General features: G+C 50.2%; 10 protein-coding genes, 13 long non-coding RNA genes and 1 pseudogene across 52 annotated transcripts; 13 read left to right on the forward strand and 11 right to left on the reverse strand.

Moving 5' to 3' along the window:
* The first annotated feature begins 51993 nt into the window (after positions 1-51993).
* Positions 51994-417991, forward strand: LOC111939342 (protein CEPU-1). Of its 9 annotated transcripts, none has more exons than XM_086860983.1 (9): positions 51994-52396; positions 282937-283021; positions 369853-370085; positions 391757-391882; positions 410593-410727; positions 411372-411492; positions 413041-413192; positions 416041-416073; positions 417621-417991. In XM_086860983.1, the coding sequence occupies exons 1-9, from the start codon at positions 52321-52323 to the stop codon at positions 417719-417721; spliced, it is 1062 nt and encodes a 353-aa protein (XP_086717109.1). In that variant the 5' UTR covers positions 51994-52320; the 3' UTR covers positions 417722-417991. The 9 variants fall into 9 exon arrangements, with proteins under 9 accessions (XP_086717109.1, XP_086717110.1, XP_086717115.1 ...); XM_086860987.1 differs by lacking the exon at positions 51994-52396 and adding an exon at positions 281689-281971; XM_086860986.1 differs by lacking the exon at positions 51994-52396 and adding an exon at positions 282144-282537.
* On the forward strand, positions 94054-95354 carry LOC147649467 (uncharacterized). Its single transcript, XR_015278859.1, has 2 exons — positions 94054-94204; positions 94383-95354. It is a non-coding gene; the product is annotated as an uncharacterized LOC147649467 (long non-coding RNA).
* LOC147649468 (uncharacterized) lies at positions 239759-259634 on the reverse strand. Its single transcript, XR_015278872.1, has 4 exons — positions 258878-259634; positions 258394-258479; positions 245205-245250; positions 239759-244674 (listed from the first exon to the last, which is right to left on the reverse strand). It is a non-coding gene; the product is annotated as an uncharacterized LOC147649468 (long non-coding RNA).
* On the forward strand, positions 245006-247082 carry LOC147649469 (uncharacterized). Its single transcript, XR_015278873.1, has 2 exons — positions 245006-245085; positions 247006-247082. It is a non-coding gene; the product is annotated as an uncharacterized LOC147649469 (long non-coding RNA).
* A 4204-nt stretch (positions 417992-422195) lies between the features above and the next one.
* LOC111939343 (opioid-binding protein/cell adhesion molecule homolog) lies at positions 422196-760179 on the reverse strand. Of its 6 annotated transcripts, XM_086860992.1 has the most exons (10): positions 760048-760179; positions 743808-743889; positions 715692-715883; positions 528730-528814; positions 444999-445231; positions 435749-435874; positions 435321-435467; positions 435125-435245; positions 434586-434737; positions 422196-425072 (listed from the first exon to the last, which is right to left on the reverse strand). In XM_086860992.1, the coding sequence occupies exons 3-10, from the start codon at positions 715750-715752 to the stop codon at positions 424972-424974; spliced, it is 1026 nt and encodes a 341-aa protein (XP_086717118.1). In that variant the 5' UTR covers positions 715753-715883; positions 743808-743889; positions 760048-760179; the 3' UTR covers positions 422196-424971. The 6 variants fall into 6 exon arrangements, with proteins under 6 accessions (XP_086717118.1, XP_023797267.1, XP_023797266.1 ...); XM_023941499.2 differs by lacking the exon at positions 743808-743889 and having other exon boundaries at positions 435321-435455; positions 760048-760138; XM_023941498.2 differs by lacking the exon at positions 743808-743889 and having other exon boundaries at positions 760048-760138.
* On the reverse strand, positions 423847-424539 carry LOC147649470 (uncharacterized; annotated as a pseudogene).
* Positions 424604-429085, forward strand: LOC111939347 (uncharacterized). Its single transcript, XR_002869237.2, has 2 exons — positions 424604-425512; positions 427928-429085. It is a non-coding gene; the product is annotated as an uncharacterized LOC111939347 (long non-coding RNA).
* LOC147649471 (uncharacterized) lies at positions 456548-486963 on the reverse strand. The gene is made up of 2 exons (XR_015278840.1): positions 486693-486963; positions 456548-458562 (listed from the first exon to the last, which is right to left on the reverse strand). It is a non-coding gene; the product is annotated as an uncharacterized LOC147649471 (long non-coding RNA).
* Positions 503445-509143, forward strand: LOC147649472 (uncharacterized). Its single transcript, XR_015278856.1, has 2 exons — positions 503445-504329; positions 504635-509143. It is a non-coding gene; the product is annotated as an uncharacterized LOC147649472 (long non-coding RNA).
* Positions 583334-585444, forward strand: LOC111939346 (uncharacterized). The gene is made up of 3 exons (XR_002869236.2): positions 583334-584029; positions 584215-584317; positions 584852-585444. It is a non-coding gene; the product is annotated as an uncharacterized LOC111939346 (long non-coding RNA).
* On the reverse strand, positions 659867-665895 carry LOC147649473 (uncharacterized). Its single transcript, XR_015278839.1, has 2 exons — positions 665744-665895; positions 659867-665604 (listed from the first exon to the last, which is right to left on the reverse strand). It is a non-coding gene; the product is annotated as an uncharacterized LOC147649473 (long non-coding RNA).
* Positions 722047-722752, forward strand: LOC111939345 (uncharacterized). Its single transcript, XR_002869235.2, has 2 exons — positions 722047-722101; positions 722528-722752. It is a non-coding gene; the product is annotated as an uncharacterized LOC111939345 (long non-coding RNA).
* Positions 760180-790620: 30441 nt separating the features above from the next.
* Positions 790621-836251, reverse strand: IGSF9B (immunoglobulin superfamily member 9B). Of its 7 annotated transcripts, none has more exons than XR_015278848.1 (22): positions 836114-836251; positions 828292-828489; positions 826865-827011; positions 825278-825429; positions 824075-824192; positions 823108-823249; positions 822833-822978; positions 820423-820565; positions 819495-819635; positions 818220-818336; positions 816521-816613; positions 816267-816417; positions 815616-815727; positions 812713-812888; positions 811896-812122; positions 810974-811058; positions 809569-809730; positions 808796-808841; positions 805861-807492; positions 805170-805495; positions 797576-797697; positions 790621-797172 (listed from the first exon to the last, which is right to left on the reverse strand). XR_015278848.1 is itself a non-coding variant. In XM_086861050.1 (21 exons), exons 1-21 carry the CDS (start codon positions 836175-836177, stop codon positions 796949-796951), a joined length of 4410 nt encoding a protein of 1469 aa, XP_086717176.1. In that variant the 5' UTR covers positions 836178-836248; the 3' UTR covers positions 790621-796948. The 7 variants fall into 7 exon arrangements, 4 of the variants coding, with proteins under 4 accessions (XP_086717176.1, XP_086717177.1, XP_086717180.1 ...); XR_015278847.1 differs by having other exon boundaries at positions 815604-815727; XR_015278846.1 differs by lacking the exon at positions 805170-805495 and adding an exon at positions 804326-804371 and having other exon boundaries at positions 796468-797172; positions 815604-815727.
* Positions 831069-833447, reverse strand: LOC147649474 (uncharacterized). The gene is made up of 2 exons (XR_015278888.1): positions 831443-833447; positions 831069-831229 (listed from the first exon to the last, which is right to left on the reverse strand). It is a non-coding gene; the product is annotated as an uncharacterized LOC147649474 (long non-coding RNA).
* Positions 836252-871681: 35430 nt separating the features above from the next.
* On the forward strand, positions 871682-903417 carry JAM3 (junctional adhesion molecule 3). The gene is made up of 9 exons (XM_086861147.1): positions 871682-871829; positions 895851-895916; positions 896657-896770; positions 897562-897714; positions 897892-898094; positions 898352-898451; positions 898783-898912; positions 900212-900266; positions 900877-903417. Exons 1-9 carry the CDS (start codon positions 871778-871780, stop codon positions 900910-900912), a joined length of 909 nt encoding a protein of 302 aa, XP_086717273.1. The 5' UTR covers positions 871682-871777; the 3' UTR covers positions 900913-903417.
* Positions 903418-904365: 948 nt separating this feature from the next.
* NCAPD3 (non-SMC condensin II complex subunit D3) lies at positions 904366-933864 on the reverse strand. 2 transcript variants are annotated; one of them, XM_086861146.1, is made up of 35 exons: positions 933578-933864; positions 932358-932512; positions 931860-932022; positions 930903-931078; positions 930642-930815; positions 930131-930192; positions 929444-929531; positions 928059-928192; positions 927288-927360; positions 926880-927002; positions 926487-926736; positions 925896-925958; positions 925635-925718; positions 922766-922839; positions 921715-921849; positions 920395-920615; positions 918478-918669; positions 918104-918201; positions 917894-918009; positions 916434-916541; positions 915770-915884; positions 915577-915678; positions 913193-913431; positions 912521-912600; positions 911170-911307; positions 910713-910846; positions 910387-910586; positions 909862-909972; positions 909299-909457; positions 908422-908582; positions 908042-908160; positions 907876-907953; positions 905282-905356; positions 905115-905172; positions 904366-905018 (listed from the first exon to the last, which is right to left on the reverse strand). In XM_086861146.1, exons 1-35 carry the CDS (start codon positions 933636-933638, stop codon positions 904910-904912), a joined length of 4428 nt encoding a protein of 1475 aa, XP_086717272.1. In that variant the 5' UTR covers positions 933639-933864; the 3' UTR covers positions 904366-904909. The 2 variants fall into 2 exon arrangements, with proteins under 2 accessions (XP_086717272.1, XP_086717271.1); XM_086861145.1 differs by having other exon boundaries at positions 925875-925958; positions 933578-933747.
* A 164-nt stretch (positions 933865-934028) lies between these two features.
* VPS26B (VPS26 retromer complex component B) lies at positions 934029-944034 on the forward strand. Its single transcript, XM_023941491.2, has 6 exons — positions 934029-934323; positions 937539-937695; positions 938772-938936; positions 939705-939880; positions 940512-940654; positions 941091-944034. Exons 1-6 carry the CDS (start codon positions 934101-934103, stop codon positions 941235-941237), a joined length of 1011 nt encoding a protein of 336 aa, XP_023797259.2. The 5' UTR covers positions 934029-934100; the 3' UTR covers positions 941238-944034.
* A 591-nt stretch (positions 944035-944625) lies between these two features.
* LOC147649475 (uncharacterized) lies at positions 944626-949471 on the forward strand. The gene is made up of 2 exons (XR_015278880.1): positions 944626-946962; positions 947423-949471. It is a non-coding gene; the product is annotated as an uncharacterized LOC147649475 (long non-coding RNA).
* Positions 944802-948971, reverse strand: THYN1 (thymocyte nuclear protein 1). The gene is made up of 7 exons (XM_023946740.2): positions 948888-948971; positions 947723-947949; positions 947217-947285; positions 946500-946592; positions 945838-945933; positions 945111-945261; positions 944802-945029 (listed from the first exon to the last, which is right to left on the reverse strand). The coding sequence occupies exons 1-7, from the start codon at positions 948928-948930 to the stop codon at positions 944983-944985; spliced, it is 726 nt and encodes a 241-aa protein (XP_023802508.1). The 5' UTR covers positions 948931-948971; the 3' UTR covers positions 944802-944982.
* Positions 949472-949795: 324 nt separating the features above from the next.
* ACAD8 (acyl-CoA dehydrogenase family member 8) lies at positions 949796-957087 on the forward strand. 2 transcript variants are annotated; one of them, XM_023941490.2, is made up of 11 exons: positions 949796-949930; positions 951112-951212; positions 951576-951745; positions 952416-952525; positions 952759-952835; positions 953084-953221; positions 953881-954016; positions 954118-954215; positions 954432-954584; positions 955472-955574; positions 956337-957087. In XM_023941490.2, the coding sequence occupies exons 1-11, from the start codon at positions 949849-949851 to the stop codon at positions 956387-956389; spliced, it is 1221 nt and encodes a 406-aa protein (XP_023797258.2). In that variant the 5' UTR covers positions 949796-949848; the 3' UTR covers positions 956390-957087. The 2 variants fall into 2 exon arrangements, with proteins under 2 accessions (XP_023797258.2, XP_086717274.1); XM_086861148.1 differs by having other exon boundaries at positions 949818-950122.
* A 1519-nt stretch (positions 957088-958606) lies between these two features.
* Positions 958607-981401, forward strand: GLB1L2 (galactosidase beta 1 like 2). 6 transcript variants are annotated; one of them, XM_086861152.1, is made up of 20 exons: positions 958668-958777; positions 961875-961934; positions 963066-963263; positions 963384-963452; positions 963740-963835; positions 964887-964995; positions 965265-965357; positions 967842-967923; positions 970623-970687; positions 972535-972619; positions 973084-973221; positions 973794-973874; positions 974066-974172; positions 974539-974685; positions 975073-975144; positions 976059-976140; positions 977323-977410; positions 979180-979294; positions 980168-980284; positions 980684-981401. In XM_086861152.1, the coding sequence occupies exons 1-20, from the start codon at positions 958695-958697 to the stop codon at positions 980768-980770; spliced, it is 1974 nt and encodes a 657-aa protein (XP_086717278.1). In that variant the 5' UTR covers positions 958668-958694; the 3' UTR covers positions 980771-981401. The 6 variants fall into 6 exon arrangements, with proteins under 6 accessions (XP_086717280.1, XP_086717281.1, XP_086717278.1 ...); XM_086861153.1 differs by having other exon boundaries at positions 958671-958777; positions 976062-976140; XM_086861151.1 differs by lacking the exon at positions 958668-958777 and adding an exon at positions 960004-961703 and having other exon boundaries at positions 976062-976140.
* Positions 981402-981878: 477 nt separating this feature from the next.
* B3GAT1 (beta-1,3-glucuronyltransferase 1) lies at positions 981879-1016423 on the reverse strand. 4 transcript variants are annotated; one of them, XM_023941486.2, is made up of 7 exons: positions 1015819-1016423; positions 997834-997952; positions 997532-997678; positions 994384-994856; positions 990901-991197; positions 985245-985362; positions 981879-984182 (listed from the first exon to the last, which is right to left on the reverse strand). In XM_023941486.2, the coding sequence occupies exons 2-6, from the start codon at positions 997835-997837 to the stop codon at positions 985276-985278; spliced, it is 1008 nt and encodes a 335-aa protein (XP_023797254.1). In that variant the 5' UTR covers positions 997838-997952; positions 1015819-1016423; the 3' UTR covers positions 981879-984182; positions 985245-985275. The 4 variants fall into 4 exon arrangements, with proteins under 4 accessions (XP_023797254.1, XP_023797253.1, XP_023797256.1 ...); XM_023941485.2 differs by lacking the exon at positions 1015819-1016423 and having other exon boundaries at positions 994384-994892; positions 997834-997914; XM_023941488.2 differs by lacking the exon at positions 1015819-1016423 and having other exon boundaries at positions 994384-994892; positions 997817-997895.
* A 53078-nt stretch (positions 1016424-1069501) lies between these two features.
* On the forward strand, positions 1069502-1071575 carry LOC147649476 (uncharacterized). Its single transcript, XR_015278855.1, has 2 exons — positions 1069502-1071124; positions 1071302-1071575. It is a non-coding gene; the product is annotated as an uncharacterized LOC147649476 (long non-coding RNA).
* A 16272-nt stretch (positions 1071576-1087847) lies between these two features.
* On the reverse strand, positions 1087848-1097423 carry LOC147649477 (uncharacterized). The gene is made up of 3 exons (XR_015278857.1): positions 1097304-1097423; positions 1091931-1093954; positions 1087848-1091794 (listed from the first exon to the last, which is right to left on the reverse strand). It is a non-coding gene; the product is annotated as an uncharacterized LOC147649477 (long non-coding RNA).
* Between the last annotated feature and the right edge of the window lie 19184 nt (positions 1097424-1116607).

Raw genomic sequence — 1116607 nt, forward strand, 5'->3', positions numbered from 1 at the left:
ATGGTCCTTTTAATTCCCTGTAACAGAATCATCTCCCGGGCATGGCAGTGATGCTGTGGCACTGGGCATGTTTGGAGGGACATGTGGAGCCAAGCCGGGGCCGTCAGCACCAGCCAAGGACTGGCAGAGCCTGTTGGCACTGGCCAGAAAGAAGCATTTGTGGTTTTTATTCACATACGGATTTTTATTTTTATATTTTGCTATAAAACAGATTATTTTGTGAGTTTTCTTGAGGTTTTGCCACAAACTCCCCTTTGGGGAGGAAAGCTTCAGTAAGAAGCTTTTGGGGAACTCCAGGCCTGTGGTGCCAAGCCCTTTATTTCTGCAGAGGAACATTTAAATTCTGCTTTTCTAGTGTTTCCCTAAGCTTTACAAGGAGGGAAACTTCCTCCAGAAACAGGGAAACTTGACTTTCCTCGTTTCTAATACTGCCTTAATGCTTGCTAAAATAAATGTAAATCCTTGCCTATGTGCCAAGGTGTGGGACAGCCCCCCCACAGCTGCTCCTCTGCATCCATCGTGCTCCTGATGTTCCCCACTGCGCTCCCATTGAGGAAAAGTGGAGAAATCAATTAAATCCAGCACTGTTTAAATTTGTTTTCTTGTTCCTCCAAAGAGCAATAAGTCACGGCATGGCTGGGGAAAGCTCTTTGCATTTTGAAGCTTTGCATCCTGCACCTGGGTGGAGTGGGAATTGTGGATAGCAGCAGGAAGGTGTTGCAGAGATGGACCAGGGTTATACAGGGACAGGGATGAGGGAAAGGCTTCTAAGACATGGTTACACCTGGAATTCTCTGCTGGAGACTTAAAGGAATGAGGGATTTGTGTGCAAAGTGCTGACTGTGGATGATGTGAGGAGGGAGAGGGCACCTGGGGCAGAGGGACTTCCAGCCTGGCAAGGAGGTGTGCCAGGGAAAAGGGCCAGAAATAAAGGGAACAGGGCCAGGGCAGGGTGGTTATAATTCCCTGGAGGAATGATTTGCCAGCTTCCAGCAAAGGGCAGCAGGACCCTGAAATGGAGACCAGCCCTGTGGCAGCAGTCAGGTGTCACTGCCTGCTGCAGCTTTGAGGGCAAATTGAGGGGAGGAGAGTGCCTGGCTTGGTGTGGGCTGCTTGAACCTTGCTGGTCTGCTGGGAATGTTGGGAATGTCCATCAGCTGGGAATGTCCATCGGATGAGGATGAGGATGTCTTTGTGGCAGGAGGCTCAGTGTACGCAGCCTTTGGAGAGGAGCTGCCTTGGGATGCTGGACAGGATGATCTGAGGTCTCTGTGGGCTTACAGAGGAACAGGAGCCAGGAATGGGGACCCTGAAATGAACAAATCAGAGCCTGCTTGGTGAGATCCTGGGCACCAGTGAGGGAAAGGATGAATCTCCTGCCTGCAAGGGCTCCTCTCTCTTCAAGACCCTTAAAAACAGCCCCTCCAGCAAGCCAGGAGTTAAACAAACACAGGAATTTCTGCAAGATGCCTGCTACAAGCACATCGTTACTGCCAGATGCCAGCTACAAGTGCAACATATTTTTCTATATGTGCCACTTGTGTTTTCCACGATGACTGTGCACATGGGGAAGGTGTCCGTGCCTCGGCGCGGAGCTGCCGGGGAGGGAGGCACGGGACGAGGCGGTTGATGGGGGCAGGAGGCTGATGGCAGGAGTCTCTTCTTTTTACAGAAAGTGAAAAATCAATCCTTGACCTTTAAAGGAGTTTATGAATTCCTGGCTTAGGGATCGATGTGCATTGATTTTTGTGTGTCTGCGTGGGCTCGCCGTGTACACGATCAGGTGATGGAAGCCGAGTTTTGCTGAGTCTGGAGCGGGCAGAAGCAGGTGTTGTCTCTGTTCAGCTGCCAGGAGTGAAAACATTATTTTTCCTCCTTTTTCTCTACCTTTTCTGCGTGGCAGCTGGAGGTCGAGGTCACTCAGAGACACTGTGTTTGGTATTTCGGTGACAGCACCTCCCTGCCTCCTGCCCTGCTGCTCTCCATCACCCTGTGGAGCATCCCTGTGTCTCCCAGCCCTTCCCAGGGATGTCGCAGTCTGTCTCCCCTCATTTGAATGTTCTGGATCATCCCTGTGTCTCCCAGCCCTTCCCAGGGATGTCACAGCCTGTCCCACGCCATTTAAAGCTTCTGCAAAGGGGGAGGCTCCTGGCTTGCTTTGGGAGGTTTGTTCTTTTCCTGGATTGTTCTTCCCCCAGATCACTCGGGATGAGGCTACAGCTGCTTGTTCAAGGGGTGATTTTTGGCAGATTTTTGGTCCTGTGGCTATAGAGATTTTGTGGCAGTCGGGGTTGTCACTCCTGGGTGAAGCCCCCGAGCCCAGCCTGGCACAGGAGGTGCTGGTGGGAACCCAGATTCTGGTTTGCCTGGGCAGCAGCAGGCGAAGCTTTCCCATTTCCACCCCAATAAAATAGCAATTTCCTCAAGACTGCAGACTCAGCCAGCACAGAAGTTAGCTTAATGAATTAAAACTCAAGCGTGGCTTGACCTCGGAGGTGTGACGTTCCTCTTGTGAATGAGGATTTAAGGGAGGAGACGTGCTGGCAGCCCATTTCCCGACCCGCTCCCACGAGACGTGTGAGCAGAAGCAGAGCCCTCCTGTGCACATTTCTATATATATTTGGTGTATATTCATGTCCGCCCACTGATCTCCCGAGATGAAGCCGTGCGGGCTGACAGCTGCCGAGGAGCCGAGAGGTGCTGGGGGTGGGATGGCAACAGAAGGCTCCAAAGCCTGTTCAGCTGCCACGGGCTGGGGAGGGGGGCAAGCAAACAGAAAGGCTGACGTGTTTCAACTCACAAATGTTGGAGGAAACGTGGCATCAAATAGCAGCTCCCAACAGCACAGGCCTGAGTCGGGTCTCAGCAGTGTCGGGAGAGTTGCTGTTTTCTGCAGCAAACCCAAAATGGGCCAAAAGCACCAGCTGATATTGCAGAAGCCCAGAATGGGTCAGGGAAGGGAGCACAGAGGCTCATCTGGTCCCAGATCCCTGCTCCAACAAGATCATCCCAGAGCAGAGGGCACAGGATTGGGCCCAGACAGTTCTGGAACATCTCCAGTGAGGGAGTCCCCACACTCTCCCTGTGCAGTTTGTTCTGGTGCTCAGTCAGGCACAGGAAAGAACTTCTGCTCCTCTGCTGGGGGAATTGCTGGGCTCAGCCCCTGCCCCTGGCTCTGGTGCCATTGCTGGGCCTGGAGAAGAGCCTGGGCCTGCTCTGATCCTCCTGCAGCCAGGGACAGCCAGGGATGGACAGGGATGGACAGGGACGGACAGGGACAGCCAGGGACAGCCAGGGATGGACAGGGACAGCCAGGGACAGCCAGGGACAGCCAGGGACAGCCAGGGATGGACAGGGATGGACAGGGACGGACAGGGATGGACAGGGATGGACAGGGATGGACAGGGATGGACAGGGATGAACAGGGACGGACAGGGACAGCCAGGGATGGACAGGGACAGACAGGGACGGACAGGGACGGACAGGGACAGCCAGGGATGGACAGGGACGGACAGGGACAGCCAGGGATGGACAGGGACAGCCAGGGACAGCCAGGGACAGCCAGGGACAGCCAGGGACAGCCAGGGACACCCAGGGCTGAGGTCTCCTCTCAGCTGGGGCTCCTCTCCAGGCTGTGCAGCCCCAGCTCCCTCAGCCTTTCCTGGAGGTGCTCCAGGCCCTTCCTCAGCTCCAGGAGCTCCTGTTCCTGCTGTGCTGATGATCCAGGGCTGGACACAGCACTCCAGAGGTGCCTCCAGGGCTGGGCACAGGGATCACCCCTGACCTGCTGGCAGTGCTCTTCCTAATGCATCCCTGGATCCCTTCAGCCTCCTCAGCCCCAGGGCACAGGGCTGGCTCAGGGACAGCTCATGGTCTCCCTCCCAGGCCCTTCTCTGCAGAGCTGCTCTCCAGGTCACCTCCAGCCAGTTCTGGTGCTCAGGATTCTCCTCCCCAGGAGCAGGATTTGTCCTTGCTGAACTCCAGGCAGTTCTGTCCTGCCCACCTCCCCAGCCTGCCAGGGTCCCTCTGCAGGGCTGCTCTGGCCACTCCCCCAGCTTTGAACAGCTCCACCTGCATCCCATGAAGTGAATTGAAAATTAGGAAGAATTTGTTCACAGCAAGGCTTGTCGAGTCTGGGGAATGGTGGAATTGCCATCCCTGGAAGTGTTAATTTAGGCTGTGGATGTGGTGCTTAGGGACATGGGTCAGTGGTGGCCTTGGCAGGGCTGGATTGATCCAAGAGCTCAGCTCCAACCTTTATGATTCCAAGTGTGGGAAAAGAAGGTTTTGAGGCTTGCTCTTGGAATGGGGAAACTGAGGCACAGAGGAAGAATGAACCCATGGATTCTGCAGAGTGAGGAACCAAATTCAGGCCCATCTTAAGGCATTTTTTCCCAGAAGATCCATCTTTTCCCCTTGCACCATGTTCTTTGGCATGTTTTCCAAATCTTTGATCTATAATGAAATCCGGTAGGAAAGCTGTTCCCCTGGGCTTTAGAAATCAGGGGATGGGAAGTGGGTCCTGCTGCCAGCACGGGCTCTATTCCCCACCCCAGGGCCCTGCTGCCATCTCCACACCTGGTGATGCCTGGGCAGGGGTTGGGGTCCATGGGGTGGGAGCTGGGAGGGAAAAGCACCCCCTGGTCAGCAGGCATTCTGTCCCACTTTATTTAATCCAACAGTTTCTCCAGCCTCTCCTACTGTCTCTCCTAATGTATTCCTATTTGTTTGATCTCCTACAAACTTCCCCTCTCTGATCTTCTGATGAAATAATAAATCTGGGGCCCTTGAAGACACTTCACGGCAGGAGACTCTAAACGAAAACCCTTTTAAGCATTTAGAGGTTTTTTAATGTGACAATCCCCTCCTGCAAGGGTACAGTATATCCTGGATTGCTGCTGGCTGCTCCCTGGGCAACACGGGGCCATAAAACTTCAGTCTGTGGGAACATGAGGATGTGGAATATCCTCCTGCCACGTGGCTGAAGAGAAGATGCAGAGGATATTTGTATCTTTGGGAAGGTGCATGGCTGTATCCAGATTGTGGTGGGCATAACGTGGGTGTGCTGTGTGCAACTGGCATGGGGAGGAAAGAGGAGCTGGAGGGGAGGCATTGCTTATTTTCATTCCTTAAACTGCTTTAAAAAATTAAAAAAAATCACCAGAGTGTGTAGGAATGTTTTTTTCTGATACCTGGCTGGAAAATGTAAAGAATAGGGATCATTATGGGCAGCTCTGCTTGTTATCAATAGGGATGCCAACCTGTGGCCTGATCTGTTTGCAATCCCTGCTACTCCAATTCTAAGTTGGGAATTAATTAAGAGCAACAGCCTGGGCACTGCAGACAAGCTGGATCCATGTGCTGGGTTTTACTGGTAGCTCCCTAATGCCATAAAAGCTCTTGGAGTCCCACAGATGAATAAAAGGAGATCTTGGTCCCCAATAGAGACAGCAGAAATTGCTGTTGCAGCGATGCTGAGTGCTTGGTGAGACATGGGAGCTGCATCTCCAGAGCAGCTGTGGCTGCCCCACCCCTGGCAGTGCCCAAGGCCAGGCTGGACAGGGCTTGGAGCAACCTGGGATAGTGGAAAGTGTCCCTGTCCATGGCAGGGGGTGAAACAAGATGGGCTTCAAGGTCTCTTTAAACCAAAACCATTCTGGGGTTCTGTGGCTCACAGTGTGGTGAGGGCCCCTCTGGCCTGGGCTGAAATGGGATTTTTTGGTGCAGTTAGAGACAGGGCTGGAGCTCTGCTCATCAGAGCTGCAGAGCGGTGACCCCAGCAGGGCAGGGATGCTCTGTAAAGCCTTTCCTGAGCCCTCCGTGCTGAGCTGGCAGCAGCTTGTGAGCTTTTCTCGCAAAGCCTGAGCTCTTTTGCACAGGGAAATGCTGCACTGGCTCCGGCGGGCCCAGGCACTGCTGCAAAAGCTGCAGGAATGGGAGAGCTCTGGAAAACACAGTGCCATCGTGTGGCTTTGCTCCTGGTCCCCGCTCCCACAGAGCCCTGGTGTCCCCACGCAGCTCCTGGAAGTGCTGCCTGTCCCTGATCTCTTTACGCTGTGTAACCATGTTTGTTTCGTGATTTCAGCTGCTGCTGCTCTTCATTGCATCGGATCCTCAGTCTGATCACATCAGGGTCCTGCAGCTCCCTAACTGAGTTTGCTGCTGTTGAGGATTTGTGTGGGAGGAGGAGGAGGGCAGGTTTGGGGGATCTGGCAGCTAAAGAGCATCCAGTGCTGGGAAATAAAGCGTCTCTGCTGCAGGTTGTGTGTTTTTGCAGGGCACCGGCAGGTTTAGGGAGCCTGGAGCGTGAATCATGGAATCTTTTGGGTTGGAAAAACTTCCAAGATCATTGAGCCCACCTGTTAAGTCAGCACTGCCAAGCCCATCCCTAAACCATGTCCTCAAATGCCACATCCACGTGGATTTTAGATCCCTCCAGGGATGGTGAGTCCACCACTGCCCTGGGCAACCTGTGCCAGGGCTGGGCAGCTCTTTCCATGAAAAAATTTTCCCCAATATCCAATGTAAACCTCCTCTGGCACAACTTGGGAAGTTGTTTCCTCTCCTCCTGTCCCTGTTCCCTGGCAGCAGAGCCTGACTCCCCCTGGCTGTCCCCTCCTCTCAGGGAGTTGTGCAGAGCCACAAGGGCCCCCTAAGCCTCCTTTTCTCCAGGCTGAGCCCCTTTCCAGCTCCTTCCACCCTTTCTGGGGCTCCAGAATCGTTCCCTTCCCTGGACCTGCTCCAGTATCCAGCCTGTCCAATCCCTCTGTGGACTCACTTGTCCCCTTTCACTGGAGGATGGAACAGCTCAAAAGTGCATGAAAATGACAAATCCTTCATTTCTAGTGAAGGGGGAGGTTCCTTTTCCTCCTCCTGCCTTGGGGTGGAGATGATAATTCCCTTTCCCGTGCTAATGGATGTCTCTAAGTGCTTTCCAAATGCATGCATGGCTGCAGCAGTGCCAAGCTGTCATTTTTCCCATCCCAGTGGCATTGGGAAAGTTCGGTCAAGAAGAATTCTTTGTGCTGGATTCTGCACACGGCTGGCACAGCTCTGCACGGAGAGAAGGGGAGGCAACAGCGAAAATGCTTTACCCAAGGTCACTGAAGGAGAGAACAGCCCAGGTATTTTATTTCCAGGACCAATAACCTTTCCTTGTGCTTCTTTTTATCATTCTAGTTCTTTTATTCCCCCCTTTTCCAGTGCTGGCACTTGGTGTTTCGATCCCATCCATCGCGAATATTCGGGCAGTCAAACACCCGGATTGGCTAAACATCCTTAAGTGATTTTAAAACGAGGGGAAAAACATGAGCTAGGAAGAAAATAATGAAGTTTGTGGCTCTGAATCCTAAGCAGTCGCTCTGGTCGGGGCTCTGTGGTGCGCAGGGATGAACTCATCCTGTGCCAGCCAATTGGTGGTTCCCTCAAGCCAAGCTGCTTTATAATTAAGTGATAATTGTTTTTGCTGGGGAGCACACAAGAAAGATAAACAGCTTGAGGAATCAATAAGCATCAAGGTCATAGGCTGAGTTATTTACTGAATCATCTGCAATTTATCTCCCAACTTTTCTGTACAAAAGAAAACAGTGGCTCTGTTTCACAGAGGGTTTGGAAGTGCCTTCTGAGCATTGTTACTTGAAAACAAAACAAAACACTGCAAATCTGGGGCTTTCATGTGAAAAACCTCCAGAATGAACCAAGGAGGGTTTGGGGGCAAACTGCCAAAGAGCAATGCAGCCATCCACTCTCACACATCCCCAGATCCACACACGCACTTGCTCTCTTACATCGCTTTAACCAAATCGATGGGAAGCCCTGCCTGGACACTTACTTCTCATTAGCTTAAATTTATCCCTAATTGACATGGACCAAACTGCCCTGAGCTCGGTGTGCTCTGAGTGTGAGCAGCCCCTCACACCCATGGGTTTGCATGGCTTTGAGGCTGAACTCGTGCCTGGCAGAGGCTGGTGTGCAGTGCTGGGCACAGGGCTGGAAGGAGCAGGAGAACCCTCAATGAGAGAAAGCAACGGGGCCTTTTCCAGCTGGTGACAGCTGGAGGTGACCTCTCCGTGCTGTGCTGCTCCCAGCTTCACTCTTGGCCTGGTCCAGTGGCAAAGAACAGCAGGGAATGGCTTCAATCTGGCAGGGAGCAGGTTTAGGTTGGATATTAGGAAAAAATTGTTCCCTGTGACGGTGGAGAGGCCCTGGTAGAGGGTGCCCAGAGAAGCTGTGGCTGCCCCATCCCTGGAAATGTTTAATGCCAGCTCTTAACCTGGTCTGGTGGAAGATGTGCCTGTCCATGGCAATGAGGTTGGACATGGGTGAGTTTTATGTCCCTTCCAACCCAAACCATTCGAGGATTCTACCCTAAGCTGAGGCTGCTCCTACAATGTAGCTGATTTATTGATGCCTGTAGTTCCAGGTTAGGTATCCCCCCTCTTGTGGTGTCTCAGGCTTTGCTATAGACCCTTCTCTATGTTCCTCAATCCCTAAAATAATGATTATGGAATGCTTTCCACTGGGAGACCTCAATTCTGGTTGCTATCCCTATTTACACTTAGGAGGAAGCAGAGGGGATGCAATGGGGGGTTTAAAATCCTCAAGACAACCTACTGAACCAGTACCAGAGTGGGGACCCCAGGTCCCAGCCTGGTACAGTATCCTTTGGACAGCACCGACACCTTGCACCGAAGAGGATGTTTGATTTATACAGCCTCAAGTGGCTGCAGGAAAGACTTTTCCCTGGACAGAGATTGCAGTATCCTCATTACCTTACATGAAATCCAAATAAGCTCTGAGCTGCAGAACTGATGAATGAATTAATAGCACAGATATAGAATTGTGCAGTCGGGAATGATTTGAGTTGGAAGTGACCTTAAAGCCCATCCTGTTCCACTCCCTCGCCGTGGGCAGTGATGCCTTCCAGCAGCCTGAACTGCTCCAAGTTCTGGCCTTGAACACCTCCAGGGATGGGGCAGCCACAGCTCCTCTGGCCATTCATGACCCCCATTTCCAGCTCTCGGGTGCCTGAAGTGCTCTGAGTGGGAGAACATTTCTGTGTGAAATCTTCCCCTTTTCCCGCGGCTTTGGAGGAAGGTGTCGCGTGCCGCTTCGCCCACGGCAGCCCTGCGCTGCCGGCTGGCCCCAAAACAGATTAATGAGATCAAAATCCATCTGGCAGCTCACTTGTTGTTGTGGGAAGGCTTTGCCAGCACAGTGGCTGTGAGCTCTCCTGCCGTGGTAATCTCCTCGTGCCGAATTTCTCCTCCCTGCGCTGGGTTTGGTTTAGGTCAGGTAACGCCGTGGAGGGCAGAGAGCCGGGAGGATGCAGCTCCTGGCTGTCAGCCTGGCAGGGGCTTCTGGAAAAGCTTGAGCTTGACCTGCTGCTCTCTGATCACAGAGCCTCCCTTGGCTGTGGGGCCCTGCTCAGAGGCTTCTATTTTCTCTGGGCTTCCTGCAGTGCCCTCGGAGATGCTGCTAGCCCTTCCAAACCCTCCGGTTTTCAGTATCCCTAACCTCTTGCTGGCTTTCCATGCTCCTTCCCCTTCTCCTCCATGAGAGCATTCCTCCTGTTTTTCACTCTCCTGCTTAGTGATGCCCTGTTGATCTCCATTGCTTTGCTCCCATCTCCAGTGTTTTTTAGTCTTCTTTATGTGGCTGACAAAGACCCTCCCATTTCTTTGTCCTCATTCTCTGAGCCAAACCATCAGAGCAGATCCTTGGAGCCTGCCATGCTCCTTTCCCTGTGGCAGAGGAGCAGAATTTAAGCTGAGCTAGCAGATCCTGGTGCTTGCAGGTGGAAGTGCCAGGAGCTGGTGGGATAGCAGGGATTACACAGCCTGTGGCTGTGTTACTCCTTACTGCCCCATCCTCTGCACCCAGCCAGGACAGCACAGCAGATTTCTGCTATCAGTTTTTGCATCTCTACCAGCAGCATTGCAGACAAAATCTGGGGTTCCCCTCTACTTATGAGCATGATATTTCATTTTTCCCACAGTCTTCCTGCTTGGCATTTTGAGGTGCTTTCCATGGGATGACATTCACAGGTTCAAGCAGCTGTTGGATTATTATGTGGTTATCTCAGAGAGGAAAAAGGAGGAGTGCTTGACCCAAAGGTCCCTTCCAGTGCCCTGTACAAGTCTCTTTTGTTCCGTTCTCTGCTCTAATGCAAACCATGAGAGCCATGCTGTGACCCCCTTCCCTGCACATCCCTGCCACCAGATGCTTTGCAAGTGCTGTTGCTGTTATCTCAGGTTCCTTTATCTAATGAATTTATCACATCGTGGAAGCAATTCACACACCTCCTTCTCTCTGCAAAGGCTGCAGTGCCTTAACTGCCACGCCACCATCCAAAATTACAGCTTGGCATAGATCAATCCTGCCTTTTGAAATCTATTTAAATGGATGGAGTGATCTCCAGTGAGAGGCTGGAGAGAAGAGATGCTGTGTTAATCTGTAATGAAACACGAACTAACCCTGAAGGAAAGACAAGGGTGTGTGAATGGGGCCCTTGTTGGAATGAGCATTTCCCATGATGTTCTCATTCTCTTTCCATTTTTTCCATATATCCACTGCTTTCTCTCCCCTTTTTCCCTTTCCCTTTAGAGATGCTCTCTATAATGATCCCGTCACTGGAGTTTTCACGAACAGAAATGAGTTCTTTTATTTCATTTGCTCACGACCTAAAGAAACTTTAAATGGAGCTGGTGGTAGTGAAAAGCAAGCTGTAAGTGTGGAGATGACAACCTTATATTATATTTATAAAGTCTGCCTTCAGATGAGTTGGAAAATACTTTCTGTACTTCGGGAAAGAAACTTTTGAAATTACTCTCCCACATTACTATTAATTTAATTTCTTAAAGTTGAAGTGTTTGCAAAGTCAAAAAAGGCTTCCATTCGCTGTATCTCTGTGTCATAAACTTCGCTGCTTTATAACACAAATTAAATTGTTTTGAAGCTCAGGACTGAAATTTTCAAAAATGCCTAGAGCACTTTGATTAGAGCTGGTTGGAAAAAAAAAATTCTAATGAATCAGTTTTCAAAATGAAAACACAGATTCACCGAAATCAAATCATTTTGTGGGGGCCATCACCATTTTCTCATTTAAAATTTCATCAAAATGTTTTATTTCAATGAAGCCAAATCCCCTTGGTTCAGTTTTTTGTGTAGGTTATGCTGCAGTTTGTAGTAGGGACCGGTGTTAAGAGAGGAAAACAAAGCCTTTGATGAGGCTCTCGTGCTACTGCTGAGGTCAACTCTCTGTTAAAAAAAATTATTGGAGGTGGGAATGTTGCTATCCCTGGTTAATGAACTAAAAAAGGCAGGTTGGAATTTCCCAAGGACAAAGAGGTGGTGGTTGCTCCACTCTGGAGGTTCCTCCTGGCACTGACCCCATCCAGCCAAGGCTCCCCATCTCCCGGGTCAGAGGAGCTCAGCTGTTGCCTCAACTCATAAATCAAAACTTGTACTGCTGGGGCAAGATTGCTTTGAAGATTGATTCCTCTGAAAGATTGAGGGCAAGAAGGGGACCTTTCTCACCCCTGGAAATGGCAGCAATGCTGTGAAACGTCTTGGTCTGAAGAAGTCAGGGCTGAGGGGTTGGGGACATGGCTGTGGTTGTTTTTGGAGGGCTCCCCTGGAGCGGTGGGGCCCCAGGTCTCCAAAAAGAAGAGGCGGTGCTGTGTTCTGGGTTACCACAGGCCCTGAATCTCTGGCTTCCTCATCTCCATCTGCTCTTGAGGAACATGATTCCATTGGAAATTTGGGAATTATGAGCTGGAGGATGTGCTCCTCCAAATCCCATCCCCATGGAGGCACCTGCTCCCCTCAGCAGTCACAGACACCACAGTGGTGCTTCTCCAGCTGTCCTTCGACTGAAACCCATCCATGTGGTTCCACAAGTTGTGCACCACAGTGTCTGTGTGCAACAGCAATCTCTAATTCTCTTTAAACACAGAATACTCTCCTGGGGTATAGTCTGTGCTGGGACTCCACCTGACATCAAATCCTCCTGTGTTTGTTGTCAAAAAAATTAAATTCTTGAGGAATTTCTTGTCCTAGTAGGAGACCAAAGCCTAGAGGGAGGAGTGGAGGGTACTGAGGCCTCTACCATATCCCATGAAGCAGCACTGAGCTGGCAGAAGTCACAATCCCAGCAAAAGATTTTCTTCAGAGCTCAGCGTTGCTCCCACTTTTTGCACGCCCAGTTCTGGTACATTTATCACACCCACAACATTGAAGTTTGCTAATTTCCTCCATTTTTTGCATGATGCAGGGTTGGAAGAGCTGAAGTGAAAGCCCTGTGCTTTAGAACCTTTCCTACTACAGCTTCTGGTGGATCTTGACACCCTCGTGCTACAAAATCCCGCGAGCTCTGGGCTGGCCAGGAGGCTTTTCCATTCATGGTGTTGGCAGGAGGGTTGGAATTTCGGGCTTGGCCCAGCCATTTCTCCTGCCTGCTTGCCAGTTAATCCCCTGCCGAGTAAATACCTTCCCTACGCTTTATCATCTCGCAAAGAGTCTTAAAGACAAACAGAAAAGCAAGAAAGAAACAAACCAAGGCACCCGCCAATAAATTCAATGCACCAAGGAAAACACAGAAAACACTAAGCAAACTCCGAGCAGCCCCTTCCTCTGAGTTAATTAATTGGAGCCCTGTTTGAGAACAAGCACCCTCTTAAATCCCCCATTGCTGAATGCAATTTTCTCCGTACAATCGCTCAGTGTCCCTGACGGACAGGAGCCCAATCACTTCTCGACAGAAGGAAAGCGCTGCTGCAGTGCCCAAGTGAAAATAATAGATTTTTAACACTGCTGCAAGGCTTGTAAATACCCAGTGGGAACCAGTTCCAGCCCTCCACAGCTGCCTTGTGGTCCCTGCAAGCTGACAGGAGAAGCTGTTGGGCTTCAGCTGGTGTTTCCTGCACCAGGAGACACAGTGATGGGGGTTGGAATAAGATGATCTTTAAGGTTGCTTTCAAACACAAACCATTCTACAATCCATAAATTTTTAAAGTTCTATGACTTCTCCCACCAGAGCTTGCAACAGGTGCAGGAACCTGTAGATGGCTGGGCTGTGGGATGTGGAAGATGGTTTTTAGTGGAGGTGAAATCCTGGCAGAATGTGGAGCTGCTGGAGCAAGTCCAGAGGAGCCCATGGAGATGTTCTGAGGGCTGGAGCCCCTCTGCTCCAGAGTCAGCTCAGTGCTGGAGTGCTCCACCTGGAGAGGAGAAGGCTCCAGGGAGAGCTCAGAGCCCCTGCCAGGGCCTGAAGGGACTCCAGGAGATCTGGAGAGGGATTTGGGACAAGGGATAGAGGGACGGGACACAGGGAATGGCTCCCAGTGCTAGAGGGCAGGAATAGATGGTATTTTGGGAAGGAATTCATGGCTGTGAGGGTGGGCAGGCCCTGGCACAGGGTGCCCAGAGAAGCTGTGGCTGCCCCTGGATCCCTGGGAGTGTCCAGCACCAGGTTGGACACTGGGGCTTGGGGCAGCCTGGGACAGTGGAATGTGTCTCTGCACATGGCAAGGTTTGGAATGAGATGAGCTTTAAGATCCCTTCAAGCCCAAACCATCCTGGGATTCTGAGATGAGGCAAGTTCTGCTCAGAGGGCTGAATGTGAAGCCCTGCAGGTTTGAATCACTCTGCTTGTGATGGGAAACAGAACAAACTTCTGAAACCAAGTTTTATGGGGACTGAGGTGATGCTGAGCACCTTTTGCTGGCTGTTTTGGACAGGGCTTGGAGCAACCTGGGAGGCTGGAGCTAGATGAAATTCAAGTTTCCTTCCAACCCAAACCAGCCTGAGTTTCTGTGCCACTGCTCCTTCCTGACCCTGGGGTGGGAGTACAACACCTTGGGGTGTGCAACCAGCGTTCAAAAAGCCAGGGAAGGAGATGGACTGGGCAGGAACGGTGTAAATACGGGCAAGTGGATGCAGTAGAAGTCAGGATGTGTTTTGCTCAGCTCCAGGCGGCTTTTAGCGGTTAGATCGCCGGCTGTGTCCTTGAGCATGAACCAGCCCTGAAGATTTTGGTGGCTGCTGGTGCTGGCCAGCTGGCTCAGGCCACGGGGTCAGCCTGTTAAAGGCCTAATTCCCAGGCACTGCGCTAACAACTTAACTATGTTTATAATATCAGCGAGAACCCATGTCAAATCCATTGTTGCATGATGTGACCAAATCCATTACTGCACACATGGAAATCAATTACTGCACATTAGGGAACATTTAACACTTGAGCCTTTTCCGCTGCCTTGTTTGCGCGCCGTGGCCGGAGGAATCGTTATCTGCCACTCTGGAAATGGATTTGCTTCTTATTTTTTGTAACCTCTGCAGGGGACGTGAGCAGGTACGGAGTGAAATGTGTGCTCAGCTCTTGGTTAATGGTGAGGGGCTGAAGCAGAGCTGGGTGGTGCTGAGCTGGAGTTACTACTGGCAAGTTTTAGCCCAAATGTGTGGGAATAAATGTTTTCCTCCACCGGGTTCACACATACTCCTCTAGCTGATGCTGCTGTCTCCCGGAGCCACCTCTCCCACGCAAGCAGTGCTCGTTGGCCCACACTGCTGCATTCCTCTGTTTTCTCTGCATTCAACAAAAAAAACCTCTAGCAAATAAAAACTGTGTGTTTCCTCTGGAGTCACAGAGGATCAGGCAAGGAAAGATGTGTTGGGATGTGCCATGGTGGCAGCAGGGAGACGGCTCATGCTCACCAAGCTTTGGCTTCGCCTTCCTCCTTAAACATGTTCACCCCCTGAGGTTTTCACGGGATATGAGGACAGGAATAGACAAAATCAATGCATAATAATAGCTGGAAAAGAGCATCCCCCTCCTGTGTAATGGGATTGAGCAGAAATTTCTCCCGCCCTGGAGCATCCCTTTCCATCTCGGGGGTGGGCTGACACTCCTTTTGCAGCACCCCAATCCTGGCACCCTCTCCCAAACAGGTTTTTCCTGTCTAGAGTGGCTTGCACATCCCACCTTTCCCCCAGCTCCGTGCCCTCACTTAGCAGGTGTTCTCCACCTTCCTTCTCCCATGCACACCCTCGCACACGCTGCGAGACGAAGGAAATGGATGAAGGTTAATTTTTTCGGTCCCTCTCATAATGACTCATCCATAACGATTTCCATTGGTTATATTTCCTTGTGTGACAGAAACAATTTACTGCATTCCTGCAAAGCCTATTTTCTCTGCATGATCTGCTTGTGCGGAGGTTTGGGGAAGTAATTTACAGATATTTTGCCTCAAAATAGCTTACAAAGACAAAAGAGTCCTGTTGACACCAAGGTGCACTCCTCGTGAGCTGGGGAAACAGCATAAAACAGCTTAAAAATAAAAACACTTTGTGGTAGTCACTCAAAGTCAAATTCTACACCACATACTGAGGTCTAAAGCTCTTTTTGCTGGTGGGGAGGCACAGGGCTTCTCCCAGGAATGCTTTGATTCGGGTTTGGCTTGTAGGAGGATCCTCAGTGACATAAATCAGCTGGAGCTGATCAGTGGGGTTTGGGATGCTGCTTATGGATCTGACCCTGGATTTTTTGTGATAGGGGAAAGGCAGCCATGGGGCTGCCATGGGGTGAGAGAGCACAGAGCTCCTGAGAGCTCTCCAGGTAGGATTTTGGTGGTTTTGCTGTGGGATCAGGGCCAGAAGCCCAGGGAGGAAGGAGGGGGTCAGGGAGAAATGTATTTTGGCAGAGCCCAGGTTTTCTATGAGTGTCAGTGCCCTGCTGCAACCTCCCTGCCCAGCCAAGCTGCTGCCTACACCAGCAGCACTCAGATCATGACTATTCAAGGGAATTTGCTCAGGCAAATGCTTCTCCTAATGTCAGTGCTCTCCAGCTAATCACAGGATATTCTGAGTTGTGTGCTCAGTGCTCTGCCATGGATAGCTCTGTTATTCCTTGGGTGTCCACTACTCCAGGACATAATGCCCCCTCCCTGCTGGTTCCTATTGCCCCACAAGCTCAGCATCTCCTGCGCCTGGCAGGGCACGGGGATCACCTGTGGCTGATTCAAATGGGAGCAGTGGGGGGAAAAATTTCACGCTCGCTTCTCCATCTGCTCACTTGGTTAGAATTTTGTCAGTAGATACAGTGGCAGAAGGTGAGGAGTGTCATCCATGAGAGCAGGCACAGTTTTTGCCTTCCCCTGCAGTCACTGGTGTAGATAACATGGATAACACCCTGAGGGCTGGGAGCAAAGGCCACTGGCACACCAGAAGCTGCAGGGTGAGGGCAGGTCTGTGTGCCAGGCACGGGGGATAAATTAGAGACGGTGAGTGAAGGGGAAAAGTTTTTATGCCAAAGAGCTGGGCTGTGCAAAGGAAGCAGTTCATGCAATGCATCGGAAAACTGGGAGCTCAAGCAAGAACACAGGGCAGAGAACATGGGGCTTTGAGTGAGAACAGCACAGAGGCTCTGGTTTAAGTCAAGATGGGCGAAACACGGGATGATACCAACTGGGCCCAGCTTTCTGCCTTGTCCCCAGACTGAATCCCTTCTAGATGCTGATACTTGCCTCCAAATGGCTTGGCATTTACTGGGAGTTCCATTTTTGCTTTCCCTCTTTTTCCATGCTCTGCTGTTTATTTTGGAGAGGAAACACTAGTTCTGTGAAAGATTTGGTGCTGAGAAACCAAAACCAACCAGAAATTTCTTAACACGTGCAGTTTTAACACCTGATGCTCTTAGACCTCCAAGCTATTGCAGGTGTCGAGGTCAGGACAATGTGATGTTTGAGGGAAGTGTCTGTGCTGCCATCCTGGTATCCTGGAGAGCCTGAATCACGGATCTGAGCTTGGCACCTGCCTCCTTCCAGCATCCCTCGGTGTCCCCTCTCAGCAGCGTTGCGGGGTCAGGGCAGTCTCAGATCTGGGGGTGGGAAAGGCAGGCGGTTGTTGGCGGGCACGGGTCAGCCAGCAACAGCCAACAGTGGCTCTTTATCCCCCTCCCATCCCAGGAGCACCAGGGAGCACCAGGGAACACAAGGGACACCAGGGAACACAAGGGAGCACCAGGGAACACAAGGGACACCAGGGAACACAAGGCCTCTTGTGCTGCCCGCGGCGGCGCTGCCTGTGGCGCGGGCTGTGGCGCTGGGGCCGAAGGCTGTGGCCAGCCCAGCTGTCAAGGGCCCCTTTGTGCAGGCAGCGAGGGCAGATGGCTGTCACATCAGCTCCGTTGTCCCTCTGTGTGCTGCGGGTGACCAAACGTGACGTGGCTTTGTCACATCTGTCCCCTGTCCGCAGGGGTTTGGTTGTGCTCAGTGCCCCCAGGCCTGGATGTGCTGGGAAGGGCAGGAAGCAGCATCCTCACCCTCCAGACATCCCCATTAACACATTTTTCCTGCTTTGCTTGGCTACTCAGTCTTCCCCGAGGCTCAGGAACTGCCTTTGCAGCTCAGGAGAATCTGTGGATGTGTCCCTTTCCGAGGGCTGCAGGGCGAGGTTTGGGCACCTCAGGAGCTTCCTGGAGGTGAGAGAAGGTGCTGCTTCTCCTGAGAGCAGCAGGGAAGATCCCAGCATGGTTTTATCCCCTGCTGGAGGAGGGGGGGTTGATGGATTCTCCCAGATCTAGGCTGAGGTATGAAAACAAGACCATTTCAGGCTCCAGGTTAATAATACTGCCTTTGATTTTTTATTTTTTTTTTATACCATCCACCCAGCACTGATACGAAACTTTCACCTGAAATCACTGCTATTGAAAACTCCTCTTTTCAAAACACAAAGCGAATTCCCTGGATGCTGAACACGTTTGTTGCAAATGTGGTTCGAGCCCGTTTCTATTCAGGGCCCTTTTCAAAAATGTTGCACACAAATCTGGAGGATCTCTTCTTCCTCGAGCCATCCCAACCTGCTGTGAGCAGTCAGCACAGTCCCAGATGATGCCTTGGAGCAGGTATAAACTCCACCTCCGTGCAGAGCTCTGCTCCTGTACTCATCCCTTTTAAGTCTTCAGGGAAGGATTTTAGGGATGCACACACCGTTTGCAGGTTTGTTGCTAAAAGGCTGAATTTCTCCCTAATTTCATAGAATCATGGAACATTTTGGGCTGGAAGGGACCTTAAAGCTGATCTCATTCCACCCCCTACCATGGCCAGTGGCACCTTCCACTATCCCACGTTGTCCATCCAACCTGGCCTCAAACACTTTAAGCACCTTTGACCACGTTTGAGGGTCTGCATTTAATCTCCACTTTTTCCCTATTCCTGTTACAGCAGGATAAACCCCCAAACCAGCATGTGGGGCAGGGATCTTGTGTAAGAGCCCCAAAAGAGCAGCTCAGCCGACGAGGTTTCTCTCTCTGTGCTAATTTGAAATGAGGTGAGCGATGGCAAATTGAGTTTCAAGGGCAGCAGAGACAACTTGTCAATTTAGCCTCGGCTCCTCTCCGTCGGTGCAATGCTTCGGAGCTGGAGTGAGGCTTGTTTACGGCAGAGGATATAATAGCTGCAATCCCCCAGGTAGATTAAGCAATTGCTTCATTTAGGACTCGCAAAACTCTATGACATTTTGAGGGATTTTTGTTGACCTTGCGAAGAGCGAGCGCTGACTTCCCCTCGCTGCCCTGGTGGCCTTTTCTAAGGATTCCAGGGGGGGAAACAGAGCTTGTCAGGATGGGGATTGCCATGGGAATGGGTTTGTTGGGGAGGTGAGGGTCTCAGCTATGCTGGAGCACGGGGAAGTCTTCCCACCACCCCTCTGTTGGGTTTTCATGGTTACATTCCCAGCCAGGGATGTGGCTCGTTGCAGAGTGATGAGCGAGGAGGTCCTGTTTTCTTGGCGTGCCTCAGTTCCCCTCTGCTAAACCAGTCTAGTGGAAGGCATCCCTTGGCAAAAGATGAACTTTGAGGTCCTTTCCAGCTCAAAGCATTCAGGGATTCTATGGTTCCTTGTTTAAAAAAACCCCAAAAAACTAAACCAAAATAAAATGCAGAGATTTATGAGCAGTACATGTCGGGCAAAAGGAAGGAAAGATGATTTTCTCCTGTGGTGCCATCCAAAGTCAAACAGGTGGTTTGTGAACACAAGGGTAGCCCCTGACTTAGCAGCAAAACACTTAGAACAGGTGATGCAGCACTGAGGGGAGGCACCAGGAGCTCTGGCAGCACTAGAGCAGGTGATGCATTTACATCCTGTGGGTTTCCACACCTCTCCAGCTGGTGTGTGCTGGAATGCCAGCAGGCCCTGGATCTGCATCTCCAGGTATCTGAACCCCTCCACAGACCTGGCAGAGGGAATCACAGCCAGGGTGTGTCCAGCCCAGTCCAGCTGCTGGCACCTCTGGCTGCCCAGGGAAAGCTTGAAGGAGAGTGGTTTTCTCTGGAGCAGGAGACAAGGTCAGGGTAAGGGGTGAATCACCTTCAGCAGGGGCCATGGTGGGACAAATGGGCAATGATGACTCTGCTTGGGTGCTGAAACTCCTCAAGCAGAGAAAACAAATGGAAACTTCTGAAATATTAAGGAAAAACCCCACAATGTGAACAACCTGAAAGCTTTGGAGGCAGGAGCGTGGCCATCCCTGCTCACCTTCCCGCTGGGCTCGCGGCTGGTCCGTTGTCTGAGCGAGTCTCGGGAGTGGGAATGTTCCCAGCTGCATGTAGGACATGGGAAGTGCCTGATGACTGCTGGAGCTGGCGTAATTCCTAAGTAGCTGTGGCATGTGGCTGCTCGGAAAGGGATTTGGGGACTGACAGGCTGTGAAAAGTGATAGAGGAGGGAAATGCCAGGGTGGAGGGAATTAAACATGCACGGATTGAATGAACTCGGGACTGACAAGCAGGACTCGATTGACTGAGCCTGGCTTGGGGTTGTGAGGGCTGCGATGGTGTTTTGGGGTGCAAGCATGGAAAATGGGTGAGGAGGGAGCAAGCCCTGGTTCATGCCATCCTCATCATTCAGTGATGCTTCCCGGGATTTCTTGGATGTTCCAGAGGTTTCCATGTGAAACAGGGACTCCCCAGCTGCCTGCTGCAGGTGCTGAGGGTATTTGGGGTAGGAAGATGCAGGATCCATCCCCCCAGCTGCTGCTCTCAGGGTTGTCTTGCCGCTGTTTTTTGGGAGAATTTCTAAATCCCTTTCCCTGCCCATCCCAGCAGCGCTCCGTCCTTTCCAGCACACATCCCTTCCCCAGGTTTTCATTATGATAATTAGGGAATGAAAATAATTTTCTATATTTTTTTGAACCAAATGATGAACTGATGAGCTGCTTTTGCTCCTGCCATATTGCCAAGTGCCTTAATTGTCCTATTTCCTATTCAAATACACTTCATAAGTCATTGCTCAGATGGTCAACGAGCAACAGCCACTGTAACTACCCCTGATTCTGCAGTGAGAGTGAGGAACCAGGTTGTGGAAGCTTAATATAAGGAATTATTGGTGTTTTGGAACAGAAAGGAACACCTGGCAAGTTCTATGTAGTTCAGAAGGATATTATGGGGATGAGGTGATATTTTAGCATCAGGATGCAAACAGAATTGGGCTCCTCCAGGCTGTGTGTCCTTGTTTTAATTCCTTGTATCCTTGCTGGCAACATGGGTGCACCAGGGAACCCAGCAGCAAACAGGGAGAAGCTTGAAAACTCCAAAGATAGGAACTCAAATTCTTATTTTGAGGCAGGATACTGCTCTGGGCCCTTGGGACTGATCCCCAATATTGGAAGAACTGACTGGCTTCAACAAGCAAGAGCTTGGTTTGCTCCATGATTCCTGGGTTCTCCAAAAAGTGAGTGGGAGCCCAATCTGGCTCTTAACCTGCAGGGGAGGGCTTTAGATGGATTTGCTCTCAGCTGGAGCAGGCTTTTTCCATCCCTCTGGGGTTGTCAAGGTGGTGAGGAAAGAAATTATATCAATAGTCCAAAGAAAAATAAAACCAGAACCCAAAAGAAGTCAAAAGCATCTTAATAAAGCGTAAAGTGCTGGAATAAATGTTATTAGAGCATCTTCAGCAGCAATAAAAGTATTAATTTGCCATTGCAGGAGGGAAAAAATAACAGCCAACAATGTGTTTATGCTCAAAACTGCTGCCAAGGATTGCTTTTCAGCCAATGCATTCTGTCTGACTGGGATTTGCCTTTCCCCCTCCCCTTTTCCCCCCTCTTGGAGCTGCTTGTGTGGCTGTAGGTGATTGTGAAGGTCTGGTCTATGAGCAGGGTATCGCTCAAATATTCACATGCAGCTCCCCAGGGCTCCACAACTTGTGGAGCAAAAAATTTTACTTTATTTTCCTTATTTTTTTCCCCCTTTTTTAAGGGTTTTTTTTCCCCACCCTGAAGAAACTGCTTTGCCAGCAGCTGCTCTAAGAGGGTTTTACACACCAGACTGGCAACATCTGATGTATGGCCACATTTGGAGCCACAGACGACACCAGCCTTAATAACATTCCTCTTTCCAGCGCTCTTCCCGTTAAATATTTATGAGACGATGCGAGAGCCGCCATCGTCCGTGAGCATCCCTTCTCCCCGCGCTTTTGGAAAGGCAGGTGGGCAGCCTTCCCGTTTTTATTCCTAAACAGCTCCAGGCTCGCCAAGCCTCGACCTGCCCTCGCTGATTGCCTTTTCAGTGGATGAATATTGGGCGTTACGGGTTTACTCGGGGCAAAGGACCGTGTGTGGAGGCAGAGGGATGTGGTTTTTGGGTCCTCTTAACTGCCCCAGCCTGGCTTCAGTGCAGAGATAAGATTTTTGGTGTGCAGAGCATGGAGGATCGTGGCAAGTGCTGAGTGGGAAGAGTTGGAGAGACAAGGTCCTGTGCAGAGAAGCTCTGTCTGCCTCTGAATAAATTCTCAATTGCGGGTCAAACTCTTCATCGTGACACCTCATAAACAGAAGCCAGACAAAATTAAGGGAATAAAAAGCAGTTTATTTCTATTTATTGAAGGGCCTCCAGGTGCATTTAGGGCAGAAAAAGCCCCCCAGGGGCTGCACCCAAAATGGACCATGGCTCACAGGTTTCACACTTTTATAAGCTTGGTCCATTTGCACATTGGGGTTCATCTCCCAATTCCAGCTGCAGGGAATGAAGGAATTTCCCCCAAGTTTGCTGCCCCCAACTCCCTTTTGTTTCCATCTCTGGGGGCCTGAGGCAGTGAGGTGTCCTTGATTGCCAGGCCTGGAGAGGAATTGTTGTGTGTGCCCAAAGTGGGGAAGCAGCAGCTCCCAGTGTGTGTGGAGTTTGGAGTCACACACTGAGGAATGGCAGGAGTACAAATATATGAAAAATATAAAAGCTAAAATCCCGAGGCATCACTCTTACCCTACTTAGCCCCTGCCTTCCCTGTGGGAGGTCTCTGAGGCTTTTCCCACCTCTGGTTCCTCCCATAAGTCTTTTAAAATCTTGGAATACCACTTAGGTGCTGCCAAAGAGTGGCTGCAGGGGACAGAGGTGGCTTTTCTGTGCCCAAGGGGAGGATGAGAGCGCCGTTGCCGCTGGCTAATGATGCCTTTCCTTTGGTTTGGGAGGGTTTGTTCCCACAGCCGCGGATCCCGGCTCCATTCTCTGCGGAGGGAATGTATCACTGCTGGCAATTCCAGCGTTACTTACACACAGCAGCATTAAAGCATGTATTATATCCCAAGGGGAGATGGTCTAAACTCAACATTTCCAATTGTTTTAAAGTTCTCTGATTTTACCCAAGCGATAACAATCTACAAATTGCACTCATCATCTCCGAAAGCGGCGTTTCCTGGAATGTCCTCTCTGCCAGGGAATTGCTTTAATAAGCAGAACTAGCTCTGATTTGCATTTCCACCATTAGGTTTGGTGGGTTTTTTTAGGGAGTAGGTGACTTCCCCCATTGCCTTGCACTGCCAGAGCCCCAGGCTGCCCAGGATCCTTCCAGGGGTGCTGTGGGAGCTGCCCTGGGAACTTCCTGGGGTACCAGGCTGACTGGGATGCTGCTGGAGCCTCAGGATGCTGCCAGAGCCCTGGGATGTTGCTGGAGCACCAGGCTGCCCAGGATACTGCTGGAGCCCTGGGATGCTGCTAGAGCCCTGGGATGCTGCTGGAGCCCTGGGATGCTGCTGGAGCCCTGGGATGCTATTGGAGCCCTGGGATGCTGCTGGAGCCCTGGGATGCTATTGGAGCCCTGGGATGCTGCTGGAGCCCTGGGATGCTGCTGGAGCCCTGGGATGCTGCTGGAGCCCTGGGATGCTGCTGGAGCCCGGGGATGTTGCTGGAGCACCAGGCTGCCTCGAGGCGCGTTGGCGCTTCTGTCGGAGGCGCCAGCCAAGCTCCCGAAAACCCCTCACGAGCGTGTGAAAACTCGCAGAGCAGCTTTAACTCCTTCCAGTGCCGCCCTTGGAATTCTTAACCTCGGCAAGGGGCTTCTGGCTGGGTTTGCAGCCGGCGCTGCCTCGTTTCCATTTCACCCTCGGAGCGCTGAGTGGATGTGAACACGTTTGTAGCCTCCAATTCAGCACAGAGCGATAACGCCGCATGCCTGGAATGCTCCTTACTCCACTAACTTCCACTCAGTGACAGGGAAAGAGCTCCAAAGCTGCTCACGGAGGCAGAGCAGGGTCTCTGTACAACAAGCCAAGGTGCCTTGAATAAAGGAATGAGATTACAGCAAGGATGCTTTTAGGGGAGACAAATTGGGGTGATTCTTTAGCTTCCTGTTCACTACCTATTTATTCAGGCAATTGGATGGGTCATAACAATTTACAGGGAGTGCTGGATGTGGGGTTGGGCTGCCATCCCATTATCTCTCCCTCATGGCCAGCAGAAGTGGTCCCTGAGGATTGCCTGTGCTCGGAGCAGATGCACAAACACAGTCAGGGCTGCGCATTCCCAGCTCGTGGCATATTTGGTGTGAAATCATGGCTTTAATCTCCACAGAGGAAGTTTTTAACCCTTATAAGAGAGAGCAAGGCAACTGCAAGGAAAATGGAGCAAGTTTTTATGTACTCCCATGATTTTTATGATTATCTGAGGACATCTGGGGCACGGAGGATTGGTGTCTGTGTATTTGTTAATTTGCTTGGTATATCCATATGGATGATGCCTTCTGTGTGTGTGACGTGCAGGCAACTCAGTGCCACAGGGCTGACTGTGCTTGAAGCCTTCTTCACTTCCCAAAGCTTTTATTCCCATGTCAGGGGCACAGTAAGGGAAGTCTGGGCGGGTGAAGAGGGAGATAGGGATGAAGGACCAAGCCCTGAGGGTGAATGATTTGGCAGGACACCAGTGCTGGAAATGTCATCTGGCTTGAAACCATCCCGGCTGCTGGCGGGTGAGCCCCCAGGATGTGCGTGTCAGTCTGGAAATGGGACACATAATATTCCTAATAATTTCACAGGCAGCTCCCTTCATTTCTGAAGTGAGAGGAGCCACTTGTGCTATTCCGCCCGGCTCTCTTTATGGTATAATCTCCCATTGAGATTCCAGGCACAGCTCCGCTAATTAAAATGATGAATGCCGGAGGAAGGCTTTGGGTTTCGGGTTGGGTTTTTTCATTTTATTTTTTTTTTTTATCCTTCTTCTGGTGGGTCTCGCTGGTATCTGCACACACAGAGGCTGCTCCAGGCAGGGGATATTTGCTCGCTGGATGAGTAGCCAGGGTAGATAGAAACGCTCCCGTACCCACGCGCAAACGGCGGCTCAGAGATCCCGAGTCCCACGCAGCTCGTGCCAGGCTGGGAATTCATCCCTCAGCAGCTGGGAATTCATCCCTCAGCAGCTGGGAATTCATCCCTCAGCAGCCATCCCAGCTCCAAGGAGGGGTGAGGTACCTTCTTGGGGTTCAGGGAGCTGCAGCTCTCCTGGCCTGGCTTGATGTGGAGGGCCTTAGGGGCAGCTCTAGGGCTGCTGGCAGGATGTGCCAGATACCCTGGGGATCCAGGAGGGATCCAGGATACAGAGGGGCACTTCTCCAGTGCTGTTCCACGCTCCCTGGAGTATTTTAAAGAGCTGCCGTGCTGCTCCCTACTGGCAGCCACATATTGGTGACATTTATTTGCACAAAAAGAGCTGGAGCTAAAACTTTGCTCATTCCAACCCCTGGGGCAGAAATCGAGGACTCTGGGGATCCTTTGCCTTCCCAAAACACCACCGGGGGGCTGATTTCAGCTGCCCACCAATACTTTCCTGCTTTAAATGTCTTGTGGTTTAATTAATAAGAAGAGAGGCTAAATTAAGAGATCTGATGGGCTCTCTTCTCCTGTAATTAAAGCCTTGTTTTGGAGTAGAGGCACTTGAGAGCAGCGTTTCCATGCGGTGGCAAGATCAGGGAGCAGATGTGTTCTCCAGTGGGCTGTGAGGGAAGGGAATGAATGAGCAGAAGCACATCAGGAGGGTCTGGGGGGGGGTTTGAAATGTCTTTGTTGTGCTGTCACCAAAGCAGAGCTGTACAGAGCAGGCCTGAGTGCTGACATGAGCTTGAGCATGGAGGCTTTATGAAGGGAGAAGGATTATTTCCTTGGGATTTTTCTTTTTATTTCCTCTTCTTACATCCTCTCTGTGCTCCCTGTGCCTGTGAAGAAGAGGATGGAGATGATGGGTGGGTTGGATGTGCCAGCTGGGATCTGGGGCTTGCTGAGACAGCCTCGTGGAGCTGCCTGGGGCACTCACTGTTCCTTCTCCCAACAAGGTGGCTCTTGTCCGAGCACTTCCTCTCAGCTGGACCATCCCATATCCCACATCAGAGCCAACCCAGGGATGGCCTCGGGCTCTCTGAGTGGCTCTGCCCACCCTGGAAAGGCTTTGCCTTCAGCTCCTCATTTCCCCAGGGTGACAAGTGCTGGAGGAGTTTTCAGATTTAAGAATAAAATGAGGAAAAACTCCATACCTGAGCCAAAGGGAAAAGATGCCAAGTGATTTGATCAGTGCCTGCTGACCAACACATCCTCTGAGCATGCAAGGGGCAGGGACAGCCTCAGCAAAGGGGTGACATACACTGCCCCAGGATCCCAGCTCAGGAGAAGAGGGGGTGAGGCCAGTGTCTGGCTGAAGTTGGCTTTCAGCTCTGGGATGTCTCCTGAATCCCATCTGAAAAACCTGACGTGTTTTCCTGCTCCACTCTCCTTTGAATTCTGCTAAAACACCTGGCAAAGTGAAAGTCTGGTCCTCTGTGTGCTGTCATGGAATCAGTAGGGTTGGAAAATCCCTTTAAGACTGAGCCCAACTGTTCCTTCAGTGCTGCCAGCCTGTGTCCCCAAGTGCCACATGCACATTCCTTTTGAGCACCTCCCAGGATGGTGATTCCATCACTTCCCTGGGCAGAAGGTGACTCCCCTGTCCCCTGTCTCCCCTCGGAACACAGGTCAGTGTGGTGACACCTCATCCCCCTGCACTCGGGAATGTGCAGGCAGATAATTTCCAGCTCACGTCTAATTTCCATCAGCCTTCGGTGAATTTGTAGCTCCCTCCTCCGTCTCTGATCCAAGCAGCTGTGCTCGTGGGGGCATGGGAAGGCACAGAAATCTTGAGACAGATGCTCTAACTCATACTGCTCTTTAATTCCGATGATTTAAATGGAAATTGTGAGCGCCTACTGTGGGACGAGTCCAGGCGCTCCGCAGCCGTTGAGCGTTGTGAATTTTACGATCGGAAGCATTTTTTTTTTTTTCAGGACTGGATTAGTTTGTTTTCATTTCTCCTCTTGCCTGCTGATCATCCAACTGTCTCATTGTTTGGGTGAGACGCAAAGATGCTGGGAAATACCAATAATAATTAAAAATAACAGGCAGCAGAACCAAACCGACAGCCTGTGTCTTGGCTGGTGGCCATTGGAGACGGCTCGGTCCTGAGGCAGCTGCAGGAAAACCCTGTGACCTGGAGGTTCTGGGTGATGCCAGGGGGATTTTCATGGATAGCAGCACCCAAGCCCTTCTCTAACTCTCCCTGGAGTGCGTGTCTTAAGATGTATTTTCTATCTCCGTGGAGTCACTCGACTCCAGTATCCCACCCTCCGAATCCATCTGGCTTTCTGCCCACAAGATTATGTTATATAAACCACCCCTAAATGCAGTGTCTGGGAAAGGGCCTTTATGTTTTAATTCCCAAATAGGCAGGGAAAATTGAGTGTTCTGATTGGCATCTGCAATCAGAGCCCCATTCAGCAGGCGCTGTGAAGGGAGCTGATTGCAGTGAGTGCTGCTCTGACCTTCTGGGGCCTCCGCTGCTGCCTCGGCTTCATTAACAGGATAAATATTTTTCCAGAAACAACATTTCTGAGCTGCCAGAAGTCATGACAGGCATGGGGACTACTCTGTGGCACGCTCTCTGTTGAGGCAGCTTTCTCACACGCTCTGTGACTGAAGGTTTGGGTGGTGAATGGGGAATTTTAGCAGTGTGGTTTTGTGGCTGGGGACACCAGGGCTTGTTTCCTGCAGTGCCACCGAGTGGCACAGTGTCATCCTCCCTCCTTCCATGCTTTCCTTCCCTCAGCAGCTTTCCTCCCTCCTTTATGTCATTGATTCTGTGAGCAAGAACACTGGTTTTGGGATGTTTTGGCAGACGGAGCCTTGATATAGCCCCAGTGCTTTGGGTTAACAACAGTGCCAACGCTGGTAGTGGGGTGGTAAAAGGGCAGCTGGAGATGTTGTGTCCCATGAGCACTCTGGAAAACATCAGGGATGTGGACTCATAACCTTCAATCCTGTGCTGTGACTGTGCTGCTGTGCCCACACATTGGTACTGAGTCAAATTCCCTGGAGTGCCAGAGCCTGGGACTTGGATAAGGGCATCTGCAGCATCAGAGGAGCCCCTCCGGTGAGTTACAGCCTGGTCTCTGCTCCAGGGGCCTCTCAGCATCCTGCAGCCGGTAATAGATGTTTTTAATTCTCAGAGAATTATTGAACAAACATCAGGGAAATATGTTTTACAGTCCAGCGCTGGCTCTGAGCATCATTAACATTGTTATTGGAGACGAGGTGGATGATTTAAGCAGGGACCTCTGACAAAGACACACACCTGTCCATGAATAAAAGGCTGCAATTTAATACCCACACTGGTAATTAAGAAGAGGATGAGGGTCAAGTGTGATGCCGGTTTCAGAGGTGTCCCCAGCCTGGCAGACAGCACTAATGCCTCCATTTGCCTCTCCTTGGTGCAGGGAGCAGCCCCAGCTGCAAGGAGGGGTCTGTGAGGGCTCTGAGTGTGGGGCTCCGAGTGCTGGCTGGGCTCTGGTGCTCAGCTAACACAGAGCTGCAGTGATGGAAACAAGCAGAGGCTGCCAACTCAAAGAGCAGGAGCGCAGCCATCTCCTCTCAGGGCACAGCAGTGTTCCCCCCTGGCTGGGCACTGGCAGCTGCCAGCATCCGTGGCCCTGGCTGGAGCAGGAAGGGCTGGCACATCCCTCCATCCCACTCCAGTGCTTTGGCAGTGACAGCTTCCCCCTGACCTCTGAGCCTGCCATGATGCCACAGGTTGGGGAGTTCAGTTTGGTTTGTATTGAGCCAAAGGCATCCAGCCCTCTGCAGAGTGAGCTCCTGAGCTCCTGCTTAAGGCATCTCACCGGGGCTTTGTCATCAAACAGTCCAGGAGTGGCTGGCTTGAGGCTGCCCCATCCCTGGAAGAGTTCAAGGCAAGGTTGGACAGGGCTTGGAGCAGCCTGGGCTGGTGGGAAGTGTCCCTGCCCAAGACAGGTGGGTAGGAGATGGTCCTTAAGGTCCTTTCCAGCCCAAACCATCCTGGGATTCTTTAAATGATACCAGAGCAATGTCCCTGTGAGCTGGGTTCTGAGGGAACGATGAAGCAGGGAATTTCATCTTCCCGCAGCCTTGTGCGCCTTCTCACTCCTGGCACTGACCTGGGGCTGGGACTGGGAAAAAGCTCTGTTTCCATTCCCTTTCTGTCTTCCCTTGGTCTGCCGAGGCTCCCCTGTGCTGCTGGGGCTCTCACAGACTCCGCTGGTCTGTTTGAACCCATCTGGCCCGGGCACAGTGGGCACACATCAAGGCACGGCGTGCCCTGCCCTGCTCGGTCCTGCTTGCCTCTGACATCTTTGCCAGCGACTGAAAAGGCTGATGAAAAACCCAGCACTACAAACAGGATAATCCTTGGAGGGCCTCAACAGCTGAAATCTTGTATTTTGGCTGTCAGTGAGCTCTAGAAATGCTGGTAAACACTGATTTTGCTTCATTTGGATGCAGAGATGAGCCTATGGGAGGGTTTGGAGGAGCAGAGCTTGTTTGCATGCATGTTTAAGCGCACAGGCGTAGTCGTACACATGTTGGCGCAGAGTTTGGTTCACTTCACTTGCATCCTGCGTAGGCAGCCATGCACGGAAATTACTTCTGCATCAGTCGTGATCCTCTGTTATAATAAAGGACCAGCAGCTGGTGAGCTCCTACAGCTCCTTGCCTGCTCCCCTCAGACCAAACAGCATCTCTTCTCCGCCCACACACCTCAAATCTTTTCTGGTGTCCTGCTCTCCAGCTTTCCTACTGCCTGTGGCTCTAGGATAGAAGGGGGTGGTGCAAATGCTGGATCCATGGTGAGGAGACACCGGGTTCTGATCGGGAGGGCTCTGTCCTGCTGCTGCAGTATGGAATCCCCAGAGGATTTGCATTGGAAGGCACCTTAAAGCTCATCCAGTTCTGTCCCCTGCCATGGGCAGGGACACCTTCCACTATCCCAGGCTGCTCAGAGCCTTATCCAGCCTGACCTGGGACATTTCCAGGGATCCGGGGGCAGCCACAGCTTCTCTGGGCACCCTGTGCCAGGGCCTGCCCACCCTCACAAGGAAGAATTCCCTCCTAATATCTCATCCAAATCTTTCCCCTTTCAGTTTAAAACCATTGCCCCTGTTCTGCCATGATCTGCCCATCGCTGTTTGCACATTCCCTTCTCGTGCCAATGGCTCAAGTGCCCGTGTTGCAGCATCACAGGTTGGGAAGTCTCTGCAGACTCTTCAGAGCTGAGGTTTTGGGTTCCCTGGGGTCTGTGTGAGTGACTCTGGTGCTTTTCAGTCTTTTCAACCAAACTGCACCCATGGGTTGTGGGTTTGGTGTAGGCAGCTCAGTGAGGGGCTGAGAAACCACCCAGCGAGGGCGGCTGTGGGAGGAGAGGCAGCAGCAGCAGCTCCTCCTGTGGAGCCTGGGAGGATGAGCGTGCTCCTGGGTGAGTGTATTGTTATGAATTCCCCAACGGTGGGGAAAAACTTTGATCAGAGCTTGCACCTCATTAGACATCAGAGAATTGAGCCGTGAGACACCGATCCATAGGCAGCCAGGCTTCATTAGCTGGGCTGCTCGTGGGACTGGCTGTTTGAGGAACACAGGGAGGCTACAAAACTGACTTTTGTTTTTAATTATGTTTATGAGGACTTGGTGTTCCCCCCCTTCTGTATTATTTCACTCTGAGGGCTCGAGCGAGATCAGCTTTGGGCAGCTGAAATTTGTACATCTTTTTTCATCAAAGAGAGACAAAATTTTCCTTCAGTTGAATACTGGTGTGTGAATCCCTCTGCTGTGCCCACGGGATTGTTTTTAGGATCATGGGCCTCATGGACCAGGTTTCCATCTCGGTCCCCAGATCCCTTGTCGTGTATCCATGTTTCTCCTGTGTTGCAGGAATCAAATCCCAACATGATGCTTTGATTGAGTCCAAAAAGCCCAAGATAAACATTGCAGTTCAGGAATGTCAGGAAGCAGAAATGTCAAAAAGAAACATTTTGACATTTCCCAACCGAACCTTTCCAGAACTCTGATAAAAAAAATAGCTGGAAAAGGCAGTGGGATGTGTCAGCTGTGGTTTGGGGTTAAACAAGCAGATTTCAGAGCTGCAGAAGTCACTGTGGGACAAATCCAGGCAGGACTTAGCCATTATGGCAGAACCTCTGCAGTTTGAGGCTGGGTTTGGAGAGCTTTATGGGAATTGGGCTGCCTGGTTTCCATCCTCTGCCCTGCCCTTGGTTTTTGGGGAGCTTCTGCCTGAACATCCCCTCTAACAGAGTGAGGCAGAGGACAACCCCGAGCGAGGCAGGCACGGCAGCACATCCATAAGCACAATTCCTGTGAAACTCCTCATTTGACAGACATGGAGGATGATAAATGTGCCCCTGAAAAGCCTGATTTGCACCATTCTCCTTCTCAGCTGCGCTCTGAGAAGAGATGTGCCAAAACAGAGAAGCCCCACGTGCTACAGACAGAGCCCACAGCTGAGAGCATGGAATTACTCACTCACGGACAGAGATCCAGTCGGGATCACAGCTCAGACAGAAAATAGAAGCAGGCAAGGCAGTGCTGCTATTGCCTCCAACCTGCTTGATCCAGACATGGAGAAGAAAAGCCGAGTGCAGAGCAGATGAGAGAGGCATTTGCCTCCTTGTGTGCAGGCTGACAAGAACCAGGGATGGGGGAATTCATGGCAGGTTCTCTCGCCAGTGGAGGGGGGAATAGGAATCCATCCAAGCTGATTAGTGAGAGGTCTCTCAAAGAGACAGGCTGGCTGGATTTCATTCCCTAGTCAGCATTCCCACTATATTGATCTCCTCCTAAGTAGGAGGGAGGGGGAGCAGAGAGAAGGATGGTGGGGAGCAGGGAGAGGAGAGAAAAATAGGTTGAGGTGGTGAGAGAATGAAGGCAGAAGGAGAAAAATGAGGAGAGGAAAGGTGAGCAGGAAAAGAGGGAAATGGCAGGAATGCAGGGGTGGCAGGGATGCAGAACCAGCAGTGATGATGCCCCAGCTGCACCATCAGCCAGCCCCAGAGCTGCCACAGGAGGAGGAGGCATTACTGCTGGAAAATGAAGGAATCCAGCTTGGTTGTCCTCTCCTAGATCCTTGTTCATGCTGGAGATGCAGCAGAACCCTGTGACGCAGCTGGCTGTGTCCAAGGAAGGGATGCAGGAGCAGCTGGATGCTCCCCTGAGCTGTCTGGGTGAGGATCCTGTGCTTACAGATGTGTTCCAGAGCTTGGGACAAAGGCAGGAAACTTCAGCATCTGGTACCTCCTGCAACACCAGGGATGGAGAAAGGAGAGATAAAGTCTTTGCAAGGCAGGAACCCCCACTTGCAACAAGCAGGGAGCTTTAATTTCTAGCCCCAGCTGGTTGTGAGATATTGGGCATTAAAAGTACATTATTCTGATTGCTGTCTTACTTCTTTTTCCACTTTTATTCCTCACTTGGATTCCAGCTCGATTTTAGTGTGTAGTCCCTCTAGATCCACAAGTGCCAGGAGTCAGCGCCGTATACCATCCACAGGCTCAGCCTCCCAGCTCTCAGATGGGATAATTAAAGCATTAATCTCTTACTCCAGCAGCCTGGTAGACAGCAGCTGCTGAAATAACATGGAAGGACTGCTGCAAAAAGGAGCTTTGCTTCCAAGAGAACAGCAACAGCACCTTTTGAGGTCAGCAAACCTCCTGGAGCTGGGGAGGGTCCAGGGCAGAGCACAGTACTGGCCTCTGGAACTAGAGGCTGCTCTTGAGTCTCAGATCTGCTCCTCCCTAAAAGCTTCCAACCTCGTATGAGGTGAAATGCTTGAATTTCTTCATGTTAGGTTGAGCTTGGGTTGGGTGGGTGGCTCCTTTTCCAAGGAGTTGATAGATCCTTGAGAAATGCAGCCTTGAGCTGGGAGATGAGGATCCATAGTGGTGCTGCTGGATGAAGTCTCAAAAATTGTCCTCAAAAATTGTTGGCTTCTTGCTGTGGGAATATTGATTATTTTTAATTTTTTTATCATTTTGTGGGAGTACTGGTTTTAATTTTTATTTTTTGGCAGGGGTTTGTTTTGTTGTTGTCTTTTTTTATTTTTTTAAGTGCTCTTGCAAATACCTGGGCTTACTCTCTGTAGAAAATATTAATTTCTGGGCCAATATTGAGGCTTAGGAGAGGGAGGGATCTGATATGCTGTGTGTGAGCTTTGTAATAAGGGATGTTTCTTCAGCAGGGCTAAGGAGAAGGTACTGGAGCATGACTTTATTGAGATTACTGCTCACCTGTGAGGCTGGGGATGTTTGCTGCCTCTCTCAGAAGAGTGACAGGGATTGTTTAGTCTTGATTAAATGTGGAACGTTGCCTTCAGAAGCTCCACGCCCCACTTGGGTACTGAATCCCTTTCCCTGCTCCTTTGGCATCCAGCTGCAAAACATCTGCAAGGTACAAAGGGAAGGTTTGGGCTCTTGTGAAGGTCCAGGGCTCTCCCTTAAATACATTTTCCCAGAGGAGCTGCTGCCAGTGATGCCTTAAGATTTTAGCCTCTGTTTTTCAAGTCCCGTGCTGCACTAGTGCATAACTCTAAATTCCACATAAAGTGTCAGCTGCTGTCTTCACACCTTGGCCACACAAAACAATTCCTCTGGGCCTGGAAGCCAGGGACACCCAACAGCCTCAGCCCCCAGAAATCCAAACAGCAGAGAACTGGGGAGGGGCAAACTGGGGGAACGTGGCTTCATTACCTGGAGCTGTAATTGCACAATTAACCCCTGATATGCAAATGAACCAAACTCAGATCTGGCTGAAAAACTGGTGCCCATTGTCCAGCCTGGGGGCAGCCTCTGGGAGGCTTTGGCTGCCCAGGGTGTGTCTGTTAAAGGCCTTCAGTAAATCCCCACTTTATTCTCTCAACTCTGGCTGGGCTCTGCTCTAGGGAGCCTCTCCAAGGCATCACCAGTGCAGATGTGGATGAAACTTCTGGCATCTCTGAGAAAGCCACCCCTGCCGCCCCCAAACCCTGGCACACACCCACAGGGTGTCTCTTCACCCCCGGGGTTTCTCTCCATGAGGTGCCAATGATTTCCAGGCTTGATTAACGCTCCTCAGCCCGATTTCCTTTGGCTGCTGTGGCTGGGAGGGAGAAGATGGATGTGTTCCATTACTTGATGTAATGAAGACAAGGCAGCCTGATGAAACCTTCACAGCCAGAGTTCCCAAAGAGCCCCCAGGTACTGATCAGTAGCCGAGCTGGAGCCCCCTGTGATGCCCATGGGACCCTGATGGAGGAGCCCCAGCAGGGGATGGAGCTGGGATTGCTGGAGCAGGGAAAGGACAGAGGAGAAGAGGTGAAATGGGTGTGAAGGGGGATAAGTGAAGAGAGGAGGTGGATTTTGTTGTTTCTGCCTTGTTCAGCTCTCTGGTGCATTTTCCTTCACTTTTCCATCCCCCCGGGGGTAAATCACTGCCTCTCCAGGCTCTGGATTGCTGGCAGAGCTCTGTTGCCACCTTCCTTCAGCTGCAGTGCTCTCATGGGTGTAGGAATGAGCACAAATCCTTGGAAGTGGGTAAAAATTTCTTCCAGAAGAATGTGTCAACAGTGCAAAAGAAAACCAAAATAACCCTCCCAGCTTCATCCAGGAGCCACTTCAAGCACCCAAGCCAGGGGAATCATGGCCAAAAGCAAGCCCTGCCCCAGGCTGCCACTGCTCCAGTCTCCCCTCTGCCCTGGCTTAGCAAGGATTGCTGAGGGAAAAATTAACTTTTAATTAAGTGGCCTGTGGTAAGCTGGACAAAAACCCTGGGAAGGTGATCTGAGGGGAGACTTAGGGCCAGCTCTGCGTGCGTTGCTTTATGGACCTGGACTTCATTACCCTGAGAGCAGGGAAGTGCATTCCCAGCCGCAGAGAGGTGAGTCTGCAATTTTCAGCTGAGCGAACAGGTCGGGCAGAGCGTCAGCAAGACCTCCTGTGTTAAACAGGAGATGTCCAGGCTTTTTCTTGTTGTAGAAGACAACTCCTCCAGGAGGCCACCTCCTCCTTGCAGCTGGAGGCTCCCAGCTGTGGGATCCGTGGTGTTGGGAGGGCAGGGATGTGATGCTGTCAGTCGGCAGTAATGGGATCCACCTGCTTGCACACAGTGCTGCAGGAATAAAAAATGCTCCGTTGTGCCTCTGGAATAGCTGCAATTAACAAAATCTGAATAGCCAAGGGCTGGATTCATCTCACAGACGCGGTGGGAGGCAGCTTGAAGTGTACCCACAAGCACTGATCGGGGTCTCGAGCCTAATTAGTCCCTGGGAGGCACCAGTTAGGATGCAAGACGGATGTGGTGTGGGCTCCAGGCAGGTCTGTCCCACACAGGAGCGTGGTGAGCTGCTGCAAGGAAGGGCTGGAAGCTGTCCTTGGGATGCTGTCACCCTGCAGCTACAGCAGGGAGGGCACGTGGGCAGTGCCAGAGCCTCTGCCATGCTGGGAAAGGCATCCCCATCCTGCTGCTGCTGGAACCAGACAATCCCAGCAGGGTTTCAGTTGGAAGGAAGCTTAAAAATCATTTTGTTCTAACTCCTGCCACGGGCACGGACACTTTCTCTATCCCAGGTTGCTCCAAGCATCATCCAGCTCGCCTTTGGACGTTTCCAGGGATCCAGGGGCAGCCACAGCTGCTCTGGGCACCCTGTGCCAGCCCACCCTCACAGTCAAGAACTTCTCCCCAGTATCCATTTATCCCTGCCCTCTGGCAGTGGGAGCTGTCCTGTACCACCAGGCCCTTGTTCAAAATCTCTCCAGCTCTCCTGGAGCCCCTTCAGGCCCTAGAAGGAGCTCTGAGCTCTCCCTGGAGCCTTCTCCTCTCCAGGTGAGCACCCCCAGCTCTCCCAGCCTGGCTCCAGAGCAGAGGGGCTCCAGCCCTTGGAGCAGCTCCGTGGCCTCCTCTGGCCTGGCTCCAGCAGCTCCAGCTCCTTCCTGTGCTGGGACCCCCGAGCTGGAGGCAGCTCTGCAGGTGGGGTCTCACCTGAGTGGGGCAGAGGGGCAGAATCCCCCCTCCCCTGCTGCCCACGCCGGGGATCAGCCCAGGACACCGTTGGCTTTCACAGGGACAGAACCGTGGATTATTGCTCCAAAGCTGTGTTTTATTCATGACTCAGCCATTTCCCCACCTACAAGATGAGGATAATGATACATTCTTCCTTTAGAAAGAGCTTGTCATCTCCAAGTGTGCTACAAACTCTGGTAACAATGTACCTTAATTGAACACTTTCACTTTTTCGAGTTCCAAGAGAAAGTTTGCAGCGAGAATAATTCTTATTTTATCTGCATTTAATGCAGTGAGGTGTGTGGCAGAGTACAGATGGTCACATCCAAGGTGGGAAGAGGACAAAGAGCTCTTTTGGACCCCCCCTCCCTGATGTGACATTGGGACTCGACGTGCTGAGCAAGCACTTGTAAATCAAGCCAGCAAAAATTAAAGGCCCCAGTAATGGGTTGGATTAATCTGCTCCGACTTGACTGTCTAAAAGTTGGATGTCAACGTTTGGGGTTTGTCGCCTTGGGCTCCCTCCCAGCTGGTGGAGAGAAATGGGCATCTCCAGAGGCCATTTATCTCCTCCCAGACAGGCTGGCTGGATGAATTGCCCTCTGGAGGTGCTGGTCTCTCTCTCCATTGATATATCTTATATATTTATATTAAAAGTATATGGAGGGGGCTGAAGGTGAATCCTGCCTGTTGGGATGGAAAGGAGACAGGTCTGCAGCTGCTCTGGGTACCTGGTGCAAGGCTACACCCAAAAAAGGGGCATAACCAACTTTTCAGGATCTGCATCCCGAGGTTTGTTTCCCTCTGGAATATCCTGACTGAAGCTGGAGGGTTTTTGGCTGTTTCAATCACCTGTATCACAGTTTGGTATAAATCTGTGTAGCTGCATCTCACACATGTGGGCACAGGACAAAACCTGTTGGTCTTGAGCAACCCCAGCAAGCCAATAACACAGGTTCAACCAGCAAAGATTTGCATGGAGACACCAGAGTGATGGGCAACATTATAAAATCATAAACCAGAGGAAATGGAAGTTTTGGGCTCCTAACTACCAAACCCCTAAGCTCTGTGCATTTTGTCTTCCTAAAAACTATTCCAGAGGTGTCAGAAACAAACCACGCACTTCCAGTCTCTTGTGTCCTCTGTATTTCAAATGAATAATAGATAAAGGAATCATTTTATTTAAAGAGAATGAGTTGAACAGTTTGCTTTAAAAAAAAAAAAAAAAGAAAAACACAAAAAAAATCTACACAAAAAGCTCTGTGGCACTTGGTCCCGATTTCTGTTATAAAGGAAAACTTCCCTTTTTCATTTATTATTGAAGTAAATTAAGCTGATTGTCAGAAACGTGTGTGTTGGGTGAAAACGCTGCCATTGTGAGTTGGGATGAGATGAATGAATTTAATTTACCCCTTCAGTTCGTTCAGCTCCAGCTCTCGGCTCCCTGCCTCCTCCTGGGAAAACCCTGCCAAGTTTCCTGGGGGATTTTCCATGCTGGGATTCTGTTTCTTCACAGGGGCATCTTGTCCCCTTGCCCTAGGGCCAGACAGGGAAAAAGAGGACAAGGAGACGTGTGGGTTTCTTCCCTGCTCCCTCACGGTGTGTTGTAGCAGCCAAGTCCTCACTGGGTTTTTCTCAGAGCCAGAAAACTGCTCAGAAGCTGCTCCAAGCAGGCCAGAGTCAGGTGCTGCTTCCAGATTTCCTTGGCCTGGTGATCCACATGAAGCAGGGCTGCATCCCTGGGCACAGGCAGATTTGGCAGCCAGGGGGATGCAGGATGGGCTCGGAGCCTCGCTGGGTACCACGGGTGTGTCACAGGCTCCTACCACAGACCAGAGCATTTCTGTGCTGCTGTGATCATCCTGCTGATGCCATGACCATCTTTTGCCTTTACTTTTATAGAACTTCTATGTGTTCTCAGTGCCCTTAACATGCATACTTGTAATTCCTTAAATCTGGTAATTTGGCATAGTCCTGGTATCCTGTTAGGCCAAAAAAATCAAACATCCCAAAAGCCTCTGGAAAACAGAAAGCCTTATGCTATCTTGAGAAAGCAAAGTCCCCTCCAGAATACAACCTGTGAACTAAAATTAGGCCCATCTAAGGGAGAATCCTTCAGGATAAAGAGATAACATTCTATTCATTCAAGCCTCTCATTGCAGCATCTTTGTTAGATATGCTAGTTTGCAAAGTCAATAAAATTGTATACACCATCTACCCTGTGTGTACATTTTCGGTGTTTTCCACCATGGTGAAGTGTTACACCATAAAGATCCTTATTAAATACTGAGATAAAAACCCTTTATCCCTTAACTGTGTCCAGCTCTTCATTTTAAGACCGAGGAAAAGGCGTCACTGTGGTTTTGTTGGGGGTCAGGCAGCGCTGGGTTTGGGATGAGGAGTGTCAGATCCCCTGGTAGCTCTCCAAAAGCACCATTTCTGATCTTGCTGGAGTCAGAATGATGCTGCAGGCTCCAGGTCCATGGGTGAATGCAGCCCCCTCCCAGCTTGTGGTGAAAACATCACTGATTTCCACCAGTGGCTCCAGGAACATGTCAGGAGAGTTTTTCTCTTGGAAATTGGAGCGGTGGGATGTTATTAAATGTCCTGCAGGAATGCTGAGAGTGTGCATGGAGCTTCTGTCGACACAGTGAAGGCAGAAATGTGCTCAAGGCAGAGAAAAGCACCCACCAGCTGGGAATAATGGCACTGCTGGAGGAGGAAGGTGTTGCCATTGAGGTTTCAGCCCTGGTGTGTGGGGAAGGAGCCACTGAATTCCAGGTTATTGCTCGTGCCACACAGGCAGCCAGGCAAAGGCTAAATCCTATAATTATCCAATAATTAATGTTGTGAAAACCTCTAAAATCATCAAGTCCAAGCATTAACCAGCACTGCCAGGCTCTCCATTCAGCCCTGTCCATAAAATGTCCATGTTCCCACTGGCTGCACGCCCTGAGCTCGTGCACAGCCAGGTCAGGGTCAGCAGTGGTGGAGGCCCAGAGAGGTGAAATTCCCTGGAGGGAGCAGAGCCTGGGAGAAGACAGGAATAGTGGCATTGCAGGGAAAGCCTTTGCTGGAAAAGTGAGTGATCCCAGAACAAGCACAGGGTGACTTTTCACAGGAGAGTGTAGTAGCAGGACAAGGGGGAATGGCTTCCCAGTACCAGAGGGCAGGGCAGGATGGGATATTGGGAAGGAATTATTCTCTGTGAGGGTGGAAAGGCCCTGGCACTGGGCTCTGAGTCCAGCTGCTTCTCTGCTACAATGGTTTGAGAAGCTTGGAGCAGCAGTGCAAGGTGTCCCTGCCCACAGCACAGGCTGGAACAGGGTGGGCTTTAGGGTCCCTCCCAACCCAAATCATTCCAGGATCTTGGAGCAGAGAGGGAGAATGGGGGCTGTGACAGCTCTGTGCTGGAAGTGGCTGCTGACATAAATCAGCAGTGAAGGGGGATCTGAGCAGGAGGGTTCTGTGTGGATGCTGGGCTGTGTACGTGGCATTTTAACACTTGGGTGAGACCCATGTGCCGTGTTTGTGCTGAATTTGGGTGTTTGGAACAGCGCTGTGACCGTGGAAGTGTCTTGAGCACCATCCTCCCCCTCCACAGTCGTGTCTTTAGGCTGTGCAGGAGCCCTGGGGGATTTTGGCATGGGGCATGGTAACCACGAGATGAGGTCCAGAAAGCTCCAGTGACTCAGAGCAAGAGCAAATGAAGGGCATCCTCTTGGAAAGAAAAGGCAGAGAGAAGGAGCCACAGCAAACCTTGGCACTGGGAATGTTTGCCACTCTAATATTGCTGGCTGGAAGTGTGATTTTTCCCTCTGCCAGTAGGTCTGTGTACACAGAACTTCCACCGCTGTTGCAATTACACCGCTCTAAAGTGGTTTTTCTGTCACTGCTTGTTCTGCCCAAGGAGCAGGACAACCTGTCCTGGTACCTTCCTCACCAGTGGCACTGAGCCACTCATTGTCAACACTATTTGGGTACCTGCAAAGCCAGGGCAGCTGCTTGGGTCAACTCATTTCTCGTCTGGATTTGAAAAATTGGATCTAGAAGCTTGTTCTAGTTTTCTTCTTCCTCTTTATAAGATTATTCTCAATATTTATGTTCTCAAATTCAGTATGTTCTGAATTATTGTCAAGGATAATCTCTCCAGCCACCATTTTGTGCTTTATTCTCCCCCAAATTCTCCAGCAATTGCTCAGGAGGATATGGCAGAGGGAGAAGGTTTGATTGAACCTTTCTCCCTTTTGGTTCAGCTTGAATTTCAGGCGATTGTGGTAACTCCACTGACCGACTTTGGGTCTCGATTTCAGCTTTGGCCAGGCAGGATTTTGCTTCCTGAGATCAGCTGAGGATCAGCTGCAGTGCTGCAATGAATTTAGGGCCAGAAGGGACTTTTAGATCACATAAACAGGCCCTGGAAAGTCATTAGATACCTCTTTCCTGAGCCTTGGATTTGGTGTTTGGCAAACATAAATCTTCTGAAAAGGTGTTCAGGGTTGATTTAAGGATCTCGGGAGATGCTGAACCCAGGGCTGCCATTGGTAGTGGCTTTTAAAGGTTAATCACCTTTGCTGCTAAACATTTGTGCTGTATTTAATTTGTCTGCCTTTAACTTTTTGGTTGTTGCTTATTGCAGTGTCTTTCCCTGCTGGGAGAAATCACCTGGCATTTTCTTTGATCAAACTCCTTTCTCTACCCCCAAGAGTAAAGAGTTTCCCTGAGTCCTTCAGCTGAGCTGTGTTTTATCATCCAATTTATCCTCACAGATTAGGGTGTTGTATCCTCTTTTGCCTTCCAGGTTTCTCCAACTTCAGCTCTTTGGTTATTTGATAAAAATTAGAAATTAAAAGGGCTTTGCAAAACTGATTTTACAAGCCAAGAGGATTCAGGGGATGGGAGAGGGTGAGGTCTGTGTCGTGCTGCAGAAATAGCCCTGATGAGCACAGGAGAGCCCCGGATGCTGCTGGGCTTGGGCCAGGGATGGGTGGGACAAATCAAAAGCTTTGTGTTTTAAAGAATGTAATAGATTTTAAATTGCATTTCCTTTAATGAATGACTCACCCAATTACCACAGCCTGAACACCTGCGCCCGAGACCCGAAGTCTCCAGAGAGACTTTTGCTTTTAACAATATTTATTATGCTGAGTGTTATCACATTAGGAGGAATTAGGGCAGGAGGGAGGCTGTGGTCACGGGCAGCATCAGGGCAGCCCTGGGTTACCCTTCCCCTGTGCTGCTGGAGTGTGTGCCAGGAATTTCCAAAGCCCCTTTCCACCAGGATAATCTGGAGGACTGGAGCAGGCTTTGTCCAAACTCCTGGTGCTGTGGGTGAGCTGATTCCTCTGGGCCATCCAGGTGGGGAGATTGGACAAAGGAGAATGGCTTTGGACTGAAAGGGGACAGGGTTAGATGGGATGTTGGGGAAAAAATTCTCATCTGAGAGGGAGGTGAGGCCCTGGCACAGGGTGCCCAGAGCAGCTGTGGCTGCCCCTGCATCCCTGGAGGGGCTGGGAGCAGCCTGGGATAGTGGAAGATGTCCCTGCCCATGGCAAGGGTGGAACTGGGTGAGCTTTAAGGTCCTTTCCAATCCAAACCATTCTGGGATCCCCTGTTGCTCCTTCCAGTGCCTAAAGGGGCTCCAGGAGAGCTGAAGAGGAACTTTGCACACAGGTCTGGAGAGACAGGATAAGGGGGAATGGCTTCCCACTGCAGAGGGCAGGGTTAGATGGGATGTCAGGACGCAATTCTTCCCTTTGGGGGTGGGGAGGCTCTGGCACAGCTGAGAGTCTGGGGCTGCCCCATCCCTGGAACTGCTCAGGCTGGACCTGCCTCTGAGCAGCCTGGTCCAGTGCAAGGTGTCCCTGCCCATGGAGAGGCTTGGAGTGGGATGCAAACCCACCCCTTGGAGCAGTGAGGGCCAGGATAACTCAATTCTGACCCTTTCTGCACAGGAGTGGATGATCTGGGCAGGGAATTTGGTATCATCTTGTGAAGTTATTTCTCATCCCCTCTGCTCCAGCATGAGGTCAGTGCTGAGATCCCATTGTGTGGGGCTGGAGGAGCTGTCTGGGAGCAGATCCCAGGCAGGGCTGTGTCTGTGCTGGCTGGAGGGAGACAAAAATATAATTAACCCAGCTCCTGGTGCTCTCTGTGCTCTGCCAATGCTTCTGCAGGCCAGAGGGCTGAGCTGATGTATTTATGCACCTTTTCCTGTCTGTGTTTAAACAGCACCTTAGAAAATGCAGTAAAAGAAGCCACAACTCTCCTCAGTGTCCTCTAGGGGTTTTAATTTATTTTTATGGTGTTGGATCCTTGCTTTGTTGTGGGTTTTTAAGGTTTTTTTATTTTTACACCCAGTGCCAGAAGTTGGCTTTGCTGCAGAGCAGAGGTGGTGCAGAGAAACAGAGGGCAGTGAATTGCAGAGTGTGAAGAGATATTGTGAGTTAGGATGATGTGGCAGAGCTCCCAATGATCTCTGGTGTTATTTTATAGTCTATACATTTAAAATCAGTCTGCATTTTTTTCCCAATGGATCTAATTGTTTTGGGCCCTGATTTTCCTGGGGTGCAGCCAGGATTCCCTGCTCTGCTCATGTCTTGAGCCAGGCACTTCTCCTGCATCCCTGTGGACAAATCCTGATGTGAGCTGAGGGTGCTCAGTGCTTGAGGACAGTGTCAAACAAATCAAACAGCCCCCAGAATTGCTGTGGAGCTTTTTTGCATTTTCCAACCTTGGATTTTTGCATTTTCCAGCTCTGGATTCCCTGTGCAACAGGGAATGTTCCTGTGTGAATCCTTAGGCCACTTTGTTGTGCTCATAAAAAATTGTTCAAAATAGTTTTGTTGGCTTCCCCAGTGACAAAAATAGCAAGAAACAGTAAAAATCTCTGCATTTTGTGTGGGTTGAGCATCCTCTTCTCATTGCAGGCAGGACCAGGCTGATTTGAAGCCACACCAACTCTCCTGGCCATGCTGGATGCTGCATCACCTCAAGAAGAAGAGGTCTCTGAGGTACCTTGTTTTTGCTTTTGGTTTTCTCCAGGTTTGAGGATTTCTGCTTGCATGGTGAAGTGCCTGGAGGGCACCAAGCACTTGTCAAAGCACCGAGGGTGGTTTGTCCTGTGGCTCTGAGGTGTGGAGTGGGTTTTTGGGAGCGTGGTTTCACCTGGCTGGCATTAGGGAGCCCTGTTCCATCCAGGACTGGAAGATTTTAAATATGATATTTGAAAAGCTGGAGATGTTTCAAAGCTTATAAGGCTTTTGACCTGTCTCATTTATGCTCACCTCCTGCATTGCAAAGGGAGAAGCTTAGAAATGTGAATTATGTGAAATACAGTGTGAAATCTTTTGAGATGTCTAAATCATGTGCATATACACACAGGCACTTCCATCTTCTTAAAACTTCATCTCTCCTTCCTCAGTCGATCCAGGTGCTGGCAGGATGCATGAGCAGCTGGGAAAGAGTTGGGAGGAGGGGGAGAATTATAAGGACTCAGTGCTCCCCATCTCCCACGCCCAGTGGCCTCCTGCTCCTCTCTTTGCTTCCCTCTGCACTCCATCGGGATCCAAACACAACATCCTCATTCAGATCCCCTCTGGGATGTGTGGACAGCAGGAACAACCCCTGGGCTCTGCATTTCTGAGGCTTCTGTGGCTTTTTGATCCTCTTATTTTTTATTTCACAAAGCCGAGACCTGTGCCACAAAACATCCCTTAGGTGACACATTAATATTTCTCCCTAAATGTAAGTTTGCAGAATCTACCTGGTTTTCATATGAGTGTGCTGTCGTCCTGCTAATTACTCAAGTGGATATCTCAAACCTGGTAGTTGTGCTCGGGCTCTCTGCTGTGCTGCAGAGGTTTATTTTTAAGGTCTTGTTAAAGAAAACAATGGGTTAAGTGTGTGCCAGGCAGTGGGGGTGCTGGTGGGCTGTGCAGCATCTTTCCAAGGATATTGGTGGGGAAAAAACCAACCCAGAACTTCAAAGCTTTTGAAAATTTCAGCTGCTGAGGGGTGACCCTGTGGATCCTGGTGTTGTCAGTGCCATCCCACCTCACTGCTGGCTGCTCCAGCGCTGGTGTACCGTGGTGTCCATGGGGAATTGGAGGGCAGGGACCACCTCTCTCCCTGCTGTGGTGTCAGAGCTGCCTGGCAGCCCCTTACAGAGGCTGCCGTGGTTGAGAGGGAATGGGAGGGTCAGGAAACCCCAAGGAAAGGCAGAAAGAGAGAAGGAATGGAGGGAATGAATGAGCTGGTTTGGGCAGCATCAGTGATCCCGGGTTTTTCCAGTCATTCAGTGACGCTGCGTGTTTGCCATCTAATTCCATCCCAAACACCCTAAACTGGAAATAAAGCCCTGTTTAATAAACAGCAATCGGCATTTCATTTCCCTGAATATTCTGGGAGCAACTGCTCATTATTCCGATGATTTCCCCCCACTGTAATTATTCCAAACGACCATTCACAGATTCCACTGTTGACTTACACGTCCATGCAATCTCACGCTGAAATATGTATATATTTTGGTGTCCTATTGAAAATTCAATAGGATCCAATTTCAATTGCTATTGCCTTCGCCACCGTGCCTCCCCTCTCCAATTTTCCAATGCTACAGCTGCACGGCGGAGGAGAAAGGATGCAGCAGACATAAACAGCAACGTCCAGCTGAAATGGGGAGAGAAAAATTACTTCCTTGTACTACCACACTCCTGACAAGAGCTGACTCTTTCTTTTTTCTGCTTTTTTTTTTTTTTCCTTTTTTTATTTCCCCTTTTCCCTTTTTTTTTTTTTTTTTTCTCTACCACATTCAATTTTCTAACTCTGCTAGGCAGGTTGCAGGACTAATCTTGGATGTGCTTTGAGCCTGCTGTATAACACCACGGGCTTTTAAAGCTTGGGATGGGGGAGAAGGAGGAGGAGGATGTGGAGAATGCAATTAGTTTGGGGTGGCAGGATGAGCAGGGAGAAGCTAAAATTGTAAATGAGGGTTATTTGGGGAATACGAATCCCATTCCTCCCAGGGCTGGTTTACCTGGCTTTGTCTTTTGGCAGATGGAGAGTGGGAGATGTGAATTAGATGGGAAAAAAATCCCTAGACAGACTGCAGGGTCTCAAATGGTGCTTTCATCACAGCCAGTGTTTTGTAATGTGCATGTTTATTTTCCCCTTCATCTGGAGTACAAAGGATGTGGTGTTTGAGACCTGCCAGGGGTCGGCTGGTGACGGGAGCCTGGGCTGCATTCAGAGGTGTCTCTCTGGCTCTTGGGAACAGAGCAGGTGCTGGGTGGCTTTGAGCACTGCAGCAAAGGTGTTGCCACTGCTGCACCTTCCAGAGCTGAGAATAATCATCAATAAATAACATCTGGTGGGTTTCTGTCTGTTCCCAGCTCCTGAAGAGCTCTCCCGAGGTGGGATTTTCTGAGACATCAAGGTGGCTGCAGGTTTTTTTATTGCCACAAGTCCAGCTGCTGTGGTGGGTCACTGCTGAGCCACCTCAGTGCGAGCTCAAGCTTGAGAAGAGCTGGAAAAGAGCTGTGCAAGACTTTCCTCCCCCCCCCCCCCCCCCCCAAATTAATATCCCATTATCAGTTTGGAGGAGATGGTCAGAAATGCAAAAATTGGAGGGCGAGTGTATCTCCCAACACCTTCCAGGACAGTCTTGGGCAGCTGGCTGAGTCTTTGTCTTCACTCCCCAAGTCAGAGAGGGAGCTTGAGGAGGGGAACAAAAGGGAAGGGAAGGCAGGGATGTGCCAGGGCTGTGTCACCCTCAAGGCCAGCAGCACACAGACAGCAGCAAGCAGCCGCTATCTCCTCGAGCCGTCTGTTTGCAGAGTCTTTGCCCATGCAGCCGTGCCTCTTCCCACATGGACTTGTTGCCTCCTTGTAATGCGTAGGTAAACAGAACTTTAATCAGCTGGAAAGCAGGGACAGGAGGTGGTGAGCCATGATAAGAGTCAGGTTGGGATGGGGACTGGCCCGGGGGGTGGGTGCTGGGAATCCCTGCAGGATCTTTGGGATATGGAGAAAAATGCTTTGTTTGGGGGAAGGGAATGAATGAAGGGAATAGTGGGACCAAGCAGAGCATGGCCACTGAGCACCTCTCCAGAGGCTCTCACCGCCTTGGTTTGCTTCTGTGTTGCTTGAAATTGGGAATTTTATGTAGAGAATAGAATTTCCTGGAGAAGAACATTTCCCTGGGTATCACAGATAGCCCATCCTTGTGCACTGGATAAGGGCAGGGCACCGTGGGCATCGCCTTCCTGCAGGTCACTGCTCCCTCTGAGCTCACAGGTTTGAGAAGTTGAGATGTTTGGGAACATTCTGGGTGGCTTCTGGGGGGTTTTGCGTGGTGCTGTCTTGTGCCCAGGTGGGCACTTTGCTTGTCTGATCCAAACCCTTCTCCATCCACCCTTTCTTTCTGCTTCTTCTGCTGTGATAACCACGTTGTCCCTCAGCACTTATCTGGACATCAAAGAGCCACAGAACCTCCAGACCTGGGTGGGGTGATGCCATCAAATCCAACTCCAGGTTCAGAGTTTGAAGGGGAAGCGAGGTGTTCTCAGTGCTGGAGCTACTGGGGTTTTTATCTCCCAAGGGTTCTTTGCAAGGTGCTGGGATAGCAGAGGTGCTGCAGAGCTGGGAGCAGCCTCAGCCAGAGGCCTGGGATTTGGGGAGGTGCTGGGAGCAGGTGACCCGGTGCCCTACAGTACATGGCATTACCGTGTTTAATGTACTCAGCGCTAATCTTTCTCTAAACACAAGCGATCTTGCTGAGTTCAGCACTGAAAGAGCAATAACCAATGAAGGAGATGAGATTAAGAAAACTCACAAGAATCAAATGTGCTAGAAAGGGCTGGGGAAGTGCCAGGGGCACTGCAGTAAATGACCTCCCTGGGAATCGAGGACAAATAAAATCCATGCCCCATGTCTCTCTCTCCTCCCAGGCGCCTTGCACTGCTGCCGGAGCCCTCCCCTCCCTGGTGGGGCCATAGATGTTGCTTTCAGGGTTATTTTTGCACTGGAATACAACAAATCCTCTGTGCTATGGGGCCGAGACGAGGATCCGTGTCGCTGCATTCAGAAAAACGAACCTCTCGAGCTCAAGGAGAGCTGCTTCAGTTGGCAGGAGCATTATTCTGTCTGGAACAGCCTTGAGAGGGCAAACACAACCTCTGAGCTGTGGCTCTTGTTTCCAAAGGCTCTCTGCAGGCAGGGATGCTGGTGAGAGTGGCTTTTTTTTTTATTTGCGAGCCAGAAACAGCCAAAAATTGACCCAAATGCCAGCAGGATGGGATGAAAACGAGGTGCAACATCCTGGGGGAGTTGGTGTCCCCAGTCTGAGCTCTGCTGGGCTGGATGTGGAAAAGTCTTGTGAACAACTTGCAGGTGGCTCAGCGAGCACTGTGAGGTTTTTATCCCAAAGGATGGGATGGATGGAGGTTCTCCCCCAGTGCTGAGCAGCCTGAGGCTGTCCTTCACGGATCCCAGGCATCCCAAATCTGCTGCCTCAGATCCCCACCCCAGCGCCGTGCAGCCTCGGAGGCTGCGAGGATGACTTGGCAGTGATATATTTACTACAATTACCATCTCCCTTCCCAGAGGAGGAAAAAATAGATGAATAATATGTTTTGAAGGTGTCATGGAGTGAAAGCAAGAGAGGAGCTTGAGCCTGAACTTATGAATAACTTATAGGCTTCCTCCCTTCATGCAGCTGCTCCGTTTGGGTTTATCTTTCTCACCCGTAGGAGGTGTAATTAAAGGAGCAAAGCTGGGTACCCGTGGGCACATGTCTGTCTGGCTCCATGTGTCCCCTGCACTCCAGGGCACGGGGGTGCTGGATTGCCTTTGTGTGGACACGTGGGCTATGTGAGGAGCTTCACAAATTCTGCCCCTTGTCAAGAAAAATGGGGGATTTTGCACATAATTCATGGCTGGTGTTTTTGGCAGAGTGGTGGAAGCGCTGCCTTAGCTCTCCCCTCACACTGGTGAGCCACGAGCAGAATCATTTCGGGTGGGGAAACGCTGCAAGGTGAAGCAGGTGAGCCCTGCAAGCCTGAAAATCTGGGAGGTTTTGGTTCTGTTCATGACACAGCTGGAAATTCTCTCCCTGGCCTCACGTGGTGGCTTAGCCTTCCCAAGTCTTATTTTTCCAGCCCTAAAATGAGAAGTAATTTGCTCTTGTCTCAACACCTTCCTCTGCTTTCTCTATTTTGACTTGAAGAGCTCAAGGGAGGGACTGTTTTTACCAGGTGTACACACGGAGTCGAACATAATGGAACCGGGATCTTATCAAAGGCATGCCAATGCTATTGTAATGCATACAGTAATTATAGGGATGTATATGGAGGGATGATGAAAAAAAATCCAATGAAACATGGCATTTCCCTCTGGAAAAAATGTTAGCGAAATAAAACCACGCCTGGGAATATGTCAGTTCCAGCAAAAAATGTCTATTAAAAATTATGCAGTGCTGTTCAGCAAGGTCACAGCGCTCCTTTTAGAGCCAGTTAGAGGTTTCCTTGCAAAGCAGAACATCACTTTTTTTTTTTTTTTCCCTGCAGACTTTCAGCCAAGGTGTTGCATTTTGGGCTTTTATTCAGATTTAGGGGCAGAAAAGAAATGAATTTCATAGAAATTTTGCAGGAATTTCTGCCAAAAGGAGGCTTCTACATCTCGATATGCACGGAGGGATGGTGTCCCTGGTTAACACCAAGTATAAATATATATTTATATATGATTTCCAATGAATAACTTGTTCCCCCCCATCCCTATCTCAGGAGTGCAGCCCTGCTATCTGCATGTTCCTATCAGCCCAGCACACAGATATGGACGAGTGTAATGGAGATATTAGGCATTTATTGCAAGGCATTCTGTTGAACATCACCTGCTGTTCAACATGAAAAGTTGATGTTCCACAAAGCCACAAGCCAAAGGCTCCTTAAGAGCTGTTCTGGTGCATCGGGTAAATATCCGTGCTCGGAACGAGCGCTGTGTGGATTAATAATGCATGGAGCAAATCTGTAGGAAGAGCAGCGACTGCGTAGGGCTGACTTAGAAACTGCTCTCCCTGCTTAGGCAAATAGGCAGGGAAGTTGTGTTTTTTAAAGCATAATGTGTTGGTAATAAACCAAACTAACCTAATCGACCACTTGCAGCTGCTCCAAGCTCTGTTGCTGGCTTGGCAAGCTGGGGTCAAAGGAGTGTTGCCAAGAGTGGGAAAAATTGCTCTGTGGTTTGTTATTGTAGGGGATTTATGCTGGTGGAATGGTGGGGAAGCAGTGGAGAGGTTGAGATGAGATGGGGTTAGGAATCTTTCCCCCTCTCCAAGGGTTTTCCATCAGCTGGAGGTCGCTGGGGGAACACTCCAAGCCCCGACATCATGACAAGATTAAATCCTCCATACCCTGTGTTTGCTTCTGGAGAAATACCCTGCTGTGCCACAGCCAGGACTTGTCATGGGTGACAGGGTCATTAGTGCTACTGTGCTCGTTAGCTAGCTGTCCTAATGAGCTGGGGGGTGGTGGGGGCCCTGGCAGGGTGTGGGGTGCTCCTGGAGGTACCAGGAAGCGGTGCTGGAGAGCCCTGGATCCATTGGGGCTGCTCGAGGTCTGTGGATCGAGCCAAGCCCTGGGAGGGGAAAAGGAAGGAGAGCTAAGAGCCCTCAGCATCAGTCTGCAGCCACTTTTGGCAAGCCCCCATGGGAACTGGTGGATCACAGCAGCTGAGGGGTTGGGGAGCACCCAAGGATGGGTGAAATGCATCTTGTCTGTAGCTGGGCACAGCGTGACCCTTTGGGGGCATCAAACAGAGCTGATGGGAACGTCCAGCCCGAGCTCCCTCGCAGTGTTTGACATTTGGATCATTGTCAGATCTGTGGATGGGGCCTGAGCAGAGGGACCTGTGCTCTGTCACCTTCCTGCAGCAGAACAACCGGCCTGGACCTGACTCGGGGTCTCTCTGGGTGACAGAGAGAGAAACAGCTGGATTTCCAAGAGTTTGCAGCCAAGCCTTCTTCTGAATTGCAAAGTGAACAGCTCAGATTTTTGGAAGCCTCTGAGGAGGCATAAATACAAAAAGCCAGAATATCTTTAATTTTTTTTTCCTCTTTGTCTTCTTTTTCTGGCTATAATGTTGTTTGAAGGGGCTGTGAGTCACCTCAAGCAATGAAATGAGACATCCTTATCACTTATGAAAATAATATTTAATGTGATGGATTTTATTTAGGTTGTTTTAAAGGGGTCTCTGGGGGTTTAGAGCCTCAGATATTCTTTTTATTGGACAAAGGGTGGAAATAATTTAAGGGTTTTTTTTCAAGGACCTTTTCTGTGTGGGCATGTGGGTGCCATGCTCTTGATGTTGGGTTGTGATGTGGACGGATGTGTTTGGTTTGGGAATCCTTCACTGGAGAAAAGTCTGTTTTATTTCTGGTGCTGTGAAACAGGGACCAGTAGTTGGCATGGGCAAGGAGCTGAAGTAACAGGAGTGTGTTCAACCCTAAACTGGATCCAAGGGGCCCAGATGCTGCTCAGAGCAGGAGGTGGGCTTGGTGTGAGGAATCAGATGAGCCTGGTTACAGGTAGAACAAAACCCCACCTTGATCTGGACTTAAAAGGAGATTTCTGCTCCAAACTGAAGAGTTTTTCCATATTAAATTTGCTTCTAGAGGCATTTCCACGTGTGTTTAGGTGTGCAAGGGGAAGATTGGGGCTGTCCTGCAGACATCAGCCCCCCAGGAACAGGTGCCCTTCTTCCTTTTGGGTGGGTGGGACACAGGGGGGGTGTGTGAACCCCTCCCACCATCGTGCAGCTGGGGAAACTGAGTCACAGCATCACTGCAGCTACTCCAGGAGGGATTCACCCCCTCTCCCAGTGGGGAAGAGCTTGAGGGGAATTGCAAGGGTGCTGTGGGGGTGTGTGGATGATGGAAAAGGGGCACAAGGGGAAATGTGGGGGTGTGCAGATGTCAGGGAATTTGGTGGGATGTGGGTGCTGGGGGGATGCAGATCCAGATGTCCGGGGTGCAGATGCTGGGGGAATTTTGGGGTCTGCAGTGAGGGGGATGTGGGTGCCAAGGGATGGGGAGCTCAGTGGGGTGGGGGGGGTGCAGATTTTGGTGGGGTTTGGCAGCTGCAGATACCCGCGGGGGGCAGTTTGGGGGTCTGGATGCCAGGGGGAACTTGGGGACTGCAGGTGCTGACATTGCCGGGGGTGCAGGTGCTGGGGGTCAGGATGCTGGGGGGGTGGTCAGGGTGTAGATGCTGGTGGGGTCATGAGGTGCAGATGTTTGGGGGTGCAGATGCTGGGGGTGTTGATGCCGGTGGGGTTAGGGGGTACAGATATTGGGGGTGCAGATGTTGGGGGTGCAGATGTTGGGGGGTGCAGATGCTGGGGGGGGCAGATGTTAGGGGTGAAGATGCCGGGGGTGCAGATATCGGGGGGTGCAGATGTTGGGGGGTGCAGATGTTTGGGATGCAGATGTTGGGGGGTGTAGATGCCAGGGGTGCAGATGTTGGGGGGTGCAGATGCCGGGGATGCAGATGTTGGGGATGCAGATGTTGGGGGGTGCAGATGTTGGGGGGTGCAGATGCCGGGGGTGCAGATGTTGGGGGTGCAGATGTTGGGGATGCAGATGTTGGGGGGTGCAGATGCCGGGGTGCAGATGTTGGGGGTGCAGATGTTGGGGATGCAGATGTTGGGGGGTGCAGATGCCGGGGGTGCAGATGTTGGGGGGTGCAGATGCCAGGGGTGCAGATGCCGGGGGTGCAGATGTCGGGGGGTGCAGATGCCGGGGATGCAGATGTTGGGGGGTGCAGGTGTTGGGGGGTGCAGATGCCGGGGGTGCAGATGTTGGGGGGTGCAGATGCCGGGGGTGCAGATGTTGGGGGGTGCAGATGCCGAGGGTGCAGATGCCGGGGATGCAGATGTTGGGGGGTGCAGATGCCAGGGGTGCAGATGCCGGGGATGCAGATGTTGGGGGATGCAGATGTTGGGGGGTGCAGATGTTGGGGGGTGCAGATGCCGGGGATGCAGATGTTGGGGGGTGCAGATGCCGGGGGTGCAGATGCCGGGGATGCAGATGCCAGGGGTGCAGATGTTGGGGGTGCAGATGCCGGGGGTGCAGATGTTGAGGATGCAGATGCCAGGGGTGCAGATGTTGGGGGTGCAGATGTTGAGGATGCAGATGCCAGGGGTGCAGATGCCGGGGGTGCAGATGCCGGGGATGCAGATGTTGGGGGGTGCAGATGCCGGGGGTGCAGATGCCGGTGCTGGGGGTGCCGGGGGTGCTCGGGGTGTGTTTGCCGGTGGGGTTAGGGGGTGCGGGTGCCGGCGGGGGGGGCCCGCAGCCAATGAGTGCTGCGCGGGGGCGGCTGCGTGCGCGGCCGGCGGCGTGTTGCAGCCGGGCGGCGTGTGCGGGCCGGAGCGGCGGGCACGCAGCGCCTGTCCTCGCACCTGCAACCCCTTCCGACCCCCTTCCCCCCCCTTTTTTTTTTTCTTTTGGGTTTTTCCCCTCCCCCACCCTTCGGTGCTTTTTTAACCCCCCCCTTTTTTTTTTTTTCCCCTTCCTTTTTCCTTCCTCCCCCCCCCCCCATCCCCCCCCCCCCGCCCCTCTTTCTGCGCTTTGCTCCGGGAAAACGCTGGATTTTAAACCTTTCCCCGCCTGGCAGTGAGTGGGGAAGGAGAAGGAAAACATGGCCCAGGCCAAAATGCACCACCCCGTCTCTTGGGTGATCTTCGCCGGGATGGCCGCGCTCCTCCTCTCCCAAGGTAGGGAACGCCGCGGGGGACGCGCCCGGGCGGGCGGGGGATGCGCGCTCCCACAGCAGCACCCTCCGAGGGGGCTGGGGGATGAGAATGCCCCCCAGAGTGGGGGTGAGGATCCCTCCAGAGCGGGGACACAGCTGGGAAAGGGTTCCCAGCCCGCTGTGAAGTTGCGGGGGATGCGGATGCAGGAATTCCCGGCGCACCGGGCTGGCGGCGGGGGGGACACTCCTGGCGTCCCGATCATTTTTGCGGGTGCAGAAGGACTCTGCCATCCCGGCACAATTCTGGCAGGATCGATGATCCAACAGGCTGGGGGCGGGCGGGGGGAGGCCGGGGTTCCTCTGTGCTCCCCCCACGCCTTTGCTTTTCCAGCAAGGTCGTCCGAAAAACTCGGTGCAGCCCCGCTCCCGCCGGGCTGCGAGTTGGGAAGTGCTCAGCCGGTCTGTCCCGGGCCAGCTCGGCCGCCTCCCCACGGCCGGGGGACGGTGCTTGGAGGGGAGGGGGGAGCTGTGCGAGCGAAAAAAAAAAAAGAGCAAAAAGCGATGGGAAAAGGAGGGGGGAAGAGGCGGCAGGAGCCAACCCCATCTGGCCGGGAGCGCCGAGCCTGTCAGCTCGCGTTAGGCTCCTCGCAGCCATCTGGAGGGGCTGTGGGAGCGGGGTTTCCTCCATGGGAGGAGAGGCTGGAGCCGCATCCTGCCCCGGGCCGCCGCGGGAGCTCGGGATGTGCAGGGGGATGAGCGGGGGATGCGCCGGGGGATGCGCCGGGGGATGCGCCGGGGGATGCACCGGGGGATGCACCGGGGATGCTGCACGGGGGATGCACCGGGGGATGCACCGGGGGATGCTGCACGGGGGATGCTGCACGGGGGATGCTGCACGGGGGGCGGCTGGTCCCGGGGCTCCGGGGCGGGATGCGGGCACTTCTCGGGGAAATGGATGCACCCCCGGGGCGGTGCGAGTATTCCTGGGCGAGACGGATGCGCGCCGGGGGGGATGCAGGCGTTCCTCGGGGGGAATGTAGGTTCTCCCGAGGATGGATGCACGCCGGGGGTTGAATGCACCTCCTTCTCCACAGCCGGATCCAGCTACCTCTGCGCTGCTCCGAGGTGCCCGCCGGAGGCTGGCAATGTCCAAAGCAGCGCAGCCTCGTCCCCCGTGTGCCGAGGGGCGCTGCAGCAGGGCTCGGGTGGGCTCGGGGAGCCCAGGCTGTGTGGGGCTGGGGGCTGCGGGGCGGCCAGAGATGGTGCCTGGGTGTCTCCCAGCACAAACTTCTCTCTGCTGGCCAGGCCGGGCCCCGCTGTGCGGGGGGAGAGCCCCTCGGTGCCGTATGGACCGGCACGGGCTGCTTAACATGCACATCACACGCCAAGGCATCGCTCCTCTTCGCCTTCCTCCCGCTCTCCCTCCTCGAGCTCTCTCCCCCTCCCAGGCTCGCTGCCCCCCGTGCCGGCATTCCTGCATCCCGGGGGCTTCCCTGCGGCTGCCACCTCTGCAGGGAGCCCTGCTGGGGTGCCAAGAGCCGGGGCTTGCCCAGGAGAGGGATGAAACTGCACCTTTCCCTCCTCGCTTCTCCCGCCCAGATTTTGTGCTTCGTTTATTTTATGATTTCATTATTTTATTATTTTTTAATGCTTGCTTTGGGGCTCCTGACTTGGCTTCCTTGCAGTCTCATTCCATGCCTCTGGTCATCCTTCCTGCTTCCTCTCCCTGCTCCCATCAAAGCTTCCAGATCAAAAAGTAGTTGGTTTTTTATTTCTTTATTTCTTATTTTTGTAACTCTCCTGGGCAGCAGAGCAGTGGGGAGGAATGTTCTGCTGCCCACAGCCATTGGGAATCCCCCAATTCCCTGCCTTGCAGGAATCTGATGTGGGTGCCAGAAGCCCCTGAATCACCCCTGGAGTGAGGAAAAGCAGGGAAACACCTTGCTCCATGGTCTGGGGAGGACCCAGGGCAGAGCCGTGGAGAGCTGGGTGAAATATTGCCCAGGGCAGCCTTCAGCAGCAAAAAGTTGGGGCCTCCTTTGGGCTGGGAGTTGCTGCATTGTTGGAGAGAAGGAGTCCCCATGGGAGGGTTTTTTTTTTCCCTGCATAATTTTATTTAGTAGTCATTAAAAAAAAAAACAAACAAATGCACCCTATAAATAATTTTGTATTTTAGCACAAACTTTTAAGGAGAGTTTTGAGAAATTTGGGTACATTCAACCTCAAGGTAATATTTAGGTTTGTATGCAGTGCTGAAAATCATCAGTAATGTGCTTCTGCTTCGTGGATTCTTCTGATAATCAAAGCAGGTTTTGGAATTCATAAGTTTTCTCCCTCTTTTGGTGTCCAGAAGTGGAGCTGGCTTGTGTTTGAAAACGTGAAAATTATTGTCATGCAGGAAAACTGTGTTTTGCACAAATCTCCAAAAATCTCCGGAGATGTGTGCTGCCCTCTGCAGTGGTTCATCCATACTCCAGGTCATTTCCCTATTTCCAGCCAAACAAACAATAAGAAAAGTGGTTTGTGAGTGTGCTTGAGAGGAAAGTGGAGTGTGAAGTGGGATAATTCAGAAGCATTTGACCACCTGCATTTGTGCAAACATCTGCAGCTCCTCCCAGTTTTGTAGATTCGCTTTTGTAGAAATTTTGTGGATTTGTTGGATTTGTGGAATTGTGGCCCTAAAATGGGAGCTGTTGAGTGTTGTGTCTGTCAGGAAGGAGCCCCCTGAGCCCTGGAATGTCCAGCGTGGTTGGACACCAAGAGAAGCTGGGGGATTTCTTGGATGCTGCATCCCCTTGGGAAGGAGCTGGACGTGTCCATTGCATCCACCCACAGGAAGGATGGAGCCAGAAAATGTCCAGCTGAAACTTGGGAAAGGAGATGGAAAGGGGGGAGGTTGCAGAGGGCTGGGATAGCCCCGGGCGCCGGGAAGCGAGTGGCAATTTGGCAACACAGCTCTCATTGTGTTTGCTCTGTGTCTTCTGTGGGATTTTTAAATAGCAGCTATGGAAATCCAAAATATCCTCACACAGGGACCAGGCAGCAGCGTTTTCTCCTCCCCCTTTCCCTGGCTCAGAGTAAAGGGGTGTCCTCACATGTGCCCCATGTCCCTGACTCACAGCCCACCTGGATTTCTTAAGGAAGAGGCAAAAATCTCACCCCAGCACTCGGCAGTGGGAGAGACAAGAAAACTCTTCACTCAGCCACGCGTAAAAGGATTAACCAGGCTAAAAGGTCATAGAAGATTTAGCTGGGCCTTTAGCATCAGTAAGCCAAGAATTATGGGAATTTGATTTACAAATTAGCATAAAGACCTTATTCTAATAAGCATACAAGCTGAAATAGGTATGTAAAATAATAGCATGTGTCAACATCCTACACAGAGCGTTCCTCATCCGAAAGAATTATTCGCTCGTTCGATGTGGCTGGGATTCAGATAATTCCCAAACTGAGACAGGCTGTGCTGGTGTGTGATGGAAAGGCTGGATCTGACCCAGAGACAAATCCACAGGGAGGAGAGGCTGGGTGCTTCCCCTCAGGAAAGGCAGGATTTGGAATCTGGGTTGGGGCTACGCATCCTGTGAGAATTTTCTCTCACTGGAGGGGTGAGGGGAAACCTCCTGGCAGTTCGTGCAGGATGTAATTGCACTAATGAATGTGTATAAGAAAAATTACACGTATCGACATCTTTTTGTGAATGCCCGGATTTATCGGTCCTCGGGAAAAATATTAGATGTGGTTAATAGTTATAGTGCGGGTCAATAAAATGTGATATTCACCCCAACAGCAGAAAATAGCTATTTAATAGGTAATAACAGTAATAATCAATACCTACATGATTAGATAACCCAGTTATATGCAGTACATAAAAGGAGGGGAGCGCACTCCGCCTGTGGATTTGGAGCGTGGCTGAACATCTGTCACTCCTGTTGATTCTCAGTGGAGCTGTGAGGAGCCATCAGCACCTCTGGAAATCAGGCCACCACCTGGCATTAATTGGCACATTTTTAAGGTGCAGCAGAGCAAGGAACCTGAGCAGACCTTTGGAAAGCAGTTGCACTGTGTGAAACTCTGGATGGCACCCAAAATGCTGGGCAGGGGCTTGGGATTTGGGTTTGGGTGGTGGAGCTGCAGGTGGGGCTTTCCATGTGTGGATTTCTGCTGCTGCTTCCCTGGGAGCATCCCTGCCCTGCTCTGGTTACACAGCAGCGGATTGGCAGGATACAAGGAGGAGTAAAGTTGTAGTTGCTGATACTGAGAGATCTCCATCAAAAGAGATGGGGATCAAATTGACAAAAATCAAAATGGAAACTCTGTTGAGTGTAATGAGTTAGTTTAGAGCACGGGAGCAGGTGCTGGAGTGGGTCAGTGTTGTAGCTACACCAGGTTTAGGAGCCCCCCAGGTGGACTGGAGATGTGTGAGGTCCCACAAGTGCTGACACAAATGTCAGGACCTGCAGCTGTTTGCTGGCCATGAAACACACGTGAACAAGGTGCCTGTGGCCATCTACAGAGGGCACATGAGCAGGCAAAAAACATCTCAGATGTTCATGGCAAGGGCTTGGGGCTGCAGCTTGGGCTTGGAGTTGAGCTCTTGCTTTCAAACAGGGGCCAAAATGAGCAAAGGTGCCAGATTTGGGGATTTTATGGAAGTCCAAGTTGGTGTGGGACTGCTCTCTCTTTGCCACATTTGGGATGAGCCTCATGGGTGAAAAGGAGATAAATATCATTTTGATAAGCAGAGGGGATCAGGTGGGAGCTGGGAGCTTGGGAAAAACCTCCTTTGGTAAAATTAACTTCTGAACCAGCCTAGGGACCATCCCTCTGTACAATACTGGTGCTCTGGGGGCTGCAGCCACTTTTGGGATATCCTTGTGTCTCACAAAAACTTCTCCTTTCTCCACAAAGGAATCCAGCACAATAACCCTGGCTCCTGGTTTTTCCGTCTTCTTTTAACTTCCACCTCAGACGAGTGCATTTGATATCACAAGTGTCTGCTTTGTGTATTTTTCTTGCAGTTTTCACTTAAAAATACCCATATTGTTATCTCCCCCCATTTATTTATTTATTTTTTTCCCATGGGGAAAAATTGGATCAGTTGACAGATCTAGGTCAGGTTAGTGAGCAGGGTTTGCTATGATAGACCAGGAGTGGATGGGGAGAGCTCTTCCCGGGAAGCTCCAGACAGTGGAGGTGGACTTCAGCTTTCCTCAGCCTGGAAAACACCACATGAAGAGCAAATATTTGGCCATGGGGATCAGAAAAAGATCTCCACTTGTGTTTATCTTCGCTTCTCAAACTTCAGTAGTGGCAAGAAAAGCCAAAACTTTCCTTGCTTGTTCTCCAGTTGAAGTGAAAAGAGTTTTAAAGAGGGGAAATGGGATTTTTTTTAAGCTTTACTGGTCATTCTCCTTTGATGGGCCATGACAAATCTCCCGTTAGACTCATCCAAACCTGGTCCATCTCTGATGTTCATGGCAAGGGCTTGGAGCTGTGACTTGGACTTGAGCTCTTGGTTTCAGACAGGAGCCAAGATGAGCAAGGTGCCAGATTTGGGGATTTTATAGTGGAAGCCCGAGCCATGCTTCTGTCTCCTGCTGCCAGCCAGCACCCACACCTCAGCACATGGGTTTTTCATGCCTTTAGAAGTTTTTATAAGGAAAAAGAAAAAAAAAAAAAACAGTCTGGGAGGGCTGGGATTGTTCACCTGGAGAAGAGAAGGTTCCAGGGAGACCTTAGCACTCCTTCCAGTGCCTAATGGGGCTCTGGGAGAGCTGGAGAGGGACAAGGGCCTGGAGGAGAGGACAAGGAAAGGGATGGCTTCCCATTGCCAGAGGACAGGGGTAGGTGGGATGTTGGGGAGAAATTCCTGGCTGTGAGGGTGGGGAGGTCCTGGAACAGGGTGCCCAGAGAAGCTGTGGCTGCCTCATCCCTGGAAGTGTCCCAAGGCTGGTTTGGATGGGGCTTGGAACAACCTGGGATAGTGGAAGGTGTCTGTGCCCATGGCAGGGGGTTGGAATAAGGTGGAATAAGGAACCTTTAAGATCCTTTCCCAACTCAAACCATTCTGGGATTCTGTGAAAAAAACAGGATCACAAAGAGTGATCCCTTTATCACTGCACCCCTTGGGGCACCCCAACGCCTCCAGCCCTTCCATGGGTGCATCCTGCAGGCATCGCATCCCTCGTGCTCCCAGCGCATCTGGAGCTGTGGCTGGCAGGAGGAGCTGGGAGGAGCAGCCTCCTCCCTCCCTCCCTCCCTCCTCCTTCCCAAGCAGGCACCTTGCTCGTGGTTAATAATAAATCAGAGGTGCTGCCTTGCTGGGCTCTGTTATCTGCCGCCAGGAGGGAGAGCTCGGATTTTTGATGCGCTTAACAGTTAATATGTCTAATGCTGAAAGCTGTTGTAAATTAATTGACCCCTTGGCCCCCGTGTCCTGTTGACTGTTCCCTCTAAAGACAGTGTTTGGTTCTTGGCATTCTTGCCCCCTCCTCCTACTTTCCCTTCCTCCACCTCCCACATGCTTTGCTTACTAATCAGGGCAGTCAAAAAAAGGAGCCTTGACTCTGAAATGCTTCACAGGAGCTGTGTGGGGAAGTCAGGATTCCGGGCATCTGCTGTGCCTGAATTCCTGGTGCTCAGAGAATTCCCTTTACAGCGCTGCTGGAAGCTGGCATGGAATCCTCAGCCTTCCCATGGGGGTCATGGGGATGGAGGTGCTGCCAGACTGAGGAGTCCCAGCACAGCACCACTCTGGGTCACCTCCAGGCACTGGGTGAGCTGGGGCCAAGTGCTCACTGCTGGAGCACTGGGTCTGGCTTGGAGGAAGGGTGAGGGCAGGTTCTCATCAGGGAATTTTTGGGAAATTACAGAAAAAGATCCCAGAAGAGTTTGTGTTGGAAAGGAGCTCAAATCTCATCTCATTCCACCCCTGCCGTGGTGGAACCCTCCACTAGAGCAGGTTTCTCCAAGCCCTGTCCAACCTGGCCTTGAGAGGATGGTGTGTTTTCCTTACACATTGCTGATCCTAGAAACCCTGATTTAGGCTGGAAAGCAGCTTGGAATTCACAAAGTCCAACCCCATAGGGCTGGTTTGTGTCCTCCAGTGACTCATGGTGGGAGAGAGCAGCTGCTGAGGAGTGGGAAATACCACAGGAAATTGTGTAATATTCGAAAAGAAGAAGAATGCTTCTAGGGTTTTCTAATTCCAAAACGAAATAAAAAAGAACAATCACAAATTCCCAGTGAAAGTAAATCCTGGAAAAAGTCAGGATTGATTTTTGAAGCATTTTCTTCGGAGCTTGCTGAAGCTTTATGTACAAAGTTGTGAAGTGGTTTCAAACAAAAAAAAAAAAAAAGAGGAGCTCTGAAGGCCACGTTCCAGCGGTATCAAAGAGCCTGGAGTCTCCAGCCTTGTTCCATTTTGTATTGTTATTTCTTCAAAACAGCTCCTTTGCTAATGTTTTCATTTTAGCAGAAACAGAATTCTTGATTTAAAGAACTGGTTTGAAAGCCAAACCTGACCCGCCTCACTGGAAGCGTGACAGGCCCTCAGAGCAAACCAAGGTTCATTAATACCATAATATTCTCTTTCTTTTTTTAGTGTTTAGGGCTTTTCTCCCATCTTAGAGGAGTTATCTGGTGAATAGCACTTTGTTCCTGGGTTGGTTTGGGTGTTTTTAGCTTTTATTCCCTTTCTACAGGACAGATGGTATTTAGAGATCAGAGGGTGCCTCCGTTAGACTTTCAGTTTTCCAAAGTCAATTCCCAAAGCCAGCACTGGGGTTTTTGAGAGCGGGCCAAGGCACAGGAGACCGGCAGGGCTGGCTGGCACGAGGTGAATTTGGATTTAGGATGAGTGACATCTCTCTTAATGAAGTCCTTTTTGGAACAAAGCTGGCGAGGAGCAGGATCTGTGATCCATTAGAGGCCGGGGTAGTGGCGGAGCCAAAACCGCCTTGTCATTGAAGACAACATGAAAAAAACGTGTATTATTTATTGTTTACTTTTTTGTGCTGCTTTTCTGCACATCAACGCTTCCCATTGTATGTTTTGGGCTTCAAAACCTGACACCACATTAGAAACCATCTCCAAAGCCCCCAAATAATGCATAAACTATGATTATTCCTTCTGATCCACTTGTGTTTATGTAAATGGCTGGAAAAGCGTTTTTCAGCTTATTTCAGAAGCTTAAGGGATTCATACCAAGCCTATTATTGAAAAATCAGAAAGTGAAAAGCAACTTCTGAGGCAAGGAATTAGCAACTCAATGGCAGCGTTCGTGCTGCGGGATCTGGCTGTAGCGCAGATGGGAATTCCCTCGGGATTCAGAAATCCCACATGTGGCAACAGGTTGGGGGGGAGAGGGGACCCAGAGGAGGTTTGGGGTTAATCCAAGGGGATGAGGGGCTGGGGCACAAACCATTGGTGCTGCTGGGGCTGGTGGTCTGGATTTTTGGGGGATGAAACCCCCAGGCACTTGGGGGATAATCCTGGCTCTGTGTCCGTGCATCCATGGGTGGGAAGGGGCTGGCAGCGCCATCCTTGCTCCATGCAAACCTTTTCCCTCTGTCCCAGGAGAGGTGGGACCAGATGCAGGTTCTCTTTGAGCTCCATCCCATTCCAACCAGCCTTGCAGCATCTCATCCCTCCTCTCCTGCTGCTTTTTTTCCCTGGTTCGGTCCCTTTCCCCCTTCCTTATGTTAATTTCCCACCTGAGCACCAAGTACTTTATAAATAGCAAATCTGAAATGAATTTCCTAGCAGCAATCATTATCTCCCTCGACAGCCATTAAACATTCACACAAGCAGAGCAAAATGACAAAGGGGATTGATTTTTACAGTATGTTGGGGGGAGGTAGGAGAAAGGAAATATGTTGACAAGGCTTTTTTTTTTTTTCCCTTATTTCCCCCCCTCTCTCCATTCTCCCCTCCCTTCCACATCCTCTGTCTTGTGGAATTCAAAATCACCCTTTCGGAGATCAGGTTGGGAGGGGAATTAGGAGCCAGCAAAGTTGGAAATAAATAACAATAAATTAAAAAAAAAAAAAAAAAAAAAAAGAGGGGAAGAAAAGAAAAAAGCAGCAATTCTATCCCTTTCTTCTTCCAGCAGCAAGCTCTGCCCGCTTCTTCCCCAGCCCTGGAAGCCTCGCTCCGGTGCGTTGGCCACGTACAGCTGGTAAACATGAAGTTGGTTCTGTGGCCCGGCTGTGGAGATGAATATGTCAGAGTTAATGCCTCTGAAGATGGAGGGGTGGGCTGCAGGGAATGGGGGGGCCCAATCTGGGAGCCTGCTCAGCAGAATAAATGTGTTGATGCAATCGGGAGCGGGCGAGCCGCGGCCGAATGAGGCACTGTAGCTGAAAATTTAACTTTGATTTCAATTTTCATATTTGTCAGCAATAATTAGATTCAAGAAATGTTTTTGCCGCTGTTCTAAAATACTAATAAGTAGGAGCCTTTGTAGTATGGCTAATGGAGTCTTTTTTTTCCTAGTGGGCTAGAAAAATTCCATTAAAGGGAAAAGTCATACTATATTACTGTGCTGCAACATGCAGTGACTTTGCTGCCACAGGAATATCAGCGCCCTTGCTTCCAAGTGCAGGGATGATGCTGGGGAATGGGACTGGCTTTGGGATTGGCTAGGCAGGGACTAGGGAGGGTCAGAGGGGACTCCCTGCATCAAACTGGGCAGGGGGTGATGCTCTGAGGGGCTTTGGGAAGCTTTTGAACTGCTCATGGGATGATATTCCAGTGCCTCTCATCCAGCAGGCTTTGGTGTTGGCGTTTCCCTTTGGGTTTAAAGCCTTGGATCAATGAGGAATTTCCCCCTGTGGGCTCTGCCAAAGGCAGAAAGCCCCTTCTACCCCTCCCCAGCCTGCAGGGTGGATTTCCTTGGCAGCACGTGCCAGGTTTTATCCCGGAGAGACGCCGGCAAAGAAAGCGATATTAAATTTGCTGGCGATATGCAGAGCAAATGGGGGAGCTCTAAGTTGTGTCATTCTCAAGTTACTTCAGCCTATTAAGCAAACAAAAGCACTTGTGGAGTGAGAAATGGAAATGGCCAACGTGGCCCGATTAATCCTGGATGTACAATTCCATTAATAAGCCAGCTTTTAATAGGTGGCTCTTTCCAGGAGCTGCTGGGACGAAGAATTGATGTATTCACTGTAATTGTATTGCAACTAATAGGATCGGAAGAAAATTGTATGGAGAACTTATTCCTTTGCCACCATATTCCAATCAGTTGAAATAATACAGGAGGGCCCAGCATGGTAATAAGACTTAAATCTAAACAGGGATATTTTAAATTTTAGTGTGGGGGAGATCTGGCTTGTGTTTTTGCTTCCCCATGGGCAAAAATAAAACTGCAGTTCAGAAAAGGAGGAAAAGGGGATCCCAAAGTGCTCCATGGTGGGGCTGCTGTCTGAGCTGGGTGATGGGCTGTGGCTGCTGGTGCAGAGCTGTGCCAGGTCAGCCTCTCTCCTGAATGCTAAGGGGGGTGTCTGGATGCCCAGAGATGGGACAGCCCCTTTGGCACCTCACCCGGAGCCTTTTGTCCCTGTCACTGGCAGGGAGAGGAGCTTTCCCCTCTGCAGTCACTGTGGTTCACTGGCAGAGCTCATTAACGAGCCTCAGCTCCTCGCTCCATTCACCCCCTGTTTATTCTGACCTCCATCTGCAGGCTCTGATGGTTTGCTGATCCTTCCTTTCCGATGAACTCCTGCGAAAAACCCACCTTCTGCTTTAGAGAGCAAATGTACCTTTGTGGCTGCGGCTCTGGGTGCCTGTGGGATGCAGAGAGGGATTTGGGCTTTAATCCATGAGCATCTCTCCAAGGGCTCATGGAAGGGAACTGTGTGGTGCCACAAATCCCAGGCAGGCTGGGTGGCTCAGCACATCCGAGGTGATGCACAGCAGTGCCCCAGGATGCAGATCTCCATAATATCAATGCAATTGTGGAATTATCCACGTTAAAGCAAAGGAAATACTGACGTGGGAGCTGCCCGACCTAAAATCTCTGTGGCCTGTGATTACTGGAGCTGTGGCTTTGCCATGAGAAGTTTGCAGACACTTTTTGTCTGTTCACCACTGGTTCAGGGCTGTTTGTTTTTCACTCCTCCTCCCTATTTGTATGCATGCTCTGACCCTGCTTTGGTAACAGGCTAGAGAGCAAATAGAAAGGGGAGGGGAAAAAAAGAGGCAAGGAAAAAAAAAAAGCCAAGGCACAGTTCAGCTCAAATCCCCGAGGAAACAGATGTGATTGCCTTCCAGAAATGGCTCCAATAAGGCCAGAAAGGAATATTGCTTTTATAGCTTTTGGGATATAAAACATTTAGAAAATGTGATTGACTGGCAGTGCCTAATTTATCATTTACCCGTTTCTCTATCCACCCAAACACAGCAATATCCTCAGATGGACTCATTTCCACCTTTTCTTTTGGCTTTTTGCCTCTTTCCTGTGTGTGACACACGTGCAAAGCCATGTTCCCCTGCACACTGAGCTGTGTGCACACAGGCACGTGTTCCCCCATGCTCCTGGCTTCTTGTCCCTGTGCCTGTGTCATGGATTTATCATCGTTCTGCTAAGCACTCAAACTCCTGTGGCTATTTATAATTAATGCTCAGAAACCTGCCAATCCATTTAATGACACCGGGAGGTCACGGCCTCCCTTATAGCTTCCCATTAATCATCATTAGAACAGTTCTGGGTTTTTTACGTTCTTTTTAAATGTTAATTCACCTTTATAATGCTCCTTTCAGCTCTGACTGTAAAGGGATACTCTGTAGTCACTCCAGACTGTCTTGCAAGTGTGTGCAGGTGAAAGGCGCAGTGGGACAATTGCACTTGATAAAGTCTCTTGGATGTCTCCCGCTGGAATGAATTACACTCACAAACTCTGCCAGATGGGATTTCTCCACTGCCCTCTGCCACCGGCTCCTCGCAGCGATGCTGCCTCAGCTCTCTCCCTGCTGCCTCCATCCCGGCTACCACGGAGCCCCTCACCATTTCTGCCTCCTGTGCTGCTGGGAACCACAGGATCAGAGAATCCCAGAGTAGCTTGGGTTGCAGGGGACCTTAAAAATCCTCCAGCTCCACATGGCACATGGTTCCTAAGTGGAATAAGCTTATGCTGGCACAGCTTATCCACACTTGCTGTGGAGCCACGTGTGCTCTGCCAGGTTGTGCTCGGGCACATTTTTACTGGGCAGATTTTTTAGATCTGAGGTGGGCTCATGCACAGCTTGGCTTTATGGGTTGGGGTGACTTGGTTTGGGTGGAGCATGCAACTCATCCCTTGTGAAAGTTAACAAAATTCCCAATTCCCAGAGAGCAGGGCTGCTCCCATTGCCGAGTCCATCTCTTTCCTGGGAGCTTTCCTGGGAGCTTCCAGCTCTTTTTGTGTGTCCCAAAGCACCCCCTGTCACGGTCACAGCAGAAGGTCTCAGCAGAGATGTCAAGGGCAGCTTAGAGGAATGAAAACTATGGTGCAATCTGGTACCTTTGGCAAGCAGCAGCTCCTCTTCAGTAGCCCTCTCCAACCTGGCTTGTGGTTGGGAGCAATCATCCCTCCATCCAGAGTCCATCTGTGCCTGCCACCAAGGGGAATGGTTCCAAAGCGCTGCAATCCTGATCCAGACTGGGGTGTTGATCCTTTTGGGAGCAGCCCCACGGTGTGGTGGTGCAAAGCACGGCCCCATGTGAGCTGTGGGACTTCTCCTAGCTCTGGAGCCTCCCATGATTTCTGCTGTGTTCATCCAAGAGGGGAGAAGGCAGCACAGGCAGCCAGTTCCTGTGGTGGGAAGCATGCACAGCCCCACATGTGCTCGAGGTGGGCAAAGATTCATGCTGGCCTCTCTTTTTGGGTGAAATAGGATCACTCCTGCTCCTTTGGAGACTTCTGGTCTGGGTGAGAGCTGAGCCCAGCCCCGTTTCTCTGAGTAAATACGCCAGCAGCATTTGGCTTAATGAACTGTGGCTTTTAATAAATGGCTCTTATCTTGCTGAAGTGCTGCTAAATTGTCAGGATTTAAAATTAGCCTAATAGATTTGTGGGCGATGTTTTATTCACTGGTTAGTTGGAAAGAGACGGAGAGAGGGAGAGAGAGGGCTCCACCCAGTTCTCCCTGAATTATACACGAGTTATTTATTTGTTTGGGCCGAAGGGGAAATGTTCTGGATTAATGTGCGATGCCTCAGCACCTGACTTAATGAGAATTTAGAGACCTATCCCAAACTGATAGTCTCCCATTAATCACTCGGTGTCCCCTCTGCTTTGCTGTCCCTGGGATGTATTTTTCATGGTGGTGGTTGGGTTATGGTACCCACTGCTTGCCAGGAAAAAGGGGATGGGGATAGACAAGGGAAGTTTTTGGGTGCTGTGGTGGCTTCCAGGACCACTTCTTGTAGCTTTGCTCCATGTTGATGGTGAAGTAGAGCCCGTGGATCTCTGTCTACACCACACCTACCTGTGCAACTGGAGTTCTTGAGCATAAAGTTGAACTCTCTCAGCTTGTGATACATCCTGTGAACTTCCATGAGCCACTTTGCTTTTATTTCTTTTGGCAACGCTGAGCTGGTTATGATCCTGTTGACAGTTTGGAGACATATGGAGAGTCAAGGCAGAACAGTGTCTTATAATAGAGTAAAATGGGATCTGGTTGGGATGAAAGATGCCAGGGAAATGTCAATCACTATCATTATCCTAACAAACTGCTGTACCTGCAGAGATAATAATAATATTTAGCAATTATATAGCACCTAACAAGCTCAAACAGCACAGAATGCAGCTAATTAAATCTCCCAAGACTTCCTTTGGGTGGGTGATTTCCTTAGAGCATGGACCAGCTTCTCAGAGTATTTTGTGAGAGGCTAAAGGCACTTCTTCCCCATTTCACAGGCAGGGAAAGGCAGTCCTGCTGGAAATCCAGTGAGGGTGGTGGGGTCAGTCCTGGCTCTGGACTGGGCTGTTTTCTCCATTGGGAGGTGTTGGCTGGCCTTGACTTGATCACCCAGATGGCCAAAGGTGTTTGGATGCATTGATGTGCTTTTCCTTGTCCTTTTTGGAATCAGGAAGAATTTGGGTGCTGGACATGCAAATGAGGACCCCACCAGCACCCCTTGGTGAAGCAGCGGTGCTGGTGCAGGTGGTTTCCAGGGCTGGACAGTCAGAGGGTGTTTTCTCCTCTGTCTGCTTTGCTGGGCTGCTGCCTTTCGCTCTTGGTTCATCATTCCTCATCCCATCTTGACCAAGCTACATCCTCAGAGACCTTTCTGGAGGGTGATACATCATCCAACACCCCCGGTTTGGCTGGGTCATCCAAGATCACAATGATGGGAAGCAAGGCTTTGACCATTTCCCCATTTGTGGTGGTGTCACCTCGCCCTCCTGGAAAGCAGCAGATGAATTCCTTGGTGTCTCCCTGACCCCTGTCCAGCTGGGTGTTGCTCCAGCCCAGGGAGCTGGTGGTGTCCCTGTGACTTTGTGAAGGTCAGCGTCGGTGTCTGAAGCGGTGGCAACGCGTGACGCGCGGTGTCAGCCATAAAGGAAATATTGTATATAAAAGATAAGTTTTTTTTTTTCTTTTCTTGTGGCAGAGGAACAAGGCACTGGGTTCATTTAGCATTCATAAAGTCTTGCTTTGGAAACGCCTTTAAGTACTGCTGAGGGAGACTTGAAGGAGCATGTTTGAGAGTCAAATGCACATCTCCTTGGGCTCTCCTTTCATCTGCTTTAAAAAACACAATCTTTTTTTTTAATCTTTTTTTTTCCCCCTCTGTAAAAATACTAATCTTCTCCAGCAGCAGCAGACACCCAGGGTGCAGGCGCTTGGCAATTAGCTCAGTGAACAGAATAAGCGAGGAGCGGAGGGAAGGGGGGACTCAAGGACCCCCAAGGACCGGGGGACGCTGAAATCCTGCTCGTTAATTAGGAGGCAGCACAGCATGGGGCCTGGTTAATTCAGGTGCTGAGTCACAACACCCGAGTTTGGTGTCCACTCGGGTGACAACGTGGTCCTCTGTCATCTCTGGCTGAGAGGAAGGCCCAGCAGGGAATCTGGGTCTTGGGCTGGGGAAGAGTCCAAGGGGATGAGGTGAGGATGAGTTTGGCTTGATTTACAGCCTGGCAAGAGTAGTCCTGGCTCCAAGCAGGTCACGAGGAGTTGTTGGGAGAAACATGTGGGGGTTTTGGCGTGAGTTCTCCTTGGAGTCACGGCTGACACGTGGAGTGGAGTGTCCATCCTCCAGAGGCTGGGCTTTCCCTCATAGAGAGCCATTGTCTGGGAGCTCATGCCGGCATGGAAATTCAGTGCACGGTTCCTGTAATCCTCGCAGGAGCTGAGGCAGAAGGAGAGAGACAAAAGCAGCAAGGGTTGTCGTCATCCAAACTGCTTCAGGTTGTGAGGAGCCAACTTCTTGGGAAGTGTCAGATGGGCAGAAGTTCAGCTCAGCCCCTTCTTCTGGCTGAAACTTTTCTTGTCCTTGAAACCTCTCTCCTTCACTCTTCACTTGAGGGAAGGGAATTTACTGAGATGAAATATGTTGTCTTGTGGCTTTTTATGAAAACAGCACATGTCACTGCCCCTTTTTCCTGCAGCCAAAGGATGTGGCTGGATTTCAAAAAGAAAAGGACTGGATGATTTCATTATTGCTAACAACTGTTCCCACCAAGATAAGGGCAGTCTAATCACTTTCCCTGCGAAGAAGTACCAAGGGAACCACAAGGGAACGTTTCCATTTGATCTTCCACGTTGTCTTCTGTGTTTTGGTCCTCCTTGATGCTGTGCAGTGCCAGGAGCAGGCTGTGAGGCTGAAGGGATTTGGTGGGAGTCAAGGCAGCAGGTCGTGGTGGGGTGTCCTGGTTATCAGGGGTGTCCCAGGCTGGAGCTGCTCTGCCAGCAGCTGTCTCCACGTAAGGATTTATTTCACTTAATGCCTGCAGTCAGGGCTTGAATTCCACATCCCAAACTCTTTGAGCGGAACCTGAGCTGATGAAGGAGGCTGAGCACTAAGCAGAGGGGAGTTTTCAGCTTTTTATTTTTGATTTGCAAGTTGCCCAGAAGAAAAGTGCCACCTCCTTCAGAAAAAAAATAAAAAAATTAAAAAAAAATCAGCGCTTTTGGCTAATAAATTTGCTTTTCTTAATTACGTTTCACAGATTCCCGATGTAGATTCCCCTGAGAAATGATCCATAGCTGCAAAACCCCTCTGCAGTGAGCATGCTCTGTGTTTAAGTGCCAGGAGGCGATGCTGGCCGTGGTGTGACCCACGGGAGCAGCAGGGCAGAGCCAGCAGGATGAGGGGACCAGATTCTGGCTGTGCCCCCCACTCCACTCCGCTGCCTGCACCGAGTGAGCTGCCACTGCAACCATCCCTGTCGAGCTCCCAAGGCTTTGATTTGCCTCGTGGCAAGAGATAACATCATCATCTCGTCCTTTAATGATTTGAGGACGGACTATTTCTCCCATCAGTTTCTCCGTCTGGGCAGCCCTGATTCTGCCACGGGTGGGTAGTGCACAAATCAACGCAGGATGATGCAGTAACTCAATCTTCCCCCTCACCCTCTCGTTGTTTGCATGCCCTTGGCTCCTCAGGAGCTGGGAGAAGGCACTAATTGATCCATCCCGTTGGCACAGCCGGCGAGGAGCTGTCATTTGGTGAGCAAAGCGGGGTTCTCTCCTCTGGAGCACAGGGTCACCGCTTCAGGTCCCAGCAGCGACCACCCAAAGAGAAAAGATGACTCATAATTACATTCATAATTGAAAGTGATTAATGGTAGCAAAAGAACTTCGAGCGATTTCTTGTAATTAAATACTAATTTTAGTTCCTTTGCAGTGCCGAGCACCATGTTTGCTTTACTGGGGATATTTATGGCTGTGCCTTAGCATGGTTTAATATCTTAAAAATACATGTTAAGTCATTAACAATTTTTTGGTGACTGGGTAAACATGTAAACATCAATTAATTTGTTTACTTGTGTGTCTGTAATTAGTTTTTATTATTTTGGATTTTGGAGAAATTTTCTTCTAGAGGATTTGTGGCTTTGAGTGGAAGAGTGATCAGTCCCATACCAGGGGAGTCCTGATCTCTGCTCTGGGCTGCTCTAGCTGCCAAAAATCCCCTAAAGAGTTATGAGAAGGGGGCAGGAATCACATCTGGAATGGTTTAGGCTCAGAGGACGTGACGGCCAAGTGTTGAGCCTGCTGGCTCAGAGGCTTTGGAGCAGGGAAAGGAGCTGTCTGCCCACGGCAGATGCTCGCTGGCTGTTGCTTGGTCTTGAAGAACAGAAGTGTCACAAAATCAGCTGTTTCTGCCAGGTTTTGGCTGTCTGTAAGTGACACCTCTCAAACTCAGCTGCTGCTCACCGTGCTGTGTGTCAGGGGTTGCTCAGGGCTGCTCTCCTCCTCCCCTTGCTCCAGCTGCCAACACCATCTCCTCCCCTCCCTCTTTGGAGGCAGCTTTTACCCTGGATCCAGCTTGGATCCAGCCTTGACTGGATTTTGGGGATATATTTACAGAATTTAGTATTTAATCCATAGTACTATCATTGTATCGATTTGTTTTGAATTCTGACCTGTCAAACGGGGCTGGTGTGGGTTTTGGCCGTGAACAGGGAGCTGATGGATGCTGGTTTGGGTGGCTGTACCTGGATACAAGCATTGGGAGCCATCAAATTGGGCAGAATTCCCATCCTAGGGCGTGTGGGCTGGGTCAGACACCTTCCAATGTCACAGTGGTCTGCTCTGACTGGACATATCTTTAAGCCTGGCTTTATTCATCACCCACAGCAGCTCTTTTCCAAGCACTGCAGGATGAGTGTTACGCCCAGACGTGCCCATGTCCTTCCTGCACCTTGACAAAGTTGTTTTGGGAATTTGTTTCCTAAAAAACTTGGTCCTGCTCTCACAGCAACACACTGGGCCGGAAAGCTCTTGATGGAAATCATGTCTCTTCCTCACCAGTTCCCTGATTCCTTGCTAATGCTTTTCATTCCCTCTTGCTGCTTGAGAGAGCTGATCGTCTGATTAAATTAAGACAGACACAAAAGCAGCTGGCCTGCCAAAGACTTGGATTTTATTAAAAATAATATTGTTTACAGAGTTCTCTCCCTTTATGGCGCATATAAAGCAGCGTGTTCCACCCGAGCAGCCGGCAGACTCGCTGCAATTTACCCAGGAAGAGATGGAAAGACATTAAACCCTGTCTTGATGGGGAGCAGAGAGGGCATGGAGGAGACAGAGGTTGGGGATAAGAGACGGTGTGTGGCTGTGGCAGCAAATGAGAGGGGAGGAAATGCAAGAGAAATAAGAATAGAAAAGGAAGGATGGTTCCCTGATCCCCACCTCCCCTTCTCCCCTTGAATACCTGCACTGAAATGAAGCTTTCAGCAAGGAGAGAGATCATGGAAAAGAGGAGATAAACTAGGGCAGAGAGCTTCAGCTGGGGACACAGCCTCCACTGGAGCAGGAGGAGAGCTGCTTGCCCTCCTTGCAATATTCAGGAGCCCTTCCCAGGCTTTCTGTGGAGGTGGAAAGGTCTGTTCTCAGCTAATCTGAGGTCTGGCAGATGTTTTGCAAGTCCTGGGGCTGGGGCTAGGCCAGGGCTGGAAGTGCTGGCTCCTGCCCACCCAAGTGCCTCACCAAAGAGCTCTCCTGCTGTGCAAATCATTTATTTGTGGTTTATTCTCAGTTCAAGGGCAAAGGAGGGTGTGCAGCGATGGGTCATGGTGTGAGGGGCTGGCAGTGAAGCAAGGAGACACAGGGAGGTTTTCCCAAGGTCACAGAGGCAGCTGGAGGTAACACCCAAATTTAAAGCAGGGTTCTCACCTCTAACAACCCTTGTGTTGGCTAAAAGGGATTGTGCCTCTCTTTGGGAAGGGAGGGATGAGCCCTGTGCCCTGGCTCTGCTTGGCTCTCTCTCTTCTTCCTGTGTCTTCTCTTTGTTTGTTTGATTTGCTTCCAAATAATTAATTGTAAATCACCATGGCTAATGGTTTGAATGGAGGGTGGATGGGTGCTTTAATTACCTTGTGAAAGGATTATACACTTGTGGTTTCAGTTTCCCTGACCCCAGCTGAAGTGAGAAGGATTGAGCACCCCATGTTTTGAGGGAGCTGAGCACCCTGTGAACATGGGATGTGCTGGGTGGGGGGATCAGCTTGGAAAAGCCACCCAGACTGTGCTGGGAAGATTGGACAGGGATCCTGATTGTGGTTATCATGGAATCACAGAATATCCTGAGCTGGAAGGGATCTGCAGGGCCATGGGGGTTACTCCTTTCCCCTGCATGGGTGGGGCCCCAGGTCCCATGGGAGAAAATGTCCCACCCTATTTCCCTGGACCACTGAGCTCCAGCCCCGGCCTGGTGAGCACCTTCTGATGCTGATCACATGCTGCTTTTAACACCATAAAGGGGTTTGGTGGCACGAGGGAGGTGTTCTTTGTGTTGTACAGAGACTTTAGAGATTAAATAAACCTGAACCACGTTTTGGACTAATACACATGGAATTCGGGTTGAGCATGATTCACCAGCCCCTTCTTTGCAAGACGGTTACTGCACAAGCTTCCAAGAAGAGATGCCTTCTATTTTCCAACCACTCCAGACAAAATTTAGCCACTGAATCTGGCTAGGAATAAGCTCAGCACAGTAGTCTTGGGCAGGAGGATTTCTGCAAAGCCAAGAGCTCAGGAGACTGTGAGACAGAAGGAGGTCTCGAAGGAGCTGGCCCTGGGTCATCCCTTGCTGGCTCCAGGCACATGGAAGCTTGATGGGTGTCAAACCCTGCATTGATCCCTCGGTCTGAAGGGAGAGAGAGGTTTGGAGTGGTGGCAACAAGTGCTTCAGCCTCTGCAGCTCAACACATTGCAGCTTTGGAAGGTTTTGCATTGAGAATTGCTGAGAAAATCTTTGGAGGAAGAGGTTGAGCTCTCACCATCCTCCCCATCCATCCCCACACCTTCCCCCAGCCCATTCCTAAGGCTGACTCCTCCCATGTTTTGGGATAAAAGTGCCTCCTTCATGGCTGTTTTAATCAGCAAATAAACTCCCAAGACCCAGCTCCAGGAGGATTAGTGAAGGAGCAAGACCTTTACAGCTCCTTCACTGCATGGTTCAGGAAGCTGGGATTGGGATTGGGTCAAGTGACTCCCTGAATGAGTCAAAAGTGCTCTGAGCATCCACCAGAGGCACAAGGTTGTCGTGCACATCGTGCTACTGAGTCACCAGGCAATTTCCTGTCCCTCCCAGTGCAGAGCACTCCAGGTGGGAGCTTCGGCATCTCTGCTTAAAACAAGGCTGATTGGGCTTGTTCTCTCATGGAAAATGCATGAGAAAAACTGCATTCCCATGCTGGTTTTTTTGGATCAAAAGTCATTTTTACTCTAAACAAGGCTTTTTTGGCCTTTTTTCAATGGTGATATATGCCTCTAGAACCATCCCCACTTATCAGTCCCCCAGTAAGCTGCTTGGATTGATTGCTAATCTCCCTTACTATGTTTTTAAATGCACTTTAACACTTGAGTTTTAGTGTGTTTTTTTTATTTTTGAGGCCAAACTCCAGCTTCTGAAGTGCTTGGCTCTCTTTTACTTCAATGGCAGCCTTCCCCGTTTATCCCAAGGCATAACATGGTCCTCACACTTTGAAATGAGATGCACTGATAAGATCATCCCTCAGCCACCACCACTGCTCTGCACCTCAAAGGACAGCTTGGAGAAGAGGCTGGAAGCTGGACCTGGGGGTATTCATGCACTCAGAATGTGATTTCTTAGGACTTGGCACTTGTTGTAGGTCTCTACAAGTGACCTGGAAATGGATGTCTGTTGGCAGGTGATGAACTGGAAGTGGTGGTGCTGGCGGGAGGGCAGTGATGGCCATGTGAGGATGTCTCTGATCTGTATCTATGATAGATGATTCCATCTGTGCTGTTGCCCTGTGTTTTTTATAAGTAAGGACAGAAGTAAGAGTGGTGAAATATCGAGCAAATCGCTAAAAATTGCTGTGCCTGGCATTCTGGGCTGAGAGTGCTTCTGGCTCAGCCAAGGAGATGCTCCAAGGGCTGGAGCCCCTCTGCTCTGGAGCCAGGCTGGGAGAGCTGGGGGTGCTCACCTGGAGAGGAGAAGGCTCCAGGGAGAGCTCAGATCCCCTGCCAGGGCCTGAAGGGGCTCCAGGAGAGCTGGAGAGGGACTGGGGACAAGGGATGGAGGGACAGGACACAGGGAATGGCTTCCCACTGCTAGAGGGAAGAAATTCCTGGCTATGAGAGTGGGGAGGCACAGGGTGCCCAGAACAGCTGTGGCTGCCCCTGGATCCCTGGCAAGATCCAAGACCAGGCTGGGCAGGGCTTGGAGCCACCTGGGACAGTGGAATGCATCCCTGCCATGGCAGGAGGTGGGATGGGATGATCTTTAAACTTCTTTCATCTCAAACCATTTGGTGATGCCTTTCTGATGCTGCTCAGTGCTGCTGGTTGCTGGAGGCGGCAGCGCTCTCCTCTCCTCCGCGCGTCTCCGCGGTGCTCAGCACCCGCTGCCGTGGGGTGCAGACCCTGCTGTCTGGCAGTCAGGAGCGTGTCTGGAGCGCTGTCTGCAGCCTCGTTAGGCGGCTGCTCTGCCTGTGATCGCTCCTTGGAGAACCCTCCCTCGATTTCACCAGAGTTAAGCATTTTGTTAGGGAATTTGCTCAGTTGCTCTGCGGGGGTTTTTTAATTCCTTTCAGCTCTGTGTTTTTCCCGGGGAAATTGTGCGTGCCGCAGGGAGGCGTGGTGGAGAGGACAGATGTTGCAGATGTGGGTTTGAGCTGATGCTGATGGTACCTGGAGGTGCAGGGTCCACCTGGGGCTTGGCAGAGGAGCAGTCACAAGTTCTGGCAGTAATTTTGCCCTTAGAAATACTTTTCCACCTCAAAATGCTTTCTCACTGGGGTGAAACTTTAATGTCACTGCTTCAGACAAGGAAATTGAGCCCCCCAAGAGAAGGAGGATGTGATCCCTGGGTCTGGATGGTTTCAGGAGCCACCAATCCCACTCAGTTTGGGTGAAGGGGACTTGTGTGGGAGGTAGAGTTGTGCTTGGGGTCTGACCTGAGAGCAAAAGGTGTGATCTAAGCTTGGAGACAGCACAACACAACAATCTTTCAGCCTTCAAATCTTTGCAAAATCATAAAGGTCCATGTGCCCTCTGAGGCGCAGCCTTGAAATGAGGGCGATATATGGGAATGCATTGGATAGCTCTGTTTAATCCAGGCCAGCTGCCACCTTGCTGTTAATGACGAGCCCTTGCTGTCCCTCCAGGTAGGAGTGATATTTGTCTGAATTGGTTTAGCTTCTAACGATGGCCAGAAAACCTGTTCTGATTGAGTTGCCTCGGGAAATGTTCAGTGCTTCTGTCAGTCACTGTCTGAGGCTTAGCTGTCATTTTTGGGCTGTGCTTTTTCAATCCTCCCCTTGTCAGAACCCTTGAGCAGTGCAAGAGAGGGCCTGGGATGGATGGAATGATTCCCTAGTTAATGCTCTCACACAAACAGTGGTGTGTCCTAATGCCACATAAAGTGGGACAAGAGCTGGGGGAGAGCGGAGGGGAGAGGCAATGATCGCTCTATCCGCTGAAGCAGTTGTCCCTGGAAATGGAACATGAATAAGTAATCTGGATAAATAATGGAGCTGTCTGAACTGTAACAATAAAGAATAAAAGTGCTGAGTGTGTCTTGCTGTGATTTGTGGGGTCACGCTGTCTGAAACGGTGGAGCCCTTGCTCCCAGTGGTGGGCGGGAGCTCGCAGACGGATCTCCTGGGTGCCACAGCGAGGACTTGGACTTGCCACTGTCCGTGGTCCAGATTTTACACTGCTGCACAACAGTTTTGTGGACCCCAAGAGGTTCCTGTGTCAGTGGTGAAGGACCTTTGTGGGATTAGGGTTGGGTGGATCCCAGCTGATTTCACCCTCCACTGGAGTTGGGCACATGAGGGACCTGCTTCATAGGCAGCTGAGCTGCCTTCTGGTGATAGAGCCCTTGTGCAAGGGCTTCATGAGCCTCGAAATTATTCCAAGTTCCCAAACAAAATCCCTGTTGCAAACTAGTGTTTTCTTCTTCTGTCTCTTTGAAGGGATGCACAAATAATTATTCTCCTGCTTTGTATGATATTTATGTAAGGGAAGAGAGTTGTCAATTCTTACTCAATCTTCTCTTTTAGTGACAAAGCAAACCCCAGTGCCTTTCATCTTTCTCTGGAGTTGTCTGCATCTCTTCCCCGTTTCATTGCTATTCCATGGATCCACCCTGGCTCGTCCCGGCTGGGACGTGCGATCAATTGCTGCACATCGATTAGAGATGTGTGTCTTGCACCGTGGCAAACGCACTTCAGACTGATCTGAGAAGAAAGGGAACCTCCAGCTGCAGGCTCAGGGCAGCCAGATGTGCTGGGAAAGAAGACAAAGTGCCAGCACGGGTCGGTGGGGAGGTGATAACGTGTTAAGTTGTGGTGGCCTGACCTTTGCCTTTGTGAGAGCCTGGTGTGCAGGTCGGGATGGAGCCCTGCAGCTGAGCCCTTGCATTAAACCAAGTGCAGCAAAACGATTCTCCTTTGTCCATTTCACAACACTTGTGTTAAGATTTGCCATCTTCTGTAGCCTGCTTGAATCCTCCATCATTCGTGGGCAGCTCTAAGTTCCTTAGGTTTATCCTATCCTTTTTATCCACATGTTCAACGTTTTCTCTCTAAGTGTATCACATCATGGCTGTCTGTCCTGGATTTCCTATTGCTCATTTCCAGAGGAGATCTGAGATTCTGGTTCTGTCCTCAGAACCCTTCCAGCCCCTCTCCTCCTGGCTGGGCATCATCCACAAATTTGAATCGGCGCGCTCCCGGCTCTGTAACGCAAGCAGTTAAATGCAAATGTTGGAGCGAGCAGGGCTGGACAGACCCCGGAGGAATCCCGCTGTAGGTTGGCCTCCTGGCATGGTTGTAAATAATAGATAAGCACTCTTTGAGAGCGCTTTGTCAACAGGCTGTTATCCCTCCTCCCCTCTGCCCCCAGCCTCAGCGATTACATCCACTCCGCGCTTCCTCAACTTTCCTCGGAGGTGCCGCGTGGGACTGGCATCAGGAGCCTTATTAAAGTCAAGGTATATCATGTCTACAGCTTTCCTCTTATCCACCAAGTCTAGTTATCCTGTCAAGGCGGAAATTAGGTTGGTTTGACATGATCTGTTCTTGACAAACTCATGTTGGTGGTGGATGTGGGGTTTTTTTCTCACTTTATTAAATTCCCGGGCCTTACAAGCTATGATAGTTTCATCGTTTGTTTTAGTATCTTCCCAGTGATTGAAGCTGAGCTGATTGCCTACAGCTCCTGGGTTTTTTTACTTAAAGATATGAAGATTTCTTGCCCTTGCTGCTGGCCTCCACGAGCTCCCAAGGAGCAGCTCTGATGGCTCAGCGACGTTTCTGCTCGATTTTTCATCACTTTCCAGAGACTTTCCTCAATCTCTGCCAGTTTAATTTTTTTTTTTTTAACCCTTCTTCTCCCCCTGCTCCAGTCTGAAAGTCATTTCCCTGTTAACATGAATTTTGGAGCTGTCTGCTGAACACACACCTGCCTTTATATGCATACAAGCAAACATGGCTCAGAGGATCTCTGCCACATGCTTTCTGTGACTGCTTGGTGACAGACCCAACATTCCTTTGCCTTTTCTTTTGAACAAATCCAAGAGCCTTTTTATTCTCCTCTCATATCTCTTGCTAATTAAAACTTGTTTTGCATATAAGTGCTGCTGTGGCTCTGTTATACCCATCCCTAATTATTAGCCCTTGTTTCCATACTTTTTTCACTATTCCTTTTTTATTCCCAGGTCATTGAATGGCTCCAAATTCAGCCACAGCAGCCTCTTCCTAGGATTCCTACCTTCCCTTTGCACGGGGATAGCCTGCTATTGTGTGTGTAATAAAGTCTCTTTCAGTAACTGCCAGCTCTCCCCTTCTTTGTGATTATTTTCCCAGGAGAACCCATCTACCAGCTTCCTGAATTTTTTGAAATCTGGCTTTTGAAGTCCATTATCCATATTCCACGGCTTTCCATCGGGCTGAGAACTCGGTTGTTTCATCATCACTCTCACCCAAAATTACTTTCCTCCTTAAAGGCTGTAGTCCCTGTTTCCCAGGCAGGAAACCTCAGGCTTTTCCCTGGGCCTTCCCAAATGCTTCCCTTGGGCAGGGATGGGCTGTGTCCTGCCAGACTCTGCTCTGTCTGTCCTTCTGGCCCTGTCCCTTGGTCCTTGGTTTAAGAAGGGCTTTTCCAGGGATGGAACCCCATTCCCTCGGCTTTCAGCCTCTCTGTGCTCTCCATGTCTCATGCTTGAACGTTTTGTGCAGGGCAGGGGGTGTCTCCTGGTTGTGTCCTGCTCCAGATGAGGGTTTTGGGCAGTTTGCTGCTTGGTCACCTCACTGCTTGTCCCATCCACGTGGCACATCCATATCCAGGTCTGTGTAGGAAGGACTGGCTTCTTTTTCCAGGCCTCCTGCACCAATACCCCAGAACACCACGGGCAGTGACATGCTGGACATACTGCTTGTCACTGAACCAGGCAAAAGATATCTTACACTTGACTCTAAACTTTAGGGCAGCAGCTTTGGGTGAAGTGGTTGCTGTCCTCCCTAACAAAGGTGTGGAGGGCTGGCTGTCCAAGACCTTTAAATGTCAATAAGGAGCTCTGCACAGCACACAGATCTTGGTGGGGAGCTGACAGGGGCTGCAGTGCAGGGTGAGCTCTGGCCCCAGAGCTGTGGGTCTGTCTGGGAGCAGAGACACACCTGGCTGAGAGCTGTGCTCATGGGCCAAGGGGTCTCAGCAGGGAGTGCTGGTGGTCGCTGGAGCAGATCCACCTATTTCAGTGAAGCACAGGAGGTTTAGATTGGATATCTGGAAGGAATTGTTCCCTGTGAGGGTGGGATGGCCCTGGCTCGGGTTGCCCAGAGCAGCTATGGCTGCCCCTGGATCCCTGGAAGTGCCCAAGGCCAGGCTGGAGGGGGCTTGGAGCAGCCTGGGACAGTGGGAGGTGTCCCTGCCATGGCAGGGGCTGGAATGAGATGAGCTGTAAGATCCCTCCCTACCCTAAGCAGTCTGGGATTCAATGATTGAGTGATTTCTGTGGAGAGAGCATGTGGGAGTCTCCTTCCCCAAGGGATTTCTGGTAGCTTTTTTAAAGCAGCAAGGGCAGGCTGTGGCAGCTCAGGCGTGGCTCCTGCAGGGCTTGGATGCAAACGTGGAGATGTTGCAGAGTGGCTGGATGGCATCAAGAGACTCCCAGTGAAGTCTGAGGCTGCAACAAGAGGCCCAGTCTGAAATAACTCAGGCAAACCATCCTATTCCCTTGGAGTCTAGTGAGAATGAGGGATTTGCCCTTCCAGCTGTGCCTGAGAAACCACAAGTGTGTGCTGCTTTGCTTGTGCTGGCACCAGCTGAGGTGAAGTGAAACCCTGGCTGGCCCATGTGTTGGAGTGGTGTTAAACACAGGGATTTGGGGGCTGAACCTCCCCCCAGCTGCTCTCTGGAGCATGGAAGGCTGGACAGCCACTCTCAGAGGATGTAATTTGGCATTTCAGGGGAGGTGGCGGAACAGGAGCTGGTGGCAGCAGGGCTGTGGGTGCCACAGCGATGTCCCCACGTGCCAGCACCTTGGCAGGGAGCACATGGGCTCGCTGACAGATGCCTTCCCAAACAGGCTGTTGTGTCCTCAGGGATGTGACAGCTGCAGGGAGACACAAACACACAGGCTGGATAGAAAATACATCACCCAGCAGCTCAGACAGAGGTGCTGTGGGGCGGGCTGGCTGTGCCTGGCTCCCACCGAGCCCCCCAGGACCCCTCCCCTCTGCCAGAGAGTTGCAGTGCCTCTCACTAGCCCAGGAGGACATTAAATTTAATGGATGTCCAGAAATTATCATATCTGGGAAACACTCATTAATCTCTGTCTGCCTGGCTGGGTTTTATTGTCTTCCCTTCCTGCGAGCCCCACTGTGCCCTGATCCTTTCTCTCAATTCGTGTCATCTTCTTTGCACCCAAGTTTTGCCTCCCACTCCTTTGGGCTCCTGCTGCACCTCTGCACCCAGGGAAGCTCCTTGCAGGGTCTGTGATCCAGAGCCCATCCACTGCAAACTGAGGGGCAGGGGTGGAGCTTTTGAAACACGTCTAGATTTTATCTGTGGTTGTTTTTACTGCTTTGTAGGGCTGTGGGAGCAGAGTGGGGGATGGCTGCTGGCTGTGGGCAGGTGATGGGCTGGTCTAGCCTGATCCCAGTGTTGGCTGCTGGATTTGGCAAGGGAATGCTCCTCTACACCTCCAGATGTGCTTCACTGACGGCACCTTGTCCCCATCTACACCACAAGGTGGATCTGCTGTCCAACCCCATATCCATGCCTGAAATAAGCCTGGATTTCTTGGTATCCCATCATAAAATGGTTTGGGTTGGGAGGAACCTCAAAGCCTATTCTGTTCCACCCCCTGCCGTGGGCAGGGACACCTTCCACTGTCCCAGGTTGCTCTAAGTGCTGTCCAACCTGGCCTTGGGCACTGCCACACATCTCAGTGGCCCTTTGCAATGGCTTATTTCAGTATTTATGTATTTATTCTGGTACTGCATGCAGCACAGCAACACGTGCAGGGTTGCAGGGTCTGTAGGGAACGGCTCTGGCCAGCTGGGGAAAAACTTTGGATGAAAGATCCTAAAGATCCAATCTCCATCCATGGAGTCACGCTGGTGGAGCAGTGGGGACGAGCAGCTCCAAGCCCCATCCAACCTAACCTTGTCTCTTTCTCAGATGAAACATTTACCACCTCTCTGGGAAACCTGTGCCAGTGTTTTACCACCCTCACCACAAAACACTTCCTAATATCATCTGCTCAGTGAATTTTCCCTGCTCCAGTGGCAGCCTGGTGAAGGAGGGAAGGTTACCCTTGCACAGGGGCTCCTGCTGGTTTGCAACATCCCTTCCCTGGAAGTTTTCTGACTGCTAAACATGACAATTTGTTGAAGCTGAGTGAAATAGGCTTCTTAACTTAATGAGTAAATTAATTTTTCAGGCTGGTGCCACTCTTTCCCTCTCTGCCCTCTCTGCCAGCACAGCACATCCTGCCACAGTTGGGAATGGCTCAGCCCCATCAGCAGGGCTGAAATTTGGCACCAAACCTCTTTCCACACAAAGATTTTTTTTTTTTGTTTCATAAAGCATAAGACTGAACAGTTTGCTCTCGCTCGTAGGTTTTGAAATACGCATTTAATTTTGGCTTAATGAGGAAATTATTGTGAATAAAATTAAAGGCTTTGCCATGTCTCTCCAGGACTGGGCTGCTGTAGGATGAGAGCTGTTGGGACAAGTGATGCTGGGAGATCTTGGGGATGGGGGACTTGAGGGGAGAGACCTGGAAGGATGCAAGGCAGCAGCGAAAGATCACGGAATCATGGAATAGCTTAGGTTGGAAAAGACCTTTAGGATCACTCAAGGAGCCCAATGACTCCCCCAGCACTGCCAAGCCCACAATCAAGCTGTGTCCTCCAGTTCCACATCCATACATGTCTGAAATCCCTACTCCAAGGATAATGACTCCACCACTTCCCTGGGCAGCCTGTTCCAGGGCTTGACATCCCTTGCCATAAAGAATTTTTTTCCTAATATCAAGCCTAGATCTCCTCTGGAGCAACCTAAGGCTGTTTCCTCTTGTCCTCATGGTGAAAGCCTAGGATGGGAATGACTGCAGCAAAGGAGAGCAAAGAGCTGTCCAGAGGAATGACTTAGATTTTTATTTACAGGGAAGTTTTCTTCCATGAGCCTCACCAACATCTGTGAAGCTGTTTCATGGCACTGGTCTCCCAGAGCTGTACGATCTGGGGGTGGGACAGGAGGAGGTCTGGGCAGAGCAGAGATGCTCTGATGGTCCTTGGCAGAGGTGCAGGGCTGGGATAGGGACTCCAGGCACTGTATGTTGTGGAAAATACATGCCTGTTTTCAGGTCTGTGTGGGAGGAATAACAGGCAAAGGATTTGGGGATCTTTAGCTGCAGGTTGGTAACAGCCAGGTGTGTTTCCTTGTGTCCTGACTGGGAGCACATCATAGCTATGGAAAGGCAAGGAATTCAGAGAATCCCAGACTGGTTTGGGTTGGGAGGGACCTCAGAGCTCCTCTCTTTTCACCCCCTGCCCTGGGCAGACACCTTCCCCTATCCCAGGTTTCTCCAAGCCCTGTCCAGCCTGACTTGGAGGACTTTTTGCAATGGATTATTTCAGGTGTTTAGGCATTTTGATGACTCAGCCAGTACAGCAACATGTGCAGGATTGCAGTGCTCTGTAAGGAAAGGCTCTGGCTCGCTGAGGATGAAAAGCCCTGAAGATCCAAGCTCAATCCAGCCCCTCCACTCACACTGGTGGAGCAGTGGGGACGAGTTCAAAGCCACTGCACAAATAAACTCTAATAGCTTTCCTCTTGCATTTATGTTATTAGGGGGTTCATTTGACTGGCATTATGATGATAAATGAAAAATGCTTTGCACCATTACGTTGGGCGCTAATGCGTAGTGGGAAGAATTTTCTACTCATTTAAAAATAAAAAAAAGGGGGAAGAAGAGGAAGGCAGAGGGGAAAGTGATGGGTTTGTGCAGCAGCACTGAGCTCTTCCCATGCAGCACCGACCTTTCATGCGTCCCTCCCTCATCCCTCTGCTCTTGCTGGGCTGGGGCAGGCCAGTCATGTACAAATCCACATCTCCACAGCTCGGTGTCGCTCCCATCCCGTGCGTTATCCCCCCCTTTTGCACCACATCCCGCATCCCTGCAGGGTTTGGGATGCCACCTCCAGCCCCAGATGTGAAGCAAGGGCAGTGGCTGTGGGGAGAGGGGCACGCTGGGCCCCCAAAAGCTCTCTCAAAGTCCCCAGCCACCCTTGGAAGCCAAAGGAGGAGTTTGACAGTCCAAAGGCTTTCCTTGGTTTTCAAGCCGTGGAGCAAATTGAGTTCAGAGGGTCACTGTTCCTCCCAGCTGCCGCGACAGAAATCCCTAATGCACCGTATGCCAGCTTTCTCCAAAGCTTCAGCTGCTTTTTTATGAGGCTCTGTCACTCTATTATCTGGCTCTGAGTTGGTCTTTAGCTCTTTAACCTCATGAGAAGGGAGGGAAAAGGAACCTTGAAAAGGAGGAAAAATAAAGAGAAAACAGGATGCTCCAAGAGCAGCTTTTTCATCCTCAGTCACTGAGCTGTAATTGGGTGCTTGGAGAGAGCTGCTTTTGAAAGGGGCAGGTTTGAAATGTCCTGGGTGGGGGGAGTAGGGGCTCTCCATGTCCTTTTACGGGGGGAGGTGGGTGCAGGGGTCAGAGCTGACCAGAGACACTGGTATCAAACGGGGACTGGCTGTCCTTGGTGCTGGTGTGCTGTCACCTGCTTTGCTCCCTTCCCTGGTGTGGCCATGGAGGGAGGTGAGGAAGGGACGAGGAAGGGACCCTGGTGGCAGGTAAGGCTTGGAGGGGCTTGGAGGGGCTGAGCCCCAGCCTGCAGTGGAGGAGGAGAGCTCAGTGTGGGGCTGTGGCAGGGGCTGGGTGCTGGCTGGGAGGCATCACCTGTGGGATCCTGGGTGCTGTTATGGATCACCTGTGGGATTCTGGGTGCTGTTATGGATCACCTGTGGGATCCTGGGTGCTGGGATGGATCAATTGTGGGATCCTGGGTGCTGTTATGGATCACCTGTGGGATCCTGGGTGCTGTTATGGATCACCTGTGGGTGCCTGGGTGCTGTTATGGATCACCTGTGGGTTCCTAGGTGCTGTGATGGATCACTTGTGGGTATCTGGGTGCTGTTATGGATCACCTGTGGGTGCCCAGGTGCTGCCGCTGTCACTGGGGCTGTGGGTGCCCAGTGCAAGCTGGCAGGGTGGAAGGGATGGAGCAAGGAGATGATGCTTCTGGAGGAGAGAGGTGAGTTCCTTGCTGCTCCTCTCAGACAGTTTGGGGCAGTAGTAAGACAGGTGGTGGGGTTCTCTCACAGAGAGAAACTGAGGCAGAGGTCGATTAGGCACCAAACCCCATGTCTGCTTTGCAAGCAGGAACTGAAAGAGGAGGGGGAGCAGCGAGGGGCTGCAGATTCAGCAAGCACCCGGCTCCTTCCAGCAGCAATTTGCTGCTCCCGGCCGGCTGCTCCGTGGCACGAGGCAGGGCTTTGCTCCGCACTCTCTCCTGCATGCTAAACACGCTGGCTCCCTGCAGGATCCTGCAGCCTTCTGCACTGCTCTGCTGCAGAGGGGGTGGGGAGGCAGCTCTCGCCTTCCAGCACAGCAGCAGGCGGATGGCAGGAGGTGGAAAACTGCAGGACACAGCCCTCCTTCCCTGGACACCCTCCTGCAGCTCCATTTTCACCCCAAACCATCCCAGCTCACGCACAGCGTGTGCCCAGCCTGCGCTGCTGCTGCTCCGGGTGCTGCTGGAGCGGAACTCGCTCACCCTGCAGGGATGTGCAGCCCCAGGCTGGTGCTGCTGCCTGTCCCGTGGGTTTGTCTGTCATTGTTTCTGCTCCCCAGTGGATGACACTGGTCTGGGGTGAGGTTTGTGGATGCCGGTCCCTTGTTTGACCTCCAGAAGGTCTCGCTGGTGGTGTGGGGTAAGGTGGTGGTCGTACTCTGACCAGGGTGCTGAGGCCATCCGTGGGTACACAGAATGTCCCCTGATGTCTGAGTGACAATCACTCCTGAATCCGTGCTGAGACACTGCAGCAGAAGTTTTGAAGAAAACAGAGCAGCTTCTACATTTTTAAGGGAACGCATTTTTATTCCTTCAGTTAAGTGAGGTCTTGTGCTCTTCCTGCTGGGAATCCACTTGGTTTCCATTTGGTCATACTTGGGAGCACATTCCCCTTTTCTTTCCTTGTCTTCATGTAAATTTATTCAAGGTATGAGAGCAGACTCTTGGAGTGGTCTTCACTGCTCCAACTCCTCCTCCAAACCAGCATGGAGATGGTTTTCACCAGCAGCAGGAGCTGAGAGCCAGGAATGGCTCAGGCCACGTGTGGTGCCAGGCTGAGCTTTGGGACTGTGGTGGTCTCTGCTCTGCAGGGAAGTTCAGGAGAAATGAGCTGCTGAATATCCATGGATGGTGAGGAGAAGTCCTGAAGGGTTTTATGTCGTGAGAATCCCTCAGGAGAACAAGCTGGGGAGGTGTGGAGAGAGCTGGGAAGGAGGGGAGCGATGGTTGGTGTGTTTGGAGGGCGTTCAGGCTCTTGGCTGGTTGGAAACAGCAGCTGTGTGAGGAATAGCAGGAGCAAGGTGTTTGGGAGAGGTCTGAAAGACCTTTGAGTGTGGGACATGCTGGTGGCCCTCAGGGCTGTGATTTCCACCTTCCTAAATAAACCTCCATGGCTGCAGCCTCTGCTTGGGTTTCCTGGCAGAGGAGGCTGCAGGGCAAGAGCACACGAGGTGCCTTATGGTCTTCAGAAACACGTCCCTGCTATTTCCAAAGAGCTCCATATTTTTGAGCAAGGACCAGAAAACATCCAATTGTGCTTTTTCCTCTTCTCTAATAATTCTTCCTTTTCAGAGCTAAATAATAGAGAGGGAGAGGACACCAAAAATAAAAATGGAATCGCTTTTTTAAGAAATTTTTTTATCTGTTCCTAACAAAGAAACCACTAAGGAAACATGTCTGGTTTTTTTTTGAGAAAAGGCATTTTGAATGGGGTGAGGGTAGAGAAGGAAAGAGAGATCACATTAAAAACTTCCACCAGCTCCAGTAATGAGATTAAGGGAGCTGCCAGATGAAACCATCTGCCTAATCTTCTACCCAGAGTCGCTGTGTTCCCAACTCCTATCCAAGGATGGGACTGAAGCCACCTTTTGCCATGGACTGGCTTGACAGTAGATGTACAGGTGTCTGCCAGGGAAGGACTGCTCACTCCAGACATGGAGCTCCTCACTGAACATCTGAGGAGAAAGGGGAATGAAAAGGAAAAAAAAAATTAAATAAAAAGGGAAAAAAAAAAAGAAAAAAAAGAAAGACACTCATAAAAAAGACAGTTTGACATTTTCTTGACTGTTTTGAAATTTTCCTAGCACAACAAGCTGTTTATCCGCCACTCCAGCTCTTATTGAATTAAAGTGTGGAGGGGGTGTTAGGAAGAAATCAATTCGTGCTCCATATGCTGCTCTGCCGAGGAACACGGCTCTCTGCACACTATGGAATATGTAGGGAAGGGTGGGGGAAGGAGAGATAAATCCATCAGCTAACAAGATAAGTGCCTTGTTCCTCCATCTGTTACTGCTGTGTCCTTATCAGGGATTGCAGCATGGCAGCAGTGATACATCTTGTGTCAGGTATTATATTCCAAATTCGTATGAATGAATTTCCACGCTCGCACCGATCCGCGGTCCTGCCGCCAGCCCCGCCGCGGGTGCGGCCTTTGCCGCCGAGCCGCCAGGGCCTGCCCAGCTCCTCTTTTGCTGTTGCAATTTGTGACTTGAGAGGGATCATGTAGGGACAACTCCAGCTCAGCGAGGGGCTGGTAGAGCCGGGAGGAGGGCCTGGATAATGGCCAGCCTCAGGATGCCGACAGGGCGGACATGTGCTTTACAGACAGGAAAATCAGCTTGGGAATAAAGCGCGTATTTAGAGGTGGCAGGAGGGACAAGGGCTTCTCAGGTCTTTGCTTTTCTGCTGAGTCTTGTTAGGTGGAGCATTGAATGCACTTAAATTGAAGCAGGATAGGTCTAGGTGGGATATTGGGAAGAGATTTTTCCCTGTCAGGGTGGGCAGGCCCTGGCACAGGGTGCCCAGAGCAGCTGTGGCTGCCCCTGGACCCCTGGAAGTGTCCAAGACCAGGCTGGACAGAGCTTGGAGCAACTTGGGATAGTGGAGAGTGTCCCTGCCCATGGCATGGAATAGGATGAGCTTTAAGGTCCTTTCCAACCCAAACTTTTCTGGGATTCTCTGTGCTACACATCCTTGGGGTGTGGAGGCTGTGCTCCAGCACTCGTGTCCAGTGGGAGTCTCCAGCAGGGAGAGAGGCAGTGCCAAGCTGCCCTTCACATCATCCTTAAATTGGGCTTTTTTAGAGCCATCAATCTCTGCTATTGGTGGAGGAACCAGATTCCTGCCAAAGTTTTTGGGAGCAGAAGTTGGATGGGATGGATCTGCTCCTGCTGTGAGAGCGTGGGGAGCTCATTCAGCTGTACATGCCCAAACTCTTGATGGGCTGCTCTGCCCAGCTGCAAACCAGCTCCAAAGGCATCTGGCTGCAGAATGCCGAGTTTCTGCACCGTGCTTGTGTTTAAAATCAATTTATCTCTGGACTGGGCTCCAGACTTGTACCAGATTCAGTGGCTCAGTGTGGGATGAGCCAGGCTTTTCGGAGCTGGGAGCTGCTCTCAGAGTCTGCTCTTAAGGCTAATCCTGGTGCACTTGTAATTGAAGGCACAAACAAAAGCTACTGGATAATTTTTGTGTGGTCTTCTAACCTCTGGTGTCTGTAGAACCAATCACTTCCTAGTTTGTTGGTCATTACAACGTGAGCTCAGGGTTCTCAGAGCTGTCAGCAGCCTTGGGGTGTGAATCCAAGTCTGGCTGGGATGCAGGCAGGCTGGTAAAACCCATGGCATCATCCTGGAGTGAGGAACAGCTTCACCATTTGTTCCTTCGTGGTTCTGAACACTTGTGTGCCAGCTTTTCCTGGAGAGGACACTGTGGAGACACAGAGAGTTTAATCAGGGGATGGCAATGCATCTAAGTCATCTCTAACTGGCCATACTCCACTGAGTCTCTCCTGACCTGCGAGCCCTTGGGTTGCCCTCAAGGACCTGCTGCCACTGAGGAGATGAATTAAGTCTGTGCTGCTCATAGAGGGTTTTCTCTGTGTCTCTCAGCATTGGAAATGGGATTTTCCTGGCTGGAAAAAAAAAGAAAATCACAAAAGCTTTTTTGCAAAACTGGGCTCTGTGAGGCTGGAGCGAGAATGGTGAAGGTCAGAGCCAAATCCCAGCCTTTGGCAGCACGAGGGTTTGGAGCTGGGTGATTTATTTTGGGGCCAGTTTTCAGTCTGGGTTTGTATGTGCTAGCGCAAGGCACAGAGTGTGGCACAGTGCCCAAGCCAAGAATTTAGAAACCTGTTTTTAGATGTAAAATCTAATTTGGAATTAAAGCACAGGAATTGTTAATACACTCGTAGGAATAATCTGTGCCTGGATCCTATTTTCTGCTTCTCATGTGTGTTAGACTCCTTTCAGTAACATCCACAGAGAGGGATCACTCAGGGTGATGCACAGGGCTGGGGGAGAGTCAGGAGGAGGAGTCACTAACCACCAAAACCTCTGCAAAGGGAGAAAGTGAGATGCTGCCATTCAGCACCTGGCTCCTGAGCATCCCTCTTGCCTGGGACTGGGATTTGGGAAGAACTCAGCCCCTCTGAAGAAACGATTCAAATGGCCTTGGTGGGGTGATGAAATTTTCTTTCTGCTGCCCAGGATATCGGTCCAGGTGGCCCCAGAGGGATGTGGGCAATGAAGCAGCAATAAAAGCAGGAGTTGTGCCTTTTTTCAGGTGGTCTTTTCCTCTCCTTTTGTGCCTTTGAATAAAAGGAATGAAAGCGAGAACGCTTATCTTTGCTGGTGTGAGCATCGGGGGAAAGAGCACGTTTCACTTGCAGAGCAGTAAAAAGTTTCACGAAAGAGTCAGGAACAGGACCCTGAGCTCAGCTTGCCCTGGGTTCCATCAGAGCATGGGAGGTGTGGTTTGATCTTGAAATATCCTTTCTGAGCCCGTCTGGAGCTGAAAAGGCAGAGAGATGCCTGAGGGAGAAGCGGGAGCATCGTCTTCGCCCTGCCTGCGGGATCGGCGCTGGGACAAAACCCAGCTCCAAAGCCAAGACTGAGCAAACCAGGTGTGTCGAAGCCAGAGAGGATCTTTTTTCTCATTCCCACCTTCTTGTTCTTGAATAAAGATGCTATTTTTATTTTCCCTTCTGTTTAGCCCCGATGGGCTTAACCCATCTCTGCAGAGGCACCGAAATCCCAGCTCTAATTTCAATTAAGAGTGCTCCTTTTGATTGCAGCCCAGGCTGGGGTTTGGGATCTATTCCTAATCCCTATATTAGCACTGATTCATCTCTTCCATGAGTATTATCATCAGCGGCCCTTAGGGAAGGGAGGGGAGGGATCTTTTGGGAGGATAAATACCATTTGTTTGTGTTTGTATTAGCTTCCACGCCGCATCCTGATTACATCCCGCATTTTGACACAACAATTATTATTAATTTCCCGGCGTCTGCGTTTGGATTCTCGCCGACACAAAGGGAAGATGACGGATAATGTCAGGCTCGGTAATTGGGTGGGGGAGGGATGGAGAAAGATGTGGGGGGGAGTTGGGATATTATTAGATTGCAATTCTCAGTGTGGAGCAGGAAAGGTATTTCTCAGCAGATGTCGGCACTGGCTATTTATCCTCACGTTAGCGCCAGCAGAGCGATTGTCTGGGACACGCTCTGCTCCCTCACCCCTGCCTCTCTCTGCCCTCTTCCCACAGAAATCCCATCAGCTCTGTGTTGTGGGAATTGGCTTTTCCAGGGAGCCCTGCCGGCTGCTTTCTGCTCCGGCACCGCCGTCTTCGCAATTAACTTGGCTGGGGCAAGCCCTGGCTGGGAAGCGGTGAGCGCGGGGCGAGGGGAGGGCTCTGCTCTGGGAGATGGGTTTGGGAAAGTCCTCATGGGTCTGGATCCCTCTGGTGGGGGGTGTAAGGAGCTGGTGCTCGTTTTGGGAACTCCTGTGAGCTGCCTGATGTGGCTGTGGGCAGAGCCAAGGTGGGAGCCCGCTGGTCCTGCCTCCTTGTCTCAAAGATGTTCTCCATGGACATCCAACATCCTGGACACCCAACCTTGATCCAAAGTGTTGGATGCTTGGCTGGGGTAAAGGTGGCAGATTATGAGCAGAAGGATGATGGAGAGACATGGCCAATGAAGATATCAGAGCAGGGTGTGTGCCCTGGTGTCCCTCTGTCCTTGCTGCCGGGGATTTTTGGTAGCTGCCTGCTTTTTTCCCTTCATCCAGCCTTCACAGGAGAATTGCAGCAGGGCTGGTGTGTTGAGCACAGCCCAGGTGATGTAAAATCCTGAAGAATATTCAGAAAAAACCCTTGTATGACAGCAGACATGCACAGACAACCTTCTTTTCCCACATCTTGCATCCATCAGATGATCACTGACTTGCATCCTGTCATTCCTTGCTGGCACAGGTTGCCCAGAGAAGCTGTGGCTGCCTCATCCCAGGCTGGATTTGGGTTTGGAGCAACCTGGGACAGTGGAAGGTGTCCCTGCCCGTGGCAGGGAGTTGGAATGAGATGGATTTAATGTCCTTTACAATCCAAACCATTCTTTGGGCTTTGGAATGGTGGTGTCTGAAACAATGTGCTGGGAGGGAAGGTCTCCTGCCCTTCCCGTGCCTCGCTGTTGTCTCGTCCCTCCTGCAGTGCTTGTGCTTGTGAAACGCTGCGTGGTTCATCCCCTGCTCTCACCATGTGGAAGGAGGTTTGAGTTCAAGCTGGGAAAATAATAAATAAACCAAAGGATCTAACTGTGATTCAGTGAGCTTCGATTTCTGAGGCTGCTCCTGAAACATGGAGAGATGCTTGAGATGGAGGGGAAGCTACAGGAGAGGAGGAACAGATGGGTCTTTGAACCTTTGGGAAACCTCTCTCCTCCTCTTTATAAGTCTCTGAGGGCAGGTGATGCGCTGGAATATCTGTCCCTCCCCAGCACAGGCAGTAAGGATGGTGATGGAATTGTGTGGGGTTGATGGGGAGGAGACCTGCAGTCCTGGGGTGAGATCCCCAGGCTCTGTTCTGAGCCTGACAGGGATCTGGGAGATGAGCAGGAGTGCTGCTGGTGCCTGACCCTTGCTGGGGCTGAAAAGTGCCTTTACAACTGTGCTTAGGGCAGCAGCACAAGGTCAAACTGTGTCTCTGCCTGAGAGAGGACCAAGGGCACTGACCTTGTAGCTCCTGAAATCATTTGAAGAGGGTGATGGGTTCTTTAATGTTTGAGCTTTGGCTGTGCCTGGCATCCACAGTCAGTGCTGGGTCCCACCCCCCAGTGCCAGACCCTTGGCTGGATGCTGCTGTGAGCGTCCTGCAGTGCTGGGGCAGGAGGAATGCTCTCTTTCTTGGATTTGTGGTTGTTTTGTTCACCATGCCCTGCTCTGACACAGCCAAATCCTGCTGCTCGTGCTCCCTCCCTCTGCATTGGGTCCTGTCCATCCCAAGCCCTCTCCCTTGAAAGTGTTCCAGAGCTGGGTCCTGGCTCTCCTTCATCTCTCCTGTGCAGGTTTTCCCTGCAGGGCAGCAGTCAGGATCCTGGCTACCTCCAAATCATCTTGTGCATCAGCCAGGCCTTCCCAGTGTGTCCCACTTCCTGCAAAGTGTTTCACCCTGGAGTTTAACCCTCCCAGGGCTGGCAGCTTTCACACAAAGGGACACCTGGTCCATCCCAGTGGTGTTCAGCCCGCTGGATGCCAAGAGCTGTGCTGTTCAGAGGTTGTGCTTGGCTACTGGAAGGGCTGCACACAAACCAGCCCTGGAAATCTTCCTGGAAATCAGGCTGGAAGGGGCTTGCAGCAACCTGGTCTTGTGGAAAGTGTCCCTGTCCATGGAAGAAGATGATTTTTAAGGAGCCTTCCACGACTGACACACAGAGCTCCTGGTCCTGGTGGGGACAGCTAGGATGGCAGGAGGAGATCCATATCCTGGCTCTGAGTCCTGCCCATGGACAGAAGCAGAAGATGCTTCTGAAAGCTGCTCTCTGAGGTAGGGCTGCTTTCCCTGCTGCCCAGTGGCTTCTCTGGCCGACACACAAAGCTGGGCTGGCTGGAGCAGAGGCTTTGTCTCCACACAGGAGGGGCTTTGGGATGAGCCAAGCAGCTGGGCTGGGCTCACAAGGCAGCGTGAACCCGCACTGAGGATGGGATCCTGGTCTGGAAAGAAAATTAAGGGTTTTTGTTTGGGTTTTGCCCTTTCTGACAGTTTATTTAGGGGCCTGTTGTGAGGCTGCAAACACCTCCTGGGTGTAGTCCTGGAGTATTTACCTACAGGATGGAGGAATGGGCTTGGCTTGGAGAAAGGAATGGTTTTGATGCTTTGCTCTGAAATTAGGCCAAATCACAATCTCTGGATCCAGCAGCTGAAATTAAAGAACACGCATTGCAATTAAATTAATTGTGATATTTAGTGTTTTTGGAAGCAAGATCAGCTGAAAGGGCAAGAAAGACTGAGTTAGGCTGGGGCATGGTCCCTGTGTGTGCTGGGACCTGGGGGATGAGGAGCAGCTTGGTCCTGGCTGTGTGATCCTGGCCAAGCCCCTTCTCCGTGTTTTCCCCCCTCAAACTTTGATCTTTTCTCTTCAGCCTTTAAGCACTTCCAGCCGTGGATTTGTGTGTTCAATATCCAGCCTGGTTCCTGTGGTGTTGCTAGGGGTTAGCATAATGGCAATGGTAAGGCAGGGAATTATCAGAGATCTTATCAGCACAGTCAAACCTGAACTTTTTTCCATTTTTCCCTTTCACCCCAAAAGCAGGATGGGTTTTCTGTGCCCTGTGACCTGTAGGTGCTGGAGCCAGGCCGTGGGGTCATCTCCTCTAATAGCAAATCCTTTGTCCTTAGAACAATAAATCCAACGTTTCGTTCCCCCTCTTGCATCTTTTTATGTCCATTTGCACATTGAAATCTCTTCAGCTGACTCCTGCCAGTCTTTACAAAAAGCTTTTGCTGCTTCAGATGTTTCAAAGATTGCAGGGTTGCCCATCAACCCGAGAGCTTTCCTCGTAAGCAGCTCCAGCTCTGCAGAAGGCAGTGGGAGGGAGGTAAATGTATTTGGAGAAGATGGGGAAGGGAGGCAAAAAGAGAAGGGGTTTTGTACCCTGTTCTCCAGGGGAAAGCATTTTTTATCTCTAAATCTGTGTAATTGATGCTCAGATACTCTGGTGATGAGTGCCTTAGAAATGCATCTGCAGTAATAATCTAATATCCGTTTGTTAGGGCTCCAAGGAAATCTAATAATACTGATACTTTGCCTAATAGAGCTCTTTTCATCCCAGGATAAAATGCAAGGAGTTTGAGATGGAAAAGACCAATTTTAGGTCGTATAGTTCATCTCCCTTCCCATGCAAAGTCTTGAGGTGTCTTGCAGACATTAAATAATTAAGGAGTAGTTATGGCCAGGGAGGCATCTGAGTGAGGAAAGCAGCAGCTGGGGAGCTCCTGGGGGTGCTGCCAGGCTGGGAACTGGGAGCTCCCTGGGATGGCACCTTCCCACCCCACTCCTGCAGTGAGCTTTTGGGTTTGTGTGCTGGTCTGGACTCTGAGCTCTGCTGGGGTGGATGCCCAGCTCCTCAGATCCCACCAGCCCAGCTGCTCTGGGACACCATCCCTGCTAGGTGGGGATGATTTAGCATCAGGATTCAGGACAGCAGCTTGGTGGCTGCAGGCACAACTTCATCTCCTTTCTGACCGTCCACCTGAGAAATGCAAGACAGTGATGGAGCTCACCTGAGCTGGAAGCTCAAGGTGCCTTCTGCAGGAGCAGCTCCAAAGAGGAGGCTGTGACATGATTTTCCAGTTCACTGGCAGCTCCTGGCAGGAATCGGAGCAGATGAATCTCCCTCAGCTTCTGGCGGTTGCAATCACTTGATATCAGTTTGTTATCTTTTGGAAGAACGTGTTAAGGGCTGGGTTTAGGTTTGCAAGTGATGCTCTTCAGCCTCGCCCCACGTAAGAGCAGGACCAGCCCAGAATTCAGTCCCTCCATTGCTGAATCCAAACAAGGTGTGATGCCAGGAATTCCCTGCCTGGGAACAGGAACCACAGAGGGTTTTATTCCCTCCCTGTTTGCTCCAATTGCCCGTGGACCGGGCAGGATCCAGCCCGTGGAGCTGCACTTTCCCCTGGGGCTGTGGAGGAAGAGCAGCCAGGACAGCAGGAGCTCCTGCAGGACTCTGGCTGCTGCCAGTTTTCGCCTGTCACGGCTCCGCATTCCCCAGGACGAGGGTGGCAGGTGGGTGGGATTTGGGGATTTGCAGAATTAATGATATCTGCAGTGAGGAATCTGCCCCCTGCGGGAGCCGGCAGAGCAGGGAAATCACCTGTGACCGCTTCCTCGGATGTGCCCTCCTGTAAATAACCTGCAGATGAAAATGTCAAGCCTGGAGCTTGTGACGCCGGGCTAAAGCAGGGGATGAGCAGAGGGAAATTTGTGTGTGGTGTGGGAGGGCGAGACACGGGGAGAGTGATGGGGGAGACAGTCAGTGCGCGACGGAGATGCAAACCCCCACAGGGAGGGCTGGAGCCGAAATCTGCAGGGAACGGGCTGGGAGAGACCCCAGAAGATGCTTGTGGGGCTCTGTGAGGATGGGAGGGTGTGTGCTGGGCTCTGCACTGACTCTGCCTTAGCACTGTGGTCCCAGAATGTCCGGCTGGCTCCCTCTTCCAAGGATGAGCTTCAGGGAAGGGATTTTCCTGGTTAAACACGGAGATGTGTCCTTTCATCCACAGAGAAACACACAGCGTGGAGAGATGGCTGCTCCCCTTCCCTGGCCACCTCCAAAGAAAGAGTCTTGGCCCTTTGCTTCTCTGCTGAGTGTTAATTAGAGGGCCAATTAGTGTTCAAGGTCAACTGGATTTGCTCGCTGCAGCAGCAATTGGAGGGAGCCCATCTCCTCATTTGGGGAGGTGGGAGGCTGCTCCCTCTCCATCATCACCCTGGCAGCGTGCTGTGCACATCTGGACTGCTGTGTGCACATCTGTGCAGCCCCTACACGGCTGATGGGAAGCAGCAGGTACTGGCATGGGAGAGTGGAGAGGGGAGCACCTCTGCCACAGTGGAGTGAACCCAGAAACACTCAAATAGGAGGAAAAAACAGATTTGGGAAGCTGGCAGGGGTGATAGGGAAATGAAAGGGTTGGAGTAGTTTAATTTGTGTTTCAGCAGCAGAGCTTTTGCTGGTTTTGCTGCAGTGGACAGCAGGATGTCGAGGAGAAGGCAGGTGTGAAACAGCCCAGGAACAGAGAACTCAGCAAGGGTCAGCATCCTCAGCCTCAGTTTCCACTGGTGAATCTTGCTCCAACGGGAGGATTTGGCCCTTCCTGGGCAGTCAGGACATGCAATATCCTCTCCAGGAATTGGTGTGTGCAGGGATAACACTGGCAGCTCCAGTGCAGCATGACTGGATGTTGCACCATCCCAGCTGACCTGAACATTTGGATTTTTTTGGGTGCAGGACAGGCAGCAGAGCCGGCTTTTCATGGCTGCCTCAAGTGCAAAGGCACAGGAAAACACTTTCATGTGGTTCTCCCCAGCCTCCTGTGTCCTGCCAGGTGGGCTGTGCCGCTGTGTCTGTCCCTGGAAAAGATTTTGTAGCTGAGATTTTGTCACCTCTCCTCAGCCCATGTGTCCACAGCCCCCACCCTGGCCTTGCCATCGGGATTTCTGGGCACAAAACAAGGAGCAAGTGGAGCTGGAACACGCACAGCTGCTGATGCCTGCACCCGGTGTGTGACACAAGTACCCTGCCCCATCCCTGTATTCCTCCCATCCTGAAATTCCCCGTGGCTGCAGGAACATCCCTACAGCGTGCAGCCAGGACTGTGCACGTGCCCTGAGAGACACAGGCACGTCCACCACCTCCTCCACCAGCTCCTGCCTTCCCCACAGGCAAAGCTGGCTGTGTGAAATCTGTGCTGGGGGCATCCGCTTGATACCAGCTCCAGTCCAAAGCCGATGAGGAATGCACAGACTGGCAGTGCTGGACTGCATACTAATGGTGTGAGAGCTCGCAGGGAGCAGGGAAGAGAAAGGGAAGGAGCCAGACTGCAGCTCCTGGCTACCCACGATTGATTTATTACCAGGTTTGCTGATGAATGTGTGAGAAACGCTATTGGTGATAAAGCAGAAAGCCCGTAATTAAAGTAACAGCTTTCAGTTTTTAAGCACTGCTTGGGTGTTTTCTTCTCTCTGGCAAATTTTGTGGCTCGGTGCCACTCGGCAGCATCCTCCTCCCACCATCCCCAGCCTCAGCTGCCTTTGGCTCCAGCCTGGAGGCGCTGTGCCAGCCTGGCAGTTGGTGAGGGGCTGGGCACGCTGTGATTTGGTCAGTGGCTGATTTGGGGAGGGAATATGGCATTTTTGGAGCCCTGGTGGCACAAAGATCTGTGCGAGGAAAATTCTTACAATTGCCAGAGGCTCTAGGCAGGATTCTTGGGGGGCACAGGGCACTGATGCTCTTCCCTAGTGCGTGGATGAGGATTTTCTTTAAACCCTTGCTGCACCTTGCAGAAGGTGCTCAGCACCTTCCTTATAAGCACATGCCTGGTTTTTATGCATTGCCATGGTTTGTTCCTGCCCAGACCAGAACCTTGCTCCTTCCTCCTGCCGGTGGATGTGCAGGTGCAGCCCAGCTCAGAAGTGTGACTGCTCCACATCCACACCAGCGCTGTCTCAGAGCGCCTTTCCCAGCACCAACCTGCTCCATCCCCTCTCCGGGGCTCCTGGGGCATGGGAGAAGAGGACCTGCTGCTTGGTGGGCTGTGGATCCAGTGATCCACAGGGAAATATCTGCTTCCCTGGGGTAGCAAATGGAGCAGAGAGGCCCCGAGCCCCTTGCAGCAAGAGGCTGTGATGGATGGGCCGCTGGATGGGAGGATACGTGTGGTGAAGAATGGGGGAGAGGAGGTGAGAGCTCTGCCGGTGACAGATGGACAGACAAGGGAGGTGTGAGGATATGTGTGTGGATATCTGGGCAGGAAGGTAGGGAAAGGGTCCCTCTGATGAGAGATAGATTGAGAGAGATGGATGGATGGGATATTTATAGTGATGGCTGGGTAGATAGAGCTGGATGTGTGTTGATGAATAGGTGGATGATGGATAGAGGGCAGGGATTGTGGGAGCTGGCTAAAGGGTATATATGGTGCTAGATAGATTAGATAGAAGGATATATGTGATGATAGAGAGATAGTACAAGCAGCAGTCTCTGTGTCCCCAGCAAACTGCTGCTTTTAGCTACTCCAAACTCTGGTGTAATCTCATTTTACCCTGATAAATTCCTTATAAATTCCTTATCAAGGCAGAGTTGTTTGGTTTTTTTTGTTTGGTTTTTTTTTAAATGAAATCTCCTAAAAAGAAAGAAAGAAAGAAAAATAATAAAAAAAAATAAAAGGAAAAAGAACAGATCACCATCAGCAACGCTTCCCTACTCCTCCACCACCAGCCTCTGACCCGGGCTGGCTGTTTCCATGATGACAAATTAACTGATGCTCTGCAGAAACTCCAAGTTTTTCCCAGCACCTGCCCGGGAGTCATCAGGGAGAGTCTGTCCCTTGGCTCCCCTCCCTCCCCGCTTTGGGGAACCCTCTGTGTCCTCGGGGAAGCTTCAGATGTCCCCACAGGCTGTAGGCACACAAGGCATCATGTGCGGGATGCCACCGGCGCTGGCTCGTCGGGAATGGGCTCCGCTCGTTCTGGCAAACCCCGCTGCGATTCCCGGCGCTCACCAAGGGCTGTAAGACGAGCCTTGGCTCCTTTCCCTCTCCCTGCTTCCTCCTGCAAACAGCTGAGGAGCCCGGGGACAGATTGTGCGCCGAGGAGAGCGAACTCCAGGCTGCGGGATGCGGGGCTGCGCTCTCCCCATCCCCGAGCAGGCACACACAGCCGGCAGACGCGGGGAAGTCTGGCGTTCCTCTGTGCCGACAGCAATTAAGATGTGCTAATGGGTTCAGATGAGCACCTAAAAAATGTGGATGTTTCACTTGAGCCTTCTGGAAGCTTTTGCTCATCTGCAAACATTCCTGCTGGTGGGAAAGGAAAGCGTTCCGTGGCACAGGCGCCGTCTGCGGCGGCATCTGCAGTGACCTCTTGGTCCTGATGGGGAAGATGCGCCCTTGTCCTACAAACAATTCCATCACAAACCCTCCTGCTTTGTGGGAAAGGGAGAGGGCAACGTGTGGTCGGGAGTTGGGATAAAGGGAGGCTGTGCCCTCTGAAAGCTGGAGAGAGAAAAGCCCCGGGGGTGTGTGCCCCACTGGACTCCCTCCTTTATTCCACTAAACTTGCAGGGCTCCTCTGTCTCCTTTATGGACACTGGCTGTTCACAGCAGGGTTTTCTGTGAGTCCCACGTGTGGTATGGAAGGTCAAGGAGCCCTCGAGGTGTTTCTGAACATCCCCACGGAGGTCTGACCTCAGCCTGCCTTTGGGAGCTGCAGGATGATGTTTTATCCCTCTCTCTATGTCTGTGTTGGGCTTTCTGCTGGGGAGACATTGGAGAGGGACAGGAGTCCTGGACCGAGCAAAGGCTTCTCCTTTGTGCTGCTGTGGGGGTTTATTACCAATATTTTTATGGGATTTGGTGGAAAACACAGTCCAGACCTGTTGGCTTCACTGTCTCAGGCTGCTGATGAGGAGGAAGGTTATTAGGTTCTCCCTGGCTCTTAGGTTCAGCCAAGAGGTGGTTGAAGGGGTGATTTCCTCTGCTGATACTCAGCACAGCAGCTGGGACATCCTGGTGGATTGTTCAGGACCTGGAAGCACAGGAGTCCCCACACTTTGCAGGGAAAGGCTGTAGCTTGTGTTTTCTGGCTGGCTGCAGACTCTGCATTTTGTAGAACCATTGAATGGTTTGGGTTGAAGGACCTTAAAGCTCATCTTGTTCCACCTCCTGCTACAGGTAGGGACACCTTCCACTGTCCCAGGCTGTTCCAAGCTCTGTCCAGCCTGGCCTTGGGCACTTCCAGGGATCCAGGGGCAGCCACAGCTGCTCTGGGCACCCTGTGCCAGGGCCTGCCCACCCTCACAGGGAATGATTTCTCCCCCAATATCCCATCTAAACCTGCCCTCTGTCAGTGTGAAGCCATTTGCTTAGTCCCTGTCTATTCCTCATCCCCCCTAGGACAACACATCCTCTGGTCACTGCTCCAGGTACCCTGGAGTTCAAGAATAAATAATGTAGAGAGCCCATATGATGCTGGTGGACTTCTTTTTCCACCAGTGTGTTTCCTTTGGGAACCAGTAGAGACCCATTTCTGGTGAATCTGGCTTCCTCTTTCCTGAAGTTGAAATAGATCCATGCAATAATCAAATATTTGCAGAAGACTGGGAGTCCCCTGCTCTCCTCCTGGATAGTGGAGGAGATCCCCTCGTGCAGTGAGACCTGGGGAAATTCATCTCCATGCAAATCTCTCTCCCCTTCCTTGGCAATTTCATCTCTTGATCATTTCTGACAGCCCAAGTTTTGTCAGCCAGACACATTTGAGGAAAAAAAAAAAAAAAGAGGAAAAAAAAAAAAAGGAAAAACACAGCAAGTCAAAGCAAGTTGAAGATATGGTTGGGGGAAGGGAGAGGGAATAAGAAGTAGGAGGAAAAGGAAGGTCCCTGGAGACAGCAGTGAATATGTAAACTTTCTCGATTTCCTCTGCCTACTCATACCTCTGTGTGTTAACAACTAGACAGACATCTTGTATATATTTGATAAATAAGCCTCTCCATTTATTCAGAGGAGTGAATTTGTAGCTATTATGATTCAAATGGCATGACAGGTTCTGGATTGTTGTATTTTTTTGCTATTGAGTTTACAAAAAGAAAAAAAAAAACCCATGAAAATTGCAAAATTCAAAGCAATTTTCTTTGGCTATGGATCCTCACAATGCACAGATAGAGAGATACAGTTATATATATATACACAAAAATAATACAAAGGCCAGTCCGAGTGCCTCTTCCCTCGAGACAGGAGGATGAGGGGTGCAATAAATAATTTAGAAATTGCTACCACCACTTGATTCAGAGTGATGGATCTGGCATGTGTTCCAACAAGGCACATGCTGTATTCATTACCCATTGAGCTACATTTTAATTTCTCCCTCATTAACCTTATCTGTGACTGGGGTTGTGCATCAAGTCAAATCCTTCGGATGTCAATCAATTCATTAGATGGTTGTTTAGTTTGTCATATGTGCTGTTATCGCTTATTAGGCTGCCACGCCGATCAATCAATCAAAAGGCAGCGAGGAGCTGGCTGGAAGGGACGCGGGCAGGCAGCAGGCAGGCAGCATTCCATGGATAGGGGCTGCCTGGAGCACAGCCCACGCCGCCAAAAGGAGCATGAACGTTTTGCAAAGTGGAAGGGGAAAATTTCAGAGGCGCTCAGATGGTTGCCGATGAAAACCACGGCTTTGTTTCAGGTCATTGAAGCAAGTTATAGGCACATAAAAATAATAATAATAATAATAATAAGGTTAGCTGAGTGTTTACAGTCAGGGCTGAGAGCTTGGTACGAAGGATGTCATCTCACCATCCTGCTCTCCTCCTGACCCTGCCTCTGTTTCCAGCTGATGTTTGCTTCCCACTGAGCTCCTCCAGGGTTTCCAGCTGATGGACAATCAAAGAAAGGCTCTTGGCTGGCTGGATCTACATTTCCACCTTCTTGGCTTGGCTCATCTGAGCATTATTCCCATTCATGGATTAAGTGAGAGGCCTCACCTGGCCTGTTAGGAGAGGGGCTGTGTCCAGGACAGTCCCAAGAGCCCACGTACCCTCCTTCATAGCCAGCCCTACTCCTTCACAGCTGTTTGCTTCCACTGGTGTCACTTTAGGGGGAAGCACAAGACCACTTGGGTGGAGGCTGGATAAGAGCCAGCAAATGCCCAGGTGGCCAAGAAGGCCAAAGACATCCTGTCTTATAGCAGCAACAGGAAAAATTTCTTCATCCAAAGGGATCTGAAACACTGGAATAGACTGTCAGTGGTGGAGTCAGTCCCCATTTCTGGAGGGATTAAAAAGGCATAGATGTGGCACTTGGGGGTAGGATTTAACAGTGGCCTTGGCAGTGCTGGTTGAATGGTTGGACTCAATGATCTTAGAAGGCTTTTCAACCTAAATGGTTCTGTGATTCTAAGGCACGGCAAATTTTGATTCATTGCCTTGGCTGCTGGAAAATCTTCATGCAGAAACTCCTGTGCCAGTCCCAAACCTCTCCATGGAGCACCCAGAAGCAGTTGACAGCCCAGCAAAGGCCTGCAGTGCTGATACATCCCAGACTTCCCATTCCTCCTCTTCTCCCCAGCATGTGGCTGTGAGTGCTGCAGGGCTTAGTTTCTCCACCAAAATCAAATAAGGACATGCAGAGAAGCTCTGGCTGCTCCATCCCTGGAAGTGTTCAGGACCAGGAGAGATGAAGCTCTGAGAAATGTGGTCTAGTGGAAGTTGCTCCTATTCATGGCAGGGGGTTGGAACAAGATGATTTTTAGGGTCTCTTTCAACCCAAACCATCCTATGATTCCACGAAATGCTGGTTCAGGTTTGTGTGTATTTGTGAAGGTGCTGCTGGGTGTTTGCTGCCCACACTGGATGCTGCATGCCTGGGAAATTACCCTTCTGTGCTGTGATCCAGGCAAGCTGTGAAGTCCTTGGCACCGAGCTGAGCCCTTCCCACAAGCCCAGTGAACCCTGCCCTGCTTTGGGAGGGAAAGCCACTTCACCTCCCACTTTTTTGCCCCAGTACCACCTAACAAGTTCCTTTTCACCTCAGCATCCTCTCCCAAATCGCAAGGCAGGGACAGAAAGGACTCAGGTAGCAGGACTTCATCGCAGATGGAGTGAGACGGAGCAGCTAGAGGGGAGAAAAAATATCCATTACTAAAGTGCAGCTGGGTCTGCAGCCATTCAGAGGAAATGGCTCTGGATCCCCCCCGTGTCATTCTTCAAAAATAGAGCCATTCTCCTCCAAGTGCTCTTCCAGGATTCATTTGAAACCCCCCATTGTAGCTCGGCGGCTGTTGGGTTTGGAGCGCAGGGGTTGGTGGCTATTAAGAGGTCTGCTCCTGCCACAGGTGTCCTTTGGTGACAGTGCCTCTCTATTAGGGTACAGCAGGTAGATGCCACCGCTCGGTGTCGGGGAGGCCGGGACAAGCAATCCTAGCAAGGCGCCGGCGTTTCAATTAACTGCCAAGACAGCGAACATTTCAGGACCTGTACATCTCTCTCCGCAGCAGCTGGGATGTATTGTATTATAAATAACAATAAGCAGGCCCAGTCAAAGGCTGTAATTGAATCTCTTCATTTTGCTGACTCGGGTGAAAAAGCCCCTTTGAGTGAATTATGCCGTGGGGGTGGGTGATTTGGGCGATGTGCAAAGGTAACACACACTCGCTGTAATTAAAGCAAACGTCCATCCCTGCCGGTGCCGCTGCCCTCGAGGTGTCCACGAGCTGCTTTGATGGTCTTGCTGTGTGCAGATCCTGTTGCTGGTCTGGGAAGCATCACTCAGCTCTCCTAAAGTATCCCTTCCCTTGAAGGGTGATCCCTGATGACCGAGCTGTGAATGTCTGTTGAAGAGGAAAAGGAAATTCCCTCCTCTTGAAACACTGGAAGTGGTGAGAAGGGACTCGCTGTTCCTCCATCCTCTTACGATTTTCCTTGTAGTGGTACTACAGCCTCCTTCCCGTGTTGCCAGCTGTTTCCAGCCTCCAAAATCCTCATTTTTGTGATCAAGGAGGTCTCCTTCTTGCTGACAACCTTCTGGGAGCTGCCCATCTTGCACACTCCAGCTGCAGGCCCAGCATGAAAGAATTTTTATGGATTAAGAACTCTCTTTAGTGGCTGAAATGGAGTCATGCAGGTGGTGTTGCCAACAGGAATGAGCAGTTCAGTTGACCTTTGCTTAGAGCAGTAGCCTGGGATGTCTTTTGGCTAATGGAGAGAGCCAAAGGTTGATGCCTTCCAGTTCCCTTCTGTCCCTTGTGTCTCACTGCTCTCAGCACACACCCTTCTCATCTCTTCTCTCCTCTCCAATCCAATCCAGACATCTCCCCAAGGCCAGCACATTTTTCAGCCCAAATTTTGCATTGACAGAATATATTACATCTGTGGCGAGGCAGAATAGAAAGTGAGGAGGAGTTACTGGGGGAGCACAGGGAAATGAGGTTTTCTCCACTGCGAGAGCACAGGGTTAAATTGGCAGCTGCAGCCAGAGCTCCTTGGTCCCTCTGTGCTGCTTGAGGTTTTCTTAGAGATTTTTTGTTGAGAACATGCTCCACCTTTTTTCTTTTCCCCTCTAGAATCCACTTTGTATGTCACTTGCTTTTTCTTTTTTTTTTTATTATTATCTTAAACATCCATTATTTAGAAACTGCTGGAGCCTGGAAACCAATTTCCGTGCTTATTTCAAAGAGTTTGCAGCGTTTAGGTGGTTATGTACAGGCTATTACATGGACTGACCATGGGAAAACAGCCTGGCAGAGCTGGGTGCCCTGCAGGGAGGGGACAGTGGGCAGGCAGGGGGCTCAGTGTGGGACAACTCCTGCCTGATGGACTGGGGGTGAAAATCACAGAGGATGAAAATCAGTGTTGCTTTTGGGACAGCTCCTATGCTGGAGGAGCTGGAGGAGGGATAGGAGCCCAAATTCTCCCCCTGGGAAGGGGGTTGGGGTAGGCAGTGCTGGGCATCCTCCGTCTCGGGGTGCTGAGCTCCTTCCCAGCTGGGGACGTGCTTGTCACCAGTGTCCTTCGCTGTTCTTGGCTTTGCAGGGCTCAGCGTGTAAAGCAGTGGATCCCTGAGGATGCTCTAAGCTACTCAAGGGATTAGGCAGGGTTATGAGCAATCCCAGGATGGAGGAAATGTGGAGGCAGCTTGCAGCCAGCCTCACCCTTCTCTCCTCCAGCCAAGGAAATGAGTGGAGGGATCTTTTTGTCTCGGTTTTGCCATTTGTGGATGGGTGGTTGAGGAAGCCCTTGGTGCAGGAGGTCTCTGTCTTCCCAAAAAAACCTTGCTGCTCATATTTATGGCCAGGGAGGTGGTGGGAGGGAAATCCAGGATTGAGGGATTGAGTTCATCCCTCTTGTAAGCCCGTCAAAGTCAGCGGAGTCTCAGTAGGAGGAGAGCTGGCCGAGTGCATTCCCGGCCTGAGAGCAATCCCTAAATGCCACTGCCTGAGTGTGACCCGCTGCTGAGCTGGCTGGCAGTGACACCGAGCCCTGCCTGAGGCACAGGGATCCCTTCTGGTGCCACTTTGGTGGTGAGGGAGCACGGCAGAAGTCACCATCACCAGGGCATGGACAAAGGGAAGAGCTGTCCCAGCAGGACGTGCTCCTTTTTCACAGTGTTAAGCCCGGAGTCTTTTATCCTGCGATTTCAAAAGAGCTGAAAAAGATCAATCAGTGACATTATCTCTGCTTCTTGCAAACAGAAGGAAGGCAGCAGAGCTGAGCTGGGGTCAGACAAGCCCCTGCCCTCCCTGGGTGCTCCCCATCCCTCCCAAAACTCTCCAGGGTGCCAACATGAGCAACTGGGGTGTGCAAGAGGTGTCATCCATGGGACATCTCCCCTCCTGCTGCCCCTTAGAACACAAAGATAGAACTGCAGAATCCTGGGAGAGTTTGGGTTGGAAAAGACCTTGAAGTTCATCTTGTTCTACCCCCTGCCCTGGGCAGGAACACCTTCTACTATCCCAGGCTGCTCCAAGCCCTGTCCAAACTGCCCTTGGACACTTCCAGGGATCCAGGGGCAGCCACAGCTGCTCTGGGCACCCTGTGCCAGGGCCTCACCTCCCTCACAGGGAAGAATTTGTTCCCAATATCCCATCTAATCCTGCCTCTGGCACTGGGAGCCATTCCCTGTGTCCTGTCCCTCCATCTCTTGTCCCTCTCCAGCTCTCCTGGAGCCCCTTCAGGCCCTGGCAGGGGCTCTGAGCTCTCCCTGGATCCTTCTCCTCTCCAGGTGAGCACCCCCAGCTCTCCCAGCCTGGCTCCAGAGGGGCTCCATCCCTTGGAGCAGCTCCATGATCTCCTCTGGACTCTGTCCAGCATCTCCACATCCTGCTGCTGTTGGGTGTCCCAGAAGTGGAGGCAGCTCTGCAGGTGGGGTCTCACCATGGGACAGAATCCCTCCTCTCGGTGCTGCCCACACCGCTTTGGGTGCAGGATCAGTAACTCGGGGTCACCGCCTTGGGTTGGTTCGGTTCTCCAGGCTGCAGCCCAAAGCTGGAGGCTCTGCAAGAATCCACACAGCAAATCCAACCATGCCAGATCTTCCTGAGCCACAGCCCTGCTCAGAGCCCTCTCCAAGCTCCCGCTATCCTCATCCTCATCCTCAGAAAGCTGAGGCTGGAATCCGAGCGGTGCTGGCGGCGGTGGGAGGCAGACAGCAGCGCTGTTGGAATTTTCTCCACATCGCTGTGAGTTAATTCATTCCAGTAAATCATCCAAAATAATTTGCGGCGAATATCAATTTTCTGTGTGAACTTCTCGCTGGCTGCACAGAAGTATCTTCTGCCGACACGGCTCCCTTATTCTGCTGATCTGAGACAACAAAGCAGCTGGGGAATAAACAGGAGGCGAGCTGGAGTCCCCAGGGCTGCCGGCACGAGGGAGGTGCCTGGGCTGAAACTCTCTCCTAGATAAATCCAGCGAAGGCAGGCAATGATTAAAGGCTAATTTGCTGTCTGTGTACTGTTAAGTGCCCCCCTTTCCTAAGGAGCAGGAGGCGCTGCCAAGCGTTCTGCTTCGCCGCCTCTCTTTTATTTACCTTTTCAATTATTTTAAGGCTTTTCTGAACTTTGATTACGAACTTATCCTCTGTGAGCCCCCTGTGTGCCGGGTCGGTGGCAGAGGGTTTGTCTTCTGCGCTAAGAGAGACTTAGGTGGGAAGCAAATATCTCAAAAAAAAACCCCAAAACCCAGAAAACTCAGGCTGCTCCTCCTGTCTCATGACGGATTTCAGCTGTGAGCAGTGCTGGCTGTCACTTGCTCGACCTTTCTCCCCTACCAGCTGGTAGAGCAGAGCTGTCCCAGAGCCAAAGGCATGGCTGCATGGAGCTCTGTCACCCCGGAAGGGTGGTGGCAGGGTGAAGAAGACTCAATATTAGCATCTGAACCACCGTCTGCCCTCCAAAAATAACAAAAAAAAATCCCAGGGAAGAATTTTGGGTTGGTTTGGTTGTTTTGAAGGATGTTTTAAGCGTGATATACAATATTTCTTATGGTATTTCATAGGATTCTATGGTTAAACTCTGGCTACGCCGTGGCTGTGCTCACACCGGGGTTTGGAAAACCCATTTTGGTGTTTTGGCTTTTGTTCTCGTTGTGATGGGAAAAGTCTTGCAGACAGCTGGGATGAGGAACCCACTTTATCACAGAATCACAGAATGGTTTGTGCTAGATGGGACCTTGAGGCTCATCTTGTCTCACCAGGGACACTTTCCACTAGGCCAGGTTGCTCAAAGTCCCATCCAGCCCGGCCCTTCTCTCACCTTTTATCATGGACAGGAGGTGCCAGGTGAGGATTTCTAAGGGGGGCTGTAAAGGAGAGAGAGCAGGAGCTCTTTCCCCACTCACAGAGTCTGGAAGCAGCTTATCCCCATGGCACAACACAAATGTCTGTTCTCAGGGTTCTCTAGCCGGGGTTTAACCTGGGTACAAGGATGTTGGTGCCTTTGCAGACACCAGAAGCACCTCAGCTTCCTTCCTGCAGGAGGGAAAATTGCTCCTCCTTGGTGCTCCCCGTGGCTTGGGCAGCTCCAGCTGCTCTGGCACCGTGCTGGGGTGTCCTGTGATGGGCACCTGGAGGATGCACAGCCCTGGGGAGCTCAAAATAGATCTGGGGCACCCATTTGCAACCTGTGCCAGGATTGCACACGGGCTCCCGGTGGGGGAAGCGGCCCTGATTAAAAGAACTATTTTTAAAGAGCCTGGATGCAGGAGGAAGAGGTGATAATTAGCTGGTGGCAGTGGCTGCAGGACCCGGCTAGGATGGGTCCCTGTGCTATCAGGGAGATCCACACAGCCAGAAAAAACCCTGCTGGGATCTAGAAAGGACCGACTCCCTTCTCCTTGCCTCTCTCTCCAAGAAGCCCTGCTATTTTATTATCACTCTTTTATTTTCATAGATGTAGCACCTGCTCTTGGCTCCCACGGTGGGAGCAACCAGGGCGTCGAGGGCTGGTTGGGAATTGTGTCTGTGTGGTGAAGATCATCAGGAGTGATTTGGGTTTGATGTTTTCCACCACAAAGAATTTATTCGTTTGTTTGCTTATTTTCTTTTTAGATGGCTGTGAGACAGGATGAATTTTTCATGCAGAAAAAAAATTCAAGTGTTTTATTGTTTGAAAAATTGGCTTTAAGTACAAGTGTGTATATGTGCAGTTGGGAAAAAAAATGGAGCTCTTCAGTCATCTCCACTTATTTATTTATTTGTATGATGCATCATGCAGATTTATTTAATTGATAGCAGCACCTGGAGTGTGTTAGGCACTTCCTAAGCTCTCCCAAAGGCCGGGCTTTGGGTTTGTGCTCAGCCTAAGGACAGACATGGCACTGGAGGTCAGCAGAAGGGGAAGAGCTGCAGACAATTTATGTAGGAGCTAAAATCTCTTCACTCAGAGCCGCCCAGAGCCAGTACCTGCAGCCTCTCGGGGGGCTGGATTAGCTCCTTGTCACCTCCTCAGAGTGGATTCAGTTTATATATATATATATATATATATATATATATATATATATATATATATATTTGTGAGTGTGTGTGTGTATTTCCCTTTCATTCGGCTGGGATAAAAATTGCTGAGTCAAAGATTCATTTTCTTCTCGTGCCCCTTGGAAGGCAGATAAAGGGGCTGGCGGCTCTTGGCAGGGCCATAAATAATGCATAGAGCACAGGAGCAGCCAGCCCAGCCCTCTGCTTACACCGAGAAGATTTCTCCATAACATATTACCCTGTCTCCGTGCCGGCGCTTCCTCACTCACCTTAGCCTAACACCTACTGCTCGGGGAAATAAATAAATAAGGCAGCCTAATAACGCCTCTGGTTACCACCACCCCTGCCTGATCCCATCGCTGCAGCCCTGGGGGTGCCCTGCTCCCACTGGTGTCCTGGCTTTAATGCTTCTGGAAGTCACCATGCTCAAGGTGATGTGAGGACAAGGGGAGAAATGTGCCTGATTATCCTCCTGCCATCCCCCCCAAGGCTGGAATGCTGCCTTCCCACCATGTCCCTTCATCCTGGAGATAAGATTCTTGTCCATTTAAATGCAGAATATGTCCCTGTGCCGAGCAGGAATGCCAAATCTGAGGCAGCTGAGAACGTGGAGGAGGTTCAGATGTAGCTGAGGTTGGGTCTTCACCCACAAGGCTTTCAATGCAGAAAATTCCTCTTAGGATTCACTCTTGCTCCATATCATTGATCAAATTACTTCCAGCTGCTCCCAGAAGCCTTCCCCCTTTCCAGGTCCTGCTGCTGGTTGCCTGAGCCTCTCCAGTGTTGGACGATGACCTGGGAAGGTTTGTTGGGGAGAGGGTGACAGCCAGTTGAGGCGTGTTAGACTTCCCTGCTCCACACAAAGCTCTCTCTGCTCAGGGTGGGAAGAGGCTCCTGTGGAACAAGGACTTGTGTGGGCTCAGTCCTGAGCTCTCAGCGATGCTCCAGGGAGAAGAGAGTGAGCCCTGGCACAAAGGGAGTGAGGGTGTTACCGAGGCACTGGCAGCTCAGGGGCCTTTTTCATGTAGTCCCACACCGTGGGGGGCTTCAAAAGCCTTTTTCCTTCCCTTTGAGCTGCTTGTTCAAACGAGCCTCACCCTCAAAGAGAAACACCCAGCAAAACTGTCGTGATTCGTGCGATTGCCATTGAGTCCTGGTGCAATAAATTGGTCCCAGGTTGGCACCGGGGATCCAGGCGAATAAACAGAAAGGGTGGCCCCCCTGTCTCGTGGTGCACAGCCGGGAGATGCTGCTGAGAGAAACCAAAAAGCAGCAAATGTCAAATCGATGAAAGAAAAATCTTCTCCCTTTTTTACTGCCTTCTCACAGAACACACTGCTACTCCTGAAGTTTCTCAGTTCCTTTGGTCTTTGGCCTCAAATCCCTTGTCGGGAGCTACCTTTGAAAACAAAGAGCAGCTGTGGAGGGGTGAGAGGGAAGGACACATTTCCCACCCGACCTGGACAACCTTGGAGAGTTTGGAGGAGCTCTGAATCATCCCACTTCAGGGTGCCGGGCACCCTCTGCTTGGGGAGGGTCAGGAAGGGACGTTGGCTTGGGAAGGGTAGCCCAGGAGTGCCATCTTCAGGATTGTCGTTACCTTTTTTCCTGAAGTTCTAACGAGCAGGTTGGGTGCTGCTACTGCAGCGAGAGCTCACTGAAAATCCTTTGTGGCCAAGTTTTCCGTGTTTTACCCCAATTCTTCTCACTGGCTCCTGCTGTGGCCACGCATGCTCCGGGCAATACCCCTTCAGTGACATTTCCTTGGGTATCATTGCGCTTAGATTCCACGTTTTCAAGGGTATTTGGAGGAAATGTGGATGGTTCATTGACTGATATTTGAAGGAAGCGGCAAATTTAATTAAAAAAACATGAGGCAAAATTAGTAGTAAAGGAGACTGATTGCAGGGCTTGATGTGGGGTGGATTTAGGTATGGCAGAGGAGCACTGGGACATACTGGCTCCCTGCTCCATCCCAGTTCTCTGCCCTTGGGGAAAATAATAACAAGGAGAAGCAGAGGGAGGCCAAAAAAAAAAAATAAAGCGGTAAAAAACCCCTGGTTTTTATTGTTGTTTGTGATTTTTACATAAATTTTTCAGATTGCACAGCCTGTCTTGTCTTTTTTTTCCCCTGTCTGCTCTGTTTAATGCAAACGGCACCTTCCCGCTGATTGCAATCACACACTGATTGAGAGCAGCTCCTCTGCCTGGGCTGGGAGGGAAGGAGGGAGCTTTAACCCTTTCTCTCACTTCCCTCTTTGCTGTCTCACTCCTTCCTTGCTTCCTCCCCTTGCCTGAGGGCTCCAAACCCACTCCCCAAACCTCCTGCTTACACATGCGCCAGAGGTCCGCGGCGCAACCATAAATTTATTTTCATAAGTGAAAGCTTTGAAATAGATACTGACCTGCTGCTTCAGGGCACGGGCCCAGCTCCAGCTAATATGATTAGGAAGAAACTTTTCCTGCAGAGGAATCTTTGCCTATCTGCCTGCTGCAGCCGGGTGCCCCGGGATGCCGGGAGCAGCGGTCACCAGGGGAGGCGGAAGCCTCGGCTCGGTGGATCATTGTCTGTTCTATCCCAGTTCTTGTATCCTCCTCATCACAGCTGCTTCCCGTGGTTCATCCAACAACACCCAGCCCACATGGCCCCTTTGCTCCTTGGGAAGCAGCCTTGCAGCTCATAGAATCGTGGAATGGTTTGGGTTGGGAGAGAACGTGAAGTTTGTCTTTTCCCATCTGATTTCTCCTTTCCATTTCTCCAAGTGTTCACGTTGCTCCCAGTCTTGTCCAGCTTGGCATAGAACACTTCCAGGGATGGGGCATCCACAATTTCTCATGCCCATGCTTTGCAGGCTCACAGGGACTGGGATCCAGGATCCAGGGATCCCTGGAGAAAGAGCATCACTGAGAGTGGCTTTCCAGCCACAGTTTGGCACAACTGCTGCTGGAGCCGTCTGGGCTTTTTGCTAATTCCCATCTTGTGAAAACTCATAAAAGCTCTTAAATCTCCATAATCCTTAATCCAGTGGACACACACCTTTTCACAGTGGAGATGCACAGGCTGTGGGAAGAGTTTAGGCGTTTGATGAGTGCAAATCTCGATTCCACGTGTTGCCTCGCGGCTTGGATCACAGCACATGGAAATGTGCCAGGCACCAGGTGCGATGAGAATCCTCCCAAAAAAGTCGTTCCTGCAGGCAATGGGGATGCGGTGATCGTTCCTGTCTGGCTGCAGATTGTCCTGTGAGGAGGAGCTGAGTACCAGCGAGGCCACGCTGCACGGCGCTGAGACCTGCACTTCTTCAAGGTCCACAGCTTCACACCCAGTGCAACCTGGTTTGGATGCATCATGCAAAAATAGGAGCAAAACCCACCCTGATCTTCCTTTGCAGGGGCTGCAATTTTGCTCAGAGGGAACTCAGCCAGGGCAGGCATGTGTGCATCCCAAAATTTGGCCATGCCTTCTCTTCCTCTGCGTTAAAGGTGCCCTGGGAGACAGGGAGGGGAGCGCTTTGCAGGCACAGCGATGCCTGCAGAGGTCGGGAGTGAATGTGGTCCATGGGCTGATAAGTTACCTGAGAAGGGAATGACTTCAGGGATTGGATTGCATTGCCCAACTCGGTTACGTCGAGATAACATCGTGGTTTGAGACATCGATCACTTCAAAGGAACCTGCAGAGGGATTTTAATGCCTCGCAAATTGCTTTTCCTTCTATTCAATTTACATTCACAATTGCACAGAGCATATTTAGGAGCTTTCCAAACTGCCACAAACAATGACAAATCTCTCCTGAAACGTTCTCCTGTTGCAGTAAATTTGACCTGACAAAAGAGAGGGAGAAACTTCAGCCTCCTTCAGTGCCATGAGGGTCTCCTAACCCCACTGAGAGCTGGGGCTTAGGCTCAGCCCCAAACCTTTGTGGGAAGGCTTTGCTGTGATGCTGCAACATCTGAGAGCTGGGTCAGGAAGCTCTGTGTGAGAGAAGTCACTGATCCTGAAATAACTTCCCTGTGGAAGGTCTTCTTGATGGAGCTAGAGCCTCTGAAAGGGCTGCTGGTGTAGATTAAATAGAGTGTGTTCCTGGCAGTGGGATACATGCTGCCCTTGCCACTGGAGACATGGTAAAGAAAGACAGGGATCACTTCAGCACCAGAAAAAACCCTTCTTGCTTTAGCTGGGGCTGGGAGGTTGAGCCTTGGTCCCAGTGCCCGTGGGAAGGGCTGATTGCCATCCTGACTAGGGTAAAAATGAGTGGATTGGAAAGGAAGCAAGGAGCTGGGAAAATAGGAATATGCACCAGGACCTGGCAGCACAGCTGGGGTTTGCAGCACAGGGCTCTTCCCATATAACACAGAGTCTTCAGGCCATTTTTTTCTGGGGATTCCTGCTATGGCAAGAGGCACAAGAAGCAGCTCTGGGCTGGGATGTGTTTCTGCAAGGCAGGCTCAATAGCCCCACCAGCCCTGTCATGGCCTCTCCAGTTCTGCCCAGCCCACCATCCCATGGGAATGTTGCTAATTGAAATGTAATCAATGCAGCAGTGATTGGTTTGCTGGTGAGAGAGGATCCCTTTCTCCTGCTGGAGGGACAGGCTGTGCTGATATCTGGGGCACACAGGAGCCCACAGCCTCATCTGGGGATCCCAGCCAAGCTATTTGGGATTCCCAGGCTGCTCCAGTGTGACCAGATCTGATCCTCATGGTTTAGGAGATACAACGTGCCTTCAAATTTGGTCCTTATGCTCCCAGTGGCCTCTTTTCTCCCATTCCCATGGGTGTGGCATAGGGATCATGGCTCCTGATGGGGAGAGGGCTGGGAGAGGAGGGCAGATGCCAGGAGGAGGGAAGGATGTTTTTGCCAGGCAGTCTCCAGGGCTTGCTTCTCTCCAGCACAGCTTTTTCCCATGCTTCCCAAGCCGTGGTCAGGCAAAGAACCCTCTCACCTGAGTTTAATTTCATTAAAGATGTTAATTCTGACCCTGCCTCTGCATATTCATGAGCCAGTGGTGTCCTTCCGCTGCCATGGACAGTCAGGAGGCGCTGCCATCACAGCACACAGCGGGTGCCCATCCCAGGAACGGGAGGGTGCCACGCTCAGCTCAGCCTCATTCCCCTCCAGCTCGTACCTGCTGGTTCCTGGAGGCTTTAAAAGCCAGTGCAGAGCTGCAATGGGCTTGCTCTGAAACTCCCACTGGGTTTTTCCAGCAGCATTTGTTGCCCCAAAGGGCTTCAGCAAGTCCCCTTGGTCCCTGCTTGCTCAGATGAGGTGGTGACCCCCAAAGCACCCCTAATTCCACCATTAGTTTCCCAAATGGACATCTATAGATTGTAGAGGCCAGCAGAGCTCCTTGACATGGCCAGGACATCAGAGTGAAGCCTCACGTTGCGTCCATGTCCTCGGATTTGCTATGTGGCACCTGCCAGAGCATCTCCTGCTCTGATAGAGCCAGAGATTTCAGCTGGGAAATGTCAGCTAGCTTTGGATGGATTAAGGGGTTTTGGCATCATTCCTGGCACCTTTTTATCTCATTCCTCCATGAAGCTGTGATCTCAGAGATGACTGTGCTCCAGGGGAAAGCAGCAATCAAATGCAGCAAGGAGTAAAGCAATAACAGAGCAAAACCTATTCCCAAGGCCCCAAGGATGGACAGGTTTCCCAAGTCCTTTCATTCAGCTGGTGCTTCTGTTTGGGAATGGCTTGTTTGGACTTTCCCTGATATCCCTGTGCTTTGGGGGTCTGAGATAAAGCCTTTCAGTATTACTCATCCATCCCAGGAGACGGGGAAGGGCTCTGAGGAGCTGGAGGCTGCGGTGGTGTTTGTGCTTCCCAGCTGGAGCTGGATCTAGTGGGGCAGCCTCTCTGTGTGGGGCTTTCAGGCTGGGATCTGGCACTGCCACGTGCATCCATGCCCCAGCTCTCTCCACCTCATCCCCTCCTTTTTGGAGCCACACAGCAGCAGAGCACAAAGCCGCTCTGTCCCCTGGGCCCTCTTGCCCTTAGATGGCTGCAGAAGGCTGCCAGCCCCGTTCCTGGGCTTGATTTAATCCTGGGTTTTGTGTAACAGCCTGAAAATCCTCACGGCCATCAGGGCACAGCACATTAGGGATCTAGAGACACGTGTTCCAGCCTTGTTCTGGGCTCCTGTGGAAATACTCCCACGGCTGTTGCAACTGTGGGGAGGTGCTGGGATGCACAGGCAGGACTAGAAATAGACTTCAGCTATTTCATGGTTCTATTCTGTGATCTTTACCAGATGCCTGGGACACCCAGAGAAAATGAACTGATTTCATACTGGTATCTTCTCCCAAGTGTGGTGTTTGGGAGGTGATTTCGAGACTCCAAAGAGTGAAGGAACATGATCCATGGGCATGAGGGTGCTGGGCCCCTCTCCTGTCTAGGCTATTTCCTCCAACATATCTCTGATCTGCACTGAATGCTTTCAGCTTTTAGGGCTCAACCCCTTTCTCTTGGACAGACCTAAAAAGGGACAGAGGAATTCTGAATTTTCAGTCTCTTCTGCCTTGTTTACTTCTTTGTCCCTCCAAATCCAAGCTGACACTGCAGAAAATATCCTGGTTATATTCTTCCCCTGCCTTGCCCCTTTTTCATCGAATTAGTGGATGCACCAGGGTTGATCATTAATCATCTGTGGCTCTGAGCTCTCTGGTAAATCTGCTGGGGTGAAGCTGTGGAGTCATCACTGCACAGAGCTCTGACCCTGCTCAGGGCTCCAGAGGGTCCCCGAGGTGTCACCCAGCTGGTGGCACGGTGTGGCTGTGCTGGCTGGGGTGGGAGCAGGCACTGGGCTCTCCCTCTCCTCTCCTCCTGCCTGGAGCTCTCTAGTTTGCATTGCACAGGAAGAAACGGGAAAGTCATAAATCAATCTCGAGTGTTTCTCTTCTCTTTAGGGGTAAAATAATAACCCCAAACAAAACAAGGTCGGGAGAAAGGAATTCCTAATGACAAACTTACTTCAGCTAGGACACCAGGGGCTTCAGCAATATGAGATTAAACCTGCTGTGCTGAGACTCTATTACTCCATATATTACTGTGTGCTGCTGGACTGATGGTTCTCACAGGCGGAAATATAACCCTTGGAAATGTCAAGGCACATAATAAAGAGACCTAGCAGGGAAGGCTGGATGGCTCCAGGGATTGATAAAGCCTTTACAGCACCAGTGCTGCTGTGAGGAGGGGTGGGTGCCCGATGGAGCTCACACACTTTGCTGGGCCTTTTGTTAGATGGCTCCAAGGGAGAGGTGACATGGGAGAAATTCTCCTGGAACAACTCATCTGGCCAAGTTTGCTTTGGAAATAAAGCAGGGACCTCAAAATGAAAGCTTGGATGGATAGTCTCCTCCTAGTGCAGTCCTCAGCTGTGCTTGTCCCCGGGGTGGCTGTCGCACTTATACCTCTTCATTAGCTCTTAATAGTCCCTGTGTCCTCTTGGCACTGCAAATCCCCTGGGGACAGATTGTTTCCCTGGGAGCCAGACTGGGTCTCCTGGGTTTGTGTGAGACCACACTGTAAATCTCTTGGGAAGTGTCTTCCTAATGGCTGGTGGATAGAGCTATCTCAGGGGGAAAGCAGCACTTGGGATCCTCGCCAAGGACCTCGTAACAAATCCTTGGAGGCTGGAAAAAACATTTTGCTCCTTGGCATGTGGGCTTATAAATCCTGGGTTTGGGAATGGGCACAAGCATGAGATGCTGGATGAGCTGATGCCAGTGGGTCTGTGTGTGCTGTTCCCAAAAACCTCACTCTCCAGTGCTGTGCACAGCAGGGCTCCCTGTTAGCCCTGCTTGGTGGCTGGAGACTGTGAACTTTCCCATCCCTCCATGGCGGCTGCGGGCTCGTTAAGGCAAGAAGAGGGAAATAAATCTCCTGGAACTCATGAACTATTTACAGCAGTGCTGAGCAAGCAGTCTGCAATTATTTATTTATTCTCCCCAGGACGCTGCACTGGTGAACCCGGAGAGTTGGGAATGCTGCCAGGGCTTCCCAGTCCAGCTCCATGCTGTCTCCTCTGCATGGGGCTCCCAGTGGGCAGGCAATTCTCTGAAGATCCCAAAAGGCAGCACACATGCCCTGGGAGCATCTGTGTGCTGTGTGTGTCTTTGGAAGGAATAAAATCTAACTCTTCCTTGTGCTGGGGTATTTTCAGCCTTGCCCTGGCTCAGCATTCTTGTGCCCATGGCCACAAAAAGAAGGAAAATCATACTGTGGAAGAGGAGGATATTTTGCAGGGAGATGTGTTGGAGGAGCCTGTTGCATGTGAAATTTATCTGCAGCTGGTTTGGGGTGTGAGGAGGTTCAAAAAATGGCTTGGGTTGGAAGAGACCTTAAAGATAATTTTGTTCCACCCTCTGCCATGGGCACCTTCCACTAGAACAGGGTTGCTTCAAGCTCCATCCAGCCTGGCCTTGAACAATTCTATGGATGGGGCTTGATTTTATGAAATAGCCATTTTTCCCTCCATCATTCCCAGACAATCAATAGATATTTATTAGTGATCCTTCCATGAATTATACAACCCCCGTGTTTGTGGAAACAAGTCCTTTAAACAGCCAAGAGACGAGTCAGGGTTTGCTGGGCCATTTCCACATGGAAATGTGGAAACACCCATTGCATGGGGATGTGTCTGGGAGGAGCTGCCTTGCTGTCCTTCCCACCCTGTCCCTGTGCATTTTAAAGCCCAGAATTAGGGCTGATGGAGAGGATGCTGTGAGGAAGAGGGAATGGCCCCTTTCCCTTTCCTGGCAGCTCTGGAGTCTCCTTACTGGCACTCATGTTTCTTCAAAGGCATTTTCTCGTCGTGGGGCTTATGGGCCAAGGACACTTCTCGCCTGCAGCTTTATATCTGTCAGTTTGATCAGCAAATGGGGGAGAGGGCCATAAAACTGTGGAGGCTGAGTCCTGGTCCCTTTAATCCCGCCAGGAGGGCCGGCGTCATTTCTCCACCGGGAGCGCTAATAGGATTCTAATACTCTGGCAAATGGGATTTTTTACAACTGCCATTCTGCCGTTCCGGAGACGGTGTGTCACCGGGACAGCCCTATAAATTCTGGAGGTGGAGGGGGCTGCTGACTTGGGAGGGGGAATGGTGCCCTTGCTGATGATGATTGGGAAGGATTGGCTGGATGCCCCATTGCTGTTTTCCATGCTCTTGGACCATCAACGTGGCTTGACTGGGCGGTATTGCTGGGCTGATGGGGCAGGGGTGGTTTGGCTATTTCTAGTGGGCTTTTAGGGCTGGTGTCTGGAAATTTGGACTTACCCTCCTTGCTCCCTCTGTGCCCTCCTTGTTCCCTCCCCCCTGCACGTGTGTGCCAGGATGAGCCTCCCTTGGATGCTCTCAGCAGGCAAAGAAAGGAGCTGGGTGCTCAGTGGGGTTCACACTGGGAATTGCAAAGCCTTGATAAACCGGGGAATGTTCTGGCAGGATCTGTCTGATCCTCCCCTCCATTGCTACCCCCCCCGCCTGTGTCTCTTCTGTCACAGTGGCTGGAAGGCTCCAGTGTGGAGGTCACAGCTCCCAGCTGCCTTTCCCAGCCAGCTGCAGAGCTGGGGCCCAGGCCAGTGGGACCATCTTTCTGTGGAATGGGGTTTATTGGCAGTGGTCACTGCAGGGTGGCCATGCATGGAACACCTGCCCTGGTCAGGGAAGCTCCCTGGCAGAGCAGCAATGTCATGTCTTTGGAACCCTATTCCTTGCCTTGTGTTCCTGCACATGGAAATGTTGATGGAATTGTAGGACAGGGATTTATTTGTGGCCTTGCACTAAATCCCTTGGCTGGAACAGAGCTGGCAAAGGGCAGGCTCCATGGATGCAAATGAATCCCAGTCCATTTGAACATGACTCTGACACCCTTGGGACACACCAGGAACTGCACTTCATCCCCGCCTCAGCAGGCAGCGCCTGGCTCAAGTGCCAAAGCCATAAATATTGTATCACTGTATCCAATCTCAGCTCCGGATTGATTTTCCTCCAGCCCTGATCGCGGGAAGGCAGGGAGACGGGATTATTTTCCAGGGCAATCACAGGTTGATGGCTCCTTGCAGCTGCTTCCACACTTTTTGCCATCAGTAAATAAGCAGCTCCCCACGCTGTGCTCAGAGTAGCACCTATTTCCCTGGGACATTCTCCGGGGTTTCATCCTACTCCGCTGCAAATTGGTACAGGAGAGTGGCCCGACCCTTCTTGTTTTACAGCAGCGTGGGCATGTCGGTTTTATCTTATCTATTATCACCTCTGCCCGAGAGCTAACAAGATCTCATCTACCTCTCTCGCAAATCTTATTTGTCATCACATTCCTACAGCTGCCCAAAAGTCCCACCCTGACGTCAGGAATCCTCATGCCCAGCTCTGCACAGGTTGATTGCGAGAGACAGAGCTGCCCCACAGGTAATAGACCAGCTCTCCTTATTCCCATTTTACAGGCAGCTGAGCCGAGGGGAAAAGCGTGGTCCAAGTTAATAAAAACTCCTTGAATAATCCCCCTGTGATTTTTCCAAGGTTATAAAGAAAGACTGAGGTTTGAAAAGAGATGTGGAGAGCGCTAAACAGAAATCTGGCAGTCTGTAAACAGCTTGCTCCAGGGTTTTAAATTGTCAGGATGCAACCAAAGCAGAAGAGTTCCTTCCCCAATTAAAAAATAAAACAAATTTGAAAAGTTCTGCATGTAAATCGGCACCAGAGAATGAGCTCGTGTTGTGCAATAAATGGGTGAAGGCAGGAAAATGTCACATTTTATTGAGGGAAAATCTGTGATGGGAGAAAATATCTTCTCTGAGACTGATGTGTTTGGGGAAAATAAAATAGCAGCAAAGTGGCTTTTTCAGAGTCTCAGCTGCAGGAGGAGGTGGGGGAAGTGGGTGTCCCTGGTAGGGATATCACAGGTACCTCTGCAGCCAGGACCTGGAACATGAAAAAGGCTCCTGAGCTGCCACCAGTTCCAGCAGAGAATTAATGCAAAATTGGGACCATCTGCTGCACTTCAGGATTTGCTTCCCTTGCTGTTCCATCCTCCCTGAACACATCTGGGCAAGGAGAGGTGGTTAGACAGCTGCTGGGGACAGCAACCCTTAAACTTACCAGGTGGTGTTTTAGCTCAGGCCGCTCCAAATTCTTCCAAATTCTGAAAATCCCAATTTTCTCTTCTTGGAGCGGTGGCTGCAGCTCTCAGTGCTTCCCAAGTCCTGGAAATGGGGTCGAATCAATGTGACATCTTGCAGGTTTTGATGGGAATGAAGAGATGTCCTCTCCTGGACCAAGGGACTCTTCAAATCATAGAATCATGAAACTGATAAGATTGGGGAAAACCTCCAGTGTCATGGAATCCAATCTTAGATCAATTGCCACCTTTTCAAGTAGACCAGAGCACTGTCATGTCCTGTCAAAGGCACTTCCCCTGCTCCCTTCTTCCCAGAAAAGCCATGGGAGATATGTCCCTTGGACAAATTAATCTGGTCTTGTCACCTTGGTTTTTAGTCTTGGAATGAGACTTTGTAGGAAATAATCTGTAATTGTGGCTCTGTGTTGCAAACCTTCAGTGCTGTGTGGGTGTATTTTGGCAGGTCCTACTCTTTCCATGTGCTTTAACCCCAGGATATTCCATCCCCTGCCCAAACCTGTCAGGGTGCACTGCACATTAAGGTGAGAAGCAGGAGAAGATGATGAGATTTTTCCCTGTTTTACTCCCAAAATTGCCTGTGACCAAATCCATTTGCTTGACAAGGAGCCAGGAGATTGAGGATTTGGACTTTGGAGAGGAAAAAATGCATTTCCAGTGCAGTATTGCAAACCAGGATGGGCCCTGGAAGGGGTTTTCCACCTCCTGAGGCATCTGGCTCTGGGCACTGCTGGCAATGCATCCCAAACCAATGGGATTTCAAGGGAAACATCCATTTCTGCAGGTAGGAAACAAACACTGACAACAAAGAGCTCAGCAGTGAGTGCAAGCAAGACAGAAGAAAGATGAATATTTGGCTTGCAGAGAAGTGTTTTATTCCTGTCCCTACCAGAATAGGATGCTCCTTTCCCATTCAGAAGAAAAATGAGGTTGTAGTGATGATCTTTGGGTTTTATTTGTAGAAGGGATTTCATGGGAAGAAGACAAACAGGGAGGAAAGGGAAAACAAAATCACAGAATGGTTTAGGCTGGAAAAGCCTCTAAGTCACCGAGTCCAACCAACCCAGCACTGCCAAGGTTACCATCATCTGTGTCCCCAAGAGCCACATCTCCATGGCTTTTAAATCCTAGGGATGACAAATTCATCCCTGTCCTGGACAGCCTGTGCCAATCCTTTCAGTGCAGGAATTTTCCCCAATATCCAACTTAACCTCCCTTGGTAGAACTTGAGTCCATTTACTCTCCATCTTCCTATGCTCTTGTTGAACCTTAGCATGATTTTTCATTTAATAATTTTATATTAAATACTTTAAATTGATTTTTTAATAATAATTGAGCTTGGAAGAGTCTGAAGCTTTGTACTCCCTACCAAGGATACGATGGATGTGAAAGTCGTGCATGGCCAAAACTTGTTAGGAGCTGCAAACCCTGTACTTGACAGGAAATGGAAAATAAGACAAATAGATCAATTTTCATTGCAGCAAAAGCTTAGCAGTCGTGGGCTTCAAATTTCCTCTGGGGTCTAATGTTGTTTAACTTATTTCTTAATGGTCTGAAACACGGGGTGGCTGGTGCTGTGGCCTTTGACTGCAAGAGAAATATAAAGTTGCCCTAATAATGGAACGTTGGGAGTTATGAAAAGGAACTGGATAAATTAGATTGTGGCCTCGTGTGTGGCAGTGGCAGCGTCCTCCCGGAGAGATAATGATCAGTATTAACTGAGGGGAAGGAGAAAAACAGGCCAAATCTGCTGTATGTGGAGAACTTATTCCAGGAGTGCTGGGATTTCACACATTCCCAGGGATTGCAGAGGGACAGCTCCAAAACGCGCTGCTGGCGAAAACCAGGCGAATTTCTGGGCTCAGCAGAGAGATGTTGAGGAAATTAAAGCACTGAGGAGGGTTCTGTGTGTGGTTTTATGGCAAGGAAAGGCTCTTGGTCAGGCACTGGCAGGAAGGAATGGATATCTCCTGACGCATGGGGCTGATGTCCTTAGTCACGCCGGTGGAAGTGACCCGATGCGAAATAGAGTTATAGATTTTTTTGTGCTGCTGGACGTATGGCCAGAGTGGGATTTAGAACTGCTTTTGCAGCTTCTGGGCTGAAACTGCAAGGAATTGCTGCTACAAAGATGTTTCTGGAGACTCCTCACCATTACCAAGAAAATAAACATTAAAATGAAGACTTTTGCAGTGCGACATTATATGAAGAGCCCCAAACTGAATTTAAGTACTTAATAAGAATCAAATTTTTCACTTAAAACTGACTTTTTTTCCTCCACATAACCACAGTATGAAGCCAGCAGAGGCTCAGCCAGACCCACTGGGACATTTTTTGGTGCCAAAATCTTGTCCAGACTTGGTTCTTCTATGGTTTATGCCCCAGGGCTCCCCTGAGCTCCTCACATGCTGCCCCTGGGGGAACCAACAGCATCAGCAAACCTTGCAAACCTTCTTTAAATTATCTTTGCTCCACGGGTTCACTCTGTGGAAAGGAGATGTAGGGAGAGGTGACTTATATCCCTTGCAGCAAGAATGTGGGATGAAATCCACCTTGATCCAGGTGATTTGTGACATTTCACCTGTCATTTCAACTTCTGAAGCTGTTGCACTTGTGCAGAGCAAACTTCAATGTGCAGTGAGGAACACATCAATTACCTATCTGTAATAGATATATATTTAATATGTAAAACTCACTCCACTGATGAGGTTTTTTTTTTTTTTTCCTTTCTCTTGTTGAGTATTCCCCTTTCTCATCGGGAAGCAGGAATAAAGTTCACAGCGCCGGGAACATAATCGAGCAAACGGCCTCTGCGCTTATCAAGTGCCTCTGTTCTGCTTGGGCGTTTAATCACCTGCAAAAGCCATTTATTGCCTCGTATACTCCTCTTCTATGAACATTAGCCCTTAAATACCTGGCATAATTAAAGGTGAAGCCGCAGCGCCGCGCTCCGTCTCCTGCCCGTGGAAGGGTAACAGATGAGGTGGGAGTTCTGGTGGAGTTCAAGGTGAGAGCCGTAAAGCCCATTTTCTGCATGTGTCAGGGACATTATTTTAGGAATGTCTAATTCTGCTGGTGAAAATTGAGGCTGGCTCAAATAATAATTCACGCTTAATGAACTTAGAGTTATAGCCCCGGTGCTGCGATTCCCTCCGTGCCCGGCGCGGTCGATTGGCCTTGTCAGATGTTTAAAGGATGGTGAGGAAATGACAAAAAGGATTTGATGGAATTAGACGGAATTCCCCCCAAAAAAACCTATTTCTTTTGTGTTTAGATCTCTGTCTAGGAAGAAAGAGAGAAATTTGCCGCAGCTTTGGCTGTAATCCAGTCAGCTCCTTGATCAGGACTTTTCAGGGCTTTAACCTTGTGTGTTCTTCTTGCAGCTCAGCTCTTCAAAGGGTTCTTACCCTTCCTTTATGTGAGGGAAAATAAACACAAAGCCTTCGTGAAGGGTTAATACCCGGCCCTGTGTGTAGGGAGCGAATTTAAGCACTTGTCTGCCACGTTCCTTGATGCACCCTCGGCTGCCCAACAATCAGACATCCAAAGGCTCCATCATTAACGCTGTTATCCTCGTAACACCCCTTTGATAGCAAATTAATGGGCTGTGGGATGTAGAACATCATCAGGCTGTTGCTGCTGCTGGGTTTATCCACTTGCAAGTTGTATGGCAGGGAAACGTGTGCCCGCTGGTGAGGGTGGGGAGTGGAGGCAGCCAAGCCAAAGCCAAACATCTCATTATGGCAAGGAGACAGAGAAATGTGAGTGCACCCAGGAGCTGGGCTTGATAATCTTTATGGATCCCTTCCAACTCGGGGTATTTGATGATTCTACCCCACACACAAACTGTCCTGGCTGCTGGTTTAATATCAACTTGTTTCATGCCCAGGGGGTTTAGGTACCATCTGCTGATCATCTGGAGGTGTTTGTCCATATGGGTTGTCCTGTGGTGTGTCCTAAAAAGGGCAGCAAAGCTGGGGAAGGGTCTGGAGTGGCTGAAGGAGCTGGGAAAGAATTCTGGAGAAAAGGAGGCTCAGTGGGACCTTCTGCCTCTCCACAACTCCCTGACAGGAGGGTGCAGCAAGGAGGGGGCAGGCTCTGCTCCCAGGGAACAGGGACAGGATGAGAGGAAATGGCCTCAAGTTGTGCCAAAAGAGGTTTAGGTTGAACACTGGGAAAATTTCTTCATGGAAAAGGTTGTCCTGCCCTGGCACAGGCTGCCCAGGGCAGCAGTGGAGTCCCCATTCCAGGAGGGCTGAAACATCATGTGAATGTGGCACTTGGGGACATCATTTAGTGATGGCCTTGGCAGTGCTGGGTTAATGGTTAATGGCCTTAGAGGGCTTTTCCAGCCTAAGTGATTCCATGATTCTGCAAGTTTCAAGTGTAACATCTTAGGAGACCAAGCTGGGGTGAAGGAGTAGGGTCTGGGGTAAGTGGAGATCACCAAGATCCCCCAAATCACAACCCCATTTTCCACCCCTCTTCTCCCCAAGCACATCCTCACAGCAGGATTGTTGAGCTCTGCATCGCTTCCTAGAAAGACAAGGATTTTTCTGGCTGTTGGAAACATGAAGCATCTGTATAAACAACTGTATTAAGCTGCTGTTGTAGTAATTGTGTTTGTACAGTGAAGCAAAAAGGCTCAGTTTACCCCTCTGCTGTCTGGAAATGATTCCTTTAGGTTATGTGTGAAGCGTTTTTTCGGTGTGCTGATTTCATTCAGAGGAAGGAAAAAGGCAAAGATCCCATTACAGTGACATATTCTTCCCCAATGGTAACTTTATCCCCGCTTCTGGCTCTGTGCAGAACCATAATTCATTTTGTCACAAGGATAGCAAATAAATAATAAGAATAAATTGAGCAGATTATCTCATCTTTAAGCCATGCCCAGCATTCATCAAATCCATGCCAAGAAGTAAGACTTATCTGCAGTCAAATTGATCCTACAAGAACACCTACCTTAAGCTCCATTAGGGCACCTCAGAGCCACTCTCCCATTTCCTGGTCCTTGGCTGCTTAAAATGACAAGTCATTAAAGTGACACATTCCCAAAATGTCCTTTTTTTTTGTGTAATAAGAGGGCCAGTGAAAGCCTAGATCTTGCTATTTTTCCCCATTGATTTTTCCTGAAGGGACCAAAGCATGCAAAGGCTGAAACCAGTGCAGGAGAAGTTTGCTGCTCATGCTGCAGATGCAAAAACATCCATTTCTTCTCTCGCTTCACTGAAGTTTTAATAACAGCTGCTGCAGGGACTTTGTGCAGGACTAAGGTCTCATTATTTTTAAAGAAGGTGCTACTGTACATTTACTGGAGGTACTGCAAAGTGTTATAAATAATTAACGTGGAACTACAGCGACTAAACCTACTGCAGTCCAACTAATTGGTAAACAGCCATGTATTTCACTCGGAGTACATGAGAGGTATTACCACTTTCAGTGGGATGATTCACTTGTATAAATTTAAGCTTATGAATAATGGTTTGAAGGGCTGAGGTTTGCTTTTTTTCATCTCACAGTACTCAAAAACCAGTGGCTGCGTCAGATGAAGAAAGGTGAGGTTTGTTTCCCCAGAAAATATCGATTCTAAAGCCTCGTCTAAACTAAGACTGGGACTGAAGGAAATCACTTTGGTAACAAATAACAATTAATTCACTGGAAGCCTTTGTGTTCAGTTGAAATAATATTCCCTGAACCTGCTTCAAGCCCCTTCCCAAGTCATCACAAAACAGCACATCCTGAATGCAGAATTAGGTGGTTGATTTGCTGTTGTGCTCTCAAGGGGTGTGTGATGAAGGTTGTGCCAACAGCACAAGACCGTCTCCTTGTACTGTTTTATATGAATTTAACCCAATATATTTGAGCTGGAAAACATGTGAGGATGAAGCACTCCAATTTGCTTCAACTTGATCTGGAATATATTTAAGATTAGGCTGGAGCAAGCCCTTTTCAAGCTGAGATAGTTTGTGCTCACGAGTGTTTGCCCCCATTTAGGTGGGTTGGTTTTATAACAGGGTCCTGTTAAATGGTGCAGGCTCTTGCTCATCTCCACACCCTGTTTTTCCTGAAATGTGGATTCCAAGAGCAATTTTCCTCCTCAGGTTTGCGTTACCTGTGAGCAGAGGGAGCACGGGCTGGACATGAAACCATTGCCAGCTGAGAGGAGGAATGTGCTGGTGTGGGTTTTGTGCAGGAGAAGGGACAGCTGAGGGTGGAAGCCAGCATGGCCCTGGTGGAAAAGGGGGAAGCGTTTGGAAGCTGGACTCGCACAGTCCTCAGCTTTGTAGCAGGTACGGCAAGGAGTGAGGCTGTGCCTCAAAAGGCGAGCTGCCAGCGTGGTGGCACACAACATTTCAAGACTATATATAAATATCTGACCTATTTCTTATGGATAGCACAATAAGGACTCGATCAAAACCCCATTGAATTCTGCAGGAGTCTTTCCATTGACTTCAATGGCTTTAGGATTGGCCCCTATAAATGGCTCTTGAGAAGAAGATAGAGGTGCATTTGCCTGACTATTTTTATAATGTGTTTGATCACTCACTCGGTGATTTTTCCAACTTCAGCCGTTCGCAATGGGGAGCCAGTGCAAATTACAATGTTCGATGTCCAAAGAAATGTCTCTTGAAATTGAACGGAGACGCATAAAACAGATAAATGTGTTGGCATCCCATGGCCGCAGAAATGAAAGGGGAGCATTAACACTCATTAAAAGGGACAAGTCAGTGCCACGCTTCCAGCCACCCTGTCATGGGAACACCAGGGTTTTGTCATTTATTTTCCAGTACTCCCGGCTTTTGGACTAGTGTGGGACTTGCAGGATCAGTGGGCCAGCTCATCCCCTGTCCTCTTTGCTGATAAATGGGAGTTTGGGGAAGGTCCAAGAAGCGTCTCAGAACGTGGCTGCAGAGTTACAATCACAGAATCACAGAATCTCTGAGGCTGGAAAAGACCTCTAAGATCACTGAATCCAACCATTAGCCCAGCACTGCCAACACATCCCACTCGGAGAAGTTTCTTTCTTGCTTGCTCTATTCTGCCGTGGAGCTGTGCAGATCCTCATTGCTCATCTGAGTCCTTCAGCCTTATGTTTCTCTTTTGAGCTCTTCTGTTTAATGATACCTGGTGTCAGAGGTTAATCATGCCATGTGCAAGGAGGGGCCTCCTCCCCTAACTCTGCATGGAGCTGCCTGGTGAAATTCAGAGAGGCCCCTCTGTTCCTCCTCTTTGAGGACTGGGAGCAGCAGGCATTGGGTTTGTGGTGAAAGGCTTTTCCACCACCAGTTACAGTGAAAGCAGAATATCCGGTAAGATCTTTTCTCCACTGGAGTTTTGCACAGTTTCACCAGTGGGTAAAATTTCCATAGGTTGAAATATCATAGAATTAAGGAATGGTTTGGGTTGAAAGGGATCTTAAAAGCTCATCCCGTTCCACCCCCTGCCATGGGCAGGGACACCTTCCACTGTCCCAGGCTGCTCCAAGCCCTGTCCAGCCTGGCCTTGGGCACTGCCAGGGATCCAGGGGCAGCCCCAGATGCTCTGGGCACCCTGTGCCAGGGCCTCATCACCCTCAGAGGGAAGAACTTCTTCCCAATATCCCATCTAACCCTGCCCTCTGGCACTGGGAAACCATTCCCTGTGTCCTGTCCCTCCAGGCCCTTGTCCCAGGTTCCTCTCCAGCTCTCCTGAAGCCCCTTTAGGCATTGGAAGACTCTTCCAGTGCTCTCTTTTTGTCTTATTTTATATAATAAAAACCAATGGAATCAAAATGAAAGCATTCAGTGATCTCACTGATCACTGGGAATATTCTGTTCCTGTAATATTCTATGATGTGAAGGAAATTCACAGATTTTTGCCCCAGGTTTTGCCCCAGATTTCAAAGTCTTTCTCATATAAAAGAGAATTTACATTTTTTGGCTTTTTTAGCCCCCCCAGGAAATAAAGCTCTCTGCTTTTGCTCCTGTTGTATCCCCCTAATCAAGACAGGAACACTCAATCTTTGTCACACCTAGAAATTTCCAACTGAAGGCACAGAGCATTTCAGGATTCATAGATTGCTTTATATGATAATAATGGAGTAGTGTTTGCTTTTTTTTAAAAGCCTTTTGTGGCTGTCTTGGAAGCAACAAGAGGATTAGGGATTGGAAAACTGGCTGGAGATTTGCTCATCAAAATCAGCCAAATCACTGGGTTTTGTAAGGACTGCTTGGTCTGTCCTTGCCTTTTTTTTCATGGATACAGAATGGATACAAACACTTCCTTTGCTTTCAAGGAAGAGGCAATCCATTTTTCTTGGAATACAGGATCTGCCACACCCTGTGGCAGGAGTTTGTCCTCTCAATGTCACCACCTGTCCCAGGGCTTGTCATTTCATTCTTTGCTTCTCCCCCTTCGATATGCAGCAGGAAGGAGTCAGGACAGCTGCCTCCCCTGTGCCTGCTGTGGGGAAGATGCCCACGGAATTATTTCATTTCTCCTCCATGTCCTTACTCTCTAATTGCTCCCCTGCAGACCTGTGCTGATGGAAATCTTCCTGCTGTCCATGCTCAGGGATTCCACTTGGGAGCTGGTTTGGGGAGGTTGTGGGTGAGACAGAAAGATCTGAGGTTGTTCTCTCTGCTCTGACTTTACTCGCTGCCCACTGGGGAGACCTCCTGGCTTTTTTTCCTGGGTCACAGTGTCCTTCTCTGCTATTTACTGAGCTTTAAACCCTCGATTTCCTCAGCAAATCCAGCCTTTGTGTGCCTAAAATAAACAGGGAAACCTTTTCCATGTGAACTACAGAGTTTATGTCTGTATTTGTTGTCTAAAATTCACACTGTGGACCCAGAAGCAATGCCTGACCTAGGGAGCAGGTCTGAACCCCTTCATTTTTAGGCTGCTTTAAGTAAAGGTATTGGAATGATCTTCCTAAATCTTGGGAGATACCAGGATTAATTTGGCCATGTGGAGTTTCAGTGACTGTTTTTATGTATTTTGTGTAGATGGTCTTTAGAGAGATTTTCATTGAACCCCATTTTGGTATTTCATAGGGGTGACTTCTTGCTCTGCTTTTTTTGGCATGACCACAGTGTTTAGGGGTGGTCCCAGCTCTTGTTTTCTAGGAAAAATGATAAATTGATGGAATAAGTGGATCTGAGGCTCCTCCACAGCTGTGGCTGCACATCCCCTTCTCAGTGTCACCACTTGTCCCAGTATGAATCCTGGGATTCCCAATGCCTCATTCCAGGAGTCAATATTGATGTGTCACTCAGTACTGGAAAAGGCTGTTAAAACAGACTGACCAGAGACCTGGATGTAGAAAAAGTAATTAAATAATGAAGAATAATAGAATAATATCAATAGCACTAATGTAAGTCAGGTTGCTGGCTGGGCTGTGATGTGTCAGAGCTCTGGTCCGTGCACCTGCCTGGGGAATTAAACTGCTTTTTCTCCCTTTTTAAAGCAGATGAGATAATTATGCCCTGTACTTAATTTCTAAGTCTCTGACCTGCTGAAGTGCAGGATCCTATATTTTCCATGCTGTATTTGTCCATCAGAGCTGTTCCAGAGGGCCAGAAGGTGCTGCTGGTGCTGGAGAGAGATCCCTGGTCTCAGGGATCCTCCCCCATCAGCCCCAGCAGGAATTCTCCCAATTCAAACACACCATTTTTGGCCTAAAGGCGAACTGAAAATTAAGTGAACTGATCTGTTTAAACCTTTATAAATACGTGTTTAATATCTGCTTAATGGGAGATGGAATTTATGAGCCGTTAAGTGATGCCGGATCGTTTTTATAAGAATAGAGAAGTCTGGTGGGAAAACTTCCTCCTGGGACATAATCTCATATTATTATTTTTATAAGAGAGAGAGATTTAATATGTTACCGTTGACGTTTGCAGTGACACTGGAATATTTCCTACGAGGGAGCTTTCACAAGTGCTTTATAAATCTTGAAGGGTTTAAGTTAATGAAATCCTTGTGCCCGTGGGGAGGATTCTGCCTCCTCTGCTGACGGGGAAACTGAGGCTCGGCTACAGGAATGTGCAGAGAGGGGAATGGGATGTGTGAGTCCCATGTTGATCAGGGTGCTCCAGACACTTGATGGCATTTCCCCAGTGCTGTGCTTTGTTTCTCCTTGGATTTGGGTTTTTTTTGCTGTTCATGTGGTTTTGCAAATGGTGGTGGAAGCAAAGGATGCACCAAGTGTCCTGCTGGGACAGCTCCTGCTTCCTGTCTTCTTCCCCCACTTCCCTCCCATCAGTCTTTTCCTATTTTTTCCTTCCCTTCTTTTCCTTTTTCCCTTTTTTTCTTTTTCCTTTTTTCCTCCTTGACTATTTTTTCTTTTTTTTTTTCTTTTACCTTTTTCCTTATTTTTTAAATTTATTTTCTTTTATCCTTTTCTTTTTTCTCATTTCCTTTTTTTTCTCTTCCCCTTTTTCTTTTTCCTTCATTTCCATTTTTCCTTTTCCTTTTTCTTTCCTCTTTACTCTCTTTTCCCTTTTTTTTCCCCTGTTTCTCTTTCCCCTTTTTCCTTAAATTTTTTTTTTTTAGTCGATTTTCCCTTTTTCTCCCCACTCTTTTTTTTTTGTGGTCCCATCTCCCCCTCCCTTTGCAGGGGATATTGCTGATGTGAATCCAAAATCCATCTCCTGGCTTTCCCAAGCTGCTGCTGCTGCAGTAACCCATTGCTTTGGATCCACCTGGAGCAAGGGCAGCTCCAGTCCTGGCAGAGATTCACTGCTCTGGTGGGACAGGGGATTTTGGGGACGTGGATCAGCCCAGGGAACATCTCTGTTGTTGTTTGTGACGTAAAGATTCTCTGCTTGGTGGCTTTGGGGGTGGCACTGCTGCCTGGAGGAGTAAAGAGCTTTCTGCTTCCTGCAGCTGGGGCTGGAATGAGATCTTTTTTCTTCAATGTGAAAAACATCAGTGAAATCCCTCGGTGGCTGTTGCAGTTTGCTTCTAACATTTGGAGTATTTCTGAAAAAATCCTCATGCACTTGTGATATGAAACTTTTATATTTTTTCTCTCTCTCTTTTTTTTTTTTTCCCCCCTCTAAACCTATATTTTGAGGAGGATCCCAATTGCAGTACTCTCCTCAGGGGAGATGATGGATGATGGATGGATGGATGATGGATGGATGGATGGATGGATGGATGATGGATGGATGGATGGATGGATGGATGGATGATGGATGGATGGATGATAGATGGATGGATGGATGGATGATGGATGGATGGATGGATGATGGATGGATGGATGGATGATGGATGGATGGATGGATGGATGGATGGATGATGGATGGATGGATGGATGATGGATGGATGGATGGATGGATGGATGGATGGATGATGGATGGATGGATGGATGGATGGATGATGGATGGATGGATGGATGGATGGATGATGGATGGATGATGGATGGATGGATGGATGATGGATGGATGGATGGATGGATGGATGGATGGATGATGGATGGATGGATGGATGGATGATGGATGGATGATGGATGGATGGATGGATGATGGATGGATGGATGGATGGATGGATGGATGGATGATGGATGGATGGATGGATGATGGATGGATGGATGGATGGATGGATGATGGATGGATGATGGATGGATGATGGATGGATGATGGATGGATGATGGATGGATGGATGATGGATGGATGGATGATGGATGGATGATGGATGGATGATGGATGATGGATGGATGATGGATGATGGATGGATGGATGATGGATGGATGGATGATGGATGGATGGGTGATGGATGGATGGATGGATGATGGATGGATGGATGATGGATGGATGGATGATGGATGGATGGATGGATGGATGATGGATGGATGGATGGATGGATGATGGATGGATGGATGATGGATGGATGGATGATGGATGATGGATGGATGGATGATGGATGGATGGATGATGGATGGATGATGGATGGATGATGGATGGATGATGGATGGATGGATGGATGATGGATGGATGATGGATGGATGGATGGATGATGGATGGATGGATGGATGGATGATGGATGGATGATGAATGGATGGATGGATGGATGATGGATGGATGGATGATGGATGGATGGATGGATGATGGATGGATGGATGATGGATGGATGGATGATGGATGGATGGATGGATGGATGATGGATGGATGGACAGGGGAGATGCCACAGTTTCAGCTCATCAGGAGAGCAGAGCTGACTCGATGCTGAGCTGTTTTCCACCTCCAGCCCCATTTTCTCCCAATCCCAGGAAAGCCTTGGGATACTGAGCTGAGTGATCAGTAGATCCAGTGCAGGAATTGCATCCTCATGCTGTGGGTGCAGCTCCCAGGCACTGCTGACAAAGCGTGGGTCATGACAGCAATGTCCCTGCTCCTGTCCCTGGCTGTGCTTATCATTCCAATCCTGTCCTGGGTTCAGATGTGGTCCCTGGCCTGCATCCCACCTCTCATCCCACCCTCCTCCTGCCTCCAGCTAATTAGGGACAGCAGAGCCTCATTAGGATGGCATCCAGACCAAGGCTTTGACCCTTTCTCTGAAGCCCTTGGATGGGAAGTCAGGATGTGGCTCACAGGGATTGAGTTTTGCACTCCTGAGGACTCTCTTCCTCCTTCCCCTTGTTTTGGGGGTGCTGGGAGATCTCAGTATCCCACAGGATGCTCCTGAATGATCCTGAGACTAACCCTATGGAGGAGCAGCGCTATCTCAGACTATCAGCACCCGTTTGTCGGGTTTCTTATGAATAATTATTAAAAAAGAAAGGCAAGAGAGGCAGAGAGAGCTGAGGAAATAATCTTTTTACATTTTAATCTGAGCAGTTTTCAAGCAGTTTGATAAGGCGGGTTGTAGAAATGTCAGCTTCCCCTTATCTCTAATTGACTTAAAGTAGAAGCCGGCTTTAATCCCGGCATGCAGAGGAGCTTCTGATGGGGAGATGAGGGCAATTGATTTCTGCCTTTTTAATTAACAGTCTGGCTGCTTTTAAAAACAATAGGGAGGAGGGAAAGGAAGGGGAGAAGCATGTGGTGACATTTGGAGCTGGCGATGTGGGGATGGACAGGTGCTCTGTGGGCTCTCCAGGAAGATCAAGGTGCTGCCCAGCTTCCAGAGGGTTAGGATGGGCTGGTTCCAGTCTAAAGAGGGAATTGCTTCCTGGAGATGAGGCAGGGAGTGAGGCTGGGGGATTTCTTGCTTTAAGCAGCCTGTGAGGATTTGGGTTATGCTGTGCCAGGTCCCTGAGCGGGAGAGATGGAGGGTGACAGGCTGTCCTGGGACATGTCCCTCACCCACCTCACTGGGGCAAACCCACAGGTGGATGGAGAGTGGGACATGGTCCCACCTCCCTCTGACTCCTCCAGCGTCCCCCTGTGAGGAGCAGGACCGTGGGTTTGGTAGGGAAGGGGCACAATGGATGCCATTCCTTTGCCAGGCTTTTCTCTTGCCTCCTGACCTTGCTGTAGCTCTGCTCCCCTCCCGTGCACACACACACACACACTCACACACACACACGTGTGTGGGGATGTTTGGAAAGTGTTTCCCACATGGACAGCCCAGGAAGTAGAGGTTTGCTTGGATCTCTCACACTGGATCTGTGGCATCACACGGACGAGCTCCACAGAGCCCCCCAGCCTCCTGCAGACTCCAAATTTCTCTTGACCCCACCAGGCAGCACATCACCAGTGGGGAGGAGGGGAGTTTTCTGCGGAGGTGGCTCTTGCAGCTGATTCCTGTGTGGGAAGGCAGCCCAGATGTGCTGATGATTATGGCTTTCACAGCGGGAGAGCTGCTGCTGCGGCTGTTCCGGCTCCATTTGCTGTCCTGCTGCAATTGGCTTCCACTTGTCCGCTTAAGTGTCAGCCACGCAGCAGAGGATTGTTTATGCAGCACTTAGTAACATCTACGGGGTAATGGGCTGTGCAGAAGACCCTGGAATAATTGGTAAAATGTCTGGAAGTGGATTAGCTGTGTGTCTGCACGGCGGATATTTGGAAAAAGATACATACGTTCAATTTTTAAATACATATTAGGCTAAAGTCCTGGTTTGCCTGGGGATTGCAGCGCTGGGGTTAATGGTGTGTGAATGGAGTGGGTTCAGATCTCTGGGGAAGGCTGGGAGAGGCGGTGCTGGATGCCTGGTGGGTACCAGGAGGGGCTGTGTGTCCATGGTGGGGCAGGTGAGGCACAGCCTTCCCCAGGAGAACCCCCCCATGCTAAAGAGCTGCTGAATCCCAGAATTTTTTAAGTGGCTCCCCGATCAAGTCCACCTTGTTAACTACACTAGAGCACTGAGTGCCATGTCCAGTAGCTCCTTGGACTCCTCCAGGGATGGTGATTCCCGCAGGGACCAGGAGATTTGGGATTGGGGCTGGAGGAGGGCAGAGAGATGCAGGAGCCTGCAGGGAACACGCAGCTCTGTGCCAATGGTTTATTTGCCCTTTGCTCAGGCTCTCGGTGGAGGTCAGGCTGTTCTCCCTCAGCCCCAGCTCCCCTGGGCTTCATCCTGCTCTTGTGCATTTTTCAGCCTTCTTTATTCTTATTTTCTCCAAGCACCTCCTCTCCTACCAGCAGGAGGGAGAGGAACCACTGAACTCACCTGCCAGGAACACGAGCCTCTCCACAGCACCTGGAGCGCTGGATGGCCACTTCCACAGGCTTTGGGGCCATCCCAAACATCCTGGGGGTGCAGAGCCCCTGGGAATGCAGAGCCCTGTGTGCCTGCTGGCACCAGCCTTCCCAACCCTCCCATTGCTCATTATATTCCAGGCGCTCGCAATGAATTGTTTAACGAGCTTTCTGCGAGGCTGAGCAGATGAGAGGAGCACGGAGCTTGGAAAGGAGAGGAATAAATTGGGAATGCTTTTGATTTGTGAAGAGCTGTGATGAGCAGGAGGGAAATCAGAGCTGGAGCATCCCTATTGAGGGTTTGGCACAGAAAAGGGCTTAAAAATGGAGTTTGGCCCTGTTCTCTGGTATTTTTAGCCCAGATGCAGGATTGCAGGACCTGCATTGTAGCTGTGTGCATTGTGAGTTCCAAAGGGTTTGGCGTCTGCTCAGAGCAATGGTTTATAGGTATCAAATTTTTGTCTTTTAAAGCTCCCTAATAATTCATAATTTTTTAATACCATGTGCTGTCTCTCTCGTTCTAACAAATCAATTTGTTACGGGTTATATCTGCTGCTGAACCGTGGTGGGGAGGAGGAGGAAGAACAGTTTGTTCTCTGCACTTTTCACATTCCCTTTCATAACCTAAGGGTTATCAAGTCAGCCACCAAAATGCCATGACTTAACATGATGAGTATTTAAAGTCAAAAACAATCCCATCAGCAAAGTAATGCAGCAGCAGAAACACTAAAGCACATCTGAAGTGATAAAGCTGGGTGCAAGTCCTGCTTCCCATGTTCAGCTGAAATAAAAAAGTGTTATCCTATCTGAACCACTAATGTCATGGAATCACAAAGTCCTGGAATGATTTGGGGTGGAAGGAACATTAAAAATTGTCTTGTTCCAACCCCCTGCCATGGGCAGGGACAGCTTCCACTAAAACAATATGTCCTGGTGGAAGGAGCCTGAAATTCCATTTAAATTTCTTGGTTCCAAATATGAAATTGTATATTCCAAATATGTATTTCCAAATATGAAAATTATTCCAAATCCACCCAGATAAAATCCTTGCTGCCTCCAGATCAACTCCTGCCTCCTCAAAGGAAAAGGAAATTGGGCATCAGGCATAAGGGCAAAGGTGTAGAGACCCAGGGTACAACAGCCTTGATGGGTTGGATGGAAGCTTTGCTCCAAATTCCAGAGGAGATTCGGCAAACCACAAGGTTCCATTAAAAATTAATAGAGCTTAGACTTGGAATTTCATGGAAAAATGGGGATTGGACCTCTAAAATCACTTTGGTCCTTTGGGAAGTGTCCTCGTGGTGCTGCCAACAGGGACATGGTTCCCATTCCCAAAGCTTAGCATGGATGTAGATGACAGAGCTCCTCTGGTGGCATTGATTTCCTATCAGGATCAGGCCGGAGGGGCTCTTCCTTCAGCCAGCCTGAGATTTTTGCAGCTTTGTGATTCAGTATAATTAACATCTGGGAGGAATTAAAGGGGTCTTGGGGGAGAAAAGCAAGATCTGAAGTTTAAATAACAATTTGGTTTCAGCACAATTAAAAATAAGCTGCTTTGTGATTACCGGAGCGGCTGCTTACACGGAGATGTAAACGGGAGCTCTGGAAGGAGGAGATAAACGTAGGGATGAACAAGGAAAGAGCAAGAGGGTGAGGAAGGACTAAACCTGATCCTCAGGCTCTGGGGAATAAATCCAATAGAAAAAACATCACAAAAAGCTGGAGCTCAGTTGCCACTTGTGGTCTTCTCTAGAGCATCCTTGTCATTCTTTATATGCAAATGTGGATCCAAGCCCCAGCTCCACTCACCAAAGGAAAAAAAAAAAACCCAAACCCACTCCAGAAAATCAAATATTTTGTAGGTTGGGTGCCAAGACCCTCTTGAAGCTGATTGGTATCTGTGGCCGTCTGGGAATCTCATGCGATTCCTTTAATTGCTTTATTTTCCCTCCTCTGATTGCATCTCGCAATGTAGAATTGGGAAACAGGGAAAACTGAAGCAAACAGAAATTGTTGTGTGCAAACGAAATGCTCCACTTGCCCAGCAGCAAAACATTTGGAGAAAACTTCAGTTTTGGGGCTGATTTGAAATACAGCCAAATTTTTACCAACTTGCAGCAAATTAAGGGTTTAATCCTGGTTTTGGAGGGGGGTGAGGCTTTGTGATTGGATATATGCAGCGAGGAACGGCTCTAAAAAAGCTTTTCTGGGGGGTTTGGCCATCTGCAGCCTGGCAGGAGGATATGACAGAGTTCTTGGGGAAATGGCAAAGTGAGAAATACATGAGTGATCCAAGGAAATATCATTTTAAACAGGGATTAGTTGGGTTGTGGAAGTCACCGGTGGAAAATACAACTGGGAACAGTTGACTGTGAGAGTGGAGTGAAGCTCCAGACCAGATTTGGGATGGGGTGGGTTTGTGGAGCTGAGGATGCTTTGTTACATCTCCTCCTTTCCATATATCCCTACACCTGCTGTGTCCATCCTCCAGGCCAGCGATGGAGAGCAATATCCATGAGCCCATCAAAGCCCAGAGGAGGAATAAATCTCTTCATTTCCTTACAAACCCACCTTGTACTTTGGTGCTGAGACACAGCAGAGTGCCTGGTTTTCCTTTTTTTTTATAGATTTCCATATTTATTACTTGTGTTGCGCCACAGGGGGGAAAAATGTTTTGCAATTGGAAATTTCAGTAGGTTTAGAGATGCCTGGGCTCCTCCTGCTTCTTTGGAGTGTTGGCACCATTTGTTGCTGGATAATTATATTTTTTCTGTTTAAGGTGGTGTTTTGGTGGGTTTTTTTTTTATGGTTATGTTTTCTCAGGGAGTTTTATGTGATGGCTTTATTTAGATCTTTGCTTGGGCATAAAACCTTAGAGCACAAACGCAGCTTCAGCTTTGTTTTGAGGGAAAATGCCTGTGGGAATTTGTGGTTTGGAATTGTTTAGGTTCCATGCATTTTGAAGGGTGGGAGGTGAGCAGACATCATTAGAAGAGGAGTTTGAGAAGGAAAAGTGACCCTTGACTGCCTTAGGAAAATCACCAAAGTTCCTTATAAATGCAACCAAATGCTTTTCAGCCTGTCAGCAGAAGGTCTGTTACACACTTCCTTGTGTTTTGCATGGAATAAAGATGCTGGATTTATGGGAAGCTTTAAAATCTGATTTTTAAAGCCCAAAAGCCAAGTGGAGAACGAGGCAGGAGAGATCTCCAGGTCAGAGTGTCTCCAAACCTATTGGAAACCGGGAAATGTGATTTTTTTTCCAAGTGGCAATGTGGGATATGACAGCTGTGGGAAAGTTCCTCACCCCTTCAAACCTGTCAGAAATTATCAGTGGGATTGGCACAGGTCAAAAATGACAATTATTCTTATTTTCAAAGACGTTTGGACTTGTTTTAATGTCCCTGATATTTTCCTCACCTTTTTTTTTGACTGCAAGACATAGACAAATGAAGCCTGGAGAGCCAAGAGCCCCCTGGAACTGATGTAGGTGGAAATCACAAAGGATTTTTTAATCCCTTTCTCTCCTAATATTTATGGGGTTTTTTTGTTGTTTGGGCTGTTTTGTTTGGTTTTTTTATTTTAAAGTGAATTTGATCTGATAATCTGCACAGAAGTAGCAATTTTGCACAGAAATCCAATTTGCATTTCCAAAATACACCTAGAAAAAAAAATCCCCAGCTTCCACCATTTACTGCTGACTTGTGTTTCCTCTGGGAACGAGTCTCTCATTTGTCTTTTAATTTCTCAATGCTCACTTGGTGCTTAGTTTTGGGCACAGATTTATTGCAGTGATCATTTCCCCAGCAGTTTGTACCTTTTTCTGTACAATATAGTTGGTGCTTTGCCTTGCAAGTGGTTTGGGCAACAATGAGAGTTTTGTTCCTTGTGCAGGAACATCGTTCAGAGCTCGGATTGAGTCTTCTGGGCGTTGTAGTTGCCTGAATAATAAATAATATTAGCAGAGGATAATTGGGCAGTGAAATACTTTGTGTTGGAAGTTCTGCTGCTGCTGCAATAGACTTGTTCCTTTCCTTTATTGACCCTTGATTAAATTTTTGTAACAATTACAGACCAATAATAGGCAGCTATTGATTTCTGGGGAGGTGAATATCAAGATTTACAGACGGGAGAGTGGAAGCTATTGACTCTGAGGAGAAGAATAGCTGGAATTGACTGGGGGGTTGCTCATGGAGTCAGGTTCATTTCCATGTCTGATCCAGTGGTTTTTGTCTCTCCAGCCTCAGAATGGAAATGCAGAGGCCCTTGGTGTGTGTACCTGCCTGGTGGGAGCTGTTTCCTCATGGCTTTTGTCATTAAATGGGCTTTGAGAATGGAAATCTAATGAATCTTCAGATTATCATGGAATTCCAGACTGCTTTGGGCTGGGAGAGGCCTCAAGGATCATCCAATTCCAACCCCCTGCCAAAGGCAGGGACGGCTCCCGCTAGACCAGGTTTCTTTAGAGCCACCTTTGTCAAGATCGAGTATGTTCTATGCCAAATCCAGTTTTGTAGAGTTCCCAAACCGATAAAGATGTTGGGGCCTGCCCCAAATCCCTGAAATTGCTCCTTTTGGTGCTTTTCAATTCGATTCTTGGCACGTTTCGGGAAGTGGCTGGTGCTTTTCTTCGAGATCTTTCCATTTCTGTTGCAGTTTGGGAGGAAAGAAGCGCTCACGAGCTCTCTTTTCATCTCAAAAACTCTCCTAAGATCCCACTCTTGTGCTTATCACCTTTTCCAATTGAGGCTGGTGCATGTCCTCCCGGGCACTTGAAATTAAAGGGTGCTTTGAAACAGCGCTTTTAGCTGCGTTGGGAGGATAACAACAACTCGAAATCACTGCTTCATCTCCAAACCTGGAGAATTCCTGGTGGATCTGGAGGTGCTGCTGCTTCCTCCTCCATCCTCCCCGTGGATGTGCCAATAGGTGGCAATCTCTCCACGCACACGGATGTGGCGTGTGCCACCTCTCCTCACACGAGTTATCCTGCCTCTGCAGCAGCTGATGTGGGAGTTGGATGTGGCAAGCCTCACCTGAAGGGAAAAAGAGAGAAAAAAGAGGATTCGTGTCTTTTGTGGTGCTACCTTGGGATTCCAGCCAAAGTTTGGTGGCTTTGCTGGGAGGGTGGGATGGAAAAGGGGGACAAAGCAACTTCCATGTGGCTTTAAGAGCCTTTGTTGGTGTAATGGGATCCTTGATCTTGCGGCTGCATAAATCACAGGCAGCCAGTTCAAGTCAATTCATATTTTTGCAGTTCGTTAGCAGCTCGGGAGGAAATTGCATTTACTATAATTGCCTCTAATTGCACCAGATTAGTGATTACAATTATTGATGGTGGCTGATTATTCATTAGGCTTCAAATCAATTCCCCTGCTTCATCATTACCCAAAACAGTAACTCTGATGAGGAGAGAAAAAGGTCTGGAGGAGTCCAGGGCCATGCTCCTGCCAGGGAACCTGCCTGCCTGCAGAAGTCGTGTGAAATCAGCACTCCGAGCTGATTAATGCCTCGACAGGATGGGAAAGGTCATTAGCCACGACTTGGGATGCTTTTGGTGGCCAGGAGATGCATGGGCATCTGCATGGGCAGTGCTTCTCCTGCCTCAGGTGCCTTCCTTAGAGGGGCTGCTCTCTGGTGAAACGTGGCTGGGCTTGGGGAAGGGTCTCAGTAAACCGTGAGGGTTCCTGACGTGATTGGAGGTGTCAGGAGAGCGAGGGGACAAAGTGCAGCGAGGGGAGCAGCTCTCCCAGAGCAGGTGCAGGCAGCCACCTGCACCGCCTGCCAGCGATGCCTGATTGTCACCAGGGCTGCCTGACTCGCATGATAAGCAGCACTTGGGGCCACACACAGCCCCCAGACGGCTCAGATTGCCGTGTGATGCAGGGGTTTGCCATCCCAGCCCTGCTGCCCCAGCCCTTTGCCCTCTCCTGTGGGGCCCAAGCTGCAGAGTAGGTGCTTTTCCTGCCCTGCCAGCTGGACAGCCAGGGCTCTGAGGGCACTCGGGACAGGCCTGAGGAGCTGCTGCAGTTGTGCTGTCTGGCATGGGTGGTGCTCACAGGTCTGACCCATGGAATGTGTTCTCCCTCCTTTTCATCATCATGGAATCATCAGAGAATTCTCTGGGTTGGAAAGGACCTTAAAGCTCACACTCTTGCCATGGTCAGGGACACCTTCCACCATCCCAGGCTGCTCCAAGCTCTGTCCAGCCTGGCCTTGGACACTTCCAGGGATCCAGGGGCAGCCACAGCTCCTCTGGGCACCCTGTGCCAGGGCCTGCCCACCCTCACAGGGAACAATTCCTTCCCGCCTGCCCTCAGTTTAATGTTATTCTCCTTTGACCTGTTCCTGGCCTTTTCCAAAGTCCCTCTCCAACCATTCCTGGTCTGCAGATGAAAGGTGCTTCAAAGTCCCAAGTTGTCCCAGGGGCTCCTTTGCAAACCTTAATTGTGTTTATCTTAAACTGACTGGTGGGTGCTAAGAGTGGTTGTGGTGTGGCAGAGCTTGAACATGATCCCAAAAGTGATGGATTTATAAACAGCCTTCCATATTCTGGGGATCTCATTCCAGCCATCCCTCCTGCTGCCCCCCACAATGAAACAGATCCTGGATTCCTTCCTGATGTGGGGGCTGAGGGGTGAAGTCAGTCCTTAGAGCAGCTCCAGTTGTTGGTCTCTGTGATTTGCACCAGTCCAGGGCCCCGTGTGCCAGAGTAGTGCCTGTCAGGCAGGATTGGGATTTGTAGCTGAGTGGGACATGCAGGTCCCAGCTGTCTCCTTAAAGGCCACTTATTACCTACATTTCCCACCTATTGATCCTGGTTCTGCTGCCGTGCTCAGACACTGCTAGGAAAAAAGAACCATAAAAAAAAGGAAAAGGTTGGTTCTGTTCATTAATCTCACCCGCTCCCATCATCGGGAGGAGCAGGGCCTGAAGGCTCAATTAGCCTTAGTGGCTGCAGCTCGGTGACACATGGCAGCTTCCATCACTTTCCTCACGGATACTTTCCCTCCCCATGTCTGTCTCCAGCTGTTTATCCCTCCCAGCTGGCCCTGAGAGGCCTTGGTGGTGGGAGATAAGGCAGGGAGCCCTGGGAATTGCATCCTGCACCAGGTGAGGATGGGAATATGGTGGGAGGGGGTGGGCAGGAGCTGATTCAGCTGAGACAGGGGAGGTCACTGGTGTCTGTCTTCTCGTGCAGGATTTGGACCTGCTATGAGATCCACAGGGATGCTTCTTTTCAGCATCTCAGATTTTTAGCTGAAAGTGGAAGGATTTGGATTCCTGAATCTCCATCCCACCCTTGCAGTGCCAGTGCTGTGGCCATCTCAGGTGTGTGTCACCTGCCAGGAGAGGGAGGGAATTATGTGGGTTAGAGAAACACCTCACCTCACTCTACATGTCCTACACGTAAATCTGGCTCATCTGGCCCTCCTGCAGTGCCAGGAATTGCATTTGTCCTGAAGGAGAAGAAATTCAGATTGCAGTGCTGATGCAGCTTTATAACATCTCCTGCTGGGGCAGAGGCAGAGCTCTGGTGTAGGAATATCCCAGGAGTGTTTGCAGAATGTGAGTGTGCCAGAATCAGAGCCAGGGAATCATCAGAGTCATGGGATGGCTCGGGTTGGGAGGGACATTAGAGCTCATCCCATCCCACCCTGCCATGGGCAGGGACACCTTCCACTTTCCCAGGCTGCTCCAAGCTTAGTCCAACCTCACCTTGGATATTCCAGGGACGGGGCAGCCACAGCTTCTCTGGACAGCTTGTGCCAGGGCCTCACCACCCTTACAGGGAAGAATTTATTCCCAGTATCCCATCTATTCCCTCTGGCAGTGGGAAGCCATTGTCCCTTACCCTGGCACTCCAGGCTTGTGTTTGAAGTCCCTCTCCAGCTCTCCTTGAGGCCCTGCAAGGCGCTCTGAGCTCTCCCTGGAGCCTTCTCCTCTCCAGGTGAGCACCCCCAGCTCTCCCAGCCTGGCTCCAGAGCAGAGGGGCTCCAGCCCTTGGAGCTTTTTGTTGTCTCCTTTGGAACCTGTCCAGCATCTCCACATCCTTTTTATGTTTAGCACTCACCCCACGACTGCTCCCCCAAATACTCTGTGACTCCCACCTCCCCAGTCACCCTCTGCCCCTTTCCTGGGCTCGGCAGGGCTGAGCAGCATCCATTCCCTTCATCTGGGAATTCCTGCCTCCTGCACTTTCTGCACCACGACTGGACCGTTTGGGCCTCTCTGGTTTTCCTTCTAATTTGTCTGAGCATCTGCTCAGGAGTGATTTGCTTGGTGATTGTTCACAGAAAAGAGTTTTTCTTTTATGCTGCCATTCCGAATAGCCACGAGCATCTCGAGTCCCCAATTATTTTGCAGTTTGCATTCAGCAGGAAATGCCACAGCAAAAATTCAGACAACTTGGATTCCTCTCCCACTGTCTCTGAGTCTCCAGCCTTTGCAAACACCTGTAGGATTTTGGGATGGTGTGGAGAAATCTCCTCTTCCACTGAGGAAAGAAGCAACTCAAAAACGCGGAACAAAAGCGGGTTTTAGGTTAAAAGGCTGAAAAATCAACCCCAATATTTTCCAATCTGATTTTTAAGGACTAAACTCCTGCTGAAGGTTTGGGATCAACAATACTGGGAGCACCTTCCATGGGTTTGCATGGAATTAGTTAATAGGGATTTATAGAAAGGGACTTTTAAGCAGCTCTCTTTGAAAACTTTAACTTGCAAAAATTAAAGGAAAAACTAAGGTACCAGTAGGGAATAAAACTGGCATCATCAGAGCCTTTCTAGTGGAGCAACACAGCTTGAACTGGACTAATGAGCCTGAGAGTTTAAAAAAAAGATTATATATGTCTCTATATCTCTATCTCTATATTTCTGTATCTCTGTATCTCTACATTTCACATTTGTACCTTTGAAGTACTGGCAGTTGGATATCTTGGGTTTGGCTGGGCTGCAAACACACATGACATTGGATGGCCACTATTTATTCCAAATTTTCTGCATTTTACTACTTCCAGCATTGTTGCAAGAGGCTCCTCTCCCCCTGTGACGCTGTCCAGTGTCCAAAAGGGACATTAAGTAGGTGCAAAGTTTGTCCTGGGGGTGTCTGTGACCACAGAGGGGTCTTCTCCTCATCATAATGCTGAGTCGCCGTTATTTAGGAAGCTGAATAAAAAATTGGGGAACCGGGATTCTCATTGCAGGGTGGGAAGATCTTTACCTGCAGATAAAAGAAAGTAGAAAATTAATGAACTGGCTGAAATCGCTGTATCCAAGCTGGATAATTTACCTGTTTCCAGGCAGTGTCCTTGCAGGATGTGAACCTCAGAGAGCACACGATTCCTGGCCTCATCCCTCTCCTGCCTAAGTGCTCCGAGGGAGTTTTCGGGCGATTTACGGCTGATTTAGGAGATCAATCTCTCCCGGCAGATGGGAGGGAACTCATTTTGGGGTTTTGAAGCAAACACAGTTAAATCTTCTTTTCCCGGCTGAGCTGCTTGTCTTGGAATGACAGGAGGGTGGAGGGCTGGGAGCTCTTCCCTGCTTCTGCCAGGGGACTCAGGGATGCTCCTGCTCCATTCCTGGCTCTCCAGACTGCATGTGGCTTTGCTGGGGGGAGCAGCTGTTGTAGGGATCTGCCATGGAAAAGGCTGCAGGCTCATCACCACCAACCTAAAAACATTACTTCTGTTTTTCGGGAAAACCCCAAAATGCACGGATTTATCTGGGCATGGACAGTAGAGCTGAGAGGGAACCTCCCTGTGGGGGTCTGATCCCAATGGCTGAGCTGTCACTTCTCTGTCTCTGTTGGACAGCTTTCCATCCTTTTTCTTTTTGATGGCTTGGAGTGAAGTTACCTGCTATTGTCATGGAAACAAGCTTGGATGCAGGGCCAGGTGGCAGCAGGCAGCACAGAGCCATCTGACCCCTGTCTGCCTCTGTTTCCCCCTGTTTTCCCTGACAGCCTTGCTCCAAACCCTCTGATTCCGCTGCCAGACTCACAAACTGGCTTCCCAAGTATGGATGCTCAGCAGGAAGTGAAAGCAGAGGGTTGCTCCTAACCTTGGCAGGAGATTCCAGCTTCCTGCTGGGCTTTGTGTTGGCTGAATTCATAGCAGGGTGATTCCCCCACTCCAAATTCCATCTATCCCAGGCCTGAGAGGAATTTGTGAGTAAATGGAAGTTGTTGGAAAAAACATCCTATATCAAAAAGGGAAATATCCGCATCAAATTGTACCTGAGGCAGAATCCTCTGCTTCCTTGGACTGATGTTGCAGGAGGAGAATTGAAGTGAAACACTTGGAATTCATTGAAGAGATGAGAATTGACAATTCTACCTTTTTATTCCTTTGGTTTTGATGCCATTGCTCAGGTTTGGAGTTTGGTTATGGAAAGCAGGATTTGTGGATAGCTGTTCCTGGCTCACAGTCAGACCTCCTGCTCCGTGCCTCAGTTTCCCTTTCCACACGAGTCCTCCTTAGGATTTACACGGCCTGAGCCATGCAGGATCTTACTGGGGCACAGCCCCAGAGGCAGGGAGCAATTTGGAGGCTGGAAACGTTCAGAAGTAACTTTTTGTCAGTGCCCAAATTCCCGATCCAACCGCCAGCACTTCGGAAAGGTCCCAGATGCTCGCAGGGAAGCGGGTTGCTCAGCCAAGCGGGACGGAGAGGCGCTTGATACAGCGATGCGGTGCCAGACAACGACAGCCTTGTCACGCTGACTTATGATGGATGAGGAAAAAACCTATTTCTCATCGGCGCTGGGAAGATGTGAAGTGTAAAGAAGGATGCACCAGGAGTCTCCGGGCGATTCATCTTGTGTCGGGCATGCTCCTGGAGCCGGCAGAATTGAGAGAGAGCGCGCGCCGGCAGAGCCAAAAGGCGCCAGGAAAGGAGGGGCTGGGGAGAAAATTCATTATGTGAAGGATAATCTCAGCGGGAAATATCAAAATGTCAGTGGCACCCCAGATAGGGGAGAGGAGAAAAATTAACTGGGGGCATTTGTCACCTGGTTAACCAGGCGTGGATCGGAGCAGAGCGGTTGGATGGCGAGGTGACGGCTGCCAGGATGGGATGGGAGGCTTTGACAAGGAGGGAGAGGGGCAGAAGGGGTGCTGGATTCACTGGAGAGGGGGAATTTTGCTTTCTTGGCTGGGCTCTGCTTTGCAGGCAGTTTCTGTGGGTGCCACGTTGAGCTGGGATTTTCCATGGAAGTTAAAAAGAATTATTACCTCATTACTCCCAAAGGGCTGCTCTTCACCTCTCAGGAATTAAAAATTTCAGGATATTTTTTAATCCCAAAAGATGGTGCCTCTCTGCTGGCAGAGCAAGGGGTGGTGGCTCCCAGCTTGGGCACTGGTTCTGGTTCCATTGAAGCTGTGGAGCCCCAGTAGCCACCGAGGGAAAGCCCCAGAGCAATCGGCTGCTGGAGCTGTGCTGTTATTTGCCCAGCCTGGATCAGCCTGGCCACATCCTGTGGTTCATTCCTGGTGCAGAGAGAGCCAATTCCCTTGGTTGGGAAATTGCAGAGCTTCCATCTGGACTGCAGCAGCCATGTGAAGGGAAGTCAGGACTGATCCCACCCAGAGGAGAAAACCTTGATTTTCTCCCTGGCCAGGATATTCAGGGAGTTTTAGTGTTTTATCCAATCCTACAGTGAATTTCCACACACAGAGCTGCCCTCAGCATCCCCACAGGAGCTTGGGAAGGGCCTGCACTCCAGAAGGGTTCCCAAAACCTTGTTTTCCATTTGGTAAATCTAAAAAGCAGCTTTGCTTCGAGAAATCTCTTGGGTCAGGTGGCAGCAGTAAATGGCCGGGATGTTTAGAAATGATTGAGCCATTTATTTCTGAGTGACACCAAACCCACTGCTCCAGCAGCACTTCCAGCTCTGTATCCAGGGAGAGGGTTTAATAGCTGGAGTTCCAGGGTGCAGAGTTTGGGATAACAGTTGTGGCTTGACACCAAATAAAAATCCCCTATTAAAGAGATCAGGTTAATTTACTGTGTGAAATGAACCAACTTAAGCTGCTCTCCAATAGACAATATATTGTAGTTTTTTTAGTGGGAGTGGAAAAATGATCAGAAACCTCTGCAGCAGCCTGTTGGTCTCCTGCCCGTGCTGCTCCTGGGGTTCTGATGGATGCTCCGTGCCTTTCTTCCCCACTGTAAAACCCTTCTTCATCCAGGTGATACAGAAATCCACAGATGGGAGCACTCAGCATCTCAGAGCTGCTCTCCAATACACTCTGCAGCATCCAGGGAGCTGCTGATTCCGTGCTGGGAGCATTTGGAGAGGATTCTGCCTCTGCCTGAAACCAAACCCGTGTGGAGGTCTGGGAACAGGTTGCAGCCCTCAGGATTAATGTTCCTGTGTGATGTGTTGTGATCAGGGAGGAGACCCCTGCACTGAGCTGTTGCAGACCCATCAGGGACCCAGAAAGACCTTAGAGGTCTTTTCCAAACTGAATTCTATGATTTTATGAAGCAAGGGAGAGTGGGAAAGCTTTGAGTGAGAGACATCTACCGTAAAATACCAGGGTGCCACTTATGGCCCCATTCCACTCTCAGAAATTGGTGTGTTTTCCCCATTTTCCCAACAATGCTTTTTCCACCCCATTTGGCTGAAACTTCTCCATTTCAGTGCTGCGCCTGTGTCCTTTAGCAGAGATAAACCCCAAATGATTTTTCCTATCGATCCTCACCGTGAGCATCGTGGGGAGCCAGAGGTGTAAGTGCCACTCTCTTTCTCCGCTGCTCTGTTAAGTGAGACTTTTAGTAGCAAATCTTGAAAGGGAAAGACAAGTCTCCTCCACAACCGGAGCCCCCTTCTCCTTCCCACCCCAGGAAACCGTGGTACAACTTGAAACCGATTAATAATACACAAAGGGATGATGTGGTTGGGCAAAGTGCTGCGGTTTCCTCGGCTACCTTGTGTTATGCTTTTATTAAGCTGCGATCTAAAGCGAAGGAGAAGGAGTGATTTTATAGCCTGCAGCGTCTTGTTTGCAGATTATTTTTCCAAAGATGCTCAGTAGAATATCAATTGGCTGTGATGAGACATCCCGGCAGGTGCTGCCTTGCACAGAGGAGGCTGCACAAGTCGTCACGGTCCATCCTGTGCTCATCCTGTGCTCTGTCTCGGTGGAATTCGGGCTGGCACGGGTGGGAATGGAGAGAGGATTTTGGGGTGGGCAGCTCTAGGTGCAGAGGGCGGTTTGGGACTGAGGCAGAGCCCTGCTGGCTGTGCTGTTCCATCCCTCCAGCCCTAATCCAGAGGTTTCTGTGCAAGAGCAGATGTTCAGCCCTGCACGTCCAGGTTGCAATGGCACCGCTCATTAGCGTCCGCAGGGAGCTGGGGCTTGGACGGGGGACAAGGAAACAGCCCGTGTGTCAGATGGGAGACAAGGGCGGCAGAGAAGGAAAACGGGAGGGGACCCGGAGGAGTGTGATGACTTCCCAAAGTCACACTGCAGTGTGGGGAGGCAGCCAGGTGCCTGCCTGCTCTCTCAGCCCCCTGACCCGCCTGCTGGATTGTGCTGCCCGAAATTAAAGCATCTCTTCTCTCCCTCGTGGGGATGGACTGAGGGCAGCTCGGGGTGATTGGCATCTTTCCTGGCGGCTGTGACAAAAGCAGCTGAATTCCTGAGTGTACAGCATGAGAAAAAGGGCGAAAAAGAAGTTAAGCAGGGGTTTTGCTTTACAAAAGTAATGCTCACTGGTTCTTTGTGATGCTCTGAACCCTCCACAATGCCTTGGAGCCCCTTTAAGTGCCAGTTGGTGGAGGGTGCAGACAGATTCCTGCCATCAGGCAGAGCTTCCCAAGAGCCACAAAGCCCAATCAGCAGGAGAGGAACAATCGAGGCGCCGGCGGTCTCCGAGCTCTTCAGCTGATGAAGAAGAGCAGGATCTGGACAAATTTGGAATAAGAAATCAGCTGCTGAGGAGGAACACCTAGTGACCTAGCTGGGGAAAGGAGGCAAAAAGTTCTCCTCTATTACTTGTGTGTCTTTTCAGAGCATCTTTAATCATATCGCGCGTCATCTTCATCAGAGGGAAGGTGGTAATCAAGGCAGCTGCCTGAGGCTGATGCTGTGTCTTTCTGCTGCCCAGGCTGTTCTTTTTGGGGCAGTCAGGAGAGCAGCTCTGGAGTGTGGGAGTGCATTTGGGATGTATTTGGCTTTTTATTTTTTTATTGGAGGCACTTAGGATTTGGCTCACATTGTGCTAAGGACAGGGATTGAGATGCTCTTGCCCAGGGAGTTAACGAAAGACAAATGCAATGTAGTCTCTTATTTATTTTTTTTTTTCCCCTGCCTTCTTTCTTTCTAGTGGTAAAATGATAGAATTTCATGCAGTCAATTGAGGCTATTGAGTTGTTTTGCCACTAAAGTTCTGGAGCATTGACTGTATGGATTCACAGTGTCCCCTCGCAATAACATCCCTTTTAACAATGTGCTATCAAGGGAGAGCTGTGCAGGCTTTAAAAGGTTTTCCATGATTGTATTTCTCTCTCTCTCTCTCTCTGCTCAATGTGCTGAAAGCAAACCTGGGGCAGGTTTCAAGGGAGGAAGGAGGCCTCAAGCCATGGCCATGAGGGAATTGGTTGTGCCTGTATCCTGCTTTATGGCAAGACACCAAATCACAGATTTTCTTGGAGCTGGAGGCACATGGGATGCTTGTCCCCTTCCCTGCTGGGTCCATCACTCCAGCTCTTGGCTCCTTCAGGAGCTACTGAGAGACAGCTAACACTCTGTACTTATAATAAAAACAAGGGATAAAAGAAATGCAAACTCAAGGCTGAGAGGGAAAGCAAACAGCTGAAACCCCCAATTTTCTCTGAATTCCTGCGATTCCTCCCCTCTGTGTGTGCTCACCCTCATTTGCTGTTAGCTCTGCTCTGCTGCCCAGAGGAGACCTTTGCCTGAATGGAGCAGCACAGGGATGTGCCTTGTCCTGAGATCCTGGATGAAATCCCAACCTGGTCCTTCTCACCGTGATTCCATGGTGCTGTTGGGCTTTGCTCTCCAAAGGCAGAGTTTAAATGAGCTTTTCCTTCAGGAGAGAAGGGTGGATTTGCTGGGCACCCCCTGGTGTGGTTGCTGTGCCTGTCACTGCTCTGGGGCACACCTGGGACACCCCAAGGGTTCCAGGTGGGGCTGGGATAGCTGGGCAGACCCCTCTGGGTTCAGTGCCTTGGGGTATGATCCGTGTGAGATGGAGCCCAAAAAGGTCTCAGGAGGTGTCAGCCAGGGTGGGGCTCAGCCTCCTGGGGTCCCTGTGGGGTTCAGTGGGGCAAGTCAGAGAATCCCAGACTGGTTTGGGTTAGAAGGGACCTTAAAGCCCCTCTTGTTCCAACCCCCTGCCACGAGCAGGGACACCTTCCCCTAGACCAGAGCTCAGCACCTGCAGATCTCCAGAGGTCTCCCGGGAAGCTCTGTGTCCGTGCCTGCTCCGGGAGCATCTCTGGCACTGCTGGGCCTCCCAGCAGCCCATCCATAATGCAGATCTCTCCAGGTGTCCTTGCTGCAGTATCCCTGCAACCGATCAGGCTGGGGCTGGGATATTTATGAAACTCAGCTTTCCAAATTTCAGCTGGTTTTAACCTTCACTACTCGTTTTCCTGGCTCTTCGGTGTGTGCTCTTTTAATAACTGTAACCCATCTGATAATGTTGTTATAAATTAATGATCTGTTTACAACCTTAACTCTGTTTTAATGAAGACTTTTTTTGTTGAGGAAAATAAAAGCTGCTGTAATTATACCTTGTAACTGCAGGGTTTTATAGCCGGTGAACTCATCCAACAAGCAATTTCGATTAGTTTATCCAGGCAAATATTCTAGTGTTGATTTCATACATATAAAAAACACACACAGTACTTCCATGAGCAGCAGAAATAATTATTCCTGGATCCCCGTGCCTGTGTCTCGAGAGCAGACTCGTGCTAGATTTTCTGACGCTTAAAAAAAAGTTGAATTCACAACGCTGCCTTTCTCTGGGTAAAAGCTTTAATAGTATCTTTCATCTGACTAGTTCCCTATTTTCCCCAAACTTGTATCTTGGAGATAAACGTGTCCTTCCATCAGATTTTATTGAGATGGGTTATAAGGTTTAGAAATCACTGGAGATGGGGAAAGGAAACAGCCGGGCAGGCACTGCCGGTGTGTAAGGCTCATTTCCTCAGGAAACCAGGCTGAAAATACTTTGGGTGCCATTAAAAAGTTGGAGCTGTCATTTCAGGGGAAAGCTTCAGAGAGACTTGGAAGCTGTTTTCCAAGTGGTTAGTTCAGTCTGTGTTTCCCAAAGTGCTCAGCTTGGATTGCTGGACAAATTCCTGAATTTCGGAGGCTCAACAGCCGACTTGTTGAGGACTTTGGAAAACGTGGCTGTTTCTTTTGGTACCCACACTGAGCCAAACCCACTGGATTCTTCTGGAGAAGCTGGCCAGCACAACGTGTTGATACCTTTGTTCCATTTTACTGGAGATTCTGGCTGTCATCAGGCTCACAAGGTCCAAAAGACCCTCACTTCCCAAGAGCTGGGGTTGGACCTGATTGCCAGAACCTTTATGCCAAGGATGGGAGCACAGGCAATGATCTGAGATCTGTCCCAGTCTGGGATCTGATCCAGATCCAAATTGAATTAATTCAATTTTGGGTTGCCCTTGGTGCTTTTGGCAGAGCTGCAGAGGTGGGTGCTGTTGGGAGCTCGTTAAGTCCAGGAATTCCTGCGGGATTGGGAAAGTCAGGTCAGTCTTCCATGCTGGTGGTGCTGCAAAGGAGGATGCTGATCCCTTCTCTCCTGGAAATCCCCCCTCAGCAATTGTTGCCTCCTCCCAGCCTTGCTGATCATGGATCATACAATCCCAGAATCCCAGAATTGTTTGGGTTGGAATGGATCTCAAAGCTCATCTCATTCCTACCCCCTGCCATGGACAGGGACAGCTCCCACTAGACCAGGTTGCTCCAACCCTGTCCATCTCCTAACCCTAATCTAACCCAGCCTGGCCTTGGGCACTTCCAGGGATCCAGGGGCAGCCACAGCTTCTCTGGGACACCTTTGCCAGTGCCTCAGTGCCCTCACAGGAGCTGTGACTCTCCAAGATTCCTGGCTGTCCTGGAACACTTCTGATCTTCATCATCTACACTGAACCCCAAGATTGTTGTGCTCCTCCTTTCTTGGGGTGTCCTGTCCCAGCCCTGCTGTCCTGTTCCTTCACCCCTCCATGCTGCCATTGTCCATGGATCTTGCTTCTCAGGCTGGAGCTGCCCATCCTCTGGGCTTTCTGCTCATGTGAGATGTGCAGGTTTAAAAATAACCAGCACTGGCATGGAACAGGAATTCTGGCTAATGAGGGCACTGGGATTCACTGCCCACTGTCACTCCAGTTCACACCTGGCACAAAATCTGCAGGGTTTGTGCCTCAGACATTTTCAGGACCTTTTCCATCCTGGGCATGGCACCTAGCTGGTGCTTCTCTCTGCTTCTCCTCCTCATCCTCAGGGTATAGAAAAAAAAAATGAATTTCCTAGAGATTTTCTTTATTATATTTGAGCTTCTTTCCTGCTGTAGGATGCTGCCTCTGCCTCGTGGATTCCCCACGTTGTCACTGGATCAGTAAAAATAGTGGAATGATTTTTTTTTCCTCGGAGGCTGTCTAGCAAGGCCCCCAGAGCAGGGACACTGGCTTTGGCATGTTGAGCTGCATCCCTGCCCTGCAATCAATTTCTCCAATTCCAACCCCCTGCTGCAACAACAAAAAGTTGAACCAAAAGCATTTCCCGCCCCTGAAAATCCATTACAGTCCCTGTCACCGGCCTTTTCTCACAGTTGCTTTTTTTTTTTTCTTTATTTTAATCAATTTTTTTGTTGGGTTCAGTGGGGCTGTTTTCCCATCCTGATTACAAGGAGTTATCGGAGAAATCCTTTGCCAAGTGTCAGCCCAGAGCCACCTGAGGCAGCTGGAGTAGGAGTTATCAGTATTTGAACAGGTATGGAACAAGCTCCTGGCCACAGACTGGGGCGATGTCCTTCCTCCTGTCCTTGTGGCAGGCAGGAGGGATGGGCTAATGAAAGATACTGAGAGAAAATGGCTTGGATGGGAGTCTGGCTGGTGCCATGAGCTCCAGCTCTCCAGGTGTGGGGTAAGGTCCCCAGTGCTGAGCCAGGACCGTGCCTAGGGATGCTCTGAGTGCTTTGAGCTGCGCTGCCAAAGCTGCTTTTAGATCCAGCATCCCATTTTAAAATTCCTTCTCCTTCTTTCTTAAGTGCAGAGCTCCAGGCGGTATTTTCAATCATTTTATTTTACTTCTTTTTTTTTTTTTTTTTTTTTCCTTTTAAATTCCCAAGTGACGCTGCTATCTGAACCTTGGGGATGGGAACATTGTGGGAAACCTATGCCTTAAATTTCTTTTTTATTTTTTTTCCCCCCTTTTCTTCATATCTCCACCAAGAATCTGCATAAAGCTCCTCCACATATCATTTATTCATCTGTATTTCAGCGCGAGAGGCTATGCCTCGTGATGGAGATGTCATTTGCAAAATAATAAGGTCCCGCTTGCTGCAAGAAGAGCACCCCCACTCTTCCCCCACGAGGTCATTGCCTTCAAATTATAAATCTTTTTAACCATTACCTCGTGGGTATCCATGAGCACAGCGCTCAGATTAATTCCAGGTCTGCTTCCTTGTCGTCTCCTTTGCTTTTTCTTTTTGCCGTGCGTTCGGCTCTCGAGTGTCGGAGCGGGATTCCTAATTGGGTGGCATCAGAGGATCTTTGCCGTCAGCTGCTGAGCTCTCTGCGTTGTGCAGGGATGTAAGTCATGGGTACCATCCCATAATTAACTGGTGTCAGGTGATGGAAGTGGTGCTTCCCTGTTTGATCCCGTCCTGTGCCATACACGGCATCCAACCTCCCGTCCCTCTGCTAGGGGGAGGAGGAGGCACAGATAGAAACGGGCTTTGTTTGTATTTACAGGGTCATTCTGCAGCAGGACACTGTGAAATGATGAGGGACAGTGAGGCTATGGTGTTTTGGGGTGAAAAAGGTTTATTTTTGGGCCTCTGGCCATCCAGTCCAACAGGACACAGTGCAGACCCTCATGGAGGGTGCCCACAGGAGCCAGGGATGCAGAGTTGTCATCTCCCAAACCCAAAATCCATGGACACAGCCTTTATTTCTAGTTTGGCTCATCCAGAGCCAAGGGAATTGTGCTGTGCCAGCAGTGAATCCCTCCCTATACAGAGATGCATTTATGGGACAAATCCCTGGAGCCCACCCCTTTGTCCTCTTCCCTAAACTTTGGATTTTATTCAAGCATCTGCTCCCAATCCCACCTGAGGCTGAGCCAGCTGCATCCCAGGAGCTGCTCACGTGGCTGCTCTTACGGAGGGGAAATTATTAATGACCCAAGGTGTAATTATCTATGTCTTAAGCCTTGCTCAGGCTCCGCCGACATCTTTCCAGAGGAGGGAGGAGGGGTTTCAGGGAGACACCTTGCTGTTTAATAAATAAAAGAAGAGATTCATAAAGTGTCTGGCAAGCACATTCCTCACATAGAAATGTTACGGAATAACACGGGATGAATAATAGAAAAGGTTATTGAAAAATTCATAATTTCCAAGCGCCAGTGAAGGCCAGGCTTCCATGCCGTTTATTTGCCTGTAGAAAAGTGATTAAAATATATATTATTGTCCTGTCTATAGGAAAATGTATTATTAAGTGGATACTAGCATGACATTTGAAAAATCCATTTCATTCCATTTAGTGGCGGGCGGTGGGAGGGGAAGGGGGGTCTTTTTCCCGCTTCTGTGGAGGAAGGTTTTAAGGGCTTTTTAGTCAGACCTTCAGAAAACAGCAAAAACACAAAGAGGGGGAGGGTTTAATTACAGCCCCTTCCCTCCCAGTGGTGTTCTTCGCTCTCTGTTTCCATGCCTTTTGCCTTAAAAATGGAATGAGATTCCTTCACCTTTATTTATTGCTTTAATTGCTGAGAAGGGGAAAATGAGGACAGACGGTGGGGGTGCAGGGATGAGGGATTTTCTCCCTGGACAACACAGCTGGAGGGAGGGTGAGCTTCTGCAATGGTTTTCAGAGGTTTTCATCAGCTGATGATCTTGTAATGTTGATCTGATCAGGCCAGCCTCCAGGACCTGGAAGCAGAAGGAGTGTCCTCCCTCCAGGTTGTGCTGGTGGGGTTGGTGACACCCAGGTTGTCACAGGCTCATCCTTCTTGGGTTTGGGTTGTTTTATTAACCTGAGTGCATGCACAGGCCATGCTCACTGACCTGTCCTGAGTGCTGGCTTGGGACAGGGGAGGATTTGGGTTTTTTGGGGGATATTGGATGTGTTTATTGGCCTTGATCCCTCGCCTGATCCATCCAGCCCAATTGTATAATGAAGGGTGAGAAATTGTCCCAAGAAATGTTCCTGACCAAATACCAGGATTTGGATCAATGTGACTAAAAATAACTCCAAATTATCCTCCTGTCCTCTTGGATAAATGTCTCCTGCCCAAGCCAGCCACATTCCTGCTGCATGGGGAAGAGGAGATGTTTTGGGCATGGGTGTGATGCATGGTCTGGGCAGACCAGGTGGAACCAGGGGTTGAATTTGTGTTACACCATGGAATCTGGTTCCTACAGAACTCCATGTATAAAACATCTTTCCACAGGCAAAAGATATGGGTCACTGAACAGATTGATTTGGGGTATTTAGGCTTTTTCTCCAAGAGCAGCCTCAGGAGATGAGCATTTTGGGCAGGAAAGTTGTGTCATGCATAGCCAGAGGCATTTTGTATATTCACTGTGTAAACTGAATTGATCTGGGGATTAAAAGGCAAGAACTGTCCCCTCTGCTCCGTTAATGTCGGCAGGGATACGTCATTCCACATTAGCCTAGATCTGTCCTGGAGAAGAGAGGTGGGAGCTTTTCTTCCCCCCCTCCATGGCTCAGATCTTGAGCAGAGTCTATATTTGCTGCGTTAATGACTCGGAGCCAATCTCCAGCTCCTCTTCAGTTTTATTCATAGATCCCATCTGGGACTGTCGGAAATAGAAAGGCAAAACCTGCAAAGAAGCCATGTGGCAGGAGAGGACATGAGGCAAGGAACTGCTTCTAAAAAGAAAACAAGGCTTGGGATTGACTTAAACTATTCCTCAGTCTGGAAGGATTTGCCATGTATCCTCAATTAAAACAGTTTAAAAGACAAAGCTACTACTTTTATGGTTTTCACAAAATGTTTTGATTTTGATGGTGTGTTCAAATTTGAGCTGGGCTTCCAACATCTCCAAAAAGTGACTCACAGAGAGCTGATGTTGAGCATTTCTGGAAGTGCCTCCATCCATCCATCCATCCATCCATCCATCCATCCATCCATCCTTTGGAAAACCTCAGACCCTGCCCCTCAAATTAGATCAAATACATAAAGGCAAGCGTGTCTGAGATGCAGAGGTGTTCACTGTGTAAAGCTCTTTAAATCTGCATGGAAAATCAGGCTGGGAGGACAGGAATATTGAGATCTCTCCGCAAAGGAGAACTTAATGTACCCAGAAGCCGCTGATAGACTGTCTGATAGCCGGAGTCACAGCCCGATGGGCAGCCTCTTCCTCTCCTGCCTGCAAAAAAACAGCTCTGAGCAGGGATAGATGCTGTGCCTGGGAAAATGGCAATATTTGGTGTGGAGGGGCTGCAGCCCAGTGCTCACCCTGGAATTGTGAAGGATTAGGGAAAAGGAGCACGGGCAGGCACAGGGATGATGATGTTGGCAGTGGCAGCTCCGTAGTCAGCGTGGCAAATGTGTGGACACAACTTTTATGATCAGCTATCTCTCCTTGCTTATTTATTTTTCTTTTCTCCCCCTCCCTGCCTTACAACCTCCCCCCTTCTCTTTCTCTACCTCTCCCTGCCCGGCCCTAACACCCATCTTGGAGGATCTAAATTAAAATCTGTTATCATTTCCTGGATAATCCCCTTTGATGCCCTGAATACAGCAGAATCTGTCCTGCTTCAACCTTGCATGTAAGTGCTGATAGCTTTTGAACAGCTAAATGGCTTTGTATATCTCATACAAATGTCTGTCTCATCCAGGAGCTGGCAAGCCCCGTGCAGTCGGCTGGGGAAGCTTTATGAGTTACAAGTGGAATTACTTTGGAGAGATGCTAAGGAGGCCAAACCTTTCAGAACACGTTCCCTTGGCATCTTCTGTCTGGCAGGGACGGGACTCGCATTGTCTTAACCTCACAGAGCAGCTAATTGGTGTCGTGGTGCTGATGCCATTTGTCATCAGGGCTTTCCTGCATCCAAGCCACCGTGCCAGCCTGGATCTGCCCCTCTGGCTTGGCTCTGGATACCAGTTTGCCCCAAACCGAGCTCCTGGGGAGCTGTGGGATGAGGAGAACTTGGGCATGGACTGTGTTTGTGGATTTTAGGCAGAACTGAGGGCAAAATGGGTGTTTCATAGAACCCAAGAATGGTTTGGGTTGGAAGGGATCTTAAAGGTTATCTCAGTCCCACCCCCTGCCATGAGCAGGGACACCTCCCACTACAGCAGGTTGCTCCAAGTCGGTTTGTGCATCTCTACCCAGCCTGGCTCCTGATGCAGTCGATGTCCTGGCTCAGGTCCTGGTGTTCTCCCAGCAGAGCTGATCTTTGTGCTGGGGCTGCTGATTTGCATCCCCAGTGTGAGGGTCCCCTTGTCCCTTTCCATCCTGGCTTTCCTCATTATCCCAGGATCAGGGAAGCCCTGTCAGAGCCTCCCTCCTCTGCTTTCCCAGGGGATCTGGGCTGTGTCCAGGTGCAAGGTGAGGGATGCCAGCCCATCCTGGCACCACCCCCTGTGCCATCCTCATGGGGAGACAGGAGGACACGGATCCTTGCAGAGGGGAGTTTTCCCCAGTGGGAATGGATTGTAAAGTGGCAAAGCAGAGCTGCTTGGGGGTGAGCAGGTCAGTGGTGTTCCTGGAACATCCCGGCTCTGGGAGCGTGTCCATCCCCTGCCTGCCATGGTTGAACCCCAGACAGAATCTCCAGCCCTGCCCAAACTGACAGAGTGCTGCAAAACACAGAGTGCAGCACAGAGTAATTGCCTGTGTGAAATAAAAGCCGCTCCAGACAGGAGAGGAACCAGGAATCACTGCAGCCAGTGACATCTTCGTGCCCCCTCTGAGGACCCAGAGAGATCTGTGGGCATCTGGGGAATCCAGGGGGAGGAAGCTCTGCAGGAAGCTGGTGATAGTTTAGCAAGGGCCTGATGACATGAGCTGATGTGGCAGGGCACAGCTGTGACTGGGAAGCATCTTCCCAGCTCCCCACCCCAGGTGATGGGATATAAAACCACAGCCCCATGCCTGGGGAGAGGCACTTAGCCAAAAACCCTGAGGAGAGAGGATTGATGGGAAGGAGCCAGAGAAAGGGAGGAAGGGCTTTGTTTTTAAAAGAAAAAGGAACAATAAGTCCTATTTAGTTGCAGCCACTTCTTCCCCATGACTGCCTTGCTGCTCCTGTCTGGTGCAGAGCTGGAAAATAGTGGACCTACATCCCTTGGTTAAACTGTGGGAGCATCAGTGATGGATGGGGGCTCCTGAGGGTGCAGGAAAGGGGAGCTCATGGTTCTGCAGATCACCGGCCTTGTGTTCAGCTCAGGGGGAGAGGACAGGGCACAGCCAGCCAGCTCCAGCTGCATTCATTCCTCAAAGCTGCCTGTTGTGCAGGAATTCATCTGCCAAATCGGCCAGAGAGCTAGCAAAGAGCACCGGAGTGGACTTAACCTTCCACCTCTGCTTGTGCTTCCTCAACAAAAAAACCCCAAACAAACTGCTCTTGCTGAGCAGGGACTTTATCAGAATGAAGGGGGAAGCAGGCAGCTGGGCTGCCAAGAGCTGCTGGCTCAGGGCAGGCAGCTCTGGCTCTCCAGGTGTTCCCTGGGAAAGGGGGATTCATCCCTGCTTGCTCTTTCTCTCCAAAGGCTCTGAAATCTCCCAGCTGTGTCAGAGGGAGCTTCCCGGGCAGCTGCTGAGGTGCCATGGTTGGTGGGAAGGGGGCAGGAGCTGACCTTGCAGTGTCAGATGGAGCTGTGGCACAGGCCTGGCACAGATCTGGCTCTGGATGGCACTGCTCTGCCATCCTTCAGAGGATGCTGATTTCCCCTTTGGACAGACACTCATGGCTGGGGACAGCAGCTGCTGCTCTGAGCGCCTGTGAGAAGAGCAGGACTTGAGGCAGCCCATCTATCCCCATGCATCCATCCCCCTGCATCCATCCCCCTGCATCCATCCTGCATCCATCCTGCATCCATCCTGCATCCATCCCCCTGCATCCATCCTGCATCCATCCTGCATCCATCCATCCTGCATCCATCCCCCTGCATCCATCCCCCTGCATCCATCCTGCATCCTTCCCCCTGCATCCATCCTGCATCCATCTCCCTGCATCCATCCCCCTGCATCCATCCTGCATCCATCCCCCTGCATCCATCCCCCTGCATCCATCCCCCTGCATCCATCCTGCATCCATCCTGCATCCATCCTGCATCCATCCCCCTGCATCCATCCTGCATCCATCCATCCTGCATCCATCCCCCTGCATCCATCCCCCTGCATCCATCCTGCATCCATCCTGCATCCATCCTGCATCCATCCATCCTGCATCCCCCTGCATCCATCCTGCATCCACCCCCCTGCATCCATCCTGCATCCATCTCCCTGCATCCATCCCCCTGCATCCATCCCCCTGCATCCATCCTGCATCCATCCCCCTGCATCCATCCCCCTGCATCCATCCCCATGCATCCATCCCCCTGCATCCATCCTGCATCCATCCATCCTGCATCCATCCCCCTGCATCCATCCTGCATCCATCCATCCTGCATCCATCCATCCTGCATCCATCCATCCTGCATCCATCCTGCATCCATCCTGCATCCATTCTGCATCCATCCTGCATCCATCCATCCTGCATTCATCTCCCTGCATCCATCCCCCTGCATCCATCCATCCTGCATCCATCCATCCTGCATCCATCCTGCATCCATCCTGCATCCATCCTGCATCCATCCCCCTGCATCCATCCCCCTGCATCCATCCTGCATCCATCCATCCTGCATCCATCCTGCATCCATCTCCCTGCATCCATCCTGCATCCATCCCCCTGTGAGGGCAGCTTGGGATGGCAGAGCCGTGGGCATGGTGCCTGCCTTGCCCTCCTGACCAGGGCCAGATGTGTGTCCCTGTGGCTGGTCACTCTGCTCCAGCTGTGGCTTCTGCCACCGCTGCTCCAGGTGCCCGTGGGCAAGGTCAGCCCTTCCCAGCACTCTGTCTCAGCTTCTCCCCTCTGCAGAGCTGGGATCTTGCCAGGGAATATGGTACTTGGTTATTTTCAGGCTTTGGGATCAGAGCTGGTCTCTGTTGTGATGGCAGAGGGTGCAAAGGAGGACAATTCCTCCCATCCCTGGGATGTGAGGATGCTGAAGACAGAGATTTGAAGCTTGAGCCCCAAAATGAGCAGCATTTCTGGCACTGGTGTGATGAGATGCTTCCATCCTCTGCATCCTCAGAGGCAGGAGCTCCCTACCGCTGCTCCCTGTGTTTCCCCCCGGCCTTTTTCCCCATTCTGAATCCAGTGGAAAAGCAAAAAAGCACTCACCCCCCCTTAATGAACTCAGCATTAATCGCTTGTGTCAAATCCTTGTGCTAACAAGCTGAGGAAATCAAACAGGCGTCCCCGGGGAGAGCCAGGGAGTCAACACTCATCCATTAAAATGGTAATTTTGTATTTTTCACCGAGGCATTTGTCGCCTCTTGCCCTTGTGCACTCGTTAGAGCTTTGGCCTTTAAATTATAGTGATTTTTTAAAAAAAAACCCAAACAACTAAACCGCAAAACCAGCTCTCTTCAGACTTCTTCCCTTCCTCATCCCAGGAATGCTGAGCTGTGTGCAGGGGAGTGTGTCTCCAGGTGGGCCATTATTTTGGCTTCAGTAATGGCAACAAAGTGCTTGTGGCTTCCAAAACAACTCCTTTTCTCCCACAAATTCAAAAAACCAATCCCCACTAGCTGCAAAAAAAAAGCAACTTAAGAGTGTTTTGCTTGAATCCAAGTAGGAATTTCAGGTCATCCCGTTGTTCAGGGCCTTGCAATAGTTTCTTGCTTGAGGTTTCTGGGAAAACATGGAGATATTTGCATATCCCAAGGAGTTTTGTGGTTGTTTGAATGCAGGAGGTGGGGGCTGGCAGCTGTTTGCTGCTCCCTTGTTTTAAAAAGTTGGTGGGAGTGATGTTTTCTTAGGCTGCCAGAGAAGGTGGGCAAACGCAGCATCGCTTCATCAGAGTTCAATCAGATCTGGGTTTTCAGCATAAAAATGGCTTTTCCCACCTGCCTCAGCTGCTCCAATGAAAGTTATCAGCTCTCCCCACAAACCTTCCAGCCTCGTGGCCGAGCTGGTGGAAAGCTGTTAAAATCCCCGTGGGTGCAGCAGAAAAACCAGGAGTTCCTGAAATGCAGCATCTCCAGAGCAGCCTGGGAGAGGAGGAGCAGGCAGGAGCTGCTCCAGCACCACATGGCCTGGGGAAGACCCTGCTGCCCGAGTGCCTCAGTTTCCCCATCAGGAAAATAACATCCTTCCTGGTGAGATCAGCTCTCCCTCTTTCAGTGGGAAGTGTCTGTGGAAAGGGGTGGAACGAGACGGGTTTTAAGATCCCTTCCAACCCGAAGCGTTCCGTGATTCTGCGATTCTGGAGGCATATGGAAAATGCCAGGGAAGGCACAGATTGCTGTGGTGGCAGTGATGCTGACGACAGACACGATTTTAAATCGAGTTAGCGCTCGTTCTGTGCAATCGGCAGGAGCACGAGGGCTTGGCTTGGGATTTGTTTGCCTTTTCCAGCCGGGATAGCTGTGGAGCTCAGCTCTCCCTGCAGCTGGAGCTGCTCATTCCTGGCTTTGCCGAGGTGGGAAGGTGCACAGTTGGACTCACAGCCCTTTGAGACAGGGGCTCTCTCTCATCTCTCACTGTGCCACAATTGATACACCCTAACAGCGCGTCAGGCGGCGTGGGGACGCGAGCGCGACGGCGGCGTTTCCCTGCGGAGCCTGCCGTGTGGAATCCCATGAATAACCATGCCCGTCCTCCTCTCCCCGTACGGAAATATTCCGATAAATAAATAAAATAAATGACATTTTTTTTTCGTTCCGTTAAATTTTTTTTTTTCCCCCCTTTCTATTTTTCATCAAAGCTCTCCCTCTGGTGAGCAATTTGCAGGCGGCGTGGCGCGCAGCGGCTCCGAGGAGAGGATCCGCTGTGGTTGATGTGTTTTTCATCATCTCATTGTCCCATTTTCTGGGATGAAGGAGACTGGTTTTCCCCCTCCCCATTCTGGTTTCTGCTCACCACGCTCTCCTGGAGCTGGGACCGTTCTCACCCACGAGGTTCTGCCTGGACAATCGGAATGGGGAGAAGCCCGAGTGGTCAGGAGGGGCTTGATTTTAGTGCCTTGGTGTTAAATTAGGGCTGGGGGTGGGTTTGAGTGGAGATGTGGCTGTAAAACAGCCAGCAAGGGCTGTGTGTGTGCCACGGGCATTCCGCAGGGCTGTGGAATCAGGATTAATGGCTCCAGCATCCTTCAAGCAAACTGTATCTGCGAGTGCTTTGTGGAGTTAAATGACACAGGACGGTGGGTAATATATGGTGTAAAGCGCTGGAAAACAGCGGCACAGAGATATGGCAGGGGGAATAAATTAAAGCCTTCCGTCAGAAAGCCAATAATGGGGAAAGGGGGAGTGGAGAGGTGGAAACAAGGGAGAGGATATTTATTTTCAGCTGAGCTATGGAAGGAGTGGAGAATCAATGACTAGAACATACAGCACCTCATGCATAGCACCAATATATACACAGCCCTGGCCAGGTTTTCTGGGGGCCTGGGGGTGCCCAATTCCTTCAGCTGTTGATAAAAGGGATGCAGTGTGTACCTGTGCTGAGGTTTCTCCCCTTGCAGGTGGATTTTTGTTTGGTTTGGGTATTTTCAGGGGTGTTGAGAGCTTTCAGACAGGGTCTGAATTTGCCTTTAGCTGGGTCCAGCTTCCCTCCACTTCTTCAGTTCTTCAAGGTCAGTCTTGCCTGGTCTCATCCAGCAGCTGATGTGAACCTGGTGTAGAAAACTGGATTTAGCCTCACACCTTCCCCAAACCTCCTGGAGGAGGGAAGTCCCATGCACCAGGCTGGGAATGGGATATTAAATGGGAATTTTTACACCGGAGCCAGGATTGCAGCGTGGCTGCACTGACTTTACACAGCCCAAAGAGAGCAAGGAATGAGCACTCCGTGCCCTGCAAGGATGTTGTCTGTTCTCATTTATGGTTTATTAAAGGTCACACAGTGCAGTGGGACAAAGCAGCATCTTTGCCAGGCCTGTTTTTACCGAGGAGGGGCGAGAGGTAGAGGAAGGAGGTTGCGGTGAGGGGATGAAGATACCTCACATGCCTCCTTTGACAAGTTTGCAATCCAAGGAGAGGCTTTGCAGGCGTCCTCACGTCTCTGGCTGTGCTGGGGAATGTGTCAGTGCTGCTCCCTGGCTCCCCACTCAGCCCCTCTGATAAGGTAATGAGATGCAAGTCTTTGGTGTGTTTGACAAGCTGCTGTCCTACAGCGCGGGAGCTGGGAGTGCTCAGAGGCTGGGAGAGGAGATTAATTAATGCTAAAAGACACAGTTTGATGTGGCAATGAAATTTCGATTATAATAATCTCTAATTATCTTGTAGCACAAGTGCCTCGGCTCTCCCAGGTGTCTTCCCCAGTTTGAAATTGTTATTTGTCGGCATCAAAGGGAGAGAGGAGCTGGTGCAGGGGGTGCACGTGGGGTTCCTTGGGATGGGGAGCCCAACTTCTGCCAGGGGTATCCCTTAGTGGCTGCTTCCATGGATCCCATCAGCGCCTGCTGCCCCAAATCGGGGCAAGACAGGGAATTTGAGGCATCTTCAGTGTGCTTTTCACAGAGTGTGAGAGCACAGGGAGGCAATCTGAGGTCTGTGCAGCTGTTTTGTGGCACTTCCACTTCGCCTTTCCAAAGTGTGTCATTCAAACACCTGGTCCCTCACAGTTCTTTTTTTTTTTTTTCCTGATGGTTTTTACTCAAAATCAGCTCGTTCTCAGGGAGAACTTTGGTCTTGACAAAACGGCACTTTACCCAGGAAAGTGATTTCCTTCAGCTGCTTTATTGCCTCTCCTCCAGGCTCAGCGAGCTTTAAAATCCTCCTCCTCCTCTCCCATCAGCCTGAGCCCTTCCATTCCCAGCATCTTCAGCTGAGATGTGTCCATTCCCAGAGGGATGTGGTGGCCTTTGGAGAGGTCCCAGTGAGAGGGGCTGGACACTGGTGCTCCGAGGGTGGAACAGCAGATGGACACAGCAGCAGCTCCAGGAGCAGGAATAATTGGCTGCTCTGCTCCTGAGGGTTGGAGGGGGCATCTGAGCATCTCCAAATCATATTTGTCTGCTCAAAATGGCCTCTGGAGAGGAAGCATCTTGGGTTTGAAGTCGTGGTGCTGTGGCATTGATGCCTTAGGATTTTAACTTTTATATTTTTCACACATTTGTACTCCTGCCATTCCTCAGTGTGTGACTCCAAACTCCACACACACTGGGAGCTGCTGCTTCCCCACTTTGGGCACACACAACAATTCCTCTCCAGGCCTGGCAATCAAGGACACCTCACTGCCTCAGGCCCCCAGAGATGGAAACAAAAGGGAGTTGGGGGCAGCAAACTTGGGGGAAATTCCTTCATTCCCTGAAGCTGGAATTGGGAGATGAACCCCCAATGTGCAAGTGGAACAAACTGATAAAAGTGGGAAAACCTGTGGCCTATCATTTATTTTTTGAGTGCAGCCCTTGGGGGGCTTTGTCTGCCCTAAATGCACCTGAAAGCCCTTCAACAAAAAGAACTTATATTAAATAAATATTAAATAAATAAACTGCTTTTTATTCTCTGAATTTTGTCTGGGCCTCTGTCTTTAGGTAGCCCCAGAAGGCATCAGCACAGCGAGGCTCAGTTTATCCTGTGCTTCCTGGGGCTGCAGGGGCAGGAGGTTTCCTGTAGCCACCAAACCCCTGCCAGTCCTGGGGGAGCTTCTCTCCTTCCCAGGAGCAGCAGCAGGCAGGGGGCATCTCCAAGCCCAGCATGGGAAGGGGTCCAGCCTGTTGCTGTGACCTGTTATGTGTCATTGCAGCATTGTTCTAAGATAAAAAAAAATTGGGGAAAAAGCAGCCAGTTGCAAATGAAGCAGCTGTTCCAAAGCTTTTCACATTTTTTCATCCTTATGGTTGTTGGGGAGCCCCCCTCCAGCCCCCCACTGCCTTCCCATACAGCTCCAAGCCTCTCTGACAGCATCCCACATCCCAGCCTTGCACTTCAGCATCTCCTGAGAGGGAGGAAAAGCAACACAAACCACAAAAAAAAACCATCCCCGTGTGGTTGTTTGGAGTCACAGCTCTGTTTGCAAATGAGCTTGGGGGCTCACTGGGTAAAAAAGGGCATGCTTGGTGAATCCCATTTCACTTCCCCAATGAGCTGAAAAACTCTTGGATAATGGGTTATGAGTTGTAGATCTGTTTGATTGCATTGTTGCAAAGTGGGAATTGTTTTGCAACATAGATTCTTAATCACTGAGGCATCTGTGATTGAATGTGTCGAAAATTGGTTGAAATTGAAAGTTAACTATACTGCAGACAGCTTATTCTTGTGTATAATTGAAAATAAATTCTAATACTCTTCTTGAAAAGGGCTGCCAGGAGGAAATTTCCAACCTTGTCCTCTTCTCAGCTCCCTACTCCAAATCCACAAATCCTCTCCCTTCCCCTCTGATCCTTTTCCTCTCCATCTTTTAGAGCTGGGAAAGAAAAAGCAATCTCTGCACATCACTCCCTGCATCCTCAACCATAAAATACAGAGCTTGCAGATAGTTCCTTTTGGAATGCCCGGGGATGGGAGAGGTGGGAGGATTTAGAGGACCAGGACTCTGGGATCAGGGTCTTGTTTGCCAAATAGCTCAGAGTTTCTCAGTGTGAACAGACCCATAAAATTCCAGAATGGTTGGGGCTCTGGGGGGACCTTAAAGCTCGTCTCATTCCCCTGACACAGCCAAGGACACATTCCACTATCCCAAGTTTCTCCAAGCCCCATCCAACCTGGCCTTGGACACTGCCAGGGATGAGGCTTCCCTGGACATCACAGCTTCTCTCAGGGCAGGGTTGGTGCTGGAGGGGAGCTGAGCTGCAGTTGCTTCTGGCTCTCACTTAATTCAGCATCCAAGGAATGTCCTGCAGAACTGAAAACTGACAAAATTAAGGCTGATACAGGGGAATTTTATATCCCCAATAAAATTTTAGTAGGGATGCAGTTGCCCTGTGACACCCCCTGCCCTGTGGCATTACAGAGCTGAGTTTAGCAGGCTTCAGGAGGGATGAGCTGTTCCAGGGAATCACGTCATCCTGCACAGGGTGGGGTGAGGAGAAACCTTTGCCAAGGCGGTTCCTGCAGCTCCCAAGGGGTAGCAATGGGCAATCCAAGCCTCAGGTCGCTTGGGATGAGACTCCAGCTCTCCTACCCCAGTTCTAGGTGACTCCTCCATCCTCATCCTGCTCCTTAGGACTGCAACCCGTGCCTGGCTGTGTCCCCCCCAGCCCCTCCATGGCTCCTCACACTCCGGGAATTTTTGGGTTAGAGCTGATGATGCACACAAAAGGTCCTGCCTCCCCGTTTTATGCAGCCCACAGGGGTGAAAATCAAATGGTTCCCTGCTTCTTCCAAGCTTTTGGCAGTCTGCTGGGGGTTATTCTTCGTGGGATGAGAGGTCAGTTCTGCTTGACAAAGGGAGGGGACTTTGGTGGGGTTTTTTTCCTTGCACTGATCTGGAGTTATTTTTATTCCTTTTTCCACCCTGTGATGGGACAGGCAGTCGATAGGGTGCTTTCATGGCCTCATTTCAGAGAGGCCTTTGGAGGAATTGAAGAGATGGGTTATTATTAAGTCCTCCTCATGCTAAAGATGCTTTGATACCACACCTGGACCCGCTCATGATCTAAGGCTGGACCACCAAAGAGGAGAGGGCAGGGCAGCAGCCCAGGAGAAGGAATAAAAACATGAAAAGCTTTTTTTTTTTTTTTGTGTATTGATTCTCCTTTGGTTGCTTGGGAAAGGCAGGTTGGAATCTTCTGTGCTGCCTGGAAAACTTGGGGCAATGCCGCTTCCTTTTGGAGGAGTACCATGATTTTCTAAGAAATAATTGCTATTTAAAGCTGGGTTAACTATGGGATTTCATAATTTCTTAAAATTGTCATCCAAATTTGGCATTTGAAATCTTTTGGGAAAGCACCAGCAAGGAAATAAAGCAAGCAACTGGCTGAAACTCAAACAGAGCTTAGAGATGCCTTTGCTTATATTAGAAATTTGCACAAAATCAAGTGAATTGATTTCAAATCAATTTATTTAAAATGGTGCAAACTCCTAATACAGACAGAACTAGTTTAACCTTTGCTAAAATTGATTTTGCTTGCAACAGTAAATTACCAAGTGAGACTGAACTGATTTAATGGAGGGTTAAGCCTGTTTAAGTGTGTCCATTTTCGGGGGTTTCATTGGTTTGGAGAGTGAGGATGGCCCAGTCCTTGGGAGGGCCTCAGGAAACTTGATTTTTCTTTCTTGCTCTGCCACAGATGTTGTCAAATTCTGCTCTGTGGGGCTTGGTTTCCTCTATGGGATGGGGGATTTTAAATTTTTCCTGTTTTGTAGGAGCATTGTTGCCTTGATGTGAGAAGCACCTTAGGGGGTGTCTGTCCAGGAAAAAATAGCTGCTGCTCCAGCAACTCAACTGAAAATGAGAACTGAGGAGTTGCTAACAGGTTTAATTTAATTGGTCAGGCTGAACCAGAGCCATATTCTGTGTTGCAGAATGGAAAAATTGACTTTTTTCCAACGTGAAGTTTAAACCCCATCACTGTGCTGCCAGCATCCCTCCTCCATCCATCAAACTCTGCATTTCAGGATGCCTTGGAGCATCTCCTCCAGGCTGGAGGGAGCTGCACACTCCGCAGTCCTACACCCCTTTTGTTGTGACATTTGTTTTGCAGGGCTTGTTTGAAGAGATGGATGGGAATGCTCCAGCTTAGCCTGGCTCCCCAAGGCTCCCCAGTGCTAAGTTTAAGGTTAAGGTGGTTTTCTGTATGCCAGAACAGCTCAAACCTGACTCTTTGCTTGTGGAGGAGCCTTAGTCCACCTGTACATCTGTTTTCCAGTGGATAGTAAATCCCTGTGACTTGTCTGAGAGCGATGTGATTTGAATTAATCAAAATGCTCAACTGCAGGAGGAAAAAAAAACCTGGGGTCTAGATTGATGGAAGCAATGGAGTGGTGATAACTGTGTTTTAATCCAGTAGCTGAGGACTTAGAGCAGCCGCCTGGGAATCAATCCTGCTTTTTTTTTTTTTTGCCTGGGGAATTTGAGGCTGCAGCTCACAGGGAAGCACCAAAGGACTCTGGCAGATGGGGGGTGCTGGGCTGGCCCCAGAGCTCTCTGCCTTGTGTACCAATAGGTGTTTATTAATTAGGAATCCGTGTGGCTCCCTTGTTCAGAGGTTAGGAGGCTCGCTGGGGAGGCTCTGGTCCCTATTCTCATTAAGGTTTAATTATACAAAGTAAAATATCATCAAGAGGAGGGAGCAAGTGCCCCTGAATGCTCGATGAGGGGGTGGCTGGCAGGATGCCGGACGTGGCTTTGGGTCCCTGTGGAGGGGGAAAGCTGAATGGATCCCATCTGGAGTGGAGGATATTGGGATCTTTTCCCTTCTCCTGTTGAGCTGTGGTGCAAATCTGGGGAGTCCAGTTAATTCCACAGATGTGGGTTGCCAGCCAGGTATCGCTGTGGAATGAATGGCAAATGATCTGAGGCTGCTGTAAGTTAAGTATCCATCTGTGTGCATCCCAGGAGCCCATAAATTCCAGGGATAATTAGTAGCTGCCATACAGAGAGCAGCAGGGCACTAACCACTTTCACTTGTGGTTTGGAGCCTCTTCTGCCCGGGCAGTGGAGAATGGGGAGGAAGGCTGGGGAGGTTCCTCCTCCTTGGATCAGGTCTGACACCAGCACAGCCCATCATCCCAGAGGGTGGGAGCACTCAGGGAAGGGTCTCTAGATGGGTGGCTTCATTTCCACTTGGACAAATGGTGCTTGATGAGTGAAAGCATCTCTCTGAGAAGTCACCCCAAGCTCTTGCTGCCTGCAACCTTTGTCTCTGCTTCATCTCCAGCTCTTTTACCACCACAGGCATCTTGATCCTGGTTTTTACAACGTGGAAACTGAGGCAAGGTGATTAACAGTGCTTTTACTGCCAAGATCAAGCCAAGTTTCTTGTTTTTGCTGCTGCTGTGGTCAGCAGGGTGCAGGTTCTGTTCCAGGGTGGCTGTGGCCAGGGCAGAGGCGGCTGGGCAGAGCAGCTCCGGAGGAGGTGGGTGGTAATGAGTTCACGTTTTGGAAGTGCTCTCAGGTGAAAGTTGCTCTCCAGGAGAAGTGCAAAGAGTGCTGATTTGCATTCTTATTGCAGGCAATATCCATAGGGAGAGAATGTCAGAACAGCTGTTATGTCAAATTACCTTCCTCCAGTAACAGGGGATTTTATCTGTCATCTCGTGGAGGGCAGAGGCACTTGCACCCCTTGGGGGAAGCCTGGCTTTGCATATTTTTTGCATCCAGTGCTTTGTGGAATGACTTCACCGAGTCCAGAGCTGGGAGAGGCCCTGGGTGGGCAGCAGGGTGAGGGATGGAGAGCAGATGGAGCAGAGCAAGGGCTGGGACCAGCCCAGGTGCTGCTCCTCCCCATCAGCTCCCCAGGATGATGCCCAGGTCTTTCCCCATCCCTGCAGCTCGGCGTGTCCTGCGTCGTGAAGCTTTTATTACAGCCTTCCAGTATAATCACTTCTTAATTAACTCAAGCGATGGCTTTATTTCACCAAGCTCGTTTCCAAAAGCTTAATTTTATTTCTATGCAAAATTAATATTTTTCATTTTTCTGCTTGGAAAAAGCTCCCGCGTCCGCGTGAAGGGGGAGAGGAGGAAGCTGAGCCAGCACAGCTTCTCGCACCAAAAGGTTTCTGCTGTCGTCTGTGTTTTCCCAAGCAGCCATCAAGTTCTAGTGATCATTTGCAGGGAGGAAAAAATAAAAATAAAAGCGAGCGTGGATCAAGATCGTTAAAAGGCTCCATCTGGATGGTGCTAAGGATGGGTGACGGCAGCAGGACTTGGCCCTGCCCGGCCTCAGCTGTCCCCATTGCAGCCAGGGACAGGCAAACAGAGTATTTTTACATTTAGGTGGGATGTGGGACCTTGCAAGAGCCTCCAAATGTCCTTTGTGCCTCTGGGCAGGGCAGTGAGGCCCTGCAGGCAGGAGGGTGCTGGGCATGGATTTGGTGCATCCCAGCTCTGCCTGTGGAGGGCTGGATTTGGGCAGGGGTCACCCTTTGGTTTCATGCCCAGGGCAGGGCTGCTGAGCAGCAAAACCTGCTGCTGCTGCTCTCGCTCTTCCTTATCCACCCAGGACACCCCCAGCCAGTCCTGCCCCACCACAAATCCAGTTCAGGCTCAGCTCAGCCTTGTTTTTTTATGGTGACCCCTTCCTCGAGTTCCAGGCTGAGGGTGGATTTCATTCCCAACAACACTGTGCCTCAGTTTCCCCTTGCACAAAAACATGCTGATACCTGCCTCAGTTTCCCCTTGCACAAAAACATGCTGATACCTGCCTCAGTTTCCCCTTGCACAAAAACATGCTGATACCTTTTCTTGAGGTGCTCTGAAACCTCTTAGGAGAGCAAGGTGCCATTGTCCATGTGGATGGCTCCAGCCTGGCTGTGCCTTTTGCCCAGGACAGCTCCAGGCAGGTCCAAACCCAGTTAGGCCTGACAGGAAACGTCCCTTCCCTGCTAATCCCATGCACTCAGTCCAGACCAAAGCTGCTCAGTGGCATTAAATTTCTAAAAAAGCTTCAGATGGGACAGGGCCAGAAGTAGGACTGGGTGTCCCCAGCCAGGTGAGACACTGTGCCCTGAAATAGCCACAGGCCAGCTCAGATGGACCGGCCTTCCCCAGCCTCTGTGTGGGATTAAATCACATCCCCCAGTCCCAGCTCGTGTCCAGGCCTGGAATCTGTGAGTCATTCCTGCAAGGGCCAGGACCCCCAGGCTCTGCTCCCCATTCCCTGACCCTGCTGGGGGTGCCCCAGGGATGTGACCGTGCCCTGCAGCCCCGGCTCACGCAGCGTTAAATATTCTGTGTTGGTAACTGTAAGGGCTGGACCCTGCTCACAAGCTTTGATGCATAATTCCTGTGCTGTGCCCCCATTCCCATGCTCCAAACAGAAAGAGTCTAGAGCCAGTTAAGTGCTGGAAGTGAGGCAGAGGGACACTGAGAGATATTAAATCTCTGTAGCCTTTCAGAGGCTCCATAATTCATAATCCTGAAACGCACAGGCTGATAATTGCCCTAATCACTGGAGAAACATGGCCAAAATGTACTGAAATAAGCCATAAAACTCATTACAAGATAACAAGATTCTATCTATTCTCGGAGGTCGCGTTAAAGCTTGGCAGGTCAGGGAGTTAATCACCTCCTCCAGCAGAAGCGACGCTGATAAGCGGCGGAGCAGAGCCCAGCTCTGCCCAGATCCCCTGGATCCCACCCTCCTCTGACAGGGATCCAGAAGGGATGGGGTGCAAGGGGGTTGGGGGAGCTGCCCCGTGGCCACTGGCATTTGGATCAGCAGGGAATAACTTTCCTTGCAGAGGGGTCCTCAGGAAAAAAACCAGCCTGAGCTGAGCCTGAGTTTTGTGGGAGGGCAGGACTGCCTGGGGGTCTTGTGGCTGGATTAGGAGGGGAACATCAGCAGCAGGTTTTGTAGTTCAGCAGAGACAGCTTTCCCTTCTCATCAGAGAGGTGATGCTTCCCACGCTGCCTGCCACAGCCCAGTGCTCCTGGATCCTAAAATCCTAGACTGGTTTCAGTTGGAAGGAGGTTTAATGGCAATCTGATTCCAACCCTGGGACACCTGCCGCTGTCCCAGGTGGCTCCAAGTCCTGTCCAACCTGGTCTTGAACACTTCCAGGCATGGAAGGACCCACCTTGTATTTTCTGCTCCTTTGCACAACCAATCCAGCTTTGGCAAAACACACTTTGAGAGGGAGATCCCTCTGCAGAACGTTTTGTAGGTTAGGATGCTGTGTGCCCTGTTTTTCAGGGATTGATAATTAGGGTGCTCTCCTCCCCTCCATCCTTCATGCTGCATTTCCACTTTGCTCAACCCCAGCTCTGTGTGGGGCCATATTTTAGGGGGAACAGTCTGGAGCCATGGGTTGGGGTCACCATCCCCTTCTGGAATGTCCCTGTTAGGGCTGTGGCTGAGCAGAGCCCCTCAGAGGAGCTGTGGAGGTTCCCCAGGTGTTCCCCCAGCACAGGACAGCTGTGTGCTGGCCCTGCCAGCAGCTGCCTTCCCGCTGGATTTGTGCTGATGGATACTGAGCACGTGGCTAATCCATAATCCCCGTAAATGCTGCTGATGAGTCAGTGCTCATTTAACATGAAATAGCCCTCCTGCGAAATCCATCTCCTCGGATTTAGCACGGCTACTTGTTGACTAAATATTAATTGGTTATTAACAGTATCGGTGAGAGGGAAGGAATTCAGAGTTTCCCAGGGCTGTGGCTGGTTCTGTGCCCCATGGACGAGGCTTTTCCAGGTCCCTGGATGCTGGGACCTCTCCTTCTCCAGTGCCTGAGCCCTCCTTGCCCAAATTTGTTACCCCCTTTTATTCACCACTCTCAGCCTTGCAGAAACTGCAGGGGAGGGATCAAGGTCCTGGAGTCTATAATAGCAACATCTCGCACATCCCTCTTTCTCTGGCTTAATCCTCCTTCCTTTTTTCCTTCATTCTTGCATGGATTTTAAAAATAATTATTGGGTTTTTTCGCCTCTCCCCCGCCTTGAGGGATTAATAGAAGATGCAACAAGAACAGGGGTTGATACCTGTGGTATTGGGGAGCAAGAGTGGCTGGGAGGAGGGAGAGGAGTGTCGGGTCAGTGAAATATCTTTTAGTGGCTTCCAAACCCCTCCAAATCCTGCTGTGCAGAGGGGAAGCTCTGAGGAGCCATGAGAGCTGTGCCTTCCCCTCCATCATGCTGGAATTGCAGGGCTGGGGGAGATTTCCAAGCCTGGAAAGGAGAAAGGGACCAGAACACCTCTCCTGGAAGAGTGTTGGGGGTTGAAGGGGATCTTAGACCCTGGAATGTATTTACAGATATTGGAAAAGGGGGTTATTGCTTGAAGATCAGCAATAAGAGATGTAGCATCCCTCCCTGATGCTGCTTGGAGAGGATCCTTTTCCTTTTTTGTGGCTGGAATGGAGCGTTTTAAGCAGAGAATTGGGAGAAATGTGGATATTCAGTTATTTATGGGGAGGGTCCTCAGTGGCTCTGCCCTGGGTCCCGATCTGAGCAGACCCTTCACATCATCCCAGGGCCATCTGCAGTAATTTTCCTCTGGACAGGAATTTAGCCAGGAAAATCCTTTCAGCTGGAAATACACATCTTTTTTTTTATTTTCAGTATTAAATGGAAAAAAAAGGAATGCTTTTTGTGTGCTTGCCATGGACCCGTGTCCTGCTGGGTGACAGGAGCAACAGTTTAAAGCTGTCATGCATTTTCTGTCCCTCAGCCCTCCCTCCTGCTCTGTAGGGGATGGTGCATCCTGCAAATGAAGATTCCCCACAGGTGCAGAATGCATTTCATTGCCCAGTGTGAAAAAACAATAAATATGCTCCCTAAAAAATAAAATAAAATAAAATAAAATAAAATAAAATAAAATAAAATAAAATAAAATAAAATAAAATAAAATAAAATGAAGTAAAATAAAATAAAGTAAAATAAAATAAAGTAAAATAAAATAAAATAAAATAAAATAAAATAAAATAAAATAAAATAAAATAAAATAAAATAAAATAAAATAAAATAAAATAAAATAAAATGAAGTAAAATAAAATGAAGTAAAAAAAATAAAGTAAAATAAAATAAAATAAAATAAAATAAAATAAAATAAAATAAAATAAAATAAAATAAAATAAAATAAAATAAAATAAAATAAAATAAAATAAAATAAAATAAAATAAAATAAAATAAATAAAATGAAGTAAAATAAAATGAAGTAAAATAAAGTAAAATAAAATAAAATAATAATGATAATAATGATAATAATGATAATGATGATGATGACAATAATAATAGTAATTAATAAATAAATAAATAAATAAATAAATCCAAACAACAGAAAACCCCAATACGCAGGGAAACTTGCTAAAAAGCAGGGAGAAGGGAGAGCAAGAGCTCCTCTCAAAGGAATAGTTGTTGCAAAGGGAGATCTTAGGGAAGTGATAATAAATCCAAGCACTTTGCTGGAGAAGTGCCATGGGATCAGCGGGGGATGCTGCTGTACCCGGCGGGGGGACACACAAACTGCTGGGGAGGGTTTGGCTCTCACCCTGCTTTTCCCAGAAGGGTTTTCTCGCATTCCCACGAGTTTGCAGCGATGGCTGGGGCGGCTCCGAGGGGCTGGGGTCCCTGTCGGGATTGCTGGAGCATCTCTGGGATTGCATTGCTGGAGCATCCCGGTGCCCGGGCTGGGGGAGCGGTGGGACTCTGTCCCCATCTAGCGATGGCTGGGCCGAACCTGGAGCTGCTGCAGCTCCGAGCCTGAGCTTCCATGAGAGAAAACCCAGCCTGACCTCTGCCTTCACCTCCCTGCTCCAAACCCAGCCGGGAGGGAGAGAGACAAACCCATCCCAGCCAGTTCTGCTCCTGCAGCTAGAAGGGAGGGAACTCCGGGAGCTGAAGGGGATGAGGAGCAGGCAGGCTCTCACCACTCCTGATTTTAGGATGAGAAAAATCCCTGGGAGTTTAAGGGGATGAGGAGCAGGCAGGCTCTCACCACTCCTGATTTTAGGATGAGAGAATATCCCTGAGAGTTTAAGGGGATGAGGAGCAGGCAGGCTGTCACCACTCCTGATTTTAGGATGTGTTAGAATGAGAAACCAGTAATTCATTACAGCAGGGTTCATTTGCCAGCTCTGGGCTGGAACTACAGAGCATTTAGAGCATCCTCCAAGTGGGTCTCGACCTCAGGTCTTTGCAGGGAAGAAAAAGGGATTTATGTCTCATGTACCCACAAAAGGGAGGTGTGGGAGCAGGCAGGGTTGGGGTGGGGAGGACCTGGGAGTCCCTCGAGGGGAGGAGGAGGAGGAGGGAGGTGAGGATGAAGCACCAGCAGCTGACTGTGATGTGGTGACTGCAGGGATGGAGCTGATGGAGCGCTCAGTGCTGCTGTCTCCCGTTCCAAACGGGGCTGCTCGGCTCTCTCAGCCCAGAGCTCTGGGATAAAACCTGACACAACAGCAAGGGGCTGAGCCAGGCTGAAGGGGTTTCACCACCCCACCAGGTGTGAGGAAAATTAACCCACAAACACCAGGGGTTTATGTCCAAAAAGGAGACAGAGGAATCCTTTTACTTTATTCAAATAAAGGGAGAGGCCATGGGAGATTCCCCTGGGGTCTCTCCAATTTTTGGAGGACACAGCCTCCTTTTTATCCCAATTTCCCTCTTTTTCCCCTCTGCCTGAGCTACTTGAGAGGTCCAGACTTCCCAGAGTGCCTGATATCTAAGATTCCCCCCTAATGTATAAACCTCTCTTAATTTTTAATTCCTATGGAATTTATGGTGTTTCCCCATTGTCTCTTTCATCTTTCAATATCCAATTTCATTTATCACCAAACCTACAGTTTGTAAAGGCAAATATAATTTTTTCCATTCATCAATCAGCAGAATCCATCCCATTGTTTCTTTTATCTCTCATTGCTAGTTTTATTTACCAGCAGCCCCACAGCTTGTTTTGTAAAGACAAATCCATCATTCCTCTCACGGGGAAGGAGCAGGACCTGGGGCTGGAGTGCTGCAGAGCAGCCCAGGCTGCAGCTCTGCTCCTGTGCTGTGTGACAGCCCCAGCACCACTGCTGCAACCCTGCATGTGGGAGAGACATCTGGATGGATGCAGGGGTCCTCCAGCTGTTCCCTCTGCTCCCAGCAGGAATTGTCAGCCGGGATGAATCCACACCACATCTTAAACACATCTCAAACTGCGCCAAGGGGAATAGAGGTTGGATATCAGGGAGAAGTTTTTCATGGAAAGAGTAGTGAAGTGTTGGAATGGTCTGCCTGGGGGGTGGTGGTGGAGTCACCATCCCTGGATGTGTTTATAAAAGACTGGATGTGGCACTCAGTGCCAGAGTTTAGTTGTGGTGTTAGGGCTGGGTTGGTCTCTAAGATCTTGGAGGTCTCTTCCAACCTGGTGATTCTGTTAAACACTGATTTAAATTCTGTTACACTCTTAGTGTTCCCCTCCAGGCAGCTCATGGGGCTGGAAATGCTTTGCAGAGGGATCAGGAGGGATGAGACCAAATTTCTCCCTCTTCCCGTTTGGAGCAAGTGTGGCTGTACATCACATTCCTACATTTGAGGTTTTCTATATGTAGCTCATATATGTGCTGTAAAGGTGGGCAGGCAGATGGATGGGGATGATAAAACCACTCTTTAGTAACAAATATCTCTTTTTGGCACTCAGCTTTCCTTAGAGATATGGCCTGTTAGGCTGCAGATAGCACTGGAAAGGATGGGAATCAGAGAATTTGCCTTAAATTGTTCAGGAATGAGCTGGAGAAAGCCCTGCATCGAGTCCTGAGCTGCAGGAGGAGCAGGAAGATTTCCAGAGCTCCCCCTGATTCTCCATCCCTTGCATGGGATGTGCTGAGATGTGTGAAGATGAGGCCACAAAGATGAATTTCTCCATGGGACAGGAGGCTGTGGATGCCTCACCCCTGCAAGTGCTCAAGGCCAGGTTGGACCAGGCTTGGAGCAACTTGGAACAGTGGAACCAGAAGATCTCTAAGGCCCCTAAACCATCCTGCAATCTCTGCTTTCACCTCTGTTATTTATTATTTTGCTTTTCTCCAGCTCTTTCCTTGGCCCCCTTGGGGAGAAGCAGCTGTGTGAACACATGGGACAGGATGAGGTGGGCACTGGCTGAGCACAGAGTGAAAAAAACCCCAACCATATCAGAGGGAAAACTGGACTCCAGGAAACCTTTGAAAGTAGAGAGTCCTTTAAAAGAGTTGGGAAAAAAGAGAGGAAGGGAAGTGGGAGGAAAATATCTTTCAATTTTTGCCATTTCAAAGCTTTAAGCTGACCTGATTTCAAAGAATACGTGTGTAATACTTTCCTCCTTTCTTCTCTTTTTTCCCCCCTAATAGGTAAGTGACATTTTATTCTACTTATCCTTGAGGCAAAGTTGGATTATTTTTTTTCAAGAGGGGGGATAAGACATGCAGGGAAGGAGCCACACAGGCACAGCAGCCAGTGGCACCAAGAGAGAGGCATCCAAGAGCTGCCCAGGTAGGTGACTCCAGGTGGGGACTGCCACGAGGGGTGCAGCTCTCAGGGGACATCCAGCCATCCCAAAATCCTCCAGTTTTGAGAAAATCATAGGGAAAATCCTCAGGCAGGGCCTTCTCAGCAGCTGTAGGGAGGCAGGGGTGGATACTGGTGGGAAGAGAAGCTCGTGCTTCGGTCAGGACTGTGGCCATGGGGCTCACTCCCTGTTTTTGGGGGCTGCTGTGGGATTTGGGTGGAGTGGATGTGCTGAGGGTCAAGTGTATGGATATGGTGGCTCACTGGCGTTTTCACAGCCTATTATTAGTGACATTGGGTGATGTTTTGGTGCTTTGGTGTTGGGGAAAACACGACAGACATGGAACTGGATCCAGTCAGCACATGGAAGTGCTCTCTGAGCTCCTGGAATATGCATTGCAATGACACTGGACATCCCCTTGTGCATCCCTCCCACCCCTCAAAGCTCCTAGGCCAACCCTTGCCTTTCTGGGCTGCTGCCTGTGGAATCCACATCGTGTGAATATCTGGGATAATTTACTGGGAGCTGTTTTTGCTGATGGTAGGGATGAAGTAATTTTTTGGGGGCCGTTCCAGGCTGACCTGCAAGTGTGCTGACTTCTCCTGAAGATTTGGCCTGGCAAGACAGAGCTGAATTACAGCAGCAAATACCCTGGGCACCGTCCAGGAATGGCTGGGGAAGAATTATTGTTTCCTGCCCCATTTTGCTCTGCAGCAAGATGACTTTATAACCACGTGTACGTGAGGGGACGGGGCATTGCCAAGCAGGAGCGTGGCTGCAGGGCTGAGCTGGGAGTCTGGGATAGCCAAAAATACCTTTAAACAACAGCAGAAATCCCAACCTAAGCAAAGAGCAGCATATCCTTCCTGCCAGCGTTCCTCTGGAGCCCAGAGGAGCGCAGAGCAGCGGGTTCTAACCTTTGTTGTCAGCTCTTTCTTTATTTTCCACCTCCATTTCTGCTCCTCATAACCGAGTTGACCACTGAGTGAATCCCACCCTGTGAGTGCTGATGCTGCAAGGGTTACCCCAGGGCCTGGCTCCAGCTGAGCTAGGGAAACACGTGCAAATCAACATTTTTTGACTCAAATGGAAGGCAGAACTAGGGAGAGAATAAATACAGGCCGTGGGGATCACAGCTCTATAGGAAGTTGTTATTTCCCTGAAATCCTACCCCAGGTTTGCATGGATGAGCAGCTCCCTGGAACTCTCTGGGATTGCTGTTCTTCATTAGCAGCTTGCTGTGGGGGGAATATTTTTAAGCCACGAACTTGTTTTTCAGCTGCTTATATTTTTTTTTACCAAAAGGAAGCATCAAACCCTTTTCCAAGCCTGTTTTGCTGCTCTGATGTGGGGGTTTTAGGAGGAGCAGGGATGGAGGCATGGGGAGACAAAGCATGCAGGAGCTGAAGCACATTCCCACAAATAATTAATTATATTAAAAGTATAAATGGAAACTTTCTGGGGGCAGCTGTGAGGAAAACAAGGGTTTGAAAAAAAAAAAAAAAAAATCAGTGTTTTTATTTCCACGTTGAACTTTGGTGTTCTTTTTTCTCCTGCTCGGATTTGCAGACAAGAAGAGAAAATTAAAAGTAAATGACTTAAAACCCACTTTGCTCCAAGAAGATAATTTTCCCTTCACTTTGATGTTTTGTTTCAGGGAGAGGGAGGGAGTCGATGCATAAACTCGAGGTTTATCGGGTGATGCTTGAGATCCATCCCGGCCTGGGAGAGCCGGGATGGATGGATGGGAAAAGCAGAGCGGAACAGCCCCGAGGGGGAGCCGAGCTGAGAGGCAAAACACAAAGTGTGTTTGAGGCAAATATTTGGACAATCTCAAGGCTTTGTTTAAACTAAACGTCAACTGTTAATAGCCGATCCCGCAGGGAAAAGCGGATCCTCCTGCCGAGCGCAGATTAGAGCATCGCTGATGGGGGGACCGCAAAGTCAAAGCGGTCCCAAGCTCCAGAGCTTCTGCTCCGATCCCGCTTGGAAAAGCAAGAAATTAAGCAATTTCTTCCCCAAAAAGATGAGTTTGTGCGTCCCTCAGTGGTTTGGGGTCAGGAATGCGGGAGACGCCCCGGAGATGCCAGGGCTGGGTTTGGCGAGGTGCTGGATGGAGGTTTCCAGGTGTGATTTAATAAAAAAATGTGGGAATTTATGGGCTGGGAGATTAACGCAGCATCGAGGCTGCTCCTTCACCCCTCCAGCCCCGCTATCAGACTTCACAGGAATTAGGAAGCGGTGCTATATTGATTTCAATAATTTTTCCTTTGATCTTCCTTGTCCTCATCCCTCTCCCATTCACACCCCCGTTTTTGATCTCTGTAAAGTGTTTACACCCCACAATTATAGTAATTACCTGTAGGAAAACCGGGATCGGGCTGCCAACCCTGTGTAAATCCAAGGGGTTTTAACCTTTTCCCTGCTGGGCATTCCTGGCAGCAGAGCCAGGTTCCCTCTCATGGGGCCCTGCTGGGTGCTGGCTCTGCTGTATTAAATGTGTTAAATGCTGCAGGTGTTACACAAATTGCTCAGGGTTTAGGACACGTAGGACGGGATAAAAGAGCTTTGGCTCCTTATATTTCCCCTGCCTGTCCCTGGACCTCTGCTGTGCATGGGAAAGGAGGGCTCCTCCCCAGCCCCGACTGGTGACTGTTGTCCTTTCTCGTTTGGGATGGATTTTCTCTCTCCTTGGCCAACTCTTTATGTGTTTCCTTTGTTTGCTGCTTGGGGGAAAGCTCCCTTGGGCCTTGGAACAGGTTCCCAGGGAAAGGTCGTGGCTCCCAGTTCAAGGAATGCTTAACCAATGCTCCCAGGCTCAGGGTGGGATTATTGGAGCAGCCAGGAGTTGGACTCGATGATCCTTGTTGGTCCCTTTGAGCTCAGGATATTCCATGATTGTTGTGGATTTTTGGGAATGCCCCTGGGAGCAAGACAGCGAGCAGTGACAGAAACAGAAATGGATAATCATGAAATGTGGAGCTGTAATTGCATCAGGCCGAGGTGGGAATTCCCAGAGGGGAGTTTATTGTAGGGATGGTAGAAAGGAGCTGGGTTCAGCAGGACCTGGAGGGCGTTTGCTTTGCTTCAGCTCCAGCCACGTCAGGGGTGGATGGTTCTCTCCATCCCTTGAGTGTGGCCAATGGGAAAAATTCAACTTCAACATTTCCCTGGGCTTGGAAAAGCTTTGAGGCTAAAGGCTGGCAGATGAGCCATCCCTGCATGTGCTGCTGCTGCAGAGAGGGGACAGACTGAGCTCGCTCCCCCCGAACACGATGGAAAGCACAGGGAACGCACCGAGCACAGCAACAGGTCCTGCTTCCTCCTCCTCCTCTAATCCCTGATTTTGGACAAACACCGACCCAGAAAGGGAGAGAAGAGGAATTAAATTAACGAACACAATTTCTCCCTGTCATTGCACTCTGACTAATGAGTCTATTTCTGGGTAATAAGAAGGAGCAGGAAGTGACAAGGCACTGTAATGAATTAGTGGCCCAGAACCTCGTTAGTCAGAATAATCTTTCCATGAAAGATAAACGATGCAAACATTAATTATGAAGCCGCTGCGGAAATGCATTTTGTTATTTGGCATCCCAAGACATCTCTCCAAGTTATTACTGAAGTGAGGTGCTTTATGAAACAAAATAAAAGGGATTATAAAAAGAAATGGGGATAATATGTTGGGCTCCAAGCAGGATCACCTTTGTGAAGTGATGCACGAGGTGAGCAGCTGGGTGATTTCCAGGGGGCAGCAGAGATTTCCAGGGTGTCCCTGTCTGCTTGTATCAATCATCCATCTCCCACTGCTGCCTGTGGGCTCCTGCCAGCCCAGAGCCCAGTGCCAGAAGAAATGGCAATCCAAAGAATTGCACCCCAAGGGATGTAAAAAAATAAAAGTAATTAAAAAAGAAAGAAAGGGAAGTAGGATTTGGATTATTTATCTATGTCACTCTGCACATGGGATTGCAGGGTTTTGGCTGCATGGGTTTTGGCCAGCTCAGTCTCTCCATAGCTGGGTCACTGTTGCTTCCTGAAAGAGATGTCTTAGAACTGGCTCAGGGACATCTCTGTGAGCCACAGCCGTGGCTTGGATTTCTCTGGAGGTAATGGAACAGCAGCTGAAATGAGGCTGGATTTTAATGAGGGAAAAAAGCGCAGGAACATCTTTTAAAAAAATATTAAAATTATATAGATATTATATGTATGTCTATAGATCTCACATGGGAATAAGAAGAATCATTCCACCCCCACTCTTTAGCTGCTGCCTGCTCCCACCTCTGCTGTATTAGTGCGGCTTGTCCCAATTTTCTTCTTTGTTGTTTTTATTCCCAATGTATTCCGGAGCTCTTCTCCCAGATTTCAAAGAGACGGCGCCCGGTGTTTGGGCGCAGTGGTGGCTCTGCCTTCCAGGTGCAATTACTTTGCAACACAACTTTGTCTGGTGCAGAGCCTTTCGTGGCAGCAGGAGGGGAAAAGGAATTGGGGGGTGAGGTGGGGTTGGGGAGAAGGCAGGGAGAGGTACCTGGGAAGAGGGATGGAGGGAGAAGGCAAGGGAGAAGAATCCAGGGGGGGATGGAAGGAGAAGGCAGGGAGAGGAATCCAGGGGGGGATGGAAGGAGAAGGCAGGGAGAGGAATCCAGGGGGGGATGGAAGGAGAAGGCAGGGAGAGGAATCCAGGGGGGGATGGAAGGAGAAGGCAGGGAGAGGAATCCAGGGAGGGATGGAAGGAGAAGGCAGGGAGAGGAATCCAGGGAGGGATGGAAGGAGAAGGCAGGGAGAGGAATCCAGGGAGGGATGGAAGGAGAAGGCAGGGAGAGGAATCCAGGGAGGGAGGGATGGAGGGAGAAGGCAGGGAGAGGAATCCAGGGAGGGATGGAGGGAGAAGGCAGGGAGAGGAATCCAGGGAGGGATGGAAGGAGAAGGCAGGGAGAGGAATCCAGGGAGGGATGGAAGGAGAAGGCAGGGGAGAGGAATCCAGGGGGGGATGGAAGGAGAAGGCAGGGAGAGGAATCCAGGGAGGGATGGAAGGAGAAGGCAGGGGAGAGGAATCCAGGGGGGGATGGAAGGAGAAGGCAGGGAGAGGAATCCAGGGAGGGATGGAAGGAGAAGGCAGGGGAGAGGAATCCAGGGGGGGATGGAAGGAGAAGGCAGGGAGAGGAATCCAGGGAGGGATGGAAGGAGAAGGCAGGGAGAGGAATCCAGGGAGGGATGGAAGGAGAAGGCAGGGAGAGGAATCCAGGGAGGGAGGGATGGAGGGAGAAGGCAGGGAGAGGAATCCAGGGAGGGATGGAGGGAGAAGGCAGGGAGAGGAATCCAGGGAGGGATTGTTATAAACGCAAAGGCAAATTTATGATAGAGATGAAAAATAGATTTATTAATAAACAACAAAGAGAGAAACAACGATAAAAATCCACAATAAAAAGATCAGCGCAGCGCTGGGTGGACAGGGTCTACACCAAAAGGTATAGGTTTCCCAAATCCACGTCTGAGGGTCCCCAAGCCTCGGTTTTTATAGAGGTTTTGTGTCCTTAGGCTAAAATTCCAGGCAGGTTTCATTCACCAAGTGTCTCTGATTGTTCAGTGAATGAATTTCCTGCCGTAGAATGATGACATTAACTTGTGTCCGGCCAGAATCTCCTCATATGTAAAGGAGATTCTGTATGTATTTCAATTTGTGTTGTCCTGGCAGGGCGGGGGAATTCGGTCTGGTGCCGATGGATATCTTGACTGCGCCTTCCTCTTTGTTCCTCCTGATTGCTTTCTCAACACCAGGAACAGCCCTGGTCTGGCAAGGCTCAGTTTTTCGGAGCCTGTCTTTTCACTATTGATCAGATTGTTTCCACAGAAGTCTGCAGGGCGTTGCTCAGGTCCGGAGGCCGACGATTTCCCTGAGCCAGCTCCATTGTAGGTTTGACGAGCCTCGTCCTGTTTTTTGTTCGTGTTGATGGGCCTTGCCAAAGTTCGTTATCAAGGTGTCGTTTTGCAATCAGTTTCTCCCCAAAGGAGATTTCGGCCAGCCCCAAGAAGGGGTTTTTCTGTACATTTTATATTTTATATCCTTGCAAACACATTTGTCACATTTATACAATTTTCGAATTTTTAATACATATGGTAATTTATTACAGTCCCCCACCTAATAATTTATCACATTAAAAATTCGTGCAAACTGAAATAGTTTAACCTTTGAAAAGAGGAATATTTGTATTCCTTTTTACCCTTTTTCTTTTAGTGTCTTTCTTTATCTGTTTCTAAATCATCATTTTCAATTGACAACATGTGTTTGCTCTCAAAGTCCTTTAAAGCCTGTACTGCTTCCTCACTTTCTTTCTCCTCTTCTAATAATAATAATTTTGAGAGAAGGGCCGTTTTATTTTGTGCTTTTTCCGGTTCTACTGGGAGGGCGGCAATCTGCATCCCTTGAACCACGGAGTGAATTAATCTAATCAGGCATGGAATTAAACAGGGCAGGAAGATGACTCCGGCCGCGGAACACCCTATAAAGAATACTAGCTTTTTCCACCAAGCCCCTTGTCCAAAAATTTGGTCCCACCATGAGGCTTGCAAGATAGAATTCCATTTTTGGACAGGGACATGCGCTACCTTTTTAATTTCCGCAGCTAGACCCTTTATAGTTTCCCCGTAGTCATCTATCTCCATGCAACACTCGGATTCGTTATACCTTCCACACACTCCTCCCTCCTCGGCTAGCAAATAATCGAGAGCTAGTCTGTTCTGGTACACAAAAGCTCTCATCTGCGAATGTTGTTTTGCTAGGAGTTCCAGGGCTTCTGAAGTGTGGTTTGAGACTACTTCTACCACCGCCTGCAGTCTGATGAGTCGATTGAGGAGGTAGATGGGGGTTCTATAACCCCAACTGCCATCATTAGCCCAGGTGGCTGGACCATAATATTGTATGATCCTTTCCGCGGGCCATTCCTCCTCCTTCCACTTTTGACTGCCTCCTGCCATTGGTAGTCCCTTTTTCAAATCCCTTTTTTGTCGGGCCAGAGTTTCAAAGAGGGGAGCACCTAAAGACTTACTTTCATCTTTAGGTAGAGTAAAGAAAAATGGTCGAATGATTCCGAGTGTGCATGACCCTTTCCATTTCCGTGGTAATTCACTGTATGCTTTTTTCCCGCATACCCAGTAAATTCCATCGGGTGCTTCCCAATTTCTGCTAGTTCTTGCCGGATCCTCCCAGTAGTCCCTCAGGCCTATGAATGAATGAAAGGGATTGGCCCCCAGCTTTTTGTTCCAGCAAAGCCCAATATCTTCTATCCATTCACAGTCATTTTCCCGATAGGAGTTCCAATATCCTTCGGGTGGCTCTGGTTGCCAGATTTTTGTCTTTTTGTCTGAATTTACTGCGAGAGTATTTACACAAGGGGTATACCCTACTAGGTCAGTAAATTCTTTTCCTTCCCGGCTGATACAAAATGTTCCGATTATTCTCTTGTCAATCACCCACCCTTCTGGTCTCCGGGTTGTTTTGGATAATATTAAACCTGTCCATTTTAATAATTGTTCTGGGGTCAATGCCTCTCCCTTCCAAGGCCACCTTTCGGCTGATTTCAAACCACCACATATCCAACAATTGGATAAACCCAATTCGGTGGCTATCTCTTGCATTAGATCTGCGAATAGATTTTGATTTGGATTTGGCAATTTCCAATTGTCATATTGTTTTTCCAATTGTTCATAATGTTCACTGAGAGAGTTTAACCTCTCTTGTTCTAACCTCTTTCTTTTGTTTTCCATTTCTCGTCGTTTTATTTCTAATGTTAGCTGTTTTATTTTATTTTCCGGATCTAACCCTTCCCCGTCCTTCGAAAAACAAAACACCGGGTCAAACTGGAGACATACCCTTTCATCATTTGGTTCTAATAGGTCTAAAACTATTGGTTCGTTATTGAATGCCATTTTCTTTTCATGTTTCAAATTTTTCCCTTCCCAGTACAATTTATCACCCATTAAACACGGTTTTAAGTTTGCTTTGTTGTAGCAAACAGGGTTAACTCGGTGGTATGCCAAAAAGGTTGATTGTTTTCTCCCCCCGATCCAGACAGTTTTGTTACACTGTCCGCAGACCGAGATCGGGGGAATCCCCTTTATCTCTCTTTTACTCCGGAAGTGGGTCATCATAACCCCTAGTTCTTCCGAGGTCCGAATTGGTCTTTTTCTAATACTCGCTCCAGGGTTAGAACACCAGATTTTTTCTTCCAATTTGCACATTTTGAATTGCGTGTCGTTTAACCAGCATTCTCCCGAGTGTAATTCAGGTGGGCAGACAGTCAGTCCTTCGATTCTCGTGGCAATTTTACATTGCTCACACTTCCCCAGGGGACCCTCCCCTGGGGACACCTCGGACCCCATTCCTTTGGTCGAGTACGTGGCTAGGTTCAGGAGCATCAGGATTCCCCACAATTGCATCCCTCTGCCATTCCCTCCGCCCGTATAATAGCATACGGCGGGGATAACCATCTTCTCGGCAGCAAGGACTGTCTTCAGGGGCCCTTGATGTCCTGATGGCGAACCTTCGCTTGAAGGTCGCCCACCGAGAAGCCTTGACTGTATCAAACCGGCACGGTACTTGCACGGTTCTACGACACTCTATTTTCAGGGGCTCTGCCTTACAATCAAGCTGACCCCTTATTCCTTTTCGGTAAAACAGGAACCACTCCGGAGAGTCGAGTTCCAAAAGGCCCGCCCGGGTAGCGAGTATTAGAAACTTATTGGTCTGTTCCAATTCCCTTTCGTAGCACCTAGTGCACAGTCCCCTTGGCCTATACCCCCTTAAGCAATGAGTTACCCAAGTCTGCTTACAATAAGCACACTTAAAATGTACAAAGGGAAAACAATAGCAATCGCGGATTTCGCAACTTATCCTTTCGCTATTGTTCATTTGCGATGTCTCCGTAGTTTGATCTTCAGCTCTCCCGGCGGGGTGGTGACTTTCCACTCAGTGGCGCTGCAGTCCGGAACTTTCTTTGCTCGAGAGTGATGTGTCCACCCTTTCTCGGCTGTCCGTACTGCAGTATCGGTTGTCAGAAGAACGAGATAAGGGCCTTCCCAATGTGGGCCGAGGGGTAGCTCTCTCCAGACCTTGATTAATACTTTATCTCCCGGTTGAATTTTGTGGATTGGAAATCCCAAGGTGACACTTTGGGGAATCAATCCTCTCTTCCTGAGCTCCTGTAAATTTTTATTTACAGAGATGAGATATGGTTGTAATTGTGCATCCTCTGCTTGAGGATGTGACACGGGCATCCCGTGCTGATATGGCATTCCATACAGCATCTCAAAAGGGGACAAACCCGTTTCTGAATGGGGCATGGTCCGAATGTTTAACAACGCCAGAGGGAGACACCGAACCCAGGTTAATTTTGTCTCTATTATTAATTTAGATAATTGTGATTTTAGTGTTTGGTTCATCCTTTCCACTTGCCCAGAGCTTTGAGGGTGCCAAGGGGTGTGATATTGCCACCGGATTCCTAATGCTTCTGATAATTGTTTGATGATTTTCGATGTGAAGTGCGTGCCTTGATCCGAATCGATATGGTCCACTATCCCATATCTCGGAATTATCTCCTCTAACAGAATTTTGGATACGGTCTGGGCTGTGGCTTTTGCTCTAGGAAAAGCCTCCACCCAATGTGTTAATTTGTCTACTATTACTAGCAGATACTTGTTTCTTCCAATTTTTGGTAGTTCAGTGAAATCTACCTGAATTCTTTCGAAAGGTCGATATGAAAGTGGCCGACCCCCCAATTTTGTTTGTTTCGAATTTGATCGGTTGACTTTCTGGCATACCACGCACCCTTGTACCTCTTGCTTGGCAAGTTCGAAGATTCCCTTACACCCAAAAAATTTCAAAAATTGTTCTGCCAATGCTCTGGTTCCCCAATGTGTTTGTTCATGCAGTCTCCGGAGTATTCCCCTTGCTATGCTTTTGGGAACTAGTTCCCTCCCATCAGGTAACCACCATTTATTGTCTTTAAATTGCCCCCCTACCTTTTTGAAGTCTTCCAGCTCCTTCTCCGATGGGAGCGCGGACACCTCTGGTGATTCCTTGTGACTAACCTCGGGAATACTTACCGTTAACAATGCCGCTCGTTTTGCCTCCTTGTCTGCCCAATTGTTTCCTCTGGTTTGAAATTGCCACCCAGTTTGGTGTCCCCTTACATGGACAACCGACACCTCCAGTGGCTCCCTGACTGCCTCTAAAATTTGCTTAATGATCTCTCCGTGTATTAATCTTTTACCTTTCGTATTTATTAGTCCTCGTTCTTCCCATATTTTTCCGAAAGTATGCACTACCCCAAATGCATACTTTGAGTCTGTGTAAATGGTTCCCCTTTTTCCTTTCAAGCCTTTGAGGGCTTTTAGGAGAGCAAATAGCTCACAGGCCTGGGCCGACCAGTTTGCCTGCAGGGGACCTGATTCTATGGTTTGTCCCGTCATACCATTTATGATGGCATAACCCGATTTTCTTTTACCTTCTACCATTTTCGATGATCCATCAATGAACCATTTTTCTCCACCTTCTAACTCCTGGTCTTCCAAGTCCGGTCTTATCTTAGTTTGCAGCTCTACTGCTTCGATGCAATTATGGAGTAGCTCGCCTGTTGGTTCCCCGAATAAAAACTGCGCTGGATTTTGGGCAGTGGTTGTTCTCAGCTCGAGACCCGGCGAACTGATTAACATCGCTTCATATTTCAGAAGCCTCGAATCAGTTAGCCATTTCTCGGCTTTTTGTTGTAAGACATTTCTTACATCATGTGGGGTATATACTGTTAAAGGGGCTCCAAAGGTTATCCTTTTTGCTTCCCCGACCAACAGAGCTACCGCAACAATTGCCTGCAAGCAAGTAGGCCAACCTCGGCTGACCGGATCTAGGATTTTCGATAGAAATCCTATTGGTTTTTTTCTTTTCTGCCCACTCCTGGGTCAGAACTCCTTGGGCTGTTTGTCCACTGACGTCGACAAACAATTGGAACTCTTTATTCGTGTCAGGTAAAGTTAGAACCGGAGCAGTAATAAGTGCATTTTTCAGCTCCTGGAACTTACTTTCATCCTGCGCTGTCTATTTTAGTCGGTCCGTATTTAATCTTTCATACAAAAATTTTACCTTTTCGCTAAATCCTTCAATCCACTGCCGGCAGTATCCCAAAAGTCTTAAAAACTGTCTTATTTGTCTTTTCGTTTTAGGGGCAGGAAGTATGAGAATTCCTGCTACCCTGTCAGGATCTAACTTCTTTTTACCCTGTGATATCTAATGCCCTAGATACTTTACCTCGGGCTCTGTGAACTGCAGCTTAGATTTGGACACTTTCAAGCCCTTCTGTCCTAGGAAATTTAACAACGAAATTGTGCTCCTTTTAACTTGTTCCTCAGTCGTTCCAGCAATTAATAAATCATCTACGTATTGTAATAGTTTTGTCCCTTCCTCCGGATGAAATTGTGTGAGTAGTTGTTCCAATGCTTGTCCGAACAAGTTTGGTGATTCCACAAAGCCTTGTGGGAGGACAGTCCACCTTAACTGTTGATTTCTGTTCGTGTCAGGATCCTCCCATTGAAATGCAAAGAAATTTCTACTCCCTTCATCCAAAGGACAGGTCCAGAATGCATCCTTTAAGTCAATCACACTGTACCAAACATCCTCAGGCGAGAGTCTGTTTAGTAAAGTATAGGGGTTGGCTACGACTGGGAACCTGGTTCGGGTCCGAGCATTTACTGCTCTCAGATCCTGAACCAGTCGGAAACTCCCATCTGCTTTCTTTACGGCCAGGATGGGGGTGTTATGTTGGGACATGCACGGCTCGAGAGTTCCTCCTTTGAGGAGGTCGTCAATTACTAGTTTTAAACCCCTTCTCCCTTCTATAGGGATGGGATATTGCTTGATCCTGATTGGATCATCCGGGTTTTCTATCTCAATTTTGATGGGGGGAATATTCAATTTCCCCACCTCTCCCTTGGAATGCCACACCTGAGGATCAATTTCTTTCTCATCTTTTGGCGTTAAATGGAATATTTTTATTACTAATTCGGAATCTTTCACCACAATGTTTATCCCTAATGCAATAATCATATCTCTCCCTAATAAATTATAATCCGCTTCCTCTACTAACAACAAATTTCCTAAACAAACTTTATTTTCAGATTCAATTTCTACATCTTTTATTACAGAGACCTTAAAAGGGTCTCCCTTTGTGCCAATTACAACCACCTTTTCTTTGCTTGTGAGGCATCCCTTGGGTAATTTCTGTAGGGTGCTTCTTTCAGCTCCCGTGTCGACTAAAAATTCAATTTCCTGGCGATGGGGACCTACTTTAAGTTTTATCAAGGGCTCCGTTGCTGTTAATGTCCCCATCTGAAAGAGCCCAAGACCTCCCTAGTCTTCTTGAAATATTTTCTCATCTTTTTGTTTCTGCCGGCAATCCCGTTGGATGTGCCCTACCTTTTTGCAATAAAAACATTCTGGAGGATTCTTTCGGGGAGCCGGGTTGTCCTTTTGCGACCCCTGTGGCTTTTTCGGTAATGTCTTACCTTGTTTCTGTTCTTGTTTTTGAACTTCTTTTACTGCGGCCACTAGGATTTTGGCCTGCAGTTTCTGTTTTTCGTCTTCCCTTCGCATATATACTTTTTGAGCTTCTCTTAGAAGCTCTTGTAAACTTTTCTCTTGCCACCCATCAACCTTCTCTAATTTCCTTCTTATGTCCTCCCATGATTTTGCTACGAACTGTGTTTTTAGCAAAACCTCTCCCACTGGAGAGCTGGGGTCCGTTCCAGAATATATCTGTAAACTTCGCCTCAGTCTTTCTAACCACTCTGTGGGAGATTCTTCCTTTCCTTGGCATTCCCCGAATACTTTACTGATATTTTGTCCTCGGGGAACCGCTTCCCTTATTCCTTGTACAATCATGTTTCTTAAATCAATCATGTTCCTTCTTCCTTCTTCTGTTTGGGCACTCCAACTCGGGTTTACGCCGGGCCATTTTTGGCTTCCTGGCGTCCCCTGCGGGTTTCGCCGCTCCCAGTCTCTGATACCTGCCTGTTTGATCATTTCCCTTTCCTCCTGGCTGAACAACGATCTCAATATAGACATGAGATCCTCATAAGTGTAAATACTACTTCCTAGAAATTCGTCTAACTTCTCCGCCACCCCAAACGGGTCGTCTAACAATCGCCCCATCTCCTTTTTGAATGCCCGCACGTCCCCTGAATTAAGGGGTACATTTACAAATCCAATAACTCCTGGGGCGGTAGGCACTTCTCTGAGGGGAAACATTCGATGTCCACTTTCGTTTTCTCCCCAATCCTCATGCATCGATCTCGCTTTGTAGCGAGTTCGACTTGAGGGAGGGGAACTAGGATTCTCAAACATTGGTTCTCTTATTGTTTGCGGATATTCCGCTGTACCCACATTATCAAATGGGGTACTTTCTGTTGTTTTTGAGGGTCCCGGCAGTGGTGGTTGGACTGGCAACGGGGGATAAGGTGTTTTCCAGCCTTGCATCCCCCTGGCCCCTGAGAGGGCTGTGGTTGCCGTGGTTTCAGTTGGCGGGGACATCGGGGGAGCCGCCGGAGCCGTTACCGGCGCCGTCTCCCTTATCTGTGGGGTGTGTCCACCAGCCGGTTGTCCAGGGGAACCCGTGGGTGCTGATGGCACCACTTGATCTGCCGCAGGAAGCCCCGCTGGCCCGTGGTATGGTGGGGGCAGGTGATCCAGGGGTTCCCAACTTTCTGTTTTTATTTCATTTTTCTGTTTCACTGGGAACAGCCCGACCTTGGGAGCTAACCAAAGTCGGGCGTATTCTTTTTCCTCGGAGTCCGAGGAGGCTTTACGCTCCACGTGAGAGATTAACTCGTTACATGTCCACTTCTCAAATGTACCTAGTACTGGCCAGATGAGGTAATTTCGCAACTCTTGCCCACCCCAAACCTCAGCACAGTAATAGATCATCTTTGCCTTGGACTTCCTTTTTCTTTCGGGACACTTTTCCCAATTTCTCAACATCCACCCCAAAGGACTTTCTGGGGGAATGTCTAACAATTCCTTCGTTCTTTCAGAAGGGTCCTTTTCCTTAATTTCTTTTTGTACCTTACTTTTTCTCTGCCCCATAGTGAAGAGAGAAAATTCTTACCTGTTCTCTGCGTTGTGTTCTTTCGGTTATACTTGGGAAGTCAAAAAGACTGCCAATACTCACCTTCACGGTTTGCTGCACCGGGGTTTTTCTTGGCGCTCTGACCTTTCCCTCGGAACCCTCCCTGGGTTCTCTTTTGGGTTGAAAGAGTTTACTAATTCCCGAGCTCGATGGGACGTCCTCTTCCCCTTTCAACCCCCTTTGCGATCGGTCCTCCGGGACTCCCTTTAGCCCCGGGATTGACAAATGTGGCAGAGAGTCTCACACGGAATCGCTTCCTTCGCGGCCGGCCAATTCCCTCGCGGGAGGATGGAAACGCGGCCTTGAAGTCCACACTCGCTCCGTGATCAGATCACGTCTCACACACACTTGCCCAATCGCCTGCTCAACCTCACAATACTTACAGCAACTTTTCTTGCAAGGATGTCTTTGTGCACTTCAGACTTTTTACAAGCTACCAAGCCGCGGCTTTTCCTGAAGGCCCCGTGCCTTCCCGAGCTCTCTGGATCCGTTTCTTTTTATTGTGGTTTTTACCTTTCCTAAATTTGGTTCGGATGTTGGGGTGGGCTGCGGAGGTTCTCGACTTCCCAGGCCGCCGAAATCGGCGGGGGTACCCCCCTGGACAGCGAGATTCTCCCACAGCTGTTCCCAATCCGAGTCACGGCACCAATCTGTTATAAACGCAAAGGCAAATTTATGATAGAGATGAAAAATAGATTTATTAATAAACAACAAAGAGAGAAACAACGATAAAAATCCACAATAAAAAGATCAGCGCAGCGCTGGGTGGACAGGGTCTACACCAAAAGGTATAGGTTTCCCAAATCCACGTCTGAGGGTCCCCAAGCCTCGGTTTTTATAGAGGTTTTGTGTCCTTAGGCTAAAATTCCAGGCAGGTTTCATTCACCAAGTGTCTCTGATTGTTCAGTGAATGAATTTCCTGCCGTAGAATGATGACATTAACTTGTGTCCGGCCAGAATCTCCTCATATGTAAAGGAGATTCTGTATGTATTTCAATTTGTGTTGTCCTGGCAGGGCGGGGGAATTCGGTCTGGTGCCGATGGATATCTTGACTGCGCCTTCCTCTTTGTTCCTCCTGATTGCTTTCTCAACACCAGGAACAGCCCTGGTCTGGCAAGGCTCAGTTTTTCGGAGCCTGTCTTTTCACTATTGATCAGATTGTTTCCACAGAAGTCTGCAGGGCGTTGCTCAGGTCCGGAGGCCGACGATTTCCCTGAGCCAGCTCCATTGTAGGTTTGACGAGCCTCGTCCTGTTTTTTGTTCGTGTTGATGGGCCTTGCCAAAGTTCGTTATCAAGGTGTCGTTTTGCAATCAGTTTCTCCCCAAAGGAGATTTCGGCCAGCCCCAAGAAGGGGTTTTTCTGTACATTTTATATTTTATATCCTTGCAAACACATTTGTCACATTTATACAATTTTCGAATTTTTAATACATATGGTAATTTATTACAGGATGGAAGGAGAAGGCAGGGAGAGGAATCCAGGGAGGGATGGAAGGAGAAGGCAGGGGAGAGGAATCCAGGGGGGGATGGAAGGAGAAGGCAGGGAGAGGAATCCAGGGAGGGATGGAAGGAGAAGGCAGGGAGAGGAATCCAGGGAGGGATGGAAGGAGAAGGCAGGGAGAGGAATCCAGGGAGGGATGGAAGGAGAAGGCAGGGAGAGGAATCCAGGGAGGGAGGGATGGAGGGAGAAGGCAGGGGAGAGGAATCCAGGGAGGGATGGAAGGAGAAGGCAGGGAGAGGAATCCAGGGAGGGATGGAAGGAGAAGGAAGGGAGAGGATTCCAGGGAGGAATCCAGGGGGGTATGGAAGGAGAAGGCAGGGAGAGGTACCAGGAGGGAAGGTTGAGTGGACATAAAGGGGACAGGTATCCAGAGAGGAATGGAAGGAAAAGGCAAAGGAGAGGACTCCGGAGAGAGATGGTAGGGATGGAAGAAGCAGTGTATGTCACATTTTAACAGAGCAGCGCTACCAGTGAGACCTTTCACCCCCAGAGCAGCTGCCAGGGTGGGTGGGGTGGTTCTGGTGGATGTGATGTTCTTCTGGGACTCTGCTTCCCTCTGACGACCTTAAGTCTGTGCCTGGGGTGACCAGGTTTAGTTTTGCTGCCCTGAGCGGATTTTACCCAAACAGCAGAACAAGTCAGGTACTCACACAGATGCTTTTGCAAACCCTGCTGAGCACTGCCAGCATTATTTCAGCGTTATTTGCAAACCCTGCTCCTCCCTGGATCGCAGATCACCGTCTGTTAATGGGAAGCAATAGTGGAACATTGCCTTCGCAGAGGGTTGCAGGATACATCGGTAATTACGAGGTGCTCAGAAAGGGCCGGAATGGGGCCAGCAGTGCATGGTGGCGAGGCAAATACTCCCTCTAACAATCTCTGTGCTGCCTGGGAGGCTCTGTCTCGGATTGGAACGCTTTCCTAAGGCTCCAGCTGCTGTGAGATGGCTCTGGCTAAGGCGACACAGCGGCAATAGCCCGGGGGGAGCTGTGCACCCAGAGGCTGTTTCTGGGTCAGACACACCACACCACTTTAGCCTGTCTTTGTTGCCCGATCCGAAGAAAACACAAACAACTGTTATAAATGCAACGGCAAATTAAAGATTAACAAAGATTAATTTATTATAAATTAATAAAGCAACAAACAGTGAGGAAAAAACCACAATAAATGGACAGCGCAGCGCTGGGTGGACAGGGTCTATACGCAAGGTATAGGTGTTCCCAAATCCACGTCTGAGGGTTTTCTGGCCTGGGTTTTTATAGGGATTTTATGTCCCCAGGCTAGAATTCCAACCAGTTCCCATTCACCAAATGTCCCTGATTGTCGGGTGAATGGATTTCCTGGCCTAGAACATTGAGTCAGTAAGTATCCGGGCAGAGTCTCCTCAAATGTAAAGTGAGTCTGTATGTATTTTAACATATTTCATCACAGCAGAAGGGATCCGGGCTAGCACCGATGGATATCTCGGAGGAGTAGTCTCTTCTTTGTCTTTCTTGATTGAGTTTCTGTAGTATGGGTTTGGCAGGTGTGGTGTTCGATTCTGGCAACGACCATCTTCCTGGGGCTCGTCCCTTTTGTCTTGCTTGATGGTCTCCGGCCGAAATCGGCCGGGCGTTGCCTTTATCTGGAGGTAGACTTTCAGGCTAGTTCTTTTGTTTCTATGATGGCCTGTGTCCTGTCTTTTCCTCTGAGTTGATGAGTCTGCTGAAACCTGTTATCTGGGGGGGGTTCTTTTGCAATTCGTGATTTTTGGAAAAGGAATTCTACCTCGACCGGGAGGAGAATTCCTTATTCCATACTTACATTTAGTTATAATTATACATACTTTATTTAAACTTCTTATTCCGAATTTTTATTTACTCAATTCTTTATTACACAACCGAAGTCGTTTATGCGGTGCTTTATTGAGGGCCCGAGAGCCTGTGGACTAGCGTCCAAAGCCAGAGCCCCCTTTCACAGAAAAATTACAGGGTTTTTAGATGTTTTCTACATGATTTCTTCATCATCACAATTTCTTACTTTCTTTCACTACTTGGTACTCTTAAAAACGAGATTCACTTAATAAATTATAAAAAGAATTTAATATAAACAAAAGACAATTAGGAGACAAAAGAAATAAAGCAAAAGGTTAAAACGGCCGGGTGCCCTGGTGCGTTACCAGGAACACACCTGGTATCTCAGGAGTGTCCTTTTTATCCCATCTTTGCTGTGAGAGGTTAATGCATATTCAAGCATGTCCCCTCCCTGGTTCCACCTTCTTGGATCATGTTATTTTCTGCTGGTCAGCATTATTTTGGAGTTTGGTTTCTTTTTTGCTGCAGATGGTCACTTGTTGATAACAGCCTGGGCCCCTCATCCTTCCCCTGAGGGCAGCTGGTCTTCATATCTTCCGCTGATAACAATTTGGGCTCTATTGTTCTCCTGATAACAACTTGGGCCCCACTGTCCTTGCCCTCTGGAGTTTCCTTGCCTTGTACCTAGGAAATTCTTTTAAACTTAAGACTTGTTAGCATAGCTAAAAAGTATTTAATATATAATATTCATCTGCGAAAGCCAATATCACAACACAAATTTATAACAGTACGGTTATCTCTTTGACCTTTAGGTTTTGCCAAAAGGTACATTCCTTAGATTATCTCCTAGTTACACTGCTTACATTGCAATATCTGCTATACAGTTCATCTGCAGGTTACATGCGGCCTACCAAGCCTTAGCATGACTACTACTAATGTCAACTAATGCTAACTATTAACGTTTGCTACTATCTTAATAATACAGTTTATTGAATCAAATGGCAACATCTTTATGGTCCCCATCTCGGGACTGCTTTATTTGTGGGGGTGGGAATATTCTGTGGGAAGAGAGGAGGAAGCTCTCTCTAGTTAAGGAGTTTGTGATCCTGGTTAGCTGGCGCTGGCCGAGCACACAGCCTGCAACAAATCCAGAAATGCCTTTTCCTACAGGCAGAAACACGCAGGATCGGCCTGTCTCTCATCCAGTGTCAAAATAGAATATTTTTATAGAATCCCAGGCTGGGTTGGGTTGGAAGGGACCTTAAAGCTCATCCAGTCCCAGCCCTGCCATGGACAGGGACACCTTCCACCATCCCAGGCTGCTCCAAGCCCTGTCCAGCCTGGCCTTGGACCCTGCCAGGGATGGAACAGCCACAAATTCCCTGGGCAGCCTGTGCCGAGGCCTCGTCATCCTCACAGGGAATAATTTCTTTTGTATATCAAACCTAAATTTCCCCTCCTTCAGTTTGAACCCAGACAATGAATGATCTCCGCTTATTTTAGGCCCTCAATCACAGCATGAAATTCCCGGTAATCACCACCATCATCCTCGCTATTGTCTCATGAAAGCGAGAAAGAAAAGAAATAACCCCGACCTCTTATTTTAAAAACGTTGTTATTGTTTTCCAGCAATTGTTGGCTCGTTATGCCGGTGCTTGAGTTAAAGGGAGAGAGAAACAGGCTGGAAATAAGCTGAGGAGCAGCCGTGTTAAAGCGCTTTGCAGCGGAGCTAAAGCACTCCGGGCCGGGTAATTAAGGAGCCCAGCACCCCCCCGCACCCGGGAATTGTGTTTCTGCCTCAGGTGCTTCTCTGCATGTTCAAAGTGCACAGGAATGGATCAAACAGGATTTACTCCTTTCTGCAAGGGCTGCCTGGCAAGCCGGGATTATGCTCTGGGAAAGCATCTGATGAGGAATGAAATGAGACATGGCAAAAATGCGCTCTTTAGAAAAATACAGGGAAGTGGAGAGGAGGGAAGAGAAGGAAGAGGGGAAAGAAAAGGGAAAAGGGAAAGAAAGAGAGAAGAAGAGATGAGGATGATGTCCTGGAAAAAAGGAAGGAAGAGATGAGGATGTCCTGGAAAAAGGGAAGGAACAGATGAGGATGTCCTGGAAAAAGGGAAGGAACAGATGAGGATGTCCTGGAAAAAGGGAAGGAAGAGATGAGGATGTCCTGGGAAAAGGGAAGGAACAGATGAGGATGATGTCCTGGAAAAAGGGAAGGAAGAGATGAGGATGTCCTGGAAAAAGGGAAGGAAGAGATGAGGATGCTGTCCTGGAAAAAGGGAAGGAAGAGATGAGGATGCTGTCTTGGATTCATGGCCAGCTGTCTCCTTGGGTGGCACAGGGACAGGAAGAGGGGTTCATGTTCACACCCGTTTGGATGGCTGGGGTGTGGCCTGAAGGAAGGTTGAGGTTTTCGGTTGATTTTGAGAGGGGTTTGAAGCTCAATTCCCCAGGAGTCCTGACCTGCCAGGTGGGCCGGTGTCTCTTGAAATATTCCTGCCGTGACTTTCTGCCTCTTTGAGCCCCTCTCTGGAGCTCTGCGAGCCCAGCAAAGCAATCTTTGATTTCAGTGTGTTGAGGATGGAGCCTGTAGGAAAAGGAGAAGCCTTATCCTAACAAAATGTGCTGAATTCAAGGAGGCCATAAGGGGAGGGGGGGAATCTCTGCAAGAACCGTGGGCAAACAGCCCTGTCCTAATTCAGGGCACAGCCACACACCCTGGGCATGCTCGCATCCCTTTCCCCCTCCTGCCTAGCAGAAGGTTCTTAAAAACGAGATTCACTTAATAAATTATAAAAAGAATTTAATATAAACAAAAGATAATTAGGAGACAAAAGAAATAAAGCAAAGGGTTAAAACGGCCGGGTGCCCTGGTGGGTTACCAGGAACACACCTGGTATCTCAGGAGTGTCCTTTTTATCCCCTCTTTGCTGTGAGAGGTTAATGCATATTCAAGCATGTCCCCTCCCTGGTTCCACCTTCTTGGATCATGTTATTTTCTGCTGGTCAGCGTAATTTTTGCTGGTTATCGTTATTCTAGCTGGTCAGTATTATTTTGGAGTTTGGTTTCCTTTCTGCTGCAGATGGTCACTTGTTGATAAGAGTCCAGGCCCCTTATACTTCCTCAGAGAGCAGATGGGCAGGGATGGAGCATCCACAACTGCAGTGACACAACACCACATGGAGGAGAGGTGGCCTGGACATGTCCCCAGAAGCAGGACCAGGAGTGTCCCTGTCCCATGGAGACCTGTGAACAGCCTCCTGACATGAGGAAATGCAGGAGGACACAGCCCCTGCCATTAACAGGCCTCACTCATAATTAACAAGTAACTGATCAGTATCTGGGATGAGCTGAGCATGCAGGGAAGGGAAGGGCTGGGAAGTGCCCCCAGTGGTGCCTCTGCCTCTCCTGGCTCTGTGTGCAGGGCAGAGCATGATATTTTATTTATCCAAAGGTCAACAGAGCCAGAAGGACACGGAGCTGAATGGGGAGTCTGGGCGGGTTATTTTCCCCTTCTTTCCATATCTTTCCCCCTTGCCAACGTCCTGGTACCGGCTTTTTGGTAACAGTTTGCTCTCCATTTCCTGCTGCTGATAATAGCCTGTTTTCCACAGCTTGATCCTCCCATTGTCTTGCCTGTTGGAGTTATCTTGCCTTCTCCAGATGAGACATATCCTTACCATTCAGAATTCCTATCTAAGCCTGTAACTTGCTGAGAGAAAAGAATATAGTGAAAGCATATAATATATTTATCAGAATAATTGTGAAAAGCCAATATTTACAACATGAATTCACAACAAGGTGACACCTAAACCTCTGCACACAGCTGGCTGTGAGCTCTGTGCTGTGGTGGGAGCAGCACCTGGAGGGCACAGGTCCAACATTCCCAGCTGGAATTCCCGTGCCAGTGCCGGCTCCCAGGGCTGATGTGCTGCCGCTTGTCTTTTGCTAGGAATTGCCGTTTTGGAGGCTTGAAATCCCCAGCAGGACGCTGTGTTCTCCCTCCTCCCGTCTCTCCTGCATCCCCCAGCCCGGTTTCTGGCCCCCACGGGGTGTCTGCTGTGCCGCAAGGCAGAGCCAAGCTGGGAGCTCAGCCGCCGGCAGATAATTGACTTCGGAAGCGTTTCGTATGAGAGCTGGGAGGAAAACAAGGGGAAATATGTTATTTTACAACCTTGATACTCCTGACCTCATTGGAAATAAATGTAGACTCAACAGCCCGGAGAAATGGGATGCTGCACGGCGAGGCAGGGGCGGCAGCGCGGGGCTGTGCTGGCCTCGCACGGCTCCGATGGGTACTACAAGGCTCCGCCGCGGAGTAAAATGCTTGGGAGGATGCGCTGGAGTATCCGAAGGCAGAAGGACAGCCCCGTTTTCCCCGCTTTCCTCCCTAACCTGCCGCTGGGGGCTGCGGTGCGGTGCCAGGCGGGTGGCACCGGAGCGCTGTGGGGTGCTGTGCTGTGCTCTGGGGGTGCTCCAGAGGGGTCCCAGCTCCCCTGGCATGCAGGAGCTGAAGCAAAGCTCCCCCAGTTTGCCACGATCCAGCTGGTGATGCTTTGGCGCTGGTCCCTGGCCGGGGTGGGTGCTGGGGGTGCTGGGGGTGCTGCTGTGACCCCCCAGCACCGGGCAGAGCCTCCGGGGCACCCAGGGCACTTTGGCTGCCCCTGCCTTCCCCGGCCCTCTCTGCCATCTGTGCCAGGGTCGTTAAAGGTGTGAATTAGTGCTTGTCGTGGGCGCTACTTAAAGGTAATGAAGTTTACTTGGCTGGGTAAATTACCAGCTCTCTTTAAATGGCCCTTTTTTCCCTTCATTACTATGCAGATGTATGCTAATGAGATGGTCTCCAAACACAGCTTTGATGACCTTCTAATTTTTATTTATTTATTTACTTGACGAAGCAGTTTTGGCTGGCAGTGTAATTTAATTAGCAGCTCCATTTCGGAGCCTGCCTGGCAGCCAGGGGAGAGGGGCTGGGGCTGCAGAGGGGCTTCTCCAAAGGAGACGGGTCCTCCCCCCAAACTGGGGGGGGTCACCGAACCCTGGGGTTATGGAATGGTTTGAGTTGGAAAGGACTCTCAAGCTCATCTCGTTCTACTCCTTCCCATCCACGATCCCAGGTTTCTCCAAGCCCCGCCCAACCTTGGACAATTTTAGGGATGGGGAGGGCACAGCCTTTCCGGGCAACCTGTGCCAGGGCATCACCGCCCTCACTGGGAAGAATTCTTTCCTAATATCTAATCTAAATCTCTCCTCTTTTAGTTTAAAAGTGTCCTGTCACTCCATGCCCTTGTGAAAAGTCACTCTCCTTTTTGTAATCCTGCTTGAAGTACAGGAAAATGCAGCAGGAAGGCTCCGGCTTGTCTGGACTACCCAGAGGTGTATTTAGGGAGTGACAGTGCACTGGTGGGATTAATTACCTGAAGTTTCTAGGGTCGTAGGGAAGGAGAGTGCTGTAAATACGCTGAATAAGAGGAAATCTTTGCATCTGCTCTGAAGGAGGGCACTGCAGGGAGCATCTCCTGCAGGCAGAGCCAGCCTGGGCCGTGCTGCCAGTGGGTGGCCGCTGCCAATTCAGAATCTGGGCGTGGGGAGCAGCTCTGGGGACAGAGCAGCCCCAGCCCTGGGGACAGGGACCGCCAATGAAACGCCTCTTGCAAAGCATCAGCCGGGCTGCAATGAATGGCAGCCCTGGGCAGCGGCTCCGGCAGCTCCGCTGATACATCTGGGATCTCTCCTCCTGCAAGGGAACGTGTGGCACCGCAGACATCAGGTGCCTGGACATGCAGGCAGTGTCTGAGCGCCTGAATAGACTGGGGGAAGCGTCATTTCCCAAATTCCTCTTCCTCTCCTCTCCTCGCATCCTTCTGTCTGTGCTTTGCCCCATCCCCTCCATCCCCTCCATCCCCTCCATCCCATCCATCCCCTCCATCCCTCTCCATTCCCTCCATCCCCTCCATCTCCCCCATCCCCCTCCATCCCCTCCATCCCCCTCCATCCCGCTCCATCCCCTCCATCCCCCTCCATCCCCTCCATCTCCCCCATCCCCTCCATCCCCTCCATCCCTTCCATCCCCCTCCATCCCCTCCATCCCCTCCATCCCCCTCCATCCCCTCCATCCCTTCCATCCCCTCCATCCCCTCCCATCCCCTCCATCCCCCTCCATCCCTTCCATCCCCTCCATCCCCTCCCATCCCCTCCATCCCCCTCCATCCCTTCCATCCCCTCCATCCCCTCCCATCCCCTCCATCCCCCTCCATCCCCTCCATCCCCCTCCATCCCGCTCCATCCCCTCCATCCCCCTCCATCCCCTCCATCCCCTCCATCCCCTCCATCCCTTCCATCTCCCCCATCCCCTCCATCCCCTCCATCCCCCTCCATCCCCTCCATCCCCTCCATCCCCTCCATCCCCTCCATCCCCCTCCATCCCCTCCATCCCCGTCCATCCCCTCCATCCCCCACTGGAGCTGTGCCGGGGGTGTCCGGGGGTGCGGCAGCTCCAGCTGCTGCTGTTTAGGTTTAAGTGTTTGCATTTGTTTATCACAAAGACGCCCCTGAGATTTCCTGGCTCATCCACAGGCTGGGCCAGAGAGCTGAGCGAGGAAATCCACAGAAGCTGTCCATCAACAAAAACACCCCCAAAACACCCCCAAACCAGCACCCGGCTGTGTCCTCGGCTTGGAGGTGCAGGGAACAGATCTGGGTGCCTGGGTGGGCGCTGTGGGTGATCTGGGGCCCCCCAGCTGGGACCAGGCAGGACCTTTCCATGTTTTTTGGGTGCTTCCAGAGTTGGACCAGGTTGCTGGCCCCGTGGTTCCCTTGCAGCTCTCACTGGCTGAGCCTGCCATAGGGATAATAATAATAATAATAATAATAATAATAATAATAATAATAATAATAATAATAATAATAATAATAATAATAATAATAATGACGCTCTGGCAGCCTCTCCTGCCCATTCGTTCCGCCTGGTTAGAGGCTAATGGGAAAGCCAGAGGAGGGGACCACAGCCCAGAGGAATTTGGCTGGATGGAGCCTCCCACAGCATCCTTCATCCTTAGGGATGCAGAGCAAGGCCAGGCAGGGATCCGAGCAGTTCTGTGCACGCACATGGTGGTGATGGACAGGGAAGAGCCTTGAAACATCGGTGCTGTCCTCCGGTGGGTACAAAGTGTGGTCCCAGAGTGTGAGGTGACACGGCTGGGTCTGAGGAGTCCCCCCATGTCCCTGTGGACTTCCGGCTCCAAATTGGTACCCGAGCCCCTCTCTTTGTTTGCTTTTCCATCTCTCCATCCTCAGGGCAGTAAAAGCAAACAGCCCCGTGCCAGGAGGGAGGAGAGGAGGTTGCACACCTCTTCCCGGCCTCTCATCCTCCTGTTCTGTGCTCAGCCAGGAGCTGGGAAGCACAAAGCCATTTCTGTGAGCGGTCCCCCTCCAGCCCTGGGCTGGGCCAGCGCCGGGATGCTGGCAGCAAGGAGATAGTTCAAACTTTTATTGGCGTATTCATGTCCTCCGATTGACTGATAAACTGGCTCCTCATTATGTTTTTGTGTTCTACTCGTCTTTTTAATTAGCCTAAGGGCCTCATTAGCAGCAGCAGCAGCAATGACTCTGTGATCAGCCTTGCCTGGCATCCAACCTGCATAATGTCGCACAGGCTCGGTGCGCAGGGGTTACCTGTGAAGTGCCTCCCCCTCCTCCCCAAGCCCCTGGCCCCGAGGGAGAGAGCTGGGAACAGTCCTGGAGCGGGATGGGGAGCGGCAGTGCCACTATGGGGTGCTGCAGAGGGACAGGGTGAAGTGGCAAAACGCTGCTCAGAGATTCTGGGTCCTCTGCTTTGCTCCTCTCCTGTTCCCTACTGGGTGGTGGCTTCCTGCCTCAGTTTCCCTGCGAGAACCCCGAGCCCCTTCCCCTCCTCCTGCCCTGAGTTTCAGCGCAGGGTGAGGATCCCTCTGGCAAGAAAAGGCTGCAAATTGCTCTCTCCTGTGGGCTGGGGATTTGATTTCTGCACCCGACTCTGCTGCGGGGAGCCAAAACCTGCGGCGCCTGCAGCAGCCAGGGAAGGCCCTGCCTCGGCAGCCAGCTGGTGCCCCCTTGCTCTGCCTGTGCCATCAGGCAGCCAATTAGCAAGAAATTAATATTGTGATTAGCAAATATTATGATTTTCTATCTGAATCTGTAATGAGCTGATTATTCACTCGTGAGTGGAAGGCAGTGCTGTGGATGAGGCTGCCTTTGCCCTGGCGGGATGGAGCTGGGCAGAGCCTGGAGCAGGATGGAGCATGGAATGGGGGGTTCCAGCGGGGCTGCCTGGGCTCCATCCCCGGTGCCTGGAGGGGAGCAGGCAGGGCTGGCTGCCGGAGCGTGCAGGGCTGCAGCCCGACAGCAGATGGCAATGCCCTCCTGCGGCACGGCACTGCTGCCACCCTGGGCACATCGGGGGTGCTGGGGACCACCCTGCCCAGGCAGCACTGCCTGCAGCACCTCAGCAATCCCACAGAGACAGAGAAACAGCGTGGTGAGCTCAGCTCTGGCTCCTGCTGCAGCTCCTCGTGGGGCTGGGACTGTTCTTCCCCCTCTGTATCTCATGTATCTTCTGTATCTGCATCTCATGGTGCTCCTCCCCAGAGGGGATTGCAGAACTGTGAAACAGTTTGGGCTGGAAGGTTTAAAGGTCTCCAATCCAACCCCCCTGCCATGAGCAGGGAGACCAAACCAGGTTGTTTCAAGCCCCATCCATCCTGGCCTTGAACACTTCCAGGGATGAAGAGTCCAGCAGCTCTCTGGACAAACTGCTCCAGTGTTTTACCCCTCGGCTGTGCTTTTCCCAACAATTCTATTACTTTTGAGTTATCAGATGTCTGGGTTGATGTGGGACATGTTGATGGACATCAAAATCTGCTTTTCCTTTGCATTTTCCTGTGCATTTCGGACCACAAGGAAAACGTCCTGTATTCAGGTGTTTATCCTTCGAAAAGATATTGGCAAACTTCCTTCCCTTGTGGTTCCCAGAACACTGATGAGGTGTGACAAGAGATGATTTTCTCTGTGTTGTTAGAGATGTTTTCCTCTGCTTGGGGAAACTGAGGCACACACAGTGATTTCTCAAAACCAAGGAAAAGGAGCATGGGAAGCAGGAGGAGAAAGGAAGGTTTCATGGACTGAAAACTTTGCACTCCCTGGACCTGTTTATGCCAATATGGGATGGCTCAGTTTTGTTCTCTTGCAAAAAAATACTCCAAAATGACCCAAATATGGTAATTTATGACCATCTCATGCTCTGGGACTTTAGGTGCACGTGGGCCAGATCTGAACTGGCTTGGAAAAGCAGGGTTTTATTCTGCACAGCTCCGTTCTTGTGAAATAATCCGTGGTTTTGGTTGGTTTTCCATGGAAGAGGGAGCTGAGCACTAGATGGCGAAAACGAGCTGTGGAAAAGGCTTGTGGCCCTCACCTCTCCATCCTCACCCCTCCATCCTCACCCCTCCATCCTCCCCATCCTCACCCCTCCATCCTCCCCATCCTCACCCCTCCATCCTCCCCATCCTCATCCCTCCATCCTCCCCATCCTCATCCCTCCATCCTCCCCATCCTCACCCCTCCATCCTCTCCATCCTCCCCATCCTCACCCCTCCATCCTCCCCATCCTCACCCCTCCATCCTCCCCTTCCTCACCCCTCCATCCTCCCCATCCTCACCCCTCCATCCTCCCCATCCTCACCCCCCCATCCTCCCCATCCTCACCCCTCCATCCTCCCCATCCTCCCCATCCTCTCCATCTCACCCCTCCATCCTCCCCATCCTCACCCCTCCATCTTCCCCTCCCTCACCCCTCCATCCTCCCCATCCTCACCCCCCCATCCTCCCCATCCTCACCCCTCCATCCTCCCCATCCTCCCCATCCTCACCCCTCCATCCTCCCCATCCTCACCCCTCCATCCTCCCCTCCCTCACCTCTCCATCCTCCCCATCCTCCCCTCCCTCACCCCTCCATCCTCCCCTCCCTCACCCCTCCATTCTCCCCTCCCTCACCCCTCCATCCTCCCTGTTCTCACTCTGCCACCTCCTGGCCCTCACCCCAGCACTTTCTCTGAAGATTTGGAATAAAAGAAGAGATAATTTGGGGGAACGTGATTTCCTGCAGGTGCAACTCTTCCCTGAGCTTGAGCATCCTCAGTTCAGGATGTGATGGCTGTGTGGGTGGTTCAGCTTGGCCCTCCTGCTCTCCTCCTTCCCTTGCTCTGTGATCCCCCCAGACCTGTGTCTCGCTCTGAGCCCCCTCCAACCCCACTTGCAGGTCTCTGAGGCCGGACAGAGCTCACTGCAGAGCTGATGGGGTTGGAAATGGGAACATTTCCAATGGGAGCAGTGAAAGGCTGGTTGGAGAAGGGGTGAGAGGATGTTCTCCAGCGCTGTCAGGCATGGATTTGTCCTGGCTTAACCTTTTGCTGGGAAATCACTGCCCCTGTCATGGGCATCGTGCCACCCCCACCCATCCCAGGGCATCTCCACTGGATCCCAGGGATTTTCCTTATAGGTGTGGGTTGCTTTTCCTGCCGGCTTTACATTGTCCCTCCTCCCTGTGCAAACACACAGAGCATCTTTGTGGAAACAACAAAGCAGCATCATCTCCTCTCCTTCTTCCTCCTCCTCTCCTTCCTCCTCCTCCTCCTCTTCCACCTGATGCCAGCGTCACAGGGGGTTTGGATGCCCGGGGCCTGTCCCCTCCTTTTTGGGGAGCAGCTGCCTGGCAGTGCAGCCCTTGCTGGCTCCCACAGGCCGTGGGCAGAGCAGGCTCCTGCTGGTCAGCCATTTGTTTGCTCTCCTGCCATCAGGCTGTGCCGAGCTGGAATCGCTCCTCCTCGGAGCAGCCTCTCCTCCTGTGTGTTTCTGACCTGTGCCTAAGGCATGTTTCCTCCAGCCAGAGCTGGCTGTGCCTCTTGCAGCTGCTTTTCCTACTGGTGCCAAGGCTGGAAGGAGTCTGTTGCATGCTAAAGCACCCCAGTCCATCCCAGAAGGGAGCAGAGGCAGAAGGGCTGGCTCAGGGAGAGTCTGGCTGTTTGTCTGTCCGCCCTCAGAGCCTCCCTTCTCCACAGCCTCTTCCTGATCTTCCCACCTGCACCAGGGGTGTGGAAAGAGAGAGGAGAAGTCCAGCTTGGATGGAGCTCTGAGCAACTTGGTCTGGTGAAATTTGTCCCTGCCCGTGGCAAAAGGTTGGAGCAAGGTGGATCCTTAAGGTCTCTTGCGACCCAAAGCATTGCAGGATGCTGTAATTCTTATCAAGAATTGTTCTTATCAAGTCAGAGGCATCCATGGCTTTTCAGAGTGAGCTCAGGAGAGCTGACATCACCTCCAGAGTGAGGGGTGGGGTGTCTGCAGGGCAAAATGATTTTAATGGGGGAAAATATGGAAGTGGGATGGGAGAGGTGCTGAGCATCTTCTCCAAAGCAGCGCTTATCCAGGGAATTTATTTTATGCCACAGTCAGGAATTGAATTCAGAATTTCAACTTTCTTTTTGTCTTTTTTTGGGTTTAAACTGCAATTCTCTTGTCTGCTGCTTTTCCCAAAACTCTTGAATATGTGGATCCAAACTTCCCTGAAGGCTGAGCAGTTTGTAAAGGCATTAAGGCCCCGTCCCAGCCCCCCCAGGTGAGGTGACCCTGCTGCAGGAGCGATACCACACAGCCAGGGGAACAAAAGGCAGCGTGGTGGGGACATGGGGACTCTGATCCAGGCTGAGTTAGAGACACCAGCTCTGTAATCACTGGCAAAAAGGGGATTAAGAAGGGGTTTCGTTGAGGGCTTACACATTTCTGAAGGGAATTGAGCGGATTGATGCCACGAGACTCTTTGAGCTCGTGTCAGATTAGAGGAACAAGTGGGCATCAGTTTAAGCCAAGATGCTGCAAAGCAGGACATTAAAGGAATTTAGGTGAATATATATATATATTTAAAATATTTTTCTGTGTGCTGTGATTAGTTAATCTAAGTCATTGACTACCCAAGGCAGCAGTCAGAGTAATCAGTGCAAATGACTTTAAAATGAAGCCAAGTTGGTAATTAGGGATAACAAATGTCATGTCAGGAAAGCGGTGGCTTGGCTCAATGGCTCTGGAGCTTTGCAAAGATTGTCCAGACCCTGTGTCCAGCCAGTGAGGGAGGAGGAGGAGCAGGAGAAGCTGATGATGCAGAGGGTGTTGTGCCATGCTAATTGTGTCCCACTCAGCTCTGTGTGGGCTCATTTATGGTGTTGGTGGTGTCTGACTGCCCTTTTTGGGCTGGTTTTGGGGTGCTGTTCCTTGGAGAGGAGGCAGAAGGCTGAGGGAGGCACAAGTAGCTGAGCAAGTGGCCTCAAACACCACGAGGACTTTGAGCTACCATCAGTAGGTTTCAGAGTTAACATCTCTCGGTGTGAGTGCCTGATAAGACATCTGACGTTCAGCTTAGCACCGAATCTCCTCTGCCTGCTGCAGCTCAGAGCAAACACAGCCCTTTCCTGAGGGGAGGCAGGGGTTTTGCCTGTTTGTGAAGTGCACAGCAGGGCCCTGGTTCCAGCCCTTATCTCTGGGGCTCACTGGAACAATAACAACATCTGAAATCCTCCAGTTTTGTAATGACTGTTTTTTACAAAGTCTCTTCTGGTCGCGTTTGAATTTTATGTTTTGGGTTGTTTTTTGTTTTTTTTTTTTTTTAAGTTGCTCTGTGAATAAATTGAAAGCAGATACAAACCACAGCCAGCCCCCTGGAAAGTGTCACCTTCACAGTGACGCCGACCGTGGCGCTGACAAAATCTCCTGTCGGGTGACGCGCTGGCAGATGGCAACGTCCTCTGGGATGGAGCAAATGAACAGCGAGAAATCCTGCAAAGAAACGGCCAGAATAACCCCCCATCCACCCCAGAATGTGTGTCCTCTGGGAGAGGGGAATGCTGCCAGGGGGTGTATCAGGCTGCCTTGAACCCTCCCAGCTGGTGTCTGCTGACTCCATGAATGCAGGTGGTGACAGGACAAGGGGAGCTGGTTTTCAATTGACAGAGAGCGGGGGAAGGTGGGATTTTAGGAGGGAATTCTTTCCCTGAGGCCTGGCACAGGCTGCTCAGAGAAGCTGTGGTTGCCCATCTATGGAAATGTTCCAGGTTGTGTGGGGCTTGGAGCAAACTGGTCTAGTGAGAGCTGTCCCTGCACAGGGCTGGGGGTGGAACTGGATGGGCTTTAAGGTCCTTTCCAATCTAAACCAGTCTGGGATTCTCCAATTCTAATCCCAACCACCTTCCCAAGGAAAGCAAAGCCAGAAGTAGCCTGGGGGGGGTTTATCTTCCTCTTCTTCCCCTTCTCTTTCTTTCCCCCATCGCTGCTCATTCCTTGCCATGACTCCAGCAGACTCTAATGAAGTGAAGGAATTTATACTGGCCAAAGCAGAATGGATGAGGCTGATTGCCTTCATCTTATTACCCTTAATGGGAGCCCATGGAGATAAATCCTCCTGGATCCTGATGGAAGCCTACCTCTGAATATCTGGCATGCAGTGTGAGTTATGGGAATGCTGGGTCTGGGGGAAGGGGAGTCACACCTGCAGAAAGCACAGGAGTTGAACTGCTCCCATGAGGATTCAGGAGACACACAGATGACAGCTCTGGGCTGGATTTTTGCATAGATGGGTGTTCAGTGTCTGCTTTTGTGGGGGATCTCCCTGTCCTGGTTATGGTGGTGGCCCCATGGGTGGTGGCCCCATGGGTGGTGGCCTGGGGTTTTCTCACTGATTTGTCAGCCCCCACCGTGCTGGATCAAAAGGGACAGTGGGAGCCACCATCCTGTCCTCCCCACATCTCTGAGATTCTGGAACAGGATCCAGACAGGCTGTGGACTCCTCATCCCTGGAAGTGTCCAAGGCCAACTTGGACAAGGTTTGGAGCAACCTGGGATCCAGAAGTTGTCCCTGCCTACGGTAGTGAGTGGAATGAGATGAGGTTTAAGGTTGTCTTCATCCCAAACCATTCTGGGATTCTGTGATCTGTCCTTGATGGCCATTTCCTCCATGGACAGTGAAAGGAAAGGAGGAGCTGTTTCCCAGGGCTGTCAGAGCTACAGTCCTGCTGGTATTTACATTTTGTTCCCCAATAAGCCCTGAACTCCCTGGCTAATTAAATAGCAAGTGGCTATTAAGCTTTTGCCTAGGACTAAGGTTTAATAAGGCGGTAATAGGCACTGTGTGTTTGTACGTGTGTACCCAGCCTGAGGTGGGAAACCTCAGCCCAGGTGCTCTTTAAATAGTCAATAGTTATTTATTAAACATGGGGCAGCTATCCAGAGAAATTTAAATTAAAGGCCTGGCTGAGAGATGAGCTTGGATTTAAAGAATTAAAGGGTTAGCAGCCTAGCACAGCATGCACTGGAATCCTAAAGCTGCATTCCTAAAACTGGAATAGCAGAAGGAAGCAACACATTGCCATTTAATTTGTGTGAGTTTCCTGTTTGCTCTGCAAATACCAGCGAAGGTTAATGTTTTTAAAAGTTTTGGGCTGGCTTCTTTCCCTCTGATGGCAATCTGGGTGTGGAGAAGCCCAAAGGACAGTTCTCCTGGGGGTGTTGTTTCCCACTGGAGCCCTCCAGCTCCTGTTCCTTCCTCGGTGTTTGGTTTATGGGCACCCAATGTGAGAATCACCACTGAATTATGGGATGGTTTGGATTATAAGGAACCCTAAAGCTCATCCAGTTCCACCCCTTGTCATGGGCAGGGACACCTTCCACTAGACCAGGGTGCTCCAATTCCTGTCCAATCTGGCCTCAAACACTTCCAGGTATCCTTCCACAGGATTTCTCCCAGGAAAGGATTTCTTCCTAAAGAGGATCCTCTTTTCTTTATGGACTTCACCAAAAAGGTGTTGCTCAATACCCTACAAGAGTGGGGGGGTGGAATACCTCAATTAGGGTGGAAAATTGCATCCATGGATGGCTGACACCTGCTCAGGGCATGGAATGTCAGTACAAAGTTAATCAACTCTCAGCACCGCTTTCCCATTCCTTGGCTTCCCTTTCCAGCCGTAGTGATCCTCACTTGTTTTGTCATTCCATTTTCCTCCAGAGGGGGATGGGCTGGCTCTGTCCTGCTCACACTTGAACCAGATGCTTTATGACATCTGGGGACTCGCAGAGCTCCCCCCGAGGAGCTGCTTTTCCTCTGGGTTTGTCTTCCCTGCTCAGGCAGCCGGCAGGGAGCTGGTTCCCAACAAGTCAGCTGTGCCTGCAAGCACCTAGCTGTGTGTCAGTGACTTTGCTACAGCTGGTTCAGCACTGCTCCAGGAAATAAAAAATGAAATAAAAAAAGCAGGGGGGGAGTGTGGGAGTGGAGAAAGAGCCTTAACTGCTGCTGTTTATCCCTCTTATTTTCAGTTCATTTTATGCAGCTTCAAACACAGCCGACACTCACCCGGGTCCATTAATGGAAAATAAAGGTCAGGGCTGGAGGCAGCGGCGCTGCCATCCCTGGATCCCACGTGGTGTGTGGTGAGTGCCAGGCCCGCAGGATTTTCCATTTGATTTCCATCTGGGGGGACAAACTGGGGCTGGAATGGGCTCTGAGTGCCGGCAGCAGCGGCTCCCATCATCCCAGCCCAGGAGCAGGGACAGCAGCAGGCAGGAGGAGTCCTGGCCACTCCTTGGCCAGGCTGGATGTTCTGCAGTGTAATCTCCCTTCATAGTTACATTTAATTGCCAATTCCAACTCTGTTTCAGGGATTTAGGGTCATACCAGACAAGCTGCGTCCCAAAATCTCACTTGTCTCACTTAAATATTGCTGTTAACATTTTCCTTAAGGCAGATTTAGTCATTTTAAGGATTCAAAAAAGACAAAGTTTGTTTGCTGGTGTGCTGATGATTTCAGGGTGGGTCCCTCTGTTTCTCCAAAGTGTCCTAGGAATATGATCAGCTGGAATATTGCCTGTGAGCAGCTTGAGTTGCTGACACAATCATAGAATCTGGGCCTGAGGCTCCTGGACTCCACCCAAGGGGGAAAAATGAGAATTTTGTCAGGGTGATATGGAGGGCTTGAAGCCATGTTTGGGTGTTGTCCAATGTGTCCAAGGGGATAAGGCGCTCTCCTCTTTCAGGAATTATACAGAATGGATCTTATCCCTCCACATTTTGCTGGTCCTTCAGCCTGCAGATCCCACCTTTCCATAGGAAATTAGGGAATCCTGTATGTACCCTTTAGGATTTGCCTTTTGGGGCTTTTCCCCCCCTGAATTTTGCTGCTGGGCTCTGTGCAGGGCAGCAGGAGATGCTGGAGAAGCGGCTCTGTTTTCCCATGGAATGATCCCAGGCCTGGGTAGGGATCTGTCACCTTGCTGTGCCTCTCACACCTCACTCAGCTCTTTGTCTTGTTGCCTTTGATGCATAAACCTGACCAAACTACGGATCCTGAATGAAAGAGTCAACAGCAGCAGGTTGGTAGGAGCTGGAGCAAACCTGGTGGGCAGCAGACCCTTATAGAGCAGGAATTTTCCCTTCCTGCCTCCCACCAGAGCTGGATAACTTATTCAAGGCAGGCAAAAGCTGGTTTTGTACCTTGCCTTTGTATCTTCCTTTATTTGTGGCTTTTCCTCCTGGTTTTAGCTCCTGTCTCTCCCTTATGCACAGTCACTGGGTGATGTCTCCATCATGCTTGTGCTGAACATCTCTCCCCAGCGTGGCAGCGCTCCCCCATTCCCAGCTCTACTGATGTGACAAAATCCTCCTGCCACTGCCCTTGGGCTCTGTGCTCCAGCTCTGACAGAGGGATGGGGGCAGAGGATCTTCATTTCCAGCTCAGATACAAAATCCCAGGTGCTTTTCTCCTTCCAAGGCACTCACCTGGACACTTCCCTGCGGTCAGGATGCTCCTCACATCTTCCTCTTCCCTTATCTCCCTCTTCTTCTTGTGCAGGCTGTAAAGATCATCCCTGCTTCTCCAAGGAACACCTCCAGGACTTCTCCGTGGGCAGTGAGCCCCGGGGCAATGGGAAAAGCTCTTTAGGACCAGCAGATCTTCATGTTTGTATTTCAAAGCACCAGTGGAGTGGGACTGGGATTTTTGCCAGAGTCTTGCTAGAGGGAAAGTTTTCTCTGGCTCAGTTCACACAACGAAGATTTCTCTTTCTTTTTCCCTCTCTGCTTTATTCTGATAGCTTTTTAACAGGATCAGCTAAATAAGCAGATAGAGTGTACCAGTTCACAGGCCCCTAGAGGTGAGGAGCCACTGCAGATTAAAGTATTTTTTGTGATCTCCAAAGCAGCTGTATTTTATATGCTGGCCCTGTTTTGCTGATCCTATTAAGGGGTATCGTGGAACAGAGCACCCCGTGGCTGTGTCTGGCTTTTAGGGAGCAGGACTTTTGGTAGTGAGGTGGATCTTGTGCCTTGCCTCACTGCTTGCCTTCCCAGACCCTCAGACAAAAGGTGTCTCCTTAGGCTGAAAGGAGATTTCCATTAATTCAGGACTAAATTCCATAAGGTCCTTCAGGAAAAGATGTCCCCCACATCTTGAAGGTCACCCTCTGCTCTGGAGCGACTCATGCTCTGTTGGGATGGAGGGAGCTCTGACAGTTCAAGGGTCAGGCTGGAAATTCCTTAATTGTATTAATCCCTCTATGGGATGCAGATGCTGTGGGCAAGGTTGGGGGATGGCTTCTCTCCTCTTTATCAACTGTCCCATATCTTGGGTGCTTTCATTTCACCCCCCAGGTGCATTACTGCTCTTCCAGCACATCTCCATCCCTGTTTCCACTGCAGCCCCTGGCCCAGGGACCGTGCAGAGGTTTCAGGTGCCAGTGATGAGAGGCACAGATTTCCCTCCTCCCCCTGTTCTTGCACTTCTGGAAACCCAGTGTTAATCTGAGTTTTTAAAACCAGCTCTTCTGCAAAGCGCTGGGCCCACTCACCCCAAGCCACCTGTCAGCTCCCAGGAGCCTGCCCAGGGACCCCCTCTCACACTAATGAATAAGGACAGTAATTAATGCTCATTGCTATTTGTGTTGAGGACTATGACTGCTGTCACTGCTGACTGCTCTGGCAATTACCAAGCTGCTCCCTCCATGCTCTGGTCAGCAGGGGAGGAGGAGGAGGAGGAGGAGGAGGAGGGGGAGGAGGAGGACGAGGAGGAGGAGGACGAGGAGGAGGAGGGGGAGGGGGAGGAGGAGTCACAGAGATGTTTGGGGCTGGCCATCTCCAAAGTGTCCCTCAGCATCACCTTGCTGAGTGTGGGAGCAACCAGCAGCAGGTCCCCGTGGTGCTCCAGCCACCTCACCCTCCTCCTCCTCCTCCTCCTCCTGGTATCAATCAGCCTTTTGGAGCTTTCCCAGATGGGTCTCACTTTCTGTTCCATCTCATTTGACACTTCATCAGCTGTAGACGGCAGAGAGACGTGTCAGCTCCTGAGATCCATCCCCGACCTGCCAAAAGGCTTGTGCTCCTTGGCAAGAAATGTGATTATTCTGCTTTGCGGCAGAGATTTCTCATGGTGTTTTCTTGGGGGAGGAAATTTCAGCCCCCATCCCATTTCCTTCCCTTCCCAGCAAAGGCTTGGTGCTTATTCTGGCCTGAAGGAGATGTCACTCTGCTTCACTGGGTTATGCATGAACTGACACCTGCCATGTGAAAATCCCAACAGCATCAGGAGTTCCTGGTCAGAAGAGGGGAAAAACCCCTGTGGAAACACCCTGGTCATGGAGATCTCTCCTGGCAGCTCAGTGTGGAGGGAGAGGCTGGCCAGGTACAACAGCACCGCTCCAGGAGCCTTGTACCCTCCCATTCCAGCCTTCCAAATTCAGCTGGAAGGAAACTGAGCCACACCCCAAATTCCCCCGAGATCCAGCTGCTGGTCCCCAGCTCCATGTTCCAGCTGCTGCCTGGGTGGCTGCTGGGAAGAACCCACAGCAGAGAGAATTCTCTGTATTTTTCCACATTCCAATGTTTTCTCTGTGTGTGTCAGTGTCCCATAAACAGTAATGATGGGCATTATGTTTTGAAGCTCTTTGAAGGGAGAACATAAAAGCTAATAGGTAAAACCAGGCTTTTCCATGCAAATTCCTTTGGAAATTAAACCCAGCCTAGGTTTCAGCAGGTTTTGTGATGCCCTTACCACGGGACTGGTGCTCCCACAGTTCTTCCTTGTGGAGGTGGGATACCATCCCTGGACTCTGCTGCAATCAGCTCAAACAGAGGAAATTTGGAATTGTTGGCAGGTGGAGAAGCTAAAGGAGGTGAGGATTTAAGAGCCTGAATTCCTCCCGTTGCGTACTGGGGCTGTGACTTGTGATAACGCCCCAAGGCACCGACTGAAATGCACGTCATAAATTAGAACCAAAAATGTGATTACTTTGTCGCTGGGAAGACAAATGTGTGTGCCTGGGGAGTAACAAAGCAGGTTTGATTTGTTGTTGTTTGTACTATGTTTACTATTATTATAACTTATTCCAAATTATTCCAGTCTGGAACAGAGAGGAGGCTGGAGCTGGCAAACCTCTTTTGAGGGTGGGTTTAGGGAAAGGGCCAAATCCTAAAAAGCTGAGTGTCGTGGCATGAAATGGTCTTGGGGTGCTGGGGGGGAAACTGGGGAGGTCTGGAGATGGTCTGGATAATGGAGGGTGTTGAGTGGAGCTGGTGCACATCAGCTGGAGATCCCAACCCAGGAGTGCAATCACTGAGAGGGTGGGGAGGCCCTGGAACAGGGGGTCCAGAAAATCTGTGGCTGCCTCTTCCCTGGAATTGTCCAAGGCCAGGTTGGATGAGGCTTGGAGAGACCTGGGATAGTGGAAGGTGTCCCTGCCCTGACAGGGGTGGATCAAAATGATCTTTCAGGTCCCTTCCAACCCAAACTATTCTGAGATTCTGTGAAAAAATAAATCAGAGAGAGCTGTCACCCCCTTCTGGGACAGAAGTCTGAGGAGCCCTACTGGATGCTTGCCCACCCTGGGTAACCTTCAGCTCAGAACTGAATCCTTGACTTTGGACCCAGCTTGCTGCTCCATCCCTCGCTGTGAGCAGCATCTCCCGGGAGCACCGCACTCCTGAGACCCTGCGAGGCACCTCCACCATGAGTGACAGATTCTGTCCCCCGTAGGAGCAGAAATCTCCAAAGAACGCTGCATCCCCCATCATTCTGACCAGGGAAAAAGGAAATGCAGCTTCTAATACTCATCTCCACAGGAATCTCTAATGCTAAAGAGCTTAGAGGGAGCACTCATGACTTTGAGAAGAGTAAAAGCCTCCCTTGTCCCCTAAGCGGTGTCCGGCTCAGTGAGCCAACACGCTCTGATACCGTGGCAGATGGGTATTTCTAGCATTTGTTTTGATGATGAAAGTGTACATTGTGCTCAAAGATGCCCCCAGGACACATTGTTCTCTGGATAAAGGGATGAAAATTAAAACTAAGTTTCCTAGGTCAAAAGGACGCTCATTAAACCATTCAGGCCTAAGAAGAAAAAGAGGGGGAATAAAAAAAAATAGAAAAGACCCAGCTAACAAAGCCCAGCCCTTTCCTTAAAGGAAGGTGGCTCTGGAGGAGTTGTGTGGGCTCAGATTGTTGTTGGGTGTGCTGGAAAAGCTCAGTTTGGATGATGATCTTGGTTCAGGGCATATTGTGCCCTATTAGGGAGCAGGTTTGGGGCTGGTGTGCTGGAGGGGCAGAAAACTGTGGGGTAATTCTTATTTTAGGGTTGTATCCAGTGAGGTTGTGCCTGGCAGGAAAAAGGCAAAGCCATGGGGTTTAATCCAGGGAGAAAACGTCAGAATTTGGTTCCTTGCATCAACAGGGAGGTGGGAAGTCAGGGTTGATGGTGGGAGCAGCATCGCAGGAATGGGATCACCTCTGCAATGCTGCAAGGTGTGTGGGAAAAGAGGGGAAAAAAGGGGGGAAACTGGAGGAAAATGCAGATTTCCTTTAGGTTTGGGTCCAAGCAGGGGCTGTGGCTGCTCCCTGCTCCCTCTGTGCCTGCTGGGCTTTGCTCTCCACTTTCCACCCCCTTCAGTGCTGAAGAAGGAGCACATTTCCCTGGGAGCACGGGAGAACACCACGTCATGGAGATGGAAATGCCAATCAGTGCCAGCCAGGGGAAGAGAGGAACAGCGTGTGGCCTCTGCAAATTGCAGGAAAAGTGACACAGTTATTCAGAGCTGCTTGGGGAGGGAGGGAGCTTTAGTGGATGGATGGGAAAAGTGGTCTCAGATTCCTTTTATAAGTGCATTATTGAGCCAGCATGGACAAATTGTTTCCCATTTTTGTTGCCCCAGTTTCCCCAGCTGCTCAAAACTGATTTTTTACCCGCTGCCTAGCAGGGCTGGGAGAGAAGCTTGGGTTGTTCCTGCCAAGCCCTTGGGCATCCCCAGAAAAGCGATGCCACGGAAAGGCCGGGCACTTTTGGGGCTCAATAACAGGATCAGGTACTCAGCTGTCAGATTTAGGCTCTAAATTGTTGTTATCCCACTGGAAAATATGTAAAGGCCATCCAGGCCACCCAGATAATAATCCAGGCCACCCACCAAAATAATCAGGTTTTGTTACTCAGCATATTTAAGAGGTGAATTAGAAAAAAACCATGTTTTGAAAGCAACCTCTCCCCTCTCTCCTTGCCAGAAACGACCCCAAACCAACAATCCTCCTGTTTATTTTTCAGCATGTCTCTTTTGGGGCTGCTTCCCCCCTCATTTGGGATTTGATTTGCCCTCCAGGGATCAGCAAAGAGCATCAAGTGTCATTTTCGTTGTCTCCTCTAGATCAAGGGAGAAGATTAATAGATGAGGCTTTTCCTGTGTGTGTGCTGGAGTGTGGAGCTCTTGTTTCTCCTTAAACATTTCCTGTCTGAAAGCAAATTTGGGTTAACAGAGTTAACACCAAATTCCTCCTTTCTCCTCCCCAAAACCATGTCAGAGTTATGAATCCCCTTGACAGCAAGAAACGTCCTGCCAAGTTTTCCATCCTTTTCTCCGTCCTCCACCAGCCCCCATTTGTATTCTGTCATTAACAAGATTCCTTTTGATCTGGAAATTAATTTCCAGATAAGCCCAGGCACACAGGAGCACGCAGGGCCATGCACATCCACGAGCAGGAAGAGGTTTGGTGGCACCAGCTGCGGATCAATCCCAAATTCTGTGACATCCCTGAACCCCAGCAGCCCCAAGTGCAACAAGTTTCTGTAGGATTAAACTCTTTTATGGATAAAAAATAGATGTATGGGAATGTGAATATATATTTTTTAAAATTTCAATTCCCCCCCTCCATCCCTATTTTTTCTGAGCTACTTTGAGGGAGGCAGGGCATTTTTCAGGAGCTTCACACCTTTCTCCATGCAATGTTTTCACCTGCTTCCAAAGCCAAGGCAGTTTTCCTGATGCTCTGGCTGATAGAGAGTCCTGCTGCAATCCCAACTTTCCTTTTCTCTTTGAAGTAAGTCTCTATTCAGGGTGGTTAAGCACAAAAGCTCCAAAAGGCAGCTGCTGAGGGCTTAAAATCAGGGAGAAAAGAGGGGAAAAATAGGAAAAGGCTGCAACTGCATCTTTTTGGTTTTAATCCTTCTGTATTTTAAGGGCTGCATTCACCTCATGTGGAATGCCTGTGGAAAAGGGATCCCTTCAGAACAGCTGTGAGACACGTGGGAGGGGAAGTGTGGGAATCACAGAATTCCAGAATAGTTTGAGTTGGGAGGAACCTTAAAGGGACCTTAAATCTCCATCTAGTCCCAACCCCTGCCATGGCAGAGATACCTTCCCCTGTCCCAGGCTGCTCCAAGCCCTGTCCAGCCTGGCCTTGGGCACTGCCAGGGATCCAGGGGCAGCCACAGCTGCTCTGGGCACCCTGTGCCAGGGCCTGCCCACCCTCACAGGGAACAATTCCTTCCCAATATCCCATCCATCCCTGCCCTCTGGCAGTGGGAGCTCCATCCCTTGTCCCCAGTCCCTCTCCAGCTCTCCTGGAGCCCCTTCAGGCCCTGAGTCAGGCCCTTCAAACATGCCCAAAGTCCTTCTGCAGATCTTTTGGAGCCCCTTTAGGCCCTGAAAGTGGCTCTGAGTACTCCTGGAGCCTTCTCTTCCCCAGCTGAACACCTTCTCCCAGCCTATCTTTGTAGGAAAGGTGCTTCAGCCTCTGGAGCACTTTTTTGGTCTCTCCTGGACTTGTCCCAGCAGCTCCATGTCCTCCTGTGTGATGGGAAAATGTGGGAACCCCAGAATCCCAGACTGGTTTGGGTTGGAATGGACTTTAAAGCTCATCCCATCTCACCCCATGCCGTGGGCAGGGACACCTTCCAGTGTCCCAGGCTGCTCCAAGCCCTGTCCAGCCTGGCCTTGGACACTTCCAGGGATCCAGGAGCAGCCACAGCTTCCCTGGGCAACCCAAGCTCATAAATAAATTTAATTGCCTCGTGCCTCAGTTTCCCTTTCTCTGCTGTCACCTGGGCTGGGGAACACACTTGGGAAGGGTCCATGGACTGAGCACAGCCTTGGGCGATGCTGAGAACCTTAATCCAGACCTAAAAGGTGCTTAAAAAAATCCTCCCTGCTTGACTTTCAAGTGGATTTATCCGTAATTCACTCTCCATGTATGTACTAGGAAGGATTTGGGTTCTCAGAGGGTGGGTTTAGGATTTTTTTAAGATGTATTATTTTTTATTCTTTAAAGGCAGCACACGAGGAGAAAAGCAGCTAAGTTCACCTTTAAGGATTTATTGTCATTTCTCTAGAGCAGGTATTTACTGGGGGTATTTCTCAGAGGAAATGACTGTCGATTATAAAAAATAAAATAAAATAATAATAATAATAATAATAAAAAAAACAACAACCCTCTCTCCTGAAGCCAGTAACCTTGTGGAGTGATGGATTGTCTTGCTGAAAGTGGAGTGAGGGAGAAATGGAGACAGAGAGGAAGAAATGTAGATACTGTAACATACTCCAGGGGGTCGGGAAAGGGATATGAATTATTAAGTAAAATTAATAATTGAAATAATTAACAGCTGCAAGAGATTTTTGTCCATCCTCCACATAATAGGGGAGCAATGTTTAGTATCAAGCTGGAGTAACCATGAGTAATTTGATGTTAATTAATTCGTTGGCTCAGTATTCCAAGCATTTATGGGTGTTTTCTTTCCTTATAAATATATTAATAAGTTTAAGTCATTCTACAAAAGTAATTTCGAAAATAATAATAATAAAAAAAGAGCCCTGGCAAATGCAAGTCATTTATTTTTGATCAGTAATTAAAATGGCTTTTCCCCCACTCTCGTGTACATCAGAGGAAAATGGCTTTGTTCTGAGGAGCTTCTAATCCTTATTTTCCTTCCTCTGATAGGAATTTATATCATATTTGGGTCCAGATTTATGGATTATTTTTCATCATGGGCTTTTGGAGCTCCTAAAGATGGGAGGTTTTCCTTCCCCATCGCTCTGAAGCCCCTGGAAAATTCAGGAGAGGCTGGAGAGGCTCTAAAAGATGGAGTTAAATGATGTATTTGGGACAGATAAATTTGGGAGTGCTGGATGGGTGGGTGATGGATGTGGGTAGGAGGAGCCAAACCCCTCTGGAAGCCCTGCTGGGAGGGAAATCCATCCAGAGGGAGATCCAGGGGCAGATAATGGGGTGAGTGGGGTTGATTGCAATCCCAAATGCTCCTCAGCAGGCTTGGAGGTGCAGGATGCACAGGGATTCAGGGATGCTTGAAGGATGTGTGGCTCTGGCAGGGCACAACTCTGCTCTGCTGACCTTCAGCTCTGGCTTTGGAGTGGAAAGGATCCCAAATGTCCCTGTTTGGAACAGCAAAGGTGTCCAGCACCTGTCCTGGGACCTGCTCCTTCTGCTCACGTGCATCTCACAGCGAAATACCACGACTTGGAGTGGTGTCACTGCTCTTCAGGAAAGGTCTGGTCGAAGTCCATGGGGTTTTCCAGGGATTGGCAGCCTCGAATCCCTGAATCCCAGGCCATGCTGCTGGAAGCAAATTCCCTTTCAGAGCTGAGGTGGCAGAGACAGTGCCCTCTGTGCCACACTTTGCTCCCTCCTGGGGAAACTGAGGCCACAGCGACACATGGGAGAAAAGGCTCGGGGCTCCAGGCAGTGTTATTTTGCCTCTGGTTTGGGATCTGGGGTGGGATGCTTGGTGTTTGGGATGTTCAGTGTTTGGGATTCATTTGGGATGCTCCATGTTTGTGGTTCTCAGTGGCTGGGATGCACTGTGTTCAGGACACCGTGTGTTCCAGTTGCTCATTGTTTGGGATGCTCACTGTTTGGGATACTTGGCATTTGGGATGCTCAACATTCAGCATGCTTGATGTTTGGGATGCTTGAGATTCAGGATGCTCCATGTTTAGGATGCTTGGAGTTTTGGATGCTCAGTGTTTGGGGTGTCAGTGTTTGGGATGCTCAGTGTTTGGGATCTCTGTTTGGGATTTCAGTGTTTGGGATTTCAGTGTTTGGGGTGTCAGTGTTTGGGATGTCTGTGTTTGGGATGCTCAGTGTTTGGGATCTCTGTTTGGGATTTCAGTGTTTGGGATTTCAGTGTTTGGGGTGTCAGTGTTTGGGATGTCTGTGTTTGGGATGCTCAGTGTTTGGAATGCTCAGTGTTTGGGGTGTCAGTGTTTGGGGTGTCAGTGTTTGGGGTGTCTGTGTTTGGGATGTCTGTGTTTGGGGTGTCAGTGTTTGGGATGCTCAGTGTTTGGGATGCTCAGTGTTTGGGGTGTCAGTGTTTGGGGTGTCTGTGTTTGGGATATCAGTGTTTGGGGTGTCAGTGTTCGGGATGTCAGTGTTTGGGGTGTCAGTGTTTGGGGTGTCAGTGTTTGGGGTGTCAGTGTTTGGGATGTCAGTGTTTGGGGTGTCAGTGATTGGGGTGTCAGTGTTTGGGATGCTCAGTGATTGGGGTGTCATTGTTTGGGGTGTCAGTGTTTGGGGTGTCATTGTTTGGGGTGTCAGTGTTCGGGATGTCATTGTTTGGGGTGTCAGTGTTTGGGGTGTCAGTGTTCGGGATGTCATTGTTTGGGGTGTCAGTGTTTGGGATGTCAGTGTTTGGGGTGTCAGTGATTGGGGTGTCAGTGATTGGGGTGTCAGTGTTTGGGATGCTCAGTGTTTGGGATGCCAGTGATTGGGGTGTCATTGTTTGGGGTGTCAGTGTTCGGGATGTCAGTGTTTGGGATGTCAGTGTTTGGGATGTCAGTGTTTGGGGTGTCAGTGTTTGGGATGTCAGTGTTTGGGATATCAGTGATTGGGGTGTCAGTGTTTGGGGTGTCAGTCTTTGGGATGTCAGTGTTTGGGATGTCAGTGTTTGGGATGTCAGTGTTTGGGATGCTCAGTGTTTGGGGTGTCAGTGTTTGGAGTGTCAGTGTTTGGGATGTGTGCAGGCTGTGGCAGCAGATGGAGGCTGTTGGATGGCAAATGGCATCTCCATCCTCAGGGAGCAGCGGGATGTTATCTGCAGGCAGCAGCAGCAGCAGCAGTGTCCCTTTGCAAAGCTCAGCACAAAATAGTGGAGCAGGGAAGGAACTAATTCCCATCCTCAGATGGGAGCCAGACCTATTTCTGGCCTGGCTGTGGGATTGCAGGGGGTTTGGATATCCAGGAGTTGGGTACCAGGGGCAGTTAAGGTGCTGAGCTGGAGGGATAGAGGAGGGAATCTCGGGAGAGAGAGCAAAGGATGAGGAATTCTTATTTTCCCTCACTCCAAACACTGTGGGAGCTGCAAGGTGCCTGGCGGCAGGGACCGACTGCTCCTGCCCCAGGGAGTGAAAGCATTAAAAGTTAGAAGTTAAAATGATGGAGCTGAGCTGTAGCAGCAGAGTTCTGCGCATTTCTCCCACTCAGGGATTTGCCCTATATTTAATTTTATTCCCTGACTGCTTTAGTGACTCTGTAAACGTTGCGGAGTTTTTGTGTCTTTTTTTTTTTTCCTTTCCTGCTAGATGAAGTGGGTTTGGTTTTTATTGAATCAGTTCCCTCCGAGGATAGAGGTTGCGAGTGGATAAAACCTCTTTCAATCCCATAAAAATGCTGTCAGGGGATTCACTTAAATTTATTTAATCCTGTGCACTTTATCGCGGTCACTTCATCATGGCAGGTAAGTGGATGCTAATGGATCCCTTCTTTTTATGGCCTGCAGACTCCTGGAATTAGATCCCCCAGCTGCAAATCTCTCATTTGTGGTTGGCATTTTATCTTCTTTCTTTTATTTGATTAGCGGAGGGAGCGAGAGGCAGGACGCCCGTTCCAGGGAATTAAGGCCAGGACAGCTCAGTGCTCTGAGCCACTCTGACCTTCTGGGTGGCACCAGCCAAAATTTCACCTGGAGGAGAAACTCTCAGGGTGTCAGGACATGAACTCCTCGCTCCAGCCCTCCCATTCTGCTGAGCTGGGATCTCTGGGTCCAGGTTTGTGTGATAAAAACCACACAAACCTTCTGCTCCTCTCTGCTTTGCTGATGAGTCAGGGTTGATGTGGATTTGCCTCTTCTTATGGCCTGATTCACTCTGCTCCAAACCTGACAGGCCTTTTTCACTGAAATGAACTTCATTGTCACTGAACCATTTTCTTTTATAAAGTTGAAGTGTTTGGGTGCTTTCGGGTGAAGGTTGTTGAATTGCCTGCTCCATTAATGCTTTTAAAATGGAGATATTTTTTCCTGTGCTGTCACAATTCTGCACTTTTTTTTTTTTTTTCCCTTTTTTTTTCTGAACCTGCTTTAGTATTTAATTTTGGCTGCTAAATCTGGAGCCTTGTCCTGTCTGACCTCCGAACTTCAGCCTGTGTGATGCTCAGGCTCAAGGACGAGGGATGCTGATCCCATGTGGTCCAGCCCCACCTGGCAGCTCCAGCACCTGTGATGCTTCTGAATCCTTTCCCACCAGGAAAACACATTATCCAGGTTTAGCATCATGAAGTGCATTACCTGCATGGAAACTCAGGCCAGCTGAGGCTTTGGAGAGCCTGGGGGCTGCAGGGTTTGTGTTCTGGGGTATCGTTGTCTTGTCCTCAAGGGACTCCTGCAGGTCTGTCCCAGAGGGATGAAAGGCTCCTCAGGCTCTCATGGAATGTGTTGTAGGGTCTTATCGCTAAAAAAAACTTACCTGGGAGATAACAGAGAGTTTCCTCATAGCAAAACGTCCTTTTACAGCAACAGGCACCAAATCAATCCAGAATACTCTGCAGGGGAAAGGCAAAGCTTGGCGAGGGGAAATGAACCTGGTGGTTGGTACCGTGGGGGGAGTGGTGCCTGTGGATTCCCAAAGGGATTTATTGCCTCTTGGAAGGGATCCCCTGCGTGTCAGAGCATCCCTCAGCACACACTTCCCTCCTGTGTCCCCCAGGCAGGGGAAGGCTGGTGTTGGAGTGTTAATGGAAAAACTAAATAACGCTGGAAACGCAAAAACATCGGGTGAAAAGCAGAGTTTGAGTTATTAGGGAGCCCTCTCGTCACTCACTGCGGAGAGAGAGGGGGAAAGGGAGGGAATATTGGTGTTTGGGAAGCCCAATTATTTCTGAACTGCAGACAGTCTTATTAACTTGGGCAGAAAATTAATTACTCTAATTAGAAAAACTGATTGGAGTTTGGTGAGGAGTTAGTGGGGGAGATGATAGTGGTGGAGGGGAGCTGGGGAGTCACGACAGCCGTGGGAGGGAGGGGACAGAGGGGTACACGAGCAGTGGGGGAGCTGCTCAGATTAATGAGAGAAAAGTAGAGATGGGGGAGAGGAAGGAAGATTTTTTTTAGTCATAATGGTCTAAATTTAGGGATTTTAGTCTTTAAAAAACATGAGTATTCTTATAAGTGCACACTCATATATATATATATATATACACACTATATATATATATGCACAGACTCATATATATAGATATTTTTATTTTATATATATATATAACGTATCTGGAACGTAATGCAGAGATTTATCCGACTTTCTGTGGGTGGCTGTATTTATTTCCGATGCACCAGCCCGTCAGCATGGGGGGTTGTTAGAAAGTGCTGGGTGGGTGGTTTTTTTTTATCTTCACGGATTTATGAAGTCCTTAAAACATCTGTTCCATCCTGATTCCACAGTCCTTCGGGGAGAGGGAGATGTTCCTCGGCGGAGCTGTCTGGCTGTGCATGGTTTGGATAAAGATGCATTTGCTGAGTGTTAATAGCGGTGATGCAGGAAGGGGGAGCAGGATCCTTCCTTGGATGGGATCCCAGGAAGGAAATTCATCCAGGATTGATGCTGGTGGGGCAAAATGCTGTGGCATGGGAGTCGGAAATCGGGAGTTGGGATTTTTGAAGGAGTCTTGTAGGAGTTCAGTAAGAAATCAATTTTCCTTCTTTCCTCCTATGAGCTGTGGTTCCAAAGTGAGTGTATTCACTCATCCCCACACAGGAAAAGACAAACACTTGGTTCCCAGGCACAGGGTGGGATCCTTGGGACTGCCCTGTGCAGGGCCAGGAGTTGGGTTCTGTGATCCCTATGGCTCCCTTCCAAGTCAGGATATTCTCTTTCTATGACTTTCTTGACTCAAGAATACTGAGGCCACAAATGGGCAAGGACCAGGGCCTGGCAGTCAGTCTCCTCACCACAAAACCCAGCAGCCAACCTTGTAATACTAAAAACATTCCAAAACCTGAGATAAAGCACAGCTCTGGATGAATCAGAGCTCTTTGATGTTTGGGACCCTGGTGTCACCCACGAGTCCCTGCTTTCCCAGGCTGCATGTGCAACACCCAAGCCCTGGATGGAAGGGATTGTGCTGCATTTCCAGCCCTACACAGAGCAGCCTGTTGCCCATCCCGAGCCCCAGAGCAGTGCTCGAGGTGACATTGTGGGACTGGCAGGGCTGAGCCGACTCTCCGGCCCCGCCGGCTGCACAGCCCCCAGCTTCTCCCCAGTGCCTTTGCTCTGCTGCCTTTGCTGCCTGTTACTGAAATAACCTGTCAAGCTCTCGCTAATAATGAGCCATAAGTCAGATTCTCTCTGGTAGGTTGCCCTGGGTGTCTATCACAGTCTTTAGGGGTGACCCAATTATGGTAATTGGCCAATTTTGCTACCGGTGTTCAAAAAGAATTGCCAAACAAAGGAGGAGAAATCAAAGCTCCTTAGAAATTAGCAGAAACCCCAAATCTAGCTATTTTTCAGACCTTCTTTTTAAAGGCATGAGGTGCCTTTAATATTAACCTCTTCAGTCTGATACCTGCAGAGAAGAGTGAAATAAAACCCCAAACGCAGCAGATCACGTCAGTGATGCTCCACTCGGGTACCACATCATGTACTCCATCCCCAGGATTGCTCACAACCCAGAGATACAGACATTTGTTCAGCTTCAGAGCCTGAAACTATGTATTTAGAGCAGTAGTTTCCCTCCCACTCAGTCATAAGGCCTTGATTTTGCAAGAATCTCTCCGATTATACAGAGATGGACTCAAAGGGGGAAGGTAGAGGAGAGATTTCTTTTCCACCCAGCTGTGTATGACATGTACCTTCAGTTAGTCAGGGCAAGATAAAGGGAATAAAGAACAATTTTAGCCCCATCCTTGCTCCTTTCCATCCTCCACCACCCACCTTCCCTTTCCCCACTCACTGGCCTTGTGGAAAGCACCAGTATTATTTCTGCATCAGAATAATAATAATAATACAGAGAGAACACACTGCTACGACTGCTGTGACCTCCTGCCCAGCGGGCTCGGCAGAAACGCTGCTGGAATTGCAACTTGGCACCGAGCTTTGTAGTGAAGCATTGCTCCTGGCTAATCTATAATTTACAAAACACACTCAGATTCATTTTTTATGGACTGTTTTGATATGATGCCATTTAAAAAGCGGAAAGAAACAGCGCACCTTTTTAAAGGTTGCTTCTGGTTCTTCTTGCTCTTTTTTTTTTTCCTTTCTTGTGGGAGGGCATGTTATTTTTGTTGCTGTTGCCATCTGGCCACAGAAAGGGAATTTCTGTCCTCTCACAGGTGTTGGACTATTCCCTGCAGTGCTGGGGACAGTCTCGTGTCACAACCTGCATCTTCAGCATCCAAACTGGCTGTGCCTACAACCCTCTGCCTGTTCCTCTTGGCTTTTCCCCCTCTGCTGGCTTGGGATATGTATTTCAAAGGAGGAAAATGATGTTTTATTCCACCCTCAGCTTTTGCTCAGAAAGGCTGGGCAGGGATGGAGAGGGAAGACTCCCAGGGTGATGCTGACATCCCCAGGGATGGGGATAGGCTTGGACTTCTACCTGCATCATCATCCCATCCCTCCTGCAGCCTCTGGAAAGGAAATACACCAACAGGAAGGGTTTCTGCTGGTGGTGGGGTGGCTCAGCACAGAGAGCAGAGCCTTTTTTGGGGGACCAAGACTTGTTTCCCTGGTGTTTTATTGCCTGCAGGCTCCTCTCCATTTCTGCATGCCTTTTTTATGGTGCCCCTTCCTGACTAATGCGAATCCCATCCGGCATATATTAACGGGAAGGGCATCGTTAGCAGGAAGAGCAGCACTGTGAAAAACCCACCATGAATCTTCTCAGGCTCACAGGGCTCTGTGAATAGCACAGGAGGAATTAAATATGTTCATCTTCACAATCCAAAGGGAGAGGAAGAGGTTTCTCATCATCAGCGTGTCCGTGGTAGGATGATGTAGCTATAATTAACCTCTTCCCTGATGGAGACTGAGCTGCTTCTCAATCCCCCACAAGTTGCCCAGTGTGGGAAGCGATGTCTTGAGCAGGAAAAGCTTCATATCTGTTGATAAATAGAGGCTGTGATCTTCAGCAGCCAGGTCCTGGGATGCAGGGAGCTCCAGGAGACCTCGTGCTCGTTTATTTCCTTGTGCAAGTTGGAGCTCGGGTGTTTTATGCCTCCCTTCATCCATGAAAATAGGGAATTCCAGCCCACTGGTGAGGAGATCTGCTCTCCTCCAGAGATGGATGGGAAATAGTTTAACTCTCCTGACATTTCCATGCAGTCCCAGAGATCTTCAGGTGTTACTTTGGTCAAACATTGAGGACAAAGGGACACAAACCACTTTCTGTGCCATCCCAGTGATCAGGGGGGATGCTGTTCCATCAGGTGTGCTGCTGCCAGGTGTGTGAGGGGCGAAGGGATCACAGGTGCAGCTGACCCATGGCAGCTTGGTCTCCTGCCGTGGCACAGATGGATTCAGTGGGGTTCTGGTGCTAAGAGATGGTTCAGATAACACAGGCCTCCTGAGGAGGGTGGGTTATGGAGGGGGAAGGTGCTCCTGGGTATGTCTGGAGGGAGAGATGGGGTGTGAACCTGTCAGAACCAGTCCAGAGGAGGCCATGGAGCTGTTCCAAGGGCTGGAGCCCCTCTGGAGCTGGACTGGGAGAGCTGGGGGTGCTCACCTGGAGAAGAGAAGAGAAGCTCCTGGAAGAGCTCAGAGCCCCTTGCAGGGCCTGACTCAGGGCCTGAAGGGGCTCCAGGAGAGCTGGAGAGGGACTGGGGACAAGGGATGGAGGGACAGAACACAGGGAATGGCTCCCAGTGCCAGAGGGCAGGGATGGATGGGATATTGGGAAGGAATTGCTCCCTGTGAGGGTGGGCAGGCCCTGGCACAGGGTGCCCAGAGCAGCTGGGGCTGCCCCTGGATCCCTGGCAGTGCCCAAGGCCAGGCTGGACAGGGCTTGGAGCAATCTGGGACAGTGGAAGGTGTCCCTGCCATGGCAGGGGGGTTGGAAGGGGATGGAATCCAAGGTCTCTTCTGACCCAAACCATTTGGGATTCTGTGACAATTCTGTGACACACAGCTGCCAGGGCCTGGCAGGTTGGGGCGTTCAGCTCCACTCCTGTGGCCATGCTGTGATGTCCAGCACTGGGTTAAGAGGCATCCAAGTCGGTGCCATGTCTGAGGAGGAGTAGAGCTGGAGTAGGGCTGGAGTAAAGCTGGAGTAAAGCAGGAGCAGTACAGTCTCTAGGGAGGAGCACGTGAGTGAGGAGCACTGAACAGAACCAACCTGATAATGAATGCTGCTGTTACAGCACCTGTCACAACTGCTGAGCAGTTTAATACTCTGCAATGTCAGATGAGGAAAACATCTTTCTCTGATGATTGCTGCTTCTTTTTTTTAAGGGGAAGAAATATTCCATTCTCTCAGTGTTTATTTTCCATTCATCATTTTTTTAAAGGTGGGGAAACTGAGGCAGCACATTGCACTGGCAATCCTGGGGGTGAGGGGTGGTGTGGGCTCCTGTGGCATGGCTCCCCCTCCTGTCCCCTGCTCCTTTAAATTCTTGGAAAAGAACTGTGCAATGTTCTTTGCAGAAGTCCACATAGCCCTGACTCTCTGCATGGTTAATATTTAGGTCAGCAGAATCTAATTCCTTTTAAAATCATAATATTATCATTGTAATTGCAAATGTTTTCATTAGGCACTGGCACTGGGGAGCCTGGCACAAACCTGCACAGGGGCTTTGTCTCTTGCTGGGGTGTGCTGGCTCCGAAGGAATAGCAAGGAATACTTTGTCCCTCTTTATATCCCAGCTCCAAACCTGCAGCTGATGCAGGGATTTGTGGCTGTGTCCTGCCAGCACTGGAGTGTGGACAAGGGGAGACACGAGTGGCATTGCCAGGCTGTCACTTGAGTGTCGCCTTCCCACTGCACTTCCAATTCCCTGGCAGAGAGAATTAGCTCTCCTTAAGTGAGTTATTGTGTCTCCAAGTCAGGGCTCTGGTTCCAGAGAATGAGACAAAACTCTCCAGGGGATCCAGTCTTAATACCACCTGCCTGGGAGTCCTGATAGGGGACTTAGTGCTGAAATGAATATTCATCCTTTGTGGTGGGAGTTATGATCCTGCTTCCCATCTCAGGGGGGATTACAGCCCTTTCCAGGAGGGATGGCACAGGGATGCTTGCTGTGGGATGGGGAGCAGAGGTGTGGGCTGTCTCTTCCCAAATATCCCTGTCCCAGAGCTGTAATGAGGCAATCTGGAGTCTTGATTTTCAGGTAGGGCTGGTGAAATGCTGGCTTAGGTTGGGACAGGGCAGAAAAAGTGATGCCACCTTCTCCATGCACTCCCTCCTTTCCAGTCTGGAAATCCAGGGCTTTCAATGCCCAGGAAGATCATTCCATGCTGCTGCTGGCAATCCTCCATCAGTCCATCTGCAACACCTCCATGAGCCTCCTGGTGTAGCACCTTCACCCCCAAATATCCTGGGGTATTTGCTGTGCAGGAATTTGTCCTTTATCTGGAAACACTGAGGAGAAAACTGCAGGAATCAGGTCTTGGATAGCAGAGTTCCTTTGCAGCTTAACTGTCCCAAGCTAGGGCTGCAGGAAGCTCTGCCAATCCCTGTTGCAGCCTGCAGGAGATAGCTGGACTTGGTTATGCCTTGATTAAATAACATTTTTGTTTTTACAGTGGTTAATCCATCCAATTCCCTCAGCACATTGCTGCTCAGTGATATCCGTCTGGGATAATTGGGATGAGGGGCATCTCCCACCCCCTCACCAGCACCAGATGATTTTGAGTGCAATTTTTCCTTGCAGCTTCCCTGGCCAAAATCACAACCTGTGCAAACTCTGCCCTGATCAAATCTATCAGGCCCCAGTTCCAGAGCAGTCTGTTGATCAGGGAAATGAACTAAAAATTGGCCCTTTAATGGGAACGCGGCTCTTGCACAAGTGTTGGAATTAATGGCAGTGCCCTGCTGTGAGCTGGCAAGTTGGGCATTTGATTCCAGTTACAGGAAATTGCCATAATTTCTGCTCCATGCTCCTCTCAAGTGACACTAAACATCTATCTTTCTTCCCTCCCTTATTTATTTATACTGGGAGAAGAGAATGGTACGTGGGTGCTTTTCCCACCCGAACTCTTGTCTTGTTTTCATGGCAACCCCTGCTTAGCAGCAGACCTTTTGTGTACTGAGAAAGGGAGGGAGAAGGGAGGTCTGGAGGGAGAAAAGGATGGCTGGGAGGGAGAAAAGGCTGGAAATTAGATCTGAAGGGCTGGTTTCATGAATGGGACTGTTGGTGTGTGGATGCTGTGCCTCTCTGGTGTAATCAAGCTGGGAGAAGCGAGGGGCATCCCAGGAGATGTTTGAGTGCTGGGGGTGGAGCACTGGGCTCCTCAGGGTGCCATTCCCACAGCATTCCCTCTAGCTTCCTCAAATCCATCCTGCAGAACATCAGGAATGGCTTCTCCTGGCAGAGCCCCTGGCTTCTCCTTGGGTGGGTTCCTGAAAAAGCAGCTCTGTCACGCTCAGTTTGGCCAGGGAATATCAGATTCTTAAATTAAATGCTGGAATGCAAGTGTGTAAATATCCCACCCCGCACTTCGGGTGCTGTGGGTCTGAGCTGTTTATTTATCCTTGCCTGAAGGTCAATCCTCATCCCCCTGGGTGCTCCATGGAGTTTGGGGCTCTGATTCCCTCCTCTCCTGCTGGCAAAGGAAAGGAGAGATTTACCTGGGGAGCTCGAAGCACCAAAGCTCCAGGGGCTTTGCTCCCAGGTGTAAAACAGGGGAAATAGTGAGAGGAAGGGAGGGCTGCAAAGATGGATGTGAGGAGGTTTCCAGAGCGTTTAACACTGTGGGAAGCACCAGAAAATGTTGAGGAGGAGGAGGTGAATAATTTTGTCTTTGGAACAGGTTGGAAAAGTGTAAAATAAATAAGACCTGGAGCACTGAGGGCACAAAGCCTGCTTGGGGTGGGGATATGCCAAGAGCTGGAATCAATGCCTGACCTGGCATTTGAGCACTTGACTCCTTGACCCTCCCCTGGCTTCTTACCATTTCCTGGGGTTTTTCCACAGCTCAGACCAAAATGTTGAGCTGTAATTTCTGGGCACAGGCTGTCTTTGAGAGTTCAACACAGCAATGCTGGAGGATGGGGGGATCCCACATCTCCCAGCACAGCGGTAGAGGGATGCTGTGTTACTCTCTCTGTAACACAGTCTATCCAAAACCCAAACAAGAGAAGGGAGTTTCTTTCTCCACCTTTAAAATTCTTCCTTGCAGTGTTGTTTTTCCTGGGCTCGGTGTGGTGCAGGATGACTTATCTCTGCTCAAGTAAGGATCCTTTTATTTCCAACCAGACCTGGCCCTAAGTCATGCAGCGCTCCTTTGACAGAGCTGTAAATTCCCCACAGCAGCCAGTGAACAGGGTGAGGGCATTGGCAGAAATGAGTTTCTGGGGATATGAGGAGGATGAAGCTCCTGGCATCCTCTTCCAAGGAGGAAATAGGTGCAAGGGTCACAACCCAAAGGCCCTGAAGCATTTTTGGGGCTCTTTGTGTAGGAAAATTGGGTAAGGTGACTCTCTTTTCTCACTGAGGGAATAGTGTCTTAAGAAATGATGGCAGGATGGCAGTATAGGACAGGAAAATGCAAAGCAGTGCACACAGGTGTGTGTCGAGAAATCTGTAAATAAGGTTTTAAAATTAAAAAAAACCCATCATATGCAGCTGTGAAGATCCCAAATTGGTGAAGGCAGAGCGTATATTGCCAGCCCCAGCAGGTCCCACTGGCCGTGGCTCAGGAAGTTGGAAAGTAGAACCTGATCCTGGTTTTCCCCATGGAAAAATAAGGAAAAACCCACAGCTGTGAGTTCAGCAATGCATCCACGGTTGGTAGCTGTGGGCAGGATCTGGTTTGTGTGTTCTGGGCTCATGTTTGGTGTTCTGATGGTGTGAGTGTTGGTGAGGCCTTTTGAGGGCTCTGACACCATTTTTCCCCTGGGATAAAGTCCCCCCTCTTTGCTCTGGGGTTTCTACCAGGAATTCTGGACAAGATCTTCATCCCACGTGTGTGTGTGTGTGTCTAAGGGTGAGTTGTCACCACTGTTTAAGGATCATGGAATGATCTCTTGTGGAAGAGACATTAAAATTCATCTTGTTCCACCCCCTGGCTTGGGCAGGGACAACTTCCACTGTCCCAGGCTGCTCCAAGCCCTGTCCAACCTGGCCTTGGGCACTGCCAGGGATCCAGGAGCAGCCCCAGCTGCTCTGGGCACCCTGAGCCAGGGCCTGATCACCCTCCCAGGGAACAATTCCTTCCCAATATCCCATTTAACCCTGTCCTCTGGCACTGGAAGCCATTCCCTGTGTCCTGTCCCTCCATCCCTTGTCCCCAGTCCCTCTCCAGCTCTCCTGGAGCCCCTTTAGGCCCTGCAAGGGGCTCTGAGCTGTCCCTGGAGCCTTCTCCCACCCAGCTCTCCCAGCCTGGCTCCAGAGCAGAGGGGCTCCAGCCCTTGGAACAGCTCCATGGCCTCCTCTGGCCTGGCTCCAGCAGCTCCAGCTCCTCATGTTTTGGGCTCCAGCTCTGTTTTTCCATCCCTGCCTGCTCTGTGCCGCCGGGGCTGAGCGGTGCCGTGCACTGGGGAGGAGAGAGCCAAGGGTGTCAGCGGTGCCTCGGCAGCCAGAGCCAGCCCCAGCCTAATTCCAGCCGTGCTCCCAGGGGGAAGAGTGCAACCCTCCCTTCCTGCCCCCCTTTGCCAGCCAGAGCCGTCCTGTGATCCCCACTGACCTTCTTAAAAGGGATCAACCGCGTCAAATGAAGAGATGAAGAGTGAAGGGAGGAGCCGGGAGCAGGAGGAGGAGGAATGAAATTAGGAGCAGATATTAATAACCACGTTAAATATTTATCTGACCTCCTTTCACATGATCCTTTTTAATGGTGACCCAAAAAGCTGATGTGCTAATATTCACTCTCACTCTCCTTTCTGCCTCTCTGTCAAAGCTTTGGGCTTGAGCAGGGAAAAAACTCCTTTCTCACCTTCTTGGGTGGGGCTGTGGGAAAATGGGGGTCCCAAAGGAGCCTCCATTAATAAAGTGACACTGAAGTTGATGGGCTTGTGCTCATGGACTGCTCATGCCTTACTGATGCTCATTCACATCTGACTGAAGGGTTTGTTGGGTTTTTAAAAATTTTCTTTGCTGGTTTTTCCAGCTGTCCCGCTCTGAATGACTCAGGGCATTTTGAGGTGGAGCTGGAGGAAACATCTCTGCCTTGAAACCTCAGGCTCCAGGCTCAGGGACAGGAGCATCACCAGCTCAGTGAATGTACAAGTCATTAGTGAGGCTTGCTGAATTGCTGACTGCTTTTCCTCCTCCGTGCCTGAAAGGTTGTTGTGCTGGAGTGCAGAAATGTCTGCTGTGGTTTGACCTGTTCAGAGGAAGAAGAGAGTGGGGCAGAGCATGGCAGCAACAGGGTTTTGGTTGTGGCTGTTACGAGGCAGGCCCAAGCTGGGGCAGGGGAAAAGCAGAAATAAGTCAGGGTAATTTTAGTTCAGGGAGCTCCATCGTATGTTTCTGATCACATTTTTGTTGTTTTTCCACTTAGCCCTCAGGTTTCTCTCTCTCATCAGCTCCTGAATTGCAGGAGCATCAACTGTGCATCCAAAATTCTCCGTGTTTTCCATCACCTCATCAGCCTGCCTTTTGCTGCTGAACTGCCTGCTGTGCTCTCCCTCTTGTTTTCATGGCTCAAAGCCTGTAAAAAGCCCTTGAGAACAATGTGAAATATCCTCTCATATTATAGTATTTGTCTTTTTAAAGGAAGCTGAATCCATTAGAAGCAGGACTGAATACAGTAGCAGGATTTTTCTAATCTTGCCGACATCAGCCCCCTGGGATGAGCCCCTCTCATTTGACTTGACTGGATCCTCTGGGACTTAATTTGTGTTTTCAATTTAAACATCAGTTAAACCACAGCATCTCCTTTCTCTGCCTCAGTTTCCCCTTTGCAGGACGGAGCTGAGGGCACTTTCCAGCTCCAAGATCCAAACCTGGTGGGTCTTCCCCTTCCTCCAATGTCCTTCAGAACCAACAACCATTTCAGTGGGGCAATGCTTCTTTTTTGGGTTAAATGAATGGAGTTAGGGATAAAATGTGGCATTTGAATCCAGTGTCAGAATACAGAGACCTTGGGACAGGTTGTTCATCAAGGATGGTCCCCAACCCTAGAAGTGTCCAAGGTCAGGTTGGAGAGGGCTTGGAGAAGCCTGGGACTGTGGAAGGTGTCCCTGCCCATGGCAGGGAATTGGAACAAGATGAGTTTTAATGTCCCTTCCAACCCAAATGATTCCAAAATTCTGTGATTTTTCCACTGGGATGTCTGTTTCCAGGACCTGATACAGGACGGTGCTTTTAAAAATTAACTGCATTTATTTTAGGGAAGTAAAACAAAACAAAACAAAACAAAACATGTTTTTGCATTCCCGCACTTGTCCTGCATGGAGATTTCCACTGAGAGTCTTTCACCAAGTCCCCATCCCCACCGCCTCCAGCAAAACAGAAATGTGTTTAATCTTCCTAAATGTAATCCTGTTGTAGAACAGGAAATTCTCCGCTGGTCAGAGAGGATATTAAGATGCCTGCTCTGAAAAGTGTTTGAAATTATCATCATTAATCTGGAAATGATTATTGCTTAGTTCAAGCTGAGTAACGTGAAAAATAAAGTTAACCTGAAGTGTATATGGGGAAAAGTAAATTGGATTTTTTAAAAAGCTCTCGTTTGCCTAATGGAAGATAAGATTAATAGCACGGCTCGGGAATTTAGAAAAAGTGAAGGTTTCCAAAATTTAAAAGCAACTGGTGTTTGAGATGTTTGGAAACCCCACAGCTGGGGAGATTTCTGTTCTGCCCAGAGTATTCCATGGATGTGTCATTGCAGGAAGCAGAGGTTGTGACTGCAGGTGGGGCCAGACAAGGGGAGGGGGTTCAGGTGTGGGAAGGGCTGCAGGAACCTGATTTCATCCTCACTCAGTGTGGGAGGAACCGGAGCCTCTCTGATCAGCAAAGCCAAGTTGTCCAGGTGTGACCTTCAAGAGAGGTTGGTACTGAGGAGTGGCTTGGAATGGCCACCTGGAGACCTGGGATTCTTCCAGGATCTCTCCCTGAAGGATTTTGAGTTTATTAGTGCCTCCTTTGTCACCAGATCTGGGTTCATTTGAGTTGGATTCTACTTCCAAGCTGAGCCGGCACCTGACAAATGGAGAAAGCCACATGATGGAAAGGAGAGCTTTGGGAGGAAGATCTTTTCTGTGTGTTTTGAGCAGAGATCTGAGATAATCACTGCTCTTTCCCTCTTCTGTCAGACCTGTCTCAAGTTTGCTGCCGTGAACTCTCCCTGGTTTATTCTTCCTGGTTTTCTCTCCAATTTGGATCTGAGAACCATCTCCCCCTGACATTGCTGAGCTCTGATAGCAGCACAGTCATAAATCCTGCGTTTCTCTTGCCTCCTTGATCCCTGTTGATGCTCCTTAATCCCAGGTCCATGGGGGCAGCAAACTCCTGTCCCCAGCCCTGTCCAGAGCCTGTGCTTGCTTTGACAGAAGGTTAATACCGATGGGGTTTCACAACTTTTTGATTTATTGTCTTTCAGCGTTCATCACTCTTTTCTTTAAATTAAAACTCCCTCCAGATGGGGTTTGTGACACAGATTTATTGATCTGCAATAAAACCTCCCTCATAACCTGTACAGCTGCCCATTCATCTTTCAGTGAAGGAGGGATCATTTCTCTGTGGATGTCCCAAGAATGAAAGCGGGTTGTTAACTTCTTCCCTCTTCTGTCTGTCTGGTTCCTTCCATGATCTCCATGCCTCTTCTTGGGTCATTTACAAGGCTCTAGATGGTAACCACATCAGTTCTGAGCTGCTCCTCATGCTCCTTCTGTCTTCAGGTGGGATTCTTCAGGTTGTCCTGTGCAATGCAAGGAGTTTGACTTCAGTGAACCTTGTAGGTCCTTTCCATCTCAAGATATTCTATTATTTCTTCATGCAGGTGCTCAGAAGGTGATGTGGTGGCAGAAAAGCCACCTGGAAAAGCCCCATGGGATAGCATAAGTTGTAACAGTCTGTATTAGATCCTGCAAATCCTAATGAGGCTTCTACCCCTCTGATGGGGATGTACAGAGGGAGGCAGCAATGGCAAACGTTGTGTGGTTTTTCTGGTGTAACATCAATGATAAGATGCTGGAATAAATTCTAGCAAGCTGAGTTGGCTGGAAGCTTTAAAAAAAAAAAAAAAGATTTTAAAAATTTAAAAGATTTAAAAAAAAAAAAAAGATTTATTTCACAAATGCCTCAGTTTCCTAATCTAGGAGGAACCCAATCAGAAAGTGCTGCCTTCAGTGGTGACGGGATTTTGCTCAAGTCTATGTTTTTAATGATGTGATCACACCTTCCAGAATGGTTTCAGTCTTGGGCCTGAGTTATTAACAAGGCTGGATTTTTTAAAAAAATGTACCCAGAAGAAAAGTGTGTCTGTGATTAAAAATATCACAGGATGGTTTGGGATTGAGGGAACCTTGAAGCTCATCCTGTTCCACCCCCTGCCCTGGACAGAGACACTCTCCACTATCCCAGGGTTCTCCAAGCCCTGTCCAGCCTGGCCTTGGACACTTCCAGGGATCCAGGGGCAGCCACAGCTGCTCTGGGCACCCTGTGCCAGGGCCTCAGCAGCCTCACAGAGAAGAATTTCTTCCCAAAAGGCAATCTAAACATGATCTCTGTCGGTTTGAAGCCATTCTCCATGTCCTGTCACTACATGCTCTTGTAAAGAGTCTCTCCCTGTGATGTTGAAGTATTGAGTAACTGCAATTTTAGGCAGATTGATAAAAAACATGTCCACATACTAAAGTCTAGACTTGCCCAACTCAATTCTTCTTCCTGAGTTTCCCAGTAGAGAAAGATGAAAATGAAGGCAAAATTTCGGTGGCCTGAAGCCAACCCCTCGAACTTTCATTTGTGTGTGAAGTCTGGTTCCTGACTTGATAGACCTGATACTTAACAGCCTCAGGAATCACGTAGAGCTGCTCATTCTTCAGGAAGCAAATGGGATTAGGGAAGGATCAGTCGTCCTGACAATTGGAACAGGGTTTTTTTCAGGTGCCTCAAAGCACAATGCTGTGTGAAGCAGGATTATGGAATGTCTGCCTGAAGTCACTCGATGCATTGAATGTGTATAAAGACAGCCTGTGTAGGGCTGGCAGGTGTTGGCTGAGCACATGAAGGATGATTTTGGGTAACTGTCTTGGCCCACCTACACCTCTTCAGGTCACAGAATCATAAAATGGACTGGATTGGAAGGGACTTTAAAGATCATCTTGTTCCATAGACAGGGATACCACCCTCTAAATAAGTTGCTCAGGTCACAGTCATGCCCAAAAATGTCTCTACTGATGCTTCACTTAAATTCTAGAGGTGATCAAAGCTGTAGCAGCAGCCCTTTGGAGGACATGGGGATGGGTGGAGCTGTAGGAGAAACATGTGGTGATGGAGATGTGAATGGATGGATGGATGGATGGATGGATGGATGGATGGATGGACAGAGGGGTGAGCTGTGCCCATGGATAACGGGATGGGAGCTGGCCAGGGCAGGGGTACTCAGGGGAGGCTGGGTGAGTGTTGAGTCAGAAGGGAAAGCACTGTCATTTGTCACCATAATCAGGAAGCCAGGCTGAGGAGGTTTTAATCACTGTGCACGGAGCTGGAATGCAGAGCAAGTTTATGGTTTACAGTGAGCGGACTGACACAGCTGATTGATGTCAAATATGTCATGATGTATATTGTAAAGCCAGGAGATTTAATGGTGTAACTCCATGGTAGTCTTGGAAGTGAGGAGCTGCAGAGCAGGGAGTGATGGATGGGCTCATTTACATGTAAAATTGCCGATGGCATTGACAGCACTGGTATGCGGAGGGAAGATAAGAGGGAGACAGTGAGATTCACTCTGACCCTGATATTGAAATATTAAAATACAGCTGTAGGATCATCTGGACTTTGCAAGGCGACTGTGCATGTCTGTGTGTGTGTGAGCACATAAACACATGGGTGCTCATGGTTGAAATTGTGTGCACAGGGGCCTTGGTGAGGCAGAGCAGCTCTGGGTGGTGTTACCAGCCCTGGGCTCAGACAAGGAGAGTTTGTGCTGCTCCTGCACTCTCAGGGAGACAAATCCAGTTATTTCCGAGCTTTGGAGGAGCCTTGGTCCCAATGCTTTTAGGGGCAGTGTTGCAGAGCAGAGGAAGCTGGATTTATCCTGGCAGCTGGGCAGAAAGCTGTGCTTCTTTCTGCAGAAAGCACAGGATGATAGCCCAGGGTTCAGCATGTCCCATGGCACAAGGCTGGAGTTCCAGATTCAGAGCTCCATTAATGCTGGTTGCTGTTGTCACCTGGACGTGTCAGGAGCAGGACTAGTGCAGGAGTTGCCTTTGTAGCTCAGCATCTCCCTTCTAATTTTGGTTAGGGAGGAGGAGGAAGAAAAGAAGAAGGGAAATTTGGGGCTGTGAGATGACACAAAGTGGAGGGGCAGAGAGCCTGGACTAAATAAACTGTCCAAGGTAGTTCTGTTTTCATTAGGCCTGCTGCAAGGCCTTCCAACTCCTGGCAGTGCTCTGCAACTGCATCCTCCTGGACAGCTCTCCAGGAAGGAAATTTCTCCAGGATAGCACCACTGGGAATGGGTGAGCTGCTGGCAGGAGCCTGGGGAAGGTCATGAGGAGAAGCAAGGGGGCAAAGGGAAAGCCTGGAGGGCGTTCAGGCCCGTTTTGGGATGTTTATATCAGGATTTAGCTCTCCATCACCCACTCCAGCTATTCTGGAGCCATTCTGCTGCCCCCAAGCACAGAGCACCTGTCTGGGGCAAATGCCTGTGGTGAAGCTGATGGGCTCACCCTCAGGATAATTCATCCTTGTCATATCATGGAGAATCTGTGTGGGATAAGCAAGGGAAGGGAAAAGCTGGGTTGGGGATGCAGGAGCAGCCCAAGGAGGGGATGGATGTGAAAGAGGAGTTTGTACAACCCTTGCTCCCTAATGAGAGTTATTTACATGGCATTTACCTCCATCCTCTTGGTCCCTGTTGCCTTTAATCCTGTCCCTCATCCCAAACTGCTGAATGGTCATGGAAGGACCTGAACTGGTGTGTTTTCAGAGGTGAGATGACTAAAAACCAAGTGAGCTGACCCTGATAGAAACACTTAAGAGGCTTTGCAGGGGATTAAGTGGCTGTATTTTAATCTTGTATTTTAATTTGTTGTGGGGATGTGTCACAGGGCTGCCTGGGGCTGTGGAGCTGCTCTCCATCCCTGTCCCTGCCTGCAGATGCTCCTGGGACAGATGGACCAAGTGGAACAGGCAAAAGACAGTATTTCCAGGAATTCATTTGAATTGCTCTTTCCCTAAATGAAAAGCCTGGTATTAAAATTATCCTTGAAAAGGACTTTTTTTTTTTTCCCCCCCTTAAATTTATGAACTGCTCTGTGGTCTTTGGAGACAATTATAAATTATAGAGCAGCCATATATCTGAGCCAGAGATGGAGGCAAAGGGGCTTTGTCAGGAAGAGCAGCTGTGGGGGCAAGGGGAAAAGGATTTAGACTTTTTTAGACTTTTTTTGACTTCCTGAGCTCATTTTGGTTCTGATCCCAAATCCTTGGAAGATGTTGTGTATTCCATTTCCCATTAACTCTCACAGACTTCAGAAAGCCCTTTTCTGAGCTGAAATTGGGATTGCAATGCCAGATCAGTGCAGTGTCCTATCTCCAAAAGCTGCCAGCAGCAGATGCTCAGGGAAAAGAAAAAAAGTACGAGAGAGTTATGTTGGAGCAATAAATTTCATGTGGGAAGTTGGCTGGGGGCTGACAAACAATTATGCTTAACCTGTCCTTGCCTAGATGAGTTCCCAAGATAAAACAGAGGGTCACAAGGATCTGAAATGTTGTTGGATGTGGGAGAACTGGAGAGGTCATCTGTGTTCTGGTGTAACCCTGAGGGTTTAGAAATGACAAGAGAACAGAGAAGGGTTAAAGGGGAAGGGCATGAGGAGAAGCAAGGGGACAAATGGAAAGCCTAGAAGGGGTGGAAGCATCCCAGAGGTTGCAGACCCGTTTTGGGATGGTTTTATCAGGATTCAAGGGTCATCTGTGTTCCAAGCTTTAAGAAATTACAGCAGAATAGAGAGGGGTTGATGCTGGTTTATTTTCTTGCAGTTCCTCTCTGCAGCTCCTTGAATCCCTCCCCAGGACAAGAACATTGGGAGAATCTCTGGAAGTGCCTCACAGAGCACCATCCCTGAAAAATTGATGGGTTTTTATGGATTTGGGGTTGCAGGGGACAGTTTCATACATGGTTGCCTGCAGGAGCACTGTAGCCATCCCCTCACCTCTCCTGTGCCCTCTCTGGGGATCCATGCAGCACAAAACTTGGATGCACTTGGGCTTGCCCTAATCCCAGTGGACACACTGGCACTAGAGCATGAATTTCCCCATTTTTAAAAGATCTAATTGAACCAAAATCACTTTGGCTCTAACTGCCCCACGTGGGAACCATGGATTTATAGTGACACCTGCCCAGTTTGTGTCACAGCACAGAGCTGTGTCCCTGGGAGCCACGTGGGCCTCTCTGCAAACCAGTTTATGGCAGGCAGAAAGCCCAGGTGCCTCAACTTTTCCACAGAGCTCTCCCAGGAAGAGCTGGGTTTCTCCTTGACTTATGCAACATTTTATGCCAGAGCAGAAAATTTGTTAAAAAAAAGGAGGCTGAAGGGGTTTAAATGATGATTTGGTGTGACTCAGTAAGGCTGCATCAGTTTATCATGAAATCCCTGAATGGTTTGTGTCGGAAAGGGACCTTAGACATCACCTTGTTCCACCCCCTGCCACAGACAGGGGAACACTTTCCACGAGGTTGCCTCCATCCCCATCCAACCTGGCCTTGAGCACTCCCAGGGATGGGGCATCCTGATAGAAAACAGTGAGAGATGGAGTTGGAAGGTTTTTGGTGAGTCAACCAAGAGAGGAGAGACATTTTTAGGGAGTCTGGCACAGCTGATTTCTGGTTTTGTGAGTTCCAGAGTACCAGCCCAGCATCCCTGTTCCTGCAGAGTGGGGTGAGGAGGATGCTGGGGGCGTTGTCCCTGCTGTGGGGAGCAGCAGCACATCCTCAGGGCATCCTCATCCCTCCTTGAGGTTTGTTCAGCCTCATGAGGCTGCATTTTGCAGGCTGCACTGAAGAGGGGATGGTTTAACCATCCATTGGGTGCAGCTGCCCTTCACAACATCCGGTGACAGGGACAGGTGGATTTCCCAAGCATTCAGGATCCTGATCCCCCCAGCCTCCCCTCAGCTCCTCTTTTTCCTCTGCCATGTCCCAGTGGCACCCATCCATCCATCTCACCATCCCTTAGGTGGGAAGTTGAGGCTAATTTTTGTTTGTTTATTTTAATTATCATTTTTCTCCGTGGCTCGGCGCTCCCACAAGGGAGACGGTGTCCGTGTTAATGGGATTATGTGTGCTGTTTGCTGATGTGGACGTGTTCACCACTTCCTCTCCCTCTGAATTTCACCCAGATAATTGATTTCTGTCTGTTCCTTGGCACTTGCTTTTGCAGCACGGGGTGTTATTAGTCCCCTTTTGTTTCACTGCTGAGAGACGCAGCCTTTACACGGCAGCCCGAGCACAAACAATTGTTGAATCTCTCGTTTTCTTTATTAACTAACTGGGGATTCCAGGCAGCTTGAAGCCCTCAGAGAGATGTAATAACCTCAGAGACAGATTGGGAGCGAAGCAGCTCCTTCCTGCTGCCAAGAGGTTGTCTGGATTATCCAAGTCTGTAGTGTTGGTCATGAACCCAAGTGGACTCTTGCTGTCTCCTGTCTATCCATGTATCCCAAGGTGCTGGGAGCTGAGGGAGCAAATCCTTCCCTGTTCTGCATGTGAGGAGTTGAGGGTGGGCTGAGATTCATGGAACTGGCTTGGAATTCCTTTCTGCCATAGCTGGCTAGGAGGGAAGAGAATCATGGAATGGTTTGGGTTGGAAAGGAGATTAAGGCTCCATCCCATCCCACCCCCTGCCACGGCAGGGACACCTTCCACTATCCCAGGCTGCTCCAAGCCTCATCCAGCCTGGCCTTGGACACTTCCAGGGATCCAGGGGCTTCTCTGGGCACCCTGTGCACTCTGGGCACACCTCCAGAGCCTCCTCACCCTCACAGGGAAGAATTTTCCCCGAAATCCCATCTAAACCTGTCCTCCCTCAGCTTAGCCCCATTCCCCGTGTTCTGTCACTACAAGGGAGAATGGCCTTGAATGAGATGATGGAAGGTTCTCCTTAAACTGGGACATGCAGATTTAGGAAAAGCAGCTTTCCAGGAGAACAGGCCGGTTTCAAAGGAGTGTTTGAGCAGAGCTAAAAAGGCAAGGAAAATGAAAACATTTTGCAAGATTTTAAAATCTAATTTAATTTTTTTCCTTGAGGAAAACGAGTGATTTTCTGGCTCAAAATACAAGATTGAAGCGTAGCTGAATTTTTCTTATAATTAATAAGCAAAAAAAAAAAAAAAAGTGAAATCTAAAGGTCATGTTGACTTTGGCCCAACTTTCCTCGAGTTTGAGTAATTTGAGAATTTTGGCTAATGGCTTCTTCCCCCCTCTTTCTATGGGAAAGGGCAAAATTTTTATAGAGTGGGAACAGTTATTTTCTTCCCAGCTTTTTTCCAACTGCAGAGATTTCCATAAGAACATCATGTCTAATTCCACACAAATGCTCTGAGCACGGAGAAGACATTGGGTTGTTAAAGAGGACTCAAGTCCATGGAAAATAAATACAATTGAGTCCTCACTTGTTAGATTGTCCTTTGCTCCAGTCTCTGGGCAGAAATAGGATGTGCTCTCCCAAAACACAGGGAACTGGCTCCTCTTTCTGCCCTTCTGCCTCTTGGCTTTGTTTTCTTCTATTTGCATAATTTCTCGTCTTGTTTTCCCTTCTTATTGTTTTTTCTCCGTTCGTTTCTCTTCATTTATTTCCTATTCTCTTGCTGCCTTTTTTCCTCTTTGATTTTTGCTTTGTTTCTTCCCTCCCTCTCTAGCCTCAAATGTGGATAGTATGAATGAGTGATTTCTAGAAGGAATAAAACCAGTTAAGGAGGCAAAAAAAGCAACAATATTTTCTGTGCATCACGGTGTAAAATGTACAATAATCAAGCAGAACCACTCTAAATGAATTATGGTAAAAAAACGAAGATTACCAACATGTCAAATACTATTAGCACTCAGATTTGTAGAAGCAATGTATGCACAGAGAAGGGTTTTGTATTTTAGCTTATTTTAGCCTTGCTTTCTTTGTAAAGCGAATGCCAGCCACTCCTAACAGCTGGGTTTGGTGCCTTGAAGGAATTACTGATAAAAAAAGAAAAGCAGGACCTTTTCCCAGGACCATTTCTCATGATGTCAGATACCAAGGTGTGACTTCTTGCAGGAACTTCTGGTGTGTTTCTGTACACGTGTAAAAGTCTCATTTCCTTGGATGGGATTAATGATCCCTTATTCCACTGGAGAAGGGAGATGGAAGAGAATCAAAAATAAAAGGCTGCAGAGAGAGGAATTCTGTCTAGGAATTTGATTTGCTGACATGGACTAGAGGAAGGATGGCTTTAATTAGAGGGATTCCTAAAGGACCAAGTGTCTCATGGCATCCTCAAGGACTGGTGGAGCTGGGGTTGGTTGTGGCTCTCATGAGCTTTGGAAGAGGCTGTGATGTCTGTTCATGTTAAATACTCATGGAATCATAGAATACCCTGAGTTGAAAGGCACCTACAAGGATTATCCAAGACCAACTCCTGGCCCTGAACAGGAGAGCCCCAGGAATCCCACTGTGTGTTCTAACTCAGCTCTCCAAACAGCCAAGCCTGAGGACCTCACATGGGGATGCTTTCCTCGTCCAAGTTTTATGAATATTTATTAATAATATTATTTCCCTCCCCATTTTATAAGAAAGGATTGCTCTTGAAGGATTACAGCTATTTTCCCTTGTATGGTGGAGTTTGGAAGGATGAGGAGTTCAGCCAAGAGATGAAAACATTTTCTGAGTTTGGCCAACAAACCCACATCTCCACCTTGTCAATGTTTGCTCCTGGGTGAATTCTCTGAAGGGCACAAGGAGAGAGCACGACTCCGTCTTTCATCAGAGCTGCTCCATTTTACGTGGATAAATATTTGTAGGGCCAGCAGGGATTTTACAGCCCATCAGCTCAGGCACTAAGCTGGGATGGAGGAGACGTGTGCTCAGGTCCCTGTTCCAACATGTGGTTAATTATTTATCTGCAGCAGAATGGCTGAGAGAGACTGAGACAAAGAGCCAGAGGCCAAGTCTGCAGCCTCATTGCTGGGGTGTTTGGTTGCCAAGGGAGGCCATGAATTTTATCCCTGCAGATAAGTGGCTTGTTTGGGGTTCAAGTGGCTTTGCTGCTCTAGGTCTGAGAAGGAAGGATTAGACTGGATTTTAAAGATTGCTCCTGACAAATTGGGTTGGTCTGGGGGAGTGATAGGGGTATGCATTTATCTAGGTGGAAATTTTCCAAGGTTTAGGAAAAGGTGATGGCTCTTTGAAATGCCCAGCTTTTTCCAGGATGGGATAACTCTTTCCCTTCATATGTTTTCTATTGGACCAGTATGCTCTCTTCTTCCTCAGACACCTTCCACCAGTTTCCCTTCTCAAAGGACAAGTTGTCCAGCCTGGATTATGTCCAGGCTGTCATCCACCCACTTCCCAAGGAATGGGAACACAACAGGACCTGTTTAGTGCAGGGATCCTGGGACATCTCTTTGAAGAGCTCAGTGTTCAGCTGAGGTGACTGTCGAGCCACCGTGCGTGTCCTAAACCAAAGGTCTGCAAAGAGGTCACTTAACTCAAGACATAGGCATTTAGCTTGAAGTGAATTAATTAGCAGCTAAATTAGAGTGAAATAAGTTATAATCTAATAGACCCATGGCTTGCAGAGGTTTCTCCCATCCATGCTTTTCCAGAAGGGCTGAGACTTCAGAGGTGTCGTGTGGCCTCTAATGAAGACATGCTCTGAAGTCTGTGTGTGTCCAGCAGTTCAGACTCTCATCCTCTCTATTGAGTGGGAAGAAAAAGGTCACCTTCCTTGACCTCCTCCAGGCAGATCTTATGCCAAAGCAAAGCTGCAGCTCCTTGACAGAAAGGCTGGGAAGCAAATTAAACAATACAAAGGTTTGTTGACCCTCTGAGACTTCTTCGTTACTGATTTGCAAAATTATGCTGCTCCACCTTGCTAAACAATATTTGTGATACTTTTAAATAATTGCACAATCAAAACAATTGACTCAACTAGGAAATGCTTTAGAAAACCTGTTACTTCAGGCATCCTCTTATTAGTGGTTAATAAGAAATAATGCATTAGGTGTGCAGTTAGTAATGGGAGGTTCCAACCTTCCTAAGGCTTTGGGTTTGGTCTGTAGATGAAAACAGTTTCAAGGTGTGGGTTAATCTAAACCTGGAGCAAGTTTAGGCTCGGCTTCAGATTGAAACCTGCTCCTAATTTGAGTGGGGGACTAGACCAGGGGTGTCCAGAGGGCTTGTCTGACCTGATGGCTCCCTGTAAATGAAGTTCTTCATGTCCTTGTCAAGTTGCTTGGATTCTCCCTTCAGAGTCAGTGGAAGGATGTCCCTGAGCAGTAAATCTTTATGATTCCCTTGCTCTGGTTTTCTTTAAGCACTGCACTGCTGAGGAGTGCCAGAATAACGACACTGAGATGGTCAGTGAGAGTTGGAGAAACCTCCCAGCCATGGCACAGGTTCCACTTCCCAGTGCCAGTGTCCTCGATGGCTGGGCTGCCCCAAAGGTGACAGTGACTTTATCCAATGCCATTTGTCCTGTTGCAGGAGACCTCCCTGATTCCTGAACACATGTTTTTGCTGAGGAGCAGCTCGAGGACAGCCATGTGTGTAGTGCCACGTTTTATATTAAACAAAAATAAATTCCCTCTAACGTGAGCTTTTCAGACAGGTTGTCCTAATATATTAACTTCTGTCTGTGTTTTGAATAGTCAATTTCACGGTGAAATGAGTTCTTAATAATATATTTACCACCTGGGAGAAATCTCCCAGCCATCTGGAAAGGAGTAGGGATTTAGTGCCTCCAAATGGAGATTGGTTTTTTATTTATTTATTTTGCCCATGGTTTATTCCCTCTCCAAGATCAGACCCAGAGGATGCTTTGGGTCTGACTTGACCATTGCAGAAGGTTTTTGTGTCTTTTTCCTCATTTCCAGCCTGGCAGGAGGTTCCCAGCCCATGGTAGGGGGTTGGAAATAGATGATCTTTAATGTCTTTTCCAACCCAATCCATTCAGGGATTCTGGAACTTCTTACTGGCATGGAGGTGTCAAGAAGTGTGTGGAGGTCCTGCACTTAAGGCAGCATGGGGAAATGTCATCTTCACCAACCTTAAACTTCTGTCCCAGGCACTGAGGGGCCCTTTTGGAGGAAGAGGAGTTTTTCTTGTAGGTGCTGGCAAAGCCTTTCCCTTTGGATGGAGATGTCAGTGATACATGACCTAAATCCAGGCTGGTTTGTGTAATACATCTTTGGAACTCGGGTAAAACAGCAGCCAGATGCAAACCAAGCTCTCCCTTGATTATGTGGTGGAAATGGTGAATTCATCATCACTTGAAGTCTTCTAAGCAAGACTGATTGTCCTGCTAAAACCCAGTGGTGCATCAGCAAGAAGTGGCCGGGTTTGCTGGTGTCTGCCAGAGTGCAAGGGAACAATCCCTGTGTTTGCTCCAGGGCTCACAGGGTGAAATTGTGTGGCTTGGCTTCTCCAGGCTGTCAGCTTTGATTGTCTCTTCTGCCCTTAGACATTGTGGATTGATGGAAGCTCATCATGGCCTTTCTCTCGTGTCCTCATGTGCTTAACCCTCATCTTTTATACCGCTGGAGTATGAAATTCCCACGTGGTTGAGAGAACTTGGTGCTCACCCAACACCAACACTGAGGAAGTGGAATCTGATGGCTCCAGGGCTTGAAAATCATTAATTTTGTTTGCAGAAGTGATAGCATTAGGGAAATTAGCATATCCCCACCCCCTGCTTTCGTGCTCTGCACAGGTCATTCGTGTGACACAAAAGGAAACTTTTTGCTGGGAAATTTTGCACAAGCCATGTGGGATATCATTGAATTCCCAAAATTGCTCAGAACACGTTTGCACATGTCATTGCAGTGGGAAAGCTCTGCAGCCCTGCTCTTGGAATTTCTCTGTGCTGCAGGAATGTATATAATCTGGTGGATTCTGTCTGCCAAAATCTTCTTGTTGTGAATGGTGGGAGAGCCTGGAATAGAAGTTTCAAAAGTGAGGGGGCAGCAGAGTTAACACAGACCCATCTCTCCACCGTCACAGAATCCTGCACTGTAATTTCCAGTGCTGTTGTATATGCAAATTAAAGCCATGAGGTCACAGAATCATGGAATGGTTTTGATTGGAAGAATCCTTAAAGATAATATAGTTCCACCCCCTGCCATGGGACACCTTCCACTATCCCAGGTTGCTCCAAGCCCCATCCAGCCTGCCCTCAGACTCTTCAGGGATCCAGGGGAAGCCACAGCTGCTCTGGACAACAAATCTGCCCTCCCCAGAAGACATCTTAAATCCCCTTTGTTTTTGTCTGGGCTAAATGAGTTCAGGAAGGAAAGCAAGTCTCAGCCTCCCATTTTCCACTGTTACACTTTGCAGGCTGGAAAAGGTGAGGAGAAGGGTTGAAGGTTCCCTTCGACTGAGGTTGAAAACATTAATGTTTTGTTTGTCCAAACCATTTATCCCACCTATTTCAACAGTGCTGAAATGGCCTCCAGCCATCCATACCTTTGAACTCCACGGTCTCTAATTTGGTGCAGACAGCTGGCAGCTCCTGAAATATGTATGGGAGAGGGGAAAAGACAAAGGGAGTCCTGTTAGAGCTGCATTTTACATCAGGTTGCACCAAACCCCTGGATTTAGCTCTCCTTGAACTTGAAGTTGGCAATAATTGAAGACCAGATTTGGCAGCTGCTGTTCTGACATGATATTGCTGCTGGGTGTTATGAAAACCACTAGAGCCAGAAACCAGTGCAATATTCTCTGCTCGGAGTTTGAGCTTTCAAACATATGAAGCATCAATCTCTCGCTAGCGGCTCCTGAGCTATCAGCTCCTACAATCAGGTGGAAAAGAGTCTTTCAAAAGTGCTTAGTTACTGGAACAGTACAAATGCTTTCTGGACCAGTAAATGCTTCCATGTATTGGTCCCAGACCATGATTAGGATGATAAAAATCTGGTCCCCGAGAAAATGCACTGCCTGGATGCTCCTGCTGCTGAAATGTCAAAATAACAGGAGGATGAGGAAGGATGCAGGGCCCTGGGATCAGTTATCTCACCCTATGGGGCTGCTTCCAGCTGGGTTTTGTTTTTGTTTTTATTCTCTTTATAGCAAATGAGTGATTTTCCCTCTTGATCTTTTAATGTGAAATCTTTGTTCTTGAATCTCTGAATAGGCTGATCCCACTGCTCTCACTCCATGGATTTATTTTTAAGATTTAGGGTGGTTCAGGCTGTACCTGAAATTTTTAGAGTCATGGATTATCTTTGGGGCATGTGGGGGGTCAGACATACACTTGGGTCTAGCTAGAAAATGTAGGAAGTCTATTAATCCTTGTTTGATGTCATCAGAATCATAACTAGACTATTTTAATTAATTGAATGAGAATGATCCATGTGTCTGAGTGCAAAGACAGAGTTGGTGTGGTTCTGTCTCCCAGCTTTACAAATCCAGAATCCAGCCCTACATTGGATAACCACTGTTACAAGCATCACTTTTAGCTGTTTAAGCTCATCTCAAACCTTTGTTTGCGATATTGCCACTGAAACTGCCAGTTTCACTTTGCAGTTGCTGTGATTTTATCAGTTATAATGGGAATTGTGGGCTTGAACCCCCCAGGATGATGATTTGGGAGCTGGGGATTATTGCTGTTTTAACAAGAGCTTGGTGGTGCTAGTGCTTTTGAGCATCAAATGTTGGGTGGAAACAACATTTTGTTGATTTCCTTGCATAGTTTTGGGCTCAAGGGGCAAATAAACCTGGAATTTTTGCTTTTAAAAGTTACATGGCTGGCAAGAGATGGTGTGGGGTCAGATCCAGTGGAAGGAGCAAACAAACTCTGCCAGGAATTTGTTTCCTACCAAAAAAATACCTGTCTCAACCCTGTCCCTAAAACAACTGTGGGGGTTAAATTCCCCTGTGTGACATCACAGTGCCTTGGCTTCATTTATCTTGCAAGGATGTAAAAGGTGGGGATGTTTTCAATTGAAACCATCTCCATTCTCAGCCCATTTTGCAGGAGCCGTTTTACTGGTGATGTGACACGATATCAATAACAATGAGGTTTCTCGCTGCCTGCTCTCGTTTATGGAAAGGAGTTTCAGAAAACATATTATTATGGAGAATAATGGATGGGCTGTAGGGAGACAAGGAAATAATTGCATTGAGGGGGCTTGAAAACATCATAAAGCCAAGAATGGAGTTTGGTTGGACTCTCGTGTCACAAGGTCCCAAGGACTAAACTAATTCTCCATAAATCTGTGCAGCCCATTTAGACTTACGGGATTTCTTTTCTTCCCTTCTCTACTAGATTTTTTCCCCTCTTCTTTTCTTTTGAAGAAACACCACAGAGGAGATGGAAGTGAATAAAAGCCACCCAATCCCCAATTATGGTGATTAATTATCCGTTTGTATTTTGTTAGCACCTATAGATTCTCTGTCACGGGGCTGAGAATCATCCAAGCACAGACTAGAAAAACACTCAGCCTTTTTTCTAAGGAGCTTAGAGCTTTTTTTAAAAAGGAATGAATAAATATTAAAAATAAAAACAACTAAATAATTAAAAAGGAAAATAAAAGGGGCTGCTACAGAGTTGACATCCAGATCAGAAGTGTTGCCAGCGCTCTGACTGCTAAAACCTTTGCTCTGGATTTATTTCAAACTGACAGAGAGCAGGTTTGGATGGGATATTGGGAAAAAATTCTTCCTTATGAGGGTGGGGAAGGTGCCCAGGGGAGCTGTGGCTGCCCCTGGATCCCTGGAAGTGTCCAAGGGCAGTTTTGACAAGGCTTGGAGCAACCTGGGATAGTGGAAGGTGTCCCTGCCTATGGCAGGGGCTGGAGCAAGATGAGCTTTAAAGTTCCTTCCAACCTGGACCATTCCATGATTATCTTCCCTCCAACCCATTCTGGAATTCTATGAATTTTGGCTGCTGTTGGGAAGACCTCAAGATGTTAAAGCCATTAATATATAAGCAGAGCCTGTTTGAATTAGGTTGTGAAAATAAGTCCCTCTCAGGTGCCACGGCAGGAGGGAGGTGAGAGGGCAGGATGAGTTCCTCAGTTGTGCTTTCTGGGGAATTTGAGATCCATCCAGGTGTGAGGTTGGAAGGAGTTGGACATCTCAATCCCTCCCCTGGGGGATCCACATTCCCAGTCCTGAGAGATCCAGGGGAAAGCAAGCATCTTCCCAAAACTGGGCTGAACACTGCGCCTCCAGTGGTCCTCCCACTGGAAATCTCAGATTGCTGCATCACAAAACCCCCATTGACCGACCGTTTCCCAGAGATGTTTTCCCTCTATTTTCCAGTCAGTCATTCCCCCCCAGGCCCTTGTAATTTTTATTTGCATTACATCAGTCTGGGGGAGAATTCAGATAATCAGGACTTTGACCAGATCTTTCAGAGGGTGAATGAAAAGGACTTTTCTGCCTCGGGGAGGGGTTGTTTGTTCCAGGCTGGAAGCATGGCATTATAATTATCATGGGATTAAACTGAAGGATTAAGCTGGTGGTGGATGGTCGTTACACTTCCATGGTCTTCCTGGGATCTGAGGTCAAATTCAGGATGAATGGGACAATTTATATTCCCTGGATGTGCTGCTTGTGTCATTTTTCAGTCCTGTTTTCTCCACATTCCTGGATTTTAAGATCCTCCATTAGTTCAATATGGACTCATGCTGTTTTAGCTCTGTCATAGCTGCCAAAACCTGTGACAGCTTTCCAGGGGGATTTGTACACCTGCACCACTCCAGAAGATCCCCTGTGCTGGGAACAGCTCCACACACCCTCCCGACCCCAGCACTGCTGATATTGGGTGAATAATGGCTTTTTAAATTCCTTTTCACAGCTTAGTTGGTGGCCAGGGCAAAGAAACGACATTGCCTTGAGGTCACCTCAGAGAAAAGTGGGGAGCTGGGTTTCTTTCAGTGACACCAACCCAGTGTTTCTGTCAAATCCTAATGAAACAGTTTATGCAAACGTGGAAACCGACCCATATGCTTCACTCAGCGTAGCCTTTTTTTAACCTTTTAGATAAATGTCAATTTTTTGGAATGACAATGACATTTCAAGTGAGAGATTGAAATGTAACACACAAGAAACATCATCCACGAGATGTTTTGACTTCTCTGCAGCTCCCTCCTCTCCCCGTTCTATTTATTTTCTGCAAAAACTGTTCGCTAAACCTGACTTGAATCCACAGATAGTTTCGGTTCCTGAAAATGACATTTTCTAGCAAACACGCCGTCAATCGAAAACAAAAAGAAATCAATCTTACAGGCTCTGCTCACCCTTGGTGCCAGAGCCAGCCCTGGGCTCATCGCTGCTCAGAACCATTGGGGCTGGGACATGAGGGTCTCCTGACCCTCTCTGACTTGCAGAGATTTTGATTTTCCCGCTTTGCAACCCAGGAATTTTCCATTTTGGATCAAATACTGTGCTTTGGTGGCTCTCTGCAAGGTTGGAGAGGAGCATTTTGGGGCTTGGTGACCATCCTTGCTGATGAAATGCACCAGCCATGCTCCTCTGTAATCAAAAACAAGATCAGAGAATCCCAGAATGGTTTGGGTTGGGAGAGACATTAAGGATCATCTTGTTTCAAGCACATATCAAGGGCAGGGACACCTTCCACTGTCCCAGAGTGTTTCCAAGCCATGTCCAACCTGGCCTTGGACACTTCCAGGGATCCAGGGGCAGCCACAGCTTCTCTAGGGAATCTGTGTCAGGGACTGCCCACCCTCACAGGGAAGAATTCCTTCCCAAAATACCATCTATCCCTGCCCTCTGGCAGTGTGAGCGCTTTCCCTGTGTCCTGTCCCTCCGTCCCTTGTCCCCAGTCCCTCTCCAGCTCTCTTGGAGCCCTTTTAGGCCCTGGAAGGGGCTCTGAGCTCTCCCAGAGCCTTTTCCTCTACAGGCTGAACAACCCCAGCACTCCCAGTCTGTCTCCATAGGAAAGGTGCTCCAGCCTTGGTAGCATCTCCATGGCCTCCTTTGGACTCTGTCCAGCTGCTCCACGTCCTGCTGCTGTTGGGGTCCCAGAATTGGACACGATGCTCCAGGAGGGTCTCACCAGAGTGGAGCAGGGGGGGACAATCCCCTCCCTGGACCTGCTGCTGATGGTGCTGGGAATGCAGCCCAGGACAAGGCCAGGCTTTCTGGGCTGAAGGCACACATTCCCAGGTCAGGCACGATCCGAGCAGGGAAGCAGAGTGTCCTTGTCCAACAGGAGCAGAGCTCTGCATGAGCATCGTGAGCACCCGTCTGCCCCAGGGGTAAGGGGGACACAGAGCGGGCAGTGACAGCCACAGCCTGGCATGGGATGAGCCGGGACTGGAGACATGGAATGGGCAGTGACAGCCACAGCCTGGCATGGGATGAGCCGGGACTGGAGACATGGAATGGGCAGTGACAGCCACAGCCTGGCATGGGATGAGCTGGGATTGGAGACATGGAATGGGCAGTGACACCCACAGCTTGACATGGGATGAGCCGGGATTGGGAGCAAGGTGCTGGCTCTGATTCAGGAGAGTGATGAAGTGCAAACCTCAGGTACTTCATCACTCAGGCTCTTGCTTAACTGCTGCCTTATGAATCAGTCCGTGCCCACATGATTCCCTGAGTCACTGTCTAGAAAGGGATAAACGCTGCTTCCCATTGTCTCATCCAAATTGTCCTCCTTCAGCCCCTTTATTTTTGTCTGCTGATGGTGTTGTGAAAGAAAATCTTCAATTTACTGAGAGAGGAGATAAATCAAATCTTTGCTGTGCTGCTTTGCTTCTGTTTTACCTCAAAGAGCACGTGGCTTTCACAGAATCATGGAATGCTTTGGGTTGGAAGGGACCTTAAAGCTCATCCCATTCCACCCCCTGCCATGGGCAAGACACCTTCCACTACCCCAGATTGCTCGAAGCCCTGTCCAAGCTGGTTTGGACACTTGCAGTGATGGGGAAGGCACAGCTGCAGGAAGGTCCCAGGGTGTGAGGATCCCCTGTCCCCCCTCCTGCTGTCAGGCTGGTTTGTGGCACAGAGCAGGGTGCACCCATGTCACTCGCTCTGTCCAGTGTGAGCTCTCAACTCCTTTACAGCCAGGGAAAATTAATGGCAGGCAGGTTTGGAAGGTAGATTATTTCATTATCATCGTAATTGGTGCTTATAATTAGTTGTTACTCTGGCGTGTGATGTGCCCTGAGCTCTGCGGCTGCAAAGTGCAGGAGCAGAAAGGAAAGGCTATTTTTATTTTATTATTAATTATGGCCGTTGTTTATTTTATTGGAAATTTATGCACTTGCTGTTTCAATCAAGTAACCTCAGCTCGTTTGGCTTTGCAGCAGGCAGATGGTTGGGCTTTGCCTGACCTGGCTCTGGTTCAGCTTGGGCTCTGCCTCCTGCTCTTCGGTCAGCCATGCCTCGCTTTGCCCAGGAGAAAATCTGGAATATTTTGGAAAATTTGCCTTGCTCTGTGCTTGTGCTGTGCATCCCCAGAAATGGCAAACCCCGACATCGGCGATGCTGGATGCGGATCCCTCACTGGGGATCCAGGGAAGCGCCGCTGCTTCTCCCAGCGGGGACCACCGTCAGCCAGGCATCTTGCTGGAGGACAGAAGCCTCTTGTCAAAGGCAAATCACCCTAGAAAAGCCGCAGATACTTGCTCTGAGTCAGGCAAAGGGCCCTTTTTGTGGTGTGTCAGCCTTTTCCCCGCTGAAACAATAAATGGCCTTTTCCTCGTTAGCTGACGCAACCCAACAAAGCGCCATTGATTTTGGTAGGTGCTTCATCAGTGACAGCGAGGCAGGGATGGGGTTTATGACCCCACCGGCTTTTCCAAGCACCCATGGACATGTGGCTGGCTTTTAATGAGCGCTTTGGGCCACAAAGTGGGTCAGCACTTTCATCTGCTCCGCCTTGTCCCCCTGCCACCCCCGGCTCCCTCCTGCAGCAGAGCCCCGAGGATGTCACCGTGAGCTGCCCCATCCCGGGGCTGGCCCGTGGGGGTGTCACGGTGGGCAGGGGTCCTGCTGGGACACGGGGCTGGAACCTGCTGCTGCGGCTCCCCACGGATCCCGAGCTTTGTGCGAGTGGCCGGCGTGGTGAGCTTTGAAGCCTGAAACCTTGAGCACTTCAAACGGGCAGAGGACAGGGGGATGATGTATGGGAAATTAATATCTAACGGGGCTAAAAATTGTTCTCGATGTCACCCGAACTCCCCTGCCCAGCTGAGCTCTATTTACTTTCATCCCATCCAGAGCATTTAGCACAAAGAGACCCCTTACACCCTTAATTTCCGAAAACACAAAGCCTTCCATTTCACCGAATCCAGCTGAAACCTTCCCCTTTTCTCTCATTTTCCGGCTCGCTTTTGAAACCCTCTTCTCCCTCGCTGCAGCCTCTCAGGGGATGAAGCAGCAAAGTTTGGAAAGGAGAGCAGGTCGGTAACCCTTTCGTGGCCGGTTTGCTGCAGGGAGGGCATCCAGAGGCTTTTCCCACATCCCAGGTTGGGCATCAGCCTTTGTGGGAGCAATGCCCCACCAGCACCACGGGTGGGTTTAACAGCGGGCAGCGCACCGTGGAGGAATTGTAGCTGGAAATCGGGATGCTGGAATCTTATTTATGTTGCGGTAGGAGGATAGCAAGTGAGAGCTTGCTATCCTGTATCACTACAGAGAGGAGCATCCCGGTGGAGCTGTTTGGGCTGCAGAGAGGAGGAGGGAGGATGGTTTCACCATCGGGGCACCAGCCCGAGCCCGGGGGCAGCCGGGTTCAGCCCTGGGCTCTCAGTGTCACTCACCCGGCTCTAGGGATCACACCCCGGTTCCTTATCAGCGTTGGGAATGAGTTCAGGGAGGATTGCTCCACGCCGACTGGGAATGGTGTGGGCTGGAATGAGCCTGGCATTTCATACCCCACCCCTGCACGGACAGGGAGTGCCTGAGATTATCAGGGCTGGGCGGGGGAGAAAAAACGCAAAACAAGTGATGTTTCAAAACATAGCCACGAGATTTTCCCAGGCTGATTTTCCGGCCCTCCTTTATAGGCTGGCACAAAAACAGCGAAGGAAAAGTCGTTCTTTAGTGCTTACAGGTTAGAGGTGATGCATCACCTAGAGGTGATGTCCCCGGGGGCATCCCTGTGGCCAGGGCTCAGGTAGCTGGGATGGATCCAGCAGGGCAGTCCTGCCCTTTTCTTGGGGTCCCAGCCTGCTACTGCAGCCCCGGCTCCCAGCGGGAGAAGATTTCGGCTTCCCTGTAAACACAGCCTGGGACTGGTGTGCCAGCATTGTGAAACAGGGAAGGGTGGGATCAGCAGTGATGCCAGCTCCCTGGCAGCCAGCTTGGCCCCGGGGCCTTTGATTGCTGTAGTTTTATTCAATTAATTCCAAGAGGTGTGCGAGTGCCCAGGGCAGAGGTGCTGTTCCCACTCCTTTGTGCTGCTGCAGGTGGGGCTTGGGCTGGGAGTACCTAACCCTCCCTTCCACAGCTCCAAAGGGAGGCAGGAATTGCAGTCTGGGGCTGGAAACTTGTTACTGGTGTAGGGGCTGGGTGTTTTTTATCTCCTTATATGCATATATATGTGTATATGTATGCCCAGAGAGGTTGTTGACTCCTCACCCTGGAAGTATTCCAGGCCAGGCTGGAACAACCTGGTCTAGTTGGAGATGTCCCTGCAGGGGATGGAACAAGATAAACTTTAAGATAAGCTTCCAACCCAAACCATTCTGGGATTCTGTGACTCTCATTTCCTATATATTTGTATACGTGGGGTTGTTGAGGTGCTCAGAGCCTCCACGTGCCTTGTGGGGTGACACCACGGCGTTTGGGTCCCAAATATGCCCTGAGAGCCCAAGACTGGAGTCACAGGAGTGTACAGGACATGGCTTTGTAGGTTGGTGCCTTCTTGCCATGCTGTTTCTCTGCATTGGAGTGCAGTTCTGTAGTTTTCACCTTTTGTTGCCTCTCAGCAGCCCCTGGAGAGCCCCTGTTAGCTCTGTTACTGCTGGAGCTCTGGCATCTCCTCCTGGATATGATCTGGGATGCGGAGCTGACCAGCCTCCCCCAGTCCCCTCAGGGACAGCTTGGCATGACCCCAGGTGTCCTTGAGCAGGTGCAGGTCCCGTGTGTGTGTGTGGCACCCGGAGCAGCTCCGAGCCCAGCACCTGGCAGCCGTGGCAAATCCGCGTTTCCCTGCGAGCCCAGCGGCTCTCGAGCCGTCCCTGCAAAGCTGGGATGTCTGCCATGGCCGGAGGGGCTGAGCCTGGCTGCTGTCAGCTGGCACCGTGTCACCCAGCAAACGGCCCAGCTGCTCGCTCGGTGGCTGCCGCTGCCCGGCCCCGAGCAGCCAAACCTGGGCCAGCCGAGGGCCAGTTGGAGCTGCTCCCCTCTCTCTGCCTCCCACTCTTCTCCTCACTTCTCCCTTTTAATTCTCTCCCCGTCTGTTCATCTCTCTCCCCTTCTGTTCACCCCTCTCTATTCTTGAGCCATCCTTCTTTTCCTCTGTGAAGAAAGCTTGGGGAGGAAGGGAGGAGAACGGTCCAGCTCCATCGGTTTTTCCAATACCCTTCCCTAAAATCTCACCAGGTTACATTATGCTCTAATAGACTTTAAGCCAATCTGCCTAATGCCACTGCAAAGGTCAATTAAATTCACCCTAAAAAATTTACTCCTGGCTCATTATACGTTTGGAAAATGAGTTAGAAGCACAAGCTGCCCCAGAGGTTTCTGATATTTTCCTAATGAACATGTCTTCTAATGGAAAGAAAAGAAAGAAAACCAACACAAAAAAAACCTCACAGCAATTTGAAAGGAATATTTTGCTGGTCCATTGGAGAGGGTAGAGTAAGGCTGAGTGTAAGGTGAAGAGGAGGAGGAGGAGGAGGAAGGATGTGTGATGCTCTGTCTCAGCGAGGTCATTACACCCACCAGAGGAATTTTTTTAAGGAATTTGCTTGCCCAGGCATCTGGACAAGAGCTTTGACCTCGTGTCCATGGCTGGCCCCTCTTGCAGGGTGGTTTGGCTTCGTGCTCCCCAGGCACATCCAGGTTGGCTCTGACTTGGCACACTCACAGCCCACCCACGGCTTCCTCACCCCGGCAGCGCTTTGTGCCTGCGGGGCCTCGCAGGCTAAAGGAGGCAAAATTAATCAAGTGAATGATTAATTGCAAACTGTGACCCGACTTGCTGAGAGTGACAACTTTGAAGGGCTTTTCAGGCTGAAGATGCTCAATGTGAAAGGCCTTTGTGGACCCTGAGAGGTTTTTTTGGTTTCTTTTTTTCATGAGAGAGTGATGAGAGGGCTCTTGAAACCCCTGTGCCTTTGAGGGCACAGAGTTATTTACTGCTCATCAGATTTTCATCCTCATTTCCAACATGTAGATCCAGCCAGGTGCAGAACAGGAATAAATTCAAAGATGTTCACTGGTCTTTTGGGCACCCGGCTGTGGGTGCTCCCCACAGTGTTCAGGATTGGGTTGATTTGGAATCTCTGTCAATAATGCAGAGGTTTTGTTAAGTATGAACTGGATTTTGAATGCAGAATTTCATTTCCTGCCCTGCAAGTGGAGTTTCTCAATGGGGAGAAGTGGGGGGAGCAGAGCTCTCTGAAAGATTTGCTAGGGAGGAATATAAACCATTAAGAACCAGCAGAGGTGCTTGGAATGAAAATGAAGCAAATCAAGGCGATAAAAGCACAAACGTGACTTTGTCAAAATCAACGTGTTCCCTTGGGAAGTTTTAAATTTCAACAAAACAGCATTTCTGATCAAACAAACATCCCAAACCCCTGCCATTTGTGCAGGGATTTAATGGCCTGGGATGGTTTGTTGAGCAGGATTAAAGGTGTAACTTCCACTGGTGCACAGATGCCACCACTGGGTGTGCTGGGCTTCACCACCATAGTCACTTCAATCATGGGGGTCTGGTTTATCTTGGTCATCAGCCAGCCAGGGAAGACCTTCCAGCACCTAAGGAGGCTTTGAGGGAGCTGGAGAGGGACTTTGGAAAAGGGTCTGAAGTGACAGGACAGGACAGAATGTATTCCCACTGCCAGAGGGCAGGGTTAGATGGGATATTGGGCAGGAATTGTTCCCTGTCAGGGTGGGAAGGCCCTGGCACAGAGCAGCTGTGGCTGCCCCTGCATCCCTGGAAGTGCCCAAGGACAGGGCTTGGAGCAGCCTGGGACAGTGGAAGATGTCCCTGCCCATGGCAGGGGTGGCACAGACCATCTTTAAGGTCCCTTCCATCACAAACCCTCCCATGACCTGTGTTCCTCATGGAGAGGGCAGTTCATCCCCTCCTGCAGCACGTGGCTAAACGATGTGGGATACCTGAATTCCAGCCCTCTCCTGTGTCTGGATGAAAAGCCTGGTCTAAGTACCATCATCTAAACCAGGCTGCAGCTCCAGGCTGAGCTGCTGCCTTTTTCCAAGAAGCTGCTGGGAATTTTCTTGCAGAGCTGTTTTTTTGGCACGGGGAAAAGCTTCAGGGAAACCGAAAGCCTGGGCATAACTCCCTTCAGTTTGTCTTTAATTACAGCTAGGGAAGAGGTGGTAATTACAACACACCTTTCCCTTGCACAGATCCTCAGGTGGAATCAGCACTCAGAAATATGCATACTAATCAGGAGCCTGGGTTTTGCCAGGGTTGCTGTTGTGTTGGTTGGGATTGAGCGGAGCGGAGCTGCCCAGATGGCATCCAGGATCTGGCTGGCAGAGGAGGCTTTGCGGAGCGATGAGGACAGGGAAAGCTGTTTTCTCCCTCTTGCTACGGATATTAGGCAGGAGCTGGGGACAGCGGGATGGTGCTTGCAATGTCAATTATTAGCGTGTTTAGTAAATTACCTAGTAAATTGGCCCTTAAAATTTCCAACTGCGTGTCCTCTCTTGCACTCCAAGCCTGCAGCTGAGTTGTTTACACTCTTTCAGCGGGGAAGATGGATCAGCTCTGTCTCAGCTTCTGGATGTCTTGCAGAGAGGAGCCTGAGCTGATCCTGCACGCTGTGCCGGGCTGGGAGGCGGAGGGAAGGTTGTGCCCACAAGCACAGGAAGCCTCACCTTGGCCCAGCTTAAAGCTGAAAGAGCCGTGCTGTGGAAGGCAGGACCCCAGGAATCTGCGTCCTTGCCATCCACACCATGGGCTCGCAGCAGGTTCAGTGCTGTTTGTGTGTGACAGCATCTCCCGTGGTTCTCCTGATTGCCTTCCCTCTGTGCTCCTGTTCTTGGCGGGGGCCGCGCCTGGTGCGGCGCAGAACCGCTGGCACCAGGGGATGAGCTTGTCCTCCTTTTCTCACAACAGCAGGCTGAGGGAGAGGCTTGCAAAAGAGAAAGGCAGGTATCTGTGTGATGGGAGGGAGAAGGATGCTCTGCAAGCTGTATGAGATGGGTGAAACACTGCTGGAGAGACTTTGCCGTGGTCTGCTGGGCACTGCTTGCTCCATAAGCTGATCTGGGGAGCTTACCTCCCTCAAAATCTGTGGTTAAATAGCTGGGAGATCACTGTGGATGAGTCTTAGGGGTGCATCCCAGCAAGGGCAACCCTGCTTCTGCTTGCCAGAAAAGCTGGTCCCGTGTGCTTTTGGGCTAAATCTTCTCAGGGGCTGCCTTGGGACCTACCCTTTGGGGCTGGGACAGCATTGAGAAGACCTGGCTTTGGTTGGGACTGATCCCAGGCCAGATCCCCTTCCTCCCCCATTTTCCCCATTTTTCTAGGTGGGATGTGCATGGTCTGTTTTCCATTGCAAGTCACATTTTCCCTTCTGTGCATTTCCACCTCTCCTTTTGCCTTTTCATGTGTTCTGGAAAGGTCAGCCCATATCTGGAACATGCTTTAAATTTGCACAGAGAGCCGGGGGCAGGAGGAGAGGGGAGCGTCGTGCTGCTGCAGCTCCAGCCCTCTCAGAGGGAGGTTTGCTGCTTATTTCACTACTTTTATGGATGGATGGGATGCAGGACTGCGTGAAAACCCACCTGCAACCTGAGGAAATCGCCTTTTCTTAGCAGAAATCCCCCAAAGCACAGAGTGGTGCTGTAACCCCACCGGCTGTAGCGATCCACTGCCCCTCTCCAGCCTCAGCTCTTGGGGTGCATCAGCCTCATCCTTCCTCTCTCCCTGGGGCGATCCTCACCTCCTCCAGCCTGCTGCTGCCAGCTGAGCCTCGCCCCCTGCTCTGTGTCCTGCTGTGCCAGCAGTGCGTCTGACCCGCTCCCCTGGCCACTGCATCCCTCATCCCGCATCCTGCACCCCTCACTCTGCATCCCACATACCACATCCCTCACCCCACATCCTGCATCCCTCACCCTGCATCCCTCATCCCGCACCCTGCATCCCGCATCCCACATCCTGCATCCCTCACCCTTCATCCCACATCCTGCATCCCTCACCCTGCATCCTGCATCCCGCATCCCGCATCCTGCATCCCTCATCCTGCATCCTGCATCCCTCACTCTGCATCCTGCATCCCGCATCCTGCATCCCTCTCCCTGCATCCCACATACCACATCCCTCACCCCACATCCTGCATCCTTCACCCTGCATCCCTCATCCCGCATCCCTCATCCCTCACCCTGCATCCTGCACCCTGCATCCCGCATCCTGCATCTCACATTCCACATTCCTCACCCCTCATCCCTCATCCCTCGCACTTCTCCCGGGAGCACAGGGACGCTGTGGCCAGCACCGTGCCCCCTCCTTGTCTCCACGTCAGGCCCTTACCTTGCCTGTCAGGCGCTGCCTCCTCTCGCCGGGACCTGATGCTGCTTCATTTCTGTTTTAATTTTGCTGCGGTTTCGCGACAGCCACTGCGGGGTCAGGAGTTACAGAAAGGTTACTGGTGAGTGATGGGTATTGACATCCTTAACAGCGCCCTGACCCCATCAGTCTCGCTCTGTTCTTCTTTTTCCTTACACTTGCCCTGGTTTTTTTCTTTTAAATTGGCCTCTTTCATGCATAAAGCTGCTTCATCACATTTTTACCCGAAGCTGCAGCCGGTGAGGCGAGAAGGGAAGTGCTGATGTGCCCTGGCTGGCATTGAGGGAAGCTTTCATCCTCTTATTTTCCTATCCCAGAAACCTCATGTGCTGTTTTTTGGCCCCCTTTTTTTCCCCTGGACTGCCAGTTCCTCTTTCCAAGTGCCCACCTGGGTTGTCGTGCCTGTGCCTGGGGCTGTCATGGGGGCTCTCACAAACAACCAGCTCACCTTGTGCAGGGCCAGGCTGCATGTTGGAGGCTCAGCAGCAGAATCAGCTTATGCCTGCTCCTTTCCCAAAGCCTGGCTCCTTGTCTGGTGGGTTCCATGTGCAAACAGCTGGGAGAGTTTATCCAAAGATGTGCACCAGGCTGGAAAACCCCAGCACAGCAATTCAGGTGCAGCCTGAAGAAGCTCAGGAGTTGGCAGCGGGGGGATGACAGAATTTCTACTCAAAAATTGAAAAAAACCACAAAAATTTAAAAGCCTTATTTAATTTGTTTTGATGAGAGTAGCTTTAGATGGGATACTGGGAAAAAAAATTCCTCCCTGTGAGGGTGGTGAGGCCCTGGCACAGTGTTCACAGAGAAGCTGTGGCTGCCCCTGGATCCCTGGAAGTGTCCAAGGCCAGGTTGGATGGGGCTTGGAACAATCTGAAATAGTGGGAGGTGCCCATGGCCGGGGGTGGAATGGGATGAGCTTGAAAATCCTTCCCATCCCAAGCCATTCTGGGATTCTGGGATTCTGTGTGTGCCAGTGTTTCCCCCCAGCCGAGACTCATGGCTTCCCCTCCTTGTTGCACCTCATAAACCCCAGCCTGGCAGCCCATCACTGCTTCATCTGGCCAGACATAAACCTTCACACAGGCTATTTGGAAATACGGCACAGCTCATTTTAAACGTGTCTTATCTCCCCTCTGAGGAGCTGGTGTGGCTTAGCAAGGCTGGGTTTGCCTCCCTCCCGCAGCTCATCCACATCTCCACTCCCCTCCCAGCTCTCCCTTCCCTCCATCCCACGACAAGCTGCCGTGACGTTATCAGATGCTTCAGCACTAAAACTCCTGGCACACAAAATTCTTTTTTTTTTATTTTTTTTTTGGCTTTATTGTTGCATCCATAAAACTGGCTGGGAAAACTGCTGAAGCAGTAACCCTGCTCCGTTTTAAAGGCAGCTGCAAATCAGCCCCACTCCCCGGTGCAGCACTGAGCTGGTTTTATGAGCCCTAATTAAACAGGATCTGCCCTGTGGTCCAGCTTCCACCCAGCCTATCTGAGAGATGGGATTTAATGGCTGGGGTTATGGATCTGTGTCCGTGGGCTTTGGTTCCCCTGGAAATGAACTGCAGTAGGATGGTGAATGGATTAAGGTGAACGGAAACAGCCCGTGCAAAGCTGTACATCAGCTGTGTGCTTTGTCTTAGCTGAAAAATGCAGCTTGGGGACTGAGTCAACCTGTTTTAGGGTTGGACAAGGAACAATCTAGCACTGCTTTGTGATGCTGAAAAACGGGAATGGGCATTAAATATGGGAAATACTCATTGCTGAGAGAGCGCCAGGGCTGTCGACACGCCTGGGTTGTGCCTGTAGAATTCCAGGGCAGAGCAGGGTTTTGGTAGCTTCAGGCTGCCTTGAGCCAAGATCCTCCTCAAAATGGGATGGCACAGGCTGTCCCTTTGCTTGTTTTCCTGTGGAAATCTTTTTCCAGGAAGGCTTGTACCTCCTGACATTTCTTTCTGGTGGCATCTCTACAGGAGAAGCCTCATGGTCCTGCTGCGGCAGGAGGAGGGAAGAGCTGGCACCCAGCACTTGACAATTTATTTGAACCCTTGAGTCTTTCCAAGAAAGCAATTTCTTTGATATTTCTCTTGGCATTTGAAGAGGGGGAAAGGTATTTCCCACATACACTCACTGGTTTGCGCCTTCCCTTCCCTGAAATGATGATTTCTCTCTTTGTGAAAGTCAGCTGCATCTTACAACCCATAAACAGGGTGAGGAGGGAGGTGGGGAGGAGGGTTTGCAGTACAGGAACTCTGTAGTGGTGTCCATAAGGATACTGGGATTTTTCATGGCACAAGAGGATCCTTCCAGACAATTCTGTGCACCCAACATCGTGCTCCCACAGCCGTGTCATCCACAAGCAACTGTGAAATATCAGCAGCATCATGGCTGGGCTTAAATCTTTACTGAATCTCCATTTTTCTTTCTTTAAACGCTTACAGAATAAATGGAATTTATAATCAGAAACCATAAAATCTCTGATTTATGATTCATCTTGATGACAATATTTAATAACTCGTGTATATTTTATTACATCTTTTTAATGCCCTGTTGTGGAATTTTACTTAGGCATTTCACCCTCTATATCAACCTGTCTCAGCACAGATGGGCTGACTTTTTTTGCCTTGGGCTGGCGATGGAGCCAAACGTGCTCTGGGCTGGGCTCTTCCCAGGACTGCCATCAGTCTGTCCAAGCGGGCACAGAAAGCAGCGCTGGACATCCAGCCGTGCTCCAGCTTCTTCCAAGAGCTGCTGCTCACATTGCAGATCTGATGTTTTTCCCTGCCTGGGCAGCTCTTTTCCGACATCCCCAGCCAAGTTTCGGTGCAGGTGGGGAGAGACATTCAACTGTAGGGCCTCTCTTCCCTCCTCAAGGACTTTTTGCTTGGAAACGCGGAGCTATTTAGGTTATTGCTCAAGTGTGTTCTCCTCTGGAGAGCTCTCCCTGCCTTTCTGGGACCATTAGTGCAAATTAGCTGCTGCATCCCATCATCCCCCAGCCTGCTGCACCCAGGATACCGATCCTCCCACGGGGAGGGGATGCTGTAAGCACCAGAGCTGCGTTCTGGCTTGGCTGGAAAGCAGCAGCTCCCTGCATCCCTCCCTCCCAGCTGGCTTTTCTAACCAGAAGAAGGAAATCCAGAGCTGGAGTGCAGAGAAATGAGGGTGGGCAGCAGCTTGGGATGGATGTCTCTTGAGGTTTGGGTGCAAGAAGGGTTCATGTGCTTCCTCAGGCACCTGCAGCCTGTTTTGGGTGTTAAACCAAAACAGGGACAGGTCATGGCTGGAGCTGGTCCTAGGAGGCACTGCGGGCTTGGGGCCACATCTGCCTGGTTTTACCCTGGGTTTTTGGCAGGTGGGCCGGCAGTGTGTGGTTAAATCCATTTTCCTCCGTCTGAGCGTGGTCTGGTGGTTTGGTTTTGCTGCTCCTCGAGAAGGATGATGCCCCAGCACTACGCTGGTGCTCGAGCAAGCCCGGTGAGGGGATGGGGTAGCAGGAATAGCTGGGAGCACACGGGCCTGGGGCTGGCAGGCACCCCAGGAGCTTGTTGGGAGCGTCTGTGCAGCGCTGGACGTGCTGCCTGCCCATCCATCCGGCGCTCCCGCCCGCTGCCATCGCCTCGCTGCTCCTGGCAGGAGCCGGCCGGGCAGCCAGGTGGAGAGGAGGGAACGGAGCGAGACACCGGCACAGCCTCCCCCGGGCTGCCATCCGCATGGACAGGCTGCGGGGATCACCTGGGGACAGCAGGAGAGGCTGCAGAAGGGAAGGACAGAGGGTGGGAAGCAGCCAGGCAGGGAGGAAAAAGCAGCGTAGCATCAAATCTTTATTTTTTCTTTTGGCACCCGACAGCAGCAGGATGTGGGGATGCTGGACAGAGTCCAGAGAGGCCACAGAGATGCTCCAAGGGCTGGAGCCCCTCTGCTCTGGAGCCAGGCTGGGAGAGCTGGGGGTGCTCACCTGGAGAGGAGAAGGTTCCAGGGAGAGCTCAGAGCCCCTGCCAGGGCCTGAAGGGGCTCCAGGAGAGCTGGAGAGGGACTGGGGACAAGGGATGGAGGGACAGGACCAGGGGCAGTGGTTTGACACTTCCAGAGGGCAGGGATATATGTGGGAAACTGGGGAGAAATTCCTCCCTGTGAGGATGATGAGGGTCTGGCACAGGGTGCCCAGAGAAGCTGTAGCTGCCCCTGGATCCTTGGAAGGGTCCAAGGGCAGGTTGGATGAGGCTTGGAGCAGCCTGGGACAGTGGAAGGTGTCCCCGCCCAGGGCTGGGCTTTAGAATGGGATGAGCTTTAAAGTCCCTCCCATCCCAAACCATTCTGGATTTCCATATTTGAGGTTCAGCATCTTTCTGGGTTGCACTTTTTGGGTACAGAGAGGTTGGTTGTTTAATTTTGGAGCTTTGGTGAGGTGACCCTGTGCTGTCCCTCCAACAAGGAGCACTGCAACCACTTGGCTCTTACATGGAGAAGGCAGAATAACCAAATACTTGAGTTCCATGTACTGTTATGCACCCAGCAGTCTGTTGGTCCTGGGTGCTGATGGTTCCTTTTGAAATGAACAGAAAAATTCAGTCTCCTTCACAATGTTTTGACAGTTTTTTGGGTTTTCTTGTTGGTTGTTTTTTTTTGTGGGGCTCAAACTGTTTTGCAAAAAACTCTCAGGGCTGGATGAAATGTTTGTGCTGGGAAATCAGCCATCTTCAAAAGGGCTCCTGCTCCCTTGAAAAACATTTGCAGAGTTTTCATCTGTGCGTTTTGGCTCCTCTGATACAAGGCAGGAATCATCCTGGGAATTGTCTTCCCGATGGTTATTCTGCTGTCTCTGCTAGGAAATAGAAAAAGGCAGAAATGAGAATAACTTCAGCCAACCAGCAGCAAGAAAACATCCTCTGTGCTGCAGGTTGCTGGGCTTGGATGGTTTTGGTCTAAACAAGGTCATCGATCCCAAACAAAACCTGCCTGATGTGAGCTGAATGGCTGAGATCTCAGATCACAGGGATTTGGAGGAACTTTTGCCGTCCTTGGCTGCCCCAAATTGCCCTTATTGGCTGCATATCATTGCTCAAAATTTATTTATTTCCTTATTGAACACCATAACCAAAGAAGATTTTGTAGAGTCAAAGAATAACAGAAAGGTTTGGGTGGGAAGGGACCTTAAAGCTCATCTCATTCCAGTCCCTGGCACAGGTAGGGCACCTTCCACTGGTTGCTCCAAGCCTCATCCAGCTTGGCCTTGAACAATTCCAGGGATGAGGCAGCCACAGCTTCTGTGGGCAGCAGAGAATTTAAAGCTGCAGCACTGGCTGGGAGGAGCAGGATGCCCTGTGCAGATTTGAGGGGGGAAAAAGTCATTGGCAGGATAAAAGTCCGTCCCTGGAAGGTGGAGGTGACTTCTCAGAGCAGGCACATCACAAGGCTGCCCCATCCCAGCCCTAAGCTATAGTCTAGCAAAAGAGGAGAAGCCTCCTGAGGAGGTGGGAAGGGATCACAATCCGTAAAGATCTTCTGGGGAATGTCAGAAATGAAGAAAGAGAATTATTCCTGGTCTCCAAAGGTGGTGGGACAAGGAGTAGTGGCTCGGAGCTAATGAAGGGAAGGTTTTTCTGCTTGGCTATTAAGAAAGTGCCCCTGCTGTTGGGAGGGAAGGGGGAGAGTCCCCAGGGAGGGAGCGCCGGCGCCGGGCAGAGCGCAGAGACGGGATGTTAATGGAGGCGGTGAAGGGAAGGATCTTTAGACAACTCAAGAGGTCAACCTGTTGACCTGAGCCAGCTCTCTCCTGGCCCTACAATCTGTATGGTGCCATGATAAATTCCACTTCCCTGACTTTACTGCAGGCGCTTTATCGCTCGACTTAATGGCTGGGAAATGTCTGCACTTGACTGCTCCGTTCAGACGAGAGGGCTGTCTGTGATCCCCGGGCTTAAGCAACAATTCACTGCCTGCGAAGGGATGATGCCTTTTTATTATCTTCCCTCTCAGAGCCTGGACTCGAGATGCTGGCTCCTCTTTGCCACTCATTTTTCCCTTTCTGACCTCGTTCCATCCCCGCTGCCTTGAAGATTCTCACAAGCTGCCTTTGGGAGCGCATGTTTGGAGTTTCCATCCTCTGAGCTCTGATTTGGCAGTGGTTCTGTTCAGTCGGAGATGGGTGGGTGGCGAGGGGCTCCCTGAGAGTGTTGTGACCCCTTTGGATTCCAGCCTGGAGAGCAGGAGTCAGGTGTGGAGGAGGATGCTGGCAGCAGATGTGTGTGGTGTAACCAGCCCTCCTGTTTTTATTGCAGGTCTCAGTGGTCTCATCAGAGTTGATGTTTTCTTTAATGTTACTGGCACCGGGAGATTGCAGACGAATCCAGGCTTTGGGTGAAATATATCAGGAATCTGCCAGCTAATAAAACCAGCACATCTTCATTGTGACTGTTCTTATTTTAGAGGTCAAAATGAAGGTTTGGGGGGGGATACTTTGGAGCAGTGGAAGTACTGAGGTGCTCCCAGTGGGAATTCGGAAGGAGTCCAGTGCTGTGCTGGGTTGTGGTGATGGAGAGGGGTGGCCCTGTGCTGCAGAGAGCTTTGACTCATTCCTGCAGGGACCTGGCTGTGCTGGAAGCTTTTATTTAAGGAAGTAAGGGAGAGCTGATGTTTGAGGCAGAGCCAAGGCTGTGCTTGTGTCCCTGGGCTGGGCTGAGCAGCGTGGCCGGGAGTGGTGCCCCAGGGTGGGGCGAGTGGGTGCTGGCAGTGCCCTTCCAGCTGCCCCAGCTGCACTCCCCACAGAACCTCCCACTTTCCTTGGATAAATGCTGAAGGAATGTGTCCCTTCTGGAGGCTGTTAAAGTGTGAGCAGGGAACGGGAGCAGCAGAGGAACTGTCGCCATCAGCAGCTTTTTGTTAATCTGATCCGAAGGTTCCGGCTGTGGATGTGGCTGGAGCTGTCCCGGCTCTCCCTGCGAGTGCAAATGGAAATGTGCAGGCTCCTGGTGCCTCTGTCTGCATGGAGGGAGACGAGGGAGGCCGATGCAAGAGGGATTTTCCTGTCTCCACCCTTGCTTTTGAATCTGCATCTTTTTGCTTTGTTCCATTTGCCCATTCCCAAATGCACATCAGGGCACAGCGAGGAGAGATGAAAAAGCCACCTTTGGAATTCTGGCTGTGAATCCTGGAATGGTTTGGGTTGGAAGGAACCTTAAAGCTCACCTAATCCAATCTCCTGCAGTGATCAGAGACATCCTCAACTAGACCAGATTGGTCAGAGCCCGTTGGTCTTCCATCAATGTTCATTTCTGCACAGAAAGTGCCAATTCCTGGGATACTTTTCACTTTTGTCCAGAGAAATTGATTTTCCATTGGGCAAATCTAAATCTAGGTGATTGCCTGGAAGGAACTCGGTGGTTTGGTTGTCTGATGGACTCAATTTGCTGCCCAGGGAGACCCACTGGGAGGCAATGGGAAGCACCAAACCACAAAACCCCAAACCCTAAAACCCACTGGAAAACAACTTCCCATGTTGTGTCCCATCTAGAGGACACAGATGATTCTTCCAGGAGCTGGGATCTAGCTGGAATGTCCTTGCATTAGGTGAATGGGGGAGGAAAATAATCTGTTCCATGAAAATTGTACTTTTTTGGAAATTTCTGCTGAGATGGGGAAGTTAGAGGATATTTTCTTTTTTATTTAAATATATATATACATATATATATATACACACACACACATATATATTTGAGTTTCAGAAGCTTTCCATTTCCTAGTCAGCTCTCTGCACGATGCCATTTCTGCAGGCACCAGATGACTTTTTTCCCCCTCAGGAAATTTTCTAATATCAATTTAATTTTGACTCTCACAGCTGCATCTATTCCGTGGGGAACCTACTCTACGGCCTCGCCAAGAAAGTGTTTCCTTTTAGCTGTGAGTTCATTTTCCAGCTTTAAAACATCATTCAGTCATTCCTAACGAAAGGTGTAATCAACTTTCAGGCTTCATGGCTTAGCTGAGCCCCTAATGGAGATGGGATCATTCCTGTAAGATCATTCCAGCAATGGCTCGGCCCTTATTTCCCATGGCAGCTGTGCTGGCACCTTGCAAAGGATGGATTTCAGTGGATGAAACTGCACCCAGAGGGATTAGAGCCAGTCCACGTGGATGCAACTCCATGAGTTGCTCCCTTGGGATGAGTTCTGGCATCCCACAGGGATTTGCTCCTTCGCTGTCGTTGTGGCTCCACAATTTCTGCGCGGCTTCTGCAGGAGCAGATGATAAAGAATTTGGTCCAGCTTGACTTAAAACAAAGAAAAAGAAGGAAAAAACAAACCCAAACAGCAAAAATCCCAGCGAAAACACAGTTTGTGTCCCATCTGATTGTGTTTCCATGCCCATGTCTGCTCTGCATAAATGTTTTGGGAGCACCGAAGGGGAATTGTCTTCGTTTGCTGTGCCGTGCTGTGCAGCAGGAGGGGTTGGGGTTATTCCAGACCTTGCTGAATTCCACCATGGATATGATTCCGTACATCCCCTCCTGTGTCCGCTTGCTGTGGAAATATGAATGCAAATAGCACCAGGAAAACAGGATCAGGTGGAAGGAGGAAGCAGTAGGGTGCTGTTACATAAGGTCATGGAGCACTTGAGCTCCAAATGGGACCTCATGGAGCAGGGTGGGATTTATTCCATTGAATGTTTACCCAGCCTTGTGGAACAGGAACCTTGTGCTGGTCTGGGCAGAGGCAAGCCCTGGAAATCATGGATTAGGATGGAATGGGATGGAGAGGAGAGGAGAGGAGAGGAGAGGAGAGGAGAGGAGAGGAGAGGAGAGGAGAGGAGAGGAGAGGAGAGGAGAGGAGAGGAGAGGAGAGGAGAGGAGAGGAGAGGAGAGGAGAGGAGAGGAGAGGAGAGGAGAGGAGAGGAGAGGAGAGGAGAGGAGAGGAGAGGAGAGGAGAGGAGAGGAGAGGAGAGGAGAGGAGAGGAGAGGAGAGGAGAGGAGAGGAGAGGAGAGGAGAGGAGAGGAGAGGAGAGGAGAGGAGAGGAGAGGAGAGGAGAGGAGAGGAGAGGAGAGGAGAGGAGAGGAGAGGAGAGGAGAGGAGAGGAGAGGAGAGGAGAGGAGAGGAGAGGAGAGGAGAGGAGAGGAGAGGAGAGGAGAGGAGAGGAGAGGAGAGGAGAGGAGAGGAGAGGAGAGGAGAGGAGAGGAGAGGAGAGGAGAGGAGAGGAGAGGAGAGGAGAGGAGAGGAGAGGAGAGGAGAGGAGAGGAGAGGAGAGGAGAGGAGAGGAGAGGAGAGGAGAGGAGAGGAGAGGAGAGGAGAGGAGAGGAGAGGAGAGGAGAGGAGAGGAGAGGAGAGGAGAGGAGAGGAGAGGAGAGGAGAGGAGAGGAGAGGAGAGGAGAGGAGAGGAGAGGAGAGGAGAGGGGAGGGGAGAGGGGAGGGGAGGGGAGGGGAGAGGAGAGGAGAGGAGAGGAGAGGAGAGGAGAGGAGAGGAGAGGAGAGGAGAGGAGAGGAGAGGAGAGGAGAGGAGAGGAGAGGAGAGGAGAGGAGAGGAGAGGAGAGGAGAGGAGAGGAGAGGAGAGGAGAGGAGAGGAGAGGAGAGGAGAGGAGAGGAGAGGAGAGGAGAGGAGAGGAGAGGAGAGGAGAGGAGAGGAGAGGAGAGGAGAGGAGAGGAGAGGAGAGGAGAGGAGAGGAGAGGAGAGGAGAGGAGAGGAGAGGAGAGGAGAGGAGAGGAATAAAATTGAAAATAGAACAGAAGAATAGAAGAGAATAGAATAGAATAGAATAGAATAGAATAGAATAGAATAGAATAGAATAGAATAGAATAGAATAATTTATGTTGGAAAAGCCCTGTAAGATCACTTAGTCCATCCATTTCCCCAGTGCTGCCACACCCACCTCTTAACCAGCTTTACACAGCTTTTAAATTCCTTCAGGGATGGGATTCCATCAGTGCCCTGCTGCCAGAAAAAAATCCCATGGGGACCCTGGGACACTCAGATGTGCCACAGGGCAGGGGAAAGGCTGCAGGAACCTCATCCAGGGCTGGGTGCTCTCCCTGCAATGGGCTCCTAGGTTTTCCCCCTTTCTGTTCAACCCTCAAGTAGCTTATGAGGCATCAAAATGACAGAAATTGGGAAATAAGCAAAACTTCCAAGTCCTTCATCTCTCTCCCCAGAGGAAAAACCAAAACAGATGAGCCAACAGAAATTTTTAATTGAAATGTTTGGGTACAAATTACCTGACAACCCAAACAGAGGAGTTTGGAACCAGCGCTCGAGCTTCTTGTTCAGAAAATATTGAAGCGTCGTGACCTGACACTTTCAGAACTCCCCATAAAGCTTTGGAAGTGAAAGATTAATCCGGAGTAACCTCTTTCTCTGCTTTCCAAAAGCATATTGGCTTTTGATGGATGCTTTTCCCTCCTCAATAGATCCCAAGCAGCCGAGCCTGGCTCTTCCCCATTGCGTGGTGTGAATCCCTGGAGCACCAGAGGGTGGGGATGCACGTCGGGCCGCTCCTGATGTGAGAGATTGCTCTGCATACCTGGAGCATTTCCATTCCTACCTCCTCTCCTTTTGCTGTCCCTGTCAGTCCACGTCCATCATTTCTCCTTGCAGCCATCAGGAGTGTGTTGCTGCTGCCTTTTATCCCTCTGAATCTACCTCGTGGGATTAGGCATGGAACGCAGAGTTGTAGCATATAATAGAAGGGCTGTAATTACCTGACGAATACGGTGTAATTACATCTTGGTAAAGCTTTTGGATAACCTCACCACCTCCCACTTGTCCCTATAACTGGAATTTCACTACATTTCAGCTCTTAGCATTACCCCCATCTCCAAAATTGTGGCATTGGCTTCCAGGTCACCAAGGAAGGGTATTTTTAACGTTCAGCGGCACCACTGATTTTGCACTTACATTTTAATTAATTTGCGGCCATGGAGCCTTGAAGTTGTAGGAGTAGAGTGAAAATTGCAGGTGTGGGAAGCAGAGCTGTGGTGTAATCACACCACAATTGCTGGGCAATCACACCCCTCAAGCTCAGCATAAAGCCACATTGAAGTTTTGGTGGGACCTCCCTGGGGTCTGTTGGCACGGGTTTGGATGGGCAGAGGGATCTGAGCTGCCCACATCCCCCTGTCCAGGTACAGACAGGTTGGACTTCTCACCCCCTACAACTCCCTGACAGGAGGGTGCAGCCCAGTGGGGATCAGCCTCTTCTCCCAGGGAACGGGCTCGAGCTGTGCCAGAGAGGTTCAGGTTGGACATTAGGTAGAATTTCTTCATGGAAAGGGTTGTTGAGCATTGGAAGGAGCTGCCCAGGGAGGTGTGGAGTCCCCATCCCTAGAGGTGTCCAAGGAACACCTGGACATGGCACCTGGGCTGGGTGACAAGGTAGGGATTGGTCACAGGTTGGACTCGATGATCTTGGAGGGCTTTTCCAACCTTAATGATTCTGGGATTCTCTGAATTCTCTGATTCTCCTCCAGTTAGCAGCATTTTCCCTGATCCATCCTGCTTGCAGCTTCGAGCCCCTCAGCCCAGCCTGGATGAGGCCTGGTGGCACCACTCAGCAAACTTCATCCTGATGAGTGACCTGAAGCTAGTTACTGCCCTCCTTGCACATTTCCATCCCCCTGACTCTGGTAAAACCAGCCCAGCCATTTCCCTGCCTTTTGGAGCCGTTAGCTGGGATACACAGACAACAAGCACTGTGACATAATGGATTTTTATTATTATTAGGCTCCCAGTGCCTGTTTCCCTGTCAGTGTAACAGGGCTAATGAAATGTCCCCACTGCTCATGGGGCTTGGGAGGACAATTTGGGCTAATCTCCATAGCACTTGGACGAGGTGGAATGCTGGTTGTTATTTATTACAGATCTGGTTTACTTAGCCCTGGGTTTATTGAGTCTGTCTCCCACTCGCAAATGCCGACCACAGCTCCCAGTGCTGCTCCCGGTGCCAGGGATCCTTCCTGTTGCCTCTGAGTTGCCAGCTGGACTTGTTGTGGACTCCAGCTCAGGCCAGTGGGCCAGGTTCATCCCTGATGTACCATCATTGACTTTAATTAAGCTACCCCAGGGAGGAATTTGGCCCGCTCTGTTTGTGAGCTGTGCGCTGATGCCAGGAGAACGGCACAGCGGGTGCCAGCGAGGGCTGTGACAGCCCCATTTCAGAGTGGGACAGAATTCCTGCACCTCTGTCTGTTGTGTGACACCAGCATCCATCCATGGGCAGGGAAAGGGGAATCCAACAGCACATTCCTTACAGGACTTTATGTCTCATGGGATTCCAGATTTCATCTCCCTGGAGGTAGACAGGGAGGAAAAGAGCAAGAAGGGGGGAAAGGTGGGCAGTGGATCCTTAAGTAAAGCGAGGTCTGACTCCATGCTGAAGAGCTGCTGCTCTCAGACCCTCTGGATCAGACCCAATTTTCTCCTTGCATGTTTGTGACTGGCACCAGAGCACGTGCCTAGATACAAACCCTTTTTTTTTTCCTGGTGGTGAAGTTTATCCTTGATTTACTCAGGATCCTGGGTAGCAAAGCCCCAGCATCACCGGGGTGGGTGACAGTCCCTCCTGCAGCATCACCTCGGCCACCCCCTGCCCCCGGCAGCGCTGGACCCTGCCGATATCCGATAGCCTTCTCCATCGCCTCCCGCACGCTGCCCCGAGGCAGCCGCTGCCCGGGGAGAGAATTCGCTTGCCTGGTTCAAAGCAGAGGGAAAGTTTCTGTGCTGGCAGATCTGGGGCAGAATTTTAAGAGTGTCTGAATTTCCTTCTGCTCTGTCTGAAGTGAGGCACATCCAAGGATGCAGCCCTCGGCTTTCATCCGCCTCACCGCAGGCGTTGTGAGCTGCTCTCCTCTGAATCCGCTCTCCTGGCTTCATATTTCCTGGGGTGTTTTAGAGAGTGGCTCTGGCTTTCTAAATGCAGGGGCATTCTAAAAAAAAAATACATATAATTAACTCTAAATGCTGCAAAACCGTGGCTTTTAGTGCATCCCCCCACCTCAGTCTGCTGGGATGTGGTGGGGTGGGGTTGGTTCTGTGATGGAAAGAGGTGGGTGCATGATGGGATGAGATGGGGGCTGTGATGGGATGAGGTGAGAACAATAATGGGATGAGGTGGGCATTGGGAAGGGGTGCTGGGGGTGCTGTGATGGGATGAGATGGCCATTGGGATGGTATGAGATGGGTGCTGTGATGGGATGAGGTGTTGCCATGATGGGATGAAGTGGGTGTTGTGATGGGATGAGGGGCTGTGATGGGATGAGATGGATGCTGTGATGGGATGAGGTGTTGCCATGATGGGATGAAGTGGGTGCTGTGATGGGATGAGATGGATGCTGTGATGGGATGAGATGGATGCTGTGATGGGATGAGATGGGGGCTGTGATGGGATGAGGTGGGTGCCATGATTGAATGAGGTGGATGCCTGATGGGGTGAGGGGAGAGCAATAATGGGGTGAGCTGGGTGTTGTGATGTGTTATGAGTGTAAGGTGGAGCTGCTGGGTGCAGAGGGATTTTTCTGTGGCTCACACAGATGGGGATTTGCATCTCCCATCATCTCCTGTGCCACCCTGTCATTCCCAGCCCTTCTCCTCCCTGGGGGCTGCCAGGCCCTTTTGTAGCCGTGGCTGCACATCTCGGGTTATCTCAGGACACAGGGTACAGGGAGCAGCAGGTTTGATGACAGCAGGGACACACATGGAAAAGCTGTGGTGCAAACAGTTGGAAACTGATAACTAGCAGTGATGCCTTTGCCAGGAGGAGAAAAAAACGACTGTAAATTCGCTTTGTTTTGATATTCAAATACTCCTTTCCGTGTATGTGCTAATGGGTACGCTGGTGTTATGGCATTATTAGAACAAAATATTCAGATGATTCCTAACAGAATTTGTGTTTCACAAGCTACATGGAAATGTTGGCTTGGAAACTGCAGTAGGAGTAGGAAACTGTTTCTCCCAGGGGGTAATAACTGGCCTGAGCTGCTCTGCAGGGTTGGGGTTGGAGCATGGCATCCAGGTGAATTCTGCCAGGAATCCCTGCTAGACAATATTCCCCTACCCAGTGTGAAAGGAGCACCCTAAATATAGACCAGGAGGAGCCTCAGACCCTCCTGCCCTTGATCCTTCTTCCTCACCAGCTTTGTGGGATGTGAAAGGCTGTTTTTAAGGACAGCTCTGCTTCTGCTGTGCAATGGCACAGCTGAATCCGGGTCAGCATCCCCCAAGATCTGCTCCAGCTCTATGCCTGGATTCCTCAGCTGAGGATTCCAGGCTGAGGCTCTTAGTTCTTCATTCCCACCGAAATGAGCAGCAAATCAATGCAGTCCTAATAAAAGATGATTGGGAATTGCTAATAGGAGTGTGGGAGGGCAGCCCTGCCTCCCAGAGCCAAGATGAGTATGGATTTTCTTGTGCCAGGGACTGTAAATGCTCCTGGCCTCCCCAGGGAGCCCTGGATGTTCACCCTCTCCCTTCACCTTCCTCATTCTCCTGCCACCTTAGAAAGGAACCTGGCTAAGGCAATTAGCTGGGTTAATTAGCTGGAGGGGGCAGGGAGGGCTCAGCCTGGGCGGGATGGAGTGGGCTGGGACAGGGTGCATGGTGGTGCCAAGGAGCCCCTTGGCCAAGGGCAGGGTTAAATTGGATATTAGGAAGAAATTCCAAACTGTGGCTGTGCTGAGGCTTTGGCACAGGGTGCCCAGAGAAGCTGTGGCTGTTCCTTCCCTGGCAGTGTCTGGGGCCAGGTTGGATGGGGCTTGGAGCAACCTGGGACAGTGCAAGGTGTTCATGGTGGCAGGTCCCTTCCAACCCAAACCATTCTGGGGTTCTATGATAAGATCATCTGCCCCAGTCAGAGCTTGGTCCCCATCCCACAGTACCTGTGCAGGGGCAGGAAGAGGAGAAGCAAGGTCAGAGAATGGGAATGTGGGAAGATTCTCAGTGCCTTGCTGCTTGCCTTCAACTCCAGCTCCTGGCAGCTGCTCTCTGCCTTATTTATGGACTCACATCTCCCCAACTCCTCTCCCTCCAACAGCACAGTCCCAACACCCCACAGGTTCCCCAGCACCGATAGATCAGCACCAATAAACTCCCTGCTCTGCTCTGCATTCAGCAGCCAAACCCCTCCTGCCCTTCACGTTGGTGCTGCTGGGGGATGATGTATGAAATCCAAGTCTTTTTGATTCATACGAGTTGTGTTCACCTTGCAGAACAGGCTGTCACCAAAAATAATAAACCTCCTTGTTTTAATGCCTGGAGAGGCTGTTGGACGAGCAGCAGGACAGGTTTAGATCCTCTTCCAAGGAAAAGGACGCTTTTGAGAAAGACGGATGGCAAGCCACGGGATGGCTGCACAAACGGTAAATAACAATTAGAGCCGTGTCTGGAGGCTGCACAGGGAGCAGGGACCTGTCAGGCTTCGTGTGGCACTGTTGCCCTGGACAGGACAATCCCTGACCCACAGCCTGTAAGGTCTAAATGACATTGCCAAGAGCAGGGGGTTGGCAGTGACCTGTCCCTTGTCACCCAGGAGAGAGGTGGCATGTGCAGGGATGGGGACCAGGGTGGCTGCAGTTCATCATCTCTTACATCCACGGGCCTTCACCAGGACAGGCAAAACCCTGCTGGGCAGCTCTTCACCCCCTGATTTAGAGTTCATCCCCTGAATTTTTCTCATGCCACAGCACAGCCCTTCCCTGAGCTCACACCTGCTTCCAGGAGGTATTTTCTTAGGAGTAAATGCACCAGCACAGTATCCAGTGAGGTTATATCCTCATCTCTCCTTTTTGGGCAGCAGTTCAGATTATGATGCCAGTCTTTTCCTTGGCATCAGAGCTGCCTGGTGCCCCCAGCACCACCTCTAGGTCCTTCTCCCTTTGGATGCTCTGCTGTCTCCTGCCTTGGGATGTGATGCTCAAAGCCCCATCCTCCCCCGACTCCTGGAGCAGCCCACACGTGCACATGGCATTGAGGCAAAAAAAGTATTAATGGGGGGAAAAGTTAACCACATTTATTGAACTGCGAAAAAGGTTGTTTTTATATCCCTTTATTGGAATATAAAGACAGCTTTTATAACCTTTTAAAGGGGCATAAAAGGAGCTTGGAGACCAGAAACCTCGCTCCAGTGGAAGGCAGGGAAAGGGAAAGGGAAAGGGAAAGGGAAAGGGAAAGGGAAAGGGAAAGGGAAAGGGAAAGGGAAAGGGAAAGGGAAAGGGAAAGGGAAAGGGAAAGGGAAAGGGAAAGGGAAAGGGAAAGGGAAAGGGAAAGGGAAAGGGAAAGGGAAAGGGAAAGGGAAAGGGAAAGGGAAAGGGAAAGGGAAAGGGAAAGGGAAAGGGAAAGGGGGAGAGCAAACATCTGCCACGTTCTGAGATCAGGAGGAACTGGGGGAGCTGGCTGGAGCCACCAAGTCCCCAGGTCCAAGGTTGTTGTGGTTGAGGTGGTTGAGGTGGTTGAGGTGGTGTCACCTCTCTCAGGGAGGTTTGCAGCCCTCTCTGCTGCTCACAGCTCTGGGCCAGGACAGTGTTCCTCCCCTCGAAAAGTGCAAAGCCCTCCCAGGAGGGGAGGTGTTGGACTTTATGAACTCACTTCTTTCCTTTCATTTTTCTCCCCAGTCTTCTGTGAATAAATACTGCTTTGGCTTCTTCCCTCCTGGAACGAGGGAGGAGGGAATGGGTAAAGGTCTGGCCTTGAGGCTGGAAGGAAAGTTTGCTCTCTGACTGCTCCAGCCTCTCTGGTGACACTCTGGGGCTTCTGGGTGGACTAGCTCCCAACCTCAGTGGGCCAGAAAGTCTTGGTAAATTTGGGATCTGGGATTGGCACAATCATGGGTGGGATATTCTCTGTCCCCAGTGCCATCAGTATTTTGGGACAAGCACAGGGGTGTGCTGCAATCCCTCTCCTCCACTGCACAGAATTCGCTGCCTCCTTGCCCACTCAAATCCAGCTGCTGCTTGGGATGTGGTTGAGAGCAGCAACTTCAAATCCAGGAGGAAGCTCCTTCCTCCTCTTCCAGAGCTCCTGGACAGCGCTCCAAAAGCATTTGGTGTGGTCAGAGCCCAGCCACCTCCTGCTGGCACGCTCCTCCCAGGATGGAGCTGGGTTTTCTCCATCCAGTGGGGGAGATGTGCCTTTTTCTTTCCCTTGCTCCCTCAGCAGTGGCTCTGACACGACATTAAGAGAGGAAAGTGACCTTTCCAGGAGTTTCCAGCTCTGGGGAGGGGAGAGCTGAGCCCTGTCTGCAGCACAGCACTGCTGGAATACGGATAGGTCACAGGGCTCCCTTATCCCCACGCCATCTCCCAAATAATCTTCCCAAGATAATGTTGTAGGGCTGTAGTGAGGATGGGAGCAGGAGCAGCTGCTTCTAATTTCACTTCATAGGGAGGGAGGCAATGCTGAGAGCACCCCACATTCTCGGCACTTATTTTTCATCATTATAGGCAGAAATGCCAGAGCTCTGACAGATATTAATGCAGTTCACACCGGGAGAAAATCTTCTTTCCATCAGGCTCCATGTGCAGCAAGAGGGCAGTGCCATTTGCAGCCCTAGGGAGGATGTTTGAAAGGTGATGTGTTTTTTACCTGGGAAGTTTTATTCCCAGACAAAATCCTGTTTGGAGAAAGAGCAGCTGGACCCATCCCACTGGGGGCTGTGGGATCACTCTTCATGGGCCTGGGTGGAGGTGCATGTGAGGCTGTGCTGGGAATTAATTTGGATTTTGGTGTAACTCAAATTGCCCTCTGCTGGCTCTGTCATGGCTGTGTGTCACCACGGGAGTGTCATTGTCCCATGGAGCGGTTTTGTGACCTGGGCTCCCATCCTACCCTGACCCACAATCATTCTGTGAGGTTTCAGACTTATCCCACAGGGAACTGCACCTCCTTGCACCCCTCAGCCTCCTTTTATTTGCTTATCCCACTAAATATTCATCAGTAACATTTAAGACAAAGGAAAGAGATAATTACAAGGGGAGAGTTTTTTTGCAGTATTAAAGGTTAACAGAATTCTTGGCATTTGTGCCTTGTCGATCTCCATGTAATTATGCTCATTTCCCAGAATTCAGAGGCGACTGTGCCTGTTAACGCTCAAAGATGGTACCCTGGGAATTAAATTTATGAGATCATTTCTCAAAATCTTCAGATTCAAACCAAGCGTCTTGCTTAACGGCAGGACTATTATTAATATTATTCTTGGATGCAGAGAGCTGTGAGGGTCAGAGGACCAGTGGCAAAACTCAAATTGATACAGGCAGACAGCCACGAGCCTGGACTCTTTTCCCAAGGAAAGTACTCGAGCGATTTGGCAACTTCAGGGAAGCAGGCTGGCTAAAGATGGGTGCTGCAAAGGTGCTGGTTTGAGGTGAAAATGGGAAAAAAGCCATTTTTTGGCAGGGACTCAGAAAGGAAAGCTTGGTTTGGAGGTGACTGATCCCAGCCTGGAGGCAGGTGCAGGCAGTAGGGAGATCGGTAGCTCCAGGAGAGGCCGATTCCAAGGAAGCAGAAAACCTGGCACTGGGCTGGGCTTTCACCCAGCACAGCAGAGCACACTCAGTGCTTTTAAAAAACGGGATTTCAGGGTCTCTGCTCTTAGTATCTGCTTTTTGCTACATATAGTCATCTAAACTGAGATATGTGCTCCTTCCCTGTTGTCTGATTCCCCTGGTTTGGTAGGGACTGAGCAGCTTTCTGTTCAGAAAGGGTTTGGGAGAAAACTGAGCTGGAGGGGGTGAACCAGCCAGGCTTTTTGCTGCTCCCTGCAGCTGAGGATGTGTGTTATATCCAGATGGGCTGGGGAAAGCTTGGCTCAGTGTGTTTGCCTTGGGACCACCCCAGGAGAAGGCACAGCAACTCTTGGAGCTGCTTTTCCAAACAGTTATCCAGCACAGAGCCCCCAGACTGTGAGCAGAGCCTCAGAAGTGGTAGAACCTTGTGTTTTCACATTTAAGGGGGCTGTGTTGGGGCTCCCAAATATCCACAGTGAGACCTGAGGAGTGTCTGGCTTTGCTTTTCAGCTTATTCAGCTTTTTTCCCTTTTCCCCTGACTGCAGGGATTGAGTTGTAGCGCTCTGGGTTAATATCATGCACTTATCAAATGCCATTAGATGGATAATGGCATGGCTTTATCCCATGGCATCACTGTCCCTGGCACCTGAGCCATGCTGATCAAACACTGCTGGGCATGCAGAGCCTGTACCAAAGAAGTTTTTTGGGCTGTTCATATAGCACCATCACCTCACATGGAAGCCATGAGAAGCAGATTTATGTAAAATCAATGTTGATTTGTACCAAGGATCAGTCTTAGTTCATAATTCTCACTGTGCCACCATGGCTTGGTAGCTCTTTGATGAGTTTTTTAACTCTCTGCAAAGAAGTTTAATGCAGGGTTTGGACCTGCAGAGGTGTCACCTCATAAATGTTTGTGCCAGGCTGGGCTGATGTAAAAGGCCCAGATGCTGAGGGCTGTGGGAGAAAGGCCTAACACAAAGGGAAAAGTGAGGCCTTGAGGGCTGCTTTGCACCCTCCTGATGTTCAATCCCAGCTGCAGCACTGCCTGACCCCTCTGGAAAGTGCAGAGAACCCCAGGATGGTTTGGTTTGGTTTGGAAAGGACTTTTAAAGCTCATCCCCGGGCAGGGACACCTTCCACCAGCCCAGGCTGCTCCAGCCTGGCTTTGAGCACTGCCAGCGATGAGATATTGAGTATCTCAAGGATACTGCTGAGAATTAGGGCTGGCAGGGCTGTGTGTGGGGCATTTTGCCTTTGCTTTTCCTCCTCTGGGTTACCTGGTGGGAGGGTGCAGGGGGATCAGCCCTGTGCTGGGTTTACAGCACCAGTTTGGGACAGATTTGGTGCCTTTCCCTGGCTCCTCCAGCTCCTTGGCTTTGCAGCTCAGCCGGGGGTGCCCTGGAAGGAGTTAATTCGTGCTTGAAAATTTCAAAGTCCCCGAGCACGATGAGAGCAAGCGACAAACCCGAGCCCAGCAGTTTTTTAAAGGGCAAACAAAATGTTCCTTTTTTTTTTTTTTTTTTTTTTACTGCGAGGCTCTTGGTGCAAAGTGCAGGCAGAGCAGGGCAGCGTGGCTTTAGGGGAAGGCTCCCAAAAGCACTTTTTATTTAAATTTAATAGGATGGTTACTGTACGTTTATCTAAACTGCAGTTAAATATTAACAGCAGCTCTAGCAGGGATTAATGGGGTCTCCTGCGTTGTTTTTAAACACCATGAAGAGGGTGCTGGTTGTCCCTGCCTGAGAGGGCTGAGCGCCCATGAGGATGCTCTTTGCATTCCAAAATCTGCCCTAGAAACAGCCCTGAACAGGAGATTTCTCCAGCTGGGAGCGGGAATTCCTTTGGGTCGAGAAGGGCTCAAAAAGGCTCCGGCCAAGTACGGCTCACAATCATTGTTCTTTAATTGGGGCCACAATTAACCAGGGGATAAATGAGCGGAGCTGGAGCCTTTATTCGGCTGGAGACACGGAGGGCTCTGTGCTTATTCAGGAAAAACTCTCCCGGACTCGTGTGTCATTCACCTGACTGATGCCAAGGAAATTAAACACTTTTTGTGCAAGTCGGAGCTTATTGGAGAATAATGTGGTATGCGATAGTACGGCTGGCGCTATAAAATCGTGTTTTCATTTGGAAGGAACGAGGATGTCTCGAGCATAAATTATGTTTCTGATCATATTTGGCCATTTCAGATTAAAAATAAATTTCCACTTTGGGGCTATAGATTGCCATCTATCAACTCCCTGAAAAGGGAAAAAAGGAATTAAAAGGAAAATCTGGCTGTACGAATTGCCTTGCTATGACCTACTTATTGAAAGTAGTTTTTTGTTCTCCAGGAATGAAATCCACTTGTGTGGGGAGGTGTAGGATTGTATGGATATAGGTTTGCAGGCAGGTCTGTAGGATGGGAGGATCTTTAACTTGGACCTGCAAGCAGCTACAATAAAATTAAACATAGATCCGAGCTGGGTATTTCGGAGGAAGCAGGAAAAAATGCAGCAATGTCGTTGTTTCCCTTGATAGAGGAACTTGAACTGCAAATTTGCATCTGATTGTCGGCCTTTGGGACCACTCAGATCTGAAGATTAGCTACTTAAAGCTTGGTTTTGTGTGAAAAGCCCGAGACTGGGGCGGTGTTTGCCGGGAGGGTCCCTTGCAGCAATCCCAATGCCATCATTCTTCCCCGTGGGAAGTTTTTTGGGACTGATTTGCTCCCTGCTGTGCATCTGAATCTCGTCCTCCCCAGCTATCGATAGAAACGCTCCTTTGGGTAACAAACCCACAGGTTCTTGCTGCTTCTAACCCCTTCTTCATCCAGGCTTTCAGCATCCTCCCCTGCAGCTGCCATCACCCACGGGGCACATCCTTCTCCTGGCTCCATCCTTCCCTCTCGCTGCAGCCCCTGCTGCTTGTGCTGCCCTGTTTGTGGTCTCTGCCAGGAGAGGGGAGCCTTTAGCCTTGCTGGGAAGGAGAGAGATGGAGATAAAGATCCACCTCGAGTGTGCTGCGCTCGCCTCGTTCTGCTCGTCTCCCGCCTGTTGCTCGCCATGAGGAAAAAAAGGACTTTCACCTAAGTGGGAAGAAAGGGAAGAAGTTGAAAGCGAGAGGCTGTTTGGTGCTCAGATGGGCTCAGCCCGTGTGCAGCAAACTCTGCTGCTGCTGTGGTCAAAACCCAGTGAAGGAAAAAAGACTCTCTCATCCCCAGAGGAGGCTACAAAGCTCTCTTTCTCTCGCTGCTGAACCTGCACAGCTGGACTCGGTTGCTGGCTCCACTGCCGCTGGAGCAACTGAATTATTTAAAGGAACCTTGATTTGGTTTTCTCTTTGCTGTTTTCCCGCGTTGTGTTTATTGTCTATAGATATTTTTATAGTCCGAAGCAATTACAGCTGTCAGAAAAGAGACGAGCTGTGACAGGCTGATTTATATGTACATTGTATGTATGCAAGAGAGGGAGGGAGACCAGGGATTCTGCCGGGCTTTAGTATGCAGGAGCGTATTGGATGTAAATTCCTTGGGATTTTCAAACAATGCTGTTGATGATCTCCTAACAGTGGGCCAAATTCAGCCTGGCAAGGGCTGAAACAGCTCCGCAGGTCACATCTGCCCCAGCCTCGTGTTTTCAGTGCGGGGAGGTGTTTTTTTGTGCTGGTAATTTAAGATGCTCTTGGCGATCCGGGGCTGAATTCCGTGTGAAAAGGTTAACTGGCTGTGGTTATTGGAATCCCTCTGGTTTTGCTGACACAGGAGTTGGTCTCTGCCCGTTCAAAGGAGCGGCCCCACAAAGAGCCAGCTCTTGTGTGGTGGTCCTGCAGGTCCCCATCCTGCCAGGGGTGTCTGGATGCCGCAGCAATCAGCAGGATCCGTGTGTTTTATTCTCGGCTGCCTTGTACACCCCGGTGCAATGACACAACCCCGGACAGAGCCTTTTCCCCAGCCTCTGACGGTCTCTCCTTACGCAGTGAAGTTTCAGAGACCCCTCCCATGTAATCTGTGGCCCCAAAGGATCCGCTGAATGCAGAGTTCCCCCCCTCTCCTGCCAGTTCTGACAGCCGAGTTCACTGCAGGGATTAAAGTCCTTCTGCCAAGAGCTGGGGAAAGCTGCCGTTTCCTCTGGGAAAACACAGGGCTCGAGGCAGCACGTCCCACCAGCGCTAAATTCAAGGAGCAGAGAACCTTCAGACAAGGAAAAAGTAGAGAGACTTGCAGAGCAATCCCCTTCTCGTGTGACCAGTCAGCATGCACAATAATAATAAAGCTTTATTTGATGGAGTGTTTCCTCTGCCCGGCACAGCTCATAATGTTTTAGAGATTAAATAGCACAGTTAGTGAATTAAGCAGTAGTTTACAGGGGATTCGGAGACTCCAGGGATTAGTAACGGGCTATGGATCCTTTCACATCTAGGTCACCAGTTTGAATCCAGCTCAGGTTGCCAGCAGCGAACTCAAAAACAACAAGAAAAACCCACCCCGTGTTGGTGCCGTGCAAAAGCTGCCGAGCGCACGGTGGGGGAATGGAGGGAGGATTTTTGGATAAGGCAAAGCGGGGAATCATTGGGCACAACAAGGGGGAGAGACCTGCTTTTCCCTAAGGCTGCGGCAGCTGAGGGGTTTGAGGGGTGCAGCCCCCCCAAAAGCTGTGATCTGACTGCTGCCTCCAGGACTCTCTGCTCTGAGGATGCTCCCCGGCACCTTTTTACCAGCATGGAGCTGTGCCTGGAAATATTAATGTGTTTAGCCACTAGCGGAGGGAAGGAGGAATTACCCGGCATAAGCAAATGTGATATTTGTTAAATTATGAGCTGATAAAAAGTACGCGGGGACCGTGCTTGTGGCTGGGGAGGAATTTGCCACTTAAGCTCCCGCTGTGTCTGTGAGGTGCAGGGCACCAGGAGGACACGCTCCTGCCTCTCCTCATCATCACCTGGCTCGGGGGGGTGAAGCGGGGGGAATATTACCCGTGCCTCAGTTTCCCCTCCTGCACGGCGACTTTGCCGCCTGGCTTGGGGAAGGTGCAGAGGTAGAGGAGGGCAAAAGGGGAAGAGTTGTGCGGCGCTGGCTGCGGGACGCAGGTAAGCGCAGGGGGAGAGAGGAGAAAGGAGAGGGGGTCTCGTTATCCCCCCCGAAGAGCGCGGCGCGGCAGGGGTTAATGTGCGTGTCCTCCTGCGCATCCCGCCCCGCTGCCGCCCGCCCGCCCGCCCGTGTGCGGGGCTCGGGCCGTGCGGGAGCCGAGGCGCCGGGCAGCGCTGGAGCCGCTGCCATGACAACCCCGGGGATGCTGCCGGCCGGGGCCGGGGTGCTGCCGCCGCCGCCCCCCCGCGCCCCCCCCGCCCGCCGCTGAGGCCAGCCAGGGGCTCCGGCAGCCTGACATCCCCGCATTCTGCATCCCACCGTCCGCTCATCCCCATCCTGCATCCCGGCATCCTGGACCAGCCCCCCGGCAGCGGGGCGGGAGGAGAGGAGCTGCAGGGCATCCCGAAGGCTTTTGCCCGCTGTGCCTTCTTGCGCCTGGACACCTTTGCTAGCTCGCCTCGGGGGTGTTTTTTGGGGTTTTTACTGGTTTTTGGACTGCCCCCGCCTCGGGACAAGCGTGCGGGAGTGGGGTACAGCCGGGCCCCCCCGGCGCCTCCTCGCCCAAGTGAGCCTCGGACTGCTGCCCGAAGAACCGGCTCGCCCAGCACCTTTGCCACTTCTCCTCCTCCTCTTCCTCCTCCTCCCCCCGGCCCTCCCGTCCTCCTCCCTCGCCCGAGGACAGCGGGACTCCCTCCGATGCCGCTCGGCAGGCTCAGCGCTCGCAGCCAGCCTTGCCGGGGGCTCTCCTGATCTCCGTGGAGCTCCGCAGCGCTCGCCCCGGTGGTTTTGCTCCCCCCCATCCCTCCTCTCCACCCACCCCTTCCCCCTTTTCGCCTTGTCGGGTGTGTTTTTTGCCTGTTGGAAAAGTCCCCGCTGCCCAGGATGGGGGTCGGTGGGTGCTTGGCCCTGCCCTGGAGGTGCCTGGTCGTCCTCTGTCTCAGGCTGCTCTTCCTTGTGCCCGCAGGAGTGCCCGTGCGCAGCGGAGATGCCACCTTCCCCAAAGCCATGGACAACGTGACAGTGCGGCAAGGGGAGAGCGCCACGCTCAGGTAGGAGCAGCTGGACGGGGGCTTTGGGGGGACGGGGGGGTCCTGCTTGCGTGGTGACTTTGGGGACGTGACTCAGTTTCCCCGCGGGGGATGCGCCGTGCCTGTTGGCGGTACAGGATGGTACCGGGCAGCGAGCGGAGAGATTGGAGTGCCAGGGGATTGGGCTTGGGTTCAGCCCTCCCGGTTGTCTTTGGGAAAGTTGATGGGGGATGAAAAATAAGGGAATGTGATTCCCTTTTGGCGCCCTGCCCCACAGCGGTACAGAATATCGGTACCATGGCTCGGGCACTTTTGGCTGCGTTCGGTGCAGATAAATCCTGCTCTGCTCCTGGAGTGCAGTGCCCGGGGTGTCTTCATCCATGTCAGACCCAGCCTGGGGAAAGGGGGAATTGTTGACCCCCTGGTGTGGCTTTGTGCTTTTTTCTCATGTCCAGACCTGCTGGAATAGGGAAGTGTAGGACAGAGCTGGCTCCGGACAGGTGGATGCTCCACTCCTTTAAAATCCCCTCGCTCCAGAGGCAAGGGGTTGCTGCTCCCTGGCAGCACTGCCTCCCTGGGAAGGGGAGAGATGGGGGCTGGGCGTTGCACCAGGGTCCTGTCTCCTGCAGCAGCGATCCGAGAGGTTCGGGGGCCGCCAAGGAATCCGTAATTCTGCTCAGCGCAATTTCTGGGACATCTTATGCCCAGACTCCCTGTCCTCACAGCAGATGGGCGCAGTCATCCCAGAGGATGTTTGATAGGGACATTAAAAATCAAAAGCCAGGTTTTAATTGCAGCTCTGGGAAGCGGCGCTTGCAACTCCAGCATGCTCGGGAGCGACTTTGCTCCTCCGGAGCGGTGCATAGGTGACACCAACATCTGCGGGGCCAGCTGGGTGTGTGCCGTGACACCGCACTCCTGCTTTATGCCAGCCACTGGAGAGGGGCCAAGCCAGGGCAGGAAAAAAAGCCCCGGGAGGAATTTCAGCAGGAATTTTCCCGCAATTCAGTTGTTCCCAGCCAAATCTTGTGTCCCCCCACGGCCCCTGAGTGCTCCCGGGAGGGTGGGAGCTGTGTTGTGGCCATTCCTCTGGATTTGTCTTGCGTCATGGCACGACTGGGCAAAGAGGCTGGCAAACGGGTGGCAGAGGCTGGAGGACAGGGTGTCTTCTTTAGGAATTTGAGCTTGGATTAAAAAAGTAGTAGCTCCTTTTCTTTCCTGAACCGCTGTGTTCTCCCAAATGCCAAAAATCCTACAGATCTCGCTGTCAAAGAGGGAGAGGTTTGGGTTACTGGGGGTCTGGGCGGTGAAACTCACAGGGGGTGGCAGCAGCTGGGTGGGTGCTCAGCAAACTCATGGGAAGAGGCTCTGGTGAGGGCCAGAACAGGGTTTTGGGTGTAGATCCTGATCCACACCACAGATGGAGGTGCTCTGCCCTGGCACTGGGTGGTCGCTGGTGTTGGAGGAGAACAAAGGGAAGCTTGGGTGAGTCAGCAGGAGGGATTCTTCTGTCAGGGAGGCTTCATGGGAAGGGGACAAATCCTGTCCCTTGGAGATGACTCTGGGTGGGGGAGGACAGCACAGTGTCACCATCCTGGAGCTGCCATAGGTGCATCCTTGTAGAGCTGGGCTGGTGGCAAGGGATGTCCATGTCCCTTGGCAGGTGCCTGGTCAATACAGGCGTGCCCCAGGAGAGGGGCCCGTGGGCTTTGGGATGTGCAGCCTGTGTGGGTGCTGTTCCCACTGTGCCAATGACATTCTTCCTGTCCCACCCCTGGAGTGGGAACTGCTCTTGGAAATTCATGGCTTGCTGCCACGGCCGGTGCTCTGCTGTGGTGACAGGGAGGTGCAGGAATGTGGTTTTGCCTGGGCGTTTGGAGGTGTTTTCCTGCTGGTTTGAGGTGGGAGCAGTTGGCCCAGCAGGCAGTGGGACATGGCTGCGTCCCTGGGTCAGTCCCAGCTGTGCTGTGCCGTGGCAGGAGCCGGAAGGAGCAGAGAATGTGCAAACCAGAGGAAATCAAGGAAGCATGAATCTTCCTGCCTGCTCCCCTCCCAGCCCGGCGTGCCCATCGATCTGTTGTGGAGGAGTTAACTTGTGCAGAATAGCAATGCTGCTACAAAGGCTCTGGCAGACCCCAGCGATGCTCCTGACCACCTCCTGCCTGGCCCTGCATTGGTGGCAGTCAGGGAAGGGAAAAAAAAATTCAGGTCGAATCCAACCCCACTCATTTCCATGCAAGGTGGGAGGACGGGGAGCTGCAGCCAAGGATTTGGAAGGAGAGATGTTTCTAGAGGTCCCTTCTTGGTGTTTCACAGATGCCAAAAGGGAAGAGCAAGCTGAAAACTCAGCAGCAGAAGTTGCTGTTTCTCTGGAGCACTTGCAAAGTCCTGTCCCTCCCTCTTCCCAAGGAAGAGGCTTTGGCTCTTGGAAATAGGTTTTTTTATCAGGGTGGCGGGTGCTGAGGAGCCTGAGCCACTGTCGAGCAGCAGTGCCCTGCCAAGAGGCTCTTTTCAGCTCTGTCCCTCCAAGCAGAGTGAATTCAGTGCTGGGAAAAAAGCTGGATTGAAAGCTGCAAGGAGACTTCTCTGTTGTAAAGGCTCTGTTCTGTACAATCCACTGAAGGGAATTGGTTTAGGACCAGAGACTTTGGAGATGTTCAGATATTTCCTCCTATCTCCTGATGATTCTGCTGGAGGGTACAGGCATGTCGTGGGTACCAGCACTTTAGATCACTGTATTAAATTTAAATCAAGCTTTAGATGTTGGGTCAGAGCTGCTGCCTGGGATAGGAGGGATAGGATTTACTCCTGGATGCTGCAAAACCTGTGGGAATCGGGAAAGGGTTTGAGGGTGTTGTGTTCAACAGGATGGTGTTTTTACTGCTGGGTGTGTTGGTCCTGCCTTTGGGGTTACACTGAGGAATTGTGTGCAGGTGAAGGTCAGAGTTTTCTGTCCTTCCTTGTGTCCCCAAGCACAGATTGTGAGGATGAGGCTGATCTTCATCCCCTCCCACCGCGTCCAGACAGCTCTGCCCTCACCAGTAGCGAGCAGTTCATGCTGGAGAGGACCCATCCTGAACTTCCATGCAGTGTTTGAACTGAGTCCAGGCATTGCTGAGACCTTTGGAGCAGCTCTCTGGGCACCAAAACAAATGGCTTGATTATGATTTCACTTTAATTGGCATCAGTCAGCGCTTTCCATGGCGAGGCTCTGACGTTCCCATCAGCAGCACAGGCGCCTGCATGGTGTCCCCCCGAACCCGCCTGTGCTCCTCTCTCCATCTCCTCTGGTTTTCTTGGCAGGGTGATGCAATGCCTTCATTTGTTCCCCCCTTTGATTCCAACACTAAAAGTCAAATCTGAGTTAAACATGAGGCAAAGCTTTTTTTAACCCTGATGTTTCCCGTGGTTTCCACTCAGGCTTTGAAAAGGGCTGTGAGCTTTGCCACTGAGCTCTGCCATTCTTTACCTAAGCCTGTTTTGCAAATTTATTTGGCCCCTGTTGTGCTCTTGAAATAATTTTGGAGAAATGATGACTTGGCTGTGAAACAAAACAAAATCAAGCATGTTTGTTTGATGGGTGCAAACAGAAAGTGCTTGTTTGCTAAGCAGAAAAGACTATTTTTCAGAGATGGGTCTGTTTTCTATGACTCTTTGCTGCCCCATCTTTTCCCCTTTATTCACAGGAATTTGCCTTGCTGCGTTTTTATTGTGTAATAGAAAAGTAAGAATGGTTTCCAATGGGTAGATGTGGTGTGTTCCAGCACCCAGGTCCTGGGGAGCCTCCATGTCTCCCCCAGTGCTGCTCCTGCCAGGGTTTGAGTGAGGGTGATTCTCGCTGAGGTTTTGGGCAGCTGCCTTTGTGGTTTGCAGTCAATGAGTGCAGAAATCCTGCGGGGGGAGGAGGGCAGGGGAACCCCTTCCAGGCTGTCTGTGCCTGGGAAAGCCTGGGCTGAGTCAGGGGGGTTCAGGGGGGCTCAAAGAGAAGTGCCCAGCAGCGGGCTGGGCTCCTGGTGTGAGTAACAAAAGCCAGGCAGGGCAGAGGATGATGATGATGATGATGATGAAAGGGGCCAGCCCTGATTGCTAAACCTCCTCTGGTGGATGCCCATCTCTGTGTCCGTTTTGCTCCAGGCTCCCACTCCCACTGTGAGCTGCAGTAACCCCACTGAGGGAGTTTTGCTTGTGCACCCTGTCCCACCAGCTGGGAACACCCCGAGTTCAGCATTCCCATCTCCTGCCCTGCCCAGCCAACTCCCCCCTTCCCTGCACAACCACCACATTCCTTATTTCCAGATCAGTGCTCGCCTGTGTCTCCAGGGCTCAGACCAGTGGAAAAGTCATCCCATTCCAATGGTCTCCAAGCCCAGTACTTGGCAGTTTTCATCCTGCTGCAGTTATTTATTTCAGAGACTCCTGACTGCTTGCCTGCCTATTTCCCAAGCCCTTAGTTGGGGATAAAGCTGGAGCTTGCAGAGGCCAAGGTGTAACACCTTTGCTTTTCTCAGTTCCTGAGCAGTAAAGGAATTCTGAGCACCTGGGATGGGCTGGGAGCAACTTCCAGTCCTGTGGGGATGGGGTGAGGATGGAGCTAAGCTGCACACTCATGTCTTAACCCAAGTTAATTCCCCCAATTCTCCGCTGTCCACCACCTTTGCCCTTCTCCTTCACACCTCTCCCCTTTTCATCTGAAGTTTAGGGAATAAATTCAGGGCTGTGGTGACCCCTCCTGTATTAAGGTAAGGAAGCAGCAGAGCATGTTCTCCTGCATCCCTCGTGGTGCCACTTCACCCCTGCCTCTCCTCTTCCTGTTGTTGCCAGGTTCTCCTTTCTGGTCAGGGTTTTGTCCCCACATTCCCGGGGATGCCCTGTGGGAGAGGCTGCAGGAGCCCCACGTGCAGGGCTTGTAGCTCACGAGCCGATTGCTTTGCTGGCGATGGCACGTTTCTGAAAGAGGAGTTTATTACTAAAGTGACATGTCAGCAAATCTCTGCCACCTCTCTCCCATCTCAGAGATGGAATCAGCTTAAAGTGGTGAAAAAAAAAATTGTCATATGCATGGATTATTCTCTTTTTCTTTTTTTTTTTTTACTGAGTGCAATTTCCATCTGAGATGAGACAAGCTCCTGATTGCTGTGCCAGAGGAGGGTTTCCCTTTATAGCTTTCCTGGTAGAGCTGCTGCCTCTGGTTCACTGGAGCTGGGGTCTCCTAGGGGACAAGCGGGCTTTTGTGGAGCTGTCATCTCCGTCCTGGCTTAAAGCACCTCACATCTGGAAAGGCTGAAGTCAAACAGACTTTACCTTGGCTTGGGGAGGGGAGGCCAGAGCAGCCCCACAGATGGCCAGTGGAGGGGTGCTGGGGTGGTGTTTCTAATGGTGAAGGCAGGCTTAGGAAATGGATTTTCAGTTGTCAGCCCTGCCCTCGGCTCCTCGTGTGACGTTAGGTGCCCTCCCAGGTCCTATAAATGTCTTGATTCGTGCACAGCTATTGCAACGCTTCCTTTCTCTGCTCCATGACTCATCTGCTTGCGTTGCAGTCTCTTTGTGGCAGGATTCATCCCTCTGCAAGGAAAATGTTTAAAGTGTCCTGCTGGAGGGCACCAGAGGTGTCCACCCATGTCCCGCCCTTGCTTGGGGTTTGAAGAGGGGACTGTGAGCTTTATTTGGTTTGATATACCAGGGAAATGTCATTTTGGGGGTTCCTGGTGTGTGGCTGGGGTACTGCAGAGCTGCTGGGAGGGTGGGTGATTGGGTTGGAGCCGAACTAAAATCAGGGCTGTTGGGGAAGGAAGGCCACTGTGGGGCTTCTGCTCTGAAGCTTCCTCACCAGAACCATGAGCTGATGTCAGCCTTGGAAACAAGCCCTTGTGGGTGCCAATCCAAGGGATGGCACCTGGCCTCCCCTCTAACCTCTGGCTGTACTGATGTGCTGTCCTAGTGCCACCCTGGCAGAGCCCTGTGGGCCACACTGCTGCTGGCACCAGTGTGTTAACAGAGCTGGGTTGGGCTTGTGGGTCATCTTCAGCTTGCCCAAGTCCTTGTCACTTCTGTTGGCTTCACTGGAGTTACTCCAATTTATGCTGTTGGAAAAATCCTCCTCTTGATCAGAGTTGTTTTCTTCCCCCTAGACCTGCCTAAACCTGCCACTTTGAACTCAGACACCCTTATTTTCCTTCAGAGGAAAAAATCCGGAAGGAACTAATCTACAACCACATCAGTGGGAGCCTGGGCTAATAGAAATTGTAATGAGAATCCAGAGCCAAGCAAACAGGCAAATGGGGAAAATGCAATCCCACCAATGCGACAGAGAGATTTATGCCAGCAAAGGGGCTGATCCAATGCTCATTAATGTCACCACGAGTCTTTATCCCAACTGTAATGGACTGGGGATCAGGTTGGAAGACAGCATTTCAGTCCTGCTACAATATGCAGGCTGTTAACGGGTTGTGTGTGGAATAGCAATGTGGAATTCCTTCTCCTCGGGGTTTGCTCGCTGTTGCATGCGGCACCTTTGCAAAGCAAGTGGGAAATACCTTCTGCTCTCCTTGGGTTTCGTTCTCGGAGGTGCAAGGTTGTGAAGGAGCCAAGTCTGAGGCTCAGGCTTGGCTGTCTGGTTGCTGCAGCGTCTGCTGAACCGCCAACAGCATCTCCATCATGAGGATATTAAAAAAATCTTGGTTTAAATAAGGATTCTTCAGCTGCTGGGGAGCGGTGTTGGCTGTCACCACCACAGTCACGCTGGGAAGCATCCTTAGTTTATGTGCAAAGTGAGGAGGCAGATGGGTGGGTATGGAAAATCAGCAGGCAAACTTGACTTTGCAGCTGGATTCCCCCCTGGAAAAACCAGGGAGAGAATTGAGACAAGGTCTGGAGAGCTGAGCCTGGTCAGAAGGTGGGGACACCTTTGGGGACGGTGCTGAATAGGAAAGGACACCAAGGGTCAAACAGGAGATGAGTGAGTCCAGCTCTGCATGTCAATGAGGACAGAGTAAATAAGGGATAAAACTGCTTTCCAACATGAGCAGCTGGTGAAATATCACAGGATTTTTTCCCAGAGATGGGAGATTTTGACCAGCTCTGTCCCTGCAACCATAAATGGCTCTGACACCTGTGTCTGTTTTATCAGACACATGCAGAGCCCCGGCCATGATCCAAACATTCATTACTTGGGATTTTTGAGTCTCTTTTTCCCTTTTTTTTTGTCATGGTGGGATCATTATTTTCACAGCTTCACATCCTCGGTTCAGCAAAACCAGCGTGTTTTTCAGCCTCATGGTTTTTACACATCTCTAATAAGAAGCATGAGAGGAAGCTGTTGAGAAAAGCAAATTCTCAAAGGTATGAAAGGAGGAGAGCAGGGCAGCTCCAGGCTCAGAGACACTTACAAATCTCAAGATACTTTGGACCTACAGATAGGCACAGCACTAATATTTGAAGGCATATTTGGGTTCTTATCCTTCAGTCCTCCAAATTCAGTCAATTATATGTGTAGGGCTTTATTCCTTAAATAACCTTAAAAAAACATAAAGATAACTTTTAATTATCTTGCATCCCTTTTCCTCTTTTACAGTCCAGTACAAAGCTCTTGATGAGCTCAAAGGAAGGGTGACTGAGGTGAAAATTCAAGGAAGTATTTTCCAAGCCCTTTTTCTTATTACTATTCAGCAGGAGCTGGGGAAGCACCTGCTTCTACTTTCATTCAAAAATTTCAGACTTTTATCATTTGTTAAATAAGAAAGCATTTTTTTTTTCTTTTTTTAGTTCAAACCCAGATATTTTTATTAAACAATCCATTTCTTTCTTGCATACCTTGACTGGAAAGGATTTGACTCGGAATTCCCTTGTGAAGAAGAGGGCATGTTTGGGTTTGCTTGGAAAAATATTTCTTTCCTTTTATCTGAGTTTGTGAGTTCAATGAAGCATCTTCACAAATGTAACAGGAAGCTCTCTGATGAAGCTAAAGCAAGATTTGGGGTTTAAAAGTGTTTTGTAGGAAATAGCAAGAGTCTGATTTCATTCAGTCTCAGAAGGGAAGTTTCTGGACACACACGGTTTCCCTTTAGCTGAAAAGAAATCTTTCCCTATTCACCTCTAAACTGCTTTAACATCTTGGGTCAATTTTTCCATCAAACTTCATCTCTGCCATTGCTTACTACCATTTGGAAAAGCTGCTGTGTTTTGAATCAGACAAAGTTTATTTTGAATTATGTGTTCTAAGGCCAAATTTACAGCTGGCCAAGGCACGTCAGGACCCTGTTTGCTCTGCAAAATTCCACAGCGTGGGAGTCAGGGCAAAACGTGGTGGGTGTTGGGAGGGAGCAGTTTGGGGGTTCCTCATGGTGTGTGTGCAAGTGATGTGATTTAGACCTCTACAAACACAAGGAGCCAAAGGTATCTTGTTGGCCTTGTGGAAATAAAGTCTCTTCCCTCTCTTGCATTCTGTGGCAGGGCAGGATATGGGGGTCGGTCACTTCTTATGAGTAACGAGTGATAGGACAAGAGGAAACAGCCTCAAATTGTACCAGGGGAGGTTTAGTTTGGATTTTAGGGAATGTTTCTCTACCAAAAGGGCTGTCAAGCACTGGAATGGGCTGCCTGGGGCGGTGGTGGAATCCTCATCCTTGGAGGCATTTAAAAGCCACGTGCATGTGGCACTTGGGGACACTTGTGAGTGGTGGCCTGGGGGAATGGTTGGAGTTGATGGTCCTAGAGGTCTTTTCCAATTCTGCAGTTGGAAAGCCAAAATCCCATCTTGGGTTGTTATTGCTTCGTCACGGAGGTGGTTGGTGAGGGGAGACGCTTTCACTGGTGCATGGCAGCTGGGCTCCTAAATTTCTCCTGCTGTCCTTGTCTCCTGGAGGATGGCAGCTGCAATTTCCTTGCTGGTTCCAAGCCAGCAGCTTGCAGACTGTTGACATTGCTCAGCAGACACGGGGCCTTCACCTCAGACACCTCTGTGAGTCTGAAAACAACACAGATGTTTTTGGCCATCCAGAGATGCTCTTGGTGACCTCCATTCATTCAAGTGGCACTGCCTGAAATAATCTGAACTACTGAAGGGATCGACATCCTCTTGGTCCTTCCAGAAAAGACTGCAGGCTCGGTGGCTGTGCATTGTTGGGAGTTGGAATTTTGGAGCTGGAATTTCACCCACCTTGATGGGTCTGACCCTCTGGGCTCGGTGGGAGTTGGAGGATGATCCCCTTGCAGGTTTGGTGGGAAGGGGAGGAGAGAAGGTGCAGCTGATGCCCTGAGCAAAGGGCTGTGCTGGAAAGGGAGGCTGCTGAGAGGCACCGTGGGGCTGCCGAATGAGCACGCCGGGGACGTGTCAGCTCTTCCTCTCAGCTTCCCTCCGCAGCGCCAACTGTCAGTAATTTAACTAACGTTTTGTAAATAAATGTGGCATTCGGACAGCTGTCACCGCGCCTGTTATAAACACTCCCTTTGTCACTAAAAGCTGGCAGTACTGCTCCGTTTCCTCTGCAAATGCAGCCACCGCTGCCAGTTAGCTCCCGAATCCAGGGCTGACAAGGATCCGCATGTCGGGCGGTGCCTGGGATGCCGTGGCTTTGCACAGGGAGCCTGGCCAGGCACTGCCAGGGCCTGGTGAGAAGGCAGCTTTTGCATCTTGCAAATAAATAAATGGCCTGAGCAGCCAGCAGGAAAACCCATCTGAATGTGGCTGTAGGGCTGGCTCCCAGCCAGGAGCCTGGGCGGTCCAGCTGCAGGGTCGGTGGAGCCACTTTGGTTCTGCTGTCACCTCATCCCAGCTCCGTGGGAAGCACTGATGGGATGAGAGGGGGAGCTCAGCCAGACCCGGGATTTGATGTGCCAAGGGAGTGGTTTGGCACCGGCATCATGGACGCTTTTTGCTTTGAGCAACCTGGTCTAGTGGAAGGTGTCCCTGCCCATGGCAAAGATTGAGATGAGCTTTAAAGCTGCTTCCAACCCAAACCACTCTGAAATTTCATGAAAAGTGGGTTACTCACTCATCAGGATTTGATTTTGGTAAATTTGGAGTCTCTGGGGCTGGTTGGATTTGAGTGGTGAGATCAGCCCTTTGGTCTTGCTCAGCACTCTTGTCCTATCAGGACTGGATTCTACATCCCCAGACAGTCAGGATGCTTCTCCTACCAACGAGCAGTTGCACATTGCCCAGAAAATTGTGTCTGCCCCAACTCTGCAAGTGTCCAAGGCATCTTGGATGGGGCTTGGAGCAACCTGGGATAGTGGAAGGTGTCCCTGCCCATGGCAGGGGGTGGAATAAGAGGATCTTTAAGGTCCCATCCATCCCAAACCACGCTGGGATTCTATGAACCTGGAGAAGGAATGCTGTTAGATTTCTCCTTGATGGGAATTCTTGATTCTGTGCTGCCTTTCTCCTCTCATCTTTCTGCAGCTCCAAACCTGCTTTTCTTGGATTTTCTGTCCTGGTGCAGGGTGGTTTAACTTCCAGCCATCAGCACCTATGGCCTGGCCGTGCTGCAGCGCTGGGTGATGCAGACAGCACAGAAATCAGCACATGACATCTCTCTCCCTCTAAGCTGCTGTAAAATTAGCTTCATCTCAAGTGGCAGAAAATGATCATATCCTCGCTTGAGGGCGATGAAGAATATTCCTGAGTCACTGCTAGTGATGAAACAGGCAGAAAATCCAGAGTGATACACAGCTGCCCACTCAGTTCTAATCGCTGAGGCCATTTGCTGCTGCAGAGCCTTAAGACACAGCTTCCTCCTCCTCTCCCTCCCTTTCATCCATCACTCCCCATAGAGGCCAGGGCTGCAGATCCCAGCAGGAGCAGAGCAATTTCCCGTCCCACCAGCGAGGCTTCAGGCTGTGAGCAGCGTGTCCTCTTTCCCTGTTCCCCTGAGACGAGAGGAGGGGGCCAAAGCTTCCCTTTCTGAAAGGAATCAGAGAAAAATATTGGAGCCTATCCCCCTCAGGTCCCCTCCTTCCACATTGTGATCCTGCAGTCTGGGAAAAACTCAACTCTGAGCTCAGCCTCCTCTCCACAAATTTTCCCTGCTGTCTCTGAAGCAGCTGCTGTGCCCACAAGGATATTTCCTTTTTGTCTCTCCTGCATCAGCTTTAGTTCAAAGCCATCTCCCTGGATTTTCATGTCTTGGATAAAGCCACCCTCTTCCCTACCGCTGCCAGCTCAGTGCTTGGGAAACCTCCTGCCAAAATTGCTGGCAACTAAGGCCAAAAAACCCCTTCAAAACAGGGATGATCAGAAGCAAAGTGCTGTAATCCTTCTCTTCCTTGCATATGCTCCCTGGCAGTGTGGTAATCCTGGAAGGATCCTTCCTGCAAACCCTGTCCTGCCAGCTTCCCCCAGGTTGAGATGGGAGCCCCCCACGCTCCAGGGGCAGCCAGGAGGTTCTGAATTTCCTCCTCCTCCTGGTTTTCCATGTGGCTCTGTCACCTTGTTCAGCAGCATTTAGAGGGAAAACCGTAACAATCCTCCAGTTCATGCAGGTGTTTGAATGAACACTCTGTTCTCCAGTCAGGGCTTGTCAGTATTTATCCCTTAACCTGGTTTTCAGATGTTCTCTATCCTGCAGATTTGTGGGATATGCTATTCACACAGAACTCTCCTGGTGTCAGACTTCTGCTAGGATCGCTTCACCGCTCCCGCCAGCCTGCCATGGGAATTAAGCAGCGCTGGCAGCAGAACAGGGAGAAATGTGTCGGAGCAGGGCTTCTGCCAGTGTCAAACAAAAATATTGCACGAGCTCACCACCCCCCCTGGAAATTGCTGCACCAGCACGAGTTTCCAGCACTGGTTGACCAAATGTGGGCAGTTTTCTGTGAATCCTGCTCCCTTCCATAATCCCAGACAGCTCTGCACGCCGGGAACTTATTTGTCAGCACAAGCAGGTGCAGAGCTGCAGGACATGGGCTGAGCATCTTGCTTTGGTGGTTATTCCAGCACACAGCCGCTTTATCCTCCTGTCAGGCAGCACCAGCAGCTTAATTTCCTGTTTGCCTCATATCTTTCCCCAAAAAACACAGTCTGGATGGTGCATTTTGGGTCAGGATCAGCAGGAGAGCAGTATCAAAATGAGTACAGGGCTGAGAATTTCGGGGTTGAGTGTTATAACAAAGCACCCCCTGAGCACGATTCCTTCTGCACGTGTCAACCATCAGCACATGCAGGGACCAAATTTGTGTGTGTTTATCATGGGGTCATAGAAATGCTTGGGCTGGAAGGGACCTTAAAGACAATCTAGTTCTAATCCCCACTATGTAAATAAAATGTGTTTATATGCAAAAAAATTAAAATGTATAAAATATGTTTTAAAAATATAAATATGTATTGATATACCTTGTGAACAAAGGTACAAATGGGGAGGAGTAGGTCATGCAGAGACCTGGTGAGAGAGGCAGGACACAGGGATAAAGCCAGGGGAGATGGAGCAGATGGCAAGCCTGGATGCCACAGCTATACCCTGGAAAAGTGTTTCTGTGGAAAAGCAGCACTGGGGGCTCCTTTTGGGAGAGGTGAGGGGACAAGCCTTTGGTAAATGCTCCAATCTTTTCTCCTGGTGCTGCCAACTGCTGCTTGTTTCCCCTGCTGAGAGTCTGAAACCACCCCACTAACCTCTGGCAAAATCAGGGGATAACAAGGATGGAAGGCTGGCTTTGTTTGTGGCATTCAGTTATTTAGTTTTTTCCTGGCTTGGAAAGGAAGAAATAAAGTCGGATTTCAAGTGGGGTTGTTGCAGTAATGGAGGGAAATGAGATCTGCTCATCAGCTGCCTTCTCCTTCCTCGTGTCCCCATAAATAACCCTCCTCACTCGGAGACAGTTCAGCTCCTACGCCGGGGACAGAGATAGCTTTGGTCTTTTATTTTATTTATTTTTTTTTTTGCAGTGGCTGGAGGGCTCCTTCCCTTTCCTGCCTGCAGTTCCCCTCCTCGGAGCACGCTCCTTCCTAGGGCTACTGTCAGTTAAAGCAGTATCCCTTGCCTGATGGAACAAAGGGGAATGGCTTCCCACTGCCAGAGGGCAGGGTTAGCAGGGATATTGGGAGGAAAACCTTCCCTGTGAGGATTGGGAGGCCCTGGAACAGGCTGCTGTGGCTGCTCCATCCCTGAAAGTGTTCCAGGCCAGGTTGGACAGGGCTTGGAATAACCTGGGATAGTAGAAGGTGTCCCTGTCCACAGCAGAGGATGGGACTGGATGACCTTTAAACTTCCAATCCAAACCCTTCTGTGATCCCATGATTCCTTGGATTTTTGGCTAGGTTTCACATGCAGTTTAGCCTTGCTGTGTCTGTAGCTCATCTGCCTAAAAGTCATTCACACCTTCTTTGTGGATTGATGGAAGAAAGGCCCAGGTGTCCCTTTTCCCCTTCACCATTCCTGCTGGCTTTTGTGAATCAGCTGCCTGGTTTTGGTCAGGTTTTACAGGGAGGTTATATTCCTACAACTCCCATGAAAACAGTAAAGCTTGAGAGACCTCATTATTCCTCTGAAGCAATGATAGAACGAGCTCAACTCTTGTACGAGACACCCGAGAATCCGCGTGGGCGCTGGTTGTGTGCAAAACTCGGGGAGAGAGGGAGCTCCAGCCTGAGCTTCCATCATTTAAGGTTTAAAATGTGTAGGAAACCACACGTCTTCCATGCAATGTGTGGAGCTACTCATTAAATGCAGCAAGGAGTGCAGGTGGGGAGGGGTTGAGCACTCCAGATTGTGCGTAAGGAAAACTGCAGAGCTGATGTTGTGTTGGTGGAGAGAAGCTGCCAGTCCTGGTGTCAAGGAGAGGAGACAAAAGCTCAGGGCTTTGTGCTTCATTCTCCTGCTCTCAAACAGGGGATGCTGCACTGAGTTCGGCTGAATGGGAAGACTGCAACAGCTGGTGGCTGTGGCATTACTGGAACGGGCTGGCTTGCCCTTCCCTCTGCTTAGAAAGAAAAAAATAAAGGCAAAAAAAGGCACAAGAGCACCGACAAAAAAAAAAAAAAAATATATCCAGTAACTCGCTTTCCACAAGTTCCTAATGCTGCAACGGGCAAGGCACCAGAGATAAAAGAAATATAAAAGCAAGGGAAAGAGAGGAAAAAAAAAATGCATTTATGAGCTCTCAAACTAACAGCATGCAACTCTCATATTATTTTTCCTCCTTAGCCTTTGAAACAGAACAACGGCCTGGAGCCTTCTCGGCAGATGGACAATGTGCGTGCCTTAACCACTTAACAGCCATTAGCCTAATTTCACGTACTGGAGCCAAATTAAATAATAAGTAAGAGGCTATGAAAAGCTGGTTTGGAGGCTGCGTTACTGCCTTTCACTTGATAACCTTCTCATAAACAGATGCTCTCTCTCTACCCTATTAACCTTGTCTGAGAGTGGGGAGGGGGCTTTGGTGAGACAAACAAGCCAGACCTCGCTGGAGGGGGGGGAGATGAGCTGGAGGGGCCAGATGTGGGGGCCCTGCCTGTTTTGGAGGCTCCTCTCGTTTTTGTCCCCGATGCCCCGGCCCTGGAGAGGGCCCTGAGCAAGGAGCCCGTTCTGCGGTTGCGCCCGGGTCATTGGAACGTGCCAAATGATTCATCTTGATCAGCGAGTCCATCTGTACCTGCTGGGCGAGGCTGCGCCACCCGGAGCTGATTTTGTGGACAAATCTGCTTTACTTGGAGGAGAGGGGAGATGGTGCTGATAGACACGAAAGGGGAGGTGGCCACGAGGCTCAGTGCCTAACCCCTCCCTGCTTTTGGCTTGGGGGGCTGCTGCCTCCTCCGTCCTCGCTGTGCCACCAGCTCGCCTTTTCCGATGAAGTCATTTTGCTGCTCTTTGCCGCTTTCCCCCCTCCCCTGCACTGAAATAGAAACAAAAGTACTTGCCTAAGCTCTGGGAGTTTGGGAATATTAGTTTGCAAAATGCTTTTGACGCGGATTTAGCGCTGGGAGGGTGAGGCGGGCGCAGGTGTGTGCAGAAAAGGTGTTCTGCGTTTCTTCCTGGCTCTAAAGGTTTGGGAGTGGCTGCCCTATTTCCTCAGCACCCCCCACTAACTCTTGCTCTGTGCTTTGTGTCTCAACTTTAGACCTTTAGAAGTTTTCAGGGGATTATAGATGACCGTGCAGCTATTTTTGGTGAAAGCTTTTATTTATTAAAAAGCCATCTTCCTTCATTAAGAAGATACATTGATGGGAAATAGATGAGCAGTTCTATTACTGGCGTCTGGCGAGCCCGGGGCCGCTGAGATTGTGTGTTTTGTGCCCTCCCTTGATGCAAGAAACGCCTTGATTGTAGCCAAGAAAAATTTGGTGCAGGAACCACCCAAAATTTGCTGCATCAGTCATCCCCTCGCCCTGCCTGCAGCATCCAAGGCCCTTGGATGGGTGTGGGAAGTTTTGGTGCAAGATTTCCGGCAGTTCCTTGGTGTCAGCAGCAACTTGACTTTCCTTCCATGTTGGTTTTCCTCCTTTGTCTGGGTTGTCACACAGGCTCTGATTTCATATGCAAAATCCATCCTCTGACTGGCACGGGGGCCGATAAAGCCGGGGTTCTTATAAGTTTACTTCATTTTAGTCCAAGTAGGAGTCAATGATTTGCTGCCTGTGGTGAGGACGTTTGGAAAGGCTTTGTGCTGAGTGGATTCTCTGAGGTTCAGATGAGGATGAATCTCATTTTCTTGTGGCCTTTCCCTCCGTGGGGCACTTGCAGCATCTCTCTCCTGTACCTGGCTGCCTATCTGCACTAGACTTGCAGGTACTTAATGTCTTTGAGCCATCTGTTCCTCTGTCCAATTTAGTTAAAATTGGCCGAAGGCTTCACGAATTATTGGGGAAGATTGCTAGACAGAGGTGTGCAGGTGAAAAGCATGATTGAATAAGCTCATCCCAGTAGGACTCAAGGCTAAAAATGTTTCAGGGTATGTTATTTGGAGACAAGGCAGCTTGGAAAATGGGATCCATATCCACCTTTCCCCAGCACGAGAGATACTAGATTTGAGTCTATTTTTTGGTGGTGGAGAAGGACTTTGCCCCGGGTGGGATGTGGTGCTTTATCTTTTATTTCTGGTAATGCATGGTGTCCTGTCCAAAATGAGCCCATCCACGTTTTTCCAAAGCACTGATCCTTATCCCAAGATGCTGCAGCTGTATTTTCAGGCAGCTGTTTGCTGAAGAGCTCCTCCATCAAGGGCTGGGAGAGCTCTCTCAGCCTGAGTAAGACATTAACTTTCGGGGAGCAGTGTGCTTGGAGACTGCTTCATCCATCTCTTAAAACCAAGATGCTTTGATTCTGTTGTGGATGTGACTCTGAGCTCCCAGCTAGATCCATCCAGAAATTTTGGCATTCAGAAATTATGTCTCTGATCCAAACAGGTCTTGGGAAGAGAGAGGGACCAGCCAAACTCCCAGAGCCATCTCTTGTTGACTACAGGGGGACATGGGCTAAGGGGGAAGAGAGAAAAAGCAAAGGAATCATTGAAAATTCTGTTCAAAGCTGGGCATCTCTTGATCCATGAGCATTCCCAGAGGATCCCAGAGAATCAGGAGCAGTCTGGGATACCTGCTCCTGTGACTGCAGGTGTCTGAGATGATGGATGGCTGTGTCTGAACATGTTTGTCCAGTCCCCTTTTGCAGTCACTGGGGAGCAATGAGCCTTTTTAGGGTGCAATTCATCCCAGTCTAAGGCAGGTGTCTAAAATAGGTCAGACAGATTGTGTCCTAGCAGTGCCTCCTTCTCTCCATTTGCTACAAAACAGGGTCCAAATGGCTGAACTTGGCTGGTGAGGTGATAAATCCCAACCCCAGCATTTAGAGGAAGTCATGGATCAAAATAGAAAATATCTAGCATTGATCAGGTGTACTAGAGCCTCATGAGGGTGTGGAGCAGCAAGAAAACACCTGGTACTGCACTAAGCAGAAATAGAGGAAGAAATGGCTTTTTTGGTGAGTTTTTGCATCCTGAGTCCATTTAAATCTCAACCCTGCAACTTCCAGGAGACTCAGCTAAGCAATTCTGCTTGTGGCTTGTCATTAGGTGCCTCACCCAGCAACCTGCATGTTCATTAGTATTCTTTTTAGTGCTAACAAAATGTCTGAGCTGCATCTTTTCTGCATGAGAGGCTGAAACAGAGGCAGTAAAGGGAAAAATCCAACTCCAGCTCTATGGAGACCACCCAGAGAGGGTCCCTTCTGCCAGCAAAGAGCTGCTCGTGTCAGTGTGGCAAAACCACAGGAGTGCAATAAAAAACCCAACCCCAAAAGTAGTTGGGAAGAGAATTTTAGCTTTATAATTACATCTGCACTGGGGTCTCTGCCAACGTGGCAGTTTGAGCTGAAGATCTTCCCACCCCAGCACAGCCGTCACTGCAGAAATCCATGGGAGTGAACATCTGCAGGTAGAGGCAGAGTGGAGGATTGGGTTACGGATGTTCCTCTTTCTCCTGCCTCTGTGGGAGCCCATAGGGCTGCTTGGCTCTGCTTCCTGGGCTGGAAAATGTGGCTCCAAGCTCTGTTTGTGGGTGAGGAGAAGGCAAAGCAGCGCATGGCTGTGCCCTGCCTGCCGAAGAAGCTTCATTGATTTTTCTTTTCTTCAATGGAAGCAGAACTGACATCCATTAACCAGCCTCCCGGCCTCTCCAGAGCTAGCCAGGGACGCAGCAAAGCCTTTATTGCTATTTTTTTTTTAAATTTCTCTTAGGCTTGTGGATTTCTCTCCTATTGCTCCCTGCTAATGCTCAGCAGCTCTGGCTGGGGCGTGCAGAGGGGTTTGAGAAACAGGAGGTAGAAATGCAGCTCCCCTAATCTGACTGTGTTTTGGGAGACACCCCCTCCCACGTATTTAACCAGCTTAGACATCCACAGAGAGCTCTGTGAAATTTCCAGGAGGGAGAGGGATGGGGGAAACCATCTCCTCTGGCTTTATTTGGCAGCTCAGATGCTTTTTGCTCCCTTGGGAATGGAGCACAGCCAGGCTGTGAACAGTGGGGTGGAGTGTGGATTCCTGGGGTGAGCAGGCTCTGGGAAATAGGATTCTCCTTCTCCAAAAGCAGCTCCAGTCTGAATTGTTCAATTCCTCTGCTTGGAATGAACATTTTTTTTATAGGGGCTGGAGGTGAGAGCTGAGGGGCTTGAGGTAGCAAGAGCCAGGATCTCATTGCAGAGGTGGGATGCTGGTGGCTTCATCATCTGCATCCTTCCCATCTCCTGGGGATTATCCCAAATCACAGTGCAGTTGTTCAGGGGAAAAGACGTTTTCCTTCCTCAGAACCTGTGGCAGGTGGAGAGAGAAGAAAACATTTTGGATTAAAATAGAGCTTTTAATTTCAAGTTTTGCAAAATAACTAAAATATATTTAGCACTGTGTCTGTCTATATGTTGTAGATTTATGAGCCTTATGTATATTTTATCCATATATATTTGATCTTAGACAATTAAAGTCTCCTGAGTTCTCAGCAGATTTTTTTCCTTGGAATTTTCCTTATTAACTTCTTTTCCCCCTTACTTTGGGTGGGTTTGTTCCTCACTGCTGTCACTGTGCAGCTCTCCAATAACCATGTTTTGTATTCAGTTGCAGAGTTTTCTTTGGGGGGTTGGTTTTTAATATACAGATTATGAAGAAGCCTGATTTTTGGGAGCCATGTATGTTTACAGCAGAATGTTTCTGCAGAGAAAGGGAAGGTCTTGGAAAAACAAAGGAATATGGGGGGAAAAGAGATTATTGGGTCTTTTTGGCCAGCGAACACTGCAGAAATACCTTTGACATTTTCCTAGACTGATTAGACAGGTCTCGAGCTGACTCAGGTACCCGCTTTCCAAATGTCTCTGCCTGGACCAGACCTCAGCTGCAGATTTAATGGCAAACCTCTCGTTACTATCCTGGCAGTGCTGCACCATTCCCCGCTGGAAAAACAGCCTAGGCTCTGGATTTTAATGAAGGAGTTGTTAATGCTGTGGTGCATGGAAAGCTTCCTGCTTTATTAGGGCAAGACAGGAGCTTCCCCCTTCACCCATTCCCATGTGCTTGGAACACGCTCACAGTGCCCGTGTACATCGATGGAGGGAAGTTAATGAATTCCATCAAAATCAGGATCCTGTCAAGGATGTGCTGTCCTTGGCTTTTGAGGTGGTTTTTTGGTGTTCATCTCACCAGCTGCTCCAGAGACTTGGTGGGACTTGTGGTTGTGTGGAAGCACAGGGAGTGAATGTCCTGAGCTGGAAAAAATTCACATGCTGGAAATGGAAGCACTGGGAGCTGTGGGCTTCGTGCTTGATTGCTTTCCTGATCGGTACTATTTCAAAAAAAATGCATTAGAGAAAGAATGTTTGATTTCAAGAGTGCCTGGGTGCCGACACCATCTCTGTTTGTTTTCCTTCCTTTAGCAGAAACCTTGTAAAATTTTTATGAAGCATTAATGGAACAGAGATTTCTTTTTCCTCAAGCAAATTTCCTGAGGTGAAGGTAACCCCCACAAGACCAGCCCAGTTCTGCACTCTTGAGAAATGCAGGACAAGAAGTGCTTTGGGGTGGTTCCCAGAGCATTCCTGATGTACTTCCCACCTGGGATTAGGGAGGGAAAGGAGGATCCATTCTCATCCTGGTGTGTGGTGATGTGGTTGTTGGCCCTGGAAGGACAAGCTGCTGGGAAGGATGAGGCAAAGGATGTGTTGAAAAAGTGAAGGAATGCAAATGGTTATCTTCAGGTCAGCATCATAAACTAACCCTGAACTCGAGATTCACCTCTACATTCACCTCACAGTTTGTGGGGAAGGACATTTGAAGGTTAGTGAACATCAAGAGGAAAGAAAATGAAATATAACATCCCAGCCATTCTCTGCTGGTATCCCTTCAGTGTGCTGGGAATGTTCTTGCAGGCAATAAACTGGTCAGAAGTGATGGATAAGAGAATCCTTCTATTTTTTTATTTTTTTTTTAATTTTGTTTATATCTTCTGTGCTGAATGCTGTCATCTTCCTTGGGAAGAGAAAAGCTAAGCTGGGATCAGAGCAAAAACTTGGGGGTTGTGGTTTCTCTGTCCAGCTCTGGCGGGGATTTCCAGCCAGACTGGTGGTAGAGAGCTCATTTTACAACAGTGCCTCAAGCCATATCCCTTCAAGAGTTAGCTGGGTAAGGAGAGCAAACAAGCCCTGGCAGCAGCCCTGCAGAAAAGCATGGAAAACATCCAGCTCTGAGGAGCTTAATGGGAAGTTATTAGCCGGAATATCCTCCTTATTGTGGAGGCCGGGCTGCCTTATCATCCTGACAGCCCCGAGTAATTGATGTCCCTTCAGAAGGAAGGTGAGCAGAGGATTTGTGGCTCAGTGGGAGCTTTTGCTCTGCTTGACCTTCCTGTTGGCTGAGGATTTTAACACCGATGGTGCAGCTCCGGGAGCTGGGCATGGGGCAGTGGCCAGGATCTGTGAGGCACGGGAAGGTTGGGACAGCAGAGAATGAACTGAGGGCAAACGGGGACAACGATGGCTCACAGGGGACATTTGGTCTCATGTGGAAGCCTGGGCTCAAGTCCCTTGGCAGAGCAGGGAACATTCTGGCATGGGGAGTGGTTGCTCAGATTTGGAGGGGTGGGGTTGTCCCTGGAGTTTGGCTAATTTGAGAAATGATAGAGCTCAGAGCCCTGGGAAATTTTTAGCCTGGGTGCAGATGAGTCCCACAATTACGGGTTAAAGCATATTTACGGTTACTGTAGGTAATGGGACACAAACCTGCATCATCCCTGTGATGCTGAGAACACCTGGACAGGGCCAGCAGGGGCTTCTCCACCTGCAGCTTGGGAATTGTGTTCAAAGAAAGTTTCACGAGTTATTACAGAAATGGTCAAGACTGTGTCGGTGGTTCTGGAAGGGCTTTCACATCCTCAGGGTTTATTTTGACAGGAATGCGAAATAAATCAGAAGCTTCAAATGTTAACTCTTTCTGTTCTGGTCTCCATATGGCTCTTTGTTAAACTACCCTGTCTCATACATTTTTTCTGAACTTTCTTCAAATATGCAGTAGCAATCAAGGCAATTAAGTATAATTGCAGAGAGACTACCTTGTGAAGGCGGGCCGCAGAAATAGGCAGGTAATTACAAGGAGTTATAAATGGATGGTTATTTACATCAGGAGTGATGCACAGGGATTTAGTTATCGGAAGTGGCAATTGGTGATTGAAGCACAGGGCAGTTGTCTGGGGTCATTTTTCCGAGATCCTGCTGTGCCCAGGCTGTCTGGTGTTGATCCTCTCCCACTGCAACCCAGGGACTCTGTGCCCACCACCTTGGGATCATCAGCAAGCTGTCAGGGTCTCTAAGAGCACTCTGCTGTCTTCAAATGAAAAGAAAAGGTAATTTAATTAGGCACATCTTTGAAGACACGCAGACTTTGAGGGTGAGCTGTTAGATCTGATTTCTGAGCGATGCTTTGCTGGCCTCCTGCTGCTCAGCAGCTCAGGGTGGGCTGATGGTGAGCAGCTACAGCAGCACCCAGAGCTGCCCCACTGCTGAGCTAACCTGTGCCTTACTCCTGCTCGCAAGGTCCTCACTCCTTGCAGTTGTAGATCTTCCTCTTATGGGATGAAAAAATGCCTTTTCTTTCACTTGGGGAATTCATGGGGCAGAAAGATCTGGCTCGGCTCTCGATGCTCCTCGTGCTTTAGGAACTTGACCTAGCTCTACTAGGGCTAGCCACGTCCGTGTAGCTGCGTGCTGTGCTTTTGTAGGGCTGGCAGGAACCTCACGTCACCCTGCTGCCGTTTCTTTCTGGAGGAGCACTTTGTAGTCATCATGCTCTACGCTGAAATGGTTTTTTAAGCCAGATTTGAGAACGCTGTTAGGAATCAAGGAGGATGCCTTTCCCGTAGTAGTGACAAGCACCCTGAGGGAGAAACCACTACGGGAGTGGCTCCGAGGAGCAGCACAGTCGGTCTCGTTTCAGGAGACAAGGTACTGCGGTGGCAGAACATCTTGTGAGCTGTGTAGATTTCCTGGTCCTGGTGTCCCCGGAGAGGTTTAAAACTTTTAGTGCCCTCTTGCTTGGATGTACTTAGCAACGAAGAGATTTCAGTTATTTAAAGGTACAGGAAGATATGAAAGCCATTAGGAAGGAACCTGGTGCCCTCGGGAGATGTTGCTGGCTTCTCCTCCAGCTTGTAGGACTGGCTGTAAACCCCAGCACTGAATCAGGGGACGAAGTGAAGAACAGATGAAAACCACCTTGGAATAAAACTGGAGTTGGGTTTGGGCTGGAATCGTTGGCTGGCTGCAGTGAGGGCCTGCTTGAGGTGGAGCCCAAAAGGAGAACAGCAAAGTCTGTGCAAGGTGGGATGAAATAAAGAGGAGATCAGGCAGCAGGGTGTAAAAGATCAGGGTATGGCATCCCTTGTGTTCATTGTCCCTTGAGCAGAGCTGGGAATCAATGACCAAGGGTGGTGATGTGATGCACAGTGAGGAAGAGCTCAGGTATGGATGAGTAGGTGGGATGGAATCCTCCCAGCCCTCTGTACCGTGGGTCTAAGAGTGGCTTGGGCACAAGGAAAGGCTCGCTCTGATGCCAGGGAGTTTGAGGCAGGCTGTCTTGCAGCCCTGCTGCCCTGGCCAGAGCTGGCTGTCCCCAAAGCTGTCACTAGCTCAGCCACAGAGCTGGGATTTAAACTGGATGTTGATGTGTGTTCTCCCCAGAGCACGGTGGGTTTGTTGTCCTCATGACAGGTCACCCCACTGCAATGACCTGAACCCAAAGCATTGGAATGTTGATGTGTTCCAGAGAGCTGGGGTTTATTTCTGCTGGCAAAGGCAGTACTTTTAGTGTCCTCCAGACTTCACCGTTGTTTCTTTCCAAATACTTCCTTAGTGGCTCTCTGGGCCTGTCTGGAATTGCCACTCAGATGGCATCAGGTTGTTAAACTCTGAGACTTTGACCACAGACGTGGCTGTGTTTCACTGCTGAGTGAAGCAACTCATTAATTACCTTGTGCTGCTGGACCCATCACGAGGGAAGGTGATGCACAAATAGCAAATGGATTTAATTACAATTTTAACCAAAATTAAACCACTGTGATCAGAGATACAGAGCAGGGAGCTCTGTCTGGGCTGAGGACATGTAAAGTTGGTACAGTGGGTGATCAGCAGGTCTTCAACTGCAGAAACTCTTCTTCACACAGAGCAAGTACATTTGATTTATTACAACTGGGAGTGGGAACAGTACTGGGGCAGTAGGAGAATTAAAAACATGCGTGGCATGGATATGATACAGAATAACTAATCTTTGCTGACATTTACTGTCAGTCATGGCTAAGGAGAAGATAACTAACTCTGCCTCTCATGTTCTCTGGTCTGCCGTCTTCAGTCATGAAGATAAATGTCAGGCTTCAGCTGTCCTTGTGTACAACCATATTCTGCTTTCAACAAATTCTTATGCTGGAATGAGAATATTTGTAGAGCCCAGATCCAGAATCCTGGGGACTTTGTGTGTAAAGATTTTGGTCCCAAAACAGGGACCCAGGGTGTCCCCTGCACTGAGAGCTGCCATGGTTGCCTTGGTGGTGATGACCCCATGAGCCAGATGGAGCTTGGAGGAAGTCCTTGTGCTGCTCTGATTTCCCTGAAGTGTTTATGTCCTACATGGATCTGCCTTTGCAGCCACTCAGACATGGGATCACTTTTCCCGTGGCTGCCGAACCAAATTCCACATGCATTTTTCCTGTAGAAATAATAACGCCTTTTTAGCCATCTGAAATCATTTCCCCATTCATACAAGAGCTCTCAAGTTGTCCGGGGGAAAGGGAAAGCATGGAAAAATAAGCCAAAAATGGCTCTTTGTTTTCGAGTGTGTCATTTGAAATGAGGGGGGGCAAACACTCAGCTCTCGTTGCTTTAATTTGAACTGCTTGACTCGGGGTTATTTTGGAAGGTGTGTGAAGTGGAGGAGGTTCAAGTTCAGTCACAAGGTGGGAAAATATATTTTGGGGCTTGTGTGAGGAGATTGAGGATTTTTTTGTGTGGGGGTGAGGGAAACATTTATCCAGTTTATATCCTCCAAGGAAAAAAAGATGGATAAAGTCACGAAGTCCAGAGAAGACAAACAGGGATGTGCTCCTGTTGATGGCACAGGAAGGGATCATGGCCAGGGAATCTGCCTAAGGACACTTGCAAATTCTATTTCCCTCCTAGAGGTGCCTGCAAGGGCAGAGTTAGCAGTATATTATTAATAATAAATAACAGTAGGATGGTAAAATGTTTACTTAAATATTCTGTGTCATTCAGTGCATCTCTCTGTGCCGAACAAGGGAAGATTTTAAGCACGTGTGAGAAGGGTAAATATGAGACAAGGAGGCAGGAACTGGGAGGGGAGATAAGGTGGAGATCAGGAGCTTTTTCCTCTTCTTGTTTTTTGGGGTTTTTTTTTTTGGCTTATATATTATAATGATCCAATTCCCAGTTGCCCAGGTGCTCTTTAGGGCTAGCTGGTCATTTCTGCATGCAGGATGAATCCAGACCGGGTGAAAAAGTGGAAGGAAAGGTCTCGTAACATTCCTGTCATACAAAATCTGCTGGTGATGGGGGAGGGCGAGGGGCTATCGCTGTGAGAGCTGCAAATAGAGCTGTTAGTGCCATCAGATAGCTGCCGGCCATCGATAGCGCCGTATCAATGGGATAAAGATAAATGCGAAGATAAAAGAGTCAGGTTTGCCTTGAAATCCACTTGTGGTTACCAAAAGGCTTTGTCTTCACGTTGATTTCTTCATCCCGCTCCTGTGGTAAATGCCAAGGCTTGAAATCTTATTTATGGTGACGCTAATGAAAAAATGTCCAGCAGAGCCAGCGCTTCACCCAAAGGATATGAAGATCTTCTGTGTTGTCTTAATTAAGTGAGGTAACGGGGAGACTTCTGAAGCCACCCAGCAGTGCTTGAATGGCTAATTCTCTCCAGCATTGCATTAAAAATTAGGAACATTTAATAAGCGGGGTTAGGTGCCCCCTGAGTTACGGTTTCATCAAGATGCAGTTAAGCCCAGTCTTTTTGCCTGGTTTTGAAAGTCTGACTCATCTTTCCCAGCACTTCCCTGGCAGCTGGGAGGGCATGGAACTTTTTTAGATCAGAGATAAGATTCATGTCGTAATCACATGATTTCGGGAGCTGGTGCTTTAAGGGAAAGAGTGCTAAAAATAACCAGAATTGGTGACAAGATAGTAGCAATTTTGGCTTTTTCTACCGTGAAGGGCTGGTTGCCAGCTCTAGGGAAAGGAGTCAAGGGCTTCATTCCGCAGTGGGGTTCTAAAATGTCATTGCTCCCGTGATAATGTGGGGTAATGAAAAAAAGAGGAAAGGATAGGAAGACAAAAAAGATGGAATGGAAGTGAGAGTAAGTAAAGGGGAGATTTGGAAAGGGTAAATATTGCAAAATAAAGAAAAGGCGGGGAGGCAAGCAGGGCACATCTTGGACTAGTCCTGCATGGGCTCGGATCGTGTCGGAGGAAGACAAAAGGAGAGAGACAGAGCAAGAAGCACAATGACTTTAATTTGTAGGCAGAGACTGTTAAGAGAGAGAAAAAAAAAGGTGATTTGAGTTCTTTTATTCATTACTAACCATAAAAGGCCCAGACTGTGTTGCCAGTGGCTTTAAAATCCAGGATCCTATTAAACCTTCCTTGATAGTAACTCAGCACTTGGAAACGGAGTTAAAGAAGGAGCAGGCGAGAGGGGAGGAGGGATGGGGGAGCTGGCTGAATCCAGGGGAGACTTCGAGCGAAGGTCTCACCTTTTTCCTGGCAGTGGTTTTTGGGATCAAGTGCCTGTTTTTTTGGAGAACCACTACAGGCAGCATCCCGATGTCCCTTGCAAAGGGATCGCCCCGGCTGCTGCTCCCTAGAAAAGGGCACTGCTCCCCATTCCCAGGTATTAAATCAGGTTTTATGCTGCTGCTCTCACAAAGCAGCTGCAGCTCCGGGGAGGCTGCATGGAATGCGAGATGAGATGGGAGAGATCAGCAGATAAACGCGATGGATAAAGCCAGCAGCAAAAGGTTCTTTGGATTAAGTCCCTGTATGATAAATAGCAGCATGTGTCTGTCTGGTTGGAGTTTGACACGGCGGTGAGGTGAGGCTGGGCTGGATCAGGACGGTGCCAAGGCAGGACTGGGAACGTACTGGGATGAATGGTTAATTCCCCCTCTTCACCCCCGGCGTCAGCAGTGGTCCCACACACCCCCAGGGACTGCCCTTCCCAGTTTTCCACCACGCTGCCAACCTGCAAAGCCTGCGCCCAGCTCAGGGGAGAGCTGTAATTAAAAGAGCTGTTCCCTGAGACCCAACGACTTATTGATTTTGTGTGTGTGCGGGGAGCGCTCGCTCCTCTCTCCTCGGGGAAATAGCAGAAACCATTCATTTCTAAGGCAGACTCGGAGCTGACATGCAGGTCTGTGCCACGCCACGTCCTCAGCTCCCTGTGACACGTGCACAGCAGTGCAGCCAGGCAAGGAAATAGCTCCCACGGGAGATACTCGAGGGGATCTCAATTCCTCAAGGATTTTCCTTCCCTGCTGGAGTTGTGGTGGCGGTTGGAATACAGAGATGCTGTATTTCACCTCACTCCACACCTCGTACTGAGCATCCCCAGGCAGCGAGCAACAGGTTTGGGGAGCCTCCACAGCTCTGATAGAGATGTCACTTGGCTGGGAAAGAGGGAGAAAGAAACAGGGCTGAGCATCCCTTCTCTGACACAGAGGATCCGGAGAGGCACAGGGAGCTGCTGCTCCGGTTCGTGAAGTGGGTAATCAGCCCTTTTTATGAAGTCTGACTCCAACCTCTTTGAATTTCACCCCGTGTTCTTCCTGTTGTGGAATAGAATTGACTGATAAAGGTCTTATCTGGTCACTGTGCTTGAGGGAATGGTGCAGCCGGAGGAGCGTGGCTGTGACTGGAGCCTCGTTGGGAATGCAGCGTGCTGCTGGGGGATGGAGGGCAGAGCAGGGGTGACAGGCACAGAGTGACCCCACTGCGCTGGAGTAGCCAGAGGGACAGTGCAAGGAAATGGAGTTAGGGGTGAATTGTACCACTCTGTGTGGAATTTGGGAATTGCCTACTGTGGCCGCCTTTGCCTTTCCCAGAGGGGTGCGGCGTGTTTGCAGATTCCTTTGTTTGCTTCATAAGAAAAGTGACAAATTGCAAAATTAACCAGAAGTACAGGCTTCTGTCATCACTTTCCTTTCCTAATGGAAATCCAGAGGATCCTGCGTAGTAACTAATCAGTCAAGCGGAGGAGTAAGATGGTTAATGCAGGAAAAATACTCCTCTCGGTGCCTTGTCTGGGAGAGCCTCGACAGCTTCATGCTCAGTTATCAATCTGAAGGAGACAGTGGCAGCTCTGCGTGTCTGTGCTGAGGAGAACATCAGGGTGGGCGGATTTGGGCATTTGAATACCTGAAATAAACCCTGTAATAGAATAAGGAGATCCTCAGCACCTTGTCTCTCCTTAGAATTACAAGGAGAACCAAAAAAATCCTCCAGTCCATGAGGCCTCCCCCTAAATCAGGCATTTCTGAAGGGGCTGAAAGGAGAGGAAGGAATCTCATTAGCCACCCTTTGGAAGCTTAATTTCAGGCAAGCCTGCCAAAGTTCCATGGCCCCTCGGATAGGAAGTGTTGGAGAGCTCCAACAGCAGCTCTCCCTGTCCAGACCAGCCTCAGAGAATATCTTTAAGTATTACTTGAGGATTTGGCCAGCTGGAGCTGGGCAAGCTACAAAACCCAGATGTTGTTGTATTTGGCAAGAACATCTTGCCCCTTGCAGGGGGCAAGGCTTTGCCCTTTGCTAAAGCCTGAACAAACTTCCATTAGGAATTAAGCAGAGTCCTCTGCATTTCAGCAATCTGGGATTGCAATCTTCCTTCGTGTTTGCCCTGCTCAGCTCGTGGAATTCTGCAGAGCATCCATTTTCCTAGAAAGCTTTGCGCCCATCTGCTCTGTCGACTTTAGTAATGGAGTTAAGAACCCCCCTCCTGAGCCAGGGTGAGGAGATTATCCCTCTAATATAATTCAAGGAAACCCCTCAGCTCCCAGCTGGCTCAGGCAGTTGCTGGGTGATAGAATTCACTCCAGAAACAAAAAACCTGGTCAATGTGGCTCCAGATGGAGTGCCCGCAGTTGGAGATGACTCTGGAAGAGGGGGTTAAACAGCTCCACCAAAGTTTTTCTCATTTTCTTTCAATTTTGAGGCTGAATGAGCCTGTTCACTGAGGCCACTGGTGTTTTGTGGAGAGATTTAGGGAGGTAAAGTGTCTTTTTTCCAGTTTGTGGAGTTGATCCTCCAGCTGGATCAATGTGTAGGGGCTCTGTGCCTCTCTTGGGCACAAAACCTCTGCTTTTCCGTCGCCTGTCCTGTGGGTTTAGACATCGTGGGAATGGGATTTGGGGAAAACTCCAGGTATTCAGTGTTGAGGCTGGGGAGGAGCACCTCACAGCATCCCTTTTCCAAAGGGTGTCCTGCAGCCCCCAGCTGTGCTGGCTGAAAACTTCCCTTCATACGTTTGCCGTAGAAAACATTCCATGTGGAACTTTGCTGTGTAAAAAAACCACCCTCCTAACAGCAAAACCAAAAAAGAAATACAAACCCATAGAGACAAAAGGAAAAGATATTGATTTTTAGTTTGGATCCTTCCAGAGGAGTCTGTGCAATCATCGGTCCCTGTCTGTCTGCCTTACCCACTCCTACCCCTCTGTAGTTTCTGCGCCCTTTGGCCAATTCCTGGCCAATTTCTACCCAATTTGACAGAAGGAAAGAGGTCTCAGAGATATTAAATTTCTATAAATTTCATTAAAAGAGGTGGCTGGGTAAAGGAGCCCAGCTATTACAGCAGCCCCATGAGACTGGGGCTCCAGCATATGCAGAGCCTTTGTTAGACAGCAGACAGTGGCTGAAGAGAAAGACTTTTCTATATAAGCAATTTCAGGGAGAAAAAAACCACATCTTTGACCAGCCCTTGCACCTTCAGAGCCGCCGGGGAACGTGGCTGGAGAGCCCTTGAAGGCCGTGTTACATTTGTTCCGCTGCCTGTGGATGGTTGTTCATTCAGAAATGAACTTGTAAGTCCTCGAAATAGGTCACGAGCGGGATGGAGGGAGCGTTCCGGCCTCATTCGGGTTCCTCCACACCAGAATAAATCCCAGCCGTGGAGATCTGGCTGATTTCTTCCCCCACCCCAGCACTCTCTGCTGCTTTTTTTTTTTTTTTTCCCAAGGCTGAAAATGCTGAGCTCCAAATTGGGAATTGGTTCCGAGCAGAGCCCGCGCGCCCGGCGGGGAGAGGATGCGGAGGGGTGGAAGGAGGCAGCCGGGAAGGCCAACCAAAAGCTCGGTGTTATTAAGATTTTTAAGATATACAGTTTTGATAAAAGCTTGCAAGTAGCAAATTTGCTATCAAGCCTAATGTAGCATGGCAGATTTTGTCTGAGCTAGCAAAGGATCACATTTGCAGCTCCTCTGAGGCGGGGAAGTGGGCTCAATAGGCTATTTTCCACATCCATGCTCTGTTCCTAAAAAAAATAAAAAAAAAACAGGGAGGGGGAAGAGGGGAGATGGAAAGGAAAATAAAGACAGCTTCTCTTTTTTCACTTTGCCCTGATTTTGCATGTGTTTGCCCTGAATGTTAATGGCCAATAACCTGCGCGCTCAACACCGGCTTCACCGTGGGATTTGTGTTTTGCTGGGTGTGCAGAGTTGCTTAGGAATGCTTCCAGATGGGCTGCAGAATTTTGGCAAGTCTGGCATGTTACTGATCTGTTGGCATTTTCATTTTGACCCTTGTTTTGTGGAATTAATACCTTGCTGCATCTTCCTGAACCGTGCTGAGGCTGTAAGGCTGCCCATGGCAAGAGGTGGAGACAACATGAAATATCCATCAGAAGTTGGTTTGGTTGGATAGGTGATATAAATCAGGACCTGGTTTCTGCCATCTGAGCTGGGGTTATATTAAAAAAAATGAGAATTTTGGGAGAAAAGTGGTTAATTCAGCTGTCCCACCATCACCCAGAGGGGAACCTGATGCAGAGGGAGGCTGTTTACAAGGGCCTGGAGGGACAGACAAGGGGGAATGGCTTCATACTGACAGAGGGTAGGGTTAGATGGGACATTAGGAACAAAATCTTCCCTGTGAGGGCGGTGAGGCCCTGGCACAGGTTGTCCAGAGCAGCTGTGGCTGCCCCTGGATCCCTGGAAGTGTTCAAGGCCAGGCTGGACAGTGAATGTGTGACCCAGGTAGGGATGGGATTCTTCACTCACCTTCTCAGTGCAATAAAACAGATATTTGAATGTGGCCTGGAGGAGACTGGGTGTTTTCCTGTGCTGATATACTCACATTTTTCTCATGCATGAAGCAACTCTTCTTGTTTTAAGAGACTGTGGTATATTTTCCTGCTCAGGAGAGCATGGGGAGATGGCGTATTTTTTTATGGGATCAGGCATGTGTTTTGTTAATGCCCTCTGAGATGTGCTACTGGTTTTATTTGCATCATTTACTGTCATTCTGTGGCTTAGTGACCCAATGTGCTTCTGTCCTGGCTCCCAGCACCGATCCTGAGCATCTTGCAAGCTCTGGCCGCATTCCTGGATCTTGTCTTATCCTTTTGCCCTTCTTTCTCCCATTTCTGAATGGAATTTGGTACCTCGTGCAGTTTATTAATGCTTCTTTGTCACTGCCTGCCTGATGGGTTTTCTTTCTGCCTCCCTGCCGCATCCCTAATCTTCCAGTCTTGGCTTCGTTTAAGGGGGGGAATCAAAACCCTGCTGCTTCTGCTAAATCAAGTGGTGTTTGTGTTGGGAAATGAGAGAGTGTGATGCCATCAAACTCACTTATTCCAGAGCTCCACTAGGATTTCATCCCGGCTGCTTGCAAATCACGTTTTGTGGAGCCAGGGAGCTCATGGCTCGGCAGAACAACTCCCATGGCTGTGCCCTGTCCTGACAGGAGGGAAACTGCTTATTTCCCCCCTGTATTTTAGGAAAAATATGGGTTTGTCTTTTTAAGGGTGAGGATGAGGCTGTGCTGCTGCCCCTCTGCCGTGTCCTCCCCGGCAGCAGAGCTGAGCCAGGGTGACGTCCCCCAGGGCTTCCCTGGATTCAGCTGGCAAATCTTGTAAATGTACAGGACCATTTAGGCTTTTAAGACATCTGAGGTCACTTTTCATCGCAGGCTGGGCCGCTGCACAGTTTTACAGGGTCATAAAAGCCCTGACAGGAGTCATAAAAGCCTCCAATTGCACTGCACAAACCCGCGGAGTATATTTTAAGGGCCCCTGAGTTTTCATTTTGCTGCTTTTATGGGAACTCATAAAAGCCTCGATGAGCACAAGCCCTGATTGGCTCCTCAGCACGGAGGTAGTTAAAATTACAGCCGACGACAAATTGTTCCAGTCTAAATAAATCAGGGCTTTGCATGGATTGTGGGAGAGGAGCCCCATTCCCCCTTTGCTGTGGGTGCTCCATGGGGGCTTGGCCCTGGTGTCAGTGTGGGCAGCACCCCTGGTGACCTGAGTGCTCTGCTGTCCTTAGGGACACATCTTGGCTGTCCTGGTTAGAGGGCACGGTGCGTCCTGCTGAGCCCTGTGCCGCGCTGGCCTCCCCTGGGCACGCTGCTCTGCTGCATCACTCACCCTGCTTTATGCACACACACGCACCAGCCCTGCTCCCTCCTTCCCTGCTCCCACCAAAAGCTGCCCCAGAACCCTTCTGCTCCCTTCCAACCCAAACTATCCTGTCATTCCACGGAGATTCACGTCCCAGACTCAGCCCTGCTTTTTGTGCACACACAGATGCTCAGCTGGCTGTCACCGAGGCAGGGACAGCCCCTGTGCATGGCAGTGGTTGTGACTGAAGGGCTTTGGCAGCGTTTTTGGGCTACATTATATTTCTAGTGAGCAATGTCAGTTTGTCAAGAGGGAAATATTTCATGGAAATAGCTTGTTGTGGTGTTTATTTTTAACATTACCTAGCTAGACTGATATAAATAAAGAGTGGTTGAAATTCAAATGTGGTGCTTGGAAACTTCAGAATCAGGCCTCTGGGTGTGGTGTGACCTGAAAATGGGAATACTTGGGATGAATTCCCTCTCTTCCTGGGGCAGAGGAATATTTCTTGGTTCTGGCAGTCTCACCTGGGCAGCTGCTGTGATGGCCAGAGGGATGTGGTGAAGGTTGGTACCACGGGAGGAAGGTGTGGAATGGTTACAGCAGCAGGTGGAGTGTCTGGGTTTGTGGTGGGAACCTCCTTGGCCGGTGTCCTGCTCTCTGCACCCAGCTGGGAACGGTGAGGGCAGGTTTTGGTGGTTGGGCGTGCACTGCGCTGCTCTCCCTGAGCCCTTCCCTGCCTCCCATTCCCACGGGCATCTGCTTTTCTGCTGACATGTTTCTGGCCTTTCCCTGAGCCAGTCCTCACCACAGGGAGGAGAACTCCCCATCAGTGGCCTCTTCCCTTGCCGTGACCTCCCCTTTTCCCCGGCTCCATGCCCAGGGCACTGCCCATGGTGCCCATTGCTTGGTGTGACCTGCGGGAGCTGTGCTGGCTCCCAGGGCTCAGACAAGCCAAAGCCAAGCCCCAGGGACCAGGCTCAGGTCCCACAGCCCCTTGGAAAGGGACTGGCCAAATCTCAGCTGTGTGACCTTCCAGCCTGGAATCTGCTTGTCACAGCCTGGGAAAGAAAGGAAGCGATCAGAAAGGTTCTCTTTGCTCTCTGAAGATAAATGTGTCTTATTTCTGTCTTGCTGTAGCTTTATATAGTAATTATATCAACTACAGCTGATCAAAGCATTTGTTAAAGAGAAAACTATCTCTCCTTTGCTTTTGTTACTGTTTGCAGCCAATTTGACAGGCTTTATATCTCTGACTACATTTTCTCTTATTTTCCACGCTTGATTTCTCTTTTTTCTTCCTTCCCCCTTGTTGGCACCTGGCACATAGATGTATCTCCCTCCCCTCCTCCCCTTCCCCTTCCCCCTCTCTCCATCTGGCTTAATAAAAATGTTTTTTTTAAGCCATCCCAGGGACTCTGGAGCAGCAGCAGTTGTGCAAGTGTTCAGTCTACCTGGGCCTCGTGTTCTGGCAGAGGTGGGAGCGGGCAGGGAGGTGGTTCAGCCAGGCAGGAGAATGCCTGGAGCAGCTCCCCTCACTCCTCACCTCTCCTGGATTTCTATTTTCCTCCATTATTGTTTCTTCAGGTGTTTGTGAGGGTTTAACCTCTCATCTCAGAGTTTTTCATGAGACTAGCACGAATGGGCTGACCTTTTGTCCGAGCCATATCCACAAATCCCAGAAAGCGCATCCTTGCTGCTGCTTTAATGTTATTATATTTTATATTTTTTTTAGGATTCCTTCTTTTCTTGTTGACTTTCCATCTTTCTTTAATCTCATTTAAAACCTCCCTCTTCTCCAATGTCCGTACTCCTTCCTCTCTCTCTCTGTTATTGGATCTATGGCCAAATGCTTTAATTTATTTGCCATACAATATCTCTTTACCACTGTTCTGGGGATACAAATTGTTTGAAAGACATTACAATAATATCCAGGCTTGGCACATCTGTTTGTCAGTGCACAGCTTTTCCAGCTCAGCCGCTCAGGGACGGGTAGGAGGAGGGTATTTTCCTCTGCTTGAGCAACTGGGGAGATTAGATGTAATTACCTGGGCTAAAACTTAGCTGGGATTGAAGTTCCTAAGAGAAAATGTCCTGGGAAGCTGCTTCTTCCCCAATATCAGCGCTGTGGTGTCGATATCAGCCAAAATGATTTGTACCCTGGTGCTGGTTAGCACAAATTCACTCCTTGTACAAGAAAAGGCTTGAAATAACTGGGGGAAGAGTTTTTCGTCAAGACAGGGGTCAGAGTGGGGGCATTCGTGTTCAGGCTGCTGGGGCTGGTTGGGAATTTGTTGGTGTCCCTCTGACAAGGGTGGGGGTGCTCTGGTGGCTTTGCCCAGAGCTCACAGCAGCAGTGGGGACAGGAGCTGTCCTGTCACCCACTCCCAGCTGGGACCGGAGCTGCAGAGGGGAGAATGGCGTGGCTGGATTTACAGAGGGTCTCCAGCAGCCTCCAAGGTGATTTATTCCTGCTGATGCCTTTTAGCTGTGAGAAGCCAGCTGCCTTGGGCTGGGCTGGGGGTAGTGCTGTTAAATCCCCTCCGTGCTTCAGGCAGGCGGCAATTGCCTCCCCCGTGGTGTTCTTAGCTCTCCTTATCAATGTGCTCCATAACTCCTAATGTGCATTGATTGCTGTCTATTCCTCTTTTATTTTTGTGTTATGCTTGATTGCTGCTTTAGCAATAAGAATAGGGCTTTTAGCCAAAATTGTCTTTTTTGGATTGTGGAGCCCTGACTTTTTGGCTCTCTAATAAGTTTTGTGTTATGAGCCCACATTTCTCTGTTGACATTTTTCCTTCCAGCCAATTTCTCCCATAATTTTCCCCCACGTTGGAAATGAGTCCTTTTGAAGCCTTGAGTATATATATTACTGATTGGGGCAAGCCTTTATTATCCATTGTGAATGTAATCAGGTCCTCATCACTAGTTTCTTGATAATCACTGAGCACCAGTTCAGTCATTAATTTCGTCTTTATCCATCATGTCTTCTTTCCACGTTATTTGCTAAATAGCTCGGACGTGATTGCGCCGCTCGGCATCCGAGCTTGTAACTCTTTGCTTTCTTAATGTGTTTACATTGTCAGGGTAATGCAGTCCCTGCTACTCAGGTCTGGGGGATTTTACTGTGAGGGATGCTCAGCCAGCTCCAGCACGGAGGAGATGAATACTCCTTTGTTGGATCATCACCATCAACGGTCTTTAGACCCTGAGGTTTCAATACTGCCTTGCCTGCGAGCTCTAATTTATTATCTCCCCAAATCAAGCTCCTCAGAGCTGTTTGTCTTCCCCCTCGTTTGCAGCACGGTGTAAAAACTCATCCTGGTGTGTGGTTTCCCTCAGAGGTCTGTGCCTGCCCATGTCGATCCATATGTATCCAATAGGTCGAAGAGATCAAAAGCTCTAAAAGTAGGGAAATAAATGGATTATAGCAAAGGCAGCCCAGTCGTTCCGACCACTCGGTAATGCCAATAATACCTCCTCACTTCTTGTCAAAGAGATTTTCCAGTTCTTGCTGCCTCTGGGGAAGTCCTGTGACATGGATGGATGCAAGGAGGGGACGGGGGAGGGAGGATTGGACAGAGCAGGGTGAATGGCTGCTTTGGGTGGTGATCCATAGAATCTCAGAGTGGTTTGTGTGAGGAGAGGCCTTGAGGTTCAGTCCCACCCCTGCCATGGCAGGGACACCTTCCACTAGCCCAGGTGGCCCCAAGCCCCCTCCAGCCTGGCCTTGGGCACTTCCAGGGATGGGGCAGCCACAGCTTTGCCAAGGACAATTGGTTTGTTCCCTGACCTGGCATTTGTGCCCTACTCGTCTTTTTGGGGGTACCCTCATTAAACAACCACCCTCTATTGATTGCAGAGGTTAATTAGCCAGGACAGGGCTTAGTGCTGCCATGCCCATAACTTCTGGTGCCCAAACCAGCTTCTTGCACTGCCCTGAACCTCTCCCTGCTCCCTCTGTATTGTACAATTAGGGACCCCTTCAGGGCCTTTTGAGAAGGTTTTCAGAGCTCCTCTGAGCTCTGCCAGGGGAAGTTGAGGCTGAAGGCATTAAAAACCCAGCATCCAATGCTGCTGATCCCTGCACTGGTGTAAAACAAGCTGAGGGATGACAGGGGCCTCAGGGATGAAGCTGAGCCTTGGAGACAACACTTCTGCTGCTCTCCTCTTCCTCCTCTTCCTCCTCCTACCCCCAGCCAAGTGCTCTGCTAACTTTTTTCCTATGCTCCCTCCTGGCTGCTTCTGTCTCTGCCTTCCCTCAGTCTGCAGGGATTGGGCACTTAACATAGGGAATGAGACTCTCCATGATTGCATTAGGCTCATAGAAATTGGAAAAACAAATGCAAAAAGGCTCTGAAATCTGTTCAAAGCCACAGGCTGGTTTTTCAGCCATGGGGGTTGGGAATAAACATCTCCAAAAGGATGCTTGGGTGGCAGTGGCTGTGGCAATCACCCTGTTTTGGGGTGGCCAGTTTTGTGTCCCCACATTCTTGTTTGGGGTGTTGGAGTGTGGTGTCAGGACAGGTAGCTGGGGGTGTTTAATGCAGCACACACAGTAGAGAACCAGCTCTGGTTTTGTTACTTTTTTGGTGGAGTGATGGAGTCAGCAGGATGCACTGGGAATTTTCACAGAATCCTACCATGGCTTGGGTTGGAAAGAACCTTGTGGATCTTTTAGCTCTGATGCCCCTGCCACATGCAGGGATCACCCTGCTAGATCAGATTGCTCAGGGCATGTCCAGCCTGGCTCGGAGTTTTGAAGAATGTTGTTGTGTTGCCACTTGGATCCAATTTCAATATATTAAAATTAATTAAAAAATGTGTGGCTGTAAGTGGTGGGTACAGAGATCCTCAACCCTACCAGGGATCAGCAGAGAGAATCTCCAAGAGGAATTTATCCCAGCCTGTGCCTGATGCTCAAGAGAATTAGGAGAACTCGTACCTTACACTGACAATCCCATTGGAAAGACAAATTCAGCAGGCAATAGAGGCCACTGGATGGTGGCTGCAGGACAGGTGAAAAGCTCAGTGCCCTGCCTGCTAAAGGAGCAGCCTGGGAGCTCTCAGCCCATTGAAAACTAAGCAGCAAATGGATTTTAAAATTCTTGATTATGTCCTTCTTCCTTCTAATGCACATCTCGTCCATCGGTCACCTCTCCTTGTTCTCACTCATAGTTTCAGCTTTCCTTTCTCCAGAGGCATCAGCCCCTCTGGATAATGTGCCCTGACAGCTCCTCTTAGCAGAGCTTTCAGCCTTGGTGTGCAGGGCTCTGTGGAAATGGAAGAAAATCCACCTGGTAAATGCTTCTATGGGCTGAAAACAAACTGCTCTGAACACACAGCCCAGACAACTTCTGCAGTTCCCAAAGCCAAGCAAAACCTCGAGGGGCTTAAAAATGAGCAGTGGCTGAGCTTTGGGATTTTTCTCCTATTTTCTTCCACAGTTGTGAAAAAATGAAGGATGTGGGAGATATTTTACCAAGAGGAAATCAGGAAGCAGGGAAGTGCAAAGGCTCATTCCTCAGTCCATCCCCACCTTCCTCAGCCCTTCCAGAGCAGGGAAAGGGGTGGAAGAGCTGGGATCCCCTCTGCTCTTAGCACAGGCCAGGACAAGGTACCTGTGTTCAGTTCCAGCTGTGCCTCCAGGATTCCTGGTGTGCATCTCAGCTTTGCCAAATCCTCATCATTTCTGAAAAGATTAAAGCTGTGCTTTCAAAAATCCTATTTTTTGATAGTTTCTTTGCTTCAGCTCCCCACCTCCCTTCCTATTTTCTCTCCCCTCCATCCCCCCACTCATGCACCTTGCTGTCATCCATCTCTTTGCTGTACACACATGGAGAGGGTCCCTTCTGCTATCCAGGCCTTGGGAGCTTCTTTTTCCTTTCATTAGCAATGAGTGAAGGCAACAAAGTGATTTGTAAGGGGCAGCATCCGGCTGTGGGATGCTGGGTCCTGCTGGATATGTTCCATTCCTTTGTGTGCTTTACAATTTCTCCTATTGTTTTAGGATCATATAATTTACTTTGCTTTAAATACAAGGGCTGCATAAACCACCATCTGTATTATTTTGTGGACCCTGACATAAATTTCCATTATGGTGCTTATTAAAATGTCTCTTTAATGCCCAGAACATCGACAGCGCTTTGCAAATGTGTGGTTTTTTCCCCACTGCCTTGTGAATTGACTGGATTTATCCCTGCCAGGAGCCTTTTGGAGGGTGATGGTCGGGGGGAGGGAGAATCTTTTTATCTCATCCTGTTCAGTGAAGCTTGTGCCCCTCACGGGGGCTCCCAGGCCACCTCAGCGTGAGTAAGGAGAGGGCAGCAAGTCCTGCTGGGACAATGCAGCCATGAAATGCACCAGGATTAAAAACTGGAAAAGCTTTTATGAAATATGTGTCTCTCTTTTCTTTTTAACCCTGCCCCCAAAATCCAAATATTTCCTGCAAGTGCTGCTGTTTTATCAGAGCAGGGCTTTTCCTAGAAGCGATCTTTTTATTCTGCTCAGTGTTTGTGCAGTGTCTAGCCAGGCAAAGATCCCGTTCTCCATGTGTTCCTAGGCATCCTTCTAATAACCGTGGTTAATAATGAATGACAACCATTAAATCACTTTAAATATGTACGAGCAGCACGATGGAGACCCTTGTTTCCCGGCACTGGTAATGCCAGTCAGGTGTGGATAAGCATGTTGCTCTCTTGTGCCACGGCCACAAAAGGGGGGACCCTGTGGAGAACTGGGGTAATTTGCCTTGTTGTTGCTTTATTTAGCAGTAAAAATGCCTGGAAGTGGAATCAGGAGAGACATTCCCACGTCGGCTCCGGGGGTCGGGGGGGTTCATGCTGGCGCGGCAGAGATTATGTGAGGCGGCAGCTGCTCTGCCTTCGTGGGCTTCACGAGGGTAAAACTCGTTTTGTGGCAGCTTGATTCCTGCAGGCAGAAATAATCCAGATTAGAGGGACCTGCTGTGCTTATGGAAGCTGGTGAACAGCCAGCCAGGAAAGCCTCTGTGCCCATAAAGTTGGTGTTTGATCAGGGGCTGTCCGGAGACACAGAATGTGTCCCTTCCATAGTCCTGGTACTGGACCATCTCCTCTGGCAGGATCCAAGGGCTGCTTTAGCCCTGTCTCCTTGAGTCTGTGGTGCCTCTGCTCCAACAGAATTGTTCTCTGCCTTTTTCTGGTGTTCTGCCTTCATCCCACAGATCTGCCTGTATTGATGGCAAGAGGACGAGGGGCAGATTTTGGCAGAGCTGTCAAGACCCCTCCAAGGTTCAAGCATCTGAGGGGGACACGTGTCCTGCTCCTTCTCACCCAGGGTGGATTGGCTGCCATCCCCATCAGGGTGAGGTGCCTCCAAACCCTCTGCAAGCTCCCTGCACCCCTCACAGAAGGCAATCCAAAATCAAACACTCCCTGTTGTGCCCACACCAGCACAAACAAGAGCAGAATTTGTTCCTCTCTGCTGCTCCTCACGTGGCTGAAGCCAGCTCTGGGATTTTCCACTGCCCTGAACCTCGTCTGTCCCTCTCCTGTCATCCCAGCACCCTGCTGCAATTCAAAGGAGCCTTGGGAACACAGGGATTGTGCCCAGATGGCTTTGGAGGTGTCTCCGTGCCACGCGTGCCCTGGGGAATTGGGGAATTGTGGAATTGTGGAATGGCTGCACGGGGCTGGAGACAGCAACAAGAAGCTGTTTCTGGCTGCTCAGTGGAGTAGAGAGACATGAAAAGCCTGTCCAGCTGTGACAAATTCCCCTGGTCATCATTCCTTACCTGCTGAAGTGGGGCAGGAGGAGGAATGCTGAAGCGTGCTTGGGAAACAGGGAGCGAAGGGTGAGAGTGTGGAAGAGGAGTGGATAAATTATTTAAGATACGATCATTAGAGCAATGGGAGGGAGGAAAAAGTAAATTTTATTGCCTTTTGCTTTGCTTGCAGTATTGAAAATGGGGGGGAAAAATCATTTAGGATCAAGCTGGAATTCAACCTTAGTAACTGAGGGCTGAAGGGAAATAAGGGAATTGATGCTGGGTTGACTGTTCCTCATTCAGTGAGAGTGAAGAAAAGCTTTGCTCAAGTTTTTTCATAGTGAGACAGGCCAGAAGGCCAAGGGAGCAGCAGAATCCTTTGGGATTGTGCCTGGAGAGGTCTGTTCCTGCTGCTGTTCTTGGTCTGGAAAACCAGAGAGAAGAGAAGAGCAAACTCTCATTGCCTCTGCTTTGGATGGCACCTCAGGCTTTGCATGGATAAATCCCACAGGTTTTGGGCAGCATCCTGAGGCATCCCCCTCCCCTGGGATGTGGTTTGGCAGGCACTGCTTTCATCCCTGCTCTGTGGGTGCTGGGGTTCCCTTCCCTGAGGCGATAGCTGGGCTGGCTTTGTCCTTCCTTCTCCCAAGCCATGGTGGCAGTGTCCTAGTGAGACCTCTCTCCCTTTCCTGGGATGAAGCTGCTCCAGTCTCCTGAGCAGGACGTGATGCTTCTTCCCAAGTCCTGGCAGAGGTGATGCTGAAGGCTCTGGACAAGTGCTTTTATAGTCTTTTAAGATTTCCAGAACCACTCTTGGAGGGCCGTTAAGACCTTCGGCTGGTGATAATTGGATTTGTAAGACAGTGCAACATGTGATAAAGTGCTCTTGTTGGACAGGATCCCAGTTTTCTTCTATCATTCCTATTAATGTGATAAATGTCGCTGTCTCAGCTGATAGGGCCGTGTTGGATAATAAGATTGGAATCAGCTTTGATTTCTCCAGCTCAGTTCTGCATCACAGCTCGGCAAGAGCAGGCAGGAGAGACCTGGCCAAGGTCTGGCTGGGCTGGGGGTCTGTGTCCCTTCACTCCACACTAATTCCTGCAGGGCAGGGCAGGAGACAAGGAGATGGATCCGAGGCTGGTGGCTGCAAGCCTTTAAACCCCTCAGCAAGGAGTGGTTGAGGAAGATGGCCTTGGAGGAGCTGGAGCAGAGGCTTGGATGTGTCAGGCAATGAAACCTCTCCTAATTAAAGCTGATAGCAAACAAATGTGAGAGTGGGAGGACAGCTGGGAAGCACAGTCCAATTTGGAACTGAGCAGCTGTGAAATTGGACCCACTGCCCACAGCTGGGGCTGGAGGAGGAGGGAAATCAGGACTGGGAGAAAACCATTGTGGCTGTAGGTGATCTTATTGCTCCCTGTGGCTGGTGATGTATCACAGCCCATAGGACACCCACTTTGCTCCTTGGGAGTTATGGAGCTGTCCAGGTCCCAGCCACGGATGAGGAGAGGCAGAGGTGGCACTTTGGTGGCCCAGTGTGCTCCATCTTCTCTACAGTGGTGGTGGTAGCCAGAATGAACAACATCTTTCATTTCTTCCAAGGCATTGAGGCAGAAAAAGGGGGACAGAGTGAGGTTTTTCCACATCCAACCTCCAACATTAATGGTTACTCTTTGTGTGGAGAATTAATGTGGAGAATTTGTGTGGAGAATTAATGGTTCCTCTTTGTGTGCAAAGATGAGAGGTGTCTCTTAAAATCAGTCTCCTGAGCTGGAGATGTTTTTTCCCCCTGTCCCTCTCTGTGTGTCTCCATTTCATTCCTCTGAAGATGTGTTGTGCTTCACTGATTCCTTGGGAATGGGATGTGTGTGCTGGGGAGGATAATGCTGCAGCAGCAGTCCGGTGTGGGTGAGCAGTAAATAGTTATGACATCCTGCTCATGGCTTTTCTTAGGACTTGTGCTTTTTCTTGCTAAACAAATGCCAAATGAAGCCGCCTTCCTCTTTGAGGGTGGTTTGAAGAGGCAGCTGGAGTCACCAGCCTCTGAAATTAGGTGGCAAACTGAGCCACTGTCTCTTTCTGCTTGATATTTTGTGCAAGATGAGGGCAGCAGGAGGAGAGGGCAGTGTCCAGCCTCCTGCCTGTGCCTTGCAGAGTGGCCGGGGCCAGGGAGCTGCTCCCGAGGCTTAAAGCATCTCTGGACTTTGCTGAGGAGGGAGGCAGTGGCCAGAGAAAGTCATTAGACACCCCCTGTGTTTAAGGTTGGACTTTGCCAGCCGTGCAAGCAGAAATCACAGCGCCGTGAGGCTGCTGCAGGGATCATCCCAGAGTTATTATCCTCGGGTTCCCTTCCTCAGGGAGCAGCTGCACTCAAAGGGAAAGAGGAGCACACACTGTTCAAAGAGCCAGGCAAAGTACCCTGGGCCTGCTGAGCCTCACGTTGGTAAATGTTATTTCCCATCTTCATTGGCTTCCCGGCGTGTCCTTTCCACTGGCTCTGATTGCTGCTCTCCCACTCTGGGAAGCTGGGGTTTGTCCTTTTCTCTGATTGCTTTGATCTATACAACACACACCAAAAAAAGATGGGGGATGGCCAGCAGGCAGCAATGAAGAAAATCAAAATTAAAGAGAAAAAGTATTTATAAATAAATATCTCCAAGCGCTGAATGATCTGCCCTGTTTGTTTCATTTACAGCTTGGAAGTGAAGTATTTGAGCGCTTGATCTGAAGCTGAGCAGGGTTGGGAAGGATGCAAAGAGCAAGAATTGCAGCAAACTGCTCCTGTTCTGGGATCTGGGGGGTGAACTGTGCCTGGAGGATTTGTTTTAGTTGTTGGGGAAGATCTGGTGAGTCTTGCAAAGGCACCAAGAGCTGCCAGGGAGAACAGAGATGTTGGGGATTTGACAGCATCAGCTGATGGCCTTTGTGGTAGGAGCTAAAAGACTGAGAGGAAGCTTTACCTCTTCCTTCTTATCTTGTGGAAGGTGGAGATGTATCTTGGACATCCAGCTGCTTCCCACGGTCCTGCTCCATCACAACAGCAGCCAGAAGGATTTGGAGTTTGGATGTGCATGACATTTTTCTTGGCTGTGGTTTTGTCCAAGGGTATCTAGGCTGGAGATCAGGAGAAGGTTCTTCCCCCAGAGGGTGCTGGAACTGCTCAGGGAATGGGCCCTGAGGCTGCAGAGCTCCAGGAGCGTTTGGACACTGCTCCCAGGCACAGGGTGGGATTGTTGGGTGCCTGTGCAGGGCCAGGAGTTGGATTTGGTGATCCCTGTGGGTCCTTCCAGCTCCAGTTCTGTGATTCTGTGTTTGGACCAGGGACTGCCTCATTCTGTGGCCGAGCACAACCAACCCTGGGGTCTCTCATCATGCCAGGGTCTTACCTGTGCCCTGCCTGCTCACTGCTGTCAGCTGTGGCCACTTCTGCATGGGGAAGGAGTGTCAAATATACCCCAAAAATGTGCTGTGCAAGGACGAGAGATCCCAGAGCAGAATCCAAAAGCAGCTGCTGCCTTATTACACCTGGCCTTGTACCCGGTGAGTCCATCATCGCCTTGTCGGGACTGTGACACTTCGTGTAGCACAGAAATCCTGCTGGGTATAATCCGTGTTAGACAAGCAGGGGATGCTGCCCTGCTCTGCCTACGAGATGGGATCAGCTGAGATGGCACAAGGCAGCGTTTTCCAGCTTCTCCAGGAAGGCCAGGCAGAGGAGAGATGCTCAGGGGCTGTGAGCCCCCTCTGCCAGATGTTTGCCAGTGGTTGCTCCCACCCATCATTATTAGCACTGAATTCCCTGCATCCTCTTGCTGCATTTCCAAGGCTGTGAATGCCCAGCTGCCTGTGCATCACCAGCTTGGTGGCCTGACCTTCAGTCATCCCCTATTTTAACTTTTCTGGGCTCTGGTGTGTTTTATTGAAGCCCTGGAGCACAGGAGTGCTCCTTCATGTAGCACTTTATGCGCCACAGTGCAGTCTTTTTTATTTATTATTATTATTATTATTAAACGTTTTTGTTGTTTTCTTTTTCAATCTGGAGAGAACGGATATTTATAATTTACCACCTAGGGCTTGGTAATTAATATTTGTGTAGAGCTCTCAGCGATGTCTTGGATGTGAAATGTATTATATAAATAAAGACCGTCTTGCAAGCAGCAGGGGAAGAGGGGAATTAAATAAAAACCAGGTTTCTGCGATGTTCATGGGAAAAGGTGAAGCTGGGAAGGGATTCAGGATGGCCAGCCCCAAAAGGGCTGTGGGAATTGTCACCAGTGGAGGTCAGGGGCTCCTGGTGCTCTGGGCCTGGAGATCTGAGGCCGCTCAGAACGCGTGGAATGAATTTGTGTTCTCACTCCCAGCAGAGCAGGAAATGCAATGAACTCACAGGAGCTTTAGGAACTATTGGAAATACCTGTATGGAAACACTGGGGATTAAATGGGCTGTGGGGATGGAGCCATGGTGGGAATGCTGCTGCCAGGGGACCGTCACCAGCCGGGTCACTTGTCCCCTCATCCCTCCTGCAGAGGGGCAGGGACTGGAGGAGCCAGCACCCCTCAGACTCAGCCACAGGGATGTGAACCCTGCTGTCCCTAGGAAATCTGCCCATTTCTCAGGTCAGATTGTCCTGATGGCACCAGCAGTGAGGATGAGGGAGAAAATCCCACTGCCCCTTGTGGGGTCACCAGCCCTGGGAGTGTTTTTGTATTTTTTGGTTGGCTTGGAATGGATTTAAAGCCCACCTCATCCATCCCCTGCCATGGGAGCCTCCACAGGACCAGGCTGCTCCAAGCCTCATCCAGTCTGGCCTTGACTGACCCCTTTTGGGGTCACTGGTTAAGGTGGTTAAAATTCTTCCCAGCAAACTCTGCCTATTCAGAATTCGGCTTTAAAAGAAACTCATGAGAAAAACTGGAAAAAAACCCAAACAAACAAAGGGGAAATAGTTGCAAACCCCTCCCCAATACCCTGCGTGTCTCACAGTTGTGCTTAAAAAATTCCATCTGCTGCATCCCATTACAGGTTTTCATGGTCATAATAATTTCCCTGGAAAAGGAAGGTCTGGTTTGACTGGAATTATTACTGAACAGAGCTCAAACCACCAATTTTGGGTCAGGGAAAGGAAAAATACCATCTAGAAAACTTGTTTCATTTTCTAGAAAAAAATATTTGGATTTTTGTTTCAATTGCTGTTTTGGGTTTGTTGTTTTTTTTTTGCTAAATGTAACAACCTGTGGTTATGAAGGTCAAAGAAACCTGATACCTAAACCAGAGAACACCTGACAATGAAACAAAACCTTTATTTTCTGGTTGAACAAAATATTTAATTTGACTCAAACAATTTTTCACCTGATTTTTCACTTTTGTCATAAAATCAATTTCCTGCATAGCTCTGTTCTCCCACGCTGCCAGCATTGTGGAGTCAGGGAATCTTTTCCCTTTTTCTTTCCTTGTATTATTTTCTCCTTTCCCTCCCTTTCTTGCTTTTCTGCTCTTTTTTTTCCTTTTTTTTATTTTTCCTTTTTATTTGAATTTTTCTCTTCTCCTTCTGTCTGATTTTTTCTTTCCTCCTTCTTTTCCTTGACCCCCCTTTCTTTCCTTTCCCCCCTTTTTCTCCCTTTCCCCAGCTTTCTTCCCCTTCCCCACCTTTCCTCTCTCCTTCCCCCTCTTCCTTTTCTCTTGCTCCCCTTTTGCTTCCCCACCCTTTTCTCTGCCCCCTTTTCTTTCTCCCCTTCTTCCCCTTCTCTACCCTTTCTCCTCCTCTTCCCCTCTTCTTTTTCTTCCCCTTTCCTTCCCCCCTTTCTTTCCTTTCTTCTCTTTTCTCCTTTTTCTTTCCCTTCCCTGTCCTTCCATTTCTCCCTTCTTTCCTTCCCCTTTCTTTCCTTCCCCTCTTTCTTCCCCCTTTCTCTCATCTTTCCCCTTCCTCCCTTCCCCCTTTCCTCTTCCCTTCCTTTCCTTCCTCCATTTTTACCCTTTTCTTCTTCTTTCCCTTCCCCTCCTTTTTCTCTTCATCCCTTTTACCCTTCCCCTCCTCTTTCCCTTTCCCTCTTCTCTCTTTTCCCTTCCCCCCTTTCCCTTTCTCCCCATTCTTTCCCTTTTCCCCCCCTTTCTCTTCCCTTTCCCCTCTCTGTCCCTTGTCCCTTTCTTTCCTTTCCTCCTTCTTCCCATTTCTCTCCCTTTCTTTCCTTTTCCCCTTCCCACTTCTCTCCCTTTCTTTCCCTTCCCCACTTCTCCCCTTCCCCCCTTTACTCTTTCCCCTCTTTCCTTTCACTCTTTCTTTCTCTTCCCTCCCTTTTTTTCTTCCCATCTTTCCTTCCCCCCTTTCTTTCCTTTCCCCCTTATGTCCCTTTTCCCCCCTTTTTTCCCTTTTCCCCTTTTTCTTCCCCTTTTCCCCCTTTCCTTCCCCTTCCTCTTTCCCTTCTCCCCCTTTTTCTTTTTCCCTCCTTCTCTCCCTTTGCTCCCCCTTCTCTTTCTCCTCCTCTTCCACTTTCCTCTTCTTTCTCTCTCTCCCATTCTCCCTTCCTCCCTTTCTCCCTTCCCCCTTTTCCTCTCTCCCCACCTTTCCTCCCTCTTTCCCATCCCTCTTTTCCCCCTTTTCCCCCTTTTTTCCCCTCCCATCTCCCTGCCCTGCACTGCTGCTGGGGCAGCCCTTATGTAACTAATCTGCAGGTAATATTGTGATTATATATCGGGAGCCATATGGTCCTGTGCAGTCACTTCCCGTGTTGTTAAACTGCTGAAGCGGATAAACTCCATGTCCATGCACAAAGTAATTGCACAAAACTAATTTGTGTTTGCAAACAGAACTGAAATTAAGTATGTAAATAAGCAGAGCTGCAGACTAAATATTATAGTAGGGAAGGAGGGAGCGGGGTGGGGGAGGAGGAGAAAGTGGAAACAACTTCATAACTGCAAAGTACAATCCATGCAGGAGATGGGAATGGGAAGTGTTTCTAATGTGCAGGGAGCTGGTGCTGTGAACAACTGGTGGAGGCTTTGTGGTTATAAATCCTGCCTGTCTCCAGCACAGGCCCTGCCTCCAGCTGCAGCACCAGCTCCGTCATCCAGGGGGGAATACAGACAGGTTATAATTTAATGGGGGTTTTTGCTGGGAAATAGATCTAGTTTAACCCCGTGTGTCGTTTGGTTAGAGGCTCTGTTTTATTTGAAAACTTTTCAGGAGGAATGTTTTATAGCCTGTGGATAATGGATGTGGGATGTGCTTTGGAGGTGCATCCATTTGGGGTTGAGGAGCAGCTCCCCCTTCCCCAACAGGCACAGACCCCCCTGTCCATGGGGTGTGAGCTTCTCCCTGACCCAGGGGAGAGGCTGAATTTGATTTTGGGGGCTTCTGGGGGGTCTTGGTGCCAGTTCCTGGTGAGCAGTAGGTGGGATCTGCAGGGATGAGTCCCAAATGGATTTTTACAATGGCGAGATTTGGGCACAGGGAGTGGATTTGTCACCGGTGCACAGGCCAGAAAATGGAATATTCACAGTGGGGCAGACACTCTGCACCCACTCGAAATGCACAGGAGTGTCTGAGAGGGTCACAAGTGATCTCTGGGTGTGCTGTGATCCCAAAGCTGGGCGCAGCAGAGCGATGTTGGCTGCTGCATTGAAGCTCTGAAGGGTCCCTCCGTCTCCCAGCCAGCAATGGGAAGGTTCCCTCTGCTGGCAAATGCCAGCCTGGCCCTGGAAAAGCTCTCGGTGATTTCTCGGAGCCAGCGCTGAGCCAGAGAAAGGCTTTAATTGCGAGATGCTTGGGAAAATGTCACCGCGTGTACACACATGTGACATCCTGTATTTATCGGGAGAAAAGGTGCTGGCAACCCTGCCTGCTGTTTATAACCCTGCTAAAGGCTTGTCTTGGGACTGGAAGAAGAGCTCAGCTTTCCTCTACGAGTTTTTACTCCTAAAATTAGCCCCGTGTTTGGCTCCTCAGATGGGTGCTCGCAGGTGACTGCGAAATGGGTTGAAATCTGCCAGCGGAGGCACGAGGAGAGTGCAGTGTCATTATTCCTGCTATCATCATTAATGGTGATGTCCTTGTCATGGAATTGTGGATTTCAGCTCTGTTAGAAACTGAAAAGCTTTAAAAAAAAGCCAGGGAAATAAAAGAGAATGGCTGTTTACCAGATGGATAAGGGGCAGAATTGCTTGAGGGATATTATGACTCCTTGTTTTCAAGATGGCGCAAAAGCACAAGGTAAAATAGATACATTAATTGATAAATAAATAAATACTTCTCGAAAACAGATGGGTCCTCTTGAGCCCAAAGCCATCTCTCTTTGTTTCTGTTCCAAGCTGGTACTTCAGAGCAGTGTTGGAGTGTGCCCGGCACACCGGGCTCTCCTCTGCCGCAGTGTTCTCAGGGCAGGATCTGCACCGGGGGGTTTGCCCCAGGTAAAACACCTGAGCTGGCTCCAAGGTTCTCCATTTCTCTTTGTCTTGCAGGGACAATCCCCTCTCATCATCTCCATACCTGCTTCTGTTTGGGCTTCCTTGCCCTGCAGCCAAACTCTGCCCCTGTCCACAAATAAGATTCAGCAGCCTTGGGGGGACCGTGGGGCACTTCCCCAAAGCTCTGACAGGATAAAGGGGCTTTTGCAGTGGGATGTGCTCCTGGGAACAGAGGTTTGAGGGGTCTGGGGCAGATGGCTGGTCACCCTGAGTGACCTGTCCATCCCATCTCCTTGTGGGGAAGGCTGGGAGGAGTTTCCAGAGCTCTCTCTCCAAAGCATCCCCTGGGATGATTCCCAGCAGCAAATATCAGAGATCATCCTAACCCTGTGCACCCTTTGGCTTGGGAAAGTTTATCCTCCAGCAGGTGTGAGGCTGAGTGGTTGAAACCAGAGGAGGTTTGGTGTTGGAGAAATTCAGGGAGCATCCTCAGCTTTAGCTGTTGGGAGAGGTGTTCCCTCTTGTTTGTGCCAGAGCTATAAAGACAAAGTTCCCACCCGACCTTTGCTGTCACTCTGAATCACTGCTCATTGCCCAGGCTGAAATCTGCCCGAATCCAGGACTCTCACTGCAGAATTGCAGCTGTAGGACAGGGACCAGACTCTCTGCCATCACCTAAGCTCAACCCCAGCCTGCAGCAGGTAACACCTTGGGCTGGGGAAATGGGAAGGTAAAATTTCCAGAGCTGGGAGAGGCTGCTGAGAGGCTGATTTCTACCCTTAGCCATGATCATTAGGTTCTGTTGTTGTGCAAATGTTTTAAAAATAACTAGGGAGAAAAAAAATGCAAGTGCAGGGGGAAAGCACTGATAAACACAGCCTGAAATGCTGTTACAGGCAGACTTTAGAGCCTGAAATCACCTCAAATGTATTCTGAATTACCTTGAGCATATTTAGACAGATCTATTTTTCATTGCAGGACATTAATGTACTGACTTGGGGGATTTTTTTTCTCTGCACAAACATTTCTGTCGCACGCTGGGAGGAAGGAGTAATAACCCTCCTTTAGCACCAGGACAGGAAGAAAGACTTCGCGAGGGAACGGCTGGGGAGATGGTTGGGGGCATGGCTGTGAATTTGGACTCTGGGGAGTTATTTTTTGCAGTGCAATCCAAGGAAAACTGGAGCTTTGGAGCTGACTTGGGCTCTGGAGTCTTTTCTGACGAGGTTGAGAGTTGATTTTCTTACCTATCATGCACAGTTTGCGAGGCTGTCGAGTTCCGTGCAGTATTTGTATCCCTAAAGGTTTGTGAATTCCCAAGGTATCCTTTCCATAGGCTGAGATTCAAGGAGCAGGTTGTATGAATTAATATAAGTACTGTAAATGAGCTTTTTCTCCCAGGATCTGGGATATTAGGGCACCATCCCTCTGCCAGGCAGGGACTTTGTGCAGATCTCAGGATGAATTAAATAGGAAGGTGAGCATCCTGAATCCCAAATCCTGAGTTTCCAGCTGGATAAGAGGGTTGGGGTTGTTGCAGTGCCTCTTGCTGTGTCCTGCAGTGGGAGGATGTGGGGATGGAGGTGCTGCAGGGTTGGATGGAGGAGGAGGAGGAGGAAGTGGAAAAATCCAGTGCAGCTGATTTGGGTGGGAATGTCTGTGTGAACAGCAGGTGAGGGGCAGCAGGAGCAGCACGGCAGATGCTGAGGGGCTGGCCCAGGAAGGTTTTAGGGGAGGAGGATGTGAAGGCACACGGGCTCCTCCTGTGCAGCCTCCTGCCAGGCAGGAGCATTGCAGGGATGAAGAAAAGAGGAAGATTTCTCCCAGTTTTGGTTTGGTAGATGCAGTTCCTGGGCTTTGTTGGATGGTTCAGAAGAGAGGATGGAGCCTGGGATGGAGTCAAAGACTTCTCCTGGCTTCTGGCATTTCCTGGATTATCCCTGAAGGCAAAAGGGGTCTCATGTTTCCCTCCTCCTCCTCCTGCATGCCTGGCTTGCTGCCTGCTTGGAGGAACTGTAACCCTTCCCCGTGTCCTTGTGATTAATGGCAGAGGCAAAGAGACACCACGGCTGCTGCTCAGCTCCTGTGGGCATCAGCCTCCCACCCAAGCTGTTCCTGACCCTGGGAAGGGCAGCCCCTGCTTGGATAAGGGGCCTGAGCTTATCCTATCCTTGGAAACCCAGCATCATCCCTTGGCATAGCTGGGAATTAGGTGTTGCCCTTTCCAGAAGGGATTTGGGTGTGAAATCAGGGCAGTCCCTGCAGATGCTGGAGCTGGGGGTGAATGCCTTGGAAAATTTCTTGGAGCTTCCATGCTGTCTCCAGCCCTGGGTAGGTGTCCAAGTAGATGACTTTGCAGCAGGGGTGGGCTGGTCCCTAAATAAAATGGGGCAGAAACAAGCTGATATCACTCATATTTTCCCTTCCCCTGCTGCTACTCCCTCTCCTGATCCCGAGGTTGTGTTCCATTTCCACAATTCATCACCTATGGCATGGCTGTGTCCTGCTGTCCTTCGTGTAAATGCCTGGTTGCTGCTTGTGGGCAGTTAAGAACATATCAGTGGTAAAAGTGGGTGATTTTCCCTATATCTGGATATTTTTTTTCCTATCAGGAAGTCAGATGGGGATGTACATCAATAGGTAGATTTACAATTCTATTAAAACTCCTAAAAGTAGAGTCTTCCTGCAAATGTAAAGAGAAGATTCTAAGAGGATTTGCCATATTTTCATCAGTCATAATGTACATTTGCCAGGGGTTTTATGTCCTTGCAGTGCCCTTATCTCCAGCATTTCCATGCATGAACTTCCAAGGCTGGCTCTGTTGAGTTCAACCCAGTTGTTGTCTCCGTGGAGCCCCATCCATGGCAAGGCTATGGTGTCCTCTAAACATGACAGTGATTAACTACCAGAGCTGTTGGATGGGGATCCTCCTTCCTGGCTTTGGGACTGCTGGTCTGAAACGGGCTGGCAAGAAGTTTGTGGATAAACTTGAAAAAAAAGAGAAAAAAAATAAAAGATATTTTATTTTTTTAATTAAGTCAGTAAAACCTGGGTTGTCAGAACAGAGCATGCCCTTAGCTGGTGACTTTGGTGTTATCAGTGCTGTCAGAGATCTTTATTGCTTCCATCCCTCTGGCCAGGGATGGAGTTTTCCTCGTGTTGGTGGCGTGACCGCTGGGACGTGACTTGTCTGGAGAGTGGACAAAGCACTGAGCAGGGATTTTGGAGTGAGCTTTGCAGCTGTTCCACACAGCCTGGAGCTGCAGCTGCATCCCCCTGAACCCCCCAGGCAGTCCCTGGGGATAGCTCCGCTTCATCCCTGATGGAAGGGGACAAGATGAGGACCGGTCTGCTCCTGAAGGATTGAGGAGGGGCAGGAGGAGGGAGCCCTTGGTGGGAGGAGATAGCAGAGGAATGTGTCTCAGCCTCACACCTTTTCCAGCCCCCCCATTTTTCCTTGTGGGAGCTGCCCCCTGGTTTTCCTGCCTAAAGAAGGCAACGATTTGTCAAGTAAGAGGCAAAGAGAAGGGCAGTGACGGGAAGACAAAAGGAAGAATTAAAAACCTTCTGCCCTTCCAGAAGAAAGCAGTGTGGGCTAAAGAAGGGTCCCTGAAAAATATAAGGCATGAGTCTGAAGGAAGGAAAAGGGGAGCATGCCAAATTCCCCTCTAATCCCCTCGACAACAGCCAGATATAATGGGTTGCCAGACTTTTCCCTGAGCTTGTTTTGCTTTGGGCCGGAGATTTTTACAAACTCTGGCATGTTGGGAATTTTAATCAGGGCCAGGGCCTTGTTCGTGGTGATGTTTATAAATGTGAGTGGAGGAGAAAGTCCAGATTTTGCCCTTAAAAAAAAAACACCAAGAAGACAACAACAACAACAAAAAAAAAGCAATCCGGAAAAAAAAAGAAAAAGGGAAGCTTACAAGCTGTTCCCATCCTCATTCTGTCCCAGCTGATGGAAAATCACCAGCACTTGCCTCATGTAAATGGCACTTTATCCACTGGAAATGTGAATGCTGTCACCAGTGGCCAGGTCTGTCAAGCTTATCAGCTGAGCTGGTGAGACGGAGAGATGCACCCAGCCCTGTTCACGCCAGGAGAGTGAGAGATAATAACATTTGGAGGGGAGAAAAGGCAGCCAGGCTGACGGGCAGGAATTCAGGCACCCTGTGGAAGTCCATCGCTTATTCACTCCTGGTTTCATATTCAGGAGAATGGTGTTTGCTCTCCCCTTCGTTTTCTTTCTTCCTTTCACTCTTTTGAAGAGCCAGCCCAGCAGAATTAATTCCCTTCTCCTCTGCTCCCATCTCCTCATGCATCATTCCTCATTTGCACCTGGAACAGGCTCTGCTGGATTTACTTTGGGGGCTTTGGGTGCTGAGAAAAGGAGGGATTTGGGGGTTTTCAGGCAAAACAAAGAGCGGTGTGGGGGCAAGGAATGGCCAAGGAGGAATCTGCCATGGGTGACCTCCTCCAGAAGAGCTGCTCAGGTGGAGGTGTCTGTGCTGGGAATGAGGGATGGCAGACAGGACCCTGCTGATGGAGGCACCATGGAAGAGGGATGGAAAGAGGCTCCAGCAATGGCTTTGGAGATGTTTTGGGTTAGGGAGATGTTTTTCCAGCCATAAAAGAGGTTATACTGGAGGAGAGGGAGTCTGGAGATGGTTCCTTATAAAGCAGGCAGCTGGGCAATGAAGCCAAAAATGAAAGCAATGCAAAAGTTGGTTTTGTGGGAACTAATCATCAGCTTGGCATCAATGCACGGAGACAAAGGCTGCCAATCTCCTGGGAGAAAAACCACCAGGAGGAAGGGGCTGTCCCTGTGCAGAACTCCAGGAGAACTGTGGGATCTCTCCTTAGCCAGCCCCAGCCTCGGAGGGACTATTAATGCAGATCAGAGCTGTGTTCCATATGTATGATCCTGAAATCTCTGCTTGCAGAGCGCACCCCAGGCACGAGCGCTATAATGTAATGAGTTAAACTGCTTGTTCGCAGTTCCACTAAAAGCAAATGGACTGGGAATTTGTTTTAAAAAACTGGACGGAGCTTTATCGGCCAATTAATCAGGATGTATAATGGATAAATTAAAGGGCAGAGTCAAGCGAGGCTGCCAAATAAAAACCAATAAAGTGCAATCTGCAAATGGACATGACATTATGGGATGCTGAACAACAGCAGCAGAGGGGGATCAGCACATGGCCTTGGGCTCCCCAGGTCCCCTTGGCTCCCCAGTCCGTATCTTAGAGGAAAACCCATCCTGTGTGGATTGTTGTGGTTGCTGCTGTTTGAGGGGTGTCCCCATTCCTTTTTAAACTGGAAGCTGAACAAGCCATAGGCTGGACTGAAGGTGGCTGGAGATTTGGGAACTTCAGAAATTCACATGAATTGTGGGCAGCCCCAAGGGGTGAATTTTGCAGCACCCACGGAGGCATCTTTTCTTCCTTTTTTTTATTGACATTGCTGGAAATAGCAACATTTGGGATCCCTGGCTATTACAATAGCTGCTCCACTGCCTTTATGGACAAAGATCTTCCCAGGAGCACAGGCAGGGGGCTAAAAGGGAGAGCTGGCAATGGCAGGGATGGGCTGGAAGAGCTCATTTCCTCCCAAGCTCTGTGCAGTTGATCAGACACTCGAGGAGCTGCGTGCTGCTCCCTCGGCAGCACCGACCCCGGGGGAAGCTTTGGGAGCAGCAGCTTGGCAGATTGATCACCCTCCTCCCTACATGCCTCCACGGATGGGGAATTTCCTCCCCAACAAATAAACCCAAGCAGTTAATTGACTTTGCAGGTAGGGTTGAGGTGCTCAGCTCCAGGCTGAGTTCCTGGCTGTGCTCATGCTCCACAGCAAAGTTGTCCTTTAGGTTTAAGAAATAAATTAATTAGCTTGGTGTCAGCCATGACCATTCCTGCTTCCTCAGGCTTTGTGTCATGGCAGTCATAAAATCACTGGGAGCTCTCCTCTCCAGGTGACTGAGGCTCTGTTGGGATTCCTGGGAAAATGAGGCTGTGTCTGCTTCTCCAGCACTGGGTATCATGTCACAGCTCCAGCTGGGGCCTCTTCCAGGTCACTTGGCACATCACAAGTGTTTGATGCATCCTCTGAAGGGACAGCAGAGGTGTGAACCTGTCAGGAAGAAAAGCCACAAGTAACCAGAAATAAATTTTTAGTTTATTTTTCAATTTTTTTTTGTTAAGTGAAAGTGTGAAAAAAACCCTTTTTTTGGGTCCTTGCTAGAACGAAACCAGCAGGGTAAGAGCACCAGGGCACTACAGGCAAGGAGGGGAATATATTTTAATGATATTAAGCAATATTTAGTTAATGGAAGACAGATCTGATGGAGAGGAGGTGTTTAGAACACCGGCCATGCCTTTTCCTTGGGAGCTTTGGATGCCAGACCGATCCCGCCGTGCGTGTTCTGTAGCGTTGCTCCCTGTGGAGAAACTTCCATAAGGAAATCTTCTAGTTGAGAGACGAGGCCAGATCCTGACGAGCATATTGTTTGTGAGCAAACACCGACAGCTCGCTCCTCAGCTGCTGCAGACACGGCCATGTGGCGACTTCCCCCCAGCTCTGGCAAATCCCTGCTCCTCTCTGTTGTCAGCTAGGAACGTGTTGCTCCCCACAATGCTGTTATGGACCGAGGCAGGGCTGTGTTTGTGGGGTGCTGGTGGAGCTAAGGGTCAGCTCCAGAAAAACTTTTCCCCTCTCCTCTGACTGCCATATTTTTTAATATCCTCCAGGGCCTTAAATCTCTGTCTCCTTTCTCGGTCTTGCCCCCAAAGCCTCAGGGGGTTTAAGTTAAGCAGGGATTTCACTGTGTGTGTAGGACCCAGATTTCCCATCACCAGCATGGATAAACACTCCTTGTTCCTTGTCTGGGGATCAGGGGCTGAGTGGTATCTCAGTAAAGAAATTGGGATTAGGTTTGGGGGCTGTTTTGTCCATCAGAGAGTCTGAGGAGAGGTGGAAGGGAGGGCACTGTCCTCTGCTCCCCTGTGCCAGCCATCCCCGTCGTCCTTTTGAGGCTGTGGCATCACAGCTTTTGGGGGGCTACAGGGTGAGGAGGGAGCTGGGCTGCCTTTGGCATTGCAGCAGGAAAGGGAGCTGGAATCCCTTGCAGAAACACGGGATGTGGGCTGAGTGGCAGGGCTTTGTCTCCCTTTTCCTGCTGGAGGCTGCAGAGGTTTCTCAGTGTCCTTAAAAAGCCTCTCCCAGCCCTCCTGGAGGTGCTCAGGGATCCGGGAGTGCTAGTGGGGTGTATCCCGATGGATGAGCACCCACACCTCCTGGGCATCCCCCCCGCAGGCTGACTCAGTGCTGAGCTTGCTAAACTGGGGCTCTTGGGATTAATCCCCTCCACTGGCTCCGCTTCCAGAGGCTCAGACTCCAAGAGGATTTGCCCGGTGATAGAGCAAATCTTCCCCAGCACATTTGTTTACTTGCAAATCACGACCATCCCCGTGCACCCAGGCCAAGCTTTGCATCCTGTTTGTGAGCAGCAGAGACCAAGGGAACCTGCTCAGCAAGGAAACATCCTCGTTGGGTGCAAATATCCCTCCTTATTCCCACAGGGAGAAGGGAAGCACAGGGGGGCATCGGGTGCTGCAGTGCCATCCCCTGCTCGTGGTGGAAGATGCTCTTTATAAGGGATGGGCTTTGCAGGGGATGCTCCTGGCCAGGGATGCTCCTGGCCAGGGATGCTCCTGCATCCCTGCATCCCTCTCCTGAGGAGGGAAGCACTCCTCACCTCCCCAGGAGCCTCCCTCCATGCAGCCGTCCTGCCCGAGCCTCTGCCACGGGGTGGGCGAGCTGACGCTGCAGCAGCAGGAAGAGCAGCGTGGGAGAGGGTTGGAACTTAGAAAATCTGGGCATGTTTTCTTCTTTTGGACAAATAGCTTATTCTCTGAAAAATTCAGTTGCGGGTCGGCCAGTGCCATCTGTGAAGCCCTGCCAAACATGGAGAAGAGTTTCAGCCAAGAGTGAAAGAAAAGGAAAAATTAAAAAACCTGGAAAATGTCCATTTCCAAAAGCACTTTGCAAAACAAACATTTCAGGTCTTTCTGTCCAAATTACGTTCCCTGTTAACATGTGTCTGTTTAATAATATATACATTTTTCAGAGGTTTGGAGAAGATGACCTCAAGTACTCTGGTTTTTGATTTGTGGCTTCTGTGTGGGAGATGTTTTTGTTCCCTGGACACAAAGCTATGGGAAGAGCAGATCCAGTCTGCTCAAGGACCTCTTTGGTGCTTGTACAGTGATTATTGTGACCCAGCCTCGTTCACAGACTGGTGTTGAGGTCTGTGTGGTGGGGGTTGACTTTTCTGGGGAAGGGTGGCAGGGTTTGGGGTGCACATAATCCAGCATCTGCTCTGGCTTTTAAAGACTGAATGTGGGAGCCATGGGGTGTAAAAGGGACCAGGTTTGCTGTTTCAAAGAGAGTTGGCTTTTCTGGAAGAGCAGAGCTACACCTACTTGAATTTCCACTTCCCCTTTTGTATCTCTCTTCCCTGGTAGCTTCTCTTCTCCAACACTCTTGGTTTCCCATCTGTGTTTATCCAAGAGCTGTGACCCCAGATCAATGTCACCAATCCTTTCTCATGATCAGATTTTCACGGAAAAGAGGAAATAACTGTGGGTGGTTGCCAGCATGGACAGATTCATGTAATAATTTAAGTCTGATGAGACTTCTAGGATATCACCTGGTTGAAGTTTCTGCTGATGTGGAAATCACATGCATAGCACCGGTGTTATCATAGAATCCCAGAATGGTTTGGGATAGAAGGGACCTTAAAGCTCATCTCCTCCAACCCATGGGCAGGGACACCTTCCACTATCCCAGGTTGTTCAAGCTCCATCCAGCCTGGCCTTGGACACTTCCAGGGATCCAGGGGCAGCCACAGCTTCTCTGGGAACCTGTCAGGGCCTCACCTGCCTCACAGGGAATAATTTTTTCCCTATATCTAATCGAAACCTGCTCTCTTTGAGCATCAAACCATTCCCCCTTGTCTGTCACCACATTCACTTGCTTCATGCTTTTAGAACTGCTCCACCTGCAAACCACCAGGCATTCCAGTAAAATATCCTCCAGACCAGTGGAGGTCTGGAGTCATCAGCTTGCTGGAGCAGTTTATTTGGCTAAATACGCCATTGATTTGTTTGGGCTGCATTCCAACCGTGTGGGCTTTGTAAGTCAATACAACTCCCGTCCTCCTCTCCAGGCTCGGTAATTGCAGGGTAGTAGATTCTGTTTAAAAGGGACAATGCTCTGTGTGTGCTCGAACAACAGGAGATGGGAGGGTCAGCACCAGGAGAAGAGCGGGGCCAGGTCTGGGACAGTGTTGGAGAGAAGAGGGAGAAGGAGGCAAGTGAAGGTACCACATTCCCAGGTTGCTTGAGGAAGAGACGAGATGTGGTTCTGTCCCCTTTGCTCCTGCTGTGAATGTCTGGGAGTCTCTGATTTTGAGTGTCCCAGAACTGGTCAGGACGGGAGGAATCGCAGTGCTCCAACCTGCCAGGGTCATCCCAGAGCACATGGCACAGCATTGTGGATGGCTCTGGGATATCTCCAGTGATGGACACTCCTCTCCTCTCTGGGCAGCCTCTTCCAGTGTGTGGTCACCTGCAGAGTAAGGAAGTTCTTTCCCATATTACAGGTTTCCATCAGCCTCAGGTCTGTTGCTCCTTGTTGTATCACCTGTCCCTCTCAATTTTTGGTGCTGGTTGGGGAGGCACAGAGTGTCTGGTTGAGGAGACTGCCTGGAAATGAAGAGTTGCAGGCTCTGTCCCTTCCCTCTATCGTGCTGTGATGAGGTTCTGTCCCTGATCCGGGTCTTGTCCTCCTTCCCAACACAGATCCGGTCCCAGCTTGGTGGTTACCAGCATGAAAGTCACTGTGATATGTGATTATAACACTTATCAGGGACCATAACACTCATAAGTGACTCTGCTGCCCCAGAGTAAAACACCCTGGGTGGCAAAGGGTTAAACAGGGGTTAAACAAACCTTGCTGAGGCCAAGGGCATGGTGGAATGGGATTGGCTTTTCTTTTCCCTTTCTTTCTGAAGGCAGACAATTTTAAAAGCCCAATTTCCCCCTAGAAATGCGAGTTTATCACCAGATGCTGCAAACCCACCTCCCCAGCACGACAGCTCCCCAGACAGGTGCAAAACCGAGGCAGAGGGGTTGAAGAGAGGCCCATTTCTCAGCAAGGAATCAAATCTTGCTTCCAAAATCCCTTTGCACAACTCCACGAAGACCAGGCACGCAGGCAGCTGGGAGTGCTCCCCTCCCTACGCCGATGTTTTTTCCGAGCTAATCACGAGCGTAACCTCGGTGTCCCTGATTGCGGGTGAGGTCCGTGCTGATTTCCCAGGGAGCCTCAAGGCACTTTAATCCCGAGCCTGGTGCTGCCAGGGGGCCCCCCCAAAGCCAGCCCATCTCCCCATCAGCAAACACACCACACTTGTTAGGACACAGCGCAGCCGAGCCTGCCATGCCAATCAAGGCGCATTCATGCGGCCGTGCAGGGTCTTCTTGCTCTCTCCAGCGATATGTAATTAGTGTATATTTAGAATAACAAATTCTTGGCTCGCAGGAGGGATGTGTTCAGGGCCAATTCTGCTCCTTGTTGGAAGGAGGGGGTTGCATGGATGCCTTTTCCTGGGAAAAAGGACACCTGAGCAGGGAGGTTGTTCCTTTTGTGCTCGTTCAAGTGGGTTTGCACATTGAACTGCTGCTCTGGGGGCTTTACCTGTGCCCTCAATACACAGGGCTTGTAAAAACAGTGGGAATGTTTGGATTTTATGTGTCTTTCCTGCTCTATTAACATTGTACATGGAGAGCTTTGCCATGGGATGTTGCTCCACGCAGCTCTTGTCCTGCACAGATGCCAATTTACAGTGCCTGCACCCACACATGGGTTTGTTTTTAATGCTGGTATTTATTATCTGCCTTCCATCTAATGTCACTGTCACTTCCATGTCTGCCATCAATTGCCAAGGAATAAATACAATTAAACCAGCATCTCCTTAGGATAGAGAGAAGGAAAAAACAATGTGCCTACTGCTTCTTTGCAGTCTGGGGCTTGCTGCATCCCATCTCCATCCCAGCAGCTTTCAGTGTGTCTTTGCTGGGGCTGGTGAACAAATAAAGCAGTGAACAATATTTTTCCAGGTCCCTTGGAAACACAGAGGGAAGGAGGCGATGGCAGTCAAAGGGTGGAACTGTCAGACTTGAAGAAAAGCCATTTCCAGGCAGGGAGGAGGTGCTAATTAAATTAAATTTGAGATTTATGCCACTCAATCCTGAGCAAGTCTGGGAAAAACCAAACAACCTTTAAAAATAATTAAAAGTTAAACCCAAAAAAAGAGAAAAACAACCAGGTGGGGAGGGGTTGCTGACTACAGGGTTTGCTGCTGTTATCCACCCCCTGGTGCCTCTCTCTGAGAGCGAGCAGCTCTGCCGGAGCCCTTTGGAGCTGCCTTCCCTTTGATGCTGTGATTGATTTCCCCCAGGGATGGGAGAACACTACCTGGGGAAGAAATTTATGATTATTTTTAGCTTTGTGAGCACCGAAGGGGATTCCGCAGCAAGGCTGAGCTCTGCATGCCTGAACCTCTCCCAACCCACCCCCGGTGCCATGGGCCTGGTGGGAGGATGTCAAAGCTAAGAAAGCAGGATTGCTGCTATAAAATCAGGGAATCCTTATAGCTTGGTCTCCTCATGCCCTGGCACAGGGAAGCTGCCCCATCCCTGGAAGTATCCAAGGCCAGCTTGGACAGGGCTTGGAGCCACCTGGTCCAGTGGAAAGTGTCCCTGCCCATGGCAGAGAGTGGAATGAGATGAACTTTAAGGTCCCTTCCAAGCCCAAATGTTCTGGGATTCTGGGATCCAAGGCTAAGCAGCCGTGATCCAAAAGAAATCTCCCCGAGAGAGCACTTGGAGGCAGCAATTCAGAGCAGGAGGAGGGATGGAGGAACATTGCTCTTGTAGAGGGCATAGAAAATAACTTAGAAAAGGCAGCTGAGGTTGAAAGTAATGCTTGGATTGATGGTATGAAAAAAACCCATTCAGGCTCCGGTCACAAACGAAATGTTTCAAAATGTCAGTGGATTTAAAATCTGGGAAAATATTCTGACTGGATTTCACTCTTTTGCCTTGGCAAAACCCAAGTAGTCTGGTGTTTGCTTTTGAGCTTTCCGATTTGTGGCTGATATAAAGCAAATGTAAAGGAAAGGTTGCAGGGAAAGACTGTTTCAAACAGAAGAGTTTGGAGTTAAAATCCAGAATGAAGAGTGGGTGAATTGGTGTGTCCATGGTGCTTCTCCCTTTGCAAACCCGGACTGAGTAACAAAAATAGCACTTTCTGCAGAGCATCTCATCCATCCCTAATGATGAGGTGGAGGGAGGGAGCCAGAGCTCTTGGGTGCTCCAAACTGTGGGAAGAGCTTGTGCTGGGATTTTGGATGGGTTTTTGAGCTCTGACAACCAGGGGGAATGATTCCCACCACCTGGTGTGATGCAGGAGCACAGGAGGAGAACCTTGGGTTCATGGCCCAGGCTGGCAGGGGAGAGGTCCAGCTCCAGCCCCCTGCACTGCTCTCCAGATGGATTTTTCCATCCTCTGGGCTTGGCCTTTGTGGTGGCAAGGCTGCTGACAGCAAGAGCCAGGGTGCTCTAATTGGCGGGGAATAGGTCCTGAAATGTCACAAAGATTTATATCCCTGTGCAGCCTCTCCGGGTGCTAATTGTGCTACAGGCCCCTGGATAATGGCTTGGGGAGAAAATAATCCCAGGCTCCCCTGCTCTCTGGCCTCTTTTTTCCCCTTTTTATTCACTTGGTGGATCTGAGGGCTCAGAGGGGCGAGTTCTTGCATTGTCTCCCACCTGCCCTGCAGGGAGAGGGAATTCTGTCCACAGCAAAAGCGAGAGCAGGTTTAGTGGGAGTGGGGAATAATGGAAAATGTCACTGCAGATGGCTCTTGGGTGGGATGCAACTCTTCAGTGTTGCTGACACAGGGAAATTTCTGGATGGATTACAATTTTGGCTGCTGGGAGACTTCCCAGCCAAGGTCCTGCTGTGGCACATGGAACTTCACAGCCCTGGCAGAGAGACCCCCAAATTTTCTTCCTCCAAGAGAGGAAGAACCTTACTTTGGGATTTTTTTCCCCCAGGGTGGAAGTAGTTACTGGGATGAGCAATCTGTGATGTTTTGTCCCCTCCAGACTGACCCAGCTAGCCTGCTTTGGGCAGTCCTGAGCAAGGTGCAGGTTGCTGCAGGTAAGGTAATGATGTGTTTTTGTCAGACAGGACAAATTTTTTCCTTCCCTGACTGAAACAACAATATTGATCTATCGTCTTGGTCAGTTACATAAAGACCGTCTGCATTAATCTGATTTAATGGGGATTTAGCTGGCACGGGAGGGAACCTGTTACTGTTCTAATCTCATTTCAGCAACACACCGCTGCTTTTTTTAATACTGTTTTCCTTTCCCCCCCATCTCTGCTGTTCCAGTCTATTTGGATCAGGCTGTTCCTGGCTGCTTCTTTACTTGGTTTTGCAGCTTTTCTGTGATTTTTTGCCATGCTGTGTGTGCTCCCTGGTGTCTCAGCCATCCCAGCAGCCCCAAACCCTTCGGTGTTTAAGTCTGCACCCCAAAATTTGGACAATGTTGATCTATTTCTCCACAAGGGCTGGTGGCAGCCATGGGTTCTCCTGCACAAAGGGGAGGTGTTGTAACTGCTGTGGCCATGGGAGCCCTTCATTGCCAACCTCTCCTTACCCCAGTCCTTCCCCAGAAGCTTCTGGACCGCGTGTTGAGGTCCACAAATTGAGCCTCTGCTGCTGCACCTCCAGAGGTGAGACTGAGCTGGGGTTTGCAGCACCAGGCCTCCTGATTATCAGTCCTGCAGCAGAGCAGGGAGGCCTGATGGGTTTTCCCACCTCCAGATGGTGAATAAGATGAGAAGTACACGAGTACCAGGGGAGGGAAGATCAAACATCATCTTCTTGGCTCCTGTGCTGGAGGCTGGGGAGTTGCTAGGACCGAGCAGCGAGAGGCAAATTAAAACCTTGCATTAATTCCATTAACAATGATCATCTTCTCACCAGGGATGAATTTAACTGCTCGCCATTAGTATTTTTATAGACAAAAAGTTGCATCGAGAGACCCACGCACCATTAACTCAACCCCATGGCGGGGATGGTGCGATCCATCCTGGATGTTCACGTTCCCTGGGTGCACCATGATCCCTCCATCCCTTCTGCTGCCTCCTCGAGAGGGAAGGTGTTAAAAGGCAACACGAAGCTCCAGTTTAATTTGCCAAGTGACTGGCTCAGTCCAGCTGTGCCATTAGTGCCTGCACAGCTGGACCGCTGTGCTGGTGGCAGCCAGGGCTGCCCACCGAGATCTCGCTGTAGAACCGAGAGCAAATACATCATGAATGCTCAGCTGCCTTTTGTAGCTCGAGGTTCTGTCTCATGGTAGGAATTTTGGGGGTTTGGGCCTTTGCTGAGCTCAGTTCCTGGGATGGGGGAGGTGGGAACAGTCACAGTTGTGGTGGCACCAGATTTCTGCTGTGCTCTCTGCTCTTCGTTCCCTTCTTTTCTTCTGGAGGGGTGGCCAGGACTAATGGTTCTTTCCAAATTGTTCTGTAAGGGAGAGCCAGGCTTTTCCCACCTTGCCAAGACACCAAGGATCCGGCTCAGAGGAATCAACTCAGAGCTAAGAGGTTCCCAGACCTGTTCTGGGAATCTTGTAGCATGAGACCTTCCCAGAGCCAGGAGGCACCGTGTGGTTGGGATTTCTGACTCCAGAAGCAAAGATCCATCCTCAAAGCGTCTTTGCTGGTGTTCACCCACCCTCTGGTGCTGGTCTGAGCTCCCTTGCCAGGTGTTTGACTCAGCACATCCTTCTGTTCAGCTGGGAGGGGGTGGTTTGGCATCTTCTACCTTTTGGGGTTCAGTTTTGTTTAAATCCTTGTTGCCCTGGAAACCCTGCAGGGGAGAGGGATGGGAGAAGGGAGAGCCAGGTGACCTGGTGCTTCCAGTGCACGGGGGACAAGGGGGGCATCTCATGCTGTGCCATGGGGACAGCTGGGAGGGGTGGACACAGCACTAGTTGTGGACTGGGACACCTGAGCGAGCGGCTCTTTGCAACTTTAGCAATTAGGGAATCTCTGTTAGGACAGCTCCAGCTGAAGGGTTGAGGAGGATGGGACAGAGAGGTGTAAAACTGACTGAACAAGTGCTAGCAAAGAAGAAGTGGCTTAGAAAGAGCTTCCTTCTGGGAATTTGTATTTCCTTCAATGTCCTCCTTGTCTGCTCACCCTGTCCAAGTCCTGTGTGCAATGGTGGCTGCATTTTTTGCTGCAGGGCTGGGGCTGGTGGAGCAGGTTTCTGGTCCATGCCACCCTAGGTTGGACATAAACCTCCTCAGATCCACCTGAGGATCTTTCCTGTCACCTCTGGGATGTCCTGGAGCCATCACCAGTCTCTGCACAGCTCCACTGGCCATGTCCTCGTTGTCAGGATGGTCAAAACCTTGACCACTGAAGAAGGAAATGCCTCAGGGCCACATTGGGATGTGTCCATCTCAAACCAGGTCCCCTTCTTTGGCTTTGCACCCATCCTTCTGTACCCACCCACATCTTCAGCTCAGGGTCTGCAGCTCAAGCCCAGGGCTCTGAGATGGAGCAGGCAACAGGAGAGGAGCAGCACAAAGAGCTGCAGCTTTTTTTTCCCCATTCCCATGGCTTTGGGGTCAGCTGGAGCTCTGCAGAAGGCACACAACTTGTCGGGAAGCACTGGAGAGTTCGTTGACAGCGGGTGATTTTTCCTCCTCTTTTGCATGGATTACACTTGTTCTCTGCTTGCCCTTTTCAGCAGGGAGAGCAGTTTGGATACACATTACCTACATGGCAAAGTGTGCTCTAATTGGCCAAGAATTGGTCCTAAAATGTCAGGAAAAGATTTATTTCCCAGTGCAGCCTCTCCAGGTACTAATTTTTCTATGGGCCGCCAGATAATGGCTCCAGTGCACAATAGCTCAGTTCCTAATCAGGATACAGAGCTGTAATTGGGTTGAAGGGATTTAAAATCATTAAAGCCACATTCAAGGGGAATAAAAAAGGAACCCCCCCACCTCCTTTCCCCCCCAAGACTGAGTGACTGTGTTTAATGAGCAACTCCTGGCATGTCACTCGTAATAGGCAGCAATGAAGTTCCAGCAAGAAGTCCAAGGGCAATCAAGACAGACTTTGTGGCCTTGGGATGACTGGTTAAGGAATCAGGAGCAAAAAGCAGAGCTCTCCCGTGTCTTTCCAGTCAGAAGAAATGCTGAGGGAAGAAATGGAATGAGCCAGCAGATCAATACCTGGCTCTGAGCCTGGTGTCATGGGCAGAATTTGGGGTGTCTTGGTCTCCACAATGGGGGACCCCTGCCTCAAAGGATCTCTGTGGAGGAGTCAGCAGAGCTTTAAACCAGATTTGAAGGGGTAAAGGAATGAAACCAGGCCAAGGTAAGTCTGGAGGCAGACCTAGAGGAGGTCACTGAGCAGCCAGAAGTTAAAGTCTCAGGCTGTGCCCTTTTGGTGATTTTTCTGGTCTGGCATCCAGCCCTGCCTGGGCAGTGGGAGCCAGGACTCCAGCTCTGTGCATCTCCAGGTCCATCCTTACTGCTGCATCTCAGTTTGGGTGCAGAGTGATACCAAAGTGGTTGTCCCCACTTTACGGTTCTGGGTCCATACTGGAGTTTTGCTGTTGTCCTCTTGCCAAAATCAGTGCAAAGTGGTAAAAATCACCAGTTCTGCAGTGGGTGAGGAGTGGCAGGTAAAGAGCTGAGCAAAAATCTCCCACACTGAGCAGAGCAAAATTGTTTGGTCTTGCTTTAATTTGCTTAGCCTTTCCCTTTCTTCAGCATTCTGCTTCACAATCTCATTCACTGAATTTCCTTTCCCACATGAGACCATATCTTAAAGTGTGTTGAGACCTTTTAAATTCCAGACCCTCCACACCCCTTGCAAACCCATCAGCCTGGTGTCAGCCACCCACCAAGGCCACGTTAGCACAGCTCTGCTGGAACTGCAGCAGCTTTTGTCCTTCAAGCTGTGCCCTGTGTTGAATTCACGCCGTTATCTGGCCTATTACAACTTCAGGTATTAATTTCCCCAAAGTCTCACCCTGCAGCGCTTCACCCTCTCTCCTCTGCGAGGATCATGGGGAAAGGTGACGTCAAGAGACTCACCGATGATGGGGAAAATACGATGTCCAGGTTTAATTGGCAATGATTGTTTTGTCTCCTGTACAAAAGCAGCAAATCCCCAGAAGCTGGAGAGGAGCACAGCTGTTTATGGCGAACAGAAGCCGCTGCTTATCTCCTTGTAGCAACCTGTCTCCAGGAGATCACGGCTTAATTAACTCGCGTGTTATCGAGAGCAAAATTGTACAGACATTGTTAAAAAAAAAAAAAATAATATTAGAAAATAAAAGCTAAGAAGAGATAAAGTGGGAAGGAAGGAGGTGACCTGGGAGCCAAGTGGAGTGAACTCTGTAGGGAGCCAAAGCGTGTGGCCAGCAGTGGCTGCTGGAGGTGATGGGTGAATTTGTGTGTGCTGGATGAGCTGGAGAGGGGAGAGCGATTCTCTGGCCACAAGGAATGTGATTCTCAGGCATGGTGTGGGATGGACTTGCCCCCAAAGAAATGCAAACCTGGGTTTGCGCTGTTTGTTGACTGGGTTTGTCCTTAGGAAGGGATCACTGTGCACAGCTGGAGCCTCCTGGGCACCAGGCACATCAGCATGTGTTGATGGAAGGATAAGCACTGCTGCTCCTGGTCTCTCCACCCCATGGATTTGGGGATGGCCCTCTGATTTCCTAATCACAGAATCACAGAATGGTTTCAGTTAGGAGGGATCTTAAAGATCATCTCTTTCCACCCCCTGCCATGGCCAGGGACACCTTCCACTATCCCAGCTTGCTCCAAACACTGTCCAACCTGGCCTTGGACACTTCCAGGGATGAGGCAGCCACAGCTGCTCTGGGCACCCTGTGCTGGAGCCTCACCAGTCTCACAGGGAAGAATTTCTTTGTAATATCCAATCTAAACCTACTCTCAATTTTAACCCATTTCCCCCTTGCCCTATTGGCAAGGACAAATAGATCCCAAATGACTAAACAGGGCAGTTATTTACCATCAGACTGGGGTGCAGAAACCAAGTGGCCACTTGCAGTCAAAGGGAGGGGAGAGCTGAGTCCTTCCCAAAGATACTTTTCTCTGGGAAAACCTCATTCCTTGCTCTTAGATCCCAAGTTTGTCAGCAGCCTCATCCTTAATTCCAGCAAGTGGCCACACACAGGGGCCAACTGCCCCATCCAGTGCTGATGCTTTCTCCCAAACAGCTCACCCCAGAACAAGGGGCATGGCCTTGCTGCTGCAGGTCTTCCTGAGGGTGTAAGGGAAGATAGTGCTGGAGGAAATTGCAAAGCAGCCTCTCAGCGAGGGCTGTGGAGTCACTTGGAGAGTGGTGCAGAGGGAAATTTGACAACCTCTCCCATTCATCACTCAAAGTGCTCTGCAGATCAAAGCCAGAGAGACAATAATACATTTTGAACTAAGAACATTAATTTGTATCCAGAGCATTTTAATAAATAATTTTTTTAAAATCCAGTTCAGCCCTGTCATCTCAAGCCAATTCCATTTAATATCCAGCCCTTGGACTGACAGATTTTTAACAGCATAATTAGCATGTATGGCTCTTAAAAGCCTTCACCGGTATTCTCAGGCCTCCTCTACATTTCAGCATCTCCTCTCCTGTCCTCCCAGCCCCCTTTTCCCATATTGTTATTCCATTTGTAGTTGTTTATTGTGCCTGCTGAGGCAGATTAAAGACATGAAGGAGCCAGAGAGTTGTTCTTAGGGGCTCCTGTGCAGTGCAGAGTAAGCATGGCAGAGCTTAAGGATTCCAAATCCGGAGTCTTGCTTTTCAAACTGTGTGCCTGACGAGTGGAGGTGGTTTCTGAAGCATTTCATTATTGCTTTGTTGGGTTGTTTTTGTTTGATTTGGGTTTTTTTTTCCTGTGGATTTATGTTTTTGCATGGGAAGAGTGAGGAGCACCAAGGGTTTTTTATATAATGATATATGAGTGAGAGCTGGGGCTTAAAAGGAAAATAAGAAAGATTATGGAATAGTTGGTCATACTGTAAAGTTTGGCAGCACCAGGAAATATCCTCATGTGTTATTGCATAGAACAAAGCTCCTTGAGCTCCATCCAAGGATGAAAGCATCCAGCAGAACCCAAACACAGTCCAGTCCCCCATTTCCCTCCTCGGAACATTGAAGTGGGATGTAAATTGTCTACAGCACACACTCAGAGCTGGGTCTCCTTCCTCCAGCAGAAATTGCTGGTGAGAGCTGGAGCTGTTTGCCAGTCCCCATTTTTTGTGGGATCTGCCGCACAAAAGGAGCAGGATTTTGTTCTCCAAAGCCACCAGAGTGTGCGGAAGGGGGAACCAGACCTTGTCCACAGAAACAGAGATGCCAAATGCTTTCTTGTAGTGATTTTGTTCCACTTCACTCTTGGCTGAGGATGGGCCCAAAGCAAAATCCCAGCTCTCAGCAAAAGCCTGAAAGCTGAACCTGCTCCCAGCCTGCAGCTGCTGCTTATCTCAGTGATAGGAATCAAACCTGGAAACTTGTGGCTCTGCTCTGTGGCTGCACCTGCCCTTTGGAGCGTGCTTGTCCTGTCCCACAGAGATGTGTAAGCCTCAGGAGCATCCATCTGTCTCTAAATCTGAGCATTTCTGGGCTGCAAGACTCCATGCTCCGCAGTGAGCATCCCCAATCCCTCCACCTACCTCGGAGCAAGGCAGGAATTATCCTCTCGGTTCTGCCATGGCATGAAAATCAGAGCCAGGCTTTGAGGTAAAGCAGTGCCAAGCCCTGTTTTGCCATTCAAGGCATGCCAGTGTTATCCCCATCGTGTGAGGAAGTGGTGGGGAGAGCTTTGAGGCCAGCACGGATCCAGGATGCTCCCCAGCACTCAGCACAGAGCTTGTAGGATCACAGAATCATGGAATCTGCTCAGGGATCACTGACCCCACCTCCTGCCATGCCCAGGACATCCCAAAGAGTCACACCCTGTGCCTGAGAGTGTTGTCCAAATACTTGCTGAGCTGTGTCAGGCTTGGGGCTGTGACCATGTCTCTGGGGAGCCTGTTGAGTGCCTGACCACCCTCTGGGTGTCAGACTGGCCAGCCCCTGGCAGACATCCACCCCCAGGTGCTCCAGCACAGCGTGGGCCACTGCACTGAAACATGGCACAGCCAATTTGGGCTGCCAAGCCCCATCCCCCCACCCAGCTCTGGGATCCCATAGCTCATGCACTGAAAATCTGCAGAATGCAGCAGCAAAGCCCTTGCTCTGACTCATTATTCTGACCACAGCAGATGCTTTGCAGAGGGACACTGCCTGTCCCCTGGCCGTGGCATGGGGCCACCAGCCCCAGCACGCCATAGCAGCCCTGCCAGCTGACAGCTCTGACAGGATGATGGGCTTTGGCACCTTCCCATCACCAGCTTGGAGCTGACCCACAGTGCCCTCCTGGATTCACAGGGGCTTGCAATAAACTTTAGGGCTTGTGCCTGGCTTATTGTTGGCACTTGATGCTTCTTCTCGCTGCTCTGGTGGTATTTCTTGTTCCTGGCTCGTGGCTGGCTTGCAGCTGCAGCGTGCTCGCCCTCATGCTGAGGGGAGAAATTACACTACAAGCCCCCAAATTGATGTAGAGTTAATTCCTTGCTGCAATTTGCTAAAATCCTCCCTCCTCTGTGCTTTCCCTGTTAAAGATCACATGGAGTGGCTGGGTTTGGTGCCTGCTCTGTGGGAGCCAGCTGCAGTCCCTCGTAGCCTTTTGTTTTCAGATTGCCTTTTTGGAGAGAAACGAAAATCCGCTGAGAAATGATGGGCAAGCTCTGCTTTGTAAAGCTCCACTCTCCTTTCTTTCTGGAGTCCCTGCAAAATGTCAAATGCTCTTTTCCTGCCTCCAAAGTGCACACATTTGCCCAGGTCCCTGGTATTTTGGGAGCAATCCCATTCAGTCACAGGCTGTGTAGGAGGCACGGACAGAGGCTGTCCAGAGGAGCTGGGGCTGCACCATCCCTGGAACTGCTCAAGGCTAGGCTGGACAGGGCTTGGAGCAACCCAGGCTGGTGGAAGGTGATGAGGGGGTTGAAATGAGATGAGCTTTCAAGTCCCTTTCAACCCAAACCATTTTGGGTTTCTGTGATTCTATGCCTGATTCCCAGTGCCGGTCTGGAGCACTTTGAAAACTGAAGCCTTAGATGTAAAAACTGCAAAAACTGGTGATTTTTGGTGCAGTGGCCGGGATGAACCAGCGTGGTCACCTCCATTCTCCTGCCTTTTACCCACTGCTCTCTTTTCTGTCACTGTGAGCTCTCAACAGGAGATTTGGGCACTTTCACTGCAGGTTGTTGCCTGATGCAGATTCCATCTGCAGTCTCCTACTCCCGGTGTCACTTGTGGCCAGCCATGAGCCACACAGGGTGAAGGTGACACTTCCCCTTAATCCCCAGCCCCAGAGGCTGAGCTTTACATGGGTCAGCTTTTATACAAAAAAAAAAAAAGGGAATAAAAACAAACAAGCAGCTGAAAGTTGAGCAGGACAAGGAAAGTTCAGGCTGCTCTGTAATGTCAAGGTGAGCAAGGCGATGGCATTTACGTTGGAGATATCCGGGACTCAGGATCTGGGATTAGTGTCAGCTCTTCTGTGGCAAGCTAAATTAGGAATGCAGAGGCTGTCTCTGTTTATGATACAGGGTTGTTAGGTGCTTCAGGTACTGTCATTCTTATTTAAGGATATATTTAAGGATTAACAGTAAGAAGACCAGCATTAGCAGGAGAGAAATGAATGTTAGTGAGCTTAGGCTTGGAGGGCTTATTTTTGATCATCATCATGTGAGCTGCTTTAGGAGAGATGAGCTCCAAGATGGGGAGGGTAGGGGGAGATTCTTGTATTTTTGCAGGGAAAGAAAACGTTTTGCAAGTTTGAATAGAGCTCAGAACTTAGCAACAATGACGGTTGCACGGGTAAAAATGCATAACTCCCCGGAGCCTGTGCCTTTGCTGGGCTGGGGATCTGGCTCACAGCACCCAGCCTATTTTTAGCCTCTATTTCTTTGGTGTTTCTTTCTTCTCGTGCAGAATATGTGTGATCAAACAATGTCCACGGATTTCTTTGTTGTTTGAAATCATTCTGTGTTTTTTAATTGGCAGCTTTTCTGTTTCGCCTTGATCGCGGTTGACTGCAAGTAGGTTACATTTGCTCTGAGCTGTCTCAGGCACCTTGGGCTGGAGAAGTTCCCTCCTGATCCTGCTCCTTCCAACGGGGTGTAGCACAAAGATTTTCTTGCTGCCAAACATTTTCTTATGTGCAAACGCCACGTTTTGCTTTCCCAGGCTTTGGCTTTGATATTTGCTGCCCACAAGCACCTGGCGCTGGGGAAAAGCTGCTGAGGATTCACAGCTCTTGACATCCCAAGATTTTCTTATTTTCAAGGCTTTTCTTAGAGCAGAAATGGGTGAAAATATTGGTTCACTTGTGCAGTGGGTTAAGTCAGTTCTGATGGCTGAGATGCAGGAAGGGGGAGGTCTCACAATCCCCCCACCTCTGTTTGAAGGAGTAGCATAAAATGTACACCCAAACTCCTGGTTTTGACGTTCCCATTGAAATAATTTTAATTACTATCTTTAAATATTGCAAGTATCAGGTCCAGCTCATCCTTAGAGGTGAGTTGAGTGCACTGTGGGCTGTGTTTCACCCCTCTGCACTGAGGACTCTGCAAAACCCTTGCTGGATGATGGAGTGGGCACCCCATGACTCCAGCACTCCTTGGGTGTGCCAGAGAAGAAGGTGGCCAGGCTGAAGGAATAAAAGGTGCCCAATTTAATGTGAAAAATGCTTAACCAAACCGGACAACTCCTGAGTATCCATTACTTCTGTGCCTCCTGAAGCTGAAACAATTGTTATTAAGTCCCATCACACTGCATGACCTACATTTGACTTGAAAGCCTCCTGCTAATAATTAGTTTGAATTTCGATTTAAAAATAAACACATTCATATTCTAGGTTTCAAAACTTGAAGAAATCAAGCCCCTGGATAGATAAAATCCCCCACCTTTCCCTCCTGGTCCCTTCTTTCCCTGATTTTCACACAGGCAATGAGGAAGGAGTGAATTAACTGGGCTCAGTGGAGGAGGAGGCTTTGGATATAATGAGACCGCTGGGCATTTTCCTGGAAAACTGCAGGAGCCTCAGTGCTTGGAAGATTTGGGCCATCTGGATAAAGAGGGTCAGGCTCGGCATTGGCAGGGATGAGGCAGCGGGTGCTCGGCCTCGCCAGAGGAGCTGTGGAGAGCACAGAGCAACGCTCAGAGCCTCTGGCAGAAGGCTCAACCCTTCTCTTCCCTTCCCTGGGAGTGATCAGCATTGTGCTGCTTCTCCTGCTTCTCCATCTGCCTGCCCAGTTGCTCCACCGGGAGCGTCCCGAGGCGTGGAGGCAGCGCTGGGTCAGCGCCTGGCGCTCGGCCGCGGATCCTCGCTCGCTCGAGGGGCCGGTGTTAATCAGCACTGCTGGGGGGAGAGGATTGTGCTGCTGGAGTTGGGATCTCTCCCAGAGAGGAGAGGTGCAGCTGGGCTGTGTCCCGCTGCCAGCTCCAGGAGATGGATGTGTGTTCCTGGCAGAGCTCGGGCCCATCCGAAGGGATGCGGCCATGGCAGCGTTCCTGTGAGGTCTGTGCTGGTTGTGGCCCTGGCAACACCTCATCATCTGCCTTTCTCCACGCACCTCGGGGCTTTCTGTTGCTGGAGGTAGAAAATACAGAAAGCTGTCATGGTCATAATGCTTATCCAAAATCCCAGTGTCCTCATTCAGTTGTTCCATGTCCAAGCTTTCCCCTGTATTTCTTGGCCTCCGGTCTCCTTTTGTCATGGTGTGCTACCATGTGCACATGGATGGTTTTGTGCATTTTAGAGAAAATATGAAAGGCAGAACAGCCAGAGAATGTGGTTTTGGGAGATGCATCCCTGCCTGGACCAGGTTCTCCCTTCCCACCAGGTACCTGTCCACCCCCACCCCTCTTGCTCTTGCGTTTGGCAGCAGTAACCCAGGGGGTTGGAATTTTGGAGTGTGATTTTATAGGCAAATCTCACAGCACAAGTGGCTGCACCTGGGAGAAAAAGCCTGGCTTTCTGCTTAATCCAGAAATCCCCTAAAACACCGGATGGCACTGTGGGGTCATTGTCATTCCGAGCTGATGATGTGTCCATGCCTTGAAGCAAGACAATCCCTGCACCTTGTAATTCCTTTATGGCAAATAAATAAAAAAATGTCCAATCAAACTTAATAGTGACAAAACCAAGAGGATCCTGTGGAAATTAGTGTGAAATCCTATAGAAAAGGGGAGACAATGAAGCAGCATCCCTGGTGGGATTCCACAGGTGAATTTTTCCACCCATGGGAAGGGTTTTATTCTCCGGCTGCTTCGGCAGCACTCGCCCATAAGGTGTAATCCTAAATGATGCCACTTCAGGTGCTATTTTTATTCAGGAAAATGTCAAATCCTTTCTCAGAACTTAGTGACTTGTTGTCTTGGTAATTTCTTGCAGAAACAGGATCTATAAAAATCCCCTATTTTCTTGGCACTAGGCTTTTCTTGTCTATTTTGGATGTAAATATTTTTTACAATCGGGGGAAAGAAAAGGGTGCTGCTTTAATTCTACAAGCAGTGTAATTTCCCCCTAGAATGCTTCTTGTGGGTCTGTGCACTCAGATTTATGGTCCTGGCCCAGTGTCCTTTGAAGCAGAGTCCTTGTACCTCCAGATTGTATCCGCCCTGTTCTCTCTTCATGCACTGGCTCCTAATCTGAATCACAGCTCTTGGGAAACTGGAAATCCAGTACTGAGCAGGGTTGTATACATTTTGAGTTGAGTGTGGCAGTGTGGAGGGCACACTGTGCTGTTGAGTGGAGATTTTCTTTTAAATTTCCAGCAAAAATGACATTTTCAACAACCAACAGTCACTCTGGCAGTGAATAGTTTCCAAATTTTGGCAGCTACAGGTTATTTATAAATTAAAAGATAAAATCAGAGTGTTTCTGATAACAGTGAGATGTTCTGCACTCAGAGGAGTTTGGGGCTGGTTCTGAAATGCTTCAGTCAGAAATCTCCTCTTCCAGTGAGGGTGACTGGCTCTGCCATGCCCTATTGGGATTGGGAGCTCTGAACAGGCCTGGTGGCCACTTTGATGGAATCAGAAAGGTTGGAAAAGACCTCTAAGGTCATTGTGTCCAAGGATTAAGCCAGCACTTTCAGATCCACCACTAAAACATGTCCCTAAGTCCCTAAGGTGGTGATGGAGGAGGAGCAGAGCCTTTGCTCCCACTGTGATCAGCACTGACATCAGAGCTCATTCAGAGTCTTAGGGTTTGCTGCAAGCTGCAAGAAGAAGCTTTGAGGAAGGCAAGGGGTCATTTTGGGCTATTCCTGCTGCCATCCAGGCTCCTGGGCTCCAGCACAATCTCACTTTAAGTGAGATCCGAGGGAAAAGCAAGGCAGGAGCTGCACAGCCCTTCCTGGGAGAGAGGGAGATGATGAGCAGTGTCTTTCCAATCAGAACAAGATCCCCAGAGTCCAGAAGGAGCAAGGCTTGGGCATAAAAGCCAGAGCTGCCCTAATAAAACATTTACTGGGGTTTGGAGACCTGTGCGCTCCGACACGGTGCATACATATTAAATGATCAAAGTTGCAGTGCCTTCCGAGGAGCTGGCTGCTAATCTAATGCAACCCTTGGGCTTTGCTCACCACTGACTCGGCATGAAAGAGAATGCCAGCTCTGTTTTCCTATTTAAAAGATTTCCCAGCTAAGCCAGGTGGGTCACAGTTCAGGAAGGAATAGGCTCTGGCCTCTTCAGGGCTTTGGCAAGGAGGGGCTTGGGAAGGCTTGTTAGGGTTGAGGTGGATCTGGCTGCATCTCTCAAGTCCTGTCTGACTCCTGCAGGCCAGCTTGGTGCTGCCATGGTCTCACCCCTTCCTCCTCCTCCTCCTCCTCTTCCTCCTCCTCTTCCTCCTCCTCCGCTTGCCCCTCCCTTCCCTAAACCCTCTCTCCACATCCCATTGCCCGGCTCTGCTGGCTTTCCAGCTCTCAGCCTGAGTGTTACAGTTCTGCCATTGGATTAAAACCAAAGCAAAGGGAAAAAAAAAAACACCCAACCCAAACAATCCCACTCCCTTTGAATTTATAAACCGAGCACACTCGAGCTTGAATGTGCCGAGGAGGAAAAGGAAAACACAGAGCCCCTGGGGTGCTGTTTTTCCAAGTGATGCAGCCCTTTATTTTCCTGCCCCCACTTGTTTTAGCTGTGCAGGTAAAACCCTGGCAGGGTGCTGGTTCCTGGTGTGGGGCTCCCTCCACACGGAGCCAACTCAGCAAACCTCCAGCTCTCCCATCATCTGCTGCTGCTGCTGCAGAGCAAACACTGCACCTCCTGCTCCCCGCTGCTTCAGTGGTCTGGGACTGATGGGTTTGGTTTTCCACTTGGTTACAGCATTTCTTCTGCTTCTCAAGCGTCTCCCATGTCTTTCATGTAATTCCTTAACTAGTTTCCATTTACTGGCGGTTGCTTTCTTTTAAGGTACTTGAATCTGTTTGATCATCAACAAATTTCTCTTTCTGTTCCTCTGATAAAAAATTAAATCTGGGCACTTTTTGAAGGCTTCCTCCCCACCCCCTTTTCTCTTCTTCCATCCCTGTTCTGTGGGGAATCAGTCCTTTTCTAGGAAATGAAAATAAATAAAAATTAGAGTTCAAAGTGTGATATCTCCCCTTAAGAAGAAGAGGGGAAGAAGAAGGAAAAAAGCCCCACCATATATTCTTACAGATGTGACATCAAAATGGAAAACTATAAAGGACATGTTTTCAAAGGCTTGTACAGGGACTGAGTTGGATCAGTAGGAAACAGGCAAAGTCTCTCTGGGTGCTTTGAAATCCTATCCCCAAGTCACCAAAACTGTTGTTTTAGCTGGAGTGCTGGTGTTCCTCCACCTGCCAAAGCAGCTGGATGGGGAGCAGAGGCTGCTGCGGGCCCCACGTCACCACAGAGGGCTGGGGGTGTGCTTGGGACAAGAGAGTGACATCGTGGTTGGGTGCTGGCACCCCCTGCATCCCCCGTGTCCTCGCGTCACCTTGCATCCGTGTCTGCCAGCAGAGGCATCTCCTTCCTTTCTCACTGCAGAGGAGCTTTTTGGGAACAGGGAAAAAGCACAGCCAGTCCCTTGGGAAGGGTGCAGGACAGAGCTGTGGGAAATCAGCTCCTTCTGTCTTGGTGATGGCCACCACAGGTGGGGCTGTGGGGATGGGCAGCAAGAGCTACTGACTCTGCTGAGAGCTGTCCTTGGCTGGGGAGGGGCTGCACTGGGGCAGGGCTGAGTGTGGGGTCACCTCTGGTTTCCCAGCCAGCCTGGAATCGGGCTGGCAATAGCCCCGTGGTGCCGTGGAGCTGCAGTCTGCTCTGGGGCCTCCCCCTGGGCAGTCCTGTGGGGTGGCAGATAGATTAGCAGCTCACTGTTGCCCAGGTAACTGCCTTTCCTCCCCTGAATCCTGATTATTTGGTTTCTCACCATACGCTGTGGGGCCCTGCGACTCATTCCATCCTTCCCAAAACCTCTGGTGCCGTGGCAGAGCAGGTTCCCAGCTCAGCTCCGTCCCTCCTCAAGGGGCTTTTTACCCTGTGGGCACAGTGGAGGCTGAGCCATCGTGTCCTGGGACCCTCTGAATGAGCCACCGTGGGGTTGGAGCAGGCAGGATGTTCCCCAGGGGGCTCATCCAGCCCAGTGGCTCTGCATAGAGGGTCCAGTGTGCTGGTGGTTGTTTCCTGCCGGCAAAGGCTCGAGGAGCAGCAGTTTGATTGCATTAAGAGAAATTAAAGGAGTTTCCAAATGTGTGTGAAACCCCCTGGCTGCCCCAGGATGGAAGGAGCAGGGTCAGGTGCAAACCCAGCTCAGCTCCAGATTTGGGTGTATTCAAGGCCATCAGAGCATCTCTGTGAGTATCTGTGGGCACAGGGACCAGCCCAACGCTATCCAAGGCTGGATTGTGCATCTCTGTTTTTTAGGGGAGCTCATAACAGCCAGGAAGGGATCCCACAGCTCCCAGCAAGCAAAAGCTCCCCCCTGCTCTAGGCAGGTGACTTGCACAGCACAGGAGGCTTTAGGAGGTTGAGAGATGTTCCAGACAGCAATTTTTCATCTGTCACTTCATCTCCTCCTGCAGCTTCCCTGAGTTATCCTCAGTGCAAACTCCTTTTCCAGAGATTTTCTCCAACAAAACTCTCTCACCCCATCACTTTCCCTCCATGCTCATGGAGCATCCTGCATTAGCAGCTGTCTAATGTGGAACACAAGGGGCTGGAGCCCATGGCTGTGACTTCCACGTGCTTTCAGCGACAGCACAGACACCTGCCTGATGCAATCGATTATTTCTTTTGGGGAGGAGGAGCTGCAATTAATCTCTGCTTGTCTTTAGTGCTTTTTGTTGTCTTTCTGGCTGTTAAACTGTTTGTGTGGGAGGAAAGATGTCCACCTAATGGTGGGAGATTGCCTGGGGAGGAGGAACAAGGAAACCTTTGGGTTCTGGGGTGCTCCTGTTGCCCAGTGTGTCTCTGGTGGAGTGGAGAGGGAGATTTCTCGGTTTGCAGCTGGTTTGGGCCACAGGGTGGGCTTGAGCCTGAGGATGTGCTGAAGTTTTGGGGTTGATTGTCTCACTGTGAATCCCTGGCTCCTGCTCCATCACCTTGGATTAATTACAGTACAATGCAATATACATTTATATGGTGTCTGCACAAGTGTCTCAGGGCTTCTGCAATCTGAAAAATCTAATTAAGGTGCAGCCTCCAACATGAATGCTTATCACCAGAATGCGTGCAGCCAGCCAGGGGCAGCTGCCTCCCCGCCTCAACCCCAAGCAGGATCCACACTCTCCTGGCATTATTAATTACTCAAAGCTCGGTGTCCGAGACACCGATCGATACCATGGCTCTGCAGAGATAGGAGACTCTGAGTGTGAGGAGCTGGAGATAACCATCAGCCAGAAACGGGGTGGAGGCTGTTCCTGGCCAGGGAGGAGGAGGAGGAGGAGTCGGAGGAGTCTCTTTGCAGAGGCAAGCACGTGTTCACAGTGACTTTGAAGCTGGGATGTTACTGATGGAGAAAAACGTGGTTGATATTGAACCTTGGCCTGGGGAAGGTCGTGCCTTGGGGGTTGGACCGGTGCTGGACACAGCAGCACTACTGCAAAACTTACTGGGCATTTTTATTTTGTCTCAGGAGTGGCAGCAGCTGTCTGGAAGGGAGGGAGGGAGCACCACAAGTGTGATGAGAACGTAAATAACCAGGGGAAAAGGGAAAGGAAATGTGAAGTGGCCCTTTAAATATGAGCCTCCAGAGCCCAGAGCCCAACTAGCTTTCCCTAAAGTATTCAAATGAGATTGCAGCATCAGATTGGTATGCATTAGGCTGGTCTCAATGAAAATTAACATGTAATTGCTTCAAATGAAGTAAGTGAGGAGGTAATCTGTTCTTAAATTGGATTCGCAGGATTTTGTGGTACCATAATGCAGCTGTGAAATGAAATATATTTTAAGGATGATGTCCTCAAGGGGAGAAGGAAGGATGGGGGGGTGGTCTTTACTGGGAAGGGTCCTTTCCCTCACTCTCTCTTTTGTTTCTGGTCTCATTAGTGCTATTTTATAAATGAGGAAAGGGCTTTGGTGCCATGGCATGGCTGGAGAAGGTCCCATTGCTTTGGCTCCATCATGTTTCCTTCCTTGACATCCCTCCTGTCCCTCTCTTCCACTTCCTCTGGTTCTCCACTTGCCTTGCTATGTCAGTGCTTCTCCAACCTCTTCTGTCAGGCACAAGTCCCCATCCCATTGCAATGAGTCACATGGGAGTAGTGAGATAAGCACTTGAACTTTGTTTATGTAGCAAACCACCTTCTGGCTAGGTGGTGGGATAGGATCTGGCTCTGTGGTGGGGTTTGTGTGTCTGTGAGAACCTGTACAGGTTCTTGTTAGGGTTCTCCAAGGAGAGAGACATCAGAGCAAGAGGCACAGTTTAGCTTCTCTCAGCTACTTGTGCTCTTCTGCCAAAGAAGAATCACCTGTGATGCAGCACGGCACTGCAAGGCTTCAGGATTCATCTCCAAAGGCTTGGGATGCCCCACTCCTCCTACTCAGCCTTGAGTTGCCAGGACCACCTCTCTGTTTTAATTTTAAGGATTTGCTGCTTGTCCTTGTTCTGTCTCTCCCCATCTCTCCCCATCTGGCAGCAGAGGCACGATGAGCTCAGCCATGGTGGTGAAGATGCAATTAGGAGTGTGAGGGAGAGCTGGTGTAGGAAGGTGATGTGGTAACCTGCAATTATTCCCAGGCTAGAATTATAGAGATGGCATGGTATATATAGATATAGTATATATAGCTAGAGAATAGATAGATAGAGAATAGATAGATGGATATATATAGATGTGGGATATATAAGTATAATAGCAGCGTATTTTTGCTACATGAAATTGTGGCTGTACCATCCCTGGAAGTGTCCAAGGCCAGGTTGGGCAGGGCTTGGAGCAACCTGGGATAGTGGAAGGTGTGCCAGCCCATGGCAAGGGATAGAACAGGATGATCTTTAAGGTCTTCTCCAACCCAAACCCTTCCATGATCCTATGTGGCAGCAGAAGGCAGTGACAGTGCAAGCTCCCCCAGCTCCCCAATGTCCTGGGCAGCTCTGCCAGTGCCTTAAAAACCTGATTCCTCATCTTGTGTCCTTCCCTGGGCCCTGCAGCCCACTGCTTGCAGCACCTCTCCCTCCCTCTCACCCCCTGCTCCTCCTCACAGAGCCCCTGGACTCGCAGCATCCTCCAGCAGCCTCCAGTTCCCTCCTCCATCTCTCTGCAGTCCTGGCAGAAAGCATTCACCCCTCACCGTTCCTGTTTTGTGCCTCAACTTCTAAGGAAAAGCCACTTCAGTGATAATTTCCCACTTGTGATAAGTTAAGTGCATGGCTTCCTTTGGAATACATTTTCAGTGCAGTTAAGCTCAGCAGTCCCTTGCCTGTGTGCGTAGTTAAACGCGCTCCTTTGCAGCCCGTTGGGGTGGATGGCACCGCTTTATTCCAGGGCCATTAGTGTCACTTGGCAAAGCAGAAGCAGGATTTATTCCGGGGCACAGCTCGTAATGGAGCGAGTTCAGCCGGGGATCGGCGCTGACTGCTGCGAGTGCAGCCGGCCGGAGGAGAGCGGAGCTGCCGGGGGTGAGGGATGGGGACTTGGGGTGACTCCAGTGGCTCAGCCCGGGACTAGCAGGTAGCAAAGGAGCATTTTTTCTAGAGAGAAGTGCAGAGAAAGGAGAGAAATTCCTGTTCTTTTGGAGGCAGGGAGAGAAAACGACTTCTCTGCACCTCCTCAGATGAGGAGACCTTGTTTTCCAGGGTTTACGCTGCTCCGTAACACTTGAGGGGAGAGGATGAGCTCATCAGGGAGCTCTTTTCTTATGTGGGATTTTCCACACCTCTTTTTGAAGCTGCCAGAGCCTGGTCCTGGACTGGGCTGATGCCCTCCCAGCAGGAGTGAGGATCCTTCCATAGGCAACCCTGGAAGACTGCCAGGGAAGGGATGGCTTTCAGTGAGGGCCTTTTGCCTGCTGGCATCCCTGATCATCATTTGGGCTTTGGGAATGCGAAAAAGGAGAAAACCCTGAGGAATAACTGTCCCACAGCTCAGTGCAGGATCCCAGCAGGAGTCCCCTGGTGGTATCTGTGTCATTTTTAATGGGGCAGGAGCACAGGCTCTGGTGGTGCCCCATGGAGCCAGCCACAGCCGGGGTTAGGGACACGCTGCCTGCCACGCTCTGCGAGCCGCTGCCCTCATTGGTGTTTTGTGGCACGCTCCGAGATGCTGAGATGGAAGATGCTGTAGATGTGCAGAGCCCTGTTGTTAGCAGAGACAATGGGAGGATAAATAGAAAGGCTGGATGAGCCGAGCACGGGACTTGGAAAGGTGCTGGTGCGCTGCTGCATTGCAGAGAGATAAAGACTTTTCCAGACGAGCCATCCCTGCCGGCTGCGTCGCGATCTGTCCAGCCCTTGGGGCCGGCACAGGAGTCTCCAGGACTCTCAGGATGCACACTGAGGTGTTCATGGAATCCATGCCTGCTCCCTACCCTGCCTGATGCTCAGTCAGCAGGAGCTCCAGCTCTTTTTGCAGCTCTCCTTCCCTTCCCAGTCCTGTTTCCTCCTGTTTCCTAGGCATTTGCCAATAACCGTGTCTAAGGCAGCACACTGGGAGTTGTTTGCAGCTCTGTGAATCCCGGGCAGTGAACCAAGGCGGATCTTTTTGAGCCCAGTATTATTATTAATGTAATTAGTGGGAATCATTTGCATGTATAAACTTTCAATTGAGGAGATCAGGTACTTTATAAACATGAGTTAACTTGCACTCCCTGGCAAGGAGGTGCCAGATATCTTCAAAGCCTTGCAGAGGGCAGGAATGAAGGGCAGGAACTTGCATGAACCAGTGGGAAAGGCAGGACCTCCCATTCCAGGTCCCTGACTGCCTCTGCAACAGCCAACATGGAGCTTCCTGGGCAGGGAAAAGAGGGGGAAGCACAAAGGGGTTTGATTTTTCACTTCTGAGCATTTCTTTTCACTAGCTCGGTGTTAATTTGAAGAGGCACTGGGGTGGCAGCTGATCCAAGGGCACCTCCTCACCCCACAGCCTTTGGAGATGCTCTGGCTGCTGCAGGGGGGCGGGAGGAAGGCACCAGCCCCAGCAGGAGCCCCCCTTTTCCTGCCTACCCTGCTGCTGAGTTAATCACTGGGTCAGCTCCTGCCTGTCAGGAGCCAGGCTCCCCATGCAGGGAAGAGGTTTCTTGGTCCTGTGACCACGCTGTGCTGTGAAAACCTCCTTGGGCTGTGTCTTTGGTGGTGTCACATCAGTGGGAGCTCCAGGGATCCCCTCCAGACAAACTCACAGTGAGAGTGAGGCTGGTCCTGGGGAGCAGGTGAGGATGGGAGTGCCAAGAACCTGATCACAGCCACTCACCCCAGCAGGGCTGAGCCTCCAGCCCCCATCAGAGTCCCTGACTGAGCACTGGAGGCTTCCAGCAACACCAAACCTGTGGACATCTTAATCCAGCAGTCCAGCTTCCACTGTGAATGGAATCCTTCCTGCAAGGAGCCTGTGACCAGCACATCCAACCTTGCCATCCAGGCTCCAGGGCCTGAGCTGGGTGTCCCTGCTCCAGCAGAATGGGATTATTGCTGGAGGAGCACACACTGCTCCCAGTGCATGCTCTCAGTGGGGTTGGTGTGCAGGGTTGTGGTGGTGGTTGTTGTGGTTGGTGTCCAGCCCTGTGGATGTGAGCAGATGGTGCTGCAGGGAGGGTGTGTGAGCAAAAGCAGGCTGGGTGTGCAGGAAAGGGATCAGATGCTGTAAATCCTGCTGGAAAAGGGCTGGACTGGGAGAAATTGCTGGTGCATGACTTAACCCAATGCAGCAAAGAGAGCGAAACCAGACTGGGTTGTAACAATGAGAGGTTTGGCTCGATATTTATTAGTTAAAATGCTTTCAGACCATGTTATATGTGATATCCACACCTCAGGCTGTCCATGGCATAGACATCCCAGCCTTACAGGATCGTGGGCAGTGCCTGTCCCAAGAAGCATGGCACAACCTGGCCCCAGCTTTCCCTTTGCTCAGGAATTGATGGCCAAAATTGTCTTCTAAACATCATAGGAAAGTCTGTGAGACTGTGCCTGACTGGGATTGAGTTGTTCAAAGCCCGGCCTTTAATTAATCCTAATAAATAACAATAAAATGTGATAATCACAGAAATAAATCTGAGATGTGGAGCTCTGCCTCCGGCAACACGCTGGTTTAGTTGATCATTTATAGCTCGGCTGACGGTGCAGAGGCTGGAAGGTGATGTCTGGGACATGAGAAGCTGGGGACAAGGCAGGGCCAGAGTACCTGTCATTTTACCCAGCCTCAGAGGGAGGATTTGCACCCAATTTTAAGATAATCCCCGAACTCATTCCTGATCTCTTTAGCTCATAGCAGAGACAAAACATTTCTGGTGTGGGATTGATTAAAAATCTGGAGGTGTGTGAGAATGGCTGAGTTAGATTGGGAAGAAAATGAAAGGACGTCTGAGGCTGCTTGATGGTGGGGCATGGTTTAGGGATGGGCTTGGCAGTGCTGGGTTAATGCTTGGATTCAAAGGTTTTAAAGGTTTTTTCCAACCTAAAGAATTCGGATCAATGCCATTTTGAATTTCCATCGAGTGGCCAGGATTTAGGAAGGTGGTTTCTCTAGGGTGGGCATGCCATGAAAATTAGGGGGTGGTGGAAGGTGAAATGAACCTGGGAGGGGTCAGTTTGGTCACAGCCCAAGGTGGGCCTCCACATTTGCTGGGGTGAGCCAGGCTTAGCCCCATCCCTTCCTCCCCATGATGGAGCTTGTACCCTGATAATTGCAATGAAAGCAGCAATCAGGTTGGTAATTTTGCTGAGCTCTTTTCACTTCTAATTAACATTATTCATTTCTTGTGTGTCCTGCTGGGTTGAGACAATCTGTGCTCTCCAGCCCAGCCCTCTGGAACACCAGCAATCTGCATAAGAGGCAACAAAAAAGTGTTGTGTGCCAATTACTACACTTCAGTAATTAAAAACCTCCTTCCCCCCACTGCCTGCCCACCTCCTCTCCTGTCATTTTTTTGTGTGCAAACTCGAGAAAGCAGCGAGAGGAATTCAGGAGGGCTCGTCACTGCTGGCGTGTGCCATCTGTGTCTGCTCTGGAATCGCAGGGAGGTGCTGGGGGCTGGATGTGGCACGGGTGGGATCAGTGGTCAGGGAACTCAGCACCCTGCTGCTTGCTTATTCCTGGTACTTGTTTGTGAGGCTGTTGTGTCCCCACTGATGGCTGTGTTGGCATTTTCAGCCCAGCTCATCTTGGTGCTCGCTGGCAGAATCCTTGTGGTGTTGAGTTCCCTATTCCAATTTGCCTTTGAGTGCTGTCCCTGCAGCCAGGTGAGATGCTGGCTGCACCTGTGGGGCCCTTTGGCTGCATGAGCTCAGCCCTCAGGCTGTGGAAATGTTTGGGAATACCAGTGTAGGGGAGAGTTACCAGTCCCTAATGGATCAGCTTGATAGAGGAAGGTGGATAACAAAGCCTGGAAGATTTGGTTGTGGGAGATGTTGACAGATCTGGAAGAGGCAGCACCAGCCTGCATCCCTTTGCACCCACCACACGTCATTGATCAGGACAAGGGATGAACAGGTGGGTTGGGCCGGGGGGGGAGGATGGAGATTCACAGCTCTCACCTTGGCTCAGTGCATGTAACAGTCTTAAAATGCCCAAATTTGTGGTCATTTTGAGGTGCCCTTGGGTGCTACAGGGAGCAGAGGGTCTGGTGCAGCGTGAGGAGCTGAGTCTCCCTACAAACCATCCCTGCCTGCCCCAGGATGAGGCAGCAGTGGTCAGTTAGGCAGCATTCCCATCTCCCTGAGGAGATTTGGGACTCTGGGTTTATTGGGAAGGAAACAGCAGAAAGGGGCAGCAGTATCCAGAGCAGCATCATCTCCAACTTGTGCTGGCACACAGCAGTTTTTCAGCTTCCTGGAGGAGAAGTTCTCACTGTCTGAGCAGGACTGGAACAAGGATTAAGGATTTTGAGAGAGAAAATTACCTCATCTGTGCTTAATTGTTTTTAGATCATATTTTTGGAGGCAAGCACTGCTTTCTGGCACCCCAAGGACCTCTCCCTCCCCTCCTTCCCTGGCACATCATGAGGTGGCAGGGAAAGTGAGAGCTTCCAGCAAGGTGGAGGAGCCATCTCAGGGCTCTGCACTTTGCCAGGAGCAGGGTGGGAAGAGGGGAGGCTGTGGGCTCAGTGGTGGCTTTGCTCTCTACCTGTGCCTGGAGCGTGGCCTCCTGGCCAAAGCCAAAGAGAGAGAAGGTGGGAGAGGAGGCTTCTCATCCCTGTGCTGGGCTGCTGGAGAGAGGAGCTGCTGGAGGAGGGAAGGAGGAGCAGATGGAGGGGCTGGAAGAGCACTGGGTCACTGTGACGAGCCTCGGCCATAGGGACCCTGAACAGTGCTCGTGCGAGGAGGAGCAGGAGGAGCAGGAGGAGCAGGAGGAGCAGGAGGAACAGGAGGAGCACAGTGCTTGGAAGCAGCTCAGGAAGGAGCACAACTGCCAACCCCTAAATAGCCCAGCACATCCAGAGCTGAAAGCACCTCTTTCCCAGGAACTGCTGCTGCGCTTTATTTCATATATATATATATAAATATATAAATATATAAATATATATAGGCTCAGGAGCTTTAAGAGGCAGGGAAGAATATAAAGTAACAGCTTGAAGCTTGCCGATCCCAGGGACAGGGAAGCGTGTCTGGGTGATAAGGAGAGATTGTGCCCAGGTGCTGTGAAGGGCGAAAGCACTTATTTCACTGTTGCCTCATGCGTTACCTGAGCCCCGTTGCTTTTCAAAAGCACTTAAATGCCCATATGATAGAGGGAATGCTTGGATTGCACACTGTCTGGCTCCATTATTATCCAAGGATCTCCAAGCTGATGCATTTCATAAAGAAAACTGGCGTGGAGGAGGAGAGAGGAAATATATATTTTTAGTTCAGCCTGCTTAGAGTTCCTCAAGGTAACGTCTGCAGAGGGGACTGGTTGAGAAATTCAAGTCACGTCTGGTTTCTCATCACCCAGCCCTGGACACCTCTGTGTTTGTGCAGAACCACCACCACAGGAGCCTATTTCATGGTACCAGAGCCAAACACCAAATAACCACTTCATTTTATTCGTGCCCCATAGGTCTGAGCTACCAGCAGAGCTGAGATTTGGAGTTCAATAGACTAAACCCATCCTCTGGGAAGTAATCTCCAGTTTAATTCAACTTGTGTAACTAAACTCTCAGGCCTTTTACTCAAGTTGTAATGCAGCTGAGAGCAAGAGCCAAGTTCTTGGTGTTCAGCCCAGACTGAATCTATTGCTTTTTTAAATGTAGATCATAAAAATCTGCTCACATTTAATTTATTATTATCGTAATATCATTATGGAACAGTAGTAAAATTGTTTAATATATCGGCTGTTTTTCACACCAGAGAGGGAGGATGGAGCAGGAGTTGGGTACTGGCAAATCAGGGGTGTCCTGTGCTGCAGACAACACATCTGACCTTGGGCACGTCTCCTCTGTCACCCCCAAAAGTTGTGTGTTGAGGCTGGGTGGGTTATTTTGGCTTCTCCTGTAATCACTGGGGCCAAAGAGGTTCCAAAAAGAGGCAGAATGAGATGAGATGACATGTCCCCAGGTGGGTACCTGTGTCTTCCCTGCATCAGTAATGGACGCAGGAAGAGAAGTCTGACACCACAGAATCTTTAAGGCTGGAAAAAGAACAGTCCAACCATTCCTGTACTGCCAGGTCCTCCACTAACCCATGTCTCCACATCTCTGTGGCTCTTAGATCCCTCCAGTGACTCCAGCACTGCCCTGGGCAGCCTGTGGCAGGGCTTGACCACCCTTTCAGTGAAGAAATATCCCCTAATATCCAATCTAAACCTTTCCTGGTGCAACTTGGGGCCATTTCCTCTTGTTACCTTGGAGAAATGGTGAATCCCCATCCAAAGGAGTCTAGAAGGACCCCAATAAGGAGACAGCTCACCCAGAGGAAGGGCACACTCCCTAAAGTGTCCAGGACAAGTGCCACAGATAAAACCATCCTTGCTGTTACCTCCCATTAGTCTGGGACATGGAGCCCATCAAGTCCCTTCCATTCCTTGAGGTGACCCCACATGAGACATCCCAGAAGCTGCTGGGCTCCCTCGCGGTGCCTTACAAGTGAATTTGCATCCCAGCCACTGCACAAGTAATGAAGTGGCTTGGGGAAGAATATGAAGAGTGGATCTTAGGCTGAGTGGTTTTATGCAGGGACATTATGCTCTGGAGCCAGCATCCAGCAAAGCGTGGCTAAATCCCAATGGCTCCGTAATCCCAAAATTTCTCAGAGAGAAGCAGGGGTTTAGCTGGATGTGGGGGCTGCAGGTTTCTGCTGCTTAGAGAAGGTCTTGATACTTGTCTGCAGATGATTTGTGGCTATGGGAGGATTCAAACTTGGTTTGGGGACATGGGGGTGGGGGGGTTACAGAGCTGGCAGAAACCTTTGGGAGAAACAAGACTGATCCCAGCTAATGTTGACAGGGAAATAATCTCCTTCAGGATCAAAATAATTTCTAGGTTTGCACTGTGTTGTCTCCAGGGGGAACTCAGGTGCTTATTGAGGCTGAATATAGAGGATTTCTACCTTCAAAACATCCCTGGATAAGTGAAATGCTCAGCAGGAGTGAGGTGCACAAGTGAGGGAGGTGCAGCGGTGCAGTTGATGGGTACAGAAGGAAAAGTTGACAGAGGGGACAAATGGTCGGATGCTCAAGGTTTCTCTTTAAAGGTGTGTGTGTGTCAGAGCTGGCTTTCTCCAAAGATAAATTTTCCTCACTCCTTTGTGAAGCAGCACAAGCTTTCCCAGCACCACTTTGCATTCCTTTGTGTGACTGCAGGGATGTGAAGGTCTGCAAACAGAATGAGAGGTGATGGATTTGGGCAGGAAGTAACAACCCGCACCGCCCAAAAAAACTGTGGACTCGGGATGGAGGTTTGGGCTCAGCTCTGTTTGTCTGGGAGTTTGCAAAAGAATAAATTGGAATGGAGGAGTGAAAGGCTGGTACTGGGTGGCTCCCTGCATCTGGAAACTCTGTGGAGCTCTTGGGAAAATCTCTGGAGCCGCTGGTTTAGATGGATAGCGGTGCCCTGAGCGCCGCAGGGAAAGTGCTGACCTTGTCCTCTTTGGACACTGAAAGCACTTGGTCTCTGAAAGTGCTGCTGACAGCAAAGCTAAAAATAGTGCCAGGAGGACCAGGAGGGCTGGCAGGGAGGGAGGGAGAGCGCCCAAGAGCAGCACACTGACGGGTCACCTCTCTGCCTCTCCCCAGGTGCTCCGTGGACAACCGGGTGACCCGAGTGGCCTGGCTGAACCGCAGCAGCATCCTCTATGCCGGCAATGACAAGTGGTGCTTGGACCCTCGGGTGGTGCTCCTGGCCAACACCAAAACCCAGTACAGCATCCAGATCCAGGATGTGGATGTGTATGATGAGGGCCCCTACACCTGCTCCGTGCAGACAGACAATCACCCCAAGACATCGCGTGTCCATCTCATCGTGCAAGGTAAGAAGAAGGGAGTTTGTAGAGGGGTTGGGTTTGGGGCTTTGCTTTCTGTTCTTTTTGGCCTAGTGTCTCCTCCTCCCATTGCTCCTATGTTGAGCATGTTCAGCTTGGTGCAGAAGTAGAGGCTGATCCACAAACTTGGATCATCCCAAGCTGGGTAATGAATTTTACAGAGTCAGAGAATTTGCTGAGTTGGAAAGGACCCACAAGGATCACAGAGTCCAGCCCCCGGCCCAAGAGTCACACCATGAGGGTATTCTCCAAATGCTTCTTGAGCTCTGTCAGGGTTTATCCAACTTTGCTGATGTAATCCCAAGGCTCTGATACAGGCAGCTCTGCCTCCCGACACAGCCACTGGCAAACCCGTGGTGCTGTTTGTTGTTGTTGTTGTTTTTTGCTGTTTTTTTGTTTTCCAAGGTGGAGGCAGTGCATGAAGTAAAACTTGTGCTGGGGGGAAAGGGAGAGCTGACAGATTTGTGTGCTTTGTGGGGGTGTGTGTATGCCTAGCAACAATATGTGTTTGTGTTTTGAAATTCCATACTTTCGGAGAAGGAGGAGGAGGAGAAGGACCAGCACAGGGTGCTGGAGCACTTTTGGTGGCTAAGTGGGTGCCTCTGTGTGCTCTTCAGCAAATGTGTGAGCACACACGACTTCTGGAGAGGGGATAGACAGGTGTGGCCACAGGTTATGGACAAGCAGATGGATATTCATGGAAGATAACTCCTGTGCCCATGTGGCAGGGCAAGAGCTGGGCAAGGAGGAGCCTCGTGGAGGGACACACAGAGCCTGATGAGCTCTTAGCTTGGGGCAAGATTAATGGAAAATTCCTAATCCCTTGCTAGCAACTGGGTTTTTTTTCCTGCTGCTTCTTCTGTGATTTGGCTGGGAGCCCTCTTAACATGACACACCAGCTTGAGTATTGGAATCTCGTCTCGGGCTAATTTTCGAATGCTGATGGGTGTATTGATTTGGAAACAAGCTGGGTTAAAAAGGCATTGGTCTTGTACACAGAGTCGGGTTGAGCTAATCCGCCGTCGATATTCCAGGCCCGAGCACTATTGACAGCCTAATGAATAGAAGTGGGGAAAAAACCCAGACTCAGGGCCTTTATTTTTCCTCTTCCCTCCCTTTTCATTTTCCTTTTCCTCTTCAAGCAATCAAGCTGACTAACCAGAGCCGGACTTTCTCCATCTCCATTAAGCGCGGAGGGAAGCGGATGCATTGCCAGCTCCGGTTCTGGCTGTTTATCTTGCAATCTCTTATTACCTGCCTGAGTTTCTTAAGCCAAAGTCGATCACCAGCAAGTTCTGAAGTCGCTATCAGATGCTGGGGTGATGCAGGACAATTTCTATCTGTTCTCTTCTGATTCCCATTTCCTGACCTAAATTTCCTGTATCACCAGACATCCAGGTCCATCCCTCCCGTGTCCTGCTGTATCATTAGGAAGAGATATTTGGGTACTGCAGGAAAAGGTCAGAGCTTAACTCCTTGCAGCAGTTAAGTACGGGATGATTCAGTGATGGGCTCAGTCTTGTAAATGTGCTGAAGCTCCTCATGCTGCCTGCAGAAATTCCAGCTCTGGAGAGCGAGCCCCCTAATTTGAAGAGCTGTTCTTTGGCTCTCCCAGCCCTTTCTAAGAGCAGGACATGAAAGTGAATTACCATGTCCAATTAAAGGGAAACGTGCCTTAATGACCTCAATGAAAATTGGACTGGGGTGCCAGGATTAACTCTCCTGCCTTGCAAATTGGGCCCTATAAATATGTTTTCTCTAATAATCCTGCCCAAAACAGCATTCAGCTTGTGGGAAGTGGTGCTTATTCACCCCCCTAGAAAAGCAGGGTGGCCCAGTACCAGATTTCAGGGATGTGCCAAGTTCAGCACATGGCCCTGGGACATTTTGCCCCTTCCTGATAGGGGCAGCCTGATAGGAAAGGAGAGGTGATGTGAGGAGGTGAAAAAGGAGGTGTCTCCTTTTTAACAGGTTTAGCCAGGAGGAGGGCAGGGTGCAGGTTGCTCTAAGCAGGTCCTGAGTTTCCCCTTGCTGCACCAGCAAAGGGCCTGGAGGCACAGCTCTGGAGGCAGGAGCTCTCCAGCCTCTCAGGATGCAATTAAATCGTGCCCCGGGGCAGGCTGTGCTCTCCAAAGGGACTGGCAGCCGGGGGGGGGGGGCAAGGAGCGCTTCCCCTTCCAGCCAGGATTGCAGCAGCCTGCTGCTCCCCCAGGCAAGCAGGGTGCATATCAGCCAGGCCCTGATGCTCTGAGCCCATGCCTGCATCCCTGCTCCTCCCCAGGTTTAGGGAATATCGCTGGGAAACAGCCATGGATGGAGGGCATCGGTGGTTTCGGCCAAGGGGTGCTGGAGGGAAGCAGAGCTATGGGAGGCTGGAGAGCAAAAAACAGGAGAGGGATAGGGGTGGGAGACTGATGTTCCTGCAGGGTATGAGGGTCAGAAATGATCCCCAAGGAGAGAATCAGGTAGAAACACCCAGATCTGATGATCCCCACACTGCAGCAAGGGGTGAGCTGCACATTTATTTCTAGGTTGGCTCTACTGGATGGGCGAGATCCCAAAATAGGTGGGGAGAAGGCACCTCAAGAGCTAATTTATCCTGTCCCCCTGCAACCAGGCAGAGACCTCGCTGCCAAGAACATGTGAAAGCTATTCTTGAAAATCTTTAACAAAGCAGGTTCTTCAGTCTCCCCAGACAATCTATTCTACTGCTTTGCTACCTTTTTAATTAGAAAATGTATAGCTAATATCTAACTTAAACCTTCTTTGTTGCAAATGAAGTGGAGTTTTTCTCAGCTTATTCCCAGTGGATGTGGGGAACAATTGATCAGTGTCCTCAGTAATAACCTTTTGCTTTTGGAAGGTTGTTATCCCGGTGCCCCTTAGCCGCCTTCTTTCTGAAACCATCCAAGCTCTGTTTTTCCCACCTTTCCTCATTGGCCAGGCTTTCAGAAACACTTGTCAGTCTTAAAATCCTGGTACAAAAGGGAAAAGGTGATTGCTGCTGATCCAGGAATAGCAGGTCGGTGCCTCTGTGCTAATGTGGGACAAATGAGCTCAGGAATGAGACAGCAGACCCTTGGCACCAAATGCACCAAAGTTCAACCTGCTATTTTGGGGACTGCTCTAAATGGGGTCAGGCTGGTGGTGCCAAGCTGATGTCAGCCAACAACAGAGCTGCCAAAGGGACAGGGAGATTCTCAGTACCTGGATCTCTCCTGGAAAAATGCACCCAGATTACAGACAGAGCTAAAATGAGCAGCTCAGGGACCATCCTTGTCACCTGCAGGGTCTGGAAGGTGCTCCCACTCCTTCAGTACATGTTCCTTCTTAGGAGGAGTTGCCATAAGACCAGACAAAGCACCAAAAACCAGCACTGCCTGTGTTTGCAGGAATCTGCCTTGAACCTTGGGGAGAGCGAGATGTTTTTGGGAGTAAATCCCAAAGAAACAAAATCCAAGGAAGCCCCACTTTCAACAAGTAAACTGTGAACTTGGAGTGGGGCAGAAACCCAGAGTGAGGAAGAAGATTTAGCTCTCACTGACCTCTGAGGAGCGATGCTTTTCCTTCTTCTCCTCTCCTGTATCTCACTCTGGTTTCCTAAGCAAATCCTACTCCTTGCAGCAGCATCTCAGGCACATCACGCCTCCCACAGCAGCATCTCCCCCTTCTCCCTGCTCCCTGCAGGACATTCCAGCTATTTAAGCCATTCTCCGGGTTCCTGGGTTTAAAGGAGAGAGGGGAGGTAGGAGGAGAAGGACGATATCTGAAAAGCTGTTATTTGTATTGATAATAAGCCGTCTCCAATGCGTGCCTGCAAAACACTCCCACTGCCTTGTAAGATGCATTAAGGGAACTTGGCCTTATCTCAGTGCTGGAAATGGACTTGGGGAAGGAGGCACGGAGCCTGCCAGAGTTTAATCTCACTTAGGCACACGAATTTGCATGATAGAAAATGGTGGAATTTTAGTGTTTAAAAAGAAAGAAAGAAGGGAAAAAAAAAAAGAAAAAAAAAAAAAAAGGCAAAAGCAGAAAAGCAGGCAACTGGGGGATATTAGCGCTTTCCCCGCTTCTTTATCAGTTTCCCTGGACCTATCTGGCTCTTGCTGTTGTCACTGAAGCAACTAATCACCCCTCCCCTTTTGTTTGGTGTAAATGAGTTTTCCCCACTCCTCCAGGAGCCAGGGTTAATCTTCAAATCCCACCTTTGTCTGGGAGTTAATTACGTGCTCGGCGGAGTCCGGGGGCTGTGGACACAGGTGGCAGAGGTGGCAGTGCCGGTGGCACCTGTCCCCACGAGGGGAGCAGCCCTGCCAAGGTCTGTGCCAGCCAGATAAAGCCACCGGCTTTGTTTCAATCACCACACTGCCCAATTAATTTTCCTTTGATGCCACAAGCCCCTTTCACTCGTGGGACAGCAAGGAGAACTTTTTGTTATTTTGCTGCCTGGGTGCCTGGGAAATGCCTTTGCTGGGAGGAAGGCTCAGTCCCTGTAGTCATCATCACCTTAGCTGTGGGGCTGTGCCACCAGTGCCAGTGGTTCTGGGAGCAAGGAGGGACAAGGGATTTGCCCACCAGTGGCAGAGGATGTGCAGACATCGGTCACGTTTGAAGCCGTGGGTTGCAGTTTCACACCGGGCAGTTTCACACATCCTGCTTCTGGCATGGATTTACTGGTGTGTCCACACATTTTCCCCCTGGGAGCAGCTATTCCTTCTAGAAGCAAAAGCAGGTTTAGATAATAACTCCTAAAAGGCATGGGGGAGCTGGGAGAGCCTCCCCAAAGCTGTGGAGGGGAGGAAAGCAGCGGCACAAAATGGAAATCCTCCCTCACTTCTCCTGAGCTCTCGGCTCCTTTGACTGATGTGTTCCTTCCCCGTCTCTCTTTTGTTGCTAATAACCATCCCTCTGTCAAAGCATCCTTGCCTTTTGTATCAGGGCTGTTGTGGAGGACTGAAGGTCTCCCACACTCTCTCACGCACTGGCCTAGTTTTTGGCTCTTTATCCTCGTTTTGCTCTGCCCTCAGGGAGCATCTCTTCAGGTCCCACATCCATTACTGCCCCTGGATCCCTCCTTCTCCCCCACCCTCAGATCCCAGCCCTGCCTTCTCTGGGATGTGAATGTCCGAGTTCCCCTGTGCAGTGGCCTCGTACCCAGCCAAGGCTCCCTCCAGCCTCCCCAAAGTCACTTGACCTCTTTGCAAATCAGTTTAACATCTGTGAGGCAGAGATAATAATTGTCACCTACTTCACAGGGGGGTTGATGAGGATTAATTCATTAATGTCGACAGAGGTCTTTGAAGATGGAATGCACTATCTGAGAGCTAAACGTTATTATTAATTAGCAATTATATCGTGGGGTGGGAGCAGGGAGGGAAAAGAGACTCCAGAGTCTGTATTATGGGAGAGTTTGCTCTGGGCTCACATTCTGCCCTTGCTGCAGCTTCAGGCTGCCCCAGTTTCATGTCCATGCTGCTGCTGGAGGGAGCCAGGCACTCTGCATCCCGCTGGGGGTGTGTCCCACCGTGCTGCTCCTTCCTGGAGTTTGTGGATGGGCCCGCTGGTATGAGGAGTGAGAAGGACTGGGAGGTGAACAGTGCTCAAGTGAGTTAACATTGTTAGGAGGGCAACTTGGAGGTTGGGATAAAGGAAAGGCACAGAATCCCAGAGTGGTTTGGGTAGGAAGGGACTTTAAAGCTCCCCTAGTTCCATCCCCTGCCATGGGCAGGGACAAATTCCACTGTCCCAGGTTGTTCCAAGCCCTGTCCAGCCTGGCCTTGGACACTTCCAGGGATCCAGTGGCAGCCACAGCTTCTCTGGGTAACCTGTGCCAGGTCCCCACCACCCTCATTGTAAAAAGCTTCTTCCTAATATCTATTTCATGAACTTTTTTCAATTTCAAACCATTCCCTCAAGGCATCCTCTGGGCTTGCCTGGCACCCCAGTGATGCAGCGGGCCAGAGTCTTGGGAGGATGTATCCTGTTCCCAAGGGGAAAGACTTGGCAGGAGAGTGGAGGAGAGGAGAAGGAAGATCCAGTGATTCACAGGACACACAGACCAGTTTAATTTCCTTCCTGTTTTTCTTCCTTGTGTACACCCAGGCTGTGGTTAATTCCTGTTTGTCTCCCCAGTGAAGTGTTAATGCTGCAGGCCTGTGTGTCACTGGGTTCCCTCAGGCAGCACTGACAGAGTTCTTTGTGGTCCCCTCCAGATGTCCCGTGCCCCAGTGCTGGGGGCATTCCCACCTCTGACATCCCCGTGGCTCCACTGTTTCCATCCTCCCTGGCTCAGCCGTGTGCGCTTCTGTGGCAGCGAGGAGAGCTCAGTGGAACTCTCTCTGCTACTCCCTCAGAGCCACAGAGGTCACCCTCAGATCACCCCTCTTCCAGAAAACAAGAGTGTGCTCCTCTTTGAGCCTTTCTGAGCACGCGAGCGCAGCAGCCCCATTCACCCAAGCTCTCCAAAGGCTTTCAGGGAGAGGTCACCCGCCTCACCCAGAGCCATTCAAGAGTGACTCCGCTAATCCCTTCTGCGGAGAGGCTGAACCTTGGAGGCCGGCGTGCCGGCAGCTCTGCAGGCAGGGAGCACTGGAGTTGTGTGTGGCTCTCCAGATGTGCAGCATCCTTTCCCCCCGTGGATTTACCAGCCACGTAAAGAGGTGCCACAGCAGCACCCAGGATGAGCGCCGGCCATGTCCCACTGCCGCGTGTGGTTTCTGGAGGAGCTTTGCGATAAAGCCAGTGGGGGTTTAATGAGGTCACTGCAGTTTAATGTTACTGCAGTAATCTCTTTTGTTTTACTACATTAAAATATTTGTGGTGGAACGGTTGGACCACTGTAATGTGATAGCGCTACCTTAATGTTATTGTTGCCATGGCAACACTAATGGCAGCTCAATAACATTATTGCAATTTAATCTTACGACAATAAAATTAAGGGTAGAACAGTGAGACCTCGGCTCTGTAATGTTACTAGAGTAACAGCATTGTTATCGTAACCGCAGGAGCGGAGTCAGCCCGCTGTAGTGTAACATTGGTACCGCGCTTTGTTGTTACTACAGGAACACCACGGAAAATCACAGCAGGGGATGAATGGGAGGAGACGTCACCGGTGCGCTGGTGCTGCTGCTACCCTGGGGCTGTCAGCATGGGGAGGTCATGCTGTAATCCCATCACTTATTCATCTAATTCCTCAATTGTGGTGCTTTTATCGGGGTCTGTCCTCTTCTCCCTCCTTTGCTGGAGCGCTTTGGAGCAGGTCTGTTGTTTTAGTGGCAGTAACTCTGCAGGGAAGGATTTAAAGCACTGCCTCCATCTAGTTCCAGATCCTTCTGCCTGGCGTTTTATAGCATGTGGCTGTTATGGAGTGATAACGTTTTATATTTATATGTCATCTTTCAATGTGAAGGATCCCAGCACAAGCTACAAATTACTGCCGTGCTGCAGGGCCAGGCAGACAACCCGGCACACGCAGCGTGCCAGAGGAGGGGTTTCATCCAAGGGCACTGATTCCTCTGCAAGTGAGAGTCTCCTTTGCCTAGAGGATTCATCCAGAGACCCCAGACTTTGTGAGGTGGGGCACAGATCTTTGTGCACCCTATGCCACGTGCCCCAGGTAGCACCTGCCATGGCTGGCATGGGTATGGGCAAAATTCCACCTTTCCCAGCTGGCAGCACTGTATCAGGGCTGGAGAGGCAGTGGGGGGACAAGGCACAGGTGACATCTCTGTGCCATGCAGGGGCTCGCTGCAGTTTTCTCCAGCCTCCAGGGGAGGGAGGCAGAGCTGCTGATCTGTCCCGAGCATCGCAGAGCTTCCCTCATCCTTCCCAGGCCCAGCGCTCCCAGGGACGCACACTTGCCATGCCCAGGGATGTGTGCTTTTGGCCGAGGGATGTGCCCAGGGGTGCATTCTTTCTGTGTCTACTGATTCATGATTGTTTTGCCCGGGTATGAGCTCTTGCTGTGCTCAGGGATGTGCTCTCTGTGCAGAGAGATGTGGGTTTGTTGAGCACAGGGGTGCAGATTTGCCACAGTCAGGGATGCACTCTTGTCCCCAGGGATGTCTGCTTGCTGTGCCCAGAGATGCACTGTTGTCATGCCCAGAGATGCCCTCCTGCCACGCTCAGGGCTGCAGGTTTGCTTTGCCCAGGATGTGTGGTTTGTGCCCAGGGATTTGCCATTCCCAGGGATGCTCTCCTGCTTGCTGTGCTCAGGGATGCACATTTGCTGTGCCACACCTGCCAGCCACGTTTAGTGCCCCAATTGCCCACTTGCCCACCTGAACAATCAGCAGGCAGGAATTTTCCCTCTGCTTTGAGCCCTTATGCTGCCTCCCAGTTTCTCAGATCTCCATCCCCAGACAGCTTTTTGGCACCTGAATCTGGGGGTGTTGCTGCCCGCCTGCATTCCTCCAGCCCAGCCCCGATCTGGGCCCGCTCTGTGCAGCAGCTGCTCCGCTCCCCTCATGCCTCAGCATTTGATCTCTCTCCATGAGTATTTGGATTCTGACCACTGCAGTAATTCCTTGTTTGTCCTTTAATAAAAGACCCGTGGGCTCCCCTTGACACCGGAGCTGGAATCGCTGGGACCTGGGGTGTCCTGTGTGCCAACTCTTTGTGGCAATCTGGTTCCACATCCATCCTGCCAACCCCGCTCCTCCGGGGGTTACGTGTTTGAAAACACCAGCAGCAGCTCATCTCCCATTCACTGTTTTTCTCCATCATTTGCTTTATTAAATATTGATTTTCTGTTGCATTATTAAACCTTAAGTCCTGAGCATAAATTCAGAGTTGATACTTTAATCTGGCTCTTCTTTTTGGCCTTTAGAACTGATTTTTCTGGCCAGTCTCTCCGGAGGCGAGTCCAGAAGCAAAAACCTGTTGCAGAGGCTTGGGGAGTCAGAGGATGAAGCAAAGGGCTCTTCCCAAGGGATTTTTGTCTGTTTGGTGTAGTCTTTGCTATGAAGGTGGCATCCATAGGGATCCTGGCCTGCAATCCTGCACAGACCTTGAGTGAAAGGAGGCTGGGGAGGAATCAGCCAAGTTTTTTCAGGGAATTTTGTACGTTAATGGCTGCCGGAAGGATGTAGTCCTCTCTTTTTTCCTCTTTTTTTGCATAGAGATTGCAATCTGGAATGGGAATTTAGCCTGGAGCCACTGCGTGGGCAGGGTGGCAGTGAGGCATCCAGCCCTCCACGTGCCTGGCTCTGCTCCCTAGGGTTTGCTGCCTTGCTCTGCCAAAATTGCCCTGCTTGGGAGCAGGACTGTGCCGAGGAAGGGAGCCACAGATGGCAATGCCTTGTCCTAAATTCATTCCCAGCTCCTGAGTGATGCTGCACAAATCTGGGCATTTTTTTACCCTACAAATCCTCAGCAAAACCAGAAATGGCCTTGGCCAAAGCTGCAGGCAAAGCCAGAGGGATGTGGGTGGTATAAAGCCACCACCAATAAACCAGGAGCAGTGCAAGTGGCCACCATCCCATCCTTGATAGCCACGGTGGGTAGCTCTGATCCCCACTCTGATCCCTGCTCTCCTCCCATCCCCTATCGGAGAGCTGCACGCTGCCAGCTGCTGCCAAACCCCATGCTGCCAGCAACCAGGTGTCTGAACATGCTTCCAGAGCCAAGAGAGCTCTGCAGCCAAAAGGGAGGAGGGGAAAGCAGTGTGGCAGCACCGGCAGGTTCGGGAGGATAAAAAAAAATAAAAAAAAATTAAGAAAATTAGAGAAGAAAAAAGGCAGAGGGAGGTTTGCAAACGGCTTTTGGATCCAAACAGGGCATAGAACCTGTGCCTGGCAGCTGCTGTGCTGAGCAGTGATTTAAAAGCAGACTCCCAGCAGCAGGGAAAGAGGCAGAGGGGTAAGCAGATGTGAACACAATGCTGGAGATAAAGGAGAGGCCAAGGGAACAGCTGCCGAAATGCTGCCCAGGCCTGTCACCTCCGAGGGCTAGAGAACCTCCAGCAAATGTCCCCAGGCTTGAGGACAGGCTGGGAGGAGGTCACTGGGAGAATAAAGGGGGAAAATGGGCAGAAAATGTGTTTTTTTCACATTGTTCTTGCTTGGGTTTTGAAGGAGAGGGGGAATCTGGGAGGATGGAGCTGCATTGAAACATGGGGAGAGTTGTGATTTTGTTTTCCTTTCTGTTCTGGTGATGTAATGGAGAAGAAAGAGATTTAGAAAGACAAGGAGAAGCAGGAAGTGGAAAACAAAAAGGCAAGGATCTTTGTAAAAGATGTGGATATGTGATTCTTCAAACAATATTGAAATGTGGTCTTGAAATATTTCTGGTTTGGGTTTTCCATGCCTGCTGTGAAACAGCAGTGAAACCCTTTTGTCCTGTCCCTCAGAAAGGAGGTGGATTTATTCCTTAGTCCATGACTGCATCCCTGGAAGTGATCACCACAGCCCCAATGGGTGCAGGGGCCAGGGTGGGGAGGTGTTCTTGTTTTAGGTGGATCCATATCCTCATACAGAAGAAATCCTTCCCTGTGAGGGTGGTGAGGCTCTGGCACAGGTTCTCAGAGCAGCTGTGGCTCCCCCTGGATCCCTGGAAGTGTCCAAGGCCAGGTTGGATGGGGCTTGGGGCACCCTGGAATAGTGGGTGGCAGGAAAACCTGCCCATGGCAGGGGGGTGGTATGAGATGATCTTTAAGGTCCCTTTCAACCCAAACCATTCTGGGATTCTGTGATTTTTCATTTCTGGCTTGCTTGTCCCGCTAGTAGAGGTGCCCAAAAGATTTCAGCTCTCCTTTTTGGTAGCATCTTGTATCATTTCCTGGGTAGGATTTGGGATGAGGCAGGAGAGGTCACACACCCCGTGCTGGTTCGCTGTCCTGTGTGAGATATGATGAACAGGTCTCAATCCACCCTCCTCTCTGCCCAAATCTCCTGCCCACTGGGCCCCCACAGCCAGCAGACTCCCCAGTGTGTTCCTGGGGCTCTCCTTGCCTGGCCCAGCATTGACACAAGGCATCAACAGAGATGTCTCCTCCATGGTTTGCCCTCCTTGTAATCCCTCCTCCTTGCAGCCAGCCCGAGAGCTTCAGCCTTTGATCCTCCTCCTCTTTTGCAAACACTTCTCTCTGCTTGTGAAATTAAATCTCTCTCACAGTGATTTCCTTCCCTATCTTTTCTTTTTGGCCGAGTCTGTCTGAAATATTCTCTTTTTTTTTGCTCCTTCAGCAGCAGGGCTATATAATTGATGGCCTCGCCAAGCTTTCTGTGCTGAACATTAAACCCTTCCTGCCTTGGCTCCGACCGGAGTTCATTACTTTCTGAAAAGCTCTGTTGTCTGTTTGTGCTCAGATGATTGTTGCTGTGGAGGGGAGGATGTTGTCAGCACAGAGAGAGGAGGAGGGGTTGGGTTTGGCCAGGGATGCTTTGTAATCAAATCCTGCTCCCTTTAGCAAATTTTTGAGTGGAAGGGGCTTCTTTTAGTAAAATTGAAATATGGTACCCTCCTGAAGCAGAAGCACAAAACTCAGGGTCTGAATTAGTGCAGCAAAAGGTCGTCTGGCTCTTGGGGCAGTGGGAAAATGCTGCTTTGCAATATACCCCTGCTCAGCACTGGGCAGGAGGGAGCAGGGACTGCTCCCATCAGCACAGGCTGATTTCCTGGGATAGGCATTTATTACCATGCCACCTTTCTCAGTGAACCCGCTGTGGTCATTCCTTCCAAGCATCTGCATCCCAGGAGCTGCCCTGGGAAGGATGAGCCCCATGCCATGCTGGCAGGGTCCCTCCAGCACCGTGGTGTCCTTGTCCTGGAGCTTGGGGTCACTCTCTGTGTGTTTTTACATGATGCAAATCCTTTCTGCACATTTTGGCCTTTCCTGGCAAGACAAGGTGGTGCTTTCTGTGCTTTGCCCTAACACTGATGACACTCCTGGCTCCCCATCTCCCTCCATGGGCTGTCCTCACTTAAAACACAGCAAGGCTGAGGTGATTACAAGGATTGGAGATGCAGTGACTCTTCCCTGCCAACAAGTAATTGATTTATTAAAGACATTACAATACATTCATGGTTGAGCGTAAGAGTTTCCTTTGAACTCGCTCAGAAATCCGAGGGGATTGTTCCTGTTTGCGAGGACCGCGGGCAGAATAAATCTGGGCTCCCCCATCGCCTCCCCCCCGTGCCGCCACAATTTCATTTCCCTTTGACTGGCGCGAGTAAATATCACAGCTCGACAACTCCAGTCCAGTGACTGGTGTGATCCAATTTAATAGCATTTAAAAATTCAAAGTGATTGTTAGCCAAATGGAAATGTAAGATTTCATACCCAGCCTGCCTTGGGGAGGAAAGGGAGAATTAGGGAGGGTGCGGGGGATGTAGACAAATGGACTAGATAAAAAATAATGGAAAGTAACTTAATTAAGAGGCTCGAGTCAAGTTAAAAACAGTAATGATTTTGAATCGGAGAACCACAGGTATTAAAAATGAAAGGAAAAGAGGAAAGAAAGAAAAGGAGAGTGCGGATAAAAAGCCTCCAAAATGATTAAACGGGAGGAAAAAGAGGCATAGGAAGAATGGGGTAAAAATAGTCCTTCCATGTAAAGCAGGAGCACATGGGGAATAGACGATGCTGGTGATGAGGCTGGGCATTAGGAAGACAAATAGGGAAATTAAGGATGCTCTGGCGGTGATAATTCCCTGTGGCTTTTCTGGCATTCTCGGAGGCACGAGTGTGGCCGAGAAGAAGACTCGAGGGCTTTGTTTAGGAGAAACAGGAAATGAAGGAGCAGTCCTAATGGGAAAGGAGAACAGCCCCCGCGTTCTCCAGGCGCATCGATATCCTTCCCTTGTGGGACCATCGCTCTCTCCTTTTCCTTCGCTTTTAGCTCTCTCAAATGTTGCTTGGTTGGGTTGAAATTGGGGATTGGAATTTTAATTGCCCCTCTGTGTACAGGGATATACAGCTGTGCTCGGTGGTCTGATGACTGATTTTTAACCGTGGAGCTCTCGTTCCGTGCAGCCCCATGGAAATATCTGCCCTGGCAGCCACCCTCACTCTCCCTGTGCCTCTTTGACATGGTTTCCCAAGCTCCACAGAGCATGAGAGGCAGGTGCTGCAGAGCGTTGATCCGAACAGGCACCTCTGGCCCATTTGATCTCTGGGTCTCATTTCTCCATCCGTGAAGTGGGAATAATAACGCACCCTTATCTCCCAGGGTGATTTGATGATAGGGATAAACCACATATGAAGGCTTGGGAAGGACAGTAAGCATCATCCCACAGACTCTGGATTGTTTGTATTTGCACTCCTGCTTGTTCCTGGCACCTTTGGGCAAGCTTTGGGTTGGTCCCCTGGGCTTGGGCAGCTGGGAGTTTGCCTAGAAATGTGCCTTGGGATAAGGTGAGGGACCGGAAATATTCCATGGGAGGGGTGAAGAAGGCTGTGAGGCTCTTGGAGCCCAAGAAGGAGAGCCTGAAAAAGCAGAGATATAAAGAAATTCCTAAAAGGAGTAAGGAATGGATCTTTGGCAAGGCAGAGCTGCCTCTGTTGGTGTGATGGATGAGTCACAAGAGATGTGTTCCCATGGGGATAGGAGGAGTGGCAGCACATGGAGGCCATGGATCACCTCACCTGTGGTTCATTTTGGACTGCCGGACCTTGCTGACCTCCCACTTCATGAGCTTTGCTCTCCCACTCTGTTCTCCCAGACAGAGTCTTGGCATAAGTAGCAGCCTCCAGACCACCTAATCAGACAATCACAGGGCTGTGCTCCCTGCCTGACCCATTAATTTTTAACTGGAGTCAAAGGCAAAGATGGGCAGAAGCCCAGGCAGGAGTAAAAGCCATGTTCGGAGCATGAAGGGCACCTGGAAGAGCTGGAGCTCAGCAAGGATGGGAGGAAAAGGCTGTTTGGGGACTGGCAGCGCTGGCAATGCAGAGATTCAAATAGATAAATGAGGCAAAAAGAGCATGGATAGACTCAGAAGATCCAAATAAACTCACTCAAAACTTGGGGCTTTTGGGACACCACAGATCTCAGTGGTTTTTGAAGTGAAAGCACAGGTCCAGAGATGCTTTTGGGGAAGCACAGCTCGTCCTCCTGCGAGAGTGGGTGAGCCACACGCTCCTCCTGGGCATGGGCTGGAGGCTCCCCGAATTAGCTGAGTGTCAGTGTGGAAGTGCAATCACAAACACTTTGTGCTCCAGCCCAGGGAGAGAGCACAAGAGCGAGAGCACCGAGATAAGAACAAATATGCAAGAGCATAGTGTGTTTTTAATGGAAGGGAGATTTATTTCTCTCTGTGTCTTTTTAAGCCTCTAGATAGATCATAAAAAAACCCAGCCCAACCCACACACAACCTGTCTGCCTGAAATAGCCGAAATGTAATTTAAAGAGCATCATTTTAACTAATACTTCACTTCAGAGACACCTGCCCTATATTCATTGGAGATGCAGGCTGCATTAGAGCATCTGATTTATCTTTGGAAAGGATGTTTCAGCTCCTTTGTTCCTGTCAGGTCCCTTTTGAGGAGTAAAGTGGCACAGGGGTGGTTTGGCCAGCTCAGCCCTGGTTGTGATGCCCACTCTGCATGGACATAGAGCTGGAGGGGACAGGGAGAGACTCCCGGCTCTCCAGGAGCAGAGTGGGGAGCACGAGGGTGGGGCACAGCCACTCTGGCTGGTTGGGGGAAGGGGAATTGGAGGTCTGTGTAGAATTTAGCAGGACAGGGTGCACTGATGGATCAGATGAGCAGTATTGTGGATATCTGCTGTCCTTTGGAACGGGAAATTCCAGGTTGCCTGGGAAGGGCTGTTTGCAGGTACAGCCACTTGAGACACATGTCCTAAACTAGATCTGTGCATCTGTCCCCATGGAGAATTGCCCCCACCTCCAGTTCCTGTGGCCATAGGCTCTGGATATCTTAGAATTTCATATGTTGTTGTCTTTTTAATGAGCCTGCAAGGATGAGAAATTCTTGTCATTACATTGATGGAGAGATGAGACCAAACGAGACCAAGGGTTTTGCCAGGAGCACTCTGGCAGAGCCGGCATCCATCCATCCTTCTCTGCACTTATTGACCCACAGCAAGGAGGATTTTCTATCATTAAAAATAAAGGAAGTTCCACAAATCATGATTTTCTCCCAGGGTGGAGGAAAGGATCCCCTGTTGGCCTGCATCCCCCAGGTCCCAGGCTGGTCCTAAGCTGGGGTCACCTATGGAGGATGAGGGAGTGTAGTGATGAGCATGAGGAAAGATGGGGAGAGGAGAGCTGCTGTGAAATCCCTCACTCGCCCTTTCTGATCTGAAGTTCACTTGTAATATTTTCCCCGGCTCGGGTTGCTAATGCGTTTTGTTCTCCAGAGTGTGCGTGGCCCGGCTTCCCGCGCAGCCTTTAATTAGTTTCTGGATGATGACATCTCCGCCGAGAATCATCTCGTCGTGTCCCTCCGATCTCGGGGGGAGATAAAGGAATCTAATAAAGACATTCAGCATTTCGAGGTGATGGGTTTGACAAGCTTTGTATTAACCACGAGTCGTGTTCAAACTTTCTGGGGTGCTGTCAGCACGCTCTGGCTCGTCCCCACACAGGGATTTTCCCAAGGGTCTGATGGAGACTCCAGCGTGGAAGGAGGGGAGCTGGAGACCCTGTGTCCCCTGAGCAGGGTGTGACAGAGTCACTGTCACTTTGATGGTCACCGTGGAGGCAGTTGTGAGAGAGGCTGTCGTGCCTTGAGGAGAGGTGTCAATAATGCAAGAAAAATGATGCAGGTGTCTTAAGGATTCGAGATCCTTCAATTTTCTGCCTTTCATGAGGCGTTGCTTGGCTTGCAGGGGGAATCCCAGGTGGCTCGGGGTGCAAAAACTGGAAACTAGATCCGTGCAGCGTGTGTGGAGTTGAAAATGAGATCTGTCTAGACAGGGAGCTGAACTGCCAAACACTCCTTGTTTGGCTGCATTTCTTCATGGATAATAATGGAAAAACTTCGCTTTTATATCTTTCTTCTTGTTTTCTTTTCACTCAGCATCATTAGACTCATTTTAAAGGAGGCAACGAAGTCTAGAGCAGTGCCACATCTTCCTTCAGTCATTGTAATATGAACACAGAATTCTCCCAAACCTGAGGGAAGCATTCTGTCTCCTCTTAAAGCTGCTTATTAATAACCATGCAAAGAAGCTCTGGTTTGATTCCCCACAGGTGTGGGGCTTGGTGTCAGGTGTTTTCTTCATTTTTTTGCTAGGAAAAATGATGCAGATCCCTTCAGTGTGTTGAAAGCAGGGGAGTGAATCTAGTGAGGCAGTACACCTACTCCTTAGGGAGCTGCTCTTGACCCAGGCTTGTGACCTGGACCCATCCAGAAATCAGGGAAAAATCCTTGTGCTTGAGCCCCGACTCTCCTATTGTGCCACGTTTATTGTGGTGTATCCCTTGTTGACTGCAGCAGTAGTGCTGATTTATGCTGTCGTAAGTGGAATCAGATTGGGCTCCCTTTTGGCACTTAGCTATAAAGTTTGTCTGCAGAAACCCTGCTGTTTATGCGGTGAATTATACCCGCGTTCACAAATACTTTACTAATGAATGATTGGGAACGTCTTGTTTCCCCCTCCTCCTCTGAGTTATTATGATGCTGTGCTGTGTAACCTGCTGCAGAGACGGGTGTAAAAAATCTCATGTCCTCCAAGCTCCCCTGCAACAGGAGCTGTTACCTGTTTGGGAAATCATTTAGACACATTTCGGTGCCGTATGACACATCTCATTACGCCTCGCTTTAGAACGAGCAATTGTCATTAGTTATTTATTAATTGCTTATTAAGGTCGTTATGTATGTCTTCTTTGTTTCCAGCCTTCTTTCTTCATGGCTTTGGTTGCTGCCAGGTTTGTGAAGAGGGGGAGCAACCCCTTGGCAAAGGGATTGTGCTGAACCTGGGGAGGGGGCGGTGGTGCCAACCCAGGGTGCAGGCAGCCCTGGGGAGCAGGACAGGCACCCACAAGGGGTTTGTGTACAAATCTTGGTGGCTGAGCAGGCTCTGAAGCTGTTTGCTCTTCCTCACACCTTTGGACAGGCTCAAAACAGCTCCTGATATGATGGAAGGATGATATGAAGCAAGGATGATATGATGGAAGGACGATATGACAGGAAGACGAAGGCCTCTCTGCTTTTCTCTTAACTATAATTGTGTTAGAGCAGCACAAACTGATTTAAAAGCCCATTATAATACACCTGCATTTGAAGGCACAGGGCTCTCAATTTGCTCCCTAAAGGCAGAAAGCTTTGGAACACCAAAGAGTGTTGAGGAGGAAGCACCATGGAGGTGCCTGGCACTGTGGCAAGCAGCACTGCACCTTTTCCTGACCTGGCAGCTACAAAGTGCCCTGGTTACAACCTGGAGGAGTCCTGGAGCTGGATGGGGGGTCCCTGCCTTGGGCAGAGCCTCAGCTGACTGAGGGTGGGCTCGGTTTGATTCCACATTGCTGGAGCAGGGATAGAACACCCAGGATCCCCCTCACCCAGTCCCAGTGGCAGCACCTGTGGCAGCAAGCTCTGTAAAACACAGGGAAGTCTGAGTGTGACAGCAGTAAGAAGCTGTTATGAAAAGCAGGAGCAGTGTCAGGCTGATGCTCAGGAAGCTGCCAGTGCACATCACAGATCGCCTGCAGAACGCAAGTCTGACTCTCCTTCTTTTTCTTTCTTTCAGACACTTTTATAGTTGTTCTTTGTTGTTTCCTTTGATTTGGAGCAGATGTTGCTCGTGCTGGAAGATGGAGGTTTGCATGTTTTATGAAGAGGAAGCAGGGCTGGGCTTACCAGGACAGACACTCTCTCCCAGGCTGTGCGAGGGGCTGACACCCCTTGGCTGGGACAAACACCTGCTCTGCCTCCTCCCACAACAGGAGGGTTTGCTGCTCTGGAAGAGTCACAAGTACATTTCTGCTGGCCTTGGCTCCCAAAAATGGGTAGAAGGGGGGTGGTTAAGGAAAAAAAATGCAATTGTGCATTGAAAAAGGAATAGACCACTTGGTGAAGCTCATTTGAAGTCCCTTTGTCAGTCTGAGGTGAGAGGTTGTTCAGATGCACCCTCCACTCAGTGTGGCTGAAGTTTGGGGTGCTGGGGTGTCAGGAGACAGAGGTGGGGACACAGGGTCAGGGAGAGGACAACCCAGACAAGCAGCACAGTCAGTACATGCCAGGAAGGTGGGAGGGGAGGGGATGATGATGGAGATGGAGGTGGCAGGGCCCAAGCATGGAGGCAGAGCTGGTGATGTTTATGCAGTGTGGGATGAGCTATAAAAGGCAGCTGGAGGAATAATCAGGGAAAGCCTCAGTCCTGCAGTGGGTGCCATGGCAGAGGCAGCAGAGGAGGTGGCAGAAATGCCAGGGGAGCCCCACCACATCCCCAGGATGTGAAGATCTGTGTGCAGCACTGCTGTGGAATACAGTCATGGGATCTGTGAGCTGTGCACCTGTGCTGGCTCGGGAGCGGGTGTTTGGAGGTGAAAGCAGAGAGGGGAATATCATCTGTGCCAGTGGCAGGAGGGCGTCTGTGCGCCAGGGAATAGATGTGTGTCGGCAAGCACATATGCTTGGATCCAGAAAGACATCTATCACCTGCCTCAACACCCTCGAACGTGGAGCTCACCATATGCTTTGGTTAAATATTTAAGCAAGCTGCTTTCTGTCCTGGGGACTCCTCGTGTGCAAGCGGGAACCGCGTCAGGGAGAACTCAGGGCATGCCCTGGGCACCTGCAGGGGGCTGAGAGCACCCAAAAACCTTCCCCAGAGCCGTGGCGAGGATGGAGGTGGAAAAAAGAAGGAGCTGGATGAATAAAGCACCAGCCTGCCCCTGGGGAAATCTGTGCAGTGTCACCGGAGCAGCTTGGCCAACACTGCCATGTTTAATCTCTTCCGAGCAAGAGAGATGCTGAGCACAAAAGGACTGCCCGCAAGGAGAGGGCTCCCGCCTGGGAAGCCTGCATTTACTTAGCTTTATTTATTTATTCATTCCCAAAGGGGCACATCTCCATCTGCTTTCGGCTGAGGAAATGTCTCCTCTGCCCTGCTGCTGCAGAAATGCCAAGTGCTGGTGGAAGTCCTTTAATGCAGAGGGAAGGGAAGTGCTGGTGACTGTTAAATAATATTAAATATATACATGGATCATTTATTTATTAAGATTTCCCTCCCTAGTCTGGTAAAAGCCTTACAAAACACCTGTTTTGTCTCTAGAAAGGCATTTGGAATAGTTTGTGCGGTTAAATATTCAAATATTTAATTAGCATACAATAACCACCGTGTTAAATCCTACCACTGCATAGACAATTCCAGACTTAGTTAACAGCTTCAGTGACGTTTCTCTGGTTTGCTTCCCAGATGTTCTTGCCTCCTCTCATTCCAGATGGGGCACAATAAATTGCATCTCCCACAAATTGTCCTGAGCTTGCCAGAGTATGGTGAACCTTTCCCCTGTTGCATGAGCAGCTCAAGCTGCTTTTTATAGAATTATGGAAAGGTTTGAATTTGAAGGGACCTTTTAAGATGCTCTAGTTCCATCCCCTGCTGTGTGCAGGGACTCCAACCTGGCCTTGAACACTTCCAGGGATGGGGCAGCCACAGCTTCTCCAGGCAACCTGTGCCAGGGCCTGCCCACACGCATTGTAAAAAACTTCTTATACCTGTCCTAAATCAACCCTCCTCAGGTTAAAGGCATTCTCCTTAGTCCTATCAATCAAACACAAGTTTAAGTTGTTTTAATTATGTTTTATAACCTGGTCAGTTGATTTTTGTCTCTTGCCTGGGTGGGTGCAAATGGGCCTGTGCAGTCCCAGAGTAGCAGTGCAAAGTCTGACTTGTTTTTTTTTTAAAGCCTCTGCAAAACAAGCTGAATTGGGTCGATGTGGATTCAGCAGTTAAAAACATCAGAAAGATTCCTCTGTGATGCAGCAAACAGCACATTAAAGATGATGGATACTGCTTTAGTTTTATTAGGACTTAGAGCTGGAAGCTCTTGCTGCTTCCCAGACAAAGGTGGGAATCACTGCACCTCCTCTTGGCTCTTCCCACCTCTGCAAAATGACAATGGTAATACCCCCTTGGCCTATTTTTGTTGTCCAGACCATGTGCTCTGTGTTTTTAGAACACACATGGATTTCCTGGCTGGCAGACCCAGCCTCACTAGGAGCACAGCAGGGCAATCATAACGATGTTGTAATTAATTGCATCTCCTTGATGGACCTGGCCATGGGCAGATCATTCCCAGCTCTGAGTGGTCCCACAAGGAATGTGCTGTCCCCTCAGTGACACTGAAGCATATGAATATTTCTTTAGGTGTTGTCTTTGTGCCCTCCATTGTCCTGCCCCAGAGCCCCCTCTGTTTGGGAGCAGCTGATCCAGAGTTGTTCTCCAGTGCATGATTAGCAGATTAGCCATCATGCCCAGAGCAGCAAAAAAATGAACTCCCAGAAGCCCTTCAAAACAGAGAATAATTCATTACCCACCTTGATTTCCACTTAAAATGTACTTTAACTACACTTCCAACTACAAACCCTAAATCACCATCATGTTCACAAAAAATCCATCATTTTTTATTTTATTGCACGGCACTGGCATGACATAATCCCTTCCAGAGCGTCTTGGAGTGCTTTACGGATCAATAAATTACTTACCTGCACAGCAGAGGCATTGCGTGCAAGGCCATTGCAGTCATTCCGGCTTGGAGCAGCCTGGGAAGGTGTGGGAGGTGGGGAAGGGAGGCTCAGGAATGGGGTCTGAGGCAGGATTTGGGGTGTTGGGCTGCAGCCCCAAGTAGGGTGATGGATGGGGCTCTCCCAGCCCGGGTGATTTGTGACTCTCCTGCAAAGCGCTGCAGCAGGGTGCCAGTCCCTGCGAGGCTCCAGAGAAAGCCTGGAAACAAACCCAGGAAGGTGATGGTCTTTATTATATTCTGATAACAGCAGCTGATGGCTTTTCCTCACACATCCCCACTGTAGATCCCCCAGGAACCCCAGCCCTCCCCAGCAGCCACATCGTGTCCTCTGCTCATACAGCAGCAGGAGCTGAGGGCTCCCTGTTTGCTCCTCATCCCTTCCCAGCCCCTTCCTCATCACCCCCATCCTGTCCCTGTGTCCCCTCCTGGGGCCTGTATCTGACCCCTGAGTGCTCTGGGTGGCAGTTCCAATGCAGGGGGACAGATCCACACAGAATTTCCCTCCCTGTGCATGGTGTTCGACCTTAGAGGCTCCTCAGCAAACTCTCTCTTCATGCCCAGCTCCTCTCGGTGCTCCTGTGCTTACAAGGGCCTGGCAGAGAGCCTGCACAGCTGCAGGAAAAGCTGCAGCAGTCTGAAAGGGGTGACTGGTGTTTTCTGAGGAAGATGCAGCTCTGCTGGGAACAGTTTGTCATGGCTGAGACAAGGGATGCTGGAAGTGGGGTAGGAAGAAGTGCTGTCTCACACCACAGAGGAGCTTCTCGAGCCTCCCTAAAATGACTGAATCCCCTCTGGCTACGGTTTCTTCCCACTTCAGCTGTGTCTTCTCTGCCCCCTCTTTTCCCTGTTTGTTCCTGCCAAGTCAGATGAGACTGATGGGCTTCTGCATAGACTGTCAAAGCAGAGGGAGGATGGAAATTCAGCCTCCTTCACCCACAGTTTGAGATTTCACTTGAAGCAGAACCAGTTTCATTTGCCTTCTCCTCTTTGCATCATTGCAGTGTCTCCAAAAATCATCGAGATCTCTTCTGACATCTCCATCAACGAGGGTGGCAACGTCAGCCTCACCTGCATAGCCACGGGCAGGCCAGACCCAACAATCACCTGGAGACACATCTCACCCAAAGGTAAGGAACAAACATCACCAGAAATACTTTGGGAAGGGCACAGCACTGTTTGTGAGTGGCTGGGGAAGGGTCAGTGGCTCATTCTGCTGCCGGGAGAAAGTGAAATGCATCAAAAAGATGTGACTCAACACAGGACTTGGTGACTTTGGTGGAGGAACATCCATCCTGGTGCTCTAGAAGAGGAGCTGATGGTTTTGGTCCTGTGGAGGACTGGCTGCAGGTGCCAGGTTGGGGTTGTTGCACTTGGATGTTTATAGAATCAGGGAATACTATCCACTGGAAGGGACAGGCAAGGATCATGGAGTTCCTGCATGGGGCACTCACATTGAACATTGATTGCGCTTTTCTGGCCATGTTTTGAACATTTTTCAGGCAATTCTTACAGGTTGCTTCAAAGGAGGATTGTAAATAGTGCAAATGAGCAGGAAAACACACAAAGCATTAATTGGTGGCCTTGTTAATTGGTTAGCAAACCCTCAGCAGAACTGTGTGGGTGTGACTGCTGGGAAGCAAATTCCCAGGCGTGCAGGACCGTGTAATTTCAACCCCCTTTCCCAGCTGCTTTTTGGCATTTGCTTTGCATTTTGCTGCCCTGTTATCCCCAGGAGGCTGCGAGGTCCTCACGGGTGTGCCGGGGGTGAGATCCGCAGGCTCCGGGTGGGATGAGCCGTGCGGCCAAGCGGAAGCGCCTGCCTCTGATCCTCTGATCCTGTCTAAGCGCTTCAGTTCCACCTCAGAGTTGTGTTTCCCCTGAGGTTTTACCAACGTGGGCTGTTGTTCCAGACAGCTGCTTCAGGCTCTCCTCGGGGACACTGGGCCAGGCTGTCCGGCAGGAGCCGATGCAGGGGCGGCAGTGACGGCTGGCGCCGGGGCTGCTCTCCCTGCTCAGCTCCTGACGGGGCCTGCGGTGTCTCACTGCAGCTCCATTGATTTTTTGCTATTTGTCTGTGCTGGAGTGAATGGCTGGGCCAGATCCATCACTCTGCAAAGCCCAGAGCGAGCTGAGTCGGCGACATCTCAGCTCCTTCCCTGGACAGGAGCCTCTACAAACCGTTCTCCCAGAGCACATGTTGGCTTATCCACTGTGGGTGGTCTTGCTTCTGAGCTGGTGGCTTTGGTCAGGGTCTGTGCATGGATCCATGCACTCCTTCCCATCCCTGAGCGTCTCTCTATGGAATCAAAAGTTGCTGTCACTGTGTGTCACCACCAGGCAGCATTTATGGTCGAGGCAGTCCATGTATTCCCACCTTGAAGCCTTTTCTTCCTACTCTTCCCCTTGTCTACCCTGACAACATGTTTTTGTTTTGCTCAGCCTCCTCAGCACCTGTTTTTCACAAGCATCTTGTTTTCCCACAGCCCCACACTCCTTCCTACATCCCCTTCTGCTCCCCAGAACCCTCATCTCCCACATGTGCCCCTTTCTGTCTTCTCCCACATGCCATCCATCCTCTCCTAACCAGGCTCCCAGCTCCTGATGCCTCTGTCTTTCACAAGGGCTATTTTCTGTGTTTGCTGCCATCCAGCAGGTTTTTTTCCCCGGGGAATCTTTACATGCGCTTGAACCAGATGTTTCCATTTTACTTAGGACTTAGCTGCTATGGAAACTGAGGATGCACCAGGAGAGGAAGAGTGAGCTAATCAGAAATTACCTGTGGCGCTGTGTAATTTGCAGCAGCAGCTCTTTCCTGATTTTGGCCATGATTAGGCATTCTGCTTTCAAAACTCAAAGGGAACAAATGATCACAGAGATTTACCAGAGTCAGGTCTCCTGCTGATGGAGGGTGATGAGCCCAGAGGTGGCCCAGGACAACTTCCATGGTTGCCCATCTCCGTGGGCAGCTCCTCTGTTTCTAAGTCTGCCAAGCCACCAAGGGGAACCTCTACTTCTCCATTTTGCATTCACCACACACAGTAAAGATGAGGATCGGAAGCGTGAGGACTGAAATGAGAGCCAGAGAAAATGCATAGAGGTGCTATAGCAGATGCTGGGATGGTATCCCTTTTCCTAGCAGGATACATTTTTATTCAGAGTGCCAGAGGCAAGAAAAACCCAAAGTTTGCTGCTGGCCCCTCTTGGTTGTTGTTCTGCTGCTCATCCCATGGGAAGCCTCGAGCAAGCTGCCTCCTGTTCCTTCTCACTATCCTCCTCCATCTCGCTTGAAGTGGTGGAGAAAAAGGACAAGGGAGAATTGTTTGAGAGGATGCTGGTGCATAATTTAAGGCTTTACACAGTGGGTGGGGAGTGGCTCTGAGGGTGCTGCTTGGACAGGCTGTGCCAGCGCTGTGTGTGCCAGGCATGGCCACACGGGCAGCTGAAGGACTGGTCCCCACGCCGACACTGGGGAGTGCTGCTCTGTGCAAAGGCACTTCACGGGTTTTATGATTTCCTTGGCACCTGTGAGCACACAGTGCACCTCTTGGTGGGAAATGAAGCAAATAAGAGTGTTTGCTCAGCAGGGAGGGTATGGACAGGCCTTTCAGAGGATGTTCACCAGGAGCAGCCCAGCTCCCCAGTGACTGATCTCACTCAAGACCCTTTGCCAGCCCACCAGGCTCCTGTGAATGCTTGGCTATTCTCTGCTCCAGTGAATTTGCATTCAGGTAAACTCTGCTGAATTATCCTGCCTGCAGCTGTTGCCATGTTGTAGGAGCTGTTAAGCCCATTTTGGAAGCTCTGTTTGGTTTGGAGGCTGGAGGAGATCCTGCAGCTGGGATGAGGAGACCGTGTTCATGGTATAACTCAAGAGCTCAGTGAATCTGAGCAAGAGAGTTTTCTGCTTCTGATTCTGTGAAACACAGGCATGCTGGCCCTGGAGAAGTGTTTTGTGAGCCTGTGGCCAGTCCAAAGAAGGTGTGATACAGTCTGTCTTCTGTCCCTCTGCCTCACTTCTCTCTGTCTTATTTTATTTCTCCTCCCAGTAATGCTGTATTAACTCACAGCAGCTCCTGTTAAAGCAGCTGAACAGATTGAGGGGGGAAAAAGAAGTGAAGCTGCTGGAGTCACAGCTTCTTCTGCCTCAGTAAAGGAGGCTTAACAGCTTTGAGGCTGTGTCCTGGGCTTGGATGCTCCAGCTGGCATCACAAGTACCAGTGGAGCTGCCAGGCACTGGGGCTTCAAAACAGCTCTCTGAAACTACTGTGAGGTGCCAAGACCTGGCATGGGATGGGAGGGGGCAGCTCCATCCCTTCTTGGCACCCCTGTGGGGCCCAGATACTTGTGATGGAAATTAAGAGAGGCATCTTGAGGGTGAAGGGAGGGAGCAAAAAAAGGCAAATAGGGAGTAATGATGTAGATAACATCATGTGGCTTAGATATAACACCTGACATAAAGGCAGCAGCATGTGCCCAGGAGAGGTGGAAGTTGCATGGACTTGGACTCAGAGTCTGAAAGGCAGCTCTGTGTGTACCCATAAACATCCATTTTGCACCCTTAGGTGTTGAACCTGTCTGTATTTCCAAGGCTTTGGCTGGATTACAGTCCCCAGCCTTGTGGTGCCAACACTGTCTGTAAACTGTGGCGAGGTCTTCTAGCTAATAGCTTGGTTTTGGTCACTCAGGTGTTTCCATAGCTACTGGGCTTTTTATTTATTTTGGGGGGGGTAACTGATGTTGTCATGGCGATTGTCATACTGTCAGGCCAGTTTTCATCTCTCAGTGGAAGAAGGCTGGGATTTCTTGGCTGGGAAAAAGCACAGCATCCCGGGCCACCAGGCTCAGGGGGACGCCAAGACACTGGCAGAGAGAGTGGCACCGTGCTGAGCTATCCAGGGGATATTTATCAGCACTGCACATGCAAAACTAGTCATGCTACCCATTAAACTCAGGAAATGTGCCGAGGAATTGAAGTGAGGGATCTTCCAGGAGGGATGAAGGCTCAGCAGCCTCTTGTCCCAGGATGAGCAGGCACAGTTTAGCAGTAATGATGAAGAGTGGGCAGACAAGTGGGGTTATTGTGCCATGACAGGGCTAGGGGCACAAGGAAAGGGTGTGAAACTGGGTGTGTGCATGTGGATCCCTCCACTGGATCACCCAGCACTGCTCTGCCATGCACAGACATCCTGAGCCAGAGGCTCCATCCAAGTTGTCATCCTTAATGACCCTGATGGACTTTTCTGCCATGGTTTTATCTAATTGCTTTTTGATTTTTGCTGTACTATGATGGATTCTGGTGTGAGGCTTAAGACAGTGGCTGCCAGAGTAGGAAAGCATTATGGTTTGGCTGATGATGTATTTACTTGTAAGAGATCTGATCAAGAGGTTTCTGTGGCAGAAATCCCTCATTAATCTCAGGATTAAGCTGGGTGCTGAAAGCTGGATCCCATGTGGAGCCAGAGTTGTCATTTGGGGGGCAGGTGATGGCTCAGTGCTACAAGGCAGAGACTGGGAAGCTGCTTGGAAGATCCTGATGTGGCCACATGCAGGATATCCCCCATGATCAGCCCATTTAACCTCGGCAGCCTCCCTGGAAGAGGTACAGTGGCACTCCCTTGTCTCACAGAACTGTGGGAGGATAAACACATTCCAGACGTGAGGCACTCAGACTCAGCAGCAATCACAGCTTGTATATGCACTTAAGATAGATGAGACACGGTGGCCTGATGTGGCAGAGGTCTCATGAGATCATCTGTCTATACATCAGCAGCAAACCAGCAAAGGGACTCTGGGAGAAGTCTGGTATATTTGGATATATTGATTCACCCTGGCTCTTGGCAAGGCTTGAAACAGGAGGATGAACATCTGCAAAATATATCCAGCTTGAAGAGGTGCTCGAAGGGGACACATCCTCCCATCTCAGAGGTTTGTCCATTAAGCACATTGCCTGCCATCTTCATGCTCCCTGGAGAGGAGACAGAGGATATTTATAGATTGGACATCAGATCTGGAGCCCAGCTGGGAGGCACAGGGAGAAGGGGGATCCATTTGGGTGGGAAATCTTTGCCTGCTTCTGTGCTGCCTTGTTCCTGTCCTGACCAGCTGCACGTGCTGTGAGATTACTCCCATTAGCCCTCACATCATTAATGGAAGACCAGAGAGCCGTGTCCTCTGCTGGCCCTTTTAGCAGGGAAACACCTCTCAGAGGGAGCAGATGGTTCATGTAAGGCTCCTTCTGTGTTCATCCCGGGTCTTGTGTCTCTGCTCTGCCTCTTGCCTGCTTCGGAGATTTGCTTTGTGCCAACACAAGCAGTGTGTCAAAGAAGGGAAGAGAGAGATCCTGCTGTGAGATGGAGCTCAGAGCCCAGCCTGAGCTGTCAGCTCGGGTTGGGTTGGGATGGGATGGGTTGGGATGGGATGGGTTTGGATGGGTTTGGTTTGGATGGGTTTGGTTTGGATGGGTTGGGTTTGGATGGGTTCGGTTTGGATGGGTTTGGTTTGGATAGGTTGGGTTTGGATAGGTTGGGTTTGGATGGGTTTGGTTTGGATGGGTTGGGTTTGGATGGGTTGGGTTTGGATGGGTTTGGTTTGGATGGGTTGGGTTTGGATGGGTTGGGTTTGGATGGGTTGGGTTTGGATGGGTTTAATTTGGATGGGTTGGGTTTGGATGGGTTGGGTTTGGTTGGCCACCCTGCTGTACATGCTGTCCCACCTCACTTTATTGCATGTGTCCCTCCTGTCTTTTGGTGTCTGGGTGACTCAACAGAAGTTCAGCTGACCCACTTGATGGCCAAGCACCTTGTCCTCCTTCTGAGGCAGTTGCAGGCCTGGGCTCCGCTGTATTAACTGGAGCATTTCAACTGGCTCCAATCCTGTCGGCAGCTCAACCATCCCCTTGTTTACTGTTGAAATAATTACTGCTTTGCCATAATATTAGCTCTGAGCCGTGACTCCATTACCATTATCGCCGGAATATTACCCATTTATTATCTCCCAGCAACCCTGGAAGATGAACACTAGGCTTCAGAGACCAATTGTTTTACAACAGACAGGATCTTGGTGTGCATTGTTTAATGAGGTAAACTACATTATAGCCAGCATTAATTTGGCTGCGGTGCTCTCCACTAAATCATTGTTAACCTGTAAATCTGCCACCACTTTTGATACTCGTTTAATCAGCGTGCGCTGGATGGAGCAGCCGGGCAAAGGGTCAGCTGTGGTCCAGCTCTGCTTGTATCATGTAGAAATAAATAGGGTGAAGTTGCCATGGAGAAGCAGGACTTTGGGATGGACACTGGTTTTTTGTGTGGTTGTGGTGAAGGAGGCAGCTGTCTTTGCCATGAGAAGAGTGTGCACACACGTGACCACCAGCAAGATCCTGACAGGGATCAGGGGGAATATTTAACATAAATAAATATTCCAGCAGCTTCTCCATCAACTCCCATGGGAGCAGGGTCTGGCCCAGCAGGAGACAGAATCTGGTGGAATTACGTCATGGGCTCCAGGTTGTTCTTTCTCCAAGGAATGACTAAAACTTGGTTGGCAAGCCATGCGGGGAGCTTCTTTTAGCATTTCCCTTCTGATGCACCCTAGTTCTTCCTGCTTCTTCAAAGCAATGGGAGATTATGTACTTTTATATGAATAAAAGTAATATTTTTGGTTCCCTGCATGGTGGAAATGAACTCTTGGAGCTCTTGGCATAGCTACCTCTGAAATATGCATCATGGTACAAAAATAACAAGACCCCTTCCAGCTACAAATGAGGCAATGTCTTTCCATTAATAAAAGGAGGGGAAGAAACCCTCTTGGTTTCAAGACAGTCCCTAAATACAGCTTTGCAATGTCACACTTTCCCATTTTGCCAGAGGCGGGGAGGAATCTGCTCCTCATCACGGTTTGGGGAAGCAGCTGCCTGCTGCCCTAATAGGGGGCAACACAAGGAAGGCCTGGCTGCACCCCCAGATTTTATCCTGTGTCTTATCCCCTGTGTCCCTGACCACCTTTCCCACAAAGGTGAGACCCACAGAGGAGCTGCAAATGCCCTGATCCATGCTTGGCATGGCATCTCTGTGTGGGAAGAATGGGATATGTTAATGGCGTGGTGGGACAAAGAGGACAAAACCCAACACACCAGCAATGTCAGCTTGTTGGATTTTCCATTTCTTCTTTACTGCTGAACACAACTCCCTGTTTCCCTGATAAATGCGTGGCTTTGTGTCGCTCCCTGTCTGGGACTCTCCTTTCATTCAGCTGGCCTGGGGAAGAGCAAGGGACAAGAGTGTCTGAGATTCCAGAGATCTCCACGCAAATTAAAACCTTTTATCAGTCCCTAATAGCTGTGCAAACTAATTATATTTGGGCCAAACTTTGCCAGCGACTCCCCTGAGGTATTATTATAAAAATCTGAGCTGTGGAAATGCGTCCCCATTCTGTCAACACCAGGTCGCTCCAGCTATAGAAAACTCTGCTCTGGCTTCTTTTAGCTCCCGTGATGTGCTTTGCATAAGCTGCTGCTGTTGTTTTCAGGAAGGAGAGAGCCTGGCTGGGCTGTGTCACACGTGGCCCAGGTCTGCTGAGCCAAGGACAGGGCAGTGTGCCAGGTAATTGCACTGAAATATTTATTTGCACAAGCCCTGCCGGCCTGGCTCGGTTTGTGGCCATCAGCATGGCTTTGGGGCTGTGGTGCACAAGTACTTCCATCCCTGGAGAAGTGGAATGTGGTGATGAGGGGTGGTAAGGATGCTGGAGAGGTGGGGATGCTCAAATGCAGAAGGCAGGAGATGGGAATGAGCAGCACAAGGAGAAAGCACACCAGGCTCTATATGGATGGTTTTCCCAGTGCCAGTTCCTTGCTGGGTGGCTCCTTGTGGTGTTGAAGCCGATTTCCACCCAAATTTGTTCTTTCTTTTTCCTGACATCACCATTTGCTCTATTCATTGCCTTATAACCTTGTTCCCAAGCTTGCACAGCGTGGGCCACCAAAGATAACCCCCATGTTCACCCACCCCCACTGTCCATAGATGGAGGCAGCACAGGGAAATGCTTTGAGCCAAACTTTCCAGTGGGAAGGTTTTTGTCCTGTGCCACCATTCCCCCACCATCCTTGCACTCTTCCTGGGGCGCAGATTGCCAGCTAATGGGGTGGAGCTACTCCAAGCACTCTCCATTAATGGAGCAGAATATAAACAGAATAAAGCCTTCATTTCCCGGGCTGTGATTTCATTATTAATATACTTTACAGTTCACAGGTTGTTCATTTGCTTCCATGTTTTCTCAGCTGGTGTAATCTGCCGCGCGGAGTGAGAAGAGTCATAAAATTTCCATTTCCAGTTGAATGTGTGTCCAATTCGCCGTGAAATGTTTCTCTCTGTCGTGAATATTAAGTGCTCAAGGAGTTGGTGGCCCCAGGATTAGGCAGGGCAGGTTGCCAGCCCCTGTGTCTGTCCCAGGGGTGTGGAAGAGAAGTGGGTGTAGAGAAGGAAAGGTGACAAGGCGAAGTGGAGGGACTGAAGGAAGAACCTTGTGGCAGAGGAAGGGAAAGGGAAAAGAAGATAAAGTGAAGATAGAGGGAAAGGAGGGAAATTGAGTGGCAAAGAAGCTTCAGGGAGGGATGTGGTGGGTGAAGAATGCTCTGACAGAACTGACCTACAGTCACCTCCTTGTTTCCCTGTCCCATGACCTTGACACTTGTCACAGAAAATGTTGCACCAGTGATTGCCCCAGTTTGTAAATCAGTTGTTGATGCCTGTGCTTGGTCGTTGCCATGGGCCTCAGGGCTGTGCCCTTCCCCTGGCCTGAATATGGGTAGAAAAAGATTCTCCTTGTCTCTGGTGAGGTTGAGAAACGCTGCTGTGATTGTAAGGGCAAGGAGCTGGAACGTGCTGGTGATCTGGAGTGGCTCAGCTGCTCTGTATCGAGCTGGAAAAGAGCAGTGAGCAACCACGGAGCTGTATCGCCATTGCAGACACATAAAAAGGTCTTTTCATATAAATTTGGGGAGAAAAATATCATGTTCTGCTCATGTTAAGCAGCCAGCAGGAAATTTGTTGTATATTTAGAGTATTTAATGGCTTGTAGCCAAGCAATGGCTTTGTGGGACAGGGAAGCAGAAATTTGGGTAGTTGGGGCAGGTGGTCATGCCCCAGGCTGGGAAGGTGGTGGGACCAGCAGTGCCACAGAGGGTGCCCACAGCTGCAGCACCACTGGCAGTGGACACATCTGGCGGCACATCTGGCACATTGCTGCAGCTGGAGGTGGTGAGGGATGTGTGCCCCGGTTACCCCTCCCTGGCCTTGCAGTAGCAGCACGGGATGTGGTGTCACTGCTGGGAAAGGGGACAAAAAGGCAAATCGTGGTGGCATGTCCAGGCTGTGGGGGTAGCTTGGGCACTGCCCCGAGCTGATGGCATCGTTTCCTTCCGACTCTGTGCTGAAATTACTTCAGCCACAGCATTCCTCACTGCAGGGGAAAAAAATGCCTCTTCCTTTCCCATCTTCTCTCGGTCGAGTCAAGATAATAATAGTCTTTTTCTGATCCCCTGAACTTTCCCATCTGCTTGGTAAAACAATGGCAATTCTTTTTCCTCCTGGCCTCTCTCTCTGTCTTCCTCTCTTTTATTTTTATTCTCCTACGGTATAATTTAAAGCCAGAGCAATGCTGTAGCCTGTGGGTTTTTCCCCTTCCTGTGACACACTGCTGTTATTTAAAATGGCTTTTCCCTTGCAGAGCAATGCCTCTCGCTGCCCTCCCAGCTCCTGTAGCAGGGCCAGTACCTACACAGAGGCCTGAGGAGGGCATGATGGGCTCAAGAAAAGGGGCACAGCCCTTCAGTCCCCCAGTTTCATCCACCCAGTATCACACATTCCTGAAATTCCTGTCACAACCACCCCATCCCCACTCCCCAGGCCCAGGGCATGCTCACCGGTCCCCCAGGGCCCCAAACCCATCTAACTCATCACCCCTGCATTTCCCTGGCTTCTCTCAATAAGCCACAATATTGCAAGTGATCCTGCAGAAATGGAGACATCAGTGCCATAAAACACGAGGGACAGAGCAAGGCCACTGGGCTGGAAAATAGCGTGTCTGAAAAAATAAAGATGGGATAAAGATGATGGAGAGGCGACAGCGAGTCTCACCCTGCCATGATTCAGATGGCTCTGGGGGGTGAAGAGTGGTCAGGGGGTCCCAGGGGAAAAAGGGGGATGGAAAATATCCCCCATTTGCAGAAAGTCGTGTCAGCAGCAGAGTTCAGGATTGCCACGAGCTGCCTGCAGGGATATGCGTGGAGAAGGGAAAGTTTCCCAGATCCCCATGACTTCTTGCCAGCACTGGGGATGGATTTAGCCGGCACTTGATGCTTATTTTTTTCCTCTAATGCCATTATGCCACTTGCTTCCCATCTGAGGGATATTTCCCTAATGCGGCTGAAATACAGCTTAACCGAGGTTACAGCCATTTAACGCTTTGCATTGCAATTGCTTCTTAAGAGCTTGTCCTGTGGAGAAAGCCTTGGGGTTTAAATTTCCAGCCAGAGGGACCCTTCGGTCCTGGCTGCCAGCAGCTCTTTTTCACACAAATCCAGAGGAGAGCAGGGTGCCTGGAGTTTGGCAGGGGTTGGGAATGCTTTCTCCTGCGCAGCAATGCATGGAGCGGTTGGGAAGGGATGTGGTGGATCTTCCGTGGAATTTTTTCGGGTTCTTTGCAAAGCACCTGCAGATAACAGGCAGGACCAACCTTGGTTCTTGCTCTCCTCACCAAGCCCTGTGCAACACAGCTTCTCCCAGAGCCAGCAAGGAGGCTGCCAGAAATGGGATGAGCTCCAGAGGAGCCAAGTTGCGACAGGATTTAATGGAGGAGCAGCGTTCCCACAAACAGGATGCGTGTTTGAGCGATTTTCTCCGGCAGCATCTGTCGCTCTCCAACATCTTGGTACCATTGCAACAAATTATTTAACCACTACCCACTGTACCCCATCTGTTAGGCAGCCCCTCCACGTGGATCAGGCCCTACTTCCCACCTTTCCAGAGAAACTCACCGGCAAAGGCTGAGCGCCAAACAACAGGACAAATTAAATCAAAAGCACAGCTTCGGCACCCAGGGGGAAAATGCACATCAGCTTTGACTTATTGCATGGCGCACGCTTACAAGAGAGAAGCAGCGGCTTTTGTCACTGCAAGGGGCCATGAAAAATGAATTAGGGCCGCTGCTGGGAGAGGGCATGCAGGAGAATCTTTCATTCCAGAAATGCTGTCCTCTCTCACCTTGGAAGCAGCTACGGGGAAAAAACCACAGGGAAGGAGGAGGAGTAAGGGGAGGAAGGAGAGGGGACTTTGTGTTGGGCACCTGATTGGATGCTCTGGGCTGTGGGAAGAGTGGTGCAGGAGCAGTGCTGAGGCTCGGGCAGGAGCATGGAGCTGCTGAGAGATGCTGTCTCCTCAGGAAATCTCTGGAGAGGTCTTGCCTCTGTGGGAGCCTCAACACTGATTTTCATGTACCTTTTGCATTTGTTTCTGCGAGAAGGCAGAAAAGCTCCGTGGGAAGTGGCTCCATGCCAGGCAGAGCCTCTGCCGGGCATCAGTCCCTCCCAGTGTCACCACAAGGGTCACCCTTGCCTTTCCAGGGCCAAGGAGGAAGGTATCCAGCTCATACTGGTGGTAATGGGTGGTACCATTAATTGCAGCTGCCCTCTAATGAGCCCTGTGCCCATCTTTGCTGCAGATCTGGTGCCATTGCAGCTCTTTGTGAACTGTTGCCATTGCTAATTGCACTAACAGGGTGACACGTGCCCTCTGGACCTTTTCCTGGGGTCCAGTGTCCTTACCAGCACCCCAGGAGGAGGAAGGGGCTGTGAGAGGCTGAAGACAGTCACTGCCACTTTGCTGAGCCTTGATCTGCCTCTGAGCTCTCCCTCTCATCGAAATAAAAGGGCTCATTCTTTATTCGACTCATTTACTCCTGAGTTAGAGCCTCGTTCAAGGGTGGTTGGTCCCTGAGTTGTTTTGTTTTGTTTCTTTAAATATTAATTTCCATAATCCATTTATTTCCCAAGGAACTACTTCTTGCAAACAAAAGGTTTAATGCTCCTCTTTTATTCCTGGTAACAAATAAGTTGTCTGAGACGTGCAAACATCCCGGCAGCAGCAAGCCGTGCGCCGTCTGACACCACAAACCGTGCTAAGGATGTGCAGGGACCAGGGAGACTCATCCCTGAGGGATCACAGGTGCCAAAGCAGCATCTCCCTGGAGATGCTAGCCCAGAGAGGGAGGGCAGCAAGCCCGGCCAGCACTGGGAAGCCCCCACAACCCGGGATTCCAATCTTTTGCATGGAGGCGTCTGTGACATGCCTTTTTGAGATGGAAGATTTGAGAGCCGAAGGCCGGGAAGCACAATAGAAGATAGACTGCTTGTACCTCATTGTCTGGAGAATAGATGGGCTGCAGGCTCCCGGAGAATAGGAGCTGCCACTCAGGTGGCTTTAATAGAACAGGCGGCAGATAGATTTCAATAAAAGAAATGAGTATAAATATTGTTAGCGGAGAATAGAGGGAAAGTGAAAAAGATCTTGTTTAACGAGTCACAGTGGGAAACTTTCAAGGACTTTTAAGCTAAAAACTCTTCACAATGGTGCTATAATGGATGGCTCAGGTGACTTGGCTACGCTGCATAGCATCGGTGGGGCGAGCAGAGTGGGCAGGTGTCCCTGGAACACCGTGGGGAAGGGCACAGCAGGGAGTCAGAGATTGGTTCGGGTTGTAAGGGACCTTGAAGAGCATCTCATTCCAACACCCTGCCATGGATAGGGTCACGTTCCACTACAGCAGGCTGCTCAGGGCCCCAGTGCCTTGCTTTCACTGTCTCTGGAGTTAATGCCAATATTTTCACTTTATGTGACCAGGAGATGTGGTGGCTTCTGGAAGGCCTCTGCAGGTCAGCTGTCCCAGTGATTAGTGAGATGTGTGGCACGTGCCCACCGAATAGTTAAATGTCAGAGTTGTTGTATGAGATCTGAGCCCCAGGGGTGATCTCAGGGATGCACTGAGCAAATGGAGCCACAAATGTGGGTCCTGCCTCAGTCCTAGCTCTGTGTTGAGCATGAAGTGGAAGAATGTCTTTCCTACTTTTGTGGCAGCTCCGTGTTGGAATGTGTATGTCAATGTCCCCAAGTCCTGACCCTGTGGTCACAGGCAGTCAGAAATGGGACCTTCAGAAATAGTCACCTGTGCTCATGTCAGCACAAAATCCAGCCTGGGTGGGTCCTCCATCGTATCTTGGAGCAAAACTCAAGGCACCCTCAGCTCACCTGTGTCCTAAAAACTTGGAAGGGGATGAAAAGCCACAGCACTGCCTGTCCACAGGCAAGGAGAGAGAGGCTCCCACAGTGCCAGGGAGGAGAGGACACTGATTTCAGTGGAGTAGAAGGACTTTATGTCGAGGATTTTATGGCCACCCCTCTCCTTCAAAGCCTGTGCTGCCATGCACAAGGAGCAAAATTGGCTGTCAGAGTTCCCCAAATCCAATAATAAAGGGTCCAAGTAGGAAAACATGATGCTTTCCCTCTGTTTGGTGACACCAACTGGTGATGGTCGCCACCCCTGGGGCGTGAGGATGAGGAGGGACCTCAGACTGCAGCAGTGGAGTGAGCTCCTGCCAAGCTCCCACATCCCTGAGCACTGCACAGTGCCAGGCAGCGAGTGCACCATCCCCTGGGGCTTCGCACAACATCGGGCCATGGAAACACGCTAATTAACATGGAAAAGCATGTCAGAGGAGAGATTTCCTCCCTTGTCATCGGGAAACTTCAAAAACAGAGTGGCTTGGCCCTGTGTAAGCACGACACAGACTCTGATACGCTGTGTGCCCGTTTCTGGGGTGACAGTCCTGCTTCTGAAGGCTTGTGAACATGAAGAACAGGAGGTTTGTACCCCATACCTCACGTAGGTGTGCTTCCTAAAGGGATGGCTCAGGTAAGGGGGGGATCACAGATAGAAATGGGCTGGAGCCTGTGGTTCAGGGATGCAATATTCACAAGAGGAGGAGAGGAGTTTGTCTGGGTCGATAGGGTAATCTTAAAAAAAATCTTTTTTTGAATGATTGAGCTGGATGATTTCCAGCAGGTTAATTACCCCTAATCTTTGTTCACTGGAGCGTGGCAGCTTTAAGCTGGCACAGGGGGAGCTGAAAAGAGGGGGTGCACAGAGGAGAAGCTGCCCTAGCTAAGGTCATTCACCTGATCAAACAAAAACGGGGAATGGAATTTCAGAAAAGCCTGAACTTTGTTCCTTATGTGTTAATTGAGCCATCAGGAGAGGGTAATAGTGGTTAATAAGAGGTGATGCAGGTGCATCTCCCAGTTTGGCTGGGGCATGTTCCAGAGGCAGCCTTTCCTCTTGTTTACCCTCCTACCTGGGGCTGTGTTGTGCCTCCTTTGAGAGAGATTTGGGGTGATTTGGGATGGTTCCTTTCCCCACCTTCTCTGATTCTACTAAATCTCCCATCCTGCACTTTTCCTCTCGCTGCTGCATGAAGGAGAGGTGAAGTGGGTCTCAGGTGCCAGCAATTCTCTTATTACCTTTGTGTGTTTTATTTATTTACCATAAACTGTTATAGGATGGCCATCAGCATCGCATCGGGGTGACGTTTGAAATATATGGCTCTCGGGTTTAGTGCGTCACTTGGAGCCGGGAGTCTGTGAGATGTTAATTTTTATTGCCAGGAGTAGCCATAAATTGATAGTTGAGAATTGCTGTAGGGACTGTAATTAACTAGTTACTATTTCACCTCCAAAAGGAGCAATGTTTCACGCTCTTACTTTTACTTATCTGGAATCAGCTGCTGTCAACATCCGCTGAAGCCCGTATAAAGATTTATAGACCTTGGAGGTAAATATTGACTAATGGGCAGCTTGGCTTAATGTTCACCTTGAAGGACAATAAATTGTGCTATTGATTGAAGTGAGATGTCAATATCTGCATTGTTGTAAACATTTTAATAAAATTATCTCCATAAAATATTCTCTTTCTTTGGTTGATCCTGGCCAGTGGGATCAGTGCCTGGAAAATGCAGCAGCACGGTGGAGAGGGCAGGGCATTGCTTTGGGATCACTGGTGGGACTTTGAGCAGCCAGAGACTGAACCTGCTGTGGGACCACTGTTGAGGTTGTGCCTTTGGGCTTTAGAGGTGAAAATCTTGCAGCCCTGAGTGGCTGGGCTGGCTCAGCTTGATCTGAGGTGCAGGGAGTTCCTATGGACACAGGAAAGAGCTCCAAGGAAGCTTTTTCAGTGGCATCATGGGCAGCCTTCAGCCAGGGAAAGCTGTGAGCAGTGTCCTAGAGACCTGAACATGGCTGCAACAGTGAGACAGGGGACAGTGGCGTGTAATTAATTTGGGAACATGTGTTCACTTTCTGGTGAGTTATTATCTTGTCAGAAGCTCAATGGAAGCAAATGGGGAGGAGGAGTCAGAAGGGAGATGAGTTGGAATGGGAAAACAAGAAGCAAGGGAAGGAGGAAGGCATGGAGGGAGGAATATAAATGCAGGAGGCATCTGCCCACAGCTCATCACATCCATGCTGTGTGGGACCCCAAGCACAGCTTGGCCATCTGTTGGGTTTGCCTTGGTGCTCTGTGCCACACCAGGACCTCGCCTCTGTGACTCCTCCACTGCCATCATGGTCAAACTTCCCTTTCCCTGAGGCTTCTAACAGAGATCTGAAGAGCAAGTCCTAAATAGTGCATGCTGCTCTGTGTGCAGCCTCCTGCTCACTGAGCACAAGGATTCAGGCTCTGCTTTTCCATCTCCCCAGCTCGCTCTGGGTTAGTTCATCATCCTTGGCTGATGAGCCAGGATTATGCTTGTGCGTCGTCCATGGCCATTCCATTTCTGGCCTGTGTGATATTATTAGTATTAATAATAATAATGATGGGTGCTGGCTGTGCTGGTTTTCTAGCTCCTGAGGAGATGAGAGAGCTCTCCATTAATTCCTGCAATATTTCAGCTCCTAATTGTGCTCAAGCAGAGACAGCCTTGAAAGTTCCCACCATCAGTTCAGGCAGAAAAGGACTGGTATGTCTGGCAGAGCTCCTGGAGCAGCAGGGCTCTGGTCAAGCCTTGCCCTGAGCATTCCCAAGTTCCAGGTGCTTCCAGGATGTTATCCCACAGAATCAAGCAGATTTATGGATCTGGTTTTCCTGCAAAACCACTTGTATAGGACAGGACAGGGGAATGTTGTCTCAGTCACCTGGTGTCACCTGCTTCACCAGTGGGCAGGGACTGTCCATGTCACCTAAATATTTGAGATGCTGTAGCTGGCACTGAGGAGGCATCCCTGGGCCAGAGGCTGCTGCAGGGAGGGTGTTCCTAATGCTGTTGTCATCTGAGCATGACTTACATCAGGTTGTGCACAGGACAGAGACAGGAGTCAGCTCCAGCTCAGAGCATCCTGTCTCAGTCCTGGGCAGGCTCCGTTTGGCTGTAGCCAAATTCCTGGGATGCCAGACCCCGAGTCCCTGAACTTTGAGTTCTGCCTCTCCATCAGCTGATTACCATGCACATATCTCAGACTTCAGAGCTACCCAGGCACGGAGGAAACCTTCAATTTTCCGAGCTTTTACAGGTGGAAATCTGACCCTTGCAGTTACTTTAATCAAGTCTTTTGCTGGGGAACAAAATGCACTCGAGCTGCTTTGCTCCCTGATCAAACCAGGCACACAAATTATGGCTTGACTCTGGCAAGAGCCAATTCTTGCCGCTCCAGAACTTGGGAAAGGGCCTTTGGTGAGTTGGGAAGCAGTGTTATCTGAGCCTTTGCACAGCCCAGAGTCAGATTCGTGCACAGAGCATCTGAGGGCCACCAGCTGTGTCATTACTTTATCAGCAGGCAGCGCTGTGCTACAGAGAAGCCAATTCTAGGTCAGCCACAAAAAGGAATTCTTTTCCCCCCCTTCTCCTTTTTTTTTTTTGCAGTGCCGCAGGGCCGCTGGATGTAACGCTGTAATTTGTGTGTCTCTAAAGGATATTGATTTTGGGGTAACGCCTTCATATCTCACCCTTCAGTTGCACTAAGTACTGATGAGCTCAGCGGTTTGCACCACCAGCCACTCGGGTGGGAATTTCAGCACAGGGCTGAGGACGCTGTTGGATGTCAGCAATTCATCAACAGGAAAACGCACTTCACTCCTTTCCAAAGCTCACAGGGCTGCCTTCCCAGTTAGGTCGGCCTGGGAAGGTGGGATGCACACATGAATGCGTGGGGTCCTCAGTTCAGGGAGCAGTGGACATGCAAAGTCCCAGGAGTGCTGTGTGGAGCTGGCAGCTGTGAGTTCTGGTGCAGGAGAGAGAGCCAAGGTGGGATTTCATCACGGCTGAGCATATTTGCACTAGTTTGAGTTGACAGTAGTGGCACCTGGGATTGCAGCAGCACGATCCTGGCACATGCCTGAGGTTCTCACTGTGTCGAGCTGTTCTAGGGCATTACAGGAACACCATCGGTGCTGGCTCGGGTCTTCCCATGGTGGGTGGTGGAGTCTGACCACACCACTCCTGTAGCGTGGGAAGAGATGCCATAAAAGCCTCAGCCGGCGGGATGCAGGCGCTGTGTGCCCCGCTGGGAGCCTCCCACGTGTGGATTTTGCATGCATTTGTTAGGAGCAGGATGCACACGGTTGGCCGGTCAAGCGCAGCGAGTTGTGGCCCATCAGGTCACGCCAGCACAGACAGCGATATCCGGGTGGGAAGCGAGGGCTGGCCGAGCTCACGGCATCCCCCTGGGGACCAGGGACCTGTGCTTGGCCTCTCTGCCATTGGCACTCACTCCCAGAAACAGCTGTCCAGAGCTAATTTATTTCCTAATGCTGCAGCAATGTTAATTTATAAATTACACTGGTAATTCGAGCTATTATTAATTTCAGATGGTGTAGGGCAAGCCTAATTAAAATATGACACCAATTGCCACACATATGTACCAAGGACTACCGTTTAAAATTTATAGGAATATTAAGTGTGACACAGGGCTCGGAGATGCTCTGTGCAGTAATTACAGCATCCTGGCTGCAGGAGATCCAGTGGGGAGATGTAAACAACAGGGAAGGAAGAAGTTGTCCCTGTTTTGCGGCCTGCAAAAAGTAATTTTTGCTGCTTGTTTGGGGGAAGAACCCGGGGAGTCTTGTGCCCCAGCCAGCCAAGCACTGTGTGTTTCCAGGACTGTGTCAAAATAAAGAGTGCTCCTGCAAAGAATGGGGGCTGAAAGATTTCAGAGTGAAGGAAATGCCACTGATCGCATCTTTCTGGCTTTGAGTGAAACAAGAAGCTGCACTGCAGCCTTGATGGGGAAGAGGGGACAAGTGCAGCCCCCCAGAAATGAGCCTGAGTGGCACAGGGATGAGGTGTTTCAGCTAAAGGGAGGTGTTGGCACCACCACTAATGGGAATAGACTTGCTGTGAATTAATTGAAGCTGAAGAATCAGAGGAAGGTACTAATGTGAGCTGGGTGAGCCTGGAGGTACCTCCCAGCTGGGGGGATGCGCAGAGGTGAGCTCAGGTCATTTTGCAGGGTGCAGCTTTGCCCACTTTGCGCACCCTGAGCACCTCTGGGACATTATCCCCAGCAAGCAATGCTCTCAGTGAGGCCAGAGCTGCTGGAGCACTCCAGTGTTTGCAGAAACCTTTCTGGCAAGGATTTTCTTGGAATGGAGGGTCATAGGCACACGGGCAGTCTGGGCTGGGACCTGCTGGCTGTGTGTCCTACTGCAGGGTGACGTGCTCCGAGATGGTGACCAGCCAGCGGGCACAGGGTTGTTGTGCCTCCCCATCACTCAGGGCCTTCTGTCTCTGCCTCTGCAGCCGTGGGCTTCATCAGCGAGGATGAGTACCTGGAGATCACGGGAATCACACGGGAGCAGTCGGGAGAGTACGAGTGCAGCGCCTCCAACGATGTCTCAGCGCCCGTCGTCCAGCGAGTCAAAGTCACCGTCAACTGTGAGTCCCTGGGGGCCACTGGGGACAGGGGTGGGGCTGGACAGGGGCACCACGCTGCCCCACAAGGGAGTGGCACTTGGAAGTGAGGCACACAAAGGCCCCAGAGCGAGACAGGCAGCAGCAGTTTTTTTGAGCAGGTGGTGTTTTGCCCTATTTTCCCCTTCTTTTCGAGCTCCATTTTTTTCCACCACCTCCTCCTCAGCTGTCTCCATCAACCTGGGTTTTCTGCCCGTGGAGAGATGCTGTGCTGATAACCTCTGAGGAGAGGAGAGAAGTGAGCAGTAAATAGAACATTTTTTTTATTTTTTTTTTCTGTTAGAAAAAGTGAGAGAGAGGAAGAAAGCAACATTTTTCATATTTAGACATACATGAAGACCCTCCTAAACCCCTCTCTGGCCACTCCATTAGCTGGACATGTAACAACCATGAGTTGAGGATCTCTTGTTTTTTGGAAGAGAACCCCCATGAACCTGAAAACCTCTGGACAGCAGCACCAGAGTGGCAGGAGCTGAGCACGGGCTGAGAGATGATTTTGGCTCCTACCCTTGAGCAGGGAGAGAAAGGAGATATTGAGGAGCAAGGGGAGAGGATAGGAGTCCCACAGGCTGCTGGGGGCTCACCCCAGGTTTCCCCTCTTCCCACAGACCCGCCGTACATCTCGGACGCCAAGAGCACCGGGGTGCCGGTGGGGCAGAAGGGCATCCTGCTGTGCGAAGCCTCCGCTGTCCCCTCCGCCGACTTCCAGTGGTACAAAGATGACAAGAGGTAAGAGCCTGGGGGGGACACACCAACCCCAAGGGGGCTGCACCCAGTGCCAGCAGCTTCAGCTCATAACCCTTGGCACAAGCCTGGTTTGGATACTGATGCAGGTCCCCCTGATAGCCTCAGGCTATGCTTGTCTGGGGTAAATGCAGGCATTCCATCAGGCAGCCAGCATCCACAGCTGGAACTGCCTCCACCCAGGATCTATTAAATGCTTTATATTTAACTCAGCAAATTTTTGGAAGGGGATTTTCCCAGGAAACTCTTTCACTTCCCACAGGGGCAGGATCTTTGCTGCCCGTGCTTCTGTTTGAAGGTGTTGTGGTAAATCCCTGCTTGGGTGAAGCATAATGTCCAAAATGGATATTGGCAGCACAAATCCAGGCACTTAAGAATTGGTGTCATCATTGGTGTCTCTGTCATCTCTTTAAATGCTTTCGCCAGAAGGCAGCTCTTGGAAAAGCAAAAGAAATGTGGTGTCAGTGAAGAGACAGGGTTTGCTATGCCCCAGAGACAGCCTGCCCTGTTTTGGGGTGGAAAAGGACCTTTTAGGTCCACCAGAAACTTCTGCCAAAGCAATAGCACAGGCTGGGGAATGAGGAGGGGAGCAGCACAGCCCAGGGTAGGTTCCACTCTGGAGAAATTGCCTCTTTCTGACCCCAGGCAAAGTGGTTTTAACCAATTTTTGTGTTGGTTATCCCACAAGATTCCCACATGGCCCCCCCAGAGGGGCCATGGTGCAGCCAAACACAGGACAAGTCACACCAGTCACTGATAATGAGGGAAGTTTTGGCCTAAAAAGGTGCTCCAGAAGCTGGAGGGGAGTCTGGTTCTGCCTGCCTCACCCAGTTTGAGAGGAAAGGAGCAGCAGAGTGTACAAAGCTGCAGATGTTTGTGTGGCAGATGAAAGGCTCTGCTCAGAACTAGGTCAGATCACGAGGGCCTGCAGAGCAGCGGCAGGAGCGGGCTCAGCCTTCCTGATCAGCACCCAGCATGGATCATAATGGGAATCTGCACTTCCCGTGAGGAATTAGCAAGTATGAGCTGCAGTATCTAAGCAGGATGGGGACACCAGTACAGGGATGTCCAAGCACTTGGTTAACACTTCAGCATTTGTGCTGGCTGAGGTGCCTATTGCACCACTCCTCGGAGACACGCAGGGAGGAGAGAAGAGGAAGGTGACAGAAGGCAGAACAGAGGCCTGAGGACAGGTTCTTCTGTAGGCTGGGAATGAGACTTTCCCATATTCCCTCCCCAGGCATGGGAGCATCCCTGTCTCTGCACAGCATTTGGCAAGTCCCAGCACCATCCCACGACTGCAGCAGTGAGGATGCCTCTGGTCAGCATGGGGATGGCATGGGCTGGCAGCTGGAGACCCAGCAGAGCAGCATCCATCTCCTTTATCTTTCCCAATACCTTCCCTTCTCCCTCTTCCCCCACACTCTATGTCCCCACTCACAGGCACAACCAGAGGATAACTGGGCATGGGAAACAGTGGGCACTTCCCTTCCTGATGCCAACCCCGTGACCTCCCTTTCCTCTTTCCCTCAGACTGGCTGAAGGACAGAAAGGGCTGAAAGTGGAGAACAAACCCTTCTTCTCCAGACTGACTTTCTTCAACGTCTCTGAGCAGGACTATGGCAACTACACCTGTGTAGCCTCTAACCGGCTAGGGAACACCAATGCCAGCATGATCCTCTACGGTGAGTAGGGCTGAGGGAATCAGCCAGGAAGGGGGAATGGCTTCACAGTGACACCACCAATGGGAGAGGCATGGGAAAGGTCTCCCATGTCTTTTGGGGGAGATGTGTATTTGCTGCTGATCCTTTCTGCCCTTGGCATGTGGGCTGGAGGTTGTGGTGAGTCCAGGGAAAAGGAAGAGCCACCAAAGCTGCCTCCTGATTGAGGTCCAGTGTCTCCCACCATTCAGAGGTGCTTGGTACTGTGTTTGGGATCTGCCATGAATGCAAAGTTAGGAGCTGGCTGCAGGTTTCCATCTTCTTGCTCTGATGAGTGTCTAGGAGAGCCTCTGTGTGAAGGCATCCCTCTGTGTTGATGGGTGGGAGGGGAGATGCTGCCCCATTCCCACATGAGAACAAACAGGCTCCCTGCTCCATCACCTTCCAGTTCATGTTTTCTGCTCCTGCCAAGCAGATATATCCTTATTGGAGGTGTCAAAGGTGTGGAGGGCAGGGAGGAGGAGAAGGTTTTACCCTTGTCCCAGGACTGTTTTCCCTGCATGCTGGAGCTGGGATCAATGTATCCCTCTGACACTGCTCATGGATGGGAAGGGCTGTGATTGGTTGACATATTTGTCAAACCTCTTCAGGTGGTAGCAAAACCAGAGCAGGGGCTCTGTTCTCCAGGAGCCAGGAGCCAGAAATAGATGACAGATCTCATCCCTGGGCACTGCTTGGGAATATTTCCCTGCTAGGGTACAGGGTGTGTGGTTCTTGCAGCTGAGGATACAGGAGAAGTGGGGACTGGGGACATCCAACATCTCCCCAGCATTGTCCTCCTCCTTGCCACCCGATGTTGTGCCTGGTCATCTCCTTGTCTCTTGTAATTGTATGGTCAGAGGGAGCAGAGCAGAGTGACAGATGAGCCCTCCTCATCCCCAGGTCCCTCAGGATGGCTCAGGGCAGTCTGTGCCCAGCCATGTAAAGCAGGTTGGGGTAGGGAGCAGGGTATGTGATGGGTTCTGGAGTGTGCCACAGCAGCAGAGACCCTGGGAAGTGCTGTCCATGTTTTGGGGACTGGTTGGATGGATTCCAGGGGAGCAGATTGTTTAAGGATGGTAGGGGATGTTGAGCTTTGCCAGGGGCCGCACCACAGCAGTGGGGTCAGGGTGCCATCACAGGATGGGTTTATCCTCCCCTCCCACTGGTACTGGCAGCTGTTCCAGGCTCCCCTGAGCTGTGACAGAGGAGTTCATCCCATCTTGGATGCTCAGACCCCTTTGCTCCCCCAGTAAAGTCCAAGCTGTGTGTGATGAAGGTTCACGTGTGCTAAGCCATCATTAGCGTTGCTTAGGAACTATCTCAGTCCTCTTCCCCACTGGCCTTCCTGGTAATCCAATAACTGCACGTTTTAGGGACACCAACACCTCCAGCACTGCAAAACCACCCAGGCCTGGCTCCACCTGTGCTGCAGGTGTAGGGTGGCCATGCCAAGTGTACAACATAGCCTGAGTGACATCCTTAGCTGTGATGTTGCAGCATTCCAATGTGTCTATGAGGTTAAAGTCTTAATTAGTGGGGTGTCCAGTTTGGCATCTGCAGTTTCAGGCTGGATGAACAGCCTAAAAGTAAAGATGACATCTCCCTGCTGATGGACTCTTGGTTTCTTGGGTTCTAACCCACCTATGGGACTCATGCTGTGATGGCAGTCAGGTGGGAGGCAGGGAAGCATCCCACAGAAGTTTAAGCTTATTTTCTGATTCCCCCTATGATTTGTGGTCTGACTGAATCCCATCAGGGAGCAAAACCAGATTCCTTTGACCACGTATAATGTCCATAAAGGCTGCATTGATTGAATGATCCATTCAGTCTTTAATAATTGAATGCCCTTGGGGGGGTGACAGTACCCTGAGGAGACTGTGACATGTGGGGGTCCCTCATCTCCTGGTGCAGGGCTCCCCAGCACTTCCAGGAGCAACCCCTCCCTAATTATCAGCAATCATAGCGCCAAGCTCACCTGCCCCTAAGCAACTGGTGTCTTCAGTCTAGGGATTAATGTGTCTTTATTGACATATTTATTTATTTAATGCAAGATTAGAGTGAAGTGGATGCGGTGGCTGCACTACCTGTGCATGAGAAATGTCTCTTCTGTGAGGTTTTGGGGGACAATTTTGTGAGTGGCCCCTTTTCCCTGAAGCTGAGTGTTTTGGAGTTTTTCCCCCACAAATGGAGGTTTAATCTGTGCAGGTACCATGACATGAGCCTTTTTGGGGTTGTGTGAGAAGCTAATGTAGCGTTCATCTTTTAATCCTTCTTTTAATCTAATTTTTCATGGAGGTCAACTAGTGCTTTATTTAACATGTAGCGCTCGTTATTCCAGTCCTGCCGGCTCATTCAGCGGCTCATTTGGTGCTGTCTGGGATGTGATAGAGTGCTCAGGGAAACCACATCATTCTGTGGAGTTGGGGGAAAAAAACCAACCCTCTGCTTCTCACCCATCACACAGTCCATGTTGCTCCCAGAGGTGGCTGTCAGGCCATAAATCTTTTTGGGATATTGCAGGATTAGCAAGAGGGATGGACCCCAAACTCAAATCCCCGTATTCCAGCCCTTGTGCTTTGCCTTTTGCACAGGGTGCAACTACAGGCTTTGCCAGGTCTGAGGTCCCATATCCAGCTCATCTCAGGTTCCCTCTGAGACGAGGGGACCATGGCCCCACGGCAGTGGTCTGTGATTTGAGCAACATATCCCATTTCTACCCCATCCACTGGTTTTCCCAACCCCAGGTCGAGGGCAGGCTGAGGGAGGTGTCTCGAGCCTGCGCTTTGCATTGCCCTTTTGCCTTAACTTTCACTTGTTCTTTAATTTTTAGAAGAGACAACTACCGCTCTGACACCCTGGAAAGGTCAGTAATTTGGGGGTTTCCCACAATGCCAGTGCTTCCCTTGCTGTTCCCCTTGGGCCCCTCTGGCTTCCACCACAACTCATCTCAGTGGGAGCTGCAGCACCCACCACCTGGATCTCCTGCCCCACAACCCCACTGCTTTTACTGGTATAGGGATGAATTAGGGCTTTCTTAGCTGCCCTCCCATCCTGCCCCTCCCTGCCAGCCTAGAGTGCCTGTCTGGTGGTGGCCTGTGCCCACTGCATGCCTGTCCCCATCCCATGGTGTCCCGCTCCCTCCCCATTCCCAGGGCAAAGCAGGGATGTCTTTGGGCTGCTTTCCCAGTGCTAATGTGTAAGTGGGTCTTGTGGCAGGTCCTTTCTCCTCTGGGATGCTTCTAGTGTCTTCTTTATGGGATGAGATAGGGGTGGACAGGCCCCTATGGATTTGGTCTCCTTCCTGGTATTATTCCTGGCCTGGGCAGTCAGCTCTCTGCTGTGCAATCTTAGTGTCCAGCCAGCTGGCTTGGTGTCATCTTGATTTTGGGGTGGCTTTATTTGTGATGATTTGAGTGGTCAGTCCTTGGGATGACTTGTACATGTCTGTGGAGGTGGTGTGTGAGACCTGGATTTGGTGCCTGGATTTGTGAGGTGTGAGGTGTCTGAGTGTGCTGCAGAGTGTTACTGGTGGGAAGCCAGATGGGTACTGTTGCTCAGTGTCCTGGTCAGGTTTTGAAGTGACCCCTCATGTCCTGGGGTTTCAAAAACAGTTGTGAATCAGACCTTGTGGTCAGTCCTGCTTCCACAGACACTCACGTGGATGCCTTCCTGAGCTCTTTTTCCACCTTAGTCTTCTCCTGGGCCATCTATTTGGTAAAAAAATGGGTGTTTTGGTGAAAGCATCTCCACATCCTTTCCCACAGTGAGCTTTGAACTCCTCACCCCCTGTGGTCCCCAGAGATGGGTGGGCTTGGCTCTTCTTGATCACCCTTCTCTTCCCATCTCCTTGTGCTGAGCCCCGCAGAGGCTCTGAAGACGTGCAACACACCAAATCCACAATGCAGTGCTGCTGGCGGTGCCTCTGCAGGGTGGGCAGGTGGTTACTGTCCTTTCCAAGGGACACTAGTGGGCAACAGGGTGGTCACCCTAGGGTGGGCAGAATGTGCTGGGTGAAAACTCTTATCTCCCTTATGAGCATGAATGGAAAATTTGGAACAATTTGGAGGAGGGTGAAGGGGGCTGAGGGAGATTGGATGGTGGTGATGCACAGGGAGCAGGCTTGGGATGAGGACATAGGGCTGAAAAGAGACCACAGAGGATCTTGTCCCAAAGACCAGCATTTGTGGGGAGAGGGGTGGCTGTTCCCATGCTCCTGGGACAGCACAGAATGGAAGGGGACCCACAGAGCTCTACCACCGAGCACCCCCACCACGTGCGACACCACCGGGGCCCCAAACAACGCCTTTGTTTTTTTCTCTTTTTCTTGCTTGTTTTAATCTTTATTTTGTGGTTTCTGCTATTTGTTGACTTTGTGACCAACCACGAGGGCGTTCCTGTCCCTTCCCGCAGGCCCTGGCGCAGTCCACGACGGGAACAATGGCGCATGGCGGCGAAGTGGCTGCGCGTGGCTGCTGCTCCTCCCGCTCGCCCACCTCGCCCGCCAGTTTTGACCCGAGAGCCGGCCCGCGGAGTAGCGGCGGCGACGACCACGGCCAGCGAGCTCAAGCAGAAAGGAGAGGAAGAAAAGAAGAAGAAGAAGTGTTCACCGTTTCTGAAAATAATCATAAGAATTGAGAGAGTATCCGGCCAGGCCACCTGGGGGAGGGGGAGAGAGGAAAAACATGCAAAAAAAAAAAAAAAAAAGCCAACTACAACGGGAATTTGGAATGGAGAGAAAAGTGAAAAAATTAATAATCCAAGGCTTCCTGCTGAAGATGCAATGCGACTGAGTCTTTTTCTTTTCACCCTGTTTTTATTTCTTTTTTCGTCCCTTGCCACTTTTTCCCCGTTTTCGCCGTTCTCTACCACGGGCCAGCACGGAGGATGGACAGGGCCATCAGAGTGTGGCACTTGTCCCCTGCCCTGTCCTTTTCACCGCCCCTGCCCGCCTGCTCCCTCCCGTGGGACCCTCCATCCAGACACACCGGGTTTCTCCTTTGCCAAGATTTCCCCGTCTTCTCATGGACTGTGCCGCCATTTGTGTTTCAGAATATATATATATATCTATATCTCCACGTATATATATATATATATGTACAGATATATAGATCTTCGACAGTTATCACACCACCACGAAAGGAAAGGGAGGAAGGAGACCGGCGTCGAGCCACGCTTTCATCGTACCATCCGCGGACATCGTGAATGATAAGGGATTCTGAGTCATGGTTAATTTTATTAATTGTATTTTCTGATACGAGCCTAGAACTCTTAGTTCCTAAAAAACAGAAATGCAAAAAAAAAAAAAAAAAAAGAGGGGAAAAAAAGAAAAGAAAAAAGAGGAAAAAAAACAATCCAGGAGAGGGGGAGCAAGCGGAGAGAAGTTTGTTTGCCGAGGAGGCGACCAGCCAAGGAGGTTTATGAGCCCAGCAAGGAGAAGGAGGAGGAGTCCTGTGCTGAAACCCCCACAAAACCGGCCCAAAAGCGGTCGTCTGGACAGTTCCTGCCGAGGGCACAGACGACACTCGCCGCGCATTGAGGTGGAGGGAGATACTGAATCTTTTTATGGGATATATATATACAGTATATATAAATATACATATATATATATATATAATTCTTTTTTTTTGTTAGAGTTCTAGCCACGGTTCCCAGCAGGGTCCTTCCGCTGCCATTACTGCATGCTGTATATGGAGTTAGGTGTGTATCGGTTCTCAACGAGACAAGCGTCTCTGTCCACACATCCCTGAACCCCCTCGGCTTCCCACCCTGGGGTCACCGGGGACAAAGGGTCACAGGGGACCAGGGCCCCTCTCCATCGCTTTTTGCCGCATGGCCCTGGCCTTTTCGCGGTGGAATAAAGCGAGCTGAGGGACAGAGGGAGATCTATATAGCTCAGTTTTGTATTTTTATATATATATATATATATATGTGTATGTATATGTGTGTGTGTGCGTGCGTGTGTGTGCGTGTATATACATATATATATATATATATATATATATATATATAAAAAACCAAAAAATACCCACAAAAGAAGTAAGAAAAAGAAGACGAAGCAACCGGCCCCTGCCAAGGAGCAGGACCTGTTGCCTCGCCATCCATTTCAGCGGGGGTTTCTCCTGCAATTGGTTTTCCTCCTTCAATTTCCTTTCCTTCCCTGCGGCCGGCGGCGGGGGGCACGCGGGGGGCCCGGGCGCGGGCAGGCGGGCGGTGAGGGGGCTCTCTCTGCCTATCCATTAAAACGATTGTTCCATGTGGCCGCTCCGTCTGCTTGTGGTGCTCATTGCCGCGGGGGCCAGGGCCACCCCGCGTTCTCCCCTTGCGCCACCAGGAATGGGGAGGGATGTGGGGAGGGATGCTGGAGGCGGGGTGGCAGATGGGATCACCAAATCATCACAATGGGCCAGATGGGCCAGGAGGGCATTGGAAAGATGGTCCCTGGATCTCACCAGGAATTCTGTCACAGGTGAGGCTTTGGTGAGTAGATGGAGAGAATGTGAGGCACAGAAGTGCCCTATTTCCCTGTTCAGGACGCCACTCAGTGCCCCTAAGCTCAGCATGGGCTGCACAGCGTGGCAGGGGATGCTTGTGGAGCAGCTGAAGCGAATCCTGCGTGGGAAGGAGAGGCAGAGTGATGTGAGGTGGGTGCAGAGAACAGGGTCCCCCATGCAATGCTGCATACAGGCGAAGCATGACAGGATTGTTTGGGTGTAGGTGCACTTTGCTGTCCGTGGAGGCTTGTCTTGGTCAGTGTCTTGGTTTTTGGTGAAGCTGGAAAGTTGTTTAGTGATTTTGGTCCTCAGCCTCAACTGTAGCCTCTGGGTTGCTGGTTTCTTCAGGTCACCTGACACATTTGCAGGATCAGAAGTTGGTTGCTATTGATTTGGTGTGAGATTTGTGTGTTTATTTCTTGACCCTATGATGTAACCCAAGAGATGAGCATGGAGAAGAGGGATGGGAAGGTGTTGCTTTGAGGTGTGACATGCAGTGTCCAAGTGATACCGATGTGGGGTAAGGGAAGAACCATGCTCAGGCTTTGTGGCACATCCCAAGTAAGGGACAAGGTACTGAGGGTGTGGGGACAGGACAGATGGGCACAGGTGGCAGGGTCAGGATGACAGAGAGGATGGTGTTGGTCTTCATGCAGATCTTGCAACTCCCAGGTTGGACCAGCCAGCCACGGTAGAGTAAACTTGGTAGAAGGGGCAGTGCCTGGATTCTTGGGGGTAATGGGGAGGGATCAGGGATTGGTGTAGAGGTAACAGGGCTCTCTCCCTCACCACCTCTCTGTAATTGTGACTTTTTTGGTGTTCTAGGTGAGAGATCAAGGAGTGCCAAAAGTAGCAGACAAAGAGGAAGTTAAAGAGAGAGAGGCGGCTCGATGGATGCTTTTATGTAATAATTTATTGACATAGGTAAGGGTGTCTCTTGGTGCTGGGGAGAGATGGAGGTCATGGTCTGAAATATGCCCTCCCTCCCCCTGGATGTAGCAGCTGAGGTCCTTGTCCTTAGGCACAGGTTGGGCATTGCTGAGGGCCATGGAGAAACATCCCTCTCAAGCCAGGAAGGGGAGATGGAGAGAATCCCATGGCCAGAGAGGGGCTGCATCACCTCTCCGTGCTCTGTGATGGGGACAATGCAGATGAGGCATCAGGATGTGCTGTGAGCAGGAGCGTTTGGGCAGCTGTAGGTATTCACTGCAGTGGAGGCAGGTCCAGCACTGGGTATCCAGCAGAACTGGCGTGGGAAGATGGGAAGCATTAGGGAGGCTTGGATTGTGGTGGGATCCCCAGGGGCCACATGCAAGGGGTGAGTGGTGCTTTGTGCCACCTGTAGCTACATCAAATCAGCCCTGGCTCCCTGATGGGTTGGGGTTTTTCTAAGAGGCTCAAAGCAGAGTGGCTCCCATGGAGGTCACTAATGCTTGATTCACTGCAGGTGACATTGAGGAAAGTGGGTGAGGTGTCACATCCCTCCCAGATCCCTTCCCTCAGGAGGTTGTTGGGTTTTGGGAAGCACTTACCTTTCTGCTGGGGTCACTCGAGGGGGACAGCAGGGTGTCCCTGATATTCAAGGTCACAGCAGCTCATAGCAGTGCTGGGATGGAGCTGTTTTCTTCTTGTGGGGTTCAGGGAAAGAACTCTTGAGACTGAGCTTTTCATTCCCACGTTGGGGAAGACGAAGGGAGGTCTCAAAGTGAGCAATACTCTGGTGGGTCTGTCACAGTCCCACTGCCCCCAGTCTCCTGGCAGCAGATCTCACTTTAAAGGAGTGTTTCAAATGTTTTCTCCTGGTTGATGGTGTGGAAAGTTGAGGCATCCCCTGGGAGCAGAGGGCACAGTGTGCTGTGAGATTACAGCCGTGTCAGGGAGATGCTGAGGGTCATGGTTCTTCTGCTCCTGGTCCTCAAGGTTTTTGTCCTTTGATGAAGACATTTGTTTTGTGTCACACACTGCCAGATCACGATAGGAGCAAACCTCGGGAGTGCATTGTCTGCAGAGACATCCCTTCACAGGGGCAGGTTTAGTTGTCAGAGTTAGTATTGTTGCAAGATGATGGAGGAGACGCTGGGAATGTCTCAGTTGTGGAAAACAGGCCCCTGATCATGCTGCTTCCACTGAACATAGGTGAGTGACAAGAGCAAAGACAGTCCTTACCCTGCAGGGACTCCATCGACAGATGCGTGCTCATTGCTCCTTGGCAGACAGAGGTGGGCAGGACCCAGGACTCACTGGTGGACTCCCAGGGGAGATGCATGGATGGGGTGAAGGATGGCCCAAACAGCAGCAGGCCCCCTGCTGTGGGGCTTGAAGCATCACTATCACAGGGGACAATCAAAACAGGGTCCAACCAAGTGCTGGGTGAGATCCCAGGAGTGGCAGAGGTCCCAGGCACTCAGGAGCCCTCCCAGCTCAGCTCAGCAGGTGCCCAGCACCGCGTCCCTTCCCTGGGGTGCGCGGGACCCGTGAAGCAAAGCCCCGAAGGTACAAAGTTCGTCAAACTTTATTGATACACTGCACAATCACAACCATCTCTTATTCTTGCCGAATTAGAAAAGGTTACAACTACAATGTAACATGCACAAATCTCAGGTAGTATAGCCACCCTTGGAATACAATGATCGACAGAAACTCAAGACCGGCCATCACGGCCGTCAGCAGGAGAGACCCGAGAGCCACACTGCCCCCGCCCTGGGCACCCAGCCACCCCCTGGGCATCCAGACGTGGAGAGCAGTGGTCACAAATGGGTCTGCCACCCGGCAGAGCCGTGCTGGGGCCGGCGTCAGACAGCCAACACGTTCCTCACAATGGCACGTTACATGGCACGAGAAAGTCGAATGCCATCCCGGCAGGGGACAGGGGAGCCCACCCGACCCAGGGACAAGGATGGGATGGGGGCAGCCCTGGCACCAGGCCCGCCAGCCTCAGTGTGCGTCGTGGCATCTCGTCGCCGCCACTCTCTGATTTGCTGTGGCCTCTGGCCCTGTGATTCTGCAGCGTTTCTGCTGTGGGGACAGAAATTCGGGGCTGACCAAGGAAAGGGCATGGGGTGGCAGCAGGGGACTGTTGAGGGGCAGTGCGGACCAGCAAAGGCATCAGGGCAAGATGTGCCCTGCACCCATGGTACTTTTGGAGCAGATGTGTGGAAGGATGTGAGTGTTGCCGTGCTGGCTGAAGACAGTGCCATCCCCAGCCAATAAACATGCCCGGGGCCATGGGATAAGACCCAGATTGCTGATGGTGCCACCCTTCTTGGATGCCAGTGGAAAAGCAGAGCAGCACCGCAGGGACCGCAGGACGCGGACTCACCCAGTCAGTGCCGGATCCCCGTCCACCAGGTAAGCCAGCGCCTCAGGCCAGCACTGGGACAGCCCCTGCCCCGGGCCAGGCGGTTTTTGTCAATCAGCCACGGTACACGTTGAACATCCAGGATGCAGGGGCAGCAGCATCCACTGAGATTTTGTAGCAGGTCCTGGGCAGCCCACTGAGAACAGGGATGAGGACGGGCATAGCTGCATAGAGGACAGGGTGGTGGCCCATCATGGCCTCTGGCTCAGGGTGGTTTTTCCATCTTGTGTGCTGAGGGCTGGCACCCCAGCTTCCTTGCAGCCACAGAAAGCAGGTTTGGGCAGCAGCAGAGTTTGCACGGGGAAGACAGCGTGTGCGTGGTCGTTGCTCTTAAGTCATCTCACTTATGGAGGGAGAAGGAAGGGACAAGGCACGGGGAGGCGCCGGGTCAGGACAGGGGACACTCTGTGTGCTTGCTCAGTGCCTTGCTGGAGTTGAGTCTCCCTGTCACAGCAACAGGGTCCAGTGCCACACGTGACTTTCCAGGAGCAGAATGGGAGTGTCCATCCCCAGACTGTGGCCCCAAAGCATCCCTGGGTGGCCATGGAGTGACAAGAAGGCTCAGGGCTGCCACAATGTAACAGGCAAGGGGGTCCATGGTGCACAAGGCTATCAGGAGCACAATTCCATATGCGGGGAGATGACATGGGTGGCGGGGTGGCAGCTCCCAGGGTGACTGGAAGAAGCAGAGAGGGCAGAGTCTGGGTGTGTATGTTTTGGTGTCGCAGGCAAGTTGCAGCAGGGAGCATTGGAGCAATCCTTGTCCCTGCTGTGCCAGCACAGCAAATCAACAGAACCCAGTCCTCCTCCACAGGGTCAGACACATCAGATTTTCCTTAGGCAGGGGCACATGATGGGCATGAGACAAGGCAAAGTGAGGACATTGCAGCTCAGGGCCCTCTGAGGGGCAAAGATACAGACGGTCATGAGTGTCAGAGCCGTAGCAAAAGGGCCTTGTCAGCTGGTGTTTTGATCTGTCAGTCAAAGCCTCTGCCCCACACTGTGATGCTGTGCTTTTGATGTGCAGCTTGGAAAGTGCTTGGAGAACAAGCCCAGAGAAACTTTCCCAAAAGTGCTGGCAGAGCATCAAGGTGAGAGCCATGGGGCAGCCCCTGCCATCAGGGGGGCAGCAGCAGAGTGGGCAGGGATCTGGAGCAAGGAGTGAGGGCCTGGCTGCCCAATGCAGCAAGAAGGCTCTAGTCTCTAGGAGGGCTGGTGGCAGTCCCCAGGGCTCACGTTCCTGGGAGAGCAGCCTCGTGTCCTCAGGAAGGTGAGGGGGTTTTAGTGGGAAGCACAGGGGTACGATGTCAGCTGGAATAAAGAGCAGTGGGAAGTGCGTGACCCTTGAAGGACAACTGGTTGTGTCCGGTGACCCTCTCCCAAAGGGCCAGAGAGTATCCTGTCAGGAGCAGAGGCAGGTGATGGGGGGCTGGCGACATCGGGGTGCTTAGGGAGGAGCTTTGGCGATGAGAACTGACATTCAGGACCAAGAGGGCTGAAGGCAGAGCCAGGAGGCTTCAACCTTGGGGTCTTTTTGGGCATAGGCGGCTTAGTGAGACGACGAGACGGACATCCCGGTGAAGGCTCTGGGCGGCACCCGCCCCGACGGCTCCATGCCCCCAGCTTTGGAGATGAGGCAGCCACGGGGGGCACCGTCTGTGCCGGGCCACATCCCCGGGGCGATGGTGGCGGGTGACAGTCTGGTGGCACGTGGTGGGGTCTGTACAGCGTAACCGGCGGCGAGAACGATCCCGGCACGTGGGAGACGGGGCCATCCTCGGACGCTCGGCACCGCCGCCCGTCCTCCGGTGCATCGCCCGTCCGATGGAGAGGAGTCCCCAGGCGGCACGGCGGCCGAGCCCGCGGCGGGGGAGAGATGCGGCGAGGCCTCCCGGGACCCTCCGCTCCCTTATCAAAAGTCGAGGAGGAGGCGAGCGAGGAGGGTGGCCCAGAGGCAGAGGCCGGCAGCCACCCGGGACGCCGCATTGCCGCCGTCATGCACCGCTCCGGGCCCTGTTCGGAGGAGAGAAGAGAGAGAAAGGACAGCGTTAGGGCCAGCACTGAGATGATGTGAGAGAGGCAAGAGAGCCCACCTCCCCATTGTCCCTACAGTTCACATCCCACCCCTCAGCTGGCCAGGGTTCTGTGTTCCCCCTTGGAGAGGTGATAGATTTATCCATCATTTGGAGAGCATTGCCGGTGCTGAGGAGGAGGTGAGGAGATTTGCAAAGAGGAACACAGAGGAGACACAGTCCTTGTCTGAGGAGGAGGAGGATGCCCTGGCCAGTCCAGCCCCACCATGCTTGGAAGTCTCCTTGGAGAGTCCTGATGCAAACAACCATGTGGAAACCACCGGGACCAGAGACCTTGGTGCTCCAGAGTGGCACAGCTTGTGACTGCTAACAAAGGATGGTCAGCTCAGGAAATGGCATTGTCCAGACGTGGATTCTCAGGTATGCAGGAGCATTCTGGGGCTGCTGGGGTGGTTCTTGGCAGGCAGGTCAGGCAGGGAGGAGGCTGGGTACACCACTGGAGTGGAGATTCGTTGCTTTTTTGTTGTGTTAGGGCTGTTATTCAGGCTGCAGGGCACACAGGGGGCCAGTCAGGATGGGATGAGACAGTTGGGCTGTGAGGGAAGCAGAGGCAGTCACCACACACTCTACCACAGGGACATGGGTCTGTTCTGCACTCCTTTGGCCATGGAGAGGCAATTAGGGAAGTCACAGATCTGAGTCCCAGTCTTGGCATTCTGAGAAGGAAGAAATAGAGAAAGAAGTGCTCAGCTGTCTTAGTATCAAAACTCAGGGCATGGATGAAGTGTGAAGTCAATGGGATTCTTATGCATTTGTGAATAGGCTGTCATGGGTTCATCATAGAATCCCAGAGTGGTTTGGGTTGGAAAACCATCTTGTTCCACCCCCTGTCAGGGGCCAGGAACCCTTCCATTGTCTCAGGTTGCTTCAAGCCCTGTCCAACCTGTCCTTGGACACTTCCAGGGATGGAGCAGCCTCAGCTTCTCTGGGCAACCTGTGCCAGGCCCTCACCACTCTCTAAGTAATTTTTTTCCCAGTATCTAGTCTAAGCTGATCCTCTTTCAGTTTAAATCCATTCCCCCTTGTCCATGCCCTTATAAAAAGTGCTTCCCCAGCTCTCCTGTAGCCCCTTCCAACCCAAATCATTCTGTGATTCTATGAAATCATACCCAGTTATAATAATTTCCTCAGGATGGTGTTATTCCTTGTCTTCTTATCTACTGATTTTTTTGTGAACATTTATCTTAATTCAGGAAGAGGCAAAGGAGAGTTTGAGATGTTAAATCCAAGCGCTGCCAGAAGGTGAAGGAAATGATAGGAAGATTGAGTGATGAGCAAGAAGCTGTGTCATGCCCATGCTCAAACAAAATTGATTATAAGAGCACACGATCATCCAAGAGGGGTAGAACAGCTATGCCATAATCAGACATTTCCTTGCTGAACAGACCTTCTGATATGAAAGGTGGAAACCCACATTTCTTAGGGGCAGGTAGAATGGAAAGAGCTCCTTAACTTGGTTTTTCTCAGACCTGCTACTGCTCCCTCTTCTTTGGTTTTGACCCCCCCAAACCAATGGCAGCAGCTCAGAACATCATCCAAAACCATAAAAACAGTGAGAATTTCTGCAGATTTAATACCAAATGCTGATTAGCTTAAACTTTTATGTATTTACACCTGCCCAAATACTGCTAAATTGGTGCCTTTCTCTAGTATCTCTATAGATGTGGATTTTAATGTGTGACTAATTCTTATCTCTATTTTCTAGTTCACAGTTCTGCACTGGTTATTGGCTTTGATTTAATGACACTTTTAGAAATTTCATAATCTATCCTAAAGCAATTTCATTGTGGTTGAGTTGGAGAGTTCCCAAATAGATAAGTCACCTAATACAGAGAGGAAATAAAACTAAAAATGCTGGGTCATTACTAGAAAAAAAATAAATATTTTCTCCTGAATTTATTCTTTATTCTTTTCTGTGGAAGAATATATTCTGCTATCAGACAGCTTGGCCTTGTAAAGATTGTAAAGATACTCTACAGAAGAGACAAGAATAAAGATACAGGGAGAAAATAAAGTAGTAATTAGATATGATCACAAAATCAGGGCAGATGGCTCATTGCATCCCAGGCTGCTTGTGACTCCTGTGTGTTCTCTGAACTGTCACTCTCTATGGGAAAAGGAAGCTCCCACTGGGACAGGGAGTGAACTCAGCTGAGGCTCCCTAGCCCTGTCAACCCAGCAAATATTTTGGCTCTGCTTTACTCAAAGCCCAGTGCCTGGGCATTGAGGTGTGAGTGCACCTGGACTCTGGCTGCCCCTACTCAGATTATTTATTATTGCAGTTATTTATTATTGCTTGCTTTTAGTTTTCCTCCTCTTGATTTATTTTGTGTCCACTTTTCTGGCTATTTCCTTCCTTTCCTGGCTATTTCCTTCCTTGTCCATGAGGCAAGCTTAGATTTTCTGGGACCTTGCTTTGAGTACAGATGGCAAGGTTGGGATTTTGTTTCTCTCCTAAGATCTTGAATACAAAGGTCAGAAGAAATCAGTGAGTTTATGGTGAATGGGTTTTCTTAGCCTGTGTTGGAGGCACTCTCACTCCAGTGTGAGCCATGGGAATAGCACAGATGTTTACAGAGCTAAGCAGTCCCTTCACATGCACCAAAAAATTGCTTTTCCTTTTTTTTCCTGCCTTCTTTCTGTCCAGGACAGAAGTCCTATGCCTTCCACTTCACTCCTCCCAGTTTGTTGCAATGTTCACCCTTCTCCAGGTGAGATACAGACACGTGGAGATGAAGAATTCAGAATGTGTCTCTTGCTGCCTTTCATTTTCAGGACTCAGGAGAAACGGGAAAGGAACATGCAATGCCCAGGGTGCTGCTGGAGCCTCTCTTTCCTAGAGGGCTCAGGAAAGGACAACAGCTGCTCTCCAATTCTCATGGAGCACACCAGCAGCCAATGGGGAAAGTCTGTCAAGTTCTTCATGTCTGAGGAAGTCCTGGGGACCTGATGGGAGGAAGGCTGTGCAGTGACTCATGTCTGAGAGCAGAAGCATCTAGAGTAAGTCTTGCCAACCTCCCCAGGATGAGATTTTTCCTGATATTTTCCCTCAGGTAACTGCATGGTCCCTCAAGGCCTGTCCCTGCTCATTGAAGTGGGGTTGGACTAAAAAGTCCCTTCCAACTCCAATTATGATTCTAAGAAGACTCCAACAGGGATGGACAGCCCTGTGACTGAACAGCCACCCAGGGCAGAGCAAGGAAGAAAAAGCACTGGCTTCTTGCACATGAAAAGGAGGCACAAGTTGAGCAGGACCTTAGGCTGGCCACAAACACAGAGCCTGGAACACTGTGGTAAAGTGAGCAATGGCTGTAGGTAAACATTTATAGAATAGTATAATATATGGATTATTTATAGCATCTAATGGCAAAGTCAGCAATTGGCATTTCATGAAATAGCTAAAAGAAAACCCAGAGTAAGTACCAAACACAGGAAGACAACTGCACCTGTGAAATACAGGGACCAAGTGGAAATAAAAGTGTGAAAGAGAAGAAAACCCACCAAAGTGTGAAAGAGAAGCTAAGAGGTGAAGGCAAAGTAACCCCACAGGATAACAGGGAATGTGCTGGGAGAAACTCTACAAAACAAAACAATTCAGTGAAAAAGAGGTGAAATTTTCCCTCATCCCTTCACAGGAAGATGGAGAACATTGATAAATACTGAGGAAAAAGAAGATATCCCACCCACTTCAGCTCTGGCTTCATTCACCAAGACATGAAGGAAACTCTTCCCCCTCACCTCCAAAGCTGCCCAAACCACAGTGCCATGTCACAACCTCTGCCCCCTGATAAAAGTGCTCCCATTTGAGACTCATGGATAATTTAGGCCAAGTTTATTAAAGACTAATTTTTTACCTCTGTGATGATTAAAGCCTAACCCTGGGTGCTGTGTCGTGTTAATGACTGCCTAATAAAGCCTGGTTTAAGGTTTCAAGCTGTGTTGGTGTCTTTGAAACATCTCACCAGATCTGCAGCTGCAGAAGGTAAAGGTTGGTATGGACAGAGGGACACAGAGATCCAGGGGTACCAGACAGAGGAGATGGAGCTGAAGAGCTTCACTCTGCTCCAGACCCTCAGGATCTGCATATTCTCCCAAAAAATGGAATGCAGGAGGAGCTTGTGTGCAGACAGCCAAGAGGTGCTCACAGGACATGGGTAGGATGGAATTTGAAGGCACAGGGGAAAGAGGGAAGGGTCAGGGAGCCTGTCATGAGCAACTCATGGTGACAAGGGAGCTCAGAGTCACCAGGCAAGCTGGGGAGAGGGTGGGACTGACACAGCACTGGCACCACGGCAGGCAGGAGTGACACAGCAATAGCACACGGGGGTTCCTTGGTGTGAAATGGAGCAGAAGGAGTCGTGACAGGGACACAAACTCAGGCACAAGCTCTGGTGTCACTGCTGGAGCTGCTGACCTCAAATACTGGGACAAGAAAAATGGCTGAACTCAGTGAAGCCCAGCATGGTCCCCAGAGATGGAACGTGACCTCAAATAATCCCATGTAAATTGGCTGACCTCAAGTAACCCAAATGACCTAAAGTAGCCCCAAATATGAACTGGTTGACCTCAAAAAACCCCCAGTGACCTAGAGTAACCCCACAATGACCTCTAGTAATCCCAAATATGAACTGGTTGACCTCAAATAACCCCCAATGACCTGTAGTAACCCCAAATATGAACTGGTTGACCTCAAATAATGACCTCCAGTAACCTCAAAGTGCTCTGCACAGAACAAGTTTGACCTCTAGTAACCCCAATGACCTATAATAACCCAAATGACCTATAGAAACCCCAAATACTAACTGGTTGACCTCAAATAACCTCAAAGTGCTCTTCCCAGAATAATTTTGAACTCTAGTAACCCCAGGGAGCTGCAGTAGCCCCCAGTGTTAATTGATTGAGCCAAAGTCAATGATCTAAAGTAATCATACAGTACAGAATGTGAATTTGTCCCAGGTAACCCCAAAAGATAATTAGTTGACCAAATAACCCCAACTAACCACAAGAGTTAGCCCTTTCCAGCTCTCTTGGAGCCCCTTTAGGCACTGGAAGGGACTCTAAGGTCTCCCCAGAGCCTTCTCTCCTGCAGGTGAACACTCCCAGCTCTCCCAGCCTGGCTCCAGAGGAGAGTTGCCATTTCCCAAGGGGTGTTTGGAGCAGGAGATGAGGGGAGGGATGGCTCAGCATGGAGCCACGAGGCTCTGAGCACCAGCACAGCCATCCCCCAACATCAGCCACCTGCTGGGCATCCCACCTAGAACATCCAGACAGCATGACCCACTCAATTAACAGGGAAAAAAAATCATTTTATTATTGACCAGAGAGAATGGAAGCCTTTGAAACTCCCCACCCAGCAGAGTTCTGTCCCCTCCACTGCTTCCAGCCAGGCTGGCTGTGGCCTCACAGCTCAGCAGTGTGTGACCACCAGTTCCTGAGCTGTCCACCAGCAGATTCCTGAAGCAAAATAAAGCTGGGATTGCAATTCCCCAGACTCTTTGGCAACAACTTCGGAGTTTACAGATCTCAGACTTTTTGTGGGGTATTAATAATGGCAGGTGGCAACTTGAAGAATGATGAAATGAGGTGTGAGCTGCTCCCTTGACCTGAAAAGCAGTGTTGGTGGCAGACACAAAAGAATATTTGGACAGATTCACCTGCCCTTCAAAGTTCCTGTAATGCACAAAAATAGGTGTGGGGTAATTACTTTCTCTCCTGTACAAAAGACCTGGTTTAGAATTATATTCCCTGAATACAGCACTGCCTCCTTCTCCTCTCCTTACTATTTTCCACTCCTAATATCTCCTAGGTGCATCAGATTACTGGTTTGTGTGCACAAATAAACACAGAAAATCACTGCAATCACAGACACTCCACAGCAATAGGTAAACAGGGCAAAGATGCTATTTCTTACCTTTTTTTGTTTGCTTGTTTTGCATATATTTTGCATTGAGTCTCTTTTTGCAAAATTCAAATAATTTTAGTAAGACTATGGTGTAGGTTTTCCAGAGAAGCTGTGGCTGCCCCTGGATCCCTGGAAGTGTCCAAGGCCAGGCTGGACAGGAATTGGAGCAGCCTGGGATAGGGGAGGGTGTCCCTGCCCATGGCAGGGGGTGGAACTGGATGAGCTTTAAGGTCCTTTCCAGCCCAAACCATTCTGTGATTCTATGACTTGTGTTTTAAGTGTTTTAAGTCAAGCAGTCTTTAAATATTGAATCAGAGCTCTTATTCTTAAAGACATAATTGCTTTCCCTTGCTTTTATGTATTTAGTCTGAAGCTGCTGATTCTTAAGAGAGTGCACAATAAAGCATGAAAAGATTTTATCTCTCCATAGAATAATTGGTTTAAATCACATCTAACACTTGGTATTTTAACTTATATTCAGTTAACTCACCCAATCATCAATCATAAAGATTACATACTAGAAATGAGACCCTGAACATCAGAAAAATGCAAATGGCATCTTTTATAAAACATCTCCATCTCTCTTTACTCCAATAGCTCTTCAATGGAAAGGACCAATAAAAAGTCCCAGAGCTCCCAGTTTGGATTGGGGGCTTGGGGGAATTTCCCTTGGTGACTGAGGGACACTGCATTTGAAAGAGATGTAAAGACCCAGGTTTGGGTGATTTTTCCCTCTTATCTCCATATATAAACAGCAAGTACAAAATGCAAAAAGTGAGCCCAGAGATGGCGTTTTTAAATAAAAGAATTAGCAGATTTCCAGACACTTGTGCTCCTCTCCCCTCTGGCAAAGGCAGGCAGAGACTGTCCAAGAAACACCACGCACATACCCAAATAGAAGCTCTCCACAGAGCCCATCTTTTCCACTCTCCCCTGGGTTTCCAAGAAGCTGCAGTTTTGACTGACAAGCTGTTGAATTTCACAACATGTTCACAAAATGAAAAAAGCGCAATCCTTGTGGAAGGATGGAATCCCACCTGCTTAAATTCCTTTTTGAGCTCACTCAGTGGCCTGCTCCTCACTGCTCCAGTGTGTTTCACTCAACACACTCTTGAAAGATAGGGGGGGGAAATAGAATATGAATGTTTGCCTTTTTCTCCATTAAACTTTACAAAATTAAAATAGCTTTAGGTGTCCTGAGCATTCACACCGTAATATCCAAAGGATGTGCCAATATCCTTTCAAAGACAAATTTAAGCTTCAGTGTTGGTGCAGGTAAATACCCACATGAAAACAAATAGAACATTTTAACTTTTCCTTCCTAAGGCTTTGTCTTGCTGTCTCACTAGTAAATATTTTCCTAATCTTCCTTATATAAAACAAGGATTAGAGGAATATTAGCGTTTCACTGAACAGACCATCACAAACAGGAGTTGCTCCAAGGCAGGGAGAGTTTTACAAACTCAGCCAAAGGATTGGGCTCCTACATCTCACTTTTTATGACTGATTTTTAATATCCCTGCTTTGCCATCTATGGGATCACCTCTAATGCACTTCATTTCAACCTGCTGGATGTGTTTGGGGGATTAATTTATTAAAACAGGGTGAAATTTTGTTTTCTCTGCATGTTGGCATCAATTAATAACCGGTGTGAGAGGAGTGCTGTGCTGTCATGAGAGGAGTGTGTAAAGAGCAACACTAACTGCTGAGAGAAGGAAAAATGCCTGAAAATATATGCTGTCAAATAAAAGATAACCATGAAATAACTTGGAACAAAACCAAAAATCCCTAATCCAGTCTCCTTCTGAGTAGAGGGAGTTACCTGGACTGCAACATTTTCTTTAGTCTGGTTTCAAGTCACGGAAAAAAGAGACTTAGGAGATGTTATTTTGTCTCACATTAAGGTAAGAGCAAGTGTAAGTGTTCCAGCAGGACAGGGAAACAGAAAAAAAAATGGATATTGGGGGAACTTAACTGGAAACTTAACGTACTTACTTATGTACTAATTATCATAAATACAATATTTACTATATAGAATCATCAAGGTTGGAAGAGACCTTTAAGAACATCAAATCCAATCATCAGTTCAGCACTGCCACTGTAACTCCTAGGCCTTATATATATAAAATACCTCATATATTGTAAGTTATAGTTTGTACTATATAAAACCTAATAATGTATATTAGATATTCTATAATTTATATACTAGGAGCATAGTAAATAATATATAATAAAGAACAATATGCTTATATATAACATGTCAACAAGACATACTACTAAATATATGAATAATATTGTTTCCATACCTATATATTTGTATTATTGATATATCATTATGAATAATCTATACAACATTATATTTGTATTATATTACATTATATATAGTCTACTATGCTGTACTGCATTATACTGGATATTGGGAAAAATTTCTTCACCAAAAAAGTAAAACACAAGAGAACAGACCAGAACAGTGGAGAGAGAACAGAACCCAGAGCTTTGGCCCAGAGAGAAGAAATTAGGCCTGGGCAGACAAGAACTGGTTGGAATAGAAAGGCCTGGACCAGCCCCTACCCAAACACCACAGACTGGCACTCACCAGCCCCAAACACAGCCCTGCAGCACACAACAGAACAGAGTGGAGCAGAACACACCTGAATGGGCTGGCCAGCCCACAACCAAAGCCAAAGATGTGCCCCTCCCACCACCCCACATCACCATAGCCCCCAGCACAGCGTAAAGCTCTGCTCCCACTGTCCATCCTGATGCTGCCAAAGTCCAAGCTGGTGTGGAAACTCCTCTCCCTCTCAACATCTCCTTGAGCCTGCTACCTGACTTCCATCCTCTCCCTCCTGCTGGAGCCCAGCTGGGAGAAGGCAGACCCCTGCTGTCCACCCTTGGATCGTGACAGCTCTCTTGTCTTGTCAGAATGCCAAAGGGATGAGCCACACGTACACAGCACCTTCCTCAATGACAGCTGTCCTTGATGACACCTTCCTGCCCTGGCCACCTGAATCACCCAGGCTGATGTCACCCATCCTGCTATTGCCAGTACAACATGATCATGCTGGCAAGTCCTGCCAGCAGCAAACAAGGGAACACCCCCACACCATGCACCCGCAGCACGTTCTCACCTGTCCCAGGCTCCCTCCTCACCCCTGTGCTCCAGCAAGACCAGGGCTCAGCCGACTGTTGGCCAGCTGTGCTGTGCACCCAGCGCCAGGCTGACACAGATCTCATCCTCTGAGCATCCTCTGGCAGGACCTCGCTGCTCGGGGTTTGTGCTGTTTGGCACCTCAATGGATGAGGAACACCAAATACAGCCAGCTCTGCTCCATCGCTCCACCACTGGCCGTCTGCCAGCCTCCTTCTCTTTGTCCTCCTCCTCTTCATCATGCTCTTCAAATTCCTTTTCATCTTCCTCCTCCTCCTCTTCCTCTTCTTCATCCTCCTCCTCTCCAAATGCCGCCTCTTCACTCTCCTTCTCTTATTCCTCCTTGTCTCCTCACCTTACTGCAAAGAAGCAGCACCTACCATAGAGGATGATGCTGGCGTTGGTGTTGCCCAGCTTGTTCGTGGCCACGCACGTGTAGTTGCCATAGTCCTTCTCCGAGACGTTGAAGAAGGTCAGCGTGGACAGGCGGCCCTTGCTCTCGATCCGCACCCCCTCCAGCCCGTTCGCTAACCTGCAGAGGAGGGCGGATAGCAGCGCTGGGAGAACGGGGCTGGGGCTCCAGGGTGGGTCCTGCCCCTCCCTGGGCACCCCTTGGCTTCCCACCAACCAACATCACTATACACCCACATATTCCCCTGCTGGACTCGTGCATCCCAGTTTTGAACACAGACTCTCTATTCCATAGCCCAGCCTGACCCATATGTCCCACAGCCACCATCCCTGGGAGAAACAGCTCTGGGATTTCCTCAGCCCTTAGCTGAACACCCACCAAAATAAGTTGATCCCAGCCTTTTTCCACATGATGCCCTCAGGCACTGTCACCCCCCTTAACCTCCTCACCTCCTCACCCCAAGGCTGCAGCTGACCCCCATGCTCCACCACCTCTGCAGCCCCTCACCTGGTGTCCTCCTTGAACCACTGAAACTCCGCCACGGGGACGGCTGAAGCCTCGCACTGCAGGATGCCCTTCTGGCCCACCGAGGCACCCGTGTTCTTGGCGTTGGAGATATATGGTGGGTCTGCAGAGACATGGGGCTGTGTCACACTGGGCCATGTGTATCCATCCCCACCACTCCCCGGTGCCCTGCACTCACAGTTGACGGTAACTTTGACTTTCCGCACGTCCGGGACGGCCACGTCGTTGACGGCGCTGCATTCGTACTCCCCGGACTGCTCCCGCGTGATCCCTGTGATCTCCAGGTACTCGTCCTCACTCACAAAGGTCTGCCCTGAGGGATGTACTGAACGTGTGGCACCGTCACCCATGGACACCAACACCAGGAACTTCCCTGTGCCCCCTGCCCCAACACTCCCTGCCTGGGCATCTGGCATCCCCTCCACCCAGGAAGCACTTGACAAGCATCCTCAGCCCATCCCAGTCCACACCAAAATGTCAGCATCTCTGACTCTGAGTCACCTTAATGCCACCCTGACCACCTCTACAGGGACAACCATGCATCCCAGACAGGCCAGGATGACCCTTCCCAGACCCAGGAAGTTCATCCACCGAGCAAGCGCTCACCTTTCCCGGAGAGGTGTCGCCACGTGACGGTGGGCTCGGGTCTCCCAAAGGCCAGGCACATGAGGGTCACGCTGCTGCCCTCGTTCACGGTGATGTCCGACGAGATGTTGACAATCTGGGGGGGCACTGCAAGACATAAAGGCCACCAAAGACACCATCAACAACATCATCAGCTTGTCAGGCACAGCAGGGAGGCCCCAGCCATGAGACCTGGCCCATCGTGTGACGCTGGTGTCCGCTCCATTGCCCTTTGCAGTCAGCAATTCCGTGTCTCCAAACCAGGACCTTGGACTGGAGCCAAGCATGGATCTGGGGTGTGGAGGGGTCCACTCACTGTGCCAGCCCCCCCACTCCATGGCTGAGACCCCGATAACCAGCTCTTGTTATGGCCTGAGACAAGGCTCATATTTTAGCATATTTATTAAAGCTGTTTAAATTACTGAGCGTCTGCTCCTTCAATACTGGCCAGGGTGATTTATATTACTATATCCCCAGATACTTCATCTAATAAATAACTTGGCAATCTCCGTACCCATAAATATCCCTGGCCATGGCAAAAAGCAATTAAAGCTCGCTTGCCGATGCTGCTTCCTGGTGCTCTGGGCTGTCGGACACAGCCCCTAAAGGGTCTGCACCCCAGGGAGTAAATGAGGCCACATTTAACAACTCTCCCCAGACAAAACACCATACCTACAATGCCAGCCAGAAGGGGGGATGCCCTGTGCCCCCTCCCCAAGCACACAACATGCTGAGAGACCAGGTCAAGTGGCATCAGATGCCCAGCCCTTGCACCCAGGGCTCTCCCACAGTGCTGGGATTCCAGGATAATCACCTGAAAACCACGGTGGCCAATACCAGAGAGAGAAAGTGGGGCTGCCTGGCTGTCCTTGCACCCCCAGGGAAGCTCTCCTCACACTCCCAGGGAGGTTCTCCTCTCTCCCGGAGCAGGAGAGGCAGCACAGCAGGATGAGCCATGGCAAAGATGCGGCACAGGCTCTGCAGCCCTATGGTTCTGCAAAGCAGTAAATTTCCCAGCAACTTGACACATTAATATAGAAGTACAGTCTGTTATAGCAGAGGGAGATTGTCTGAGTCCTTCAGGGGAAAGCAGCAATCCAAAAATGAAAAGTGTGTGCCGGCAACTGCTGGAAAACGTAGTTAACACTCGGAGCAGAACTGCCCAACTCCGACAGCACAGCCACAGTGAGCTCCAGAAAGGCTGCAAATGGCCCTTCCTCAGACAAGATGACACTAATCCATACCACCAGCATCCTTGCACCTCTCCCCTCCAGTAACAGCACCTCAAACTGGTACCAGGAACATCTGAAAACTACAAGAACATCCAGGATGAGGCTTCCCACAACTGGGCATTTTTCATCTGCTCCTGAGTGTCCTAGTTTAGGGCAAATTTGGGAGGAAAACCTGCAAACCAGCTCTCCTCGTGAGCAATTTTGGTCTGGGGTGACCACCATTGTTAGAGGATGCTGAGATCTTAGGATGCCACCCCTGCTGCAGATGGCAGCCTGTCTCTTCCTTGTGTGCTTTTGCCTGCAGATGCAAGACTAGATTGACATTGTGTGATGCAGAGCATCACCAAAATCATGGTAATTGTTCTATCCTTGCCCTCTCAGCCTCCTCCAATTCAAGGCTGACATTCCTTTCCTGTCTGCTGAGTCCCAAACCACAAGTACAAAATGAGATGCAGAAACTGATGCTCTGGGCACAAATGTGAGCCTGTCCCCCTCCTGGGCACAGAAATATTTTCATTCCTGTGGAAAAAATTACCACTACCCATAACCACTACAGTCCCAGTGCTCCCATTCGGAAAACCCCAAGCCACACAAACCCACACATCAGCCTGAAAGCCCTTCCCTTAGCAAAGGATGCTGACACAGCCATGCCAGCAGGTCTCACAGCAGGGAACTGCATTTCCTAAACCTCCAGAGGCCAGGGAAGCGTGGCTGTGCTTCCACTGCCTGCCCTAATCCAATCAGGAATGCCCCTGTGAGCCGGCAGGGACATGCGGTGGAGGGACACCCATGGACAGCACGGGGACCCCACTGGGCAGCTCAATACCCATGACTGCAATCGTTACCTACAAAGTTACCAGGACTTGGAGAAGGACATTGAAGGACCTTGATTACATTTTTATAGATCCCACTGTCAAGGATGGTGTCTCAAGGACGCCCTGGTTTGCCATGGGAGTATTGAATCCTATGGGACGAGCAGGTGGCAACTGGGGCCACTTAGGGATGCAGGCAGAGTGAGTTTGGTGGCAAACATGACTGTGGATAAAACCTCTCAATACCATGAGACAGGGATGGCCAAAGCATGGTTGCCCTGACAAGCACATCCCACTGAAGCTGCCTTGTCTCAAGGTGGTGACAGTTTGGGATCGGTGCTGGGCATGGAGTCCAAAGGCTCTCCCATGCCCCATAGATCCCTCTTGGTCCCCAACCAGGTCAAGCAGCCCTGCTAATGCCTTGCAGTCCTCCAGCATGACAGTGTGTGCTGTTCCTAGTCCTTCACCTGCTGACAGCATCCTTGCCCTGAATTACCTTTGGTTCTCTACATTTCCCTTCCTCTGCCCTACACAGCCCTACACAGCTGCAGTGAGAAAAATAGGGCAGAACACCCTCTCTATCCCCATTTATCCATGGCCCTTCCTTGCAGAAGTCTACAACTACAAGGAAATCCAAGCAAATTGAATACAGGATAAATCCTGAGGAAGCGATGAGCGGCACAGTCTCACCGGAGCGACGAGCGACGCACAGAGGGTTTCGTCAGCCCTGCGTAATATTAATCACAGGGAAGTTAATGCATAAGGTTTGGTAAGCCAAAAAATACATTTGCACTGTAATTTCTTGTTTGTTCGGAAAGCCATCGAGAGAAATTGAATGTGAAAGCGATGCCACTAAATTCAATAACAATAAGCCTGTGATTTATTTCCTTACTTTACCACTCGAGACCAGCACTGCCTGATGTGCTGATCCACACTTTCTGTGGGCCTGGGCACGTGCCAGTGTCTGCCACCATCCGTGGGGACTGTGAGGTGCTGTCCCACTCCTCACTTCCCAGACTGGGTGCTGTGGGGCCATGGGGTCACACCTTGGTGACAGTGCCACGTCCTGTGATGCTACACACGGTACCTGGGGTATCTGTGCGACTCTCCCCAGTACGTTCCACCCACCAGTGACACCTTTGCACTTGTCCCAGCGGGGAAGCTCGGCCCTGGCAAGCCACAGCAGACACCCAAGTGTGAGGAGGGATGGTCACTGCGGGCAGGGATGCCTCTTCTCCTCCAAACCGTGCGGGAAACGCAGCACCTCGGGAACGGCTGCACGATCGGTGACTGCACATGACGGTGACGCACACACCGTGTGCAGGCTGACTCATCCCCGGCCGCTCCGGAGCGCCGATCCCTACCGGAGCCACTCGCCGCCGTGGCCCTGGATTATTTTTAGCTGCCAGATCATTACTGCTGCACGCCTCGGAGCGGAGAGCCTGCATGAGCACAGTGGCTGACACATGCGACTGATGTCCCTCCTCCACATCATTAGCTCCTAATCCATTAAAGGAGATCTCTTCCTACACTGCTGATAGGGGGAGATGACAGATGGATAACTATGGGCTCCTCAAATCACCAGGCAACAGCCACTTGTCCACTTCTACTTGGGGGACAGGTCCCCATGGGGACAGCAGAGAGGGACAACTCATCTTCAGAGCTCTGAAGCCTCTGTGGACACTGTCACACCCACAGCACATTGTGCTTCTGCCCTGGCACCTCACTTGCCATCCCCTCTCACACACCTCCTGTTTTGGGGAGGTGCAGCATTCATGCAGCTCCCTCCCCTCTCCAGCTGCAGTGTCCAGCTGTGTCCTGTGACAGCTGATGCTGTCAGCAGCAGGGAGAGGGACTGTCACCCTAGCAGGGGACGGATGCCTGCAGGAGATGACGCTGCCTCCCTTCCCAGCACCCCAGCTGCCTATAGCCCCAGGCATCTCCAGCTCTGCACAAGCCTCCCCGGCACAGGCAGGATGGGGCTGTCAGAGGTGTCACTGTGCAAGGTCTCATTAGTGTACAGAAAGTCAGCACAAAAGAGGCAAATATGCTGAAAGCTCACATTTTGCCTGTGCTTTCCATCTCCTTCACTGATGAGAAGCACAGCAGGGTGGCACTGGGGCCTCCTCCAGTCCCTGTGTGTCTGCTGAAGGAACCAGCAGGACGAGACTTTCCCTAGAACAGCTCTTGCTTGGGGCTGATGCCCTTAAATGGGCCACCTGAGAGCCAGCTCCTGGCTGGCAGATGGAAATGGATGTTTTCCCTCTCTCCAGCTCACTGCTTTTGGGGTGCAGGAGACACACAAAGCAACCCTGTGCAAATGCACCTCAATATTCCCACGGGGGAGGTGACTGGGGCAAGGAGGTGACATCGAGAATTTTAACGTGTTGCTTCTCAGCAGCGATGATGATCATCTCTGATCGAACCATTCTGGTGACAGCCCAGTCTGAGAGGCTCGTCAGAGCTGATTTTATTGAGATAATGGATGAAGCACTTCTAAAAGCTACAGTTTGGTCAACAAAATGATCTTTGTCAAATTTCCCTGCCAAGCGAGCTGCATGGCATGGCCTCACTTTTTCTACAAGCACTCCATTTCGGTAATATCTTCCTTTTCCCTTTGCTTGCCTCTGCAAGAACAGAGGTCTTGAACACCCTCTTTTCACAGTGTTCCCCCAGTAAAACACTCTCTGTGGGATCCTTTTACAGGAAGGAACATGGCAAAAATGAAACACAGGCACCGAGCACCCTTAGCCAGGAGGAGTCACCAGACTGCTCACAGTGCATCTTTTTTCTCTAAGTTTTCATGTTGAGACAGGGAAAGCAATAAAACCAAAACTCACAGTGTTATACCTACTGTGTAACCACCTGTCAGTAAATTTATGAACAATTAGGAAGTGAGAGTGCTTCCCAGGGAGCTATTTGTGTGCGAGCTAAAACGTTCTTTCTGTTCGGAAATATAATGGGGAAACAACTTCACCAGTTCTCCCTCCTCTTCCCCAGTTTTGTTTCCTTGCAGTAATTAATCATCTGCTGGTCCCTGTGGCACATCCTGATGGCTCCTTTTCACCAGTTTCAGGCAGCTTTGAGACTGGGAGCCCAGGGATGCTGTTGGGTGCACCCCATCCTGTTCTTTTCCTGTTCTCCCATCCAGATTTTGGGTTAGCACGTGATAGCAGGCGCTTTAGGGACAGTGGCTGTTCCCATCTGGGCAGTGCATATTGTTTTTTGCCATTCTGACTCTTCCTCCTTCCAGACCTTCCCCCTCTCCCTGCCCTCACTCCTTCATTATTCTTTCATTTCTCCCCTTTGCTGCCTCCTGCCCTTTTGATGCTCCGGTGCTTTTCTGTGTGCACACATTTCCTTCTCTCTTTCCTTTGTTCTAAGGTCTCTGCGCTTTTCTTCTCATCTCTTTGTTTTGTTTTGGTTTTTTTCTCCCTCTAGTTGCTTCAAACTTTGATATTCCTTCCAGTTTTTCTCTGGGCTGCTTTGTCTTTGAATTCACTGCCACATTGCTCCTGCACCACCTTTCTTTGGCCGTTTTCACTCTCTTGCCCATCCTCTGCTTCTTCAGGGAGGAAGGAAGGTTGAGACAGGGGTCTAGCTGCAACTTTCCATCCAACCTTTTCCCTTTGGTGAAAAAGATCTCAATGGGGGTGGCTTGGTGGGGGGGTGTATCCCTTTGAGAGCCTTAAGGAGCCAGTTGTTATCACACGGGAAAAATAAAAGATTCAGTTTGGTTTTCAAACACTCACAGAGAAGCTGCATCTGCACTGGTGCTGCTTTGAGAGGCGGTGAGTGAGACACAGGACCAGCATCCTGAGGTGCATTTGGATATCACACCACACAACCTCACCCTGTAAATGATGCCATGGCCCTTCAAAACCCTGTCTTGGTTCCGAGGACCAGGAAAGCAGCAAACACCAGGATGGGAAATGGACTGTGCCAACCAGAAACAGGACAAATAATGCCAGCAGCTGGGAGAGGCTTCAGTATGGTGAGTAGGATTAGGGCAGTACAGGGAAGGGTTCTCTAAATGAATCAGAAACAGAGGACATCTAAGAGATACCAAAGACCACTGCTAGGTAGGAATGGCCAGTACCAAGGTACCAAAATCTCTACCAGAAGGGATCCCAAGTTCACAGCCTCCACCAAAACACTGACCCTGAGCTCCAGGTTTCTGATTGAAGTACACCCTGAAGCAGCCCAAGCCATGAGGGCAGGGCTGTGTCCTGCCTGTGGTCTACCACACTCCTCACACCAAAACCATCCTGCAGCACGATGCCATTAAGGTCTTCCAGCTCCTCCTTGCAAACCTGCTCCTCCCAGGAGCTCTCCCTGTTCCTCTTTTTGAGAGGTGGCCTGCACAGTGCTCACCCCACAGACAGGAGGGCTTAGCAAGGTCCACCCCACTTCAGCTCCACTCCAGCCTTCATGATGAGAGGAGGACAGGGTGGCTCATCTTCTATTTATATGAGCTTAAATGCTTGTTCTCTCTGCATCCCAAGCTCTCCCCAGAACGCCATAAACACCACGCATGTCTCTGAATGCATCCATCCCTTCGTCACAAGGCAGCTCCTGACAAAAAGAGGAAAAGGGAGACAAAAACAACCCTCTGGCTTCCTGCCATCTACGCTCTTATAAGCCCTGTTAACGGCTGTTGCAATGAACCAATGCAAGAGACATATTAATAGTGCTACTAAGAGACACATTTAGTGTTGACGGCGATTCCCTGGCAGATTTATCGCTGGGTTGCTGGGAGGGAAAGCCAGGCCCCTCAGTAGCACAATTAAAACCCAATTGAACACGGGCACAAAGAATCAATACCCTCTCCGGCCAACTTATAGTTTTGCAAAATACAAATAGAAATTAATTGACCTGAATATAGTTGCTAACTGGTCATTACTGCTTGTTTGCCATCCTGCTGGCACAATGAGGGCAGCAAACAGAGGACAGACCTAAACCTCAGTTTTACGGCCAGAAACAGGGCTTTGCTCCCATCCCTGCAGCGTGTGCTCCGCTTGCAGTAACAGCCAGGACCAAATCCATCTCTGGAAAATCATTCCTTTCCTCTCAGCCCTGAGCAAAGGACTGTGTGTTGTTCACCCTCACAGAAAGAAGAATGGAGCCACTGAGGAACTGCAGTGGAGCTGAGTGATGGAATAGCTTGGGTTAGATGTGACCTTAAAGATCATCTCATTCCACCCCTCTGCCATGGGCAGGGACAACTTCCACTAAACCAGGTTGCTCCAAACCCCGTCCAACCTGATCTTGAACACATCCAGGGATGAGTCCAGCTCCTCTGGAAAATCTGTACCAGGCCCTCACTACCTTCACAGGAAGGAATTTCTTTACATCAAGTCTAAATTTCCTCTCTTTCAGTTTGAACCCATTTTTCCTTTTAACTACAGTTCCTGACAGAGTCCCTCTCAACTTCCTTGTAGGATCCTTCAGATACTGGATGGCTGCTCCATACAAACTCCTCTTCCTCAGGCTGAACAGAGCACAGGAGGATTTGCCTCTCTCATCGCCACCATCAAAGGCACCTAGGGATGGATTTTCTCAGCTGGGCAAACCGTGTGGTTTGAGCTTAACACATTGAAAGGGAAGCACAGACACTGCTCAGCATGGACCACTTGACCTGTGCCTGCACACCCAGTTCCTCTCATGCTGTGCAGAGGTGACACTGCTGAGAGCCACAGTCATCACTGCAGTGGGAGCAATTCAACACAACTTGCTCACACCAGGAGAAAACCTTTCCCCAGCACGGTTAGGAATGGCTCAGCAGCAGACTGTCACTCTGGACACAAACTCTTTCACCTTCACCTGCCCATGCTTGGCAAGTGCCTGCACCACCCTGAGAAAGGGGTGAGGGCAGGGGTGCTCATCACCGCCAGTTCACCTGATTTCATTAGGTGCAAAGCACTCGGATACTTCACCAGTGTTGACTGGATGGATTAGCACGATTAGAGAGCAGACAGGATAAACAGATTAAACCTCACAGATGGACAGCTCGCACACAGCTCAGAAAGGAGGAGAGGGACAGTTCCAAACAAGGGGATGCAGGGATGCTTGCAGTGGATCTCTGCTCCCCCTTTCCCGAGGTGAGCACTCCTCTTCCTCACCACAGCCTGGTGCACACAATCTGGGGCTTCCCACCAGGCAGGAAAACCTGCTGGATAGGTGACCACAATCAACCCCTGCCTCTAGCCAATGAGAAGGGTACATAAATACATACATAACTCTGTTGGGGGCTTCTCAGACGTGTCGAGGCTGAGAAAGTTTTCAGATTTGCTCATTGCAAAATCAATACCCATCAGCTGTTTGAAATTAAAGGAAAGATTAGGTCCTGGTTTTATACACGCTTTATTGTATTCCGAGAGCTTTCTACTCAGCAAAATAAATCTTCTTTAAGAGGATTAGGAAACTTTCATTATCTTTATCTAACCTGAACTAACACTAACTCTGAAAAATTAATCTAGAGACCAGACAAAAAGCCAGTAGCTGGTGCAAAGCCACAAGAATCCTGAGGAAACATCCATTAGAGTGCTACTGGCCCCTCTGATCTGCCAGCACCTGGATCCCCCCATCAGAACAGCCTCAGGACGCTGCTTTGCAGCCCAACAGCATCTGCTGTATCAAAACACTTGCCTGTGAAGCCCTGTGCCAGGAGCCCTTTCTGGCCCCACAGTGACTTTGACCTCTCTCCCAGAAGCACAGACCCTTGTGCTGTTGGGATCCTTCTCCTCTGTGCCTGGCAGCACATTGCTTTTGGCTCTCCTGAAGCAACTTCAGATGCGTGCTTGAGAACCTTACTAAGGAATCCCTGCAGGAGCAAGCTGAGTAACATGATTCCAAGCACTGGAGACAGGTCAAATTCACAGCAGGGGACAGGCAAAGGGGAAATAAAAAAGAGCTCAGCTGGACCATTGCCATTTCTCAGGTGTCCTGAGACAACTGTACAACAACGATGTGACAACTATAAAACAAAGCAAGGCCGAGACAATGCACGTTCATCTCCTCCCTGGCATGGTGATCACTTGTCCACACCACTGCTCCCATGCCATGCCATGGGAGCAACTAACTCTGGCTCCAACTCCACTACCAAGGGGGCCTCCAAACCCTCCCCAAGTCCAGGCAGCCTTCCAGATCAAACCATCCAGCAACAGCACGAGGCATGCTCAGACCTACCTTGCACGATGAGATGGACACGTGAAGTCTTGGGGTGATTGTCTGTCTGCACAGAGCAGGTGTAGGGCCCCTCATCGTAAATGTCCACGTTGTGGATCTTGATGCTGTACTGGGTCTTGGTGTTGGACAGGATGACCACACGGTTGTCTATAGACCACTTGTCATTGCCGGCATACAGGATGGTGCTGCGGTTCAGCCACGCTACCCGCGTGACCCGGTCATCCACAGTACACCTGGAGGGGACACACAGAGCGTCACACACCTGGAATGGAACACACACAGAGCATCCTGGGGCCCAAAAAGGGATGGGAGCAGGATGGGAGTGTGGCTCCCCAGCTCTGCCAGCATGGAGATGCTGCATGCCGTGGCTGTGCTCCCTGTTTCCACATCCCCCCATCTTGTGGGATTTCACATTAACAGTGGTTTGGCCAGAAATAAAACCTCCCTTTTTCTTTTACACACATCTGGGGAACCACAGACAAAATTCCCATTGTTTGACCTCTGCAAGCCAGGCAGACAATCTCTATCCCCCTTCTCACCCACCTCCCCAGCCCCCCTTGCCTTTGCTGTGCACTGAGAATTCCAGATGAAGCTGTAAAATGTGCTGACAGCTCAGCTTGTCGGCACAGCCCTCGAGCCATCCCCGGGGTGATAAACACCCCTACTGCTGGGGACAGGGGCCACAGCACATGCACAGGGAGAGGGGAAGAAGAGAAACAGCCGGAGATGGCCAAGCCAGCACACAGGGAAGGGAAGGGAACATTTGGATAAGCAGCTGTAAATCCTACAAGTGCCTTGAAAACACAACACGCTCGTTTCCATTATTTATTTCCTGCCTGGCTCCCACCCTCCCCGCTCTGAGACGTGCAGGAGCTCAGCAGCTCCGGTCCACAGCGCTGAGTTACACTTGGCAAAGGATGGCATGGGGGGGAAGGGAATTAAAATGTTCCTGGAAAACATGGCTTTTTCATGCTCTTTGATAGATTCTTCTCCATCTATTTACTTGTACCATTCTCTGCTGCTGCCATGGAATCTGCAGCAAAAGCTCTGAGCATTTGGTTAAATTAAGAGCATCTCTTGGGAGTTTCACCTTTGCCACCTGAGGACCAGGCTAGGGAAACTTCCTCTTTGCATGGAAAAAAACAGGGAAAATCAAGCTAGACGTGAGCTAGTGCCGGCAGTGGCAGAGCTGCCGCAGCTTTGTGCAGCCAAGATCGTAGCAAGAGGCACTGACAGTCAATCAAGAATCTCGTGTGAGTCCCTCTCCACATGCCTGTAAATTCAGAGAGGGGCTGGGAGGCTGCTCCTGTCCTCGTCCCCCTCCCAGCCCCTCTCCTGCCCAGGCTCTGGGGGTGTTATATGCCTCCCTTGCTGAGATTGCAGAGCGTCACCTCAATCGAGATTATTAATCGGGCGCAGGGAAGGGGCGATACTTGGCATGTTTGAGGGTCCCCCCGGGTGCTCAGTTCAGAGGAACGAGCCATATATTCTTCTGCAAACAAGTAATTTTCCCCTTGCAGGAGCTGTACGTCTCTGCCAGCCACATCACGTAGGGACGCCGGGAAAGACGGATGGCCCTCCACGCCTGCCGCGGCACTGCCGGCACGACGGGAGTCGTGGTGTCACACATGCCCCGGCGCCAGCCCGGCTCTGCCAGACCAAGGCAGCCCTGTGCCGGCACACGGCATTGTCCTTGTCAGGAACTGAGCCCTCTCTTCCTTCAAATTAACTGGGGGAGAGCTAAACACAGCCGAGTTAAGTTCGGCCCTGGGGGATTCCAGTCTAGTGGACTATTACTGCTGTCTCACTTCATTATAATGAATAATAAAGAGATACTTACACACGGCTTCTGTAAATTATTCATTGCGTGCGCTGAAAAATCAGGGCAGCAATATGTAAAACAGACAACTTGCATGTCTGTGCTCATATAAATATCCAGACTACAGCCCTGCGAGGTACTCTCGGGTCCCCTCATTAGGGGTGAAGCACAAGGACTCGGGTTTGAAGTGACAGGGATGAGACGCTCGTGCCGGCGCCGAGTACGTTCAACTGCTGCTGCCCAGCTTCGGCTGGCGCATATGGGATGTGCTTCCTGAGGAGATCTGGGGCCAGTCCAGGACACCTGAGAACTGGGGTGGTTCATTCTGCATTGACAGCTCACATTTACATCTCAGAGCTGCACCTGCATGAGCACTCAGGGATGTCCCAGGTGGACACTCTCACAGGAGCGGGGGCAAGGACAGCATCACCCTCCCTTGTCCGTGGTGCTGGTGACTGCTACTGCCCTCAAAACTACTTGGAATGAGCAGGCAGCAGCAATTGGAGACCTCTGTAACAAACCCATGCCAAGAGCAAGGAGGCAAAGGCTCCTCCTTCCCATTCCTCCAGCCCACTCTTCAGCCACTGCCACCCAATAGCTAATTTAGGACCAAGTCCCTTCGGTTTTGTGCAGCATACTCCTCTCCACCAGAGCCCAGACTGTCCCCTGCAGCTACAGACCACCAGACAAACCACCCTCCTTCAAAACAACAGCCCTCCTGCTCCTCCTGGGAATGTGTCAGAACCACCAGCAGCAGCAAAGCCCCATCCATCAGCTGGCACAGGGCACATGGCATTCCTGAAGGCACCTTCTCAGCTGACCTCACCTTCCCACCACCCATTTTCCAGGCCCTGGCAATTGGCACTACAAAGAGAGCAGCAACAGATACCCTGGCACAAGGAGCACCTCATCAGCTTCGTTACCTGTCTGGGAAAGTGATCTCCATTAGCTGCTAAGCTGATGGCACTTGCTTGTCTGCTGAGCCGTCTTTGCTCCCCATTTCCAATTGACCAGGATTATGATAATGTCTCCAGTAAGCAAACAGGTAAAGAGACTTCTGCAAAGTGTTTAGATAAAGCAGACAAGCTCTGACAAAGCTGGATAATAAAGCAGGCCAGGAGGTTTTCCCTTGAAGGGATCTAATTAAAACCAAAGACAAACCCCCATTAACAGTTTCCTGAAGGCACCATATCCATCTCCAGAAACTGCCTTACGAGTCCAGAAGGGACAAAAGACAATAAAGGGCCTGTCACATGGGAGGGAAATAAACTTATCCTGGCTCTGCAGTTCACCTGGAGAAAGCCCATCAGCAAGGCAGGGGGAATATCTTGGGAACAATATCATCAGCCCCCAGCACACGCTGCATCCCAGCTCCCCCACGCATCCCTTCTTTGTGCAACGTGACCTGTCCCATCAGCTCCTCCATCTCTGCATCCCACTTACACCCTCACTGCCTTTGAGCAGAGACTTTTCACCACCTGTAACCCTTCAGCTGCCTCCAAGCATGGCTGCTGTCCTCCAGAGTGGCTGGGGAGCTTTGGATGCCAGGCTTTGCTGGAGCTCAGACCCCCACAGTGCTCACAATGATACATGTGGGCTCTCAAAGACTTCATCATCTCCTGAGACCCATATAGATCCCCTCACTCTGCAGGAGGACGAGAGCTGTGGGGATCCCAGTGCTCCACCAGAGACGAGGGCAATGAACCTGAACACGGCAGCGTGAGAAGATGCATGAGGGTGGGAGCTGGGGGCACCGGCTCTGCGCTGCTTCCCCTCTAATTGCCCCTATTCCTCATTCTTAAATGCTAATTTTGAAGTTTGCCATGGAATTATTTCACTTAGTGTCAACAATACAGATAGCTCTGCTGACGTGCTCTTTGTGTTTGGTGGCACACAGTGCCCGTCTCCCTCCTCCTGCACCTATTAGGAGAGACCCCACATGGCTCCCACAGCAGGCTCCTTCCCAGCCCCATCAATGACACTGACAGTGCCTCTCCTACCTGTGGGTTGAGCCATAACACCCTCCACCTTCATCCCTTGCCTTCTCTGGCCACGTCACAGACCTCTCCTGCACTGCTGACTTGGCTCAACATGAGGGAAGGCCCTCAACGCCTCCCCTGTGGTGAGTGAAATACTGTGTCCAGGGTCAGAACAAGTTTTCTGGCAGTAATTTGGAGGGATAAGCAGCACACAAAGAGATGGAAACATACAGTAAGTTTTGCAAAACCCTCTCCATGGCTGCAAAATATTCTGAGGAATGCATGGGACCTCAAAATATTGATGCACATCCTAAGAAATCCAGGAGACATCCGAAGAGCCAAGACCACTGGTCCCTGTCCGTGCCAAGAGGCTGGGGGGATGGATCGACCCAAATTTGTTATCCAGACCTGTTTGGACACGTGGTGGGATTTTTGGGGTTGTCAGGACATGTAGTTAATGATCCTTGTGAGTCCCTTCCAGCTGAGGATATTTGATGATTCTAGGATTCAAACCTCTCCTTTTTCCTTGTTCAAACCAACAATGCTCTACTTTTAAACTCCTCTATGGCCCTTCAACCCCAAACTGCTTCTCTCTCCTGTAGGTAACATGTCTCGTCAGGATGACAAATGGAGATGCCAAAACCAGTTGCAAACTTGCTGGCTGACCCAGTTTTCAGCGGCTAAAATAGCTCACCCAGATCAGGAGCAAAACCCCTCGACAGCCACCGGGTGATGCTTCACCCTGGGAAACCACCAACCAAAAATACCTGTTACAGGGGCAGAACAAACACCCTTGTCTTTGAGAGAAAATTGTTAATTACATCTGCCAGGGACTCCTAATGGGATTTCTCCTGCTCTTCTAATATTCGCCCCGGCTACACGGTTAAGGGGCACTGGATGTTTTTTATTCTGGGTGGCTGGAGCAAAGGCAGAGGAGATTTATTTGTAATCATCGGAAATAAACACATTTCCTCAGAAGTAAACACAAAAGAACAGAACCTGGCTCTGCTCCCACTTCGTTCAAGATGCAAATGAGATGCAGACCATCAAAACATAGCAGCTCCTCTAATCCTCTCCCAACAATGCAACCCGCCACATTATCTGCAGGGACAATGGCATCTGTGCCTTGTGACGGTGGTGGGTAACACAGCAGCTCCCGAGGGCAGGACTGTGCCACCCCAGCTTCCATCACTGCCATCTGTGCCGTTTATTCCAGGGGTGGAGGGCACGGGGCACTTTGTCTTTCATCACTGTCCTGTCCACTGGCACTCTGTCTGCTCTCTGAGGCACCCCCACTCACATCTATCCTGGTGGCTGGATGTGGAGTGTACAGCTCCACACCATCCCTGAACCCTGAGAACAGCTCCACATCATCATCTCACCCTGAGAACAGCTCCACATCATCATCTCACCCTGAGAACAGCTCCACATCATCCCTGCACCCTGAGAACAGCTCCACATCATCCCTGCACCCTGAGAACAGCTCCACACCATCCCTGCACCCTGAGAACAGCTCCACATCATCATCTCACCCTGAGAACAGCTCCACACCATCCCTGCACCATGAGAACAGCTCCACATCATCCCTGCACCCTGAGAACAGCTCCACATCATCCCTGCACCCTGAGAACAGCTCCACATCATCATCTCACCCTGAGAACAGCTCCACATCATCATCTCACCCTGAGAACAGCTCCACACCATCCCTGCACCATGAGAACAGCTCCACATCATCATCTCACCCTGAGAACAGCTCCACATCATCATCTCACCCTGAGAACAGCTCCACATCATCATCTCACCCTGAGAACAGCTCCACATCATCATCTCACCCTGAGAACAGCTCCACATCATCATCTCACCCTGAGAACAACTCCACACCATCCCTGCACCATGAGGACAGCTCCACATCATCCCTGCACCCTGAGAACAGCTCCACATCATCCCTGCACCCTGAGAACAGCTCCACATCATCATCTCACCCTGAGAACAGCTCCACATCATCATCTCACACTGAGAACAGCTCCACACCATCCCTGCACCCTGAGAACAGCTCCACACCATCCCTGCACCCTGAGAACAGCTCCACATCATCACCTCACCCTGAGAACAGCTCCACACCATCCCCTCACCCCAAGGACAGAGGGCACAGCTCCATGCCTCCCCACACCACCCCAGCAGGACAGAGGGCACTTGGGATGCACTACATGGCATCACCCAGCACTGTCACCTCCCATCCAGCCTTCAGCAACCACTCACGAGTCCCAGCCCAGCACCACTCCCATACCCACTGTGGGATGTATGAGATGGCATGTACAAGAGCTTGGCCAGCCCAAACGATTCTCCTTTTCTCTGTAACATTCCTGCCTCCCCACCATACGCCACTCAGCCACTGCCTCCTGCAAAGGCACACACAACTGGCTCGCTCTCTGCATTTTTAATTAATTGTCTGGCCCCACTGCTACTGCTCCAATTCCCCAAGCACCCTCAGTGCTGTTCAAACACATTCCAGGCCACTGGATAACCTCTTGCCTGCCAACAACCCCCTGCCTGAAGCCCTCCAAGGGCTATGGGACCCTTCTTCCCTCTCCAGAGGCTCAGGGCTTGCCAGGGAGGGTTTGTCCCTGGTGGTTCCCCTGCCGTGGCAGTTTGCCCACCAGCAGGCACCAGAATAGAAGCTGCTCCCCGTGAAAAATCAAAGCCCAAATTGATACATTAGCAACTGCTAAATATAAAATATCCATCTGCAAAGATAATAAGCCTGTGAGGGCAGAGGCTGTCGAGTTGCTCCATTTCAGATAGTTTAATGGTGTTTTGGTCCATGACTGCAGCTCCCAGACATTAGAATGATAACAAGATGATGAGGAGGGCGGGAGCCGTCTGCGCGAGGCATCAGAAGTCAAGACAATGCTCAGTACGCAGTCCCTGAGGGGTCCATGCCACACAAAACACTGGCTGCTCTGCACCCATCATTCACATGGCTTTGGGTGGTCTCTCTGACAACCCAGAGCATGCAAAGGCTGAGCCTGGTGCCGGGTGGCTGCCAAGCTTGAGCTGACATAAATTCAGCGAGGGGGGTCTGAGCCCCCTGGAGTGGACCTGGGTACCACTGCAGGTGGCACACAGAGATGCTAAAGCTGATACAGGCAGAGCTGTGCTGCAGGTGGCTTAAAAAGCAATCGTAGTTTGAAGAGGGAAGGGATGCCCAGTGAGGTGAGCTGCTCCATGGTGCCCCCACTGATGTATCACATCCTCTCCCCAAAGCCATTCACAGGATTTTCTGAATTAATGCTCCACATCGAGCAAATCCAGAAACAGCCAGATCTGCTAAAGCAAGCCAGGCTTTCCCTCCAGTTTGTAAAGCCCCTCTTTCACTCCTCATTGGTTTTACTTCCAGCTTGCAGGGACACACCTCACCCTGGCAACATCATTGGCCAGGAGAAGGGGGGCCAGGTGAGGTCAGGTGCTCAGGTACACTTCTCCCAGCTCCCACCTGACTTTCCCTTGTTTCTGACACAACAATGCACCAATACCCATGTCCACGTGCAGGGATGCTCCCCGTGTGGTAGGGAAGGTCAGAAGGCATTAGCCTAAGCCCCAACAGCTGTTATTAGCTCAGGAGAAAACTTCATAAGGAAATGTAAGGTAGCAGCAAAAGAAATAAAGCAGAAGGCCTTTGGATAGAGCAAATCAATGGGAATGTTTATAGAGCAGGTGGCACACAAATGCTTCCACAAGAATCAGTCGATGCTGGCAGCCACACCTCATCTCCCAAAGACAGAGATGAAAATGAAGGCGCTGAGCAGGGACAGCCAGGCCAGGAAAACCACAGAAATTGGGAGAAGTACAGGGAAGCTTCTTTCCTTGCCCTAAATGGTACCTGAATGATTGCACTTTCTCCCTAACACAGCCAGGCACTGATTTCAAACTTCTCCATGGCCACCTGGACATCCTGTGGCTTGAAGAAGGCTGGGACATCTTTCCAGCTCCTCTCCAAAAAGACAGTCACCATCCAGCAGCATTTGCCATCAAAGCACCTGTCCTAGCAAACATGGGCAGACAGCTGTTTCCTCACCAGGAACGCCAAATTCCCCTGTCCCTGCACCAAGCCCTGTCCTACATCCCAGCAGGGAAAAACCCAGTGAGAGACACCTGCCAATGCTATCAGCACCCTTCAAGGGTGCTCATTAAGGGACACAATCTGGAGATTCCCCCGCTCAATCAGTGCCTGCACCCTGCCTAAATCAGCGCTAATCCCACACAATACAGCACCTGCAACTGGCTGATTTCCAGTGTTCTTCAATCAAATGCAGCAAAGAAAACAGAGTTCATCGCTAGCAGAGCTGAGCAGTTGAGAACCTCGAGTCTTCCACGCCTGCGCTGGGGTTGTAGGGTTGGATTTTTTCCTTGCTATTGGTTTTTTTTTCCCAGGTTTTTTCATTCATCTGCCCAGGCAGGGAGAGAGAGAGAAATAACTTTGGCTGTCACAGCTGGACAGGCAGTTAAGTGGTGGTAATTAGCTTGTGGCAACACGAGGCTCTGCCCGCTCTGATTCAGCCATCCTGATGGGATTGGTGACCGTCTCCATCTCAGATGGATAAGGGGGACACTTTCAACCCAGGAGGATGTGGCTGTGGCACCAGCAGCATCCCACAGTTGCAAAAGAAAGGAAGGATGCTGGCAGGCTGATTAAAACCTGGACCAAGGCACAGCCACGAGAGAAGGAGCCAGAGCAAAACCATCGGACACTTGTCCCTGCATTGCAAGGAGGGGAAATCGGTCTGAAGCCACCCCAGGGCAGGACAGGGTGGCAAAGCAGCGAGGAGGTGGTGTTGTCACCCCAAAAGGGGTTTCTGGGGGAAACAAAAGCATGTAGGGCTGTTAAATAGGAAAGCCATCCATGCCTCCATCACCTGTGGGCCTCATGCTCTCTGTTGGTGTATCTGGCCACACCACCCTCCCCAAGAGTCGGGCAGAAAGCAAAACTCTTCTCACATCCTGCTGTTGATTGCCACCAAAAATATATTTGTCATGAGATGCCCACCGCTATCTCTGTGGCTCTTAAGGGTAATGGAGAGGTTTCAGTCTTTGGAGGATAAGTCTCAAGCTCTTGGCTGCTTGCCCGGGAGGATTATTTTACATCAGGTTGAGCTCTGTAGTAATTATCTTCAAAACAGCTGGACTGCTGGATAAACTCACTGTATCTTAATGCACAATACGGGAGCAAACGCAGGGAATTAAACTGCAATTCCAGACAGATCGACGGAAAAACCTCTCACCAGTGTTTCAGAGGCCGAGGCTCAGGGCTCCTCACACATTAGGGGTGGGGAGGCATTTGCTCATTTGAAATCAATTCCAACTTCCCCAGAGACAGAACAGAGGGGGAAAGAGATGCCCGATGAAGATGTTTTACCCTCAAGCTTTCAGCAAAGAAAAAAAAGCACTGTTTTCCTGCCCCTCATGGCTGGAAAATGAAGCAGTGTTTGATCCAGGCTGGACAGCTTGATATTCCATACAACCCCAAGACTTCCATAAAAGCTCCAACATTCCAAGGTCTTGGCTCCACGCTGTGCCGTTCTCTGTGGTGCCAGCAGGCTGGGAAAGCTGAGGGACAAATCAGTCCCTCACCTGGAAATCACTCCCAGTGCCTGCTCTATCCCATCTCAAGAGGATGAAGGGGCTGACAGATGGAAAAACCAAATCCCACACTGGTCCACCAGCATGAATTAAAAGGAAAAAAAATCAAGTACCTTCACAATTGTGCTGCCACAAGATTTAGATGCAAAATCCTTGCAGATGGAATTAATAACCTCTAAAAAGAGGGAAATTCCTCCTCTGGAGAGTGAAGCTGTATTTCATGGCGAACACCATAAAGCGCTCCTGCCAAACGCGAGATCTGTAAACGACCTGGGTGAGCCATCAGCTCAGGAATATAATTGCCAATTTGCAGGAATTTCACCAGCAATTAGGCAAAATAAAATAACTCACTGGAGTAAATCCTTTGCTCGCTGATCCCACACCTCCCTGACCCATCTGATTTCCACCCACCGCTGCTCTGCTGGGATGAGGGTTGGATGCTTCAGGCACTAAGGAGCCAGGTGACAGCTCTGTGAAGATGAAGAGGTTGTCTTCAGTGCCAGATAAAGAAGTCATCATCAGTGTGAGATGACAACAGACACTCCTGGGCACCAGCCAGATGAAGACCTCTCCTGCTGGTACCCCCTCTCCGAGCATCCCTCAGAACCAGGAGCCTGATCTCGGTAACCCCAGGGGCCGAACAACTGCATACAATTAGGGGGTTTATTTGTTTGAGTTGCACGTGAATATCCCAAATTACATTATCAGATCATAGTCCTGCTTCTGATTTATTCCTTCTTTGTTCTTCAAGTCTTCGTACATCTAAGCAATTAACCTCTCAAAGAGCTGGAGAACACATAATTATCCTCATTTGTCTAAACGTCACCAAGATGGCTGCCTTTCAATTAACCTTCTGGGAATGGAGGGAAGTTGGAGTGATACAGTGATCATTTCCAACTTCAGCCTAGGCTGCTGCTTTTTTTTTCCCCTTAAAGTAATTTAATTGAAATATTCAGATGATAAAATATAGTCAGATAACTGTTACGGCAGGTAACGGGATCAAGAGGAGACTTGCAATCGAAAAAGAAGTCAAACGAGGTACAGTAATATTATATCAATACGTGGCACTTCCATCTAAAAATATCAAAGCACTTTGTGCTTATTAATGAAGGGAGAATTTCGCACTCCCCTGCCAGGCCGAGACTTACGTCACTTCAATATGTCACTGCTGTCAACAGGGAAACTGAGGCAGGGGATGGGCTCTGGCACCTGGAGTTGTAAACTCAATCAATGTAGTCAATCCTTATGCAGCCAGGAGCTTCCCAAGAACATCCTCTTGTGAGCCCTTCTCCTAGGAGAAGTTGGCTGCTTCATGAAGTCAGCATGGGAGATGCGGTGGTGGCCAAGCTGCTTCTGCTTTTATTTATTTTAATAATAATTATTACCCCCATTCTGCTGAGCCAGGGTCTGCCACGCCAGCGAGAGAGGGAGCAATTCCCACCCATTGCCTGGCTAATAAATATGCATCATTCCCACTGGGAAGTGCCAGGTCAAGCTTTGCACTCGCACGAAGCACGACACCAGCATCGTCTGGCACGAGCAATATTTATACACACCCCCGCTCATAAATACACAGGCAAAATAAACAAGCCAGCTCGGAAGTTCAGCGCATCTCCTCCCTGACAAGCGTGGCTCCTCAATTCCCCACGGTGCCACAGCTCTGCTCCTGGCGTGAAATCCAGCTTTCCAAAAAGCAATTTGGGCTCCGCACCGCTCCAAGCTCTGTTGGGTGCCTGCTGCCCCAGCAGCACCGAGGTGGCTGTGGCTGAGCAGCTCTCACACTCCCTGCACCCTCACAGGGTCGGGGGAGGCTGGACAGAGCTCCCACATGAAGGGAAACTGAGGCACAGTGATGCACAGGACTCCTTCCCTGCATCCTTCCCTCCCAACCTCAGGTGTGGATCGGTGTTTCAGCACCACGCTGCCACTCTGCTGATCGTGCAGGCAAGCAGGGAGGTAAGGACGTGGGAATACGAGAGGGTCCCCAGTGGGGACACCACAAACCCACGGTGCATTCATCCAGAGACAGAAGCGAGGGGAACACAATAGCCACCGAGTTTATTCTCGGCACAGGCTGGCGGCGACATAATTAAAATGCAGGTCGGAGTCAAGGAACCTTCCAATAAATCTTTGCTTTTGGCTCTTGGGCTTGACAGGAAGCCTATACCTGGTGCAGGGAGTACAGACCGAGGGGGAGGCACGGATAAAGGCTCTGCTTTATGGACGGCCATTTTAATGTTTCGTTTGAGTAATGGGCCTTGCAAATTAGCACCCCGGCGGCATGAAATACATATCTTTCCAAGGACATGCAGGCTCCTGATCCGACAGGTGATGTGGGCAAACAAGCCCCCAGGGCAGCTGCGATCTCAGCTCTTTGTGGCTGTAGTCATATTCTATCCCAGCCAGGATGATGAGGAAAACAGAGCTTGGAGGGGGAATCCGGAGGCTGGGGGAGGAAATGGAGCAGAAAACGACCCTGTGTGAGAGCAGCGAGGGGCTGATGAGTGGCAGCAGTGGCAGGGAGTGCCTGGCAGCCTCTGGAGGGAACTGATGCTGCACTGGCACAGCATGGTTCCTCTCTCCCTTGAGGGAACCTGGCCAGACACTCCAGGGCATGTCTGTGGCACACACATCTCCTTGCACAATCAAAACTATGGATCTCTGGTTCTCGATGCAGCTTGTCTGAGTGTCTGGCTCTGGGCTGCATATTCAGAAGGGCTGGAGGTGCTGCAGTCATGCTGGGCAGAAGGGGGATGCCTTGGTTTTGGGGAAATTAAGCCAACAGCCAGTGGACTGCCAGTGGGGCTCCAGCTTGTCCAATGCAAACATGGCCAGAAAGATGGAACATCCCTGCAATAACTGGGAGAAGAGCGTCAGGGGAGCAATGGAGAAATATGTGTGGCTGAACACGAGGGGGAGCTCAGGCCAGAGCGTGCAGGGAAGAAAGCAGAACCTACAGCTCACCCTCTCTCTCCATCCCTCCTTTTCTGCCTCCTCTCCTTCTTCTCCATCTATGCATCCCACCCCACCGTGTACATAATCTTCCTTGCTGTCACCTTCCCACACCAGCATGAGATGTGCTGCAGCTCCATCAAACTTCCAGAGCAAGAAGCTGGTCGAGCACCCAGGGGATGTGTCTGAGCTGCCCCAGATGGATGAAACTGCACAGCAAGGGGGGAACCCCTTGCATGGAGCTGGACATGTGACTGGGCATGCATCCAAATCAGAGCTGAAAATGTGCCTGCAAATTGTTCTGAGCCTCAAATGAGGAGATGGATGTCTGGAATTCTCTTCCTTGTCCACACAGTCCCCTGCAAGAGGCACAGGGTGACACCTCCCTGTCAACACACGTCTGCCTCTGGATTTCATTGCACAGACCATAATGGACAGGTGGACAGGATGAAAGCAAGCTCAGAATCTGGAGCAGGCTCATCAGCTTTGATTAGAAGTGTCCAAAAAGGCCTTGGGAGCAAGCTGAGCTGGTGACCAAGACATGAACTTTGCCAGAGACCCCTGTGTAGCATCACAGACTGGAGCTGGACTCCTTCCCGACCGACCCCGTGCCCAGGGCACAACTTGCTGCATCTCCCGGGTTACTCCAGTCCAGGGAAGTTGTATTTTGCAATCACGCAGCTCTGCCTGCCGCTCCCACTCGCCCTGCCAAGTTTCAGTCATGCAGGATGTGATTTGGAGAGACAGCTCTGAACTCGGCAGGAGAGGCAGGAGTTTGGGCGCAGTGTACCCAGCGCTCCCGAGGCACTCTGGAGCCGCGGCACGGATCCTGCGTGCCAGCCACCGGTGCGTGCTTTTCCAACTGGGAGCATGCTCCGGGGCAAAGGGAAAGGAGCTGCCTTTCAGAGGTACCACGCATTCCAGGATGCTGCTGTTTTATGCACCAGCATCTCCCTCCAGGAGGTTTGACCGCAGCTCACTGGGGAGAGCGCAACAACTTCCACCTTTCTCCGAAAGTGCAGGGCTGAGCTGTCAGGAATTCCAGCCACCCAGAGCCAGTGCATTTCATTTACAGCCATAAGGAGTGGCCAGAGCCACCATCAGTAAATCCACGGTCTAGTTGCCACTTTAAGAACATGCTGAGAGCTCTTCCGAGAAATCCCTGCAGCTTTAATACCTGGAATGCCAAGAAAGGGACGCGGTGATGCCAGCTACTCCTGCCACCCCCTCGTGTGCACCTACAGAGCAGAGAGACAGAGGACTGGGCCAAGGCACACGGAAATCATTTTCTGCTGGCAAAGCTGCCGACTCAAGGAGAAACATAAAACCCTCGATGAAGGGCTTGTCTAGTTTATTATAACATCGGCTTTAATTTATGCGCCTGCCTTTTATGATTGTTCTCTATCGCTGTTCCTGGGGCTTATTTATAGAGGGCCATTAGCACAGAGAGCAGGCCCTGATGAGGGAGCATTTGCAGGCTGCCGGGGGACCAGGATATAAACTGAGCTGAGGAGGAGGCAGCGAGCTCTCGCATGGGGCTGCCGGAGTCGTCTCCCCGAAAGCTGAGAAGGATAATTTGATCTCGGAGAGTGATACAACTTCATTTCACGTGGCGGTCTCTGGGCAGGCTGCAGCCTCCTTCACATGTGCTTTGCTGAATTCCCCTAGTCCCAGACAAACTCAGCAGTGAGAGGAAGGGAAGTAGAGAGCTTTGGATCCAACTGTCCACACCAGACAGGGAAAAACCTCTCAGGGGTGTGAAAGAGATGCCAGGGTGAGGAGACAGAATCACAGAACGGTTTGTTTTGGAAGGGATTTAAAGATCATCTCATTCCAACCCCCCACCATGGGCAGGGACACCTTCTACTATCCCAGGCTGCTCCTAGCCCTGTCCGGCCTGGCCTTGGACACTTCCAGAGATCCAGGGTCAGCCACAGCTTCTCTGAGCACCCTGTGCCAGGCCCTCCCCATCCTCACAGGGAGGAATTCCTCCCCAATATCCCATCTAACCCTGCCCTCTGGCAGCTTAAAGCCATTCCCACTTGCTCTGTCACTACAACACCCTTATATAAAAAGCCCCTCTCCATCAAGGGGTCCCTCTCCAACGGGACAGTGTCCAGGCAGTGCATCCCAGGATGCTGACATTGGCACTCATCCCCATCCGGGCATCCCAGCCTTGTGCCCATCTCATCTCCTTCCACCGAGAAGCAAAACATTTTGAAAGCTTGTGCAAACACCCCACGGTACACAAACAAACTTCACAAATTATTCCTATTTACAAACATCACTCTCCAATCTCCAACACAACTCAGACAAGCAATCCTATGCTGGTAATTAAAACCACAGGCACCAAAATGATGGGTTAATTAAAGGTCCAACCCACCCCCAAAACACACCGATGTGGAGGGAAAAATGCATTGGTTCAAACCCCGGCAAAGCGGGTAGGTGGTTCTGTTGGCAGAGAGAGGCGATGTAAAATGAATTTGTATGATCAAAACCTTCCCGTACAGTTCGCAGGTAATTTGCGACGAGAACAAAAGCTTTAAATTCATCCACTAAATTATTCACTACAAATCGTCCTCTCGGCTCCCGCGCTCGTGTCCTTCAAGCTGTTCTAGGTGGTGATTGCGTCCCCTCGGTGCGCGGGGAGGCCTCGGGGAAGCGGCTGCAGGAAAGACGGAGCCGCCGATCCGACACTGGCAGTTTGATTTACAGAGAGAACTGGGGAGAGGAGACAGCAGCCCTGAGGAAAAAAGAAACTTCAAGCTCTAACCATCCCATCAAGGGGCTTTCTGCCTTCTTTATGTGGCGGATTTTTTTTGCTCTCTTTCGTTTTCCGCAACAAGCTCCCGCTGCAGGCACAATAGATGATGCTAAATTATTTTGGAATATGCTGAGAATGCCCTGCTTGGCCAAGCGAAGCCTCATAAATCATTCCTCTTCTTCCACTCCCTTTCCTATTCCTGATCTCTCTTTCAGGCAGCACAATGCCAGCTTGCTGGGGTGCCCATTGCCCTGGCACCGTGGGCACTGCCGAGAGCGACCGGAGCTATTCCTGCTGTCCAGGGGATAGGACCATGCAGCTGGGACAGGCTGGAGCCACTGGAGCTGCTCAGCTCTCTACATACCAGCAAATCAGCTCTGGAGCCCACCTGAGTGCAAGGCAGCCCCACAGCAGCCTGCAGTGGTCACAATTCCATGTACTGCTGGGAAGGGATGGGAAAATTCGCATTTATGTCTTGGATGTTCAAACATCACCCCCGATGGAGCTGTGATTAGGACTGAGCTCGTCTCTTGTCAATAGCACAAGGTCCCCTCCAAAGCAGGGGAGATGCTGGTGAAGGACCTGGCAGGGCAGTATGCCACCAATGGTCTGGAGAAGAGGGAGAAAAGGAAAGCTGGGGAGAGGAATGCCCTGCATGGAGGAGATGTGGAACGCAGTCAGCATTTGTGCTGTAGCTGGAGTGGCTGCATGGCCCGGGGCTGTCAGCCTGGCTCCTTGCACCACAACTGAAATCACACTTTTCACTAAAAATCCCAGAGCAGAGATACCTTAGTCAAAGGCAGAGGCCCCTCCAGCTGGAACTGAGGGGAAGAAAAGCACTTTGGACCAGGAACCACAGCACGACAAAAGCACAGTCATTTTCTAATACCTGAAGTGACATTTTCCAAGTCCCTCACACTCAGCTGTGACACTGACAATGTCATAATAGGGGTATGAGTGCTGTGCATCTCTGTGCTGGCCTGGTACCCATCACTCAGGAATGATGGAGAGGCGGCAGGTTTGGGAAGCTGCTGACAAGAAGGAGCAGTGAGCAGTTCTGTTTGCAGCCCTGGGCAAAGACTACATTCCGTTCCCTCCCCAGCTCAGAAAAAAGTGAAATGCCATCTTCCATGGCAGTGAGCTGGCCTGGGAGGACTCAGCCAAGCATTTTGGGGGGCTGGCAGGATGAGGCAGAGTCCCCTGAGGTCACCCCAGCTAGGAGGGAGCCCTGTTATCCACCAGTGTTTGGTGCACCCAGAGCTGCGGGATGAGGCTCAGGGTACCAGAGGCAGAGCTGGGGTCCCCCAGCCCTCAGCACCACCCCATCACTCCTTCCACCTTCCCACCCACAGACACAAGTGGGGTTTAGCTTGGCTTTTATCATCACTGCCCTTCTGCCCTCCCCAGGAAAACGCTACAAATGCCAAATGCAACGAGAGCCTCAGCAGCCACCCCTGCCTCTCCAGAGCCTGAGCTTTATGACTCTGTAGCCATTTCTCACTCGCTGTGTTTTGCACAGACCAGATGTGATGCTCATCCTGAACAGCTGAATTTCAGGCCCCTTGGTTATTCCTTAGATGGAGCTGCTATTTTAGACAAGACAGACGCAAAACAAAAACAAAACCTAAAACAGAAGCAGAGGGAAAAAGCCCTCTGAGCATCACAATGGTGACAAAAATCCATAGTGAGGCATTTGTCTTTGGCTTTTAACCCGGAGGGAGGTGAAAAAGCCAAGTGGAGCTGCAGATATTCCCGGACCATGTGCCCCAGCAACCCTGTGGGGCTGGATGGGAGCTGCTGGCGAGCAGGGAGATGCCAAGAACTCTGCCAACACAGGGACCAGGGCTGGGGATGACCCTGTGGACAAGGGGAGTCACTCACAGGACTAGAGCATCACCACCTCTCCCATGCCAGCCCCTTGTCTGGGAAAACCAGGCAGCCACAAACACATGGCTCCCCTCCAGTGCTTTTCCCAGCATGTTTGGATCACCCAGCTGCAATTCCCACCTCTTCCATCAGGACCTCTGCTGGAGTCAAAGTCCCTTCAAGCCAGCCCACCCACACCAGTGAAGCCCAAGGTACCCAGTATTTCATCCCCAGCATCCCAGAAGGGCTGAGGAACATGCGGACACACTCCATAAAGCCACCATTAGAGATCCCCTGATGGAGATGAATTATAATTTGCAAATGATTAAAACACAATTAACGGTGGTAGGGAGGTACTCGAGGCTCTGCAAAGGAGCTGTACAAATGAGGAGTTATCAGGACCTTCGGTGTCCTAAGCACCTGTCAATTCTTGGTTGAAACAAGTGCATTAGCCTCGTCCAATATCCATCTAACCTTTCCACTCTCCCTTGCTCTGTTTCCCTGGCAACCAGTTAAAAGTGCTGGAAAAAGGCACAGCTGCTTTCAGAAAAAAGAAAAGGAAGAGGGGAAAAAAAGGCAGTGTGTTCTTTTAAAGCACGTGTGCTCGTCACTCTTTTCCCCCTCTCTCTCTGTCTCTCCTTTAAGTGTCTGTGTTTTCCCTGCCCAGCTCAGCTCCAACTCTGAGACCTCAACACGAGCTGCCACGCTCAGAGGGCAACGAGCAGGGTGGGGATGGCTCTGCCATCCTGCTCTCCCTGGGGATGGCCAAATGAACCACGAGCCACTGCAGAAAACCTGGGACTGCAGAGAGATGGAGGAGAGCAAACCCAGGAGTGGGCTCACCATGGGAAGCTGTGGAAAGGGGAGATGCTGTCCCAAACCAGCTGTTCCTGGGGCAGGGGAGCTGAGTGTGCCCCCATGGTGTGCTCCCTGCTGTGTCACAGCAGAGCCACACACGACCTGCACAGCTCTCTGGAGAGGTACAAGCTGAACACTCCGTATTTCATGGTGCTCCCTGTCAGTCTCTGAGCAAAACAGCAGTTTAACAAAGATCAAGACTTGAGGCTGTCACTAAACCCTGCTCTGCTGCCTGCTAAACAGGGTTATTTTCCCTTTCTTGCCTTTTCTCCCTGCTCCTGCCTGCCTGGGCAGAGCCACGCTGATGAGTGTGGCATTTGTCCTGACACCTTTGGGAACTCAGTTCTGAAGGGTAGAAGGGAAAATAGCAGTGAGAGGAGCCATCACAAACGCTGGAGTGGGGATGATGGTGCTCAAAGCCTGTCACTGCCACGCTCTCCTGTCTCCACAAGCAAATGCCAGAGAGGGGCTGGAAGCACATCCTCTTCCCCAGGGACAATTCAGCACCCAGAGCAGCCTGCTCTGGCTGAAGAGAATGGGGTGGGAGAGGGAAAGGTTTTCCAGGTGCTTCAGGAGCTGTCACGAAGGATGGAGCTGGGAATGCAGTTGGAAGGAAGAGCAGTGAAAGTGGGATGGGGATGGCTCAGCAGCCTCTGATGAACCCTGTGGTTCTTCATGGCACTGCTCTGGCAGGGAAGGTACAACATCAAAGCTGTTCCATCCTGGAGAGCGCTAGGAATCTCATGGGGAGGAGCCTTGTGGTGCTACATTTCCAGGACTGACCATGAATTTTCCTCCAGACCAGAGGGGCTCCAGGGGAACAAAGCCCCTGGGATGGCCCCACAGCCAATCAAGCCTCATTCCTCTGCTGCTCGGTGAACAGCTCCATCCACATGTGGATTTGCTGCTCCATGTCCCAGCCTGGCTCCTGGCACACACAGGAATTGCTGATAGCCCTGTATCCTTTATCCTCTCCCTGCCCTGCATCTCCAGGAGCAGGGGCTGAGGAACACAGCAGCATCCTGCTTACATGGGGGACAAGGAGCAGAAAGGGGTGGCAGCAGCGTGGGGAAGACCTTGATTGTGTTAATTAATTGCCTGGTTTGAAGAGCCACTGCCACTTTGCACTCAGCATCTTAAACAGAGGGAGGGGAAAAAGAAACAACCTATTAAACAACACACATGGGGGAAAGAAACCAAAACAAAGGAAAAAAATCACCCTAATCTAATGTTTTGCAAACACTGGGCACCCAAACAGCTGATCTTTGTCAGGAACCTTAGTTCCAAGAACCACTTAGAGGCTTTCATCAACACATTATAATATTAATCAAGACTCATAATGCAGAGTGATTTGCATGCCAACAAATATATTTACACTGTAAATTGTTTGTTGAGAAGCCTCAGAGAAATATGCAATTCGCTGCTATTGAACTTGGGTAGCAGGGAAAAAAAAAAAAATAAAAGTACCAAATCCCTGTAGAGTTGGTTCCTTCTGGTTTTGGCAGCACGACTCATTAGCATGCACTCACACTTCCACGTGGGTTTTTGCTCGCAGCCATTTAGCTGGATCCCAGCAGCTGGAGGTGGAAAAGCTTAGCAAGGTCCTCACAGTTAAATCCAGGCCACTGTCTTCTCCACAGAGGAGACTCAGCCTCTGGTAAACTTGTGCAGCAAGAGCCAAGGAGTCAAAGCACAGCAGCTGTCACCCATGGGTGACTCTGGGTGACTCTCAGAGCTACCCCAGGCTATTTATGCAGCTCTGTTGTGAAAGCCGAAGTGACCCCAGAGAAGTCCTGCTGCCACAGAGGGGAGGATGGCCAAGCACAGTGAGCTGAGCACCTGGAGAGGCAGTGGCTGAGCTCCCAGTGCCACATCCCCCAGCTCAAGTCAGCCAAAAAGCCTGAGGATGCTTGGACTTGATCTTAGACATCTTTTCCAACCATAATGACTCCATGATTCCATGATGTCCGGCTGCAGAGGACCACGGCAGCATGCAGGATGTGACTGCTCACTCCTGGGACCTCCCACACGTCCCTGCCAACAGGGAACACTGCTCAGAGAGACTGCTCAGTCCAGACCCCAGGATTCAGGGGTTTCACCCACACTGACAAGCCCTTACAGACTCCAGGGAGCTGTGTGGACAGGCCAAGAGGAGCAGTTATCCTTTTTATCTGCACAGGTTCACAACTCAACCTCTTTCTACAGCACGGAGGGAGAGGACAAGACGGAAAGCAACACCACTGGACTTTTCCAACCTAAATGATTCCATGACTCCAAGAGCATTCAGATGGTTTGCACACTGCTGCCACGCTTCTCATGCCAAGGGATCTTCCCCTCCTTTCTCTCCTCCCCTGCTTTTCCCCCTGGCAGCCCTGCTCCTTCCCCTGCGGTGTGCAGGTCCTGCCGTGTCTGTGCCAGCTGTAAATGAGCGCCTGCTGCGCCTCCCATCCCGACTCTCCCCTCCCGCCTGCCTGGGGCTCTGGGGCTGGAAAGGATGATTAGCAAAGGTGTTAGAGAAGAATTAAACTGAGTATTCTGTGGTGCCTCTCTAAGCTGCTGAAGAGCGGATTAGCAGGAGGCATTGATCTCCTGGTTCAGAGACCTTCTAAAGAGCGAGGCAGAAAAATATTGGGAGGGAGGAGGAGGGAAGTTAATTAACACTTCCAGGGTAGCAAGGCCTCCATGTGGAGCTGGTATTAATAGGCTGGATAGAAGATGCCCTGGTCAGAGTAAGCAGTGTTTGTTCATCCAGTGGGTTTCCTTGTGTGGTGACTGGGAAGGAGCTGGGAGACAGGACTAAGGAGGAGGAGATCACAGAATCCTAGAAAATACAGAAATCACAGAATCCCAGAATGGTTTGGGTTGGAAACGACCTTAAAACTCATCTCATTCCAACTTCCCTGCTGTGGGAAGGGACACTTTGCACTAAACCAGGTTGCTCAGAGCTCAATGCAACCCAGCCTTGAACAGTTCTGGGTATGGGGCATCCACAACTTTTCTGATGGCAACCTGATGGCACAGAGCAGCAGAGAACCCTGTCTCAGGTCACTGCTGTCCCCGTGGAGCTGGGACAGGACCAAAGGCTGCTCTCACACAGGCACCCCTGGCCACAGCTCTGTCTTTGCTCTGGCTTTTTATGGGAAGTCTGAAGCTCTCCTGCATCCTGGCTAGTTATCCTGCCCCCAGCTAGCAGCTATTTTGGGATGAGACCACATTGCTGCTTCCAAACCTGCCACGCCACCCCCATGACAAGCAGGGAACTGATCTGAAAGTCCAGGAATCATTTTCAGCAGAGCAGTGAAAAGCACAGGAATAAACTTTGTGGGTCCGTCAGGTGGTTTGGTCTGTTTGCATTTAATACTCAGTTTCTCCACGTGTGTGCAGTGCAAGTCCCTAATCCCTGCTCAGTAATTACCAACATTAGAGGACTGGAGCTCAGTCCTACCCATCCGTGCTCGCTAATGCCTGTACAAGCATTTCCCTAACCCTCGCCGTGCCATGACATTAAGGACAAGCAGATGCCTTCAAGCTCTCTGTTCACAATGATTGCCCTACAAAAACATCAGGGAAGGAGAAAGAGCTTGGTTGGGGGCGAAGGGGCATTTTATTTGATAAAATCATAAAGAGCAGTGCATCCTGCAGAGGAAGAATCTCCGAGACATAAATGTCAGGTTTATGAACAATTGAGCTGCTCCGTGCTTGCCCGAAATTGCTCTTTAAGGTCAGCGCTGTAAGTGCTCCCTCGGGAAATGGAGTGTGGGACAAGAGCCAAGCAGGGAATGGTGGCTGTCCTGTCACCAAAGTGGGGCAGAGACACAGCACCAGGGCGAGGAGCCACGGCCCTGAGGTGTGGCTGCCCACACGATCCAAGACACCCACGCACACTGCCTTTTTGGGAAAAGCCTCGGGAACAGGAGCATCACTGCCTCCAGCCCGCTGCCTGCCAAACCCAGTGCTGACACCCCAAGGAAGCATCAACTCTCTCTCAGAAATTCAGATTTATCTGAGCAGCCACAGCACTTGGATTGGTTGTGCCAAGATGCTGCACTTCACCTTGGAATTAAAGTGATAGGATGCAGACAGACCCTCTTCCAGGGGTCCCTCCTGCTCTGAGAGTGCTCCCTCCATGGAAATGAGCGCTATTTTAGCAGAATTTGGTAAAGGAAGGCTGTGAGTCCACAGGGGAACAAGGAAAAGCCCCAGACTATTTGAGAAGACAACAAGTTGAGCATGCTCCAGATGAATCTAAATCTCAAGGAAAGACCAAGCAGATGTGGCTTACCCAGTTTAGCAGTTGGGCTGGCTGAGGGCCGAGGGGGCTGGAGGCAGCAGAGGGGTGAGCCATCAATGACACCAAGAGGCCACTTCACACTGATCCAGGGATGAGAAATGCTGGCAGGAGCAGTAAATGCTCACCTTCGGGTGCCAAAAAAGCTCACACATGACACCCAATTTCACAGCTGCACACACAGGGTCTCCCGGCTTTCCCCAAAACAGACAGGGTGACAGAAAACTGAGCCTGGAGCCACGGAACCCAGGATGCCTCTGCTCCTCCTGCCTACCTGCCAGGGGACCCACAGGGCTCTGGAAAGCAGCTCGGGGCATAAATCAGAGCAGGGTGGAGCTGGGGAGCTGCTCTCACAAAGGTTACAACAAACAGCCTTGAGAGGAAGCAGGAAGGGTGAACTAACACAAGGTGTTTTATATTCCTCCGGGTTGTTACGACAGGGACCTCGGTGGGCCATATGGTCTTGTCTTGACCCTTAAATCATCTTATGCCCTTCTAACAGCAGCCATCGCTGTTGCTGGCTTCCATTCCTTGTTATTCTTGGCACTGGGAGGCCGGGAACGCGAGGCAGCTCAAGCCCATAATGAGATGCATCAGATGGAGACCATCTGGAAGGAGCATCCAACTTTAACCTTGAGGGCTACTTGGAAAAGGACCTTCAGCCAGCAAAAGTCGCCTTCCTACCAACAAACAGCCCTCTCTCGACTGCTCCCCGCAACGTTCCGGGGTCTTGGGAGCCGTCAGCCTCCAAAGAGCTCAGCACTGAGCCTCCTGCACTTGCTGCCTACAGGATGGGCTGTCCATCTGCTCCCTGCCAAGGCACCGTGTCCTCGTGTGGTGGGAGAGCGGTCGAGCGGGGCTGCAGGCACTCGGGGGAAACGGGACAGCCGACTGCCAGGTGGGGCACGGCCGGAATAAATCAATTATCCAACGTTTATCATCTGGAAAGGCAGGAGGGGACTCGGAGGAAGCTCCAGCTCCGATTGGGAAGCTGCAGGGGACAGCTCTATCCGCTGGCGTTTTGGACTTTCCTCGCCATTCCCCTCACCCTGTGCTCCCAATCTCCACTCACTAACAGCCAATACTTTGCATTTCCAGATTCACATCTACTTAAGGAGCAGTGACAGATAATGCTGACAAATCTTGCCTGGCCATGCGGAAGGAGATCAGCTTTGCCATTAGCAGAAAAAAAACATTTTCTAAACAACTCAGAGGCTTCTGCCTTTGTTTCCATCTCAGTTAGAAACCCACAAGGATGGGGGAAAACTTAATACCTTATTTACTTATTAACCTTACTTTACTTATTACCCTTAATAACCCAAGTTTCTGTGATGAGAACCTGCTCCAGGTGGATCGAAACATTTCCCATCAATGTGGACTTGCTTCTGGGGTGAAAAAGGTGGAGGGATTTGCACCAGTAGCCTTAGGACCCCAATTTCATGGAGCACAGTCCCGAAACACCTCTAAGCCTGTACTGAAAGCCAGAAAAATCTGTTACTTCAACCATTTGTTGAAGTACTTTGCTCAATTGTGCCTTTGTTCTTTCCATTTTTTTAATTAAGATTGAAAGGCCGAGACTGTAAAAAGAGGCATCGGGAAGCTGCATCAAGGGAACAGGGAAAGTTCATTTGAATGGAAATTGAGAAGCCAAATCCTTGGAAAGGCTTTCAAAAGCCACCTTAAACGACTTTCTTTGTTCTCTGGCAGGTTAAACACCTCATTGGAACCGGGATATCTGTCTTGAAATGCTTCTGCACATCTCCCCAAAGGCTGTTCTCCATAGCTTGGCTGCACATGGATGGGTTTTTTAGGAAAGAGCTTGTGCAAGGGCCAAACAGGAGCAGGATGCAAGAGAAGAGCAGGAGGGAGTGTTGTGTCTGTGCTGTCTTTCTAAAATCCAGGGCTTCTCTGACAAAGAACCCTCTAACAGCCCAAGTACATCCCCACAGCCTGACCCAGACGCTGCCTGAGATTATTTGAGAGAGATCAGGCAAATCGTTTCATATCAAACATCCCCCTGAGACACACTGAGGAAAAAGATTCATTAATAAAAAAATCCAAATGAGCAGCACTTAGGCAGAGAGAGGCTGGGATGGAAATAGCAGCCCCAAAGGGCTTTGGGAGGGCAAGCTTTCCTTCACACGGAGGGTGACCGGAGGGGACAGCTGAGCTGTGCCAGCTGCACAGGCAGCTCTGTCCATGGCAAATGTTATCGGCTCCACACCGAAGGATTTATTCCCAGCCACAGACTGTGCTGTCCAGCCAGGCTGGCTGGCATGAATCATCCATACACCCCACCCTAATTTAGCATCCATCCATCTCACCGAAGCGGATGCCAGTGGATAGAGGCCCTAGGGCAGGATCAGGCTCATGGGATGCACATCTCTAGGAGAAACTCAGCAGAGAAGATCCTGAGAGGTAACACAGATACTTCTCACAACATCTACAAACTTCAGTTCTCCAGTCAGGGCTGGACAGCAAACAACACCAGGGCACTCTCAGATGACTTTGTACCCACCCCTGGGGCTCACATAATTTTAATTTCCTATTTTTCCCTATATAAATCTCTCAGATGCTGTGCCCAACGACCCCAGTTGACTTACTGGGGAAGGAAAGCCTCTCCCTGTACAACCATCTATCTCATATTTGTCCACTACAGATGATTTAAACCTTTCTCCAGTGTTCCTGGTGCTGGACATCAGAAGAGGCACAGCACCAGCCATCATGGACAGGTGAGAGAGAAGCAGTTTTGGCAAGACACCACTCATTAAGTGAAGGACTAATTGGTGGGGTGGAGGGATGAGATAGGATGAAAGAGACAACTTTGGTGGAAAACCCCAACTCCTGATCCAGCATCTCCACTAACAAAGCCACCTCTTGGTGCTCTTCAGGCTAAAGAAGGGTTGTGAAGCTCCTCACACATGCTCTCCGACCCAGCAAAGGCTCCTGGAGCAGCACAGAAGAGCTGGGATTCCTCAGCCTTTTCCATTTCTCTGTCAGCATCCTGATCCCTTCAGCGGGATGAAGGTTCCTCCGCTGGGCGCGGGATGAGGTGCTGATAACAGGGAGCCACACAGGGAGCGTGCGAGCCACCCCGCTGTGTTATTAATACATGAACTTTGCCACCACCCTCCCACGCTGCCTGCTGATTTTTATACCATATTGCATAATTAATCTGTCAACATTCTGTGACGAGGTATAAATATTAATAATACGATCACACAGTTGGCTGTTCCTTTTAAAATTCAAACTTGGCGAAGATAAATCGCGCACTTAATCTTAGCAAGCTTTGAAGAGTGTATTAAAAAAGGAGAAAAAAATAATAAGGGGGAAAAAAAAAGGATACATTTGATTTTGCAACAGGATTGCCTGATTTTACCTGGGTTTATCTTTCCCTGACTCTCTGCCTCTCCCCTTTCTGCACATGTGAGGGTGATAGTAGCATTTGCTCAAATATTTGCGTGCAAGTACCAAAACAGGGTGGTGAGGGGAGCACACACACAAGCTGTGCCCAGGTCAGGGTTAGGTCTTCCTTCACACATTCAGCTGGGAAAAAAAATACAAAACAGACATGCCTTTAAAAATGCCATCAAGCACTGTTTGAAGGGTAAAGAAGAGGGGAAGAGTGCATCCTCACAGAGTTCTGAGCTGCTTTTAGTGCCACCCCAAAGAGCTGGACACTACGGCAGAGGTTCCCAGTTGAGCCAACAGGAATGGGAATCTTAAAGCACCACCCACTTCACAAATGCCTTTAAAAACACAACTCAAGAGGCCCCAGCACTGCTCAGCACTGCAGACACGAGTTCTCCAAGGCAGCACACAGAGTTTCTGAGCTCTTTGCCACATGTACAATCCTCCCAGACCTGTCCCTCGACAGAGGATGCTCAGCTGAGGAGAACCTGTGGCAGAGCTGGCAGCTGAGATCTCTGAGCACCTACGAGTGCCTCTGTGACTCCCCAGACCTGTCTCTGATAAACTCCACTAAACCTTTGCAGAAACAACTTTCCTGTTTGTTCCGGGCTCCAAGACCTCAGTAATGCTCTCCGCCTTCCCTGCTCCAGCCTCACTATTCCAAGACTTCAACACCCTGTACTTTCCACACATTGTTCATCTCCAGTTGAGATGTTGCCTCTTCCCGTGCCTGCTCTGCCTCCCAAGACGAAAAAAGCACCGTCTGCTCATGATGTAACACCTCGTGCACCATGGGAATTCAGCCTTTTCCATGCCCATTTAGTCCCAGCTCATGTGCTTTTTCTAAGCCTGCTTTTGTTTCTGAAAGAGGAAGACAGGGAGGAAAAAAATCCTCGCACCACCCACCTCCCTAATACAAATAAAGAACGGTGATGGCAAACTCTTCCCTCAATACTCCAGTCACTTTGTTTTACAGAGTACTGAAATGAAAGGGATACTTTAGATTAAAAGATTTGTTTAATGGTCTGATTAATTCATTCCAAACAGACAGAGACTGTTCTGAGGATCTCTGTTAGCTCTTAACCTTTCCAGCTTGGGGTTTTTTTGTGTATAAGCGAGGATGTGTTTTAATTTAATATTCAGCGCCTGCTGCGCTCTCTCTGGGCTGGATCACATGGCTTTTCTTCTGCACATGGTGAAGGGACCAAATGCTTCTTAAAATATACAGAGAGGAGCTGGTAAACAAGGAGGGCAAAAGTGGGAGGGCTCACCTGGCGGCCCACACACACCACAGGCAATTACCCCATTCACCCTGGTTCAGTTCACAAAATTAATTAGCACTGAACGCTGCTGGTCCATATTATTTATGAGCTAATGAGCAGGAGAAGCTGCAAATCCAAAGGCAAGCGCGCCAGGTGGCCAGAGGCAAGCTTCCAGCCCTCAGGGAGGGAGAGGCTCCCAGCCCATGAGCCCAACAAGAAGCTTTGCCAAGCCGGGACTGGAGCTGGGAATTTGAGTGTGGAGGTTTTGGGGTGGAGAGCTCACCTGTGGGATGGCAAGGCATGAGGGGAAACTGATCCTATTCCTTGGTTTTTGGAGACCTGGGTCAAAGAGCAAGGGGGCTGGACAGTGCCCTGTGCCCTGCCTTCATGGGCTCTGTAGAGCAGCTACACCTGTACCCTGCAGGTCACCTGGCCCTGGACACTGCCGTGCCCAAGGGCCCTCAGTGCACAAAGGGCAACATGGCCAGGACCATCCTTCACACAGGCACAGTGTTCTGAGCCTTCCAGTGTCCCTGGTGCCTTCTGTTCCTCCAAGGAGGCCTGAGGAATGGCCATCATCAGGCATGGGCACCCCTGGGTGACAGATGGGTTGTGGGATTGGCACATGGGACAGAGGTGACAGAGCTTCAGCTCCCAGCTGGCAAAGGCCATCTCTCCAATGGCTGTCACTGTCATGCTGGAATTCAGGAGGCCTATCATGTTATACCTGCCCCCTGCAGGATTTATGCTGTTTCCCTCTCCCTCTGTCCTCTCTAGCTGTGAAGACAGATTCGTTCTCTGATTGAAACACAGCTCCACTCTGCCAGGGGGAGAAGGGACAGTGACAAACAGGTGCAGGAAGCGTTCCCACCAAACCCCAGATCAAACACCACACTTTGTCCTCACTGCCACCACCGCTCTTGTCCCTGGCTGGGTACGCAGCGTGGCATCAACCCTGAGGAAGGACACGCTCAGCAAAGCGTGGGGGAGATGCTCCCCAGGCACTGCTCAGGCACCAGGCTGGGAGAAGTGGAGGCAGCATTTCATTTCTGCCTGACGCGCTATCGCTTACGCGGGATCGCAGCTCTGCTCTTGCCTTCTCTCAGCCCCCTCCTCTACGGCTGCGGAGAAATAACACCGCTTGCTTCAAGTGAGGCAGAAAGTTCAGCACTGGCATCTGCTAAGAGTACTCCAGTCTAGTGCTCATCTCTCACGCGATTCTCCAACCACCGGCTGCTCCCAGAGGGCTGGGGTGGCTTAGGAGAAGCTCCATTAACATAAAGGGGATGATTTTGTGTTGCATGGACAACTTCCAAGGCAGCGGGTCACAAGTGCCACTCCTCTTTCAGCCCAGGCTCAGAGCTCCCACAAACACAACGTTATTCCCATGTTCAGCCTCATGTGTGTTCAGACAATTAATTTCATCTGACTGATCTCTGTTTGCCTGTTTGACTGACAACATATCCCCCCACAATACCAATTCCAACAACCACAAATGAAACAAAACCCAAAAAAAAATTCATCTCTCCAGCAAGAACATCATTTTACTTTATTCGCCTGTTTATTATTTTTCACCCCATATGCTCACAATTATTCTTGTTTCCATTTTGCTACTTAACAAGCAGAGGGGAGGGGGAAATCACATTCTCGAGTTTTTCCCTCTATCTGCCTTTCCCCCTTTTTTTAGCACAGAACAGATGTTTCCCACGTCAGTGTCTCTCTTGACAAAGACAGTCTTTTTCTGGTGGGAAAAAGATACTCCAAAGGAAATTTTCCTCCAAGCTCTACTCCCAAATCTTTTCAGGTTTCCCAGGGCTCTTCCAGTGGCTCCAGTTAGAGCACAAGACTGAGCATGTCCTCAGGGTTATCCCAGCACACCGGGAGCAGCCACCCAACCTTAACCTTGCTCATGACCTTCAGGGCAGTTCATACAAAAATAGGACAATAAAGGAGACTGCCATTAATGGGAATAACTAACTTTCATTAACGTCAACTGCAGCTGTCCCATGAGGGAAAAGGAGTCCAGAATTAAAGATATTTCAGAAATTTAGGCTGGATAGATGGAAAAAAATTCTTTACAATGAGGGTGGGGAGGCCCTGGCACAGGTTTCCCAAAGAAGCTGTGGCTGCCCCATCCCTGGAAGTGTCCAAGGCCAGGCTGGATGGGATTTGAAGCTACCTGGGACAGTGGAAGGTGTCCCTGCCCATGGAAGGGGGTGGAACAAGATTTGCTTTAAAATCCCTTCCAACCCAAACCATTCTGATTCTATAATGTGGCACTAAAAGGAGGAACTCACCTAAAACCTGATGCATAAAACCACCCCTAGACTGCAGCGAAGGCACAGATCAGCACCAATGGCTCTGACATGGGACAAGGAGAAAGGAGGCCCCCACAGATGCCTTCAAAGAGGCATGGCAGTCAAAACAGTTCAATCCCAGGGCTTGGTGCCAGGACCTCTGGCTATTTTTTGGCTCCTTGTTATCTACAGTTCTTGTTTTCTCACCGTGCCTCAATTGACTTGTATGAAAAATGGGGATGATAATGGCCAGCTAACAGTGGCAATCTTTGAAATACTGGCTCTGCTAAAACAGATGAGCTGTCTCAGCTTACAGAAGTGACCCTGTGAGCATCACCAGAGATGGAGTTCTCTTTTCCTAGCATGAACAATAAATCACCAGCTCATCTCTGCTCTGGGATAGTCAGAGAATCGGGGTAGCAGTCGACAAGGTGTGCTTTGGCAGATCTCCCCACAAGCATCAGCTACTGAATATTGCAGCACTGAGAGAGGGAGGAGAGGATGGGCTCACTCTGCCTCTTCTTCCAGCTTCCCCATGTGAAGAGAAGATGTGCTTGAAGAGAAAAGCAAATAAACCTCTTGCTGCAGAAAAAGGCTGAAGAAGTGCAAACTCTATCTATGTGGGGCCTTCAAAATTCCCGTCTGCTCTTTCTTGAGCCAGTGGCACAAACTGGTTTCACAAGTCTGGAAATATGGCCAGGACTCAAGGGAGTCTACAAGAAAGATGAGAGAGACTTTTACAAGAGCACAGAGTGACAGGACAAAGGGAAATATCTTCACACTGACAGAGAATAGGTTTAGATTAGATATAGGGGAAAAAAAATTCTTCCCTGTGAGGTTGGTGAGGCCCTGGCACAGGTTTCCCAGAGAAGTTATCAAAGTCTACACATCCCTGGAAGTTCAAGGCCAGGTTGCACATGGCTTGCAGCAGCCTGGGATAGAGGAAGATGTCCCTGCCTATTGCAGGGGGTTGGAACTTGATCTTTAATATCCTTTCCAATCCAGGCTATTCTATGATTTTATGACTCCATGTTCAGCCAAGAGTCCCAGACATGAACTCCAGGAACATTTTCATGCGTGGAGCAAACCCAACGCCCACAGGCCCCAGCACATTCCCACCCCATGCCCAGTGCTTTGGAGCTGCATCTCCCCAGAAGCTGCCGCGATCACTGCTGGCACCAGCCTTCCCCAGGACGAGATAATGTGCATTATTTGCTAAAATAAGTTTGACATTAATGAGCAGGAGTCTCGCTGGCAAAGGCTCACACTGTGCAGCAGATGTGGTGCGGGCTCACGGCTCCTTCCCTCCCTGCCGGGTGGATGGGAGGAAGAACTGGAGTCGCGGAGCTGGTGTAACGCGGCCAAGAACACTGCGTCAAGAGGGACTGTCACCGCCAGTGCCAAGCTAAGACATCCTCCCAGCAGCAGCCTGGATGCTTTTTAAAGAGGCAGGATGAGAAAGAGACAGATGTCACCCCTGACAGACAGAGTAAAGGCAGGGGATGGCTGGCACCGGGGCTCTGCTCCCCAGGAAATGCCGATATGGGACACGGTCATTTGACTTCCTCCAGAAAGTGGGCAGTGAGTGATCGAAGCATTCGTCTGAAAGCGCTTGTTCCCTCCAGAACATCAGCTTCAGATTCAAGCCAGGCAGCTCAATTCCTCATCTTCTGTGCTCAATAAACCCTGGTCCATAAAATTTATTGCCTGCTTCTAGATGACAACTGCAGGAAAAAAAAACAACCCCATGCTGTAGTCGTGTCTCGTGTAGACAGCCTTTACAGATGGCATCACCATGGCTGATTTATGTGAGACAAAAGGCAGGACACACCTGAGTCCTGGGAGAAACCCCATACAGGGTCAGCAACAAACATGTTCTCCTTGGCCCCATCCTCTCTGAGCAGTGCACCTCTCCACAGGTCAGCCACAGCATCCTGGAGAAAGCTCCAGGGCATCCAGGGACTCAGGAGAACTGGAACTCACTCACAGGCACCTGCACCAGTGTGTGCATCACTATGGAAGCCACATCCTCCTGCCCCTGTGTGGGAAACATACACAACAGGCAGACAGAAGGCACAGGGGGGACAGCCATGGCAGGAAAGCTCTCTCTGAGCCCAGGAACGTTGCAGTAGGACCTGCTGCTCCCGTTCCTACACTGACTGTGGCAAGGAGTTCAGTCCTCCTGCATTACACACTTCAAAAACCAAGAGTGGCTGGTCAGCTCTAGCGCCCTCTCCACAGCTCAGGAAGGGCAGGTATGAGACAGAATAAAACCAAGCATCCACTGACCCTAAGAAAAGGGCAAGGACTCAAGTTAATTGGAGTATCTGTGGTGCAGGACAAGGCTTGGACAGGTCCTTGGGAGAGGAGCAGGGAGCAAAACCATAAGGGTTGGGGAAGGTCAGCACTGAAGCATGCAGGACTGATATCCTGGGAGACACAATCCCTCTGCTCTCATCCCCACCAAACTCACTGTGGCCATGGCAGCAAGGGCTGTGTGAGCAGAGCAATGTCTCTGCCATGCCCTGCCCTCCTGTAAAAGCTTCACTGACAACAGGGGAGAGACACTGCAACAGCAAAGTTCAGAGCAGGTGAGGACCCAAACCACACAGCAGTCTCTGTGAGGCTGGGTGGAATTCAGGGTGGGAGTGACCTCCTGAATCCTCCTCCATGGCACAGGGGCTAAGAGGCTGCTAGAGTGGGGAATAAGCCGGAGGAGGGGAAAAAAAGCCATGGTGAATGGAGTGGAAAGATTTCTGAAGGAGCCACGTTTGTCACATTAAAGTGAGTGAAAGGCAGTGCAGGCGCTTCCCTGCCTGTCAAGTGTGTTTGTCTCTGGTCCTGGGAATTTTCATTATTCATTATTCGCCTGGCATGGATAGCAACAGGAGCACGAGGTTCTGTCTAATCCCCACCTGATAATGCATTTCTGATAAGCGTGACGGAGCCGACGCCACTGACCGGATTCACATTTCCAGCGGATAAAATGCCATTTACAGTTGGCAGGCGCTGAAAATTCAGATTGGGGAGATAAGGGGAAGTGTGGGCAATGGGTCCCAAGGGCATGAGGGATGAGCAGTGATGTGGGCTTGGGGACAGAGGTGACATCCACACTGCTGCCTTGCCATCTGTGGCAAAGATGAATGCAAGTATTTAATATTACAGATGACCCAAGTAAGGACAAATAAGCACAGGAAGAGTTTTGGGTAGACTTGTCCCATCCAACCTGAGTCTTCCCTCTATAATACAGAATTTGAGAAAGCAAAGGCCAAAATTAACCCCCTGGAGACAAAATTCAGAGCTCTAGAAGTGCATAGTGCTCAGAGACACAGCTAATTCAGCACTGCCTGGGGTCCATGTCCACCAGCAATTATCATGCCTCAGATCAACCTCATTGACTCCAATCCTACCACAGTACAACGTTACAGCAATGGGCCATTAATATTTATCAGGCTTCATACGAGGAAAAATGGCTTGTATGATACGTTCTGTGTAATTTATGTCATGTATTTTAACAGTAGGTCATGGCAGAAGCCAGATAACAATAACCTTGTCAACCAGCAGGATTTATAGCCTGGTTAAAATACATAGAGAGGTACCTGTATTATTGCAACCATAAGTATTTCAAGTGTAAACACTCTAAAGAAGAGAGATACTGGGAGAGGGGATATTGCCAGAGGGCAAAAACTGTGGCTATTTGTGAGAAAGAGAGAATTTAGGTCACGTACATATATGAAAGACGTTCTTGATGCCAAGATCTACAGGGAAGTGCAAGAATCTCCCAGGAGGAAGGAGGAGATGCTCCATTGTTTTCAACATTTGAAAGTAGACTGGATGGAGAAGTAAATATTACATATGGTGGAGAGGAGCTCACGCTAGCACGGGGAGAGACTAAAGTACAACCCGCTGTGAAAAGTGGCAATGGGGAGATGGCACAGCCTTTCCATCCTACTCCACAAAGCAGCTCCCCACACATATCCAGAGCTGGAGCTGCTGATTTTGGGTGACACAGGGAAATTTGTAATGCTTTCTGCTCCTGGCAGCCATGCAGAATCAGCCAGGAAGGAGGGAGTGGAGCCTCCCCAACTGCTGTGTGCTGAGCAGTGTTATTGTCATCCAAGTACTGGTTCTGCAACCCCACAAGAGACAGGGAGGCTGCACAGACATGAACCAGGACAGTATTTCACCTAGCTTGACTTTTAGATGCCAGCCTGAGCCAGTAGAAAATCTTTTACTCCTCATTAGGCATCAGGAAGCAAATCTACTAAGGCTCCAAGAAGATGGCACGTGGATATTGGATTCACTGTCTCTGGCAGATGGGGAACATGCCCAGAGAGCCCCAGACTGAATTGCTGCTGTTGGTCACAACACCATGGCATGTCCAAACATCTCAGCCTGCAGCCAAGAGACACACAGGGATTTATGCTCAGCCAGGCTTAGCTTTGCCATGCCTATCCCTGATGACCTCTCAGGATCCAGATCAGATGCCAAGGAGCAGCTCCTCCAGGAAAAGGGGAGATGAAGACCGGCTGGTCCCAGAAGACAAGAGCATCCCCGCAGTCTTGGCAGCAAGAGAGGCACAGTGTAGCTCCCTCCACACAGATCATAACTTTGCAACAGCAGCTCTTTAACAGCTTCCCTCGCTAACAAGCTGCTCTTGTTTTCATGTTTTGGAATGGCTTAATCCTGTATATGATAACATCCCCAACAAGCGAGTGCATTAAACTGTGACAGCTTTTCACTGACCTAAGCAATTGCATTGTGAAAACGCCATTAGCATCTCTCTCTTCTTCATCTAATCCCCCCTTCCCCCCCTCTACCTCTCCCCTGGCCAGTAAGAGCTATGCTCAACACCACTATTAAATTACCCTTAGAAATACGCTCCTCAAAGAAAATCAATGCACATGTGTTTTAACACTTGTCACAAATAGATCAACCGGGCAATCAAACATACATCATTCCACCCAAGGTTTAAATAAATACCAGCACCACGTGTTGATGGTGCATTCCCACGGCTGGAGCACCTCTGGGCTGCTGCCGTGCCCGACACTGGGCTCTGCTCCATCTAAATCCCCTCTAACAGGGGTGCTGCCCACATAGTGCCACTACTGAAAAGGCAGAAGGATCCAACCCCATCACACCAAAGTTCATTGCACCTGGTTTTCCAGCAATCCTCATGTACCTCCAGTGAAATCTGGGAGAGTGGAACAGGCAGCGCTGTCCATGGCAGCATCAGGCTGTGCAGAAGCTGCTGCACAGGCTCACTTGGCTTGTTTTTCAAACCCTTCTGCTCATTCCCTTCCTGCCACTGTTATTTACTGCTCTGGGTGCCAGTGGGACGATTGTCCCCACGTCTGTCTGTAAAGAGCCATGGCTGATGGTTTGTATGGGGAACATGCACACAGGTCTAAAGTGGCTGATAAATAGATCGTGAGCCTTGAGATCTGTTCCTACTGTGAAGATGTTTGCTGCAACTATTTTTACTTCAACATCATTTTCTCTATTTTTTTTTTTTTTAAACCATCCTTCCTCTTTTTTCCTTGGTCAAATGGGGACAGAGAGGGATTTCTTGCCGACTAATTAAAGCCCCACATGTTAATGAACTCCCAACACTTTACCGCCTCAGAGTGTCTGCAGCCCCACAGGAAATTAATAAGAGCTTTAATCACAAAGAGACTTGAAAGGTCAGTGCCTGCTATGGGTCTCCAAACACAGAAGGCAAAGGAATCATATCATATTTTTAAAACACCCCGCTGAGAAGCCACGGGACTGAGGCCAGAGGCAAAATAACAGGCAGAAAATGAGTGGTACAGCTGCCGTCACAGGGCTGGGGAAAAGCAGGACAGGAGAGGCTGTAATCACACATTCTCCCTTTGTCTTCTATTTAATCTGCCCTACCTTTGTTATTCCTTTTTCTCTCAGAGCAAGGCCAAATTACACGTGATCGATCTGCTTGAGAGTAACCCTTTACCAGCCTACCTGATGGCTCACTCCTGACCTTCCCCTCCATCCTCTTGCTAAACGAGCTCTTCCTCATTTTGCTTTCCTTGTTACGAGTGCGCATCTTCCTAAAGCTCCTTTCAAGATATTAAGAGGTACACGGAAAAATTGATATTTTAAGTAGATGCTCCAGATGGACCAATTACTGAATTAATCCATAATACCCACCTGGCTCCAGCAGCCAGTTATTTACAGCAGGCACCAAGGCACACACACAATCTATTCACTCCTCAGCACGGTATCAGAGCGCAGCATTATGAGCACCAGCTCCATGAGCTATTTTTAGCCCAGCCCCAGAGAAATTTCAGTGCTTGAAGGACTCCAGCTTGAGGAGCATCTCCAGGTGGAGGAATGAACTCAGAAGGATTGCGTGAAGTGGGTGTTTCTGGGGCCAGAGAGCACAGTGCCGTCAGCAAGAGGACTGGGGTGATGTTTTCACATGGCTGTTCTTGGGACAAACCTCAGCCTTTCATGGTTTTTAACATCCAGTCCAGCAGCAGCACCTCAAGGACCAGTGGGAGAAACCCTCCTGAGGCCACAGCTGTGACTGCAGACTTGGTTTGGCTACCCCAAGCTGCCCACAGCAGAAAAACCAGCAGATCTATACTCAGTGCCCAAGTCAGGAAAGTCTCAATTGTCCCAACCCAGGCAGCCAAACCAAGCTGAAGACCCTTGGCTGTTCTGAGGACCCTCAAAGACTTGCATCCACACATCCTCCTTGCCTTTCCAAATCCGCCAAGAGGTTCTGTCAGCTCTTCTCTCTCCTCACACTCTCTCCAATTTCTCTGACCTCTGAACCCACAATCGCGTGATTTCCTACCTGATGGACTCTAAAAGCTTCAGCTCCTCTAATCACAGATCAATGGCCTGTTCTGTGGAGAGAAAATTATCCTCACTGGTGTTTATCATCCCTGCAAAGTTCTGCTACCCTCCTCTTGCTCCTCTGCCTCTTTAACCCCTTGCCACCCACAGTCTCCTGCTGGATGCCCTTGGGACAGGCTGAGGAAGGAATTCCCTCAAGATGTACAAGCAGCTGCTCCCAGAACCCTCAGCAGGGCATTTTCTCCAGAAATTTCTGGTCCTGCCTTTAAATGAAGCCATTTATCCCTCATCTTCCCCAGCCTCCTAAATACAGTTGTAATCCCAATAGCAAGAAGGAACAAGGCCAGAAATCAGTCCAAGCAGAAACCAAACTTCCCTGCAAGCTGGAAGGAGGTGCCAGGGCAGCAGGAAATTCAGCCACCAAAAGCAAGCATCCAAGTCCTAAGAGGCAAGTCTGTCTCAGCCACAAAGTGAGCTCCAGCAAGGCTCGTATCTGAAAGCAAGGGATCACACCTAACACATCGCTGCTCCAGCCCAACTCCAGGGTGCATTCAAAGACTTTCACACTCCAGAGACCTTTCAGTTTTTAGGTTTACAAGGTAAATCCCAGGTGGGAAGGAGCCCCCAGCACTACCGCTGAGGCTCAAATAAAGACTCAGCAACGCACAGCCTAGGAGAAAACCCAGCGATCCAACGGCATCAGAGACATTTCAGACACCCTCCTGCTTGCAGGCTCACAGCAAGTGCTTCTTCCCTCGAGTTCAAAGTCTTTTCCCTTCAGGCAGGCTATAATTGAGCACCGTGATGTTCCCCACACGGCCGCTCTCGGACGAGACCCATCATCGCTCCAGTTTCTCTCCGGCAATTCCTCGATCTCATTTTGACTTACGGTTCCTCGTCCCCTCTAGGGATTTGGCCCCATCTACAGAGATAATTGGAAACACACCCTCTGCATTCTCCTCCTGTCAGGAGCCAGCTGTCTAAGGCTTTAAAGGCAATCTCCCTGTTTTCCTTTCCCTGCTCCCTATGAAAGCATCTGCTGCGATCCTGGGGAGCGGGAGGAGACAGCCCCTCTCCCTCCCCAAATATCTCATCCTCTGCAGTCCAGCCACAGCTTCTCCCTTAATTTCCAGCCAGATTTCATCTGACAGCACTTTAGGAAGCGATAGGAGAAATCACCATTGGAGCAATAATATGATTACAGTCCCTCAACAGCCATAGCTGAGGCTGCAGTAACTGCAGAGGCTTTGGCCTCACCTCAACCCATCCTGCTCCAAGCACCCCAATCCCCATTCCCACTCTTTTTTTACTATATTTGATTATCTGGCTGCACCAGAGAGGGGAAAAGCCTGCAAACTCACAGGAGATGCAGAGAGCAAACTTTCCTGGTGAGAGCCGGTCCTCCCACCACATCCCTCCCTCCCTGAGACAGGGAGTGTCTTCCCTTTCCTGCTGCACTGACGATGGCCTGAACAACTGGGATATATATATATATATATATATATATATATACACACAGATTCATACATACACACACACACACACATATATATATATATATATTATATATATATGAAGAACAACCCACTTAATGAGCTCTGATACCCTCTTTGTAAAGAGTGGGAAATTATCTGCAAGTCTAGGAATATCTTCATTAAAAATGCATTTAGCTGTGGAGCGCTCAGAAAAGAGAGACCTGTAATACATGAAAGATTAGCCCCAGATTGCTGATTGGGCTCTTTCACATCGTTATGGTAATTAGACTCACACAGCCTGTTGTGCTGACTCTGACACTTTGCCGGGCTTGCCTTTGTCTGGGATTTAAGGTGGATTTTCCCCCATCCCTCACCCCTTCTCCCTCCTCTCCAATTCCTCCGTCTCGGCCCCTGGCCAAGGAGCGGGCACTACCTCAGCTCATCACCGTGCCAAGTGCTGGGATCCGACTCACCCCACTCCTGGCAGCCCTGCCTCGCAAGAGGAGAGAGAAATTAATGGTAATTATGAGGTGTGAGTGGATATTACAGCTCTCAATCTGATTGCCACTGAAACCAAATAAAAATGCAACTTAATCAGCCGATTATTAAAGCAAGGAGTAAACAAAAGGCGACGTGCCCTCGTCCCTCCCTTCCCTGCCTGTGCACCCTGGCTCCAGCTGGTTGGGGTTGTGTTTGCCCTGTCTGTGTGATTTGAAAGGGAAATCCATCTCAGCCCACCCAGCCCCTGGAGCTGAAGCAAAGAACTGTACTTCAGACAAGGAGTCAGAAGGTTTCCAAGGAGGAGCACATCTAATGATTGCAGTTTCCAACAAGTCTCCTGGCTCACCCCTTGTTGTGAAGTACTGCTCCTCTTTCCTGAGCTGCTGAACTCCCTGACTGGATCACAGGGCTGCAGACCCCCTGTGAGCCACATGGGCAAGGCATGGAGCTGCCAGAGAGGCACTTGACAAGGAGAAAGGGCTATTCCATGGCACTGAACCTGCACACAGACAAGCTGGCAATGTGCCATATCGCTGCTTGGGCACCGCTGCAGCTCCAGCCCCTGAGCTACAGCAAACAGCAAAACAACCTCTCCCAGGGGGATGAACTCAGGATCCACATCCTACAAAGTCCTTCACTGCTTGCCACCTCCTGAGAATTAGCCAAGAGCTATAAAAATCCCAAGCAGGAGATCAGTAGCTCCTGGGCACCAAAGATTTCCAAAACCCCTACTTGCCACCACCTGCTGAAGCACCTCTGGGATAGAGAAAGATTTGAGATGCAGTGTTCAAACTCAGCCAGCCCAGGAAGCAGGGAGTACAACCAGGGAGTACAAGCTCACCTCATCCCATCACACAAACAAGGCACTTTTTCCCTCCTAAAATAAGTCTGGGCTTCTGCATTGCCGCCATCCCGGATGATGATGCTCCTCTGGTGACTCAGAGGTGGTGCCAGACTGTATCACCACTCACTAATCCCAGCCACAGAGCCCTCTAACCCCTCTGTTCACCCTCTTATCTCTCACTCCCCTACGTGCCCACCTTAGGTTTCAGCTGGCGTTTGTCTAATCCAGCTCTGAGCCCAGGGGATCTCACGGAGCCATTGGCCTTGTATTAACCTCATGGCACCGGGGCAGGATTGGAGACTTTCCAAATGTGATCTGAGTGTCTGACTCAGAATAATAATAGACAGGAACAATCGTAAATTAATCTTGTCGTCCATCTCTCCCTTCCTCATATATGTATTAATGTGTTTCTACAGTCCCTCCACATCCTCCCTCCACTCCATTCATCCATCTATCCTGGCATGTCCTTTAATTACCTACCCATTAGGCTACCTCTTTCCTGACTCCACATTTGATCCCCTCTCTGACTGCACTGGGGAATATGTTTTAACCCTGCAACAGATCATGGGGGAAGATTTGGGGCAAGTTTCTTGTGACAGGGGGATGCTGAGCTCTACACTCCTCAGGAGGGTCTCAAGAAACTCCTTCCTGGAAGCAAAAGAGCTCCTGGTACAGTGGAGCAAGCTGTAAGCTGGACACCTACCCCAGAGGACACAGTTGTGGTGCCAATGTGTTCCAAACCACCACTGGGCATAGGAGAAACTCAAGTCATATTTCCCGTGAGCACTTCAGCTTTGGAAAACCATCCTGTTCCTCCTCATCCCATCCCCTTCAAATCCTGCCACCAGGATCCCATTTCTCCAAGTCCTTGCAAAAAAGTGAACAGGGAGGATGCAATGAAGGTTGTGGCATTTGCTTACAGAGAGGGGCCAGGACAACACCAGAGGGGTTACATTAAGTATTAGGAATGATTTCTTCACCAGAGGAGATGTCAAGCCCTGGCACAGGCTGCCCAGGGCAGCTCTGGAGTCACCATCCCTGTAACAACTTAAAAGATTTGGCATTTAGGGACATGGGCTAGTGCTGGGCTGAGCAGTCCTGGGCTAACAGTTGGATTCAATGGCCTTAAAAAGTTATTTCCAACCTAAATCAATTCTCTGACTCCATCCCCGCATGGTTTAGGAAACCATGGTGGGTGCTGACACAGCCTTTGCCTTTGGAGCAAGCAGATGGAAGTTCTTGCAGCTCCCAGCCCCCGGAGCTAGTGTTCATGTCCAAAAAGCACAGCAGAGGCTCTCTGTGAACAACACCACCACCACAAATAAACCCAAGCACCAGCAGGATGACAGCTGTAATGAACCAGTGCATACGTCCCACTCAGAGGTTTCGGAGAGGCTGTTCAGCTGCTGATGACGGATGACATTTGGATTTCAGTGAGACAGTTTGCACAGGAAAGCTGCAGAGCAGCCAGTTTGGAGACACCTCTCTGCTTCCCCCAGTAATTGCTTAATAAGCATTGTATCCCTGCAGCCTCCATCACTGTGCCCACATCTGGCGGGGAGGGACAGCATCACACTGGGAAGTCACCACTTACAGATTGTCCCAGGCTCCACCACGGAGCAGTGCCAGCTGTCCCCATCCCATCCCCAGCACTGATTTGCTCTTAGAGCCCCCAGCCACGAGACAAACCCATCTCCCCATCCTCTCCCAGCGCTTCCCAATGCTTGCACCAGACTGATGTTCCCGAATATCTAACCTTGATCTTCCCTACTGCAAATTAATCTGATTCCTTCCTGTTCTGTCTAGCAGTGGACACGGAAAGCAATCGATCGGTCTCTTTTCTATAACAACTTCTGACATATTGGAAAAAACGAGAGCGCATCTCCGTCCCTTCCTTCGGGTCTCACAGGCGGCACTCAGAGGTTTTCCAGCTCTGTTTGGCTTCACAAACACCCAGCCCTGCTGCACAGGGAGAGGAGCTGACCTGCAGATCTGCCCCTTCCCTCTCCTGCTGCTTTGAGAGTTACACGAGGGGCTCAAGCCCAGAGCCTGAAGGACGCAGGAACTAACAGCTTTAAACTGAAAGAGGGAAGGTTTAGATTAGTTACTGAGAAGAAATTTTTCCCTGTGAGCATGGTGAGGCACTGGCAAAGGTTTCCCCATCCCTGGAAGTCTTTTAGGCCAGGTTAGATGGGGCTTGGAGCAGCCTGGGATAGTGCAAGGTGTCCCTGACCATAGCAAGGGGTGGAAGGAAATGATCCACAGAGACCCATCCAACACAACCCGTTCTATGATTCTCTAATATGCAACAGACCAAGCAGTCATTTCTGGCTTGGGCAATAGAAAAACTCCAAAAAGCAGCATCGAGCCTGTCTCCCTGCACACACACACAGCTGCATCTCCTTCCAGTCCTGCATTTCTCCCACGGAGTGCCCAGTGTGTGCCCAAGCGCCACCCTCCCAGGAGGGTCTGTGCAGAGCTGGTCCCCTGGCTGTGTGACCACACTGAGCACCACAACAGCATTTGGAGCATCAAAACAACAGAGTGCCTTTGTCAAGAGCTCTGCTATTTATACCTGACTTGATGAGCACCAGCAACAAAGGAGTCACAAAGGCGAGCGGCAGGAGCTTGATTACCAATGGGTATTTTTAGAGCATGCAGGGGGGTGCAGGAGAATTCTCTGCTCCCAAGGCTGAGGGTTTTCATTCCCCCTTTCGATCCCAAATGGCAGCACTGCTGCTGCTGCTCCCCAGCATTCGACCCCTGCCTGCCAACTCACTTGTGCTCCCAGCTGCAAATGGATAAATCGCTGCAATTACACTCAAAAAGTCACATCCCCGTCCTTCCTTTCTCCCGCTGCTCTGCACACATGCCCCAGTCCCACAAAACAAAGTCATGAGTGGCAATTGAAATGCTTACACAGTTAATGGAGCCCCTGTGGGTGCTGCTCCTGTGCCTGGCAGCCAGAGCTGGGTGCGTGCGTGGGAGCCCAGCAAGGAACCATCTCCAGTCCAAGGGGAGGCAGCAGCTTTCCTGACTCAGTTTCCTGACTTTCCTGACTCCCATTTTCCTGACTCCCATTTTCCTGACTTTCCTGACTCAGTTTCCTGACTTTCCTGACTCCCATTTTTCTGACTTTCCTGACTCCCAGGTGAGGCCAGGCCCCAGCAGGGCTGACTCACAGGCAGGCAGGAGCTGCTGTGTGCAGGCACATTAACACAGCTGTGTCAGCTTCCAGGTGAATCAGCTTTGCTTCATCAGACACATCAACAGACTCAGCACTGCCATCCCCTCTCCTGTTCAGATTTATTTTAATTGCAAGTCGCAAATAGCATTCTCCTCTCATTTTCCTACCCACATCCATCTAGAAATATCTCTCAGATCATCTACTTTTGCATTCATGACTGTTTTTTGGCACTCCCTTCTTCTCTTTCCCACCTTGCCCTGATCCTAGTTTGTAGCAGGAGCCAGGGAATATCGGGAATGGGAAGGGTCTGGGTCTCTGCAGCCACTTTTTCAAAGACCACAGGGCCTAAAAGCTGGGCCCTTTCTGACCAAGACCTCAAAAACTGTTTCTCCAACCATGCCGGCATTCCATCTTCATCATAAGCACAACCCACAGGATGTGTGCCAGCATTCCTGGAGTTTCTGAGCTCCCCTTCAACATCTCACTCCCATATTAGAGATGCTGGACACCCAGTAGTTTCTGACTCTATGGAAAAATACCAGCAGAGCACCTCTGGAAACCAGGCTGTGTCTCCAGGGACCTGTGGTGGGTACAGGCACAGAGCAGCCAAGGAGAGAATAACTTCACAGTGACTAACCAGCCACTTCAAAACCTTCCCAAAGGGGTTCCTGTTTCTCAGCCACTCTAGGGAGGGTTTCTGCCTGCACACAGCTCCCCTTGAAGCCATCAGCTCTTCCCCACTCCCCTTGGATATGCAAGAGCCATTTCAGCCTTGTCCTTGGACACCTCTTACACGCAGCAAATTAATACCGGCAATCAATCATTAATCAGAGCTCTCCTCCAGCTACCAGGGAAGGGAGCTGAAGCAGGCCAGGCTCTGCTCCCATTTATGTCAGACAAATGCAAGCCCGTGGAGCAACTCCAGATCTACACAGTGCAACAGACAGCAGAACAGGGCTGGGCACTCAATCACCGGCACCGGGAGCCAAGCAGAGCACTCAGTGGCCCGGCAGCTGGGCCAACCTTCAGCAGCTCCAGCAAGGCTATTAGCCAGGAGAAAAGGGAAGAAAAAGTACCCCGGTGGTTATTCACCCGCCCGGCCTCGCTAAGAGAATGTAATCATTAGATACGGCTTTTCCCATTATAGCTCGTTAATGACTTGCCATTGTCCTCCAGCATGTGAGGAGGGAAGCATGGAGGACAGGACCGGCCTGATTGCTGAGGTGTCCTGCACTCGCCACAATTGAAATTAAAAGCTGCTACTGCCCATTTTTTATTAGGGCAGGCTGGCAATTAAACCTGCTATGCCAAGAATTGTGTCTTCCCTTATATATACACACATACACGTAGAGATATAGGTAAATTTTAAATGCAATTATTTGCAAAATAAGAAATGACCTCATTCTGCAAGCATTTCAAAAGAACTCCCATCATTCCAGACTGTATAAATATTTTTAATATCCTTAGCACGGCCCATCCAGCCTGTCCAAGTGCTGCAGGGCTGTTTCTTCCATGCTTCAAGCCACCCATGCCCACCCTGAAACACAGGAGCTGTAATCCACGCACCCAAGCGAGGCTCCTAACCCGCTTATTTTAATTATCTGTGACACCAGCTCTAGATTTGTACTGTGAAACTCATGATCCCGTCATTTCCAGCAGCTCTCTTCAGGGACCGTGCCACACGTTACTGCCACAGCCCTGCTCACTAACAGCTCTGCCTGTGCTGAGGGGACAGCAGTGACTTTTTATTTGTAGCTACTGTAAAAACCATGCAGCAACTGCCTGGAAAAGGGCAGAACAGCAACTTGGGGGAGATCTGAGAGCCAACAGATCTCCTAGAAGGATTCATCCAGGTTTCTCCTAGAAGGATTCCCTGCTGGGGAATGAAGGAGGAATGACCAGCAAGGCTCTGCTCTGACCACAGAGCAAGCACCAGGTAGGTGGTGCACACTGATACCTGGTTGAGCCTTGCACATCTCCAGCTGATGTCAGCAGGGCTTCTTCTGTTTTTCCATGCCATGAAAAGCTCCAGCAGCACCAACACAGCATGCAACCCCCTGCCTTAGGTCCCTGCAGACTCCTGGAAGCAGCCTGCCATGGCTGCCTTTAATAACTTTGCAATCAGGTTTAAATTGCCACTGCAAAAGGTTTATAAAAGTTTGTGTTGCCTGCTAATTAAATCTATACAAATGCCAGCTTGGCATTAATTTACTGTAAAATTAGCGTGAGGCTACAGTGGGTTATTTTCAAGAAACTTGTCCACGCTGAACTACCACTGAGGAGCAGCTGACCTTGGGAATTATCTCCCCAAAACCTCCCTGCCACAGATCAGACGTAGCTTTTCTTCCAGGCGCCACATGCAAATATTGTTGCTTTTCAATTATTTGCTGACTGATCCAGCGGCTGGGAGACAGCAGCTAATTAAAATCTAATTGAAATAAAATAATTTCCAATTCTGCTGCCTTTCATCGCCTCTCGGAGCAAAGGTTTCTCGTCGCAAGGACTGGCTGTTCTCGGTCCCATCTGTCCCTTAGCTCTGCACACAGCCCATGTGTGTTTCCAGATGTGGGTGTTTCCAGATGTGGGTGCTTCCAGATGTGGGTGATATCCCCATGGGGTGAAGTAAGGACAAGGGTGGGACAAGGGAAATCTTGAAATAAATAGGGAACAAAGTGAGGAAAAATATGGCAAGGGGAGGTATGGAGAAGGCAGAGGAGGGGGAAGAGAGGACACAGACAGGGTAGAAGGGAGCAAGCTCTGTCCATATGGATGTCCAGGGCCAGGCTGGATGGGACTTAGAGCAACCTTGTCTAGTGGCAAGTGTCCCTGCTCACAGCAAGGGGGTTGGAACAAGATGAATTTTAAGGCCCTTTCCAAGCCCACCACTCTGGAATTCCATGATCAATAAGAATCTCTTCCCCCAGAGCAGCACCCAGCCAGCACCTGGACCAAGCCACATCTGAGCACAGATGATAAATAAACCCCCAGTCCACTCTGGAGGCTCAACCCCACTGGTTGCCCTTGATCTGACTCCGTGGGGAGGATGGAGCAGAAATGAGCACGACAGCAATGCCAAAACAGCCTCATCCTACAAGGCTGAGCCGAGGGGTCCCCTCCAGCCACACAGCAGTGGGGGCAAGGAGCAAACTGGCTGCACAACCACCTCTATTTCACCCTTAAAAGTGAGGGAAAAAATCCTCTGCATAATTCAAGCAGAGGTGGCAGAAATGGCTTCCTGATATAGCTGCGCCTCAGCCATCGAATATAGAACTGGACACACTGTATAAAACCCAATTACTACTGTGAAAACCTCTCTCAGACATACACACTTGAGACTGTATTAACTCCAGAAACACACTATATCTTGTCATGCCAATAAAGTTCTTGACACTGAAATTGAGAGGAGGGAGAGCATCTATATGTACATGGGGACTATGGAGAGAGAGCTAAGGAAAGCCAAGGATACAGCAGCAGCAGTTGATTATAACAAACCAGTTCAATTTGCCTGATACGGTTGCCCTAGTATTTTTTTTTCCTTTTTTCCTCACTGCCTTTACAGCTCAGCAGGAGAAATCATAGTAATAATTAAAAAAATCCAACCAGAGTTATAAATAAAACGAGACAAAGAAAGAAAGGAAGAGGCACACGCAGTGTTTAGAGGCAGCGGAGCTGCTGTGCCAAGGGCTTTGGAGAGGATTCCTCCTGCATGCCCTCCCAGTTGTCCTGCTTTATCCCTTTGTGGCCAAATTGGATGCTGTATGCCCAGCTGGTCACTCGGCACTACGGCCACGACCAGCAGCGCAAGGACATCCCGTGGTGATGCTGAAAGTGCAGGGATGGGGAGGGCCAGTCCCCCGTTTTTGAGGTGATGGGGAGGCTCTGTGCTCAAGTGGAAGGAAAGCTGCCAGCCTTGCCCTCCCTCCCATTGTGTCCTCATTTTCTGCATCGTCCCCCTCCTCAGCAGGGGAGCACAGCTCCCTCAGAGACACCCACCACAAGCCCCTCTCCCTGGAAGTTCTGCCCACAGCTGGCTCCCACCTGGAGCGCTCGGATAACCAACCCTGCTGCTCCTCAGGTTTCATTCCACTGAAACGTTCTTCATTATTAATCCTCTGAAGAGGTTGTGGAGGATCACACTGATCAAATGATATCTGCATTAGCGGGAACACAGCACAACTGTCACTGCATTACACAGCTCTTTCTCCCTCTCAATATTCACAGGAGCTTAAGGGCTAAACAAACTTAATTTGAGGAAGGAAGAGAGAGTGGAAATCTTTTGTCTCCACCACATGGAATGGGCTGTGGGAAATGGCAGCAATGTCTGGCAGTTTGAGTTTGGGGAAAGGATCCTGGGATATCTGGGAGGCAGAGGCACCAGCCAGGATGGAGGAGCTGCTCCTGGTCCTGGTGGGCAAAAATCCACAGCAGCAACCCACCCTCCTTCCAACTGCAGACACAGAGGAAGCTCCTGGGAAACAAATTTCCCTATCCAAGCTCCCCAGTAGTCATGGGAAGAGATGCTGCAGGAGATAGGGAGGGTGGACTGTGGATATTGTGACTGCTGTACTTCTGCAAGGGATGCACAGCACTGGGGGGAAAGTTCACAGCTGTCCCCAGATGTGGGGAGACTCAAAATGCTAAATATCTGGAGGAAAAAAATCAACTCAGTTTTGGTCTTGTTCATCCCCACACAGCCTTTTTTCTAGCACCAATCTGTGTATGCCAAACTGAAGGAATCTGGAGTGAAGGTCACCTCTCATTGCTGAGGTGGCTTTTGGGACAGCTCTGAACGGGCTTTTCCTTGTCAAACCAGTCCATGATCAAATGGGGAGCACAGGGCAGGGAGAGAGGAGGATGGCACACAGCTGAACACCTTGCACAGAAACTTTGGTAGCAGGTCTAGTTTAAAAAAATAAAGAAAAATCAGGGAATGGGCCATAAGGATTTGCACTGGGACAAAAAGAGACCCTTCTCTTCTCCTCAGAGCATTGGCAAAATGCTTCCCATCCCCTCACGCTCTTGGGGGAAGATGATGGTTCTTCATATTAATGATAAGTGTCAGCGTATCAATTTCAGCCTCTGTGCGAGTTGAGATGAAACATGTGCCAAGGTCAGCGCTGGAAGGCTTAAGTGTATCTATTGTCATCCACATAATAGCACACAGATTCATTTCTATCATTTTTATCTCCCTTCTTTTTTAATAATCCTATAGCGAGGATATAATTCTCTATTAATACATTATAGAAGAAGCGTAATGGAAAAAAGCAGGGTGCTGCCTTTTTTTTTCCCTGACTTACAAGCAGCGCATACAGACAGGCGGGGTCTGAGGTTGCCCATTCTCTTATTTTTTTAACTGAAAAAAAATGTTTTCACTACTTGACTTGCCTCTTCTTTTTTTCCCCATTACCTCAGACAAAACAAGAATACAGAGCTGTGCCTCCTGGGGTGGCTCATTAGAGGTTTCCCCCAAACTGGAGGTTTTCTGAGCCATTATTTCGCAGTGCAGGGTTTAACAAGGACATCTCTCTCACGAGCTTTTCTCCAAAATAAGCATTCCATAAGGAGGTGACAACATGATCCACCACCAAAATTGGGGTTTCAAACAGCCAGAGCTACCCCTCAGCCTCCAAAGAAATCGTGTCTCAAACAACAAAATCCTAGCAAGTTCTCCAGATGTCCTCTGAGCCTCCCAGAATATAGAAGACAGACATATCTTGAATTTTTAATGTGAAAACACTCCGAAAAGTAAGAAAGCAAACAAAGAGGAGCAAAACCAAACAAAAATGAAGCTTTTTAGCCCTTCTATATATGTAAATCTCATCTCACTGATTCCAACATCTGTTTTTTCCTATTTTTTTTAAATCTCAGCATAGCTACGTAAGAGAAACTACAGCAAACAACTGCAGACCTGGAGCTACAAGGTCTGTTTTGGGAGAGGATGAGCTTGTCCCTCATCCATGCCATACCCACCATCACACAAAGCTGTCAGCACACAAATAAATCCCTGTGAGCCCAATTTTTGGGAAGGTGAGCCCGGATTTTGCCTGGACAAGCCAAGTGCTGTCTGTGGCCAACACGATGTGCCATGGCCCATGCTGCCTTCCTGGTGTCAACTCATCCATTTCACAAAAGGAGCTTCCAACCATCACCTTGCCAGGGAAGATTAATCTTATGGCATCTGGAGATGCAAGTGTAGCAACACAGAAGCGACAACAACTGCTGGACAAGTAAAAAGCACTTTCCACTGCTCTTTGTTCCCCCCAGCACATCTGAGGAGGAGCCCCACACGCATGGCGAGGTGTCAGCTGGACCTGTCATCTCCAACTGGGAGCCCAGCTTCCCATCACTCACTGCCACCGAGCTGCCTGTCGCCTGCCAGGCTCGTCACATTCAGCCCCAAAATGCCACACTGTTCTAACCAAGTGCTGGCAGCCAGAAATGCCTCGGGAAGGAGGAGGGAAGGGGAAAATGGAGCAGGGAGGAACCAAGACAGTGACTGCAACGATGCTGAGCCTAAGGTAGGGGGGTGTTGTCCCACATCCATCACCACACCACAAAGCATTTCTTCCATGTTTGTAGGAGGCAGCAGGGACATCCACCTCCTCTCCACAAAAACTCCCTTCCACAAGGGTTTCTCCTATGACTCATCCCACTCCAGTGGGAAAGCCTTGTGGCTATATATTCCCACCAGCAGAGCCCTTACTCCTCATTTAAAATATGATGATCAGGGTAAATGGCTTCCAATTCCCTGACATTGAAAGCCCAGAGCAAAGAGATAAACATTAACACTTCCAGAAAGCTGTAGAGATAGAGAAATTACGGCTGGCTCCTCTGTGGCTCCAAAGACCTGGCTGAACTCCTTCTGGGGCCTCCTGCTATTCCCAGCAGAGATCAACACAAGAGCTGGATGATGCCCAGAGGTCCATGCTCTCAGCTCATCTATTAAGAAGCCAAGGATATCCAGAAAGCCAATATTTTTAGCATAGCCTATAAAAAAAAAATAAATAATACAAGCAAAAGCACCCTTCTATTCATAGCACGGCTCCGGAGGATCCAAGTTGTAATTCTGAGTGAAGGCATCCTTGGACGACAGCCCCTGGATCCCTGCTGTGCACAGCAGGATTTTGGAAACAGGATTCAACCTCTGCTCAAGCCACAGGCTGAATCCAAATGCCAAGACATCCCGGGGTTCACAAGCAGGGATACGGCGAACACAGGCACATCTAAAATGCTTTTAATCTTTGCTCCCAAAAGAGCAGCCTCCTCCCGTGGGATTTCTGTGGGAAAAGAAAGAGCTGCAGGTGTTCAAGGGGGGAAAAAATAAGAGAGGGATGAAAAAAATTTATTTCCATATCTTTGGAAACAAAGTTTTGGGCAAAAGCCTGCGCTGGAGCTGCTGCTTGGCCGTGGCTGGGCAGGTGATGAGCACTCACCGGCTCCCTTGGAAGGGACATTGATCTCATCTTTGCATTAAACACCGAACCAGTGCTCACCGTGTTGAATTAGTGCCGGTAGATTTCTCTGCCTAGAACATGTTAGAAATCACAGTTGGGTTACAAGAATCAATTAGGGCCAGATGGGGGTGTGAAGAAGTCAAACAATTTGCCTTATTGCAGGATTCAGCACTCTGGCAAAGGGTTCTTTACATTTTCATTTAGATTTAAAAATCACTCAAGTGCACCCTCTGTATAATTCAATCGAGGAACAGAAACTACCAAGCGGGTAAGAGATATAATGTTCTTCTCCAGAAGATAAAAGTGGGGAAAAAAAGAAGAGAGCATTAGAGCAGGGATCCTCAGCAGGGGGAATTCTATGTGGAGATACAGAAGTTGATTCAGCATCACCATAATCCAGAGATGTTAGGAGCACATCCTCTCCCATCCTCCCTGAAACCATCTGGCCATTGGTGGGAATTCAAGCTGGGCATTTTGTTAATGAATCATAGAATCATGGAATGGTTTGTGTTGGAAGGACTTGGACTAAAATATAGTTCCAACCCCCTGCCATGGGCAGGGACACCATCCACTAGACCAGGGTGCTCAGAGCTCCATCCAACCTGGCCTTGGACATTTCCAGGGACCCAGGGGCAGCCACAGCTTCTCTGGGCAATCTGTGCCAGGGCCTCACCACCCTCACAGCCAAGAATTCCTTCCCAATATCCAGTCTAGCCCTACTCTCAGTGTGAAGCCATTGCCCCTTGTCCTGTCACTCCAGACCCTTGTAAAGAATATTTCTCCATCTTTCCTATCAGCTCCCTTCTGAAGGCCACAATTAGGTCACTCTGAAGCCTTTCCTTTTCCAGAATGAACAATCCCAATACTCTCCACCTTTCAAACTCGATGATTTTAGAGTTTTTTCCCAAACTGAATGATTCTATAAATTAGCAGGACAAAGCACATGGAGGCTGATGTTGGTCACCACCTCATCCCCAGAAGGATGGGACAAGGACCCACACAGACAGACAGCCCAGCAGAGCCAGGAGTGGGTAATGAAACCTGGCCAAGGTTAGTCAGGGGAAAAAACTCCTCGCTAATATGCAGCACACCTCCACCACCGCAATAAAGACAAGATTGAATTGCAGAACGTGGCTGCAGGTCTTGTTTCTATACATTTCAATGTTGTGCTCCAACAGGTCGGAATATTGTTAACAATTCCGTCTGCAGAGGAGACATCGCTGAGCTGGGTAAAACATGTGGCAAATTTCTTTCTGGGCTCATCTTGGATCAGGTGAAGGCGTTTGATTATAGAGACTCAGGGGTTATTTGCTTTATGGGATTCCCAATGCTCCTCCCAAAATGGTTCGGAGCATTATGTAAATCAGCCAGAGGGGAAGCTTTTGACGAACGTCTCAGCTGATGGAACAACTTTAATCTCAATCCTGGCTACTTTTCCAATTACCTCGTGAGTCTTTTGCCAACAGCAGCTTCATAAGGGAAATCCAGCTTTTACGGGGGATCCCTGAGTTGTTACGTTTGAAGAAGGAAAAGGGCAAGGGTCCTCTTCAATTTTCCATCTGTGTGCATGAGTTAATGTGATGTGCTTCCCTCAGACAAGAGGAAAGGTTAAACGGAGCCCCGTCAGAGAGGAAAGCCGCAAGGCTTAAAGCCGAGATCTGCAAAGGAATCTAAGAGCCAAAGCCCAGTGAAAGTCAAAGGACGATGAACATCTAAGCACACAAGGCCGTTCTGAACCATCTAAATGGAAATAACTCCAGGTGCTTTCATGCCTGGGCTGGTCTGCTCCAAAGAGGTACCAAAGGCAGAGCAAGATGTGATGGGGTCTGTCCTGCCCTCCATATGATGCAAGGCTGGCAGGGATCAGCAGGAGGAACTTCAGCATTGATGGGGAGAAAAGGGATGAAAAAGGGGGGCAGAGAAGCTCTGTGCCTCAGACAGCTGCCCTTTTCCAGAGCCCAGCTTGAATTTACACCCACCCAGCATCACTAGAGATCAACTCCATTACAATTTTATTTCTGCCTTTCCTCACCTTTTCCATGCACCAAACAAGACTGGAACTGAAGCATCACAACTTTTCCATGAGAAGTCCCTTTCTTGGTCATGGACAACCCTTTCTGGACAGCAGTGAATCCTTCAGCACAAAATCCCAGGACACAGCATTCAAAGGAAGAGGAACACTATCTAGAGACTCCTCTCTGGTTGGTTTTTAGGTACAACTTAATTTCTGTTCTGTGTTGACAGTTTCCGAGCTTTTCCCTGCATTGGAACATCCATTCCTCCCCCTTCGGATACACCTTGATTAATTTTGCTTCATTTATTATTTAAGCCTGGTATCTTCATGTAAAATATTGAAGACCTGACTCATTCTTTATTATTAAGCCCTGCCATGCACCCTTAGGAGGCTCTGAGGTCTCCACAGCCTTCAATCTGCTAGAAGAGAACAAACTCATCTCAATCCCTCAGTAAATATGAGGGATTGCTGGAGGGATGCTGTCAGCATCCTGCTCCCTCTTACCTCGTCTGCCGCGCCGCCTTGCCATGGAAAACACTCTGAAAGGCTAATTCACTCTCCAACATCTGCACGCCTCATTTCCTGCTCTCCCCTCTCCCCCTCCATTCCTCTGCAGCTGGCATTGAAGTTGGTCGGCTCCCAGTAATCCCGGTTTGTGGATATAAATGGAGCAAGCCGGGAGCTGCGACTACGGCCAATTACACACCAAGGGCGGCTCTGCTGGCAAGGCCACGAGGAAATCCCGCTCACCCAAAGGCAGCGAGGGGGATGCCACGGACACAAAGCACCTCAGATGCTTTCAGAGTGCTAGTGGGGCATCATATGGATTTTTTCCCCCACAGAATTCCAGTTGGATCCCATGATTTTCTAACCTTCATTTCTTCTCCGTCATGGAGGCAAACATAGCAACAGCCTAGCTTTCAGAAGCTGAACATGGGAAAAATGTGGCTTCCCACCAACCCCACTCCCAGCTTGAATTCTGGATGCAGAAGGATGACAGTCAGTGGTCACTCCTATCTCCAAGTCAAGTTTCCATCCTGACTATCGGAGCTCACCAGCTTAAAAAGCTGGGCAATCAAGCCGTGTCTGGTGTTGGCTTTGGAAGAATTTACATCTGAATTTCACAGCTTGGTTCCAACTCTGTAATAGGCCGAATGGGAAAAGAAAATGTAGTGAATGCTTCCTTCCTTTGAACGCAGATCTACACCTCGAGATGAAACTCCGTGGCTAAAATTCATCCCTACTTCAAAGACACCTGCGTAACTCAAAGGCAATAAACCCAGGAAGGGGAAAGAATAAAAATATTTCAATGGCACAAGACAAGGCTTCACATTTCTACGGCTCTCAGAGTACTTTGAAACGTAACAGAGCACACAACCAACTGCAGGTCACAAGAGAAGTCAAGTTCACACCTTGAAATCAAGCCCAGCTGATGGAAAGGGAATTTTGGAGTGATAAAAGACTACTGGTGGTGCAAACTCCAGGTGAGCACCTTGCATTGAGCACTCAGGGTAGCACTGAGCTCAGCTAAATACAGCAGTCTGGAAGTCGCATACCTTGTGCAGGTTCACCTTCAAAGCTGTTCAAAGAGTGATGGCCAACCCAACTCCGAGAACTGTGGAGGTTGGAAAAGACTTCTAAGCTCATCAAGCCTCATCATTAACCACCACAGCTTTGGGCTGGGAGGACATTTAAAGCATTTTTAGGGACAGTTTTAGAGGACATGGCCTCAAGCTGTACCAGGGAAGGGTCAGGTTGGATATCTGGAGGAATTTCTTCACTGAAAAGGTTTTTAAACATTGGAAAGGACTTCCAGAGAGGTGGTGGAGTCACCATTCCTGGAGGTGTCCAAGGAACACCCGGACTTGGCACTCAGAGCTCTGGTCTGGGTGACAAGGTAGGGATCAGTCACAGATTGGACTCAATGATCTTGGAGGTGTTTTCCAACCTAAATTTTGTGATTCTTAAAGAGAATACCCTTTAAGCAGTTTTTTAGGGTGCAATGAACCGCTCTCTTGAAAGACTCAATGACCACCAAGATGTTCAACAGCTCCCACTGCAATTTTAGCCATGAAACAGGAGGACTTTGCCTCCCCGCGCCCACACGCAGCTCCGCTGACAAGTTCACAGCAAATCCGACAAGGAGCAAATTACACATCTGTAAATATCAAAGGCAGGTTGTTTTGTGAGAAGTTCAGCATCCTGAGTTTGGGCTTTCTTTTTTCTCCCATCTCTCTCCCCCCGCCTTTTTAAGCTTTGTCAATACCAACTGTGTTTTTCTTCCTAGAAACTGTATAATGATGAGAGAAGCTGTTTATTTTTCTCTTTAAAGGGATGAAGTATTTTTCACCGATATTTTACATGTCTGTAAAAACGATTTACGGGATTCAGCAGATGGGTTACACGATGCCCTTTGCCTGCTCAAGGGAAGGGGAAAAAAGGTCACTCCAGGGTGAGATTTCATGAGCTTCTTTGCTTCTCAAAGGCTTTTATGTGAACACCATTCGATGCTTTTCTGGCCAGGGAAGAGAGAATGGGATTGTAAACACTGATCAGCATGGGTTCATCTCGAGAAAAAAAAGATGATGCAAGACAAATATAATTGCATTTGTTAAGGGACTAAAGCAGAAAGACAGAAGGAAGACAGTGGATGTGCTTTGCTTCAGTGTCAGCTAATCCTCTGGAAAGGAGCATGTGCAGCCCCAGCATGGAGAAGGGGGCAGGAACAAATCCCTGTCATGCCTCTTTGGCATGTGGTTACAACCAAAATCCACTGGGCATAATAGGACACACACTCCCTAAGCAAGTCAGATTGGATCTCACAGGTGCAGTGTTTGCTGCACCCTGGGATAGAAAGGCAGCCAAGCTCCAGAGAGCATCCAAATGAAGCAACAGGCGTCATGATAAGGGAAACAGGAATTTTTCACTGGATAATGAGCAGGAAGGGTGCAAGATACTCATGTGAGGATCCACAGGTGATCCCAGGAACCAAGGAGTGTTTCTGTACCGGTATTTACCTCTCTTCCTCCACCACCTTTGCTTCTCCTCCCACCCACTCCAAATGAAACCAGCGCATCTTATCGGCCTCATAAGCCAGAGACAGCTGGAAGGAATAGATTTCCTCCCTTCTTTCTCTCTCCTTTTTTTTTGGATTTATGACAGAGAGCTACAAACCAAGAGCCTCTATTCCTGGAAGAGCGTTGCTGGCTGGGAAGCCCTGCGGCTAGCAGATGCACGAGGCAATTAACCCCTGTGCAAGCAGGAAGGGATGGAGAGGGACTGCCTGCAAAACACACGGCAAAGGACACCAGGGCTGATGTCCCCGCATCCCCTGCTCACTGCCATGGGGCACAGCTGGACAGGGGACCGGGGACATCACCTACCCAGGAGACAACTCTGTAGGAGCTGCCATATGAGCTGGGGTTTGGATCACCCAGAGTATTTAGGCAAGCAAATATCTTGCAGGTCCTGAGCCCCTTGGAGCCTTCTCATGCCTGAATCCACACTCCTGTACCATGGAACCGAAGGCCCACAGCACCTAGCAAGATCAGCCGCTAATTAAATCGTTCCCAGGACAGCTTGCAAGTTAGTTATGGCTCATTATCCTCACTTAACCAACTGGAGAAACTGAGGAAGGAGAGAGATTAAAGGATTTGCTAAATCTCCGGCAGCAGTCAGTGGCAGAGGCAAACCCGGAGCTCATAAACATTATAAATCCCCCACCCCAGGGCTCCCAACCCCCCACATCCCCGCACTTGCTGTTTTTACTACAAACTTTTGCTTATTAAGTACTGAGTGTATGCAAGAAGCAAAGCCTGGGGAGCATCTTGCTCGAGAGCTCATGCCTGGAGGGCAGGTATGAAAGGGAGAGGACGCTGAAATCCAAGAGACCCTCAAACCTCTCCAAAAACATGACCCACAGGGGAGCTCACCCAGCCCAAACCACAGCACTTGACTGTGATCCTGAAAACAAACCCAGTGCCCTTTTAGTGCCCTCCCAGCTGCTGGCAGCATCTTAGAGGTGCAAATACCAGCCCAAATTTTCTCCAAGTGAGCCAATAAATCAGTTGTGGGAAGAGATGGAGGAGCGGAGGGCCCCCAGGAGAGGCTGCAAAGCCTGGCGGCAATGGAGAGGATGCTGAGAGAGGAGGAGGGCTTGGGAGAGAGAATGCGATGAATTTAAAGGGAATAAAGGCGAGAGGAGAGAGGAGGAAGGGAAAGGAGCTTTAGAATAAAGGAAGAGATTGACAGAGCAAAACAAAGATGGAGGAGAGGCACAGAAAGGAGAAAGAAGGAGACAAAAATAAAGGAGAAAAGCAGGAGGAGGAGGTAGTGGGGGAAGAGGGGAGGTGGCGAGACAGGGAGAATTAAAACAGTGACAGCAATTTAGCAGCCGACTTTTATCTTCAAGTTTAACGGGAGAAACCAATGCACTGCAAGGAAGGTGGGTTCTGTCTCTGGCTGTCGCAGCAGCATGACCAGTGAGGAAAGGAAAAGCAGAATTGGGTCCTTCCCCTCCTACCAGCAGCACTGCTTCATTAAAGATGGGATACTTCCTGCTCCCCCTCCCTGCTCCTCTTCTGCACTGGATTATATCCTCATTACCCCCTCAACGACAGTTTGCCAATCATAATTTGGTTGTTTTTATTCTTCATGACGAACTCTGGCAGCTCCGGCTCCCTCGACAGAAAATTCCTGCCTCCTGTATCCTGCCCTGCCACAGGGAAGGTTTTTTTTTTGGTTTTTTGTTTTGTTTTGTTTTGGTTTTTGTTTTATTCTTTTTTTCCCCAGGGATTAAAAAAGAAATTCAAGTGCAGTTGTTTTTTTTTTCAAACTCAGCTTATCTCTTTCCTGGTGTTCTGTTTGTTATTTCACTGCAGATAGGTTTGGTTTAGAAACAAACAGCATTGCCTGTGACACCAATAACTTCCACCTCCCCAGGGAAAAGAGAAGCCTGGCAGAGCAGGTGAGAAGTTGGGATGTGGATCTGCACAGCCCTGGTCTGGAGAGCAGCTCCAGACACCCCATACTCCACATCACACCCCGAAACCTGCAAGCTGTGCAGCTGGAAAAACAAAGCAGAAAGAATGGATTAGACCTCGGGTCTGAGACTCCCTTTGCCCCTCTGGTTTTATCCAGCAAGAAAAAACATTCCTCAGCTTGTCCTGAAGAGCCCATCTGCTGAAAAATGGGGAAAAACCCAGTTTAGGAACCCCAGGAAGCAGAAGTCCATGGAGCTGACATGAGAGGGGCTGAAAGAAATATTCATACCCAGGTCTGCTGGGGCTCACAGTGGGGTGCTGACCCACACAGATTTGGGGTGGCAGTGGGATGCTGATGCACACACTTTGGGGTGCTGACCCACACAGAGACTCAGCAGAGAGGTTTTGGGAGATTTCAGCCTGGGAGGCAGGAACACACCACTGTGAGCTCTGCCCAGACTGAAAACAAAGAGTTATTTATGGGGTACAAGCACTGCCAGGATCACAGACAACCCAACTCCTCTGGACAGAGACGTGGATCCACATGAAGACATGAAAGCACCAGGAAAAACAATCCAAACAGGATGAGCATGTCCCAAAAAGGGCTTCCTTCCTATGATCCTTAAGCCCATGGCTCTCTCTCCCTAAGGCAGTCTCTCACCACAGGCACAGAGCAGCGATTTCAGGGCAGACACTGCATCTTTCACTTGTCCTCTCCAGTATCTCAACAAGGCTGATGAGCAAAACCACAATGCAAAAAGATCCCTCTGGAGATGGGAAATCGGGGGCATCCAGTTTGTCTCCGTAACGCTATCAGGCAGGGCTGGAAACGCCGCTCCTCAGAGCTTCACCTTGCAAATAAATAGCTCTGAATTGCAGCCAGAAGCAACGGGACCTTTCAAAGACATTATCTGGGAGCAGTCAGTGGAATGCACCTAAAGTCTCATTAATCATCCCGCCGCTTACAGTACTTCTTAATGGCTTTTATGGTTTATCCTTTGAACGCCAACAAAGAGTGTGATTTCTCCTGGCTTATTCTATTAAACAGAAATCAATATCTAACACAAATGTGCCGACGGTGGGAGATTTGGAATGGCCGAGGAGGCACCTGTCGGGACTTTTCTCCTCTCCTCTGGTGTAGGCATTGAGCTCTCCGAGGGGCAGGGTTCTGCTAAGCACAGCTCCTCGCTTTGCAAAGCCAGGCCTAAGCAGGAGAGAGGCCAGGAGCTCACACAGGGGCTCTGAAACACCTTCAGTGACAACTTCTTTTTCCTGGTGCTCAAAACTTTGGAAGCAAGTGCTGTGAGAGAAAATTGAAAAGAAAAAGAGGCAGCAGCGGGATAGGGTGGTTTTCATCTCTCCTTTCTATGAGAGCTCTTGTGAATTTGAGTGATGCATGTGAGGCAGCTGAATCAACGCTAAGCACAGGTATAAATAAGCTTCTGGGAACACAGGCTCAGGAGCTGAAGCTTGTTATTAATTTTTACAGCATGAGAGGCAGACAAGGAGAAGAGGCTTCGGGTCTTTCACTCCCTCTTGCACCCCTGGAAACAGGACTAGAGGGTGAAAAAAGAGGAAAAAGAGGGAATTTGCTGTGCTGAATTAGTTGAAAATGAGCACAGCTTTGGGACAGGGATGATCCTTCACCAGGAGGACTTTTCAGTCCAGCTCATGTCTAACTGGGCCCCCTGGACCACACCAGGAGCCAGGAGTGAGAGCAGCCACCAAAGTGAATCAGCTCTGGGGTTCAACCTGCATTACACAGGGCAGGCTCCTACACTCACAGAAACAGGACCCAAAACAACTACAAAAAGCAGCATTTACCACCTCAGAAACCAATTCCAAGATCCTAATAGAAAATGAAATTTGTATTTGTTAAAAACCACTTAGAAGCTTTGGAGCCTTCTCTTTATGCTCTTCTCAGAAACATGCTGTTAAGTAATTAGCAATTTGCCAGGTTTAAACAGTTACAGAAATCCTCCCTGAAAACACCAGAGGCAAATCACATCACTCCAGAAATGAGCTCTTTCCCCCAGAGCCCTCAGTAGTACCAACCACCTCATTCCAGAGAAGGAACAGGGCAGAGCCCACCCTTCTGCTGCCTCAAAGCACTCCCAGCACATGTGGGAACTCGAGAGCACGAGTGGGTTTAAGTTTGTTTTGTGCCACAGACATGTGGAGCTCTCCACCCTGGCACATTCCCATCCAACCCATCCCTGCTCTGGTGTGATCAGGGGCAAGAGGATTCTCAGCCCAGGAGCATCTCAGAGGCACCAAGTGCACCTTCCTTGCTGCCTTCCAGAGGGTCTACCAACACCCAGCTCCAAGCACTTCCCTACTCCACAGATGCCAGCAAAAGGATCCAGAGGAGATGAGATGGAGGAGGTGAAATTGGGGAATGAGCCAGCCCAGGCAGCCCACACATCAGTGCTGATGGCACCTCCAGCAGCACCTTACGGGATTATTTAGCACGGCTGATTGCACTCGCTTCCCTCTTCAGAAAGTTTCTCTTCATGGAGAAAAAAAAACAAGGAGCTGAATAGTTGGGGATGCTCGAGGCACTTAACTACACTTAGCAACCCCGAGCCTGCCAGAAACATCCTTGTGCAAGTGACGAATCCAGAATTAACTCCCAGCTCTTGGCGTGCTTGAAAAAAAAAGGAGAGAAGCAGGCAAAGCCCCTTCAATGGCAGCTCTTGATTCGGATTCAGCAGCGGTTCACACTCAGCTCTTATCCCACCAAACGCTGCCTGGATGGGGAACAGCATCTGACATGCTGGGCAGCACCTTCACCTGCCAAAACCTGCTGGAATTTTGGTGTGTTTGGTGAGCATCCTGGCCTGGGCTCCAGGTGCAAGCTGCTGGCTGGGCTTGCGGTACCTAATTCAAGAGGAATCACACAGCAGTGCAAAGATGCAGGTAAAGAATCAGCAGGTTAAATGTGTGTGGGAACATCTCTGGGTTGGGTTGGGTTGGGAAGGAGCTGCCCTGTGCCAGCTTCCTGGAAGGAGAGAGGAATCACCTGCTCCTCTGCCTCCTAAAGAATTAAGGGAGGCAATGAAAGAAAATGCCATTTCTCTGGCAATGCAACAAAAGGTCATTATTTTTTTATCTCTTTCCCAGGGAAGGGCATCACCAGTTTACATCATTAGAGCTGTTGGGATTGTCCTTACACCTAGCTGGATCTTTTTAAATTTTTATTTCCTTGGCTCATGCTCTTCCAGCCTGAACATGACCACAGCATCAGAATCCTTCCAGAGCCACTCCTACTCCTGCCACCCCGACTCAGAGGCAGAGCCCACAGCCAAAGCAAACAGCTCCAACATCTCTCCTCTGAACTGAACTCGGTGTTAATAATTTAAGGCTTTACGGGTCCTTTTGGTTGCGTGGTAAATTATTCACCGATTTCCCCTTGCTAACAGCACCCCCGCCCACGGCGCGCGCGGAGCAGGTGCACCCACACAAAGAGAGATGCTCTTTACAACTTTGGAGATGCTCTATCATGTCAAAGAGAAGGGATGAAAGGCAGAGGGAGGACGCCAGCCTCAAAATCACATCCCCCGCTATTGCTCTCGAATAGATAAACGCTCCAGGAGAGTTTTGCGGGGCATGTGATGATAGGAGACGTTTTTGTGATACACAGGTGTGAAAAAGGGAGACAGGCGGGAGAATAAAACCTGATAACACTTCACTCAGGCAGCGGCAGCAAAGGCAGGTGCTTTTTATTCCCCAGCTGCATGAACCAAGAGGAGCAGAAGGGAAGCGCGGAGCAGCCGAGCCAGCTCAGATCCCAGGCAGGATCTCACCCTGGATGTGAGAACCTCCCGCAGCGAGGCAGCTCTGTTCTTCCTCCACACAGGTATTGCACTCCCAGCAGCTCAGCTCCTGGGTTTCCAGACTGGGGTGTGCAATGCCTGCTCCTGACAGCCTCCCAAGGGCTCCCTGGAAGCAGCTGCCTTCATTTGCATCAGCAAACATGAATTGAAGTCTTTTGCAGATAGACTGAAAGTGGAAGATGGTCAGAGACAAGTTTGTTGTAGGAAATGTGGAAAAAAGCACACCTGATAGAGAAGGTGCTGCCTGATAAGCTGAGGGAAGCTCTGCCCCTTAAGCCCAGCCTGAGCTAAACTAGAGCAGTGCAGTACACAGGGAAATCCCACAGGATGTGAAAATTAGAGGGAATATTATTATTTTTAACTCCAAGATTAAGAGTAACAATTTTAGGGTTTATCTGGGATCCACCTATGCATGCATACACCTACACACGGGTGTATTTGTAGGAACCACTTCCCGAGACACCTGCACCTTTGTTTCCATATCACACCGTGTCCTTAATTTCTCTGTATTCAACACTTTCTTAATAATCAGCATCATTTGCCCTGATTTTGAACTCCTCAGGGTCCATTAATCTGTAGAGGCCTGTCTAAGGGAGGATTCCTGCTAACAGGGAAGTCTGGGGGCTCCTTCTGCTGCTCACATCCCACCAGGATGTCCTGGGAATGATCTGGGAAGGGCAGCAACAATGACAACACCAGGGTCTTTTCAGACATCCCTGGGGGACAGTGCATTGCTCCACTCCCAGTCCTGCAGCTGCCAGGAAAATATTCTCCAGCTCTGCTGTGAGGACAGTGCTCATGGGTGAGGTGGCACAAATAGGATTTATCTCCCCACACACTGGCAAGAAAAGCCTGTCCAAACTCAGCTGAGCACAGAGGTTTTGCCTCAGCCTGGGCTTGTGAGGGACACGACCTTTCTGAAAACTCTGGTTATTTATTTTGATAATCCTTTTGTTGGGATAAACGCTTTGCTCTTGCCACAGCCTCAAGGTCACGGGAGTTAATGAGGAGAGGAGAAAGGCCAAGTGAATGGGATCTGTCCTTTGCAACTGAAGGCATTAGTGAATGAGAGGTGAAATGAGGGGGCTGGACTCCTTCTCCTCTGTTTTTCACTTGAAAAAAGCCAACAACAGCAATACAGCTGCAAAATAAGTCTCTCTTTCTATCCCTTTCTTATTCTTTTAGTCCCATTACTGCCCTCATTGCTCTTCCCTAGGTGGTACCACCAGCTCCATGCTCCAACCTGTTCCTCACAAGCTACACCCTGATGGGAAGAGGTTCATATCCATGCCCTGGACCCTCACACAAACACCCCCAAGGCAGCCCGGTCCTGCCCCCTCCAAGGACCCCACACCCTTTTATAGACCCTAACACTGAGGTGGCCTTAGAGCAAAGCAAAGAGGTGGAGGGGAATCTGCCAACCCCTCCCTGCTTGGTTACAGCCATTTTGGTGCAGAGATCTGCAAGAAGAATATTAAGCTTGGTCTGAATGCAGCAGCCTCGCTCAAGATTTATGAAGGATGAAGGAAGGAAGATTCTGAGGCAAAGCATCATCTCAAAAATAACTGCCGAGTCCTAGCGGGTATAAAAGATCTGTCCATAAACCAGTTTGTCATCACCAGTCAATAAAAATTCAAGCAATGGGAGGAGGAGGAGGAGGAGGAGGAGGCGATAGCTGAGGTCCCTCTCCTGCCACGCTGCCCCCGAGTGATCCCAGCTGGGTCACCTGCACACACAGGTGTGCAAAGGACAGTCCATCCTCAGCCTGGCTCTGAGTGCATGTCCCCTGCCCCAGAGCCTGAAGGTGGGCACAGTTACACCCATTCAGTGCACAGAGCAGGGGTCTGATGGCCAGGCAGGACCAGAACAAGAGGAAACAGCTTCACATTCCAGCAGGGGAGGTGTAGGTTGGAAATTAGGAATGAGTTCTTCATGGGAAGGGTTTCAAGCACTGGCACAGGCTGCCCAGGGTTGTGGTGGGATTTAAAAGATGTGCAGGTATTGCCCCTGGGGACATGGGTTAGTGGTGGGGTTAGCAGCTCTGGGGAATGGTTGAACTTGATGATTTTAAAGGGCTTTTCCAACAGAAATGATTCTGTTCTTTAAGGGAGAAGGATGGAGTCACACCCACAAAACCCATCTGGGGCATGGTGTCAGAATATGCTGGTACCTCTCAGATGTCCCCGAGGACCCTGTTTCTCTCTGCCACCTACTGCTGACACTTCAGCCACATTCTAGACAGAGAGAGGAGGATCTGGTGCCAACTCAGGTGACCCATCTGGGGCAAAGCCTCCTGGCCACAAGCTGTATCCAGGCACAGCTGCCCAAGGCATCAAAGAGGCTCTTTGATGAGCTGCACCAAGCTGAAGGCAGCTGGCAAGCAGAGCAATCCATTGCTGTGATAAAATCTGTCTTTAAAGGAGCTTGGTGCCTTTTCTTTCTTTTCTGTGGGTTTTTTAACACTGCCTGATACAAAGGAAAACACCCCAGCTGGTGAAAGATGAAGGAAACTTCTCTCATCACCTTTCCCATCACAGGCAGCCCAGACACTCTGAGACACTTCTGCTACCTGCCAGCCCTGGGAACCTTCACATCTGATTTCCCTGATTTCGTTCAAAGACGGGACATCCCCGGGAGGCGACACCGGATCAGCCGCCAAAGGCTGACGGCAGCAGAAAGGGAAGCGCCAAAGCTGGGAAGGATCTGTCAGAGTTCTCCAGGCTCTCATCCAGCTGGGGTAGGCCTGTTGCTTTGCTATAATTCTCCAGTGCTCTATCAAGTCAAATTTTAAATAGCTCAGATGATGGAGAGGACTGTGGAGGCTTCAAGTTCTCTCCAACAGGAGGATTTCTTCCTCTGCAGGGTAATTTATTCCCTAAGGGAACATCTCATGCTAGCTTTTTCCACTTCAGCCTCTCCTCAGCTTCCAACCTGGTGGATCATGTCCTTCTACCCCATCCTGTAGTGTCTCTTGGCAAACTCCTTTGCCCATCAAGGCATGGGGACAACCCCAGTGCTACCAAGCCAGTCAGAGCCAGCACAGCCAGAGAAGCAGGAGCAGCACCAACACAGAGAGAAAAACCCCTTTCCTACCAATCCCATAAATTCAATTATTTGGGTGCTTCTCTGCTGGAACAAAAAGGAACATGCAGGGATATTGCTGAGGTTGATTTAGAGCCACCAAGAACCGTGTGTGACCAAGCACACCAGCCGTGTGTATCCTCTCTTCTTTTCCATCTCACCAGGTTTTTTATTCCCTGAACCTTCCGGCTGAAAACAAAAAAAAATAAAATTAAAAAGAAGCACCTCGCCATCCCTTCTCATTACTAATCATTCCCATCAGCCTCCCAGGAAGCACTCTGGGGCCACTTGACCATTAACAAGGCACTAAATGCAAGGCAGAGGAGGTTGTATTATTATCTAATAAGAGTGATAGATGATCTGAGCCAGTTGGGCACTCTGGCTCAGGTACTCGTGGCAGGTACTGGAGCTAATTTAAAATAATAATAATAATAATAACAACAATAATAATGGCAGCAGCAGCAGCAGCTGCCTTCATTTTCCAAGTCAATTGATTCCTCAGCAGGAATGCCATCTTGACAGATTTATTTTGATCAAATTGTCTAATTGAATACAGTTCTTGTTTCCCTTCACTTTGTGACCTTTCACGCCTGTGAAATAAATGCAATTTGGGGAATTATTCTTCAGCATCAAACTCAGCTCCTCCAGGGCTGGGGTGCCTGCCTTGTGTCACCAGTTTGCCAACAAAACACTATCAAAGGATGCCAATGCAAAGGAGGTGCCCAGGCTCGGGCGCTCTGCCAGTGTTTCATTTCCACTTTAAAAATGTTTCATAAAAAAATAACTATAGGAGGCTTGCAAGAAGCACAATCAAACGTCCTGGCTGTTTGGGCAGATTTTATTTTCTGCCTATTCAGGTCCCCAGTGTTTACTGTACCACAGCTCCTTTCCAGTTTAATGGAAGAAGATTTGCTCCCAGTCCCACGATGCTGTTGGAATAAGACGTACCAAGCCCTTCCTTTCATCCAGCAGAGACACAGGCTCCAACCCCCACCAGCCATTCATCCAACTCCACCTCCTCCCCAGGCCCTCCCAGCTCCCGCCTGGGATGCTCTGATGTGCCAGAGATACGAGACGATGCCTCCCATAAATTTCACAAGAACAAGTATCAAAGATTAAAAATAACTAAGCCACGTCCCTCACAGACAAACGCGCTGTCTGCGCGCCAAGAGAGGTCCTGGTGAGAAGAGTTGCAGTTGAATCTTTTATAATAATATCAATCAATATTAAAAATGAATGGCCTGCTCAATTTTTAAAGCATCTTAAATTAATCTTTAAACACAACTATTTTGCTTAAACCAAAGGCTTTTGGTAGCCTGAGAATGGTATTTCCATCTGCTCCCTCAGGCTCGTGCCAGGTAGCTAGAAGAGGCCTAATAAATAAGCAAATAATATACATCCAACACAATTCCCTTGAACCTCCAAAGGGGGAAACTGCAGAATTTACTATTAAATTTGTTATTGACTTAGCTGCAAAAAACATCTTTATTAGTGCATTATGATAGGCCCTATCGAGACTCTTAAACCTGCTAAATCCACTGGGTTTAGGCTGGATAATGGACCTGGTTGCTACCCCTGGAGATTGGGGTGGTGCAGGACCACAGAACCACTTCAACTGGAAAAGACCTCTCAGATTGAGTCCAACCTGTGACCAATCCCCACCCTCTCACCCAGCCCAGAGCTCTGAGTGCCACCTCCACTTCTTCCTTGAACACCTCCACGGATGGGGACCCCACCACCTCCCTGAGCAGCCCATTCCAATTTCACAACACTTGTGAAAAAATTCCTTCTGGTGTCCAATCTGAGCCTCCTCTGGAAAAGAGAGGAATGGGGGCACAGGAAGGCATGGGACTACAGTGAAGTTGGGTTGAACCCATCTGATCTCCTCCAACAAACACCTACATCTAAAACAAATCAAAATTTGGACATTACTCACATGCTCCATGGGCTGCCCCAGAATCTCAAGAGCTTTCCCAGCAAGGGAAAAGCCACTCAGGCAGCAAGCTTCCCAGTGCAAATGTTTTTAATATATTCAGGAGAATGTGGCATTTCTGATGGCAAGACTTCTGCCTCACTTGCCGTTTAATGTTAAGAGGCTTGTACAGTCAGCAGCGTTTAAAGAGTAATGACTGTTTTCATGGTAAATGCTCTGTTAAATAACCCAGGATTATTGTGTTGTGTTATTGCATATATAAAATGGCATTTCAAAAAAAATAATAATTGTTTTAGAGCTAATTGATGTTTTTAAGCGGCTCCGTGCGTGGAATTTTTATTTGGCGGAGGGTCGGGCTGCTGTCAAGAAGAGGCAATAAAGGCAGGGAGTCTTTGACCTGCCAAACTCACCCTGTCTGGGCTTTGTATGGTTCAGGTTGCTGCTTGTGGCTGAGCAACAGGAGAAGGTTCAAGCTCTCTGCTCTAAAATGTAAAATTTAGTTACAGGCAGGCACCTCTGTACCCCAAACCTGAGTGTCCAGCCACAGCTGGAGCATCCCTTGTCCACACATGGTCAGTGAGACACTGGAGATCCACTGTGCCAGCAGCACCTCTGCCTCCAGTCCTCAAATCTCCTTCTCTCAACCCCCCAGCTTCGGTGGGTTATCCATGTGGTGACACTTCAGAGGCACCCAAATCTCCCTGGGGGTGACACATCCCCCTCCCCTGTTCCCCAGTGTTATTTCTGCAGACAGCAAGGGAGAACCGCCCTAATGCTCAGGCTGATGAATCACTGGTGAGCAATCCTGCTGCCAGAGTTTAACTCTGATCATTCCAGAAGGGATTAGGATGGCTCAGCTCCTTCCCCACACCCACCTCCTGCAAGGGCATTGTCCTGGACACATCCTCAGCAAAGCCATCACCGACATTTCTCTCATCACACGGCGATTTTTGGCTCCTACCCTGCCCTGCTGAGCACAAACATTCAGTGACTGTATGGCTGCTGAGAGCCCAAACTCTGTTTGCACCTCTCGAGTCCATGGGTGCTTCAGTCCTCAATCCAAGGTGGGAAAGTGCTCCTGCCTCTCCATCCCAGAGCCTTTGAGCTCCTCTGACAGCAGCTGCCTTGCTGACCTGTCTGGAGACTGACAGGGCACTGGAGCAGTCAGAAGCACTGGCAGGTCCAGAAGTTTCAGAGAATCAGTGACTTTGGGGATGTGCAGTTAATTACGGAGCTCTCGGAGCTGCTGGAAGGGAGAGCAGGGAGAGCAGAGCCCTCAGTTAAAAACCTCGACCATCTCCTAAGATCCCTGAGTCCACACATGAGCCCTGTGCCAGCGCACTCAGATCACAGGGTGAGAGCAGGGGGTGACACACACCTCCCAGAGAGAGCTGGGGTGTCACTGAGTGTCATCCCTTGCAATCTGACAGTTCATTAACTCACAAGAGTCCCCAGCATCTCTCCTCTGCCTACCAGAGCACCACGAACCACCTCATAACAAACCAGAGACCCGTAGTGCAGAGGCCAAAAGTCACCAGCTCTGAATCATCACAGGGAAGGAGGGATGAAAGCCACCATCGTGCCCCAGACCCTCACAGCAGCAGGGAACGGGTAAAAGGAAGATGTTTAAATGAAGCACACGATGAGGTTTGCAGCCGGGCAGGGAGGAAAGCTCCACACTCCTCCAGCATGGGAAGGATGGCACAAAAATAATTGGGCTGAAAAATCTAAGGGAAGACTGCCCAGAGCAGGAGAGTTCAAAACCATGGTTTGAAGTTGCTCCTCATCTTCAGAAGCCACTCCCAGGCCTGTCTGTGCTGAGCCATCTGCTCACACCAGCCCTCAGGGTGGACCCTATGGACAGTCCCAGACCTGGCCAAACTCACCCATTACTGCCCTTTAATAAGAGTTGTCACCTTCTGCTACAGCTTTTCCCAGCCCCCAAAGACAAGTTTGATCTGATCTGGGAGACTGCATCTTGCCTTAGGAATCATGGAGAGGTGACAGGAGTCATCTCCTTTCTTAGCATCACCCCATGCTCTGCTCATGTCCCGTGATGCTACAGCAGCTGCACAGCCCAGGAGGTGCTGGTTAAATGCAGCTCTGTGTGCTCTAACAGTGCCAATAATATCGCTGGCTGCACACACAGACTCTATAAAACAAGATACAGACGTGAGAACCTGAGGCCAAAACAGTCTCAGAATCATTTTCTCCCAACCCCACCCTCTGCAAAAGCCAGAGAACCCTGTCCCTCAGACTGAACAACTCCTCAGTTCATTCTTTCCTTCTTCAGAGGGAGTTTTTGCCAGGTCCTGGGGCTCTGTCTGACCCCTCTCCCTCCCTTGGAGGCACCTGGATCCCAGAAGGACACTGCCCTAATGGGTTACATCTCATTACCGTGACTGCAATGTCAAACCACGTCTCCCTCTCCCTTCAGCATCTGTCTCCACGGTATCCAAGTGCCTCAGATGAGTAGAAAAGTCCCTTTGTGTGTTTTCCCAACCCTTGGCTGTACAAGTACCGTTTAATCAAGCTCAGTAATGAAGGCAGAAATGAGCCAGAACAGGCTGTGCTGCCACAGGCAGGATCAGCACAGACTTTGAATCAGAGGTGGGGGCTGACCCTGCTGCCCACAGGTGACAAAGGGGACAGGAGCAGCAATGGGGTCGGGCACCTCTGTGATGTTCCAAAGGATCCAAGCAGCCTCAAAGCTCCAAACAGCCCATGGGCATGTCAACTATTGCACAAGTGCACATGGTGGATCCCAAATCTGTCCCCACACATTAACTCTGTGGGATATTTCATTCTCAAGGTTCCCAGGCTCAAGTTTAACCCTCCATAAAAGCAACACTTACCTCAGGACCCCTAAAAGATATTTAGGGCACTCCAAAGCACAAAGTCTGTGCTTTGGAGTGTACTCCTGCCTAGCACTGCAAGGCCAGATGCTGCTGCCAGCTCCCAGGCTCACTTCTGAACATGGTGCCTGCTCTCCAGGCTTGGCTTTCTCCCTCTCTCCAGGATCCTCCTCGCATGGATGCTGTCACCATGTGCTTTAATTAGCACTTCCCTCCAGCCTGGCCAACTCCTGCTTCCAGCATTTGTAAAGATGACTTCCCCATCTGTAAATCAGGCATCAGAAGACATCTCTGCCTCCCACACCATCCCTGCCATGAGTTCTGCCCTGCTGAGCATCCATCGGATGCTTTGGGGGGAGTCACACACCTGATGGAAGGTGCTTGGGACACACAGATTTCCTAAAACCAACTCCTCTGGCCAGAGCTCTCTCCATGTCTGGTGTCACTCTGGCAACTCCCACCACTTGTTGCTTTTCCCCCTCTGCTCAAATCTGCCAGTCCTGGAAATGGGTTTACATGAAGATCTCACCTTGTACAGAGCTGAAGTGCATGTGTGGAGCTGTAGGAGCACAGTTAAAAGCTTGCAACCATGATCTGAGGTCATCTTAGAAAAGCCACAAAGCAAATAAAAGGCATTTCCAAACTTAGAATCCCAGAATGATTTGGCTTGGGAAGGGACCTTAAAGCTCATCGTGTTCCAAGCCCTGCCATGGGCAGGGTACCCTCCACTACCCCAAGTTGCTCAAATAATCTATAATTTAACTAATCAAAATATGTGGGTTTTGTTCATCCCCTCATGGTCTGGACTTTGCCCCTCCTCTTCAGAGTGATTAACCATTACTATCACTAATAGGGAATTACTATATCCCCCTAACCAAGAGGAAGGAGAAACACATTTGCAGCCTGTGCTGCACAGGTGCAAACGACTCCAAATAACTCTTGTTTCTAGGAAAAGCACATTCACGATCCTGCTGCTGACATAAAACTCCCTGCAAGCTGTTCTGGGCAGGGACTATCTCTGTGTTATACACTCAGTGCCTGTCCCAGCCTCCAGCCCTACTACAATATAAATAATGATAATCCCTCACTCAGCAATACAATGGAACACTTGCATGGTATTCAGAAATTATTTAAAATTCATACCTACATTGGGAAATTATTCAGTAAACTCTAATTACTTATCAAAAGCAACGATGATAGTTTTAAGGAGAAGGAGTGCCCATAAATACAGAGCCATAAATAAACTGCTCCTCGGTAGCACGAATTAATTTGTATTTAATTGCTAGAAATTGCTATCAATTACTAAACATTCCTTGCAGAATAGGCAAATTCTTTTAAGAACAATTTCAATTGCTAATTGACAGTCTTTTTTTTCTTTTTTTTTAATTTTTCCTCTTTCTCATCCCAGCTCCTGCCAAGTGCAGGAGTCCTCCCAGCCAGTGAGGTTCTGCACTTTTGGAGGGCAGAAAGAGACCTGTGAGGAGCCAAGGAACTGCTCAGGCTTCAGGAGGTTTTATCACCTGTAAAACCCTGAAGAGACAGGAAAACTGGTGCTGAGAAACATCCCTGCCACAGCAAGGAGAGTGATTCCTTGCAAGGGATTGAAAGGAAGGAAGTGAGAGCTGAAGTTACACATTCATCACACATCCAGGGAGAGAAACACCTCCCAGGGACTGTGTATCTCCCCTGAATGCCACAGCAAAGCCATGGCAGATGCTGAGGGATGCTCTCTGTGCTCCCCTGCTCCTCTGCAGAGCCAGACCCTGCCCTCAGTCAGAGGTAGGAAGGCTGCAGGAGGCTGCAGGAGGCTGCAGGAGGATGCAGGAGGATGCAGGAGGATGCAGGAGGCTGCAGGAGGATGCAGGGGGATGCAGGAGGATGCAGGAGGATGCAGGAGGCTGCAGGAGGCTGCAGGAGGATGCAGGGGGATGCAGGAGGATGCAGGAGGATGCAGGAGGATGCAGGGGGATGCAGGAGGATGCAGGGGGATGCAGGAGGCTGCAGGAGGCTGCAGGAGGATGCAGGGGGATGCAGGAGGATGCAGGAGGATGCAGGAGGATGCAGGGGGATGCAGGAGGATGCAGGGGGATGCAGGAGGATGCAGGGGGATGCAGGAGGATGCAGGAGGATGCAGGAGGATGCTCCTGCTCCTGCTCCTGCTGTGTGGCAGGACCGAGCTGAGCCACACGCCCAGCTGCCACTTCCCGCCTCTCCACGCTGAACAGCCCCGCTCTCGCTCCTGACTCATTTTCTGGTGTTTTCTGCTTTGCTGTTGGCATAACATCCCATCAGCACAGTTAATTACATCCACGCTGAGTGTGAAGGACAGGCTGAGTCTCGCAAGGAGCCGGCGGCTGTGCAATCCTTCCCGCTGCTCTCGCCAAACAGCTTCCGTGGATGCTGACAAACTGTGTGCCGTGTGCGAGACGGCAGCTCCCGAGGGAAATCCTCCCTGCAACACCAGGATTTGGAATGGCTCTCACCCCCACACCCCTCCAAATCCCCTCAGTGTCCCTGCTGTGAGCTCAGACTTGTGGCTGCCAGCATCTTGTGCTGGGGATGTCCCATTCCTGGGAGTTTCCAAGGCCAGGCTGGAACAAACTGGGACAGTGGAAGGTGTCCCTGCCCATGGGACAAGAAATGAGCTTTAAAGTCCCATCCAACCCAAACCATTCTGGAACTCTCTGATCCCCCTGACCCTCATTGCCCAAACACAGGCTACACAGACTCCCAAAAAAAGTTTGCTGGGAGCACAAATTGCAGAAGAAACATCTGCCCACGGCAGCTGATCTGCCCTCTGGCAGCAGAGAAAGCCCCAGCACAGAAAGCCCTGTTCCCACCCAAACCCACCCTGCTGGTGGAGGCACTGATACATCCGTGGGTGAGAGCAGGTTGGAAGCAGAGGAGGGTGCTGGGAAGAGCTGCTCATGTCTACTCAATTAAAGAGAGACCCAGGGTCTCCAGGACTGTCAATCCAACATGCAGGCACCGCTCCACCACCGTCCCCCCAGGAGCGGGCTGACAGTCACAGGGAGCCATGTGCCAGCCATGACAAGCAAAGCAAGTGACACACACATCTCCTGCTTACAATAACAGCCCTTCCGTGTCTAATCCATCATATTTGATGCAGATCTCTTACCCTGAAGTGTTGTCAATGAGGATTTAATTTAGTGCTAATTAGACAAATATTGCATGTTGAACAGCCATTGATTATTAAGAGACAGGGAGCGTGGCTCGGCTCAGCAGTGTGCACGGACACGCTGGATTATATCTGGGATGAGGCTGGTAAATGTCTTGCTGTTTCTAATCATCAGATAGTAATTAACGTCCAATAACTTGTAACTTGGTTTATCATTATAGATTTAGGAAGGCAGTAATAGTACTGTATGCTAATTAAATATCAATTGATTATTTAAGGCATATAAAGATTTAGCAGCAAGGTAATATATATACACAGTTGTTAAAGTTTAATATCCATCACACAGCATTCTCCTGTTCTATTAAGTTAGTGTTTAATGAGAGTGTTGTTGCTGTAGGAAACTTTTGGATGGGAGTGTCCAAAATGTTTGGCAACATGCAAGGTTACGAGTTTCTCAAAAGAACAAAAAGTCAGGAAATTCAGAGCCTCAGGTGAAGTGAGGTCAAGCAAGAGGTGGTGACAGAGCCCGAAGCACTCCTAAACCACCTATCTGACATTTTGCATCTCAGCTTTCCCCTCAATCCATGCAATCCCCAACCAAAAAGAAAGACAAGTTGTCAATTCCCTGCTGGACCAAAACTTTCAAACCCCAGCCTGGAACCTTCTGGAATCCCACCAGCCCACAAGGCAGCCTCATCCAACTGGTAGACATGCACAAGCAGCTGAAGTTTGGAGCAAACTTTCCTGAATAATAATGGGAAAGAAATCAACAGAGCCCTGCCATCCCCCCTCCCACGGTACTCGCCCCCAGAGCTGCCTCTCCTCCCCAGGATGGGTCTGAGCCCATGCCCAGCTACCAGTGATTGGGGAGGGTTGGGAAGACTGAGCTCCTTCCCACATAAAGAAAGATAAAACCGGAGATGAGAGACAGAAGCCCGGCATCTGAAAGGGAAAAGATAAATGGCTTCTGAAGGGAAATAACCTGCTGGACTCCATGGGTCTGGCAGCACCCTGCTAAGTGCAGCATCAGTCTTGAAAACCGCTGCAAGCTCAGCAATCGTGGGACAAAGAGCAGGATTCGGAGAGTGAGGCCAAGCAGATGTCAGGGCTTCCTCCCAGAGGGAGCCCAAGGCCCAGGACCGTGTGGTTTTGGCCACCCTGGATGGCTCCCAGGGCTAGGAGAGAGATGGAGCAGGGAGAACAGTTTTCAGTGCACGGAGCTGCTTCCTGCAGACGGCCTGACCCCATCACTGATTTACCAGGCAATAAAAGCAAAATCAAGGAAAATGCCTCAAGTGCACCCCTGAGAGTGTCCAACCTCAGTTATAGAGTCTGGGCAGGCCCCAGCTGCCTCTTAAAAGCTTTTCTTATACACAATGGGTCTGATGTGACTGGGGAAGGGGTCCAGAGATGGCTGGCTCTGGGATGGGTGCCAGAGCATGGCACCCACAGCAAGGAGAGGAGGAAAAGCGGTGCTGCTTGGGAACACCAGAGAAAAAGGCAGCAGGAGGCAGCAGGATGAGGCCAGCACCCATCCTGCAGCAGGCTGGAAAACCCCATTGCATGGAAGCAAAATCAATCCACTCCATCATGGACCTTCCCACTCAGGGCACCACAGGGTGGGGTCTAGAACAAGACATCAACAACTGCACATGTCTACTTCAGAAACCTCCAGAGTCCTTGGTGGCAGCCCAAAATGCCAGTCCTGCAGCACAATGATGCTATGAACAGGCACACTCCTGCACAGGAAGATTCAGGACATAAAGCCAGTTCCCCAAGCTCTCTGTGCCATCCAGAAGGATGTTACCAGCCAGCTGCATCCTGAAACTACTGCAAAAGTGGCTTTTCCTACCAGCTGGGAATGGATTTTACACTGGGCTGGGTCTCAGAAGCAGGGAAACACCTTAGAACTCCCAGCCTCCTTCATTACAGCCATCCCAGACAGCAATTCCCACCTCAGGCTTCCCACTTGCTCCCAGGGCAGCAGCTCCAGCCTTGCCTGGGTCACCTCCTGCTTCCCCCTGCCCACCAGGCTCCTCACTCCATGGTACAGACAAGATTCGATTTGACTGACACAATTTCTCCTTGACAAACCTCTGCTGGCTGTGGCACAGCTTCTTGTCCATTCTAGCTGATCACAAATAATTTTGCATGTTTGCTCCAGAGCTTTGCTAGGATGGAAGGTGAGCGATCTCCTACAATAGTTTCTCTCTCTTTTCCCCACCAACCACTTTATTTGCCCTCCCCCAGGGGTCTGGAGCATTCCCCACACTCTGGGATGAGCAGCAGCAGTCCTGACATCACTCCAGCCACTTCCCTGCAAAGCCAAGCAGGAACAGCATCAGCCCAGGCAATTTATACCAGAACTCCAGCAAGAGAGCCGAGCAAAGGCTGGCAGAAACCCCTCTTAAACAGTTTTGCGGTGGAGTTTACCCGAGCTGCAGCAGGCAACAAAGAAACGTCAAGAGCAATGAGATGAGGCAGGGGAGGCGTCGTAAAAGATAAAGGATTCTTCAGGTATGAGACAAAACCAGCTTTGGAAACCTCGCAGAAGTGAGTTTAAAGTCTCCAGAGGATATCAATTGAGAGTCTGTCACTTGGTGTCAGGATAACTTTCTGGACAGCTCTCGGAGCTTGTTAAGCTCTCGCTTGGGCTGCATTTGAGCTCTGGTGGCAGCGCTGTCTACGAGCACCAGCGCTGAAACCAGAGATGAAAAAGATCTGCTGAGTCCATGCAGCTTTTCCATTATCCCTGCAAAATTCCCCACCATGACCTGCAACAGCCCACTGGTGTCAGGCACAGGGAGCTCAGACAGTGTTGCTCCAAGACACGCTCCCTCAAGGAGGGGATATCCCTAAGCAGGAGCAACACTATGAAATTTGGCTCCTCTCACCCCAAAACAAGGGCTGGGGTGTCCAGGAGGGATCTGTGGGCACAGGGTGGGAAATGCAGGATGAGATGCAGCAGCCCATGTAAAGCAGGTGGCCAAACCAGACGGTCGTAACACTGTCTCAGCATCACAATCTATGGCTCTGGGTAGGAAATAGCCGCTTCCCCCACAGCAATCATTTCATCAAAAACCCTGCAAGACTCCTGCTGTTCCCACTAGCCCTGGATCCCTAACTTTAATTAAGTCCAAAGAGCCTTCCTGCAAGAACAAGGGAGGAGAGGGTGACTCAGACAGCGATGGGACCAGTCAGTGCAATTATCATACAGTTAAGAATATTAATTAAAAACAGCCCTCCCCCCAGTTAAAAAAAAAAAGGCAAACTAATCAATTCTACTTAAAGGAATATATGGGGATGAGGAGAAGGAGCAGGCAGGGTGACGGAGACAGAGATGGGACGCGCTGTGAATGCTAAGAGCTTCCCTCCGTGGCCGCTGCCGCAGTCAGCCCCAGGCCTGGCTGCTTCCAACAGTTACTCCGAGTCTCCTCAGAAATGGGCTCAATCTTTACCTGCTGCCGCATCAGAGCAGCTCCTGTGATCACAGAAAGGACTTTAAATCTCGTCTTTAACTGCCTTGATTGAATTAAATGCAACACCACAGTAAAGCAGGCTCTTCATTTCAGGTACAAGCATGGAGCCCTTGCTCTCCCGCTAACGGCACTCTCCCTCTCTCGGAAATGATGAGTTGCTCATGGGTTATGCTCTTTAAGAAAGGAAAAAAAAAGTCATCTGATAAAGTGGGTTATAAAACCGGTGGTGGTAATAAATGGAGAGCAAGGAGCCTGATGCAAAGCCTGCAGAGAAGGCAGAACCTGCTGTAGGGACACAATATCTGAACCATGATTAATACCTGATCATGGGTGACAGCTCAGGAGCAGCACAGGTGCCACCTGCTACACAGGAGACAACAACAGCAGAGGGAAGTCACCCAGACAGCAGAGGGAGGGTGTCAGGGGAGGATGATGAGTGACTGGCTCCCAAGTGTTGAAGCTGAGGGTGTGGAGGTGCCTGGTAGGCACCTTTGGCTCAAGCACCTGCAGCCCATCAGTGGAGATGCTTCCACCGCTGCAGAGCAGCTGGGATAAAACCCAACCAAGGCTTCCAGGCAGGATCAATCCATCAGGGTGGCCAACCATGGCCTGCCAGTGATGCCCCCACAGCAACCCCAACGAGCAGCATGCAGAGAAAGCCGTGACTCTGTAGCATTCTGCCACAACAGCTGCTTTGACTGCTGGCACCACACGGGACAGGCCACAGGCACCAGGGGACAAGGCAAAGGAATGACGCGATGAGATGGGAACAGCCTTGGTCCTGATCCTCCAATGAAGCTGCTGTCCCACGAGTGAGAGCTGCGGGAAAAGGCATCTCAGGTGCCTGGGTTTATGGGAGGGAAGGGAAAAGAGACTGCAGGAAAGGACTCTGAATGGAAAAAATCTGATGAGAGCACAGCTCTAGCACTCCCAGCTCCTGTCTGAAACTCTGCAGGCCATGTCACTCCAAGCCAGACCTGCAGGGACCAGCACTGCCACAGACTTATCACAGAGGGTGGAGAAGAGCTCAGCTCCCTCCTCTCCTTCCATGTTCATCCTCCTTTCCTGGGACTCGCCTCTCAGTGAAACTGGAATAAAGAGGAGCACGCTCCTATGGCTCCTATGAGCCCCGACACAGAGCAGGATCAGTCACAAGAAGGTGCCCTGGGAGCATAAACCATTTCTTTTTATCAGCCTCTATTATTATCACATTAATGGAACCTTCACTGGCAGGATGGATGCTCAAGTGCCCAGGAAGCACTCGTGGCTCTTTCCTGCCCCTCCACGGGAGCAGGGCACTGTGCCGACAAATCCCCGGGAGAATTACGGCTGGGTTCCAGGCGCAGACACGACTATCGGCTCCTTTTTATGAGTCTTCATTGTTATTACCACCTATTTCTTTTTACATTCCTGCCAAAATACCAAACATTAATCTCCCTCACTCCCTTCAGGCAAAACATGGGTAATTGGATTTATATGGGTTCGAAATTTGTTAGATTTTTATATATATATATTATATATACACACATGCACGCATGCACACACATGGGGAAAATAGAAAAGACACAGTGAGGGGATGCACCATCCCATTGGAACTCAGGTACCTACAAGCTGAAGCCAAACCCCCTGCATTTCTGTGCTGGCTGCTGGCTTTTAATTCGGGAGCTCATCCCTCAATGCTGAACTTCACACACTGAGAGTGGATTTTTCTTTGGTCCACCCTTTGCAATGCCCTGGTTTTACCTTTAACCAATCCCTTCTTCCACCTGACATTTTTCTTTCCCCCTTCCCAACTTTTCTTTCTTGTCTTCCACTTTCTCCCTTCTGGACTCCCCTTCCTCTTCTCTCCAGCTCCAGCCTGGAGGCGACATCACACACAAGCCTTGGCACACCAAGAGAAGAAAAAGCAAGATGTGTGACTTGTCCTCAAGTGCCCCCACTCTGAACCCACCAGCACTGAGTATGGCACAAAGCACCTCATCAGCATCAGCACAATTTGCTGATCTTTTACAGGATGAGAAAAAATATCTTATATTTACAGCTTACACCACAACAGATGTTGTTCTCATTATCTTCCCCCTCCACAGAGAAACAGACTTGGAGACCCGTTTGTATCCCAAGGAACAAGTCCGTCAAGTGAGCATAGTCATGGAAACAACTCATTTTAAGCAAATCTTGGGACATATTCCTAGGAAAACAGAAATATAAAATGTGAGTGTTTTGCACTGATGAGCCGACCTTGAAGGGCTCTGTCAGGGAAGACAAGACCTACATATCAAATCCAACCTACAGTAAACAACCCATTACAGGCTAAAAATTGTTGACAGGGGCTTTGGGGAAATTATTTTTCTCATTAAAAGAAAAAAAAAAAGAAGAAGAAGGAAAAACAGCACATCCTAACCCTCAAAGGCTGCTCACAAGGACAGAGGAAGAAGTGATAGTCACCGAATCAGATATTTCTTATGAACTGTCTGCTAGGCTGCAGTATCTAAAGATTATCACTTAAAACAATATGTCCAGCTGTTGTAAAAAGCATCCGTGGTTTAGGGCTGAGGAATGCGAGGAGGAGGCAAACTGTGAGAACAGTCAGGGGAACAGAGAAACTCTTTGGAAAGCAGGAATGTGAAAGACAGCCACTGTGCCCCCGTTTGGTTCTGCAGTGTTAACACCTAATCCTGTTCCAGAAACAAAGCCCTGAGCTCCTGGAGGAGTGTGCGTGATCCAGGGGAAGGACAGCTATTACCAGGGAGTTTATTATCCTTGCAAAAAGATCTCTGTTCCTTATAGCGCAAGGATTACCAACAGTTCAGTCTCATCCCCAGGAGGTAAATATCACCACTTGGAACTATTTCTGCCTAGTGGAGCTTAAAAACTTAGAGTGGGGGTGGAGTTTTATTTTTTGCTAGACAAGAGGACCTTCCCAGGGCTTGAATTCTGGCCCTGGGAGATGTGACAGTGAGGGTCCCCTCCTCCCTCTGCAGAGCCCCACCAGCTCTCTGTGTGAAACCAGTTTTGTGCAGCAAAGCCCCAGTGTTGTGGCTCCAGCCTGTGGCTGCAGGACTCCCCAGCTCTCAGAGTCCAGCCCTACACCCGCATAAAACCTGCCTGGTGCTGCCTCAGCAGAAGGGCTGGCACAGGCAGCAACCCAAGCCTTGCTGGCTGAAGGTGAATTCCTCAAAGATAGCCCTGAATCTCCTCAAAGCCAGACATGAATCTTCCCCTTGCACAGCAGGACTGTGCTCTTGGAGGAGACAACCAGTGCTGGGGACAGTAACCACAGGGAACACCAACATCAGGGACAATGAACCACAGAGAACACCAACACCAAGGACAATGAACCACAGGGAACACCAACATCAGGGACAATGAACCACAGGGAACACCAACATCAGGGACAACCATCCCCAGGGAAAATGAACCACAGGGAACACCAACATCAGGGACAACCAGCCCCAGGGAACACCAGCCCCAAGGACAATTACCCCAGAACAACCAATCTCAGGGACAATCAGCTACAGGGACAACAAACTGCAGGAAACACCAGTCTCAGGGTCAACCAACACAGGAACAACCAACCTTAGGGACAATGAACCACAAAGAGCACCAGCCTCAGGGACAATCAGCCCCAGGGAAAACCAGCCCAGGACCAACCAACAACAGTGACAACCAGCCTCTCACTGCACAACCTGGGAAGTGACCTCACACAAACCAGCCAGCCCTGACAGGAGCTGGAGACCAAGATTCATCCCAAGAGAAGGACATAAGGACTTAAACCTCCCTTCAGCACATCCCTCCCTGATGCCAGCAAGGACAACAGCATTGCCAGGGCTGTGAGGCTGCTCCAGCCCCACCAAGGTGGGAAGGGGCACAGCGAGGGACATTGGGTACCAGCTCCATGGGCTCAGCACCTGCATTTTGGCAGCATCACTGGTGCAGAGGGCTGGGGAGAAAGGATCCCTCCTGCAACCCCCTGACCTTTCTCCAACCACCCTTCCAGCGGCTGCAATATTACAGTGAAATTAGCGGGCACTGTAATTACAACTATCAGGAGCAGATAAGACAAGTTAAATACCAGCTACCTAGGGAGAAATTATTATGCCAGCCAGGAGGATCCAAATGCCAGAATCCGTGGCTGTAATTTCCCTGAGTCGCCAATTACAGCTCTGCCACGCAGCGAGCTCTACCTTGGAAACGGCAGGTATATATTTAGCTGCTCCAGAAAACTTTTTGGGTAGGAGAGGGGGGGAAGGAAGGGGCAGCAATGGAGCAAGTCCTCACTAATCTGCTCTGTGCTAATCCCCACGCTTTTAGCATTTTCACACAAAGAGTGGTGACTCTCTTCCCGCTCCCCAGCAAGGATTTAACAGCAGAGACGTGGCTGCATTAACACTTCTTTTCTCTGCCAGGTCCATGGCTGCTGTTGCAGGGCGGCAGGTGAGTGTCACAACCCCCATTAACAGGTAGGTACATGGAATATCAGCGGTTTGACTAAAAAAGAGGCAAAAAAAATTTGATTTCCTGACTTCCCAGACCTATGCCTGGAGACTGTGGTCCTGCCGCCTGCTCCTGCTGGTTGTGTTTTACTGAGGTCTCGTCGTGTGCTGGAAAATAGACTGCGGTAGGTTATTACACCAAAAGAAAAAAAGAAGAATCAAAGCAGCATTGTCAGAAATAATTAAAACTATAATTGCAAAAATAAATGGAAGAACAGCATCTCATGATGCTTTATTCGGGCTTTTTATTTTTAATTGGAATTGTTCTCACACTCGCTAATTGACAGAATACAACCAGGCACGGAGTCTTGGATGCGAATGAGCAAAGCTATCCTGACTTCTTGGTCTCCTTCATGGACAGACAGTGGGAGAGGCCATGGGTTCACCAGAAGCAGACAAGCCCAGGGGATTTGACTTGAAACTCTGCCCTTATATACAGAGATGAAGCAGCTCTGTATTATTTAGTTTGGAAAAAAGCCTAGTTATACCTGCCTTAGCATTGCCTATGAGTACCCATTCCTGTAATCATCACTGATAAACCACTGTTTTTGGGTCATTTTATAGATGGGGAAACTGAGGATGAGAGCAACAGAGGGGGCTCCTTAAGTCCTGGTGTCCCTGCAGAGAAAAGTCAGCACACCCCATCTCCCAGCAAATCCCTTCAACCTCTAAAACACACTCTCTCCCTTAAAAAAAACCCCAACAATATTTCTTAAATACAGATTAAACTATAAAGCCTTGAAATTTTGAGCAGCTGGTGGTTTATGTCTTTATGAACTGTACTGATGGCTGCTGTAAAGGTCGGTTTGCCGCCGGCACAGCGGGATGATCCTGTTTCCATCCCCATTTTAACACCGTGGGAATATTTGCCACAGTTTCCCCTTCGGCTCATGGAGATGCTTCCACCACTGTGGTGCAGCTGAGATAAAACCCAACCAAAGTTTCCAGGCAGGATCAACCCATTGGGATTGGCCAACCATGTCAGTGATGCCCCCACAGCAACCCTAGGATGAGTATCCAACGAGCAGCATGTGGAGAAAGCCAAGACTCAATGGCATTCTTCCCAAAAACAGGAACTTAATCCTTGTTTCAACATCAAATCCCAGCTGGGAGATTAAAAAGTGACCATCTCCAACATCCCTGGTGGTTTCCAGTGTGCTCCTTGTTCCAATCTGGTGAGTAACATGAGTTACTCCTGCCATCTCAACACCTGAGTTTTGTGTTCCTGAGTCAGGGAAGAGGCGGTTTGGTTTTATTTTTAACAGTACACAGAGAATTTCCATACTGCCTTTAGTTCCCGGGAGAGGAAAGGTGCCTGAGTATTATGGGAATTGTTTGCTCTTACAATAAAAAGGAATGAATTACCAACAATCTCTGCTTTAAACGGAAATTATTTGTTGCTGATCTAAGATGACCTGCAAGTTGCCTGTAGATGGAGCCTGAGTTTCTGCAAGGATTATGCTGAGCCTCCCTCGAAAAAAGGGTGGAGAGCTGGAAATGGAAGCGCCCAAAATCCAATACAGAAAACTCACAAGCAGTCTGAAAATCAGAGAATAGCCAGGTTGGAAGAGACCTCCAAGATCATCAAGTCCAACCCAGCCCTAACACCTCAACTAAACCATGGCACCGAGTGCCATATCCAGTCTTTTTTAAACACATCCAGGGATGGTGACTCCACTGCCTCCCCAGACAGAACAGTCCAATACTTTATCACCCTTTCTGTAAAAAAAATTTTCCTGATATCCAACCTATATTTCCCCTGGCACAGACTTAAGACTTTTAAGAAAAGCCTCCAGGTTTCCTCCACCACTTTCATGCAGGTCTGCTCACTCTCCCAGCTCCTTTCTGCAATTCAAGGGGTGGTTAAAGGACTTATCTTGGAAAGCAAAGAGCTTCCACCAACCCTTCAGATGTAAGGGAGATGTGCAGGCTCAGCCCATCTCACAACCAGGAGGAGGGAGAGGACCTGGACATCCAGACCTAGCAGGACTGGGGCTGATTCTGCAAGATCTACACACTGGAGTTAAAGCTCTCGGTTTTCCCAAGCCCAGCTCCTTGGGCAAACCTGGGTTTGAGCCCCAAGTGCTATCTGTGGGGAGGACAGAAGAGGACACCACCACCTCTTCCTACAGGTGCACAGGAGAAAACACCACTTAGCAATAGCACCACTCACTGGGAAAGACTTCCCAGGGCACTTCTCCCTGCCTGGCTCTTTACAGGAAAGCACAACCTGCAAATAAACATCAGCCATATCCTCAAGATGCTCCACCTTTGTCCTCCTGCTTTCAACCCCCCACTGATGCCACCTCTTTGGCTTGCTGTGTGCAATTCCCTGCCCATCTCCAGATCCCATGGAAAGATGGAAAACTGCTTGCCACCCAGGGGCTGCAGAGGGGCAGCAGCAGGGAAACAGGGAGAGGAGTGAAGAGAAGAACCACTGGGGAACATCAGTGCAAGAAAAGATGGAGCAAATGGGAGCTGGAGGCAGAAACCTGCCTGCAGCAGGGGAAAACTGGACTTGAGGAGAAGAGAGGAAAAGATGCTCTGGAGAGCCTGGGTAGGAGCAGATGCCAAGGGGGGAAATGGATAGAACCAGGTGCTTTTGGTGTAGGAGCTTCCCCTGTGTGTCAATATTTGGGGAAAGCAGAGTTTCTTATGGAAATGCTAAAATCTCCCACCACTCCTGGGCTGCTTCACAAACATCCCCTCCTGCAAACAGCACTGAAAAGGGGAGAGAAGCTTAGAAATAAAAATAATAAATTAATAAATAATAATAAAGTAATAAATAATAATAAATTAAATAAAAAAAAGAGGAGATCCAAGTCAGCCCTCTGCTGGCAGCAGGCTCAGCTGGACTTGCAGGGGCTCCCCAGGGAGCAGGCACAGGCACCCATCCTGCTCTGACCACCACCAGCATCACCTCTGAGAGCCCCAAAGGCCACACTTCACTATGGAGACAAATTCCAACAGCCAGGGAAAGAGTGCCAGGGCCAAAGGCACCTCCCTGGGGGATTGTCCTTCTTTTAACTGCCTTGCTCACACAGCTCAGGTTAATCATCATTGCAGTTCAATTAGGGAGAGCACAAGAAGACAGAGCCCTCCGCTCTCCAGCTGTGCCACAGTCCCAGGCGCACGGGGTGATGACAAGCGTGTCCCAGCGGGTCCCTGGCAGGGACCAAGGAAAAGGGACAGCAAAGTCTGGCAGTGGCCACGGTGGGAGGAGGGCAGACAGGCAACCAACACCTCCCTCCACAGCACGGAACCCACAGAGCCTCCAGCCAGAGCCCGATTCCCATAACCACCAAACTCTTCCCCCTACAAATCCCACCTCAGCCACGGAAAGCTGCCCAGGTGAGCACAGCACCCTCTGCTCAAAGCAGCAGCAGCAGCTCCTCAGCCCAGTGCAGGCTCGGCTGCTCACGGAGAGCGTGACAGGCTCTGCTTGTGCCATCCCCACACCTGGCTTTGGGAAGAGCAGCTGCTCTCTGCTGCAGCCCTGCTCCTCGGGCTCTGAGCGAGGGAGCAGCCAGCCTCGGGTGAGGGGCACACGCCGCTCGCTGGTGCAGGGAGAGCAGACAAACTCCTCCGGGCTCTCTTGCTCCACGCTCACGTCCCACCATCCCCGAGCTCCCTCCCCAAGTCCCACAGCTCCCGGATTAACCGGCCCAGGTCCTCCCGGGGCTGCCTGGAGCACGCACAGCACAGCCCAAAACCCCAGCCACGCGCTGCCTCCCCACTGCCCTCCAAAAATAATCCTGGGCTGCTCCCTGCTCGTCTGGCCCGGCTGCTGCAATGCCTGGGGAGAGCTGCTGTGCTACCTGGGCAATGCACCGCGTACACCTGTAACTCATCCAGGGAATGAAAGGGATGCTCGGCTGTGCTGTGCGGCACGGGAGTGACCCATCTGCATATCAGCCGCCTGTGTTTCTCCTACAGCAAACAACGTACGGGAAAGCATCCATCAGAATTCATAAGATGCACCCCTGGAGTAAAAGATTGATTTGATATTAACGGATTCGTGCGGAGACTATAAAGTGATTGAGGCAAACGCTGACACCTCGGAGGCATCGCAGCCCTGGAAAGCCGCTGGCAGCGCAGGCTGGCACCGCTGCCAGGAGCACGGACCCCTCTCCCCTCCCACGCAGGGACAACTTCGGGAGTGTCAGGCAGCACTAACTCACTGTCTGCCACCTAAACCCCTGTGTCGTCTCCTCGTCTGGCACCCGCAGCCCCCCCAGGAGGTTGCCAGCCCCGCGCTGCAGCCCGAAAAGCACCGGCGCATCCGTCCCTCCAAAACAGCTCCAACCGGGTCACCCCACCACGACGGCGACAAGCTGCCACCCACAGTGTCCCCTGCCACCACGGGGACAAGCCCCTGGGACGCGTGCAAAGTCTCCAGCTGGTCCCAGGACCCTCCGGCAGCCCCGCCGGGCACAGAGCATCCCCAGAAGCCGCAAGCAGGACCCCCCCGTCCCCCCAAAGCCCCCGTCCAGCTGCTCCTACCTGAGCGTGGCGCTCTCCCCTTGCCGCACTGTCACGTTGTCCATGGCTTTGGGGAAGGTGGCATCTCCGCTGCGCACGGGCACTCCTGCGGGCACAAGGAAGAGCAGCCTGAGACAGAGGACGACCAGGCACCTCCAGGGCAGGGCCAAGCACCCACCGACCCCCATCCTGGGCAGCGGGGACTTTTCCAACAGGCAAAAAACACACCCGACAAGGCGAAAAGGGGGAAGGGGTGGGTGGAGAGGAGGGATGGGGGGGAGCAAAACCACCGGGGCGAGCGCTGCGGAGCTCCACGGAGATCAGGAGAGCCCCCGGCAAGGCTGGCTGCGAGCGCTGAGCCTGCCGAGCGGCATCGGAGGGAGTCCCGCTGTCCTCGGGCGAGGGAGGAGGACGGGAGGGCCGGGGGGAGGAGGAGGAAGAGGAGGAGGAGAAGGTGCGGAGCACGAGATGAAGGTCACAGATGTGTGGCTGCTGGAGACGCTACTTTCAGCTGCAGCTGGGCAGGCGCTGCGGAGATCTGGCATCAAAAGTTTATAACCCACGGAGGAAACGTGAGTGTCTGTGAAAGGAAGGGGAGGGCGGCATCGGCACCGGAGGGGGGAACACAGCGGGCCGGGGCTGGGCTGTTCTCCGGCTCTTGTGCTTTTGTTTAAATCACAGAGGGAAAGGAGAATTAAAAAAAAAAAAAAATACAAAAAAAAAAAAAATTAAAAAAAAATATATATATATAAAGCTCCCAAAATCCCGGTTCTGTCGCAAGATCGAAACTTCCCCGCGGAGCTGCAGGCGACGTCCCCGATGCTCCTCGGCTCTGCCCAGAGGGTCCCGGTGGCTGCTCAGGCTCGCAGCGGGGCGGGGGGGGCGCGGGGGGGCGGCGGCGGCAGCACCCCGGCCCCGGCCGGCAGCATCCCCGGGGTTGTCATGGCAGCGGCTCCAGCGCTGCCCGGCGCCTCGGCTCCCGCACGGCCCGAGCCCCGCACACGGGCGGGCGGGCGGGCGGCAGCGGGGCGGGATGCGCAGGAGGACACGCACATTAACCCCTGCCGCGCCGCGCTGCCACGAGGGACCCCCCCCCAACCCTTCACCCGCTTCAGCCCCGCTGCAGAGGGGGCTGTTCTCGCACCACGCACCCCCGAGCCTTCCCCACGGCCCCTCAAGAGCAGCAGGCTGCCCATACCCTCACCCACACCGGCATCTTTCCCCACATCCACTTGTTGATGCATATCCCTGGGGGGGACTGGCTCTGCTTTTCTCTCCCTGTGAGAAACAGGGTCCTGTCCCCACATCCTTGCCCCATGGGACGGTGTAAGACAGCTCCAAAGCTTCTGCCTCTCCTGTCCCTGCTCACTGACACTCAGACCCTCGAATTAGGAAGCCCAAGGCCTTTCCACCCCACCACTCAAAACAGTAAATTTCAACAAATTTCCTCCTCCAAATTTCCACCCACAGACCACCATTTATCTCCTCAAAGAGCAGCTGAGGCCACCAAGACCTTGGTGACCATCCAGACAAATCTTTTTCAGAAGAAAACTAACCCTGTGCTGCCAGTGTTCCTCACACACAGTTCCTCACACCCAAACCAGGCTGGACCTTGGCTGGGTGCTTCCTCCAAAGGACATCTCCCTCCTCTACTGATGGATCCCAGGGAGTCTGTCCCTTCCAGGGGCTGGGGAAAGGAAACAGCCACCAACAAAGGAGTTTCAGCTAATTCAGGACCCTGTCCTCATCCAGAGATCCAAACACAGCTGTTAGAACAGATAAAAGGGTTTTACAAGGTGTTTTCAGTGATGCCAAGTGCAATTTTCAGCAGAGCGGGTCCCTTGTATGTGGCAGTGGGACTCAGTGACCTTAAATCCCACTAGCCATGGGCTGGCACTGCAGAGAAGGGTGTTGGAGCCCAGCACCAGAGGGATGCTCACTGCAGCTTGGATAACCAGGACAGCCTGGGAGCCCAGGGAAGCACAGAGAAAGGCAGGGCTGAGTTTTCCATGAGAAAGCTCTTCAGCTGCTGGAAAGTTGGTTTAACCCTGAACGTGCAGGTTGGCTGCTTCCATGCCAGGGATTCTTTGAGAGGGGGAGAATGGGAGAGGAAGGACACTCTGTCTCCTTCCTGAGCTGCTCCACTCTGGCACGGAGGAGCTGTGTCTGCTGGAAGAGAGGGAGCAGCAGGAGCCAGCACAAACCCATGGCAGCCCCCAGCAGTGAGACCACAGGCGCTGCTGAGCCTCACCCAGCAGCAGGATTAGCTCCAGGGGACAAGGATGCTGCAGGGACCACAAGCTCTGCTGGGTAAAATGGTGTTTACCCCTTGGGATAGAAGCTGTAGACGTAGAGTGCGTGTAGCACAAAGCCTGCCAGAGCCAGAGCAATCCAGGAGAGGGAAGATTTATAGGGGAAAAAAGCCTGTCTGCCTCACAAAGAGACTGAGATTCTGAGAGAGCCATGGATCCACGAACAGATGCAAAGGCAGGGAATAAATGGACAGACAGAGCTGCTACAGACAGGTAAGAGGATATGGGGCATCAGGGAGGGCAGAGAGAGAGGGCTGGAAAAATAATGTGATCCATATTTTTGTAACTGGGTAGGGACCCAACAGCCTGGAGTGGCTGTGCAGGAGACCTGGCTCAACCACACTCATCCCAGAGGCCACTTTGGGCACCCCTCAGCGCTGCAGGCAGCCAGGTCAGCCTCTCCTGGCTTGGTGTTCTGGGCCACCCCATCACAGACATGTCCCAGTCCCACTGCTGGGGTTAACGGGACCTCCCCAGTGACTGCACTGCCATCAAATGAAGGGAGCAAGATGGGATGTGGGAGAGAAAAGGGCAAGGGAAAAGAACCTGAAATCCAAGAGGCTGCAAAATTTGTGTGAAGCACAAACTCAGCAGACAGAGAGGCAGAGGCACTTTTGCACCGACACAGTTGCAGACCTGAGGTTGCACAGGGTGGCTTCAGTTCAGGTCCATGGCTAAAAATATCGCCTTGCTGAGAGGGACTCAAGGCTGGCACAGGCCCTGGGGGCACCAGGCATATGGCAGTGGCGGATCCTGCTCCTCACGGTGACGTTAACAAGCCCTGACCTTCTCTCATCATCCCAGAGGCTCAGAAAGAAACTGAGCCGGCAAGGACGAGTCCCTGCACCTCCCAGCCGATTGTCAATCTCAGCTTTTATTAGTGGTGCAGTTTGGCCTCCCTCTCCCTCCGAGATTTCTCCCTCGTTGCTCTAATCAGGAGCTTGCAAATGTCAGGAGTACAGGCCTGGAAGTAATTAGTGAGGGACCAGAGCCTGGGGGCCGTGAGGCAGCTCAGCCACAGCGCTGCTCCAGCATCCTACTGGGAAGCAGCCTGCAGCCACTGGGACCTACGGATGGCCACCCTGGGTTTCACTCCCCAGCCTCATTCCTGCTCCCAGGTTATTTCCCCTTTCTCCACACAGCTCAGGGCACAGTGAAATGCTCACTGTGCAGCAGGGAGCGAGTCCAGCTCCCTTGGGATCAGTGCAGTGAGGGATGGAGTGACTGCAGTGCCACTGGGACACTGCACACTTGGCCAGCAAGTGCCACCTCCTCCTCTGGGACATTGCCTCTTCCAAAAGAGATCCAAGGACCATTTCTCAGTCGTTTTAAACCTCCCTGGGTAGGGAAATGCAAGGAAACATGGACACGGCTGCACCACTGAGATGTGCTTGTTTCACCCTAGGACAGCAGCTTTTCCCTCAGTGGGCACAACAAACCATGTGCTTGTCACAGTCCTCAGCAGCCAAAGAAAACTAAATCTTAAGGCAAAGATAAGAGGAAAGATCTTTTTTTTTTCTATTTTTTCCCTTTCTCTGAGGCGAACTTCACTGTCTTTCACCCGTTCAGCTTTGTTCAAAACAGAAGGGGTTAATGCTGCACCCAGGAAAGCAAAAACCCAGCAGAGCTGTAGGGAAGAGCAGTCCTTGGAGGCTTTGTGCTTGTTTAATCAAAGAGTAATCTTTGCTCCCAGGGATTCGCCCTCCAGCACCAGTGGAAGTGGAAGTTCTCCAGATCTCCCTCTGGAAACCCCAGACAAGATTTTTCGATGACAACAGCTCCTCTCTGGTCCCAGCTGGCAGACAGCCTCTGGCCCTTTTTTCCCCAAACTGGGCTCTTTAAAGGCATCTCTCTCCTGGGGCACGGGGAATTTCAAATCCTGAGCATCTTGGCCACCTGACCTGGCCAAGGCATGTGTGACACCTCCATGGTGAATGTGGAGCTGTGTCTCAGTACCCTGCACCATCCAGATGGTGTCTGGGCTCAGGGCTATAAGATTTTTAACTAATTTCTTTCCACACTATTATCCCCTCCTCCCTTTCCTCCCACCCCCTCTTTCTCTCCCTCCTTCTCTCCATCTGTCCCTACCCCTTTCTTCTCCACCTTTCTCTTGCACACTTGCAGCTGCTAATTTTTCCCTGGCATATTTGGCAATCCATCCCGACACCTCTTCCCCCACACCCCGCCGCCCCTGCTTCATGCTCTTCCCGTTTGCTGCCCAATATTGTCATTTCTTCACCCAAAAGAGACGGCATGAGCACAGGCAGGAGGAATATACACCCTCCCCATGCAGGGAGAATCACATCTCGCTGTCCTGGGATAAAACTGAGCGCCTATCAGTTTGTGGGAGGGGGTACAAGGCAAAGCATCATCTCTTTCCCAGGTGGAAAGCCTTAGGAATGGGATTCTGCACTGACCACTGACCACTGCCACACACACACCTCCCCCTCTCTCACCTCAGCCTCTTCTCAGCAGAATTTATTTATCCCACTTAATTTTTCCAGTTGTTTTATCTTGTTTTATCTTCACACTAAATCAGGCTCTCTCTGCAAACGGAACTTTTATTTTCCGTGCTGTTACATTTAATGCTTTTTATTGCATGAATTTAGCAAAAGACAAAAAAAAAACCCCAAAAAACAACCTACTGAGGTAATTGTGGGAAAAAAATGTGACTTGTTCTTCACATTGATCGTGGTGCTTGAGCTCCAAGGGCAGAAAATCCAGACTGGAGGCTCAAGCTCCTCACTGACACCTGGCTCAGGGCTGGTTTAGCAGTCAGTGCCCAGGCAGCCCCTCCAACACATGCCCAAAATGCACACACAAATCCTTCCCTCTTCCATAAAATCCCCCCAAGGCCACACAAACGCAGCCTGGAGTCAGGATTAGAGCGTGGGAAGGCAGGTCGTGGTTGAGCAGGACCCACAGCCCAGGCATCCCTGGGGATTTTAATGGGATTACTCTACACTTAATGCTCAGCCACAATCCCCAGCTGAACCCCAGCATATGGCACCTTTAAAGCGTGTGTAAACCTGACAAGTGAAATCCAAAACGGAGGCAGCTCTGCAGACACCCACCTGGAGCAGTTTGAGCAGCCTCCTCCTTACACCAAATATTAAAGGAATAAAAAACACCAGCTCTGAAAACACCCAGCGCTGCTCAAGCAATGCTCTGAGGGGCTGGGACACCCAGGGGCAGCAGAACCATCACAACAACACCCTAAAAGCTCAAAAAACACAGATTTAATTCTTCTGTAGCATTTCTGACAACCATCCAGAATGGTTTAGGGTTTTTCAATTTTTTTTTTTCTAAGGAAAGCAAAATGTTAAGATTTTCTTCACGATGCCAAGATTTTTTTTTTGTTGTTGTTGCCATTTCTGATGGTATTTAGTGCATTTGGGCAAATTTTCAGCTCCTGTGCAGTCCTTTTCCCTGAATACCCAACTCTAGAGGGAAGGGATGGGGGGGCATTACAGACATGTGACATTTTGCTTCATTGCCAAAACATTTCCATATCAAAACAGCCAAAGTTCAGGCTGCTTCACCAAGGATGCTGTCTTGGAAAAAAACCAAACCAAACCAAGCAGCACAACAAAAACCCCATCACAGTGCAGTCTCTGTCAAAGAGATGCTTCCAGGAGCCCTGTCCTAAATTTCCCACATCCCTGGGAAGCAGTGACAGGACAAGGTTTGACCTTGGGCAGGTTTAAATTGGATATTAGGAAGAAATTCCTCCCTGTGAGGGTGATAGGAACTGGCCTTTTTCAAGATGTGGGTGCCCCATCTCCATAAGGGACTTGAAAGGACTTCCAGTGCCACCCCTGCCATGGGCAGGGACACCTTCCCCTATCCCAGGGGACAGGGGACACTTCCCAGCCTGGCCTTGGACACCTCCCAACATCCAGGGGCAGCCACAGCTTCTTGGGCAGCGTGTGTTTAACAGCATTTTCCATCATTAGCACCAAATGAACTCTCCATGGGACAAGGTGTGGAGGCACAAACACGTTCCCAAATTAGTCCAGGAGTAGGAGAAACACCAGAAAAGGGGATCTGGACCACAGATGCTGAGCCTGGACATGAAATATGCATTTGAACCCTACCAGCCATTACAGACTGGAAATGGAAAGCAGGATCTGGGATCCACCCTTGCATCTACCACGGTCTCACCCTGGCCATGGATGCACAGGGAAGGTGTTGGAACACTCAGCTTCCCCCACCTGCCAAGTGGAGCAGGAATGCCTCTCCCCTCTCCTGGGAACATTACAAGGCTCATTTCATAGATGCTCACAAAGTGTTTTGTGAGCTCTGCGCTGAACTAATAAAAGAACAAATAAATAGATATCACATCTCCCCGTTTATCCTGTTTCTAAACACGAAGCCATGGTGTAGCCTCAGGGCTTATTTACAAAATACAGAGATGCAGGAATGATCAGAGAGCAGCTGTGCCACCTACACTCCATGCTGGAAAAGGGAAACACCACGCTCTGGGCTGTCCTGGGAGGCTCCAAACTGCATCCCCAGCACAGGTGAGAGAAAGGAAAATCCTGTCTTCCCATCCTCCTCCGTGTGTGCTGCTCTTTTCCACACCTGGATGGTACCAGAGCCTCTCTGTTCATGGAGCTGGCTGGGTTAGCACCACCAGCTCCTGTGGTCAGGGGCAGCAGGACCAGCAAATCCATCCCTGTGTGATGCACACGTGAGGGACTGCACACCCTGGAGCCTGCTCACACTCAGGGCAGCAGGGATTGCCTTCCCAAACCAAACCTTTTATATCAGCAGAGCAGCCAAACCAGCAAAATTTCAAGATAAAGAGGGAGGGAAGGGAAAAACATGCCTGACTGATTCCATAGAGATAAAGGGTGCCTTGAAAACTTGTATTCCTCTGAAGGAATGGCTTGTGCCCTGCAGCACTTGTGTACCCCCATCCCCTCCAACATGGTCCTCTCAGCTTGGGCAAGAGAATCCCAAATGGCTCCCACCACCACCCAGGGCAGCCCTGCCCTGCCACTCGTTTTTAATGCTGCCCAGGAAATGCTCCAGGCCAGGCTGGACGGAGCCTGGAGCAACCTGGGAGAGTGGAAGATGTCCCTGCCCATGGCAGAGGGTGGGACTGGATTATCTGGAGAGTCTCTTCCAACCCAACCCATCCTGGGATTTTCACACCTGCACACACACCCACTCTCCCAAACCAACCAACACAAACCAGCCTCCAGAACATCTCTTTTCTCTCCCTGTGAGAAACAGGGTCCTGTCCCCACATCCTTGCCCCATGGGATGGTGTAAGACAGCTCCAAAGCTTCTGCCTCTCCTGTCCCTGCTCACTGACACTCAGATCCTCGAATTAGGAAGCCCAAGGCCTTTCCACCCCACCACTCAAAACAGTAAATTTCAACAAATTTCCTCCTCCAAATTTCCACCCACAGACCACCATTTATCTCCTCAAAGAGCAGCTGAGGCCACCAAGACCTTGGTGACCATCCAGACAAATCTTTTTCAGAAGAAAACTAACCCTGTGCTGCCAGTGTTCCTCACACACAGTTCCTCACACCCAAACCAGGCTGGACCTTGGCTGGGTGCTTCCTCCAAAGGACATCTCCCTCCTCTACTGATGGATCCTGCTGGGGCAGCTCCTGGGAGCTCCCAGATCCTGCCTGTGCTGCTTCTGGAAGCAGTAGGAAGAGGCAGGAGGGCTGGGAGCAGAAGGGAGCTGGGTGAGATCGCTGCAGAACTGGGGAGGAAATTGCCCTGTTCCCCACTCCTCACCCCTCCCCACTCCCCTTGTCTCCAGGCACTGCTGGGCTGCTTTGGCAGCTGTGGTATGCAGGAAAAGGTCTGAACACTTGTTCTCAACCTGTCTGAACTACCCGGGCTGCTCATGCTGCAGGTCCCAGGAGAAATAAAAATTCTCAGTATTTTCAGTCTTCCCCTCTGTGGCCAGTGCAGATGATGTTTTTTCACCTTTGAAATTCCTTCTTCTAAGGGCTGAAGTGAGGGGGAGAAAACCATTAGGTGAGGGAAGGCTCTCGGTTCCTGCAGGCTTTGGAAAACTTCCCTGAGAGTTTGGTGGGAGCTGTGGGTAAATTCTGGTGCAGGTCTGTGCTCTCAGAGGCAGCAGAGCTGCTCCCTGCATGTCTCACTGCTGATTTATTCCCAGTGGTATCAGGCACAATGAGATAAATATGCAAGTGGCAAAGCTGGGGTGTGGATGGGAACATCTCCATCTTCCTAGGTCAGCTCTAATTCATCTGTTTCAGTCAGCCTGGCCTCAGCCATTCACTTCTGACTCCAACCCAATTCTCTTCAAAGCCCGGCTCTGCCTGGATGCTGGGATTAAAATCTAGGTTTGCAACAAACAAAACTGAGAGTGTTTTATGAGGAAGAGTAACCTTGGGGGAGGGTTTGACTGCGGTTTCAAAGGCTGAACAAGGTTTCTGTGCACAGCTCTGACTGAGTTCTGCTTGCTGTCAGCAATCCCTGCTATCTCCAGGCTGCTGACAAGCCGACAATCCCCCATACCGCAGGAAGGAAACAACCTGCAAGCTGCAAAGCCACTATCCCGTTTTGCAGAGAGAATGGCAAAGTAGGAAAAGACAAAGGAACCCAAATACCTCAGGGAAAATAAGAGAGCTGCCTACAGCTACCCTGGAAGCCCCAGGTCCCTCCAAAGCACTGTTCCCAATGGAGATATGGCTTGGAGCAGTCTAGGTTGTCACCAGGAGCTGCTGCTCCACAAACAACCAACCCTGAGGCTCCTTCTTCCTTAAAATCCCTTTAACCCCCCCCAATTCAAACAAGGACACACAGCACTTCAAAATCACCACTGCTCCCAAAACAGCAGGCACTGGGTCCAAATGGATCTTCCCAAGCTGGACAAGGTGGTGCAGGACACCAGGGTGACCCTACTCACCCCCAGGGAAGAGCAGGAGAGAGCAGGATGAGCCAGAGAAGCTCCATCCCTGCATCTCCTCCCGCTCCTTGTTATTAAAGCCGCCGTTTGTCATGTTAAGCAGCTGTTCTAACATAAAGCAAAACTATCAAGAAAAATATGAGTGTTGCAGATGGGCGGCATTTTCTTCCGAACTGCTTTATTTTTATTTATTTGTGGGTTTTTTTGTTGGTTTTTTTTTCCTTCCCATCTCCTTCACCCTTTACAACTACCCCTGCTATTGCAGCTGGCTCTGACCATCCTGATAAGCAGCCGCTCGCTCGCTTCTTCTGGTTTTTGCAGGCTCTTCTATTCATTGTTGTTTCTCTGTCGCTACAAATTGGCACTTCTAAAGAGATTTCCAGGCCAAGTATTAACCCCCTCCGGAGCCCAGGCACATAAACACACACGTTATTTGTCAAACGAGAGGAAGGCAGTGGAGCTGCAGGGAAATTTAAGTGACTTGTCTGAAAGAGCGGCGAACAGCGAAGGCGGAGGGGCTGACAGACGTTTCTTACTGCCACAGGACCTGCTCCCTTCCTTCCAGCCCTGTCTGCAGCCAAACCCCTGAAATCCTCCCTCTGCCCCATAAATCAGCAAACTCAGCTCCCTTTCTGAACTAAAAACAGGACCCTGGAGTCCTGACATCACACAGAACAAAATCAGGTTTCCACTCATTGCAAATTCTGGTCGAAACTCCTTTTAGGAAAAAAAAAAAGTTTTATAGAGGTTTTTATTTATTGTCAACTCCTGGATGATAAAATGAGGCCGCTACAAGCCCTATTTATTTCCCACCCTCGCAGGAAATGGAGGGGCTGAGATGTGAAACAAATCCAGAGCTCCAGCACTGACCCTGGGCTCGTGCTGGTTCGCAGAGCGCTGGGTGATTATTTTATAATAGCTGATAGCATCTGTGATTTAATGCAGCTGTTAGAAATTAGCAAGGACTCCATCGAAAGCGTCCCAGTCACTCACGATAACAGGCTAATAAATCATTCCCCCAGTGCTCCGTGGCATTTATGGTTCTATTTTAAAGATGCAAAGCATAGATCCGGCTGCTCTCCTGGATTTATTTTTATTTATACTTTTAATAATGCAATTAAATAAATAAATTTAGGATGTTGTGACTCTGTTGCCAAAAATGGCATCGATGAGAACTTCCCCTGCATGACTTCCCTTCGTTATTTTCTCCCCACTAGCCAATTAAAGGGAAAACAAATGGCTCCAAAGCTGCTCCAAGATATTGTTTCCGATGCATGGGGTGAAAAATCTCAGACCATGGAAATCCAAGGGAAGCAGAAAGAGAGATGGGGGAGGAGAAGGAAAAGGTGGGCTGGCTGTCACTCTCCATCCAGATTTCCTCCTGTCACACCTCAGTCCTGAACATCTAGAGGCAACATTTCATGGATACCTACAGGAATACACTCACAGCTGCCCAGTCTTCAATCAGCCAGCAAACACAGCTTTATTAATTCCTTATGGGGTGATAATCTGGAGCATTCCTTATGCTCCTAAGTAAGCAGAAAAGCAGCAGATTCCCTGTATCTCTCTACTCCAATCTGGGTGCTTAAAAACCTTCCCTGGCATGGGATGCCTGACCCCAGAGCAGGAGGAGGCTGTCCCGAGGCTGCCTGGCCAGCCTGGCTCTCCACTGAGCCACTTCAGGATGGAGCACACCCTGCTCTGCCTGCACCTTTCCTACCAAACCCAAGGGAATTGTACCTGAAATGGTTCATTGTGCTCCCCAGAGAATGGCCAAGGCAGGTGGGAGCACCCCCAGGGAGAGGCAGCTCATTGAAGTGAGCCCCAAATCCTTCCTTCTCTCTTCGTTTTCACCTTGCAGCAACACACTTTGGGACACTCTTGTGTCCCAAATGGCTCCATAAACTTCACAACGGGTGCACCAAGGAGCAAAGCACCCATCACTCTGCTCACCATCCTCTGGGATCCTCCTGCCTCTGCCTTGGCACACTCGTTTTTCCACCTGCCAGAAACCAACATGCACCAGCCTTCAAACGTCTCACTGATGGGGCTGGAGCAGAGCAGAGCCGAGTGGGGTCTTTAGAATTGGGAATTCAAACTCAGAATTGAGAGGAAAACCCTGCCATTCCCCAGGCTTGCATGCCAGGGAGAGGTCACGATGCATCTCTCCTGCTCTTCCCCCTAAGTGAACTCCCTGAATGCAGCGTGTCCCGGAATCCAACAAAACCCAACACACCATGGACAGCTCCAGGGTCACAGCTCCTTTCAAAGGGCTTCTCTGACAGGGTTCACCAGGCTGGCTTTGCTCAGCCACTTTAGAGAGAAAGGGGGAAAACCTTGGGAGCAGAATTGGGGCTGGAGGTGCCTTCACTGACTCCCAAGGGAGGCTCATGTTGGTTCACATTTTGAGCTTTTGTGGAGGGTTTTTTTTTACATTCCTTAAAAGGAGCCTTGTCGTGTATTCCCTCACAAGCCCTGTGAGCCTGACAAACACACAGACATCCTTGGTGGTTTTCAAGGTCAGCTTCACCCCTGGGAGCTTTCCATCACTTGAAGACCTGATCCATCCTGAGTCCTGTGTGGAGAACCCTGACCCAAGGTGAGGAGCAAGCACGCCAGTGCCTCACCTCAACATTACCACCCTCCTTGCTCTCATGCCTTAAATCCCACCAAAATATTAAAATAAGACTGTTCTTTCTCCTTCATCTGAGAGTATTTTCAGTTAATAAGGAGAAGGAACCAATTTATTTCTCGGTCACGCACTAAACTCTGGTCTTAGCAAGTTTAGAGTAAGCCAACACCCAATAAAGTCTGCACAGACTTCACTGGAGCTGAAGCAGATCTCTGCTGGGTCCATTTAAAATGTTCCAAGCATTTCCATCATATCCTTACTTTTAAGTAGAGTTACAGTCAGAAAAATTACTCTGCATACATGACCCCAGAGGTTTCATATTTCTTTTCCTGTGATGACAGTTCCCAACCAGATCTGCTTAATTTACAAGTTGGGAGATAGGGTTGCTTTCCCCCCTCCTTAAAACTGCCAGCCCTGCAAATTCCTCTGGAATGGAAATAATTGTTTCTCCTCACCAGCTCTGCCACTGGAGTGCAGGATATACAGCCCTGGGCATAGCTCCCGAGTGGATGGGATAGGGAATCCCACCCCAGTCCCCATCCTGGCTCTTGCTGACCACAGGCAACCCAGGAACTCAGAGAACATGAGGATGCTGAAGATGGAGATCTTCAGAAAAAGCCTCCATGCCTGGCTGTGAGGTCTCCTTTTAATTATAGAAACTGATTTTTTTTGCAATTACCGTTTAATATAATGCAATCTCTCATTAAAGCAAAGGGTTCAACTGCCCTGATCTTTTCCCATTTAACAAAGACAGCAGGAGAAGGCTCTGGGAATTGGCACCACCCACCAGACTGGCATCTCTAGCTCAGGAGTGCTGGGTCAGCCAGGAGAGCTGTTCCTGGCATATTCCCAGCTCCCTGCAGAGTCAAAACAACCAGAGCTGCTCTGAGCAGGGAGATCAGAGGTGTTCTGAGGAGGACAGAGCAGGGAGCACACAGCCTGAGAGCTCCATGGGGCTCTGAGCTCCTTCTCTTTGCTCCCCCTGTAAGATTTTTGGGTTTGTGCATCTCCCATGGATGGAGGAGCCACAAGTCCATCAGCCCATCTGGGATTTTTCCTGCCCTTCCTGACAAGCTGCTGCCATCCTCAGAGTTCAGCAACATCATCATCTGACACTGAGGCTCCCCATATGTCCCTCCCTGAAGTGTTTTCATCCTGCAAAACCCCATTAATGCCTTTCTAAAAGAATCAAGCCTAGACAGGTGTTCCCATGGGTCCAGCCAGGCCTCATCCCACACCCAGCATCCAAAGGAAAAGTCCTGTTCCCTTCTTCAGAAGACATTTGGTACAATTATTTCCTTCTTTACCCCAAATCCCTCTTTAACATGCAAGAAAATGAAGCAGCCTTGATCTCCAAGAAAGAAGAGGGTTTCAGAAAGCACTTATAGCAAGACTTTAATAATAAAAATTCTAATTAAATTTTTACATGTTTAAACACATTTGTCATGTATTTTCATTAATAGCATTCTGTGCTGTCTTTAATTTGATAATCTCCTCACCCTGTGCAAATAACCTCCTCCAAATCCTGAGGCGCATCTGGCACACCAGGGAGCTGGAAAACATTCCTGAGGGTACACAGCACATGGGGGGCAGAGATCTGTGGTCCTCTGCTGGGATCAACAGGAATGGGAATGGGGAACACAACAGAGGGAGCAATCTGGAAATTGCCAGAGCCACGTTACAGCAGCTCTATGGCAAGTGGAGATGTGAGAATGCTTTCCCTGCTAGGACCAGTAAACAGCAGGTGAAGAAGCAAGAGGACAACAGGAATCAGAGGCAGCTCTCAGAAAACATCCTGGTTTTAAGAGCATTGACACATTAAAGAAAAAACACTCAATTTTCCAAAGCCTTTAAGATCTTCTGAGCTTCAGTTCTTCTCCCTAATGTCAAAGATAAAACTGAGAAACAAGAAATTATCCCGAATATGCCTCATTCACAGAATCACAGGATCGTCACAGAATGGTTTGAGTTGGAAGAGACCTTAGAGCCCACCTTGTTCTAATGGGCAGGGACACCTTCCACTATCCCAGGTTGTCCAAGCCCTGTCCAACCTGGCCTTGGACACTCCCAGGGATGGGGCAGCCACAGCTTCTCTAGGCACCCTGTGCCAGGGCCTCACCACTCTCACAGGGTGGAATTTCTTCCCAATATCCCATCTAACCCTGCCCTTTTCAGGGTTAGAAGCCTTCATCCTTGTCCCATCAGCAGTTCTCAGAAAACATCCTATTTTTGAGACCATTGGCACACTAAAGACAAGCCCCTCAACTTCTCAAAGCCTTAAGGATTTGATGAGCTTCAGCTTCTCTCCCTAATGTGGAACATAAATGTGGGGAACAAGAAATTACCCGAAATATGCCTCAATTGATTCTGACTTCTATCATTCCATCTTTAGAGGGGGTAAAAAACCAGCAGACTGATTCCAGCTGCTTGTTGATTCCTCCCTGGAGCAGCCTGGTGTTTAGTAGTAGCTGGGCAGAGCTCCTCTGCAGTTATGTATTTATTTTATGAATATTATTATTATTATTTTTAACCGTGGAATCATTTTATTAATATTAATAAACCCGCAGAAAGTGCTAATTTCCTCCATCATTCTCCTAATTACCTCTATTGAATTGTGAGGATCATCTGCATGAATAATGATTCCCTGTGCATTTGCTTCACTGTTCAGCAAAGGCATCAGCAAGAGCCAGATCCTGCACCCACAGATGGCAGGGAAGGAGCTTTGGAAGCACCACCAGATGCCTCCTGCAGTAACTCACGGCCTCTCCCCAGCTTCAAAATCCTGTCTGGGCCACCAAAATCATTCTGCATGACCACAAGGGGTGGAACAGGTCTGCTAAGGGGAGGTGACCCTCCTCTGCTGCTTCTCAGGGCACAAGGGCTCTCTCTGCTGCTCTGGAGCTCCAACACCTCCCCAAGTCCTTTCAAACAAAGATCACATGGACAGACCATGACTCTGGCCCTTCTGGCCACTCCAGAGACAACAGCAAGCTTCTCCACTATTCTGGATGAGGCAGAACCTCAGCCTGGGTTTTGGTCCAAGAGCAAGGAGCCAGCACAGCGTCACTGAGGAACAGCTGTGACTGTCCCACCCCTGGAAGTGTTCAAGGCCAGGCTGGGTGGGCTTGGAGCAACCTGGTCTAGTAGGAGGTGTCCCTGCCCATGGCAGGGGGTGGAATGGGATGGTTTTTACAGAAACATCAAATCACAGAATTAAGTAGGCTGGAAAAGACCTTTGAGATTGCCAAGTCCCAGCACCACCTGCCATATCACCTACCACCTACCCCACCAGCACCTTACCAACTTTAATGTCCCTTCCAACCCAAACCACCCTGGAATTCCATGGTATCTCCCTTAGTCACACACAGGGACTGGAACCAGAAGTTCCCAGATCAGGTGGAGGAAGTGATGCCAGTGACAACTCTTCCCAAAGCAGGGTCTGCAAGACAGACTTCCCAGGAAAGACTGAGAACAGAAAAGCCTTCCATTTATTTCTTTTCTTGTTGCTGATACCAAGGTGTTTTTCCTCTCCTAGTCATCTATAAGCTCCTGAAACCACAGCATGGGAATGATATCCAGAAACACCCCAAGCGCTGGTGTTCAGCACAAAACCAAGGAAGATGCATCAGTGTCACCTCCACGGCTCCTTCACAGAGTCCCTGCTGTGCTGGCTTTGCAAGATGAGCCACAAGAAAAGGGACACCAGCGCATCTCTGTAGTGTGTGACTGCAGCCCAGCCTGGCAGTGACAGCTGCACAACCCCCTCGGGCTTGCTGGAGGACCATAAGTCTTTAAAATATGTATGATGTTCTTGGATGGGCTCCATTCCCTGCAGCTCCCCCACGCCTGCGGGATGCGCAGGGACGCCAGCACATGGCACTGTGACACCGTGTCCCCACCATGGGCCCTGGGCAGGACCTGGCATCCTCTGCCACTGCTGCCTGCTGCAGGACATCTGGCTAGGGAGAAAATTCCGAGCACGAAGGAGAGCTCCATAACCACCACTGCTTTTTTTTCATAGCAGAGCAGCTCTGGCCAGCTGCTTGCTGAGGCAGAGGGAAAAGCTGGGATATTTCTGAGTCCCTCTGCCTGCTTCACTCCCTGTGAACACACTCAGCTTCTGTGACATCCTTCAGCCACAACCCCACACTGTGAGGTGGCCAGAGGCTCCCTCTCTGCCTCCACAAAGTTCCCTTTGGAAAAGGAATAGGATGCACATCCGTGTTTTCCTGGTGGGGAGAGGGGGGGTAGGTTAGTGAGGCTCTCATTTCACAGGAGAGGCTGCCCGGATCGTATTTGTATTCATTTTCATGAAATCCCCATAAAAGTCACTAATAGAACACAATCTGCTAATTAAATTTCACGCAGGAAGGCATTTTCACCTTAGATTAGCAGTGTCCTTGCACATTTTTTGCTACTAATGTACTAATAACATCTTATTTATCTTATAAATGAATTCCGTTAGACTTATCATTAAACTTGAGATATTAATGTGCTCAGATGAACTCAACGTGAAAGGGGGGTGTGATAATTCCAAAGGGATGGAAAACACAGATTCATTTTCCTTCTATTTTGCAGCTGGGAAAGAAAGGCAGCGGGCTGACAGCTCTGGGGAGCAATGTCCTGATGTTAATTGCTGCAGAGGTGTGAGGGAGGGCAAGGAGTTCTCCATGGATCCTAGGGATGCTCTAGCCAGGCACAGGACACACCCAGAACTTCTGCATCTCCAGAGGTTCTCTTTGTGGGAAGATCCATATTGAGTGGTTCCACACCTCAGAAGAGGATTGAGGTGCATCTCAACCCACCAGACCATACCTACAGACCTCCACCCCAGCTCAGGGCTTCCACTTCCCAAGGAATCTCTCTCTCACCACAGATGTTCCATCTGGGTGTGCAGACAGGCACCTGTTTCCCAGCTCAGAGCTTGGCTTTAAAATATTTGTGGAAAGCAGGAAGGAGGTGAGGGAGAGGCGTTCTTGATCATGAATCTTGGCAGGATACAGCTGCTTCCCCACGACTGGCTGGAAGATGGATAAGGGGGAGGAGGCCAAGCTGCAGTGTTTAAATCCAGATCTGCTCCACTGGATTTTCTGAACACATCCTCCCAGCTCCCTTGCACCCAGCTCCAAGGAACACATCCCTGTCCTGCTGAACACCACGTAAAGGTGCAGTGCCAACCACCAGCACCTCAGCTGTGCCTAAAGGAAGGGTTTTTTTTCCAGCTTTTCATTCTGTTGTAGCTTTTCATCCCAAATCAAGGTTTACTCTTTATGCAGATGGGATCAAATCCTGCCCTGGCTGAGCCAAACAGGAGCAGCGACTGATTCCTCCCTTTCGTAGAGGCTCTACAATGTTTAATAACCAACTCCGCTGAAGAAAACAACATCCGACCTGAGATATTCTGACAGCAGCGTTTTCTCCCCCTTCCTGAGGATCCACGACTTTCCCACTTGTAATTGGATGAGGCAACATTGACATCCAGTGGCCGATGAGATTAATCGCAGCAAAGCCGGAGTGAATTCCCAGGGGATGGAGAGAGCGCTGGGAAGGGCTGGCATTGCCTGGGCATCAACAGGCAGAGATCAGCAGGATCCCACTGCTGCCCTGCCCTGCCCTGCCCTGCCCTGCCCTGCCCTGCCCTGCCCTGCCCTGCCCTGCCCTGCCCTGCCCTGCCAGGACCAGCGGGATGGCAATTCCAGGCTGCCATTCCCAAATTTTCCTCCACGCTGGAGGGGACTGCGGGTCCAGCAGCACAAATCAGCATGGCTGCTCCAGCTGGAGGAGTGTGGATTTGTGCTGGTGAGCCCCTAATTTTGTGTCCCAGTCTTGTGAGAAGCACAAACAGTGTGAGGTGCAAGCCAGAGCTGCCCTGCTTTATTTCAGAGAATCATTTTTCCCAGTATCAGTCATGGTGGAAAAGCCCTCTAAGACAGCCAAGTCCAACCATTAACACTGGATTTTTCCCAGTGGCTCACCAGCACTGGCTATGACATTCCAGAGAGGTGGGGACACATCTTGCTAAGCACAGATCCATCCTGCCAGTGAGCAGCCTCTCCTCAGGTATTTACACCTTTCCTACTCATACATGGAGCCAAAGCCTCCCAGCTGAGCCCAGGAGCCTCTCTGCTGCCCCAGGCTCACCCTGGATTTCCCTCTCCATGTGCCCAGAGCACAGAGCTCTGACCATCACACACCCACCAGCTCTTGCTGTGTTTTACTTCCACAGCACCGTGGCACAGGGCTGAGACTCCAGGAATGGTTTGGGCTGGAAAGGACTTAAAATCATCCAGTCCAACGCCCTGCCATGGGCAGGGACACCTTCCACTATCCCACATTGCTCCAAGCCCTGTCCAACCCGGCCTTGGACACTTCCACAGACACTGTGCCAGCCTGTGCCAGGGCCTCCCCACCCTCATTGTAAAGGTTTTTTCCCCATCTCAAACTGACCTCTGTCACATTAAAGCCATTCCTCCTTGTCCTGTCACTCCATGCCCTTGTGAATTTTATGGATCCCCATTACTGTGGATAATTTGATGACTTCCCATTCTCAAAATGTTTTCCAGATGCAAGCTACAGCTGGACACCCGTGAGGTTTGGAGGAATTCCTGTATTCTGAGGCCCCAGGAAGGGAGGAAGACTGTGATGGATGGGGCAAGGCTGTAAATCCCTGGTCAAAGCCTGAATCCTGGCCATTTTGCCAAGCACAGAACAATTTGCATGCTTGTGTGGGCAGTTAGATGCTGTTCCCTCCCCAGACAGCTGTAAAAACCAGAAAGACTCCCCCTCCTCAAATCTGCTTTAAAGGTTCCCCGGGTTCTGTGGGGCTTTAATTTTATTTTAAAAAATATTAAGGCAGATTACATGCTACACAATTAAATATTGATTGGGAATTCTCCCCAAGTAGGTTTCCCCCTCCATCTCTCTGCCTCCACGGGGAGACTTCAAGTTCTGTTTCCTAAGCTGTCCCCATCCAGTGATTACGTTCATTAGGACACCAGTGTTGTGGTTAAAAGTACTTTCTTTGCTGCTGTACGTTTAATTAGACAACTCTTTCCCAGAAATTATTTATAGCCAAGCTTGGGAGCTATAGTTAGTCCGAATGTAAATAAGATTCAAAAGGGAAATCCCAGGGCACCCCTGTGGCTGGTGAGCCGCTCGCTTCAATCCATTAGCACTGGTCCCAGCGCCCCTGCTTAGCACAGCCTTCCAGGGCTTTATGGCTGCAAGTTGTGCTATTTAACAAAATAATAAAGCAAACCAGCCCAGGCACAGGTTTCCAATCCCACTTCTGATGGACAAAGAATATTTTCCCTCTTGTCAGCGCGGGGAGCTGGGAAACTCCCCAGCTTGTAGAAGGAACAGGATGTGGATGGAGCAGGGCAGCAAAAAGCCTTTGTCCTCAGTGGGAAAAACCTCAAATTAATTAGACCAATGCAGAACTTTTCAAACCCCTCAGAACACCTGAGCAGGGCTCTGGGTATGTTTGGAAAGACTGGGTTTGGAAATGTGCTGAGCAAGGAAGGACCCAGTGTCTTAAAACCCTTTGCAACACATTCATGACACATCATGAAGCACTGTAATTCCTGCAGGAAAAGTGAGGACTCAGCTCTGATCCTCACCAAAATGACCACAGAATTATGGGTTAGAGTCACAGAATCATTAAGGTTGGAAGAGACATCCAAGATCATCAAGTCTGACCTTAAGCTGGAGGGGGAATTTCAAGGTCATCTAGTCCATGTCCCAGTCAGACCTGCTCACAGACACACCCACCACCTCCAGGTGGGATGTTCCTCCCATCCCAGTCCTCCTCTTTTGGAAGAAGCACAGTCAGAAAACTAAATATCACAGAATTCCAGAATGGTTTGGGTAGAAGGAACCTTACAGCTCATCCCACTCCTGCCATAGACAGGAACACTTTCCACCATCCCAGGTTTCTCCAAGCCCCATCCAATCCCCACCCATGCTACACTTCCAGGAATGGGGCAGCCAGAACTTCTCTGGATGATGGCTCTGCTTTCAACCCAAATTTAGCTCTGGACTGGACAGACAAAGCCATCCCACCATCCCACAAGAGCTTTGTTGGGAATATTTGCCAACCATCACATTCACCATCCATCAACAGAGCAATCCAGCCGGGATCCTCCTGCCTCCTGCTTCACAAACAAGCATCACTTGATGGCTGATTCACAGGGTTAATATTGCGTTTTCACACCTTTGTCTCTCCTCCTGGCATTTGAGGGAGAGGAAAACCACACTCAAGCAGTGTTATGTAGCACAACAGCACTCAGCTGCTCAGAAATCGCTGCTCCAGGCAGGGAGCAGCTGATAATGCAGGAAAAACAGTAAATCTCTAAAAACCCCAAATAACCAGGAGCACGCTGAAGTTCTCTGCACCAAGCACGGCAGCCACTGGATGCACACACACTCCACTCGTGGCTCTGCTGGGACCAGGAGATGCAAAATTAAACTCCAAAATCTCGGCTCTCACTTTTGATTTTGGCTGCCACCACACCGAGCTCCCCGGTGCCACAAAACCGCCTGCCCGTGTCCCAGGCCCGGTGGTGACAGTGCCAGCAAGTGCCACCAGCACTGCCAAGCCCAGGCAGGAGCCATCACCGTTCTGGAGAGTAACACCGTGGGGAGGTCTATTATTTTAAACATATAATTGATTCTAATTCATCACTTATCGCACAGTGACAGATTTTTATATAGTTTATTATCTCAGTCGCAGCACGAGGGCCCGGGGGGGCTGGCTCCTATTGTTCAGCAGCTCCTGCTCCTGCCTCATCTTGAGCTGCTCCTGTTATCTGTCTGATTAAGTTAGGGATTCTGGTATCTCGGGGTCCCCAGGTGAATGCCAGCACTCCTCTCCTCCCCTGGAAGGATCTGAGCAGCCTTTGTGCCCCTCTCCTCCTTGACCCGGCTGTCAAGGAGATCAGTGGATGGTTTTGGGGGATATCACCCCCTGCTCCCAGCACCCAAAGATCCAGGAACACAGGATCGAGTTCTTCAGACCATGCAGAAAGAAACCTGCACCCTGTTCCTCCATCCCATCCCATCCCATCCCATCCCATCCCATCCCATCCCATCCCATCCCTCACTCCCAGAACCTCCACTGGGAAATACAGAAGTGAAGGGGCCCAGCCCCACCAGGTTTAGCACAGGGTGCACAAACACCTCTCAGCTTCCCAGCCCCTTCCAAAATCAACCCAGCCCCATCCACAGCGCTGGGCTGCTGCACATGGGAGAGTCCCACTGCTTTTCTTCCTCCTCCTCCTCCTCCTCAGTTCTTCCCCTTGTGCCACAGATAGGAGATCACAGCTAAAATGGGTCGATTTAGAATTTCCATTTCACAAGGTGCTTTCAACTCCTTCACGCTTTGTTTTCGCTTGGATTCGGAATGAAAAAACCCAAAAGCAGCCGCACACTTTCTTCCGATGAGCTCAGCAACTCCGAAACTGCCAGAAACCAGAATTTTCCTTTGACGTTTTAAGAAACCACTTTGCAATTTCACTATTTCATTTCAGCATTTTAGATTATTTTGAATTATTTCTACAACATTTCCCAATGCTAAATGCAACGCTGAGCATCACACAGCACAGCTACGAGGGTGTCATTATGTGACATAACATAATGATTGAAACATTTGATCCTATTTTAAAATCATTAAGGGCTGTTGCTTTTCCATTCTGATTGAAACATCTTGGGGTTGTGGTTTTTTTTTTCCCCCTAGATCAAAGCATGTCTTGTTCAAAATGTAAGGAAACAGTTTGACATTGTTCAAAAATGGCGTCAAAACCAGTTTTTACAACACAAACAGCAGAGACTTTCATCTCCGTGTCAAACTACTTCATTACAACAACAAACAAGAGGCACTTTTATCTAAAACTGGGATGTTTTAGCTGACTTTAAGTAGCAGCTGCCCTTAATTATTTTGAAAAAGAAAAGGAAACACTGCAAGGATTAATCTGCTTTGGTGTGGGTGATGTGTCATAGAAATATATGAATAATAAAAACAAACCTCCAAACACAATCACATTCAAGAAAAAACTTTAAAACAATGGAGTTCTTCAGGATTTTTCTGCTGAGGAGAGCGCAGTGAGGAGGGTCTGTGCATGTGGGGATACTGGAAGCAATATCTGTGCTCTGTGAGCCTTTTTTCAGCTGTCACCAAGCGATGTAAGACCAGGTGTGGCATCAAAACCAACAGCCCTGACCTCACAGCCAGGCTTTCCCAGCAAACACACCCAGAAAGCTCAGGAAGGAATTTTTGCTGAGGGTAAAAAGGAAAACTCAGCTCTGGCTTGGACTGGATGTCCCAGCAATGCCATCCCTGATGTCCCCTCACTGCAAGGGATGCTCTGTACAGCCAGGAATGAGTAACATCACTAGACAGACCTTGATAGGCTTTAATTTGATAAGAAAAGCAGTCAAAATTCCTTCCTGTACTTGGAGGGAGTATCCAAGGAAGTTGAAGAGGGACTCAAGGGAAATGGAGCAAACTGCCAGAGAGCAGGTTTAGATTGAATATTGGGAAGGAATTCTTCCCTGTGAGAGTGGTGAGGCCCTGGCACAGGGTGCCCAGAGAAGCTGTGGCTGCCCCGTCCCTGTTCAAGGCCCAGCAGGATGGGGCTTGGATCATCCAATGTTTTTTTCACATAGAACTCAGTGCCAGGGGAGATGAATTGTCCAACCCCTTGAAACAGTGGGAAGGAAGTGAGTAGTAACAGTAATTATAAATGCATCTTAGACTAAACAAAGGGACATTTTCCAAACACACACCTACACACGGAGAGGGGGAGGCTGCAATCTGCCCAGGCTTCAGTGTTGATTCAGATGGGATCAGAGCGATCCAGAGAGAACCACGCCAAAACAGAGCAAGTTAAACACACTGCCTGACCAGAAAAATTGCTGTTAGAAGCACCAGCTTAGAAAACACAACTTTTCCCATTCCTTTGGGTGCCCCCTGACACCACGGTGGCAGGTGACCAGCAGCAGCTTGGGCACGATGCTGCTGCTCTCCAGAGCCCTGCATCCATGCTGCATCCTTGGAAACCAAAACCCTCCTCTCCTACAACCCAGAAGAGGCTCTTGAGGTGCTCTCAGCTCTTCCTGGGAGAGGCTTAATATTTCTGAGGTGGGCTGGGGCTGGGATCTCGGGTGCAGGAAGGAGAGCACTCGTTTGCCCACCAGCTATTGCCTTTGCTGCTGACATTTTGCTCGGTGTAGGATGAGCTTCCTCCCCCACTTCCCCTAGGAATGACACCGCTGTTATCTCCACTGCATCTAAAGCACACACAGACTCAGTTTAGGGACAGTTAATTTCCAATTCTTTCCAGATGGGTTGGAATAATATCCCCAGGTGGTAAATACATTATTAAGAAGGCAGTTTGGTGTGAAATTGGCTATTAAAATATAGATAAAGTTTAATATATTGAGCTCCTTGTCAGAAAAATCACTTTAGAGGGAGCTTATTATTTGTTTGATATTAAAAGAGTCACAGCTCCGCTCCAAGTGACAAATGGGGAGGGGGAGGAAATGCCACCAGTAATGAACAAAAGCTTTTTAACATTTAAATTTAGGTTTCCGCTCAAGGCCCCGTGTTGTTCCGGGCACACCTTCCCTGCAGGTCCATCTGCAGGGATCAGGAATTCAGCATCCCTGTCCATCCCAAACCCTGGTCCATCCGCAGGGACCGGGAATTCAGCATCCCTGTCCATCCCAAACCCTGGTCCATCCACAGGGACTGGGAATTCAGCATCCCTGTCCAACCCAAACCCTGGTCCATCCACAGGGACCGGGAATTCAGCATCCCTGTCCATCCCAAACCCTGGTCCATCCACAGGGACTGGGAATTCAGCATCCCTGTCCATCCCAAACCCTGGTCCATCCGCAGGGACCGGGAATTCAGCATCCCTGCCCCCCAAGCGATGCTGCAGCAGGAACAAACATTGCTCTCCTTTGGGGAATGTCAAACCAAGGCTTCCCCTCCTTGCTCCATGATTCCTCACCCCCTGGGGCATTTCAGGGCAGAAATCAAAACAGGAATAATTAAGAGGGAAATGCCACTTTATATCAATCCAGTGGGATCACAAATCCCATGGTGTGACATGCTATGCTCTAATGAGGGCAGGACTCCCCTCCCGCTGGAGTGTCCCATCACTACGGCTCCAAAAGGAAAAAGTTTTCCAGCAAAACCAGATAAAGCTTTGGGATACACTTCCCACGCATCTGGAGCAGCAGCATCCCTGCCTGGGTGGGATTCCTGAAGGATAATCATGCAAAACATCCCTGGTATGAAACGGATTAATCAGAAGGAGGGAGACAAGCTGCATCTTCCCGCGGCTCCGCGCAGGGCTCGAGTTAGGTCTCCTATTACTAAGACTTCATTAGTTTTACAAAATATCCTACAGAACATTTTCTAGCAGGCTATGAAGAATCATAAATAATTAAAATTAAATTACACTTGTCAAGGAAATGAACGAACCGCTTCTCCGCGATGCATTATCCTCCCGAGCTTATTCCTTTATTTTTAAACATCTCCCTTAAAAACTTCTCCTGTTTTTCCAGGGTTAGAACAATGTGCTCTTCGGACAAAAAAAATGCCACCAAGCTGATTTTTACCCCAATTAGCCACAAAGCAGAGGAAATGACAATTTAAATCAATGGTGCTACAGCACATGTACCCACATTTGAAACCAACAGTGGTGTTAAAAGCATTATTAATCAGCATTATTATTAGCTGGCAATTAGCAAACTTCAATAATTGGCACTTATTAGATCTTCCACTTGATGAGAATTTACTGTCAGAAGCCTTTGAGGGGAGGCACAATAACAGTGGAAAACATCTTAACTAATTAATTAAGCCTCCCAACAGCTCCAGAATCCTTATAAATTGAAAAAATAAAAGGGGAGAAAAGGCATTTTGTCAGTGCCAGAGTTTGTGTCAAGGCTCCTTACCCCGAAATAAGAGTTTGCTCTGGGCTTGCAGATGGCACCTTCACACCACTGCCCCGTGCAGGAACTGAGCTCCTCTCTCACCTTCCTGTGCCTTATGGTTGTAGTTATTTATCTCATTTTTTTTCCCTCCCATTTTCCAGAACTACTTAAAAGTTCTTTCTACAAGTTCTCACCTCCCAGGGGTGCAGGGATCCCTCTGGGGATGGGGGGTCACCTTCTGTCTCCTATTTCTGTTCTCTGCTTAGGTTCTAATGGTTTGGATGTTTCAACAGCCCCACTCTGCTCCAGTTGGGGCCTGGAGGAGAAGAAAGAAGAGGACAAAGAGGACAAAGAGGACAAAGAGCTCTGTGAGCCCGGCTCAGCTGAGCTTGGACTCCTGCCTCAGTTTACCCCTTCACCACACAAATGCCCCTGTGATCACGCCTCGTTAACATCTGTAATGGGATTGGAGTTTCTGGGATGAAAGGTGGGATAGCAGCGCAGGCATTAATGAGTTAATCAATACCTAATTCCTTCAATATTTGTAAAAAAACAATTAAAAAATCCCTGAAAACACATTTTACCCAGGGAGCTTTACACACCCAGATTTACACCCCAGGGCTGCCCACGCTGGTCCTGACACCTCATTGCCCAGAAACTGCTTTTCATGTGGGGGATTTTTTTTTTTGGCTTTCTCCTATAACAACAAAAGGAGATGGCCCAGCAAGAAGTACCTTAAATAATCCCAGCATTTCATCCTGGCACTGGAGATGGAGAACATGAGGCAAGCAGTGCTGTGGATGTGGAAGGGGAGAGCCACACGCTGAGTGCTGTTCCCCAGAGAAATGTGGGGTACAGCAGTAGGTACCTCTGTTTAACTGCACACTGCACCACGGACTGCAGGGAGACCCCAGGGGGACACAGATCCCTCAATGATCGCCAGGACAAACTGGTGCTGATGGTGCACTGGGGCTCCTTTTCCATCCAAGGGATGCTGAGAGCACATCCCCTTTAGAGGATTCCCGCAAGGCTTTGGAGAGGAAGATCCAGGTTTCATCTACAGTCCCTTCCACACTGCACTGATTCTCCAAGCAGAGCTGCAGCTGCTTCTCCAAAGGAAGCTCCCACCCCTCGGTGCCATCTCCTGGCTTCTCTTCCCAGCACTCAGGCACAGACAACTCTTCCCCAGCCCTCCCGGAGCCTCCATCCCCGGCTCCCCGCCCCGGAGGAGTTCGCAGAAACTGCCTGCACTAGTGGGGGAGGAGGAGGAGGAGGAGAGGAAGATCAAGGTTGCTGCTGCTCCTTTCAAAGAGGGCCTGGAGAAGCCTGGCGGAGAGGCGGGGCTGCCTGCAGGCTTCCCCAGAACATCTTATTAGAGTCACTTTCACACATCACTTGAAAGCCGCCTGACAACGTCCTTCCTATAACAAAGCAAATATTGTATAAATTAATAGTCCTTCAGGGAAAGACAGAGCCAAGCGTTTCCCGTGGCAGCCCCCAGGGCCACTTCCCACAGCCTGCTCCTGGGGAGGTGACACGAGGACACACGAGCAGAGGTCCCTGGATGCCAGCTACACCTCAAAACCTGCACGGAGGAGGCTGCAAAAAGCAAAACACTCCCTGAATCCTGACTGCTCTCGGCTGCTGCATTCCTGAGGCAAGCCCAGGGATGGCTCTGGTATCCCCATCAGTATCTCAGCACGCACGTTTGTAATTCATGAAGGAAAAGTGACGCTTCTGCGAAAGCCATGGCGTGTTTGCAGCTCTGCAAACCCGAGGGCTGCTCCCACTCCTTGCAAGTCGCAGGTGCAGAAGGCCTGCAGAGAGGAGATAGGCTGTGGGCTTTGTTCAGAAAAACCAGGAGACTCCTGGATTTGAAAGGCATTGGAAGCGCTGTCCAGGCTGGTCTCCTCCACCTGCCACTCACTCCTGCTGCGTTTGGCTCCAGGGGTGCAGAGGGGAGGATGCTGGGCTGGGATGCCAGGCAAGCAGAGCTGCTAAGCATGGCCAGGGATGGTTTGGTATTAAGATGGAGCTTGAAATCCTCTTAGAGAGGCTCACACCTGGCTCTGCACGGACTTTTGGTTGGTCGTGAAGTGCCTTGGATTTTCTGCGCCAGCCTGGGAACCTGCACACAGCACATTCCACCTCTTTCCTACTGTACTCCTAAAAAACACATCCCCCATTGTCCCCGGCTTCTTATCTTAGAGAGAAGGTTCTGGCAACCAGTCTCATAGAACTGTGGAGTCATAGAATGGTTTGGGTTGGGAGGGACTACAGATCATCTCATTCCACCCCATGCCATGGGCAGGGACACCTTCCACTATCCCAGATTGCTCCAAGCCCTGGCCAGCCTTGCCTTGGACACTTCCAGGGATGGAACAGCCACAGCTTCTCTGGGCACCCTGTTCCTTGTCCAATCCCCCATGGAAAGACCCGAGAGCAGACGGAGCTCCCTGCAGCCACTCCCCGACTGCATCAGCCTCCAGCGCCTCAGCCCCCGTGGTCTTTGCACAGCGAACCTAAAAACATCCACGGGGCTGGCTGCTGGTTTTCTCCCTTCCCTCACTTTGCTGCTATTCCCTTTCATCATGTTTAAAACCCCTGAGCTCCCACCTCCATCCATCCATCCATCCATCCCCGCCTGTGCGCGGCCGCTCGCCAGCGCCCCGCAGTTGATTTAACCTCTGTTATCTCTGTGATTAGCCCCGCCATGGAGCAGATAGTTGGCTCTTATCAGCCCATTAAAGAGCCAAAGAACGCTGTTACCAGTTTTTTATCTGCAAAACGCACACAAAGCCCCGCTGATTATTCTATTAATTTGTTAATGAACCTGTCTTGCCAGACAGACTCTCAGCGCCTTTCGAAGTAGGGGTAGGGAATTTTAATCTTCCTAGGGGTTCAGGCCCCGGGCTCACAAGGTTTTTCAGCTCCAAACTTCTGTAGGATATGAAACAAAAAGTTCAGCCCCGTTATCAGCTGCCAAACACATCCGTGAGGGTTCAGAAGCGAGCACCAAGACCTGGCTTGCTGCTGAGTGCCTTCCACTGCAGAACCCATCCCTGAGCCTGGAGGTGATGCAGGGTGTGAAAAACGAGGTTCACATCATTTTTATGGAATTTAAAAATTAAATAAAAAAACAATTAGGAGGAATAAAATAAAGTATACAGATACGGCCGGGTGTCTCTGCATTCACCTCACTAACAAAGGATTGTCCCTCAAAAACAGAACCCTGCTACATATCCATAAATTCTCATACATATCCATAAATTCTCATACATATCCGTAAATTCTCACATATTCATACATTCTTCTTAGGATCTTTGGTGTTCTTCTGTTCAGTTTTCTCTTGCCCCCTTCCCAATAGATCAATCCTCTTGGTGCCATCGAGATTTACATTCCCTGATACCAGAAATGCAATAAATTCCTCCCCCCCAGAGTTCTGGTCACTGCTGTCTTCATCTGAATAAGAGAGTTTACAAAAGGAAAAAAAGATCTCCAGTTATCTTTTTCAGTCTTTGGGTTACACAAACAAAAGTAGTTTTTGTTTTAATGCTATGTCATTGCTTAGCATACATGTATTATACCACTATTTCTAAGTTTCATTAATAACAGAAATAAAGACTATATTATTACAGCTAAATTTTCTAATCTTATACATATAATATTCATTATAATACTTGCGAAAAGCCAATAATATGATATCCATTTATAACATTGGGCATCAGCACCTTGAGCCTGACTTTGAGGAGTGCCATGCACCCAGACCAGCTCAAAATCATTAATTTCCCAGTCAAGAGTGCCACAGAGAGCCGGCACTGCCGGTGCTGTGGGGACAGGATCCACCTCTGGCTGGAGATAATCCTGTTTCTAAAGAAAGATGGTGCCAGGACCCACCAGCACAAAGGGAGGGACATCAAAGCCGCTGGCCTGGACCTCAGGTTGGACATCAGGAAGAATTTCTTCACTGCAAGGATTGTCCGGCATTGGAATGGGCTGCACGAGGAGGTGGTGGAGTCACCACCCCTGGAGGTGTTCAAGAAATAACTGGAGGTGGCACTCAGTGCTCAATCACAAGTTGGGCTCAATGATCTTGGAGGTTGTTTCCAGCCTAAATTCTGTGATTCTATGACCTGACAAGGAAGGTCTCCTTCCCTGCCAAGGACAGTTCAAAATCTTCCAGCTGACTCAGAAGTAATGAGATATTAAAAATAATATATTTGAGGCTGCTTTTGTCGACCCTCTGAGCCGCTGAGATTTGCAGGTGCACGCTCTCTTGCTCTGCAGGAGCCTTCCCACAGCACCTTAATGCCTCCCAATCTTTAATATATTTACTCTTGCAAGCCCCCTGTGCAGAAATGGTGATATTACAACTGCAGAGAGACTAAAATGACACAGAAAGACAGCAGCAAAATGAGAGGTTCAGCCTAAATCACCTAAATCCTGAGCTGGTGCTGTAACCACCAGCCTACACTTCCTCCCTCAGAGCTGCTTGTGGCCAGAGCAGCTTTGAACTGGGGAAGGGATGAAGAAAAGCCACAAATAACCAGAAAAGCATGGTGGGCCTGTCAGGATTGGGCTGCATTCTTGGCTTGCAGAACACATTTTTCTCCTTGGCCCACCTCCTCCTGAACAACAACAACAAAAAAAAAAACAACCAACCCCAGGTGCTTTCCAGTTATTTTTAGGCAAGGAGAGCTGGATGCTTAAGTACCTCTAAAGCTGCCAATTGCACAACAAATTAAATGCATAACCCTGGAGCACTCAGAGGATGAATACATTAAGGACAAAAGAAACATGTCATCACACCCACATGCAGCTTTGTTTACTCTGCATTCATACATGACTCTGTTGTCACCTCCATCCCTGACTCCTAATGATAAAAGACAAAAGGCAGAGAATTCCTGCTCAAACCTCCAAAGTCTCCATCTGATATGCACAAATGCAATTTGTCTCCAAGCCTCCCGAGGCCCCTGGTCGAAGGGAGATGAATACAGAAAGAGCTGTGGGTCGGACCCAGCCCAAATCCTGCCACGGAGCCTGGAGTACAAGCCAAGCTCAGCCATTGCTGCCCTATCCAAAAATTTGGGATCAAGCTTCCTGGACAGGCTCAAACATTTACATATCTGGAAGCAAACGATTTCCCATGGACATTGAAGAGCTGCTATTGTTCCTGTAGGAGCCCTCCCTGTTTATCGTGCTGTGTATTTTGTATTCACGTTTCTGGCTTTCAGCTGTGCTCTCCAAATCACCCTCCTGTTTTTATGCTGAACCAGAGCTTGATGTAAAAACCAGAACTGATGCTACACCATCAAAGCCACGTCGCCTTTGTTAGATCCACCACTCAGAGCCTCCTCTTCGTTCATCCTTGTCTCCTCTGAAATGAGTCACCTCATTTAGAGTTCACATTTTGATGCCTCACCCCAAGTTTCCTCTGATACATCCCCAATTCGAGGGCAGACTCGAAGTTTCTTTCAACCAAAGCATTTAAAAACCAAAGCATCCCCAGCACCTGGCAGGGCACGGAGCAGCTGGGGCTGCAGGTCTGCTCCATCTGCTGCTGGCAGCAGCTTTCCAGGTCAAAGCAGGTTTGCAGTGCTCAGAGCAGAGACAGCTCATGCTGCAAGGAGGCCAGAGGAGCTCTGCCTTAATGCTCCTGAGCATAAAACCACAGGATCCACAGCTGAAAGGACATGGGGATGTGTGGGAGACAGGCAGCTCTTGAAACACACAAAAATACCCATTTTGCACCCAAATATGGTCTTCCACAGATCCTCAGGGAATAGCCTGGGGAGGTCCAAGGAGGAGATAATACTGAAGAGCAAGACCCCCACAGTCCCCGGGACAGGATATTTATCCTTGACTGTCTCAGATCCTCCTAGCAAACAATGGACCTTGAACCCTGCCCTAGGGGAAAGGCCACAGGAATCCCTGCTTGCCACGTTTTTGTTTTAGTTCTGGAGACTGATTTAACAAGAAATGCACCGATAAAAAAAAGCATCCTTCAACTAAGAGTTTTTTACTACCTGAGAGTCCATTTACAGCACTCCTTGACACACATTTTGCATTTTTTCCCCCCACCACTACAGGGTAACACTCAACACACAAAGACAAACCCATCTGTGCAGTTTTCAGCCTGGTGGTTTCCTACAGCTGGGCACAACTTGGTGTCAGCTCCTGTCAATAGTTCTAAGCAATAAATATCAGCAACAGCACAGGAAAGGGAGCTGAGCTGGAACACACTGAGGGAAAATAATCAGGGAAGGGGTTATTCTTCCTTCTAGAGTCTGGTAAAGGGAACTTAATCTCCAAATCCAAGCCTTGTGTTACTGCACTGCTCTTCCTCAGAGCACCATCCAGGCATCTTCACCCCAAAGGACTTCTCAGAGCCCAGGATCCTCCCAACAGGCAGGCACTGTCGTCTTCCTCCCTGCCTGCACCTTTCTGTCTAACCAGTGCTTGGTATTTGAGTCTAAAGGTTAATTAAGTGTGGCTGCAAGAATGAAAGGCCACAATCAATTACTGGGCCTGCTTGTCCATTTGAGTCAATTTTTAATCATGGTGATTTGGTATTTTGGGAGGCGTGGGGTGAGGAGAAGGGTGAAATTCTCTTTCTTTCTTCTCTTTTTAAAAGGTATTTATTGAAGCTGGATAATTCCCCTGTCTCCAGGCAGACAGCACGCCTTCCCCTGGCACCCGCCAATTTTTCTCGCCTTCCCTTTGTTTCTGCAGTGCTCCAGAAGAAGAGAGCAGAGATGGGGGAATGCAAGAAAAATGGGATTTAATGCATTCCCATTGCAATTTTCCAGACCTGCTTCTCCCAGGTTTTTCCTGTCCTGAGGCTGGAGAGACTGGAAATGCACCCTGCACACTCAGCTGGGGCAGCACATGCACACGTGCCCTCAGACCCCCATCTCCACAGCCCTTTGAACTCTGCCCAAAACTTGTTTGCTCCAGGATGTGCACTTCCAGAATTCTTGGGGCCACCCACCTACTTTTTCACCTGGATAAAAGCCCCCCCAGCAGCATTCCAGGTGTACCCTGCTCATACTCACACCATATGCACACAAAGCTTCCAAATCTGAGCCACCTGCACCCCCAAAACACACTCACCTCTTCACACACAGCCACCACCCCAAACACAACACATTCTCCCACCCCCAAACAGCTCCTTTTGCCTGTTAAAATAATTAACTATTTAAAATTCAACCTGTGCTAATCGCAGCAGCCCGGGCTGTGTTCTCATTACCCGGGATCAATTCCTGTTTAATATTCACCTCCAGGGGCAGATGTGGCTGGAACAAGTTGCCAATTTCTCTGTGCTACGCCAAAGCTAATGAGTGGCTCCTGCTATTGTAGTACAGTCACTCTCCTGTAATCAGTCAAAATAACAAGCAGCAGCACCTTCCAGGGATGCAAAGTCTTCCACATAAATATACACAGACAGTCAGCCACGCCAGTGGACTTCAAATCTCCGTGAGCTATGGCCAAGGCACAGCCCTTTCCCCAGCTCCTGGCTCGGGAAGCAGCTCCTGCCTTCACAGGGCATCACAGCCATTTACAAGAGCTTGTGCACATCTGGAAGCTCCTCTGGCTTCAGAGTGTGCACAGCTGTCTCTGCATCCCTGCACACACACACCTAGCACAGACACGCTCCTTGTCCCTCTCCATCTCCAACAAATGAACTTGCTCACCAGGAGAATGCTCTGCAAAGTCATTCCTGAGGAATTCCATGTGTTGTACATCACATGCAGTAACTCCCAGCCCTGAGAGTCACCCTGCCCTTCAAATCTTCCTCCATGGAAGAAAACAGGGCTCCTACAAGATGATAGCAAGGAAAACCCACCCTATCTGTTCACTCCGAGGAGCTCACTAATAGACCTTGCATGGGATGTGACTCGTTTCCATCTCCCCCCTCTCCAGAGAAAAATGGGGATATCTGATGGAGGTATCTGCCATTCCCGTGGCTTTTGTAAGCACTGGGGAAAGCCAGCCCCATTCCTTTGGGAAGAGCAGTCTAACACATCGGTCTGGTGGGACCATCATCAAATACCTCACTCACAGGAATGTGAACAATCATGGATAAAAGCCTTCCTAAGGGTAGCCCTGAATAAAAGGATGCAGTGGTGAGACACAAGGAGCGTGGAGGAGGAGAGAATGGACCTCAGCAGGGCTCTAAAGATGCCACCCCCACATCAGCCAGGTCATCTGTGGAGGTGCCAGGGGCACATCATCCAGGGATGTGCTGGGAGTAGTGAGCATCGATTCTCATCAGCCTTTCAGTGGACAGGTCACAGGACAGCAGGAAAATGGGAGCTGGCAGGAATCTTCATCAAATGTCCAAACAAGCCTATTTTTTTTCTTTTCCTTAGCAGCAATTAAGGGCAGAAGATTAAACCAGAACATTCACGGCAAGCGGTTGTCACGCTGGAGGGTGGCAGGGACCTGTCCCCAGCACTGCTGGGTGGGAGTGACTCTGCCCTTGGAAAAATCTCCAAAGGGAGAGGGAGAAATGCCCACCAGCTCTGCCCATCTCCAGCCATGGCACTGCTGATGGAGAAAAAGGAAATTATCTCCCTGGTGCGTGTCTATCACCTCCCAGCAGCTCACAGGGAGGAGGAGGAAAACCACGGACATCTCAAGGCACTTTGCTTGCTGAAAATCAATAACTGGTATTAAAAAATGGATCCAGTTCCCATTGGAACAGACTGCTCAGGGCTCTGCCATAATTCTGCAGAACAGTCAATATTTACTGTAAGTGTCTCAAATAAAGCCTGAGCTTCGATTTAGTGAGATCGTTATTGTGCGTTAATAACATGCCAATTGATTATTAAACATATTTACCCAGGGTATGAAAAATAGGCTACGAGAGGAAAGGGCATCTGATGCATGAACATGATGTTAACTGAGGAACCTAATTGTGCTGAGCTGCATTAGCCAAATTATGTTTCTGTCGTTAGGAAACATTTTATAAAGGCATTAAAATGCTACAGATATAGGAACGATACATGGACATTCCAAGGAGTTGGGCAAGAAGACAAATTGCATCCCATCAATGTGTTCACTTCCCCCTCTGCATGATGGTCCTCCCCAGAAGAAGAAGGTGAAAGGCTGGGAGAAAACCACAAACTGAATGGATAACCCCAATGCCATCCACTCCAAGCTCCTGGATGCCGTGTCCCTGCTGTCAGAGCGCCCACCAGAGCTCCACAGGGTTCAGAGTGGCACATGGCTGCTGCTGAACAGGGCTTTGTGCTGCCTGAGGATTTTCACAGCGCACCCACAAATGTCACTTCAAGTAACACTTGTGGCTCAGCAGTCAATTCTCACTTTGAAAATACAGGGAGAAGTCAATTTCTGTGTGTTTTGCTCCTGAATCCTACTCCTTCTGCTGAAAACCTCGCATAACCGATGGGGCTTGCTTTTTTTCCTTGTCCTTTTTCCACAAGTTCTTGATGAAATGTAAATTATTCTCAACTTTGATCTTTATGTTTCCTGGCTCTTTCTGATTATATTTCTTCCTTAACAACTTGACTCAAGCTTTCTCCAGCAGTAAAGGCTCCACACTCCCATCTGCACTGCACAAATTACTGAGCAGCCCAGTGCAATAGCTCAGAACAGGCCACTCTCTTCCCTAGCAATAGAAATTATTTCCATTTGGAGCAATATATCCTCCTGCTCGATGGACTGCTGCTCACCAGGCATTCAGATTTTGTTCATCTTATGCCGCAGGGCAATTCTGAATGCACCAAGCCCAGGTTGCTCGGCCACGGGATGCTGATCAAATTAGAAACAGGATTCTCCCAAGCAAAAGGAGGATTGGGATGTGCAGTCTCCCACCTGCCCTGAAGCCTGGGGAGGTTTCAGTGGAAGGACTTTGTTTGGAGCTACCCAAGGAGGAGCTGGGAACCTGCAGAGCTGGGCTTTGCACTCCTTGCACATAACATTGCTCTGGCCCCACGCTGAGTACACTCATTATGTTTGGGCTACTGGACACATTTTACATATAGCTGATAATGAAAAGAAAAAAAGAGAAGCATAGAGATCTAAAGCCTGACTATTTTACAATATTAAAAAAAAAAATAAGAAAAGGGGGAATTAAAATTCAATTCAGAGCCAAAGCACACGATGCTCTCCAAGAAGGAGCACTGCAGGCCCCACACCTACCCCCCGTCTGCCCAGCCTCAGCACAAACACCAGCACTCTGCATACCTGGGTTTGATCCTGGTCTCCAGGCAGCAAAGGAAGGCTGGATAATTCATGTGTACTCAGAGGCAGCGAGAGAAGAAAGGTATAACTTGCCTTCAGGCTTCCCACCCCTCCTCCTGAGATGCTCCCGGCTGGTGCGGCTGCCAAGACTTTCTACTTTCAGCTCAAAAAATGTGATTCTCAGTGCCCTTTGTAGGGGGCATCTCCCAGGGATCCCACTGCCAGCTCCCCCCAGCACACCGAGCCCCACCACGCTGACAGAACCACCTCCTCAGCCCCTTGTGCTTTCCACCTCTCCATTCATCTAAAACCATGAATCCTGGAAGTCCTCAGTGCTCTGTCAGCACCTTTCATCAGAGGATTTCAGAGCATTTTCCAGATATGAACAGAACAAGCCTCCCCACTCCCCTAGGAGGAGAGCAAGTAAGATTAAGATTAATCCCAGTTCAGGAAATGAAGGCCTGAGAGGTGAGGAGAGGGAAAATAAAATAAAAGCAATGCAAGAAATCACAGTGGGTCCCCAGCGCCTTCGATTTACCTTCCACTGGGTGAACTGAGATGCCCAGACCTTGAAACACAGCCATGAGTCCCAGCACCACCCTGGGCTGAACAGAGACCTCAACCCTCCTGCTCCTCCTGCTTCCCTGAGCCCATCAGCTCCTCTCCCGCATTATTCCATCCCTGCTTCCCTGTCCTCCAGAGAGGCTTGGGAGAGACACAGCCATGACAAGGTCCCCAGAGATGCATGGACCTGTTTGCAGAATATGACTTTTTGTTGCGGTGTTTGATGGAGAGGGAAGGCTTCCCCTGGAAGAGCCGGCTCTGCGGCAGCCAGCGCCGGTGCCGGAGGGAAGGTGACGGATAGGGTGGCGGATGGCTCTCCGTTACCTCTGCTGTCTGCCTGAGTGCTGCTGGAATGAAGATAATCTATGAGCAGCAGCAAGCATCAGCACTGCTCGCTCCCCTGTATAAATCAGGAGGGCGAAGCCGTATTGAAGGCAACGCTCCCGAGCCTTCCTCCTGCCTGCCCGCAGCATTATCCATCTGCTGCTGAAGGTCAAAGAAGCCTCCAAGAACAGGATAATCACTACAGAGAAGAGGGTTACACTCCATCACTCGCAGGGTGGAGACAGGGTGAGCATGGAAGGGTGCAGGTATCCTGCCTTGCTGCTCTCCTTTCTTCCCACAAGTGAATCCATCCCTGCTCCCACCCGGGCTGAGCCTGGCCTGAGGGAGCATCAGGAGGTTCTTCTGCAAGGGCTGGGTGGGCTGGGAGCTTTTCAGTGCACCCCTGTCTTGATGTGAAGCCCTTGGCCTGGAGAAATGGTTTCACGCCTCTTTTCCAGAGAAAGAGCCTCCAAGAGTGAGACAATAAAGGGAATAGAGCCAGTTTCCACCTGGGAAACACAGCTAGTCAGGCAGGAGGAGGAGTAAGGCTTAGAGGACACACTTCTGAGACCTAAGGAAGAGCTGTGGCGGTAGGAAGCATCACTGCTGATGTTTCTTTAGGAACACCATCCCCACATCCATGGAGGGACACTCAGAGCTGGGCAGAGGATGAAGCCCAACCCAAGCCTGCAGTGCCAGCCTTGGAGGCTGTGATTTATCAGCCCTGTTGACACGGTCAATAACCTCATCCCTCTTTTTGACACGGCCATGATGGAAGAGGAGGTCGGAGGGTGTTCAACAGGCCCTGAGGTGTGACTGATGGTCGGGAAGAGCCAGACTCCCCCCAGCTGCCCGCCCTGAGGAGAGCCTGGCCCTCATCCACCGTAAAGGTCCTTCCCTCCTACAACTTGGCAATGGCCTTAATTTATCTGCTGAACAACTTAATTATAGTCAGTGCTTGAAACAGCTGAGCAAGTCATTGAATCTACCCCAGATCCTTTCAACTCAGCCACTGCCCAAATAACCCCATTATTTCCCCACCCTGCACTCAGTATTTCCTACACAAGAACCGTCTATTCCTTGTTTCCTTCTCTGCCATTTTGCAGAGCTGTTCCTGCCCAGCTGTCAGAGGAGTGTGTGCAAAAACCGGCCCCATCCCCCTTTTTGGGATATAGTTCTTTCTCCCAGCCAGTTCAAGGGTGCTCTTTTTAGCACACTGGGATTTTACAACCCCACCATAAGGAGAAGCAGGATGGCCTTAGGAAATCCAGGCTTGGTACTTGTGGCATTTGTCTCTGCCAGTCAACAGCCATAATTGGTCCCTGCTTTAGGGAGGGAAAAGAAATAACCTACCTCCAAAAACACCTCTCCAATCAATAAGAATTTGTCCTTTGCATCTGTGGCACAGTGGCTGGGGGCTCCCTGGGGCTGCTGCCAGCCTATTTTTCTTTCCTTTCTCTGGCCCATCGTTTAAGCCTGGTGCTGAGCTTCACCTCTGGACCCTCTCTCTCTCCTGAGCCGATCAATAACTAACCCTCTGCTAATGACCTTTCCATCCCTCTGGAGAAGCAGATCCGTCAGAGAGCAGGGATGAGCCAGGAGCTTGCTCATCCCTTCTTGGACAGTGACTAATTGCTGCCATTAGATGCAGAATTACAGACAAAGAATGAAGGCAGGGAAATGACTGACCCTATGTTTAATGCAACCAGTGTCCGAGTGTCCATCGCTGCCGCAGTGCTGGGGGAATTGAAATGCAGCAGGGAGGCCAAAGTCCCTCTCATGGCCATCCCTGGCCCAGCTGGGCTGCCCAATTGCACTGCCAAGCCAGGCCAGTTATTCCTTACCAGAGGAAAAGATGTTGCTGGTATCAGCAAAGTTTCCCGTCCCAAAATCATGACCGCTCTCACTCAGACTGAGTATCTCAGACTGGTTAAAAATCTCCTGCAGAGCACCAGTGGGCATTTCTCTCCTCCTCAGACTCATTTTGAAGAACTCCAGAACAACTCAGAGCATTGGCAATATTTTTCTCCTGTAGCTGAGCTGCTCGTTTAATCACCAAGAGGCACTCTGAAGGGAATGAGGAAAAATTCCTCCCTGTGAGGGTGGGGAGGCTCTGGCACAGGTTCCCCAGAGTGTTGCCCTGGAATTGTTCAAGGCCAGGTCGGACAGGGCTTGGAGCAACTGTGGTAGTGAAAAGTGACTCTGCCTATGGCAATAGGAGGTGGAATGAAATGAGCTTTAAGGTCCCCTCCAATCCAAACCAGTCTGGGATTCGACTAAAATGCAAAAAAACACCATTCCACATAAAAAAAAAAGTATTTAACGAGTACCCACAACTGCTTCAACCAGCCCTTCTCCATAACACAGCTGCTCTCAAGCTCTCTGAGCCCAAAGACAGCCCAGCTCTGACACCAGCAATACAGCTGGGATGGGCACACAGCTCCACTGTGACCAGTGACACTGCTGCAGGGCTGCTGGAGCCTGGGACACACCAGGAGCAAACAGGCAGATGCTTTTGATTTGTACACAGTGAAAACTGCCTTGGAAAGTCACTGGAAGAGCACAGACAAGCAATTCCCACCAGTATGGAAAGCAGGGAGGGCTTTTTATTGCTGCTGTCGTCACCATTGCTGTTTTCCTCCCTGCAAACCCCAGGCCAGAGCATCCCTTTTTGTAAAGCAAGCCTCTGATATGGAAAATTTCAGCAGCTTTCAGCGCACAGCTGAAGCAACATATTCCCATCTCAGCTTGGCCTGCCTGTCTTTATGCATCTGATTGAGCCTGAAGATCTGCACCTCTGCCAGTTGCAGCTTTGCTTTAGACTCCTAGTCAAGTTTCTGTGTGCTGGGCTCTTTTGTGGGGGATTTCTAAGCCCTGAACTGCCAAGCACAGAGTGAAACAGTCAACGCAATTATTCTGTGCTGGATCAAGCCCAGGCGAAAAGCAGCAGGCACCTTTCTGCCTGCTCCTCGTGAGTTTAGACCATGAATTTACGCAGGAATCAGTGCAAATTGTACAGCTGAGCAACAGGATTCTATTCAGCTCAAAGAGGCTTGGTAAAACACTGATGGCAGCAGCTCTGCCTGGTTTTCTGTACCTCAGCTGAGCAGGTGTGGAGGGGCTGGACCGATGCCTGGAACGATGCCTTGCTCCAAAAAAATCTCTCTGGGCTCGTTGGGCTCAGCCTCCTGTGGGACCAGGACCACCAGAGCGGCCACCACCATGTCCCAACAGGGCTGCACCTTGGGGCTGGCAAGCACAAAGCAGTTTGGGTCCCTGACAGACCTAGAGAGGAGCTCTGCTCAGGATTTGTTTTTGCAGTCCGGAGCGGATGGCTCTCACGTCTTTGTTAGGATAAGAAATGAGTGGTCATCGGAGTCAAAGCAATTAAGAAGAGTGATTACCATAACATGGCACATCCTTCTTCCCTGCCTGCTGTCTTGCTTAATTTCCCAACTCGGTGCCTTTCCTGGGAAAGCTCACGTGGTGGTTTTAACCCACCAAGGAGGTTTTTTTCCCCCCATCTCCTCTGCAGCTGCCACCCCTCACTTCTCTCCCTGCCTCCCTCATCCCTCTGCCAGCCACACTTGTACCACAGCACAGGATGATTTACCAAATTAAAAAGAAAAGAAGTTTTTAGCACCAAATCTTTTCTCTGGTGCTGTAAATATTCTTCAGTGCATCCCCTCCTGTGCTGCCAGCCCTGCTCCACACGTGGCTCTGTGGCAACTCTCCTGCCTCGGGCCCTGTTCTAACAAGGCAGAAGGAAGCAAGACAGTGAAAGGCTATATTTTGTTTTTTCCCCCCAAAGCCATTTCAAGTGTCCCTTGCAGGAGAAGAATGCAGGAGACATTTTCTAAATATACACACCCCTGTCTTTCTCAGGAGCAATATCATCGGCTGCAGACAGAGACAGGAGGTACAATTGCTGAGATAAAGAGAGATTAGACAGACCAAGAGCAGAGAAAAATGTGCATTTAAAGTGTGATTGATCTAGAAAGACTTCCAAGTGCCTTGTGAGCAGAGTAAAACTTTGCAGCATCATGCTCCGACGTGCACCCACTCCACGCTCACGTTTTTCAGTGAGCCCAGCAGAATATCAAACTGCCAAAAATCCCAGTTAAAATTCCCATGGGCAGAGGGATGCAAAGTGCCAGACTTCCTTGTGGCCACTCACCTTTCACCAGCAGCTCACAAAATCAAGATCCATTCCCTGCAGCCAGCAATAAAAACCATCAGCACCAGGATGAGCATCCCCATCCTGCTCCCTCTGTACCACCCAGCCCATGAGCTGTTTTCCCAGAGACAGAGCAAATTTGCCCAGCAAACACAGCTCCTGAAGGCTCCAGGAGCTCCACAGACTCACAGCCACACACCCATAAACCAGCAATTTAATCTCAAAGGCAGATACAGCCTGGTTTGGGAGCCGTTTGGCACAAATCAGAGGACAGTGTGGCACAAGGGACGGGAATGTTCCCATCAGTAGTGCTGGTCTCTGCCCTCCTTCTCCCAGGAGCTGATCCTGGTGATGCCTGATCCAAAGTGAAGGATGCTGAAGTGAAACCATGTCTCTCTATCCCAGGAAGCCTGAACTGCTTCCCTCCCACCACCCAATTGCTATTCACTCACACACAACGAGGTTTATGCTCTGCTTGATTGGCACGCACTTAATTAACACTAATGGAGCACTCACATCGCGATCCAGGAGAGATTCGGAACCCCAAAGTATACTAAATCTAAAGAATTACAGAAGAATTCATGGCCTAATTACAGTGTATTGTTGAAATACTACTTAAATACAGTGATTATTAAAAGCATATTATTGATTGGGGTTTAACTGCTATGTAAATAAATCTCGTCGAGGCAAACTGAGCTACAAATTCATTACTCAGCCGTAAATCCTCAATAAATATTTTTTCATAGAATCAGTTGTTGTTTATTATACAATAAATGTCTTATTAAGTCAAAATTAATTGCGTATTTGGGGAAACTTCACTGAAGGCTCCCTCCCCTCCTGTGCCACACGGGTGCTTTGCCAGATGTCCTTTTAATATCCCCCTTCCCGGCTACCTGTGCCCCCGGGGCTGCCGGGGAGCAGGTGCTGTGTCTGCCTCGTGCCAGAGCAAATCCAGCCGGCACAACGTCGGGAGAGATGTGGTCCAGCCATCTGCAAGCCTTGGTAATTAGCAAAGCTCATCAGTTGCCTCCTCCTCTCCCAACCCAGCTCCCACAGGATCCTCCCTTTTCCCACGCTCCCTCCCGCAACGTGCCAAGAGCACGGCCGAGGTGGCCCACGCTGGCAGAGCAAAGCCCACCACGTCTTGGGGAGCCAGGTGACATCTCCCAGCAGAGCTGGTCAAAAAAGTAAACAATTTAAGCCAGAAATGATGAAATTTTAATGAATTTCCTATGTCTTCCACAAGTGCAGGCAGCCAAGCTCCGTAGCTGGGCAATTTTCACGGGACCCAGCAGCTAAGAAAGAAAGAATATGAATTCCTCTTTGGGCATGAACTATCATGATGAATAATAAATAAAATAAAAAGCAGCAATATTTTGCATCTACCAAGAGCTTTTCATCTGTAGAGCTCAAAATGATTTACAACAAAAAGTAAGTGTTAGAGGTGTTAAGAAAGCAGAATTTCCTTCCTCTGGGAAATCTCTGTAGTTCAACATTTGTTTTCATCTTGAGATAGGGTGAGAAGTTGAAAGGTTTTTCTGGAATCATCAGTTCCACAACGCTGAAATTCAGAAATGGGGACTTTTTTTCCTTTGTTTCATCAAACCAGGGCGTTGTACCAAACTGCATTTGCAATGTTTTGATGTACCAGTTTCAAACAAAAAATGTCTTAGTTTGGATTTTCTCCAGGAAATAAAAAATCCTGCGGCATAATAGATGCTCCTGTTTCCAGCCCATTCCTATCACCACAGATGTGGATCTCAGCAAAACTCAGTTTCTTTATAGAAAATATTATTTTTTTTCATTAAAAGTCACCCAGCTCCAGGATTCCTAAAGTTCCTTTTGCAGATGAAGAAACTGGAAGGCTGCAGAGGTGGGACTGAGCTCCCATGGAGCAGGAGTGCATTAAATATCATAGAATCATAACATACACTGAGTTTGAAGGGTCCGTCAAGGATCATTTAATTCCAGCTCCTGGCCCTGCACAGACACCCCAAAACCCCACCCTGTGCTGTGTTTTCCAAAGGCTCCTGGAGCTCTGGCAGCCTCAGGAGCATTCCCTGGAGCCTGGGCAGTGCCAGCACCCTCTGGGGGAAGAACCTTCTCCTAAAATCCAACCTAACCCTGCCCTGACACAGCTCCAGCCATTCCCTCCTGTCACAGATCACCAGAGGGGAGAGATCAGTGCTGTCCCTCTGCTCCCCACCAAGAAGAAGCTGCAGATGGCCATGAAACCTCCCTCAGTTCCCATTCCCATGTAACAATTCCCATCCTCATCTGGCCTGTCCATCCCAGAAGGCACGAGGAGCAATCTCTGCCTGTGCTCTGTTTTGTCCTGAGCAGGTGAAAAAAATGATCTGGGTTTGTACACAACAACACCAGGATGGGAAAGGCTGAATCCATCTACTTGAGAAAAACGAATGCTCTCATTAGAAAACTTAATTATTAACATCAGCCTCCAGTTATTCTCCCTGACACTTGTTTCATTTCTGCCTCCAGAGCAATTGTTCTTTGCAGACCCTTGGCACAAGCTCCCTGTCTGAGCCTGGCTGGTGACTGCTGTATGAATTTCCCTGTCCACCAATCCCCCTGTCCCCAGGGAATCGATATCCCCTCATTCCTAATGCCTCAAACAAACAACGAGCCCCCTTCTTCTGCCTCCTCAAAATGTTTGTAGAGGCTGCATGCGTCGCAGAAGGAAACGAGACAGGGACAGGACAGGATCATATATATTTTCCTTGACGTACCATTTATTGGAAACACATCAGTAGCTTTTCCAGAGCTCCTGATGGAGAATTGATCGCTGGGTCATAAAACTAAATTGTGGAGCTCATAAGAAGAGTAAACACAGGAGTTGGTGGAGGGAGACTGCAGCGAGGGCAGAGCTGAAGAAGCAGCTGTCTCCATATCTGCTTAAGGGTTCCAGGGATTTGGGAGTCCATGGGATAAATTGGATCAATGCTGAGCTTCCCCTGAGAACCCATAAATCCCTAAATAACCAAGTGCACAGCCCTTTTTAGACACCACCAAAACGGGAGTGAGAGAGATGCCTACCAAAGGTGCCCAAAGAATGAGGGCAGGAGCCATCCTGGTGCCACCACACCCTCCCCAGCACTGGCAGCATGTCCAAGGCAGCACACACAGATCTGGGAACATGAAAGCCAAGGAGAAAAAAGTGCTTTTAGCTTCCACTTTCCTGGCTGCCCGAGGGGTTGAGCACATTTTGCCCTATACTCGGTGAGACGCGTGGCCCAATTACACAGCAATCAATTTTGGGAGCACTGAGGAGATAATGGAGTGATAAGGAACAGCCACTGCGGATTTGTCAATAGCAAATCATGTCAAACCAACTTAATTTCCTTTTTTGATGGTGTAATTGGTCTCCTGGATCGGAGGGGAGGAGGCAGCAGATGCGATATACCTTGACTTCATTAAAGTGCTTGACATCGTCCCGTGTGACATCCCCTGCAAAGGAAGGTGGGAAGAAAGCTCAGGCAGCACCAGGGGTGGAAATGTCATCGCCTGAACTGACACAGGGAGCAGCTGCCAAGCATTTCCCATCACTGAGGAGGGCATTTCAAATGATGTGGCTTCCCCAGGCCAGAGACTCTTTGCTTTATATTTCAGCAGCGCTGGGGATAATAAAGAAGAGTCTGAGACCTTGCAGAGAGGAGCCTGGGATGCTCCAAAAATGAGGATCAGAATTCAAAATATTGGTGATAAATTAGACAAACAGAAAAAAAAATAATAAAAGATCAGTGAGATGAAATTCAATAAAGACAACTGCAGAGTAATACAGCAAGGATGGAGAAATCAAAGGCCAGGTAGACAGCGGTGCTGTGGTGCAGGGTGTGCAAACAGACACTCAATCACCAGGCAAACACCAGCAGGGCTGAGAGAAGCAGCAGGGCCCACTTTGGGATACCAATTCCCAAGGAAAACCACATCCCTAGCAGGAATGAATTGGGAGAATGTGAGTTATCCTCTTCTTGGAAATGTTGAGAATGAATTAAAGATCTGTCTGAAATACACTTGACCCTTTTTTAGTGAGATGCTGGCTGGGCTCTTGATCATCACAACAAACAAGAGGTTTTCTCTCTGCTGCCTTCAGCAGGTCTGAGCCATGAAGAAGCTGAGTCCTGCCTCCAACAAGGTCTCTATAAATCCATCTTAGCCTACACGTTCAAGAGCTGCTTTTCCTGCTAAACCCCACCAAAGCATTGTTACAAGAGAGCAACAGGTGGAGAAAGAAGTAAGGGTTAGACAAAGTTTGGGCTGATATTTTCAAAGTCAGCTACGAGACAGTCTCTTCTTATTAAAATTAATGGGAACTGAGCATCCCAATCTCCCAAGTGACTTTGAAAATCTCAGCCTCGCTCCCCGTTTGCTGCCCAGCACCTACACGGCCACCTCCTTCCTTCCACCCCAGCACTGCCAAGAGAACCAGGCTCACAAAAAACATTTGCACCAGAATAAATTATTGGGTTGGTTTTTTTTCTCTCTCTCTTCACTCATCTCCCTTTGATTCTGCTGGCTCTGTAATTTATACGCATATAACTAATTGCACATTAGGAAACAAAGGAGGGGAGGAGAGATGAGAGCTCAGATCTGCTGCAATCTGAGTGCATCCAGGTTGGATGGGCACCTATCCCAGGGACATCCATAGGGCCAGCAACTCTGCTGAGGGCATCCATCCTCTGCCTCCAAAGCAAATCACACCTCATGCCCCCACAGCCCCTGCCCTGGGGAGAGACATCAACCAAACCCAGGTGGATTACAGCCAATATTATCCAAGAGCAAATGAGATCCCAAACACCACTCAGACAGTGAACAGACTGGTAAAAAATGCACTTGACAGGAGGGAGTTCTGACACAGCTCTTCATAACCAGGAGGAAAATGCACCAAGAAGAAGAAGAAGAGTAAACAAACTGAGAGACTTCTCTGCACCACCTGCCCTGAAGGCACTAAAATAATCTCCATTCATTATTCTGAATAAGCTGGACAGGAAATGACTCCTGGCCCAGCTGTGCTGCTGTGGATGCTCCGGGCTTCCCATAGAGCTGTGGGGTGATGTGAGGCATCCCACACAGCCAGGCTGTCCCATGTCACCTCAGCTGCCTGGTACGGAGGAAATATTCAGGTAAGCCCTCTGGGACCATCTGCACAAAGATACCCTTCACTGGGTACAGGTCATGGAGCCATTAAAGCCCCACTGTGCACTCAGTGCTAATAAAATCACATTAAATACACCTGGGAGGACTGCAGGCCTTCACACCTGCTGTGGCTGCAGCAGAAGGGTCTCCCTGGGTCACCTTCCCATCCCCATCGAATCAGGGCACTGGAAGGATGCCAAGCCCTTCACACCTTTCCTCCCCCAACCCTCACATGGTGCAAAATGAGGGTACCAGGAGACTGGCAAACACAACCCATTGGTGACCTGCTCCAGGCTCAGCAAAGAGGTGTGAAACTCCTAAAAGTGCTGGGAGCAGGAGCAATCCTCTGCCATGCATTAATCATGGCTTGATTTTGAACACTTCAGGACAGAGAAGAGGGACTGATGACCTGAACACCCTCTCTCCACATCACCACAGGTTCCTTCCCTCTGCATCCCCTCATCTCCCAGCCTGGGGTCAAGACACCCCGAGCTGACAGCAGCCCAGAAAGAAACAGAAAATTGGCCAAAAGCTGATTAATTCCCCCCTTTGCTTTTCCAGCCATCCTGAGATGGCAGTGAGAGGGAGAGGATGGGGACAGCAGTGCCCAGGTACGGTGAGGAGGAGACACAGAGTGGGCCTGAGTGTCACCCGCTGAAGAAACATCCTTGTGGGACTAAATTGGATTCAATATAATAAACTATCATCTTGAAACGAGTGCTCCAATTGAGTTTTGATGTAAACACTAATATTTTCTCCACTCCGCTATTCTCTTCCACGGAGATCTCATGTTTATTTCACTATGTGTCCTACCTACTATTGCTCTCATACATCAAAGGGTTCGAGGACAAGGAGCCTGATTTTGAAAACATTATTCTTTTAAAGATTTATTCGCTCATCTTGACCACCTCCTCTGCTGAAAGGAAGAAGCTCTCCATAAATTATTTCAGAGCCCTATGTAAAACATGCACGTGCATGCTGCCCTCAGCTCAGCAAACTTTGTGAGGAGACCTCCAACCCTTCTCCCTCCTGGTTCACGTTCTTCTGAGAGCCTTCCTTGCCCTCTCCATGCTGGACTACTCCAGCTTCCACTCAAATTTCATCCTGCCATGATCCCAAACAGGGAGAAGCTGAGAGGCAGACGACATACCCAAGGTCATACGGGGACAGTGTGGCAGAGGACGGCTCTCCAGGCACCTTGATGTCCTAACTTTCACTTCTGCCCAGGTAAAACCTGCCCTAGGGCTCAGCCTAACACCTCTAAACCCTGCTCAGCGCTCTGTGTGACAGCAGCATTCAGCAGAACCCCCATGGCCTCTCTGAGAAGTGTTGGCTCTAAGCAGGGCAGACAGACACATGTCAGAGAGATGAAGAATTCATCTCCTCGTTTTGTAGCCACAGAGCCTGACTCGCTCAGGGTCACCAAGGACAGCTGCAAGAAACATGAAAAACTTTCCAAAGGCCGAGTAACAGGCAGGTCTTTGAGGAGCAGCACATGCAAAATTAACCGCCCGCTCCCTCTGCCCCTTCACGGCAGATGCTGGGAGCACTCAAAGGATGCTACGTTTATTTAAAATTAAATAAAAGAAGCTAATTTTGGCATGCAAGAGCAAGTGCACCTGGGGGACTCTTTGCTTCAGGGCACTGCCAACAGAAGAGGAGTAACGAAGTTAAGAAAGCAATTAAGAAACTGCTGCAGACACTCGGTGGGAGGCTGGCTGCTCCTGAGTGAAGCGCAGCATACGCAGTGATGAGAGGAGATTGCAGCCCAGCTTCTGCCGCCCCACAAACCCAGGAACTCACTGTCTCTGAGCCCACCCAAGCCTGCAGCACATAAACAGTGCTTGGGCTTTGTCCTGCTCCTCCGAGTGCCCTTCCAGTCTCACCTGCAGGCCTGAAAAAGGGAGGAAGCACACCCTGCCCACCTTGAGCCCACAGCTGGGAGAGCAGCTGGAGCAAGAGGAGCAGGGCATCATCCAGGGTCTCTAGACCCTGCCACAACCAGGGAGCTGAGAGATTCATCCTAAACATCCAACTGAGCATCCCCTTCTCTACTCTGCATCCCTGGGGCCGAGCTAATTCTGCTCCAGGTGCTCACAGGGTGGGCACTGCCAGCTTTTCACGGCTTGTGGGATGGGGAAAGCTACAAGCACTACGGAGGGAACGTGGCCTGTGGAATGAGGATCCAGAGCCTTCTGCGTCTTGTGTGGAGTTTTGTCAGCACCGTGTGGAAGAGCTGCGGCACTGCAGGCTGCTCCCAGCTCCTCACCACGCAGCCCACCCGCATGGACCTGCATGGATCTGCATGGATCCGCATGGATCTGCATGGATCTGCATGGATCCCATGGATCTGCATGGATCTGCATGGATCTGCATGGATCTGCATGGATCCCATGGATCCGCATGGATCTGCATGGATCCCATGGATCCCATGGATCTCATGGATCTGCATGGACCTGCATGGATCCCATGGATCTGCATGGATCCGCATGGATCTGCATGGATCCCATGGATCTGCATGGATCCCATGGATCTGCATGGACACACATGGATCCACATGGATCCCATGGACCTGCATGGATCTGCATGGATCTGCATGGATCCCATGGATCTGCATGGATCCCATGGACCCACATGGATCCACATGGATCCCATGGATCTGCATGGATCTGCATGGATCCACATGGATCCCATGGATCTGCATGGATCCGCAGTTCCCTGGGGCTGGCTCCTGCTGTGATACACCTGCCCCGTGCAGCACAAGGCTTCACATCCTCACGGGACGCCTCCCACACTCCAGCGGGCAGGGAGGATGCCCCAGGTCCGTGAGGATGCACAGCTGCCTGCAAGGCACAGGTGTGAGGCCAGGGCACATCAGAGAGGGGCACACAGAGAGGCTGGGAATGCTGAACAGCCCTCAAGGCTACTCTAGGTCTAAAATTACCCACCTCAGGCTGCACATCATGTTCTGGCTCTGCAGCCCTTTGCTCCTCAGTGACTCATCGATATTTTGAGGCTGGAAGGGATGGTTCTGACAATTTTTAGCCTGGCCTCGGAATAATTGGCAAGCAGTGATTCAGAGCAAACTCCGGGTGTCCAATGCCCGCTCCATGCAGGGAGTCCATGGAGATGAGGAGAAGAAGGGCTGCAGAGCATTCCCCAGTCCCTTTCAAAGTCTCTCCTCTCAGCCCAGGTGGTTTCTCCTTGTGCAGAAGACTGAATGCAAATGGAAGCAAAGTAAAAATGTTCAAAGGCTTCAAAAACCTCTGTGTTAGACTTGGGCAGGCCCAGAGGTGCTCCTGCTTCTCTCTCCACTCACACACTTGCTCCAGGTCTCAGCCAGAGCAGCCTCCCCCATCCCTTGTGCTGTTTGAACATGGGCACATGCTCTGACTGGAGGTTGGAGCAAACTCAGGAAGGGAATCCATGGCCCCTGAGGCCCCCACAGTGTGTCTGCAATGAGCTCAAGCTCAGATCACCGAGCCTTCCCCAAATCATCACCCCCAGAACCAGGAGCAGAGAATATTCCCCCAAAAACCAAATTTTGATCTGTCAATTTGTCCATACTGATGCAAAGGATTTGGAGAACCACGAATACTCCCAAACTTTGGGGCTCTCTCTTCTGTAGGAAGGTACAGAAAATGAAAACACGCCTCAGACCAGTAACACCAGTAAGATCAAAGCCTACACCAAGCTTAAACCCACCAGGACATAAATCTGTCCTTTCCCATTCCCTCTGCCCAGCCAGCAATACTCTGAAACACTCCCTGCTCCTTTGGCAGCCTAGGGCAATGTGGGAATGATTTTGCTTTTCCTTTCCTCTCAGATGGTCTCGAGTCAGGATTTTCTGAGCATGAGTTCACGACTGCAGAAAGAAACCTGCTTTATGTTTGTGTGCCATGGGACACTGAGTAACAGAAGGGCATTTCTGGCTCAGCAGTGGCCTAACAGCAGCTGAAATGTCAGGCACAGCTGACTTGCATGATTTTCCATTGATTAAGATGACAAAGTTGGGCCAAAATCTTACAGAGACCGATTACAGAGGCCTGATGCCATCTAATCTAAGCCTCAGTTCAGTAGCTTTAGGCCTAAATCCTGGCTCAGTCTGCAAATGATCTGTGCTTCCTTGGTTATCTCCACCAACTCGCAGAATAAGCAGTCATGTAAAACCACACACGGAAAGATGCTAAGGAATTAATGAATAAAAAAATAAACATATGTTTTCCCCACCATGTTCCTTGGGAGAGGAAAAAGAAAAGGAGATGGAAGGGGCTCCTCCAAGCACAGGTAAAAGCACACCTTGAGCCCCACGGTGCCAGCAGGAGCTGTTTAGCTGAGGGTCTCACCCCTGTATCAACAATAAATACATCTGCAATAAATATGCAAAGTTGTAACTGATTTGCATTGACATTTGGACTGGGGGGAGAGCCGAGGGGAGAAAGAAATAAAGTCCATTACAGCGCGGAGTAATTTAGGATATTACCACCAGCATCTGAATTACAAATCTACCTCTCATTACTGGTATGTTAACCAGGAAAGGCAGCTTCTCCACAACATGCAAGGCAGAGTTTATTAGCATGAATTTGCATAATAATTAGCTCTGCAGCAAAGGCTGTTGTGCCTTTCAAAAAGCCAACTTTCAATGTCAGTATCCAGCTCCGATTTGGCTCCTGCCCTTGGGCCCTCCGGCAGTGAAACCCTCATCAGCCACTGCCATATCCCTGGTACTGGTGCCTGGTGGGATCCAGGGAGGTCCTGCCTCATCCCATGGATGCTGGGAGGCACAGGAAAGCTCCTAGGGAGGGGTTTTGGCCAGAAAACCTCACTGCACAAAGAGTTTCTGCATTGCACAAAGAGTCCCTGCACCCCATGAAAAGTCCCTGCATCCCATGAAGAGTTCCTCTCCCTGCTGCCTCAGTAGAGCTGCTGCTGGATAGTTACAAAGAGTCCCAAAATCCCCAGTTAAAATACCCCCATCCCATTGCTCTCCAACAAAGTCACAATGAAGAAAAGAGGGGGATCACAGAGGGAATTTTGTTTATTCTCCATCGACCCAAGCTGGCTGCCAGAAGGATGATGCTGATCCAGCCTGGCATTTTCCAAGTAGCCTTATGCCAATCACAGACTCTTTACTAACTAGAATGGAAAAATAAAGGCAAAAACATGAGGCTATTTTAGTCTTTTTGCTGAAACTACAAGTTTCACCTTCTAGGGCTCTATCTATAAATATACATATATATATATATGTAGGTGTGTTTCAAATGCAAATATCTCAATTTGTACAAGCCAAAGAAAACTCGCTGGTGAAAGGAGGCTGCACTATTTTGTTTCTCCAAATGTTTTCTTTGATTTTATTTTTTTTATTTATTTTTTTTTTTTCATAGCTTTTCAGCAGAAAGACTTGCCTGGGAAAACTCACTCTCTGCAGTCCCCAGTGCTGCAGGCAGCCTCCCTTACCTTGCATGATCCAAGCTTTGTGCTTCAAGAACTTTTGGGGACACACCAAACACCCTTTGCTTCATAAAAGATAGAGCTGCTGTTCCTGCAGTTTTAAAGGCAATGGGCCTCAATTTCCCCTAAAATGAAATTATTCCCAGGCAGGGACCGAGCTGATCATTTCTAGATAGCAGCATCTCAGTGTGGATTGAACTCGGCTCTTTCCAACACGGGAAAATCCTTAAGCCAGCTCTAAAAAGAAAGGAATTACCCAGTTAAGTCTCAGATCTGCCATCTCCAGGCCTTGGGCTGCAAGTCCTGCTCTCTGCAGCCTCTCCCCACCTCGACACACACAACTCCTGACCAGCAGGAGCGGTGACGCACCAGCTTTGCCTTTCAGCATCTCTTGCTGCTAGAAATAGACCTCTCAGAAAGAGCTTTTCTTGGCCTGACACTGTCCCCAGTCCTGTTTTCATCAGAAACACTTTTAACTCACCAACTCTGGGTGTCAGCAGCCTTAGAGAGGATAAAACTACTTTAGAAGATGCAGCAACTCCTTGCTCTGAAGTCTGGGTCCTACATACCCTTGAAAACCACACCTCAAAGGGACAGCACCCCTAAATATATTCTATTCTGCTATTATTTCAAGCATAAAAGGAGTCTGAGCAGCAACAAATAAACCTCATCACTTCTGCATGTCCTGAAAGATTAGGAAAAAGCAATGATGCACATTTGAACCACTCAACATCCCCTCAGCTAGCAGAAGGCTTCAGAATTCCCTGCCCTTGAAAAACAGGATGGGAATAAAAGGAGGAAATAGGATCCACGTTCTGAGAGGGCAGAATGAGGCAGCTGGGATGAGCTGGTGCTGGGGAGTGCCGGCATTTCCCCGGCTTCTCCGGGAGGTGCGGTCGCGCAGGGCCCGGCTGTGCCGGCTCCAGACCGACGCGAGATGGTGCTGCTGCCCCAGGCACCGGCAGGGATGCGGGGCCGGGATGCGGGAGGAGGGCTGGGATGGGGATGAGGCTGCCCGGACAGGGATGTGGGACGGGGATACGGCCGGCAGGGCAGGGATGCAGGTGTCCAGTCAGGGATGCAGGGCAGGGATGCAGGTGTCCAGTCAGGGATGCAGGGCAGGGATGCAGGTGCTCAGGCAGGGATGCAGGTGTCCAGGCAGGGATGCAGAGCAGGGATGCAGGTGCTCAGGCAGGGATGCAGGTGTCCAGGCAGGGATGCAGGTGCTCAGGCAGGGATGCAGGTGTCCAGGCAGGGATGCAGGGCAGGGATGCAGGGCAGGGATGGGGTCTCTGGCAGAGAGATTCAAAGCAGAAGGGCAGACATGTGGTTGCATGAGCAGGAATACAGGATAGCAGGAATGCAGGGAAGCTGGGGCAGGGATGGGAGAGGCCAGAGCAGGGATGCAGCTGCCTGGGCAAGGATGCAGGGCAGGGATGTGGCCACTGGGCCAGGGATGCAGAGCAGTGGGGCAGGGATGTGATTGCATGGGCAGGAATGCAGGGCAGCAGGAATGCAGGGATGAAAGCAGGGATGAGAATGGCTAGAACAAGGATGCTCCAAGACCTCTTTGCAGCCCCTCACACTCTTGCACCGCACCCAGCAAGGAGTAGATGAGGGAAATGCAGATGGGAAGAGCTGGCAGGAGCCAGTACAAGTTCCTGCAGCTCCTGGTTTTCAGCACATTTAAAGTCTGTTCATAGAAAGAGAGAGAGATGAGTAAATAAACTCTATTCCAAAGCACTCTCCACCTCAAGAGATTTGCTGTCGAAGAAGGAAAAGCTGAGGTTCAGAGAGAAAAAGAGTCTGCTTAAAAGTTGAACAAGTGAAAAGACATCATAAACCACATAAACAATTTTTTTTCCCCTGTGCAAGTCAAATATTTGTTCCCAACTTGAGCTTCTAAAGAAAAGTTGGTGAAGCTGTTCCTAATTTTTTGGTGAAATTCTACTATACAAAGCACATGCCAGCATGTTTTTCCTTCTGGAAAAACATGGAGCTGAGGATCCAGCAGACTTCATCAGCAATCCAACACCCATGTGTGCAACCCCAGGATAACAAACCCAGACAGGGACATGGGGGGAGAAGTGGGGAATGAGCATTTGGAAGAAGATGATTCTGTAGTGAATTTAAAAGGAGTTATCAGCTGCTCCTGGGTAAATCAGCTTGGCTAAGATAAGAACCAGAACAAATACTTATTCTAAATTTACACTGACCTAAACCTGAACGCTTCAGGGTTGAATAATTTTGGTGAACTATATATTTTTGTGAAATCATTTCCTGGGCTTCTTGCATGGGTTGAAAGAGATTTAGCTGGGAAGGATAAATCCTGGCTGCTCATATACTGTTGTCAAAAGGATGGGATGGAGACACAGATACAAACACTGATAGATGGCAATAAAAAAGATCTTTATAGTGGTTCAGTTTGTGCTGTTTCACTGTGGTAAAACTAGACCAAGATTTCTTTGAGAGTTTTTTTTAATGTCTCCTTGTTTAAAGGTCTCATCCAGCAAAAAAAAGGTTCCAATTTTTCAGAAAGCCCTTCATGACTGCTCATACACAGACAGGCCTCCCAAATCCTCCTCTTAGGAGAAGTCTCAGTTTAACTCCCCGAGATGGGGTCACCCAGGAAATTCGGCAGTTTTCTACCACACAGGCTAATTTGGAGAGATTTAAAAACATTCCTCAGCTTGCCTGCCCTGCCTGAAGAGAGAAATCAGACCCACTGCCTGCACATCTGGCTAGGTGGAGCCCACATCTGTACGTGCAGCTGTGGGCTGTGCTGCTCAGCCCCAGGCACTGGCCTGCAGCAGGTATCGAGCCAAGGCTGGAGGCTGCATCCAAAACCAAGCACCTTTCCCACCACCACACCACCCATCTCCCCCCAGGACAGGCGTTCTGCCTGTGAGAACCCCGTGCTGACACAGTCCTTGTCGTCACAGACACAAAACTGTAGCCTGGCAGAAGGCACAGAAACATCCAGCTCTCAGCCCCCCTCCTACCTGCACTGCTGGCTTCCCTTTAAGCCCACGTAGGAGAGATTTTTTTCACCAGGAAATATTCACACAGGAATTTTTCCCTGCTCTATCTCTCCCTCCATCCCCAGAGGAATAAGAGCACAGGCACAGTGTGACAGGAACAAGCAGAAGCCAAGTTTACATAAACAGTGGAGAGCAGGACGTAAAGGTTATTTGTGCCTGCGGGCTGCTTGGGGAACCTGTGAAATACCGAGGGCTGGCACTAGACAGAAAATTCCTGTAACGCTAAAGACTGCAGCTTTTTGAAGTCCCCGAGCAGTGCAGGGGCAACTGGAGGCAAGTGTGAGCAGCTAGAGGAGGTGGTTCAATGTTATTGAGCACCTCCCATCCCTTCTTTGTGTTGGGCAACAGCCTGATCCCAACCTCAGCTCAGGAAACATCCACTCGCCTGGCTGAGACCTCCTGTCCCAGGACAGGAGTGGGCAAATACTGCAAAATTTCCATTAATGTTGTACTCCACACTTGCAGCTCTTGATGAGGAGTAATTTGAACTCTGAGAGAGTTATTCACATTTCATGGATAAAGAAAACAGAGCCATGGAAATCAGGTACCTTATCCAAAGCCCCAGAGCAAATAGAAGATCCAGGATTAGAGTGAACAGAGCAGTAAAGATCTCCTCCTTCCACCCCACAGATCACAGCAGGAAAGTGGCTGGTCCAGATTCCAAAAAGCAAAAATCACCCAGGAACAGGCAAACCTTGCAAAGTTGTGCAGGGTCTGGTTTGTGGGACAGGAGAACAAGTGGAAATCAGGGGATGGCAAACCCTGAGGAGCACATTCAACTCTCAGTTCCGACAGGATCTCCTCAGGGTCACCTTAAACCAGTCTCCTTCATCCCTCTGCGCTGGGAATGGGGACAAAAAGCCCTCTGGCTATCTTTGGCTGATTTTCCTTATTCTCTGCTCTCTTACAGGGAGAAACTCTCTCTTATCACAAGCTCATGGACAACCCAGATTAATCAGACAATTCTGGAAGCTCCCAGACTATACCACAGCAAAGAGCCAAGAAATACTGCATTTTTTTTACACTTTTAACCCATCTTCAGATTTCGGAGAGGAACTAACAGTGTTTCTTTCCTACCAGAGATCTTGCTCAAGGGAAGGCAGTTGAGAGGGAAGCAGTGAGTTACAAGTGGGCTCACAAAGCACCAGTGTTTGCATATGTATAAATACATTTCTCCCGGTGTGTACACACCCACACGGACTCGGGATGAGCAGGGTGGAGGTGGAGCATGTAAACTGGGGCAGAGATAAAAATCAAATAAAACCCAACCAAAATTAACAAGGGGAGAAAGCCTTTTACCCAAACAAAGAAAGTCATTTTGCAGCCACCGAGTTTTTTTTCCCCCCCTTCTTTCTTTTTATTTTTTTTTTTCAGGTTTATTTATTTCATTTTTTTTTTTCCCCTAATGCCGGCATTGTGCAGAGCACTGTTCCTTTGCGAGATTTCAGATGTTGCTGTGTTCAAATGAATCCCATTTTGTCACAATCAATGACTTTCCCCTCTCGTTATTACCTGCAGCCCTCCGGAGCCGGCGGCGCTGCTGGCAGAGCTCCAAGCCCAAACCTCTCCAAAACTCACAGCGAAGGTAAACGGGAGAATGTCACCTACACCTGGGTAATTTTTAATTTTCTTTCTTTCTCCCCGTACTGTTAAATTACCTCCAGCTTATTTGTCTGGCTAGAGGTTAATGAAACATTAATGATGTTAATGAGCCTTTCATGCTGCAAGTTTTTTCAAGAAAGAGATAGAATGGCTGTTTTCCTTCCCTCTTAATCTTTTCCATCATTCGGGACTTCCAGGGCCAAAGCAATTAGTGACTCAGGCAGCTCTGTCTCCCCTCCTGGTCACAGCCCAGTGGGGCAAAGAGAAGAAACCTATTAAAGCCCCTTCACATGTCCACAGGTGAGGAGCTCATGGGCTGATGCAGCCACGCTGCTTTAGCCAGAAGGCAAAACGCCATTCAGGGGGAAAAACAGGGGGAATTAACAATCTGGAGCTGTCGGGAATGGTGAAGTGTCGCCATTAGCCGTGCACTGTTTGTTAGGGAAGGTGACAAGTGATTTTCAAAAGGTTCGAGGAGGTTTGGGTAGGGCTCCACAGCCGAGGGGTGGCTTGACAGCTTCCCCCATCAAACCTCATGTCGGTTTTCATCCCGCTGAGCTCTGATTCCGGGTGCATGACATTCCTCTGGATCACGGCCAGCCAAAAATCAACCCTTCCTTCCCAACTCATTTGGTTTAAACACAAAAACTGTGGGAGGGGGAAAGACACAGCAAGAGAAAAACTAAAAAATTCAGAGGAATGGCTGCTCTCCACCCTGCCCATCTCCACCCTGCTGCCTCAGACACCAGGCAGGATTTCCTTATCGTTCCTTAATCCCCTCAACACAACCACAGAGTGAAAAAAAACCCCCACTGGTCTCATCCCATTTTACAGGTGGCTCATCCCACACTGAGCAAGGAGGGCAGGAGCTGGGGTCCCTTCACTGCTGAGCCCCCGTGGGCCCTGGTGAGGCACCGGGAGGTGACGCTGCCTCCGCTTCCCGCGATGGATGCGCCGGTGCCAAAGGGCACACAACTAAATTATGAGCTGGCACTTACAAGGAGTGAGGGCTCTGGCTTGTGCTTCCATTAGAGGGTATCTATCTGCATTTAAAGCTGTGGCGCTCTGATAAGGAGAAGGGAGGAAGCCAGAGAGACCTCAAAAAATTGCCTGGACGAACTCCGAGATAAGACTTTTCAGACAGACAAAAAAGCCTGTCCTGATTTATAGAGCTTCGTCCGTCCTTGACAGTACCTCTGGAGCTCCTGATCTTGGCTGTAAAAAAGAAAGTTCCATCAGAAATGTGTGTTCTGCCCCCAAACTATTTATCCAGACAACCTGTCAACCTACCACAGCCAGATCCTCTCTTGACATGGACAAGGCAGCAACACAATCGGCCGCCTTTTATTTTTACCCTCTCCCTCTCCCCTGCTCCTGCTAATCACAGATGCTTTGTCCGCTCAATAATAAAGATCCCGGGCGCCTCAGTTTCCATTTTTTTGTTATCGTGCCTTTCACCCTGCATGTTTATTTATGACTGCTACAAAGCGCTTCCACGGGAAGATGCCATTAGGCTGGAATGATGCTCCCTTGACATTGAGATCAGAATCGGCACAGGAGCCATGCAACAACTCATCTTTATGTTTGCTTGTCTTAATTCCTTTTCTTTTATTGTTGTTATTATTGCTATTATTAGTATTATTATTATTGTTATTTCCAGAGCAAGGGCTGCCAGGGAGGGAGAGGCAGAGGGGCACGTGCAGCACAGAGATGAAGCAGCTCTGGCTGAGGGCACAGATGGCATGGGCTGGCTTGGATAATCCTGCCCTCTTCCAGGGCAGCTGCTGGCACATGGGCTGAACAAGCCCATTAAGAGAGCAGGACCCCACACTGACAAGGGCACAGGGATGGATTTACCCTCACTCTGTGGCTCTCCCCCCAGCAGAGACAGAAATCCAAGGAAAGATGGATTTTGGGGAGCTGAGGTGCACTGCTGGCTCCCTGTTGAGGGGAGGGCAGTGCTGGGGAGCGGCCCATGATAGTCAGAGGTCAAGGTCTCACATCCAGCCAAAGCCTCGTGGTCAGCCTGTGCTGATGGGGTCACTGGGGTGCTCTGCTTACAGAGCCTGGCTTCAAACTGGAAAACAGGAGCAGGCACACAGTGACACTGACTTGGACACCCTCTCCAGAGTCCCTATAACCCACCCAGCCCTGCTCTACTCTCCTCCCCTGGAAACTCCTGGCAGAGCTCACCATGACCACAGGACAGCTCTCCAAAAATGTGCAAACACCCCCGAGATCTTCTCAGTCTGCTCAGCAGACGAAAACGGGGGGGAACCAACTCTGCTGCACAGGAGTCAGCTGTCCCTTCTGCTTCCCAGCCCTCATCCACGCTAGAAGGTGGCCCTGGGACAGGGGACACACTCCCTTTCCAGCGCTGTCCCCCAAAGGACGGTGTGCCCTGTCTGCCATGCTCGCGCAAGGCGCTGGGACAGACAAAGGGAGGGTTTTGTGGGATCTGGCACCGCTTCCAGCCGCCAGCCACGGCGCGTCCTTCCCCGGCACCGGCTCCCTAATTAGTTCTATTGGTTTCAACAGTTCGGCGGGCTCGGGGAATGTAATATTTAACACCCTAGAGGGAAGCCTTTCACGCCGATGCCTCTTTCATCATCTCTGCCCATCTGGTGCTCACTTCAAGCTCGCAAAGCACCACCTGCTTGGGAAACAATGAACTCCTGTGGCTCTCTGTCTCCTCCCGACTAGCTGGACCCTCCAGGAAAGGCATGTGGGAGCAGCCCTCCCCAGGGCAGCAAGCCTTGACACCCATGGTGCGTGTCGTGTTCACTCAAAAAGGGATTATTAGTGTGTGTTTATGCCATTCTCATCAGGATGCTGATTCCAGGGGAGCAATTTGTCTCTTCATGGCTTGCTCCACAAGAGCTCAGGAAATGCACAACACATCCATGGGGATGGGGAGAGGGATGAACAGACCTCTTGTGCTCCCCCTTTCTCAGCGGTGACAGCCTCACCATGGCCAGCCTTCCCAGATGAATCAAGGATGGATATCTGGGCAAGGGCCATTAGCAGGGAAAGGTGGGGAAGGATGGGTGGTGCAGCAGCACCAGGTAGTGGGAGCTGGCTGTGTGACACGGTGACACCCATGAGAGGCGTCACTTTCCACTGCTGCAGTGGATGGTGCCACATGGCCACAGACACTGCACCATTACAGCCTCTCTAACAACAAGACTGAGCAGAAATGGGAATTGAGCCCATAAAACCATTTGCTTTCTGCAGCCACAGCAGCACAGCTGACGCTTGGAGACACCACCGTGTCTGGAAATGATTAGATTCCTTCCAATGACTGACACCTGTTAATAACCTGGAAGATGGGTAGAGCATACTCACATTGTCATCTCCAGCTATCTACAACTTCATTTTCCATCATCTTTGTCACTCAAGGACAGCAGCAAAGGATATTATTGCTACTGGTATTGTTATTGTTATTTATTTAAACCATGCAGCAACAAATCTGCAGGTATTGAGCTGGGTTGGGCAGACCAGCAGATTCTCCTTCAGATCAGAGGGAAAATAATGGGGAGCATTATGTATAATGTATTTTTCTATTAAATTAAAATAAGCTTCTCTTCACAAAGTTTGGTGTGTTCAGTGACACTGGGAAGGACAGAGGGTTTAACCTCATGCTCAGGGAAGATGGAGAGGATGGATGGCTGGATGGATGGATAGATGGATGGATGGATGGATGGATGGATGGATGGATGGATGCTCAATCCCAGGGAAATAAAACCACATTCTCTCTACACAATGCTGAACTGCATTTCAGGGCCTCCTGCCTCTTCACATAAACCCTATTAGTCACTCATCAGTGCTAAAAAAATAATAAATAAATACACCAGTGCACAAGAGTGCCAAGGGCAGCGAAGTTAGAGGACATTATAACTCTTTAATTACATCAGTCTTGGAAAGAAAAGAGCTGTCATTCCCTCCTCCTTCCCTCTGGGGAACACTCGGTATCTACCTTGGCCAGAACCCCCTTAGGAAAGTTGTCGCAACATATGTCCTCCCTGTGATTCATGCCAGGGATGGGTTTAGTCCTGTATTAATATTCCCAACCCACTATTTACTGTGCTGCATTCCCACACAGACACACACAAACAAATGCCTTTCATCTCCTGCCTTCATAGGAGGGGGGAAAAACCTTAGTTAAGCTATCAAGGCTGTTGTCTGCAAGTCACTGGGTTTAGCCAGGAGGGAGGATTTTCTTCTCAGAGCACCTTAAGGAGGGTTTAAAAACATGATTGAAAGGAAACAACCCCTCGAGGGGCTGAATACTCTGCCCTGGGGACATTAAACATGACCAGTCACTACCTCCCACCACACAACCCATCATACTGCTCTGCCACGCCAAGAGCCATCAAAGAGCATCCAGAGAGTTCTGAGAGTTTCTTCAAATAAAGAATGTTTTTACATATATTTCTCCCTGACAAAAATGCTCTTTGTAGAAATGAAAACGGTTGTCACGAACCCATCGCCCACCTCCTAAAAGATCCCATTACATTTCTGCATTGAACTTCTTTTTCATCACGAAAGTTATTGGAACAGCGGTGGCAACAGCCAATAGTGTTTTCGATTAAAAATGTATCACAGCGTTTTGTGATTTAAAAGCAAACAAACAAGAAAGGCGCCATGAAATGTTAATGCGCACGTGAGCGGGTTTGATTCCTGTTTGCTGTTTGTTTGTCAAACATTTTCAACTATCAATTAATTATCAAAACTGGGCCAGAAGTGGAGCCTGATCCACACGCCCTGTGACACCATTCAGGAGGATCCAGCGGCACCACTGTTCCCGCGAGGATGCACAATTCCGGCTGCGGAGCGTGGCCACGGGGTGATTTCAGGAAGGTGAGCAGTGAGTGATCATCCTTTCACCCCTTTAACCAACACAAGAGACTGATGGGGCTGCAGCCCATCAGCAGCTCCCTGGTCACCTTGGAGCCAAGGCCATCACTCTGTTGTCAGAGCCACATCACGAAGCCCAGGACATCTTTTGTGGCGATCTCTGATGCTGAAGGACACACCACGAGGGATGGGAAAGGACTGGCAGGTGCCTCGCTCAGCCCCAAATCCTCCCCTCCTTCTGCATTTTTAAAAGCCCTTGCAACACCAAAAGAGAGCAGGAAAAAGGCAAAAAAAAAAAAAAAAGAAAAAAAAAGAGACACCATTGGAGCTGAAGCAGGTGAATAAGGAGATATGGCAGAGTCAGGAGGCAATGGCCCAAGGGACCCATTAACAAGATTCCTCCCACACAACATCCAGGAGCCCAGGCCATCAATAAAACCTGCTCTCCTCCCCAGCCAGCCTTGCGTGGCTCTGAACTTTCCAGCTACAGGCTGCAGATTGGATTCTTCCGTCATCACCATAAAACCAGATGAATTGTCCACGGCTCAGGGACCTGTGAGAAAGCAGGACCCTCTAGGCAAGAAGGCAGCACACCTCATAAAACCAGTGCTGACTTTTAGCAGGGCCTGTGCTGCCAGGCTGGGTGTCTGGTCCCACACGCTGCAGCAAACTCCTCTCCACGCTTTTCATACCCAAAAAAGAGGGGTGGGGATCCTCTTGCAACCCAACAGCTCAGCGTGGTGATCTCTGCCACTGCACATCCCAGGGTGATGCCTGCATCTCAGACTGCCTTATCTCTCCCTTGCCAGGATGTGCAAGGAGCCCTCTCATCCCAAATTTCTCAGGAGTAACTACAGCCCTTGCTTTGCTTTTTGCTGCAGGAGCCCAAAAAGCCACCAGAAAAAGCCATTTCACTGCTGGGTCTTCCACTTCAGCAGCAGGGAACTACTCCTGCATGGGCTGGGAAGGGCATCCTGGTCATGGACAATGTGTCTCCTGCTGTAAGATCCTGTGCCAGGAGGTGCTGGGAAGCATCACACCCCTCTAAGGTAGTGGGACACCTTGGCTGAGCCAATGTCAGCGCCACTAAAGTGCCACTTAAACAGGACATTCATCCTCTCTGCACAGCTCTGGGGGTGAAGCAGCGACTCCAGCATTATGGAAAGCACCATCCCAGCCACAAATGAAGTCTTTGAGAAGCAGCAAGAAGCTGGAGCAGATAGAGCCTGGACTCTGCAACAACAGCATTTCTTCCTGTTTTGTTTTGCTTTGCATTCTCATTGCCAGGTTCATTATCTGGGCCCTTATTCCTGCACACGCTTCCCATTTTTCTCCCTCCTATCTCCCTGTGTCCAACGCAGCAGCCTGTATTAGTTTATGTTAACAAGCTGTGGCAGCAGTAATCCTGGCCTCTCCAGCTCCACTGCCTGTTCTGCTGACCAGGCACCTTGTTTGTCTCCACTGCCTGGTCCCCTGAGCCTTTCTCCACCTCAGATCCCAGCCTCCTGCAGGAATTACACTGGGATATATCCCATGCCAAACGCTGTGACCACGCTGTCAGCGGCGTGCGAGTTGGAAAACATTTTCCTGCCCCGCTGCCACCTCTGCAGAGCAGCAAAAGGATGGAAAAGCTTTTTTTTTTCTCTTCAAAATAGAGGCTTTTCTTCTGTGCTGCAGAAACAAGCATCACCCCCATGGCCCCAGCGTGCCGGGGGCTCCCGTGTGCCGGGCATTCCGTCCTCCCCCTGGCCATGGGGCAGGAGGCTGGGCTGCCCTCTGCGGCCCATCCCACCCCTGTGATGTGACAGCCAGCATTTGTCTCTTCAGCTTTGACTTCCTCCCCAGCCCAGGTTGACAGCCAGCAATACTTGGAAAAAGAAGAGAAGAGGAGGAAAAAAACTAAAGGGCAGCTGCTGTCGTGGAGGGAGTGAGGAACAAAGAGAGATTTCAATCACTGCTCCACTCCAAGGGCACAGGAGCGTGCTCGAGTGTCCGGGAGGGAAAGGGAGGGTGAAAAGCCTCGCTGGGTGTCTGGGCTTGGCCCTTCTGCCCAGGCACCTCTCTGTTCAACACATCAGAGCTGTCTTCCCACGACAGCTCAGCCAGCAGGGGTGGGTGCTGGACCCTCTTCACCCGCCTGGCTCCCCAAACATAAGCAATCCACCAGCCTGAGGCACTAAAATAAAGCTCCATGCGCAGAACCTCGTGCCACTGCACCAAGACACTGCTCAGAGCCCTGCTGGGCTAATGGTGGGGCTGGTTTCAGTGGAAGCATTTAACGAGTGGTGTGTGTGCTGCTGATTAACAGTGTGGCTCTCCAAGGCCAAAGAAGAAAAGAAATTCAGTGTAAGACTGCAAACAATTACTCCTTTTAGATAATCACTGTTTTACAGTCCAGACACATGCATAAATATTGCATAATGCTGGGGCTCAGCACGTAATTGTCAGATATTATTCAAACTGAGTCGCTGCTTTATTGGCAAGAGCTGTGAGCTTGTCACATCTCAGGGTCAGTGGCTGGATGGCTGAAGGATTTTCAAGGAAAGCTCAGGTAATGTGAGCAGCAGATCAGCCATTCCCTAAACTGCTCAGCGCTGACCTCTGCAAAGCGATCCCACATTCAGGAGCACGTTGTTGTGTGTGAGGACAGGGATGCGAGGCAGAGAGAACAAGCAGCTCCCAGCCAGCTCTCCAGAACAGGATTTGGGATGAAAGCTCTCACCAGGTGGTTTGCAGGGGCACCAACACCCTCAAGAGCCACAGAGCCCCAAGAACCAACACCACCTGCCTGCTCACAGACACACACCTGCCCATCCAGGGGAAATGCTGCTGCCAGAGCCCCGCTCGCCGTGCCGGGGCTGAGCTCCAGCCACTTTGGACAGGTCTCCTTCCCCTCCTGAGCCGAAGCTGTTTTGTTTGCAAACCATCTGCTCGGTGCCCCACCGTGCCGGCAGCAGCGAGGGGGCCCAGATGGACGGGCTCTTTGAAAATTCTTTAAAATGAAGCACCCAAGCACAACAGCTCCATATGCCGGAGAGCCCGCTGGCCCTGAGAACTGCTTCACGACCCTTCCTCCTCCCTCCCTCCTTGGCTCAGCCCTGCCCAGACCCCGGTGTGCTCCCTCACCTGCCGAGAGCTTGCAAGCCTTTCCAGAGCCCACCTTGTCCCTGCACAAGGCAAAGCGGCCAGAAGGAGCCTGGGGCTCCTGGGCAGCCTGCAGCCTGCACACTTTGCACAGCAGGTCCTGCCTCCCATGGCTTGGAGGATCAGGGACTGCACTCCCTCAAGCTTTCCAAGGTAGATTATGGGGAAAGGGGAGGCAGGTGGAGAAGAGGAGGCTGATTCTTTGGAGAGTTATTTCTTGGCCCTGGTTCACTCCTAGTTTAAATGAGACACCTCTATGATTACTCTGCACAATAACCAGGGCTGGATTTGGCTCAGAGCAGCTCATGGACAAGCTCAGTGGCACAGGAGAAAGCCAGCTGCTTATGGGCAATAAACCTCTGCCTGGAAGCACAGCTTCCCTTCCCTAGGAAAGCTCTGCTTCACCTCCAAATACTCAGACAAACTTTCTCATTAGAAGGAGAAAGCAGACAGATTCCTGCACTGTCGCAGGAGCTGGGGCTTTAAGGAAAAAAAATGCACCTTGCAAAACCCACACCACAATCAGATGAATTTTGATCCAAGCCGCAGTGAAGGACAGCTCTGTGGGATTTCAGATAAATAAAGGCACAAATAAAGGCCAGTGAGATTGCACTGACACCTTTCAGGCTGTGCTTTCCTTCCCCTGTGCTTTGAATAGCAAATCCTCCCTCTTGCCAGCAGCCCTGAACCCCAAAACTCTGGTGGGTGGGATGGAAAGGATAGATTCCCCTAACAGAAGCTCACCAAAGCCTCTGCTGTTTGTAGATTTGGGATACCAGAGCATGGGAAACCCCTCCTCAGTAATTTGCATTACCAAGGACCCTCTGTGGTCCCAGGACACTGCTCTCACCCTTTGAGGAGGCAGGAATTGCAATCCCAAATAACGGGGTTTCAGTGACCTGACTGCCCAGCTCCTGAGCTGCAGCATCACCCCCAGACTGCATTCTCCACAGGGATCTGCCAGGAGTGTCAATAAGGAAAGAGATTACATCGTCTTCCCGAGAGAGAGTGCGGAAAAATCAGTCAGAGCAAGAAAAGCTGCTTTAGAGTATGAGCTAAGCAGGGTCTGGCAGGAGCACGCAGCTTCCCCAGGGATTGCTGAGCTGGAGGCCAGCTCATGGAATGAGCAAGAGATTTGGTGGGGTTCAGGATGTCCTTCCTCTGCCTGGCTGGTCTGCAATGAGCCACAGATGGAGCAGGGAGTGATGGAGAGAAGAACTCCCATGCCAGCACCTCCTAAGCTTCTCTTTTCGAGACATCAACCTCACCTCTCATCATTTTGTGGTAGATGAGAGATTTTTTAAATAAATATAACACTCATAGCCTCCAAAAATGTCTTGTCCGGGGCCCACAGCTGCAGCAAAGTAACTGTGAATGCTGATAACTTTATTATCCAACAAGGCTCACATGAAATGCTTCTCTTGTGCTAACGATACGCTGGAGACACAGGGAGCTGAGGCGGGACAAAGCTCCCGGCCGGCTGCTAATGAAGGACCATAAATAGTGCACCAAATCAGCCCCGAGTTCCTCTCTGCAGCCCTTGATCAAGCAGCTCCCCACCAAATAATGAAAATCTCGCTCTTTTGTATCCATGCAAATCACAGGCGCCGCTGGAAATCGCCTGCATTAACGACTTATCTGGTGGGCCAATAAGGAAAAAAAAGTATCCCATTATCTTGTCCACTTAAGCATTAGAACAGCTCCAAGCGCTTTCATCCACCTCCTGTGAGCCTCGTGGCTTCCAGCTCTGCTCCCATCGACCATCATTCCCACCATCCCTGCTGGCTGCTCTCCTGGACAGACAGATCCATCCCAGGGTGATGAGGCAAGGCACCAGCTCACAAGCCTTTAGGGACAACAACCACCACAGCCCTGCTGCTGCCCTGGGGGTGCTCTGAGCATCAGAAACCCACATTTACACCCAAAGGCAGAGGGGTCTGGCTGCCCGTGGTTCTTTAAGGCTCACTGGTGAAGGATACCGTTATCCAGCTGGAATTCCACAGGGGAATTCAGGTGAGCAGACTGTAATTAACCGAGCTGGCACGATGCTGCATCCGACAGATGTAGAAATGCACCTTGAAAGGAGGAAAAGGAGGAGGGAGGGAAAAGCAGGAGAGGAGCAATGCCTGCCCAGGATCCCTCTCCATGTGCTCAGGGGGAATTTGGGGAGATGCAGTGGCTGCAAAGGAGCAGGAAAATGTGTGGCAATTCTTTCCTCCTCCTCCTAACTGCTGGGCACGAGCAAAATCCCCACGGAAATTCAAGCAAAGAGTCTCAAAAGCACTGATAGTGAGTTGGAGCTGGAGTTGTCCAGCAGCCTCGGGCAGAGATGGCCAAGGCTTGGAGTGGGAAATGGGGAAATTCATGCTCCTCAGCTTAGGAGGCTCAAGCCACAGCTCTGCTGTCAGGCAGTCATGCTGGGCTTTCAGAAAGTAACCAGAAAGCAGGATTTGTCTGCCCGACCCCAAGCCAAGCAGCAGTAATCTCCACCCAGCCCAGCTAACTCCCATGTCAGCCCCACTCCTCCACAAACCACTAAGAAGAAATTTGCCCAAGCAAATGCCCGTGAGAGAATGTCCTGGATTTGTTCTGCTCTGGCCTGGCTCACACCAGCACCCACACCTCCACATCCTGCGGAGATGAACATCCCCATCCCACCATGGGCAAGGCAAGACCTTCAAACCAGAGCTTGGACAGCTGTGCCTGGGCATGGCAAGGGCAGAGGAACAGCCCTGCCTCCCGTCCTGCCCCACACCACCCTGACCCCCAGCAGTGAGGCACGGCTTTCTGGCTTTCTCTGTTTGCTTTGTTGGATAATTTGACTTTTCCCTGCTCTGCTCTGCAATCAGAGTGGCAGGGAATTACAGCAAGGGTGCTCTGCTCCATTCAGATGTCAGAGCCTGTGGTAATTGTGGCACACACTTACATTTGTGTCAGTGGGGGAAGCCTTTGCGTGGCAGAGAGCTCGCCCTGCCAGCGCCGAGCCCAGGACAGCCTCTACTCGTCCTCTCTGGGGTCTTGTGCTGCCTTCCCACCAGGAATGTGGGCAGCATGTCACCAAGCAAAGCTCCCTGTCAGAGGGAAACACGTTCCCCAGCTCAGTCCTGCTCCAGGAGCCCATCCAAAATGCACAGTCCCCTGTTCTGCTGCCTGCAGAGCTTCTCCAATCCCTGCATGATTGTTTCCCCAGCAAAGACTCCCAAAATCCCCCCAGGTGACTTCAGCACACACTTCTTGCCTTCTCCTCCCAGACCCTCAGCTCAGCATTTCAAGACATGTGAAGGTTTTCCTCTGCAGGGATGTCCCAGGAGAGGGAAGAAAGCCATCAGGAGAGCAGAAGTTATCCCAGCTGGAGGAAATTCACTCTCCAGGTGGGAGCTTTGCCCATTTGCAGCAGGAATGGGAGCAAGCAGAGGACCAGGGTGGGAAGAAGGGGTGTGAAGCAAGGTGGTCCAGGAGTTTCCCAGGAGCTCACCCCCCTGCTGCCACCCCCAGCTTCCAGCAGAGTGACACGGGGAGCAGGAGGAGGATGAAAAGCTGTATTAGCATCCTTTGCCTCTTCTGGCACATAGAAAGAATGAACCTCTAACTCCAGCTGGAAAGGTGGATGGGGAGAAGCAGCAGGAATCTCCCAGGTCAGGAGGAGTTTCCAGGCCCCCAAGTGTCACATTTGCTGTCACACTGCCTGCCCTCCCCCTGGCTCCTGCAGAGCTCCCATCCCCATGGCAAATGGGCAGCTGGTTCTGAGGAGCAGCATAGTTTAAAAAAATAAAAAAAAAAATAAAAGAAGTCAAAACCCACAACGCCAAAAACAAACATTGCAAAAGACAGAACACATCAAATATTAAAGGAATCAAACTCCTCCTGTCAGCAAGGAGGACACAGAAAATGTTCCCAGATGTGGCAGGGCTGTCACCTTCTCTGATCAGCTCGGCTTCAAACAGCTTGTCACAGGGATGTTTGTGCTTTTGGGGTCCCTAACCCCAGTGTCCCTCCCACCCTCAGCTCCCGAGGAGGGCTGGATCCTTCCCTGGTGTAAATCCACCTGCAGCTGCTGCTGAGAGCTCTGCTGGCAGCTCAGGCAGGCTCAGAGCTGCTTTCACTGGCAGCAGCAAGTGCTGGTCACAGATCTGGGGACAGATCCACGGATGGGACACCCCAGAAATGTCTGCTTTGGCCAAGGCAGCCCAGGGGAGGGCACGGCACCCTCCACCAGTGCATCCATGCCCAGCCTCCCCAGCCTGCATGGGCTCAGCAGCAGCTCCAAGGTTGGATCCCACTCTCCCTGGCAGGGAATGAGAACACAGCCCTGGGCTCTCCCTCCTTCCCACACCATCCCTGGCACCTCGTGCCACAGCTGCAGTGTCCTTGATAAGAGGTGGCACACCCCAGCCATAAACCAGCCTTGTTCAGAAAGGGATTGACAAATGAGGAGTCTGGGACTGGTCCCAGACTGGTCCCAGTAGCTGGACCCTTGCTCCAAGCATTCAATCTCACCTTCCCAGGGCAAACATTGAATATCCCTGTCCCAGCTGCCTGGAAAGAGGCGCTCCCACACAGAACAAAGCCCTGCAGGCACACTGCTCCCAGCTCCCAGGGATGCTAGCTCTGTCCCAGGGTCATTTCCAGTACCACAATTCCATTCCCACTCTAGATTTGACACACCACTGTCTGAGTTTCAACCTCCGAATCTGGGCTTTCTGAGCCTATGAACTTCATCTCTGCTGGCGGGTGATGCCAGGAATATTAAAAAAACCACAACCCACAACAGGCTTTGGAAGGTGGCCGCGTGCCAGGTTCATCTGTTCCCAAACTCCAAAGTTTTGTGAAATCCCTCTCTCTCCCTGCAGCACACAATCTGCCTCCCCTCCTCCCCAGACCCCACCAAAGCTTTCTCTGACCTTCCCCCTGCACAGCTGCTGCCTCCACAGCACAAAGCTGCCCTCGGGTGCAGGAAAAAGTGGGATTGGAGGGAATTCCTGTGGCAGGGCCCCGGCTGTGCCTCGCCTCACCCTGTGGTTTCTGCCCATGCCACAACCTTCTATTGCAGCAGCAAATTGTTAATGGCCTGGCTGTTTGGAGCAGGAATGAGATTGGCTGAGCATGGAAGAGAAGCTTTCCATTCCCCCAGGTCCCATTTCTCCAGGTCTCTCCGTTTAGAAGCCACACAAGGGACACCAGGGGAACCACGGCCCAGGGGCTCCTTCCAGTGCCAATTTAGTCCCATGAAATATTCAAAAACCCCCAGAATAAACCCACAGAAGATCTGATGGAGTCCCTGGCAATGGGCTCAAGCAGTGATCTCATCAGCCCAAGGATGCAGCACCAGGATGGGGTGACATGTGCTGACAAGGACCAGGACAATCAGCTTTTCTCTGCCTCAGTTGGACATCACCCAGCCCCAAAGCAAGTGCTCTGTCAAGGTCAAACAAACAATTTTTGGAGTGTCCAATGCACTCACATCCCAAAACAGCTCTTCCAAGGAGATACCAAATCCAAGTGTCTGCTCTTGGAGGTTCTACCCACAGAACCAGCCCAGGACCCCCTCCCTCCAAACTCCTTAATTTAACTTTTTCCAGAGCACACAGCAAGTTGCTCTCTAATCAAGGGAGCTCTAATGTGGTAATGCAAGTAAATTGTAATTAATTTTCCCCCTAATTGATGCGTGGGAATATCCGGGACCCTCATTCTCCTGCCTTCAATTCCCTTATAAATATATGATTTGACAGGTTAATTTGAAAGTAAAAGTTCAGTTCTTTCCAGCAATCCAAGCAGAAGCCCCAGAACAGAGCCGGCTGCCTCGCTATGTGAGGCGGAATGAAAAGGGTTGAAGTCAGGTTACAGTCGTCATCATCATCATCTTTTTAATTTCACTAATTTAATTTCTGCCCCCCTCCCCCCCTTCTCAGAAGATAATAAAAGCTTCATTTCACAGTCCAGAAAATTTGGCAGCGAAAGGTGACAGACAGCCAAGGAAAGATGGGGAAGATGAGTAAGAAGGGTGACAATTCCTTCAAAGTTAAAAGACGGTGCTCAGCAGCCCAGGGAAGGGAACACGAGGGCACACAGGACACTGAGGCATTAAAAACCAGCTTTCCCAAGGTGGCAAAGGGAAATCAGGCAACACTAATGATGCAGCTCAGTGCCAGAGGGTGCCAAACTCCCCGTGCCTGCAGGTAAACACACCTGCAGCTCCCTCCCTGCTGGCTGCAGCAGAGCCAGGTCACCTTCCCTGAGCTTTAATGAGTCTGGAGGGGCTGTCTGGCCCTCATGAAGCTTTTTTGGCTTGAAATTCATCAAGTCCAAGGCTATATTTTGCTGTTGGCCTCCCCAGGACAGGACATGGCACTGCTCCCACCCAGAGCCCCAGGGCCCTTCCACACAAACGTCAACTGCTCCCGAGTCCGTGGGGAAATAGCTCAAACACAATCACACAAAAGGTTTCAAAATCTTTCTTGACTTGTTCCTAATTAGAAAGGAAGCATCAAAACCAACCCTTTTAATAGGAAGAAACATCCTGGGTTGATATATTTAACCTTTTCTAATGAGGAGTTGCATTGAAACATCCTCTTTCCCATTTCCTCCAGGAGCTCCAGTGCTGCTCCCTATCTGCCAGCCCTCTCCCTGTCATCTCCACGGGCTTCAGCCTGCAGGTCTGGCATTGAGTCAGTCTGGAAATGCCATCCCCATCCCCTGCATCCCTCAGCACCAGGGAACACAGGCTCCCCACCATTCCCATGGGAGTTAAGATAAAAAGCTGACGGAGCTGGGGAAAGAAAGGGCTGAAGTGACACCGGACATTGGCCAAGGGAATGATAAAGGATAAATAAATGCAAGTCTTAGATGAGGATGACTGGCAGAGAATCGAAGTTCAATCCTGGCTGCTGAGAATATTTACTGGAAGCAGATCTGGACTAAGCAAAGCATATGGGAATGCTGTTCCTCCAGAATCAACACCAGCGCTGTCTCCTGCCAAGCTCCGTTTTGGGGCTTAAGGGACATTTTTGGTGGAAATCTGCAGGAAAACGTGATGAGGAATGTGAAAAATGTGCCTGGATTTATGTCTCTAAGCTGACAAAAGGATGTTCAAGCAGTACATTTTGTAAAATCCCTGCTCCTGTTTGCTGTTTTCTAACCACGAGACTCTGCCTCTTGGTCACAAAAATGCCCTTTTCATCCACGTAGCCAATTGCAGTGGCAAAACACCAACAAAATCAAGCAACAACAAAGGCAGGCAGAGGGAAAGACAGGCCTTTCTTGTGCTTTTTGGAATAATCCAGCGATTTGGTGGAGTTCCAGGAAACGAGACAAAACTATCAATTGGCAGTTCCAAGGGCAGCCGGTCTGATGCCTGCTCATGCCTCCCCCAAAAAATCATTTTGCCTAAATTCGTGGTGGGGGAACTGCTGAGCCCCTCTGCAGCAGGGAGGAGCTGGAAGTTTTCTGAGCCCTGCAGAGATGCAGCAGGGATCAGGTTTTCCCATCACATGCATCTCCCTCTCCCTCCTGCCGCCTCTCATAAAGGGGAGAGATGTCATCTGACAATTTCTCAGCGGGGGAAAAAAAAGGAAAAGAGAAGAAAAAGAGGGGTTTTATCTACTTTAGGTTATATTTTTATTGCCAGCCATGACTGTAACATTTGTTCTGATTACCAGATTAATCAGCAGATTGCAAAGCCCATTAAATAAAATCAAGTCGGACAGTTGAGGTGTTCCAAGAGCGATGTCCCTCAGAGCGTGTCCCAGCCTGCTTCTCCCTCATCCTTTCTCTCCCTGACACTCAGCTTGAGAGAAAGACCATTCCCCAGCTAGGACAGAAGGGAGAACATTTCCTCTCTCCTGATCCATGGGGAAAGGCCGGCACAGCTGTACTCCAACAGCACCAGCATCACCTCTCCCCTGTCCGAGCTCTATTTGCCAACCCTGCACATCATCAATTAGGGTGATGGACAGCACAAACAGGTGAAGATGTGTTTCACAACCCTCGGCTCAGGTCTCTGCAAATGAGCGCTGTAGATCTCCCCTTCTCCTAATGCCACCTGTCAAAGCCTCCCCTTTTCTCGGGAACAGGATCCCGCATCAAAGCGCAGTTAAATGGGGTGTAAATGCCTCTTTCATGCACAGAAAATGGGCTGGTTGGCAGTAATAGGGGGAACTGTAAATGCTGTCAGCGGCTACATTTTGTTTATTGATTTACACCGTGTAATGGGATGACTCGATTTGAATCATATACACAGGTGTCATGTCCCATTCATCGCCATCGGATTTAATAACCACAGCAGTGCAGCGCCGAGCTCGGCTCTGCAGTGGGCACACAAAAACTGCCCAGGAGCACGGGCATCCCAAACCCTGGGCTTTGTGAGCTCACAGCAATGCCACAGGCAGGAGATGGGCACCAAGGGCTCACCCAGCCATCCCCTACAGTCACAGAGTCATGGAATGGGTTGGAAGGGAGCCTGAAGATCGTGGCAGAGAGGTTGGAATTAGATGGTGTTTAAGGTTCCCTCCAACCCAAACCATTCTGTGACTCTACAGCCCTTGTGATGCTCACTGTGCTACTGGGGCAGCTTTTATGCTTGCCCTGGGTTTTGGGCTCTGTAATTCCCTGCAGGCACACACAGATTAAGCCATTCACAACCCTGGAACACCTTCCAGAACTATCCATCTCTGCTGGTACAAACCAAGTGTGCAAATTGCTCCTCCACCTTTGCAGAACCTTCCCAAAGCCCAGGTGGCCACAGCACCAAGGGAGAAGGGAAGGGATGAAATGAACTCCCCTTGCTTAAACTCTACCTGCACCATCCAAATCCCAGGCTGAGCTCACCCTAACACGGCAAACCCGAGGGATTTCTCCCTTCTGCATGGCGTGTCTCTCGAACAACACAGAGGAATTAAACCCTATTGCTTAATTTCTGCGGCATCTGCCAGGCTTCCCCCCTCCAAAAAAAAAAATAAAAATAAGGAATCCAATCAAGAGTCTCTGAGCGTGTCACCCCAGCGGTTACGATGCCAATTAGGAGAGAGTCAAGCATTCAAATGGCCAAGCAAAACAAGGCAAATGACAAGTAATTTAAGCCCTGCTGGGCACTCTCCGACGAAGGCGGCTGCCGTGTCGCAGTGAGCTGCGGCACTTGCTAATTAGTAACCACTCAAAAGCCTGTAAATAGCCCTAAAACACTCTCCGAGTACCGACAGCGATGGGCTGTTAGGTTTATCCCTGATCCCAGGTCTAACCCTGATCCCAGGTCTATCCCTGCTCCCAGGTCTATCCCTGATCCCAGGTCTATCCCTGCTCCCAGGTCTATCCCTGATCTCAGGTCTGTCCCTGCTCCCAGGTTGATCCCTACTCCCAGATCTATCCCTGCTCCCAGGTTTATCCCTGCTCCCAGGTCTATCCCTGCTCCCAGGTGTATCCCTAATCTCAGGTGTATCCTGATCCCAGGTTTATCCCCGCTCCCAGGTTTATCCCCGCTCCCAGGTCTATCCCTGCTCCCAGGTCTATCCCTGCCCCCAGGTTTATCCCTGCTCCCAGGTTTATCCCCACTCCCATCACCTCAGGGTCCCACAGCCACCTTCGCTGCTCAGACAAGGACATGGGTACAGCAGGATGATGTGTCCTGTGCAAAAGTGTGGCAGGGACAAAAATGGCACATTCCATGTCCTGGGACTGCAGACATCCCTTCCTGTTCCCAAAGCTCCACAGCAAGCCAGAGGTGCCTCTGCAGAAGGGGCAGGGTCGCTCCCAAGCACGGCAGTGACACAACTGCACACCCAAGCCCCAAATCCTTCCTTTCCACTGCTCTTTTCCTCACCACGTGAGCGGAGGGAGGCTGGGACGGCATTGCCTCCATTTTTTCAGGTCACGAGTCCCCTCGAAATACCATCACTCGGAGCAATGAAGCTGTCACATTTTGTATTTTTAGTTTTTCAAACCTTGTATTTCACTTCACCGCCAGCTGCTGAAAAGGATGAGCAAAAGGCCAGAGCAGGGAGCAAAAAATCAATACGCTGCAGGAAGACAGAAGATCTGTTTCTGTTCTTCATCTCTGATGCCGGGTACCCAGGGAACATCACTGCAAACAAGGCTGGGGGCTACTGCCCTGCTCAAGCCAAGTCCTTCGATTCCCCACCTCAGTCATCACAGAGAGGGACATGCTTGCTGCCAGGGAAGGGGTTGGCTCTTTGGAAAATGCTTTCCCTACATGGATGAAGCTGAGTGAGTCCTATATGGGTGGTAGGCAAAAAAAAACCAGCCCTAAGGAAGGGAGGACTGTATTGATTTCTCTCCAAATCCTCCAAACTTCTCTCCTCAGACTCCTCCTCTAACTCATCCTACACAAGCTACACATTCCTATTTTCCATGCTGTCCATGGGATTCCCCTTCCCTGCTCATCAGTGATGTCACCCCAACTTTGTGCTTGGAGCTGCTGATTGTCAATGCCCTCAAGTTTCACCTATTCCATTTATTTTCTCTTGTTCACTCCACATTGAGAATGAGGTCCCCAGAAGTCTCTCTAAAGCCACCTTGGGCACCAGGTTCCTGCAAAGCTACTCTGGCTCTTCTGCACAGGCTGAGGAGTCACTTGTGCTCAGCCACTTCATGCTCTGCCAACCTGCTGCTTGTACAGTGTGGGAACGTATTGGATACGTCCAGACAAATCAGACTCCCCTCGACAGGCTCGACAAGGGAGCCAGGAGCTACAGGAGCTCTCCGAGTGGAACAGAAATGAAGGGATTGGCATCCCAGGCAGTAGAAGCATCTCTCAGATTGTAAACCAGCCTCACTCGCAAGCCAAACCAGCCTGAAGGGGTTGGACAGATCTTTTAGGTCACAGGAAGATGCAGGTAGAGGTTTTCTTGGTGTGTGGAGGAGGTGGAGGATGAATGAGATGCAAGATCCTGTTCCAGGCATCATCCTTTCAATAGATACATGATAGATACAAAACACCTCAAAAATGAGCTGATACAGCAGTTGAACAGGTGAAGTCCTGAAGAGCAGCAGGATGTGATGGCTGGTATTAGCCCAGCTGGTAACTCCATCCATCCATCCATCCATCCATCCATCCATCCATCCATCCAGTCCTTCCACAGTGGCCTCTTCCCAGGAGGAGCCTCCCCATAAATCAGGGGGTGAGGAATAAGTATGGAACAACAGAACTGCAGAAGCAGCAGCAGCACTGCAGTCATAAATCAGGATCTAATTCAATCTTGTGAGATGCCTGGTTTGATTAATTTATGTCAGCGTTTTCTCTTCCACCAGCGGCTGCTGTCCCTCCCTGCATCGTCTCTGCCTCCACGCTCCTCTGGACAATCCAGAGGGATGGCCAGGAGGGGACACAGCCCCATGGAGATCTCCATGGGACTGACCAAGCCTGACCTCCTGTCCTCTGCCAAAACCCCTGGATATGGTGGTCACACCCATCTGCCACCCCAGGGCAGGTCCACTGGTGTTCTTGGGTCATGGACCTGTTTGATACAAGACACTTTTGAACACCTTCCCAACATGGTACAGACTCCCTCTGATCCTGGTCTTTTCCCACATATTGCTCTCAGCAACAGAATCCAGCATCACTGTATAAAAAAACCCTTTCCTTTAAAATGGGGGGCGATGGGGTTCTTTTTCACAGGAAAACCAAATGCCTGTTGCCACCTTAAAATAAAGATGGACCTTATTGAAAATCCAGATGCTTCATCTGAGCCACACTTTCCTGGGGGAAAGAAATTACTGAACTAAATGAACATGGAACAAGGAAATAAAATAATACCCCTTCTAGCTGTCCCTGCTGAATCTCCAGTAATGAGAGTCTGATCAAGTGCTGCATAAATTAACTGGTGTCTCAAGACAAGAGGGTGTAAGAGCAACATCCACACTGACCCCAGCAGCCTCAGCCTCAGTCCTGTCGGGAAAGTGTCCTCCCTGAAAGCACATTACACCCTCCAAACTTCTCTGTGAGCCACTCATTTATTTAGGAAGGAGGTAGGAGAACACGAGAGTGATACTTGGGCCATCTGTTTGAGCTCTCCCTCCTCCCTCCCTGCACAAAAATTAGCAAGAGCCTGCAAGAAGCAATGGCACATGTTTAATTCAGTCCTGCAGAGGGCTGGAGCCGTATTTTGGGCTTGGCCTCCTCCGTAACAAGGGTTTAAATAAATCACTGGGTCAGAGGCGCAGACACTGATGCACAGGGACAGCAAGCAATGGCCATTGCTCTTGCCCTCCATGAGCATTCCCTCTGCCAGATCCCAGGGCCAGGAGCTGACACAGGCAGTTCTATGGCTTAACCTGGTGCAGACTGGTTAGCGCCAAAGGGAGCTCAGATACAGCTGCCTGTGAGATGCACGGCTTTGTTCAGAGCAGCCAAATCCTGGTGGGGATCAGTGCCAGGCCCTGGGTTGGAGGACTCGGGCTCTTTGCTCCCCAGGGGCTGGCAGGAGTTTGCTGGAGCACTGGAAGATCAAGCTGCTCTGGCACTGCAGAGGCAGAAAACAGACTGTTAAAAACCTGCCGAACCCAAGGAGCTCCGGGCAGCCCCATCCAAGCCAGAAGGTTGCAAACCACAGGGGCTGTGGGTTGACACTCTGCCCGAAGCAGCTCCTCGCTGGAACCTCACAGCTCGGGTGATGGAGGAGGAGGGGAGATGGCTTGGTGGCCCAGGGACAGCTGTGCCTGCTGGGTCTGTGTGTCACAGACAGAACCCTGTGGTTTCACTCACGCTCCATCCCTCAACAGAGCACTGGAGAGGTCCAGAGAAGGACACTGTGCCAGGCTGCTGTCAGGCCAAAAGCCAAAACTGCTCAGGGACCCTTGCTGAAGAGGGACCAATGTTCCTACACCTCTCTCTCTTCCCAAAGAACTTTCACCATGCAACACCCCAGATTAATTCTGGCTCTGTGCTGTACTACCAGTCTGGGGCAAAGCTGTCTGAGCACCTGTACCATCCCATTGTCCTTCCTCATGCTTCCCCCCGCTCTGGAAGATGTGGATTATAAATAAGGAGATAATCCTAGGGGAAAACACCTCCCTTCTCCTTTCACCCCTCTCTCAAGACAAAGAACAGCCTTGCTCTTCCAGCTCTGGTCCCACAAACTCCTGCTTCAACCTTCACCTCTGCTCTCACCAGCTTTAACCCTCTCATCCTGGCACATCATCCTGGGAGTCGGTTCCCACTGGCCTCCCATGAGGATCTGGCTGTGCTGCCCTTCCCCAGACCCCCGCTGGCTCCTCTTCAGAGGAGACTCCAGTCTCCCGCTACGTATCCGAGCAGCAGCAACTTACAGCGTTTGGAGCAGTTTCAGAACATCTTCACTGACAATTTCCTCAAAGGCCACTCTTCAAACAGCGACAAACCCGCCTTGATCTCCCCCGCAGAACAGCGGGAGACGGACTGAGCCTGTCCTCTTAATTGGTGTTACTCTCCCATTATTTCCAGGCTGGTAGAAATCCTGCAGACTCCTTTTCTGGCTGGTGGGCAGAATGGGATTTCCTCGGGACTTAGCAGGGAGCAGCACTCCGAGGCACTGATAGCTCAGCACGCACCTCCCCGGGGAAGAGACACGAAGCCAAGGGCTTACAGGCACTGTCATTTCACGCCTGCCTTGGAGTGCAGCAGCGATGCCTCTGAACGGATTGGGAATGCCATCCACTATTCGAGCCACAGACAGGCCTGCTGCATCCAAACTGGGTCAGGGCATGCTTTCAGACTAAGGTAATTCCTCACAAACTCAACTGGTTTTTATATGCATTATTCACGTGTCAGTCCTGGCTAAAAGCTGTCTGAGTTTCCAAGGCGGATAACTCCGTGCATTCTGGGAATCAAAACCGCGATGTCCCCATCACTTCCAGGCTTGCACACGATAAAATCAGCACCCAACATTTGCCAGCAACAACTGTGAACATGCCCCAGCACAACTGCCCACGACGCTCCAGCACTGTTTTTTCCAGAGCTGAGGGAATAAGGCAGCATCCATAAGCTGGATGCACCAAGGCATGGGGCTGCTGGCCCCCAGTCCAGCAAAAATCCCATTTTTGCTCCAAATCTGAGCAAAATTCCAGGCAAGGAAAATCCCTTCTGTTACCAAAACGTTAAGACAGAGTTATGCCCTCACAGGCAGCAAGGACAACATGGAAGTGGCCTTCCAAAGGTTGCATTATTTACACTGAAGGCTCAGCCAAGTTTGAGACAGATCTGTTCATTTTAAATCAACGTAATATTTATGATAGAGCACAAAAGATTATGGGCCAGAACCTCAGCCAGTGTAAATCAGGACAGCACTTGACCCAGTTGAGGTCCCAGTTCTGGCTGTTGGCTTTTAAAACTCTATTTTTCTTCAGCTCTGTAGTTCCTTCCAGCCACGTGTGGCCAAAAAAAAAAAAGCCAAAAATATGGGGAGAAACAGAGACCTGCTTCCATCATCGGGGCTGCAAGGACCAAAAGTGAGGAGGAGGTTTGAGAGGTCCTATCCTGGAAGGGTCTGGTAGCTCATGAAACATCTAAAAAGGATAATTTAAAGAGTAATTGATACATCAGGTCAGGAAATCTTCCTTTTGTGAACTTTGCTATCCCCACAGAATTCAGGGTGAGGGAGTGGGAGTGCAGCTCCACCCCACTCCCCATTTCTGGTGAACCCCAAGTGCTTCATGTAAAGCAGCCCTGATTTCATAACCACATGCCAAGGATACAGAGGTACTGCCTGCAGGCAATGAGAAACCATCTGATTAATTTATTTAACATTTTTTTTTAGATTTGCCAAGATGTACCAGGATTTGCAGCCCTCTGCCCCTTCCCCCACCCCCCCAAGCTTCCCTGAGCTGCCTCTCCCCAAATTTTGGAGGCTGCCTGCAAGGCAGAGTGGAGTTTCTGTATCTTTGTCTCAACAATCCCCAGACTTGTTGATATTCCTGTGTCTCCTGTTGCTTCCCTGCCCTTGAGAGGAGGAATTTTGATGAGGTCCAGCCCATGGTGCTCACGTAACCCTAAGTGCTGCTAATCAAAGGAGCAATTAGAGCAGGATGCCTCACTTCCACAGCCCTGTGCATTCCCCAGCAGCTCCCTCCGAAAAGACACGGTGATGGATAACAACTCCATATTACTTATTAAACACCTAATACGGCTTTAACGGTTCTGTTTACTGAAGAGTGTTAATCTTAATGAAAACAATATTTGAGGCAGACCGGCAAGGATAATTCTCTACCCTTTTATCCAGGGATCTCAGAATACAGAAACAGTAATTGATCCTCGCGGCATCTCTGCGGGTATTACACCTTTTTAAAAGGGTAAACAGAGGCACAGAGAGGTTAAACGGTTTGTACAAAGTGCATTTGCTGCTCGGAGAGCGGTGGTAATGCAGTCCCCGAGCCCTCAGGAAAGCCAGGGAAGCATGCCTCTAACAAGAGAGGTCTGTGGCTTTTTATCCCCCTCGTCTCTGACAAGGCTGGTTTGAGCTCTGCGATGACAGAGGGGCTGAAATGGGGCTTCACAGGAATCAGAGATGGAGGAGACCCACGAGGAAGCTCCTCGTTATATTAGGAGAGATCCAATGTGGCGGGGCTCTAAACCCTTCTGCTGTGGCACACGAGTCAATCACTGACTGACTGAGATGTGCAGACAAAACCTTTCCCAGGCAAGAGATCATCCCAGGTCCTGAGCACCTGTCTCCCAAGTGTCTGGGACTGGGAACCATCAGGTGCACCTGGCTGGACCAGGATCCCAGTGCCCAGGGCTGCCAGAGCATCCCCACTGCCCAGGCCAAGAACACTGACACAGACAGGCTTGGTGGGAAGGGAGGGAGAAAAGCTGGAACTCCCTTAGCCCAGAAAATTAATTTTGCTCTCCTTCACAGTCTTTTCTGCCCTGTCAAGCCAGGAGAGGGTGTAAGACAGGAGGAGGCACGACAGAGTATAGAAAACACTGCCCTGTGGCACATTCTCCAAGTAATTTTCCAGCTCTCAGAGTTCACAGGCTGCCTCTGGAGTGAAAGAGATGCCAAAGTTCATAATATTTTCCTATTTTTCAAGATAAATACTCTTTTACCATCCCAAAGCCTTCACTATCTACTACTTAAGTCCATCTCATAGAATTCATAAATCTTTCCCAAAATATCCCCCAGCCAGAAAAGCCCAGGTTAGTTTCAATTCTAAGCAATGCACAAACCCTTAATGACAAGCTCCTGATAACAAAGGCACTCAGGCATCAATCTATCAATCCACAGGCTGGCAAAAAGCACCTTAAGAGGAGGAAAGGGGGGGACACAGAGCCAGAGCTGAATCACCAATTTCATTAGGACAATCACTGTCCAAATGCCTTCACATTTGCGTAGGATTATTTGATTTCCCCCAGCACTGAAAGGTCTTTTATTACACACCAACAGCACCACAACAACAGGCCTGGAATGGGAAGGAGAGCCATCTAAATTAATATTGCTCCTGAATTCCTCTGCCTGTGTCAGTGGGGACTCTCAGTGAGCTCCTCTGCATATGAAGGGCAGGTCTGTAGACTTGCACCCTGCCACCAAAATAACACCTATATATCTATATGCTCTCATACAGACACTCAAACACCCAGTTCTTCAGCTGGAGTTTAATTTCACCCAGGTATTCTCCTGACACCTTAGCAGGTGTTTATTATTTAAAGTCCTTTATCTGCTTTAGTGGAACTCGTGTCCCTGAGGCCACAAGCACGCCCAAGCAAAACAACAGAAAAACACCCAAACCCAGCATTCAAAATGTGTGCACAGACAGAAGGTCTGGCAAATCTGGACATTTCCAACATCAGTATCTTGGGAGATGGAGACTGAAACAAATTGTTCTTAGCCCAGAGTAATTTCACAAGATTTTATCCATACAGCAAAGTCACTTTCCACCACCAAAAACGATTTTCTGCCATGCCTGCAGATACCACCAGAGCACTCCCAGCTCCTGCAAGTCTTGCAACTCAAGAGGGAAACTGTGGGCATGCAAGTCACGTCCAGCCGGATTTAGCTCCCACAGCCTGGGAAATGCATCCTCTTACAGCCCCAGAGCTGACAACCTGTTAGCACCACGAATTAGCCTGATCCCGGGTGGGATCTAACCCGCTGCAGCTCAGGGCTCTGTCGGCTGGGAGAGACAGGGAGAGGCAGAGACAGCAGCTCAGGGCTGGATGCTCAGCAGGAACGAGGCAAAGCAGCAGCAGAATATTTACATGTGCACAGCAGCGTTAATGACCTTGCAGCTTGCACTCATCCCAGGTCCTGACTATAGACCCCCATCCCTGCTGGATCAGCCAGCCCCACTGAGAAATGAACTCCCACCCCTTCTCTAATGCAGCAGGAAGCCTAAATAAGTGCTTTCCACACATTCTGGGCTTGTTTACACGCAGTTCCTGTACGAGCTGTACTGGCTCAGCAAGAAACAGCACAGCCCAACGCGAGGGATGGAGTTATTCTGCCATAAAGGCGCTGTGTCAGGGATAGCTTGTTTGCACATGCATAGAGAAACTGCAGGGCAGCAGTGAGGGCTATCCATCATTAGGGAGTCTTGGAATGAGCCTTCCTCCAGTGGGAAAAGAGCAGGTACTTCTGGCCGAGGTTTGCAGCCACAGGGGATACCCGAAAGATGTTCCAATCCCAGAAGGAAATCCACTTTTCCTCACCCCTCCCTGCAATGCAATGCAAAGCCTCCAAGCCTCTTCCAAATCTCCCAGTCCTTTCCTGATATGATGCTGGCACTCGTATCCCTCTCCCTGCCCAGCACATTCCTCCCCTCCCCTCCGTCACTCCGCCTGCGGCAGCATCCCTCCCTTGTATGTATTTTGCTGGGGAACTTGTAGGGCTTGTCTGGCTAATGAAAAGCTGCTTTGGATCCCCCTTTGGGCTTTTCAGGAAGGATTAGCAAGGTTTCTCCAAAGCAGACACAGCAAGACAGTGTGTTTCTCTAAATACATCAGGGACTTCTCCGGCGCTTGGCTTTGGCAGGGGCTAAGTGCAGTTGTCTCACAAGTTGTCTCCTTGCTCGGGTGTGCAAGCAGGAAGGTGCTGTCAGGCATTGATACAGGGCTGCTCGGGCTCTGCCTCTCTGGGGTGCTGCACAAAATAGCGAGTGAAAGCTGTTACCTGCTGACAGCTCTGCCCAGGCTGGCTCAGAACATCGTGGGCTGCACAGAAGCTTCCCTGCTGAAGATGCTGATGCTGGCACTGGCAGGGAGGGCAGCAGAGCCCAAATAATCCTCTGCACTCCACAGAGCCACCATCTCACCCTCCTATGTGTGCCCAGAGAAAGACCCAGGAAGGGCCACCCACTGCTTGCTTAGGGAGCACAAACTCCAGCTTAACTTGGCATCTCCCTGATCTCCCAGACAGAATCCATGTCTTTCTCTCAGACCCTGCCACAAAATGAATTTCCTGTGGTCAAGCAGCAAAGCCATGGCAGAGCTGGTCTCCAGCTCCACAACCTCCTCAGGCAGGACACCAGGTCTTTAGGGGACCTGTGCCATTCCCAGTGATCCTCTTGGCCCCACACAGCCCCAGAGCTGCCTTGCATTTCTCATCTGGAATAAGTGGGGCAAGCAATTAGCTGTCTCAACAACCCTTCCGGGAAGCTGCTGCTGGCAGGGGTAATTGAATGCTATCCCAGTAAAACAAGGGGAACAAGATGTGATAGCCATATCATCTCAAAAAAGGCTACACACAGGCCATTCATCCCTCTCTCTGGGGGCCTGGCTTTGTTTGAGCAAGATTATGAACTCCCCTTCAGAAGAGCTTCATCATTTCCACATATTTCCCATTGGCCATGGGCAGGCAGGATCAATAAAGATATAATCCGAGAGACAGCTGCAAACACAAAAGTTCCTAATGAATTCCCGACCAGCTAGGCAGCCCAAACACGCGTCCCGTCAGCTGGGAATTTGTGCAAAGCCATCACTCCAACATGCTTAAAATTTCCCCATGGAGGGCAGGACCAGAGGCAAGAGTGTGTCAGGTGTCCAGTCCAGCTTGGAGTCCAGCGTTATCCCTGGAGTAATTACTCCTCCAGACATCAACACCTCCAGCCAGGGGAGAGATTGGAGGCACAGGAAGGTATATTTGAAGAAAACACTATGGAAATGGCCTGGCAGGGTGGCCTTGGGGACAGAAAGTTGTTGTGTGGGTAATAAGGATGAGTCAGTAGCCAGGATTATTCCCTCCAGCCCACCTAATTCATAGGCTCTATCTGTGCTACCACCTTTTCCCTTCTTCCTTTCCCTATCTCCTTCCTCTAAATGCAATTTAGCATCTCTAAAAGTACATATTGTCCCACCATCTAACAGTTTTGTTACAGATGTAGCAAGGAAAAAGAAATACACATGTACTGATATGTTCTTAAATTGTGGACTGGACAATTTGACATCTCTTTAGAAGGTAAAAGTTGCACTGAAGGGGATAACTGGAGCTTTATTTCCTCTGTTGGGCCACAACTTCCCATAGCTGCTAATAAGTTAAAAGCCAGCCATCCAAAATTCACTGTGTTTCTTGTGGCAAAACACATTTTACTAGTGGTTTTCCATGTTCTTGTAAGACCTCCTTTTGGAAAATACACAGCAAAACTTTCTAAGCCATCTGGGGAACGCAGGATATTTAATTCCCATTCAAACGATGCACGGACCCAAAATCTCATGTGGGTTTGTAAATTCCAGTTAAACTGTCCTGACTTTACAATAAGTCCATTGCTCCCCCAGAGGACCCCATGGATCTACTGCCACTATTTAGGTGAAAAACTCCTCTGAGTGATAGAGATCTGTCATTTTCAAAAGCTGAAGGAACAAGATGCTTATCCCAGCTTCCCAGAAGTCATTTTGTGTGCATGCAGAACCGCAGATATTTCCATCCCAGCTCACTCACATCCCTCACTCACACCCACAACAGCTGAAAAAGAGGAACTCTTCCCTTTTGGGGCCACATCTGGTCAACAAAACATCCTTAATGGACTCCCAAACAGCAGGTTTAGTCAAGAAATTGATGCACTTGGTAGCAGATTGGTATATAATATATCTGCATAAATACAGAGAGATGCAGTGCAATTACAGGGGTCTGCCAGGAGCAAGAATAAGTACAGGGGAATTTGAGCAAAGCCCTGCAGCTAAAGGTCCAAAGATCTTTCATTTTACTTATCGTGAGCACAAGAAAGCCTCTCCAGGCAGCATTAGTTCAAGGCAGGGCAGATAAAAACACAAGAGGTCTCTCATTTTGCCTTGTAACACAGAGGTTAAGCAGCATGGCCTCCAGCCCCTGGACAAAGCCACGTGTCTTGGACTGTAGGCAAAGAGAGTTTACAGCTCTTTGTACTCACTCACTGCTTCCCAAGCCCTTCCTGACCCACCAGCCAAGCCTGGAGTCGAGTCCTAGACAGCAAACACTCCACTCAGTAAAGGAAATTTGAGTGCCCCAGTGGCTGGGATCATGCAGCAGCCCTTGCTACCACTCCAGCTTCCCCAAAAGTTTACAAATGATGTTAGTGATGGCAGTGGATCACGGGAATCAATAAGTGCTCTGCTGCAGTTTGTACTGAGCTAATAAAAACACTCAGCACCCGGCGCCGGCCCTGCTTGCAAACATTTGGCTCTGATTGACTCCGGCAGCTCCAGTTCAACAGGGCCAGGAGAACAGGAGGTCAGCATGGGCTGCAAGGTCATGGGGCTGCTGTGCCAGCTTCAAACCTCGGGTCAGCAAGGAGATCAATGCTAAAATAGCAGGAGTCATCTGCTGTTTCCTACTGCCATCCCTCCCACACTCCCTGTGAACTTCATTAACACTTATTTGCTGAGGTAGGTGATGGATTTCCCAGCTCTGGCCCATGGATATCACTCCTTCCTGCAGTAAGGAAGTGGAGCCTTTCAGAGATCTGCCACAGGCCCTTTTTAGGTACATGATGAGAAGGATTCAAGTGGCAGCCCAGGACGCTTTGAAATCAAACACCTTCTCTTCTATTCTAGGTGTTGCTGTGATTTTTTTGAATGGCCACAGTGTGCCTGCAGCGAGAGCTCACGTACCTAGCAGTACTCAATTTAGCTGTATGAATAGCATTAATTACTGAGCGATTAAATGACTTGCTCAAAGTCAAAATGAATCAGTGGCAGTGCCAGAGAAACAGCCCAGCGGTCCTGGCTCCGGGTCCTTCACACCTGACATCAGATCTCAGCGCTCCAGCCGCCTGCTTGGGTGATATTTAGAGACTTAATTGCACACCACCATCAGTCTCCCTGCTCTGGGTTTTGAGGCTCAGGCAAAGCCCATCCCCAAGTATCCAGAGGAAAAGGAGGCTCCTGTGGTTGAAATGCTGCTTTGTCACCAGCTCTTCTCCAAAGTTAGCTGTCAAGAGCATCTGGGCTTTTGGCTGGATCGTTCCCTGATATATGAGGAGCATGTTGAACATGTGCTGCCTGCAGTTGGTACAAGGTTCTTTGTCAACCCAAGCATTGCTTAAGTGCCCATAATAGGGAACAGGTTGCCCAGCCGTTCCTCCTCCCCGATATTGATTATGGGGGTATAATACTGCACAGAGCAGCAGCAGCTGTCTTTCACCGCCTGGATATTCCGCATAATAAAGCACTGCAAGTTCCGTCTCCCGAGCAGTCATTACCCGCTGCACCACAAGGGCTCCTGCAAACAAGCTGTGCTGGCTCAGCCTCGCCACAGGCAGCCCCAGCTTAAAACAAGCACTCAGCAGGGCCGTGCAGAGCCATAGCCCTTCCAGTCCAGTGTCCTGGGTAATCCCTGAAGGGCCACAGGAACATTCAGGAAGCTCTACGAAGGAGTCTGTGCATGCAAAGAGGCAAAGGGAACAGGCAAAACTCGCTCATCCTCATTTATGGTAACAACAGACACCGTCAAGTCTGCATCAGCAGTGTCACAGCAACCGCATTGATCCCTGTGTTACACGAGTCTGCCACCCCGTCCACTGCCCTATAAAATCTTAATGCCAACACACACTCTCACCTCTGCCTGACTTAAGCTCTTGGGTTTAGTCCTACAAGCACAGAAGAAAAACCAAGTGGAGGCTGCAGCCCAGGCTCCCTCCTGCCCTACTCCAGCACTCCTCACAAGCTCCCCACATGTATTACAGCAACAGCTGGAAAGAGCAGCTTTTTGTGCCAAGTTCAATACACACACACAGGAACAAAATCTTTTACCAAAGCTGCCTGCAATCAGACGAGAGGAGTGAACAAAATGATGTGCTGCTGGGGAAGAGAGAGGCAGACTGTAAAGCCATTTGCTGAAGGTCACACAGTCAGGGCTGCGACAGAGCAGGGCTGAGTCCTGAGTCCCAGGGTAATTCCTCAGCCTCACCACTTTACAGACCCCACGTACATTTGGGTTTACCTCTTTTTGAACTCCTTCCAGAGGCTGCAAAGCAGTGCTCCGTGCCTGCTGTGGTCCTCCTGAACTTCTCTCCTGGCAGGGGATGGCTCTGCCTGCACAACACTGAGACCTTCAGGCAAATGAAACCAGGAGACACTGGAAGGAAACACTGAGGCTCCTTTAACCATCTCTGCTGCTCCCAGTTTTAGCAATAGATGGTTTCCACAAAGGTGATTTCTCTTGGGAAGCCAGACAGAGGGGTTGAAGTCCCCAGGAAAGCTCCTGCATCTCCACATCAACACCTCCATGGACAGAACCCTCCCTAACTACTCCACATCCCCACATTTGCCCCTGGATGAAACCACAGCTCGTTTTGCCAGGCTGTCACTCAGCACATTGTTCATTACAGGGAAATGAATTCTGTTCCCCAGCGTCTGGGGGACAGAGAGTAATTGGGTTCTGTGCAGCCTTTTCACTTAATTTACTCAAGTTGTATTTATTTCTTACAGAATTAGGTTTTAGCGGCTGACGGACAAGACATCAGAGAAAGACAGAGGCAAACGGATGGGATAATAAACTTGGAGAGGGAAAAATTATGTCTCTTGTCTCTCCTTTTTTCTTTCCCTCACTGTCTCAGTCATCTCTGCCACTCTTTCATCCTTTTATAAGGAACATGGAGGGCTGCTGCTAAAAAGCTCTACTTCATCACCATGTGGCTTTGTAAAGGTAACCTTATTATCTAAGTTCATCCCAATATGGAAAAAAGGATATTTAGTGTGGGTTAAAACATGCCAGCAGAACAATCTGCTGAGTTTAATGAAATGAAAACATTTGCAAGAACCTATTGATTGTGTTGACATTTTCAGCGAAAAATTATCAAAATGTTATTTTTGATAAGGTTGAAGTACTTCATTTCAACATATTATAATTATATCTGATATCCTTATGGAGAGAAATTCTGAATATAATATAAAAGTCAGAAGAAATTGCCTCAGCCTGCCAGAATGAATCACTCTATCCAACACCAGACTTTCTCATACACTTACACTTGGGGCAAAGCAAGACCCCAAAAGGAAGAAACCCACCTTTCCACCTGATTTTTAAAGCCTTTTCCAGCAGCACCACCCTGCTGCAGGAAGGCAGGAGGGGAACATCATGGGGTGACTAATTAAACCCATTATCTCTGTGCCAGCAGGCAGGGACGACCTTTGATGGGCTGAATGTCAGCACCTCTCATCTCCCATGGACCCAACACCCCTGGGTGCGTAATCCTGTGATATTAAATCCCTTCTCTGACTGAAAGTGGGATCTGAAGAGCAGCCACCAGCAAACCTGGTGCCACCAGCTCCTCAGTTTGCTCGGAGAAAGGGCATGGGATGGCACAGGGGGCAAGAAGCAGAGGAAGAGCACACAGGGCTTTGCCTCACCCTGTGGCACCATAAATTATGCAGCTGCCTTCATCCATTATTCAGCATAATTTATTTTGAACATTTAGATCAGCAGTTTGTGTGAGGAAAAAAATAGAAGTGGAGGGGGAAAGGAGGGAAAAAATAGGGAATTAAGTGAAGGAGAGAGGGAAGCAGTGGAATGGATGGTCCAGTCATTAATCAAAGACAGTCAGGGAGACGACAGGATGAGAAGGAGCAGCTGGAGAGCCACTTAAATAATAACAGGAGCTCCAATTCCCCCAGCCCTTGAGGAGCAGAGGGTGAATGAAAAGCCCTGTGCACGCTGCTTTAAAGCTATTAAGAGCTTGAGCCTCTCTTCCTCCCAAACCCAGAGCCCCTCACACCCAACAGAGCAGGGCTGCAAGAGGGGATCAGCAAAGAGTTTTCCAAAGGATGCTTTCCCAAACAATCTCAGAGCAGGCTCCCAGATGAGGACCTCATCCCTCATCTGCCCCTCTGAGCTCACCAGCCAGCCCTGATTTCTGAATTACAAATGTTTTCTGACATAGAAGCCTCAATGTATATTGGCATATTACTCCACAACTAATAAATTGAAGGAAATAACAACTTGCCCAGCGGACATACCCCAAGCCTGAGACTGGTGAATTCAATGAATAAATTGCTTTCATGAATTTTTCACTCAAATTTAACATGCTCAAGAGCAGCTGTCCCAAAGCCACGGCATTATCAGCTGCTCTGAGGTACTTGGGGACAAGAGGGAAAAACTGTGACCATGATAATAAGCTGGGCCAAGTTATCACCATGAAATATCCCTTACTGCTAACAGGAGGTGCCCTGGGTTTGCAAAAGTCTCCCTCTGCCCAAGAAACAGCAGGTTCCTTTGCAAACACCTTTTTCTGCATCTCAAGGGGCTTTTCAGACACTCATTCCAACCCTTTGGAGAGCAAGGAGCTGCCATCTGATGGTGCTGTGAGACCCTCAGGCAGCAGCAAGTGATGGATTCAGGTCAGGGGTGTTTGGAAAAAAACCACAAGGTTTTTCAAGGGGTTTCAGGAGCATTTGCAGAGCAAATGCAAGTTATTCTCTGGAGGAAATCAATAAAAGTGGTGGCTCGTGCCTTTCAGATGTGTAGGGAACCATTGGCTTCATCTAACGAGAGCCAGTTTTGTTTGCAGCTGGAAGGAAAAGGTTTCTATTCCCAAATTTCTGTGACACGAGGTGCTCCTAAAAACCAGAACACCCACAAATTCCTTCCCCATCTCCAAACAGGTTGGGAACACACTGAAAGCAGATGACTTTCACGGTAGCCATTCACATCCCAAGTGGGCACAGCAGAATTGTGTCCCAGCCAGACCCTCCAGGGGTGCCACCGAGGCTCAGTGCGAGCTGGGGAAGGCAAATGATTCCATGCACGCCCCTCTGCTCCTGTTTTTCCAGGCCATAGCCCTGGAAAGGTGACATTCTGGATGGGGGAGGGACAGGCAGGCTCCAAACACCGAAACGAGGAGGGGAAAGCTCCAAGTCTGGGTGACTCAACAGCTGCTCCGCGGTCAGGATTGGCACCGCTGGAGCACAGGAGTGATGGCCTGGGCACGGAGCAGCCCCTGCCAGGGCTGCAGCTCCTCTCCTGAGGGCAGCTCACTCCCCACCTCAGCAAAGCTGTTGAGAGAGGGATGGAAATGTGGGAATGAGGCCCTGGACCACTTTGTGCACAGCACCAGGCTGGGGCGGTCAATGGGACCCAGCTGGAGACTTTGATGTCCTGGAGCAACTCCCCACAGCTCCTGCCCAAGAAGGGCACTGGCTGCTGCTGGAGCCATTTTTCAAGCTGTCACCACTGCTTTCACAAAGAGTTACAAGGTCTCCTCTCCAAGGAACCCCAGAGGAAAAGATGCTGGTGGTGTTTCACTGGGCAAGAAGTTCATGCTGGAAAAGCAGGCACAGCAAGGAGCCCCACCACCACTCAGGGTTTAAATGCCAAATTGCTCTCATCCTTTCCTCCCAGCCGTCTGTTTGTCAGTGCTTGCCTTGCAGTGAGACCTCCCTCATCCCCACACCTCACCTACTCTTACTCCTCCTCTTCCCAGTTCCCGGGAAACTCAATTCAATCTAAGCCGACTTTGAAAGGTTTAATGGGACCAGATGGTTCCATAAAATATAAATGCAGGGATAAAAATACCAACAGACCTCTGAGCGATTAACTTTGGATCTACCCTGACTGGGAAGGATTCAACTGAGCTCACTGAACTGGCAAGTTCGCTGCCGTCCTCCTGCAGATGGGTTCATAAACTCTCTCTGTGCCTTTCATCTGCCTCGGGAGTGATGCCAGAGGTCTTTCCACCTCTTTTTATGGTCCTCCAGCCCCTTCTGAAGGTCTGGTCTACCAACCTGTTAATGTGGCATCCAGTTCTTCCTCAAAGAGGAGTTACAAAGGGAGAAAAGCCATACAGGGTTCTCATAAAGGCCAAGTTAGCAAATGCTTTAATTTGCTGCAGTAAACTATTTTGGGCAGCACTGAATAGAGGAGATCCTTTCACATCATTTAAAAATATCGAGAAACTTTCATAGATTGAAAACCAAATTAAGACTAAAATTATCACCCAATTTCACTCAGTAATTTTTGCTGGCATGGAAATGATCATTCCACGCTTTCTAAGTGAACTGATAATTCCAGACTTGAAAGGCTCACTTCAGCAGTAAGTAAACTTGTTAAATTAGGGGCTTGAAAGTTATAATAAACTATCTGGATGAACGTGATGAGGCAGAGTGTGGCTTTTAGAAAATAAAGTGTCCCCTCTCTAATCCATTAGAGTTCTTTGAGAGAGGCAACAATACTTTCAAGAAAAGCTGTTATTATTTATTAGACCTTCAAAAATGTCTTAATTAGTAATAACCAGTACCCCTGAAGAAGCAGCAGGCTCTGAAGATGAAAACCATCTTTCTGCAGATGCCTTGTGAGGGGATGTCATTTGAACAAGTGAAGTACACAAACTGAACAGCAGCTGGAGAAAAACAGCAGCTTGTCAAGATCCTTACAAAGCAGGGATGTGGGAGAGTGAAAAATAAAAGCCAAATTTCCTGGCTCTCCCACTCCTGTATCAGGCAGATCCCAAAAATGCCATTGATATGAGGAGGACACGAGTTCACACACAGATTAGCAGGATTTGAGTCACCACAGCTGGGAAAATCCTGGTTTAACAACCCAAACCCACATCCCAGAGCTCCTGAAGGGTTTCTATCACCTGTGCTACATCTTTACCCCTTCACCTTTAGGAAAATGGAGCTTTCCTTACCCATCCTGCCTAAATCCAAGGTGGGCACCTCCTACCACAGAGGAAACCTCAAAGCTGACAGGGCAGCAGAGGGACAGAGAGAGGGAAAGGAAAGAAAGGAATGCCTCAAAATATGAGAAATTGATAGCAAATTAAAGCAGCCAAGCCAAGGTGAAGTTTTAAATGGCATGGGGAAAAAAAGTTGTCAAGTTTGAAGCATTTGTGATACAAATGCTATTCATTTTAGTCAGGAGGAGAGGACTGTGGGAAATTCAACATTATCTAACACAGGCAATTAAGAAAACAATGACAGCTGAAATTTAATACAGACAAGTACAAGGTAATGCCTATCAAAAGCAACATTGCCAACAACTCATACACATTGATGGATTCTAACTTAATTGTAACCACTCAGGGGAAGGAAAAAAACCCACACATCACTCTGGACAACTTAACAAAAACATCTGATCAACAGACAGATGTGGCCGAGAAAGGAAGACATGGAGAGAAAGGGAGAGAGAACAGTAAATGAAAATATTGTGGTGCTTTCAGGGAAGAAAACATTCTCAGCTTGCAATATCACCTTCAGCATTGGAAAGACAGAGGTGTGTAAGGAGAATAGAAAAATAACAATGAAAAGATGTAGTTCTAAACACATTTCCATACCTAATGAGAAAGTTGTGTGTGCATCCTTCAAGAGCAGGATGAGAAAGGGGAAAAACATTTCAAAACAAGAAAACAAGGTTACGTGGTGCCTTTTATTCATTCTCCCATAAGGAAAAACACAAATTCACTGACAGTGAAAGTCAACCAATCTGGAAGAGACAGACAGTGAATGCCTCAGCAGAAATTCCCAGACTGCCCTGGAAGCCTCCTGTACGAGCTCCCAGAGGTGCAGGGAGCAATTCCACAGATCACAGAGATTATCAGGTGCTTTGCAATAGCATCAGATGTGAACACAAATTATCGAATCCAAGAGACATCTTTGTAGGATAAAAATCCATTAGGATCTGAATGGAGGCTAAATAAAAACCTCTGGGAGCCTGACCCATTTGTGCCTTTGGCCAGCCTGATATTTATTTAATGGCAGGTCCTTATAGAGGTTTGAGGCCAATTACCAACGGCTTGTATTCAGAAAAGAGAATTTTCTCTTGGGAGAAGTTTTCCCCTTCGCTGCCGAGGAAACCAAGCATCCCTGTATCCCTGTATCCCTGTGTCCCTGTGTCCCTGTATCCCTGTATTCCTGTATCCCTGTATCCCTGTGTACCTGTGTCCCTGTGTACCTGTATCCCTGTATCCCTGTGTCCTTGTGTCCCTGTGTCCCTGTATCCCTGTATTCCTGTATCCCTGTGTCCCTGTATCCCTGTATCCCTGTATCCCTGTATCCCTGTATCCCTGTGTCCCTGTATCCCTGTATCCCTGTATCCCTGTATCCCTGTGTCTCTGTATCCCTGTGTCCCTGTGTCCCTGTATTCCTGTATCCCTGTATTCCTGTATCCCTGTATTCCTGTATCCCTGTGTCCCTGTATCCCTGTATCCCTGTATCCCTGTATCCCTGTATCCCTGTATCCCTGTGTCCCTGTGTCCCTGTGTCCCTGTATTCCTGTATCCCTGTATTCCTGTATCCCTGTATTCCTGTATCCCTGTGTCCCTGTGTCCCTGTATCCCTGTATCCCTGTATCCCTGCCACGGCTGCTGCTGGAGGCAAATCAGGCGATGCTGCCAAGGGGGTGCTTTGCAGAGAGGATTTACCGGGGAAAGGCTGGAAATGCCTTCGGTGGGAAGCAGGATCCTTGCAGCATGAGCAGAGGATGGGCTGCAGCAGTAGCCCGGCTCAGCAGCGTGAGGCACTATTGATTCAGCTTTCACCCAGTGCAGAAAGCAGCGCTGGCCTGATGTGACCCGGGGGGAGACATGACACAGCTGAACAGGGATGAACAGGGGCTGGGACCCTCTGTTCTCTCACAGGAACATTCCTAAAGTCAGCAGCTCCGTGTGGAGCCCAGAGAACCGGGGAGGAGGAGAAGCCACAGGAAGGAGGCATCACCCTTCATCCCTGCCAGGCAGGGGAAGAAAGCCCTTTCCTTTTCTTTCCTTTTCTTTCCTTTTCTCGCAGGACACTTTATTAATTCCTAAAGTGTTGACAAGGCGGGGAGAAGGTGGGTGTTTGTGGGGACCGCGGATTTGCAGCCACGGGCTGCCACCGCTCATAACCAGGGGTGGATGTGAAGGGCAATCTGAGCACATTTGCAAACAGATTTAATAATAAGGGGCTGTCTGCCTCGATGTGTCAAGCTATCTGCAAGTACTGCAAAAGAATATCATCGAGTGTGACATAATGCAAAGCAGGATAAGGTCATTTGCTTTGCTTTCCTCTGTTTTAAAGCATCAGAAAAATTCTTTTCAAAATACAGCTTTCACAGAAACATGACCAGCTGCCTGAGGAACGGCTCGAGATCAAGCGTTTGATATTCAAAATTAATCCCAGGAGGACGAAGTGAAATACGTTCCCTTTCCCTTCATCCATTTCCAGGCTGGAGATATCTCTCTTCCATTAACTCAGCTCTCACCCTCCTCCCTTCTCCCCCAACCAGGTTTTCTTCACAGGCTCCAAGTTCATCTCTATTTTTTTTTTCCCTTCCTGAACCATTGATCTAAATGAGGGGACTGATCCCACACTCCTCATTCAACAGGGATTTTCAGCAGAGCGAAGCCTTCACAAGTGAAATCTTAGATTTTTATCATCCCTGCAAAGCCAAACACCACAAGTTTGCAGCCAAAAACACTCAAGGTGAAGTTAAGACAACTGGGGACTCCTGCAGCTTTCACCTTCATGGAGAAACAGAAACAAACCTGAGGAGCCTTTAATGACAACTCCAAGAAGTTATTTAACTCACATCTATTTAGGGTTTAAATTGAGATCACTGCAACACAGACAAGCAAAAGCCTTGCATGTGGGGAATGCTTAAAAACACAATGTCTTGCCTTTTCCTTTGGCACCAGAGTGGATTTCCACTCTGTCCTTTCCCTGCAAACAGGTCACCTCTGTCCAGCTGGGCACTGCTCGTTGTGCCCAGCACTGTCACCACAGACATCTCCCCATGGAGCTCAGCTGGGGCCAAAGTCACTGCAGGGGATGAGGGTTTACAACAGCATCCCTCTGACAGTCCCCAGCACTAAACCACCACTCAGACAGCCAAAACAGAGCCAAGGAGCACAGCTGGATGCTCCCAGCACAGCTGGATGCTCCCAGTGCATATCCCTGTGCCCCACTGCAGGAAGCGGCTGCTGGAATACGCGAGCGCACGGCACAGTGAGGCCACAGAGATATCCAGGAGTGGGGTGAACTTTGCAAAATAAGACTGTTCCTTATGAAATGAGGCATGAGAGATGGAGCCCTGGTGATGGCACCTCCAGATGTGTAAACATCTGGTAACGGTTATGGCTGGGGACACTCCGGAACTCGCCCGGCGCTGGCAGCAGCGGAGGCACTCAGGGAGGTGTCGGGGACGGGGTCACTCATAGCCAAGAGGCAGGAACCAGTTGCAGAAGAGGTCAGGGGAAGTCACAACACATAAATCCAGGCTCTGTCACGGTTGCAGAGTTGCTGTGGGACAAGTCCTGCTGGGAGCACAACAGGGTCTCGGGGCTGTGGTGCAGAAGCACAGCTGCACACAGCTGGACACATCTGCAGCAGCAGAACCACAAGGGAAAGGGCAGACTGGTCTCAGGTGAAGCCTCACCACAGTTCTCTTTCCTACCTGATCCCTGGGTAGCTCCTAGCACTGTCAGTAACTGCTGTGGAAAGCTGAACTAAAAAGAAAAGAAAAATAAAACCAAAACAAGCTGATACTTAAGGGAAAACACAGCTCCTTCCTCCGTGCTGAGATTTCAGCTGAAATTTAGCCTGGAGAAAAGGAGGATCAGGGGAGACTTTATTGCTCTCTACAACTTCCAGAAGGGAGGGTGGAGCCAGGTGGGTGTCCAGCTCTACTCCCAGGTAAGTGACAGACAATAGGAAATGCCTCACTTTACATCATGGGAAGCTTACATTGGATGTTAGGAAAACTTCACAGAAAGGGTTGTGAAATTGGAACAGGTCGCCCAGGGAGGTGGTGGAGTCAACACCCCTGGAAGTGTGAAAAAAACCATATGGATGTGGCACTTGAGGACATGGTTTAATGGTGAACTTGGTGGTGGTTAGACTTGGTGATCTTCAAGGTCTGTTCCAATGTGAACAATTCTGTGATTACACATCTTCCGGTGGTGACTGACTCTGAAAGTTTCCAGCTAAAGAAAGGCCCCAGGCCACCAGCACAGTGCCTGGCCCAGCAGAACATTTGCATCCTCCTGGCCAGGCTCCAAAACTCCACAGATTAGGAGTCCCCAGGGCCCAGAGAGCTCACAACAAGCACCTGGATGGGCTGAATCCCCAGCCACAAGCCTCTCAGGAGGATTTGGGAAGCAAAGGCCGACAGTGTGGTGCTCCAGCCACGTCCACAGCCACCAAACTGACCAGCTAAACTCCTTCAGGTAGAGGAACCCAGAGCCACACCCCAGCTGCAGAATGCTTTCAATGGCTTTTAGGGGAAGGTTTGCTGTGCATGTGGCCCAGGGCTCCAGGATAACCAGGAATGGAGAGCCAGGACTTTTAGCATCCATCAGGTCTCCCCAAATTCAGTGCCAAGCATGATGGCGAGCCACCCTGCCGGATGACATGGAGTAAAGGCAACCCACAGGCTGGATGTGGCCCCCTGAGCTCACTCATCAAACCCAAAGTGAAGGAACCTGACCCTGTCACCTCCTCCTCCTCTGCCAGTTGCTCCTGCACACAGGGATCCATCCCACATTTGTGCTTCCAAAAAATTCCCCCAACATTTCAGCTGTCCCAGCTGGTATCTGGGCTCCAGTCAGCTCCACTGAGGAGACCTCTCCTTTTTAACAAGCGTGTTAACATAACACACAAAACCCTCCAGCTCTCAAATTTCTCTCGAGCCCCAGAGGAGTACAGGAAATTCCTCTTAATTACAATGTATGTGTTAAATAAGGACACCAGAAAGCAGCAGTTGAAACTACCTGGGAAAGGTGGTGAAGATATCACCACCACTCCTGTTTGGGTTTAAGGGTGGCCATCACCTCTCAGGGCAGTGTCACCCCCAGGGGCTGGTGGTGAGGCCACCAAGGTTGATCTAAGAGGGCTTCAAGCAGAGTGGGAAATGTGATGCTGGAGAGAGAAACGTGATGCCTCAGAAGCAGCAGCTCCTGACACAAAGTTTTAACTAAATAATTACAAGCCACTATTTCTTTAACAAAAGACCGAGCCCTTGAAAAACTACTTGCAATGCCACGGCAGCCCTCGGCTCGTTTGTCATCTGGCGAGTAATCACTCACCGTCACAGGAGTTTAACCCTGTCACGGGAGACAGCAGTGGATGTGTCACTGCAGGTCACACCTCGTTCCTCCAAAGTGGCTTTTTCCAGAGGGCACGGTGCAGTTCCTGGTGCGCATCCCTCCCTCACCCCCAGCCGCTGATGGGACTCGCTGCCACTGGATCGCTCCAGCCCCGCTCCGCAGCCAAGCGCTGCCACTTAGAATTTGCTAATTAGGTCCTGTTAATGAATTCCCGCCGATGTCTATTCACAGCACATTTGTGCTCCCTCTCTGCCAGCGCTCTCACCAACCCGTGCTGTTGGGAACTTGTCTGAAATCTGGGGGATGGTGCCAAGGAAGGCCCATTTCGGCTCCACGGTCATGAACGCTCACGCCAGGAGCGCAGCTTAGCGCTGCATCCATCCAAGGAGGGAGCAATCACAGCCTGCCCGTGATTCTGGCTCTGGCAGGAGAACAAGGATATCACACATCATCCATTTTTGATCAGGGCATTTTACAGCTACAAAAGTCTCTACTCCCAAGCAGGTACCTACAAAGAAGCTACAGATGAGTCCCACTAGCAGAAATTACCCATCTACAGCGACTGGCTCTGGAGGAACCACAGTCTGTCCACCAGTGGATGAAAAACAAGCAGGGAAGGTGAATTATTTTTCCAGGGAACCACCCAGCCCTCCTGCTCTCCAGCACAGATCCCCCTGAACAGCTGACACACACACAAATAAGGGGAATTCAGGTAGACGCTCAGTCGACACTAAATATTCTTGTTCCTTAGACACTTCTTTTCATCCTCAGGATGTCTCAACATCTGAGCACGGTAATTCCCTAGTGATTAACTTCTTTATTTATTTAAAACAAGCAGAGAGGTTTCCACCAGCACGACTGTCACTCCGCGTGTCTCTCCGACTGCGCGACGGGGATGATGTGTGACAAACGCTCTGCGCCAGGGCTGGGTGTCTGCTCCAAAGGGAGATAAATCCCTGACCAGGGCACTCCCTGGGGGGCTCCTGCCATCACTGGTGCACCAGCAGCTCCCAGTTAAACAACAGCCAGTGCCTCAGCTCCTCCCCTCCCTCCAAACATGCCCCCAAAAACATGGGAGCACCCAAGTGCATCAGACAGAGCACAGGGAGAGGGTGGGACACGAGCTGATGGTGCTGACAGGCAGCAAATCTATCCTCCAAAACAACCCTCCATGGACTCCCAGGGAAGCACCCACTGGCAGCCAATGGCAGAGGCAGTTCAGCACAGAAGAGAAAAATCTTTAAACACAGAAAGAAATGCGACAGAGGCAAGGGTAAAGCTTTGCAGCTTTTCCCCAGTCCTCCCAGAGGCTGCTAAGGACTGCTCCTAGGCAGAAAGAGGAGAAATGAGAAACAGTCCTGCTTCAAATGAATAAAATATGTCACTCCTGATCTTGTAGCTTTTAAATCACTGGCTATACAATTTCTTAATTATGTAGCAGTAAAAAAAGGGGGGGCAAGATGGTATTTTTCCTCCTGAAAACTTCAATTTGCTACCTCAAGAAAATAATTGCTCAATTCAAACATTAAATAATTGAGACATTCATTAGTAGTCCTATTGTATGATTAGCACAAGGAAGGTACCATTTAAAGACTTAGAAATTGATTCAGCAGTTAAAATGAGAGCCAGTTTTAGCAGGCTAAATGGGACTGTGGCCTCGAGGGCTGGTGCCTCAGCAGAGGACAGAGGCAGGTTGTCTCTTCACCCACCAAGGGAAGCATTCCCAAAACACAGAGTTCTGGACTCAGAGAGGGTGCTCTGGGTGTTTACAGCCCAATCCAAAGCTCAGCTGGCTTGTCCTGGTGTAGGTTCATGTGGTCTCCTTGTCTGTCATAAATACAAGACCACGGTGAGGATCTGCATGCTCACCCACAACACCAGAACACCCAGTGCTCTTCCCTATCCATGGTGCCACAGAACTCTCCAGAAAGCCCTGAACCCCCTCAGACACATCACCTGGCACCACCAGGCCCTGCCTGGAGAAAACAAGCTGATGGTTCCCTCAACTCAGCTACACCTCAACATGGACCTTGAGTGAATTCACTGCTGCTGCAGTAACCAGCTGAAAAATAACTGAGGATGCAGGAAAAACAGGAACCCTTTATCCCTCTAGGTGTAATCGAGCCATTTGCAGTGTCTGAAAAAAACTTGCAAACGTGCTCCAGCTTAGCAAGAGGTGGGAGAAAACTATGTGCAGTGGACAGGGGACGGCAGCTCCTGTGAAAGAGAAAGGGCAAAGGTAGCACCGGAGGGAAAGCAATTACAAGCAATAATTGGCAGAGGCTGCCATGTGGAAACACTTTCATTGTTTAAAATTTGACCCACTGTGAATATCTTTCTTAAAATGGTTATTGCCTTATCCTCTCAGATCTAAATAGCCCTCTCCACACTTGGCTGCTCCAGGGAAGACTAAAGAGCGGCTGGTGAATGCAGAGGGTTTTTGGTCAGTCAGTGTTTCCCTCCTGACCCATCTCACAGGGTCCCAAGGCTAATGAGAGGCACATCACTGCCTGGAACAGGCAAAACATTCCTGCTCCATCCCACCCACGCCCCGAGTGGGTTCGTGTTCACACCACAAGCACAGTTTTGCTCAAGGCAGCACTTTCATGGAAAAGGGCATGGGCAGGACGAGCATCCCCCGCTCTGTGAGAGAGGAGATGTGTGGAGAGGGAAGAGCATGGAGCAGGAGGAGCTGCTGCAGAAGCCCCTGATTGTAGGCCAGGCAGCTGCCATCCCTCAGCTCTGTTTATTCCCCTTTAACAAGCAGGGAAGCCAGGGAGTTTGAAGTCCTAGACAAATTATTCATCCCCAATTTAAGCCTGGAGTTGAAAACTGAAGAGACAGCTTAGAGCTGAGTGTCTTTGTAACTTAGATCATGAGATGGCTTCTTTCATGAGCCGACACCTTGCAAATACATTTTTTTCCATCAGCAAATACTGTTACATATACAAAAGCTGGGCTTTCCTAGTGAGGGAGAGGGTTATCTTCATTTCACTTTGAGCAATTCTAAACCCCGCCTTTCACCAAAGATTCGGGTTTTTCCCGACAGTGGATCAGACAGCTCAGAGACTCTTTAAGGTGGAGCACGAGCTCCTGCAGTTGCCTCAGCAGCTCCCTCAAAGCTGCATCAATGTCACTGCCCTCCCCAAAGCAGCATCAATGTCACCAGAAGCGATGCCACCGGCACGAGGGTGGCGAGATCCCAGCGCAATCCGGGGCTGTATTGAACCGGAACGATCGCGGAACAAAAGTGGCCATGTTAATCTCATCTCCATTGAAAAATAATAATGGATCAAAGTTTGCCAAATAGAAAAGGACAAAATCAGCAGAGAATTACTTTAATTATTACCTTCAAGCTTACAGGGAAAAAAAAAAATAAAAAATTGGTATTACAACCGAGAGCACGCGCGAAAGGAAAACTATAAAGGAAGTACTTGACAGTGTCCCTTTAATTAAAGCGCTCTGAATATCATTAGCAATGGACCTTTGGAATTTAAAGCCAATTACAGTCTAAATGCAAAAGTTACTTTGCTCGCCAAGTCGCTTACACCACATCTTTCAGAAGTGGGCTGGGTGCACAGGGAACAGCTTTCTCCCTGCTAAATTCTTATACAGGCTGGGGACGTCAGCACAGAGCGATCCCAGATAAAGGAGGAGTGAGAGGATCCCACAAGAGACTGCAATTGTGGGTCTGAATATGCCCACTGCATCCTGTGATGCACACAGGGTTCATCTGCCAACAGATGATGAATCTTATAGCACGGTTAAAGGAGTTCTTGACTTGGAAGAAAGTGCTATGGGGCTGCTGAAAAGTTAAATATTTGGGCTCTAGAGGCCAGCAGACTCGTTAGTGCCACACAGCCTCTGTGCTCGTGCACCTGGGACCAAAGTGTTTCACAGCAGCTCAGGAGAAACTCAAGCCTCTGGAACAAGCTTCCTATCAGTGTTTCCAAAAAGGCTCTCCACTACTCACCAGCCCAAAAAGGGACAGAAAATCAATTTCCTTTGGATTTGCAACACAAGATGCAGAGCTCTGGCATCACCAGGGATATGTCCCTACCCAGAGTGAGACCTGGGACAGTCCACATCTGTGGAACACGCCCTGGCTCCCAGATATCCCTCCCAGGCTCTCTCCCAGGCTCTGCTTCTGCAGGATCCCTTGGTGTCCCCAAGGTTTGGGTCAGACCCTGACTATGATGCAGCAAAATCCTGCAGTTTAACTCCTGGACAAAAGACCACAGCAGCAATGCCAGAGACAGCAGCTGTCTGCATGGAAAGAGCTCTTCCCATGCCACCACAACAGGGAAAATCCTGCTGTGCTGGAGCCTCTGCTCTGCCCTGGGGTCTGGAGGGAAAGGGAAGAACAGATGGCACAGGGAATGATTTACCCAAAAAGTTACACCACAATAGGGCCAAAGCCATGCTGATTTGGGTTATCCCTGGGTTTGGGATAATCCTTGGTGCTCATGGGAGCTCTGAAAATGACAGAGGACCCCGAATTCTTGTATGAGAGGGTAGGGAGGGAGCAGAAGGCAAAAACTTTGGTGCCGAAGACTTCTGTCATTAAAACCAGACAATAATTAAGCATTGATAATCATTTTTTCTTTTCCTTCACACCTTTCATCTTTATGGAAAAATCCTGCAGACATTACAGACTGCACAAGTGTTTGACTTTCAAAGCAAAGCGGGGAAGCATCTTCCCGGCACAGCATTGGATGGGACAGCAACACAAACCCAACAGAAATATTCATTGCCATATGTTTCAGGCACAACTTCCACAGACGTTCATTAGTATCATTGCCATGAAACTCTCCAGGACTTTCCTGCAAGGGAAGTGGCAGTTGCTAATTAAAGTGCAGACGTCACCCCAAGCGAGGAAAGGGAGGCTCAACACCTCCAGCTGAAAGAGCAAGAAAAGGTGATGGAGAATGCTGCAGATCCCCAGCTCTGTCCTGGCTGTAACCCCAGCTATTCCCAACCACTAAAAAACAGGATTTCTAAGGGAGAATAATGATTTCTACAAGCTCCTCATATCCAGGATTTTTGGCAAATAAACCACAGCACAGAGAATCTCTGTTGTTCTGTTACCCAACTTTGCTCATGCAAATTTGCCCAAATAAGACACAAACCAAAGCACTCACCCTATAATTAAAATAAAAGTACCCAGTGGTTTGTGAAACCAAGGCTGGTACTTCCTTCATCATATTTAATATTGACAGTTCCAGTTGATTTGTTACATTTTTGGGGCAGGTGAATATCTTGAGGGATTTGTGTGGAGCAGAGACGAGGAGCACTGGTGCTTTTTGTGCTTTCACCTGGGCAGCAGATACAGCTACCACCCACCAGGAACTGCTCCTGAGAAGTGCCAGGAAAGCAAAGGCTGGCAGGAGAGGACAACCCCATGCCTCAACACCCAGAAACGTTTCTCCAGACAACCAGAGCAGGGAAACCAAGCTGAAATGTGGGATATGCTCCCAGGTGTGACACAAGAGCCTTCTGAGCTGGGAGAACCAACTCCTGATGGAAAACAAAATTGTTATTCAAAAGTTGCAGGCTTAATATAAACTCTTGGAGCCTGAAACATCAATTCAGAAGGGAATTAGATGTGGGCTGATGGCTTTTCCAGGCAATTTCTTCCATCCTTAGCCGGACTCCCAGAGGGGTAGCACAAACGAGTGAAAAGCAGCAAGAGGAGGAGGATGGAGCCAGAACCAGTGCTTAGACATGATGACTGATTCTGTCATCTTGCAGCTTCCAGCCTCCCCCCAGGGCCCACCACACGCCTCTTTACTGAACTCTGAAGCACATTTTGCTCTTCTGAGCCCTAGAAAGGAGCATAACCCTGGATGGCAGAATGGTTGGGCTCCATTTCCAAATTGCTCCTGACTCACCGCACATGGTCTCTGCCTTGCTTTCCCCATGTGTAAAAGAGACCTCAGCAAATTGCTCTGAGATTCTCAGGAGGCAAAAACATCACAAACGCCACTTTTAATAACTTAATCCGTGCAGTCCTGCAGTTATCCCGCTCTGGATCTCCCCACGGAGCAGCAGAACACGTGTGCACAGAGCTGCAGAACACAGTTATTCTGAGGAGATGGATAGAGGGGAAGGAGACAGGCTTGACAGCCAGCAGAACATTTCAAAGCAACTCAGCTGTCCAGGAGTCATCCATCATCGCCAGGAACACCAGTGAGCCAGGGCTGGGGGATCACAGGGAGTATTTAACACCTGTGTTCAACTCATGGGGTCTCAGAGGGCATCTCCTGGGCTGGGACCCCAAACCTGGCTCACAGCCGTGGTAAAGTCCCCAGGGACATCACCTTGAGTGGAAGATGCAGAGAGTGAAAAGCTGTTGTTCTCTGATCCACATTCATTTCCCTGTCATGCATTTCAGGTGCACTCTAAGCAGATTCACCCCCAGGTACAAAGCACTGCACACAGAACAAGGTTAAGTGCTGGGATGAGCACGCCAAGGTTTGCTGAGGGGGAAACTGAGGCAGGCCAAGAGCAAAGAGACCTGCCCAGTGTTCTGGGACTGAAAACCAGATCTTACCTGGCCACAGACATTGCCTTTTTGACTCATCTGATCCCAGACAGGAAATATTTTTTATAACACAGAGCAGACCCTCTTTGGTCCTTTTTGGTGGGCCCCAGTGCTGAAATGCTCTTCCTTCCCAGCACTGCAGGCAGCCAGAGCAAAGCCTCACGATGCTGATGAGCAAACAAAGACCTGGGTTCTGTTCTTTCCCTCCACCTAAGGAAGCACAAAAATCACTCAAGGATGTTTGCTGGTTTTAATCAATACAGAAAGAAAATGGTTATGTCTGTTCCTTCCAAGGAAAGAAAACATCCCCTGTGTGCCAAGTCAAAGGAGAGAGCAGGAGAGTGAACTCCTCAAGGGAGGAATCACATTCCCAGACTCCTGAGCCTATCTCCAAAATGAAGGGAGGGAAAAAAAATCTCTTTTTTTTTTCCCTTCACTGCCACATCACTCAGTGTCTCCCAACCTGTAATTTTCAAAGTGACATTCAGGAGAAATTCTGAAGAAGGAGAATGACTTTGTGGCAGAGCCTGGCCCCAGCCCTGATGAGACTCCCATGTCCCAGGGGTGTCCTGACAGCCTCTGGCAGGAGCAGTTTGCCATCTGGATGGACAAGAGGATATCAAATTACTTTGGGATAGATTTACCACGTTATTCCCTTCCTTTTCTACCTTTACAGACACCATCCAAAGCCACCTTGTTTCCTAGAGCTCTCCAAAGAAAATGTGGGCATGTGGAAAGCAAGGAATGGCAGGAATGTTCCAAGGATAACCCAGGAAGGGCCCAGCAGGAGGGAGGAACCCTGAGACTGTGCTGGGGGAAGCAGCACAGACATCCCTGCACGAGACATGTCCCAGGAAGACTCCTGCAAAACCACCTCAGTGGCTCCTGTAAAGCTTTGGCCTCTTTCTGCAGCCAAACAAATCCTTCCCCAGCAGCAGAGATCTTGGTGTGACAAACTGGTGTCCTGGAGGTGACCAGTGACAGCACCTGGGTGCACAGAGCTGCTCCTGCACCTTCAAACCCCCATGAAAAAAAGGTGTTGTAACACTGGCTGTAAGAAATGGACTGGAAGAGAACAGAAGGACCTGGCAGGCAGGCAAGGTTTGGGCTCTGCAATCTGGATAATCCATCTGAAATTCAGAAAGCAACGAGGAGAATGGAGGAAGAAAAAGTAACGGAGCACAAATCTGTCTGCAGCCGTTCCAAGCAGCAGTTTTGTCTCCAAGTGAGCCAACAGACCCAGGAGATTCCCTAGTAACACAATACTGGGAGCCAGGGGATCCTTAGGATATTTTAGAAATCACATAACCTGCACACCAGCACCAGGAGGGGTCAGGCTGAAGGGAAATTTGCCCAGGATTTTAATCCTATTTTGGAGCTCCATTTTAAGAAGGTTCCAGAGGGCTGATGTACCCCAATAATGACCTGTCATCCTCCCATCTCCTGAGCACCCCAAAACCCCTTCTTCCAACACCAGCCCTCCCTTGCTGGCCAAGGAGGGAAGGGAGGGAATGCACAGAGGGAGGGAAAGGGAGCAGGGATGTCTGGGAGGAGAGATGGACAGCAAGGAGAGCAGGGAACAGATCCCAAGTCTCATTTAAAGAGGAGGAATCTGCAGCACAGGCATGGGAAGGAAAATAGAGAAAAAGCACATCAGTGCAAGAAAGCTTGAACAGATGGGGCTGGGAGCCTGCAAGGAAAGGCAGGGATGGAGGCTGGTAAATGCATGGACAGCAAAACCTGGGATTTGCTCCTCTTCCCAGTGCAAGAAACTCTGAGCAAATATCAGATGCCTTGCTTTTCCAAACACCTTTCCCAGGAGTTAAACACAGTGCAGGCTGGAGGAATTCAGAGCAATTTCCCACACACATGTCACTGTCAAGGCTCCAAGCAGTGCTTAAAATGGACACCCCAGCTGGAATTTGCTGTGTGCAGAGACAGCACAATTGCCTGCCTTTGTCTTCTCCTCTGCTGCAGAGAGGAGGAGGAAGGAGAAGGTGAAGCAGTCAGATCCACGGGATGCCTGAGCAACTCTGAAATGGATCTCAGTGAGGGCAAAGCTGCTTTGGAATCCCAGAATATCTTGAGTTGGAAGGCTCCCACAAGCACCATCAAAGTCCATCACACTTTAGCTGACACCATTCAGCTTTAAAAGCAGGGCCACCTGAGCTATGAGGGAACAAGCCCAACCACACTGGAGGTTTTCCATCAATCCAAGCCCCATATTTTTTATGAAATTAGCAAAAGCCATTGCCTTCCTGCAGGCCTTACACCCCCAGACACTCCAGCTGGACCCCAACATCACAATAAAAAGCCCAGTGGTGTTTTGCAGCTCAGAGGAATCTGGCACAGGACTCCAAAACTTAAAGTGAAGTTTGCTGGTCACTCTCTCCCATCAGTGCAGGCACAAAACAAATCCCTCTGAATGTGCTAAAACTGCGTTTAAATTCATCCATTCATCCAAAATTTGGAGAGGGAACAGCAGCAGGTACCCACCCCCAGCAGGTATAACCCACCCAAGGCAAGCCAAAGGCTGCATTAAACAAAGATACCTTGAAGGAGCCAACAGCAACAGCTCAGCCCAGGTTTAGAAGTGACCCTGGTGGCAGAGGCAGGGCTGGAAAGAGAGTTTCTCCTCCCAGCCCCACAAGCCAGCAAGGCACCACGTGCTCCTTTTGTGCTGCTCCCTTTGTGCTTTAAAGGGAGAGGTGATAGCAGAGACCAGACTTGAGAGGGGAAAGCCCTGCAGGGCAGTACGGTGTTAAAAATGCAAGAATTACACGAGCACCTTTTGAAGGTGCTGGTGAGAGGGGCTTCCCGACACACCAAGGTTAGGCAGCTCTCAGAAGTGGTTTTGTTTTCCCGGAGAGATGGGTCTGTTCAGCTTTTGGCTCTTCCTCTGTGGAAAAGATAACTGATCTCCTCAGATCACAGCATATTCAGGTTCACTAATAATTTAGATAAGTGCAGACAAGCTGGGTTATTAAAAGTAAAATAAAATTAAGAGAAATCTGGAAATTTAGACCTATAAATCTGCAGGCATTAGGGAGAATTGAATTCTTTCTTATACGGATGTAAAATCAAGTCTTTTTTATATGATTCAATTATAGATTGATGGGAAGGCTCAGAAACACGGATTAATGATCTTTTCTTAAAGGAAAAAATTATATAAGAGAAAATAAAAGAGAGCCATATAAAAGAAAGAATTACTACTCCCCAAACCATGATTAAGGTTTAGTAGGTTACGTTTAGAACAGCGTAAAAGGGAATTTGTGGATTCCCAGCCACATTAAGAGAGTATAAATGGAGATAAAGGAAGCAGCATGGTACTGTAAATTATTGTCCCTGCAAAGGTGGGGGAAGCACATCTCCAGTGCATGGGACTAACAAGGAGATGGTCATTTCCCATCAGGAAGGAGAACATGGCTTAAGGGACTCTGGAACTTCTGAAAGGTCTCAGATTTTCACAGACATGGGTCTATTGCATGGATGGCAATGGAGCTGGGCTCCATTGATTTCCATCAGCTGAGGAGGGAATATCAGCTTCTCCTAGTGAAGGGAAAATGATGGCAGGGGCACAGCATGAAATAGTCCTGATGTTAGTACTCCACAGCACCTCGCTCAGCCCAGCCACCTCTGTAATTCATCCCAGCTTAAGTATCCAAAAATCAATGCAATCCTACAAAAAAAACCACTCCAGGCCCTGTGCACAGAGCTTTCCTTATGCTCCTGATGATTCAGCCCCCAGCCTTTTATAAAAAAAGATAACGCCACAGGGTTAACAGGAAAATAAGCATCTTCAAAAGCCACAAGGCACGCAGCTCCTGTGGTAATAGGGGCATGGAGTACCTGAGATAATCGAGGAATGTTTGAGAGAATATTTCCCTAATGCTAAGTCCAAGCCCCACGCAGCAGTGGAGCAGCAGCCGAGCACATTGTCAGGGAAGCCATTGTTTATGGCTTTGTCCGAAAAGAAAGCGCTATCTGGGTCACACATTACAGGGGAGCAGGCTAGGAGAATGCAGCCCCGGACGAGCTATGGAAATGAAGGCAATAAATGCAGGAAGAATAGCAGGGAAGGAGGTGAGAGGAGCTGGGGAAGGACTGTGCTGAAAGGGGAGTGTGGCATAACCAGAGCTCCTGCGCCGCGACACCGAAATCTAATTCACACCTCTGCGCTGCCTGCCCTTGCGGTTCCCAAGCATGGGAGAAACGTGGAGAGAGCACCCAGGATTACTTTTCAAGCCTGCCTGCAAGGGTAAAAACCATCCTCAGCCAGAAGGTGGGAAGTTGCAATAATATAAATAAATGTATAGTTACATAAATAAAAGGCTCGTGGCTGATTCTCACGTTTGGCAAGGGGCCGGGGCTTTGCGCAATTAAAAGAAAAATGGATTCCAGCGGAAAAAGAACAACTTCCCCTTCCTCAGGAAGATGTCTTTCTGATGAGATAAAACCTTTACTTCACTCAGTCTGAACCAGAGTTAAAGGCCAAGGTAGTATTTGAGCTTACAATTAATTTCTGGGCATTTTGGAAGGCTGTGATCAGATGGCAGCAAATGAGCACAGCACAGGAGGAGCAGAAAGGGACAGGGACACCCAGGAAGTTAAATCCACTCCAGGATTCAAAAACTCATGGAGCTGGGAAGAACTTTAGCCAGGTTTTTTATCAGGTTCTGAGGTTTAGGTTGTTTTTTTGCCTCTCTACACCATTATCCACAGACACTGCAAATGGCAACTCCTTTGTTTTTCATCCCAAGGAGTTTGCTCCAGTATCCCCTTCCAACGCCCACACAACCCACTGCTCTCCACCCCTACTTCTGTTAATTGATTTTTATGGATCCTCCTGTCAGAGAAAATTGCCTGGGAAGTCCAAACTCCGAAGACAAGTCACAAATTTTAGAGCCCAAAGATTTCATGAAATTGTAACGGCTAGTGGGAATCGGGAAACATTATTGAAAATTAAGGGTCTGGGGTTAAATCAAAGTTTCTCTTTCCCTCTAATAAGATGACAGCCCAGACCATTTGACTGACTGCTGAGACACCGACTCCTCGCTGGCTTTAGATTGCTCAAGTGCTCAGAATTTAATCTCAAATGGCTGTTATTGAATTTTCTCTCGGACTAGCTGGCTGACGGGCACAGCAAGAGAAGCCAGCCCCTACTCACCCGGGCAGCATCCCAGCCTCTGCAGCTGGAATACCTGCCACTACACCAGGGGTTTTACTCCAGCACCTTCTAGGAGGGAACAGCATGGCTCAGGAGGGACAAAAACACTGGGAATAATTTATGGAAGACAGGGTTGCTTCTCCACACACTGTTTCTTACCACAAAAGGTATTAACTGTAAGCAACAGCAAGGAACCATGCAAGAAGTGATCCCTCCAGATGTGTTTAACGCCCGGCGAGCCGAGGCAATCCTCCAATGTACACATGGCTCTCTGAAGGGTAAATGTTTCCCAGCTTCTACCGGCATATTCCTGTCATTTACACAGCGCCGTCAATCACTGCTATCCCAAGAAGGAGAACAGTGTAAACTCATGTTTAATGCCAGATTTACACACATTTCTATTCGCCAGTAAATGAGACCATTACATATGTTGTGTCAATTGATTTTTATAGTCTGAGCTGTGAGCGTTGGCACCGGGGAAGTGCAAAGGAACGCAGGCACTGGAAGTTGGAGCTGGCTCCTGGTTTCTCCTGGCATTGCCCCATCCTGAGGCACATCCTGACCTTTACCCTGTGAAATTAAATTTCCCCTGGCCATGGACCTTCTCAGCTCTATCAGCTGATCCCATCCCTGCTATGCAGACTTTCTCCTGGAGCTGTTCCCCACTGTAGGGAGGGAGACATTTGTGCCATGTTTCACCCTTGAACCAAAACCTCGGGATCTGCCCCTAAGATTTGCTAGGTGTGTACTGAGTGCAAGCCCTCAGAATGAAACTCAGACCCTCACTAACCTGTAGCCCAGTCCTAGCTGTGCTTTGCTGTGGCCACCACGACCACAGGGCAGGACACTGTCTCCACCACTGCAATGCCACCCAAGGGAGCTGATGTTCAGCTGAGGAGTTAATTCACCATCCTTTTAAGAAAGTCCTTCCAAGCACGTCTTGCCAAAACAAAGCAACCTTCCTCTAAGAATTATCTTTCATAAATACCCCCCAAGGAGTTAGCAATTCCCTTCCCCAAGATGACTCATCTGCCTACTCAAGGGACGGCGAGAAGAGCAATCACGCCGATGTGTCAGCGCCGCAGAGCCGGCTCTCGCCTCCCTGCATCGGCCCCCGAGAGACATTCTGGCCACAGCCCTTCCTGCTCCCCACAGCATCTCCCAACCCTGTGTCCCCTCCTCTGAGCAAGCTCCCTCATGGGGTGGCCTCTGTGTGTCTCAAGCAGTGCCACCTGGACAGAGAGGATGATCCATCTGCAGGCAGCATTTTGCTGCTGACCTGGGTGCTTTGCCTTCATCAACATGCACAGCAGCACCTTCCAAGGCTGGAGAAAAGGAGGCTGATCCTTTCAAGGGGTGGCTTTTCGCACCCCCTGCAGCCAAGCAGAGCTTTCTCTCCATAATTAACTGCTCCAGCCGTGTCTTGGCTGAGCTCCACCAGCAGCACGGCAGAGGCAGTGACCTCCAAGAGCACAGCCCTGCTCCCCACCACCCAGGCCACGCCACGAAAAGCCAGCCCGCGGATGCGGGAGGCAGCGGAGCCATTCAAACCAGCCACAGGCAGTTTCACAGAAACAGAGCTTCAATCCAACATTAATTTGCAGCATCCTGGGCTGAACACTTTAGATAAGGAGCGCTGGAGCCAGGGAGATGACAGGGACAAGCTTGTGACTGTGGCACATCTGCGCGTGATCACAACGCCCTGCCTGGCTCCGCTGTGGGCTCTGGTGACCTGTGTAACACAACTGCAGGATGGTCCTCACAGGCAGACCCCTTCTCCAAATCCCCGACAACATCTCTTTTTTCCCCTCCCTGCAGGGCTTAAAGCCTCATCCTGCTCCAGTTATTCTGAAAGGGAATTTAGTGCCTTGCCATAAATTATACGAGCATTGGACATAAGCATCGTTTATGCACAAATCACTGTTCCCTAGAACAAAGCAAGTATCAGCCTCCTGACAAAACACTTTTTAGTAGGATTGGCAAATGAATAAAACCTCTCTATGAATACCAACGTGCTGATGAAAAAGTCCTACTGATTTTAATAGAAAATTATCATTTTCCTATAGGATTTTTGTGAACCATCTCGTTGAATTTAATGGAGATTTTCTATTCTGGTCTGCAATTATGCAAGAGTTAAAATACCTCCAGAGACGAGGAGATTATCTATTACATTCTATAGGATTGCAGAGTAATTTCCATAGAATCCTGTTATGTTTCTATAGAGCCTGACAAATTTAATCCCTATTGAACTTTAAAGGGACTTTTCCATAAGGGACAAATAGACGCTGACATCTGTTAGCTGCAAAATGAGTAATACTCAGAAAATAGAGGCCTTACACACCACTCCTGCACTCAAAATGGTCGAAAGATGTCTTGAACAAGCAGCTTAATGGGGAAAATGCATTAAATTGGTGTCACATGGCTGCATTAGTATGGCTGTGTTGCAACATTTCTTTTATACACAATGTCATTTATCCAACCAACGTTTTACAAATTGCATTTGCTACCAATGTGCACTTGATCTCATCATCCCATGCTGGGACTTTCCTGTATCAGCGCAGGAAGACTGAGAACAATCTAAATCCAGGGGAAAAATGCCAGTTCCAAGTGTAGAGCTGGCGACGTATCCATGCACATTCCTCTGCCCTAATGGTTCTAATAAATGCATCAACTCCCAATCTCTCTCTCTCATTGAACTCCACTGTGGAGCTTGAAAGGCTGCACTTCTCTTTTATGCTCAGTACTAAAGAAAAAAACCCCATTCAGCTGAGCTATCTGGAGAATGAAGTCTTTTAAAGTTAACTGTAAGGTACTTATAATGAGGAACAAAACAAGCAGGCACAGCCTAAGGTTTCCTACGCCAACACGACAATTTGTCCTAGACTGGTTTCAAGGAACAAATTAAAAGACACAACAGTCCCAGGGGTCTTTTCCCACCTTTCCTTGTGCAAGCTGGCATCAAACACGATACATCCTTGCATGTGGCTCTCTATCACCCACTCATCCAGTTATTCCTCAAAAGGCCAAAGCTCACTCCAAGAGGTCCTTCAGGAGATTTCAATTTTGGATGCATCACCTCTACAGAGTTGCTCTGGTTCTTGCCTGGCCATTCCCTCAAGTTTTTGGAGATTAAGGATATGGATATGGATAAAGCAGCTTGAGTGTCCCTAAGCCAGGCTTGTGGCACTTAAAGACATACGAGTTGCTGGAGTGATCGTAGTAGCCTGCACAGGAGTTTCAGAGCAGTAGTAGTAGAATAGTAATATCCAAATTAACCTTCAAATTATAGAGCTAACAGGGAAAATTATCCTAAAATAGTACAGGATGCATCTTAGAGAAGGAGGGAATTGGCAATGTGGACTTAAATCCCCTGACAAGCATCTAGCAGTGGTGGAGTTGAGGGGACCAAGCCAAAACTGGGCACCCAGAGCCGCATGTCTGAAGACACCACAGACATACCCATGGCAACAAGAAGAACAAGCACCTCCATATGTCTTCCCAACTGCATTTCCTTTCCAAAGAAAAGGACAACGTGGTAACTGAGCACAGCAGGAAAATATATGGCTTTAATATTTTCTCACTTGCCAAATGCTGGCGGGGTGTGGACAGTGGGTGCAGGGAAGACTGTGGGTTGGATTTGCTTTTTTCCTTCTTCTGAGATATATCTGCAAGTGAATAAAGCCCTTAGTGGTGCCAGGACAGCTCTTTTGGATAGCTATTGCCCAGAGACCCCTCCAAAGCAAGCCCAGAGCACGAAGGGAATACATGGCAAAAATCAATGTATAAGTGTGTGGGTACATCTCGCACCCTCACTGCTTCCCTTCCCTTTTTTAAATCAATTCCTGTGCTTCTAGAAACCAAACCCAGCTTCCACATGGGCTAATAGTGATGCCTCATGTCCCTTTTCGGATCCCATTACTGGGTATGCCAACATCCATGCAGAGAAAACCTCATTGACTTTTCATCCTAGGCGTTGTAACACTAGAAAAGTGGGAGAAATGAGGGAGGCTCAGATTTCTAACACCAAAAGGAAACAATAGGAGAAAGCTCAGCTTTGCAACCTCAGCCTGATGCCAGCAGCCAGCTGAGGGTTTTCACACACACATTGCTCCCTGGGACAAGGGAAAAGACAGCTCTGGAGATAGAAGAACAGGCCAAGAAGACACCAGACCTCAGCACTTAAAACAGACTCAAAGGCAGCTGTTTAAATGAGCATTTAGGAGTAAAACAACAGGAGTTTCCCAAAGAGCTCCACTCCAAGCCCACAGGTACAGCCCTCACTGACACTGTGGCACATGCAGATCATGGGTGTGACCTTGCATTTCAGACTGGCATCACTCAGGGCATTGCACTCAAAGACTCAGGCAGGTCCATACAGGAGGGAAGATGCTGCCAGCCCAATTTTGTTAGTAGGAATGTCACATCATGCAATTTGATGTGCGATAATGCACATCAAACTAAGGAAAAGTTTCTCAAAGTGAGGGCATCCTCACCGGACCCACAGGCAGGATGAAAGCAGGGATGCTCCTGTTGCTGAACCCAACATGGAGCTGGCTGTCCCACCATCCACTGCCAGGGCAGAGCATCACCACGAGGGGAATTCTGGAGCAGTTTCAGCTGGATCAAGCTGTGCTTTGCTTTAAACCCTCCCTCCCCAAGGTGTGCCCAGGGCTGTGCTGTGCTGAGGCTCGGCATCGCTGGGACGGTGATTTGCAGTCTGCTCAGACACAGCCCTACATCACCTGGGAGAATGAACCTACAGTTTTATAAACTATTTATTAGCCCTGTCCTGTAGCGCTACATCAATATGGCCATCGGTGAAGCAAGGCAGGAGCTATAAAAATACCATCTATCCAAAATAAGCTTCATAAAATCAAACAGAGGCCAGTACAGCCTAGGATGGGATTGTGGCTTGACATATAAAGGGCCTCTCAATCTTTGAGATAGACCATTAAAATCCTCAAGCCCTTTTGGTTCACAGAAGTCTAAAACAAAAGGGGAAAAATAATGACACCTTTTCTGGCGGAGCAGAAGAAGGGAGCAAGGCAGTCGTGCAGTATCATTTGTTTCCACAGAAGCCAGATTATTCCCTCTTCCCAGCAAGAAAAAAAAAAAAAAAGAAAAGAAAAAAAGAAAAAGAAAAAAAAAAAAGTGTTTGTTTTCCTTTGCCCTTCCCCACCCACGAGCTGCTTTTCAACAGGCAAAAAAGTTTCTCCTCCGTGTGCCAGCAGTGATGTTCCCTGCTCGGCACAGGAGAGGCGGTGCAGGAGGGGGAGAGGGGAGGCACGGCTGGAGCACACCGATATCCCAGCCCGCACTCCCCCCGGCTCCCGAGGCAGCGGGGTAAGGCAGAAGGCAGGTCAATACATTGTCAGAGATGATGATTAACATTTCCAGCCAGTGCTCCCTCAAACCACCTCTAAAACATGTCTTAATAAACTGCATTGCAAATAGCCTTGTATTTCTAGCTCGCTGCATCTGCCAGGGTGAGATAATACAGCGACCTCAGGAAAAGTGACACACAGGGAATGAGCTGCTGGGAGTTACACGACACCATGAGACCTGGCTCAGCACATCGCTCCCAGCCCTGGGTAGCTCTTGCTGTGGCTCACCCAGGCTTTTTGGGGCTCTGTAGGAAACCAGGGGTATGCTTTGAGCAAAGAAAATACCAGCTCACAGAGGGGTTTGGGGCTGAAAGGGTTCCAGGGAGAAAATCGCTCTGAATTGTTATTGAGTGTGAAAATCACGGTAACAGAGAAGTATTTCAAAGTCAAGCACGTGACGGGTTTTTTGCAGAGACAGGCACCATGCTTTGAAAGGTCAGAGGGAGGTGAGAGCAAGCACAAGCATCATTTTCCTGGAAACACGGCTCTGAAGCTTTCCAAAGCTGTGTGATGGCAACAGGCTCCGTGACAGTTTCCAGCGTTGCTGAAATACTTGGCTGGATCGAGCACGGCATGGCTCAGCATCACCTTTCCAGGGGATTTTGAACCTCACACCTTGCTGCACTGCGATGCTCAACCCTGAGGGAGACAGTCAGAGCTGCCAATCCAAACTTCAACTCAGCTCCTCAAAGCAGTGAACTGGAAATGAAGCTCACACACCTTCACGCCCTTCCCCTGCTTATCATCCTGCCTCAGTAACATCAAAAGAGAGAGGAAACAGCTTGGGTTGGACATGGGGTGAAAAAAGGAAGGAAAAGATTTGGATTTACCTGACAAGTCACCTTCAACTGGGCAAGGATGTTTTACATCCCCGCTCTGGACCTTCAAGTACTTCAACATTAAGTAAATGCCACTTACCTAGGAGGAAAAAGAAGAAAAAGTTAAAGTTCACCAAGTATTTTAACGCAACGCATTTTAAAAGCGATGGAATTTGTAATTCACTTGTAGGCTGGAGGAAACACAAAGGGGAAAACTCCAGGTTTTAATACACTTTTATAAAGGTCAGCTTGAATGGCACAGGGTCACAAGGCCATCCTATGAGCTGTTTGTTTTCTCATTTGCTTCTCACAGTCTCAGCTTTTTCCAGCCCCACCACCAAGTCTGGAGAACAAGCCTCAGTTCCAGAGGCAGGAGCTGCCTCTTCCCATCCCAACATTTGAGTCCCTACAGAGAGGTGCTTCCTGCTCTTTCTTATGTTTTGTTTTTTTTACCCAACAGCAAAATTACCCATCCTTGGTCAAGGTCACCAACCTTTCCATCTCTGCAGTCCCAAACAGGCAATGCCATCAAATATTTCCAACATCAGCCCTGATTCCATGCTCCATGGGAAAAAACTGCTCAGGATCCATCTTTCTCAAGCTCTAGCTGCAGCAATTCATCCTTCCAGGTGGGGATGTCCTACCTGATCTCCTGCCCACCAGGTAAGACCATAGACATGGGACAAACACAACTTATTCATCCTTCGCTTTCAGAAAGACCAGTTTGACCTTCTCTAGGAGAAGAAATTCCATCTTTGCCAACCCTAGTCAAAAAAATCTGCCTCATAGATACGATAAACTTTAATTTGAGATAAATGAGAATCCCTTCCCTTTTTTTCCACAGGCATCTGGAAGCATGGAAAACCAAGCAAGGAGGCTGTGCCCATCCAGCTGTTGCTCCATAGGCTGTTGTAGGAATTGAGGATGATGGGATGGGGCATGTCTGGCTAATGCACGGCTGTGTGTACTCTAAATGACTTAAAGGGTGCCTGGGGCTATGGACAGATGCTGCTAAAACACACAATTGAATAAATAAATGGAAGGTAACGGAGAGGGGAGCGATGCCACGGGAGAGCGAGTGGCAGAGTTGTGTGCCAAGGTGTTAAAAAAACTCCCACAGAGCTGCCTGAACCTCTTCTGAGACTCCACTGCTACGTGTTTCAGATGCTGAGAAGATTGAACTAATAAAAAAGAAATGAGAGAACTGTCACTGCAGATTACATGGTATTTATTCCAAAATCTGCTCATTATAGAAATTTGCAAGACAAATGGGTTTTTAGCAGGAAATGGCAGCTTTTCCTTAAGTGTATAACGATGAACAGATCTGGTTGGGAGCTGAATCTTTCTCTCCCTTCTTTGAGCTACTCCGGCTCCAAGTCTTACCAACCACCCAAGAAATACTCGTGAGGCTGAAAAAAAACCCTTTTTTTTTTTTTTTTTTTAACATTCTCCACCAGCCTCTTCATAATCCTATAAGAAAGTACGATTAAGAAATATTTGAAGCAAGAAAAGCTCATTTGGCCTAGAGAGTTTCTAGGCGGCGCGAGCTTCTCCTGCTCCTCAACAGCTTGCAATCGGCATTGCTAACGCTCCGGATCCTTCCTTCCTCGCAGGGAAAGCCCTTCACCAAGAAGAGTATTTGTGGTCAGGCTTTAATCCCTCAGCCTTGATAAATGTTTAATTCCTGGGCCTGCCTTCGTATCTGAATATAGACTGGAGGTGCTTCGCGTTCTGCCGTATCCGAGTGCTTCTAATGACATTTTGGCTTCTTTCCCAGTTAATTCCAAGTGCCTGAAACCCAAGCATCTCCCCTCTCTCCCTCCCCATCGTGGATGCACATGCGGATATTTGACTGATAATATACAAAGCCAGAATATGTGGTTTTAAAACAAGTCTCTGCAGCAGAGACTCAAGAAGGGAGACGAAGAAGGGGGAAAATATGCCTTGAAATATTACAGAGTAGGAGCTGTCAAGTTGAAAAAGCTTCTACAAGGTTTTCAATGCCATAACTGTGTTATTTAGCTGGGGATGAGAATTTTCAGACACATCAACAGGAAAAAAGGGGTTTCAGGAGGGGGAAAAAAAAAGAGAGGCGGCCTGTCTTATTTGCAGCTCTCCTTTGTTGGAAAGCAATTACAGCCTTACTCAATTTATGACCCAGAATGCACCCTAATCTACTTGTAAATGCGTCTTATTCACCACACAGCACTTTCAGATACAGCCAGGGTAAATAAACGGGAGATTGTTCCTACCTACATTGCGGCACAACTGTTAATTGTAACGCCCCATGAAACTTAATTATGCAAAGCAGAGTGGCGACACTGCAGCCATTAATGAGATGTTTGATTCAAGAATAATTTGTTGTTTGGAGCCTCGGACTTGTTTTGCCTGTCCCTTCCACTGTGCTGCACTAATTCTCAATTCGTGCTTATTTTAATAGCGCAGCAGCGGGGCACAAAATGGCTCGGCTGAAGCAGCGACGGGAGGGCTCCTGGTTGGAATCCCATTTTCCAAGTGTGCAGCAAGGCCCCACCATATGGGTTTCGCTCACTCCAACAAATTCAGCAGAAAGACGGTGACGGGACACAAAACATTCTGCAGGTAAAATGCTGGTAATGCTACCAAGCCCTTCTAGACAAAAGAGTGGCTACAAGGAGATAGACTCAGCTTTTTTAGACCCCCAGAAGCTCCCCAAGCCACGCTGAGATGGACACAGGTGTGGATTCACCACACACACAAACACCCACGGCATTGCTTCCAGCTCCTTTGCAACGGCTGGATCTGAGCAATGCTTTGGGCTGAGCCATTGTGTCACCTGCCTGGAAAAAACATTTTAAAAACCACAAATAGAAGTGGAGAAGATGTTGAAGAGACAAAGAAAAAGCTGACTTGGAACAAGTAGTTGTAGTACACCCACTGATAAGGTAGGTGATAGATAGAGCTACAGGATGTTGCATGGAGACTCTTCCTGCTGCTCACAGAGACTTTCTCCCTAAATGGGGAAAGGAGATTGGTAGTCAGACCAAAGTCTATTATTTAAGCCTCTGGTTATTGATAGAAACACACTATCCTTTTAAATTTACCATCAAGCAAGCAATTCACTCTTTCCCATTTACAACAGCACAAGATGTTTGCTCATATCTGCCCTGGAGATACCAGAGTCTTTTCTCCTCTCAGTTGTCTCCCAAGCTCTGACTGCAAAAATCCTTCTGCTAACATCATCTCTGAGCTTTCCCCTCATTTTTCTTCCTGGTGACATACTCTGCTCCTAACTCAGGCCGAGCACTGACCCACTTCTCCAGTTGGCTCCATTAATACCTGTGATTAGTAGGCCTTGGAGCCACCAGCCACCACCAGCCCATGAATCACCAGGATTTCTTCCCTTGCCTGGCACCAGCAAAAGGAAGGAGCCAGGGTACTTTATCTCTGATATATCTGCTGCTGATAGGAAAGACATTGTTGGTCTACTGTAACTGTCTATTTTTTTCTTATAAATGTGACTCTTAAAATAGCAAGTCACGAAGAGGGTTTTAGACATATCGGAGGCCCTTGGGAACGAGGCCCTCATGACTGCGCGCGGTATTGATAGCAACGAGATAAAGAGGAACCGGCACACACCAAACCCCGCCGACGCCTCTAATAAGATCAGGACAGATGACAAGGCACTCAACTGTGCCCCAGCAAGGTCATTACTGAGCATTAATAACAGAACCTTATTATGAGCAGATCACTCAGTGGTAGAGTCCTTCCCACCTTCGCTGCTAAGAAAGACGCAGCACCCCAGGCCCCAGAGCAGCAGGGTTTGGGTTTTGTTGCCACCCAGCCAGGCTAAATATGGCCAGGGGAGTCAAGCTGCCCCATGGGAAACCCCTGGGGCAAGTCTGTCTTCCTAAGAAGCCATTTAGTTTGGAAAAAGCTCTGAGATCACTGAGTCCAGCTGTCACCCCAGCACTAGGGCCACCACTAAATCACGTCCTCAAGTGCCACATCCCTCCAGGAAGGGACTCCACCACCCCCCTGGACAGACTGTTCAATGCTTGACAGCCCTTTTGGGGAAGATATCTTCCCTAATAATCCAAACCTCCTCTCAAGGCCATCTACTCTTGCTCTGTCATTTGCTAGTTGGGAAAATAGATCAATCCTCACCTGGATCCAACCTCCCTTGGGTAGTTGTTGAGAGTGAGGAAGTTTCCCCTGAGCCTTCCCAGCTCCCTCAGCCACTCTTCACAGGACTTGTGTTCCACAGCCTTTCCCAGCTCTGTTCTTTGGACAAAACCCAGCACTTCATGTCTTACTTAATGTCTTTGTATCTTCCTTGAGAGTCATGACCAGCTATGTGCATCAAATCAACTCTTAATATTCTCCTTCCCCCTTGCCTTGTGTGACCCCTTTGCAGTCCAAACCAGCTCTTCCAAACTCCCACCAAAGCAGCAGCCAGCCCTGCTCTCCTCTGCCACAGCATCCAGCAGCTGTTCTCTCCCTTTTCATCTTACACAAGGTTCAGGTTTGTCTGATCCTCCATCCACTGCCCTTTTTCCAATGGATTTTGGAGTCCAAGCCAGGGAGAACTGGCACCACCAGAAATCTGACCCTGGCTCTGATGAAACTCTGAGTGAAATTATGCCAAACCCACTGAATGGGTTTTGAGTTGTAGAAAAATAAAAAGCATGCCTGGAGAAGGGAGAGGGGATTTTTTTCAAACAATTTTGGCTTTTTTTTTCCCCCTACTGTCTGATATTTCATTTTGGGTGTTACTTTGATTTTATAGAAGAAATCAAAACCAATCTGACCCCAATTGTCCAGAAGTACTACAAAAAAAAATATCTGATATTCACAGAGCTTTGGTCCTATTGCCCTAATTCTCACCTCCTCTTATTCTGTAATTTCCTCCTTCGTAACACGGTGACTGGAGCTGAGTGCAGTGTCTCAGACGTGCACTCAGCGAGGGCTGAGATATTATTGTTGATTTATGGGGGCTGGCTCTGCTTAGGGAGCAGTGATTTACTTCAGTGTGTTTTCACAACGCTGCCATCTCTTTGGAGACAGATCTCACCCTCAGCTTCCCCACATCCAAGCACCTGGTGCTAAGCACTTGGTCACAGATTGCTGAGACATTTCCCCATCTTTCCTCCTCTCTCCAGCTTTGTTTCCAGGGAGGTCATTACCACGTTTTTGCTCCCCTAGGGTTTAACAGCCCAATTAGGGGAGACAGCAACACTTCAGCAGGTGCTGGCCAGAGCACGGCCTTATCCTTGGAAACCAATTCTCCCTCAGACTTAAACATGGACCCAGTTCTATACATCACTTATCTTCAGAATGGAACGAGTCAGGAATTATTCTTCCCAGCTTTATCTGCTATTCAGTTCTGCCTTTTGTTGGTCTCCTTCTTTTGATGCTGTGAAAGAAGCAGACCTTGCACACAGAGGTTTTCCAAAAGTACTTATTTTCCTCCTGTGGGAGGATGCAAAACCTGCACCCAAAATCCAGTCAAGTGACCATGCCAAGATGAAACATGCTGCTCCCCAGGTTGTTTTTCCAAGGAGAACTGTGACTGCAAAACACTCCTTGGAGACAGGAAGAGGAATGGGAACAATGCTACAGCAGGACCTGGCCATAAATACCTGTTAAAGGGGCCTGTTATGGCTTTGCCTTCTGCAGTGGTTTTATACATACCTAGATCAGTAAATACTGTAATAGAGGCAGTTTTCTGTATAACACCTTTTGCTGCTATTTTGCAAGTGCAGATACATCAGTGCAGCATCAGGCTCTTAAAAATGCTCAGGAAAAGCTGCTCAGGAGAAGCTGCTGGTGCCATTACCCAGCACCCACACAGCAGAACACACCAGCACACCTCAGACTCACATTTCTGCTGCAAAAGAGCGGAATCAAGACACTTTCAACAGCAGAGCTCGGGACTAAGTCTCCTATGGAGCAAGTCCCAACACCCCACTGGGAGACAGGAATCACGATCACCTCTTTGTTTCCCATCTCCCTTTTCATCCTCCCTTTGCCTCTGTTTCCCCCGCTGCAGGAAACCTTGAACGCTGGCTCCCTACCAGAGGTATTGAGAAGCTGAACAACTGAGCAGCGTTCTGAGAGCCTTTGAAGGAGCTGTACAATGTGGGAACAGTGGTTCACGCCGAACAATAACGTGTCCTCGCTTGCGGTGCGGCCCCCGCGATGACTGTCCTCAGCACAACTGTCAACTCCACTCCCGTTGAAGGATCTTTATTATTAGTGATGAGCTCAGAAGCAGGGTGAATGCAGCTTGATTTTGCAGCTCCAGCACTTAGGGGAAAGAACAAGTTGTGTAAAGGCGTTATCGGAACCATGGAGTAAGAATAAATGTGGAATCCCATCAGGTAACATCTTGCTTTAGCTCCATGTTTTCCCTTGCTGCTCCCCACTTCTCTCCTGTGAAAGGAGGACCAGCTCCTCTCCCCTCCCATAGCTCTTAGCCCATAATTCCTACCCTTTATATCCTCAACATTCATTGTAAACTCCAACACTCTCTCTCAAGCCGTTCCAGGCAGCTCCTCTGTGATGCTCATAAGTATAAAATCTTTCAGTGACGGTTGCAAAAGGCGAAATCAAATGACAGGTTGATTTAGTGCAGCTCTTACAAACAGCTTGCAGAAATTAGAAGTAAATAGGAGGTCAAACAGCTCGCAAGCAATTTGACATTGGCAATTGCAGCTTAGTTAGGCTCCTCTGGTAATAAAGAACCACCGTGTCTTTCCTTTACCTCAGTGCTCGGCAATAGAAAGGTCATTACCAGCTAAAGATGCTGCAAGAATAACACTTTAAACCTTTATTATTTTTAACAAGACACAGGTATTTTAAATAGTGTCTGTGTAATACACTAGTGGCATGCTACAATGACTGGAAATGGCTCGAAATAATAATAATAATAATAATAAAAAAAAGTGAAATTGGAAACACAATATGGAACCATCCATGGTTCTTAAAGCTGTGTCAGCCAGTTAAGCAAAAACTATGCTTGGGCATAAGTGAGCATGAAATTCAATATAAACATCTTGAATGTGGTAGAGAAGCAGATGAAATATGTATAAAAATTGCTAAATTAAAATATACAATGAGCTTTGTATAAATAAACAATAAAGAAATAAGAAGATTAAAAAAACCCGCTCTCTTTATGATACATAGGATTGCTGAAAGTGAACCCATTCTGCAATTGTCTGACTTAAGACACTTTGGGGATGTTGATTATGCTTTTAATTCTCTTTCATCAAAAATAGAGGTAATTAGGGACAAAATAATTCCAGTAAATGTCAACTGCCTAAGACTTGAGAAAACTCAAAAAAGGCAAAGTCATACACAAATGTTTTGAAGTGAATAATAAATGAATCATGGGCTCGAAACAATTATTTTTTGAAGTATCCCTAATGTAAATGAACCAGATGTCCTGGGTGAAGAGGGTGAGAAATTGCCTTGACAGGCCACTAATTCTTTCACTGCAGATCCCTTCTGTGAAGTGGGGATTATCAAAATAAATAAATAAACGAATGAAAGCAAATGCAAGAGGCACAACATGGCTTAAAAAGCCAGAGAAGGCCAGTGCAGTTATTACAAACAACTGCAGTCCTAAAAACATTTCTGAAAGTTCCTATCTGAATTTCAGGACCTGTTTCAAATGGGAAACTCACATCCCTGGCTTTTCAGACCCCCCACTGCAAAGCACCAAGTTTGTCATTTAGAGATGTGTGTCCCCAAAACAGTGACAACATCACTGAGCCCAACTTGGTTCCTGACTTCCCCACACCTCAGTTTCCCGTCTCTCTAATGGGAATGAAAACGTGGTCCCATTTCCCGAGCGTTGCAGAAGCACTTAGGTGCCATGGAAACCGGCGACATTCCACCACCCACGCTCCCCCATGCCGGCTCCGTTATTCAGCAGAAATGCAGATGGACCAGCAGCTGGCCCAGAGGAAACCTCCTCCTCCTCCTGGGTGAAGGATGGGCAACATTTGGCAAACCTCTGCTCCCAACTCTGTTTTATGAGCACTGGGGTGTCAGCAGCCACTGTCTGGGTTTTGTCCCCTGGAAACGTTTCCCATCCCATCAGGACACATCACTGAATGCCACCTGTGGGCTCTCCTCTAGATATTCTTTTCTGCTGGAACCCAAAATCCTGCATGAAGGTGCAAGGGAGCACATCCCCAAGGTGCAAAGGACTCCCACATTGCACAGAGATGCTGAAACCTCCAGGCAGGATTACCAGAATGTCTGTGGAACAAACACACAACTGTGTTCCTCTCCTGAAAGCTGAGTCCAATCCCATGCGTGAATCTCCACTCCTTCCCCGAGCAGGGAGAGGGGCTGACCTGTAACTCATCCCACCTTCAGCAAGCTGCAAGAATTATTCATCATCATGCCAAACTATCAATTTCTCAAATACATCCCAACTGGCCACACCACAGGTAATTAAAGCTTGCAGCCACCAGTGATTTGGAGGGCTAGCACTGAGCATGGGATCCAGGAGTGCCCTGGGAAATGATGGGACCATGTGGGTCATGCTGGTTCTCCTGCACATGATTGGTTTAATCAGAGATAAGACTGACAATAGAGCAAAAATTTGAGCTGCAGACCAGGTCACACAGGCCAGCTTGGTAGGAGACAAAGAAAATCAGAAATGTCAGTAGCAGGTCTATAATAATTGCATAACAATTTCAGATAATAATTTTACAGCACAATTTTTTCCCTGGCTTCCTACCCTGTTCAAATCCCAAATCAAGGCTAAACTGAGGGGTTCAAATGCCTGAAGATTTTGACAATGCAGAACAAAACCAATGAGGGACACCCTCACACTGATCTCCACTGGGATGGAGTGACAGGGCCACCAGGAGCCAGAGACAACCAGAGAAAAGCAGAAACACCTCCCTGGCTAGCAAAGGACACGGCTCCACACCACTTTTGTCATCCTTCCCTGTTCAGCAGACAAGCTCCTTGGTCACTGCAGAGGACCAGGGCCGTGGAGAGCAATTCTGAGCCATCTCTGCCTGCAACCTGTATTTGTTGCTCCCTTGAGTGGCTGCCTCAGACAGGCTTTGCTGTATTTTAGACCTGACATTACCCAGCAGGCAGTGAAAACTGGCGACTCATTAACTTTGCCGAGATGGGAGCAGCTCCCATAAAAGCCACTGAAACCACTCCAGCATTCAGGGTGTGTGTCATTTAGCTGTGATGTGTCCCTCTTGCTGTTTGGCTTTTCCCTTTCCCTCCAGTTTTATTTTTACGTGGTGACATTTGGAAGAGAAAGCCATTGAAAGCGGCAATATTGGACACTCAATTCCTGGCTCCCTTGCTGTCACTTAGCAGAAAACATTCAGAAATTTAATATTTGATCTTCTACCTCCTCTTTGATCACCTTTTTGTGCCTCTACCACTCCAAGGACAAAGTGGCTTAATAAATTGGAGAAATGGGCTGAGGAGGCTGCTCCAAGAGGGATTCAAAGCAAAGGCAGAAATCAGATGTACAAATTACTTGCTAGCCAAGATTTTGGCAGGGGTGTCAAGAGATTTGTGTACTTGGTGCTATTTCAGGCCAAATTTCCCAGAGGGGGACTCTGGCTGGTAAACAGAGAGTTAAACAAGGCTTAATAAAGGCAAATAGTTAGCAGGTAATGGATTGCTGAATATTCAGCCAATGAGGCAGTGCTCAGCTCATGTCCATAGCCACCAGCAGCATCATCCACTGATGGATTTATCCCAATCTACCACTAATATCTGCAATATGCTTCTAACATCTGCTAACCACTTATTAACTCTATACAGACTCCTGAAGAGCTATCAATAACCCTAACTTTAATAAGAAGGGTGACCCTGTAGCCAGCATCAGGACAGAAATGTCATTCAATCAACTTTTCTGGCTGGGCTGTTTTCCTCTGCCTGAAATCTCCTGGGAGCATCAGGCAGGACAGAGCAGCATGTTCAAGGTCAGAGAGTCCTCAACCAGCCTTGTCCCTGGGGACTGCAGAGCCCCAGCCCCAAACTTCAAGGCAGTGCCATATATCAGGCTGCACGTCCTTCCTTTGAGCTCCTCAGTGGCCACTACACAGTTGATATTCACCTTTCAACCATAAAAAAATGTTCATGATGAGATCAAACGCAGTGACCTCATTCTGCATGCACCAGCTCCCCATGTTAGAGCAGATATTTTACTCTTTGCAGATGTGAGGTGAAAAGCGTGTGTTGAGGGGAGGCAGCACAGTGAGAGCCGTGGGGAAGGACGGCACAGAAGTCACATTTTCTTTCCATGAGGGAAGCCTCCTCCTTATCCACAACCTGCTCAGCTGCATGGGGAGTGCTCTCAGGGAGGAGGACACGGGGCAGAACCCTGCTGTCATCTCCTCACCCTCACAGATGGTCCCTCCCGGGTGCTGTGGGTGCCAGCACGTGCCCAAGCCCCAGTGTCACGTGTCACAATGTGCCAACGTTCCATGGAGCTCCCCTTGCACACCTGCATGACACTCCCCAGTGTACAGATGGGGAAACTGAGGCAGGCTGGGTGACAGCAGGGTTCCTGCTGCCTTCAGTGCTGCTTGCAGCTCATCTCCCAAGGCCAATGTGCCAGCAGCACTCACACATCCTGCAGGGCTGGAATTCACAAGCCAAAGCCCAATTCCTCCACCAACTTGAGTCACAGGCAATCTGAAAGCCAACGGATTTGGGTTCCAGCAAAAGTTTGAATCCCAAACTAACACAACTGCGCCCCATCCTGTCCGAAGGGGATGCCAGCTTATGGAGCAAACACCCCATTTGCCCATCACTACTCCTTCCAAAATAAACAGGTTTATGGTCACGCCATCATTCCATCGGTCCAAGACTCTCATGGAAAAACGCAGCCTGCGCCGTGGCCAGCACCACCACCCCGCGCTCCACAGACCGGCTGCGGATCTGTCACCGTTTCAAGAGCCACTTTCTGCATCCCACCCGTCCAACACAACTCTGCCAACCTCTACCACCTGTTCTGTTCTGGCCTGCACCACGGCAGCCCTCGGCCGGCAGCAGAGGCCCTGGCATGGCGCGGATCCTTGTGGGGTTTGCGGCTCCGTGGCGGTGCTGGCGGGCACAGCTGCCTGGATGCTGCTGCCTCCCGCACCACTGTGCTGGGTAATGGCCATTGCTGCTCCAAATTAACGGTGCATCTGCTCCTCGCCGCAGACGCCGCCGAGAGTGGGCTGTAATTTCGTCTCCGATCCCCCAAATAATGTTTGTTGTCGTGCTGTAATCTTGGCAATCAATGTAACAGCTGAACAGATCGTTTCGGCTGAAATATTTGCTAAACATGCGAAGACCTTGAAACCACACCTCAGCGTGTGCGCATTGTGTGCGGAATTACACACTGAACTAAATAAGGATTGGGTGGGGGGGACGTGGGGAGAGCTGCCAGCCAATTAAAAAGCAAAAACAATGAGGAAAATAAACAAAACACCAAACCCTAGTGAGTTTATCTGCAGCACCTTTCACCAGCAACACCTTATTTCCTGTAAAGCAGGCAAAACAAAGCTTCGAGCACTCTTTGGAGCACTCTGCCGTCCAAGATGGATCAGCTGAAATGTGTATGCAAGGCTTTCAGAAGTAGAATTTAATGGTCACAAAAATCAATTGGCCAAACCAGCTGCACGCATATTAACCTCCTGATGTCCCTCTCACTGAGTGCTGCCTTCACTCAGCCAGCTATAAATAGGCTAAGCCACAAAATGTTTTTATTTAGGGAATTTAGCAAGAGCTGCTTTTTTGATTTCTGTGTTTAACCTGCTTGAAATGCCAGCCTGGGAAATGAAAGCAGCAGATTAGTGAAGACAAAGCCGCAGGTGACCAGGTTACACTCATGGCCACGCTATCAACCACCTGCACGTCCTTCTGCAAGTCATGGTACTGTGAGATTTCCCTTTTTCCTCTCCAAGAGCTGTTTATTTTGAAATCAGCTTTCTGAAAGAACAAATCTGACTTGGATACAACAGCTGGGCTGCAGGACCCTGACTGGGGCTGGGGTCCCCAGGCATTAACATTTACCTGAAATAACACAAGGTCTCTGGGGACAAGAAAGAAAAGTTGCTCCTTTTTTGGGCAAACTCTTGTGTTTCCAAGGTTTTGATTTCTTCTAGCACTGCAAAGCATTTGTACAAATTAGTGCAGACATCTGAGATACATCAAATTTGACAGGCCTGGGGCAAGTTCAAACTTCTGATCACAACATCCATCACAGGCACTGAGCTATTTATCAACAATTGATCAAAACAAAGAGGGAGAAAAAAACCTTTCACTTCAGTAATTGATACCTGAGGACTGACAAGAGCAGATCCACCACCTCCCCCTCAAGACTGGAGATTACTTAGTTGACCTCCAAGACGTCATTAAAGCACCTCACCAAATGCGGACCTTCAGGAGACCCAGCATCACAGAAGGAAAAAAACCAAAACATCTCATGGACCTACTCAAGGTCCATTTTTGACCCTGTAACTCAATCATGCAAAACCCCTGATGACCTACCTCAGTGTAAGAAGTAGCTGGAAGAGGTTGGAAGACCAGAGATGTTACTGATGGAAACAGAGTCTGGGATTCTGGATAAGAGGGGTCACTCTGCTCTGCCAGAGCCCCCCAGGGAGGCCTGACACATCACTCAGACCCCTATGTCTCATCCCCAGTAGGGCTGGTAACTATTTGAGAGGAAAGAAAGCACATTTGCAAGTCTGGGGTGCCAAGATATGACAGCAAAATGGGAAAAATCCTTTCAGTGAGACCCAAGCAGCCTTTTAATCCTCCAAGCAGCAGATCACAGCTGCTGAAGCACAGCGCTCTTGACTGGGATTCAAAAGAGAGAATTTGGGGTCACCGGGCACCTCCATGGTGATGTGTCAGGCTCAATTCCTCGGCTGTGACATCCTGTCCATTTCTAAGCATCTCCTTCAGTGGGGTTTCAACCATCTGCACTGCGCTGGGACTCGTCTCCAGCCTGGGCTGCAAATTTGGCTTGGATAAAGTGTCAGGAGCCAAGGAGTGAAGCCAAGGGGACAACGGCCTGGAGCCAGGAGAGCCACAGCAGCGCAAGCAGCACCTCCATGGTGCCACTATCCCGGGGACCAGGAGCTGCCCTCCCCAGAGGAGAGGAGGGAAACACTTTGCACGTCTTTATCACGCCACAGCCTCTAATCCAGCAGCGGGAGCCAACCTGGCTTGCCCGGATCCCTGGTGGAGGCAGGAGCCTGCCAACCTGCCGAGGAGCACACGGCTGCCAGCGCTCCCAGCCTTGGCAGCTCTCCCAAGGTGGAGAAGCAATGGGCTTTCCCTGGAGGCACCAGGCAGACAAAGGAAGCTCCGGGCTTCCTACAAGGCCTGTGTGGCCCTTGCCAGGGGACACGTGTCCCCAACAATTCCCCACACGACTCCAAGGGGGCTGTGACACAACCTCATTGCAACAAGGCTCATGGAAGCCACATGTGCCAACCATGGCAAGGAAAACATTGTTTTCTTAAAATAAAAATTTTTAAAAATTAGCCATTTCCCACACATTTGCTAATTACTCATCAGATTTTCTAATGAAGGTGCTGTGCTGGGCACTGGGAGACGGAAGGATTTTCTGCTAAAATCAAACAGGGAGTAAGTGCAGCATTTACCAAGGGATAGGCAGCTTCAAAGCTTTCCCTTCCACTTAGATTTTAAGCACTTCTACAAAAGAACATTGATTTTGGGTTAAATTGACTGATTTTATTCATAGCTGGTTCGTATGGTGTATTCAAAAGACAAATTGTACGAGACTGCAAGCTATGGATCAGCTCTGATAATTCAGAGTCCTCTTTCCTCTTCCTCTTCTTTTTCTTTTTTTTTCTTTTTTTTTTTTTTTCTAAATATTTTCCATGCTTATAATTTGCTATTATTTGGCCCCTGTCTGGACAGAAAAGGCATTTTCACAGTATGGGAGCCTGTCTTTGAAGGGAGGGTATTATATTTTAATGCCAATTACAACAGAAGTAAGAATCAGACGTCCCTGCAACTCTTTAGAGCCCCTGCATAGCAAATGGCCTATTTGGGGAGGGGATGTGTGTTTTGTTCAGAGACATTATATTTATGCAGAGGGTTTATTGACTCCAATTTAGTTGAAATATATAATAAACATGTGTATCAAGCACTAAACACTTGTGACAAAGATCAGCTCTAATCCCTCAGGTGCATTGCTGTAGCTGTTAAGGGAAGTGCTACATGAATACTCCTTAAAAATATCTCATGCCAGGAATATTTAAGGCCATTGCACACATTAGGCATAAAGCAGCAGGTCTGGGACATGCTGCCAGGTGCCTGTGGACATGCAGGAGGGAGCATCAGCTCCTGCCACCCCAGCACAGGTCACTGTAAATGTCCCAAAGCATCCTCCCAGGCTGACTTCAGACACAGCTGGCCAGCTGCAAACAGCTGGATGCAAACCAAAGCAACCTTATCCCAGCAAGTCATGCTCTGAGGCTGGGCAGCTCAACCACTGTGATTGTCTCCACATGGAAAAGGAGGTGTTGAAAGCCACCAGTGAGAGGAATTCAAGGGGGAATTGTCTGCAATATGTATTGTTTGCAAAATGTAATGAGGAATTCAGACATCAGCTGCTAAATTAATATCTGCATCATCACTCCTGGCATCATTGGAAAAGTCCTCCAAGACCATCAGGAGGTCTGATGTGTCTGATCCCCACCTTGTCCCCAGCCCAGAGCACTGAGTGCCACATCCAGGCCTTCCTTGGACATCCAGGGATGGGGACTCCAAACCTCCCTGGGCAGTTCCAGGGCCTGAGCTCCCTTTCCATGGGGAAATTCCTGCTGCTGTCCACCCTGAGCCTCCCCTGGCCCAGCCTGAGGCCGTTCCCTCTCCTCCTGTCCCTGTTCCCTGGGAGCAGAGCCCAACACCCCTGGCTGTCCCCTCCTGGCAGGGACTTGTGCAGAGCCACAAGGGTCCCCTGAGCCTCCTTTGCTCCAGGCTGAGCTCTCCCAGCTCCCTCATCTGTTCCTCATAGGATCTCCAGACCCTTCCCTATTAACTTTGGTTCCATTCCAAATTTTCTTGCAGCAACAGCAGCACAAACCTAAAATGGCAAAATCCTTCCATCATGAAAGGCTGCTCATTTTCTTAACTAGGAGGAAGAGAAACCTAAACTATCAAAAATCTTTCTCTAGAAACCAAAAGTTTGGTGACCCCAAACAATTCTTGGGTTCAACCCACTGGATTGGTTCAGAAAGGGGAAGAACTGAACAATTTTAAAAGATGCTGAAACACAAAAACATGCAGAGCATTCGGTTCAAAGGCCCATCACAGGGTTTCCTTCTGTTTTATTCAAATCCTTTGGGAATATATTTAAATAAATGAAATCTAAACAAAACAGTAGTGTTTGCAGGGAATGGGGCTGAGTTTTCCACCCCTCCTTTTTTTTTTTGAGCAGAAAAATATGTTATTCACTGAGCTCTACTTAATGTGCTGAATAAAAAATAATAAATAAATACAAGGAGTACAAATGCATCAATCTGAACAGATAATGAGAGCCTGGTGGTGATGAACTTGAGGGATGCAGGACAAACCAGCACTGAGAATTGTGTAGGGACCAGGACTCATTGTTGTGCCATACACATGCTCCCCAATGGATGCTGAGGAATTAGGAATGGCTCCTGCAGTCATTCCTAATTCCAGTTATTTCAAATGAACATTTCCAATGAGCCTGTTCACGTCACACACTGAATGTAGAGGAAAAGAGGGGGAAGAGGGCACAGACTGCAGAGCATGAGGTCAGGAGTCCTGCTCCTTCAGCAGGTTTTTCTACTGATCTGGAATTGTTGAAGTAAAAACCTTAAAAAAAGCCCAATCATCCCAAATCTCTCTGCATTCCAAGTACAATTAGATTCTCAGCAGTCAATTACCGCAACCACCTACCACACATAAGAGCTACAACCCTTGAACAAGAGATGGGATTTGGACCAACCCAGCAGCATCCCTTTGTTTTTCCCCCCATGAAGTCCAGCTCCCCAAGTCCAACATCTTCCCTTCCCCAACAGCCAAAATCCCACCAATTTTTGCCACATCCTGGCACCTGCTCTCTCAGTTTGCAGCCTGGGATGCCAGGCATGTCTGGAAAGCTCCTCTGTTATCATTTCAGGGCATCCGATGCTGCTAATTGATACACCGAAATACTCTCATTTACTCAGCAGCAAGCTGGAGCGTTGATAATTGATGGATTGGTTTGCCTTTGATGATCTGCAAAATTAAAAGCCCCAACTCTGCAAGATGCTGAGGATCCCACGTGAGAGCCTGCAAACTCCTGAGCTCCCACTGTAGCTGAGCAGAAAGGAAAGGCACTCAGGACCAGGCAGGGCTGGACCTTAATTCAACAGCCCCCATGACTTTGTGGAGCTGTATCTATTAATATGGATTTAATTGTGGGTTTGTATCTTATTATTGTCAAGTGAATTAAATTAGGAGGAAGGAGATGCTGGTCCTCCAGGGAGCATCTGTATTTCCAGTCCCAGAGAGCTTTAACTTCTGGAAGAGGGCAAATAGACAATAAATGTCAATAAGACACCTTTTTTTCTGCTTTTTTTTTATTAAAAAATGATTCCTGCAAAAACCCACAAAACCAAGGGGACTGCAGGCATGGACCTGTGCACTCCTACCCAGTTTTGTGATGCTGCTTTATTCCAGCAGGAATACAGCATACATAGGATACATCTTGGAGAAGATCAAGTGCAGCACACAGCAACCTGTGCCACAAACCAGTTGCCGAGTATTTTCCTCCCAGCACGTTCAGCAAACTGCATGGCTGGTTATGGAGGAGGGGGAATGTCTGGCCAGGCTGACATTAATCAAAACAGGATTTCTCAAATGAGTTTTACAGATTTCTGACCCAGCATCGCACAGCACATTCACGAGGTCAAGGAGACGTATGCTTGAAGGATGGCAGTCGCATGGCTCCTCTAGACTCAAAGTCAGTCAATCCATACTTTCCCTCAATACATTATTGCTTCCTCAGAACAACTCCCCCATTTGCAAATGATGATTAACATTCTAATCTTGGCATAATTACTCCTGCCTCTCAAACCACACCAAAAAAAGAAAGAGAAAGGGGAGGAGCGCTGAGGAGTCGATGTCCCACTGTCACGCCAGCGTTTCAGAGCCAGCTGTCCGCGAGACAAGTCACGACAGCAGCGCTGTCCACCTGCTTGGGAACAATGTCACAGGAACTGAGGAGGACACTGGCCATCTGCATATATTCCCCTCATTACTGTCTCTCCAGCTCAAGTCACCGTGCCTTATCAGGTTTTAAGACACAGCAAGGTCATTGCGAGCAAAGCTCTCCCATTCACTTCCCAGAATTTGTTCTAGTTATTCCTATCTGGATACTCATATTATTGCCATTAAATTATGATAATTTAAGCATCCTGCATTCTGGGCAAAGCAGACAGAGATACTCAGTCAGGATTCCTGCCAGAAACATGGGCTGGCTGCACCTCCTGAGTATCTCTTAATTATCTCTTTCTCTTTCTGGTGGGGAAAGGTCTGAGCTCAGGTGAGTGCTCCCTGCTCTCTTCTATTTGATTCAATTCTCCGGCTCATGAAATATGCTCCCGCTTCCTTCGAAGGACAAATGAAATGAAACAGCCTCTTGGAAGGAGACAAACGAGAGAGGATACGGGTGAAGACATAATTCAAGAGACTTTGGGAAAGTCGGATGGTGATTTTGAAAGGTACTCAAGGAATTAATCCAGGAATGAAAGAAGCAGAGAAGGAAGTCAATTAATTCACTGCAGCACTGTGTGGACCTCTGACTGGAAGTCAGCTGCAAGGAGTGCCCAGGGAGGCTGAAAGGCACTATAGACACTGTATTTTTAAAAAAGGGGCTGAAAGGTGATTTTTCATTCACAGAGAGAAGATGTGGAGCTGGAACAGCACTAAGGAGGTGGGCAAGAGCAAGAGCCACCAGGATTCACCTTTTCTCCTCCCTTTGGTGAGCCCACCTTGGCTCTGAAGGGAGGTCCCTTGGATGATGACATTTGGCAGCCGGTGTGCCTAACAGCAACGACAAAGGACTGTGATGTGACTTCAAGGACAGACAAAGCAGGAAAAAGGGATCTCTAGGAGGTAGGAAAGGACAGCTGGGCACTGAGCAGCACAGGTGATGCAGGGCTGACAGAGGAAGTAAAAAGAATTTGGCAGAGAGGTGAGTGGACAGATGGAGCAGGCAGGAGCAGCCACCACCCATGGAAAAGTCCTCCACAAGAATCAAGACTGGGGGAAGGAAACAGCAGCACCTGAGATCAACACTGGCCAACTTTTGTCCCTTGAGATCTCTGGAGACAGCAAACTGCCTGGAGCCAGAACTGGATCATCTCCAACAGCACAGACCAGCAACCAAACACAGAAACCCAGAATGGTTTTGGATGGGAGGGACCTTAAAGATCATCTTGTTCCATCCCCCTGCCATGGGCAGAGACACCTTCCGCTAGAAGGAAGAATTGCATGGATGGGGCAGCCACAGCTTCTCTGGGCACATCTTAGTGGATATCACTTTAACCACCCTCTGTTTGTTCTTTGAGGCTCTCCAGAGCCCCAGCAGGGACCAGAGGTCTTCTCTCTAAAGCACCGATGAAGCCGGAGGTAATTAAATACGAGGGGCCTCCCATTGTCAGCGTTGTGCCTCTGTTTTGGCAGCCAGCTCCAGCAGAGCAGAAGAGGGAAGATTTGATTTTAATCACACAGATTTCAGGTTTTATTTTGCTCATTAAAATTTCTGATAAGGATTTAGTCTGACATTATGCAGTATTTTGGAAGAGGATGTGTGGCAGTGGGGGGGATTGAAGCAAACCACGTTTCCTTGTGATGAGAAGATCTTCCTGCCTCCCCATGACAGACACAAGGATATGAGCAGGTGTTATTTCAAAGGGAAAGGATTTGGGGGGAAGAGAGGAGCAGGAGGGACTCATCCACACCAAATCAAGGATCTAAGCCTTGGATTTTGGAGAAAAAACGTCCAAACTCTGAGATTACAGAGCCCATTTCAGAGCCGCCTCCCGGAAGCCACATATCGGTTACTCTCCTAATGCTTTTTCAGGCTCCATCAGAGGGAAGAGAACATTTTCCAGAGATTTCCAGAGTGTCCCAGCTTCCCCACATCCCTCCAGAAATTGCTCTAGAATAACCTGGCGCTCCCCACTCAGCTTTGTCCTGGCAAAAATGATGGAGTACAGGAAATGGAACCGTCACCATTTCTCACTGCTTTTGGGAGCACCATCAAACACTTCCATGGAGAGGAAGCATGACAGCTTGGACAGGGGAGGGAGCAATTCTCTTGTTTGCTTGTTGATTAGGATCCAGCAATTGCAGGCAATTTGCCTCCTATTTCTTCAGCAGCTTTACACAAATACTACTTTAAGACTTAAGTGTTATTCATCAAGAACAAGAAGTCTGCATGAAGCCAAAGTCACCTGAGCAAGAAATAAACGAGTGAATGTGAGCTTCACCCGGGCCTGATATCGCCAAGCACTTGGATTTGTCCCCACAAAAGCATTTGGAAACAAGATGGATTTCTTTGTCCCCAGAGGATATGTTGTTCTTTTAATAAGCCTTAAACCAAGCGAGTTCTGAAGCGTGAGTCGTGCAGAAGATGAGATGAGCTTTTAACTGCGGTTCCCTGGGTGCTCTCAGCCTGTGTACCCACCAGCTACAAGCCAGGCAGGAGATCTGGGGAATGAGCAGAAATCCGGGAAACAGATGGAAAAGGAATCTATGAAATACCCAGTAATTCCCACCAAACCAAGGGCAGCCAGAATGACAACAGCAAGAAACTCTCAGCCAAATATTTCCAGCGTGTCTGAAGGGCTTGTGCCACCACAGAGGTTCCATTCAAACCAGCCCCCAGCAAGAAAATTCCTCTGCAAAAGGGATTTCACTGGGTCAGCACTGCCAACCACCCCACTGAGGCAGCAGCTGGCACCAGTCCCCTCTTCAACCTCCCCTCAGTGGTGACTGGGCCTCAGTTGTGTGCAAGGTGCTGCAATTAGAAGGTAAAGAAAATAATGCAAATGACACCATTCATGTATTTTTAACTTCTCCTAATGGAAATCAGTAGCTGGGAATGAGCAGGGATGCACATCCTAAGTGCAGTGAAGTCCCAAGGGCCCAGAAATCCATCCTGGGTGCCAGGAAGGGATTTGATTTACTGTGCCAGCTGTAATACATGATTGCCCAGGGTTGGATCTGTCCTTCCCACCATGGTGCTGGCAACGAGTCCCCAAATCCTCCCCCAGGAGAAACAGAACACCCAAAGCAGCAGCAAATAGCTCATGCTCGTCATTCTTTGTGGCCCCATCCATCAGGTGGCCCCTGGGGTGCTTCGAGTCCCTCTGATACCCATTAAAGGAGTCAAATCTGAGTTAAAAATCAATTAAAAGATTTGGGTTGAGCCCTGCCCTGCCCCTGCGGGCCTGGCACACGGTGGGGTGTAAAACAGGGAAAAAAGCCATTTGCATCCATGGAGTGCTGAGCAGGGCCCCTGAGCCACCTCCCCCAGCAGCGAGGCCACTTCTTCTCAGGTGTTGCAACTCATTTTTTAGATCTCTCCTCTCTTTTCTCCTCCACCTTTCGCTGTCTTTATTATCTTTTTTTTTTTCCCAACCAAAGGGAAAAGGAAAAAAAGGAAATCTCTCCACCACAATAGCGTGTCAGGCTCCTATCATTTTCAAACCCTCCTCTCCCCTCCCTTTCAACTCTCCTTACTTAGCAGAGAATTTTTCTTCATTAAAATTAAGCTTCATTTCAGGCTCATCTTCTTTTCTCCCTCTCCTTTTCTCCAAATTGAATGAAACGTGATCTCCATCAACCTGGCCTCCCCTCCCTCTCCTCTCGCTTTCAGAACCAAACCTTCCTCACCATAAGAAAAAAAAAAATTACCCAACCATCCACCCATCCATCCTCCTCATCCTCTCCTCTTGCTGCTCCAGGAAATCAGCCCCACTGAAGGAGACTGTTTCTGCCAGGAGCTGCATCATTCCCTCGCTGCCCTCTCCCCCCACACATCCCACTTCCAGCTCATTCTCTTTAATTGGGAAGTATTTTCTCCCACATAATGGAATGAGACCTTCTCCTCTCATTTTCTCTCCAGCACTTTTTACCTGCCTTAATAATCCTGCAGCTCCCCTGGAAAGCTGTAGGAAGGGACTGGGGGCCCTCCCATTAATCCACACCCTGCCAGAGACGCTGAGCGGCTCAGCCCACGCAAGCCTTGGCATCCTCTCGTAGGAAAAGCAGCCAGATGGCTTTAGCAGGACTTTCCCCTCCCCTCCAGGTTTCCAGTAACCTGTGGCACCACTGGATGTTCAACAACTGCTTCAAAGACACCTTGGAGATGACACCAGGCACAATCTGCACATCCAACCTGTCCAGAGACCCACCTTATGACCAGTGCTCAGCAGGGATAATCCCATCCCTTTTCCCAATTTCTCCCACTTTTGCTGTCCTTCCCTCCCTCCTTCTTCTCAACACCGCTTTCTCCTCCTCAGTCCAGCTTTTTCTCCACCAAAAAAATGTATTAACATTCTCTGATGCTCAAGGCCAGCCAGCTCGTTAGCTCTGTTACACCTGGATCAGGATCTGGAGACAAATTGCTGCTTCATTATAGGAGCTGAGGCTCTAATCCATTTTTTTTCAGGCTGTTTAACTTGTAAGGACAACAGATGGATACAGGGCTGTATAATGCAGACTCCTTAAGATCCATCACACAGTCTTGGAAGTGCAAAAACACGAGGCTGAGGAATGTGAAAGCAGAGCAGATCTTAGAGCGGTCACCTCAAATTAGGCACAAAGAGAAAATGTGCCAAGACTGGAACTGGACTGAAACTGCCAACTTGTATTGCTGAAGATTAAAGGAAAACCAAACTTTTCCCCTCCACTTCCCACAAAGCCACGTAAGTTTTTCCACTTTTGTCTCTCCAGTGAAAAAGAACAAGGAAAAAGTTCAGTAAAAAATTAGCTAAGAAATGAACATACTCCTACTTTGGTTTTGAAGGGACGATGTGCAAGAGACAGAGCCTCAAAACCTCAGGCTTTGCTTTGGGATTTTTCACAAAGGCAATGGAAAACTTTGACCTACCAAAAGACCTCCTGCAAGTGTTCTAAATGAGAAAACATCCAGCACCATCTTCCTTTCAGCATCTCAGGCAAGAGCTGAACTCACCTGCAGAGCTCTCAGCTCCCTGTCCCCCGCCCAGATGTGCAGCACATCTGCTGACCCTGCCGAACCAGCTGTTTGCTTTCCTGCTGTGCTGAGCTCCCGAGACCCAGAGGTGCTGTTCTGGTGCTTGGATGCCCCAGAAGTGCACACAGGCACCTCCAGGGAGCACTGCCCTGTGCCCATCCTCGCCAAAATCCGGCTCTCCCCAGCCTCTGCTCGGCCAGAAGGCAGCAGTGAGCAGCAGCACATGCTGGGAACAGCCTCTCCCTACCAGACTGGGGAGAGGTGCCACGGAGGGTGGCTGGATTTCGAAATCATCGCCGTGGAGAGGCGTTTTCACTCCTCCGTGGCTTTAACTGCTCCTCCCTCCCTGCAGCAGCAGCAGGTGCCTGGGAGCACCCATGGAATCCCATGGTTTCCCCACAGAATGTGTTGTTTAGGGCACGAGGCTGCCAATGCCGGCATTTCTCAGGTCCACGGACAATTGAATCCCCTCGGAGGGGACACTGAACTGGGGAGCTGGCATTTACCCTGATCCTCCCCAGGGAGCCTCTGCTCCAGCCAAGGCCGGGGCTGCCAAAGCAAACCAGTGCCTGGCCTCGGGGCAGTTCCCTCCCCTCCCTGGAACACATCCCAGGGACAGTTTCATCCTCAGGGCACCAGAAGACTCAGAAATCACGGAGCTCATGCAGGGATGGGCAACCATCCTTCCCAAAGCCAGCAAAGCCCCCGGGAACACTCCAGCTTTGCAGAGGAAACCTTGGACACCTGCCACAACACGCTTGCCACTGGTTTAGGGATTTGCTGGGACAATGGCAGGACAGCAGCTCCTGCCCAGGGGCAGGAGGATGAATAGGCACAAGAATCCCAATTTAACACACACAATAGCCCAGCCCCGCTGCCCGTGTAGGTTCACCGGCATTTGTTCACATTTTCCCAATCCTTGGACTCTCTCCTGGTCCCTCCCAGTGCTTGGAGGCAATAACTTGCCTTCTTATCTGACCCAGAAGGACAGCCAGCTGTCAGCACACAAACACGGCCTTTGTTTATCCTGAAATGAAAGCTCAGTTAATTAAAACCAGAAATCACTTTCTCTTATCTGCAGCCTCTGGCCCCTGTGGCAGGCCGGAGGCTCCAGGCCTTGCTCACACCCCAAGCTGCTGACAACAGCCCCCAGACAATGTCCCAACCTCTCTGCCAGCACCTGCTGCCTCCTCCTTCGGGATTCATTCATGGGAAATGGGAATTTGTCAGGCAGCAGGAGCTTCTCCAGACAGGTTAATGGCACTCAGTACTAGCCCGTTCCCTGACCACGGAGCTGCAGAGCAGGCTGATGTGCAATGAGCTGAACGCTCTCAGGGCTCTGGGTTTGGAATCCTGTGGTGATCGAGTCCATTGTGCTGTCACAACTGTCCCCTCCCAGCATTTTTTCAGCCCCATGCAGAGATTTCACCTTCCTCTTCCCAGCAGCCCACCCCACACCATCACCAGAGGGATGAGCCTGGCCAGAGCTCCCAGGCAGGAGGTGCTGCCCACACCCAGCCCCACTCCCAGCACGGCTCTGGGTGTGCTGGAAGCCCTGGCCAGCAGCAATCATGGTTATGCAAGGCAGGAGCTTGACAGAGTGCCAGTTCTGCATGCTGAAAATTGAAAGCGATCAACTTCCACCTTGCGCGTAAGACAGAGAAAATCACATTCAACTCATTGAGAGGCTTCAACAGCAGAAAGATTGATCAACTTGATGAGAAGTGACTCTCTCTCTGTGCCATCCTCCTTCCCCCCACCCTCCTCTCCTGTTGATCCCAATTTCAGCACAAATGAGGGAGCCAAGGGCCTGAAAAGGAGCCCGTGTGCTGCTGGCTGGGTCAGATATTGGGCAGGAATTGTTCCCTGGGAGGGTGGGCAGGCCCTGGCACAGGGTGCCCAGAGAAGCTGTGGCTGCCCCTGGATCCCTGGAAGTGTCCAAGGCCAGGTTGGACAGGGCTTGGATATGGGAAGGTGTCCCTGTGCATGGCAGGAATGGAATGACATGGATTTTAAGGCCCCTTCCATCATTCTGTGATTCTATCCCAGGGTCAGTTCTCCCTGAACAGGTCAAAGCTGCACCAAACTGCAGAGGGTGTTTGGTGATGTTGCTGGGTACCACAGAGGATGCAGCACCTCGCTCTGAGGGCACAAGGAGGATGCCCAGCATGCCCACCTCCCCCAGCTCCTCTGCCCACACACAGGCTGCTCCCTCCCTCCCCTCTCGCCTGGCACTCCTAACTTCGCCATTTACACGTGTCACACCAAAATCTTTCTCATTAAGCGGAAATTGAATTTCGTTAATTAAAGCAAAAGAAATCAATTAACCTTATCAGCAAACAGGAGCCATTGGAAAGGGAATAAGGAGAAGGCATCCCTCCCTCTCACCCTGAGCCTCCCCTGGATGCTCGGAGCTGTGCACGGGCAGCTCACCGTGGGCTGCAAACAAGCGAGACGGGACTGCAGGGAAGGTGGGGAACTGCTGACGAGAGGAAAGGGATTTCAAAGCAATTAACACCCCCAAGATTTACCATCAGGTTGACAAGCTCTCAGAGTAGCCATCACTCAAACCTAAGGATTCAATTAATTTTTTCTCCCTCTTCCCCCAACTCCCCTGGGTAGTTTTGTACGTAGTAGCAGAATGACTCCAGTGTGGAAAGAAGATTTAAAAACCAAACAGAGAAGAGTGATTTTTCAAAGAGATAAAAGCATAGTTTCCCCGTGTCCCCCAACAGCCAACATTTGTTTTTCCTTCCTTTGCTGTTTGCCTCATTGGCACAGCTCAAATGCAGCCATTTTGTCACTACCCCTGGATATTTGTATGTGTTCCTTTGCTTTTGCATCTTGCAGAACCTTAATCCCAGACTTGAGCCTCATAGGGAAAGGCTGGCTTCTCTGGGATGGTTAATCCATGCTAATGGTCCCAGAAAGGGCCTGGCAGTGGCTCTGCCACAAGGCCTGTCCCTAGCAGAGGTGATGGTGCTGAGGTGACAGGGGACACCCAGGCTCGAGCACACTTTCAGCCTGATTAAGACCATGAGTCAATAATTGCACGATTTTTTCCCCAGCCAAGTGGGACAGGCTTTACCTGTGAACAGAGTCCGTGGGACCTCCTGCTTCTCAACACCACCCTCTGCAAAGGCAGGGAGTGAGGGAAGCTTATCCCTGCTTGCTGTGGGCAAGGATGCTCCAGAGGAGAGCTGACATTCAGAGTGCTGGTGGAAATCTGCAGTCTGAGCATGAGCCTCTCCTCCAACCCAGGCAGATGAGCTCAGCTCTTTGCTGCTTCAGGTTGTCTCCTGGGGTGCATGTTTGCACCCAAATCTGCTCTGGCCAATCTTCTCTACCTCTAAAAGCCTCAGCTGAAGGAGTCCTTTAATGTCTCAGTCTCTCTATGCAATAAAAGCATCACAATAATAATAGCTTCTGCTGAGCACCCTTAATCTGTAGAGATCCAGGCACTTTAGAGAGGAGCAAAGCTATTATATCGAGGGGACAGCAGAGAAAAGAACAGGGACACGGGAAAATATAAGGATTTGCACATGGAAATAAGCAACCCAGGCAGTACAGACCCCCCCCAATCTCCCAAACCTCCCTCCAAAGCCTGGAAAACAGAAACACAGCCCCCCAGAATCAGGCAGAATTAAGGAATGAGCAGGTCAGCAGTGCCCACTGAGGGCTGGTGCTGAGAGCAGGGGGAGGGAAGGGCTTTCCCTTCCCAGCTGGAATGCTCTCTGCTTTCCTCTGTGCTCTCAGGGGTGATGAACTCTCCCTGTCCCATGAGAAAGGGGGGTGACCTCCCCCGGTTTCCCCACCCTTAGAAGGGCACGGAGCTGTCCGTCTCCCCCACCTCCCACAGCCTCTGAGCCTCCTGGAGCCCAAATCCCTCACCATCCCTCACCCATCCCCAAAACACCACCCAGGGGAGGTTCCCCAGCTCAGGAAACCTTTTGTGACCCCTCCCCCTGAGCTGCCAGCTGGCTGCAGAGACCCTCAGATATCCTAGAAAAGGGTTAGAAAGACCCATCATTATATCAAGGAGCCAAAAATCCCCTCTCTCTCCCAAAACGTTACTGCAGTCCTTGCACCCCCTGCTCTGTCCTGCCCTTAAACACTCCCAGGCAGCTCTCAAACCAGCCCCTCCTGCCTGCAAATTCCAGAAAAGCTCTCCTTGAGCAGCCTAATGAATGAGGTGGGTTCATGCAAAGCCTGAGGCCAAGGATGAAATGAGATGGAGATCTCCCTGTCTCAGGGATTTTTTTCCACAGATCAGGATGCTCAGTTCTACCAGGCAGGACACTCCTCCTGGGAGCAGGACTGGCAGATCAGGAAAGCCCAGGAGTTAGCAGGGAAGATTTCCTGAAGGAATCTCATTTGTATGAGGAATCCTTGGGTGCAGGGCCAAACCAGCAAGTGTTTTCAGGAGCCCAGACAAAATTAGGGAAGAAAAAGATGCAAATATCCCAGGAATGTGCCCAGCAGTCTTTTGTGTGAGCACATTAGAATACAATAGAAATGTGACTAAAAAAGACTCAACAGAATAAATACTGCACTTATAATAGGCCTCAGGGAGAGAAAGAGATTTAATGGCAACATATTAAATGTAAATCAACACAAAAGGTAACTGGGAAGGGAAGAGATATACCAGCTTAGGGATTATAGCACAAAGCTGTAATATTTACTCACGAGATTAAGGCACTTATAGGAAATGAAATATTGTCCTTTGGAAATAATTCAATCCTTTGCCTTTATCCAGGAGGATTGGACATATCAAGCTGTTTGAGAGATGCAGACATAAATTCACAGCTAATACTAGTGGAGGGATGGGGACCTGCATCTGTCACAGTGCTCTACAAGGGCTCCAGGTTTTCCAAGGGAAACTCATCTTGCAGCAGCAGCCTCTGACTGCACATCCCTGCTGACACCCAGAGCTGCTGTGAGCAGGAATTTTGGCTGGTTTGGAAGAAGCAGAAATGCCTGCTGACCATTTTAGGGGGAACCTTTCCTCCCCAAGACTCCCAGCCATCCAGCACATCCTGGGATCTGCTGAGCTCCTGGTCCCCAGCTGGATGGCAGGATAATGAGGGCAAGACTGCTCCAACCTTTTGGTCAAGGTGATCCCCATCACCTCGAACCTCAGTGTCTCAGTTTCCACACCTGCAATTTGGGAGTGTTTCCCTGCTGAGTAAGAAGCTTCAGCCAAAACATGCTTGAGGAATGAGATCTATCATCACCACACATAAGTTATCTCCCAGTTTACTGTAATTTTTTTTTTTCAGGCAAAAATAAAATTCTAACAACTCAATCTGATTTCCAGGTGCCAGGCAATAAAAAAGACAATCTTCTGATTTTGCAACTGCAAAGATTCCCCTAAACCAGATACCTCAGCTACTTGTATGGCCCCAATCAGCAAAGCATCTTTAGCACCTTGCAATCTTTAATAGACTCGTCCCCTGCAAACCCCCGGTGAGGTTGGGAAGTGCTATTATCTCCTTTAAACAGGCAGGGAACAAGGGCTGGGCATCATCCACCCACGGCGTTGTCTCTCTGCATTGGAGACCTGCCCAAAAACCTTCAATTCAGCAGGGCAGCCAGGCCGGGCTTAACTGCTCCTCACTGCAAAGAATTTAGTGTGAAAAACCTAAGGCGTCCTGGTGGCTGAAATGGACGGTTTAAGGTTAAAAAATAAAATCAAAAATGCAAGCAAAACCCCCAACAGCAATGGGAAAAAAACAACAAAAAACAAACAACCAAATAAACAAACAACACCAACCAAATAAACAAACAACACCAACCAAATAAACAAACAACACGGTGGAAAAAAAATTAAAAAAGGGTGAAAGAAAAATAAAAAAGAATGCTTAAACTCAAGCAAGAGGTCTTCATCATCCTTTTAGCCAGACAGGGAGGCAGGAAAGCCAGACCTCCCTGCGGAGCTGTCTCCAAGCTGAGCTCAGCACAGCTCCTGTCCCTTTCCCTACATTATTTTTTTAATAACCAGCTCCTGGTGGAGAAAACAATATTGGTACTGAAGTGCTGCTGTTGGCTCGGGGGAGGGAGCCCAGCAGGGCTAACGGGACCATTAGAGCTAAACTCAGCCTCTGCTTAAACTCTCCCCGGTTAATTCCGGCTGGTGATCCGCAGCATCTCCAGCTGCCAGGCCTTGTGTGTCCCCCAGAGTGCTCCTAACCCAGAGCATCCCACGGCCCTGAAGTGGTTAATGCCACTTGGAGTGCTCAGAGAGGCTGATAGACACAGTCCCACTCTGCTCTTTATTTAATAATAATTACCCGGATAGTAAATGCGACCCTGCTGTTTTGCTCACTTAAATTTTTTTTTGTTTCCCCAGCTATGGCAGTGTCACTTCTCCCGAGGCGGCCTCCCCCACTTGGCAGAGTTAAATTGCATTCTGATTCTATTAAATGGTACTAAATGTCTTTGAAATCAAAGAGCAAATATAATTTAAGTGCCATTTGGGTCTTCCCACAGGTTCTCAGCTGTTCACTCTGCAACCAACCTGTAGAAAGCTGCCTGGTGACAGGGGTATAGTTTAAAAGGAAGCACGCAGCCAGCATTTACAATACAATTCCCTTCCACAACACATCCTTTATGGAAATTCACAATGCACGCTGCTTACAGCCTAAAACACAGCAACTGCTCTGATCAGCAGAGGGGAAGGGAGAGGGAAGGCAGCAGGAGAGCTGAGGACAGAGCTGTGCATCACAGGCTCCAACCCACGGCAGGGAAAAGCAGGAACCCTACAAATCTTCCCTGGATCCAGATCTCACCAAACACAGCCCAAAGATGCTGCCCACACCAAAGCCCCGGGAGCCCAAAGCACACCCTTTTAGTCTCAGAACACTCCCCTGATCCTGTTTGTGCAGACAGCCTGGCAGGAAGGAGGGGCAGAAAGGTTTCAGCAGGGATGGGATGTGGGGCAGCCCCTCCTGGGAGATCCCAAGGAGATCTCAGGAGGAGCCGTGGTTGGCAGGCAGGGAAGAACAGGGAGGAGCGATTGCTCCAGCAAGAGAGAACCTGTAAGCAGAAAGTTCAGATGATAAAGCCACCTTAAGGTATTGGTTATATGTAGCAATTTCAAGGCTGGTTTTTAAGGACAGGTGCTCAATAGAAGCAAAAAGCTCTTAATTAAGTTGTTCAGAAATACCAGTTGACCTGAGGTGCTTTCACACTTGCAGCAGCTACCAACCAGGAGTGTTTAAAAGCAAAGTGCAGTGCAGAGAGAGGAAATCTCCTTCAAGGCACCCGGGCTTAGGTACCAAACTGGGAATAATCTCACTCAAGCATCTTCTTGGCATGGTACTGGCTCCTGATGAGGTAGAGCTCACCTGCAAGGCGCAAGGCTGCAGCCAGGACACCTCTGCGAGGCCAGGAGGCAGCCTGCCAGCTGACAAAGCTGCTCCTCAGCTCCTGCTGAGCAGAGAAACAGTCCTGGGACAAAGCCCAAACCATCACATCCCCACCAGCCAGAGAGAAGGGAAGCAATACAGCTGTGTACAGCCTTTCTCCCATTTTAGTGAACAAAATAACAACCTTACAGTCACCACCTGCTGCTTTCCTGTTGTGGATGGACCCATCAGTGCCCATCCTCTGCCTCCAGCACCTCATCCCACACCCAGGGCACAGCTGCAGATCTGAGGGTGTTAAAAATGTAGACGCATAACACAGAGCTCCATTTGAACAAAAACCACCACGAGGCAAAGCTCATCTGGAGCTGTCCAGACCAGGAGGACTCGCTCTTCTGCTCCCTCAGCACAAAACCACAAATAGTTCAGGCCCTTGCTCTCCTTTGAGCTGGTGGAAGTGACTAATTGTATTTTGAGAGAGAAGCAAATCATCGCTCAGATCATCTGCACCAACTCCAATAATAGCTGATCTTCCTGCAATGATCTGCCACGCAGCTCTCAGGCTGCTGCCTGAGCCTCATTAGGCAGCAAATGCTGTGCAAAGGCTCTGTGAGGTCAGAGTCCAAGGTTGTGCCCTGCCAGACCGTGGCTCCCTCCTCCAGCCACAGCAGCATCCCCTAAAACCACTGAATTGCCAGGAAATGGGGCCTATTTGCAGCCAGGAGAAGCCTTGCACAAACATCTCAGCTGCTCAAATCCAGTGCACCAGGAGCTGGAGGATAACAGCTCTCCAAAAAGTCCTCCTGGCTGCTGAAGAGGTGACTCTGATGTGCAGCTTGGGAGGCTGGAAGTGCAGTGTTCTGTGGTGGCTGGAAGGTGGTGGCAGTTGCCAGACTCTCCCCCAGGCAGAACAATTTGGGGGGTGCATGGCCAGCACCTCAAGGACGGCAGCTCCTGAGCCTTGGTGGTCCTTCCAAGCTTTTATCCCCACCCTTGGGGATACTCAGGCACTGCTGACCACTTTGAGAAGCAGGCAGGGGTTTCCTAAGGAAATCAAAGGTTTGGCAGGGGTGAATTCAGTCCTGACTCCTGTCCCATTGCTGCAGAGCAGCCCCAAGCCCAGGGATGCTGCTCTAGCCTGAGGCACTTCTCTGAGTGACACTGCAGGAAAAACCTTTAGATATTACACAGCTAGGGTTTGCCAAGTGTCCTTGTCCTCCCCCTATCCCCTGACCAGACACAGGAGGAACCAGACCTGTTTTTAAGCCTGCACCACCCCCCTGTAGAGAGAGCAGCCCAGGGTTTTTAAACATTCAACACCTCCTGGCCAGCCTGGCCTGCACTACAGAGCTGCTCAGATCAAAAGATCTTCAGCTCAGAAGATTAAAAGGCTCCAGGGATGAGTAAGAGGATGCAGAGCTCTTCACCTCGAGGTGGCTGGCCCTGTTTCTAGGTCAGGAACAAGCACAAAACCTGTTTCTGCTGCAGCAGAGGAAGCAGCCAGCTTGGTTTCAGCTGTTGGCTGTCAGCTGTCCCTGTTGGGGGACAAACGTTGGGGGACAAACAGGAGCTGGGCTGGCACCGCAACCCTCAGCGACCTGAGATGGGCTGAGGCCACCCCGCTGCGTGGCCATCAGGAGGGGACTGGTGAACGGGGGATATTTTGGAGGGGATGACTCCAAGGGTGAATATGTCCCTGCATGAGGAGCACTCATCTATTCAGGGACACTCCAGCCCTCTCCGCGCACCCTCTGGAAAGAAGCGCGGCACGCTGAATTCACACCTCGGCTCCCTCCCCGACAACTCGCAAGCCCGGAATTCTTGGCTGGGCTGGCAATCTGGCACTTTCTGCCGGTGCCGACTGCACGTTCGGGGAACGGCGTTAAAAATATCCTGCATGCCCGCACCCTCCCCGTGCCGCCTCCCACGGGCGCGCTCGGCTGTGCCCCCCTGGCTCAGGGAGGTGCCGCAATGCAGGCGGTCGCTGCCACCTTCCCCTCGGCTCTGCGAGGAGAGGTGGGCAACAGATGGAAGGAGCTCTTCATCCCTTTCTCCATTTTTAACCCCGCTGCACGCAGCTGGGGAGGTGCTGTTGAGGAAAACGGCGGTGCTTTCGAGAAAGCCACCCTCAAACCGTGGTTGTGGCGCTCTGGGGTGTGTTTAATTCACAGAACAGGAGAGAAGGACTGCGTCTGTAGGCTGGATCCAACTGCCTGGGCTCGATAGTGTGGATGAGAGAGGACTTTTAAGAATTCAGGGGAGGTTCTCCTCATCTTGGGGATGAGTCATCTGTTGTCACAAGGATGATATCATAGTTACTATGTCCTGTACCAAATGTTTCTGTTGTTCAGTGGTTAAATCATCATCTCAATCCCCTTGAGTTTGCTAGTGATGGGAAAATTCCTTCAGGAACTGATTAAAGTCACCTTCAAAGTTTAAGGTAAGAGCCTGAAGAGAGGTCTAAGTTGGTCCCTCTGTTCAGATTTTGCTCAAATGGGAATATCTTCCCCTAAAACCCCAGCAAGCATCACCATTCAAAAGGTGGCCAGCCAAGCAAATCCTCCAAATTTACTCCACCACCACCAGAGAGCTGCAAAGAGCACCTGCAAAGAGCAGTAACTCTTCAGGCCCCCACATCTCCTCAGCAACTATGGAGAACTTGGCACCTATCACAGCTGGATTTTTATGGAGCTAACAGCAGGTGCCACGAGGTAACTCTCTGTCCCCAGAGAAACCATGTTTGCAGAGAGGCTCTCCAAAGGGTGCATTTATAACCAAGACTTTGACACCTGCCTGAAATTGCAAGAAGCAATTTGTGAGGCAGGGGGGAAAACAGTTTGACTGGGCTCAAGCCTGCTGAGCTGCAGCAGATGGCTCCTGCAAGAGTGGGGAAGGAGGAGAGACATCTCTACACAGTTAGGAAAGGTTGCCTCCTCTTCTTAGTCTGCTCTTCCCCACCTCCTTCCCCACACTCCTCCTCCCCGAGACAGAGAAGATGCGGGAAATATGCCGGTGAATCCCACACAAGGCGCTACTGAACTGACTTCTCCAAGTTCCTTCTCTCCTATCCAATTTACCCAAACTTTGCAGGCAAACTGTGGCCTGCTGAGAGGAAACTTGGTCTCCTCATCAGCGTTCACATCACGTCAGCCTTGCCTTGCTTCACCTCGGCAAGGGCTCACCGCGTTCTTCGCAGAGACCTCACGCAGCTCGGCAGCGTGAGGTGAAACCAAGAGGCTCCAAAGCAGCATGGATCAAACCCAACAGAAATATTTGTACCAGGCTCTGTGAAGTGAGACCGCCAAGCTTCTCACGGCTTTAATTATGGCTGGCAACTTTCCATGGTGTTAATAAAACCGGTGGTTCTGTGGCACCTTTCCTCCCACAGGTCCTCCAAGTCGCAGCCCTGTGCAGACGTGGTGGGAGTGTGTCCACCGAGGGTATTGGGAGGCAGCCACTCCAGCTTCCAGCTTCCAAGGCAGCCAGCAAGGCTGGCCAGGCTCCATCCCGCTCCTGCTTTGCAGGGATACACCGTGGGACCGGCTCTGTTATCCCTGGGCTGACACGCCAAGCCTGTCTGAGGCAGCTCAAAGCAGAAGGTAATGACTGGAACTGGAAAATGAGCAGCATATTTCCAATCTGATCTCCTGACTTGGGTTCTTTAGTGGCTTGTTTCTCATGCCATTTATCTTCCCACTTTCCAGTTTTTCCAAGTGCCCTTTTTCTGTTTTGTAGAGAAAGCTGTTCCCCGCTCAGACTGCTCGCTCTCCACGCTGCCCTGCCTGAGAAGCGATCAGTGAGGAGGGGGTTCAGCAACCCCCCCTTTCCCCTACACTGAAGCTTTTCCCAATGCAAACAAGCTCCAAAATGGAACCAGGAAAAAACAGAAGGAATGTCCCCCCCACACCTTATCTCAAGGTCACCTGCGGGCACATTTCATCTTTTACCCGCCTCCCTGGCAGCCAAAGCCTCGTTCAGGCCACAGCTCAGCCTTTCCAGGAAGGAAACAATTTCCTCGATGGCAGAGGAACAGAATTATCCACTTGGAAAAACGGCGCCTCGTCAAGTTTGACACATCCAACAAAAGCTCCATCCTCCACGACTGGAGGAGGCACAGCAGGCGAGATGAGCGGAATCCCACAAAACATCATTTAGAGGTATAAAATATTCACCATAAATTGTGAGGCCGCTCGGGACCCGGCATTCAAAGAGCAGAGAAGAAAGCGGAGCCTCAGCAATGACATTTCGCTCCAGAGCTCAACTTTCTCCCAAAGCCCTGAGGGGAGATGAGAGGCCAGACGTGAAGCTCCGGCAGCAAAGATCCTCCCACCCCAGCCTTTTAATCAGCATCTCCCCCAGTATTTTACCAGGAGTATTAATACCTTTAACCCCGTTTTACTAGGCAGAAAGAGAAATGAAAGATGTTTTAGAGAACAGCTGCCTCTCACACATCCCAGTCTGTATCTCCAGCCATTAGACAGCACTTCCAAGAGATAAGGATAAACCTTATCCTTAGAGAAATGAGGAGGCAGAAAACTTCCAGGAAGTCTCAAAGGAAAGAATCAAGGAAACATTTTCTTATGGGTGGGGAAGCTACTGTGTATTTCTGAGGTTGCTTTAATGGGGAGATAAGGCCAGTGTTTGGTAGCTGGGATGGAGCCAGGTGCCTGCACCCCCTGAGCTGAAGGTGACCAGCACCCACCTTCCCAGTCTGTACTTGCCTGGCACTGGGGGACACTTCATCCATCACTCAGCATAAAAACTCCTCAGCTGATTTCTGACATCTTTCTTTGCTTTTTTCTTTCTTTCTTTGTCTCCTACCACACGCCCAAATTTCCTTCAGAAGGTGAACACTTCCCATGGAAATTTCACTTTTGATGAAAACCCAAGTTTCTGTCAAAAAACAGCCCTGATTCCCCTGAAAATTTTTCCACTAACTCTAATAAGTAACAATAACACTTGGATCTGAACCGCCCCTAGCTTGGTTTTGTTGTTTGCAAACGCTGCTGGAGGCTTTGCCCACCTGTAGTTATTATTTCATTGCTTTGTTCCTGGCTGTCAAACTTCATCTCTTTTTTTTTTTTAACCTTAACACCATATGCTTCCTAATGAAAAATGTCTCCATATTCACACCTGAAATTAGAGTCTTGTGTCAGCGCTCTTTCACAGTGCCCTTACGGAATTTCACTCCAAGGCTCGAGGTAAATGAAAAGGCGAGAGAAGAGCCTTAAAGAAGAGAGAGAAGACCCTTTTTTTTCTCATCTCCCCATGACTGTGCAGCAGAAGACACCTTTCACCAGAGGCCTGGGCTTAGCTGTATGGAAAATTCAGATTTCAAAAGGGGGAGAAGAAAAGGGTTGGGGCATCACTCACTGCAGCCGTGAGAACCACCTGGGCTTTTCCCTCAGAATGGAGGGTGGAAAGGTTGGCAAGGCTGCCAGCTTTTCAGCCAGCTCTGAGCTGAGGAACAATTTAGCTGTAAAAAGGTGCCCAAGAGCCTCTCCATCTTCCCTAATTTGGGAGGTGGCTTTGCTGTTGAGAAGATTCCCCAATGATATTTGGATTTACTGATTCCCCTTGTCTTTCTGGAGGGTTCAAAAGCAGACACCACCCCGCAGCCTTGGCAGGAAAACCCAGGGAAAGCTCCTGCAATGGGAATGATGTCCCCACAGGCAGCTCTCCCTGGGGTACCACACACAGCATCCCAAAAAGCCCTGGGAGTTCCCCCTGAACAACACCCAGGTGCTGGGAGGACAGCACCACAGCTCGACAGCTCAACCCACTCTGCAGCACGCGATGTCCTCAGCACCGCCGAGAATTCACGCCAAGGACAGGAAGTTTCAGAAGTTTCCAAGGAAACCTGACATGCTTTTGCAGGAGAACTTGAAAAAGCAGACAGCACACTGCTTGCAATCAGAGCTCAAAGAGCCTGCACGTCTGGGAAATTGCTGTTTGTTTTATTTCTCATCTGCAGCATCGGACAGCTGAGCAGGATGCGGTGGGGGAGAGGCTGCGGATGCGCTGGATCCCAGCTCGGCACCTCATGGCACGGGGCTGGAAACTCTCACCATCAAGCTGTGCTTGGCCTTGAGTCATTTCCATGGCCCCTGCTCCTTCCAGGCCGGGCTGTCAGCGAGGCTTTCGCTTTACTCCCAGCAATCACTTAATGAGGCAGCCACGGTGTGTTTAATTACACCGTGCTTTGCATGTTTGTCATTCCTGAATCCCAGAAATCTCAGCGGAGCCAGAAGGGGCTGGCATGACCTGCAGGTACCCAGAGCTCTAGAAAGTGCACCCAGCTTGAGCACCCAAATTGTTTTCAGCACCTCCATGTGGCCCCAAAAATACTTTGCAAAGGGGGATCTGTGCCAACAGCAGGGCCAGTTACTGCACCTGCTCTTCCCCGATGGGAAGATGTAATCCCAAGAACTGACATAAAACACCACAAGGATAATTAGGATTGCATCCTCCAAGTCTCCAAAGCCAGCGGGCAGCACGGAGAAAGAGATGCTGGGAAGGAAGAGAAGCAGCCTGACAAGAGAGCTCCTGGATGCAAGACAGAAAAGCAAGTTGCTGCAGAAGAATTTCTGGAGGTATTTAAGTCCTGGATGAGGCTCTGCGAGAAATGTTTCTGTTTTGACAAGGAGGATGTGTAAGGTGGAGAGCTATTATGGTTTTCTCACATGGATTTCAAAGCCTCAGGCAGAGGTCAGCGAGCAGCGATTGGAGCGATTCCCGCAGCCCCCGCGGGGCACGGGGACCCTTCGCTTCCCACCACCAACAGCCCACAAGCACTTCTGGCAAAAACTGCCACTGTGCTGTCAAGGATAGAGAAAGAACAGGTTGAAAATGCATTTTGTTTATGTGTGGGCAGCTAGACTAGGGAAAAGATTTATTTAAGGTATTGTGAGGGGCTTTGAGCCACTTTTCCCCTCCTCCATCCTCTTAGCAGGGACCAGGAGTTTTCCTTCCCAGCTTATCCCTTGACAAAAAGTCAAATTGATTTTTGCTTTCCCCCTCAACATCTAAAAACCTGGGACCTCGGTGCAGACCAAAGCAAAAGACCAGGGCCCCTCAGTTTTAGGTGCAGGGCTTTCCAGCCCTGCTGGGACTGCACCAGCCCAAGCTGCTTTAGAGTCAAACAGGGAGAAATGAAAGAGCAAGAAGAAGAAAAAATAAATTAAAAACCCAGGAGAAAGACTGAAAATTGGATCCATTTATTTTACTTCAACCTTCCCCAATAGCTGCTGGTTATTTACCATTATCTCTCCTTGCAGTGCTGGTGTTGAGCTGAACTCCCTTCCTTAGGCTGCTGACAATCCATGATTACCAAGGAGCGCAGCAATTCCTGCACAACCTGCCTGAGGAAGACCCTCTGTGCCAGAAACAACCAGCCCCCCTCGAGGGGAACTGGGGGAAAGGGCTACAAGAGAGTCACAGAACCTGCTGAGATTACGCCAGGCACACAGGGATGAATTTTACTCTCAGCGACCCAGCAAGGATCCCCTGAGCTGCTGCTGCTCCCACCTTGCACCCACGAATACAAATTTGGAGGTGCCATGCATAAATTTTCTCCCTCAGCAGGATCCTTGCCAAGGTGGAGCTGTTGCTCTGCTGCACATCACAGGGATGACGACAGCGTTCAGGTAAAGGACAGTGCCTTTGGCACCCTTCTGTGCTGGAATTGCCCAAGACACAATTTGTTTGGCCTGGATGGGAGTGGGTACATGCAGCATCTTGTGTTTTATAAGAATATACTGTCCCTTGGGAAGGGCTTTAACCAGCTTGTACCTCCAAGCGTGGATGAGCTCTGGAAATGACCCACTGCACAATTCATCTGAGATTTCCTAGTCAGCTTTCTGCAGCACGACAAGGAGCTTCTCTATCCACCCCAAGTCCCCAGGGTCACCCAGAATGTTTCCCAAACTGCTCTCAAAAAGCACCCCTCCTGCTGAGACAAAAAGAGAGGGAGTTTGGATGGGTTCCCCTGCAGAGGCAGAGGGTGCTGCTCAGCACAAATAACTCAGGCTGAGAGTGAGCCTGCCCCCAGAGCTGAAACTCAGGCATGGGGAAATCAGCTCTGACCAGATGAGCTCAGGGAAGCCAAGGCAAGGAGCTGCTTCTGGGGCTGCCTTGGCTTGGTCTTGTTCTTCAAGCAATCCCTGGCCTTAAAGTCAACAAAACGCTCCTAAAGCCAGGCTTCTCCCTTGGTCAGTGGCCAGCTGGGGATGTCCTATACCTTAAAAGCTACATCCTGCACCCCTTCAGCCCTGCAACCCCCTCGAGCCTCCTCTCCTGCATCCTTAGAGGGTACATTGGCTCCAGCATCCTCCCATCTGTCTCAGGCAGGTCAATGCTCTGTCACCCTTCAACCCATCCCTACAAAACAGAGGGCTCCGGAGGGAGCTGCGGTTGTCTTCCTAGATTTATGGCCTCTTTATTTATTTGTATTGATTTTTAAAAATGTTTTTGAAAGGAAAAAAAAAATAAAAAAGGCATAAAGACTCTGCTGGTCCCTGGAGGCCTGGCAGTGATTAGTGCTTAATGTGTCCGAGGTTGCTCCCTGCACCTGGGGACACCCCAGCACTGTGCAGACATCTAAACTGGGATGAAAACACCCTTGTCCAGCTTTCTGGAGGTATTGGGACTGTCCCCATCCTATGGATGGCGGGGTCCTGCCGCCAGTGGGTCCTGCACAAGCTCCCAGCTTTCCCTGTGGCTCCTGAAAGCCCCTCAGAAATGTCTCCCTTCAGTGTGGAGCTCAGGGGTTATGGCAGCCCTGCTGTGGCTCAGAGTAAGTCGTTGCTGTGATTAATTACCCTCCCTTCAAAAATCGGACACTGCTTCTATTGTAAATGAGTCCAGCTTCACCTTCCAGCACTGGATCCTGACACACTCTTCGCTGCTAGATTAAAAACCTGTCCATTTGCAGCAGCTTCTCTCCCACAGAGAAATATGTAGACCACAATGAAATCACCTCTTAACCTCCCTTTGATAAACTAACCAGGAAGAGATGCTTCCCTCACACTCCAAAGCGAGCCTCACATGCCTTAATTTACCCACATGTTTTGTTTTCAACTTTCTGTGCTGGCTTTTTTCTTCATCTTCTTTTGAGAAATGCTCCCTTGGAGCTGCACAGAGCTCTGTTAAAAAGGTCCTGCTCATACATGTAATGCCACCTCCAGACCCTGGTTATTCCTTCCGTGCTCCCAGAGATACTTCTTGCCCAAAGGAGTTCATATTTTCATTGAAAGAGTGACACAAACTGAGAGAAAATAAGGATTATTTTCCCTGTTGTCTAGATGAAGGAATCGAAGCACAGAGATGAAGAGATTTGCCTACAGCCACGGGGAGTTGAGGAGCTGCCTGTGCTCACCAATGCCAATAATTATTTAGCAATCAGAGTATCAACAGAGAGCGAGAGGAACACGGTTCAGATCTGGATCTTGCTGCTCTGATGGAACTCCAAGAACCTCTCTGACCTTCACTGCCCTGACAACAGGATTTCAGCACAGAGGAGCACTAGCTCCTTGGGATGGGAAGCTGCTCAGAGAGTTTTCCATCACAGGGAAGGAAGGAAAAGCCCTGTTTGAGCACCCAAACCAAAGGAAAAGCCAGATTTCCCACGGGACCCAGAGCCAGTTGTTCCAACAGCTCCATCAGCTGGAAATACTCAGAACAAGATCCAAGATCCAGCTCAACCCCCACTCCAATTGGGCTCTCTGCAAATTCTTGCCTGTGTCCTGTCTGACTGAAGACAGGGACACTTTTGTGTATCTAAAGCCTGTGGAAAACAGGTTGTGACTCTTCCTGCATTCTGCAAAACAGGGACAGTCCTGTCTCTTCCCCAGCTTTTCAGAACTCCATGACTTGGGATGGAAAGTTCCTCCCTGACTCCCCTGCCTCCAGGAGAAACACCATGTTATGATTTGTCACCTTCCTGGTGACAGGAGAGTTGAAAAAGGGATTTATAAAATTTTTGTTTATTCCTGCCCAACATCTGGCTTCTCCCAAAGCTTCCAGTGTCCAAACACGAGGGAGTGGTGTGACAGCCAGCAGGGATGGCAGCCTGCTCCAGCTGGGTGCTGAATGAGCAGTGCTAATTCCACTCCTGCCAGGATACTTCTGATAAATCCAGAGATAAACACAGCCATCGTAAGCAGCTTTTTCCATGCTGCTAAGTACCCATGGCCAACTTGGTTCTCCTCACTTCTCCAGTCCCACTTTGTTCCCCTGACTGATTGGACAGCCAGAGGAGATGAAGAGAAGTCCCAAGATGCAGCATCCCTTTGCTCACTCCTCTTTGGAAAGCTGACATGAAGGGATCCATCCCACTTGCCAAACAGTTAAAAAGAAAACAGCCCAGCACAGCACATCAAAACTGCACTTTAATTAACTTGGGATTGTTTTCCCTCTCCCCCTCACGCCTTTTTTATTCCTTTTCTTCTCTGTCTCCTGGCATCAAGAACCAAATTGAGATGCAGGTGAATTCATTTTCATAAACTATCAGTTTCCATCAAATCTATCTAATCCATCTCTCTCTACAAAATCCCTTAAGCAGAAGATCTCGCTCCCACTCTGCCTTCCCCAGCTGTGTAAGCCTCGCAGAGCCGGCAGAAATACCAAGTGTGGGTGGCACTACAAGTTCCCAGCTCTCTCTAGATGTGAATATCACTGAGCTTACACGTCCCCGCCGTTCCCTCTAAAACATATGGCTTTAATGTAGCACCAGTCACTTCCCATCAGGATCAAAGTTTAAATATATCTGTGGACCAGGATGGGCAGAGCAGGTGCTGCTTGTGGGTCCAGAGTGAGGGGCTGAGCTGGGATGGAGAGGGGATGAGCCACAGCTGGAACCCAGCTGCAGGGAGGAACTTGGGGTGGAGAGAGAGAGACTGGGGCTTGGGAAGGGGCTTGAGCCAGGAACACACATCCCTCAGTCCCTATTCCTTCACAGATATGGCACAACACCCCAAAATTCCTTCATCCAACTGGAACATCCAGAGCAGCTGATGCAGACAACATTCCCCAGCCCTGAAACAACTGAAAAGCCACGATCCACAGCGTGAGCAGGGCAGAAATTCAACAAGACCTGCCTTGAATATCACACTGGCTTTTCCACAAACTCTGCTTTGAAGCACCCAGGGACTCAGCCTGCCAGGCAAAGTGATGGCAGTGAGCAGGATTAGGTCTGGGGAGGCAGGAGAGGAGGCAGGAGGAGATATTGCATTTCTTTCAGCATCACCCAAAAGTGTTTATCAGGACCACACACAAAGGTATTGGCCACAGATTGAACACATCTCATGGCAAGTGTTTCCCAAAGCCGCTGGGAGCTGGAGGGCTCATCAGAGAATCTTAATTGGTTTTCTCTTAAAAAACTCCAAATGCATAAATTAAAGCAATATAATAAACTCCTGCCTGTTTCTCATTATTAATATGAACACAGCAAGACAACACTGCAAAGAAACTTTCTCCAAATTCTCTCTCCCAAGATGGAGCAGCCAGGAGTGGGGGAAAGAGGGACCTGAAGAAAGGAGAGGATCCTAACTGCCAGGATAAAATCCTGGGGGAAAAGACTGGGGCTGCTACAACCTCCTTTTTGTTGGGGTTCATATCCTGCTCCTGCCAGCGAGGTCTCTTTATGCTCATCTTTCATCTCCCTCTCTTCCTTTTATTTCCTCTCCAATGCAGGCATTTGCTCTCAAGAGCTCGGTTTCTCTCCGTGTTGTGGATGGCTCTGCCCTTTCATCCCGGCCTCCAGAGGCTCCAGCAAAGCTCAGAGTCTCACCCTGGCCCAGGCAAAGCAAACATCAAAGCAAGGAGCTGATGCTCAGGCTGGGGTTCTGATGCCCATCAGCCTGGCACCTCCCAGGCTGGCCCAAGGCCATGCCAGCTCTGGTGGGTGATGAATCTTGGTGGGATTAACCAGGTGGAAGGTGGGCACTGAACCTCCATGACCTGGCATTCAGAAAAAACTACAACAGCAAGTCCAGTTTCCCTATTCGGGTGAAGTTTTCCCCTGATATATTTGTTTCAGCTCAACAATCACAGAATCCCAGAAGAGTGTGGGTGGGAAGAGACCTTAAAGACCATTTAGTTCCTCCCCCTGCCATGGGCAGGGACACCTTCCACAAAACCAGAGCCACATTAACCTGTCCTTGAAAGTACCAGACTTTATCTTAGTAAAGTCTCTGGTGAATTAATCTCCTTTTGAAGTGCTCAGTGATTCTGTTTTCCAAATTATGAGGCCAGAATCCACTGGGTGAACTGAGAAAAGGAGCCATCCCCCTGCACGTACAGCCACATTCAAAAAAGAAAACACAAACCAAAACAGACCTTGCTCCTTTTGTTCTTTTTCTTTATTCCCCCCCAAAAGTAGGTTATTTATATTTTAATTAAAGTGAGCACAATGTAACTCCGTGAGTTTGGCCGCTGAGTGTTGTCTCAGCTTGGGCCTGAAGATAAACAGGCTCAAATACTCTCAGTGTGGCCCTTTTCTGGGAAGCACAGGGATCACGCTCACAATTCATCTTAAACCATCGCAAGATGATGCCCATTAGAGGGGAGAGAAGGGGTGTTAATGAGATGAAGTGTGAGAATGGGGGGAAAATGAATAAAAGCAACAGCATGAATAGCACATGAGAGGCAAATGAAATAATTACTCCATTCACCATTGTTACAACAACACAATAAATTTAATGTAATTTCTAAAGGCTAACCAGTTTTCTTTCTTACTTGCTGCTTCTTTTTTCTACCCCCCCTTTTTTTTTAAGTTCCTTTTTACAGTTTCAGAATTATGCTTTAATTAGCATAACATTTAAATTAGCGAATGGAATCTTAATTAGCTGAGGAAATAGACTTTTGTTGGAGTGGTTGCTAAAACAAATAAATCCTCTTCCTCTTTCAAGAGCCATTTGCTTATGGCACATTTAATAGCCTAGTGTACCATAAACAATTTGAGACAAGGATAAGTAATTAAATTAGAAAACATGCCGACAGAAGTAGCCCAGCCTGGCCTTCTGGAGCTACAAGGAAATAATGCAAACCTCCCTTCAGGAGGGAGAAGTGGCCATGCTGGGATGTTCAGTTTTTGTTTGCACAATTCCAGTTGCCCAATGTTTTGGGTTGGATATTGGAGCCTCGGGGGTGGTTGAGCCTTGACTGAAGGAGAGCTCCCATGGGAATGCAAGGAAAGGGTTGCAGAAAGTTCAGTCAGAAAGACAAACCCATGAAGGATGTTTTGTCTTGAAGAGGGGAAGACACACTGGTGAAGGTTTGGGAGTGGGATAGGAGCCACAGGTTGCAGTGCCAAGAGAATTTCCCTCCAAAAATTCTTTCAACTGCTGCATTTGAGGTTCATCAACCACAACACAAGACTCAGCTCAGGGACCATCTTCTGGGTGTGATCTAACCTTGCTCCCAGCCTGGTCCCTCTCCTGGGAAGGAAGCATCTCCCCAGCTTTAGCCTCAGCATGGTTGGAGTGGGATCAGCACCTGAACAAGGCACGCAGCTCACCTGTCCTGAATTTCCATTCCATGACAAATGCCCTCAGCAGGCAGCTCTTCTCTCTCCCTGTGCCAAGAGAGTGTCAAGTCAGGCAGCTCAGGCTGCAACATCCATGTTCCGTCTCCCTCACATTATCACAAGTGATAAATTCTTCCCATCCCTAAAAAGGCAGGATCCTTTTGTTAATATTTAGGCGTGAGGCTTGAGGATGAAACAGGAAAAATGGCACCATCCAACATTCCCTCACAAACCCTTTGGAGGACACACTTCCAGGCCCTCATCTGCACAGGCAAGGTGCCCAGCAGGTACTTAAAAACCTGGATAGTCCCAGGATGCAACAAAAAATAAGTCTTAAGCCTCCTGCACTCTCAGCTTTTAAGGATGAGCGGGGATATTGTCAGCCAAGAGAGGTGGGAAACAGCAAGACCCTGGAGAGGATGCATTTGTAGAACTCCCTCTGCCTTGCAGAGCATTGTGACAACCATCATCACATCCAAAGCATCTCCCAGCTGATGAACAAACCCTTGGGTGGCCCTGGGAGGCCTCTCCCTGCTGTCCCTGCCCTCCAACACAACCCTGGCAGCTGAAGACGGAGCATTTCCAGCAGCAGGGCTGCTCCATCCCGCTCCGGCCAGGCAACTGCAGAGAGCAATAAAAGTTTAATGGCTCCCAGTGGGTCGATTCCAAAAGAATGAAAACGCTATAAATCCAGCATAGTGCTTATGTGGAGCTTAAAAACAAACTGCTCCAATCACACTTAGCGAAGTCGTCCAGTCTTCACAGAAGACAGGGATGAAAAGGAAAGATTTAACCTTAGCCGTGCCTTGGGCAGAATTCAGGTTGGGCAGAAAAACAGTTTGGCCTCAGTGGGAAGATTTTCCTGGCTTTGTTTTTATTTAGTGTGATGTAAATCCTTGTTTGTGCATCCCTGCCATGTGGGCTCACACTCTCAGGCATCACCAGATCTCAAAGTACACACGGAAAATTGCCAGGATCAGGCGAAACACAGCTCCTTGCTTTCCACACAAAGCCATGCTGAGAAAGCCCCTTTTAAAAGCCTTGCTCCGTGATGTTTCCCCATGCAAAACTATTCCATCCTCACTGCCTCGTTCCTCCTCTCCATGCATTGTAACAGCCAACAATTTTCAGTAACAGCCTCTCTCAAGGAAAATGCTCCATCACAGGTCTAACTCATTCCCAACACTCTCTTTCCATCTTATCTCCCTTTGTTCCCCGCTTCACTACACAACTGTGGGCTCTTGGGAGGATGGGAAAAGCAAAACTTCCTGTGTGTAATCCCATCTCTCATGGCAAAAATGCCTTTGGAGCCGTGCCTCTCCCAAGGAGGCCAAGGTGCAGCACAGCCCCATCCATCTTGTGTCCACCTGCTCCGTGGTGCTGATGAAGCCAGGGATGGGGATGGCTGCAAATAACAATTAACCTCTGCTCTCCGCTGGGGAAAAGTGCATCAGCAAAGAGGAGCCAAATCTTGGCTTATTCCACCTTTGTTCTCCTTTTCCAGCAGCAGTGGCAGTGCCATCCTCTGGGTTCTTGTGTTTCTCACTCCTTACAAGCTGCTCTGCCCTCAGCAAAATGAGCTGTTAGGTCTCAGGGAGGCTGAGAAGAACAGAATTTCACAAGAACACTGACACTCATCTTCTCCTGACCTCAATGGTTAGGAAAACCCACACCCCAGGCAACAAAACCATCTTGAAAACAAAACCAATTGAAAATTATCCAGGGAAGTCAGATTCTTTCCCATTTGAAAATAGGTTATCAACCAATCCTCATCTCCTATTTCTTACACATCCATTACCAGCTTTCACAGCAGAGTCATAGAATTGGTTAGGTTGGGAAAGATCTCCAAGATCATCCAGCCCAACCTTTGACTCCAGAGCCAAACCATCCCACACAATCAAATCCCAGGAAATACCTTGCTCTGCCTCTAGTGGAATGTTGGTAAGTCAAGGGATCTTTGTTTCTAATTCCTGTAAGGACTTCTAAAATATAAAGAGGATGTTTTGGTACCTCTGGGATAAGGACCCCCAGTGTAAGGACAGGATTCCCTCCAGCATCTCCCATCCTCAGCTTCTCTGTGGGAACCCCAGCACCCACAGAGCAGTAATTCCTCATTTTTAATATAAAACCCTGTTTAATATTTTGACCTTTACTTGTAAAGCCCAGAAAGCTGCTGAAACACCACAGCTGGAACACTGCACCACGTAAACATCCCTCTGCCAGGAGACAGAGGCACCGAGTCTAATTACTAAAATTGCATCTACATTGCAGTCACAGAAGCTGAGATGGCTTAAAACAAGCTATGCCCTCATCCCTAATAGCACTTTTTATGGACATACTTATACACACAGACAAGAAAAAAAAACAACAAAGCCTAACAGCCTACCAGAAAAAGAGGTTCTCTTCTGGTAAAATTCCAAATAGCAGCCAAATTATATATTACAATTAGTAAACTCTTCTCCTTAGGCTACTTCTATTTTGCTCTCCTGTTTTGTTGAGGGCAAGGGATGCTCAGGACACAGGCCAGGATGAGGATACTGGGTAGGATTGGATGTTGCAGCAATGCCAAATAATTGGAGCTGGAGGGACAAAGTGTCTGATGGAGACCAAAGCAAAACCCCACCCAATTCCTTCACTCCTTTCACAGCATCAGCTATTTTTTTATTTTATTTTATTTTTTTAAGATACATTTCAGCCCTCCAGAACTCAGACACCCCAAAATGGCCCAGCTTCATCCTCTAAGCCATTACTCCAGCAATATTTATAGTTTTCCAAGAACAAACAAAGCCATCACGCCGAAGCCTGCGCGTTAATGGCACAGCCTGGGGATAGATGACTTTGGGGAAATCACTGTGGCGAGCACAGAATGGTGATGGATGGAGGAGGAAAAGGGGGGAAAGAAAAGAAAAAACAGCAGTCTGCAGAAACAGGGGGGCAATTTGCAGACTTGAGTAGAGTCACACCTCCTTGCTCCAGTGACAAATCTGCTCCATTAGGCCTATAAACCACACTTTGCCATCACCACGCTGCAGAGAACGGCTTGCACTCAGTAATGGGCCTCACAAGGCAAATGCAAGCCCAAAACAAACACTTTTCTAAACGCCTCATAACTTTTCTGTTCCACCTGGCTGCAGTCAAACCTGAACTCCGACCTTGCTGTTTCTGCCACACGCTTCAAACCTCCAGAAAAAAGCCCAACAAACCTGCTAAGACCCTCAGCTGCATTCCTGGGCTGCATCAGCTCACAGTGCAGCCCTCTGATGCTCAGCCAGAGAATTTTCTTTCCTATGCTGCATTTATTTAAGGAAAAGCAAAGGGTGGCCACAGAGGTGATGCGAGTCAGGGCTCCTCTCCAGCCATCCATCTTCAGAGGAGTGATTTCAGAGAACCATGGAATATCCTGACTGGGGAGGGTCCCACGAGGATCATTGAGTCCAACTCCTGGCCCTGCACAGACCCCCAACAACCCCAGCCTGGGCATCCCTGGCAGCGCTGTCCTGGAGCTCTGGCAGCCTCGGGGTTGTGCCCATTCCCTGGGGAGCCTGGGCAGTGCCAGCACCCTCTGGGGAGGAACCTTTTCCTGATATCCAACCTGAACCTCCCTGGCACAGCTCCAGCCATTCCCTGGGTCCTGTCCCTGGTCACCAGAGAGAAGAGATCTGTGCCAGCCCATCCACTGCCCATCACAAGGAAGCTGCAGGCTTCTGTGAGGTCTCCTCTCGTGCCTGATTTCCCCCAGCCTCAGCCTGAAGATGCTGTGCCTTGCAGGATTAACACATCTCGAGATCCACTGACGCAGAGATGCTGCAGGTAACGGAAAAATGCGATTCCCTCGGACACAAACTCTGACATCCTATCTTAATCCTCAGCTGCAACAGGAGCGCTACCCTGGGATCTCACCCCGTGTTATTAAAGCACTCCAGATGGTTTTGATGGGGAAGAGACATTCATTGTGATACCCCAGACACCAAGCTGACATCTCAGCGGCTGCGGGAACATCACAGAGAAAATCGGTTCCCCACCAGAGTGTTTGTGCAGCAAGAGGGAACTCGTGAACTGAAGCAGAAAATCCTCCACGACTGCTCTAGACTAATAATTGCCCAAACGCCGGGTGGTGGCAAAAAAAAACCAACCCACAAAGCGATGCCTGGCTTTGAAACGAGCCCTGCTCCTCGACCCGGCGGCTGTTCTGTCCCCCGAGGGGGCGAGTGAGGCTCTGGACACGGTGTCCAGCAATAAATGAAATGCCAGCAGAGCCGCCTGCCTCAGCCCGGGCACCCCGCGGGCAGCAGAGATGAGCTCGCTCCGGCTCTCCGGCCTTTGCTCCTCTCCGGTCCCCTCCCGTGCATCCATCCGCACCGCCTCTCCTCCCATCCCGGCCACCTTCTCCTCTCTTCCTCCCCTCTTTTACTGTCCCCCTTCCCAGGGGTTCTGCTTTCCTCTCTCCCCTTGCCGCAGCGGCGCAGGGGGACACAGCCCGCCTGTGCAGCCTGCTTATTTACAGGCGCTTCTCCCTCTCTCTCCCGGTCAGAATTCCAAGGGATCAAAGCCAGCCGGAGCCCACCTCGGACTGGAAAGGCGGCCAGGCTGCTCGTGTCACCACGATGTCCTTGTACTGCTCGGGGGCTGGGCAGGAGCAGCAAAGGGAAGATGCCTCCAGGGAGGTGCTGCAGGATGCTCTACCCCAGCTAAGGCTGGCTGCTGGGAAGCGTCCATCCCACTCCCAGAGCCACCTTCCATCCTCACCCTGCACCGGGCTGCCCAAAGAGATGTCACAAAATCACCGTGAGTGAGCAGCGAGCCCGGCTGTGAGCAAAGGACACAGGGAAAGCTCCCAGAAGGGATGGATGAAGGGGAAAGGCGAGCCCCGGTCACAGCAGCCTAACCTTCAATCACCGCCAGGCAGCCGCGCTTGGCTGCGAGCAAAATAAAAGCGATCGCTGCGGCCTTTTAAAGAGCAATATAATCTGGGGTGATTACCATACAGAGCGGCACGGAGAGAGCTCGGCACAGCGGGAGACTTATGAGGAGTTTGGCTGCTCCGCAAAGCGCAGGCTGGTGCTTTTTGAAGCGTGCTGGCAGAGCATCCCCGGCCCAGCCGCGCCTGGCAGCGCTGCCCGCTGCCCTCTGCGGGCACACTCAGCCCCGGGGAGCCGGGGAAGGGTTTCCATAGGTGAGCCTAATGAGGCCGATCATCGGCTGATGCTGCTTGGCAAAACGCTGCGGATATTTTGCTAATTTACACCACCAGAGAGTCCTACCCCATTCGTTATCATTCTGGGGTTTGGGCACAAAGCTTTGCTGGCTTTGCTTCCCTCTCCTCCACACCCTGGACTGTTTCCCCCTCTGCACCAGCGAGGCTGGAGCTGGTCCCTCCTGCCAGCTCGTGCCAGCACAGATGATGGCACACACTGCACAAAGGGAGGAAAAATAATAACCAGGACCAAACCACTTGGCAGAGCAGTGCCAGAGCCATATTCTGTCTCTCTCCTTCACATGGGAGATGAACAAGAACCTTTTAGGAGACCACTCGTGTGTGTGGGACAGGGAGCCGCTTTTCTGGCTAAGAAATCCTGCCTGGAGGCAGGAAAGAGCATCACTTGAAGGGGCACCTGGGCATTAGAGGGCAATGTTTGGGGGAAATGAAGCTCATCTCCAGCCAAGAGCTCCTGTTTGAGCCAAGCTCTCCCAAGGTATCCACCTGCTGTGAAACCTTCTCAACCACGTAGGTTTTGCCAAACCAAAGGCCATCAGAAATAACACTGTTTTGTGATGCTTTCACAGCTGCAATAATTCAAGTCACACTTCTGGAAAAAACCTGCCCCTGTTCCCGTGAGGTACGTCCCCTTTTGAGAAGATCTGGAGCTTGGAGGGCTCCATGCTCAAACAAACATCCCTGAATGTGACAGTTCCCCTGGGTGAGAACCCATCCCACCACCTGGCATTCAGGTACACAGTGCCAGAGAGGCCAAACTCTCATTTTTGGGGTCCTCTCCCTTCCACTGCTGCCTAAATGAAGACTAATGATGATGGTCCCACCCGTCCACACCGTACAAGAGCATCTCCTCCTTGAAGGGCAACAACACAAAGAGAGAACAAGCCCATTTAAAACTCTACTTTCTCTGCAAGTCAAGCCCACGTCTGACCTGGCAGTGAGAGAACAGCTCAAGTGATGATAAGGAAAACAGCAGATCAGGCAAATTTAGTCAGACTGGATTATGGGAGACCAGCAGTCTCCAGGTTCTCCATAGAAGTATAGTCAGGAGTCTGCGGTGAGCTGTTCCAATGAGAGGCAATAATTGAATTTGTTTTCATTTAATTTGAAGGACCTTTAATTAAAAGCCAAGCCTGTGTGTGCAGAGAGATAAAGCTGAGCACGTGGAGAGCGGGGGTAATTTGGGTGCTGAATGCAATAATTAATTGTAAACGTGGAGGTCAGGAGCTGGGCTCTATCTCCCTGCAATCAGCACGCGGCGCTGGCCGGCCGAACGGAATGGGCTCGCCAGAGCCGGAAACGCTTAAGTGATTTTTGAAGCCTTAATGGCAATTATAGAGCAGCGAGGAGGTTAATTTGCAGAGTTCATTAATCAGAGAAATAAACACGTCAGCGATCACCACGGAGGGGGAAGCAGAGGAGCCTGCCTTGGAGATGGAGAAGGCCGACCTCGGCACCGGGGCTCGTCAGGGACTGGGAATGGGGTTTGCCTCCTCGACTTGGGGTGAGCCCTGGCTTTTCACACTAACCACGAGCTGTGAAACCCATGGCTGCTCATACCAGGGCTCCTGCTAAGCAGAGCTAAATATTCCCAGCTCCACGAGGTGTTAACTGGATAACAAGACCACGTCGCTCTCCAGCTGGTAACTCCAGTCCTCTCAGTCCCGCTACTCCCCTGCAATCTCAGCTTCTCATGGGCTGGGACTTTATTGCTATTGCTGAGAAGCTCCTCAGCTTCTCCATAAACCTGGCCACCAGCTCTGAAGTGACAATCACTCACCCCACAGGTAAGAGATCATCTAAAGCCCAGCCCTCCCAGAGCATCCTTTCTCCAAATCTTGGAAAAATGGAGCACTGACACAGCACCTTCGATGTTATATCAGGACACAAAGAGCCTATTAAGGGAAAACACTTAGAAATAAAGAAAATGGCTTGAATCCTAATAGGCATTAGTGAAGTTAAGAGATGTGTGGCTTCCTGGACAAGAGTGGTGCATTGTGGAGGAAATATCTTGGCAATGGAGTAAGGACAGTCCCAGGCTGCAGCAGGACAGAAAGGGGCCAGGAGTCAGGGTTATCTCTGCTGCCTCACACAGCTCAGACAAAATAGAATTTGGCAGTGGGAGGAAAACCACTACAGGAGTGAAGGGGGCTGGAATCCACCCAGGCTGAGCAGCAGGAGAGCTTCAGCAGAATCCTGGGATAAAAGTAGAGCAAGTCAAGTCTGGAGACCTCCAACAGCTCCTCGTATTCCTGGGAATCTCCTGGCTTTCCTTCCCCTTCAGGTTAAGGAGAACAGGGTGAGGCTTTAGGGAGGAGCTCCACACTCTCAGGGGGGTTCTGGAGGAGCTGGTAGCCCCTTCCCAGTCTGGTGGCTCCTCCTTTCCCTGCTGCTATGGGACCAGCAGGAAAAGGATGCACACAGATGGGAAGGTGTTTCAGGGAGTGCAGCACCAAGAGCTTTTTCTCAGGCTGGTTAATTGCTCCCTGGAGAAAGGCTGTACTCTGCATTTAATTTTTTTCCCTCCTTCCTTCCTTTCTTCCTCACAGATTATTTCAGGAACCGATTTCTGATGCTTTTTTGGGATGTACCTTCATGGAAGACCTTTGCTTCCAAGGCAATGGACAAAAGGGCTCCAAACCCAGCACAGATAGGTCTTGCCTTGCTGATCCGTTCATCCTGGTACAATTAACATGAGCCAATTACTCCAGCCATTGCCTTGGCTCCTCTGCCTCTTCAGGCACTCTTATCCCGGGGACCTCCATATGGAAAATGAGTTTTAAACACCTCAACAGACTTCAGGGATTTGTTTTTACAGGAGCAGCTGTGTTCTTCAAAATATTGAAGAGTATCTATGACATCAAGCAGAGTGCCAAGCTGAGCACCTGGAGCAGGATAATCCCACACGCTGGAACAGGCTGGGAGGGGATGAGCTGAGCAGGAGAGCTGCTGAGAAGGACCAGGGGGCTCTGTGCAGGATGAAGAAGATGAGCCATTGCTATGAAAAAAGCGAAGAACCAGCCTCCAACTGCAAGGAAGCTGCTTGATGTCATGCTACTCCCCCCTAACTGGACCAGGGAGAAATGAATAAGCAGCACACACGTGTTCCCTGTGACTTTGTCCCCATGACTTTGTCAGTCTGTCCCTGTGAGCAGGTTCACCTCCTGCCCTTCTGAGCACTGAAGAGAATCCATCGTGTTACTGACGGGCAGCCCAAGGCCTCTCCTCCATGCCCATCTCCTCCTCTCCCCTGCTCCCACTAACCCCAAGTCTGGGGGCTGGCCAGGATCGGTGTTAAACTTTTCTGCCTGCTGGAACTGTGTGTAATTAAACATTTTAATTAAAATCTACAAGAGTGATTGCCCTGTCGTCCTCTGAAGGGAAGGCTAATCACAGCCCAATGAGTGGCTCAAGGACGTGATGCTGGGCAAAATTTTGGGTGGCAGCAGAAATGTCTGTAAAGAGCCAGGTCCTTACCCACACCTGAACAGAGCCAGAACCTGGCACAGACACAAAATCTGAATATGTGGAAGCTTGGATGTGGAGTCAGGAGGATGCAAAGCACCCAGGGAAGTGCATCACTCGCTGCATCTCATTCCTTCAAGGGATTTAGGCTTTTGGAAAGCCCTTCAAGAGCTGTTTCACACCACAAGCAGCCTCTGTGTCACTGGGGCTGGTGGTCCCCACCTTGCTCCAGCTCCATCCACCTTCCCTGATCCTCCACACCCTTTTCCTGCTGCTCTCCCACTCCCTGGCCAAGCGCCCGAGGGGCTGTGGAGGCACAGAGCATCCTCAGAGCGCTCACGCTGATTGCAAGTGAAGTGTTTGAGCAGCATTTCAAAAGTTTTCTCCCCCAATGCCCGTCAAGAACAAACAAAGTATTTGTTGTTGTTGGAGTAAAAAATTCATCAAAATAAAATAAAATAAATCAGGAGCAGAAATGCACACATCTACATTTGACTAAGTGGGGAAAGAACACACTCGGAAACTTTTTGATCAGAGCAGAGAGCCTCAAATCCTGACAGAGAAAATGTATTCATAATTTATTAAAAAAATAATTTATAATTTATTTTAAAATTCATCAGACTCCTTTTTTTTTTTTTTTTTTTTGCCTCCCTTCTGGCAAACAAGATTTTCTGTAATTCCCGAGGAGGGCAAACAATGGGGACAATATTGCTGAAGGCTTCTCTGCTTTCAGAGGTTGGGAACATGACAAGATAGAGCAGCAGTGTCAGAGACACCCCTGACCAGCACCTCTGCTGTCCTAACCCCTACCAGGGATGCTCCTGCATCTCAGAGCCTCTCTCTCCAATTCAGGAGTCTTAAAATAGGAGCCTCCTACCCTCCCTGGCTGCTGCTGGGTTCCACCACATCACTGGGATTCATCCAGTGTTCAACCCCAGCTCTGACAGGTGAAAAAAAGCAGCCAGGGCACAACGCTGCAGCTCAGATCCCTCCTGCTGGACTCCTTATCCGGGAAGATTATGAGGTTTACTGCTGCTTCTCCATTATCCTAAATAAAGCAGCCTTTCAAAATTGCTTCAGACATATTAGATCATGTACTTTTTACACTTCCAGAGACACTGGTTATAATATCTTTTTAACAACACTGGGCAGAATCTATTTTCTTCTTCCACTGAGCTGAAAAATACTGTTTTCTCAAGGAAGAAGAAAAAGGAGGAGGGAAAAAAAAAGCTATTGATTTTGTTTAGGGTCAGAATAAAATATCATTGGAGTGGGTGTTGAAATCCTCAGCCACAAATTACTTCCAAAGTGACAGTTTGGGCTGTGAAGATTTTTCTTGTGAAATAAAACAAAACAAATGAAACATTGTGTTCTTCCTCTCTATGTACACGTTTGAGGTTTCCACCGGCTCCAGCTGGTTCCTGCTGGGTATATTTAGCGTTTCAATCTATTCTCTTCCCATTCCCATCCCTGCTGGAGCTGTTGCACGGCCAGCACCAAATCCTGCTGCCCAGATGGAGCGAAGCAAAGAGAAATGCCGTGGGTGGGATGTGAAGGGACGAGTCCCAAAGCCACAAGGAGAGGAGATGTTGTCCCCTCCGATGCCTGGGGGATGCTGTCAGCTCCCCCTTCTCCCTCCATCCTGCCCCTTTGCCATGCAGGAATGAGGATGGTACCCAGCACATCGTGATTCAGCATCCCCCTGGCCAGGACTGGCTCTTCTCACGCTGCTTTTGAAATCAAAAACATCCCCAGGAACCTCCAAACCCCGGAGCTCTCAGCCAGGTTTCACTTCTCCAAAGAGTCAGCAAATTAACCCCCATTTATATGCACAACCCACTTCCCTCTAATCTATCCATCTATCTCTGCTCTCTGCTGGTACAAGAGATGAGTATTGGCTTTAAATACAATAATTTCTTTATAAATAAAGAACAGGCAACACTTGTGAAAGGGAAACCAGATGTCTACCTCAGGCTTCTGTGCTTTCTGCTCCTCAGCATTGTGTGCAGGAGATGGGAACACGCCACCAGAATGAAGAGATCTGCAGGTCCCTGCCTCCCACTCTCAATTTTATTTTATTTATTTAGATTTATGCAAATGCAAAAAAGAGGTCACCTACCCATATGCTCTCAATGCCCTTGATGTAACTTTAAAATGCATCATAAAAATGCCCTGTACACTGCAGCATAATTCAGTAGCACACACCAGCAGGTAAGAGAAAAGCCAAAATCTCCCCCTGCTGCGAACAGGCACATTCCCACCCTGGCAGCACCTGCACAAACACAGATTTTAGCTTCCATCAGCTCTTCCCTTCCCCACACCTTCTGTTTAGGGCAGCCACAGCCCTTTTTCCCCCACACATCTGCTTCTCTGCTCAACATCTGTCCCCCAGCGGTCACTCCATGTCCCACATCACCATCCAGGAGCCAGTCCTGCCATCCCATGCCACAGCCAAAGGGAGCATCCCAACCCCACCACTGAATCAGAGCCCCTGTTCTTCTCCACCCTTCTGAGCATGGTGAGCTTAGAAACCTCTTGGTAGTGGGGAAAGGAGGAAAAATTCTGCAAAAGCATCAAAAAACTCATTCCAAAGTGTGCCCTTGTGGCACTGCCAGACTGGTCTGATGGAGCCAGGGCAGGATATTCCCTGCACACAGAGCAGATGTGGCACCAGGGGATGGTCTGGACCATGTTCCTGCTTGGGACACCGCCCCCACCTACACAGCCACACCTGAGCCACCAGCCAGCCCAAAACCCAGCAGCATTTTGGACAGCAAAGACCTGCCCATCATTCAAGCCACCATGAGGATGTGAATTTTTACTTCCTGAATCTCACGGAGTCACCCCTGACCCAGCAGCAGCGCTCCCACTGCTGGCTCCAGCCTTTAAGATACCACAGGATTTCTCCACAGCAACTCTTCACGGTTCCCGGCCATTCTCCCTTGGGAACGCGTGCAAAGAGTGAACTAATGAGTCTATTAGACTTAATTAAGCTAATGTGAAATTATTTACTTAATCTGGGAAGATCTTATGATGGTGAGAAATCCCCACAGACAAAAGCTTCCAGCTGCCTTGCATGCCAGGCGAGGACAGAGCAGAGGCTGTGGAGATGCTCGACCTCAGGGCACGGGGCCAGTGTGGAGAGGGGGCTCAGCCACCACCACAGCCCACAGCACCTGGCTCTTGCTACTCCAGCATCACCAGGAAAACCAGCCCAGAAGCCCCAGCCGTGTTTCGCCTTCGTTTTCCAAATGCACAACTCTCCCTGGCCAGCAAACCCATCCAAGGCTGGCAGCTGGCAGGGAAAAGTTTTCAGGAGTGGTTGGCCCCTGTCTCCCATGGATGGGGAGCATCGCCTATCCCACAGCTCCTGCTGAGCCTCAGCGTGGAGCGGGAGCATTGAGCAAAGGGGATTTTGCTTCGTGCTTTTTCCTGGCTATTTTTTTATTTATTTATTTAATTTTTTTTGCCTCCCTTAATGTAGAAAAGCTTAATGCTCGCTTTGAATTCCTAATACGACTGAGTTCTTTTTGCCACTTATTTTGTTTTGTCATGCACTACATACAATTACACATCTCTAATCCGCAAATCCTCCCCCGACGCTGGAACACGTGCCAAGCCTTTCCTTTCCACGGCCGCTGCATTAAAAGCCTTTGGAGACAAGCTGACATCACAGAATGCCGGGATGCCCTGGCATCACCCACAGCCACCATTCTCCAGACATGGAAGATCTGATCCCCATGCTGCTAAAAATGTCCCATCCCCACCCTGACTGTCAGTGCTGCCAGGAGCCCCCGCCAGGACTAAATCCCAGACCCCTCCATCCTGGCTAAAGGAGCTCGGCTCAGCATCTCTGAGACAGAAATCACATTTTGTAAATCTCCCACAGTGAATCAACTCCCCAGTCAGATATGAGCTCAGCAAAAACTGGCAGGCAAATGATCTCATTAATAATCAGCACTATCAGGAGTTTCTGCTTCTCTCAGGCAGCCAAAGAGGTGAGAATTTATCTGGGAATGGGAGCACAGCTACCTGGAACAGTGTAATTATTGCCCCAAGGTCAATCAGTGCTGGCAGGCCCTGCTCAAAAGTCAGGCCACCTGCAAAGGGGACAGCAAAGCTGTGGTGCCTGCCTTTCAATGTCTGTGCTGGTTCAGACCCAGTTCCTCATCCACAGGAGTGACTCCTCCACCAAATCCAGGGAAAGAGGAGCTGAAAGCCCCCCCAGCACATAAACCATAGTGTGGGCTCTCACCTGTGAGCATCAACCCCTCAGCCAAGCCTGGAGGGGACCAAGGGCCTCCCTGCCAACCCTGCTGTGACACCCAGGGCATTTCAGTGAGGTATCAATGAGATTCAGTGAGATATCAATGAGATTTCAGTGTGAGATTAATGAGATTTCAGTGAGATATCAGCAAGATTTCAGTGAGATATCAATGAGATTTCAGTGAGGTATCAACAAGATTTCAGTGAGAGATTAATGTGATTTCAGTGAGGTATCAATGAGATTTCAGTGAGGTATCAATTAGATTTCAGTGAGATATCAATGAGATTTCAGTGAGGTATTAATAAAATTTCAGTGAGATATCAATGAGATTTCAGTGAGGTATCAATGAGATTTCAGTGAGAGATCAATGAGATTTCAGTGAGGTATCAATGAGATTTCAGTGAGATATCAATGAGATTTCAGTGGGGTATTAATAAAATTTCAGTGATATATCAATGAGATTTCAGTGAGGTATTAAGAAGATTTCAGTGAGATATCAATGAGATTTCAGTGAGGTATTAAGAAGATTTCAGTGAGATATCAATGAGATTTCAGTGAGGTATTAAGAAGATTTCAGTGAGATATCAATGAGATTTCAGTGAGGTATTAAGAAGATTTCAATGAGATATCAATGAGATTTCAGTGAGGTATTAAGAAGATTTCAATGAGATATCAATGAGATTTCAGTGGGGTATTAATAAAATTTCAGTGAGATATCAATGAGATTTCAGTGAGGTATTAAGAAGATTTCAATGAGATATCAATGAGATTTCAGTGAGGTATTAAGAAGATTTCAGTGAGATATCAATGAGATTTCAGTGAGGTATTAAGAAGATTCCGATGAGATATCAATGAGCAGCGAGGCTGCAAACAAGTCTGAGAGTTTCCCTCCATCCAAAAAGCCTCACTGCAGCCTTGGAGCATCTCCCAGCCCCTCTCAGGAAAAGAAGGAGTAAGAGAGACATCAATTTCCAGAGCTCTGCTCCAAAATCCGGCCTTCGCCTTTGAAAGAGTAATTTATTCAAGCTGCTTTATTATTGCAGAGCCCAGCGTCGACGGGGGATTATGGAGAGGTCACAGCTGGAGCAATAACAATAATAAGAAAAAAATAGTGAAGTCGGGAGAGTATCTTGTGTGAGTTCACCATGCTGCAGGGACTCACTTTTTTTGGAGCCACGGTGTTGGAAAAGCACAGGAAGAACATCCCACGTGCCACCAACTTAACACAAAAGTGGCATCCAACAAATCTTTGGGGGAGCAACAGCGATGGGGGCTTCACACCCCCTCTGTTTGTGAACCCAATTAGGCATATGTTGAGGAAAGGGTGTATGTATATTAGATTTTAATTAAGCAGTGTTAATTATAATCTATGAGATGTGCTTACTGCTTATCTGATAATTATGAGAAAGCCAATTTGGCTGCTGGCTTGTGACTAATTAAGAGGAATTAGTAATGATAATTATAGATTTAATTTTTGTTTGCCTTTATTGGCAATGGGGGGGAAAGTGGCTTCCAGGGCTGGGTAGGGCAGGAATGGGAAAAATGATGGGAGAAGGTCACCATGCCAGGAATTTGGCCCACAGAATTTGCTCAGGACTTCCCAGAAAAGGGGGATTTTTGGTGAAAAAACCCCAATCTGGCACTTAAAAATAGTTTTGCAGGAAAGGCTGATGGAAACAAAGTTCTCCTAAAAAGCAGAAGTTTTGTGGAAGATCCAGCTGGGTTTTGTCAGCTCATTGCACAGGTAGCCAGAGCCTTTAAAAAGAAGTTGAAATCTTGGGCAATTCAGGGAGTTTGACTTTTCCAGCCCACAGGGGGAAATTCCCTGGGGATTTCTTCCCTTCCTTCCACACTCACCATGACCCTGACTCCTGTTCTTAAGAAAAAGGGGACTGTTAAGCACTTTTTTGTTGGTTTTTTTTTAATTTCCCCAGAGTAAATTGATAAGCTACAAAGTAAACACCAAATTCTGCAAAAAATGCCAAATCCCTGGAAATGGGACTTGCATATTTTAAACATGCCCACAGGTTGCTCTGCCTGGCTTGAAATCCTTGAAATATTCATTTTCCGCCCTTTCTGAGCATGCACTGTGCTCAGAGGCTGCCAAATTGACCCAAAACATAAAAGCAAAGCTTTTGTTTGAGGCAAAGGATGAAAACACAGGGAAAAAAAGGGGGGAGGAAAAAAAAATATCGCAGCTGGATTTTTAAAAGGCCCAGCTAAACTTGCAGCTGCACGACAGCACGTGGAGCTGTGCAAGCTCAGCTAATGATAATTAAATCTCCTGCTGCAGGGGTGAACAGCAATTTCGCGCTAGGTCTGCTGCCCGGGATGAGAGCTCTCCCGGGAAAAGCCACGGCAGCAGCACAGGGCCGGAGGCTCGGACCACGGAGATGCTCTGCTCGCTTGCCAGGCAACACCCGGAGCTGGGGATGCTCTGCCCGGCTCCTTCCTGAGAACAGCATCTCACATCTCCAGCGCTAAATAATACATGGTGATCCCAGGGATGAATTCCAGGCGGAGCTGAGGGAAGACAATGCTGGCTGAATGCATTAAGGCAGCGGCCCCGGTGCAGCCGCGCTCATTCGCCAGGCCCCGCTGCACAGGGGGGTCCCCGCTGCGGCACCCCCAGGTCCTCGGCGAGGACGGCTCCACGCAGGGCTGAGCAGAGAAGAAAGAGCCTGACCTGACTGCCAAGTGGCTCTTTGCATCCTGGCTCTTTGCATCCTGGCCCTGTGCATCCAGAGCCAGGGCACTCCCGGGATGCAGCCTGGGGAAGGGGCTGTGGGGCCGGAGCGCTGCTCTCTGTACACCGGCACAGTCCCCGGCACTGACAGAAATAGATTCTTTGCCCAACTCCAGCTCAGCTAAATTTGGTGCCCAGCCCCCCCAGATCCAGGGAAGCAGCACAGGGCCATTAGCCAGATCGCTCGTGTCACATCAGGAAAGCGGCAGGCAGGGACACAGCGTGCCAGGAGCCGGCTCCTGAGGAAGAGGATGGCACGCAGGTGATGCTGCTTGCTGGAGGAAGCAGGAGTGAAACAAACCCCAAGTCCTGGCTGCCTGTGGGCATTATTTGCCAGATAGGCTCTTGCCCTGGCCTCTGTGCTGGCTGGTTTAAAGAGATTAAATGAGAGCAAACTCAGAATTTCTGGGTTTTTTTCCTTTTTTTCATTTCAGCAGCTACTCAAAAATAGGCTTGTTTATAGAGGGAGAAATTCCCCACAAGTCACACATTATCCAGACCAAAAAATACTGCCAGCATCAGCCCGAAGTGACTAAAACACATGCACAGATGGACAAAACTTGACCTCATTCCTGATGATGTTCAGAGTTTGTGCAGCCATGGACATCCCTACAAACTCCCCCCAGGGTTTCCACCTGGGATCCAGCAGCACATCAGGGTCCATTATAATAGGGCATCACCCTTAAGTGCATTTGCTGAATCAGCCATACCAGCTCCTGGATTTAATTTCTGCATGATACATTAAATACTTTCCCTTCCTGTCCTAAAGAGCTGTGGGATGCACCGGGATGAACACAAACGGTTTTGGCTCTGACTTGATGCTCAGTTCTGCAAGGGAAATGCTCACTTGGAATTCCCTGATGAGCAAGAGAGCTAAGAGAGGTCAGTGCCCAGCCCTAGAGGGATAAATAATACTCCAGCTCCATGCCAGGACCTCCTGTTGAACACTTCCACCTGTAGTTGGCAAAGGATGAATCACTGAGTGCTTACCCACCCCTCTGAAATGAGGAGTAATGGGGTTTTAAGAGAATAATGCTTCATAACACTTGGCATTCTGTTGGATAAGGAAAAGACAAGGCAGAAGCCAGGAGCTGATAAAAGCTACAGCTTGTAATTCCACTGCACCTTCTCTACTCAATAAATGGGTTTCAGTCAGAGCATCTCTTCCATCCAACCCAAAAAGGACCTGAAGGGTAAGTTGATTGCATTGATCGTGCATGCATTTTCCCGGCAGGGAAACTGGCCCAGTCCCTGGCTGCTCCTGTCCAAAGTACTCCACTTACTTATTACGGGAATATCGCCAGAGACTCCAGGGCCAGGGAGCGGGACGCTACGGGGAATTCATCGCTCTCTGCGTGCTGGGAACGTTAAGTGGGAAGGCAGAGCAGGGGGGTATGGCAGCAGCTCAGCTCAGCCTCTTCCCCATCGCAGCCCCTGGCAGCCAATCACTCCTGCCACGGCTTTTGGCAGCCCGTGGGATCCTTCCCACAGGACTGTCCTTAACCCTTGTGAGAACAGGAGGACTCCACGGGGCAGAGCAGCATGGATGTGCTGAGACAAACTGCTCTCAGGCTGCTCCTGTCACCACTCACACCTCATCTGTGCGTCCTCCAGGCAAGAAACTCCCTCTCCATCCTCCCTCAGTCCCTACACCAGGCTGTGACACTGCCCAGGGATCCAGCCCTGAGCCAAAACATCTCCTCTGCTGCTCCCCAGCTGCCCACCACTGTAGGGCCTGCTGGTGTGACCATGCCCACCCCTAAAATCCTGCCTGTCTTCCCCAGGGAAGAGTGTAAATCCCTGGATTTGTACAAAGCACAAACTCTTCTCAGTAAGATCAGCCCTTAGGATCCACTGATTGGAGGGCACTGCCATCCCAAACCAGCCACAGGAAAAGCTGCTGAAACAAGGGATCAGGGCTCAAATTCAGCATCAAATCCCAAAATGGGAGCAGAAGGCATTGCACAAGCTCTGTGTCTCAGCTGTCATGCCCTTCACCTGCTCGTGTCCCCCCTAAGGGCTGGCACACATGTCCAGGAGGTGGGAAGGGGACATCCCAGGGCAGCAGCAGTGTCTCTGCTCCACTTCAGGAATGACAGGCAGGACACAGGGCAGGCTGGCAGCTCCCAGCAGCACTGCCCAGCTCGGGAGATGGGCTGGGGTACCTGGGTTTGCTAATTAACCCCGAGGCAGTGCCCTGCCCACACAGCACCGCTCCTCCAGCAGAGCTGCCCCCACCTCTCCCGGCAGGAGGCTGAGCCGTGCCTCGCCAGAGTGTCTTCGAAGGAGAAGGCTATCAGCTCCAAACAGCCGAGACCTTTAGCTCAAATCCATTAATCCTCTTTATTAAACCCGGGTCACCTCTGAGTCCTGGCAAATTAACCAGCATCTCCCCACTGCAAGTACATCAAGAGGAAACGCGCTGTACAGCGCCTGTAATTTTCATGGACCAGGGCTCTGAGGTCAGAGGGCTTCCTAGGCTCCAGTCTCTGCCTTTGTCAATTTAAAAGGGAACATCGGCTCACGCTTGTATAAATTACGAGAGGCAGAGCAGGGGCCCGGGGTGCTCGCAGGGCGCTCCGCCAGCTCCAGCCGTGCCACTGCCCCCTCTCCTGCCCAGGGACAGTGAGGCCATGAGCACCGAGTCCCCCTGGGGGGGAAAATGGGGCTGGGGACATCCTCCAAACAGCTGGGCAGGCAGGGCACCGCGCTTGGCATCCTCCAAGGCTACCTTGGCCATGTGCCTTCTTACCGCCTCTAATAAATGGCACATCCCTGGTGCCAGCCCAGCTGGGGAGCCACAGAAAGGGAGACTGGAAGGGCTTTGCTCCAGCTCAGAAGTGGGTGGAAAATTGCTCCCTTGTTGCCTGAAATTTCACCATTTGAAATATCTCCCCCTTTCTGCGCTGTCCTGTTGGAGCCACTCTACTCTGAGTGCTCACCAAGCCAGCACCAAAGCGAGAGCAGCTCTGGTTCTGAAGAGCCAAGGACATTTTGCTGGGCTGGGGAAGACCTGGGGCCAAATCCCTTATAAAAACTAATTATACACCCACTAGAAGAGCTACAAAAGAGAAAGCCAGCCCAGCCTGCCCTGGGGAAGAACTCTGTGTGGGCTGAGGGATAAAGGCAGCACAGGGATCAGAGGTCGCAGCATTCCCTTCCTCAGATGGGTCTCCTCCTGCTCCTAGAAACAGCATCCTCTAGATAAACAAGCTTCCCAGAGCCAAGCAAAGAGCTCTCCTACACTGTGAGTGAAGATAACAAAAAAAAAACATTTTTCATGGGGAAAAAAAATGTGGGAAAATTTCCAAGCAGCTCCTTAAGAGCTGTAAGCATCACATCTATTCCTCTAAGACAACTCCACACCTGGCACTTCCCAGCACACTCTCCATCCATAGCTTTACCACGGGGCTATAAATCCACTGGCTTTGGCTGAAGCTGCAGTGCTTTTACACCAGCCTAAGCCAGCAGAGGCTGAGCTGGGGGACCACGATCCAAAGGCTGGGATGTTCACCCTTAACTCAGTCTAACAGCATGAGGAGTTTTCAGCCTGGGGTTGATATACAGGTAGGATTAACACACAGCACTTCAAATCTCCCAGCCATCAGCTTGTATCACAGCTTTAGTTTTTTATTAAGAACACCACTTCTTGCTGTATTTAATCACGGCAAGGTCATTTCAGTGACAGTTGTCAGCATCCTGGCCAAGGAGCCAGAGGAGCGGAGCCCTGGCCTGCTGGCCAGATAAAAGGAGGAGATGCTGGGTTTCATTTCCTTGTTTTCAATTGAGAGGTGCCCACCTCGGTGTGCAGATTAAGGTGTGGGTGGGCCAGTGTCAGCCTCCCATGGGCAGAGATGGGAAGCTGCTGCTTGCTCTTCTCATCAGGAGCCCCGAGGAGAGAAATTGCATAGTTCTCCCTGCGGCCCTCTGCCCACCTCAAACCAATTTCTGCTCCTTTTAATTCAATTCAGCTCCTCCTGACCCTGGCTGGCTGGAGTTGCAGAGTTTCTCTCAACAGATAGCACCAATTACAGAGGTGTGAAAATGGAAGGCTTTCAATTCGGAGAACAAACCCAAGAAACTGGGACTTTATTGAACTGAGAATCAAGGGGTGGGGAAGGGGGAGCAGGCAGGGGCATGGGCTCAGCAATATCACCTGTGCTCGCTCTAGAAACAAAATTCTGGGGCTGATCCCCCCACGAGTGAAGGCATCCCCAGGGGCTGGGGTGGTAAATGCCAGGAGAGGTGCAGGTTCAGCTGATGGCACCTGGAGATGAGGGGTGCAGAACCCAGCGCTGCATCCCTGGCACGCCGCCTCGCTTGGGAGCGGCTGCGTGCGCGAGCATTCCCCAGCGGGCTGATTCCCGACCCTCGGAATCAGATCAGACACATCTGACACAAACTGAGTTTGCTTCCCCGCAGCAGATCCTGGCTGGATTCACTCTGCAGCATCTGATCCAGCTGTTAGGCACAGCAGCACCTCCCTCCACACCACCCTTGGTGGGACACCACTTTCTGTCCTCCCACAAAGCCAAGGACTGTGGGTCAAGCCTCTGGAAACACAAGTGGCAGCATGAGCCTGGTCAGATCTGGGTAGGAGGGCTCTGGCAGGATGGTGGAGATGCCTGACAGCCTCAGCAGCGAGATCAGCACATGGACTGACTATAAAAACTGCACAGTACAGCCTGTGATGATCAGAGAGTCCCCAGACAAAAGCAGGAATGTTCAGTTCATGGGAAGGAAGCAGGGATAAGCACTTTCCTGAGCTGAGCTCACTTAAGCTCTTTGCCCAACATGCCCTGATGCTAAAAAAAAATTTTAAAAAGCTGAAGTAAGAAGTCCTAGATGCCCAGGAGAGAAAATGGGGTTACTCTTATGGGAAGCAGAACCACTGAGTAGGGTCCCCCACCATCTCTGGATACTTCCAGACACCTCATGGGCTGCAAGGATACAAAAAAGCCTCCCCCAGACCTGAAAATTCCCCTCTCTTGTCCTGTCTCCACCTGGCTGGAGAGACCATCAGCACAATGTGCCAGCCAAGTCCAGGGACTCCCTTTAATCCAGACACTGGAGACTTCTCCATTCTTTTCCCCATCCCTGGAGATGTTCAAAGCCAGCCAACCTGGCTGAGTGAAAGATATCCCTGCCCATGGTGAGGATGTGGGATGAGATGTTTTTTAATTCCCTTTTAATTCCAATCCGTTCTGTGATTCTGTGATTCCCTTCCTCGATGAGAAAAACCTCACACAGCAAAGCTCTGCCTCCCAGGCCAACACACAAAGAGCAAGGGGGTCCTCTCAATCTGAATTCTGAGCAATTGCCCGTCCGGCTGGCACATCTGAGCAGGTTCAGCATCTCCTTTCAGAATCCCAGAACTGGGAGGCCACCAAAACAAAGCAGTGGCTCATTCCTGCCTCTCTCCCAAGAGTTCCACGACTCAGGGAACGCTCAGAGCGTGGTTTCCAAGCCCGTGCATGGCACCTCCTGTGCCTCCAGCCAAGCTGTGACCGCGGCTCCTCCAGCACTGCCCATAAATCCTGCAGCCCGGTAAACAGCGGAATTACGGCGTCCCGCCATTGCTTAGCTGCCTTTGACACTAATTGCTCTGCGGAGTGTGTGCAACTGGCAACACCTTATTAAAAGTGAAATATATTATACTGTCCACTTATTGCGACTTTATAAAGATAAAGTGTCCCGAGGATACGGAGAGGCTGGAAAAGGCAGCGGCTCCCGGCCTCGGAGCGGCCGGCGGATGCTGCAGCGCACGCAGCCGAGGCAGGGCAGGCATTGACAGGACAAATGTGTGCTCTCCGTGAAACTCCAAAGAGCATTTCCATCTGGAGACCAAGGGCTGAGTGAAGAGCGTGCTTGAGAATTTCTCCTCTGTTCATCTCCTTCTTTCAGCGCCGGGATCACCACTCTCAAACCACAGGGGAAAGACAAGCAAAGATGCAACGTGAAAGGGCAGAGGGATCAATCACGTGCTGCCCTCCTGCCAACCTGGAGAGGAGCAGAGGGTGCCCCTCAACTCACAAAGTCAGGCTGATCATGAATTCACATTTTCCTACTTCCAGACATCTGCCTGAAGTGTGGCACAGACTCTCCTGCCAGGACACAAACTGGGCCATCCAAGCTGGTGATGCTCCAGCTCCCTGCCAGCCCAGTACAGAGATTTTAGCACCCAATGTATTGATCCTGCACTCCTTCCCCTGTGTTTCTCAAAGCAGGAAGCTGAACTCCACTGTTTCACAAGGAAAAACGCACTTCAGATTTGGAGCTACAGCAAGGACACGTCTCTTAACACGTGTCTCTGCACATGCCTTGGGCAAGTCATTTTCCCTCTTTATTCCTTGGCTCCCCTGTCTACAAAAACAGGTACAATGAAATTTCTCTTCTCCGTGAAGTATTTTAAGATCTTCTGGAAACAACCACTGTATCACAGGTATCACCGAGTTTCAGTAATAAACGTTTTGATCCAGGCCCCCCGGCCTTGTCTCACCAGGTAATTTTGGAAGAATTTTTGAGTTTATTTTGAATTGATGGGCTATTTCTGGTTGGGAACAGGAGACAGGAGAAAGGCAGACAGAGGGGGTGACATCAAAGGCACTTCTGCAGCCTGCAGTGGTCACAAAGAGCAGAGAAGGCACAGAAAACCCACCCATGTGGGGTAAAACTCAGCTTCTGAGGACTTCTCACCAGTAAAATTGAGATGCTCCCAGGCACATCACAAAAGTCATTATGTCTACATCCCTCCTGTACCATGGAGAATACAGATAATATTATTTATCATTTTTTGGTCATCTCCCTTGTGGCAGAGAGGAGAGACCCACCTCCCACAATCCATGTGGTACAGAAACACAGCCTGCATCCCGCTTTGATTCCTGAAGGAAACGGCACGTCCTCAGCAACAGATTTGAAATATCCAGAGTCTTTGGTTCAACAAGTTCAAATCCAAGCAGGATCAATACCTTCTCACTCCTGAGGTATCAGCAGGTAATTGGGTATCGTGCAGTGATGAGTAACCTAGTTTGCTCAGAAACTGCAAACTTTAATCTTCATCCATTCCTGGTACATAGAATAGCGAGGGAGGAACAGATCAAAGGAGAACAGATCAAATTGAGCTGCATTTGGACCCAGATTGCAGAAAAAAGGACTTATTCTTAAGCAAAATGGCTCAGGCTTCTGAGGTTCAGCACCTTGAGAGATTTGAGTACAACACAAGGCAGAGAAGTTTCCACTTCTCCATTGCAGCCACCTGTGACCCCAGTGCCACCTCCCCCAGGGTTTAGGCTGCTCCTGAGCCCCCAGCTTGGGGAAGGAGGGGAGAGCCCTCTCCAAACTCACACACACCATCTGAGCACCTCAACATCTCCAAATATCCATGACTCCCACCCCAGCCTTCTCCCCTTTTCCCATTTCCAGCCCTGCAATGACCATGGCACCAGCCCTGGTGCAGGTGAGGAGAAGCTGGTCCAGCTTTCCAAGCAGGAAGGTCCTACCTTGCTGCAGGAAGTTCCCAGCTCTGCCAGGGAAAGGAAAAGTGCCAAGGTAGAATTATGGGCAGAACGAGACAGAAAAGCACCGGGGGCAGCAGAACGACCTATTTGACAGATTTCCCTGCCGATCAAAGCTAACTTTGCTGAGAGCTTCTGACATCTGATTAATTACGTGGCGCTGGCTCGCCTGAAAATCCCGAGTTTCCGGCAGCCCTCGCTTTTCCTTCTCACAGCCCTTGGCGGCCAAACCCGCTCCCCTGGTGCCAGCAGAGGAGGGGATGGCAGGAGGTGGCTTTGCCAAAAGTCCTGGCCTGTCCCTGGGAGGAAGGAGATAAGGACAGCTGGGGACAGAGCCCCTTTGTCTCAGGTGCCTTTTGTCACGGGGAGATAGGGGGAGGCTGCCGTGCGCTGACATTTCGGTGACCAAATTAAAATGCGCCGCCACAGAGACTAAATGTCATTAGCCTCATTAGAAGCGATCGCATTAAAATAAACAACCAAAAGAAAAATAAAAAATTAAAGTGGAAATTAGCCAATGCCATCAAATAAAAGAAATAAATGGGGAGATCCTTCGAGGACTGCGCAGCCGATGCCAACGGAGCTGTGAGCCGGGAAGGGGCACGGCGGGAGCAGCCAACATCTCCGTGAGCTCTGCTGCCACCCTGGACTGTGATGAGACAAGTCCACTGCTGCTGTGGCCCCAAATGGAGCCACCCCTTTGGGAGAAGTCTATGGGGTCTAAATCTATGGGGTCTTTGGGGCTTCCAGACAGTTGCAGACAATGCCCATGTCCCCCAGAGCTGGCGCTGCATCCTGAGGGATGCACCCCGTGTGTGCTGCTCTGACAGGAAGGAGGATTTTTTTAGCAGCATCCAGGTTCCTCTCAGGTGCTTCCCAGTCAATTACTGGCCAACACCAACTGCGTTTGGCTGATGCTCTGTGACAGGACTGCCACACGAGGTGGAAGGCTTGGTGAAAGAACTGCCACTTTGTCCTTGTAGAGAGAGAAATTTTTCCTCTAACCCCTCTTGCTATGCAAACGCCATTTCCTTTGGGGCGGGAGAAGTCATCAGAAGGCCCTTGCAAGATCCTGCTTATGACAGAGCAGATTTTAAAGCCCAGAGATCTCCTTCCCCCTCCTTCCCTTCTGTCAAAAATTATAATCATCATTTTCCAGCTTGCTGAACAATCAAAGTGTGGCCTATATTCACTGGAGCTCCTTCCACATGCTGCATGCATAGCAACAAGTCCAGGAAACAAAAGGCAGAAGTAAACAGTTGGGAGAGAAGAGGCCAAGGGCTGCAGGAGGGCAGCAGAGGGACACTGCTCAGAAAACACGTGGGGCACAGCCTGGCTCAGCCCAGTCTCACGAGCCTGGAGCTGCTCTGAGGGCCAAAGCCCCATGTGAAGACCTCTTCTTCCGTCCTCTGCAAGAAGCATGGGAATGCACATGCCTGGGAAGGTTGGTTAGTGGAAAAGGCAGTACCAGAAGGAAGCCCAAACACTCCTGCTGCTGGGTCAGCTGGTCCTCGTGTGGCTGAGGAGCCAGAAGGAGCAGCCCATGGGGTGAATCACTCAGGACAAAGCCATGTGGAGCACAGGTAACCCCAGCTGCCCTCTGGGAATCCCATATCCCCTGGAAAACCCCACAAGAGTACAGAAGCTCTGCTCAACACCACAGACATTCCCCATGGCTTTGCTGTCCAGGCAGTCTGAGCTGATCAGGGCCAGTCCCAGCATCCCATCCTCAAGTACAGAGCTGACAGGACAGCTTTCCTGGGCTAGCCCTTCCCTGCACTTTGCAGCCTGCTTCAGTCTCCAGAGCAGTCAATCCAGCACTTTTCACTAGCGCTGAATTCACAGAAAAGTAAACCTAAAAATATCTCCTCTTTTTCCCCCTTCCTTGCCTGATCTCACACGTGTCCCTGGCGCACATGACTCTGCCGCACAGGCAACAGGTTCAACTTCCCAAAAGCAGCTCCTCCCAAGGGGTGGCTCTTGACACTGACGGGTCCCTGCAGTACCTGAGCTTCCCAAACCACTGCCCTCAGCCACCCCACACTGTCTGAACCTAAATGGGGCCTAGAGGAAGAATCCCCCAGCTCCCCCTCAGCCAGACCCCACAGCACCTGGGCTGGTGTGTCCATCCCTTCACAAAGGTGATGCAACCCCTGCCACTCCCAGCGGACAAGCCACCTTGCCTGGTCACCTGTAGAAGGTGAAAACACAATCCCAGAGCTTTGGAGAAGCAGGCAGGAAAGAGTTTCTTCCCTCTAAGCGTGAAACGAAGAGGAGCTCCCTGGAAAAACCCACCCACGGAGCAGCAAGTGTCAAAGCCACCTCTGTTATGTGCTGTTGCCGCATTGGTAATTATAAGTACCGTGCCTTCATTAGGGAAAGATGACTGGGAGGCAAGAGATTTGCAGCAAAGCTGTTATTATTTTTAAGTTTAAACAAAAAGGAGGAGTGTGACAGCTGAAATCACTCCCCATCCTGCACATGCCAGCAGCCGAGAGCATCTCAGGGGATGCTCAGAGGTAAGAAGGGTTCAGCATCAGTGCCCAGCTTTGCCTAACTGGGGAGGGAAAAGGCAGGGCTGAGAAGCTGAGGGTGACCCCAGGGTCATGAAGGAGGTTACAGATAAAGACCAACAAGTTTTCCTCTATCCCCACCTGACTGCAGCAGAATGATCCTCCTGGGTACCCTGTTCACCCCCTGGGATCATTGCAGCACCCCAACAGCCCCACTCAGTGACTCTGGTTTCTTACCAAGCAGAGCACAAACTCCGAATTTCATATTCAAGTGTAAAATATGAACACAGCTGTTTATGCAGCTCAAAATTCGCCATAACCAAATATTCAAGCCTTTGGAGAAGATTTTCAAAGGCGCCAGTTAAGGCACAGAGCTCCCATCGGTGCCTTTGAAACATCAGTCCCTTTTCAGTTTTTCACAGGGATTCGCACCAGCAAAAGCTCCTCCACCCGGCCGTCTGCAGCCACGGAATGCACAAAGGAGATGCTGTCAAAGAGAAGCTGCTGGAAAACGCAAAGCAGGGTTCAGCACTTTGGGGCATCCTGAAAGGCAGCTGCCAGAGCCACCGGCCCTGAAACCCACAGCCCCCAGGGCAAATTGTTCTGGGAACTTGCCCTGGAGGGATTTGCAGGGAGCAGGAGCTGTGTGTGCCTCCTCTCCTGTCACGCTCCCTTCCCACATCGTTTGGAAATGACAGAGAGTGCTGCTCCTCCCCAGCAGAATTAAAACATCCCCTAAGAGGCCAACACCAACCTCCACCCTGTACTGGGAGACAGGAGATGGAGAAATCACCCTCTGACAGGGAAACTACAGGTCAAGCCTCAGGAAGAGGCAGAGGAAGATCAGACAGTGCTCTTGGGCTCGCACCCCGTCCTGCTGGGACATCTTCCCCAGCTCCCCTGATCCCTGCAAGACTGATGGTTGCAGTGCCTCATCCACACCCATCCCCAGACTTTGGGAGAGCACAGAAAATCCCTTTAAGCCCCTCTTGCTCATATTGAAATGACACTAAAGCAGAACTAATGTGCTCCAGGTACTTATTCTCAGGCTTAGTCGCAGGGATCAGCAGCCCTCCACCAGCCCAGCATCCCCCACCAGAGAGAGGTGATTGTCGTGTCACAGGCAGTGGGAAAAGCGTGCTCCTGCAGCAGGGAACCCTTTGGGAAGGGATGGGAAGGTGTTTTTAATGCCTGCAATGTCTCTTTTGTAAATTTAGATCAGTTTTACAACCACCACCAAAGCCAGGCTGCCCTAGCAAGGATGATTTCGCATAGAATCTCTGTGAGGATGCAGAAAGCAGCTCCTGGGTGCAAGGGTGATGGTGGAGCACTGGGGGACACCCAAAGACCTGATCCCAGTTCCCTGGAGCAGTGAAAAACAGGATTGTCCATCTCCCCCTGCACTGCCAGATTTTCTGACCACTGCCATGACAAGTAATTTCCCCCAGCCTGCAAAGGCAGCAATATAAATGTCTAAAGAGGCTGATGAGCATTGATTTTTGCCACCTGTAGAGCCATGATGTCACCCTGTAATTGCAGCTCCGACAAATAGATTCCCCCCTGCCCCAAATTCATTCTCCATCACAGCCCACCCTCATCTCAAAACAGCAGCACCCACAATGCCCAGCAGTTCAAAGCATTTGCCAACAGCTTGACAATTAAATTACCTACTCACCTCCCCATCCTGCAGTGCTGGGCTCATTAAAAACCCTCAGCATCCTTCCCACCTCAGAGAGCAGCCCATGTCCAGGGTCCCGCCTCCCCCAAGGCTCCAGATGACAACAGCATTAAGCCTTCGAAATTATTTTAGATAGAAACTTGTCTCACAGAGAAATAAAAAGCTGCAGAGTAAGACGCTCTCCATGACCAGAGGGGTCAGGGTTTCATTATTGCATTAACCTTTCGTGTCTTTAGATTCCACGAGAGTAAATTGGTAACGAGATGACACGAGGCCCAATGGGAAAAATGCATCTTTCCTAACAAAAATAAGAGAAGGGGGGAAGGACAGAGGTGGGAGCAGGAGAAAGAGGAAAAACTGGCAAATAAGCTATTACAGCTAATAATAACTTTGCGATGCTATTTTCTGCAGGAGCCTTCAGGTTGTGATGTTTCCCTTCACTCTAATTACACCTTCTAAAAGCAGGTTCCCTTCTCACTTTAACCACCCCGTGTGAAACTCCCGCAGGATTCAGATAAAAACGGAAAGGGAAAGAGTTTGCACTTCAGAAACAGCCTCTGCATATCCCAGGGGAGCGTCACCTGCATAAAACCCTTGGGATTACGCCTGCAGATAATAAACAGCCCAAAAAAAAAGCCACTTTGGGAAGGTGCAGGCTCCAAAGGACAGCAGGGACCATTCACTTTCCCTCTGCCATCCATGACTTTGCCAACATGAGTCGTGTTCCAGCCCACAGCAGTGAAACCATGACTGAAATCACTGCTGGGACAGGTTGGGCGGGGAGGGAAAGCATCCAATCTCTGCAAGCCAGGCACAAATAAAAAGGATTGGAGATGCTCAAATCCAGGGCAGGGAGGCAAAGCACCGAGCAGCCCAGAGTATTTCCCTTCCTCTAATGCAGGCAGAAGGGTTTGGCTTGATGGATTAAGGGCTGAGCCCAGCCAGGCAAAGTCCTGGGCTGGTTTAGCTCAGGGGACATCCAAAGCCAAAGCAGATATTGCTGCTTAATGGAAATAAGAAGGGAAAGCTACAACCGCGTAAGTGAGGATCAAGAAGCCTCTCCCAAGTCCAGGGGCTTAAATGGAGGGGCCTTTTCCTTCTCTGGCACACACTGAGGCCAGAGCCAGCCCAGGCCTTGGCTTGGCCTTGGCCAGAACAGCCACATCCCCAGGAAACTGCAGCAGGCCACTGGCAAACAGCAAATGCGCCCTGTCAGGTTTCTGCCAGCTCCTGCAGCTTAAGGACATGTCGATGACAGCCCATCACGTGTCACATGTCCTCCCTTTTGGCCCGCACAGCTGCTTCCATCCCTTTCTCTGCAATTCCAACCCACAGAACCTCATCCAGCCAGAGGGTGAAAGAGCCAAGGCTCCACTCAGCTCAACCTTGCTGAGGCACGCTCGCCCCCACGCCAGGCACATCCACCCCGTCCTGCTGAGGGTCTGTGTCCAAAAAAACCCCTTTACACGCACAAAGTCAGGCAGCTGGCACAGCCACGGCTCCCTCGTGCTCACGTGCTAAATCACAGATGCACCATTTTGGTTTCTGGTGCTGCTGAGGAGCTCGAGGCTCTGCTGTCAAGGGTTCTCCACCACTGCTCGCCAACAGCCGGAGCTCAGCCCAGGGGACAGCGCTGACCCCAGTGCTGCTGCACATCCCAGCCCCCTGCCATCCCACTGAGGGGTACCCAACCCATTCCAGGGGCTCTTGTAGCCACTGATCTGCTCCCTTTGCACTGGGACAGCTCCACAGGACCCCAGGATGTGGCTGCTCCCGTGGCACAAGCCTCCACAAGCAAGTTTTAACCCAGGAACCCTGGCGTTCAGCACTGCTGTGGGCAGAGCTCTTCTCCAGCTGTGACACGAGCAACCTCTCCCCCGCCAGCCTCACCCTCTTGCCACACACACCAACCCTGCACAGCAAAGCTGTAAGTGAGGCACGGGCAGCTGCTGGAATCACAGCCGTGCCTCTCTCTGCCCTCCCGACTCCAACACAATTCTCCCTGGCAGGCATGAAAAACACAGGCTGGGTTAGGATCGGATCCGAGCCTCGACACCATTCCCCACTAGCTCTCACAGGGATGATAATCTCTCCAGCTGCTAAAAGTGCACATCATCGTCAAAAACACGCCGGTGACTTCCTCCCCCGGCGCTCACCGTGCTCCCCCATCACCCTCGCTGGATGCAGCGCTCGCTGCCCCGCTCGCAGCAGCACGGAGCCAGCGCTGGATCCAAACCCAGCATCTCCCCCTGGCAAGCCGTGGGGACGAGGCCGAGCCACGTTTCGGGAGCCAGCCGCTCGCTTCACGGAGCTTGCGGCACCGGCACGGCCTCCCCGAGCGCCTGGATTGAGGCGGGGGGGTCATTTCCACTTTGTAAAAGGCACCGAGTTTGCCTGGCAGGGATGGGGGAAGCAGGGATGAGGGGAGCACGGGGAATAGCGTGACAGCTCTCAGAAGAGGGAGGGCACAGCGGGTGCCCAACTCTGAAAGGGAAAAACTGCATGAGCCCATCATTTGGAGGCAGAGGTGGCCCGAGGGGACAGACCCTGCCCCAGCTCGGGGGATGCTGCGGGATCCCACTGCAGGTGCGGGCACCGCTCAGGTACCGGCGGCTCGGTGCCCACCTGGGGGTCCAGCACGGCTCCGGAGCCCCTGGCTGGGAGCACTGGGCGATCCCCCGCTGCAGAAGAAGTCTCTGCCTGCCTGCATGTGCGCTCTGGTGCGCAATGTGCGCGGAGCCCGCTGCCCTGCGCGCACACCCGCTCGGCTCTCCCACCCCGCCAGCCCCTGCCTCCCATCCGCCGGAGAAAAAGCTTTCTGCGCTACCTGGGATGAAGAGCAGGGCAGTGGTGGCCGTGAAGACGATCCAGCAGGCAGGATGGTACATCTTGGAGCTGCGGTGGGCGAGCGGCCGCTTTGCTCGCTGCTTGCTGCTGCCGCCGCTGCTTTCCGTCTGCGCTGAATTCTGAGCAGGTTTAAATCCAATGTTTGCAGAGGGAGGGAGACGGAGTTAGCGAGCTGGAGAGAGGGGGAGAGACGGGAGCAGGCAGTCAGTGTGTCTGCTCTCCCCTTGCACACGCACGCACACTCGCACACAACTGGCAGAAGGAGCAGCAGGCTCGGTGCGTGCACCGGGAGCGCAGACCTCCTACCGGGCACCCATTGGTTCAGGATGCTGACTGACACACGCACACCCGCTCTCCTGCGGGCTGCACTCCGCAAGCAGGGAGTTAAATGCAGCCATCGACCCCCCGAGCATCCCTCCCGGCACCAGCTGGAGCCCGGGATGCAGGGAGCAGCTCTGGGATGCAGGGAACAGCTCTGGGATGGAGAGAGAAGCCCCGGGATGCAGGGAGCAGCTCTGGGATGGAGGCAGCAGCTCTGGGATTCAGGGATCAGCTCTGGGATGCAGGGAACACCTCTGGGATGGAGAGAGAAGCCCTGGGATTCAGGGATCAGATCTGGGATGCAGGGAGCACCTCTGGGATGGAGAGAGAAGCCCTGGGATTCAGGGATCAGATCTGGGATGCAGGGAGCACCTCTGGGATGGAGAGAGAAGCCCTGGGATTCAGGGATCAGATCTGGGATGCAGGGAGCACCTCTGGGATGGAGAGAGAAGCCCTGGGATTCAGGGATCAGATCTGGGATGGAGAGAGAAGCCCTGGGATTCAGAGAGCACCTCTGGGATGGAGGCAGCAGCACTAGGATGCAGGGAGCAGCTCTGGGATGCAGGGAGCAGCCCTGCACAGACATGGGCACGGTCTCACCAGCTCCTCATGCACCAGCCGCCTGCAAAGGGGTATTTTTTCTTCCCCAGACTGGAGCTGGCTGGTGGAGCAGCCCCGAGCTTCATCCCCTTGGCTCACCCTGCCCTCTGCTCCCCTTGCTGGGAAAGCAGCAGCAGCTCTTTCCTACTGCTGAGGCAAACCAGGGAGCAGTCCAAGCTTTTTAGCATGAGTGGGTGTTTTTCACACAAAATCTCTAAACCAAGCAGCAATCTTCCCTGTGCATCCCAACTGGAGACATGGTTTTTTTTGGGTTTTTTTTTTCCCTTCAGCAGTTCACAGAGCCCCCAAAAGACATTAAGCTCAGGGTACCTGCTCCTGCAGAACCCCACTCCATACCAACCCATATCAGGGAGTTTTCCTCATGCTCTCTTTTCCTTCCAGGATGCCACAGTTTCCCTCCTTATCCCCAGACCCCCACCCTGGCACATCCCCACACCTTTGCTGAGCCCTGAGCATCCCCAGCACAGCTGCCCTCCCACAGACACCTCCAGACCAAGGCATTCACCAGTCAGGGCTGGAGTTTGCTGCATTGCCAAAAAAATTATAAAAAAATTTACAAAACTTAGTTTCCAAAACAAATAGTGCTTATTTTTGACATTTTATAAAAAAAGATGTTTCTTATTTCTCAGTAATGTCAGCTTTGTTCAAAACAGACTGTAAGCATTCTTTTTAATACTTTGGGACAAATTTAAACCTGCAGTTTTTCTCAAGACAATCTCTTTCCCCACTAACTCAGGGTTAAAGGTCTCTTTTTTGAGTTCCAGGTCAGCCCAAGAGAGCTTTCAGCCCAATATTTCAGATTTCCAGCTAATTCATCACAGCTTTCTGGCACCAGTGGCCACACACTCCTCCACATCCCACATCCCAGGGTTTCACCTTCTGAACAGAGCCTTAGTCTCTGTTCTCATCTACCTGGGCTTGTTCTCACCATCCCTGCATCCCCTTTTCCTGGATTATTTTCCCTCAAGACTCCTTTTTTCATTAAACCATCGTCTCAGGGAGCACCTGGCTAAGAGACACTCTGCACTGGGGTGCTGGAATCCTGGAAGAACGATGGATCCATAAACACCAATTCCCACAGCCTGCCACAGAGCTGGGGCTGGCATCCAAATCCAGCCACAAACCCCTGATCATTCCCTCCCCTCTGGTCTTTTTCCCCTGTTTCCCTCACCCACCTGTTAAAACTCGGTACCACCACATCCCTGTCCATGCACACCCCTCTTATCTGGCATTATTTCCACACAGCAGCACCAGGATGAGCAGGAACAGTTTGGTGCACAAAGCCATATCCACTGTGGATATCTGGAAGGGGTATCCTGACCCAGAGAGGGATGGGAGCCAAGCCCACACTGCCAGGACAAACTTTCTCTGGCTTTTAACCATTATTCCTTCTCCATTTTCTACTCTGCATGAATAAACCATAAGTTTTTAAAAGCTTTTAATTCAACCATATTCCCACATTGTTTGCTGAAGGCATCCCATCTCCTGCATCCTCAGGAAAGCACCAAAGAAAACATGACTAAGGATTTAATTCCTTTAATAAGAGTAAAGTTATGCTATTTGACCTCTGAAAGAGCTAAATCATCACATGGAGAAAAATCCAGCAAGCAGAGCGTCTCCCTCATCTCCCTCACCCTGGGATGAGGACAGGGATATTTCTGTCCTGAATTTCCCTCTAAATGACACCCCAACAGATGACACCATGCAAATTTATCCTTTGCTTCATGAGTATTTTGGGAAAACAACTGCAAAGAGACATTTGGGATTTCCCAAGGCTGCCAGGCATGTGGCTGCATCCTTCCTGGCCAGCCCAGGACAGGGCCATCTGTCCCCAGGGGAAACTGAGCTGCTCTGGGGCTCAGCTGAACCCTGTGGCTGCAAATCCACACAGCAAGCTCTGAATCTGCCCAAGGCAAAAAGAAATAAAGTTATCTTGGAGGAACTAAAGGAAATGAACAAAGAAATCATTTCTAATTAACAGAAATGTTTGATGGACTCAGAACAAACATGTTGCTCTGCTTTCAAACCCGGAGTTGAAAAGCTATATTTGGGTAAGTTTCAAAACAACACATTCTTACTTTTTATTTTTTTCTCCCACCACACTTCTCCCATTTGCCTTTTTTTTTTTTTTCCACCTGGCAGTGATTATTACCCAAATCCAGCACACACTGAGCTGCTCTCTTTGCATATATTTTGCCCAATTAGGCTGGCACCCGAATTGCCAAACACAGCTCTAAGGGTGACCTCGGAGCAGACCTTTGGTACCTCGCTGCCTTTACCTTCCCATCTGCAAAATGGGAACAAATGTGCTTTGATCAGCCAAACAAATCCATCACTGCTCACCAGCTCTGCAGGACCAAGCAGACACTGGCCTGTTTCATTTGTTTGATTTCCAAGACACATAATAAAAATGTGTATAAATATGTATTTAGCTGGTGGAGCTTTTCTGGGATATTTGGGGTTCTTTGCTTTCTGATATCAAGCAGAGAATCTAAAATGCATATTTAAATTTGACAGGCAGCCTCAGATCGGAGAGCAGACATTCTGGTCCGCTGGGCACATTTAGACATGATTTTTGTGTGTATTTCCAGAGGTTTTTTTCCCCAGCTGTCTCAATGCATATTCACATCTGGGACCAGAGTAGTCTCTGGGGGAAATAACACATTTTCAGAGGTTTCCTCGCCCTCTGCTTGCACAGCCGGGGAGAGGGGGCAGAGCAGCGCAGGAGAGGAGGGTGAGGAGCATCCCTGCTCCCACCACGGATGCTCCAACACCAGAGCAGTCTCTACTGGGCTGATCCCATCTGCCAGGGGTGATCCCTACAGAGCCCTGCATCACCTCATGCCACAGATCGTCACTGCCAGAGATCATCAGTGCCACAGATCACCTCTGCCACAGATCATCATTGCCACAGATCACCACTGCCACAGATCACCACTGCCACAGATCACCATGTGCCACAGATCATCATTGCCACAGATCACCATGTGCCACAGATCACCTCTGCCACAGATCACCATGTGCCACAGATCACCTCTGCCACAGATCACCATGTGCCACAGATCACCACTGCCACAGATCACCACTGCCACAGATCACCACTGCCACAGATCACCATGTGCCACAGATCACCATGTGCCACAGATCATCACTGCCACAGATCACCATGTGCCACAGATCATCATTGCCACAGATCACCACTGCCACAGATCACCATGTGCCACAGATCACCACTGCCACAGATCACCTCTGCCACAGATCACCATGTGCCACAGATCACCACTGCCACAGATCACCACTGCCACAGATCACCACTGCCACAGATCACCTCTGCCACAGATCACCATGTGCCACAGATCATCATTGCCACAGATCATCATTGCCACAGATCACCACTGCCACAGATCACCATGTGCCACAGATCACCACTGCCACAGATCACCTCTGCCACAGATTATCATGTGCCACAGATCACCACTGCCACAGATCACCACTGCCACAGATCACCACTGCCACAGATCATCATGTGCCACAGATCACCATGTGCCACAGATCACCACTGCCACAGATCATCATTGCCACAGATCATCATTGCCACAAGTCATCACTGCCACAGATCACCACTGCCACAGATCACTTCTGCCACAGATCACCATGTGCCACAGATGATCACTGCCACAGATCACTTCTGCCACAGATCAGCACATGCCACAGAGCGCTGTCTCCCTGCTCCTCCAGGTCCTGAGGACCATCCTTGCCCTGGCCACCTCCACTCTCCTTCCCAAGCCCAGCATCCTCCACAGAGCATCCCAGCCAGGCCAGTCCCAGGGAACTGGATGGCACCTCTCTGCAGAGATGGGACTCTGCAAGGAGCCCAGGTGGTGCCTTGTTTGTCTGCTCACACAGGGAGATGGAGGGGAGCAAAGTGGGAGCTCAGGGATGGGCAGGATGGGCAGCAGGAACTCAGGAACGGGCAGGATGGGCAGCAGGAGCTCAGGCGTGGGCAGGATGGGCAGCAGGAGCTCAGGGATGGACAGGATGGGCAGCAGGAGCTCAGGGATGGACAGGATGGGCAGCAGGAGCTCAGGGATGAGCAGGATGGGCAGCAGGAGCTCAGGCGTGGGCAGGATGGGCAGCAGGAGCTCAGGGATGGACAGGATGGGCAGCAGGAGCTCAGGGATGGACAGGATGGGGAGCAGGAGCTCAGGCGTGGGCAGGATGGGCAGCAGGAACTCAGGGATGGACAGGATGGGCAGCAGGAACTCAGGAATGGGCAGGAATGGGCAGGATGGGCAGCAGGAACTCAGGGATGGACAGGATGGGCAGCAGGAGCTCAGGGATGGACAGGATGGGCAGCAGGAGCTCAGGGATGGACAGGATGGGCAGCAGGAGCTCAGGGATGGGCAGGATGGGCAGCAGGAGCTCAGGGATGGACAGGATGGGCAGCAGGAGCTCAGGGATGGACAGGATGGGCAGCAGGAGCTCAGGCGTGGGCAGGATGGGCAGCAGGAGCTCAGGGATGAGCAGGATGGGCAGCAGGAGCTCAGGGATGGACAGGATGGGCAGCAGGAGCTCGGGGATGGGCAGAAAGGGAAGCAGGGGGCTCCAGGGAAACAGAAAGGCTCCCCAGCCGGCCGTGCCTGTGGGTTTCACCCCCGTGCCCTTTCTGCAGGGCCAGCCCCAGGCAGCCCCTGCAGCCTCCTCCCGCCCCACTCCCTCCTTCCTGTCCCCTCCCTCGGGGTGTGTGTGTGTGCTCTGCTGAATGAAAGGCTACCCTTTTCTCCTTGACATCTTGTTAGAATGTGAATACAACAGCTATTGATTTGCATTTCGTGCAAGGAGAGAGAGAAAAAAAAACTAGCTTTTTTCTTTTTCTTTTTTTTTTAAAAAAAAGACTCGCTGAACTCAGATCTCCTGCAGGAATAAACAAACTGGATGGGGCTTGGAGCAACCTGGTCTAGTGGGAAGTGTTCCTGCCCATAGCAGGGGGCTGGAATGAGATTAAACCGGCACAAACCATCCCGTGATTCTGTGAATTGAGCATCAATCGCCCCAAGCTCTGCAGGGACCCACAAGGACCCACCTGACCGTCCTCCCCAAGTGTCTCTTCATCCCTGCAGCCCTTGCCAAGGGCAAACACTGCCAGTTACACCAGGCTGGGCCAGCAGCACCATCCAGCCCGGGGCAAGGCAAGAACAACTGAGCTGGACACGAGGCAACTAAATGAGCAAGAAAAGCCAGGGGAGAAGCTGGGGCTCGGGAGGAGATGGAGCAAGCAGCACTGCTCACCTCTTGATGGTCCTGGTTTGCAGTGCCATCAGCCAAGCTCCTTCCACGCAGGTCCCCAACCATTGTGACACCAACTGTCCTGCCACCCTTCCAAGGGGAGAGTGTCCCACTCCTCCAGAGCAGGGCAAGCACACCCAGCAAGCAGGGAAGGAACCGAGGGTGAGAAATGAGGGTGCTGAGGGCAAACTGCGATGCATCACCTCCCCCAGCGGGGTTGCTGGGGGGATTAATTAGTGTTTGTAAAGCACTTTGAAGATAAATGAGACTGTGGGAGAGCTCCCAACCAGGAGAAGGGGGGAGATGGGGATCAGGGTGTGGTTTCTTATCTGGTGTGCAAGCTGCAGCCCTGGCTGGGCCGGTGCCACGCGGGTGCAGATGAAAGGTAGAACAGGAAAATTTCCGCAGCGTGAAAAAAAAAAGAGAAATCATGCGCATGCTGCTTGGGAAAAATGAGTGAGAGAGAGATGAAAAGATGGGATCTAAGTCTCTAAAAGCTGTAGAGACCTGCTATTGATTCTGGCTTGGGAAGAAGGGGCCTGAACAAGAGCTGGTGTGTTGTTAAGTGCACTTATCTCCTCTTGTTAGATGGCAGAACGGGGCCAGATGGACAGGGTCCTAATTCCCGTCAAGAATCATTACCCACCACATGCTGGATGAGGCACCTCCAAAGATGTGCTGTGAGCACTGGAAAACGAGGCAGCACCAGGAGGTCGGGACCCCACAGCGTCTCTGGAAAACCATTCCAGTGCTGGAGCACCACTTCCCTCAAACAGCTTTTCTTACATTTAAAGAGAATTTCTTGCGCTTTGATCGTGCTCGTTGCCCTCTCTGCGAACTCCTGAGAAGTGCCTGGCCCCTGCTCACCCCCAGGTGCTCCCAGCCGTCCCCCAAAACACCCTCCAGAGCACCCCATCTCCTGGGAGGGATCCTCATGGGATGGTGGGAAAAGACAGTGAGGGAGTTTGCTCCCCTCCTCAGCCGTCAGGAGGATGTGCCAGCGCCAGGAGCGATGAAACACAAGATACCCTCACACAGGTCTTTGATCACAGTAATTATCCACTGTTGTCATGTACAAAACATTATCTCCATGCAGGCATCAGCTTCCTTCTGTGCCACCCCCCATCCCCTCACGCCCCACTGCTCCAGGCTCCCCATCCCACCCTCTCCAAAGATGCTCTCACTAGGACTGGGACAGGATTCCCTTCTCCCAGTCAATGGGTTGAAAGCAAAGAGTTTTTTGTTTGCCTGGCTTTGATCAAAATGACTGAATGTCAGGGAAAAAGCAGGGGGGGAAAGAAAAAAAACAGGGTAGGAATGATGCATCCCTGATCCATAAGCAGGAGACGGTTCAAGGATGAATCCAGGCATCGCTCACTGGCTGCGCGCTTCTAGGGGTTGGGTTTTCTCTTCTTCTTATTATTTTTTTTTTTTTTAAGAATGAGAGAGAAAGAAAACATTTTTTTAAGCTTTGCTCCTTTTCATTTTTCTCTGAGTTCAGTGGCTTTCCTCGTCAAGCCTCTGTAGCTCAGGTAAGAACAGAGGGCTCCAGATTAAAGAGCAACACGGCAGCCAAGCAGAAGCCGTCAAGATAACAGAGAGGACAGAGTCAGGAAAGACAAAGGAGGGAAGTCTGCTTTCTGCAAGATCCCCACTCTCAGCTTTTATGTAGATTACTCCAGAAACAGGGATCAAGCTGATCAAGCTGCACATTTCAGACTCCAATCCCAACCCCCTCCACCTGGATGTGGGGTTCCAGGACAGCGATCAGCACCAGGAGCCCTGGTCTCAGCAGCAGGGCTCTGACAGACATTTAATGCAGCCTGGATTTTTATAGATGCCTGGGTGGGTGGACAGACAGACAGCACGCCAGACTGACAGCTCGAAATACCTCTCTGCACGAGCGTGGGTAGCAACCAAGCGTGGAGCTCCTGCCAGAGCATCTCACGTGCCGGCAAAAAACCCAGCCCTGCAGCTCATCCCAGGGCACCCAGGGAGACGGGTTTGGGAGCAAAATTGGTTCCATCACTCCAGATCCCAACAAGAGCCCAGCAGCTGTGTCCTGCAACATGGCCCACCGCAGCTCCTGCAGCCAGGGGATGCAATATTCCCTCTCAGCTTTGCAGCGTCCAGCCCCAGCCCTTCTCCTTGGCACCAGAAGCAATCTGCAGTCTGGGAGAGGATTTGCTCAGAGCCATCCCCCACATGGGAAAGGCAGGCTCCCCCCCAGAGTAAGGGCCCAGCAGGGTCCACATCTCCTGTGACAATGACTCCAGCAATGACATTCTCTGAGAGTCCCGAGAGGTTCCCCAGGGAAGCCTTCCCTGCTGGCTTGTTTATAGATCTATTCTTAGCTCGACTTGGACTCATTGCAGAAGCAGCAAGGAGCCTTTCATCCCGTGACCCCAAAGTACCTCAAAGAATATGAGCTGAGCCTTGTGGAGAGGAAATATTGTCCTCTCTGTTTGACAGAGGGGTCAGCCACGTGTGAGGCCAGGCAGACGGGCAGCGGGAGGAGCAGGGAATAGCAAACAGGCAGGAGAGGCTTTGGATGTGCACAGGGCGAGAGGCAGCCCAGGGACACCATGAGCAAGATGAGCACAACGAGGTGCATCTGAAATTGCATGGACTGGGGGGGCTCAAAGGACGGAGAGCAGGGGTAAAACTCCAGCTGGAGAGCCAGGGCTTTGTGCTGCTGCTGCCCAGGGGTGAGGGAGATGCTCCTTCCCTTCCAGCAGGAGCATTCTGGGGGTCTGTCTGCTCCCACAAACACACTGCCCTCTGCTTAAGGCACAGGGAGGTGGGAAATATGTGACCAAAACCCCATTTACAGCAGAGCAGCAGGAGGGAGCCTGGGTGGTCACAACCTCCATGCAAACAGCCCCATTCTTGGGATGCTCCCAGGTGAAGGCCATCCTGGAGGTGGTTGTTGTGAAGAAGCCACTGAACCACCGTGTTCTCACTCTGCCCTTTAATGACAACAACTTTATTTCTTTTCTCTTTTTTTTTTAACCATTCTGGAATGGTGCTCTCCCAGCTGCAGGGCCCTGTCCCAGATGTGTGACAGGAACATCTCCCATTAAAGACAGGAGATGCTCGTTGTTGCGTGGCACCCCTAATTTGGGGAGGCAGAGCAGGTGCTGGGAGAGGGGGCACTGCACCCTCACACAGCACAGAAAGTCTTTTCCATATGCTGCCTGATCAGTTATATCAGTTTCTTAAAATGCTATTGCACAGATATTTCAGAGGCATCCTGTAGGACCATCTGGTATGTTATATATTGCACAGAGCCTGGCCAATTCTGGGATCCTGTAATTTTATCTCCTCCATTTCATATGCGGCGCAGGCATTTTGCAAGGCGACGGGGAATGGGGATTTGTGGAGTGACAGAGCGCACGCAAACCAAAAGGCAAGGCCCAAAACCGAGTGTCACTGGCAGCTCCCGCCCATCCCAGGCACTGGGGAGGAGTTTTGGGGCTGCACAGGGATGTTTGGGGTCACCCAGCTGGCCCCCATTGCCCAGGGCAGAGCTCAGCTCTCTCCATCCCTCCCGCTTCCTCCCTGCCTCCGACAGCAGCGCTGCGGGGTGGAGAGACGCCTCCGGCATCTCACAGATGTCCTTTTCCCTGCCTCCCCCAGCTTTTCCAGGCAGCTCCATGGTCCCCACATTCCCCATGGAAGCGATGAGAGCATGGAGCTGCACTCCAGCACGTCTCCCATGCGAGCCCAGCGTCCTCCCAGGAAGGGATGCTGCAGCTCCGTGCTGGGACCATCCCTGCCATTATTCCTTTTTCCAGGTAGAATGTGTATGTCGACTTCTGGAAGTGCCCAAGGCCAGGTTGGATGGGATTTAGAGCAACCTGGGCTAGTGGAAGGTGTCCCTGCCCATGGCAGGAGGCTGGAATGAGGTGAGATTTAAGGTCCCTTCCAACACAAACCACTCTGTGAGGCCTTGAATTACCGTGTGCCTCGGCCCATCCCAGAGCTCACCAGCAAAACCCTCTCTGCTTTGTGGGCAGAGCAGTGACAAGCCTGGACAAGCAGAAATTCCCAAGCTTTCCCCATGGATAGCTCTGTGCTGCAGGAGCAGGGAAAAGGCCAAAAATAACCCCCGAGATTTTGAGATATTTCAAAAAATAGACTGGAACAGGTGGGCAGAGCAGAAAGGAGAAAGCCCTGTCCTCCCAAAGCAACAAACTTTTGATTTTTAAAGTGAGTGCTCCCAGCTTATCCATCACACACTGACAGCACTTTATCAACTCTTCCTCAACTGACAGCAAAGTTTGGTGCTGCTCCGCTCAATTTCTTCTGATTTCATTAGGAAAAGAGACATTAAAAAGGCAGAAATGTTCTGATTTCCTGTGTTTTGCTGGCTCCCTCCTCTGGCACTTGGAAATATTTTTATTTTGTAATGGGTTTGGCCATGAAGTAATTGGAACTATGTCCTGTGTTCTCCTTGGAGCTGCTCTTCAGAACAAGCAAATCTTGCTCTGACTCATCAGAGCACCTGTTTTTAAAAGCCTTTTGTATCCTTGCTATAATAATAAAAGAATAAAGGGAATTGACCCAAAACAGTTCCCTTGCCATTGTCTAATATTAAAAAAGTCAAACACACTTTGAGAAAAGCACTGTCAAGCATAATTAGCACTTAAGCACATCCATGTCACATTACTTAAGGAAGATGCAAGAACCTCAGAGACAACTCCTTGAGTGTTTCCTGCCCAGAAGGGTCTTCCCCAGACCACCATTAATATAACATCAATGTAAATCTGGAAGTCCCATGGATAATTTCCCCCCAAAGGCACATTTTGTGGCTTTATTTGTTTTTAAACAAAGATATGACCCTCTCCTGTGGAGATGTGGCAGAGACTTCACAATGGTTTTGGTGTCAGGCATGAATTTCTGCTTTCAGTTGCATTTTATTCTTCTCTTAGCTCATTAATAAGTGTTAATACCTTTTGTTTGTGGTATTTAATATTCCCCACAGTACTTCAGTTTTGCTTTTGAAAGGGACACTTCAAAGGCTTTTTAAACATTATTTTGTTATTGTTCATGAAATGGTCCTGACAGAAAACAACATTTCCATTCTGGTTTAAAAGTTGTAAACAACCTTTCCCCTTTCTGAAGGAAAAAAATATGTTTATCCATCTACCAAATCCTAGCCAGTGGAGAGCTACAGGGAGCCTGTTAACTCCAGGAGCTCAAGGTGGGAGGTGTTGGAAAATAATAAATAATAATGCTGCTTTCTCCATCTTTCCTCTAAAGTTTAAGGACTCTTGGCACCTCTACCCAGCATATAAAAACAGGTTTCATATTAAAATATGAGCTTGTATTGAGGACATTCACCTTTTTTCCCTGGGTGTGCAACACCTGAATAACCTAATTGAAGGTTCTCTGTTACAGGCCACGTAATTTAAACAGGTAATTAAGAGCAGAAGCAGGTTCTGCTCCCAAAAGGAACTGAGGGTCTCGTGGCAAGCATGTGATTGTCCTCTCCCTTCCCCAAAGGAAAATCTGAGCCCTCCAGAGAGGGGATGAAGTGGGAAAGGAAGGATTTCAGAGAAGGTGGAGTGAAGTGTGACCAGCACAGGGAGGAAACTGCTACTCCAGGGCACAGCAAAATCACCAAAGCCCCTCCAAAGCTGCTCCCTCCTTCCCCAGCACTGAGCCTTTCACAGCTGGAGACTTCCCCTGACCGTCCATCACTCCCCACACTGCTCTGGAACACTCAGCCAGCTACAGGCTACATAAATATTGACAAGGTGCATTCTTAAATAAATAGCTCTGCTCGAGCAGTCGATATTGACCACTTGGAGAAGGCAAAACAAAAAGGCCTGGGGGACAGGGGGTTCCATCCAGTCCCAAATTGGATAAGCACAGAGGCAGCCAGGGCACTGGGGATGGCCCTTTGTTCGTGTCCTGAGCTGGGACATGAGGAGAGAAAGAAAAGCCCTGGAGAGACAAGGAGACAAAATCCTTGCGTGGGAATGATGTCTTGACAAGACATTTGTTTTTCTGGTTCTGCTGCCTTCTGGTCAAGTAACTTGAAAATTCAATAGTGTGAATGGAGAACTGGGGCAAGGGAGGAGCAGGGAGGCAGCGTGGTCCTCTGGGGACAATCCATCACAGAGGCACGGCTGCCAAATCACCCTGGAGCTGCCCAAGCGTGTTTATGGAAGAGATTAGAGAGATCCTTCTGGGGATCAAAGAAAAGCTCTCCCCCAGGACCGCACTGCCTTCAACTCCCAAACTCCCAGAGGACTCCTTTAGCAGCATCTCCTGCAAATATTTTCTTTGGGAGGGTCACAATCCCATGAGTCTCATTAAGGACCTTGAAAGAAAACAACACTTAATTTGAGGGAACCACACTTCACCCGATTTCAAGTCAAAATTCCACACTGGGTTATTTGGATGCAAAGCCTCGAGCCTCAATTTCTAACCCAAAAGGTGTCCACTGGTGCATCCCCAGCGCCCTGCGCCGTAATTAAACTGGAAATTATCATTCTGAGTCACAGCCCTTGTGCAGCCAATGGCATTCATCTCTCTGGTATCAACCCATAAAAAATTAATAACTACAACTGGAGCTTGCTGGAGGAAACGAGCGTCGCAAGTCCCGGGGTTTGGATCACAAGAGTTCAAACCCAACCAGTGGCAGGAACCTTGCAGCTCCTGGCCCCTGGTAATGGGAACTTGCCTATTCTACGAACTCCAAAAGCAATCCAAAGGAGAATCATTCTTTATAATTGTTTTTCAACTTCTCCTCCAGCTGGAGGAATAATGACTGCACAATTCTCCTAACAACATGATCATAATCTATCAGTTCTATGAACTATAGAATGAACCCAAAGAGATAATTGGTGCAGGCACTGAATGATAAACATGTCAAGATTATGATTTCTTTGCTTAAAAATGAAACGAAGATATGATTGGAAATGCCATGCTTGGGGAGTATGAGCAATATTCCCATGCTCCATCATCTAAATTAGTTTATAATTTGCATACACTAGTATTTTTAGGCATTGTTCGAAGGCAGGGGAGCTGTAAAACATTAAGATCCAAACATCATCAGACTTTGTCCTTCAGTGGCACCTTCCCAGTAAAGATCTCACCGTGCATCAGGAGGTCCCATTACCCCGGAGCAGCTGTGGAGGTGCAGCTCTCTGGAGTCTCGGGAGCTTTATCACCTCCTTCCCCAGGGTTTGTGGAGTCTCAGGAGGTTTATCACCTCCTTCCCCAGGGTTTGTGGAGTCTCAGGAGGTTTATCACCTCCTTCCACAGGGTTTTCCAGCCCCAGAGCCTCGCTGGGAGCGCGAGGTGTGCGCACACGCCAGCAGCCAGCTCAGCAGGCAATGAATTCTAGTGCTGCACCTTCCTGCCTGCCGGCTCCCAACGCTCCCACAGGGACGACAAACCCAGGCTGACATTCAGCTCATAACAAACTTAAACCACAGCAAAATTCTCCTCATTTCCATGGTTTATACAAGAGCTGCTGCGCAGCTCTCTGAGGTTATCAGCCCACGGTGCTTTGTTGGGTTAAACAAGAGACAAAAGCGCCGCCACACCAAGCTGTGTTCGCAGGCTGAGGGAGCTTCTGTCTCCCCTCCTTCCCTGAACCCACCTTCACTTTTTTAGCAGCAGTGCCAATGGAAAAGGGAGGGAAAGGGGCACCTCCCAAAACCTGGGGAAGGGATATTTAACTCCCAAATCCAATTCATGCTCTCAGCCTGTGTGACGATGCCCCACACCCCACAAAACTCCCTCTTTTCCCTGCCCACGGCACTTTTTGCAGCTCACGGGGACTCCCCGGAGAGCACCAGGTGGAAATGGAGCCTGCTGAACCATGAAAGAGCAGCTAACAGGTCCCTGTGCCTGTGACTGCTCCTGTCACTGCTTGGAAAGCCCAGCACGGGTGGGAGGCAGAGCCAGACTCGCTGCTCCTTCCTTGTGGCACCTCAGCCCAACACTGGGGTGGCAGTGACAGCGTGGCACGAGCTGCCAGCCAGGTGTGGAGGCACCACCCCACCCATCCTGCTCCAAAGGGGATGGGGAGGAAGGAGAAAGGACCGTGGTGGGCCCTGGGTGGGATTTGTTGCAGCCTCTCGCATGGATCCCCCCAAAGCCCTGCACAGGGAGCAGAGCCTGGTCCCAAAAACCCGGCACACAAAGGGATGGGAACCACAAAAAGGGACATCTCTGCTCTGGGACAGACTCTGCAGGACTCAGGAGCCAGGGGGGAACGCCAGTAAAGGGAGCTTGAAAGATGAAAGCACCGACTCCATCCTTTCTCTGCTAAAACAGAGTCCCTTAAAGCAAGTCTACTGAATTAAAGAGGAAACCCCAGAGAGCCTCCATGCTCATGAATAAATTCAATTTGCCATCTCATTTTTGAACTTATAAAAGCCAAGGGTCTCTAAACAAGAGACAAAGCCTCACACTATGCCTCCAGGCACCTGGAGATGAGCCCTCAGATGGGGCACCAGGCTCCTTGGAGTGCTTGAGCAACCCAGCTCCAGGTCCCTTGTCCCATCTCAGAGCCCCAGTCCTGGTGACCAAACCCAGTGCCACAGAATTGGTCACCAGACACAGTCAGGGCAGGAAAGGAATTTGAATTAAATCTTCCTATGGCATTATTTTTTATTCTGCTTGTATTATGATTATTATTTGCTCATATTTTCCCCCTCCTTTCTTCACGCTGCCTTATCCAGAATTGCAGTGACACATCTGCCTCTGCTTGGGCACTGCTCCCTCACCCACCCCCTGCCAACAAAACAAATCCACCTTTTAAACAGCAGCAAATTAAAATCCAGAATGTGATAGAGGTGCTGAACAGCAGCTGCTTGGCTGAAATGACCAAGCACCTCTGATTTTACAGGTTACAAACCACCAGCAGCACCCCTCCAGTGAAACTCTGCGGGGGTGGCTTGGCTCAGCTCCTCCCAGAATCCTGGACCTGCTCACCTGAGGCTGTCTGAGGCCAGCAGCACCTGAGCAGGTTTGTGATGCTGCTGCAGTGCAGGGAGAGCAGCTCCAGCACATCCCAGCACCGGGGCTGTGGGATGCTCACTGGCACTGCCCCTGCATCTCACCTGCCCAGCTCCTCCTGCTGCGCTCTGCACATTTGGGAAATTTGGGTTCACAGTGGGAGCAGGCCAGAAGCAAATCCAGACAGAGACTCCCTGGGTTTTGCAGATCCCACCATGCTGAGCTCTGTAAACCCTGGTGTTTGTGGCTCTGGCAGCAGAAGGAACAACCAGAGTGATCTGATCACACCCCTCCCTCCTCCAACATCATCTCTCCAGCCCTAGGAGTGGTATTAAAGGCTCCCTGATTTTTCCTGCATTTTGTTGCTGTGTCCCTCGTGTGTTGGGAGCACAGGCAGCACAGCCTGGCTCAGGAGCCAGCACTGAAGTGCTTTAGGAACCCAAGCCAACTGAATTATGTGCTGTAATGTGTTCAAGAAACACTGACACACTTGTCAAACTCTTCACAATTCCTCCTTTCTCTTTCCCTTTTTATTTTTTAAATTTCTGCCTAGCTTTATAGATCATTGGATAACATTCAGAAAATCATGGGGATGATTTTCTTTTCTTTCCCCATCATTGCCATCAAATGAAGTTATTTGTGAATACATCTGCTGGAAACCAAACCAAACGAAACATGACAAGTCTATTTTCACCGTTGGCAAGGCACGGAGGTGCTCACAGCCCCGTGTGCCACGCCTGGCTGCGGCACCAGGAAGGCACTTTTAGGGAATATGGAAAGCAGGGTGTCCAGAGGGTGACTGCAAGAGGAGCTGGGATGGGATTTTACACCAGGGGAAGAATTCTCTAATGACAGAAGGCTCAGGAAGCTGTAATACCCAGGGAAAAGCCATCCTCACTGACAAAATACAGCAGGCTTTGGAGTTGCAACATCCCAGTGCAACCTATTACCAAGTCATTAGCAGTAAAGTAATATTCTAATAGTTAGCAATTTGACTAATAAGCCTCCAAGGCAAAGGAAATGCAAAAGACAAAAGGCTCTGCCTGATGCACCAATTTATCCTGGTGATAAACTCCTGAATCAGAGACAACAATGTTGAGGCTTGCTGAGGTTTGCTGAGGGAATCCTTCCAGAGAAACACAGGTGCTCCTTCGATCTACCTGCTCCTCTGCAGCCACCTCCATCTGCATCACAAACCTCCCGAGGTTACACAAAATAAAATTCCTTTTTTAGCATATCCCAGAGCCCAGACACAACTCTCCCACCTCCCCCCAGCCAAGCTGCAAGAGTCCTTCCCTCTCCCAGCTGTGACTGGAGATTCTTCCCAAAAAGGTGGTTCAAGGGCCAGTGGAGGCTCCTGGACTTCAGATTTCAGAGCCAGATCCTGAGGTTTTGCCAGGGGAACACACAGAAAACCCCAGCAAGGGGCACAGCCCAGGGTGGGAAGGGGAGCCAAACACTCTGGCTTAGGCACACACTATGCCAAGCATGGCCCTTTCTGAATTTAAAATCTTGATGCTTGTGAAATCTCTTTCCCAAGAGGATGCCTGGAATAAATTGTCATCTGATAATAGCTACCAGGTGGTGAGAGAAGGAAAAAAACAGACATGCACAGAATGTTTTGACTTCAAACTCATGTGGATTGTCAGAGAGGGGTTGTATTTTGTGTCCCTTCCTCATGCCCACCTCCCCTTCCCCATTTTTACCCCTTCGTGGATTTTTAAAAATTAGTTTGGCTTTCTTCAAGTCTTAGGCAGATTCCCTGGGGCAGTGGCTGAGGCCAGAGGCAGAGCCCAGAGCAAACCCCCACCACTGCTCAAAGGCTCAGGGGTGGCCAGGCTGGGGTCTCCTCTCTAATTAAGTGAGCAGATGAAGAAAGCCCTGCACAGATATCCCGCTTCTCTCTCCTTCCCCCATCCTTCCTACCTCCTGCCTTATCCATCTGCCCCTTCCCACGCTGGTCCTCGCTCCCCATCGTACCTGTAACCTTTCCCATTAACACCTGCCCAGGCAGGGAAAACCCTTCCTGAGCTCAAAGCATCTGCTCCTCATCAATTTGCCACGAAGCTGCCTCAGCCTCGGGCAAGGAGCAGGCACAGAACTCCCTCTCCACCCAGGATGACATTTCCAGGGCAGGGGAGCAAAGGGCAATCCTCTCACCAGCTTCAGAGGCCAGGGAGAGGCAATGTCAGAGCTCCCTGCTGCATTTGGGGAATGCACATCCCTTTTTTCCTGTTCCAGGAGCCTGATGCTGCTCTGTGTGAGCCTGTGAAGGCACACACACACAGATTACATCTTGTTCCTAGCAGGAAGAGATATTGACTTGGAAAATATCAAAACTGCCTCTGAGCCTGAAGCACTGTCATCTCACAAAACAAAAAAACACACACAAAAAAAATAAATATAGAAGTTGAATCAAAGAAGAGACATTTTACTAGACAGAATATCCGAGGAAATTTGGGTCAGTAATGAGGAGGCCAGCACAGAGAGCAAGAAGGAATTTTAAATGGCATCTTGGAATTCTAGGGATCTCAGCACACCAGGAGGGAGTGCAGCAGAAGCTGCCAGGAGAGCTGAGCTGCTCGGCTACCCTGTGTGGGAGGGGACATCCAGCCGAAGGCACCGAGCAGTGACAACCTGGAGAGCATCAGCCACTCCCCTGCACGAGTGGGAAGAGCTGGTCCAGTGCTCTAGGCACCTCCCTGGGCAGGTCAGTGCTGCAGCAGAACCAAACATCCCAAGCCCAGCCTTGCCTCTGCCTCCACAACTCCATTCCTGCTGTGTCAGACATGACTCAAGGAAAAAGAAAGTGGTCACAGGCAGGCACTAATGATGAGTGCCAATCTAATAACACACATAATGCAGGCAGCTCCATTGCAAGTGTAATTGCAATCATAATGCAATCAATACCAATGGAAACACCGTATTTATACAGGGCCTTTCATCACTCACATGGAATGCAGTCAGTGCCAGTGCAAATATGCCAGCATCTGAAATAAAGTATTTGCCACACATCTCGTGTGCATGCAAACCAAACACTGCATTTGGGAGAGCCTTGGGATGCTGAAGGCTTTGGGAAGTTTCTGGGCATCTGACAAAGTCAGGAAAAACAAAACAAAAATCCTGGGTCCAGCTGTACTTTGGGAAATAATAAAACCTCAGTTCACATTGAATTCTCCTTAGCTTAAGTCACGATTTCCACATTGCTCTGCCTGTCAGCTCCCTGCCCTGGCACATTGCTGTGGTCAGGCAGTCATTAACCTCCTGACGGGGAGAAAATGGGGAGAAATGCTCCTGGCTGCCAGCAGCATCCAAATCCTCCCCACAAGGGCTGCACCAGAGACCTGTGGTGCCGCTTCATCCAGTGATGGGCGAGCACCCAAGCTTGGCATTCCCTGCTGACATCCCTGCAGACACCTGTGACTGGTTCCATTTTAAGGTGAAGCAGCTGAAGGACTCTGACATTCAGGAAAGCACAGCATTCCCAAGACTCTGGAGCCCAGCAGCGCTGGGAGAGAAGAGAAAACCATCCTGCCCTCACTCACCATCCCTTCTGCCCTCTGAATCTGATCCACACAGTCCATCACTGGGTCTTGACACATTTAATGTCTCAGTAAAGAAAAACATGATGTGTTGATGCTCCTGTAAAGCTCTGACAACTGACAGCCTAATGGCTTCTTATTTTTTCCCAGCTGCAGTTTAGAAAATGAAATAAATTTAGGTCCTTAAGCAGTCTGGCTGCTCCATGAGTAAAGTGTTTGCTGCGATCCCAGGCACCAGCTCTGGGCTGCAGGAGCAGGGAGCAAGGCTGGAGAAGGGAAAGGATGAGGGGTGGAAGTGGATGGAGGGGTTGTTCAATACTAATTTATGCATCCAAATCCACCTGGAATATCCTTCTCTTCTGTCTGCCAAATGCAAGAGCAGCACCTAAAACTCCAGCTGCTGTCCTAGCCTGGAAGTGATGGGTGGGGAAACAGGATCCATCCTGTTAGGGTGGATTTTAGGTTAATTGGGAAAAGGTTTTCTTCCAGAGGGTACTGAGCACTGCCCAGACTCCCCAGGGAATGGCCAGAGTGGGATTGTTGGGGTGTCTGTGCAGGGTCAGGAGCTGGACTGGATGATCCTTGTGACTCCTTGCAGCTGAGGATACTCTGTTATTGTCTGAGGCCTCTCTGTTCCACCCACACTGGGAGGGTTGGTGTTTCCTGGGCAGTAAAAGCTGCACAATGCAAGCTCCGAGGTCTATTAAGCAGCGCTGCTGTAATTAGGCTAAAGCAGTGCATGGCCACAGGGCTGGGAAGCAATGATGGAAAACCTTTCCAGGGAAAGGGCTGGGTCCTTGTGGAGCACACCCCAACCATCACTCAGCTCGCCCAGGCATTATCCAGCCTCAAGACAGCAGAGTGGAAACCCTTCCTCTGAAAAATTCCTGAGGCCCTGCGTGATGGAAGAGTGACAGTGCTGCAGACAGAGCTCTTATCTCACCACGGAGCCTCTGGAGGGCAGGAAAGGAGGCTCAGGAGCGGGACACCACTCCCAGCAGCTCGGATGCAGCTCTCTCCTGGATGCAGATGAGGAGGGATGGGGGTGGTGGGATCCTGCTGCCTCTCCCCCCACCCATTATAGTCACAGTGGGACATGACACCCTCTCCAAAGCATCACACAGCTGCCCAGCCCAGGCACAGAGCTCCCAGCCATGCAGATTTTGGGAAGCACGGCAGCAGCAGCATCATTTAGAGGGAAATGCAGAGGAAAGAACAGCTCTGATCTTAATAATGTGGAACTCTCACATTCAGCTAAAAGCCATTTCTCTTCTTTTTTTCCCCCACAAATGAACTCCTCTTAGGCCATGAAATCTTGGCCCCTGTTGCAAAGCACAGCTTTGAGGGTGGAAGCAGCCAGAACCCTCCAGCCTGTGCCAGTGAGCAGCAAACCCCAGGGACTCAGCCTGAAGGCTCAGGGGACCCCTTTATGGTCCCACAGCTTCCCACTGGAGGGCAAAGCCAAGCAGAAACACAGGACAGCTGCAAAGCCAACAGACACAAACCCTGCTGCATCCCCCACAGCCCAAGTGCAGTGTGGGGTGGGGCTGCAGCCCCTTCACACACCCCCAAAATCCTGGTGGTGACAGGGGAAGCTCACACAGCCCCCCCCAAGCACTGTCCCTGCACTCACAGCCCAGCTGGAGCCTGGTGGAACCTGGTCCATCTGCACACACCACACCCCCCGGGCACACTGTGGAGCACAGACTGTTCCTTTCAGCACTTTTCTCGCCCCAAATTCCCTGCTCTCCCCCTCCCTCACTGACAGAGGCTGTTTCTTCTCTTGATCCAGGCCAGCTTCAAAACCAGGGCTACTGCAGCATCTCTTTGCAAGTGGTGTTTACTTCTCTAAATGCATTCCTCTCCGTTCTCAGAATGACCCCACTTCTTTTTGGAAGCACCCAGGACTTGGAAAAGGGATGAGAAGGGAAAACAGTCTGCAGGCTACTCTGAGGCCAAAGATGTTGAGATTTTCAAAGAGGACATTGAGGAAAGAACGTCCTCTTTGGGACATCTTAGGAAAGAAAAGGTGGTGTTAACTGCTCTGAAGGGAGCAAAGGGATGGGAAGCAGTAGAGGAGAAACTAGTGAAGCTCCAAGGCATTTGGAACATCGGGGGCAAGGGCAAAAGCAACCTCAGCTCCCTGGATCTGATATGGATGAGTTCATCTCAGCTTGGGAAAGTTATTCCATTCCTCCATGCATTCCCAAAAAATAGCTGTGGCTGTAAGAAAAGCAGGTTTGGGAAAGTTTGGGAGGGCAGGGAAAGGCAGAGAGGAGGAGAGTGAGAAATTGAGGCTCAATAGCTGCTGGGAGCAAGAGAAGGGCCCAGTCTCCTTCTGAGCATGGCCAGACACATGGAGTGATGAAGCCGCCAAGAAGTTATAATCAGGACTAATAGTTTGAGGTTCTTAATATTCCTGCAATCCAATAAATCAATGGTGCTAAAGACGAGCGCGGGAAGGCGAGCGGGGGATTGACAGCACAAATTAGGTTGGGCTGCAGGGAGACATTTCTCAAGCAGTTGGTTCCGTCTGAGCTCACAGGCAGCTCTGAAGAGAGGGGCAAGGTGAGGATGATGCAGAAACATCTCTCAGGTGATCAGACATCTCTCCTGTCCCCACACCTCTCCTGGCATCAGCTGCCCCCAGGGTCCTCTCGGTGCTCAGGAAAGTGGGAGCAGCCCCACCCATCCCACAAATATTAACTACTTGTTCACCCCGCTGCTCCCCAGGCACTGAGAGGATTAGCTCAGTGTTTATTTATTTATGGGTATGTTTAAACCATCATTGAAGTGCCAGGAATTAATTTTAGAGATATACAAATGCTGGGATTTACAAGAGGATTAGTACCCTAAAACAGAGCTGGTGCTATTCCTCCTCTGATCCTCCCGAGTATCCCAGGAAAGACTGTTGTGTTCTGGGGGAAAACAGTGATGCATAACCTTCAGATTAGGGGGAAGGGAATAAGACAGCCTAGCTCTTCCAAATCCTCCAGAAGACACCTTGCAATTACAGGAGATCTAGATCAGATCTTAAGCAAATACCACGGCTACAGCCTCAGCCAAGTTATAAAACATTCCTGCGGAGGGAATCCACGTTCAGCATCCACTTCTGAGTTCAGGACTAAGAGGCCATACAGACAGTTCCTACAAAATTTAGCTTATTCCATGCAAAATTCAAACTTGTCACAGCCCAGAATGTGTTATCAGCATCAAAAATGGGGTGGACAGATGTGTTTCCATGCACTTATCCCTGTGTTAGCCACAGGACATCTGCAGAGAAACCGGAATATTCAGCCCAGTTATCTCCATCTTCTGCTCTGTCCTCCAGAAATGAAAGGACCAGACTCAACACTTGAATCTCTGTATCCCTTGTCATATGGAACTTTTCCAGCTCCTTAAATCATTCTTGTCTGCATATGACAAGGGATTGGAAGGGCTGAGATTATTTATCTTAAAAAGGAGACAAATAGGAAGTCTTATGATAAATGTATATGAATTAATGAGTGAGGGAGACAAAGTACATCTAGTATTTCTACCCTCCCTGCCTTGCAACACAAGAAGTCCCATTTGATTCCACTGAAATAGTGACAAATTCAAAACTGATGAAAAGAAACACTTTCCCTAACCAGCCTATGAAATCCGTCAAAGCCTGGAGCTCAGGAGGTTTCAAAGACATTTATATCAATAACACGGCTCTCCAGAGCTAATGGTCAATGCTAATGAAAAGGAGAGAATGAGTTTAAGGCCCTCTCTAATGACTGCAGTAGGCTGGATAGAAGTCCTGGATTTAGCCAGAAATTCCAACCTGAAAAACTCTCCTTCACATATTTGCAAGTCAGGTGCTGCGTGAATTTATTAGGGGAGAATGTTGTTCCCAAATCCTCTGCTCCTGCCTGTGTTTCAGGGCCCATCTCACAACCCTGCTCTAGGCACTATGAATTCAAACATTTGTGTTTCCCTTCCTACCCTCCCACCCAGGTAAAAGAGTACAGTGAGGTCTGGAAAGCTTGTTTGTTGTACAGCAGGTTTCAGTCCACACTGGAGCTGCAGTCTGAGCTCCACAGTACTTCTTATTTCTTGTCAAAACTCATCTATGTTCCTTACCCCTGAATTACCAATACAGGAGAGTACCAGTGCTCTATATTTCCTGGGAATTGTTCCTTTGTCTTTGGTCTCTCACTATCATGATTGTTATTGATATCAAAAGCAGTGCCCAGAGACTTCAAACAAGAAGAAAACCTTGATTAAGTAGACATTGTAAGAGATGGTCTCTGCCCTAGAAAGCCCAGATACAAGAAGAAAAGAAAGATTTGAAAATATCCTCAAGGTCACAGAAGGAATCTGCAGCACATCCAGGGGAAAAAACGGTGCTGAGCCATCCCTGTCTGAAACTGACCCCATCCTGATGTTTTCACATCACCTGTGGCTGCAAGTTTAATGTGCTGGTTCTGCATCTGCTGTGACAGGAGCGAGCCTGGCCCAGCACATCTCCCTCCTTAGGGTCTTAAAACCCAAAACATACACGTTACAAGGATGTCAGCTCCTCCTTTCCTGCATTACCACAGCTTCCTTTGCTTCCCACCGTGTTCTTCATGCTTGGTGAGGACCTCTGCAAGTGACAGCTTCTCTGTCTGAGAAGGACATTAAACTCGTAATATTAAGGCCAGGTAATTAAGGGCAGCTCTCCAATGAGTCCTGATAATAGACTGGGGAGGTCAATGGACCAAGTCAACAAGAGGGATGGACTCTTCCCAAGGGCAGCTCTCCTTCTTCACTGACACAACTTGGGACTTTATTAGACAACAGAACTCAGAGAGTGTGAAAGTCCTCCAGCACCTCTGAGCATAAATCACAACCCAAAAACTACCTGAGCAGAATGATGCTTCCCTACACAAATACACTGCAAAACACTGGGCACATTTGTCCTGGCCATCAGCAGCTGCAGTGATCACTGTAAGAGGTTTGAACACAGCAGAATGTTCTTTACTCTGGAGTGTAACATGCCCATTATTAAGTGCTATATAATGCCGAGCTCCTGCTGTAAAAGGGTCTTCAGAAATGACAACATAAAGAATTAACGGCCTCCAAAACAGGGCTCAGGTGAAACCTGATAGTTAAAGCTGGGAGAATTTTATATCAAAATCCTGCAAGTTTCACAGGAGCATAACACAAAGCCATAAATCACATTGGCTCTGCTCACAAGGTTGGTGGAACTCAGGAAATATAAAACCCCAAAACTTTTGATGAACATCCCAAGTCCTGAGCTTGTTACATGGTTCTGAGCCACTGTTTGTCAAATCCTGTTTACCAACACACCCTCAAATAATTCACGGGCTTCTGCCAAGTGTAAGGAAAATACGACTCAAATTAATAAAGTTACAGTGCTGGCCCAAAGCAGGTGTAACATGGGGATGGCACGTGGAGGATATGGCTTGAAATGCCCAAGGAATGAGATCTCTGACTGCTGTAGGAGTCCAGAACTGGGATACAGCCCTGCAAACCAAATCCCTCTGCTCAAAGCAGGGACAGAACCATTTTTTACCTCCACCCTGTGGGTTTCAGCATGGAAATTATAAGGAAGTGCTGAAATATTAAATAAAGGCCGTGAAAAAAACATACACACACAAACCAAAAAAGAACACAGGCACTGCAAGCACTCAGAGAGGATTATTCTTCAACAAACCACCAGACCTTTACCCCATGTGCTCCATCCCCTGTGTCCTACTGATGCCTTGGAGCAGCTACCTAGAACAGAGGCCAGACAAGATTGAGACAATAAGAGTAGGTATTTATTAAAGGTCTTCAATAGATACACCCTGGGCAGTCAAAAGCCTCTGAGAGGGGCTGCACCCAGGCTGGATGACAGTCACAAGTTTTTCAGACAGATAAAAGTTTGGTTTATTTGCATATCAGGGGTTAATCCTCCAATCCCCCAGTTACAGGTTCAGGTAATGAAGTAATTTACCCCCAGATTTTTCCCCTCCCCACTTCTGTTTATACTTTTTGGTGCCTGAGGCTGTTTTGTGTCCCTGGATCTCAGGCCTCAAGGGATTCTTTTGTCTGACCAGAATGTGAAGACAGTTAACTACACTTTATATGGAGTTTAGAGTTAAGTATTAATGCAGTTCAGGATTTGAAAAATATTAAAGGCTAAAATCTTAAGGCATCACTGCCTTGCCCAGAGGAGCCCAGCACTGCACGGCCCAGTGTCCAGTGCAACCCCTGTGAGACATTTTGCCAGAACGTGTCTATTAGCAAACAAAATCCGACACAAGGATAAAGTTGGTGAGGAGTTTTAGCGGTTTCATTTTGGTGTTGTTGTTTCCCCTGGCCATGGATTATGGATCTGTGTGGAGAAGAGGCAGCAGCCACGGCTGACGTGCCGTCCCTCAGCCGGGGGTAATGTACGGCGCTGCCGGGATCCGCAGGTAACTGATGATCCCATCTGGCACGGGAGCGGGGAGTGATTGATTCACTCTCCATCCTGGTACTTAGACTTTTCACCCTCAACAGGCCACAAAGCCTCGTTCATCATCTTCATCAATCAAATGGGCAAATATCATTAAATCTGCAGGCCACAAGCAGCATCATTTATATTTTTGTCTTTTTTTTTTTTTTAACTTTGTTTCAAAAGTTTGTCACCTCCTCTTCCCACATCCCCTTCTGAAAAATAGTGCTTCCACCTGCCAGGAATTCAGTGAGGCAATATGCAGAAGCTGACCCATGAGAGGAAGGGAGGGTGCCAGGCTTTGGGGCCCTCACTCCCAAGCCACGAGGGATGCTCAGAGGAGTAGAGCATTCTCAAATTCTCCAGAGCTGCCAAGCATCAGCCACAGCATTGCTGTGTGACACAAACCAGGACAATTCCTCAGAATTCAGTGGAGCAGTGGTGACCTGTCTGTGCTGTTCATCTGCCCCATAACTTCCCAGGGACAACGGATATCTCCAGTTTGCCACCGCTGTGTATTTAAACATTGATTTTTTTCCGTAATGCACTTTTTCAAAGTCACTTTTTCCAATGTGGAAATGCACCAACACCACCGAGCACCAGATGTGCAGGAAGGGGATGTGAAACCCATCAAAAATGAGGGATAGGTTTGAGCCCATCCTGAAAGAAGCTGACAATTCCCTATGGCAGGTTCCCTCTTTCCCAGAGCTGTGTGAGCTCACTCTGTTTATCCCAGGGCTCTGAGCAGTCCAGAGTCAATGCTGAATGGGTGGATGGATGGATGAACAGCACTGCCAACAAGTTCACTGCCTCCCCTCCCAGCAAGACACTCCATTAGAAAATTTTTTCAAGAAATAAAAAGAAAAGCAACTGTAAACACTGGGAAAAATAATCTGACTCAGGGAAATTTCCAGCGAGTTCAGAATAGCCTGGAGTAAAAATCCATCTCTAATGTGACTGAAAGAGCCTCGTGAAGGAACAGATGCAGCCTGTAAATTAAATCACCAAGAAAGGTTGGAGGAGCCAAATGAAATCTCCACCTGCCATTACTTCTGAGGCAGAGACAGGGCCGGGCACAGGGAAGGAGGGCGATGGATGGGCAGACGAATCATTTTATTAGCCTTAATTGCCATTTCAATACCATACCCATGTCTCCACATAAGCCTTCATTCTCTGCAAAGTTGTCAGTTCATGTCCTGAATGGGCCAGGCTTGTTATCAGCAAGGCGTTTACAGCCCCTGGGCTGTGCATTAATTAAAAAGGCTTTGTGCTGAGGCTCATTCATTAGCACACTGTTCCTTTAATCACTGCCTCTTCAGCCACCAGGACAATCTATAAATCTCCTCAAATATGAAATAATGAAGTGGAATGGTTCAATTTATTACAATGTAATAAGGCAGGATAATGTGGGGGTGGACAGGGTGGCACTGGAGCTGTCTCCTTGCCCAGTCTTCCCACCTGGTTACTGACAGGAGGATGCAGGACAGGATGGAGAATGCACAGGACACGGATCTTCCCATCTCCTGCCATCCCCCCAACACAAAACCCAGCATGCCACAAGTCACTGAGAATGATGCTGAAAGCCAGACGTGGTTCCTTGAGGTTTTGACCTGAAGAAGTCCCCGAGATTCTGCTCTTGGACGCAGATACCAGCATCCATCAGCAGTAAGGAAAGTTTCTCACTCTCATCTTTTTTCCCATTTTCACCCCCATTTCCCCACCTCTCCCTGTTCCACCATTCCTGGAAGGATCCAGGTTGAGCTGGACAGGCAAGTGCCAAGGAGCAGATGTTCTAGGGAACATCAACAAGCTCCAAAAATCCACATATTAACTCAGCACAAAGCTCCCGTTTCCCCTCTCATGGCTCATCTCCCAGCAGCTGGGCCCTCCAGTCAAGCTGCCAAATAAAATGTGATTGTACACATTGGGTTAATTAACAAAGGGAGAAGGGGAAACACTTGCCTGGCTTTGCATTTCCTAAATAAATGCATCAAGGACACCTAACTAGTGGGGGGAGGCCAAACATGAGGTTTGCTCTCCAAGAAAATTGGAGACTAAAGATGCCAGGGGAAGAAACAAAATTTCAGCTATTCTAGAAAAGCAGCCACGGCATTCAAAAAAAGAGCAAAATGAAAACTGCCCATAGAAAAGTTAACAAAAGCTAATTATGCTCTAGCATAGAAGGGAAGCATTTAGAGAAAAGCAGGATTTGTAAAGAAGATTGTAGTGGGTTTTGAAAAGTTACTTTTCCCTGTCAAAAGATACCAAGTAAGAAACATTGAGTTCACACAGTAACAACTCTACATTTTGCCATTTTATTTTCATTGCTTTCCCTATTCAGTCCTAGAAGGCCTTGAATTCATATGCACCATTATATAATTAATATGATTATTAATATAATTAATACAAGTTTTTGATTTATCCAAAATTCATTCTGAGGGAAGCGAGTTGTGATAAATTGACAATAAGAAAAAAAAATTTAAACTATCAGAATATCCCATATCAACACTCTGCTTAAAACTGAAATTTGTCTTAAAGCCTTTATTTCTGACCCCAGGTTAGGATTGTTCCAGGTTTTTCCACAGGGAATATGCAAGCCATAAACGTGAATCTTTCTAACTGACCCAGCTTAACCCTGCTGGGAGGGGGTGCCCTGGCCCAGGAAAACACTCAAGGGTTTCATTTTTTTCTCCCTATTTATTACCAGAAGTGCATTCAAATGCTGATAGAAAATGGGAAAATTATTCTTCCTGTGTTAAAAAGGCCCAATCGTACACATTGCTCAAACCCACAGCTCTTTAACACCAGCAATCTGCTAAGTGCTAATTTGTCAAGACAAAACCTTTCATCTCCAAGGCTCCCCAAACGTTTCATTTGCTTGAGAATCACTCACCCCACCACAATAAAATTCCAGATCATCCACACAGCTCCACAAACTGGAGGTTTGGGTTCCTCTTCCCCTCCAGGAAGGGCTCCTATATGAGAAGGGCAGCTAATTACTGCTCAAGTCAACGAATTAACCCTGTCCCTGGCTATTCCATGAGTTTCAAGGTGCTTTTTAGAGGGAACAGCGTGGCAGGGTCCTCACCATCAGAAAACTCTATTACACGGATCTTCAAAAAAGCTCATTACTACAAAGCTACCAGCATTCAATCCCATTAATAAAACACATCGGTGTATAATTATAATATTAGGCACTTAAATTGCAGTTTTCATCTGCAGCTCTCAAAGTATTCTACCAGAGTAAATTGAGTCCCCCCCTAATTTGGGCTGGTCAGAGTTTTCTATTTGAAGCCTTTCCTGACAGAGAATTTGATTTTGCTTTTGAAAAGAAAATCGTGAAAAAGATCTGTTCCTCCTCAAAATGGTAATTTCCTTCAGGTGAGGGATATGCAAGGGGGAAAAATCTCACAAAATCTATAAAATTGGATGGGGAGGAAGAGTTAAAATACTGACAAGAAAGGAATAGCCATAATCTATAAACTTTTTTTAATCAATTTTGCTGCAAACCATTTGGGGTGTGTTTGTACATAATCCAACATTTGCATTGGAGTTGTCCCGCTTGCAACATCGTATCAGGGATATAAAGGACAAAAATGCTTCATTTTGTGGACAAAACCACCCTGTGAGCCATTTTCCTTCTCTGATGGAATCACCAAACTGGGAATCTCCAGATTCCTAAGAGCTGCTCTGTCATACTGTATTAGGAATGGCAAAAGTACGACACAGACTCTCTAGCCTTGGCTGTAAAAGAGAGCAAGTTTTATTCTTCCAGATCTTTTTATAGACAGTTCTGAGAAGATCCAAAAAGGTAAAACTCTCATTGATCATGAAACCAACACATCACCATCATTGGGCAGTTGGGAACAGCACCCCTTGACTGTTTCTTGCAAATAAACAACAAGGAATAAACAACACCTGCAGAGGTTGTTTTCCTTCTCCAAGGACTGTTTGGATTCCTCCTTATGATTTCTCAGGCCAGAGTGAGAGAGTTGTGTACTTGACTTTCCCACAGGCTCAAGCTAGTGCCTGAAGCCTAAAAATCTCTGATTTGACCGCTGTGAGATCCCACACTGCTCCCCACGTTTGGGCTGTTGGGGACAAAGCCACGCTCTCTGCGAGCTGACAGCGGCACTGCCCCTGACTGATGGAGGGTGGCAACCACTCCCTCCAGAGCCACATCTTGGCCCATGCCAGAACAAATCTGCTTCCAGCAGACAAGGAAGCTGAGGAAATCAGAGATGACAATAAAAGCATTGAGGAAATCGTCTGTTCAGGGGCCAGAGCCAGGCGGCACAAGGGGTTCAGCGTTAATTTGTGAGGAGACCTGTGCGCTCGGGAGGTTATGCCAGGAATACCACTGGAAATTATATCACCATGGGCTCCCACCAGGCAGCTCCCTCACAAACCTGTTCCCTGGTAAACACCAATCTTCAGTAATTCCAGCTATTAAAAACCACTTAAAGAGGACTCAGATCTCATTTTGCAGAGAGCGCAGGGGTCTCGAGCACTGTTTTTAAAGTTTTCCTGCACTGGAGTTAACAGTCTATGGCTTTGATATGTTCAGCTGCTGTGCTGCTTCCAGGTTTATTAAATTTACAGCCAGAGAGACAGCATGGCTTGTTATTTTTCCCAAAGAATCCCCAGAAGAAAGGCAAAGTTTATCAGGCATCAATGCAAGCTGCAAGCTCGGAAACCATGGGTGTCCAGGAGAGCCTTTTCCTAACAGCACAGAACAAATCACTGCTCCATGCACACATTTATTCAAATCTCAAAATATAATTATGTATGTGGTACCCCCACAATCACATCCACCTTTGGACACTCACATTGACAACAGTGAACAGATTCAATGATCAAATGCACTCTCTACCTGCTAATAAGGGATAAATACCACAGCAGCACCTTTGGGCACTGGGAAATACCCCAAACCCTCCTGTTCTCCAATTATTTATCCCCACAGTTTTCTTCTGAAGAAGGGGCTTGGTTTTGACATGAAAACATGACAGAAATTAATTTTTCCCCCCGTTGATGACCAAAAGCTCCTTTTTGCTGAAACTGCTTTCCTATAAAATTAAAATTAAACCCTTTTTGTTGGATCTGGAGAGATTTTATGGCCCATCCTCACACTTGTTTGGTGACCAAGTGGCTCACAGGATGATGCATCTCCAGGTTTCCCACGGTGCTTCCAGGTTTTGTGTGAAGGGAGATTCACCCTCAAGACAAATAAGAGGATTTAATGCTGCTCATCACAGACATCCTTGTGTTGTCTGGGTAAAATCCCATTAAATCCATCCCACTTTTTGCAAACTCTGAGGAAGGAGAAGAAAGGACAAGGCCAGGCACAAACCAGCACCGTCTATTGTGCATCACAAGGGGAAGAGGTTGGGCTCTTGGGACATTTTTCTTTTGGCACTTATTATCTTCTAAACTCCGCAATCTATACAATAGCTATGTTTGTAATCACTCGAAAATTTTCAATTAAATGTAAAAAACCAGAAACAAGTAAATCTATTCTCTCTTTTGACTGTTTTATTGATTAAAATGGATGCCTGAGCTGCGGCCACTGAACCATGAAAAGCAATCTGTCTTGGATGGGTAAGAGATCGTTAGGAAATCGTTGTGCTGAGGCAAGAATAACTGTGCATGTACACACACGTGTGGGGCTGGGCACAGATACCCACATGCTTCCATGGAAAAAGCCACCTGCAACGAAAATTGTGTCTATATATTTCACTATCGAGCTCAAAGCAAGCTGAGGTGTTAGCCTGTCACAAGACCTCTCGTTTTTCTAAGTTTCATCATTTCCCTCAGCAGCCAAACCTCGTCTCTCTTGCTGAGGAACACAAAAAAATACACGAGGTGGGAGAAGAAAAACCTCAAGGTCTGTCATGTGTTACAAGCTCCAAGAGCAAGGAAACCACTCCTTGGGTCATTAGGAGATTTTCAGGATGATGTCAAGGAGATCCTTCAGTTGATGTTTCAGCTTCCTTTCTGTCCCTGTCCTTCCAGGGCAAAGTGGAGGATGTTAAACGAGTTCTAGACATCACCAGGAACACCCAGTTCTACAAAGCCTGGCTGGATTGGGTGTGAGTTAACCTAAGGCAAGGCAAAGGAGGGAAAAAACTTCCCAGATGAAGATTTTGCCATGAGCCCTCGCAGATTCCCAGCCTGCAGCGGAGCTATCTAATATCGGCTCCTAACAGCCACGGGAACAGATGGAGAACACTTCTCTCTGCACTGACAATACTCTGCTTTTGAAGCAAGACTATCCTGATATCAACTCTGTTTTATCTCAGCACCTCAAGTTGAAGCTTAAATTAACCAAACATTGTTTTTGGTTTTTTCTGTTGTAGCCCATCATGCAAGCCTCGATCTGCTAATTCTCAGCCTTAGCCAGAAAATTCTCTTATTTGCTTAAGCCAGTCCAGAGCCTGCTCATCCCTAGGAATCAAAATCACCCAAGGGAACAGCCCTAAGAGAGTTCAGGCTTGGAAGCTTTGCTGCAAAGCACAGCTCTGAAATCCTCAGCTGATGCTCATCCTCGCAAACAGGAAAAGCAGGAAACTCCTTTCCAAAATCCACTTCCTAGCAGGTTTTTGAAGCCTGGGAATGAGGCCACAGCAGCTTTGTCCCACCAACACAGGTCCAGCAGAGGTCTGTCCTCATGTCAGCAATGGAAAGATCAACAGCAGCCACTCCCCTGTCCAGGAGATCTGGGAGAGGCAGGGATGTGCTCAGCATTGACTGAGCCAGGCTGGAAGGCTGGGAATGCTCAGCAGAGCAGCATCACTAATGAGTTTAGCCCTGAAAGAAGCTGTCATTCAGGAAGGAGGGGAGAGCCACCTCCCCACACACTCAGCACTGCTATTTGCTAATGGGATGAACGAGGCACAACAGCAGATTCTGGCTGACTCACGCAGTTTGTACTTTTATTGGGTGCCTTTTTCCATCCCCCCCTCTAAAGTGCAAACAATGCACAGGAGCAGCGCTGAATGAGAGTAGATCTTTGGGAATGGTGCTCCAAATCATTCCTATTCTATTATTTGGGTGTGAGAACTCTCAGACCATGACTTCATCTTGTGCTGCAGGCAAAGGTCAGCAAGGGGTGCTCACAGACACTGGGCAGCTGCCAGGTGCTTTGGAAAGAGAATAATAATAATAATAGTAATAACAGTAATAGTAATAATAGTAATAGTAATAGTAATAGTAATAGTAATAGTAATAATAATAATAATAATAATAATAGCTTTAATTAAAAAAAATTGTAAGAGAATAAACTTTTAAATCTTCAAACTGGACCAGCCTAGAAAAGCCCTGCCAGTTTTGAGAGGGCAGTAAAACCTCTAGTGCCATCACCACACCACAAAGCATCACACTAAAATAGCAGCAAACACAAACTGGAGGGGGTCTGGAGCCCCACACATGTGCAAGACCACACAGATGTACCAAGAGGAGGCACTGAACGGGTTAGCAGCTCTCAGATCTTTTAATATATTTTCCCTAATTAAGCTGTTCAATTCGGCAGCTTAAAGAGCTGCCGATAGCTGCTACAAATTGATTTATCTTTTGATGAAGGTAAAATTTGCTGGAAAAAAATGAGAAGCAAACAACATATGGGTTTGGGAGGGATTAAATTACTTTGTCTTGTGTTAAGATTCAAACATATTCTGGAGGCAGGATGAATCTTTTACAAGTAAATTGTTTTTATACTATATATCCTTTTCTTTGTAAACAGAAGGATCCTCATTTACACATCCACCTACAATACCTGCGAGGTAACAGAAGCTGATCCTTAAAAGCCAGATGAGATCCAAGCTTTCCGTGGGCACAAAAACACAAATAAAAAGCAATCATCCTGCAACCCCCCACCTAGGGTGGGGGAGAAAAAAACCTCCTGGGAATACAATAATCCTTAACAGATATAGCCTAAAGCAGTCTCCACATGGAGGATCATGACCAGCTTGGGACATCAGGGCTCCAAAACTGCACTGAAATTCCCAATCCATCCCTGCCTGTGAGCTGCAGTCCCCTTGGACAACACAAGCTTAGAGTTTAACACCACCACTTCGTTATTCTCATGATGCTTTACTCATCAGAAGGAAAGATAAGGTGAAGAGGGATAAATATTAAGAGTAAATCACAACCAGGCTGACAAGACCAAGCAACAGTAGCAGCCAGAGCAGGGTAATTTGCCTGATCTCAAATGAGGAGTTTCCCTGGTGGATGGGATGTTACAGCCTCAGGAATGAACAGGAAACCAAACACACTGAGCTCTGATATCCCCTCAAACACAGATCCTTCTTTCCTCAGCAATGCTGTGCCCATCTCCCCTCTGCAGCAGCAGCAAGGAAATTCCTCTGTGTGCTCCCTCACTCCAACCCAGCTGCAGAGCCTCTCCAGATCTGTGTCTCCAAAAAATGAGTTAGAGTTCAGCAGGAGGGATGCAGCAACACCCATGGGGGGGTTGCATTTATTAACTGTTGCCCCCCACATCCCCTTTATCAGCTGTTTTGGACACACACATTTCCTACACAAACACATGCCAGACAACTGAGAGTGGATAATTTGCCCAGACAGGCAGTAAATACATCCCATCTCATGCTTCCTCTGAGAATAATGTGCTTGCCAGTGTCACCTGTCATGTAAATCATCACCTTGCAATTTATCCTGAGCTACATTTCAACTGCTTCTGGACCAAAAAAAGAAAAAAAAAAAAAAAAAGAAAAAGAAATCCTCAGAAAGTCCAGTAACTCCTTCTGTGAAACATGGATGCTTCTTCCCTGGACAATATTCTGAATTTATTGAGGAAAAGACATCTACTGAATTTATGGCTTCCCAGCTGAATTTCCAACTCTTAGATTTAAAGGAGTCCTAGACTTTCTCTGAGCTGTACAGAAGACATTTACATAAGTTTTTGTGCAACATTCCTTCAGCCTCTCTCACCATATGAGTAGCCATCAGCTACCCACTGTTACTGCAACTCAACAATTTTGAGGTGGATTTGAAAAATTCCATGAGTTGCATGAGAAATGACACACCTGTGATTTTTTTCCCCGCCCATGGCATTTTTTATTTAAATATTCCCTCAAAACCAGAGTCGTAGAAAGAATTGAGGTTGATGGCGCTGCCTGGGCTGCCGCCTTTCAAGGGGAAAAGAGAAATTATATTTTCTTTCCAGAAGGAAGTACAGAAAAGTTCCCATGGGAGCTTTCCACTAGAAAAAAAATTTAAAAATCCAAGATATGTTCCCCAGAAATCCATTTTAAAAGGTGCCATGGGAGGTTCTCTAGCAGAAAGTGTCCCTGCAGAGGTTTGGAACAAGATGGCCTCCAAGGTCCCTTCCAAACCAAACCATTTCATGATTCTCTGAATTTATTCCCAGCAGAAATTCCTCCAGCCAGCTGGGCTTGTTGAAAAGGTTGGATCTGAAGAGGTCTTTAGGCAGCTTAAGCTGGCTTGGGGTGCACAGTCCTGGAGGACCCCTTTAATCTGCGTCCTCTGGCTGCAGAGAGAAAAAGCCCCGTGCACATCTGTGTCTTCTCAATTTTGTGTTCAAAACACTTGAGAATCTCTCTTTTGTTCCTTGCCTGTCTCCCTTAATCCTTGCCTCAGTCATTATTCAATATTTGGTTTTGTGACTACATTATTTAACTTGGCGGAGCGTTTTGGGACGTAGTTTGCATAAAAGCCGCTATTTTTAAGCAGCGGAGGGGACCATCACTGAGGCAGGGAGGAGACAGCAGTGACAGCAAAGAGGAGACCAAAGCTTCACCCATCAGGAAAAAAAAAAAGCTCTCTCTGGGAAAAGGCAGTCACAGGATCGTCATTCCAGGGAATAAATCACCAAAGCCAACTCCGGTGTCAGTAATTTTGTGACGCAGAAAATTGATTCGTACGTTACAATCAAGGAGCGCCCTCCTCCATAATGTATGCTCGGCATTTTAACATAATTATTTGTGCAACAGTTTTAATGTTTGCAGCCTTCCCTGGCTGTCAACCTGGAGGTAGTGGGGGAAAAAAAATAAAATTTTAAAATACTCTTCTTCTTCAGAGACAGGATTAAAGGGGAAAAAAAAAAAAAATCAATCTCCGAGCAACCTCCTTTGTATTTTGTTGTGACAAGCTTGAATTTAAACAGCCTGTGAAGTCAAAACAACGGGAGAAATATCAATACACATTAATTTAATCAAGAAACACAACTCTGCCATGCCAAGCCCAACTTGGCTTTATTTCCTCTGAGGTTTCCATGGGAGCTGATGACACCCTGACACCTGCCCAGCCCCCCTGGCGACTGGGGGTCTTCTCAAAGGCCTTCTCTCCATTTGGATGCTTTGCCACGCAGAAATCAAAATTCCTGGTGCTGCAGCTCCCCGCTAGCACATCTCCATCTCTCCACCCCTAAAAAGCTGATTTTGCTGGCAGAGCCGCCCCGAGTGGCCGTCCTGCTGCATCCTTATTGTGTGCTGGGGAGCTTTCAAAGGACAGGCAGATAAAAGGGTAAACATGATAACAAAAACTATCTCCAGCACACTTGACTCTGTCAAATCCTGAGCACAGCGCGACTCTTTGAAACAAGAATCTCATTAAGGAAGGGAGAGTTGAAAGGATAAGCCCCCGCATACCAAAGGCAGAAATCAGATGTGCTTGACCTTTCAAATGAATGTACATTTTCTGAGTGACTGTTCATGTCAGAGTAATTCAAACAGACACCTGATAATCCTCTTAAAAGACTGAAATTTGGATACTGGATTGAGCACAATGCAGTGGGATCTGCGGGTGGTCTCGTTGCTGTGCTCTGTCCTGCCCTTGCTCCCAATTTCCTGATGCACCCTCAAGTCTTGTCCCCTCCCTGGGCTTTCATGTCCCCACACACTCATAGGAGATATTTTAAGTCCAGGATTCATTAACAAGGAAGCATCTTCTGTGCTGGCACAGCTGGAAATGAAAAGCCGATGTTCCTTAACACAAATTAGGTGATTAAACACTTTGGATGGAAAAGAGGTGCCCCAACAGCAAGGGAAGAGGGGGATTTTCTTCCAGACTGTCTCCATATACAAATCCAAGGACCATGAACCCCACCTGGATCCTTAACTCATGTACTGGGGCTTGCTGAGAAAGAAAAACCCTCAGCTGAGGCATGAGTATTCACAGAAAGTCCAGCAGCTTCACAGGGAAACCTTCACACGGTGAAAGGCTGCAGATGGAAATGTTCACTAAGCCAAGAATGTATTAATTACACCCCAAAGGCTGTTAATGAACACAGAGAGTGACTGAAAGGTTTCCTCATGGACAATGTTGCTGGAGAGGTCACCAGAATGAGGTCCAGGAGTCCGCTTGAGTCACCTTCCCTTCAGTTTTTGGATGCCCTGGTCAGATCTAGTGACCGTCCTTGAACTTCAGTTCCGTTTACCACCAACGATTTCTGGGCCTTGCTTACCACATCCACTTGTTCAGCACAACAGATTCTGTCAAACCTTAGAGATCACTGCTCCTAGGGAGTCAATAACCCAACAGACACTGGAGGAAAAGGGGGTTTTAGTGTCTATTTATGGCCTGTGTCTATGAGCAACCCCACAGAGTGACTGACCATGCAGTGACTAACACCAGAATTCTTTTGATAACCCCAAAAATCAGTAGCATAGCATTTCCAGTGGAATCCTGTGGTGTTTTATGACCTGTAAGGTGTTTCATGACCAGTCTCCTGCTGATGTCACAGCAACATCAGCCCCAGCCGTGGCAGCACACACAGGCTGCTGGCTCCTGCGTACAGATGTCCGTGCTGGACAGGTACCTCATGGCTTTGTACCCTCAGGTGTCCTCCCCTTCCTCCTCCCCCAGGGTCATGTTAATTAGCTAATATTTGTTTAGATCCTTCCTGACACTGCCTTTTGATTCCCTCTGCAGTTCCGGCTCCTGGAGGAGCATATCCATTGCTGGAGGGATGGAGGATGCAGCTCCAGCCAGGGGGAAGGGTGGGACTGGGGGGCTGCTCTGCTTCCAAGTCAGCCCCCAAACACACAGGACAGGCTGTAAAGAAATCTCTTGGAAAAGTCAGATGTGAGGGTGTCAACCAGCTCATTTCACAGGAGATGGAGTGGAGCACACTGTCCATGCAGTGACACTCCAGGGAACTGCCTCTCTCTGTCCCACTCCTTCTGATTCCAGGAAACAAAGCTCATTTCATGGTGTCCCAAACAAAGCTCCAAAGAACCACAAATTCAAGCTCCAAACCAGCAGCAGGCTCCCTGAGCAGGCTGAGCCCTGCTGCTTCCAAGCCCCTGTCACCACAACACCTGGGCTCCATCCCTGACAGGATTCCTGTTTCTCCAGTGGCTCTCTGAAGGCCATGCAAGGAAAGCTCTGCAGACCTTCAGGTAAAGACACAGTGGTTGTTACCAGGAGAAACCAACATCTCTCCTCATGTAGGGGCTCATCCCTCTGTCCTACACGAGGCTCTCACATCCCATCCCCAAGCCCCAAAGCAGGACCCTGCTGGATGTGCCAGCAGCCACGTCCCTGCTCACTCCCAGGCGTGTTTTTCACCCCTCCTCTCCACACTTCCTAACAGCTCATGAATTTTATAAACTAAACTCATTGTAACCAAACCATGAAATTGCAAATTTAACTCTGTCAACAAACAAAGCTTTGGCAGGCAGCTGCCGCTGTCTGAGCCTTTCCAGCAGGGAGGGAATCTCCTCCGAGGGACACTGCACCCCTTGCAGTCCCCCTTGGCCGGGGGGCAGTGGCACTGACAGGGTTGTGCAGGATGAGGGAACATCGCAGCCTACAATGTCACAGCTCACTCCCAGAGCAGTGCCAGCCATTCCCATCACCCTTCCCCGTCGTGGCCATTCCCAGCACGGAAAGGCCCCAGGAGCCCAGGGCAAAGCCCGGCCTGCTCAGCCACAAAGGCTCTGCCGCAGCCCCCAGGCCCAGCCAAGGCCCGCTCCCTCCTCCCCTCTCCTGGCAGCCCTGCACGCCGTGTCCACGGCCAGGGTGGCCGGCATAGCCTCGTTAAGTTAATGGAGTGCTAATTAGCTGGCAGAGCGAGGGGAGGGATCGGAGGCACTGCCTCATTTGCTCGGTGGAATTGGGCCATTAAAAGAAGGGTGGCTTGCAGAGGCCGCCGCTGCCTGAGGGATGCTGCGGGATCTCCTCAGGGCCAGCCGGGGCTGCGCCAAGCTCCCACCGCTGTGGAGCGGAGAATGTGGCCACTGCTGGGGACAACGGAGTGCCACCAAGGCTGGGACCTTCTCCCATCGCCTGCAGTGTCTCCAGCGCTGGCTGCTGGAGCCCTTCCAGCATAGTCACCCAAGCCAAGCCTTCTTTCCCTCCTCCCACAACTTCCAGTGACCAAAGGCACTCGGCCCAGGGGGGAAAAGTGCAGCACATCCTGCCACCATGCCAGTGCCACCTCATTCCAAACAAGCACGGTGCCACAGGGTGTTTCTATGGTAACAAGCAGCCGATACAGCCGGCGGCACCGAGATTCCAGCTCCGTTCTGCTGACACCCCATGCAAGGTCCCGCTGGGTCCAGGCAGGACCCCCAGAATGGAGCCCAGCCTTTGAGAGGCTTCAAAACCAACTTTGCACTCCTTTCCCAGGGTGGTCACAGCACCATGAGCCACTCGGGTGTCCCGCACGTGGGAAGGACACGACATTCCTTCCATAGATGTCACCATCAGCTGGCCCTGGCACTGGCAGCCCAGCAAACCCCGAGCCTGGAGAGCAGCAGCAGAGCTGGGGTCATCAGTCACAGAGCTGTGCTATAGGCAGCCTTAAATCCCAGGTCTACCTTCCCATCGATCTCTTCAGCTCCGTGAAATTAAGAAAAACGCAAGACAAACACAAGCGAACGTCCCCGAGCAGGCTCTGTGAGAGGCAACCAAACAGCTCCAATTCCCCCAGCTAGGCTGGGGCAGTGCCTGGCTGGGAAAAACAAAACCCAATTCCAGCCAGAATGCCAATCTCAGCTTAAACATCACCCCTGGAGCCTCAGGAAGAGGACCTGCAGCATTGTCGGCACCCACGAGCACCTCCAGGGCTTTTGGGGGATGCAGCAGGAGAGGGGCTGCAAATCCCTTTGCCATTGAGTAAATCTGTCATCAAATGTGGCAAGAAATGACAAGGAACACCTGGAAGATTTCCTTCCTTCTACAAAAATCACTTCCCAGAGTAGATGTGGACTTTAAGGATTAAATGTGCCTGAACAACTCAACACAACATTATTAATGTCTGTTTTCAACAAGCGTCTCCATTCCACCCATCTTTTCTCTCTCTCTTTTTTTTAACCATCACTTTAAAGTCTTTCCTGTCTAACCAAGTATTGTGGGAGGAAAAAAAAAAAAAAACTTGTTTAAAAAAATAAAATAAGAAAAAGTAATTTAAAAGCTTTAAATCCAGTTCTCTGGTCTCCGACCCCCTGAAGATTCCCGTACAGAAAATAAAGTGCTTAGCTGCCCTCCTTAAAAAGATTTAATCTCCCATATTTTAGAGCTTGTATGATTAAACTCTACCTCTAATTCCGCTTTCAGAGCCACAGCCAAATCTCTGCTTAAAGGGAAGCGGTGCAGGCGCCTCTCCTCCCCTCTCCCTTTCACACAGGGGAGCCAAGCTGCATCCACACGGATGTGGGGGAAGAGCTGCAGGTAGAGAGGCAGCTCCAAGCATCCCTGCACCCCCTGCTTCCTCGTCAGATGTGGAAATACCTTTTTTTTATAGGCATCTTTCAAAAAAATTGAGCTTCCTTATACACAGCTCTGAAGGAATAGAGGGGAGGCAGTGTGGATGTGCAGGGCCAGCTCACACTCCCAAATATCATCAGTTCTATTCCATCCCTGGCGGTAAGGAGGGAAAAAGCCTCATATGAGTGAGGAGAGACAAACTTCAGCTGGCAGTTAGGGCAGGACAGAGCCCAAAAACCTGGTATGAGAACACCCCAACAAGGTTTGTCTCCAAGATGAGGTGCTTCTTGTGGCAGCAGAGAATTTCATGGGAGCAGGGGCCACACTGGAAACTGTATCCTGGTGAATTCCTGACAGGCTAATCACTCATTTACCCCCAGAATTATTGACCAGTTCTACCAAACAAGAGAATGCCAACCTGCCTTGCCCTAGGCACCTTCATCCCAGGTCAGCAGGAGACAGAGCATCAGCAAGAGAGCTGCAAAATAAAAACCTCACTTTTGCCTCAGACAAACACAGGCCCTGTCCCTGCCCTCTCTGCTTTATGATTTGCACAGAGTTTGTTAAAAACCTGCACTAATAAGGCAGAATGTTTATTGGAAGTGCAGGAGAAATCAGCTTTTCTGAGACACAGCACAGCGACCTTCACTGGCTGAAATGTGGAGGGAGCTCGAGGCCAGCTCTCCAACACACCCAGCAAGCAGCAAACACGGCCCAGGGCGAGATGGAGACAAATCTCCAAGGAGCAGAGCACTGCAAAAGCCAAGATGATGATTATTGACACAGGAATGTTGTAGCTCCCACCAGCACCAGGAGATTTGGACAGGGGCTTGATGGAAAAATATCCCCTGACACTTCTGCTGAGGAACTTTTGCTGAAATTCCATGGGCAAACGATACCAAATCAAGTTTCACACCTTCCCCATCCCCTTGTTCAACAGAGACTTTTATGCTGCCAAAACCTATTTATTTCTTGCAAATCTCTCTGAGCTACTGCTCATGAATAGAAATGCTTTTATCAAAAAACTGTTCACATTTTCCACTGAAAATTTTGAAACAAGTGTTTTCAGGGGGAGGCAGGTTGCCTTCTGTGAGAAAACCACATATAATGCCCCTTTGGAATATTTTTACTTCAAAAACAAATAAAAAAAAAAAGGCTTTTAGGTATGTCAGCCTATGAGATGGGAATAAAAAGCCGTTACTGCTGCTTCTGGGCTTGGTTTCAAAGAGCCTGGCCTCAGACATCCCCTTTGGAGCAGCCACCTCTCCAGGGTGTGTGCCCAAGGACCCCCATCACCCACCCCAGCCTGGGCTGTGCTGGTGCTGCAGAGGACTCACTTTTGAGCCAGAAAACACCAGAGGGAGGAGTGAGTGTGTCCAGGAGCACACAAAGCTGGTCCCTGAGCAGCCCCAGGTCGTTTATCTTGATTTCTCTTTGCAATGCTGGTGAAGGCTGGAAAACATCAGCTGCATTTGCTGGGCTTGAATTCAGCATGAGGCAAAAACCACGAGAGCTGCGAGGGCCAGCCCAGGGGCTGCAGGAACCAGGATCCTGCCAGGGAAGGGATCTCCAGTGCCATCCCCCCAAAGACATCGCTGTCATGAGTGTCCCAAACAGCACTGAGGGGTTTGGGGCTGAATCTCAGCCCCAGCAGTGCCTGATCCCTGAAGCTGCAGTAATTATCAGGGCAAACCACAGACATTTGCATGAGCATCTGAGATTTTGTGCATCCATCAGCTTTGGATGGTCCATTATTGTCATCTCCTGGGGTAAAACACCACCCCAGAACCCAAGGCAATCCCACTGTCCTTTCTGAAAGCCTTAATGCACAGTCCCTTTGGAAATTGCTGCATCTGATGTATTTGGATTGCTCTGAGAAAGAAAATAAACCCTGTAGCTCCCTAATGCCAATCACCGCATCGTCTCCTCAGCCCTGCGAAACATTTCCATGCAGAAGAGAAAAACCATCTCCTGTCCCTCTCACCACAGATCCAAAGGGCAACGGTGTGTGTGGATAAATGAACAGGTAGATGTACTTTCATTAAAATCACCACATTTAAATTACTCACAGACGAGATTGAAGACATGAGGTTAAAAACTTAATTGACTAAATCAGCTGAGACGCCAAGGGCTGATTATATCATTTAAAATAAATGTAATATTGGCCATCAGAAAAACACAGCACAATATTATTATATATCAAAAGCCATTATTCAAGAAGCACAAACAATATCCTCCTAAAGCCCCGGCGGATTTAAGAACATCACCCTCCCTGCTTTTTTGATTGTTTTTCTTCTTCCACAAACTGGATTGGGAGAGAAAAACAGACACCTTCCTGTGAGTCCCTGAAATCCAGCATCAGAAATCTCCCTGGCTGCTTTTCCATCAAGGACTGCACCTTTGATTTAACGCTAAAGGTGGGCAGGCACAGCCACCTTGCCCAACCTTGCATGGAATTTAGGATATGCTCTCAGGATATCCAGGTTTAATCTTGGGAAATCCAAGTGGCTGAAAGCCATCTCTTCTCACCATTAATTGTCTTCTTCAGAACACTTTGGGTTATCCAGGCTCCATCCACTTCCAACTCCACACTTGGGCTTTGTTCCTGCAAGCCATCAGCAGCTCCAGTGTTGGAGCTGGTGGCTGCCACCAGATTTGTCCCCAAGCCACGGGACAGGAGCACTGTCCTCAGCCCCTTGGGGACAACTCACCCAGACATGTGGTGTTCACTCTCCCCTTGCTCCACCATCCACACAGAGGTAAAACATTCACACTCTTAATAAGATCTGAAAAAGCCAGAAGCCCTTCAGCAGACAAGGACTTTCCATGGAAATCCAGATCAGTTTCCAAATGACGTCCTAGCCTGGACTGGGAGCTCGTTCCAGCCTGGGTGTTATCAATTATGGATGGCTCTGGTGGCCCTCAGGCCGGGCTGTGGTGTCACAAGGAGATGTTTGCTCCATGCCTGCAATCCTTGTTTCCCTCCTGCTCCCCATGGACAGGCAGGGGGAAGGACCCAAGCCAAGGCAAAGCAGCATCACTAAACCCCCAGAGCCCAGGCCTGGGGAGGTGGATAACCTCACCAGCCTCAATATAACCCAAACCACACAAATCAGCCCCTGGGCTCTCCATTGCTCCAATTACATTCTAATTACAAGCAGTGCCATCAAGGGTTTCTCAGACTCCGTGTCTGTTCTTAGAAGCTCCTGTAAGGCAGGAAAAGCACATTAATATGCATGTGCCATGCCCACGGAGGAGACCACGGCTTCCCAGCACCGCCAGCCTGGCTGGGAAGCAGCCTGGCAAAGAGCAGGGTTCCCTGGCTGCTGGCTTTGCCAGGTTGGCACACAGCAGTGCCATCCCTCGTCACCTTCCTGCAGCCCTGCGGGCCCAGGCGTGTGTTCCAGTCAGCCATTCCCCTCATTTCCTCCAGACCCGAGGGATCTTCCATGAAACTGGGCACCTAGCAGGGTGCCAGCTCAGCACCCTGCTGCCAGGAGAACCCAGGGACCCGCAGCATGGAGGGAAGGGTGACAGGCAGCAGAGATGTGTCACAGCAGGGCTCATCCTAAATCCAAACCACCGGGGACTAGGAAGAAAATTAACTCTACTCTGCTGAAAGCAGGACAGCAGGGAAACTCCTCATCTGGGCTAATCTAAGCAAGAGCACAGTGCCCCCTTTGCTGGATCCCATCAGGATCCTTGACCCAGGGATCAGGTGAGGATCTGGATGTGGTGCGGGATCCCTGGCACAGTCTCTGGATGTCCCCACACTGCCATCCCTGCGGCTTTTAGGGCATGAAGCACGTACCGTGTCCCACGGAGCGTTCCCTGCAGGGGGGCTGCATTACAAAGCCATTTAGTGAAAATAAAAAGCCTGGAGCCCCAAGCAAATGCAGGGTAATTGCAGGGTTTTCAGGCGTGAGGCTCTCCGAGTCCGCACACAGTGCTGTGATCAGCCAGGCTCTGGGGGCCCTCTCCAAAACCCACCCCGTGAGCTGCCTAAAACACCTCCCAAACACACACACACGGCTTCTCAAATCCTCCCTGCTCCTCTCCTGCTCTGGAGGAGGGAGCTGGTGGCAGGAGCTGGTGGCAGGAGGCAGCGGGAGGGCTGGGATGCTGCACATCTGGGCAGCTGCAGAACTCGGGATCGCTCCTCTCGCAGGCACAGGGGTAAAACGGGCACAGAGCACCATCCCAGCCAGGGTGCTGCTCCCCTGCCTGCTCCTCTCGGCCTCGCAGGGGATTTAAGCTGCTGGATGCTCTACAAAGCAGCCGGGAGCCAGTGCGGCCAGCAGAGGTGTTAAAATTCCCGTCACGGCCCGCGAGGAGACATCCCCAGCATCCCGCTGCAGAGCGAGCTAATCCTGCCAGGTTAATTCTCATCCTCAGTTCATTCCAGCTTATTAAAGCCAGCAGGCACCCTGCAGAGGATTCATTACCTGTGTCACTCGAAGGCAAGGCTGGGCCTTAATGAGCTGAGAAATGGGGGAGCGGTGCTGGGCAGGGTCCATGGTGGTTGTGGGGATGCCCGGGATTCCTGCAGCCCCGTTCCCAGGAAAGGCAACGCTGTCATAAACAAGAGCAATGTTCAGGTTCTGAACGTTCTGCAAGGTTCCAAGCTTCATCTAAACACATCTCGCTCCCGTTTCCTCCCTTACACCTGCTCTCCCCGGCTCTCCCCAAAACCCCAGCCCAGCCCAGCTGGCCTTGGAGCTCAACCTGGAGCTCACCAGCTTTAATTTGCTGGGAATTACTGGCAGAGGGCAAAAGGAGATGAATTCTCAGCTAGGTGAGCGAGCACATTACCAGCCAGAGAGATGGCAGCTGCTGCAGTACATCTTCATCCCTTTAAATAGTTCCCAGCCTTCCCCCCGCAGAGCCGGGCTGGCTGTGGGAGAGAGATCTCTCCTAATTAATCTAGTCCTCTCCATCGCTGGTGAAACAGAGCCGGAGCTGGCGGATAAAATATTGCAGGAGCTAACAGAGGATGGCAGGCTTGGGGTAGCGAGGCAGAAAGCAGTGCTGGACTTCAGCCGAAGGGGTACAATTATTTTACCGCCATGCTATGCCTCTATTCCCAGACCTGTCTGGCATCTTCCAGCACCAGCTTGCCTTTTTCATCTGGGTTTTATCCCCCTCTGCCCATTTTTCACTCCACTCTCTTTTTTCTCACCGGGTGGCTATTTAATTTGTTGTATTCCATGCTTTCCTTTTCATGAGAAAAAAAAAAAAAAAACCAACTTGCATCTGAGCTTTCGTTTTCTCTCTTTCTCTCTCATTTCATTTTCAAAAATTTTGCTTTTTGTGGGGGAAAAAAAAGAGGGGGGGGGGGAAGAATGGGATGGAAAATGCTAAAGGAGGTAGGAGATGAAAGTGGCTTTTATTCACAAAAGGGAGGATGCAAACAGGAGTGAAGAGAGCATTGGATGCCACTCACACCATTATTTGAGCCATGCAGGAGTGAGATGTGTTGGACAACAGCTTTCACGGGCTGCAGCAGAGCAAAGCCATGCCCGAAAGCACTGGGACATCCAAAAAAAGCTGGGAGAACAACACGCTGGGAATGCTTGGAAATCACTCATCTCCTGCACAGGGCCAGGCTGATGTTACCTCCCCAGGAAGGCACTGCCTTCATCCTCAGTGCTCTCCCCAGACATCATTTCCCCTGAAGCTCTGCTCCACCTCCTCACCTCTACCCAGTATCCCTGAGAATCTTTTTTTCTCTCAGGAGCAGCATTTTGGGCCCCCACACCTTCACCCCCGAGCAGCTCAGCAAAATCTGCACACACAGCCCCCAGCATTTTGCCTATTTAAGTCCAAGCAGGTCTGCTCAAGGAGGAATATTATCTGCAAGAAGCAGAATGTCTAAAAAAAAATCTTTGCTGGCGATCAGAGAAATTGAGACAACAAACAGCACAGGATGGAGGCAATTCCTCGTTTAAACCTGAGCGAGGAATCTGGCTGCCAGATCTGGGCTCTGCTGATGAGAGTGTTTAAAAACCAGTGAGAAGGCTTGCAATACTCACAGGGCCAAATTCACCCCAGGAAAAGGTCCCTGGCTCCCCGTTTGGCTGTGGCAGAGGAGGAGGCACAGAGAATTTTACCAGGGTTTGCCTCAGACGAAGGAGGAAAACAAATTATGGGGGATCATCAAAGGCACCAAAGGCCCCACAGCCATCCTCATCTGTGCTGCTAGCAGAGCTGGCTCTCCTGGCCTCTGAAAGGTTAAAAATACTATCAGGAAATCAAAGTAAATGACACCTGGGTGCCAGCAGCCTCCCACCTAGAGCTGCCATACCTGCCAGGATGCCCAAAGCAAACTTGCTCACTGTTAAATGCTATTTCATCCTTCCTGGCTGGCCTTCATCCTCGGGCTTTTACCTTCTCTCCTCCCCCATAAGGCTTTAAAGAGCATCCTGGTGCTCCAGTGATAGCTCTCAATTACCGCAGAGCCAGGAGATGTTTGCTTTTAATAAGATTTCCTAAAGAGCAGAGCAGCGGTGCTTGAAAGGGATGAATATCACAGCTCTGCCCGGCTGGGACCACCCCGAGGCGGCAGCTCCGGCTCCCATCGCTGTGCCAGGGCCGTGCACATCCCCTGGAAGGCTTGGACACCTTTCCCTGCTCATCCCTTGGCTCTCTAGCCTGGGGCTCCCTCTGCCTGTCACCGCGCTGTGCTCGCTGTCACCGTCCCCACGGCTGGGCGGACACTCAGAGCTGCTGGTGACAATCGGTGGCCAGACCAGATCTCCAGCCACCACCGGTACCCCCTCCTGGGGGTTCCAAATCCACTACCCAAGCCCCGAACACGCTGCCACATTATTAGGGGAGCAGGGGAAGGTTTTCCCTCAGCTGAGCTCAGCTCTCACCTCCTCCTGCCTTATCCTTGACAGCAGCCACTGAGAGCATCAGTGAGGCACCAGCACCTCCTCCAGAGGTTCTACCACGACTGAAACTTGTTGGCAGCTCAAGTTCTAAAAATACTGATGGCTGTTAGACACACAGGACAAAAAAAACCCACCAAAATCAGTAATTATCTGGGTTTATGTAGAAATTAATTGCAGCCACCACGAGCTTCCAGCAGGAGCGCAGGCCCTGCGCAGGTGACACACGCAGACGTGTCATTGCCACTGAGCGTGGGGGAACAACAGCATCCACGTTGCCATGGCTCTGCAGATCTTACAGGCTTTCCCACAGCAATGGTAAAAATAAAATCCAAAAGTATTCCGAGATTTGCCTCCCCGCTGAGAATGGAGTTTGTGTTGCCAGGTCGGGATATGATCCTTAACAGCAGCTCTTGGCAGGGGGAACAGGGACATCCCGGCCACAGGGGACAGCCAGCAGCAAGGACAGAGCCCCTGGCACTGCAGAGTGTGTTCCCTGGGCTGGCTGTGCCAGAGCCTGGCAGAGATTGGGCACCTGGGAAAGCTCATCCAGGGCTGCTAGAGCCCCGACTAGGAGAGGATGGCAGACCCCTGCGTGTTTAGGGGTGGGATGGCAGCAGCTTTCACTCCACAGCTCAGGTGGGACACAGAGGGATGTGACTGAACAGCTGCACAGCACAAAAACGGCACAGAAGTGACAAAAGACTTTTGCAAAGCTCTGGTAATGCCAGGAGAGAAGTGCCACCCACGGCCCTTCCCAGGAGCCTTACACCAAGCCACAGGAGAGGCACATTTTGCCTTCAAACACGTCCTGCGCTTCTCAGATGTGCAATTCATCTGCACCTGGATCCTTCTGCCTCCAACTCCAGGCTCCCAGAGGAGCAAACTCTTTTCTCAGGCTGCTGGTTGATCTCTGCAGCAGAAACAGATCAGCTCTGCCAGGCTCCATCATTCCCAAGTGCCTCAGCTCCACACAGGTGGGTGCAGGGGCCCAAGCCCCGCTCAGTGGAGCCTGTCAGGATTAGTTTGCAGGTGCTGTTCACCTCGTGCCATCATTTCCCTTGTCTGGAAGGCTGCTGTGTCATCTCTGCTGCCACCACAGCCGGCAGCTCCCTCTGCTCCAGACTCTGCCCCTCTTTGGAGGATTCCATACCCCTCCCCTGCACTCCTGGTCTTCTCCCTCCTCCTGCAGCAAACCTAGGGGCACCACGGGCTGGCAAAGCCAGAGGCAGCAGCTCTGGGCTCTCCCTTCTCCTTGTTCAGAGGTGGAGCATCCCCAGCCAGGCTCGACGAGATAAAGACGGGACAGGAGTTTTAAACTGTTTATCAGCAGGATGTGAAGCCTCCAAAAGGGAGAGCATGATAAATTCACCCAGAGAATCAGAGGCACAGAGCGCAGGGTGACGACTTATCCTTCACCATACACACAGATTTATTAAAAATTTAAAATTGCTACATAGATCTAAAGGGCCAGGTTATTTATTTTTGCAAGGCTGATCAATCACATGTGTCCCCACAGGATACCAGACCTTTAACTACTCATCTGATTATTCCTTCTCTACCTGCTCCAGCCCCAGTGCTTAATATTTCATCCACATGGTTCCTGGGCAAAGCCGGAGTGGAGTCTGATCTCCTGGCAGAGCCTTTGGATTTTATCAGCTCCTACTCAAGGACAGAGGTGGAAGGAAAGGAATAACTTTTCTTTTACACTCTGCCCCTCCTTTCAAAGCTAGATTTATCTTCAGTCATCACCAGCTGAAAGATACAGGGGTTTTGATCATGAATGACAGAGGTGACGTGGTGTTTCATTCTCTGGGGAAGGGATGGCTGGAGAAGTCCTGTGAGTGCCACGAGTGCTCACCTGCCTCTCCTGCAAACCACGTTTTAGCAGCAGAATTGAGGCTTTCCCTGGAGAAGGAGGGGAAGTGTTGGAAAGGCGGGGTTTTGTAGTCTATAAACCGCAAGGAAAAGCTCACACCGCCTCCCCGAGCTGGCTCCAGCCATGTGTTTAATCTCACCCCCGTCCCTGCAGCCCACCTGAGATTGCTGCAGGGAGGACAAAAATGCAGCTCCAGGCTGGGGGGTGAGTCCACAGCAGGGCTGGGGGCCCTCCCCAAGCTTAGCATCCTCCAGGGCACATCTGAAGAGCTGAGGGAATTCTCCAGCTCAGCACGCCGGGATTGCTGCTACACGGAGGCTGATCTGTCTCCTGGGAGCAGAACGATGCTCAAAGCTGCTCCATCCACCCTGGAATTTGCAGCAGACACACAACCAGCAAAGGAAGCAACACCAAAGCACCTGTTTGGGAGTCAGCAGCACCAAACACTTCCATCCTCACCTGTTGCATCTCTTGGCATGTTCAGGCTCAACTGAACCTCTGGAACCCAGTCCCCATCGTTATCCCAATGGATGAGGGCAGAGGATGCTCTGAGGACCAGCTGGGAAAGCTCCACCAGTCTCCACAGAGAGTTCTGCATGGGACAGAGCCCCTTTCTGCCCAAGGCTGTGATATTCCATGTGTCCTTTTTGTGCTCAGGGCTAATTGAGTGGTGATGGCAGCGCTAAGCAGCCCCTGTGCTCTGAGACTGGAGTCAGCTGAAGCACTGAAATCGTGTAATTTTTTGCATGACTGAGTGTGCAGATGTAATAAAAAAATAAAAAATAAAAAAAGGAAGAGAAGAAAAGAAAGAAAGAGGAAATCAGGCTCTTAAATGAATCTGTGCTTGATGACAAGGAATGGTTGGAGGAGTTGATTACAAAGAGGACAGCAGGGAATTTTTCCCACTCTGACCATGCAGGGGACAAGAGACATCCCCTGATCAAAGCTGTGCCCCCCTCAGAGCAGAGGTGCTCTGTCAGACCTCCTCTGTGAGGAGCAATAGGCTCATTAGCAGAGCCAGAGTTCATTAGGGAAATGCAGAGATGGCAATTACCCCTCCAGCCATGCTAGCCAAGCATGGACTCCATCTGGCCCGAGGGAAAATGATGGGAAAGTGACTGGGAGAGAGAAAAGCTGAACCCAGACCACTGAGAGCTATCTCCATCCATGCCACAGGAAAACCCTGCAGAGCTATTGCAGACTGAGCTGCATCTTTTGGAAGCTCCTTCCCTCCCTTTCCAAGTTATGCCTTTTTATCCAAGTCCTTTCCAGCGCTTCCAGTGGAGCTACAGCCACCAGTCCCTGCCCTGAGATGCCCAGGGCCATGTTCCTTTGTCCCTCTGCCTCTCAGGTGGTGCACAGTAGAGGTGACAGATCCCTGGAGGGAGGTGAAGGATGGCATCTGGCATCCCCTGCTCTATCTCTGCATCTCAGCAAATCCCACAGGCAGGAATTCACCCTTCTGGCTCAGGTCCCTCAGCTAAGGCCAACACTGAACTGCTGCTGAGGCTTTGCATGGCTGTGGGTGCAGAGCAAACAGCCCAGCATGGCCAGGACACATCCAGGGAAGATTAATAAAGCCTGGAGGATTGGCAAGGAAAGGCTGCAAGGGAAGATCTGGCTGTTAATGTAATTCCAGGCACGCCAGGTGCCCCTATCGCCCACATCAGGAGGAACAAAAAGAGTTTTCAAAAGAATCACGGTCAGTTAGCTAAAGATTTATGAATTTTATTCTTAGTGCGCTTTAATTGCGCCTATAAATTAAAAATGAACTGATTCTGCACTGTGTAAAGTGACTGCATTCACCTAAAAAAATTGCACTTCAACTTTTAATTCCACTTCAATTGCACGCGGGCACCGCAGCAGCGCCGCTCCCGCCCGGCAACCTGGGCTCAGACCCTCTGGAAATTGCCTTGGCAATCCCATTCCACCTCGGCTGAGCACATACATTTTTTAAAAGTTACTGCTGTGCCGTACAGAGCAACATTAATTGAGTGTTAACGAGCTGTCTGATCAGCTTCCCACTGTCCTTATTACTGGACGTCAGGGTCTCTGCAATGTCCCAATTAAACGGAATCAAAGAATACTTAATGCATGGTAAACTGGTTCCCAGCCACTCGAACTGATTACCCAGCTGTTCCCTTTATTTGAGGCCCCATTAAGCCACGCTGCACAGCCTATATTGCCCAAGCAGCTCCTATATTCTGGGTTTAAATGGAGATTAAGTGGGAAGTTTGGGATGGCAGGCTCGGCACCTCGCGGTTCATCCCGAAACAGGGTGGTGCAGGGAGACAGGATGAGAGGAAATGGCCTCAAGTTTCGCCAGCTTAGATATAAGGAAAAGGTGTTGTTCATGGCAAATTTTGTGAAACATTTGAAAGGACTGCTCAGGGAAGTGGTGGAATCACCATCCTGGAAAGCATCCAGAAAATGTGTGGATGTGGCACTTGAGGATATGGTTTAATGGTGAGCATTGGGCTGGACCCAATGATCTTAAAGATCTTTTTCAGCCTTAAAGATTATGGGATTATATAATAGAATCATCATAATTCAAATTGGGCACCTGGACTCAGCAGGCATTTTGTAGCTCCTGTTTTATTTAACCAGCTCCAATAGTAAAGATGGAAAGAGAGAAAATAACTTGAATCACTGAAGAAGAAATCCCAATATCCCAATACCAACAGAAATACAGAGCCTACAAAAACCCCACTGGCAACATAAGATAAGCTCAGGACGTAGGGAAGGACCAGCAAACCCTCCCTGCATATCTGCTCTGGGCTGGCAGGCTGCTTTGGCATAAAATAAAGTGCTTCTGCTTTGGCATCCACCTCAGCTTGGGTGGGAAATACAAGTGCAAGAGATTCCCTGAGGAAAAGCCCCCCAGGCCCTTGCTGTATGCTCTGTGGAAATACCCAGGGATGCACGAGATCTCCCAGCTTTGCCATTCCTACTTCCAGATGGACTCATCACCAGAAACAGGGAGTCAGTGAGGTCATTCTGGCCAGGGGGGAAGGAAACAACTTGGCAGAGCATGTGGCTCCCCCATCACAAAATTTCTTTGGCGCTCTTGAATCACCGCTCCAAAGGCCGGGAGCATCCGGGCCTCTGGGATCATCCCTGCCACTAGGATGGCTCCAGAGCAGAGACACCCATCACATCCTCCAAAATGCCAACACTGCAACACAGCCAGTCCATACAACAGTCTCATGTCCCATGTCCCATCCAGGGATGGGGACAGAGCAGGGAGTCCCGCCCGCATTTTCCAGCTGCAGGAGGAAAGATGCTCCAGCTGTCTGCGGCTCGGTGGTGACACCAGTTGAGATAAAAGAGAATTTAAGGTGCAGAGGAGAACCAAGCAGATCCTTGTAGATTGGAGGCGAACAAGATAAGGGAGCAATGATTAATACAGGCACATTACACAGGGACAATTCTGAGCACACGCAATTTTAGCGGATGGGAAAACGCGATAGCGCCGCGTCCTTACAGTCCCCGAGCCGAAGCTTCCCCGAGTCAGCCTCAGCCAGCCACGCTCTGGGGGCAAAGAAAACAGACTTTTAAGGATCATCAGCATCCAGTTTCAGGAGAGAAGCCCACACTTCACCAAGGAGGGCATTCCTGGAGCTCGGGCAGGAAGAATTTTATTCGCTGTTATTTTACAAGACGTCGGCGGAGTGAGCAGCGCAATTATTGGAGCCTTCGGCTCCCCCTGCTCCTAAATGGAACAGTCAAGGAAAATAGTCTAATTTGACAATTTTCAGGCAGTTGAAATGATACGTGGAGGAGACATGGAAGAAGGGAAGCATATTATTCACTATTTGATAAATTATCTCCATTATGCAGAAGGCAAATCTGAGCGGGGACAGCACGGGCGGTTTTGGCAGCCCCAAAGGGCAGTGCTGTTGTGTTGGATGGAGAAACAACCCTGCTCTGCTCAGCTCCTGCCTGCGAAGCCACAAACCCAAAGGAACAGGGGGAAGATGTTTGGCAGAGTCCAAAATTCATCGCCCTCTTCTGCCACCTCCATGTGTCCCTCTGCTCCAGGGAAGGGTCTTATTTTGGCCACACTTTTCCCTGTTTTTCTCCCGTCTCCTCACCAGTTATCCTGGTGTGGGTAACACCCCCAAACCCTGCTGTGAGTATGGATTCCCTGCTCCTCCCAGTCCCATACGATGCTGCAGACAGACACACACCCCAAGGGGACACCCACTGCTCTCCCAGACAAGTTCTCAGGGATTCATGTGAGCACAGGCACCTCCTCCCCACGCTCCTGCACCCCAAACCCCATCCCCACCGCTCCCGATCCTCACAAATGTATTCATGAATTCGCTCAGAAAGTTCTCCCTGTGCTCGAGCGGGTGCTGCTTGTAATTGCTGGCGGCCAAAATCTGTTCTGTTTTTTCTGGCTGAGGTACCAGGCAATCATCAGCTGTAATTATTTCGAGTCTTGTTACAGATGGATCTCGGAGCTTTCAGTCTTAAGCAGAATTCATTATTCAAATGCTGGCTCCAGCCTTCTGCAGAGGGGTGGGCACGGGCGCTGCCGGCCCCCCGCAGCCGCTGCCGGTGACAAATGCTCGTGGGGAAGGTGAGGATGTGGTGGGATCTGCTTGTCAAAGCCACCCCTGCAGCTCCCTGAAGCTCCCACCCCACACGTGGCTCAGGTTTGATCCCAGGAGAATGGGGGTGTCTGAGGGGAGCAAAGCTGGGGGGCTGCAGGGAGCTGGGGGTGTGATCACTACCAGCAATGCCAGGTCCAAAAAACTCCAAATTCCAGCTTCAAGCTCATTTTGGATACATGACAGCACAAGAGAGGAGCCTTGAGGACTCAGGAGTGACTCCAGGCACCTGGACAAGGTATTACTGGACCAAATCATGGAATCATTTAGGTTGCAAAGCACCCCCAGGGTCATGGAGTCTGTTTAACCCATCACTGCCCTGTCAACTAAACCAGAACACTGAGGGCCAGTCCAAGCGTTAAATGGCAAAAGTGAAGTTGAAAAGGGAATAGACTGGAGCTTTTTGTTGACCAAACCACCGATCTCAGCCTTTTCTTTTCAATTTTGAAACAGCAAAAGTCAAACACACAGAGATCCTTAAAATATATCAGGCAGAAAACATTCCCTTACCAAGGGAAAGCACCTGCAGAAAGGCAGTGGGCTCAGGGCAGGGCTCCCTGTGGTGCTCAGGCACAGCTCCCTGGGGACCTGCCACTGAAAATCCCCGTGGTGACACTCCAGGCATCACAATTTGCAGCAGGAAGATGCAGAGCCCAGCAGGAGCACGAGCTGTGTCAGCACAGTGTCCACCCAGACCCACACCTCGCTCCCCTCTGGCTCAGAATTCCCTGTCACAGAGCCAGCTCATCCCTCTCCTCCTTCCATATGGATTTCAGGTTTATGACACATCAAGATTTGCAAGGAAGGCATCTAATTCCAAATTTTCAGGGTTTGTGTGGGAAAAGTAAAAAGGGGAAATTTCCTGGCTGCCCCCCAGGCCAGAGCAGGAGCAACGTCCAATTTAAAAAGTCACTATTTTCTGTAGGAAATCTCAATCATCTTTTTTGGGGGGGGTTTAGATTTTTGTTTCTTTTTCTTTTGGTCCAAAAATATATATATTTTTTTGTCAAAGTTTCCCAGGAGGAGGGGAAGAGGGATGCTCATAGCAGGCAGCAAAGTGTTGCTAATCTTATGCACATACAAAATGGAAACACCGCTTCCTGGTGGGATTGCTGCTATTTTGTTTTTATAAAAATTTTAATCTCTGTATCCCTCCTGCTACTGTTTGTATTTTTCGTGTGTCTATTTGAAAAGCAAACAATATTGCCTGCTCCTGTGGCGCTCTGGGTTTGGGTTTTGCTTTACACTTATTTATTTTGCTCAGCAGTTTAAATTATTAGTCCCTGACCCTGCAAAATATCTTGTTGCACGTGGATCCTGGGGCACACAAGCGAGACGTGCCCGGGGTTTATTTGCACTTGTGAGCACAGCCCTGGACCCAGGGAGAGGTAAATTAATTTGAACTCCAAAGAAACAAAATCTGGTGATGCCCCCCAGCACAGAGGCCAATTTGAGGTTTGTTTGTTCAGCACCCCTTGGTTCTGTGGACAGGCTGGAAATTGGATGGAGAAGGGCCAGGAGAGGCTTCAACAGCTCAGGGTGATGCCAGGGGATGTTGCTGTGTCCCCCTCTGACAGCTGGGAAAAGAGAAGGAGAAATCCCTTCCTGCTCCATCCCCACTTCCTCACTGTTTTGGGGCCAGGCATGGAGAAAGCAGCAAAAAAAATCTGTATTATATCAAAGTGAAACACTAAAAAGAGGATGAAAAGGTCTCATTCTCTTTCCAGGAATGAAAATCTAAATAAAACAAGTCATCCCAGGAGCGCCAGAGCCGATGAGCCCTGCTTCCCTCGGGATTTATGCGTGGAGATTGAATGACTCAGAGGAAACAGCCTGTGGAGCTGGGGATGGGGGAAGATTCCCCCAAAGAGGGGTTCAAGATCTGCGCTTTTGGGATCTCCCAATCCCAGTTAAATCCTACAATACAGCAGGAGGCTAAACCTGGGTCAAACCACTCTGCTTCTGTTCCCCTTCACTCCCTTTATTTTTCCCTCTACCATTCCCCACAGAAGCAGCTGGGCCCAGCTCCTTCCCATCCCAAAACCCCAGCCTGACACCCTCCATCCCACAGGGATGACCTTTTTCCTACTCTTTCAGTCAGCCCACCCTCCCCAGGACCCCTGCCCACCCTCTAATACCTCAGTATCAGCCAAACCAGCCGAAAACTGGGAGAAAAATCCTTCCTGGGCAGAAAACGGCAAATCCAGCCCACCACCCCACCTAGAAAAATGAGGTTTCACCTCCGTGCACCCCAAACTGAGGGTTCAGCAGTTCCACTCTCCCTCCTTCCCTGGCACTTTGGGGGTGCCCTCTAAATGGGGGGACCCTCTCTCCCCTAGGACACTTCCTGGATCCCCAAAGGACAGCAGGACCTTCAGTGCTGGAGCAGCCCCAGGGCCACCACCATGGGGATGGAACCCACCAAACCAAGTCCTGCTAAGAACCCAAAAACTTTAATTCCTCTGGGAATTCGATATGAAATTGTTCTGCCCTAGGCTGAGCCATGTGGAGAGATCTCTGGGGAGCTGGGTGACACTTGGGCACACTCAGGTGGGACATTTGGTGGTGCTAAACACAAGCCCTGCACTTGCAGGGGGGTGATTTTGGGGAATGCTCCTTGTAAATAGTTTTTCTATGGGGTATCAAGAGTGGATGAGTGGAGTTTGTTTCACTGCAGCTCTCAGACACCCCACAGCAGAGTTTGGGGGTGGTTTGCACAACGTGGCTCCCTCTCAGAGGGAGAAAAGCTCGACAATTCCTTTTCCTGAACGAGCAGAGCTGGGAGGAGGCAGCTGCACACAGCAACAGCTCCATTTACCTATTAAAAACCCCAGTCTTTCTATTGTAGCTAAGGAATTAAACCCAAAAATAAAGACATCCACGACAAAGCCTCCTCCCCATCCTCCAGCTCTCCCACTCTGAAGGATCAAACTCCTCCTGCAGGGGCTCAGGGATGCTGGGAGCTCCCAGCCCACCCACAGCACTCACCCAGGTCTGCTGGGCTGGGGGAACCATCCCAAATTCCCCAAAGCAAGGGAGCCTCTGGATAGGGCCTGTGATAGCAAGTGAAAAATGTGCTGTGAATAAAAAACATGGGGAAAAGCACGGATATATCACCCCCCAACCCCTAAATCACCTGTTTATTAATGAAAAGCTCCATTTTTCATACCATAATGGAACTGGGGAGGGGTTTTCTGGAATCGTTTGGGTTGGAAAGACCTCTTAGGTCATTGGTTCCAACCTTCTGAACCTTCCATCTTGCCCAAACCTGGGTGTTTGGGGTCTGGGAGGGGAGGTCCCAAAACCAAAATTGTTTTAAAAGTGCTCTAAAACTCCAGCAGTAACACAGGGATGGGAGGGACCCTGCAACTGTGAATTTGGGAGGGAGAGGGGAGCAAAACTCACCCCCTGATCCCCCAGGGATGGAGATGTGCAACCCCCCAGGTCCCAGCTGAACCCCGGGGGTGCTGCAGGTCCTGAGGCAGGACCCTGAAATCTCACCCAAACCCACACCAGCAGGGAGATTTATTTCTGCCAGTTTACACACAGCTTTTGTGTCTCCCTGGAAAACAAAAGCCCTGAAGAAACGCAATTAAAATATTATAATTATTGGCGGTGGAGTATTTGCTTTTATCGGCTCCTATTTAAAAAGATGCAAATAGGGGCGTTTTTAACATTCCAGTCAGCCGGGCTCCCTCCTGCAGGGATGGAAATATTTGCTTTAGTCAACTTTGTTGTGCTGATTTCCCACTTTCCCTTATTTTCCCATCATTACATTCACTCCCTTTCCCTGGCACCGAGTTCCCTCCGCTGGTTTTGTCTTTTCCCTGGGCTGGGCCCCGTACCTGGGGGGTCCCCAATGCTCCAGGGGGGACTGAGCCACCCCAGGGTGCAGTGGGGTGAACCCCCCTTCCCATTCCCGACCCCCCCAGCTGGGGGATCGGGGGCTGCAAGGGGAGGCTGTTCTGCACCTGGGGCAGGGGGTTTGGGGACAGGGGGAGGCTGTTCTGCACCTGGGGCAGGGGGTTTGGGGACAGGGGGAGGCTGTTCTGCACCTGGGGCAGGGGGGTTTGGGGACAGGGGGAGGCTGTTCTGCACCTGGGGCAGGGGGTTTGGGGACAGGGGGAGGCTGTTCTGCACCTGGGGCAGGGGGGTTTGGGGACAGGGGGAGGCTGTTCTGCACCTGGGGCAGGGGGTTTGGGGACAGGGGGAGGCTGTTCTGCACCTGGGGCAGGGGGTTTGGGGACAGGGGGAGGCTGTTCTGCACCTGGGGCAGGGGGGTTTGGGGACAGGGGGAGGCTGTTCTGCACCTGGGGCAGGGGGTTTGGGGACAGGGGGAGGCTGTTCTGCACCTGGGGCAGGGGGTTTGGGGACAGGGGGAGGCTGTTCTGCACCTGGGGCAGGGGGTTTGGGGACAGGGGGAGGCTGTTCTGCACCTGGGGCAGGGGGTTTGGGGACAGGGGGAGGCTGTTCTGCACCTGGGGCAGGGGGGGTTGGGGACAGGGGGAAGCTGTTCTGCACCTGGGGCAGGGGGTTTGGGGACAGGGGGAGGCTGTTCTGCACCTGGGGCAGGGGGTTTGGGGGCAGGGGGAGGCTGTTCTGCACCTGGGGCAGGGGATTTGGGGACAGGGGGAAGCTGTTCTGCACCTGGGGCTGGGGGTTTGGGGACAGGGGGAGGCTGTTCTGCACCTGGGGCAGGGGGTTTGGGGACAGGGGGAGGCTGTTCTGCACCTGGGGCAGGGGGGTTTGGGGACAGGGGGAGGCTGTTCTGCACCTGGGGCAGGGGGTTTGGGGACAGGGGGAGGCTGTTCTGCTGTTCTGCACCTGGGGCAGGGGGTTTGGGGACAGGGGGAGGCTGTTCTGCACCTGGGGCAGGGGGGTTTGGGGACAGGGGGAGGCTGTTCTGCACCTGGGGCTGGGGGTTTGGGGACAGGGGGAGGCAGGGGGGGCAATTCTGAGCCAAGAGCGCCCTCCTCTGGTCCTGCCGCTGATCCCAGCCCTGCGGCACCGCCCGGGTGTGCTGGGGACAGGGGGGCGACATGGGCTGGGGACATGGGCTGGGGACATGGGCTGGGGACATGGGCTGGGGGACATTGGGTGTGGGACATGGTCTGGGGACATGGGCTAAGTGACATGGGCTGGGGGACATGGGGTGGGTGACAGGTGCTCTGTGCCATGTGTAATGTGCCATGGGTTGTGTGACACGCGCCATGAGCTGTGTGACATGGGCTGTGAGCTGTATGACATGTGCCATGAGCTGTGTGCCATGGGGCTGGGTGACACAGGCAATGTGCCATGGGCTGTGTGCCATGGGTTCTGTGCCATGGGTTCTGTGCCATGGGTTCTGTGCCGTGTGCCACGTGCTCTGGACCATGCAGCCTTTGCCCTGTTCCATGTGCCTTGTCCAGTGTGCCCTGCAGGGCCCTGGGCTCTCACACTGCTCCTGGTTTTTGCTTTCAGTGTTAGAGACCAAGCAGGTGACAGAGAGGCCACCAAGAGCCCACATCCCTGTGGGCCACCACAGCTCCTCAGCAGCGAGCCACGTGCTGGAGCCCCAGCGCCAGGGTGGTGACACCCTGACCCCCACACCACCAGGGACAGGGAGTGGATTTAGGCTGGGATCCATCCCTGGGGACAGGAGAGGTGCCCACCCCTCATCCAGCTAAAATCAGGAGCCACCAGCACCCCCAACCCCAAAGATCTTTGCCCCCTATTACACTCACAAAGCAGCTTCCCTCCACGTCCAGCCACCCCCTCACAAGCCTCCGAGGGTAATTAACTCTCTAATTAAAGATTAGAGCGCGGCTGTTGTTGGGCTTTCCCCACAGGGACACTACCACAATCTGGGAAAGGATTATCCAAAGCCATGTGCTGGCTCTGGCCACGGGTTTTGGGTTTGGAAAGGGCATTCCAAGGTGCAGAGGAGGGGCAGGACATGCTGCTGCCCATTCCCCACCCTCCCTGCTGGTTTTGGGAATGCAGAGAGCAAGAGGAAGGAGAAAGGCAGGGAAAACTGGCTGCCACCCACCAGTCCCAGTGATGATGCTGAGACAGGAGATGTGGGCAAGGAGACACCACCGGGAGCTGGGATTGGGAATAACCTGTGAAATCAAACCTTCTTCGTTCTTTTCCCCTCCCCTCCTCCTCCCTCCAAGGCCAGAAATTGTGAAAAAATAACATTTCCTGCAGTTTCAGCAGCGGGATCAGTGTTGGGTTAATCCCTGCAGAAAAGCCAAGGGGGCAAAGGGGAAGCCCAGCCTGGCACCAGCTGCTCACCTCCAGCTCCTGGGGGTCCCCCAGTGCCCCCCTTGTGCCCCCCCAGCCCCTTTCCTCACCCCCTCCCTGCACAGCCCCGGGCAGTGCTCAGCAGGGCTCTTGTCCCAAGTTATTAAGTTTACCTTGCTCATAAACCCACAAGATTATAAAAATGCAAAAAAGGGCCCTTTCTGTTCACCTCCCTCATCCTCTGCTTTGCACTTTCGATCAGATTCCAGCACAGCTGACTAATTTTCCTGTTTCCAACCCTTTTTGCTGCTGGGTTCTCATGCCAGAGGCGGAATTCTGTGGGGATCAGCCAGCCCTGAATTCCACAGAGGAGGGACCCACCTAAACCCCACTTTTCTCCCCTGTTTTGGAGCAGATCTCTGGATTTAGGTTCTTTCCCATCCTCTAACAACCTCCTCAAAGCAACAGGCTGATATAAATGAATCATAGCCAGACTTCCTTCTTTTTATGTCTCTACAGTTTGGCCTTGTTGTAGAAAAATCTATATTTTAACCCTAATTGTCTCCCGGTGGTAATGATTAAGGCATGGCTGGGTGATTTGCATTCCAAATGCCACAGGGCTCTTGGTCCAGCCTGGATGAATCCCAGGCTCAGTGTCCAAACCCCATTAAAAAAAAAATAAAAAAGCCCATTAATGCTTTTGATTTGGTTTGTGGGAGCTTCTCACTCCTGCAGCAGCCACCAGTTCCTGTTCCCCATCTGAGCATCAAAGAAGGGAAAGGAAAAGATTCCCAGAGTTTATTTCCCACCACTGGGGCAAAATAAAACATCCTGGAGCTGCTTTTCCATCTCCTCCTCACTGGTTTGCCCTGCACGGGGAATTTGGGATAATTCCCCCATCCACCTTCTCCCCCAAAATTCACACACACAGCTGTGGTTAATAAAACTTCCCCCAAGAGAGGAAAACCCAAAATAGAGTCATCCTTTGGGGAATTGCAGAGTTATATTTGGAATTAAACACAATAGACTTCAGATAATTACATAGCCAAAATACCTATATATAAAAATATTTCCTATGAAATCTGCATTTTAAAAGAATTCCCACGAGAAATCACACAAAGCAGCAGAAATTGGAGAGTAGAAACAAGTTTGTAAATAATGAATATGTATTAAAAAAAATGAAATATATTCAAGTTAGGAAGTAGAGGAGTTGCTAGGCTGGTAAATATCAGCCTATAAAGAGCAAATTGCAATGGAGCCGGAGTTTATTTAGTCTTATGTGAGGTTTTGTAAAGGCTCAGTCCAACCCTCTCTGTAGCTCCATAAATGGAGTTTTCCATTATTGTTTTGCAGATTAAAACACACAGGCTGCAAGTTGAGGAAGGACATTAACCTTCTTTTTTATTACTTTTTATAAAGAGATATAACCGGCTTTATTATATTTTCAAATTTCAATGGAATGAGCACTTTTACTGGGATTTACACATTCCCCCTGCAGCAGGGGAAGCTTGGCAGAGATGTTACAGGGGATGAGACCCCAGCACCCAAAAAAAAAAAGAGTTAGAGCAATTGTAGATCACATCTTTATTCATATTTGTCAAAAAAAATCAGGGAAAGCAGCCCCACAAAATGTTGGAAAACCAGTGTGCACATACAGGAAAACATGGCTGGAATAAATTAAAGAGCAATGCAAATCCTGCTAGGGATCACCATTTGGAAAAGGAAACGAAAAATGATGTCTCTTGACATTAAGAGCTGAAAAAACATCCCCACTTCAAATTAATTTTGGATCCATTGCCTTCCCAAGAGGAATCTTGGAGTCTTGCTGGATCCCTGGTCACATTCCCCCCGCCCACGGGGGAGCAAACCCAGCTCACACCAAAAACACCCAGCCCCACCCCATTCCCAGGAAGAAATATCTCCTTTAAACAACTCCTCAGGCCTTGAGGGCTGCTGAAACCAAGGAGGGAAAGGGAATGCTCTCCTGTATTTTAAATTACATGAGTTTGGAGCTGGTTTATCCCCTCCTGCCTCCCCAACAACCCCACATGAGCCACACTCTGCCCAAAAAACACTTCCCAAAAGCTCTTTCCTTGCCAAACACAAACCCAAGCCCCAAGGATCTGAGCAGAATCTCTGCAGCAGCAAGAAGCAGGGTCCCCTCAGGCACAGTGGACCTGGGAGCATCCAGCCAAGTGTGATTAATAAAGCTGAGGAGGAATTTCCTTCCCTGTTCCCATCAAAGCTGGTTAGTGGGAGCCACTAATGAACTCTGCCAGCAGCTGGATGGCACCTCTGCCTTTTGCTTCAGTGGCAATGCGGGTGATCCCCCCCAGATCCCAGCTGGGATAGGACAGTAGAAAAGCTGAGCTTCACCCCAAAAGCTGGAGGAGAGCAGGATGCAGGATTTGGGGATTTGCCCCCCACCGTTGGCTCACCACAATTCCCTTATTCCAAAATCTGACCAAACCCCAATCCCATTTTGGTTTGCCCCAAAATACAAAGCCTTTGGGTCCACAGAAATTAAAGAAGCATGGTCTGGGGTATTGCCACAGTGCAGGGGTTTCATGAAGGGACAGAGAAGCAGGAGGTGCAGAACACAAGGATCCGTAACTGCGAGTGATCCCAGCACAGCCTCTGCTCTCAGCTCCATGGATTTGGGGAGCATGGCCAGAGCCTGGGTGAATCCTGCCAGGCCACCCCAGCTCCAGGGACAGCACCACATCTCCAAGGGGTGCTCTGGGGCTGTGAGCTGATATCTAAAGCTGTCCTGTGACCCCAAGACTTTTAAAGCACACAGTGCTTGGTTCAACCAAAGCAAAGAAGTCTGAGCACCCAGAGCCCTGAAACAGGGAGGGATGAGGTGGGAAGAAGGTTTCATGGGGCCAGCACATATTTATTGATTGAATTTTAAATAAAATATTACAATTAGCATAGAAATGAACTTCAGTCCTTTATCAGAATCAGAGGATGGCCTGGATTGGAAGGCAATTAAAAAATCATATTGTTCCACTCCCTGCCATGGTCAGGGACCCCTTCCACTGTCCCAGATGGCTCCAAGCCCCATCCAACTTGGCCTTGGACATTTCCAGGGATCCAGGGGCAGCCACAGCTGCTCTGGGCACCCTGTGCCAGGACCTGCCCATCCTCACAGGGAACAATTCCCTCCCAATATCTGATCTAATCTTCCTCTACGTCAGGTTGAAGCCATTCCCCCTTTCCCTGTCACTCTGGGCTCTTGTAAAACATCTCTCCCCGTCTTTTGCATTGGCTCCTTCAGGTACTGGGAGGCTGAAATTTGGTTACCCCTTAGCTCCCCTTCTCCAGACTGAGCAATCCCAACTTTCCCAGCCTTTCCTCCCAGCAGAGCTGCTCCATCCCTCTGATCATCCTTGTGCCTCCTCTGGACCGTCTCCAGCAGCTCCCCATCCTCCCCGAGCTGGATTAACCTCTCTGCTCTCTGAGCACATGGATGAGGACCGGTTCCTCCTGCCTCAGAAACAACAGGATTTAGGGATTTTCCTGCTCTGTAGGAGCAGCAACACAAATGTGGGCACATCTGGAAGTGAACAATCCCTGGGAGAAGCAGGAGGCCGAGCCAAGGCGTGGGGAACAGCCCGTCCTGGCGGGCGCCGCCGCTGCTCCGCGCTGCCGTCGGCGAACGTGAGGGCAGATCTGATATCCATAAATCAACATATTCCTCATTTCCAAGCATTGCAGCCTGACAGCTGTTACATGAGCACATTGTTAGGAGCTGTCAGGCGCTGATACATAGTGCCTTTTACAACATATGTTGACTTTTATCTAATGTTGTTCCATAATTAGCCCCAGGGAGCGGGAATCTGGGCAGCCGGCTGGCTCTGTGATCTCAGCTAACCTTTGCTGCCGGGGGGAAAAGGGCACAGCCGGGAGGGAACGAGCTGGGGATGCCTCCATGGATGCAGGAGAAGGCAGGTGGAGTGTGGATGTGAGTGGTACCCGCAGTTCAGCAGCTGGGGATGGAGCAGGTCTGGTTCCCCTCTGCAGTTCCTGAGTGTTTTGGGCCGTCTAAGAGAGAAAATAAAGCTCCAAGGGATTTGGGAGCTTCCCTCCTGGATGGAGCCTTGAATTCCAAACTCAGACTGGGGCCATGGCCCTCGGGGTCTGCGATGAGGAGGGGACCAAGTGGTTCTTCTCTCATGCATGGATGGAGAGGGAAGACAGGGATGATTTACTGGCCAGGATGGGAGATAAATGAAGGAGCAGATGGTGGAGTTAATGAGTGGAAAGGGTAGATGGATGGACAAAGAGACAATGGAGACAATGTGATAATGGATGGTTGCACTTCTATCCAGATGAGGACGAATGTTCTGACGTGTCCCCACAGCCTGGTTCCTGGCTAGGACCTGTGGTGATGCCCACAGAGGGCAGTTCCTGGTCACTGTCCCTCTCACCACCCCATGCTCCATGTCACCCTTCAGGAGCACCTTTGCTGTCACCAACAATGATTCCACTCACTCTTTGAAATATTCCCAGGCTCCTGCTGCACCAAAACAAGCATCAGAGTGCTCAGAACATGTTGGTCTCCATGAAACAGCTCCCAGCTTCGAGGAGATACCCCATGGGACCGATGGCTGCAGGGAGGGGACACTGTCCCACTGCAGCCCCCAGGTTCCTGGGCTGTTTTCCCTTCCTCACTGCAGCTGCTGGAGCTTGAAAAAACGGGAGAGGAAAAATAAATCAATAAGACACGAAGATAAATATGCTTTCCGTGTTGCAGCCGATTCCTCTGGACGTGCCGTGGTGGCTGCATAATTCATAAACTCACCCCTAATATGCAAATGGAGCAGCTCCCACCAGGCTGGCCCAGAGGGACCTGAATTTTCCCCCACTGGCAGACAGGCCCTTGTTGTGTGTGTGGTTTGGGGGTGCAGAGTTGTTTTCATGTTCAGCACTGGTGTGATCCATCCCTTCCTGCAGCTCACATCCTTCTGGGCTGTGGGGTGAGAAAATGTTCCCTCCCCTGTTGGCATTCAGCCTGTCCCTGACCCCTGGTGTCACCCCACGATGTTCCTTGGGGGTTTGGGGCTTTCTAAAGGTGCTTTTTTCCCTGGGACGGTGCAGGGATCACATCCAGCACAGGGTTCATTCCCCACAGGCTGCCCTGGCTGCAGGAATCCTCCTTTTGGGGTCTGGAACACTCAGAGTGATCCCAGGGCAGCCCCAGGTCTGGAAAAGGCTGGAGAACGAGGCACAGCTCAGCCAGCAAGTGCCCACGAGAATTCTCTTGGGGAATAAAATCCTGCCCAGCCCCGGCCAAGCACAGACCCCTCCAGCTCTGCATCCACCCATTTCTAAACCTTCAAGGCAGCCCTTCATCTCTCCTCACAAAAGCCATGTCTCTGAGAATAAACCCCAGCCAGAACACAAGGAACTTCCCCAAAGAGAAGGATAAAACCCTCTGCATGTGTCTAATGCTCCATCAGCCAACTCACCCATGGCTGGGCATCTTCTTGTGGGGGCAGCCCCTCTCACTGCAGGGTTACTGACATTTTGCTGGAAGAACCCTTTATTCCCCATATTTTTACACTGTTCTCCTCACTCTGGATCACTGGGGGAATGATCCAGACAAAAATTTCCCCAGGTGTTGCACGTTCATGGAACCAAAAGGATTTGTGCCACCACACCAGGGATGAGACATTCCCCCTGTCCCATGGAATCCATCTCCTGCCCACAGCCCCCCTGGATGGGTTTGATCTCAGGATCCAGGTCTTTAAAAAGGAAAATTTCATCGGCATTTCCTTCCTTTCCTTCAGACAAACACAACAGGGAAGGAAAGCACCAGGCTAAGACCTTGATGCAGCAGAAGGGCAAGAAATACCTACGTGCTTTTATGAGGGATTAGGCCCAACTTAGTTGTTTCTTAAGCTACTAAAGGCTTATAAAAGCCCTGAAGAATAGGCTGCAATCCTCAGAAAAACCTCCCAGGGCTTCACTAAAAAAGTCAATTTAAAGTTAGAGTGCAGCCTGCTTCAGTGCTGAGCCGTGCTCTGCTAACAGCAGGACTGGAGAGGGGAGTTTGGGGGGAAAAATGGGATTTGGGTGCCCTGCATGGATAGCACAGAGCTGAGGGCCAGCTGGGAATGCACACTGTTCATCAGCATGGCTGGGAACGATGGGTGTATAGAACTCAGCATCAAGTTCTCAGGTAGAAAAGCAGTTTATTGGTGATTTTAGCACTGGGGACTTGTTTCAGGCAACACATGGAAGGTCAGGATCTGACCTGGGGTGTCCTGGCAGGGAATGCTGGGGATGGGATGCTCAGCTCCCAGCTGAGATTCTCCCTTTCCAGGGCCTGCCCACAGCCTTCTCTGCTTTCCCCAGCTCTGTGCTCCTTCCTCCTCCATCCCGCCAGCAGAGCTCTCCAGGAGTGGCTGCTTTTCCCAGATAAATGGCTTAATTAGCTTCCTATTGACTCAAGTGAGCACATTCCTCCAGCAGGGCTGGGAAAGGAGAGGCAGCATCCCAGGGAGCAGATCCTGCATCCTGGAGAGCACATCCTGCATCCAGTGGAGCACATCCTGCATCCAGGAGAGCAGATCCTGCATCCCAGGGAGCAGATCCTGCATCCCAAGGAGCAGATCCTGCATCCCAGAGAACAGATCCTGCATCCCAAGGAGCAGATCCTGCATCCCAGGGAGCAGATCCTGCATCCAGGGGAGCAGATTCCATCCTGTTCCATTCCATCCATTCCCTGGGAGAAGAGGAACACACAGAGGGTAAGACCGTGGCAAGAGGAGAAATCCAATAAATAGTCTTTTTTTTTGAGGGGAGGGGAAATAAATAAAATAATAAAAAAAATAAAAATAAAATAAGCATGAATTAGTAATAATAGTAATAATAATAGTAGTAATAATAATAGTATTATATAGTATTTTATATATATAATTTAGTAATATTAATAATAATAGTAATAATAATAAGAAGAAAGAATAAGAATAAGAATAAGAATAAGAATAAGAATAAGAATAAGAATAAGAATAAGAATAAGAATAAGAATAATTCATCTGCTGAACATTAAGTCCAGAAATCCAAGCACGAACTCCAAATATGTCTGCAAGACACAGGGAAAAATTTTAATTTTGGAAACTGGCAAAAGATTTGAGATAGCTGGAGAACAATCAGCACTTCCCTTCGTGCCTGGAGGGACTGACAAACTTTGCATAAACAATTTTCTTTCCCTCTGATGTGGAAAAGCTGCCATGGAGCAGTGGGAGAGGCCAATGCTGGTCCCCACTGACTTGGGGAAAGCCAAGCCCAGAAGAATTCCTTGAAAAATGACATTAATGGCCCAGAGCAGCAGGATGGGGGGAATGCAGTGGGAGAGGGGGAAACAGCAGCTCTGATTTCTCATCCAGGGATCCCGTGCTGCTTCCTAATCATGACCCCTCAACCTGGCCACCCTGACCTAGTAGCAAAAGAGATTTCCCTGCCAAGTTAATTGCCATCCATGGAAAAGAAGGTGGGGGGTTGGAAATAATCCCCTTTCCAGGCAAACCCCCCAGACTGCACCATCTCGAGACATGCACCAGCAGCAGAATATTAATGTGGTGGAGGATGCTGTCCACCTCAGCCAGGCTCCAGCACAGCAGAGAGATACCAGGAGCTCAATTTGTGTTTGCCTGAGCCAAGGAGAAAATCTAATTAAACATGGCGTGGGGGCTTGGAGGAGCTGGGGATGGGGCAGGAATATAAAGCACGGCCGCTTCCCACAGATCAGAGGGCAATATTAATAAACCCACGGAGGGGGACTGCGGGATCAGCTGGTAATATTGATAAATGCAAAGCAAAGACAAAGCAGCCTGGGAATATTGGATGGTAAAGCTGATAAAAAGACGAGCAGGGATGCAGGCAGCCCTGCCATCCTGCTGGAATGAGCAGCTCAGCTTCCCAGAGGGATGGCACGGAGCATCCCAACAGCCCCACAGCTGGGCATGGGGGAATTTTGGGCCATTGCTGTGCCCCAAAACCTGCAGCCCCAGAGCAGCACGGCTGCCCTGCACACCCCAGAGCCAGGGCACGGTGGGAAGAAGCTGTGGAGACACAGGCACAGCGTCTGGGGTTCAGCCTGGGAGCTGGGGCAGCGCTGGGGATGGGCACTGGGGACACAGCAGTGGCTGGGGGATGTGTGGGAGAGCACAGCAGGGTGAGCTGGGTGCACAGAGCCCTGGAAGTGCTCCCTGCTTGCTCCATCAGCTGCAGGGAATGATGTGGATGAGGCAGGGATGGGGCTGAAGGCCGGGCAGAGGCCGTGGCACGGCCCCCACAGCTCTTGGCCCTCCCTGTTACCTGCAGCCTTTCATCTGCAGCATGAGGTGAAAGTTTCTTTTCTTCCACCCTCAGCAGAGTGACCTTGAGTGTCCCCAAAGCCTCTCGTGCTCCCCCAGCCACGCACCCTCCTCTGCCAGCAGCACATCGAGCCAGGGGATCAAAAAGAGCCACTGAGTGCGTTTTAAATAAAAGATCGCATCTTTCAGAGCTATTGGAGTGATGATTTAAACATGAAGTCAAAGCCAGTAATGGTGTTGTCAGAGCCGTGGCGGTAAATCCAATCAATAATTCACTGATAGCAGAAACTGTGCCTCCAGCCAGACCTACCTGTGGAGGGCACAGAGCCTCCCCCTGGAGCAGGAGGTGCATCCCTCGCCTCCCTGCCACCTCCTGCCACTGCCACCCGGCCTGGCTGCAGGGGTTTTGCCCCCAGTGGGGCTGGGAAGGAGCCAGGAGGCAGATCTGGGGCTCCACAAGAGGGAAACACTCCCTGGCTTGGGAGGTGAAATAAATCTGTTACCTGGGCACAGGTGTTCAAAATGCTGGGAACATCTCGGCTCGGTGGTTGCAGCTCAAGGCTTTTTCTCAGCCCCTGCGCCCTTGGAGAGAATCTAAACCTCCCTCAGGAAATGTCACAATGCCTTGTGAGGCCCAAAGCACTGCCAGGGGACCGTGCCCCAGCCATCAGCACAGCTGGGCTGCCCACCTACCCTGGGTGCACTGGGGATATGGGGGGCTCACAGCTGCCATCTACCCCAGCACCATCCTCCCCCAGCCCAGGGAGCATCCCTGTGACCCACACAGCCTGGGTGAGCTCTAGAATCCATTCTGATGCCTTAGGATTTTAGCTTTTCTATTTTTCATCCATGGCAGGTAATCCTGCCATTCCTCAGTGTGTGACTCCAAACTCCACACACACTGGGAGCTGCTGCTTCCCCACTTTGGGCACACACAACAATTCCTCTCCAGGCCTGGCAGTCAAGGACACCTCACTGCCTCAGGCCTGAGAGATGGAAACAAAAGGGAGTTGGGGGCAGAAAACTTGGGGGAAATTCCTTCATTCCCTGCAGCTGGAACTGGAAGATGAATCCCCAGTGTGCAAATGGACCAAATTTAGAAAAGTGGGAAACCTGTGAGCCATGGTCCATTTTGGGTGCAGCCCCTGGGGGGCTTTGTCTGCCTTAAATGCACCTGAAGCCCTTCAATAAATAGAACTGCTTTTTATTCTCTGAATTTTGTCTGGCCTCTGTTTTTAGGTAGCCCCAGAAAGCATCAATTCCACTGCACAATCCTCAGCCACAGCCCAAGCACCCTGTGTTTGCCCTGTCACTCCCTCTGAAGCAGCATGGATCAGCTCTCCTGTAGATCCAGCTGGGAGGATTCCTCCTCCTTCCTGCAGGGTTTCACCAAGCCTGGAACAAAGCTTGGGCAGGACCTGAGCAGCTCCCAGCACCTTCCCACCCGTGCTGGGACCACGGCAGGACGGTCCCTGATCCCTGCACCAACACAGCAGAGGTGTGCAGGGCCCAGGGCTGCCTCAGCCCCCAGTTTCGGGGAGCAGCTGGTGAGGGATGTGAGAACAGCCTTTCTCTGCATCCCTGCTCCCCCCTGGAGAGGGGTTTAACTGGGGATCCCCAGAGCTGCAGTGCATCTGCATCCCTGCTGACTGAGGGGGTTCAGCTGCGAGCCGGGGTTTAACCCTGGAACCGACCTAAGGATGCTGAGAGATATCCCCAACACGCTGAGGGGTGTGAGGGCAGCACATCCCAGCCCTAAAAACCTTGCAGGGAGGCTGGGGGGGGGATTTTGTGCGGACCCCAGAGCTGGGGGATAGCCTGAGGACAGACAGACAGACAGCAGCATCCCCTCCTCCGGGCCCTGTGGGGGTCACACGGAGCACAGCGGTGCTGGAGGTGTCCAGGCAGCCTCTCCTCCCTCCGAGCGCATCCCGGCTCCGGGAGCTGCCGAGCCGGCACTGCCACCTCGTGGCACGGCCACCAGCGAGCCTGGCGACACTGTGGCATCCCGGACACGCTCCGTGCCTGCGCAGACACTTTATAACCAAGGGGGCTCCTGCGGGATGGATCCAATGGCAAAAAGCTCCAAAGGCGGCAGGTAAAGGGGAGGGGAGTGTGGGTTACCCTGGCTGGAGGAGGGGGATGAGAAAGGGAAGCTGTGGGAGGGGACAGCAAGGGACAGGGCTCCCTGTCCATCATCACCCTGCCAGATGCGGTTGGAGCTGTCTCCCCCTCTGCTCCTTGCCCAAAACCAGGACCGGAGCATCGGTGCCCATCCCAGCACCCACCTCAGCATGGAGCACCAGCTGGGACATGCTGCAAATCCCAGGGGGAAAACACAACTTGGGATGCTCAGGGCAAAGAACAGCCCAGCATCCCCCACAGACACCTCTGGGGCAGCCCACCCCCCTCCCCACAGCCCCTCCGACCAAATCAATGGCAGCAACCAAGCCTTTTTAGAGATATATTTATTATTTTTTTTATTTTTTTTTAGCAAATGTTTATTTATATCAAAATACAAAACATTTCTGAAGCAGGGTAATGTTACATGAGGAGCAAGTTAATCGATTCCAAAACCCATCATTCTCCTACAGCATGGCTAGTTGTATGTAACATTGCAACACTGCCAGAATTTCTTATAGTGGGTACATTAAAATAAGAAAAAATCAACTCAAGAAGTCAATCTATGAACATGCAATGTTACCGGCGATAAATTAAGTACTCAGCAGGCCTTAAAATCCCAACAGGCAGAGACCGAGGGACCAGCTACTCCCAGTAAGGCAGGGCTTCAAACTCTCGTTTCTTCCAATTTTTGTTGGCTTATTAGCATTTACTCATTAACTGACAACAGTCCAAGAGCCAAAAGGACCCAGCTTTCTTGGCAGAGTGGGATTATTGCTTAGAGCTATCAAAGCAGCCCCAGCTCCCGGCTGGCCCCAGGGGAAGGGCTGGGAGAGGGCTCGCAGGGCAAGAGCCAGGGGTCTGCCTTGGCTAAGCACTGCGGAGGTCGGGCTGAGCTGGAAGATGTAAAATCCCCCGAGGATGGGGCTCGGTGGGTCGTGATCCCGGGGGAGCCGGCAGCGCCGCCGGCGAGGTCTCGGATCCCTGCCCGGGGCAGGATAGCACCCAGTCGGAAGGAGAGTTTGGGGTGAGGGACCCCCGCTTGTGCCCCTCATCGCACGCCTGGGGAGTGATGCTGAAATTTGGCTTTCCCTCCCCGCGGGCCGGGAATTCCGGGGAATGCCGATTCCCATCCCGGGGAATTCCAGGGATGCCGATTCCCATCCCAGGGAATTCCAGGGATGCCGATTCCCATCCCAGGGAATTCCAGGGATGCCGATTCCCATCCCAGGGAATTCCAGGGATGCCGATTCCCATCCCAGGGAATTCCAGGGATGCCGATTCCCATCCCAGGGAATTCCAGGGATGCCGATTCCCATCCCAGGGAATTCCAGGGATGCCGATGCCGAGAGTGGCCATCGGTCCCTCCTGCTGGCATTTCCTGGCCTTGGCAGAGGCCGAGAGCAACAATACAGATACAGAGAGATTATAGAGAGAGCGGAATAAGTTTCGTATAAGGCTTTGGTACAGCACCATCATGTCAGATTTATTTGTAAATCGTTTACAGAAAAAAAAACCTTACTGAAAAAATAGTGTTTTGTTTCTCTTTTTTTTTTTTTTTTATTCTTTTTTTTTTAATTATTATTTTCTTCTGAGGAACATACCTGAAAGTTCAAAAATTAACCCTCTAGTTGCCGTCTGGGCTCCCATCAAATGCTCATTTTGCTGCGTGCAGTTCCAAAAGGAATTCCAAAATTTCCATCCCAAATCCCACCAAGTTGTGACGCAGCCCGCCCGGCTTACAGCAGCCACCAGCCTAAAATCAACACCACAGAAACCTGGCAGCTGATCGCTACTCACTGTTTAGTAAAAATTAAAAAAGAATTAAAAAAAAATTAAACCAAAACCTTAACAAAACTTAAAAAAAAAAAAAAATAAGAAAGAAAAGAATAAAAATAAAAGTCACAACAACGAACGTTATGGAACCAGCGGCACTAAAGTTTTTTTTTATTGTTATTGTTATTAAAAAAAGTCAGTTCCACTGGTTACCATTGAAACAGCACCAAAGAGCACCCTAACGTGTGTTATACATTGTAATACTTGACAGTCAAGATATGGAAACGAGGTTGGATGGTCTAGTCTTTATATCCAGAGGCAAGAAATTCTTCTTACAAAGAGGAAAAAGTTGTCCCACGCAACCAGAGATGCGTTGGGTCCGGAAGAAAATCCTGCCTTAGGGGAAAACACTATGGGGTTAGGAGGGGATTAAATCAAGAGCTACCTATGGAGGTCTACGAGGGTTCAGAGAGTCTACAAACCTATTAAAAGGGGATTAAAAAGTCTGGGCTCCCCTGGAGAGCCAGGGATGCTCCCATGGGAGAGCTGGAGATGCTCCTGGGGGGATCCAGGGCTGCTCTCCGAGGAGCTGGCGTGCAGGTGTGAACCCCGAATGCCCAAAGGATGAACCTTACTGCAACGTGGGCATATCCAGGATTTCCAAAGGGCTTTCCCACATGGGAAATGCCAAGGGACCGGAGCCTGCACAGCCGTGTGGAAGGTCCTGCACCCCCTGGGGCCACGGGAGCATCCCCTGCCTGCTCTCTGCCAGCCCCAGAGAAGGAAAAAAAGGGAAGTTTGGCCTTAAAGTGCACCTGGGAGGGCAAGGGGTGAGTGCCAGCATCTCCCACCGAGCCAGAACCTCCCCGAGCAGAGAGGGGCGCTTCCCAGAGCTCGCAGCCGAGCGGGAACAGCCAGGGAGGAGGCAGGAAGCAAAGCCCCCTGGAAAGCAAGCTCCGGGCAGGTGCGCGGATGGAGGCAGCGGGGATGGTGTCCAAAAAAAACCAAACCAAAGAAACCACGGGAAGCGGGATGATGCTGTGGGAGCCGCCGGCCCCGAGCCCCCCCGGAGCATGGGGGGAGGGAGCAGCTCCTGATGTGTCTGTTTGGCATCCAGAGGGTTAACGGTACTGTGGGAAGTGTGCTTTGTAAACATTTCTAGCTTTCCTTTGCCTGTTTTTTTTCTGTAAGTGATTCCAGGGGAGATGGGGAAAGGAGAAAGCTGCCCGCCCCCCTGCCCACCCCCAGCAATACCCAAAGCCCCACCGGTGGGGGGCAAGGCAGCCCCCCAGCCCGGACACCGAGCGGTGAGAAATCTCATCCCTTCTCTTTCTCCTGACATCCTTTTTTTTTTTTTTTTTTTTTTTTTTTATGTTTGTTTGTTTGGTTTTTTTTTAACATATAAAATACTCACTTATGTATTTACCGCTATTAAATGCAAGTTAGTCCCATCAAACATGCTTTGCTTCGATATCAAGAATTGGTGCTGAACAAATCTCGGCTGGATATTAGAAACATCCCCCACCCCAGCCCCCCCGACCCGACAAAGAAGAGAGAAATATGGAAAATACAGGTGACACCTAGGGAGGACACGGTGCCGCTGGAGGGGCCAGCTCCCGGGGGTACATTCGTGCCTCAGCCATGGGGACATGGCATGACCACGCTCAGGGAGCTCTGCCTGCCTCTGGAAGGGTGTGAGCACTCCAGGGCTGTGCCACTGTCCCCTCGGGGCCATCTGAGCCCGAACAGCAGCTCCTGGATCCCCCCAGAGCCCAGCCTTGTGGGACACACACCGAGGGGAGCGAAGCCCCGGCCGCTGCTGCCCAAAGACAATCCCCAAATCGTGCCCCAGTGAAGGCAGAGGGGTGGTTTGAAGCTCCCTGGCACTGCTCAGTCCCAAACTGGCTCCTTGCCCTGCCACAGCCCATGGAGAAGGGGGCAGGGATCCGGCGGGTCCGTACTGCCCTGCAGGAAAAGCCCCAAATATCCCCAGCACATTCCCCACTGCACCAGGGCTCGATGCCACCTCACCCACAGGGACAGGGAGAGCCCCACATCCCATCCATGGGGACAGGGAGAGCCCCACATCCCATCCATGGGGACAGGGAGAGCCCCACATCCCATCCATGGGGACAGGGAGAGCCCCACATCCCATCCATGGGGACAGGGAGAGCCCCACATCCCATCCATGGGGACAGGGAGAGCCCCACATGCTGCCCCAGTGGACACCAGCAGCCCCCAGGGCAGCAGCAAGCCCCGCTGGCCAGGGACACTCCTGGAGAGGTACTGACATTCCCGATGGAGAAGGCTCCCTGCTCCAGCCAGCTACAGAATCCCACTGGGGCCACCTGGCTGCCTCTGAGGGGCTCCACCAACTGCAGGAGGGTTTCAGAAACCCTCGAGATTTACGAGGGCAGTGAGGACAGGTGACAAACAGCACCCAGGGCGGCAGCAGCGTGGGGACCCTGTCCCCAGAGCGTGTCCCCATCCTGTGCCATCCCCCCGGCTGCAGCTGCCTAATCCTCCCTGAGCGCCCTCACAGCTGAAATTTGTCTTTTTTCTCTGAACAAAAAAAAAAAAAGCCCCAGACAGCCCTCAGTGGAAACACCACCTCACCGTGGCCCTGGGCAAGCTGGCAGCAAGCCCAGGCTTCCCCATCCCGGGATTTTTTCCCTTTTTAGTGTTTTTCCCTATTGAAACAGCAAACAGCGGTGATGCTGGGCTCGGGGCGGGCGGATCCCCCGGAGCACTGCGAGCCCCCCAGCCTGGCCCAGCCCTCCTCTCCCTCGCCACTGTATTGCTCAAACAGCACTAGGCATGGATACAAAAATAAAACAGCTATGTGACTTAGATATATATAATTTTTTTTTATATATATATATATTTGTATATATATTTTTGTCTATTTATAGGTGGATGGAGAAGCAGAGAAGCTGAAGCGCAATATAATGTAAAAATTCTTGCTCTGCTCCTGCTGTTGAGACTCTCCCCACCTCTGACAGCTTTTTTCATGCTGCACAGAAGTTTCTGACACCTATTACTAATGAATTATTTTAAATATTTATTCTCCCCCCCTTCTAAAATAGAGAGTAAATATATATTTGTTTAATTTTATATACAATGCGGTTTTGCTACACCAATATCATTTCTTTAGATAGAGATACTGGGGCTCATTTCTCAAGTCTTTTTTATTTTTTTGTGTGTTTTATTTTAATCTAAGTGCTGGGGGGGAGTGGGTGGAAATATGAGGAGCTTTCAGACCCGGGAAGATGGGCAACCTCTTTTGCAGCCCCGCAACCTCAGGAGAACAAGAATAAAAGCCCTCCTGGGAGAGAAAGTGTCATTTTGATGGTAAATCCAAAATCTGGGCAAACTGTCCTCCATGGGGATGCCAGCCCCTCCATCCTGCATTTCCCACCCCACTGCAACCAGTATAAAAATCCTTATGTACCTGTACAGCGCATGCTTGCCTCATCCAACACCCCCGAGCCTGGACCAGCCCCTCTGCCCCCCCATTCTCTGCCCACCCCCTCCCCAGGTCCTTCCTCCATCCATGCACGTATCAAAAGTCAGCCAGAGCCCCAGGATTGGGGATGCTCCTCCTGCTGCCACGCAATGCCAAGGAGAAGAGCTCAGCCAGCTGTGCCAAAACACCTAAAAATGGGGAAAACGGGCAAACACGGCTCCCTCTGATCCCAGTCACCCAGGCTGGGGAACAGGCACCCATCTCCAGTCCCTTCCCACAACCACACTGGTCCTCCCTGCTTGGGGATGTGCCAACTGATAGGAATTAAGTGAAATATTAAGTTTCTTCTTTTGCTGGCACCAGTGTTGCCAAATCTGGTCGCTGCTTCCCAGCCCTCAGTTCCTGGATCAGGCGTTCCCTGACAGACCTCGAATAGGAACAACTGCACTTCCCACCTCTCCCTCCCACAAACATGGGCAGAGAGGAGTCAAGATACTCAGAAATAAAAAAAAAAAAATAACATTAAGCTGAAAGGGGGAAATGGGAGCAAATATCCTGCTTTCTGTAAGGGCTCCCCAGTGCCCAGACAGCACAGGGAGAGCAGTGGGAATCCAGTCCGAACCCGGCTGCCCCCATGCCTGGGGTCAGTACCAGCTCTGGCATCACTGTGACCAAATCCCCTCTCTGCCTCAGATCCTCAAAGTCCTGCTAATGAGGTTTAAAATAAAAAGACACTGTCAGGAACATCTTGTCCCTCCCAGGAGGCACTGCTGTGGCCGGCTGGCACAGTCGGTGCTGCATTCCTCAGCTCAGGGGACAAATTTAGCTGTATCCCTCTCTCATCCCTTCTGACTCACGCTTTTCTGGGAAGAACAGACACAAAGCAAAATGCTTTCACATGAGTAACCAGAGAGCAGCATCTAGAGGGAGGGTTTTCGCATGGTGCAGCTTTTTCTTTAAGCAGTGGCACCAGAGATGAGGCAACGTGACATCCCCCTCCCTTGTCGTGTCCCGTGTCGTGCCCCACGTGCCCTGGACATGCAGAGCACAGGGCCTGTCCCTCCTGCTCCTCCTTGTCACGGCCCAGGGGTGAGCCACAGACAGTGAACAAAGCAAAGCTAAAAACTGGGGATGAAAGAATGAAACAGAGCAATCTGTTGTGTGCAGCAGGGCCGCAGAGCAGGTCACGCTGGTGCCTCTCCATCCCCAAATCCCCCTCAGGCAGCAGCTGCTCCCAGCCCCTTCCCCGCCTTGCCCATCCTGATCCCCCGCTCCAGCACAGCTCTAAACTCTCCCCTAGAGACACACATACCCCGACATGCAAATCTACTGAATTCTGCAAACCTATCTACCTTTGTCCTACGCTTCTCTATCTATTTATATCTCATATGTACAGTGGGTTTTACTCCAGTTCCTTGAGAAGATTTCCTTCCAAAAACGCCCTGGCTTCAGTCTGGGGCTGCAGCAAGCCCATGTGGGACACGTGGAAATCCCTGAAGGTCCAGCCTTATGGAAAAATACCTCCAGACAAGAGCTACAGCTGAAACCAATCCAAAACTCCAAGAACTCCCAAACCTACGTCACTGCCTGAAGCAGGAAGAGAAACCAAAATGCCAGGCGGATTTTGTCCTAATACAGACAGCAAGGTGGGAGCAGCAATGAATCTGGAATGTGTGTCATGTTCAGATGCCACCAGACATGACTAAGCCCTGCCAGGACCGTGCCTGGGCTGCTGAGCCCAAACCCAGTGTCCTCAACACTCCCAGAGGCAGGTACAGCAAGTTGTTATTCCCTTTACATTCCCTTTACATTTATATATCCAAACAGCATCACCTCCAGCCTTCTTCCAAACGGCTGGCACTGAGCCAGCTGACAAGATGACAAACACCAGATGAACAGCCTGGAGCCCACCAGTGCCCAAAGCAGCCTCCAAGTCACAGGGCAGCAGGAATGAGAATCCTCCCAGGAAAAGCATCCCCTGCTCACACAGACACCCTGGGGCTCATGGAGACCTCTCAGCTCAGGGGGCAGACTGCAAACCACGCCGAGGTTCAGACTGGGAAGAGACCCTGGGACCTTCCAGCTCCCCCACCCCACAAAGTCATCGCTCCCTGTGCCTGTGGGTGCTGTTGTGGCAGGCACAGAAATGGGGCCCCACAAACGAGCCCTGAACGCTCCCTCTCCCCCTTTACACTAACTTGCATTTTCCTTCACGTCAACACCGCAGAACCAAAACGCTGCTGGGGCTGCACGGCAAAGTCACCTTAGAAACACGAGGATGAGAACTCAGCAAGTCCTGCTGGAAAAGCAGGCAAAGCACTTCCCCTGCCCTTTTCCCCTGCCTGCTCCAGGACTCATTGTTGGACAGGCTGCAGGGGACAGCACCCCAGGACCACCCCTTTTCCACAGGATCTCGGTGGCATCCTGTACCCACCTCTCCACGCTGCCTCCCCCAGCTCAGGGTGCCCCAATCCTGCAACCCCACGGCGGCATGAAACCAGTGCTGGAGCATTCCCACCGTGGCCACCTTGCAGGGAGAAGCACCGGCAAGGACCCCCCAAAACCGGGCTGGCACCCCTGCACTGACACCTCAGCAGAGCCCAGGGACAAACCCCAGTGATTCAGAGGCATTTTTTCACCGTGGGCCAGGATTTGCCAAGGGACCTATTGGAACATCGCGTTCGCAACGTGCAAGGAGGAATCATACGGTTACGGATACAGAAAGAGCCATCTACCTCAGACCAGCTTAGAAAATAAGAGAGTTTGGCCCAGGAAGATAAAAATCATGATATATTTTGCAGCATGAAAGGAAAAAAAAAATAAAAAAAATAAAAAAAATGAAGAAGCAGCAGCAGCAGCAACAGCAGCTGTGTTTGCAAACCACCAAAGCGACACGGAGTTCAAACGGGGGTGAAATGGGGGAAGTGTTTGGCATCGTCTGACACGGCTTCGATGTTTCCAGGTCCACAGAAGGAGAGAGGAGCAACCCTGGAGGGCATGGGAACCAAAGGGCTGGGAGAAGCGAGGAGGTTGCCAAAGCAAGAGGCGAGCCAGTCAGCCAAAGCACGGCCCGAGTCTATCAGAAGGTAACTCGGTCTAGCAGGGAAAGGAGTTAAGGATGGTTTTAGGGAGGAGTTGCTTCCACGAGGCGCCCGGGCGGGATTTCCCACTCCAGCAGCGTGGCAGGTACATGGCTGAAAGAGAGAGGGCTGTAGCTCCAGCCTCTAAAGGTCGAAGACCATGAAAAGCCCAGTGGCTCAAAACACCTGCAAAAGGAAAACAACTCTCAAAAGACTGACCCAGCAAGCCGGCATGCTCCGTCAACCTGCCCTGCACTCCAAGTCCTCTAGAGCTCCTTAAGATGGGATGGGGCACAGTCCTGAGGTAGCAACCTCAAGAGCCTGAAGACAGTGCCTGGCCCATCCGAACGGGTGTCGTAAATCGTTTGGAAAGCACTCAAATGGAAAAGCAACCCTCTGCTGGAGAGGCTGAGGCAATGAGAGCAAAAGGAAGAGCAAGTTGGCCATGGCACAGGTAGCACAGAGCCTCCAGGCCTCCCCTGGCCCCGAGGGTCACTTGTCCGTCAGGAGCAGCCCAGCTGGAGTCACTGGTGAGCTGAAGTTGGCCAAGCCAGGCAGAGTTTTCCCCGCTGCCGAGCGGGAGAATGGCATTAAATCAATTCAGATCCGAGCAGGTTCTAGGGAAAACCCCTAAAAACACACCCAAAGAAAAGAAATTCACAGTCATACTGTTAGCAAGGTTGAGTTCTCACTCTGAGAGTTGAGGTTCTTACATCAGGTCACTCGTCACGTCAATAAAAAGCCCTGGTGCAGGCTGGAAAGAGAGGGGCATTTCTGCCAGACCCTCCCTCCTTCCCGAGATAAACCTGCTGATGGTTTGAGACCACCTACACAAAGTTGTTAAAGCTCAGAAATATCTGGTTATCGATTTAGAGGATTCATTGTCCAGTGGTTCAAACCTTACTTAGGGCATGGAGATTGGAAAAGACACGGTGCTCTGCTTTTGGTGGTCACAGGTTCCCGAGCATCCTGCTGGGAGAGGAAGCACAACCTCTAAAACCAGGTAAGTGGAGGCAGAGCAATCAACAGGCTCTGACCTAAAAGCGTGGCGTGGTCGGAGAGCCAGATCACAACTCAGAGCTCTCGTCTTTCTCCAAACATCTCAGCCCTTGGAGCTTCAACCAGCAGCAAGAGCAAAAAACCAAGGCAAAGCAGAATTAAAGGCGAGATTGCAGAGAATCTCTTGGCAATTCTACCTGGGAATAAACAAAAGTTTCATATGCAAATAGAGAGCCTGGGGCTAAAAACATGCCTGCGGGCTCTCCAGCTCTCCTGACACTTTTCCTACAGCCTGAATCCACTCAAAGCAAGAATATCTACATGAAACACTCTGTGTTTTATTCCCAGGCAGGCTGGAGGGTTTAGCACTTTACCGCAGAGGAAGAACTGTGCAAACCTGGATGCAGTGGTTGATTTACCACTTCAATCTAAAAAAAAAAAGAAAAAGAAAAAGAACCAACTCTAAATATTTTAAAGGTAGGGATTGCTTGGTATTAGCACTAAGCATTTACATAGCACTTGCAGTCTGTAGGCCACCAAGTGCTTGTCCAAAGTGCTTAAATATGACTTATCCCCATTTTACAGATGGGAGAACTGAGGCACAGAGAGGTCAAGTGACTTGCCCAAGGCCACGCAGTCAGAGAGTGGAGGCAGAGCAGGAAAGTGAGCCCAGCTGTCCTCGGGTTACACCTTGCCTGCTAAAAACAAACCGGAAAAAAAGGCCTATGCAATCCAGAAAACCACCAGCCACCAAACCTACCCTATTCTGAAGAGGAAATACATTCTGGTGAAGAGTTAGAACAGCATTACCGAGGGGAACAAGGGGCAAAGGGAGGGAAACAACCCCGGCGGGTGTCACAGCCGACACATCCGGGCTGGAGCAGGAGGAAAAAGGGAAAAACGGTGAAACCAGCGGCAACACATTTTAAGCTGGCGCAAAACGCTAGGCTTAGCTTTGCACGGAGCCATCCACGTCCATCCGCAGAGCTGGGCACTTCCAGATGCTCTCCCCGGGGCTCAGCACCTGCCGACGGAGGCTTTGGGGACCACGCAGCCAAACCCCGATCGCTCACACGCCTGCGTCTCCCCGCTCCGCGGTCACCGGCAGAGATCAAACATCACACGGTAAGAAATGACATCACCACGCGGCACTGAGGGACATTCGCCTGAGATACACAGAATTAATCAAACCCACCCTCATCAAAGCTGGCACACGCCACACCTGGAGGGGGAAACACCCTCAGATCACATCAGCCCCGTACCCGCGCGCTCGCACGGCGCCGAGCGCGCGTTACCGAGGCTTTGAGTGCGTTTGCACACAGACAAATGGTGATTTCTCACATCTCACATTGATTCCAAAGCTCAGGGTCTTTCTGGCTTTCCCCTTTCAGAGATAGGTAAGGAAAGATGTCACGGATGGTTTTGCTGCTGTTACCTTCACGTCAAAGGAGGCTAGGAAGGGGGAGGCAGGGAGATTTTCACAATTACAGCTTTCCTGGGATTATTTGGTCATGTTTTTATCATAATCAGATTCATGGGATTACCAGTTCCCGCCTGGGTTGTTAGGTTCTTGTCACTTAATTACACCCTGTGTCATTCAATTTCTTCCGGCGATTGAGGGCCAGCTGCTCAATCCCACACTCTCCCCCTAAACACGTGCTGCGGACGCAGATGTCAAAAGCTCCACCCATGCCTTTGAAGCCTAGAGATCTTTTCCAAAACCGAGGTGCAACACCCCCCCTTCCCACCCCACACAAACAGTTTGGGGTGGGAGAGAAGTGGATTTGAGGAACACCCAGCCCAAAGCATCCTCCCCAAAGCATCCCCCAGCTTGTCCCTGCTGAACCCCTCAGAGAGGTGACAGTGTAGGGGGGTCCCCCCCTCTTTCCCACCACCTCCATCCCCCCGTGGTGTGACACCAGCTCCCTCCACCAGCTCCTATTCCACCTCCTGGGACCGGCGCTAGGCTAGAGCAGGGTGGCGTGTCCGCTGGTGTCATCGTGGTCTACGCTGTTGAGAATGGCTGTCTGGTCTTCAGGGAGCTGCCGGTGGCAGAGGTCGTCCTTCAGCGCTGAGAGCCGGGCGAAGGGGTCCTGACGAGGGTGTCTCTTCTTCTTGCGGAGGCAGACAGCTTCGTCAGGCGACAGTACCTGAGAGCTGGGAGGGTGCTGAACCTGGGAGGCAGAGCCGTCTGGGAAGGGGGGAGAGAAGGCAGATGGGACCGGAGCCAGCAGCAGGCAGAGCAGAACGCTTTGCTTGCTGAAAAAGGGAGGTGACAGCAAGCCTGGCCCTGAACCCGCAGCGTGGCAAGAAGGGAGAACGCTGGGCACCAGGGAAAATGAAATTAACACTCAAAATCCAAACAAATTACTAAATATGGGAGATGCATGGAAAGGACTCGGTCTGGAGGATTAAAGGAGGGACAACCTACAGGCAAGCAGCCCAGGGAGACATCCCTTTGGGAGGCAGGGCACAAGGGCAGCATCCAGGAATGGGCTTGGAGACCCCCAGCGCTGGAGCAGGGATCTGCCCAAGCTCTGCTCACAGCAAGACACAGGGAATGCCGTTGGGGACTGCAGGGTCCTCGCACTCACTGGGTTGTTTTCTGGATTTCGAAGAGCCCTTGGATGACTTTTTGGGCTTCTTTATCCGCTGGTATTTCAGAGCTTCGAGCCTCTCAGGTGCAGCAGCGTCCCCGGGCGGAGATGGACGTTTTCTAGGAAGGAAAAGCAGACACGCGCCATCAGCGGCTCCCAGCCACGCTCAGGCCTCTGGACGTCCCCGGTGGGGGATCGGCCGATCCCAGCCGGCTCTGCCGTGGAAAAGGAAGAGGTGAGGAACCCGGGGCCGAGGGAGCAGGGCCAGCCAGGCGTGCCAGAGCGCGGGATGGAGGAAGTGAGGCGTCCCCCTACGTCTCCTCCAGGTTTTCGAGCGGCACCGCGACCCGGCCGGTGCCACCGGCCACGTCCAACGTGGGCACCCCCAGCTCACCTGCCTGCCATGCCAACACTGCTAAACAAAACAGGACGGGGCAGATCCTATGTCCGATAAGGCATTTCTGGGAAGTGGTAGAAAACCCCTTGGGATGGAGAGAGAAGAGAAAGAGATAGGCAGAAGCGGCACGGCAGCATCGAGACGGGCACCACGAGCCACCCAGGGCGGACAACACCGGCGCCACAAACAGCAGGGAGGCAGGATCCTGCTGGCCCTGCTCCCACAGCCAGGAAAACCAGGGGCCACACGACAGACAGGGACACCAAGGGCACACACCGACAGAGCCGGGAGAGGTACCTCGTTCCCAGGTCCCTGTGAGAAGCGACAACAGAAATGCGACAGCACAGGAGCACCTGCTCCTGGAACAGCGAGAGGCTGGGAGCTGGAAATGGAAACACTGACGAGGTTTTATTGCGAGGACAAGGAGGGCGTTTGCAAAGGGGTGCTTCCTGCAGGAGAGCCAGCAGGTGCAAGGGATAGGTTATCAGCTGTAACCCCTGAGGAACTCTTCTACAGGAACCAGCTCAAGGTGCAGTATCCTCCCCTTTGCAAAGAGATTTTTTGTCTTATTTCCTTCACTGTACCTGTTTTTCCCATCCAAGGCCTGGAAAGCATGACTGCTGTAGAGAGCAGAGCATTAGAGGAAAACCTTTTCCTTAGGAGAGCGGGCAGTCCAGCTCTTATCGATAACACATCACAGCATCCCCCCTTCTTGCTGCTTTCCCATCTCCTTCCCCCTCTCTATTTTACTTCCACGACCCTCCAAGAGTCACCAGCTCCTAATGCCACAGAAGTCTGAGGCCATCTGGGATAAATCCAAGCCACTTGCAGACAAGGTGTGCAGAGAAGACAGGGAAGCCTCCACAAAGCACCTTTCACTGTGATAAAGCCAACACTTTAAGCCAGGCTCCAATGAGGAGAGGAAATTCAAACCAGCTTGCCAGCACCCTTCAGAGGAGGAGATGACTCTCTTCTGCTCCCACAACTTGGTCACCAGAGGTCAGCAACCAAACCTTGTCACAGAGGCACACAGAGGACAGTGCTGATGGCAGCTCCCGCATCCATCTGTGGCCGGGGCAGGGATCAGCCAACCCCACAAGCCACGGGCAGCAGGAGGGCAGCAGGCTCAGCTGGCTGCAAGAGGCAACATCAGTGCCTTCAGACACCTGCTTGGGCACAGAACCATTGAGGATGATGTCCCCCTGTCTGGCAGCAAGGTGTGCCCCATCCAGGATTGCAAAAACACTGTGGCTGCTGGCGGGAGCAGCAGAGAAGGGGCGAGGACATGGGCTGGAGCACAGAGCCCGCACTCCCGGGCTGTGGAACCAGAGTACACCCACCCACGGAGACTTTGGAGCTCCTCATCTCCCCTGGGGTCCAGGCAGAGCCTGGCTGGCACTGAAGACACCCTGCAGGTTTTCCCCCACGGGTCCCCACGGTGCCACCACTGCAGAGCACAGTGCAACAGCAGCGCTTCCCATCCGACATCGCAAGAGTCTCCAGAGCGTTGAAATTTCAGCTGGAGCACACAGGCAAGGAGCTCCCAGGAGATTTTTCCCCTTGGGGAGCAGAAGGGTTTTTGGTTTTTTTTGAAGATGAGTGTGATTGAGAAGCTTCTCAGTTCTGCTGGCAGCAGTGGAGAGCACCCAGGGAACTGCAGAGTGAGGTGAAGAAGCAGCTGAGGCGCAGCAGACGCAAAAGAAACCCAAACACTGGGCACAGAAAAGCTCCTTTTCATGTTTTCCAATGCAACAGAGACGTCAAGGTGCAGAGAGCTCCTGGAAAGCCTCTGTTCCAGCTCCCAGAGAGCCTCTGTTCCAGCTCCCAGAGAGCCTCTGTTCCAGCTCCCAGCAGAGCATCACATCAGCCGAAGATGAAGCAGCTCATTAGACATGCCGGGAGTCCTGATGGCTGGATCCAAGCTTTTCCTCGTCAGGAAGACAACGTTTACATTTGCAGATCTCCAACACCTTCCTGAGTCCAACGAGTATCTTGTGAGACAGCAGCATCTACCCTCTGAGCTGAACCACCACAGCCAGCCACTCAATGCTGGCTGAAGGCAGAACCACAGTGACCCACAGGTCACACACAGCGTGGCATTCCCTGCAGCGATTCCTGCCCGAATGGCCAGTGGCTCTTCCCACTTGGTAGCCACCACGCTGTGGGGAGCACACGAGTCACATTCCTGCAGGTAGTTGGCGAGTGGTGACTTCAGCTGCTCCAGCTCCATCGCCCACGGAGCTCATGTGTGCCAAGCCCTGGACACCACCGAGCCTGGTGATCCTGCCACCATCCTGCCCCCCAGCACCTGCCTCCTACCACCTCTTCCCACCACCCAGACAGCTTTGCCACTATTATTAAAGCTCAGCCTGTAAAAGTCTCCTGCTCTTTCCACTCTTTTTTTTTCTTTCTAAGAAGAAGCTGTTGTGGCATGCTGACAAAATTAGACAGATTTACATGAGGGATTATGAGGAAATTGCCTGAAGCTCATTTCCACTAGTTCTCCGTAATTGAACTCGTATTTATACACACAAACATAAACAGTGAGTGCACTGAACCCATGTGTCACCATAAATACTGTCTGACCTCTGGCAAGGAAGAGATACAGAGGACAAAACGATGCTACTCAGCAGCCAAATTTTATCTGCTCTACCCACCCTTTATCTCTTCAAAGGGCGCTGATTCTTCCAAATTAATTTTCATTTTAAGCTCAGCCAAAAGGCTCTTCCTGCCCCCGGAGTTCACATGTTGGGCAGCTGCCCACGCACAAGGGAGATCTTGAATACCAACAGATGAGATGTTCAGGAGGCAGGCAAACTTCTTCTGGAAATTTCAGCGTAGAGCCAAGCAAAGGAGCTTTGAGAAGCCCACGTGAACTCCTGGCCCCAACCTTCTGCAAGGTACCACCAACACCTGGAGAACCAGTTTTCCTCGAGTCTTCAAAGGAAAACCCTTCTGCATGAGCAAGTGTGTGGACTGAATGGACTGGGAGGTACTGGAGAGGCCACAAAGGTACTGAAGGACCTTCAAGAGTCCCAGGACAGGAAAGGGAAGTAGAGGAGAAGTATCCAGCCCAACACATATCTCAGCTGCTCTTCTTCAAATGTTCTTCCATGTACAAAGCAAAGATAAAACGGAGAAGACCCCTGAAATCATCGCTGACCTCTTTCCACTCAGAAGGGGAACCCATATAAAGGAAGGGTCCAGGAGATTCAAGGATACTATACACATATTTATATATATATTTAACCTCATGGAGGTCTCAACACACCCTCCCTGTCTCCTGCTCTCCTTGAGCCAAGACATTGACATCCAGGAATAGTTTGGGCATGTTAGAGCATCCACTTGGACAGAGTATCCACTTGAAAGGAGCCCACTGTGTCCTTCAACCCTTCATCCTCCTCACATGGAGAGCTCAATTTTCCTACACGAGGCTCCTGCAAGTCAGAACTCCCACTCTGCTCCCACTCAGCTGGCTGCTGCCTCCATCCCGGAGCGCTTGGGATCCTTCAGCACAAGAGGTGCCAGAGAAACACGGCGGTGACAGCCCCAGGCCAGGGCTGCTGCTGCTGCCAAGGCACCGCCAGGAGGGAGGGAGGAAGGGGCTGGTCCCAGCAGGGAGCACACCAGAGAAGGGGTGCCCTTCTACAGGTCTGCAGACACCACAACTCATCTACACAACGGACTTCACCACCATGCTGACGGAGAGGAGAGAAGGCGAGGGAAACGGGGCCGGGCTGGACAGGAAGAGGGGGATACAGTCATGGGGAAGGGGAAGGGAGAGAGGAAGATAAATGAAAAACAGGAGTGAGAAAATATATAAGGAAATTAAAGAGACTGAAAATAAAAATAAAATAATAATAATAATAATAATAATAATAATAATAATAATAATAATAATTAAGAAAGAAAAGAAAAACGCACTCAGACAAGCGGACTCACAACTTCTCCAAGCGGAAGGAGGCATGGAACACATGCAGAGGATCAGCACATGGACAGTCTTTAAAGGGGAACCTGTTTTCTTTCAAGCAGGGAGCGAGGGCTGCTGCTCCTCCTGCACGCCTGGCGCCGACGTCCCTTCGTCACTCAACGCTACGCCACGGCCAAGCCCCCCAGCTCCCAGCACTGGCAGTGCTGCCCTGGCAAGGGGGGCCTGGGGAGGCCACCCAGGACAGGCTGCCGTGCCGAGGGGCAGGGGAGCTTGGTGCCTCGTCTGTGGTTTTTGGGTTTCCCTCAGCAGGGAGATGACAGCCCCCTTTTCCCTGTTCCGAGATGCGCGCTGCATCCTAAGAGAAGAAGATGGGAGAACTCCTCGTGCTGGCTCAGTAACGGCATCATTTATCCCTGCCCATCCATAAAAACCACCTGAGCTTCACCTAGCGAAGCACTCACGTGCTCCCTTCTCCTTCTCCTCTCAGCTTTTAATGCTGCAATAGACAAATCTGGCTGCTCTGGTATAAAACCCCTGTGCTCCGCACACACTGACAATTTTATGACCCCAAATCATCAAGAAATTACTTGGCTGGGCTCTCTATGGGATTCTTCACTTATTGAAGTGAGATCTACTCTTCTGGTTTCCCCTTTTTGGGGATAATGGCTCTGGAGTCGTTCCTGTGACTGCAGCTCCCAGCAGCATCCTGGAGTAGGACACACAGCTGTCCCCATCCTGCTGGGCAGTGTGACCCTGCTCCTCAAAATCCATCAGCCCATGGCAGCCAGCACTGGAGCCAGCCAGGATCTGGGCAAGAGCCACACCAAACTCAGACACGAGCCTGGACTCACCTCTGCTCATGTCCCTAAAGCTGCCAAAGCAGGAAAGTGCCACAGAGCAAGAACAAACAGCCACATCCTCTCTGAGGGCTTCCCCATTCCCCAAAAAGCCTGGCACAGCCAAGATCTCACCAAGGCTTGGTGCCAGCTCAGGGGATGCCCTGCTTTGGGATTAGCAAGGAAAACCAGAAGGAAAAGGCAGCCAAGTGCTCAAGAGATTTGGAGGCTCAAACAGGATGGGTTTTGTCATGCCAAGAGGATGGCTCCTCCATGAAGCACACACATCCAACACCCCCTCCTCGCCAATCCTGCTCTCCCCACCCCAGGACAGCCCTCCAGGTCAGCTGGAGGGATTTCTCTCTCCTGGAAACACCTCCCTGACTTCTCTAGGCATCCCACCTTTCTCTCATGAGGCTCTTTCCCATCCCAGCACAGCTCCTCATGCTGTTGGAGAGAATCAGCCAGGACCTGGGCTCTTCCCAACCAAGGCAGCAAAGCTTAACCTTTTTTGTAAGACCTGTCCTAAGGAAGTTTGGCCATGGGCAGGCCCTTAGAAGCAGGCCCATCTATGATCCCATCTCTGCTTTCATAACCAGCCTGGCTGATGGCCCAACAGGTCAGTGCTGCCAGTCCTCTGGGTCACAAATTGCTATTATCCCATCTGGATTTGGCAGTGTTAGTGATGTTCTTCTGCTTCTAAGGTCTGAAAACCATCTCCAGATTAATCCATCCTAGTTCCAGAAATGCCCATGGCTATCTAGGAAACCAGCCCATGAAAGCAGCCCAGGAGGAATTTTATTGGAAGAGTCTTGCAAGATCTGCGTAGGGCTGTTTAATTACAGCTGTGTCAGAAGAAGTAAAACATTTCTCCATGGAAAATTTCAGGGATGGAGGGATTTTCCCGTGTCTACACTTGTGATGGGAAGGAAAAAACACCTTTCTGGCAGCCTGAGACCATAGTTCTGCTGCTGCCAAGCATCCAATCCATCCTGGGAGAAAGACTTCTCCCATTTTCTGTGATTGAGGAGACTTGGGAAAAAGAAAACAGATCCAGATACTGCTGGAAACAAAATTCTCCATGTGCTGGACTACAGCTGGAGACTGATTTTTGGAGCCCACTCTGAGCACACTGTCTGCAGCTGGCAGCTCCAGAGGTGGCTGTTTTTCCTGCCTGCAGGGGGTGGCTGTGGGCTCCTCCTGGTTTGGATCATCTGGGACAACCCCACCTCAACACAACCTCCCTAACACCACACAGCCCTCGTGCACCCTGCCAGGGCCAAAAGTGGCACGTGTATCACCATCCCCCAAGAAAGGAAGGGTGGCCCAGGGAGACAGCAGCTCAGCTCATCCCAAACCCCAGCCCCAAAGGCAGGGGAGTAGCGTGTGCTGCTGGGAGGGGAAACCCAAAAGCCACAGAGACTGTGCGTCCAGAGGTGTTTCCTACTGTTTTCGCATTCCTTATTCCCCTTTAAAGGAAGAGATGGTATTGGAAAAGCCCCTTCCGTGTCCCCTGTCATGCCCCACTCCCAGCCACCCTCCACAGCACCCACACCATCCTTTCGGACATGGATCACCCTTACCTATTGAGCTGAGGAGAAGCTTGTCTCGACAACACTGCCCAGATAGCTGAGATTAATCAAAAACAAAGCAGTTATCAACACCCGCAAGGAGCCGAGCTCCGCAACACATCAGCACGTCAACAACTCCAAAGGAAAAAGGAGGGAAAGAAACCAAACTGAAACACTAACGAAACGAGGCTGGAGAAGAAAGGGGGAAAGAAACAGAAGAGAAAGGAAAAAAAGAAACAAAAACGATAATCAACAAAGCGAATGGATACACTGCATAAAAGCACGGACAACAGTGCTGCTCTAACACGGCTCTGTCCTGGAGCTGGCTCTCCTTGGAATGCCCTGCTAGAGACATGGACCTGCGACTACATCCCTGACTGCATCGCTCCATAGCTGGGTTTTCCAGAGGCACACAGAAGTCGTTTCAGGCTCGTCCAGCTGCTCTCCCTCCCCATCCTCTCTCCCCTGAGCCCTCCTTCCTTCCGTTCAGTGCCGGAGGGATTTGCTAAGGCCATAACGCTTCCAGGTACCAGAGGGCGGGAGTGAAATGCGGAGGGCACTGCGGGGTGAAACGCTGCCTCCCCCCTCCCCAAAACACAGCCTCTTCTCCGAACACCTCCGACCGCGCCGGCTCCGCGGGGCTGGCAGCCCCCCGACTCCTCTCTGCCACAAGCCGGAGGAGGGGGCTCGACCCCACCAGACAAGAAGCCAGAATGAAGCGAGACGAAAGATGGGACGAAAGCACGGCTACGGGGTCTAAGGTGCTGTGAAAGACGGAAGGAAAGAGGAGAAATAGAGAGAAAGAGAAAGAGAGAGAGAGAGAGAGAGACGCTTTTGCCTGGAGCAACCCTGGTACCTGGAAAACCAGCCGCTACTGTCTAGTGCAGCCACATCCCTCTTTAGGACAGGATCTGAGCGTGCCGGCAGCCTCCCGATCTCCGCTGGGCTTAGTTTATTTTTATTTTTCCTCCTCTCCTGACATGCTGCTGGTGTGGCTAAGTCCTTGATCTCTCCCTGCCCGCGTCCTGGGGCTGCAGCATCCCTTTTGCAGGTGGGGCGGTGACCGTGATAGCTGTTTCTGTCATGCATTAAAGCTCTCTAGACTCTGCGGGAAGGAAGAGGAGGAAGACAGAGGCGCGGCGGCGGCGGCCCTAACGTTCGAAGAAAGCCAAGAGCCAGCAGCTAGAAGAGGAAACAACCTCCAGTGACACCAGGACACTTACCTAAACGAGCCAGGTCTTTGAACACCTGGTAGACGGCCCGTAGCCCGAGTCACGGCGCTCCCAGATTCCCAAGGGACCGGGAAGGTCGCCTGCCTAAGACCCAGCGCTCTCGGGCAGCGGCCATGCAACCCGTGCCCGTGGCACCAGCCTCTGCCTAGCAAAGCCCGCGGGACGCCGTCTCCAAAAGGGATGCTGCAGCGTGCCCAGAGAGACCCTACCAGTTGGGATGGTGATGGCAGGGAGGGAGTCAGAGGGAGTGGGTAAGGCAGGGTGGGGGAAGCCAGGAAGGGGCCAGGGGGATCACCAGGGGGCTCACGCACTTACCCTGTGGCGGCTACCGTGGTGGTGGATGTCGGCTCTGGTTGGAGAATCTCCTCGCCAGCCCTCCTTGGAGAAGGGATGTCTCCGAAAACATCCATGGTGTCCACGGGCAGGGAGGAGCCCTGGGAGTTGGAGAAGCCGGTGCCCACGGGGGTGAAGGCGGTGGTCGGTCGGAAGCTGGGGCTGTCCCCGCGGCTGCTCGGCGCCGGAGATCCCGTGGAGGACGGTGTGGATTTGCGGGAGAAGCTGACGGCCGCGGGCGGCTGCAGCGTGATCTCCGACACCTCTGCCTGCTGGATGATCCCCGGGCGGGGCCGGGCGCGGGCAGTCAGCTCCGGGGAGCTGTTGCGGGAGCTCAGGGGACTTTGGGTCAGAGGAGAAAGCCTTGAAGGTTGTAGCACCACCTGATGTAAACTGGGCTCAGCCCTCCTGACCTGCCGAGGGCTGGGCCGAGGTCGGGGTTGGGGCTCGTACCACCTGGTGTCCAGGCTGAATGTGCTTGTGCCGCTGGGGCCGACGGGCTCGGACGGTTCGTGGTAAGGCAACACGGGTATGCCCATACCTTGGCTGGTATGTCTTAGCTGCCCTTGACATCCCATGGGTTGCATAGGTTTGTCCTGCCACTTGGTGGTAGTGGGCACGGAGGATTGACCCCTGCCTGGTGACTTGCCGGTCCAGCTCTTTGGTGCCTCCAGGGGCAGGATGCCCGAGTAGGATGCGGGAACCACCTGGAGGGAGGAGGGGGGCGGCCCCCGAGGAAGGCAGCCCGTGGGCTGGGAGCCCTCAGCCGCCTCGCAGGGCTGGAGCTGGTGGGGGAACGGCGCGGGGGCCAGCTCCAGGCTGCCGAAGGGGAACTCGGCCCTGCCCCAGGGCTCGGGGGACCGGCCCCCCGTGGGGGTCTGGGCCAGGGGCAGCGTGCTGTTGGAGGCGTTCTCCCCGTTCTCCTCGGGGATGGTGGGGTGTCCGAAGGGCCCCTCGGGGGGCAGCGGTGGGGAGGACATGACCGAGCTCAGCGGGCTGACTTCTGGCATGTAGAAGGGCGGCGGGTCCACCTCCCCGGGGCTGCTGCTGCTGAGGTAACCGTAAAACTGGTGGTGGAAAGCCCGGGGGGCCGGCGGGCGGGCCTGGCCGGTGGCCTGCAGGGCGCCAGGACCCTCCAGCGCCCGGTGGAACCGGGGGCTGTATGCTGGTGGCTGAAGGTAGGACTCCTGGCTGGAGGACAGAGGGGTGAGCTGGGCTTTCAGGGCGGTCACGGAGGTGGGGACGACGGGGTCGTCGTTCTCCTCGTCCGACTGCCTGAACTCGGGGTACATGTCCGTCTCCTCTACGAAGGGGAAGCCCTCGATCCGCCGTGTCTTCAGGGAGGGCTCCATCTCCGCCGGGTCCATGACGAAGCGTCCGTCCGGCCCACGGCTGATGAGCTCGATCGGAGTGGTGGCCTCGGCTTCGGCCTCCGCCTTGGAGACGCTGTACTTCTTGCTGCTGATGGCTCGTTTGGTCTTCTTGTAAAGGGAGAGCTCCTTCTCCTTGGTGGGGCTCAGCATCCGCTTGGCCTGCGGGCCCTGGTCGTCAGAGGACTCCGAGGGGGGACGCAGCGTGCGGATGCTCTCGGGACTCACCTTGCCGGAAGACAACCTGGACCACAGGGGAGAAAAACCAAGAGAGGGTACGGTCACCCGGAGCGGAAAGGACGCCTTCTCGCCCAGAAGAACAACTCTGGATCCGGAAAACAAAGTGCTACCGGCTCTCAAAAGAGGAACCTCTGGGAGAAATTGGCAGGGGCTAACCAGGATGGCAGAGTCTCGCCAGCAGTGGTGCACAACATCCCTGATCCTTGGGAGGGCAGCTCGGAACACTCAGGGCAGAAAGCTCACACCAACACCTTGCAAGCTCCACCAACATCCCAACGCCTCACAACAAGCTCCACCAACACCTTGCAACAAGCTCCGCAGCCCCACAGGGAAAAAAAGACATCCAGAGCTTGCTTCCAACTCCTTCTGAGGTTTCTTATGTCCACCTGAGCTATCCATGCCCAGGGAAGGCCCTGACAAGAGGGACATCAGGCAAACGTTCCCTCCCACAGAACTCAGCATCTCACTTGGAGATGCTGATGGATCATTTCAGACCAACTCTTTCTCCCATTCTCAACACTCAGACTTTAGGCTGAGAGCCTCAGGGTAGTTCCCTCATCCCTATCCAGAAAGCCTTGGACAAACAGGATTGAGAGGCAAAAGACAGCAGATCCAACAGAGACAGTGCAGGTAATTTCAGTGCAGTGGATGAACTGAAAACAAGTAAGATTCAGATCTACTGGCACCAGGACATTTTACACAAGTCCAGGAGCCAAAGAATGAGGTGACAAGATCCCAGACTCTTGCACTCCCAGCGGGAAGATGCTCCTGCCGATTTGGAGCTACACATGCTTTTGATGGACTCTGCAAGGAGCTGTGGCTTCTGCAGCACCATGATCCACCACCTTTGGGCACATGTGGTAAGAGGTTTCAGCAGGACACTCTTCAGGAGAAAAGATGAATTTCCCAGGGAAAAAAGAGCCAGCAGAGAATGACTCAAAAACTGCACCGAGCTGGCAGGAAGGACTCCGTATGCAGCAGGCTAGTCCTTGTCCTAAGGAGCGCCTTCCAACTGGTGTGGAATTGAGTTCCATCAGCCAACTCCAGCTTTGGAAAATGTTCACAGATCCAGCGGGGTCATCTCTTAGCTCAGTTTGCTGCATTTGTCCCTGCTGCTTTCTGCTCCAAAGCCCATTTGTCTCTTGTGAACTGCTGTTCTCCCAGGAGTTCAGGGAACACCCAAACACAACTGATCATGAGCAAGCAAATAAGGATGAGATATTTCCATTTGAGCTTTGCAATGACTGTTGGAGGGAGGCATCTTGAAGACCCCACAGCCTGGTGCTGCAGCTAAGACAGATACTTACGGGGACTCCAAACTCTTCCTGCAGTGGGTTATCGAGAGAGGAGGGTCTGGAAGAGAATAAAAAGGGGAAAGAAGAGAGAACGCTGAGGAGGCGCAACACGACAGAGACAAGACAGACTCAACATCAAGACAACAAAAGACACTCAACAAGAGGCCAAGGTTTCATTGCTCCAGTGCTTTAATGGTTGCTGACAACAAACAGCTCCCGTCACAGGGTCCTGCCCGTCCTGCTGCCGCAGCCCCGCAGGCTGGAGGAGACGGAGCCACTTCCCTGCCCTCTCCAGCTCCCCAGCCGCCCTTTTCCCTACCAGCCGCTCCTGCATGGAGGCTGCAGTCCCAGCTTTCGGGAAGCAGAGCAGCAGGGTCTCCTTTGGGGTCTTCTCTATCCCAGCACTGCCCGCTCCAGCAGGCTGGGAGCAGCTGGAGAGCCCAGCTTCGGGGGGCCCTGGAGGAGGTGAGCGGTGCCCCCCGAGTGCATCCCAGAGGACAGCCCAGCCCTAAACCCCCGGTTCTAGGAGTTATCACCACGTGGGAGAGCTCCCTCGAATTCCCAGGCTAGTTTCTCTGGCGCCTCTTCACCCACCCTGCCTCTCCCGCTCCCGACCACGGGCGCTTTCAGGCACAGCCGAGGGAAGAAGTCAGGGCTTCACCTGAGGACGCGCACGGACGAAGAAGAGACAGACAGGGAAGAAGGTTACGACCACAACACAACCAGGGGGAAGAAACGAGGAGGAGACAGGAAGGAGGGAGGAAGCACACGGGGAATGGACTCACCTTTCTTGCGCTTAAGCTTGCGTTTGCGTTGCTTGTTGACGAAGCAGGCGGCGAGTGTGCTGAAGAGGATGGCAGCAGCCAGGAAGCAGATGGTGGCAACGATGCCAGCCAGCACCGGGCGGGCTAGGCCCTCGTCCGTCAGGTCAGGCTGAGGGAAAACGTCTGGGGAAAAACCACAATTCAGTGTTACACCTGCTGCCTTCCCCAGGGAGCTGCCGCAGTGTGGAGGCAGTGACAGTGTCCAGGAATGACAAGCTCTGTAAAGACCCTGCTTCCAAACCAGCCCACCCAGGGAGAGCAATCAGCGCTGCTTCAGGACCAAGGGATTTGGTGATCTCACACCAGATCACTGAATCATAATGTAGTTTTGGTTGGAAAGGGCTGTTTAAGGCTGTCTAGTCCCACTGCCCTGCAATAAGCAGAGACATCTTCAACTAGACCAGATTGCCCAAAGCAATCTGGTAAACCTTTCTGTGTTAGCTGGTGGACACCCAGGGAAGAAGACTCTACACCGAACAAATACATATTTATGTCTAAACACCCACAGCTGCAGCAAACCTGCAGTCACCTCCTGGCTGTTTAACCTGCTGCAGCAGCACAAGATATTTCAACCTCTTTGTCAGTGCTTCATTTCAGCATTCCAATGAAAGCTGGGCTCCAAACCCTTACGACACCCCTTTGCTAAACAGGAGCACGTGTGCAGCCCCAGCAGAGCTCAGCTGTGGGCACGTGCAGATGTGCAGCCTGCACACCTCGCTGCTCCTGCCGTGTGCCGTACCCAGGATCAGCGCATTCCCCCACGGAGCCTGGGCTTTCAGCCTGGGAGAGCAGCTGCCTGGGGCCGGGCACCTGCCAAACCCCATCAGTAAAACTGGGCGTGAGGAGCAAGGGCAGCGAGCAGGGAGGCTGCAGCAAACTCTCCTCACCACACCGGCACCACTTGGGGGCAGAGAAAGACCGCTGCTTCGCAGCACAGGCTTTTCCACGAGAGCCAGAAATGCGGGCTCGCCGCATCCCCATCCCTCCGTGCTGCCCTCGCCTTCCCCAGCGCCATCGCAGCCTCCTCCGCTCGGAGCATCCTCCGAGTGCAGGGAACACGCACCAACCGCAGCACGGTGCAGCCTCCCGCTGCAAAGCCCTTTTCCCTGTGGACTCTGCACTGCAGTGCTGCGTTTCCCTCTCTCCACCTTTCACTCCCGTTCCCAGGCTGCGCCAGTGCCCATCGGAGCTTTGTTCTCCCGGCTCACCGCAGCGCCGGGGCGGGCTGGGCTCTGCGCTGCTCCGGGGATTTGTCCTCACCTGCTCCCTGCCTGGGGTCAGCACCGTGTTCAGCACAGCCCTGTACCCCCCTCAGCCCAGCTCACAGCCCCCCCAAGCCAGGGGGAGAAGAGGAGCCAGCCCTCACCTGTACTGGACACGCCAGCGACGTTGCTGGGTTCACTGATGAGATCCTGCATGACCGCCAGCACACGGAACTCGTACCAGGTGTCCTGGAACACCAAACACACCTGTCAGGGCGCCCACACAGCCTCCAGCCTCGTCCTACCAGACCTCCCAACATCCCCAGCATAAATAAAACCCTCTAACCCTTTCTAAGGTTAGCAAGTCAGGCTTTTATCCTTGCCCAGGGGGTGTGTAGCCAGTAAAATCCTGGCCTCCACCCAGACACGGAGAGAAAATTTTTTCATCTATTTATAGGTTTTCATCAAACAAAAATTATTGTTCATTGGTTCTAAATTACACAATTCTCTTTCATTAATTAGTATTCTATCCTCTATTGGTTATTGATTTCTCGCTTCTTATGCTAATTAGTGAATATTTTTAGTCTTTTTAGTAGCTTTTTCCTCGTGTAGGGACTTTCTAATGTATACTGAGACTTTGCTAGTCTCTTTAGCTTCTGGTTTCTGAAAAATGTCCTTGTGGTCCATAAATCCTACATTCCAACCTCAACAATACATTCTTCTCTCCCAGGCTTTGTTCATTGAAGCACATCAGAGTGACTGTATCAAAACTTTAAGTTTCAGTCATTTTCCCAAGCTGCGCTCCTACAAAAGCAGCTTATAACAACTTCACCAAGTGCTGGCTAAGAGTAATTGAGGAGTAACACACTATTTGTAATTTATATATATATTATGATTACTTAATACCATTAACTAAAATTATTAAAATTTAAATTATTAATCTTTTCCAACACTTGCCCAGCTCTTTGATCGAGCCCAGGGATCAAGCCACTCCAAAACTTCCCCAGAGCCGCAGCAGATGGTGCAATATCATGAAGGCTGGAAAAGATCCTTGAGCTGGGTGTGGTGTGGGCAGCCCCTGCTCACCTGGGACAAGTCCTTGGCAAAGAACTCGCTCTCAGAGCCCGGGATGCCATCATCCAGGATCTCCCACTTCTCCGCCACGCGGAATTCCATGATGTAGCGGTCGATGGGGAAGCTGTGGTTGGCGGGAGGGAGCCACGACAGGAGGACGCCTTGCTGTGTCCGGTTGGCTGTTAGGCACCTCGGTGGGGTAACCAACACCAGAGGCTCTGGAGTTGTTACAGGGAATGCTGGGGACAGAGCAGAAGGGACAGGGACACCTCTGAGATGGGGCAGGGCAAGCACAGGAGATCGTCTTCCATACGTGCCCCCAGCAGCAGCAGAAGGATCGCTGTGGCTGTTCCCACATTCCAGGAGTTTAGGGCACGTTTTGGGAGCCTGGTCTCTTATTACAGAAATAGAAAAGTGGATTTTCAAAAGGCACTGAACTAAATGAGGCCGTGACTCCAGGCCTTCCTGCCTCCTCCCACTTCCACCTGAGAGCCCAAAGGCTCTGAGCTGTAACAAGTGATCTCGTGCTCTATTAATACCTCCTGATCTCAGCTGAACTTAAGGAAGATCTGAAAGGTAACTGGCACAGTACAGCTCTCCCATGCTGTCTCTCAGGACAAACCTTCCAGAGCCTCATGCTTCCAGAAAAGTCTGCAAGCTTCATCCAGGACCCTCCACAAACTAACCCCTACATGGCTGGAAACTATTGCTGATGGTGTTTATCTCCGTCTTCAGCAGACATCTCATGGAGCAAGGCAAAGGGCTCCTTCTCCCCACAGACCTCCCAGATCCCTCCCCAGCCCACCCCTCACTCCCAGGGAGGACCCACCTAGAGTGTTCACAGTGACCACCTCACTGAAGGAGCTGGTGCCCAACTTGTTTTGAGCCAAGACACTGAACTGGTAAGCAGTCTCTGGTTCCAAGGTATCCACCAGTAGCCAACTGGAACCAGCTGGCACAGGGAGAGACAGCCAGTCATGGGGTCCAAACTGGGCTCTCTTCATCCTGCCGAGAGAAAAGGGAATATCCTCAGAGAAGCTGTCTTTGACAGGGAGGACAAAGAGGCAGCATTAACTTCTTATGCAGAAATGGAGCTTTCCCGAGCGATGGTTTGGTTTGGCAGCAGTGATGTGGATGGACGTGGGGAAGCCACTCGCCACCTACGAGCTGGCACAGGACACCATCCCTCGTGTCCCACCTGCTCTCAGGGGCACTGCCACCAGCTCTCCCCTCTGCCCTGAGCTGGGTCAGGGATAACAGCAGTGCCAACAGCCCCGCTCTGACGTGATTTCCACCAGATTCCCACGGGCAAAAGTGGGAGCGGGAGCATTTTGGTGAGTGCTGCAAAGGGAACGGCTGACGCAGGAGACAGGCCCTGTTCCCATTTATACCTCGACATCTTCTGAGCCAGAGCCAAGTTCTCCCTCAGCTGTAGCCCTGTACATGTCATCCCACGAGAGACATTTAACTAAATCCCCATCTCTGCTACATTTGCACAAGTTGGGGGCTGCCAGCACAGCCCGGGGCACCGCTCAGGGTTTGGCAGAGCAGCAGAGGCACTGGCAGGGAGTGCAGGACAGAACCTTTCTTCTGGGGTCTAACCACAAATACAGGGTGAAAAACACTCCCAGAGCCATCCCAGTGCCACCCAGGAGCATGCAGCCACCTCCACAAGCCATTAATCCCACCAGGATCCCACATCCCAAAGCACTGCTGTGATACTGCAAGAATAGCTGTTCGTGTTAGAAAGATGCTTTAGGGAGTCTGAGGTTTTTGGTGGTGTCCACGGAGGATTTGGGAAGGATTGGTGCAGATGGTCTGTCCTGCACAGATAAGGGGACACATCTGCAGCCACCAGCACACAGCCAGGTGAATCCACCCAGCAGGAAAAGATGGAGGAAAGAGAAATAACGCTGCTGTCCAGGGAGCAGAAGGTGAGGCAGAGAAGAGGCAGCAAGCCATGGAAACGAGCAGGTCGGTGGAGAGCCGTGCACGTTCTGTGTGCCTCCACCAAACCCAGGGAAAGCCTCTGGATCACCACAGCTCCAGCTGGAACTACAGATCCCAGGATCCTGTGGCAGAGGCAGGAGGGCAGCAGGGCAGCCCCTTTCCTGCACAGGTTTCCCTGCAGTGTTTAATCTCACTGCCCCCACATCCCTCCTTCCCAGCACTGCTGCGGGCAGGGACACACGAGAGAGGGGCTGAGGGTGGGGGAAGCAGAGGGTAAATGCAGCACTGAACTGGGAGAACCCCCTGGCTGAGGGGGATGTGGTGTAGCTGGAATGCTGGGCTGGCCCTGGAGCAAGGTTTGCATTTCCAGCCTTAACAACGGCAGGCACGGGAGGAGAGCACAAATCCAGAGAAAATGGAGCCATGTTTTGCTTGAGCATCCCACAGCCACAGCAGGGAGGAAAGCACATGGATGGCACTCTGGGTGGCACTACATGAGCCAGCTGTGTCCCAGATCCCTGGTCCCAGGGAACAGCACATCCCCCAGGGATCACATCCCAGGGTCAGGGCGAGACAGGTCACTGCCTGCCTACCCAAAGCCCCCACAGCTCCCTGTGAATTCCTTAATGCAAGCTTGGTGCAAACACCCTTCCCTGCTGGCTGCTCTCTCCCTGTGGAGTCTGGAAGAGCCACGAGGAGGCAGGAATCCGAGAGCAGGCTGCAGAGCAAGAGCAGCAGCAGCTGCTGATGCAGCCACGTCTCCAGAGCAGAGGGGTTTAACCACTCCTTCCCAAGGACATTTTCATCAAAGCAAGGTCTGCACTGCTCAGCTTGCTCCCTCATTTTCCCCCCTCTGTTCAATCCATTCCTTCTTTCCATCTCCAGACAGACAGCCCAGCCCCAGGCTGGAGCAGAGCAGAAATCATTACAGGCAGCGTCTCCCTCTCTCCTCTCTATCAGCAGCCTCCATCAGGGCAAATTAAGGCAAGGAAAGAATGAGAGAGCAAGAGGAAAGGCTTAGAATGCCAGGCCAAGCCTGGAAAGGGAAGGCATCACCCCCTCCATGTTTCCAAGGATGATTCTTTAGAAGAAGACGACAACAGCAGAGCCCAAAGTAAATCCCAGCCTTGCTGCACTTCATTTCTCCCTCCCCTGCCCCAGGGGAAAGGCACAGGGCTGAGCCTGGCCCTGCTGCAGGAGGGTGGGATGCACACACCAGCTTTGGGTGAGCACAGGAGCTGTGGGAGCAAAGCCCCAGGGGCTCAGCCCCAGTACCAGGATCTCACAGTACTGGCCATGATCTCAGCGGGGATTTGACCACCTCCTGGGAGCCAGAGAGAGGCTCAGAGCAAGGAGAGAACATTTCTGCTTAGTCACAGCTCTTCCAGGACACACTCTCTAAAGGTTGCATTTTCCATCCTCTCCCTGGCTGCTAAGCCTCATAAACAGTTTATCTTGAAATTAGATGCCAGAGGCACAGCTACATGAATGCAAAGCGCCTCCTGTGTACCACAAGCAGAGTAAAACCTGCTGGGGCAGATGGAGGCAGTGGCCAGCACAGAAGGGAGAGGAAATACGGGAACTACACGATCCCACCACCATCACCACCACCCTTCTCTCCGAGGAACCCGAGGGAGCTCAGCCCTGTAAGGCCCACAGGCACAGAGCCAGGCACGCCACCCTCCCCACCCTCCTCCCCCCGGCTGCTCGAAGCTCGGGTCGGCTAGGAAGGAAAAGAAGCAGAGAGCAAAGCATGCCAGGATGACTCACAGAGGGCCGTACCAAACTGAGAAAGTCTGCTCGTATCCACCGTCATAGCCGGGCTCCCAGGAGACGTTGGCTGAGGTCATGGCGGCCACGACGTGCACGCTGGTCGGGGCGTGAGGGCTTGTCCCTGCGGAGAGAGGGGACAGCTCAGAGGGAGCAGCACCAGGGCTGCGAGGGGGCCTCTCCCAAGGGTCCGAGGGGATTCCTCTTGCACCGAGCCAATGGCCAAGGCCTTTTCTGCTGGAAATGGCAGCAGGACAGGTGGCCAAAATAACAGCACAGAGAAAGGCAACTCCACCAGGAAATAACATTTAAAGGACAAATTTGTCTTGGAATCGTAGAGTGGTTTGGGTTGGAAGGAACTTGAAGGGAGGTCTACTCAAACCCTCCTGGGCAGGGACACCATCCACTTGACCAGGTTGCTCCAAGCCCTGTCCAACATGACCCTGAGCTTTTCCAGAGATGGGGCAGCCCAAGCTTCTGTGCCAGGGACTCACCACCCTCAAAGGGAGGAATTTCCTCTCAATATCCCATCTAAACCTTCTATCTCTCAGTTTAAAGCCACTCCCCCTCATCCTGTCACCACACTTCTCTTTGTGGGGAGCATCCCCATCTCCTGCCTTGCCTGGGGGGCTCTCCCCAGGCCCCTTTGCCCCCTGCCCGTACCTACGACAGTCAGGTGGGTGCTGGCAGTAATGCTCGCGACGATGTTGGTGGCGACACACTCCCACTCGCCGTGGTCATCCTTGCCGAGGGAGCGGATCTGCAGGGTCCCGCCGGGCAGCGTGTTGTGCTTGCTCCTGCTGGGCTTCCCTACCTTGGGCAAGGAGCGGGGTGGGGAGCCGGGCAAAGAGAGAAAAAACACGCCTCAGCAGCGGGTTGTGGGGCAGGGCGAGGCGGCGGCGGGGTCACTAAGCTACCTGCGCGGCCCAGGGGACACCGCCGGCCACCGGCAGGGGATCCGGTCTCTCCGGTCGTGGCAAGGCAGACGGTTCCCCCGTTTCCGAGAGGACCTGGGGGGCAACGCGAGAGGCATGCGTCAGGAGGCTGCTGCTCAGCACTCACACACGAGCGGGAAACCCCACGGCACTCGCACGGACAGCGAGCCCCGCGCCAGGGCTCAGCCTCCGGCATCCAAAGCTGAAACTGCTGCGGGAAGGGGCACCGGCCATCCCAGCTAAACCACTCAAGGGATGGGGAAGGCACAGGCTGCCCCAGGAGATGCCTAAACTGCCCCTCAGCCTCAGACAGCAGCAGATGAGAGGCAGGACACAGCAGAGGTCTGGGCAGCAAGGGCCCCATGGGGATGTGGGAGGATGGCGTGCGTGGAGGTGCCTGGAATTTCTCAAGTCGAGCGGAAAGATGGATCTTGTAACAACTCATCTGTGTCCATCAGCCAAAGTTGTGCAAATCCCACGTTGTCCTGAGTCCTCTTCAGGTGTTCTTCGTGTGGGGGACTCTGCTGATCAACACCAGGACCCGCAGGTCGATGCAAAGAAGGAGGAGCAGAGGAGCCCACGGACACGTGGGGTTACCAGTGCAAGCCCAGGAGTCCTTCAAGAGACTGGTCAGCACTGGTGGGCTGATGGGGAGGGAGGGAGTTGACTTCTGCCACTGGAAAACTGAGCCCAGTCCAAGCCAGCCCTGAGTTGGAGGAGATAAGCCCAGAGCCACAGAATGAGGAGGAGCACCAGAAGGTACAAATGGGATTGGAAAGAAACCTGACTGAGACTGGTGAGGGCACGGAAAGAAAAATAAGATGGAGAAAAAGACCAAACAGCCAAAAACCTTTAGGCAGGTCTCTTGAAATGTGTGCAAGTCATGGTCCTCCTCGTGCTGCTAAAAGGGACTCAGAGATCCAGCAGCTCAAGACACAAGGACTGGGGATGGTCCCAGACAGAGGGGACACAGCTCACTCTCAAGAGCCCTAAGAAGGGCATGGAAGGCTTGGAGGGAAGTTCCTGACAGCACAACAAAGAGCCCAGGAGGTCTCCTGTTCAGTGGCTTTCCCATGGGAGCAGTAAAGGTGGGAAGCAAGGGGAAGGCTGCAGGAGAACTGGAAAGCCCTCACTGCTCCCAGGCTGTGCCACCACACCCTGCTCTATGAAAAGGAACGTCTTGAAATCTTTCTATCCAGTCCAGGATCATAAAAACAGCTTCTTCCCAGGCTCTTTAAAGTCACGAGGCAGTAAAGCAGCTGCTGACTGGTCCAGAGCCAAGAGACCCTTGGATGTGCTGTGGTGACACATCCCCTCCCTGCACAGGAGGTGTGCGCTGCGAGAACGGCATTGCCACACTGCCACGTCCTGCCAGTGAGCAGCTGGGAGCCAGGCAGGGAGGAGGGTGTCCTGTGGGCAGTGGCGGCGAGGCAGAGGAGGGGGCCGGGCCGGGGGCAGTGTTTCAGCTTTGCGGATGCTGCCGTGTCGGTTTCCCGGGATTACTCGGTGGCCACAAGCCGGGCTTCCCCCACCCACCTGCGGGACAGGACGGCAGTGGCTCAGCCCAAAGCGAAGCAGCTGTACCTGCAGTTTGTTCTTACCGGGACAGAGTGTGGCTTCTCTGTCTGCAATATTCACCAAAAGCCAAAGGCACTGCAGATTTGTCTGGCAGGCCGGGTACCTTTCTCCAGGCGATGATGGGAAAGGGGTCTCCTGCAGCAGCGCAAGGAATCAACAGCTCCCTCCCTGCCTCCTGTCTGTACTCCCAGCCTGGTAGCACCGTGAAATAGGGGGGGTCCTGCAGCCAAGGGGAAAAACAAGGAGTGTCAGCCTGCCCAAACCCCCATCACCAAAGCCAAGCCTTTTCCAAACCAACCCGATCCCCGTTCTGGTTGTAAGGAAAATTGTGTGGAGAATGTGTGCCAGGAGCCTCGATGGCACACCAAATTACACACCTGGAGGGAGATTCTCTCCAAAGAGACACCGTACTGGAGCATAAAATCATGGAATCACAGAATGGTTTGGGTTGGAAAGTACCTTAAAGCTCATGTCATTCCACCCCCTGCCACTATCACAGATTGCTCCAACCTGGCCTTGGACCCTTCCAGGGATGGGGCAGCCACAGCTTCCCTGGGCAACCTCTACGAGGGCATCCCCTCTCTCACACAGAAGAGCTTTCTCCTCATATCTAACCTAAATTTTGCCTCTTTCAGTTTGAGCCCATAACCCCTCGTCCCATCTCTACATTTCCTGACAAAGAATCCCTCTCCAGCTTCCTTGCAGGTCCCCACAGACACAGGAAGGCTGCTGTGACAACTCCACACAACTTCTCCAGGCTGAGCAGCATCTTGCTTTTTTACCTCCTCGAAACAGGAAGAAACCCACCCACATCACATCAGCCATCAACCTGATTTCCTCGCCCCGGCAGCCGCCCCGGCGGATGTGTGTGTCTGGTACACAAAGCGTTGTCATCTGAACCTCGGCTAGACACCATGAATCACCACAGCTCCCTCCCAGGCACAGGACTCCGTGTTCAGGGAGGGAAGAGGCAGCAGCTCCCACCCCAGCTGCACCAGGAACTGCGCTGGGAGCCCGGCGCGCCCCAGGCGCCACACGCAGCCGGAGCACGTGGAGCTCAAATCATCCATTTATTAAAATCCTCCTGAACCCAAGCCCGGGCCAGCAGGGCTAAGTGTTTTATTGGCAAAGGGGACATTCCAGGGAGATGTTTCCTCAAACTACCCCAGTCCAGAGTCAAAACCCGTGCTGCTGCTCCGGCAGGATATTTCCAGCTACACCAGACAGGGCGCCCTGGGGGTTTGCCGGTGCTGGTGGGAAGCACAGACACACCCTCACCCTGGAGCCTCTGCTCCTCCCCACACCACCCCGGGAGCTGCCCCTGGCACAGGAGGACACTGCTCCCAGCAAACCCATGGGATTTTGGCAGAAGAGTTACCTTCAGTACCAGTCGGGCAGGGGGAGACTGGCCCATCGTACCCAGGGCGTTATAAGGCACACAGGTGTAAGTGCCGAGAGCATCTTCAGTGGCCTCCTCGATCCGGATCGACCCGTCCTCCAGCAGGTTCCAGCCGGAATACTGCAGTGGGGAGAAGCAGGGAGCTCACTTACCCAGCACCCACCACAGCTCCTCATCTCCCCCTTGAGCCAAGCCCCCCACCCATGCCTGGCGGGGCTGTCATACCCCCGGGAGATGCCCAATCCCGCTCCCAACATCCAAAGCATCTCCTCAACAGCAGAGAGAGAAATCTTGGGCAACATCAGCCTGTCCAAACACAGACAGGCTCCTTCATGTAGCCCAAAAGATTTAAGATCAGAGTCTAACACTAAATAAAACTTGTTCTGGAGTTGGCAAGACATCTCCACCTGGAGGGCTGAGGGCACCAAGGACCAGAAGGCCACAGCAGCAACAGCTTTAAATGGAATTAAAACTTCAAATCGTTAATATTTAAGCAAAAAATTTAAAATACTAAGCGTTTTCTCTAAATATTTAATGGCTAATATCCTTGCTCAGACTATCAACCCATGATTAGGAGAAGATGCACATTTGTTAAAAGGGTCTTTTTACCACCAGTTGCCATTGGAAAAATAAACCAGGGCCATCAGGAGGTGACTTTAGGGGGAAGAAGGCATCAGGTGTGAGAGACACAGAATATCCACGGGCACTGTGGGCTCCGTACAAGCAGTGGAATTAACTCTGCCCCACAGCTGATAAAGAAAAGCAGCCTCATCCCACCCATGAGATTCTTCTCTCCCAGCACAAAGGGACCCACAGGGTGCCTGGTGGTGCTCCTTGGTGTTGGCTGAGGACATGAGGGTCTGAACCCCGCTGTGCCCCCACCTCCCCTCCCCGGGGGCTTCGTTACCTTCTCGATTCGCAGGGGACGCCCGTCCTTGTTCCACTTGACCAGCGTGACCGGGGGCTCCGCCTCGACCGGGCAGCGGATGTACCCGTGGATCCCGATGGGAACGTAGATGATGGGGGGCATGTTCACCACACGGGCAGGATCTGGGGGGGAGCAGCACCACGTTAGCATGGGGAGAGAGCCCATCTCTCCTCCCAGCCTGGCTTCAGAGGATCTACCTCACTTCTGTAATGAATTCCAAACCCAGCCAGGCTTGCTACGCACAAATCCACCGGAATACCTGGAATTTCTGGGAGGCTTTGCTCATGTCCAGGGTGTTCCTACCTGGGGCTCATTAAAGACTGCATTTAAGAAGAAATGTGAGATATGCCTGCTCCAAATTCCACACCAGCTTGTATCCTGCTGAACTCTGCGCTGCTCCATTACAACATGACACGTGCCAGGTGTGATGAACACCCGGCACAGCCTGGTTTGACATACCAGCAATCAAAGCTATTTCAACTGCCAAGCCTTAAAACACACCCAGATGGGAAAAGGGACCCATGTCCAGGCTGCCATGAGTCCTTTACCTCCCATATCTGCTTGTACTCATGCCTCATTGAGGCTGGGTCATGTTGAACAGCAACCACCTCACCCTTTCCAAGATGCAAAAACCTTAAAATACATATCTAACCCCCCCCTCCACGCTGCACCACCCACGCAGAGAGGTGTCTCGCAATCCTCCAGTCTAGAATGTGTCATTAACAGCACTTCTAAGAGCTTTTTAATTAAGTGCGAGTGGGTTGAAGATAATCTAGACTTTCTTTAATAAGAAGCTTTTTTAAAAAATGTTATTTTTAATAAGAAGAGTGAGTATTTCTACAATCTCGTCTAGACACCGGCAGCACGAGGTTATGGGAAAATCCTGATGGGGCTTACGCTGCATTAAGGGATAAATGTGGAGGTTTTGGGGTGCAGCATCCCTGCACTGCTGATGCAAAGTGGGAGCTAAACATTAAGGTGCTTAATAGGAAGGGATGGAAGATATGGGGTTTTTTCCTTTCCTTATTGCTTTCTTGGGGCAAAACCAGCAGAGTTTGGGAGCTCGCCACCCCAACCACTCCCCAAATCCGCGCGCCCCCGGCAGTGGCACCATAACCCAGATTGCCCAGCGCCGCATATGGAGCAGGCTTTACCCCCCTCTGCGCATCTCCACCTCTTAGGAAATGTAATCAAGGGCTCCAGCAGCGCGGGAGAGGGTAATGGGATCGAGCCTTTCACTACTAGGTCACTGGCCAGGGGCCAGCCCAGCCCACTAATGACCCAGAGCGGTGTCCCCATCTGCTTGGGAGGATGGGAAGCTCCCTCCGGAGCCATCAGCCCCGCTGTGGATGAGGTTTGCTCAGGAGGAAAAGGGTTTGTGGCACCAAAAGCCGAGCACCCTTTGGCTGAGCGGCAGATTGTCCGAGCGCTGCTCTCCCTGCCATTAGAGCTATTTTTAACAGCTATCAGCCCTGACAAGCGGCCTTGGATTAGCGGCAGGGCAGATTTAATGGCCTGAGGCCACAGGCTTTCCCAAGAGCCACCCAGCTGGGCACATCCAAGCCCCAAATCACGCCTGTGCCTGGGCACAGCACCACTGACACCGTCCCCCTGCCCACTCTGCCCCTTCATCCACAGGGACTTGCCAGCTCTTCTCTCAGAAGCTCCCCACTAACCAGCACCAGGTCTAAAGTCAGCAGCTCGAAGAGAGCCTTGGAAAACCCACGCTGGGAACCCACTTTGCTCAGGCCTGTCTTTCATTATGAAATAAAAACGCCGCAGTCTTTTTGAGAGGAGCAATATTGCAATTGGAGCGGCGGCAATTGAGGCCATTACTGTGGAATGCCACAGGATGCCGGTGGCACACTACCCATTACCGCCCGGGGATTCCGGGAGAACGAGCGTGGGAAGCAACGCTCCTGCTCCAGCCCTTTCTCCTCCGCTTGTTTAGATCACTTACCTCACTTACCGCCTGAAAAATGTGACACGCCTCGCCAAACGGCCGCACCAACAGGAATAAACACCCAAAATGAGCCCCAAAAAATACAGCTTGGCACTGAGAGCCCTGAGCTGGTGCTTCCCAGCAGGGTGAGGACAGTGAGGGAGCAGGCATGGGATGATGCTCACCTAATTAAAAAGCACTTGTGGCAAAGGTGGACACCAGTCCCAGCTGAGCAGTGTCACTCAGGCTGCTCAGACCATTTGCTTTCTTGTCTCCCACACCCACATGGGATGCTCTCAAGCTTTTTTTGCTGAGGATGATTCCATGTTCATGCAAAGGCTGCTGTCACATCAGCCTGATTCTCCCAGTGTCATACCAGGACAAGAGAGCCTCTGGGGCTGCCTGGGAGCCAGGTGTTATCACTCCCAGCCCCATCCCTGCACTCACACTGCACTGTCAGGTAGGCAGAGGCTGATGGCGAGCGGCCCAGGCTGTTGCTGGGGATACAGGTGTATTTTCCAGCATCCTCTGGTTTGACACGGAAAATAATCAGCGTCCCGTCGATCAGAATCCGCACCCTCAGCTTCAAGTCGCTGCAAGAGAAGAGGAGAGGAGGATCACAGGGAGAGCCAGGGGCGAAGCCCAACACAATCCCAGCTCCCAGCACAGCCCAGGAGCAGCAGGAGAAGGAGAACACACTGCCCCACCAGCTATAAACTCACTTCTTGAAGTAGACATTCTCCTCCTCCCAGTACCACAGGTAGGTGAGGTTCCCGGGATACGCCTCGGCCTGGCAGGTGAACAGCGCATCCTGGGAGATGTTGACTGTGATGTTCTCCGGAGGGGAAACGATAAAAGGAGGTCCTGGAGGGGGGAAGAGGAAAGTGTCACTCCCAGCACTGCAGGTGTTCCCACAAAGGTTGCTCAGCTGCATCACAGCGTTTTGGCTGGGAGCTGCTGGAGGGCTCTGGGGCAGGGCTGGCCCCGATCCTCTGAGAACCACAATGACCCTGTAATTCCCAGCCCTTTTCCTAATCTCTGGGCTGACTGAGAACCACAGTGACCCTGTTATTCCCAACCCTTTCCCTAATCTCTGGGCTCAGAACCACAGTGACCCTGTTATTCCCAGCCCTCTCCCTAATCTCTACGGCTCTGAGGAGGGGATCCACTCCCATGGTGCTTCTCCAGGGCACACAAGGACACACCTCCCTTCATCCCCAGCACTTCCCGAGGATAGCATCACCCACAGGAAAAATCCAGGGGGAACAGACTGCCAGGAGCCAGCAGCTCACCACTGCCACAAAAGCAGAGCAGAGGACACCCTGTGCTCCTCTCTCTGCTGGTAGCTGTTGACCTAATTAAAGATTTATTTAATAAGAGAGGGAGCAAGGAGCAGGAGGCCTGTCATGCATCACCGCTGTCTGACGAGGCGCTTCATGACAGCCTCAATCTTTTCCCCGCTTCCCAAACAAAACTGAGCTGCCATCAGGGCCTGGCTGCTCATCAGCACGGCCACCACTGTCCCAGTTAAGCGGATTCCTCCGTCCTACAAACCGGATGCAGAGCCCCGGGGCAGCCAGCACCGTGCCAGGCACACAGGCCTCGGGGGTCGCTCCAGGGTGACACCACAGCCCCGTGGCCCCTCCATCCCGGCTTCCCAGGGGATGCTGAGGAGCTGGAAGGTCTCACCTTGGACGAGCAGGCGCGTGGTGTGCACAGCCTCGCCCTGGATGCTGTAGGCCCGGCAGGTGTAGGCACCTCTGTCCTCCCGGCTGACCGAGAGCACCGTGAGGCTCCCGTCGCTCACCTGGGAACAAGAGGAGACCCTGGAGCGTGGGCAGGGACCCCCAGGGGGACGGGGAAGACCCTCCCTGCTTCCCACGGCAGAGAGCTGCCGGCACTTTCAGGGCCGGATGAGAGACGGGTTTCCCCGCTCTGCAAGGCTTGGGATATTAATAAACCAACACACGCGTTCCTGCTCAACGCCAAGGGGAAGGGAAAGGAAATCATGAAATAAATAAATAACCATCCCAGCGCATTCATCTCCCAGAAGTGACTGGCAGGCAGCAGGCTCCAAACCGCTCCTGCCAAGCACCCTGCCACCACTGGAGCTTCAGAAGGAGCCTTGCTGGAGCATTCCCTGCCCCACCAGGGACCTGCTCCATCACTCAGGGATGAGGAGGACACCCCAGCTTGGCCACTGTGGGGCCACCTCTCAGCCGGAGGAGTGGATGGATTTCCCCTGGGGACACAGCAGAAGGATGGACAAGGGACTGTCACCTTTGGGGTAGCAGCACCCCCATGCACAGGGAGGCCTCCCAGCCAGGCTTTCCCCCCCACCTCATTCTGCCTCATCCTTCTATTTCAATTAGTAACAAATGATTCCTAATTACTCTCATTAGTGCCTGCGCTGATTCCAATGCCTGATTTACCAATTACAGCTCAGGGGGGAATCTCTGCTTGGGAGCCTCTGGGATGCAAAAAGGGTCCTGAAGGGGAGGGAGGAGGGGAAATCCTCGCTGCTCAACCCTCCCTTGCTCCAGACCTGTTGCATCCATCTCTGCCAGGGGGACACTACCCCAGGCTGCAGCCCCCACCCCATCTCCAGGGTCCTGGCCCCTGGGCTGAGTCTGCAGGGAGCAGGTCAGGTGCAGGAGCAGGGTTGTCCCAAGCACTTGGGTGGTCTCCAGCCAGCACCCAAGGTCTGGCAGCGTTACAGGCTGCTGCTCAGCAGGGATGGGGCGGGGGAAAATGGGCATCTCACCAAGGAGAAGTGCTGAGAAAGCACAGCTGGCTCCAGGCACGGCGGAGCTGCCGCCACCGTGGCCCTGTCAGTGCTGTCCCTGCCAGCTCCCAGCCCAGGAGTCCCCACGGCAGCCCTGCCCCACCTACCTGGTACTTGCCATTGGCACCCAAAAGGTCTCCCTCTCTGAGCCAGGTGACGATGGGCTTGGGGTTCCCGAACGCCATGCAGGTCAGGGTGACGCTGCTGCCCTCCTTCGCCTCTACGTACTGCGGCGGGGTCTCCGTGAACGTGGGGGGAGCTGGGGGCACAGGAGAGCACCGTGACCCCTCGGGTCACCCACGGCCACTCTGGCTCTGGGGGCACACGGGGACAGAGGGGAAAGCGCTGCCTGCACACAGGGGACACTCTGCACATCCCCACGGCGGGGCTGGGACCACCCCAAAGGCAAACGGGGCTGCAGGGACAGGGGTGTCCTTGGGGACACCGACCAAGAGGGGCCACATCACACCCCAGCTCTGCCCCCTCTCCTCCCCCCAGCCCGCTGAACATTAACTCGCTATTGTCAAAACATGGGAAAACACCGCAGTGCAGATCGAAAGGCTCCTTCCTGATGAAAGAGGCTGGCAGGATTACAGCCCGCCCCTAATTACCCGCGGTTGTTAAAGCCCACTTTAGAGGAAGACAGGTTGGCAATTTAATCTGCTTTGGGGGGGGAAAAAAAAAAAAAAAAAAAGAAAAGGAATTATATTTTGTTTCTCCCCAAATGATTTTTATTTTGCCCCTAAGAAAATTAAGCGTTGTAATGCCACAGCCCTCACCCTGAAAGCAATTCCTCGGGCTGGGAGGATTATGGTTATTATATTGTTATTAAGCCCCTGCACGCCCCGTGCTGCATAAAAGCCCCAAAACTGGCCCATTTTGCCAAGGGGAGGGACAGGGTATCTGGGGCCATTTTCCAGCCCCTCCAGCTGGTGGTTTGCAGGATCCATGCACGTGGCAGAGGTGAGCCAGGCACCACCATCCTCCTCCTTCCTCCTCCTCCTGCCCTCCTTCCCGAGCCCTCGGAGCTCATTAGCAGGCTGGGGGAAAGCAGGAAGCGGCAGGCAGGGCAGCAGGCAGGGATGGGGCTGGTGGCCTGCACGGCCCCTCTTGCAAAGCTCCCGCTCACTAATTGGGCTCAATTAGGTGGCTCTGCGCTGTGCCACAGCACAGCATCCCCCCAAAGGTTAAATTAATTGCACAAGGTCAAGGCAAGACCAGCGAGGAGCTGCCAGTGGCCACATCTCTCCAGCCACCCCACTGCAGCAGGAGAGGCACAGCCCTGCTGCTGGGCTAAAAATAAAGATCTCTCTCCTGATGCGGAGAATGACAATTTGCTAATTAGTTTAATATACAGCCCTAATAAAATGAAAAAGTAATTTGAGTAAATCTGAATTTCAAGAAAACAAAGATTTGATTTTCTGATCTGTTTGTTGAGAGAAGATTCATTCCCAGCCCTGGTTCTTGATGTCTCTCCTTTAAACAAGCTCCGTGTAATTAAACTGAAGAATCCCTAATAAAACTTCGTCCCTTTTGAAGTCACGCCCTGGCTGGAGCAGCCAGCCTGGATGGCTTCAGGCTCGCGTGTCTGCCAGGCACAGATGCCATCGAGGCCAGCGTCCAGCAGGTATCCAGCATCCACCAGAAATTCCATTTTGGCACCGCACGGACGCCGCAGCCCCCGCCGCGCTCACCATTGACCGTGAGGTGGACCCAGCTGCCGTTGTGGAAGGTGTCGTACTGCTGGTCCAGCATGAGCACTTTGCACTCGTACCAGCCCTGGTCCTCGGAGCGCACCTGCTCAATGCGCAGGGAGGCTTTGTCGTGCAGGCTGGCCCGGCCTGTGGGAGAGCACAGAGTTGGCACCGTGTCCCTGACACCACAACAGCCCCCGGAGCATCACTGCAGGGGACACCCCATCCCCCACACCAGAGCAGCCCCAAAACATGGCCACAGGGGACACCTCATCCTGACCCCAGAGCAGGCCCCAGAATATCAGGGGATACCTCATCCCAAACTGGAGCAGCCCCCAGAACATCCCCACAGGGACACCCCATCCCAAACTGGAGCAATCCCCAGAACATCCCCTCAGGGACACCCCATCCCAAACTGGAGCAATCCCCAGAACATCCCCACAGGGACACCCCATCCCCATGTGGGCACCGTCCCAGTTTGGGGCTGGCTGAGCTGCAGGGTGCGATTGCAGCCGATGGTGCCAGGCCGGTGGTGCCAGGCCGGTGACACACTCGCCCGTCTGGGGACAGCAGAGCCAAGCTGCCAGGGCCAGGCAAGGTGCCTCGAGTGATGTCTGCCCACAGCGACACCGGCCTTCTGCTCCCAGCCGGGGGCTGGCGGCGGCACAGCCGGCACACAGGCGTGCCCCAAAGCTTTTCCCCGCCTGGGAGACTCCCGGAAAGCAGGGCAGCCCTGAGCTGACCCTGTGCACAGCCCCAAGAACTGGGTCAGGAGCAAAGCAGTCTAAACCTCCACCCTGGTGCAGTGGCCATTGGGCTGTGGGATCACCCATTGCTGAGCTGAGTTTGGCACGGCTCAGCTGGTGCATCCTCCCTGCTGCAGCATTTCTTAGAGCACTTTGGGCAGAGAGTCCCATATGACCCAGGGAAGATTCCCAGGACAGCATTCCACAAGGAAAGGAATACCACAGAGGGTCTGTCCTGCCACACCAACCTTCTCAGGGCTGCTTTCCAGCTCCCAGCTCCCACCAGAGGACACCAGCCACGTGTCACAGGCAGCACATTGGCTAGCAGCCACATGAGTTCTGCAGCTCCAACCTGTCACCTCTGCCCAGCACGTGGCCCTGGCTCCATCCCCAGCGTCCCGCCCTGGGCTCACAGCTGCTCTGGGGCACAGCAGCAGCAGCAGCAGCCACCGCCACCACGCGTCACCCTGGGTTTCTCTGCCTCGCTTGCTCCCGTCCCACGCAGCCCAGCTGGCTTCCTAACGCTGCTGCTTAATTAAAACCAACTGGGTGGAAAGCGAGCAACGAGAGGCAGAGCCTGCGTGGTTTCCGACGGAGGAGCGGATGGAGCGGGGCTGCGCATCCCGGGCTGTGCTGCGGCCGGGACCCGGCACCCTCCCCTCGTCCCCCCCCAGGACTCACCGGCATACTCTGGGTCGACATGGGGAGGGTAAAACCCAAACTTGATGAAGATGGGGATGGGGACGCCGAACTTGAACCACTCCACGACATAGGGAGGGGGCTGTCCCGTGAGCGGGTGGATCACGTCGCATCCTAGGATCACGCTCTCGCCAGCGCGAGCGGTCACGAACTCGGGCTCCTCCCTCGAGCCGAGGGCACCTGCGAGGGGGCGAAGGAAGAATCCGTGGCTGATCCCACTGCTGGTCCCCAGCATGGAACCAGGATGGCCAGAAGAGCAACAGCAGCAGTAATGCTCATCCCCAGCCACCTGTCTCCAACAAGAGCAGCCTGTGGGTCATCCTTGCCCCAGAAACAACAGGGGGTCCCAAACCCTTGCACTCAGCTCCAAGGCCACCCTGAGCTACCAAAGGAGTCAGGACAGTGGCCATCAGCAGCCCAGTGCTCCAGGACAGCTTCCCAACCTCTTCAAGGGTGATGCCCATGGGGGACCTGCTCTCAGTAGAGGGGCACAGAGCACGTCTAGCACTGCTCCCCACATTGCAGCACCACCTGGGCTGCCCTGTACCCTTTGGATACAAGGAAATGGCTGCTTTTAGCTCGTGCCCCTGCATCCTCCAGTGAGGAGGACCGAGCATGCAGGGACCCCTGACCACAGCTCTGCTGCACCAGCTCACAGACCCAGCTCTGCCGCCGGTGCCAGGACGGGCTGGGCCCCGCAGCCACCATGCTCCAGCCAAGCCCACATTGTCCTCGGGCATCCCTGAGAGCCCCAAGCCTGAAACCCGTCTGCGACCTGCGCGTCGGGTCTGTCACCCTGCTCCTCCCAGCTGGGTAATTACAGGGGACTTTGGTCTCAGCTCCGAGGCTGCTCCACCCCGGCTGTGCCGCCCTGCTCGCTGCAGCCTGGCGTCATCCTGCTCCGCCAGCAGCAGCAAAGCTGCATCCTCAGCACGGCGCTCAGAGAGGGAGAGAGAGGGGGAAACCCAGGGCTGGGGGAAAGCCAAACAGGGGGTCCCCAAAACTACGTTTAGACCCACATCGCCCTTCTCATCGAGGAAGGGCCCCCCGTTTTCCAGGCACACGCGGCCGCTGGCTGCTCCGGGGGGGATGCTCGGGGAGGGATGCTCGGGGAAGCACGTTCCCACTCCTCCGCGCTGCTCCTCGGGGCCGCCGGTGATTGGCGGCGAGTGACATCACCGCTTCCCCGCCGCGGGAGCCGAGCATCACCGAGCATCACCGGCTATTTTTGGCTCTGGCACAAGCGCGTACCGGCGAGAGGCCCGTGATGTGCCACCCCACGGGCCCGCCAGCCGAGTGTCCCCGCGGGAAGGGCAGCGGGCAGAGCTCGCACACGGCACGCACAAGGTGTCACAGGGTCACAGCGCGATGGCCACCCGAGCGTCCTGAGCCCCCACGGCCCCGGCACACGGGTGGCTCTTTAAACTGGGAGGGCTGGCTGGTGGCAGCGGGGTGCGTGAAGCCGGGGTGCAGAGCTGTGAGCCATCTGCAAGGAGCAGATGCTGCATTGCACACCCACTGCAGGCAGCCGGCCCCGCTCTGGGGGTCCCGCAGAGATGGGGAGGGGGGTCCTGCACGGCCACGGATCCGCCCGGAGCCCAGCGGGGCGGGGGAATCGCTGAGCACACACGTGCGGTGTGCACGCACACCCCCGCACACGCTTTGCACCGCCTCGACAACGCTCTTGCACCTTTCCATCCCTCGTTAGCGCTGCATCGCCGATGAGCTCCCGTTCGCACCCTGTCAGCAGGGACCGTGTCAGCCCTCCCCTGCCACCCCGGCACTCAGCTGGGAGAAGCCGTCCTGACCCCGCTGTGCCCATCCGGGAGGGTGAGGGGGACTGAGCTGGGAGCCCCCTCCCTGGCCATGGCCCTGCTGCGGGGACAGAGCCATCACGTGCTGCTCAAGAGCATCCAAGGACGCGCTTCCCCGGCCGCCTCGCCCGAGCGAGCAGGTCCCCAGCACCTCGTCCCCTTCAAAGTGACACCCTGTACCCACCAGCAAGAGGAAACGGAAGCTCCAGCACCCAAACCCCTTTCCCAAGCCCCCCACCTACCCCAGCGCTCCAGCTCCCCGGCTACCAAGAGGGAATCTCGGTTTCCAGCACCTCTCCACCAACTGGAGCCTGGAATGCTGATGTTTGCCCAGCTGGAGCAAGCTCGCTGCCCAAGAGGCCACCCTGACACCCTGGAGACGGGCGCCAGGGAGTCACCCTACGCCAGGATGCCCTGAGTGGCTCCCTGGCAGGGCACTGGGTGACGTCCCTGGGGAGGGGACGAGCCAGGCGCTCCGCCGGACCCACGCCTGGCCAGGGCTGCCCGGGCTCAGGAAAATAGGTCATCCCCGGCAGCTCACAGCGCCGGTGTCTGATCGCAAGGCCGGTGGGGAATTGCACGCACGGCTGAGCATCACCTCCCCAGCGCACGGCCGACTGGCAGCCACGGCAGAGAACCGGCCCCCGGCTCTCCCCAGCTGCCACCCACCCTGCTACCAGCCCCGTGCCCTCCTGTCCCCGCTTCCAGAGCACCGGGAAGGCAATGGGAAGATGTCTCACGACCCCTCTTTGGGTCTCCTCAACTTCCCAACCCATCGGCCCTGTGGTCCCAACCCTGACCAGGTTTTTCTTCGAAGTTCAGACCATGAAGAAAGCGAGCAATGGAGACTGCAGCTCTGAATTCAAAGTGTTTTCTCACCCCCACATTTGTAGGGAAACGCTTGAAAACAACCCGCAGACGCCAGAAGAAACAGAGCACAAATAGACAAGGTATTTTTAAACCCACTTTATTTTCCCAGCCAAGTTCAGAGAGGTTTCAAGGCTGAATCTGCGGTTTGGAAACAGGGTCAACATCAGGGAGCGGCAGCAGGGATGCGAACCCCAAATCCGCCTCGGCGCAGGAGCTCACGTGAAGATGGGGGATGCCTCGTAAAGAAAAACAAGTAATCAACAGGCTTCGTCATCCAAGCAGATCCAGGAAAAATAAAAGCATGCCGCGTGCCAGGAGGCAAGAATACAAGATGCGGAGGTGGAGTTGAACAGCATCCCAAAGGGAGAGGAGGGAAGGCTGCCGCCACTGAGACGGTGCCACCGCGGGGCTCCCCAGGATGGCGATGCCAAGGATGGGGAGACCCTCACCTGGATCTGGGCATCCAGTTCCTCTGATCCCAAGGGCAGAGGTAGAAGGTGCCACAGTGAGGCTGAAGGCATCCAGCATCTCTGCTGCACTCGCTGAAGCAGGACCCTTCCTGCAGGTGCTTTCTGAGAAGGACAGGGCCACGGTAGAGAGGTTTCCAAAGGAATTAACGCCTGGGAAAGCTTTCCTGCTTGGCACAGTGGACACCCATGCCCTGGGGCAGAGAGGGCATCCTGTCCTGATCCTCCATCGCCTTGCAGCCTGCTAACAGAGGCACCAGGATCCATTTCCAATGCTTCCCCACACCCCTGGCACTCATCCCCACCCTGTGCCCCCATGGGGATGGCTGAGGGAGCAGGCACAAGGCCTGTGGACCTCCCCTCCCTGGTGAGATGAGATGTGCTCTGACACATCCCGCTCCCATCGGTGGAGGAGGGATATGGCAGGGATCTCTGAGGACAAGGCCACCAGCGTGGCATATGGAGGCCAGCAGGGAAGGAGAGCAGGCAGCCATCACCATGAAATGAAGAGGGGAGCGACTGCAGCCCAGGGTGGGGGACAGGGACAATGTGCTGCAGGGACCCCGGCTGCCAGGGCAGGGTGCGGGGTGTCAGGAGATTGCCCGTCCCCCACCTCTGTAGGCCCCTAAATATCTCAGTGGGGGTTGCACCCCCCATTACAAACTCAGTGCCTTTGCCTATCTTGGGGTATCCAGAGCCCCCCAAAAGCATCTGCCTGTCTCCTGGTGGGGGGAAGCCCTGGGGCTGGGAGCGCAGCCCTCACCCCCTCCCCCAGCTGGAAAGCAGCATCTGGGCTTTCAGTGCAATTCCTGCTTTTTAAACCCGATTTTCCAGATGGATGGAGGGCGACGCGCAGGTCAAGTGACATGCCTCAAGGTCACACGGGGCCAGGGAGGAGAAGGATTAGCAGCTCTGAGGGGTGGCTTGGTGCCCCATTCCCAGTGAGATGGGGACTCAGAACCCCATTCCTGGGCACGAGGGGTGCCCTGTGGGATCATCACCACCCTCCCCAGGCAGCCAGGCAGCTGCCCTGGCATCCCAAGGGGAATGCATGCATGGGATGCTGCACCACAGCAAGTCCTTGATCCCTAGAATGGCACAGGTGGGAACATGCCTGGCCAGGCAGCAGCTCAGCAAGCATGTGAGAGCACAGGGTGATGTTCTGAGAGGCACGGAGATGAAGCAGGAAAGAAAATTCCTTCCTTAAGGTCACCTTACACCTACCTGGGGGTCCCTTGTGCCCCCTCCCTCTAATCACCATCCACCCGGTGTTGAGCATCCGGTGTTGGCAGCTGCCTCGTGGGAGGCATCATCTCCCAGCAACGACCAGCAGCTACCTGTGCGCTCCCTGTGAGCTCCCTCTGCACACCACGGGGCTGAACACACAGCTGTGCTGGGAGCTGGAGCACCAAACCCATCCCAGAGGAGACCTCCTGCAGCTGGAGAGCTCTGCCAGGGTACTGTGCCTGCAGCCCAGCCCCACATCACAGCAGGACCCCCATGCAGGCTGGCATCACCCTCCCCACAGAGCAGTGGGTACCATCCCGGTGCCTTCACAGTCCTCCAACAGGAAACTGGGATGCAGGCAGAGCTCCGAGCTGCCCGCCAGCAGCTCCTGAATCACGCTGTTCCTGGCTCAGGCAGCCCTCCCACCAACGCCAGCCTCTCCATGGAGGAGCGGGAGGAAGGGAGTTGTTTTTCCAAAGGCCAGCTGGTCGCTCAGGGCTCCCGGCTCGGGAGATTCCTACCGCAGGGAAAGGGAGAGGGAAGGATTCCTCCATCGGCACAGCATGGGGTTGGACACGCTGCTTGCCCATCTGCAGGGCTTCTCATCCAGCATGAAGGCACGACCTCCAAGACAGAGGACCAGAGGTGAAAGGGAGCTGTGCCACCCTGCCACAGCTCTGGAGAGGAACTTGCAGGGCTCACCCATCACCAGCAAAGCTGCATCTTCCAAGTCAAAAGGCAACTGAGCCGGCAAAACATCGCCTCAAAGACCCTCCGGCATGCCAAGTCATCGAGCGAGACGCTCGCGTCTCTCCCTGCCCCGCGCGCTCCCATCCAACAGGTCCAGAGGAGCAGAAAACCTCCAGGGAATGATGGAAATGGGAGCCCGGCCAACGCCCTTGGCTGTTCCCGGTGCCAAACCATCCCCTTGCCAGAAGAGAGCGGGGCCAAAGCTGCACGTGCCAAATCCAGCGGCTCCCAGTCCAGACTCCTCCACGGCCAAAGAGGCAAAACCCCAGAGCTCTGCGCCAGGAGCGAGCAGGGGATGCAGCGCTGGCACTGCCACACCGAGCCACTCCAACCGGCCAAGGTCAGCATCGGCCAGGAGCATCGCCCACCACGGCGTCCAGGGAACCTCTCCAACGGAGCCCAATCGTCCCTCCGCAAACCCTCCTGACAGATCCACGAGCATCCCCACTCCCTGCACGGTGCCACGGCGTCACGCTCGTGGGAGAGGGAGGAAAAGCCCCTCGGTGTGACGGCACTGCTGGGAATGCCAGGAGGCCGGATCCCTCCTCTGACACCCACTCCTGGCGCGGTCACGTCCTGGCTCTCCTCCCCCATGCCATAAGAGGGGATAACGCACCCTCCTTCCCTCTCTGAGCCGATTAACGCCTGGAAAGCCCTTGGAGAGCCAGGCAAGAAGGCTGTCCAGGGCCAGCATCGCTGCTTCTCAGCTCAACAAGGAGGAAGTGGTGTGGGAGGAAGGCCACGGCAAGAAGAAAACCCCCGGAGAGGGCACCGGCACACGGTGAGCCCCAGCTCTCCTCCGAAGCCTCGTCCCCGAGCAATGCGGGCTGCCAGCTCCCCATGAGGACTGGACAGTGCTGGGACCAAAGGGTTGCAGCAGCTGGGGTGAGTCCCGTGGGCTCCCTGCCCCTGCGGGGGCTATGCCGGCCCGCAGCACCCCCTCCCCCGGCACCCACCCACGCATTACTCACGGCACGCTCATTCATCACGTACACGCTGCTCCACACGCACAGCACCCCCCGTGCCGGGGCTTCTCGGCACCCACCCAATCCAGCACCAGCTCCGGAGCTCCATCCGAGAGGCTCCAGGGTATTTCCAAGTTCCCAGGTGCCGAAGGAGCTGTTCGGCTCCTCTCCCCGGCAGAGCATCCCTGTACAAGCCGCTGCTGCAAACACTGCCTCACCACACTGCAGCACGCAGCTCAGGCAGGCAGCAGCCGGCCACGGCTCAGTAAGAGGGGCTACGTACCCCCAAAACGGGGCAGCCCCATCCTGACCCCCGCGAAAGGACAGCCCCGTCCTGACACACCCCCACCCCTGCCTCCGGGAGCCGCCTGCCAGGCGAGGAGGACAAGGGACTGTGGCATGGCACAGATGTGACCCAGCAGGCTCGAGGAGCGCTGTGAACTGGGGGGGGCTGCAGCACCCCGGCACCTGCCCCCTCCCAGCCCACCCGTGCCCCCCGAGGCAGCGTCCCCTCCGCCACGGGGAGGGAGTGGTGGTGGTGGCTGGCAGCCAGGCATCGCTCGCTGCCGGCAGCCACCGCATCCCCATGGGCAGGGTGGGTGACAGCCAGGGCACGGCTCCAGGGTCTCATCCCGGGAAAGAACCACCGGGACACAGGGATAATCATGTGCCCAGTGAGGAACCAGCGGCAGAAATGGGGGACGTGCTGCACCAGCGACAGGCAGCTCCCCTCTACCTGCAGGGATGGCTCGGAGGGCTGGGAAGGGGCTGGCGGCTGAAGGGAAAGAAGCCAGAGCAGGAAAATCAGGGTTATTCCTTGCTGCCGTCTCCGTCCTGACCTTGGACAACCCTGTGCCTCAGTTTACCACAGCACAGCAGCCAGCCTGCAGTGGGGGGAGAAGGAGGGCAGCCTCTCCTGAGCGGTGGGGGGGGGAAGCAAAGTCACCCCCAAACCCGCAGCCGGGGCGCTGCAGGGGAAGGCAACAAATCCCTCCTGCATTTCTCCTTGCCCGGCCGGGCTATCCTTGCAGGGAAGGGCAAACGCTGTCCGCACCCCCCGGAGCTGCCGCAGGCGCTTCCCCAGGATCAGAGAAGAAATTCGAATGCGGAGAAAAGCTTGCCCATCCCTGATCAAGGGGGACACTCAGCCAGCCGTGCCCGCCCCCCGCCAGGACCCGCACCCGCTTCCCTTCTCCCAGAGGGAATTTCCAGCCCCTGGGCAGAGGCTCCGCCGCACCGGGAGCGCGGCTTCCCGAACTTCCCCAGCTGCAGCCGCTGCCCTCAGGGAGGTCACGGCCAGCCCCGCCGAGCGCCTGCGGAGGGAGGGAGGATGCGCCGGGCGCTCCCGGCTCCCCCCGGCAGCGGGGGATGAAGGAATCGCCAGCGCCCCGCCGCAGCGGGAAGCGCTCGGTCCCCGCACCGGCAGCGGGGAAGACGCGAACCCCGCAAACCCCCTTCGCAGCCGCAGTTCCCCCTCCTACCCTCCTCCCCAGCCTCTTCCCGGTACCCTCTCCCCGGGACGCGATGCCCGCTCGCCCCCCCCTCGGTGCGCGCATCCCTCCCGGTCCATGCGCATCCCCCCCGCCGCATCCGGTACACCGGGAGAGGCGGGGGGGGGCACACGCAGAGGCGGCCCCGCCGCCGCCCCGCAGACCCCGGCGCGCCCCTCCCGGGCTCATCCCGGCGGAGAACACCCCGCGGCCGCACTCACCTTGGACGGGCAGCCCGCGGGCGCCGAGCACACTTGCTACCAAAGCGGCCACATACCAAATCATAGTACTACCGGCCCCCGGTGCGCAGCATCTTCCGCCCGCCGGGCGGCCCGGCCGGGGCGGGGCGGGGCCGGGCCGGGCTGGCCGTGGCCGGGCAGGGCTCGGCGGGGCTGGCGGGGCCGGAGGGGCGGCTCAGGGCCGGCCGGCCGCCGCTGCGCCCATGCCCGCGCCCATCCCCGCGCCGCGCCGCACCTGCGCTCCGCCGCGCGGTGCAGCCTAGCCTGCGCCCTTTAGCGGCTCGGCACCGCCCCCGCCCGCCGCCCATTGGCCGCGCCCCGGCGGAGTGGGCGGTGATTGGCCGCCGCCGCGGCCCGGGCCGGTTCAAGGTGGGTTGGCGCGCACGGGGCCCCTGCGCCGCAGTATCATGCGCACTGCCGGGAGCGGCGCGGTCACCTCCGCCGGACGGTCACCTCCCCGCACGGACACCCGCCGGGACCCGCGCCGCCCTGGGACCCCGCGCAGCCTCCCCGCCGCCTCCCCGCGTCCAGATGTGCCGCCGCACCGCCCCGCTGCCGCCTCCCCGTTCCCAGATGTGTCACCACACCAGATCGGTGTCAGCTGCGCGTATCCAGATGTGCCCCTGTACCGGCTCAGTGCCACCTCCCCGTCCACAGATGTGCCCCTGCACCAACTCATTATCACCTCCCTATCCCCAAACGTCACTGCATGTACTCACCGTTCCCTCTTTGTCTGCAGATGTGTCCCTGCCTCAGTGCAGCATCACCTTTCTCTCTCCAGATGTGCCCCCTACACCAGCTCGGCATCACTTCGCAGCTCAGTGTCGCTCCCTGTCCCCACATGCATTCTCTGTGCCAGCTCAGCATTACTTTCCTGTCCCCAGCTGTGCCCCTGCATAGCCTTGGTGTCACCTACCTGTCTCTGGATGTGCCCCCTACACCGGCTCAGCATCACCTCCCTGTTTCTGGATGTGCCCCCTCCCCTGATGCAGTGTCACCTCCCTGGCCCCAGATGCCACCTGCCCCTGCTGCCATACACCGCTCCTCTGACACGCCAATGACAGCTTGTCACTAGGCAGGGTCACCTCCCCACCATGGGCTGAGCCACCTGCCCCCTGCACCAGCTCCACATCAGCTCTGCCATCTGTCCCTGCCACCCTGCACCACCTCAGGGTCACCTCCCTGCCAGCTGCTTGGTGCCACCGCAGCCTTGTAGCGCACATCAGCTCAGGGTAACACAGCTGCCACCATCTGTGCCCTGGCAGAGGTCCAGGGTCATCGCCCCACAGCCTGGGACAGACATGTCACCTGCCTCCTGCGCCAGTTTGCTGTCACCTCTGCCAGCACCCTGCACTGCTCAGTCACCTCATTGCCACCACCACAGCTTGGTGTCACATTCACCTGGCACCGGCTCAGTGCCATTGTCACCTCTAGCACCAGCTGTAGCACCTCCTCCTGTCATTGCACCACCTGTGCCACTCCCCTGCTCCTGCTCCCCACCATTTGCCCGCTGTGACAGCTCCTTGTCACCCTATCCGTTTTGTCCCCTGCTGGGAACAGCCCCCTTGACAAGAGAGAATTTGGGTTCGTTTCAATGGAAAGTGGGCAGAAAACAGGAAGCGTTCCTGTGCTCCCCCATCTCATCCCACCCATCCTCCCTGCAAAGACCTGGCAATGCCAGATGGGCAAACAGCCGGGCTGGCTCCCCCAGGAACGTGCCAGCCATGGAAAACGGGCCACTGAACTTCCCCTAGATGACAGCCAGCCCGGGAGGGGACAGGCTCGCACAGAGTGGGGGACACATCATTTTGTCCCCAGCACTCACTCTCTTCCCCTTGCCCATTGGGAGAGTATCTGGGAAGAGGTCTGAGCAGCTGCTGGTCTTCCCACCTCTTCCCATGCACGTTCAGGCAAGAAGCAAAAAAAAACCCCAATTCTTGCAGAGGATGTGGGAGTTGGAGAAACATCCCACAGCTTCTGCCCGGAATTACATTCCCGGAGGATCAGATGTTGGCACTGCCCTGTGCAGGAGGCAAGAGCATCCCCCAGCCCTGCCCCAGCTCACGCGAGCTCCCGGGCACTTTGCTTCCTTAGCAAATTCCAAGACCTCATAAAAGCCTGACTCAGCTCCTAGTGCTGAGGCCTGAAGTGAAAGCTTGCAGATCTGCACAGGGGGTTGGCACAGCTGAGGCTGACCCTTCTGCTGGGGCAGTTCTGCTCTCCAAGCTGCTCTCCTATTTCCTGAAAGTCTGGTTTGGAGTGGCCCAGGAGGGCAAAACCCCTTGGCCAGCACCCTCCTCATGCCGGTCCCGCCACCTTCAAAGCACCCAAAAAATCCCAGCCATCACTCACTGCCTGCAAAGCAGCCAGCCCAAGGCTGGCAGAGCTCCAGCTGCCCTCGCTCAGCCAGACAGAGACAATGCGTTCTGGTCTGGCTGGAGTCCCTGTCACCAGTCAGATCATCTCCATGTCTTTACCTGGGTTTTACCACAATTTCAAAGGGAAAAAAAAAAAAAATTAACAGCATTGATGGCACCTATGGTAACACAGCCCAACCCAGGAGGTATCAGGAGCCTGTGGTGGATGGGGGGACCCAGCCCTGACCCCAGTGTGTGCATCCCCAAGACAAGCCCAGCACAGAGTCCCCACCAACATCCCTCAAGAAACTGGAAATATGGGCTTGGTTTGGAGCATGGCTGTCAGTTCACACCCTTGTTTCTCCAGACTAATTTGCTGGTTTCATGAAATCCATTCCCCACTGTTTTCACACTTCTCTCCCTCTCTATTTATAGCCGGGTTTATTTACATGAGCAGGGCACTCCTTGTACTTGCACGTCAGTCTGTGGTGGCAGAGCCGGGAGCGGGTGAAGGAATCAGTGGCACGGCAAGGACCCCCCCAGCCCCTGGCCATGGCCACCTCCTGCCCAGCACGTGGGAGGCAGGTGGGCAGCCCTCCGTGCCAAGGGCATGAGCTGGAAGCAAACCAGCAGCACAGCCCCCAGACCCACACAAGTGTCTTGTCCCCATCTCCGCAGGGCACAGCACTGCAGTTCCCATGGGATGCAGATCACCCTGGAGCTGGCACCTTTCTGCCCCACATTTCCAGCTGGAGCTGCTCTTGCAGCAGCGTTCTGCTGACCTGAGCAGTACCTGTGTGTTGTGCTACAGACCCAGGGATGCCCTTGCCCTCCACACAGCCACGGCCAGCAGAGCCCACCCTGCCCAGCTGAGTCACCTGACAGCTGCCCACTGATAAATTCACTGCTCTGCCTAACAAGAGGGATAAAAATGTCGTTGCTTTCTTAAAGAAAACAGCTCTGACAGATGAGGCAGGAGTTCTCAGACTAGCACCAGAGACCTGGGGGATGCATGCAGCTCTCCCCATCAAACACATTCATCAGGGAGAGACGCAGCCCTGGCTGAGCCCTGCTGCCATCTCCCTGGGGCTTGGCTCTCAGGATTAGGGACAGAGATTTTGGGTTGGAAAATGGCACAAGAAAAGTGGGAATGAGCTACCACTCAGGCTGGAAACCCAGAGAATTCCAGAACTTGGAGCAGAAAGGTTCTGGATCAGACTTCGTATTGGGCAGCAAAAATACTCAACACTGGAGAGGGGCTGACCTGAAAATGGGACTTGCCAAGGTGTGGATTAGTGTTTCTTTCCCTTTAACTCCTCACTGCTGGTGACCAGTCCAGGAAAGCAGGAATCTGGACCCAGCTGCTTCCCACCTGGCCGAGGGATGCTCCAACCCACGCGGGGCTGAGTCTCCCTGCACAAGTACATGATTATTCACAGCCTCCAGGATTTGCATGGTGGAGTCACGAGTCTCACAACACCTGATCTCCCGGGAGAGCTGCCTCCTGTACTTCGGAGGGAACGGCCCACATTCCGAAAGTGGGACTTGGTGTCTCACAACATCCCACATGGCCCAGCTGTCACCTCCTCCCCTCCCTGTGCGGGGACCAGGAGAGCCCACCCCATCCCTGCCACCTCAGCGAGGAAGAGCAGCAGGGCAGGGGCCCGGAGGAGCGCTGAAAACTCGGGAGCTGAGCCTGGAAGTGCTGAGCCAGCCTGCAGTGTCGCTGCCTGCACAGCCAGCCTGCTCTTTGGAAAGACCAAAACAAGCCCCCTCAAAGGACGAGCAGGCAGATGGGCTCGACTCACACCCAGCTGGGGTTAGGCTCGTTCCCTCCTCGTCCCCTCTCCCCTCGCCGGTGGCTCATCACCGACGCGTGACTCCAGATGGCAAACAAGGAATATCCTGCCATGCCTTCCTGGCTGCACATCCAAGTCGTGGAATGATCCACCTGTGGTATTTCAGAAAAGACACACTAAACTTGTGTGAAGAGGGGTCAGTTGACTCACGGTAACAACTTTCTCCTCCCGTTAGCAGGTCTCCAACAGAGCTAATTACTCATCAGCCCACTAATAGACTCACTCACACAGCACTCCCTGGATCAAGCAGCAGCGATTGTCTGTCTTGTCTTGTTAACCTCAAAGAAAGATCCGACTGTGGTAACGCGATACCCCGTTCTTATCTCATCACCTGCTTCTCCAGCCAAAATATGTCTTCCCACGGCGTGGAGCATCCCTGTCCCAACCCCAGCCGGGGGAAGCCTTGTGCTGCTCCGTGGGATCCTGGCTGGGGCAGATGCAGCCTGGGGGTCGGTGGGAGCCCCCAGACCCACGGCAGCCACCGTGACCGGGTGTTTGCTCCCCCAAGCAAGGAGCAGCAGGACACTGTGGCCTCCCCAGGGACCCATCTCACCCTTCCTACAAGCACTGTGGTGTTGTAGCCCCTCATCCTGCTGCCCCATGGGGGGGACACACCCCTCTTGGGGCCGGTGGGGGTGGTCCCTCCATCCTAAAAGGATGACAGAGTGTACCCTGCAGCCCCCTCCTGCCCGGCAGCACCACCCCCCCCGGCACCCCAGCACTGCCGCCCACCCCATTACTCACTGGGGCTCTCTGGCACCGGGAACACACCTCCCTGCGCGGGAGCACAGGCACAGCACGTGCTCCTGGGGGCTGCGGGACTTGTCATCAGCACTGTCATCGCCATGAGTAACCACACTCTGCCTTGGCATCCCCGAGAACATCCCCGAAAAGCCAGGAGCGTGCCGCTCTCCTTGCTGGGGGAGGCGCGGAGCCGCGGCAGCTGCTCAGCTCCCTGCACCGGGGGAAACTGAGGCACGGGGATATGGCCATGCGGGACAGCTGAGCCCCCGGAGGGAGCGGGACAAGGCTGAGGCACCCCAGAGACGCCCCGGCAGGCTGGGGAGGAGCGGTGACTCAGTGAAGGTCACCGGGCTGGCTCAGCACTGTGGGGCACACGCCGTGTCCCGGAGCTCCAACCTCTCGCCCCGGCATCCTCTCCAACCCCTGCACATGCAGCGTGTCATCAGCTGTGACACACTCTGCTGACGTCCCCGCATCATGTGGCATCAACCTCGTCCGTAATTACGGGCGCAGGAGCTCTGCTCCTTTCCCCGTTCGCTGCTGCCGTGCCGGGCTCGGCGATACCCGCGGCCAGAGCCCAGCCCAGTCCCACCCTGACCGGGGGGGCTGCTGCTCACCCCGAGCCCTGCTCCCCCACCAGCTTTGTTGGTGCCAGGCAGGGAGCTCCGGGCTGCGGGACCCTCTGCAATCCAAGCATCGCCCCCCCAAAACGCCACCGGCACGTGCTGCAGGAGGGGACAAACCTGTCGGGGTCCCCGCCACGCCGGACCCCACAGCACCCCAGGAAGGGAACAGGGGGCAGGTGCCAGGCTGGGCTGGCCGAGGGCAGGGAAGAGCATTGCAGCCCTCTCGAGGAGGGGGGCCGGGCTTGGAAAAAGCTTTTGCTGCCGGAGAGAAGGGAGCTCTTGTGCAGTGCCAAGAGGCAGGGGAGCCTCAGAGCCGCCTTTGTTCAAGGGGAGAAGATGATGGCTCTTGGGTCTGAAGCCTTGCACCTCCCTGCCCAGGCTGAACCAGCTACTGTTTTTCTCCTTCCTCAAAATTATCTTCTTGGGTTGGGGGGGCTCAGGGTGGCCCCTGAGGATCCAACAGCCAGAGACCATCCCTTGCTGGATCACTTTTCCCATAGTCATACCCCAAAACCGGGCTACATCATGGATGGGGGAAGCAGAGTCCAACCTCGCAGGGAACCCCCAATGTCCCTCCAGCCCCAGTCCCCCTCCTGCTGCTCCCTGCCCCGCAGCAGGTGGGCAAATCCTCAACTCCCACAAACAACAGCCTGACAACCTGTAACAGGATTGCCCGAGGCCACAGCCCTCCAAGCTGTCTGCTCCTGCACAGGCCAGGCACAGTGCAAAGAGGCTCTGCCCCTCCGTGTGTGTCCTCCAGGCACAGCCCGGATGCCACAATGAAGGGCTGAAGGAGACAGAGTGCTCACGACAGGTGGCTTTGGGGGCTCCCAAGCTCAGGGCATCACCACAACGTCCCCAAACCCTCCCTGGATCAGGAGACACTTGGGGATGAAGGTGCAATGAGCAGGTGGCACCACAGCCAGCCATGGGGAGGAAATCCCCATCCAGAAGTCACACAGTGGCACCAGCCTGCGGGTCCAGGGGCCCCCGGGTCACCCCTCACTGCCACGGCACTCCCAGGGGACACAGGGAGAGGTGACAGCCCCCCAGGGCTCTCTCGGGGATGTGGGGGTCCTGCACCACCAGGACACACAACTCCCCAAAGCATCCCTTCATCGGGACGGGCACAAAGCAGCGAGACGAGTTGGCCAGTGCTGAGCTGCTGCAGAAACCAGCCCGGCGAGCCAGCCCGGCCCGGGAGCAGCGGCTGTCGGCATCGCTTCCCGCAGCTGGGCTTGGCTCCCAGTCAGCTTCCCCCTCCCCAGGCTCCCTCCCTGCCAGGCAGCAATCAGCCCTGCATTCACAGGGCTGCGGGAAGATGACTCGGCAGCGAGTCAGACCTCTTTGGGGACAAATGTGCAATCAGTCCCCAGGAACACGCCTCGCTCCCCTGGAAGGCCGCAGAGCTCCAGGGAATGCCCTGAAGAAGCTGTGGGCATGGCTAGCACAGCACCTTGCTTGGCTGATGCTCCCCCATCCCAAAAAAACGCCCCCCTCCAGGGTCCTCGCCCACTCCTGCAACGTCTTCCTGACACACAAGCTCCCAGCCTGGGCAGGAGGACCATGGAAAGCTCCCCTCCATCTATCTGCCTTCACTGAAGATGGTCCTGGGAGCAGCACAGCTCGAAAGCCTCAGCCCCAGCCTCTTTTCCCTGTCAGACAGCAGCAGAACAACTTTCCAAGTGCTGAGAGCCTGGGAGAATTGTGACTGATGTGTGCCCCAATCCCCCCTGGCTGCATCAGCACTCCCAACAACAACCTGGGCAGCACCACAGCCACGCTGTGACCCACCAGATTCAGGGAGAGTCCCCCTCCATCATCCCTGATTTCCATGGATTTGATCCCCCAGACAGCATTTCCCTCCCCATCTCGGGCACTGGCGTGTGTCACTGCTGCTGCACACTGACATTTCTTTCCCCGGATGCCACTTATTTATAGCACGCCTGACCTTTTCCCCAAGTTTACATCCTCCTCTCCCTTCCCTTCCACCCACCCAACTCTGGGAACCACCCCCGGGACGCTCCCAAGCCCAGCTGTGCGCAGACATCGGTTGGGATGTGGCTCCCCAGCATCGCCAGGGACAGCACGGGAGGACAAAGCTGGGGGTGTCTGTCAGGCACGAGCCCCCTCCTTTCCCACTGCAAGGAACAGTTTCCAATTAAAGCAGCTGCCTCTGAAATCCAGATGGTCCATAATTCTTGCTGGGGAAGAGGAGAAAGCCTATTTCACCGCAGCCCCCTGCGAAGGCAGGGCTGGGGAAAGCAGCAGGCTCCAGCCGTGTGCGTGGGATTTGCCAGCGAGCTGCAGGCTGGAAGGCCAAGGGGAGATTTGCATTGCAGCCCGGCTCGGGGCTCTGCTGCCGTTCCCTTGGGCTGCAGGGAAATTTCCCCCATTTTTCCCCAACTGTAGCAAGAGCCAGCTCCTGCCAGGATCCCCTGTCACTCTTGGGTGGCGCAGTGGGTTCCCTCCCTTGCAGGCAGCTCCCAGCACCCACTTTGGGAGAAATTGCTCTCTGGGGCTGGAGGGGCTGCTCCAGAGGGGAGGGAAAGCTGGAAAACACCCAGCTTCAGCATCCATGCCTTTGTAGTGCGAACCCCCTGCTCCTGCCAGCCTGGGGTGAGGGGGTCTGGGTGCCAGGAGGGGCATCCCGGCTGCTGGAAAAGCGGGAGCCCCTCGCCCTCCCTGCTGCCTGTCCGTCCGTCTGTCCCTCCGCAGGCGATGGGCTCCCCGACCTCCCGGCCCGCGCCGCCTCTGCTGCTCTAATTACTCCTCTCGCACCCGGCGCCGGGGCCCTCCGACCAAATTACGATCGATCCTTTGCTCCAGCCCAATCGATGCCATTGACTGAGGCATTAGAAAGACAAATCCGGGCTCCCCGCCCCGGGAAGGCGGCGGCAGCCTCGGGGGTGGGGGATGCCACCACGCATGGCGAGAAGTGGGAGGCACGGGGATGCCCTCGCTCGATGCTCTGCATCCCTACATCCATACGGAGAGGGCAAACATCTCCGAGGACCTGAAAGCACCAGCTCAGTTGTTCTCCAGCTGCTGGACACGAGACAACCCACAGCAGGGATCAAACTCCTGGAGCACATAGCCCTGATCAGCCAAGAAATCCCTGGCAGGAAAGCACTTCCCTCCCAAAACCTCCCCTGCTTCTGCCCAGCTCCCACTCTCTTTCAATAAAAGAAAGGATTTTCCCTTAACCTGCCAAATCAGCAAATGCAGCCTGCATCCCAGTCACCTGAATCAAGCAGCAGTGATATTTAACAACATGAGCAGCTGATGAACCAGCTGACCTGGGAAAGGGGAGACTCAGCCCTGTATGGGACAGGGATGCCATGGTCCTGGGTGGGCTGGGGATGCTCTGTACCAGCAATGGGATGAGGATGCTTTGGTCCAGCTCTGAACAGGATGGGGATGCTTTGGTCCAGCCCTGAATGGGATGGGGATGCTTTGGTCCAGCTCTGAACGGGATGGGGATGCTTTGGTCCAGCTCTGAACAGGATGGGGATGCTTTGGTCCAGCCCTGAATGGGATGGGGATGCTTTGGTCCAGCCCTGAATGGGATGGGGATGCTCTGGTCCAGCCCTGAATGGATGAGGATGCTTTGGTCCAGCCCTGAATGGATGAGGATGCTTTGGTCCAGCCCTGAATGGGATGGGGATGCTCTGGTCCATCTCTGAATGGGATGGGGATGCTGTGGGCCAGCCCTCAGTGGGTTTGGGATGCTCTGCTCCAGCCCTGCACAGGACAGGGAGGACATGACCCAGCCTTGCCTGGCACAGGGATGGGCCATCCTCCATCACACCACATGAGGAAGAAATTCCAGTGCTGCCCAGTAGCCACCAGCAAGGCTGCAGTGGGGAGTAATTGAATCACAGCCCCGACAAGGGATCACTGGCTAAAATCCCCCTGGCCCAGTGTTCCACAGATGGGAAACAGAGGGGGGCCACCCTGAGCCCCCTCCTCCTGTGCCTCCCAGGAGCAGATAATAGACCCTGTGTGAGCAAATTACAAGGAATTTGCAGCCATCCCATCTAATCCACAGGGGAGACATCTGAATCCTACAAGGAGCATTTGGTTTCTGGGTACAGAGGAGCTTAGAGACATGCAGAGCCATTAAAAACACGCACGGGGATTAAGCTGGGAACTGGGAAGGGAGAGCACAGCTGGAGACCATGGGTGGCTGTGGGAGAAGATGGCTGGGGCTATCCAAGGGCTGTGGGCAAACTGGTTTTAGGCAATGTCCAAGTGTCCCAGTGTCCTGATCCAGGCCTGGAGCCTGAGGCATCACTGGTAGAGGTGGGAACCCATGGGATGCTGCCAGACAGGTGGGATTTCACCCTGGTGTCAGTGAGGTGTCAGTGTTTTGGGCTCCAACACCCAAGCAGTCACCAAGAGCTGCAGCCTGTGCCCAAACCCACATCCAGGTCACATCACCCAGCCTTGGGGCCAAGCAAAGTCAGCCCCAAGCATCCCCCAGGATCAGGTCCATGCCAGTGGGGTCTTCCAAGGATAGACTTTGGCAACGTCCCTCATCATTTGGGATTTATTCTGATCATCTCTAATCCTCTGCCTTGATTGCTGAGGCTTCCAATCTCATTAGCTGGGCTACGCTGGGTCATTATTGATGTTGGGGGGTGTTTAAAATTGATATTAATCCCATCTCGATAATCTGGTATTTGTTGATTTTTATTTTTAACCTCTCATGTTATTAAGATGAGCTGAGCCAGCTCCTTATTTCTGGGGGCTACCCCATCCCAGCAAACCCTCGAAGGTGCATCTTGTGATGCCAAAGGCTCCCAAAAATCGGGTTTATTCCATCCCACAGAGAAGATGCTACCTACCTCTGGCCTTTGCAGGCTGTGAGCATCACCGAGCTGCCAACAACCCAGCAGCACTGACCCCCAGCTGCTCTCCTTTAAACCTGTTATTATCATTTTTCTTAATTATCACAGAAACAAGCGGCTTCCACTCCTCACATTCGGGGACATCGCGAGTGCCTGATGAGGAAGGAGCCATTAGCACCCCGTCAAAACAGCATCTCATAAAGGATCTTTGACAAAATTGTCACCGGAGAGGCAGGGGGAGCGAGGCAGCCCGGCACAGTTGTACATCATTTTGACAGCTCGCATTAAGGCAACTTCAGGCACCTCTGGGAAATTACCTCCCCGTTAAACAGAGGCAGGAGCAGGCGCAGTGCCGGGGGGGTTGAGCTCAGCAGCTGGGGCCAAGCAGGGCAGGGAGCTGCCCCTGGGGCTGCCCAGTGCATACAAACCAAGGGCCCGTGCCTCAGTTTCCCCGAGCACAGGCACAAAGCGCTGCTGACGCTGCCTCAACCCGGATGATCGGAAGGGCTTTCCTTCAGAGCCCCTCTCCCAAGCCCAGGCTGCAGCTCAGAGCTGATGGCTGCTTATCCTCCTCCTCTCCAGACCCTTGGCAAACAGCAAAATGCCAATAACTCGGGGAACAGCTCGTGTTTAGCTTGGCAGGCCGGCTATTGTTCCTATACTGCAAACGCATGGATGGCACAGACATGTTTGGAGTGGATGCAAGCTGTTCCCCCCAGCCCCGCCACAGCAAGCGTCAGCTCCCAGCTGGAGGCACATCAAACGGGGCTTTTTGGGATGAAACCACCTCCAAAGGCTCCCCAAATTAATGGGGTGGGAGAAAACCTGCTGCAAATGCCTTCCCATCCCCATAGTAACCCATCCCTCCATCCTAATCGGGCTGCTCTGGACATATTTCTGCCCAAAGGCAGCAAGTTTTTAGCACAAGGTAGGAGAAATGATGGAGCAAAGCCAAAGTCAAGTACCACCAGCTCCAGCAAGTGCGTCAAGAAGCTCTCAGGGAGCAAAGCAATGGAGAGGCAGCAGTCCAAGGTAAAGATGTGGGGGTAGGGAGGGCAGTTTGGTGGTCTTGCTGTATTTTTAGTTTCTGGGTTTAAGAGCCAACTGTTTAATAGGGGAGGTTGTTTTAATTGGAACTACAGTCACTAAGAAAAACACAAGAAGGGTAAATATAGAAAAATAGTCATGTTTCTGAAGGTTCTTTGGTATTTGTCTAATTAAATGGAGCATTTTAATTACACATCAAACAGTGCCATTTCTAAAAGAATAACCTACAGGCATTTGCCTCAATTTGAAGGGCAAATCTTGGAAAAACAAGTCTGGACCCCCTCATTTTCAAAGGGGATTTGGAGACACCCCAGGATGTTCCACAATCATCAGCCCAAGGATGAGGAGCTGATGGACCCCAAGTGGTTTGGGATCCAAACCCACCCGCAGCTCCCAGGGATCCCTAACACATTGTTCCCACCAGGGAAACCCTCGGCTGGAGGTCCTGAATGTTATCTGGAGGCCAGTCAGGAGGTTGCTATCCCCTGGTGGGGAGGGAGATGAAACTGCTGGTGCTGATAAGCTGCTCCTCAGAGCCAGACTCTCCAAACCCGGGGTGTGGGAAGAGCCAAGCAGCCAGTGAACCACCACAGAACGACAGAGCACATGCACATCAAGATGCCAACCATCTGGGCATATGTGATGAGCAAAAAGCCACTTTCCTGTGTTGTTCCAGACATCCTGGTGTCAGGCATCACCAGGTATGGAACCTTTTCAAAGCTAGAGACACGCAAGAGCTTTTTTTTGATCCTTCCTCCCTCCGTACCTGAGCAATGCACAGCCATCACTTGCAGCTGTGCAACCCACAGCTCCCTGCCTGCCACTTTGAAACGGCTCCCCAGCAATTACCTCCACAAAAAGTTATTAAGAAACGTCTTTGTCTGGAAGGGATTAGAATGGCAGTCATTAAAAAAAAAAAAAAAAAAAAAGAAAAAAAAAAAATTGGCATGAAGAACTATGTATATTGCAAAACAAAATGTGTTGCTTTTTAATATGTTTTTATAACCCAAACAAATTTATTTCTCACACTCCCAGGCTGGAAAAAGGAGCCGTCCGACAGTTTAGGATTGCAGTTTGCAGTCAGCTCCGCCAAGGAATCTGTTGCAAAGCTGTCGCAGCAAATGAATGCCTGTTCCCTGCTGTGCTGCGGCTCCTCCGGCACCGCTCCGGTCACCGCTCGGTGGCTCCCGGCTCCGAAGGTGACACGGAGCCCGGAGCCGCGGGGACAGCAGCCCGGCCACGCGTACCTGCGCCGCCCCCGCTGACAAGGACACGGTGGCCTTGCCGAGGCTTTGCGAGGCAGTGCAGCCTCTGCAGGGGCATCGCTGCGACCCCCGGGCTCTCGCTGGGATCTCTGGAGGTGCCCAGAAGGCAGGAGCCCTCCTCTGATCACCCCATCCCCACCCGCTCCTTCCCCCACCGCCATCCGCTTTTCCCTCTCCTTCCCCGGGCCTGACTCCTCACCAGCAAAAACGGGAGCAAGAAAATCCCAGCAGACGATTTTTATTTATTTATTTTCCTGGGAACAAGTGCAGAGCCCCAGCTCCTCGAAGCATTTGAATATATGAGCATCCTCTGAGGCGCTGACAAGGAGATGCAGCTCCAGGCACAGCCGGAGCATCCCTGCAACCTAAAGGATGCAGGAAAACACCTGCAGGGACCCACCAGCACCTTTCTGATCCCTGGGGTCAGTCCCACTGGAGAGCAAACCATGGCAGGGAAAGGACCAACATATCCTTGGGAAAGCCTGACAGAGCCTGAGTATCCTTTGGGAGCAGGGAAGGCAGAGCAATCCCTTCCCTGCAGCAGCCCTGCCCTACGTGTTTTCCTCCCCCAAAACATCCACGGCTGTCACTCGCCTTTCATCACCAGAGCAGCGAGACAGGGCAGGAGACGCTGCTCCCAAATTCCCGAGACTGGGGAATCTGGAGATTCCCAGCTGCTTGCCCGAGGGGGTCCAAGGAAATTATGCATTCCCTGCAGGAAAGCTGCCTGCAGCAGGCAGGGAGCCATCCCAGGCAGCCCCCGGGGGGGGGGATGCTGGTGCTCACTCTGCTTTATGCTCAGAGAATGGCTGATTCATGCTTATTCCAGGCTTCCCCTGCAAAACCTTGGATGAGGACAGCACTCCAAGCTGGGCGGGTGTCTTCCACAGCCCCACGCTGGGCTTCCCTTCGGGAGGGATGCTGTGAGCCAAAACCGTGGTGTTTGTGTAAAAACATGAGAGAAGGCCTTACGAATTAATTAAGGAGAACCAAGAATTCCTGGGATAAACCAGCCCAGCCCCAGACACCTGCAGTTTCCCCCAGTTGCAGCTCTGACCCTCAGAACCTGCTTAGTTTTAGGCAGCACTAAAAAAGTCAACTCTATTTTAACAGCATATTTTTTTGCCTTTAAAAGTAAGTCCTTAAATGATGCAAAGCAACAGACCAAGGATGGTGCAGGCTCAGAAAAGGAGCAGGAACCCCCCAGCATGAGCCAGGTTAGATGCTGGAGAACAAGGAAAGCAGGATGAAAGCAGGGGGGAAAAAAAATTGGGTGGAGGAAAGATCTGGGACAGTTTTCAGAACACTTTCTGCCCCACAAGGACACACTGGTGAAGGAGCAGGAAGAGCAGCTGGGCTCCCACCCCACAGTTCCCCTCTACCCATCACCCCACAACTCTTCCCACCCCTCAGACTCCCTCCAACATTCCCAGGCTGCACCTGAGGCCACGAGTGCGCAGGCAGAGTCAAACAATGGCCTCGACGCTTTATTAATTTGCAAGGATAGAGGCAATTAACGACACCGCGCTTCGGAAGCTCCTAATTGGTTTTCTGCCGAGGTCTGCTACGGGCACAGGTCTCTTTTCGGGCAGCTCTTCCCGTGAGCAGCACCGGGAGGGGATTGGGGCAGGGGGGCACACAGGAGCCAGCGGATATTTATGAGCACTGGGAGATAAAGAGCGAGGTGAGGCGGGTGACGCTTATCCCGCAGCAGCGCTTCATCACCGCCGCACCCGAGGCGCGATAACGGCTCCCAAATGTTTGGTGTGATGGATGCTGCCTGAGACTGACAGTTGCTGGGGCAACCACATGCAGAGGTACCCGGTCCCCCCCTCGGAGGGGCTCCAATAGGGATGGGGTCTCCCCGCCAGGGTCAGGTGGGGACAAGCTCATTGGCCAGAGAGCAGCATTGCACGGCACAATTAATTTTTATGGGTAGCTGCAGTTTTAATTGTTTTGTAGAGGCTTCAGGGTGCATTTACAGGAGCAACATGAGGGATGCAGAGAATAAGGAGACCCCCCAGGGGTGCTGCAGTAGGGTGGTGGGACTTGAATCCCCTAAATTCACCACTGATTTCAGAACAAAAGCATCTCCCCAGGCACCTCTGTAACCCAGGCATCCAGACCTAGAGCCTGGCTCTGCCACGGGGTATCTGGGAACACGCCACCGCATCCATCTCCCTGGATAACGAGCTTTTCCTCCCTGGGAGCAGGGAGCACAGCACGGGGGATGTTCATTAGTGCCTGCAAAGCCACGTGGAGACACACACGGCTGCCAGGGCTCTGCACAGACCCTGCGGACAGACATAGGAGCTGCAACGCTGGACAAGCCAGAAAAGGTCTGGTCCAGCCCAAAATTACCTTTTGTGTCTGGGAACTGAGCAAGAAACAATTTCCCTGTGTACCGAGCAACACCAGCAGGTTTTCCTGTCCATAACAAAGCCATGGAGAAACAGGACTCCCCTAACAGACAGGGGCAGCCACTCCATACCCAGAACCCTCCACGCTTCATTCCCTGGAGCTCAAAGCAGAATCCCCACCAGAAATCCAGGTCCTGTTGAAGGTAGGGCTCTGCCAACCCTATCCTGATGCACACACCAAGGTTGGTTTCCCAGAGGAGGGGACATCCTCTTGCAACCAAAACCCCCATCACACAGCCCAGCCTGGCCAGGAGAGCTCCAGGGTCACCAAAATGCTCAGGAACCAGGGCAGGGAATTTGGAATGCTGGAAGGGCTTCCCGTCCCCTGTTTAAAGCTTCTTGCTCTGCAGCTGGGGTTCCCCCGGGTTTGGGAGGCTCCAGATGTTTCCTATCAGGGCAGTTGTTGTCCCTGCATCATTCCCCACCCCACATACTGCTCTTGTTCATGGCCATGCCTTTGGGAACACTGTAGACCTTCATTCCCCTCATCCATGGCAGTGCTCCCAACCCAGGGTAGAGATGTCCTTCCCCACTTCAAATCCTCTTCTCCCCTTCAGCCTACACTGATAATTTCCTCCATTAAGAAGCAACATCTGTGGCTACAAATCTGCCAGAGGCTCATCCCTCCCCCCTGCCTCTCCTCTCCAGTGCTCTTCCATTAGTGCCTCCATCCATCATCCATCCATCCATCCATCCATCCATCCATCCATCCATCCATCATCCATCCATCCATCCATCATCCATCCATCCATCCATCCATCATCCATCCATCATCCATCATCCATCATCCATCATCCATCCATCATCCATCCATCCATCCATCCATCCATCCATCCATCCATCCATCCATCATCCATCCATCATCCATCCATCCATCATCCATCCATCCATCCATCCATCCATCCATCATCCATCCATCCATCATCCATCCATCCATCATCCATCATCCATCCATCATCCATCCATCATCCATCCATGCATCATCCATCCATCCATCCATCCATCATCCATCCATCATCCATCCATCCATCCATCCATCCATCATCCATCATCCATCCATCATCCATCCATCATCCATCCATCCATCCATCCATCCATCCATCATCCATCCATCATCCATCATCCATCATCCATCCATCCATCCATCCATCCATCATCCATCATCCATCCATCCATCATCCATCCATCCATCCATCATCCATCCATCCATCATCCATCCATCCATCCATCCATCATCCATCCATCCATCATCCATCCATCATCCATCCATCCATCCATCATCCATCCATCCATCCATCATCCATCATCCATCCATCCATCATCCATCCATCCATCCATACCATCCATCCATCATCCATCCATCATCCATCCATCATCCATCCATCCATCCATCCATCCATCATCCATCCATCATCCATCCATCCATCATCCATCCATCCATCCATCCATCCATCATCCATCCATCCATCCATCCATCCATCCATCCATCATCCATCCATCATCCATCCTTCATCCATCCATCATCCACCCATCCATCATCCATCCATCATCCATCCATCCATCCATCCATCCATCCATCCATCCATCCATCCATCCCAGAATCAACCTCACCAAGAGCTCCCTAAAAACTCCTCCAAGCCAGGAGTAAACTCCCCCAGGAGGGGGGCAGTGTGTTCGCTCCCTCCCCAGCAGTGGGGCAGTGTGTGCACCTGGCCCAGCAGAAGATTCCACACCAGAAAATTCCACACCAGTGTGATGCCTTCACTGTGCCCAGACTCCAGCGAAACCCCCAGCTCCAGCTGTGCTCCACATCTGGGGAGCTTGGGGACACTCTTTGCCAGCCACCTAGAGACACCTGGAGGAGAGGAGTGCAGGAGGTCACTCCCACAGCCACATGAGCCTCCTCCTCCTTCTCCTTGGATCAATCATCTCCAATTAGCCCTGAGGAAGCGGCACATGGAGAACCGGAGGCACCAGCATCGGCACAGCCCCCGCCCGAGCATCCCCCCCCGGCTGACGTCCCTCCAGTGACACCGGGGGAAGGAGGGGGCTGCAGAGGAGTGGGCGGTCATTGCTCCGTAGGAAAAATGAGTCCCCCACCCCCTGGCCTCCTCCTCCTCCCCGGTCCCCCAGGTTGGTGCACAAAGAATAGACCCAGTCGCTGGCGGGGCTGAGTAATGCTCGGAGCCGCTCCTCCCCGGCAGTGAGTAATGCCGCTTTTGTCTCCCGCGCCGGCACCGCATTAGCCGGGAACACGGAGTTAGCTGGGAACACGGAGTTATCTGGGAATGTGGCATTAGCCAGGAACACGGAGTTAGCTGGGAATGTGGCATTAGCCAGGAACACGGAGTTAGCTGGGAATGTGGCATTAGCCAGGAACACGGAGTTAGCTGGGAATGTGGCATTAGCCAGGAACACGGAGTTATCTGGGAATGTGGCATTAGCCAGGAACACGGAGTTAGCTGGGAATGTGGCATTAGCCAGGAACACGGAGTTAGCCGGAAACATGAAGTCAGCTGGGAATATGGCATTAGCCAGGAACATGGAATTACCTGGAAATACGGAGTTAGCTGGGAATATGGCATTAGCCAGGAACATGGAATTACCTGGAAATACGGAGTTAGCCGGGAATGTGGCGTTAGCCGGGAACATGGAATTACCTGGAAATACGGAGTTAGCTGGGAATGTGGCGTTAGCCGGGAATCCGGAGTTAGCCGGGAACACAGCGCTCCCGGCACAGCTGCGGCTGCAGCAGCATCCCGGGGATGACAGCTTGGGGGTGGCACTCGCTGCTCACTTGTCAAGCGATGCCACCTCTGCCCAGGATGTCGTGGCATCTGTGTCCATAGGAACATCTGGGCAGCACCCTGTTCCCGGGCACCGCTGCTTGGGTGCCCTGGTTTTCCATGGCCATGGTGGAGGGACACCCCGGGCTCCCCTCGCCGTGCTGCTGGACCCCACGAGGCATCAGGTCCGTGGACAAGCACATTCCCACCAGCTACCATGGAAACGTGGCTCCCATGGAACAAAGGAGTCTCTGCTTCCACCTGGACTTTCCTCCTTCCCGAGGAAACACCAAGGTGTGAAGGGTTTGACCCCAGCAGCCATGGGTTACCCATGGTTCCTGCCAGCAGCTGCCCCTGGGGTGAGGGGTTTCACCCCTGGCTTTCCCCCCGGGGCACATTTTGGGGTGTGGGGGTCAAGTCCCGAGGGTCCCCAGAGCATCCTTCCCTCCCGGTGCCGAGTCACTTGGCACTGGTGGCACCCGGGCTGCAGCAGCGGTGTGGGGCTGACGGGTGGCTCCTGCTCCAGCACCCACATGGCAGATGGCGAGCCTCTCTCCTTGTGATTGGATTTTATTTTGTAATTTTTGGCTGTTATTTCTGGTCCTCAATCCCCTCTCCCCTCCCTTCTCCCTGCCGTGTCCCCGGCCACCTCCTCCTTGGGAGGAGCAGAGAGGACGGCCGTGGCGAGACTTGTGTTTTTGCTCAAAGGAGAGGAGCCCGACTGTCAGTGGCTCTCTACAGCCCTTGGTGGCTTCCCTGTGGGAATGGCAGGCTGGCAGTGTCCCACATGGAACAGCACTGCCTGCTGCACTGGTCTGAGCCGGTCCCCAAACTTCTCATGGCACTGACACCGCTGCCAGTCAGGCCAGGTGATGCTGGTGTCCCCTGGCTGAGGGCTCCTCTGCACATCCCTGGGCACAAAGACATCCTGCCATGCCCTGGGGAGGGGACAGTGCTGTCAAAGAGAAAAACTCCAGCCCCATCTCTGCCTGGCATCTCCCTGCAGGGCCATGGGCAGCACGAGCTTGCTGGGTCTCAGCAAACTCCTCCAGCAGGCAGGAGACTGGTGTCACCAAACTGATGTGACAAGCAGCACAGACAGCCCAGGGGACGTCCCTCCTCAGGGCCTGGTCTGTCCTTTGCAGGGGCCCTGAGAGCCTGGTGCCACAGCAGGATGATGCCCACAGCACCCAGCAAAGCCCCAAATGTGGGTCACGGCAGTGGCCTCGTGCACAACCCCCGGCCACCCACAGGGGTGACCAGCACTGACGAAGAGCACGGTGATGAGGCTCTGGGATGCTCCTGTGGGGATCCAATTTCTCTCCCAGTCCCTTTTCCATGGCCATGCAGCCGAGCTGAGGGAGAAGCCTCTCGCAGCGCTACGAGTTCGGCAGCTCAGCTGCGCCGGGGAGAGGGAAAGAGAGAAAGAAAAAATCCCCAGCGCGAGCAAGACAGACTATAAATAAAAGCTGGAGAAGTGGGAGGCAGCAGCCACAAGGGCTTTCTGAAGCAGCAAGAAAAGCAGGTGCATGTTGGCTCTGGCTTTCGATGCCTTTGTGTTTCCCGAAGAAGCCTGGGTATCCCTAATAGCCGGGCTCGGGGTGGGAGCGGGGCTGGGCTTCCCTCCCGCGAGCTGGGAAGGCGCAGACATCTGAAGAGCAAATTCTGCACAGGATGGATGGGAGCGACGTCGCTGAGCCTGGGGAGTGAAGAAAGCTGAGGAGAGGGAGGAAGGGAGGGAGTGTAAGGCTGAAAGGGAGCTGCCGGCACCGACACAGCCCCAGCGGCTTCTGCTTTAATGGATGAAGGGGATCCTCCAGACGGAATTCCTACGGGATTTAATGGTGGACGGAGGGAACTGCCAGAGCTCAGCCTTGGATGCATCCAAACCGGGATCCCCCCCAAAAACCTCCCCGTAGGGATACAGGAGCAGTGGAGGGAAACAATGCCTGTCACTCCCCAGGGTCACCCGGAGCTGCTGGGGATGGGGACCTCGCGCTCCGCCGGCGCCTGCCAGCACGGAAGGAGTGGAAAGAAGAGAGGAAGAGAAGGAGACAGATGGGCAGCGATGGAAACATAAGTTAACTCGAAGGAAGCGGATAAACAGCAGGCAGGGAGCAGATCCTAGCACATATGCTGCGCCGCAGCCAGCCAGGCACAGGGAGCTCCCTCGCCATTCCTGCTCCCCAGGCCTATGGATGGGGCTGGGCCGTGCAGGAGGTCGGCAGCAGGACTGGGTGAAGGCTCGAGGCTTGGGGTGAAAACCCTGGGAAGGTCTAAGGCCAGGGCTTGCAGCTTGGGTGCAGCTCATGGCCATGGGACATTGTGGAAACTCAAAGCAAAATCTGGCCCAAGCCACAGAGGAAGCATCCATGAGATGGAGGTGACTCCTAGCTGAGGAATCCCAGACCTGCTCCCTATGACAGCTGGGCTGGATTTGACAAAGGAGAGATGGTTCCTCCCTTGCTGGCAGAGACAGGCAGGGTGGGCAACTGGATTTGGGCCAGGTGAGTTCTCCAGCCTCAGTTTCCTCAGCCAGGAGAGGGGAGCGGAGCAGCACCAGTTCCTACAAAGGACTGGCAGAACCAAACACCGATCCTGGTGCTGATGCAGCAGCAGCAGCAGGTCACTTCTGAGGACTCCAGCAGCTGATGGACAGGGAATGAAGTCAATCCAAAACCGAAGCAGGGAGGCTGAGACCCCCAAAAGTCCTTGAGCCCTGCAGCACGGTGCTGCCTGCTGATTACCGGAGACCCCAGCACCAGCACAGCCTCACTGGCTGCTCCAGCCACGCCACCACGGCAGGAGGGGACCCCGACCACCCCACAGTGCCACCCCTGCCCACAGCAGAGAGGTGGGGTCTCTGCTGAGGGGACTCTGAGCTGCCGCAGCCCACGACTCGCCCGGAATAACAAGCAGGCGGAGCCGCCGAGAGCATCTCTCCAGCGACGTTCGGCCGGGTGCTAATGAGCCCCAGGCTCTCCGATCTGCTCAGCGAATGTCATGACCCAGATTAATTGCTCAAAAAGACACCCAAAGGCTGCTAATAAAATAAAAAAGGGAAAAGGAGAAAAAAAAAAAAAAAAAAAGAAGAAGAAAAATCAACCCCACAACAAGCCCCTTATAGTAGCCAGCAGCCCTCCCTGCGCATCCCAGCGCCGGCAGCCCGGAAGGCGCTGCCCGTGTCGGGAATGCGTGTCAGGGCAGTGGGCCAGGCTGTGCCATGGGCGCACACAGCCGCCCTTGTTCCCCGCTCCCCTCGGGGGGTCCGAGCCGCCCGCCGGCCCCGCCGCACAGGGGCCGCCTGTCGGGAGGCACCGCGCTCCAGGAGGGATGGATGCCCAGGGACGGCCAGCACGGCCGGATGCTGCCCGGGACCCCCACAGCCCTTGGGGGCTGCAGCTCTGCGCCCTAGGAGGGAAACGGAGGCGTTTGGAGCAGAGTGCTTCAAGGGACAGAGGTGTTCCGATGTCACCCAGGTCCTCGCTGGCACAGGGCACTGCGAGCAGGTGGCCTTTGCATCGTCCCCAGCCGAGCCCTTCCTCCCGAGAGCAGCCTTTCTCCTCGGAGCCTGCAGACATCGGCTTTCCCAAGGCTTTGATTTCCCAAGGCTCCGGCTGCGTGTGGCTGGCCCCGGGGGGCTCTTGTAGCTGTCACTCAGCTGCACCCTGCAAGCTGTCACCTTCTGCACCGACCCCGGGGCTCCCACGCTGCTCCAGAGCTTCCCCACTTGCCATGGCCATGGCCACCACCACCCCAGGGGTGCCCCAGCAGATCCCCCAGTACCACAGCAGTGCTGGGGGTGGGGAGCCCTCTCCAGGGATGTCTGTAGCCAAGGGATGCTCCCACCAGGACAGGCTCTCCACAGCCGCTGGCTCAATTGGCTACAGCGGATGGCTGGGCTGTGGGGCCGGAATCCAGTTACTGCCTGAAAATACCTTCCTGTTCAGAAAAAAGGTCTTCATCAGCCCATGGACATGGCAGCTCTGCAGCCCCGAGAAAGAGGAGGGGGCTGGAGGGTCTCCCTGCCAAGAAGGCAGGAGGAAAAGGAAGGAAGGGAGTGGAAGCAGATGGGAGATGACCACCCACCACCCGGCTGCTGCTCCCTGGCCTCCAGGACTCCTGACCTAGTTATTAGCCATGGAGGCAAAAGCACAGAGCAGAGAGGGATGGGGGGAAGAGCCCGGGCTCAGATCTGCAGAAATCTGTGGGTGATGGACAGGTTAACCCAGGGCACTTCCAGAACGCTCTGTGAGACAGAGCCTGGCTGTGAGCCACCACAGCTCAGCCCGCCGGTCATGTCGAGCCGCAGAGCCATTCCCAGATCTGGGAGAAGACACCTTCTGACAAGAGACCTAAACTGCTGCACCCACGCAGCCGAGAGGAGACATGGGGGCTGCCATCCCCCCGGATTCCACTGTGGGCACTGCGAGAGGCAGCACGAGCGGCGGCTGCGAGAGAAAACCGGGAGAGCTCAAAGGAGAATTAATAAGCTTCAAATTGGTAGCAGCAAGAGGAATTAATGCTGAGAAGAGGCTGCCAAGTGCCACGGGGAGAGAGAGGCACTTGCTCGGATTTCCGCTCGGCTCGGAGCTCTGCCTCTCATCCCAGCAGCAAAATGGAGCCAGCTCTGGCCTCGCTTTATCCCAGCACCTTCGGAGGCAAAGTCTCCGAGCATCCCTCGGGCTCTCTGGGGAGCACAGCCGTGTCCTGGATCCACCACAGCCTGCTCATGCCAAACCCGGGATCTGCAACACGCCAGCGTGTGCTCAGCCATGCCAGCAGCTGGATCGGGACCTATTTGGGCAGCAGCGAGCAGACCAGCTCTATTCCTGGCTCCTGGTACGTGCAGGGCTTGGGAAGCAGCTTGCAGCCTTGCCTGGCACACCGGAGCCCAAAAGCATCACTGCAAGACAAGGGATCCTGAAGTGCACCGTGCCCAGGGATCTCTCCGTGCCGGGCAGGAGCAGCCGCACTCCCCTGTGCGCATCTGAGCGCCCAGCAGGATGTGCAGGGGAGGTGCTCCCCGTCCCCAGTCACCGGGACACCTTTGGGGACCGAGAGGTCACACTCAGGAGCCCGCAGCTCCCCTCTCCTCTCCGGCAGCCCCAGCCCCGCGCGGTGCCGGCTGCGGGCGGCGGTGGCTGCAGCGGAGGTGGCAGCGATGATGACTCAGGAGATAATGAGGCAGATCAGAAGGAGGAGAGGAGCGGTGAGAGGACGCGGAGAGGAGGCAGCTGTGTCCTTCGGGCCTACACCCGCTCCCCCTGACGTGGCACCTCAGCTGCGGTGCAGGAACACGCACCCCCGGCCCTCTGACTCAGCCGGGGGGCACGGCAGCACCGGGGTGGGGCCATCATTTTAACCCCATCCCTCCTTCTGCCGACAGCGGGGGTCCCCAGGCAAGTAGGTGAGAGGGAAGTGGGGCTACACATGGGGAACCACCAGGATGACGGCTCTGGGGTCCCTCCAGCCCCCCACCCTGGCCCAGCGCTCAGACTCCCGCTGTTGTGCTGCCCCACAGGGAGCCCATGGATCAGCAGCCCTGAGATTCTAAACTTTCATCCCTCCTGCTCCCAAATGCGCCGGTTCCCCAGGTCCTGACGGATAAACAGCCTCTCTTGCTTTGGGAAACTGAGGCAGGGAGGCACCAGACTCGCCTGGGGCTCTCTTTCCCAACCAAGCCGGGGAGGGAAGCCAGGAGTCCTGGCTCCTGTGCTCATTTTCATCCCAAGTTCATTTATAAAGTCATTTTCCCTTTGTGCTGGTGGCAGAGTCACCCATGGGGTGGCCAATGTTGCTGGATCATCCTTTGCTTGCCAGCCTGGGTGGCTTCATCCCCACCCAGCAGCAGAGAAGGAGCTTCTGGACCTGAGAGGTGTCCCTGCCTTGCTGTGTGTCCCCAGGGCACAGAACATCACCTTTCCCAGCCTCAGTTTCCCTTCTTAAGCAAAACCTGTTGCAGAGGCAGACGTGGCACTGCTGGGTGCCTCAGTGTCCCACCGTGGGAGTTCAGCCTCGGGGACCTTCCCAGCAGAGCCAGACTGGCCCCTCCATCTCTCAGCATCTTCCTTCCCTGGGAGCTGAGCCTTGGCAAGGGGAAGGAGCTGCTTATGCAGAGCAAATGGAATCAATCAAAACAAAAGGCAGCGGGCCTGATTCTATTTATTACCCATCCAAGGGTGTCAAACGCATCTCCAGACATCCACAGACATATGGAGAGGGGGAACCCAGCGGGGCCACCCCGGTGGGCAGGGACAGGCAGGGCCAGCCGTGCCTGGACAAGGACACACAGCCACTGGCTAGTCATTCACCCTGCTCTGTCCTATGGCTAGTCCTGGGCCACATCCCAGTCCCTCCCAGCCTTTCACCCCACTGCTTGGCACCCTCAGCCTGCTCCTGGGGACTGCACCAGTCCCCAGCCACCCACTGCTTAGGGATGATGCCAGGGAGCAGCCAGGGCATGTGGAGTGGGGGGGGAATGAGGAGCAGGGCACTGACACCTGCCCAAAATAGCTGGCACTGGATGCAGCACCACCTCCACGGACACTTCAGGCACTCAGGATCCACGGTGGAGGATCCAGCAGCAGGATCCAGCCCACGCTGCCGAGTGAATTAAATCTGTGCCTGCTTTTCCAGGAATGCCACTCATGTTAACACACCCCCTGAGCTCCAGGTACCTCCTCACCTCTCCCTCTGCCTTCCCAGCTGCTGCAAGAGGTGAAGCTGGAGGTACCTGCGTGCTCCTCTCCCAGCTGGGGCAGTGCCAGCCCTCTGGCATTGGAACAGAAGCTGGCAGAAGCAGGAAGAGCGGAGAGATGGTTTGTTGAGCGCTGGTGAGGCCGCAGCAGGGCAGTGGCGTGTCACAGCCTGTGTGCCAGAGGCTGGCTCCTGGCACGTGTGGCTACGAGGATCTGCAGGAGAAGGGGCCTTTGTGCCTGGGGGCTACTGCAAAACACCAGAGCCTCCTGTCCTGCCTGGCTGGCACGGGGCTGAGCCCAGCTCAGGGCTGACAGCACACCTGGGCACAGCTCCTGGCGCTGGCATCTCCAGGTGAGCCACACTGGCCTGCAACCTGCTCTTCTCTCCGTCCCCAGCACGGCTGCTGGGCTGTGCCTCAGTTTCCCCTTGCTGACAGGCATTGCCCACCCTCTTCCTGGAGCCTGCCCCACCTGCCGGTGCTGGGAATTGCTGATCACAGAAGGAGCAGAGGGCAGCAGCTCCCGGAGTTCCGCCGTCCCTGGGCACAGCCGTGTGCTGTGAGCCATTCCCCAGGCAAGGAGGAGATGCCAGCTGGGCTTCTCGGAGAACAAACCGTGCCACGAAGCTTCCCTCGCCATCCCACTTGGCTGATGCTGCCCGCTGCATCCCTCGGGGCCACACGCGCCAGGAAATGCCATTGGAAATGCCACTGGAAATGCCACTGGAAATGCCACTGGAAATGCCACTGGAAATGCCACTGGAAATGCCTTGGGGCCCCGGGCACTCGTGGGGCTGGGACAGGGTGGGACTCGCACCGTGCTGAGGATGCCGAGGCTGAGCCGCAGCTTCGGGACGAGCATCCCCCGGGAGCCCGGCGGCGCTTACGGCCCCGGGGCGGCGGGGAGCATGGTGATGAAGGATGGTGATAGTGATGGTGATGATGGTGATCAGCAGGGGATGAAGCTCCCGTCGCGGCTGCAGGCTCCCCCTGGCGGCCCCGCCCCGCCCGGAGACGGGCAGGGATGGCAGCTCCCATCAGCAGCGTTCCCATCAGCTGCATCCCTCACCGGCTGCATTCCACACCGGCTGCATCCCTCACCGGCTGCATTCCACACCGGCTGCATCCCTCACCGGCTGCATTCCACACCGGCTGCATCCCTCACCGGCTGCATCCCTCACTGGCTGCATCCCTCACCGGCTGCATCCCTCACCAGCTGCATCCCTCACCGGCTGCATCCCTCACCGGCTGCATCCCACACCGGCTGCATCCCTCACTGGCTGCATCCCACAGCGGCTGCATCCCTCACCGGCTGCATCCCACACCGGCTGCATCCCTCACCGGCTGCATCCCACAGCAGCAGCACCCCAAATCGACAGCTTTCCCCCTCGGCAGCATCCCACACCAGCAGCATTCCCATCAGCTGCATCCCTCACCAGCTGCATCCCCGGGCCCCCAGGCTACCAACAGCCTTCCGTGCTTCCTCGAGCTGAGAACGCCCCCCCCCGACAGCATCTCCCTGCCCCCAGCCCATCTCCACCCTTCAGAGACTCAGCTTAAGCCCATTCAAATGATATTTCAAAGAGAGCGTTAATGAAGGGGTTCACACCTGAGCCCTTCCCAGCATCCTGGGGGATCTGGCACATCAGTCAGGAGGGGCTGGCCCCCACTTTTTGGGTTGGAAGGGACCTTTAAAAGTCATTTATTCCCTGCAGCCAGTGTCAGCGTGTGCCCCTGATATGGGCTGTGAACCCCCCACCACCCCAAGCACCAGGACAGTCCCCATGTGCAACCCCACAGCTTTTATAGCCCTCAAATTCACCCCCATCCCCTGCAGAGACCCCCTGAACATCCAGTCCAGGCTCCTGCCACCTCACAAGGGGTTTTTCCTCCACCAGACTAAACCCAACAGCCATCAGGGAAGGGGGGCAGGAGGAGAGGGGGAAGAGGCACTATTTTCTTTTTCCAATTTGATCTTATTAAAACTTCATTCAAAGAAATAGACTTTTCATCTCAAATCTCATGCAAGTTTCATGGCTCTGCAGATGGCAGAGTGGGAAAACGCCCGTCACAGAGTTTAATAACGGCACCAGCCCTTAAGCTGGTTCCTCCCTGTGCCAAAATGTCCCCACTGTGCACCCAGAGCACACCCCACGCTGCCCAGCATTTTAAGGACCATCCCCCCTCATCCTCTAATGGCTTTGCTCACGTTGTCGCCAGTTAAATCTGCAGCCCTGTCACACGGACAAATCCCCCTGGATGTGCCAGATGCAGGCAGGAGCCCGCTGCCCATCAGGAGATCAGCACGGCCGGGCTGTGTCCTGCTGTCACCCCTCGCCAGCCGTGCCTCAGTTTCCCCAGGTCCGGCCAGCTGCAGGGAGGGGAGGCAGGAGCCGTGTGCCAGGCGGAGCGGTGACATCCGCTAAATGCTGCGGGTGCCTGGCTGCCTCAGACGTTCCCTGAGGACAGAGGAGCCGCTTCTCCCCCTGCGGCTCCTCTCGGGCTCCGTGGGAGCGGTGACTAAACAGCATCCCCAATACAGTCATTAATAAACATCGATGCCGCCCGGGCGCTGTCGCCTCCGCGCCGCGAGGAGCCCGGCTCAGCATCCAGAGATGCTGATCCATGCAGGGAGGTGCTGATTCATCACGGGAAGCGGCTCCCCTCGGCTCCCCGGGCGGGCACGGGGCTCCCAGAGGCTGCTGAGAGCCTGCCCTGGAGCAGGGGAGCCTGTGGAGGTCTCCTTTGCAGGCAGCTGCAAAGCGTCTCCCCGTGTGAGAGGGAAGGCCAGGCTGTGCCCCAGCTCGGAGATGGGTACAGAGGGGCCAGGACTCGGGTCCTGGCTGTGTCACACGGCTCTGTGCGCTCAGGGTTATCCCCATGAGCTCTCCATCCCTGCGCCGACACAGCTCCGGGGCTGCTCCTGGCACCGAGCGCTGCCAACCCTGGAGCAACACCCCCTGCGAGCTCAGGGACACACAGGGGGAGATGCAGAGCCCGGAGCTCTGCCGAGCCCATCCAGGCACCCCTGTGGCCACAGGAACGGCAAACCCAGCGCCGGTTCTCTGCAGCCGGGCGGGTGATAACCTCACACCCGCAGACATCATCCTCTGGAAGGTACCAGCGCATCCAGAGCCTTCTCCGGCAGATCCCCGCACCAGCCCGAGCCTCCTGCCACAAGGGGGAACTCCTGGGCTGGAGAAATTCATCCCAGAGGTGCGCCACGGCTTTGCACCCTCAGCCCTCCCAGGGAGAGCTCTTCCCCAGGGAAGGATGCTCCGTCCTCGCCCAGCACAAAGAGCTCGGACCCCTTCGCTTGCCCCAAACCACCTGCAGGCACCTCCCGTCACCCTGCCCCAGGGTGATTCCTGTCCCTGACCTCCTTTCTGATCCAACCCAAGGGATGGAGGCCAGGCAGGACACAGGATTCACCAAGGAAGAGGGAGTTTAGCTGAAGGAAGGAGTGCAGCAGGGCAGGGTTTCTGAGACATCGCTGGGAGCACCACAAAACAAGCCACATACTCTGCGTGGGTGGCTCGGTCAAGCAAGGCCAGCCTGGACACTCCTCTCATCACAGGGAAGGAAAGCCAACAGGACTTCCAGGAAAAATGTCACTGCTCTGGCTCCCACTGCTGTCCTGTAGCTCCCACACAGGTACAGAGGGAGCAGGATTTGCATCCCAGCTGGACTTGCCACACTCCAGAGTGAGCCCAGAGTCCTTTAGTGGGGCAGAGATAAGACTGAGCACTGGTCTGGTTGTGCCTTGTATTCCCACAGCCTGGCTTTGTGGCCACTGCTGTCTCACATGGACATTCACCTTCCCCTCCACCTCCTCGAGGGTTCCAACCCCACCCCAGCAGCAGAGGATGGTGTTTGCCTTGGCCATGTGGCTCTCCAAACAGCAGGATTGTTCCAAGATGTTTGGTTCCAAGATAAAATTTCCTGTGGTGCTGCTCACACAGAGCCCACGGGAGTGGCTGTTTGGGGAAAGGTATCAGATAAACTCCAGGCTGGGTGGGATCCAGCACTGGGCAGAACCCGTGGGGGGTCTGAGCCCCTTGTCTGAGCCCCAGCCCCACATGTGGGTGATGCAGGAGCATCGGTGACATCAAAGACAAGCACACCTGGAAGGGACCTGGGCAATGCTGCATCACATGAAGGATCACCAAGGGGGGCAGAGAGGCAAATGAAGGTGATGAGAGTGGGGTTGGGAAGTCTATCCAAAACCTTGGGGTGACAAGATCTCCCCATAGCTTCAGTCTGCACAGGGACACTTTCAGGAGAAAGGAAACCATCCCTTGGCAGACAAATGTATTGGGAAGAGGAATTTGTCTTCCCCCAAGATGGAATATCAGGAATGAGGGAGAAAGAGACAAAACACAGAAAGGGGAAGAAAGATGCCAGGAGGATGGAACAGAGAGGCATGGAGCAGCAGGATTAGCAATGATAAACTTGCAGCTAAACTGGGCTTATGTCAGCATGTATTACCCGGGAGTGACAGCAATGATGGGCTTGCTCAGCTGCCATTTATAAGTGGCAAATTCTCCCTCCATCCTGTTTACTATGAATTAGCTGGCATATGTCTAATCGTCTTTGCAAGCACCACTCGACTGGCAGAGATTAAGGCCCTGCTCCTCCTCCAGAGCACTGCACTCCACTGCAAGGCAGCAGGACACTGCTTCCACCAGGCTGCCCAGGGAGGGGACCAAGGATGGCACTCAGTGACACAAAGCAATCCTCCCCCAGCCTCACAGCCCTCCAGAAACCCAAAGTTCCAAAGCATCCAGGCCCCAGATCAAGAATCCCTGTTCCTCCTCCTGAGCAGCTCTCTTGATGAGACAAGCCCTCCTCTGTGCCTGCTTCAGGCCCAAAGGTGTGGGATGCCATCACCTGGATAAGCCATCAGGTAGATGGGACGGGGTTCTCGAGACCAACAAGAATTAAATCCTTGGCTCCTTTCCTAGCAACTGCTGCACTTGAGCACATTGCCAATGCAGAACCCCACTGGTTTCCATCAAGAGCCATGAAAACCAGCTTTAGCCAAGGATTCACATGGAGACAAGCTGGGATGGTGAAACCCAAGGCACTTAATAAACAATAAAGCAGTGCAAGAGGTGTGTGCCTTCGGGGGGAGTGTTTGCATGACCAGCTGCCTGCCCCAGGGCGTGTGTTGGTTGGCGAGCAAGGTGCTGCTTGGGTGGTGGGAGACCCTTGGCTGACACTGGACTGTTAGTCAAGCATGTCAAAACAACCTTGGAGGGCTTGGAAAATCCAGCTCACAGACAAGGCTGCTCCACCACAGCAGCAGGAGCCCTCGGAGCCAGAGAAAACAGTGGTTCAGGAAGGGAAAGAGCACAGGGGATCACAGGGAGATGGGTTTGCAGGGAGGCAGTGAGGGGCAATGCCAAAGGAGGCTGCTCTCACCTGCACAGGATGGATTTGAAGACTCCACTGCCCTCCTGCAATGATGCTGAGAAAGCAGAGCAGCTCCTTCTGCCCAGGGCATGAGAAGCCTGAGATCAGGACTGCGGGAGCCCTGAGCTTTGCAGAACATCCTCACTCTCTTGAAGCAAGTATTTTTCCCTCTGTGTTCCTCATTGTCTTTCAAGAACAGAGATAAACTCGACAGAGCCTTATCTCTAACAGTTATTATCGTGCCTGTGCACCAGAGTCTGCACGGGGTCAGGAGGGAGAGGAAACCTCCCCTTCCCACTGGCAGCCCAGCCCCGCTCCCACGCCCCGGCAGAGGAAGGGGAGCTCCATCCACCTTCTGCATGCAGCCCCAGCCTGGGAAGCAGAGCTTGCTGTTCCCAGAAATGTGTCAGCAGTGCCGAGACCTGAGCTGGGTCAGCAGCCCGAGCACCCACCCTGCCACTCCCGAGCTGCTGCCAGCCTGGCTCACCCTGGCAAGGGCACTCAGTGTGATGTGCAGTGACCAGCTGGCCTGCGTGTGCTGGGGGCTGTGCAGGCCAGTGAGGACTTGGCTGTGAACAGGAGATGTGCAGCACGCCACAGCCTGCCCGGGGGCTGCCCCGGGCCAGCCAGATGCTGCTGTTTGCTCGGCAGGGAGAGGAAAGCCCTGCTCACACCAGCCACACGCCACGGCTGCCTCGCATCCCTGCGCTGGGGCACCGCAGCCTGCAGCAGGCTGGGGCTCCAGAGCGTGCTGCAGCCAGGCTGGAGGTGCTGCTCGGTGCTGCAAGGACAAGGAGACAAGGTCCTGCTTGGGGACACCTGGTTCAAGGCCACCTCCAATTAGTATCGCTGTCTTCTCCGTGCCTGGACCAGCACAGGGCAAGGGAGCTCAGCTCGGGGATGCCCCCAGGGATGTGGCTGCTCCAGGTGAGGAGAAATGAGCGTGCAGCTTGGAGGCAGCTGCAGGGAGCTGTGAGCAGGCACTGAGCTGTGCTGCAGGACGAGGAGGCAGCTGTGGCCCTGTCTCGGGGGGTTACAGGCTCCTCTGTGTGGCTGTCACCCCAGCACGCTGCTGCAGGCAGCCCCCGAGGAATGCAGGCATTCCCCAAGTCCCAAACTCTGCTGCCAGCCCGTGTTTATTCAGCAGGAAAGCTCCCAAGCACGGCCAGTCCCCAGCGCTCTCTGCCTGCCCTGCTGACCACAGACGTGAGAGCCCTTGTGCACAAAATATCCCGAGAATACTGCCTCTAATTAGAGGGTAGAGTTAAAAATACCCATAGTCCATAAAGAGGGAGGCAGACAGGGAAAAGGCACATGCCAGTGTGACTGACGCCCCGGGAGGGAGACGAGATTAGGAGCCACTCAGCCTCACACATACAAATGATTCAAAATAGATGAGCATATGCCTGAGCAATGAACTAGGGGGAAATGATGGGACTGGTGTAGGAGTGGGGTCATGGTCTGTGACACCAGGGAATCAACAGCTTGTCTAGACTCCAGCAGACAAAAAAAAGAGATGCTGTCTTCAGCTAGGAGTGAGAGGCACTGCAGCACGAGGCTGTCCGTAAAAAGCTGCCCGAGCAGCAGCAGTGGTGTGAAAGAGGGATGGACACAGGCCAGACACCTGCATCTGTTCCCAGAGCTGCTGAGAATGATCTGGGGTAAATGGCTCCTGAGAACAGGAGTGATGTGCACAAACACATACCTGCAGAGACTAAACTGACCCTAGAAACCCTCCAGGACAAGGCAGGACTTTGCTTCCAAACATCCTACCCAGTCAGACTGAGAGGTCCTGTCCCAGCAAGGGGAACCAGTTCAGCCAAGGGTGGGATCCAGCTCCTGCTCAGCCCAGTGCAGCTCCAGGGAGACTTTTCCTCTCTAGTGGCCATTCTGTCACCAGTTACACACATCACCTGTGACCTTCCATCTGTCACATGCAAAGGTGGCTCTACAGACACTTCAGATCATCCAACAAAATCACATCTGCTGGTATTTTCCCTCAAATGCAGTGGCCCAGAACCCTCCTTGTTTGTGTAAAGTTTTCTTTTTAACAGAACAGATTCCCCCCAGTGCTGTGGCTCCCACCTGGACAGCACAACCTGCTCCCAGCCCTGAGAGCAGCCAAACCCCCTCTCTGGTGGAGCTGTCTGCCAGGACCTCCCTCTTCCCAGGCCAGCAGTGGCCTGCCACAATCACAGCATCGAAGTTAAAGAGGTCTGGAGCGAACCTGCAGGCTGGGAAGGGTCCAGATGGACAGCCCTGAGGGCTCAGACAGGCGGCTCCTCTGCAGGCAAGGTATGGCACAGCTCGCTGGCAGAGTCCTGGGAGCCCAGTGCCTCGGATAATCACATTCCTTCCTGCCTGCCATGTGGACTGCTATTGAAAAGCCATCGTGACAGGCACAGCCTGTTATTACAGGTTTGAGCAGCTTCTTCCCAGCAGGGCTTGAAACTCAGTTTTGGCCTCCAGGCACTGCAAGCATCAAAAGGATCACTTTTCTCTGAGTCGCCTTCAGATCCCAAACACCTGATGTACAACACGCTCCATACAACCTTCAGAAATCCCTAAGGGCTTCTTTTCTCCCAGTTTAGTCCTTGGTCACCCTCCTGCTGTTCTTACAAGTGCCAGGAGTGAGGCTCCACTGCCTAATCCCACGTTTTGTTCTCCATCACTCCCTGCAGAGGTTGTCCTGGAGCTTGGGAAGGCTCCCTGGCAGGGCCTGTGCTCCCTTCCTATCATCCTGCAAATTCCTCTTCTTGTTTGGAGCATGGATTGGAAAGCCCTTCAGAGTACAAGGAAATCCCAGGAAGAGGTCCCTCCTCAATCCTGAATACATCCCTGTGCCACACAGGGCTGCCCTCAGCGTGAATTTTATTCTAGTTCCTTGTTTCAACATTAAATAAGGGAGCTCCATCTGTGTGTGAAAATCAATGTTTTACACAGCAGTGCTTCGCCATCCCAGGTTGATGGGCGCTACAATTCCTGTATATTTACTGTGACTCCTTGATCTTGTTGAGTTTCACGTTTCAAAGGGCTCCTCAGAGGCGATGGCAGCTGAAAAGGCAGGACCTGGCTGCAATGAAACCACGGAAGCAGCACAAAGAGAAGAGCTGGCACTGGTTCAGCCTGAGACAAGCAATTGGCACATCCCTCCGGTGCAGGATGGATATCTGAGATGATGCCCAAGGTTTCTCACCCCGGTGTTATCCATGAAGGTGATATCTGCTCTGCCAGTTGACTCCAAACCTGGCCTCTGCCTGCGCTGATTATTCACAGCCACATTCTCTAGGCTGAGCTACAGCAGCCAGGAGAGGGAAATGAAGGCTTAGGAGAGCTCCTCAGAGCAGATCCAGCTCCCCCTCGAGTGGTCCAGATGGCCTGGAGGAACCAACACACCTCAGCACAGTCCTACTGTGGCTGTCCCAGCACGGCTCATCCCCAGCCAGAGCAGCACAGAATGATTTGGGCTGGAAGGGGTCTCAAAAGTCCTCCTGTTCCACCCCCTACCCAGGCAGGGCCACCTTCCACCAGACCAGGTTTGTCCAAGCACCATCCAAATGGAAATATTTTTCTTTTTTTTTCTGCAGTCCAGCTAGAGACCTCCCATCCTTCTTTGTCTCTTCTGTCTCATCTCCTCTCTGCCCTGATCAAGCTGCTGCTGGAAGCTAAAGAGGATCCTGACACTTCAGTGATTGCACTTTATCGCTGATTATATTCGCTGTCATCACATTTTACTTCTGCTGTCAGAGCAGCCCAAACGGACTGTGCTAAAATGATTCCTTACTCGACAAGGGACCCAGCCCAAAGATTGCCAGTCAGGTTTTAAGCCCTACAGCCTTATTAGGCGATTCCTTCCCCTTCATCCTCAGGGAAATGTCCCATCTGGCCATTAGAATTGATGAGACTCCCTGCATTAACTTCACCAGGCTCAGATCAGCCCTGTAAATCTACTCATTAGCATCTCGAGTTAGATCTGCTACGTTATCAGGTTAAATACATTTTTACATCCCTTAACTTCTGCCAGCTCTGCTGAGCTGGTTTACAGAGCAGAGGAGAGCTCTGGCTTTCATTCCAGCTGCTTGATCTTCAACAGCTTCTTAATTACATCCTCATCAGACTCTGCTGGCAGTGACGCAAGAGCCAGCATTAACACAGAACTCGCTCTGTCTGGGGCCACTGTCCCACGCTGATCATTTTTGTTGCTTTCTGTTAATCAAAGAAAAAGGTCCTGGGGAACTTTTGAGGACCACACAGCAGCTCGGGATGCTCTCTGTGCAAAGGCATTTTTCAGGGCAAAAATCACTAAATCAAACACTTGGCTGTGTCAGAAAGGATTCGGTCCAGCACGAGGGCTGGGGGAAGGTGTCACTGCCCATGGGGATTGGAACTAAATGATCTTTAAGGTCCCTCCCAACCCAAACCAGTCTGTGATTTTATGACTCAGGAAGTTCCTCAAGAGCAGCATTCTCTGCACAGCTGCTTGTTTGTTTCTTGCTTACTTTAAGTTGTTGAAAGTTTATAGTGAAATTCACAGACCAATGAGAGCTGGCTTTTTAGAGCAAATTCTCAGAGAAATATCTTTTTAGGGGTTCTTATTAAATACAAAGGGGAAACACCTACTTTGGACCAAAACTTGGATGGGTTTCATAACCAAAATGTCACTAATATCCTGGCTCAAAAACATTAAAGTCGTCTCAGACCCTCACTCGGTGTGAGTTTCCTTCTCTCCACAGAGCTCAGCCAGTGGTGGGGACCGGCCCCTCTCTGCCCCACGGGTGGGATCATCCCTCTCGGGGTCCCACTGCCAGGATCTCCCTCTCTTCCCACCCACGGGGGTCCCAAGAGAGGGATCACTCTTTCTCCCCGCCAGCTGGGGGTTCCACTAGCGGGACCGACCCTCTCCCCGCTCGCCGGGGGTCTCACTGCTGGGCTCTCCATCTCTCCCGATCCGCCGGGGGTCCCACGGGAAGGAATGGCCCCTCTTCTCACTGTGCGGACATCCCAGTGCCAGGAACGTCCCCTCTCCCCATTCACGGGGGTCCCAATGCTGGAACCATCCCCTCTCCCCATTCACGGGGGTCCCAGTGTCAAGAACATCCCCTCTCCCCATTCACGGGGGTCCCAGTGTCAAGAACATCCCCTCTCCCCATTTACCGGGGTCCCAGTGTCAGGACCATCCCCTCTCCCCATTCACGGGGGTCCCAGTGCTGGAACCATCCCCTCTCCCCATTTACCGGGGTCCTAATGCTGGAACCATCCCCTCTCCCCATTTACCGGGGTCCCAGTGTCAGGACCATCCCCTCTCCCCATTCACGGGGGTCCCAATGCTGGAACCATCCCCTCTCCCCATTCACGGGGGTCCCAGTGCCGGGACCATCCCCTGTCCCACGCGGCGGGCCGGGGGCTCGCCCTGCCCGGGGGTTCGGTGCGTGCCCCCTCCCCTCCCGTGCGGTGCCGGGCCCGCCCCCGGCCGCTGCCCCCGCGGAGCCGGGACCGGGCTCGGCGGCACCCCCGCCCCCGGGCCGGCGCCGCCCGGGCAGTGCGCAGGCTCGGCTCGGCTCCGCACACCCCATCATGGCGCTGCGGCGGCCGGAGCTGCTCCGGCTCCTGCTCCTGCCCCTGCTCGGTGAGTACCGGCCGGCAGCGCCCGCACCGCCCCGCAGCGCCCGCCGCCGGGCCCAGCACCCGGGGACCGCCATGCGCTGACCCCGACCGAGCCCGGACTCGGGCAGGGAGGAGGGATGCGCTGCTCCCGTCCCGATCCCGGACTCGGGGAGGGAGGAGGGATGCGCTGCTCCCGTCCCGATCCCGGACTCGGGGAGGGAGGAGGGATGCGCTGCCCCGGTTGCGATCCCAGGGAAAGGGAGAGATGCGCCGGCCGGTCGGGATCCTGGGGCAGGGAGGGAGGAGGGATGCGCTGTTCCCGTCCCCATCCTGGAGTGAGAGAAGGAGGAGGGATGCGCTGCCCCGGCTGGCGTCCCAGGAAAAGGGGGAGATGTCCCCATCGCGATCCCGGGGAAGGGAAGGGATGCGCTGCCCCTGCCGCTGCCCCTGCCCCTGCCCCTGCCCCTGCCCCTGCCCCTGCCCCTGTCCCTGCCCCTGTCCCTGCCCCTGCCCCTGCCCGTGTCCCTGCCCGTGTCCCTGCCCGTGTCCCTGCCCGTGTCCCGGCAGGGATGCGCTGCCGCGACCCTGGCCCCGGGGAAGGGAAGGGAGGGGAAGGGAAGGGAGGGAGGGAGGGATGCGCTGCCCCGAGCGCGGGGGATGCGGGCACAGCGCGGGAGCCGCCGGGATGGGGACGGGACAGCACACGGGGCCAGGCCGGGGCCGGCCGGCAGCAAGGACCCGCCGGATGCTGCAGAGAGTGTGGAACACGCACACATGCACGGAACAGGGGGAAACATCCCAAAACCCAGCTCAGCAAGGAGCGGGTCCAGGGCTGAGGGTGCCAGGAATGTGCAGGCTCGGCAGGCAGGCAGGGCGGACACTAGTGCCTATTCAGGACCACGCACAGGCGCCTATTGTTCGGGGGGCCCCGCATGAATGTTTGCAGTTTTAATTGCGAAAACATTTGCCAATTCCGCTCAGGAATGAATTTGGGCTCATTTGTTGTCTGGCTATTAATAGCAGGGGGGATGAGGAGGGGGACAGCAGCCGGTGGGCTCGCGTTGTCCTCCCCCCCTCTGCCCAGATGGCAGGAGGAGAGGATGGGGTGGAGTGGGGTTAGCTGACAGCCAGCCTACAGCTGAGTACTGAAATACACGGGGCTGAGTGTGTACACACTCACCAGTCACTGTTTTGGGTCAACTCAAAGGCTGAAGCGAATGGAAATATTTCAAACAGTTTATTTAAGGACAAAAAACAATCCTCCAGTGACTCCCGAGAACTTGCAGAGCCGCTTTGGGTCTCAGATAAAGTGAGATTTGGGCACTATTTACCCAATCAGTCAGCGGAGGGGTGCGAAGATGACTCTGACACCCATCCCCGACAAGCAGAGGGTTGTCACGCGCTCCACGCTCTGCTGTTCACTTGCTTTGCTGTGGTTTGGAGCAGAAACAGCTTCAGTGGAGAAATCAGGAGTGCCTGATCCTGGAGCATCACACGGTCTGCCCGGTGCTAGCTCTGGATTCAGCTGCTCCCTTTGAATGGGAAAAACCACAGGCTTAACACCATTTTCCCTCTCAGTGGGGCTGCAGGATAGAAAGGTGTCCCATTTCCTTCCTGTGCTACGTGAGCAGAGCCCAGGTGTCCTGTTGAATCTGGCCTAAAAGATAGGAAGGATGGACTCCAGATATTTCTGCGTTTCTTCAGACAGACAGTAGTTGCTAAAAGCAGCCAAACCCCACTGGTTTCACACCTCTGCCCGAGAACATCTACCTGGTGAGTGAACCCAGTGGTACCAGGCTTTGCTTTCCATTAAATTCAAAGTCAAAGTGCCTCATCCTGTGTTGATTTCCACTGAGTGAGGTGGAGATTAAAAAGGTTTCTTCCACCATGCCTGACTTGAGGTTCTGGGGGCACCCCACTAAAATAGGGATATGCTGTCAGCAGTACATAAAATTAGACATGAACTGAAGCCTGCAGGGCTGCTGCTGGATAGTGGGATGGGAGTGTGACTGGAGGGATGTGTTTGTGCCAACTGATTACTTGAGGGAGGGGAAAAAAAAACAAAGGCATGAAAAGAAAGAGACAAAGCTCACAGGATGCTGAGACCCCAAATCTGACCTGTTCTAGACTCTGAGGTGCTGCTTTGACTCCCAAGTGCTGTGAGCTGGGGTTGTCTCCTCCTGTGTGTTACTGCCAGAACAACCCCTGTTCTTGATCCTGGCCTTAAAACATTGCCATGGAACGGGAGCCAGTGAAGCATGGAGCATTCAGTGCATTCCCAGCTCTGGGCACTGAAAGCCTCTAAAGATTCTGCACATCAGGGAAATGCCATGGTCATAATTAAAGCAGTGGAAGCTCTCAGCAGCACTGATGGAGAATGGGGCTTACGACTGACATCAGTTCTGCCTCCAGGTCTCTCCTTGCCAGCTTCCCCGTGGAAACAAATATTTGGATTTTAGAGCATTTCACATGCTGGGCTGAGGGCAGAGCTGTGGAGACCCTCCCAAAACTCTCAAGTATTTCCTGATGAAAATAGAACATGCTGATATCTTGTAGTCCTTGATGGGGAGATACGGGCAAGTCCCAGGCACATTTCAGTTTTAAAGCTCATTATATTCAAATCTCCTTTTGATTTAATTCTGAGGGCTTGGTAATAGGTTGGATTTCGCAAAAGGCTTTTTAAAATCTGTGGAGTAGAAGTTCTCATTTCCTTTTTTTTTTTTTTTTTAATATATGAAGTCCATCTGTCCCAGCCACCAACAACTGTTCTGAGTCAGCTGTCAGTGCCAAAAACCACTCAGTGGAAATGTTGTTAGCTCTCTTGCAGTGGTGATAAGTTGCTTGTTGGTATTTTCTGATGGGAAGTATTTGCAGTATCGCTTTCTTTTCAACAGGCAGTAAAAAACCAGGACAAACAGCTTTGAGAGCCCTGCCAAAATCAGACGCTTAATAACATCTTCAAAAAATTCCTAGGAAGGGCTTGGTGTTCCTTTTTGGGCAAGTGGGGTCTGGCATCGCCACCAAAGATTGGTTGGATGCACATCTCCTTTACAGCTGTTGACAAAGAACGTGACAGCAGCACATTCCCTCTTTCCCTAAATGCTTCCGAGAATTTCTTGGTTGCTGAAACACGAGGAGATTCAGAGAGTAAAATGTGTTTGCTTTAGTCTGTGGACTGAGATGTTGCTCTGCTTTGTGAGCTTGGGTTCTTTCAGTGTTTATTTTCCTTGTACAAGTTGAATTCTGGGTCTCTTGGCCTGCTGCAGTTGTTTTTCAATTATCTGTCCACACACGGAGGATTTGCACCAGGGACACGCTTGGAGCTGCCAAAAAATCACCTAAACAAGTAAATAAGGCAGAATGAGCCGCTGCCTTTAGCTCCACAAACAAGGACAAAAGCTGTGGGTGGCCTCCTGCCAGTTTGCCCCTAACTTTAGCCATCTCCAAAGGGCAAAGCAATGATCATCCCCCATTCCCTCCTGCTTTCCTTGCAGCTTGCTTGGATTATTAGTTAAGTTTCTCTTGCAAATTGGGCTGGCTGCTTGCTCATCCTCTGCCATGAGTGTTTGTGTGTTGAAGCAGAACCGGCCTCCCAGTTGTATATTTAGAGCTAATGCTTCACACTTGATTGCATCAAGCCCTGATGATCCGGAGAAGGTTCGTGAACTCCCAGCCAGAAGTGGTGGGAGGGAGTTAGCAAAGGCAAAGATTTCCACAGGCCAACAGGATCCTGACTCCTCAAGAGTCCTCATCTGCACAACAGGAGCTTGTGTTGCCAACAGGCCCCTCAAGAAGATAAAACCACTGCTCTGTGCAAAAAAAAAAAGCCGGTGGCCTGCTTGGAAACTGCTGTTTGTGTGAAAGGAGATGAGTTCCAGATATAAAATTAATTAGGATAATTACATTCTCAATCTGGCTTCTCTATCGACGGGAATTTGAGCTGCAGCGTCTTCTCCTGATTGATAAGGGCTGGTTGGCTTCCCTCAGAGCCCTCAGGGACTATCGTGTTCTTACGAGGCAGGATCAAAACCTAAACACTAAACATCACTTCTGTGCATTGGAGGAGTTCAGGGTGTGTGCAGCAAACCCCAGGCCCTGGCTGAGTCAGGACGTGGCCTCAGAACCAGCTAATGGCTTTAATTGCACTAATGAATGTTCTGGATGCGGCCTGAAATTTCCCCCAAAGGGCCTGGATTGCTGTTTGGGTGCAGTTCTGGCAAGAGCTGGGCTTGGGGCAGAGGAAATACCTGCTGGGTCACAGCTCTCCAACTCCCTGCTGGAAATCACAGGTTTCACTTTCAGAAGAATAAATAATAACATAAAAACTGGACTTTTTTTTGGCTGGAAAGCTCAGGTCTTTGCTTGCTTGTGACCCCTTGAGAGCAGCAACAGGAATAACCTGAGGGGAGAGGTGTTGTTTGGAGAGATTCAGTTGTTTTTTTTTTTGTGGAGGCTTACCAAAATAAATAAAAAAAAATAAAAGGAGTTCATGGAGTCCCACCAGAACGCTGGTCTCAGGGATAATCAACTCATTTCAGAGCTCAGGCTGCTTCTTTGGGGGACAAACCTTGAAGGAGGTGTATTTTAAAGAGGTTTCCTGCTCAGGGACAGCCAGCTGAGGTCCTGCTATCCCTTTGATGGCCTTGCTGTCACTCTAAGGAAGCTTTGTGTGACTCCAGGGCAGGACTTCAGCTGTCCAGCACAGGGAGGGCAGCACCAAGACAGCTGCAAATGGAGCTGGAGTCCTGTTCTTCAGAGCAACATCCTCAGCCAGGCCTTCAAAGGTCTCAGAAAATACACAGAAAATGAGGCTTGGAGAGGGAGTTCCTCTGCAGTTCCTCAGTGCCTTGTCAGAGGTGCTTCTCTGCTGTGTTGGGGATTGGAGGAAATTGCTTTAGGTGCATATTCCAAACCAGAAAACAGGCAGAGAAAAGAGCAGCAGAGGCAGGAGCAAAATTTATAAATGGGAGTTGACAAAAAAACGAAACAAAACATCCCAAACCAAACAAACAAATAAACAAAAAAAACCTCCCAAACCAACAAACAATAAAAACACCCCAAAACAACAAATACTTTGGAAATTTCTCCACCTTCTGAGAGTGCACTTGGGTCAGATTCCCATGAACTCACCTGTAAAATGCTGAGACCTGTCAGATGAGAGTCCAGTCAGCTCTGAGCTGGCCTTGGCTAATCAAAGAGAAACTAAACCACATACACGTTGTAACCTGACAGCCCACAGGTCCTTCAGATAAGCTGGAAAAATTAGTGGGAATTGTTCTGTCATGCCAGAATTGCTTGTCAGTAGAAGTAATCCCAGGTATTGGGTAGTGGTGCCCCTCGTGGGCTGGAGCACAGGGCTTAAGACTCAGTTACAAGGGGAGATGAAGGTTTTTCAGAGCACCAATAGATGAAGTAGATGAAATTAAATTGTGTTCAGATAATGCTTAAGGTTTTCTTTCATTTTTTTTTCAAGTCATAAATCCTAGGGATTTCAGAGTTAAAGCCAGAACACGCTCAAACCTACTGCCTCCAATGTACCTGATTATTACAACTCAAATGTGGGATCAGTGGGGTTTTTAAGAGTCCTTCTTAATTCGTTTGGACACAGCTGGCTCATTTGAAGACACTGAGCTTTAAAACTGCAGCATGCCAGGGACTTACTCTGTCTTTGGCACGTGGCTAAAAGGCAGCAGTGGATGTTCAGCACTATTTCAAGATTTTTAATCACGCTATTAAAAATATATTTCGGTGGCCTAGGTAAGATTTTCTGCTGATCTGGAGAAATCCACTGAAATCTAAAGGGATTTGTTCCTATTACTAGGCTGGGTTGTAATGCCCATGACCTCCTCTGAAAATCCCTGCCTTAATAAACTTTGGGCAATTTCTTATATAAGTGGCCAGTATTTGACAGAGAGGACGTAAATCAGGACGCTTCTGGGCTCTGTTTTGAAGGGTGGGAGTAAAATACTTCTAAAATTTCAGGTCTGTTGAAAGCACCTGACTTCCCTGCTCTCTCCCCTTGAGACATCTAATTAAGTTGCCATTTTTATCACTCTTGCCCAGTATATCTCAAGATGTGCAACCACAAGGTGCTTCGGTGGTGGCTGAAGGAGCCCATGAAAATCCCAAGTATCCAAAGGGAGTCAGGAGTTTTGTTTTATTAGTGACACAGAATAAGGCTGGCAAGCAAGGTTGAGGAGGAGAGCTCTTTTGAGAGCCAGGCTTCCCTTTTAACAGAGAAACAGAGCTCTGCACAGCAGTCCTGCTTTTTATTCCCAGTAGAAAGGTTCCTGCCACTTTTCATCCCTCTGGGGTGTGTTCTCTCAGACCTCAAGTGGAGGTGGCAGCACAGCAGAGAACTTAATGATTTTGTCTGTGTGTAAATGTACATGATCTTTCAGACCCAAAATCACCCATGGAGACAGCGTTTTTTGTTTTGCCAGGATGTTATCCTTGGAAAACAGAGGTTTGATGGATGTTGCTGCTGTTACCTGTGTTACAGAACAGCTTCTGTTCACGGCTGTTTGCTGGGGGCTGACAGAAAAAAAAAAAAAAAAAGAGAAAAGAAAAGCAAAAACTCAAAAACTCACTGTCCAAATTTGTGTCCTGACTCACTGGAAGCTCCCCAAAAGATTAATTGATGGGGCTATCAGGCTGCCATAAGGATGAGGAGCGTTCCTGGGAGTGTGGGATGATAACTGGCTGTGTGAGTCGTGGAGCTGGAAAGCGCCCCTGTGTCCACAGCAGTTTTTCCCGTGTACCCCAGGGTCCATTAAGGAGATTGCTGCCTGCTAATGGACTTCCTCCTGAGGCTCTGGCTGCTGACACTCTCCTGAATGATTTCCGGCAGCTCACACAGCAGGGAAGGTGTTGCAGAGTCCTGCAGCTCTTGCTGCTTCTGTAAAATAGCTTTTATCCCCTCAAAGGGAACTTACCAACAGCTATTTTTAACGCACACTTAAATCTTTGCTTTAATCTTTTTCTTCTGTATTGATCTTCAGCAAAAGCTTGAAGGTAAATATTGCTTTATGCCCACCACATTGTTTGGAGCTGGTTATTTTTGGAGCCTGGAAAACATCCGCTCTGTGCTAGGGAGGTCCTGGGCATCTTGGAAAGGGAAGTCCCAGCTCTGTGCTCCGGACCTCTGCTCTAGCCCTGGCTTCCCCAGCCTGTGGGAGCCCTTGGAAGAAGGGCTTGTTGAGGTGTTCAGGTCCCAGCCAAGTGGGACTAATGCAGGCCCTGATGGTGTGATTGCTCCATGCTTTGCTGTTGGGATTGGAGACATGAGCTGTGGAACAGGTTGGCTTCACCCACCACGGATCTCCTTGTTGATCTAGAGGCTCCTAAGGCACAGGACGTGCTGCTTTCCCTCCCTCTTTGCTTTTAGCTGCTCTGCTGAGGTTGCATGTGGTGGGTGTGGATGGGGCTGCTCTGATTTCTGGGGGAGGTGATGCCTTATCTCCTTCAGAGCTGAGGGAATTGCCTTTGAACTGGCAGAGTGCCTTGTAATCGCCTACTGAGCCTCGTGGGCTCTCCCTCAAGCAGAACTGGCTGTTTGAGTTGGTAAACACCCTTCTGGAGCAGGTGTTTTCCCTTCGTTTTGGCCAGTTTTCAGCATTCCATAAATCTCAGGGCAGCGCGGAGCTCTGCCTGCTGGAGCTGCCTCGCGTGTGCTGGAGGGGATTACACCAGGTACCAACCCCTCTCTGCTGCCATCAGAAATGCTCTGGTGGGACTGGCCAACACACAGCTGTTCTCTCCCACGCAGCAGGGCGAGATGAGCCCTTTGAAGTCCGTGCTGGGGCTGGCAGCAGCTCCCGAGGCACTCCGGTACCCCCCTCTCCCACTGCCAACTGCTCCTCGGGTTCTCCAGGCCAACAGCTGAGCTGTGATCAGGGCTGAGCATCCTGCAGGGCTGGGGCTTTGCCAGGGGGCAGAGGAGACTCCAGATTCCAGATTGTTCCTGAGCACGGGAGGATTTGGGGACTCTTTCCCCACGTCCCAAGGCGTGATCATCGCCCACCAGCATCCTGCTGCTGGTCACAATAGGGATTGTTCTCCCTGCCTGGGCAGGCTCCTGGTGTTCTGCTGCAGGCTCCTTGATCCTCCTCTTTCTGCAAATATTTGGAACAGATCCTGTTTGTCTGTTTTGACAGTTTGACTCAGCTATTAAACGACAAAAGCGAGCTGGGCCCGGGTTCACCGTGGTTACAAGCAGCTGTACAAGGAGGGGAGCTGAGGGTCGAATTGAGACACGAGGCTGTCTGGGAAAGGTCCTGGCCTCGAGGCTTAGTCCTGGAGCAGGGTTGGATGCAGCAGATCTGCCTGAAGCGTGCAAGGGCATCCCTAACCTTTGCTGGCCATGACACTGCGCAGTCCCGAGGAGAGCTGGTGGTTTTGGAGTGACAAATATGGCATAATTCTGGCTGCTTCCATATTTCCCAAGAGCTTTTCGGTTCCTGGCTCATCCTTGGTCACTTGTGAGGCACACATGCCATAAGTCTCACATCTGTCACTCAGCTCCACGTCCTGGACATGAGGCAAAGACTCTCTTGGCTATAAAGGCTTCCCTCTTTCCTCCCTCCCGAGTTTCCTCTTGGTATCTCTGCCTCTCATTGAGAAGCAGTAGCTCCTTCAAAGAAATGCAAGGAAGCCCATTTGCAGAATTTACAGCTGCTTCCTTGGGCTTGAGTGTCCTGCTCTTTAAGAGCAAGCTTTTAAGCATGTTCTTAAGTGGGAAGATAAGTGGTGTTAGGATCCTTTCATCTTCTGGCTCAGATCAGGCTGGAGATAACTGATAAGGAGATGACAGCCAGGAAGATGCAGAGGCACTTTTGGAGTTAATTCCTACTTTGCAAGGCAGTCTTTAAAGCACATCTCGGGTGGGAACAGAGGCTGGTAAAATAAAGCTGGGCTTTCCCTTCTCAGCATATGTCTTTTCCTCATGTCTGTGAGGCAGCTCCTCTGTGTGTGCCAGCAGAGCCGGCACAGACTGAGCCGGGTTCTCCATTTCTGAGCCCTCCTTCTGCTGCTGACATTCGAGGGAACTTGGCTGGGGCTGTCTCTAGACGCTGTTTCGGCTGGTGATTTCATTTGCACGTTTCTTTCTTTCTTTTTTTTATTATTTCTTTTTTTTTTTTTTTTTTATCTGCAGCAGTCCTTTGCACATTTGAGCTGTGCTTTAAACAGCACGTGATGGGCTGAGATGCATTCCTGTGCCAGGCACCCTCAGCCTCACATGGGTGGGAGGCTCCAGACCCCTCCTGAACAGACTCTGCATTCAGCTCCAGAATTCCTGCCTCAGCCCCTCGTCTGCTGCCCGAAACAGGTGGCAGGCACATGCCCGTGAGGGTCTGTGCTGGGGGTGGTCTTCAAGGTCAGCTGTATCCAGCCCACATTCCTGCTGCATCCCCCCTGCCTCACCTTCTGGCCCAGCTGGTCTTTGGCCACCCGGCCCAGAGGTTGCTGGCCACGTCCACACGCTGCTTGTGGAGAACAAACCGCTTGAAAGCGGGGTGTCTGTGGGCCAAGCCTGCCCCAGCCTGCTGCCTGCTCCTCTGAGGGAACGGGGGAAGAGCTGGGGCAGGTGTCAGGGGCTCCCCAGCACCCCAGGGCACACACACCGTGTGTCCCAGGGCCTGGGCATGGCACCTGTGCAGCCCCAGGGGCTGCTCCCCAGCAGGGCATTGCACAGGCTCCGTGCCAGACCCAGGAGCACAGGTAAAAGTGGAGCTGTTTGAGCCAGGGGGTTCCTTGGCAGGGTTTTGGCACAGCTTTCAGGCGGGCACGATCCAGAGGAGGATCCTCGTGCCCTGAGAAGCCCAGATCCAGGTGCTGCTGTTCATTTTCCAGACGCCTTCTCCTGGTGTGTTACCAGGGACTTCTGCTCCCAGCTCTCTGCGTGGTGCCAGGTCTCTCACAGATGAGCTACAAACCTTCCCACAGCAAGCCCCACGGCTCTGCCCCTCAGGCTCTCTCTGGGGAGCTGCTGCAGCTGGGCAGGGCTGGCCCTGGACCCTGGACAGCCCCAGGAGTGAGCAGAGGCTGCAGCTCCCTCTCGGATCAGCCCCCAGTGCCTCTGCACCTCGCTGTTACTCAGCACTTTTCCCTGACAGGGAATTAAGTAGGATTTCTAGGTCATTGTGGGGCTGTCAGGAGGAATCGTCTCCTGTAGACCTCATTATCAAGGCTCTTTCTGCAATGCCAGACTTCAGAACAATTGCAGCCTGGTTCCCTAAACACTGACTAATGAGACAGAGCTGTTAGCAGCAGTTTGCTAAATAAAGGCTGTTTCTGCCTGAGACAGAATAAAGCCAGACGGGATTTTCTTAGCTGTCTCTCACACAGAAGGTATTTCAAAGGACCCTGATTAAAATAATGAGATAGATGTTGCTCTCGTGGTGGCTGCATGGGGTCAGTGCTCGATGCCAGTGCCAGGTGCTTCCCCACAGCAGGGACTTCAAATAAATGGTGCTCAAGAAACCTGAAATTCTCTCCTTGGTTTCGAGGTACCCTGAGCATCTACCCGAGCTCCCGTGCCTTTGTCCTGCTGTGACAGTGACTTGGTGGGCAGGCTGGCTGCTGGCCTCCCTTCCCTTGGTTGTCACAGGAAGATATTCTGTGATCCCCAGCTTGCAGCAAAGCTTGCCCAGCATTCACACACGTGGCTTTGGGAAGGCAAGGGGTGCAGCAGCTGAGCAGAAGGGACAAGTGTGACAAGTGTATGGCAGCTTTTGAGAGGAGCTGGGGGATTGCAGCCTGCCCAGAGGAGACAGGTGAGATCTCAGCTTGAGACTGAGCAGAAGGGAAGCAGCCCCCAGCTGGGTAGAGGGAAGCCAGGTGACCTCTGTCGATGTGCCTGTAATGAGATTTTTCATCCTACCTCTCTTCCTGTTGTCAGAAGGGCCTGGATTAAAGATAAACTCTGGAGCATGATGGGATGAGTCCTTGCCTCAGGCTGGAGCAGGCACAGGAGGGCTGGGGTGTATTACCTGGCCAGTTTTGTTTGAAGAGGTGCTTTGATGTGGCAATGGGAGTCCATGGAAGGTAAATGGTGTCTAGACAGGTTTTTCTCACTCTCTGTTGTTATCTCTGAAGCAGCAGGAAAGGTGCCAAACAGGCTGAATGGCTCCAGAAGCAGAGATATTTCTAGAAAGATGGAAAATGGTTCTTCAGGAGAATCCAGGACAGCTCTTGCCAGACTCTGATTGAACCTCTTGCAGGTGGAACCTGGATCACTTAATTACAGGTAGAGGCTCCCAAGTGTGAGCAAAAGAGGTCCAGGAGTGTACAGGGAGGATACAAGGAGTTGTAGTTTATTTAACTCCTCAGTCACTCAGTTTTAAGTTTGCCTTTTTAACCCCACAGAAGCATTGTTATAATTATGTTTCCCTGTTTGGTTCATGTTCTGCAGAAATCTGTGGTATAGGCCTTCTTAATAAAAGAAAAAGGATGAGTTGTGAAGGCCCAAAGAGTCCCTATACCCCAGTCATGGAAAGGAGGCAGCAAATAGTGCCTCCCAAGACTGGGGTGAGAGAAGGCCTCTCTCCCACAGGTCCTCCCAGTCAGATGTTAATGTATTGTTAAGTTTGTTTTCCCATTGGATTACTGATGTCACCCCAGTTCAGCCCATTTACCCTACAGAAATCTTCCCTAAAATGTTCTCCCATCCCTTAATCCCCATTTGTCTCAGTTTGGTGCTGTTCTCCACCCCTCTTTTCCCATTTGTTGTTCCCTGCCCCTAGCCCTGCCTCTGCACCATTTTTCCCTGTGTGCACTGGCCCTTGACCCTCAGATCCTGCCCTGTTTCCTGCTGTATCATCCTGGATCCTCAACCCAAGTTTGTGTTTTGTCCCTGGGCTGCTTTGAGGTGCGGATCAATAAACCCTGTCAGAGCTCTGCACCACAGACCCTCTTGGTCGAAAGCAATCCGTGGTGTGTGTGTGGTCTGTGTGGCTGCTCTGTGCCCACACCTTCACCTGGGGACACTTGGGAAGGTAGCAGCATTCACCACGCTGCTCCACAGGAGATGCCCGGTGTGTTTCCATGAGCTGGCACTGCAGGGAGCTCCAGGAGAGCTCCATTGACCACTGCTGTGGCCGGCAGCTGGGGAATCCAGGACAATCCAGTCGATTTTGGCAGCAGCAGAGTGCTGAGAGAAGAACCCCTGGGAGGGTGGAGGAGCTGGCCTGTGTGCCCAGTGAGTGCTGCAGTGGTGGGGCTGGGGCTGTGGGAGGGAAGGGGAAGGCAGGCTGGGATCTGGAGGCACTTGTGGCTGGCTGGCAAGCGCTGCTCTCAGCGCTGCCTCTGATATGCCATCTCCCCCGGCGATTGGGAGGGGAAGTGGAGACTGGATTCAAATGCCTATTGTCTGTCCTTCAGCTGGGAGCAGAGCCAGGAGAGAGAGGCGCTGGCAGCATCTGATACAGGGGGCAGATGTGAAGGGAAGCACACTCATCCGTGAAACGCTGGTGCTGGCATTTTCAAAGGAGCCTCAAAGGTTAAGTGCCACGTGCTGGAATGCGTACACGAAGGTCAGGAGAGAAATCCGGGGCTCCTGGGATCCCTGCAGGGCTGGGGGAGCTTTTTGCAGGCAGCTCTTGCCACAGGGATGAGGTCTTGAGCAGCATCTGTGTGCTGTCTGGGCTCCTGCTGCCCTGGGCCCCAGCTGGTTCAGCGTGGCTGTGAGGAGGGCAAAGCCACACTGTGCCAGGTTTGGCGTCACCTGGGAAGCCTCAGAGGAGCTCAGGTGAGCTCAGCCCGGCTCCCCTGTCCTGTAGGCAGCTGCCAGGTTGTGTGAGCTGAGGTTTCCCAGCCCTGCCTGTCCTCTCCCTCTGCCAGAGCAGGGCTCAGCCACAGGTTTCGAGCAGAGGTGGAAACTTGGCACCGAGGCATGGAGCAGCCAAGAGCCCAGCTTGCTCCTCTGTGTCAGGGCTGGCTTCTGTACTGCTGTGGGGAGTGCAAATATGTTCCCAATCTGTTTGCTTTGCTGACATGACTCCAAGACACACAGGGAACAGATACACTGACCAAGAAGAGGCCATTGTTACAGGGACCTTCCTGACTGTGCCTCTGCTGTGCATCCCCAGCATCCACAGAGCTCAATCCTCCCGGGTCCCCCAGCCTGAGCTGCACATCAGCACAGAGCAGCCAAGGGTTTGCTCCTGCTTGACTCAATTTGTCCACCCGTGTGCCCTGATCTGGCTTTTTGATTTCTGTGCTGATCCCTGGCAGGCAGGTATTAAATCAAGTTGTAGATAAAAGGAATTACAAGCGTTGCCTCCCTGAGAAGAGCCCAGACATCCAGTGACACATTGCTAATTGCAGCCAGGCAGAGATAGCAGTGCTGGAGGCTGAGCAGCCAGGAGCCAGGGACTGATGGACAGGTTGGGGTTTTGGCCAAGGAAGAATGGAGGCCCCAAGAAAAGCAAAGAAGAGGAAGGGAGTTACCTCATTTGTTTCCAGCAGGGTTGTCCTCTGAGAGGTATTTCCTTAAGGTTTATATAGTCCGAATTTAGTCGCAACTTTTATGAACAATAAAGACTTCCATGGTTTCCCTTGGAGGAACTGGAACGAATCCAAATAGATTTTAGTCCTGAGAAGCAGATCCTGTTATTAATGTCAGCCTAATCATTTCTTTCAATCTCCTTCCCAACCTTTTTTACCATTCATGCTGCTAAAGCCTCCAGGCAAGTTACCAAGTCCAGTCTACCACTTTTAGCTGTTTCTGGCTTTGTAGCCTCCCCTGGCTTTTTGAGGGTGTTTAATCTGAGGGGTGGGGACTGTCCCTGTGCCTCAGGAGAGAGCTGGCAGTGTGACACACGAAGCCCAGAGATGGCAGGACAGTGGCACAGAGCTGAGCTGAACCAGGGAACAGCACGTGCTGCTGGGCCCGTGTCTCCCTGGGAAAAGGGCCTCTGACCAGCACTCAACTGGGAGCACTCGGCTGAGAAAATTCTCTGCTAAAAATAGCAGCAGATGATGTTTAAGGAGAAAAACAAGTCAGGGTCTGGGAGAAGTTGGTTCCCAGATATGTGGCTAATTCAACTCCCCCAGGACAAGTAATCTTTTAACCCCTCCGTGTCAAGTCTCGTTTCTGCTCTATTAAACAGACTTGCCCTGGTCAGGAATCCAGGCTGGGATGAGCCAGGATGGGTTTTGTCCTCTTTGCTCTGACACAGCATTACTCCCTTCCCTCTCCCCTTGCTCATTTATACTGGCATCTTCCTAATAGCTCTGTGTGTCACGCTTTTCATCTTTATCTGTCTGTGACTTCACTTGGGCTCCCTTTAATTCCCCGGTGCACTTCCTAAGAAAATAATCTCCCCTGAACCCTGCGGCGCTTCTCCCCGCGCAGGTTGGCAGCCCGTGCTTGCTCAGGCTGATGTTAACAAGGGAAATCTTTTCAGATCTGCTCCTGTGATCCAGGGCTGCTCCTAAAATCACATCTCTGGGCCTCGCTGAGCGCCTTTCCCCCCTTGTGGGGCTGCATCCTTTGTTCTGACAGATTCGCTGCAGAGCTTCAAAGCTGGCGGGGGCCGGCCGCAGCTCTCCCGCCTGGAATGATGGCAGTGGGATCGCTGTGAGCTCTTGGTCTGCTTACAGGCAGCTGGGGATGTTCCCTGGGTGCCTGCAGCCAGGCTCCTGCAGCGTTCATTTGTTCGTGTTCTGTACAGCGCATTAGCGAGACAATTGCGGTTTGTACCCGGGGCTAGAATTATATGCACGCGGAAAAAAAAGGTAAAAATTACACTGTAAAATCGGAGGAAATGTTCTTAAAACGAGAGCTGCTTTCAGTCTTGTCATAAATGATTTCTCTCTGTGCTTGCTCACGCCCTCTCCTGTTCCCTTCTCCAGCCTACTCCTGGCTCTTGGCTCTGATGACTGCTGCTCTCTTCCCAACTCCCATTTTCCACAGGAAGATGACATGGTTGGTCTTCAATAAGCAGAACCTCGGATCCGTGTTCTGCTGGTCAAGCTCTAGGCTGGAGGAGAAGGGAGGATCAGGAGATTAGAGTCACAGACAGAGGAATAGAGGATTATAGGCTAAACCCCTGCAAGTCTCTGTATTGATGGTTGGGACACAGCCAGACACTAAGGAGCACTGCAAAGCCTGGTGCTGATAGCATATCCGCTTATTTCCTGTCTTTGCATTGCAGGCAGCTTCTGAGATGTGTGTCCTCATCAAAAGCCAGGGTCAGGCAGGTGCTGAGCATCCCAGCTCCCAGAGAAGTCAAATACCTGCTGAGATCAAGTCTGTGCCTCGGCTGGCGCTCAGCCTGGAAAACGTCACCGTGGCTTCTGAGATGCTCAGCAATCCTTGAGTCAAATTCCTACATGAGCCAAAAATAAAGGAACTTGCCCCTCTTCCTGCTGCAGTTCACTCCCTCTCCCTGACACTGGCCATAGATCCCTGTCACGTCTCGCTGACCCCACTCTGTCCTGGATTTTGTCCCTCAGCATCTGTCTGCTGCCAGGAGAGTCCTGCTGGCAGGAAGGGAGAGGACAGCAAGAACACCATTGCCCCTGGCTCTTGTGATAGTTATCTGCTGGTTCCCTCCCACTTTGCACTAATTTGGTACCAGCATCTGCCACTTTGGGGAGGAAGGGGACTTACTGAAGTGAGAAATAACGTAGGATGTGCCTGCATGGCAGTTCCTAGGGCTGGCTGAGGAAACAATGGAAGGCAAGTGGGAATAGGCAAGGAAGGGTTGGTTTCAACTCTGCCCTGTGCAAAAGTTCCCACTGCTCTCCAGTGCTCACCATCTCTGTTCTGGGATTTGCTGCTGCCAGGCATTCTCATCTGGTAAGCAGGTCACAGAGTGGCATATCCACTGCTGCCTGAGATAGCATGTGCCTTTGCTCTTCCTGTGATTTCCATTCCTCGTTTTTTTCCTCCAGTGAACTGGAACAGTGCATCCTTACTGAGCTACAGGGGACGCTGGCTGTGGAGGGACTAAGGCTCAGCTGAGAAATGTACAGCACTGGGGCAGATGGAAATGATGAGGGGAAACGCTGCACGGGAGACCCTCGGCTTCCTCAGGGCTCCAGGGGCCCGGCCAGCTGCATCCCTGGGGTCTTCATGCCCTAAAGCAGAGGTGGGGATGAGCTGCCCTCCTGGCATCCCCTCATGTCCCATTTTTTGCACTGATTTCCCTGGTGTTGGCTGCGAGCCAGCCCAGTTTGGAGGTGTAATTAGGCTGCCCATTTTTTAATGAAAATGGCAAGGCCAGCACTGAGCACATCCTGGCTGGTTCCATGCATTCCTGGCCAAGTGATCTGGATTTCTCCTCTGTTTTTTTGCCAAACCCTTGGTGCAGCTGTAAGGAGAAGCTCTCCTCCCTCAGAACCACACAGCAAGGCCACCTGCCCCTGTTTTTCCCTCCTGGAGACTCAGCCTAACACTGGTAGCCCAAAGCCTCTGTGTGAGGGACTTGACCCCAGAGGCCATCAGCAAAGGCAAAGAAATGGTCTGGGCAGGACTTAATCCCCTGGCAGAAGCTCCATGCCCTATTCCCTGTTGCTCACACAAGAGAAATAAGATTTTCAGTTCAGCCTTAGGTTTGTTGGGAAGGAAGAAGCAATTCAGGAACGTGGGGAATGGTAATAACATCTTTCCTGTTCATGTTTCCTTTCTGTTCCCCCTCTACTACCTTCATCCCTGATTCTGAGGGGCAAATTCCAACCCTATCCATCTTCTCTCTGAGCTGAAGTTGGCCTGAAGTATATTCCAGAAAGAGATGCAATCTGACATGCTGGAAACTCTGGAGCCCTTGCTGCTTCCATCCTAATCCCTTTTAAGTATTGGGTATTAGTCATCCACACAAATATTGCTTCCTTCCCGACTCGCACGTACAGTCAGTCCTCTCCAGGAGAAGAGCCAGAACCCAGGGGATGAGCCTGGGAAAACAGGAGAGCTAGGCCCAGATCAGGCCCAGATTAAGATGTTGGGCAAGGCTTGTACAGCCACATCTGCAGGGGATGAAGTGTAGTATAAATGCAGTATAAATGTCCATCTTCTCCTGGATGGCAGCAGCATGAAGGTCCCTTGGTGGGGCTGGTACCTCCAGCCACCTCTGTTGGGACAGAGGAAACCTCATTTTAATGAAATAGGGTAATTTCTGTGAAGGTGCTGATCCTGCAGGACCTCAGCATCTCATCTCTACCCCCGCTGTAATGCCACAGCGAGTGAAGGTTGTGAAACTCTGAGCTGCAGAAGCCCTGCTCAGACGGTGGTTTGAGAGAGTCTGCCTGCAGCTGCACCCCAACGTGATGAAACCATCGGGGAAACCATCAGAAAGCTCTGTGTGGTCTTCCCAGGCAACACCTACACTTCCCTGCCTGCCTGGGAGACAGGAGGAATGTTTGGCTGCAGAAGGAGCTGCTTTGCAGAGAGGCTTTTGACCTAAGAGGGTTCCATATCTCCTTGGGAGCAGCCTGTTCCTCAGGGTGGGTGTGCTTTGCTGTCTGGTTAGGAGATGGAACAGTAAATCCTCCTGTCCAAAGGGGAAAAAAAAAAAAAAAAAAAGACAAAAAGAAAAGAAAAACAAGAAAAGAAGGAGGAAAGAAAAAAAAAAAAACCTAAAAAAGCAAAGGAAAAAGAAAAGGAAGAAAAAAGCCTGTGTGCGTGGCCTGGGTGTTAATGAGCCCTCTCTGCAGCAAATGCAGTCAGGTCTTTAAGGTCCCAGTTTAAGTCAGGAGATTTAAATCAGGAGATTTAAACAGGTTAAGATTTCATTCCAGAACTGCACGTACCCTGTTTGAAGTCAGGCATCTCCTCACCTTCCGTACTGGTGAGGAAGAGTGAATTAAGGGCAAAATCCCAAGGTTTTACACCTTCAGATGAGTGCAGATAGCTGGTGGTGTTCCACACAGCTTCATCCTGTGGGGCCCTGCTCCTGCTGGGACCACCAGAGAACCCCTCACAATCAGCATTTCACACGAGTGCCACGAGTGAGCTCCCCAAGAGAGGAGGAGAGCAAAGCCCAGAGTGATGTGGATGCCAAACACTGCTCTGCAAGGCTGCATTTGCCTTCTCTGGGTTAATCTGCCTCGAGTTCCCTGCCCGGGCGGGCACATCTCTGTTGGAGGTGTCTATCAGAGAGCTGGCACCCTTTTAGCAGAGCAGTACAAGCCATGCATCTTAAAATAAGTCATGCTGGTTTATGATAGCTGGTAAAAATAAAGCCTTACTCGCACAAGCAGCTATAACAGCACAGAGGATTTACGACTGAGTGGGTTTTTTCCAGGGTGGGCTGGCCACAGTCTGGTGATGGCCTTTTTATAACTGTTATCAGCTCCCACACAGACCAGGTCCATCTGTTACTTAATTTGAACGGAGACACTCCTAAGCTTTTGTTCACTAATCTCTCGCTGCACTCTACATTGTTCTCCAGCAGGGCAGCCCACCCCAGAGTCAAGGCTGAGCTCAGGGAGGTGCCATGGAAAAATGGAATAAAAAAAGGCACGTGGCTCGCTGGGGTCACTGGGCAAATACAGCCCATCCACCTGCCTGCTCCCTCCTCTCAGCTCCAGGGGCTTTCAGCCTGACACTCGGGGGCCAGAGCAAACACAGCACCAGCTCCTTGGGCTGGAGGAAAGGAGTGGAAGTTAAGACTGAGTGCTACAAAACATTTATTCACTGTTTATAAATCCAGTCTTTATCTGGCACAAGTGCATTTGCTATTCCCAAAGTTTGACACAAAGACACTTGGACAAAGAAAGCCCAAAAAACTTCACCAAAGAGTGCTTAAAATGCTCTTGTCTCTCATTCCTGTGCCACGCTGTGTTGTCTGTCCTGCACCACCTGGCACAAGTCGGATTGTGGAGTTGCAACGAGACGCGCTGGGAATAGAGAAGAGGGGGATAAAGAGCCTGCAGAGCTGGGAGACAAAAGGATGGATATTTCCAGGCAGATGGTCAGATGTTCCTGAAAGGGTTTATGGTGATTTTCGCAAAATAAGCTGAGGGCAGGAACACAGCCTCCCCTCTCCTTGTCTTATCCAGTCCAGCTCAGCTTCCTCTGCCTCCAGAGGGAGGTTTCCCACAGATTTCCCAATCAGCTTCCCCTGTGCTGCACACACCCCCCCCGAGAGGCAGGGCCAGCCCTGGGGTCAGCCTGGCTGCCCTTCCCAGCACCCCTGTGCTGCTCTGTGCCTGGGCTGTGCTGTCCTTGTCACCTCCAGTCCTCGGATGGATGATGGATGGATGGATGGATGGATGGATGGATGGATGGATGGATGATGGATGGATGAATAATGGATGGATGGATGGATGGATGGATGGATGGATGATGGATGGATGGATGGATGGATGATGGATGGATGGATGATGGATGGATGGATGGATGGATGGATGGATGGATGGATGATGGATGGATGAATAATGGATGGATGGATGGATGGATGATGGATGGATGAATAATGGATGGATGGATGGATGGATAGATGGATGGATGATGGATGGATGGATGGATGGATGGATGATGGATGATGGATGGATGGATGGGTGGATGGATGGATGATGGATGGATGGATGGATGGATGGATGATGGATGGATGGATGGATGAATGGATGGAGGGATGGATGGTGGATGGATGGATGGATGGATGGATGGATGATGGATGGATGGATGATGGATGATGGATGGATGGATGATGGATGGATGGATGGATGATGGATGGATGGATGACGGATGGATGATGGATGGATGGATGATGGATGATGGATGGATGGATGATGGATGGATGGATGGATGATGGATGGATGGATGACGGATGGATGATGGATGGATGGATGATGGATGATGGATGGATGGATGGATGGATGGATGGATGATGGATGGATGGATGACGGATGGATGATGGATGGATGGATGATGGATGATGGATGGATGGATGATGGATGGATGGATGGATGGATGCTCCAGGGGCACCTCCAGACGGGCAGCCCTGAGGGTGCTGACCTGCAGAGGGTTCAGCTGCCACGTTTGAACACCCCACAGCACATCACTCCCTCCTGCTGCACCGCGTAACCCCCCGAAAGCCGAGATGCTTAACAAGGCGTGTGGTTTATCGCAGCGTTCCCACATGGCTTAGGCGTGCTTTGAATTGCAAATCAAGCAAGGGCTTAGTGATGATGGACACCTCGAGCAAGACATATTTTTGTTGCTTTGGTGGGCAGGTGTTTAAATACAGCTGCGTGGTTTTGTACTGCCTGTGCCTGACAGTGCATTAACTAAAATTACCGTATCAAATAACGGCGAGCGTGGCATCGAGCGAGGCTGCAGCACAGGATGCTGCCAGAGACTTCTCCCAAACTCTCTCCTGGTCATCTTCTCACTTTCTCTATAACACAATACCTCACCTCCTCTTCAAATTTCTGCCTAGAGCTTTCAAACAGACATCGGGATGGAAGGAGATGGAAGGTCAAGCTTGGCTTTGAACAGTAGAAAGGAGAGTCAACACACAAAGTCGCCTATAAAGCTACTTTTTTTCCTTCAGTATAGCATTTTAAAATGATTCAGATACCATGAGTCACAGTAACAAGCATGGGCTGGATCTGAAAAAAAAAAAAAAGAAAAGTGCCATAAGAATATGCTATAGACTTCAGTGCCTTGTCCTGGATTCTATTTTGGAGAACTGATGACATTTGGGATTCAACCATATGTCTGGCTGAGTCTGCAGCACATACAGATCTGGTAGGTATTTGGGGGGTTAGAACATGCAGATCTGGTAGGATTTGGGATTTTGCAGCCTATAGAGACCTGGTAGGAACTGGGAGATGCAGCACATATGGATCTGGTGGGGATTCAGGGATGTGGAACATACGGCTGTGGTGGGTGCCTGTGCTGTGGCACACATGCTGCTCTGGAGAGGGAATGCAATTCCAGCTGTTCTCCAAACCCTGGGTGCTGAGGCCTTTTGAAGTGAGATTTACATAACACAAACCCTTTGCTGCTTATTTGTGCTGGGCTGGAAGGAGCCTAAAGGAACACCTTTTAGAAGGTGGTTTAAGCACTAATGATAATTTAACACAAAACAAAACCAAGAGACAACCCTTGCCAGCAAAGCAAGGTTCTAGAAAGGCAATCCTCTCTTGCTGTACAGTCTGTATGGTCAGTTCAGGTTTTTGTTTTGCTTTGCTGTCACCTTCTTTTAATTTAGAACATGCTACTTGCAGTATTCTGCCACACAGAGAGGAATAAATCTGCCTCAGCAGTGATTTAAGCAGCCACATTGATCTCTGCCCACGGTCAATACACGTAATAATGTCAGAACCTCTCACACAGTCTCCAAGGACTCAGCTTCTGTCTAAAATTTGTTGTCATCCTGCTTTGTGCCTGAGGGATAGACCTGAATCTCTTGTGCTTAGTGGGTGAGAAAAAGCCTGCTGTGAGCAGTTTCTGAGAAATGAGCTGGGGCTGGAGTCTGACGGAGTCCCGCTGTCCTGGAGTGAATATTTCTAGAGCTCCTTCAGAGCCACACAACTCTCTGGTTTTACTGTCCCCACCTTCAGCTGAATAGAGATTCTAACTACAGCAGATGTGGGACTGTTGCCATGTCTATTTGATGGGACAGCATTCTTTCAGAAAAAGAAACTGTGCAAGCAAGAATCTGTAACAAAACTAAAACTGGTCCAGAGCAGGCCAGCCAGCATCCCCTCAGAGCAGCTGAGTGCTGAGGCCTGCGCTCTCAATTCAGTTCTTGGTTCCAGAAGCAGTAATCTCACACCAAGGGACTCAAATGCCACGTTTCACCATTGTTGGAAACATGTCTGAAGATTTCAAAAGAATTTTCCCAAAATTGTGCCTTGTCTTCTGGGGATTAGCAGCTTCCCATGCTCTGGGGTTTTTTTGGGATCAGTGGAATCTGTTCATGCTCCCGAGGATCAGAGCCCCAGACAGAACACAGGTCAAGGGACTTTTTACAAGAGCACATAGTGACAGGAAAAGGGGGAATGGATTCCAGCTGACAGAGAACAGGAATAGATTGGATATTAGGGCAAATTCCTCCCTGTGAGGGTGGGGAGGCCCTGGCACAGGGTGCTTAGGAAGCTGTGGCTGCCCCTGGATCCCTGGAAGTGTCCAAGGCCAGGCTGGAGCAACCTGGGACAGTGGAAGGGAACCATGGCAGGGGTGGGACTGGAGAATCTTTAAGGTCCCTTCCAACCCAAACCATTTCATGGTTCCGTGATGAACAGAGGGAAGGGGAAGAGTTGGCATCATCTGGCACAACTCACTGCTTTCAGAGGGAAGGTCTGGAAGCAGCAACTCCCATGAAAATGGACTCTGCTTCAAAACAGACTTGCAGAAATTACTGCTTAGACCAGCTCCTGGCTGGAGAGAACCAAAGGCCAGAGCTCTGTCAGCTCAGTTCAGCATTGGATTTCCCCCAAATGCTGCATGACCATCTCCAGTGCAGAAGGGGGAAGGGTGGAAAAGTCCTGCTAGGAGCAGTTTTGTCTGGGCCAGCTATTAGTTAACATCAGCCAGTGGTTTTTGTGTGAGAAACAATGATTTTGGACAAAGGCAGCTTTCTAAACCTTGACAGATGCCAGCTCACCCTGGTGGTCTTTGGGGTACCAGCACTGGGGCTCCCAGGAAAGTGTCAGCATTTAACAAACAACGAGGGATAGGAACATTTCAACATTGCTGGAAGGATTTGGGGTGTTAAAGAACCTCAGGCTTTTAGTGGGAGTGACTTTGCAGCTCCTGGGTGTTTCTCAGGCTGCCTTGCCACTCCACCAGAGGGATGTTGTCCCTGCACTGTCAATCTCTGCCCAAAAGCTTTTCCCTCTGAAAGCCAGCACAGGAGTTTCCAGCTGTGTCATGATGCTGGAGATCATTTCTTCCTCCACATCTCCTTTCAGCTGCCTTTTCTGCTTTCTATCCATGTTTATTATGGCTTTTTACTCTTAACCTTTAGCTAAATCCCATGTCCCTGGGGCAGTGTTTTCCATCATTTTTTAACCTGCAGTTTGATCAATGCCCAGCGAGCTCAGTGGGCATCTCCTTTAGATTTCCACAAACTTCTGATGGGATTTGTCACAGCAGAGCTGCAGGCCCCTGCAGCTGATTATTTTGGCACTGATTGTAGCATGGAAGCTCCTCCTGTCAGGGCTTTGGAGCAGCCTGGTTTGGCAGCACCATGCTCTGCCTGGGAGAAGGAGAACCAGATCACCAGTTCCACAACATCCTCTGTCTGCTTCACTTTCCTCTTGCAGGGAACTCCCTGCTTGTTTCCCTGTCCCTCTGGAGAGTTGTTGGTGAATTGGGCATCCAGCAGAGCGTGAGTGCTGTTGATACCTGCTCTGGTGGAGTGCACAGCAGAAGGGACATGGAAGGCAGATTATTCAAACTAAATTAATCTGCAAAAGAGGGAGGATGACTGGATTAATTGGGAATGCTTTGGTGCTCAGAGCAGGATGGGAACGAGCGAGTTTGTGTTGTAGGGAGCCTCACAGCGTTGCATGGCTGAGCTTTCTCCCCAGAGTGGGTCTGTGGCTCTACCCAAGGAGCTGAACTCCTGTTTTCTCCTGAATCACAGTCCTCTTGTGATTTACTGCCTCACATTTTACATTACCACACTTGCAGTACTTTCCAATGTAATCAGCATTTGTCAGAGGCCAGGCCTGGCCCATTCCATCTCCCAGGAACTGACCTGACCTCTGGAGCTTGGTCTGCTTCCTGTCTTCTCCTGACCATCAAGTTAATTTTCAAAATGAAACTTTCACTCCTGCCTGAGCACAGTTCCTTTACCATCTAAACAAGCACAAGGAAATGGCTCATGCTGGCACTGCCTTTGTGCCATTATGTTAATCCTCTTTAATTGCTACTTCTAACAATTATATTTTCCTGTATTTACACCACAACTCCTAAATAAACTCAGTCCTGCTGGAGCTGTGCTGGTAGCCAGGAAGAGTTTTTGTCTGGGGAAGTCAGTCCTCGGAGCTGGCCAGGATGATTTCTCAGCAGGCAGCCTGTTCCTAGCTGGGTGACTTATGAGCTGTGCTATTTCTTATTACCTTCTGTTTGTTTTTCCAGGCTGCAAACTCTTGGCTGTGGAGCTGACATCCAGCAACACCAAGCCCGTGGTGCAGGAATTCCAAAGTGAGTGCTGCCTGTGCTGCATCAGGCCAAACAATGGAGGAGAATTTGGCTCACTGGTCACTGGTTCCTTAGGACTATGAGAGCCTGGGATTCAGAGAAGTGCCTAAGAATGTGTCTGTATCCCCCTTTTTTAAATGGTTTGTCGAGGCCCTCTGCAAGCCACCAGCACTGCAAAGTCTCTGCCTAAGTGCTTTTTTGAACTGGGTCCCAAAAGAAGGAAAAGCAGTTGCCTTGCAATTAATACACAGAGAGAGAAATTTGTGCAGACGTGCCCTGGGGCACTGGGGAGGCTCCTCAGCCCTGCTGAGGTTCTGCAGGGAAGATGGGACGCCAGTGGCAGCTGCAGAGGGGCAGGGTTTGCTGGGTTTATCCCCAGAGGTCACTGTCCCAGGGAGATGCTGCATCCCTGACTCACAGTGTGGCTCTGCCCAGCAGCAGGACAGGGCTGGGCGCTCACCCTCACCAAAGGTTTTGTTTGCCATAAGCCCCAGCCTGCAGAGAACAGAGTGTTCATTTCTCTCCAAAGCTGATATCTGCTGGACTATTATTTTTGCTGGCCAAAATCCATCTTCCAATAGCTCCTGGAACCCAGCAGCGTTTCTGTTTGTGAGGCAGATGAAAGAGAAGGCTCTGCTTTGTGGGCAGCATCTCCTAATAAAACACTGAGTGAGAGTGCTCAAAGCAGAGCAAAAACACAGCTGCTTCCTATTAATCTGGATTGCCTCCATTTCTCCTGCTAGGTGTTGAGCTGTCCTGCATCATTAAATCCACGGTGACACCAGATCCCAGAATTGAGTGGAAGAAAATCCGAAATGGAGAAACCTCTTATGTGTTTTTCGAAAACAAAATGCAGGGTATGAAGATTCCTTGTTTTCAGATTTCCAAAACAGCTTTCCAAACAGATTTCAGAAACAGTACAATGGGGAACAAACAAGCCTGTTAGAGGCAGGAGCTCTGGCTGTCTGGCTGCTTTCTTCTGGAACAGAGCTCAGCAGCTGAAGTGCAGGATGGAGAGAGAACGGGATGTTTTTTCCTCCCTGCCTCATTATTGACAGGTCACAGTAGGGAGCTGGAGCGAGATCCTGCCTAGGAGTTATTTTTTGGGTAAGAAAAGAACGATGTAGCCTCCCTTTTGTGGGTCCCAGCATGGTCACTGGGTGTGACCTCTCCTGTCTTTCCACAGAACATCTGAGGGCTCCCCCTGGGATCTGTGTGTCCAGCTGCCAGTGCTCTCTGCTGAGGCAGCACAGGGATGTGCAGCATCCTGGGAGCATTAGGAGATAGGAGATAGGAGAACTCCAGTGCCAGTAGGGCTTGAGTCCATCTGGAATTACTCCAGCACCTCAGATGGGACCAAGAGCCACATCCAAATGAATCTTCCAAAGGAGGCAAGACCTGAGGCTGTCTTGGAAGTTCGATTTTGCCACAGTTTTTGAGGTTTGGAGTGATGCTTTCCAGTTCATCCTCTTACATGGTTGGCAGCTTTGCTTTCCTTTGGGGCTTTCAAGGATTGAGTTCCTTTGACTCCAGAAAAGAGTCTGAGATCAGCCACTTAATTTATACACCCAAAACGAGTCTGGTGTTTCGTCTTGAGTCATTAGCCTTGATTACCCTGCTTTTTTCCTCTCTCTTTCCTGTGTGGCAGGAGACTTTGCCACACGGGCAGAGATTCTGAGCAGGACGTCCCTGGTGATTAAGAACACCACGAGGATGGACACGGCCACGTACCGCTGCGAGGTGGCCGCGCCCTCTGACACCAAAACCATCGATGAGATCAACATCCAGCTCACAGTCCAAGGTATCAAACCCACAACCTCTGCAACGGGGAGCTGTGGGATCTCCAAAGTCCAAACTGCGCCACTCTGGGGATTTAAAAGCAGCTGGGAATAATGGGAAGTTTGGATGGTTTTGCCTAAGAAAGCGCAGAATTCAGGAATGATTTAATGCCACTCACCTGGTTTGTGTCTTCCCACAGTGAAACCCATGACCCCCAGATGCTCTGTGCCTAAAGCTGTCCCTGTTGGCAAGTCAGCCTCTCTTCACTGCCATGAGAACGAAGGTTTCCCCAAATCCACCTACAGCTGGTACCGCAACAGCGAACCTCTGTCACCCGACAGCAAATCCAGCACCAAGTCCCACAACTCCTCCTACACCCTGAACCCTGCCACAGGCACTCTGGTAATGCCCTGACAGATCTGATCAAGCCTTGTTTGGCTGGACAGGTTATCTTTAATCGCTTGTAAATTCAGAAAAACATTGCCTGGCTTTCAAGGAAGGGATAATTTAAAGAGGGTGAGGTGTGCCAGGGTCTGGGAGAGGGAAGATTGATGGAAGAAGATATTAGCAGAGATGCATTTTTATCCACGTTTTTATACCCTCACAGTGCCTTGTTTCTCATGTCACATCCCTTCCCTTTGTCCCTTTTCCCTCCCCAGGTTTTCCACGCCGTGCACAAAGGTGACACAGGTCGCTACTCCTGCATAGCAACAAACGATGCTGGCTTTGCCAAGTGTGAGGAGCAGGAGATGGAAGTCTGTGAGTGGCTCTCTGTAGAGTTTTCATCAATGCTGGTTGATTTATCACCATAAATGAATTGCCATCACCATCAGGGAATGAGGGGGGACATCCCACAGCGTTAAGTCTTCCCTGCTTTCTCATAGCCCCAAACATAAGGAGGTAAAAATAATCTGAAAATGCAGGGAAACGTCAGATCATTAACAGATTGAATCTTGTAGTCAGGGACTCACCAGTTCCCTGTGAACTACTGCTTCAAATACTTGAGAGATGGTATTTTAGTGTGTGTGTGAGGCTGGAATGTTGCTGCTGCCCTAAAGAAACACTGGGTGCTGGTGTCTGTCTTTGCCAGATGACCTCAATATCGGAGGGATAATCGGGGGAGTCCTGGTGGTCCTCGCAGTCCTGGTGCTCATCACCCTTGGGATCTGCTGTGCCTACAGAAGGGGATACTTTGCAAATGGCAAAGAGAGTGGGGAAAGGTAAGCTGGGCTGCTTGGACAAGTCCCTCAGGTAGCGTGGAGGAGTCTGAAGGGCACCAAAAATTAGTGGCTTAAAGGAATTTCAGTGCCTAATTCCCCACAAAAGTCCACAGGCTAAGCCAGTCCTTGAGGCATCCAATACCCTGCTGTAAAACCCTGCAGCATCCAAATTCATTTCATGGAATCCTCACAGAATCCCAAAGTGAATTTGGACCTTAAAGGTCTTCCAGCTCCAATCCCTGCCATGAACAGGGACATTTTTCACTAGACCAGGCTGCTCAGAGCCCCATCCAAACAAGCCTTGGACACTTCCAGGAATGGATGGCACTTTCCTAGGGTAGCACTGTGGTGTGGATGAGAGCTGTGCTCTGATATCCTCATCCTTTGCATAAGAAAGGGGGCCCAGCACAATTCAATGCCTGCAGGTGTTTGTCCAGTAGCTCCTGGGCTGTTGGCAAAATCAGGGCCAGGGTTTAATGATCACAGCTCCTGCACAATTAGTCTGAAGCATCAGGACATGCAGAGGGAATGGATGCAGCAGAGCAGGCTCTCCACAGGAAGTCTCAGTAGTTGTGAGGACCTAAATTTGGGATGAAAAACAGCCATTCTAGAGCGCTCATGAAAATGTTAAAAACAACAGCATTAGCATCAGAGACAAGCCTCGATGTCCTCACAGAGTCTGGAGAGGAGATAATATATGCAAAGCCAAGATTCTCACCAGATCGATTTGTTCTGTGCTAAATGTTGCTTTTCAGCACAAGTCCTGTCTTGTTTTTCTCTCTGTTTCGTTTGTTTTTCAGAAAAAAGCTCTCAATATCCCATTTAAATGCAGCTGAGGGTTGGCATACACTGGACTTGACAGTCGTGTATAAATCCTGAGCTCCTGTGGGATTGCAAACAAGTGGCGTTTCCTTATAACTAAGAAAAATGCTGAAGGCTTCTGGCAGTGAAGGATTAAAATGAACTTTATAATTGCCACAGGAAACAGAGCAGGAGGCACAGAAAGGCAGTGACAGGCACCAGAGCAGGAGAGCCCAGGAAAGAATCAGTTTATCTCTTTGCAGAGTCTTAGGGAAACACACAGCAATCTTTTCACCCCGTGCTGAAGGGGAATTTAGACAGAATCCCAGTGATGGTAAATGATGGAATAAACACAGACCTCTCATTTGAGAAACAAACTGGGTTTCTCTCTGCTTGCTTCTCACTCAGCTCCTCCTCATTTCTGTCTCTCCCAGCACCTCCCCTCCAAAATCCTGCAATCTTCCTGTCCCAGAAATGAGATTTTTCCCTTTCTTTCAGCTACAAGTCTCCAGCAAAGCCTGATGGCGTTAACTATATCCGGACAGATGATGAGGTAACAAGAAATGATTTGCATTTACCATCTCTGTCAGGAGAGGAAGAGGGTGGGCAGAGGACGAGGCGCTTTTCGGGCCCACAGACTTTGTGAGAGTGGGCTCCACTCCGAAGCAGGGCTGGGGAACAGAGGGAAAACAGAAGGGTGAAGGCTGAGTCATTTCCCTAGAAATGATGAACAGTTTAAGTTGCCTGAAGTGACTGATGCCAGGAGCTATCAGAGGCAGCTCTGAGTTCTCTCATGGCCTGACCCCCTTAGGATGAGTTTCATTGGATTAAGTGGGCAGGACGTGATGCTTTTACAAGAGAAGTTGTATTTTGGGATTTGAGTAGATCACTGAGCTTAAGACCAGAAGAAGCCTCTCCCATTAGCAGAGACACTGAGGGAATGAGAAAGTCCCTGCCACACCTTGGTGTGTGAGGAGGACGGAGGAGGAGCACCTGGCCAGTGGAACTGGTGCCTCCCTCTCCCTCCCAGTGGGAAATGGGAGCTGCCTGGGCAGAATCCTCATGGTTACAAAGCTTGGATCTGCCTTTTGGGGGCAGCAGGAACAGAGAGCTGCCTGGAAAGCTGCTGGATCCTTCCTACATCCCAAACTGTTTCATTGCAGGGTGACTTCAGACACAAGTCTTCATTTGTCATCTAAGATGCCAAAAGGAAATTGCAAACCAGCAAAAGCAAGTGTGAAAATACCTCCTCCAGGAACTCCAAGCAAGAGCAAAAGATTAATTAAGTGCGCTTGGAAGAGTTTGGAACACACAAGAACTCGATAGCTAGCTATCTGTATATCTTTTTTTTCTTTGCCAAAGTTTAAAGTAACTCCTCACTGCCCAACTCGCGTCTCCCCTGCCTCTGGAGATACCAACAGGATCACCCAAACTTGTCCTTGGACTAAGGAAAGGTTTTAATCCTTCCCAAGAGACTGGGCTGTGGAAGTTTGTGGAATTGCCTTCTCTTTGTGCTGCAGGGACACAGCCACAATGTGCAAACCAAGCAGGGGCACAGCATTAGGTAAACGTGTAGCAGACATTACCAGTAATGTGTTACCAGTAGACAAAAAAAAGGTGCTGAAACAGCATTAGATGGACTTCAAAGAGTGGGATTTGGGGGATTTCCTCCCAGCAGCTCATTGCCCAGGCCTGGCTGGTGACTTTTCCACATCTGTGATTGTCTTGTGCTCGGCTCTGACTGCTCAGGTGCACAGGGGGTCTGTGCCCAGCCAGCAGTGACAGTGAAAACACCACTAATGCCCTCAGCCCTTCTGAAACCGTCCCCAAATGCTGTTATTTAACACCACCCCCAGGGTAGGGGCACTGCCTCTGCTCCCTGCTTGCCAGGACTCATTGCACGCAGGTAACCCCTCCTTCTAATCTGCACAAAGCAGGCTTGGCTCCTGCGTCTTTCCGTGGGGAAAGAGGCTTAGAGGGGAGGCACAGAACCAGTGCTAAGACATCCCTTTCAGGAAAATTAAAGCCAAATAATTTCCTGGGCTAAGATTGCCATAAAAGGTACTGAGAGATCCTCCAGCTTTTTTTACCTTCTCCGTTTATTTTGTAAAACCCCACCTTCTAAATTTTTTGCAAAGATCTATTTTGATTACTTCAGAAAAGGTAACATTTCTATTTAAAAGTGTAAATAACGTGATGCCAGCGGTGTTTGAGTAACGGAGCTATTTTTTTACTGTTGAAGCTAGGAGAGAGGAGCTCACACGTTGCTACAGTGTGGCACTGTCAGAGCATATCAGTATTAGTGCAAAGTGTAACAAAAAGCTGCGGGTGGAACAGCATCTCTTTCCTCTTCAGCCAGCTTCAGCCATTTCCTTGTCACAAGAGGTCTTACCAGACACAGAACAGAGTCACTCAGGGATAGTTTTTGTAAATTTATGGCAGGAGCTATCAACTTTTTTTATATGAGAAAAAAAAAAAAACAAAACAAAAACAACCAACCTTTTCTTGCCAGTGACCAACACTTCGTTTTTGTCGTTGCAAGAAATATCCAGGGATATTTTGGACTCAGTTCCAAAGAGGTGAGAGAGTGACTTCAGTGTTTGCTGCCCCTCTGCAAGTTCCCTAAAGCACTAACACAGCGTGACAGCTACAGCAGCTTGGCAGGTTTAAACCACATGGCCAAGGCCACTGTTTCTGGGGTTGGGAAAGCAAAAGCTCAACACAAAAGCACTTTCATAGTGTCAGCTGCAATTTTTCTTCAGATGGTAAAGGAAAAATAAAAAATTAAAAAAAAAAATAAAAATAAAACCAACCAAATTTGGTTCTCTTGGCTTTAGAAAGAATAATGGGGAACATGTGTTTCCCAAAATATCTGTGTTGATAGCATTGAGTGAGACCAGGCTGCAAGATGTGGATGCAACACTAGGACTGTGCTGTGGTTTAGGAGGTTTTTTAATGTAGCAGAATTTAGTGTTCTTGTATTTCCAATATAAATTGAGTTGTCTTAACTTTTCCTGTATACAGTATTTTGGATACTTGACGATTTGGACTGTTGGTGTTGTTTTCTGGTGTTCTGCTTTACTCTGCTTTGTTTCCTTCAGCCCTCGCTGGACATGCCATTGCTGCATTTGTTGTGCCCAAACAAAGCATTGCCACTTGTCCCTTTGCCAGGGGAAGCCAAGACAAGGATGGGGCAGCCCCAACCAGGTGTTCTCTGTGTCCCTCACGTCAGCTCTGCTGTTCTGCAGCTTCCCTCTGGTTACCTTCCTAATGCCAGCTCTTCATCCAAGCCACCCAGTGCTGATTGCTGCCTCTAATTGTTCTGACATTCCTTTGCACCCTCTGGGCATCCACTGCTCCTCCTCTGTGCTGCTTTCAGGGTACCTGCAATAAAGGAGAGAGAGAGGAAAGGGTTGAACCAGGGTAGCTCTGGGAGCACAATCTGCAGCCCCACCAAAGGCAGCCTTTGGGTGACAAACCAGCAGAGCTAAGAATCCAAACTTCTTTTTTTTTTTTTTTTTCACTTCTAAAATGCACAGTGGCATCTCTAACGAGAGAAAGGGGAGATGATTTCCCCCCCCCACCCAGCTCGTGAGAGCTGATGGATGGAATTATTTGTATCATAATAATATTCAGGTTTGTACTAATGTATTACTTTGTTTTAACTTTGCCAAGAATGTTTTACATAAATACCAAGCTATAAAGCATTCTTGTAGGGGTTTTTGTTTGGGCTTGGTGGTGGTTTTCAAACAGCCAAATTATGGGAAGGTGCTGTTTTCAATTCAGTTAAATAAGGGAAAGGCTGTCCTGTCAGAGCACTCACAGTGGATGGAGGTGGCAGAATGTCCAGGGCTGTTTATCAATTTATTCTTGGACATTTGTTCCTGGTTCTTCTCTAGAGAAGTCAAAACTCACAGGGCTCCTCTCAGATACTGCTGGAGGACAAAACAAAAAGCAGGAAATGAACTATCCCAATTGACCATTCAGAGTGGTTAAATAATAGCTCAAGGCAGGAGAGAAGGTACAAAAAGAAATGGTTTGGCCACAGTTGACCATTGCTTAAGCCAAAGCCATTCCATACATCCTCTGTTCTCTGACTTTGATTTTGGGAATAAAGTTTAACCTCACTTGAAGGGCTCTCTGATCTTCAAAAGAGAGTAGGGAAAGTGGAGGCAAATGATGGGATTGCAGTGCAGGAGGCAAGTGCCTCTGTTTCCATTCCTGCAGCAAATCCTGCTCTGTGCCTGGAGCTCGTGTCTGAGTGAGACAAAGCAGAGGGAATAAAACACATCCCAGCTCCAAGTTTCAATGAAATCTAGGCCATGAGCTCTGTGATAAAGGTTAACAACAGAAGAACTCCAGTGAGGAGCACGTGGCCATCAGGGAGGCTCAGGAAGGGCCAGATTTACCCAGGATATTTATGATAAACAAGGTACCTGCCCAGAGCACTCACCCACCTTGTCTGAGTCACCCATACCCTGCTTGCAGTCAAGTCAAAGTCTGTATTTAAAAGCTGCTGGGCCCAACATTAATTGAAGTGAGGGCCCAAGATACCTGTGTTGTGGTAGAAGAGACTGAGAGGCTGTAGAAATCTACAGGGGAAAAAAAAAATCATTTCTCTGTCAGCTCAAGAAAAGGGGAGACGCCGTGGGTGGAATTAATTCTGCAACCATTTATTTTCATCAAATGCTAATAGTTGGAAATAACATAGTTCAAGAATGGAAATATTCCATATAAAAAGAACATTAAGGCTGTTCATACACACAGGAGTTTGCACAACAAATAAGAGGTGATATAGCGTGCAATTACCAGATTTAGGGGTGTGGCAGTGACAAGCTGTTTTACCTTTATTCAAATTAAAGCAACTCTATTATATAACCAAGAGGGGCAATGAGGGACTGGGTGAGTAAAGCCAGCCCCTCACTGCCCTGCAAGCTGTGATAAATGCATTTATTGCCGAGTTTGTAGCAATGTTATGCCCTTACTTTTCCAAATGGACAAATTACACATCCTGAGGGTGAAAAGCCACCCTCCTTTTACACTGCAGCTCTGAGCCCTCTGCCAAGAGCAGCACTGACAACGCTGCTTTGCCTGTCCCCAGGACAGCTCTGGGGAAAAGGCAGCTCAGAAGAGAGAAGGAAGGATGTGCATTCACACCCAGAACTCCAGAGGGGAGGCAGCATGCTGGTTCTGTGCTCAGCTGTCAGGTTTTGGGGGGGCTCTGCGCTGTGATCGTTTCAGGGGCGCTCGCTGGCTGCTCCTCCTGGCTGGGGATTCCACCTTCCAAACCCGAGGCGGGGCTGGGCTGCAGGAAGGAAGCAGAACAAACCCTGGATTTTTCCCAAGCTCTTGGCCAGCCTATCTCCCTGCAGTGGCTGTTCCAGACCCGTGCTGAACTTACAGTTTCTCTGGCAGTGTCAAACAGATGATATCCCTGAGCTCATCCTCATCCTTCTTCGCTGCAAACAATACATACGTTTTCATAATTTACAAAATTCCACAGATTTGGTCATTTGGGGTTGTTTTGTTTTTTTAGCTTCCCCTCAAGTAAGAATCCCAGAGACTTGCCTGGAGCTGAATCGGGTGTGTGCGTTGAGCTGATGTAACTGACCCCAGCACCAAAAGTCAAGTCCTGAATGGTCTCTGGAAATAACAAAAAAATCAGATATTAGCAGCCTGTGACACAGCCAAAGGGCAAGGCATGCTGCTGTGCAGTACTCAAGTGTCAAAGAGTAAGTGAATCCAGATAATTGCAAACACACATATCTATCTCTCTTTCCCAGACCTCAGTGTCTCCCATCCAGCCTCAAACCCCTGTGCTGAGTCTGATGGGCACATCACCTCCAAATTCCAGCCTCACAGCCTCCCTGGCTGGAGGAAATCAGTGTGGGACCTTGGTCCTGCTGCCCCCTGTCCTGCCTGGCAGGGACAGCCACCCCTTCCACTGAAGCTCTAGCATCTCTCCCAGCACCACCTGCACCCAGAGCAGCTGCTCTGCTTACTCAAGGCACAATTTGGGGCCCCTGAAGACTGCCAAAGGCCCTGGAGAGCTGCTCTGTGAGGAGCTGCCTGCAGCCAGACAAGAGGAATCACTTGACAGGGGAGCTAGGTAGAATTTAGCTTGCCTGAATAGGCCCTGGTTGTCAGCTGTCTCTTTCCTGTCATTTATCTCAGGAGAGATGTCACAATATTCAGATTTTACTTAACTCAACGCTCTGTTTTATGCTCATGTTTCCCAGAACCTTTCACAAGGAATTAAGGTAGGAAGTGCTTTATAGGGCAGGAGTTGGAAACTCAGCTAAAAGGACTTTTCTTCACAGCTGAACTGGGTTTGCACTTTAACTCCTGCCCTGTCCTGGAAGGGAATCACTGAAGCTTAGAGCAGAAATCAAACTTGATCCATCTGCCTTAGCTCTGCCCTGCATCTCTCAGGACTGACCTGTGCCAGTGACTCTGTGCCTGAAGAAATTACCTTGGTATGGAGACATTTATGGGGAAGGAAGGGAAAGTAAATGGCAAAGATATAGTACAGATGGAATAGGGGGAAAAATGGGGAAAAAAATGGGGAAGTAGGGCTTCCCATGCAGCATGGGAAGGTGGTATCTATCTCCACAACATGTGTTTATGTACAATCCCCACTCTCCCAGATGCACTGAAGCTGTTCCCAAAGCACCAAGCAGGAGCTGAGGAGCCCCAAAGACAGAAGGGAAGAGAGAACACAACCAGAACAGCTGAACAAGGCAGAAAGAGGGGACAGCTGCTCCCAACTTCTCAAGTACAAACCTGTTTACAAAGAACTGCGTCTCCAGTAGTCTCAGAATGATACACCAGAGGAATAAAATGTTTTATTCTGGTTGTCTATCAGCCTGTGCCACCATACAGATGGCTCAACACACGCTGACTGAAGTGATGATCCTGCTCTGTACAGTTTGTCTCCCTGCTGAAGGACACATGCTGCCTCGAAGCAAAGCAGGAATTCAGCTCTAGTACCACTGCAGATTAACATTTTTCCTCCTTTTTCACCATATGGTGCTTTAAGAGCAACAGCCGTGTGAGCTTCCAGGAGACCAGGGCGCTCAAAGAATCCTGCTCTCTAAAAACACTTTTTGCATGAAACCCCACATATTTTTTGCTTGTTGCTCAGGCAGAGAGAAACACTGAGGCAGACAAGTGCATCCCAGCACATGGGGAAGGGCAGGATCAGATTTTCCAGTGGCTGCACACCAGTGCCTGCTCAGGGCTCCCAGGGATTTGCAGAGCCTGGCTCTCCTGTGTGTGAGCAGGGCAGGGCTGTCAGGGGCACTGCCACAGCTCCCTGGGGATGCCAGCCCCTTCCCAAAGCTGCCCCCAAACCTAAGGAGAGCTGAGCTGCCACACACTCAACCTGCAGCTCCCAATTCTCTGCACCTCACAGCACAACAGAGATGATCAAAAGGAGTTCAGCAGCACAGGGATGGAAAGGAAGGGGATCTCCTGCTGGAACTCAGCCCCATTTGGGTTTTAGTGCCTCTCAGGCTTGCAGGGCTGTCAGAGAACATTCCAACAGAACCCTGGAAGGTTCAGCTGCAGTGGACACAGACTCACAGTTTGTGTATTGGAGATTCCTCTCTGTGCATTTCTACTTTCATTTCTACAGCAGTAACAAACCCCACCATTCCTTCTGAGCGTGGAACACACACACTCAGTGACTGTGCAGGCTGTTAATCCCTCTGAGCAGATCCCTGTGCTCTCCTGCAGCTGTCACAGCCCTGTGCCTGCTCTAGGAGCAGCTTGCAGCTCACCCCAGACCCTGCTCACACAACTTAGAGCAGGAAGGACCCCAGCTTGAGGATCTCCCTGTGCAGCAGGGCTCTGCAGGTCAGTCTAACATTGCTCAGCTGCGCTTCCAGAGCCAAGGAAGCGCTCAGCCTTGCACCTTTGGGCAGGGCAGGCTGGAAAGGAACCACAAACTTCCTCTTCAGCACCCCAGAGTCAAGGAAGGAAGAAAGGGCACTGTTACCTCAGCATCCCAAAAATAAATTCCCTCCTGCACTGACCCTGTGAGATGCACATGGAGATGCTGGACTGTGCTTTCCCATGCACACCCTCACTTGCAGGAGGGTTCCTCTTCACCACAAGCACTTGAATAAATAAATAATCCATAGCTCTCAGGTCCTACTCACGCTCTGGGGTGCTGATTGCTCGCCCCGCCACAGCCACGTTTTCTCCACTGGACTGTTGGTTCAGGCTTTGGAAGGACCCTGGAAACAGCAAGGGAGTAATTAAGATTTGAAATGCACTCCAGACTCTTTGTGGATCCGTGTAAAGCAGAGCCAGAGCAGTTCCCACCTTGCTGGCTGCCAGCAGCTGATAAACTCCTCCCCACACTCTTGCTGCGCTGCTTGCTCCATTTTTCTGATGCCTTCTTGGCAGAGTTCAGGATGGCCAGAGTGCTCAGGGATGCTGCCCTAGGGCCAGAAACAGGACAGGAACTGGGATTTCCCTCTAAAGCTCTGCTGAGATGCATGAGGGAAGATCTGTCCCCTCCCAGTTCCTCATTTTAAACACCAAATAACAAGATTATGCTGCAACACCAGTGACTTTCAAAGCCCCCTCAAAAGAATGGATCAGCAAAGCAATATAAATAAATAGAAATACACCATAAGAAGAAATATAAATGTATAATAAATAGAAATATAAAACACCAGGTAACCAGGAGGAGCCCATACCTGCGATGCATTAGTGGCTGCCTCAGAGCATCAGCAAGAGGTGTGGCAAACTCAGGAGGGCCAGAGGGAGAGATGGAGCCAGGTGTGGACAGCCTCCCAGTCACAGGAGACTGAGCATTGTCATTATTCTGGCCAGCAGCTCTCTCCAAAGAGGCAGATTGCTGCAGAAAACAGGAGAAAAGGTCGTGTCTGCCAATGGATACGAGAGCAGAAAACCCTGCAAGGTGCTTGGACCTGAGTGTTTCAGGACTGCCCTTTGTGTGATGGAGGTAAAGGGTGCTGGGGAGAAACAATTTATTGGCCAAAGTTTTACCAAGAAGTGAACAGGGACACAAATGTCCGAGTTTAGAGGTCTATCTATAAGTGCTCTTCTAAAGACTGCAGAAAAATGAACTTCCAGGCCAGAATTCATCTCATCTTAAGGTAGGGATCTAAAGTAGTTCAGGACAACTGACTCAGGCACATATTTATTTCTTTACACTGAATTTAAGAGTATCTCCATGACTAGGATGGGTTTGAATTTCTGCTTTGTAGACACCCGAAGTCAGACAAAGTGAACTCTTTTCTTTGTTACCAGTTTATCATTTTGGGAGCAGAAAGAATACAGTATTTAAGCCCAGCCAGTGCCAAATTAGACTTGGTTTTCTCTTTAAATTGAATTATTTCTCCATTAATCATTTGCTGCTCCTCTTGGCTTTGGTTGTTGATGTTCTAAGCCTATTAAATGACTCTGAAATCAAAGCTTCTGTCAGGAGGTACAAAGAGGCAGGAAAACCCTTCGTAACCATCCTGCTCCAAGTGCTGGGACAGGGTCCCTGGGTGTTGTGAGCACACGAATTTGAGCAGAGGAGACAGGTACGGAGTTAATGGCACCAACCTCCTCCCCGTGGGCTGCTGAGAGCTGCTCTTGCTCTGACTCCTTCTCCCTGGCCAGCTGCTCCTCATATTTCCTCATGTCATACTCCAGCTCGGCTGCCAGCTGCTTGTCCACAGCAAAGAAGTCTTTGATTTCGTTTCGGTAATCTTGCATCATTTCCTGCAGCAGCAAGGAATGTTTGGACCCTTTCAGAAATCTCCCCCAGCTACTGATTCACATCCCCATTCAGATCACAGCTGCTTGGGAGCTAAAGGAAACACCAGTTGGTAGAGCAGAGGTGTTTTTAACAGACTGAGGAGTCTCAACTCCGATTTGTTCTTCAGAACACGGAGAAGCTTTCCAGCGTTTGAGCTTTCTCCCTGCCCACGCTCCACACCGAGAGCCTTCTCGCCAGTCCCTCCACCTCCCACGTTATTTAACACAGTGGCAGTGTCACAACATCTTATTTTCTGAATTCTTCCCTCCTAAGGAGGCTCTTGTTTCTGGCAGTGGTTGCACACGCAGCACATTAGCTCCAGAGAGGATCAAAACACCACGACCAGCAAGAAAACACTTCCCCTTACCCTCAGGCAGTTCATCAGGTCCTTCAGAGCTGGGATCCTCTTCTGCTCCATCAAGGACTTGAGTGATGTGATTATTGGGATGACGTTTTCGATGAAATTCTTCTTCTGAACCTTTTTGTGAACAAGGCATGAACAGTCACGCGAGGCAGCCCCAGCGAGAGGAGTCATCCCTCCACAGCCAGGGAATCTCTGTAATTAAGGCTGCTCTTACACCACACACATGCACAGAGGCTTTTAACCTAAGTGGAGCCTTTTCAGATGCATCACTAAGTCACTCGGTTCTCACAGTGAAGGCAAATTGCCCAGAGGTGCAGGAAAATCATTGTTCCGCTCAAATGCTTCACCAAGGAGAGGGGTAGGGAACAAATCCAGCTCAGCACAGCTCCCCTGGCTCCTGGGGAAACGCATTTCTGATCCCTCCAGCTCCAGAACAAGCATCCCTCACAAATTCTGCCCTCATATTTTGTTTTCACACAACACAGAGCTGCCCAGCCCTCTTCCCACAGCAGACCACGTGCCCCTCACCTGTGAGATGAGCTTTTTCTGGGCCACCTGCATGACGGCATTGGCCACGGCCATCTCATCTTCGTCAGGCTCAATGTGTTCCTCAGGCCTGGATCTCATACTTGAGAGCTTGATTTCTTTGCAGCTGAGGACTGCAAACGTATCTGAGAGCAGCTCGCTGCCTTCCAGGTCCAGAGGAAGGACTTCATCCACAAAGCAAGCTGGAATACACAAGAAAACATTTGTTTTTCCAGAAGCAGCAGCGATGGGGAAGCCAGGAAGATAAAACACCTGGATCGTGATTTCTTGTTTGTTTTTTTGTTTGCCAGATTTTTAAAGAGCCTTGCCTAGGATGTTGTGGCTGATCTTGGTGGTGATGTTGAACCTCTGCTCATCTGTGAAATGGTCCAGCAGGAAGGTGTAGATCCTCATCCTCTTCTCCTTGTTATCCTTCCCCTTCAGAGAGAAGAGCTGCTTCGCCCTGTGGCAGAGCACGACATTTCACAGAGGCCCAAATCACATTATGCCAGCTCCCAGGAATAATGAGACCTTAAATCAACCAGGGGTATTTGCATGTCACTTTTAAAACCCATAAACCTGTTAGGACAGCACACAGTCCCACAAATTACACGCAGCAGTGTCACAGGGAAGGCAGGACACAGCCCAGCACTGCTTCCCCCGGCTCTTTTCACTCTGTTGCATGGATAATTATCAAGTGACACAAATGCTGTGCTGTCACTGAGAGCTGCATGGCCAGACAGCCCATAATTTAGCAAAAATCAGACAGGAATGTGCTCGACTGACCGCAGGCTCTGGGGGAACCTGTTGTACTTCTGATGCTTCTCGTAGCTGTTGAAATGGAAGATGCACTCGATGAAGTGCTGGGAGAACATCATGGGGTTCTTCTTCAGCAAGAGATGCACCAGGCAGTACTCTGCAAACCTGGAGAGGAGGAGAATAAGGAAATGATCACTGGATAAATTCCAAAAGCCACCCCTGAAGCTGGGTAGGGCTCTCAAGGCAGGAGGATGGTTTTCCTCTGCCAAGTCTCCCTTAATACCACATTTAATTCTTGCCCAGCTCACTGGCTTCCATCCTTTTCTCAGATGGACAGACATTTCCAGCATCCACAGCTCTACTCATTTTTATGGCCATTAAAGCAAACTGAGTCAGAAATAAATCTGAACTTGAATCCAGGCACAGCATTTTAATTATTTAAATAACCCGAGTTCCACCATGGCAGAGACACAGCACCCAGCAAAAAGTTAATCCCCAAAGGTCCTGCAAGAGCTGCAAGGCAACCCCAGGCTTGAAGGATGTGGTTTTGTTTGGATGCAGTCTCTAAATGCAGATGCAAAAGAAAAGTCTCCCAAAGAAATGGGAGGAACACGATGCTGCAATGTCACCATCTACTGGAAAGACATTTTCAGATATTAAAAGCACGCTGAAGAGAAAAGGAAATGTGAATGGTGATTGACAAAAAAGGTTGATGGTTCTGGAAATATCCATCTCAGATTGTTCCAGGCAGAAATGAGCAGCAAGGTGCCCAATCCTCCTTTGGAGCCCTAATTTCTCCATGACCTCCCAAACCTGCCCCGCTCATTTCTCGTAACACAGCAGCTGGACACCTTGAAACCTCCAAAAACTTCATAAACATGCACTTAAAATCAGAGTGCATAACTCCTCCTACACATCATTGGACAGGTCATTCCTCTGACAACTACAAGATGTGGCAGAAGGCTGAAAAGGCAAGGCATGCAATACAAGAAAAAAGAAACTCCAACAAAATACTTCATCCTAGTCCTAAAACAGGCCCAGCACACGAGACAGAACCTGTCAGAAAACCACAAGGAAGATTTCATAAGGGTCTCTCTCAAAAATCCCTTTTTTTCCTCTGGATAACTGAGTCCTAAACAGAGCAGGGCTGCACATTTTGATGAGTCAAGGACAAACTTTGGGATTTTCAAATGACCTGGAGAGAGCTTCATCACCTCTTTGCCACCACTGCAGACCCTAAAGGAAGGACAGAGGTTAGAGGGATAATCTGCTTTATCACTGGACAATTTCTTTTCACAGTGTGAAGGTGTCGAGACTGAGACAGGTTTTGAGACATCTCTGACCTTCAACTCCATCATTTCACAGCTGAGATTTTTACCTGGCAATATCTGGGTTTGGATCCACCAAGACACTGACAAACCGAAAGAAGAGACCGTCCTTCCATTTCACAAACTCCTCCTGTGAAATCAGCAGAAATTAACAACCTGAACCAGGAAAACTCAGTGTGAGCCTCCAAACTGTAGTCAGGCAAATGAACAAGCTGTAAAAACTCAGCCAGAGGCACATAAAATAAACCCCAAAACAATCCCAGGTATTTTGGGGGATGCACTAAGCAGCATAAATGGCAACACATCAAGGTTTGAAAAATAAAGTAGAAAAATGAAATATCTGCTCTCCCACCCCATGGCAGGTGTGTTCTTCGACACTTTTCAGAGCCAAATGCACCCCAAAGCTGCCCTGGTGTGAACACTGGGAGGGTAAACATCTCGAGCCTCACAACATTCACACCTTCAGAACAATCAGCAGAGACAGCAGGAGAAAAAAAGGCGTTGTGATGCTTGTTACAGCCACGGATAGAGGAGTGAAACTGGAGGGAGTTCAAAGAAACCAAGATGAGAAGAGGGGCAACCATTGACTAAAAATAACCTCATTATCCAACCCAGCCGGGTGTTGTTGATGCGACTGCAGAAAAAGCAGAATAACTAAATCCTGATTTAACCAGCCTTCACTCAGGATTAATTACACCCAGCACAGAGGAGCCCGGCCCCACCTGCAGCAGGTTGGTGAGCAGGATCAGGGTCTGCTTGCGGATCAAGGGCTGCGGGTCCCGCAGGCACAGGGAGATGTTGGGGATGTATCTGTCCCCCAGCGAGGTGTAGCGCACGCACAGGTCGCACAGCACGATGGCCGCGTTGTTGCGCACGGCCGTGTCCCGCGACACCTCCAGCTCCCGCGCCAGCGCCGGGATGCTCTTCTTGGCCAGCTCCTCGTGCTGCAGGCACAGCTTCCCTGGGGAACACCAGTGGTGCCTTGAGATTGGAGCTTTTGTGGTTTTCAGACCTTGTCCTGTGTTAGGAGCTCTGTGTAAAGCGCAGTCAGCGCTTCACGTTTTGGTCGGACAAAACAATTCCTCTCTGGGCCTGTGAGCCAAGGACACCCAACAGCCTCAGGCCCAGGAAAGTATAAATAAAAGTGGATTGGGGGGAGCAAACTGAGGGAATATTGATGCCTTGAGTGGCTCTCTGGAGCAGAGGCTGGCCAGAGTTAAAGGAATAAAGCAGGGATTTATTAAAAGCCCTTCCAAGGATCACCTTGGCCACTGCAAGAGCCCGGCCCTGGCTCCACCCAAGATGGGCCCCGGCTCAGGAGTTTCACACTTGGATCAGTTCTGGTCCATTTCCATCTCGGGGTGAATTGTGCAATTGCAGCTGCAGGTGATGCAGTCCCATCCTCCCAGATTGCTCTCCTCAATTCCCTGCTGCTTGTGCTTTTTGGGGCTGGAGCTGCAGCGCTGCCCTTGGCTGTGGGGCTGGGGAAGGATTGTTGTGTGTGCCTGAGCTGTGAGGAGAACTGGCTGACACTTTGTGTGGAGTTCAGAGTTAGCTACCAGTGCAGAGCCTGGAAAATGTGAAAGCTAAAAATGAAGGCATCAATATGACTTCATTACCTGGAGCTGTAATTGCAGAATTAATGGACCAAACTTAGATCTGTGTGGAAAACTGATGCCCACTGTCCAGCCAGGGTGCAGCCTCTGGGAGGCTTTGGCTGCCCAGGGTTTAAAGGCCTTTAGTAAACCCCCACTTCATTCTCTCAACTCTCTCTAGCCTCAGTTCCAGGGAGCCTCTCCAAGGCATCACCAGAGTAGCAGAGTTGGGAGTAAATTCTCCTTCCCAGCCCAGCCCAGCCTGCTGCCTTCAAAATGAGCCAGGGAAGGAATCAGGAAGTAAACAAGGGAATAAACAAGAAACTCATGCTGGAACTTGATGAGCAATCTGCACGATCTCTCAGAGAGATGGTACTTCAAGTTCTTCCAAATTCCCCTTAGACCTATAGAGTGGGTCTCTATGCCAAATTCCCTCCTTCACAGCAAACTATTTCTGTGTACAGGGTATTATTCAAAGCAGCTAAAAAGAACAGCCCCAGCTGTCATAGGCATAGCAGGGAGACACCCACCTCTGAGAGCATCACTGAACCAACCTAAAATAAAATAGCCTGCCATAGTTCTAACATCACTTCTCCCTGTTCCCAAGCTCTACACAAAAGTATTAAACTTTCCAAAGCAATTAAGGGAAGAATAATGCTGCCTATCTGCAAAAAAAACTTGTTTCTAACCATGGAAGTATTAAGACCCAGGATTTTCACTTGGTATTCCTCAGAATCCTGGGAATGCAGCTGGTCAGGCTTCTATGAAAGCAGCATTTCACTCACATTGAGGAGAAAAAATATTTAAGTGCAGTCATTCTGCTCTAAGCTACATCAAAAGCACCAAGTTTTCTTCACCCTCTCTGGAGCATTTAACTGCAAGTGAGATGATCCTTCAGCACCCAGCTCTGAGTACAAGGACAGCACAGCTCTGGGGGACAATGCTGGTTATTGATCACTATTAATGCATTAACTGCCTGGAGAAGCAGAGCTGGCAGGGTTCTGATGGTTTGCCCAACTTGTTTCCATGGATATTTGCATTGCTAAAAGCTCTGAGCTGGGCTAATGCCAGCAGAGCACTGGGGCTCTCTGTCACAACTGCCAGAGCTTTACATGGAATTATTTAGGTTGGAAAAGACCTCTGGGATCACCAAGTCCAACCTGTGACTGATCCCTACTTTGTCACCCAGCTCGGAGCTCTTAGTGCCACATCCAGGCCTTCCTTGCATACTTCAAGGGATGGGGACTCCAAACCTCCCTGAGCAGCCCCTTCCAATGTTTAACAACCCTTTCCATGGAGAAATTCTTCCTCATGTCCAACCTGAACCTCCCCTGGCACAGCTGGAGGCTGTTCCTCTTGTCCTGTCCCTTGTGACCTGGTTCCTCCCTCCTGTCAGGGAGCTGCAGAGTGATGAGGTCCCCCCTGAACCTTTTCTCCAGGATTCTGGGCAGAGCTCCACCAGAAAGGCTGAGCTACACAAAGGCCCGTTTTTAGGGCAGGATGGCACTTACCTAAAGTGATGAGTGCGTGAGCCCTGACCACGGGAGGCATGGCTGAGCCTCGGAACTGGGACAGCGGCTGGGAACTGGAGATGTCCTCACCGTCTGTGGAAGCTGGAAAAGAGCAGGTCAGGGATGGAAACACGGCCTGGCACACAGTGGTGCCTGTAAAAGCGAAGCTAAAAGCAGAAGGAGAGTGGCTCACGTTGGTCCTCGCTGCCAGAAGAGGCCAGGATGGACTGAACCAAAAGGAAGATGCGTTTGTCCACCTTGGCTGGGCACAGCTGGGCAGCCTCACCCAGGAGGAAGAGGTGTCTCACCTGCAGAGAGAAAGCAGCACTGCTGTCAAAAGGCAGTCACTGAGCTGCAAATTAAGCCAGCAGGAGTCGGTTCTTCTCCAAAAGCAACTCAAAAATTCCCTCAGTCCTTTCAAGGCAGTGGCTGGAGAACAGAAGGGGAGGCTTTGGAACAGAAATCCTGGGTGGGTGTGTTTAATATGCTCCAACACCCCCCACATCTAATGAGACTGAAATACTCCTCAAAGCATTCCATGCCTTTTACAGACCTCTCTCCCAAACAGCTCAACTGAGAAGTTTCAGTGGAAAAGCAAGGGGGAAAAAAAACCACGTCATATATTAAAAATACATGGGGTGCCATATCCTTAAAGCAACTGCTGGTGTCTCAAACTGCTGTGGGCTCCCAGGCCCTTAAATACAGGAATTCACCACGCACACAAGCCATGCACATCCCCATTTCCCCAGTTCTTGGCGTGGATTTTGAGGAACACCAGCTCACTTTAAATAATCACACCTCCACCCTTTAAATAATCCATGAAGGGAGTTATTTAAAATAATAATCCCCAAACTTACCAAGAGATCTTCCTGCAGCTGCCCTGCTCCATCCTCTCTGAGGACTATACTGGAGATGTAGCTCTCACAGGTGGATACCAAATCTCCAAACACCTGGTTGAAGAGCTCCTGTTCCGTAATTAAACAAAATTAATTCAAGACATTATTAATTAAACAAAAGGTAGCTGTAATATCTGTCCACACATGAATCCCTAATATCAAAGTCTTTAGATGCTTTTAATAATCTGGATCCCATTAAAATCAATCTGACAGTGCCTTAGAGGTTTAAAATTCTCCCTGCACATCAAAGAATGTGTGCAAGTGTCAAAACACCTTGGAAAATTTGGCTTTTAATGATCTACAGGCCCAAGTTTACTTCATTATAGAAATCACACAGACTTAAACAAAAAGGATTTGGGCGACTGTTTCATGTGCACCCAACACATTGGAGGTGTCTGTGGGAATTTTTAGATGTTGCTTGAAAAAAGCAGCTCCATTAACAGAGAAAACATGATGTGAATTCCAAAGAGTGGAGGGGAAACCCAGGAAAAGCTGATTATCTAGTACACTGTGGTGAATATAAAGCATCATTTCTGGCTTTCCACCATCTAAATGTGGTTATTTTAATAACCAAATAAGTATATAAATGCTAGCTGTTGGATTTGATGAAGTGACCAACTACAGGAAAATCTGCATTTCATTTTAAGCCAACACTCTTTGGTGGCTGTACCTACAGGTGAGGATTTTCTGACTGCCCTTTAAAAACCCAGAAACCATCACCCCCACCTGGCTTCTGAGGCACAGAGGGTTCAGTTTTTTATTTACTATTATTTACTAAACTTGATTGGGATGATTACAAAATACCTGTCATCTTTACTGAAAGAGAAATACAAAACAGACACGAAGAGAAATCATTAGGGACAGAGACCTGCATCCATTTCAGCTTCTCTGCAACTGTGTCCAGGCTGAGATCTTTATTTTACCAACAAAATATGGCCTAACTTCCCACTGTGGGAGCAGAACAGAGCCATGGCATGAAACAAATGGAGGCAGAAAGAAGTTATGAGCAAGTTATTGACTCCCTGTTTGGTCTCCAGGAAGAGGTGTAGGAAATACGTGTATTTCCAGCAGCTCTGATGGAGAATAGTCAGAGATTACAGCATAAATCTGAGGCTTCAAACTGGCCCAAGCACAGCAACAGGTTTCCTTTAGGAAATTTCCCTTAGGAATTCTGTAAGCCTGAGCAGAAGGCAAATGGAAGGTGTTCCAGAGGTGTGTGGGGGAATACATTCAAAGGCAGAAGATTTCTTCCAAGCCCAGGCTCAGCCACAGGATGTTCTCCAGCTCAAGTGCAGCAGAGTCAGAGCTGAGCAGAGCAGGCTCGAGCCCCTTTTTTAGAACTCATCATCCCACAGCCTGGAGACAGCAGCAGACACCCCCTGAGTGGGGAACTGTTTGAAGAGGTGTATTTTAAGTCTCACCAGTGCCTCCTCTGGTGCAGCCGCAGAGGCCTGGCAGAGCTTCTGCAGGGTCTCCACAGCTGGGCTGATCACCTCCAGGGGACACTCAGACTCCTTCAGCCAGCTCTGGATGTTCTCTGGGGATGAGATCACACATAAAACCAGATTTTTCTAAGCTTTTCAAGTGTTTATGGAGGCACAAAACCTCTGCAGGTGGCCAGGGCCACTCACCCTTCAGCTTCTCAGAGCTGCTCTCGGGGAGGTGCTTTGCCACGTGCCCGATGACACACAGGACGTGTCCCACGGTGTCACTGCTCATGTTCTGCTGCCTGGAAAACCAACAGTGAACTCTGAAGCACGCCAACAAATCCCAATCCTCTCACCTGGGACATGCATTATTAAGGCAGACCTGTCAAAGCCAGTGAAAACTCAGAGAGCTTGAGGAAAGAGCTGGTTACCACACGGATCTCGAGGCCTTTGCTGGATTTCCAGCTGCAGAAGTCACAGTTTGAAGAAAAAACTGGGATGGGAGCAGCTAAAAGGCAATCTGTGCGAGGGCACTGAGGGCTCCCTGGCAGGATGGAGTTCAAAGAACACTCACTGACCTGCTGAAACTGTCCCAAGTCTCGATGATCTTGGAGTAATTCAGCTTGGGGGAAGAACCTGCCACCTTGGCAAGCAGCATCCAGGCTGCCCTGGAATGTTCTGTCTCCACGTGAGACATGACATTACTGATGAAAGTGGAGGTGAACTTTTGCTGCTTGGACCACATAAGGAAGGCTTTGCTCAGGTAACGGCTGCAGGGAAGAAAGGAAAGTTTAGAGAGGAATAAACAGAGCAGGAAAATCCAGGAAAATTCAACATTCAATGGGCAACACAACAAGGCTGCTATTCCCTGGTATTCCCAAAATTCACACTGAGAATTCCCACATTTCCACATGTTTTCACTACATGGATGCTCTGATCCAGGGCAGTAAGACAGAAGGTCCAACTGGTCCCATGACACATCAGGAAATTACAATTGCAGCAATTTGTAACCAAGACTTTCCAGCAGTTGTTATTTAACACCCAGAGTCATAGAACAACCCAAATTGGAAGGGACCTTGAAGATCATCTCATTCCACCCCCTGCCATGGATAAGGACACCTTCCACTAGGACCAGGGTGCTCAGAGCCCCATCCAGCCTGGCCTTGAGGACTCCCAGGGATAAAGGGACAGCAGAGTCATGTCAGGCATCACAAGCATCACAGCCTGCTCGTTTTTCTGCATGACCCCAATTTGGTAGAGCTGTGAGATTTCTCAAGCTGCAAGGTCCTGCAGGGTCAGGAGGAAGAAGGTGCCAGGAATGTGCAAACCCTGTTACAAAATGGCCCAAATTAGAACAGTGACAGCTCCCCACACTGGCACAGCAGCACCACCAGTGCCTCATCTGCTATTTCTGAGCTATTATGCCCTGTTGACTAATAAACATACAGCTGTCTTTAATCAGTGTTGTGTCCTTGTCATGCTGTGTGTCATCCCATTTCTCCCTCTCCTTCCCACGGCGTTCTGTGGCAGGCAGGATAATTCGATTTGTCACAAGACAAGTAACATATTGTACATAAGAATTAATACAAGGTGATGTTCTTGCTTTATATATCCTCTCTCACTTCTGTCAGAGGAACTCCTCCGTTTGACTTAAATATTCATGTGCTATCAGTGCATCCAGCATGGGATGTAACAATGAGCATTTCAGCCCAGGGAGAGAGCACAGGTAACAGGAGCAGCAAGCGAAAACACCTGACACAAAGCAAAGCTGAACTCTTCTTGCCCATGCTCAACAGCTCTGTCCTGGGAGGACATCTCCACAGTGATACTGAGGGTTTCAAGCAGGGAAATGAAGCAGCCTAAAGAAATCCCTGAGAAAAATTTGGTTTCTTGTCCTTGCACAGCAGACAGCACGTGCATTTTTTAACAGTGTGAGCTGTGGTACCTTATGGATGCTGAAAGCAGGCAGAGAGCACAGAGCCTGTGTGAAAAGCAAGTCACAGAACTTTCTCAGACTGGCCTGAGAAGTGTGGCCTAGGAAATCAAGGAGGAATCCAAACAGTGCTTGGAGAAGGAAAACAACCTTTGCAGGTGTTGTTTGGATCCTTGTTGTTTACTCGTAAGAAACAGTCAAGGGGTGCTGTTCTAATTGTGATGTGTTGGTTTAATGACCAATGAGAGTTGGTCCTTCTTGGACCTGTCTATAAAAGAAGATCTGGAATAATAAAATTGGCTCTCTTTTGCAATCCAGAAGAGAGTCTATGTTGTACTGCTTCACTGTTCCTCGGTGTGACAGTACCTCACAGTCTGTGGCCACACAGGGAATGAGAACACAAACTCTTATCTCAGTCCTCCAGTCAATTGGTAATTTCCTTCTGTAAGGGGAAAGTTGTGTATTCTAATGGGATTAAAAGTGAAAAAAAAAACAACCAAAAAACCCTGTGGGTTTTATCACCGAATGTTAACACAGGCAGGAAAGGGAAAAATGCACTTACCTCAGCTCCTGGCATTCTGAAGACAACAGGGAGAGCAGATCCCACGCCAGCTCCTGCCTCCCATCACCACTCCTGGATTTATTGTAATGTTTTATGTGTTGCAGCAAGAGCTGATCAAGGCAATCCAAAGCCTTTTCTTGGACAGAGCTTTCTGCATCCATCACCACGGGCACCACTCCGTTCAACCAGGCCTTCTGCACCAGGACATTGCTGTGCTGAGACTGAGAAAAACACATTTTTAAATCATTAGGGGATCCCAAATGCACAGGGTAAGACCAGCAAAGGCCTCCAGGTTCAGCTATAAACTTTGAAACTTGAGTTTTAATCAAACTCAGCAGTGTGGTAGCAGGTGGGACAGGGAAACTCAGCATCACAAGGTCTTTAATCATCTCTATGATAAATACCTGGTGTTTCTGCTAAAGTACTGCAACACTTTGTTTTGAGACTCTAAAGAATTATAACAGGTTTGCAATAAGGCTGTACAGCAGATGATTTAGCACTAAAAAAAAAGAGCTTTGCTTAATATAAACCCTGTGCTCCAAGCCTGAGCTACGAACCCTTTGTGAATAAATAGAAAAGAAAGAAAAATATAGCATTGCTATCATCCACACATTACATCTGAAAGTGATTCAGGGTTTTTTTTAACTTGAGAAGGCCAGCAACATAAACATTTTCTTCATGACACATAAATCAACAGCCAGAAAAATCAGTGTTTCCAACAGTTGGAAGCACTCTGCATAAATCACAAGTAGGTATCAGAGTGAGTCATGACTTCCGAGTCAAAAGGTAATGAAAAGAATTAGAGCAGAGTCACAAAATGCAACTCCCAGAGTGAATAACTGATTGGTGAGATCCCTCCTGCTCTCCACCCTCCTGGATGTGGCAGAATTCCTGTTCCCCTCCATGTCTTAGGATTTTAGCTTTTATGTTTTTCAAATCCTGTACTGCCCTAGTGTGTAACTCTAAACTCCACGCAGTGGCAGCTACTGTTGTCCCATTTTATTCAGAAAAAACAATTCCTCTGGGCTTGGAACTCAACACCACCTCACTGCCTCAGGCCCCAAAAAGAAGGAGCAAACTGGGGGTGTATGACTTCATTACCTGCAGCTGTAATTGGAGAATTAATCCCTGATATGTAAATGGACCAAACTTATAATTGTGTGAAAAACTTGTGACCGCTCTCCGGCTTGGGTGCAGCTTCTGGCAGGCTCTGACAGCCCAAGGTGTACCTGTTTGAAGGCCTTCCATGAACACCCACTTAATTCTGTTAATTTTGTCTATCCCATGGTCCAGGTGGGCCCTGCAGGGCCTGAGGCTCACCAGGAGCAGCTCGGTGATGGAGTGCAGCGCCTGCTTCCGCACCGACAGCGCCGGGTCCCGGCAGCGCTCCTGCAGCACGCCCACGTCCTCGGCCGTGCAGGGCATCACCCCGTGCCTCAGGATGCTCAGTAACACCTGCCAGGCAAACAGCAGCACAGCTCTGTTGGGAATCCATGCCAGGGGCACCGAGTGGAGAAGCAAAAATATCATTTACCCCCCGCCAACGTCAGCCAGAGATTTATCGCACCCGGAGCGAAACGGCACATTAACGATTCATGAGTGCTGGGCACAACCAGAGATGTAAAATGAAACTGAAAACATCATCCCAGACATTCCTGCTCTGGAACAGCAGCTGGAGAGGGAGAATGTCCCAATTTCCCCTTGAAAGTAACGTGTCTCTTTATGAGCCACGGCTTTTACTTGGCAATAAGGAAGAGGGACTTATTTTTATTCTTAATCAGAAAGCATTAAAACATGAATTGCAAAGCCCTAACCGGGAAGCTCAAATCAGTGTGAATTGAGGGGGAAGAGCTGGGTGAAGAGGACTAACAGAGGAAGGCAGTCAGCAGCAGACACCTCTTTTTTAAAACAAGGAAATTTCCATTGAAGCATCTCTCTTTAAAAGCTAATGACTTCATTAAAGAAATGAGCAGCAAGGAAAGCAACACAGAGCTCAAAAAGAGGCTGGATATAACCTAATCCCTTTGCTAACAAGGTCAAAACAAACTAAGCAGCTAATATGCTTCAGTTTATGAGGAAGTCTCTTAATTGAAATGCCTATTGACATTTGACAAGAGCCTCTCCTTGCAAATGACGGAATAACAGAATGCCAGCAAGGGTACTAGAGAAATTTCCATCATTATGCCTGCATTATTTACTTATCAGGAGCTAGTAAACAAGATCTTTAATGCCTTTAAGGTACTCTGCAGGGAGAGCAGGAAGCTACAAGTGGGCAAAGTGAGAGAGTTTGCAGCAAAGCTGTGGCCTAATTAATTATTTAACAATTTTGGGTAATGACTGAGAGCAGGGAAGGATGCAAACCCCATCCTACCTGCAGAGCAGATTTCCTCACGCTGGTTTTCTCGTCTCCAGCTCTCACTCTCAGCATGGCCATGACTTCTTTTCCTATCCAAAATGAGGATAAAAAGGAATTACCCCCAGGAAGAAGTAATTACCCACAGCAGCAGTTGGAACCACACAATCCCAGGATGATTTGGGTGGAAGGGACCTTAAAGCTGATCTTCTTCCACCTTCCACTGTCCCAGTTTGCTCCAACCTGCCCTTGGAAACTCCCAGGGGATCCAGGGGCAGCCACAGCTTCTCTGGGCACCCTGTGCCAGGAGCCTCCCCACCCTAAAGCAGCACAAACTCAGTGCAAAAACAAAAATAGTTCCCCAAAACTTTCAGAAGGATTGAATGAAGCACAATTAAAATCACACAGAACGAGGCATAAGCCAGAAAGAAAAACAAACCAAATTTTCTCACTTCCTTAATTTGAAAGCACATCTTAATGTATCAAGATTATATTATATATTTAACATAAGAAAATGATGAACAAATTACTTGAGACACACGGGGGAAAAATAAAAAATAAAATAATAAAAAAAGGTGAATCTGTAATTTCTGACCTCTTTATTTGTCTACACAGAAGATGTCAGGCTACCTTCAGAGTCCGAGAGCTCATCAGATGAGCTGAAGAAAAGCCTGTGGCTCAGGTAACCCTGGTAGCTGCAGGAAGAGCTACCTGGGCACAGCAGAAATGGAGCCAACACAGAGCCAGGGGAGGTTCTGCAGAGCTCAGAACAGCCAAAACCTCCTGGGAATTTTGCCTCAGAGCTCCACACAGCATCAAGCATTAATGTATGAACTGCTGTGTGTTACAGAGGGGAAATGACTCCATTTATTAATTCCTCAAGGCTGCAAAGAACCACCCCAGAGCCTACAAGGAAACCAGAACACATCTCTCTTCCCTGGATGTCAGGGCTCCAGTTTCACTCTGCACAGCCATATTCATACTTATTTCTGCATGTTGGCAGGGAAAAAATATATATCATCAAGGCAATAAGTTATTAAATGACACACACAACTGAATACACAGATCAATTATTTCTCACATTTTGAATCACTGGGCTATTAACTGGCCATAAGGACCTCAAGCATTTTACCGTGGCTTTTAAGGTTTCTATTTATTGCTGTTTGTTAAATTTCTCCCAGCATTAAGTCAGATTTCCCAAAGATATGCCAAATTTGGAGATCTGTTACTTAGAGATTCACATGGACATCCATCCTGTTGCCATTAAAAAATAGGATTAGTCACAGGGAACTAAGCAAAAGTAGCTTAAAAATACATTTTTATCAAAGGGAAGGAAAGGGACTTTGATCTGGGTCTTCTTAATGGACAACTAAGTGCAGTCCCACCCTCCTCCCAAAAGCAGCTGCACAGAAAGAGCACAGAACCTTTCCACTCCAAGATTTTGCTACTAAAATAGTCCAGTCTTGTGAAGGCAACCAAATAATCACATTCTGACATTGATTTTTCTGATGTAGAAAAGAGGGGGGAGAAAAAAAAAAGCCAAACAAATAATGAAACAACCAAAAATCCCAAGTTCTAAATGGCTGAGAACTCCCAAGGCAAGGGAAAGCTTGATGCTGGTGGGCAGAGGGAATTCTGCAGTGCACACCTCACCTTGCAGGTTATCCCCACCCTTCTTATCTCTGCCCTTGAGCACTGAGCATGTTCTGACTATCCCTGCCTGAGATTTATTTATTTTCTAAAAAAAAAAAAGAGCTGTTTGGTCTTCAGAGGAGTGCAAAATTAGCACAGGCATAAGCCAAGCATAGGCATGTGCCAGACAGCTTTGCTAATGCACCTTGACTGCCTCGGAGAGCCCTGGATTCCAGCATCCTCTGGAGCTCCAGACAGTCTTTTTTCATTCCAGCCTTTTCTTAATTTGTTTTGCCAAGTGCCAAGTGTGTGCTCAGCTGGGTATCAGAGACAAACCCAGGCATCCTCTGGCACGAGGAGCCCTGCAACTAAACAGGGAATACACAATACCTTGAGTGGCCTGGAGGACTTTTCTATCTGAAGGAGCAGATTAAGGAAATTTATCAGCAGAGTGTGTTTGAAAAAGGGAGCTTTCAATGGGGGGAGATTGGAGCCTGGCTCCTGCAGATAGGGAGGGAGATCCCATGTGAGGAGCAGCGTGGAACAAAGGATGTGAAGCAAGCACAGAATTCAGCTGTCAGCAGTTCAGGGGAGGTGAACAGCAAGAACTGAGAGCGCAGATCCCGGCAGGGGCTGAAAGGTTAGGAAGAAAAGCTTTTCCACACAAGAGGAAAAGAAAGGGAGAGGTTTAAAGGAGGAATATCCCACAAAAGCCGACTTGCATGGTGATTTCATGCTATCAACAAATTAGAGGCAGCTTGCCATGCTGCATCAGGACACTTCATGTGACATTCTGCTTCCAGCTTTCAACCTGATGCTGCAGAGAAACAGATCCTTGCCTTCAGAACGGTGCCACTCAAAGGTGCTGTGCTTTACACAGCAAAATGTATCAGCTCTTTGTGCACTGGAGCAAGAGATTTAATTACCCTGGAATTCATGGAGCTACAAGCGTTATATCCCACATCAATTACCATCCTTTCTTGGGAAGAATAAATTACCTGCTTTTCAACAAGTGTTGCCACCACATCAGTACCAACAGACATCAGCATTTCAGGAATAAATGTATTTTTCAGACTTGAGTGGAAATACTATTCCTTTATGGCTGGCAATTCCACCCCCTGCATCACCCCTAAGTGTTTTGTAACAGCTTTCTCCAGTTCCTTTGAGAAATGGACAATGAATACATTTCAGAAAGTCTGATTTCAATTAAGGTTTTGAATGGTGATCTGAAAAGGCTGCTTTAATTCTGACATACCATCAAGCCCAGGAGTGTCACTGCTGTCTGGCAGCTCGATAGTTTTGAAAGTTGATAAGGTCTTCAGTGGATGGTTGGACACAGCTGAAAGAAAAAATAAAAGCTGAAGAGTAATAAAGGCATATATTCACCTGGCAAGAAAATGGTTCAGTGTTAAACAGAGAGCCCCATGCATGCCCTAGGTTTAACAGATATGTGTATTTTTAGGAAATGGCATGCCAAGAAAAGCCTGAGACTTACTGGAAAAGAATGAATCTATACCTTCTGCACCGACTGTCATGCTTGCAGTGTTTGTGTTTTCTTCCAACACTGTGCGGACAGAGGCTGCCAAAAAAGAGAAATAAAAAAGGAAATCAAACCAAGTATTTTAATTCTGGATATTCTGTCATTCCAAATTTTATTCAGGCAAGCAATCTAACCGTGGGCTGCTGTGTGCAGGCTCTGAATCGTGCCATCTGGCCTTCACCACACCTGAGGGAGCTCGGAATGCCAGTCACGAACAGAACAACTTAGCAGAAGCAAAAGGCAACTCAAGATTTAATCAGCTGTCAGGCAAGAATGAACTGCCTTTTTTTTTTTCTTTTTCTTCCCCCCAATGAGCAATTTTGGTTGTCTGTAAACATCCTTCAAAGGGACCTGGCAGAGGAATCTCTTTAGAACTGGTACACGAGAATAAATCCAAATATAAGGCTTCATAAGTAACGAGGCTCATCAATTACTGCTCATTATGACACAATACGTAAGGACGTCGTGTGCCAGTTTTTAAGTTCCTGACAACTCCTAACTCCCAGCAGCTATTCCCTTGAAAGTCCAGGAATAATTTTCATTACCTCATATGCCCATAATACTCACAGCTCTGTAGCAAGTCCTGAATGCTCTCCAAGGTAGAAGTTTTCATTTCGAGACAATGGGCAAAGCTGCTGAGAGCTTTGCTCCGGACCACGGGGGATTTGTCTGAGCACCGGCCAAACACCATGACCTGCACTAAAAACTTGTGCTTTAGGAAATTCTGATGATCCAGAGACAAGGAACTGTCTGGGTTCCTCTCTGACAGCTCCAACAAAGCCAAGGCTACATCAAGAGCAAACACTCTGTAGGAAACCTGCAGGATGAAAAAGCACACAAGGTGCTCTGTTAATGGAAGTGAACACGGAGTTTTCTTGCCTCTGGGTACCAGCAGTGACAGAGCTATTCAGTGCTGAGATTGAACCCTTCATCTCCAAAACATGAATGAGATGCACTTACTTGGTTGAGTGAGTATTTATAAAGCCAAGCGATGAATTCAGCGAACTCTGCACACGGGAATTTGTCCATCAGGGTCACCAGGGCCTGGGCAGCGTAGGTGCGATAATCAGCCTTGTCTGGGACCTGAAAGACAAGGGCAAGGACACCCTGTGATACTTCACTGCTCTGCTCTGGATGCCAGAAAGGCATTTCAGGGCTTAAGAGAAGTGTTTTTTTATTTAATGAGCTGATACGTTCACATTCAACAATAGCAGGGAGAATCATCACAGCTTCCTCAGTCACTACTTCACCATCACACCTTTTCATTCCTTACAAAAGATTGTGAAAACTGATTTCCTAAGCTATTAATGATATTCCAATGTATCCACACGAGTTCTCCAGCTCCAGAAGTGGCAGAGCTTGGCATACCTTGGCACAGATGTGTTGGAGCAATATTCGCAGAACAGAATAAACAGCTTCTTTCAGCTCATCTACCAGAGAACTGCACAGGAGGGAAAGAGAGAAGCAGATTTTAACAAAGCTGGTATATAACAGAGGAAAAATCAAGGACATTCCCTCTGGAATGCAATTGAAAAGTCAGGAAAAGTGGCCACAATTCTGGAATCATGAGTGCAGCAGGAAATGTTCAGAGAACCATCCTTACTTTTCACATTAACCTGGCTTTGCAGACACAAAATAATTTCTTCCCATACCTTTCTAACAAGTAGAAGAGTAACATGAAAAGCTTCTTTGTTCTCTTTTCCACTATATATTATCTATAAATCTACTTTTGTATGTTGTCTGGGGATCTCTGCACAAACTACACTTCCAACAACGTGGATCCCCAACAGGGGGAATAAACAAAGGCAAAACATATCATTAAGCAGGAGAGAGCAAAGAACTACAGAGGAATGAGCTCCACGTTAATCTTTCATTTCCTTCACAAGTCTCTGTAGTAAAACCAAGACCTGAAAAACTGACACAAAGCAAAATACAGAAAATGGATGCTTTCCACAGCACCTTCTTCCCCCTCTGCCAGCAAACTCAGTAAATTCCCATTCCAGACATTTTAATTAAGCCTCATTTGCACAAACAACTTCAAAGCCAGTGCCAGCTTGTCTCATCCCTTTATCACCTCAACAGCAAAGCAAAGGCATGGCAGAAGAAAGGAGCAGCCATGCCCAGAGCTCTGAACATCACCTGATGAATTTCACAGCCTGGTTCCTGGCGCTGGTCACGGCTGATGTGATGGGAAGGGGCTCACGCCTGGAACCCCCCCTGCTCTCCACCATCAGAATGACATTGAGGAGCTGCTGGAACACACATCGAAGGGTCTGCAAAGAAGAGGTTATTGGCAGCCTCTTTTCCATGGACAGGCACTCCAGGGTCATGAAATAATTCTGACTCAAGTTTAGAACCAAAAACCAGCACATGTTAAAGCATGATTCCTAGCCAAGAAATTCCAAGAGGAAACTTTATGAATGCACATCTCTCCTGGCTGTGATGTTCTCATGCAAATTCAGCAAGGTCTCAGAAGGCCTTCCTAAAACCATTAACAGCTTCCCTCCCAAGAGGGCAAAACCCCCCTCCAAAGTCCCCTGCAGACTTTTTTTGCCAGAAATATTTGGAATTTGAGGAAACTCACTGGGTTTTGCACAGGAGATGTCTTAAGCTAAATACGTGTTTTGTATCACCATCTGCACTTGAACTTTTGGAGTTTCCTCCCTTGCCATGTTTTTTGGGACCACGGCTTTGCCTCACGATCCTGACATCCCCTGAGCAAGCAGGAGAGGCAGGGAAGATGAGGCAGGTCTGGGAAGGGGAGTGACAACACCTCCCTGTCACCACAAATGTCAGCAGCTCCAAAAACCTCGTGCTGCACTGAGAAACCAAGGAGGCAGAAACACGCAGGCCTAGGGCTGCTGGAGCTGGGCTGGCACTCAGGAATGAGCAGGTTACTGAGCACTCCAGGCCTTCCTGACTAGACAGCTGCTGATTCCCATCCTGCAGGCTCAGAATCAGCCCAGGGGGTCACACAGACACAGCTCGGGCACACCCAGCCTTCAGCAGCACCAGGCAGAGCAGCAGCACTCAGGTGAGTGCGAGATGCCCTGCTCTGCTTGCTGATTTAAACAAATAAAGACAAAGTTTCCTGCAGAACTGGCTTCTCCAGGATCACTGAGGGTTCTCTGAACAACAACCAGCCTTGCTCAGCCTCACCGAGCGCACAGAGCACTGCACAGCCCAACCCCCCTCACACGCTGCCAGGCGGTGCTGCAGCTCCATCTAGCAGGGAACCTCAACATTCCAGGGAAGGGCAGCCACCTGGAATTCTCTTCTTTAAGGTTCAGAGACCCAGTGCCACTGCAGCTCTCCTTTGTTGTCAATTCATTTGCTGTAAGAGCCGGCAGAGCACGGAATTCACGCACACAAGTGCTGCAGCAAAGGAGCCCAAAGGGAGTAAGGGCCGGGGTGATGTCCTCAGGTGACTGTGATGTTAAATTGTATCCCCACTCCTAAAAGTAAAAACCATACAAGCAAAAATGGCATGCAGAAAAGGAAAGAAGATTCTGTTTAACTTGTACCTTATCTTCTGTGCCATGGAGAGGGGAACACAGTAAGTGAAGTCCATAATAGGCCAGCTCAGGAATGTACTTGGCTTTATTAACATCCCTAAGAAAAGAAGGCAAAGAGATGTCTTCACCTCTCATCTGAGTAACTCTGACTCTATTAAAAGATTTCATTCGTTGCTGTTGGACATGAAATAAAGGTGCCTGACTCCAGTTCAAAGGGAGAAGATCATCAGAAGGCTTTATTGTCTACTTTTCGGTACCTTTTATAAGGTGTTCCAATAACAGACTTAACATGATTGGTAAAGGGAACACCACCTCTCTAGTCCCATTGGTGGAACAAGAGAAACACAATCAGCACAGCTGTACAGATTGTTTTGAGAAACCTAAGTTATTTACAGAAATTGTCCTTGAAACAAAGAGTCTCCTGAGAAATTTTTCCCTTGGGAAAGAATCAGCCATTGGCAGGCTGAAGACCTTTTCAGACTCAGAAATATCAGGCCCACATTCATTGACTGCAAAACATTCAATATTCACAAGATGCTGTTTGCTGTTAGCACCTGGAACATATCTGAATTATCTTTATAGGAGAATTTGTTACTTTCATTTTTATATGCACAGGACAATAACACAAGCACTGAGGGCTTTACAGGTTCAAAGCATCACATAAACATTAAGAATTATTAAGAATTATCTGCTCACATGGCTGCTGAGAACTCGAACTCGTGGAGCACTGGCTCAAAGCTGGTCATCTCAACAAAGACCTGCAAGGGAAGAGAGCCAAGGTGAGCTCAGCCCCCTGAGGGGAGGGTGAGCAGGGCTCTGGGATGTCTGGGTCACACCACTGGGTTTAACTTTCAAACACCTCCCTTGAAGCAGAACAAAAGCAGAGCCCAAAGCCCAGAAACTCCCCCCAGGAACAAGTGCTGGCTGCTCCTGGATCCCTGGAAGTGTCCAAGGCCAGGTTGGACGGGGCTTGGAGTAACCTGGGATAGTGGAAAGTGTCCCTGTCATGGCAGGGGGTGGAGCAAGATGAGATTTAAGGTCCCTTCCAATGCAAACCATTCTGATTGCATGAACAAAACACTTTGTTCAGCATGAGAGGCAGACACAGAGCAGGCACCCTGCTGCCACCCCTCCACGTGGAATGCTCTGCATCCTCAAAAAGCCTTTGTTAGGGGACATAAGGCTCCTCAAGCTGGATCTTTTTTACCTGCACGCAGTTCTGCACACACTGAGGTTTTTCTTTTAGGGAGAACTTGGACAGAAGTCTTAGAAAGTTTTTCAAAAGAAGGAAGATGGCGTTGCGGACTTGGAGAATATCTTCTGCTGAGAAATAAACATTCTCAGCATCCTCTTCCTCCTCCTCTTCCAACATCTCTTCTATCTACATTGGCAGAAAAGAAAAACAGCTTGCCAACAACTTGCTCACTAACAGGGATTTGTATCTGAAGAGATTGCACAAACATCTTACACTGGATCTGTCATTCCTGCATGGTTTCCCTTTCTTTCTGTTCCTTCTGGCGGTGGGCTGAGAGCTTTGAGCGTGTGCCTTCTTCCTCTTCCTCAGCTCTTGAGGCCAGCATTTTGTCAGGGTGTGAAGACATTTATCAAACATCACTTGGTGGAACACCTGGTTTACGATGCTGCCTGCCCAGAAAAGACAACATCAGTCCTCTTCCAGACAAAATACAGAGAACATCAAACCATCTGGGCATCACCTCCCACCCCTTGAAGTGCTCAAGGCCAGGCTGGAGCAACCTGGTCTAGTGGAAAGTGTCCTCCCCATGGAATGAGATAAGCTTTAAGGTCCCTCCCAACCCAAACCAGTTTGTGATTCTGTGACCTCTCCACAGGTGTCCCAGAGCCTAAGAAAGTTCAAGAGAAGAATAAGGAGCAGCTTATTCCAGGCTGATGCATCAGCAGCAGTGACACATTCCAGCAGGATCACCAGCTGCACCATGGGGATCAGCAAAACTTCCTGGTGTGCTGGAATACAGAGGGATCCTGCTGTGAACTAACCTGCTGGAAACACTCAGCTGCTCGTTATTTTAAACTGGTATTTCTGTTTTCACAAACAAACCCAAATCCAAATGCGCTGCACGGTGAAATGCTCCCTGTTCACAGAGCAGGAACAAGATTAAGCTCCTGCCTTGGCTGTCAGAGCAGAGGGACCTGTGTGGTTCCAGCTCTGTGCACTGTGCAGGCTCCTCTGTCACCTTGTCACAGCACACAGACCCGCACTGAGGCCACCAAACCCCTCTGTGACAGGAGGCCAGGCTGCCACCAGCCCGTGACACTGCTCAGCACTCACACCACGCTCAGCTCAGCCCCCGAGCATTTCAGGGACATCAAGCCACCACCACCTGGCATTGTTACAAATTGCTACAAACCCCATCCTGCCTGACCCCAGGCACAACCCGAGGCTCACCTGGGATCTCCAGCAGCAGCAGGTACAGCCCAGCTGAGTGCAGACCAAACACCCTCTGCTGCGTGTTGGCTTTGGTGTGCTGGCCCACGTGCACAAAGTGATGCAGCACAGCCACCAGGGCCTGGTGGGACAGGCTGTTCTCAGCAAACAAGGTCCAGACATTCTGAGGCAAGACAGGAATAGTGAGGAATCCTGGAATAACATGGATGTCCAAAACCAGACATTATTCAGATTTTAACAGGTGCCACCGTGACCAACTCCCTATGTATTGTATGCTTTAAAAAGTGTTTTAATAATTATAATACATACACTATATATACACTTAATATTATGCTAAGCTCTATTCTTGCAATTTGGGAATAGCTTCCTTCTGAAGCATTCCAGCACACAGAACAAGAATTGTTTGAATAGTTTATGAATATTTTGCGAATTTCAAGGCAAGACAGATGTGGAAAAGAGAAGGTGGGAGTGGCTGGCTCTGCGTTCAGGTGATGTCACCTCTCTGCTCTCCCGGTCCCCGGTGGCAAAGGGCTCGAGAGCTCGGTACAGGCAGGTAAAGGTGTGCAGCCCATCGGCCGTGATCTCCTCTGCTATGCAGGGATCCAGAGGCTCGGTCTCCGTGAAATCCAGGTCCCACACCGTGTCCACCCACACTGAGAAAAACAAACAAACAAACAAAAAAAGTTTAATAATCGCCAAGGGTGAGATTTCTCCGAAACGCGCATTTCACCCAAAATAAACACAAATACCCAAATCCAGCGGGGCACGGGCGCGCAAGGGGAGCCGCTGTCAGCGGCAGGAGCCCCGAACCGGGACACACGGACCGGGACCGAGAGACACACAGACACCGGGACACACGGGCCGGGACCGAGAGAGACACACAGACACCGGGACACACGGACCGGGACCCAGAGAGACACACAGACACCGGGACACACGGACCGGGACCCAGAGAGACACACAGACACCGGGACACACGGACCGGGACCCAGAGAGACACACAGACACCGGGACACACGGACACCGGGACACACGGACCGGGACCCAGAGAGACACACAGACACCGGGACACACGGACCGGGACCGAGAGAGACACACAGACACCGGGACACACGGACCGGGACCCAGAGAGACACACAGACACCGGGACACACGGACCGGGACCCAGAGAGACACACAGACACCGGGACACACGGACCGGGACCGAGAGAGACACACAGACACCGGGGCACCGGGACAGAGACCGGGACACAGCCTGACACCAACACCGGGACAGAGAGCGGGACCTAAACCGAGACCGAGGCAGGACCGAGCGGGGTACAGAGACCGATACCGAGGCGGATACCGGGACAGAGAAAGAGAGAACGGGAGAGGGACAGACACCGGGACACGGACCATGACAGAGAGCGGGACCGGAATAGGGACCCGGACGGGGACCGAAACCGAGACCGGAACAAGGACCAGGACCGGGACAGAGGCAGAAAGATTGGGATGGAGAGCAGGACCAGGAAACAGACAGACCGAGAAGCACAGCGACCAAGACGGGAACAGAGATCGGGAGACCGGCCCTGGCGGCAGCCGCGGCCCCGCTCCCGATCCTAACCCCGATCCTAACCCTGATCCCGATCCTGAACCTGATCCCGATCCTAACCCTGATCCCGATCCTGAACCTGATCCCGATCCTAACCCTGATCCCGATCCTGAACCTGATCCCGCACCTGCGGCCAGGTCGTGCAGCCGCCACCCGCCGAGCGCGCTGCTCAGCCGCTCCGCCGCCATCCCGCCGCCGCCGCCCGCCTTCGAACGCGCCAATGGCGGGCGCGGGGCGGCGCGGGCCAATGGCGGCGGCGCTGCCCCGGAAGGAGCGGGGCGGGCGGTGCGCGGTGCGCGGTGCGCGGTGCGCGGTGCGCGGTGCGCGGTGCGCGGTGCGCGGTGCGCGGTGCGCGGTGCGCGGTGCGCGGTGCGCGGTGCGCGGTGCGCGGTGCGCGGTGCGCGGTGCGCGGTGCGCGGTGCGCGGTGCGCGGTGCGCGGTGCGCGGTGCGCGGTGCGCGGGTCCCGCCGCCGCCGCCCCGGCAGCGCTGCCGCATTGCGGGCCCCCCCCCGCGCCGCCGCCGCCGCCGCCGCCCCGGCCCCGGCCCCTTCTCCGGCGTCGCCGCCGCCCCGCGCAGCCCCGCCCCGGCCGCGATCCGCCAGCGGGGCCGCGGGGTCCGCCCGCGCCGCTCCGCGCCGCATCCCGGGACCATGAGCTTCTTCGGGTTCGGGCAGAGCCCGGAGCTGGAGCTGGTGCTGAGCGACGCCGAGAGCCGGCGGCGGGTGGAGCACAAGACGGAGGAAGGCAAGAAGGAGAAATACTTCCTCTTCTACGACGGCGAGACCGTGTCGGGGCGGGTGGTGCTCACCCTCAAGAACCCCAACAAGCGGCTGGAGCACCAGGGCATCAAAGTGGAGTTCATCGGGCAGATCGGTGAGCGGGGCGGCCTGCGGGCCCGGGTATCCCTTCCTGATGCCCCTCGTGGGTGCCGGGATCCCGCTGGTACCGGGGCTCCAGGGGGAATCACTGGTGCCACGGGTCTGGGCAGCATTGCTGAACCCCATGGCACGGAGATCCCTGCGGATGCCAGGGGTCCAGAGAGCACTGCTGATGCTGAGGGGCCAGGGAGCATCGCTGCATCCTCCTGTGGTGATCTCACTGGTACCGGGCTCTGGGGGCATTGCTGTGCCCCACGGTGTGGGATCCCACTGGTATCGAGCAGGTTCCTCTCGCTCCAGAGCGATGCTCAGCTGCATGCAGCATTCCCATGGCTGCATGAAATGATTCTGCTCTCTGAGCTGGGCAGCCTGGCCTGTTCTCCAGGCTTGAACCCTGGCAGAAGGAAGGGCATTCCAGTCCTTTTCCAGGTCATTGTTCTCCTGTCCTAATTTCTCACTTCTGCTCGGGATCTTAGACTTCAGCTCTGAGCTGGGCACACTTTGGTTCCATCCTGCAGCTGCAGGTGAGCCCAGACCTGCTGCCAACGCCAGCTGCCAGGCCCTGCTCCATCCAGGCTGGCTGCTCCTGCTTCTCTCGTGTGCCTGCTGATCCTTAGTGCCAGCCTAGGGATGCTGATGGGGTGGATTTTATCCATATGTCCCTTTTACCTGGGTGGATCACCTCTCCTGAGGCCTGCAGGCTGATCCCACGCATCTCTGCACGGTTGGTCGGGTGACTTCAGGCTGTTCAAAACTCGTGGTTATCTGTGCGTGTAACCAATTCAGGTTTAATATTTCCTGCTTTCGTAGAGGAAAGGCAGCTGCCACACCCACTCGTCCATTGGAGCGGAGCTGTCCGTGCTCCACGGACATGCCTTGAGTCCCACCAGCCAAAATAAGTCCAGGATGTGCCTTCCCAGTGATGTGGCTGCGTGTGAGGCCTCACATCTGTGGCTCTCTGTGCCCGACTCTAAACCCTAAAATCACTGCTGGAGCTGGGGGCCTGCAGCCTTTGCATTGCAAATCGTGTGGTGAGAGAACGTGAGCAGTTTTCCCACCCAAACCCGATGCTGCTGTTTGAGAGTTTTATTGGCTTTGCTTGTGCCTGACTCTGGTTTTTGGGAAGGAGGGGAGCGTGTAAATGGTGGAGGCCATTCATCAGGAACCAGGTTATGAGTTCCTGTTGATATGGTTGGCAGTGGAAATTAAGCATGAACTTTGTTTCCTGCTCCACTGTCTCTGCTGTGCTGCCTTGCCTGCTCCTCATTCCCTGTTTTGGGAGACTTTTGAGCCAGGCCTGTATGAAGTAACTGCTTTGTATGCACGTTATTGCCCAAACAGGGTGTGTTCCAGCTGCTGTGCCTGCACATTAGTCCTTACTCCCCTCAGGCCTCTTAGATCAATCACTGAAGTTTGTACCACTAATTGCACTTCTCAGTGCTTTCCATCTCAGGCCTGGTATTCTGACTTCTTGCTGCCACGAGGTCAGCGTGGAGGTGAGACAATTTAACAGGCAGGGGGACTGGGAGGAGAAGGAGGGATGTTTTACAGGGAAGATGCTCCAGAGCAGGTACCAGAGGCCAGAATGAGTGCTGGGTCCTGCCTGCTCTCAGGTGAGCATGGAACCCATTCTATTTTGTTTTACCTCTGGTGGCTGTGGCCTGAGCAAGCCACCGAAATGTTGGTGGCTTGTTATTTTGTTTGTTATTAATGGCAGGTTATTTTCTCAGTCTGGAAACCTTACAGCTCTGAAAAGCTGAAATTACAGCTTATACCTGTTTGACAGGCTGGAGTGTGGGAAACATCACTCTGCAGGATGCCAAACATGACCTTCTGAGGTAGCAGAGAGCTCAGTGCGCTGACATTTCTCTCTCCTTGCCTTAAGTTTGATTTGTGCCTTCTGCATCCCGTGTCACGATGGTCTGGGCTGATTCCTTTTTTTGTGTGGCTGGTTCCTCTTTTTCTGTTGGCACGTGGCTTCTCCCTGTCACATCAGTGAGCTCTTTCCTCTCAGTGGACACACAAATTCAGTGCACTGAGAGAGGCTTGGTTATTTATGTCACCTGCCCAGCCTAAAGGGCTTGGTGACATTTGGTGTTGTGCGTAAGTGAGGAGAGCTCTAGTGCCAAAATTTCCATTAGAGAGATAAGGTGAGCAAAGGGCTGTGAGAAACAGGCATCACTTAAAAGCTGAAATCTCATTGTGCATCTCAAGGAGGGCAGAACTGCAGTTCCTGAGCACCTCTAATACCTCTCAGAAGCCTCCTCTGCACAGTTTAGTGCTGACACTGAGCTTGAGTGTGTGTGATTGTGTGATGACTTAGGTTTTTGTTTGCTCATCTAAGCAGAAAGGCTTTGCCTTGCAGAAGGACTGTGTGGGTGTCCTGTAGGCACAGGCTCACACGCAGGGCTGGGAAGGGCAGGTTTCATTGATGCTTTTGGGTAATCCCAAGCTGTTCATGCAAATGGCAGAGTTTTAAGGGTTTTGTTGCTTTGTCTTGTGGCAGAAAACTCTGTGGAGGTGTGGAGGATTGCTTTCATTAAATGAGGAAACGTTCAGTTTCCTGCTGATGTGGGAAGGTTGTGGGGAAAAGCGAGGCAATGCTGGTCACTTGAGCTGGTTTGAGCAGTGCTTCCAGAGGTGAGAGCTCTTCCTTCACCATGGCCATTGATGTGTGATCCATGGAGGAGCAGTGGGTTCAGCACACTTGGGGCAGCTGTGCAGCAGGATCAACATTGTCATTTATTCCCTGCTGCAGCTCAGAGCCACTCAAGCTCTTTGCTGTCTGAGGATAAGCAGGAACAGTTGGAATAATCCTATCCCCTCAGTTTTGTTCTGTCACTGTCTGTTCCAGACAGGCAGTGGTGGTTTTTCCTCACAGTGGCAATGCCTTTAGCCTGGAGTACAATGCAGAAAATTATTGTAAGGGTTTCTGTGAGCTGCAAACCATATCTAATATTGATAATAGGCAACTCGTGTTCAAGGCAAGTTCTTGGTTTATTGTAGTAAAGGAGGCTGTGGGGATCTTTTCCTGTTTCAGGGAGGAAAGTGTCCTGCATCTGGCTCTGATGGAGAGCAGAGAGCAAGGGCAGTTCTGTGGAGCCATGGGCTCCCCTGGTAGGTTCTGTGAATGGTATTGAAGGAAGGAAGGAAGGAATGAGCTGGACATTAAGCTGGGGTTAAGCTTAACCTGGATTTCCATTTTCCTAGAACTCTACTATGACCGAGGGAACCACCACGAGTTCGTGTCCCTGGTGAAGGACCTGGCCCGGCCTGGGGAGTTCACTCAGTCACAGACATTTGACTTTGAGTTCACACACGTGGAGAAACCTTACGAGTCCTACACGGGGCAGAACGTGAAGCTACGGTGAGTCCCCTGCCCTGGCTGACCCCAGTCCTGCCTCTGTGTAAGTGCTGATATTCACTCTGATGATGCAGAACTCCAAATTAATTTTGAGGGCTGAGTTGTAAAAGGCTGCCTTTGAGATCTTTCATTTCCAAGCATGCATCAGGCTCTTTATGGAACTTGTTTTTACCCTTTTGAGTGACAAGAGAAATTAGCCGCTTTTGAATCTAATACTTGCTAATTTATTTGATAATTCAAAAAATCAAAATAAAATGTTTGGTTTAGTTTATCCAGTGGGGATATTTTTGCTGTAATCAGTTTTGTCAACTTTAATTGTGCTTGATATGCAAACAGATGCTTCGCTTGTGCCTTGTTCATGTTAGAAATGATATTTCACATCAAGGCATTCAATCAATTCAAAATTCTTCCACTGGTTTCAAAGTGGGGGTTGGAAAAGTCTGAGATCTGCCCTGGGAGGTGTGGCTGTACAGCCTGATGTAATCTTGCAGAAGGGCAGTGGTTTTAGCATGTGCAGGCTGTTCCTTGGATCCCCAAAACAGGGCTTAGGTAACTCGGGCTCACAAATGCATGGAAGCTGAGAGGAGCGTGCTTTTCCACCTGCAAATGCCCTTCTGTCTGTTCCAGTGTGGGGTGTTGGCTGCTCCAGGGGCAGGTACATGTCAAGAGCTGGGGGCTCTTTTGCTGTGGGTTTATTTTGTTCAGGACTAAAAGAGTAAATGACATGGGAAGAGGAGGTTCCTCGCTGTTCTGCTTCCTCATGGCAATTCTTTGGTTTCCTGCTTATTTCATCCCTTTGGACATTCCCCATTCCCGGTCCTTGAAGTGCTGGTCCTTCTCTCAGCTGAGCACCTCACCTTGCCAAGGAGAAATTTCCAAGCTTCACCGGGAAAAAGGAGCTTTCTCAGTGAATCCATTGAGTTTGAGCACATGTTTTATTTAGATTTGCAATCCAGTGCGTTTTCAGCTCTTTCCACGGATCTGTGTAGTGAGGCTGCTTGGATAGTCCAGCCCAAACCACCCAGCCCCTGTCCCTGCTGCCCCTTGATGACCCTGATGGGAGGGGACTGTCCCTGCAGGTATTTCCTCCGTGCCACCGTGAGCCGCAGGCTGAACGACGTGGTCAAGGAGATGGACATCGTTGTGCACACCCTGAGCACCTACCCCGAGCTCAACTCCTCCATCAAGATGGAAGTGGGCATCGAGGACTGCCTGCACATCGAGTTCGAGTACAACAAGTCCAAGTGAGTGTCTCAGGAGCAGCTGGAGGCTGTGGGGACCCACCTGCTAGAGGTTTCCTCAAAGGAATTCCATGTCCACGTGCTCCAGAGAGGCTGGGAGACAGCTGGGATCCTCCCTGATCCCTGGGTTCCTCTCCTTTCCCCGTATCTCTGGATCAAGGAGTGGGCAGCAGTGGCTGTGGCTCACTGAGCCTGGAGCACAGCATGAAATTCTTGCTGTAACTTCCCACTCCCTGTATCCTCAGCCAGATCAGTACTTCCAGGTGTCTCCAAAATTCAGTGTTTACTCCTTACCAGGCCATACAGCTGAAGTGGGAATTAACTCAGCAAAGAAGTTGGGAAGAGCTCTTTTAAACTACTCTTAGTGCATCTTTCCCAGCTGGTGCTGGCAAATCTCCCTGCAAGTGGTGGTTGGTCAAAGGTTGGACTTGATGATCTCAGGGGTCTTTTCCAACCTAAATGATTCTGTGATTTGTGTTGGTTTTAATTGATCTGAAATACTGAGTTTGGAGCTTTGCTGTTACAGGGGTTTCTTGCAGATATTCAGGCTGAAGTGATGTTTTTCATTTATCTGCTCATGCTAAATGTTCTCTTGGATTTCCAAAAGAGCAGAGGATGGAGATGAAGGGCTGGTTGCTGATGGGGGTGGTTGATTTGCCATCTGCTGGGGATGTGAGCAAAGTGCCTGCCTAGCAAGTTCCTGCACGTCAGCCCAAGTCCTGCTCTGCTGCACAGGGCTTGATCCTGGTGCTTTCTCCCCTCTCCTGCCAGGTACCATTTAAAAGATGTGATTGTGGGGAAGATCTACTTCCTGCTGGTGCGGATCAAGATCAAGCACATGGAGATAGACATCATCAAGAGGGAGACGACGGGCACGGGGCCCAACGTGTACCACGAGAACGACACCATAGCCAAGTACGAGATCATGGATGGGGCACCTGTGAGAGGTGAGAGGGCACAGGAACCCCCAGCATTCCTCTTCTGGAGGCTTTTGGAGTGGGAAAACAACTCTTGCAGTATTCCTCTGTGTGCTCAGCATCCTGTTCTGCTGGTGGGCTCAGAGCAGGGGATTGACCTGATCCCCTTCCTTCTCCAGTGTGATGAGGGGAACTGAGGCAGAATGAGTTGCAATGACTTAATTCTTTTGATGAAGTGGTGGCAAAACCAGCTATAAATTCACACTTGGCATGGGCCACCAGCTGGCATTGCTGCAGCTCAGAGCAGAGATGGTATTCCTGCTCTGTGCCAATCTCCTGTGCCACTGTTCCTTTGCCCGGCAGAGTCACCTGCCAGAGAAAATGTCACCTTACTCATTTTTTCCTGCAGTGCTGTCTTGATGCAGGTCCCAAAAGAGTCCTGTGCTGTTAGAGTGGAGCTGGAATAGCTGTCAGCAAGGGCAGGAGCTGGCTGTGGACCGTGCATGCTGGTTTCTGAAGGGAGTTGAGGCCTTCTAGCTCATGTTAGTCCACTTGTGGAAACGGTGACAAAGGTTGTGGCCGTGTGAGTTTGTGTTTTGCTGCTGCTCTCCTGGTTTCTGTCTGCATCCTGTCTGTGCTGAGAGCTCTGTGCCCTTTCCAGGGGAGTCCATTCCCATCAGGCTCTTTCTGGCTGGCTATGAGCTGACTCCAACCATGAGGGACATCAACAAGAAGTTCTCTGTGCGTTATTACCTCAATCTGGTGCTGATCGATGAGGAGGAGAGACGCTACTTCAAACAGCAGGTGAGAAACAGAGCTGCTCTTCTCCTTGGACCTGTGGATGATTGATTGGGATGCTTTTACAAGGACCTACAGAGAGTTTGGGATTCATCACATGGAAGGATGATCTAGAAGAATGTCCATACAGGTCAGATGTGTGTGGTGGTGGGGAGGAGTCTCGAAAGTGCCTGCCTGGGATTCCTTTTCTGCTCAGTGGTGGAGCTTCTGTGCTTCACCTTCTCAGTGGCACTAGGACAGAGGTGGCTGTGGATGTCCTCTGTGTGCCCAGACCCCAGGGAGGAGCTCTCTGCCCAGATTTCGGGCAGGCTGCACTGTCAGGTGCGTCCTGGCTGTGGGTGGAACACCGAGCCTGGTTCAGCCTGCAGAGCTGGGTGGGGCAGCAGAAGGTGTCAGCAGAAGGTCTCACCAGCCCTGACAAGCCTTGGCTGTGTCCCCGCAGGAGGTGGTGCTGTGGAGGAAAGGGGACATCGTGAGGAAGAGCATGTCCCACCAAGCTGCCATCGCGTCGCAGCGCTTCGAGGGGACATCCTCGCACGGCGAGGCCAAGCCCCCCGGGCAGCCCGCGGAGAACAACGGGCAGCAGTGAGGCCGGGGGGCCGCCGGGAGCCCCCAGGACAGCGGCACCGAGGAGGAGACGCTCAGAGACTTCACAGAAATAAATACCCGTTTTTGACTTAATTCCTTTCTTCAAAGGACTGGCGCGGTGGGACGGGGCGGGAGGGCTCGGAGAGCGGCGGCGCCGGAGGTTCTGCGGCGCTTCCCGATCCACACGTTCCTCTGGAGGCTGGGGCCGGCTGCTTTGAGGCAATGTCCGGAGGCTGCGGAGCTGCCTGATCTCCTCTGTGCCCCGAGAGCCTCGGCCTGGCGGCGGGGAAGGAGAGAGCAAGTGAAGGCCCAGTCTGCCGCTTCTCCCCGGCCACGTGCAGGTTTGCTTTGGGGCTGCGTAGGGTGGATGTTTTTTCTTGCCTTTCCAAAAATCTTCCCCGGGGAAAACGGCCCGGTGGTTAGCTGGATGCTGGAGGAGGGACCAGACTGGCGTGGCCTACTGGAAATCTTGTGGTGTCATCTCCTTGCTGCTTCCCCTTCTTCCTCTTCGTGCTGGATTCCTTGCCACGAGCAGTTGGATGATGGAGGTGGCTCAGGCCTGGCACTGCCACCCGGCCACGTGGAGCTCCGTGCTGTGTCCCACCAGGAGCTGTGGCTGTAGAGGGAGTGAGATGTGTGGATACAGGAGGAGGTGGCACGGGGTGGGCAGAGCGGTGACGGTCCCAGCACTGCTGGCTGGGCAGCGAGCGGGGGCAGGACGGCTCCTGGCCCTGAGCTGTGCCTTCCTGGTCTTGTCCTGGCAGCTGCTCCCGAGATCCACACTGGCTGCTGCTCTTGTGCTGCAGAGAGGTGTAGGGAGCACTTTTGGAGCTCTTGGGGGCTGTTGTGGGTGGGTTTGTGCTGCACACGCTGCCCTGCCCGTGTCTGTGTCCTTGGGACAGAGCAGGCTTTGTGTAGGGACAGACAGCAGTGTGGGGACAGGTGTGTGGGGTCTGCTTTGCTGCAGGACAAGGATTAGTGGAGACAGAAGGTGGATGGAGGTGTTGTGGGAGGCTCAAACAGGCTGGTGTGGGCTGCTGGAAGGAGCCAAGCAGCACCAGGAAGGGTGGCAGAGCTCTGATTCCAGACACACATTCCTGAGGCCTGAGCTGAAGTCACCAGCGAGGTCTGAGAGCATGCAGTGAACTGAGAACCTCGACATGGGTTTTCTTTTTTTGAAATAAGCTGCTTTTAGCCTTCAGCTAAGTAGACTCACGAGAACATTCCCAGAAGGAAGTCACTCCTCCATTAAAAATCAGATGTGTCTTTGTAGACTTGACTGAGTTTGGAGAATGTCCATCCTGTTCAGCTGCCCTCCCACAAGCAGGTGCTGAGACCTCCTACCCGAGGGAGAGACAAGCCTGCACCGAGTGCTGGGGTATGAGCTCTGTCAAGTGGGGTTTGTCTGGATTTCCCTGAGTTTGTGGCTTGCTAGTTTGTCCAGCTTCTTTCTAGCTCTGGAATCAAGTTCCTCTGTCTCACAGCTGAATGTAGAGCAGGTGTCTTGCAGCTGGGAAATGGAAGTGTCTGCTCTGTTCAGTGAATGGTGCTGGTGGAGGGAGCGGGGCCGGGGTGGGAAGGGGAGCTTTTTATGTCATGACAGCTACTGTATTTCAGTGATAAATGTGTGTTTCTGCTTGCCAAAGTAAGTTATCTTTTCCTCAGCACGTGTAAGGTTGTGGTTTTTAGTAGAGCTGGCCAGTCTCGCTCTGTAGAGGACACTGATGCTCTCATCTCTGCTGGATGCTTGTGTCCCCCCCTGGTTCTGCTGTGCACCACTGCACACGTGGCTTGCTTGTCCCCCCACGGGGGCTCTGTGCCGTGGGCTGGGGCCGTGTCTACCCAAGGCTGGAGCAAAAGCTCGTTGCAGACAACAATCACCTTGCTGTGCCAGGGCTGGGAACCTCTGCCATGGCAAAGGACTCTGAGTGTCATTTGGACACTCCTCCCTCCCTCCCTCCCTCGGGGGAGCTGGCTGTGCTGCAGCCAGGCACAATCCTGTAGGGACAAGTGATGCTCCTTTGGGAGCCCTTGGGGATAGCAATCCATCCTACTGTGGCTGAGCTGAGCACAGCAGCTCCCTTACAATCTTCTTAAGCTTTCCTTCAGCTCCTTCCTTGCCATTATTCCTTTATTCCCTCTATTCCCCTGGATTCTAGGCCATGTGGTAGGAAAGAAACCCCCTGGATGGAAATGTCTGCATTCCAGGTTTTTTTTCCTGACTGGATGTGAGATCATTGCCTGGCTGTAAGGAGATGGCTGTTCAGCATCTGCTCATCATTCCTGGAGGGTTCCCTTGGAGAAGGTGCATGAGCCTATATATTGATTTGGGGGATTTTTCCTTCTTTTTCCCCTCTCCCCCGTGTCCCTGTGTGTGGAACCAGAATTCAGAAATGATCCTGATTTTTGCTGAATCCGATGGACCATTCAACCTGTTATCCACTGGGCCCTGTTTGTCTGGGGTGGAGCAGATGTGCTGAGCATCCTTAGAGAGAAGCTGGGGTCACTGCAGGACAAGGTACTCTAGAACAGTGTTTTGTTAGCATGTGAGGGGGCAGATGCTGCTCCAGCACTCGTGTCCCCCTGAGCTGGTGGTTCTGTGCTGTACTTGGGTCATTTCCTGTCTCCCAGGCAGAGAGGAGTGGGCAAGTACCAAACCAAGCAGTGCAACTTGTAATTAAGCCTCTGCTGTGTTTACATGTTTCTTAATTCGTCGTCTTTTCAATGGCTGTATTTTAAAACTTGGGGTTTTTTTGTCTCTCCAATTAAAAAGAGCCAGCCCTGGCTGTCAAATGCTGTGCATGAGTTTGTCTGATGTTTTATATTGGGTTGGGCTGGGTTTTTTTCTGTGGTATGAAGGGATTTTTCTTTAGAAGTGCCACAGTGTGCAGCTCTCCAAACATGCTGGAGGAGTTTGTCCTTTGTTATCTGTACAAATCCTTGGTCTTTCTTTAAGCTGTCACTGCTTGGCAGCTGTGCTGGTGGAGGACCCATGTGGCTTAAAAATTAGCAGGCTGGCTTTATTTTCTTCCATTTCCCTGATGTCAGAACTAAAATGTGGGAACTTTTGTACCTGCAGGAAGCTCACTGTGATCTGCTTTGTGTATCCATCTCCAGAGACGCTGTTTACAACAGCATGCAGTGACAGGACAAGAGGGAACAGCTTTGAACAGAATACTTTTTGACAGAATACTTCAGATGGGATGTTGGGAAGAATTTCCTCCCTGCTGGTGGTGAGGTCCTGACACAGCTGTGGCTGCCACATCCCTGGAAGTGTCCAAGGCCAGGTTGGACAGAGCTTGGAGCAACCTGGGATAGTGGAAGGTGTCCCTGGCCATGGCAGAGGGTGGAACAAGATGATTTTGAGGTCTCTTCCAACCCAGGCTATTCAATGATTGTTAATTTTCTGGTTCTAGACAGAACTCAGGGATTCCTTCCTGCAGAAGAATGTCCCTCTGCAGTACATGAAGCTGCACTAGACCCCAAACTAAACACAGATGATGTACCTGTTTCTTCCTCAAAAGATAAATTGCAGTTTTTCCTATTAAAACCCAAGTAGCTGAAGTTGATTCCAAAAGGCTTTATTTATTGAAAAAATAAGCAAAAATAACAGTGTGTCGGGGAAGGGACGTGTGGCTGTGGATCTTGTGTGGGCACATTTGTGGTGCTGTGCTTGAGCAGGTGAACTTGAGAGTTGTGCTGGTGGAGGAGGAGGCATCAGCAGGCTGGGGGGGAGCTGTGCTGCTTTAATGTGGCTTTTCCTCTTCCAGGCTCAAGACAAAATCAAATTCCTCTGTGGTAAGGAAGGAAAAACCGTAAGTGAAACTTCCAGTTTGTCTGACAGAGGGAACCAAGAGTCCCAGGAGGTTCTCACCTTGTGTCAGGGGTTGGATGGACAGGCGCTGCCTGCTGAAGAGCATCATGTCCTTGAGGGGCCCCCCATCAGCTTTGTGTGCCAGGTGGTGAGCCTTGATCTCAGACAGGGGGATGAAGCGCTTGGTCATCCTCACAAACTGCACATCCACCTGCCAAGGGAGGGGCAGCACAGTTGGACAAGGACACAGCCTCCAGAGAGCCCATCAAATCTTTGAGGGATAAAGATTTAGGACTGAAGCAAGTGACTGATGTGCACTTACAGCCTGGAAGCTTTGCTTTGCTCAAGGCTAAAAGAACTTGTCAGTATTTCTGGCAGGTGATTTGTTGGCACTGTGCACCAGCAAGGTGCATTCATGTCACAGACAATACAAAATTCAGATGTGGGATGCAGCCAGCGCATGAACACTCCCTTCCCTACAATTTAAACTCAAAACTACAGCTTTGTTTGCTGTGCACTGACAGTGGTTCTTAGTTCATTTTCCTAACTCAAGATTCTGCCATGCGTGGATGCCAGCTCTGCAGCCAAGATTTGAAAACTTTGGCGACCTTCTGGAAGAAATAGGAGGAAAAAACAGATAAAACAGGATTGAATTTTCTCTTGAGAGAGGAAAAGGCAGCTAGGCCAGGCCAGAAGCTTAAGATTTTCAATATGATGCAAAGAGCCTTCTCCCTTCTCTTGGCTTGCACACAGAGCTTGAACAGCTGTATTTAATACAGTAAATTACCATGGACCATTTGGGGTTCTCTTTTCTGCTGGTGGAGTCATAATGAGGATCCTTCTGATCAAACTGTGTGTGATCAGGGTACGCCTCCTTCACGATCTGAAGCAGAAGGGGAGAAGAAAGTTTCCATCAGTTCAAAACACCTGTCAGCAAAGGGCATGAGATGTGACAAGGAATAATCCTGGTGCTAAAATCAGCCTTGCTTTTCCCTCAGCTCCATTCTAACAGGTTCCACATTTCTTGGGTGGAAGAAGTGCAGATCAGTGAGTGATCACCTGCTGGAGATCAGTGTGGAAGGAAATGCAACAATGGGTGGCTGCTGCTGATCTTTGTGATGAGTTCTCCTCTTAAGGAAAAAAGCTGTTCTGTGCCCTGGGTTTATTCTACTGCCTTGTGGGCTCTGCTGACTAGAATGGAGTGAGTCAAATTGGAATCAGAGTGTGGAACAACACTTGGCTTGGCTGGGAGTGCCCAGAAACGTCTGCAGGAAAAGAGCACAGTGTGGTTGCATCCCTCTGGGGACACATGGCTGAGTCAGCCCTGCAGAGCTGAGGTGTCCTGGGCTCATTCCCTGCTCTCACTGCACTCTTTGGTGCTGAGACACAAGCAATGAGCTCTTTGATACCCCATTCATTATCACTTCTCCCCAAAACACAGACACTCACCTTGACAAGGGCCACAATGCCAGGCTCTTTGCAGTTACTGTGGTAGAAGAAGGCCTGCTGCCCAAGTTTCATGGATCTCAGGAAATTCCTTGCCTGTCAGCAAACAAGAGACTTTCAGCTCTTCCCAGCAAGCTCTCAGGGCTTCATTATAAGCAGCCAAGAACAGGAATCAACAAGAGGAGAGGTAGATGTGCTTCAGGATTACTCAGATAATGTTTCCTACAGTTGTCATAGAGATGTTTTTGTGTTGGAATGAAATTAAGTGAAAACAAGGCTAAAGAGCAAGATCCTGTTGGTCAGAAAGTGTGTGGGAATTCAACAGCTCAGCCACCCTTGCCCAGGAGAGCTGTCAGCAAACAGAGCAGATCATGTGTATGGGGATAGGGAATCCTGTACAGCACAGGGATCATACACACATGGAATTCCTTTGGAACAGAAAGCTGCACGCTGACAGAGGATTTGGGTAAGTACAAAATTGCTGTAAGGTATCAAAGGTTGCTCTAAGTGAAAGAAAAACTGGATGATTTAACAGAATATTCCTGAATCTACCTCTGACCTAGAGGCCACTGAGCAGGAGTTGACTTAGATCCCTGCCAAACTGCACCTGTATGAACAGGCAGAGTGCCCCAAAAGGAAATGCTTCAGGCACAGGAACAATCTGTGGGCAGAGCCACCTTCTTCCTACTGCTGTTTCAGTGCCCCCATGTGCTTCCTTACCTGGTAGTTCCTCACTCCATCCCAGCAGGTTGTCTGATTAGGCTGAGCTTTCAAGTCGTCAACACTGAACTGCCAAATGAAACGAAAATCAAGATTCATTCAGGAGGTTTCTGATCAGTGTCATTGTCTGCACTGAGCCTAAGCATTTGTTGCTAGCAGCTCCTTCAATTATAGCACAAACTTGACACAATTTTTATCTCCCACAGGGCCTGCAGAAAAACCTTTACAAAGCAGCAGTGCAAAGGCAGAGTCTGAAATAGATGCTGCTCCTGTGGCAAACAGCTGAGCATCCTGAGGAGCTGATTTCCTCTTGTATTACATGTATGAAACCCCAAGGTTGTCACCTTGGACAAGAACATTTGGTTTTTCTCTTTCCAGAAGGACAAATGGGTTTTGAGAAATAAAAAACAATCAGAGTTGCCTGATGCTGTCCCTCAGCATCTGGGCACAAAAGCTGGGCAGGAGTGACCCTGTCCTTTGCTGAGTGAGGGGGTGTCAGTGCTTACCTTCACATCCACCCCCTTCTCCAGCCTGCTCTCAGGTTCTGATTTCAGCAGCCAGTGACAATATGTGATCTTGCTTTCCTCTCCACCAGACTCTGATTCTTTTTTCTTCCAGTTCTTCCATCCTGACTTGGAGCTCCCAGCTGGAGGTTTTGCAGACTTCTCTTCTTCCTCCTTATCTGAAGTCTCCTCCTCGGTTTTGGCAATTTTAGCATCAGGCTCTTTTTTATCTTAAAATACATTAAGATAAAGCACACTTTGTTTCAAAAAATACTTTAAGTTGTCCAAGCTGGTTTCACACATTTGACTGCAGCAGGAGTTTGGGGCACCCCAGGTGTTCAGTGTAAGGTAGCAGCATTATGCACCAATGATTCTGAGTATTTCTAATTTGCATCTGAAACAAGGGTATTTTTGTGTGTGCAAAAATGTAGTTTAATATTAGTAATAAAAAAACCTTGGGATAGAGCATGTTTGCCCAGAGGAAGTGTAGTTGAATTTTTTTAATTAATTGCTGAGAAATTGGCTGCAGGCAATGAAGTAGATTCAGGTGAATCTGGTGAGTAAGAGGAACATTCACCAAGCAAACCAAACTATTTCAATTCCTGCAGGAGCTGGAAATCTTAGCTTAACCTCCACTGAGCTACCTGTTCAGAAGGGATCCTTTGTTTCTTTAGGACACAGACATAAAAACCACAAACCAGTTATTAAGAAGTGATTAAAGGGTAAAAGGATTATTTGTGAGAGTGGATCAAGCAGATGAGTGGCACAGATGAGCCAACTGTGCAATTTTTTCATCTTGTACTTTAAGCACCACATCACGATGCCTCCAGTGCGATGTTCTTGCTTTTTGTTTTGGCAGCTGGTACCACATCACCTTCCTGGGTGTGCTCTGACCAACTCTGCTGTGCAGGACCTGCAAGCTCTGCACAAATGGGCCTGAAATCCATTTCCTAACCCAACTTGTGCTGAGAATACATCACTGTCCTTATCACACACCTAGCAGGCTTGTCTCCGTCACGCCTGGGTGCTGAGCCCATTTGGCACAGGAAATGCTGTCTGTAAGACACTGCCTGTGAAAGACAGACGGTTAACACGGCTGCCTGTAGTTTCACTATAGCCTGGAACCTCAAATGAGGGATGCTAAATCAGTCAGGATGTCAGCACAGACCTGCTACTGCTCCTTTGTCTCTCTTTCTGCTCGGCCAAGGCATCTCTGGTCTCTCTGGATTATCTTCTCTTCACTGAGAAGCACCTGATGAATGAGAAGAGCAGGAGGAGGAATTACTGCTCCTTCAGGCAGCTGAAAAAAGCAGAGATGGCTGAAGCAGAGCCGCAAGCGCTGTAGGGCGAGTGGAGAGCAAATAAATCTTTCCTTGAGCTCAGCCACTTCCTCTATCAGTGTGAATGCTGGCAGGGCTTGGGGACCGCACCCTGGAGCCCTGATGGACACGAGCAGCAGGGCTGGATTCCTGCAGCACAGGAGCTGCGGGGGCTGAGCGCCGCCGCTCTCCGCCGGGCCAGAGGGAAAGGGAGCCGTGCTTGTGTCCGGAGCTCAGCCTGGGCTGCCTGTGCTCCGGGAATTCCTCCGGGAATTCCTCCGGGATTCCCCCGGGAATGGCTCCTTCCGCGCAGAGCGCCAAAGCCACCTGGGCGCGCTGGCCGCAGGTGCCCGTGCCTGGCCGGGGGCTGCTCCGGCTGATCCCCACGGTCCCTCCCGGGCCCCTGCCCCCTCTGTCAGCAGCACTAGCACGGCTCCGAGCCGGCCGCCTCCTGCCAGAGCGGCTGGCATCAACTTTTCCACCTTCTATGCCAAGCTTTCCCCTTCCTCCCTCCCTCCCTCCTTCGCAGCCCTCCGAGCTCCCGCTCACCAGCCCGGGCCCTGCCGCCTGTCCTGCTCGGCGCGCTGGGGATGCTCGCGGTGCCGGCCAGGGAGGAGGAGGAGAAGGAGGAGGAGGAGGAAGCCGCGCTCGGAAGCGGTGCCCGCTATGCAAAGGCCGGGGCAGGAGCGGCTCCCCTCGCTCTCTCCCCGCCCGGGCGGGCGGCGCCGGGGGCAGGACTACAGCTCCCAGCGTGCCCCGGTGGGAGCCGGCGGCGGCGGGGAGGCGGGAAGCGAGCGGCCCCACACGGCCATGGCCATGGCGTGGCGAGCGGCCCCGCGGGCGGCGGCGCGGCTGCTGCTGGGGCGCCGGGGGATCGCGTCCTGCATCGACCGTAAGGAGCTGCCCGCGGCCCGGGGGAGGCGGGCTGGGGGCCCCCGGACCTCCTGTCCCCGCCCGGAGGGATGTCCCCAGCTGCCCGTGTCACTGCTCGCTGTGGCGCTGCTCTCCGTGTCCCTCCTCCCTGGCTCCTGCCCCCGGGCTGGGCGGGGGGTGCCTGGCCATGGGACAGAGCCCGCAAGGAAAGGTCCTGCCCTCTCCCTGTCCCTCCTTTTACCTTGTTAGACCGTGCCCAGCAATGGGAAAGAGCCTACAGAAAAAAGCCCTTCCCTCTCCCTGTCCCTCCCTTACTTTTGTTAGGCTTTCACGCTTTTTCAGGTTTAATAGTGAATCAAAGAGTATCTCTCAAAGAAGGGGGATTATAAAAAATAAGGAAAGTGATTTTTTTACATGGGCAGACTGATAAGGGAGAATGAATTTAAAGTAAAAGAGGAGAGATTTGGGTTAGATATTAGGAAGGAGTTCCTCTGGCAGAATTCCAGCTGGCACAGGCTGCCCAGAAGTTGTGGATGCACAAGTTACACTGTTAGAATGTGTAAGTGTAAGTTGCAGTGTTCAAGGCCAGGTTGGACAGGGCTTGGTCTTGTACAAAGTGTTTGGAGGTCCCTTCCAACCCAAACCAGAACACTTTGCAGGTGAATTGTTTCGATGTCTACATGTAAGAACATTTAGAATTTAAGTAGGAGCACCCCTGTATGAATTTCAGGAGAGGAGCTAACAAAACAATCTTGTATTTATGTGCCATCGAAGCAAGAAGGTTTCAAATGCAGAACCCAACTAAAGCTTTAGATGCTGTTTCCAAAGGGCTGCTTTATTCTTTGCTTCCCAATCTCCTTTCTTTGAAGTCCCAGGACTGCTCCTTCATATTTCTGCAGTGCAGACTTAGTGAGGTGGAGTGACAGCTGCCATGGGCTGTGCTCCCCTGCCCTGGCTTTCCAATGTAGCATGGAGCAGAAACAGCTGGGATTTTGGATTTGTTTTGTCCCAAGAAAGCCCCTCCCAACTGCTCTCAGCACAGTTCATGACATTCCTGAGGAACAGAGAAATGTTCTCTGCAGCAGAGCCCCTGAACTGTTTGTGTGAGTTAAGGAGCACTCTGAAACTGGGCTACAAACGAGGTTGTTGTGCTGCTTTCCCTCAGCAGACACGTGTTCTGATCTCTTCCTGCTTTTCTAGCATCCACAGGACTGACTGAGGATCAGAAGGAATTCCAAAAAGTTGCCCTTGATTTTGCTGCCAAGGAGATGGCTCCCTACATGGCGGAGTGGGATGAGAAGGTAGGACAGCCTCACAAGGGCTGTACTGCTCACTTTTTCCTCCCTTAGGATGTTCTGACCCACAGGTCTGACTGAGGGGTTCCTGCAGTGGCTCTGGAGATTGTCACTGAAGCTGCTGCTGTAGCTGAGGGAGGGGAAATCATCAGAAATACCTTGAAGCTTTCCTAGCCAGGTTATTCAGTCACCTGAATCTTGGATTCACTGCTGAAGATGGAGTGTGTCTGTGTAGGTACCACCTCTTTGACTCACTCAGTTGACTTAAACTCTGCAGAACAGTGGGACTCAAATTGGTAGCCCAGGGATACCAAAAGAGATTGAACTAACCCTGAATATTCATTGGGATATCCCTGCCTGCCCCAATAGGAAATATTCCCTGTGGAAACGATGCGGAAGGCAGCCCAGCTAGGATTTGGTGGGATCTATGTGAAACCAGATGTTGGTGGCTCTGGATTGTCACGACTTGACACCTCCATAATCTTTGAAGCTCTGTCAACAGGATGCACCAGCACCACTGCTTACATGAGCATCCACAAGTGAGTGTGTCTGGGGAGGTGGGTGGTGTCAGCCTGGCTGCTCTGTGGGCTCTGAATCCAGATGGAGGGCTCTAAATCCCTCGCTGCTGCTCATTATTTCAATATTTAAATTGTGACCTCAAGTACACACATCCCTGTGAGGATCCCTGGGTGGCAGTAAACAAATAGGCCACAAGGACTGAGATGCCACCAAGAAGTAATTTTAGCTTTGTGGCATGCAAGATGGGATTGAGTTCTGGATTTTTTTCCCTGCTCTGCCACTTAAGCTGTCTATAGATAGTAACCTGCCTGGAAAAGGCCTTTGTGCCTCGGCATTGCTGTGACAGAGCCCAGAGGCACCACCTGATGCTGGGGCTGTCCTGCTTGTACAGACATGTCCAGTGACAGGTCTCTTGGCACAGAGAGCTGCAGTGATGCTGCCAGTTTCTCCAGTGGTGCAATTTCCTGGAGAGGGAGCAGGGCTGAGCATGGAGGGGAGACTGAGGCTCTTAAACAGGAACCTGCTGTTCCATAGGGCAGGGAGTCTGTGGTGAATTGAAGGTGTAACAATGCCCTTTCAGGCCTCAGGGCTTGTGGCTCAACTCCGTGGAGCTTTCCTCTGTTCAGCCAGCGATGTTCTTGCACAATCTACGTTCACATCCTGAATTCTGCTCCTTCTCTCCCACCCCAGCATGTGTGTTTGGATGATTGACACCTTTGGCAACGAGGAGCAGCGGCGCAGGTTCTGCCCATCGCTCTGTAGCATGGAAAAGTTTGCCTCTTACTGCCTGACTGAGCCAGGTGAGCATCCTCAACTCAACCAGGACATCTCCATTCTCTTTAACTGGACATGAACTTTGCAGAGGTCTGGAGGTGAAAAGTTTCTTTCCATATTCATTTGGGAAGTTGGGGAGGGGCAGATGGCGATTGCTGAGATGCTCGTGGTACAAACCCAGCTGTCAGGGTATGATCCTGGGGCATTTGTAGGCTCTGGACCTTCTGCTTCACTGGCTGCTTCCTTACCTCTCAAACAGGGAGTGGCAGTGATGCAGCTTCCCTGCTGACCTCAGCTCAGAGGAAAGGGGACACCTATGTCCTGAATGGCTCCAAGGTACCTCCTCATTCCTGCTAAAGCTGCCTGGGTCTCACTGTCCTTCCCATCTCTGCTGTCTCCTCACCTCTGTGCATTCTCCCAGGGCAGGATGTGCTCTGCAGAGCTTTCACCAGCTGGGTCCCAAAATGCCTCTGGCTGTGGGGTCTTGGTACCATTTCTGTACCCTGCCAGCTGCTGCTGTGGGCTCAGGCTTAGCTTGCAAAACCACCCCAAAGCCTCACTTTTCTCGTTGTGCCCTCCTGCAGGCCTTCATCAGCGGGGGAGGTGACACCGATGTGTACGTGGTCATGTGTCGCACAGGGGGCCCAGGCCCCAAGGGCATCTCCTGCCTAGTGCTGGAGAAAGGAATGCCAGGGCTCAGCTTTGGCAAGAAGGAGAAGAAGGTAAGAGTTTGGTTTGTGCTTCCTCTGTGCTTGAGGGACGTGCAGAACAGAGATCACAGAACCACAGAATCAAGACCTTCGAGTCCAACCTGTGACTGATCCTCGCTTGTCAGCCAAAACACTGAGTGCCACATCCAGGCATTCCTTAAACCCCTGCAGGGGTGGTGACTCAAACACCTCCCTGGACAGCCCATTCCAATGCCTGACAGCCTTTTTCATGGAGAAATTCCTTCTGATGTCCAGCCTGAGCCTCCCCTGCACGGCTTGAGGCTGTGTCCTGTGGTCCCAATGAGTGTGTCTGTGTAAAGCATTAGGGATCTCTTCATGGATGGATGGGAGTCCCAGCTTGGCATGGTTTTACCAAGCCAATTCCAGCTTTGGTGAAGTTTGGTGAAGTTTGCCTAATGGGGATTTGCAATGGGGATGGGTATCCCTTTGGTAAGTGAAGGATTTTAGTCTCAGGAACATCAAGATCACTGGATTTTTGCCTCTTCCCAAAAACACCCATTCCAGTTTCCACCCTGAGGCCAAACCACGCAGACCATGGGTGCTTTGTGGCAGCTTGGCAGTGAGACCGAGGGGTTGGGAGCAGGCTGGTGGTTCTGTGCTGGTTCTGTGCTGCTCCTCAGGCAGTCTGGAAGGAGCTCTGTTTTTCCCAGGTAGGCTGGAATTCCCAGCCAACTCGGGCTGTGATCTTCGAGGACTGTGTCGTTCCTGTGGGAAACCGGCTGGGAGCTGAAGGGCAGGGTTTCAACATCGCCATGCAGGGGCTCAATGGAGGCAGGATAAACATCGGTGAGAAAGGCAAAGAGAGCCAGGGGAGGAGGGCAGGAGCTGCTTGTTGCCTGTCTGAAGGAGCTTCACATTCACTGGGTGTCCTTGGCTTCTCCCACCAGCTTCTTGCTCGTTAGGAGCTGCTCACGCCTCAGTTCTCCTGGCTCAGGAGCACCTCACTGTCCGCAAACAGTTCGGGGAACCCCTTGCCAACAACCAGGTAACCCCTGCTGCAACCTCTGCTCTGCTCTGGTAACCTCCAGAGCTGAGCTCTTCCTCATCCTGGAAGGGCCATCCCTCACTTCCCTGGAGAAGTCAAGAACACACTTTTCCTGAGAAAGGAAGCGTGTCAGGCCTGAGCCCTGCCTGCAGGTGGTGGGGCTGTGGCTGAGACCCCCTGAGGATGCTGATGTCCCTTTTCCTGTGGCTGTGGCAGTACCTGCAGTTCAGGCTGGCAGAGATGGCCACGCGGCTGGTGGCAGCGCGGCTCATGGTGCGCAACGCGGCGCGGGCGCTGCAGGACGGCCGGGAGGACGCGGCCGTGCTCTGCTCCATGGCCAAGCTCTTTGCCACCGACGAGTGCTTCGGGGTAGGTCCCTCAAACACCACTTGGGATCCCAATTAGAAGCTTAGAGACCTCCCTTAATGCCCAGGGTGTGGGAAGTTCGATGCTGTGGAGACCCAAAGCCAAGCCTAGAGCCAGGAGCCTCGTTTGAAAACAAGTTTTACAAAATATTTGATGTTTTTTAAGATGTGTGGAAGCCTCAGGATTAATCTGTGAGAATTAAAAACATCTTTCCACGGTTCTTCTGACATCACTTCCTAGGGGGCCAAAAGGGAGATAGGACAGGGAGCAGAGAATTTTTATTTTCCAAGGAAAATTTGCATGTTTCAGGGTGATCGTTCCTGGGTAGCAAGCGGTCTTTCCACCGAAAAATTACATTTTTGCTTTGAAAATTATCTTACCACTTTGAAAAATACCTTATTTTGTTATCTTATCACAATGTCCCCATAAAGAGGAAGCAAGAAGGGGGAAAAAGCGCTTGACACTTCTTAGCCCAGTGTCTTTAGGAGCTATTTTATGTGCTCAGCACTCTGATTTTTGCTGTTTTCTATCCCAAACTGAGGGATAGGATACACCGAGTCCCGTTTCCATGGAAACAGCGCCCTGCCAGCCCTTCCCCTGAGTGGCCGCCAGGTGGCGATCGGGCGGTTCGGATTTGCATCCCCAAACCACAGAAATGCAGCAAAAATCACCTTATTCCCTAAAAAACACCCATCCTCGGGGTATTTCTGTGCATTCCTGTTCACATAAACACACCTTTCGTGTGATAGCACGGAGAGCAGCACTGATGGGGGGCTGAGAGTCACACCACGATTTTAAGAGATGAGATTAGGTGACCAGGAAAAATAAAAAAGTGAGCTGAGGTTCCTGGGTCCTCCCCGAGTCACCTCACAGCAGTGTTACCCCCCTAGATCTGTAACCAAGCTCTGCAGATGCACGGGGGCTACGGTTACCTGAAGGATTACGCGGTGCAGCAGTTTGTGCGAGACATCAGAGTCCACCAGATCCTGGAAGGTAAAAGATGCTCCTGTTACAGGTGAAATTGGTACTAGGGTTGGGAGGAAAATGCCCCTGGAGGCCCCCACCTTCCCACAAGACTCTGATTCTTTGGTTTCTGAGCGTGAGGTGTGCTGTGTGTGAGTGCTTTGGCCATGTGGGAGCAGTTACTGGCTATTTTAAGAGTCTTACAGCAGAGGAAGGTATTTATTTACTTGTCATGTTAGCAGTGCCTCTGTCCAGTTTCATCCCATTACTCCTGGTCATGTGATGATTCTCCCTAACAATTCCTCTCCTGTGATTTTGGTCTGTTTGCACTCCTTGACATCGTGCCTCTAGCAGTATTTGTCTTTTTCTAATCTCTGTTTGGCTTCCTAAATATTTTGTTTTCCCTGCTTTGAAATCCCCTCACCTACAACCAGAGTACCTGGTAAGGGACATGATCTTTCTTACACCGAGTGTGTTTGCAGCCTGTGAGTTGTGTATGTGTTAAATGGAAAGCAGAGGGCTCAGATGTTGATATAAATACATTTGCTCAATGCCTGCTCCTGCATCCTCCCAACACCCAGATGAAAAGCAGCAACAGCTTTCCCAAGCAATATGCAGGCACTTGGCAGATGGGTTTTGGCACAAGCCCTCCCAAATCCCACTTCAGCTGGTGGGAAGAGCTTCTCTGTGCCATAAACTGCACATCAGGGAAGAGTTCTCTTGGCCTTTTGAGGGGGAAAATATTGGACCATGCCTTAACTGTGCTTCCTTTGCATCCCCATCGCGCTGCAGGCACCAACGAGGTCATGAGGATGATTGTGGCCAGGAATCTGCTACAGGGCTGAAGCCAGGAGCCTTCAGACCCCTCCATCTGTTACAGCTCGGCCTGTTTCCCTCCCCTGCTCGCCAGCTCTCTCCCTGGGAGTGGAGAGGGGGATGCCCCAGTGGAAACAGCCTTCCTGCCTTATCCACAGCTGGGTGGCACAGCTGCACGCCGTGCCTGGCAGAGCTGCTGGCACCAGGCTGGCATTGTGCAGCCAGAAATGCAGCTGTCAATGCAGGCTCTGTCTCCAAATCCCGCTCCTTGCCACACGTCCTCCTTGGAAAAAGAAACACCAGAGCTGCTGCTCACCTCTGCTGAGTCAGGACTGGAATGGGAGCCTGGGGCACAGCTGTGGCCTGTGCCAATGGGATTACTGACATCTTTATTTTGTAGAGTTAACTGCTCACAGCACCCCGGGGAACAGATGATCACAGGTGTTTTTATCCCAGGATGCCTCTCCTTTAGCTAGAAGCACTCCCTCTTTTCCCAGCAAACTTTTCCTGATGTCCCAGCCACTGCTTGTTCTCTGTATTCCTGACACATCTCGGTGCTTAATCTCAAAGAAGCCTTTGCAACATAAAAGTACAAATGAAAAACTATGGTTATGTACAGAAATATTGAACTCTGTGGGCTGCAATGTAAGGGGAGTAAAAATACTGGTAAATTAAACTTATTTTTCCTTTCAGGTTTAGAATCAATAAAGCAATGATGGAATTGTTACTGGGGTGGAAATTATGATAATTTCCTTCTGTGGTATTTCAGGTGTTTAAAGAGAATTAACAGGGAAATTTTGAAGTAGGTGTTGCAAAATAGTTCTGCTTGAGGGCTTTGTAGGTTGTCTTTGTTAACCCCTTCAGATCAGCCAGCTCCTCTTTCAGCAGTACTTGGCAGGGGGGGAAGATGACAGAGCATTAGCAGCAGAATCATGGAATGGGTTAGGTTGGAAGGGACCTTAAACCCATCTCATTCCAGCTCCTGCTGTGGGCAGGGACACCTTCCACTGTTTGATCTCAGTCTCTGCTGTTGCTGGCAGGCTCTGAATGTCCCCTCCCTCGCTTTACTGCACACTGAATTTCCTCCACAGGGCAGTGGGGGCACTTTAAACACCTGTGCCTCAAAGAGGAGCAGCCACCTGCCCGCTGGGGAGACCCTCTACCTGCCCAGGGCATCCCTGGGGCTGGGAAGGTCTCTGGGCAGGGGGAAGGGGTCTCCAGCCAGGCTCCCTGTCCGAAGCCTCTCTGCAGGGTCTGTGCCCGGGGTGTCTGTGGCAGCTCCCTGCCCGGGCTCTCGGTGCAGCTTCTGTTCTGGGGGTCTCCATCGTGGGGCTCTCTGGGAGATCCCTGCCTGGGGACTCTGTCGGGGGTCTGTGTCTGAGCTCCCTGTGCATTCTGGCTGTCCACACTCTCTGGCTGTCCCTGCTGTCTGTCAGTCTGTCCCTGCTGTCAGTCTGTCCCTGCTGTCAGTCTGTCCCTGCTGTCTGTCAGTCTGTCCCTGCTTTCAGTCTGTTCCTGCTGTCAGTCTGTTCCTGCTGTCTGTCAGTCTGTCCCTGCTTTCAGTCTGTCCCTGCTGTCTGTCCATGCTGTCTGTCAGTCTGCCTATCCATGCTGTCTGTCTGTCCATGCTGTCTGTCCATGCTGTCAGTCTGTCTGTCCATGCTGTCTGTCTGTCTGTCCATGCTGTCTGTCCATGCTGTCTGTCTGTCCATGCTGTCAGTCTGTCCATGCTGTCTGTCCATGCTGTCAGTCTGTCTGTCCATGCTGTCTGTCAGTCTGTCCATGCTGTCTGTCCATGCTGTCAGTCTGTCTGTCCATGCTGTCTGTCCATGCTGTCAGTCTGTCTATGCTGTCTGTCCATGGTGTCAGTCTGTCCATGGTGTCAGTCTGTCCATGCTGTCTGTCAGTCAGTCAGTCTGTCAGTCTGTCAGTCTGTCAGTCTGTCAGTTAGTCTGTCTGTCAGTCTGTCAGTTAGTCTGTCTGTCAGTCTGTCAGTCTGTCAGTTAGTCTGTCTGTCAGTCTGTCAGTCTGTCAGTTAGTCTGTCTGTCAGTCTGTCAGTCTGTCAGTCTGTCAGTCTGTCAGTCTGTCAGTCTGTCAGTCTGTCCGTCTCTCCGGACCCCCCGGGCCGTTCCCTCACGGTCTCGCGGCTCCTTCTCGCGCCCCCACCGGCAGCCAATGGGAGGCGGGGGGCGGGCCCGGGGGCGGGGCGCAGCCAATGGCGCGCGGGCGGGGCGGGGCCGGGGCGGGGCGGGCGCGCGCTGGGGCCGCGCCCGGCGGGTCGGGGGTTCGGGGCCCGGGGCCGGCGGGGGGCGCGGGGCCCGGGTCCCTCGGCCATGTGGCCGTGCGGGGGGCGGCGGCAGCGCCGCCTCGGGGGCGTCGCGCTGCTCCTCGTCGTGCTGTGGCTGCTGCTGCGCAGGTGAGAGCCGGCGGGGGGCGCGGGGGTCGCGCCCCGGGGGCGGCGGGCGGGGTTCCCGCGGCGGCGGGGCCGGGCGGGGGTGGGCGCTGGGCGGGTGTCGCTGCCCCGCCGGGCGCAGGCCCCACCGCCGGGAGCGGGGCTGGCTGCGGGAGAACTGCGCACGGATGGCAGTCGGCGGCGCCGGTGGAGGGGAGAACGGTTATTAACATAATGAACGTAATTAACGGCCGCGCCTCGTGCGCGCTGCCGGGGGATTAACGGGAGGCAGGCTCGGTGGAATCCCGGCTTTCCGAGCAGGGATCTCCGCTCCCATCATTCCTGCAGCGCAACGGGAGCGTGGGAAGGAGCGCGCCGAGGGAGGCGGCCGCCGGGCCGCAATTACCCAAAGCTTTAAATAAATGCTGCACCTGATATCCGCGGCTCTTGTCCATCACCGAGGGCACCGGCGGAGGAAAGCCCCGCTGCCAGCGCCATAAACCGGCTTCTGTGTGAGGTTGTGCCGACCTCGGCTCGGGGGAGGCTTTACATCACCGCAGCGCTGATGGATGATGCGCCTGGCCGATCAATCAGCTCTAACCCAGCTCCGGGGCTCCCTGGCGTTCCCTGTCTCCAGCCCGCTCTGTCCCCAGGCACTGTGGTACCCATGGCCACCTCTCCGGTCTAACCCTCTTTGCTTCCTTCTGCTGGTCCTGTTTCACTCTCCAGACCAGCAGCTGTTCCTCTGTAGCCCACCAGCAGTAGCAACAAGTTGTTTTCGGTTCTAGATTGAATCCCACGTGGTTTACATCACATTCATTTCGGGGGTGATGCTCTTTCCCAGAGGAGCATATCCCATGTTTGTGGCTTTCAGGTGACAGAAACTCTTCAGTCCCTGAAGAGTTCCATGCTGGAGAATACAAGAAAATATACATGTTTATGTATGGAGATACATAATTATTTATTGCCAGCTGGATGTTTTATAACAGGTTCTTAAAATCATAGTCGGAAGTAAACCTGATCCTCAGAGCTATGGAAAAGCTTCAATAAATCTTTGCATAATTAGAAGCAAAATTCTTGCACAGCTGGCCTTGGGTTTGTGCCACCTGGGTTCTTAGGGAGGATTATTGCAAACTGATACCTGATGGAGGCACGGAATCTGTCTCTTGTGAGAGTGTATCCACAAACCCCAGTATGCAGAATAAACCCCAGTATGCAGAATAAACCCCTGGATGCAGAATAAACCCCAGTATGCAGAATAAACCCCTGGATGCAGGATAAACCCCTGGATGCAGAATAAACCCCTGGATGCAGAATAAACTGCTCTACAAAAACACTGTCACCTCAGCCATGGGCTGTGAGCACAGGGGCTGTGCAGGGCAGCGAGCTGGGAGCCAGGGCAGCTCTGAGCTTTCACTTTCCCCTGGTCAGAGGAAGGCCAGAATAAACAGCAAAGCCCTTGGAGGTCTCAGTGGAGCTTAGGGATTAGCAGCAAAGTCCCTTGTCCTCTGAAGCACGTCCTTTAGCATCAGCAGAGAACTGAATGGCTTTCCCCCCTGTTTCTTCTGGCTGTTTTCTTTCCCACCAGCTTTTTCTCCCAACTGTGTATGTGGATACAGGGTGGTTGAACACCAAAGGTGAATATCTCTCTTGCAGAGAGGACTTCAGCCAGATTTGTGTTTCACAGGCATGAACAGTGTGGCACTTTGGTTCAGAAGTTAATTGGGACTTTCCTTTTCCATGTGTTGTGTTTTGCACTTCAAATTCCATCTTACAGGAGCTTATTCCATCTCATTGGAATAACTCATCCAATCCAACTTCAGAGTGTCTGCTCTGGGGTTAGTTTGTAATAGAATGGTTGGTTTGGTTTGGTTTTGTTTTTGCAAAAGAGACTTCCCTGAAGCAGAGACAAAATCACAGAATTGTGGAATCCTAGAATTTGTGTTGGAAAGGGTATTGAAGATGTCCCTGCCATGGCCAGGGACACTTTCCACTATCCCAGGCTGCTCCAAGCCCCGTCCAGCCTGACCTGGAACACTCCCACGGATGGCTACTGAGGTTGACAAAGGCCAGGAACCTTTAACAAAGTGGAGAAAAAAAAAAGAAAGATCATTTGCAGCCTGTTCTGTCATTATAGCCTGTTCTTTAGTCATTAAAGAAGTGAGAAAGAAAATCTGCTGGGAGCTATAAATTGCTCTCAGGAGGAAGTACAGAGCCCAGGTACACTTTAAACTCTGGCAGTCCAGCTCAGGGTAACAGGATGAAGCTCTGCTGAGTCACAGAAATGTTTCTTCCCGAGGTAACTAGAGCAGATCCTAAGGAGAAATGTGGGTTTCAGGATATCCAGCATGTGTTAAAAATACTGGGAGCCTGGGAGCTTCCTACCAGCCCTTCTTTGGGGAGAAAAAGCACTGGAACTGGGGAGTTTGAAAGTAGGAAACTTGTTGGGAATGTGCCAGGTTAGTTATGCCTGGGATTAAGGAGATGAGCTTAAGTGATTAGTTTATTTTTATCTGTGTGTGTGTGCTTCCTGAGCACAGCCTTCATTCTGGCACCAGTCAGCAGCACTTTTGTGTGCAGGGGTAATTTAGGGCTCTACCTAGCTCAGAAACAACTTTTTTCCAACCTAATATTTGAAAATTGGAGTTTTGCATCTCCAGATCCCTTTGAGCTTTCCACCTCTGGCTCTCCACCTAAAACAGAAGCAGATGTAGCTGCTGATTGGTTTGCCAAAGTTACAGTCTCTTATTTAGCAGCCTAGAGGGGCAGGTGGCCATGGGATATCCTGTTGGGGGTTCAGAAACCTTTCCTCTGCTGCTGAAATTTGTAACAATTCCTTGGGAGCGATGCTGCTGTTTCCCAGCCTCATTCATCATTCTCTGGCCGTGTTTCTCGTGCAGATGAGCATTTTCAGTCCTGTTCTTACTCAGGCACACTTTGAATGTGGCAGGTTGGTGTTTTGTACTCATTTCTCCTACCTGAGCTGCTCTATCACCATGAGCTGTTGTTATCACCCCATATCTGACCCAGCACAGTCTCCCTGCTCAGTTTTTGGGAATGGCTGGACAATCAGTGTGGGTCTGTGCAGGCAGTGAATATCTAACCTGCCTTCCTTTTCCAGGTATTACCCCTGCCTGCTGCCGGTTGTTTCAGAGCCCTGTGAGAATGCTGTGCTACTCAGGTACCCTCTGAGCTTGTCAGCCAGCCCGTGCAGTACCCTGCAAGCCTTAGCTTTAGCTCCTTTTAGTCCCCCTGTGCTGTCAGAGGACGGGCAGGATGCTGGTTAGCAATCCCTGTAAGCCACGAGCTCTGAGCATCCTCACCCTCTGCTAACAACTGCTTTACACATAGCCTAGGCAGCAGCTGGAGGCTTAGGTGTTCCTCTCCTCTCACTGTGATGTTTCTCCCAAACGTGTGGGTCGTTCCTGCTTTCTGGAGCTGGGAATTCATCCCTCACATCTGGCTCTGATAAGGAACAAGCTGCCATTGTCTGTGGGCTGATGGAGGCAGTGACACTGCTCTGTGTCTTGCTGCTAAAATGGGGTTTTGGTTTGGCCAGAGTGAGCTGGGAGCTTGCAAGGCCATGAGCAGTGCAGGAACTGAGCCAGGAGGGGCTGTGACAGCAGGAGTGCTCACCCTGCTAAGTGCTGAGGAGCTGCTGGCCCCCTGGCTCTGGTTCTTTGGGCAAATAACGTTTTCAGGATTAATATAAGCAGTGATGCGGGCAGAGGTAAGTTTGTGGTGACAGCTGATTTAGTCTCTCCTGTGGGATGAATATAATCCAGGGGTTCATTAAATGGAGGAAAAGGTTCTCTGTCCACAGGGAACAGGTGAGGGGGTTTTATTTTTCCCATGCTTTGAGTTGGAAGATGCCAGAGTCCCCAAGACATTCGGGATGGCAAGGGTGAGATGCAGCTGCTGTTAGAACATGGATCTGGAAATCAGCCATGTGCCCTCCTACTGCAAGTCAGGGAGATGTTGAATTCCATAAGTTTGGGAAGTGTTTGTGAGTGAAAACTTGCCCATCCCTGATTTCAGCAAGTGAGTTTCCTGCTCTGTGCCTGAGCAGTGTCAGTTGTAGAGCGAGGCACAGTGTGGGGAAGCAGCCAATAAAATAGATTTAAATCTCCATTTGGGAAGATCTGCCAACTGGCTTAGAGCCTTCTGAACAATCTGTGTGCTCTGTATGACCAAGATGTGGCTCTCTTGAGAGGCAGGAAGGTCCGAGCTGGTCCTGCTGGGTGAGGTGGAGTGAGGAGGACACATTCCTTCCCCAGGACTGACTGCTCACGTGTCTCCTTTTCTCTTCCAGGTTTAACTGGAGCGAGCTGACCCCTCTGGGGCTGTGGGGGAGGACCCTGGGCTTGCAGACAGAGAACTCCCAGTTCCTGCTGGAAGGGATGCCCTTCCGCATCTTCGGGGGTTCCATGCACTACTTCCGAGTGCCCCGGGAGTACTGGGAGGATCGGATGCTGAAGATGAGAGCGTGCGGCCTCAACACCCTCACCACGTACGTGTCCTGGCTTCCACGCTTCCTCCTGTGGGAAAAGGCAAATGGTGGGGCCTCAGGTTTTCTTTGAGCATCCCAGACCTCATCCTTCAGCTCCCCTGCCCTCGCTCTGCCTTTCAGGTACGTGCCGTGGAACCTGCACGAAAAGGAGAGAGGGAAGTTTGACTTCAGTAAAAACCTGGATCTAAGGTAGGTGGCACAGACAGCTCTGTTAGGAAATACTCCTCTGGGGAGGGGAGGGGGTGTGTGGTGTTTGGGTGAAGTTGTTATTTCCAGATGTGCCTTGATCAGGCAATGGGGACTTGTTCCTTCTCAGTTTAATCTGAATCTGTCCTTTAATCAGTTCAGCACCAGTGCAGTATTGCTGCTTCACCAAGCAGCTCCCTTCTGCTTTGGTGCCTAAATTCAGTGGTGACTGGAGCAGCAGGAGTGGGGGTTCTGCAGGCAGACAGTAATTCCTCTGTCTGGATCCCCAGGGCCTTCCTTTCCCTGGCAGCTAAAAATGGACTGTGGGTGATTCTGCGGCCTGGACCTTACATCTGCTCAGAGTGGGACCTCGGGGGTCTGCCCAGGTGAGTGTGGAAATGGCTCAGTTCAGGGGAGCATTAGGGACAGACAAATCCCAAATTCCTGATCACACAGCCAGGGCTCCTTCAGAGGAATTGCTTTGGAATTGCTTGATGGGGGATGTTTATTTTCTGTGTCCCCAAAGCGGGTGGACGCTCATTATCTTATGGAGCTCTTCTGATTTATTTTTTTTTTGGAGTGTTCAAAATAGCACAAACCTCGGTGGAGATATTTGGGGATTATTTTTATTTAACTTTTCACTTGCCTTTGGCATCAAAGCTCAGGTGTCAGGGACTAATTCCTGAGAGCAGAGCTCCTCATGACCAGAGCCATGTTAGATTATGAGAAGTGCATCTGTTATCAGTTGTTGTCACATCACCCACGTGTTTTTTTTTTATCAAATAGTTAAAAAATTTTAATAAAGAGCAGCAGTACTATTCTCATTTTCCAGCTAAAGAGGAGATGATTTTTTTTTTTTTAAGTCCACAAAGCCACATTTAGCAAAGAGTTGAAGTCTTACAGATCTTTGGAAGGATATTAATTAAGGCCTCATTTGGCAGAGAAAAGGAAGATACAGGCTCATTCCCCTTAAATTGTTACAGCATCATATTGTTCTGCTCTTCAACAAATTGCCACTTTTTCTGTTAACTCCAGAGAGAACCCAGCCTTGTAAATCAGTGGTAGAAATGATGGGAACAATTAGAGAAATCTGTTTTGAGAAAGGATTGGGATTTTTTGAAGGAGCACTTGGTTGTAGAGTGCCCTTGGGAATGCAGGGAATTCACTTTAGAGTGATAAGATTAATCCTTGAAATATTATTGCTAGAGGCCACAAAATGAGTTTAGGCCTGAAATGCAGAAGAAAAAGAAGAGAAAGGGATTGGGAATTGGAGCCTGGATTTATTTCCAAGTGAGTGACAGACACCACTCACAGCTCGGGGTGTCACAGCCGCTCTGTGGGCTCTGCCAGCTGACACCAGTGATCCCTGCCCAGCTGTGACTGGTGCCAGTGGGTGAAATATCTCTGTAACACATTCCCTGTCCTGCTTTTCCCCAGCTGGCTGCTGCAGGACCCCGAGATGCAGCTGAGGACGACGTACAAGGGCTTCACAGAAGCTGTGGACGCCTATTTCGACCGGCTGATGCGCGTTGTTGTCCCTCTCCAGGCAAGCAGGATCCCTGTCCCTCTGCAAGGGTGGGAATGGCTGCACAGGGCAGTGTGGGCTGTGTGTGACAGCAGCAGGGTGAGGCAATAACAAATGGACCAGTTTTGCTCCAGCAATCAGCACAGGCTGCAGTTTTCTCTGTCAGTCTGGGAGGGTGGAGCTGAGTCCATCTGATACTGATGCATCTTTCCTGCCAGCTAGTGTGATTTTGGTGCCTGTGGTTAGAAATCATGGTGAACATCTCTTTTCTCCCTTTTTGTCCTCCACAGTACAAGAAAGGAGGTCCCATCATTGCAGTGCAGGTGGAGAATGAATACGGTTCCTATGCCAAAGACCCAAACTACATGACCTATGTCAAAATGGTAATGGTGGCACTTTCCCTTTTTTCTGTGTCAATCTCTCCCATAAATCACCTTCCTTACAGTGTTCTCTTTTTCCTGTGTAACTTTTGAGCATGATTTAAGAGACCCTTGCCTTATCCAGCTGCATTTTCCTTGGATTTTCCTTTCCTCCAGGACTGGAAGAGTTGGCACATGACCCTCTCAGTGTTGATAAATCTGTGTTCTTATGTCTTCCAGAGAGGAGGGTGATAGGGAGCTGGGGAGTGTCTGTGTTGCACAGCTGGCCTTGAAGAAGTTCTCACCTTGGGGTTTTGTTTTGCCTCTCCTAGATGATATTTGATAAAGTTTTCCCTTTGTTGACCTTCCTGGGAGAAAAGTTGATGGGAACAAGTCACCAGCATGCTCCTGAACTTTTGTAATCTGGGGCTCAGCATCAGTCAGGTTAATTTGCCTAATGCCTCCCTTACTCCTGTCAAAAAGAGATTAAACTGTGCCCTGGCTGCTCTGAGTCAGTGATGAGGAGCTGGCCCGTGCCCAGGGAGGCTGGATTATCCTGGTGGATCTCACAACAGCCTGACCTGTTTGTTTGCCCCCAGCACCAGTGCAGGGCAGGCAGATAATGAGATCTGCAGTGTCTCTCACAGGCCTTGTTGTTGTTTAATTTCTTTTCACTGAATTCTTAAAAGTTATTGCTGCACATCAGGAGGGTCATGCATCCAGTCTTGCTCTTCTGCCACAGGATTATGGGATCCTTCTGAAAGTTTTTGGGTACCCCAGCTGCACCCTGAGCACCCTGAGGCTCAGCTTGTCTCATTGCTCTTCAGACAAGTAAATTCATGGCAGGAGTGTTGATCTCCTTAGGGCTGTGGCAGCTCCTGCACCGACTCCATCTCGTGCCGTGACTTAACTCTGCTCACAAGGTTAAATATGAAGTGTGTACACAAACAAATGAGAGATAATGCCAAGCAAGTGGTTTTCAGAACCCAGAACCAAGGGGACACAGAGGCTCTGGGGGTCTGAGCAGCCTGCAGGCTTGGCCTTGCTTTTCATGGCTCAGTGAGGAAAGAGCTTGTGCTGTTTCAGACTTGTCAGGACAGATTTCCCTGCCAGGCCTGTGGATGTGTTTTTGCAGTGCTGTTTCATCATATTCTGGGATGGTGTGCAGTTTGCATCTGAGGCAGTATAGGATAGTGGTTAGAGATGAAAATGTGGGAAAGCAGGATTCACAGGGCTTCGTTTTTGGTTGGAGCGAGATCTGATGTGAGGTGGGGCTCCAAGTCTTTGTTCTGGTTCGTGGCAAGGTGATTAATTCACATCTTGCATCTGTGACCAAATTGCATCTTCCTGCAATTAATAACCTCATTAAAAAACACCCACAACTCACACCAAACCTCAAATCCCTGTGCTTACCTCGCTTTTTGGTGCAATGCCTTTGCCTTCTTAAAAGTGAAAGATGTATTGACATGACCCTTCCCACACAGAACTGAGATTCTATTCCTGCTTCTGCTGTGCTCTGAGAGGCATTTAATGTGTGGCAGCTCTGCTGTTCCTCCATTTCCCACTTAGACTCAAAAGGAGGGGAAGAAACTTAGCACTAATGCAGTGCTCAAAGAGTTACCTTGGTAAAATTGGTTGGAAATTCCAGTTCCCTCAGCAGCTGAGTCTGAATCCAGCCTCTGTTCAGGTATAAATTTGCTGGTGATGGGTTGATAAAGTCAGCAGGTTGGGTTTGTCTGTGGGCTCTGTGTTGTCTAATGCAGACACTGCCATGCCCAGGTCTGCTCTTGGTGCAGGCAGGGACAGTAAACAAAGGGCTTTATCACTTTTCACAATTAGTAATTTAGACTGGAGACTGGAGCCTTGTTCTCAGAGCTCCTGGGAGCTGGAGGAGTGAGTTCCAGTGCAGGTACAGTGAAATGAGTGGTTAATTAACAACTAAGGTTTCCTGATCTCTCCAAACATCAGCCACAATGGGAGGAACCTCGTGTGTGCAGGGGATTTTTAAAACCTTAAAGTGCTGTTCCCTCTGGTGCTGGAGTATTGAGGAGCCACTAAATTCATTGATTATTGAAAAACATTCATACCTGAGCTGTCCTGTGATGCCATTCCTTGGAAAACCAGCTCTTCCCTCTTCTCAGCTTTCACAGTCAGGAAGCCTGAGCTGCTTTTCCTTTCCTCCTTCCACCTGAATCCCTCTTTTGATGAAATCAGTGAAGCTGTTTATTACATTGATCTCATGAGCTGAAATCCTGATGTTGGATGATGCCTCAGTGAGAAACCAGTCCAGCTTTCTAAAACAAAATAAGATATTTCAGTTGTCTTTAAGCTGGGAAAGGCAGGCAGGGAAGTTTGAGGAGGAGTGGGAGATGTCACAGGGATAATATTTCATTACAAGGCACTGCCAGTGGCAGGCTGTCCCCACAGAAGGTGATGCTGTAGTGCTTTAATATCCTGGGAAATGCTAAACTCTGTTAACACAGTGGCTTTTGCTCTTTTTTAATCTAGGCCCTGTTAAACAGAGGGATTGTGGAGCTGCTGATGACCTCAGACAACAAGAATGGGCTGTCCTTTGGCTTAGTGGAAGGAGGTGAGTGCCTGTAGAGGTGAGGGAAGGCTGTGATCTGTGGGGAGCGTGGCTTTGGGAGGAAAACAGGACTTTAATTCACCCTCTGCACCCACTGAGTGTGTGCTGGATGTGGCAGGAGGGACCCCTTGGCTGGATGGTGCAGCCAGGACAGTCCCAGACCCTTCCCAGAAAGGTTTAGGGTGGTTTATTTTCCACATGAAGTGTAACACCATGTGAAGGGCTGGGCACCTGTACTTCCCACTGAGTCAAGAGATGGCAGCAGCCAGCATTTCTTAATGTTTCACCAGATTGCAAGGCTGAAAGTGCTGCTTATTGCTTCATTTCAGGATGTATTAAACAAGTTCCTCAGCAATTACTAACAGCAATTATTCGTTCCTAAGGTAGATGCCTTGCAATTAATAAGAGAAGGAAAAAGGGTCCATTATAACCTTGATTTTGAATTTTACATTTAAGCAGTAAATTTAGCAATAGTTTGTGAGGCAGCATTATCTTCTCAGCAAGCTTATTATTGGGTGTAAAACCTTAGGTAGGTAAAGGAGGGTGTCAGATGTGTACAATGCAGAAGGATGCCCATTTCCCTTTTATAAAATATAATTCTAATAAGTTCTTAAAATGCTGCTTAGCACCCTCCTCCTTTTTCCTGTGAAGAAATGGAGGTGCAGCTCCTTGAATTTCTCTAAATCTGACTGTTTGGGGCACTTATTCTCAGAATTTCAGGTAATTTCAGCTGGGATTTGCTCTGTCCTTGGCCTCTGCTCTCTCCTGTGTTCCTGCCAATTGTAACTGCTCCCCCAAATTAAGTGTTTGCAGGGTACAGCCTCGAGTGCTCCTGGTAGCACTCAGTCATAAATAATTTCCAATCTCAGGCACGGAGATGATGAAAGGGAAAGATCTTCCCCTCCTTTTTTTTTTCCCCTCCTTTTTTCCCCCCTCCTTTTTTTATTTCCCCTCCTTTTTTATTTCCCCTCCTTTTTTTGTTTCCCCTCCTTTTTTATTTCCCCTCCTTTTTTATTTCCCCTCCTTTTTTATTCCCCCTCCTTTTTTTTCCCCTCCTTTTGCTTTTCCATGGCAGTATGAGAGGGATAAATCCATGAACTGAAGTCACAAGCCTTCAGCAGCACGCTGATCTTGTCATTTGGATTTTTTCGGGTGTGCAGCAGTTTTCAGCTGTGACCACACAGAGTCACTCTCTGCCTGCCAGAGCTGTCAGCAGAAGGACTGGAGTGGAAATCCCTGCCTTGCCCTCATCTCCTGAGGAAATGTTGGCAGCCTCAGAGCTCCTTCTCGTGCTGAGTGTTCTGCTGGGAGCTCTTTGATCCCAGTTTGCCTCTTGGATGTCACAGGAATCTGTTTATCAGAGGTGTCACTGATGGGATGTGTGGGATAACCAGGCTCCAAGAGGAAGAGCAGCAGGGTGGTGAGGAAGGGGCTGAAAGTGAGGCAGGAATCACTCCCCATCCCTGGAGTGTCCAAAGCCAGGCTGGACAGGGTTTGGATCAATCTGGGGTACTGGAAGGTGTCCCTGCCCTTCCAGGAGGTGGGATGGGATGAGCCTGAAGGTGCCTTCCATCCCAAACTGATCTGATTGCAAGAATCCCAAGCTGATGTGAGGTGATAAAGGGAGCTCATGGGTGACAAAGGCTCTGCTGTCCCTCCAGGCCGTGGCTGAAGGACCATGGTGGGATTCCTTGTGTGGGGTGGGGAGGAACATCCTGTGAGAAGGATGAACAAGGCTCTGGGGACTGGTTCTCTTTCCCATGGTAATCTGCATGGAGAGCAGAGCTGGGCATGTTCTCCTTCAGAATTGCCAGCTAACGTATTACATCAGTGCTAAATCCACCTTTTATTTTGTTCTCCTTTCATGTTCTCTGTGCTGAATTCTTCAGCTCAGTGCACTACATAGGTCAGCCTATTAAAATCAAGGTATAAATAGTGAGAAGTGAGCTTTTCTTTCTGTAAATATTCTGTTTGAAGTGCTCTGCCTGACACAACTGGGGCTGGGTTTGATACCAGCTCTGTTGTTAGAACAGTTTTGAATGCTGAATCACATCATCGCTGCTGCGTTTGTCTGGTGGAAATATCAGCGTGACCAAGGGCTGGGAGATTCCAGAATGGTTGAAATGCCTGCCAGGGGCTGGAACACTGATCCCACATTAGTGTCTCCTGTCCTGCAGGCAGGTGTTCCCACTCCAGAGGCTGAGGATGGGCAGGAGCACACAGAACTGTTCCAGTTGCAGTTCTCTGTGCTTCTCCTGTCCCGTGGTTGCTCTCGCTCACCCCCACAGACATGACAAGATGTAGGATATTGCCTGGGAAGGGATTCCTGCAGCTAAAGCCTGGGAGAGCAGTGTGGCATCCAGACAGGACTTTGTAATGAGTTTGCCTTTATGTGGTGCCTTTTAAGTGAGGATCTCCAAGTGCTTTACAGGCTCTAATTAGAACTGGTGACACCCCAGGAGCTGCTCTGATGCTCTCTCTCTCTCTAATATCTCTGCATGTTAGAGCTGAAAGATGGCCTGGGAGGATTCCAGTGTGTGCTGGGGTTCACTTGGATTCTGCATACCAAGTGAAGGCTTTGATGGGGAATTTCTAAGGAGGTTATTTTGGGGGTTCAGAAGGTTCCCTCCTGCTGGGCTGAGGCCTAAGGCCCTAGACATTTTGGATGAGTCTAAATTAATACATTTTTCCTTTCCCACTAGCACTGGCCACTGTTAACTTTCAGAAACTGGAGCCTGGGCTGCTGAAATACCTGGACACAGTACAGGTAAGATGCAGAAGCACTTTGTTTATCCATATTTTCCAGCACTAGAAGTGAAGCACTGACACATCCTGTTTGGGATTTGTGTGTTGGCTTGGGGCTTCCTTCTCATTAGGTCAAATCCTTCTGGAATCAGGGAAGGAGGATTTAAGTATCTTGTTATCCAGCACCCTCTAAAAAGGCTTTTCATCCAGCTGTGCCCTGTGTTTAGCTGTGAGGGGTTAGGGTTTCTGTGAGTGTGGATACCCAGAGCATCTCAGTGCACAATGGTCAGACCTGTCTCCTGAAGTTCATAATCTTTTTCCCAAACTCTCTCACCCTGCTGCTGTGGGTGCTCTTTGCAAACTGCAGGTGTGTCTGTGCACCGTGATGAGTGCTCATCTCCAGGGCCTCCTTCAGGGTAGATTGATGAAGTTTTAGTGTGTCACTTGAGCATTTTTAACCCTTGTGTGCTGTCAGAGGAGGGGATTCATTAATGAATGCCTGATGAACTCTTGGTGTGAACAGTGTCCTGGTTGTGATGAAGGAGTGGTGAGGGAATGGCAACTTTTGGGGTTAGTGACAGGTTTTCTGTCTCTTTACACCCTCTGTCCTCTTTTCCTGTGCTCTGCTTGCTCCAGATGAACGATGGGAGCACTTGGGATCTGCCCCCAGCCCTGATCAATTCTCTGCTCACCTCTTCCCTTGGCCTTTGCCTGGCTGTGGAGGGAAACTCTGCTGGCATGCTGGATCTTCAATCCTACAGCTTTCATTTGTTTTCTTTTCCTCTCCTGGCAAAAGAAGCTCTGCTGGAAGTGCTTTCACCTTCTTTAGGTCTTCCAAAATTGCCCAAACCCTGCAAATGAGCAGAACGTGGCAGCTGCCCCACCAGATGAATACAAAGTGTCCCCAAAGGAGCAGCTCCTCCTTTGCCACACTAATTACCAGATAGGAAATGTTTGTAGGGGCTATGAAGCTGTTTTATCTTTTCCTTGTTATGGGTTTTTGTTCCAGAAGGTGACAAAATCACTTCTTTGGTTCACTGGGGACGGATTGATGAAATACATATTTCCAAGAGCTGGAAGGTTTAGGTGATTACAGGCAGTCGTTTTCTCCTAATGAAACACGAGTTTCTTTAATGCCACTTAGCTCAGCCAATTCCTGAGGCATCAGACAAAACCCCTACCACACACAGAGGGCAGAACAGCCTGGAAATAAAGCCCAGGGGCTGGAGGGGCAGCCAGGCTGAGCACACATCGCCCTGCCCATGCCATGGGGACAGGAGGGATCCTGCAGGAGCTCAGGGAGCTGGCAGGCACTGACAAACGGGAATTTGCAATTGCTCTGTGTGCAGAGCCTTTAATGAAGATCTAATTCCTGCAAATTCTTCCCTGCCAGCACCATATGCAGCATTAAAAAGGCATTAAAGCAGCTCAGGTCTGCTGCTGTACCTTGGCAAGCACGGGCTGCCCTGCACCTGCAAGCTCTCAGCTGGCAGTGGCAGATAAGCAGACATTTATAAATGTGTGTTTGTAGCAGGAACTAAACACTGACAGTTGGTTTGTCCCTCTGCTGAAGCTCTCCCAAACAGCAGCATCCAGAACTCTTTGATGGCACCTGATTGTGTGCCCTGTGCTTTGTGACTAGCAGAGCCACAAAGCTTTGCTTGCCTCTTCTGGGCATTGCTGCTTCTTGTTCCTCACATGCCCAGAGCTCCTCAGGTGCCTTTTTGTCTGTGCCAGTTGAGAAGAAAACACTCCTGTAAAACCACATCACCACACTGGAGTTGAACAATACTGCTCTAGAAAGAAAAAAAAAGGGTGACTGCAGGACTGTCCTGAATCCATTTTAACTCTGTTTTTTCTCTTTGACAGAAAGACCAGCCCAAGATGGTGATGGAGTACTGGACTGGGTGGTTTGATAACTGGGGAGGCCCTCACTATGTCTTTGATGCAGATGGTGAGCACCAAATGCTGTTCTTGTAGAACATTCTGTGGTGAATTCCAGCCCCTTGTGAGTGCAGCACCTTCTCCCTTGGTTTAAAAGCTTATTTGGTTGGCTACTATTAAAAAAAAACGACCCCCCAGGGCATCTAGAGAGCAGTGAAAACAGAGCTAGACAAGATTGTTTTAACAACTCTCTTATCCTCCTGCAATTGTCTTTGTAATTGGGTCATTAGCATGTTGGGTTTAGGAGTTTGATTGGAGTCCTTGCAACTCTTCTTCTTAAAAGCAAAACTCCTGCTGAAGGCCACAAGATTTTGCCCTTTTTCCCCTGGAGGAGAGGATTATTTGTGTGTATTAATGCATCAGTAGATGTGCTGCCCCTTACTGAAATCACTGTGACTGCACAGGAACGTGGCTGATTTGAAGTCCCCAATTTGTGCCCTGTGGCCTCCCTGGCACTGCCCCTTTTTTTTGCAGAGATGGTGAATACTGTAGCAAGCATCCTCAAAACAGGAGCATCCATCAACCTCTACATGTTCCATGGAGGCACCAACTTTGGCTTCATGAGTGGGGCTTTGGAGGCTGACGAGTACAAGTCAGATGTCACCAGTTACGGTGAGTTTGTCCTCATTGCCTTGCCTCTGCTGCCCTGGCCAGTAACCAAAGTGATCAGCACAGCCACTGTGTCCTGCTGGGACACACAATTCCTGTCTAAAAAGGGGCTTACATGAGTGTTTTTAATTCCCAACCCATTCCAGGAAGTGGGGGGATTTTCTTATTCTGAATTGTAAATAGAGGTGTCACAAATGATGAATTGATACCTCTTTTTTTTTTTTTCTAGGGAGAGATGGTGATCCAAGACACCATTTTCTAATTTTACCAAGTCAAATTTTACCATAAATCTCTTTTCATCCCAACTGCCTGTGGTTAAAATGGTTAATTGTTGACTTTATCCTGTGTGAAATTCTGGATATGTGCAAATTAGATCTCTGAAAGTGTGAATGGCTCTTCTCTAAATTAAGGAATTTTGTGGCTGTTTAGTGATGTTCACTCAGATTAAAGTGTACAGATTTCCACACTACAGACAATGCCATGAAAATTGTGCCTGGGGCTTTCATTTCTTGCGTGAAGCCATCCCAGAGCTGCTTCATGTTTTTAAAACACATGCTGCTTTTCTGCTTTTCCAGATTATGATGCTGTGCTGACAGAGGCTGGGGACTACACATCCAAATTCTTCAAGCTGAGGCAGCTCTTCAGCATGGTCATTGGTAATTTCAAACACAGGAACCACAGCACTGCCCCACCCACACTGAAATTAGGGAATTATTTCAGCTGGCCCTTCTGCTGGAGCCCCAGGGTTGGGTTGGGAATTAAGGATGGGAGGACCAAAGGAGGTCTGGAGGGATCTTGAATTTGCTTTGTCTGAAATCATTGTTCCATCTTTCTTTCTGCACCCCAGGCCAGCCCCTTCCTCTGCCTCCCATGATTGAAAGCAAGGCCTCCTATGGTGCCATCCTGTTGCACCAGTACATCTCTCTCTGGGATGTGTTGCCAGCACTTTTACAGGTAGTGACACCTCTTTTAATGCATCCCAGACCTAAAAGACATCAAATTTTACATCAATTTGTGCTCTGCCTTGTTACCCCACAAGGATGAGGTTGGAGGATTTTTTTTTTGCTAAGGATTTGAAAAGCAGCAAATCTTTTATCTCACTTTTTTTTACTTCTGTTCTCTTGGAATTGCAGTTTTGCAAAAGTCCTTGGCTCCTTTTTCTGGTACTTTGGGGGTAGCTTTCTGAAGGTCAGGAGGGAGTTTGGGCTGGAGCAGAGCTTGGGGAGGCTCTCAGCTGTGGCAGAGTGGAGCACCTGCCAGAAATGAGCCTGTTCATGGTTCTGATCAACTCCTGATGGCAAATTTGCTTCTCCCCTGCAGCCCATTAAATCAGAGTTCCCTGTGAACATGGAGAATCTGCATCTGAACGACAGCATTGGGCAGCCCTATGGATATGTGCTCTACGAGACTGTCATTTTCGGGGGGGGGCACCTGCACACCAGGGACCACGTGCGAGACCGGGCACAGGTAGGGAGGGACACAGAGTCCTTGGGGCCTCCCTCAGCCTGGGGGGAAATGCTCTGGTCTGGAGAGGCAGAAAATGGGGGAAAACACGACATTTTAAATCAGTTCTGTGATTCACTCCTTCCACTTCGCAGCTAAGCCCCAAACCCTTCTAATTTCTAATGAAATTTCCAGTTCCAATCTGCTAAAACTTGGAACATCTTGAAACATCGGAATGTTGAACGTTCTGAGAATATTCTGATTGTTTTATTGCTCTGACAGTGGCACACCTATGGACACCTGAGTTGTAGTTTCAGGCAGAGACAGTTTCCTCCCCAGATGCAGCTCTGGAGTGCTGTGACTGTGATGTGATTGATGAGTTGTTCTGCTCTCCTGTGCTCTGTTCTGCAGGTGTTTGTTAACACCATGTACGTGGGGGAGCTGGACTACAACACAGTGGAGCTCTCCATTCCTGAGGGACAGGTAACAAGATCACCAAAAGGAGAGGTCTCAGAAAGGCACCTCCTCCTAACCCAGACTGGCTTGGTACCCTGATCAGACACAAACAGTGGCATTTCACTGCCAAGTTACCATTTGTGATTGGAAAGTGAGGCCTGAATGCTTTTCATGGAGAAAATTCAAGTTATTGTAGTCCTTGCTGTGCAGAATTTGCCAGACTTTTTACCACAGCCACAACATCAAGCACCTGAACCTTGTTATTGCAGATTAAATCTGTGCAGGCTTCATCTTCCTTAGCACAAAGCAGGTTTTAAGGGGCTTTGGAGGCTTTTGGGTCTCAGATTAAATGAGGGGGAATGTCTCTGTTCAGCTCTGAGAGCAGTTTCACCCTGGCAGAAGCTGGCAGTCAGAACACTGTATTGATTGAGCAGCAGAGCTGTGGTGGCTGGAGGAGCAGGAGAGGGGGTGGATGCACTGGTTCTTAAGGCTTGTGGGAAAGTTTATGGCACGTGCCTGTCCTGTATCAAACTCCATTTCTGACCCTGTGGGTGATACCAAAATGGGAATTAAAAATTCAAGAGGGGAAAAAAAACCCCAACCCAGAAATCTTCTGTGCAAAGGCTGCAAGATCCTCACTGTTTGCAGTAGAGAACTTTAAAGTAAGTTTATAAATTGCAGCTGGCAAAATTATATATAATAATTTAATAATATTAAATTATATATAATTAATTATATATTATATTATATATTATTTTATGTATTATTATATATCTACTATAATTATATTATATATGTTATATATAGTTATATTATATATTATATAATGTTATATTATATTCTAATAATTATATATTAATTAAATTATATATAATTGCTGCTGCTGCTTTCCCCCTTAAACACCTCTGGTGAGGCTGGTGCTTCTCCTGGTTTGTTTTCAGCAGGGTTTCAGGCAGCTGAGGCTCCTGGTGGAGAACCGAGGGCGTGTCAATTATGGGCTGGCACTGAACGAGCAGAGGAAAGGTGAGTTTGGTTCTGTGCTCCCAAACTGCCCCAGAGACTTCTCGGAGTGGAAATGCTGCAGAAGTGTCCCTGTGCTTTGCTCAGAACCAGCTGAGGGCCCAGCACAGCTCTCGTGGTGCTGGTCAGGACTGGGAGTTGGTGGGAAATGGGGTGAGGGAGGGAATGTGTTAAAAAACATCCTCAGCCCTGGCTGGAGTGATCACAGGAAAAGCAGCAGATGCTCAATGCCCTGCACCAAGGTTTATTTTATAAGGGTACAGCTAAACCCAGGGCTATCAATGAATCTTGCTCTGCTCTAGGTTTCCTAGGTGATGCTCAGCTCCCTTTCTCTTGCTCTGTGAGCATATTACTTCACAGGGAGGGAAGGAAAATACCTTTTTTTAATCTGTGTTTTCCCTTGAGGGGTTGATATTGGAGGATCACACCATTTAAAAGCTCACACAGTGTCAGGAGGAGGGAACTGCATCCCCTTGAGCGGAATTGACTGAAATGCTCAAGCCTATCACACACAGTGGTGGAGCTGGAAGGGGTTGATTCTATTTTCGTGGGGAACTGTGTGCAAAAGCTCTATAAAATAGATTAATGGAGTTAGGCATGTAACTGTATTGATTTTATTTAGTGCAGGAAAGTTGCATAAACCTCAGTGCTGCCCAGGCAGCCTCAGTCCTGTGATCAGGAGGCTGCATTAGCACCCAGGCTTTGCCTGCTTCAGGGAGAGCAACTTTAACAAAAGGCTGCTAAAGGTGAATGACTTATTCAGGTGCCTTCAAATCCTGGGATGAGAAGCCCTGGACCAGCCCTGGGCATTGGTGCTGGCTCAGTTGTGTTTTGCTGTGCCTCTTAAAGAAGTGATTGAGTGCTTTAAAAACAAATCTGTGCATGGTCAGCTCACTAAAGCCCAGCAATCCCAACAAGCCCAGCTGCTGCTGTGCCAGCACATCCCAGGGTGTTCTGCTGGGAGGGGATTGAGGCCCTGGTGAGTCCAGGGAAAGGAGAGAATGGAGAGGCCAGAGTTTAGCAATGCTCCCCACTCGATCTGGATGAGCAATGGGACCATATGGACTCTAATTCCATTGCAGAACGTGGCTGCTTTCCATCTCCTGCTGTTCCTCAGATCCAAATAGCAAAATCCATCAGCTTTTGCTGTTCCTCAACTCATCATTACCCCCATTGCTCTTGCAGGCTTAATTGGTGACGTCTTCTTGAACAAAACTCCCTTGAGGAACTTTAAGATTTACAGTTTGGAGATGAAACCTGCCTTCATGAAAAGGTTTGTGGGATTTTAACTTCCTTTTTTATTTTTTCCTTTCCTCATTTGAAACCAGCTGTTTTCCAGCAGTGCAGTGTCTAATAGGGAGCAGCTAAATGAGGAAACAGTGGGGAGGTGGATTTTTGCACTGATAGATTCCTTGCTGATACTTTTGCCTGAAATAGTGCAGGAACTGGTACCAGCTGATCCACACCATCATTTAGGGAGAATTCTAACCCCACTGTGCAAGTTTAAAGATTTCCTTGCAGCAAGGGTTAGATCAGGTTAGGTAAAAGCCAGGCTTACCCAAAGGGAAGGATCCCCTCACACCCACATGTTGGAAATTTTGGGTCTTTCTGGAAATTACCAATCTGGTTGATATATTTAGTAATTCAGACTGGCAAGGGATGGATTAATTCTGGAAAGCTACTGATAGTGCATTAACAATGCAGATGGCTCCCTCTCTCTTATGTTGTTTTGCTTTAATTCAAGGAAGGAAATTTAGCAGGGGGATGTTGAAGAGCCTCTGTCAGCACATAGAGAAAACCTCAGCAAATGTTTCAGGCAGCAGATGCCCTATGGACTCTGGCCACAGTCCAGAGACATTTTCAGTGATGTTTTTAATACCAGGAAACAACTTATGTGCATCCCCAAGATCCCACAGCTGCCCCATTTTGTGTAGGAGGGAGAGAGAGGTCAAGTTAAACCGAAAGAGCTTTTAAAAAGGCAAAAAGTTCACATTCTGAAAGGCCTCAGGACAGTTTTACCAGGTGCTGAGGGGCTACCTGAAGGATTCTTATTGATGGGGTAACTCCCAGCCTGTTGGACTGCAGGGTTAGAGGAACATTTCCAGTGAGGAGCATTAAAGCAAGTGAGCTGCCATGGCTGAACAAAAGCAAGATTAGTCACCACTACCCTCAGCTCCTGGCTGCTGACCAGCAGCACTGAAACACAATCAGCTCACAGTCCCCTCGGGGGAGGAGGGAGAGGAGTGTTGTGAAAGGAACTGTCACAGGCTTTCAGTTGAATAATTCAGTAGCAGCCAGGCTGCACTGGATCAATAACTTCCCCCAGTCCAAGAGATGCAGTTTGTAAGGGTTGCAGGGAACATGTTTTGACAGAGGCTCAAGGCTTCTGTGGGATTCTGCTCTCCTGATTTCCTCTTCTGCTTGTGCCCTGCTCCCAAATTGTTGCCACAGGTAAGAAATAATGTCAGATTTCCCCTAATTACTGCACACTTGCAAGGATGTGTTTGTGCTCCTGGACAGGAGCTGTGGCAGGAGTGTCTGCTTTGAATCCTGTCGGTTCTGCAGGCTCCTTTAGCGAGCCACAGACATTGAAAGCACCCTGGCACATCTGAGGGATCCTCAGCAGCCAACGTGAAGCAGAGCTTTTATCCCAGAATGGTTTGGGTGGAAGGGACCTTAAAGATCCTCTCATCCCACCCCTGCCATGGGCAGGGACACCTTCCACTGTCCCAGGGTGCTCCAACCTGCCCTTGGCAGCCACAGCTTCTCTGGTTCAGGGTCTCACCACCTTCCCAGGGAAGAACTTTTTCCTAATATCCAATCCAAACCTGCTCTCTTCCAGTCTGAATCCTTTTTCCTTTGTCCTGTCACCACACGCTCTGGTAGCAAGCATTTCCCATTGCTGTGAAGCACCAGAGGCGGTGACAGCCCCAGGGATTCTCCTCCTGTACCCCAGCTGGGCCTGCCAGGGCTGGGGATCGTGGGGACAGAGGCAGCTGGCCCCAGTGCCCTGTGTGAGTGTGAGCTGTCCCTCTCTTGCAGCTTGCAGCACGTGGCTGGCTGGAGCACGGTCCCGGATTATTTCGTGGGGCCGGCGTTTTTCCGCGGGAGGCTGTGGATAGAGCAGCAGCCCCAGGACACCTTCTTGAAGCTGCAGGCAAGTCCTGGCTGTTCTTGGTCAAGTTTTTTAAGAAGCTGAGTAGAAAGACCTGATCTCTGTGCCTGTAGCCTCCTCCTCTCTCTCAGTGAATTATTCTGGCAGACTCCTCCAGGTAATTCTGTTCAGTCTAGAGAGGCCTTGTGAGAAAACATGTGCAACACTGACCGTGCAGAGCTGCCAGTACCACTTCAGTTCTGTCTTTATTGGCATACAAATGCTATTTTCTGGTTCCAGAGGAGTAATGGGCACAGAAAATAAAGGAGAGCCTTGTTTTATCCCTGTCTCCTCAGTGTGACGTGGGAAGAGTCACTTCTTTGTGGCCATGGCATGGGAGTTAACATTCCTGTCATCCTTCTGTGGGAGACTGCATAGAACTTCAGATGAGATTTTAAATGTTTTTAAACTTCCTGCTCTGATTTCCTTCCCTTGGAGCCAACCTTGTGCCCAGCCTTACTGTCCTGCTCACTTTCCCATTTATTGGGAAAATTATATATGTTGTAAATCAGGCCAGCCAGCAGCAATTCAGTTTTTCTGGCACCTGGGAAGGAGGTGAAGGCAGATATTCCATGCTTGGGAAGGAATAAAGCCCTTTCTGTTCAAAGGGAAGAAATTTCCTATAAAAGCACAAATCACAAATTGCAGTTTTTTGAATGCTTTATCCTTTTAATGAGTACATTAAGGATAACTCCTGTTCAGCAGGGCTTGTTTAAACGTTCCTGGCTGCAGGGATTTGCACAGGAAAGGCAAGCAGAAAACCTGCAGAAAGTGCCTGGAAAGAATGCAAGTGTGAAAGCAGATTTGGTTTCCTGTGGGGACGCTAACGAGGCAGCAGAGCTGCATCAATAATTCCATGTTCTGCCTTGATTCCAGGGCTGGGAGAAAGGAGTGGTGTTTGTCAATGGGCAGAACCTGGGAAGATACTGGAAGATTGGACCTCAGGAAACCCTTTACCTTCCTGGGCCCTGGCTAAGGAGAGGGGGCAACGAGGTGAGAGGCTCTGCTGGGATTGCTCTTTGCCTCTTGGGGTGTTAAAGATCCTTGTCCCAAAGGACAGGACATCAGTTATCCTTCAGCTGAAAGCAAGAGGGGCAGTGCTAACTCCTAAGATCTCTGAAAATTAAGGAAGGTGCTGCTCTAAAGCTGGCTCTGGCTCTGACAGCCATTGAGGGGTGACAGGGATGGCAGCTGAACTTCACAGCTCTGCCTCAAGCTGGAAATCAAGACAAACCTGATGTGGTGCTGCTTCATTCCTGCACCACCGAGGCAGAGCCTCAGTCACTGTTCAGACCCACACTGACTGATCTCTTTAAATGGTGCTTCCTTCTCCTGAGAGCATTTTAAGCCCCCCAGGCTTTGTAAGAAGGGCTTTTGTGTCTCCCTGTGCAGATTGTCATCTTTGAGGAGCACACGGCGGGGCGGATCATCCAGTCCGTGGACATCCCGTACTTAGGACGGACGCAGTACGTGGATTGAGAGCTGCTTTCCCACGTTTGGCTCACCCTGAGTATTCCTGGTTGCATGTCTGGGGATGTGATGGCTCAGCACTTGGGCATGCTAATCTCCACTAGAGCCAGGGGAAGGCTTTGCCCTCTGGCAGTGAGTTCAGAGGAGAGGACAGCCAGAGGAAGCAGGGCCGTTGTTCCATGGATGGATGGATGGATGCAGCAGCTCATCTCCCTGGACTGCTGAGGCCCCCCAGCCCGGATGGCTGCGCATGTTCTGGACCATCTGCTGGATGTGGGGGAGGAAAAAGGTGCTGGAGGCAGGTGAGAGAAAGAATTGAAGCCATCTGAACCGAAAGCTGAGCTCAGCTTTCCAGAGACTTTCAAAATGTGCTATTGCTGGCCTCCTCGTTTTTATAATTAGGTAGGGAGAAAATAGTTGGTGAACATGTGAGTAATCAGGTGTGGAAACCATTTTGGTGTGCTTTGAGGCAGATTTTAGCAAGTCTCTCTGCAAAAAAGCCATTATGTGTTCCCTTGTTGGAAGGCAAGGTGGTTGTCAAACGACTTTTAATTTCAGCTTTTTTTTTTCCACTAAGTTTTACTATGGAGGTCGCCTCTCTCTCAAAAAGAAAAAGAAATAAATTAAAAAGTGAGATGTGTTTTTGTCTTGTATCAAATGTATCATTATGTTTCAGGCCAGGCAGGAATTTCCAAGGAGGAGAAAAGAAGGAGTTCTGCAGTCCCCTCTCCACCAGTGCTCACACTGTGAAGCACCTAAAGATGAAATTCCCCCTTGGAAAGTGAGCAGGGATCAGACTTTGGCTGGGGTAGAAAGAAAAGGGATTACAGGTGGGAAAACTTATCCCTGCTTTCTCCTTAAAGCTGCTGTGGGATTGTGGGTCCTGGCTCCTTTTTTCTTTTTGTCCCTGTTAACAGAAACTTGGGATTTAGGTAAACATGAGGTTCTTGTAGCTCAGCAGCTCCAAGGCACAGAGGAGCCTCCTTGGGGAGAGGGAGAGATGAACTCGAGCTGTGAATCCTGCAGAACTCCAAGGAGTCACTGCTTTCTGTGCCAGTACCAGGATTCAGGCTCTGAGAGAAACACCAGACTGTGTCTATAATGGAGGTGCAGGGTATTCTGGCTCTTAGAAACCATCATTTTATTTAACAAATTTAAATACAGTTTGTTTAAAACTGAGAACAGACAGTGCAGCTGGAACACACTCCATCCTGGCCAGGTCTGTCACACCTTTCTCTGCTCCCCAGGGCCACGACAGCTCTGGGACAGCTGAAAGGGCCCAGGCTCCTGTGGCCAGAGCAAAGTGCAGGGCTGTGTTCAGAACTCCATCCTTTGCATTTTTCTGACAAGTTATTTCCTTCCAAGGAGGGAAGGTTGGAACCCAGCAGGGACTGGAATTCAGATTAGTGAACCAAAACATGCAGCTCGGAGAGGACATCAGCTGGAAACTATTTCAATGCTATGAAAACTTGGTAGTCCTTGAAAAATGTCTCTTTCCACTGTAGGGTTTGCAGACTGAAGGGAACTTGGAAGGCCAGTACAGTAACAGAATAAATCTACTTGAGTGCAGAGTTTTAATCCAAGGTAACAATACCTGTTCCCATAGAGCAGCCAGCAGCATCCAACACTTTCTTTCCAAGTAGTGCTTCAGCCATTGCATCTAAAAGGAACATTTTTGTAAAGGCTTCTGTGGCTGGGAGCTAAAGAATGTGACTTTTCCCCAATGGTTCTGATATACAGCGGGAGAAAATAACTTACAAAAAATATTTTCCTTTGAAATATCAGGAAATACATAATGTCATTAGTCCAAGGGGAGACTTCTGCACCGTGAAGCCAATAACCAAACCCAGAGCATTTTAACAGTTCTATGTGTTAGGGCTAAAAATAACCAAGTCTATTGCAGGATTACATTTTTCCCTCAGTTCAGAGGTAAAATTGTGCTTCAAAATTTTTGAAGGACAGTGGTGGGGGGGTGTTCAAAGGTTTGACAACAGTTATGAAGGGGGAGGGAATTTAGGGGTTTTGGCTGGGGAGAAGGGGCCTGTTGTCCCTCAGTTTTTATCTCAGCAAGTTTGGCAGTCCCAAACAGGGTCACCCACGGTGGCAGCACCACCAGGTGTTGGATAAACAGAGCCCTGAGCCCAGGATCCCCTGCCCAAGGGTGCTGCTCTCTCCTTCAAAGGGGACTGGGAGCTGCTCCAGGGTGGCTTTTTACACCAGCTCTGCAGCAGCAGAAAAAGGGGCTGGGGCTGAAGGATGAACTCACCTCTTAGCATCCAGTCCCTAGTTTGAAGCATTTTCATTTTTTAAGAGTAGAAATTTACCTTCAGAGCATCCCACACCTAATGCTCACATGAACCAAATTAGGGCTAAACAGGACCAAGGTCTGGATGAATATTACGGTGGGTGGCCCCAGCGATGCCATTAAACCCCACCTCCAATTAATTTAGTGTTTTTAGAGAACCACGTGCTGGAGCCACGGCTCCATCCAGGATCAGTGCTGAACTGGTGGTGAGCAGCAGCTCCCTGATCCTGTCCCTCCATCCCATCTAAGAAAGACGGGGACAAACCTTTCAGCAGGGACAGCACAAGGGTTGATGGTTTTAAACTCCAAAGAGGATATATTAGATGTAAGGACATTTTTTTACACTGGGAGTGGTGTCACACTGACACAGGTTGCCCAGAGAGGTGGGGGATGCCCCATTCCTGGGAATATTCAAGGCCAGGAGCAACCTGGTCCAACTGAAGGTGTCCCTTGCCCATGGCAGGGGGTTGGACCAGAGGACTTAAAGTCCCTTCCACCCCCAACTCTTCCATGATTCCATGACCACAGAGGAACATCAGGGTGCCCCCCAAACTGAAACTGAGGGAAGATAAGGAGAGGGAAATCAGAGAACAGTGATGCTTAAAGGGTTTGTTCTAACCTGCCTTGCTTTTTCCCCCTCCCCAAACCTTTCCTGTCTTGTGCAGCGTAACAAACACTGATTAAAGTAGGTTTAAAATTAAGGGCTAAGGTGCCATCTCAGAAGGCAGCTGTCCCCTCCACGGCCAGAGAGCTGCTCAGGCTGTCACACATGGTCACAAGGTTCGTGTTTCTCAGCAAGACCAGTCCCCAGGGGCCACTGCTGTGGCTCTCCCTCAGCCCAGGTGCTGGCAAACAGCCCCTGCTCGGTGCAGCCGCATCCCAGCCGGAGCCTCCGCGCCGGGAGCTGGCAGTCCTGGCTTTCTGTGCTTTATTCTCCTCCTCCAGAGCGTCTGCTTGTGCTCCGAGGCCAGGAGGAAGGGCAGGGGATCCGGGCAGTTCATGGATGCAGTGTTGCTTGGTTTTTCAGAAGTGGGAGGCGGCAGAGGTGCTGGCTCCCGCCTGGCTGGCTGGGTGGATGCTGTGGAGAGGAACCTTGCAGGTTGTGCATGAAGAAATCTGCAACAGAGACACAAGCAGCGTGGGGATCACCCCTGTGCTTCTCTGCAGGGCCATCCCAAAGCCCTGTCCCGCTGCACATCCCAGGGTTGTGCTGTGGGGAGCAGCTCCAGCCCCTCTGCAAAGCCTGGCACACAGAACCTGGTGCAGGCTCTCCTCCTGCTCTCCTCCTGCCCTGCCAAGGCCACAGAGCAGCAGGCAGGGCTCCATCTGCTTCCCCCAGGGAATGGGACATAAGGGAGCTCACTGCAGGTAAAAGTTCACCACTGCTGAGCAAATCCACCCCCTCCCTGCTCTCGCTTCTCAGGACTTAAGAGTAGCAACCTCCTCTCTCTCCAGGCCTGGTTCTACACTCCACTGAAAGGGAATTGTGCATTTATTTCTTTGCCCATAATAATGAAGGACAGCTCCACAGGCTGGGTGCAGATACAAGTGAATAGCTCGTCCTTCTTTCGTGCAAACCCACTGCAGAAACACCCAGGGCATGAAGAAACACGAGTCAGCCACCAGTGTGTGTTCTTTCCTCCTTTCCACTGGAAAAGACACCCCATGTTCTCCTCAGGTGAACAAACACCTCAGGTGGGGTTTAATCCACACCTTCCCACACTTGTTACTGCCTCTCTGTGGCTTCAGTGTGGGTCTAAATTAAATATTTCCCTCAGTGAAAGCTTCTGCCTGACCAAAAATCCTTTTGCTGGCACTGCTTTGGCTTTCCTCAGATGTTGGCATGTGGATGAATCCACACCCCTCACCCCTGTGCTGTAGCTATATTGAAGTTAATAAGGCAACCTTGTTTACACAAGGATTTTTCTTAATGGTGCAATTCCTGCCTAAACTCCCTGCATTTCTCTTCCCCTCAACCTCTCAGCAGGTATTTAGCACTTTGTCTTGAAAACTAGATTAATTTAAAAAAAAAAAAAGAGAGATTAACTAATGGTCTTGAGAAGTTTAGCAGTAAAGGAAAATCAGGGTTGTGAAAAATGGAAATTATAAAGAATATCTTTTAGAGATTTTCTCCTGCCCTTGTGCAGCTTCTCAGTGCTGTTGGAAATGTGCTCTTACCTGGTGTTGGTCTCCGTTCAGCCATGCACAGTCAGATTTCCACATTGGGATCTGTGAATCCTTTCTTGCCCTCGTTCACCAGCACAGGCTTCTCTGTCCTTGTGTGCCAGACTAAAATCTGAAGAAGCCAGCAAAGTCATTAGCTGCACCTCTCCAGTGCACTAAAAAATATCCCTGCACATTAAATCAATAGTGCAATTTAACCAGCCATCCTGGAGCCTAATGGTGCATCCACCGCTGAGAGGGGCTTTGCATAAACCTTCATTTAGGCAGAGCTGCTGCTCTGCAAAATGCACAGTGCACAGAAATTACCCATTTTACAGTGTGCTGTCGTGGGACATTAACCTGCTCCTTCCATGTAGTTATCGAGCAGCTCCCTCCGAAGGCTCATCAGCCTTCCAATGGGCTAAGGCAGCTCCCTCCCAGCCAGGGAATCACATCCCTGCTTCCCCACAGTTCCAGCTCCCTCCCAGCCAGGGAATCACATCCCTGCTTCCCCACAGTTCCAGCTCCCTCCCAGCCAGGGAATCACATCCCTGCTTCCCCACAGTTCCTCAGCTGCTTCCTTAGCACCTCACCCCCTCAGCCTGGGGAGTCACTTGGAGGGGAAATGCAAATTCCTGATGTTTAGGTCACGTTCTGAGGGAAGAGGCACCACCAGCTCTTCACATCACCATCCTGCCCTTGCTTGGGGGAAATAGAACCTGAATTCTTCAGCACATCCCTGAAAATCCATTCCTGGGGAGCAGGCATCAGTTTGCCCCCTAACCTCAGCATCACTTCTCTTTTTTAACTTTTAAATCCTTTCCAGAGCCTAAAAAGCCATGAGAGTGTGACTGAGCAGGGAAGGACTCCCTGCTGTTGCAGTGCTGCCTCTGCTGCCTCAGAGCTGCTGGGGCAGGAGCTGCTTCCAGAATCCTCCCTTCTTCCCACCAGCTCTGGGCTGCACACAGCCTCTCATAACCCAGCATCACCCTAGGGACCCCAAAATCCCCCTCCCCATCCCTTTGGAATGCTGGCCCCATACAGCCCCCCCTATTCTGTCCCAAGTATTAAAATCCCTCCCCAGATTGCTTAAAACCGAACTGAAGCTTCTCCTAAAAGCTTCCCTTGGTCTTGGCAGCAAAGTTCCACAGAGATCAGCATCTCTGGAGGAGAACTGAGGTGGTTGAGTATTTCAGGAGGGCTGTTACAGGAAATGGTTTCTCCTTGCTGTGCTCAGACGGTTCTGGAAGCTGCTTAAAATACTCAATTATACTCATTCTTCCCCTTGGAAGCGGGATTGCTGGGAGCAGCTTTTATCCTCTCTGAACAGGTTTCCTGCTTCCCCTCACCTGTGCCTGGCTGTTTCCCACCTCGTGGGGTTTCCCTCTGGTTGCCATGACAATCCCCTGCGCACCGAATCCTGCAAACCCCTTCCACCCAGCCTTCCTGAAAAACCAGGCCACGTCCTGCTTCTAAAGGATGAACAAAGCACCTTTCAAACCCTCCTGGTTCAAGCAGAGCACCTTCCCCCACCCTCCCAAGGAGCTTGTTTGACCAAATTCGTCTCTGATGTGAGCAGTCAACCTCCTGCGTGGAGCTTAAATCTCTGCTAATACTGAAGCAGTGGAGACCAACTGCTGGTTGGAGAGGGTCCAAAAATCCATTTCATCATCCCCCACAACCACTTCAGAGCCCGCCCATCAAAGTCACCTTTGATTCCAGCCCTGCTCTCCCCACGGCAGCGACGCTGTTGCAATTACTGCTCTGCTTGCCCGGGAAAAAGCAAAACCCAACAGCGCTCACGAGTGGCTCTCAGGGCTCTGCAGTGATGGTGAGAGGATAAACCAGGTGCTGGAGAAATCCTGTAGCCAATTCTTCTCTTCAGAGAGAGCTGGTGAGAGCCCTTTGCGCTCCTGGCACGGCACACTCAGCCCTGCTCGCGGCCCAGGCGCTCGCTCACGCTTCAGCACGCTGCGCGAGCAGGGGAGCACAGCTACACATCATCAGTGCTCTCCTCCAACTGGATCCCACCTCTGCACTCTTAAAGCCAAATGCCAAAAAAGGCAGATTAGATGAGCTAAAATGGACCCATTTTCAGAGTTTGCAGCTTGCTAGAGCAGCTTTTGCCATTTTTCATGCTGTGCTCTTTAATGTGGGAGGTAGATCACCATTTAGTACTGAAACATTTGCTTTTCCTTTCAGCCAGTGCTTGTTTTTTTCAGCAAGCAGCGTGTTTTATGCCTCAGAGAAGCTTTGGCTCTCTCACAAGAGACCAAACAGCGAGGGGGACCAAATATCTGACTTTTCCAGAGCAGTTGTTTCATACAGATCACCCGTGGGACTCCCCTTTAAAAATACTACTGCAAAACCCTTCCACTCATTTACAGCCCTGCCATTTGGAGTCACAGGACTCAAAACAGATCTAGGAGATCACAAGGCTTCATCTCCACAGCAGATCAATTCACTGTCTCCCAACAGGAGATTAAAAAGCAAACAGAAGTGTTTGACCTGCAGTGGGAGGGGATGACAGGGTTTCCAGCACAGAGACCCTCCCAGGAGGGATTCAGGAACTGTTGTTTGAACTGGAAACTATGGAATGGGAAAAAAAAAAGAGACACGAGGCTGAAAGGGCAGCTCTGCTCCCCCTTCTCCAGCCTGACAAGAAAATGTTCCCCCAGCTGTGGCATTAATGGTGCCCATGGGCCCTGTCTCTGCTTTAGTCCTCCCTGGCTGAGCTCACCGCAGATTGTTCCCCTGGGTGTTCACAGAAAATGGGGAGCAGAACATCCCCCCTTCCATCAGCCTCACAGGAATGCCAAACCCCAGACTCCCTCCTGTGCCAAGGGATTGAAGAGAGGATGGTTTGATCTGGGGGTGTGGGGAAACAGCAGAACTCCAAACACAGAGAACCCTTCTTGCAAAGCTCTGTTTCCTTAACAGCTCCAGCATAAACCAACCCTTCTCTCCTCATGAGGAGGGATAACTTTCTCCTCAGCAATTATACCAACTTTCTTTACTTTCTCCTTCATTCTGGCCAGTTCCCAAACCCAAGATAATAAGCAGGATAAGCATGATCTTTGGCCTAAACTTCAGCTTTTTGCAGGAGTGTGTGTTTGTGGGCTGAATTCTGATCAATATTACCAGCAGTGCACGCAGGGAAGGCAGCATTTTTGGAGAACAGATGTCTGTGCTTATCTTACACATTCCTCTGATCCCTCCTTAATGACTCTATCTAAGCACATCATAATTTTTAATGTAAATCTCCCTGCAAAGCAGGTGTGTGGTTATGTTTAACAGAAGCAAAGCATGACAAGTGCTGGGAGCACAGGAGACAGAGAGGACCCTGTGCTTTGGGGTCAGAGGACCCCAGACCACAGCTGCCTTTGGTCCTTCTCTGCTGCTGGGCCAGACTCTTCTCCTGGTAAAATGGGTGAGTAAAAGCAGAAATGGAGATTTCCAGGAAAATGGAGGCTGCCGGTGCCAGCTGAAGCAGAAAGGCAGAGCCCAACCTGCAAAGCTGCACTCGGAGCCTGCCAGGAGCAGACAGCATTCAGCTCACAACAAGGACCTTTGTGAGCTCTCCCCAGCCCAGCCAAGAAAAGAAACTCAGTCTGCTTCCGATGCTGGCCAGCAATCCCTGCTGCTTCCTCCCCATCCCTGACCTGGGTCACAGCCCTGCCTGGCTCCAGCACCATTTGTTTCCTCCTGCCTGGAAACATTTTCCTTCCTCTCCTTGCTCCACGTGTTCCTCCAGGGCCGTCATTTCCCACCCCCAGCCTTTTAGCACAGCTTCCTTCCAACAGGTATTTATTTACAGCAGGGACAATGAACCAAAGACTGAGTTACTGGCCTCGGAGTAAACACCCCTAATCTTCTGTACACAGCATAAAAACAGCCTTGTCCATCTCTTCTGCCTGTTGGAAACACATTTATTTCCACACAGTGCCCAGGAACAGCAATCTAATTTTAATCCAATCTCTTTTCCCATTCTTGGGGGGCTGGTTGGGTTATTTGTCCCGGCGATGGACAGCCATAACCACAGAAATGTGGATTCAGAGAGGCACAGCAGGTATCAGACAAAACCCAGACTTGCTCCTGCCCCTTGGCTCCTCCTCCTTATTCCTGGATTCCTTGTGAGAGCACTGCTGAACATTCAGATTCCTGTTTTTTTCCATGGCTTTGGAGCAGTGCACATGGAAATCAGGCAGAGGGTATCAGTCACATTTTCTTTTCTATCCCAAAAAGGATGGAGAACTGGATCCAACACTGAGGCTGTTAGCAACAACAACTTATTTGCAATAAAAGAGCAATTCTGTTGGGGCAATTAAGCAATAAAGACTCTCTAAATCAGACTGGCTGATGTTTGTAGCAGCCAAAGGTGTGGGAGTGTTACACAGGGGTCTCTGATCTCAGAGGGACCCCCACCACACCTCCAGTGTTTAGGGAACCCACTCACAAAGCTTCAAATCCCCTGACAGCACCTCTGTGGCTGATGGGCTGTGATTGATGCCTGTCACTCTAACCAGCTTTGTCTCATGGTGTCTCCCACGCTTCCTGTCAGCCCAGACAGATTCATCTCTCATCTCAGACTGGGAAGTCTTTAGGAGAAGAACCATCAGTGGTTTCTGTGTTATTTAGCACACGGGGTCCTGCTCCCTGACCCAGCAATGTGCCCAGGCAGCATTAATCAGCTGACAGCAGTAAAATCCTCCCCAAATGGAGCTTCCTGGAAGCCTCCTGGAGCTCAGAGCAATATCCCAGGCACTAAAACGTTTCTGTATTATCTCTGACACAGAAAAATCCAGGTTTTTGTGGGCACCTACAGCACAGATATTGCACAGATGTCAGGAGGGAGAAGACAAGTTGGCAGCAAGGCAGAGACTGTGTGAGCAGCCCTTCCCTGCAGCCAGGGAAGGCTGTGGCTGTTCCTCCTGGGGTACAGCTCACAGGGGCCCACAGAGCCAAACCTCAGCATGCCACAGCACTCAACCCCCCAGTCAGGAATTCACATTAAATAACTGACATTTCACCCATGGAATTCCCTGCTCCAGCGGATCAGCAAGGCCACAGGAAAGCCCACCTTGAAAATAATATTTTTTAGGGGTAATGTAAGAAAGAAGAACAGTTACAGGGGAGAGAAGACTGTATTTCAAGGCTTATGCAACCACTATCAGCCTGCAACTGAAAGAGATTTAGTGCATAATTCACACATTAGTGCATAATCCCCCATTGCCAGCTTCCATGACATGGGGGTGTGCTCCCTCCAAACACAGAGGAGCAGCCTGGAGGAGACTGAGGGGAGGCTCATAACCATCTGCAATTTCTTCATGAGGGGCAGTGGATGGACAGGCACGGATCCCTCTCGTGTCTGTTGAGGACCCAGGGAACGGCTGGGGTTCCAGGGCAGGCTCAGGTTGGATATCAGGAAAAGGTTCCTCCCCAGAGGGTGCTGGCACTGCCCAGGCTCCCCAGGGAATGGGCACAGCCCCAAGGCTGCCAGAGCTCCAGGACAGCACTACCAGGGATGCCCAGGCTGGGATTGTCGGGGCAGGATTTAGACCGGATGATCCTGGTGCACCCCTTTTAACTCAGAACATTCTGTGCAGTGACAGAACAATGGGGAAAACTGAGGTTTCTTCCTCAGCACCCCCACACGAGGAGGAGACCATACCTTAGTGCAATTGGCAGCCTTGGGCTCGAGGTCGCTGAGGGTGACCAGCTCTCGGAGCAGGCTGCTCTCCTGGTAGCCGCCCTTGACCCCGCGCAGTTTGAAGTAGGCCTGCGAGCGCTGCAGGATGAGCCTGAGGTTGACGGCGAAGCCGGCCATGTCGATGGCGAAGGGCCGGTGCGGATCAAAGACGGTTTTCCAGCCGTACACCTTCCCCGCCGCGTTCACCTTGGGCGACTCGTAGCGCAGGCCGCCCACGAAGGCCACGGGCCACACCGACACCTTCCTGGTGCTGCGCATCTGGGGGTGAGCACACACAGGGATAGCTGAGCCCACACCAGCTCTCCTTTGCTGGTAGCTAAGTTTTTAGAGAAGTTCCCTGGATTGTTTGTTTTGGGGTTTTTTCCTTTTTTCTTGGATCTGTTCAAACCTGCTCTGGACTGCAAACCCAGGGAGCTCACGCCTGTGGCCCACCAGGGCCTGAGCCTCGACACTTTCCACCACCAGAGGGGTTGATAAAGAGCCTGAGCGAGCCAAGCTACACCACATGAAAAGGACTTTTCTGGATTTCCCATCTCTGCAAACAGTGAGAGGTTTTATTGTTTAATATTATTCAATTTCTGCTAAATAAACAGTTTTTTTCCACTTTTCTCCAAGAAAATCTTCTTCTCGAACCACTTAGGGGAGGGGGAGCTTGAATTTGCTTTCTGGAGGGACACCATTCAAAGGTTCTCTCCCGAATTTACCCTAAACCAGGACAAATACAGTTATTGGCACCATTTTTACAGTTATTGGGACCAGCAGCCCCTGGCACAACCACTTCACCTGACACCTTCAGATTTTAGCTTGTATACTTTTCAAATTCTGCTCTGGTGTGATTCCTCAGAGGCTCCTGGAGCAGGGGCTGGCCAGAGTTAAAGGAATAAAGCAGGGATTTATTAAAAGCCCTTCCAAGGATCACCTTGGCCACTGCAAGAGCCCGGCCCTGGCTCCACCCAAGATGGGCCCCGGCTCAGGAGTTTCACACTTGGATCAGTTCTGGTCCATTTCCATCTCGGGGTGAATTGTGCAATTGCAGCTGCAGGTGATGCAGTCCCATCCTCCCAGATTGCTCTCCTCAATTCCCTGCTGCTTGTGCTTTTTGGGGCTGGAGCTGCAGCGCTGCCCTTGGCTGTGGGGCTGGGGAAGGATTGTTGTGTGTGCCTGAGCTGTGAGGAGAACTGGCTGACACTTTGTGTGGAGTTCAGAGTTAGCTCCCAGTGCAGAGCCTGGAAAATGTGAAAGCTAAAAATGAAGGCATCAGGTGTATAGCTCTGAACTCCATATGGAGTGTGGGCTGCTGTCTTCACATCCTGGTCAGAAAAAGCAATTCCTCTAGGCCTGAAACTCAAGGGCACCTCACTGTCTCAGTATAAACAAAAAGTGAGATTGGGGGGGGAGAAAACTGGGGGTAAATAATTGCCTAAAGTTGTAATGGGAGAATTAACCCCTGATATGTAAATGGACAAAATTTATATCTGTACAAAAAACTCATGATCATTGTCTATTTCGGATGTAGCCCCTTGGGGAGGCTTCATCTGCCCTTGATGTACCTGAAGGTAGAGGTCTCTTCCAGCCTGGTGATTCTGTGATTTGAGCTGCAGTCTCAGGCTATATAAAGCTAAGGGCATCTCCCAGAGTGAGGCACTGCAGCTCCCAGCCTGGGGACAGCTGTGAAGAACAGCCTCTCCAGACATTCCCAGCAGGCAGGACAGTCCTGTCTCACTGTGGAACGTGCCTCTGCTCCCCGTGGTCACCAGAAAAGGAGCAGAGCCACCAGGGGCCCCTTTGGCCACCTGCGCTTGCCAAGGCAGATGCTTTGAATGCCACTCACCCCCAGCACCCTGCCCTGCTCCCTCGCAGGCTCAGCCTCCCGTTCTGCTCTCAGCTCACTCTCCTAGATCAGGGATCTCCCAGAGCTAATCTCATCACTGCTAATTACTGCAAACGAGTGCAGAAGAGCTCTGGCACTTGCCCTTCCGAATTATACAGCTGCTAACGGCAGCCCCTGTCCACAGGGAACAATAATGTGTGTCTCCTGCATTTCACAGCACATTTCCTTGGCTCGGTGACCTTAACTGCACAGACATATCTGAGAGGAGAAGCCTCTACGAGCACAGCACACGAGTGAATGAAGGAACCCTTTCTGCTTTATTCATGTGAGGAGTCTGTCTCAAGATGCCGCCAGAGCCAGCCTCAAAGGGGATGGGGGAAGAAAGAAATTCAGTCTGAATTCACTTTCAGCTTTCAAAGCGTGTGTATTCCTGTGGCTGTGCAAGCTAAAGTGAGAGCCATCGGGGAAGGGAAAGAGGCATGTATGAGGAAATAAATAGGAGATCCCTGCTATGAAAACTGGCAGCTGGTGGGGAAGGAAGCAATCCTCCTTTCTTGTCCCTTGCTGCAGGAATTTGGCGTCAAGAGAGCAAGGGAACAAGTAAATTCTGAGCTGGGAACCAGGTGAGGTACCTGGCACTGTAAGACCATTCAAACCTTCAGACAGGAGCTCATTTGGAGACCCGGCAGGACTGGAACAGAGCAAAAGTGGGAAAGCCCAAGGAAAAGCTTCCCCTCCTCAAGCTCAACCAGATTGTCAGAACATGCTGAAATTCAGCCCTGGAGCTGCCACCTTCCAGGGGGAGATGTCAGCCCCTCTGCCTGCTGAGAGCAGCCTGGGACACATCCATGCCCGAGTGCTGGAATAAGAATTGCTCCAGGGGGAAAGGCTGCACATCTCCTGGCACAGAGACATCCCTTGCCCAGGCAATGCATGGAGGGCTCAGCTCTTCCAGGAGGGGAAGCAAAATCTCTGACAAACTCCTGCTCCTCGAGACAAGCACAGAGAACATCTCTGAACAAGATGTCCTGGAAAGGCTGTGGCTGTGCTGACACAGCTCAGGGGTGGCTGCTGCCTCAGCCGGGGTCTGACAGCTACAGAATTTAACCCTGGGATGGGAGCAGACAAAGGCAAACGGCAGGGAAGGAAAAGGACCCCTCAAATAAAAGCAGATGGGAATTAACAGACAACCAAGTGGTGGAGGAGGAAGGTGGATAACATCAGATCAGCTGGAAATCTCCAGGACAAGGCGAGGAAGGAGGATGGCTGAGGTTTCTTTGCACGATGGACAGCAGGGGATGTTCCAACCCTAACAAGGCTCCCCACAGGAGAAGGCAGCTCCTCATTAGCTCCCTTTCCATGGAAGCTGCCTCCTGATCACACACCACAGATAAGCCGGGGTTCCCATTGCTTCCCACGGGAGGCTTTGGCTCTGGAAACACACAGAGTAATGGAGCTCCCGAGAAAACCAGAGCATAGCTACAGTGACTACAGCCAAAACTCATCCAGAGCCCAGGAGAGGACATGCCCAGCATCTCCTCAGCTCACTCACAGCATCTCTCACCCCCTCCTCAGGCTAATCAGCCCCACTCATCCCCCCAGCAGGCTCTTACCTCCTCGAAGAGCTCCAGGCTGTAGGTGTTATCATCATCAGCAAAGTAAACAATCCCGGGCTGGCTGTTGTTTTTGTTAAAGGTCTCTCTCAGCCACCTGAGGGCCAGGTTCCTCTGCATGGTGCCTCGGGGGATGCGGGGGTCCCTCATGTCCCCCCGCAGTTTGTAGTTGCGGGGTGTCTCCACGTTGAGGTGGGTGTAGTTGAGCCCCGTGTCCCGCAGCAGGCGGGTGATGAGCGGCGTGCGGCGCTGGGAATCCTCCACCAGGATCCAGTGCAGGTTGGGGACGTGCAGGAGGGTGTTGGCCAGCCTGGTCAGCTCTGCCTTCTGCACCGGCCGGCTGTAGGTGGGGGTGACCACGTGGATGGTGGGCAGCGTGTCTGACCACGGGGGTGGGCGCGTGTAAACGTACTCTGTCCTCACCACCTCCACTATGTCCCGGTCCGACAGGCAGTATTCCTTGGAGTCCAAGCCTGCAGCGAGATCACGCTGGGAGTCACCACCATCATCTGGGCAAGGGCATGGAGAGAAGAGAAAGCCGCATGGACTCGGGCGTCCGGGGCTGCGGCCACCAGCGGGTCACCCTCGTGGGTGCCAGAGAGGAAACAGGCTCGGGTGGAGGCTTTCATAGATAAGGGCACGGATAAATAAAGGCATCAGGGACAAACACACATGAGAAAAGGAGATTCTGCTGCTAGAAAATCAGCACCAAAAAAAATAAAAGGTCTGAGAGCCCGGGACAACTGGGCTGAGTGCTCGCAGCAAGCAGCTTCAAAAAGCACCCAGAAGAGAAAGGATTGTAGAACAAGAAAAAGAACATAGCCACGTGGAGTGATGATCCATCATCCCTGAAGAGCTCCAGTGCACCACGCTCAGTGGGACAGGGCTCACAGATCTGCACTCAGGAGCTGGAACACCTGGACTGGGAGGCAGGAAAAACCTGGTGGAAAACACCAGGCCAACGAAGATCCCCTGCAGCACGGTCTGGGCAGTGCCCCACTGCTCTCTGACAGGCACAGAGATGTGGGGAAAGACACACTTTAAATCCAGAAATGGAGAGTGGAATTAAAGCCTGTAACTGCAGGTTTTTTCCTGCACAGACTTTCCCCTGCCTCAAAAAGACCCCTCCAGCCCCTGAACATAACAGCCCCCTCAGGGCTGCAGGTATGAGCAATGAACAGCCTGAAGATAGGATACTCTGATCCATACATAAAACCCCTGCAAATCACAATCAGCTCGAGGAAAACCAGTGTTGACACCCCTGCCACTTTTCCAGGGTGTAACTTCCACGTTTTGCACTGCAGAGCAGCGGGAACGCCACGGTCTGCAGAGATGAAGTGGGACCCCCGCTCAGGATGTAAGGCTGCCTCTCCAGTGGGCACAGAACGTTTTGAGCCATAGATTCTTCACAATCAGGTAACTACCAGGAACTTGAGATGAGAAAGAACAGGAACAGAGAGCCATTAGGTCTGATCCAGCAGGGGACTACCCATGGCTTTTTCATAGCGTGTCATTCTTCCAGCAGCACAGACTTTGATACCTGAACCAAATGAAGGCTTTGTACTGCATGGCATTGACAGGGGTAGGGTGGATATTTGGGGGAGGGAGCAGGGTACGTGTTGTTATCACACCCTAAGTACTGCAAAGCACCTCAGCATCACACAGCAGAGCTCTCTGAGAGCAGAGAACGCTGGAATCAATTCAGAAATAAATCTGCAAAACGCATTGGACAGACAAGAATGTAATTAGCCAGGATGGTGCCTGAGACAGTTTGCAAAGCCCTGCAGGTCAAAGGCTCAGCTGTGAGCCCTGGCACGGGGAAGTGCTGCTGTTCTGGGCATCTCCAGGTGCACATCTCTCTCAGCACCTGTGAGCAGAGCATCTCAGAAACGCTTCACAAGAACAAAATGATTCCTCTCAAGAGCTTTCAGGTCCATCTCTACGACCACTCACTTTCCACTGGGGGCTGTGAGAAGCAGAGAAGTGTCTCATCAAGGTCACTGGTGAATTCTTGACTGAGCCATTGGAGCAGTCTCTGTGCTGTAACTGCAGAGGCCATCCACAGAAAGCAGATTTTAGGGCAGTGATCGACCTGCTGTACAGACAGCAGTGTGTTTTTAGTCATCTTTAAAGTCCACTTTTAGAGCCTGGTAGATCTCTTTTCCTCTGAAACACTGTCCACCTTCCAGAAGGGATCAGAATCATTTTTCCCTGCCCAGAGCCTCAGAGGTGGCTGTCAAGAGAAAGGGAAAACTGAACTTCCTGGGACTCAAACTGCACATCAGTGTCCAGCAAAAGGATAAGCAGCTATGGAGGATGGAGACAAACACTGAGAGGGGAGAGAATCCCTCAGGAAAAGGGACCAGAGAGGATGAAAGGGTCCTGAAAATGATCTGGCCTTCTTCCCCCAGACCAGCCTGCCCACAGCAGAAGGGCAGAACCAAGAAGAAAGGTGGCAGAAGGCAGAGTGTAGTTTTCCAGCCCACAAAAGCCCTCATAGCCCTTAGATATTGCTGTTGTGCCAAGAACAGGACCAAACTGGGATGCTTCTGGCTAAAAGGGTTCCCTCAGAACTTCCTGGAGCCCTCTGACTTGGACCAGGGCTGTGTTTACTGCAGTGTGTGCCAGGCAGTGTGGAATCAATTTCTCAGTGCACTTTAACTCCCCCAGGCAGGTGAGATCTGGCTCTTGCCTTCTCCTTCAAGAGCAAGAACACTGCTTTTCTGCTTTGCTTAAAAAGTGCTCTCAGCCTCCCGTCTCCCAGAGCAGCTGCCTCGAGTGGCAGCTTTGTTTCCTCTGCTCTCTCTCTTGCAGCTTTCCCGCAGGAATAACTTTGTGTGCAGAGCGCTGCCAAGGCCAGCAGGGAGGGAATCCTCTCTCGGGGAACAAAGAGAAGCAGCACTCTGCGTTTAGGCCATGAAGAGCTCTCCAAGTGCAGCAAGCACATCCCATGGCGTGGAGTTTGATGCCTCTGAAGAGCCCCTACGAGCACTGGGCTGTTCCTACAGCAGAGGTGGGGAGGCTCCTGCATGGGCATGGTCTGGGAGCTGGGATGAGCATGGCTGCCATGGAGAAATGAAATGAGAGAGGAGATGAGGACGAAGGGGGGATGCACGGACTTGGCATGGGCTGGTTTGGTTTCTCTCACCCTTGTGCACTGCAAGCAGTGGAGCAATGGTGCTCTGGTGCCAGACGGTGATTAGTAGTGTCCAGGGCAGAACTATCAGCACGATAGCCAGGATGTCTCGTCTCTTCGGCATCTCCAAGACTGACTGGGCCCACAGCTCCTCATTACCTGACAGTGAAAACCCCAGAGACAGAACAGCAGAGCACATGGAGAACAGAAATAAATGGGCAGGAAGGAGCAAGGACAGAGAGAGAGAACGCGAGAGAGGGAGAGAGCAGCCAAGGCGACACGACTCGTGGGTCTTACCAGTGCTTACAACCCACCCATTGCAGAAGCAGGTTTGGAGGGGCCTCGGCTGCTGAGCCCAGGAGCAGGAGAGCACTTCTGCAGGGCACTGCTGGAGCTGCCAGCAGGAACCTCAGGGACTCATGTGGAAGGAAACCTGCAACACAGAGCAAAGGCCAGTAGGCAGAGAAAGTGCCAAAGTACTTCTGGAGAAGAACAAACCTCACTGAGGCAGTGAGCAGCAGCAGTGCTGGGAGGTGCCTGCTGGGTACCCAGTGCATCCCCTTGTCGAGCAAGTCCCTTTTGTCAGCCGAGTAAAAGCTGCTCAGTGCTGTCTGAACCATCCCAGTGGAACAGAGCCTTCCCCTCAAGCCAGCCAAGCCCATGGAACAACCATGCCACAACCACACCACGCCAGCCTGACACATCAGCACATGCTGTGACCCCCCAGATCCTCTCCCTCAGCCAGGCAGAGCTCTGGGGTGGCTGCACCTCTGCTCTTGGGGCACAAAAACGTGATCCCATATTTTTCCTGATGCCTTAGGGTTTCAGCTTTTCTATTTGTCGTACATTTGTAATCCTGTAATTTGTAATCCTTCAGTGTGTGACTCCAAACTCCACACACACTGGGAGCTGCTGCTTCCCCACTTTGGGCACACACAACAATTCCTCTCCAGGCCTGGCAATCAAGGACACCTCACTGCCTCAGGCCCACAGAGATGGAAACAAAAGGGAGTTGGGGGCAGCAAACTTGGGGGAAATTCCTTCATTCCCTGCAGCTGGAATTGGGAGATGAACCCCCAATGTGCAAATGGACCAAACTTAGAAAAGTGGGAAAATCTGTGACCTGTGGTCCATTTTGGGTGCAGCCCCTGGGGGGCTTTGTCTGCCCTAAATGCACCTGAAGGCCCTTCAATAAATAGAAGTGCTTTTTATTCTCTGAATTTTGTCTGGCCTCTGTTTTTTGGTAGCCCCAGAAAAAGGCATCATTCCCATCAGTATTCCCTCAGCTCAGCCCATCCTGCGGGCAGCTCCAGCACAGCCAGTTTTAGCTCAGGCTTCCAGCAGCCTGCTCAGGTTGGCTCCCTCTCAGAGGTGCTGTGCCTGGAGTATATTAAAGTGCCACAATGGCTTAGTTTGATGCAACACGAGCACATACAAGATTTAAGCAGGCTGTATTTCATGCCGGCGCCTCGGCGAGCAAAGCGCAGCACTTAGCGGGGCTGCCACGCGCGGTGGGCAGTTTGCAAACACGGGTAGCAGTTTAGTGCTGCTGCTCCCATGTGGGGCAGCGCATTAGAGGCTGCTGAAAGGGCTGCAGAGCAGGCAGGCAGAGCCCAGAGATACTGCAGAGGAACAGGATGCTCTGGGAAAAGCGCTGCTCTCCTGCTGACGGTGATCTGGGAGTTATCAGGTCCCACGCTACTTGTGCAGATATTTTCCCAAAGCTTTTTCGGGATTGCATGGAGAAGTCCAGGTTCAGATCCCTGATTAGCCCAAATTGGATTGATCTGAGTTTCCCTTGGCCACTGTACAGCCAGCCCCCAGCACTGAGCCCACTTGGAGTGAAATAGCTCCAAGAACTGACAGGTTTTTCCTCCAAGGGAATCTTGCAATCAAGCAATATTCAAGTGGCTGGACAGAACCTGGTTCTTCCAAATTAGCACTTCAATCACAAAGACATTAATTTACCAGGGAAAACAAGAGGGAAAGAGGTCGTAGGTTGGGCTTTGTCCTTAAAAGTTTCATGTAAATGTCCCTCAACTCAAGTTTCAGTGAATAATTTTTTTTCCATGCATACAAAACCCAAACTCATAGGAAAATTTCCAGCCAACTCCAGCAAACAGCCAGTTCTCCAGTCAGAGCTCCCTCATTTATTTTCAGAATTAGTGAAAGCAGCCTCATTCAGACAAAATAAACCAGGGAGGAAAAGGAGGAATTATTCCAGCAAGCATCAGCCTTCTGCTGCGTCCCTGTCCAACTCCTGGAGCCAGAGAATTCCCGCTGGCCTTGATCTGCCAAAGCACAGTGCCCTGAGGAAAGAGCATCTGGCCTCATCCCTGCTGTCCCTGTGGTTGCTGACTGTGCCTGAACACAGGACAAGGAGTGTTGGCATCCTTGGAATCCTCTGACAAAGCTGGAACAGGTCCCCTGAGCATCCCTGCAGGGCAGGGCCAGATGGGGCAGCTGGAAAGGCTGAACTCCCGGTACAGTGCCTTCCCCAGAAATGCACCAGGGAAAGGATTCTGCTGCTGGAGAGGGGCTGGGAGGAAACAGCAGCTAAAAAAGTCACCCAGAGCCCATTCACAGCCCCACAAGCTGCCACAGTGGGCTGGCATCACCAAATGTCTGTCACAGGCAGCTTCCTCCAACACAGCCCCTACCTTAAATCTGCCTTTTCCCTGCCTCCTGCCCATCCAGGCTCAGTTCAGCCTCTTCCCATGGGACAGGCTGAGCTTGCCACGATGGAAAATGGGCTGCTTTGTGCTGGGGTGCTGCTCTGCTTTCCAACCCCTCAGCACTGGTGAGAACGAGCAGGCTCCAATGATTGTGCGTTGCTCTGTCCCCAGCGTCGATTCCCTTCCATTTGCTCCAGAGCATTCAGCAGCTCCCTGGTCACTCAGCTGTCACCATGGGCTGCCCAGGGCCAGCACAGCCCACTCGTGGCCCAGCAGGGAGAGCTGCCAGGCACAGGGAATGCTCCAGTGCTCCCTTCCCTGTCCTGTCCCAAGAGCTGGCTGAGCTCCCTTTGCACCATCGGCGCTCCTGGGCTGCAGATGCCACTCAGATGTGGCTGCAGTGAATGTCCCCAAAGGGCCACGAGGCCAGGCTGGGTCCCAGATGGGGATGGGGGGCTGGCAGGGACATGGAGCCAGAGCCTGACCCCAGTTCTGGCCACACTGCACCCTGAGCTGCCCAACAATATCCAGGGAGCACCACAGGCTCTGCTCTGCAGCATCTCCTCACTGCTGATTCCTGAAGGGATTTGCTTTTATTGATGATCCTGGTGGAAGGACGTGGTAAGAATTCCTCTGGGGCAGCTGTGAGCACTGTGAAATCTCCATCCAGAGCTTTTCAAGCTTCCCTCTCAACACCCTGATGCCACCGAGGGCCTCGGTGTGAGGTGACGTGGGCTCTCAGTGTCACAAAGCCACGCTCCCCCTCTCTTCACGTGCCAAAGCTGCCAAAGGTGAAATCCATTTCCTCCTGTGAGCAGCATCAGCCAGGAATTGCATGGAAGCCTGTGATTTCACACTGCTGCTGAGAGGAGTCACAGCTCTGCAGCCCGAGACAGAGGGCTTCCCTAAATCCCAAATTTCCCTTGTTGCCAAAGCCAGGCGATGATTTTTGTTGCTGTTTGAGGCATGAGACAATAATTGGTCTGGGAGAAATTATGTTCCTCTTCAAGGCATTCACTGTAGCCCTTCCCCATCAACACCACCCTCCTTTTCTCACTGAAATTGTTCAAAACAAAACCTGCTTCGTTCAGATTGTCACTTTTAAACTTCTCCTATCTCCTCTTCCCCAGGGAAATGAAGGAGGAACAAATTCAAACATCAATTAAAACAATCAAACTCCATTTTCCACTACAGAAAGTATGAAAGTGTCTTGCCTTTTTTTTCCCCACTTTTGAAAAGTGAGGTGAAAGCCACAAATCACTGGCTCAAATGTGAGTGATTTTGGGGTTAAAATACTCCTAAAAGAAAGGAGTTTTGCATGGTTTTGGGAAGAATCGGGTGCCACACGATGAAAGAGATCCCCATCCTCCGGCAGAGGGCAATGGTGTCGAGGAATGACAATATGGAAAGGGCACTGATCTAATAAAAAAGCTTTAATAAATCCTGGAGCCACGTGTTAGTAACATGCTGGATTATTAAACAGTGAAGGTTCTTTTTTTAAATCAAGTTAATTGGCATCAGCTCTGACACTTGCCATAGGAAGGAGTGATTTGATCTGCAACCTTTATAGTCATTTTTACCTTCATTCCTCCTCAGGGGCTGCTCAGCCCCAGTGTCATTAATCCTTGGTTTGCCCACACTGAAGAGAAGTGATTTAGAAAATGTTAAACTAAAGAACGGCTTGATTTGAATTTGTACCTATACATCTTACTGGAGTAAAAACATTGTCTAGATGTGAAAAAAACACACCCAAAAAAAATCCCCAAACAAACACAGCAAAGGCTTTGTTGTGCTCCAAACAAGCCGGGAAATAACAAACAAAGGCTGCCAAAACCTGCAACAAAAGCTTTGCAAAGAACACAAACACTCACACTTCAGGATACTCTCACCAAAGGCTTTTCCCTCCCAAAATCTAAACACAGGGTTCCTTTCACTTTTGGAACAGCAGCTGGGTCTGATCCCTGCTGAAAAGTGATGCTGGAGTGGCACAAGACAGAGTTGGTGCCTCTGCTCTGCCCACCTCAACCCACAAGCCCAAAATTCCCTTCTGGATTCAGAATTCAGGCTCAGGCAGGCATCTGGCACAGAAATCAGAGCAAGGGATGCGAGTGCAGGGATGTCCTGCCCGCTTCCCACAGGGGAAACTGAGGCACAGGGTGGGCACAGCACAGCAGACCCTGGGAACAAGGCAGGATCAGGACAAGGAGCCAGGCTGGATGGGGCTGGGAACAGCCTGGGATAGCGGGAGGTGTCCCTGCCCATGGAAGAGGGTGGAACTGGATGGGATTTAAGTTCCCTTCAACCCAAACCAGCCCCGAATTTTGGGATTCTGGAGCAGTTCTGAGCTCCAGGTGCTCCACACTCATCCCTGCTCCTTCCCACACTGCTTGGCAGGGGATGGGCACTCCAAGCCTCTGTCTAAGATTTTTGGTATTTGGCAGAACAGGCTTGTAAAGCACAGGCTAAAAATAAAGGTAGTAATAAAAGCCTCTTGCTCGTTAATTACTCTGTAAGCCATTACTGCCTAAAAACCCCATAACTTTAATGGGGGCTATTATAAGTATAGTAGCAAAACTGTGGAGCTAATTAGTGTTTAGTTATTAAGCAGAACATAGCCAGAACTGAGTAATGAGCACACAGAATTGCTGCTTCTTGGAGGGTTTAATCAGGGGTGGTGGTTTCAAGCTCAGATTCTCCCCATGCAGGGGACAAAAGGACACAGGATTTTCAGGCCAGGCCTCCCAGAGAGCTGTGAGGGGGAATGGCCATCCCTGAGCTGAGCTGGGCAGCACAAAACTCGGATTCCAAGTCAGCAAAGGGAGGGAGAATGATCAGAAGTGTTTCAGCTTTCCAGGAGAATCCTTCCAGCTAGAGGAGACCTGGATTCATCCATGAGAATCCAGGTTTTGGAGCTGATGCTGCACTGGAGGGTGAGAGTTTGCATCATCTCTTCACCCAGCATTTGTTTCCTTCTTTTAAAAATTAAAGTAATTCATATGGTCAGAAATACAGAAATAATGCTTTTTCTTTTCCTTTTATTTATTTTTTTTTCTTTTCAGTTTTCAGAAATTCAGAGATGCTGGAAAAGCCTGCTAAGGAAGCTCAGTTTCTGGAGGCTGTTTTTTCGCTCAATATTTTCTCCAGCTTCACCTACAAACCACAGTCACTGCACTTGCCTTGGCTACAGAGCCATTCCTTGTGTTTCCCAAGCTGCCACAGAAACTGAGGCACAAAATTTCCCTGACCTTGCAACAGCTGAGGCAAAACTCAACCCACCCTTCCCTTCCAGCCTGAGCCCTGTTGCCACAAATGGGATCAAGAACACAGATTATCTCCCAGGAAAGAAAAAAAAATAAAAATTAACCAAGCTTCTCAGAACAACACTTAAATTTTAAAGCAAGCATGAGCAAAGTGGATCAAGGGAGCTCAACACAAGCACAATTAGCTGCTGGAACTTATTGCCACAGGATATTGAGAAGAACAAGAACTTAACAGGATTCAAAAAAGGATTAGTTGTGTATGTGAATAAACTGCATATCCAGAATTAGAATGAACCACCCACCAGTTTGGAAAACATATAAACCCTTGAGTTTCAGAGCTTCAGCCAAATATTAACAAGCATCAGAAACTTTCTCTTCTCCAGATTAATCCCCCCTCCATGGCAGAATCAGCACAGGAGGTGTGGTAGCACTGCTCTTATGTTGTGACACAGTCCTGAGGTTCCACTGCTTCCAGCAGCACGGCCCATCTCCTGGGAAAGCTTGAAAAGATGGGATTTATTGTCCTAAATGTGTTTGTTTTCCTGTACAGGCTCTCACACTGCAGTCATCACCTCAGTGCCCAAGTGCTGTCCCAAATTTCCTTAACCACAAGCACTGCACTTCCTCTCCTTCCTGCTCCAAATCATTTCCAAGGCTGGAAAAGACAGGAATCCTTTTATTAAATGATTTTGGAAAGGGCTGAACCTGGGCTTTGCAACTTTCTTGTGCTAAGCAAAGCAGGAGCAAAAAAATGTGTCCCACACTTGGGCAGCAGCAGCAGCAGCAGCAGCGAGGCTGCTGAGGGTCCTGGATGCTGGGAACAGGGAATGGCAGCAGCTTTAGGGACTCTTTCTGCTTCCAGAGGATGCTCTGCCCTGCCAGGATTGGCAGCACCCTCTCCAGCCAGGAAAGCTGTGGCTTGACTCAGGTCTGGGGTGAGGAAGCCTCTCCAGCACCCAATCCTCCCTGATCAACGCTGCACTTCACACGTGGTTTTTAAAAAGCATCTCTCCCAGATGAAAAGCTGTTTGACTTACAGCCCACTTCCAAAATAGGAAGGCAACTGGGAGTCGTTTTTCTTTGGGAAAAGTTGGTGGGTTAAGGTTGCTTGTGGGTGAATGGTGGGGAAATGCTCCAACAATTCGCTCACTGAAGGGTTTCTCCATCCAAGTCTCCTCATTTGGTGACACTACACACCTGGAGTTGTCCCCTCTGCTCAGCTCAGACCACATCAGCACTGCCAGCATCAGACACATTCCCAGGCTCTCTATTTCCACCTCTGTGGTCTGCACTGCACTGGATATTTTGTGCACCGCTGACTCCCATGGATCTGAAAAAGTGACATTAACAAAGGATGACCCAATTTCAACCTGATCAGGCTAAATTCCCCAGCTCCATAATAGGCTTTGCATATGCTTTGTCCAAGGGGTTTGAAGGCACGAGCTGCCATGTGACACCTCACAGGAACAGGTGGCAGGTTGGAATGACCAAACCTCACTTTTCCAGAGGAAAAGACTCACCTTTCCAACCTGCAGGCCAACAAACTGCTTTTTTCTGGGATGTCCAAGGCTGAATCATTGAACCAAATGTGTCAAGGCCTCCTCTGGACTTTCCTTTCTCCCTCTACCCAAGGAAGCCTAACAAGCCAAACCAATACAACACAACAGGACAATAAAAGGACACAGACCGGTGCTCACAGATGCTGGAGCGAGGATTCCATCACCTCCACCACCCCACAGCTTGTGCTGGTGATGGTTAGAGAAGCCCCAGGCTTTTATACCTCGTGTGAATTAACAGTGGAGGATTCTGTGGGTGCATCTGGAGCCCTGGGATACGCTGGGAGCCGCCTCCCCTCACTCTGGCACCTGGCAAAGCTCACAAATCCAAGCCTCAAACAGGCAGAGCTGTGCCCAGCAAGCCCCAAGGCCTCATTTTATCTCCCAGTTCCCCAAGTTCTCAACTGCAGACCTGGAGATGAGACTGCTCTCCTCGCACACCCCATGCCAGGGGGGCACAGCAGGGTGGGACACACCTTTGGCATCACCTGGCAGCAGCTCAGCAGCCCCACAGCCATCAGCACTCACTTTTAATTAAAGAGTTCTTCCCTACCTCTGGAAGAAAATAAATCCTGCTCTATTTAAAAAGAGTTATTAATAACCTGATTCTAATGTATAAAAGGGGAGAAAGAAACTCATGGAGTTGTGAGCAAGCTTGTCCTCTCCCACTGCAGAAAGCCACCACTGGGCTCTCTAAACACCTTAAAAAGGGATTTAGTTTTTAAAAACATGATTATTCTCTTTTCAATAGCAAACATCAAATATCTTAAAGGTGCTTTTTTAAAAAAAAACAAACATGAAGGCATCCAAATTCTCCATCACTTTTGGAAACAGCAGCAGCTGCTGCAGGCACAAGTCCCTGAGGACAGAGGTGAAGTAGGAACTGCTTTGCAGGAGCTGCTGTTGGAGCTGCACTGCCCAGGCTGGGAGATGCTCCAGACAGGCAGCCAGGAGCGTTCCTTGCTCCTGGGAGCAGAGTGAGGCTGTTCCTGCCCGGGGGAGGCTCAGTGCTCCTGGCAGTGCTGGCAATTCCCAGCCGGCATCTCCGCCCTGCTGCTCCCCACAGCTGCTGCTCAGAGCTGGGGGAGCCCCAAGGAGCTGCTTTGATTGTCAGAAGCACCGAGAGCAGCCAGGCTGGGAACCTGAGCTGAGGAGTGTCTGGGCTGTAAACTCACATTTAAATTTGTGCCTTATTCCAAAGCACCTTTGCACTGCAGAGGAGCTGCCAAGGATCCCGGGGTAATTCCTTGTTCCCTCCTGTCCCAGCAACACCACAGCACATCCCAGCACTGCAGGAACAGATTTATGGCATAGCAGTGCCAGTCACAGTGATACCTCAGGATTTCAGCTTTTCTGTTTTTCATCCATCTGTAATCCTGCCATTCCTCAGTGTGTGACTCCAAACTCCACACACACTGGGAGCTGCTGCTTCCCCACTTTGGGCACACACAATTCCTCTCCAGGCCTGGCAATCAAGGACACCTCACTGCCTCAGGCCCCCAGAGATGGAAACAAAAGGGAGTTGGGGGCAGCAAACTTGGGGGAAATTCCTTCATTCCCTGCAGCTGGAACTGGGAGATGAACCCCCAATGTGCAAATGGACCAAACTTAGAAAAGTGTCAAACCCATGACCCATGGTCCATTTTGGTGCAGCCCCTGGGGGGCTTTGTCTGCCCCAAATGTACCTGAAGCCCTTCAATAAATAGAACTGCTTTTTATTCTCTGAATTTTGTCTGGCCTCTGTTTTAGGTGGCCCCAAAAAGGCATCAAAACAGAAGCCAGAGACAGAATGAAGCTGACAGTTTCACAACTCATAACTCAGAGAGCACCAGGTTGTCACAGAGAGAAAGGCACCCCCAAGTGCTGTCCCCCTGCCAGCATCACTCCCCAGCCCCTGTCTTTCCCAGGAGCATCCTCAGCCCTTGGAAAAGCTTGTCCTGCTTGGCCAAGCATCATCCTGCTACCAAATCCTCCCTGTGGTCTCAGCAGCAGGGAGCTGTGATCTACAGCTTCAGCACACACCCCTCATCTGAGCCAGCCAGAGCTGCAGACGTGCCTGAGGGACACCCAGGCTCCCCTGCAGGCTTTAACTTGCAAGGTGAGGTGCCAGATGAGCCCTTGGGGAGCTCTGAGGAACTGGAGGGGTTTGTAAGGGCTGCTCTAAGAATATTGTAATCACGCAGTAATTATGGCACATCTCAAATCAGGCAGGCAAATCACAGCGTTATTATTACGACTGTCACCAACCTTGCCTGGCAGAGATCAGGCTGTGCCCTGCCCAAGGAGGGAGCAGGGCTAAGGGAACATCCACAGAGCTCCACCACACTCCCTTCAGGCCTGCCCAGCCCACACCCCACCAGCCTGGCAGCTTCTTCCTTCCTAGGACCCCATCTGTACTTCCCTCAGCTGCAGCTCAAGGTACCACACTTAATTAGTCAGCTTGATTTTACCTTGTTGTTTTTTTTTTTAATTAAACAACTGTCTTCAAGCACAAGAACAGCCCTTGTGATTTGATTGGAACTGTCAGTCTTTCAAATGTCATTCCTGTAGATGACTAATCTTTAAAAACATGAGTTACTAAACTCATTGACTCAGTTGATAATGAGCCAGAGCAGAAATGATGGTTGAGACAGAGAGGGAGGAACCAGAGCTGCATGGGCTCTGAAAGTGCTGCATGGGGCCACTCTGCAGCCCGAGGGACTGGGCTTTACTGGGAAGTGCAGGATGCAGGCTATGGAAATGGGGATGTGGCACATCAGTGAGGACATCTGGGCACTCCTGGTCCTCCCAGTCGCTGTCATGCTGACAAAAAGTGGATTTTCTGTCTCAGCCTCTCTGGGCGTGCTGGTTCTCAGCACAGAGTGAAGCCATCGCTGCCTTTGGAACCAGATTCCCTGGACTCTTCTCCTTTCCCATATCCACCCAGTGCAGCACAGCTTTGGGAAGCACCCCAAGCTTTACCAGCTGAAAGTGTCCCACAGCACGAGCAGCAGAGGGGCTTGTGCTGATCCCATCCCAAACGTGGACTCTTCCCCACTCCCTGTCCCCAGCCTGAGAGCCCCCACTGTGCCAGGATAACTCTCAGGTGAGTTCTCAGCTCTGAGCCTCTTGCCTTCAGAGCCTTCTGCAACGAGACAAAAAGGGCTGCCAGGCAAGGCAGGAACAGTGCTGGCAGCACTTTCAAAAGACAAACGGGTGGAAGGAAGGAGGTGCACGTGTGGGGTGACAGCTTCAGGGGATTGCAACAAATCCCTTGCCACCAGCAGCTTCACAGCTGTCAGATTTCCCAAAGCTCAGGTTCCCCTGCTCCCCTTCCACACGTGTCCTGCTACTGCAAAACCCCCAAAACGTTCAGCAGCAACAGATTTATGGTGTGCAGCCTTTCCCTGAGCCCAGCACCTGACAGGAATTCCTGAATCCTCCCAGTGCCACAGACACTCACTCCTCCACAAAGGGCAGAATTTGGCAGCTCCCCCTCCTCCCCTCCTTTGGGCTTTATTTATAGAAAGGCACCTTTTATTGCCGTTTTCCCTCTTTCCTGAGGCCAGCCTGCCAGGCTGGAGGCAGAGACAATATCTACACCTGCAGGATCCAGCCAGTTCCCCCTTGCTGCCAGGGGATTGATCTCAGGGTGGTTTTATTCACAGTCATGCCTGCCAGGCCCCTTCTCAGTGCTCCTCTCTGAACTCTGCCTGCTTGCACTTGGGAGAATTTCAGAGTTAAAGGAACTGATAACTTAGAGTAGCTAACTCCCAGGGAGATGGGGCTTCAAACTGGGCCACCCAAGAGTGAGCAGAGCTCTCACCACGCTGCTCCCCAGTCTCAGACAGAGTTGGCCTTTCCCACACAGATTCCAACCCATCTTTTCAATACTCCCCCATTTCACCACTCCAAATTTTTTGTCCCCTGCTAAAAATCCTGTCAGGAATGATGCTCCTCGAGCTGACAAACTGAAGGAAACACTTCCAAAGCCTCACAGAAGGTCATTCCAGGAGCTGCACACTCTGGGAAGATGAATACGTCCGAGTCATGCCTGGAGAACGTGACACTATTATAAGAAAGACACTGGAAGAATTATTCATCAGCAGTGACTTCTGTGGCTCCAATCTCCATAACCAGCTGCTGTTCATCCAAGTGGATCACAGCCCATGTGAACAAACCCTTGGCTGTCCCTACAAGCCCACATCACACAGCCAGAGCAGCCTCTCCTGGAGCTCTGCATCCCTGCAGCTTCCATGGGAGCCAGGGATGGCAGGAGGGAATATTCCTGCACCTCCGAGGCTGTAGGGAGCAGGCAGACAGAGAGGGCCACAAAGTAGCTGGCAGCCTTTCAAAGGTGGCAGGCTTGTGCCAGATTATCCTTCTCTCTCTCCCAAATTAGAAGCAGAACGTGCCACTAGAAAGTCAGGTGAAAGCTGTCTCTCCAGGAAGAGAGAGGCTGCCTCTCAAAGCATCTGAGCACAGCCAGCGCCTCCCAAAAATCCCCCCAGCTCTCAGGTCCTGCCTCTGGGCTGTCCCAAACCTGCCCTGGAAGGTTGTCCTGGGTTGCTGACCCTCAGCATAAACTCTGCTGCGACTTATTCACATTGCCTGTGATTTAAACATGGTTCTCCAGCCACAGGAAGCCCCTCTTGGAGGCAGAGAAATGACATCATGACAAATATTCACCTTCCCCAGCCCCAGAGCACAAGCTGGGTGCTGCTGTATTGCACTGACATATCTTTTTATATAAATATCCACTTGTATACTCCTGCTGACCACAGGAGACACAAAAAAGACCAGCCTGCCTCAGTCACACATCTACATTATCCAAACATCACCTGTGCCAGTTTTCCAGCCCCCAGCAGCTCCCAGGACTGCCTCCCTCCCTGTGCCTCCCTCCCTCCTTCAGACACCCAGCCCCCTCGCAGCTCTGCCTCTCAGCAAGCATCACGTGCATCTATTATTCAGGAGAAATATCAAGTTATTCATGAGCCAAAATAGGCTCCAGGTACTGCACCCAGCCTGACAAAACCCCCTGTTAGCTGCTCTGTTCCCAGCCTGAGCTCAGTGGGAGCAGAGTGGGTCTGCCCTGGCCTGGATCCCTCCCCAGGGACTGATGGCTTTGCTGTGTGAGGGGCAGGAGGAGCAGCCCTGCCAGCCTCATCATCTGCCCAATGTCCCTGGTTAATGGGCACAGCTCAGCATCCCTCACCTCCTGCTCACCCCACAAACCCCAGCCTTCCCCTTGGGCTGGAGTGACACAAGGACACAGGGTTTAACCACAGAGCAGGGAGACATCCAGCCACAGCTCCACCAGCCAGCTCCTGCCTCCCTCCTGCCCTCCAGCCTGACTCCTGATGTGCTGGTGAGGATCCAGCCCCTCTCTGGGCTCCTGCACCCAGTGAAACCCGGTGGATGGTTCCTCTCAGCATTGCCCCTCATCCACACACGCAGGAAATGCTCCCAGGAGTGCTGCTGGTGGCACAGCCTGGGCAGGAGAGCAGGAGCAGGATAGAACAGGCAGACTCCATGTGTGCCTCAACACACTGTGAGCACCCACAGCCCTCCTAAAAAGAGCAAAACACTCCAGTGCAGACCACAAAAAAAGCCCTAAATCCTACACTGGAGCACCCAGAAAGTGCTGCTGCTGTGCAAGGAAGGCCTTGGGAAAATGATTCCACAGGACCAGTTCAGGATTTTTTAATTTGTTTTGTTTTTTGGTGTTTTTTTTTAAATGGATGGGTGAGGCTGACATGAGGTGAAGCTGGAAAAATCTCACTTGGATGCACTGGTCCCAGCACAGTTCTAGGTTTACCTCCTGTGCCACAGTCTGTGGGGTTCAGATGGAAAAACCCTAAGAGATCAGCCAGCCTGTGGGGCCAAGGCAGTGCCACCCCCCAGCCTTTGCTCATTCCCTAAAAAGAAGGACTCCCCCAAGGCCATTTCCCAGTGAGAACAGTCCTGGCCCTCACAGAGCCACCTCAGTGAGGAGAGATTCATTGGGACACCTTTCCTCTTCAGCTGTAGGAGCTGCTGAACAGATGGAAAACACAAAGGCTGAAATCCAGAGAGTTCAGCCAGAACTCCAAGGTGGAATTTTATAGCCAGGACCAAGGGGAGGTGACCCAGGCACCCACCCCAGGGTCACATTGGCACCCACACACACTCAAACAGCTCACACTGGAGCATCCCAGCCCTTGCTTGGTGCCACCAGGACAAGAGTCTGGACTATGCAAACTCCAGCTTATCCAGAGTGAGATCCCTGTCCCCCTGATAGCCACAGGAATGCTGCTTTTTATTCACCAAGAGCCTGAGTGGGCCCCACATCATGCTGGCATTATGTTATGATAATGCTGGAAGTATTATAAATGCTCTGTGTGCCAGACAAATCCTGGAGCAGGCTTCCAAATCCCCTCAAAATCCCCTCTTGCGTCTCTACATTCATCCATTCATGAAATCCAGAGCACAGCCTCAGCATCCATCCTTCTGCTCTGGGGCTCCTTCCAGCTGAATGGAAGCTGAGGCAGGCTCAGGGTATTCCTCCTGGATTGGCCTTTTTTTTTTCTTTTTTTTTTTGCCTTTCAGGTGCCAAATCTGCAGAGGAACCTGCAGGGCATTTAGAAATGATATCCAGCAAGGTAACTGAGCCAATCCCATGGCTCTTTCTCCTGTCAGAGAGTGAAGTGTGTCTCATTCTCCTGCTCCCTGCAGGGCCATAGGAGCAGGGAGATCCCCTCAGCAGAGCTGGCTGTCTTTATTCTTCTTGCAAACAGCAGGGAAGGTTTATTTAGTCTATTTTAGGGGAATTCCTTTACATCAGGTGAGCTTCACCCTGGAAATTCTTATTTTTCTTATTTCTATTATTTTTTTTTATAGCTGAACCTACCTGAGGTGACAGCCCAATCTTCAGAACACTAAAGCAAAGGGTTCCTCACCTTCTGGGGGTGAGCAGACTTCTCCCTCTGAGCCACAGCTTCCAATTCCCTCTCCACTGCTCTTCCAGAACAGCACAAAAATCCCTGTACAGAAGCTTAGCTCTTGTCCAGGCTTTAGGAAAACAGCTCAGATCCAGGCAGAAGGGGGATCTCGAGCATTCCCTATTTATTCTGCTGTCACAGCCAGGCATATCGTGTTGTGCTGCCCGTGGCTGGCAGGGAGAGCAGGGCTGGAGGGATTTCAGAGGCACCACTGCAGCTGGAAATTGTTTCGAGGCTCTGTGGTACCCAGGCAGGGCAGGAACAGAGCGAGAACAACTGCACAGGGCTGTGCAGGGGGAATGAACTCGCTTCCAGCATGGAAAAAATGGGTGTGGAAGCATGCTCCAAGGTGTTTTCCTTGAGCCTGTGAACAGCGTCCTTTGGGAAATGTCACTTGGTACAACCAAAAAACCCACAGAGGGAGAGGGATGAGGGGAGGAGGGCTAAACTGGCTAAATTTTTGGGGCAGAGCACTGAGAGAGCAGGATCTGCTCCCCAGCACTGTGAATCCTTTGTCCACTCTCTCACTCCCTGGGGATGTGGCGTTCCCATTCCAACTGGAGGACGGTTCTGCAGTGCCTGACACACCGTGGCACTGGGGGTGCTCCTTGTGTCCCCACCAGGAGATGGAGTATGGGCCCCCCAGCCCATGATCTCTGCTCAGCAAATCCCCCAGCAGCCCCTGGAGGTGAACCCAGCCCTGATGCCAACTTGCCAACCCAAACACAAAAAGTCAAGGAATGCAGGAGGAAAAGGGAGAGTCCGTCCTCACCCTTCAGCCCTCGTGCTTGGCACGGGTCACTCCTGCCACCACAGCAGCAAAACACGGGCAGGTGACCGAGTCAGGATCTCCAGAGGCAAATCATGAACAGCCAACACATCACAGAGAAAAAGGACCCACAAAGCAGCCACTGCAGAGGCACCTTCCAAGGACACTGATTCCAGAAGGATCTTTGCCTTGGGGTGGGTTGAAGCCACACCAAACGCTTCTCCAGCTAAACACAACTTACAGCTGCAGCCCACTTAACTTTTCAAGGCAGGAAATGAAGGCCTGCAGGAAAAGCAGAGGGTGAGGAAGCCACAGAGGGCATGGCCACAGAGGAAGATGCTGAGCAAGGCTTGCTGTATCCCCAGAAGTCAGGGATCTTGCTGAAAATCCAGGCAGCCCCTGGCACTGCTCATCCCTGCTGGAGAAAATGCACAGAAATGCAAGAAAGGACCACATCCTGTCCTCCTCTGGATTCACATCTGTCCACTGGGTTCTGTTGGAGGAACTAAAAATTGCTTTTTTGCACAACTTTTTTTTTTTTTTTTTGAGCCAGTAGAAATAGAACAAGGGCAAGAGAGAGCAAAATCATCTCAAAAGGCAAGTCTGAAAAAAACACTGAAAAATGAAAAGCAACATTTGCCCTGGTGTCCCTTTTAAGACAGCTCTTGTCATTTCCCAAGGCTTCTGCTGTGGCAACAGGAGGGGGCTGGAGGAGATTGAAAGAGCAGACACCCTGATTTGGGTTCAGAAAGCATCATTTTGGCAGGGAGCAGCCAGCTTTGGCCAAGGGGAGAGCATGTGCTCACTCTTCAGTCCTGGAAGGTTTCTTGGTGAGCTTAGGCCAGATCCCCCAGAGGGTTGCCAGGAGGATGCAGCAGGGCTGAGGATGCTAAAACCCAACCAGCCCTGCACTCTGGAGGCACTCACAGCTCTCCTTGCCTCAGGGGGTGCATAACTGCAGAGAAACCCCAGAAAGATGCACGGCAGCCAGGCAAGGAAGAGGAAATCCAGCATCCCTGAGCTTGGCTGGACTCTGGAGATGAAGAGGATGAAGACACAGACTCACTGGCCCTGGTGGCACTGAGCCAGCTGTGACACAGACAGGGTGACAGCCCCTGCCAGGGTTGGGGCACTTTGTGTTCACTGAGCCACCCCAATGGTGAGGAAGCTTTGGGAAGCCAGGTGGGAAAGCTCTCCCCCTCTCCTCTTGTGGACACTTGCACTGAGGGAGACCCTTATGGAGGCTCTCTGACTCTTGTGTCCCAGAGAATCAAAATGCTTGTGTTCCCTGTTCTGCACCCTGCTGGGTCAGGCAGATCACACTGAAGCTGTGGGGGCATTGCTGGGAATCCCACAGCATTTCCCTAGGAATTCCTATGGATGGGTGCAGGAGGGGATTTCTAACCCAGCTGGAATGGGAATGTACTCAGAGCCAACATCATTGATTGCATGTTTCTTCCTCTGCCTTCCCCACACCCATAAATATTCAAACAGGAAAATAAAATTATTGATCAGCTGCCTTCCCATTATAGCAACACCCACTGTCCTGCTGGCTTTGGCCACTTCCAAAGCCCTGACCACAGAATTAACCCTCCTGGGGGAAATACTCTTCCTAAATATTGAATTCCTTCACCAGAACATCTTCTACATTCCTTGAGGCTGGCACAGAAACCAGAGTTTGGAGTTTCACATATTTTCCCCATCTTTTCCCCAGTGCCTCCATTTTCCTTTCCACACCCTTTCAGTCCCACCTCTGCCAGGTAAACCAAGAAATCCCAGCCCTCGTAACCTTCCATCCAAGTCTTGGTGAATCCGTTCTGAGGTGGGTGTTCAGGGGCACCAATGATCCAAGTGTGTGCAGAGCAGCGCCAGAGACTCCAGAGTCTCTGCCAGTCCCTCACATTGGGCCACAAACTCCCTAAATGTTCTTGCAGGCTCTTACAGCCACTGAGGCACTCCGGAGCTCAGGATCTGCTCACTCCAGTGAGGGCTTCTGGGACACATCATTATTTCAGTAATCAAAGCAAATGCTTCCCAACCCCATGCCAGGAGCCATCAAGAAGCCCCCGAAGGCAAGGGGAGGAGGGGGATGTGGCAGCCAGCACGGAGCAAATGGATGTTGCAGCAGTGAGATCCTGCCCAAGGTAGTGAGGGATGGCCAGGCAAGAGCTCTGCTCGCTGGGAATGACTGGATAGGGGCTCCACAGCTGGAAACATCGGCCTCTCCTCGGGGCTTTCCCAAACAGCTGGGTTAGGACACCTCCCAGCACTGTTTGAAGTTGTGCTTTCTGCTCTGACTGAGAGAAATTTGGAGTTTCACAGTCAGAGACCCAGGAACTGAGTCAAAGAGAGGCCCAGCAGGGAGAGAAAAGCATCATTTGTGGGCAGCTTCATCGATCAGCGCTGACTTTCTCCCTCACAATCACTGTTTTTCATCCCCTCCCACTCCATAACACAACACAGAGATCCCTCCTCAGATGGCAAAGCCTTGCTCAGCCATCTCCAGTCCCCCCAAAAGACAGCACTTTGGGAAGCTTTTCCCTTTAAGCAGCCTCAAAGTTGGCTCTCAGCACTGCTGGCACGAATGAAAGAGGTTCCAGCTCCCCTCCTCCTGAATCCCATCCCTTCCGAAGGGAAGGCGAAGGATGACCAAGGGAAGAGGAAAGCAGCCACGGGTGGCCTCTCACCTCCCTGCCCTGATTCTGCAGGGATGCACGGAAGGTGCAGGGCCACTGTGGTCCCCGAGAGCCCGAGGGGAGCCCCGGGGCAGGGGCAGGGTTGGGAGGGCGATGCTGGCAGCTCCTGGAGGCGAGACACGGGCGCATCTCCCCTAAGCCAGGCAGCGTTCCCCGGGGAAAGCAGCTCGGTGTCCTCAGGAAAAGGGGGGGCAAAGTGATCCCAGCACTGCAGCCCCCGGGACCCGCTCTGCGTCCTTTCAATGCTCTGCCAGGGCTGGGAAAAATCGCTCCGAGTGTCTCCTGCTTCCTCCCATTCCCTGCCCGCTGCATCCACACACCCTGTGCACAGAGGATCTGTGTCCTGCTCGGCTCAGCCAGGCAGCCACAGGAGGCAAGAGTTACCTTATTCCCACAGCCGGAGCCGCCTTCTCTGTCCATCGTGGCCGGGAAGCTGCTCCCATTCATGCTTTAATCCCTGGGAACAGAGGCACGATTCAAAGCGGCTCCTCGCCCATCCGAGCGGGCTCCCCCAGCAGCCTCCGCCTCCTTCTCTCCTCCCTTCTCGCCTCGTTTGTTGCGTCCGGCTTTGTGGTGTTTTTGTCGGGTTTTTTGGGTGGTTTTTCTTTTTTTTTTTTTTTTTTTTAAAAAAAAATGTTTTCCTTCTTAATCCAGGCGGCAACCACGACGCTGCTTCATCGCATCCCTGTGTGTGTTTCACTCGCAAAGAAACAGCCTCGGAGAGCTCCCCGCTCCTGCTCTGCCTCCGCGCAGCTCCGGCTCGCAGCTCTGCCTTCTGCAGCGTGGCGTGCGGGAAAGAAAGAGACGGGGAGAGGGAGGGAGCGAGCAAACAGGGAGGAGGAGGAGGAGGAGGAGGAGGAAGAGGCCAGAGGGATGCGGGAGGAAGGAGCCAGAGCGTGGCTGCTTTGTATCCAGAGCAGCGCCGACAGCCTCTCCCTGCCAGAGGAGGACCTGCGCTGCTAATGGTCGGTACCGATTTATCCCGCCCAGCCAGGGGCACCGCTCCCTGCGACAGGGAGGAGGAAAAGCCAGGGAAGGCTCCCAGATGGCCCCTTGAGGAATTGGTTCCTGCTCTCCTCACTCTCATCATCACCCACCCAGCTGGCGGCCGCGGGCTCGGGGAGCCGCTCCCCCGGCTCACGGGAGAGTGAGGATGGGGATGAGGATGGGATGGGGATGGGATGGGATGGGGATGAGGATGAGATGGGGATGAGGATGAGATGGGGATGAGGATGGGATGGGATAGGGATGAGGATGAGATGGGGATGAGGATGGGATGGGGATGAGGATGGGATGAGGATGGGATGGGGATGAGGATGAGATGGGGATGAGGATGGAGCTCGGGATGAGGATGGAGCTCGGGATGAGGATGGAGCTTGGGATCGGATTGGATGGGGATGGATGAGGATGGGATGGGGATGAGGATGAGATGGGGATGAGGATGAGATGGATGGGATGGGGATGAGGATAGGGATGGAGTCAGGGTGAGGGGGCTCAGCATCGCTCAGAGGAAGCTCAGAAGGGGAACATGTGCTGGGTGCCAGGCTCAGCTCCCCTCCAGCCCCCAGGGTGGCAGGCAGAGCTCAGCCCCACTTCCAGCTCTTCAGAGGAGCAGCCTTGGCTCCTCTCTGGCTGTGCCTGTGCTGATGGCTCCCAGCTGAGCCCACCTGGGCTTTGGGGTCAGTGGGAAGCGCTCCTTACGTCTCATCCCACTCCCCTTCCATGCAGCACCAGCCTGCCCACAGCCCCGCTCAGCCATCCCCACCCAAACACCAAATACCCCATGTCCCTCCTGGGGGCTGACCAAGGGTCCTGGCACCGGACAAAGGGCAGCAGGAGTGTGATTTCCCATGGGAAGGAGGCTCTGGATGTGACTAGGCTGTGACATCTGCACCGAGCCCAGCAGGCACACAGGACCCGTGTGTGACCTCTATCCATGCACAGAACCAGAGGGATGCTCCCTTCCTCCTTAGGGACCACTTGGAGGAGGCAGGGCTTGAAGGGCAGGGAGAGCAAAGGTCTTATTTCCTGATCCTGCCCTTTTGCAACTGACCCAGCAGGGCTGACTCACGCTCAGCAGCACATCTCTCCCAGCTGGACAAACACCACAGTGAGTGTGGCTCCAAATGCCACAGCTGGGCAGTTTAACCTGAGCCAAAAGTCACTGCTGAGCTTGGGGGCAAGGTACCTTTCATCTGCCCTGAGCTGCTTCCAACCACATCAGTCCTCTCCAGGTACCACCATCTCCTCCTGTTCCACAGTGGACGTGCACAGATCCACAGATGCTCCCCTGCTGTTCCCTCTCTGTAAGGTTACAGTGCCATGGAAACCTGTAGGTATAGACAGATTTACTTATGTTTTACCAAAAAAGGAAGAACAAAGTGAAAAAACCCAAACATTCTGGTGACTGGGGAAAGCTCGAGTACGCAGGGATGTGAGATCCATGGCGTGGAGCAACCTCAGTGATCTTCACCAGGGATTCCCACCATTTTCACTGGGCTTTTTGGTCCATTCAGCATTCAGACTCCAGTTTTAACTCGTGCATCTCCAGGGGATGCAGAGATTTCTGCTGAGAAGTTTGTTAACCCAAACATGACCCAGAAATAATCAGCCATCGAGGCCCACTGACAAATCCCAGCTGCATCATCAGAGGGACAGGGATTCCCACACTCCTTACTCCTGAAGTGGGGCGAGCTGGAGGACTCCACACCACTGCCTCAGGTGGAAATGAGCTTTGCTGAACCCAGCAGAGCCTCTGCTGCACAAAGCCAGGGAGATGATGCCTCCAGGCCACGCTGAAACATTGTCCAGGGTGATGCTGGAAGGAAGGAACTTTAAGCAGCCTCTCCCTGCAAGCTGTGGAAGAACAGGATGAGCAAGGACTGCCAGCCCAGAGTCCTTCATGCACAGCCAGGCAGCTCCTGCTCAGCCACCTCCTCTGCAAAACACGGCAGCTCCTGCAATCAAAGGGAACGTGGCCTTTTTTTGTCCTTGGTCTCATTTTCTGCAAGGTACCTAGGGAGAGATCAGCTCCAAAGGCTCCTTGCCTGGGAATTTTGTGCCAGCTCAGCTAGTACTAAGGGTTTCACTGAGCTCCATGTCTATTAAAAATGCATAATGTCCACTTATATCAAGAGGGTGGATTCAGACCCAGTGCTTTCCCAGCGTGTCCCAGGCTGTTATGGCATGCTGGAGATGGAGAGGAAGGATCTGTCCCTTGAGGCCCATATCAGAATGAGAAAAGGGCACATTCACTGAATATTTCAGGGGGAAAAAAAAAATGAGAAGAGGCATAAAAATGCTCCTGCCACAAAACCTAAACACGTAAAAATTCAGGGGGGAGGGGAAGGAGGTGTGCCACACCTGAGATTTATAAAAATTATGGGTGAGCAGTAACATTTCAGTCTGAGCCTTGCACCAGTGCCTCAGAAGACTCTCAAAGGTGGAAAGCATTGGGAAAAGTCTCAAGGAAGCTCAGGAAGGACATAGAGAGGCATTGCTTCATCCCTGTGGACAAAAATTACAGCGTGACGCACCCAGAGCTGCTTTTGGCGATCAGAGCAGCGGAACAACCATGCAAAGGCACAGCCCTGACATTTCCCTAGGTTGTCCCTTTGAACCTTCACATATCCACTTGTCTGCACTCTGGATGGGGCTGTGCTCCCCAGGGCCAAATTCCAGGAGAGGAGAGCAAGAGGGGAATGGGAGGAGAGGCTCAGCCAGGCCTCCTGCAGGATCCTGGGATAAAGGGGGAAATGTGCTTTTTCCCTGGATCCAGGGAGCTTCACAGAGGATGTGAATCTGGAAGAGGCAGCATCGCTGTTGACAGCAATGTGTATAAACAGAGCAGCATTTCCCTGCTCCCTCCCCCTTCTTATTATAGCACAAAACACCCCGAGTAAAATACATACACACAACAATCCACTAGAAAAGGAAAACAAAGCCAGGAGCGTGAGCGCGCACACGCACACACAGAGACGCTGCTGGAGAATACAGCATAGATCCAATACCTTAAATGCCATTTTTTTAAATATTAATGCTGTGCTTCCGGCTAGGTTTATGTAAGATTTGTTACCACAGGGCTGGAGGCACATGGAAACCCCAAGGAGATGTTCCCAGCCCCACACCCTGTGCCTGCCCCAGCCACCCTGGGGCTCAGCCCTTGATCCCGCTCTGCCTTGCCCTTCCCAGCTCCACAGCCAGGCAGCAGCAGAGCCGGGGCAGGCACGTTCCTGCCAGGCTTTTTTCCTGTGAGGAAGCAGAACTACAGCTCCCTTTTCTCCTCTCCCCCGTGTTTGCCATCTGGCAGTGCCGGGAGCATCCGCGTTCGGAGCGGCACCACGGCCAGGCACGAACACGAGCGGTGCCTCTCCCTGGCTGAACAACCGAGGCTGCGAGGGGCAAAGGGAACAGCACGAGGGCAAATCCTTGGTAAATAGCAGGGTATGTTTCAGCAGACACGGTGCTGGGCTGCTGGGAGCAGCTGCAGAGATCCCTGTTTGCATCTAAGCTGGCTGTGAGCCTCTGCTGCTGCCCCAGCCACAGCTTCACAGCAGCAGCACTGCCTCGTTCTCCTGCCTGAGCACAGGAATGAGCTCCCCTCAGAGAGTTTCCCCAGGTTATCATCGCCCTGTGGTGCCAGGCTGCAGACACAGCTGCCTGCAGAAACGGGGAGAGGAGTGGCATGGGCCAGATGCTGAAACACCAGGCCTGAGCTCCTTGGCCCCAACCCTGGCCTTGGTTCAGGGCTGAACACTGAAGGTTCAAAGGAACAACCTTGGGAAATGTCAGGGCAGTGTCTTTGCATGTTGTGCTGCTCTGATCACCAGAAGCAGCTCTGGGTGCATCCTGCTGTAATTTTGTCCATGGGGAGGGAGCAATGCCTCTGTGTGTGTCTCTGTCACTCAGCCCCACTCACCTTGGCACTCAGCTGAGAGGGACCAGAGGCTCTGGGAGAGGCTGCAGAGGAAAAAATTGCCAAAGTCTGGCAACTTTGCTAAACTGACACAATTCCCCTTTTCCCCACAGTGGCTGTAGCTGCTCATACCCAGAAATTGTGTTCACCCTCCATCCAACCAAACCCCCCAACCCAATGTGTTTATGGTGCTCCCTTCAGTCACCCCAGCCCATCCCACCCTCTGGAACAGATCCTTGCTCCTACTCAGTTGTCAAAAACATCCTCCAACAAGCACCTGCTGTCCTGGCTGTTACTCACCAAGAGCCAGAGACCAACAGGCTTCCCTCCCTCCTGGAACACAGGGAGACACTTTCTTCCCAGGCAGCAGGGAGGAGCTGTCCACCCCACCGAGGCTCTGGAAGTGGATGGAGGATGTTTCTGCTCCCTGATGTGTGGGTGCAGCCCCCAGGACGCTTCCCAGCCTGTGCACAGCAGTTCAGGAGCAGGTCAGAGGCACAGGAGACCAGAGGAGCCGTGGTGCTGTATCAGCAGGTGGTGCTCTCCCCTTCAATTCAGCCCCAGCCTGGCGTTTTTCCACCGGGATTTCCTCCAGTAAAGACACCTCAGCCTAACACAAGCCCCCTCTTCTGTGCCCTGCTGAGAGCCTGAGCCTGCAGCAGCTCAGAGCCAGGAGATGAGAGCTTTGAGTGGAGCTCCCCATGGACAGCAGTGCTCCTTAACCTCCTGGAAGAAACTCTTCACAGGCTAAAGACCCACCACAGGTGAGCTGAGCTCAGGGGAACATGCAGGAGGAAATGGTTTAACACCCTGCAGGGAGCTGGCAGGAGTGCCTCAATAACCCCCAGACTCCTTGTCCAGCTCCAGCCTTTCCCTGATCATTACCCTGGCCAGGATCCAAGGCAGAGATTGCTCAGAGAGCAGAACGGCTCAGACGGTGCTAAATCATGCACCAAAGTGTTCTCTGAGGGGCTTTAATTTATTGGGAAGCACCCTCTCAGCAAACAAACACCAGCAGCTCTCTCCACGTTGCTCTGTGATTAAGCTCCGTTTCCAAACCCTCCTCGCAGGGTTTGGAAAACCATCACACAGGTCAGGAACTCTCTGGATGCCACAGCTTGAGAAGGGAGGAGAGGGAGCCAACACCTGCAGGCACTGCTGGAATTATTGCTGGGTGTGCTGAGACACCTCCAAATGGGGACTTCAGGATGACAGAAGTCACAGTCTCTGTTTTTAGGGGTCAGGAGGCTCAGCAGCCAGACCAAGCCTGCATCTCTCTCTTCCTTAACACTCCAGCTGTGCTCTTGGCACATCCTCTGTCCCATTTCCTGCTCTGCTGTCCCCACATTTTCCACCACAGCTTCTCCAGGCAGTTTTGGTTCTTGCTGAGAGAGAGCCTCCTTCAAGAGCAGCTTGTGACACTCTGGGATTGCAACACAATGAACTGATAAAGCGAGACATAGAAGCGCATAAATAATCATAATATCTCACGTCCCAAGATCACACAAGCAATTTAGATTCTTTTTTTTGTGTCCCATTTATAAATATTCATTTCAGAGATGTTTTAAACCAACAGAGCCTGATATAGAATTGTTCCAAAAGCTCCAGCCTGGTGTTCCCAGGCAGTGTGGGGAGACTCTTTGTGGCCTCACCTCATCCTGGCAGGGTGAGCAAATATCCACACACCATGAGGGCACAGCACAAAAGAACCAGCTCCTGTGGCAGTCGTGTCCCTGCCACATCTCCATTCCCTGCTATTAACCCCCAGTTCCAAACTATTATGTCAAACACAGGAATTGTGTCACCTTGTCTGGGTTTACCAAGCTGCCACTAAACACAGTCACTGGGATATATAAAAAAACAACCTGTTGTGTTCGTGGCTGGCAAAGAAAAAATTAGTATGCAAACAGTGATAAATCCTCTGATGGTCACATTTATGTTTTTATCATGTAGTTAATCAGGAAGGAGTATGTTCAGTTTAGATACAGCTCCACACTTTGCCTCTCTAATCCGAATCCCAGAAGGGCCTTATAAAACCATAATCTGCAATGCAAAATTGCAAAGCATATGGGAGTGTCTATAGATTTTCCAAATCACCTGTGCCCTAATTTAATATGAATAACAATTAGTTTACTCTTATCAGTTAATTGTGCCCCTTGTGGATTCAGCAACACTGCATCTCGTCACCGAGCGCCTTTGTCTGAACAAACTTTAATTACACTGCCTCTCGCCCAGCCCCGCTCGCAGCTCCCGCAGCAAAGGTGAAATTGCTGCTAAACAAAAATCCCACCACAGTGAAAAGGAGAAGGGAGCCAGCAGGCTGCTTGTGGAGGGGAGCAAACCCAGCAGCCCGGGGTTAATAGCAGGGAGTGGAACTCCAGTCCCAGCTCCACGTCCCAGAGCAGCGGCAGCAGGAGATGCGCCAGCCCCAGCCAGCACTGACAGCTCTCCTTCCCCAAATCCACTGCGAGCTCTGCTCCCAGCCCTAGGCACCATCAACAGCAGATTGGAGAAAGGCTTCATCCACCAAGGGTGCTGTGATTAGCAGAAGATGGAGAACCCAGACACCGGGGTCCTATTTCCAGCTCTGCTGCGGATCCAAACGCCAGGCACTTAAATCCCAACCTGCTTCCTCACCCCCTTCAGCCTTGGCATGGATGGAGGCGATGGGCTGTGCACACACCCAGAGCTGAGGGATCAATCCTGCCCTGCAGACACCGGCACTGCCCCCACAAGTGTCGCAACATTGGCACGGGAAACGTGTTTTCTTTTCAAGGCGCAGAATTCCCCCTTGTGAATCATACCACAACAAAAAAAAAGCAGATTGAGGACGGCTGTTCCTGCTTCCATTTCAAACACTGCAGGGTTTTGCACACATACAAGCCTTCAATCTCAGTTACACCATCACCTTGGCAGCAAAATGTTGCCTTTGCACAGCAGAGGATGCAGGCTACAAACCCTTTGGCAGAGCTGAAGGAACAGGCTTGCAGAGCGGCAGATAAAGCCTGTGGAGTGAGGAATGCTCCCATCCCTCTCCCTTCAGCCCAGAAATGCTCCCATCCTGCTCTGTTCAGCCCAGAAATGCTCCCATCCCACTCTGTTCAGCCCAGGAATGCTCCCATCCCACTCTGTTCAGCCCAGAAATGCTCCCATCCCACTCTGTTCAGCCCAGAAATGCTCCCATCCCACTCTGTTCAGCCCAGGAATGCTCTCATCCCACTCTGTTCAGCCCAGGAATGCTCTCATCCCACTCTGTTCAGCCCAGAAATGCTCCCATCCCACTCTGTTCAGCCCAGGAATGCTCTCATCCCACTCTGTTCAGCCCAGGAATGCTCTCATCCCTCTCCCTTCAGCCCAGGAACGAGATGCTGAGGCTGTGCACCTTCCCCTCCTTGCTGGAGGAGGCTCCAGCATCCTGCTGCTGCTCCCTCTCCCCGCAGGACTTTTACCATCACTGGGGTTTGCTGAAAATTCTCGCTGCCTCTCCACAGCATAAAGTCCTGCAGATTTTTTTTTTTTGCCTCGCAGCTTTCAGAGCAGGTGTAAAAGAAGGATTCTCCATAATCTGTGCTGATCCCTGCTCCTGCCCAGCCCTGAGCACAGATGAGAGGGACTCTCACCCTGCTCGAGTCAGGGAATTCATTACCTGCCACATCAAATATGCTCCTCACCTTTCCACTGCCTGACCTCTGCTCCTCTCCAAAATGGGATATCTCCACCCTTACCAAGGAATAAGCTGCTGTGAATACTTAATTGCTTTTATTACACTCCTGTAATTGTTATCATGACCTTTCTATGGACTATTTTGATGTGCCTCTCACCAGGTCATTATTTCCGAGCCATAGGCTCCAGTGGAACAGAAACATTAATCTGCTACAGACAGCAGATCCAAAGCTCATGGTGTTTGATCTCTCCTGGTGAAAAAAGGAGGCCACAAGCTAGGCCAGGTTGAGCTCTGGCATTCTGGTGATGCCATGAAATCCCTGATTTTTCCCAACAGTTCCTCCCACCTCTCTTGTTGATCCCCTCACCAGCTTAGCAAGCAGCAAAGCGAGAGCTGCCACAATTACAAATCTTAAATACGGCCAGGAGCAACTGGAACAGAGCGAGTGGGGAGTCCAAGCTGCAGTGGCCAGGATAATTCTGCAAGGCAGCATTAGCTGCTTCAACAGCAGAGTGAGTCACTCCCCCAGCTAATTCCCAGCTAAAGAGAAAAATCAGGCCTTGATTCTTCATGGAGGTACGAGCAACAACACCTTTGCAGTTCTCATTTCTGCTCCAAGCCATCCCACACAGCACGATGCCAAACACACGAGGCACCAGGCAGGATGAGCTGGCAAGAGCAAACAGGGGCTGTCTTTTGACCATCTCATTCTTCTCAGAACAAAGCTGTGGCCTGAGCAGGGTTGCTTTGGCTGAAGAAGCTGGAAATACAAACCCAACAAAAGCTCATCCTGCAGGCCTGCCAGCTTTGGCAGCGTTCAGGCCGGGCTGACAGCCTCACCCTGTAAATAAATTGTTCCTGGTGAAAGCAGAGGAGCCATCTCATCCATCTCAGGTGCTGCAAATCCACTGCTGGCCTTTCTGAGAGACTGCACTATATTAAGGGAGCTGTTTAAATGGCTACCAGCTCACCAAAGAGCCTTTTCATAAACAGAAATGTAACATTTGTTAAGCTGCTGTGGTTGCCCCATCCCTGGAAGTGTTCCAGGCCAGGCTGGACAGGGCTTTGAGAAACCTGGAATGGTGGAAGGTGTCCCTGCCCATGGCAGGGAGTGGAACCAGATGATCTGTAAGGGGCCTTCCAACTCAAACAATTCTATAACTGAATTTCTAACTCTTGACAATCCTTTCCTCTTTCTTCCCATGTCTCCCAGCTACACATTCCTGTCTAGAGAGACAAACCTCCAGCCAAAAGTGAGATAACATTGTGCTCCTTCTGAGAATGGAGCAGACTCCAGGGCAGGGACTGCCCAAGTCCTTGCAGGAAGAAGCCCCCAAAGCCTGGAGGACTGCAGTGCTGCAGGAGCAGGGACAGCAATCCCATTCCCATCTCCACTGATGACAATGATGCCTTTTTGGGCTACCAAAAAACAGAGGCCAGACAAAATTAAGGGAATAAAAAGTACTTCTATTTATTGAAGGGCTTCAGGTACATTTAGGGCAGACAAAGCCCCCCAGGGGCTGCACCCAAAATGGACCATGGCTCACAGGTTTCACACTTTTATAAGTTTGTTCCATTTGCACATTGGGGTTCATCTCCCAGTTCCAGCTGCAGGGAATGAAGGAATTTCCCCCAAGTTTGCTTCCCCCAATTCCCTTTTGTTTCCATCTCTGGGGCCCTGAGGCAGTGAGGTGTCCTTGATTGCCAGGCCTGGAGAGGAATTGTTGTGTGTGCCCAAAGTGGGGAAGCAGCAGCTCCCAGTGTGTGTGGAGTTTGGAGTCACACACTGAGGAATGGCAGGAGTACAGATGTGTGAGAAACAGAAAAGCTGAAATCCTGAGGCATCAGGAGAGGCACAACAGGAAAGGGCCCAGCACCTGGACACGGGCACAGCACGGTGCTGTCCCTGCAGGAGCACACCCTGAGCTCACACAACAGTTCTGTGTGGGGATGTGAGGGCTGGGGGCACTCCCAGCCAGCAGTAGCCTCTGCCAGGGAGCTCAGCCCAGCATTTCAAAGCACCACACTGTTATAAACACGACAAACTCCTAAATAACCACTTTGTTGCTGGGTCTCAAAGCCCTTTAGCACAGCTGCTGCAGTGACACAGGCACAGACAGCACCGGGGCTCAGCTCTTGTTGGGCCACAGGGACATCCTCAAACTGGCCCAAGGTGTGCATAGAACTAGATAAACTTGCAAATTCCCAGTCTAACATCGTGTTGGATGCTGACCCATTTTCTCCTCCCCTCTCTGTTCCAAGAAATGCAGCTGTTCAGGGAATCAAATCATCAGGGCTCCCTCAGAGCCTGGCTGGACACGGCGCTTCCCTTCAGACTCTGAGCTGCAGCACCAGGACACCAGGATCTGTTTTTGTGACAGTCCAGCAGCTCATGTCTCTTCAGGTAAATTAAATATTGCCCTGATTAGTTCTGATACACACAAGCATCCCCCACCAGCAGCTGAGGAACAAACAGGCAGGACAGGAAAAATGTTTTTCCCTTGCCATGAAAGGTGCAAGTGCAAGGTAAAGACAATCATTTCTCATCTGTGTGAAGCACAGCATCATTCCCACCGAGCAAGCCGCTTCCAGAAACACATCTGGATCAGCCACAGGAGGCTTTGTGCCCACAGCCACCCCTGGGAATCCTTCCTGAGCCCACACACACGGGGGCTGTGCTGTGCCCAGCCTTCCCTCACCTTCACACCCTGGCCTCAGGTGGGATGGGTTCCCCCGGGCACAGGCTGATGGAGGCAGCAGCCAGAGCCCGTCAGGAAGCATCAGCTCAGTCTCCTGTGCTCAGCTCCATCCTGCTGCTGCTTCCCAGCTCCAAACAAACACTCTCCACTCTCCCTCTGCACCGCCTGCCCTCGGGCTACACTCAGGGTTTCGTTTCCTAAATGCTGTGATTATTATTTCATGGGCAGCCAGCTGCAGGCGAGGCTGGGTGAAGTGGGGCTGCTTTTCAGGCAAAAAGGGCAGTAAACCTGGGAGGGAAGGAAAATACTGGGAAATATCCAAAAACCTGGGATTGAGGATGGTGTTTCCTCTCCTTTCCTCCTGGTCCCTCACCATGGGGGTCAGAAAACATCTTCATATCGAACAGGGATAAAGGGAAGGCTGAGGTTTGGAGACACCAAGTTCATCCTTAGAGCAAGGCACCCAACATATGAATAATGGAAAAGTCTGTAGCAGCTCCACATTTGAGTTTGCACAGACATTTGCACTTGAAGCAGACTCAAATCCCGCTGCTTCTCCCTTCCCTGATTGATTCCAGCATCCAAACTCGGTGCAGTACTAAGGGCAGGGAAACACCCCATGCAAACAAAGTGAAATATTAACTTATATTTGTAGATGACTTTTTAAAGTGTCTATGAAATACTGCTCTGAAATACTATGAAATACTACCCACATCTTTTAGCTCTCCCCTGGCTAAACCCACACTCCATCTGAGCCCAGGCTGCATCTCAAGCAGCAGAACTGAACACAAAAGTTTTATTTCTTTTATTCTGTCAGGAAAATTAATCCACAAACACCAGAGGTTTATGTCCAAAAAGGAGACAGAGGAGTCCTTTATCTGAATAAAGGGAGAGGCCATGGGACATTCCCCTGGGGTCTCTCCAATTTTTGGAGGACACAGCCTCCTTTTTATCCCAATTTCCCTCTCTCTTTCCCCACTGCCTGAGGTACTCCAGAGGCACAGACTTCCCAGAGTGCCTGATACCTAAGATTGCCCTCTAATGTATAAACCTCCCTTAATTTTTAATTCTTATGGAATCTATGGTGTTTCCCCATTGTCTCTCTCATCTTTCAATATCCAATTTCATTTACCAGCAAACCTACAGTTTGTTTGTAAAGACAAATATCTTTTTTCCATTCATCATTCAGTGAAATCCTTCCCGTTCTTTCTTTTATCTCTCATTGCTGGTTTCATCAACAGACCCACAGCTTGTTTTGTAAAGACAAATCTGTCATTCCTCTCAATTCTAAGACTAAAACATCTCAGGACACCTCTAAGAGTTGGATGCACAACTCATCAGCTTCTACCAAGAAAGAAAAGACCAAATAAGTGATACCTGCCCCTTATTTCCACTCCCTGCCCCAAAGCAGCCCCAAGGCCCCCAGAGCTGTGGGTCTCTGTTCTCTCCCTCCAGCTCTGCTTGCTGGCCCTGGCTGTGCTCCCAGCTCTGACAGGAGCAGTTCTGCTCGGCACACTTGGCTGAGCAGCCCCTTCCAGCACAGTTTGTTATTCACATGCTCCGCCTGCTAATTGCTTTCTGAAATGGGCAAGGAACAGATGAGGAGCAGAATGCAGCTCCTGACAAATTCCCCGGCGCTGTAAATACGACTCACCTTGCTGTAAACAAGGAAATGCTAAAGGAGAAGGAAAGCAGAAAAGGCAGAACACAGAGTGCAGAAAAAAAATGAAATAAATCTCAAGCTTGTATGCTTCAAGGCAGGCTGCACAGGGGTGAGGACCCCAATCTATTCGGTGTTTCACTCCAAAGGCACCTGGGAGCCCCTGGAGAGCACATGCTAATGCCAGCACAGCTACAAACCGTTCCAGCAGAGCTGATTAGTGCCCAGCAACCTCTTTGTCTTGCTGAAGATACCCCGAATCAAGGTCTCCCAGGCAGCCTCTCTGCCTTCAGAACTAAATCCTAAAGAATGGGAGCGAGGCAAGGTTTTGAAACAAAGCAAAGAACTTGATTTCCTTCAGGCTCTGAGTATATCATCAGTTAGGAGAGGCTTCTGCACCTCCCAGTGCACAGCCCCACCACAGAGCCAAGGATCTGCTGCCTCTTTGCAGGTGTTATGTCTCTACTATTTTAAGGAAAATATAATTTGCTCTTAAAGATAATGAGATTTAAAGTTAATAAACTTGGGGCTTTAAGCTCTCTGGGTTATGAATCCACAGGCAGCGCTTTTAACACACTTCCAGATTTCTCCTCAACAGCCACAAGGCCTCAAGGCTTTTTTAAACCCAAAACTTCAAGGTTCCCACATTTCCAGGAGCAGGAGCTCTGCAGGGAAACATCAAATGCCATCAGATTCACAAGCACGTGGCAAAAATTGACAGCACTGGTGTGTAAACACCTGGAATTGGTGACTACACTGTCATGCAGTGATAGAATCCAACAGTGTGAGTCATCCCACCCCAGAGGAAAACACATTTCACTTCTAGAGGTAGAAGAAATACAAACCCAGCTCTCACTCTTTGGGGACAGAAGGTTCTGGAAGCCCTGAACTTGTGGGCTGCAAAGAATGGGAAACTCAAGAGTGAGATTTAAATGGTTTCTAGAGTTCCTTGCAGAAAGGAGAGAACTTCCACCTGTGGGAAATGAACTCTGTCACTGCTTGGGGCACGAGGACATCAGCTCTGATAGAAGATATCAAATGAAGTCAAGCAGATTAGGGAAAATGACCATGGAAATTTGAATTCACAGGATCCTTTTTCTGCAGACAGATGGTCATTTCAGCTTTCTATTCTCTAATCCCTTGTTCTGCCAAGCAAACATCCTAAATCCCAGATAATGTAGGTTTTACCATCTCGTGCATTTCCCCCAGCATTAAGGATACATATGCTGGAACATCTGCATGCCTGAGGAATTTACAGCCACAAGATTCTCCTACCTGGACCCAGTACAAGCCACCCTGGCCTCCAGCCCCAGCAGGCAGCACAGGCCCTTTCCAGCCATCCTGGGGATTAAAGGGAATTTTTCCTGGGAATGGCCTTTCCCTAGGAACTGCTCAAAGTCCAAAACCAGACGTGAAACTCTGCTGGGAAAAAATCAGGCTGCCAGACCAAGGCAAAGGAGCTGATTTCTGAGGGAAGAGGGAGAGGAGCAGGAGACTGATGAGGGTTTGGTGCTCAGAAATTCTCTCCCAATTTCCCTGTTTGTCAGCTCAAGTGATTCACTGAAGCAGCTCCTGAAAACTCACCAAGGGGCGTTCACAATTAAACAGATATTGAGCTGAATTTCATGAAATATGCATATTGTTTGCTTTCTAAAAAGCTATTTAGATTAGGCTGTGAAAAGACCAGAAATTGAGAATTAAAGCAACAATCACTCCCCAAGTAGCCTCTAATGAGCTCTGGTGGATGTGGAAGGAAGGGATGGTCTGGAGGAGCTCTGCAAGGACACACTCTGCTGGTGTTGAGAAATGGTCCAGGGCTCTTGGAAGCAGCTGTAGGTGCAGCCTGGCTTCCTCACAGGGCAAAGTCTGAAAGGATGAATTCCTGCAGCACAGAAATCACACCTGCGCTGTGAATGCTGGTCACAGCAGGGTCCCCAGTGGGATATCTCAATAAATGCGATTTTTAGGAGCTGCAGAGGCAGAGCCAACCTTTGGGGAGCCCAGAAAGTGTGGGAAAGGCTCTGGCTGGGGAGCAGAGCCACTCCAGCCACGCTGTGAGAGCAGAGCTGGGGGACAGGGGGAGGACGTGGTGTCCCTTGCAGGGCAGAGCCACCCTGAGCCCAGCACTGAGCTCTCTTCCTCTGCTCTAGCAGCAGGACTGGGTGTCCTTCATCCTCCTCCCACATCAATTTGGACAGGGGAGGGACATCCCTGATTGCCTCCTCCTCTACCTGCAGCCTTCCACAGGGCAGGATTTGGGATTTCAACCTGGGAACATCCTCCCTGACCTGGAAATATCCTCCCTGAGGTTCCAAAGGTGCCCATCACACCCCAAAGCTGCTGTTTCTGTTTCCAATTCTACAGCTAATGGCTCATTGTTTGTATTCATGCACGAGGAGTAAATTCTTCATTATTGGAGAGAGATCTGACATGTACAAACAATTGGAGTAAATTGATTGTATTTTCCAAATCATCACACAGACTCTAATTCTATCGGCAAGGCGCACTAATTTGCACTAGAATTGCCTCCTAAATTAGGAATTAGAGCTTTTGACAGAGAAGACCAATGGCTGTCCTCGTGTCACAAGGCTGGGTGGGGGTAAAGCTGCAGGTCCTTCCCAGCTCACACCAAAGAGCCTTTTTGTCCCTCAGAATTTACTGAGGGGTGGTGAAGGAGATAGATCACTAGAGGAGCTTTTAAGGGAGGAGAGGAACAAACTGTTCTGTTAAAAATGAATAAAATATTTCAATGGAATTGCTCTATACCCAGAACACACTTTTTTAACACGCAGGAATTCCCTGGCAAACTGGACACAGAAGGCTTTGCACACCTTTTTGTTGAATGGAGATGCTCAGTAGAGAGCAGCACTGAAAATCAGATCTCAGAGCACGCAGGGAATGGGTTTGTCCGTGCAGGAAGCAGAGGACAGGGTGCCCTGTGCTCTCCCAGACATGAGGTCATCTGTGCCAGCCCCTGAGCATGGCAGGGAGACAGAATCATTGAGTTCACTCGAGTCATGCAGCCAAAAAGCGTCTCTGTCTGCAGGAAGGGAAGGGATCGGGGCGTTCTGTGCTTCCCAAAATGCCAGGCACGAGGTGTGTGTTCCTCACACGTCCCCTTCTTCATCCCAAACACGGATACCTCACCCTGCTTCCAGTCCTCACATGCTCCTGTCTCAGGGAAGGGGTGAACAAATGCTGAGGTAGGTGTCAGTCACATTGCTGGAACAGCGGAAGGAGCAGCATGACAAAATAAATTCCAAATATATAAAGCTTGACACTCGGGTCACTCTGTGGGTGGTGGAACCACAAAACCCTGAATTTCCCATGGAAATGGATGGAAGTTTAGACACAAAACAGCTTTTCCTGTTCCTGGGACATTTGGGATGTCTCCCACATGGATTCTGGTTCTTGCAAGGGTGGCCTTACCCTCAGCCCCCAGCAGTGGGATTGACACACTTTTCTCTCCCTCCTGTGTTAACAAAGCCTATGGAAATATAGAATTAACACCCCTTTCTTTCCCACCTGTGTTTATGAAGCTTATAGAAATACAGGATTCTACCCTCTGGGTAATAAAAATAACATCCTCACCGAGTTCTCTTTGAGACTGATACACGCTGCAGAAATTTGTTGGAAATTCACAGATGGTTCAAAAGCCATCAGAGAGCCAAAGACAGGGGGATCTCAAAGGTCCCTGTCTTGTTTGAAAACCCAAGGAAAACCATCTCAGAGGAATAAATATAATTATCACCACAGCCCAGAGAAGGCTCACAACTTAAGCTGGACCCGACACAAAGGAATAGATAAATAAGGGAGAGGGAAGGGGGAAGCCAACACTGCATCTCTCAGATATGCAAAACCACCCAGCCAGACCCCAGGGAGCCAGAGAACTGCCTTTGTACAGGAATGATTAAAGGCAAAACAAACACCACTGAGTTCTTTCCCCTTTGCCTTTCAGCTCCAGCAATTACAGAAACTTAACCTGAAGCACACTCTGTGTGCAAGCAGTTGATCTGCAGAGCTGTGTGAGCTCTGGATGTCCAACCCAGGTCAGGGAGAGTGATTCCTACGTGGAATTGTTGGGTGATGGGAGCGGTGATTTCTCCCTCCACTCAAGGTCACAGATGTCCTGGGATGAATGGAAGCAGCACCTGAGGTCAGTCAGGGCTGCCAAAACATCACAGCACTCTGGCAGCCTCTCTGCTGCTGTCACAGCAATCTCCACCCAGCAGGAGGGGAAGGATTTATAATTATTATTTATAATTATAAATAATAATTTTACTTAAAAGCACTTTTCCACAAGTTTGTTTTGCATTTGGGCTAAAGACACACCTTTGACTATTTCTGATACCACACCCTTCATGTAAAATCACATTTTTGTGTGCAGGCAGAGCCTAAACAGACTCCATGGAAACCCCCAAAAATTCAAGTCTAGCCCCTCTTTTCAAAAAAGAGGTGGTGGAAAAAACACAGTTTTGTCTTACACTGTAGGACAGAAATACAGCCACAGTTTTCCCTCCCAAATGGTCTTTTTTAAATAAAACCACCTCATCCATTTCATAAAAGCAACTCATTTTAAAATAGCACTACTTTGGCATTAAAAATGTTTCCCCTTCATAAAACACCACTGCTACATTTTTAATATAAGAGCAATTCATATCAGCTAGAAATATGCTGGAGCTTATACTTAAAGGGATATTAAAAATGTTTCCAAGGCACAGGAGCTATTCAAAGGCATCCTTCTCCCTTTTTCTCCCCACATGGGGGATAAAACAGCTTTTAAAAAAGCTGACAAAGGGTTTTCCTTTTTAATCTCAACAGTTGCCCATTTTTCAGCCAGGCTTCTACAAATCCTCTGTGTCCAACCCAACAGGAGATGGAGGGGTGGAGTCCGAGCTCAAAAAGTTTGATTTCCTCCCCAGAGTCCAGTTCCTGGCATGTCCACCAGAATCAATGATGCTAATGGGCACTTGCAGGTCTTACATCAACAAGTGAACCCTAAATTTGAATTCCAGATCACACAGGAAAAGCCAGACAAGTGGAATTCCATGTCCTGCTCCTTCACTCTGCCTCCTGCACTCAGATCCCTGCCCAGATTCGAGCAGGGTGTTGTGCTGACAAGTGCTGGCACACACACACACACATTTGGCTGGAAATCATGGCCTATCCTTCCCTTTCCTAAGCAGTGGGAGGTTTCATTAACTAAAAGCAAGTCATTAAGGAACAGAAAAAAAAATAGAGATAAGAAATGGGAAATCCAAAATAATTGTGTTCATTTTCCAATAGTGCTGAAGTCACTTAGATGCACTGAGAAACCCTGGCACGAAATAAATGTGGAAATAAGAGAGTTCCAGCTGGCTGCAGAGCTCCTGGTGCTGACAGCAGGGGCAGAGCTGGGGTTGGCTTTGGTTTTGGGGATGGTCAAGCCACGTGTCCAGGACAATCCTTGCTCTCGTCACACAGCTGCTGCTCCCTATCAGCCTGGGGTTCAGAGATTAATTCAGGGATTATTTATTCATTCATTTATTAGGTGCTTCAACTCCTCCATGCTTGTGAGAAACCCTCTTTGGGTTGGTTTTGCTTGCACAAACCTTCTACCTGTGAAACCTCCATTTCCTGGAGCCCAGTCCTGTTGTTCCCAGCCCACCCAGCTCTGCAGGAGTCTCAGCTTGGGCTCCAACACCCTGCAGCAAACCCCAAACTCCTTTTTATTAACACCATTTTAGCCATCCCTCAACATCCCAGCTTGGATTTTCCCTTGGGCAAAGTCTCTCCAAGCCATGGAAGGGTTAAAAGGGTAGAAAGCCAGGGGATTTTTGGAAGCCCCTGAGTGCTGGAGAGGCTGCTTGATGTGTGTAGTGGCACGAGGAAAGGGAAGCTACCAGCAGCACCAATTTGCTGAGTGGCTGTAGATGGAACACCAGGATCAAACAGGAACAAGGTAAATCTGACCAATTTGCACCTGCAATGGGAAAAAAACCTATCATGGGGGGAAAAAAAAAAGATGTTCTGTCAGTGGTGCCTCTCTCCTCCATAAATCCCTGTGCCCAGAGGCTCCCAAGCCTTGCTCACATCCTCTTCCCCTCTGTGGCACAGGAGTCCCACAGCTGCAAGCAGAGGAAGGAACAATTAAACTTTCCCTCATCCTGCCAGGAAAAGAGGCAGAGATCTGGCACAGAGCTAAATATCCAAATGCTTCTTCCCAGACCTCACCTCCTCTGTTTCCCAAAGCAGCGGGACAAAGCTGGATACACCGCTATTTATTTTCCCTCTGGGTGGAACTGGAAGCAGCAGCAGTGAAATGCTTTGCCTGAGGCAGCAGATCAAGTCAGCAGCAAAATGAAAAACCTGTGTGTGTGACCCTGGTTTGATGATTGCCCCCCTGGCTGTGCCACCTCCCCCCCGATCTGCAGCGCTTCCACATCCCAGCGCTTTCTTGTTTCCACTCAGCGGCGCAAAAGCAAATGTTTGCAGAAAGGGCCACAGCGTTTGCCAGGTGGGGATGTGGAATTTTTCAGGCAGGGATAAGCTTTTGAGGAACTGGGGGAGAAGTGTTCATTAGCTGCAAGATGCATTCCCAGGCAGCAGCGAGGTTCCCCTCTCCATCAGCAAATCACACCTTGTGCAGCAGGATTAGCTGATGCCTTTAATGATAATGTAAGAAGATTACACTTCCCCTTTCTCTTCACGATTCAAAGCCCTGAAATAAAGAGAGCCAGTGATATTTCAGGAAATATCACGGTGGAATTACCACTCTGCTCGCACAGAAAGCTGGAGATGCCATCAGAGGGGAGCAATGCCTCAAACATGTTCCTACAACAGCTCAGCGAGAGCAAACAGGAGCAGGGGAGAGCCTCAGATCCTCAGATCCCATCTCCAGCAGGGCCTGGAGCAGTGGCAGTGCTCAGCAGAGCTGGGATTCTCCTTGTTGGTGACCTGAGGGAATCCAAACACTCCTTCTGGGATGTTTCCAACCCCAGCCAAGCTGAGGAACGTGACCATGGATCCTGGGAATTGGGAAGCGAGGGAATCCCATTCTCCTTTGTCCCTGACAGCTTCTTCCTGTGGAAGGGTTTGCAGCTTTAAGTGCTGGTATCCAGGGGATATTTATATTGGGAGATGCAAATTAAGGAACATTTCTCTAACACAGAAATCTCTAATTAACAAATAGTCCATCCAGGCTCAGTTAAATATTTAAATGATCTGACAGAGCTGAGCAGGGCTCAGAAACAGAGCTGCAGTATTTTTTTTTACAAGTGGGAGGGCAGCACTGAGAGTTTAGGGACAGGGGAGCTGGAACTAAACCAAGGGGAATGAAGATGAAACCAAAGGTGTAAGAGGAAATTAGCAGTGGATGGGAGGGGGGAGTTTTCTATGAATTAAATGGTTCAGTTTGGGTCCTGATAAACTTTTCTCAGGCTCTAATCTTCTGCTGAGGACCACAAAAGCCCTGACCTTTGTGTGAGCAGCCACAGTTTAGGGTTTCTCATCTACCTCCATCCCCAATTTATCACCAGGGAAAGGTGGGGTGGCACACAGGCTGTGCTCTCTTTGGGAGGGCAGCTTCGATCAGCGCCTTTCCCGAGGGATAAAGGGCTGATCCAGGAAAGCCCTCCCAGGACCTGTGTGTTCCTCAGCCCCAAAGTGGTGGTGGGACTGTTTGTGGCTCATGAAACACCCAGCCCTTCCCATCACGGGGAGATAAGAACATCCCAAATACCAAGATGAGAGCTGCTTATGGGGAACTTAAGAGAAAGAGAGAAATCCTCCTTTTTTCTACATTCTGTACCTATTTTTAACCATCCTTTATATGGGATATTAACTCTGTTACAGCCTAGGGGGTGGTTTAGAGGTGAAGAATGTTCTTGATTTCTATAGGACTACAGAGGGTTTGACTTTTTGCTGAATAATTTTGAATTCTAAAGTTTCCTCTGGTGTCACCCCTCTGGAATCCCACAGGAGGGATGTGTGGGGCAGCAGCTCTTTAAAGGCAGAGGGACAGGGACAGAGCTGGGTGCTGGCACAGGGGCTGAGGTTGTTCCCAGCTCTTTGCTCCATCCATCCCTGGGCCCAGGAGAGGACAATGTTTGTGCTTCCCAACCCCGGGGAATCCAGGAAAGGGAACCTGAGAAAAGGTTTTCCTGGAGAGAAAATAACAGGAAACAAAAGCTGGAGATGTTTTGCTGATTCCTGTTTGTCCACATTGTCCCAAACCTGCAGGGCAGGATGTAAAAAAGGGGCCTGGTTGCTCTTTTGTGCACACCTGGAGGGCTTTGATCTCCCTGGACACTGGGATTTCAGGGATGTGGCTGCATCTCCACTGAGGGATGGAAGAAGCTGACATCAGTCCCCAGGTTTTCTCCAAGTTGAGCAAAATTGTGGTAAAAAAAACAACAACCCAAATAAAAATAGTTTCTACCAGAGCACCTGGAACAAACCCAAGCTCAACAAAGGGATCTGATTTCTGGGAACCAGACTAGTTTATATTTAATTTCATATCATTCATCTTCCCTCTTGCTGTACCTCCACCCATGTGTTTCTGCTGCTCCCCGAGCCAACAGAATGAATAAAAATCCCAGGTTGAGCCTTTATTAGCGTGTGTAATGCAAGTCAAGCTGCTTTGAACATCCTCTTGTTGGGTATTAATGCAGCATGCCATTTGTTACACGAGTATTTTGCTGTGGCAGACAGAAAGTGACATTTATGGGTCTATCATGAGAATGAATTTCACCATCCATTAAAATGATGTACAGGTAAACACTCCATTCATTTTAAATCCAGGAGCTTTGGTTCTTTCTCTGCTCTGCTGGATGGGTCCATCAATACAACCACTATTAGCCAAACTATTCACTGGGAAGTGAGAACAACTGAAAAATGTTACAGGTCTGTAATTAAAGGGGTTGTAGCTTGAAAGGAGAGGAGAAGAATTAAAGTTATTGGTGAACTCTGCTCTTTTAGATCTGTGATCTCTGGAAATGGAAAGGCACTGTCCCATTCTATCAGCAGGAGACAGCAACCAGCCCAGGCCCAGAGCTACAAAATGCTCTGCTTTTAGATTTATTTATCTAAAATTCAAATTAAAGAAAAGGTCAGGGTCTGGAAAATCTGTAAATCTGGGTTTACAAACCACACTCTGTGGGGTGCAACCCCTAAAGGAAGACAAGAAATGCAAGCTCTTGCCACTGAAGCTTAAGATGTTGATGAAAGTGTCCCTCTGTGGGGCAGGCTGGTCACTGAGCCACCATGTCCAGGAGCTGGCCAGAGCTGAGGGACAAGTTATTACCATAAGAATTTATTACCATTGATGCCTTCATTTTTAGCTTTCACATTTTCCAGGCTCTGCACTGGTAGCTAACTCTGAACTCCACACAAAGTGTCAGCCAGTTCTCCTCACAGCTCAGGCACACACAACAATCCTTCCCCAGCCCCACAGCCAAGGGCAGCGCTGCAGCTCCAGCCCCAAAAAGCACAAGCAGCAGGGAATTGAGGAGAGCAATCTGGGAGGATGGGACTGCATCACCTGCAGCTGCAATTGCACAATTCACCCCGAAATGGAAATGGACCAGAACTGATCCAAGTGTGAAACTCCTGAGCCGGGGCCCATCTTGGGTGGAGCCAGGGCCGGGCTCTTGCAGTGCCCAAGGTGATCCTTGGAAGGGCTTTTAATAAATCCCTGCTTTATTCCTTTAACTCTGGCCAGCCCCTGCTCCAGGAGCTTCTGAGGAATCACCATAAGCATATTTTCAAATTCCCTGCTTGGGAGGATGTACATGATGTTTTCTAGAGAATTGCCACGAGAAATGAGCCAGGCAGGAAGCAAACGTGCTCCAAACGTGAGGCACATCCCTTGGAAAAAGAAGCCCTGTTGTTTACCCACTGTAATTGTGGAAATTAAGGTAATAACAATTACAATTAAGTGACTCACAGGTATGACCGTGCAATTAATTTAGGCTTAGAGGCAGTGCCATTGTGCATTAAATAAAAGGCAATGATGATGGATCAGGCAGTGTGTGTGAATCAGGCAGGGGCATCTGGGCCCAGCCCTTCTGCAGAGCCACGTGAGGCTCCTGGGATCAGGGAACAGGTCCCACTTCCCTGGATGCAGCATTAAACCTGTTTCTGACAACCTCTGGTGCTTTTTGCAAAGCTGGGATGCTCATCTGGCTCTCTGGGGCCAGTGCCAGAGTAGAAGGGTTGTGTTTGCTCTGGTCACGTTTGTTTGTCATTCCTGCCCTTTGGAATGTGTTGCTAAACTCAGGTTTAATGGTTTCAATCGAAATGTTGGTGTTCTGCTGGGCTCCCTCTGCATGAGTCACATCTGGGGCCCTGTGTTTTACACAGCATTAATTAGTCAGGCTCCTCGGGGTTGAATTAAACCTGAAGTGCTGCAGCAGGAGCTGTGTCACCAATCCAGCGCTGGGGGGTCACAGACATGCTGCTGTCACCACAAGGCCATGCAGCAGCTCCCCCAGCACAGCCAGCTCCCTCAGCTGCTTCGTGCCTGTCATAATCCCAGTGACAATCCCAGTGACAATCCCAGTGACAATCCCAGTGACAATCCCAGTGCAATCCCAGTGACAATCCCAGTGACAATCCCAGTGACAATCCCAGTGCAATCCCAGTGACAATCCCAGTGACAATCCCAGTGACAATCCCAGTGCAATCCCAGTGACAATCCCAGTGACAATCCCAGTGACAATCCCAGTGCAATCCCAGTGACAATCCCAGTGCAGTCCCAGTGCAATCCCAGTCCCAATCCCAGCACAATCCCAGTCCCAATCCCAGTCCCAACCCCAGTCCCAATCCCAGTCCCAACCCCAGTCCCAATCCCAGTGGCAATCCTGTCAGTTCTGCTCCCAAAACAAGTTGCCAGAGTTCCACACCCACCTGTTGCATTTACATGAAGATTTCTCATGCTTTTTGTGAATTAAGCCACTGAATCTCTGATTCTGTCAGCTTTTTACCATGGTTGTCATGGTTAACCTGGTGCTGACACCACCACAATAGGTTTGTTCGCAGCAAAACAGGTGCCCACAAATCAAGAGAATCAAAGGTTTCTATGTCTCATTTTTAATTCCAGTGGCTGCGTTTCCAGAGTCTAAATATTTTTACCTTGAGCCTGCAGTGTCTTACTCGTACAGGAAGAACCAGAGAATTTAGAAGTTATGACAGGAAAACTTTTAAGAAAGAAATCTCTTTATTTTCCTGATAACATTCTTTAAAATAAGTTTAAAAAAAAAAAAAGAGGCTGTAGAAAAATCAATGCAAAAAAAAATATTTCTAAGTAGGATGTGTTATAAAATGCTCCTAGAGGCATCAGCAGGTCTAGGATTCCCATAAATAAGTTTTCCATAATCAGTCAGTATTTAATTAACACCCAGAAACTGCCTGACAGAATCTAAATGGAATCTTTAAGGCACTTAATTTAGAAAGTGTTGCTGAAATGTATTGCAAATGGTTCTCCTGGCCAGTTGTTTCTCTCCCACAGATGCAAAAGCTTTATCTCAAGGGCAGCTTGTCTGCCTCAGTTTGGGCAACCTGAAAAGCTACAATTCACTTTCAAAGTGGATCTGTTTAATTCATCCTCCTCTTTCTCTCAATTACAGCCCCTTCCCTGAGGAAAGGCAAGTGAAGAGAACCTGTTAGCTGAGGCTGAAATAAGGAAGCAGAAAGCAAGAGGGTATTTCCCAAAAAGTGCTGCAGGAATAATTACTGAACCTGCAGAGCTCTTGCTCTATCAAATTATTTTCAGGGTAATCCTCTCTCTCTTTGCTAATTTCTGTTCACATTCATTTGGACACGTATTTCTACAGCTGCCTTTGTTCCAGCAAAGCTTTGCCTTTGATCTCTTTATTAGCAGGGGTCCTTGGGAATGTGTTTTTATTAAAAAACATGCACTGGAAAATTGTTCTGTTGCAAAATCAGTCCTGGCGTGGCAGTTTGCTGAGTGAGGGTTAAAGACTGGCAATTCTGGGGCAGAAAGGAGAGATTTGCTGGAATTTTCAGTGAAGGAGGGAGAAGGGTTGGATTTGTCTGGAGAATGTCACCAAATCCCACTGAAAACCCACCCTGCCAGAGCTGCTTTCAGAGTGGGTTAAAGCAGGTGTGGAGGGAAAAGCACAACCAGAGGGGCAAGGATTCCTCTCCCAACATGATTCCAGAGCCTCCAGTTATGGGGATTTCAGAGATTCCCCCTGTCACTGTGGCATCTTTGTATTTCACAAGCCACAATGAATTTTTTTCCCCCCTTTTTCCCCATTAATTTGTACAAGCATCACTCTGTGATTTCTCATTCTCACACAGCTGCAAACAACCTGGGAAAATCGCATTTCTTCTCGGATTCTCACTGTTCTCTTCCACATTTTGACCTGAATGAGACACTCAGACCGTTCTCCATTATTTAGTGATTTCCACTGCTGTGGAAACCCCTCCTTTCAGCTGGGGAGGGTGGATATAGCAGGAATGATGAGCACCAAAGCCCCACAGCTCCTCTTTCTCCATGGAGAGCCCTGCAGCAGGGGCAACCCAGGGAGCAGAAATTCCAGCTGACATGGCTGTGGCTCAGTCCAGAAATAGAAGTTTTACAGAGCTCACCCCTGGGCTGAAAAAGCTTTTTCCTGAAAAAAATGGTGTTGAATTGAGGGGTGCCTGCACTGCAGGACATGGCACAGACCCCTGGCACAGCAAAGCAGGGGCTGGAACTGGGCTGCAGGGATTCAGCCTCTTCCAAACCCCATTCCCCAGAATCACCCAGGCTGGAAAACACCTCCAAGATGATCAAGTCCAAGTGTGAGTGACCACCACCTTCCCCAGAGCAGAGCACGGAGTGCCACATGGCTGGCTCATTATTTTAGCAGACACCCTGAGCTCTTGAGAACACCCTGCTCTGGCTGGCATTTAAAACTCTCACATTAAAACTTTAAACATTTAAAACTTCTCACATTAAAATGTTGCCAATTCCCCACCTCTCCTGTGAGAGGAATGATGTGTTTGTGTTTACAAACAAGCTGTGGGTCTGCTGATAAGATGAAGCTATCACTGAGAGATAACAGAAACAATGAGATGGATTGCGCTGATTGAGTGAAAGATGAAAGGGACAATGAGGAAACACCATATATCCCATAAGAATTAAAAATTAAGAGTGAGGGTTATATTTTAGAGGGGAATCTTAGATATCAGGCACTCTGGTGTCTGTACCTCTCAAGTACCTCAGGCAGTGGGTAAAGAGAGAGGGAAATTGGGATAAAAAGGAGGCTGCGCCCTCCTTAAATTGAGACTCCAGTGGAATGTCCCATGGCCTCTCCCTTTATTCAAATAAAGTAAAAAAACTCCTCTGTCTCCTTTTTGGACACAAACCTCCGGTGTTTGTGGATGAATTTTCCTGACAAGGGTGTTCTCCTGTCACAAGCTGCCTGTCCCTGTCACCTCCCAGAGGAGCAGGCCCAGGCTGCAGCTGGTGCTGAGCACTTTCCAGGCAGCTGTGCCCAGCCCATTGTTGCCTCTGCAGACAAGAGATGTTTGCAAAACGCCTTTGAATTCCCCCAGCCACACTGGATGCAGCCACTTTCAGCTGATTGTAATGGACACGAGATAATTCACACGTTATAAAGATCGGTTTACAATGAAGAATGATTGTTTTTTAGCCTGATAAGGAAGGGTTTGAGAAACAGCCATTTCTTTTTTTATGAAGCTCAGACATTCAAAGCCATTCACAAAATGGCTACAAATAAGAAGAAGGCAGCATTAGCTGAAAGAAAATGATCTGGGGAAGAAACTCATATTGGCCATGTGTGTTTTTCCACTATTTTTTTTTGGCAGCAGGATATGAGACGCAGCTTGGAGCATCTCCCTGCCACTGGAAGCAAAGTCAAGCCTAATCTCAGCCAGTGGGCTGGGTTTGTGTGCAGATCTTGCTCCCAGACTCAGCAAAGCACAGCAGAACAGAGCCAAATGTCCACCCCCAGCTGTTCCAAGTGCTGCTCCCAGCTCAGAGCATCTCCTGTTGCTGGGAGCAAAGTCAGACCTGATCCCAGCCTGTGGGAGCTCCCTCACAAACACAAACCAGGCTCAAACTGCTCACAAAACCCGCTCCTAGCCAGGACAGAAGGGAACAGTGCTGCCACAGCAGCGCTCAGACCCAGGGGGCAGAGGGGATTTGGTGTTACTTGGTGTTACTTGGTGTCATTTGGTGTTACTTGGTGTTATTTGGTGTTACTTGGTGTTACTTGGTGTTACTTGGTGTTACTTGGTGTTATTTGGTGTTACTTGGTGTTACTTGGTGTCATTTTGTTGTCATTTGTTGTCATTTTGTGTTACTTGGTGTTATTTGGTGTTACTTGGTGTAACTTGGTTTTATTTGGTGTCATTTGGTGTTACTTGGTGTTATTTTGTGTTACTTGGTGTTATTTGGTGTTACTTGGTGTTACTTGGTTTTATTTGGTGTCATTTGGTGTTACTTGGTGTTACTTGGGGTTATTTGGTGACATTTGGTGTTACTTGGGGTTATTTGGCATTACTTGGTGTCATTTGTTGTCATTTGTTGTCATTTTGTGTTATTTTGGTGTGGACTCCAACTCCTCCCACTCCACCCAAGCAGGGAGGGATGTTAGCAGGGGCCATACCCTCAAAACCCCAGAGAAACAGCTCAGAAAGCTCCTCTAGAATGATTCTGCAGGATGAGGGTCAGCACAATTACCCTGAGATGGAATGGATGTGAGAGGGGCAGAGTGTCCCTGCATGGCTCAGGGGTGGAGGCAGCCAGGGCTGGGCCCAAATACACAATTTAAAGCACAAACAAAAAGCTGTAGCCCCAAAAAGTGCCAAGCTCACGCTGGCATGACAGAAAATGCCACCTCACCACTAATTAATTCAGCTCTGCAGAGCTTTCCAAGAGCCTTACATAAAAGGTTCCAAACAAACGCGAGGCATTGTTAAGAAAACGCTCAGTCTTTTTAACAAATTAATTAATTTGTGGTGTTTCCTTGATAACAAGCATTATCTAATGGAAGTGAAAACACCAGATCAAACAGACATATCCCAATTCCACAGCCAATCCAAGGAGAGAGAGCGGCAGGGAAGCGTCTTGAGGGTTTAGCAGGGGAGCACCAAACAACCAGGCAACCACATATGTCTCATTTCATTTAATATCTGTTATCAGCGTGTGAATAAACATTTCCTATCACACCTTTTGATGGCTGCCACAACAGTATCTCAAAGAGAGAGCTCCTTCTTCACAGGGAAGTTGTTCTCGTGTGAGAAGAGGGAGATGAAAGACAGCTTTGCAATGGAGCTGCAGCACAGCCCCAGACCTTTTGAACCCTTAGGATTTATATGTCATTAAATAATTAACTCAATGATGCATGAGAGAAAGTGATGTAAAAGCCCTCAATTAATTGCTTTCATTGCAGCAGGCACCGGGTCCTCCTGATGAGATGTAAGCAGGGTGAACTTTGTTTTGGAGATTGCCTTTTAAATGCAGTCATAAAAGAAGTGAAAAATGGCTCGTTCAGATGCCACTTTTGTTTGCTGGAATGTTTTTTTTTCTCTGTGTTGCAGTGTCTTTGCCTTAAATCAACTGACACAATCAGATGCCAGGCTCAGCCCTGCCCTTGTGCCATTGGCTTTGTGCTGTTCTCTCTCCTCATGAATTCCAGGGACAGTGAGAGGCAAAGCAAGGCCTGTCTGAACTATGGATTTTTAATTAATTTATCTGCTGCCTTTTATCTTTCAGTATTCACAGGCTGGTATAAGCAATTTGGTTTAAACTGCCTGCTGCATTCTGCCACCTCTCTTGGGATTATCCTGTAGTCTAATAGGATATAATTCCTGATTGTGTCAAACTCTCAGTGCTTTATTTAATCCCGCTAGTTGCTTTTTTTTTCAGACTTTTCTGCATCACCCTTAAACCCTTTCCTACCCTGCTGCTTGCAGCCTCTGATAGATTTTTCCTGCAGCTTCTGGAAGGAGAAAATTCAAGTCAAGTCTTGGATTTAATCCCCAGGGCTCCCCATTACATTAAATTAAATAGTTGGGTGAGAGATTGGAGTAGAAGCAGAGGACAGAACATAACCTACACCCTGACCTGAAGCCTGACAAGCCTCAGGGCAGCCCCAGGCTGGGGATTTCAGCTGAATTTAGAGTAAGGCTCAGTTTGTTCCTCCAACCTGTTGGATTGAAATGAGTGGGGTGAGAACGGCTAAAGGGGAAAAATGGCAGCGGTGGAATATTCACCAATTCAGGATTCTGGTAAAATTCTGCAGTCAGCAGGGGGCATTCCCAATCCCAGTTTTTCCATGGGTGGAAATGAAATCACTGTACAGGCTGGATTTGTGTGCCATTGCCCACGCTGTCACTTCGGCTCGTGGTGACATAACCTGCACTTAACCTCAGAGGAGGATTAGGATAATATCATCCAGATGGGGCCATTTCAGCCAGGTTGCTGCTTCATTATTTAAAAGGTTAAAAAAAAAATATGGAGAGAGGACTAATCTGGTGCCATCTGCTCAGGGTGAGGTGAGAAAAATTCTGCCAGGCTTTTATGTTCACCCCTGTCCACTGGGTTCATGTGGGGATCCATTCCCACTTAATTACACTCTGGAACCTTGGCTGCTGCTACCTCAGAGCGGGCACACAGGGGCTGAGAGGGGCTGAGAGGGGCTGAGAGGGGCTGAGAGGGGCTGAGAGGGGCTGAGACCGGCCCTGGCTGCCAGCAGAAGCCCAGGGGATGTTCCCAGCAGCTCCTGCTGAGGGTTCTGGGCTGTGCAGGTTTAGCTTTTCTATTTGTCACACATTTGTACTCCTGCCATTCCTCAGTGTGTGACTCCAAACTCCACACACACTGGGAGCTGCTGCTTCCCTACTTTGGGCACACACAACAATTCCTCTCCAGGCCTGGCAATCAAGGACACCTCACAGCCTCAGGACCCAGAGATGGAAACAAAAGGGAGTTGGGGGCAGCAAACTTGGTGGAAATTCCTTCATTCCCTGCAGCTGGAATTGGGAGATGAACCCCAAATGTGCAAATGGAACAAACTTAGAAAAGTGTCAAAATCTGTGACTCATTTTGGGTGCAGCCCCTGGGGGGCTTTGTCTGCCCTAAATGTACCTGAAGGCCCTTCAATAAATAGAATTGCTTTTTATTCTCTGAATTTTGTCTGGCCTCTGTTTTTAGGTAGCCCCAAAGGCATCCAACCTAAAAGCTCCCCAGTTTGTGTGGGGAGGCACAGCCTTGGCTGGGCTGTTTCTGCTGGGGATGGTGCAGCAGGAAAAGCTGATCCTGCAGGAGTTTCACACAGAAAAAGGGAGACACCAGGGTCAGCCTGGAGGAGGCTGGGCCAGGTTACAGCCACGAGGCTCATGAGCTGAGCAGGACAATTCCAGAGCTGGAATTCGCCTGAGCTGGGAGGGTGTGATGGCAGTGGGAAAGGACGGATGCTCTGCTGCTCCTTCAGAGCTTTTAGCTGCTCCCAGCTCCACAGAAGGAGGCAGATCTTGGCTCTCCAGGACGTGGGAATGGCCAAGCAGAGTTATTTCCTCACTCTGACTCTGCTCTTTGACAGCTTAGAGTGAGGAACTCCCTCACAGTGCTCACTTCCACAGTCTCTGCTACTCACAAAGGCAAAAATCACCTTGATCAAGACAGTGAGAGGAAAGGGTGCAGCTAATGAGCTCTTAATTGGGTGGGATTGGCACTCTGACCCTGCTCCAGGCTTTGGAAACCAAAAGGAAAGGACTTCCCATGCAGGCAGTGACATCAGCTCTGGTCCTCACATGGGCTGCCTGGAATGAGCTTCATTAATGTTTTCCTTGGTATAATCCATCATCCCTTCAACAATGCATTTCTGACAGTTAATTAGACTCCACAGAGTGGAATAAGTAGCGCCGTGTTTGGAATTGTAATCCAGTCCTGAAAACCAGATCACATGAGGCACATCAGCAGCCCAGGCCTTGGACATCTTAAGGAGTTTTTATTCCAAAAGTTTGATAAACTCTGCTTAGCAAAATCTGCTGTGTGTTTGCCAATGGATTCATTACAGAGGAGTCAGGAATCTCTGTTCATTAGCAAAAGCCCAAATAATTACACCCACACATAAATAAATTCAGCCTTTCTGAATAAAGATGAGCCTGGTCATGACCTGCCCTAGGTGACACTCAGGCCATGAGAGATGGAATCCTTGCAAAATTTCCTGCTGGTTTCAGGGGGGGTGGACATGGGAAGTCAGATTGTATTGCAGGATGGAAAATTCTGCAGGAGGGAGCTGCTTCATCTGGGTTACCTGAGACATTTTGGAATGGTTCTGCTATTTACTGAGTGCTCAGAACAAACCCAGGAGCTTGGGAGTGGCTTCTCAAAGATCAAAATGCTCACACTCAGTGATAATCCTGAGATTGGATTGATAATTCTGGAGACTTGGTGAGGGAACCCTGAGCCAGGAGAGCTGCTGGGGATGCACAGCAAGGGATGGAATGCTGAAGAGGAGGACAGGCTCTGATGAATGAGGCAGCAGAGATGTTTTTCCAGAAGGTGCCCACTTGCTTCAGACATGCACCAGTGCTGTCACCTCGAGGCTCCTGTGACAGCTGGCAGTGCCACCAAGTGTGACAGGGAGAGCAGCGAGTTTAAACAGAGCCTGGGCCGCTGCTCCCCACACCTGGCATCCTCTCCCTCTGTCTTCTCGCTCTTAATTGGTTTTTAATTTACTGCTTATCTAGGCAGCGTTTGAAAGATGTCCCAGACCTCCCTGGCTGCAAATATTCCCTTGAACACGGCTGTGAATCTTTGTTGGGGAGCTGCTACAGCCATCAGGAATTTTCCTTGGGAAAAGGAGAGCCAGCATCCTCAGCCTGTCCCTGCCCACAAATCCCTCGTGCTGGGCAGAACCTGGGAGAGAGGGATAAATCCTGGTTTTTCCCAAACCACAACTCCCCTGCAGCTGCCAAGGACTCGGCTCCTGCTGCCAGTGCAGGGTTGAAGTCTCTGTGAGAGTTTGGGCAGCTCAAGCAGGGCTCCCCCAGAGCTGAGGATCAGCTGGGCAGTGCCTGGCTGTGGGCCAGGGAGAGCAGTGATTTTAAACTCAGGTCATTTCCTTCCTCCAAGGAGTCTGTTCCCCCCGAGGCAGCGCTGTGAATGCAGCCAGAGATGACAGAGAGACAATTTCCTGGGCACAAAGCCTGCTCCTGATGTCCAAAGGGTTCTCCAGGTGCATGGACTGTTCTGGTGAGCCACAGTGTCCCCTCCTGTGTGTGTGCAGAGGAGCCACCCCCAGCTGCTTTGGGTTTTTTCTATATAAATCCTCCCTGAATCCAATCAGAGAACAGGATGAGGGAGTTCAGGTGTGGTGGGGGTGATGGAGCCTCAGCAAAGGGCAAAACCTCCACTGCTTGGTAAGGGAAAGCAAACAAAGCAAAAAAAGGGGCACATTTTAACATTATAATTTGGTACAACCTATCTGCTAGCCAATTCCCACATCTCCTTAATCTTAATTATTATCACCAGGAAGCCAAGAAGAATCTGAGCCCTGCATTTAGACTTCTTTTTTTTTTATGTATTAAAAATGCATTAAAAATATTTTTGTAATAACAACATAGAAACCTGCATAAACTGAGCTGTTCTGGGATCCTCAAACGAGGCTGCACCCTGAACTTTGAATATATATATATTTTTTTTCAATCTTATTATGCTCAGCTTGTAGATATTTTTATAGCAATGCAAGCTGGAGTGAAGAAAAAAGTGAGAATTGGAGCAGAAGATTGGATACACAGCTCCTGATAGCTACTCATTGATTATTTTGGGTGTAAATTGCATTGATTATGGTAATGAGGAGCTGACAAGCCCAGGAACAGCAGGGGAATGTCTGAATGGTGTCTGCAAAGCACTGCTGGAATTCACAGCATGGGGAAATGCACTGAGCACCCCAGAGCATCTGAAGCACTGAGGAGAGCCCTAAATCAGAGTGATAGGAAAAGATTTTAAAATCATAGAAGATTTGGGGAGTTAGAAAGAAAGCCAGGTTTGGAAAGCCCTGGGAAAAGCAGGCCCTGGAAATGTTAGGCCTTGTGCTTGCTGAAGACCAGGTCAAGCTGCACCTGTGTAGTCAATATATGATAAATATACAATTGTTAGATGTGATTAGATATTGTTTAAAGAACATGAGGAACAATGTTAGGGGGCTAAGGGGGATCATGAGAAATCCATGCTTGGGTAAAAACAACGCATGCAATAGAACAGTGTAAGTTTAATAATTAATATGTAAGTTGCATAACAATAGAGTATAAAATATGTTCAACTCAAAACCAAATGGGGTCAGATTTGGGTCAGTGTACCCCTGACACCCAGAGCTCTTTAAATAAAGCACCTTCATATAACCATTCGTGGTTATGTGTGTTCCTGAACGCTGACACTGCCAAACCCAGCTGGGCTTCCCCCGCTGCCTGGCCAAGGCCTGTGGAGCTCCCAGCTCCTCTCAGCAACACCCAAACACCTCCAGCAGCTTTGCTGAAGCCATTCTGCAGCGAAACCTTTGCCAGCTGGGGATTGATGAAGGGCTGATATTGGAAAAGAGATGAACTCCCCTTGCCAATCTCCCTCGCGGCTCCTGGGAAAACGGGCTGGCAGTTTTTCACGGGGATGTTCTGGGGACGGGGACATGAAGGATTATCAGCTGCTCACACACAAACCCTGGGAGATAGCAAATGAAAGCCACAGCACAACTGGAATTCCTCAGCAGATATTGCATTTCTTGGGTGTTTTTCTCCTGCCACCCAGGATATCTGATATTTCTTCCTTGCTTTCGTGTCAGCGAGTGGGAATTCAGCTTTCAACCTCCAACCACCACGAGATTAACAAGAGAAGGGTTTGGCATCTGCTCTGATATTTTAAGCACAAAAGAAGAAAGACCTGTAGCTTTGTCTTGCCAGTGCTGGTAAATACTTCGTGCCTGCTCCTCTTACCCAAAGGTTACACGGCATCAGTGAAGGATGGAAATGTCCTGTCAGGCACAGAGAGACAACAGTGGCTGCTGCACAAATTCTTTCCACGCTATAAATATAGATCTTCCCCCATAAATGCAACACAATCTCGATCTGCCTGTGGTGATAAAGAAGAAAAAAAAAAGTAAAAAAAAAAAAAAAAAGCTGTTTAATTTAATTAGAGTCCATTTGGAAACCTAGCAGCATGAAATAATTTGATTTACAGAAATAACCCTCGCTGGCTGCAGACAGCATTTCTTTGTGTCTTATCTTAGGATAACAGCAACTGCTACATTTCAGACATTAAACTGTATAAACAGTGTGAGCAGAGAGAGCCCTGAGATCATTTTAAATGACGTCAGGTTACTGCCACTGATTCAGCTCCCCGTCCTCTCCCAGGCAAAGATGCTGAAAATTCTGCTGGAGCAGCATTGACCCCTGAGGAAATTGTAGTTAATTCCTGCCCAGCCTCTCCACCACAGATTTCATCCTTCCCAAAGGAAGCAGCTCCCACTAAAATCTCCTTTTCTGTGGCTGAGGCTGCTGCTGGCACGAGGGGTGATGGTTTATACCCTAGAATTTTTTTTTTATAAAATTTTATACCCTAAAATTGTTTGTGAGGTTTAACATTAAAAACTTTTCATTCATTCTACAGCAGGTGGACAAAACAAATCTAAGACAGGGTGAAAAGTCTATGAATAAGCTGGTTAAAAAAAGTGTTTTTACTCTTTCTGTCAAAACCTTAAGGGGAAAATTCTTCCCTGCCTTCCCCAATTTGCTTTGAATATTTTTCTTTTAATTTGTTTTCTTACTGTTTTATTTATTTGGGTGTAACTAAAATTGAAAAGCTTGAAGAAAACAAAGTTGCTGCAAAGCAAAACAATATCTGATATACAAAAAAAGAGCTTTTCTTTGTGTTTACTCACATTTTCAGCTTCCAGTACCTTTTGGAAAGCAGAAAAACAAATGATGTTCTGTTGCTTTGGCATTTTATTTCTTCCAGAAGTAAAGAACAAGAGAGAACAGAACCTTAGAGGCTTAGAGGGAGCCAGCTGATTATTTAGGTGATCTCTTGGACACAAATGGTATATTTATCATGCTATCCATCCATTTATCTCTGCTGAGTCCAATAATTTCATTTAAATTAAAGCATTTCCATCCCCTAGGACTAAACACAAGGAAAAGATACTTTAATTTGATTTTAGTAACATAAAGGTAGGGAAACCCCACCATTTTTAACTTTTAAAAGGAGCAGGATCTGTCTGTGAGTGACAGAAATGAAAAAAAGAAGCGTGAATATGTGTGGGAGAGATTATTTATAAAATATAATAAATAGAATATAATTAATACTATTATAATAATATACTATAATATAATTAATACAATATAATAAATAGAATATAATTAATATTATAAATATAATATAATATAATATAATATAATATAATATAATATAATATAATATAATATAAAATAATATAAAATAATATAATATATCTCTGTATGTGAGGGAAAGGCAAAGGAAAAGGGGATTAAAACTGTAAAAATGCTTTATTCTTTTTATATATTTATAAAATTTATAATTAGATATTATTATAAATAGTATTATTAATATTATACTATCTACATTATATAGACTATATAAAATATATATTATATTATGTTATATTATGTTGTATTATGTTATATTATATTATATTATATTATATTATATTATATTATATTATATTATATTATATTATATTATATTATATTATATTATATTATATTAATAAAATATATTATATATATCAATATCTATATCTATCTATATATATATGTATTTATAAAATGTTTTATAGGCTTATGTAAATAAAAGAGGGACAGAGGAAAACAGCCCCAGGATGTCACAGGAGAGAGGTGGGAGTTAGCAGCTCCTGGGACAGGTGAGTTTTTCTCCTTGCTTCCAGCTCCTGTAATTTTTATTTTGGGCACCCCTGAGCCATCCCTGGCACTGCTGCCAGCCTGGATGGCAGAGCTGCAGCCAGCCACTCCACCAATATTAGTAATATTATTAGTAATTATTATTATTATTTCACTCTGAGCAGCTTCCAGGCAGGGAAAAGCTTCCACCAGGCCAGCCCCTGCTCCAGAGCTGACCTGGAGTGCAGCCACTGCCTTGCTGCTTTCAAAGGAGAATAAAAACCCATCAGAGTAATCCAGAGGTTTCCCATGGGGGGAAAATGGAAATAAACCCCAAACAACCACCCAAGAATTACATCAATATCTGCAGGCCAGGCTGGGGGTGATGGCACTGGGACAACCTTTGGTTTTCAGTGGGTCAGACTCTGTCCCAAGGAGAATAATTTGGGAGAAGGTTCAGATGAGGTCCCAGACGAGCCCAGAGCCAGCGTGGATGGGCACAGAGTGAGGCAGAGCTGCAGCCAGCCACTCAGCCATTATGTAAATAATAATAATAATAATAATTATTATTATTTACACTCTGAGCAGCCTCCAGCCAGAGAAAAGCTTCCACCAGGCCAGCCCCTGCTCCAGAGCTGACCTGGAGTGCTGCCACTGCCTTGCTGCTTTCAAAGGTCCCTGCTTTAAAAGGGAGAAAAAAAACCCATTAGAGTGGTTTCCCATGGGGAAAAATGGAAAAGGAAAGAAAAGGGAAAAGGGAAAAGGGAAAAGGGAAAAGGGAAAAGGGAAAAGGGAAAAGGGAAAAGGGAAAAGGAAAAATGAAAAAGGAAAAGGAAAAATGAAAAATGAAAAAGGAAAAAGGAAAGGAAAACACAACCAACCACTGGGAAATTTTATCAACATCTTCAGGCCAGACCGGGGTGATGGGATTGGGACAACCTTTGGTTTTCAGTGGTTCAAATTCTATCTGAAAGAGAATTGTTTGGAAGAAGGTTCAGATGAGGATGCAGCCCAGAGCACGCTGCTGCTCTCTGTTATTTCTATTCTGGAAGAGCCCAGAGGCCTTGATCAGCACCAGCACAGCTGAACCATGAGCTGGGGAGCACAAATATCCCAGCAGGGACTGAGTGCAACATTGATGGCTGGGTTCTTTTCCCCAGGACTGAGACTGACAAGAGAAAAGCTGTTTTCTCATGTTCAGGCTTAGTTGTTTATTCTTTCCTTATCTATATTACATACACACAGAGTACAGGGAGCTACATACACTAAGAGAGGTGCAAAATGGCTAATGAAGAATCTCTCCAAGGTCTTTCATGTGTTTATTTGTCCAATAACCAAATGCCAAGTAAGTTATTTTTCTTAGTGACCCAAGGACTCAGTGCTGCACTGCGAATTTCTTTGTCCAATCACTACTTATTACCCAAAAACCCTTAGAAGAAGATGAAGAAAGAAGAAGGAGAAAGGGTTAATGCCCTAAATCCTCCATATTGTCTTTTATTCTTTAATATAGCTTAAACCCTTAAACTTTCTCACCCAGTGACTCAAGAAAACTCTAAGTCACACACTCACATTCCCAGTTTCTCTACTTTAGAAGCTGTCCCCATGGTGTTTGCCAAACTCAGAGCTCTCTTGGGTGTCAGGCACCACAGGTTTGTTTTCTGTGCCTCTGACCCCAGCATGGATGGGCACAGGTGGGGTGAGAGGGGAACCTGAAGCAGTGTCACTGTTGGACACGAAATGATTCACACAGACACAGCTCAGTGTGTGATGAAGGAAGAAGAATGTTTATTCTGTCCATTATTTATAGATTTTTGGCCACAACCAGGGATTGGATAGTCAGGTCATGAGAGATGTCCATCCAAAAGCATTTCTTTAATGGAATTTATAAACATCTATGTTTATAGTTACTTTCCTGGGAAAGTGGTTAGGAATTATGAAAACAATATCAAAAGGTCTGATTCTCTGGGTGACAAAGAAGGGCTGCAGGTGGGGTGAGGAACATGAATCAGGGCTGCAGTGGGGTGAGAGGGGAATGTGAATCAGGGCTGCAGGTGGGGTGGGAAGGGAATGTGAAGCAGGGCCCCCAGGCCCAGCTACCTGTGCTTATCCCACCTGTCCCTGTCCTTCCCCAGCTCCCAGGCAGCTTCCCAGAGCCTCTGGAGCAGGGGCAATCTCAGCCTGCTGATGTGATCTCCCTCCCCACCTCCTGTCAGGCTGTATCTACACAAACCTGCATTTCTCTGTGACAATAGCCCTGGTTTCTCTCGTTATTTATCTACCTGTTGACTCTTTTTCCAGCCTCTCTGGGCAGGCACAGAGCAGGAGGCAGGAGCAGCTGCTGTGGCATGCACCGAATGCCAACGAGCACGGAGGAAAGGTCCCTCTGTAAACACGCCTGGTGATCAAAGGCCTGATGCTTGCTGATATTTTCAACATTAATAATCTCCCAGCTGCCTCCCTGGATTCTCTGGCTGCCTGTTTACCTCTCCTTCATGGCACATGGAGTGGCAGAGCTTAAAACAATCGGCTGGCTGGAGGGAAGGGAGGTGGTTGGGCACAGGAATTCACCTGAAGGAAAAAAAACTGTATTGGCATTGCCCAGAAAAGCATCAAATATGTATTAAAAAATCATTGTGTTGTCGTATAATACTCCTGGCACAGTCTGAGAGTCATCTAGAGGTGTGTGCAAGCATACAAAAATGTATATTCACAGTCCAGGTACTGCACGTGTCCCTGTGCCACTCCTCCTCTTGCAGCCACCACGCAGAGACAGATGGAGTCAGGGAATCGAAACCCAAGTGCTTCATCAATAAAAAGAGAAAATCACTGCCAAAAGTGGATGCCCATGCAGGGTGCTCCCAGCAGAAGGCAGGGAGCTGGCTATTTTTGTGATGGTTTGTCTGTTTGCTAAAGAGCAGAGAGAAGGAAGCCAAGAGAGGAGCTAAGCAGAGGCAGGAACAGCTCCAGCAGCACCGCTCTGAATGACAGCGAAGGGAGGATATTTGGGCCAAGTGCTGGCTGAGACAGAGCTGAAGATGCAAGGAGAGGAGATGTTTTGGATGGTTTGGCTCCTGCTGTGCTCTGTGGAGCGGGACCTGGAACGTTCTTTGTCAATCACCAGGATGCAAAAGCATCCCGGCGCGGTGGCCAGCGCCTGCTCTGATGGATGTCCTCTTGCTCAAGGAGAAAGCTTTCATCAAAGCTGGTTCTGAACCCTGCAGACACTGGGGAAATGTCATCTGTCACTGAGATCCAGGCGTGGCAAGCAGCAGGCCCCAGAGCAGCACTCCACCAGTCTGGCAGGGAAAATGTTCCACATCTGGCTGGGAAAGCAGGGATGGTTTAAAATGAGGGGGGAGAATCAGGCAGAGCACAGAGAACACTCTGAGCTTTGTCCCAGCTGGGTTGCCTAAACCCATGCTTTAATTCCCAGGACTCCAGCACCTGCCTGTGGAAAACCATGGTGCTGTCCAGGATGTTCTGAGTCCCTGGGTGTCCCCTGGGTGTCCCCTGGGTGTCCCCTGGGTGTCCCCTGTCCCTTTTTGCAGCTGCCTCACTGGGACCTGTTGGGACAAACCCTGTCTCCACCATCAGCCACTCGAGCTAGACCTGAAGCCAGGCTCTCCACAGCACAGAGGAGTCAAAGATATCAGAAACAAGGTCCATTTTTAATCCATTAGAGCCTGAAAATGCTACAAAAGTAGGACTAATGCTGAGTTTCCTGTGAGGGTGGAAATTTATCACTACAAATATTTTGCTTTCCTTCTCTGTGGTACTTAAGGGCTTTCTGAACTCAAAGGTCAGCGAGAAACTGCTGAGAGGAATCACAATCAGAGAAAATATTTCCAAAGGGGGAGAGTCTTTCTGCAGGAAACACATGCCCAGACTGCCAAGGAAGCGGAGCCATGGCTCTGCATCATCCCAGGGCTGTGCTGTGTGCTGGGAACACGCACTCCACTGCCAGATTCCATTTCAGCTGCATTTCCTGCCCTAACCCACTGAGGATTCCAGGCTATCTGAATGCCTGCCTTATCACCACATCCCCAATATATGCAAAGCAGGGGGATGTTATCTCTCTAGCTGGAATGTTGCATTGTATTGCTGGAGCTGCACTTTAGCAGCCTCCTGCTGCTGCTGCAGGTCGGGATTTCACTTCCCTCCCTCCCTCCCTGCACAAATACATTCATTTAAATATAGCAGGGGTCATGCTGGGGCATCAGGAGTTTAATTCCTGATCCATGAGGACTTGGGCATTTCAGAAAGGACACCAAAAACTTCCTCCTTTTGGTGTCTTAGTTAGAAGACCACGACAGCCAGGATAGATTCACACCGGCAGTGCTTCAGCTGCAGAAATGGCCCTGGAATTTCTCTCTCTGCTAAAACCAAGGCTGGAGTAGCTCAGAATTATCCTGTCCAAGCGAGAAATCCCTCAGCATCCTGCCCTCATCCTGCCCTGGAGCTGGCAGGATGCTTTTCCTGCCAGGAAGGAAAGGGAAAGGGAAGAAGGGAAAGGGAAGAAGGGAAAGGGAAGAAGGGAAAGGGAAAGGGAAAGGGAAAGGGAAAGGGAAAGGGAAAGGGAAAGGGAAAGGGAAAGGGAAAGGGAAAGGGAAAGGGAAAGGGAAAGGGAAAGGGAAAGGGAAAGGGAAAGGGAAAGGGAAAGGGAAAGGGAAAGGGAAAGGGAAAGGGAAAGGGAAAGGGAAAGGGAAAGGGAAAGGGAAAGGGAAAGGGAAGGCAAGGCTGCTGGCAGCAATCACTGGAAGATGCTTAAAGCACAGAAAAGCAGGGAAACTTGCTTGGGAATTATTCTAGTGGAATTTTTTTAAATTGTAGATAGTTTTGGGCCTCTGACTGACAGAGCAGGGTCCGAGATGTGATAAAACCTGCAGGACTGTGGAGAAAAGGCAGAGCCAGCATCTCCCTGGCCCTTGGAGCTCCCCCTGCAGATGAAAGAGGAGCCAGGCTCTTTTTGCTTTGCATTTTTCACATATGGAAATGTTTACAGAAATATAAAATTCCCCAGTGGCCAAGTGCACTGAGACACATTGGCTGGGAGGACAAAAGGCAGCTGGAGCCCTGTGCACACTCATCTTTCACTGGGGCATGTCTTCACTGAACAGGCTCCAAAGAGATTCCTCCTCTGGCACCAGCAGCTCACTGTGAGCACAGGAGGACTTGTGAAGGCATAAAATAAAATAAAAAATAAAATAGAAAATAAAATATAATATAAAATAAAAAATAAAACAAAATAAAAAATATAAAATAAAATAAAAAATAAAATAGAAAATAAAATAAAATATAAAATAAAAAATAAAACAAAATAAAAAATATAAAATAAAATAAAAAATAAAATAAAAAAAGATAAAATAAAATAAAAAATAAAATAATAAAAAATAAAATAAAATAAAAAATAAAACAAAAATGAAAATATAATATAAAATAAAATAATAAAATATAATAGTGGGGAAGGGAGTGAGGAAAGAGCAGCACATTTGTGATGGATACAGGTAAATAATTGCTTTTTTTCAATGCATCATTTACTGTGGGATTCACTACTGGATAAGACAGAGGTCTAGAGTATTTTGAAAGGAACTGATGTAAATGCTGAGTGTGGCCTTAGCCACAAAAGTAAAAGGTACAGAATTCCCTCTTTCCAGGCATTTGGGTAGGACTGAGACCCTTCCAGTGGATTTGGGCACTGCTCCTCCTGCTGCTCCTGTGCCCACTCCTTCCCCAGGGCCTGCTGGGAGGTGCTAATGAGGAGCCCAATTAGCATTCCAGGACAATGCAAACACCCCAAATCCCACCCTGGGCATCCCTGGAGCACTGTCCATCCCCTCCTGGAGCTCTGGGACCCACAGGGATCATCAATTCAACCTCAGACATCCCAAATCCCACCCTGGGCATCCCTGGGAGCTTCATCCCCACTCTCCCAGAGCTCTGGGGCTGTGCCCATTCCCTGGGGAGCCTGGGCAGTGCCAGCACCCTCTGATATCAAAAGCCCTTGCAAGAGCATTAAAATGGGCAGGTAAAAAAGCAGCTCCTTATCAGAAGCTCCCAGGTGTGTCCTTAGATCTCGGCTGTGGGCACACCTGGTATGGGATTTCTGCAATTTTTATAAATTTAACAAATTAGCATCTCCAACAAACCTTGGCCAATTAGGAAAGGAGTTGATTAGGTAATTTTCCCCCTGGGTGCTGCCCCACTGGAGTTGGTCCAAGGCTTCTTTGACCCATTTCTTGTGACTTCACAGATTCTGATTGGAAAACAAAATATTCTTCTTAAAAATAAGACCAAACAGTATTTCAGAGATGTGTTAGAAGGTTGGCTTATGACTCTAAAATCCAAAAGAAAGGGTAGGAATAACACCAGGATCTGTATAACCACATATTAATAGTCTAGAAAGCTGAAAATTTAGGAAAAATGTGTAAAATCTGAAATCTTCAGGCATCAGGGGAAGAACCTTTCCCTGATATCCAACCTGACCCTTCCCTGACACAGCTCCAGCCGTTCCCTCCGTTATCCAACAGAATGGTCATGGCACAAAGCAGAACAAAATTCTGGAGCAAAGCTGAATAAACAACAGCCACGGTTCCCTGATATTGTCAAAATATCGTTTTGAAAGTTTTTCAAAATTTCATTTTGATTGCAGAAAACTGTTAGGGAAAAAAAAAAAAGTGCACTGTGATAATCAGATTATTTTTCTTTTTCAGATCTTTTTTCAGCCAGCAAGCAAATAATGAGAGAAAATGATATATCCCTGTCCTGCTTGGGTGAATAAAATATGCCCTGAAATAGCTGCAGTCTCACAACATGAGCTCATGGATATCAAGAATCCTGATCAGGGTTAAATCTCTCTTTCTTTTCAATTACTTTTTTCATAAATTAAAGCCAAATGACAATAAATCATGCTATAAAAATTAAAATGTCATTTGCTTTTATCAGAACTAAAATTAAGCTGTGCACACACTGAAGATTTAACAAAGGGGAAGAGGGAAAGGGGGAAAAAAAGGATGATAATGGATTTTTCATATACTTTGGTGCAGTTGAGATGAGTCACGAGGGCTGCATCTGGAACTGGGTCACAGGACTTTTTCAGACTTAATGTTCTGGTCTAGACAATTAAAAATTAGCCCAAACTGAGACTCCTCAGAGATTCCTCAGAGATTCCTCAGACCCTGAGGGACAGCACGACAAACTCACCTCCCCTGCTCCCAGGCCTGTTTGGAACTTCAGTTTTGCACCATCTGCTTGTACTTATACACTGATAAAAATTAGCACAATGATCAAAACAGAATTAAAAACTGAAACTGAAAATTTAATTAAATAAAAAATAAATTTAATTAAAAATTGAATCCCTTCCTTCCTTCCTTCCTTCCTTCCTTCCTTCCTTCCTTCCTTCCTTCCTTCCTTCCTTCCTTCCTTCCTTCCTTCCTTCCTTCCTTCCTTCCTTCCTTCCTTCCTTCCTTCCTTCCTTCCTTCCTTCCTTCCTTCCTTCCTTCCTTCCTTCCTTCCTTCCTTCCTCCCTTCCTTCCTCCCTTCCTCCCTTCCTCCCTTCCTCCCTTCCTCCCTTCCTCCCTCCCTCCCTCCCTCCCTCCCTCCCTCCCTCCCCTCCTTTTTCCTTTTCCTGTTCCTTCCTCTTTTTGAGCTTCCCACCCCTTTCCCCTCGAGGCCCAGCTGAAGTTGGTGGCACAGATTTGGGGACAGGTGAGTGGGGAACGTTGACAACCAACCCACACAATCCTGCATTTAACGAGTCAGGGTCACACAGACCTTAAGCTGGGCTCAGCCCTGGGCTTGTGACAGCTCTACCGACCCCAGAGGAACATCAGGGGTTAGTCCAGGATCAGAGCTTTACGAGCCTGACGTGGCAGGGTCTCTCTCTGCAGTGTAAATATTGAATATCCCCCAAAAGAACAGAGGCAGGCAATGCCCAGCACGCTTTAGGCTGCCCAGAACTCCAATTATTTTTTTCAATAACCTTCCCTCCTCCCACATTCCCAAGCCTACAAGAGAAGGGGCTATTTCAACCCTGAAGAGGGCATGAAATGGCATTTATATTTTCCCAGGGCATTGAGGTGGAGTGAAGGAACATCCCGTGGCTTGAAGGGGGTGGTGTAGTCAGTGAGAGGAAACAGGAACAGCAAATTGCATCTGCTGGCTCCAAAGTGGGCAGAGATGAGGCTGCTCATTATCCCAACAGAGCTGAGCTGCCCCAGTCCTCTGCCTGGCTCTGCAGTATCAGGAGAAAGAATGATGAAAACATAATGGGAAAGCAATGAAATATGACCAAAGTCTTGTAATGATGAAATATAATGACTCGTAATGAAGCAGAGGTGGGAGAAAAAATAAGCTCAATTCTTGTGAAACACAAATAAGAGACAGGAAGAGTGTGAGGAGGAAAGGGGGAGTGAGGGAGAGGAGAAAGGAAGCAGCAGCTGGAAATGACTTTTAACTTTTCCACTTAATGTTTTAAAACCAAAAAGCAATTACTGCCAGGCTGGCATTGCCTTTCTGCACATTAATTTCCTATTATGAATAAAATTAATGAGTTTAGCAATCTCCTCGTCCTCACAGAGTTGTGCTCTCCATTATTGGTGTTAATAATCCTCCAGGGACTCTGACTCCAAAACTCGGTGCCACAGCCTGCTTTTGTGAAGTTTAAAAAAAGAAAATACAGACAAGGTGAGGATGGAGATTCCAAGAAATGGACATGGAATGATAACAGGGCTTGTGAAGAGTCAAGGTCATTCTTTATTCACTCACCCCTGTGGTTACAACCAGTGGGATAAGGGGGATTCTTGTACTTTTGTCCCAGTGGAAATCAGGAACCGAGGTCAAACCATCCCAAATTTAGATTTAGAGCTCTTGAAAGGCAGGCAGAGCAGGAATGTGTCATTCCTTATCTCTGTCTTCCACGTGGAAACCACGACCCCAGGGAGGGGACACAGCACACAGGTGGCACTGGAGGGGGATTTCTCCCAGCCCCAGAGAATCCCACAGGGCTTGGCACATCCCACTGCTCCTGTGTGGCATTTCTGTCTGCAATCACTCATTTAGAGCTGAGGGCACCTCAAAATCCCAGCAGGGAGACTGAGAGAAGCTGGCACTGAGGCTCCTGTGCCACTGCACAGCCATGGAATCCCTTCCCTGCAGGCCAGGGGCTGGGATATGGAAGGTTCTGTGAAAAACCCTGGATTCACCAGGGAAACCTGGCTGAGATGGCAGCGAGACATGAAACAAGAGCTGCAAATGTGAGATTTATACTGATGCCAGGCTGGGAGGGATCTGCATGAACAGGCTGGCATCCCTGTGAGAGGAATGACGGATTTGTCTTTACAAACAAGCTGTGGGTCTGCTGGTGAATAAAACCAGCACTGAGAGATAAAAGAAACAATGGGAAGGGTTCCACTGATGAATGGAAAAAGATATTTGCCTTTACAAACAGACTGTAGGTTTGCTGATAAATGAAACTGGATATTGAAAGATGAAAAAGACAATGGAGAAAAGCCATAAATTCCATAAGAATTAAAAAATTAGAGGGAGGGTTATACATTAGAGGGGAATCTTGGGTATCAGGCACTCTGGGAAGTCTGTGCCTCTCAAGTACCTCAGGCAGTGGGGAAAGAGAGAGGGAAATTGGGATAAAAAGGAGGCTGTGTCCTCCAAAAATTGGAGAGACCCCAGGAGAATGGCCCATGACCTCTCCCTTTGTTTGAATAAAGTTACAGGACTCCTCTGTCTCCTTTTTGGACATAAACCTCTGGTGTTTGTGGATTAATTCTCCACAGAATTAAAAGGCCAGAAGGCCTTTTCCAGAGGGTGTCCCTCCTGCAGAGCAGCTGGAGAGCTCTAGGATGTTTTGTCCCCCAGAGCAGTGCCCTGGCCTTGCTGTGGGACCAGCCCAGCAGGCAGATTTCCCCTGGAGAGCAGCCCCTGGGGCAGAAATGATGTGTTTGACATTCCTCCCCCAGCCAGGAGCCTCTGGTTCAGGCACAGCTCACAGGGCTGGAGCACTCACAGCTACAAAGGTGCCCACAGCTCCCCAGGGCTGGACACACTGGGGGAACAGCTCACAGCTGCAAGGTCCTTTATTAAATATGATTTCTCTTGCAGCCTCCTCTCCAAACCCTGGGCAGGATGAAGATCTGAACAGCCTGAGCCTGTCTGGCTGCGTGACTGAACAAGGACTGGGCTTTCTAAATATCCTCAGAACCAGACCTTTAACCCAATTTTAATGTCATCAGCACGGCACTGTCCTTAAATGCCATGTCCTCACCACGGAGATGTTTACCTCTGTGAAGTGAACAGGCACAGCTCAGATCCTTCATGGATCACAGCATGGAAACACATTTTCTTTACAATCCCTTCTGGGCAGAGGACTCCTGATATAAAAACCCCAAGTTCACCAGGCAGTGGCAGGTTTAAGTCACCTCCTTTGTCCTCTCTGCACATTAGCATTTAAAACCTACAATAAAGAGGCTGAGAGGGGAACTTTATTAAAAACCTTCTTTTACATTTGTTTGAGGTCTTTATATTGCACTTTCCTCACGGATTTAAACACCACTGGTGCTCTCACTTTTTGCTTTCAGACAAATTCTCTTCTTCCAGCAGCTCCAATGTTATTTCCCAATGGCATGGGAATTTCCCAGATGCCAGACTCCCCAGTGTTTCCTTGTCCAAGCTGAAGAAAAACAGGTCCCAGCCCTGAATAAATCCAGATTGGCACTGACTGGTAGCAGTGGGGTAATGGCATGAACTGAGCTTGTTGAGGATCAATCCCAGTGTGACCAGAGAGGTCTCTACAGACAGAAATTCACATTCCACTCCATCGGTTTTGCTGGAAAAGGGAGGAATTTCTCAGCTGCAGAGCCCAGAGTGGGAGGTTTGAGGCATCCTGGTGGTCCAAGGTGTGGAGTGAGCATTTGCTCTCCTCCTGCAGAGGGTTTCAGCTGCCACACCACCTCTTCTCATCAGCTCTGATCGATTGATGAAAGCATTTAAAGCTCACAAAGCCTGAATTTCCATGGACATCCCAGCTGGAAAATGTCTTTTCCTTCCCCTCTGGGAAGCAGAGTGCTTGAGGAGCCATCAGACAGGAGGTAAGATGGGAGTTGGGTCTCATCCATGGAAAATCACAATTCAAATCACAGTGACCAGGAATGCTCTGATTTACCATTCCAGGCAGGAGGATTCCAGGACATCTCAGCTGCTGCACAGGCTGGATCATGCCAGGGGCTCTCTGGTATTGCTGCTCCTCCTTTACAGTCCCTCTGCAAAGAACCAACAGCCAGACAAAAAAGTTATTGCACCAAATGCACCAAAAATATCCATTTAAAGCTTGGGCTGCACAGGAGGAAATAGAAGTGAAAATAAAATGGAAATATAAAAGTGAGGAGAGGAGTAAGGAAGCCTCCCATCAGCAGCACACTCTTGTTCTTTTCCATTTCCAGAGGTCAAATGCTACTTTTATTCCTGAAAATGCCATAAAGTGCCAGCCACTAGGACACAAGAAGCTTTTAGTACAGCCTGGGTTTCAGACAGGATGCCAGAATTTGACTTTTCTGCTACAGAGACACTCAGAATTTAATCCTGTGCAGCAAAAGTTTGTCCCAAATGTTCTTGTACCCTGTGATTCTGGACTGATTCTAGTGGAAATAAGGAATTCAAAGCAGTTCTTATGTTTGTCTTCCTCAGGGTCAGCCCAAAATCTCTAATGATGATGAATTAATACAGAAGATCAGCAGCTCTCATTGCACCCAAGCCAAGTTAAAAGAGAAGAGTCCTGTACTTCTGAGCAGAGCCTGAGTTTGGGAAATGGGGATTTCAACTCAAAGAAAAATGTGGGAAAAGTTGTAGTGCCCAGGTTTTGCTCCTGTGAATGGACCTGGTGCCTTGTCCTGCCTTTTTTTTTTAGGAAAAGATCCCTGATTCTCTCTCCCTGTAGCTTCCTTACACTTGAGGGGGCTGAGATTTGGTCTAACTGCAATTTACTGCAATTTTAAACCCTATTACCCCCTCAGCATGGTGCTGTATAGACCCAAGGCAGGGCTTTTCATTTTCTAGACAAAGGTATTATTTGAGCTCCTTTCATGGCCTAATTATTACTTAGCAAATATCATGTTGTGATGAGCATTTATGGCTAATTCTCAGATAATACCTAATTATATGGTTAATACTCATAATGATGGGAAAGCCTCAAATATTCAGAGTCCAGATTTTTTAGACTATCTCAGAACTCCTTATATTTCAAAGCACTTGTAAGTTGAGGATTTATGGTTTTTTGGGTGTTTTTTTTTTTACTATTTCTAGCATGTAAAACAGTTTCTGCCACAATATCTCCCACAGCTCACTGGAATTTGGATTCACAGGTAGGCTTGGACAGCTTTGAACTTCTGAGTGACCTGACATAGCTCTAAACCTGATTAACTCTCCAGATAGCCTGAGCCTGGGGATAATTTATGTGACTGAACAGGCAGACCTTTCAGGGAATGTACTCCTGGGGGAAAATGGTCTCTGATAAGTGGAGAGCAAGGCTGGACTCCACTGAAATTCCTCATTTTCAAAAGCACATGATTGGGCAGGCAGGGCATGGAGAAGAGAAATGCTGGGGAGAACTCAGTTCTGATTCTCTGAGTCCTTCTGGATTCATTACTGCTCTTGCTGTGGGCACTTCCCTGCAGAATGTCCCAGGCTGTGGCTGCCCCAAACCTGGCAGTGTCCAAGGCTGGGTTGGATGGAGCTCTGAGCATCCTGGTGTCAGGAAAATTCATCCACAAACACCAGAGGTTTATGTCCAAAAAGGAGACAGAGGAGTCCTGTAACTTTATTCAAATACATGGAGAGGCCATGGGTCATTCCCCTGGGGTCTCTCCAATTTTTGGAGGACACAGCCTCCTTTTTATCCCAATTTCCCTCTCTCTTTCCCCTCTGCCTGAGCTGCTTGAGAGGTCCAGACTTCCCAGAGTGCCTGATACCTAAGATTCCCCTCTAATGTATAAACCTCTCTTAATTTTTAATACTTATGGAATTTATGGCTTTTCTCCATTGTTTCTTTCATCTTTCAATCTCCAGTTTCATTTACCAACAAACCTACAGTCTGTTGTAAAGGCAAATATCTTTTTTCCATTCATCAGTGGAATCCTTCCCATTGTTTCTTCTATTTCTCATTGCTAGTTTTATTTACCAGCAGACCCACAGCTTGTTTGTAAAGACAAATCTGAATTTCCTCTCATTGGGCATGGGGAAAGGTGTCCCTGCCAATTTGAGGTGTCCTTTAGGGTCCCTCCCACCCCAAACCAGGCTGGGATTGTGTGAAGAGCTGCACAGAGCCCAGCCCCAAACACAAACTGTGGTTCCTGTGTGCTGGAGCAGAGCTGAGCCATGACCTCCATCACTCCCACAGCTCATTCATTAAAACACCCCTGCCAGCCACAAATGAAGTTTGGTTTTATCAGGTAACAAACAAGCTCTTGCTGTCCTGGGCTGGAATGTGATCCAGTGCCTCTCCCAGCAGAGACTGGAGACACAATGATTAATTGACTGCTGGCTGCCTGGGTAAATGGCTCCATAAATACAGGAGAAATGGGGCCTGGACAAGACAATCAGACACTGCACTGGGAAACACAGAGATACCTGGAGAAAGGGAGGCATCAGATTGTCAGGGCTGTTCTGAATGGAGCAGAGAGTGTTTAAGGGAGAACAAAAGATGTTCAGAGCAGCCATGTAGCTCCCTTCAAACCTGGCAATGTGACTGGAGCTAAATCCCTGTATTTTATCATTATTAGTGAGCCTCACCTCGTGAGCACAAAGAAATGGGCAAGGCCAAAGCTTTGGCAGCTGTTTTTTGTCACCTCCCGGTGTGGCCTTGTGCAAGTGTCAGGGGATGAAGGGAAAGTGGGAGAATGTGCATGAAACACACAATTTGTGTCTGGGGAGGCCTTGGTTCCACTGGCAGCACCACCTTCCACCCCAGCAAGCGGCTGCCTGTCTCTCAGCCTTGATTTACCCCTGGAAAATGAGTTTAACAGACTTCTTCGTGAAGTAGTCTCAATTAATTAGCATTTGCAAAACTGTTCTGAGATTCCCAGATGAAAGCCCAGCCCGGAATGGCAAATTGCTAATGATAATTAATAGTTGTTCATGGTCTCCTTGCAGAATTTCAAATTATTTTCTGTGGGGAAGGAAGTAGGGATGGAGTGTCTCTCAAGGCAGAGATGACTAAAAAAACCCAGGACAGCCATACCTGCTCCTCCTTTTTCCCCAGGAGGAAGGGGGAGAGCTGTGAGCAGAGGCAGGGGAGGTGATGAAGGCTCCAGGTGCTCCTGGATTCACCTCACATCCTTGCTGGGGCAGGAGGGGATGAAGGGCTGCTCCACTCCCCCCTCAAACGGATGCAAAGGCAGCCCTAATTAAACAGATGTTCTTAATAATGCTCTGACAACTGTCCCTGCTTTAATTTGCTTCACAGTAAAGATTAATATAACAACACAACACTGCTTTACAAGGGGAGAGAAGGGAGCTGAGCTAATAAAAGGCAGTAGCTTACACGGTATATTATTGCTTTTCTTCCTGCTTGTCTAGCGAATATTTACTTCCTCTGGGAGCAGTTTTCATATTTATTTGATCTCTCCTCCCAGCTAAAGCTGACTTTGTGGTACATTGCAACAGGATTAATGCCGGGGCCAAGGGTGCACAGGCATGTCAGGGGTCTCCATGGAGATTCTCCAGCCTCAGGGAAGATCCTGGTGCTGCTGGAGCCAGCAGAGCTGTTGAACACCAGCAGGGGATGAATTCCAGGCTCCTGAAGCAGGAAACTCCTGAAGTTTGAAGGAAGATTGGAGATGGTTTCCAGGCTGATCCTTGGACCAAAGCAGGAGTCTCTGGGTGCTGGCAGGACGAGAGCAGGCGCACCCAGAGAGAATTCCTGAGCTCCTGGGAAGGCCTCAGGAGCTGGGCTCACACTCTTAACTCACAGGTCTGTGCTGAATTAGCTCCAAATGAGAACAGCTGGACTTGTGCACCTCCTTTCCTCTCTGCACTGTCACATCACCTCTTCTGAGCATGGACTCAAACCCCAGGGCATGTGGAGCACCCAAATCTCCACCCAGCACCACATCCACACCTCCAGACACAGCGTGACACCGTCCTGGGGCAGGATTTTAAACAGAAACCCCCAGGTTCCTTCTTCACTTTGAGAACAACTCAGAGCAGGTTTGTTAAATATTAAATCATCCTTGGCTGAGCAGCATTTGTGTTTGCCCAGTTTGAATTACACAGCAAGAAAGAAACCAAGCTCTTCCAAGTGGGAGAGCTGTCTCCAGGATCCACAGGTGACTTTGGATCTTTTTTTGTTCAGGGCATTCAAAAAAGGACTTTTCAGCAATCAGGAACAGACTCTTCCACTTTTAAAAATAAATTCATGCCTGAATATTCTTCTCTTAATATTCTGTGTGGGCCAACAGCCTGGCCATGAGAAGAGAGAGGGAGAGCCCCCTTGGAACAATTATCATCCATCTCCAAGTTTTTGTGCTTTTGCTCCCCTGTGCCTGAACTGAAATAGTCTGGAGAGATGATCTGGCACTTCTGTAAGTCCTGCCTGTCACTGCTGCCTGTGCTCTTCCATGTCAGCTGCTTCCCCAAGCTGCTCCTCCTCGCAGGTTTTACTCTGGGCACAGCCTGGGGTGGGCTTAGCTTGAGCTTGGCTTAACCACGGCCCTGGGTGCAGCTCTGCACCTCCAAGCCAGGCAGGAGCAGGACGTGGCAGTGTCTGTGCCACAGAGCTCTGCTCCCACACTTTGTTACCTGCTGTTTAATATCTGAGAGCTCTATTTGTTATGCAATTTCTGGAGCTGTTTATGGTGCAGAAGCCCTCAGACAATAAGCTGAAGGAAAGAGCAGGAGCTGGCAGCTGTATACATTGCCCTTTGTTGGGATTAATGAGCCTTGTTTGCTTTCTGCCTTTTTCCAGCTCTCTGAAATGTCACACATCAGCCAGAGTACCTGGCCAAAATCACATCATCAACCTCACCCCACATCCACCTGGGTGTCTCCATCCCCATCCTGACTCTTTACCCCAAAACCCTTTCCTCTGATGGGCCTGGGAATGGAATCTCAAAACATTTTCCATGCTGGGCACCACAATTCCCAGGAATGGACTCAGTTTGAGGGGTACTGATCACCACCACCACGATTAGAGCATTCCTGGAGCTGTTACACCTGATGGCTCAGCAGCACACAGACATCCACCACAGCTTAAACTGTGTGCAGGACAAAGCTCTGCAGACCCCTGCAGCTGTGAGGTTCCCTTGGTCCTGCTCTCAAACGGGGACAAGGCTGTGTGTGTCTGCAGGAATTACCAGGGATAAACTGATGGATGCTCCAGGCTTGCACCAGCCTGCTCTTGTGCTTGGCAATTTCCTCACCCAGCTCCAGGCTCCCTGTTTATCCAAGAGCTCTTCCCATCCCTCCCCAGCACAGTATCTTCCTGCTGCTGCCTCAGGTGTCCCTTTCTAGTGCCAAAACCTGCCCCAGCTCGGGTGTCCTGGGTATGGTGAGGAAGAGGAGCTTCAAACAACCATCCTGCACAGCCCTGGGGAGAGCAAGACTCAATCCAGGACTGCAGGAGCAGCTGAATTATTTCTTTAGCTGCTCCCTAGAATGGGTGAGGCGGTCTCTGAACAGCAGCAACTGGCCAGGGCTCATTATTCTTGTCCTTGCTCGGGGTGCCAGAGAGGGACCCAAAGGTTATTGACAGAATGTCCGTGTCCCTTCCCATTCACAGAGGAATTTTTCCTGCTCCCAGCCTCCCCCTCTCACTGCAGCCAGGCTGAGTCAGAGCCTGCAGGAATCCAAGCCCTTGTGGGGGCTGAATCACAGCCTCCCACACTCCCCAGCACTGGGAACAGAGCTCTGGGTGCTTTACCAGAGCCTCCCTGGTGGGAAGGCCTGAACTGGCTCCTCAGCCCCTTTTTTTAGCAACATTTTAATTCCTGTCTCCCTGCAGACAATTGTCCTGTTTCTCTGTGTGGGCTGGCTCATTCCAGCCTCTCCTCTTGTGTCCTGCCAGAGGTGGGGTGGCCTTTTAGTGCAGATCAGCTCAGCTATCTCCTGCCAGCCCTGCAGGGATGCTGCAGGTGCCCTGAAAGGGAGCAGACACCAAACATGGAGAGGGGCTCTTTACAGGAGTGTTACAGGACAAAGGAGGATGGTTTCAACAGACAGAGAGCAGGTTTAGATTGGATATTAGGAAAAAATTGTTCTCTCTGAGGGTGGTGAGGCCCTGGCACAGGGTGCCCAGAGCAGCTGAGGCTGCTCCATCCCTGGGAGTGTCCAAGGCCAGGCTGGAGCAGCCTGGGATAGTGGAATTTGTCCCTGCCCATGGCAGGGCTTGGAACCAGAGGAGCTTTAAGGTCCCTTCGAACCCAAACCATTCTGGGATTCTGTGGTCACCCCCAGCCTGTGCATTTCATGTGAAATGAGTTTTCACATCATCAGCCTGGCTGAGCATTCCTGCAGGGAAAGGGCAAGGACAAACCTGTCCCTCCTCAGGGAGCCTCACAACCAAAGGGAAATCCCTAGAAACACCCAGCCATGTGTTCTAACTCTGCTGAGAGGTAGTGGTGATGAACAGTCACATCTCTGAGTTAATCAAGGGCCTCAAAGAGTTTTATATGGATAATTCCATATATCCAATCCAATTCCTCTAATCCCAGGAAGATCCCCCAGACACACTGAGCTGATGCTGTTTCAGTGTCCACACACAAGTCCCACCCAGCATCTCCAGCTGTGGGATCACAGTGGTCAATGTGAAATTCACTCAGCATTTTCAAGTGAAATTGAGTTGCTGGAGGGTCTAAGCGAGTTCTGCAGAGCACTGCTTCCAGCTCAGCATTATTCAATTAGCCCATTTTGCTGATTGCCATCTGGGTCACTGTTGTCAGGGTTACAGCTGGCTCGGCTCTCACCCAGAGATCAGATTTGAAAATACACCTGGGGCCAGGGAGATATTAAAAAATAACAGACCTTCAGTGTAACACGATTTCCAAACATTCCCACAGCTGCTCGGCTGATCCTGGAGTGAAGTTCAGCTCATTAATTTAGAGCACCTCAAGTAAAGTTAAAATAAAAATGTGTTTTCTGTGATCTCTGCACTGGCAGTGGGTGTGGGAAGCAGAGAGGGGTGGCCTGGATAATTTCACCCATCTGTAGTGAATTATACACTAAAATTCACACAAATCTAATGGTCCTGAGGGATTGTGTCTGCCTGTGCGAGGCTGATTGTGGAAACAGAACATCTGGAGGATCTGTGGGTGAAAGTGTGTGTGTGCTATTGGGAAGGGAAGGAGAAGGAGAAGTAGAAGAAGAGACCTAAATACTTTGAATTTATATTTATACTTTGAATATTACTGCTTGTGAGCTTGGCACTGTGTGTCTGACTCCAGCAGGACAACATTGCCCACAACAGCCTGGGGGTTGGGAAGATTTAACCTGTGAAATTCACTTTATAAAATTGTAAAAATTCATGTGAGCACAACAAGACGGGACGAGAAAGGGTGCACTGGCTCCTGAGAATTTGGGAATGTGTGACTGAGCATTTGTGGAGCAGCAGCTAAAGGAGGTCAGTCTGGGACAAGGCAGTTTCAAAAATAGGCTCATCAGGAGGCCAGAGCTGCAGGTGACAGAGCACTGACACCACTTCCAGCCCCAATAATCCTGTGTCACAGACAGAGCTGAACCCACATCACCCTCAGCCCGGCCACAGGGCTGTGAGCACCGACTGTGCTGCACTCCAGAGACACAGGCAACTTCCACACAAGCTGTTTGTTTGCTAGAAAGCCTAAATCCTCATTTCCACTCAGTTTACCACGGGGCTGAAGTTACTGAGGTCTGAGCAAAGCCAGGGGTCACAGGTGGAGTGCAGTAAAGGCAGAGACACCTCTGAGCTCAGGGCTGAGCTGTGAGGAATCCATTGCTCTAAACAAAGCTTAATGGGGTGATGGAAACCGGCCCCTGTTTCACTTCCAAGGAGAGATCCAGCCAGATACTCACTGCCCTAGGAGAGAACATCCTTCACTGGCTGCAGAGGCCTGAGCCAAAGACCATAATTGGAGCTACAGCAGGAATAATAAATGCCAATTAATTAGGTGGCATTTTCCCAAGCATCCAGTGCTGCCTGGCTGTGTTTGGAACAAATTTTCACTACAACTGAACTGGGTGAACACAGAACATGTGTGAACTATCCCATCAATTAATTCCTCTTGTCTCCTTCTTCCCTGGCTGCTGGAATTTCACACCCCAGACAAAACTGGTCCTGTGCTGGGATCAGGACAAAATTCCAGCTGATGGGGGAGCCCTGTTGTAGATGGTGCCACTGGAATAAAGGGGAATGACCCAGCAGCATTCCAGGAGTCAGCAATGCTTCCAGGAGGAATTTCAAGGGCAGCTCCAGCTCCTGGGAAGGTGTCTGCAAAGGGACAATCCAGCTTCCCACCAGCTCTGTGCCACACAGGCAGCAGAAATCGCTGGGGAGTGGCCAGAGATCAGCCCAGCCTCTGTGTGATCTCTCCTTCCAGCATAAAAACTGAAATCACTTAGCCCACCCCTGGGAATTCCACCTTGGGTGGAATGTGACAGCTCTTTGAGGATGCTGCTCCACGGGCTGAGACGGGGAGTGAAAGGAGCTCCTGCACACCCACGGGGAGCACAGACAGGAGCAGTGCCAGCCTGGGAACTCTCCTGCCCAGTGTGCACCTGAGGAGTGCCAGGGAGTGACCCCACCTTGTGTGACCATCCCCTGTGCCGGGGAGTGACCCTGTGTGACCATCCCCTGAGCCAGGGAGTGACCCTGTGTGACCATCCCCTGAGCCAGGGAGTGACCCCAGCCTGTGTGACCATCCCCTGAGCCAGGGAGTGACCCCAGCCTGTGTGACCATCCCCTGTGCCAGGGAGTGACCCCACCCTGTGTGACCATCCCCTGTGCCAGGGAGTGACCCTGTGTGACCATCCCCTGAGCCAGGGAGTGACCCTGTGTGACCATCCCCTGAGCCAGGGAGTGACCCCAGCCTGTGTGACCATCCCCTGAGCCAGGGAGTGACCCCAGCCTGTGTGACCATCCCCTGAGCCAGGGAGTGACCCTGTGTGACCATCCCCTGTGCCGGGGAGTGACCCTGTGTGACCATCCCCTGAGCCAGGGAGTGACCCCAGCCTGTGTGACCATCCCCTGTGCCAGGGAGTGACCCTGTGTGACCATCCCCTGAGCCAGGGAGTGACCCTGTGTGACCATCCCCTGTGCCAGGGAGTGACCCCAGCCTGTGTGACCATCCCCTGAGCCAGGGAGTGACCCTGTGTGACCATCCCCTGAGCCAGGGAGTGACCCTGTGTGACCATCCCCTGTGCCAGGGAGTGATCCCACCCTGTGTGACCATCCCCTGTGCCAGGGAGTGACCCTGTGTGACCATCCCCTGTGCCAGGGAGTGATCCCACCCTGTGTGACCATCCCCTGTGCCAGGGAGTGACCCTGTGTGACCATCCCCTGAGCCAGGGAGTGACCCTGTGTGACCATCCCCTGAGCCAGGGAGTGACTCCACCCTGTGTGACCATCCCCTGTGCCAGGGAGTGACCCCAGCCTGTGTGACCATCCCCTGTGCCAGGGAGTGACCCTGTGTGACCATCCCCTGAGCCAGGGAGTGACCCTGTGTGACCATCCCCTGTGCCAGGGAGTGACCCTGTGTGACCATCCCCTGTGCCAGGGACTGATCCCACCCTGTGTGACCATCCCCTGAGCCAGGGAGTGACCCCAGCCTGTGTGACCATCCCCTGAGCCAGGGAGTGACCCTGTGTGACCATCCCCTGAGCCAGGGAGTGACCCTGTGTGACCATCCCCTGAGCCAGGGAGTGACCCTGTGTGACCATCCCCTGAGCCAGGGAGTGACCCCAGCCTGTGTGACCATCCCCTGAGCCAGGGAGTGACCCTGTGTGACCATCCCCTGAGCCAGGGAGTGACCCTGTGTGACCATCCCCTGAGCCAGGGAGTGACCCTGTGTGACCATCCCCTGAGCCAGGGAGTGACCCCAGCCTGTGTGACCATCCCCTGAGCCAGGGAGTGACCCTGTGTGACCATCCCCTGTGCCAGGGAGTGACCCTGTGTGACCATCCCCTGTGCCAGGGAGTGACCCCAGCCTGTGTGACCATCCCCTGAGCCAGGGAGTGACCCCAGCCTGTGTGACCATCCCCTGAGCCAGGGAGTGACCCTGTGTGACCATCCCCTGAGCCAGGGACTGATCCCACCCTGTGTGACCATCCCCTGAGCCAGGGAGTGACCCCACCCTGTGTGACCATCCCCTGAGCCAAGGACCTGATTAGAGGCACTCAATCCACAGCTGTTCCCCTTCCCAGCAGTACAGAAGTGTTTGGTGTGAGAAGTCCTGCCCTAAATGCTGAGATCAGCCTGCTCAGCTCGATAACAGCAGCTCCATTAAAAATCTCTCTCAGGAACCAATTTTGCCTCTCTCCATCCCCTGTCATGAGCTCATCAGTAAACAGCTAAGCAGCAACTTGATTAAAAATGTGAAAAGAGATTTTTCTCCTCTAAAGATTTCATGCAGAGCTGTTTTAAGCTCCTTCCCACAACAGGTTTTCACAACTTGTTGGTTGAAATCACTCACACAGAATGCCGTCTATCCAAACACAAGCTGTGCTGCCCAGTCCAATTTCTGTTCCTCCCACTAACACATCCATTTATCTCAGCATTCCAGCATCTTTTCGATGATTTTAATACCTGGCAGAGATTTATGCAGAGGTGACTCATGGTCAAATATCAACAAGCAATTTAGAAGCAGCGTTTCCAAAGGGATCCTTGGAGGAGGCAGAGATCTCAGTACGAGGGTTTGCTTTCTACCCTCTCAACACAGAGCTTTCAAAAGAGAAAAAAAAGACAATTAGCAGATGCAGAACTGAAAGTGGAATGGCTCAAAAGCTGTTGGAAACACAGAGAGCTAATCCCTGTCTGTGTGTGCACAAACATCCCCCAAGGAGGGCACCTAAAGCTTTTATTTGGGGTTTTTTTCACTACTGCTGCCAAAGCCTCTTCACTCCCTTGCTGTTCTGACCGTGTATGACTAATGTACAGAGGTTTGGGAGCCTCCAGGACAGATCCCTGCAGCAAACACTGTCTCTCTGACCACAGAATTTAATGAAAACTCGCTGGAACAAAATATTTTTGAGACGAGAGTTCTAGGGGTTGCTGCTGCCCTGCTAATGATAAAAGAAATCATGTCCATATTGGGTTTTCTGTTCTCCTTTGAAATGTAATCCCGGGGCTGTGTGTAAAGGAGCAATTGTGTTTGAAAAAGAGAAATGGGAGTGTGTCAGAGCAAGCTTTGAGCAACTCTGGGCAAGGGCAGAGGAGATCTGAGCTGGAGTTCGTGGCAGGGCAAAGGATTGCCAGGGAGAGACAGAAGACAAAAGGTAAAGTGGAGAAAGAGGAAATGGAATAACAAGGAAGATGGAGGGATGGAAGCGGACAACAAAAGCAAATAAATATTACAGAGTTGTCTGCACTCATCTATGTACAAAATCTTTATTTACCTACCCACACTTTGTCTTTTCTGTCCCCATCTGTCTCAAGTGATCAAACCACTTCCCTGAATTCCTGCTTCTTCCTTTCTCCACCCTCCTCTTCCTAACCTTGCTCTTCCAGTGCCTCTCTGCTTCCAGTGAGAAGTTCCTCCCTTCCCCTCATCCACAAAGCACATTTAGAGCTCTCTGGACACAATGAAATTCCAGTTCCCTGGTACATAAATAATCCCTTTTTTCATGTAATCTCAGGATTATTCATTTCAAAGGGAGGGCAGCAAATGTATCAAGTTTTTATAAATGCTGGCATTTTAAAAATAAATGAATGGGGTGCAACAGGACTTTATTAAAATACAAAGAGATTAGCAAGTTCTCATTCCCTTCAATTATTAACAATGTACTTGTTCTCCAGAAAAGTACCCATGAAAATTTAAAACAGATGAAAATGGTTGTTCACTTAAAACTGCTCTGTTAATCTGTGAGAAATGTTTTATTCAAAGGCATTAAATGAATACTGCAAGGTTTGATATGAGATAATCCATCACTCATGTGGCACAAACACGGAGATCGATAAAGTGTTGTGTCAAGAGGAGAGGAGAACATGGCATCTTCGGAGGATTTCTGCACAGGAGGCTTGTTTCAATTCGTGGGATGGCCAAAATCAATATTAACTCAAAGATTTTACAAACTGGATGCCTTTTTGTTTTTCCATTTATAACTCTGCAGTCTCGGCTCACATTCCGAGGCTGAAAAGGGCTGAAAGGAGAAAACTCTCAAAAGCTTTGGTATAAATTGCCACCAAAACAGTTTTGGGTTTAGGGAGGACCAAATCACTACAAAAAGGGCCCCCAAGGAAATCTGGGGGTGAATTACAGTTGTCTTGTCTTTCTCCCCAAAATCAAGCTCAAATTAAGATTAAAACCTTTATCCTGGGTGTCCTTGGAAGGTACAAGGAGTTTGGGCAGGATTGTGCTTGAACCAAATTCAACTCCACCTTGAACAATTTCATTTTTATTGCTTTCATTGTATTTATTGCTTTTATTTTTATTGCATTTATTTATTGCTTTCATTGCACCAGAGCAGGCTCAAGAGAGAATCATCAGCATCAAGGCTCTCAGAGCACATGGATGTTCCTCAAACACCTCAAACAAACACAAAAGAAGTCCAAAACATGGAAAAGAGAGGGAATCCATAGGAAATCCATAGGAAAGGAAAGTGTTCCAGCTGAGCTGTGAGCACAAGGGGCTCTTGCACCCAGCCTGGTTATTTTTGACACGGTGCAGACCGAGTTTGTTTGAGCAGAGGAATTCCTGTAAAATTCCATTTCCTTCTGATGTAAATGCAGAATGCTCAGGAAAGATGTGCCAGGAACCAGAGTGAGCCCAGGGGCCAGGAGGGTGGAATCAGAATGGAATCAGAATGGAATCAGGGTGGAATGAGGGTGGAATCAGAGTGGAATCAGGGGGAAATCAGGGAGGAATCAGGGAGGAATCAGAGGGTGGAATCAGAGGGTGGAATGAGAGTGGAATCAGAATGGAATCAGAGTGGAATTATGGTGGAATCAGAGTGGAATTATGGTGGAATCAGAGTGGAATCAGAGGGTGGAATGAGAGTGGAATGAATGTGGAATCAGAGGGTGGAATCAGGGGGAATCAGGGAGAAATCAGAGGGTGGAATTAGAGTGGAATCAGAGTGGAATCAGAGGGTGGAATCAGAGTGGAATCAAGTTGGAATCAGAGGGATCCATCCCCTGGATCCTCTCCTCCCTCCTCCCCATGTTTCTGCCATTACTGAGCTTCCCAAGGTGAGACTGGGGAGGATGAAGGTTGCCGATCTCAGCACACAGATGAGTTTTATCTGCCCAGGATAAAGCTACTGAGCTGCTGATATCTGCTTATCTGGATTGCTAATGAGCAGGGCTGCAGCCAAGAGTGAATCCTAAGCAGGGCTGGGACTCTTTATCTTTGCCACCAAAGTGGGCACAGAGAGGTTAAAAATCCCCCAGAGCCACTGCCAGGGCTGCCCTCACTCTGAGCCCAGGAAAATAAGAATGAAACAGAGAGGAGACGACAGCTCTTTGTTTAAATAACAAGACAGAAATCAAATTAATATGCAAGAAAAGCCCATCTTTCTTTGTATCTCTCTGGAACTAATGATGGAGACAGCAACTGCTGTGTCAAACTGACTTGAAAGCTGAAGGAGCTGTGAAAGATGATAATCCAGCCTGTGATTCTGTGATAAAAATGGTTTTCTTCCTGGATTAATCTGATTATTGTGGAGGTTGGCTGGGTGAAACAGGGTTTTGCCAATCTGACCTCCCACCTCAGCTCATGGAATAATTCCTGGTGCACAATGGCTGGGATATGCTATGAGTGCAAAAGTTAGGGGATTACTTCCAGGAAAAAAAGCAAATTCTTTTCCAGTTTCTCTGATCCAGTTCAGAACTGTTCTGTGCAGAGGCTGTGAACTGTTTGTCCTCCCTCAAACCTGGGCAGAGCAGCAAGAGAGAGGAGAGAGGAGCTCAGAGTGCACAGAGCTTTCAAGTGTCTGCAGCAGCTTCTCTGGCTGATTAAAGAAGTGTTCACGTTAATCATATCTTGTGCTTAACGAACTAACACAAATTGCATCAAGCAGAGGGTCCTTTCTCTGAGATGCTTCCCCATGAGACAAAAAAGCAAGAAAAACAAAGCCAAAAGGGCAGTCTGAGGCATCCCCATCCTTCACTGCAGGACAGGACTGGGAAGGGTAAAATTCACAGTGTCTCAGAGTGAAATTCTTATTAGTGAGTGCCACAGCTTCTTCTAGGGGGAGGGACAGCATAGAGTGGGAAATCAGGGGGAAATATAGGTAAGGAAAAGGAAAATGTAACCAAAGAAGAGTGTAAGCAACATAAGAATGAGAATTTAATCAGCTTTTCTTCATGCACACAGAGAATCCTCGCTCTGGTGAGGGCTTGCCTTGTAAAGAAACATCTCCAGCCAACCAGTGAGTGCTGGTTTTTATCCTGACCTTTCATCATTCCTGCTATATTCATTGCCAGCCTATTCCTGGCTCTGTTCCCACCTCCTGGCAAGAATTTGGATAAATTTGTTCAATTTTCTCCATGCCTCAGCTTCTTTTCAGTAACATTTAACAAGCTGAAATCGCCAGGATGCCAGCAGGACTTCGAAATTCCTGGATGAAAGGGAGAGACTTGCTTCTGCTATAAAAGATGACCAAATTTGTGAATGAATAAACCTAGGGTCAGATAACATATTACAAATATACTTGTAAGAGATAATGGAGCATTTATTTATAGAGCCATCAGAAAGCCAGACTTGGTCTTCTTGTAAATGGAAGCAACAGTCCATTTCTTTGGGCTCTGGGCCAGTTCATACAAAGGCTGACACATTATTAAAGCCAGAATAGTTTTATTTTCCATTTCTCAAGGCTGCTTTTTTCATTACTGTTTGTTTCTGCTTCTCTATTTTTCCTTTTTTCTTTTATTTTTATTTGGCTTTGCGTTTTTTGTTTGTTTTGTTTTGTTGTTTGGGTTTGTTTTTTTTTTTTGCAGAGCTCTGATACAATTCTGCCATCTATTACTGTGTTCATCTGCCACCAAATCTGATCCTGATCAGAGAGAATTTCTTGTGCTTCTTGTCACCTTCACACAGGCTTTGCTGGTCGATTTTTGCCCTGGACACTGGTGGCAGAGCAGATTTTGACTGGAGCTTTTTTGTTTTCCTGCGGTGAGGAACCACCTGATCCCCTTTTAGATCCAGTTCAGTGAAATGTAAGGATCTGCAAGCTCTGCAATTTGAATTTCTGATCCCAGATGAAGGCTCAGTGTTCAGAGCAGCTACGAATCCCTTTCCTCCCAGCTTGCTGCTGTGGATCTGCCTAAAAGCCATTGCCTGAGGATATTCTGGCTCTCATGTTTGCCTCAGGATCAAAAGTATCCCGTGGGCAAGGCTTATCAATAAACACCAAGCTGCAGGGCTTGGTTTGCTCTCTCTTCATCAATTTTGTCTATTTTGCTGATGAAATTGCCTTGGTGAGCAGGAATAAACCAATCAGACAAACATGACACTTTGTCTCCCGTATCTCCCCTGCCTGGGGAGATGTGAGGGTTGGCAGGATTTTGCTGTTTGGCTCTCTGGAAGCAGCTGGAATGTTCTTGTCCTTGCAGACCATCAGCTGTGTTTGGCTCTCCCTCATGGTGGGTGTAGGACAGACCCTCTGTGTCACTTTGGTGACATCAGTGACAGGAAAATGAGTAAATCTCTGAATTTTAGGGTGCAAAAGCTGCCATGGAGGACCCTTCCCAACTGAAGAGCAAAGCATCGACCTCAGAGTTGAGATATCTCAATGGCCAAGGAAAAGTGGGCGAGGGAAGGAACATTTCCTCAGCTGCAGTGTGGAGCTGGAAGGGCTTCAAAGAACCTCCCAAAGCTCCTGAATCCTCATAGATGGCAATGGAGCAGCAACTCACAAGCAACTTTGTTCCTGAGGCTTTCACAGTTTTGCTGAAATCCTCATAATTTTTCCAGGCACTTCTGCTGCAGTGCAGGGATTCCAGCTTGGTCACCAGCTGAAAAACAGCCTGGTGGCAGCACACTGTGGGCTCTTTGTTTGCTTCAGGGAGGATTTTTTCCTCGTTATATTCTTATCAAAAAAGAATTATGCTGAGCAATATTCCCAGATTTAGGGAATCTCTCTGCCAATTCAGCTCAGCCTAAGCCAATCCAATCTACCCATCCATATGCAAAGATATTCAGGAGCCCACTGGAGAGCTGGAAAGTGAGTAAAGTAATAATTTTCTGACCTGCAAAGATGTTGCTGTGAACAAGGTTAACTGAAGGAATTCATCTTCTTTGAGTAATGTTTTCCTCATGGGGTTTTCAAGGCTGAGGACTGAGCTGCCTGGACACTGCATCATTTGTATCATGGCACTTCTTCATTTTTCCTTTCACTCTTGGCACTCCCCTCTTTTCCCTCCCTCTCTTTTAATTTTCAGCTTTTTTTGGTAAATGCTCCTGATTTATTCACCTCTCTCCCCGCCCTCCTTTCCATTTAACTCTCCACAGGAGGAAGAAATTTGAAGTCACGGAGCTGCTTCCACCCTGGACAGGTTATGCAGCCAAAATTGGTGATTTGGAAGAGCTGAGATGCTCAGAGGCCACAGAGGTGCTCAGACAGATCTGAGAGCTGCCATTTCCTGCTCACTCCCTGCTCCACACACCTCCACCTGCAATTGGAATTCTGATTTCAGCTCCTTTTTTCACTTTTGGGTGCACACAGAACTGTGTTTGATGCTAGAAGATAGGAAATGCCCAAATTTCCTGGCACTTCAGACATCATAAGGCTTAATTTTCCTCGAAATATTCCTCCTTAATTTTCCTTGAAATAAGCAAAACTGATAAATGCCAGAGATTTCCATAGGAACAGGGGCTCTCCCAAGTGGAACCTGATGTGTGAATTCCATGCAGGGACTGCACTGGCAGCTCACTTCTCATCCTGGACAGAAACACTCACGAGCCCCCAGTGCTTTCACTGCTCTCTTATGTGCACACAAGGTTTTAAGAAGGACTGCAAAGAAACCAAAGCTGAAACAAAAGGAGAGTGGATCACACATCAAACTATTTGTCCTGAACTCTGGGCTGATTAGAAATTTGAATATTTAAACCCTTCCAGGTTCATTACTCCTCAGCCAGAAGAGATTCAGTGCTGAGGGATGCAAGGAATTGCAGGATTGCCAAGACCATTTTCTATTCTGTGACATAAGGACTGGGAATATTGGCTGGCTGACTGCTCCAAGAGCATTCTGTTGAGATATCTAATAGCAGACTGAGTTTAAAAAAATAAATTACCAAGAGTTTTGCAAGAAGAGTAACTTTTTTAAGCAGCTTGCCTCGAATTTCTCAACAACAGCAACAAAAAAAATAAGCTGCCATTTGCCAAGCTTTGCTGGGGACCTTTGCTGAGTTTCCCTCAGCTTTTCCCTCTGTAAATGACTTTTCTGTCAGCCTTGGCAATGTTCCCATGCTCTGTTATCTGAAGAAGATTTAGCAGCTCAACATCACCTGGGCTGAAACCCAATCCCAGCCTCACAATTCCCTCCATCCTCTGGATCACCCAAACTCAGCTTAAATCTCCAGCACTGTGCTAATCCACTTTGGGTGTTTTTTAGACAACAGGGAGTTAAGAGAGAGCTGAAATTCCAGATTCACTGCTTGGGATAATTCCTGGGGATTGCAGAGCAGTAACCCAGGGATGAACCCAGCCCAGGAGCCAGATGATGCCAAGGGCTGTAAATCCCCCTCCCTCTGGCTCCACAATATTTATTGTCTGGGCCAGTGAAGCAAGGAGCAGTGTCACATGTCCCTGGAAGCCTTCTGTCTGATGGCCTGCTTGACTGGGATGGGAACTCAAATATCAGCGGCTTTTATCTAAAAAAGGGGAGGGAAAGCTCCATTTGCAGGACAGAAGGAGTAATATTGAAATGATCCATCACAGCTGATGTGCCCAGATGGCTCTGGGAAGGATTGGGACAGGGGATGGATTGGCCAGTTCACCACATTTGAAGAAAAACAGCTGAGAAGTAAACCCTGGTGCTATTGGGCCCCAGTTCCTGAGCAGGAGATGCTGCTTTGGGAAGCAAAGCAGTAAAACAAAAATTACAGTTGAGGGCAGAACAAAAGATTTCCTTATCTTATTTTAACCCCAGCACAACTCTGATGAAGAAGACCAAGACCAAGCAGAGAGATGGACAAAGAAAGAGTTAATCTGCAGTGCCTGAACTGACCTCAGCAGAGGGCAAGCACTGGCCATGCACCCTGGTTAAATTTTGCCACATTCCCATTTTCTTGAAGTGAATCTAGAGAGCCAAAAAAAAACCCACTCTGGAAAAAAGGCTGCCATGGAACCCTGGCAAAATTGTCATTACTTGTCATGCTTTATGGGCTTTTTAAGTAATTTCCTGCTCAGACTCTAGTATTAAATAAAATTATCCTAAGCACCACCGCAAGGTCACTCTATATATTTAATTCTTCCCATTAAAATTCCTCATCTGCCACATCTGTTGATTGGTTTGTCTGTTCAATTAGCTGCTGTGGCTGTATGAGCTGGGATTCTGTGTGACAAATTAGCATATCCATGATGCCAACCTCGGCTTTAGGACACCCATCACACACAAATGTTAGGTGACAGACCCCATAATTACACGGCAATTGCTCTCTCCCTGCTCCCAGGTTCCTGCTGTCTCCAGCTGTGTCGAAGGAATGCCTCCAAATTGATTTCAGGTTCAGATCTGCTGGGCCTGGAGCAGGCACAGAGCATCCCCAGCTCCAGATTCCACTGAGGTTCAGTCCCAGGTCAGGAGCTGGGCACTCTGGAGCACGGCTAGCAGCTCCCACCTCTTCCTGCTGGGATACAGATACAAACACAGGAGAAAACCAGCAGGAAATCACTGAATTATCAGACCAGCAGATAAGTTTGGATGCTGGCTGATAACCTGAGGCACAACATCGATAAGGTGACAGTAAACTCAGGAAGGAGCTCCTGAGGGAGCAGTGAGCCGAGTTCCAGGGCTCTGCAGCTGTGGGATGTGGCGATAACATCTGGAATTTGTGACCTCTCAGAAGGAGATGCTCCAGGTGAAACTGGGAATTGTTCATCTCTGTGTTATTGTCATCATTTATCCAGCAAGGGAAAAGGAATTATTTCTGTGAGGGAGGCCCACCACGGCGTTCCCTTCTGGTTTGGGATCACACACAAATCGTAGCTGGTGAGATTCAGGTGAGATCTGCTCCAGGAACTGGGCCTCACCTCTGCATTTCCCCTTAAAAACCAGGACAAAGCTTATCCTGGCCATGTGGGTGAGGATCCTTTATTCAGTGAAATAATTTAGGACTAAACCTTTCTCCCTCAGCCCAGAGCTGCACAGACTCAGGTTATTATTTCAGCACTCGGGGACAGAACCTCTGGAGCTGGGGCTGGATGCTGATGCTGATGCAGCTCCCTGTGTGCCCTGCCTGCAAACCCAGCTGCTCTGAGGTGTTTCCCTGCCCTCTGTTCCTGCTCATCCCCGCCTGGCTGCTCCCAGAGCCTTTACACAGGGCAGAAAGGGAGATTTGCAAATCTGCCGTGTTTTGGGAGCTGGCTGTGCTCCCCAGAGCAGAGGGGAGCTGTGAGTGAGTGTGTGTGAGTGTGTTTGTGTGTGCAGATCGCTCCCCTCGCTGGCTCAGCTTCCCCAGCACGCAGCCAAGGATTATTCCAGCAGAATTACAAGAGCTGAGGCTCTGCAGAGAAAACAATTTCACACAAGACTGCCCCGGCTGAGGATGGGGAGCAGGGACACAAAGGCAGGGTCTTTGCCTTGCCAGGGTGAGCCAGGAGCCAATTAGGGTAAAACAGCAGCCAGGGTGATTATTTTTGTAAGGGAAAGAAATCCATGGAAGAGTGAGGTGATTTGATTCCACAGAACTTTCCTTGCCTGTTTAATTACCATTGTAGCCCCATCCAGGCCCTTCCTGGGCACTTTAAGGTTGGTTTTCAGAGGTCCCACACAAAGTTTATTCTGCTGAGATGATGGAGGATGGGATGAGATCCCTGTGGAAGCAGGAACTGGGAACCTGTGCACTGTGGACAGAAGACACATTCCCTGTGCTCAGGGATCCTGGTGACAGCAGGGGTGGGTTCTGCTGTGGTTTTGTGGAACTGAGACCAGCAGTAACACAAACAGCTGGACAAGAAGTGCCAAATAAGAGGAAATCCAATCCTAATGAAATAAGGATTTCCAAATGAAATATCTTGTTTTTACTGTGAACATGGGACTGCTCAAAGCACAAGCTTGGAAAAGACTGATAAATGTGTTTTGGGTGGATTTCCCTCTCAAGCCATGCAAGATGGGTGCTGTTTAAAACATGTTAACCCTTTCTTTTGGCCTAAGATGGTTTAGAGGGATAAAGAGAGAAGCCCAGGGCTCCATCCAAAAGCTCTGAGCTGTCTCTCATTTCTGCTTTGCAAATACCAGCAGCTGCTCAGCTTCAGGCTTCTTCCATTCTCCAGGAAGTTCCCAAAGCAGAACTCAAATCCCAGCACAAGATCCAGTGGCACAAGGAGCAGGTGGCATCAGCCTGGGCAGGGTCAGGCTCAGAGCGATGCTGGGTGGTGCTGCAGATGGCAAAAGGTGTTTCACAGGTCTCAGCCTCCTCAAACCTGACAAGGAGCAGCTGCCTGTGCAGCCTCAGCCTGCTCTCTGCACCAGTTCATGCACACAACTCGAGATTAAACTCTCACCACCCACAAAAAGGCTTAAAGAAATCTCAAGTGAATAAATTCCCTCAGTTCTGGAAGGGGAACATTAGGAACAATTCAAGGGAAATCAATGAAGTGTGGAACACACAAAATAAATCAGCATTTCTGTGGGTTTTTTCCCTTTCTTCCTTCCTTCCTCTTATGAAGTGAAACACTTTTGGAGCACCTCTCTTCCCTGGGGTTCCCAGTGCTTCCCACTGCAATGAAGTGCAGCTGGAACACATTTGTTGAGTCCTTGTGTACAAAGCACAAATTAAAGCTTTGAGATGGAAAACCACAAGACAACCCATGACCTACAACACCAGACAGAGCTCAGCAAATGGAAAATGCGCTGGGGCCTGTGGGAAATCTCTTTTATTCCAGCATTCCTTGTCCTGCTCCCTGCCCAGGGTGACTCTGCTCCCATATCCAGCAGCCCAGGGGGCACAGAGCTATTTTATATCCTGGATATATAGGATATATTTTATATCCTGGAGAAAACTCAGCTCTTTCCTCACTTCTGCCCAGCTCTGCTGGGCTAAACCTTCCTCGGGTTTTCAGTCTGGAAGAGGAGGATAACAATCCTGGCCCTTGCAGAGGGATGTGCATCCCAAAGCTTGATCTGGGTGCTGTAATACAAAGATTGGCACCCAAACCCAGGCATTCTGCTTCCCCCAGCCTCCCTTGATGCCAGGCTCTCTCAGCTCCTGCAGCTTCTCCCTTGCCAGCCAGAGCCTCTGACAACAAAAATAAAACATTTTGGTTGTTTCTCCCCCTGCTCTCCCCTCCCACCAGCCTTCCCTGCCCTGCAGGAGGGGAGGATCAGCACCTGGACCGTGCATTCCCAGCTCTCTGCAGCGCAGGGAAGGCTGAGATGAGGCTCTGGCACCGTGGCTGGTGTTGGTGATTGATGGGGGCTGCGCTGGGCACCGGGGGAAGATTGCTTTCTGGGGCTGATGGATAAAGTCTCTCATGCAGCATGAAACAGCTGGCCAGGAGAATAATGGGCCCTCTGATTCCTTCCAGCAGCGAATATTTAGTAAGAAAAGCTTGCAGAGTGTTGTCCCTGATTAATTTGTAATTATAGAAGCTTGATTTTAGGTGTGAATGCCGTAAAGTCTTGGTTAAGGAAGGATGCCTGGGCAGTTAATTAAAGCAAAGGTGCCTTTATGGGATGTCACAGAGGCATTCCCTGCTGCTGTGGGGATGAGCTGGGCTCAGGCAGCCTCAGCAAAGGGAACACCCAGCCTAAGACCCCGTTCAAGGAGCTCCCATTCCCCGGCTGCACAGCGGAATTAGCGACTGGATGGGAGGCAGGTGATGCTGGGATTGAGGCTTCAGCGTGTTTTCATGTATATTTCATAAGCCTGTTTGCTTTTTGATGTTCAGAGCTCTTTGATTATTCTTTTTAATCCTTTTCCTAGACGTTCTTCAGTGTCAGCTGCGGCTCTGGGATTTGTGGGGCAGGTGAGCTGTGCTTGCCCAGCCCCTCACCGAGCAGGGGACATCAGGTCCAGGCGTGGTTTAAATCGGTGACAGCAGCACCTGAGGGGCTTTGATCTGTCACTAGAGCCCCTGCAAGTGTGGGAGAGACTGGGAAATTCATGGAGCTGAGGATTGTAAAGCATCATGGAGGAAAACTTAAAATATTTGTTTCAAATATACCTTCATGAGCTAAAATCCTGCAGACAGATGTGAACCATGCAATCAGCGTTCCCTGCACAGTGCTACAAGGGATTGCCCACCCAATAGTGACACCTAAAAGGGCTTTGAATGCTCTGCTAGCACCCATTGTGAACCCAGACGTGAACCTGGCAATTAGACATGGAAACAGAATTTCCATGCTGCCCCCGGCCAGGGTGAACTGCGAGCAAACAACTCTGCAGCTCTATTTCACTCAGCATCAGAGCTGCCAAAGCAGGAGGAATTACCAAAATCAACAAGAAACTAATCTCTTTAATCCTGGAATTTTTTATTTTTCTTTAATAAGTTTAAATAATTGATAGACTGTCAGGAGTGGCCTGAATCCACGGAGGGGAGATTAATATTAAATGAGAATGTTTCTCCCTCTCTGTGAGGGGAAAGGGTGGAGAAGTCACAAAACAAGTCTAAAACAAGTGGTCTAAGGTGGGTGGAGGGCTGGTGGAATTGTTCTGGAGGTTCTTCATCCCAGAATTCAGGCACAGCCCGAGCAGGGGTGCAGTGAGCAGGGAAAGGGTTTCCTGGCTCTGCCAACTTTGTTCTTACGGGAGAAAAGAACCAGGAAATTCTGGGAACAAAAGGAAAGAGTGGTAAAAACTCTCTGAAAATCTATATTAATGGTCTCTCTGTGCAACCTGGGCTTTATGGGCTCTTGGCAGTGTCCCCTGTGCCCACTCTCCTGCAATGCTCTGCTTCCTGAGGACAAATTTTTGCTTTTCTGCTGTGCTCAGCCTCTTCCATGTGTGGGGCTGAGCAGTGAAATGCTCCAGCTGGAATCCCTGTGCTGCAGAGCTGGTGCTGGTGGCTCTCCCATGGCTCAACCATCATCTCTGGGATGGTTTTATCCCAGCTGAGCCCTCCCCAGGAGCCTCCCTGGAGCCAGGCAGGTCCCAGGGCACAAACCTTGCCTGGGGCAGTGCGTGCATTTGATGGAAAATGGCACTGCCATGATGCCTTTTGGGGCTACCTAAAAACAGAGGCCAGACAAAATTCAGAGAATAAAAAGCAGTTCTATTTATTGAAGGGCTTCAGGTACATTTAGGGCAGACAAAGCCCCCACAGGTCACGGTTTTGAGACTTTTACAAGTTTGGTCCATTTGCACATTGGGGGTTCATCTCCCAATTCCAGCTGCAGGGAATGAAGGAATTTCCCCCAAGTTTGCTGCCCCCAACTCCCTTTTGTTTCCATCTCTGGGGCCCTGAGGCAGTGAGGTGTCCTTGATTGCCAGGCCTGGAGAGGAATTGTTGTGTGTGCCCAAAGTGGGGAAGCAGCAGCTCCCAGTGTGTGTGGAGTTTGGAGTCACACACTGAGGAATGGCAGGAGTACAGATGTGTGAGAAACAGAAAAGCTGAAATCCTGAGGCATCATCCAGGGGAAGGAGGAGGCACAGCCACAGCCAAAGCTGCTCTAACACTTCATTTTCTCACTTGTGCTAATCCCAGTTAGGGCAGGCATTTTTGTCCATACCTACAAAGGAATTTGGAGGCTCAAACGCTGCTCTGGGTCCGAAGCCTTTTCCCTGCAGCGTTCTCCCTGCTGAGCAGGTCACAGCTCCTATCAGAGCTGCCACGTTGCTCCCTCTCTTATCAGTCTCTGTCCTCACAGAGGGGCCTGTCACAGGAGGATCTGGAGCCTCTCATGTCACTTAAAAGCCAGCAGCTCTGTCTTTGTCTCAGCCTTATCTCCCATCCCGAAGAGGGCTCATTATCTCCAGCATGCCCATAAAAATAACTGCTGGGCCATTGCTCAGGGAAAAAACAGCCTCGGTGACAGGTAGCAATGCCAGGTCACAAAACTCAGCAGAAATAAAGAGAAAAGGAGCATATTTCACTGCAGAATCCCGGGCTGACATCAGGAGAAGTGCTGGAACGGTGCCTCAGAGCTTTGTGCCAAAGGGAGTGGGGCTGAAGGAGGATAATGCTTCCCTCAGTATTTAATATAAATAGGCAGAGTTTTATTAACCTGCCCCCCGAGGTACCCAACAAGGATCATCTCAGAGGAGAGAAACAATAAGGAAATGAATAACAACTGACTGTATTACACATGCAGGGTGGTGATCGATAGCACTCTGCACTAAAATTGCAGTTGGCATCCAAACACATCTCAAAAGGGAAAAAAAAAACAACCCAGCAGTAAGAACTCATTCATCAACCACCTCATCTTTAGAGGCACTTCAGCATTATTAAATGTTTTATTCAGCTGGGGGACTCTTTGGGCCACAGGGAGAAGACAACAGTGGCCCAAAGACTCAGCTCTCAGGTACAGAGCTTCAAAGCCAGCCCAGGGCTCTGTGCTCAGTGTCCCAGGGATTCATTAATGCCTCAGGGAGGGTCACTCTGTCCACTCCATTTAACAAAACTCCAGTCTGAGATTCCCAGATCCAGCCCAGGGTTGTGCTTCTGCAGTGCTGGTCTTTTGAAGAACGAAAAATGAATCAGATATCACAACAAACCCCGTGTTAGTTCTAATGGCTGTGACTAATCACTCTGCGGTGTCCCTCAAAATGAGATTTTCTTGGGTTGGGAGGAAATGCTGCCTTTAAACCCAAGGAAGGCACCGAGGGCAAGGAGAGAGAGCAATTCCTGATCATTGACACATTGAGGGGCTCCTTTTCTGCCCCCTTCTTTTCTGAAACACTGCAGAAAAATGGGAAATGTGTAAGGAACAGGACACAAGTTCACTGCAGAGAATGTTTCAGCCAGGGGCTGATTCCAGGCCATGTGGTTTTGTGGGATACCTTAACGCCTGTGCTGCAGACACATCCTCCACCCAAACCTCTCTCCTATTCACTGACAGTGCACACTTCAGGCTGGAGATCAGCTGAAGTGCTGAAATAGCTCTTGTGGGACAGATTTTGGGCTGCAGAGTTTCCAGTGCTTACAGATGTACTGTCTCTGGCAATATTTGGTGCTTTTTCTAAAAAGCCTTTGTTCCCAGAGTCATTAGATCACCTGGGAAGTTCAGCTTTCAGGCAGCAGAGCTTGCAGACACAACCTCCAGAGATTTAAAGCTCTGCAGGAAAACACTGAAACCACGGCTGCCTGTTCATCACCTCCTTTTTTTTTTTTTTGTTAATTTTAGTATGAATGTGATCAGATGAAAAGCCTGACTGCTGATTTTTCAACACTTCAGGTTCATAGATGCAAAGCCCTTCTCACATTTTGCCACGTGCTCCTTAAACACATCCATTAATTGCAGCCCATGAAGATCAGGATTTGGGCTTTGAAACAACCTCCTGATTTCCACCCAAAAACAGAGCCTGGCTGTCCTGAAGCCACACACACTAAAAATTCTGCCTCTCTGATGGGAGAATAATTGCCTGCTCTCTCAGTACTAATATCTTTTTGGTTTCTGGTTGGCTGCATTTGCATCTGGCTTTGCAGGCTGCCGTGCCCGCAGCGCCCTTATCGGATTTGCTCGGTCTCACGACTTTACTGCGTTTGTTAGACCCAGTTCTAAATAACCAAAATAAGCCCCAGGAAGGCTTAGCTTGCTGGAGCACAGACAGGAGCATGGGGGAGATGCAGGCAGCCCAGGTGTGATGTGAAGAACCTGGAACACACTCCAGGCTGGGAGATGAATCCCTGGGAGTGTTGGAGCTGCTCTTCCCTTCCTTCAGACCAGCGACAGAGCCTTGAGCACAGCCAAAGCCCACGGCACAAACACTATAAATAACAGTAATGGGGCCACTGCTGGTGACATCAGAGCAGAAATTAGTGAGGCTGGCAACGGCAAAGCTGCAGCAAACTGAAATATTTTCACCCCAGTGCTTTCTGGAAAAGGTCTTTTATCTCAGAGGCTGAGTCAGAGGCGAGGAAGGGGGCAGGTGCCTCGCCCCCACTCTGCCTGCTCCTGTGGGGCTCACAGGAGGGATTTCGGGAGCCATTCCTGACCCCCCACCTCCCAGTTTCCATTCTGTGACGAGGCAGGGATTCAGACAGCACAGAAAAGTGCTTTCTGTGGGTATTTTTCACCCGGCTGAGTCACACTGTGGGGTGTGCGGGGAGGAAGCCGTGCCAGGCTTTAATAAATGCAGTGTCATGACACTCCCTAAATGACATCTCCTCGATTTAGCAGCACTGCAGTGCTGCCCCCAGAGCCCCATTCCCCACAGCATCCCCTGGGAAGAGGCCTCGTTGTCGCTGCTCCCAGATCAGGATGCCCCATCCCACATCTGGTGTCAAGCAGAGCTGGGACAGCCTGCTCAGGGCTTCTCCTTCTCAGCAAACACCTCCAGCACACTTCTAGCAGAAGGGTTTTACTGCCAAGGCGCCGTTCTGTTGGGATTAAAGCTGCTCCCAGCCTTTGGATGGGTCCTCCTGGGTGATGCAGCCTGTGTAATGAAACAGTCTGTTAATTTTACAGCTTGAGTGTGAGTATGAATTGTGTAAGAAAGCTCTTGGAAGCAAACCAGGGCTCACTGAAGTGGCCACGAGTGCCTTCAGCACAGTCTTGAAATAGCCAGGGAGCCAAGAACATGCAGATGGAGCAGGGAATGCTGCAGAAGAGAGAACACTTCAGCGCTGCCACGGGGCCACAGGGACAAAGTGGCTTCATCTGGGTAGGCTGAAGTGGCCAGGAGCTGAGGACCGCAGCACCTGAGCTGGCAGCTCATTTCCCAGGGGCTCAGGCAGGTCCTGCTGACAGCTCTGGGGGCTGTGCTGCTGCAGCTCTGCTGGTTTTCGGTGCCCCAGCTCTGCAGCACAAAGATAGCTCGAGTACATCCAGATGTGCCGCAGACAGCCCCAGCTGCAGCATCAGCACGGCTTTTAATAGCCCTGGGAGGAAGTGCTGACATGGAACTCGCTCAGTCAGCTGAGCCCCTCGAGGTGAGGGGAGCTGGCATCTCCTGAGCCTGCTGCTGGTTCCTGTCAGGCTCCCAGGACGGGCCAAGAGCTGGTTTTTAGTCAGCCCCACGCTGCTCGGACACTGGCACTGGCAGTCCTGATTTCCAGCCCTTCCAAAAGGGATGGAGGGGCAGGCCCAAGGAGATGGAAAAAGCCCTGTGCTCCCCAGGCAAAATTCTTCTGTGATGCCTTCAAAAGAAGCAGGAAAAAGTGGGAATCCCTGTTTTAACAACCCAAAGGATCCCAAGGCGCTCGTGAAAATAAACGACAAAGGGATAATCGGTGACCTGACCATTAACTGGATCCTTGCTCTGGAAGGTTTTCATTGCTTGCAGAGACAGCCTGAAACCAAATCCAAAATCCAAAACCTCTCCTCCCTTGGGCAAGCTGGCACTGTTGGTGTTGCTTGTCCCTGGCTGTGCTGCAGCTCAGGTTGCCTGGGCACCCCTGGGCAGAGCAGGAGGGAGGGAGGGAGGGCTGTGACCTTTCCTCAGCAGCTCACAGCAGCTCTGGAGATGTTTGCTGGAGTCCCTGACGAGACAGAGCTGCCCTTTCCTGCTGGCTGGAGCAGCTCTGTCTGCACTAAAAGGGTTTCCTGCTCTGTTCCCAGGCAGAGGGGACAGCGTGGAGAGCATCAGCATGGCTGGGCTGGCAAAAGAAACCAAAGATTTGATACCTCAAGGAGATGGCAGGGAGGAAGAGCTGAGAGGTTCATGTAGAAATTAGGAAATGCCAATTAAAAGCTATCAACTTGCCATTTGTGCTTTTAATATCCTGCCTGGTATGTCTGTTTTGATGCTTATCCTATGACAGGGAGTTTGGGAGTGCCCAGCCCACCTGGATAAACCTGATCCCTGTCTTGGAGAGCCTCTCATCCCAGAAAACTGCGTGGGTGATGCTGGAAAAGGAGGGAGGCTCAGGAAAGGAAGGATTTTCCCTCAGGTCAGAAATAAAACCTTTCTGCCTGTTCCCATGGTCACCACTGCCTTCATTCTGCTCTGGGCATCAAGAACAAGAAAAAATTATTCTGCTTCCAGATGGATTTTAACTTTTTGGAAGTTTAAAGCAGAGACAGAAGAGACAGACAAATCCTCATTTCCAGGCACCTTCAGACACAGATTTGGATCCAGATTTTCCCTTCCCAATTCACATGGGCCTCTCTGCATTTCTCAGGTTGAGTTCTACAACAAGTCCCAGCTCATCAGCTGATTTTACTTTTTTTTTTTTACTTTTTAATCACCAGACTTATTTTACTTTTTTCCCCCCAGTTTTTTCTGCCTGCTGCTGTCCCTAGTGCTGGATTAATGGATGCAAAGCTTTGTGGCCAGTTTCTGTAAATGGCTGGCAGCAAACAACACTCACAATACACTTTGTTGCAATGAAATGCAGCTTGTAGTGAAACCTATAATAGTTCAAATATAAATTAATTATAATCCCTTCTGCTGTAGCGAGCCTTCATGTATAATTAACATTTATTGTGGGGGGGGGAGAAAAAGGGAAGGAGAAATCCCTATCTGAGCGTTTCAGTAATAATTTCCACATCCCTAGTGTCTCTCACAGGAAGGAATATCATGGTTTACCTGTCCCTCCCATGCAGGGCAAAGCACAGCTGCTTCCAGCTGGAGCCAAAAGATGCTGCTGCAGCATGAAGGAAACGCGAGCAGCACGCTGTGCTCTGGGCTCAGGAATTATGGACACCAGCTCCCTGCCAGGTTTGGGGGAGAAGAGTGGTGAGAAGAGGCAGATTTGAGAGTATCAGTAAACACAGCACTGATTAAAGGTGTTAAACTCAGGTAGGAGTGTCCAGAGCCACACTGGGGCATCCATGGGGCTTTTAAGTCTAAATTTGCCTCTGTTCCATGGTGTTTTAAAATCCAAATTTGCCTCCTTCCCATGGGGATTTAAAGTCCAAATTTTCCTCTGTCCCTTGGGGCTTTAAAGTCCAAATCTCCCTCCTTCCCATGGGGATTTAAAGTCCAAATTTGCCTCCTTCCTATGGGGCTTTAAAATCCAAATTTGATTGTATCTCATGGGGTTTTAAAGTCTAAATTTGCCTCTGTTCCATGGGGCTTTAAAATCCAGATTTGCCTCTGCTCCATGGGATTTTATAGTCCAAATTTGCCTCTATCCCTTGGGGCTTTAAAGTCCAAATTTTCCTCTATCCCATGGGGCTTTAAAATCCAAATTTGATTATATCTCCTGGGGTTTTAAAGTCTAAATTTGCCTCTGTTCCATGGGGCTTTAAAATCCAAATTTGCCTCTGTTCCATGGGGCTTTAAAGTCCAAATTTACCTCTGTCCCATGGGTTTTGAATCCCAAACTCGCCTCTCTCCCACGGGCACAATCCAGTTCGTTTTCCCAGCATGGAGCTGCTCTCCAGCACCCTTGAACACAACATTTCCACTGGAGCTGAGCTCTCCCAAAGTGGCAAAACTCAGTGTTCAAGCTCTGCAATAACAGCACTGTGCTCCCTGCAGCCTGGATCAGAATTCCAGCAGAACTCTGGCTGCTCAAGGACTCCCCAGCCCGGCTGTGAGCAGCTCTTGTGAGAGCTCTCACAAATTGTGTGAGAGCAGCACACAAATGTTGATGGCTCCGTGGCTGAATTAGTTCAGGGCAGGGGTCAGCACAAACACCAGGAAGCTCAGGCTGGTAAATGAAAATTTGGAGGCTCCTTCCCCCTTTCTAACAAAGCCTCCTGCTCCCAGTCTCTAATGAGAGTCAATTGCTGCTGATAAATTTTACATAATAGCTTTTTGCTTGTTCTGCAAATTAAGCAGAAAAATTGCCTATTAGAGGGAAAACTGGGGCGATCCTTGAAACTTAGTGTAACCTATTTAGCTGCTCAGGTCAGAATCCAAGGCCTCCTGATTAATTTTCTGCAGGGAGCAGCAGTTTGCAGGGCTGAAGCAATGCCTGGCTCATTCCAGGACCACATCAAAGCTGCCTGGGACCAGAGGGGTTGGATTAATCCCTGTGCTGCTGCTCAGGTGTCCTCTCCTCCCTTCTCACCCTTCTCCTGATGGCTCAAGGCTCACCCACGCACGATGAGTTTATTTAAAGATGGGGAATGCCAGGATTGATTCTCAGAACCCTTTTTTTTTTTCAATGCCAGGACCTGTCAGAGCAGCTCTGGCTTTTCAGAGCCTTCCCGACCCGGTGCTGCCCTTGCAGCAGTCACAGGGTGACTGAGGCAGGAGAAATGAACCCCTGGAAAGCACCTCAGCTGGCAGAACTCATCATCTGGGGGATGTGAGCACCACCTCCTGACTCCTCTCAATCTGGGGAAACTTTTATTTTGGCTGCAGATGTGAAGGGCTTCAGGCTCAGCCCCAGATATTCAGGCCTTGTTAAAGAGTCACTCCAAAGCTCCCTTATACATGCACTTGTTTATTCACTCTCCAAGTTACACATTTGGCCCTGAGTCCTTCCTTTCCCCCAGCTGGCTCCTTTTTCTTCTCCTAGCCAGTGTTTAAGAGGCTGTGAAACACCAGCATGGAATGAGGTGAGCTTTAAGGCCCCTTCCAACCCAAACCAGTCTGGGATTCGGGGATTCCTCCACCAGTTCCACCAAAAAATTGAGCTTTGACTGCGCTAAACATGAGCACACCTTGTCCCAGTGCATTGCTCTGTTTGTATCCATCCTGCTGCCTTCTCCACCTCATCCACAGGAATCCATCCATGGGAATCCATCCACGGGAATCCATCAATGGGAATCCATCAATGGGAATCCATCCACAGGAATCCATCAATGGGAATCCATCCACAGGAATCCATCAATGGGAATCCATCCACAGGAATCCATCCATGGGAATCCATCCATGGGAATCCATCCATGGGAATCCATCAATGGGAATCCATCCATGGGAATCCATCCACGGGAATCCATCCACGGGAATCCATCAATGGGAATCCATCCACAGGAATCCATCAATGGGAATCCATCCACGGGAATCCATCAATGGGAATCCATCCATGGGAATCCATCCATGGGAATCCATCCATGGGAATAACCAAGCACAGCGATGCAGCTGAACTGGAAGCAGCTGATGTCAAAACCTCGCTGACCACAGGCCTGGACAGCTCATTTAGCTGCCTCAGACACAGCTCCCTGGAGGTTTATTACCTGCAAGGGATCCTCACTTAAACCTGGGGTGTGTTTTTTTTCCCTCTCTCTGAGTGCTGCTGGAAACAATTCCGAATGTCTCAGCTAATCAATGGTGTCTCGCAGCCAATCTCATGCTCCTGACACGTGGGAGCTTTTTGCTTATCCCTCTCCAGCTGAGGAAGAATTACCCAGAAATTTCCTCCATTCACTGTGAAAAAGAAAAAAAATAATAATAATAATAATAAAGGAGGAGAAGGAGGGGGAAAAAAAATCAAGAAAAAAACCCCAAAAAACAAGGAAAAAAAAATACCAGCAAAGGTCACCAGATCTAACCTTGGTCTGCTTCAAAAGCTACTTGTACTTTAGCATCCAGAAAGCACAAAAATAAGTGGAACATGGAGCTGCATGACAAGAGAGCAGAGCTCCCCTCAGCATGAATAATGATCCATTGCCACCCCCTGCAGCTGCCAGGACCTTCCAGGTGGGCACACAAATTGTTGATGTCTTCAGATTCCGAGCCTGAGCCTGTGCTCTGAAATATCCCAGCCTCTCTCCTCTGCATGCACAAAGGAATTAACTAAATAACCTCTTCTGGCACTAAATAACTGCTGCTCCTGGGAGAAAATGGTTCTTAATAGCCAAGGGAAGGTGGTGCTAGAAAAGATTTTATTGACAGACATGTGCAGAGGGACTTGGAGATGCGACGAATTTCTGAATTCTTTCAACCAAAGAAAACATATTGGGAAAAAATGGACCATATTCCCAACATTTTTTTCTCTTTTCACACTAATCCCTTCTCTTTTCCATCACTGAGATCTTTTATTTTCTAAATATGCCAAATTGTAAGAGAATGGATCACCCTCTCCCCTGCTTCCTCCAAAACAAATCAATGTTTCATTCAACCTGAAACACATATTTCCTCCTTTGTTTTCCCTCCACCCCTGGGAAGGTTAAAAAATGCTTCTTTCCCCCAAAGTGTGCTTTCTGCTTTTCAGCACATTGCTGCCTGTAAACGCTGGTTATTCACACAGCTCCATTTATTAGGTTTTTTATTTATTTCTCTGAGAGAAATCAATGCAGGACCTGTTGTGTGGTTGGGAAGGAGCTGCAGAGCTCCTCTGTAGTGGCAGCTCTGTGTCCCCATCCAGCTGCAGATTCCTGGCTCTGCCTCTCCCAGCAAAAAAAAATAAAAAATATTTGAGTTTTGGAGCTCCTTTGCAGGGCAAAAGGAGAAAATTCTCAGCATTGTGGGGCACATCTGTCCTACTTTAGGGCAAATTTGGGAGAGAACCTCCAAATGGGGTTCCCCCAGGAAAGCAAAATTCAAAAAATTGTTTATTGTCACCCCAGGACAACATCCTAAGCTGAGCTTTCACTGTCAAAAACTGATGTCTGGTTTGACCAGGTTTGAGCTAAAAACAGCCTTTTACTCTGATTTTTCCACCTCTGGCTGAGCACAGACTCACTTATGGTCACTCTCTCCTGCCCCATTGCTCAGTTTTATTTCAGCTGTTGATCTGTGCCTCCCCTGAGCTCTGGAGGAGCTGTTCCAGTGCTCTCCTCTCTCCCTGAGCCCTGTGCAGCCAGGTAACCCAAACCCCCCGTTCTCCTTGTGTTAATAGTGCCCACAGCAGGGAGGAACAGCTCAGCTCCTGCTGATCACACAGGATCTTTCCAGGAATTAACTTTATCTGCATCAGATCCACAGGCACAAAACAATGGCACGGAAGTGAGAAGCAGAGCTCAGGAACCATCTAGGAGAATGAGCCAACCACTTCATCCTGAGCTTTAATTAAAATGGGCTCAGCCACTTTGTTTTATTTATTTTTTGACAGCCACCCTCCATTTTCTGCCTAAACACAATTTACTCCCATTTTTCAGTGCCACTGTGGGGTCAGCGACCAAAGCACAGAAATAAAAGCCACATGAGTGAGTTACTGCAGCTCCCAAACACTCAGGGTTTTATTGCCAGCAGCTCACTGCCTTTGGAGAACATCTGCTGCAGCTCTGAGAGCCATCCCAGCACAGGCTGGGGCTGTAACAGCCTGAGGAGCCCGAAGAGACAAGCCCTGGTGTTAAACCCTGACTGACCTGCCTCCATCAAAGCTTTGCCACCTCCTCTTCCTTTCCTCTCCTTCCCAAAATGTGTTTTCCCCCCAGGGACCTGCACCTGCCTTGGCTGCTGAGGGGGAGGAACTGGAGGGGCTCTGCAGGATTTCACACCATGACCCCACAGCTTCACACCTAAAGATGTGGAATTCAGCTCTTCCCTGAGGATCCTCTTTCTTTTCCAGGAGCCCATTTACCCCCTCAGGGCCACATTTACCCTTCCCAGGACCCTACATACTCCTTGAACCCCAGTTACTCTTCCAGGACCCCATTTACCATCTCAGGACCCCATTTACCCTTCAGGACACCATTTACCCTTTTAGGGGCCACATTTACCCTTCCAGCGCCCCATTCACCCTTCCAGGATTCCATTTACTTTTCCAGGGCACAATTTACCCTTCCAGAACTCCATTTTCCCCTCAGGACACCATTTACCATTTCAGGACCCCATCTACCCTTTTAGGGATCCAAATTTACCCTTTTAGGATCCCCATTTACCCCTCAGGACCCCATCCACCCTTCCAAGACCCAATTTACCTCCTCAGGGCCAAAAGGAGCAGCAGAATTCCTTGGGGGTTTAAGTCCTCAAGGACAAGGGGATATCTCCCTCTCCTTGCCTTCACACTGTCCTTGGACTCCTGAAATCCTCTAACCTGCCTGATTTATCCTGGGATTTTCAGCCCAAACCGTCCCTGTCACCATTTTCTGACCGGGCTGGGTGTCAGTGTGATGACAGCAGAGCACTTCCCAGTGCTGGAGGAGCATTCCAGCCATTCCCTCTTTTCATCCTGCAATAAAAAACCCAGCAGTGGCCAGCCAGGAACTGCAAAACCTCTCCTTTATCTGGAGGTTGTGGATGCAGAAAACAGAATGGCATTTCAGGATGGGATTCCTGACATAATGAGCGAGCTGGCAGTAAATAAAAGACAAGATGAGAATCAATAGCTCGTGAAAGAGGAAAGGAACAGCAAAGGAAATGGGAGAATACAGAGAAGGAAAAAGGTAAAAAAAAAAACCTCTCTGAGAAACTAAATTTGTAGGGGTTTGGGCTCAACCCAAGGCTGAAAGAAAGCCACAGCTGTCAGTGATTTCACCACCTTCTGGATCAGGTTCTCTGCTCTTTTGCTCTGACTTCCTGCCCATCTTTGTGAAATAATCCCGGGATTCCTCTGGGAGTGAATCCCGAGTTGTGAGCGCAGCAGAGCCGGGCTGGGCAGGCTCAGCTCCACAGCCCAAAGCCAGCCCTGGCTCCTCTCCTGCCCCTCTCCTTGTTCAGTGTAACTGCAATAAACTGGAAGGCTGAGTGAAAGCAAACACTGTAGTTTTAATTTTAATAAAGTTAATTTTGGCAAAGCACTAATGAGCAGTACCCCAGCCTCCTCCTTACCCTCATGACCAAACTCCTAACGTGACTTCTTCTCTCTTTATGGAAATCATTAACAACTAACCCGCTGTCCTCCTTTTGGAAAACTTGTTCCTTCCAGATTCTGCTCCACAGGGATCTCAAAGAGCTTTTCCAATCAACAATTCATTGAATGAAGTCTCCAGAAATCTGCTGTTGTGTTCCCATCCCCAACTGACCTTGAGCTATTTAAACCTGGATGGATTTCAATTCCATGGTCCCACCAGATCCTCCTTCCCCGCCCTCCACCTGGGATGAGAGGCTTTTCAGAACGTGTTAGAGGAGGGCTGCTAAATGATGCATTGAAAAGAGCTGCAGGGAAAAACAACTTTATCATCTTGTGGCTTGAGCAGAAGGGGATGGGGTTCCTCAGTGCTTTAAAAGATAATGAAAAAATAAAAAACCCAGGCAGAGAGCAATGTGAAAGGGAGAATTAATACTTTTTGATGGATGAATAAAAATGGGTTCAACAGAGAGCAAGGTCCCAGGAGAGTCCCAGGCACTGCCTGTTCAGATTAATGCAAATTCCATACCGGTGTAACCTTTCCTTGGAGGATGAAAGGGAAAAAGGGTCCAGCTGCTGAGAGGATGTGCCAGGAAGGAGCAGAGGAGTGAAGCTCAGAGTTTGGGCTCAGGGAGTGAAATAGCCCAAGTTCCAGTGATGGCTGGGGCTGTGGTGCACTCAGTGGTCCCTGTGCTGGAATGGAGCATTTCCATCCTGGATTCTGCTGCAGGGCTTTGTGGCTGTGGCTCCTGAGTGTGGGAACCCCTCAGAGCTGCTCAGAACTCCAAGTGCCAGGTCTGGGATGCTGGGAGAGCTCCCCGAGGGAAGTGATGCTTTAGGATTTTAAATTTTATATCTTTCAAATCCTGTACTGCCCTAGTGTGTAACTCTAAACTCCATTCTGTGGCAGCTGTTCTCCCATTTTATCCAGGCAAAACAATTCCTCTGGGTCTGGAACCCACGGACATCTGACAAACCCCAAAAAGGACAGACTAAAGTGAAGTGGGGAGGGGAAAGAAGCAAAACAGGACAAACCTTCCCAGCATCATCTGCCTCCCCTGCTGAGCCCTCCTCCTCCTCTCTGCCCTCAGAAACATGCAGCTACATCACTGAAAAGTGTGGGTCAGCACCTATCAATGGGGAAATTCTCCTTAATTCAGACTTGTCTCAAGTGCTGATTTATCCACCACTTTGGCCTGCTGGAAAAACAACCAGCAGAGGAACAGATTCTGCTCCTGTACCACCCTGTGTCTGGAATGAAATTTATTTAGAAATTCCAGGAATTTAATGCAAATATTCAAGGAAATCCTGAGGTAATGTGGCACCCTACCTCAGGCCCTGCAGGAGATGCTGCTTTGTGTTGTTCTGAGTCGCTGTGCTTCTGCATTTGACAAATATTTATATAATAAGATATTAAAAGCCAAAGGTAATAACTGCAAGAAATGATGAAAGCACAGTGCTGGGCACAGCCAGCCAAGCCAGAAATGCCATTATCAACTTGTTTCCTTATCCCTTTCCTAAACACATAAGTATTTTAAATCTTCCTTAGTGGGTGTGAAGATGCAGGAGCCGACACATTGCACAGGCAGAGCTCCTCTCAGACAATTCAGCACAGTTCTAGGGCAGCAGAATGAAATGTTATAAATCCCTGTGCAGCTCTGAGGCACTGGGAGGGGAAAGGGGACAATTGTGGAGTTGCCCCGTGGATGCTGTGATTTGGGTGGGAGCTGGGAGGACACACAGAGCTCACCAAGGGCTTTCCCTGCCCACAGCCACCAGGGCTGTAACTCCTCCATCAATCCCCCCTCACCACTGGCACGTTTATGGCACCTGGGGAGATGTCACTCCCAAACCCAAATGAGCAATGACACACCGAGCAGCAGAAGGTAAATGGCTTTTAACAGGATAACGTGTCAGTTAAAGGCTGAATTATTTCCCTGCTGTCACTTCCCTTTACTTTGCTGCTTGTGTTATTGGCTGTTAGTGGCAGTGGCTGAGAGGAGGGATGCCCTTGGCCCTGGGTTGTGTTTGTGGTGGAGCAACAGGCAGCTGGAGCTGAAAACAACTTCCATTCTTTTTATTTTTGGGATGCAAACAAGTGACTTGTGCAGCCAGATTCACTCCTCCTATGGAGATGCTTTCACCAGCAATCAGAGGCTGGGGGTGTCTCCCAGACAGATTTGGCAGAAATGAACCTTTCCTGAGCTGTTTGTGGTCCAGATTCATAATTTGGGCCTCCTAACACAAAAAGAAGCATTGAGGTGTAAATACAGTTCTGCTGTTCCTGCAGGAGTCCTTTGGGGGCCAGAAATACCCTCAAATATTCCTCCAGGACATCGGGATGGGAAAGGCTTCCTTGATTTCCCGAGGCTGGGTGCTGGGGACTGGAATCCGTGGTGCCAGCAGCTGGATAAATCTGTCTGGTGCCAAGGTAAATGCAGCTGCTTTAGATCTTCAGTGAGATGTTGAGGGGAGATTTATGTGTGCCAGCCTCCATGAATTACCTGGGTGAGTCATTACACGAAGGCAAGCGGTAAAAGCAGCATTAGGTGCCATAAAACTGATGGAAACCAGAATGTTAAGGAAATTCTGAAAATGAATGTATTATTTATACAGTGGTCTTAGCACTGAAAGAGCTGCACTTTCTCCACAGACTAATTGTTGTTAAGGAGCAGCAGAGGGGGAGAATTCATCTCTGGGCTCTGTAAAAACCAGAAATTTCTGCTTTTACTGCCTGGCTCTGGTTTGAAATGTGCCCTTGAGGAAATGGCCCTGTGGTTCTGTTTGATTTTCTCCCTTCCAGATGTCTCGAGATCTGCAAATCAAGCCAGGCCTTTTCTGTGCCATCATCCTTGGTAGCAAAGGTACTGCAGGGCAAAATTGGCTTTTATCTGCACTTCCAAGATTTTGCTGAGATTTAGGAGACTCCTTAGTGCTCTCCTATATTTGAGCAAACTCTGAAGTGGCAGTGAGTTAAAGGCACTAAAATCAGTCAGTATTTCCTTCAAGCTTTAGTGGATTTTATTTGGAGTTAGACTAGGTAATGATGGCTCTGTTCTTACCCAGTTTAGTACTCAAATCTTTCATCCTTTCTTTTAAAAGCCTTTGTGGGAGGTGAGTGAGAAAAAGCTCGGTGAATGAGTATTATTGTGTTGAAAAGCCATTTAGAAACGCTTGGAGGGTGTTTCTTGTGTCTGTCCACTAAGAACCAAAGATTCCTGAGCATCAGAGTCCAGCTCAGGAATCTGGATCAAACAAGAGGCATTCAGAGATATTTCAAACACTTGGAATATGGCAGAAGTCTTTTAAGTTCAGTAGCAAACACATGGAAAACCAGATGGTTTCTTTGTGACAGAACCCTGAACAGAACAGGAAAATAGAATATGCTCCCCTCCCTCTCTGAGCTGGAGAAAAGGATCTTTGAAATGCCTTGCATGTGTGCTAAATAAATAAATTTAAAAATGAACCTCCTGGCCAATCACAGTTGAGCTACCCTGCAATTAAACAAATCCACAAACTGGCAACACATTTACATCTCATTAAGGGGAGGCACATGCAGCAACGGCATGAAAATTTAGAAATTAGACACAATTACCACGTTGGCTGGAGGCAGGAAGGGGGAGCGTTGTGGAGGGAGGTTTTTAAGAGAAGTTTGATGGTTCCTTAATTGGCTGCTGCCTCCCCAGACCCAGCCAGCTTTGCTGGGTAAATGAATTTCCAAGAGAGCGGTCGCTGGTGCTCTGCCCATCCCTTCAGCCAGGGAATTGATGGAGCAGCACCTGTGGGATGTGCAGGTGACACCTGGGGTGTGACACCACCACCCATGGGACATGTCCCCAGTGCTGTGGCTGTGCCCTGCTGCTGCCTCCATTCCTGTGTTCCCATTTCTGGAAGGGAATTCCAGAGCAGCTCTTCCCAAAGGAAAGGTGCCTTTCCATCCGTCTGGTGGCTGGAGCGCTTGGCTGACCCCTGGACTGAGATTTTTTTGGCTTTCCACAGCATCCTTCCTCCTTCCTTGCCTCTAGAATTCCCCCAGTTCTCTATATTTCATACAGATATTTATGTATCTAGAAATATATTTCCCCTCTCTATTTTTTGGTAGATTCCAGGTCCCTTCTCCCTGAGGTGGTTTCGTTCCTCACAAACAGATATAAAGTGTGGGTGGGTGTGAATCCTTGAGCAGGGGCAGATATTAATAATGTAAATAGCAATTTAGTTAGGAACAGTAATTGCAGGTAATTATCACCTCAGGCATCACTTCTGGGAGTGGGGCCTGGCTTTTCCTGGGGAGAGGTGAAACCACTGGATTCTGGAGCTTTCCACAATAATACTAATTAGCTGTGAGGCTGTTGGCAGCAATGCCCACTGGAAGTGTTAAAAAATAAACTCTGATTTCCAAAAGGAGCAGTGGCACAGGAGGGCTGTTCTTTGGGGACTTTGGTGGTGGTGGAGTTTGTTTTTGGGGGTTTTTTTAGCCTTTTCCACTGAGGCAGAGATGGATATGCTGTCTGTGGATGCTGCTCCATGCTCTGCCTGCAATTCTGCATTTTTCTATTTCCAAAATCACCACAGTGGTGATCCAGATCAGCTCAAAGGCTGCTGGGAGTAACTTCAGCCCACTCCAGAGGGGTGAGGGATGGAGAAAAGGCAGTTCCTGCCAATCACCAGGTCCACTCTGTCCAGGTATTTAATGGTCCTATTAAATATAGCAAGTGTAAATCTTACAAATTGCCTTGAAAAGGATTCAGCTGCTTCAAAAATGGAACTATATTTTGGATATATGACTTATGCCTTAGACCCATAAATATAAAGGTAGTATATCCTCAACTTACAGGCAAATGCTACTTAGGTGTTTGTATTTTTGGGAGGTTTCTGGCTTTTCCTTCTGAAACATCCTGGCTTTTCCCAGAGTTTTCATGGCTTCAACAGCAAACCCCAAGATGTCACAATGGAAATCAGTAAGGAATGAGCAGGAAGTCCTGCAAGCTGATTTATTCACTGCTAAAATGCAACCTACGCTGTGCTGGAGGCTTTTCCCCCCTCAAGGGTTTCTTGTTGGGGTTTTATTCCCCTTAAATTCCAGCTGTGGGGTGGCTGTGATCCCCTGGAGCTGTCACTCTGCAGGGCACTGTGAGGAGAGGCTTTATTGCTGTCACAGAATTGATGAACTGGTGAATTGATTAGGAATTAATGACTCTGTGGCTGGGGGCTGCTGCCGAGGGTCTGGAGGGGATTTACATCCTGCTCACACCCACGAGGCCTGGGGTCCAGGGGCTGCCAGGGATTCTTGGAATGTGCAGGAATTCAGGAGCTGACTCAGGGGTTCAGGAGTTCAGGAATTCAGGGGTTGTCAGGGATTCAGGGGCTATCAGGGATTCAGGGATTTAGGAGCTGTCAGGGATTCATGGAATATGCAGGAATTCAGGAGCTGACTCAGGGGTTCAGGAATTCAGGGGTTCAGGAATTCAGGGGTTCAGGAATTCAGGGGTTTTCAGGGATTCAGGGGCTATCAGGAATTCAGGGGCTGTCAGGAATTCAGGGGTTCAGGAATTCAGGGATTCAGGGGCTGTCAGGAATTCAGGAGCTGTCAGGAATTCAGGAGCTATCAGGAATTCAGGGGTTCAGGAGCTGTCAGGAATTCAGGGGTTCAGGAGCTGTCAGGAATTCAGGGATTCAGGAATTCAGGAATTCAGGGGTTCAGGAGCTGTCAGGAATTCAGGGGCTGTCAGGGATTCAGGAATTCAGGAATTCAGGGGTTCAGGAGCTGTCAGGAATTCAGGAGCTGTCAGGAATTCAGGGGTTCAGGAGCTGTCAGGAATTCAGGGATTCAGGAATTCAGGAATTCAGGGGTTCAGGGGCTGTGTGTGCAGCAGGGAGTGAGTTCAGGGCTGCAGTTCCCACTGCATTAATCCCACTCTGACAGGGGTTCAGCAGTGTCTGACTCCCTGGCTGGGCTCATCCTGCTATGAAAAGCTGCTGTGGGTGAGGTGTGTGCTCACAAATGTGCTTTTTCTGAAGTCAGAGGTCACTGAGGGGATACAAAACCCCCCCCCTTATTATTCCTGCCACATTCCCTACATCTCTTTTCACACAGCAGGATCACACAGCTGAGAGAAAGGTATAAAACTGGCCAAAAAATCAGCCTGGCCTCACAGCACTGGGCAAAACACTCCTGTGTAAAAACAGCACTTTCTATTCACACAGAAAACTTTTTAGGAAGGGTTAACCCAGCTTCAGGATGTGAATTCTACTTTTGCCTGATGACTGAGCCTGTTTTATTTGAAGTTTTAGATGAAGACGTTCTAGGAAGGGTTAATCCAGGTGATGCTCAAGGATGTGGCTTTTTCTTCTGGCTGATGACTGGGTTTGTTTTATTTTAGGCTTTACATTAACATATTCCAGGAAGAGTTAATGCACGTGGTGCTTCAGAATGTGGCTTTTCCTTCTGGCTGAAGGCTGGGCTTCTTTTATTTGAAGTTTTAGATGAAGATGTCTTGCCCCAGCAATGAGAATGGGCTGCAGCTGCTCCTCTCTTGCCAATCCAGGCCCCTCGTCCCTGAACACGGATCACAAAGTGTCAGGAATGAGCGCTGATTCCTGAGCTCAGGAATAATTCATAAAAATGTCTCCCAGCTTAGCCAAGAGAAGCAATTTCAGCTGGAACAGTGTACAATCCATTTTTCCCTGGCAGAGAAGAAAGGGAAGGGTGCCTGCCATTACTCTGATTTTTATATTTTTTTTTGCAAATGCTCAGACACTGCGATGATGTGTGGAAAGATGGAATCTAAAGATAGATATAAAGGGGATAAATCAAAAACCTCAGGTGTAGTCACACTCAGGCTCCATGGAAACTGCTCACAGCCAGCACTTCCTCATGGGGCAAACCAGGTTTCAAATAGGCAAATTTGGGTAAATCTAAGAACCAGATTAGGGTTTAATCTTTGGGTTCAGATGTCACAGTACAAGCTCACTACAAACCTCCCTTCCTGCTTTTGGCAGCAGTGGGGATTGAAGGTGGATCTATTTAAACAAACTGGAGTGGGAGCATTTCCTCAGGGGGGTTTTCTGAGCTCTCCAGTGCCTGGCTTTTAGGAAGAAATCAGCAATTACCTCCTTGCCACCTTCTTTTTTTTGTGTAGTGAAACAACTGTTATGGAGTGGATCCAAGTAGGTGTAATTCTCTTGTGGATTCCATCTTTAACTTATTTGCAATAATTGCCTGAGCAAGCCAGAATTTATCTGGAAGGCCCTGGCTTAGATAAACTCCTGCTGTGCTGGGTGCAATTTCGTGGAGAGTGGGGGAGGCATTGTGAGAACAACAAATTAAAACTAATCTCATCTCCTGAAATATTTCATTACACAAACTCAATTTATTATGCAGGGCTGCCCTTTGCAGCACGTGCGAGCTGCTGAGGCAAAGCAGGGCTGTGCAAAGGGAAGAATCAACAGAACAAATCAACAACACAAATTTAACTGCGTGAGGAAACAACCACCTCGTGTAATCTACTGCTGGGGGAGCTTGGAAGGCTTCCCTGACCTTGCTGACACTTGGCAAGTGCAGGAAAAACTAATCATTTTCTATTTTATTATTATATAAATATACATATATTTATATACATATAAAAAACTTTTAATTTTAATTTTCAATTGTAATAAATTTTGTAATTAATTAATTTAAATTAAATAATAAAAATTTTAAAATTAATTTAATTTTAAAAAATTAGATTTAATTTAAAATTTAAAAAATTAATTTAATTTAATTTTAATTTAATTTTAATTTAATTTAATTTAAATTAATTTAATTTAATCCTCTAATTTGGGGTCCTTGTGGCATCTTCTAACCCAGGGATCTCTGAAATTCCCTCATTCCCACAACTCAGGGTGAGTGGGAAGTTGCCAAAGCGTTTGGATGGAGCTTGGATCCTTTTGTACAGCGAATATCCAAGAGTTTATAACGCTGGAGTTTCTCCTCAGCTTGTTTGTGGAATTTCTCCATGAAGATGTAAAGAACACAGAGAATTTGTGCACATGGTGCTTGTTCACCCCTGGTTTGTGTGTCTGGGAATGAAAGAGCTTTTTTGAGTTGTCTCTGTTGTAAAACTGCTCCTTTAATTGATCCTGGAGCTTTGCTGCCTCTGGTAACCCCAAAAATAAAATCCATCAAAGCCTTTCCCTCCCAGTTCTGTGAACCAGGTGTCTCCAAAGATGGTTTGGGATGAATAGAGGTTATTTCTGCTTCCTCTTCTCTCCCAGTTTGAGCAGAGGTGCGGGGTTCTCTCTGCTGGGAGCTGCTGTGGAACAACTGGGGAATAAATTCCCTGCTGGAATCCAGCAGCCCCTCCAATCCATGCCCTTCCCAATTAATTCAGTGGAAGCAGGACTCCTGAAAACAGTGTGCTGCTGTTAGCTCTGGCTTTAATTTATTTTGAAGAATGTGTAATTATCAAGCTGTGAGCAAATTGCCATTGCTTTCACCTGGCTCCTTTCGGGGCTCATTGGCATTCAGAGGAGCCTCTGATTAATGAGCAGAGCAGCAGAGGACACAGATCAGCCACAGACCACGAGCTGCATGAGGCAGCAATGCCTTGGGAGAGGCCCTGGGCTGCAAATCTTCCTTTCTTAGTGGAGAAAAACAATAAAAATCCGTAATTCTGGTGGGCCAAGGACGTTCTGTGCCTCGTACAGTGCAGCAGTGAATGGGGAAGGTGGAGCTTTTACAAAAAAAGATCCAGTGTTTCCTCTCTGAGCCCTTTTTAGTGTCCCTTTTGCCTTTTTCCACACGTCTGGGACAAAGAGGAGCTGCTGGCAGCCTCCTGTGTTTTCCTGTGTCCCCGCAGGTCTCTGTGTGGAGCTCGTTCTGTGCTCCCACTTTTCCAGGTTTACACGGGGCTGTGGTGCAGCATCCTTTGATTTCCCAAAGCCAAATCCAGAGCCAGGCAAGGGATGCTGAGCTGATGGATTTTGTTCCCCTTCAGCAGGAAAATTTTGCATTTTCCCCCAAGTTTTTGGTCACTGCCAACCTTTCCATTTTGCCCTGATTACAGTGGCAATGATCGTCACCATCAGAGGTGAATCCGCAGGAGCTGGGATGAAAAAAAGCAGTTTTCTCCTGGAGAGCAGGGCAGTGTCACTCCAAACACAAGGCACTGATGGAGAACAAGCAGGAGAGAGGCTGGATCCCTCCTGCCTTGCCCCTTTCAGCTGGGATCACCCCGGGTGTCACTCAGAGCTGTGGCCCTTCCCCAGCGCAGGGTCCCTGGGGTGTGACACTGATGGGACGCGATGGCCACGAGCTGCTGGCAGACACAGAGCTCCAAACGCTTCTTCAGGGCTCACTGAACACAAAACTCTCACTGGGAAGCTCAGAGCACCATCAAGCAAGGCTGGACTACAAGTGATACTGTAGAGGGGAAAAGAAAAATGATGTATTCATCTCTGTATAGTCCCACATTCCAGATTTTTTATTTCATTTTGGGCGTTGTGCGGTTGTTCATTTGTTCAGGGGGAGAGCAGGATTTTTGGTTATGCTTCCTCTAAGCTTCTTTGGGCTGCAGAAGCCCTGAGAATGTCAAGCTTTGACATTTTTTTGCCAGAATTCAGAGCTGTGCAGGAATAAACTGAGATCCCTCTGACTTGGGGACTTCAGAGCTTCCTGTTCCTGCAGGAGTTAAGAATTGTGTGCTAAAATAATCAGGTTGTGATTTAAGAGCCCTCTGGGCTGTAAGCTGATAGCAGGAGGAGCAGGATATCAGCTCCAAAAGGGGGACAAACACTTTATTCCATTGAGTTTGCAGTGAAGGAGAGAAAAGCAAAGCGTGGCGTGTGAGCCCAGCAGCTCCTTAAAACCCTGCTACAATCCATTTAACAAATTGTTTCTCCTCTATCTTCACCCTGGTTGTTCTTATTATTATGCCTGTTATCTGATGGTTATTTAATCTATATTTTGTAATTACTTCCCTTCTGTCTTTCACTCCAACATACATTCATTTTCTTGTTGCACTAATGCAGTGACCTACATTATCCGAGCTGTAAAAGTCAATTATGCTGCCTGTGATTTTTCAAGTGGTGTTTAGCAAATGGGTTTGTGTATTATCCACCCGTTACCTGGCTCCTTTACAAAAGCCAGCTTTTCCCAGGCACCTTTTAAAAACATCTCTGGGAAAACAACAGATTTTTTATTTTTTTTTTTCCCCCACAATCTGGATGCAAATTGTACTGGGAATGTCCTGCCCACTCCTGGCGTGAAATCAGATATTTCTCACTGTGGATTGGGAATTTATTATCCCAAACTACTCTGCAGTTTCCAAACTCTATCAGAGCCTGTGGATTTTGCGTCTCTGGCATTTAATACCAGGCTTTGAGTTAAAACCACGTTTGTGGTGTTAAAGGAATCCCAAAATCATCTGCGCCCAAAATCATCCGTACCCAGCATTTTAATGACACACAAGCACTCCCCAGGGGATGCCTGGGTGGAGACTGGTTTTTAAATCAAGCCTCTCTCATTAATTCCTGGAGCTTCCCTGCATAAAGATCCTCACCCCTCAGCCTTTCCCACCCTTCCTGGTCCAGCACTGGGATGTGAGCACATTACAGATGAAATTTGGAGCCCGTGTTAACGAGCTCTCCAGGCCCACGCTAATTTTGTGGTGGAAGAAAAGGAGGTATCAGAGGGAATTTGATGGAGAGAGGTGCAATCATCACGAAACTCTGCCTCTCTCCTGGCCTGGAGGCTGATTGCTTTATTATTCCACATCATGACAGGGCTCAGGGCAGCAGCCTCAAAGACTGCAAAACCTGGAATTTTTGGGCTGATGCTTATGAGGATTTCCTATTTTTATAGTTAAAGTTGGAAAATTTCTTAGGGGCATTGTCCTTCTCTCATTCTTTGGGTTTTTTCCCTTCACCTATACCTCTTTATTCACTACCTATACATGCACAAAAATTAAAATTGATGTGGTTTCCTGCAAGCAGGAGCTTCTGTGCTGCTCAACAAGTGCTCTGGTGAGCATCTCCTGATTTAAATGTGAGGCATTTTACCCCCTCAGGCATTTGGGGATGGATCCAGTTGTGCCACTGTCATTTCCAGCAGCACATTTGAGCCCAGCCTTAAGTGGCAACAGATTTAGTTTGGCTTTTGTTGCCCCTCACAATCCCTCCTGTTAAAAGCAGCTGTTACTCCTTCATTTAAGGCAGAGGAAAATTAAATGACTTGCCCAAGGTCATGAGCAGAACTAGGAACAGAATTTCTTGCAAGTCTGAGCTCAGTGATTTAATTGCAAGCTGAGATCTAAAGGTGAACATTTGCACTGATATTTTTTTTTACTATTATTTTATTTTTTTAATTTGTTTTTTTGTTTTATTTTGGTTTTTGGGTGCTTTTTTTGGGTGGGTGTAGGCTCTGAGATTCTTGAGGGATCATTCCAGGTGGTGGATCAGGAGCTGGGTTCCACCTGTTATGTTTTTTATATACTTTATGATACCTGTTTTTTTGTTTGGTTTCCACTACAGCATTTTCCAGGGTGGTTTGCAAACCTGATTATTTTCAGAACTTACAAATGAATAGCAGAATAACCAGGATGCCCCTGTGAAATCTTGACTATAAATGGGGAGTAAAAATAATTAAAGACATTTCAGCCTCATTTTTGAGCTTGTGTTCTCCCTCGTAGCCCTGGCAGTGCAGGAATGTGTGCCTGGGAGCTGCAGGAGCAGGATTTAATAGCTGGGTTGTAAATGTGACAGCATCTTGTCCCTGCCTTTGCACAGATCTCTTTGGAGGCCTGGAATTGTCTGAATTCTGATCTGTGCTCGCTGGGAGGTGTTCAGCAATCACACCGTGCTCTAAACACAGCTGGGAAGATAAACCTGAACAGGAGCTAATGCTACATCAAAAAAAAAAAAAAAAAAAAAAAGAAATAAAATCTCTGTTTTAAGAACCATAAGAGAAAAATTTGATTTCCACCAGCCTGCTGTTTACAGACTGGTGTTCTCTCCTCTCCAGGAAGCCAATCTGAGCTTTCAGGGGGCTCCTGCTGGAGGAAATCAAGCAGCCAAAGTGCAGCTGAGGATGGAAGTGTTTGTGCTCCTGGGAGAGGGAGATGAGAAGTGGGAGAAGGGCTCAGCAGGGCAGCAGGAACGAGCTCTTGTCCTAATTGTGCTTCTAAAAACGCCTGGGAAATGCTGCTCTGAGCTCCCTCCTGCAATCCTGCTCTGATGGAGAGGGGAAATTCTCTCTGCTGCCTCGGGGTGAAAAATCAGGCCAGGATTTGGAAAATCCATGTGTCAGCATTCCCCAGGGCAGAGGAGAGCTGGTTCTACCCCAAGAGAAAAATTAAACCAAAATTATATTTATTTTGTATTGGCTTGAGAAAGAGGAAGAGTTGAGAAGCGTTTCAGCCTCACCAAAACAGTCCTGTTTTTATGTCCTACCATATCTTTCATATATTTTATATATTTCATATATTTTATATATTTTATATATTTTATATATTTTATATATTTTATATATTTCTAGGACTATTAACACCATTATTTTATATATATAATATATTAAACACATATTTGTATAAAACAGTTCTCACTGATATAATAAGAACTTCTCACTTGATAGGCAGTCATTTATTTTTATATATAAATATATATATATTAATATATTTTTAGGACTATTAACATCATTATTATATATACACACATATATATTTAAGCATCATTATTATATATACACACATATATATTTATATAAAACAGTTCTCACTGACTGATGTGTTGCAATTAGCACTTCTCACTTGATAGGCATTCATATATATTATATATATATATTTAATATATTTTTAGGACTATTAACATCATTATTATATATACACATATATATTTAAACATCATTATTATATAATATATAATATGTTTTATGTTATATGTGTATACACATATATATTTACATAAAACAGTTCTCACTGACTGATGTGTTGCAATTAGCACTTCTCACTTGATAGGCAGTCATTTATTTCTATCTTTATAAATATATATATATTATAAATATATTTCTGGGACTATTAACACCAATATTATATTCACACACATATACTTATATCAAACACTTTTCACTGACCGATGTGTTGCAATAAGCACCACACAGCAAGTGTGGCAGATGTGGGTTCAAGGCTCTGGAAAATTAAACATGATGCCTCTTTTTGCACTCTTACATGAAAATACAACATTTTACCCATCTGTCCTGAGCCTGGGGCAGATGCTTCACCAGGAGACCACGCTCCTGATGAGGTTTCATGGCAATAATGTATTTTATTGTTGAATTATTCATCCGTTTTTTGTGTCAGGCTGCAACTTAGGCCAGTTGTTTTCCCTCCTCTGCTGGTCCCTGTTTTCTCATGTATCCATCAACACCAACAGCAACATCCTCAGCTGGAGCTGAAAGCTGGAAAGGAATCTCAGCATTATCTAAAATATTCTGGGATATCCATGTTGGGATTACTCAAAAATGGAACTGGTGATGCTGCCACAGCTGAGGTAACTCCAAAGAATTTCTTTCATCAAGGTCTTCTTTGGGATGCTGAATGAGGAAATAAGATCTAAGAATAAACTGCTGTGAGAGTTTGAATTTCCTAATTGCTTCCTCCATCTGCACAAAAAAAAATCAGCAGCTTCCCAAATCAGCATTATTGTTATTCCTGTTTTTAATTAAGGTGTGATCCTCCAGGCCCCTCTTTTACAGCGGTCACTCTTCTCCAAACTGGCCCAGGAAAAGCTAAAGAGGCAAAGCTGATAAAAATGTGAAACATTTGGTTCTTCACTGACATTTCAGAGGCGGCATGCCCTGGGTGGGGAAGGAATTCCAGGCTGTTAAATGTTGTTGTTTGGCTGGAATAAATCAAAGGGCTCATTTTTGACGGCTGAGGTTCTTTTGGGTAAGAGGGATGTGTTTGTACAAACAGGGGCATCAAGGCTTTGCTGCTGTTCCAAATCAATGAGGTTTAGGGCTTGGCTTTTAGAAAGAGCAAAAAAAAAAGATTTTTTTTTTTTATTAAAAACAACAACAATAAGTAACAACAAGAAACCAAAAAACAAACAAAAACCAACAAAAAAATGCCCAAAGCACCCCAACAAAAACAAAAAAAACACCAAATCAAACAAACAACCCCCCCAAAAGAAACCCCAAAACCAAAATCTCCCACAACCAACCCCAAAAAAGCTTGGCTCTCAAAAGCTAAATGAGATAAATAATCCTGACAGAGGAAGAAGGAGATCTCACTAAACTGAACCCAGCCAATTTTAACATTCAGAGGTAATTTGAGGCAGCGTAAACGTAATGGAAAAAGCATATTCCTGAAGCTGACTTACAGAACGCTGTATTTGGCTCCTTAATGATGATAAATCAATGATGTAGAAAATAAAATCCCTTTCCCATTATCCAGATGGGCACACAAATTCTTCTCCGACTTTGAGACGGAGGCACCCAAAATTTTCAATTAGCGTTTCACATCCCACTACCTTAAAATTATAAGCAATTAAATTGGAACACGGTGCAGGCACTCATGGAGGAATTGTCTTTCTCTCTCCATAAAACAGGGCCTGCTGATTGATACAATCCTTTAACTCAGCTGAGGGATTCTCTGCTGACACCCTAAGAGATGCGCTGGAGCAGAACTCTGAAATTGAATTACAACCTTTGTATCGAGCCAGAGAGCAAAGTTGTGATTATCAGCTCCTGCCTCTCTATTTCTTCCTTCTGAACTCAACTTTCTCCCCTTTATTTTTATTTTTTTTTAATTAATTCATTCATTTTTTGGTTTTGTGCCTTGACAAGTTTCTTATCTCCAGTGCCATCAGGTGATGTCCTGGTGGCTCTGCTTTCATTTGGGCTGTGCCCACCCCAGAGCAGAAAAAGGGGCAGGGAGGTTTTAGGGGAGCTTGGCCTGAGTAGAAAATTTGCTTTGTTAAATCTTCAGCATCTCCAAAAAACTGAACACTTTAATCCTGTGTAGGCAGACTTGTCCATGTTGGATTTAAATGTTCTTTTGTGTCTTAAAAATGCTAAAATTTGACAGATAAAATTTAAACATGTCAGGGTTTTCCAAAGGTATGGAGATGGTGGGTGTGGAATGTTGGCTGTCTCAATCTGACAAAGGAGTCTCCTATCATAAATGGAAGGGAATTTTGTGATTTCAGTGCAATTAATTGGAATTTGGATAAATTTGGGTTGATTCCCAGACCTCAGAGTTCACCCCAGCTGCAGCACCTAAAGGATTTTGCTGTGCTGAAGTAGCAGATTGAATTCAATGTCTGGGAAAACCTGGGAGTTTTGGAGTTGCATTTCTTTTACCTGGCAGCTCCTGGTGTTTCACTGAAGTGCATCCCTGGGTCTGGTGCAGTGGCCAAGATGTTCCCCATGGAAAAGTTTATTCTGGACAATCCAGAACATGCAAAGGAAGCTCAGCTCCAGGAATTCCAGCTCCACTAAACTCAGATTATTGAAGTCTCAGTTTAAACCTTAAGGGGAAAATCCTGGGGGAAATGGAACCTGGAGCTGGCTGAAAAAAAGGCAAAACTCTCTGGAAATAAGAGGGCAAATTCTTCTCTTTCCAGCTCCCACGGGTTTGATGATGCAAATGATTAAAGCAGGGTATAAAGTCACTTTTTACAATAGAGGCTGTCATAACTTCCCAGTTTCCTGCATGTGATGGCAGTGGAATTACATCCCATTTTGTTTCCAAATATGTAAATACCACTTATCCTTATGAATAGAAGGTTAATTTCATGACAGCATAACAGCCTTGGATATTTTTCTTAATGAAGTGCTTCTAAACTCCAGATATTTAACTACATCATATTTATGGTGTAATTATTCCTACTTGCTTGGTGCATTTCCAGTTACATAAAATGTGCTGGTTTCAAATAGGCTCAAACAAATGCATTGTGTACTGTAATTGTTGGGTAATTACAGTGTGCTTAGATGTTGATGAATGATGTTCCAGCAGAAATTTTCTCTTTTTAGTTCATCTTTTAAAATTATTTACTGTCCCCCAAAGTTGCTGGGCAGGTTTCATGCCCCTTTCTTTGACCCTGAAGACAGAAAACACCAGGAGAGTTGAATCATCTCTGGATTAATCCTCATGGTTAATTGGCTTCAGCACCCAAGAGATGAGAGAGCTGATGAAATTTGTCCTCAGAAAAGCCCCAGGCTCTGGTGGCTTTGGTTTCTTAATGAAAAGCTGTCATCCTCCTCCTGCCAGGACATTTGCTGCATGTCTTGACTTAAATTTACCTTTTCACAGGATTGGATAGTGAGAGATGAGAGAAACAATGGGAAGAACCAGAGGAGGAATTCCATTGATTGACACAAGGAAAAGAAAAAGGGAGGGTACTCTCAGAAGGGTGATTTGGTGATTTGGGATTTGTACCTCACAAGTACCTCAGCCAAAGGGAAAGAGAGAGGAAAATTGGGATAAAAAAGGGGCTGCATCCTCTAAAAATTTGAGAGACCCCACAGGAAATGCCCCATGGCCTCTCCCTTTATTCCAATAAAGTTACAGCTCCTCTGTCTCCTTTCTGGACACAAAACTCTGGTGTTTGTGCATGAATTTTCCTGACACCTGCCTGAAGGATTTGCCCTTCAAAGGAAGAAAATCTTCCAAAATCCCTCCCTAGAGATCCTCTGTGGGAGCTGCACCACGCTCAGGGCCCTCCTGAGCCTTTCCCCAGGGATCACTCACCCACAAGGGATCAGGTGTTTCCATCCTCCCCTGAACCTGCCCCTGTCTCATGTTTTAAAATCATCCCCAGCCTGGTTATTTATACAGTGGGTGGATAAATATTCCTTGACTTCCACACAAACACTCCAGATCTCCAGAGATTTAGGCCCCCTGAAGAAAATATTAGTCTTTGTCAGTGGCACATAAGCATCAATTTGGGGGATTTTTCATAAACAGAGCCTTCCTGAGGGCAGAATTATCGATTTAATTCTGACCCAGCCCAGCGCCAGCATCACGAGCAGCAAAGGCTCCTCTCAAATTGGGAACTTCTGCTTTTCCTTTAACTTCATTATCAAAACATTCCCCGCTCTGAAGGCTGTAATAAAGCAGCCTACTTCTGCCAGAGATAAATTCTGTTTATGATCTGAGCCCTGGCTCTGATAATTGAGACCTGAATGCCAGAAAGTCATAAAAAAGTTCCCCGTGGTCACGAAGTTCCCTCCAGTTTGCTTTTCTGGCAGTAATAATCTTATCTTTCACACATTTTTCTCCTGTTAACCACAGCACATCGAACCATCCAGTCCCTGCAAGAAGCCTGAGCAGTCCTTCTGTATCTTATGGGTTGTTAGGGCTGCATTTCATTAAATAATGAACCAGCACACGGTGTTTACTGGAATAACAACACATTGTACAGGCCGAGATAAGCTGCTGTCAGGAAGTGTCTATAAAGCACAGGCAATTCCAGGGCTTGTTCTTTATGTTTGTGACATTGTTGGTGGAATTTCAATTCTGCAGGAAGAGCTCCTGGTGGTTGTGTGGCCCAAGGGGAGCAGAACCTGCCTTGTGCTCCCTCCTTTGTGCTGCTCTGCAAGGGGATTCTCCAAACAAACCAGCTAAGAATTTAAAGAAAAAATAAAAACAGAAAGATGTGGAAGTGGAATAACAAAAAACTCTGTAAGGGCTAAACTGGTGTCGGTGGATGGTGAACAAACCAGACCCTGCAGTGAGAATAATTCATCTTTGTCAGCAGATATTCATCCCACAACCAGCCTAAAATCAGGATTGAAGTTCACAAACATGCAGAAAGTTCAACATCACCAAAATTCAGGGCACAACACTCTCAGTGAAAGGTTTTTGGGCCAAATAGAGCCTGGCACAAGGCACAGGGTGCTGCTGTTCCAGCCCCTGCTGGGTGAAGGGGAGCATAATCCTGCTGGGTTATAATCTGGGATAAATCTCATTTAGCTGCAGGTTCCCATTGCTCTTTCTGCTGTTTTTATTGCATTTTATGGGAATATTAAAGGAAGTTTAGCACTGTGCTGCTGTGCCAGTAACTGGGCAAAAAGAGAACAAGAAGTGTGTGACAGCACTTTTCTGCTGTCCTCTCCCAGGACATTTAAATCCACTCACAGGATGATTTTAGTGCTTAACACGCTGTTCAAACCTCAGAAATTCCTGTTTTCCCATGAAAACAGACCAGAAAAACCTCAGAAAAACCTGTTTTCCCTTGCTCCAGATCATGGCCCAGAGTATTTTAGTGCCCATTTTCTTTGAGTTATACAGATTTTGGGTAGGGAGGGTAATAAATCATTCCATATTTCCTACAGAAACAATTTTCCTCAGAGCCTGGGAATTTTCATGAGATGTAGGGGTTTTTCTGGAAATGGCAGAGATGGGTGATGCCTTTTCCCCTGCTGCTCTGGGACTGAAGTTTTCAAGGTGTTTTTCCTCTCCTGCTGCTCTCGAGTGTCACATGAGCCACTGGAGCACTCAGATTGTGTCAGAGCAGAAATACTTCATGCTTTGTCTAAGACTCTTCTCTCATAAAAATAATAAAATAATAATAAAAAAAATAATAAAAATCTGGAATTCCTCTGAGATTTTCTATTCCCCTCTCCTCTTGCCTTTCCCTGGGCAGCTCTGCTTTCCTCAGCCTTAATGCTCCACTCAGGACAAACCTCAAACCATCTATTTTTTTTTATTATTATTATTTTTTTATCATATTTTTTTTTCCCCTCCCATATTCCAGCTGTGTAACCAGCTGGAGTTCTGCTTCAAAGGAGAACAGGACAGAAATATCAGCTGCTTTCTCTGCTGCCAGGCTGTTTCTGAGGCTGTTTTCAGTGTGGTGCCTGGACACCTGTGGCCTTTAAAGGAGCACAAACTCCTCTAAAACTGTGCCTCACGCATCATTTGTGCAGATTGGGATTTTCCTGAGGATTGGGGGGTTTGAAAAATGAAGGAGCAAAGTGCATCTCCATCAATCTGTTCCCCAAATGCCCTCTGGAGCGTGGGATTGTGCAGAGCAGCACGGATTTTGTGTGCTAATAAGCAAAAGAGAGCAAAAAAAGGCAGCAAGGATCCGTTCCAGCACGTGCTGCTCTGCTGTTAGCTGATTCCTCTGGAAAATCACCACCAGGGCAGCTTTGCTGACTGGCACATGGATAATGCATGAAGAGAGCAATCAAAGTTTCATGGCAGAGCTCTGGCTGCGACACCAGCTCCGTTTTTGGGTGCCCACACTTTGTCCCAGCCTGGGTGACACCAGTGCCATGGAACCAGGAGCACTCAGGGGTGCTTTTCCTCCTGTTCCCACTCCCACTGGGACATGCAATGTCATTTATTGGGTATTTTTTACAGATT

The sequence above is a fragment of the Cyanistes caeruleus genome, chromosome 23 (assembly GCF_971803275.1).
Source record: "Cyanistes caeruleus chromosome 23, bCyaCae1.hap1.1, whole genome shotgun sequence".
In the NCBI taxonomy this organism is placed as follows: domain Eukaryota; kingdom Metazoa; phylum Chordata; class Aves; order Passeriformes; family Paridae; genus Cyanistes; species Cyanistes caeruleus.

Coding starts and splice junctions, on each gene's coding strand:
- LOC111939342 (XM_023941494.2), top strand. CDS start 282,855: ATGGGGGTCGGTGGGTGCTTGGCCCTGCCCTGGAGGTGCCTGGTCGTC. Junction 391,883..410,592: donor GAGACACATCTCACCCAAAG/GTAAGGAACAAA, acceptor CTGCCTCTGCAG/CCGTGGGCTTCATCAGCGAG. Junction 413,193..416,040: donor TGCCAGCATGATCCTCTACG/GTGAGTAGGGCT, acceptor TTTAATTTTTAG/AAGAGACAACTACCGCTCTG.
- LOC111939343 (XM_086860994.1), bottom strand. CDS start 528,896: ATGGGGGTCGGTGGGTGCTTGGCCCTGCCCTGGAGGTGCCTGGTCGTC. Junction 445,232..528,729: donor GGGGAGAGCGCCACGCTCAG/GTAGGAGCAGCT, acceptor TGTCCCCTCCAG/GTGTACTGTGGATGACCGGG. Junction 434,738..435,124: donor TGGTTCAAGGAGGACACCAG/GTGAGGGGCTGC, acceptor CCTCCTCTGCAG/GTTAGCGAACGGGCTGGAGG.
- IGSF9B (XM_086861050.1), bottom strand. CDS start 836,177: ATGATTTGGTATGTGGCCGCTTTGGTAGCAAGTGTGCTCGGCGCCCGC. Junction 816,418..816,520: donor GTGTCCCCTGGGCCGCGCAG/GTAGCTTAGTGA, acceptor TCCTTGCCCAAG/GTAGGGAAGCCCAGCAGGAG. Junction 807,493..808,795: donor AGGAAGAGTTTGGAGTCCCC/GTAAGTATCTGT, acceptor CCTGTGGTCCAG/GTTGTCTTCCGGCAAGGTGA.
- JAM3 (XM_086861147.1), top strand. CDS start 871,778: ATGGCGCTGCGGCGGCCGGAGCTGCTCCGGCTCCTGCTCCTGCCCCTG. Junction 895,917..896,656: donor CGTGGTGCAGGAATTCCAAA/GTGAGTGCTGCC, acceptor TTCTCCTGCTAG/GTGTTGAGCTGTCCTGCATC. Junction 900,267..900,876: donor ATATCCGGACAGATGATGAG/GTAACAAGAAAT, acceptor GTTTCATTGCAG/GGTGACTTCAGACACAAGTC.
- NCAPD3 (XM_086861145.1), bottom strand. CDS start 933,638: ATGGCGGCGGAGCGGCTGAGCAGCGCGCTCGGCGGGTGGCGGCTGCAC. Junction 932,023..932,357: donor GGGACCGGGAGAGCAGAGAG/GTGACATCACCT, acceptor GTCTTGCCTCAG/AATGTCTGGACCTTGTTTGC. Junction 913,432..915,576: donor TCACGCACTCATCACTTTAG/GTAAGTGCCATC, acceptor GGTGTTCCCCAG/GGAAGCTGTGCCTGCAGCAC.
- VPS26B (XM_023941491.2), top strand. CDS start 934,101: ATGAGCTTCTTCGGGTTCGGGCAGAGCCCGGAGCTGGAGCTGGTGCTG. Junction 934,324..937,538: donor GGAGTTCATCGGGCAGATCG/GTGAGCGGGGCG, acceptor CCATTTTCCTAG/AACTCTACTATGACCGAGGG. Junction 937,696..938,771: donor GGGCAGAACGTGAAGCTACG/GTGAGTCCCCTG, acceptor CTGTCCCTGCAG/GTATTTCCTCCGTGCCACCG.
- THYN1 (XM_023946740.2), bottom strand. CDS start 948,930: ATGCCTTGGCCGAGCAGAAAGAGAGACAAAGGAGCAGTAGCAG. Junction 947,286..947,722: donor AGAAGGGGGTGGATGTGAAG/GTAAGCACTGAC, acceptor TTCATTTGGCAG/TTCAGTGTTGACGACTTGAA. Junction 945,030..945,110: donor CATCCAACCCCTGACACAAG/GTGAGAACCTCC, acceptor TCCTTACCACAG/AGGAATTTGATTTTGTCTTG.
- ACAD8 (XM_086861148.1), top strand. CDS start 949,849: ATGGCCATGGCGTGGCGAGCGGCCCCGCGGGCGGCGGCGCGGCTGCTG. Junction 951,213..951,575: donor TGGCGGAGTGGGATGAGAAG/GTAGGACAGCCT, acceptor CTGCCCCAATAG/GAAATATTCCCTGTGGAAAC. Junction 953,222..953,880: donor TTGGCAAGAAGGAGAAGAAG/GTAAGAGTTTGG, acceptor TGTTTTTCCCAG/GTAGGCTGGAATTCCCAGCC.
- GLB1L2 (XM_086861150.1), top strand. CDS start 961,600: ATGCTGCTGTTTCCCAGCCTCATTCATCATTCTCTGGCCGTGTTTCTC. Junction 963,264..963,383: donor GGCCTCAACACCCTCACCAC/GTACGTGTCCTG, acceptor TCTGCCTTTCAG/GTACGTGCCGTGGAACCTGC. Junction 972,620..973,083: donor CTATGTCTTTGATGCAGATG/GTGAGCACCAAA, acceptor TTTTTTTTGCAG/AGATGGTGAATACTGTAGCA.
- B3GAT1 (XM_023941484.2), bottom strand. CDS start 997,718: ATGTGCTCTGCTGTTCTGTCTCTGGGGTTTTCACTGTCAGGTAATGAG. Junction 994,893..997,531: donor ACTGCTTGCAGTGCACAAGG/GTGAGAGAAACC, acceptor GCCCTTGCCCAG/ATGATGGTGGTGACTCCCAG. Junction 991,198..994,383: donor GCCTGGAGCTCTTCGAGGAG/GTAAGAGCCTGC, acceptor GCTCACCCCCAG/ATGCGCAGCACCAGGAAGGT.